The sequence below is a fragment of the Sus scrofa genome, chromosome 6 (genome assembly GCF_000003025.6).
Source record: "Sus scrofa isolate TJ Tabasco breed Duroc chromosome 6, Sscrofa11.1, whole genome shotgun sequence".
NCBI lineage: Eukaryota > Metazoa > Chordata > Mammalia > Artiodactyla > Suidae > Sus > Sus scrofa.
The window spans coordinates 142,735,336-143,888,768 of record NC_010448.4 but is presented as its reverse complement, the minus strand read 5'-3'; the positions used below and the strand labels follow the sequence as shown (position 1 = coordinate 143,888,768).

The following is a 1,153,433-nucleotide window of genomic DNA, read 5'->3' as shown; positions in this document are numbered from 1 at the left end:
AATGTTCATAGCAGTATCATTTACAATAGAGAAAAGTTGTTTGGGCTAAATATTCATCAACTGGTGAATGAATAAAATTTGGCATTTCCATGCAATGGAAAATTATTAATTAATAAAAATACTGAACATGGTACAAGTAGAATGACTCTCCAAAAAAAAAAAAAAAAAAAAAAAAAAAAGATATTATGCTTGGTGAAAGAAGCCAGACACAAAAGAACACACATTGTATGGTTCTATTTATATAAAATGTCCAGAAAAGGCAAATCTTATGTAGATAGAAAATAGATAAATGGTTGCTCAGGGCTGAAGGTAGGAATAGGGAAGGACTATAAATGGGCATGAAGTTTCTTTCTTGAGTGATGAAAATATTCTAAAATTAGGTTCTGATGTTTGCAAAACTCTAAAAATATACTTAAAATCACTGAATTGTATATTTATATATTTATTTGCTTTTTAGGGTGGCACCTGTGGCATATGGAAGTTCCCAGACTAGAGGTTGAATCAGAGCTACAGCTGCCATCCTAAGCCACAGCCGCAGCAACATGGGATCCAAGCCGTGTTTGCGACCTACACCACAGGTCATGCCAGATCCTTAACCCACTGAGTGAGGCCAGGGGTCGAACCTGTATCCTCATGGATCCTAGTCGGGTTTGTTAACCACTGAGCCACAAAGGGAAGTCCATTAATTGTATATTTAAACAGGAGATAGCATGTTACATAAATCATTCTTCATTGAAGTTGTTAATAAAAATGAGAGTGATTTTAAAATACATAGGAGAGACTCATTTAGCTACACTGGAGTGGAGATAAAGAAATTATGAAAGAATTAATGCCACCTGAGGAAAGCTTCAGATTAAATATAATTTTCCTCTATAGAGATTCCAAAAAGAATATCTCAGGTAGAGGAAATAACATATATAAAAGTATAAAAAAATGTGCAGTTCAGGAAACATTTAGGGTATTTTCTTTGAGTGTGAAGAGTGGAAGGGATGAAGAGCAGTTGGCACAAAATCCATACCTGGGAGCCATTTCATGAAGGCTGTCTTATGCTGTGCAAGAAATTGAAAAATTCTTATTTTAAGGCCTTTGCACAAACCTGTTTCTATACTTCAATGCTTTCCCACTGTTTTTTGTTTGTTTCTTTTAATATCTGGCTCATTCTTCAATCCTTAGCTTAAATATAACCCTTTCCACGATGTCTTGCCTGATCACCTTATCTCAAAATATTCTGCTCTCTGCCCATCATTTGTCTCTATTAAAAAACATTACTTGTTCATTTATTGTCCTGTGCAGCTCTTCAGTGCCTCATGAAGCAGTAAGTGGGGACTATATCTGTTTTACTCACTGAAATTAGGATAGTAACAACTGGACCTTGATTTCTCTGCTTTTTAACCGTGTAATCTTGGGGCATCTTACTGAACCATTGACTTTGCATCTTTTCCTTCTGTAAAATCTTTAACATCTTCTACCTTTTAGTCTTGTTGTAAAGATTGAGTTATAGTCGATGTAAAAATGCTTTGTAAATGTTAAATCTCTAAAAATTTATAGAATAATGAATAATGTATTGTTAATAATAGTTATTAATAATTTATTAAAAGTTAACTTTGCCTGTAAATTTATTAAATCATTATAACTGCATAATAAATATGATTAATAAATAATACATAACACATTAAAGTGTTTATTTTGGATTCAGGGTAGATTTTATACACATCAGTTTTTCCCCTGGCTTGCATCATGCTAACACCCTCAGGTACATATATTAGCACAAGCCCATGTGCCTAATGCACAGGAGGCCAAACCAACCAAAATATCAGAGTTTGAAGCAGAGAAGAGTTTACTGCAGAGTCATGCATGGAGACAGGTGGCTTTTGCCTCAGAAACTCCCTGAACCAAAATTGCCAAGCATTTTTAAAGGCAAGGTGAGGAAGGAGCGTGGTTGCTTGTTGCAAACTTCTTGGTGAAGAAGTCCTTTGTTCTTGCAGCCGTCCGCAGAGGTCAGTTCATGATGTTCTTGTAAATCTCTGACAAGATAAATGTTATACTTCAGAGAGGAACTAAAGCAGAGGATATAGGGGAAGGGCGTGCCCTGGGAATGCCTTATCGAGTCCTTCTCAGTTACACACAGGAATTATTTGCACTCATATAAATGGTCCCAGTGGTTGTAGTTTAGGGAGCCTTGTGTCTGCTTTTCTTATTTTCTGACTTCTTGTTCCTTCATATCAAGCTTCTTAAAATGTTTATAAGTTGAGATCTAAAGGACAAGCCAAAAGATTCTCTTATAGGTAGAAAGTATTGTTTTAAAAATATATGTGTTTATGTGTAAAAAGACTGCACTAGATCTTGTGAAACTCAGATGTGGATCCTATCTTTAAGGATTTTGTATTTTAGAGGGAGTAATAAGCTCTAAAAAGTTAAAATGCCAGGTAGAAAAAGAACAGTGCCGTATGAGAGATGCAAATGAAATGTGTGTTTGGAGGAGAGAGAAAATATCATTAACTATATTTAGCAGGGAGGACTTCAGTTAAGTGTAGCAAGTGTTTAGAGTTACACTTTGATGATGGATTAGTTTTCCACCAGGCAGAGTGGCAGGGATGTGGCTCAGTAGGCATTCCAGGCAGCAGAAATAGCATAAACAAACCCAGAGCTGTAGACAAAGCATGGGATCTCTATCTGGATAGATCTTTAGAGAGGTAGCTAGAAACACGGCAGATGGAAATAAAGATAAATATAAGTAAGAAAAAGATCAATGTATAGTTCTTTAAGGCATCAAATGAGCACTTAAGGATAACAGTTAAAATGGAGTGTGTGTCTCATTTGACAAACATGTACTGAGTGTCATGTAGAAGTCAAATTGCATGGTTTGTGTGTACTAATTACACACAATTGTATGAGCTCTGTGAAAGTTACATAGCATGAAAAAGATACAGATGTTGTGTATAAGATTAGACTTTTTGAAATAGGGAACAAAATGGAATTGTTGTGCATACATGTGCACCATTTGAACAATTGAGAGAACAAGTCTTTGAGAAGATATGTGAAAATAAAAGGAAAACTTGATTTAAAATGGAGTCTAGAAGCCCTGAAGGAAGAGCTCTCATGCATATATCACTTTTTGCAGTCTGCATAACCAGCAGAAAGAAGATAAGAATTATTTTAACAAGGTCTGTTTGTGTAGAATTCTTTGTAAAAAAATTCTCTTGGTCTCAACTTTATCCATGATGATAAGAAAGCTGGGAGTTCCTGTCGTGGCGCAGTGGTTGACGAATCTGACTAGGAACCATGAGGTTTGTGGGTTCGTCCCTGGCCTTGCTCAGTGGGTTGAGGATCTGGCGTTGCTGTGAGCTGTGGTGTAGGCTGCAGATGTGGCTCGGATCGTGTGTTGCTGTGGCTCTGGTGTAGGCCGACGGCTACAGCTCCGATTAGACCCCTAGCCTGGGAACCTCCATATGCCGTGGGAGCAGCCCAAGAAAAGGCAAAAAGACAAAAAAAAAAAAAAAAAGAAAGTTACTTTTCTCCCAGTGTAGGGATGGCCTTTTTCATATGGGAATTTCATTTCCTGCATTTAAGAGAAAGCAGGAAGATCCACACTCCCCTTCTTACCCTTCCTCAGCAACAACCACCAATTGTAGCCAACAGGTAACTGCCAAAACCAGGAACTCTTGTTCTTCTCCAATGAACTTGCATCCAAAATAACCCTTCCCCATTTTCTCTAAAACTTACTAAGAGCTTCTTGATTTGTCTATGATTCTCCATAGCCTGCCTGTCCCAATTTGCAGTTCTGCTATTCCCCAGTAAACCCATTTTGTTGATCAAATAACTGGATATTTTATTTTGATGGCTGACAGATGGAATGCTTGAAAGGCAATGATAATCTCACAGAGTTCTATACCCTTTTTTTGAAAAGCTGTTTCATTTCTTTCTTTTTTTTTTTTTTTTAATTAACCATGGGTCATCATCTGGCCATCTAGAATGTTCCAATAGCAAGAGCAGCCACTTTGAATATTTTAAATTCATTAATGAATAAAGAAAATTGAGGCTTCCATTTGCACACTATTTAAGAATAACATTAAAATGAATTCATTTTAGGGAATGCTTTTAGGCTTTTTAACTATAGCCTTTCATCAATTTAGTTCAGAAGGAATGTTGGTTTTTTTCTATAAGTATTTTAGAGGAAATGCTATGTTTTTTACTTTTTACTAACTGCTATCCCTTAGGGTTAGGTACTTGTCACTGATCATGGGCCGAGTCTGGACTGGAATGTGTTATCTTGTTCTTCTGCCTTCTTGTTTTCTCATCAGTATATAGCCAAAAGAATACTTAATGCTAAATATTATGTAGGAAACAATTTTCATAAATTGCATGCAGCTATTAACCACATATATTAATGTCTAATTTCCTCACATCCAATACAGGTAATGAATATAGCTCAGGACATACTAGGTTAAGGGTGATGGTGGAACATTTCAATAGGAATATTTAGTAAGCAGTTGAATATTTAGGGCTGACAATCAGTAGAGTATAGAAAAACATTTGAGGATCATTGGCTTTGAGGAGCAGAAGCTATGTATATGGCTGGCTTGATTACTGAAAGGGAATTTGGAAATAAGGAAGAATATGACTATAAAATAACAGGCATACCTATATGGATACATGTCTATATGTAGTCATAAAAGATAAGAAGGAGGTCAATCTAAGAAGATAATGAAATGCTTGGTTTTTCCAGCTTCTGCCATATACATTTTTGGACTGGTCTCATTAAAAGCCATACCTTTGGCCACCACCAATACCTGATCTCTAGTGGCAGAGGCATGATTAGCAACATTAAGCACGTATTAGTTATCCAATACTGCTAGACTACTAGCTATAGAGAGCTGTATAAACTAGTTATATTCCTATTCTCACAGATCTTAAAAAAGTAGAAAATATAGACATTGAACAAATAATTTTAATTGTAATAAGTTTTAGGAAAGAGGAAATATAAGATGAGAGAGAATTCATATCCTGAGATTCTAATCTGGAGATGAGAAAATCCTCTGTATTTTCCTCAATTTCATTTCAGTAGAAGTTAGCCAGACAACAGCGGGGAGGATGATGGTTTGGTGTCATCTAATGACTAAATTCTAGAGAATAAGGTTGAGATTGAGAAAAAGTAGAGTAAGTTGAGGCTTGAGATAGAAGCAGTACTGGGAGTCAGGATAGCATCCTAAACCATGATTAGAGCTTGAGGCTTTAGAGCAATGGAAAGTCACTGCAGGGATTTAAGCTTTGTATGCAATTGATCAAAATTGCTTCTAAAATGATACTTCGATTGTAGTGTGAAAAGTGGGAAGGAGGTTGTTTGGAGGCATGATTGTTAAAGAGATTTGTAAGGAATCTGATTCTTTGTTGCCCTTCATTAATTCTTTGGAAATAGAGATGAAAAGAAGTTAAACATATTTAAAACTATCTTGAACAGGAGAATTGGCAGGATCCTATTACTGATTGTGTGTGGGTTCCTTGATTGTACTTTGTGATCACATTTCCTTACTTGATCTCCTACTTTTTATGTTGGCTACAGAGAGATTTCCAGCCGAGCTGAGAATATGGACTAAATAATTTATGATTTTTTTCCCTTACAATTTTAAGAATTCCTACTTTTATATTTGGAGTCTAGGTTGATAATCTTGATTTACCAGGCTATCACTGATAGGCTGAGATCAATTGGAAGGTAGATCTCCATATCTATCCCTAAGGTAGATAACTCCCAAGAATTTATCAATTAAAAAAAATTCTATTTTGTGGCTTTCAGAATGTACCTTAAATTAATCATTATTTTACACATTTACAATTTAATTTCAAGGGACATCAGATTAGAGCATAAGCAATCTGCCACACCCCACTGTAAACAAAAACAACACAAAACTGGCATTTCAGGGACACTAGGTTAACAGTATTCTGTCTAGGAAAAGTGGCTTTAAAACAGAGAAGGATGAGTACATCTAGATATAATAAATATCTATATTAGCCAAGTGATCTTTCATTTTTCTTCTTCATGAATATATTTCATATTATATATTTCTCAGATATTAACGTGAAAGATCGATAACCTATGTGTACTAATGATGCATGGAAACTATTACGATTTCTCATGAGCACAAGAAGTGGTATCAGCATCCTTCACCATGAAAAATTGCATTTTCATTCTCAGGAGTATTATACATCACAGTTGATATGTCTGACATGTACTTGAATGGGTTAAAATGTTGGATCAACTTCATTAGGCACTATCCTTGTACCTGCTCTGAATTCTGTGGGATCACACAAAGACATTCAACTTTTCTTTTCATATTTGTTCTGCAGTTCATTGACTTTTCGTACAGTAGAAGGAGCTATTTAGACTGTGAGTGGTCCTGAACCTACCTCTGTGAAGTTATCTGCATAAATATGAGTCTTTTTTTGGGGGGGGCATAACCTTGACCTTCTGAAACACACCTATTGGGGAAGGCAATGAAACATGAATGGCTAACCTATTCAGAATAATATACTCTGTGCCAGCAAAAATTGTGTTCATTTGCATAAGCTGCTTCTCTCTGTAGCCCATGAAATTAACATTGTTTAATAGCTGGAAATAAGATCACCTTTGGCTGTACCAGTTATACTCTCATCTTGAAAGGAAAAGATAAAGGGGTCTTGACTCAGTAAGCAGAAAACTGCTTTAAATTACAAGTACTATCATTAGACAACCAGTGTGAGCCCATGGCAAAAGCAGTGTCATCTCTAAATGAGTATGGGATTTTAGGACAAATCATAAAATAAAAGGCCATTTTCTACTTAGTTCTTGGCCATCATTTTATTCAATGATTTTTTTTTTTTTATTAAATGCCTACTTATGTGCTAGATATTGCAGTAGGTTCCAGGCTCTGCCTTGAAAGGCATCACAGTTTATAGTGTGAAAACAGTACCCAATTTTGTCCTAGAGGTTTTGGGAAAATTGTCACAGAGAAGGTGACATTCATGTTAGGCTATGAAGAATGACTAGGAATTCTCAGGTTTAGAAGGAAAAGAACAATGTAAGCAGAAGAATGCATATGCTATGGAAATATTTTGAAAAAAAAGAGCAAGAACTAAAGTGATGCAGATCTGGCTACATACTTTTCAAGGCTAAATTGTAAAATGAAGATGGGTCGTTTTGATTTTTAAAATCAGGAAAAAATGCTATTGAAGTTTTCTTCCACCATCTTTCTCTTGACTGAAGGTGTTTTTTATTTGCCATTTAATGTCCTAAGCCAAAGAAGTTAAAATTTTTATTATCATAAATTTTTCCATTCATCTTTATAATATGCAATGCAATTTTAAATGCAAATATGAGAGCATTTCTGTTTTGTTTTTCTTTTTTTTTTCTTTGTTTCTCTTTCTCTCTCTCTCTCTCTTTTTTTTTTTTTCTTTTTAGGGCCACACTTGTGGCATATGGAAGTTCCCAGGCTAGGGGTTGAATCAGAACTGCAGCTGCTGGCCTATATCAGAGCCATAGGAACACAGGATCCAAGCCACATCTGCAACCTATACCACATCTCACATCAATGCCTGAACTTTAACCCATTGAGCAAGGCCAGGGATTGAACCTGCATCCTCATGGGTTACCAGCTGGGTATTTTACCACTGAGCCACAGCAGGAATTCCCAAGAGCATTTAACTCATATGTGAAATCACCAAAATTACACAATTCTTTCAAAGAAAATACATGCATATTTATTTCTTCTTACCATAGCAATGGAAATGCAGCAGAAAACTAACTTGGCTGTTTCTATTTCATATCTTGATCTATGCACATTCTACCACTACTCTCAACCTTCAGCTTTACTGATGAGTAAGAAAGACTGAAAGGAAGCTATAGGTTTTCCTATTTCTTCCTTCTTTCTATATGATCATTTTCAGTGGGCAGCTGGTTAATATAAGGAACTAACATGAATAAGAAAGGATATGATAGGATTTCTTGGTTGTCTGTGCTTTTTAGAATGCCTTTGCCTTCTTTTTGAATTTAAAGTGAGTTCTTGCTCAAACAAAGTGCACTCTCAAGGCTCTCATAATGTTAACACAAGTCCATGTTCCCAACACACAGTGAGGCCAAACAGTCCGAAATGTTTGAGTTTGGAGCAGAGAAAGGTTTATTGCAGGCCCATGCAAGGAGACCTTTTTGGAATGGCTCATGCCCCCAAAATATTCTGAACTCCCAGAACCAAAATTGCAATGCATTTTTAAAGGCAAAGTAAGGAGAACGGTGGTTGATTGTTGCAAATTTCTTGGTGCAGAAATCTTTTGTTCTTGTAGCTATCTACAGAGGGCAGGTCATAATGTTCCTGTAAACCTCCAACAAGATAGAGGTTCTATTTCAGAAAGGAGCTAAAGCACAGGATATGGGGGGAGGGGCTGCCCCAAGAAGGTCCCAAAGAGTCCTGTGTAGTTAGAGTAAACCCACTTAGTTTTAGTTGTAACATATATATACCTTGTACTTGTTTTGAGTCCTGCTGAACTCCCACATATTGTGGGTTCTCTGGAATTCTGTGCTAATTGGAACATCAAAACGTGTTATTTGTGTAGACAGCAGCAACGAATAGCAGATATGTATAGTGTGTGTACCTCCTCTGCTCATACACATGCTCCATTGTTCTATTGGACTTCATTTATAAAACAGATGTTCAAAGAGAGAATTATTAAGAATTTAAAGTAGGGGAGTTCCGATCGTGGCGCAGTGGTTAACAAATCCGACTGGGAACCATGAGGCTGTGGGTTCGATCCCTGACCTTGCTCGGCAGGTTAAGGATGCGGTGTTGTCGAGAGCTGTGGTGTAGGTTGCAGACGCAGCTTGGATCCCGTGTTGCTGTGGCTCTGATTCGACCCCTAGCCTGGGAACCTCCATATGCCGTGGGAGTGGACCAAGAAATGGCAAAAAGACAAAAAAAGAAAAAGAAAAAAAGAGAAAGAATTTAAAGTAGGCAACAGCAGATCATTAAACTAAGTGAGTGCCCCTTCTGAGGACAGGACTCTGTGTGAATGTGAAGGTTGAACAACCATGAAGCTGAATATGATGTGATAACTAGAGCGTGCATGCAGCAGAAAGAGGTTGGGTTGGAAATTCATTGGGGCACAGATTATAAATTGCAATCTATGAAAATCTATGAATGTTGGAATTGTTACTGTTTTATATAAGGAACCAAAACATTTGTATGTATAGCCGTACTAAATCATGTTCAGGTTTACAAAGCCAATCATGGGGGCAGTGTGTAAAATAGACTGGGATGGTGGCAGACATGATGGGGGACTGAATGCTGCCAGTGACAGAAAGACTGTGAGGTGGAGATCCAAAGCTGTATATGGATGATAGTTCTGAAAGAGAGAGAAAGGGAGTCCTTAAAATTTGCTTACTAAATTTAGGAAATGAGGAAGGGAGAGAAGTACGTGAACAAAGCTGATTTCTGAAGTGAGCACAGCTTTTAACTTTCAGCCTTCCAATCATACCTTTCAGCTCCAAGTCTCTAAATTATAATCAGTAAGTGTGCAGCATTATATGTATTTCTCTCCTTTCAAAGTCTCGAAAAATTGGGGACAAGTGCTTAGATTATATGGTAGATTTCATTTATTGACAACCCCCTATATACTCTGCTCATATGTTGTAACTGAGCTCATTGGAACCTTTTAAAGTGGGTAGATCAAGAATGCTATTGTGGATCTGAGCTTTTAATAAGTGAAACACATATTTTGAACACCAAGGGTAATGGCCTGGCCATATTCCAGATTCCCAAAATTATACTACATATGCAAAGCAACATTTGAAATCCCGTTGTTTCATGCAGTTTACTGATAATTGGGAACTCAATTATCAAGACATTTAAAATAAATAAATTTTATTTCATGTCCTGAACCAATGATTAGGAATGAGAACTATGAAAGGTAATGCCCTTCCAGCTGCCAGGATCAGCTCTCTCCTAGCTGGAATGGGTGAGATGTGTTAATCACTCAGTTGGTAGTTTACTTCAAAGAAGGTGTTAATTGAAAAAAGTGACATATTCAACTTTTCAATTTATTAGCCATGATGCTTTTCTGGGACTTTTGTAATTGCTGTTTTTTTGTTTGTTTTTTAGGTTAAAACATTTAAAATGTTATCTAAAGATGTTTTTATTAACTTTTTTAAAAAATGGCAGTCTATCTCCTGTGTGGACAATGGTTTTCAACCCTGGCTGCATATTAGAATCACCTGGGGAGATGCATTACAATGTACTTTTGCCCCAACCCTGCCCAGGCCAATTAAATCAGAATTTCTGGGGGAGAGTCCCAGGCATATGTGTTATTTTTTCTGTTTAAAAAAAAAAAAAAAAAAACTTCCCAGGTGATTCTAAAACATAACCTTGTTTAAAAACAACTATGATTTTTTTCTCAGATCTTCAGAGATGCAATTTTCACCCCCAGTTCAGAGTATCTGACAGAAGTAAAAGAGGGAAATAATTGTTTCAATCATTAGAGGTGGAAATAATTAAACCAGTATGGAAAATAGAGAGTTGAGTGGGATTCTTTTAAGTTACTTGTTTTTTATTTTTTGTGTTTTTTTTTCCAAAAATAAAAGAATTAACAGACTTTTTCTTTAATAATGGTTGAACTGGTCAAGGACCAGCAAGAAAGTTTTAAAGACTATTAATCACCTGATATCTGTTTCATTATATTCCTATTAAAATGTGACTTTCTCTTTTCTTTGCTTAGATACTAATTTAGAAGTTATATAAGAATACCATTCTCCAAAAGCCTCTATTCTCTTTTTTTTATTATTGATCTATTTCTAGAATTTTATTTATTGTTTAAATACAATTTCAAAGGCCTAAGTGTGGAAAATTACTATTTTCCTAAGTATGATTATAATAGTGTAGCAGTCAGATGCTACTGCAATAATACTATATGAAAAAATCTCCCCAATTCTCAGTGACATATATCAACACATATTTATTTTTCTTATTCATAGACCTGTGAATCATGTGCAGTTGTGCTGATCTTGGCTGAGTTAGGCTGGGCGTTGCTCTAGGCTGCAGGTCAGGTATGGGTCTGCCTCACATACCTCTTGGTGACTAAATCAGGAGCAAATGACTGGGAAATTCATAGAGCTGATCATGGGAGAGTCAAGAGAGAAAGCAGAAACAGATGAGGCCTCTTAAGCTCTCAGAAACTGGCCACCATCAAGTCGCCAAAGAAATTCACTTGGTTAGGCCTGACATTAGTCTGTTGGGAGTATACCCCGGGTACAATGGAGGCCTTGTGACATGGTTTTCCCTTAAGAAGTTATTTAAATATATAAACAGTCATTTCAAATGAAAATGAAACAGAATCCAAAAGTTGATTATGCTGGGGTAATGGCCTGAGATCATGTCTGGGATGTCAGTGAAACTAAGAGTAGGGTGGACAATATAAAGAAAATGTTGGAGATACAGATCCACTATTGCTCAAGCCACAGACCAGTTCTGCTATATATTTCAGTGGTATAAAGCAGTTTCCTTAGTCTTTCTGAATCTATTTTCCTAAATTGTAAAAGATACATAACAATACTCACCCTACTTGTGAGGAAAATCTAAGACAATGTACTTAGTTGCACATGGCAAAACAAAATGCAATACAAAAGAAGTTTGATATAATTATCAGTTTTATTTAGTTATTTCATAGTGTCAAATTTTTCCCTGGACTTTTTTCAAATGTGACAGATGAAGAAGCTCTGGCAAGGTCATGAAAGCTCCATAATACCTAAAGCAGAGGTCAAAACTTATGGCTCACGGCCACATCTGCTTTGATTTGGCACACACAAGATTTTGTAAACATCTTTCTTCATTGCAAATGTTAATAAATTATGAAGTTTTTCATTAAAATAAAAATTTCTGGGTTTTCTTGAAAAAGCAGAATGTTAATCCCCTTAGCCTACTTTCCCACATGGCAAGAATCTTCTATAGCCAAGGGGAAGCTACTTCTTTAAGGGGTATATGCTTTCCAGATTCCATTTCCTATTACCTTCTATTGTTTTGTACCTCACTTAATTTATTTATACTGTCTTATGGGACCCTTTACATGGGCTAATATTAAATATGTTTTGCTACTAGAGCAAATCAATCAGATAGGACACCACTTATAGGCTGCTGAAGCAGTGTCCTGGAGCACATCTCATTGTGATGCCAGACAGTAACCCTTTAGGTGGTTGGTGGGAAGATTCAGGAGTTCCTGGGAATGGGGCTATAGTGGTTGTGGTGGCTCAGAGTAGGAGTCTTTATCAAACACTAAGAAGTATTTCAACATTTTAATAACAAGTATGCCTCTAATGTACATAGCTCTGAATGTCAATCCAGTTGTAAAATTTTCATTCCTTTTCAGGAAGGTGGGGATGTGGATTAGGAATAAGAATTATTGAGGACCTGGGTTCAGAAAACTTGACTAAGTTCTTTGGGAGTAAGGCTAGAGTATGGAAGATGAAAAGGAATAATTGCTTATTCTGAAAGATCTGTTTGTTCCTCCTATTATGCCAGTGTTAAATTCTGTTATCTCTCAAGGATGGTCCTTCAGTCATTCATTTGATGAATGACTTCTTGGACCTTGAAACACCTTGGCCTTCCTCTGTCTGGTCCATCTTCCCTAGCTCCTCTTGCTGTTAGGACTTTGGGTGGTTCAGTGAGATGCAGATGTTTGGAAATTTGCTGGGCAGTTTTTGATCTTTTAGAGATAAGATAGCACTAACCTATGGTGTCTCCTAATGAAATATAATGGGTTTATCATTGAAAGTTATTGCTCCTTTAGGAAAGTTTCAATGAAATATCCATTTCTAGTTTATAAGTTATTTAATCTTGTCATCCAAAAAAAGGTAAGTATGCTATTTCATTTATGAGATGGAATATTTTTCCCATGATCATCTTGAAGATTTTATGCTTGTGGCAGAAGAAATGCATTTTTTAAAAATGTCAATTTCATGATTCTTCAAAAAGGAATTTCTCTGAGTTTAAATTTTTAGGTAGAGTAGACTATGCCATTTAGACAGACTAGTTTATTTTATGGTGAAAAAATCTGATATTTTAGTGAAAAAGAGAAATAATCCAATACCATACCATGACATGCCCCATAGAAGTCGGAATAGGACAATTTGGAGAACCTCGAGCTACACCCATAGTCAGTTATTAGTTCATATGCCTCAAACCCAGCACCATGCACTGTCAGTTCACTTTCTTTAGAACTATGAAGCCTCAGGGCACTGAGCTCAGTCTTTGTATGGGAAGTACTTTGCAGCATTTCCCCAGAAGCTCCCAAAAACATAGTTTGGGATATTTTCTTGAAAACTACAGTAAAGAAGCTTTAGTGATGGGATCTGTTATGCATTGATTTAAAGTCTCCATAAGATCAAGTAAATTAGCTAGCATATTAAACCTACTACTCCAGAATTTTTTTTTTTTCAGTAGTGATAGCGGATTTTGCAAAACTACCACAGGTAATGACAAACATTTCCTGCTGATTTATTTTCTCTGCCAGCACAACTTCTCTATGTATAATTGTAGCTGGGATGATTTTCTATATTACTAAAGAGTCTCCATACCATGCTGGGGAATGTAAAGTAAATAAATAAACCTAGAAATTTGTGAGTACATTATTATTTCCTCTTTTTTTCTCTTTATCTGACCCTTGCCTCTTCCCTTTCCCACTTTTCTCTGACAGCCTTTCTTTCTTTTTCATTTACTTCTTGCCTATGTCTTAAGCTCCTCTGGTTGTTATTGAACTAAATTTAAAGCAATTGGAAGTGAAATAAATTTCCAGGACCATGCAGGGGAAGTAAATTGAAAGAATACCATTGTGGAATGTCTTAACCAGGTTATCTCATCCCCCTTTACAAATTTATTGTATGACAGATATTCTTATTGCTTTTCTTTTTTCACTTGAGGAAATTGAGGCCAAAGGACTTTAAGTTAAAAGGCTTGACCCACGATTTGTACCCAAGTCTACTTTACATTAAATCCTCCCTCTTTATTTCCCTCACCACCATGTTGGAAAGAAACTAGATAGGAAAAAAAAATTATTCTTGCCTGTGATTTGCTCCCTACCTTTTTGATCCATATTCCTCTCCTCTTTTTATTTGACCTTCCTTAACTTGTAGGCTGAATGGCATAGAAAAGTAAATTTTATGATTAATAGGATGACAGGAGCTCAGATTTAGGTATAACATGAGCAATGGGGTAATACAATATTTTCAGAGAGCAAAGAGTAGAACATAGGTAGGAAAATCAGTTCCAAGATAAGTTGAGGATTAATTGGATCAACCTACTGGTGAGCACCCACCACAGGTAAAATACCTATTGAAAGTACAGAGATACAAAGGTGATTAATACAAATAGGCAAACACACATGGATATACTAGTCTATAATACAAATGAACTAAAATAGTTGCTACAGATGAATGGGTAAGGAAACACAGAGTACAAAGAAAATTCATTAGAGTTAATTGGGGCTCATTTGTCAAAAAAACCCTCTGGCATTTAATATTTTTCTTGAAAGGTAACCAATTTTATGGGAAGAAAAGATAGGAAAGCAGAAGTTGCAATACCCATATCAGATAAAATAGACATTAAAACAAAGGCCATAAAGAAAGACAAAGAAGAACGCTATTTAATGATAAAAGTATCCATTCAAGAAGAGGATATAACACTTGTCAATATATATGCCCCTGATATAAGATCACTCAAATACATACAACAAATGCTAACAGATATAAAAGGAGAAATTATGGGAATAAAAAAATAGTAGGAGACTTTAACACCCACTCACATCAATGACAGATGCCCTAGATAGAAAATCCACAAGGCAATAGAGATCCTAAATGACGTGATAGAATAGTTGAGTTTATTGACATCTTCAGGATATTACATCCAAACCCCACAGAATATTTATTCTCTTCAAGTGCACATGGAACATTCTCTAGGATTGATTGTGTACTGGGGCACCAAACTAACCTCAACAAGTATAAGAGTATAGAAATTGCTTCAAGCATCGTCTTTGTCCACAATGGCATGAAACTAGAAATCAACCACAGGAAAAAAAATGTGAAAAAACTGACTACATGGAGACTAAACTATATGCTATTAAAAAAAGAGGAGTTCCCGTCGTGGCGCAGTGGTTAACGAACCCAACTAGGAACCATGAGGTTACGGGTTTGATCCCTGGCCTTGCTCAGTGGGTTAAGGATCCGGCATTGCTGTGAGCTGTGGTGTAGGTTGCAGACGTGGCTCGGATCCAGCGTTGCTGTGGTTCTAGCGTAGGCTGGTGGCTACAGCTCCGATTGGACCCCTAGCCTGGGAACCTCCATATGCCGCAGAGCGGCCCAAGAAAATGGCAAAAAGACAAAAAAAAAAAAAAAAAAAAAAAAAAAAGGAAAGGGTCGAAAAGGAAATTTAAAAATACCTCAAGAAAAATGACAATGAAAACACCACCATTCAAAATCTATGGGAAGCTGCAAAAGCTGTTCTTTGAGGGGAGTTCATAGCAATACAGGCCTTCTAAAAAGAAGAAAAATTTAAATGACTTTAGCTTAATGTCCTTTGGTCTCAACTTCCTCAAGTGGAAAAAGAAAACCTACCAACAGACTTACCAAGAAGAAGAGAGAGAGAACCCAAATAAACAAAATAAGAAATGGAAAAATGAAAAATCTCAATGGATACTGCAGAAATACCAAAAAACCCATAAAAGAATATTATGAACAATTACATGCCAACAAATTTGACAACCTACAAGAAATGGACAACTTTATAGAGATACCCAGCCCACTAAAACTAAATCAAGAAGAAATACTTAATTTGAATAGACTGATCACTGGAAATGAAATTGAATTTTTAATAGAAACACTCCCTACAAACAACAGTTCAGGACCAGATGGCTTCACAGGCAAATTCTACCAAACACACAAAGAAGAACTTATACCCATTCTTCCTAAATTTTTCCAAAGATTGAAGAAGAAAGAACACTCCCAAAGACATTCTATGAAGCCACTATCACCCAAATACCAAAAGCAAAACCAGACAAAGATACTACCAAAAAACAAATTTATAGGCCAATGTCTTTGGTGAATATAGACCCAAAAATTCTCAACAAAAATCTTAGCTAACTGAATTCAACAACACATCAAAAAGATTATACACCATGACCAAGTGGGATTCATTCCAAGCTCACAAATATGGTTCAACATAGGCAAATCATTCAATGTCATATACCACATTAACAAATGAAAAGTCAAAAATGGAGAGTTCCCGTCATGGCTCAGTGGTTAAAGAATCTGACCAGGAACCATGAGGTTGTGGGTTCTATCCCTGGCCTTGCTCAGTGGGTTAAGGATCCGGCATTGCCGTAAGCTGTGGTGTAGATCACAGACCTGGCTCAGATGCTGCATTGCTGTGGCTTTGGCATAGGCTGGTGACTACAGCTCCAATTAGACCCCTAGCCTGGGAACCTCCATATGCCGCAGGAGCAGCCCTAGAAAAGGCAAAAAGACAAAAAAAAAAAAAAAAAAAAAAAAAAAGAATGATATCATCTCTACAGATGCAGAAAAAGCATTTGACAAAATCCAACATCCATTCAAGATAAAAACTCTTACCAAACTGGGTATAGAGGGAACATACCTTAACATAATAAAAGCCATTGATGACAATCCCATAGCCAATATAATACTCAATGCAGAAAATCTGAAATCCTTCACTAAAATCTGGAATAAGACAAGGATGCCCACTCTCACCACTTTTATTCAACATAGTATTTGAAGTCCTACCATGGCAGTCTGGCAAACAAAAGAAATAAAAGCTACCCAAATTTGAAGAGAAGAGGTAAAATTGTCACTGTATGCAGATGACATGATACTGTATATAGAAAACCCTAAGTACTCCACACAAAAACTCCTTGAACTGATCAAGGAATTCAGCAAAGTAGCAGTATACAAGATTAACATTCAGAAATCAGTTGCATTTCTGTATACTAACAGTGAAATATTATAAAAGAAATATAAAAATATAATGCTTTTTAAAGTCATCCCAAAAATTAAATACCTAGGAATAGACCTGACCAAGGAGATGAAAGACTTATATGCTGAGAACTATAAAACATTAATCAAGGAAATTAAGATTCAAAGAAGTGGAAAGATAATCCATGCTCCTGGATTGGAAGAATTAATTTCATAAAAATGGCCATACTACTCAAAGCAATCTACGGATTCAGTGCAATCCCTATCAAGTTACCCATGGCAGTTTTCACAGAACTAGAACAAAGAGTCCAAAAATTTATATGGAACAAAAAGAAAAAACAAACCCAGAATTGCCAAAGCAATCCTGAAGGGAAAAAAAAAATGCTAAAGGTATAACTTTCTTAGACTTCCAACAATATTACAAAGCTATAGTAATCACGACAATGAGTGTTACTGATACAAAACAGACATATGGACCAATGGAACAGAATAGAGAGCCCAGGAATAAACCCAGACACCTATGGTCAGTTAATTTTTGACAAAGGAGGCAAGAACATAAAATGGGAAAAAAGACTTTCTTCAGCAAGTCGTACTGGGAAAACTGGACAGCCGCATGTAAGTCAATGAAACACACCCTCATACCAGCACAAAATAAACTCAAAATGGCTTAAAGACTTAAACATAACACAAGACACCATAAAACTTCTAGAAGAGAGCATAGGAAAAGCATTCTGACATCAACCATAGAAAAGTTTTCTTAGGTCAATCTCCTAAGGCAATAGAAATAAAAACAAAAACAAACTAATGGGACCTAATCAAACTTCCTGCTTTTGCACAGCAAAGGAAACCATTAAAAAAAAATGAAAAGACAACCTATGGAATGGGAGAAAACAATACAAATGATGCAACTAACAAGAGTTAATCTCCAAAATATACAAACAAGTCATACAACCCACCAGCAGAAAACCCAACATCCTAATTGAAAAATGAGCAGAGGAACTAAATAGACATTTTTCCAAAGAAGACTTATGGATGGCCAATAGGCACATGAAAAAAATGCTCAGCATCACTTATTATTAGAGAAATTCAAATCAAAACTAAAATGAGGTACTACCTCTCGCAGGTCAGAATGGCTATCACTAATAAGTCTAAAAATAACAATCCTGGAGAGGTTGTGGAGAAAAGGGAACCCTTCTACATGTTGGTGGGAATGTAAATTAGTACAACCACTATGGAAAACAATATGGAGGTTTCTCAGAGGACTAAATGTAGAACTACCATAAGATCCAGCAATCCCACTCCTGGGCATATATCTGGACAAAACCACAATTTAAAAATATATATGCACCCCTATGTTCATTGGAGCACAATTCCCAATAGCCAAGACATGGAAACAACCTAAATGTCCATCAACAGATGAATGGATTAAGAAGATGTGGTAGGAATGTTCCCTTTTTGGCTCAGTAGTAATGAGCCCCACAAGTATCCATGAGAATGCAGGTTTGATCCTTGGCCTCACTCAGTGGGCAAAGGATCCGGCATTGCCATGAGCTGTGGTGTTGGTAGCAGATCAGGCTCAGATCCCACATTGCTATGGCTTTGTGTCAGGCTGTCAGCTGTAGCTCCAATGCAGCATCTAGCCAGATAACTTCCATATGCCACAGGTTCAGCCCGAAAATGCAAAAAAGAAAAAAAAGATGTGGTACATATACACAATGGAATACTATTTAGCCATAGAAAAGAATGAAATAATGCCATTTGCAGCAACATGGATGCAACTAGGGATTTGCATACAAAGTGAAGTCAAAAAGAGAAAGACAAATACCATATGATATCACTTATATATGTAATCTAAAATATGGCACAGATGAACCTAACTACAGAACCAAAACAGACTCACAGAGATGGAGAACAGACCTGTGGTTTCCAAGGGTGAGGGGGAGCGAGTGGGATGGACTGGGAGTTACATTTAGAATGGATAGACAACAAGGTCTTAACTGTATAATACATAGAGCTATATTCAATCACTTGTGATAGAACATGATGTTAGATAATATGAGAAAAAGAATTTATATATATATATGTATGACTAAGTCACTTTGCTGCACAGCAGAAATTGACAGATTATAAATATACTAATAAAAAATTTAAAAAACAAATATTTACTACTCAGTGCCAGGTCAACAAAAAGAAAGAGGGGAAGCAAGAAAGGAAGGAAGGGAGGGGAAAGAAAGAAAAAGAAAGAAAGAGAAAGAAGAAAGAAAGAAAGAAAGGAAGGAAGGAAGAAGGGAAGTAAGGAAGGAAAAGAAAGAAAGTGAGCATTAAACGTTTATCTCCTCAAAGTTTCTATGGGTCAGGAATCCCAGTATACCTGAAAGCTTCAGGTTGCAGTTAACTCAAGGTTTGACCCAATTTAATTTTCACTGGTTAATTCATTTAAATCCCTTTTGTCTGTGACTTGGGGTCAGCTTGGGTTGTGAACATAAATTCAAATGAGTACACCTGGAAAAAATTGGCATCCTTGTGCTGGTTGTAGTTAGATAACTTTATGAGGAAATCTAATAATAGGAAGAATAACTACAGACTCCAGAAGGATTGAGGGAGCCAAAAAAAAGTTGTAATAAAATTTCATACTCAGAAATTCTGTGGACTCACCATTGTCCTTGCTTTGTAGCTAGGAAAGCTAAGGCTTGGTTTAAATACATAATTTATAAATAGATAAATTATTCAATTGTAATTAGTAGAGTTGGAACTCAGATTTCTGATTCCAAAACTCTATGTCGAAAGTCCTTCTATTTATACCATAAAGACAGCATTAAACTAAGTATGCTTTTAGTTCATTACGCTGTGTTAATGTCACCTCTGCCTGGGGAGGAAGGGAAAGAAGGTTTGTCAAAGGTAGTGACAACAGTTCTTGTTTTGAGCAATAACATCTACAGAATGAGGTAAGGTTTTGATGACATGTGAACATTCCTACTCCCATGCTTCTTATAGCTGTGACATCATGGGATTACAGAGGCCAGTCAGGCTTAAACATTCTTAAGAATATTTTATGGTGGCCATGAATCGTTCAGATACTTGGTGTAATATATAAAGCCCAGCTCCAAGGATTCAAATATGATAACATTGACGTAAGTTACAGGTCCTTTTAGACCCTCAACATTGTAAAAATATTCATTGTTGAACCCTCTCAGTTCAGTCTCTTACCTACACCATAATGATTCATATCCCAGAACAAAATACCAGGTTCAGGATTTAGTAACAAAAATAGAGGAACTTGCCTGTATGTTCTACTTGCATTCCCAATTTGGACACCCAGAATCTCTTTGAGTGACATGGCTGGTCTTTAGAACATAGGCCAATCAGCAAGGAAAACACCCTTACATGGTAGGGGGCACCATGAACACTTACTGTCTCAGCCATTCCAGTCCACTATACAAATACCCCATAGACTGGTGACATAAACAACAAAAACATTTACTTCTTACAGTTCTGAAAACTGGAAAGTCTGAGATGGGGGCCACTATGGTAGGCTTCTGGCAAAGACCTTCTTCCTAGTTTGTAGATGGCTAATTTTTTTTTCCTGTGTCCTCACATGAGGAAAGAGAGAAAGAGATCATACCTCTCGTTTCTCTTCTTATAAAGTCACTAATCCTATTTATTAGGGCTCTACCCTTATCACATAATTACTTCCCAAAGGCCCCACCTCCAAACATGAACACATTAGGGATTTAGGTGTCAACATATGAATTTTGAGGTCACATTCCATCCATAGCACTCACCTACCAAGAATCTTGCTTAGATCTGTAGATACCCTCCCCAACAAATTCCAACACCAAGAGTACATCAATGCTCAGAATCCCAGCTCGATTCTCTACCTATTTCTATCTTAGTCCTTTGAAGCTACTATACAAAAATGCCACAAACTGGGAAGCATATAAACAACTGAAATATTTTCCTTACAAGTCTGGCGCCTTGCAAGTCCCGAATCATGGGTCTGCCAGATTCTGTGTCTGGTGACTTCCTGTTCCTAGATGGCTGACTTTTCATTATAACCTCACATGGTGAAAGGGGTAAGGGAACTTCCTAGAATCACATTTATAGTATGTACTAATCTGATTCATGAGGCCTCCACCCTCACAAACTAATTACCTCCCAAAGGCCCCACCTCTAAATACCATCACCTTAGGTGTTAGGTCTCTGTATGTGAATTGGTGAGGGTGACACAACCAATCAGACCATAGCAATAACCCGATCATAAAAGGACTATAAAATGGCCTAACAAAAAAGGGGATGTGAAGAGACACCAAATGGCACTATCTATAGGTATAAAACACAGCATGTTAGGAAGCTATAAAAGCCTTCTCCTGAATTTCACAGGAATAAAATCCGGAGGTAAGCAAGTTAAAAATATCTCCTAATTTCAGATTTCTTTTTTTTTTTTTTATTTTCCCACTGTACAGCAAGGGGGTCAGGTTATCCTTACATGTATACATTACAATTACAGTTTTTCCCCCACCCTTTCTTCTGTTGCAACATGAGTATCTAGACATAGTTCTCAATGCTATTCAGCAGGATCTCCTTGTAAATCTATTCTAAGTTGTGTCTGATAAGCCCAAGCTCCCAATCCCTCCCACTCCCTCCCCCTCCCATCAGGCAGCCACAAGTCTCTTCTCCAAGTCCATGATTTTCTTTTCTGAGGAGATGTTCATTTGTGCTGGATATTAGATTCCAGTTATAAGTGATATCATATGGTATTTGTCTTTGTCTTTCTGGCTCATTTCACTCAGGATGAGATTCTCTAGTTCCATCCATGTTGCTGCAAATGGCATTATGTCATTCTTTTTTATGGCTGAGTAGTATTCCATTGTGTATATATACCACCTCTTCTGAATCCAATCATCTGTCGATGGACATTTAGGTTGTTTCCATGTCCTGGCTATTGTGAATAGTGCTGCAATGAACATGCGGGTGCATGTGTCTCTTTTAAGTAGAGTTTTGTCTGGATATATGCCCAAGAGTGGGATTGTGGGGTCATATGGAAGTTCTATGTTGGATTTCTAAGGTATCTCCAAACTGTTCTCCATAGTGGCTGTACCAGTTTACATTCCCACCAGCAGTGCAGGAGGGTTTCCTTTCCTCCACAACCCCTCCAGCACTTGTTATTTGTGGACTCATTAATGATGGCCATTCTGACTGGTGTGAGGTGGTATCTCATGGTAGTTTTGATTTTCATTTCTCTTATAATCAGCGATGTTGAGCATTTTTTCATGTGCTTGTTGATCATCTGTATTTCTTCCTTGGAGAGCAGTCTATTCAAGTCTTTTGCCCATTTTTCCATTGATTGGTTTTTTTGCTGTTGAGTTGTATAAGTTGCTTATATATTCTAGAGATTAAGCCCTTGTCAGTTGCATCATTTGAAACTATTTTCTCCCATTCTGTAAGTTGTCTTTTTGTTTTCAAATTTCGGATTTCAATTCCTTATTTTGGATACCCAGTACAGTCCATTCACATTTGTTCTAAAATGTCCTGTGGATAAAAGTCGTGAAAATGTAAAGTGCTATTTTAACACTTTGCAGTTGTTATTACTTTCATTATTATCATATCTTTGGCCAGGAGTAGAGAGATATGGTATTACTTGGACCCCCATTGCAAGAAACAGAACATCCTCTCTGACTGATTCAGAAGAAGCCCTCTGAAAGAGGTTAATCATGGTAATCATTATTCTACAAACTTCAGAGGCATTCCTGGCATATCATTTAGATGAACCTTGGGAAACAAAACCAAAGGAAGAACTCAAATCTCTTCTCCTGCTTCTAAGGAATTTGGTATCAACAAACATGGCTTATTAGAATGAACAAAGCAACTGAAAGTCATTCTGATCCTGAATTGTTGCTTGCTACATCAACATAGACGGTGCTTTTGAGCTTACGTTAAAAAAAAAAAAAAAATGCAACAGCAAGATTTTCTTTTGACAAGAATGAACCCTTGGCATCTGGAGAGCATAAATGAATTAGAAATTAACTTTATTAAACTTGAAAATGAGCCAGCATGGTTACCTCAATGGTTTTTAAGATGACTTTGTAATTTCTCATGTAAGGTAAAATAACTAGTGAGTTCAACTTTTTTTTTTAGATTTCACATGTGCTACCACACAGTATTTGTCTTTCTCTGGTTGCCAGGGGTTTGGGCTGGGGGTAGGGAAAATAAGGAGCAAAAGGGTATAAACTTTCAGTCGTAAGATGAATATTCTGAGTATCTAAATGTATAAAATGGTGAGTGTAGTTTTTTTTTAATTTTATTTTTTATTTTTTGTCTTTTTTGCCATTTCTTGGGCCGTTCCTGTGGCATATGGAGGTTCCCAGGCTAGGGGTCCAATCGGAGCTGCAGCCACCGGCCTACGCCAGAACCACAGCAACGCAGGATCCGAGCCGCATCTGCAACCTACACCACAGCTCACGGCAACGCCAGATCCTTAACCCACTGAGCAAGGGTAGGGACCGAACCCGCAACCTCATGGTTAACGGATTCGTTAACCACTGCGCCACGATGGGAACTCCAATGGTGACTATAGTTGATAACACTGTATTATATAATTGAATTTTGCTGAGAGAGAACTTAAATGTTCTCACCAAAAGGAAGGAGGGAAGAAAGCAAAGAAGGAACAAAGGAAGGAAAGAGGAAGGGATGGAGGAAGAGAAGGGGGAGGGAGGTGGGGTGGAAGGAAGGAAGAAATGAATGAAGGGTAAATATGTGAGGTGATGGATGTGTTAGTTTACTTGATGAGGGGAATCTTTTCACAATGTGTATGTTTGTCAAATCATATTGTATGCTTTAAATATCTTACAATTTTATTTGCCAACTATACCTCAATAAAGCTAAAAATGTAATTAGAATGCAACCAACCAGAACATTTGAGTAAATGGATGTATTATATACTTCCTCACAGTTTTCACTTTTTTTGAATAAAGAGTCATATAACAAGAACATTACTTGGTTATTTTAACGTTCCTTGCATAATTATGGAAACAATAAATGAGAATTTCAAAATAAAAAATGAACCGAAGACACAATAAATTGTCCAAACTCTGCCCTTGACCAAACTCTGCCCTTGATCAGAAACTCACCACCTCTATAAGTAGCCCATTCAAGAGATGTTGTTAGAGATGCCATCAAATGCTGAAGTCAAATCTATCTCCTTAAAAACTTCTCTCTGGTGGACCTAATTCTACCTTCTGCCCCCTAGTGTCATAAACCCTGGCCACGGAGTTCCCGTCGTGGCTCAATGGTTAACGAATCCAACTAGGAACCATGAGGTTGCTGGTTGGATCCCTGGCCTTGCTCAGTGGGTTAAGGATCCGGCATTGCCATGATCTGTGGTGTAGGTCACAGATGCAGCTCAGGTCCCATGTTGCTGTGGCTGTGGTGTAGGCTGGCAGCTACAGCTCCAATTAGACCCCTAGCCTGGGAACCTCCATATGCCACAGGCACGCCCTAGAAAAGGCAAAAAGTCCCCAATAAATAAATAAATAAATAAATAAAATAAACCCTGGTCAGAGTTTCATACCCACTTATCTGTTGACACTGCTCATTTCAATGTCACCAATGACTTCCACACCACCAAACACATGGACCAATTAATTGTGTTAGTTAGCTAGGACTGTCACAACAAAGTACCACACACTGGAAGCTTAAATAACATAAATTATTTTCTCACAGTTCTGGAATCTAGAAGCTCAAGATTAAAGTATTGGCAAGGGAGTTCCTGCCATGGCTCAGTGGGTTAATGGTCCAGATTGTCTCTGTGGAGCATGGGTTCAATCCCTGGCCTGGAACATTAGGTTAAGGATCTGGTGTTGCTGTGGCTGTTATGTAGGTTGCAGTTCCAGCTTGGATTTGATCCCTGGTCCCCTGGCCTGGGAACTTCCATGTGCCCTAAAAAATAAATAAATAAACAAACAAACAAATAAATAAATACTATTGGTGGGGTTGCTCTCTCCTGACACTTATACATGGCCACATTCTTCCTATGTCTTCATGTAGTTTTCCCTTTTGAGTGTCTGTGTTCATATTTCCCCTCTCTTACACTGGTCATATTAGATTGAGTTTCCATCTTAATGAATGCATTTTAACTTAGTTACCTATTAAAAAACTCCACCTCCAAATATAGTCACATTCTGAGGTACTGGAACTCAGTGTAAGAATTGTTCCCTCACAATTCAGCCTGTAACACCAATTTTTAAAATTTCATCTTCTTTGACCTTTTTTTTTCTATTTATTTGACTTTTCTAATTTGACTTTCTGGATATTATGCTGTCTTAGCCTTTTGGTGTCTTGGTTGCTCCTGTTTGTTCTTACCTGAATCCTCCATCTTTGTAATTTCCAAACCTTAGAGTTTCAAGGAGACTTTAATCACCTTTTCCTACACTCACACCTTAGGTAATCACATCCTGTCAGAGATTAAAAGCTATCTATATACTAATGGCTCTCAAATATATAGCCACAAACTGAGATTTTTTCCCCTAATATTCATACTTCTAAGTCATAGTTCTAACTACCTACTTACCTCATTCAGAATTAAATTCTCGTTCTAAATTCTGCCTTAAAACTTGTTCCTTCCCAGTCATGGCAAATATGTCTATTCATTCCGTTGCTTAGGTCTTAAATTGTGGAGTTATCCTTGACTCAGTTCTTTCTGTCCAAACAACAATACTGTTAGCTTAATTTCTAAAGTACATCTAGAATGCATCTGCTTCTCAACACCTTTATCATTATTCCTTAAGTGAATGTCTCTCAGCTGGCAGATAGCTCTAGCCTCCTACCCCATTGCCTTGCTTCTGCTTTAAGCCTCTCTTTTAGCCTATTCTTTACACAAAAGCTATAGTGATTCTTTTCAAACCTATTGGATGATATTATTTCTCTTTTCAAAACTTCCAACATATTCTTGTCACAAAGAAAAAAAGCCTAGTCTTTACCATGATATACAGTTCCCCAATTATTCTCCCCCTTACTTTTTTCTAATCTAGTTCCATTGGACTATTTGATCTATTTCTAAACTTCTGAGCTACTTCATGAACATGCCAAGAGTACTGCCATATCAGGGCCTTTCATTTGTTCTTTCCTCTGTCTTAAAATCTTTTACCCTGGTTATCTGCATGCCTCCTTTTCTCACTTTATTTGGGTCTCTGCCTCCAAATCATCTCAATATACAGGCTTTCTTCCATGACCTCATATGTAAATTAGGATCTCCATCACTCTCTTTCTCCATATAATGCCATATTTTTCTTTATATCCCTTTTTCCTTTTATGTGCATTTATATTTATGTGCTTACTGCATATCTCCCTCCCCCAGAATGTTAAGTTTTAAGAGTTAAGACATTTTTTTCATTCTCATTCATTTATCCATTCATCAAATAATGTATATTGAGCAATCTAATGACAGAATGGAATGCACTATTGAGTATGACTATGCACTGTTTGCGAATTTCATTGATGAGTCAAAGACTAAAAAAATGTTTGACCCTTTAGGTACACTCTATGAAGATCATCATCCACCTGCATTTATGACTCAAAGAAATTCTTACACAGATCCATAAAAGATAAAGAAAAGTATATTCACTCCAGATTACTTGTGATGATGATTACTTATGATAGCAGAGAGGTGGAGCAAATAAAGAAGACCATAATATGGAGCGTGGATAGGTGAAATATGATGGATTAACACTGTGAAGAGTTACTCCACAATTAGAAAGAGTAGATTAGTATATAGAGCAATAGAACTAGATCTCAATTGCATCACACTGAGTAAAAATAGTAAGCTGTTTAATAAATACTTTTTATGTGAATTTAAAATATATGTGCACAAGAGTTCCCTGGCGGCTCAGTGGATTAAGTGTCTGACATTGTCACTGCTGTGGTGCACGTTTGATCCCTGGCCAGGGAACTCCCGCTTGCTGCAGGTATGGCCAAAAAATAAAATATATGTGCACAAACACCAATACATTTTTTGCAGGGGCACATAAAAAGAAAAAAGATATATATGTTAAATACATTTGGATGGTGCCATAGGGGGAAGGAAGAAAGAATGAAGGATGAGGGGGAAAGGTAATGAGATGAATCAGTGAGTGAGCAAGTGAGACCTAAAAGAACAGCTCTGAGTGGGCCAGTGGTTCTAATGTCATGATTAACTTGACACCAAAGTCTTCTCATTCCCAGGTTGAGTAGGGCTCTTTGAACAGCTGGTCATGTGTCACAGTTCAGAGAACTCATAGCATCCTGGATCCTCTCTTCCAAGTCATTTCATGCTGTCTCCATACATATTTTCTGGAATTCCTGTAGCCATGCACAGAATAATAATTACTAAGACTCGAAGTTATGTCCTAGATAACTTAGGAGATTCTAAATTTGAAGATAAAGATTCAATTGTATTCTATATTTTGTACTTATAAGGTAGGGGAATTGTTACTAAAAATGTTAATCAAAAAATTCAATTAGCTAGATGCTCTGAACTTTCCAGTTGACTGATACTTTATGGTAGGTGACTTAAATAAAGTTACAGAGCATACTCAACAATCACAAGCAGCAGTAAAAATGACTCATGTTGTGACCCAGACCACTGAATATTGATTTCTTAAAAACAGTGTAGTGAAGTAGTCAAAAGCAGGGTTTCTGGATTCAGCTTCTAGTGTCTGAATTCTGTTTCTTCTGCTTGCTGACCTTGTATCTGATATGCTTATATAACCTCACAAATCCTCAGTACCTTTATTGTTAAAAGAGGGATAACATCCTAGCTTTTATGTTTACTGTAAGGATTAAGTGAAATATTTCATGTAAAGCACTTAGAACAGTGCTTAGTATCCAATATATACTCAATAAATGTTAGCTTTTTCTATCTCAACAAAGTAGCTCATTCCTTTTTCTAAGACGTATTCAGATTCCACTGCAGTGCCAAATGTTGTGTCTTATGCTGAGAGAGAAGAAAATAAAACTTAGATTTTTTTCTTTGATAGCCTAATAATATAGGGGGTACAATTAATACATGAACAAACTCCTGCTGTACAATTTATTAAGAATTTAAAATGTACAGGATGTTGGATATAATGTATTAATTCTGGATGAAGGTGTTACAAAAATATTTTAGGCGTGGTGACCCTTAGAGATAGGACTTTCAGACTGTTAGAAGACTACTGTGTGACCAAGCTTGTAGTAAAGGAATGAATATAGAATTAATAAACATAGTTACTTAATAACATTCAATTTAGTGAGAGAGGTATACATACAGTAATACAAATTATAATATTCTGTGGTCAATATTTTGGTAAAAGAATGAGTAAAATACTATAGGATGTCACGTCATGTCATGTCAGGCATTTCCAGAGATGAGGTGATATGTTAGCTGCAAGATGGAACAAAGAGACAGAATATGGCTAATAGAGAAAAGAAAGGAGAGACTTCCAGGCAGAAGAAACAATTCCTGACAAAAAACCATTGAGATAAGATCTATACAAGGGGAGAACTATTTGAAGAATATGAAGTTTAAGTTTCAGCACCTCTTATTTGAGTGTATCCCTTCTTTTTCTCTGTGTGTTCTTCTCCAAGAAGGAGAAATAAACAGAAAATAGGGCATTAAAGGCTTGGAGCCCTGCTCCTGTGGATGGTACTGAGGCTGTAGATGGAGCCAGCAGGCGACCAGCACCACTTCTATCTCTGCCTGATCTTCATCAGCACCCTGCCCTCAGAGTACCTCAGCAATCATCTCAATTCTATCTTAGGTCCCAAGAAAAAGAATTTGAATAAGATGCTGCTCTGCATCCTGCTTGGGGCCATTATGATCGAGATTATGGCAACCTTTATCCCTGATTCCCAGGATTATCACTATTGGGGTGAGGGCATGTTGCTGAGATTAGTGTAGAGCTGTCTGTGTTGTGTTGGACCAAGAGAGAACAAAGGACTGGCGTTCACACTGAGCTTGTTACTGACCCAGAAATGGTACCTTAGCAGAACCACAAAGAAAGCTACAGATGAAATGGATAGAAATACTTCTAAATTATCAATAATAAAAAATGATTGATCAAGCCTGCTAGAAGAAATCTAGAATAACATTACTATTCTACAGAAAATATTAAAAAATCATTGCATATGAAGAAGTAATCAAAGAATTTCTTGCCTCAAAACTTAGAAAAATAGATATTGGGATTTACCATTGTGGCTCAGTGGGTTATGAACCCAACTAGTATCCAGGAGGATGCAGGTTCAATCCCTGGCCTTGCACAGTGAGTTAAGGATCCAGTAGTGCCATGAGCTGTGGTGTAGGTCACAGGCAAGCCTCAGACCATGTTGCTGTGGCTGTGGCTTGGGCTGGCAGAGGCGGCTCTGCTTCTACTCCTACCCTGAGAACTTCCATATGCCACAGGTATAGCCCTAAAAAGCAAAAAAAAAAAAAAAAAAAAAAAAAAGAAAGAAAGAAAAAGAGGAAAGGTGGATATTAAAAAAAAGTGTGGAGTTCCCGTCGTGGCGCAGTGGTTAACGAATCCGACTAGGAACCATGAGGTCGCGGGTTCGGTCCCTGCCCTTGCTCAGTGGGTTAACGATCCGGCGTTGCCGTGAGCTGTGGTGTAGGTCGCAGACGCGGCTCGGATCCCGCGTTGCTGTGGCTCTGGCGTAGGCCGGTGGCTGCAGCTCCGATTCAACCCCTAGCCTGGGAACCTCCATATGCCGCGGGAGCGGCCCAAGAGATAGCAACAACAGCAACAACAACAACAACAGACAAAAAAAGACAAAAGACAAAAAAAAAAAAAAAAAAAAAAAAGTGTGCCAGAATACTAGTCAAGGAAGTGTTAATTTTCTGGATTGTTTTTTATATTTATGGTATTTGTCACCTTTCTAAAATTTATAATTTACCATGAATTTGTATTTATAATTTTGTATTTTTTCTTTATAATGCCCCAAATTTACATAAACATCTGGCCTCACAAAAACTAGATACCTTCCTGATTTATAGTGCTAAGGATGAGGGGTAAAATATTTTTCACTGTAATTTCCCCCTTCTCTCCATCTAATTTCTAACCAAAAGAGCTATATATGAAGGACAACAGCCAAATATATTAAAATATATATGAATACACACACACACACACAAAATTTATTAATAGTTGGACATGATGTGATAAATTCCAGTGCAGTAATTTAGTCCTTTCTTTAAAAATATGGTTTGAGAAATATTGTGTAGGCTAGGGGTGACGCCTCCTGATGTTGCTCTTTTCATTTAAATTTGATATGGTTGTGTCTATAAACCAGGGTCCAATGTCACTTACCCACTTGGTTCCCAGTGCCAAGAAAGTGAAACACAAGACATGGCTGGATCTGAAGGCTGAGTAGCAAGAGAATAACTGTTACATCTAATGAATACACTCACCCAATAAATATGGCCCAACCACTGTCCTAGACTCTGATTAATGCAAGTCATTAGCTTCTCTTCCCTTGGCTGATGGTGTTGAATGAAGGAAGAGAGAGGAAGACAGTCCTTATTAAGTTAACAGCAATTGCAAAGGTTATCACCCTTGTATGATAAACTTGATACTGTTTACAATGCAGAGTAACTGTAGTTTTTTTAAAGATAGAATTGCATTGATTTATTTTTGAGGAAAATGATTTTGGAATGAGTGGATAAAGTAATAGAAGTGAGAGGAACTATTCAGAGGCATAGTACCACATTTCAGATGAAAGACGATAAAAGACCTAGAAAGAGACAATGGCAGAGGGAATGTAGAAGAGTCTGAATTTTAAAGACCTTCCTAAGGGATATTTGAATGTAATAGATGCCTAATTTGATTATGAGACTGAAGAATTAAGAGAGGCTTAGGTTTTCTTCTAGGCTTCTAGTTCTGGAAAATGGATAGCTAAGAATATTGTTTGGAGAGAATGATATCCAGAAGAGTGGGGATTTTGGGGAACATAATGATCTCAGTAGGTAGATAGAATTATGACTCAAGCTTGGATGGGAGCCAGGGCTGGGAATAAAGATATGGGTATCATCAAAGTATGGATGGTAGTTGAAGCCAGGCTGTAGGAGAATATGCATAAGGAGAAGAGTAAAGAGCGAAGAAGAAATTTCTAGGAAGAAAAAGAAAAAAAAAGTACAATTAAAGAGGAAACCAAGGAATAAAATTGAGAGGGAGCTATCACAGAAGTTGGAATCATGAAAATTGTGTAACCTGAGGGCTAAGAGAGAAAGTAATCTTAAGAGGTAGAGGATGGCTGGTATGAAAAATTCTAAAATGGGAATAAAATGTAATCAATTTTGCTTTTAGAAATTGAACTAAATGGCAGAAAAATTTGAGGCAGGAAAATCAGGTGGAAGCTATCATAATACTCTGAGAGAATGGGAGATAACTTTAACCAAGCAATGGAAATGGGCATACAAAGAAAAAAGAGGCATCCAGAAGTCACTTTGGCAGAAAATGATGAATGTGTGTGTTGTTAACTGAGATGGAGAATCGCAGAGAACCTGGTTTTGGGAAATCTGGGGGGAGGTAGTGAGTTTTGTTTTGAATTTGTTGAATGTGACATGCCTGAAGACACTCAGGTAGAGATGTCCTGAGTGGTTGTAAACTCAGGAAGGAGTTTTGAGAGAGAGGAGAGAGAGTTATAATTGAGAGCATGAAGAATATAGGTTCTAGGTTAAACCATGAGAGAGACTGAGATTGTGTAGGAAGAGCACATGAGTATGTAAGAAATGTGCTTAAGACAGAAAACTGTCAGATGTGTGACAGCTGAGCCATCCATAGTCCTAAATAGAAAATTTACTCAGTGTCTTCATGGAAGGTGACCAGCAATGTCATAGTGAAGCAGTTAAGTTCACACTAAGCTTTTGGCTTGAGATGTGTAATGTTTTGTTTGTTCGACCCTGACTGCTGGCATGTGGAAATTTCTGGGCCAAAGATCGAACTTGCACCACAGCAGTGACCCCGGGCCACTGCAGTAACAACACCAGATCCAACCAAAGAGAACTCCTGTAATGTTTATCAATAACATATAATCCAGATGGGAAGAGAGGAAAGAACATAGACTTAAGAGTGTTCTAGAGTTGAATTCAAATCCTGGCCCAGCCAGTTATACATTGTGGGACTTTGCACAGAGTAGACACTAACTTCCACCATCTCTCATCTTTCTTTCTCCCCTATCTCCCTTCCTTTCCTATATGCATTCAATCACTTAAAATGAAACTTTCTTTGTCTTTAAAAATCCCCAGTTAAAACTCAAGGAGGAGTTCCATTGTGGCCTAGTGGGTAAGAATCTGGTGTTTTCACTACTGTGGCTTGAGTCACTACTGCAGTGCAGGTTCGATCCCTGGCCCAGGAATTTTGCATGCTGTGGGTGCAGCCAAAAACGAAAAACAAAAAACAAAAAATCTCATGGATTCAGTTGTGTACTGTGCTAATAAGGAATGATATTTTAGAGCATGAAACATAAGTTAAAACAGTTGTCCTGATACTCATGTAAACAGTACTCATTTTAGAATATCAATTGAGCAGATCTTCTTCCTGAGATGAGTCACCTATGCACAAGGAAATAATTCAAAAGAGAAGGAAGAAAGAAGGAAGAGAGAAGGGATATTTGTATGTAACAGTGTTAAGTCAGGCTAAATAATTTTTAATATTTTTCTTTTGAATAAAAGAAATACTGTGTTCATAGACATTATAGAATAACTGAAGGAACTGTTGGTAAGGATTTTAGAGGTTATGGAATATGATATTTTGCCCTTTAATTTTCTTTTGCAGCAGAATTTTCTTCCCACAAATAAAATCTTATACAAATAATAGAGTCTTTTGCTGACAAAGTTAATAGTTTCTCAGATTGATGCAGGGGTGGGATACCCTGAGCCTTGCTCTCTCAGTCTCCCCTTGCCCCCTACTTAAGTTGGTCCCTGAGGTACCCCTGTGAAATTCTAGAGATCTGTAGAAGACAGTTTCTAATCATAGCTTCTGCCCAACTGCCTCATTTAATGAAAGAGAGCCTGATCATTTGGTGAGGGTAGTGGCTTGCTGTATTTAGGTCCTGATGTTATAGTGGCAGTGTTGTCTTGATTTCTCCTCCAGCACTTTTGTTGGAGGGACCTTTTAAAACCTCCATCTTAAGCAAATTACCATCTTCCCACTTTATTTTTGTATCCAGTGTTCCATAAAAATAAGATTCAGAATGTTACTCCAATCCTTCTGTCTCCTAGTAGAGTCCCGGAAGGTTGACAGTCTCATGAGAAAATACACAAAACTTTTGGACTTCCCATTGTAACACAGTGGAAATGATTCTGACTAGTATTTATGAGGATTCAGGTTGAATCCCTGGCCTGGCTCAGTGGGTTTAGGATCTGGCATTGCCGTGAGCTATGGTGTAGGTTACCAGCGAGGCTCGGATCTGGTGTTGCTGTGGCTGTGACATAGGCCAGCAGTTGCAGCTCTGATTTGACCCCCAAGCTGGGAACTTCCATATGCTGAAGGTGCAGCCCAAAAAATAAAAACAAAAACAAACAAACAAAAACAACTTTTCATTCAGGGGAGTGATGAGCTGCCTACCAAGTTTGGTTAAATAGGAGTGGTAGTTGGCTAGGGAGATGCGACTAAATGAGTGGATTCCTTGAGGGCAGCCAAGAAACAGAAATCCCCCACATGGAGATTCAACACAGAACCCCACTGGAACTAAAATTCATGTCTGGGGGCCAGGATATTATGAGCACACATTTATCTCTGATGCTCAGATGGAGACCATTGTGGGGCTTTCTGAAGACCTTGCAGGAATGTACATGGGAGGAAAGCTGAGAAGGCTGAGCTTTGCCATGGCCAGGAGGTGTCAAAAACAATTAGAGGGCATTGCAGAGGGTGTTTGCTAGCTTTAGGGAGTGGAAAATGTAATCAATGCCCTTTTCTGAGTTAAAGTTTTGGACTTAACACCAGTGGTGTAGTCAACAGATTTAAAATTATTTTCATGAATATTTTATGACTGTCTACTATGTCTAAAAAGTTACTTCTCTCCAGAGTTATATATCCAAATGAAGTGAAATCACTGTCTTAAAGAGATATCTGCCCTCCCATGTTCACTGAAGCATTATTCACAAAAATCAATATGCGAAACATGTCTTTGTGCCCATCAACAGATGAATGGATAAGGAAATTATTTATACATACACACACAAACATGCACACACTGGAATATTCTTCAGCCATAAAAAGAAGAAAATCTTTCCATTTCTGCCAACCTGGATGAACCTTGAGGCATTATGACCCAAGTGTACTATTAGAGGAAGACAGATACTGTAAGATCTCACTTATATGTGGACCCTAAAAACATTGAAGTCATGGAAATAAAGAGTAGAATGGTGGATTCCAGGAGATGAGAGATGGAGGAAATGGGAAGATGTTGATCAAAGGGTATACACTTTCAGTAATAAGAAGAATAAGTTTTGAGGATCTAAGTTACAGTGTTGTGACTATAGATAGCAATACCATGTTTACTTGAAATTTGTTATAAAAGTAGAGCCTTAATGTTCTCACCATAATGATAAAAACAAATTGATAATTATGTGAGGTGAAAATTTTATTAAATTAACCTTATTCTGGCAAATATTTTGCAGCATATACATGTATCAAATCATCACATCGTACACCATAAACATACATAAATTTCAATTATATCTCAATAAAACTAGAAAAAAGGAATTACAATGTGAGAAACAAACATGTTTGTAATATAACTGAAATAGTGGACTAGATGTCTTTTGTCTTCATAGTCTGGCAAGATTCTTAGCTTACAGTGTATTTATTTACTGACTGTACTGATAGCCCATCTGTATATGAAAAGGATTTGAAGTAGTTACAAGATGCTTAATAAGTGTATTAATAGAATGGAAAATCAGAACTAGAGCAGAAAAAATAATATAAGTTTAGCCTTCAGATCAGAATTTCAATAAATTTTTTCCATTTATGGCTCTACCACTCACTACCTGTGTGAACATTTGTAGGTTATTTGTCTCTTCATCTGTAAAACTGTGATAATAAGAGTATCTACCTCATGGGTTATTGTGAGTATTAAATGATTTAATACATCTTAATAACTTGTCAATGAAGTTTAGATACTATTTTGCTTTGCTTCTTGGGAAGAGTCTTTCATATTATCTTCCCGTTGTTTTATGGAATTTTAAGTTGATGTTGCATCTTGATGGTATTATTTAACTTCCAACTGCTATTTCTGGTTTTATAAGTGTTCTTTTTACTTTTTCTAACTTATTTCACTAATGCAATTATAACATCTCTGAATATAGCAAGAGACTTTTATTTATAATTAATTTTACTTTTCTTCTAACTTGCATAGATTCTGATTCATCCAGGTGGTTGTTTTTGTCAGATTTTTCTTCCTAATTATTATCACAAGTTGGCATATTGATTTTCAAAAATGTTTGACTATGACTCAATAAAGAGTACTTTTTACATCAGGACTCACTACACAGTACGTGCACACACCCACGTGAACATACACATAGACACAGAAGCACACATTTACCCACCATCTGGGATTAGAAATATGTGCAGTAGTATTTAACCTTACGATGTCAAGTATCAGACAAATGATAATCTATGGCTTAAAAACCTGACTGAAATCTCCATAGTCAGGGATTTGCAAGTGAGAATCTCTGTTAAGGCAGAGAGAGATCACTTTTCCTTCAAATGGAGTGAAGAAGTGGATGAATCTGACGAAGAGCTGGTGTGGCCACTTCACTGCCCTTCCATAAAGAGTGGCAAGCATTGAAAATGTGTTAATAAGAAATCAGGGGAAAACATCTCAGTCAACGCTGTCTTCTACACTGCAGCTTTGGGCTCTTCCTCACAATCTGTTTCTGGATACAGCAGAACACTATATCCCTTTTAAGAGGTACTTTCTGGTCTAGTTATGTTTTTCCTTCACCACAGTCAGTTGTACAAGTACCGTAAGCAATTTCAGTGAATTGCTGCTCAGCATAGATCAATACCAGTTGCAGTACTGATGATTTCTCAAAATGCATATCCCTTTAAAGCCACTTTGTGAACAATTCCATATAAGCTCATTTAAGGCTCCCTCAAAACCTAAGTACTCTGTAGGGGTGGTTCCTAATCGATTGTCTACAATAAATTGACCCCCTCGGACTTTGAACAAGCATCTGAGCTTGCCATATTACAGTGAAATGGGAGCCCTTAGTATAAATGGCTGTACTGGAGAAGAAGGTTCAGAGGTGCTGACCTGAATGAGAAAATTCTGACTAATTCATCCTCCCCAGGAGTGGCTAGTGTAAAAACATAAACTCTCAGACTGGTTAAAGAGATAACCAAAACATCTGAATTTCATCTTTTGCTGAAAATTCTAGATCCTTTAATTCATATTTTCCTAATATTTTTTGCTTAAGATAGAGAATCCCACCAAGTATACTGATTATATTTTTAGAGAAAATTTAACATATTTTCCCATTACAAGAAGAGTACATACTCATAAAAAGAAACTGTAAAGCCCAAAAGAAGCAGGCACATCTCCAACCTGCCATGTTTTTAATCCCCAGAAATAATCACTTTTTATATGTATGTATTTTTTGATATTTTCCCCAACATAAATTTTTGAATATTTGAAAAAATACAGCTGTAGTTGTATCACTTCAACTGAATTTAGTTGCTTGCTTTCCCCACCCCACACATATATCATAAGATGAAAATATTTTTAATGATGCTGCAAATTGATCAAAAATATAATATTTAATTACAGCTCAATATGCTATTGAATATATGATTTAATTATCTTTTACTGTGGGATATTTAAGTTATTTCCTACTTAGAATAAAATAACGGTAGCATTTCATAGTAGTGGGGCATAAAGACTTATCAACACCATCCCCCCAAAATGGACAAAGTCCACTTCTTACCTTAGTCCTAAATTCCAGATGAATTAATGATTTAATGTTTAAAATGGTATCATAAAAGGGTAAGAAGAATATAAAGGTGAATATTTATATAATCTTAATGTAGAAGGATCTTTCTAAGCAAGAAAATAAAGCAGAATTACAAGGGAAATAATTGGTAGATTTTGAGGAAAAATAGCAAAAAAATACCTAAAATATTTAGAAATCAATAATAAAACAAAAAAGGTATAAAAAAGATTTCAATTTGATGTATGGATGATTCACTATAGAGAAAATGACAATAATTAAACCAACTATAATAGAAAAAATAAAAATCTTAAAAATATTCACATATGCTAGTAATAAAAGATATGCAAATTACAATAATGATATATCATTTCTGCTATTATACTTACAGTGTTTAAAATGGTTAGAACCCCTTGTGATGTCATGACTGTTGGAAAATAGGCACTTAACAGAGTAGAATTGTAAGTTGGTACAGCTTCTCTGGAAGATATTTGACAATATATATCAAAGGCCCTAAATATTAAGTACTTTTAAGAAATTCTTGGAATTTATTCTAAAGATTAAGTGTGTTCATAGATGTGTTTACAGAAATATTCATCTCAGTGTTCTATACAATCACAAACAGTCAAAAGCAACCTAAATGTCCAACAACACTGGGTTGTTAAAACATTTTGGCATGATGATACAATTGAAAGCCATAGGTCTCCTAAATTAAATGATGTAAATTTATATATAGTGTTACAGAGTTGAGGACAATCAGTATCTATTAAATGAGAAAAACATTACTGAAGAAAATATATGGTATTCTATTGTTGCATGTATTTATATTTCTGATTATTTGGGGAAAAATCTGGAAGAATAGGCAAGAAAATATTAACAATGGTTAATATTTCTTTGGGAAGTGAGATTTTAGCTGGTATAAATGTATATACTCCCCCAATCTATTTTTGTCTTGTTAAAGTCATGTCGTTAACGTATACTTTTTGAATAATAAAAATATATGTGATGTTTTTATAAATACTTAAATCCACATGTCCTTAGTAGATTTATTTGTCTTTTAGGACAAATGACCTTCCTCTCAAAATGGGGAGGTCAATTCAAAGGATGTGAATAATTTTTAAACTCTTGACACAGCTTTCAGATTGCCTTGTATCACTATAAACACCCTCATGGGAGTTACATAAAAGTTCCATTTTCACTATACTCTTACTATCATTGATAAAGCGATCACTGTAAGAGTACATTTTTAAATTGTAAATATTTGTTAATCAATTGACTTCTCCCTGTGGATTTTTTTCTCTGAGGGCATATTTTAAAAACTATAACAAGAGTTTATATTATAGGCAATCCATTTTCAGATACTCGTAAAAGCAAATTCACTTTTTACAAGCCACAAAAATGCTAAAGAATTATGACTTTTCTTTCTTTTTTTTTTTTAGCTAAGAGGACAGGGTAGGCAAATTCCCTGATATCGATCATTTTCTTCTTTTTTTTTTAAGTTTTTTTTTTCTTTCTTTCTTTCTTTATTTTTAATTTATTTCCCCAATACAATTTTTTTTTCCTATTGTACTGCATGTGTACATGTATGTGTAACTGGGTCACCATGTTGATCATTCTCTTATTGTCTGCCTTTTGCAGTTCAGCTTTGCCCTTTGAAGGATCTTATGCCTTTTTCCTCTTCATTCCAAAGGACAAGTCAATCTTAAGGTAAAGGATATTTTATTGAATCATATTTATTGAATGATGTTTTCACTGTAAAGCAAAGGAGTTTAACATTCTGGACCCTGGCAGGAATTGTCTTTTTTTTTTTTTTATTCTTTCCTCTTTGAATCACTCTCATACAGCTATGGCAAATATGGATTCAATCATGAGAAAGACTTATATGAGTTACCTAACAACTTTAAGCACTGGGACAAATGTTCTTTCTTTTTATCCCTCTCCCTTCCTTCTTCCCTTCATTTTCTCTCTCCATCTCTCCCTCTTCCCTGTTGTACATGCTGCTTTTTGCTGACTACCTTGCTCTTCCTTGTACTGGCCTTTCCTCACCATTGCCCTTGGAATATACAGAGAATCAGGTTTGGGGTCAGGCTAACATAGAAGGGAGCTAGGAAAGCTATTAGGCTTTATTTGGTTATGTCACTTTGGTAAAACAAACAAACAAACAAAAAACATTCCTTTCTGAGGTCTACATTGGCTCACCAGGGGACTGCATTTGGAATATAAGCAAAAGGTTCAAAGTCCTACAGAGCATATATTTACCTAGCTTATTCTCTGAACTAGGAATCTTGGAAATATTGGCTATGCTATTGTGGTAGAAAATGCCAGCTGCTCATAAAGAGTTCTCTCCTCTTCTTGGGCACAAAATTGAACTGTATTTCCCAGCTTCCTTTACAGTGAGCTGTAGTTTCATGACTGACTTCTAGCCAAAACAATGTGAGTAGAGGTGTTTAGTATCACTCCCATGCCATTCCATAAAAACTTCCCACATGTGCTTCATAAGTTTTCTACCTCCAATTGTTAGGAATGGACACATCATCCATTGAGACCTTGAGAGTCCTAAGTTGACAATGGTATAGCCTTTCAGTTGGATAAAAAGTGTATATCAATGCAAAGATACTCAGTTGATATAGGGTTTCATACCCAAGCAAAGATCCTGGTGATGTTGCTAACATGATGCTAAAACGGCTCCAAAAAGTCTGGAGAAGACATTGGCCTGCATTAAGTGAAGTAGGAAGCTTGATGGTGTTGAAAAGGATATCCAAAATTTGAAAGAAATCTGTTAGAGTGACTATAGGGTTGGAAGGTCCACCAGCCAACTGTGGTGGATGGGAAAGTCTAGAGTCTACTCCATTTATCAAAACAAAAAGAATTATGCTGGTGAGAGGATCATAGCGTCACTGAGTAACTCAGTGGTGGATGTCCTCTGTAGGCCAAGGCTGACACCAGAAGAAGCTATTAAAGGGCTATCTTCCCTCTTGACAGTGGGGATGATGTGACCTCAGAATAATAGAGATCAGGTGAAGGCACTCAATCATGAGAAACAAAATGAGTGCAGTTATCATAATGAGTGGATGGTTGGAGTAACATAGAAGGGAGCTTGACTTGTAAAGAGCTGTAGTGATGATTAATCAAACTTGGCACCTTAAGGGAAAATAAATGAGCAGCCAATAAGGGAGTTGCTGAATTTATTCAAATAAAATAAATCAAGAAGGGTGATGGAGAAGGGTAATAACAACTTCCCCATTAGAAGTCACAATCATTTGTATGGTTTCTGGACAAGGACCTTTTTTTAAAAAAAAAAAAAAAAAAACCTATAAGTTGATGACTGAAGGAGATATGGAATCCCCAGAAAGAAGGACCTTGTAACACCATAGTAAGTATACACAATAGTGATTTTCTCTGTTCTTTCTCAGTTGTACTTATGGTCATTTACTCAGGTATCTGTATGCTGAGGCAAAGGGTAATATCTAGCCATTTTGAGAAGGACTGAACATAAGAGTCCAAGCTGACACTGATGTCTAGGATCCTGGTGCCATCAGGCCCCTCCCCACAAAGAATGAGGGTATATGACATCCAGTAAAAAAGGGAATTCTGGTCCAGAACCTGTTCACAGAGGATCCACTGGTTTCACAGATCCACATACTGGTTAATTCTCTGTCCCAAAAGGTTTACCTGAAATGGACATACTTGGTAGTTTACAGAATTCCCACATTAGTTCCTTGACCTGTGGAGTAAGAACTATTCCATAGGGGAAATCCAAGTGGAAGGCTCTGAAACTTCTTCATTCTAGGAAAGATAATAACAGAAAAGAATAACAACCTCATTCTGAAAATAAATGGTAGAAATAGTGAAGTAGTGCCTGCCTTAATGCACTTAGGGTTTGCAGGTTTGATGATTCTATTATATTCACCAATTAAGTCACCATTCTTGCCATGAAAAAACAGGTCCTAGAAGATGATCGTGCACTCTCATTAATTTAAACAAGTACTAGTCCCAATTGCAGCTGTGCCAGATGTGGTATCTTTGCAAGAGCCCATTAACACTGCCTCAGGACATAGTGTGTGTCCGCTGACATTGCAAATGCATTGTTTCCATTTTTATCAAGAAGAAGAAGGGCAAGTGGTTTGCATTCACGTGGGATGGGCAACCTTTTAACATGCATGATTTTGTCCTAGGACTATGGTAACTATCTGGTCCTGTCATAGTATAATCCAAAGGGACCTGGATTGTCTGAACAGAGTATCATTTTAGTTAGCTGAGTTGAGGGGCATCATATTGATAAGGACAGATAAGAAAAACATGACAAGTACATTAGAAGCACTTCTCTATGAAAAAAAAGGCTTGGAAGATAAATCTTATGAAGTTTTATTGTCCTGACAAATCATTAAGTTTTTAGAGGATCAATATTCTGGGGCATGCTAAAATAATCCTTCTATATTAAGGGACAAATTATTTTATTTTGGACTTTCCACTACTAACCAGGAAGCACAGTACTTTATAAATACCTATGCACATTCTACACATATGACTGACCCATTTGACAGGTGATTAGATAGACTATTAGCTATTTATGAGCCCAGAGTGGTAAAGCTCTGAGGCAGGTACAGGCTATATTGGGGATATATATCTGGATAGTTCCTATAGTGTTATAAATATATATGATGGCAAAAAGATACTATGTAGAGTTCATGGAACACTGCAGTGGAAAAATCATAACATAGCCCTCTAGCATTTTGAAGTAAGGTCAAATCATTTGCACCACTAAACTGCTCATGTCATGTTCCTGGGTCCTGATAAAGACAGAGCTCCTGACCGTGAGCCATTAAGCAACCATGTGAACTGAACTGCTAGATTCTGTCACTTCTACTATGTCACGTGGTTGGACCGATCCAGCCAGGAGTCACGTTGGAATAGAGGACTAGGAAAATGGGCAAGAGTTGGCCAGCTCATTGATTGAGTGGGAACACTTTCTAGTCATGCTCCAAGACTTTGTTCTCCAAGAGGTCTCTCATGAAATGAACCAGTACATTATACTGCTAATGTTCATGAGTCACTGCCAAAGTTCTAGTATTCAAATGAGTAAGACCATTTTTTCAAGTGCCCTGAGAAGGATATTTTAAATAACTATACATCAGAGATTGACTCGCAGTTGGATCCCAGAGCTCTCATAAATGCTAGAGTGATGCTGGTACTGAAGACATTGAACGTACTCCCTACCTCCAATCCTCTATCTACTTTCTTCTTTAATTTCTTCACTATAGTTATCAGATAACATAGTATGATCTTACATGTTTATGACCTCTTTCCCCCACTAGAATGCAAACTCAACAAGAGTAATTTTTGTCTGTTCTGATCATAGCTATACCCATACCTATATCTTAGGACAGTGCCAAGTACATAGAATTTGCTCAGTAAATATTTTGGGGAATAAATGAATGACACATAGGAGTTTAGTTCAGTATCCTATTTCTGTTGTCTTTAGTTAATGGGGACACATTAGTGCATAGAACTTGGAATGAAATAGAATAGATACTCCAGTTATAGAGACAGTGATGAGATGTGGGGAAGCCACTTTATGAAGGTACTGATTATTTCTTTATATCTTACCTTGAGGGAATATCAGCGGCCCTAATTAACCATATGCAGAGCTCTGAGGTATTCTTCTTAATAAAAGGGAAAGCGAAAAGTAGGTAAATGCTCGCCCCTAGGGAATATTTCAAGTTTTCCATTTGATGATGGATTATAGGTGCAAAGGTTGTCCTACTGGCTTGGGGGCTGCCCCTTTGAAAGCCTTGGAATAGCCCAGACTTTCTCCACTGTGAAATTCTCTCTTACTCTTACTTCTTATTTCTCTTATATTTTTATAGTCCTTAAACTAGAATAGCTTTGCCCTCAGAGTGACAGATATTGTGGGTCAAGGTTCAGAGTGGATAAATGGGAATTTACAGTTTGATCCACATATGAGCATGCCAAAAATGGCTTGTAGATTTAACTCAACACACCAGTAGGTACAATGCAGGGTGGGAAAAAGAAAATGATTTTTTTTTTCATGTCCAACAGCATGCCTAAAGGCAAAATAATTTATTGTAATGGTGAGACTATAAATGTCTCAAAGAATAGGGAGTTAATAATGATGCCTCCGTGTTCTTGGAATCAGATTTGAATTCACTGTTTCCTGGAGATTCCATCAGCTACTTCCCATCAATATTCAAATTGAATTCATATCAGTATCAAAATAAGAAAAAGTATATCTGCCAATTTATTCCCACAAATTATCACAAATCTATTTTCTATCTTAGGGAATTTATCACCTAAAACTCTTATTTAACACATGGCAAATCTTGCAAAGCAAGAATTAGAGAACCCCTGCCATGGCAAAGTAATGGAAGTGTATTTAGGTATTTTTAGCTAATATCGCATTCCAGTTCCAAGGGAAAAAAACAACAAAGTCACTTAAATTGACCTGAGTTCTTGATAACCTCTTTCACTGTGCCTATATAAACCTCCATACTGTTCCATTAGAATATAATCACTTGAAATTCATTTTTTACTGAGGGTTCATTGCAAATGATGAAATAATTCCTAAGTACTATGAATAGAGTGAACTAAAATGAATTTTTGAAGCTTCAGTGACTAAAATAAATATTTTTTTCAAATCTGTCAAAATGCCAATGGTTTACAGCATGACACTTGAGGGAGTCTAACTAGCACAGAACCCTGACTTCTGCATCCTTTGAATTTTAGCTGAATGCACTGAAATACCTTGAAAGAAGTGTGATTTGCTCTGAATCGCATTCCATTCTATCCCAATTCCAGCTGTCTGTACTTACTGAATGACCTACAACAGTAGCTGCTACTAGATTGACTGCTAGTCAGGAATTTAATGAGGTGATATATATCATTTAATTTATCCTTAATAAATTCTACTATGGATGCAGCCATGAGCAGTTGGTATGTATATCCCCATTTTACAGGTGAGGGAACTAAGGCTTAAGAAATCTAAATCATTTTATCCCCAATTGTGTATAGTCACTAAATGTGATTAGCACATATTCAAAACCAGATTTGCCCAACAACAAAGCCCATGCTCACACCATTATTCTGGACTGCTTGTTACTATTATGGTGACATTTTCTGACATCCATACCATTGTTTATGTTTACCTGAAATTATCTGGAAAGGTGGTAGAAAGGTAGCCATTCATTTTCTTGCCTCATTTTTTAAAAAATAAATTTTCTCTATTCTGTGAACTAAATGATTTTTAAAAGGTACAAACAATGAAAACAAATATTTAAGATATGCTGAATACAGATAAAGAAATATGCTCACTTGAAATACAGTATAGCATATTAGAAAGACCAGGTCCTGATGTGTCTTGAAAGGTGTATGGGCCTGAGTTTCAATCACGTTTGCTACTTATGCCCTATGAGGCCTTGATTAATATTCTGATCACTTGCCTATTTGCTCTTAGATCCATTTCTTGTGCTTCCCCTATTCTATTCTGTATTTCAGGGCACTGGCTTAAACAAATTGCATTTCACATGCTCTTTTGCCAGTTGTATTCTAGCTAGGATCAGGTAACAGAGGGCATAGAGAGAAGACTGGAAATGAGAGATAAGTTCTTTCTCTCCCACTATCTCTACTTTAGGCAAACCTTGGCTGTAGTTCCATCTTTTTTCATATTTCCCAATTACTGAAGGATAATGGTTCTAGCTTATACTGGGCCACTCTAGCACTTGGACTCTGGTAACACACCCTACACTCTGTCCTACTAGTCCTAGATCTGGTGGTGGTTTCCCTCTGTTCCTGCTCTGTTTTCCTATTTGCCCTTTCAACATTTTCAAACCCTTAGTGAGTAGTTCTGCATGTTAAATATCTCTTATTGAAAAACTTAATATGGATTCTGTTTTGTTAACTGCACAAACTTCTCCCACACCTAGTTACTTTAAAGATCTGTAAAATGAAAATACAGGTACTATGTTTATTGAAAAAACCTACATAAAAATGTACCTGTGCAGTAAATCCATATTAATCAAGGGTCAACTATACTTGCAAGTTACTTAACCTCTCAGTGCTTCAGTTTCCTCAAACCCTATGAAATGTGGATAAAAACACTCATTAACTCAGAAATAACTAAGTCAACTGCTATAAGAAATATGCCACACAGTCATTCCTGTAGTGGCTCAGTGGTTAATGAACTGACTAGGATCCATGAGGATGCAGGTTCAATCTCTGGCCTCGCTCAGTGGGTTGAGGATCTGGCATTGCCATGAGCTGTGGTGTGGGTCACAGACTCAGCTCAGATCTGCTGTTACCGTTGCTGTGGCTGTGGTGTAGGCCAGCAGCTGTAGCTCCAATTCGACCCCTAGCCTGAGAACCTCCATATGCTGCAGATAAGGCCCTAAAAAGACAAAAGACAAAAAAAAAAAATTAATAAACCATCCAAAATCAGTGGCTTATCCTAAAAGATGAACAGCCCAATGCAGATCTAGGCAACATGGGATGGAAATGTGGGGGCAAGCGTGGATCTCTAGTTCACACAGTCATTCATGGGCTCAAGCTGATGGCAACTTAGGCATCTTCATCACATGGCCTCCATGACCTTGGGGGTCATGTCCATTCCACTAACCAATTAAGGAGACTGGGAAAGGAAGTTTTGGTAAAGGTCAAGAAAAAAAGGAGATGATTTTGGTGATTAGTTAACAATTTCTGCTGCAGCTTCATAAGGATTTTGTGAGGATTAAATTAACTAATGCTCTAGACTGTTTAGAACAGTACCTAGTACATAACTAGCATCAGGTAGGTACATGTTACTATTATTGTTAGTTTTAAATGAGGTAATATTTGTAAAGAATCTAGCAAAGAGTCTGATATATATAAAATACTTGAGAAACAATGTATCAGTATCATTACCATCATCATTGTCATCATGATCAACAACATAAGTATTATCTGAGAACTGAGGTCTGAATATAAAATTTGGCTTTACCATTATCTTGGATAAGAATTTTCTTTTTAATTCTGTTTCCCATCTATGAAATAGAAATAATATTTTTATTGGTGGTGATAATGATAATGATTTAGACACCCTAAATTATAGAGAAGTTAAGAATATTTAATGAATTTAAACATGAAGTTGCCCCCTGCAATATTTAGTTCATGATACATAGTCAAAAATTATTGTTTCATTTCCTTCCTTAGAATCCAAGGATAAAAGAACGGTGAGAAGAACTCAAAGATCAATAAGAATAGTTATTATACATAAAACTAGATACAATCTGTAGGGAAAGAGTAAATATATCACACAGTATTCTATCTATTTTGGCCTTCCTGGAAGATACATTTTTATGGTGAGGCAAGTGATAAACAAGTTAACATATATGAGTACATGTGTATTTGTGTGTATGTGTGTGTGTGTAAACATACATGTTCAGATACTGAGAAGTGCTACCAAAAAAACCCCACAGAAGGCAGAGAAAAAATTTACAGAGTAATGGTGTTCAGGGGAAGGATACTTCCATAGGGTACTGAGTCCCAGGTAAGGATCTCTGGAAAGTCATTTGAGCAGGGATATAAAGTCTGGGATGGAGTTGATAATCAGGGGCATAACCTCATGACATTAGCATCAAAACCTGAATATAGATGTGGTGGTTGTCTTGATTTTAACTTTTAGACCACCAGTGCTCATTGTCAGATAATCTTTCATATGATTGGAGATGGGAAAAGAAGCCTGATAAGAGAAAATCATTTCTAAGTCCTATCTCAGAGCCCTGGACAAAGGTAGGGAACATTCCTGTGATTAGAGACAGAAGAGCACTGACAGAGTCCAACCCAGATTAGTCTCTTGGCAAGACTCTTCCCAGTATTTGGGGAATTTCATTCAAATCTGAGTCAACTGAACATGCTTGATGTGGCCAACACAGAAAATTTGAACCAAGATGTCAAAGAAAAAGATGGCATTTGGTCAATGGAAAATGGGCAAAAGACCTGAATAGACATTTCTCCAAAGAAGATATACAGATGGCCAACAAACACATGAAAAAATGCTCAACATCACTGATTATAAGAGAAATGCAAATCAAAACTACCATGAGATACGACCTCACACCAGTCAGAATGGCCATCATTCATAAATCCACAAATGGCAAGTGCTGGAGGGGGTGTGGAGAAAAGGGAACCCTCCTGCACTGTTGGTGGGAATGTAAACTGGTACAGCCACTATGGAGAACAGTTTGGAGATACCTTAGAAATCTATACATAGAACTTCCATATGACCCCACAATCCCACTCTTGGGCATCTATCCGGACAAAACTCTACTTAAAAGAGACACATGCACCCGCATGCTCATTGCAGCACTATTCACAATAGCCAGGACATGGAAACAACCTAAATGTCCATCGACAGATGATTGGATTCGGAAGAGGTGGTATATATACACAATGGAATACTACTCAGCCATAAAAAAGGATGACATAATGCCATTTGCAGCAACATGGATGGAACTAGAGAATCTCATCCTGAGTGAAATGAGCCAGAAAGACAAAGACAAATACCATATGATATCACTTATAACTGGAATCTAATATCCAGCACAAATGAACATCTCCTCAGAAAAGAAAATCATGGACTTGGAGAAGAGACTTGTGGCTGCCTGATGGGATGGGGAGGGAGTGGGAGGGATCGGGAGCTTGGGCTTATCAGACACAACTTAGAATAGATTTACAAGGAGATCCTGCTGAATAGCATTGAGAACTATGTCTAGGTACTCATGTTGCAACAGAAGAAAGGGTGGGGGAAAAACTGTAATTGTAATGTATACATGTAAGGATAACCTGACCCCCTTGCTGTACAGTGGGAAAATAAAAAAAAAAAGAAAGAAAAAGATGGCATTTGGAAGAGAGATGTTCTGGAAATCTGCCTATATATTGAGCAGAAAAAAAATTATATCTTAGATCTTCCAAGTGATGTGATCTAGTCAGAATGTTATATGAAGTGTGAGGATCATGGAGGAAAGAACAATGGCAATATAACTTATATGGTGTAATGGTAAAAGCCATCAGCCAAGAATGGACTATGTCCTCATCCCAATTCTATTTCTGGGTTCACTTGGTGATATTATTTTTTTTGATGTGCAAAAACTACCTGACCTGCAGATCTGAGCTCTGGTAATGAGAAATTCTATTCAACGGGTATTTGTTGACTTCCATTATGTGTCAGGCAGTGGTATATGAGTGGGGATGCAGCAAGGAGATTACACTTCACTGAGGGAGTCAGACAATAGCAAGCAAATGTATGAGTATCATGGATGGTGTGTTAGATGGTGGTAAGTATTATGGAAGAAGATAGGGAGTGTGAGGGAAGAGTCATATTCTAAATAAGATGATCAAGGAAGAAGTTAATGAAAACATGAAATACAGGTAAAGACCCTAACAATGAAGAAGCAAGCAGCTGGCTTTCTGGGGATAGATCATCCCCAAAGAGGAATCATAAAGAGCAAATATCCTGGTATAGGAATGTACCTGGTGTTTATGGAATAACTGGAAAGTCAGCGTGTGAGTGAGAAGGAAAGGGCATAGGATGATGACGCAAAAAAGTAATGGAGTTAGGGTGGGGTGGAACAGACCAAGAGATGGAATCAGATCTATAGGATTTTTGACGCCACTCTAAGGACTTTGGCTTTTTTAGTCAGAATGAAAAACAAAGCTATTCAAGTGTTTTGAGAAGTTGGAAACTATTACCTGATTTATGTTTTTAACATCATGCCTATGGTTGCTGTTCATCAATAGAATGAAATAGGGCGAGGGCCTGAGAAAGGAGAGTATAGCTTCTGCCTGCTTCTTTCTGTGCCCCGAGCCTCTCCTTGGTGGTAATACACTTCCTTTCCAACCTTACATCCATTGCACTTAACCTTAAAATTCTTTCATGTGCTCTTTCTAATCTCCTAATTTCCTTAGGAAAAGAGATGATAAACACATTCACTTTGAGGTGTAAATGATCTGTAAGTTATGTTTTATAAGCAGAACATCTATTTTGCCCAAAGGAATGATGCTTTATAATTGTAGAATTTCAGGAATAAATGGACAAATAAATGGGTGTTTTGAAAAATACCTAAAATGACTATATCTAGATACTCTGTTGAGTCAGCTTAGTTCAATTCTTTTGTGATAGGAGCCAAGTTATACAAGCACAAATAAAAATATAAGGCCAGGCTTGCTTATAATTCTCATAGGATGACAGAATAGTGTATTCATATACCCAATCCTAATCCAGTCCCTCACTAAATCACTCACTAAATCATCATGGATTCCATATCCTTAATCTGTCTCCCGTTAGTCTTGCCCTTCCATTTTATTGTTAAGACTTTCATCTTTGGCTTAAGAATTGACCTAGTCTTCTATTTTGTTTCAAGCATATCAAGCTTAATCCCCTTTCCCCTACCCAATCCAATGTCTGCACCAGAATGATCTTCCTAAAATGCAAACAATGCTGTTTCTCCTTTTAAGACACTAGTTGTTCTCCAGGGCACTCACTTTCGGACAATCTAACCTATTTGGGCAGACACATGAGGTCCTTTAGGAGCTGATGGCTTCTTTTCTCTTGAACTAGTCCTGTAACCATTTTACCTTCATTTTAGCACTCATGCCCCTCCTCCCCCAACACACATTTTCTGCTCCCTCCACATTCCATGCTATTCCTGTCTTCAGGGACTTCGTGCTTTCCTTCCTCTTTTTCTGGTAAATTTTATTTTCTTAATCTCCCGACTTTCCCGTCAACTTTGAACAGTTAACTTCTTTTCACCCTTCAGGTTTTGGTATAGGTGTTCCCTTCTCTGAAAAGCCTTCCCTGATATCTATGACTTAAATACTTCTCCCAAGGATTCCCATAGCAATCTTATCTGGAGTTGTTGCCTTAAAGCAAGGAGTTTTGTGTTATTTGCTGGTTTGTCCTCCACATCAGATTCTGGGCTCTGAAGGGCAGAGAATTTGCTCAATCTGTGTGTCTGTGATGTCTGACAGAGCACTTAATGTAGAATGGACTTCAGTATATGATTGAGTACATAAATGGAAGAGATAATATGGAACTTCTTATAAAAAGTTCAATACGTGAAACAAGGTATTACTGGTCTCCAAACAAGCTTGATGTTTGGGAGAAATACAACTACTTCTGATACTGAGACCAAAGGGAAGTTTCTCTCTTGGAGTCATCATAGAAAAAGCACTAATAGCCCAAGAGACTTAAAACAAGTAAGTAAATTGGTAAAATGAGTAAATAAATTGGTTAGTATAAATTGGTGCTACTAATCTTTGATTTAGTGAGATTAGGGAGGCTGGACCCAATGTTGTCTCTAGTTGTTTTTCAGTTTTATGTAGTTAAGTGGTGATAATAATCCAGTGCAATTCCCTGCAAAAAGTTCACATATTCATTTGTGATTTTCTAAGTAACAAACGTGTGTAAAAATCTTTTAAACAAAGCATTTGTCTAATTCAACACTATTTTGTATCAATAACTCTTCATTAAAATAGGGAATTATTACATACAATAGTCTCAACCTAGACCATTTTAAGAAAAGTGAAAGAAATATTTTATGATTATGAAAAGTAGTATCAAAATTCCAATTAAAAATAAGCATAATATTAAGTTGCAATATATTTTAAGGTCACTAAACAATGAAAACGTGTTTTTCCTTCAATTAATTTAGACTCTTTAGTTATGAAAATGAAAATGGAGATTGACCTCTTTTTGTTTTTAAATTTTAATATGAAAATAGAAATTATGGATCAAATTTTTTTAATTTTGAAATTAAAATTTAAAAAGTTATGACTTTTTCAAAATTAAAAAAGTGATGACTTTCACTTCAGGTTCCCATTAGTTTTCTAGGGTTTAGTTAGACTTTTTTTTTCAATTTATGGAACTTGTTATCCACATTGTGACTCCAGCATGCCTTCAAGATCTATTTCCATGCTTTTTGGATTATAGAGGGGAAATTTTTGAACTCATGGTGACTCTCTTCTGAAACTTAACTACATTTCCACTTCTAGATATTTATCCAAAAGAAACAAAATAACTATCCCCAAAAGATAGCTACACCCCTATATTTTTGTAGCATTATTTACAATATCAAGACATGGAAACAACCTAAATGTCCATTGAAGAATGAATGGATAAAGGATATGTGAGATATAGATAAATGGAATACTATTCAACCATTAAAAAGAAGAAAATTCTGCCATTTGCAACAATATGGATAGTCCTTAAAGGTATTATGTTAAGTGAAATTATTCTTACTAAGGAAGACAAATACTGTATGATTGCACTTACATATGGACTTTTAAAAGATAAAATTCATAGATACAGAGAATAGATATATGGTTGTCAGAGGTGGAGACTGGGGGGAAGGGGTAAAAGTGGTCAAAAGCTACAAAATTCTAGTCATAAGATAAATAAGTCATGAGGATATAATATACAGCATGATAGTTATAGTTAATGATATCTTATATGTTTAAAGTTGCTCAGAGAGTAGATTTGAATACATATCATTACAGTAAAATTGTAACTATGTGTGATGATGGATGTTAAACTTATTGTGGTAATTATTATTACATATAAAATTGTTATTTCATATACCTAAAACTAGTACAATATTATATCATTATACCTGAATAAAAATACTTAAAATTTTAACAAATAAGAGAGTGAACTGAAGACTGCTTTTGGAATCATTTAACAAATGTGAATTTTAAACCCAAATTTTGCTCTAATTGCTGGGTAAACTTGGGCAAGGAAAATTATGCCTTTAGGTATATTAAAGGAGACTTTTGGATTAGTTGTTCCCTAAATTTCATCTTTACTGTCCTAAGTTATGTGGCACTAATTTGTACAAGAGACCTCAGTTCTTTCTAGAAGTCTTCTAGCCAGGTAGGTACTGAACTGGATTCCTCGGGCAATGTGTATTTCTCTGAGCCCCCAAAAGCAGTGAATACTAATGTTGTCAGTTCTTGGAACCCCTTTTGGGACCAGGCAACTTGGAGTCCCAAGATAAAATAAAAGAAGGTGCATACATTTTGACCATCAAAATTTTTACTACTCCCTTGTCATCCACTAGTATGGAAGTTAGGTAATGTCTCAGCTCAACCTTGTGAGAGAAAGCATCTAGAATATATTATTAGCTTCAATAATGGCAACATTTTCTAAATCTTATCATCACAGTAACCCTCACACAAAGGAGATAAAAGAAGATGTCCACTGAGATTGCAAGTGCCGCTTGGACTGAATTCCAAGTTTAGAAGACCTGTCAGTTCAAAATTATACATGGAAGATTCCAGGACATTTTACATTCTTTGGGGGCTGGTGGGAATAGAAATCAAAGCAAGATAAAAGAAAAAGTGACTGATTTCTGAATGTTAATCTTGTATTCTGCTAGTTTGCTGAATTTGTTGATCAGTTCAAGTAGTTTTTGGGTTGAGTCCTTAGGGTTTTCTACATATGGTATCATGTCATCTGCATACAGTGACAGTTTTATTTACCTCTTGTCTTCCTATTTGGATGCCTTTTATTTATTTTGTTTGTCTGATTGCTGTGGCTGGGACTCCCAGTACTATGTTGAATAACAGTGGCGAGAGTGGGCATCCCTATCTTGTTCCAGATTTTAGTGAGAAGGCTTTCAGCTTTTCTCCACTGAGTATTGTATTTGCTGACAGTTTGTCATAAATGGCTTTGATTATGTTAAGGTATGTTCCCTCTATACCCACTTTGGTAGAGTTTTGATCATGAATGGATATTGGACTTTGTCAGATGCTTTTTCTGCATCTATTGAGATGATCATGTGGTTTTTGACTTTTCGTTTGTTAATGTGGTGTATGATGTTGATTGATATGCTTATGTTGAACCATCCTTGTGCACCTGGGATGAATCCTACATGGTCGTGGTGTATGATCTTTTTTATATATGTTGTTGGATTCAGTTGGCTAAAATTTTGTTGAGAATTTTTATGTCTGTATTCATCAAAGATATTGGCCTATAGTTGTCTTTTTTGGTGGTATCTTTGTCTGGTATTGGAATTAAGGTGATGGTGGTGTCATAGAATGTCTTTGGGAGTGTTCCTTCTTCTTCAACCTTTTGAAAAAGTTTAAGGAGGATTGGTATAAATTCCTCTTTGGATGTTTGATAGAATTCACCTGTGAAGCCATCTGGTCCTGGACTTTTATTTGTAGAGAGTGTTTTTATGACATATTCAATTTCATTTCTAGCAACCGGTCTGTTCAGCTGATCTATTTCTTCTTGATTCAGAAGATAATACAGATGGCATATGAAAAGATACTCAACATCATTAAGGAATTGTAAATTAAAGTAACAATGGGAAATCACTATATGACCATTAAAATGGCTAAAATTAAAAAAAAAAGGTAGTACCAAATACTGGTGCAAATGCAGAGCAGCAGGAATTCTCACTCATTGATGGTAAAAATGCAGAATGCTACAGCCAATTTTCTTTTTGTTTCTTAATTATTTTTTACTTTTTTATATAATTTTAAAGCTTATACTCCATTTACAGTTACTACAAAATACTGGCTATTCCTTATGTTGTACAATACATACTTTTAGTCTATCTCACAGCCAAAAGTTTGTAATTCCTACTCACCCAGCCATATATTTCCCCTCCCCACCTTTCTGCCAGTAGTTTGTTCTCTTACAAATCTAAGCATACCCTGAGGTCCAGTGATTTATGCTCCTGTGAGTAAATTAAGCTGAATTTAAGTAAATTAAGCTGAACTGAATTAAGCTAAAAACCTATGTTCATACCAAAACCTGCACATGAAGCTCTATAGCAGTTTTCTTCTGGGTTGTTAAAACTAGGAAGCAATCAAGACGATATTCAACAAGGTGAGTGGATAAACTCTAGTACATTCAAATGGTGAAATATTAGTCAGCTCTGAAAAGAAATGAGTTCTCAAGCCACACAAAGACATAGGGAACCTTAAATGCATATTATGGAGTTCTAAAGGTCAGTATGAAAAAACTGTGTACTTTATGTTTCTCTCTACGTGACATTAGATAAAAAGCATCATTTTATGAAGATACAGTAAAAGGGCCAGTAGTCACCAAAAATTTGAAGGGTATGGAGATGGAGAAATAGATGAAGCAGAGCGGATTCTTAGCACAGTGAAACTATAATTTCATTTTCTGTAATGAGATTCATTGGCTTTTTTTAAAATTAATCCATATTCCTATTAATAACATCATTGTTGGTGGCTGAATACCTTTTTAGAAAAGTGGTTTTCATCTTGGGGATTGGTGAACAATGAGGACTTGTAGGCCAGAGGCTACAGCTCTGATTCGACCCCTAGCCTGGGAAGCTCCATATGCCGCGGGAGCGGCCCAAGAAGTGGCAAAAAGACAAAACAAACAAACAAACAAACAAAAAAACCCACCAGCCTAGTCTTGTGAGATGAACTGTACATCTTTTTATGCCCATTCATGGCCTAACAGATGCAGCACCCTCAGATCAATATCTTCCTTATGTTCCCTCTAACTTGAATTTTAATACTTGTCCCCGAAGTCCTTCGAAAAGGACAAATATGTCTTGGAGGTATGGAAACAACCAAACCACTTAAAGTTAAAGGACTTCTTTCTCAAGAAGAAATTGAAGCACAAGTCTCTGATGAGGAATTTAAGAATAATGGCAAAGCTCTTAATATGAAAATCCAACAAATCTTCTCTCTTCAAGTAAGTCTCAGCTTTATTAATTCTACAAAAGAACTGTAAAAACTTCCAGACATTTTTGTACACAATAAGACAACAGTTTGGTTCTATGGAATTCGGCTAGAATCTGTTCAGAGGTAAACTGTTGGAAGCCCTCAGAATACACTGTTTACATAGACTGCAGTTGTATACACATTGTGTACTGTAGTAGTCCTGACCTGGTTATTCTACTTTGATTCAGAAGAGCCATGGATAAAGTGAACTGGGAAGCTGTGCATATGGAATTGTAATTAAATGCCCACTGTGGATACCTTACTTAAATTCTTGTGAATAGAAGAGTGAATAGGTAAAAAACTTAAAAAAAAAAAAATCTCTAGAAGACTTCCATTTACTCTTCTCTTTGGCCAGAACTTCGTAGCATGAACATCCTAGTTACAGGGAAGACTGGGGTTTATTTATTTATTTTTCTTAAAGGAAACAATGATGTTCCTAATAGAGGAGGCTCTTAGTCACAAAGAGGAGAATGGATCAGCTAGCACTAGTAGTATCTGTCACATATGCCACTTTGTTACATTATATAAATGAAAGGTGTCAACGGTTTATTTTCCTTCCAAAAAGCATCTAGATACTAGTGAAATATTCCAGTTAGTATTTAAGAAGTTGCCCAATGATGATACATTCCTATATATAATACACTTTGTTGCAATGAGAAGCAATGAAGACATATCTGGATTTTTGTTTTCTGTTTTCCTTTTATTTATTTTTTTTTATTTTGATTTTTTATTTTGCTTTTGGTTTTTAGGGCCGCACTCGCAGCATATGGAGGTTCCCAGGCCAGGGGTCAAATCAGAGCTACAGCTGCTGGCCTATGCCACAGCCACAGCAACACCAGATCTGAGCCACATCTGCCAACCACACCATAGCTCACTGCAATGCCAGATCCTTAACCCACTGAGCAAGGCCAGGGATCAAACCCACAACCTCATGGTTCCTAGTTGGATTCGTTTCTGCTGTGCCACAATGGGAATTCCTGTTTTCCTTTTTATACAGAGTGAACTATGAGAACTTTCTGATATCTCCTTAGAATTATCCTAAACTTTAATTTTTACCAGGTTACTTAAGGGGAATGACTCATGATGAACCAACTCAAAGAATCACATATTTAAATACATTAAGTGTTTATTAATGTAAAATGGAGAATGCATTTTAACCAAAATTATCTTTATGCAAGGTATCCGTGAACAGGGTAATATGTGCAAAGTACTTAAAATGGTATTTTGGTTTCATTAGGCTCGCAGTCATGACTTTTCCCTTTCCTACCCTCACTGAGTCCTGGGACACCTTGGAAGCCCAATTAGGAATAAGATGATTATAGTTGAACATGAATGGTGCAGTCCAAATGGAGCTCAGAGAACAGTCATTATTCCAGAGTCTGACAGTTTGATGAAGGAAAATGCATATTTTTCATATAATCTCTGTGTGTGTCCCTGTCTCTCTCCCCTTCCATCCCTCTCTCCTTTTCTGTCTCATCTGTTTCCATGTGAGGATAAGCTCTGACAAATGATGCTTTCTATGCTCTGGTGTCTCATTTATAAAAACACATGCTAATTAACATTTTATATCTAGTTACAAAATTTCTTTATGGTAAACGTGTTCAGGTTTTCATATTTTTTTCTTTTAAGTGGGATTTCTTTATTTTTAGGGGCATTCACTTGAATCCTTGCCGACCTGAAGAAAACACCCCACCCTGTCAGCATCACCCTTGTTATCATATCTTGTTTCTTGCAAAATCTTATATTACTTCCTGGGAGGAGGAGTAATGTTATCTATCTGCTTTTTCTTTCATTATATTACCTTAGATTCAGAAAGTTACATTTTCTACCTTGTCTTTTTGATTTCAGAACTTTCCCTGACTGGAGTCCTGCTAACCTGTATTCCCTGATTAAAATACTCAATTCTTTGGAAACCGTCTAATGTTTAATCTTAGAAATACCCACTAATGAACTAAAGATTGACATAGTAATTGTTGATCCAGTGGGAAAAAACCTTTGGGGGCGAGGGGTATAAGTTTCTCTTGTTTCATTTCAATAGTAGCAATCAAATTTCTAATTAAAATTAGTCACTCAATTGCTTTCTAAATGATTCTGGTAACTTCATTAATCTTCAGTGATGAGCTACCTCTGTAATATTTAATATCCTGACAAGGAAGCCACATCTTATCACGTATGAGTCAAATTTCAGTCAGTCCTTTGATATTTCTGGACACTAGGAATCCATTGCTTCTCTTGTATGATGAGGGCATATTTTTAGACACAGTTCATGTCCTAAACAGACTGAACTCTTGTCTAACATTGTAAATTCCCAGAGGGCAGACACCAATGGCAGCTACAATGCATTTTACCTCACTTGAAGAAGTACTAAAAGGAGGTGACAAAGCTGCTTATCAATTCCCTCAGTCACTGGGCTGGAACTCCTTGATTTTGAGGGTGAAGAGATTATTCTCAGAGGTTAGTAGGACCTATATTACCTCTGAGGGAGATTTGCCCTCTTATGGGCATCACATCTCTTAAAAACAATTTTATCGTAACATGTCCAAAAGATGTTCTTCTCACATAACTCTGTTCCCGGTGAATTCTATCCATGATCCCATCCCTTGTTCCTAGTCCCATTCCTTATGACCCACCCTTAACCATCCAACGAATTCCTATATATCGCTTGAATAATTAAGAATAGCTAACATGTTCAAAAGTCAACTCATTACCTTTATTTCAAAATATGCTTGTCCTCTAAGGATTCCAGTTACCTGCCTCAGAAAGTAGAGCATCGTTTCTCAATTCCCTTCTTTCGTTGTCCCCCACATTCAATCAATTACTGAATCTTGATCCTTCCATCTCTATATTCCTCTGTCCTCTCCTTTACTTCATTCCTGACACTTCTTCTACTCAGGGCATCATTATCCAGAGTGGATCTGATGGTTGCATCCTAAGCACTCTTTTCCCTTTCCTAATAGTAATCTAAGTCTTGTTCATATATATAACTCCCCTCTATATGGATAATTCAGGGAAAGCTGATGCAGTTCCCAGCTTCAGGGTTAGGTCTGGTCAATCCAGTGGTAATTCTGTATATACACCTTACCTCAGTATTTGGTTTAGGAACCTAGGTTTTCACATTCTGGGACAAAAGATTGGGTTATAAGCATATGCTTTCTTTTGCAAAGGGGTACAAGGGGGTTATTTCTGGGATATTGTAGTGATGATATAAAGCGTGGATTCATTTACCACCGTGAGGGAAGCCGGCCAGAGGATGAAGCATAGCCAAAGGAAGAACAGAAAAGATGAATCTGGGGACACTGCATTAAGCCATACTTGAAGCTCATGCTATTTCACTACTTTCATTACATGAGCCAATAAGTTTACATATTGGTTAACTGAATTTGACTAGGAGTTTCCCTCATTTGCAATATACAAATCCTAACTGATACATCTTTTCTTGCCAAATCCTGATACGTCTTTTCTTGTCATTTTCACAGTGGCCTGGCACCTCATTTCTTTATGTTGTCTACCCCTCCAGTTGACCACCCACTCTCCTGACAGGGTGATCTTTCAAAAAGCCCCGCAAATCCATTCATGTTCTCTCTACTTAATCCCCTGCCATGGTAACCTATGAACTTTGGAACAAATTAAATTTCATCAGCATGACACACAAGGTCCCACATTATTAGCTTATTTTCTACCCCTCCGGCCTCATATCTCATTTCTTCTCAATGTGAATTATATACACAGCCATCTTAAATAGTGTTGGCTCCTAAAATAGAAGGTCTTTATCACTCACCTCTTTATCTTTGTATGCACTACTTCTTCATCTTAGAATTCAGCTGATTCTAGTCTATCTAGCACCAGCTTCTTTGAACCTACAGTATACACAAACATATGCAATATTCTGGCAAATCTCCCCCTGTTGTTTACCTGGGGGAGCCTTCATCTCTGCGCTGGACATACCCATGGCCTGATAGTCAACCTTCTTGGATTTATTCCAACTCCCTCATTTTACATCTAAGGAATCAAAACCAGAACCAAAACAAAGATTTCTCTACAGGATCCCTCAGTCCAGGGTGCATCTTCTCCTATGTGTCCTCATGGCCCCTTGTGCCCTTAACTCAGTGTCTTACAGCAGTCTCTCTCTCTCCCTCTTCCATCACAGTGCATGTTCTCTGAGTAAAGAGAGTACCTTGATCTTTTGTCTTTCACAATAAGATGACGTGCTCAGTAGATACTCCTTGAATGAACATTGAATGGAAATCTTGCTTCTGGCAGATAGCATTTGACTCTCGACGTCACCACCATCTTTAACATGTAGATTTATAGATTTACCTCATGGAACATTTAGTAAAGCTTTCTGTGCTGAGCCCTTGGAAAAGGGGAGTAGGATCTCTCCTAAAATATTGGGAGAGTTACATAGATCATAATCTCTACTATAAGGCATAAAAATCAAGTAGGTGAACAGTGTGTTATGTTAATGAGGAAGGAGCATTAGTTATGGCAGGAGGTATGGAAAGTTTCTTAAACTGAGTGACCAAGGATATGTAGGATTTTGATAGGTAGAGGATTAGCTGTGGGCCTGAGGAGATGGTGTGCAGTGTCCAACAAGCCCTGGAATGCACTCATAGAGTCTTGCTGATTTTATTTTTGTCTCCATTAGCATCTCCCTACTGGTTAGCCTTGAGTTTAGAGCAAAGGTCAGCCAGGGTTTAAAGCAAGACCCTAAAGGAAAGCATCCTCCAGATAGAGCCATTTTATTTCCAGTCTGTTATTCTGGACCTGAGAGAATGCAATTAATAAAACAAAACAAAACAAAACCAAAAAACAAACAAACAAACAAAAAAAACCCACGCAAAGAAAACAAATAAAAATACCACCAACAAAATGAAAGTCCCTAGAGATTCTAGGTGAGTTTTGAAGTCTCTTACTGGTATTCTATAGCCCAGTCAAATTCCATCTCCAGGTGAACTCTAGAAAGTCATGAAAAGAGGCTGCTCCTCTCTGGACGAGCAGTTTCTTGCTATGGAATGGAGAATTCAGGCTTTCTGGAACTCTGAGGAAACTAGTTCTGGTTTCATATTTAGCAAAAACTCTCCAATGAGTAAGACGTGCTGCCATTCTTAAAGAAATTGTGAAGCCGGATTGTTTTTCATGCAATAATAACTAGATACCCTTATTATGTACCCATTGTGTGCCAGGGTGCTTCTACCGTTATCACTATATCACCTAACTTTCAAAATAGCTGTTTTGTTTTCCATTTACAGGTGAAGAAACAAAGACTCAGAGGGCTTGAGGGGCTTACTAAGTGTCACTCAGCCATAATGTGGAGAATTTACAAACTGAATGGAGCTATAAATGACTTTTTAAAACCGGAGTTCTTTCTTTTTCACCTAGTATAAGGGGAGGTGTATAAAGACTCCAGATCAAAACCTTAGAGTTTGAGATGGCCCTGTCTTTTAGTAAAAGTGAAATTCTGCCCGTGACACTTATTTTCTCTGATCCTAACACCTGAAATGGGAATAATAATAACACTTTAAAAAAAGTATTTAGTGTCACTTATTTATGTATTTTTGGACCACTTTTATTTATTTATTACTCAATGAATTGTATTACATTTATACTTGTACAATGATCATCACATCCTGATTTTTTAGCATTTCCATCCCAAATCCCCAGCCCATCCTCCACCCCTACCTGTCTCATTGGGAAACCATAAGTTTTTCAAAGTCTGTGAGTCAGTATCTGTTCTGTGAAGAAGCTCATTGTGTCCTTTTTTTTTAGATTCCACATGTAAGTGATAGCATTTGATGTTGATGTCTCACCATCTGACTGACTTCACTTAGCATAATAATTTATAGGTCCAACCAACTGTGTTGCTGCTAATGCCATTATTTATTTCCTTTTAATGGCTGAGTAATATTCCATTGTGTATATGTACCACATCTTCTTGACCCACTCTTCCGTTGGTGGGCATTTAGGTTGTTTCCATGTCTTGGCTATTGTATATAGTGCTGCAATGAACGTTGGAGTACATGTGTCTTTGCGAGTCATGGTTTTCTCTGGATAGATGCCCAGGAGTGGGATTGTTGGATCAAATGGTAGTTCTATGTTTAATTTTCTGAGGAATCTCCATACTGTTTTCCACAGTGGTTGCACCAATTTACATTCCCACCAACGGTGTAATAGGGTTCCCTTTTCTCCACACCCTCTCCAGCATTTATTGTTTGTAGACTTTTTGATGATGGCTATTCTGGCTGGTGTAAGGTGGTACCTCATAGTGGTTTTGATTTGCATTTCTCTATTAACGAGTGATGTTGAACATCTTTTCATGTGTTTTTTGGCCATCCATATGTCTTCTTTGGAGAATTGTCTGTTTAGATCTTCTGCCCATTTTTTGATGGAATCGTTTGGGTTTTTTTTGGTATTGAGCTGCAGAAGGTGTTTACAAATTTTGGAGATTAATCCCTTGTCAGTCACTTCATATACAAATATTTTCTCCCATTCTGTGGGTTATCTTTTCATTTCATTTAGGGTTTCCTTTGCTGTGCAGAAATTTTTAAGTCCCATTTGCTTATTTTTGTTTTTATTGTCATTACTTGAGGAGGTGGATCTGAGAAGATATTGCTGTGGTTTATGTCAGAGAGTGTTCGGCCTATGGTTTCCTCTAAGAGTTTTATAGTATCTGGTCTTATATTTAGATCTTTAATCTATTTTGAGTTTATTTTTGTGTATGGTGTTGGGGAGTGTTCTAATTTCATTCTTTTCCATGTGGCTGTCCAGTTTTCCCAGCACCATTTATTGAAGGGGCTGTCTTTTCTTCATTGTGTATTTTTGCCTCTTTTTTCATAGATTAATTGTCTGTAGGTGCGTGGGTTTAATTCTGGGCTTTCTATCCTGAATAATAATACTTTTGCTGCACACTTTGCTCATTGTTGTACTGAAATAAGATCATAGGGTATCAAATTAAGAACATAAGTGTTAAACATTAAGGTGCTTTGGGAATGGATCTGGTGAGAAACATGAAAAGCATTCTCAGGAGTTCCCGTCGTGGCTCAGTGGTTAACAAATCTGACTAGAAACCATGAGGCTGTGGGTTCGATCCCCGGCCTTGCTCAGTGAGTTAAGGATCTGGCGTTGCCATGAGCTGTGGTTTAGGTTGCAGACGCGGCTCGGATCCCGCGTTGCTGTGGCTCTGGCATAGGCTGGTGGCTACAGCTCCGATTCGACCCCTAGCCTGGGAACCTCCATATGCCATGGGAGCGGCCCTAGAAATGGCAAAAAGACAAAAAAAAAAAAAAAAAAAGAAAGAAAAGAAAAGCGTTCTCAGTCATTTCTTTTTGAAGATGAGGACCTGATATTTTTGCAATAGTTTGGGCTAGTTTGATGGTTAAAAGCACAGCCTTCAGAATCATGAATATTTGGGTTCCAATCCTGGCTTTAACAAGTATATTAGCTATGATTGGCAGAATAATGGCCCTTCAAGTATATGCATGTGCTAATACCCAGAACCTGGACAGTATTTGGTTACATAGCAAAGGAGATTTAAATTTCAGGTGGACTTTTGGTTGCTAATTGTCTGACCTTAAAATGAGGACATTATTCCAGATTAGCCAGGTAGGACCAAAGTAACCATCAGTGTCCTTATAAGTAAAGCCCTTGTAAGGGTCTTTCCAATTTTAAGATATAAAAAAGATGGAAAGTAGAGGAAAAGATGACCATGAAAGCAGAGGTCAGAATGATGAGATTGTTGGCTTTGAAGGTTGAGGTACAAGGCCATGAGCTTGGGTATGTAGGTAGCCCCCAAAAGGTGAAAATGGCAAGGAAATGAGTTCCTAGAGATTCCAGAAAGAAGTGCAGTAGTTCTGTTGACTCCTTCATTTTAGCCCTCTGAAGCTTTTGGATTTCTCACCTCCAGAACCATAAAAAAATTAATCAGTGTTGTGTTAAGGTACTAGATTTGTGGCCATTTGTGAGGACAGCCATTAAAAAACTAATATACCCACTGTGTGACCTTGAACAAATAAGCAAACCTCTTTGAGCCTTACCTATATGACATAGAAAGTAACCAACCAGTAAGGAAGCTTTATCAGTATCATTAATATCACACAGCAATACTATTTGACTAACAATAATTTTAGTAGGGTGTAGAGCCTTGCCTATTTTATAATTAGGATTAACCTTGATTTTCCTGTTTACATGGCACTGTCATCCCTGATATGCTCTGGGCATAGAAATCTGGCTGACTCACTGCAAGCATAACTGAACACCCACTGCAGGTTGCCACGTTAACTGACTGAGGTTTCTGCTGGAAATATCTGTTGCCTAGTTAAGGGAATATTCCCTGCTTTGGAAGCCTAGGCAACTGCATATGTTTCTGGTTTCCTAGGATTGCAAATTAAATGTCAGGGAAGATAGAAATGCTGAAAAAGGATTCCAAGAAGCAGTACAATTTATCAGATAAGGAGAAAGAGCCTTGTTTGGCTCAGAAAGACCTTTCATAGAAGCCCTTAATGGATAAGCTTTAGATAATGGCCTCTACCTCATCTGCAGTTTCTTATGTATCACAATGAAGTTGAAAGTTATCCTAGATGGAAGCCATGTGTGCCTTTTCTCCTATGTAAGATCAGGAATCAGAAAAGCCTGGTTCTGACTGACAAGTGAACTTCTCACTGAGATTCTATTTCCTCTTCTGTACAATGGCACCCACAGAGTAGTAAAAAAGCACTGTGAAATTCAAATGTGATGAGAGCTAATGTTTATTAGTTGCTTACTATATGCAAGGAATTATTCTAAGTAATTTATATCTCAGTCTTCACAGAAACACTATTAGACTATCTTTATAGATGAGAAAACTGAGACATAGACTCATTTCCCAAGGTCATATATAGATAGTACTTGGTGAAAGCGCTTAGCCAGCATGCTCAAATACCTTCCTGAGATTTGGTATGTGGCATGACAGTGGCTCAATAAATATGAGCTGTTAATATATGATCGACCCTTAAACAACATGGGTTTGAACTGCATGAATCTGCTTATATGTAGATTTTTTTCAAGGGTAAATAGTAGAATTCTACATGATCTGAGGTTGGTTGAATCTGCAGGTGGAACTGCAGATGTCGAGGAACCATGTATATGGAGGGCTGACTATAAGTTATGGCAGAGAATTTTAACATGGAGGGTTGGTTCCCTTAACCCTGAACTATTCAAAATTTAACTCTGAGTCTACCTTGCAGTGTAGTTGTTATAATAGGAAGTCTTTAAAAGTAAAAAGTCTGAGCTCCCCTTGCGGCTTAGCGGAAACAAATCTGGCAATATCCATGAGGATGCGGGTTTGACCCCTGGCCTTGCTCAGTGTGTTAACAATCCGGTGTTCCTGTGAGCTGTGGTGTAGGTTGCAGATACAGCTCGGATCTGGTGTTGCTGTGGCTGTGGTGTAGGAGGAAAGCTGTAGCTCCAATTTGACCCCTATCCTAGGAACTTCCACATGCTGCTGGTGCAACACTAAAAAGCAAAAATAAGTAAATAAAAAATAAAAATGAAGTAGCATTTTAAATAAGTTCCATAATAGACATGCTGTTGTTTCTTCCTCTTCTGTGTCTTCCTAACTTGCCTGGGTGTTTGTAACAACGTCCTAACTCTTCTCCCAGCATGTTCCCTGACCTCACAATGCTGGTGGATGGCATTCCCTGACTGAAAGCATATATACAATAGAGTAGGGTCCTATATACTGTATCACAAAAGCCTTCTGATGTGAAGTGGTTAACACCCATCTTTCTAATCCTGTTTAGAGCCCCATGTCCACAAATCAAGGATCTGTCAGATAAGTTGCTATTTTTTAGTCATGTCACATTACTCTTTAGCTGGGTACATTACTCGTGTTATACCCAGATTACTCTTACTCCATTTTTCTGCCAGGTGAATTCACGCCCACCTTCAAAACATAGTGCCCAAGCTGGTGCAACATTTTTAATGAGCATTATATACAATCATGTAAAGTGCCTGGTCTATTAATAACACTTTGCAAAAAGGAAACATCTCAACTTTTATTCAGTGTTCTTATTTAGTTGCCTGGATCATCCAGATACTCTCATTTCACCCTTTGTCCCTTGCTTTATTCATGAAGCCTCCTTGGCCATTTCCTATATCATCTTTATTCTTCAGCTTGGTACACAGCTCAGTGTCTCCTGACTCCAGGGTTCAGCTTCCTTCACAACTACATCATTGTTCCCCTTATTCATGGACAACAATCATGATAACATCTGTCCATGCTTTCTCTGGCCTCAGGACTTTCCCTTACCAAATGCTGGAGGTTAGGACCCAGCATTAAGGGTCACCTTATTTGGAGAAGCCTTTGCTGAACTCTTCAATTGATACCAAACTGAGATTCACTGTGCTCCCTGCACAATATGCCAATAAATCTGGAGACAAGTTGTTGGGGCAAGGAATAACAACTTTAATTGCAAAGCTAGCAGACCAAGAAGATGGCAGACTTCTTAGTGCCTCAAAAAAAAAAAAAAAAAAAAACTTGTCTCAGTCTAAATTCAAGCTCCTTTTATACAGAGGAAGGGGAGCAGCCAGTGGTCACTCACCAACAGTCGCTTGCTTGGGGGAAGGGCCCACTGCAGTGCTGACTAGTGGCTGAGCAGGGCCACTTAACTGTTGCTCACTATCAGTTGCTTGCTTATAACTCCCCACTGTCCATGTCCCATTCCACAGTCTTGTTGGATAAGAGGCAATCTTTCTAAGGGTTCACAAACCGTTGCTTTCTAGACCTCTAAAGGGTTGGGTCATTTTCTGATGACATCGGGACTACTTTAACTCAAGTGTGATGACTCCATGGCTTACTCCAGCCAACTTGACAGATGAGTGTGTGGTAAGTAATACCACATGTCGTCCTGTCCACCTAGCAGTCAGCTGATGCTCAAGCCCTTGTTTCTCCAGGTTTTAAGGAGGACTCAATCTCAAGATCAGAAAGGATGTAAGCCTACCTCAGTTGATAGAAAGACCTGTTGGAAGCAAACTCATGAAAAGAGGTTAGTATAGTGCCCAAAGCTTTAACATAATTGGCAACTGTTAGATCTTTTAGAACATTTATAGATTCCCTGCTCCAGGCCTACCATACAATATTTTAAAAGGGCTTAATTTAAGCCTGATTCTGGGAGCCATTCTGACTGGTAGCAGGGCCTTATCCCCAGTTAAATCTCTTAACATATTTTAGGAATACTCTTTAATGTATGTCTCATTTTCTCAATCTTTCCTGTTGATTGTGGTCTCAGAATGAATGTAGCCTCCAATTTGCAGTGCTTTAGACACTTGTGGGGTTATGCTAGGGAACAAGCAAGCCCATTATCACTTTGAAGGGAGTAGGTAGTCCAAATCAGGGGGAAATTTCCTTAGAGCCCTTAAGGAGGGCTCTATCTACTTTGAAGGCTTTTTCTGTCCTGGCGGGTTATACCTTCACCAATCCTGAAAAAAGTGTCCACAAATACTAGCAGGTGTATTGAATTTCCTGTGGCTCAAGGCATTTAAGTAAAGTATGTTTGCCAGTCCTCAGTGGGGCAGGTTCCTCTGTGTTGGTCTCCCCTCTGGGGAGGTCTGACAGCAGTCTTTGGATTATTTTTAGCAATTTCAAGTGACTTACTGGTTGGGTCCCGTTACATGTTTTTGAATCCATTGTAAGGCGGCATCTATCCTGTATTGGGTACTATTATGAATGTGTTGTAGCACAGGGTCCGAGACAACCTCAGCGATCAAAACAATTCCTTGTGTACTACATTTTCAGTCAGGTGGGGTATGGTCAAGAGTGAATCCCCACTCTTTGGCCCTCTTTTTGTCCTTTTCTGAATATAATGGTATATATTTGGACAAGGTAGTCTGTGGGAGAAGTGACCCTATCATGGCTTGATAATCCCCTTCCTTTGTTGCTTTCTTTGCAGGTAGGTCAGCTAGCTGGTTGCCTTTTATTATATGAATTTCACCCTTTTGGTGGCCTGGGAAGTGCATTGTGGCCACTTGTGAAGGCTTATAGAGTACTTCTAATAGTGACAGGATTTCAGAATTATGTTTTATGTCTTTATTGTTTGAAGTGAAGAGCCCCCTTTCTTTCCAGATTGCCCTGTGAGCGTGCACCACAGAGAATGCAGAGCGAGAGTTTATGTATATATTTACTCACTTTCCTTCAGTGAGTAGTACGGCTCTTGCCAGAGCAATAATCTCTGCCTTCTGAGCTGAGCTCCCTGGGTGCAGGGCTTTTGATTTAATAGCATTTTTAAGGTTTACCATTGCATACGCATTGTGTTGCCTACCTTGGTCCATGAGGCTGCTTCCATCAGTAAACAGTCCATATCTGGCTCATTCAGGGATTGGTCCATTAAGTCCAGTCTGCTAGAGTACACCTACTCAATGACATGTAGGCAGTTATGCTATGACAATGGTGCAGCCTCAGCTGGGAGCAATGTGGCTGGATTCAGGGCTGAAGTGACCTGAAGTCTTACATTGGGATTGTGTAAGAGAATAGCTTGGTACTTTCCCATCCTCTTGGAAGTCACCCAATAGCCTTTTTGTTGTTGTTGTTCCAGTAAAGAAGGGACATGGTTAGGGACATACGCAGTGGTGCTGTGGCATAGGCTGGCAGCTGTAGTTCCAATTCGACCCCAAGACAAGGGGACCATCCCTTCCTTAATTATCTGTTCTTTGTTTTGAGAAGTAGGCAACAGGTTGAGGGATATTCCCTGAACCTAATGCCCTGTCTCTCATGGACATACAATTTGAAAGGTTTCTTTAAGTCCAAGAGTTCCAAAGCCGGGGCTGAGACTAACTGTCTTTATAGTTTAAAAGGCTGTTTAGGAGTTCCCGTCGTGGCACAGTGGAAACGAATCTGACTAGGAACTATGAGGTTGCGGGTTCAATCCCTGGCCTTGCTCAGTGGGTTAAGGATCTGGCATTGCCATGAGCTGTGGTATAGATTGCAGATGCGGCTCAGACCTGATGTTGCTGTGGCTATGGCATAGGCTGGCAGCTGTAGTTCCAATTCGACCCCTAGCCTGGGAACCTCCATATGCCGCAAGTGAGGCCCTAAAAAGAAAAAAAAAAAAGAAAAAGAAAAAAAAAGCTTTTAGCACTCTTTAGTCCATGTAAGGGGCTCAAGGTCATGTCCCTTTAAAGCCTCATAGGAGCGCTTTACTATAAGCCCATGGTTTTAGATCTGAATCCAACAGAACCTGTCATTCCCCCAAACCACCCCAGTTATCTGCAGGTCTTAGGTGTTCCCAAGCCTGCAATTGCCTGTTTTCTATCAGGCAAAAGACTCCACTAGCCATAGGAAAAGACAAAACCCAGATATGTGGCTTGTTGCTTACACACTTGGGCCTTTTTCTAGGAAACCTTATATCCACGAGTGGCCAAATATTTTAGGGTTCTGATGGTATTTTGTAGACACTTATCATATGTAGGGCTTGCTATGAGCAAATCATCCATATGTTGGAGTAAGAGTCCTTCATCCAATATTAAGTGTCTAAGGTCACTGGCTAGCATTTTCCCAAACAAAGTAGGGGAACTGAATTCTTAAATCTCTGAGGCAGGACTGTCTAACAATAATGTTGGACTACATGTGTATCTAGGTCCTGCCATTCAAAATCAAATAGATGCTATGATTCTTCTGCAATGGGAATGCAAACAAAGCATCTCTCAAGTCTAAAACAGAACCAGCTCTATTTTCCTAGAATAGTTGTGAGCGAAGTATATGGATTAGGTACCACAGGGTACAAATCTTGGACTATTTCATTAATAGCACTCAAGTCTTAGAAAAAGTGATGCTCTCTTGAGTTTGGCTTTTTGACCAGGAGGATAGGGGTGTTATATGGGGACCTGCAAGGTTTAATCAATCCTGTTTTCAAAAACTTTTTGAGAACCGGCTGAATCCCCTTTGGGGCTTCTTGCCTCAGAGGCTCTTGTTTTATATTAGGTGTCCCAGCATCCCTATTTAATGGAGTTTGTATTGGCCAAGCATTGTTGGCCTTCCCTGGGGTGCTATTCCAGCCTACATTTCCACCCTTAACTCTTCATAGACCTCAGGGGTTTTGGGGAGAGCTCTGCCTCCTTTTCTGGGGGTACCCATGAGTGCATCTGTAGGTTCAAAGCATGCTCCAGTGGGATTCTGATGTCAAGTTCTCCTGGCAGAAAAGTTACTTGAGCATTTAATTTACAAAGGAGATCTAGGCTGAAAAGAGGAATTGGACATACCGGCATATATAACAAACTGTGTTTCAGGGTGAGGTCCCCTAATGCCAGAGGTTGTAAGAGGTTGTAAGAAATAACAACTTTGTACTTTAGAAACTCCCGTAACAGAAATGGATCAGGATGTTTTCTGTGCCACTTTGGTGTTTATCACAGAGTATGTTGCACTCAAATCTATCAGAAAGTCAATCAATTTGTCCCCCACTGTCAAAGTAACCAGGGGCTCCTGTGAGGAAATTGGAATTGGGTACCTCAAGTCCAAGGGAGCCCCTGGACTTGTCATTCCTCATCAGAGTGTTCCTCTCTTTCTACCATATGAGAGGCTCTCATCTTTCTTTTACTGATTTTTGTTTTTTTCTTTAGCTCAAGACACCCTGTTTTCTAATGCCCTTCCTCCTTACAGTAAGCGCATTGTTCCCTCTCCAGTAGAGGCTTACCTCTCTCAGGTTACTTGCCTTCTGGGAATCCAATGCTGCTGCCAGAAAAGTAGTGTTCCATCTTACATCCTTTTGCTTCTGTCCATGTTTCTTGTTGTTGAACACTTTAAAAGCAACATCTACCAACTGAGAAGAGTTTATTCCAAATGCACCATCCAACCTTTGTAATTTCCTTCTTATATCTTGAGTACTTTGCCCAATGAAAGTCATATTTACCATTTTCATATTTTGGTGGCCTCAGGGTCTGTAGTGCACTGCCTATAAGCTTGATAAGTTCTTTCTAGAAATTCTAATATATCCTCATTGAGTTTTTGCTGTTTCTCCTAAATTTTACTTAAGCTCTTTGGCCTATGTATTCCCTTTCAAAAAGCCATGAAGATACACTTTCTATAATGCTCCAGTTGCAGCATATATCCATTATTAGGATCCAAGTCAGTCACAATATTGGGAATTGCCAGATTTGCTTCTGAGGTTTCATCTGGATCTGCTAAATGAAGCTGGTGTGCTTCTTCTCTAGCTTTGTCAATGACCATCCTCCTTTGATCCCCAGTAAGCATCATGTTATAAGGATGTGAATGGTGACTATTGGCCCAAGAGAGATGATGGGTGGCAAAGATAGAAGTGAAAAGTTCACTTATATGGAGGGGGTCCTCTTGGTTAGCAGGGTTGTGGTTTTTCCAATTAAACAAATGTGGAGTTGAGAATTGCTTGTAGATCCATAGAAACCCAGCTAGTTATCCATCTGCATTAAGGTCACATAGAGGATATTAGTGCAAGGGAAATAGCCCTGCTCTGAAAGTGGCTCCCAATCCAAATTTGGTGCCCTGTCGAGTCTTAGGTCATGACACTAAACCAACCTCTGTGCCCCAGGGGTTAATGTAGAACCTTATAATATGATCCCCATAAGGAGGAGTAACAAGAGATGGTGGCATGAGCAACTGCTGGTGTAGCCTGCTCAGCCAGTGGGGTGCCAGGTAGGCCAGAGAGGGTTTAAGTTTTGAACTAGCATGTGCTCACTCTCGTTTTCTCCCTCTCTCTCTTATATGACAGATTTTCCTTTTAGACTGCTGTGGCAGCCATAAGGTGGCAGCCATCTGACTTCTTTTCCTCCTGATGCAATAGCATAAATGCTTCTACATATGGAATCCCATCATTTTTACCTTCTATTTCACAAAACAATTCTAATTGCAAGATTGTATAATAATTGTGTGAGCCAAACTATTTCTCTTTTGATCCTAGCACATATTGGGACCATACACTATTGCAATAGAATGTCATCTCTTTCTTACTCATAGGCCCACAGCCATATTTTGCCCATTTATTTAAGATATGCCCCAAAGGGCTTTCCTTAGGAACAGGTGGAGTATTTCCCATATTGATAAGTTAAAGAACAACAAAACACAAAAATCACAAAAATCCCAATGCCAAAAGCACAGATTTCATCATGGATAATTGCAAAGTAAAAATCAAATGAACTGATTCACAAATCAAATCAGGTAGAGTCCAACAACAGTTCCCCTCTCCAAGAATGTGTCCCAATTAAATGCAAAACATATTGGCTTTTACCTTAAAGGAGAAGCCTGAATTGAGAGGGAAGAATGTTCCCATTTGTACACACCATAGCAACTTACTGGATGGAGCCTATTGGCTCTCAAATGTCAATTCCTTGCGCCAAGTGCTTGGGCAACTGGTGGTGTTTCAGGGAATTATGAAGGGAATATCTTCAGGACAAGTGGTCCTGGAAGCTGCTAGGACCTTACTGGAAAATTCCCCAACCTGGGCCAGCTGGGAAAAATTAGCAAGGCTCCTGGCTGGCTCACCAAAAATTCCAAACCCAAGTTCACTGCTTCCCATACAACCCACCAATAAGTCTGGAGATGAGTTGTTGGAGCAAGGAGTAATGACTTTAATTGGAAAGCTAGCAAACTGAGAAGATGTAAGACTAGCGTATCAAAAAATAAAAAATCTTCTCTCTGTCTGAACTCAGGATCCTTTTATACAGAGGAAGGGGGGACAGTGGTCACTCACTAATAGTCGCTTGCTTGGGAAAAGAGCCCACTGCAATGCCGACCAATGGCTGAGCAAGACCACTAATAGACAATCACTAATGGTTGCCCATTTACACAATTATAGTTGTATTCTCTTCTTCTAGATCACAGAGCTAGTTCATTGCTTTATGATGGTATCTGTTTTGTTGGAGTGACTATTAATACACTTGAAAAAAAAAATCCAGAGTAGGCTAGGCCTCTGGAAAGCATGAATAATGTTCTAGTTATTCCTGTATCAGGCCTTGGCACTTAGTCTTGAGTGAATTACTTAACCTTCTTTTAATATTACTTTCTTTAAAAAGGGTATATAATTATTAATATTCTGCATATTCATGAAGATTAGGGATAGTGTATAAAAGGGGTCCAGCACAGTGTCTGGATATTTGGTAGAAGATATTTCTATTGCAATTCATGGAGAAACCAGATAGTTTGTTTCAGTGGAAATGGAAAAAAGAGGTGTGTTTACTTTTGCCTTCTGCAACTCATCCAAAGGTTCAGTGTGATTCAGTGTTAGCTATGGCATCAGCCCTAACTGCCAGGCTAAGGGGTGAATTTCAGGTTTATAAATTTGTCCCTTTGCCATTTCATCCAGATGGGCACCGATTAATCCATTAATGTTTAGCCTTACTCAGCCATCTTTGTTGTGGTAGCTGTTCTCTCTGCTGACTGATTGGCTCTCCAGGCTGTCAAAACACTGCCTATATTCTTGCTTGCACCCTGATAGATGTTTTTTCTGGAGTTTGCTAACTTTCTTCTCTGATAGCCCTATCTGGTCCCTTCTGGGTCTTGGCAAAGGTCTCACAAAATCGTCTATCTGTTCTACCCCTGGAGCACCATCAGTTGGAATACTGCCTGTGGAGAACACAGCCCTATAGCCTATTTTTGTCCTTCAATCCTGGCTTTCTCTTGTTACTCGCCTATTGACACTTCTAAGTTTCCGGAAGTGCTTGTACTTCAGAGTTCACATGAGTTATATGAGGGTATGACTCAAGTTTTTTTGCAAAGGTAGAAAAGACTGATGACATAGCTAGATTCTGATGTTCTATTCCTTCTTTCCCAAGCAAGTTTTGAATTTTGGAGATGGATTTATTGGCAAAGAATCTTCCTTTACTTCAATAAGCCCTATTTCTCTGTGCTCAGAGAGCCCCACTACATCTTGTAAGAAGGGAAGTTGTTTGAGCAACACCTTCGATTACTTGGTTCCTTCAAACGCCTTGTAAAAAATTCAGAGAGGATAATGTATTTTCTCAGAGCCTAGATATTGATACAGGCTATTAGTTTTAAAATAACTTATAGAAAGTATTATTCATTAGTACTATTTTTGAGGTCCACCTAGTACATAAATTCCTAGTGCTAAATGAGGTTTTCTGGCACAGAATAATTTCTGAAAGAGGCTTTATGTAATGGAAAGGGGTGTAACTTAAAAGAAGTGAGGATTCACCCAGGCCCATCTTTATTTTTCTTTCTAAAGATTTCTTTGAAAGAAGCAGAGAAATTCATCTTTTGGCATATATTTCACTGTATAGATTGCCTTTTCACAGTACCAAATAGCAAACCTCAAGTCAGGGACCAGATCTCCTCTGTAGAAACTACATTCCTCCTTCATTTGTAAGTCAGTTGAGAAATCAAAGTAAGTTTTTCTTTAAGCACTGAATTCCCAAAAGATCTTAAAAGGTAGCTCCGTTAAAACTTTCCTAGGGAATTAAATTGTGAACTGGACCATGTTACTTACCATTGCTTAAACTTTTCAGCTTGTGTCCCTCTCGATAAGGATAGAGTGAAATTGAAATTCCTGCTGTGGCACATCAGGATAGGTGGTGTCTTGGAAACACTGGGATGCAAGTTTGATCCCTGGCCCAGTGCAGTAGGTTAAGGACCAGCATTTCCTCAGCTAAAGCTTAGGTTGCTCAGATCTGATCCCTGGCCCAGGAACTCCATATGCTGTGGAACACGGGGGGAAAAAAAAGGATTAATGGGAAATTATTAATCATCAAAAAAGTGGCTGCATAATTAAGTAACCAAGAACAAGGATAGGGATGGTAATGATATGGTCCTGTAATAGATTTATAAGACTATATCAGTATATCAGGGGCCTCTCCTTCTATATATTGGTCTTTTCACTCTTATTCTGGACTTTGGATATTACTGGATGTTCTTTTCCATTTCTTATTTGAATTTCAAATTGATATCATCAATCCTCACCTTTATGCCAGTTGATCTTCCTTGATGCCTTTGATTTCCCAATGGAAGTGAAATCAGGATTATCTTCAACTCTTCCTTTACCCATATTTTCCAGTTAGTCAACAAATCCTACTGGGTGTGCATTTGAAATGTTTCTCTAGTTCATACACTTTACTACCACTGCAAAACACAAAGCCTGTCCCAATTACATTGCCAGTATTCTAGTTCAGAGGTCAGAAAACAGCTGCCTGCCGGCCATATCTAGCCTGCCAAATATTTTGGTTAATTTAAGTTTTATTGGAGCATAGGCATGTTCGTTTGTTTATGTATTATCTGTGGTTGCTTTGGCACTGCGATGGCAGAATAGGATAGTTTCAAAGCCTAAAATATTTACTATCTGTCTCTTTACAGAAAATGTTTGCCAACCCCTGTTCTGGCTCATGCTCTATTTATTGCTCACCTGGGTAATTGTGAACAGTGTTCCACTTGGTTTCCTTGCTGTTAGTCACTCTAATACCAGTCAATCCACCGTACTGACACCAATATCCCTTTCTATCTCAAATCCTAGCAAATTATTTCTAATCCTTCAAGGCTCAGTTTATTTATAATCATTCTTTTATAAGTTTAGGCAATGGAGATACAATGGTGAGTAAGATAAACCAGATTCTTTCCTTCACAACTTTTGTTCTTATTCTAGAAGAACAGACAAAGTGTAAACTGTGCAGTAGCAGGTATGCTAATCTAGACAAATTGTCTAGATTTGAATACTAGTTTCATTCCATACCAACTATGTGACCATGAAAATTTAACAAAATTTAGCCTCAGTTTTCATATATCCACTGTGGTTTTGGTGATCGAATGAGATAATCTATGTTTTGCATGTAGCCTTGTACCTGGCACATATTGAGTACTTTTAAATAGTAATTTTTGGGAAAGTATAGCTCATTGGGAATATTGAGCAGAAAGTTTTAAACTAGTCTTTTTTTTTTTTTTCCCCTTAGGGCCACACCCATAGCATATGGAGGTTTCTGGGCTAGGAGTCAAATTGGAACTGTAGCTGTTGGCCTATGCCACAGCCACAGCAATGCCAGATCTGAGCCATGTCTGCAACCTACACTGCAGCTCACAGCAATGCTAATCCTTAACCCACTGAGCAGGGCCAGGGATCAAACACACATCCTCATGGATACTAGTGAGATTTGTTACCACTGAGCCACAGTGGGCACTCCTAAGCTAGTCTTGAATGTCAGGGATTGGCTGGTATGACTAATGTTTATACTGAAATCTCAAGTCTGGGTTAGCAATAGAAAGAGAACAGTTTCTAGGCATATGAAATGGCACTTAGGAAGAACTAAAGGGGGGAGGAATTCAAGCTGGCAGTGTAGAAATATCCTGAACTTACCTTTTCCCATGGATACAACAAATTTACAGCTGCATATGGAATAGCTTCCCTCTGAAAAGGATCTGAGAACTAGATGAACAGCACCTCTGCAACAACAACAACAACAACAACAAAAGAGATGTATTGAAAAGGAAGGAAAGGAAGAGGCATGGCCTCATTGAGGACACCACCCCAGACACAATAGCTCCACAATTAAGAGGAATCCCCAAACACAGAATTCTCCCTTGAGGAGTGAAGGGATTATTCCCCAATAAGGCATCTCAATACCAGGAACTGGCACCAGAAAAACTCTCAAAATATCTAGTTTTTGAAGACTAAGACCAAGGGAATCATAGATCTATAGGGAATGAAATGCCCATTAGGCTTATGTGAAAACCCAGTGTTCCATAGATTCAGCACAAAAACAGCAGATTGAAACACACTTAGACCATGAGTGAGGGAGACCAAATTACTAATTTTAAAGCAGCTTCTGGAGAGGCAGAACTTTATTCAGGGACAGAAGCACTGATGGATGACATTTTTGTAATCTTATCCTAACTTGCTGGTGACAGAGCTGAAGGGCACCATTTTTGGTACTCTTCTTCTAGCATGCTAGCACTAGAGGGCACGCTTTGCCTACCCCATGCTGTAATCAGGCTAGGGAAGCAACCCAAACCAACCATTCACAGCACTAAGCTGCAGATAGACTGGATGAGTTCACTGAGCCCTGCCCACCCCATACAAATGCCCAGCTGCAACCTCTAGCTCACTATTCCTGTACTGGAAACAATATGTAACCAGGCTGGACAAGTGCCCTGAACCCTGCCACACCACACAGAGATCAACTGAGACACCACACAAGATACACCTGAGACAGACAAGCAACTTGACTCCCCTTCTCCTTGTACAGTGGTCAAGCCACAACTAGGCCAAGTGAATTCCCTGAACCCTACTATCCCCATGCAGCAGTCACAGCCGTATCATGGTGGATACATGAAACTCACATGAGAGACACCCAAAGAGTACCAGGCTCTGATGGCCAGGAGAGATTGTGCTTCTAGGCTACACAGAACAGTTCCTACATAAGACTATTCCTTCAAGACTGAGGGAGATAGCTGTTTTGCCTAAGTTATACAGAAATAAAAAATAAAGATAGGAAAAAATGAGTAGAGGAAAATGTTACAAACCAATCCACAAGGAAAACCCTTAGAAAAAATACCTTAATGAAAGGAGATAAGCAACCTACCTGATTAAAAGTTCAAAGTAATGGTCATGAAGATGTTCACCAATCTCTGGAGAATAATGGATTAATACACTGAGAACTTAAAGATATATAAAGGGCCAAATATAAATTATAACTAAACTGAAAAATACACTAGAGGGTTTCAAGAGTGAAATGGATGGAATAGAAGCATGAATTATCAAACTGCAAAACAAAGCAGTGGAAGACAGCAGAGAAATGGGGAAAAAAAATTAAAAGAAGTAAGGATAACTTAAAGGACCACTTGATGTTGGGACAACATCAAGTGGAATATCATTCACAGAATAGGGTTTCCAAAAGAAGAAGAAGATAAAGAGAGACAGAAAAGATATTTGAATAAATAATGGACAAAAACTTCTCTAATTTGGAGAAGGAAATCACATCCAGATCCAGGCATCCTAGAAAGTTCCAAATAAGATGAACCCAAAAAGAACCACCTGGAGACTCATTATAATTAAAATGGTAGAAATTAAGGATAAAGAGAGAATCTTAAAAGTATGTATTAATTGCTACCAGAATGTGTATTTTTCTTCCTTTTAGGGCTGCATCTGCAGCATATGGTAGTTCCTAGGCTAGCAATCGAATCCAAGCTGCAGCTTCCAGCCTATATCACAGCCACAGAAATCCCAGATCTAAGCTATGTCTGAGACCTACACCACACTCATGGTAACACTGGATCCTTAACCCACTGATCAAACCCACATCCTCATGGATACTAGTCAGGTTTATTACTGCTGAGCCATAATGGGAAATCCTACCAGAATATATTTCAACAGAAATGTTAACAGGCCAAGGAATGGCATGATATATTCAAAGTTTTAAAAGGAAAAACCTGCCAACCAAGAATTCTCTACCCTGCAAATTATTATTCAGAATTGAAGGAGAGACGGGGTTTTGCAGATAAGTAACAGACATATGTAAAAATGTTCGGCATCACTAATCATCAGGGAAACATAAATAAAACTCACAATGAGATATCATCTTAGACATTCTATCACATTAGAGTGGCTGCTATCATCCTGAACAAGATGGTGGAATAGAAAATCATTAAGGTCACCTCTCTCATAAGCACACCACAATCACAATTAACTGCTGATAACCATTGACTAAAAAAAGACTGGGACCTACCAAAAAGGATATTCTACTTCCAAAGATACAAAGAAGAGACCACAATACAGTAGTTGGGGTCACACTTATGGTATAATCAAATCCCATACTCCCCAAGTGGATGACTCACAAACTGGAAAATAATCATATTGCAAAAGTTTTACCATAAAACTGAGATTTCTGAGCCCCACATCAGACTTCTTAGCCTGGGAGTCTGGCATCAGGAGAAGAAGCCCCAGAACATTTGAATTTGAAGGTCAACAGGGTTTAATTATAGGAGCCCCAGAGAACTGGGAGAAACAGAAAATCAACTCTTAAAGGGCATACACAAGTCTTACATATACCAGGATCCAGGGCAAAAGCAGTAACTTCATAGGATCATGGGGCAGACCTACCTGCTGGTCAAAGAGGGTCTCCTAGGGAGGCAAAGGTTAGCTGTGCCTCACCCTGGGGACATGCAAATTGGTGGTAGAAGTATCAGAGAGTATTAATCCTTATGAACTCTCATTGGAGGCTGACACCTTCCTTGGGTCATTAGCATCAAGGCCTGGCTCCACTCAATAGCCTGTAGGTTCCAGTAATGAGATGCCTCAGGCTAAGCAACCAACTGGATGAGAACACAGCTCCACTCATCAGCAGACAAGCTACCTAAAGACTTCCTGAGCCCACAGCCACCTTTAGACACACCTCTTGACAAGCCCTTATGCAACAGAGGGCCAGGACACAACTCATCCACAAGTTGCAGACACTGGCCCTCCCACCAGGAGGCCTGACAAGCCTTTAGACCAGCCTCATACACCAGGAGGCAGACACCAGAAACAAGAAAACTACAGTCCCACAGCCTGTGGAACTGAGTCTGAAACAGTTCAGAACCTTCCCTGGGATCAGTTAGACTTTGGCCCTTGGATGATGAGAGGGGAGGGTACTGCTGGAACACAGAAGGCCACTTCTCCGAGGTCAAAAAACATAAATAACCTACTACATATGTAAAAGTACAAATTGAAATTTAGACAAAAAGAGGTGACAGAGGATTCTGTTTCAGATGAATGAACAAGGTAAAACCCCAGAAGAACAACTAAGTGAAATGGAGATAGGCAATCTACCTGAGAAAGAGTTCAGAGTAATGATCATAAAGATGATCCATGAACTTGGTAGAAGAATGGATTCACAGAGTGAGAAGTTACGAGAAATTTTTAACAGAGTTAGAAATTATAAAGAACAACCAGAGTTAAAGAATATAATAACTGAAATGAATAAAACACTGGAAGAATTCAATAGTAGAATAAATGAGGTAGAAGAATGGATTAGTGGGCTGGAAAACATAGCCACTAAACAGAAAAAAGAATGGAAATAAATAAGGATGGTTTAGAGACTTCTGGGACAACATCTAGCAGAATTAACATTTGCATTATAGGGATCCCAGAATGAGAACAGAGAAAGGGCCTGAGAAAATATTTGAAGATAGGTGCACATTTACTGGAGTTCCCGTCATGGCTCAGTGGTTAATGAGTCCGACTAGGAACCATGAAGTTGCAGGTTCAATCCCCGGCCTTGCTCAGTGGCTTAAGGATCCGGCATTGCTGTGAGCTGTAGTGTAGGTCATAGACATGGCTCGGATCTGGCATTGCTGTGGCTCTGGCATGGGCCAGTGGCTACAGCTCCAATTGGACCCCTAGCCTGGGAACCTCCACATGCAACAGATGTGGCCCTAGAAAAGAGAAAAAAAGACAAAAAAAAAGAGAAAATTTTCTAAACTAGGAAAGGAAACAATTACCCAAATCCAGGAAGTCCCATACAGGTTTAATCTGAAGAGAAACACATCAAGACACATGGAAAGCAAATTGAGACAAAGTAAAGATAAGGAGAAAATTTTGAACAAGGGAAAAATAGCAACAACAACAAAAAATATAAAGGGGACTCCCAGCAGGCTATGAATTGATTTTTCAGCAGAAACTCTGCAGATCAAGAGGGAGTGGCATGATATATATAAAAGTGATGAAAGGGAGAAAAATCTACAACAAACTATATTCTACCCAGCAAGGCTTACATTCAGATTTAATGGAGGAATCAAAGGCTTTATACACAAGGGTAATCTAAAAATCCAGCACCATCAAACCAACTTTACAAAAAATGCTAGAGGAACTTCTCTATATAGAAAAGAAAAGGCCACAACTAGAAACAAACAAACAAACAAAAATCATTAAATGAGAAAGCTCACTAATAAAGGCTAACATCCAGTAAAGGTAGGAAATCATCCACACAAAAATATGATGTCAAAACCAGTAACCATGAGAGGAGAATACTACAAATGCAAAGTAGTTAAAATGCATTTGAAACTAAGAGAATAACCAATTTAAAACAAAATTATACAAACATTGCTGTACCAAAACCTTATGGTAACAATAAACCAAAAATCTATAATTGCTATACCTACAAAAAAAAAATAATGAATTCAAACATAAAACTAGAGAGTTGTCAAATCACAAGAGAAGAGGACAAAAGAGGAGAAAAAGACAAAAGCAAATCCAAATAATTAACAAAATGGCAGTAGGAAGATACATATTGATAACTACCTTAAATGTAAGTGGATTAAATGCTACAATCAAAAAACGTAATCTGGCTGAATGGATATAAAAACAAAGTTTGCGAGTTCCCATCATGGCACAGTGGAAATGAACCTGACTAGGAACCATGAGGTTGTAGGTTCAATCCCTGGCCCTGCTCAGTGGGTTAAGGATCTGGTGTTGCCATGAGCTGTGGTATAGGTTGCAGATGTGACTCAGATCTGGCATTGCTTGGTTCTGGCATAGGCCAGCAGCTACAGCTCCGATTAGACCCCTAGTCTGGGAACCTCCATATCCAGCAAGTGTGGGCCTAAAAAAAGGACAAATGAAAAAAAAAAAAAAAAAAAAAAAACAGCAACAAAAAACAAAGTTTGCATGTATGCTATCCACAAGAAACCCCCTTCAGACTAAGGACACATACATACAGAATCAAAGTGATATTCCATGCAATGAAGTCAAAAGAAAACTGGAGTAGTGATACTTATATCAGATAAAATAGACTTTAAAATAAAGACTATTAAAAGAGACAAAGACGGACACTACAATATGATCAAGGGATCAAAGCAAGAAGATAAAACAATTGTGTAATTATATATACAACTGTTTTCTTGCTTTGATCATATCAATTATATACATATATATATATGTATATATGTAAACAGTTGTTTTATATATATATCCAACCTAGGAGCACCTCAATATATAAGGCAACTGATAAGAGCCATAAAAGGAAAAATTGATAGTAACACAGTAACAGTGGGGGATCTTAACTCCCCATTCACATCTATGGACAGATCTCCAGCCAGAAGAACAATAACGAAACACAGATCTCTTTGACAAATGGACTTAATTGATATTTATAGAACATTTCATTTGAAATCAGAAAACTATGCATTCTTTTTAGGTGCAAAGGGAACATTCTCCAGGATAGATCATGTCATGGTCCACAGAGCTAGCCTAGATAAATTTAAGAAAATTAAAATCATACCAAGCATCTTTTCTGACCACAACACTGTGATATTAGAAATCAACAAGAAAAACACTGTAGAATACATAAACATATGGAGGATAAACAATATGCTACTAAACAACCAGTGGATCACTGAAGAAGTCAAAGAGGAAATCAAACAATACCAAGAGACTAATGAAAATGAAACCAAACCTGTGAGATGCAGGAAAAGTAGAGGAAAGTTTATAATGGAAAAACTTACCTCAGGAAACAAGAAAAATCTCAAACAACCATACCCCTAAAGCAACTAGAGTAAGAAGTTCAAAACCCAAATATAGTAGAAGAAAAGAAATCATAAATATCAGAGCAGAAATAAATGAAATAGAGACAAAAAAGAGAGAGAGAAAAAAAAAGATCAATGAAACTAAAAGCTGGTTCTTTGAAAAGATAATCAAATTTTATAAATCTTTTAGCCAGAATCATGAAGAAAAAGAGAGGTCTAAAATAAATAAAATAAGAGATGAAAAATAGGGAGTTCCCTGTGTTCCAGTGGGTTACAAACCTGACTAATATCCATGAGGATGAGGATTTGGTCCCTAACTTGCTCAGTGGGTTAAGGATCTGGCATTGCCTTTGAGCTGTGGTGTAGGTTGCAGACATGGCTCAGATCTGTGACTGTGGTGTAAGTGGCCAGCTTCAGTTCCAGTTCGACCTCTAGTGTGGAAACTTCCATATGCCATGGATGTAGTCTTAAAAAAAGCAAAAGCAAAAAGAAAACATTAAAAAGGAGAAGTTACAACCGAGAGCCCTTCTTATAAAGGATCATAAGGGGCCAGTATGAGCAACTATATACCAATAAAATGAACAACCTAGAAGAAATGGACAAATATTTAAAAAAGTACAATCTCTCAAGACTGAATCAGGAAGAAATAGCAAATGCCAGTATTGAAATTGAATCAATAATTTAAAAATTTCCAGCAAATAAAAGTCTAAAACCAGATAGTTTCACAGGCAAATTTCTACCAAACATTTAAAGAAAACAACAGCTATCCTTCTGAAATTCTTCCAAAAAATTACAGAGGAAGGAATACTTTCAAACTCATTCTATCAGGCCACAATCACTGTGATATCAAAAACCGATAAAGACATAAAGTAGAAAATTACATGCCAGTATCACTGATGAACAAAGATGCAAAAATCCTCAAGAAAGTACTAGCAACCTTAGTGCAACAATATGTTAAAAGGGCCATGTACCATGATCAAGTGGGAATTTCTCCTAGGGATACAAGTGTTCTTTATTATCCAAAAATCAATCAGTGTTAGTATACCACATTAAACAAATGAAGAATAAAAACCATATGATAATCTCAATAGATGCAGAAAAAGATTTTGATGAAATTCAATATCTATTTATAATAAAAATTCTTCAGAAAGTGGGCATAGAGAGAAGCTACCTAAACATAATTAAGGACAAATTTGACAAACTCTTAGCTAACATCAATCTCAATGGTGAAAACCTGAATTTCTGCTAAGATCAGGAAGAAGACAAGGATGTCCTCTCTCATCACTCTTTTTCAACAAAGTTTTGGAAGTTGTAGCCATGACAATCAGAGAACAAAAAAGAAATAAAAGGAATCCCAACTGGAAAGAAAGAAGTGAAACTGTCACTGTTTGCAGATGGCATGATTACTATACATAAAAATTCCTAAAGATGTTACCAGAAAACTACTAGAACTTATCAATGAATTTGGTAAACTTGCAGGATACAAAATTAATACACAGAAATCTCTTGCATTTATGTACACTAACAATGAAATATCAGAAAGAGAAATTAAGGAAACAATCCCATTTACCAATGCATCAAAAAGAATAAAATACCTAGGGATAAACCTGCCTAAGGAGACAGAAGACATGTACTATGAAAATTATAATACACTGATGAAAGAAATAGATGATGATATACACAGGTGGAAAGATTGAAAGAATCAAAATCATCAAAATGGCTATATGCCCCAAGGCAATCTATAGATTCAGTGCAATGTCACAGAAATAGAATAAAAAAATAAAAAATTGTATATGAACACAAAAGACTCTAAGTGGCAAAAGCAATCTTGAGAAAGAAAAACGTAGCTAAAAGAATCAGGTTCTCCAACTTCAGACTACAGTACAAAGCTACAATTATCAAAAGAGTATGACATTAGCACAAAAACAAACAGATCAATGGAACAGGATAGAAAGCCCAGAAGTCTACCCATGCCTCTATGGTCATTTAATCTTTGATAAAGGTGGCAAGAATATACAATTGGTAAAAGACAGTCTCTTCAATGAGTGGTGTGTGTGGGGGGAAATGGACAGCTACATGCAAAAGAATGAAAGTAGAACATTCTCTAACACCATAAACAAAAATAATCTCAAAATGGATTAAGGACCTAAATGTAAGACCAGATATTATAAAACTCCTAGAGGAAAACATAGGCAGAACCTTCTTTGACATAAATCACAGCAATATCTTTTTACATTCATTTCCTAGAGTAGTGAAAATAAAAACAAAAATAAACAAATGAGACCTAATTAAAAGTGTTTGCACATCAAAAGCAATCATAAAAAAAAATGAAAAGACAACCCATAGCATGGAAGAAAATATTTGGAAACAAAGCAACTGACAAGGGAATAATCTCCAAAATATACCAACAGCTCATGCAACTCAATATCAAACAAAACAAAACAAACAAAAACAGCCCAATCAAAAGAATGAGCAGAAGATCTAAAGAGATATTTCTCCAAATAAGACACACAGATGGCAAATAGGCACATGAAAAGATGCTCAACATAGCTTATTATTAGAGAAATGCAAACCAAACTATTGTGAGATGCCACCTCATACCAGTCAGAATGGCCATCATCCAAAATTCAAGGAATAATAAATATTGCAGAAGGTACGGAGATAAGGGAACTCTCCTACACTGTTGGTAGGAATGTGAATTGGTACAACCAGTATGAAAAACAGTATGAAGTTTCCTCAGAAAACTAAATGTGGAACTACCATATGATCCAGCAATCCCATTCCTGGGCATATATCCAGACAACACTTTCATTCAAAAAGATACATGCACCCTGATGTTTATTGCAGCACTATTTACAATAGCCAATACATGGAAGAAACCTAAATGTCTATTGACAGAGGAATAGATAAAGAAGATGTGGTATATATATGCAGTGTAATGTTAGTCATAAAAATGAATGAGGTAGTGCAGTTTGAAGCAACATGGATGGACCTAGACATTATCATACTAAGGGAAGTAAGTAAGCCAGAAAGAGAACGACAAATATTGTTATAATTTACATGTGGAATCTAAATATATATATATATATATTCTTATTTTCAAAGCAGAAATACACTGTTTTGAAACAGTATATTTTCAAAATAGAAATACACTCACAGACATAGAAAAGTTATGGTTATTAAAGGGGGAAGGGGGAATATTAGCCATAAAAAGGAATGAAATCATGCTTTTTGCAATAATGCAGGTATATCTAAAGGGTATTATGCTAAGTAAAATAAGTCAGACAGAGACAATTACCATATCATTTAACTTATACGTGGAATCTAGAAAACCAAAAAACAAGGAAAATAGAAATAGACTTATAGATACAGAGAACAAACTGCTAGGGGATGGGGATGGAGGGATGGAAAAATGGTTGAAAATGATTAAGAGATACAAACTTCCAGTTATAAATAATTCACAATATTGAGAAAATATTCAAAATATTGTAATAACCTTATATCGTGACAAATGATAACAGACTTATTGTGATCATTTTATAATATGTAAAAATATTGAGTCACTATATAGGTTGTATACCTGAAACCTATAATATTGTATGTCATTTATAACTTAATTTAGAAAAAATTGGAGGGAGTTCGTGTCATGGCTCTGCAGTAACAAATTCGACTAGTATTCAGGAAGAGACGAGTTCAATGCCTGGCCTTGCTCAGTGGGTTGAGGATCTGGCATTGCCATGACCTGTGGTGTAGGTTGCAGATGTGGCTTGGATCCTGAGTTGCTGTGGCTGCGGCATAGGCTGGCAGCTACAGCTCTGATTCGACCCCTCGCCTGGGATCTTCCATATGCCACAGTTGTGGCCCTAAAAAGACAACAACAACAACAACAAATTAGAGAGGGAAAATTTCCTAATTCCCTGAATGCTATAGAGTTGTTATCCTATCTGTGTTCCCCAAAGCACTTTGTTTATATGGCCAATATAGTTATCGTCATAACATATTAGAGCTGTAATTTTGAGGGTAGAAGCTATGCTTACATTTTTATCTTTATATTTTCAGCAGAGGAGCTCTGACACACTACACAAGTTCATGGGGTGTAGCATAACTGCACAAATAGCATGATCCTTGGGGGAAAAAAAAAGCTATAGCTGGAGTTCCCGTCGTGGCACAGTGGTTAACGAATCCGACTAGGAACCATGAGGTTGCGGGTTCGGTCTCTGCCCTTGCTCAGTGGGTTAACGATCCGGCGTTGCTGTGAGCTGTGGTGTAGGTCACAGATGCGGCTCGGATCCTGCGTTGCTGTGGCTCTGGCGTAGGCTGGCAGCTATAGCTCCTATTAGACCCCTAACCTGGGAAACTCCATATGCCGTGGGAGCAGCCCAAGAAATGGCAAAAAGACAAAAAACAAACAAACAAACAAACAAACAAAAAGCTATAGTTAATTCTGTTTCTACCATTAAAGTGATAGATGAGCTTGGATGTATTAAATCTCTTTTTTCATACCTCTCAAGTATGTGCAGATATACCTGCCACATAGTCTTGCAGTGATTAATAAGAGGGCATAAGTAAAAGTCTTGTGTCTCTGTGTAGTAAATGTTTAATAAATGACAGTTTTTACTTCACAAATACTTAGTCTGTGCAAGCCCCAGAAATCTATCCAGGTTTCATGCCTACTTCTTTTCATTTCATCCAACAAATATTTATTGAGTGTCTACTGTGTGATGGGTGCTTGGCAAGATGAGAGGAAGTTTTCATTGAATAAGACATGCCCAGCCCCTGTCATACTGCAACATAAAAATCTCATGATGTGATTTTCAAGTACATCAGGCATTTTATTCTTATTCTGGACTTTTTTTTAAGAGAATGTACGTTGATGAGTAGTTGTATACATTCCCTACCTAAAAGTAACTGAACTATTTCTGAGTGTCTTTAATTGAGGAGATACTGGATAAAGCCAGATGTTTATTAAACTGGGCAACTAGAATGCAGGTTGCTTCATTTTTGTTTTTCCTGCTTATATTCTCAGGAGCAGCCCACTCTAATATAGTGTTTACTCACCTCTGGCATCATTCCCCGCAACCTTATTGAAAGCATTTTCCACTCCCATACATAGGTTTCTATTTTGCTTTACTACCTCCTTCTCATTTTTCTCTACATCTGAAAATCTTATACTCAACTAATTAACATTTATCATTTGGTTAATATACATCCTGGAAAAGGAAGTAGTGATCAAAGAAAATAGCATATTATAAATGAAATAAGGTTGATTATGTCTTTTTATCATAGTCCAGGCATTTTATATTATCTGTAGTCCTCAGGACAAATATTGTAAGTTAGGAACTACTAAATTTTTTTTCAAATGGGAAACCAAGACTCAGAGAGGTTAAATTTCCTGGCCAAGCTCATTCACTTGGTAAAAGGCTACACTGAGATGCTAATCTAGATTTACCTGACCTTAAAGCCTAAGCAGTTTCCAAGATTGAGTACCTTCTGTATGTGGAAGGATTATGCACCCCCTTCCCTTACCACATCTCCACTTCCTAATTCCCACCTGTGAAAATGTTACATTCCAGGGCAAAAGAGAATGAATTTTTCAGATGAAATATCTTGGGTTATCTGGATAGGCTGATGTAGTCACAAAGTCTTGTGTCTCTGTGTAGTAAATGTTTAGTAAAAACGGAGCAAGATATATTCAGTGTCAATTTTGGTATATGAGTAAGACTTCACATAGAAGTTAAGAATTGTAGGGTTGAATTTAAATTGAGGCTTATTAAAATAGAGTTAGATTGCATATTGTGGCTTGGAATTATCTGATAACTGAAAGGAGGGAGGAAAGGGAAGGAGGACAGGGAAAAAATAGGAAAAGAAAAGGAAATAAAAACCTTTAGATTGCATTCTATTAAAAAATAAAGAATAGATTTAAATATTTTAGTTTTTCAATTATTGAGAAAGAAGCATCCTGAAAACAAAAATAATCAACATCTTTTATCATTCCTTTCAGTTCTCAATCTTTGTATTAAATTAATCCAATGGGGAAGTTTTTCTTCTGTCTATGCCTTATCTAAGCAATCATTTCAGCTTAATAAAATAAATAATACAAAGAGGCTTCATGGAAATATTGCATTCATTCATGAAAATAATAGAACTGAATTATTTATAAAGCCAATTATTTTTATAAAGACAGTGAATGACAAGTAATGGTGAAGGAGTGCTTTACTGGTAATTTAGTTTCAGAAAATTGTGACAACTCTGTGCCAGCTTTTAAATTTAACAATAAATCTGCTGTGGATTAATAGAAACTCTTAAAAAAAAAAAGAGTCCCATCTAGTTGTGACTGATCAAACTGGGAAAGTTACAGGCAAATCCACATTGCCTGCACGAGACCTTAGGTGTTTTGTAGTTTCCAGTGGAAATTTTGTGTATAAGAATCCTTCATTGCCTAGAAACTTCAGACAGAAGCAAGCTCATATGCTTTTCTTTGGAAAAGATGAAGTACTACCAAACACAAGAGTAAGATAGAAAAGAGGTGAGTTACTGATGGTATCTTGATATTGAATCACAACAGCCTGTGAACTGAAGTTTGGCACTTGCCATCAGCCCCTTATATGGAGTAAAACATGAGCCACTGCAGCTACAAACCTGCAGCATCCCCTGAGTGGAGCTCAGGGTGGAGACCATGAGTGAGGAACTCTACTCTAAGAAAACTGGACGAACAAGCCTTCAGATAGGTATTTTTAGGAGAAGATTTTATGTGCCCAATTCTTGCATCTCCTCATATCTAGAAAAACACTAAAATCCTTCATGGTGATGTCTGCTTCTTGTGACTGGTAGTAACCTTCAGGAGATCAGCAACAAACTTTTGTAAAATGTGTGTAAGCTGCGTGCACCTCCCCTTCACCATTATCGTATCCTGATATTCCCACTTTTCCTCCTTGGCTGGTGTTTCAACCCAGTCTGTAGTTAGGGATAAAGAATGTCACAGTCATCTGTAAATGCAGTCACTTCTAAGGGTGAGAGCCAGGTGAGTCCTGCAGGCTATGGAGATCAGGATACAGGCCCTAATAGCTGATGGGCATATCAAAGGAGTGATTTCAGTAAGCCCAGGCCTCTTTTTTTCCTGCTCCCTGCCCTTTGTTGCAAAGACTCTTATATCCTAGTTCCTGGAGTGGTTTCTCAGGGCTACCTGAGATGCTGTCTCCCAGGCTTAAATCCTAATTTAATTCACCCCAAATAAAACTTAACTTTCAACTTTCAAGTTGTGAAATTTTTTAGTTGACAAGGCAAAGGCAGAGAAATGTATCCCTTGGGCTGGTTCTGGCCCACAGTAACCTTGTTATCACTAATGTGCAGAATAGGTTGGAGGAATTTATAATGACTCCTTCTTCCTCTTCCTCCTTTTTTTTATGAGGAAGAAAAAAAAATCTTAATAATTTACTTAGTAATTGGTCTCAAAATCTGCATTGTATATTTATGACCATTCACAGCTTAAATAATTCTGGATCAAGGGTTGAAGGTAGTAGAGCATTTTCAGGTTTAGGGAATGCATTTTCTTGTTCATAGTTGATTCCTTTCAAACATTTTCCTGCAGACTAATGTAAAGATGTGTGATGATATGAACATTATCCTGAAGTGTATTCTAGGAGAAAAGCTGAGTCCCAAAGGCTAAGAGCTAAAGGTCCTGATATAAGGTGACTAAACTCTTATGGTTTACCTATTTTTCCAGAATTCCAAGGTGATGTAATTCTTCTCAGTTAGAACATTCCTGAAACTGTTTATACTTTGTTAGATATGACTCTTCTGAGTGTAAGAATATATAGCTAGGATTACATTTTTGTGGTAACAATTTTTTTTTTTTTTTACTCTTAATATCAATTGAAAACAGTGACCGGGTACTGGATTTTTTTTTTTTTTTCTTTCTTCAGGCCAAAGTAAAACAACTGTGGGGGAAAGGAACAAATAGTACACAAGTTCATTCAGTGAAAATTAAATTTCCACCATTCCAGACCATTAGTCCACCTTCTGGTGGCAATCACTGTTACCACTTTCTTAATCAGGTATCAAGAGTAGGGTGCTTGTACAGGAACCACATTCTCTTTCTTTTACACGTTATTTCTTGATGGGCAGTATGCAGTATTCTGCACCTTGGCTTTTCTCATTTAACAATGCACTTCAGACATAGTTTGATATCTGCATTTACAGCTTTTATGTCACACTTGCCCACAGACACAAATAATTCTGTTGAATAGATGTAGCCTAGTCCATTTAACTGACCTTCTATTGATAAGCATTTATATTATTTCCAGGCTTTCACCTTCACAAACAATTCTGCATTGAATGGACATACTTAAGCATGTGTTTCCACACACATGAGTATATCTGTGGAATACATTCCTAGAAGTAGATGAGCATGACTAAGGGGAACGCATGTTTACACTTTTAATAGAGACTTCTATATTGTTCTTCAAGTGGAATGGACCAATTTACATTCTCACCATTGGTACCTGAGAGTCTTGTTTTACCAATGCATCTCTAACATTGTTAATAATCTTGCTGCTTATTACTAATGTGATGGGGTAGAGAAGAAACTCATTGTTTTAATATGTATTTGTTTAATTAGATGTTCATTCAATAAATACTTTTCAAGAAACATATTTTTCAATAAAAACAACTATGAGCGATATTGTTCCAGGTATCTACTGACATGAACAAACTGCCCCAAAACTTAGTAATTTAAAGCATTTCATTTCTATCTTTTCCTCTAATTTTGTGGGTTAGGAAATCTAACAACATTATGGGAACAGCTTGTCTTTGTTCCATGATATCTGGGGTCTCAGCTGGCTTGAGTGTAAAGGCTAGAGATTGGAATAATAAGTCAGCCAGAAATTGTTCTTTCTCCTTTCTCTCTCATCTTTCTTCTCTCTTCCCTCTCCCTGTGCCTGTCTGTCTCTCTATCTCCCTCTTCCTCTCTCTGTGAACAAAAAGATCTTCGCTTGGCTAGCTTGGGCTTTTGTGCAAGGCTGGAAAAAAAAAAAAAAGCCAATGGTTAAGAACTCCTTCAGTTGTGCCTCACAGAATATCTCTTTTAAAGACATACATTAAACAAATCCCTATACTTTTGTTAATTTCAAGATTTGTGAAATATTTTATTTATCATATGATAAATATGACTATCTGATACAAGTGTATTTCAGAGATATGTATGCAGTTCCAGAGCATCACAATAAAGTGATTATCATAATAAAACAAGTCACACAAATTTTTGGTTTTCCATATAAAAGTTATTTTTATACTATGCTGTAGTCTGTGTTCAATAACATTTTAAAAAAGTATGTGTATACATGTGTATACACACACATATGCACAAACCTATATATAAACATGTATATATATATGTGTGTGTGTGTATGTGTATAAATATATATATATTAAATAATACTACCTTGCTGCTAAAAATGCTAATCATCTGAGCCATCGGTGATTCACAGTCTTTTTGCTGGTGAAGGACTTAAAATGTTGAAATACCAAAATGTGACACATAGACATGAAGTGAGCAAATGCTGTTGGAAAAATGGCACCAACAATACTTGCTCAACCCAGGATTGCCACGAACGTTCAATTTGTTAAAAATGCAATATCTGAGAAGTGCAATGAGATGAAACAAAATAAAACAAGGTAGACTTGTGTAGAATACTATGACAGTTCACAAATATAACCTTTTGTTATCCACTGAAGTTGGAACAAATTGGAATGACAAGTTTTTCCCAGTTTCTGCTGGAGTTTTTTTCCCCCCAAATTCTATATAACCATTAGTAATAGAGAAAGTCACTTTTAATGAAATGCAAGCAACAATTTATATGAAACAAATTAAAAATAAATTTTTTCTGCAGATGCTAATACTTTGTCTTCATTAGACTTGTGTTCTGATAGGATCACAGAAAGTAGTCAAATTATTACACAAAATACAGTTACCATATGTGCTAAGTGCTATGAAATGCATAATAAGATCCTTATGTGGTTTCTGAGATTAGGGGGTTTTCTAGAGGAAGCAAAATTTGAAATTAGATCAGATAAAAGAAAAATTAAGTAGGCAAAAATTATCAATGTGTAGGGAGTGAGGCTGTAGGGAGAGAAAAGAGAGAGGACAGAGAGAAGTGATAAGTAAGGCCATGTATTTTAAGAAGAGGGAAAAACATTTAAAAATTTTCTGAAGTGAGAGGTCCTCAAGGACCTGAAACAAAGTTCTGTAGCTGTGGAACAGAGAGCTAGGAAAGAAGGCTCAAAATGAGGCTGAATCATAGCCTTGCTCATGGGCCATATTAAGGATTTGATTTTTTTTTTTTTTCTTTTTAAGGCCACTCCTGTGCATATGGAAGTTCCCAGGCTAGGGGTCGAATAGGAGCTGAGGCTGTTGGCCTATGCCTCAGCCACAGCAATGCCAGATCCCAGCTGTGTCTACAATCTACACCACAGCTCCTGGCAATGACGGATCATTAACCCACCGAGTAAGGCCAGGGATCGAACCTGCATCTTCATGGATACTACTCAGGTTCTTAACCCACTGAGCCATGATGGGAACGCCAGATTTGATTTTTTATCCTGACATCAGTTGGTAATAAATAACTAGAAACTTCCTCCCTACTCCAGGCTCTTGGTTTATTGCTGTGCCTACTTCCAGGCCCCAGACCTTCAATAAATTAAGCAGGAGACTGGACAGGGGGTGGAGAGACATTGTCCCAGGGGTCTGGGTTGATTCTGAAAGAAAAGACCTTAGACCTAAAAGGTTTTGCTTTCAAATGGTGACTCTATTAGGAGTTAATGAAACAGTTTTATGATTTTCTAGAAGGAAGGGATTTAATGTAAGAAATTAGTTGCTTACAAAATGAGGATTTAGAGAAATAAACAGGAGTGCTTTTACTGGACTACTGATTTCAAGATCCAACAAGTTGCAAACTACCCATTTGCTGCTAATGCCCACAGTCACAACTACCTCATATCCTTGTAGCTGGTCTGGAACAAAGAGTCCAGATGCTTTGAGTACTCACATCTGTTGGAACTTAAGGAAAATGGCCCCCACCTCCTTTCCATCTCCCAAATATTCAGTGAGTGCATCTTGTTGAAAGAAACAAAGCTGTGTATATATATTGTGTATATATATATATATTCCCTATTTGTAAGAGATCCTGGGTTACATTGTTTTCAGGCTTGTAATTATTGAAATATGTAAAAGGCAGTGTGAATGTATGCTGACAGACAATAGATAATATCAGTACACTAACCAAACCTAACTTTCCTGAAAAGCAATGACAAATAATCCAGGGATGAGAAATGACGAATGAGCTATAGCAAACTCTCAATGATCTCCAGCAATAATTGATGGTTTTGTTCCAAGGAGGTAAAAATTCTAAATGTCTGATACTGTGTTGGCTGTTATGTATATATTTATACACTTTTGATGAGTGCCCACAACAGAAAGTCCTTTATTTCCCTAATCTGTTTCTAAAGAAGTTGAAAGAAACTACAAAGAGTAAATAAATATAGTGGTCAAAATGTTTCACACACTAAAGTTCATTGAAAGGTAAACTTTTATGTGTAGCATTTTTTTTTTACAGGTTAAAGTATGTTATATGTGTAATTCTTTCACCTATGACCAGAGCTGTGGTTATCATGTAACTGCCTAACTTGGTTAAAAAAAAAAAAAAATAGTGTAAATCGCCTACAACTTGATGTGTCACAGGGGAGAAAACATGGTAATTAGCATTTTAAAATGTGTGTTCCAGTTCTTGCCACTTCCTTGGAAAGGTTACAACCTCTTGGCGTCTCAGTTTCCTCATGTGTAAAATTCAGAGTTTGAGATTAAAAAAACTTGCCAAGCTCCTTATGCTTTAGAATTCAACTTTATGATTTTACAATGTTATACACAGGCTAGAGTTGTATGCAGGTATAACCACACTTAAACTCTGAAAGCTGATATGTTGGATGACTTAAACATGCTTCCATTCATTTTGAAGTCTAGAGATTGCTTAGAAACTTTGATCTATTCTTCTCTTGTTGCTTTAAAGCAAACAAACCTTTATGGGGCTGCTTTTCTTCTCACATCTCTCTCCACAGTTTCCTTTTCCTTTCTGAGGTGAAAAACAGCACAATGTACCCTCTTTTTCAAGAAGAAAGTTTGCAGTCGTGGAAACATCCCTTTAAATCACCCTGCGTGACCTTCCACGATGAGAGAATGTCCAAAAATTCGGCATCCATAGCACGGTGTGTTTAAAATCTGTCACTGGTAGTTTGCAAATACCATGGGAGCAGCTGAGGGCCAGGTCCTCTTTTGAAACAGTAACATTTTGAACTAAATAGGACTCCCATCCACCTCCATCCCTTCAACTCTCTCAGAAGCCTCTTGTGCTGCTGCCAAACAAGCCAATTCTTCTCTGAGATGTGGGACTTCTTATTTGAAAAACCAATCTCATAAACAATAAAATTTCCCATGTTTTCATCCTTACCGGTTGTAATTGCTTAAGATTGATGTTGGATTTTCATGGGCTGCTTTTTGAAGTATGAAGAACAAAAGCCTCCCAGGCTTTGCCGGAGGTGCCAGCTGTGGCTGTGCTACGAGGACTCATATAATGCTGTCTTGTTCCATAAAAGAAAGTGGAAAATTTGAATTTGTATTGGGCATTTTCCCCATCCAGCTGCAGAGTTATCTTATTTTTTCCCTAATTCAAAGTCTTTTTACTTATGCTGATGCTTCATCTATCCATCTATCCTTATTTTGCCATTGGAGCATCTTTCTAGAAAGGTCTCAGTCTTTCCAGAATTAACAGTTGGAAGCTGCCCATAAATCCTCCAAACAAAAGCATCAAAACTCCTGATTATATCAAGGTTACTCTGTAAGAGGAAGATATGGGCCCAGAATGTCTATCAATATTCTTAACTCCCTTTAAAGAAACTAATTGGTTATCCTATTTTGCTCTTTTTGTTTTGTTTTGTTTTTTGTTTTTTGTTTTTGGCAGCACCCTTGGTGTGTGGAAGTTCCCAGTCCACCAGGAAACCCCCCATTTTTTTCTCCTTGATATAGCATTACTACAGTAAGGAAGCACAATGGAATTCAGGAACAGACATGGAAGAGTTGAAGAGAGAGTGCTTAAGTTAAAGGGGGTGTGGAAATGATAGGAGGGGGTGATAATTAGGTCAGAGGAACAAAGAAGCTTTCCTGTAGCAGCTCTGAGAGGATGCATTCTTTCCCTTGATGTTCCTCTGCCTGCCTCTTCCCAACTCAGTCTATGTTTTGCTTAGTACTTCTACCATTCCCCATCTCAGATATCATGTTACACACTGTACCAGAAGCTGAAATACAAAAATAAAGTCTGACCAGGAAAAGCTCACCCTGTAGTAGGCAAGTGAAGAGGTTATTTCAGTAGAATAAGTTGTAAAGTGGGGGGATATACCATCTGTTTGTGGAATAAAGAATGGTTGGCTTAAAGAATAAATAAAAGATGACATTGTGCTGAATATTTGAAGGGATAGTGGTGTTTTATCAAGAGGTCAAATGCATAACAAAGGGAAGATGTGATGAAGTCAGAAGCAGATAATTCTGCTTGGGGAAATGACATATACAAAACTATGAAAAATCACATCCTTAAAAAACTATTATCAGTTTGGTATAGCAAGCCTAAAGAGACAAACCTACCTAAAGAGACAAAAGGCCTGTACTCTGAATACTATAAGACACTGATGAAAGAAATCAAAGATGGCACAAATAGATGGAAAGACTTACCATGCTCATGGATTGGAAGAGTTAATATTATCAAAATGACTATACTACCCAAGGCAATACAGATTCAATGCAATCCCTATCAAATTACCAAGGACATTTTTTACAGAACTTGAACAAAATATTTTAAAGTTTGTTTGGAAGCACAAAAGACACAGAATAGCCAAAGATATCCTGAGAAAGAAAAATGGAGCAGGAAGAATCAGCCTTCCGGACTTCAGACTATACTACAAAGCAACAATCATCAAAACTGTATGGTACTGGCACAAAGATAGAAATATAGATCAGTGGAACAGGATAGAAAGCCCAGAACTCAACCCACACACCTACAGCCAACTAATTTATGACAAAGGAGGCAAGAATATACAATGGAGAAAAGACAGCCTGTTCAATAAGTTGTGCTGGGAAAACTGGACAGCCACATGGAAAAGAATGAAATTAGAACACTCCCCAACACCATACACAAAAATAAACTCAAAATGGATTAAAGGCCTAGATATAAGACCAGATGCTATAAAACTCTTAGAGGAAAACATAGGCCAAAAACTCTCTGACATAAATGACAGCAACATCTTCTCCGATCCACCTCTTAGAGTAATGACAGTAAAAACAAAAATAAACAAATGCGACCTAATTAAACTTAAAAATATCTGCACAGCAAAGGAAACCCTAAACAAAGTGAAAAGACAACCCACAGAATGGGACAAAATATTTGTAAATGAAGTGACTGACAAGGGATTAATCTCCAAAATCTATAAACCCCTTCTTCAGCTCAATACCAAAAAACCCCAAACGATTCCATCAAAAAATGGGCAGAAGATCTAAACAGACAATTCTCCAAAGAAGACATACGGATGGCCAAATCACACATGAAAAGATGTTCAACATCACTCATTATTAGAGAAATGCAAATCAAAACCACTCCGAGGTACCACCTTACACCAGCCAGAATAGCCATCATCAAAAAGTCTATAAACAGTAAGTGTGAGAGAGGGTGTGGAGAAAAAGGAACCCTATTACACCGTTGGTGGGAATGTAAATTGGTGCAACCACTGTGGAAAGCAGAATGGAGATTCCTCAGAAAACTAAACATAGAACTACCATTTGATCCAGCAATCCCACTCCTGGGCATCTATCCAGAGAAAACCATGACTCACAAAGACACATGTACTCCAATGTTCATTGCAGCACTCTATACAACAGCCAAGACATGGAAACAACCTAAATGTCCATCGACAGAGGAGTGGATCAAGAAGATGTGGTACATACACACAATGGAATATTACTCAGCCATTAAAAGGAACAAAATACTGGCATTTTTAGCAACATGGATGGACCTAGAAACAATCATGCTAAGTGAAATCAGCCATACAATGAGACACCAACATTAAAAGCCTTCACTAACATGTGGAACCTGAAAAAAGGACAGAATGAACTTCTTTGCAGAGCAGATAGTGACTCAAACTTTGAAAAACTTATGGTTTCCAAATGAGACAGTTCAGGGGGTTGGGGGGATGTGCTGAGTTGTGGGATGGAAATCCTATAAAATTGGATTGTGATGACCATTGTACCACCATAAATGTAATAATTCATTGAGTAATAAAAAAACTATTATCAGATTGGTATGGTTGGATATCTTGTTGAAGAGATGAATGGTGGTTATAGAATGAGTTATAGGTGAAATAAATACATATCAGAACAGTGGAATTTTCCTTCATTGCTTTGCAGCTGTAATGGTTCTTTTCTTTTCTTTTCTTTTTTTTTTTTTTTTTTTTTGGTCTTTTTGCCTTTTCTACGGCTGATTCCCCTGGCATATGGAGGTTCCCAGGCTAGGGGTCTAATCGGAGCTGTAGCCTCTGGCCTACGCCACAGCCACAGCAATGCGAGATTTGAGCCACATCTGCGACCTACACCACAGCTCACAGCCACGCCGGATCCTTAACCCACTGAGCAAGGCCAGGGATCGAACCCGAAACCTCATGGTTACTAGTCAGATTCGTTAACCACTGCGCCATGATGGGAACTCCCATGTACTGGTTCTTTTCAAATTGAAGTCTTTCCCTTTCATCTTCCACTTATTATCCTTCTCAAATCATTGATACAATCATTAGGTTCTTATAACTCCTAATGTTTAACTTTGATTTTCAAGTTGATCTTCAAAATCCTGGTTGTTAAAGTGAATGTAGTGATGATACATGCTTTTTAGGATGATGCAATGCATGTATTTGCGACAGGCTATTAGTAGAAAGGCCTAGGGTGACTAGGCATATGGTTGGGTAAGTATTGAGAAAGAGTGGCTCTACAGCTACCAGAAATAACTCTTCTTGGAGAGTGAGGAGGGGCCCTGGGCTGCCTACAATGAGTATAGAAACTAATAGGAGAACAAACTGAGATCATCTCTTATTACTAGAATGGTAATAATCTAAAGTTGGAGCTGTAGAGACAAACAGGGAAGTATATGAGGGTAGCGTGCTGGCAGATTGATAGACCAAAGCAGAAATTCATGCCTTCATGGAAACAGAGACTGGGCGAAACAGGAGAGTATTAGGGCTAGAAGGACAGCTAAAGCTTAAGGAGAGACTGAAGCTCAGGAAGAGATAAAGATTGAGGAAAAGCCCAAAGTTGGTTAAGTGCTCAGAGACAGAGTGAAGAATTAGAATAATAGTTAGGGATGTGTGTCTCCTCTCTTGGTAGTAATGTGACTATTGTGATGAATCCATATCAAAATTGCTATCTCCAAATATTGCATTGAAATGTTCTTCTTTTAGCTAAGAAATACCAGTGCTGAGGCAAGGGACAGTGTTGGGATCAGAGAGGATTTTCTGCCCAGAATCAAAATTCAGTGTATGTTTTTCTATGCCAAAAGTGTATGTCAGTTACCAAGAAATCCAGCAAAGGAAAGAATTTAGCATTATACTGAAGTCCTAGGAAAAGGAAGTAGATTCCAAATTTCTATTCCAGAAAGTGTAAGTATTTTCAGGTTAGGTGATTAATTTTAAAGTCTGTGGATCATCAGAAGTTCTCAACCTCTGAATACTGTCTTCATACTGTATTCATTTCTGTTAATTATACACCTTAATATTAATGTACGTTAAAAGTGCTTACATAATAGTTCAGATATTCCCAGGAGTTCTGCAAATGATGAGGTAGAATGTCATACCCACTTATTCATGGAAATATTTTCATAGAGAATCCATGAAGAATTTGATTGTTGAAAATGCTATATAGTTTAGTTCCACTGTGAGCAAGTATACCATTTTGATACGGCTGTGAGAAGACAAGCATTTTGTATAAGCAGAAAATTATGCAATAAGAGTTGCAAACGTTTAATGTTTTAGCTCTTAGACATTTAGTAGAGTTCAAGGGTAATGGGTTAGTAATGGAAAATCTGGAGGAGTTAACACAACAGGTTACAAGAGGGTATCAGAGTTCTGGGCATTACTGCCCATAATCCAGCAGGGTAAGAAAATATCTGAGGTTAAGAGAAGGAAACCTGGTCAGAAATCTGAAAGCAGTTGGCATAGTGTGAGCATATTTAAGATTCAAAGATAGTAAAATTGAAGTCATAAGCCAAGTCATTGCAGAGAAAAGCAAAATAAGAGAAAAGAGGAGCTCCAACACTTTCCTGCAAAAATGCTACAATTCTAGCTTGATTTTAATGCGTCCAAGAGCAGCTGAGATGTAGTACAGAGCTTTGTACCCTAAACTATTCACTCCTTTATGCAGCCTTCTTGGAGTATCTATTCATCAAAGAGAACCAACCTCAGGCAGCTTCTCCATGGATTCTCCTCCAGGTGTGTCCATGCGTAACATGGAGGCAAGGCAAGGATCTCTTGCTCAGAAGGCTGTGAATGACCAGTCGAATAGGCATGGTGGCTTGTGTCATGGAGAGGTACTAGGGAGAATAGGCACCTTGATTCTTATTGTAGCTTGTCAGTGATGGATGAGAACAGATGAATGGAGAATTTTCATTTAAAATTTCACAGAGAACATAATGTGCAGCAATTCACATTTTATCTATTTTTAAAATGTTATTCCATCACATATTTATAAGGAGGAAAATATTTAAAATACAGTAAACAGTGAAAGCATAACAGGCTCTTAAAGATGTTAACCAGTCTCATCTAGCAATAACTCTCAAACGTTAACACTGAAAATGCCTGGCCAGAAAGTACTTCATCACCTAGAGGAGGTTTTTTAAGCTCAGCATCTCCACTGACACTTTGCTTTGATTAGGGCTCCTGCCAATAGATTTGATCGATGCTCTGCTTGCCTAGTGGAACCTCCTAAATTTTCATTTGCAGCTGTCACTTTTCAGGGACTTGCAAACTCTCAGATCATTAAAGTGTCATGCCACGTGACTCAGATTTGACAGACAATTGCTTACTAAAATTATCTGTCCCGATCAGTGCTGATGTTCTAAAGGGATATTTTCAGCTTCTTGTTCTTTCTTCCTCTCTGTGATGACACTGTACCTAGTGAGTTGAAAGCAGCAGAGAAAGAGCATTATTAAAGGCAGCAGGTTATTGTGGTTCATATCCTGCCAATGCGGCTTTGGGTCAGAAAAAGAACCTCTGCAGTCTTATGAAGCTCTAATCTCTGTTGATACCTGTAGCCCATGGGCCTGTCACTGTACACTACCATGCTTCCCAGATAGCTATAACTCTTCTCCTCAAATGGCCTTTAATTATACTGCTGCTCTTGTGTGGTTGGGCAGGTTTGATTGGACTTTGAGGCCATTATCTCTCCTGGTTCATGTTCAATTGATGTGTCATAGATTAAGGCCTTGTATGATTTCTCAAATTGACAAGTGGTGATGATTATGGGATAGAAAGGCTAAATACATTCTGAGAAATGGATCTCAAGTGATATCATGACAAGGTCTTCTCAACTCCTTCCATGCATAGGCTATGAGTTTTTAAACAGAGTAACACAGCAAGGTGAAAACTTACCTTTTAAACTGCATTTTTTGGTGAGTTTTACTTACATGGTCTGTCCACTCTGGCTTTGTAATTTTAACAATTGTCATTGGAATTTATCCCTTCCAGTGTGTATCATTTACTATTCCTTAAGGGATTGCTTTATAAATGCTCTTGACATTTCTGTTGAAAAATACCTCTTCCCAAGCTGAGTACCACCTCAATAAAGACTCTCAGCTGAATAGAAATAAGTTGTTATTTGTCCCTTTGTCATATTTTCGGAGTCTTCCTTTTAATTCAAATCTAGAAGCCCAGGATTGTTCCATTTAAATATTTTATCCTCATTAAGTGTATATTCTATTTGCTGACAGGTGATTTTTACCAAATACTTTATTGTAATTAAACACAATGAAAATGTGATTGTTATATTATTTCTTTATGCCTATGACTTCTACAGTAATCTAGAATTGGATTAAACAATGAACTCTATCAATAAGTCAAGGCCCATAGACTACTAGGGTTATAAATTTCTGGGCTAATTGAGAGAAGGACAGAGGAAATAAAATTAATGGAATTGGTCTCACAGTATGATTGAATTTAGATTGAAAGTTTGTTTTTAATTGACCCACTATCTGATGGGTTACAGGTAAGGCCTATGAATAACCCCTTGAGTTAAATACTCCTGCTTGTCCTCTTTCTCTTCTGGCTTATATCATAGGAATGTAATTTTAAATTGGATTCTTTGCCCAGCACTCCACATGAACCAGAAAACTTTCTGAAATCTCATGTCTTTTTTTTTTTTAATTGAATGAGTCTCTAAATTCTGCAGTGCTTTAGGATTTTCAAAAGTTTCACACCCATGATTTCCTATAATCCCATAATAACCCTTGTTTCTCACACTTCTATTGCCCCCCCTTCCCTCTCCCTACTGATAACCACTAGTCTGTTCTCTGTATCTGCAAGTCTGCTCTTTTTTGTTTTATTCACTATTGTATTTTAGGTTTCACATATAAATTATATCATACAGTATTTGTCTTTTTCTTTTTTTTATGGCTGAGTAGTATGCCATTACTGTATCTTCCTTATCCATTTATCTGTAGATGGATACTTGGGTTGTTTCCATACCTTGACAATTTTAAATAATGCGGCTATGAACATCGGGGTGCATTTATCTTTTTGAATTAGTGCTTTTGTTTGTTTATTTGTTAGTTTGTTTTAGATATATATTGAGGAGTGGAATTTCTGAGTCATATGGTAGTTCTATTTTTAGTTTTTTTGAGAAACCTCCATACTTTTTTCAAGTGGCTGCACCAATTTACATGTCTTCACATGGCAACTCTGACTCTTACATGGCTCCTGTCTACTCCTTCCCTTCAGTTCTGTATCTGGCTCTTGATTACACTGTGACTAGCTAGAGTCTTTCCACAAAGACTCTAGTTTGGAAGTTCTCCTCACAATATTTTCTCATGAAATTATATTCCTCTAAATCTTTCCTGCCATTGATAAAGGCCCAACCACACCTAAGTTTGTGAAGCTGCTGTTCCTCCCGAAAAGACTTACAACCTTTCCTAAATACATCCAATAATCTGTAGTCACTAAGGCTATATCTAGTCCTAGAGTCCTCTGATTCCCATTGGCTAATTGTGCTAAGGCCCTAGGAGACTTCATACTCAAGCCATTTCTCATTATAATCCATTACTGGTAAGTAACACCAACAATTCTATAGGATTTGGGAAAAGGAAAGGGTAATTTAGTGACACTGAAAAGGCTATTCAGTTTTCTTCAGAGCTGTATTAAAATCACAATGTATTTTTCTTTTTTACCGGTTTTTCAAAGTTTTTAATTTAATTTTTATCTAAGTAATGCATATATTTTTAAAATATCAGTTAATACTTTGAGGCTTAAAATGGAAAATCGAGGATTCCTTTCCGCAGTTTTCCTTCACCTGATTCTCATTCCTCGGGGCAGTCTGCTTAAGGACATTAGCTGTTTCTTCTGGTATTTAATAGCATATTTTAAAAACTAATGTGTATATTATTATTTTGGGGTTAGTTTTTCAGCTTTTGACATTATCTTTGCATTTCAAACTTACAGAAGATAAGGCTCACCGTTCTCACACCTCTTGCCATACAGCCCTGCAAGTTTCCTTCTACCCATCCCCTGAATATATTGTATCACCATTTAGAATTAATAACAGTGTAGTATTTATAGTATTCTGATTATTGATTCTGTTCATAGCTCATATATGGGTGTGTTGTGATTCCATTTTCTTTCCTTAATATTTAATTTTTCCTGGAGTTATTAATTGTCCTATTTTTTGTTTGCTCAGTTTTCTATTTATATGTTGGAATTTCATCTGCAAACTCTCTGACACCTGTCAATACTCAATGTATATATGTATTTGACAAGAGATTATATTACATGTATGTATATAGTGTGTATGTGTGTGTGTGAGAAAGAGAGAAAGAGTATCTCTCTGGGAACCCTCTCTTTCTCTCTTTTAATCTGACTATTTGCTTTCTGGATTTGCTGCATATCTGTCACCCTGAGAGTTCCTTTCACCTTAGGATTCTCCTAACTTATCTTCTGTTTCCTGGATCCTATATTTTCATCATTCTTGGTTCACTCCATTTCAGGAAAACATATCCATGTCAGAGAGATTTTAAGATTACCATGATCCCCATAACCTGGTATACTTATCTTTGTGTGGGGACACATAGGGAATTGCTTGTAGGTAATAGAATATGGCAGGTGTGATAAGTTGTTGGTTCTATGATTATATTACATAAGATTATAATACTTCTCTTGTAAAAAGGATTTCTCCTTTACTGGCTTAAAAAAAAAAACCAAAAACAAAAACAAAAACAAAACTGCCATATTGTGAACTGTACTATGAGAGGGCCACTTGGAAAAGAACTGAAGCACCTTATGGCGACAGTCAGTAAGAAATAGAGGTTCTCAGACTGGCATCCTGCAAGGAGCCAAATGCTATCAACAAACAAGTTAGTGAGGAAGGAAATCCTTCCCTACCTAAACCTTTAGATGAGAACCGGGTCTTAGCCATTACCTTGATTGTAGCCTTGCAGAGGACATGGTGAAGTCATGTCCCCAGATTCCTGATCCACAAGACATGTGAGATAATAAATGTGTGAAGTTTTAAGCCATTATTTTTGACAGTATTACTTTATAGCAATAGAAACCGAATATAGGTTTTGGTACTTGAGAATGTTAAAGCAAATACTTAAAGATGTGGGAACAACTAGGCAGTGGATGATGCCTAGTAGCGTTTTGAGGAGAATAAGAGAGACAGCTTAAATTGCCTTGACAGCTAGTAAGGATGCTAAGGATGCTGCTAGTGAAGACTCAAAGGTAGTGAGGAGCATGTTATTAGAAACTAGATGAAGGGGCATCCCTATTATGTAGGATCAGAAAGCTTAGTGAAATTCTCACCTGCAGTTATGTGGAGCGCAGAACATGTAAGTGGTGAATGTATTAGCAAAGGAAATTTCCACGCAAACTGTTTGAAGGTTTGGCCTACTTTCTTTTTGTTGCTTATGGTAAATATGAGGAGAGACAGATATATTGAGGGAAGAACTATTAAACAAAGAGGAACCAGAAATGGATGATTTTGAAAAATTTCAGCCTCTCACATGACAAAAGACAGGAAAATTGGGAGATGTCTTCCGAGCACTCTCAGAAATGGGCTTGGTCTTAGGGAAAAAGCCAAGTTAATGACTGTACAAACTTTTGCTAAAACTTCAGCAATATTAGAGGATAGAGTAGTATTCAGTCACATCAGGAACTGTTGAAAGAGATTGAGAGTTTGCTTTGCGGAATCTCTCAATCAAAACTTGGAGCCTCTTGGAATTCTCTTATGGTGCAACAAGTTAAGGATCCTGAGTAGTCACTGAAGCAGCTTGGGTTGCTGCTGTGGCGAGGGTTTGATCCCTGGCCTGGGAACTTCCACATGCTGTAGGCATTGCCCAAAAATAAAAATAAAAACAAGGACAAAAACAAAACTTGGGGCCTCTAGGAGGATTAAGGGTGTTGTCCCTCTAGCTATTTTAGGAGGAGCCCAAGGTAGAAAAAAACTTATCTAAAAAAAACGTCATTTGGAGTTCCTGTCGTGGCGCAGTGGTTAATGAATCCCACTAGGAACCATGAGGTTGCGGGTTCCATCCCTGGCCTTGCTCAGTGGGTCTAGGATCCGGCCTTGCCATGAGCTGTGGTGTAGGTTGCAGATGCGGCTCAGATCCCGCGCTGCCGTGGCTCTGGTGTAGGCTGGTGGCTGCAGCTCCGATTGGACCCCTACCTGGGAACCTCCATATGCCGCGGGAGCGGCCCTAAAAAAGGCAAAAAGATAAAAAAAAAAAAAAATGTCATTTTTGCCTAATGGAATGAACTATGAAAGAGCCACAAGATTTTGAGAAAGTTATTCAGCAAAAGCACTGCCAGCTTGAACTGAATGGTAGGGTGATTATATAAAATAAAAGGAGATTGTCAGTCCCCCAAATTATTAGCAGGAAGCAGGCTGATATAACTTCTCAGTAGGAAACATATGTTACTTTTATCATTCAGAGGGTAGAACAAAGAGTCCAGAGGGTGGAGCTCAGAGGAAGAGAAAAATTATTCCCAAATCTTGAAAGTTAATGCCAATATTTGCACAGCTGGATTTTAAAATTTCTATAGATCAATGATTCATCTACACATTTCATTTTTCCTCCCATTTGAGTGTTATCTTACACCTGTACTACTTTTGTATGTTGATTATATATGGAAGAGATAACTTGTCTCTTTAGTTTTATAGTTCAGTACATCAAGAGAACTTAATTAGATGATGAGATTCCGGACTTTGAAATATCGCTGTAATGGGATGAGACTTTCGGAGACCTTGGGAGGGGGTGAATGTATTTTGCATGTGGAAGGGCCATAAATCAATAATGGCCAGAAGATGTGTAGAGGCAAGCAGACTCTAAGATAAGATGGCCCAGTGATTCCCACTTCTTTGTATCCAAGTCTTTGGTAATCTGCTTCCCTTATGCAATAGAATACAGTAAAAAGGACAAGATGCCACATTTCTGATTGTATTACAGAAAATTGTAATGGCTGCCTTGCTAGTGGGGTCTCTCCTTTGCTAACTTTACGGAGAAGAGCTGTCTGTTAGAGCTGACCCATGAAGAAAGCTCTGTGATAATGAACTGAGGGCAGCCTCTGTCCAAAAGTCAATAAGAAACTAGGCCCTCAGCCTGATGTCTTGCAAAAAATTGAATGCTGCCAATAAAAATGTGAGCTTGGAAGTAGATCAACCTCCTCCTACAAGACTCCAGAGGAGAAACTGTTTATTCTTGGCCAAGACCTTGATTGCAGCCATACAGAAGACCTAGCTCAGCTATGCTTAGACTCCTGACTCACAAACTGTGGGCTAATAAATGTATGTTGTTTAAAGCCACTAAGTTTGTGGCAGTATTTTTATGCAGAGAAAATTAACTAATGCATTATCTTTCTATAGCACTCCCAAGAAAGGGAGCGCATTTCATCTCTATGCAAGTGCTTTTCTTCTGCCCTCACTCTTGATTAATGAGTTTATTCTGCATAAAATTGCAGATTAGAAATAAATTTTTTATACTCAGAATTTTGATAGCTACATTGTTCTCTACCCCATAAGCCTGCTATTTCAAAATCTGATATGTTACAATTTTTGAACCCCTGTATTCAACTTTTTTTTTTTTTTAAGTTTTTAGACCTTTGCTTGTATCAAATGTTTTAAAAGACACTATTGATATGCATTCAGTGGCTTTTGCCAATTTGAAAATGGTATCTGTTAATTATGAGAAATTGCTTAAGATTTTTAATGTTAATTTTTTTTTTCCCCAGTTTTCTTTTTTACACCTCTTACTAACCACACTCATGAATTGATCTTCTAAATTTCTTTTTAAAAATTATTTTCCAAGACTTTTAATACTTTTATTTTCTTGGACAGTCTCTCATCTGTGAAATCATACTTTTAATTCCCAAGTATTCTTTCTTATCTTTTTTAATAGAATTTTTAAATTTAATGTTTTCATGTCTTAAAACCAATTGCTTCTGTTGAAGTTGTCTTTTATTTTCTGATTGTCTCTATTACTTCCAAGGTACTTGTTTTCTTGTTTAAAACTGTCTTTCATGTTAGTGGCCTTCCTTAAATGTCTGGTACTATTTGGTTGCCCACTCATATTTTACAGTGAAGCACTAAAAGAAAGAACAGAAACTGTGGGTAGTAGTGGGTAGGTGCTGGTTTTCTTTGGGATTTCTCTGTAGGGTGTTATGTTTCTCCAAAATCGTATCTGTGGATCTTTTCACTTGGGCTTTTTATTTTCCAAGATAGAGACCCTATAATCTCCTGTCTGGGGCTTTTAAGCCCATCTTCCCACATTCAGAGATCTGAATGAAGGAGAGTCAGACTCTATGTAAATATGGCTTCTCACCCTTGGTCTCAGTTGCATCTGCTGTTCCCAAGTTCTTCTGCCAGAATAGCGAAGCAGTATTTGGCCACCCAGTGTATTTTGAGACAATTCGTGATAACATGTATGGGAAATGAGTTTAGGATAAACAAAAACGATTGCTATAGGATAACTTGTTATCATTTGAATGGCATTCAAGGTCCTCTGCTTCCCAATAGGTGTGAAGTGACACCAAAGTGTGCTATGAGTGAGTTGCAGGTATGTGAGCTACCCAACCACCTCAGCCATTGGAGAGCCTTTGGAGAGCCACCAGGCTTCCAGCCGTGAGCACATAGCTTATTTACCACTGTGAGGCATATATACATGACATTTCCTGTATGTCATGACCAGAAAAGTTGGGAAAGCTTCATCTTCTACAGTTTCACCCATCCTACATGTCTAGTCTTGCCTCTTACAACTTCCCAGAGTAAACTTTTCTTTTCTAGTCAATAACTAGAAGATCCAATTGCCAAGCCCCCCCCCTTTCACTTTTTTCTTACTCACCTGGTCCGCTCACCTGTATATTACACTTACTTAGATTTAAATCTAATCTCAAATTTCATCCACTATATAAAGTTTTCCCGATTATTTCAACCATATATGATTATATATTTTTTCCTCTGAATTCTCCTAGCATTAATTTTTCATAATACTCATTTTCCTTTCTCTTGATCAATTTTACATTGCACTTATTTACATACATTTTTTTCTGTCAACTAGATTGTGAGCTTACTAGAGGACAGAACGGTGTCTTATTATTTTGACTGCTTAACTATATTATCTCATTCTCTCAACAATCTTCATTGGAATGTATGAATGAGTGAATGAATAAGTCAATCAGTCAATTAATGCATCTGGTACACTATCATTTTCTCTAATAAATTTTTCTTGCTACATTTTAAAGTCAAATCTCATCACAAACTCACGTGAACTTTCTATGTGAACATGTTTCATAGTGATTTCATTTTGACTGAATGGTAATATACTATCTGGATATTGGGTGTGATTTTGCACTTCAGTGAAACTTCTAGCAACAGCATAAGTGTTTTTTTCTTTCACTGTCTCAGAATCAACATGATTCTGTCAACTGTGCTTATAATTTCTTTAGAAACACTTATTTCTTTTAAAATGATATGTAAGGAAAGGAAAACCATAGAATTAAGCCAAACATAAATCTGTGCCATGCAGAGTTTCACCTGTTGTTTTCTCCTTCATCAGTTAGATTTGCATGAATAATGCATTTTGTAAATACCAACCCACTTATATTTTCTCTGAAGCTAGCCCAAGGGGTTGCCGCTGTTGTTTTCCGCAAGAAGTACCTTTATTAGTTCTTTCTCCAAACTTTGACCATTTGAATGTGTTTATTTGCTTTGTTTCTTGGTTAACCAAGTGTTACATTCCTGCAGCTTTTATTCCAGAGTTCTTTGCACAACTTCTCTTTGTTTTCTCACTTTCTAATATCCATCCTCATCTGGTTCTGGCTTTTGACTTGTGTGCTGGTCAGGGAGAAGGTAAGTGCTGTCATTCTCTGGCTACAAGTCATTTATTAAAGTAGTATGAGGGTCTTAGAAAAGTAGAACCTAGGCTTAAAACCCTGAGTTTAAATTTTAATTCTACCAGTATTCAGTCAGTAAACTATGGCAAATTATATGTCCTCTCTCTGGGCATTTTCTTTTATCTAGAAAGTAAATAGGTTGGACCAAACCAGTTGTTTTCAAATTATAATCCTTAATGACCCAAGAAAGCAAGGAGGTACATCCCTGGCCAGGGGAATAGAAAAGAGCAAGCTACATACACATCCACAAAATAGTTGCCCTAGCTAAACCTGTGGGGAAATCAAGCTGACAGCAGAATGAAATCACATCATTACATCACATACCCAACTCCCTAATGTACAGAGAAGAGTAAAGGAGTCACCACTAACAAGAAAGTTATTTGAATTTGTGGTGAGATATTGCTTTACAATTTGGCAGTAGGAACCATCAAAGAATATGACATGATACTATTACCTTTCAGTTTTATTTTATACATTGGAAATCTTTGAAAATGTTTATTTAAAATAAGTCTTTCATAGTGAAAAATTCAAAATAAAGTTTATAAACTGGTGGACTATCTGATGCTATAGTTTCTTTCAACTCTAGATGTTGTGCTTGACTTGCTAGGCAATGCAATAATGACTGGCCCAATGGGGTCAGAAGGGCATTGGAGGTTGCAAATTAAGGGACAGCATATGACAGCACTGATCCTCTGCATCATAAAGTTCCATGATAAGGTCTCATGTGCTTTCTCATCTCTGACTTCATTTGACCATAACAAATGTTCTTCTAATCGCTGAGGATGAAATCCTCAGGAATGGAGTTTGGAGTCAACTGAATCTGGGATTAAGTCCTGGTTTTGTAACATAATAACTGTGATGTCTTGGGTTAGTTCTTTTACCTCCTTAATGCTCCACTCTTTTCATTTATAAAATGAAACCAATAATATCTTCTTTAGTTGGTTAGCATTAAATTGTAACTATATCTTAATATCAAATACAGTGCTAGGTAAATAATTCTCAAATGTACTTGTTGTTGGTGGTAGTATTGTTACAACTTTATAGAGTCAGCTGGGAGAATACTTCTGCAAATCCTCTTTGACTCTGCCTTCACCTTACACTTAGATACTTGTTTTCCTGTGTTTCTACTCCACTAGTCCAAGCCCCAATAACTATGTTTTTGTATTCCAGTTTCATACTTGAAGCTCCCTGAGAAGCTTATGTCTTTTCATTAATGTATTTTAGCACCTAATGCAGTATCTGTATTACATTAATGTTCAATAGTTTTTGAATGAATGAATGAATCCTCAAAAGAAGTTTGCATTTTGAAAGCTTAAATTTTTCTTCAGTCAGTTTTTGCTCTGTTTTGCATCCACGCTTGCATCTGAAGCAGTAGAAACATTGTTGATAAAAATAGCTTTTAGCAGCTTAATATGCTATAAGCCACAAGGGAGATAACTCTGAAGCTGAATCACAAACAAGCACAAATTCACTGAAAAATTTGTTCAACTCAAGGACATAATTTCTTTCTATTCTTTGGATAAACAAAAATGTAGATGAAGCACCAAGTAGCTCTTTATATTAAAAAATAATCATTCTTTTCGACCTAACTAAAACCTACCTCTCCCAAAAGGACTTGTCTAAGCTGACCCAAAGCTTCCTTCCTCCTTCTATCCTTCTGTCCTTCCCTTGTTTACATTCATTCTTTCACATATATTTATTGTGCACTTACAAGATGCCAGCTCTTATGACAGATGTTAGATAATAAGGCATAAACTCAAGAGAGAGATGACCTTTGCTCTTGTGAAACTCATCTTCTATTGGAGGACTCCGATAAGAGCCTGCCTATGTCAGACTGAACTCTGATAGACACCATGTAGAAAGACCATTAGCTCACTAGAGTTGTCCAGGCATTTGGGGAAGACCAGGTCCTGCCTGGCAGAGAATATTTGCAGACACTGAGAAAAATGTCCATCCTATGGTTTCCATAGGACCCTAAAGACCTGAGAGACAAAACTTGAATCTGGCCAGCCTTGGGGTCCAGGCATTATAGGTTGAGAGGTAATGGTGAGGGAAACTACTTCTTAAACAGGATTTTCCCTGCCCTCCCTCCCCCCACTAAAGAACCTGAATAGCAAGCTCCAGAGACAACTGTAAGAGGCTCATGGTCATCAGAAACTCTCCTCTCTAGTGTCCAGTGTTCTGTGAAAGACAAGACAGTGGTATGAAATGAGTGCTTATCACTAGTTACCTGAAGGAGCTGGTCTCTAGAAGCAGAGATGATTTACTACTTGCTAGCACAAGAGAACTGCATTACAGGCTGGTAGTCCAGAGAGGGCCTGCAATAGAACCAGCTATAGACACTTGTTAAGAGTGAGTTAAGACGGAGTTCCTTTCATGGTTCAGTAGAAATAAATCCTCATGAACTAGTATCCATGAGGATGCAGGTTCAATCCTTGGCCTTGCTCAGTGGGTTGAGGATCTGTTGTTGCTGTGAGCTGTGGTGTAAGTCGAAGATGTGGCTCAGATCTGTAGCTGTGGTGTAGGCCAGTAGCTGCAGCTCCAATTCAACCCCTGGCCTAGGAGCTTCCATATGCTTTGGGTGTGGCCCTAGGAAGCAAAAAAAAAAAAAGAAAGAAAGAAAAAAGAGTGAGCTAAGAGGGACCATGGAAGCAGCAGCTATTAGAACAGAAGGGTCGCAAAACCACTAGCAGAAACCTTGATTATGTGTGGAGAATAATATCTCTCCCCAGGCCCAGAGATTCCTGGTCTGGCTAATTAGGGAGACTCTGGAAAAAGGCAGGACTTCCTATGAGTCCAGAGTGTGAGGGCCTAGACCATTGTGACTTGGAGTATTGCTATAATTTCCACACAGTTATACTTGCTGGCAAGTGAGACAAATGGAAATATGAGTTACACTATTAAATACAGAATTGCAATAAAATGTAAATACAATAATATCTAATATTTAATGAACACATGATATAGAAGATATTTTTATAAGCATGATACGTGAATTTTTCATTTAATGCTTACAGTAAACATGTAACATAGGTACTATTATGTCCAATTTACAAATGAAGAGATTGAGACTCAGGGAAGTTAAATAACGCACCCAAGGTCACACAGGTGGGTTGTGGCAGAACAAGAATGGGAACCTGGATGGTCTGATCACAGAGCATATGTTTATGTCTGTCTTAACACATTCACCACTTCTTCGATTACTGTGTCTCTAAAGCCTTGTCTCCTGACTAGATGTAAAATTTGTTAAGGGCTGAATGCCTTGTGCTCATTTTACGCCAACTGCAAAGGCACTGGGCAAGACTTTCAATAGGAAACCTGTACTCTGTCATCCTAATGTGCTGCTTGTTATACTCTGTTTTCACTCCCAGATACTCTCACTTATGCATCTCAGGCATCTGGTGGTTATGTTGCCTAGTACTTCTTCAATCTACTTATCTTGGGTAGTTAACTACCCAACGTGATCCCAATTGTCTCATATTCTAATATGCTCCTTCCTTCCCCCAAAGAAGTTTCTGTGTCTTTACTACAATAGATGTGGGTCAAGCGACTGGAGGAAAGCGATTCAATTAAGCTAACTCAAGTAAGCCTAAAATCATTCAACAGTCATTTACTAAATGTTTATTTTGTTCTAAGCACTATCATGGATAATGTGTAAGAGACCCAGTTCCTACTTTAATAGCTTGATAAACTAGTTCAAGAAATGCAACATTTTTAGTGAGAACTATAAAATTAGGATGGATTAAATATCCAATTTGGGATATGGCAGGAAAATTCAGAAAAGGGGAAGACCCACTTTGGATGTGGGATACTAAGGCTACATGAAAGTAATATTTGATATGGTCTTTGAAAAGTTGAAATAGAAAATGTTTATGTCTTGTGTTGGGGGTAGGGTCATTCAATAAGAGAGTCCTTTTACTTTTCCAAGGATTAGTTGAATTTCTTAAATTAATATCTTTTAACTTAAATGAATCTCTAGGAGTTCCTACTGTAGCTCAGCAGGTTAAGAACCTGACATAGTGTCCTTGAGGATGTGGTCTTGGTCCCTGGCCTCGTTCAGTGGGTTAAGGATCCAGCATTGCCAGGAGCTGTGGTGTAGGTCACAGATGTGGCTCTGATCTGGTTTTTCTGTGGCTGTGGTGTAGGCTGGCAGCTGCAGCTCTGATTTGACCCCTAGCCTGTGAACTTCCATAGGCCCTAAAAAAAAACAAAAACCAAACAAACAAAAAGCAAACGAAGAAACAAAAACTTAGTAAAACTGCTTCCAGTGAGAAAAGGGAATGAGTTCTACGTACATTCAGTTATGACCTGCATTTCTTGATGAGGATATTAAAGTTCAGGAGTTAAGTAACTTACTCAATATTCCAAGTTAACAGATTCAGATCTGCTGGGTGTAGAGCTGGACTTTGCTCTGCCCAGCTATTTTGAAGTATATGCTATGAAGCATTACTTAAAAATAAAGGGATGGAAAAAAGCTTTGTTGGAGAGGAAGAGTTGTATGCCTAAATAAGACTGGGAAACTACACTAAAGTTAGGCAGATACTATTACTGCACATGGTCTCATAGTCTAACTATTAATAAACATTTGGACTCTCCAAGAAGAGGGTATTATTTCTCCAACTCGACCACAAAACTGGGTGTTTGCGAAGCATCACTAGGATGAGTGTTGATTAAACCTATCTTGGATAGTGATGCATCATAGCTCAGAGGACTGAGCAGTGTTTCAGGTGATATGGAGGAAAGGGGAAATGGGAAGGTGGAGGCTATTTAGGACCCAGGAACCTTACGTGTTTTACTTGAAGCATGGCAGAAGTAGGCAATCACTTTCTCTAGCTTCAAGTCAGGTCAGCCTTGGCTGAGCACATCTTAGGAGCTCGATCAATACTTAGAGAATCGAATTGAATTAGAGAATGCAGCACTTCCTCTCATTTTGGTAAAGGTGCCACCAATACCAGAATTATTTGGAGAGAGTAGCTATGTGAAGAGCTGCCCTGGCAACAGCTTTGATATGGCTTCTCTGGGTGCAGCAGATGGTCCTGTCCTGGGGTCTTCCCTCTCTGCACCATCCCATAGTAAGTTGTAGAGTTTCTCTTCCTCCTTAGAATCATATCCTCTCCTTATATCCAGCCCCAAATTGTGACTTAAAGCCTTAAGGTGTGTTTTCTTAGTGTTTCAAATGGAGACTAGTTTACAGCTCTCAATCTCTCTCTCTCTTTTTTTTTCTTTTTCTTTTTTTAAGGACTGCACCCATGGCATATGGAGGTTCCCAGGCTAGGGGTTGAATCAGAGCTGCAGCTGCCAGCCTACACCACAGCCACAGTAATGCCAGATCTGAGCTGCAGCTGTGACCTACATCTCAATTCATGGCAATGCCAGATCGTTAACCCACTGAGTAGGGCCATGGATTGAACCCACATCCTCATGTATAGTAGTTAGGTTTGATTCTGCTGAACCACAAGGGGAACTCCTAGTTTGCAGCTCTCTTTTAATCAAACATTTGTATGGTTTGAAGACAAAATGTTGTACTTCAAACTCACCCAGACAAACTTACAACTTTGTGTCTTTATCTGAGCTGCAAAACCCACAGTATTTTTGTAGAAAGTGAAGCCACCGGAATTTTGAATCTATATCATTTCCTAGATTATCAGATGGAGAGAAAATAAGATTTTATGAACAAAAAGGTAGGTTATCTGACCTACATGCCTTCGAATGGTATCCAACTGCCCTTTCAGCTTTAAGGAATGGTGGTTTTTTACTTCACAGGATATGTGGTAGAAGAAAATGATGATATCTCCATTTACATGGCACTTTTAGGTTATTAGAAGTTTTTAAATACCCATGGCCTCACTGTACTTGACTCTTAGTTCAGTCCTGTGAAGTAAAAAGGTCAATTATTGATTGACCTCCATGTCGTAGAAGAGGAAACTGAGACCTGAGAGGACAGTGACTCTTAATGGCCACAAACCTAATTAACTTATTCAGATTTGTCTGCTGTTTCACAGTGTGCTAAGCACTGTACCAGGATCTGGGAATATGAGGATGAAGATGGATAAGATACTGTACCTATCTTCAAAGTTTGAGCAGTCCAGGGAGAAAGACCAGCATGGAAATGACAAATTTGCATCTGTGGTAATAAGGTCTGCTCACAGTGCTGAAAGAGCGTCTAGTGAGATGTGAAGTATGTTACAAGTGATTGGGAGCAGTGGTTCTCTAACTTCAGTGTGCACCCAAACCACCACAGGGTAGTGAGTTCCTTCCCAAGAGCTCCTGACTCTATAGGTCTACAGTGGAGAATCTGCTTTACAACACATGGTGTTGATACAGCTGGTCTGAGTACCACCCTTCGAGAACCACTGATGTAGAAATTGATTGATGCAGACCTTTAGAAGTGTGGCAAAAATTGGTTTCATGACTAAAGGGACAAGGAAAAGCTTTCTATTAAGGCTAAGCAAGAAGATTGTTGAATTGTTTTAAGAGCCCATTGGGATGGGAAATTATCAAGTTTTAGTAGGATAAATTAATCTCTGCAATGATAATGTCAAAGCTTGGGAAGATGAGAAGGGAAGCAGAAAAATAGTAGAAATGAATAAATCCTTGTTTAAGACTGACCTGGAGTGAAAAATTATAGATACCAATGACATTGGTTTTGGACATGAGGGCTCATTTGGGTAGGAGAGAAATGAAAACAGGTTAGGGTGATAGGTCTATCATAGTTGTTTTCACACCATGAAATGATGGAATTAATTCTTAAAATTGCATTTTATGGAGGTTTTTTGAGGGGAAGAGGCAGGGGTTGTGCCTATCACCATTGCCTCAAACAGAGCAGCTGTGCTTTTACCTTATGTTGGATTCCTTGTGATAATTCATTTCCATAAAAAGTTCTGTAACCAGATGGAATTTGGTCACAATTGAACTAGTATGAAGGAAAGAGGTCAAGTATTTGAGGGGGTCTCAATGGGCTTTGCTGAAATATGGGTTCTTTACAGTTCTAGTCACAGCTTGTGCTCCTTCTGGTTCCCATGCTGAAACATCCTTTGTGTAGCAGTGATTCTGGAATAATGTTTTCATGAAGAAAACTCAAGTGAGAGATAAACACAGCTGTTTGCTTGTGAAAAGGTTATACACAATTACTCCCAAGGGCCTTGGGAAGACAAGAAATGTGTAGCCCTTTTAACTGAATACCATGTCCAGGGGTCATTTGCTTAATGGGAGCATAGGGTAATTAGTAAATTTTCAGGCCCATTTGGTATTTGTCTTATTGATCTCCTGATGTTTTACAAATGTTTTCATTCATGTGATGCTATTTTCTCTGCTTATATAACCCTTTCTGGTGTGTTTCTATAGAAATTATTTGGAGAAAGATGAGACAATTGTATACAAAGATATATTTATATATTAATGCACCCATCAAAACTAGGACTAAGTGGGGGCAAAATATAAGCCATGTCATGATATAAGCCAGTGTTTCCAAAATATGTCTGGATTACAAAAATATAAAATACTTGTTAAAAATAAAATGTCTAGATTTGAAACTACTAAATCAAAATTCCTAGTGGAGTATCTTAAATCTGTATCTTTAGCATGTTTATCATGTTCCCAGGTGATTCACATGCAGTCAACTCATTGTTGGGTATTTATACACCATAACTTTAGGCCATCAAGGCACCTAAATGTGGCTCTAATGATATATTCTACCAGGGCTAGTCTACAATGCAAGAAGCTATGCACAACCTGTGGGGCAACCTAACCTTATTGCCCACCACTTATTCACAGCTACCATTTTTATTTGTTGCTATGAGTTTTGCTTCCCATACATAATATGTTCAAAATAAATATTCTTTAATGATCCTCTGGGGAATAGGCAACAAAAACTGAAAAGAATATAACTTACAGAACTACCCTCAGGGAAAAATGTAAACCAATTCCAGGCTTGTAAATGTTGCCTGATTCTTAAGTACTTAAGAATGGTTTTCAGCATTTTGGCACCACTGAAATCATGCAGTTGTTCCAGCATATGCAGATAATATGGGAAGAGAGACTAATTTAATTACATTGTCTTTTTAGATCCTCAAAACTATTTTGCATTGTAGCATTATTACCCCTGTATATAGATGGGGGAACTGGGGCTCCGCAAAAATAACTACCTCATTATCATAAAGCTAAATGACAATGTCAAGGCTCAAACCCAGATCATTGTAGTTTCAAAGCTTATGTTCTTTTCACTATGTCATGTAATTCCTATGCAGCTTATCTGCTACCATTAACACTGATGAATACCAAGATGTATGCTAAGGATATAATTGTGTATCTGGGATGGTTTGACTAAGGCTCCTGGGAAGGTAGTTATAGTGAGATTAAATACTGAAAGGATCTAATAGCATGCAAAATACCTGGCAGTTAATCAAGGTATTTTTAAGAATGTTTTCAGCACCAAGTAACAGAAACCCAACACACACACACACACACACAAACACACACAAGTTGTTTAGATATATAGGGTTCAATTTTTTTTCTGATAACAAAATCCTATAAAGAGATAATTATTGACATTGGCTGAGTTTTTTCAGTAATGATGATATAAACCTTCTTTTCACCATTCTTAGAACAGAACATTACTTTTCATCTTAAAGTCATTAACTATGATAACAAGATGAGTTTCATGACTCTAACTTCAATTTCAAGAAGGAATAAGGAAAAAAAAAATAATTTTAAAGTCTTCTTTTGGAAGAACTTGAGCTTTGTATTCAGAAATAGAATTCTCCCATAGCAGAGTACCTTTTTATAGATCATTGGCCAGAATTGAGCCAATCAGTGGCCAAAGGTAGTAAAATTATCATTATTCATCACTTGGACTGGGCAAGGAAGCTTCTGGTCTATTTGAAATAAAGGGATTTCAACTGGATCCCAGAAATAATAGGGTTCTATCAGTAAATTAGAAGGAGATGGAGTGAGCAAAGGAGATGTTAGGTAAGCCAAAGAAATTATCTGCTACAGGAGTTATTCAACAAAGTCTAATTTTATTCTCCCCTTACCTAATAATAATGAATAAACAAACAAAAAGTCCCTTGCCAGTTTAGGAGTCCTAATATTTAGTTCATGAAAATATGACCTCTGAACCCAAATATACTGTAGGATCCAAAAATGTTGCCCTTAAAAAAAGACAAACTTTCAGGAAATAACCTTAATCATTTGGATCAGATTTTTTTTCTTTTTAGTATAGATTCCAAAGAATTGATTTTAATCTAAATATTGGAGGAGATTAATAGCAACTGTTTGGCCACTTTCAAAGAATTCTGGTCTTGGCTGAAGACTTAAGTAATAGAACTATCTGGGAAGGTGGATTTGCATTGGACATCTTCCCAGAATTGCATTAGTCAGGCACTGTCAATGGAGGAGGGGAGACCTGGAGACATAGATAAGTGACAAGCACTGTCTCCTCTTATGCAAGAAGACTTGACTTAAAAAGGCTGGAGACCATTTCATTATAGGTGTATCCCAAGCCAAATTCTGACTCTTGCTTATATCTCTAGCCTCAAATCTCATCCCTCCCCACCCTACCACTTCTCCCTCTGCACTACAGCTCCTTGACTCTCCTGACATCACCAAATAGTAAATCTCCCTGATACAACTGCCTGGGTGCCTGGTACTTTCTTTTGGCTTTTTTTTTGGTTTTTTTTTTTTTTTTTTTTTGTCTTTTTGCTATTTCTTTGGGCCGCTCCCATGGCATATGGAGGTTCCCAGGCTAGGGGTCTAATCGGAGCAGTAGCCACCAGCCTATGCCAGAGCCACAGCAACACGGGATCCGAGCCACATCTGCGACCTACACCACAGCTCACGGCAACGCTGGATCGTTAACCCACTGAGCAAGGGCAGGGACCAAACCCGCAACCTCATGGTTCCTAGTTGGATTCGTTAACCACTGTGCCACGACGGGAACTCCCTCCACGACGGGAACTCCTGGTACTTTCTTTTGTAACACATACTACACTTGATAAGTGGCTGGCTGCTTGTGTCATTATGTTTACTGTCTCTCACCCAAGAGAATGTAAGCTCCTTGAGGTGCTACTCTCAGCAACATAAAATGTTCGGCACATGGTAAATAATCCATAAATATTTATTTTTGAAGATGTATATTTTACCAATTAAGAAAGTCGTCTGAAAATCCAAATACACTGACAGATTGGGGAGGAGGGAGTAAATTTTCACTTTATACAATAATTTCCCAGAGGAGTCCTTTAAACATGAAGCTTCTTTGGGGCATTTAAAATAGGATTTGATTTACCAGAATTTGATTCACATTACTTTTCAGCAACACACACACACCTACATACAAAGCCATACACTATAAACATACCCTTTAAATTCCTTATTTTCAGGCATGATGCAAAACAAATTATGAAAAAAAAAATTGAAAAATGAAGGGGAAAAAGCAAATTAGTCCTAGAATACCCAAATGATTAACAGAATAATGATGAGAAAGATCATAATTACCTACTCAGGAAATTACAACAGGAGTATATGGCCCTAAATCAAGTCATCTCCCACCCTTTCTCCTAATAGCCGGTTCAGTTGTTTGTCAGTTCTTGGGCATGAATCTATTCTGTGGAAGACTGGAATAGCTGCTCCTCTCTAAACAAGCCAGGTGGGTTGCTGGCCAGGTGCATTGGTGTGCGTAGTGTGGGTGGTTGAGTAGTGATGGACTATTAAGACATGGATAATGATGATAAAGGCAGCTACCAGTTGTGCCCAGCATGTACCACACACTGTGCTATACTCTGGACTTGGATTATCTCTTTTAAACTTTACTCCCACTTGCCACTTACTTTAACTTTTTTAAAAATAATTTTCAAAAAGTCGTTTGAACTCTCATTCAGGAAGTGAGAAAAATGATGCCTTTTTTTTTTGGTTGTTTTTTTGTTATTTTTTTTTATAGAATAAAATACATATATTTAAGCACAATTACATTCACACAGATTATTATATCATGGATCTTAAGAAACAGATTAAGTGACTCCCTCTGGAGAAGTAGAATGGAAAATATGCTGAGACAAATAGGAAATTTATTCTATACTTTATCCCATTTTGTATGGCTTTCATCTTTAATATTTAGTATTATCTATTACATTTCAATTTTTCTTTAAAAATTAGCATTATATTAAAATTGTGCATATTATGCAACTAAAATTTATAAGAAGAAAGGCTCATATACTATTAAATATTTTATATAGCATAATAAAAAGAATAACTTCACTGGTAGCATAACAAAAATAATACACCCTCTGAAAATAAGTAAAATATAAAATGCATAAATTGGTTAAAAAATAGTGTAACTATATAAATATGTCTTCACAATTTGTTACATCTTATTGATTCTTCAATAAAGGCATTACACCATTCTAGGTGATGTGATAAACAAGACATTATAGACCTTACATTGTACCATGGAGAGAAATGGTTATTAGTAATACAATTGTAGAACTGTATTATTTAATTGTACAGTTGCATTATTTAATGATAATTATAATAAATTCTTTGATGGAGAGGAAATCAGAATCAGATCTAAGAATTCCAAGAATGATGTCAAATGACGCCCTTCATGGTGGATTATGCAATTATTTACTATGAGATATATTTCTTCTCCAGAGATTCCTTATTTGTGTATCACTTGTAGATTTTTGGTTTGCAGTTATTCTGAAGTTTTGATATGAGTCTATATGTATATGAGAGTGTTTTATGTTGTTGTTCTCTTAATTGCAAGTTCATCTCCAGTGTTCTGCATTTGTACCCACCTCTTCTCATGATTTCTGATTTTGGTGGTATAACTGTGCATGAATATTTCCTATTTTTCTGTATATATGCCTTTACTGGTGAGCCTTGTCATTTGTGAAATTTTTGTTTCCTGTTGCTGTCTTTTCTTTTCTGCCTAGAGAAGTTCTTTTGGTATTTGTTGTAAAGCTGGTTTAGTGTTGCTGAATTCTCTCAACTTTTGCTTTATCTGTGAAGGTTTTGATTTCTCCTTCAAATCTGAATGAGAGCCTTGCTGGGTAAAGTAATCTTGGTTGGAGGTTTTTTGCTTTCATCACGTTAAGTATATCATGCCACTCCTTGCTGGCCTGCAGAGTTTCTGCAGAAAAATCTGCTGATAACCTTGTTGGGGTTCCCTTGTATTTTACTTGATTCTTTCCCTAGCTGCTTTGAAGATTTTATCTTTGTCTTTAATTTTGGTCAGTTTGATTAATATGTGTCTCGGGGTGTTCCTCCTTGGGTTTATTTTATATGGTAGTCATTGTGCTTCCTGGATTTGAGTGAGTGGTTCCTTTCCCATGCGAGGGAAGTTTTCGGCTATTATCTCTTGGAATATTTTTTCTGTCCTCTTCTCTCTCTCTTCTCCTTCTGGCACCCCTATAATATGGATGTTGGTGTGTTTAACGTTGTCCCAGAGTTCTCTGAGGCTCTCTTCATTTGTTTTCAATCTTTTTTCTCTTTTCTGTTCCACATCCATAATTTCCACTAATTTGTTCTCCACCTCGCTTATTCGTTCTTCTGCCTCCTGTGTTCTGCTGTTAGCTGCTTCTAGTGAATTTTTTATTTCAGTTATTGTCTTTTGCATTTCTTCTTGTTTAAGTTTTATATCTTGTATCTCTTTGGTCAGTGTTTCCTGTAAGTTATCCATCTTTGCCCCCAGTTTATTTCCAATGTCTTGCATCATCTTCAGCATCAACAATCTAAAGTCTTTTTCCTGGAGGCTGAGAATCTCCTCATTGCTTAGCTGATTTTCTGGGTTTTTTCTTATCCTTCATCTGAGCTCTAGTTCTCTGTCTTTTCATTTTTATAAGTTTTTGGTGTGGTGACCTTTTTACAGATAGTAGAGTTGTAGCCTCTCTTACTTCTGGTGTCTGCCCCCCTTGTGGCTGAAGTCAGTATTGGAGCTTGCTGTAGGTTTGCTGATGGGAGGGGCTGATGCCTGCCCCCTGGTAGGTGGAGCTTATTGTAATCCTCTGTTGGGTGGGACTTAGTCTCTGGATGGGATTAGAGGCAGCTGTGTGCCTGAGGAGTCTTTAGCTAGCCTGTTTACTGAGGGGTGGGGCTGTGATCCCACCTGGATTGTTGTTTGCCCTGGGGCTTCTCAGCACTGACTGACGGGTGGGGCCAGATTTTCCCAAAATGGCCACCTCCAGAGAAAGGCAGATGCTGAATATTCCCGAGAGCTTTGCCTTCAATGCCCCTCCCTCACAACAAGCCACACTCACTCCTGTTTTCCCAGGATGTCCTCTAAGAACTGCAGTCAGGTTTGACCCAGATTCCTATGGAGACCTCACTCTGCCCTGGGACCCAGTGCATGTGAAAGTCCATGTGCGCCTTTTAAGAATGGGGTCTCCATTTCCCCCAGTCCTGTGGGGCTCCTGTGCACAAGCCCCACTGCCCTTCAATGCCAGATGCTCCAGGAGCTCTTTCTCCCAGTGCCAGATCCCTGCACGTGAGGGTTTGATGTGGGGCTCAGAATTCTCATTCCTGTAGGTGAGTCTCTGTGATCCAGTTAGTTTTCAGTCTGGAGCTTCCCACCCGGGAGGTATGGGGTTGTTTATATTCATGAAATCGCCCCTCCTACCTGTGGATGTGGCCTCCTCTTTTTCTTCTGGAGTAGGGTATCTTTTTTAAGGTTTCTGGTCCATTTGGGTGGAGATTGCTCAGTCTTTAGTTGTGAGTTTTGTTGTTTTTAGGAGAGAAGTTGAGCTCCAGTCCTTCTACTCCGCCATCTTAATCCTTTTCTCAAAAAATGATGCCTTTAACTTCCTCATAAAACAAGGCTCAAAGATCATAATGTGAATACATTCTGTCACTGGGAAGCATTATAGAAATATAAGACACTTAACTATGTCTTACATTTGTGTTTACTTAAATATTTTAGTTATATATGTTGTATATATTTACTTATATATTTTATATTTTAATTTATTTGTTTCAACAAATGTTTAACTAGATTTGTGCTTGGTATATCATGGTACCTGAGAGTCCATCTAGTGCCTAAAGCCTTGAAATGAAAAAGTCTTCTTGGAGAGAGTTCACATTTGCCTTTTAAATGGTGAAGAAGAGTTGCCCAAGTGAAGTGGGAAAGAAGTGTTTAGGACATACCAGAGAAAGGCAACAAAATGAGCAAAGTTTAAAAAGGTCTCCCGCAGTTGGCACTGGGAAGAAAATTAGTTTAGTGTCACTAGATGTGGAACGTGTAGGAGTGTCAAACACTGAGACTGGAGAGTTACACAAGGGCCAGGTTATGTAGGGTTTTCCATGCCCTACTAGTGTGTTTGATCTAGATTTTTGGAGGAAAATGGACTGCTTTAAGCAGAAAGATGACACGGTCATATTTGTATTTTAGAAAGATCAATCTGGAGGTATCATGAAGATAGATTTTAGGGGAATCAAGTTGGAGAGGAGAAGTTAAGTTAGAAGACTAAAACAGTAATTCCAGCCTGATGACAGCACCTCAGCTAGAGTAATAGTAGTTGTTAGGAGAGGAGAGAATCGATTTCCTAAATATCATATATGGGGGAGAGTTTCACATTAGCAAATCTCTTTATTGATTACAATAATGAAGACAAAAGTAAAAGAAAGTCCATGGTGAATCCAAGATCCATACATCTTTTTTCCGGACAAATGAATGGATGGATGATTTGGGTATGCAGATGTTGAAAGAGTTTGATTTGGTTCTGGACTTCATGAGGTACAAGAGATTTGATTTGATTTTACACCTGTAAATCTAATTACTTGAAATTACTCAGCCACTCAAAAATCAATATCCCATGAATTCCACCATGTACCAAGCACTATCCTCAACTCTGTTGGGATACAAAATTGAATGATACTGGCCACTCCCTTTAAGAGGTTTACCTTCTTGGTAAAGAAGCAAGACTTAAGATAATGGTCTAAGGCTTCCTGGAGACAAATGATGATCTGTGGTCCAAGTTTTAAGATGTGAAGGAGCCAGGGTAGTATGGCATGGATGGCTTCATGTTGCATGTGCCCGCCTTATTTGGGCCTTGAAGGAGGATAACATGGTCAAAGGCACAGGGAAGGAATTAATTGCAAGGAGCGAAGATGTTAAAGGATGAGGGGATTGGGAGAGCTATGTCTGAGGAGAGCTATGTCTGAGGATCGTAAGTGGGCTTATGTGTCTGAAGAAACCCTCCTTCTTGTCTAGTCCCATATGGGATGTGCTGGGTGGTCCCACTTTTTCATGATCCTCTTTACTCTGACATAGCAGATCTCTGCAAGAACTTTTGCAGGCTTTTAAATGGTTTAACTGTCAAACTATCCCCCTCCGTATTGAACATCGAACCCCATATATATAAAGTAGGTAAAAGGAGTACTGATCTTATTGAAATGGAAATGAGAGACTGGCCCCTGTTCAACCAACCATCTCTGAGATGACTCCCAAGACAGTGTGAAGAAGCTCTAGTGTTCTAGAGATCTCACAGTTCAGAAGCCACTGGTTTAGTTCAGTCTCTTTATTTTATAGGTGAAAAAACTGGGACCTAAAGAAGGCAATGAGACTTGCGCAAAGCCCCATACACTAATATATCCTGACTCAGTGGAGTTAAGCTGTAAATAGAACTCAGTCCTGGGACAAGGCTAAGTGGGAACAGTTTCCTTGTTCTTCACTGGAGACAGGCATCCTGTTAAATCAGATGCTGTCCAGGGTTTTGACCCTTTTTGGACATTTTTAAGTTGCCATTGCCTGAGTAAATCTGCAGAATCTGCAAAAGCCCCATGTAGTTTCTAATGAGCATGCTCGGAGGCCACTCATTAGGCTTCCTGTTTGAAAACAATAGCCAGAATGAGGGAATATTTGCTTTTGGCAATGAACACAGTTGCTATGTGCCTTGTACTGCCTTAGAGAAGAGCTAATTTCCCCTGTTCTGTGTTCTGAGGAAAATATCCTCACTTTTGACAGATGTTCTAATTCAACAATTAGCAGTGACTATGACATGCAAAAATTACCAGTTGCTAAAGTCTCACTTAGCCAAATGGGAGACATGGTGTATTTTTATACCCGGCGCCTTGGGCTGTATAGCTTGAAGCACACACTTGCCCAGCATTTCTCTGGCTTATGAGTTTTACCACTAACTGTAATTTATTTTTAAATATTCTAAAAATGTACCCATCCCAACAGCTTCTGGGTGGTGGGAGGAGAAAAGAAAAGCATGCAATGCTGTTTGAAATGGCATCCACTAAAGAGCTTCCTTTCTAGCCCTTGGTACCACTTTATCACAGGCAAGACTGGCGACCCTTCAGCCAAAGGACAGCTTTACTAAGAGTGCCTAATGGGACATTTCTGCTCCAGCAAATGATTAGGTCTTCCTTGCCATCAGGTGTTCTGGGTAAAATTAAGACAGGAGAGTCAGTCAGTATCAATGGTCCCAGCTCCTCTCTGCATTTTCCCCCCTCCCCTTATCAATAATAACATGCTTCTTCCAATTATTCACTGCATACACATCTCCATTTTTTGCCCCAACAAAGTCTTCTCAGAAAAATTCAATCTCAGTATTTTGGAATAACTGCAAGGCCTTGAGCTTAGAAAATAATTGATAGCTGTGATTTCCAAATCTTTTGGACTACACCTGTTTTAGTAAAACAAATACATACATATTTATATTTATATACATACTTGCAGATGAGAGGGCAGTCACAATATAAGTGTATTAATGAAATAAATGCACATCATGCATCTAAGTAAGTACTAATAACTAGTTATAGTGAATACAAATAGTCCTCATAATTTCAAGAACTTCAAAATCTGGTTTGAATGTCAATCTTTATTTTTGGTGTGGTTGATGAAGACCTTATTCCAGGGACAGAAGTCTTAATTGCACCATTTCCACGTGCATTTTGTGAGGGTTAGCTTGCTTAGTATCAGACAGCTCAAAGCTGTCCCACAGTTCAGGTGCCACTGCCAACCTTGCTACCTGTGAAGCCCCACTCTTTGGACAGGTACTGATTTCACTGACATACATTCCCTATACAAGAGGCTGATCTCAATGTGGGTATTAAATGTTAATATGTAAAAAAATTTTTTTTGCTTTTTAGGGCTGCACCTGTGGCATACGGAGGTTCCCAGGCTAGGGGTTGAATCAAGCTGCAGCTGCTGGCCTGCACCACAGTGCATGGCAATGCCGGATCCTTAACCCACTGAGCGAGGCCAGGGATTGAACCTGCAACCTCATGGTTACTAGTCAGATTCATTTCTACTGCACCACAACGGGAACTCCAATGTTAATGTTTTTTTGAATTTATTTTTATTTTTATTTTTTTTAGGCCGCACCCAAGGCATATAGAAGTTCCCAGGCTAGGAGTCAAATTGGAGCTTCAATTACCAGCCTATACCACAGCCAAGGCAATGCCAGATCTGAGCCATATCTGTGACCTAAGCCATAGCTTGCAGCAGTGCCAAATCCTTAACCCACTGAGTGAGGCCAGGGATCAAACCCTTGTCCTCATGGATGCTAGTCGGGTTCTTAACCCACTGAGCCACAATAGGAACTCCAATGTGAGTATTTTTTATATTCAATTCTTTTTATATTAAAAATGTTATAAACTCACTCCCAACTCCTTAGTTCTTCATGCTGAACATCCCACTTTGAAGGTTGCAAATGGGCCAGGATCAGGGGGTGAGCTTCTCTGCTTCTGTAGAAGAGTCATTTACACTCCCGGTGTCCCTGCGTGGTCTGTGTTAGTTATGAGACCTCAGAGAGGCATTATGCACTGGGGACAAATGCTCAGTGGTCATAAACCTGGTTTCTAGGAGTTGAGCATTATACACAGTCCAGTTCAAGTTCTTCAAATCCACATTTGTAGGTGGCCCTGTGTACAGCCCAAGAATGTATGTATGATTGGCCTGATCTGACCTCATAAGTGCTACGTTCTAAAGGTCACTGGGAATGTGGCTCTTTCTGACTTGGTCCCAAGTTCCCTTTCCCTCCTAACACTCTCTTCTCTCTCTCCCTCTCTTTTTCTCTAATGGCATGATTCTCTTACCACTTTCTGGAAATCAGGCTATCTGCTTTTTCTTCTTGCCATTCAGGATTTCCAAATGGGACATATCTTGCTCCCCATATCCAGCTCCTGACATTCCTGTGGATTCTGTCCTGCAGTCTCTCTCACATATGTCTACTCTTCTTTGTCTTCACTGTTAGCACTCTAGTTTGGGCCTCATTATCTCATCCGAACTGAATTACAGCCCTCCCCCATCAGCATCCCTGTCTCCTGTCTCCCCTCACTGAAATCTCTTCTCCACACTATTGCCAGCTCCAAATGAGATTCTTCTTTGCTCAGAAATTTCCATTGGCTCTTCCATTGTCTGTATCATTAACCCACTCAGGATGGTATTTACATTCACACATCCGTACCCAGTCTGCCTTTTCTGACTTTGTACACTCTCCTGAAAATCTTTATTTTATAGACAAATGAATCCTTCTGTTATTTCATTAACAGGTCCCACATTTGCACTCCTTTGTGCCATTGTTACCAGTTCCCTCTGGCTGAAAAATAATCCCCCACCTTCATTCAACCATGACTTTTCATGCACCTACTAAGATTTTCAAAGGTTCTCACCTGTCCTTTTAGGCCCATAATCAAGGCTCCTCCACTAAGACATTTTTGCCTTCACAAAGCAATGCCATTTCTATGTCTTCTAAACTCTCTCAGTATTTTATTTATGCTTTTCTTATGGCACTGATTTTAATTCATTGGCTTGTTTTTGTCTTACATTTTGGCTAAAACCAGTTAACAAATACCTAGTCTATGCTAAGCACTGTGATAGGTCATATGAGAGTATATTTAATATTCCCTAAATCCTTACTAGGTCCATAATCTTATTCTCATTTTAAAGAGTAGAGAAATGCCCAAGGTCAAATTACTAATGAGTTTTAGAGTTAGGAATCAACCAAGCCCATTCTCTTTCTTGATTATGCGATGACTTGATTATAATCATCACTGTACTGTGTGTGTGTGTGTGTGTGTGGTGTGTGCGCGTGCTTAGGGCCACACCTGCAGCATATGGAGGATCCCAGGCTAGGGGTCGAATTGGAACTATAACTTCTGGCCTACACCACAGCCACAGAAGTGTGGGATCCGCATGTGCAAACTACACCATAGCTCATGGCAACGCCAGATCTTTAACCCACTGAGCCAAGCCAGGGATCCGACCTGCATCTTCATGCTGGTCAGATTCATTTCCGCTGAGCCATGATGGGAACTCCAAGATACTTTTTCATCACCAATAATATACCATAAACTTCTTGAACATGGACTCTGTCCTACCTCAGTGCTAACTACATTATATTTATTGGAACTAAATTGATTTTTATCAAATCAAACTGAAGCTGAGGGACCTTGGGTAAGGGAAGTCAAAGGAGTAAGTGCTTTCAACATGCCTTTGGATCGGTCGCCCCCACCAGCGTGAACCTTTGCACAGCCAGATCAGATAGGGGCCTGAATAATTCAGTCAACCGCAGTCCACACAGGCCTTCATGTTCTAGCTTTCCAGAAGTTGCCGAACTCCTGGCTGCCACACAGTCTGCCGTAGCTTTAAATATTCACTATGCTAGTGTTGATTACTGAATAAAGTGGCAATTAAGTTTTCATGGCATAATTTCTATGTTTCACTGGAACAGTGCTAATAGTACATTGTGTCTGTCCCTTCAAAGAACCCACCTGTTTTTTGGGGAGACAGCAGCAGGCCGGTGCTGTGGGCTGCTCAGTGAAGTGCTGGTATTTGTCTAGGATTCAGTCCCTGCATCAAGAGCCAGGGAAGGTTTGAACGACAGGAGAGGTAAAAGATGAGAACCTTCTGACTTTGCTCTGACTGCAGTTTAAATTTGTCTTTAGACTCAAAGGAAGTGTTCATCTATATAATTGCCACTTTATATTTCCTGGTATTTCAAAAGGCAACTGGAGCCGTATTTTACAGGCTGGCTCCCTCCTCACCAACAGGCAAGACTGCAAGACTGCCATAAATTTATACCTGTGCCACAAGGTATTTCTGTGTCTTATCTGAATAGCTACATTTGAGGTCTCAACCTTCATTTTCAACTGCAGTTTCTCGACCTTTAGTCTATTTTCTTACCTCTGCTTCATCCTTTTGGACTAAATATTCATTTTCCTAGCCCACTGCTATTATTCAGGATACCGACTTCTGCTTTAGGCCTCACAGCTAAGGGTCTGCCCAGCTCCTAGACCTCAGCCCAATTCAAAGTCCTGAGTACCCCTTTCTTTCTTTCTTTCTTTCTTTCTTTCTTTCTTTCTTTCTTTCTTTCTTTCTTTCTTTTTAAGGCTGCACTTGGGGCATTTGGAAGTCCAGGCTAGGGGTCTCATCAGAGCTGCAGCTGACAGCCTACACCACAGCCACACAAGTCGGGATCTGAGCCACATCTGCAACGTACACCACAGCTCATGGCAACGCCGATCCTTAACCCACTGAGTGAGGCCAGGAATCGAACCCGTGTCCTCATGGATACTAGTTGGGTTCATTAACCACTGAGCCATGACAGGAACTCCTGGGTACCCCTTTCTAGCAAGCCCTGCTCTGAGATATGCTGGGAGCTGAGGGGCAGGCAGACCAGGGCTGAGCTAAAAATGGGAGTAGGAAGGACTACAGCTGGAGGGACTAGCTCAGCTGGAGAGATGACCACTGAAGAAGAAGGCCATCAAGCCCAATTTCACTTTCATAAAAGCTTGAAGGAAGGAGCCAGCATTGAAGCCCAAGGCGTAGAGATTAGAACCCTAGTTGTTGGCCTTTATGCAGTTTGACTGGAGGCAGCTTTGTTGATGCGAGTGGTTTGCATAATTTGGAGAAGTCTACTTAGCCAAAGGTTAAGTTTAGCAAAATTCAAAGTAGTTTAGGTTTTGGAATGAAAAGGAGTCGCGTTCTAATTCCTGCCAATCCCCAACAAACTCTGTGACTTTGGGCAACTTAATCTCTGTGAACCTTGGTTTTCTCACATAAAATAGGGAACATAATTCTTATCTCATGAAGCTGTGATGATATTTAAGTATGGTAATACATATCAAATACCCCCACATAAGAGCTAACAATAAAAGATATTTATTCATATATTATATGGGAGTGTTGAGACCTCAAAATAAGAGAATACAGTCAGATAATAGACAGCAACTTTTGTCCAGGGTCTCAGCAGTGGAAATGAAATGCAAATCAGGAAACAAGGTCAAAAGACTAGACATATGGAGGGGTATAGTGAGCCAGAGCCAGGAGAAGACAGTGTCAGGGCTCCCTAGTACACTGGACTCAGACAAGACAGATTTTAGCCCTCACCAGCTGGTAGGTCAGAGGCTGCTAATGTCTTCCCTGCCTCCATCAGGTTTGGTCCAGGAATTGGGCAGGGAGCCCTTGGCACCTGTGAATGAGCAGGGAAGAAGGGTGGTCATTGCAGAATAGGCCAGCCTCTCAGGTAGGTGATGAAAGCCATTGCCTGAGAAGTAATGGAAAGGGCACTGCCAGTAGTCCCACCTTCCTCTCTTCTGCCAGAAGCTGGTGCAGCCCCCTGGAATCCTGTCCCAGGAACAAGGGACACAGGTGCAATGATACTATACTGAGCTCTTGCGCTAGGGACCTGCATAGAGCAGGAGATCACCGCTCTGCAGGAAACAGCTAGAACAGAATTGAGTCATCCTGGAAATGAGGAAGCAGTTTAGAAGTCAGGTAGTGAGATAAACCCACTGACCAGACCTAGCTGGCCCTTCGCTGTTGCTTTTGCTTGTTCTTGACTAATTTCCCTATACCTGATTTTCTGAGATATTGTCACAGCCATGATACATGTGTATGTGTACATGGGTACATCACATGCATACACATATGTATAAAAATAAGACAAGACTGATTATTAGAACATCAATGGGCATAGTAATCAGGTTGCCTGCATACTTTAAGGGCCCCCTGTTTTCAATCTTTATTCTCCTATTAAATCATCTCTATAAGCATCCCTGCTCCAAACTTTAAGCTCTGTGAGGACAGGAAAAATAGAATAGGTGCCTAGGAAATATTAATTGAATGGAACATCTGAATTTTAGTTCCTATATGAGACACTTTAATATATTATTTCTAATTTTTGTCACAACCCTGTGAAGCATCATTAACCTAATCTTATAAATGACAAAACTGAGATACATGGAAGTCTGTACAAAATTTGTAAGTGGTAGAGTTGGGAAATAACCTTTACTCTAGCTCATGTATCATATGATATGTCTGGGTTTGTGACTTGGAAACATGGTTATTCATCACTGTAGCTTTAAAGTAGGAGAGAGAACACTTAGAAATTATGGGGTCAAATGGAGAAAATGAATTGTTGGAGAGGGAAGGAAGAGGAACCTGCCATTTCTTGAATGACGTAGTTAAATTAGTGCTTGGCCTGATTTAGCAAATAAAAATACGAATTCCCAGGTAAATTTGAATTTCAGATAAATAGCAAATAATTTTTTAGTGGGAGTATATCTCAAAAATTACATGGGACATACTTTAAATAATTTGTTGGATTTCTCACTGTGGCACAGTAGGTTAAGAATCCAACTGCAGTGGCTTGGGTCTCTGCAGAGGCATGGGTTCAGTCCTCCACCCAGCACAGTTGTTAAAGAATCTGGTGTTGCCACAGCTGCAGTATAGGTTGCAGCTGTGGCTTGGATTCAGTTCCTGCCCTGGGAACTTCCATATGCTGTGAGTGCAACTATAAATATATATGTGTGTGTGTGTATATTTTTGTTTATATTTGTTTATGTGACATTTAATTTTTAACTGTGTTTATGTGACATTTACATTTTTAACTGTGCATCCTATATATTGCATCTGGCAACCCTACCTGTTTGACTCTAGGGCTTTTCTAAGATTGGCAGGAATGGAGTTCTGGTTGAGGAGATCATCTACAAGTGGAACAAGTTTGTGTGACCATGTGACCCTTCAGTCACCCAACAAACATTCAGGGGCAATTGTTCTGTGTAAAGTATTGCGAAGTAAGGAGCGATGTCGGGTGCCAGAGCAGAGGATTATACATCAGTTACTGTGATATCAGGCTACAGGAGGGATGTGACACATCACTGGGGTGGGGGATCTGGTATGGCCTGGTTATAGGGAAAGCTTCTTAGGGAAGTCTCATTTCCCTGTTCCCACTCCACAATCTAAGCTCCATGCTCCCATTTACATGATCCCCAAATGCAGGTCTATGTACATGCTCACCCTTGCTTAAAATCTTCTAATGATCTCCATAACCTTTCAAATTAAATAACCATCTCCTTCTGTTGAGATGAAAGTCCCTGTCTGACAGGAAATCTGTGTACTGGCCCAGCCTCCTCTCCACTCTGCCCTGGCTGTGAAGAAATGTCCCGCAGGAGCAGACATGCTGTTCTTGCCCTCATCCCTCCCCCTCAAGCTGATCATCTTCCTTCAGCGTCATCTCATCTGCCTAATTCCTAGTCTCTTACATATGGCTGCTAGGTCTGAAGTGCCTTCTATATGACCAGCTCTTTAAGTATCTCCAAAAAAAATTCCAGTGACTATATGAGGTAGACATTTTTATACTAACCATTTCAGAGATGAGGTTAATAATGTTAAGTAATTGGCCTAAGCTGGTGGTGGAGCTGGGATTCAAACCCAGGTATGACTAACTGCAGAGCCCATGGTCTTAATCACTAGGCAGTCCTGCCTCTCAAATGTCCCTTAAGACTATCATCATCTTCCCTGAGTTAGTGCCTGACTCTTTCCCTAGTGGGTTAAATGTACTTGTCACTTCTGACTACTCAAGAAAACCCAGCTGAGCCAAAGAAAAACATCTCCACTGGGAGAACCAGGGCTTATGCAAATATCCAGACTGTGAGGGAGGCCTGTGGTTTTCCTCTGTGCCCTGTTTGTAATACATAAGCCATGGCAGCATGCTTAGGTCATTAGCAGAGATGAATGGAGCCAGCCAGGCCGCTGCTCTGTGCTTGGCAAAATGGAAATGCTGCTTCTCCATTTGTGGAGCAGGGTGGTAAAGGAATTCCATAGTCTTTATGTGTTTTAAGAGGATGATTGCATAGGAGGGGAGACATAGGAGATGGGAGATGACTCCAAAGGGATTTATTGGGAAAGCCATTATAGGAGAAGGCAAATGAAGGGCTGGCTAGGCTGTACCTGAATAGTAAAGTCAGGTTTGTACTTGACTGTGTATGAGTCCCTGTGCCCCCAGGACCTCAGTGTCCTCTGTAAGTGGGGTGGCGGATGGTCACATTAGATGAGGACTTTTCCACACCGTTTCCTGATATATACTAGTTCCGTGCGTGTTCAAAAGCATCATGTGGTTAAAAAAAAAAAAGGGTCACTTTATATTTAAAACAAAAAGTGGAATATCAGTTTAGATAAGGTTTTTGTTGATGTTTTTTATTTGTTTTTTACTGCAGGATTTCTCAGGGCCTTTATATGCTAACGTAGATTACTAATCTCCCAGAAGTCACATATTCAGTGATATTTCCCAAACTTGATTGATCACCAAACCACATTTTCAAAGAGCTTATTATGTGATAGATAGATTTTCCCAGGACTGAGCTCAGGGGAATGCTATAGTCGATGGTGTCTGGGGCTCATTTTGCTGAAGGAAAGTAGGGCCACCACTTCTGCTGGCTAGGGAACAATTGGGACAGGGGATAGAGCTGGTTTATCTTCTAGAGGGAGAGAGGATAATTACGAATATACCGTCTTGGTTTAAAAGCTGTGCAACCAAAACTTCCCCATGTATTTATTGCCTAAAACCCTGGGAGAGACAAATTGAGTTTTATAGTATACTTTGAAAGGCAGAGTTTATACCTATATTAGACCACACAGTTCATATAAATTTTATATAAATAATCTCATTTAATTTTTAGGACAGTGGTTGTCCATATTGTTTAGTTCATTCACAGCCCTGACTGAATTAATACCTATTATTGTTCCCATTTAACAAATAATTAAACTGAAGTCCAGGGAACTTACATGTTAAGACAGCTAATAAGCATTTGGAACAAGGATACAAACCTAAGTCTCCTTCTATTGAAGTGATAAGGATAATTTCAGTTCTTCCCAGTTTTTTGTTTTTATTTATTTATTTATTTATTCTTGTCTTTTCTGGGGCCACACCCACGGCATATGGAGGTTCCCAGGCTTGGAGTCTGATCGGAGCTGTAGCTGCTGGCCTATGCCAGAGCCACAGCAACGCAGGATCTGAGCCACATCTGCAACCTACACTGCAGTTCATGGCAATGCCGGATCCTTAACCCACTGAGAAGGCCAGGGATCGAACCTGCAACCTCATGGTTCCTAGTCAGATTCGTTAACCACTGTGCCATGACGGGAACTCCTGTTTTGTTTTTAATCAGGCTGACCTAGATAAATAGTCAATGTATGAATGAAAGCCTTGGTGTCAATTCAGGGTTCAGCTTTAGGACCTACTTTGTCAGCTGAGAAACAAAGAATGTTACAAAAGTTTATGAAAATTCACATCAGTTAACCCATTTCTACAAAATATACCATCCTAAAACATAAAAAAGCTTAAAACGTGGACAAGTTTATTTGCTCACAGTACTTCCATTGGTCTTGTCCGAGGTCACTCACATGACAGCAGTCATCTGGTAGCTTATCCAGGGCTTGGCAGTCTAACACAGCCTCATTTCCCCACATCTGGTGGTTAGTACTGGCGGCTGGCTCACAATAGGAGCCCCTGTATCCAGCAGGTAGATGTGGGATTCTTCACATGATGCTGTCAGTGTGCTCAGGCTTCTTGAAATTAGTTTTAGGGACTCTCATACCATCAGTTCCCCCATATTTTGCTACTCAAAGTGGGGTCATAAAGGCAGCCCAGAACCAAGGGGCAGGAAATGGGCCCTCATTATTGATGGGAGAAGCAATAATGCCCAACTGAAGAGGGGTCTTTGGGCAAGGATTATCATAGCTATCTTTGCAAACACTCTACCACTGCTTCAGTGGATATTCTTTTGAAAGCCTGTTCAGTCAATGCCCCCTTTTCTGAGAGTCAGCCTCCCTGCTAGTGGAAAAGCGCTCCCTACGAAGAGCTGATTAGACATAAGATAGACTTTTACCTAAGTACCAGTTAATTCATTTCCATGTTGAATCCACAGAGTCTTTCCTAAGAATTTTAAATTGTGAATCAGAGGTATAAGTTAGTCAGTGATGCAGTAATTAAAAGCAATTTTGTGGAGTTCCTGTTGTGGCTCAGTGGTTAACAAATCCGACTAGGAACTATGCGGTTGCGGGTTTGATCCCTGCCCTTGCTCAGTGGGTTAAGGATCCAGCGTTGCCGTGAGCTGTGGTGTAGGTTGCAGACGTGACTTGGATCCCGCATTGCTGTGGCTCTGGCATAGGCCGGCGGCTACAGCTCCAATTAGACCCCTAGCCTGGGAATCTCCATATGCCGCGGGATCGGCCCAACAAATGGCAAAAAGACAAAATAAACAAATAAATAAATAAATAATAAAATAAAATAAAAGCAATTTTGTGCAGCCATTTCTTCTCAATATTCTTGGAGAAGCAGAAATATACTATTCATTTGTTCATTCAAATATATTAACAGTATACTCATTACATGCTTGGCACCGTGATAGTTACTGGGCCTACTTGACTGAGAGAGAACAACAAAAGCATATCCACAAGGATGAGGGAACAAACTCTACATGTTTCCGAAGAGATGGAGGCTCTAGCTCCGGAATCTAGAGATGCCTTGTTGTACATCTTGACCTTTGCTGCTCTAAGTTGCCTCTGGAACTGTGCAATAAAATCCTTATTTTCCTTAAGCTGGTAGACGTGAGTTCTGTTACTTGCATATAAATGAGTCCGAATATAATATTCTGTTGAGAGAATCTGCCAGTTACTTTCTGTATTGGCAGAGAGAATATAACATTGGAACAAATTGTCTACTATCTGAGATTTTAAGACTTAGTACCTAGGTGACATGGTCATTTGGATTGGTGACAGGAGGACCTCAAGATGTCAAGTAGATTCTTTGTATTCTTATACAGCAGGACACTTCCTATGGTAAATCTCTGATTTGCTCACCTGGCAAGAAATGACCTAGGAGGAAATAAGCCTATCTTTCTGAGAATAATTATTTATTCAACTTTCCACTGATTGTTTTTTGAATGCCTACTGTGTAACAGGCACCATTCTATGAACTTAAGACACACCAACTAACCTGACAAAAGTTCTTGCCCTTAAAGAGCTTGCAGCCTAGCACATTATTCCCAAGTTTTGAAAAGTGAGAAACATGCAGAGATTGTTTTAACTCTTTTAGGATGGTTTAGAATTAGGTATTTTCTAAAAGAGGTACTTTCTAGAATAGATATGTTCTCATTGAGAAATCCAGTGGCCAATAATACATCTATAAACATTGCAGAATGTGCAAGTGCAAAAGAAAGTGAAAAACAAGGACAACAGAAATGCTGAAAAGAACCTGGTAGTGTTAATATAATTGTTTCTGTGAAATAATTCACTGACCTACTCTCTTTCAAGATTGACTCTAGGGTGAAGTGCATTGGAATAGAACTGGTAAGGTTGGGAATAATATATACTGTAGCTGGATTTGGGGTATTGTAGCTCATCTAATGTAAGAATGTAAAGAGACTGATTTCATTCTCATTAGTCCTGGGCAGTATTTGTTTCTCCTCTGGAAATGATCATTGTTAATACATAAATCATTTATATCTCCTAACTTGCATATAACCTTGTGAAAAATCTATTTAGTCTTTAAAAGTATTCTTTAAAATGAAGAATCAAATATTTTCAGAGCTTCTGAGTTGTTTAATTGAAAGAAGCTTTGAATTAAAAAAGTGACTCCTTTTACAATAGTCAAATGGCTGGATTTGATTCTCAATTCTGGGACTTCAAATACTAATATCATTTCTAAATATTATATATAGGCTTACTTAAGATTATTTACCAAATTAATTGTCATAAGAAACTCTTCAGGATATCGCAGATGCTTCTGTGACAGAGGAAAAGTGAAACAGATAGATGGATATAGACAAATGGATGGATGGGTAGATATAGATATAGACAAATATGGATATATATATATGTGTGTGTTTTATATATATAAACATTTAAAACATATATGTTATATGTATGTGTGTATACATACACACACACACATTTATATCAGGAAGCCATATATATATATGTTCTCACTGTATTTGCAACCTGGGGTATCATTTTCTTCCTAGCGGACCCTTTGAAGTCTTAATCAAAACAGTCAATGATATGCCTATGCTTCGTACCATGCCTTTTTGCTCAGCCCACAAAAATGTGTGTACAATTATCCCAGTCTATCAAAAGATATCATGATGTCACATACTGACTGTTGAGAAGAAAGAGGCATATATAGCATAGAAACTAAGAGTCAGGTCTTGAAAATAAACAGATGGGTTCAGACCCAAGCTTGGTCACTTACTGGGTATAAGACTTCAAACAAATTGCCTGTCATCTCTAAATCTTGAGTTTCCTTATCAGTTATTGTGGTCACTCTAATAACATCTTATAAAAAATGATTAATACAAGCAAAGCACAACGGCACAGGTTAAGGCACTGTTAATTCAAGTGCAAGATGACAGAATAATAACGGGGGAGGGTAAGGGAACATGAGTTAATAGGACACAGGCTTGTGGAATATTAAGGCAGAAAAGGACCTTACCAGTCAGATCTTCCAAGATTTTTATTTTGTGGACTGGGAATTAGAGGCTCAAAGAGGTTAACCTAAGGTCACCAAGCAAGGTGGCAGAACTAAAAGTTACACACTGGTCGACAACCAGAGATAAGATACTTTTCAACTTGTCTGTTCTTTTATTTTTCCCTCTCATAACAAGAAGGAAATATCTGTGATTGCTATAGTCAGATTACCTGAGTGACTTTTGCAGTAACTTCAATCCAGGGAGTTACCTGAAGCTCTACCACTTAAATGTGGCTTTTTCAAGAAGTGGAAACTTTTGTATCATCAGGATAAAAGGGAGCACAGTGCTTAAAGAACAGACTCTATCCCTGACTCTATTAACTCTATTTGTATGCTTTCAAAAGGAAATTCTCTTGGGCAGATAAGAAGTTGGCACGCTGAAAGGTAATACATAAATTTCCATGCTCAATAGTCAGGACTTGAACAGGCTTGTCTGTGATGCAGCCCACACCATCCAGAGCTTTCATGCAGCCTCCCAGCTCCTATGCATTACTCATGGCTCTGAGCAACAGAGCAGGTTAGTGCTTATTGTTCAGGGTACAAATTCATCATCTGAGGGGGCTGTTCTGAATGGAAATCTATCTCCTTATATATCTCTCCCCCTCAAGATGCCTCAGAGAACCCGAGGAGGCTGGGAAGCAGTAGCGGGAAGGACAGTTAGCCCTGCATTATATGGACCCCTGAGGCTTCCTGATGGATAAGGATCCTAAGTTTCCTCTTCTGAGCACCTGTACCTTATAAATGGATCCTTTAAAAAGTATGTCTGAAACTTCCCAGGTGATTCTCTCATGAAAACCTGGAGAGACATGGAGGCATAAAGAATCCATCTTATTTTGAGATTGCAGCTCAGAAATGCAATCAGCAGTTGGGTTCTTGGGCATGTCCTCCCATGATCTCTGGTGGGGAAATGTTTGTTTAATCTCTTCTAGATTGCTGGGCCAGCCAGTTTCCAGGGGGATAGTCAATCAAAGAAAATAATTTTGTAATAAGGTAAAAGTTCATTACATACAATTAAGTTCTGTAAAGTTAGTGCCCATAATTTATTAGAATTTATTTTTTAATTAGAGGCCCTTAATGTTTTATCTATGCCTGTTGCATGAAATGGCAGGAGGGTATTTTGCTATGATTCAAATAGCTAGGGGATGATTTTAGCTTTTGGGGCCCCACATTTCTGATCTGGGTTCTTGGAGTTCTGATGAAAAGAATCAAATAGATTTTTGCTTCTGATATTCCTGCAATTATACATATTTGGTCTTAATACTTACCTTGAGGAGTATAAATGAGTTTTGCAGAGGTCAGATGATGCTACTAAATATTAATCATAATATTCTAACTAAATTGAAATATGAAGGGTCACAAACTGTTTGAATTTGAGCCCTAATCCCTACCCACATTGACTAACATTGTCTGAAACAGAATAACTATGAATTGTCCTAAATGAATTTCTTGGTTTCTTTTTCCCTTTTATTTCTCTGTTCCCCTAGTCACTTAGAGTACCTTAGCCAAGACATCTTCGTTTGGGATCAGTTACAGTCTATGTGAATGAGATTGTAATCTGGGAAAGGTATATTTTCCTACTAATGTAAAATAAAAGAAAATTCTGGTAACCTGTTATCTTTAAATCTTCAGCCTAGAAATTCTTGCTTATGGAGTAGCTAGGGAGACAAAGCACTCCCACTTCTCTGATAAGCATCAGCAACCTCTTCTCCAATCCATTTTGTTATATACGTTGCCATGGTGTTGGAAGGTGTTGGCCTAGATAAAGCATTGCAATACTGGGGCTCTTAGAAAAGCTTTGAGAAATACCCTGTCTCTTGGTCAGGCTTCGATTAGCAAGAGTACTCATCTAATTTCCAGGATCCAATGAATGCAATGTCAGTGGTATCAATAAAATTTTCTAAACCCTCCTAAATGACCTCTACTCTCTTTTACATTTCTGAAGGTCCCCCAAAGTGCCATGTTTACTGTCTTCTTCTCTCTTCATCTCTCCCTTTCTCTCTTTCACCTTTTATACATGTTTACTAAGTGCCACATATAGTACTCGATTATAGGAAGTTGGTTCCTAGTAATACACCCTGAAACCCATGTATTATTTTCCTTTTCTTAATATATTGCACCTGAATGTCCAGGGGTTTGGGTGCCATGATCAAAGTCACACTGCCAGGAGGTTCGGCAGAGCCAGGTTTAAAGCCAACTTTATTAACTTCACACAGCCTCTGCACTTTTCCTTGTACCTGGTTACCTTGAGGGCCTAAGGTGGTCTATCCCTATAGATGCCCCTTGAGCTTTACCAGTAGCTAACCTGTTACTAATTTTTAAATCCCAGGCTCATTTTATGGGTAAGAAAATTGATAGTAAACCTAAAGAAAATAAATATCTGAGCTGGTTGAGGAGATCCTATAAGAATCAGAAAATTCCAAAGATCAAAAATTTTTGTGTTTCTATGTCAAAATAATTTAATGTTTTATATATATATATGTATATATATACACACACAAAATATATGTGTGTAAAAATATTTACACACATATAATAGTCATTCATTCTTTCATCCAATAAACATTTTTAGTACTAAAGCATCTTGGTTACTCCCTTTCACAAAATCTGGAATCTTGAAGGAATTATTCCAGCAGCCAAGTTCATTTCTATTTTAAAGATGGTAATTCAGAAAGCCCAGGCACAAAGTTATATTATAAAATATTTTAAAAAGTAATAAAAATAGTTTGCCCTAATCTTTTCAAAGACATTTGGCAAGAGCAATGATGACTGCCAGACCATATTCTCTCTGGCATATGGGACAAGAAAAAAAAAATCACAGTTTCACATGATCTGTAACTGCAGTCCTCATCTTGAAGGAGAATAGGGTAGGACTAGCAATGGCTAATGTCTGATTAGGAACCTTTTGTTATGCATATTAACATATCTTATTCAACATTTATATTCTACAGATGAAGAAACAAGGTGAATGACAAATTTTTGAAAACTCATCCTGATCTCTATCTAGGTCTACATCACTATTTTCTTGTATTCCCCCATATATAGCATATACTACTGTTTCCACTTTTCTTATCCAAAAACTGAGCTCAAGTATCACTTCCTCCAGGAAGCCTTCCAAGACTACCCAGCTCATACAGATCTTCTTTATCTCTCTTCAGAATTCCTGTAAGAATACTTTGCATAATTACAAATATAGTTCATCTCATACTGTCTTAAGTTTGTCTCTGTTTCATTAGACTGTGCCTTGCCTCTCTAGCTAAGCTTGACTTTTCTGAGTTCCTTGAGAAGCAGATCTGCATCTTGTTCTCTTTTTTCCTGTTACAGCTAAAGACAGCTAGTCACATACATATCAAACGTTTTTGAACACAGAGGAGACATGTTCCCAGGATACCCAAGAAAGACTGTACATCGTCACTGGATAACCATGTGTCCTGGGGCAAGTTGCCTAATTTTTCCCTTGGTTTCTACCACTTATTCTAAAAGCAGACGTGTTAGTTAATCCAACTCTGTGGCAGAATTTCTCAATTTTATAAGGGTTGTCCAGGGGCTGCTTGGCAAAAACTCAGATTCTTGTTGCTATAGCCCTTCTTCATAATTTACTAGGGTGACAAATAGCAAATGCTGGAGAGGGTGTGGAGAAAATGGCACCCTCCTACACTGTTGGTGGAAATGTCACTGGTAGAACCACTATGGAAAACAGTATGGAGGTACTCAGAAAACTAAATATGGAACTACCATATGATCCAGCAATCCCACTCTTGGGCATATATCTGCACAAAACTTTCCTTGAAAAAGACACATGCGCCTGTGTGTTCATTGTAGCACTATTCACAATAGCCAAGACATGGAAACAATCTAAATGTCCATCAATTAAGAAGATGTATATATACACAATGCAATATGTCTCAACCATAAAAAAGAACAAAATAATGTCATTTGCAGCAACAGGGATGGAACTAGAGACTCTCATAATAAGTGAAGTAAATCAGAAAGAGAAAGACAAATACCATATGATATCACTGATCTCTGGAATATAATATACGGCACAAATGAACTTGTCCACAGAAAAGAAACTCATGGACATAGAGAACAGACTTGTGGTTGTCAAGGGGGAGGGGGAAGGAGTGGGATGGACTGGGAGACTGGGGTTAAATAGATGCAAACTATTGCATTTGGAATGGATAAGCAATGGTATTCTGCTGTGTAGCACTGGGAACTATATCTAGTCACTTATGATGGAACGTGATTGAGGATAATGTGAGAAAAAGATTGTACATATATATATTTATAACATAAATGTATAACTGGGTCCTTTTGTTCTACAATAGAAATTGACAGAACACTGTAAACTAACTATAATGGAAAAAATAAAAATCATTAAAAAACAATGATTTACTAGGGTAGAAAGGGGGCCCAGGAATCTGAAGTTTTAGCATTTTCCCAGAATGATCCTACTCAAGTGGTTTGAGGACAATACTTCAGTATTCAAAGCTGGAAGGCTGTGGTTAGCAAACTGAACAAGACTGGAATAACCTCAGATGCATGAAAATAATATGAATATTCAACCCGCCCCACAAACTAATGGAATCAGAATTTTTGAGTAGACAGGAGATGGGACCTGAGAATCTGTACTTTTTGAAATTTCTGCAGGCAATTTTGAAACAACCAGTCTTTCTATTTTTTTTTTTTTTTCCCTGCTTCAAAAAGCTGTACTGTTTCCATTTGGTCCATGGCTTGGGAGAGAGCTTGTTAAAAAGTTGCTTAGTGGCTGCAGGGAGAGGCTCAGGGAGAAACCCTGACACCAGGGGTCTGCAAAGGGGCCCCTCAAAGAAGACTGGGCTCTGGAGGTTCCTGGCTGTGCTTGGGGGTGAGTCTTTCTAAGAGACACTCTCTCAACCCCAGCCTGCTGGCCAGCCTGCAGAGGTTAGTCAGGTGGTTGCCCATCTTTTTGAAGAGTCTCACCTGCTCATCTAAGAAGTACCCCTCCAGTAAGTCACAGAGATGGGAGTATGTGCCAGCAGAACCCAGGGCATGCAGATCCAGAAAGGCCTGTTCAGGTTCTCCTCCAGGGGCATGGTGGCTTCTGCAGCACTGGGGTTTTACCAATTATCTTGGGACATGTCCTAAAAGAGGGCACATCTTCAAGAGATGCTGGACGTCTTCCAGAGCCACATGCTCACAGTCAAATAGAAGCTCAGAGGGAGGTAGGTGTGAAAGGCTTGCAGATGCAAGTGGACCAGGAAGTTGATGGGAGCCCCTACCATTTTGGAATGATTCTGATGAATTTGGGAATTCATGGTTGATATGCAATAAGGAGCTAATCACAAAAAATGATGATGACTGGTCCTAGAGGTTGCAACTGGAAGGAGAGGTTGGAGGGTGGTCAGAGGCTGGAAGAAGGGCAGTTCCCAGGTGTGTTCCCTCCAAGCATGAAACATCCTTGAACAAGAGGCAGATCCAAAGGACCCTGGACGTACTCTGAAACAACCAGTCTTATTACCACCATTTGGGAAGTTCTTTTAACTACTCTCCCATCCAATTTCATTAGCATGAGACTCTTGGTTCTTCATCTATAATCCCGACACCTTCTGCCAGGCCTCTGGCTATATCCATCACTCTTCTCTCTCTAAGGGGTGAGAAAATGCCTAAAGCCAGACTGCCATTTTGAAAAAAGTCTCCCCTAGGAGAAAAGCACATTTCAAGTACCACTCTGAGCTAAACTCTTGATTTAAGCAATAAATCTCTTTAAAAATTATGAAGAAACATGGCTTAGTGGAACTATTGAAAATTCTGTAAAATTTATCCTACATGACTAAGCTGTTGCAGCTTTTTTGTACCCAGTTTAACCCACATGGAAAATGTTAAATCACCATATTAGCAACACAATCCAGCAGTTAAATAGCATGGCAGTTACCATGGAAATGTGCCAAACACAGGTGGGTTGGCAGTTGTGTGGGGAGTATTGGAGGGAGGAATGTATTGTAGGTTACTTGGGAACTGCTCTGCCCCACTTTTGTATTTAAATTATTCATACAGTCAGTTTAAAGAGATGCAGCTGAGCTTTTCAAAGTAAGGTCTCCTATCCCTCTATCTGGTATAAATGCAACCTCACTCCTTTGTTGGAAATATGGTTATTTCTCCCTTCAGCAAGAGTCACTAATTTTTCATACATAGTTTTCTGAATGTGCTAATAATAATCATAACAATCATCAAAAATGTAAAATCTGGGAGTTCCCATCATGGCACAGCGGAAATAAATCTGACTAGTATCCACGAGGATTCTGGATTTGATCCCTACCCTTGTTTGGTAGGTTAAGGATCCAGCATTGCCATGAACTGTGGTGTAGGTCACAGACACAGCTTGGATCCTGCATTGCTGTGGTTGTTGCGTAGGCCGGCAGCTGTAGCTCCAATTCAACCTCTATCCTGGGAACTTCCATGTGCTGCAAGTGCAGCCCTAAAAAGAAGAAAAAAAAAAAAGTAAAATCTAAATGTATCCCATATTCTGCAAGGCCCTAGATGGATAGAGCCCTGTGTCATTCTCTGATGTCATTTTGTACCAGCATTTCCCTGTTTATCCTGTTCTAGTCACACTGGCCTGTCTGTTCCTCAAATATGTCAAGTCATCTTCTCCGTGTCAGGGGTTGTTCTAAGCTGAATTGTACTAACCCCCAAATTCTTGGGAGGAAATCCTAACCCGAGTGCCTAAGAATGTGACTGTATTTGGAAATGGGGTCTTTAAAGAGGTAATTAATCTAAATGAGGTCATCAGGATGGGCCCTTATACAATAGGACTCTTGTCTCTATAAAAGGAGGAGATTAAGACACGGAACACAGACAAACAAAGGGAGGATCATGTGAAAATACATGTTCTCTACAAGCCAAGGATAGTGTCAGAAGAAGCCAATTCTGCCAATGCTTTCATCTTGGACTTCTGGCCTCCAGAATTGTGAGAAAATACATTTCTGTTGTTTCAGCCACTCAGTCTTAGCAGCCCTTTGTTATGGAAGCCCTAGTCAACTAATCCATGGATGTTTGTCCTCATTTCTTTTTGTGCATAAAGTGTTCTCACCCCAGATCTTCAAAGGACTAGATGTTTCTTTGACATTCAAGTCTCATCTCAAATGATCATCTTAGAAATACCATGATTATCCTAAATTTTGCCCTTCCTCAAATCTTACTAAAATGGAAACTGGAGAGGAGAATGAAACTAAACTGTCAATCAGGAAAATGTGGTCCCTTGCAATACTGTTTAGTTCAGGTTATCCAGTCCTAAGCCACAGGAATTTGTTCATTGGCCGTCCACTCAATGGACAGCATGGGACTTTTTTGTAATGATTATGGGATGTGACTGCCAGAGAAACTGACTTTGTACTCTTGGTTTTTTTTTTTTTTTTTTTTTTTTTTTTTTGCGTGACAATAAGAAGAACTACCTGAAGATGACATAGACATACAAAGGAGAGCAAATGGAGAGATACATAGAGAGACAAAGCCAGGTCCCTGAAGAACCATGCTTGAATTCTACTCTGTCATCAGACTTTGTTACCAGTAAAGCCTTTTCACTCTTTAAGCCAGCTTTTTTGGGTTTCTTATTCCTTGCAATGGGAAGTATACTGACAGATGCAATTGGTATCCCATGATTGTATTTTAGCTTCCCCATTTTCTATGGAAATGCCCTATTCAAATATTGGAAATTATCCTGTACAGTTTTTCCTTGCTAGTTTTCTGTCATCTAGAATGCACAGGCTCTCCAAGAGTAGATGCCCTTTCCTGTTCTCTGTATTTTCAACATGTGGTACATCTTAAAATTAATTAATTTCATAAATAATGTACAAAAAGTATTTGTATAATGAACAGTATCATATTAAGTGTGCCAGATACTATGCTAGGTGCTTTGGATGTATTATGAGTTTCTTCTCTTAACCACTAGAATGTGAGCTTTATGAAAATGAAGGCTTGTTTTGTTCATTGCTGTATCCTCTGGACCTAAAACAGTATCTGACATGGAAGAGGCTCTCAGTGAATACTTGCTTTTGAATGAACTGATTTTATTGGATTCTTATAACACTCCTATGACATAAGCACCATCCTTATTCCCATTTCACAGATGAGTAGGCAACTCATTAGGTATAAGAGCTAGAAAACAAGCCTAGTCTTTTGGACTCCAAAGCTCACAACACTGTAATACCTCATGACCCAAAATCTTATAGATTAAAACAATAAGACTGAATATTAAACTTGTTAAAGAAGACTTTCCACCCAGACATTGTTGAATGTATTACTCACATCAGTTTGATCAATTCCTCATGGCCTGTTTCTGAGCCTGCGTCATAATCCCTTGTGGAGATTATTAAAAATAACAATTTCTGGAAGTTCCTACTGTGGCTCAGGCATTAACAAGCTTGACTAGTATCCATGAGGATTCAGGTTCAATCCATGGCCTCACTCTGTGTGTTAAGGATCTGGTATTGCCATGAGCTATGGTGTAGGTCACAGACATGGCTCAAATCCTACATTGCTGTAGCTGTAGTATAGGCGGGCAATTATAGCTCCAATTGAACCCCTAGCTAGGGAACTTCCATATGCTACAGGTGTGGCCCCAAAAAGCAAAAAAAAAAAAAAAAAAAATTTCCTGGATCCATTTCAGAGCTACTTAATCAGATTCCCAGGGGTAAGGGGTAGAGAGATACAGAGCTCAGGTTAAGGTAGTTTTCAAAACACTGTGGGTTATTCTTACATATTCAATTTCATTTCTAGTGATCGGTATGTTCAGTTGATCTGTTTCTTCTTGATTCAGTTTTGGCAGGCTGTAAGTCTCCAGAAAGTTGTCCATTTCTTCTAGGTTGTCAAATTTGTTGGCATATAATTGTTCATAGTATTCTTTTATGGTTTTCTTGTATTTCTGCAGTATCCACTGTGATTTCTCATTTTTCATTTTTTATTTTGTTTATTTGGGTTTTTTCTCTCCTCTTCTGGGTGAGTCTGGCCAGAGGTTTGTCAATTTTTACCTTTTCAAAGAATCAACTCTTGGATTTATTGATTTTTTCTGTTGTTTTTTGAATCTCTATTTTATTGATTTCCTCTCTGATCTTTATGATTTCCTTCCTTCCCTTCTGCTTACTTTAGTTTTTGTTTGTTCTTCTTTTTCTAATTCATTTAGGTGGTGGGTTAAGTTGTCAATTTGAGATTTTTCTTCTTTTTTGAGGAAGGCCTACAAGACTATGAATTTCCCTGTAAGCAATGTGTTTTTGGAATCCCATAGATTATGAATGGTTGTGTCTTCATTATCATTTGTTTCAAGGTATTTTTTAATTTACTTTTTGATTTCCTCATTGACCCATTGGTTTTTCAGTAGCATGTTGTTTAATCTCCATGTAGTCATTTTTTTCTCATTTCTTTTCCTGTGGTTGATTTCTAGTTTCATGCCATTGTGGTCAGAGAAGATACTTGAAATAATTTCTATACTCTTAAATGTGTTGAGGTTAGCTTTGTGCCCTAGTATGTGATTGATCTTTGAGAATGTTCCATGTGCACTTGAGAAGAATGTATATTCTGATTTTTTTTGGATATAATGTCCTGAAAATGTTAATTAAGTCTAACTTTTCTATTGTGTCATTTAGGGTCTCTGTTGCCTTACTGATTTTCTGTCTAGAGGATCTGACCATTGACGTGAGTGGGGTGTTAAGGTCTACTATTATTATATTCCCATCAATTTCTCCTTTTATGTCTGTTAGTATTTGTTGTATGTATCTGGGTACTCCTATATTAAGGGAATTTATATTGATAATTGTAATATCCTCTCCTTGAATGGATCCTTTTATCATTAAATACTGTCTTTCTTTGTTTTTCTTTATTGCCTTCATTTTATTTATTTATTTATTTTTTATTTTTTATTTTTTTTTGTCTTTTGTCTTTTTGTCTTTGTTGTTGTTGTTGTTGTTGCTATTTCTTGGGCTGCTTCTGCAGCATATGGAGGTTCCCAGGCTAGGGGTTGAATCGGAGCTGTAGCCACCGGCCTACGCCAGAGCCACAGCAACACAGGATCCGAGCCGCGTCTGCAACCTACACCACAGCTCACGGCAACGCCGGATCGTTAACCCACTGAGCAAGGGCAGGGACCGAACCTGCAACCTCATGGTTCCTAGTCGGATTCGTTAACCACTGCGCCACGACGGGAACTCCCTGCCTTCATTTTAAAGTCTATTTTGTCTGATATGAGTATTGCAACTCCTGATTTCTCTACAATCTAATATATGGCACAAATGAACCTTTCCACAGAGAAGAAAATCATGGACTTGGAGAACAGACTTGTGGTTGCCAAAGGAGAGGGGGAGGGATTGGGATAGACTGGGAATTTGGCATTAATAGATGCAAACTATTGCCTTTGGAATGGATAAGCAATGAGATTCTACTGTATAGCACTGGCAACCATAGCATATCTAGTCACTTATGATGGAGCATGATGGAGGATAATGTGAGAAAAACATTCTCTGTATATATGTATGTGTGATTGGGTCACCTTGCTGTACAGTGCAGTAGAAAATTGACAGAACACTATGAACCAGATATAATGGAAAAAATAAATGAACCAGATATAATGGAAAAAATTAAAATCCTTTAAGAAAAACACTATAGGTTATTATGCACAACAGGGGCTGAGGATCACCATTCAATTATAAAATAGTTTATTCTGCTAGTGAGACAATAGTGATATGCTAAGAAGTGTTAGAGAGGGACTGAGAAAAAACTTTGTGTGGTCACCTCCACATCCTCTGAACCTTTGAATTGTCAATGCCCAGTCCAGAGTCAGGTCAACAGTAGCAGTACTACCACTTTTGGTATTCTGACTAATGAAAATAAACACTAACATAAACTGATTTCTCTGAACCAGGCACTGTACAAAATTATACCTACTCTCTTGTGTAATCCCAAACAATCTATGGGGCCATGTACCAAAATTATCTGCATTTTTCAGATGAGGAAACCGAGGGTCAGCCAGGTGATTTTTTGCCCTGGGTCCCCAATTAAATGTATGATGTAGGTTTTTTTCTTATTCTAACTCTAATCTTAACCTCCAGATAGTATCACTCCTCGGAGATAATCAGTTAATGCTTTTGGAAGGAAGCAACTGGCAATAAGGAAAGAAAGAAGGGAGGAAATATGGAAGGATACAGGGAAGAAAGAGGGGGACCAAGGGAGGGACACAAAAGAATGGAAGGAGGAAGAAAGGGCAATACTACTGCTATGAAAGTTGAAATGCAGGTCAACTCTGAGGTCATCTCAGACCTTTTCTTCAGAAGGTAAGGCTGTTACTTGTCACCTGCCAATGATGTATCTGAGATATCTGTCACTTGTGGGCCTGCTGGCTTTTAGACCTTGTTGAAGCACTTCTCCCTCTCTCTTCAAGAAGAAGTGCCCACATGGAAGGGTTAAGTTCAAGTGCATCATTATAGCATGATACTTGTGGACTGAACATTTTGGTGTGCTGAGCAGAGAGTTAAAAAATTTAGTTTTCTGTGGTGAGTTTCTTTTGTGGGGCTCCTATCCATGAATTATTTCTTTTTCTTGCCTTCCCTGAGTTTTGCATGGAAATATGGGGAAATATTACTTTCCTACCATAAACCTAAGAGAAAAAAACTGAGAAAATAAAAAATAAAAATAATAAAATTACTCGCCTACACCCAGGAAAAGACAATGGTGTCACTGGCCACTAAACATCTTTAGTATGTCTTATAAGTTTTGGCTTTTGACATTCAAGTTAGCAATGGACACCTAGTAATGTACCTCAATCCTTAAAAGGAAAGAGACCACAACAACAGCAGGAAAGGAAAGGAAAGGAAAGGGGAGGGGAGGGGAGGAAAGGGGAGGGAAGGGAAGATAAGGGAAGATAATGAATCGAGCCCAGGTTATACAATTATGGCAAGGTTTAGGGAAAAGGAGGAAGATTCAGCTAAGTGCCCCAGGTTTTAGGAAGAAAATATCTGTCTTTGGATTTATATTTTATTTTCTCCTCTAACCACTGGAGTATAATATTTAGTGGGCCAGTTAGAGTGTGGGCCTGGAGTAAGGTACCAAGGATATCAGTGGCTTACTTTTGATCTGGGATGCTCAAATATGTTTACTATAAGCCAAAGTTGTCCCCATTTGTCTACTGGACCATGCTGGACCATGCTGGAGTTCCCACATGGGATCAGGGACCAGTGTCCCACAGGGTAAAACAATGTACATGTTTGCCTTGAGTGTCTCTTCTGCATATCTTATTTTGGAGTTTGAATTAGCAACATACAGCTAGTCAAAAAAATGCATGATTTTGGGTTCTTGTCAAATATCATCTCCTCATGACTAACACAGACACCTCCCCTCTTCCCAGAGCCTGAAGTGAATAAGTCTCATCTAATTTCAGGAGTCCCCAGCACAGGTGATTAACAAAGTCCCCTGTGGCTTAACAACAATTTCTTTTGTAAGAGAGACAACAGGTTTCCAGTCTAAACTTTTAACTGTTTGAATAAGGAAAAGTGTTCCCAAGCCCCAAGTCTCTCATCCTGTGAAAAATGCTGTTTGCATTTTCCTTTAATGAAAAACTAGAGTGGAAAAGTATGATGTATGAGAGCATAGCCTTCAGAGTCAGACACTTCCAGGTTTTATTCATGACAAAGTTATTTAACAAAGCTATGGATAAAAGTTACAGAACACCTGTAAGTCTCATTTCTTTATCTGTATATTGAAGATAATAACAACCTCACAGGCATCTTCTGATAATTAAATGCAACAATCTATGGCTCAGACTAAGTAGCAGTGAATGGAGGCTATTATTGATCAGACAATTTTGTGAATTCAGACACCAAACCCAAGAACTGAATCTGAAGGTTTTGATCTTCTGTTGTGCTTCTTTCTCCAAATCCTGCATCTTTGGCCTCAAAAGGCTTAACATGTTGCACATGTTTAAATGGGGGAGTTCCTGGGACCAGTCCCCGTGAAAGGGAAAGAAGGAAGCAGGATTGAACAAAGGGAGGAGGCAGGTTGTGATGCTGGCCAAGCAGCTTCAGATGCCTCACATGAAGCTCTGGACTAGACTGATGTCCAGAATTGTGGGTCAAAATGGCCAGACCTTTATATCCAATGACTCTGCCTCAGCAGTCATTGGATATGCCTGTCCTTGGGAGGACTTGATCTTGGGCAAGGTGGCTGTCTGCAGCTGAGGAAATCCTTGAAGGCACTGGAGCTGGGGTTTGTCTTCCTGAAGCTTAGCAGCAAGGACTCTTTTGAAGAGGAATGTGGATGGGCCATCTCCATATCCACCATACCGCATGTCCCTGCCATCCTGATGCATGGTAGCTCTTGGTTTCCTGTGTGCTAAGCAATGTTATGTGTATATCTATATCTTTTACTGTCTATCTATATCAACTAAGGCACAAATTGTTAAATAAATCGCCCCAAATCAACTACTTGGTGAGTGATAAGTGTGGTTTTGAAACGAGATAGTCTGGCTGCAGTCTCATGCTCTTAATCATGTTATAATTATTTAGGAGTCACCTCAGTCTCTAAAAAGATCCACTGGTCTTGTCAGATACTTTTGTGTATTTCTAGTACAGTGGTTTTCAAACTGTGCTCCCCAGATCAACAACATCAGTGTCACTGGAAATTTATCAGAAATGCAAATCCCCTGACCTTACCTAGATTGAACATCAGAAACTCTGGGAATGGGGTCAGCAACTGTGTTTTAACAAGTCCTCTAGAGGATTCTGATGTACCCTCAACCTTGAGAACCATTGCAGTAATGTATAGGTACCACCGGAAAAAGGACCTACCGTCTTTCCTAAAACCTTTTTTGTTCCATCTTCCTTTCAGCAATTCAGGCCCATTTTTCTTGCTTGGAACCCTGCCCCCCCTTGGCCATTGGCTCCCAGCTCTGAGTACTTTCCCGTGTTAGTTTTCACAATTGAAATAGAGAGTTCTCCATTGTATGATGCTGTCATTGTCCCTCTCAGCCTCAAGGGTAGTATTTAATTGGTTTTTTAATTTACAATCTGATGTTATTCCAAGAGAAGACTTGGCAACTCTGACCAAGTATGCTGATTTTATTGGCAGGTCAAAGAGCCCAGAGTTCAAATCTAAGGCCCATGGCTTACTAACAGAATGCCTTTGACCAGATTCCAATTCATCCTTAAATTGCAGTGGTTTTATCTACAAAAATGGGAATAAAAATACCTATCTCACAGGCTTTCTCCACATAATTATTTAGATTACTTATTTAGATAACTACCTAGGTGCTGACACATGGATAATGCTCCATAAGAGACTTATCTGAAATTTATGTGTATGCCCTTTTCCCTCTCCCCTCTCAGATACCCTTGGAAGACCAGCTAAACTTAAGAATCAATAGCACATATTGGTATCTTCATGCAAGGTAGTGCATCCTACTCATCCACCCTTCTTACTTTCCCCAAGAAAATACTTTGTTGAAATAGTATACCTTTTTTTCTGAAAAACTCCCAGCAGAAGGAAATTAATATAGTAGGTACTCCAGTGAATTGGTTGAATCTGAATATTGTACGTATGAATACATACATACTCATACCACATACACGCACACACCCCCAAGCACATATATACACCTGTGCTGTTGTAACAACCCTTTATATAATCATATTATGTGTCTAATATCAAGCCTAAGAGATAAATATAGACCCTTTCATTTTAATGATAAACCATTATTAATAGTTGTTAACTGGAGTTCCCTCCATGGTTTAGCAGTTAATGAACCCTTCTAGGATCCATGAGGATGCAGGTTTGATCCCTGGCCTCACTCAGTGGGTTAAGGATCAGGTGTTGCCATGAGCTGCGATGTAGGTCGCAGATGCGGCTCGGATCTGCCATTGCTGTGGCTGTGGCATAGGCTGGCAGCTGTAGCTCTGATTAGACCCCTAGCCTGGGAACCTCCATATGCCACAAGTGTTGCCCTAAAAAGAAAAAAAAAATTGTTAACTATCTTGCCAGATATCTCACATAGTAAATAAGGGGCAGAACCAGAATTGTAGCTCAGAATTCCATTACAGCCTTCTTTAGATTATAAAGCCCTCCTTCACAGAGATCTGATTAGCAGTTAATTTTTTTAAACTGAGAAAGATGTATAGGTGTGGGTGATAGATAAGGACAGTATCCAGATAATGAGATGCACCATTTCTAATCAGAACATTGTCAAAATTCTCTCTGTAGATTGCAGTTGAGAATCCTGCAGAGAAAAAATCGTATGATCAGCAGGGTTCAAGAAGGCTGTAATGTGGAAGAAGCCCAGAAGTTATTAAAATACCAAGGGATTATTATTTAAACCTAAACTAAGGAACCTGTGAATGGAGAAATGCACGAATCTCCTGGAGTGAAGCCCGTTAACATCCTGGGAAGAGCTAACTGTGGAATAGGATACAGCCAGTAACTAAGGGCTTTGTAGAGGTTAACATTATGGACCCAGCCAGTCTCCACAGGAGCCTGAATCCACTAAAGTTCTGGCTGAGCAACTGCTCCTTGGGAGTCAATTCACAAAGAAGCAACCATAGCAGTGGTTCTTAACTTTGGCTACATCTGGGGAGATTTAAGCCACACCTAGATCAATTAAATCAGAATCACTGGGGGTGGAACCCAGGCTCTAGGATTTTTTAAAGCTCTCCATAGGATGATAAGGGATCTCTAAGACCAAGAGTCACTGTTTTGGAAATTAAAATGTTTCCTTCTCTTTTTCCTCTTTCATTCTTTTTCATTTTTTACTTTCATTTCTCCTCCTTCCTTTCTTCTCATTCTTTTTATTTTTTTCTTAAAAACACAGTTAAAATTATTACATGAGAACCCATGTGCTATAAATGTAAATAAGATGTTTCTGTCCCTGAATTATTTTTATGCAGCAGTGTAATGAATGAATGCAAATGTAGAGGTTTAAAACAATATCCATTTATTAGCTAACAGTTCTGTGGTTCAGAAGGCTGGCCTGGCATGAATGGGTTCACTGCTCAGGATATCACAAGGCTGAAATGGAAGTCTTGGCCAGATTGAATTTCTGTCTGGAGACTCTGGGAAAAAATCCACTTCCAAGCTCATTTAGTTTTTGGCTGAATTCAATTCCTTGGGGATGTAGCCCTGAAGTTTCATTTTCCCTTCTGGCTGTCAGTTAGGAGTGCTCTCTGAACATAGAGGCCACTCCCATTTCTTGCCATTTGGTGCCCTCTGTTTTTAAGCCAGCAAAGGGGCACTGAATTATTCTCATGCTTTGAATATAGGTTTTCCTTTTCTGTGATCAACTAGAGAAAACACTAGCTTTTAAAGGATTTAGGGAGTTCCCATTGTGGCTCATTAGTAACAGATCCAACTAATATCTATGAGGACGTGGGTTCGATCCCTGGCCTCGCTCAGTGGGTTAGGTGTTGCCATGAGCTATGGTGTAGGTTGCAGATGAGGCTCAGGTCCTGAGTTGCTGTGGCTGAGACTGTGGCTGGCAGCTCCAGCTCCAATTGACCCCAAGCCTGGAAACTTCTATATGCTGCAGGTGTGGCCTTAAAAAGACCAAAAAAAAAAAAAAAAAAAAAAAAAAAAAAAAAAAAGGATTCATATGGAAACACTTGGATGATTTCCCTGAGTTAAGTTAATTGATTTGGAAACCTAATTACATCTGCAAAATGCTCATCATAGCGACACCCAGATTAACAGTTGATTGAATAATTGGAAGAAGGTTTGTGGGCACATAGGATAAGAATTGAGGGGAGCATCTTGGAATTCTTCCTACCAGAGTCCCCAGGGAGTTCATATGTAAAGAAAACATGACAAACATAAAGCAATACAGGATGATGACAGATAATAGGGAATAGAGGTGATACTAATGAATTATTGAAAGAGTGACTGACTCCTGGGGATAAGTATAGAAGGTCAGAATAGGCTTCCCAGTGGAAGTAAACCTGAGCCCATTCGTACATTGGATAATTACTTATTGAGCACGTACTGTATGCCAGGCACTGGACCAAGTTTTGAGAAATGAAGTTATTTTGCAGGTGAACAGGAGTTTAAATGAGCTTTCCAGAGAGGAAACACCACATAAGAAAGCATGTGTCCAATAAGGGACAAAAGGGGAGGAAATGTTTTCAGTCCTTCTAAAATATAAAATGTGCAGGAAAAGTAATCATAGATGAGGCCAGAGAAAAGCGGTGTTCTGATTTATGAAAACCCTGTGACACAGATTTTAACTTCACTCATTGGTGAAAGGGAATCATTGAAGGCTTCTCCCCAACTTTGTTGAGGCATATTTAAAGTACAATAAATAACATATAGGAAAGCATCTAATTTGATGAATTTTGACATATTTAAAAAAATCACAAAATCGTTGCCACAATCCAGAAATATTTTCCATCATTTCAGCAATTTCTCATGCCCTTTTACAGTTCATCTCTCCTACCAGCTCTGTACCAGGCAACCTCTGACTTGGTTTCTGTCACTATACATTGGTTCCCATTTTCTAGAATTTTATATAAATGGATTCGTACAGTGTGTACTCATTTGTACTTAGCTTCTTTTATTCAGCATAATGATTTTGAGGCAAGATTCATCTATATTGTTGCAATTATCATTCGGTCAGTCCTTTTTGTTTCTGAGTGCTATTCCACTATAGTGTATGAATATACCATAGCTGTTTATTCTCCTGTAGATGGGCATTTATGTTGTTTTCAGCTTGGGCTACTTAATAAATAATTTTAATAATTTTAATAAAGCTGGTATGAGCATTCTTGTGCTAGTCTGTGTAGACATATTTTCAGTTCTCTTAGGTAAATTTGTAAAAACAATATCTGTGCATAACTTTTTATCTTTTACTTGCTTTAACTTTTTAAGAAAAATTTTCAGAGTTCTTGTATCATTTTATGGTGGTATAGGAAACTTTTAGATGCTCTACAAACTCATCAACACTTGGTGTGTTCAGTCTTTAAATTTCGTTAAAGCTAATAGGTTTGTAGTGGTATCTCACTGTGAGAGTGAGAGAGAGATTAAGATGCTTCCTAGGTTTGCAGCTTTAATGATACAAAAAAATAGAGCAGATTTAGTAGAGACAGAAGCAGTGAGCTATGTATCTGAGTGCCCTTGGGCGAAGAAAGGAGTGCAACCTGACTCCTGCCTTCTAAGAATTTGTGACCCAGTGAAGAATGGAGACCAGTGCACAGTAAGTATGATGTGTGTGGAAAGAAAGGTGTCAACAGAAGATGATGGGTAAGCAAAGAGGTGACTCTATGGAAGAAAGGGTATTTAAGTAAGACCTCAGAGGAAAATGAAGATATTTATTTTTTGAAATGATCAGAGAAATGTCAGGCAAAGGAAACTAAGTGAAAGCAGGAAACTGTGGCTTTATAGGGCATGTGTGTAGGTCAGTGAGTTGTGTGTTGTTGATAAAGCAGGGTAATGTGGGTAAGTGAGGGACTGATGGGTTTAGAGCGATAGGAGGCTGGAGAGAAAGGTTGAGTTCAGATGATATGTGATTTTGTGTGCCTGGATATATAATATCTATTGTTTATCAGGTCCTGTTTTAGAATTATCTGACAGACTGGCAAGATGTGGTCCCTGCCTCCAAGAAACTCATTCTCTAGTGAATAAAGGGACCCAATAAATCATTATAAAGAGCCTGAAATGCGCAACAAGAACATATCTACAGTAGAAGGCACAAATAAAGTGTAACTCACTAATGGAGGTTTCTAGAGAATGTGAGATGGAACATTGTTTAAGGAAAGATTCCCAAACAGAAGCAGTAGTAGGAGCAGAAATGTGGAAATAAGTGTGCTCAAGTTCCAGGCATTGTTCTTGTTTCTTTATTCCTTGCTTCTAGCCAGAGGAAATACAATTCTAAAATCTGAGTTTAAACCTAAGGTAGAAATGGAGACACTGCTTTGGCTTCCAATCCAGTCTCAGTTGGATCAGTTTAATCAATCAGCACCAGAGTGTTCTTATTGCCATATTAGATGCTGACCCATATTTAATAATGAAACAGTACTGTATTTCTTTTCTAGACATTGGTCCTTGTGTATATATGCCTTACAAATCTTATATGAGGAAGTAGTGATAACAAAAAAGCAGGATTCAGGTTTTCCTGCATTCCCAGCCCTAATAATTTGAAGTATGGAACTTAGTTCTACTTGGAGCAGAAAAGCCTTTGATTAGAAATGCTAAATTTCCAGAGGCCTCTACAAAGTTATTTGTTGTTTTCTTGGCTCAGTGGGCTCTCCTTATCGCCTGTCTCAGAGCTCTGCAACATCTTGTATTTTGATGGTAAGAAGCCTTGGGGGACAATGCAGGTGTTTGGAATTTCAAGTGATTCAGCACCACTGGGGACATGACGTACTAGAAATGGCAATCTCACCATTTCCACCTGCCAGAAACTCTGGGACCAGAGGCAGCCTCTCCCCAAGTCATGAATATGATGAATAGCTTTGTGCTCACCAGACAGTAATCTTCTTAGAGTAATTCAGGCTGAGAATATACTTTCTAAATGGAAAGCTTAAGTTTCAAATCAGAAAGCACTTAAGCATATTGGAGTCTTTATATATATAATTTATTTGTTTTATTTTCATTTGAGGCCAAGGAATAGTCCTGATTGCATAGTCAGTGGAAGTTGCAAAGGGCCACTTTTGCAAGTTGAGATTCCTGGGATGGAGAAGCTGAGACAGTGTAGTAGTCCGATGGGGCTACCATAGCAAAATATTGTAGGTTGGCTGGTTTAAACAACAGAAATTTATTTTCTCACATTTCTAGAGTCTGGAAATCTGAGATAACGGTGCCAGCATGCTCAGGTTCTTGTAAGTGTTCTCATCCTGGTTTGCAGATCTCTACCTTCTGGCTGTATGTTCACTGAGCATTCTTCTGTTTGTGTCCATGAAGATAGAGATCGAAAGTGAGGGAGGTAGGGAAAGAGAGAGATTTTTCTCTTCCTATTAAACCACCAATCTTATGATTGGACTCCACCTTTATGATCTCATTTAACTTTAATTACCTCCTAAAAGCCCTATCTTTGAATATAGTCACATTAGGAATTAGGGTTTCAATATACATATTTGGGGGTTAGACATAGTTTCAATTCATAAAGCAGAGATTACTCGTTAGGAGGTTTATTAGGGAATGTTGCTAGAAGGGACAAAAAGGAAGCAGAGCTGAATAGAGGGAGAAGTTGGATTATTAAACAGTTTTACCAAGATGTCACTTACCCTATAGGAAGCTCAAAAGCTGAAGGAAGTCTTACAGAGTTGTGCCAAGTTGAAGTCTTTTTATTACCATGTAAAACAATTATTGGATATGGGCTGACCCTATGAGACTCTTCTTCTCTCCTGCTGATCTGTATATATTTTGAGGACATAAGGATATATTTCTAGGCAGCTGCCATTATTCCATGGGAATGTGGTAAGCCTTTTTCAAATTCTTGCTATAAATGATGATTTGATGACTCATTCCTAAGGAAGAAAAGAACAAAAAACAATAGGGGGAATCTAGACTAAAGGAATTTGCTTCTGAAGTCAACCTGGTGATAAGACGCTCAAACTCTTCTAGTCTTAGGTGAAAATGCAGAAAGTACCAGCATCAAAAATATACATCACTCAAAAAAAGGAATGAGTTCCCATTGTGGCTCAGTGATAGCAAACCAGACTAGTCTCCATGAGGACGTGGGTTCAATCCCTGGCCTTGGTCAGGATCTGGCATCACCATGAGCTATGGTGTAGGTTGCAGACATGGCTCAGATCCCGCATTGCTGTGGCTATGGCATAGGCCAGAGGTGACAGCTCCAATTCTGACAGCCTGGGAACTTCCACCATATGCTGTGGGTGCAGCCCTAAAAAGACCAAAAAAAGATGAAGTACCTCACAATGAGTGACTCCATTTCTAAAAAACCTACTCATCTGTCTCCATTTTTTTTTTTTTTAATCTAGACTGGCTGGCTCAATTAGCTAAGCTATTTTAGTTCCTCACTTCTCATCTAGAAAATATTTACCATTTCTCTACCTTCATATATTTGCCATTATAAATCTTTAGGGCTTTAGTATTCCCTAATCTCACATAATTAAGACTTCCTATTATGATCTTCTTAGCATGCTGTGCTGTGTCCTTTGTAGCAATCCCCAAGGTGTGATTGCCTTGTTAATGATTGTTTCTTCTCTTTAGAATGTTAGTCCCATGAAGCTAGAGAATCATGCTGGTCTTATTCACCATTGTAGTACACTATCTAGCTCACACCTTGGCACATAGTCAGTGTTCAAACATCATTCATCATTTGCATAAACAAACAGATGAGTCAATGTGTGTTAATAAGGCAAGAGTATCAACTGATCTTTTGGGTCATTTAGTATTTATGATCGCAAGTCCACAGTGCTTCTGTTTACATTCTTAAATGGATCATTTTTTAAAAAAACTTATTTTAAGAACTCAAAGTATACATCATTGTATTTTTTCCTCAGACTATTATTGCTTTGGGGAAAAAAACATATCAAAATGCATCTTCCTGACATATATCAACAGCAATCTGTAATTATGAAAAAGTCAGTGATTATGATTTGTCCTTCGTGGTGCCTGATATGTTAGGATGTTCTCACAGGGAGGTGCACGTGTATATTTATACCCCTTTACTAAAAAACAGTCCTTTATCCTGGAAAGTCTTCCTCTCTGAATGGAGCAATATGGATAATACTTACCTTCTTGGTCAGAGTATCAGGGTTCACCTTTTCAGTGAGTTCACAGCTGGATCCCCCTAGCATCCAGCATTCATTTTCTTAAAAAAAAATTAATAATAATGGCATCAGTAACCCCTTTAAGGTCATTCAAAGAGGCCGTACTGTTAATTACTCTTGAAAAAACTATGTTATTTTGGTCTTGGCCCAGTAGCAGAGACAAGTGCTAGGTAATTAAACCTTTTGTGTTTCTATGTTAATGTCAGTCCGTAATTTGGCAAGGAATACCCAGTTTATTGGAATAACTATCTTGAATTTTAAGGAAGCTGTTGCAAATGTGTGGTGCGGCCACTTATATTTCCATATTTGTCCTCATGGAAGATATCCTAAGTTAGTAACAATACTTATTTCTATTAATCCTAACAGTTCTTAAAAGACCCATTCAGTATAGCATTTTAGGCAGCCACTATCACTTAACCATGTTGATATGTGAAGAGAAACTTCTTGTCTTCTCACTCAAAGACAAGGCATGGTTTAATGGGGCAAAACTCTAACTTAGGAACATACCAGAAAAGTGATTGATGGACTTAAGGGATAGTATAAATACATGGTTGGGTGGATCAAATGTGTTTGTATATTTATATCAAGACTTTTATACACATTCTTTCATTTGATATTCATGACATCCCTATGGAAGAGGCAAATCACACTTTCTTTCTATTTTATAGAATAAGAAGACAAGACTGAGAGAAGCTTAGGGACTTGGGATCAAAAACCTAATAGATAATAGTTGATTCCAAACTATTTTCATTTTGTTTAGAAATTATTTCTACAACATTATTTTGTAATTAGAATTTTTCTGTTACTATAATTCTATAATTATTATTCTATTGAATTAAATGTATTTTAATATTCTATACTTTCTTTCTACTGACCAAAGTGATGTGTAAAGAGTATACACAGGAAATGCATAAGGTTAAAAAATATACTGTAGAAAGCTTTCCCTTTCCCTGATAAGAGTGCAATTAAAGACATCAGGGATAAAACTTGATTCTAGTATGAACTTTATTCAAGACATCTGAAAAGGTCTTCTGACTCAGAGAAAAGCTGGTTGTTTTCCAGTGCTATTGTCAAAATATTGGCTGATTATTATCTTTCTCGCAAACAAGCTGTTTAAAAGCCACTGTAGTATGCTCCTGTTAAGCCCCATCACTAAGTAGGAAAAGCAGAGAACATTACCATGCATATTTAGCACAGGCACAGTCATTCTGGAAAGGAAGACAACATTGAGAATCCAATTCTAGCTGTCCTTTTGTATTTTCATGAACAATACCTGCCTTGTCACCACTCTCAAGATCTTTTATTAGACAATTTCAGTACCAATGGGTCTGTCTCTTTGATTTGTTTTTGAGGCTATTTGTACAGCCTGAACTTTACCAGTGTAAAAAAATAATTGTATAAAAGCCAGGGGCTGAGAAGTGAGATTTAGGGTATGAGGGTTTCTAAAATAAACTTATATGTATGTTTGAATGTCCATTAATGTTTAGAAATGAATGACCTAAAAACAAGGCATGAAGTTTACTAAAACTAGAGGGCCTTCCCAATTCATAACTGGTTAATTCAAAAATTAAATTGGAAAAAATTAAAACAAAACCATTAAAGAATAACAAAAATAAAAATTATTTAATAATAGAGAACTGTATGTATCCATTATTCAAACCAACTATACAATTAAAGACAAAGTCATTAAGTTAGCTACCCTGAGCAAAGAAATCCACACCACTGGGTGTGAAAACAAGTATGGTTGTGCTGTTAAGCCCTGAGTAACATTCCAAAGAAATTATTGCTTCTTGTGTCAATTTATCTTTGTTGAAATAAAACTATAAAGAAAGACTACCTAGCACAATGCCTATTGGATAGACTCATTTTATGCGGCTGCTGTTATTGAAAGCAGATCAATGATATGTCACAAAATAGCCAAACACCAGTACCTATACTCAAGGAAAATAAGTCCATTATGGTTAACTTGCTGCTCTTTGTCCTCCATAGATTGCAACAATATGAAATATTTCTTTTCTGTTGTATTTGTGTATACTGCATAAAGATTTTTGGTTTCCTGGAATTTTTATCCTATGTCATATCATAATACACAGTGGTATTTCAAAACTTAGAACAAATGAAAACTCCCTAAATGTGGTTAAAGAATTTGTGTGGTAAAGTGACATGAATTCTAAATTTGACTCAATGATTCTTCTTTAGTCTCTGATATGTACCAAACAGAAGTGGCATTATTGCACAGGGAAACAAGCATATACTTTGAAATCCAAGATAATGAGATTAAAAATCAATGATTTGGATTATTGAATTTGACTCACAAGAATCAGGCATCCTAATACTGAGCTTAACTAGTAATTTAAAGGATATAAGTGATAATATAACACAAGCAATGCATTTTCTTTTGGAAAGGTTTGAGACAACCAATTCATAAGGACCTATTTTGGTTTTGATTAAACATGGGATATTCTAAGCAATACAGGCAGGACATTGATTGTTAAGGAAGGAACCATTTTGGTAATGGAGCATCTCCTTTTTAAACTTTAATATAACTTATGTGGCATTTTCCAGTGGACCTCATCCCATAAATCTATGTATTACTAGGATATGTACAATAAGCAACTTAGACTAGATATATTTTATTTAAAACATTTCAAATACAAACACTTTTTCTGTTGTCTTTCTGGTAGTAAGTTTACAAGAGGCTTTTCCCAGTGCAGTTTCTTCTTTCCCAGGTATCCCTGGTTAAAAAAAAAAAAAAAATATTTCATAGGCTTACTGCTAACCCTTTCTCACAGGAATTCAAATCCTCACTTCACTGCTTGGTTACTGACTGATTATTCTGAGAGACTTTGGTCAATTTCCACCATATAGGTTTTAAGACTGAAGGCATTTGCTGTTCACAGTATTATTTTTCATTCTTCCTTAGGTAAGCAATAAGGATACCAAAGTGTAACTCTTGGGTATTGTTCTCAAGGATCTTACACCAAGAAGTATCTGCAACTTTCTAAGAAATACACATTTCACTTCATTGCAACAAATGAAAAAAAGATCCTTTCATAGTTTCTGTAAGAATTCTCTTTTCTTTAAAATACCAGCTCATAGTTTTAATGCTACAACTAATGAACAAGAAAACTATCTAAAGAAAGTAATAGTGTTATGTTTCAACACTACTAGTATCAATTATTTATGATCCAGGGCCTGGGTCAACAGTGGCAGACAATAGGAGAAAGATGTGGCAGTCATACAAGTAAGTGAGAAGAAATCTACTAAAATTTTAATGGATTGTCAAAAGCCAAGTATGGGCTGGTATTATAAAACCACTGCAAGGCCTAGATGCAAAGGGAATTGGCATTTTTTCATAGATTAGGGGCAAATCAGGAGTCCAAAGAGCTCCCCTCAGTAGTGGTGTGTAGGAGGAATCTGTCACCAAGGCATGACTCTTCATCTCCTGCTTAGACTCTTTTCTCAAATGGGCAAGAGCTTTTTGTTCCTTCTAATTAAAATATAGTTGATTTACAATATTACGTTAGTTTTAGGTGTACAGCATAGTGATTCAGTATTTTTGCAAATTTATTATATTGTAGATAATTACAAGGTAATGATTATAATTCCCTGTGCTGTACAGTATATCCTCGTTGCTTACCTATTTAATGCATAGTAGTTTGTATATGTTAATCCCATACCCCAATTTGTCCCCTCTGCTTCCCTCTTTCCTTGAGGAAGATGATCAAACTCTACCATCACCAAAGTTCAGGAAAAACTCCATTGCACTAAAGAAAGTATAGGATCACCCTCTACTAATAGGGAAGTGGAAATCAAGAGTCCTCTGCTACAAATGCTGTAAAACTATTAGAGATCTGTCACGGGGAGAGGAAAAAAAAAACTATCACCTGCACATGACCCACTGCAGATACTAGGCAGAGTTTGGCTGCCACAGAGAAGAAGGGTATGAACACTGAGGAAGCCCCACGCCAAAGCCCAAGCACAGAAAGTACCTTTACTGAGCTGAACCAGGCAGTGAACCAGGAAGAACCTCCCTATCACCAGCAAAGGAATCACTGAGGAACAAGGGACAATACTCAGATACAGAAAAAGGGTAATAGTGTGAAGAGAAACACCTCTATGTGGTGTAAGCATACTGGGATAGCAGAAAGCTGAGGGTGGAGCACAAATATTGAGATAAAAGTTAAGAGAGCTTTTAAGTTTATGATGCCTGAGGGTGACCATAGCTGCAGCAAAGCCCAGCTTAACTCCTGATTAGATTGACTCAATCCTTAATACTAATAACCAAACCAATGACCTACTATTTACCTCAGTCTCTACTGTTATATACAAATGTAATGTTTCATATATAACAATATTTCTCATATTCAATATAAAAAAGTACAAGGTACAGGTTCAAGCACATTCTCTTCCCCCCTCCCCGCCCCAACCAATTGTCAAGAGAAAAAGCAATCAATAGAAATAGACATAATAATGACTCAGATGCTGGAATTATCAAATAGTGACTTTAAAACAATTATGACAACTATATTTTCTATCTTAAAACATTTGCTGGAAAATGTTGATGACATGCATAAAGAATGGGGGAATTTTACCAGAGAGATAAACTATAACAGGGTCATACGAACTGCTAGAAATAAAAAGCCTCATATAAAAAATTAAAAATTAATTTTCCAGGCACATCAATAGAATCAACATAACTGGTAAGAACCATTGAATCTGAATATGAACAGAATAAACTAAAATTGAATCACAAGGATAAAAGCAGTAGGGGAAAAAAGATATCCAACAGCTATAGAACAATATAAAATAATTTAATACACATGTAATTGAGGTCCCAGAAAAAATAGAGTATAGCAGAAGAAATATTTGAAGATAAGGTGGCCAAGAATTTTCTGGAAATAATAAAAATTATAAAGCAGATTTAAGGTGCTTAGAGAAACACAAAAAGATAAATTAAAAAAAATAGCCCATCTGATAGAGCATACTTAAACATATGGTAACTAACTAAGGAAGAAAAGAAAACCCTAAAAGTAGACACAGAAAAAGATATATTACAGACATTGAAAAAAAATATGGATAATAGGACAATAATTTTGGCAGAAATCATGTAAGAGAGAAGACAGATGATTGATGTGATTCAGGTAAAATTTTCCAACACTTAATTTTATATGAAGTGGTGAGTTCCCATCATGGCACAGCAGAAATGAAACTGACTAGAAACCATGAGGTTGCGGGTTTGATCCCTGGCCTCACTCAGTAGGTTTAGGATCTGGCATTGCCATGAGCTGTGGTGTAGGTTGCAGACTTGGCTGGGATCCTACGTTGCTGTGGCTGTGGCTGTGGCTGTTCCTGGCAGCTATAGCTCCAATTCATCCCCTAGACTAGGAACTTCCATATGCCATGAGTGGGCCCTAAAAAGAAAAAAAAAAAAAATTACATGAAGTGAAAAAAAACTTTCAAAAATGAAGGTGAATAAAAAGTTTTCCAAGAAAGAAAGAAAGACTGAGAGAATTCCTTCCTAATACTTGCAGTACAAAAATGTTAAAGTAATTTTCTCAGGCAAGAGAATTAAGATAACAGAACTTTAATCTACATAAAGAAATGAAGAGCTTAAAAATGATAAGGGTGAATATAAATGCAAGATATATCATTTTACTTATTTTTAATCAATCTAAAAAATAATTGACCAATGCAAGTAAAATTTTACTATTATATTATTGAACTGTACCATATTTAAAATTAAACTGTATGTCCATGATAGAAGTGGGAGTAGAGGAAAAAAAAATGAAAGTTTTAAGTCTCTTAACATGTATATGAAATAGTGAAATATTGTTTGAAGGTAGACTGAGATGATTTAAAGATGTGTATTGCAAACTCTAGGGCAACCTCTAAAAATTAAAAAGAAAAAAAGCATAGCTAATAAGCTAATATTGAAAATGAATACAATCTTAGAAAATATTCAAATCCAAAACAGGCATAGAAATAAAAAAAAATAATAGTTTAAAAAGCAAAGATCAGATAGAACAAACAGAAAACACCCAATAAGATATTACATTTAATGCTAACACTACAAATATTTACACTGACTATAAAAGGATCAATCATTTAGAGTTCTGTGAGGCAGAGGGTTAAGGATCCAGCATTGTCACTGTTGCCACTTGAATTGCTGCGGTAGCACGAGTTTGATCCCTGGCCCAGGAACTTTCACATGCTGCAGGCAGTGGCCAAAAAAGGAATAAAATGAAATGAAAGGATCAGTCATTCAAATGAACAGATAGAAGTTACAGATAGAATAAAAAGCATAACCATTCTATATGCTATCTACAAAAACACTAAAATATAAAGATATTGATGAAAATAAAAGTAATAGCATGGTAAAAGAGATTTAAAAACACTAACTAAAAGAAAGAGTGGTTGTCGACAAAGCCTTGATCTCCAAAATATACAAACAACTCATACAACTCAACAGTAAAAAAAACAAACAACCCAGTGGAAAAATGGGCAGAAAACCTAGACATTTCTCCAAAGAATACATACAGATGGCCAGCAGGCACATGAAAAAAAATGCTCAACACCGCTAATTATTAGAGAAATGCAAATGAAAACCACAATGAGGTACCCCTTCACACCAGGTAGAATGGCCATTATTAACAAAAAGTCAGCAAACAAATGCTGAAGAAGATGTTGAGAAAAGGGAAACCTCCTTCACTGTTGGTGGGAATGTGAATTGGTACCACCATTATGGAAAACAGTATGGAGGTTTCTCAGAAAACTAAATACAGAACTACCATATGATCCAGCAATCCCACTCCTGGGCATATATACAGAGAACACCATTCAAAAAGATGCATGCACCCCTGTGTTCATTGTAGCGCTATTCACAATAGCCAAGAGAGGGAAACAGTGCAAATGTCAATCAACAGATGAATGGATTAAGAAGATTACATGCTGGAATACTAGTCAGCTGTAAAAGGGGACAAAATAATGCCATTTGCAGCAACATGGATGGAACTAGAGATTCTAATACTAAGTGAAGTCAGTCAGAAAGAGAAAGACAATCACTGTATAGTATCACTTATATGTGGAATCTAAAATATGGCACAGATGACCTATCTACAAAACAGAAACAGATCATGGACACAGAGATCAGACTTGTGTTTGCCAGGGAAATGAGGAATAGAAATGGACTGACAGGGAGTTTGGGGTTGGTAGATGCAAACTATTAAGTTTAGAGTGGATAAGTAATGGGGTCCTACTGTACAGCACAGGGAACTGTGCCCAGTCTCTTGGGTTAGAACATGATGGACGAGAGTATTGAAAAAAAAAAATATATATATATATGTATGTGTGGTTAGGTCACTTTGCTGTACAGCAGAAATTGAAGGAACATTGTAAATTAGCTATATTTTAATAAAACGAAAAAAGATTTACAAAAAAAAGAGTGGTTGTGTAATATCAAAGTAGGAATAACCTTGTGGCACAGTGGATTAAAGATCCACCATTGTTACTGCTGCTGCTCAGCTCACTGCTATGGTGTGAGTTCTATTCCTGGCCCATAAACTTCCACATGCTGCATATGTGGCTAAAATAAATAAATAAATAAGTAAATTTCAATACAAGAGGTCGTACTACTGGAGTAAAAGGGGGACACAATGATAAAGGAATAAATTCACTAAAAAAGACATGATAATCCTAAATATGTATATACCTAACAATTGGGCTTTAAAATATGGAAGTAAAAACTAATAGATCTGAGAGTATAAATAGGCAGTTTCACAACTTTTTATTGTCATGGCTGCACCCATTGCATATGGACATTCTCAGGCCAGGGATTGAATCTGAACCACGACTGCAACCTGTTCCGCCACTGGGCCACAGCAGGAACTCCAGCTTTACAATTTTAGTTAAGAGACTTCAGTGCTTCTCTCCCAGTAATATGCAGAACAAACGGAAAATCGGTGAAGATATAGAATGCCTTTATAATACTATAAACCAACCTGACTTCACTGACATTTAAAAAAACACACCTGACCTCAAAAAGAATGTATATTGGCATTATTTCTATGCCTCCTATAAGCAGACCACAAGATGGAATTAGACATTAAAGAAATTTATTGGTGAGACCCTCTCTAAGGATAAAAATGGAAACAAACTTTCAGTTATAAATAAATAAGTCCTGGGATGTAATATACATCATGGTGACTATAGTTAGCAATAGTGTATTGTATATTTGTAAGTTGAAAAAAAAAAGAGATTGATGAGACTGCCTCCAAGGAAAAAGTAAAAAGGATGCAGACGATTTGGGAAAAGGCATCAAGCCATTATAAACATCTGTTCTTTGTGAGAAAGAAGGGAAGAGAGTTCAATAGATAGGCTCAGACAACAGAGCAGTTCAATAGATAGGCTCAGACTACAGAGCAGTTCTAAGAAACTTTCATGCAGGAAGTCTTCAAGTAGCCCAAGGGCAGTATGACTTAGCATGAATGTAGCAGTGAATTTAATGGGCAGCAGCTGGGACCATCCAACCACTATGCTTCCCCAAGAAGGAGATCTGAGTGCCAGATTTTCATGGATGCCAAGTATATGCCTTTTGCTGCACAGCATATACTTCACACAGCTTCAAAGAACTGCTCCACCATGGTCCCTATGACCCTCTCTTTCTTTTTTTTTGTTACTTTTTTTTTTATTACTCAAATGAATTTATCACATCTGTAGTTATATAATGATCATCACAATCCAGTTTCACAGGATTTCCATCCCACAGCCCAAGGACATCCCCCCACTCCCCAAACTGTCTCCTCCAGAGACAATAAGTTTTTCAATGTCTGTGAGTCAGCATCGGTTCTGCAAAGAAGTTTAGTCTGTCCTTTTTTCAGATTGCACATGTCAGTGAAAGCATTTGATGTTGGTGTCTCCTTGTATGGCTGATTTCACTTAGCATGATAGTTTCTATGTCCATCCATGTTGCTAAAAATGCCGGTATTTCGTTCTTTTTAATGGCTGAGTAATATTCCATTGTGTGTATGTACCACATCTTCTTGATCCACTCCTCTGTCGATGGACATTTAGGTTGTTTCCATGTCTTGGCTATTGTATATAGTGCTGCAATGAACATTGGAGTGCATGGGTCTTTGTGAGCCTCAGGATAGATGCCCAGGAGTGGGATTGCTGGATCAAATGGTAGTTCTATGTTTAGTTTTCTGAGGAATCTCCATTCTGCTTTCCACAGTGGTTGCACCGATTTACAATCCCACCAACAGTATAATAGGGTTCCTTTTTCTCCACACCCTCTCCATCACTTATTGTTTGTAGACTTTTTGATGAGACCCTCTCTTTCTGAGGAGAAACTTAGAAAAGGAAGCTTAGTGGGATAAACTGTAGGCATTAATGTGGGAGAAATTCAAATAAAGTTCATAGTTTAGTCATTAATATTGTACCAATGTTAGTTTCTTCCTATTTTTTGAATTGCAGATTTTTAACTTTCTTTAAATTGAAATATGGTTGACTTAGAGTATGATATTTAAAGTATACAACACAATGACCCAATAACTCAATATTTTTAGTGTATACCCTATTAAAGTTATTAAAAGATAATATCTATAATTCTCTAAGCTATACAATATATCCTTTTTGCTTATCTATTTTACACAAAGAAGTTTTTTTTTTTTTTTTTTTTTTTTTTTTTTTTTTTTTTTTGCTGCAAGCAGAGGCAAAGGTCACAGATGCAGCTCAGATCTGGCGTTGCTGTGGCTGTGGCATAGACCAAGAGCTGCAGTTCTTTTTTTTTTTCTTTTTTTTTGTCTTTTTGCTATTTCTTGGGCTGCTCTCACGGCATATGGAGGTTCCCAGGCTAGGGGTCGAATCGGAGCTGTAGCTGCCAGCCTACGCCAGAGCCACAGCAACGCAGGATCCGAGCCGCGTCTGCAACCTACACCACAGCTCACGGCAACGCCGGATCGTTAACCCACTGAGCAAGGGCAGGGATCAAACCCGCAACTTCATGGTTCCTAGTCGGATTCGTTAACCACTGAGCCACGATGGGAACTCCCACAAAGTAGTTTTTATCTCTTGGTCCCATATACCTAACATAACATTCCTTCCACCTTATACCAGTGTTGATTTCTTAATTTTGATAAATGTACCTGTGATATTGTGACATATATATATTTGGCCTTTTCTCCTACTGTCTAGTATAGAAGTCTTAAAACGTTTCTAATTTCCTAAGCGATAGGGCAGAGAGGAGCATCAGTTGTTTTATATGTGTGTGTGTGTGTGTGTGTGTGTGTGTGTGTGTTTGTGTGTGTGTGTGCGTTTGTGTATATCCCCTTTCAACTATATCTTATATATGTCAATAAGGTGATTCTTATTGGACCCCTAAGTAGTATCACGATGGGGCTGGTTGCCAGAGGTGATAACCATGTGATTATAGGATCAAAACTTAGATTATAGAATTGACTTCCGGGGAGGGTTGAAGGTCTGGAGATCGAGTTCATCACTAATGACCAAAGATTTAAGCAATTGCACCAGCACAATGGGACCTCCGTAAAAACTCTATAAGCAATGGGATCTGGAGAGCTTCTGCATTGGTGAACCAGTACCAAGAGGGTGGTGCATCCCAAACTCCATGAGGACGTACGCTCCTACACTTGGGACACTTTTGGACCTCACCGATATACCTCTTCATCTAGCTGTTCGTTTGTATTCCTTACAATATCCTTTATAATAAACCAGTAATAATAAGTACAGTGTTTCCCTGGGTTCAGTGAGCCATTATAGCAAATTATGGAACCTGAGGAGGGGGTTATGGGAACCACCAATTTATAGCCGAGTCAGGCAGAAGTTTGGGCAATCTGCAGATCTACTAATTGCAATTGGCATCTGAAGTTGGGGGTTGTCATACTGAGCCCTTATTATTGAGCAGGGTCTGTGCTACCCCAGGTAGTTAGTGTCAGAATTGAATTCATTTTAGGACACCCAATTGGTATCTGCAGAGAACTGGAGAATTGCTTTTTATGGATATCTTGTATGTTTAGTGTCAAAGTATTTTATGGATGAGAAACAGATCATACTACTAGCATTAACATAAATGCATCCGATGTTAATCTTAAGAGAGATGAGTGCATGATACATGGATATTCTGTGCCCTATTTTTGCAACTTTACCGTAACCCAAAATTATCTCAAAATAAAAAGTGAAAAGAAAAGGATAAAAGAAAAGAAAAGAAACATGACCCCATTTTCTCCTGCTAAATAGTCAGTTTCCCTGCCTGTATTGTGAGTCTTCTTGCCTGCTGGTCTTTGGACACACAAAGTCAAAAGAGCCCTGATGATAAGCCATAGATTCTGGTTTAATGGAATTTTTGTTGAATCTCTTTAATAAACATTTAGTCACAATGACCAAGAAATAAAAATGAGAGAGAGAAGTGTTTGTGAGAGAGAGGAGATCCAAATTACACATCATAAATGAAACAGGGGGCATTATCACAGATTCTATAAACTTTATGATGATAATATGAAGATATTTTGAACAACTTCATATCAATACATTTTTACAAAGCAGATAAACTGAATGACTTCTTTGAAAGACCTAAACTACCAAAGGTCACTCAAAAATAGATACCCTACATTATAAATCTAATACTGTTACCATATTGAGGAAGTTCCCTTTAATTTCTAATTTGCTAAGAATTTTTTATTATGAATAGATGTTGGATTTTTGTCATATGTTTCTTCTGGATCTATTTAGATAATTGTTTAATAAATGTAACTATTATTTTCATTAGTATAAGCCCATTCTCCAAAGTTCCCCATTTAGATATAGATACTGGGATCACAATATGTGGTTCAAAAATAATAGCTATTTTTTTTTAATTTAGCATAAATTTAGAGATTTGGTTTCTTGTTTCTTGCCCATATTGATTTACGCCTGTTTAGGGTCTGAAGAAATACAATGTAGAGATAATAAATCCCAATGCATTTTTATTGTTTCTGGTCAAGTCCCCTCTGACAATTTCTTGGTGTAATTTTTTTTTCAAGGGTGAACTTGAAACAAACACCTTAGAAAGAAATACCAAGGTTAACACTGTATTTTTTCATTAAAGCCTAAAGTCACTCTTTAGCAAAGAATTTCACCCTTCCTTTCTCCTAGATTCCATAGTGGCCTCTTTTCAGAGGAAAGTACATTCAACACTGAAAACAAAAATCTTTAAGGAGAGGGTTTTCTTTTTTTAATCACAGCTTTTAACAAGCACTTAACTACTAAATGGTAGTCTCCTTCACTATATTGCAGCTCATGGGGCCCAGGATCATGTTTTATGTTTGTATCTTATTATTTTTGTTTGTTTTCATAGACTCTACTACCGTCTTGGCATAAAGTTGTTGCTTATTAAATATTGAATGAATAAGTGAATAAATAAATGTTCTACCCTAGGGCATTGTGCTATGTTGACTTAATAATTTTTTTACTTTTGGTAGGAGTAGATTTTCTTCCCTAAAGAGACTAGAATATTTGTGTGAGTCAGAAAGGTCACAAACAATTGCCAGTAATAACACGAACCACAAATAAAACATCTGATATAAATTAGAGACAAATAAAGTCATTAAATGGAAAAGGAGCAATGATTTATTTAAAATACACATGTATTTGTTTAGGGAGAAAAACAGAATAGAACTTTACTTTTTTTTCTGAGAGTAGCATCTGTAACTTATGTGAAAACACTGGGAGGCGGTAAGTTGGCTAATAATTGAGTTATTCCTGATGATCATTTAGAAAAATAAATAGTTTTGGGAATCCCAAGTTTCCTGTTACCTTGGCAACCACAGGTAGTGCACTACTGTGATGAGATTGACTCACTAAATCCCTTTCTAAATCCTTTCAAAGATTTAATGTTGTCAGTTTATCAAGTCTATCTCTAGAACTCTTGCTCTTCTAAAAGACTTAGAAAAACACTTTGGTTGGGATCCAAAATGATTTCTCTATCACTGATGAATTTTATTAAGCCTAATCTTTTGAACACTCATCAAACTAAAGTTTGACTTCTTTTACAATGGAAATCACAATTTCCAATTCAGATATTTGGTTTCAGATATTTGTAGTTCATAAATGTGAGATCCTCCAAAGCAGAGAGTCTCCCAAGAAGATTTCAGCCAAAGGGAGGCTCACCTAGCCTGGGTGTTTATATTCAGTACCTACTGACTACTTTAAGACAAATATATCTGTTGTTGAGTAATGAGCAAACAAACATAGCAGGGCATTAAATGTTCTTCTGAACTTACCATATTTACTAATATCCAAATATCCCTTCTAAATTTTTCCTACTCTTCATATTGTCTAGCCATTGAGCAAATGGATCAGCCTTTTACTTAGAACTAAAAGCATGTAATGTTTAGTCCCACAATACCTCACCACACATTGATGAATAAAAATAACAATTATCACAACACAATGATAACACCAAATAGTATTAATCATGTATTTCTATAGAATATTGCAGCCCAAAAAGAACTTGTATCACTTATGTTAAACCTCAGGACAATTGAAATGGATGTTATTATCTTCTTTGTATAGATGGTAAAAGTAAAACACAGAGCATCCAAGTGATTTTTCCTCAAAATAATACAAGTAGAATAGCTAGAATTTAATACCCCATTTGCTGAGACTTCTCTTACATCAGTTTAATTCCCTCCTTCATGAAGACTAAGATTTTGGCTTGGTTTAGATGCAGGTATGTACAAGGAAAGCAGAGAAGTCTGGAAAAGTATCTAGGGATCAGATAATAACAGTCTTGGAATGTTTTAAAGATGTTGAATTCCATTCTATAAGTTTTAGGGAAACAGTAAGCAGGAGAAGAATATACTTAAATTTGTATATTGAAATAATAACTCGGGTCGTTAATGAAATGAGATTTATGTGCTATAAGACAGTAGACAGAAAGATGAGTTAGGATGGTACTCCTAATGAAGTGGTCCACATAACTCAATTATTAAGTGAAACAAATCCATGGGACATGGGTAGAGGGGGAATATACCTACTAATGAGCCATGCTTTGGAAATACTATCTTTAACTCTCAAAAAAATCCCTATTATGCACTACTATTTTTATGCCCTAGAGAAGTTATATTTCATTTCTCACAGCCAGCAAATGGCATAACCAGGATTTAAAATTAGGGTTTATCTGGTTCCAAGTCTCTTAATTTTTCATCAGCATAATTCAAGTGCAATGTGATAGAGAGGAAGGAATATATTCAGGTCCTATTTAGGAATCAAAAAAAATCTAACATTTGATTGGATTAGAATAGTGAGTGAAAAAGGGAAGAATCCAAAATGTATCTTAGTTTTATGGCTTAAATGCCTGGATGAATTATTGTATCATTAAAGGAAATGAAAGGAGTTCCCACTGTGGCTCAACAGAAACAAATTTGACTCGTATCCATGAGGACGCAAGTTCGAGCCTTGGCCAGATACGTGGGTTACATATCTGACACTGCCATGAGCTGTGGTGTAGGTTGCACACGCAGCTTGGACCTGGCATTGGTGGGGCTGTGGCTGTGGCTGTGGCGTAGGTCAGCGGCTACAGCTCGGATTTGACCCCTAGCCTGGGAACCTCTATATGCTGCAAGTACAGCCCTAAAAAGATGAAAAAAGAAAAAAAGGAAAAAAAGGAAATTAAAAATTGGGAATGAAAAGCAGATTGGGTGAAAGATAAAAATTTTATTTGTAGTTTTAAAAACCGTTTGTAAGTTAGGATCACCCAAGATGGTCTTAAAATCAGTTTTAACTCATCATGTTTTAACATCATGAGGGCAAAAGATTAGTATAGCCGAATGTCTAATTACATCTAATAGCTTAGTTCTTGGCATATAATAGGTACTTTTTAAAAATAAATGAAATTCCTGAATCAGAACTCTGAAGCCCATAATACTGTCTTAGGTTGAATCAGTCAGGGTTTCCCTAAGAAAACACAAACCTCAAGTGTTTCAAATAAGAAAGGATATAATGTAGGGAGTTAGAGTCATATGGTTTTGGGAATTTCTGGAGGACTGAAGGCATTAGAACCATTACTGGGTTTTTTTGGCGGGGGGAGATTCAGAAGAGAAAGATTTGTTGAGAAGGTGTTGTTAATAATCTCAACTCCCTGCAAAATCTAGGTAGAGTATTTTACGGACAACTGGAAACTACTAGCAAAATTCCACATTTGTCATCTCTCTAATCCCTGTATCTGTTCATTGCTACTACTGAAAAATAATGACTTGTCCTTTTTTCTGCCCTTCAAATATCAAGCCAGTTTCCCAAGATTATCCAAGAAATGTAGTTTCTAGACTTTCAGCTACTATGGTAAAACAGAGAAATTTGAAAGGTGGTGTGACATCATTATCAAATAACATCTGGCAGATATGTCATGTGCTTTTTCCTCAGTCTCTTTTAAAGATGATAGGCGACCTTTTCACTGCTAGTTCTGCCTTTGCTCCCCTTCACTTTTCTTTTCTCCACTCCTTGCCTCACAAACACGTTTCCGTGTACTTTTAGTCAATATAAATATTTTATATAGTATACTGATAGATTGTTTTTTTCCACTTAATTCAACTGTGTTTAATATCTTCTAGTGTGATTCCATATCAGTGTTATTGTCATAGATTATACTCTTAAAGACAGTGGGTATGACTGCCTTATTGTAATTTTCTTTACTTGTATAGACTTTTGGATTGTTTACGTTTGACTATTATGCATAAAACTGCCATGAGAATTCTTACACAAGTGTTTTTGTTGAACATGTATTCATTTCTCTTGGGAAAATTCTTAGGAATAAAATTTCTGGGTCAGAGAGTAATTGTATGGAATTTCTTCCAAAATTATTGTACCATTTGATATTTACATCAGGAATATGTGAGATACCTGGATACCTCAGATCTTCACAGCTGGTATATTTTATAGCTTAATCATCCTAATGTGACATCAAGCTCCTTTTATGTGCTTATTGCTTATTCACATGTCTTTCTTTTTGATAGGTATTTCAATAATTAAACTATTTTTTAAATTGAGTTAGATTTCTTTTTAGTGGCATAGGAATTCTTAATATAGTCTTACTACAAGTCCTTTTATATATAATATACGCACACACACTCGTAGTGACTGAGTGTTGTACCCAGTCTATAATTTGCCTACTCATTTTCCTAATATTGCCTTTTTATGAGATGTTTTAATTTTCAAGTGTAATTTATCAGTTCTTTATGGTTTCTTCTTTCTGTGCCCTATCTAAATTTGTCTTATGAAATATTCATAAAAATATTCTCTTATGTTTTCACCTATAAAGTTTATAGTTTTAGCTTCTATGCTTAGGTTCATGAAGTAAAGGTTTAGTTTATATTTTCTCAGTAGTCTTACTGCTATTTGTTGAAAGGACTTTGCTTTCCACATTGGATTGCTTTGACAAATTTGTTCAAAAAAATCAATTGACCATATAAATATGGGTCTAATTCTGTTTTATTCCTTCAATTGATTTGTCTGTCTCTATGATAATATTAAACTGTCTTATTTACCATGGCTTTACCAAAAGCCTTCAAATTACATAGACCAAATATTTGTTCTTTTTTTTTCCCCTCTTTTCAAGATTGTATTTACTATTCTAGGCCCTTTTAATTTCCATTTAAATTTAGTTACTGTATTAATTTCTACCAAAAACAGACAGTAGGGAATTTGCTGGGGATTTTATTGAATCAATGGATCAATACTGAGAGAATTTACATATTAACATTATCGAATCTTTTGATCCATAAACATATTATCACTTTACATTTATATAGGCTTTCTATCATGTGTCTCACAATATTTAGTAGATATCAGTGTAGAGGTTTTGCATTCTTTCAGAAAAAAATAAACAAAACTAAACTTTTTTGGTTTTGTTTTTAATAATTGTTAACTTTAAAGATTTTATTTTATATTTGTTGCTAGTATAATTAAAATTATATTTTGTGTGTGTTGACATTGGATCATACGTAGAAACTTGCTAGATTCACTTGTTAGATTTAGTGGTTTTTTCTTTGTAGATTCATTGAAATTTTTGTGGACACAATCATGTTTGGCTACTTAAAAGAGTTGTATCTCTCTCTTTCCAGTCTATAGGACTGTTAATTGTGTTTCTGGCTTTATTGTGCTGTCAAGAATCTGCAGTACAGTATTTAATAAACATTATGAGAAAACTTATTTTTTAAGTTATTCTTTAGGAGGACTATATTCAATTATTTAGTGTTTTCTCATTAATTCTGATGTGAGCTTTATCATATTGTTGTATATCAGGTTGAAGAAAATTGTATTCTTATTTTCCTGAGAGCTTTAAATGTAAGTGGGTATTGGATTGTATCAAATGTTATTTTTCTGCATCAATTGAAATAATTGTGTAAATTTGCTTTTATTCTTTCTACGTAGTAAATAACACTGATTTTTCAGTGTTAAACCAAATTTACTGCCTTAGAAACAGTGTATTTTACTTCCATGTTATTTAATCAAATATGTTAATATTTTGTTAAGGATTTTTACATGTATGTTCATGAGGAATATTATCTCTAATTTGCTTTCTTTGTAGAGTTATTTTCTGTTTGTAGTATGAAGGCCATTTTGCCTTAAATCATTGGAGCATATTACTTTTTTCTTTATTTCCTGAAAGTATTTGGTAACATTGGTATTATTTTTCCCTAAAATGGGTGATAGAATTCACCAGTAGAGTCATCAGGATCTCAGCTTTTCTCAATGGGGAAGTTTTTCCTAATAAATAGAACATTTATTACATATTGAGCTATTCATATATCAGGTTTTCCTTGAATTACCTGTGTTAATTTGAATCCTTCAAGTAATTTTTTAATATTTCAACTAAGTTGTTCAATACATTTGCATATCCATTTTCTTAATATTTTTGTATAAAAAATCACTCAGATAATAAAATCAATAAGCTTCTAGCCAGGCTACTTATGAAAATAAAGAGAGAAAACACAAATTTCTATATCAGAAATGAAAAAGGGGATGTCACCACAGATCCTATTAAAAGGATAATAAAGCAGTGCTATGAATAACTCTATGCCCCAACGGTTGATAATGTAGATGATAGGGAGCAATTCCTCCATATTCACAATCTGCCAAAATTCACACAGGAAGAAATAGGTGATTCAAATAGACTAAGTATATATTGAATCATAATTAACAACCTTCCAAAATAAAAACTACCAAGGCCTGATGATTTAACTTATGAATTCTACCAAACTTTTAAGAGCTAAATTATACCAATTCTCTACAATATTTATTTATTTATTTATTTATTTATTTATTTATTTATTTATTTATATTGGCTGACCCACAGAATATGGAGATTCTGGGCCAGGGATCAGATCCAAGCTGCAGCTGTGACCTAAGCCACCTGCAGCTGCAGCAATGCCAAATCTTTAACCCACTGTGCCCAGTCCAGGATGGAACCTACATCCCAGGGCTCCCAAGACTCTGCCAATGATGTAGCACCACAGCAGGAACTTCATACAATATAATTTGGAAGATAGAAGCAGAGGGAATATTTCCTAATTCATTCTCTGAGGCCAGCATTGTCCTAATACCAAAACCAGGTAGAAATTACAGAAAAAGAATACTATAGACAAATATTTCTAATGAAGGGAGATGCAAAAATTCTTAAAGTATTAGTGAATCACATCCAAAAAAATAATTATACACCATGAATAAATAAAATTTATCCCAGGAATACAAAGCCAATTCACCATTCTAAAATCAATTTATGGAATCCATTGCATCAGTAAACTAAAAAAGAGAAGTCACATGATCATATCAATAGATGCATAAAAATCATTTAACAAAATTCAACACCCCTTCATGGGAACAGCTTTATAAATGAGAAGTGGAGAGAAATTTTTTCAACTTGGTAAAGGCTATCTACAAAATACTTACGGCCAACATAATACTTTATAGTGAAAGGCTGAAAACTTTCTCACTAGGATCAGGTACAATGCAAGTATGTTCCCTCTCACAACTCTTGTTTCAACATCATACCAGATGTCCATGCTGATACAATAAGACAAAAAAGATATACAGAATGGGAAGAAGACTTAAAAGTGTCTTTCTTCACAGATGACATGATCATTTATGCAGAAAATCCAAAATAATTGACAAAAAACTCTGGGAACTAATAAATGATTACAGCAATGTAGTAAAATACAAAGTTAATATATAAAATTCAATCCCTTTCCTATATACTAAAAATGAATGTGGAATTTGGATTTAAAAACAATACCACTTACATTAGCATTCCCCAAAATGAAATACTTTGTTATAAATCTTACAAAGTATCTACAAGATCTATATGAGGAAAACTGCTAAACTCTGATGAATGAAATCAAAGAACTAAATAAATGGAGCAATACTCCATGTTCATGACAAGGAAGATTCAATATTATCAAAATGTCAATTCTTCCTAATTTAATCTATAAATTCAGTGCAATCACAAACAAAATCCCAAGAGGTTTATTTTATGCATATCAACTGACTCTAAAATTTACATGGAGATGCAAATGCCCCAGAATAGCCAGTACAACATGGAAAAAGAACAAAGTTGGAGGATTTATACTGCCTGACTTTAAGAAAAAATAGAAAACTACAATAATCAGGATAATGTGGCATTGGCAAAAGAGTAAATATATTAATGGGCCAGAATAGAGAAGCCAGAAATAGACCTACTTAAATACAATCAACTTATTTTTGACAAGGAAGCAAAGACAATACAATGGAGAAAAAATTGTTTCTTCAACAAATGGTATTGGAAAAACCAAACAACCACATGCAAAAAAAGGAAAAAAATGCATCTATATACAGACCTTATACCAGCTACAAAAATTATATAAAAATGAATCTTATGTCTGTGTATAAAACACAAAAATATAAGTCTCCTGGAAGATGACATAGGAGAAAACTAGATGACCTTGAGTATGGTGATACTTTTTAAGATTTGACATGACACCAAAGATACAACCTGAAAAAAAATTAATCGATATGCTGGACTTCATTAAAATTTAAGATTTCTGGTCTTCAAAAACAAGTCAAGAGTATGAACAAGCCACACACTAGGAGAAAATATTTTCAAAAGGCATATATGATAAAAGACTCTTTTCCAAAATATTCAAAGAACTCGTAATATTCAACAAGAAAATAAGAAACCAATTTTAAAAATGCCAAAAGACCTTAACTGATACCTCACCACAGAATATATACAAATGATAAGTAAGTATATGGAAATATGCTGTGCATCATATGTCATTAGGGAAATGCAAATTAAAATAAAAAGATGCCACTACATGCCTATTAGAATGGCCAAAATCCAGAACATTTACAATACCAAATGCTGGCAAGAATGTGGAGCACCAGGAACTTTCAGACATTGCTGGTGCAAACGCAAAATATAGAACAACTTAGGAGGACAGTTTCACAGTTTCTTAAAAGACTAATCATACCCTTATAATATGATAAAGAAATCACTCTCCTTGTTATTTCCCCAAAGGAGTTAAAAACTTATGTCCACACAAAAACCTGCACAAAAAGGATTAAAGCAGATTTAGTCATAATTGCCACAACCTGGAAGCAACCATGATGTCCTTCAATAGGTAATTGAACAAATAAGCCATATTATGTTCATACAATTAAGTATTTATTCAGCACTAAAAAAAAAAAAAAATCTCTATCATATTTCCTACTGTGGCATGGTGGGTTAAGGATCTGGTGTTACCATAGCTGTGTTGAAGATTGCAACAGTGGCTTGGATTCTATCCCTGGCCTGGGAAATTCCACATGCTACAAGTGTGGCCATTAAAAACAAAACAAAACAAAACAAAACAAAACAAAAACCATCAAACCATGAAAAGACATGGAGAAAATTTATATGCATATCACTAACGGAAAGAAGCCAATCTGGAAAAGGCTAAATACTGTATGATCCCAAATATATTATATTTTGGAAAGGAAAAAACTTGGAGCCAGTAAAAAGATCAAATAAGATCAGTGGTTGCCAGAGATGGTGGGAATGGGGAGAATAATAGACAGAACACAGAGGATTTTTAGGGCAGTGAAAATACTCGGTATAATATTATAATGGCTTTATAGCATTATATATTTGTCAAAACCCATAGAATATACACATCTAGGAAGTACTGTAAGGTAAACTATGGACTTTGGGTAATTGTGAGGTGTCAGTATAAGCTCATCCTTGGTAAAACATGTTCCTTCCTGCTGAGTGATGTTGGCAATGGAGCTATGCATGTGCAGAATAGGAACATATGGGAAATCTCTATACCTCCTTAGTAATTTTGTTGTAACTTAAAACTGCTCTAAAAATAATATATATTGGACTTCCCGTCATGGCTCAGTGGTTAAGGAATCCGACTAGGAACCATGAGGTTGTGGGTTCGATCCCTGGCCTTGCTCCGTGGGTTAAGGATCCGGCATTGCCATGAGCTGTGGTGTAGCTCTCAGATACGGCTCGGATCATGCGTTGCTGTGGCTCTGGCGTAGGCTGGAGGCAACAGCTCCGATTAGACCCCTAGCCTGGGAACCTCCATATGCCACAGGAGCGGCCCTAGAAAAGGCAAAAAGACAAAATAATAATAATATATATTTTTAAGGGCCACACTTATGGCACATGGAGGTTCCAAGGCTAGTCATTGTGTCAGAACAGCAGCTGCATGCCTGTGCCACAGCCATGGTAATAACAGATCTGAGCCACATCTGTGACCTGTGCCACAGCTTGTGGCAATGCTGGATCCCACTGAGCAAGGCCAGAGATTGAACCCACATCATCACAAAGACAATGTCAGGTCACAATGAGAACTCCTAAAAAAATAAATAAATATTTAAATTTAAGAAGAACCATTAAGAAAAAAAATTCTCAATTGTTGATTTTTTTAATTTAAATGATTTTTCACTTTTTTCTGTCCCTTCTCTATTGAGAGAGCAGTGATAAAATGTTCAACTACAACTTTGAATTTGTCATTTTCACTCAATACTTTTGTCAGTATATGCTGCCTGTATTTTGCCCTTCTATTATGGTGTAATCATTTAATATTTTTGTCTTCTTGATAAATTAACTCTTTTATTATTAGGAATTATCCTCCTTAAGATTTGGTAACATTCCTTATCTTAGAGTCTATTTTCTTCCAGTAATAATAGATCTCCTTTAGTGCTTTTATCCTAATTTTGTCCTGGTATTTTTTATTTACTATTAAAAAAATTTTTTTTTACACTTGGACCTATGGCATGTGGAAGTTCCCAGGCCAGGGGTTGAATTGGAGCTACAGACTATGCCACAACCACAAACACTGGATCTGAGCTGCATCTGTAACCTATGCCATAGATTTCCACAATGCTGGATCCTTAACCCACTAAGTGCGGCCAGGAATTGAACCTGCATCCTCACAGAAGACAGCAATGTGTCCTTGACCCAGTGAGCCACAATAGGAATTCCTCATGGTATTTATTTTTATTATACGTTTACAGTTATTATTATATTTACTTAAAGCATATATTTTAAGTGTACTTAAAGTATGCTTATATTTCAAGTGTATCTCAAAAGCAGTATTTAGTTAGGTATTACTTTTTTATTCTAGATTGGCAATCTCTGCCTTTTAATTTAGGTGTTTAGTTCATTTACATTTACTATAACTATTCATATAGTTGGGTTTAATATCACAGTTTACTATTTGTTTTATCAGTAACTAAGCTGGTTTTGTTCCTTTATTCTTCCTTTCCTGCCTTCATTTTTGCTCTAGACTGAATATTTATGACTCCCCCCCATTCATATGTTGAAACCCTAACCCCCAGTGTGATAGTATTTGAAGACGAGGCCTTTGGGAGGTAATTATGTCCTGAAGGTGGAGCTCTTATGATGAGATTAGTGCTCATGTATAAGAAGAGACAAAAGAGGTATTTTTTTTTTCTCTTTCTCTACCCATACCATGTGAGGATATGTGATAAGACAGCCTTTTGGAAAGAAGGAAGAAAGCCAGTGAATCTGCCAGCACTGTGTCCTTGGATATCCTAGCCCCTAGAACTATGAGAAGTAATTTTCTGTTGTTTAAGCTACCCAGTCTGTGGTAGTCTATAATGGCAACCTAAAGTAGGACAATCTAATTATTTTATTTTTTTATGTATTCAGTTTTATCTCATCTCTTGGCTTATTTATTTTTATCTATCTATTCATTTATTTATTTAGTCTTTTGTCTTTAGGGCTGCACCCATGGCATATGGAAGTTCCCAGGCTAGGGGTCGAATCAGAATTATAGCTGCCATTCTAAGCTACAGCCACAGCCATAGCAATGTGGGATCCAAGCCATATCTGTGACCCACACCACAGTTCATGGCAATGCCGAATCCTTAACCCACTAAGCAAAGCCAGGGATTGAACCTATGTCCTCATGGATCCTAGGTGGGTTTGTTAACCACTGAGCCACGATGGGAAGTCATATCTCTTTAATTTTTTTATTATTTTTACTGATTGTTTATGGATTTTGCATATATTCTTAATTTATCACAGCCACCATAAATTAATATATTTCCTTATATATTATATGAGACATTGCAATAGCATACCTTTATTTACTTTCCTCCCATCTTTGTATTGTCAAATCATTTATTCTATATATTTTAAGTCCCTCATTGTACTAGTGTTTTTAAAACAGCTATGTTTTATTTCATTTTTTTAATGTGATGAGCAACAGTATTTTCTAAAATGGTGCCATCCATATAGTAGCCACTTGAGCATTTGAAATATGTTCACTACCTTTTAAATAAATCAAATATAAAATATAGAATATATTTCATATTCATCCATATATTTATCATTCTCTAATTTTTTTTAAAAAGTGTGTATTCAACTTTCCTCATGTCATTCTCTTTCTGACTAAAGAATTATAATTTCCTTTAATATTTTTTTGTAATACAAATCTGTTGGAGACAAATCCTACCAAATTTTTTTCTTAAACATTCTTTATTTTGCCTTTATTTCAAAGGTTTTTTTTTTTTGTCTTTTTTGTTGTTGTTGTTGTTGTTGCTATTTCTTGGGCTGCTCTCGCGGCATATGGAGGTTCCCAGGCTAGGGGTCCAATCGGAGCTGTAGCCACCGGCCTACGCCAGAGCCACAGCAACGCGGGATGCGAGCAGCGTCTGCAACCTACACCACAGCTCACGACAACGCTGGATCGTTAACCCACTGAGCAAGGGCAGGGATCGAACCTGCAACCTCATGGTTCCTAGTCGGATTCGTTAACCACTGCGCCACGACGGGAACTCCTCAAAGGATATTTTTGTAGGACGTTTTATTCTTGGTTGGCAGTTGTCTTTTTTTGTTTGTTTGTTCGTTTCTTTTGGCAACTTAAAGGCAGCATTCCATGTTTCTCTGCCTTTATTTCTAACTGGAGTTTAGCTGTCAATCTTATCTTTTTTTTTTTCCCATATATATCATATATCTTTTTTTTTTTTTTTTTTTTGCCTCATTGTTCCTAGTCGGATTCATTTCTGCTGCACCACAATGGAAACTCAATATATCATATATCATTTTTAAATAAATACTTCTAAAATTGTCTTTTTATATTTGGCTTTCAGCAAATTTACTCTGATTTATGAAGATGTGGTGTTCTCTCTATTTATCCTGTTTGGGATTCGGTGAGTTGCTTATATCTTTGGTTTGATATTTTTCATTGAAATGTAAGTTTTATTGGCCATTATTTCTTCAAATATTTTGTGTTGCAATCTAAATCTCTTCATAGTTCATATAGTAATCTGTCTCTTCTGTCAGTTCTGGGTCAATCTCCAGAGCTCTCTAGAAGAGAAATCTTTCTCTTCTCCAAGTCCATGTATGTTAACCTGTTTGACAATCCTCTGGCAACTTTTTCTCAGTTTTTTTCTCTCTGTGCTTCATTTTAGATCATTTATATTTTATTTTCTTTAAATTTACCTTCCTTTTTGTATCTCTCAACCAGCTACAAAAATAATGTATTATTATTTCAAATATTGTGTTTTTCAGTTCTAGATTTTTCATTTTTCATACTGTTGTTTTTTTAATTCCTTACCTTTTATTTTATCTGTCCTTTTAATTACTTCAAATATTTAGAGTAGCTCTCTTAAAGTTATCTTCTAATTCCAACTTTTCTGTTAGATCTGTGTCTGTTTCCATCAAATGCTAGTTTTTTCTTAGTTATATATAACATATCCCTGCTTCTCTGCATGAGTAGTAATTTTTTATTGTTTGCTGCATATAGTTGACAATACGGTATAAGGAATTTTGATTATGTTATTGTTCTTTAAAGAGTGTTGAGTTTTGTCCAGGCAGGCAGTTAATTTACTGGATTAGCCTAATCCTTCTGAAGCATATTTACAAGCTTTTCTAGGGTAGGTCACAAGTAACCTTGGTCCTAGGACTAAAGTAGCCGTATTGCTTTTCTGTAGTATCATTTGCATTTTCAAAGTGTTCGCTGAGATCCCTATTCTGTGTGTTTATAACTCCTTTTTTCTGCACTATGATCTCAAGAATATCCATTCAGCTAGAATTTCGTCAGTAGTTGTTCTCTACCAGGCCTCAAGGGTATTTTCCCAGTTTATGTTCAATTTATTATTTGCCAAAGACATTAGAATACCACTATAGGTTTGTGGTTCTCCTATTTTGCCTAGCACTTTTCTCTCCAGTATCGTATCCCATTCATTTTATCTGCCTCAGTATTGCCAAACTCTGTTCTCTGCCCCATTAGCTTAGTGAGAATATCATGCTTTGGTTGCCTCTGTCTTCAAAGTAGGAGTACAGCCAGTGCCTGCAGACAGAAAGCAGGATGGCTGTGGGACTTACTTCATGGATTTTCCTTATTCTTGGATCACAGTTCTATGATAATTCTTTCTTAATATCTGATAACTGTTGTTTCACTTATTTTGTCAAGTTTCATAGTTACTCATGGTGGGAGGGCTAGTCCAGTAGATGTTCAGTTATGTCCAGAAGCAGAAATCTCTGATGTAAAATTTTATTACAGCTATCTCAATCTTTCAGGCAAGTTAAAACAAACAAACAAACAAAAACTATTCCCACGTCTAGAGTCAAAATAATATTCTTAGAATCAGTCTAAAACAAAGAGTTGAAACTATCTGAAGTTAAAAAAGAAAACCACAGATGTAGGTTTGGCTACTTCAGGATGACCGGAAGTTTAGGCTAGTTGTCCTGATAGCACAAACTATGAACAGTGTTTCAATTGGGAGAAATCTCCCACCAGGAGAGTAATTACAGGATAATGTGAATTACCACAAGTAGAAAAAAGCATGTGTATTATATCCTCCACTGGCAGAAAATGCTATCTGAGACATTCCTGCATTCTTTAGAACAGGTTTTTTTTTAATTGAAGTGTAATTGACTTACAGATTTATTAGTCTCAAGTATACAACATAGTAACTCAATATTTTTATAGATTATACTTCATAAAAAGCTATGATAAAATTTACTATATTTCCTGTGCCATACATTATATCCTTGCATCTTATTTATTTTATACTGTGTAATTTGTACCTCTTAATCCCCTTCCCCTATTTCCCCCCTCCCTCTACTCCTCTCCTTTCTGCTACCACTAATTTGTTCTATGTATCTGTGAGTTTGTTTCTGTTTTTTTATGTTTGTTTGTTTTATTTTTTAGATTCCACGTGTAAGTGAAAAATACAGTATTTGTCTTTCTCTGCCTGACTTATTTCACTTGGCACAGCCTGGTAATTGCAATGGTCAGTCTCAATCACCAGACCTTATTTTAAGGTGTCTTTCTTTCTCACCTAGTGTATTCAGAGCTTCTCAATTTCCCTTTAACCTTGGACTCCCATATTTCTGGCACCAGTACTGAAGTGATTATAGGCACTGTTTACTGATGTCTTCCTTGTTAACTTTGAGCAGACATTTTCGGTTTTGTGCTGTGATAACAGTTGACAGTTTTGTTATGAAATTGCTACTACAACTGAAAAACCTGTGTCTTTGCGAAGATACCCTAGTCTTCACATTTGTTTCATCTGAATAATCATCCTCAGTGGATTCCAGAAGAAAATCTACTATTGATGTTTTTGAAAGCTGTTTCCCCATGTACCTAGTGATGCCCATGATCTCTTCTTTGTACTCATCAAGTCACTTCTTTCTTATTTTTGGAATGTTTTAAGTCTTTCTTTCTAACTCTGTTTCTGCAATAATGAAATTTGCTTCAGGTGTTTCTCCTGTACCCTTGCCTATCTTTTATGAAAGCTTGATTGTGTTTGTAGTAGCTTAACTGTCTTCTTAGATTTGTCTTTACATTTTTCTCATACACATTGTATGAACACTTTTACCTGGAACCAAAAACTTTCATTTCACCTTCCCTTCTCCGTCTACCAGATGTTTGATTTTCAATACATTTCTCTTGATTTTGTCTTCTGGTTCATCCCATAGTGAGATAAATGAACTCAATGAGTTATTAGCAATACCGAAGCAACCAGTGAGAGATAAATCTTTTCAGTGTTAGCCGTCTCAACTGGATAATTTCATTCATTGGACCAATATTTTGTCCAGGCCTGAATTCAACTTACTGTCTTTCTTATCTCTTCTATAAGTTGTCTTATTTTAGCTGAGTCTACCCTCAGAGTCACATTCCAAATGTTAGGAGCCTAAGTTTCTCAGGATGTGCTCAGTGTCTACATACCACTCACAATGGGTGTCACCTTGAAGCTCATCAAGCATTTCTTAAAGTCTATGTTCTTATAACATTTTCCGATCTTGTCATCTCAAATCTATACAAGTCGTAACATTCTAGCTTAGCTGTAGCAGAGGGGAAGGGTAGGTAGTATTTTTATCTACTCACTGTGAAACCTCCAACTCTGGCTTTAAAAGATTACTTCTCAATAGCTTCCTGTAACCTGATTCTTTCTAGGCAACCTGTCTGCTAGGTATGACTTTGCCATTTTTCTTTTGTTGTTTACTTTGGGCTCTATTCCCCTTTCCTGTTAATAAAAACATCTCTTTTTTTCCTAACACCCTCTTCAGGAATAACTAGATCTGGGTTACTATCCTTTTCACCTATTTATTTATTTTTTTATTGTTATTTCCCCAATACAATTTTTTTTTATCTACTGTGAATCCTACCAAACATACAAAGAGGAACTTACACCCATCCTCCTTAAACATTTTCAAAAGGTTGAAGAAGAAGGAACACTCCCAAAGACATTCTATGACACCACCATCACCCTAATTCCAATACCAGACAAAGATACCACCAAAAAAGACAACTATAGGCCAATATCTTTGATGAATACAAACACAAAAATTATCAACAAAATTTTAGCCAACTGAATCCAACAACATATATAAAAAAGATCGTACACCATGACCAGGTGGGATTCATCCCAGGTGCACAAGGATGGTTCAACATATGCAAATCAATCAACATCATACACCACATAAACAAAAGAAAAGTCAGAAACCACATGACCATCTCAATAGATGCAGAAAAAGCATTTGACAAAGTCCAACATCCATTCATGATCAAAACTCTTACCAAAGTGGGTATAGAGGGAACATACCTTAACATAATCAAAGCCATTTACAACAAACTCACAGCAAATATAATACTCAATGGAGAAAAGCTGAAAGCCTTCTCACTAAAATCTGGAACAAGACAAGGATGCCCACTCTCACCACTGTTATTCAACATAGTACTGGAAGTCCCAGCCACAGCAATCAGACAAACAAAAGAAATAAAAGGCATCCATGTATGAAGACAATAGATAAAACTGTCACTGTATGCAGATGACATGATACCATATGTAGAAAACCCTAAGGACGCAACCCAAAAACTACTTCAACTGATCAACAAATTCAGCAAAGTAGCAGGATATAAGATTAATATTCTGAAATCAGTTACATTTCTGTATACTAACAATGAAATATTAAAAAAGAAAGCAAAAATACAATACCTTTTAAAATTGCACCCCAAAAAATCAAATACCTGGGAATACACCTGACCAAGGAGGTAAAGGACTTATATGCTGAGAACTATAAAACATTAATCAAGGAAATTATAGAAGATGTAAAGAAATGGAAAGATATTCCATGTTCCTGGGTTGGAAAAATTAATATTGGAAAAATGGCCATACTACCTACCCAAAGCAATCTATAGATTCAATGCAATCCCTATCAAATTACCCATGACATTTTTCACAGAACTACAACAAACAATCCAAAAATTTATATGGAACCACAAAAGAGCCAGAATTGCCAAAGCGATTCTGAAGAACAAAAACCAATCAGGAGTCATAATTCTCTGAGACTTCAGGCAATCTTACAAAGCCACAGTCATCAAGACAGTGTGGTACTGGTACCAAAACAGACAGACAGATCAATAGGACAGAATAGAGAATCCAGAAATAAACCCAGAGACCTATGGTCAACTAATCTTTGACAAAGGAGGTAAGAACATAAAATGGGAAAAAGGTCTTTTCAGCAAGTATTGCTGGGAAACATGGACAGCTGCATGCAAATCAATGAAACTAGAACATACCCTCACACCATGCATGAAAATAAAGTCAAAATAGCTTAAAGACTTAAATATAAGGCAAGACACCATCAAACTCATATATTTTTTAATCTTTAAGATCTCATCATCTTTTTCATCTATGGGTAATCTGTTCTCCAAGATCTTTATCATTTCTCTTCAAGAAATGTATTTCTTCTTCTAGTTTATTAGTTTGTCTTCATTTGTTTCCCTTCATTTACTCGTTTACGTTCCTTTTCTCTGATTCTAATTAAAAGCCTGAAGAAGATTTTTAAATTTGCCTGTTCTGCTTTTATTTTCTAGGCAAATATGATTCTTAGAAACAAAGTTCACTTAAACACCAAACAGTCCTTTGGATTTGCCATAATTTCTTTGATTTATTTTACCACATTAACCAAATAAAACATCTGCTTTCAAATTAGGGACCCCATTAATTTTTTTTATTTGTTCATGAACAAAATCCTTCACTCTTTTGAGGATGTGCCAGTTCAGAATTAGGGAATTGTGCAAAATCCATTCCAAGTTATTGCCATAGACTGATGACTGCTTTGTTTTTTTTTTTTTTGTCTTTTTGTCTTTTAAGGCTGCACCCGAGACATATGGAGGTTCCCAGGCTAGGGGTCAATTGGAACTGTAGCCACTGGCCTACTCCAAAGCCATAGCAACTCAGGATCTGAGCCGCATCTGCGACCTACACCACAACTCACAGCAACGCCGGTTTCTTAACCCACTGAGCGAGGCCAGGGATTGAACCCACATCCTCAATGGATGCTAGTCAGGTTTGCTAACTGCTGAGCCACAGTGGGAACTCCTGATGAGTGATTCTTAAACTTGGTGAAGTTGTTACAGCTCTACCTACCAATTTTTAGCGCTAAAGATTTAAAGCTAGAAACTCAAAAGTGTTCTCTTCCAAGGGCATATCACAGCTGCTTGTAGACTTTTTGATCCAGTTCTTGTGGTCAGATATCTGATTGAGAAACAGAGTAAAGGGAGCAATTATTTTTTCACAATTCTCCCTGGCAAGTAAGCTCTTTTTGGGTGGGGTTGGAGTGGGGCTAAGAAGGAAAACTGATTTTTAGTTATGCTATTTATTTCTTAAAAACTCAACCCTAGAAAATACATAAGAATATTACAAAAAACATGCACACACACATATCCTTCATCTAGTTGCCTTCATTGATAATATTTTTTCCTCATTTGTTCCCCACCTCCCTCTCCCCCTCGTCCTTCCCTCCCCACCCCCAGACCTGTATAATATATGCATTATTTTGTTTGGGGAACCATTTTGAAAAAATACGTAAAAACCATGACCTTTCACTCATACAAACTGTAGCATAGGTAATGTATTTTCTTATTACATTATCTATAGTAAAATTAGAAAATTTAAGAAATTTAGCATCTGATACTATTATCTAATATATGGTCCAAACTGAAATTTTTGCAGTTATAGAAATATTATCCTTTTCTTTTTCTTTGCTTTTTAGGGCCACACCCCTGACATGTGGAAGTTACCAGGCAAGGGGTCAAATCAGAGCTACAGCTGCCAGCCTACACCAGAGCCAGTACAACACAGGATTTGAGCCACATCTGCAACCTACACTGCAGCTCACAGCAACACCAGACCCCTGACCCACTGATTGAGCACAGGGATTGAACCTGCATCCTCATGGATACTAGTCAGACTCATTTCCATTGCACCGCAACAGGAACTCCACTTTATTACCCTATGAAGAAATATTTATACCAGTAGAAGATCCATTCCAAGATCAAGCACTGTATTAAGTTGTAATATCTCTAGTGTCCTTTAATCTGGCAAATATACTCAGCCTTCTTTTATCTTTGATAACTTTGACATTTTTGAAGAGTAGAATGTCCCTCAAGCTTGGTATTTCTGATATTTCCTCATGTATGTTTTCTCATCCTCATTTTGTGATTTCAATTTTATGCTGGCTTTGCCCACAATATTAAGCTAAGCATCACTACTACGTAGTTCAAGCTCCACACTAACAGACCAGTACCTAAGATCCCTACAGCTGGCATGTGCTAAGATCTGTACCTGCATCCTTCTCTGTATGAAAATGACACTTACCTGAGCAACATACCGTATGTTATAGTGACCAAGGTTAAAATACTATAGGTACTGAAGCCTGAAGCTTAAAGCTATTTACTCAGGCCATTTGAGTTTAAAACTATCTGCTTAATTGTAAACAGTCATCTTTTTGATGCAACATAATCTGCCACAAAACTGGCACCATTAAAAAATACCTAGATGTATTATGCCTACTAATGTGCCACAAAAGCCTGTCACCTACCCTAGCTAGGTTAAGCATGCCAATCTTTCTATTACATGTGTCTCCAACTTTTAATCATTTGCTTATTATCTATGAATCTGATTCCATTTATACATGGTACCTATCCCAGGTAGAGTCTCAATTATGGTTGCTAAATTAAATTGGATTGCAGTGGATTACATTTTTTTTTTTGAGAATTTACTCAAATTTTCTTTTCTTTTTTTCTTTTTTTATTGTTATAGGATTTTTTATTACTCGATTACATTTATAGTTGTACAACGATCATTACAACCAAATTTTACAGCATTTCCAAACCAAACCCCCAATACATCACTCCCACCCTCCCAAACTGTCTCATTGGGAAACCATAAGTTTTTCAAAGATTGAGTCATAATCTGTTCTGCAAAGAAGTTCATTGTGTCATTTTTAAATTTTTTTTATTATTATTTTTATTTATTTTTTTGTCTTTTTGCCATTTCCTGGGCCACTCTCGCAGCATATGGAGGTTCCCAGGCTAGGGGTCGAATTGGAGCCATAGCTACCGGCCAATGCCAGAGCCACAGCAACACGGGATCCGAGCTGACTCTCCAACTTACACCACAGCTCATGGCAATGCCGAATCTTTAACCCACTGAGTGAGGCCAGGGATCAAACCTGCAACCTCATGGTTCCTAGTCGGATTCGTTAACCACTGAGCCACGACAGGAACTCCGTTTTGTGTCCTTTTTTCAGATTCCATATGTAAGTGATAGCATTTGATCTTAATGTCTCACCTTCTGGCTGACTTCACTTAGCATGATAATTTCTAGGTCCATCCATGTTGCTAAAAATGCCGGTATTTCGTTCTTTTTAATGGCTGAGTAATATCCCATAGTGTGTATGTACCACATCTTCTTGATCCACTCCTCTGTCGATGGACATTTAGGTTGTTTCCATGTCTTGGCTATTGTATATAGTGCTGCAATGAACGTTGGAGTACATGTGTCTTTGCGAGTCATGGTTTTCTCTGGATAGATGCCCAGGAGTGGGATTGCTGGATGCAATGGGAATTCTATTTTTAGTTTTCTGAGGAATCTCCATACTGTTTTCCACAGTGGTTGCACCAATTTACATTCCTGCCGGCAGTGTAATAGGGTTCCCTTTACTCCGCACCCTGTCCAGCATTTATTGTTTGTAGACTTTCTGATGAAGGCCAATCTGGCTGGCGTAAGGTGGTACTGCATAGTGGGTTTGATTTGCATTTCCCTAATAGTGAGTGATGTTGAACATGTTTTCATGTGTTTTTTTGGCCATCTGCATGTCTTCATTGGAGAATTGTCTGCTTAGATCTTCTGCCCATTTTTTATTGGGTTGTTTTTTTGTTTGTTTGTTTGTTTGTTTTTGGTATTGAGCTGTAGGAGGTGTTTATAGATTTTGGAGATTAATCCCATGTCAGTGGCTTCATTTGCAGATATTTTGTCTTATTCTGTGGAGTGCCTTTTCATTTTGTTTAGGGTTTCCTTGGCTATGCAGAAACTTTTAAGTCTAATTAAGTCCCATTTGTGTATTTTTGCTTTTATTGTCCTTACTCGAGGAGGTGGATGGGAGAAGATATTGCTGTGGTTTATGTCAGAGAGTGTTGGGCCTGTGGTTTCCTCAAAGAGTTTTACAGTATCTGCTCTTATATCTAGGTCTTTAATCCATTTTGAGTTTATTTTTGTGTATGGTGTTGGGGAGTGTTCTAATTTCATTCTTTTCCATATGGCTGTCCAGTTTTCCCAGCATCACTTATTGAAGGGGCTTTATTTTCTTGCAGTGGATTACATTGATGTTTGAGTGTTTAACCTAAAGCAAGATATCCTTTTTTATAACAGAAACATAATTGTTACCTAATGTGCTGAAAAGTTTCCTCCCCTTTTCAACCAGATTATCCACCCACAAAGACAAAGTCAAATTTTATACTTCAGGAAAGCTTATCTGCAGTTCAGTTAAACAAAAAATTGAACATCCAAAGAGAAGCACTCCTTAAGTGATAGACTGAGCCTCAAGGGCACTCATCAGACCCTGGATTTGACATCCATAAAAAAGAATGCCAACCCAGAGAGTACAGATGTGTTGTTGTTACTGTTGACAGAAAAAGACCCTGCAGTATCAGAAAAGAGAAATGGAAATAATGAACAAATCAACCCAGGGAACGGGTGCTGACATGTGGCTTTATATCAGATGGAACACTTCCTTCACTGTGTGACAAGAAAATTGAGGACATAATGCACAAAAACATAACACAAAAACAAAATCTCAAAAAAAAGGAACACTGAGAGGCATAAAATGATAGATGAAGGAGCCCTAAGAGGTGGCCTGATCAAACGATTTGAAAACTACCGTGGTTGAAGGCTGTGTGGTGTTTTACTCCTGGCCTTTCTTGGCCTCTGGTGACTTCACCTCGGTTGGTTTTTGCATTGAGTGAAGGTTGCCATGCAGCGTTCTTTTTGGTGGACCAAAAAGGATCTTTCAGTTTCAATGTGGTTTTGAAGAGCCCTGGATTTCTAACCATGAAAAAAGGGAAAAACTAGGACCAGGAAACCTATTTTAGCACATCATAATGCTGCATTTTATAACCTACAGAATTCTCCAGAAAAGATATTAGCCAGAAGTTCTCAAAGTTTGATCAGGGAGCTTCTGGAAGTGCATGAGATACCCTTTAAGGATTTAAGTGCAGTTAAAACTATTTTCATAATAATGCTAAAACAACATTTGCCTTTTTCACTCTTATTCTCTTATGAGTATACAGAGGAATTTGCCAGAGGCCACCTGAAGTGTGATGACATCCTTCCTTTGATAGCTATTAGGATGTGTACTTACGTATTTTGAATTTTCTAAGATAGTAGATACAGGGTATACGTGTATACTTTTTCACAGATTAACTCTGTTCTCAGTGGCATTACTTTACTATCAGTGGCTATTTCCAATTATACCTTTAATAATCTTACTAAACTTACTATCACCTGAAAATAATTTATTTTGAAATTCTAGAATGAATGATAATATTTTTAAAAAATACAAAAGGCAAGTTTTAGGATTTCAAAATAATGATCTCTTAGACATAACTAGGTTAGAGAGCTTATGAAAGGTAATCTTGCTCTTACAGCAGTGTCAAGTTTTCCTAGTATCTTTCACCATCATGCACATTTTTTTGTGTGTGTTTGTTTTAATGTCAACTTTACCTAAGAATATCATTAATCAAGTACAGATCTCCCTCAAATTACAATAGAGTTACCTTCTGATAAACCCATCATGATAAGCACATCATAAGGAAAATATCATAACCTACCTAACATCATAACTTAGCCTAGCCTACCTTTAATGTACTCAGAAATTAACCTGTAGTTAGCAAAATCATCTAATACAAAGTCTATTTTATAATGAGGTGTTGAATAGTTCATGTAATTTCTTAACTACTATACTGAAAGTGAAAAAGAGAATGGTTGTGTGGCTACAGAACGGTTATGGGTTTTGGTTGTTTACCCCATGATCAGGTGGCTGACTGGGAGCTGAGGTTCACTGCTACTACCTAGTATCATTAGCCGTGAAAAAGATCAAAATTTAAAATTCAAAGTACAGTTTCTACTGAGCACATATTGCTTTCACATCATTGTCAAGTTGAAAAGTCGTAAATTGAACCATCTTAAGTCAGGACCCATCTCTGGTAAAATATTATTAAGTTTATTAACCGTTGACCTTTGAATACTTGCTTTTTGATACACTGCATGCCAAAATAGGAAATATACACAGAACAATTCTGCATACTGAAGTACAGTGGCTGCCTCAAGGAAAAGCCCTTATGTGATTGAATAACTAGCTAACTGCTTTTCTTCATGGAACAACAGACAGACCAACCACGTTTATTTAGATTTTGGTATTTAGCAAGCATTTTATCAAAATGGACAATGTGGGCTTGTAATTTTAAGAAAAGTAGCTGCCAGTGTTCATTGCTAATGACATTTGAGCTTTCTAGCAAAAATTAGAATTTTGGCAAACTTATATTCACCAGTGTGAGCTTGACAACTTCACAGTATTTAAAAAACTTCACTACTGAACTCAGTGATGGTGGTAACAAATGTGATCCATTAATGATATTGACTAATGAAATGCATTCACCAATGGAAGAGCCACATAAATCATTGAACTGGTATTTTTCAGATGTTTCATGTATGATATTATAAAATCATGTGTGAGTAAAGGATTCACGCGGATTACATATAGATTAATGGAATTTAAGGCATCAGAATTCATTGACATGATTCCAAATTCCACATTGAAAATAACTGTAAAAGCTACTACTCATTGCATTTTAGCATATTGTCAAATAAGAATATTTATAATTATCTGAAAAATAATTGAAATAATTATTGAATAATTGAAATAATACTCTTTCCAACTCAGATCCTTGTGAAGCTGGATTTTCAGCTAAAAATACATGTTTTATTGATTGGATGTTAAAGCCGACATGAAAATCTAGTTATTTCTATTAAGCCAAACATTAAGGAGGTTTGCAAAACTATAAAATAACAGCATTATTCTCACTTACTTTTTGTTTCATTTTGTTTTGGAAAGTTTTTATTTATGTTAACAAGTAGTGGTTTTATTTTTTATTTTAATCAAATTAATATTTGCTTTTTATCTCTAATATAGTAAATATAGATAGATATGACCAAAAACAATCAAAAGCTCTTAATAATTTTTACATTTTAAAGGTCTAATGAGACAAAAAGTAGAGAACAGCTAACATTAGCTACTTTTTATTCAGATAATAACAAAATTATTAGGTACTTTTTATGTATTAAGAATTGTTCTAGATGTCCGCGTGTCAGAGAAAAAAGACAAAACATACGTTTAAGATACATATTGTTAAATGCAGTAAAGAAAAGGTTTTAAAACACATCTTGCCTTAGTCTATACCACCAATGTGAACTACATATTTATTGTGTGCCTACAGTGTGCTAGTGACTTATGTATAATCCTTTCTTATTTTTATAAGCTCTCCATAAAATATCTTCCTTTCAAATATGAAGAATTTGAGACTAAAGAAGTAAAATGATATGACCATGTATACATGGGTATTTATTGGCAAAACCATGAATCAAAAGCAGGGCTGCCTGTGTCTAAAATGTAAGTTGTTTCCCTTATACAAAACTTGTACTTAAGTAGTAGAAGTTTGATTACCCAGCAGGAGAGATGCTATGTAAAATTTTCTTGGAGATCAGAGGTGGTTGAACTGATTAGCATTTAGGTCTTAACTAAACCAGAGATGATGTGATTCAAAGATTCATGTTTATGGTTTGCATATGGCAGTTAACTCAGGAAAGAGTTGCAGTTTGAGATCACTGGCAGTCTTCTGGAAAAGGTGATGTCTCAAGTCTAAAGGCAACTTCCTGAAGAATTTTGTCTTGGGGGAATTCAGTTCTTTTCAGTCCTTCAATAAATTAGATGAGGACCAACCACACTGTGGAGGGCAATCTGCTTTACTCCAAGTTCATCAATCTAAATTAAATCTCATCCCAAAACACCCTCCCAAAAACATCCAGAATAATGTTTGACCAAATATTTGTGCACCATGGCCCAGTCAAGTTGACACATAAAATTAACCATCATAACCAGGTTGGGTTTCATTAATGTTCATTGTTTTTTCCCCTAATTTTAATTTCACGGGCTTCTGCTCTTTTTAACTATTATTTTCTTCTGCTTGCTAAAGGTTTTCCTGGTTTATTTAGGTGAAAAAGTAAACTATTGATTTTGAGACCTTTATTGTTTTATATTATTAATAGTTAAAACTATATATGTCCCTCTAAAAAATTGCTTTAGCTGCATCCTATACATTTTTTATAGGTTATATTCTCAGTTTCCTTCAATTAAAAAATGTTCTTATTCCTCTTGAAAATTCCTCTTGTTCTTAGTTTAATTTCCAAGTATTTGAGGATTCTGTTCACATCTTTTTGGAATTGCTTGCTAGTTCAATTCCACTGGGGCCAGAGAACAAACTTTATGTGATTTCAGTTTTTTAAATTCATTAAGATTTGCTTTAGGGCCAAGGATATTGTCTATCTTGATAATTGCCTGTGCATGTTTGAAAGGAATGGGAATTCTGCTGTTGTTATATTGAGAGTTCTATAAATGTCAGTAAGATCTAGTTGGCTGATTTTTTTTTTTAGATGTAAAGCATAAAATTTATTATTTCAACCATTTTAAGCATGTGGTGCAGGGACATCAAGGGCATTCACCATGTTGTGTAACCATCACATCATCCATACAATTGAACATTTTTAACATCCAAAACTGAAACTCTATATCCATTAAACACTAACTCCCTATTTCCCACTGCCTTCATCCCCTGGTAACTTCTGTTCGATTTTCTCTCCCTGTGAATTTGCCTGTTCCAGTACCTCATGGAAGTGGAAGTATACTACATATATTTACTTTTTAGGGCCATACCCACAGCACATGGAAATTCCCAGGCTAGGGGTCTAAACCAGAGCTACAGCTGCCAGCCTACACCACAGCCACAGCAATGCTGGATCCTTAACTCACTTAGTGAGGCCAGGGATCAAACCTGTGTCTTCATGGATACTAGTTGTGTTTGCTACTACTGAGCCACAGAGGGAACTCTGTAATTATATGATATTTGTCTTTTTTTGCCTGGTTGATTTCACTTAGCATAATGTTTTAAGGTTTATTCATGTTCTGTATCATGAAATGAATGCAGAAGAAGAATAAAGATGTTACTGTAAGTAAATTTGCTGGTTGGTAAAGGTGTAATACAAAATAGCGTTTTTATTTTGAATAAAATTTTAAATTAAAGTATAGTTGATTTCTAATGCGCCAATTTCTGCTGTACAGCAAAGCAACCAGTCATCCATATATATACATACCCCTCCTTTTTTTTAATACTAAGTGAATTTTATTACATTTACAGTTGTACAGTGATCATCACAAGCAAATTTTATAGCATTTCCATCCCAAACTCTCAGTGCATTCCCCTATTCCCCAGCCTGTCTCATTGGGAAACCATAAGTCTTTCAAAGATTGAGTCATTATCTGTTATGCAAAGAAGTTCAGTCTGTCCTTTTTTCAGATTCCATATGTAAGTGACAGCATTTGATCTTAATGCCTCACCTTCTGGCTGACTTAGCATGACAATTTCTAGGTCCATTCATGTTGCTAAAAATGCCGGTATTTCATTCCTTTAAATGGCTGAGTAATATCCCATAGTGTGTATGTACCACATCTTCTTGATCCACTCCTCTGTCGATGGACATTTAGGTTGTTTCCATGTCTTGGCTATTGTATATGGTGCTGCAGTGAACGTTGGAGTACGTGTGTCTTTGCGAGTCGTGGTTTTCTCTGGATAGATGCCCAGGAGTGGGATTGCTGGATGCAATGGGAATTCTATTTTTAGTTTTCTGAGGAATCTCCATACTGTTTTCCACAGTGGTTGCACCAATTTACATTCCTGCCGGCAGTGTAATAGGGTTCCCTTTACTCCGCACCCTGTCCAGCATTTATTGTTTGTAGACTTTCTGATGAAGGCCAATCTGGCTGGCGTAAGGTGGTACTGCATAGTGGGTTTGATTTGCATTTCCCTAATAGTGAGTGATGTTGAACATGCTTTCATGTGTTTTTTGGCCATCTGCATGTCTTCATTGGAGAATTGTCTGCTTAGATCTTCTGCCCATTTTTTGATGGAATTGTTTGGGTTTTTTTTGGTATTGAGCTGTAGGAGGTGTTTATAGATTTTGGAGATTAATCCCTTGTCAGTGGCTTCATTTGCAGATATTTTGTCTTATTCTGTGGAGTGTCTTTTCATTTTGTTTAGGGTTTCCTTGGCTATGCGGAAACTTTTAAGTCTAATTAAGTCCCATTTGTGTATTTTTGCTTTTATTGTCCTTACTCAAGGAGGTGGATCAGAGAAGATGTTGCTGTGGTTTATGTCAGAGAGTGTTCAGCCTGTAGTTTCCTCGAAGAGTTTTACAGTATCTGCTTTTATATCTAGGTCTTTAATCCATTTTGAGTTTATTTTTGTGTATGGTGTTGGGGAGTGTTCTAATTTCATTCTTTTCCATGTGGCTGTCCAGTTTTCCCAGCACCACTTATTATTGAAGGGGCTGTCTTTTCTCCATTGTATATTCTTGCCTCCTTTTTCATAGATTAGTTGACCATAGGTGCATCGGTTTAATTCTGGGCTTTCTATCCTGTCCCATTGATCTATATTTCTGTTTCTGTACCAGTACCATACAGTTTTCATGTCTGCAGCTTTGTCATATAATCTGACACCAGGGAACCTGATTCCTCCAGCTCCATTTTTCTTTCTTAGGATGGCTTTGGTTATTCTGAGGCTTTTGTGCTTCCAAACTTTAAAATATTTTCTCTAGTTCTGTAAAAACTGTCCTCAGTGATTTGATAGGGATGGCATTGAATCTGTATATTGCCTTGGGTAGTATAGTCATTTTGATAATACTGACTCTTCAAATCCAAGAGCATGGTATGTCTTTCCATCTGTTTGTGTCATCTTTGATTTCTTTCATCAGCATCTTATAGTTTTCAGAGTACAGGACTTTTGTCTCTTTAGGTAGGTTTATTCCTAAGTATTTTATTCTTTTTGATGCAATGGTAAATGGGATTGTTTCTCTAATTTCATTTTCTGATCTTTGGTTGTTGGTATATAGAAATGCAGTCGATTTCTGTGTATTAATTTTGTATCCTGTGACTTTGCCAAATTCATCATTTTATGGTAGAGTCTTTAGGATTCTCTAGGTATAGTATCATGTCATTTGCAAATAGTTATAGTTTTACTTCCTTTCCAATTTGGATTCCTTTTATTTCTTTTACTTCTCTGATTGCTGTGAGTAGGACTTCCAAAACTATATTGAATAGTAGTGGTGAGAATGGACATCCTTGTCTTGTTCCTGATCTCAGTGGGAATTCTTTCAGCTTTTCACCATTGAGAATGATGTTAGCTCTGGGTTTGTCATATATGGCCTGTATTATGTTGAGGTAGGTTCCCTCTGTGCCCACTTTCTGAAGGGTTTTTATCAGAAATGTGTGTTCAGTTTTGTAGGAGGTTTTTTCTGCATATATTTAAAGGATTATATGCTTTTTATTCTTCAGTTTTTTAATGTGGTGTATTGCACTGATTGATTTTGGGATATTGAAGAATCCTTGCATCCCTGGCATAAATCCAACTTGATCATGATGTATAATCCTTTTAATGTATTTTTGGATTCGGTTTGCTACTGTTTTGCTAAGGGTTTTTGCATCTATGTTCATCAGTGAAATTGGCCTGTAATTTTCTTTTTTTGTGGTATCTTTGTCTGGTTTTGATATTAGGGTGATGGTGACCTCATAGAATGAGATTGGGAGTGTTCCCTCCTTTGCAATTTTTTGGAATGGTTTCAGAAGGATAGGTGTTATTTCTTCTCCAAGTCTTTGATAGAATTGTCCTATGAAGCCTTCTGGTCCTGGACTTTTGTTTGTAGGAAGCTTTTAATCACAGGTTAATTTCAGTACTTGTGGTTTGGTCCATTCATCTTTTCTATTTTGCTTGGATTAGTCTTGAAAGCTTGTACTTTTTTAAGAATTTGTCCATTTCTTCTAGGTTGTCTGTTTTATTGGAATATAGTAGTCTCTAATGATCCTTTGTATTTCTGTCATGTCTGTGGTAACTTCTCCTTTTTCATTTCTAATTTCATTGATTTGAGTCCTCTCTCTTTTTTTTCTTGATGAGTCTAAGTGTTTGTCAATTTTGTTGATCTTTTCAAAGAACCAGCTTTTAGTTTCATTGATCTTTTCTGTGCTTTTCTTCATTTGTTTCATTTATTTCTGCTCTGATTTTTACGATTTCTTTCCTTCTGCTAACATTAGGTCTTGTCTGTTCTTCACTCTTTAGCTGCTTTTGATGTAAAGTTAGGTTGTTTATTTGAGCTTTTTGTTTCCTGAGGTAGGCTTGTATTGCTATAAACTTCCCACTTAGAACTGCTTTTGCTGTTTCCCATAGGTTTTGGAGTGTCATATCTTTGTTGTCATTTGCTTCTAGGTATTTTTTAATTTCCTCTTTGATTTATTCAGTGATCCATTGGTTGTTTAGTAGCATGTTGTTTTGTTTGTTTGTTTGTTTTGCCATTCTTATGGCACATGAAAATTCCCAGGCCAGGACTGAACCTGTGCCACAGAAGTGACCTGAGCCACAGCCATGACAATGATGGTCTTTAACCAGCTGAGCCACCAGGGAATTCTGTGTCCTCTTTGTTTTTCATTCTGTTTTCCCTTTTCTGCCTTTTTAAAAACTATTTGAATCCCTTTTAATATTGCATTTCTTTTTCTCTTTTTTTTTTTTTTGCTGTATGTTGTGATCATTTTTTTTTTTTTTTTTTTTAGTGATCTCTCTGGGGACTGTACTAATCATATTACCTTTTAAGTTTATTTAGAATTAATTTTTATCACTTTAAATGGAATTTTGAAACCTCGTATCATGTAGTACTTTATCTCAACTTTTGTAGTTGTCATATATATATTACACTATATACATTTTAAAACTCATCATGTTATATATGTATTATAGAACTTAAGATAAAATATTTTAATACATTAAATGAGGCATTTACCAATTCTGTTGCTTTTCCTTCATTTCTAAATTCTTTCCATGTGAAGTTTTCTTCTCACTACAGCTCTTTCTTTAATATTTCTATCAGTATAAGTCTTCTAATAACAGATTCTCTTTGTTTTCTTTCATTTGAGAATGTCTTTATTTCACCTTCAAACTTGAAGGATATTTTCTTTAGATATAGAATTTGGGGTTGACACTTACTTTCTTTTAGCACTTGATAAATGCTTTATCTTATAGCTTCTATGGTTTCAGATGAGAAGTCCACTGTTATTTGAATTATTATTCCCCTATAGATAATATGCCATTTTCTTTGGCTGATATCAAGGTTTTTTTGTCTTTGGTCCTCATTAGTTTGATAATCATGTGTCTGAGTGTGGACTTCTTTCAGTTTACCCTTTAAGGACATTTTTTATTTTATTTTATTTTATTTTAATCACATCTGTGGTTGTATAATGATCATAACAATCCAATTTCACAGGATTTCCATCCCACAACCCAAGCACATCCCCCACCCCCTAAACTGTCTCCTCTGGAGACCATAAGTTTTTAATGTCTGTGAGTCAGCATCTGTTCTGCAAAGAAGTTAAGTCTGTTAAGGACATTTTTAAGCCGAATTTAATATGTGAGTTTCTTCCAACCTTTATTACCATTATTTCTTCAAAGGATTTTTTTTTTTTTCACCAGACTTCTTCTGGAGCTTCAAGAATATGAATAGTAAGCCTTTTATGTTGTCTTACAGGTCAATATAAAATTAATGTTTAAAAGTATCAGAGACTCCCTGTGGGTTCCAAGACAAAATAAAGCTTTATAGATAAAACAGACCAGAACTGATCCTTGATAAAACAAAAGGAAATATACTGCGAGGAATGTAGAAAATATTATTGGTGATTGGAAAATCATAAAGCCATACTGTGAGACTAAATATGATGATTCTTATAATTTTTTATAGACCACACTTTTATTTTAAAAAGGGATCTCCAGATAAGTATACCATGCCCTAGATCATAAGGCCATCCATGGCAAGGGTGAAGCCACTGGCCTGCTCTACAAAACTATGAGATAAGCAAGTATATCTTTGGCATTTCATGCCTGCTTCTCTGTTTGTCTTCCCCTTGCCCATCCTCTAGCTTCTCTGCTTCCCTGCCTTTCAATGATCCAGGATACTTCTTTGTCTCAGGTTGCTCATGAATTTGGGGTAGCAAGCTGAAAAGTTCAAGCACAACTGTCTGTAAAAAATTCAATGTAATACTCTTTTCAGGAAGATTTTCTTTTAAAATAGTAATTAGCATATGAAATGAATTACTAATGGTAGAATATTGTGAATAGCAAATGTGTGATAGTATAGGGTAGAGACAGGCCTTTCTTCTACAAAATATGTGTGAAAACCTAGTCTACCCATGTACATGGAGCTGAATCACTGACATTAGTAATAAGTATCCTTCCTTAAAAAACATTTTCAAAACTATGCAGTATTTTTATGTGCTCAGAAGAGAATGCAATTAAATGCAATTAAATAGTTATATATATATATATATATATATATAAATAATATTTTCTTGAGGAATGTTTGGTGAATCAAAATCTATCTCTAATAACCAAGGTAGAACAGTAGAATGGAATGAAATATGTTTATCTCAGAATAGGCATGACATTAATGGGGATGTTCCTCAACACCATGTGTGCATTAAATTGAGAGCTGATTCCAGAGAAAGTCATTATTTGCTTCTAGCTCATAAAGAAAACATCTTCTGGTTAAGACACTTAAACCTGAACTCTTGAAGAGATTATTATATGAAGACTAGGTAGGACAACTGAATAAGCTGAGAAAATAGTTTGGAAATAATATAAAAATCTAAGTAAATTCAACCATAAATAATAGAATTGATCTTTTATATAGTTCCTATCCTCTGCTTAAAGTCTCCACTTTGCAATTTAATTATTTGAGAATATCACGTGTATTTTAATGATAAGGTTTGAAAATGTAATTATGTATATCTCTAGTAGGTATGTTTTTATTTTTTGCTTTTTCTAATTTCTTTATTAAATCTTTTTGTATGCTTAGTTATTTTTTTTTTTATTTTTATTTTTTGTCTTTTTGCTATTTCTTGGGCCGCTCCTACGGCACATGGAGGTTCCCAGGCTAGGGGTCCAATCGGAGCTGTAGCCACCGGCCTATGCCAGAGCCACAACAACGCAGGATCCGAGCTGCGTCTGCAACCTACCCACAGCTCATGGCAACGCCAGATCGTTAACCCACTGAGCAAGGGCAGGGACCGAACCCTCAACCTCATGGTTCCTAATGGGATTCGTTAACCACTGCGCCACGACGGGAACTCCTGCTTAGTTATTTTTAACTGAATGGCAGACATTAAATATAAAAACTATAAAAATAACTGGAGACTGGATTTTTTTTTTCTAAAAAGAGTTTTTAAATTTTATTTCTAGCATGCATCAAGTCTAGAGAAAATTGCATACCAAGTTATCTTAATATAATAAAAGCCTGAGATGTTTTGAAGATGAGATGTAGTTCTCATGGCTGTCACACCTTCTCCTATGTTTAAGCACTTGAAGTCATAATAGAAACTACAGGTAGATATCAGGGTCCTTTCTGTTTGATGAGTCCTGAATCCAGTGTTGGTTCTACCAGCCCCTTCAGTCTGCTAAAAACTCTGCATGCCTTCTCAAAATCTCCAATAACACTTTGAGAATCAGTAAATTCCTCAACAGAAAAAGTAGTACTAATTGCCAGGCTTACTTTTTTTTTGCTTTCTTTCCTCTCCCAGATCTTGTTGATAAATTCTATCTGATTTTTTTTTAGGCCTGATTTGCCCAATGTTTATAATTGTTATCAATGGGAAAGTTTGTCTGAAATAACCCAGTCGACTGTGGCTGGATTTGGAACTCAGGTTTACATTTTATATATTTAGTCTGATAAATGGATGTTGTGAATAAGTAGAAAGTAGGGAATTAGGGGATGAAGTAAGAGATTAATACAATAGTGTAAAAATACAGGGAAAAGATAGTGAGAATCTAAAGCAGGGTCATAATTGTAAGGAGAGCAAAGACGTGAGGGGTTTAGAAACATTTAAGAAGTAACATTGGTATCCCAAGTAAAAGCCTGAGGTCTTTCTAGAGCTCCTCCTTCCTTTGGGGTTCTGAACTACAGATTAGATGTGGCCATAAAAGGAATTGACAATAGGTTTCTGCTTTTCTGACTGGGGTGCTATTAACTGAGGAAATACCGGCAGATAAGTAATATAGGGTAATGAGTTGGGAAAGAATTAATTCAGCTTAGGACATGCAATTTGGGGTATCTTGAACACATATAAATAATGGTAGGGAGAATTCTAAAGATTTCCCCTCCCCCTTCAAGATTCTTATTTCCTGATGATTCCATCAAATACTGATCTATATACTACTGTGAAGGGACTATACAGATACAGCTAAGATTACTAATCAGATGAGATTAAGATAGAATGTTTAACCTAGACTATTTAAGTAAGCTGAATATAATTACATAAGCCCATAAAATCAGAAGAAGAAGGCAGAAGAATCAAAGAGATGCAGCAGAAAAGGACATGAGAAAGATTCCCAAGTGTAAAAAGGATTCTTGGTGCTGTTGCTGGCTCTGAGATGTAGGTGCCCATGTGCAAGGACTAGAATGAGGTTTCAAGGAGCTAAAGGCAACTCCCAACTGATAGACAGCAAGGAAGGGGGACCTCAGTTCTACAACCATCAGGAACTGGATTCTGCCACCAATCCAAAGGAACTTGCAAGTGTAGTCTTCTCCAGAGTGTCCAGAAATAAATACAGCCTGCCAACCTCCTGATTTTAGCTTTCTGGGACCCAGAGGAGAAGAAGAAGATGAACCAGGCTGTACCCAAAACTGACCCATAGAAACTGTGAAGTAGTAAATGATTTTTGTTTTAATCTGATAAGTTTGCAATAATTTGTCACAACAGCAGTGGGCAATATATACATTACACACATATATTTGTACCTGCAAACACATTTCAAACTCAGGGTAGAAGAAGAGGGTGTACTATAGAGTTCTATTGTTCTGTAAAGTAAGAGAAGTAGATCAATAATATATACTTGGGAAATAAAAATGTTTAAAAGGTAGATAACACAAGAGGATCCCAAAGAAATAGAAAACCATAAGATGTGTAATAGAATCCAAGAACAGAGAAAAATCTCAAGAAGGAAAGAATGAACAGCAATACAGCACTGTAAGTTGCCACAGAAGGGGAAAATGCTTGACAAAGGATGTTACTGCACTACACCTTTTTATCACTAAATTATTTTTAAATGACTGTGGTTTTTTTCCTTCTTCTTGTAATACTCTTTTGGATGGTGGCATGTGTTGTGTCACATACTGTCTTTCCTTCTCTTCAATAGTGCTAAGAAGATCAGAAGCAAAATGGAGTCCATCTCTGGGAAATATAAGTATTTGATGTCAGTTCAGGTCCTCCAAAAAGCAGAGGCCAAAATAGAATTAGCTGTACAAGAGATTTATTAGGAGCAATGCCTGTAAAAATAAAGGGAAGGGGAAGGAGTAGGCAAGGAGATTCTTCAGACCATGATGCAGGTCTGAGCTCCGGGAAAGTAGCGAAGAAGGAAAGAGGGCTGAGTTAGCAAAAGGCTCAGACTGCAATGAAGTTCTGAGAACATCTCAGCCTAGGCAAGGGGAAGCACAGAACAAAGGTTGCTTGTTAGAGGAATGTCATGTCAGCAGAAATGGTACCACAGTATTGTCCCCTCCAAGTTTAGTCATTAGCTTTGAGCAACTCAGTGTGTGGGGGGTATTGGAAGGAACACTGTAGTACATCCAAATATATGGTAGCTGGACGCTATCTGCCAGCTATGCTCTTCAGAACAGATTCTCTTAAAGGCGTATCTGAGTACCCATACCCAGGGCCACCACAAACCACATAGCATGCATTTACTGTATACACATATTTTAAGAATTATTCTCGTACCTTGTTTTACTTTTATTACTTTGTGGATCTATATTTGTATAAAGCTGCTTCAAAATATTACTGTAATAAAGCAGATTGTAATATACTTTTAACTGGAAGACTAAACTAAAAAGTGAGACTCTAAAAATGTTGGACTGTATTAGAAATAGAGTGGCTATTGTTCTGCTTTATTGGATAGTTTATTAATCCCCTAAACTTTTGATTATACTTGTTTTTATCCATGTCTAATATTTTCAGAACCAGCTGATTACTTTATTCATATGATTTCAGGCTTTAGGAAAGGCCCACATGTGTTTCTTTCTCTTTCCATCTATTACCTGATGCCTGATGGTACACAACCAGATTAGTAATATAGTCCTGCACACTTCATGACTTTTCTTGCCTCTCTCCAGAGTACCCTCTGATCCTTCCTTCTCTGCTTTTGTCACCTATCTTTCAAGAATTAGTTCAGGCGTCATTGTCTCTCAGAAGCACCCCCATGTTGCCTTTCTATACTTCTGTAATTCCTTATCTGTATATCCGTCATATCACTTAGCCTACAGTACCATCATGATTGTTTGAGATCCTTGAGCAAAGATCTGTTTTATCTATCATTATTATTTATAATTAGCACTTTGCATGAAATAAAATAGGTGCTCAGTAAGTGTTTAAGTGAAAAACTTAAATCACACTGAATATATATATATATAGCCACAGGTATATTTTGTACTTTCACTTAGTCATTTTCACTTGACGATGATTAAAAGGCAGAATTTGGTTGGGTTATGAAATCATCTGGGACTTAGTGATGGGGCACTGCTACTGTAGAAGGCTTAAAAAAAAGACCACCTTCTTAAATAATAGAAAGTGTTCAGAATTGGAAAGCTGATACTAAGTTACTTACTCAAAGGCAACTCATACTTTATCACAAAGCTGGCCCGGGGATAGGCTTAATTTTAATATGTTACCTAAGCCCAAGTGGATTGCTGTGGTAAACTAAGTTTTTTTCAGCCATTAGAAAAGGTAAATAACATTCATACATCTACCTGAAGAAAAAAGAACAATGTTTTCTTGGTCTCCTACAGATGCGTCTTCAAGAAAGGCGTGTTAGTTAAAATCCAGGAGCAAATAAATCAATACCAAATGTGAGGTGGCATTTAAAGGTTTATCTCATTGCCCAGTTTTCTTTTAGACCTGGCCTGATTTCTTTCAGCAAGAGACCCTCTGGGACTCTACTGATTTGCATGGTGGTCTTAGTGGTTTCTTCTTTGGAACATTTACTGACCTTTTGAGGATATTCCTAACTCCTCTTTTTTCTGTGGTCTCTGTATCCTGGACTCTGTTCAGGTTGAGTGAGAGCTAGGCATGAAAAATAATGCATCTCTGCCTCATTCAATACTGCACTTAAACAGCCATTGGCATAATCATCAGGTTTTAAAAATTAATGATGGAAATTATGACATGCTAGATATTTTATATATACACTGTGATATTTGTGAATAAACCTTTTTTATCTTATAGGGAGCTTAAGATACTTAACTATGGAAAATTTATAAGAGGAAAAAACACACTATCTTTCTTTTGGCTTTGTTGACATTGCCCTTCTGCTTAAAAACTTTGCACTACAAATAGAATACACTTTAAATGTTGTCATGGTGTGTAAGATCTTATGTAATATGGATGTAATCTGTCTTTATGATTTATGCTTTTAACACTTTTCCCTCGTTCCCTGTCCCTAGCTACTGTAGAAGGCTTAAAAAAAAGACCACCTTCTTAAATAATAGAAAGTGTTCAGACTTCCTTTTGATACCCAGACATATCTGGGCCTTCCTGCCTTAGGAACATTACATATGATGATGGTCCCTGTCTTTCCTGGTCTTCTTATTCCTGTTTCCTTTTTATTAAATCTCAGTTCAAATGTCATCATCTTAGAAAATCCTGCTTTGACCATCGTAGATAAAGCATACCTCTCGCCCACCATCTATCCCATTATTCTACTTTATTTGCTCTAAAACACTCTGTAGTTACCTTAGTCCATTGACACTGAAGAGGAGCAGAATATGCCACCTAATAATATGCCACTTTGACATACTGATTATTTTGAATTAAAGTTACCCAGAAATAACAGGTGTAAGAAGGACATCCTGATCGTCCTTTGTTCCCTTAAAGAAGGAAGTAAATCTTCCACGTGATAGGTAGGATAAGTACCATCCCCGGACCAGGAGGTAAAGAGATATACTTATTATCAGAGACAGGGAATGTAGGACCAAGAAGCCTGTATAAACAAATCTTGTTACTTCTTCAGTAATTTACTACCCCAACCCCAATTTCTTTTTCTTGTCAATTATTCACATTTTTTTTTTTTTTTTTTTTTTTTGTCTAGAATGTATAAAGTTTTCTTGCTTTGGTCACTTCTTGAAGTCTCACATTTTTATGGGACTCCTATATGTGCAAGATTAAATTTGTTTTCTCCTGTTAACCTGTCTTATGTCTATTTAATTATTAGACTGACCAAAAAAATAAAAAACAAAAACAAACCTAGATGGGTAGAAGGGGAAGTTTTTCTGCCCCTGCAACTCCATGAGAGCATGGAGAAGGAGACAACTTGGCTGCAAATGTCAACAGCTTTTTATATGATCCTCACCTTCAAGTCCAGCTTTGATACTCTTTGAAAGTACCAAGATTAGCTTTAACTGGACAGTCTTGGATAAAATGACCACTCCTGAACCAAATATTGAGGCCAGAAGGGTGAAACACAAATTAATCAAGCTTGGACTAATGCTTTCTGCATGTAAAGAGTAGATCAAACCCAGACAGTAAAGACCAAGAATCTGAACAAGGGTGATTTTTCCAGAGAAAATTCAAGTTATTATTTTTTTAAAAGAGAAAAAAAGAGAGAGAGATAAAGGCTTAGAAGTGAAAGCAGCAGCTGTCCAGTGTAGGAAATAGACATTAATCTGGTTACTTTAAAGGACTCCGAGGCATTCCTCGGTGTAGATGAATTGTAATTTAGTCAACTCCCCATGGATGGATATTTTAGGTTGTTTGCAAAATGTTGTTGTTATGGCTATCATTGTACATACATCTGATTATATCAGGATAATTCCTAAAAGTGAAATTTCTGGATCCTAGCACCCACATTAAATGTTTGACTTAGAAAAGTGCTATCAAATGAGAACAAGTTTCATTGTGCAAACTAATTTCTCTTGTTATAACAATACTGTCAAATACAAAATATGTCAGCCACAAATGTAGTACAAATTTTCTAGTAGCCATATTAAAAAAGTAAAAAAGAAATATCTGAACTCAATTTTTTAAAAGTATTTTATTTACCCTAATATATCAACAGTACTATCACTTCAGCATGTAATGAATATAAAAATGTATTCAGGAGACATTTTACCTTTTTTTCTCATTCTGAAGTCTTTGTGATCTGATGTGCATTTTATACTTACAAAGCATCTCAATTAGAACCACTGCTGAGTAGCCACGTGAAATTAGTGTCTACCATATTGGAGAGAACAGCTCTATAGTGTTCTAGTTCTAGTAAGCACACAGAGGGTTTTACGCACCCAGGTGTTCTCAGAGACTAGTTTCTGGTTGATTGTTTAAAGCCAACTCTAAATGACCCTAGTACAAATCACCCATTAAGACTGTATATCTCAAAAGGTCTCCCTCTAAGTGATGCTTTGAAAATGATGAGGACTTGGCAACATCTAAAACTAATCAGGGTGTCATCACCAGGAGGAGGCCTACTAGAAAAGATGAGACACAGTGTGATGAAAAGTTTGCTAGTGGGTATGGTGAGAAGAGGTAAGAATTTGGGAAAACTTAGCTAAAACTACCCAAAGGAGAGGACTGCTGAATCTGGTGAACCACAGTTATTTGGCATCAGAGTGGTAAATTCTGCAGTGATACAGAGAATTCACCAGCCTTTGGGAAGTCTGGACGAAATATGCTTTTAGACTCTTCAAATCCTTTTACACCTATTTCAGAAAAAGTTCTAATATATACTCAGTGCTGACTTAGAGCTGTGCTCTATATTCATTTGCTCCTTGCAACATATGAATTAGGTACTGTTACTAAGCCCATTTTGCAGATAAAAAACTAAGGCACAAAGTACTTAGCTTCATAGCTAGCAATTAGCAGACCTGGAATTTAAACCTCTGACTTCTATCACCAGTGACCATATCCATTAGTTCTATTTTGTTTTGTTCTCACTCTACCATACATGCTGATACAAAGCCTTCAACAAATAGTTTCATTTCTTGTGCACAATGACATAACAAGTAGGTGCCCTAAAATCTTAGACTTTAATACTATAGTCACCAGAGTTATATATTCCCTTTTGAAAATTAATATTTAGGAGTTTAACTTACCTATTAATATCTTATGAAATGATTAACTGGCCAGTTCTGAGACTTTGATCAACTCTGGGTATGAAAAAATATAAATAAATTTTTTTTAAAAGTATCTTAAGTTGAAGAGCAAATCCTGAGTCCTAGGGATTCCATCAAACCCAACCTCAATGGCCAGCCTCTCTACCTCTTTATGGCCTCTTCATATCATCTTTCAGATAATTCTGTACAGTCCTTTAGAAAAAAATTGCCCTGGGAAAATAAGAAAATGTCCATCATTTTAATGTGACATGTAGAAAAGTAGCATAGGACCAGCACAAAGATCATTTCATTGTTCTTGATTGCTTGGGAAATACCACTGAGCCTCCAAAAATGCCTGGAGGAGTATGTGATAAAATGCTGTTGATGTGTGCATTATCTGACTGCAATTCCTAAATTCAGTTGGAGACACAATATCCTGACAAAAAGTAAAAAAGTCAATAGCCTGAGAATATAAAGGTTCTCATCTTCTTTGCTGTTACTGACTTTGGCGCTTCAATTAGAAAGCTGTTTAAAACAGATTTGACTTTGAGAAATGCACAGCTTTCTCATTGGTCAAATGAATAAATCACCCCACTTGGAAACATGCTTAGGTATTTATTAATTATTCACTTATAAAATTTGGGGGCTTGTCTTTATAACAGAAGTGTTAAATTAATTAAAGAGGCCATTAGGCAAAAATAGTTCTAATGCCTTAGCAACCTATTAACCTAGTAAGTAGACCAAAGCCTATGCCTGCCAATGCCTCATGGGTAAAAAAATGAAACCTAAGGACAACCAATCACAAAAAACCAACTAGGTTTTCCCAGATAAGGCAATGGCTTAAAATATTAGCCAATCAAATACTTTCCTTACTTTGCTTCTGTGTCTTTATAAAAGACTTACTGCTAGTACCTGGTTCGTTTGGTGGAGTGCTCCTAACCACTCCAGTACTCATATAAGATCTTCAAATTTTAATATTCCCTAGTGTATTTTTTAACAGAAGCATGGATGTAGCTAATAGAATCATCTCCTGAAGCACTTAATAGAAAGCACTTACAATATCTTCAGCAAATGTATTTATGTGCCCATTGGCTTGTGGTACTGGGTCAATGGAAAAAAAAAAAAAAAACAATTATTTTTCCTACTCAGAAGCCAAAAGAGGAGCATTGCTATGTATAGTATTTATAAATTCAGACATTGCTCTCACCAAGTTCAAAGACAGTTTATGGTAGGTAAGTAAAAGGGTGAGCTGAGAAAGTCTTAAGGATTTAAAAGTTAAAGGTTGCAGAGAAAATGGCTCTTTCTTTCAAGGGAATGTTTTGTTGAAATGCTTGAAATATATTTACTTTAAGTAAGAAGATAGTCTAATAGACTTCTTTGGAATCTCAGAAGTGGTGCCCAGTGAAGGATGATATGTCCTTCTTCAACCTGCTTGGGAGTCCTGGCAGCATGGGGAGTGCAGTAAACCTGTCTGAGGCCAGGATCTGTGCTCCTCTAGTTTGTCACTGTATCCTCAAGGTGTGGCACTGACAAAGCATAATATAAATGATACTGAATAAATGAGAGACTTTGTCTTATTGATCAGAAGTTTCTTTCTAATGAACTGGTTTGGCCACACAGCTAGCATTAAGTGGCTCTCTTGGTAGGCTACCATAAAGGAAATTTAGGAAGGCTCAAAATAGATGACCTTCATGTTTCATCTGGAGAGATTATGATTTTAAGATCTTTCAAAGACTTGTAACTTAATGAATACAATGAATCAGAATGCCTACTTCCTTAGTCCCAGGAATACCACCCCTCTGATAGAATTTAAAGAGAAATATTTACAAAAAGGACTACTCTACCCTTGCAGGTACAGGCTGGAACTCAGGGTTTGTCTGACACTAATTGAAAATTAGAGCTGCCAAACAATTTTGGAAAAGAATGTTCATCATATGAGGATCAAAAATGACCTCATCAATATGTTGGAGGACTTCTCTCAATGCCTGTAAGCTCCATGGGAACCATTTGAGTTTGGGGTGGCACCGTTTGCTGCTCCTCTGAGACCTTTGCTGTCTCACCACAGGCCTGGAGGTAATGACACTTGCTGCCTTGCATTCATTAGTATAATAGCTTTAATGATTTGATTTGTTCCTATAAAAGGTGCTATATAAATGCAAATGATCACTATGAATGATAAGTATCAGTCTTCAGCTGCAAACCACTCACACCTAATATCCATATGTCAGAGAATGAGGAAATGTAGAAGTATTCTTTGAGAAAACTGTCCCCTCTGTGCTAAACATGGTGTCAGGCATTTGTAAAAGCTGTGTCTGTCTCTGATTCTGCAGCCTAAGTATTTTTGCTAACTGAAGGAGATACTGATACGATTCATCTTTCATAAGAGTTCAGTGCTAGAGTGGCAAGATGCTGTGTTTAATGTGGGTGGTGAGGGAGAGGAGGGGGAGCAGGGATGTTATTTCCATATGGGAAAACACGAAGTCCCCAAACCCTAGGTGTATTTAATAGAGAGAGATTTATCATGATTTGTACCCTGCTGGCAGTATACACAAATAGCTTTACAAGATGAAAAAAGTGCCGAAACAGGGTCTGAACATCCGAGGTTGAAAATATAGCTCAGCCCCATGTGCATTGTTTTTCTCTGCCCTGACCAGGTATCAGATGCTGCTCATCAACACCATTGATTACCTCCATGAAACCAACAATCTGATTATATAGCAAAAGCTTCAAGTCTCTTGATTTAAATCTGGAAGGAAGAGGAAAGTTGTGTTGCTAGAAATGTACTTCACTTTCCCATTAAAGTTCATCAGCCCATTCTGTTGTATTATGAAAAACAAGATAAGCTAACATGAAGGATGAGGGTGGCCAAGCTTTCATTCCTTTAGCAAATTGACCCCTCTTTTTTTAAAGGATAAATTTCACGAGGTTTTGATTTACAGTGTGAGCTGAAGCACAGTCTATGTTTATCTTATTAACTGATGTATTCCTTTAATAACCCTGATACCGATGAATAGGTGGCAAAACCCTCTCTTCAGCACAGAACTTAATAGAACATCAATTATGAAAAGGGGACCTTTACCATTAGCTTAGCCTCTATTTTTCTTGGTTTGATGGCACTGTTATTTTACCTTCTTTGGGGATTTCTTATTGACTTGCCATGTCACATCATGATCTAATCTTAAATGCTTGCCTTTTCTTCGCACCGTTCTAGTTTTACAGCTTAGATCTTTCATCTATTTCTTGATCCAAGATCCGGTTTTTGATTCATTCATAAATTAACTTCTACCTGTAGATTTGGGGTTTTCAAACTGAAAATGCCAATTGAAGTGAAAGGTTCAGAAAAAAGAAGAGACTCGAGTTCTTTGGCGTATAAGACATTTAAGGTTCATCCCAGGGGGTTAACTTTCCAATTCAAGGTGAAAAGGTATGCAGAGTTAGACAGGCTGGTAAATTCATGAATTGACTTCTAAAATCTCATCTAATCTGCTTTTTAAAAAGCAGAACATTAGTAATTTGGGTTCAAAATGGAATATACACAATGAGGGAATTAGTCCTGAGTTTTTTCTTGTATTTTCCCATACAAATAGGCCAGTTGGTGCGGAAAATAAGAGAAATGACCTTATGGTCAGCTAATGGTAAATTTAACATATGAGGTAATATTTTTAAAACATATTTTAAAGTAGTCTAACTCCAGTTACAGGATTAGAGTCATTTGAATCCTTTGCAAATTTTCAAAATTTGCAAATAGCTTTTGTTTCTTTCTGTCTTTCCAGTCTACACCTTTTTTTTTTTTTTTCATTCCGGTGCTACCTCTGCTTCATCCATGTTTTAATGTTCAACAACCTCAGCCAGCAACTTAATATTCCATATGCCCCCTCTTTCCCCATAAAATTCAAAATTCCTTTCTCTTTAAAGTGATTTCAGCTGGGTCTTAGGAGAAACATAATCTGAATAAACTCCACTTTACCAGGCTATTTGTGAAAAATGTACACAGGAGAGAAAGAAATTTTAAAGCAAGAGTGTTTTAAAAGTGATGTGAATGCTACTCACTGGTTTCACCTACTCTGAGCAACAGAATCTTGACTTCAGTGATTAGAGAGGGTCTCTATAAAAAAAAAGAATTTATGTATAATAGAAATAGAAAATACATTCATATTATAAGGCTAATACAGGTTGATAGTGCTGCCTGAAGTACAGTGTTACGATTTGTAAAGCAAGATCAAGGTGAGATAGGAAAAACAGGACAAATAACTAGAGCTTTCTTCCATAGATGAAGAACATGAGAATGGTAGTCCTAAGGCCAAACATTTACCATTACCAATGTATCAAACTATGCTAATAACCTATCTTTTAAAGCAGTTGAAACTATTAAATGAAATAATGCTTAGTAAGTACTTGGCATAATGGTTCTCAACTCCAGCTGCTTCTCAGCATCATGCGTCCATTCGGAGATTTTCATATGGTATGTCTAAAGTAATTTAAATAGCACAGCAACAATAGCAACCATAACAATAATAGCAACTGACTAAATGAAAATGTCTTTTCACTGGGATTGAGACCCGTTGGTTCTATCCATGGTAAGCTTTCAATATATATTAGCTGTTGGCGTTTCCCTCATGGCTCAGTGGTTAATGATTCTGACTAGGAACCATGAGGTTGGTGGTTCGATCCCTGGCCTTGCTCAGTGGGTTAAGGGTTGCCGTGAGCTGTGGTGTAGGTCATAGACACGGCTCGGATCCCTAGGCTCCTGGCATAGGTTGGTGGCTACAGCTCCGATTAGATCCCTAGCCTGGGAACCTCCATATGCTTCAGGTGTGGCCCTAGAAAAGATTAAAAAAAAAAAAAGACAATATATATTAGCTGTTATTATCACCACCACCACTACTACTACTGTTAAAATGGAGAAGCATTTTCCAAATGATGCGCTGTGAATATCAGAAGCATTAAATAATCTGTAAAAATGAAAATTGTAGTTATAAATATGTAAAGAAATGCTGCACAAGCTGTCCCCTCTTTTATAACTAAAAGATGCTCTACTTATTGAAAAAGTTGAGAAGTCCTTTAGTAAATAAATTTATTTTCCAAATTTTTGTGAGTCCACAACACTGACATCAATTGACATTCTTTGAAAGTAGAATTTGGAAGAATATATTTTGAGTATAGTTCTTAAAGTTTTAATTTAAGCAGGCGTACTCAAAACAAACTACACATAATTTATAATTGTGTTCTGTATAATTTCCTATTTTGCAATATTAAGTAACTGTCCCTCTGACCAGATCAGTTGCAGTAATATGCAACATCATGCAGTCATTTTTGCCATAAAAAGACAACCGAAAGCCTCTTCTTTGACTGAGCCCGGGTACCATCCCAATTTTCTACATCTCTGGTCAGCATAATCTCCTCAAAAGAGTTGTCTGTATTGTCTGTGTTATGGACTGAACAATGTGCCTCCCCAAATTCATATGCTGAAGCTCACACCCCAGTATCTCAGGATGTGACTATATTTGGAATTAGGGCCTCTGAAGAAGTGACTGAGTTAAAATAAGTCATTAGAGTAGGTCCTAATCCAGTCTGACTGATGTCCTTTCAAGAAGAGGAAATCTGGATATGCAGAGAAGCCAGGTATGGCTGCACAGAGAAAAGACAATGTGGAACACAGTGAGAAGGCAGCCATCTGCAAGCCAAGGAGAGAGGGCTCAGAAGAAACCAAACCTGCTGACCCCTTGATCTCAGGCTTCCAGTCTCCAGAATTCTGATAAAAAAAATCTTTCTGTTGTTTAAGATGATCTGTGATGTTTTATTATTACAGCCCAAGCAAACCTGCTGCCTCCAATCTCTCTACCTCATTTTTTCTTGAACCTGATCCATTTAGGTATTTAACCTCACCGTTTTCCCAAGACAGCACATATCTGGGCACCATGGTTTTTGACATAGTTGATTACTCCCCTCCTTTTTAGAACACTTGTTCCACTTGGTTTCTAGGGCATCGCACTCTCCTGGTTTTCCTATATCACTGTCACTAGCCATACCTTCTCACTCTTTGTTCTGGTTTTTCCTCTTCTCCTCATCTCTTGCACCCTGGGGCTCCTTATTCTCTTTCCTTCTCCCCCTGCCCCAGAACTATCATTATCAAATACCTATCTTATGTTTTTATCATTATTATCTGATTCCCTCTCAAGGAATGTGAGACATTTTTGTTTCTTTCAGCCACTGATACATCATAAACATTTAGAACAGTCTGTGGCACATACTAGGTAGTTCAACAAATGCTTTTTTGTATGAATAAATTGGATATAACCAATCAATGCACTTAGGAAAATGGTCTATTGTCTGGTCTAGAGTCTTTGCTCATTATGTCATTTTCTGATGAACTCTTGTATTCTACTTTGTTTGGAAACAGCAGGGTTTCATCAATAGCACTTTAGTAAATTCTAAGGTAGTCTAGCGGTCAAGAGCATGGGTCCTAGACCTGGACTCTCTGCCTTTACTGGTTGTGATAACACAGGCACATTGAGCCTTTTTGTGCCTATTGCCTCAGGTTTGAACAAAAGCTAATGTTTATTTCACTCTATGGGGTTATTAAGGAGATTAGGTAAGAGAATGCATATAAGGCACTTAATATGGCTTGGCACCCTGTAAACACACGGTAAATGTTATCTTCTACCCTTAAGATCAGAATTTCTATGGTAGAGCTACAGACTTCCTTGAATAAAGGAACCTTGGCTTCTGTTCTTTTATCTTCACCAGTTGCTTGTGCTATAATATATGTAACAGAGCTATGCAGAAATGCCCCTCATAATGTACTAACATGGATGTTAGGAGACATCAGCCTTGCAAAGGACATTTTGGATTGGAAAAGCGCTAGCACTTTTTTTTTTTTTTCTGTTCAAGGCTTCATGTACTGTCCAAAGTGTCTCTTGTAATTCTATGCAGAAAGACTAAAATGAATCTGAAGTCCTCTTCAATTTTAAGAGTTATGAATCAATGAAATGTGTTTTTTTAAATACGGAAATGCAGCATAAAATAGAGAACCGTAGTTACCTAACAAAGAAATTGTGATAGTATCTATATCTCTTTTCATTTGATCAAGGGGGTGGTATAGGTAGGAGGGTGGCTGTTTTAAATTCACACTATGAGGACTTTAAAGAATCTTTTATTTGTTGCATCCTCTTCTGTTTGCAACAGAAAGCAAAGGGGTTAGTTCACAAGGCTATGAGCCAGAGAGCTTGGAGTATCCTGAGGGAACAGGCTTCAGCATTAAACACACAGACAAGAGAACCCAAACACAGGGTGTTAACACATGCAGGAAGCCTGCATTTGGCAGAGGGCTTTGGAGGGAGCAAATCTTCTTAGCAACACTGATAACAAATATGCTGTTGAGAATGAACATTAAGTGTTAGAATAAGGAAAGGCTGAACATTTTGTAAATTTTAAGAAGGGAATTAGAGGCAAACAGAAAAGCAAGTGTAAAGCAGAGCCCAGTTAGAATAACAAGTGGTTTAGTGTGGTTGGAACATAGTGTGGGGGTGAGATTTTCAAAGCATTTTTATTTATAAGGTAATTTTTAGATTGTTGCAGTTACTGATCTCCCGAAATCCCTTAAACTAGAAGTAAAGTGTAGTTTTCCTTTACTGGGTATTGCATGAGGGACTGTGGTCACTGAAAGGTAAAACTCTAACAAGGAAATGGATTAAAGTTGAAAGAAGGGTTTAAGCTCAGCCTTGGAAAGCAGTGTAGTATAACACCTAGAAGATGGGCTTTGGGTTCAGGCAAGCTAGGTTCACATTTCAGCTCTGTGACTTGCTAACTGAGTGATCTTGGGCAAGTTAATTAATGTTTTTGAGCCCAAGTTCCTGTTTACATAATGTGGGGATAATATTATCTCCCTTACAAGTGTGAACTGGAGATTGGCACTGGCCATCTCCCTCTATGTGGATCGAATCATGAGCCACTGCAGCTGCTGACCCTCAACACCCCCTGAAGGGAGCTCAGGGTGGAGACCACGAGTGAGACATCTGTACTCTGGGAAAACTGGCAGAACAGGTCTTCAGATAATTAGATATTTTTAGGAGATTTTTTTGAGCCCAATTCTTGTATCTCCTCGTATCTAGAAAAGCACTAAAATTCATCATGGTGACATCTGCTCCTGGTGACTAGCAGCAACCTTCTGCAAAGTGTGTGCTTGGTTGCATGTACCTCCCCTTGAACCAAAATCACATATATACCAACCTTCCCGCCTACCTCTTTGGAGTGTTTTTCAGACTATCTGAAATGCTGCTTCTCTGGCTATAGTCCTCATTTACCTCAAATAAAATGTAACTCTCAACTTTTAGTTTGTGCATATTTTTAAGTTAACACAAGGTGGTTATGCAGACCAAATGAAATTATGTACAGAATGCAATTTGCCCAGTGCCTGTCTTATAGTTAGTGTTTGGTAAGGATAAATGATGTCATTAATTTTGACAAGGCCACCGATTAAAAAGGACCCAGGAGGGAGATCTTAGGAAGTTTTCAGTATAAAAAATTGGACATAACAGACCCATGTTACATAGATAAACACATCACAAACTCTAAATTATATGGGGGGTGGGGAGTAGAACATCACAGCTTCGCAAGAGAGAAAGTGCTGGATATTGGACCTTCTTCCATAACTGGAACTTAGAGAAGTAAGGAAACAAAACTTAATCAACTTTTTCTCCCTATGCTATGGACCTAGCTCACTTGAGTATGCTTTACTCTCATCACTTGGCCAGCTAATGTCAGAAGATCAATGATAAACTCAGTAAACTCAAACAAGCTTGATTATAGAACTTTGGAGTGCTGCATCATTCTTTTACTAGAGAGACCAATAACAGAGAAATAACCTTTTTGGATTTTCAAAGACAAAAAAAAAAAAAATGCATACATTAAAAAAAAAAAATCCTTTTGGACTGTAAGAGAAGGTATTTTCCTTGAAGTGGTTTTCCATGGTGCATTGTAGTGGGACTAGCCAGATTTTTTATGAGAAAAGATATGCAAATGATATCTGAGGAACATGCCTGCTGCTCTTTGTTTTAAGTTTCCACACGCTGCCCTTCTGGACCATGCTCCCCGCAGAAATGTTATATAAGGCTCTCCTTTGTCCTGAATTGTTTATCAAAACCATTTAGAAATGGTGAAGATTTTTATCTATGCTACCATCATCCACGTCAATAAAATATTTTCACACTGATCCTCTCAAGCTCTATAGCAAGGCTTCTTTCTATTCCATAATATGCCCTGACTCCTGAGATGATTACATTTTATGCTGGCTCATGGCACAAACTTTTGAAACCACCAGCTGAGTTGTCATTGTAGTACAACCGATTTCTTGATTGATGTACAGCATTTGAGATGTCTTTGTTCTCCTGGTTTCCCACTGGTTATCAGATTATAGATAAGAAGAAAAGAAAAGAGTGTAACAATCAGAGCAACTCTGGGGTCTCTAATGATATTAGAGGTTACCTCTCTTCAAGAGAGCATTTGTTATTTTAAAATGATTGGATCATCCAAATATGTCCTGCTGGGCAAGTCAACTCAACTACAGACTGGGGCTTTGGAGAGCTTTCTTCCTGATCCCAGAGTTCATCTCATTTTTGGCTGCAGGAAACTTGTACCCTGAGAATTTAGATGTCTGGAATGATCTTTAATCTCAGTGGAAGGCTTTTTTGTTGTTGAAGTGCTGCCCAATTGTGAGGCAAAACACAATTTTCCTTACAGTGAAGAGAATTTTTTTTTTTTTAAAGGAAAGTACTTAATGCTGGCCTATTACTTTGCAAGAAAGAGATAATACTTTCCACTTGCTCTGAGAAAACTTCAGCTATTTTGTTTTCCTTTCTTGCAAAATGGAAGAAAATTGACATATTGAGACATTCTTTGGAAAGCACAGAGGACATTTAGAGTTGGTTTCCAGCCCGTAGATACTTGGCCTATCAAAAGATCCGGAAATAAGCTTTCATTAATAAAACAATTTTCCTGTTTTGAAAACTTCTCTGAATCTGTTATTATGTAAAACAAATAAAATTGGTTTTTCTTTCAAATATGGTCTCTAGTATCCACTGTGCTTTCAGTACTAGTTAGAATTGCAACTTCCTATGTGCATATACTGTTTTTCTTATACAAATAGGAATTCTGCTTCCTCCCTGCCCTCTTCTATTCTCTACAGTGCAGTGGTCCTGTGAGTGTCACTGGGTTAAAGACTTTGTGTTTAAAATGTCTTTACTGAATCCCACCTGTGAGCTCTTAATCCTAGTGGCGAACACGGACAGATTGTACATGTTTGTCTCATGCGTCAGCTGTTTGGTGAAGGGAGTTGGCATGCAGTTGTGACCTCTAAGAAGAAAAACTCAGAAGGGAGTTGGCATGCAGTTGTGACCTCTAAGAAGAAAAGCAAACCATAGTAAATTATATTGAAATAGGAAGAAGCTGAGATCAACATAGAGAAAACCTAGTCTATAATTCAAATGGCCAAGGCAGATTGTTTGAAACAAAGATCATTAGCCTGAGAAGCATTCAGCTTGGCAGTAAAATTTGAGTTATCCTCCCATTCCCTAAGCCTCATCTCATCCTATTCAGCCCCATTGCACTGGGCTTAGGGGCTCCAGCCAGTTTGTAGTAACCCATTCTTTTTATTCTGCTAGCAGGTAAGGCTGTTCATGAAGAAATCACTGAGAACAGCGGAAATGACTTTTCTTTCTTACAAGCAGACCCAGAAGGCTCTGGATCCTTCAGATATCACAGGCTGATATACTGGGCTGATTAGTCACAGTGGGACAAGTGTTCAGCTGATCCTTCTGATCAATTCACCAACAGTACAAAAACCCTGTGGATGAAATTTTCCTAACTTCTACCTTGTAGCCAAAAGTTGTCCAGGGCTGGAGAGCACACAGGCTCTGACTGAGAGCTATGGGTAGGATGGTAGGGAGCCAGCATGTGGGTATTTTGAAATAACAGTTCTAGCTGAGGATAGAGAAGGGCAAGTCATAAGATAAAGTGAGCTTGGAGAGAGCATCTCCAGGAAGAAGAGACTTCCCTTGGGTCTCTTGGTTCTCCTGGGATAGGATTTCTGTGCAGAACCATATGCTATATTAATGCTTCTGTCCTGTGTCTCATGTGTAAATGACATTTGCTGAATGCCTGTGCACCAGGCACTACATGCATTAATTTAAAGTCTATTCTGTCATATATAAGTGTTATATCCTTCATGTTTTACAGATAAAGAAAACAAAGCCCCAAGAGATTAGTTTTCCCCAGTTTTAGTAGATTCAAACTCAGGTGTATCTAGGTTTCGTGTTTTTAACTATGATACACAGCTGCCCATTTCCTCTCCACTCTGCTGGTCTCTTTTCCTGAGAAGTCTTGGGTTTGATTGTCAGTTAATATCCTAGAGCAGGATTCTGCCCAGAACATCCTTGCTGGAGGAGTTGTCTGGACTGGTGGGTCATCAGGACAGGGACACCCACTGGGACTGGTACTAATTGCTTGACCACAAGGTTCTAATGCAAAGGGGGCAATGCTGAGTGGACCTCTGCAGAAACGCAGTTAAAAAAAAGGAACTTTTGGCAAACAAATAGGATCAACCACCTGACACTGTGCCTCTATCTCCTTATCCACTAGTGCTGATTAAAATATACCTCATTGTATTAAATGTGAAGAGTAAATGAAATAATTCATATAAAGTAATCAATATAGAGCTTGGCATGTGGAAGAGTCAGTAAATAATACTGTGGCAGAAGCTGATTGCCTGCTTGATATCTATCCTCTCCTTCCTCGCTGACAAATTCCAATTGAGTTGAATAGCAACATCCCTAGGTAAATGCTCACTTTCCAGCCTCCTGTGTACCAGAGCTAGCCACATGGAGCTGTTCTGGTCAATTCGTTGTATGTGGAAGTCTTCTGGAAGTTTCTGGGAAAGTTTTCTCTTCCCTATTCAAAGGGAACATAACCTGACATATGCCTGACCTAATCCCTTTCCCATTTTTTTATTTCCTTTAATATGGATCTAATGTCAGGAATCAAATCTACCATTTGTATTTGAAACAACAAGCAAAGGAAAATTTCAAGAAAATTGCAGAAATGCTAGCCCAAACACCATCAACCTATGAAACCAACACCAGCAGGAGTCTATATCCAGGTTTCTTTTTGTATGAGAAGAATACCCTTATAATATTTATTTTTATTGTTTTATATTGACTCTGTCAGAAAGACTTTTGCTGTCTGCAAACGAAAGCATTCCTAACAGAGTTATGTATCATTTTTTATTTTTATTTATTTTAATTTTTTTACTTAAAGCCAGTAATTATTTTACTCTTTGTAAAAATCCAGAAGAATGGGTTTTTTTTTGTTTGTTTTTGGTCTTTTTGTCTTTTTAGGGCTGTACTCGTGGCATATAGAGGTTCCCAGGCTAGGGGTCCAATCAGAGCTGCAGCTGCCGACCTACACCAGAGCCACAGCAATGCAGGATCTGAGCCATCCATATCTGTAACCTACACCACAGCTCACACAACGCTCGATCCTTAATCCCCAGGGATCGAATCTGTGTCCTCATGGATGCTAGTTGGGTTCTCTAACCGCTAAGCCATGACAGGAACTCCAGGGATATGTTATTGTTATTCTCGTTTTTTTCAGTTGAGACTTAAAATAAATTAAGGCTTAATAATAAAAACTAACATTTTAATATTAAAATGTTAACAATGATAAATGGATTATAATAAGATAATAAAATGTTAATGTAGCACTTCTCTGGTGGTTCAGTGGGTAAAGGATCCAGCATTGTCATTGCTGTGACTCTGCTTATAGCCATAGCATAGGTTTGATCCCTAGCCTGGGAACTCCTGCATGCCAAGGGCGTGGCCAAAAAAATGTTAATGCAATAATAGCTGACAGTTTTTGAGTACTTATTAAATGCCACTTGCATTTTATTTGTTTAATCCTCATAACTCTATACAGCAGGTATTTTTATCACCTCCACTTTACAGATGAGAAAACCAAGGCACAGAAAGGTTAAGTAACTTGCCCAAAGTCACAGAATAGAGATTCAAATTCAAATCTTTTTGACCACCAGGCTTATGTGCCTAATTTTTAAACTAATTCTGTCTGCCTTCCTGTAGTTCTCAAGGGCTTTCTCTCTTCCCCAAGTCTTTGTACATGCTGTTCCTTGTGGCTAGAACAGTTTTCTCTCCACCATCTTTTCTTGGTTAAATCTCATTTATGTTTTTTATCTCATCTTAAATATATCTTCTTGGAAACCTTCCAAGACAATCTCTCCACTTGGTGATTCCATCTTCTCTTGTGTTCACTCCTGTCACAGCATTTAGTCCATTCTTTTGCATGTTCTATCTATCAATCTTGATCACCTATCAGAGACTATCTTTCAGAACATTAACTCCACACCTTATTCACCACATTGTCCTAGCATTTGGCTTGTATAGACATTCAGTTAAAGGCGTCAGAGTTGACGTATCCTGTATCCTCCCTGGATGCTTTAGGGGAGGGATAGTGCCTAGGGAGGTAAGAACAAAAGGAGATTTAGGGGAAGGAGAAATGATGGGCTCAATTTTAGGGAATCCAATAGGACTTGCATTCAGGTCAGTTCACATAGTGCCAGTGAAATCATGTTTGCTATTTTAGCATTTATTGCAATAAGCCCTAGGAAGGCTACTTAGTCCAAGGCCAAAAAAAGGAAAAAAAAAATGCTCTGAAAAGGTGGCAGTGCGTGTCTCTGGAAGGCAAGCCTAGACATGTGGTGGGAGTTAAAGAAATGCAGAATTACAAAAAGAATCCCTCCCACGGATGTCTAAAAATGATGTTCCTAGCAGCTTTAGGTATCACAGTTGTGCAGGCAGAAAAGTATTTGATTAACTCACTGGCATTATCTCAGAGATGTGGGTGTCTTGAAAATCTGCATGCACAATATTCCTTTCAGATAAGCTACTGGGCACTGTTGTACATAGGCTACATTGCTGCTCTTCAGCTCATTCTGTACATGGCTAAAGTCATACACTTTAGAAATTATCCCTCCCAAGTTTAAGATAGCTGTGGTGTGGCCGTTTTTAAGCCTGGCATTTAGGAAGGAGATAATGAGTTTAAAAGTTGATTTGAAATAGAATTTTTGAATGTACCAGAATGGGCAACATATCCAACCCCACCCCCTTCATTCTCTCTGCACTGCTTTCCCCTGAAGATTTTCAGATAGCTCTTTCTCATCTGTGTTTTCCCTTCGGTTTTAGGTATATGGTGAATCAGACTTGGTTCATTTAGGTGGCAGAGTTAGTCATAGCATGATATTGCAAAGTCTGCAGAGGCCACATACACGAGGATCTCCAGAAATAATGAAATGAGGATGTGGTTTACTTAGGAATCCCTACTCTGCCCCCTCCCCACTCCCAGGTCAGAAATACTCTTTGAGTGATTCCCATGATCATAGAAGAAAGCTTTCCACCTCCATTTTAACAAGAAGCCCAGGCAACAAGAAACCTGAGTTCCCAAATGTTACTAGGTATTCCTGTGACCTTAGGTGAGTCCATTGATGTATTAATGATTCAAGTTCTCTCTTTGATTTAGTCCTAATGATAAATGACTTTTTAGATCATACATAACAAGTTTTATTTTTTGGTCAAATTTCCATCAATCCTAGCAGGTGCCAAGTGAGATTTGTTGATAATGATTCTGAACCTGTGTATTGGTTGGTAGAAAATTATGCTCTAATCCAGGGGTTGGCAAAATTTTTTCTGTAGAGAGCCAAATAGTAAATATTTTAGGCTTTGAGGAACACATGATTCCTGATGCAACAATTCAACTCTGCTGTTGCAGCCCCAAAGCATCTAAAACAATACATAAAGAAATGGGTGTGGTTTTATTCCAATAAGAGTTTTTTTAAATAAACAGGTAACAGAATTTTGCCCATTGCCTAAATGACCATCTTTTATTCCATCTTGGCACCATAATCTGACCTTATCTGAATGGAGAAAAATAGTAGACATATAAACCAAAGTAAGGGGAGACTTGAGACCTCTGACTTGTATGTTCGTGTGGCTCAAAAAAATGATCTGGGCCAATTTCCATTCTACTTTTCTCTCTGCCATGGAGAGTGTTAGAGCAGTGATAGGGCTTCAGAGAGGAGATGGCACTTGGAAAGTCATGAAGAGTGGGTAGAAATTCAGCATGAGCAGAAGGGGACTGACATTACAGGCAGAAAATACAGGCTAGCAAAGAAGGATTGACTGCAAATGGGAGAGAGATCCTAAAGAGAGCTGCCAGGAAGCTTTTGAGACTGTTGCTTGGTAACCACCTAGCACAGTTTGGTGGCTGTAGCTGAATCATTCAAATAACTCTTGGCTGCCCAGTCCTTTTCTCCACCCCCACAAGTGTGAACACTTGGAGTGGAATCAATTCTAAATCGGCAGCTGATACAGACATCAGTGATGGGGAGTGAGTTATCTCAGGGACATCTCTTAAGTCATGGGTAAGTGTTTGCCTCCTCTCCTAGGGACACCCACAAACTCCCTTACCCATGTTCAAGCTGGCCCCTGGACTAAGCAAGCAGTGGTTGAAAGTAATTCACCTTTGTAAACACTGTTTCCATGAATAAGACCTAACTCTAGAAGAGGAAATCAAATTTAAAACAGAAGTGGGATGAGGAAGAAAAGGCCCCAGGAGAAGTTCAGATGAGCATTTTCATGTACTGAAAAGAAATGTAAACACTTTTTCTAAAGACGGCACTTTCAGCACAGGCAGGCACTGGAGGAAGAAATTTGTCAAGATCCCATGTGTTTTCTTGATGGTACTTTTCCTCTTTTAGTGAATAAATTGATAAAATATCAAGAGCTGTTCTGGTGATAACACAAAAGAATTTACAGTAGGTGTTGTACACTACAGCCGTGACTGTGTCTATTTGATTCTAGCCCAAACAGTCTCCTACATGCCTGCAAAGAAGGGTGGAGATTCTTCATGACTCATGAGAGGAAAGGGGGAGACCAGCATGGCCAGCTCAGGCTTCAGTGGGCCTGTGCACCCTCACAAATCTGGGGAATCATGGGCGCTGCCTCCCCCATCTGCCTCCATTTGCTTTTTACTTCTCTCCTTCTTTCTCTCTCCACCCCCACAAACACATGCACACATTGGAGAGAAGAGGCTATTTCTGGCTTCTTAGGAATAACAGAAATCACACCCAGATACTAAAAACCTAGGAAAGGACACTGCTGAGAGAGTGAACCACATTTCTGAATACCTGAGCTGAAGACCCTTCCAAAGGAAAGAGATCTCTGGTGACATTTGGTTCTTCCCTTTTGACTGACTTGTTTTGCTTCAATGGTTAAAACTCTTCTGAAATTCTGTCATTAGCAGCTTCTGTGACAGTTTCTGAAAGAATGACAGAATAGCTCCATTAAACAGAAATTCCTTCTATACAATCCCCTTGAATGTTTAATACGTATTTCTTTAACTTTCTGGAAGAACGGCATTACTCCGCTAATGCCTGGGGGTATGGTCATGTTCTATTCTTTTTTGATTCATATAGTAGGGAGGAAATGAGTCACATTTGATTAAGGGGTTGATTCCACCTACTCATGCAAATTATGTGTGTGTGGATGGGGGCAGGATGAAGCAGAATGCCGTAGGGTGGGCAACATTCCTTCCCATGCTTGAGTGTCAAATGTGCCAAACAAAACTCCCAGTATCTCTATCTATGGAGCTATTGGGTCTGTGGCCAGTTCTGCAGAGAAGTGAAGTGCGTGTGTGTGTGTGTGCTGTGTGTGTGTGTGTACCCAAACAGTTCTGATTCATCCCAAAATGTCAAACTATTATATTTATGTGGTCCTTACTGCCTCTGTGGAAGGATACGGTTTGAATGCCAAATGAGACTACCAGGCACAAATCATGGTAATAACAGTAATGGTTATTTATTATTTGTTTTGTGTTTGGCAGTGTGCTAGGGGCATCTCCTTATTTAATCCTTCCAATATTCCACAAGTAGATATTTATAACCTCTACTATAATAATCTCAGGGTAAATGAGTAAACTCAACTTCAAGTCTGCTTATCTCTAAAATTTGTGGTATTATAAAATAGCAACCTCAATCTGATTTTGGAATTGGACTGTGAAACCCACCATCTTTTAAAAGCATTTCTATAAAATGTAATGCAGTGAGATAGAATATTTTATTCATAATATACTGCAAAGCCAGAAAGTTAAAATGCTTCAATATCTGAACTATTTAGCACATAGTTTTGTATTCTCACAAATTGTTCTGTTTCTTCTATGAAGACCAATTCTTGAGGGAAGATTTCTTTAAAAGTTTTATTATTTTGTTTTTGTTTTTGGGGGGCCACACCCAGAGCATGTGAAAGTTCTCAGGCCAGGGACTGAACTCACACCACAGCAACAACCCAAGCCACAGCAGTGACAACAATGGATCTTTAATCCTTAACCTGCTGTGCCACAAGAGAACTCCAGAGGGCAGGTGTTTTTTTATACTTCATTTGTGTCTGTTTTATATCAACTGCATCTTTCTCTCTTCACCTTTTGACTTCATTCACCCATTTCTTCCACCTTCCATCCACTGCCTCTGGCAGTCACCAATTATTCTCTGTACCTGTAATATTGGTATTTTGTTTTGTTGTCTACTCCACATACAAGTAAGATCATATAGTATTTATCTTTCTCCGTCTGACTTATTTCACTTAGCATAATGCCCTAGAGGTCCATCTAGGAAATGGCAAGATTTTTTCTACAGCTGAATAATAGTCCATTATATTGCTTTATATATATATATATATAGAGAGAGAGAGAGATGTAGATGTATCTTTTTCCATTTATCCATTCCTCCATCGATGAGCACAGGCTGTTTCTTTATTATATTGGCTGTTGGAAATAATGCTGCAATGATTATGGATGGGAGGGTACATATATCTTTTTAAGTTAGTGCTTTTATTTAGTTTTTGATAAATACCCAAAAGTGAATTTCTGGATCATATGGTAGTTTCATTTTTAATTTTTTGAAGAACCTCCAAACTGTCTAAATATTCTCCTCTGGACCTAACATAGGAAATCTAACTATAGTAAAGACAAGGGAGCAAATGAAACATTAACATGTGTGTGCCCCACACAAGGAGATAAATTTTTACAAGGTTCCTATGGAATCACATTTTATGTGAGGATTAGATTAGAAAGTCAGCACACATGGCGATTATTTGTTAGTCTTTCCCCAGGCATCAAGTTGCCTTTCTAATACAACCCCTCATTTCCCAGACATGTGGAATTTGGATGGGACTGGTCTCATCAAAGCTCCAGAGTGGGTCCTGATTGAATTAAACTAATCAGTGAATTCCATCTCCTTGGCTACATTTATTGATTCAGGGATGTCGTAAAGCAAAAATAACCAAGATTCAATTCCTGAGCTTGATTTGAGCCATAAAAAATTTGAATTCCTCTTTTTCATAGCTTCAGATAGCCTTTTGAGGCCCAAGAAAGAAGGATCTTCATATGAACTGGCCCAACACTGAAAATGCAGAGCTATGAAATGATGAGAAAGACCTGTGCCTCAGAAATATTGTTTGAGTCCTGGGGTGATTAACCAATAGATTTTCCTATTGCTTAGGTATTTGAGTTCTTTTTTTTTTCTCCCCTCACAACATGAGTTCTACCTAATTCCCTAAGAAAAGCAAAGTCTCATTTATTTCTACATTATAGATAGCTATAGAATCTCATAGTAAGACCAAAACAAACAGTTTTTGTTGTTGACAAGTGTTGTTCTTGAGTTGGGCAGGTAATGAGGTAACTGGTTTTGATTTAAGGGCCACATTAGAAAAAATGTACTTCTTTAAACTCCAGAATAGCACTCTGTGTAGTGATATGCTCAAAATGTGTAAGGCAAGTGGAAACTGGGTTAATCCCAGGAAATAGAAGATTCTTGTACTTGCTCTAGGACATGTGCTCCTTGAGTGGATGTTAGGTAATATCACTGTCTTGGTTGGTTTAGGCTGCTGTAGCAAGAATACCATAGACTGGGTGGCTTACATTTATTTCTCACAGTTCTAGAGACTGAGAAGTCTGAGATCAGGGTGCCAGCATGGTCCGGCTCTGGTAAGAGCCTTCTTCCTTGTTTCCTCACATGGTGAATTAAGAGTGCTCAGGCCTCTATTCGCTTAGAAGGGCTCCAGTCCCCCTACGGGAGCTCCTCCCCCATGACCTCAACGAAACCTGACTACCTCCCAAAGACCCCCACCTCTAAATATAATCACACTGGGGATTAAGGCTTCAACATATGTATTTGGGAAGGACACAAACATTATTTAAAATCTATCCCCACTGCAACTCTGCCAAGTACTTGTACTTGAAATCACATAAGAAGTATATTCAGAATATGACTCCACAGAATTATCTAATTTTATCTTCACAGCATTACTTTAAGGAAGAAATCAGTATGTCAGTATTCTACATATGACGGCATTGAGACTCAAGGAAATTTAGAGTTTTCTTTCAGCATTATAAAGATGGTAACTGAAGTCAGGATTTACAGCCAAGCCTGTCAGACACAAGCTTCCTGATACAGGAGATCAATAAATTCTTTTTTTGATTGATTGAAAATCTTATTGGACTTCAATATAATGAAAGTTATAGATATGGTAGCAAATTGCTACCACCAAGGAATCAATAAGCCTGTTTAAGAAGGTGATATTTAGAAGTCTTGGCCTATCCCCTTGACTGTCTGGGTATTTTTTCTCACTGTCCTTTAGTTTTAGAATCACGGCAGTCTCTAAATTACAGAATGCATGGGGATCATGTAGTGGCATGTCCCTCAAGTAGTTCTTTATGGCTAAAGAATGATAATTCTCATGAAGCAAAGAAATCACACAGTGCAATACAGCAGAAAGTAGTTATTGGAATTAAAGAAATAATAGGTATTCTTTGAATTCCTTGAATTTGAACCACTTTGATAGAGCCCATAGAATTGAGTTTATGTTGCATTTAAGTAACTCCAGTAAGGAAGGATGAAATATCACTTGTTTTTATAAATCAGAAGGGAAACTACTTGGCAAAAAATGCAATTTAATGCCCTAGTTTTTGACAGCCTATCGGGGAAAATGTCATACTGCAATGCCAGGGAAATTGCCAATATCCTACAAAGGAAAGCACTTTTTTTTGTAACTAAGGAGGTTTTGTGTGCACTAGGATATGAAGACTTGAAAGCACTTGAATCATCTATAGAAATGCCTGAGCTGTGCTTACACCCTTCTATGTCCACATCAATCAAACGCAGTTTTTGTCAAAGTGGCTTTAATTTACTCCCTAACTTATCATGCCTTCTGCCGAGATTTGGTCATGGAGACAGGGCTTGGAAATAAAATAACAACAGTGGTTTTAGAGGTTTTCTTCCTTATTATGTTTTTAAAATATATCATGATTAAAATGAATTGTTTTAACTACTTTAACCATTCATCAGACCTCTGAAAACATAGGGAAGCACAAAATTGTTCCTATGTGTATGTATTAACTTTGGCATTTAGTATTTTATAATTTATCAGGTCAGGTTTTCAGCAACCTTTCTTGGGAGTGACTTTGTGTGTGTGTGTGTGTGTGTGTGTGTGTGTGTGTGTGTGTGTTTGAAAGAAGGAACTGGAAGGAAAAACAATTAGCTTATAGTTTCCTGAATTGTTTTAATGCATAATACAATTAGTCTTTGTGCAGTCTTTAGGTTTTATTTTTACTGAAAGACTAATAAAGAGAAACTGCTGTAGGGTAGAATGTCTTGGCCCATATACATCTGAATAACTGTGTTGCCCAAAGAAATATATAGGCTATGCTACTAACAAATATGAAAACACAAACTGTCTTATAATTTACAAGCAAAGGTTGACTTAGGATTGAATAACTCAACACTAGAAGGGTTTTCTAAAGGAAAAAATGTACAAGACAGCTTTCGAGTTATGAAAATTTTACTTACTAGGCTCAATTCCATAGCATGCATCTGACCTCTTCCTTCATCTAACTGCTTCCTATTTTTCTAGTTCATTTCCTGTCATTAACCATCTTACACTGAATATTCCAACAACACTAAACTATTTGAATTTCCTAGATACATCATGCTGGAAGGAAAAAAAGAAACAGGTGGTTTATCAGAGACCAGGATTTGGGATTGTCCTGCAAAAGCTAGAACCATGGTATGGGCTGCCAGGTGGGGCCTGATAGCAGGCTGGTCTTTGGGAGTTGAATCAGAGAAAGCACAGCTGCTGCTGGAAGTACCGTCTTGCAGAGTGAGAGATATATGAATCCCTTGCCTTCTTCTCTATTCTTGCCCTTCATTCTTCCACCAGTGACTTCTGTTGTCCAAATCAACTAAATGTCAGTTGCCAAGGGGAGCCTGGGGAGTTTAGTTCCATGAGATACAAAGCAGAACAAGGAGGAAATAGGGAGTAGAACTTAGAGCAAACGTGCAAATTAAGTTTGCAACCTGTTTTAAGTTGAGCTTATCCAGAAGCACCCTAAAATAAGGAGTTGGATACAAGTAGTTTCTTTGAGAGGTGAATCCAGGATATAAAACAGAAGTGGAAAAATGGATGTGTGAGAGGCAAGGAAGCTGATGCAAGGAAAATTAATAAGCAACTTACCACTGTGGGCAGCTGGGGCTCAATCATGTTGGTAATCTCTGGGAAACTGCATTGAGAATGCCTCAGAAAACCACCTGAGGTTTAAGGAATCTGGGATATGTATGCACCAACTCTCTCACCTCATTGGTTGAGAACTGATTTTGCGACAGGATAGGTCATTATCTTGGCAGTACTTCCAGCCTGCCCTGAGCATGGGGTGAACATGCTCAAAGAAAGATGATCAGAGAAAGTCCAGAGGCAGAAAATCACAGGTGCTTGTAGTAAAAACCTGTCAGCGGATAAAGGAATGATGAGGGTCAAAGGGGCAATTTCAGTATCTGGTATAAGCCCAGGGCTGAATTAGGTGCTTCCCTTCTGTGAGTCTTTTGTACTGAATTCGTATGTCTATCATTCTGTTTATTACATATCATTTCTAATCCAGACTTTTGCTCCTTAAACCAGAGCTGTTTCTTATTCTTTATGTAGTCTCCACCAATCAGCCACAGAAGTCCTTATATAATAAAATATTAATGCTTTTAATTCTATCAGACCTAAATCCTCCCTTTTTATAACAAATAATTTGAAATATCTCATTTATTGTCCTGAAATTTAAATAATAAAGCCTATCTACTTTAACATTTTTTTAAAAATTTAAAAAATATCAGTATTGTATCTTAGCTTTAATAAAAAAAGGAAAAATAGAAGAAACCAATTTATAGTAAAGTAATACATATATTATTAGTAAAGGATAAGGCATGAATATACCAGAAGGTGTAACAAGTGGTTAGGCACTTGAATTTACTTACGAAAAAAATACAAAAAAATAAGAAAACATTCATCTGAATATTATTTACATTTTCTATCTTTGTTAATTGAAATATAAGCTAATGAATAGACTCAGTGTATAGACACATAGACCATAGTGCGAATGCAGCAACTGAAAATGCAGAGTAACACAGAAGCATATTGGAAACTTAAATTTCATAAGATGACTTCAATATATGAGGTACTTTTCCAAAAAAGTGAACAGGTCTTAATAGATTTGCTAAGAAAGTACTTTTTTGCTGATTAACTTATGGCACTTCTGAAAACTTCTGTGTAATTAAAACAGAAAATGTATGTGTGTATGTTTGTATTTTTAAGTAAAATAAAGTTAGGATCTAGTCTCTGATATTGTATAGAGATTATTCAGCTACATGTATCTCCCACAGCATATTTGATAGTTGCCAGATGTGAGACAGTTATCTATGGTGCAGGATGGGGTTGTGCATTGCAGTGTATATATAGCATCCCTGGTCATCCATATACCCTAAATTCCATGGGGGTCCCCTAATTTTTGTGAAAACCAAAAAATGCTCTCAAAAGTTTTTAATTAATTTTTAAAAGTATTGTTGAGTTACAATGTTGTGCCAATTTCTGCTGTACAGCAAAGTGACTCATATATATATATATATATATATATATATATATATATATATATATATATAGTTTTCCCAGAACCCCTTTTCCCTATATTATGTTCTTGCCTCCTTTGTTAAAGATTAATGGACCATAGATGTATAGGTTTATTTCTGGGCCCTCTATTCTGTTCCATTGATCAGTATGTCTGTTTTTATACCAATACCACAGTTTTAATTACAGTATCTTTGTAATATTATCTGAAGTCTGGGAGAGTTTTGCGTCCTGCTTTGTTTTTTCCTTAGAATTGCTTTGGCAATTCTGGGTCTTTTATGGTTCCATAGAAATTTTAGGATTATTTCTTTTTTTAGGTCTGTGAAAAACGTCATGGGTAATTTGATAGTGATCACATTTAATATCTGTAAATTGCTTTGGGTAGTGTCATTTTAATAATATTAATTCTTCCAATCCAAGAGCATGGGATATCTTTCCATTTCTTTGAATCCCCTTTAATTTATTTCATCTCCTACTATCTAGAAAAACACTAAAACCCTTCATGGTTATGTCTACTCCTCATGACTTGTAGTAACTTTCACAAGACCAGCAGCAAACTTTGTAAAATGTGTGCATGGCTTCATGCACCTCCCCCTTCACTTTTATCACTTATATCTTGATATTTCCCCTTTCCTCTTTGGGGTAGTGTTTCAGAGCTGTCTGAAATACTGCCTCCTGTGCTGTAGTTAAGTGTACAGAACAAAAGATGTCACAGTCATTTATCAGAGCAGCCACTCCCAAGGGAGAGCCAGTGAGCCCTGAGGGAACTTAAGAAAGAAACAAAGAATACTGGCCATAGCTGAAGTGCATATCAGAGCAGTGATTCCAGTAAGCCCAGACCTTTAATTTACATCTTCCCGTAGAAACTGATTTTCTGTAAATCTGGTTTTCTGTAAATCTTTTGTTCCTACTACCTTCCCTTTGTTGCAAAACCTCTTATATATCCTAGCTCCCCCCTTACCTCCTTGAAGAGGTTTCTCAGGGAACAGGAGATGCTGTCTCCCAGGCTTAAGTCCTAATTTCACCCCAAATGAAACAACTCAAAAAAAATTATTTTATTGATGTTTGTAGTTCTCTCACCTCCTTGGTCAGGTTTATTCCTATGTATTTTATTTTATTATTATTTTTAAAGTATTTATTTCTGCATTCCCTTTGTGATATTTCATTGTTACTATACAGAAATGCAACTAATTTCTGAATGTTAATCTTATATCCTGCTACTTTGTTGAATTCGTTGATCATATCAAGTAGTTTTGTCTGGCGTCCTTAGGGTTTTCTATGTTTAGTAACATGTTATCTGCATATAGTGACAATTTTACCTCTTGCCTTCCAATTTGGATACCTTTTATTTCTTTTTCTTGTCTGATTCTTGTGGCTAGAACTTCCAATACTACGTTGAATAGAAGTAGTGAGAGTGGGTATCCTTGCTCTGTTCCAGGTTTTAGTGGAAAGGCTTTCAGCTTTTCTCTGTTGAGTATTATATTGGTTGTGGGTTTATCATAAATAGCTTTTATTATGTTACGTCCCCTCAATATCCATTTTGGTAAGTTTGTTTATCTTGAATGGATGTTGAATTTCATCAATTTTTTTTCTGTATCTCTTGAGATGACTTTTGTTACTGTGGTATATTACATCGATTGATTTGTATATCTTGAACCATCCTAGTCAACCTGGGACAAATCCCACTTGGTCATGATGTATGCGTTGTTGGGTTCTGTCAGCAAGAATTTTGTTAAGTGTTTTTGCAAGTATATGCATGAAATATATTGACCTATAATTTCATTTTTTGGTGGTATATTTTTCTGCTTACAATATCAGGGTGATGGTGGCTTCATAGAATATCTTTGGGAGTGTTCCCTCTTCAATCTTTTGGAACCGTTTGAGAAGGATGAGTGTAAGTTTTTCTTTGTATAGTTGGTCAAATTCCCCTGTGAAGCCATCTGGTCCTGGCCTTTTGTTTGTAGGGATTATTATTATTATTATTATTATTATTATTATTACATATTAAATTTCACTTCCAGTAATCTCTGTTCAAATTATTTATTTCTTCTTGATTAAGTTTTGGTGAGTTTTACGTCTCTAGGAAGTTGTCCATTTCTTCTAAGTTGTCAAATTTGTTGGCATATAATTATTCATAGTATTCTTATTTTTTTTTTTACTTCTGCAGTATCAATTGAGATTTCTCCTTTTTCATTTCTTATTTTGTTTATTTGGATTCTCTCTCTATTCCTCTTAGTGACCCTGGCCAGAAGTTTGTCAATTTTATTTACCCTTAAAAAGAACCATCTCTTGATTTTATTGATTTTATTTATTTATTTGTTTGTTTGTTTGTTTGTTTATTGTCTGTTTAGGGCTGCTCACACAGCATATGGAAGTTACCAGGCTAGGGATCAAAGCAGAGCTATAGCCACTGGCCTATACCACAGCCATCACAATACCAGATCTGAGCTGTGTCTGCATTCTACACTGCAGCTCAAGGCAATGCCAGATCCTTAACCCACTGGGCAAGGCCAGGGATTGAACCCACATCCTCATGGATACCAGTTGGGTTCACTGCTGCTGACCATGACAGGAACTCCTCTTTTATTTTTTAATCTCTATTTTATTGATTCCCTCTTAATTCTGTCTCATTTCATTTCTTCTGCTGACTTTAGCTTTTGTTTTTTCTTCTTTTTCTAATTCCTTTAGATGGTAGGTGAGGTTGTCTGAGATTTTTCTTGTTTTTTGAGGAAGGTCTATATCACAATGAACTTCACTCTAAGAATTGCTTTTGAGGCATCCTGTAGATTTTGACTAGTTGTGTTTTCATTGTCATTTGTCTTAAGGTTTGTTTTTAATTTCCTTTTTGATTTCCTCATTGAATGCTGGTATTTTTTAGTAGCATGTTGCTTAGCCTCCATGTAGCCTTTTTCTCATTTCTTTTCCTGTTTCTAGTTCCATGCTGTTGTAGTCATATAAGATGCTTGAATTAATTTCTATACTCATGAATGTGCTGGAATTAATTTGTGCCCTAGTATGTGATCAATCCAAGAAATATTACATGTATACTTGAAAAGAATGTATATTCTGTTTTTTTTTTTGGGGGGGAGGTGTAAGGTCCAGAAAGTAATTAAGTCTAACTTCTATTTTATCATTTAGGATCTCTGTTGCCTGGTTTATTTTCTTTCCAGAAAATTTATCTATTGATGTGAATTGGTGCTTAAAGTCTCCTACTATTATTGTATTTTCCCTCAATTTCTCCTTTTATGTCTGTTAGTATTTATGTATTCAAGTGCTCCTATATTAGATGCATATATGTTGAGTGTAAAATACTCTTCATTTATTGATGCCTTTATCATTATATAGTATCCTTCTTTCTCTTTCTTTATGGCCTTTATTTTAAAGTTTATTTTGTCTGAGTATTGCAATTCTCACTTTATTTTCACTTCCATTTGTATGAAATATCTTTTTCTACCCCCCTCTTTCAATCTGTTTTTCTTTTATAGTCAGTAATTGTAGGCACTTTTTTTTTTTTCAATCCAGTATGCTACTGTATGTCTTTTGATTGGAGAATTCGATCCATTGATATTTAAGGTAATTATTGATAAGTATGTATTCGTTGTCATTTTAAACCTTATTTTCCAGTTGATTCTATGTTTATTCCTTTCTTTTTTCTTTTTGTAGTTTGATAATTTCTTTTTATTTTATGCTTGTATTCTCTTCTTTTTTGTTTTTTTGTAAATCTATTGTTTGTTTTTGATTTGGGTTTGTCCTGTTCTGCAAGTATGTTAACCCTTTGCTATATCTGCTTGCTTTAGACTGACAGTCATATAGCCTCAGACACATTCTAAAAAGCCTATATATTCTTACTCCCCTTCCCCACAATTTATGATTTTGATGAACATTTTTACATCTTCAAGTTTATCTTTTTCATATTCCTTGTTTTTATAATCACTTCACAAATAGATTTAATAGATTTTTTTTTAATCTGTATCCTGGTTTATTTAAGTTATTGCTATTCAACTGTGATTTCCTCCTTCCTATGTCTTCTTGCTTCTTTTCTCTTTAGAGGAGACTTTAAGTATTTCTTTTAGGGTAGGTTTAGTGTTCCTGTATTCCTTTAGTTTTGCTAGTCTGAGAAATTCTTTATTTCTCTTCCTATTCTAAACAATAATCTTGCTGCCTAGAATATTCTAGGTTGCAGACTTTTCCCTTTCATATATCTTGCCACTCTCTTCTGGCCTGCAGTGTCTCTGTAATGAAATCAGCTGATAGCCTTATGGGTATTCCCTTGTAATTAACTCTTTCTGTTTTTCACTTGCTGCCTTTAGAATCCTCCCCTTATCTTTAACTTTTTCCATTTTTCTTGTAATACGTCTTGCTATATGTCTGTTTGGGTTCCTCTTATTTGGGATCCTCTGTGCTTCCTTTATCTGGGTATCTATTTCCTTTAGATTTAGGACATTTCAACCATAATTTCTTCAAAATATTTTCAATCCCCTTTCCTCTTTCTTTTCCTTTTAAAATTCTTATTGTGTAGATTAACACACTTTATATTATTCCGTAGATCTCTTATATTACTGTTTTTATTTAGCTTTCTGTCTGCTATCTTGATGTGGTGATTTCCATTAGTCTAACTTCCAAGTCACACTTATTCATTTCTCTGCATTATTCATTCTACTATTTATTACCTTTAGCTCAGCTTTCATGTTGGCAAATGAATTTTCTAATTTTTCTTGGCTCCTCCTTATAGTTTCTAGTTCCTTTTTACAGTAGTCTGCATTTATTTCAATAACCTTTCTTAATTCTTTCAGTATTTTTTTACCTCCTTTTTGAACTCATTCTCTGTTAGACTGATGAGGTTGTTTCATTGCTTGTTCCTTTGGAGGAATTCTTCTGTTATTTCAACTGGGAATGGTTCCTGTGCCTCTTTATTTTGCTTATATTTCTCCTACTCTGTGAATTTGGGGAAACAATTATCTACTGTATTCTTAGAAGGCTATTTATATGTGGGAGCATCCCTGGGTAGCTTGTGTGTGTTTGCTATTTTTTTTGGTGTGAGGGCTGTTTTTGGATTGCATTCTTGCTGTCTCTTTCCTTAGTGTGTGCAGGCCATTATCTCCTTGAGAGGGCATGCAGGTGCATGGCCTGTGCACACTCCCAAAGAGGTGGGAGCAGCAGGCAACTGAGGGTTAGTGTGTTCCGAGGGACATGGGGGTGATGGGTGGCACCTGGTCATGGGGCCCCTGGCACCAGTGAAAAGCCACAGGGAGGTGGGGTCTTGCCCTCCTCTTGAGTCTGAGGTGGCTGCTACAACTTGCACCCATCCCCATAGCCTACCCAAGTCATGCCATATTGCCTGAGAGCCCACTTGAAGGGAAAAGGAAGTTCCTATGGCAATCCTGACCCTCTACTCTCATAGTTGTGAATAATGGCACCTTGCTTCTCTGTCTGGCCCAGGCCTCCTCTCACACTTACTTGGCTGTGGCACACCACATCCTAGCTCACTCAGGCTGCTTCCACACAGACAACCCTACTGCTTTCCCTGGGTCTGATCTCCAACAACCGAGTCTCTGCACCCAGGCCCCAACTGAGTGTCTTGGGCTAGGGTGTGCTGCCTGGTGTCACTGACCATATGTAAGGGTCTCTCTCTGCTTTGCACTCCTCAGACTGGCTACTGCATTTTTCTCTGAGACTTTGTACCTCCCCTTCTGCCCTCACTGTTCACCCTCCTAGTCAAAGGTCTCCTAGTGTGTGAAAACCTTTCTTCTCTCACAGCTCCCTCCCAAGTTTGTTGGTCCTATCCTGATTCCTTTTTCTATCTTCTCTCTCACACTTCTTTTTACCCCTTTTATCCCACCCAATTTTGTAGAGATTTCTTGCCTATTTGGATATCTGATGTCTTCTGTCAGCATTCAGTATATATTCCATGAGAATCATCCTAGACATAGTTTTTTTTGTTTGTTTGTTTTTTGTCTTTTGTCTTTTAGGGCCACACCTACAGCATATGGAGGTTCCCAGGCTAGGGGTATAATCGGAGCTGTAGCCACCAGCCTACACCACAGCTCACGACAACGCCAGATCCTTAACCCACTGAGCAAGGTCAGGGATCGAACCAGCAACCTCATGGTTCCTAGTTGGATTCATTTATGCTGTGCCATGACAGGAACTCCTAGATAGTTTTTTTTTTTTTTTTTATGTATTTGTGGGAGAAGGTGAGCTCCTTGCCCTACTTCTATGCCATCTTGATTTGATATGGCCTGGCTGTAAACATGCAGGAGTGTAGTGCCATGGGCAATGCAGGCTGAGCCTTCAAATTTTTAAAACACCCCTTTGAAAGTGGGACTTCCCCTTTGAGAACTATTTTGTTCAATATCTGTAGAATGTGTCTCTTTCTCAAGTAGATATGCCCTGAATTGTAGATTAGTTATAGATGAGTTAATAGGAAGTTAAAATTAGAAATATATGAAATAGAGACTCATTAATATATCAAAATCACTTCCTGAGTATAAAGATGACTGATGGCTGTTTAGAAATATGTTTAGGAGTTCCCGTCGTGGCACAGTGGTTAACAAATCCAACTAGGAACCATGAGGTTGCGGGTTCGGTCCCTGCCCTTGCTCAGTGGATTAACGATCTGGTGTTGCTGTGAGCTGTGGTATAGGTTGCAGATGTGGCTCGGATCCCACGTTGTTGTGGCTCTGGCTTAGGCCGGTGGCTACAGCTCCGATTCAACCCCTAGCCTGGGAACCTCCATATGCCGTGGGAGCGGCCCCAAAGAAATAGCAAAAAGACAAAAAAAAAAAAATGTTTAAAAATACAGATATTTATTTGTATATTTAAAACTATCCTCCAGAAGAAAATATAATAAACTTGGCCTTTCAACTCAGCATTTTGATAATGGCTTAGAAAAAGGTGTAAGAGCCGCATTTATTGGATCTGGAGATAACACAAAGTTGGAAGAAGTAGCTAATGTGATGGGTGACACCCATACTAAAATGATGAGTGAAATAAATACAATGATGATCAGATACTCTGATCCCATAATATGATTATATCAATATGAAACAGAGGTATAGGCTTTCTCAAACACATGAGATTACTACTCTCTTAACAGGTAGAGAGAGACATTGGTTTCACCTGTTTTCATGTAATCTTTAACTACAATAGATGTTTAATATTTAACACAGATGAGGTTATAATCCTGCTCTCCTAGACTTGTTTGTGGAATGTGTTTAATTCTGAGTAGCGCCCTTTAAAAATAGCACTGACCAACCTGAGAGCTGAAATACAAAACAAAACAAAAATAAGGCAAGAGATAAAAACTCTTCCATTTGAAGGATAATAAACTAAATTGGGGATATTCAGTACAGAAAAGAAAATATTTAAGGGAGACATAGTTTACACATGAGTGAATTAAAACTCAGAGAGGTTAAGTAATTTGCACAAGGGAATAAAACTACCACCATTTAGTTTAACTTATCAAACATCCATTGCTGAATGATGGATTATGGATCATCCCCAGTATTCATAATAAGCACGTACATTGGCATTATAAAAAAACCCAAATTTTAGTAGCTTACTAATTCAGTGATTTGAAATTAAATTTATTTACTCACAACTAATTTTCCCTTTGATCCTCTTAAGTAATGATCTTCCACATGGTGATTCTAAAACCCAGGTTTCCTTCATCTTGGGGTTGCTTTTCTCTTCAAGTTCTCAGCATCCTCCCCATTTACCCAGCCAGCAGGGAAAAGAGAGCATGTGTAGTAGTACAACTGCTTCTTAAAATCTGCCTGGGAAGTGACAGACATATTCCATTAGCCAGAAGAACTCACATGGCCAAACTTGGAAGTAGGGGATGGGGAGGAGCGCAAGGAATCAGGAGAAATCTGAGAAATATAGGCCTGAATTGGGCAATTGTCTTCCAAAGATTCCCAGCTATGAAAAAGAGAAATGGATTTGTTGGAGAAGGCACTAACATTTTCAGCTACCACCAGCAAAATAAACTTTTCCCTTTATTTTACAGTTGAGGATACCAAAGTTTTAAATACTTAAGAAACTTTCCCAAGGTCCCATAGCTTTTAAGTGACTACTCAATTTTTTTTGTTTAATTTTAAAATCTAGGTTCGTCTTTACACTATTCTAAACCATCTCTGGTAAAAGAAAGTCCTTCCTATTGCTACATTTTGCTTTCTTCCTCAAATGAGTTACATCTTCCTATTTTTACTGGCTTTTATGATCAGATAATGGGGTTTTGGATAGTTCTAACATTTTTTGAAGCAAGAGTTATATCTCCTTTCTAGACAAATTCTTCTGTTAGTCACCCAGAGGCATACCACCAATCATCTTTCTCCTAGGAGTGGTTAAAACAGACATATCCACAACAAACACACATATGTACACACACTCACACTCACTCACACATGCATATACTCACATTCACTGTCTCTCTCTCTCACACACACACACTCATATGCATACTCACATACTCACACATGCACACATTCACACTCTGTCTCTCTCACACACACACTCACATACATACTCACATATACACATACAAGCTCCTTCTCTGACCTTTTCTAACTCACACATTTTTTTCCTCTGAGGGATTAAACTACTTCTGGCTCCCCTTCTCTGGTATTTAAATACAGTCTGCATAAAACACTGAAGCCACTATCTTTCTGGCTTTGCTCAGTCTCCTTAGCAACCTGCCTAGCAACAACTTCTTTAAAAAGGAATCTCAAAAAAGTTACACAGGACCATGTTCCTTACAATTATAATGAAAATCGGAAAAAAAATAAAACAAGAATTTTCATCACAACTTAACGCTGACTTTCAGTAACCCTCTGGCCTGTTGGCCTGCCTCTGCTCCTGCTCTGTATTGTCTATTCTCCATGTTGCAGTCAGATCCCTCTCCAAACAGAATTCAGTTTGTATCATTTTCCTACCAAAATCTTTCTTTCCCATGAGTTCCACTCTTATTCTGATACAGCCTAAATTTCGATCATGGCCCCAAAAGCCTAATGATGTCCTCCTAGTCTCTGGGGGGCTACCCTCTCGTGTTCTTCTTTTCTCCCACATTCTTGTCTCTTATCTACCAAGCTCATTCCCCGTCAGGGCCTTTATACCTGCTTGCTCTCTGCCTGGCCTGCTTGCCCTGTAATTTTTACGTATTCACACCTTCTCATTGTCCTCATCTTAATGAATCTGCATTATTTTAAAATAGAATTTGATATCATCCTAAAATACAATACTTATTTTCTTATGCACTTGCTATGAGTGTAATTTCCAAAAGGAGAAGGGCTTTGTCTTCTTCATGACCTTATTCCAGTCACTTAGCACAGGGTTGGCAATGAGTAGTCACTCAGTGTACAATAAATTAATCAACTGATGACCTCTATTTTATGTCTGAGTGATATTCCATTGTATATATGTACTGCATCTTCTTGATCCATTCCTCTGTTCATGGACATTTAGTAAGTCAAACAAAAACAGACAAATATCATGATATAACTTATATGTGGGATCTAAAAAAAAAAGATACAAATGAACTTATTTACAAACTAGAAACAGACTCACAGATTCCAAAAGCAAGTTTATGGAGACCAAAAAGGGGATGGTGGTGGGGGGTGAGGGGCGAAGGATGGATTGGAGGTTTGTAATTGGCATATGCCTACTATTGTACATGGGGTGGATGGTCAATGGGGGCCTGCTGTACAGCACGTGGAACTCTACTTAATATTCTGTGATAACCTATATGAGAAAAGAACCTGAAAAATAATGAATTAGTATATACATATAACTGAATCACTTTGTTGTACAGAAAAATTAACACAAAATTGTAAATCAACTCTACTTCAATCATATTTTAAAACAAAAGACTAATGACTAATGTTTGTTTAGTGCCTCCCATATATCAGTCTTTCTTGAGGAATGTCTGTTTGTTTGTTGTTTCAGAGTGTAGATAAAATGACTGAAGTCTCTGGAGAATAGGGTCCCATGTCTATGTCTACCCTGAAAGTAAATGCTCATGTATTAGGGACATGCCACTCCAGATTTAGATTAAGAGCAGAACTAGGATTCTGTCAAACTGGCCATAATTAGCCTGCAGAAGTGGGAAAGGCACTGTCCATGTAGTTTTGCTCACTGCATTCATCTAGACTTCAAGATCATGCATAATACATGTTTGCTTTAACTTTGGGCAAAGTTCAGCATTCTGGAGTTTGAGGAAAATTCATCTTTCAGACAGGTAGTTTCCAAGATTATAAAATTGAGCACAGGTGACAAAAAGGGTTTGCTTAAGAGGGGGAAGGATTCTTTGGTATTTTTATGCCCACCCCTCTTCTCCTTTTCCAGAAATGGTGCTTGATAAAGAACATTGATTAAGTGGGTACTCTATGGGTCATGTGGATTATTTCAGAGGAGATAAATGCAGTGTAAAGTTAATCAAAAGAATGTTCCTCCACATTGACTTTCCCCCTTAGCTCTTTAATTAGCTATTCAAGAGCATCACTCCTATACATGTCTAAAAATAGGAGCTTGGTCAGGAGAAAAGTGAGGCAACCTCTGTTTTCTCTGCATTTCAATGGTGATTCAGAATTCCACGAAATTGATAAGTTTGTATTTTTTTTCTTCCAGAATTGTGCATCTATATTAGAAAAGACATTCCCAGAATTTTTGCTCATGTAAAAAGCATAGTGTTATATTACTTTTGCATGGAACTTTGTAGTTTGCAAAGCTCTTTAATATAAATAATCTGACTTTTCTTCATTGCCTACAAAGAGGTGATGTTCACATTAAAAACCAATTGTTGTGGCTTCTTGATCTCACTGGCACATAAACTGACTGCCCCTCCCACCCTGGGGTTTCTAAGAGTCCCAAGGAGGTGTTTGACCTTGTATCACAATGTTGTATGTCAGTTACTGCTATCACAAGATGCCTTTTATTTTTTTCTCTCATCGGTACTGGAATCTTCTGTTAATGTTCTCTGTTCTCCAAATTACAAATGCCCACTAGTGCCTCTGTGACCCTTGAGGTACCAGAGGAGTGCTGTGATCTCCATGGAAGTGGAGAGAATAGTTTGCTTTAGCCTATTTTATGCTACATTTTCTCCCCTAATTCCTTCACCTTCTGGGACACTTATGCCAAGTATATAGATTCTTTTGGAGGCTCCCCATCAGCTCACAGGTTATGCTTAGATTAACTCTAGCATTGGATCTGATTTAGGCCCAAGGGGGACTCTACTGTACATTATTTCATTAGGTTTCCATGACAATGCTATGAGGTATTTAGGGTAAAGGATTATTAGTTTCATTTTATATATTAGAAACTAAAATACAAGGGATTTGATTCATTTTTTAAATTTTATAAAAATAACTATAATGAATTATCAGGCCAAAATAAGAATCAGATGCCTTTCTACTTATCTTAACCCAGATCAATTTTGTTATTTCTTTGTCTAAGATCAAAATCTCATTTTTTAGGTTCCTTGGTGCAAGGACTTTCTTTTTTCTTTCTTTTGGCTTTGTTAAGGCATAATTGACAATAAATATTCAGTACTTTCTAATTGCCTCTAAATGAGAGAAACTGCCCAGGAAGGGCTGCATTTTATGTGAGAGGAGGTTTGGAAGCAAAGACGGAAGGTGCACTGGAGTGATCAGATAGCAGATGGACAGTATGAGCTAGATAATCTCTAAAATCCCTTTCCAATCCTTTTGTAGTCAATAATCCCATAGCTAAGCCCCAAATCAAATGAACAACCATGTGACTCTGCTAAAGAAAAGGGAGAAGGTCTGAGTATTTATTAAAAGAGGGGTGAGGAGAGTACAAAGCAAAATGGTTGACAAAAATCCTAGAGAAAATCCAAGGAAATGCAGAAGGAGGAGGTTTTTACTTTAGGCAAGAGCAGCAGGGTCTGGAAACAGTTTGTGGATTATTAAATCCATTCATGTTCAGAGGCGGTAACCTGCCCTCGGGTCTTCTATAGCTATAGGAATTTGAAGAGGGGATGGAAGATATTGCCAGTGGGCAGGAGCAAAGTATCAAGTTGAGAAGGCGCTCAGCCCCATAGAGGCATCTCAGAACCCTTTCCCATTTGGTTTCTGCTCCCTGTGCACGTCTGAGAGCAACATCCCTCTAACAGACACCCAGAGTGATAGTGATAGTTGTGATAGAAAAGGCCTCTCTGCTACATAAGAGCCAATCAGGGGAAACCAGACTCACAGGCAAGAAAGACTAATGACACTTGTGGGGCATTCAGAAATCCTCTCTTCTCTACCTTAGTTTTGAGTAAACATGACTCAAAAACTTCTGGGACAAAGAATTGTGACCTGACCATTGACAGAGGCCACTGGCCAGAGAGAACAATCTGTTACTCTACTACTCTCTCTCTCTATTTAGTATTTTAATGGCCCTTCCCCACAGTTTCCTGTTTGTTGATTTTACTAAAAGTTTTTCAGCATCTGGGTTCCCTGTATACTTGTTTTCCCTAGGAAACTGGGGCTCATAGCTTTGTATGTGAGAATTGGTAGAGAGTTATTTGGTCCGACATCATCTTTCTCCTGAAGTGACCTCTATTTCTTAACTTTGACCCATGGACCATAAGTACTTATACTGATAAATTTTTAAACCATTAGCACATGATGCTCTGTCATCAGACAGACAGCTTTGCTTCATTTATTTCAGCCTTGGTAACCCTTATGCGTAAAGTAATATTTATTTTTTAATTGCATATCTTTTTTTTTTTTTACATAAAAAAGTGAGTTCAGACAACTTCAATAATCTAGTTAAGGCTAACATTGGAAAAGAAAAGTGGTTTTTATTTCCCGATGAGTCAATTGAGGCAGGTTAAGTGTTTTTCTCTTGATAACAGCAAAACGTAACAGAGTTGGGAATAGAGCTCTGAAACCCTGATTCCCAGTTCCCTGTTCTCATCAATAAAACACAGTCAACACCCTGCTCTCTTGCTCTGATTGCTATATTTACATGCCCCAGTTCTCCCATTAAATCCAAATAGCATTTGTATTTAAATCTAAATTGTATTTAGTATTTCTAGCAGAAAGTTTTGGTTTTAAATTATTTCTAAGACCTCTGAGGAGAGGTTATTGGCACTCTGTCTTGAGAGCACAGGAGAAAAGTTAGTACAAAGGTTAAATGACTAACTGCAGAACACAGTCAGATTGCTATGGCCAGTATAGACAGAAATTCATAGAAATTCTTCCTTCTACTTTTGAGCATAAAATTTTTCTTAGTAAAATATTTGAAACAACCCTAAAATCAAAATATGACAAAATATTAAAAAACTGAGTATTCATTTGCCCACTGTTTACTCTTTAATACCTTGAATAATTACTTATCTTTATCTAATTCCTATGTTTTCCAAACCCTGTGTGACCCCTAGCAACAGGCTTACATGCATATAATGACTATAATGTGTTGAAGAACTCCAGGAAAAGCAGTAAAGATTTGAGCTTGCATAGTCTTGCTATATTTATATGTGCTGTTAACATCAATGTGGTCTTAATTTATGAGTACACATGAAATCAATATTTACAATGACAAATACTGGATAGAACTGAAAGGAAAACATGAACATGATATAATTTGCCCAGTAATTCAGGATCTTAGCATGGGGGCAGGAGACTGAAAACACCACCAAAACATTCAGGAATTTCTGTTTCATTAAGAATTTCTGTTCAATGAGTGAAGAGAAGGTAAAAATTCAGATTTTAATACAAAAAGTGAGACTATAGATTTCACTATAACTTGAAGTAGAATAATAAAGGGGTAGAATTTGTACAAAACATGGAAGGAAAGATAGGGAAAATTTTTACATGAACATATATATCCTATATAAGATCCTGCATTTTCAGAAATGTAAGCAAGGGAATGACATAATTAATTTTCATATTCTTAGAATTACATGGCATGCATTAAAGCATGGAAAACAGTAGTAGGAAACCAATTTGGAGATTTTTCCAGTGATGTATATGAGTGATAATAGATGTCTAAACTAAGAAAGAGACTTTTTTTTTTTGCTTTATAGGGTCACACATGCAGCACATGCAAGTTCCCAGGCGAGGGGTCAAGTCAGAGTTGCAGCTGCTGGCCTATACCTCAGCCACAGCAACACAGGATCTGAGCTGCATCTGTGACCTACGCCATAGCTCATGGCAATGCTGGATGCTTAACCCACTGAGCGAGGCCAGTGATGGAACCTGCGTCATTATGGATACTAGTCAGGTAAGGAACGATGGGAACTCCAGGAAGAGACCATATTTAAGAGATAACAAGGAGGAGGAATTAAGAATGTGAACTTCAGGGTGTCTAGACTAGAACAATGAGTGGATGATGGCTTCACTTACCAGATAGAGAATGTGAGAAGTGAAAAGGAAGACCTTGAGAAGATGTTGAAATTTAGAAATGTTGCTTTGATATATCTGTGGGAATTTCAATTTAAGATGGCCAGCAGCTGATAGGAAAATCATGCCCTGAACCTCAATCAGCAAGTCTGGGGAAAGATACTCCTAGTCCTGAGGTTGGTGTTCTGTAAAATAACATGGAGGGACTGTTCCAAATGGGAAGAGACCCATGGATCTATCCTTGGATATTCCACATGTAATCAGTTAGTCAAATCTTTGTGATTAATGTTTTAAAGGACTAAATATAGCACATAAAATAGTTATATTCCAAGAACTTTGGAGCAGAAAAGGAAATTGAGTTGACCCTTGAACAATGCAAGGGTTGGGGCACTGATCTCTGCTTAGTCAAAAATCCACATGTAATGTGTAGTTGGTTCTCTGCATCCACTGTTCCGCATCCTTGGATACAACTAGCCTCAGATTCTGTTGTATTATTTACTATTGAAAAAAAATCCACATATAACTGGATCCAAATGACTCAAATCTATGTTGTTCAGGGGTCAATGTACTTGTTCTGTATACTGTTACGGTAAATTAGGGATGTGTGCCTTAATCTTGGAGGCAGTCTTCCAAAATAGAAAGAAGACAACCTATGTACCTTCAAAAGATTAATCCAGAAAAATGAAATAAGGAAGAACTATCTAATAAATTGATCTGTTTGGTTAGGCAGAAAGAGCTTTCCAGACACTAAAACTCTGTCTGACATACAGGAAACAGAAAGTAAACATTTATTAAATGAATAACACCGATCACTTGCTGAAAGTTGTAAATAATAATGAAATATTAAATGAGAAACTCCTGATAATTGATTTATGTCCAGTCCTATGACTCTAATATTTTACATTGAATAGTTCTTTGGTCCTTTTTTTGAAACTTTTTAAATGTAAGGGACTTACCTGAAGATGAAAATTCTCTATAGATACAGTTCCATAAGATTAGCTTATCACTCTTTCCTGAGAAAATAGTGCATGTAAGTGTGTTGGAGTCTACTTTGTCAAACAAAAGCTATAAATTTCATAAGACATTTGCTCAAAACTATCACTTGGCTAATATCTTTAAACATAATTGGTTTTCTAAATATTTTTAAAGAATATTTTTGGAGCAATTTTAGGTTTATAGTAAAATTGAGAGAAAAAATCCAGAGATTTTCCATTTACTTGCTGCCCCCACACATGTATAGCCTCCTCCATTTTCAACATCACTCACCAGAATGGTGCTCTTTTTTTTTAAACCAAAGATGAACCTATATCGACACATTATAATTGCTCAGAGTCCACAGTTCCTTGGGGTTCACTCTTGGTATGGTTTATTCTATGTGTTTGGACAGGTGTATAAAGACATACATCTATCATTATAATATTATACTGCCATAAAAATCCTCTAAATATCTCTCACTTCTGCCTCACCCCTGGCAACTACTGATCTTTTTATTGTCTCCATAGTCTTGCTTTTTTCAGATTATCATATAGTTGGAATAATACAGTATGTAACCTTCTAAGACTGGCTTCTTTCACTTAGAAATAGGCATTTAAAATGTCTCCATGTCTTTTAATGGCTTGATACCTCATTTCTTTTTAGGGCTGAATTATATTTTATTGTGTGGGAATAGTACATGTTATTTATTTATTTACCTACTGGGGAAGATAATCTTGGTTGCTTCCACATTCTAGTAATCATGAATAACTGCTATAAATATCCATGTGCAGGTTTTTGTGAGGACATAAGTTTTCAACTCCTCTAATAAACACCAAAAAGTGTGAATGCTGGATCATGTGGTAGAAATGTTGGTTTTATAAGAAGATGTGATACTGTCTTCCAAAGTGGTTGTACCACCTAGCATTCCCACCAGCAACATAGGTTTCCCTGATATTTTAAGATTTTGTTCTTCTTTCATTTAAGTTTCTCCTTTACTATTGCTGTATCCATGTAGAATCACAGTGGTCAATGTGGCTAGAACAGTCATTGATTAGTCTATGTCCCTGGATTTGGGCAGAATAATAATTAGATAATGTTGGATTGAGGAGATCATAAAAATGTGCATCACAGCAATTTTATAACTTCTTAGTTTTGTAATTTGTAAGTTTTGTAAGCATTGAAAGTGTGAAGTACACAGAAGTATGTATTTGCTTTGCTTTAATATCCCATCTCTAACCTGAATGGCTTAATATTTTTTTAAGGTACTAGATTACTTCTACATACAACTTAAAATATATGTGCACAATATCTCCTAATATTAATCTGTATGTATCATTTCAAAATTTCCTTTTATCTTCTTTTTTTCTTACTGGTTTATATTTTTTTTTTTTTTTTTTTTTTTTTTTTTTTTTTTTTTTTTTATGTTATTTTTTTTTTACATTTTTTTTTTTTTTGTATATTAGAATATTTCATGCTATTCATTCTTGTAATCTATTCTATTGTGTTGATAGCAACTGATCCTCCCTTTCCATCACCACAGTCTCTTCCATCCATGATTATTTCTTTCTGAAATTTCATTTGTGGATATTATTCCATATATGTATATGTATTTCTTGTCTTCTGTCATTTCATCATATGATTCTCTAGTTCATCCATGTTCTGCAAATCATGATTTTTTTTTATTAGTATTCCATCGTTATATACCAATTTGTCCTTCTTGATCATTTTTTTCATTCTGCTTTTTGTGTGCTTCTGTGTTTTTTTTTTTTTTTTTTTTCTTTATGATGCTTCACATTTTTCTTTATTAAGTTTCCAACACCACTAAAATGCTTCTGAATTCGAATGATGTCATTCTCAAAGAACATGTTTCCTTGTATTCCACATCTAGGTTCTCTGATATCCAGTATTACTATGTAAAATGCATTTTATTGCTTTACACAGCCCCTCTTTATCTTTAGAACATGGTACAGCCTCATTATGCTTCCTGGATGCAGTTAGGACAGAATATGTGAAAAAATGTCAACATGAATAATAGTTGAATGTTTGATACCGAACATTTGCTATAGTCATTTAGGGACAAGTCTAATTTGGAAACTCTAGTTAGATAAAGGTCAGCTTTCCTAAATAGATGAATCAATATAAAGAAGCAATAGCATCTTCCATAATATTTATGCTATAGTTAACATATGTAAGTTATTTTTTCTTTGAGTTCTATGCAAACATTGTAATTCAACATCCTATCTAACATATTATTGGAAAATAAAAATAGCATGTATCTCACTTTAAAATGCATAGCACAAAGTATTGTTGACTTAAAATGTATACACAGCGTAAAAGTTGAGAGCTAAGTTTTATTTGGGGCAAAATGAGGACTGTAGCTTAGGAGGCAGCATTTCAGATAGCTCTTAAATGCACTCCAAAAAGGCAGGTGGAAATGTCAGTATACATGTGATTTTGGGGAGGTACATGCAACCTAGCACATGTTTTACAGATGTTAGCTGCTAGTCTTATGAAGGTTACTACCAGTCATGGGGAGGAGACATAACCAAGAAGGATTTTAGTGCTTTTCTAGATATGAGGAGATGCAAGAATTGGGCACATAAAATCTTATTCTGAAAATATCTAACTATCTGAAAACCTGTTCTTCCGGTTTCCCAGAGTACAGAGTGCCTCATTTCTAATCTCCACTCTGAGCTCTTTTAGGTGGTGTTGAGGATTAGCCACTGAGGTGGCTCATTATTCAATCTGTGTAGAGGCAGATGGCAAGTGCCAATCTCCAGTTCACAGAATAAAGGTGCTTCCATCCCTACCATTCAATTTAATGGTGGGAATATATGCCTTTTTGTTCTGTACATACCAATCCAAATACTGATCAACTAATTACCAAGTGTTTACTTTGTGCTTAGAATTTGCACATTTCTATTGAAAGTTTGATGCCATCAATTAGGATGGTAAAGGTAATTGGGCCAGGCATAGGTACTAAAGAGATAATTAGTCCAGATTTGACTTAACATATTTGTTTTGGTCACAATTGGGGCATGTGGAAGTTCCTGGGCCAGGGATCAAACCTGAGCCACAGCAGAAATCCAAGCTGTTGTAGTGACAGCACCGAATTCTTAACCCACTGTGCCAAAAGAGAACTCCTGACTTAATATATACTTAACACATATGTATTAATCATTTCCTATATACTGCATATGTGAAAAAAGAAAATCGATATGTTAGTGCATCCCAAAGTATTAGCTATGGGTTAGAGGTGGGTTTGGGTAACATGTTGAGGTAGTATTAAATGAGAACAAGTCATACAGTGGGCAAGCTCTTTTCACTTCTCTTCCAAACCTTTGGATTATTATCAGAGAGAATGTTCAATTTGATATCTGCTTATCTATAGCTCGTCTCTAGACAAATCTCTCTTTCTCCTTCTTATGAAAGGGGGGGTATTAATCTAAGAGCTTAAGGTGGGGAACAAAATCATTACAATTTAATAATATGATTTTTATTTTCATCATTTTTATTTGGGGCTTTCTCTTTTATTAGAGTAAGAGATATGCTTTTCTTGGGGTAAATTGATTTAAGCAGAAAACTTCAAGTTGAAAAACATTAACAATACATGTGGTAAACCAGCAGAGCAAAACTTCTGGATGGTTACACAGATGCCTGGAGATGATAAGTGCTGGACAGTTGTATCCTGTGCTCTTGAGGATCACCATCTGGGTTATTTTTCAGGGGGAAAATTTCTATTCCTGAATGTTCCATTCATTATGCCTCTAATATAAATGCTCTGTTTTATAGCACTGGTTATATGCGGACAAAGATCATTGCCATCCTGTAGGTCTATTTTAAGGTTTATATGAAAAGACACAATTAAGGAAAAAAATTAAGAGCTAGTTTCTGCCTCTAATGCCTTTTTCATCAAACATGAGAGCTCATTGTGCTCCATGAACTTGTTGTATTATGTACTGCACTATGTTGTACACTTTAAAACTGTGGGCTTTGTGGCTTGTTTGGTTACAGAATCACTAAGTTAGCATACTCTGGGCACTTTTGGAGATAATGCCACTTTGGATGGTAGAGGTTATATGTCCAGGTATGTATAATTTCAGATTATGAATGTGCTTCTGAATAAAGACCTGACCAAAAAATATAAAGAACTTAACAAATAAGGCCCCCATAGATATTTACTAATTGTGGTTTTCTGCTCTTCATAATCAGAAAGAACAGTGGCCTTTATTTTTTTATTCTTATTTTATTTTATTTTTTTTATCTTTTCAGGGCCACACCCATGGCACATGGAGGTTTTCTGTCTAGGGGTAAAATCGGAGCTGTAGCCTCTGGCCTGCACCACAGCCACAACAATGAAGGATCTGAGCCATGTCCGTGACCTACACCACAGCTCATGGCAATGCTGGATCCTTGAACCCCTGGGCAAGGCCAGGGATCAAACTCGTACCCTTATGGATGCTGTGACAGATTTGTTTCCACTGAGCCACAATAGGAACTCTGCTTTTTCTTTATTATGAAGAGGATGAATGGCAGAAATGAGAATCAAACTTGGAAACCATGATTTCTGGAGTTCTGTTCTTTCACTCATTGCAACAATATAAATGCCCCCTAGACAAATGCCACAATCAGACTACAAGGAATAGATGAGAAACCCATGGATCAATAGTTAGGAGACTAAGCTGTGTGACTTTTGGCAACTGATTTAACTTGTTGGAGCCTCAGTTTCCTCAGTGGTCAAATAGAAAGTTAATATTTTTCTTGTTTATCTTATAGATTTGCTCTGAGGCTTAAAGGAAATGCAGACTATGAAAGAGATATGAAATTTTCAACTGCCTTGCAAATGTAAGGCAGTATTATAATTATATATTTTACTAATCTTACTTTTGTGATGTTGATCATTGTTCTCTATCCTGCTCCTAGCCCATAATCTCACATATGTATTCTTTGTGCCTCTGCTTCCTATTTCCTGATGGTTGCACAAGCTTGGTCAGCTGCCATGAAGACATTGGAATTTGGCAGAGAACCCTCTCCTGTCCATCTCTTTGCTAGGACTACCTCCTAGGGACTCTGCTGGATTTACTGACTTGTTCAGGGCTCAATAGACATCATCTATTCTGTTCTCTTGAAACAAGGGAAGCTAAAGTTAGAGACAGAGAAGAGTCAAGATTCCAGAGGCATTTGGTGAATACTTTTTTTTTTTCCCTTGCACCCTGGTGGCGTATGGATGAAACTAAGGGCAAGGATAATTTGGAAAACTTTCATTCAAATATCCTATCCAACTTGAATATCATATTCCCTCTGAAGCCTTTCTAATCCTCCAAGCAGACAAATAGATCCTCGGATCTTGGGTTCTATTGTACTTTGATTAAACTCCTGCTATGACTCATGATATATTGTACGGATTTCATATATTTAGGTTTGCAACTGATCTTCTAGAGAAAAGAAATCTGTCTTATTTATTTCTAGCACCTCAGTACCCTACTCAGTGTCTGCTGTATACTTAGTGGGCACATTTTGGGGGGAATAAAAGAGTGGAAGAAAAGGAAGAAAAGATGAAAGAGAGGGAAGGAGGGAGGGAAAGAGAAAGATGAATGAGCGAATGTTCTTTAGTCTCTGGAATGGATGATTTTGTTCTTATCATCCTTAAATCTAACAAATATTTTAGCCCAAGAATATTTATCAAGGATATATTATTTTCCTAGGCAATAAGATAATTGTGATAACTTTTGGTCAAAAGATGTTTCTTCCTTAGAATCCATTTTGACTACAAATTTTTCCTTTGTTTTTAAAAGCCAATTTTTTTTTCTTAATTGCTGTGTATATGACATGATAAACATATATAAATAGTATTTTTGAAGTGTTTTAATCAGTTTTTTCTTTTAGCTATGAAATTATTTTTGTCCTCTAGCTCCAAAATGCCAAAAGAAAAAATGAAGTGCATTTTTAAAAATTCTACACAATTTTGCCTTTTGATTTGAGGTCTGGGCACTCATCTTATTCTCATACTGCAATTAGAATCAAGCAAATCATTAAGCATGTCTAAGAGGACATCCTATGTGAATTTAAATAGCTTATATTTTTAGTTCACTTTTCCCAATTTTAAGTCACTGCACCACACGTAAAAAGGCATATCTAGGTCAAGTGTTTACCTAATGAATTTCTTTCTATACTTTCTACTGAGATAAAAATTTAACATTTATCCTCTCTCTTCAGGTAGCTACTTTTTAAAATCCTATGGGATTATGAAAGAATAAAAGAAGGAAGGAAGAAAAAGAGGGAGTCAGGGAGAGAGAAAGAAAATGGGGAAGGAACTTTTTACATAGATTTTACAACATCTGCAGTAAGTGTTTTGAAGATGGCTACAATGCTGGTAGAAAAAAAAATCAGTAGAAAATCTTGCACAGACATGAAAAAATCTAAAATATTGTTTTTCTGCTATGCTGTAAGAATCTTTAAGGAATGGCCCTATTTACTACTTTCTTTCTTTATTGTACAGCATTTGCTGTCTGCTATCTCCATTGCATTTGATATTTAAAAGTTAAGATTTTAGTATAGTCTCATTAGAACTGATCTTATCAACATTGAATGATGGTCTTCAGGAGAGAGCTAGCATTCTATCAACACTGACATTTCACTGAGTTAGGGAACAGTGTATTTTTCATCTTTTTATCTTAGGGCTTAGTAAAGTGGCTGGTATGGGGGAGACATATTAAAAAAAGTATTTGAAGAAAGTGCATAAATGATTGAGTCATATGTGAATGACAAAGATCACGTTTAAAATAAATAAATAAAGCGATAGCCTATTTAATTTAATTGGAAATCACAGCTGTGTACTGTGTGCCTGCCATGGTTTACACACTGAATCCAACCCTGTAAATTATATAAAATTAGTAAGCTTCTTCTAAGAACAGTTTTAATATCAACTATATGATACTTTAAGTAATCAGCATCAGTTTTTGCTTAATTGATATAACCGTGGCATTTTGCATTGATTACTAAAAATGCCGTGATTACCCTCACTAACTAGCTTTCTGACCTTTTATCCAGTTTACAGAAACTCATAGTGGAAAATATCTTTCATGTATCAAACTATGTACCAGTACAATGTAGCATTCTTTTATTAATACCAGCAGAGTTTCATATGCTTAGGCTTATCTGTTGCAACTGATCCTCTGGAGCTTGAAGTAATTTCATTTTAGTTTGAAAAAGTTAATATTTTAGGCCCTGACTATTGAAGAACCAGATATCAAGGCAGTCAGTTGGGACAATGAGCCAAATTGAAAGTAACATTCAAGCTTTCATTCACTTACCGTGACAGAGCAAGTGAGAGGCAGAAAGTGGCACTAGCTCCTCAGTGTTCCATTTCTTTCCATGGACCAGCACTGGACAAGTCAGGATTAGCACAGACAGGGGAATCTTTTTACAGTTGAGGATCCTGGACAGAAGATCAATGCCTTTTTGTAGTGTGTGTGTGGTGTGGTGTGTGGTAGTGGGTGGTACCTGAGGGTTGAGGTGGGAGGTAAGGGATAGGAGTATAAAGATACTAAGTTAAAGTGGAGAAAATACCTCAGCCAAGACCTTCATTAAGGAAGCCTCTGAACTGATCAGAAATGCCTGGGTTAGGAATACAAATGTGTATATGAGCATGTCTGGCTGGTCAAGGGATGGGAGGCTTGCGTCCTTGACTACACCTCCCTCCAGAACTACAGTGTACTGGCTATGCACCAAATCTGTTGTAAGGAATGCAGCTTCCTCCCGTGAGGCTTACAAGGAAAAGTTTTATAATTGCCCGATTGGATCAGAAAGATGGCTCATGGGATTCTGGCCTGGAGCCAGCTCCTTCCTGTCCCACCATCTTCCTCCACCTCTTTAGCACTAGGGATTATGCATGCATCTACACCAGCTCCCTCCTTTTAGTGTCACATTGCTTGGATGTCGATAGCATCTGGCTCAATATATCATTCCTTTTAGTGCACTTACTATCTTTCAGACACTGATCTCATGGTCAATTACCCTCTGCCTCTGTTAACCTTCATTTCCACTTCCAATCAGCCATGTGCCACAGATAACAGAATACAGTGCTATCTCCAGGTTCCCTCAGTACTGTCCAAAATTAAACTGTCCTCACGTGTCATCCCTTGCATTTCTTCCTTTCAAGCACAAAAACTGTTTTCCATGCATTTTGATATTTTAGAATATTGTTCTCCTAAATTATTAAGTGAGTCCCGTTATGGCCAAATGGTACTTTTTTTTTGCCAGTTCAGCTCCCTGAATTCTGTTACTTCAGTTGTCCACATCTTCTCTTTCCCTGACCGACAGACATCTCTTTGGGCATTCCTCTACCAAGCCTTACATTATCCTCACATTTTGGTTTCTCTGCTCTGTTCCTGCTTCTATGCTACAGTGTTTTCTGGAGCCATAGAGTTGGCTTACTAGAGGTTTATTCTGTCCAACCACAACTTGGCTGTGGATATTTGCTTGGCAATTGTCTGTTCATCCCTCATTGGATTTTTGGCTCCTTCTCTTCAGTGGCAGATCCAGCTTTTAGCCTTCTGTCACTTATCTTTCCCTACCTCTCTTTACAGTTGACAACTTTCTCTATTCCTTGAGTGAGATGTGAGCTCACCATTTACCTCCTCAGTACCTCTTGTATATCCTTTATTAATTTATGTGTCAGACAAAGCTGCAATAATGTAGTATAGCATAATGGTAAAGAGCATGAACTTTTTAGAGAAAAAATATAAGACACTGTATTCACACCTTAATAAAGTATAATATAATGAAGTAACAGGATCTGAGATTTATACAGTAATAAAAATAAAAAACAATTCTGAAAAGACACATACAATAAAAATAAAAATATATGGAAAAATTGTTTTTAATACACTGGAATTATGTTACAAAGATTACCCATGAAAGACAAGGAACAAATGAGATAAGTCCTGTGACCTCCTAAAAGCTTAGTGCCTTGAGAGAATTTCTAGGCTCTGGCTGAGGGAAGGGGAATTCAGGTAAAAACCACTGACTCTGAGTTGAGACGATGAGTAGGGATTTCAAACCAACAGGCTTGACTGTACCAGAGAGCTGCATGAAGGAAAAAAACCCTTGAGATTTACAGAAGCTCCCTCTGAAGTATTCAATCATGTATGAAATCAGTGCATGCATGTGAAAACAAAACACAATAAAACAAAACCTTAATACTGGAGTAAAAGGGGAACACTGCCACTGTACTTTTGCCATGTTGGGAATAGCACCTCTTTCCACCAGCCTAAATGGAAAAACTCACTTACAGGACATTGGGGATAGTAGTCAAGAAGGTCTTTCTTTAATAGTGGGAATAAATAGTCTACTCTGAGCATTGCTCAGGTCTTGCCCAGCAAAATCTAAAAGCTATATCCCAAAGAACCAAACTGCTTATACGTAACTAAACTGTATTTCACAATAAAGCTGAAGGATTTTTATGAGTACAAAAATGTCAAACATTAAAAAGGTAAAATTTATAATTTATGGCATTCATCAAATATTATCAGGTATAAAAGAAAGCAGGAAAACATGGCCATTAATGAGAATAATCAGTAAATTGAAATTAACCCCAAGACACAGATATTAGCATTAATAGTCAAGGATACTAAACTATTTATTATAACTATATTGCTTATGTTCAAAAAGTTAAGTAGAAACGTGGAAGATATAAAAAAGGCCAAAATTGGAGTTCCCGTCGTAGCTCAGTGGTTAACGAATCCGACTAGGAACCATGAGGTTTCGGGTTTGATCCCTGGTCTTGCTCAGTGGGTTAAGGATACGGCGTTGCCATGAGCTGTGGTGTAGGTCGCAGACGCAGCTCGGATCCCACGTTGCTGTGGCTCTGGTGTAGGCCGGGGCTACAGCTCCGATTGGACCCTAGCCTGGGAACCTCCATATGCCATGGAGAGGCCCAAGAAATGGCAAAAAGGCCGAAATCATAATAACGCCCAAATTAATGAAAAGCACATCAGCACACTGTTGACACAATTTCAAGCAGCACAATGTACAAATGCAAAGTACCTAAAGTGAAGAGTAGGGACGTAAGCCTACAGATCCAAGCTCAATGAACCCTAAAACAAGAACTATGAGGAAGGGGTTCCCATCGTGGCTCAAGAAACAAATCTGATTAGTGTCTATGAGGATGCAGCTTCCATCCCTGGCCTTGCTCGGTGGGTTAAGGATCCTGTGTTGCCACGAGCTGTGGTGTAGGTCGCAGACACAGCTCAGATCTGACATTGCTGTGGCTCTGGTGTATGCTGGTGGCTACAGCTCAGATTTGACCCCTAGCCTGGGAACCTCCATATGCTTGGGTGTGGCCCTAAAAAACACAACAACAGCAAAAACAAACAAAAAGAACTATGAGGAAAACTAAACCAAGGCAAACCATGATCAAATTCCTCAAAACTTTCAATAAGAGAAAATTGTAAGGTCAGCCAGAGGGTAATAAGATAGATTTCATACCAAGGAATAAATTTACGGATGACAGAGTTCTAGAAAACAATACAAGCAAGAAGCAAATACAGCAACCTCATGAAAGTATGGAAAGTAAAAATAACTTCAACGGAGAATTCTATACCCAGCAAAAACATATTTTAAAAATGAAAGTGAAATAAAATCATTCTCAGACATAAAAGCTGAAAGAATTCATTACCATCTAACTCATACCACAAGAATTATTAACTGAAGTCCTTTGGGCATAACAAAAATGATACAAGATAAAAATCTGCTTCTACATAAATGAATGAAGAGCACTGGGAATGGCAACCATGTAGATAAATGTGAGTTCTTTATTAAGCCTATTTAAAAATATAAACTGTTGGAGTTTCCACTGTGGAGCAATGCGGTCAGTGTCATCTGGGAGTGTCAGGACACAGGTTTGATGCCAGGCCCAGCACAGTGGCTTAAGGATCCAATGTTGCCACATGTGGCTTGGATCCAATCCCTGGCCCAGGAACTGAATATGCCTCAGGGTGCCTGGAAAAAAAAAAACTAACTGTTGAAACCAAAGTAATAACAATGCATTATGGGCTTTAGTACATGTTTGTAGGTAAAATGCATAGTAGCAATAGCATTAAGGCCAGAAATAAGTAAATAAAAGTATATTATTCTTAGGTTCTTATAAAACGCATGAAGTGGTGTAATATCACTTGAAACTATACTGTAATAAGTTAAGAATGTATGCTCTAAACTGTATTGTAATCACTAAAATAAAAAGTTATAGCTAATAAGATAGTAAGAGAAATAAAAAAGAATAGAAAAAAATGTCCAGTGACTCCAGAACACAGAAAAAAAAGTACAAGGAACAAATAGAAAACAAATAGCAAGATGTTCTTAGCCATGCTAGTAATCATGTTGAATGGAAATGATCTCAATACTCCATTTTGGACATAAGGATTATTACAATGGTTTAAAAAAAAAAAAAAAGCCAAACTCAACTATATGCTATTTATATGAAACTCACCTAAAATTTAGCACAAGTAATGCTACAGGCCCAGATGATTTCACTGGTAAATTATAACAAATATTTAAGGAAAAAATAATATCAATTTCATTACAAGTTTTCTGGACAATGGAAGAGGAAGAAATATTTTCAAACTCATCGAATGAATGATGCCAGTGACAGGTGTTGATATTTTGATACATATAAGGGATTGATCAAATCTACCTGGGATGATTAGTAAAGTCTTTAGTTTTCTTCCAATAAAAACTTGTTGATTTTATAGTTCTTTTAATTGACAATACAATGCTATACCTTCATATAATGCCTATTATCTTTCCTGTTAGTACTATAAGGAGTGTTCTGAAACCAAAAATATCTAGCAAAGAAACAGATATTAAAATGTATCATGAACAGAGTATCATCTGTGAATCCATTAAATATCTATAAAATAATTCTAAAATCTTGATTTATCATTTTCTGAGAAGCCTTTTAAAGGTTATTGTAAAATGAAGTGATTTTTCTTGATAGAAATTTTGTATATCATTTATTTAATGCAAGTTACTCCAATTATCATTTAGCTAATGAACCCTTCAAATTTCATTTGCATAATTGGTGCCAATTTTGACAAGGGGAATTTATCCTGCTGTGATAAAAGCATCATTGGACTCACCAATAGAGTAATGATTATTTAGTTTGCAATCAGCATGGACATTCCACTGAACAGACAGGCTGGAACTCTGGTTTCTAAAATCCTTGCTATCTTTCTAGTTACAGGCCTGGGACTCAAAATGTGATTGACTACTTTATGTTATAAATAGTGATGAAGTTTCATTCGATTGGTATCTTCAGATGGACTAAAAACTCTGGTTTTCAAAATGAAATGCCTCTTTTTTGAATCTGAGGACATTTTATATACTCCTATCTATGAAGTGGTGACTCTCAATTCTCTATGTCCATAGCTCCAGCTTTGCATCTGAGCTCCGTAGCCACATATTAAACTGCCCACTAGACACCTTCGCCTGAGTGTCTTACTATTCTAAGCTCTGTGCTGAGCATTTTTTCATACATTAGCTCATACTTATAATAGTCTGGTAAAGTAGATATTATGTTATTTTAGAGCTGACAAAAGTCAGGATCACAAGTAAATCCCCAAGGTCATGCAGCTAATAGGGGAAGAACATGGGATTCAAACCAACTAACTCTTGAGTCCAAAGCTATTTTTTGCTGCCTCTAAAGTTATATTACATCTTAGAATTAATCTGAATTAAAATTGAGCTCCTAGACCAAATAATATTAAGTTTGAGATCATACCTTTTTTAAAAAAGTACTGCATATTGATGAATATCACAGCATTCTTTCATCCACACAAGTATGCCAGGTTTATCCTCTGCTTTGCTCTTGTCCAGTACTAGTTAAAAACATCAACCAGCTTGCAAAGGTTGTGTTTGAGGATTTTCTTGAAGAAGAATGTAGCCTGATTACTTGAGAGAATAAAGCAGTGGATAGGTAAAATAAATTATCAGAAAGAATTAGTCTAAAAATGATTACTCTCTCAGACCCAAGTATATTTAACAATAACTACAGGTCCCTACATTACAAATAAGCAATTCAGGATGATCACCCAGGTATGAAAAATTGATCCATGGAGTTCCCATTGTGGCTCAGTGGTTAATGAGCCCAACTAGTTACAGGTTCGATCCCTGGCCTCGCTCAGTGGGTTAAGGATCCAGCGTTGCCGTGAGCTATGGTATAGGTCGCAGACCTGGCTTGGATCCCGTGTTGCTGTGACTGTGGCTTACACTGGCGGCTACAGCTCCACAGCTCCGTGATTAGACCCCTATCCCGGGAACCTCCGTATACCGCGGTGCGGCCCTAAAAAAAATAAAATAAAATTGATCCAGACCAACTAGTCTTCAGTATCTTGTTCTGCTTTGTGTATATACAGCTAGATTTCTGTATTTTATAAAATTTAACAAGTTCATGAAATATTACTGAGTTTGATTACTATGGTGAGAGTCATAAGATAAAGCCAAGCTAATATGTCTTGTTTCTTATTAAACATCTTGAAATTCAATTTCCTCCTGAAATTGCTGTGTGGATTAAGTGTGATATGACAACATCAGTGAAAAAAATGTTTCTTTTATAACACAATTAATCATGCATTTAAGTAAAGCAGAGTTTCACTAATTGTTTTTTGTTGTTAATTTTAGATAAGTTAATATGCTAGTCCTAGCTACTATAGGAAGGGAACTATCCATTATTAAAAACTAGAGGAATATGTAAAAAAAAAAAAAAAAGTGAAAAAGGGTCAGAAAATTAACTAGAAATCGGAGTTCCAGTACTCAGGAGAGTTTCAGGAATTTGGCATTTATTAAGTACTGATGATGAGCTGGGGTAAGTGTGCAAAATGCTTAATATGCTTTATTACATTTATCCCACCAGGGTTTACTGAGTGCCTACTGGGCTGTTCCAGGAATGATTCTAGTTAAAAATCCTGTGATATCAGTGCTATTTTTCCATTTTTCTCCCTTGCAATTAAACTGAACACTGGAATGCTAAAAAAGTTTCCCGGGATTGTACAATCTGTGTTAGTCAAAAATTGAAACTGGGTTCATTTACTCCAAAGTACATGTTCTCAAACCCTATACAATGCTATCTTCTACAATCATAAAATTTTTTCTTTAGAGACAGTGAAATTTGGGCAAAAGATGTGGGTTTAGAGGGGAAAAAAAGATTTATATTTAAATTCTGGTCCCTTGTATCATTAACTTATAATCATTAGCCTCATAGCCCTCAGTTTCTTAACTAGTATAATGAGTAATGAAATGCCTAGTTTATCTGGTTCACTGTGATTACAGGAAATAATGTATGCCAAGTGTGTGTGGTATATTAACTTGTACTTAGAAAAAAATTATATTATTTTAGAAGATTGGTGATCTCTTTGTTTTTTATTCTCAGCATCTACCATAATGTCTATTATGTTGTGGACAGTTAATAACTGCTTGTAGATTAAATAATGAATAAAGGAGTGATTAGGTGTATATGAAGTATCCAAAATACTCTCACAATAATTTTCTCATTCAATTCGTCAAGATAGGCTCCCACATTGTCAATGTTTCTTCTTAGATGTTTGTTTCTGAATGATTCCTACTGTGAGGTAATATTAATAATACTTCACCTTGTATTTAAAAAAAATGTCATGCCAGAGCATATAGCAGGAACTCACTAAGTACAAATTGTATCCAAATTAGGATAAGAGAAAAAGATCCATTAATCCAGAATGAAACAACTCTCTTATTGGATCAAAATTACCAGAGGTGATTGAAGGGACTCTATTTTATAAAATAGAAAACATACTTAAAAAAAAAACAAAAAAAAACTGGAGTTTCCGTCGTGGCACAGTGGTTAACGAATCTGACTAGGAACCATGAGGTTGTGGATTCAATCCCTGGCCTTGCTCAATGGGTTAAGGATCCGGCATTGCTGTGAGCTGTGATGTAGGTTGCAGACATGGCTCAGATCCCGCATTGCTGTGGTTCTGGCTTAGGCCGGCGGCTACAGCTCCGATTCAACCCCTAGCCTGGGAACCTCCATATGCCACGAGAGCGGCCCCAGAAATGCAAAAAGACAAAAAAAAAAAAAAAAAAAAAAAAAAAAAAAAAAAAAACTTGTCAGTCCTTCCCAAATTGATATATAGATTCAATGCATCCCCAAACGAAATCTTAGCATGTTATTTTATTCATATCAACAATCTGGCTCTAAAGTTTAATCAAGAAGCAAAGACTCTGAAGAGCCAAAACAATATTGAAGAAGAACAAAGGTGGAGGACTGATACTACCTGAATTTAAAACTTATGATAAAGCTACAGTAATCCAGGCAGTGTGGTACTGGTAACAAAACAGACAAATACATCAATAGTACAGAATGGAGGGCTCAGAAATAGACCCACTTAAGTATTGTTAACTGATCTTTGACAAAAGAGCAAAGATAATACAGTGGTTCAAAGATCATCTTTTCAACTAATGATGCTGGAACAACTTAACATCCAAATGGGAGAAAAAAGAATTAGACACAGACATTATAGTTGTCACCAAAATTAACTCAAATTGATCAAATACCTAAATGCAAACTTCAAAACTACAAAGCACCTAGAAGATGATAGAAAAAAACCTAGATGATCTTGGGTATGGTGATACCTTTTTAGATAACACACACATGATTCATATAAGACATAATTGATAAACTGGACTTGAAACTTAAAAACTTTTTTTTCGGAGTTTCCGTCGTGGCGCAGTGGTTAACGAATCTGACTAGGAACCACGAGGTTGCAGATTCAATCCCTGGCCTTGCTCAATGGGTTAAGGATCCGGTGTTGCCGTGAGCTGTGGTGTAGGTCACAGACACGGCTTGGGTCCCACGTTGCTGTGGCTCTGGCGTAGGCCAGTGGCTACAGCTCCAATTCGACCCCTAGCCTGGGAACCTCCATATGCCACAGGAGTGGCCCAAAGAAATAGCAAAAAGACAAAAAAAAAAAACCCCAAAAAACCTTTTTTTTTCTGTGAAAGACAATGTCAAGAGTAAGAGAAGACAAGCCACAGATTGGAAGAAAAGATTTGCAAAAGACAGTATCTGATTAGGATGGTTACCCAAAATATATACAAAGGACCCTCAGCAAAAATGAGATACTACTGCACGTCTATTAGAATAGTCAAAATCTGGAGCATTGATGGCACCAAATGCTGACTAGGGCATGAAGCAACAGAAACTCTGATTCATTGTTGGTAGGAATGCAAAGTGGTGCAGTAACTTTAGAAGAGAATTTGGCAGTTTATTCCAAAACAAATATAATCTTACCATAGGACCTCGCAGTCATATTCCTTGCTATTTACTCAAAGGAATTGAAAATTTATGTCCACACAAAACCCTGAACATAGGTGTTTATAACAGCTTAATTCATAGTTGCCAAACCTTGGAGGCAGTCAAGATGTCCTTCCATAGATGAATGGATAAATAAACTGTGGGAATGCAGACAATGAAATCTTATTCAGTGCTAAAAGTAATGTGCTATCAAGTCATGGAAATACACGGAGGAAATTTAATGTACATTTCTAAATGAAAGAAGCCAATCTGACAGAGTTTTATACTTATGATTACAACTATATGACATTCTGAAATGAATAAAACTATAGAGACAGTAAAAAGATCAGTGTTTGCCAGAGGTTGAAGGGAAGGGGGAATGAATAAGCAGATCACAGAGAAATTTTACAGCAGGAAAAACGCTCTGTAAGATACCATAATGACGAAATACGTGTTGTTGTATATTTGATCAAACCTATAAAATGGACAACAGCAAGAGTGAACCACAAGGTAAACTATGGGCTTTGGGATTATAATGTGTCAATGCAGGCTGATCAGTTGTGACAAAGGTACCATCCCAGTAGGGGATGTTGATAATAGGGGAGGTTATGCACGCATGGGGGAGGGGGTATATAGGAAATTTCTGTTCATATTCCCCTAAATTATCCTTAACTTAAAAATACTCAAAAAAGTATTATTTGGGGAAAAAAAGTATAAAAAACAGTTCCAGTATATATAGATGTTTGGAACTGCTCTTAGAATGGATTCTCTAACCCAGGGATAAAAGAGAAAATTGCACTTGGCCAGGTATGACAAAAAGCAAGTATTCAGATAAGCACAGGTTTTTTTTTTAAATACTTTCATGCACATAATTATGCATGAAGGAATTGGAATTGAAAAATAATATTATTTTAGGAAATGGGTATTTATAATTAACTGTCATATTATTGGAAAATATTTTTTTGCAACCTTTTCTGTAAAACATAAGAACAAAGATAATGAGACTGATTTTTACTTTATGGTCTATGGAATCTGCAATATTATTTTATACTGCTGACATAGGTTTTGCAAGACTAAGGAAAAGAAAAAAGTTTAAAATATCTCATTTATTTTCAATAGCTTTTTTACAAGCCTTAACAAATTGTGGTACATTATTGTTCAAAATATTCACACTCTTCTCTCTGTGGGTTACATGTCTCAGACCCTTTACTTTGGGCTCTGCCATGTGGCTGTCTTTTGGCCAATGAAATTTGGATAGAAGCAATGATATGTCAGTTCCACACCTATAGCTTAAGACTAGGGTTGCCAGATTTAGCAAATAAAAATATAGGATGTCCAGTTAAATTTGAAATTCAGATAAGCAATAGCTTATCTTAATATAAGGATGTCCCAAATATTATATGAGACATACTTAACATTAAAAACACTTGTTGCTTATCTGAATTTCAGATTTAACTGAGCACCCTGTATTTTACTTGGCAGCTCTATTTAAAAGCCACTGAATGCTTTTGCTTATTCTCCTGCCAGAGCCATAGAAAGAGTATGCGTATCCTGGCAAGCCCACTTGCTTCCAGGAGGAGGAAGAAGGTTCATAGATCAGATGTATTGTTAACTTGCAGATGAGAGCTGCTCAATTGAAATGTATCTAGGTCAATTGACCCTCTACCCACCTATGCAAATCACAGATGTGTCAGCAAAACAAATGCTTATGGTTGTTTGTCAATGAAGTTTTTGTGGTTATTTATTATATAACAATAACTGACAGACACACAGGTTTTCATAAAATAAAAGGAGTAACTACCACATTGGCATAATTATCAAAAAACACAGAATCAGTAACTTCTGTGACTTTTTTTTAAGTTGATCAACGTTTTCATGGAGATATACTGTATAGTAGGTGTTTTACTTTTAGTTTATCCCAGATAATATTTGCTCATTCAGTAACACAGGACAGTATATACCATCTCATCTCTGTGAGAATTACAAATTACTGTTGATAGATGACTGGACCTGAATCTTTCCCAAATCACACCTTTCTCCTATTCTTACTTTTTTTTCTACCGCATATAGAGCAACTACTCACACTTACAATGTTTCATTCATTGATCATTTTATTCAATGAATACTTACTTAGTGCCCTGTTATTACTGCCTGACAAATTATTTCAAAATTTAGTGGCTTGGGACAACATTTATTATCCTATAGTTTTTGTGAGTCAAGAATCTGGGAATGGACAGAGAGAGTCACTGCTTCAGGGTTTTTCATAGTCTGTGATGAACATGTTGGCTGGAGTGTACTCATTGAAAGACAACTACATAAAAGTTCTATTTCTCAAGTTATTCATTTTGTTGTTGGTAAGATTATATTTCACATGGGCTGTTGGGCTGAGAGCTTCAGATTCCTAGTTGCCATCAGAGACTTCCCTCAGTTGCTTGCCACATGGGTATATCCCACATGATATACTTATTTCATCAAAGTGTGTAAGCCAAGAAATAAATGAAAAGCGAGAAGATCAGCAAGATGGAAGTCAAACAGTTTTATAACTTGATCACACAAATGACATCACATCACTTTTGCCATATTCTATTCATTAGAAGCAAGTTACTAGGCCCAGCCCTCACTCAGGGGAGGGTATTATGCAAGAGTAAGACTACTAGGAATTGGGCACCATTGGGATCCGTGATAGGTTGAAAAATGCTCCCCCTCCGCCATCCCTCCAAATGGGGAGATTGCCCTGGATTATTTGGGTGAATCCTGAAAACAATACAAGTATCCTTATAAAGGGAGCCAGAGTGCAATTTATATGTAGAATGGAAAAGAAAACATGAAGATGGAGCAGAGAGTGATCCAAAGATGCTGGTACAAAACAATAAAGATAAAAATGTACTGTGTCTCAAGTAATTACTTTCTCAGAAACCAAGATAAGCAAATATCATAAATATAGATAGCAGAGACACATACACATATACATTCTACTTTAAGCAAGTACCTCCTTGACCTTCTTGACAACCTCTGGAAATACCATGCTATTTTACATTTCAGCACCTTTAGGAACTATTGTAATGTACTCTCTAAAAGCATGAATTGTATGATCGTACTATCCTGGTTTAAATCATGACACTACCCTTTCTAGTTCTGTCATGTTTGGTAAATTACTTAACCTATCTGAGATTCAGCATTCTTGTTTTTAAAATTGAAATAAAATAACCTACTGCATAAGATTTTTCTGAATCAAGATTTAATAAGCTAATGCATGCTTAGAATTTTAGTTTCATGTCTAGAAGTTGCTCCCTAAATATTACTTATGATTATCTCACAACTTTGCCAGGCCTAGAATATTCTGTTTTCTCCCTTGTCAGTGGAATTCTTTGTCTTTAAGGAGTAAATTAAGTCTGTTCCTCTTTGAAGTCTTATTTCATAACTTTTCTTATACATTGTCTATAGCAATCCATGGTAATATCTTCCCTTGGTCTTACCTCTATTATCACATTACCACATAATCTTGTGAACATATATGTTTGTATTTTTTTCTTTGCTAAATGTTAAGAGCTCTGCTTCATATATCGTGGGTCCTCAGTATGGAATTTTTTGAAATGCTCATGAAATATTATCTTGAGGGTTGGTGAAGCCTTTGGTCACATTGCAAATCCCTGGAAATCAGAACATCTTTATTCTCTTTGACTGTACCAGAGCATTGCCAATGTGTCAGAATATTAGCACGAAATAATATTTATAAGTGCATGAAGTGAAGTATATGATTAAAATTGTTATTTTCACTGTTATTCAATACATGATTTTTCTCAAGACATTTTTATCTTTGGAGAAAACATCAAATCACTTGAATATTTACCAACATAATTGATAGCTAAGTAGGTGAGGGGAAGAGAGATGGAGAGAGAAGTGAGAGAGGGAGAGAAAAAGAGAATTTTTTAAAAATCCTAATTGTTGGTTATTTCTAGAAATTTGGTTGAAAAGTCACATCCAAAATTACCCAATCAATGGCTTACCCAACAGTACTTTATTACTACAGAAAAGTATTCCATCTGGATTTACTCGTAGTGGATGGTAGTAAATCAATATTTGTCAAACTAAATTGAACTGAGCTGACAATCCTTCTACTATAACTCTTTTATAGAGAACACCAAGTATGAAAAACTTTAAAAATGGTAAAAATTGTATTCCTAATGGTTCTTAATCTTCCGTTTCTCTGCCTACCTTTCCACTGCTTTTGTAAATTCTCTTTTAACTTTGGTTATTAATCTCCCAAGTAGCAGTATCAGCAAATGGGGCCAACTCACAGATGGAAAGTTAGAACTTGGGCCAGACGCTAACATATTCATCCACTGCCTTCCAGAGTTAGTCAAGTGTGTCCAGCTGGTTTAGCATAATAGCAAGTTTATTAATACAACATAACATCATAATCAGTGAATTGAGACTAAATTTTCTTTCAATAGAAATGAAACTACACAGTCACAGTGAATGTCCTACGGGATCTATGGGGGAAAGCACAACCAGTTTAAACTTAGGATTCCTCAGCATTTCCATCACTGTAAGGAGAATATATATTTGCCTTGTAGTGTATCTTGCATTTCATTTTTCTTCAAATGTTTTCATCAGTGCTAAAATAGCTAATAGGGTAGATGTTAGCCTTTTATAAGTAGGGTGTTAAATATTAGAGTATTTATGAGTAGACAACCTATAATGTTGAAATCTAAATTTTTTGCAAGTGACTTGAATTCAACAGGTAGAAAGCCTAGGATGTAAAACTCACAAGTTCCATAACAACCTGATTTAAATATTAAGTAAAGACTTACCAACATGCCACATATTTTACAGGGAATATCTGATGCACTATTATTGTCTAATTATAAAAAGAACTCTGCTTCACATAGTCCCTACCAGCAGACATGCTTAGTGATGTGGAGAAATGAGATAATTCTAAAGCTAAATTGAAGAAGTAAACAATCCACTTAACACTTAAATTATCTAAAGGAGTCCAAAACTTAAATTATGTAGGCAAATTTTTCAATTTTCAAGTTTATCTATCTGGCTTTGGCCTCCAGTATTATGATCTTAATTTATCTTAGTTCTCTGAAGAATTCATTAAAAATGTAAAAACCTGGAAATAATCTTAGAATGATGAGATTAACAATGATAATACTATTATTGGTTATTAGTGAATGTCAATCAATCTGTGAGAAGTAGGATGCCATATTGTAAGAGCATAGGCTTTAGGGGAATCCAGATATACCTAAGAGATGGTATCTAGGACTTAAATATTGCCTCCACCAGTTACTAGCTTGGGTTATTTATTTATTATTTATTTAACTAAATGAATTTTATTATAGTTGTACAACCATTATTACAACCCAATTTTATAACTTTTCTATCCCAAACCTCCAGCTCATTTCTCCCCATGCCACAACATGTCTCCTTTGGTTACCATAAGTTTTTTGAAGTCTGTGAGTCTATTTCTATTCTGAAAATAAGTTCATTGTATCCTTTTTTTTAGATTCCACATATAAGTGATGGCATATGATGTTTGTGCCTCACTGTCTGACTAACCTCACTTATGATAATTTATAGGCCCATCCACATTGCTGCAAATGCCATTAGTTCATTCCTTTTTATGGCTGAACAATAGTCCATTGTGTATATGTACCACATCTTCTTTATACACTCCTCTGTCGATAGACATTTAGGTTGCTTCCATGTCTTGGCTATTGTATATAGTACTGAAATGAACATTGGGATACATGTATCTTTTTGAGCCATAGTTTTCTCTGGACAGGTGGCCAAGAGTGGGATTGTTGGATCCCCCAATCCTGTAGAGCTCCTACACACAAGCCCCACTGGCCCTCAATGCCAAATCCTCTCGGGGCTCCTCCTCCCAATGCCAATCCCCAGGCATGGGACCTGACATGGAGCTCAAACTCTCACTCCTGTGGGTGAGCATCTGTGATATAGTTATTTTCTACTCTGTGGGTTGGTCACCCGGCAGGTATGGTATTGCTTATATCACCTAACTGCCTTTCCTCCTGTCTTAATGTGGCCTCCTTTTGTCCCCTGGAATAGGATATCTTTTTTGATAGTTTCCAGCCTATTTTGTTGAAGGTTGTTCACTAGCTTGGGTTATTTATTTAAATTCTGTTTTATACTATAGTTATGAAATGCTATATAACATACTTATAGTACATACTTCCAAAAATATGTGTAAGGGTTATATGCCACAGTGTAAAGCACTAAGAACCCTGGAAGTAAAAAAAAAAACTCAATAAATCTTAGGTAATGTTACTACTATAATTACTTTATAGTGATATTATTTTTCAGATCCAGAAAGACATGTATCTTTTTTTTTCCTATGGAAATCATTTTTTTCTATTTATTATTTTTAACTTTTATTGGTATTAGTTAACCTACAATGTTGTATTAATTTCAGGTGTACAGCAATGTGAATCAGTTATACATATATCCATTCATTTTCAGATTCTTTTCTCATTTAAATTATTAAAGAGTACTGAGGAGATTTCCCTGCTATACAGTCAATCTTTATTATTTATCTATTTTATATATAGCAGTGTATATATGTTAATCTGAGCCTTCTAAATTATCCCTCCCCTCAACCTTTCCCCTTTCATAACCGTAAGTTTGGTTTCTAAATATTTGAGCCTGTTTCTTTTTTGTGAAAAAGTTCTTTTGTATTATTTTTATTAGATTCCACATAGTAGTGATTTCATACGGTATTTGTCTTTCTCTTTGACTTACTTTACTTAGTATGATAATGTCAGGTCCATCCATGTTGCTGCAAATGATATTATTTCATGCTTTTTTATGGTTGAGTAATATTCCTTTGTATATATGTACCTCATCTTTATCAATTCTTCTGTTGATGGACATTTAGTTTGCTTCCATGTCCTGGCTATTGTAAATAGTGCTGTGATGAACATTGGAGTGCATGTATCTTTTCAGATTATGTTTTTCTCTGGACTAGATGCCCAGGAGTAGGATTGCTGGATCATATATTTCTATATTTATTTTTTGAAGGAATCTTCCTTCATACTGGTTATACCAATGTATATTCATAGTTGTTACACCAATGTACATTCCCACTAACATGTAGAGGGGTCCCCTTTTCTCCACACCCTCTCCAGCATTTATTGTTTTTAGACTAATCAATGATGGCCATTCTGACAGGTATGAAGTGATACTTCATTTTAGTCAGAAAAACATCATTTTTACTCTTACTAAAATATTGTTACTAATGTATAAATGCATTATAAGGGGCAAAAAGTAATGTCATTGAATGTGCCTCTTGACTTTTTAAGAAATTTATTGAAGTTTAGTTGACATACAATGTTGTATTAATTTCTGCTGCATAGCAAAATGACACAGTTACACACATATATATATTCCCTTTTCATATTCCTCTCCATATAGTTTATCACAGGATATTGAATATAGTTCCCTGTGCCACACAGTAGGACCCATATATAACAGTTTGCCTCTGCTAATCCCAAACTGCCAATTCTTCCTTCTCCTACCACCCCCAATGCCGCATTGAGTTTTAATCTTTAACATTAGTGACTTAGCAATATAAAGGTCTAATTCTGGTTTCATTTTTTCTTTATTCCTGATTTTTATGGCTGCCATAGCTGAAAACGATTTACAAATCCAAATGGCAGAAAGGCTTTATAAATGCAATTAAAAATTATTCAACAAGATGTTTAAGTTTATTCACCACTTATGGATAGTTTATGTCGAATTACATCTTGTAAATGTCCTCCTTCTCTCATTCAATTTGTTGTTTTTCAACCTAACTGCAAAACATTGCACTTTTATATTTTTAAAAAGCATTTCAATCCCCCCAAAATATCATTTATGTGAATTTTAGGAAGGTAAAAAATTATGTTTCTGTGGTTTTAGCTCTGTAGATATGAGTGTTTTTATGGATGATATATAGCATTTTTGGCAGCAACACTAGAGAAGATGGAAACAATTTTCAGTATCTATTTTCCAGATACTCTTTCCACAGCAAGAATTTATTTCAAAAAGCAATTGTTTTCTTGCTTATTGTTGAAATATCGCTGTTATCTTTAAGAGATGAATTAAAAGAGCTTATTTATTTAATAATCTGATAAATAGCAGCTACCCAAGTAGTCTCTTTTCATACCAGAAAAACAAACAAACAAAAACAGCAAATTTCAAGCAGTCGTCTTTTGTAAAATAAAAATATATAACTTACCTTTAGGGTCAACAACTCTTTTCACTATATTGCCAAAATATTTTATAGCCAATTCCCATTTTGTTTCATAGTATTGTGTAGATTTTATTTTTAAATCTGTATTTTTAACACAATTAATCATTTTATGTTATCCCACAAAATGCAAAATGTGTTTTATTAAAACACAAACCATCCAATGAGCACACTATTGTCAATACTTACGTTGTGTGAAGTGATTATTCTTTTCAGGGATTATTTCCTGATAAAAGCTTAGTCAGGATGAGAACTGAATAAGGCAGAGATTGAGTAAGACAGGATGAAGAAGAGGTTAGCCCATTTGTTGAATATTACAGAGCTCAATTTCTTCTGTGTATTTATATCAAAAATAAATATCATGTCCTCTATTTTCTCCCTGTCCCCAGTATATCATTGTATACATTCCTGAGTTTGTGGCTCCCACTTCGGAGAATACGGCAAAGCCTCCAAAGTTTGGATGTGATCTACGTTGGAAAATCAGCAAAAGCTGGAGTGGTAAGAAAAGGCTACTCTGTTGGGTTGGGGTAAGAGGGAGATAGCTTTTTGCAGCTTTTATAGATTATAGAATTTTCCTTCAATTCCAAAATCTGGTCTGGAATGAGACCTCTTAGAAGTCCTAGGACCAGCAAGAGCATGAATTGCTAAAATTTGAATTTGCATTCAAATTGCTAAAAAAAAAAAACAAACAAACCCTCTTTATTTCAGTCTATAATATCATAAAAGGAAGAATTGTCCTTCTTCAATTAGTCACATAAAATTAGAACTCCAAACATAATAGCACTAGCTGTTTATTGAAAACTGAATTTATGTCAAACATTGTACTAAAAGTGTTTCATAAGGATTATTTCATTCAATTCTCAAAAGAAATCTATGAAATAAGTTTTTATAGGGGTGAATTAAATAATCCAAGGTTATAGGATTGATAAGTGGTAAAGCTGTGGTATGAATATTAGTAGTAAGAAGTGGTATTATGTTTCTAGTGATGTCACACACTGTGTGTGGCAGGAGCACAAGTAGTGTGAGGAGATGCATGTGCACACTTTGAGTACAAAATTTAAGGGAAAGAAATGTGTCAGTAAACTTAGTACCTAAGATAAATCATCTTTTAATGCACTAGTTTTTAAAAATCAAAATTAATGCCAAAAATAGATGGTGAACACAATGTAAAATTTTTAAATAAAGACAATATTGCTATTTCTGAGGGTATGTATCAGGAAACTAAATTTTTTGAGCACTCCCTAATTTAGATTTTGTAAATACTTATCCAGGGTTCTCTCTCCTGCTTTGTTTTCTGGTGATGTAACCAAATAAATTAACCAGTTGGGCACAATGAATTCATCATACTACCATTTTTCAATAACATGACTTATCTTACTGTCTGTCTTGGTTTTTAGGGTAAAAAGATCTTTACATGATACCCTGAGTAACAGTGATTAGTGATATTAGTCACTAGATATAGAAATTATTACATATACCTTTCGTAGACATAGAAAGGGGCACATAGTAAACATTCATTAAAATGCAGTAGACTTTTTTTTAGATGACATTTGTTTTTCCCTTTCCTTGATAATTTTTTCTTGAGAGATGAGAAAGTTGGCATAGGATAATTAAGAACTGAAACACTGTACTGGAATTTCTATGTTACAGGAAATGAAGGAAGCCATAACACATGATTAATTAGCAAAAATATTATGTTCTGTAAGAGACTAATGCCTTCTGGAGTTACCTTCAGCTGTGGCTACTTAAAAGACCACATACCTTTCACCAGTGCCTGTTCAATGTTATATTCCCAGGTCTTACACTTTATAGTTCAGCCCAGTTTCTAGGAGGCACTTTATACACAGGAAAGAAAATAAGAAAGGCATGAACTTCTAACATAGACAAACATGAATCCAATCTTGGGCAAGATACTTGATCTCCCTAAAACTCAGTTTCCCCACAGAGAAAGCAATGATTATCTGAGTATGTTTATATTTCATTGTGCCTTAAGATCTATATTTTCCTAACCTCTGGTTTATAGAGCTTAGTTATTTATATAATTTTTAGAACTAAAACATAACCTTTGCTTGGTTATTGCTAACTACAAGATACTGTATTTTCAGCTAATGAGGACAGAATCCTAATGAGAAAAAGAAAACTAAACAAAGAAGAGAAATTTAATGTGTGTTTCTCCTAGAAATAGTAATCTACTTTCCATCCTAATATGTGAGTAAACTAGATGGTTAAAAGCACATCTAAACATGATAGAGATAATATGAGAAAAAGAATGTATACATATGAATAACTGGGTCACTTTGCTGTACAGCAGAAATTGAACATTGTAAATCAACTATAATAAAAATTAAAAAAATAAAAGCATATCTAGTGGGCACATTAGAATGTTCAATATCATTAATACCCTACCTTTTGATATACATTTGTTGACAAATTTATAAACATCTTGTAACAAACAGGATATCAATGAATCAGTTCCTACACATTTCAATTCTTCCACATATGTAAAACACACATATATGTCTTATTCAGTCTTTTGTCTTTCTGACTTATCCTAATCAAATATATTTAATGAAATCTCAAAATAATTAATTAAACTATCTCAATACCATATTATTCAGATAGTTTGTTTTAAAGTACATAGGCAACTGTCTTAGTGGTATGATTATATATAAGTCAGAGTTATACTTGAAAAACACAGTTTTATTTTAATGATTTTAATTTTTTTCCATTATAGCTGGTTTACAGTGTTCTGTCAATTTTCTACCATATAGCAAGGTGACCCAGTCACACATACGTATATACGTTCTTTTTTTTCACATTATCATGCTCTATCATAAGTGACTAGATATAGTTCCCAGTGCTATACAGCAGGATCTCATTGCTTACCCATTCGAAAGGCAACAGTTTGCATTTATTAACCCCATATTCCCAGGCCATCCCATTCCCTCTCCCTCCTCCTTGGCAACCACAAGTCTGTTCTCCATGTCCATGATTTTCTTTTCTGTAAAACCATAGTTTTAACTGTCATGTAATATGATTGTGTTGTAGATAATTCCATAATCAAGATTTGTTTCAGTTACATATTGCTACGTTAAAAAAACACTAAAAACTTAGTGGTGTAAAAATAATTTATTTTTCCTCATAGGTCTGTGCCTTAACTGGACTAAATTGGGTATATTTTTCTACACTGTACAGGCTGAATGAGGTCACATTCAACTGGGAAGTCAGCTGGGGCTAAAACGACTAAAATGGTATTTTATCCACTACAGTGTTTCTACATGTAGCCTCTTGATATACACTAGTTTAATGACTCTCTCCCAAGAGGTAGAAAGCAGATGTCAGTCTTTTCAACACTTGAGCCAAGATTGCAATTTTAGCTGCATTCAAGCAAACCATGAGACCAACCAAACAGTTTCAAGAAGAGAGGAAACAGACCACCACTTGATGGAAAGAATGGCATCCACATACACGGGTGAAAAGAACATGGATAGCCATTTTCGAAGGCCTTCTGTCTCTATATTCTGCCACAACAATCCACACCCCCTACCTGCAAAATACATTCACCTCTCCCCAGATAGTCACATCTTATTATGAAATCAGCTCCAAGTCAAGGATCCTGTCAGCTAACTCAAGCCCATATGTGGCTAAAGCTCCTCAGGGGGCAGTTGTTCAGAGGTAGGAACTTAAGTGCAGTTTCCAACATAAAATATCTGTCATTGGCATTGTGACCGAGGAGCTGGCAGAGGCCTGGATGGTGATGAAGAGATTGTTACTGAAGGAAGAATGGAAAACTGGGAGGATTGCTATGAGAGACTGGAGAAAGGGGAGAGTGTGTTAAGTATTGGCAGAAAAATTAAGATTATCATCTGAAATTACTTGGAAGATAGAGGAAGTACCTAGTAAACACTGATGTGGCTTAGAAGCTTTCCAGATAACATTTTGAAAACATTTTTAAGCTGTCTATGAGAAGATATTATAAGAGAAAAATGAACTAAAGAAGAAACTTTTTTCAATAGAACCAAGAAGAAATATTTTCAACCAAGTTTCACTAGGTTGGAAAATAACACTATTTCTCATTCCCAATTACTCAAACTGACAAAAAAATTCTCAATATAAGAAATAGCTTCATAACAAATATCAAATTGAGGCTCTGACAGCAAAATGTAGCCTCAGGGTTAAGATCAAAACAAGGGTATAGCTTTAATACTGCTTGTTAACAACACTGAGAGGTTTAAGGCAGTGCCTTGTAATCCCTTTTGACCAGGCAAAAGCTTTCAAAGAATTTTAAATTTATTATCCCAGAGCATCTTGAATCTCAATCCAAAGTAGAGTGTGGTTTACCTTAAAGAGATTTTTGTGCTCGTGGTGGTTTTTTGTTTTTTGGTTTTTTTTTTTTTTTTTTTTTTGGTGTAGCAGAATATAAGTTGATACCTTGGAAATACACAGTGTTTTTTAAGGTAGTTGAATTAGATTGGATGAAAAGGGAGAGAGAGAGTTTTAAATGAAATTTTAAAACAAAAAAAAAAGACTTTTAGGCCCTCAACTTTATATTGGCAGGATGAAGGCTGAAAATGCTACTCTGATATAAATATAGGATATGTCTTATGCAAAAAGATGATTTGAAAGGCAGAGGCAAGAGTCCAAGGTTGCAGCTTAGAACCATAGAAATCACTCCCAGGGAATAGACTGAATCCAAATAGAGGAATTTTCCTTGTTCAAGAGTAGGGTACTCTTGAGAACATACACTTTGCCATTGTGTGCTGAGTTAGCCTTTTCAAATAGCAAGCTTACAGATTGACAAGATCTGCACTAGAAGAGCCTTATCTATACATGAATATGGACCACAAAAAATTGATTTGAGCCTGATAAGACTTAAGGGTCTTGATTAGTGGTGAGAGCCTTCTACATGTGAAATGGATGTGAATTATGGCCAGAGGGTAGGTTGTGGCAAATTTCCTGCAAATATTGCCATCAAGTTCTCCCATTCCAGGATGTTCACGATGTTTCACATTAAGAGGTGGAGACTATTTTCCCCATCTTGAGTCTGAAATAGGCTCATGGCTTGCTCTAACCAATAATCATGGCAAGAGAGAGGTTCTAGGCTTCTGAGTCCAGGCTTTAAGAGAATTGACAACTTACACTTTCTTTCTCATAGAGCACTGAGCCACTATGCAGGAAGTCTAAGTCTTCTGCTGGAGAGACGTGTGGAGGAGGGTGGAGGAGGTAGTGAGACATTCTATCCATTCCATCTAGCTTCCATCTGAAAACAACCACATGGTTACTCCAGCTGACCCCCCTCCCCTGGCCCCTGGTGAGCTCAAGTTAACTCAAAGAATCATAAGAAAAAAAAGCACTTTTTTGGTTCAAATCACTGTTTTTATTTTTGTTGATATATAAAAATTACTACAAATTTAGTGGCTTAAAACCATATACATATATTATCTTCATTTCCCTGGGTGAGGAGTCAGGTCATGGCCTGGCTGAGTCCTCTGCAGGGCTCTCACAAGGCTACAATCAAGGTTTCAGACAAGTTCCCATCTATTCAAGCCTTGACTAGATAAGAATCCACTTTAAAGACCCTTTGGGTTGTCGGCAGAATTTATTCCTTGCAGCTATGTATCTGAGGGCCTTGGCTTCCTATTGGTTGTTGGCTGAAGACCTCTCTCAAGTTCTAGAGGCCACCCATAGTTCCCTGACACGTGGCCTTCTTCATTGGCAGTTCACAAGGTAGCTGTTTAGTTCTTGCTCCAATCTGCTAATACCAAAAGTCTTATGTATTATACTAAATCATATCCCATCACCTTTGCCATTTAATAAAACCTAATCAAGGGAGTGATGGCTCATTGCCTTTGCAATGTACTGTTAGAAAGAAGTCACAGATACCACCTGCACTTAAAAGGAGGGGATTATATAAGAGTAATTGATGGTCACTTTAGGTGGTGTCTGCCACAGCCATTATTTTACATGGCTTCTCAAGCAGCTGTAGATATAATACCTTCCTTTCAGCAGGAATCCTTTGAGTAGAATTTGTCATTTTTAATCACTCAAGTAAAGAATCTAGTCAGAGAAACTACTTACTTAAATGTTTACAAAATTAAAGAAGCATCTTTTCAATAGAAATCTTGGCCACAATGTATAAGCAAAGAGTGCTTCTCATTTGAGTCAGCAGGTGAGAAATGCCTACTCTAGAAAATCTTTAGGGTACATCAAACACTAAGCTCAGGCCAAGTATCCTATTCATAGTCTGCTTTCAGATTCAAGATGCAAGCAAGTTCTTTCAGAAGTAGGACCATATTGGGGGATATGCTAATTCAAATCTCAGAAACGAAGTTCAGAAAAAACAATAGTAATTTGCATCACCTGACAACAGATGATCTAGAAAATTGAAAGTCAAGGATTCAACATGTTTTATAGCAAGGATTTTTGAATATTAGGACTTTTGTATTGATTCAGAACCACCATAATATGAAGATAGGGGAAATTTAGATCAAACTGATTCTTTAATATGTAAAGACATGTCCCAGGTTATGCTTTCATCAAAGGGTTGTTTACAAAGATGACCAGGGTCAACATGCATCTTTCAGGTTCAAATTATATAATAGTATATTATTGCAAAAACTCTGCTGCAGATGTTGCTTCCTGGCAAACAGTAACTTATATATTGAAACAGTACCATAACATCAGATAAAAAGCTCTTTGTATGCAGTTACCCAACACTTAAAACAATGCTATTGTAGGTACTATGGTAAACTGTTTAAGGAAATCATGGAGAAAATGATTTCTTAAGAGAGTTTATTAAAATGCCAAGGTTTATGTTGCTGGGAAGTCACAGATCCAACTCTAACTTTATTCATTTTCATCAGGCTCCAAAGTCCATCTGGTTTTCTTTATAATAAACTGTTCCTTTATTTATCCTCACAAGTGAATGATGCCAAAGCTTTGGGGAAGGATTTGATTTCTATCATTGAAAGCTAAGCATTCCTCTCCCTTGGTTTCCTTCAAAGAATTGAGATTATAGATGACGGAGATGGTCTTAATCCATATACATCAAATCACTGATTTCTGGAAGTATACTTTTTTTTTTTAACTCAAAAAGTAAAGTTTGAATATCTAAACTAAATAAGAAGACCTTGACCCAGTCAGCATAGTTGGCTGGTTGTACCAATTGCAGTGGTAATAAAAACCACTGGCATTTTTTTTTATTTTTTACTATATGATTTTTATTTTTTCCATTATAGTTCATTTATAGTGTTCTGTCAATTTCTACTGTACAGCAAAGTGACACAGTCATACACACACACACACATACATATTCTTTTTCTCACATATATCCTCCTTCATGTTCCATCACAAGTGACTAGATATAGCTCCCTAGCTATACAGCAGGATCTCATTGCTTTTACACTCCAAATACAATAGTTTGCTCTGATTAACCCCCAGTCTCCCAGTCCATCCCACTCCCTCCCCCTCCCCCTTGGCAATCACAAGTCTGTTTTCCAAGTCCATGATTTTCTTTTCTACCACTGGCATTCTGAACACAGAGGGCTGAAACACACAGCGTTTTAGAAAAGTAATTCTAAGTTTATGAAAAATAAAATCAATCAGCTGAAGAAGAAATTTACAGTGAAAGAATCAGCACTTCTATTCTCAAAAATAAAGTGTGAAAACATCTCTTATTGCTCAGGAGAGTTGCTATACTTCACACCACAAAACTTCATAGAATTGCTCAACTTCAAACAGACTAGGTACAGACAGCTATGAAAACTCAGGAATACAGTCATCTTCTGGGGTCACCACAAGCTGGAATAAAGAAGAAATGTGTTTATACCCACCAGTTTGACCTGTATGCAGCTTCAAAATAGGCTTAACAATCCACTCATTTATTCTTTTTTTTTCTAAAAAAATGTGTTTAATTATAGTTGATTTACAATGTTCTCTCAACTTCTGCTGTATCATTTATTCTTTTATTCATTTTCATCATGCATAGGTATTGCAATTCCTACTATGCATGGTAGACTTTGAGATAATCACCAGGGAAAAAACAGTGAGCAGACACATCCAGTTTCTGCTTTCCTATAGCTCACAGTATAATAAGGAGCAGAAAAGGAGGACATGGGAACAAGCATTTGCGATACAGTAAAACAGGTCAAGTGCTGTGTTATATGGGCCATAGAGGAGAGGAGGTATATGTCAGAGAAGGCTTCCTGGAAGAAATCACACATGTGGCAAAACTGAGTAATGAATCATAGATGTCCAGGTTAAGAAGACTTGGGAAGCCAGTTTTAGATAAGGGAATGGCTTGTGTGAAGACTTAGTAGTGAGAAAAAGCAAGATAGATTGGAGGAATGGAATGAATTATAACCTGACAGAGCCCAGAGTGTAAAGGAGGGAGCAGCCAGAGGTGATGCTGGGGTATTGGGCCAGAGCATAGTCTGGTGAGTCTCTTGAGACTTATTTAAGCAGTGGGAGGGAGTTTGCACAAGTGGAAGCAGTGATGGGAAGAGAAATGTTCAGATTATATCCGGCTGCTATTTGAAAATCAATTTCTGTTGGCAAGATAAGATGTAGTGAGACTAGTGTGATAGCTATTGTATTACAGAGTCAATAGGATTTGATGACTGTCTGTATAGTTGATGGTGAAGAGGAATCAGGGAGGCCTCCCAAGTCACTGGATTGGCTGAAGGGTGGAAGGTGGTAGGAAACCCAGGAGGAGGAACAAGTTTGAGGATTAAGGATGGGATGATGCAATGAGTTCAGTTTGGGGCAAAAAAGATATGTATTGGTTTACTGAAAATACGTACTTGAATAATAAGAGTTCGGTGTGCTTTATTGTTTCTTTTGAATTGCAATGTAGCTTTTTAAAAAATTTAAATGTTTAATTTTTTATTTTATTTTTTTTTCTTTCCCCACTTGTGGTTGCCAAGGGGAAGGGGGAAGGACTGCCATGGACTGGGACTTGGGGTTAATAAATGTTTAATTTTTTAAATGTTATCAGCATTACTTCTACTTATACAACTACATACAATCCCCAATTTATGATGGATCAACAACCGTCTTTCAATTTTACAATGGTACAAAGGTGATACACATTCAGTAGAAACCAAACCCTGATTTTTGAATTTTGATCTTTTCCTGGGCTAGCAATATGCAGTATAATACTCTCTCGTGATGTTAAGCAGTGGCAGCTCCTGGTCAGCCTTGTGATCACAACGGTAAGCAACTGTTTTTAGGCTTACAGCCATTCTGTTTTTCACTTTCTGTACTATAGTCAACAGATTACATGGGGTAGTCAGCACTTTATTATAGAATAGACTGTGTTAGATGGTCTTGCCCAACTGTAGGCTAATGTAAGTGTTGTGTGTATGTTTAAGGTACCCAGAGCTAAGCTGTAATGTTAGTAGGTTAGGTGTACTAAATGTATTTTTGACTTATGCTATTTTCAAATTTATGATGATTTTATCAGGATGTAATCCCATCCTAAGTAGAGAAAAATCTGTACTATTATCATGATCATGACCTATAGTTTTGAATAGCTCCAGGGTGCTACGGTGTATACTAATGAATTATGTTATTTAATGTTGGTAGTCATTCTATGAGGTGGACACTATAAAAAACTGAGGCTAGGTGAGGTTACCTCTTACCTAATGTCTCATAGGTAGTACATAACAAAGGAAGGACTTCCTATTTGTTGCCAAACCCTGTGTTCTCAACTAGTGTGTTATATTGAAAGGAATGGCTAACTTTGTAGTTCGAGGAAGAAAAATCCATTCAGAAAAAAAAAAAAAAGAGATATTGATGTAGTCTATGTTACGTTCAAATGCCATTTCTACAGAGATAAACATAACATCAAGCCCACTGTAAAGAGCACACACTTTAATGAAAGAGGCAGAAAGCAAACATATTTCATGAAGTCTATGAAAACTGCTTTGAGGGGAATAGGTCAGTAGTGTGAAGAAACAATGAATAAGAGGCTTACATCAAAGCAGAGTAAGGCAAGGTAAAGTAACTGAAGTCAGGGAAGTTTTCTAAAAGGTTGTGAATGTCACAGAAACAATATAGAGCATAGGAGACTGTATATTCTGAAAACTGCAGAATAGTTGGATCCCAGTGTAGTATGGGAATGGAAAGGAATATAGCTGAAGATCATCAGAAGCCAGATAATTAAAGGGTTAAGTGCCAGGTAAGGTGTTTTGATTTCAGTTTAGAATTAAATCATGGGAAAACATTTGAGTAGTGGAGTGACTTTATTAGATTTACATTTCTAGACAGATCATTCTACCAGCCAAATAGATTTGTAAAATATATGGTGTAGAGACTATATTCACAGAGTTTGCAAACTAGTTCAGAATTTGGCCAAGAGAGGTGTTATAGCCACAGTAAAGGAAAACAAAACAAAACGCAAAAACAGTAAGAAAAACTCTGAATGGGAGTCTTTTTAAAAAGGGCCAGAATTATCCAGGTCCTTATAGTCCCCATGACTCCACATGTTCTTAAAGCTGTTTGCTTCACTTATTTATGTTACCATCCTGGTCCCATAGTTAACAATCTTTATGATAGTAAGAAATGAAATGACGAAGACCTAAAGGAAGAATGACTTTAGGATTAATGCGGAATAAAAAGATTACAGATAAGTTAAAAAGTTCAAATACAGAACTGAAGTCTGTGGAATTGGAGGTGGGGATATAATTCATGAATAGCCGCAGATGATAAGAGACAACTTCAAGGTAGATGTGTTCACCCTCTGAGGCTTTGCAGCCTGGTGAGAGAAGCAGAGCAAGGATGGAAGTGTGGGAAACTGACTTTAAAGGATGGGTGCAGAAAGGATAGCTCATTAAGGAGATTTTGAGGATGGTCCAGAGGGCAATCTCTGCCTATCTCTGCCTTCTCAGGACTGTGCCATTTGACCGAGACTAATGATTAAAAAAAAAGCAATAAGAAAAAAGGAAATGGTTCCACATATACTAGTAATGTTCACAGATTCATAGAGTTGCAGTCAGCTCATTTCAGCATCCACCTTCTCAAAGGTAAACAGAAGAGCCAGTAAGCCTAGACTAATGCATGTGACCACTTACAGTAGGATAAAAATTAGGCTCTTCTTAAACCTGATATTGTATAAATTTATGTTCCTATTTATTTAGTGGAAGTGGGGAGAATCTCATTTTTTAAATATTTAAATCACATAAGTTATCAATTAATTAATTCTTATTGTTAAATCTAAATACTTCAAATGTACAAAGAGCAAAAAATGAATCTCTCCTTACTTCCCTGACCCCCAATATTCCTCTGTTTTCTTCATAGGCTGGTATATATTATAGTTTACAGTTTAGTATATGTTTTCCCAGGTATTTTCTGATACTTTTATATGAATATACGCAGATCATTTCCTGCACGAAATTTCCTTCTTGTGTCGTGAAGAAATAACCTTACCCCAAGAGAAGTTTGGGCTTTGCCCTTGATTCTGGGAAGAGAGCTCTAGACCCCTGGAACATCCCTGCCTGACAGGAGTAGCTTTGTGCATATGGAGGACTCTGGCCACTGGACAGACTACCAGTGTGATTTAAGATGCTGGCTCTGGGCTGCAACATACCAGTTCCAACTTCCAAATGAACTGATGATTAAACGTCTTAGCCTAACTTCCAGGAAGGGCTGGAGGCTAGAAGTCAGCCATGCAGATTGACTAGTCCCCAATATGATTAAGCCCCAGTAAAAAACTCCGAAGGTGAGCTTTCCAGGTAGGCAATATGCTATGCAGGTTGTCTACAATGTGTCCAGGCTGCCCATGACTTGGTGAAGAGAGGACAACAGGAAGCTCCATGTTTGGACTCCTTGTGGACTTGACTATGTGCTGTATCTCTTGGCTCAGTTTTAATCTATATCCTTTTCCTTCAACAACTTATAATGTTAAGGTAACATCTTTCAATGGGTTATTATTCCTTTTAGCTTTTGACTGAAACTAAGGGTGCTTTGGGGAACCCCATGAGCTTGTAACTTTTGTCAGAAGTGAGGATAGTTTTATGGGAAACTGTGTCCTCAAACTTCACAGTTTAGATGACTCTGGGTACATGCAAATATGGATCTGCTTGATACCTAAAAGTTTAAGTTTAGATGTTTAAAAGGTTTTATTTTCTTCTCTTTTCCAAAAATTTTCTCACTGGGTGTTTTTCTGTACATTTTGAATTGAAGAATTAACTGGTCAGAGTCATCTGAGAATACGTGTTTGGGGTAGCTTTGAATTTAGATTAACATGAGAATGTTTACATATTTGCAATATTTAGTTTTTACATTTATAAATTTTTTGTTTATTTACCTGTCTTAAGTTTATTAGTGAAATTTGCCTCTGCTTAAATAGGTAGTATTTATATTAAGTATATTCTAAATGTTTTATAGTTTTGATGCTAATTCAAGTAGTCTTTTCATCATTTTCTTCTTGTTTATTTCTATTGTATAAAGTAGTATTTTGTATAAAGATTTGTCCAGTAATATTACAAAAGACAATTACTAACATTATGAGAGCTTCAAATAATTTCTCCTGTATATTCTTGGTAGAGAATTATATCAGCCGTAAATTTTTAGTTTGGCTTTTGTAAATATGTAAAGTTTTAACTGATTTTTCTAAATTTACTGCTTTTCCTGGAATGTCCAATAAGATATTGACTAATGACAGTAGTAGTTGGTAGATATAGTTTGCTGCTGAGTTCAGTGTAATTTTTAATACTGCTCACCCTTAAATATAAGTTTTTCTGGGAAGTTGTGGTATAAAGATGTTATCAAATAAAAGAAGTTTCCATTTCTAACTTAAGATATTTTAAACAAAAATCATATCAAATGCTTTCTATATCTATCAGGATGGTTAAATTTTTTTTCTTAGTCCATTAACATAGTGTTATCATAATATATGATTTTCCTAATGCTGAACCCTCCTATATTTCTTAGAAAGAAATCCTTTTTGATTATAATAAATTTATTCCTTGTCCAAATTTGTTGTTAGGACTTATGCTTACTTTGTGGAATTATCTTGGAATCTTTCCATGATTTTACATAGTCTGAAAACTTAATAATATTGGCACATATTGGTACTCTGCCTCTCTTTTGAATACAGTAGCCATGGAGTATTGAAATATGTACTTTTTGAAAACATGTGTCTACAAAGTATGTTTGTGTGTGTGTGTAAAATCTCTCTGTGTGTGTGTACATAGACAGGTGGATAAAGACAATTAAAACTAACCTGCATGGTTCTGGGAAAAGTAATTAATTTTCTAAGGACAGAAATGACTGATTAGTCCTCCATACATACAAAATATTCAAGTAACAAATGACTTAGGTATTTAACAAAATCTAAGGTTAGCCAAAACCTAAGATTAGTCAACATGACATCAATATATCTCCACTGAACAGTAGCTCCTGACAAGCTCCCTCTGGGAACCAGAGCACAGGAATAGGAATAAAAGCGAAAACTATTGCTGCCACATTTTGACTCTTTTACTCAAGAAGGTTGAGCACTGCACATAGAGTGGCTGAGAAATAGTTCTGGTAGAATAGCCCTGGTAGGGTTTGGTGTTAATGATTTTCAGCCTTCAAGGGTCATACTCCTTGACCCCAGGTCCTATAGTGTACTTTACCTATGTTTTAACATATCCTCTCTCCCCTCAACACACTGTGTTTCCTAAGTAAATGACATTCAAGAAGTTATCACCTGGAGTTCCCATCATGGTGCAGCGGAAACGAATCGGACTAGGAACCATGAGGTTGCAGGTTCGATCCCTGGCCTTGTTTAGTGGGTTGGGAATCCAGTGTTGCTGTGAGCTGTGGTGTAGGTTGCAGATGTGGCTCAGATCTGGCGTTGCTGTGGCTGTGGCTGTGGCCGGCAGCTGTAGCTGTGGTTGGACCCCCTAGCCTGGGAACCTCCATATGCCATGGATGCAGCCCTAAAAAGCAAAAAAAAAAAAAAAAAAAGAAGTTATCGCATGAACTGGGAATCACCCTTAACCTTTCCTCCATCCCCACATTGCCATGACCCCAGTTTCTGTAATTCTTTCTCTTTAATCTCTTGGAAATCCCTTTGCTGTGCATTAATCCTATAGCCATGCTTGGTTTAGATCTTCATCATTTCATTTCATACTGTCAAAAAGTTTGTTAGTTAAGGGATCAGATACAAGTCAGAGGTAGAATTAAAAATTATAACTCAGAAACACTTGGATCCTAAAAATTTGCTAGAAATTACCTATAAAATGTTGCATTCCTACTAATTTTATAGACAGAAATTTGGCTATCTCTTCTCCTGATTTATGGTTATTATTCAATTCAGTTTTTTAAGTGTTTTTGAGTTAATTTTTTAAGTATACAATATATTATAGGCTTCCAATGATTGATTTTGAAGTTGGTATTTAAACTATTTTCTCTAACAATAAGAATGTCTAGAATTAATATTGATATTTTCTCTGATCAAAATTCAGTCTGAGAGCCTTTGCACAGTTTCACTTCCACCAATTACCAGAATAGAAGGTTTACCTTGGCTGGAGACACCATAAATTGTTTTCTTTCTCCCTTTCTTCCTTCCTTCCTTCCTTCCCTCCCTCCCTCCTTTCTTTCTCCCTGCCAGGAACCACTTTTCTTTGCTTTCCACTTTTCCCCTATTCCTTTACCCCAACTTCAACTTAGATTGCACACTGGAGTTAACTTAAGCTTTGATCTGCTTTGCTCTCAGACCCCCATACCCACACTAAGAGCCTCAGATATGTCCCTCCTGCTTCCTGTTCAGTCAGAGCAAGGGAAGAGAAAGACCTCAGCATTCCAAATATATGATCCTGTTTAGATAACATCTCCAGGGTCCTCTCTGACTCTTTGTACAATCTGACTCTGAGTCTTAAGAATCATTAAAATTTTTTGAATTTATATTCCAGCTTTTTTTTTTTTTTTGTATTTTTGGGATATGGTTTTCTTTTTTAAATTGACATGGAATTCCTGCTGTGGTACAGTGGTTTAAGAATCCCACTGTAGCAGCTTGGGTTGCCACAGAGGCACAAGTTCAATCCTTGGCCCAGTGCAGTCAGTTAAAGAATCCAGCATCACCGCAGCACAGCTCCAGTGTAGGTCACAGCTGCTGCTTGGATTTAACCCCTGGCCTGGGACTTGTATATGCTGTGGGTGCGGCCATTAAAAAAAATTATTGAAGTATAGTTGATTTACAATGTTGTGGTAATTTCTGCCATACAATAGAATGATTCAGTTATATATACACACACATCCATGTTTTTTGAGATTCTTTGCTCATATGTATTATCACAGAATATTGTGTAGAATTCCCTGTGCTTTGTGGCAGTTTGCCATTGGCCAGTCATTCCATACACCACAGTGTGCATATGCCAATCCCAACCCCCCAGTCCATCCCTCACTTCACCTATTGCCTTTAGTAATTTTCTTAACTTTGTTTCTAGCCAACCAATTATGACTGCAATTCACCTTTCAGGTACTTCTCAAAATTTCTGTTCTTCTAGTGATATTCTATGATACTTTCCATTATATTCTGTATTTATTATATTTAAAACATATTTTCTGTAATTTTTAAGGAATTTGGTTCAGAAAGCAGAATTGATGATGATGCTATATCTGCATTCCTCATCTAGTCTCTATGATCTTCAATTAATAGTGGACACTTTTACTTTGTATTTAAAATGAGAGATCTTTTATATGCATTAGTCATTCATAACTATCTTCCAATTCATACCTTTTCTGTCATTCATAGATAATGTTACTCATTGAATTAGTCAGGATTCTCCAGAGAAATAGAAACAATAAGATATGTGTGTGTGTGTATATATAGAGGGGGGTGGGGAGAGAGAGAGAGACTTATTTCAAGAAATTGGCTCACAGTTGTAGGAGCTGGCAAGTCCAAAATCTTCAGGGCAGGCCAGCAGGCTGGAGACCCAGAAACAGTTAATGTTGCAAGCTCAAGTCCAGACATAGTCTGGAGGTAGTATTCTTTCCTGCTGGAAGGAACAACAGTCTTTTTCTCTTATGGCCTTTAGCTGACTGGATGAGGCCCACCCACATTCTGGAGGATAATCTGTTTTATGTAAAGTCTACTAATTTAAATATTGATCTCACCTAAAAAATAGCTTCACCAAAACCTCTAGATGGTCTTTAACCAAATTTCTGGGTACTGTGGTCTAGCCAAGTTTGCACATATAATTAACCATCACTGGTTAACCAGGCATATTCATTAACATGTGAATTATAGTTACATGTGTATCATCAAAAATCCTTCTTCAAAACATATTTTGAAAGTTCACAGATACCTCTTGAATTCAAAGTTAGATTTTTAAAAGAGATCATTTATTCCTAGCAAAAATTCCCATATCATGTGTTAGTCAGCTTCAGAGATTTGACTGATTACAACAATTAAGTTTAAGCAACCCTCAATGGATCAGTCTCAAGACTGCTGTAAAATTCTCAGCAGAGGTAATTAGTACTGTAGAGGAGATTACTGCTGTTTATTGTTTTTGCTTTTAAATTTCTCTTCAAAAACAAGTCATCTTTGGTGGATGAGTTAGTATTTTTGTTCCAATTCTTTACACCCTCCTTATACTATAACGTTATGTCCATGCACTTTGCTATGTGCCTTCTAGGAGAGTAGATAGAGAATATACCTTCTCCTCTTTGATACTGAGCTTGGCTCTGTGCCCTGTTTCGAGTAATTATATATGCACAGATATGCAAACAGAAACTATAGTTGGATGGTTTGGCTTACGCTATTGAGCTTCTATTGTTCCACACGAAGAAAGAATTCACTGAATTACCACTTTCTCAAAATGTGAAACGTGGAACATATCTAAACTGTACTCACAGTTAGATGTAGAGCCATATCAAGGGTCCCACAGACCTATGAATAAGGAAAATTATTAATTTTCTAAGCCACCAACATTCTAAGGTTGTTTCTTATACAATTATTTTACAGCAAGGACAGACTAATACTATGGAAAAAGGACCAATTTACGTGTCGCTGTTCCTTGAATTAATTGTTATTATATTTTATCCATTCATCCCACAAATCTTTTCCTATATAGGACACAAGAAATCTGCCTTGTTGGCTTCCTATTTAATTTAGAACCAGGTAGAGCTGCTGTTGAAGAAAAAAATCCTTCACATTGTTTTACAAAATAATCAGTGTCAGTCACCATGCGTTTTGAAGGAAGAAAGTCAGATACAAAATATGATACTCTCTGACTAGCAAAGTAACAGTGAATTTTAAATATCTTATATACAAATGAAGTTACAGATTGTGAGGGGAACACTGAGTAAAAATAGGTCAGGATAGACTGCAGGGACAAATGACTCTAAAATCTCAGTGGTCTGCAACAACAAAGATCTGTCATTAATTGTGTGTCCATCATGGGGTGGTCTATGGCTCTATAGACCTCTGTGGCCTCTTCTTCATGGTGTCTTTGAGCCCTCTGCAATTTTCATGATACAAAACATTGTTGAACTCATAACAAAGAGAAAGTCTGTGCTGATGCTTAAATTTTCTGCTTGAAATAGAATTCAGTCATTTCTGTTCTCACTTGATTGCTGATCCTGTCATCAACTGGTCATGAAATTATAAACCTCCTCTGTGGAGGGCCAGCAAACACTTGTGAATCATAATATACTTTTTCCATGCAAACAACTAGAATATATAGCTTCAGAATTATTCGTTATGTTCATAGGTGAGGCCACTAAACTTTTGAAGTACCTAATCTTAAGGGAAACTTTTTTTTTTTGTCTTTTTTGCTATTTCTTTGGGCCGCTCCCGCGACATATGGAGGTTCCGAGGCTAGGGGTCGAATTGGAGCTGTAGCCACCAGCCTACGCCAGAGCCACAGCAACGCGGGATCCGAGCCGTGTCTGCAACCTACACCACAGCTCACAGCATTGCCGGATCGTTAACCCACTGAGCAAGGACAGGGACCGAACCTGCAACCTCATGGTTCCTAGTCGGATTCGTTAACCACTGCGCCACGACGGGAACTCCTTAAGGGAAACTTCAAAAATAGACAAAGGTATTTTATGATGAAGAGACACAGAATAGATGTAAGTTGACACAACTCTTACACTAAAAAGAAATGGAGTGTGCATTTGTAATAGCACTAGGTCAAATGCCTTGCAAGCATTCCAAAATTTTATCTTTATCAATGAGAAGTAAATGACTTTATAGAGTTCAAAAGTCTGCTTCCTGCTGTGACCTGAGTCCACAATCTTTTATCCTCCCTAATTTTCATTAACATTTGCTGATAAGATCCCTTATAGCCTCTGATTATCAGCATGGTTTTTATTAGATAGGGCTGAATCAAAGAATATAGAGCTATTTTGACATTAAAGATTATAGGGCTTATATTTTTATATCTTCTCAATAAAGCAACTAGCAAAATCCCTGGCATGGAGTAGGACTAAAAAAATCTGCCTTCTCTGCCTGTAAATATACTTCCAGCTGTCCTTAAGGATGATTTAACCTTTTTTTTTTTTTTTTTTTTTTGCCTTTTAGTGCCATACCTGTAGCATATGGAGTTTCCCAGGCTAGGGGTCTCATTGGAGCTACAGCTGCCAACCACAGCCACAGCCACAGCCACAGCCTTAGCAACGTGGGATCTAAGCCACGTCTGCCACCTACACCACGGCTCACGGTAATGCCAGATCCTTAAGCCACTGACCAAGGCCAGGGATCAAACCTGCAACCTCATGGTTTCTAGTCGGATTTGTTTCCACTGCTCCACAAAGGGAACACTAATTTAAACTTTATTAAACCTAAAAGTAATGCTTTACCATTTATAAAGCACATTGCAAAAATTAAATTAATTCTCATTACAATTCTATTAAATATGTATTACTATATTCTCTTCTTTATGGATGAATTCATTAGGACACAGGAGGTTAAATCACTTTCAAAACATTACATACCTCAGCAAGTATTCGCTAAATGGACTTTTTTTCAAAATTCTATGCTACTTCCAGCACATTTGTTAAAATGTGTATTATTTACTTTAAAACACTTCAGTATAGTTAATGTAATAGTATATGTGTGCCAGTTATTTTAGCTCTGGGGCAATTAGACCGCACCATGCTGCCAGAACTTTAGAGTCTAGAGGTGGTCAACTAACATTATTCCAGAGAGAGTAGAGAAACATGTGCTTCTGCTATTAATGCCTAATCAACAACTGATACTTACCAAATGGGTTTTCACTCATGAAATTCATATTATTATCATCATTTATTTTTTATTTTTTTGAATTTTTATTTTTTCCATTATACGTGGTTTGCAGTGTTCTTTCAATTTCTACTGTACAGCAAAGTGACCCAGTCACACATATGTATACATTGTTTTTCTTACATTATCCTCCATCATGCTCCATCATAAGTGACTAGATATAGTTCCCTGCGCTATACAGCAGGATCTCATTGCTTATCCATTCCAAATGTAATAGTTTGCATCTAACCCCAGTCTTCCAGTCCATCCCATTCCCACTCCCTCCCTCTTGGCAACAACAAGTCTGTTCCCCAAGTCCATGACTTTCTTTTTGGGGGAAAGATTCATTTATGCCATATATTAGATTCCAGAGAGAGGTGATATCATATGGTATTTGTATTTCTCTTTCTGACTTACTTCACTCAGTATGAGAGTCTCTAGTTCCATCCATGTTGCTGAAAATGGCATTATTTTGTTCTTTTTTATGGCTAAGTAGTACTCCATTGTGTATATATACCACATCTTGTTAATCCATTCATCTATCGATGGACATTTAGGTTGTTTCCATATCTTGGCTATTGTGAATAGTACTGCAATGAACATATGGGTGCATGTGTCTATTTCAAGGAAAGTTGTGTGGATATATGCCTAAGAGTGGGATTGCTGGATTATATGGTAGTTCTATATTTATTTTTCTGAGGTACCTCCATACTGTTTTCCATAGTGGGGTTGTACCAATCTGGACTTCCTTTGTGGCTCACAACATAACTATTCAGCATTGCTTCTAAAGCAATTTTAAAAATTAATGTTCTTCAATGCAGCAAGCATACAGAGAAAATACTGATACTTACTAATTTAAAAAAACCTAGTAATTATACAAAGCCCATCCTTAGACGCTTTACAAATATCAGCTAATTAAATTTTATCAAAGACAATTTAAAATATAATAAACATATGGTAGAAATTAAAAAACAAAGGAGAGTCATAGAAAATAACACCCAAATCAAATGCTAATTAATTAAAATTATTTTTTTTCCTTATAGGGAACATGCCCCCACCATCTTCAAAATTTTTTATTGTTGACTCAAAAGAGCTGGGTAAATTTATTCTGAAGTTCACATTTTTTACTATGCTTTAGATATTGTCCTCAATTATCATAGCTACCATATCAAGGAAAAAGAATTCATTAACTGTTATAGTAAAATACAATTTTGAATAAAAAATCAAGTTGTATTGTTATTGAAATCATGCATGTAAAGTAGTTTTCCTTTGGTTTTCTACCTTAGATGATTTGATGCCCTGATTATCACCAATTTTTGTATTTCTTATTGTGCTTTCCAACCTGGAACTGTTATTATGATGGTGAGCCTTTGTTGATAGCAGAAATAATTACTCAATTTTGTAGCCCAATTTTTCAATTTTTTATGCAACATTATTTGAAACCAAGTCTCTAAGAAGGGACTTAGAAACTTTTATTTGAACTTGTAATCTTTATTGCTAATTTTTGCATCATTAAGTCCCTAGTATTATATAGATGAGAGTAGGTGGTACTATCATATTTTTGGCAATTTTCCATATATTACAATAAACGTTTCCTTGTATTTCCCTCTTTCAAGATTTTATGACTTTCTAAAAATTTTACCTTTCCTTAAAAAATGATACTTTCCCATTTAAATTAGAAGAGGAAAACTTGGAGTTCCCTTGTGGAACAATGGGTTAAGTATCTAGTTGTTATCACTGCAGCAACTTGGGTTGCTGCTGTGGTATGGGTTCGATCCCTGGCCCAGGAATTCCCGCGTGCCACAAGTTTGGCCAAACCAAATAAACAAACGAAAAGCAAGAGACAAACTTAGCACTGATGCCTCATTACGTATAGAATAAAACCCATACTTAGCATGATATGACTTATCTCTCTCATTCATCTTTTTTTTGCTTACTATTATTAAGGCTGCACTTGTGGTATATGGAAGTTCCCAGGCTAGGTGTCAATTCAGAGCTGTAACTTCTGTCCTACACCACAGCTCACAGCAATGCCAGATTCTTAACCCACTGAGTTAGGCCAGGGATTGAACCCAGGTCCTCATGGATACTAGTCAGCTTTATTATCACTGAGCCAGAAAAGGAATTATGACATTCTTTTTTTAATATTATTTTCCATCATGATCTATCCTAGGAGATTGGATATAGTTCCCTGTGCTATACAAAATGATCTTATTGTTTATCTACTCCAAATATAATAGTTTGCATCCACTAATTCCAAATTCCCAATACATCTCCCCTCTAGCCCTGGCAACCACAAGTCTGTTCTCCATGTCTGTAAGTATATTTCTGTTCTGTACATAGGTTCATTTGTGCAATGTTTTAAATTCCACATATAAGTGATAGCATATATTTCTCTTTCTCTTTTTGACTTACTTCACTTAGTATGAGAATCTCTAGTTGCATCCATGCTGCTGCACATGGCATTATTTTGTTCTTTTCTATGGCTGAGTAGTATTCCATTGTGTGTGTGTGTGTGTGTGTGTGTGACATCATTTTAACCCATTCATCTTTCTGGGCATTTAGGTCGTTTCCATATCTTGGGTATTGTGAATAGTGTGCTGTGAACATATGGGTGTGTATATCTTTTTGAATTACAGTTCTGGTCCAGATATACACCCAGGAATAGGACTGCTAGATTAATGGTAGTTCTATTTTTAGGTTTCTGAGGAATTTCCATACTGTTATAATCATTTTCTGATTCTCATTGTTCTTTCACCCTAGTCTCTCAATGTTGTATGTTTGGATCTGAAACTCTAGTTATATAAGGATTTTTTTATTCTATTTCATATCTTGATGATTATGTGCAGTTTTCTCTTCTGCATAAGATAAACTTTCTCCCATCTAGCAAATTCCTAATTTTCCAAGGTGACTTTGATGGTCTACTTTAACATTATCTCCATTGGGAGATTATAGTGAAACCTCCCAGACAGAGTTCATGGTGTTCCTCCTCTGGTTCTCATATCATCTTAAACAAACCTACATTATATTCCTACTTGTCTGGAGTACCCAGCTCATTTCTCTACTAGTCATTGAGCTCTTTGATGATAAAAAAAAAAAAAAAAAAAAAAAAAAAAAAAAAAAAAAAAAACCTTTGTTTTATTTCTTATTTCACCTCTCCTCTCATTTGTGGCACTTGGTGTAGGTCTTTAGAAGGAAAAGAGAGTCTGGCTTTTCTGCCAATTCCAAGAATGCTTTCTTCATTGTCCTGACTCCTTTCTCATTAATCTTAAATGAGTATCATTAATCTCATTGGTTAGATGTACCATGACTACTGGCCTATTAGCCAATGGGCACGGCCATGTGTACTTTCCTTTCTGCTTCTTCCTATCAGGCAGCTGTGTCAGCAATTGGGAGAACAGCAAGATTTGGCTTTTAGGGTAGAGATAAGAGATTTATTAAGCTTATAGTTTAGGAGGATCTGAAAGGGTTCTTTTTGCTGACTAGTTAGAGCACCATCAGTCCAGGCTCTCTTCTAAACGCTGCCAGCTCACAGGAGTAGAAAACGTTTTTGTTTTTTTTTTTCCTCCCATAATTCGTAAGATTATTGCTAGTTAGGGAATTTCGAAACTTGTTTCTAGTAAGCTGACAAGGAAAAACCATAACATATTAAAGGAGGGTCCATGCCTGTAGAGAGAAGACAACGAAAAGATCAGATAGCTGACAAAATATAGCTTCTGGAGGAGAAAAATGTCAACTTGAATAGAAAAGTAATATGAACACAAGAATATTCAAATTAAACAGAACTTACTTTTTGAAAATAAAAAATTCACCATTAAAACATGATTTTCAGCTGAACAATTTGATATGTAAAATTAAGAAAGTATGACCATTGCTGAGACCCGCATAAGCTTCTGTAAGATCTAGTAGAAGAAATTTTAAAAATCTTAGAGCAAATATTTTAAAGTGGAGATACAGATGGAAAAGAGGTTCTGAAGATTGATCCAGTATATAACCTGCCAATAACAGAACTTTCAGAAAAAGAGAAATGAACAGATGCAGGGGTTACACTAATTTAACAACTATTCAACACAAATATCCCTGGGCTAAAGAAAGACCAGATTTTATAATTTTAAAAAGATGCACTGAGTTCCTGGGATGAGTGATTAAAAACAGTACCTAGGCATAAAAATTACTATATTTAAAGATAAAGAAAAAAATATCCTAAATTTCAAACAGAAAGATCAAACTTCCTGCAAAAGTAAAATAAGCTAGAAGATGGTGGAATAATACATTTAAATGAATGAGAGATAAGAATTAAAATCTTAGGAACCTATATCTGACAGAGGTTTTAATATATAAAAACAAAATAAATAGATAAATAGAATCAGAATTCAGAATGTAATTCCCCTTACTTAGGGTAATAGATAATTTATCATTCAAACTGAGAGTGAAAAGTGTCATTATTAATAATTATTCCATGATAATAGGCATAGACTAGGATTTGCTAGGAAAATCAGACTGGAATATATTTATTATCCTGACTGAAAGTGAAAGTTGGCACTATCAATTCTTCTGCCAAAACAAGCAGGACTTCCTAGGAAAATGTAGATGAATGGTCACTACCTATATACCACATCTGAGAAAAAGTCTCAGGAACTTGATCCATTAAAAAAAAAAAAAATCAAGACAAAGAGCTTAGGACTCAGGGTGGGGAAAAATGAATTAAGAAGAAGCAGGTGGTGACCAATACAACTAATAGTTAAAATTTAAAAAGATGACAGATCCTTTGAGAATGTAAATGCGATGTTAAATAAAGTTCCTGAAATGTAAGAAGCATATTCAAGATCAATTCTAATAATGGTACAAAAATAAGAGGAATAAACTAATGTCAACAGGAGCTGGAGTGAGAATAGGAAAAAGAGGGGAAGTAAACCATTTTATCACTTCATCTGGAGGGGAAGAGAGTAGGAGAGTGTAGTAGAAGTTTCTGATATTCTTAACTTTAAGTGAGTAGAGATGAAGTAATACAGTAAAGTACTCAGAGTTAGCCAAACTTGGGGTTAGGGTCAGTCTTTCAGTCAAAAGACTTCTAAGTATGCCTATGATTTCTGACACTAGCCTCAGGGTCCCAAGGCCCATGTTCACTTTATACTAGCCTGATGTCTTCACAGAACGCCTCAGAATCAATTTGCTAGAATAACTTACAGAACTAGAAAATCATTATTACAGTGTTGTAGAAAAAGGGTACAAATCAGAAGCATCCAAAGGAAAATAATATAAAGAGAACTGGGGACTGGGAGGTTCCAAACATGAGCATTCCATATGCTCAGGGATGTGTTACTCTCTTAGCATTGATGTGTAACAAATATGTGCATCCCGGGAAGCTCATCTTAGTTTCAGTCCAGAGTTTTTATTGAGGCTTCATCATGTAGGCATGATTGATTTATTGTCCACATGGTTAAATTAAATCTCCCTTACTACACTATTCCCTGGAAGTCAGGCTGACTACATGTTGCTCAAAATCCCAACCCTCTAATCAATCACATGTATTGTCTTTCTGAAATGGAAACATTTTCAATTTATATTATACAGGTTATGTATCTAAAAAAGAAATAGAAATATACAGCACAACTTAAAATTATTCAAGGAGAAAAACTGAGTGAAACTACTGGGCTAAATCACCAAAAATAAGGAAAAGTTAAAAGATTAAATATTGGTGGATAGATTAAAATGGAAGTGATGATTACTTGCAAGTAAGTCCCTTGAAAGGGAAGGTCCTGTCCTCTCATCTGTTCCTTTCTTCATCCAATTAGCTGGAATGTGGATGTGACAGTAGAAGATAGAGAGCTATTTTAGAACACAAGGTGGGATATGTGAATTGAGAAGACAAAAGCATTGGCCTTATCATTGAGCCATAAATTCAACTGTGGAGCATCTATCTTGATATTTATGAGGTGGGAATAATGATATATTTTACCCATATACTATCTAGTACAGCTTGGAGAAGGGATACTAAGAAATTTCTGTAAGTAGATAACTATAATAGAAATAACAATATCAGACAAGATATCATTTAATAATAGTAAAAAATGGCTAATGTAAGTCATTGTGTAATAATGATATACAGTATGATATGAGTCATAAACATGTATACTGCAAATAATATGGCACAGGCATAACTGTTAAAAACATAAGAATACAATAAAAAGGATAGAATTGTGAATTTTTAATAGAGGAACTTCAAAACACCTTTCCAGAATTGGAATATTTCAGTAGACAAAATTTTAAAAAATAAATGCTATGAAGATTTTAATGATGTGATCAGTAAGCCTGGTTAATAAACACATAAAATATTATAACCATCTAATAAAGAATATCTAGGATTTTATTTAATATGTGTCTGATAAGAATGTCCTGTTTTTTTAAAAAATTCAAGATTTTGCAGGGTGTATTTTCTTATTGAGAGTCAATCAAATGAGAACTAAAAATCTTAGCAATTTGAATGACACTAATAGATAACTTAGATTAACATGGAAAAAAATCAAACATAAAATTATCTATAAAATGAAGGAGAACATCATATATCAAAATGTAGGATATAGAAAGAACAATTCACATGGAAAAATGTATAACCTTGAGTGCCTACGTTTTCAGGAAATGATAAAAAATAGAGGAACTTGGTATTTATCCTAAGGAATGACACAGGCACAGTAAACAAAATTAAGTTAGGAGAATGAAACTAAGACAGAGATTTTTCATATTACTATAATGGAAAGAGAGACCAAAGGATTTTTTAAAAGCTGGTACTATGAGAAAAATAATTTCTTTGATTTATAAATATACTATAAACTTGAACACTTAGAAGAAATCCTAGATTAACATGGGTCAAACGTGGTTGTTTCCATGGAAAAATGTTTCCAATTCTGTTTGAAATTCCCTAGGTTTTTATTGTGGTAACTCATTTTTAAAATATTAACAATGTAGATGAACCTTCTGATAGGCAAAAGCCATCTGAAAGCTGAATTCAACCTATATGTCAGTAGCTTGCAACTTCTAGTATATACAGTTCCTTTTGGTTGCAGTCCCAATTTTTAGCATATATGTCAATTATGTTAGGTAAAATATCACAACATTGTTGTATAAAAATAATCAGCCTCTCTTTGCACCTTGAATTTTTATTCTTAGTATACTTCCATTAATATTTGGAAATCAGCATTCCATTTTTAACTTCAAGGAGAGTGACATTGAATTGACTTCAAAAGTGAGAAAAATAAAATTTTTCTGTAAAAAGCTGGTAGTTTCATAATGACAGTAATAAACAAGGGACTTGGTATTTTACTTAATGATTGTCAGTGATAAATGCTCAAATTTCAACCACTTTGTGGGAATTGCAAGTCATGGTCTACTCTGTACATCTCATGAGATGGTCAATAGTTTGATTCAACAATTATTTCCCTCTTTAACCAAAAATCATCACAGAAAACTGGAAGTCAGTATTCTGGTTTATTTCAGCCAGTAGGATAGAGTTAGCATTTCCTTCACATGGCTTTCAAACAAATGACCCTAAACTTTCTCATGAATTCCAGATGAAATTCAGAATTGCCAAGGAATACACCATAGCTGATTATTTAGGGTTGTGTATTAGCCACCCAAATGTTCTTGAATCAGTTCTGTAAAGATGATAAGTGACTAACTATGGTGTCAAAAGGAAGAAAAGGACAATGTACAATCTGTGAACAAAAATGCAGGCCATTTGGCTTTAACTACAACTGTATCCATGTGTTTTGCCAGAGAAGAGGAAGGTCTTGGAAGGTAAAATAATGAGTCCAGAGATTCAAGCCCCATCTGTTCAGACAGGCTGAAGCTCACTTGGATGACATTGTTTATGCTGGGCATTGATTGATGTCATCTCAATTGGGTCTTGACATGAGAGATAGTTGAGGATGTCTGAATTAGAAATTGATACCAGGATCCTGAACATGAGCCAAGAACAGTGTTTATGAAAGCACTGCAGTAAAATAAAACTAGTACCCTCTTCCCACTGTCCACTCCCTCTCAAAAAAAAAAGTGAAAAGAAAAGAGAAAAAAGGAAAAGAAAAACAATAAGAAGAAAATGGAGGGTGCTACTCAAGATTAGAAAATGTCAAAATAGCAGTTGACAATATATAATTAATAATTATTTGCATATATTTGCCTCATGTGTTCCTTTCTGTCACATTTATTTTATTTTTATTGTTCTTAAATGTTTATTATTGCTTACATCACAAAAAAGTAATTTATACTTGATATTGCCAATTTCTGATGATAATTTATTAAATTAATAGTTTAGTTCATTATTTTGTTTTTAATAATATGAAAAATAACAATATTCCATTATTATTTTAGTTTACATTTCTTTAATTACTTGCAAGATCAAGTAATGTTTAGTATACTTCCATACATTAGTTAATCAATTACTTACTCTCTGATGGTATTTGTTGGTCCAGGTTTTAGTTTGTATATTTCTCAGCATATCAGGCACTGCACTCAGACCTAACCAGTCTCTGCCACCTGTGAATTGTATGGCCTTTGACAGTTTTCTTAATTCCTCTTATTTTAATTAGTTTGCCAGTTAAATAGGAATAATATTGATATGGTATTATTTACCTCTTCATTTATGAATATATATATACCAAGATAAGAACTTATGAGTCATCTTTCTCCTTTATTTTCCATAGTCAATACCTAACTAGCCTTAGTTGGTTTAACCTCCTAAATTTCTTTCATCATATTTCAGTGAATCTAAAATCCTATCAATTGCAACATGCACCATTATTTTAAGGACCCATAACAAAGGAAAAATGCTGCCAGTGCATGCATTGACACACTGCTTGACTTAGGAATTCTAGAGCATCAGGTTTTTTCACAGAATATTGTCATCACAATATTTGGCTATATTTCTAAGAGTATTGCTCTATTTAATTATTTGGATTTTGGAAATGTCCATGTACTTGCACAAGTGATGGCAATTGGATAATTAATATAGCATGGAGACTATAAGAAGCATCTTGATTTCAGAGATGTTAAATTTTTTCAAGTATGACTTAGAATTTCAAAAGATGGTATTTCTCCTTATCTAACACTGTCATCACAATACTCTCAGCTTATAATCATTTCTTAGGCAATTTCAGTATTTATCTATTTATTTATTTGGTTTGAAGGTGTTTTTATTTTGTCATTTTTTAACATTTTATTAAGGTATAGTTGATCTACAAGGTTGTAATAATTTCTACTGTACAACAAAGTGATTCAGTTATACATGTACACACATCCATTCTCTTTCAGATTATTTTCCCACTTAGATTATCATAGAATATTGGATAGAGTTCACTGTGCTATACAGCAGGTTCCCATTGGCAAATCACAACTGCAATAGTTACTGAAATAGTCTACCTGCATTCATCCTGCCCACCTTCTTTAATCCAATCCTGTCTCCATCTAGTAACCAGATAATTTGAAAATCTAATAGTATCACTTTTGCTTGATCTTCTTCCTCTAGTTCCCTTCAGTGGCTTCCCATTGTACTTAGAATAAAGATGAAACTTCTCTATTGGCCACATCTTGCACGGCCTGCCCCCCATCTCTTCTCCAGCTTGATCCCTCTCTGCTTTTCTTCACTCTGGTCGGAGCACCTCTGCTTCTTGCTTCATCTTTGCACATATGTGTTTTTCCCTCTGACCAAATGCTCTTATCCCCTGTAGTTAAGGCATCCTTGTCCTTCTGAGTTCAACTCAAACTACTTCCTCAGAGAAACATTTTTGACCCCTTTGTTTATTAAGTTCATCTATATAGAACTTGACACATTTGCAATGTTATAAGTATTTTTGTGATTATTTGGTTAGACTCTAAGCACTATAAGGACAGTGACCATGCTTACTTTTGTCCCTCGCTATATTGCCACCAACTAGCACAAGGTCTAGTAAAGAACAGATGGTCATCATGTATTTATTGAATGCATGCAAAAATAAAGAGTTCTTACTAGGGCTGAATGTGGTAATGCAGATTATAATAGTGCAGTATCGACTGCTTCATAGTAAATGTTTTATATATCTTAGCTCTTATTATTGTAGTCTTTAACTCACATTCTTCAAATGGCACCTCTGACTTCCCACCTACTTTTCAAGAATTAACTTACTCTATATATTTTCACTAATTTCAATATATTTTCAGTCCAGTGGATCCAAATGATCTCTCTTAGTTGCAAAAGAATTGTACCTGCTTTGCAACTTTTGTTTTCCTGACATCAATTATACTGGGAACCACTGAGTTGAAAGCATATCAAGTTAGCAGTTTCTGTTAAAAGCCCCAAATTTGCATCTATAGAAGACTGAGAAACAAAGAGACAAATTTGCCTCCATTTGAGAAGCAAATTCTGTAATCTTGGTTTCTCTGGTTTTGTTTTGTTTTGTTTCCTAGTAAAAACTGAGGAGAATAACAGGTTTTGCTAAATTGCTTGTTTTTAATAATCCCACTTAAGATATGCCAGCATTTCACTTTAATCGTCTCTCCCTAAAAGATACATGTTTCTTTGCTCAAAGGCCAGCTCCACTTTTGCTTTACTTTAAAATCCCTTCTATAAAAACACCATCAGTATAGAAAAGGAACCTATAAAAATATCCCATTCAACACTATCATTTCTGTGCATTTTCTTCTTGTCTTTGATTTACTTCTTGATCATCACACATTTATTGACCATGGATCGTGGGTCAGGAACAAGATTAGGTATTACAAAGGATACAGAGAAATATTAGAGGCATACATCATAAGGTCTCTCAAGATTCTTCTTTTCTCTCCCTTAACATCTCCCAATACTGGAAAGTCCCTTTTATTTAAGAATAGGCAGAAGAGGCTTATTGTTTCAGTTAAGAGCGAGCTAACCAAGTTCATTGGACAACCCAAGTCTCTTGTTCTTCATCTGTAATAATACTGTGGATATATGTGGTAGATTGCATCACTGTCAACAAATTTTTATCTTATCTTCTTTGTATACATGTTCTTTGCTGTATGCCTTTGCAGTTACTTCCATCAAGTCCAAGTATTTTTCCCCACTGCATTGATAATTGGCTTTGTCCATGCAACTTTGTCTGAAGAAATTTTATTGGGTCTTATGAGAACAAAGACTTAGCATTTGCTTGTGTGATTGGGTTTTCTGTCTTTTACTTCTACTGTAGTCATGACAAACATATACTCAGTTAACTGAATGGTCCAAAGAGAATGAAAGGCATGTAGAGCATGTCTGGATGATCCAAGGCTTGGAGCCAATTCCAGCTGAGCCCAAACTAGATCAGTTGGCTCCCAGTCTGTCCCAAAAATCCATGAGTGAGAGAAAAAAAGGCTTATTGCTTTTGCCACTCATTTTGGGGGTGGTTTTCTATATACCAATAGCTGACCAATGTATACTTCATCATATATTTTTTTAGAAAATTAAGACATGATATATAAGATATCAAATACAGCAGGATGCTGAATAAATTATACACACTAAGTGATGAAGGAAAAGTTCATACTCTGGTAAGAACAAAGGGTATTGGCAAAGTGGTTTTAGAGCTCTGAAATCAATTGAGCAGAATTTGACATTCATCTCTACATTGATGACATTTATCTCTACCTGTGCCCTTGAAGAAGATATTGAATTTCTGTAAACCTTGGTTTCCTCACCTGTAAATTGAGGAGGATAATGTTACATAACTTAGAGTGTTTTTTTTAAATTGAAGTATAGTTAATTTAAAATGTTGTGTTTTCTGATCAACAGCAAAGTGATTCTGTCTATATGTACATGTGTATATGTATACATATATAATTTTTAATATTCTTTTCCTTTTTAGTTTATTATAAGATATTGAATGCAGTTTTTTGTTATCGAATAAGACCTTGTTGTTTATGTTTCATATATAGTAGTTTGTATCTGCTAATCCTAAATTCCTAATTTATCCCTCCCCTCCCCCTTTCCCCTTTAGTAACCATAAGTTTGTTTCCTATGTCTGTGAGTCTGTTTCCTCATAGCATTTTAAAGATTCAATGAAAGTATGCTTTTGAAGGGCTTTGCAAAAATGTGATACATTGTAAGCTTTCAATAAATGTTAACAGTTTTATTATTATATTATTATCATTATAAGTATTAATCATCATCCTTATTATCATTGCTACTTGAATAGGCTCTTTAGAAGCAGAAAGAGTATTCAATATCAGAAGTATTGACCAATTATATTTTCTTTGATTAACCTACTTCAAAAAGATTACCAAATCAAGAACTTAAAAAAAAAATAGATACAATTTACCCATTTTTCAGTGTATTTATTTATTTATTTTTCTTTTTATGACCCCACCTGTAGCATATGGAATTTCTCATATGCTGGAACTTCTGTATGGGGTCAAATTGGAGCTGCAGCTGAGGTCTATTCCACAGCCACTGCAACACCTGATCTGAGCTGCATCTGTGGCCTATACCATAGCTTGCTGCAATGCTGGATACTTGACCCACTGAGCGAGGCCAAAGATTGAATTTGCAGCCTCAAGGAGACTATGTCTGTTCCTTAACCGACTGAGCCACAATGGGAACTACCAGTATATTTATTTTAATAAAGATTTTCCAACTCGCAGTATCTGTAACCCCTAATAGTTTGGCTTCCATTGTGCTCTTCAAGTTTCTTTGTTGCTATGTCTGGTTGGTTAATGGGACAAGATCATGAATGACAGTATTAGGATCTTTCTATTCTGTCACCTAAATCTGGTAATCCCTCCTGTCCAGGAAATCCTATTAATATGACATGGCTTTTAATTAGAGAGCTCTACTCAAAGGGATATTTTTCTGCATAGAAAAGATCATTTCTAAATATTATAGCAAAATTATTTTTAATGTTTTTCTTTGTCAGTAATAAGTAAGAGCTGTGAAGGAATGAGTCTTGTCTTGCTCACTGCTATATCTCCGAAGCCTAAAACAGTGCCTGCCACATTTACTTAGCAAATACTTGCTGAATGAATAAATGATCTTATATTAATAAAAATGGATAGAACTTCAAACATTTTTATATGAACTATTTCCTTTAATTCTCATAGAAGCTCTAAGAGATAAGTACTGTTATTCCCATTCTATAGATTAAAAACACTGAATTTTCTATTCATTGGTCTAATATTACACAACTTTTGGAAATGAAACCAAGTCAACTCTTAATGACTACCCACCAGTTGCATTGTTGATGCACCCATGATTTTAATGTTGTTTATGCTCCCTCTTGAAGAAGTTCCCTGGCTTAGATGTGTTTGCAAAGAAAAAGAGAAAGGGAAGAAAGATAGCATACATGGAGAAAATCTCCTAACTGAAATTTATCATTCAAAAAATATTTTTTACTGAAGACACGGTTTTAAAGGTAGCAATAAAAAAAAATTCATGAATCATTCATCTTCAATGGATGGCTTTCTTCTTCACTCGGGTGAAGGCTTTCTTTCTTGTTTGCATACATTTATCTTTTAGGGTCATGGCATCATAGCTGCTAGAGATGAAAACAACTTCAAGAGTCTGCTTCATTTACACTGATGTATTTTTTGTTTTGTTTTGTTTTGAGATCTCTCAGTTTGGAAGGGAAATTGATTTTCCCTGGATCACTAAACCAGCCACATGGCTTTTACTTGCCTGGGAAGCATCACCTGGAATTTAAAGGCTATGACTCCAAAATATTGTTTACCCAATGAAGGTAAAGGAGAGAAGTAACAAAGTATCCACTGATTTATTGAGTAGAAATGTAAACCCCAAAATACAAATTTCCCAAGGGACGTTACATGTCTTTTTTTGGTTCCTTAATTGGATCACACAACAGTCCATACACAATCACAGTTAAAATGATTTGAGCTGAATGAATTAATAGCGACTAGTAGCTGAAGATAAATTACTCAACCCTTTTGTTCAAGGCATATAAATATATATTTTAGACATTTTGCTGAAACCAACATAAGGCCAGTGGAGAGTGTGTTGAATTAATTTTGAGAAGTGATTTTTCATGGTCTAATTGACCTGTTGTGGAAATGCAACCTGCATCTCTATAAGGGCTCATAGATTCTAGCTGTTCAGCATGCTGGTGGGCAAAGCAGCTCTAGAGCTAATCAAATAGATTTCCCAGAGAAGCTGAACTTTTCATCAGAGGATAGTGTACATTTTGCCTCTCTCCCAGACCTGAAGCCTTAATGTTCAAGAAAGAGAGTATATCTTTCTCCCAGAGGATTCAGTATCTAAATTTGTTATTCTGGTTTTTTATTAGTTAGAGCTCATTGGTTTCAATGAAATAAAGCCATTTGAACTAGCTTAAGCAAAACAAAAGAATCTATGATGACATTCTAGGGATAGTTCACAGAAACTGAAATCATGCAATCCAGTGGACTTCCAGACAACTTAGGTTGTAGTGCAGCCACTGTTATAAACTGGTCAACACTCCAAACAGTCCATTGCTGACGTTCCTGAGTTCTAACAATGCTCTCCACTGGCGACTACTCACAGTAGTTCCTAGCTTCATGCTGCAGTTATTTTTCTAACAGTCTAACACCTTCGTTTTCCCCCAGTGCAAATTGTTTGAAGCTTCCTTGAAAGAGAAGTGACAAAGGAAGCTCACCTTTTTTAGTTAATATGAATATTTCCTCTTTTTCCTATAAGCTCTGGGAAGCAGGATGCTATGGACATTTACACTTGCAAATAATTGGACTGTTAACCCTCTTGTAATTTGTCTCAAGAACAGCCTCAAAGAAGGTTCCCTGGGAGCAGAAAACACTTCAGCAGAGAAGTCTTATAACATAACCCAGTCTCAGAGTTCCCATCATGGCTCAGCAGTAACAAATCCGACTAATATCCATGAGGACGTGGGTTCCGTTGCTGTGAGCTGTGCTGTGCTGTGGCTGTGGCGTAGGCTAGCAGCTACAGCTCAGATTCGACTCCTAGCCTGGAAATTTCCATATGCCACGAGTGCCAGCCCTAAAAACACACACAAAAAAGACCCAGTCTCAGAAGCCATTAGGTGACTGTCATGACAATTATTCCAGATGTTTTATGTATGTTGAGGAAGATTAAGAAAAAAATAAATATGCTAGGAATTCACAGCTTGTGAAGTAATGATATATGTAAGCAGTTAATACCAAAAAAAAAACCCCAAAAACTTCTGAAAAAATTCTGACATTGAAGTAATACTCACACTGATGGTCAATATCAGTTGTTCAAAATGAAGCTATTGAAAGATAAATATCAGCACCTCTTATTACTGACCTTACTCAAAATATTTATTGTTTAAATCAGTGGATAATTGAAAGTAACTTTATTCTTATATGTGTAATTCCAAAGTCTCAGAGTTAATATTACCTAGCAAAAGAGTCCTCAGATTTCATAAGAACAAACAGTATTAGCTATAGGTTAAAGATATGAATTCACTAGACTATTTTAGCTCCATATTTGGTATTTTAAATGGAAGGAGAATGGGTTTTGGAGTTGGACATGCAAAAGTTTGAATCTTTGCCACTTTTAGTTGGGTGGCATTTGATGTATTTTTAATATCTCTGAATTTCACTTGTAAAGTGGGAAAAATAATAACTACCTCTTAGAATTATTATGAACAACGAGTGGATAATGCATGTGTATCAATGAACAGAGTGACACAGTGGATAGTGGAAAGGCTCAATAAATAGTAGCTGTTACTAGTGATACTATTACATTAGGAAATAACAGTATACTGAGTTACAGGTAAAGTAATAATTGTGCTTTAGAGCATATAGGGTCCTAGAGGAACTGAAGGCCCTGATTTCCAGTAATATCAATACACTTACTTTTCTTTCTCACCTATATTATACATAAGATAATTTCAAAATTATAATGACTATATTACTATCAAAAACAAAATCATTAAATAGAAAATCCGGGATAGTAAAAATCAAATATATAAATACCAAAAAAAGATTTATAGAGTTACAAAATACACACATAAAAAGTTTCAACCAACATTAATGAGTCAGGAAATATAATTGAAGAATTTTTAAATGCCCATGTACGTGCACACGCGCGCGCACGCACACACACACACACACACACACACAAATCCACACACTTCCTATGAATAAACTCAATCAAGAAGTTTGCAGCACTGTGTACAGACGAGGGTTTCTCAGTCTTGGCATGATTGATGTTTGGGACTAGATAATTCTTTGCTTTAGTGAACTTTCCTATGTTGCAAGATGTTTACTAACATCCCTAGCCTTTACCCATTAGATTATAACTAGATTCCAACACATCTCCTTTCCCTACTCTCCCCACACACACCCGTCCTAAAATCATGACAGTTGGAATTACCTCCAGACATTGCCAAATGCCCTGGAGAGCAAAACTGCCTGCAATTGAGAATTACTGGTATAGGCTATATCATAAAAGAACTGTCTTAATTGAGGAGAATGATTGATTTCTTTCATGTTAAGCTCAGTACTATACAAATGTCATTTCTCTTCAGTATCAATGAATTTTATTTAAAAAATTTTAAGGAAAATAACAACCTAGAAGATAAACAAAGTTTCTCTATTCACAAGGAAAGAGATAGTATTTATTGGCTAATAAATATATGTGAATTTTTTTTTTTTGTCTTTTTGCTTTTTCTAAGGCTGCTCCCACAGCATATGGAGGTTCCCAGACTAGGAGTCTAATCGGAGGTACAGCTGCCAGCCTATGCCAGAGCCACAGCAACGCAGGATCCGAGCCGCATCTGCGACCTACGCCTCTTTAACCTGTTTTACTTTTTATAACTCTTAGAGTAATGACACACTACACGTCTATCCATTTGGTTTTGTTTGTTTTGTTTTTGTTTTTGTTTTTTTGTATTTTTATGGCTGCACTCTTGGCATATGGAGGTTCCCAGGCTAGGGGGCGAATTGGGGCTGTAGCCACTGGCCTAAATCACAGCCACAGCAATGTGGGATCCAAGCTGCATCTGTGACCTACACCACAGCTCATGGCAACACTGGATCCTTAACCCACTGAGTGAGGCCAGGGGTCGAACCCGCAACCTCATGGTTCCTAGTCAGATTCCTTAACCACGACGGGAACTCCCTATAAGTGAATTTTCTAAGGAAAGTAAAATATGATTGAATAACTAGAAAATATATTATTTTAAACATCAATATTAGTCAGTGTGCTTTGAGATAGATTTTTCACCTTCCCTGCTGGTGAGAATGTGTAATGGTGTGAGATTTTTCAGAAGGCAAATTAACAGTAACATCAAAAAGTCCTAAAAATATGCATTTTCTTTTACCCAGTAATTTTACTTCTTCAAAAATGTATTTATTCTTCATGATTAATTAGATATGTGAAAAAATATTTGTAAACAAAATTTTTTGTGATGTGACACTTAAAACAGCGAGCATAAGAAATACCATGAATGTCAAAGAATAGGAGTTAGAGTAATTATGGAATCACCATTGAAAGCAATATTATTTCTCTATTATTAGACTGTCTCTTTAATAATAGGTGGTTTTTATACAGTCCTTAATAAAAAATGATGTGTTTGTATATATAAATATGAGAAATTAAGTTTCTCAGGAAGCAGACTCAGCACTCGAGATGGAATTTGGTATGCTGGATATTTCTTAAGGAAAGCCCTTGGGAATAACATCTGCAGAATGGAGAAGGTGGTAGCAGTTGTGGAGCAAATGAGAGGCCAAGCTATGACTTATGCCCAATGACATTTTTTTTTCTTTTTTTCTTTTTTTTTCCCAACCCACAACATATGGAGTTCCTGTGCCAGGGATCATATCCAAGTCACAATAGTGACCTAAGCCACAGCTGCGGCAATGCTGGATCCTTAACCCACTGAAACAGGCCGGGGATCAAACCTGTGTTCCAGTGTTCCCAAGACACTGCCAATTCCATTGCTCCATAGTGGGAATTCCCAGTGACAATATTTTTGACATAGGGAGCTGTGAAGCTAGAATAACCATTGAACCCCAAGATGTGGAATGTCTTTATACCCCTGCATCAATCAGTTATTGGATGTAGGCTTCCAAGGAAAGGGTGTGACCTTTGATGAGGATGCACTTCACAGTGAGGTGGTGCTTGAAGGGGCTGACAGCCCTGTGTTGGTGCTAATTCCAGAAGCTGAGTCAAGCCTTTATGAAAGGGACACCTAGGTGGCACATCATGGCACCCATCATGGAGCATGTGCATTTAGTCTCTGTGTAAAGAATAGAGCAACACCCTTCTTTCCAGTCCAAGTTCTAAACAAATTGAAACATAAGATTAAAAGGAGTTCCCACTGTGGCTCAGTGGAAATGAATCTGACTAGTATCCTTGAGGATGCACATTCGATTCCTCGCCTCTCTCAGTGGGTTAAGGATCCCACATTGCCATGAGCTGTGGTGTAGGCCAGAGGCTATAGCTCCGATTCTAGCCTTGAAACTTCCATACACCTCAGGTGCAGCCCTAAAATGACCAAAAAAAGAAAAGAAAGGGAAGATTAAAAAATTCTGTGAAAGAAGGCTAAAATATTACCTTTATTATAAAAAAGATTGAAGAAAATGGCATTGGTTTTTGTCACACTTCAAAATCAGACAGAATTTCCCATTCAATCTTAGCAGAGTTGGGCTGGGACAGGCCTCTCACTGGGTGTCTACCTCACTAAGACTTACCTGTGGAGGAGTAAACAAAAAATATGCTCCTTTGTAGGTAACTGGGTCCCAAGAGAAGGAAAATAGAAGGATCTGGACAACTCATGTGCCAGTTTCCACTTCTAAATTCACCAATCTGATTTTTCCTCCTTTGAGAGAGTGAGAATGGGTGTATAAAGAAACAAAGGTCCAGAGTGATACACTAGTTGCTTTCCCCCACAATTTAGAAAATACAGCAATTTATAAAAATCATTTACCTGGTAATGATGTACTTGTGGGGAAAAAAGATTTTAGGCAAACACAGTATACCAAAAATGTTATATCTGGGTTGTGGTATTGAGGCAATACTAATGTTCTTTTTAATATATCTTAAGCATTTTATATGTGTCTTATATAAAACATGTTTTTTTTCATGATCTGAAAAAATTATGTAAAAAAAATTAAAGCCAACTTGTTCAATAAAGTAGATAGAATACAGAGCACAGGGATGGTAAAGTAGGAGACTGAAACTATCTAAATAGAGAAGAAATAATATGGCAACAAGAATAGCAGGTACAAGAGGTTGGGAGATGAGATGAAAAAAAATGATAGTCAGGACACCTTACTACTGAATGAAAGACAAATACACAGTTAATCAGTGCAAGCTACAATGATTGATGGGCTATGTTAGCAAATGAGCTGCTTCTTCTTTTTTAAAATTATTTTGGCCACACCCATGTCATGTGGAAGTTCCTGGGCCAGGGATCGAACCCATGCCACTGCAAAGACCAGAGCTGCTCCAGTGACAACTTTGGATCCTTAAACAGTTATGCCAGGAGGGAATCCAGGAAACTCCAGCTTCTTTAACTTACTCTTAGAAAGCAAAGTGCTTTTTTTGTTGTTGTTTTTTATTATAGTTGATTTGCAATGCTCTGTTGATTTCCACTATACAGCAAAGTGAATGTATATATACATTCTTTTTCTCCTATTATCTTTCATCATGTTCCATCACAAGTTGATTGGATACAGTTCCCTGTGCTATACAGCAGGATCTCATTGCTTATCCATTCCAAATGCAATAGTTTGCATCTACTAGCCCCAAACTCCCAGTTCATCCCTCTCCCTCCTCTTGGCAACCACAAGTCTGTTCTCCATGTCCATAAGTTTGTTCCTTTTCTGTAGATAGGTTCATTTGTGCCATGTATTAGATTCCAGATATAAGTGATATCATATGGTATTTGTCTTTCTCTTTCTGACTTACTTCACTTAGTATGAGAGTCTCTAGTTCCATCCCAGTTGCTAAAAATGGCATTATTTTGTTCTTTTTTATGGCTGAGTAGTATTCCATTATATATATGTACCACATCTTCTTAATCCATTCATCTGTAATGGACATTTATGTTGTTTCCATGTCTTTGCTATTGTGAATAGTGAACATGGGGGTGCAGGTATCTTTCTGAATGAAAGTTTTGTCTGGACAGATGCCCAGGAATGGGATTACTAGATTATATGGTAGTTCTATATTTAGTTTTATGAAGTACCTCCATACTGTTTTCCATAGTGGTTGTACCAATTTATATTCCCACCAACAGTGTAGAAGGGTTCCCTTTGCTCAATACCCTTATAGCATTTGTTATTTGTGGACTTATTAATGGTAGCCATTCTGACTAGTGTGAGGTAGTACCTAATCATAGTTTTGATTAGCATTTCCTAGTAATTAGTGATGTTAAACATTTTTTTTCATGTGCCTGTTGGCCATCCGTATGTCTTCTCTGGTCCTCTGCACATTTTTCAGGGCTTTTTTATTTCTTCATTTATTTTTTGTTGTGCTCGAGTTGTAAGAGTTGCTTGTATATTTTGGAGATTAAGCCTTTGTCAGTTGCATTGTTTGCAACTATTTTCTCCCATTCCATAGGTAGTCCTTTTTTTTTTTTTTTTTTTTTTCCCTTTTAGTTTCCTCTGCTGCAGAGTGCTTTAAAGCATAGCAGTTACTCTGACTGTATTTCTTTCGGAATGCTCTGGACACTTCCTTTATTTTTGTCCCTCTCCCCAACGCTAAAATGTAAGCATCATTGACAGGATTTGGTTTGCCATAGAAATTTCTATTTTCCCCCATACCTCTAAGAGAATTCATAATAGGTCATCCAATGATACTTTTAAATGCTCAGAAATGAGCTAGATATGAATGACTATTTATCAACCTGTGTAAAAGAATCCCAACTTAATCTGTAATTCTTAAATTATAACTGTTAAATAAACCCCAGTTTTTGGATAGACTTTGTAAAACAGGATTTTAAAATAAGGACCCACTTTATATCAAAATGTTCTTATTAACACAGAAGATAGTCTAAAAATGAAAGTTTTTGACACTGAACACGAAGGCTAGTTTTTATAGCAATAAAAGAGCCTCAATGTAAAGTTTTGTGATTTCAGATTTAAAAAGGGCAAGCATCATTGTCATTTTTTCCTAAGTGAGTGGTCAGCACCAAATATATAACACATAAACACATTCACAACTTAGAAGCATTTAAAATATATTAGCCAGATGATGCAGCTTCCTGCCTATACCCTTGCTATTAATCACTGTAGCATTGTCCTTTATGTTATTGCTTACATTTTATAGCCTTTTTATGAGGGAAAAATTTTATGATTCGCCCTACTGTTTGGGAATAATGCACCTTATGTCCACAATGACAAGACCAAGGAGGAAGATTATGCTTAGCTGTGGTTTGAAGAAGTGGATTTAAAAAATCTGCACATTTTTAATTTAGAATGCCTCTTCAATACGGCATCCTTGAAATATAGAAACTATAGAAAAGTGATTTTTGTTGTGTTTTTGATTCTTATGATTGATTCTTATGTGTCTTTCAGTTATAATAATAAATGTATTAAGTGCTTGCTATAGGCTGGGCACTCATAAGTGCTTTTTATGTATTTTATAAATCTTCATGATGCCATTATGAAAAAATGTCATACTTTCCCTTTTTAAATAAATATAGTAACTGAGGAAAAAGAAGTTGCAAAAGGTTTACACACTTCATCATTTGTTCACTCACTTAATAAGTGTTATTAAATGCCCTTTTATGTTAGGCATTATTTTGGGGATTAGGAATAAGCTATGGATAAGTGGACAAGTTTCCTACTTTTGGAATGCTTAGATTCCTATAAGAGATAGAGGCAATAAATAAAAACAAATATAAAGTAAGGTAATTTCTCATATTGATAATAGGCTATGAAAAAAGTATATAGTTCTAAATACAGTAATATGGCAATAGAGTGTGACTTTATTTTTATTAAAGATATTGTTATTTATAATAGTATATTAATTTTAGGTATACAGCATAGTAGTTCAATATTTTTATAGATTACACTCCATTTAAAGTTATAAAATATTGGCTATATCCCTCCATACTGTACAATATATCCTCATAGCTTATTTCATATGTAATAGTTTATACCTCTTAATCCTTCTCCCCATCTTGCCTTTCTCTCTTCCCTCTCCCCACTGGCAAACACTAGTTTATTCTCTATATCTGTAAGTCTGTTTCTGTTTTGTTTTATTCATTTTATTTGTTTCACTTCTTAAATTCCACATATAAATAGTAACATACAGTTTTTGTTTTTCTCTAACCTATTTCAGTCACTATAATACCCTCTAGGTCTATCCATGGTTTTGGTCCTTCTCTGTTGTTGCAAGTGGCAAGGATGTGGAGGAAAGGGAACCCTAGTGCATTGTTGGTGGGAATATAAATTGGTGCAGCCACTAAGGAAAATCTTATGGAGTGTCCTCAAAACTGAAAATAGAACTAGGAGTTCCCGTCGTGGCGCAGTGGTTAACGAATCCGACTAGGAACCATGGGGTTGCGGGTTCGGTCCCTGCCCTTGCTCAGTGGGTTGACGATCCGGCATTGCTGTGAGCTGTGGTGTAGGTTGCAGACGCGGCTTGGATCTCGCGTTGCTGTGGCTCTGGCATGGGCCGGTGGCTATAGCTCCGATTAGACCCCTAGCCTGGGAACCTCCATGTGCCGTGGGAGTGGCCCAAGAAATAGCTAAAAAGACAAAAAAAAAAAAAAAAAAAAAGAAAATAGAACTAGAGTGCAACATTAGATAGGAGTCAAAGAAGGTTTGACTAAGTGAAAGTCTAGCAGAAGCTTGATGTGGCAGCAGACCAGGCATAAGAAGATCTGTGGAAAGAGAGTCCCATTCAGGGTGAAGAGTGAGTAGGAACAGAAAGAAGTGCAGTGGATATGAAGAACTGTGCAGGAGAGGTAAAAACCAGATCAATCAGGTACATCCAGTTCCTCTGACTCTAGAGACTGCATTCTAATGTAATAGCTGAAATTTAAGAGATTTTCAGCCACAAAGTGTTCCCAACTCAAGAGTGGACCACAAGAATTCTGAGACTTAGGCCAAGGTAGCTATTGCTCAAAAGTACAAAATCTCTGAGAATTTTCCAATGTTCCTAAAACTTACATTCTCTTCCCAATATAACTTTGTTCAACATGAGAATTTATTCTCCTCCCCTTAGAAATTTTGAATTCTGGAAAGATGAGCCATTTTTCTTCTGAGACTGCATGGAACCCCAGGGAGCACCTCTGAGCACACCTGGTGTATATACAATGTATTTTGAGAAACACAGTCTGGCTCATGATAAGTGCTAGGTAAATGCCTAATGAACAGAGGAGTGAACTCTTCTGGGAGCACAGGGAGGTGTCACAACATAATCTTAAATGTTCTCTTGGGAGGTGGCAAAGCATAATGTTAAGTATACTTATGAATTATTTTTTAGGTTTGGATTTTGACTTCAGCATTTGCTAGCATGTGACCTAAGGTAGACCATTTAATCTCTGTGTGAATAAGTGTCCTCACCTGTAACAGTTGGAATAATAAAATACCATGGTGCCAAGGATGAGGATTGGATATGATGGTGTATTTAAGGAATTTAGCATGATGCCCAGGATATTAGGTATCATATAGGGGTGTGGACTTTCCCACTGTTTGCCAATGACAAAGCAGAGGAGTTGCTTTTAGGGACATGTGGATGACTATCTCAACCCCGAGAACAGTAAAATTCAGAATATGCTAACATCTAGAAGTGGCATTAGAGGACAATGTTCAACTCTAGCATCTTGATGCACTAGTGTCTTTCGCTTAGTAAACTCTTGAACAATTATGGAATAAAAACATCAGTAAGTGAAAGAATGATCAGTAGGGTGGTATGCCACATGCAGTTAACCAGTAAAATAGTTGATCTTTTAAAATTAATTCATTTTTAAATGGATTCATTTTTCTTAGAGTCTGTAAGAGGTTCAATTTTTGTCTTGACAGAGCATTGCTGTCAAAAGTATTTCATGGTCAGATATCTTAAAGACATCATGGATATTTTAATTTAAAAATATCTCAGAAATCCTGTGATAAAGAATTTATCATCCAAAAGTATGCTGGGAAAAAAAAATCTCCAATTTGTAGTGTTTGCCAATATCCACAATGCCGATACTCCACACTGGCCTATTTCAAAGTACCCATGTGACATTACTGAAGGCAGAGATGGAAAGGGACAAGCGGAATTAGCTCTTATGAGTTGGTATGAACCAACTCCAGCAAACTACTGTTTTATCATACCAGAATTTTCTAAATTTATACAGCTTTCCCCACCTTTTGTCTAACAGCATGCTTATGTTTTATGGGGCACTCCTTTGTGAAAATCTGCCCTACGCAGTAATGTTCTCTTATTTTTATATGCATACACTTTCTTGAGTGGGTAGCAAAGGGGGATGTTTAGAGCCAGGGCATAGTTCCTGGAGATAGTGTTTCAGAGCTTGTCCTGTCATGTGTGTCATATTTTATACAGACTGAGACCTGGTGGTATAAGACAAGGCTTATGTAATCTGGTTCTCCTCTTTGAAGGCTCAGAGGTTCACTCGCGTCAGTGCCCAGAAGAGGTCAACCCCCTCCCTTTTTTTTTGGCCTTTTTGCCTTTTCTAGGGCCGCTCCCGCAGCATATGGAGGTTCCCAGGCTAGGGGTCCAATCAGCCGTAGCCGCTGGCCTACTCCAGAGCCACAGCAACGTGGGATCCGAGCCATGTCTGCAACCTACACCACAGCTCACGGCAAGGCCAGATCTTTAACCTAGTGAGCAAGGCCAGGGATTGAACCCACAACCTCATAGTTCCTAGTTGGATTCGCTAACCACTGAGCCATGACGGGAACTCCAAGGTCAAGTCCTAAGAGTCTGACTGAGATGGCTGCTGAAGCTAGAGTGATACTGAGATAGACATAAAAATGACAGGTTGAATATTCTTTTATGCTAGTCATGCCTGATGAGAAAGCGAATATGAACTAGAAGTTACTAACTGACTCACAATAAGAAAATAGAACAATAGGGACTGAAAGAACTTGAAATCTATTGATTAAGCCATTTAATAGCCCCATAGGAGCTAGATAATTATATAGCTTAACAGGATCAAGACAAGCTTATCTGATGCTTCCATTTCACTTTAGGGATAATCTTACAGTGGCACTGTTGGCTGAAGTTGCTTTGACCAATGTGACCAATAACAGTATGGACTCTGCCAGAATTTGCTTCTATTGCCTTTTTTTCAGTGATGCTGTAGCTGACCACACCCCATCCCCAAACATCACTACATTATTTCCTTACATCTTTTTATATATTTAACTAAGTTATAGTTTAGTCCTAGATATTAGAATATTCTCTTCCAGAGTTTTGGAACATTTCTACTCTGATCCATTATTCTCACTAGTTTACAATCACATAATAATCTTCCCCTTAATTTCCTAGCTGTTTAGGGTACCCCACCATAACTCTAAATTGCTACAAATTTAACAGCAAATAGAATACTGCATGGGATTCAAGACTTTATTCATCTAAGGAGACTAAGGGTACCTTTATTTTTGCCAAGTTTTGGTGAACCATTGGGAATACAATTATTGGTGAAACAGACATGATCCCAATCTTCATGAAATTATAAATCCACTAGTTTTAACAACATAGTAAGTAACAGGACTGTCTGGATAGGCAAATCACTACATCTCTTGTACCCTCCATTTCCTAGTGTATAAAATGAGTATAATAATGTTTACCTTGCTGATTGTGTTCAGGAAATATAATTGAAGACAAAATCTCCTCCTAACATTAAAAATTCTCTCTACACAGTAGGGAAAAAAAAAACAGTTTTATTATTAAACAAATATTACACCAGAAAGTTTTGCACATTATGGGCAATCTGCTAAGGGATTGCAAAGACATAAAGAAATCTCACCCTTTATCTAGTCAAGTTGATATAACTCATTACATACCCATTCTCAAGATAAAGAATAATTAGTCCTCAAGTAAGAGGACTTGACAATACCATTTGCCATACATAGTTCATCCCACTTTCATTTCGTAGTTGAGGTGACCATCTGTGTTAGTTAATTGGTTTTAGCCAGGAGGAAAAAAAAAAAAAAAAAAAACTTTTCATATCTTTATAATAGGAAGCAGTTATGTAACTTGGAGCAAAGAATCTATGGAAGTTAGGCTCCTACCCTCCCACTGAAACCAAAAGGTAGGGGTGCTATCTCCCTTGATGTTTATAGTTCAAAGAGTTTCTCCCAGATATTTGAGAAAGACATTCCTGATCATAAAGCTGACAAAGGGCGTATCTAGTGTTTCAAAGAATGTATATGCATTTCAAAGAGAAGAGAAAGTAGTTATAAGTTGAAGTTTTCTAAAGTAAACAATGTGAGAAGGAGGAGAGGAGAGGTATATCTTTGCCTTTTTTCAATAGAGAGAAATAAGCCTGTTATTATTTTTTATCTGCCCTTATACCTGTTATAAGAACTGAGCAATGTATATATAAATGTAAAAGCATTCTGTAAACTTAAATGTTTTTACAAACTGAAAGTTTCATCTTAACTAGAGCAGACATTTTGGTTCCTTAAATTAGAGATAACATCTTGAAGGCAGATGGAGAAATTGGATACTAAAAGACCCCATCCTAGCCTGAACAGAGATAGGGAAGTAGGAAAGAGTAAGCCTCTACAGGTCAGGGTGGAGTGCTTTGCATAATTAGAACAGATTTTGTTTGTTTAGGAAAAGTGTATGATAATATATACCCAGTGTATGTTGGAATTTGTGTGTCACTAGAACAAGATAGCAATTTTTTTGAGACTCAAAAGGCAGAAGGAAATATTTGTAATTTTCCCAACAGAGAAATGACATGAGGTAATAACATGTAGGGAATTCAACCTATTAGCATTTGGATAGATTAAAATGTGGTAGACTGGCGCGGTTGGCAGGTATTAATGTACAATAGACCTGGACCTCAATGCAAACTTCAATACTTACTAACAGGTCAAACTTGGACAAGTTTCTCAATCCCTTTATAGCTCATTTTCCTCCTCATCTATAAAACTGGGATCGTAGTTTCCACTCAGTAGGAACACTGTAAGATTTAAAAGTGTTTAGCTACAGTCTGGAGTATAGTAAATATCAATAAATGGTGGCTCTTGCCACCACCATCTTCATTATTAAGAAAAATCAGAAATGAGTTGGGAAGGTTTTGAAATAATTAAATGATCCTGAAGAGCTGTTTAGGGTCTGGTTTGGTTTCTAGTGTTTTAGCTTCTATAGAAAATATTCAAGTATTGCAGGTATGTTGAAAGTTAAATCAATAGAACGTGGACAGAAATTTGGCGAACTAAATATATGATATTAAGCCTTTATCATTTGTGTGAGACCTATTGTTTTAATGGTCCCAATTTTCACCCCTTACCATGGAACTTTGGAGCACCTCCTATCAGGAAGCAGAGTATATTTTCTTTCTGTATTGCTGTGCCAACGAGGTGTTAATAGGAATGAGCTAACAGAGGCCTTGAAAAGGGAATTGCACATTTCCACTAGTATAGTCTTCTTACACCTCTGCTATTGCCATGAGAAGGACAATGTCTGGGGCAACCTGTGGCAGTTTGAGAGACGTGTGGACTAGAGCCAAATTACCCCCGTCACCTCAGCTGACAGCCAGGCAACCTCTCGACCTATGAGGAGACCCAGCCACAATCAGGAGAACTGATTTCAGATGCATAAACTATCAATTGTCTCGTGAATATTATGGGGATTTGTGGTTGTTTGTTACTCAACAACAGCTCATTACTATACCATCAGACAGATATAACATCAAGCCCTTATCAGGAAGAAAAAAAGAAAAAGAAAGGAAGGAAGGAAAGAAAGAACTACTTCACAAGGTTGTTGTAAGGATTAAAACAGGCAAATATACAAAGTACCTGGCATTAAAGAGGTACTAGTAAGGGCTGATTTCTGAGACTGAAAAAGTCAACTTCCAATAAAGATCTATAAACTTTTCACAAAGCAACATGTTTTAATGATTGTGATAAATTACTATTTATTAGGCCCAACCAAAAAAGAAAATAGAAATGCTATGTTAAAACCTTAATGCTAGATTCTCATTATGTTTATAGTTCCAAAATAGACTGACTTCTTTTATGAATTTTTATGTATTGCTTTTAAAAGACCCATTTTATATGATAGACATTAAAATAAATCTCTTTTTAAACAATGAACTGCTAAGATAAAACTTTATTTTTCCATTTCTCCTATTAATAAAATGGCCTTATTTTACATCTACATAATGGACTCAAGCAGTCAATGATTGGTTAAATTGCTCATTTCTGCCTCTTGCCTGCAAGGCTTTTGCTGTAAGCAAGCATCAGGCACAAAATCTGACTGCCATGGAACATTAAACAGGTATTCTCCTTTTTAAACTTTGTGATCTCAATTTGCTAGAGTTATCCAATAGAAAACAGATGCAAATTAAGAGCTCAATTCACAAAAATAATAGGTAGCATTTATACTGGCTTCCTATGGAGATGGCTAAGAGAAAGTATCGAAGGCACAGCTAGCATTTCTAAATGAAATGTGTGTTCCTACAGTTTCATAAATATCCTTCTTGTTCTCTTCCAAATATTAACCTTTTTGTGCTGAATACAAAGGTAAGCACAGGCTCAAACAGGCACAAACAGAATCATAACAGAAAACTGCTTCTCCTTAGAACATGCTTTGACAGGTTTAACTGTTTCTTTTTTAGACATACTAAAGAAAGAGGATCAGATTTATGCAGTCTGACTTTGCCTGCTAAACAGTGCAATTAAGGGCCACAAAGCTGATAGGTTTCTGACCATCTCTTAAAAAGCCTCTAGCATGCTAAATAAAATCATTAAGGAAGAGGTTCTTTGTTTTTTGTTTGAGTGTATTGTTTGTGTGCGTGTTTGTTTTCAGTTTGTTCATTTGCTTTATTTTTGCATTAAGAGAGAAAGAAAAGAGACGCGGAAAAGATAAAAGGCTCTGCTATGTGTTGATGTATTTGTAGCGATCCTTAAGAGTTGAGAAGATGTTTCCCCCACAACTAATTACAGACAGTCTTCACACAGACTTTGGTCTTCTCAAAAGATTGTAACCTTTGATGTCAATAATGGAAAAGGACATAGAAAAGTGAATCCAAAATATTACTTGTATTTAGGGAAATGGAAAGTCAATGTGAAGATTCAGCACAGCATTAACTTCCATTTTGAACCAAATATTGTTTTAGATGATCATTTGGTCGGAATAATCAGTAGAATCCCATAGAGTTTATTGAGGATTTTCACTAAGATCTCATATGCATAACCAGGTACTAGGTACTCAGTAAGTGTTTCATGAAATGAAATAAAGCTAGTCTAGCTAAATACTAAGGCAAATAATTGGTAACTTGGATATTACATCAACAAGGAGACCGAAAGTTGAATTCTTGGAAATTTCCAGGTATTTGGCATATAATAGAATAGCTGATGATAGTTCATTTTTCTTGTGATTATTTTGGCAAGATGAGATCATCATTAAGGAAATCTTGCCTATAAGGAAAATATCAGCTTCCACCACATCTCTTATATCTAAGGTGTCTGCTAGAGTTGATGCAAAAATGAACTCATTTGTGAAAGCAAAAAGCAGACTGATACCTATTCTGACAAATTACCCAAGACCATTCTCCATTTATATTCAGTCTTCAATCCCTGCTCTCATTTCCATAGCCCTCATATTCCAGATTTAGAATTTCACTGTTGTTGAGAACTGGCCTGTGCCCAATTGTTCATGGGCAATTATTAGATGATTTGTGGTAGATTTTGGTAGCTGCTATAGTTAGATAGAGATGAGTGTTGGCTAAGCCCTGACAACATCAATACCTGGATAGCAGGTTATTATAAAAGCGAGTGCAGAGCAGATTCAGCCACGCTTGAAGATATTTTTTTAAAATGGTATTTGTTTAAAAAGCTGTAACAAATAACAGCTCAACAGACTGACTTTTTACATTTGAAGATGATCTGTTCTCAGTTCTTTAGTTGCTCTGAATATAACATGCTACCTCTGGGTTTACTAGAGGTAGGGAAAAATATATAAGCAGTATTCAATTAGTCTTGTAGTCATCATCAGGCAAACTGCTTCTTCTGGGGTCATCATTTCAGCATCTAGTCTCCAGCACTATCCTAAAGAGTGAGAGGTGAAGGTCTCACTGGACTTCCTATTTATGCAAGGTGACTAGTGCCTCCAAATATCTTAGACAAAGTATAGATCTTCAATACTGCTAATGTGAATACTTCCTTTGAAAACCCATTCTTAATATTTATTAAGTTAATTGGCAAAGCATCTGGTATTGATTGGGAAGAAATACAGTTGACTCATATAACAGTCACCTCTGGAGCAGGGCTTTTCTTTTCTGCTCTAGAATTTCTATGAACTGTACATTCCTGAAATGACTGCCTCTGTATTATTAAGCCGAACATATTACACACACACACACACACACACAAGTATAACACTGTCTGCAAATTTATAAAGTAAATTGAAGTAAATTGCATATGTATAACAGATATTGAAAACTTCTGGCTCTATCTGCTTTTTTTGAATCTTCAGAGTTTTGAGTCTTCCTTTTTGACTATTGAATTTTGGTATTGTAATTGCAACATGTTATGTTTTACAATTTAATTTAAGCACCTCTTCCTCCCTCCCTTGCCCTTCCCCAAAGTTTTCTCTATCTCAAGCCACACACAATCATATATGCTATGCCTGCCCTCAGTCCTGTAATGAGAGGAGGGAATTTTGAAGAGAACAATATTTCTAAATAACTTTCAGAATGTTGAAGAGTAAACTATTTATGATGAGTAGCAAGAGGAAATTGTGCTGAATGAAAGAAAAATCTTTCTGTCAAAACTACAGTGAAGTACCACTTCAGTCTGGTCAGAATTGTGATCATTAATAAGTCTACAAATAACAAATGCTAGAAATCATGTGGAGAAAAGGAAACCCTCCTCCATTGTTGGTGGGAATGTAAATTGGTACAACCACTATGAAAAACAGTATGGAGGTTCCTCAGAGAACTAAATATAGAACTACCATATGATCTACAAATTCAACTCTTGGGAATATATCTGGACAAAACTTTCATTGAAAAAGATACTCCCCCCTGCCAGCCAAGACATGGAAGCAACGTAAATTTAAATTGACGGAAGAATGGACTAAGAAAATGTGATACGGGAGTTCCCGTTGTGGTGCAGTGGTTAACGAATCCGACTAGGAACCATTAGGTTGCGGGTTCAATCCCTGGCCTTGCTCAGTGGGTTAAAGGATCTGGCGTTGCCGTGAGCTGTGGTGTTGGTTGCAGACGCGGCTCGGATCCCACGTTGCTGTGGCTCTGGCATAGGCTGGTGGCTACAGCTCCGATTGGACCCCTAGCCTGGGAACCTCCATATGCCGCAGGAGCGGCTCAAGAAATGGCAAAAAGACAAAAGAAAAAAAAAAAAAAAGAAAATGTGATACATATATACAATGGAATACTACTCAGCCATAAAAAATGAAATAATGCCATTTGTAGCAGCATGGATGAAACTAGAAACTCTCATATTAAGTGAAGTAAGAAAGAAAAAGACAAATACCATATGCTATCACTGAACATGTGGAATCTAAAATATGGCACAAATGAGGGTATCTATAAAACAGACATAGAGAACAGACTTGTGGTTGCCAAGGGGGTGGGAGGAAGAATTGGGATGGACGGGGAGTTTGGGATTGGTAGATACAAACTATTACATTTAGAATGGATAAGCAATGAGGTCCTACAGTATAGCATAGGGAGCTATATCCTGTCTCTTGGGATAGACCATGATAGGAGATAATATAAGAAAGAGTGTCTGTGTGTGTATACACACACACACACACACAGACGTGACTGGGTCAGATTGCTATACTGCAGAAATCAACTACTTTAATAAATTTTTTAAAATGTTTAAAAATTGCACTAAAATAAATAAAAATTTAAAAAATAAAAATACAAAATAATCTTCGTGGTAGAATACATTAAGTAGAAAGAACATGTGTAGGTTTTGGATTCAGTTCTCTTTTATTTTAAATCTGACTTTACCATTTGCTGCCTTGTACACATTACTTAGCCTCTTTTACTTTTAGTTTCCTCATATAGGAAGTGGGCATAACTTTTTACTTACTACATATAATAACATACATAATGTGCCTAAGTAGTATCTGACATACTTTATATCAATAAATGGTATTGTCACACTATTAATAAGTAATCTGTATTATCATTGTGTAGGTATTGATTTTTTTTTTTTTTTTTTTTTTTTTGCTTTTTAGGGCTTTACCTATAGCATATAGAAATCCCCAGGCTAGGGGTTGAATCAGAGCTGTATCTGTGGGCCTACACCACAGCCACAGCAACACAGGATCCAAACCATGTCTGCGACCTACACCACAGCTCTCAGCTAAATCCTCAACACTAAATCCTTAACCCACTGAGTGAGGCCAGGGATTGAACCTGCATCCTCATGGATACTAGTCGGGTTTGTTACCACTGAGCCATGATGGGAACTCCTGTTGATCTTAATGATTGATACTGATATTGATATTGATGTTGAGAATGTTAATATTATCTTACAGACTAGACATGAAATTGTAAGGAATCATTGAGACCCATAAAATGAAAATGTCCTCTAATGAGCACATGGAAAGAATTGCCCTGTGAATTAGTTGTAGATAGAAGACTCTACTAGTAGTTAGTATAAATGAGTTTGTATATACATAGATTGCTCACCCTTTTTGGAATTTAAAACTGCCTGTATGCTCTGATTGTCTTCAGCAGTGCTACATTTCTTCCTGAAAGGCAAAGAACATAGATCTATGTGAGCATATATAGTATACCATATTTTAAATGGGTGCTGAACCTAAAGAGAAGAATGAAAATGGGATTCTTCCTAGGAATCTGGATTATAATCTTAAATGGAAACAAGTGATCATTTTCCAGAGGCATTATAGTACAGTGGTTATGAAAGATAAACTTTAAATAGGACAGATCTAGATTGTAATTTGGCTCTGTCTTTTACAAGCCATAAGATGTCACTTGTAACAGCAATAAGATGGGAAAAGGACAGAAAAGTTTGAGGATAAAATGAAATAATCATAGAAAGCATTTATCACAGTAACTGGCACATAGTAAATGTCAATTATATCCATTTGACAGTCAGGAGAAAAACAAAATTTCTCAGATGTTCCACTGAGATATAGATACAGACATAGATATCTTTCCATCAAAAAATTTTAAATATTTTGGTCAGGTCAGGAAAATTTTTGAATGTGGACACATATTTTCATCAGGTACCATGAAGAAAGTTTACAATTAATCTCATATCTGTGCAGGAGAGGCACAATACAAGGCTCTAAAGATCTCAGTGGAGATTGAGCTGAAGGCCATCTGACCATGCTTAAATACACCCTCCACCTTTGTCCCCATGAATACAAAGACTAATTTCTCTTCTTAGACAGGTGCTGTCAACTGTGAAACAGTAATGAGAATCTAGCAAACCTGCTGAGATCCTATGGATGGGACAGAGTGTCAGTGGGGCACTGAGTGTCAAAGGCCTGGACGGTTTTCCCTTAGTATCTGCGGGGAATCTGTGGGGAATTTGTTCCAGGAGCCCCCGTGGAGACCAGCATCTGCAGATGCTTAAGTCTCTTACATAAAATGGTGAAGTACCATGAGTGCAGTCTGCCCTCCATATTTGCAAGTTTGGCATCTGCAGGTTTGAGTGGTACTTGGTTGACTCTGTGCATGCCATATGAAACCACAGATAATAGAGAGCAGACTATACTGCATGGCAGCTCTCCAGCGCTAGAGCAGGCGGCTTTGTTCAGGCCTTACCCATTTTAAGTATTCAGTAGGTATGTTACATGCTGGAAACTCAGGAAGTCACAAAAATATCAACTATAATTATAAATACAAATGTGTTTGCTTTTTCATGTGTTCCAGTCACTGGGCTAAACACACTTATAATCTCCCCAATTATCATATGAAATAGGTAGTAGTATTTCCGTCATGTTTAGAGATGAAGACACTGAGACCTAAGAGGCTAAATCACTGCTCAAAGCTTCCCAGCTCACTGGGATTTTGATTCAGAACGTAGATTTTCAGCCTCCAAGCTATAGCACCTCTTTTTCACAAGCCTTCCTAACCATTAAGTGACAAGCCACAACCACAGACAAATCCTGAAAACAGCTGCTACTCAGACCTTGATCTGATGTGTCGTAAAGCCAGAGCTGCTCTCCACATTGCAGCCCAGGCATTGCCCAAGCCGGAAAGAGTTATGATCATCCTCACCCACTTTTAAGACTGAAAACTCTCCATCTTGCCTCCCTTGTATTTTCTAGTCCCATCTCTCTCCATTGGCCCCACATCTTATTTCCCAGTCTAGGCTCCACCCCTACTAAATTACTTTAATTTTCCCAAATTAGCCTACTTTCACTGCTATCAGGACCCTACCCAGAGCTTCCACTGGCTAAGTTCTCTGTCCACCCTTTTCCTCTCATCAGCAAGTGTCCAGGTATTCCAGCCAGCTCACCCTGTGTCTTATGCCTGTACAGCTAGTAGTCTGACTCTAGGACCAGTGATTTTTTCTGATAAAGGCTTGATGTTTGCTTCTGACATTAGGAACCTATTTTTTCTCACTTATGTTTTCCAATATTTTACCTCTTTTAGAAATAGCACCTTAGTGGGAGTTCCTGTCATGGCACAGTGGAAACGAATCTGTCTAGGAACCATGAGGTTGCAGGTTCAATCCCTGGCCTTGCTCAGTGGGTTAAGGATCTGGCATTACCGTGAGCTGTGGTGTAGGTCACAGATGCTGCTCAGATCTGGCGTTGCTGTGGCTCTGGCGTAGGCCAGCAGCAAAGCTCCAATTAGATCCCTAGCCTGGGAACCTCCATATGCTGGGAGTGCAGCCCTATAAAGACAAAAGACAAAAGACAAAAAAAAAAAAAAAAAAGAAAGAAAGAAAGAAATAGCACCTTTGTAATGGAAGCAGGAACAGGAAGAGGCTGGTGCCAGCAAACCTAGGAGAATTCCTGCACTGAAACACTAAATGGAGTCAGGATACTTCCATAGATCATGGGGTTTAGCTTCAGTCTGTTTCTCTAAGCATCTGAGTCCTGTCTATACAATCACTTAGATGCATCTGTCATAGTCAATATTGAAAATCCTACAGCCAGAAACTGTTAGGAAAGATAACATTTGAGGTTTATTCACATTTTCTTTACACTTGTTCATTGTTCATCTTCTGTGCCTGTCATCTTGGAAGCTACAAAGTTCTATTTTGATGGCACCTGCTGACCAATGATCACTTTGAAAGAATAGTCTAAAAGTAGCTAAGAAAAGAAGGACAAGAGAAAATAGAGCAGCAACTTATCCAGGAAACCAGATCCTCACTGTATGTGTGTTTGAACATTTACAATTCAGTATGATTTTAGCATTTCATGAGGGAAAGTGAGCAACAAAAGCAAAGTGAAAAAGTATTTTTTAATGTGAGCCTTAAAATATTAGCATATAGAATAATTTATCATTTAGAAAGATCTCCCAAGGGGATACTTAATAATACATGATTGTTTTACAACTTGAAAAGTGTTTTCACCTCTCTTTTAATTCTCCCACACCCTCTGGCATGCAGGGCAGGGTTTATAACCCTTTACAAGTGAGGAGAAAAAGGGATGGGGAGGTCGATTGATTTAGAACATCAAACCTTTAAAAGCCATCTTTGTTTTTTTCTGACATTCTTCAATCTCTCTCTCTGTACTCTCCCATACATCATTAGACATCAGAACTTGAGCCTCAAAAATCTGGTCTTTATTAGGAAAAAATACGTCACTTGCAAATGGGTCCTACACTGGGGAAAATCATTCTCTCAGTCAGAAGATTATTTTGCCAATCCTTCTTTCTGCTTGTCCCTTGTAAGGTTTTGTTCACAACTGCAATTGTCCTTCTTTATAAAACGATACAAGGCTTCAGAAGTCAAGGGGGTACATAGGGTGAAAACATTCCAGCTGGATCCCAGCCTGCTTCCAGCCCCTAGAAGGATATCATTTTTATGTCATGCTTCCAACTTCCCTGGAAAGGTCTCACCTCTTTCTCACACCCTGGCCTTCCCTAATCTTGCAAGCCTGTGTCTGAATTGCCTCTGCATGTCTCTGCCTTTTCAAAAGTCCTAGGTGCTTATCTTAGATATACCATTACAAGCTCCTTATCTGTTCTGCTTTTGTCACTGATACCAACCTCTGCTGTCAGAAGTGATTATCAAGACAGTTATCTTTTCATACACACACACACACACAAACACACACAAACACACGCTCGCCTCTATCTCTGAATGAGAGAAAATTTGGATGCTGGCCTTGAAGGATGTTTTATTATGATCCTTATTTGCCATCCTTGCCTCCTTTCAGGAACACAAAGGAGTCATGTCATGTTGATGTTTACTATAAATGCTGTAATCCCAGTAGGATTTGCATAATAGAATAAATTTCACTGCATCACCTTAGACCCCCATTACTTTGTGCCAATACTGTGACAATGGCCTCCTAACTGGCCTTCCTATCTCTTTCCCGAGAGAGTATTTCTCAATATTGGCAAAAAGAATTCTCTTTTTGAAATGCAAATCTTCTCATGCTGTTCTCCTATTTAAAACCTTTCAGAGTCTTCCACCAGACTTTAGGATTAGAGTCCACATGCTATGGAATGATCCGCTCAAGCCTTCCACGGTGTGGTCCCTACTTATCTCCTCAGTCTCACTCCTCTCCTGGCAGTTTTCCTTTCATCTGTACTTCTTGCAATTCCTAACCATGTGGGGATCTCTCATGACTCTGGAGGTTTGCATGTTCCATCTTACTGTTTAGAATACCCTTTTTTTGGCTGTCTGACCTCTATTTCTCGATTCTGCAGGGTTTCCCAGCATCACCATTTTTGACTACACAAATGGGTCTGGAAGAATTCCTTGCCTGAGTTCCAACTATACCACAATTATCTGATGATTTCATTGTAGTTTAAGGGCAGGGGCTCTGCATTATTCACGTCCATACTTCAGTGCCAGGCACAAAATGGGCACTCTACAATGATTATTGAAAGAATTATTGATGTTCCACACTCAGTATATGAGCCTGCATAGTACCGAGAAAGAAAATAAGCCCACCTGGTCAGAGATTGGGTTTTTGGTGTCCTAGTGTTCTGGCAGGATACCACCAAACTGGGAGTTAGAAGGTCCAGTTCCTATTACTGACTCTCCAAGCTCCTGTCTGAGTCTCTGTTTCATCCATATATGTTAAGATGTGTATTTATTCAGTAGTTACTAGGAGCTGACAATATTCTAGGTACTGAGGATGTAGTGGTGTCCAAAACAGGCAGAGTCCCTTTCTCATGGAATTCACATTGTATTTGAGGAAACAAAAACAAATGGATAGGAGTTCCCATCATGGCTCAGTGGAAACTAATCTGACTAGCATCCATGAGAAGGAGGTTCGATCCCTGGCCTCACTCAGTGGGTTAAGGATCTGACGTTGCCATGAGCTGTGGTGTAGGTCACAGGTGCAGCTTGGATCCCACATTGCTGTGGCTGTGATTTAGGCCAGTGGCTACAGCTCCAATTCACCCCCTAGCGTGGGAACTCCATATGCCAAGAGTGCAGCCATAAAAACACAAAAAAACAAAAACAAAACAAAAAAACCAAATGGATAGACGTGTAGTGTGTCATTACTCTAAGAGTTATAAAAAGTTAAACAGGTTAAAGAGGTTAAAGAAGCAAGGGGGTACAATTTAAAATGAGATGGTCAGAAGAGGCATTTCTGATAAGGTGATATTTGAGCAAAGACCAGTGAGCCTGTGTATTTTTGGAGGAAGCAACCAGGCAAAGTGAACCGTGAGGTCAAGGAGCCCAAGGCAAGATCGTGCTTATCATGTTCCAGAAAGAGTAAGACTCCCTTTGTGGTCAGAGCCCAGTGAAGAAGGGGCTCATGGAAAAAGACAAGGTCAGAGCTGTCTGGACCGAGTCATTCAGGACCTGTAGCTAATGGTGAGGTGTTTCCTTTACACTCTGAGTTAGAGGAAAAGCACTTGAAGGATTTTGAGCAGATTTGAGGCACAATCTAATTGCTCTTTTTTTTTTTTTTTTTGTCTTTTGTCTGTTGTCCTTTTGGGCCACACCAGTGGCATATGGAGGTTCCCAGGCTAGGAGGTCTAATTAGAGCTGTAGCTGCTGCCCTACGCCAGAGCCACAGCAACGCCAGATCCGAGCCTCATCTGGGACCTACACCACAGCTCATGGCAATGCCGGATCCTTAACCCACTGATCAAGGTCAGGGATCAAACCCACAACCTCATGGTTCCTAGTTGGATTCGTTTCTGCTGTGCCACGACAAGCACTCCTGATTGCTGTTTTAAAGAGTTCCAACTCTTCTTAAGGAGTAAATACTGTTGGGGGACACGTGTCTTTTGCTGATGAATTGGATGTGAGATGTGTAAAAAATAGAATAACTTGTGATGATTTTAAAGTTTAATGCCATTTACTGAGGTGAGGAAGACTGTAAGAAGAGCAAATCTGAGAAGGGAAGAGAAAAGAAACAAAGGATCCGAGTGAGAAGTGAAAATATAGAGCTATAGACAAAGATACAAATGCCTAGCTGTGGATCAAGATATAGATAGAGATATGGATATATACAAGTGGAAATTTTTTTATATTTTTTTGCTTTTTAGGGCTGCAACCATGGCATATGGAGGTTCCCAGGCTAGGCCTCAAATCAGAGCTGTCACCGCTGGCCACGGTCACAGCCACAGCCACAGCCACATAATATCAGAGCCATGTCTGTGACCTATACCAGAGCTCATGGCAATACCAGATCCTTAGCCCACTGACCAAGGCCAGGGACCAAACCCACAACCTCATGGTTCCTAGTCAGGTTTGTTTCTGCTGCGCCACGATGGGAACTCCTGCAAGTGGAAATCTTAGGTCAGTAGTAAGGTAATTGAGTCTGGAGAGTAGGGGAGCTCAACGTTTGAGATTAAAATCAGAAAATGACCTAAACATGACTAAATTTACAGCTGTAGAATTCAAAGGCACCACCAAGGGAGTGAGTGGAGGCAGAGAAGAGAAGGGTCCTAAGCAAGGTTGAGAAACCAGAGAAAAGCCATCGGAGGAGACTGAGGAGGAGGAACCCATGGAATAAGTGTAAAACCAAGTGGGGAAATAATTTTAGTGAAAGAGGGAAAGTTATTTCCAAAGCTGCTAATAGGTTGCATACAATGAGGACTGTGACTCTACCCTAGAATCTAATACTTACTGCTCAAGTCACTGATACCCACTGACAAATGCAATTTAGGAGAGTGGTGGGGACAAACCTGATAGAAGCAACTTCATGAATAATTAAAGAACAAGTAGACACAGAAAATATAGACGATGCACTAAATAAGGCTATTGGGCTAAGTAATTTTCAAATTACCTTTTCATATCAAATGTCTATGATCTTTAAAATCATTTCCATGTTATATAGCCCAGTACTTACTTGGGTTGTCAATTCAGAACATTTGCGTTCAACATAATATCCTAAACCTGGAATTATTTTGAATGCACTTTTTTTTTTTTCTTGAGAAATCAGAAGGCACTTTAGTTTTTTTCAGAGCCTCGGGTCCACTTTTAGCTGCTTCAGTTATTACTATGCTGCAGAAATGGTGACGTGCCAGGTAATAGAATGCTGGATAACAAAGAGCTTCTGGCACGTATAGTCACCATGTCTTTTGCTTCATCCTTCCATCTGTTCAGCCTCTCCTATCAGTGATGCCTCCTGTTCATCCAGCCAGCCCCCCTTCACTTATTCATTAAGCATTGGTGATACTGAGATCTCAGAGTGTTCTCTCTCCTCTCGATTTGGGGACACAGATATGGAATATCTCCTGACCCATAGAAGGGTCTTCCAGGACAGACTGCACTGAGCAGGCCTGGCAGATGAGAAGGTCCAGAACTATAAAAGGAAGGGGAAACGAATGAAATGGAGACATTACAGTCCAAAGACTACTTTAATCATAATCTGGACTTGGGTTGAAGCAATAAATATTGTGTTAAAGCATCAGATCCAAAAATGATTATTTGGAGAAAGTTCAGTGTGGTGTACAGCCTGAGTCAGGAAAAGACATTTAGGATGAAGTCCTTGTGAGAGGTGGTAGACGTCTAAGTTTTATGTTGTTTATGAACAGGTACAGGACTGACTGTGCAAGGTAATATGCAGTGCCAGACTAAAGTATGGTTAAAGTAATTAAGATCCTGAAGTGCTCAGTTTGTTATTCTTTTTTTTTTCTTTTTAGGGCCATACCTGCAGAGTATGGAAGTTTCCAGAGCTAACGGCCTGCACTACAGCCATAGTAAAGCAGGATCCAAGCTGTGTCTGTGACTTATACCACAGCTCACGGCAATGCTGGATCCTTACCCAACTGAGCAAGGCCAGGGATAGAACCTGTGTCCTCATGGATGCTAGTCAGATTTGTTTCTGCTAAGCCATGTGGGAACTCCAGTTTGTTATTCTTTTATTTCTGATTTTTCTATTTTTCTTTCCTTTTGGAGTCTATCCTTTTTTTCCTCTTCTATAACACAAAGAAAAAGTTGATAAAAACCATAATGACAAAATTTGGATAAAACATTTCTTTTTTTTTTTTTTTTTTTTTTTTGTCTTTTTAGGGCCGTACCCGCCCTAAAAAATTCCCAGGCTAGGGTCTAATCGAGGTATGGCTGCTGGCCTACAGTACAGCCACAGCAGTGCCAGAACCAAGCCATCTCTGCAACCTACACCACAACTCAGGGCAACGCCGGATCCTTAACCCACTGAGCAGGCCAGGGATCGAACACACAACCTCATGGTTCTTAGTCAGATTCATCTCTGCTGCACCACGATGGGAACTGCAAAACATTTCTTTTTTAAAGCACACAACTGAGCTTTAATATAAATTAAGCCATCCCTTTGAATTTAACTTTATTTCTCAAATTCTATATCTAATTTTATTTTCAGAAGAACTTTATTTTCCAGAAGTGATATTCTTGACACTTTCTCAATGGGCAGAAAACATTGAATTGTATGATATTTTAAGTGTAACCTTCAGCACAACAACATGATATGCACAAAGAATATAAGATAGAAAATGAGAAAAATGGTCTACATTTTTCTGTTCTTTGTTGCTTTAGCAGGGACAAGGGAAATGGTGATTTAGATTTATAGGGGTTCAGAATCAAAGCCAATAAAGCAAAATGAAGTCAGGCTATCAGATGGAGCTGTGCATGGCTACTACAGGAATAAATTTTCGTTGCCAGAGAAAGAAGGATCCTGATACTCACACCTGCCTCTTGATCAGACACTTGAGATAGCTGGAGCAGTGGAGCAGATGTGCCTAGAGATATCAAAGAGTCCTACTTGATAGGGGGGACATAGAACAAGATAGCTTCCAGCTCTTAAGGAAAATAAGTTGCTGCAATCAATGGAACTGAGAAGGCTCATTATGTGGGAAGCTTACAGAATGCAGATCTTCCTGAGAGAATCCTCTGCCAGAGCCCTAAGGACCTTTACCTTGTCCAGCCAGATTTGGAAACTTAAAATGGATTTCTCATTTTGAAATAGGCTAAGATTTCCCTGCTACCTTAAAAATTACGTTTTCTGTAGTTATTACAGAGAGAAATTTAGGAAGACAGAAAGACAGACAGACTGAAAAAAGAAAATATTCAACCCCAGAACCTGTCTCCAAATTAAAGGGGGAGTAGCTGAGCTTTACTGATGTATTCTAAGGCTTATTACTGAGGGGTAAAACCTGCTAAATTCTAGAGTTCTTTTACCTTTCCCTGTGGCACCCAGTCCAATAATGTGGATATACTAACGAAGGACTGGAATGCCAATCTCTTTGAGAGAAAATACAGAGGGCCATGTTAGGGGTTCCGAAACACTCCCTGCTCTGTTGAGATCCTGCCAGGTGCCAGATAGTGTCCTTGAGCCCCAAGTTTCATGTCAGTGTAATGTAATAGCATGTGAAATGTGAAGAATTATTACTGCTACTCCTCTTATACGAATTGTTTTTGTGCACTCATGATTAGTACCTGCTATATTGTTATAGTTATCTAGAACAGGCTCACCTGAACCCCTGAACTACTCTAGAGCTGGTGCTGTCCAGTATGGTAGCCACAAGTCACTGCCCCTACAGAGGCCTTGAGCTGTGGCTAGTGCAACTGAGAAATGGAAGTTTTGAATTTAACTCATTTAAATTTAAAAACTGACACTAAATTCAGTTATGGGAAAATTTTAAGTATATTTGGGACCACTTGGATATGTGATTCTACCTTTTCTCTAAATACAGATCAGATATTTTAATGAAAATTTAGTATTTAACTGAGACAGGTAAAGTATAAAATACCAGATTTTTAAGATTTAATATAAAAAAGAATATGAAAATCTTAATGATTTTCCTAATAATCACATGTTCAAATGATATTAGTTTGGGCACATTACATTAATGTGCCCAAACTAATTAGATTAATAGATAATTAGATTATTAGATTAATAAAATAGATTATTAAAATTAATTTCACCCGTTCTTTTTTTTAACGTTTCTAATTACAGTTGCCAGAAGACTTAGAGTTATATATGTGTCTTGCATTATATTTCTATTGTTTTGCTCAAGACAATCTCCATTGATGACCACTTATGCTCCAGTTTTGATAAACACTCTGAACTAAAAACTAAATTCGAGTTTGAGGTAATGACGATGATTGTAAAAACAAAAACAGGATCTTTAACTACTTACATGAAATTTAGAGTTTATAAAGCATCCTTACTTAGAATGTTATATTAAATTTTACAAATCACTGCAGTGAGCTATAAAATTCACGGAAGCTCTGAGAAAAAACTGACAATGCAAGTTACTCTGTCCATCACTCTCAGGGCTCAGATCAGAACCCATGTGACTGATTCCAAAGGGCTTTTTTCCACCCACCTCACTGAACTTCCTTTTTGCTGTACCGTCTGTGATTTTTTTTTCTAAAATACATTATTTAAATTATAATAGTATATTAGACATGACATGTACGACATCATTGAACCCATAGTTATATCATGCAGAAGAGTGATAACTAGCTGTTCGTTAGACCATCGTCCTGATAAACACCTCCCCACCCAGAAGACTACAACAGTAAGATTAGAATCCTTCTACTGGAATTTTTCATAACTCTGTGGAGTTAATCTTTTATTCAGGTACTGTTAGAACACCTGGAATGATAGAAACCTGATGCATGACCATCAATGTGTCTGCCTGCTAGTAGATGAGTATAACAGAATTCAATCTGAGAGGTGTTTATGTATGTGTGACTTGATGTTTGGACTTTCTTGGAAGGAGTGCAAGGGGAAAGAGTTTTCTTGAGAGACTTTATACGTTATATCCAGCAATACTGTAACAACCAAACTCTGTAGCAGTCATCTGCTACATTGCAATAGCAACTGGTAAGAATTGCTATAAATTAGGGCAACATATGATCAAAGCAGATTCCTTTAACTTGTGTCAAATATCTTTTATGTGTTGGGAGATTTCATCATCTCATTTCACATAAATATAAGATAGCCTCGGGAGAAGGATATTATTATCATTTTGTAAGTAGAGGTCCAGAGTATAAACACTAAGATAGACTCAATCCTGTGTGTGACTGTGGCTCAATCTCTGTTTTTTTAAGTCTTTCTTAAAAGCGGCAGTTGTGGTTTAATGCAGTAAACACTAGACTGGATCAGAATTGAATTCAAATTGCAGGCAAAATATTAAGATTTACATAATACTCAAGTTTCAAAAATATTCATAATACTCAAGATTTAAATTATAGACATAGTATTCAACCCCTACCCAACATCATTGTGCATTTATTCAGTCATTCATTTATTCATTCATTCAACAAGTGATTGCTGATTGCCAAGCCATGTATTAAATTCTTGGATGTTGTGAAGATTAATGAGATGCATCCAAAAAGAATTTTATAAAACAACAAATGCTTGAAAGTATTTTCTATTTTTACATTAGTAATGATGCAATAGGATATTTTGATGTGGAGAAATACTGTTGCCTGTATCCAGCTATGAAGATTAAAGCAATAGATACCCTCATCAACCACTTGGTTATCCAGGTCAGAATTCACAGTGTCATCCCCACATCACGTTTATAGCCCTAACTGTTTGACACCGGAATATTCCTCTTCACTCCCAATCCTATTGTTTGGTTTAGGTACTATCATTTGTTAAAAATAGACTTTATTTTTTAAAGTGGTTTTATATTCAGAGCAAATTTTAGCAGAAGATATAGTGATTTCCAATAGACTCCCTGCCACCACACAAGCATATTCTCCCCATTATTAACATCACCCACCAGAATGATACATTTGTCACAAATGAAGAACCTACAATGACATATCATTATCTCCCAAATTCCATAATTTATGTTACGGTTCACTCTTGGTATTGTACATTCTATAGGTTTAGACAAATGTATAATGACATGTAGCCACCATTATAGTATTGTACAGACTAGTTTCATTGCCCTGAAAATCCTCTGTGCTCTCTCTTTTCATTCACCCTTTCCCATCAATGCCATGTAATTGAAGTTAGGCAGGATGAAGTATTTTCAGATTACCTTTTTCACTTAGAAATATGTACTTAAGTTCCCTCTATGGCTTGATAGCTCATTTCCTTTTAGCACTGAATCATATCCCATCATCCTGGTGTTCCACAGGTTATTTAGGCACTTACCTACTGAGGAATGTTGTCTTGGTTGCTTCCAAATTTTGGCAAATGTAAATAAAGCTGCTATAAACATCCATATGCAGGTTTTTATATGGACATAAGTTTTTAACTCATTTGCGTTTATACCAATGGGTGTAATGATGAGAGTATGTTTAGTTTTGTAAGAAACTGCCATATTGTCTTCCAAAGTGGTTATACCATTTTGCATTTCCACCACCAATGAATGATAGTTCCTATTGCTCCAAAACTTCACCAGCATTTGGTGTTGTCAGTGTTTTGAATTTTTGCCGTCTAATAGATGTGTAGTGGTATCTTGTTTTTAATTTGCAAATCTGTAATGACATTTTATGTTGAACATCTTCTCATACATTTATTTTTAATTTGTACATCTCATTTAGTGAGCTGTCTTTTCAAATATTTTGCCTATTTTTCAGTCAATCTTTTTTTGTTGTTGAGTTGTAAGAGTTATTTGTATATTTGGGGTAGCAATCCTTTATTATATGTGTCTTTTACAAATATTTTTTCATACCTATCCTGAGTGGGAAATTATGATGATCGCTTAACTAGCTTATTGACCTCAACCTTAACTTGTTCTCCACACTCCTTTTAGACTCAGAACTCCGTGGTGTGGATTTAAGATAATTATCTGCCCTTCTAGCTGCTCCCCACCACATCACTTCACCCCTACACTCCACATATACTCAGCTACTTACAGTTTCCCAAAAATGCAACCTGATTGAAGTCTCCCTGTCCCTGACTGTGTCTCTGCCTACACTCAGAATGCCCTTTACCTGCTCTTGCACCCAATGAGATCTCACCAATCTTTCAAAAGTAATCTCATCAGCCTCTTCTTTTAGTCTGTATTTCTTAAACCTCTTACCTTAAACATGTAGGTTAAATTGGCCAATTCCTCATACCTCTTTGTAATCCTTAAAGAAACATAAAATATGATGCTACTATAGTGCTACCAATATCTAACCATACTTATTTATTTATATAAGAGGTTTCCTCAACTAAGCTGTACCCTCCTTGGGATCAAGGACTGTTTTATTTATCCCCGGTGTCTGGCAAATAATCAGATACTTGTTGCTTGTTTTCTAAGAAATTTAATAAATACTACCTTATTATTGCTTAAAATCTTTCAACAAATGCCCTTTGTCTAAAAAATAAAGCCTAAACTCATTTAAGTGGTATAGCCGTCTCTTCCTTATAAGGTCCTTGCTTAGTCTGGAGTCACTGTTGTGTCTATACATTTATTCATGATCCCATGCTACTAAAATATAAGCAGTACTCCCAATGGGTGTTAGGGTTTCAGGTTTCGAGGCCATGACTCATCCAGGTTCACAGTTGAACTATTTCAGTGCCGTCCTTGCACTAAGGGTCAAAAATGAGAAAGGGCTTGTGGGAGCTCTTTGTTACCTATGGATCTAAAGAGAGTGGGTGTGCTGAAATGTAGGCCAGCCTTTAAAGCAACATCTAAAATGTTCCCAGCCTGTTTTATACACCCCTGGCCTTGCCAATTCTGTCTCTCTCCAGCTGAAGTTCTCAAAAGCTTTCCTGCCCACCATTCTTACATACTCTTAAATGCACAGGTCTTTTTTGTGGAATCTTAGGTTGCAAATAACACCCACTTTTACCACCTTGTCTTGACTACATCCTGTGACTGCCTGGTAGAAGCAGTGTATATAGGCCACTTCATTCCCCATGAAATGTGTAAGTGATAAGAAATGAGAAGCTGTACTTTCCAAGAGAAAAGACTGGGAGGGAGCTTTCTGCAAATTCCTTACACTTATTGAGTTAACTTGACATTCCCTACTTTATGTGGGTTGAATCTGGCACACAGCAATGCCAGTATTTCCTCCGCTGCTAGCATGTAATTAAATGCTTTGTGAAGCATTTGGGGACATTCAGTTATGTGAAAAACATCACAGAAATGAAGATTGTCTTTGCCTTTGTTCTTTAATCTCAGGCATCTTGTTTCATACATTCATTCAGTTGTTCTTTCTTCAGGTAATTATGGGTCTCCAAAAATGCTGAATTGGACATTTGGATAGAAAGATTTTGTCTTTCAAATTGGGAAATCCCTAATAAAGAATTTTGAAATATTAGCTGCAAAGGGCATACCTTTCATTTTAAAGCAGAACAACGCTTATTCCTCCTCCTGCCTCTCAAGTATTATCTGGTAGGTCAGTAACAGGCTTCAGTTTCAGGTCAAACTAATTTCTAGCCAACTTGACTTTTCCAAGCTCTCCTCTGCCTACCTCTCTCCCTCAGCCAATTATGGCAAAGTCAGAAGCTATATACGAAGCTCTACTGCTATCCTGTGAGGAGCTTTGGACTGTGTTATGCAGCAGTGGGCCCAGTGTCTAGTGTGCCATGGACGAGCTCTTGGATGAGTCCAAGTGGCTTCTGAGTCACAGTGTTCTCTGCTCCATGACCTCTATACCTTGTTAACACTCGTATTTGCAGAAGTCAAGGCAAGTGCTTTGGTTCGTTGCCTGTCCCATTTACCTGATGTCCTGAACTGCTCTGAAACTGTCCAGCCCTTACTAGCTGGTTGTTCCCCTCTCCTTAGGGTCCCCTGGACTTCCTGTCCGAGACTGTGAGTCATTGTATCCTCCTGAGAACACCACCCCCTGGATGATATTAGTTGCCCACTGCTTGTACTGTTCATGGGCCATGCTGTGCCTCGTAGGCCGAGCTGGACAGTACTCTTCCTCATCTTTCCCTAGGAATGGAGTAGCGAGGTCTTCCCAAACCATGCCAGGGTTGCATGTTGACAGAGCCAATCTCACAGAGCCAGGCCCTGTCTCCTTTAATTCTTCTCACTGTCCTTGTTGCCAAGGCAAAGGATACCATACTGTGAGGTCACTTCAGTTATGACAGATCCCGACTTGGAATAGTCATCTATCTTTTATCATAGGAAAATATATTCCTTTACCATGTCATTTTGATCTTTGATATTAAAAATGCCAACTGAATGATCTTCAGATTTGGGCACATTTATCACTGTGCTCAATTTTTAAAAAATCCTACTGATTACTTATTATCTTGTTGCTTGTTTAGTTGAAAAGAATATTGTTTGTTTGAAAAGAGTGTTGTCAGTATTGTTGCTTGTTTACTTGAAAAGAATGTTGTCAATTTAAAAAGAAATCCTACTCATTATTTATTATCTTGTTGCTTGTTTAGCTGAAAAGAATGTTGTCAATACAGTCACACACACACACTTAAAATGTTTATTTATATATGCAACATAAAAATATATATGTATGTTATACATATACATGAATCTACATTTTTTTAAAAAAATCATAGGGACAGAGCAGAAGGGCTTGAATACTTTGGCTGTAAATATATAGTAATATTCTTTCATGAAAGCAATTTTAACATTTTCTTAAAGAACTACAATATCAGGAGACTGACTACTGTATATATGAAATACAAAGTATAGCCAACAACTTTTTAGTAATTCAAAGAAAAAGAAGCAAAGGGAACAGCCTCTGCTTTGCCACTGGAGGCACAGACAAAATAATTAATAACAGTGTTTAATTGTGATTTTTACATCAACTCAGCCTAGATTACATAACAACAATTATGATCCCAACAAGCAGTGATTACATCCAGAGATCATATTATACTATCTAGGAGGTGTGGTAGCTGTCTGCTTATATAAGAGGGCAAAGATACCCCTTCTAGGAGTTCCCATCATGGCTTAGCAGTTAGAGAGGCTGACTAGCATCCATGAGGACACAGGTTCGATCCCTGGCCTCACTCAGTGGGTTGGGGATCCTGTGTTGCTGTGAGCTGTGGTGCAGGTAGCATACCCGGCTTGGATCCAGCATTGCTGTGACTCTGGCATAGGCTGGCGGCTACAGCTCTGATTGGACCCCCAGCCTGGGAACCTCCATACGCCGTAGGTGCAGCCCTAAAAAGACAAAAAGACCAAAAGAAAAAAAAAATGCCTCTTCTATTTTCAGGTAATCCTGTGCCTACTACATTCTGAAAAGTCAGATTGGAAGTTATCAAAGGACACCTTAGGTTTTAGTTGTTATTGATAGGTAGAATATCATGTCATTTGATTCAGCAAGAGGATGACACTGTTCTATGAGCATATCTGAATTGCAGTTCAAAAGGGCACATATTCAAAGTCACTATTTTATAACATGCTCCCTAGTAAAATGACTATAGTTTCTTTATATACTATGTACACACACACACACACACTTTTTTGAATACAATTGACTGGCTTTAGGCTGTAGTATTAGACATGCAGCCATTTAACTTCTATGAATCTCAGTTTCTATGCCTATAATAAAGGAATAATAATGCCCACTTATCCACATGGCTATTGTGAAGATTGAATGAAATAATGTCTATGAAACACCTAACAAGAATGTAACAAATAACAATCATTTGACAAATGTTATCCACTTTCCCATCCTCTTACACATGAAAATTGAGATGATCTTGACAATAGTCAAGCAGAGTTGTGCCCTGTAAGCATGGTTGTCCCCCAAGAACAAGTCTGGTTTGAGTGGGCACACTGCTGTATTGACTTAGTCCTCTGGATTAACCCTCCAGCCTGAATTTGTTTAACAAAATCCTGGCTGCTTCCCATTAGCTGATATGCAATATCATTCTATAATGATAATAATGACTCCCACATTATCTTTATGCCTAAAAGCCTCTCTGAAAGGTGGGATTTTACTTCCCTCATTTTACAAATGAAAAAAAATTTAGGCACTGATAGATTGCGAGGCATATCCAAAGCTGTACAGCTAGCAAATGCCAAAGCTGGTAACTAAGCAGTCGTGCTGTCTCTCCAGCTTCTGCATTTCTGTTACACTGTATGTTGTCATCTCATCTGTCTATCCCACCAGTCTATAAGACAGGATCTATGTTATATTCAAGTTATTATATTTACTTCATACAATTCAAGGCATAGAGTAGATCCTAAATGATTTCATGAAAGAAGAAAGGACTATTCAGTCTGAGTTGGTTCAGTAAATACCTCTAAAAGTTTATACCATGGGCCAAAGGGATTCTGGTTTTAGGAGAGCTGAAATCCTAAATAGGAAAGATTGTTTTAGTTGCAGTTCCTTAAAATTAATCTGCATTTTTATTCCCTAAGGAATTTGCAATATACTCAGGGACTGCATGCATTTAACACTAAAGTACTGCGAGGCTAGGTGCAATGAGCTAAGAGTGATGGAACGTGCTTGGGTTGCCTGCACTTGGATTCTGCCTCAGGTAGTCAAGAAAGTGTCCATGGCGGGGATTGGGGTGGTAATAACTGACGTGGACTTTAAAAGATGAGCAGAATTTCAGTATGTGGCAATAGAGCAGATGTCATTTTGAGCAGAGGAAGCTGTATCAGCAAAGTAGAAAGGGTAGTTTGTATGCATAAAGGCTACACTTAGAGATAATTTAGGCTAAATCAAGGGCCTCCTAAAGCAAGTGACAAGCTTGCTTCCTTTGAGTCAAAGTAACTGCGAAAGGGACAGTTTTTGCATCTTCAAGAGTCAGAAACAGTAGACAACTTTTATCAAAAAGTTTTCTTTATCTCTGCCCTTGCAAGGCATGACAAGAAAGAGTCAGCTATTGTCCTTGACTTTTAGGGAAGTAGAAGTAAATGAGTATAAATGAAATTTTCTTATAAAAATTAAAAAAAACCTCAAAATAAATATATGAATAAAGGACTTAACCAAATCTAGGACACAGGACATTTGCCAGTTATTAGTTTCTTTCCCACAGCTATCCAAAAAAATCAATTAATTTTTTACAATTCAACCTCACTTGATCACACCTGCTTCCGTTCCTTTCCCTGTAGCACTTAACATTATCTATGTTGTGCATATACTTATTATCTGCCTCCCCACTAGAATGCAAGCTTCATGAGGGTGAGAGCATTTTGTTTCTTTCAGCACCTAGAACAGTGCCTTAAATATAGGAAGTAGAATTGAGTAAATGTTTATTCAATGAATGAGGGAAAAGATGAAATAAAGTTAAATGGAGCAGTAAAAGACGATCCCAAGGAGAAAGAAAGGAGCAAAATCTAAGAAATCCTTGAAGTGTTATTTCAATCACTGAAAAAGAGGTAACATGAAGCTGAAAGTAAGATGATCTGTTGTTAAGTAGAATTTGAATGCATAAGGTCAGCAGATGGGGCTGGAAGAGGTGAAAATTACATTTAAAATCAGACTAAGAAATAAGGTTATGTGATAAATTCAGAAAAAGATGAGATAAGATTAATGCAAAACTAGAAGATACATTTTTACTTTTACTTTGTGGGTTAAACTAAGTACAAAATGTACAGGTAAAACCAGCTTTCCGCAGAGGAAAATAAAATGACTCACAAAATAAAGCAGACAGCTCAGAGAGATTATAGGAATAGAATCCACAGACCAGCATGTGGTTCAAGGAAGATTGAGCATGTAAAGGAAACTGTACAAACTCTGGTCTAAGGCATGTTGAAGTTTTCATGCCATCTATAGCTCTACTGATTATGTGACCTTGGACAAGACCCTTAACCTCACTAAGCCTCAGTTTCTATATCTGTATAACTGCTCTAATAATGCCTTCAGAGGCAGAACAGGAATATGGGCTCCAAAATCAGACCACCTGGGTTCATAGCTTAGGTCTACAACCTAACATCTGTGACCCTGGAGGAAGACCATGTCCTTGCCTCATTTTCTTCATCTGTAAGATGAAAGTAACTACCTATATGTCACAACATGCACAAAAATCATTTGCAGGGGTGAAAGGGAAAACTATCCAACCTTTTGAAAGTAATACTGTAAATTATTAGTACAACTACATGACTGGAAGGAATTTTTCAAGAAAAATAGAATTTTAAATTATAAAGAGAGAGAGATTGCTACCTTTGACTACATTAAAATTAATTGCAAAAGATACAGTAAAGAGAGTGGAAAGAATAAACCATAAACTGGGAGAAGATATGAGCATCTCATATGAAACATAACATATTGATATTCAGGATATAGTTTTTTTAAATAAAACCTTACAAATCAATAAGATGAAAGACAATCCAATAAACTAAAAGTGAAGAAAGGGAGTTATTAACAACACATTCAAGATACAGGGCCATTGAGATAACAGAGGAAAGGAGGGAGATGCATGTTCTATTTCTTAAGCTGAGTGGTGGATACTTAGGAGTTCATCTTATCAATATTCACATTTTATACACTCACAAAGAATATGTGTTCTTCAGTACATTTTTTTTTAAAAGTAAAGATTATAATAAGCACCTACTTCATAAGGTTGCTAAGAAAATAAGAAAAGGTATTTAGAGTAGTGCCTGGGGAGCTTCCATTGTGGCGCATCAGAAATGAATCCGACTAGGAACCAGGAGGTTGCAGGTTCGATCCCTGTCCTCGCCCAGTGGGTTAAGGATCCGGCGTTGCTGTGAGCTGTGGCGTAATTCACAGATGTGGCTCAGACCCCACGTTGCTGTGGCTGTGGTGTAGGCTGGCACCTGCAACTCCGATTGGAAACCTCCATATGCCATGAGTGCAGCCCTGAAAAACCAAAAAAAAAAAAAAAAAAAAGTGCCTGGAATATATTATTTAATGAATATATCATTATTATTATTATTATTGTAAAACATTAGAAGCATTGTAGGTATTTGATATAAGGTAGCTAATATTTTGAAACTATTGTCCCATGAATTGAGAGAGCGTAGTCTGCATGGAGACTAGAATAGAAGAAAAGCATCCAAGGGAAGTTCTGAATCTCTGCTTGGTGGGATTGTCCATAAAGGTAGAGGCGGTTCATCACAATATGGTAGGTCTATTATACCAGGCTTTATGATAGCCTTGCTGTCATTCAAGTTTTCATAGAAACCCTACAGTTTCTCATACAGCTATTTTCAGGGGAATAGAATATGAAAATGAAATGGTATATAAATATTCTACTCTTTGGTTAGTTTTACCATGTTTTATATATTAATAGAGGAACATCTTATTTTATATCTCAATTTCTTATGAGCTCTATTAGTGGAAGTTTTAGCTTTCTCAATTCAGAGAGCATCAATAAAACTGTGCTTTAAGACCAATGAAGCAGAAGACTGGTTTCTGGATTACGATCCAGCCTTAGTGGTAAAGCCTGGACTGAGGAGGCGAGTAGACCCTTCTCAGATCAGTCCCTAACTACAAAAGATGGAAGGAAGGAGAGAAAAATATTTTGGTAAGAGACTGTGTTGGGTTCTTGACCAAATAACACCAAATAACAAATAAATGTTGTCTCTTGAGCTCATTTACATATATAGGAATGCCCACTGAGCATACTGTTCTGAATAAAATTTGAAGGCATTGTTCAGAGTGTAAAAGAGGTTAACCATGGAGAAAGGGAAGGCATGTGATAGCAAGTGTGCCATGATTTATGGGCTAGGGTTGATCACCAAACCAAAAGGGGAGTGACAATTTTATTTGTTTGTTGTAGAAAGATATAAAATGTCAAGACAAAAACTACAGCTATTATTAAAAAGGATGAGGATGAGACTTGGAAATATATGTCCCTTATAAATGCACAAGAGAGGTTTCCCAGGGAGTCTAGTGCTTATTCTGTGTACAACTTAAAGCATGAAATATAAAGTAAATTCATCTACTTCTGGTGTCTACGTTGAGAAATAAACAGAAGTAATCAATAAAACCGTACATCTAAGTATTATTTGTACATGAATGTGATTAGAGACTCTGGATTGAATGTCTGTGCTCTTAGGTTGGTCAGCATTATCAAAAGTGTGAAGTGATCACCAAGAACATTGGTAAAGTTTTTAATAAAGTGAGAGACATTGTGTTTTCTGATCATAATATGACAGTAGTTAAAATTAATTTCTCAAAAGCTAGAAAATTTGACAGAGTAAATAGAAGAAGGTCAAATTCCCATTAGAGCAGATGAATTGTTCTTAATGATAAGCAGGTTGATAATTAGGAGAAGAGGCTTGCTCTCTTCTCAGAATATCCAAGAGTGGTGTTAAAGAAGTATTTGTTCTGACACTTGTTAAAATGGAAAGACGCTTTTATTCTTGATAGGAGCAGGGACTACTGCAGTGGGGTTTTTCAGTGTGGGGAAACTGGATTTCTAAATACAGCAAGGAAAAGGGGGAATTTAGAGCTAAGGAGCAGGGTAGGGGTCTGTGGATGGCCAACTACTAAGAGGAGACATCTGGGGAAAGGGAAGATCTTAACTATACTGAGTGGACAGGATTCTTACTAAAACTGACTCTTGAAGACATGTCAAGGGTGGATCCTAGTCAGGCTCAGAGGAGCCTACCTAGAGTTTGGTCCAGGAGAGGGTTATTGTTAGTGATAACACTTGATAATAAATAATATGAAGAAAGCTTTAGGAGAAGGAATAAAACCCAAACTCTAAGACTTTATGTAGAAATTATGGGGAGTCCTTGCATAGAATTTTTAAATGTGAAGAAACTGGAGCAAAAACAATTCACACCACCAAGAGTAAATGAGGCAAGTATGAAAACTTCAAGTTGATGAGAAAAGAGAGAAGATAGGTAGATGAGAGATGGATGGATGGATGGATGGATGGATAGATGGATAGATAGATAGATAGATAGATAGATAGATAGATAGATAGATAGATAGATAGATAGATAGAATCACAGCAAAGATGGGCCCTCATTCAAAATTTTTGGATATCAAGACCAATAACCACTCACACATACACAAGTACACACCCCAAGAGGGTATGAAAAGCTTTATTCCCTATATAATCAGGCTTTTTGGAACAAAGATGTGGGTTTCCCAAGCTAATTGAAAAATGACAGAGCAAGAAAGCAGACTGACTTAGGGTTTTCATTGTGGCTGGGGCAAGAGTTCCCATGTTGCCAGGATGTTGTGTGGTCTAAATCTCCCAGCTGCACCAAAAGGCAGCTAGGCCTTCTCATAAGTTTGTCCAGATGTGGGGTCAAAGGGTGGGCCCTTTAGATGTGGCCATAAAAAGGAGGTAAAATATTTTTTGGACTGCAGTAAGAAGGTATTGAAGAATTTGGTACAAAGGAGTTATAAGATCTGATTTACACGTTCAGAAGCTCATTCCTTTGCTGCTCTGTTGAGAATGGAATATAGGGAACAAAGGCAAAAGCAGAGACATCAGTTGAAAGAATAATGCAACAATTCAGGTCATTTTTACTTGGCAAGTAGCAGTGAATCTGGTAGGGAGAGCTTAGATTGGGATATATTTTGAGAGTGAAACTAACAAGACTTGGTGACAGATTGCATTTAAAGAATGAGAAAAGAAAGGCTATGGGATATTTCCTAAGTGTAAAGCCTGGTCATCTGGGTAAATAGTGGTTCCATTTAATGAAATGGGGAAGACAGCTGTGGGAGGCAGCCTGCAGAGCTGTGTTTAGACATACTAAATTTCAGACACCAGCGACATCTAAGTGAAGATGTCAGCTAGGCATCTCGTTGAACTAGGGACAATACAGTAAGAGGTCCACACATTTTAAAGTTACCAGTGAGTGAAGATCCATCAAAAACTAAGGGTGATTTGGCAACACATATAAAAAGTCCCATACTTCTATATAATTATTATTTTTTAAATAAAACCCTTAGGATGAAGCTGAAACTTCCCCTCAGGTCCACTAGCCAACAAGTGGAGGAAACCTTTTGTGATGCTGTCCAACCTGATTGAGATCACTGCTAAGTTCTCTAAAACATCTGAGAATGGCTTCCAACCAAGCTTTGGCCACACTTTTAATGGCGTGTAGGCTGAAGATATAAGTGGCACAATGAAATAGGACATGTTGATAATAAAGCTAAGAGACAGAGATTTTGTGAAGTGGAGGCCACAAACCATACTTATCATTGACTACCTGATTTTTGAGAAGGATCTTGTTCACAGTCTGGCGGGGCGGGGGGCGGGGGCAGAAATGGGAAGATGTAGCTAAACAGAGAGCCATAAACTTAAGGTAAAAACATGCAAAGTGTTCAATAGGAGTAGTCTGAGAAGAATTTGGATTTTATGTTGTGTAAACTAGCATTTCTCTCTTTATGATTATATTATGCTCCTCAAGGGGGAGATGGTAGACTATATGAAATTAAAGTGACCACATCTTCATTTTATTCAGAACAATAAATTAAGAAAGGACATCATGTTCAGGTTGCCCTTGAAAAACTGGCTAGTAAACCCTCACAGTGAAAGTTGTTCACCTGCTGTCTTTCCTATGTGCATGCCACCCTCACATGCTTCCAGAACTGTCTTCTAGGAGAACAAATCGTATTTTATTTCTCCCATTTCTCAAAAACTTAATCAATCTCCTCCATTGTCTGGTATCAAACTGTTTTTCACACCAAGCATTCCACTCACTATGTCTCATGTGTATTCCTCTGGGTTCTCTTCTTATGTTCTGCCTTAACCTTTGAGAAACATTTTCCTACAAAATCCTTCACATCCTTCAAGACCCAGGTTAAATGTCTTCTCCTCTGAGAAGCTTTCTTTGGTCATATAAATATAGTGAGTCTTTGCTTCCTCTGTTTCTGTTCATTAAGTAACCTAGACTTCATGAGCAAGTACTATAGTTATTATATATAATATTGTATGTAACTTATAGTTATACATTACAGTTGTTAATATCTAATTTCCCAGTTATTCTCTGAGCACCTTGGGGCCAGACACTGTTTCATTCCATGTGTTGGTATTTTCACAGCCCTTAGCAGAATGCAATGGTTATTGTGTTCAAGAGAGGCTTGAAATCATGAACAATTTTATATCTGGTATAGGATTCTATTAATCTTAATTCTCTCTCTCTTTTTTTTTTTTTTTTTCTTTTTCGGCTGCCCCTTCAGCATATGGAAGTTGTTCCTGGACCAGGTATCGAATCTGAGCTGGAGCTGCATCCTATGCCACAGCTGCAACAATATCAGATCCTTAACCCACTGTGCCATAGTAGGAACTCCTATTAAACCTAATCTTTGATATTAATATTAATCATTTAAACACAATACAACCATAGGGGCTGAGGTTTTTTGTTTTGTTCTGTTTTGTTTTCCTAATTCCATTTTTTCCTGTTATCTACTTTTGGATTAAAATGAAATCCAGAAGTTTGGAGTAAGGCCTGGTCCTAAGTCTTTCCCATTACATAACATAAATGGGAATGATCATTTATATACATATAAGCACATATATTTAACATACATATATTTATATACATAATTTATATATGCATTCATATACATATATTTAACATAAATAAACATTACATAACAAAAATGGGAATGAGTAGAATCTAGGCTCCTAGGCATATAATGAGCAGAATCTGGCTCCTAGTCATATATCTGGGAATTTTTGAAGAAGCTTCTTCCTCTTTGTTGCATAATCAGGTTGCAATATCTAAAATTTTAGATTTGAATGCAAAGGTGATTTCCAAGGTGCACTGCACCAAATAACCTAGCTAATGAGCATTTATAAAGTTCTTGATGTCTCTGTGGAAAGATACTGTGAAAGAACAAGTGATTTTTCTTTATGGCTTCACTTCATTTCATTTCATTTATAGTTATTCATTCCAAAGCTAATAGGCTTTATCATTATTCTTATTCTCTGTGTTTAGCTTTATTAAAACAAACTGTTTTCCAGGAGAAAATTGTTTTAATGCTATTTTAGAACCCCATGTCACATAGAAATAAAACAGAATCAATCTGGTAAAATATAATCCTTCATTTTTCAAAAAATAAATTATCCATTGTTTCATTTTTATTGGCATTTCTGAAACGATTAGCCACTTTGGAACATTTTGAACTTGCTGGAATTTGATATGTCCATCAAGAAACCAGATGATAAACCATCTTTTTAAGAGAGACTGGGCAATTTCTCATTTTGTTTCTGTACATCATTGATACTATAAGCTATTGACTGCAGGTTTGTCCCTCATTGTGCCTCACTGTGAAGGCAAATTAGCTCCTGCAAAAAGCTGTCTAAGAAAAAAAGGAAAAAAGGAAATTACAAAAGTATCAATCATAATGCACAATCTCTCATTATTGCTGTGCTATTACTGGGCACGTTTATTGTTATGGACTTAACTGTGTTTTCCCCGAAATCATTCATGTTGCTTTCCTGACCCACAGTGTCTTAGAAAGTGACTCTATTTGAAGATAGGGCCGTTAAGGAGGTGATTAATTAAAATGAAGCCTTTAGAGTGAATCCTAATCCAATCTGACTGATATCCTTATAAGAAGAGGGAATTTGAACACACAAAGAGACATCAGTGACACAAGCAAATAGGGGAAAGCGCAGGTGAAGACCCAGAGAGAAAGCAGCCATCTGCAAGCCAAGGAGAGAGAGGCCTCAGAAGAAACCAAACCTGCCTATACCTGGATCTTGGACTCCTAGTTCCAGATCTGTTAGAAAATAAATTTAGGTTGCTTAAGCCACCTAGTTTGTGGTATTTTGTTACAGTAACCCTCACAAACTAAAGAATGTATTCTCCATGGAGGTGGAGGACCATCACTTGGAATAACACTCTTGGCCTCTCCATGGCCTGTCACTCCTCTCCATCTGCTTGGTGATTTGGGGGATAAGAACCTGGGAATGCTCAGCTTGACTCTACTCTGCCCTCTTCCTTCTTTAGATCTTTTCTTAGATCCGCCTGCCTCCACAGAGCCTGTGTTCCAGTCTGATGTTGGCCAGAATAGCTACTGGACATAAGCATCTCAGCTGTTCTTTCTTTGTCTTTGGAAGCTGCCTGCCTGTGTTGACCATGCTTTCTATTCTCATTCATTCCGCATCTTTAGTAGCAGTAGTCTCTGCCCCTGATGCACTTTTCCAGTGCTTCCAATGCCTGGATGTTTACATTTGTCTAATTCTGGGTTACACTTTTAAAAATCCCACTGTTAACCCAAACTTAAACCACTTAATTTGTGTGTTTTATACATATTTATTTTTTTATTAAAGTATAGTTGATTTACAATTCGTGCCAATTTCTGCTGTATAGCAAAATGACTAGGTCATACACACATATATATGTATACATTCTTTTTATAAATATTACTTTCCATCATGATCTATCTTAGGAGATTGGAAATACTTCCCTGTGCTATACAGCAGGACCTTGTTGTTTATCCATTCTAAATATGATATTGCATCTATTAATCCCAAACTCCCAGTCTATCCCACTCTCCCACACCATCCCCCTTGGCCACCAAAAGTCTGTTCTCTGTCTGTAAGTTTGTTTCTGTTTTGTAGATAGGTTCACCTGTGCCATATTTTAGATTCCACATGTAAGTGATATTATATGGTATTAGTCTTTCTGACTTACTTCATTTAGTATGAGAATCTCTAGTTCCATACATATTGCTGCAAATGGCATTATTTTATTCTTTTTATGGCTGAGCAGTATTCCGTTGCATATACGTACCAAATCTTCTTAACCCACTCAGTTGTCAACAGACATTTAAGTTGTTTCCATGTTTTGGCTATTGTGAATAGTGCTGCAATAAACATAAGAGGTCTATGCATCTTTTTGAATGAAAGTTTTGTCCAGATAGGTGCCTAGGAGTGGGATTGCTGAATCATATGGTAGTTCTATATTTAGTTTTCTGAAGTACTTCCATACTGTTTTCCATAGTGGTTGTACCAATTTACATTCCCACCAACAGTGTAGGAGGATTCCCTTTTATTCATATCCTCTCCAGATTTTGTTATTTGTAGACTTATTTTGATGGCTGTTCTGATTGGTGTGAGGTGGTACCTCACTGTAGTTTTGATTCATGTTTCTCTAATAATTAGCAATGTTGAGCATATTTTCATGTGCTTATTGGCCATCTGTATGTCTTCTTTGGAGAAATGTCTATTTAGGTCTTCTACTCATTTTTTGAGTGGATTGTTTTTTTGTTGTTGTTTCTATTGTTGAGTTACATGGGTTGTTTATGTTTTTTTTTTTGTTTTAATTTCTATTGCCTTGTCAGACTGACTTCAGAAAACTAACTGAAGTCAGAAAGAGAAAGACATATGGTATCACTTATATCTGGAATCTAATATACAGCACAAATGAAACTTTCCACAGAAAGGAAACTCATGGACTTGCAGAACAGACTTGTGGTTGCCAAGGGGAAGTTGGTGGGAGTGGGATGGACTGAGAGTCTGGGGTTAATAGATACAAACTAATTCATTTGGAGTGGATAAGCAATGAGATTCTGCTGTATAGCACAGGGAACTATATCTAGTCACTTGTGATGGAACATGATGGAGGATAATGTGAGAAAAAGAATATATATATGTGTGACTGGGTCACTTTGCTGTACAGTAGAAATTGACAGAACACTGTAAATCAACTATAAAGGAAAAAATAAAAATCATAAAAAAACAGAAAACATTTGTACAATTTTGTCAGAGAATGTTTTGCCTGTGTTCTCTTCTATGGTGTCATGTCTTATGTTTAAGTCTTTAAGCCATTTTGAGTTTGTTTTTGTGGATGATGTGAGAGTGTGTTCCATTTTGTTGACTTACATCCAACCTGCCCAGCACCACTTGCTGAAGAGACTTTTTTCCCATTTTATATTCTTGCTTCCTTTGTCAAATATTAATTAACTGTAGGTTTGTGGGTGTATTTCTGCACTCTCTTTTCTGTTCCTTTGGTGGTATGTCTGGTTTTGTACCAATACCACACTGTTCTGATTACTGTAGCTTTGTGGTATTGCCTGAAGTCTGGGTGAGTTTTGCCTCCTGCCTTCCCACCCCCACCCCCTCAGGTTTGCTTTGTCAATTCTGGGTCTTTTATGGTTCCATATACATTTTAGGATTATTTGTTCTAGTTCTGTGAACAATGTCATAGATAATTTGATAGGGATCACATTAAATCTGTAGATTGCTTTGGATAGTATGGTCATTTTAACAATATCACTTCTTCCAATCCAATATTGTGGGATGTCTTTCCATTCCTTTGAAGCCTTTTTAATTTTCTTTATTAATGTTTTATCATTCTCAACAGATACGTCTTTTTCCTCCTCTGTCAGGTTTATTCCTAGGTATTTTTTGGTGGGGTGGGGGTGCAATTTTAAAAGGTATTTTTTAAAAATTCCTTTTCTGATATTCCATTGTTCATATACAACAATGCAGGAGTTCCCGTCGTGGAGCAGTGGTTAACGAATCCGACTAGGAACCATGAGGTTGCGGGTTCGGTCCCTGCCCTTGCTCAGTGGGTTAACGATCCAGCGTTGCCGTGAGCTGTGGTGTAGGTTGCAGACGCGGCTCGGATCTTGCGTTGCTGTGGCTCTGGCGTATGCCGGTGGCTACAGCTCTGATTCGACCCCTAGCCTGGGAATCTCCATATGCTGCGGGAGCGGCCCAAGAAATAGCAACAACAACAACAACAAAAAGACAAAAGACATATACAACAATGCAACTGATTTCTGGATTTAATCTTGTATCCTGCATTTTGCTGAATTAGTTTATCAGATCAAGTAGTTTTTGTGTGGATGAGCTGTATTTTCAAGAGCATTTTAAGTCATTAATGAAGTTCATCTTTTATCTCTATCTGATATCCCTTTGTCTTCTCACTTTGCTTCCAATTCAAGTGGCTTAGAAAGGGAAATAATTCATTTACATGTTTAAAACTCAACATATAAACACCAAGTTAGAGTAATTATAGATTCTGCATCTCTTCATGGTATAATTTATTATAGACTAATTGATTATAGTTTAAAAGCTAGATGAGCCAGCACTTAGACTGCTGATAGGCACATTTTGGCACTTCTCAACTACAGATGATTGGTTGGCTGGTTTTGTTTAATTCGCCACCTACAAATCAAATTTCCAGTTTGTCCTTGGTCTTATTATTTTCATTTCTTACCTATCTTCTTGTTTGGGGGCATTTTATTAATTATTATATAATATAATATAATTATATGGTGATAAAAGTGGATTATCCACTTTTCAAGAAGATAAATAACAAGCTCAGGGAAAAGAAAGAGAGCCAGTTTCTGCTAGGATGTTTAATTTTAATGGAAAGGGAAATATTGGCTTAGCAGCGTTGTCAGATTGCCCAGGCTATAAAATTAATAAAATAATGATATTTATAAATAAAGTGCATTGAGTATATATTATATGTTAGTATGTATATATTATAGCAGAAATCTGCTAAGTACTGCACATGCATTATCTCACTTAATTCTTATACAACCTCATGATTAAAGGGAGATAGAGTGGTTAAATACCTTGCCCAATGTCACCCAGTTGGCAAACAGTGGAGGTGAAAATTGAACTTGGACTTTCTGACTCCAAAGCTGATGTGTTCACCACACTGCTTGCTCTGTGCCAGGAATAAACATTGAAAGCCACTTAGACTCTTTCAATAATAGGAAGACACAGAATCAGTTCAGGAAGTCATTTTTCCACCAGGAAAAGGAGACTAACTTTTGAAGCAATGACTTATTTTAAGTCACATAAAAAATAATTGGAAGAGTTTGAAATAATTAAAAAATACCTTCTCTCATTTTTTCCCAATAAGTCCACTAGAATTCCCTTATTTTCTGAAATAAAAAAAAATGGGGATTTTGTCATTGCTATAATTGCTTTAAGCAAGTTTGTGGCTCTTAAATCACATCCTTACAGCTCTTTAGAGAAAAACAAAAAGAGTCCAAATGATTTTGCCAGCAACATAATCTTTTAGTGTTTTAAGTTCTGAGGTAAACTGCCCTCAAAAACAAACACTAAAAATATGCTATTTAGCAAAACTAAACTTACACATGAGAGATAACTAAAGTTACCTAGCACAAGTAAGAGATCAAAGGGCCTATTTCTATTAAACTTTCTTTATAGAACAAAAATTCCCATTTGGTTCTTCTTTATTATAAATAAACTTTCTAAATATTAGCAGAGTTCCTTAATTGCCATTGCGATCATGTTCTTCTGCATTAAAATCTAAATCTGGATCATGTGAAAATAGCAGTGTAAGTAAAGTGAGTCTTATTTTATGTGCTAGATGAACTAAGTATAGTTCTACAAAATGCGTATTCTCTGATGAGTTGGTCACTCACAAAAAATGACCTCAAATGTGATACGAAGACCCTCCAAAACACATGCAGAGAAATTTAATGAGTATTAATGATATTCTAAAAGAGATGCTAGATTGTTAGTGGTGAGCAAGGATGCTTAGATCATGCTAATGTTAAAGCCTAACAGATTCCCTAAATGCCTTTCATGTTGATGCGAGATTCCTGTTTCCATGGCAACCTGCAGTGAGTTAAGAAGAGTACTGTTAAACTGTATTGCAATTTTGCTTAGTCTCTCTGAAAGAAAAATGTCAGAAGAAACCATTTCTCTATGCATGATTGTAATCAGAGATCCTCACCTCCAACCACAAGCTTCTGTTGTTGCTCCTAAAGAAGAAATTAAAGGCAGTAACTCAGAAATCTGTTTAATGACCTATTATGTTCTACATGAGCATGAGCCTCAGACCCTTTACTGGATCCAAGAATCACATTTGCAGCACATTAATGCTGGAAAATCTGTAGAAAGAGATCAAAACAGATAACGGTGCCAAATAATGAGCAGGAGAAATAATGAGGAAAGCATCTATGCCCTGATTCCTAGATGCTGCTTTTAAATTTATTAAAACAACTTCCTCTAGGGTAGTGCCTTACTGTCCTGTTTTTGAAGTTCTGCTATTCTTTGCATTTTGAAAGGAATGAGAATATAACGAATATTTCTGTTGTTCTGCAAGGAATCTAAATCAAAGCTCTGACAAGGGATATCCACCCACATGTTTGTTTCAGCTTTCCTAATTCATTCATTGTCTTGCTCAAAGCTCAAGACCAAAAGATTTGCCCAGAATGACAGAGGCAGCATGTCCATTGGCAATTATCCCAGACCCATTCAAGGGGGAAAATGCAACTGAAAATCAAAGATTCTGATTCAGGGCATCTTTTATATGAAATAAAGTGATAGGAACACAGAGTCAGTTTTTAAAATCACATTTATTTTATGTCATAGAACACTGTAGCTAATGTTTATTGTATATCTACGTGCTCTGGGCACAATGCTCTATATGCATCATCTTCCTGATTGTCATAAAACTAAAAAAGATAGGATTATTAATATTACCTCCAGTTTTACAAATGAGAAAACAATCTATGTGAAATGCCTAAGGTCACCCTTATCTTAGCAAAATCTTAAAGCAATCAGAGGTAGACTCTGAGTCTGCCTACCGCCCCTTTAGTCATTCTTCTGCTGTCAAAAAATAGTAATACTAATATTAACAATAATAATATCTGTTGATCTAAATCTAGATTGATAGGTCAATAGATATATAAATGCAAATTATCTTCAGGAGACACAACAGGAATTTAATGCAGTAAAGCAAGCTGGATGAGTGGAGAAACAATAGATACTGGCGAGGACTATGGCTAACTGGAGTTTGCATATCCCATCTAAAGGAAGGAGCTGCTGCTCAGCTCCCACTGATGTTTGTTGTATGGAAATAGAGGCTTAATGTGGTCACATTTTCTTACTTTTTCAAGACAACCCACTAATCCCAATTTGCATGTGCAATTTATGCATTTGTAAACATAAGTACAAACAGAAGTGCAAAAACCAAGAAAAAGATCTGCCCCAGTCTTCTTTATTGCTTTCTCCTTGTTAGGACTTAATCATCCTTCTCTCAAAAATAAAAATGATTTCAAGAGGAACCCCCACCCAATATACCAAGAATAAAATATAACAAGGAAGTAGGAGTGGTAGAATTTTAGGTGTTGGTGAACCTTTTTGATAAATACAGTGGAAAGGACAGGTACATAAATAACATTGAAAGGAAAATGCCCAGGTGTGATTTTGATTTCACTTACTGAACTTCTCATAGAAACTTGATGCTTTTCATTTTCTTCAGTGTTGTATTTTTCTATACCAAAAATTGAGGTAGAACAGAATTCTCTTTGCTCCTTAATTAAATGAAATAACATTAAAAAATCGTTCTATTATTTTCTTCCGTGTAATAGTGCAAGTGGCAAGTTTAATTTCATTGGACTGAATGACAGCAATAAACACACAGCAGAAATGAGTTATTTAGCTTTTCAAAGCTCCTGCTATTAAAGTTACTCAAGGTGTCAAGGTTAGGGAAAGCTTTAAGACACAGCTCCCACAGCAGCTGCCCCTTTTAGACAGCAAGCAAGAATAAAGCGGAAGTTTACAGCGGAAAATGTTTACTATTGATTTTCTTAATACATTTACTTTGGTTGATGGAAGGTCAAATAACATGACTATTTCTACATACAGAAAAAAAGAATATAGTCCCTGGTTCAGCTTAAATGACTCATTAAATAAACAATAAAATTCTCTCTCAAGGGAGAATATGGGTGTATATGTTCAAAACATGTCTTAGAGACTTTCTAAAGCAATGTTAATGCTATGTTAAATATCAATAAGTCATTTTGTTGGAATAGTGATGTTAGACCATTTCCACATAATTTTACTACAGCCATTAGCTGACCAAATAAATGACCTTAAATTACACAAAAGTGAAGATGATCATAGAAATAAATTTGAGTGCTCACAGTAGTCCAGCGACACATGCAATAATTCATAAATATGGCCCCCACAATGGTAGTTCAGAGATTCTTCTTTTCTGACTTTACAAAGCTGTGGGAGACTGTAAAGCAACCAAGCTCAACCAGTATTCTGGCAGCCAATCAGACCTAACTGAATTTTTGAAATGTAAGCACATGTGGATGGAAATAAAATTTGTTTTCTGGGAATCTGAATTTGAGGGTCATGACAGGGAATCAGAACAAACACCTGAATCTATGTTTCCCTTCATTTACACACTGTTAGGGGATACTTCCATTAACCACTTCATAATAATGATGGTGATAATATTAGGCAATGATATATTTAGTTCTTATCAAGTACCAGGCATGGTGCTCTTTATATATATATTCCCTCATTTAATGCACACAACAACTCTGAGAGATAGGGATTGTTATCTTTATGTCACAGAGTGGGAGACACATACCAAAAAGAGTGAGTAACTCATTCAAGGGCAAAGCTGGACTACAGCAAAGATATGAAGCCACCCTTTTTCATGATAATGTCCTTACCACTCCAGTGTTATAACACTATTGTTATACTGCTGTATCCAGGGAATCCAGGACATAAGCGAATTTCTCTGGATGACAAAATGCAGGGTTCCAGAGAGCTAAACAAGTTGAGCAAGCCATTTCATCATTTGTGGTAGTCTCCTCATCTGTAAAATGGGAATAATGTCCTTGCATTGCCAACTCCACAGGATTATTGTGAAAATCAAAGAATCAAAGGGAAAATTGTATGTGAGAGCAATTTAAGCAGGAAAGACTGCTATCAAATACAAAGTATTGTTAATATGACATCTTTGGTTCATCCAGTCAATTAAGTGTAGGCGTATTTATTCTGGAGGGAGCAATAAATAAAATTCCTTTTCTTTTACTTATGATCTGACTCACCAGAGACAAACAAAAGAGCTAGGCAAGTATCAATCGAAATATGAGCATGAGAATATGATGTCTTAGTGGTGTGTAACAATAGAATTCCTAATCTTGCCCACACCTTATTCTAGACCTTTGAATAGACAAACAAAGAAACAAGTTTACTGGAAATTCTCATAATCTTCATCGGCAACATACTGTCCTGGAGAGAACAGGGTAGAAAAATAGGAAATCCCCATGTTTAAAACTTTTGATTAGATGAGCTCCACCAGGTATAAAATCATAGACACTGCTCTTCCTTACCAACTCCTTCTGGGAATAGTAAGAGATAAGATGAATGGGGGTGGGGATGGGGAGGTGGAAAGGAGATTAAGGATAGGCCTTGCTAAGTCACTTCAGATGGGTAGTCGAGAACCACCTTAAAGTAACCTGAATGTCAACTGCTAAGATTGTTGTGGAATTGTAGGCCATTATCTCAGGCTATATAAAAATGAGTAATAAACACTAAAATCTGACCAAAGCAAATTCTGAGATCATTATGTTTAGAACTATAAAAATATTCTGCTTATGTTAAAACTTCCCAAGCTGTGTTGTTCAGTTTGCCCTGAGGTCTTCATCAATTAAATATGTTGGTATTTATTGTGCATCTTCATTCCCCCTTTCTAAAAAATTTTTTTCTCTTCTCCAAACATAGTTAAAGAATATCTTATGAATAAGGATGAATGGAAACCTACTTTACTGAGGAAGAATAGCAGAATATGCTATCCCCAACTATATTACTTTGGCATAAGGATTATTTTGAACTAAAGTCAATTGAGAAGAAGGAGATATGAGGAAAGCTCTCTGCTCTCCCCTTATTTACCTAAAAATAGGACACAAATTTGTAAAGTTGTCCCCCTTTCCCCTCTATATAGGGAAGGACCAAAGTTAATCGTTGGATCAAATCTAAACCCTTATTAGCCCAAAGGTACAACATAACAAAGCTTGCTAAAACTAGCCCTTACCCGCCATTAGTTTTTCCATATATTTGCCTTTCCGCATTTGCTGCCCCTAAAAACTACAAGCCTTTTTTGTTGTTTGAGCACTTCTCTAAAATTATTTTGTTAAGATGTTCTAAAAACTCAAGTTCTATCCCCCTTGTGAGTCACTCATCCTGAGTGCTCCCTTGTGTATGCTTGTGATGCACATGCTATCACACTCCTGTTTATTTTCCTCTTTGTCATCTGTTTTCTGTTAGTATAATTTATAGGACCCCAGCCAAGGAGCCTAAGACTTTTTCAGGAAAAGACTTTTTTCCTCTCCTACAGGGAGATCCCCTTAGAAAATTTTTGACTCAAAATATCCCAGAATAGTGGCCACTCTAAATCTGGTCCTATCCTTTCTTTCGAGCCTCACTTTCTAAATTGCATCCCCACAGAGACAACCTAACACACGATTTAAGCCCACAGCACATTACACTTCCCTCTTACCCCAGAACTCCAAGCTCTTTTGTACATCCAGGCCTTTGAATCCAGTTTTCTCTGCCCAACATACCGTAATGTCTCTTCATTGAACATTGAATTTCTGCTCATTTTTCAAGATGGAGCCTAAAGGTCACTGCTTCCACAGAGATTACCTGACCATCCAGGCAGAGTGATCCTCTCTACCCCTCAAACTCTTTGTTCATGTCTCATGTCACTCACCTGATCGCATGTATAGCAGTGTGTCCTAGAGTCCAAACTAAATAAGGCAGTACACATTATTAGTGGGCAGGTGGCCACGGTTTGCCCGAATATTTTACATGAGACTTTGTATGTTTTTTGGCTAAAGGACAAGGGAAAGGTTTGTTTTGTTTGTGTTTCATCTGTTTGTTTTAAGCTCTTAAGAGACAGACACAGAAATGGAAAACAATGAAGCATATGTTCCTGCCTAATCCTTTGGATGCTTAGTTGGCTTTTTTTAGAGAAAGGAGAGCCACAGCAGGGATACCGTTTTTCTGAGAGTCTCTGAGACCTTGAGTACCACTGGGCTATATGTTACAGAATACCCCATTAATGAAACCCTAATAGGTAACTCATAATTTGAGCCAGGGTGATTTGCCAGCCTCACAAAGAAGAGGAGTAGCTTAGAGCCACTGTCAAAAGTGGTCCTAGTGAAGTTCTCACTAGCAATTTAATGAGAACAAGATCATGTTCCTTCTCACCTCTTGTGGCTCTCCGAATCAGTGTCCACCGTAAAGCCCCTGTAGCTAATGGATCTGTTAATGTATCAGAAAAAGCAGCCACTGGCTATTTTTAGAAATTTTGGGGGGGTATTTTTCAAAAGGTGGGAAGACCCTAAATGAGAATCTTGGGAAAAGGGTAAGACTGGGAGTCTTTAAGATACTGACTTCCATATTCTTTAGAGCATGAAAGCCTTCGCCTATAATTAAGAAGCTTTGACCTCCTATATGATTGCCGTTCTAATTGTCTCCTTGCATGTCTATATATTCCTATATACTGTGCAGTTCTTCTGATCAGAAACAATGCTTTGATAACAAATTTATTGCCCCTCAGCCAGTAGGCACTCCATGTATTATTTTTGAATAAAAGAGTGAATGGATATAGATTCAGTCAAAGCACAGAACTGATTGTTGCTTTCAGCAAGTATTGTTCACAACCACACATACTTTTTTTTTTTAACGTATCATAAATCCTTGTAAAGTTTCCTAGAATCATGGAACAACAAAGGGAAATTGAGAGAACTCTTAGACTTGAACTTTTTTCCAAAGAAAAGCGATATAAACTAATCTCCATTCATATTTTATAGGCCATATGAATGTTCTCCACCATTAAAGGTGCTCCTTCCCAAGAATAAGAGTAGCATAGCAGTTGAAAGTACAGCTTTAGAGTCAAATTGCCTGGGCTGTGTCTTCGATCTGTCACTCTTGAGCTGTGTAACCTTGTTTCAGTTCTCTCACTTGTATAATGGTAAAAATAATAAGACCTACCTTGTGGGATTGTGATGAGTTGTACATAGTTATTATTAAAGGGTTGATGACCGTTCCTGGCACATGGTAAGTATTCAGCAAATCTTAGCCGGAGTTGATATTTATTTGCTGGACACTGTTTCACTTAGTATGGTCTTGGCTTGCCTCAGAGCTAGTAATTCCAGCCATGTACTCAGGCTTGGGTTTTCTTTACTTCAGTGTTACTTTTGTAATATCGACATTAGGACCCAATTGGCATGCTGAACATCAGCTCCCCACCGCCCCCTCCCCCCCCCCCCCCCCCCCGTCCCGACAAAAAAAGTGTCACATTTTTTTGGTAGGCGGATGTTTTAAAATACCTACCATGTATTGCAGCCACATTCCTGGCCTTGTTAAAAACAAACAAACAAACAAACAAACAAATAAATAAAGGCAATGCTTTCTCAAACTTTATCCTTTTCTTTTCTCTTTCATTTTAACACAGCTCCTACCGCTTGCAGTTATTGGCCTCCTACGGAGAGACTGTTTTCCTGGTGATGCATGTACTCACACAGTTGCAAGCCCACAAATTGACCGATCAGTAGGTGAGAACAACTCGTTCTGATCTGACCATTACTTTGCTCCAGAGAATTGCAATTAGAACTCTAACTACTGCCATAGGAGAGAACTCCTGGGGAAAAGGTTACAAAGAAAGGGCATGGAGGTACTTAGGAAACCCATGAAGTCATAATTAAAAATGAAGATTTGTGTTTAGAAAACAGATAAGTCAGAACAGTTTCTGCTCACTGGCTTTGTGCCCATTTCTTCCACAGTTAGCATGGGTTGCTGTTGTTCTGATGGATCACATTTTAGTAATCGCAGTGTCAGTCCATTTAAAACACCTCACTGTGAATCAGACTGAGGTGGCCATGAACTCAGCTTAAGTCATTGCATTCTGAAAAAGTCAGGCACAATAAACACTGGCTTTGTAGAAGATTAGGGAAGTATAGAATCTGGATTTCAATGGAGGCAAAATGAGTGTGCCCAGTTTTGCAAGTGAAATTGCCATGTTCGTTAGTCACATTTGTGTATTGCTTTTTCCTCTACAGAGCATGAATGCTAAGAGATAGAATCCAAACTCCATTTTTGTTCTAAGTCAGCCTTGTTTGCCATATTACTGAGACTAATTTCTCTTTATCAGGCTATATTTACAATATTTCCATGAGTCACAGGATATAACAGACTCTCATTATTATAGGTTTTACGGTGAGGCTGTGTTGGAAGGGGCCCTAAAGAAACTTTGGAACATTTGGAAAGAGATGTTTGTCTTTTGCTGCATGACTAGGTTTCCTTCTCAGATTCTGATCATATCACTTTGATGTTTTTGAGACTTCAGTGGTTTGCCATTTCCATAAGGATAGACCTGAAAGATTTTAGTTAAATTTGAATCTTAGATAAACAATAAGTGCTTTTTTTAGTTAAGTGTGTCCCATATATTGCGAATGTTGCATGGGACATACTCGTATTAAAAAATACTTTTTTTTAAAAATCTGGAATTCAAATTAAACTAAGAATAGTATATATTGATATATGCTTTTCTTTCTGTGGTTGCATTTGTGGCATATGGGAGTTCCCAGGCCAGGGGCTGAATAGGAGCTGCAGCTGTGGCCTATGCTCAGACTGAGCAGAATAAGAAATCGGGTGATTGGAATGAAAGAATTGTGCATTCTATTTGGTTTTAACTCATAAAGAAAAAAGGGGTATAACCCTTTTATCTTTTTTGTATCCATGTTCTTCATAATAGGAAATAGTTTTTAATTCAAATTTGGGACTTCTTTAGGATTGTTTTTAGGGAGCATATCTAGCTGTAAATGAGGATGGAACACTGAATAAAGCTTCAGTCACGAGATCTTATTAGACATGCCCTTCTTCCCCATCTGGCATATGCAGAACCGCTCATTTCTGCTTCCCTTCTAACGCCCTGGCATTCAGGGCTATGTTGTGTGTTTTGTCGAGTAATGTTGGCCCCACTCTTTTCTTGTGAACAGACATCTTTGTCTTGTGTCATAGTGGTCATTGGCACTTCTACTTGTGGTGAAAGTTATTTGACCCTTGAAGCCTCTTTTCTACATATGTGTATGCTGGAGAATTGCCATGCAGTTTTCTGTATTGTAAATACTACTAATGCCTCTGAACATGAGCTACATGGGCTTAGTAGCAAAACCCTTGCCACCTGCTCTTCAACGCCTTGCCTTTCCAGCCTCCTTTAGAGAAGCAACCTGATGTTCTAAAAACTCAATCCTCTTTTTCTGTTCTTTCCATTTTATCTTCCTTATTGATTCAGAAATATTATTTTTTTTTCAATTCATTTTAATATTTTTAAATTTGGGGTTTTTTTCCATGTTTACTATTCTGATTTTAAGAAATAAGCATGTTTGTAATTATCCTTCCCTCCTTGATTTGCTCAGCAGTTTTGACTTCTAAAGCCTGAGTAGTATGGATACATTCTTTCCTAATTCAAGAGTTTGCAAAAAATTCATAGAGTTTTTTATGTCAATCTAAGAAGGCAGATTCTCCATTCATCTCAAAGTATTAATTAGTTCTTGATTAAGAAAATTAACATGCTTCTGTGATCAATACCAAGGTATGACTCTCAGTAATGTAAAAACTACTACAACAAGGCTTATATAACCAGTAAATCAGAGCACTAACCTGAGACAACTTGTTAGTGGGAAGATGACCCCAGAGCCTATAGATAACTTACATGAGCCATGATATGTTCCCCACTTAATCCTGGACCATGATCTGTATAGGGAAGGATGGAACTTGGGGTATATGAGCTGGCATTTCTTCCCAATGCCTATAGCACAAAACACACACTAGTGTTTGGTAGCCCTCACTGAGATTAGCTGTTGTTAGAATTTAAAGACTCAATCTGTGATCTTTATTGAAACTCAGGAAATGCATGAAAAAAAATTATTTTGCCCAGCTGGAACTGAAAAAGCCAGTTCATGAAGTTCTGCCTATTTTAAGGTGAGGTTTAGCGAGGATGAGCGTATATTCTCTTTCCTCTATGATCTGATCCCTATGTGTCTTCATAAATCACATCAAAGTCATTCACAAAGGCCTGTACAGTCCCTGGTTATTGAAATACCCCGAGTGTTACCATCTTCAGTAACCAAAGGCAAAGCACCGCAGAGATAAACTTCCTAAAGCACTTGCAAATTTCAATACCTCCTCATTTTAAGTCAAAACCTTCAATCTCTCTATTAGTGGATTAATTTGATTCTTAAATTAAGCCAAATAATAACATCTACTTTAACAGATATTTGTCAAATCCTCTAAGATGGTGGGGTATAAGGGACATTATAAATAACATGCTCCTTTTTTCCTACTAATTTTAGAATTTTTTGAGAAATTAGGCTCAGGGCAGATGGATGGATATGAAAATAGCAACTCGTATTTGGGTCCATAAAGCTAATGCGAGAATATGGTTTAGCTCTGATACTGAAGTCTGAATTTTCACCATTTCTGGCTTTCCCCCTGCAGGGCCACAGTCCCTCTGCAGAACTATCTCCCTGGGGAAATGATGATCCTGAGATACACAATCCCTTGAGGCTCTTTTCTCAAAAGAGAGAAGCCGGAGGGTTTGAGAGGGCTCAGTTTCCCCCTGCAATTCACCATTCAGTCAGGTATTCTGTCATTGGGGAGAATGTCAGTTGAGGTTGAGGGGGCAGAGAAAAAATGGAAATGGGAATCCCTGGTCCCACCTTCCTGGCCTAAGTCAGTGCTCCTTCTTGTGAATTTTATAGCAACTCTCCTTTTCATTTGATTTGTCTTATGATAGAGAACAACCTTGAAGGCAGGGATTCCTTTTGCTATAATTGTCTATGTATCCTTGGCACCTGGCACAATGCTGGCACTCAGTAAGTAATTGCTGAAAGAATAAATGACTGCATGGGCTCACTAGTGTGGAATTCTGGGTTAGCACATTGTTCAACCAACCTGGTCACTGCAACTGGCAAAGGTATTACCTGGAGATCCAGATGGAAGATTCCTTCTTCTCTCTTTCTGTTGCACAGGAATAACTTGTCTCTGGTATAAAGATATTCACCATGTCAGTATCCCCTGCATGCCCTATTTCTGGCAATGCAGTATCATTGACTTGCCCCAGGGACCCATCAGTCATTCCTCTCTTCTCATCCTGTGCAGTGGCAGCAGGATAATATTCTGGGTATCTATCCCCTGAGACAACTGAAAAGTTCTCAGAAACATAGCCTCCTCATAGAATGACAGGTTAACTGGGTATCTTCAATTAAAGAACATTGCATACCATGCTGATTTTATTTTATTTTTCCTAGCTTCTGTTTTTAATGGAAGGCTGTAACTCAAAAACTTTCACATTGGTGACCACATGATCTAGAAGTAAGTTTTTAATAAGCATAAACACTTTTAAGGGAAATGATGTTGATCACAAAGCCTGCTTCTTTGTTCTAATTTCATGAGGAGGTAGGTGCTAGAATCAAAAACATGTGGGAAGAAAAATTGAATAATATCTACAAGAAACCCCTATATCCTTTCAAAGAACTAGAAGTGAAATCTTTAGTAGAAAGATTAAATAAATCAAACATAAAATTGGATGGAGGCCATTTACTCTATCTTACCCAGCAGCTGGTATGATACAACTGAGGTTAAATGAAAAAAATGGACAATCCTGCATAAAAATTACTGTCGCATATAATACACTTATTGTACATAAGACATGGCACTTTATACTTATTGAACATGATGTCAATTATCTGTGATAATTATAAAGCAATTCTTGTTGTATAAATGATAAAATTGAGTCTTAAAAAGGTAATCTAATCACTCAAGGTCACAAAACTAGTGTACATCAAGATTGGAACATAGCTCGGTCTGTTTCTGGAGCCCCTGTTCATTACCAATAAGCTATGATGAGTCCTTTCCAAAGAGGAAATTATGGAGTGATTGGATTGACTGTGGTTTAGGGTGTAAGAAGGAACACCAGAAGAAGGGTCCCCCAAAAGTTCATACATTATCCTTTTGTTTACTGGTAAGGGTGAGTTCCAGCAGAAATAGAGTATGTAACAGCTACAATTTTCTCTGCCATTAGACCCTTAAGGAATAGGCATGGAGGCAGTGGAAAGCTGTACAAATATTTGGAGTAGAGCCTGATGCTAAAGGGACTTGTAAGCAGTGGATGAAATGAGAACCAGAAGCTCTAAGGAAAAATAATCCAAATAAAAATGTTCTTGCAGATGGTCAGTCCTGGGGGCTCCTGCATCAGAGTCCTGACCTGGTCCTGTGAGTCTTCCTTGGTGGCCAAATGGCACTAATGACACTGGGGTGGGTTGAGCAGGGTCAGCTGGCCTGGGAGAGGGTTGAGTTTAAAATATAAACAGTGTTTCTGAGTTCCCATAATAAGTACTATCTGCTAATGAAGTTATGTACACACTGTCTAACATTAGCATACCTAATTTCCACAAAATAAAAGCTGTCCTTTTTATCTTATTTATTTTCTTTTTTTGATATTTCTTAGCTCTTGAGGATATTTGGCACACACAGAACCATGTCCATAGTTAAAAAATAATTTTTCTGAGTTTCTTTTCTAAGTTGTAATTTAATTATATACATGGTCATAAAAGAGAGACCGGATCCAAGTGAATGCATTTGACAACAATGGCACATAAAACTACAGGCCAAGCAGGAGTCCACCCAAAGGAGGCACAGAGCAGGAAGAAGTTTAGATTTCTTTCTTTTTTTTTTTTTTTTTTTTTTTTTTTGTCTTTTTGCCATTTCTTGGGCCGCTTCCGCGGCATATGGAGGTTCCCAGGCTAGGGGTCGAATTGGAGCTGTAGCCACCGGCCTACGCCAGAGGCACAGCAACGCAAGATCCGAGCCGCGTCTGCAACCTACACCACAGCTCACGGCAACGCCGGATCCTTAACCCACTGAGCAAGGCCATGGATCGAACCCGCAACCTCATGGTTCCTAGTCGGATTCATTAACCACTGCGCCACGACGGGAACTCCAGATTTCTTTATTCAACATACTGAGACAACCACATGAATTTTTTTTTCTTTTTTTGAAAAAGTCATCTTCATAGCATCAGACTCGAGACAGGCATTTTAGCATAACTCCTGATCACACTTAGAAATATTTCATGGGAGTTCCCATTGTGGCTCAGTGGTAACAAACCTAACTAGTGTGGGTTTGATTCCTGGCCTTGCTCAGTGGGTTGAGGATCCAGCATTGCAGTGAGCTGTGGTGTAGTTTACAGACCTGGATCAGATCCCACATTGCCATGGCATAGGCTAGCAGCTGCACATCCCATTTGACCCCTAGCCTAGGAACCTCCACATGCCACAGGTGCAGGCCTAAATAAATAAATAAATAAATAAATAAATAAATAAATACAGTGCTTTAGAACATGATCATGTAGGTCTTTAAACATCAGAGATCACCACTTCCTCCAACAATGATTTTATTTGGAGTCTGGTCTAAGCTCTGAGGTTCTTCATAACAATTCAAAACATACACATTGTAATTTAGGATAATAAACTGAAAAAGACTTTAACTTCCATTCATTCGCCTGACAAAGAAATATTGTGAATTCACCCCATGCCCAGTATTGTTCCAGATACTAGGTCTATATTAGTGAATACACAGGCAGAAATCCCTAACCTATAGAGCACAACATTTTTTGAATTGGCTTGCTCAGTCATCCAGTTGGAGAGAAATCTTTTTTAAAAGTTTTTCATTGCCCTGTCATGTACATGTTACCCCTTTATTTATATTACATTCTCCTTTTTTATTTCCTAGTTATATCCTATGAGTCACTAAGACATTGTTTAAGGTCACCTATATTTTCCAAGTTAGTCTTCTATATGCTCCCAGCATCCTTTTATTATAATTTTGTAACAGTACATTTTACTGTTTTATGCTACCTTTATTTATATACTTATCTCTTCCAGCAAACTATAAAGTCCTCGGTTGTTACAGTTTATTCATGTCTCAACCTCATCCATCTTTCTGAGCATTATAAATGAATGAATTAGTGAATACTGGAGATTAATCTTTTCATTTATTTATTTATTCAGTACAATCTACTAAGTGTCTACTCTTTGAGAATCATTTTAACAGCTCCTGGAGATCTATCATGAAAGACACACAAAGCTTATATCCTGGTACTGAAAATGGGACAATGAACAATACATTAAACAAGTAAATTAAATATTAAGTAGGAAAGTAATACATTTTATGGGAAAAATGGATGAACAAAAGTTTTCAGGATTGTTGTGGTGCAGAAGGAAATTCCAATTTTAGTGAAGTGGCGAAGCCAGGTCCTAATGGGAAGGTGACATCAGACTTGAAGGAGTTGAGGGTATGAGCAGGGTAGCTATCAAGGGAACAGCATTCCAGCAGAGGGAGCAGCCTCTGCAAAGATCCTCAAGGAGGAGTGTGTCTAGTGAGTTTCAGGAGCAATGAGAGCCTCAATGTGGCTGGAGTAGAGTGAGAGACGAGCCCCTCATAGGAGATGAAGATATAGAGGTAGTGCAGGCGTGGAGATGACCAGAGCTTTGTGATCACTATAAAGACTAGCTCTTACTCTTGGAAAATGAGGGGCCATGGGAGCATTTTGAGTGGAGGCATGATAGGACTTAGATCTTAACAGGATCTCTCTTTATGGTCTACTAAGAAGAGTCTTTAGGAAGGCATGGCAGCTAGAAAAGAGACCAAATAAAAGATAGAGTAATAATCCAGTAGAGAAAGAATGGTATGAGATAGCAAAGAAGGCCTTAATAAGTAGTGAAATTTGTGATTTATTAAAGTTAAAGCCAATGGAATTTGCCCTTGGGGGTGTCCTGGGAATGAAAGAGAGACATCAAGGGTGATTTTAAGATTTTAGATCTGGATGACTGAAAGAATGGAGTTATCATCAACTAAGATTTAGAATGTAATCAATGGAGCAGATGATTATCAGTGGAGGAGGTGAAGCAGTATTTTTGGACGTAAGTGTGAAACACTCATTTGGCATCCAGGTGGAGACATCATGTAGGCAGTCGAATATAAGGAGGGAGCTCGAGGGAAAGTATGGTAAAGGGGGAGATGTCCTTGTCTGCACTTGCGTGCGTGTGTGTGTGTGTGTGTGTGTGTGTGTGTGTGTGTATGCGCTTGTGTGCACGTGTGTTGTAGTATCAGCATATAGTAACATTAAAAGCCATGAGATAGGATGAGATTACCAAGGGGCAAGGTTCAAGCTGGAAATAAAAGAGAAAAAATGAAGAAGTAAGGTCAGTGTTGTGGTGTTAAATAAATAGGATACTGTGAAGTGGCCATTTATGTGAATGGGGACAACGGATAGGGTGTGGAAACATAGTATGATTTGCAGGCAGCATTAAGGGCACATCTGAAGATAATGGTCATAAATCTAAGGGAAGACCAGTCAGCATAGCTTCTGTTTTTCTCTAGCCATATTCAGTTGCATGGGTGAAAGAAGCAACAGATGAAAAGTTGAGTTGAACAACTTAGACAACATGAATTGCAGCTATTTGGGAAAATATATTGACAACTAGCATCAGACTTATTAGGAAGAGAGTCCTCTTTATGTCAGAATATATATTGGTTAGTTTTTTGAATGTGAAAGATAGAACTCCAAGGACAAAAGTTAAAAGGATACAGGTAAATACACTGGAAAGAAAAAAAAAAAAAAAAAAGGCCTCTGCATAAGACATAACCAAGATTTTTAGTTGAGAAAATAAGGAATAAAGAACATTCTAGGAAAAGAACTGCTCAGCAACATGGCCCAATCCCAGAGTCTGAGGAAAACATAACTAAGGAGAAATTTCTGGTGACCAGGAAGTTAGGATTTATGAACAAAAATTACTAACTTGTGAGTAATCTTTAATGTTTTATGGTGATAGAATCCAGTTACTCTCAACATTCAAAAAAGTCACCATACACACAAAAGCCTGAGTGGTGAAGGGAAAATCAAAAGAAAATCAGAGGCAAGAGAAGAGAGCAGACACAGAAAATGAGATGAGTCTGAGCTCAAGAGAAGCAAGAACTTGGAGCAAGAGTTACCAGGGAGGACATAAGCCCAGAGGTATGGACAAAATATTAGGAGGACATCGGACATGACATAGACTTTGAAGGTTCATATCAGTTTTATATTAATTTTTTAAAGTAACAAGTTAGCATTTGATATTTCAGCTAAATAATGATAATAGATACTGCTTTTTGAATGCCCACCATGTGTGTGCCATGCATATCTACCTATGCACCTTATTACAAGACCTTGCAATATAGGCATTAAGTTTTCTTGTAATTAAAACATCTATTCGTTTACTTATTTTTGTAATTGATGCATGCATTGCATAGGTTATAGGCTATAATTTTTGTGAAATACTGTTATTAAATTGCTGACATGTCATGTTTGATATTTTAAAATTAAGAAAATGTGGCAACATACTCACTCTAAGTGAGAAGACTAAAATTCAAAAAGGTTAACTAACTTCTAATTTCCTACAAGTGACTGACTCCAACAATTCGAAATTTAGGTCTCTAGGACTCCAAATTTCTGACTATTTCCTCATGGAAATTATGGTTATTTTTCCTACTATTTTCAGATCCAGCCCTAATTCAGCCTAGCAAGTCTAATTCCATTTGCATACCCAGGAATATGTGTTCATGTCATGAAAGCAAAACATTTTGCATGCAGCAACAACTTATCAGTTTAAAAAAAACCTTGGTGTCAGCAGTGACACAGAAAGTGTCTCGGTGATAGAGACAAAAACAAGTAATGTAGCTATCCAATTTATCAAAGAAAGCACAGAGGTCACAGAAAATAAGATAAATTCTGAAGAAGGAAAAGGAATCTTGTTTTCTTAGTCAAGCGAAGAAATGAAAAAAAAAAAACAAAAACAAAAAATAGCCAGAAGTAACTGCTGAATTTGAAACACAAGAAACCATCAGTTGACAAAAACAGGTGATTCAACCAAAGTAGTTATTTCATGTGGTGGAAAAGGTTTGCAAAACCATTAGTCTACACTAAGTCACTCCTCATATATACCTCAACATACCTCTCAAGAAGCTGTCCCTTTATGGATCTAAGCTATGCAGCCAGCCTGGGTTTCTCATATTTTCCAAAATGCACTGTCTATGGGTCCTAGGCTCAAAAACTGGTTAGCCCAGATGTGAAGCTGAGCAGAAGAGGTTAGAAATTGATGAAAACTGGGAGTTCCCTTCACAGCTCAGCCATTAACAAACCCCACCAGCATCCATGAGGATGCGGGTTCAATCCCTGGCCTCGCTCAGTGGGTTAAGGATCCGGCTTTGCCGTGAGCTGTGCTGTGGGTCCCAGACTCGGCTTGGATCCAGCTTCCTGTGACTCTGGCGTAGACCGGCAGCTACAGCTCTGATTGGGCCCCTAGCCTGGGATCCTCCATATACAGTGATTGCAGCCCTAAGAAGGCAACAACAACAAAAAAGAAATTGACAAAAACTGGCATTAGATGGATGAAAAGGAATGTGGGGAGAATTGCTAAGTCACAGGGAGATACATATATCTATGCTATGAATATTAATATATATATGAATATATATATATATATATGCTATGAATTAGAGCAGTCAGCCAGGGGAAGTACCAAGTAATACAGCCAGAGCCACTGGGGAAGAGCTATTACTGGAAATATTATGCCAAGGGAATAAAATGAAATAGTGGCATAAGGTCCTAGAAGAAAAACTCAGGGCAATTACGCAGTAAAGAGTTTCATGGTAGGACACTGGCAAAGAATGCATAAGGTTAACTGAAGTTTTGGGTGTTTTTTAAACTATTTTTTTTTTTTTTTTTTTTTTTTTTTGCTTTTGTAGGGCCCTACCCATGGCCTATGGAAGTTCCCCGACTAGAGATCAAATCAGAGCTGTAGCTGCTGGCCTACACCACAGCCACAGCAATGCAGGATCGAAGCCACATCTGCAATCTACACCATATCTCAGGGCAATGCCGGATCCTTAACCCACTGAGCAAGGCCAGGGATGGAACCTCATGGACACTAGTCAGATTGGTTTCTGCTGTGCTACCATGGAAATTCCATTTTTTTCCCCAACCATTTGCATTTTACCTCTTTGCCACCATACTTTTTTTTTTCTCATGAAGAACCATCTTCAGGAACCACTCACTACCTCCATGACTTGATGCCTTAGATGTTCTACCGTTGAAATGTAACTCTGTTAAATTCCTAGTCTATTTCAACAACATTTTTCTAAAATGACAGCGTCCTAAACAGTTTCCTCTCAAATCACGGGTAGGGCCACCTGGACTCCCCACCTCTGAGTACAATACCATCCTCAACTTCCACTTCCACTTTCCTAAATCCCGTGCACTTGAAGTTAGCAGGCTTTTAATTTTATAAATCTGATGGGTGTGAAAATGTAAGTTTGAACATCCTTTCTTCATCTTTATGTATATCTTTATGCCTCTGCTCATATCCTTTATCCATTTATCTAATGGATTGTCTTTTACTTACTGATGTGTAGATTTTCTTTATATGTACTGAATGCTAATCTTGTTCTCTTACATACATTGCAAATATCTTCTAATGTGTGGTTTCTCTTTTAACTTTGTTTATGGGGTCAACTTACTGATATTTTCATTTATTGTTTGTTACTCATTTTTCCCACCTTATTTAAATAAGAAAGCCTTTCCAATCAAGACATAATTACAGTCTCCTACATTCTCTTTTAAAAGTTTTAGTTTTGCTTATCATATTTTTGTCTTTAATCAATGTGGAATTTATTGTTGTATGTGGTGTGGGGTAGGATATCAATGTTATATATATATATATATATATATATATATATATATGCCAATTTCCCAGTACAATTTAATTAGTACCTCAATTTTTTACTGATTTATAATGCTATTTATGACCTTTACAAAGGTCATATTTGCATGAGTCTATTTTGCCTTCTCTAATATGACTAAAGCTTTTTTCCTTGCTTTTAAAGCCCTGTATGATCAAATCACATAGACCTCAGGTAGGTACTCCATAGTACAATAGCAATAAACCCACAGAATCAGAGACTCTTAGACCTTGAAGAAAATATACAATATTTAAAAATCTGGTTGTATAATTTTATAGGTAAGAACCCTCAAGCCCAGAGAAGCTAAATGAGTTGTCCAGGGTAACACAGCCAATCAGTGGTAGTGCCAGTTCTAGAAATATGTTTACATCCACTGCAGTGCCCTGTCCACAAAACAGTGCTCAGCACATATTAGATTTACTTACTGTCTAAATCTAATGAAAATTTCAAATTAAATCAAATGGGGGATATGTGATTTGTTGAGTGCCTACCATGTGTTAGATATGATGATAGTTTTTCCCTAAAATTACTGAGAGTAAATTGTCTTTGAACTTTGGCCCATGAGGTCTTCTGTTCTGTGTGTTCTTTTGTCTACTTCTATAACATGACAGATAAGTCTGAGTACTCTTAGTCTGATAAGAAGGTTCTATTCAAAATTGAGTCCTATACTGCTGAAGTTCAATTTTTTCCAACATTTGTGAAGGACCAGGAAATACAGGCACAGACAAAATTGATTTTGATTCCTGCTTCAGAGGTAGGTATGTATATATTTTAACATCCAAATCAGAACATTTTGAGGTTGCAAAGAGATACTATTAATAATTACAGTGTTGCAAGAGATGTGAATTAGAATTTATGTCACAATATACAAAGAAAAATATCAGTGTGCAATGTGACCATATAACAGGACTCATAATTTTTTTGAAGTATCATGGAAGCCTGTGCGAAGGAAATTTCTCCATAGAATCAGAGTTTCATCCGCATGCAGCCTGTGCTCTTACAGAGTCCCACACCTAGAAAGGCTTCGCAGTTGGCTTAAGGCTCTGCTATTTCTGTCCTAAATTATGAATGTTTTTAACAAGATGTTCCACATTTTCATTTTGTACTAGGCTCCCCAAATTATGTAGACAACATTACATGGAAAATATAATTTAATCTGATTTAGCATGAAAACAATCAGGATGCCAAAGGATTCAGGAAGCTTATGATATGAGGCTGGTTGAAGGACCTAGAAATAATTAGCTGGATGAAAGCTATCTTAGGATGAATTAATAACTGCTTTAAGATAGTGAAAGTTCAGGAGTTCTCTTGTGGTGCTGCCGGTTGAGGGTCCGGTGTTGTCACCTGGCCTAGGATCCCTGGCCTAGGATCTTCCACATGCTGTGGGCATGGCCAAAAGGATTAAAAAAAAAAAAAAAAAAAAAAAGAGTGAAAGTTCAGATGGTCAAAATGAGAAATAGAATTTTTAATGCAGTTCTGGAAGGGGAACAAGAACAATTTTTGAAAATTATAGGAAAATGGAGAGAGGGCAGAATTTCACTATATTGGAATATAAGACATCAGACATGTAAACTTTCTGGTATCAAAGGTATTAAAGTGGAGGCTTGGTGACAAATAATGATCATTAAAAATGAATTTTTGCATTCATTAAGAGGAGAGAGAATGAGAAAGTTTCAAATCAATCCTAAGATGTCATATTTATGAAATGCATTGAAACTTCCTTGTCAAAATGAACTGTATATCAGAATTCCAGGAAGTGAAACCGGAACATGAAACATCAACTACTTATCATTATCTGTATTTTTTTCTGAACAGAGAAAATGAAAAATTGTAGAAGACTGATAGTGTGCTTACTTAGATTGTCTCATTAATGAGCATACAAACATGCTGACCTTAGTGCGGTTATTACTCCTGAGACATGACTTTAAAATTAGTAAATAATAATCATAACTCAATTTTCAACAAGTGAGATCTAACTTAGTTGTCAAAGCCTCCCAAAGAACTTGTGAGGTAATGCTTGTTATATCATTTTATAGATGAAAACCTGGGACCTCAAAGAGTCGAATTTTAGGTCCATAGCTAGTTAATAGCAGAGTAAGTATCAGTCTGTTTATTCACTAAGGAGGTATTTATTGAGTGCCTAGTATGTTCAGGCAGTGTGCTGTGTACTAAGGAGACAAACATAAGCAAAAGAGAATAGAGTTTACACTGTAACAGACTAGCCAGGATATAATAAACTTTTTGCTTTATTACATTCTAAAGGAAATTCTCAGACAACGTTTCTCTTTGACAATTAATTGTTATTTTGGGTAGTTGGGATTTGCATGTTTGCTAAGCCTTTATTTCACGCCTCTCTGAGCCTGGCATTGTGATATCAGGAAGAGGATAGGACATATTCTTTTGAGAGACGTAACAGAGACAGACTTAGAGAAACAGCTGACCACAAATTCAAAGCAGAATGAACAAGTAGTAAGTAGATTTGTAAATATAAGAGACACTGAGTAGAGGGAGACTTAAATGTGACAGGGTTATCAGGAAGGGTTTCATGGAGAAGGTGGGCCAGTAACCATGATGTACAGATGAAAACTCAAAAGGATGAGAACAAGTTTCAGAAGAGAACACACCATGATGTATCAGCCCACAAACCTACAGCACTAACACAGTAACTAGCGTATATCCAGTTGACAAATAATAGGTATTTATAAAACTTATGAATATTAAAAATAATTTATTGGTGTGTATTTAATATCAAACAAGAGAAAGATCAAAGTTGTAGAGTTATGAATGTCCGTGGACCATTGGGCAGTGAGCAGACCAACGGGTATTCATGGTAAGTGGTGTGACAGGGTTAATGTTCAAGAGTTTATGGAAGAAAGAGGAAATGATATTGAGAAGGACCAAGTAGGATTCACATTGAGCAAAACTTTCCTCTTTAGATGAAGCTTTAGGTAAACTCAGTAGGAAATGATAAGACTGTAACTTTTGGCACCTGCCATCTGTGGGCACAATGTCTTAAAAAAGAGTATACAATATGTGTTTACTAAATGAATAAGTAAAAATATGTAATAATATATGAGGAAAAGAGTGACACTCATAAGTTTATTCAAGACATATTTGCTGAACACTGTCCTGTGCTGAGTATTACGCTATGAGACCAAAAAAGAAATAATTTCTATCCCAATGTGCCTTCCCAGCTAATGTAATGTATACACACATGCCACTGAGCAATGGTAATGCTGAATGAGATGAGTACTATGATGGAGAAAAAGAAAGCCCTGTGGAACACATTACGGAGATTTCCTAATCCAACTGCTGTAAATATTCAGATTTATTTTATTTTTGGTTTTTAGAAAAGAGTAGGTAGGGAAGGACAATTAATAAGAAATAAAGCCACATCTATTTTAAAGCATGAAGTATGAGCAGGCGTTGGGAGAAGAAAAAAATATGCAAAGGGCTAGAAGACTGAACTATCCAATAAAATATTCAAAGACGGCAATAGGAAGAGCTAAGCCTAGAGATGTAGAAAGGAAAAAGGTGAAAAATAAAATCGAAAAGCAGAGAAACCAAATGCCAGAATGCCAATGGGGTGACTATAGCAAGAGTTCACAGGAGAGCTAACTAAGGCAGTGGCAATGGGAAAAGAAAAGGTGGGTGTCTTTGTAACTTCCATGTATTCAAGGTTCAATAAATAACTCATGACAATACAATTTGGGGACTGATTGCTTCTGTAGGGTAAAGAAGAAAGAGAAGACTGACTCTGAGGTTTATAGTTTGAGGGGTTAGATTGAAGTTGATTATATAATTTGAAATTGGAAATCAGGTCATTGAGGAGATTTTGTGGTTAAATTAGTACATTTAATTTTGGCCATAACTTGGTTAAGAAATCTGCCTGCCATCTCTTTGGTGTTGCCTGGAAGAGTGGAAATACATGTGGAGCTCAAACATCATAATGTTAAAGGACAATTCTAGAAGAATCCTCTCCATCACACAACCATGTAGCAATTTTTTCTTTTCATGGAAGGCAAATGGAATTAACAATGTTAACTATTTTCTACTGCTCTTAAGTAAGAGATTGTCACTATGTGATCGCTTGCCCTTTCCAAAGAGGCAGGCTTCTTCTCTTTCATTAAGAGATTATGCAACATCTGCAAATCTCGTACTTAAAACCATTTTACTTAGAAATCATGCTTGTTTACCTTTGTATATTTATGCCTAAATAAATAACTTGTGGGAAAATATGTCCCTTTGAATATTGAATAAAGCCAAACAAAATTATGCTTGGATGTTTCCTAATTTCTTCACAAGGAGGATAGTGAAAGAAATCAAAACAAATCCTTCTCCCCTGATGAAAGGATTGCTCATAAGAACTTGTCTATAGACTACCAGCAAGAATCCTTCTTTATCCACTCTTTTCACTTAGCTTAGCCCTGCCTGGACTTCTCAGAACATTAATAAATCTTACCATTGATGAAGACCTGAATGCAGTATTTCTTGAAATTTATTTTATGGAACATTAAAGGAAAGTGAAAACATGTCCCTGGATTTGGTCTGCTGATGTCCTAAAATATCCTTTTAATTCCAACCAGAGAAATCAAAGCAGTGTATAACTCATAGAGGGAAGCCACCACTATTTTGAGGACTATTAGAACATTTATAAAGATAGATTTAGCATTTGAGTTTGAGCATAATCTATTCAAATGTAACATTTGAGTCCATGAAAAAGAATGAAAGAAGAGAGAGAAAGACAGAGACAGAGGTGTGGGGGAGAAGAGCGAGGGAGGGGAAGGAAGTGGGAAGTAGGGCAAAGAGAAGGGAAGCGGAGGAGATAGAAGACAGAAGGTGGAGACAAACACTGTAAACTGAATTCTGAAGAACCAAAAATTTAGAAATGAAGATGAAAAAAGTAAAGCAAGTTCAATGAAGAGTGTTGAGTAAAGAATGAAGGCAGACGTGAGACCACTGGATCTGACTACCAGATATTCTTTGGTAATTGATGGAACCACTTATAAAAACATTTCAACTTGGAAAAGAAATCACTAAGTTTAGAGAAGAAATGTGTGATACTATTGATAAAAGTGAGATGAGATATAGATTGTCTGTTTTGTCACAGGGCCCAGAGGCAAGACCAGGTAAAAATCACGGATTGGAGATAACATGAAAAGTAGCCAATAATCAATTCACAATTCACTTATTTAATTGCAGTCAATTAGCACACAGCAAAGATTAGTCAAAGTAGTGAAATTAGAAAAGGATGTGTCACAACACTGTAAATCCACTGTAATTTAATTTAAAAAAAAAAAGGAGGTAACAAACCATGCCAAGGAAGAAAGCTCCAGAAGGACTCATCTCAGCATAACCAGTGGTCTCCAGTCCAGCAATAGATCTAGGAGCCTGAGAGGAAAGTCACCCTCTGCTCCAATAGGGCCTCTGGCAGCACCGAATAGACGAGGTCTCAGCAGCATGGAGTTAGGTGTTCCAGCAAAGACCCTTCAAGTGGTGTGGTGCAGTGATCTCATTTTATGGTGTCTCCAGCACAGCGTAAAGGTAAAACCCTAGAGGGTTTTATCTCTATCATTGCTTCTTTGTTCCAGTAAAGTCTTTCATCAGATGTTCCCTAAACAACTCCTTATTTAAAGAAATACTATTATTTGTCACATTAAGACCTTACAGTCCTATATCAGATATGTCAAAATAACTATCGTGGTATGCATGAGGACGCAGGTTCAATCCTTGACCTCATTCACTGGGTTAAGGATCTGGCATTGCCATGAGCTGTGGTGTAGGTCGCAGAGGTGACTTGGATCTGGCATTGTTGTGGCTGTGATGTAGACTGGCAGCTGCAGCTCCTATTCATCCCCTAGCCTGTGAACTTTCATATGCCACTGGTGTGGCTCTAAAAATACACACACACACATACACACAAAAAACTACCATGTTGGCCACTGTGACTCCATCTTGAATTACTTAATATCACTTAAATCCTTGAGATTAACACAAGTTGTGCAGGAATCATAACACAAAAGAAATTACATCATAACAGTGTATGGAGGCAGTTGAAATACTTCAGAGTTTTAAGAGAAAATCAGACTTCACATCATGGCATATCCCCCTTAACTTGATTTCTGCACTTAGCCTGATAGCTGTGGAAGGTCTGGTGGAATGACAAAATTAGCCTCTTGTGGAGCATCTATTTCTCACTAAGTCCATCCCTCAATATTTTGAGTAGAGAACAGAAATCAAATGGCCAAGGTCAGTGCATTTCAGTCATTCAGATTAATTCTTTTAATACAGATATATTGGCCAGATAGATAACATTTACGCTCAATCATTTTTCAAGTTCAGCTAGTCCTTAATCCTAATTATGTCTGACCTGATTTAAAGTGAACAAAAATTCATTTTCAACTAGGTAAACAGGAACCATAGAGCTTTTGTTATTTGTTAGAACAAGCCTTGTTAAATAGCAAGCATCTGCTCTCCATTCCAAATTATTGTTTGTAGGTTTTAAGGGTCTAGGTTAAGTAGAGTTGTCAGATTTCACTTTGTTAGATAATGAAGTCAGAAAAATGAATTAATAACAACAGCACAAATCTGTCATGTTTTGCAATTTTCTAGTGCATCCATTAGCTCATTTGGTTTAGATATTTCTGGGAAATAAGCGTGTCTGGCTCTTCATCTGTATAATGGGGATAAGACTAATATCCTCCTTATAGAGTTGTGATGAGGATTAATGAGCTGATAAATGCAGGGACCTTAAAATTGTGCCAAGCATATAGCAAAATATTAATAAGCGTTAGCTATTTTGTTGATCCTATTTTTATGATTACTAATTTCAGTGTACTTTGTACAATCTGTATCACACTGAAGGAAGAGGAAGAGAAAAAGAGATAATGAGAGAGGGAGGAAGGGAAGAAAGACAAATGAAAAGAGGAAGAAGGGATTTATATGAGACTTACCACTGAGCAGATCTTGCACCTTGCCTGTTTGAAAAGGCTATTCAGGATAGTGCCATGTCATTAAGTAAAGTGGGCTGAAGCAGCTACATGAAACTAGTATTGATTAGCTTTGTAAATATCCATTCTCCTCTGGCAGTCAGGAATGGGAGATCATTTAGATTAGAAGGAAGTATGAGGGGATAGGGCATTTCAGGGATTAAAATGAAAGTCTAAGAACCAATGACTATCTGTATGACCTTCTGTGCTTATAATTAATCTGTCAGGACCTGAGCCACTTTCTCTACAATCTGAAGTTAAATAATGGTTTCTTTATTTACTTTGTGATGAGGGTGCCAAAGTCAAGTCAGAAAGGCATTTGGAGTCCTTCACTAGGCTGTACAATGATGAATAGTCTCAATCAAATTACACTCTGTGGTTGTCTTATTCATTGTTCCTTCTGTTCTATGTAGCCCGAGTTCACGTTCTCACTGTGCCACATGTGGGTGACTGCCTGACTTCTCACTTTTCAGTTCTTCCTTCCCTCAATCCATGTGCCATGTTATACCCCAGACATACACCTTATCAAATTAATCATATCGCCCAATGAATAATCAAGTCAATCACTCTAGTGCATATTTCACAACCTAACACTAGAAATTTTTCTTTTTTCTTTTTATGGCCACACCTGCAACCTATGCAAGTTCCCAGGCTAGGGGTAGAATCAGAGCTGCATCTGCCAGCCTACAGCACAGCCACAGCAACGCTGGATCCGAGCCACATCTGCAACTTCCACCACAGCTTGTGGCAATGCCAGATCCTTAACCCACTGAGCAAGGCCAGGGATTGAACCCAAACCCTCACGAACACTGTGTCAGCTTCTTAACCTGCTGAGTCACAGTAGGAACTCCTAAAAAAATTTTTAAAGCTTCTACATTATGTCCTCATATTTAGAGAACATTATTCATTATATCCTTGTCTTTACAGGGGTCAGACAGACTAATATCTCATAGTTATTTTCCTATTATTCATTTTGTAACCTTGAAAATACTGCTTAACCTCTCTCAGCCTCAGTTTCCTAATCTTAGCAGTGGTTCTGAATTGGGGATGACTATGCATCCCAGGAGATATTTGTCAATGTGTAGAGACATTTTTTATTTTTACCAATTGGGGAAGGGTGCCATTGGTCTCTAATGGGTAGAAGCCAAGGATATGAATAAACATTCTACAGTGCACAGGATAGCTCCCCACTATAAAGAATTATCCATTCTCAAATGTCAATTGTACCAAGGTTGAGAAACTCTGCATTATGGAAATCGTAAACCTACTGACTCGTGTGACTGCGACAGTTAAAAGTCAAGTGCCATACACTGCCTGACACTCATAAACACTCAACAAATGTTCGTTTTGATTGCTCATCCAATCTCATTTCCTGCCTTTCTTGATTCTTATTTTTGTTTAACAAAACCTTCTTTAGCGCTGAGTGCCAAACACTTTAAAAGTATTAACAAAAGTATTAGCCTATATAATCCTCAAACTAGCCCCACCATGTAAGGTCATGCTCATTTTTCAGATGAGAAAACTGAGGCAAAGGGAAGTTGAATATCTTGGCTAAAGTCCCACAAGTTTATAAACTGCCCATGTTGCATTTGGACTTTGGCAGTCTGACTCCAGAGTCTATGTTCTAACTAGGGTGTCAGGCTGCTGTCCCACATTCTATTGTTCTATGTACGCGTCACTTCAAACTTCTGCTTAGTTCATAATATTGCAAGCATTTTCATACCACTGAATAAGAAATAATTAACTTTCTGAAAAGAAGACCACATTGTTGTTTCTCTTAAGATCCTCTGCAGCCAGCACAGTGCTCAGCATGAAGTAGACTGTACAGGAGTAAATGACCCAGGCCATTAATCTATCAACCAGAGTTCTCTGGTGTAATTTCCCTTTCAGTCACTACTACTACAGGGTCAGGGGGATGTACTTGACCCTAGAGCAGATGAAAGTCTACTGAGCCTTCCAGGGGCTTTGTCTTTGTCTTTCACCATAGCTTCTTTAACCTGAGTCCCAGCTGCCTAAACTAACCAAAACTGACCTTGTGTGAACCTGTGGGTACTGAAGCTCCCAGAAGCTCCAAGTGGCTTGAGAAAAATCCTTGTGCAAAAAATACATGCATTTGTCTTTCTATCACTTGGCAACAAGACTGGCACTAACAGGAGCATATTTTTGTACTTAACAAGCACAAACAGTCATGCATATTGTCTTTTGAGAAAATAGGTAGGAAAATTATTGAAGCCATCTCTATTTTTTGGTAGCAGAATTCTAACACATGAAAAGAAAAAAAAAATAACATCCTCCTTAAATATATAATTTTCCAATAAAAACATTTTTTTTAAGTCCTGGGATTTGGATTTAGAACCCTCAGATTTAAATCCCAGGTCTGCTGCTTTTAAACTGTGCCCTTGACCAAGCCAGTTAACCTCTCTGTTTCTGTTTCTTCAGCCTGAAAGAACATTAATGCACATGCATGCATGTGCACTTACACACAAACACACCATTCATGACTATTATAAGGATCAAGTTAAATAAAGTACATAAAAGTATGTAGAAAATTATTATTAAAAAAGTGGCTTGAATTTTGCAAATATTAGGAAAGTAATGATCAGCCTTATAACCTTCATAAAAGGAAGACCCTAAAGGCTCTCAGCCACCCCTTACTTCTAATTCTCTGATGTTCTTGTTTCAGACCTTGGTTTTGTAAAACATGTTCTTGTTGTCTTTGCATACTTACAGCCTTACCCTTGACAAAGACCCTTTCCTTAACCAAACTTTAGTCAGGGTCCTCTGAACACTTTTTGGTTTGGCCCTGTCCTTGAGTCTTATCTGTAAGAGTAAGAATCTTGCTAACTCAGTTTAGTGAGAATCCCCCACCCTATGTACCTGATCATCTCCAATATTTTATCAAATTCCTCATTCCTCACTTTCCCCAGGTGATATCTGAGCACCCTGACCTGCCTTCAGCCAGAATCCTGTCCAGTCTGTTTAATTAGCCAGAATGCCCACTCCTAACTTCTGGTATGTTCTTTTAGTGATTTTCCATCCACAGACCCCCTACCCTGCTCCCTGGCTGTATATTCTCATCTTTCCTTGTATTCACAGTGGAGCCCAATTCCTCTCCTCTACTGCAAACCCTCATTGCATGTATATATTTTCATTGGGGAAAATTCATGGACCAGTATGAGAACCTTAAGATCATATGATAAATTTCACCTACTGAGAAATCCTGCCACGACTCTTGCTTCCACTCAACAAGAATTTTTTTTTTTTTTTTTTTTTGTCTTTTTGCCATTTCTTGGGCCGCTCCCATGGCATATGGAGGTTCCCAGGCTAGGGGTCTAATTGGAGCTGTAGCCGCTGGCCTACGCCAGAGCCACAGCAACATGGGATCCGATCCACGTCTGCAACCTACACCACAGCTCACGGCAATGCCAGATCCTTAACCCACTGAGCAAGTCCAGGGACCAAACCTGAAACCTCATGGTTCCTAGTCAGATTCGTTAACCACTGAGCCACGACGGGAACTCCTCAACAAGAATCTTAAAATAAACGAAAGACCAGTTGAAGCCAAAGCAGTGCAGGTGGCAGATGCTTTGCAAATCCAGTGTTTCAAAACATCAATTCCTAATATACTTCACCTATGCAGATTCACCGCACAAATCCTAGCTACATCTCAGTCCTATCTCAGCCATTTAGGCAGAAGTTGCTGGAGAGGTTAAGCAGCCATGCTAATCAGATGGAATCATTGGGACCCCCTCCTGGCAGGATTACAGATGAAATGATTTCACCTTTTGCAGCCTTCTTGGCTAATTAACTTGTACTTTTCAATTATCCTAATACAAATTCAGTTCTTGAGCTCTCATTCTTTGGGTTTTTCTAATTTGTAGCAAAATGAGCCAAGAGAGGTTTCACAAAAAGTCAATTTTCAGACTCAAAGACGGTGAGCCAAATCAAAGAGGTCTATGTAGACACAGAGTAAGGTTTTACTACTGCCAACTAATCAAAGAAAGGAGGGTAAAAGTGTGAATTTGGGGCAATTTCAAAAGAAATTATAATAAGTATATTCTGAATAGTGCAGTAATTTGAACTCTGTGATAATAGTTTATTGTCTAATGTAGATTCCTGCTCTCACAAACAAATGAGATTGAGTCAGGAGTAAGAGCACCAGATCATGCACAGTTCTCCAAAGAGATTGCTCATGACACAGATTAAAAACTTCCTCTTTTAATCATATTAACCCTGTACAATTTAAGGTAAACCATATAGCTATAAATAAAACAAAACCAAATATCTTTATTCCTATTCCCAAACTTTAAAAATTCACAAATTCAGTTTTCTTGTATAATCTTACAATAATATAGTACAAAGAGAATTTAACTAGAAGAAGACCTGTGTCTTCTCATCTCTAAACATTGTTTCCAGATCCACTGTTTCATTAATTTATTTATTCAATAACAGTTATCTAATGTTAAGCCTGTGCTGTAAGTTTTTTCTGATATTAGAGATAGTAGTGACAAAATGAATTCATTAAGATATGGATCTTAGTTGAAGTTGGAGAAGACAGAACAACAAAAAGTTGTTTTATATATCTTAAATATATACATATGTGTGTGAATATATTTAAAATATTTATATTTTATATAATGTATATATTATATAATATATATTAAATATATATATTTAAAATATTAAACACAAAAAGAATTTAATATGTATATATAATCTCACTATAAATAGTTACTTATTTAAAAAATAGCAGTGTAGGAGTTCCCGTTGTGGCTCAGCGGTAATGAATCCCAACTAGTATCCATGAGGACACAGGTTCAGTCCCTGGCCTTGCTCAGTGGGTTAAGGATCCGGTGTTGCCATGAGCTGTGGTGTAGGTCACAGACAACTCGGATCTGACATTGCTGTGGCTGTGGCATAGGCTGGCAGCTACAGCTCTGATTGGACCCCTAGCCTGGGAACTTCCATGTGCTGAGGGTGTAGCCCTAAAAAGACAAAAATAAAATAAATAGCAGTGTAAAGGCATAGACTATGAGGTGATGGGGCATGGGAAGCCCAGATACAACTGGATACAGGAGGCTAGGAAAGTTCTCTAAGTAGGTGACGTTTACGTTGAGACTTGGATATGAAGAAAATTCTATAAGCTTCAGTCTTCTTATCTGAAAAATGAAGATAATGACAGCATAGCAAAATCCATAAGATTATTTAAAGTATTAATGTCTTGTATTGAAGATAATTAGCAACTGAATGATGGTACAGGGTAAATGCTCAATGAATGATAGCTGTTCATGTTATTATGTTAGGCATTACAATGATGACGAGTTCAGATTTGTTTAAATAATAATATAAATAGTAATGTTCTCTAGAGAGATGAAGTCAGGTGGCATATTTAATTAAGAAATGAATTAGGTGGGATCATCACCATAAAGCAAGATAAAAACTATTTAAAAAATCAAATGCTGTATTGTCATCTATCTCAGTTGTATTACCACTCATAATTGTATTAGATTGAAAAGAATGCTGCTTATTTATATGACACCTTTTATCCGAGCACCTTAGCATGCTTGGCTCACATCTGGGGCGGGGGGGAAATAAATCTATTAATCTCTGTTGGTATTTGATCCAAAAATGTTTTGGTTGTTCTAATACTACAAGGTAGAATCAGAATTACAGGTGAACTACAGTCTTGTATCACATACAGAGTATAACTTCCTACCCCTTTTAAAACTCCAGCAGCACTGGGATGTTGTAGAAACTATGTTTGAGAATTGTAGATTTCTTAGCAACAATCCTTCCTTGCCACTTATCAGCCATGTAACTTCTGAGAAAGGAAGATAGTAGTTCTGAATCACAGGCTACTTTTGATGTTTAAGTGATGTAATAGATAAAAAATCAACTAACACAATGTTGCTGGTAGACTGATAAACAAAACAAATATGGTCCCTCTCTCACTGAATTTAATCAAGTGGGAAAAACAGACAAACATAACTGCAATTGAGCAAAATACCATGGAAAATTACATAAAAATGATGCAATAATATGAAAATATGAAGAATGCCAAGAACTATTTTTTGCCACTATGGCTCTTTGGAAGTAAACTCAAAGAGGGCAGAAATCATGCTTCTTTAAGTTACTTGGTAGAGAGCCTGACACAACAAAAATGTCACACTTAAAAAATTGATTCAATAAAGATGATTGATTATTGTAGTTTTATAGTATAAGCAGGCAAGGAAAATATAGCTATAGGAAAATAAAAGGATAGCTAAGACAGAATTCTGCTCCATGCTTCAATGAGTCTAAAATCTAGTGGGAAATAAAAAGGAAGAAATACCTTGGCCAAAGAACAGTTTTTTCCATGTGGAAAGACATGTGGAAAAACAGCTTCTAGAAGAACAAATACAGAAAGGGATGCAAGGGAGAAAAAGAAAACCTGCTTTGCTAGTAAATCATTTGTCAATTAAAGAGGTTACCATTTTGTCAGAATCACACCCTATCCCAGGGCCATCAGAAGCAGTTAGAATGTTACAACCGATTTGAAAGAGTCACAAATAACCTGACTTTGCCCTGAAAGATGAAAAGAGAGATGTGTGCTGACCCTCTGAATTTGGGGAGGTCATATCCATTGTAAATAATCTATGAAGTATTCCAATTCACTTGATCAATTTAAACAGGACTGAATGAACTCACATAAGTGCCATTAAACCTTAGGAGAGAATTTTCTATTGTTACCTCTTTCCATTACTTTTCCCTTGGATATTCACCCACTTAAAGAATAACGTTCCTTGGCCAAGCAGATCAAAAGAGGGACACCAGGTCCTTTTTGTATAAGAAAGATCCAAAGATTTTGCTTATATTGCTCAACAAATTCATAACAAAGAGTAAAAAGGGGGGGCCCAGAACATTGTACATTTTTCTTACACATAGTAGGAGCTAAAAGATCATTATTGAATAATTGACACTATTTCATGAGAATGTTTCATGAGACTAGACAGAAGAGTATGTTTACACACTTTCTAGAAGCCTCTTTATAATCCTGCCACTGCATTTGTGAAATACAAAAAGAAGTGGCAGCTAGGAATGGAACTTTTCTGTTTTTTTTTTTTTTTTTCCTTAACACTATAGTTTTCACACATACACATAATTTGCATTTTCTTCAAGCAAATATACCAGCTTCTGCCACTCAAATAACTACACTCCTTTCTTCAGAAAATTCAAGCTAACTCTATTACTAGAAGCAGTAGTTTCTTTGCAACATAATATAAAACATTTTCTCAAGGCAAAACCCCAGAAAGAAAAAAAAAATGAATATGGCAAATGCTTCATTAACCAATTCTTATATTGAAAACTATGTAAAAAGGCTTTTCGATCTTTCTCAGTATTTTAATAAAATTGGGAGTCAGGAAGATATGTGATACTGGAGTCCTGAGAGTCTTTTGAATATTGATTGCACTCAACTATTATCCAATGACATGTCTTCTGTTTTTTGAGGACAAATGCGATAGAGAGAAGTGGAGTGACTTAGCAGAGTTCACACATTAAGTCAAGGGTAGAGAAATCAGACATTCTTACTGCCAGCAACATGCCCTGCTCTTGTGAACATACTGAATGCAGTTATTGAATTTTTCCCAGACCTATCAGTGTAAGAGAAAAGTCACTGAAGCTGGTAATAACAATAGCAACAACATTTTTTTATAGGCTAAAGAAAAGTTCTATGTCTTAAAAAAATCGCTTTGTGAACATAAGAACATAAGGTACATAAATATCTTGAAGAACATAAGGCAGGTGGGGTAGCATTAGCAGTATCTGTCACTCCATTTCCAATTGGAAGGGTGAAAGAGAGCAGCCTCCTGTTGTTAGCATCTTTGTGTTCCCTACATTTCCTTTAGCAGAAGATGCTGTCAACCCAGCTAATCTCTGGATATTATGAGTACTGAAGTCATACATTTTGACAATTGTAGATGCTTATGCCAGAAATCTGAAAGATACCAAGAGAATCTAGAAGTTCCTGAAATAAATATTTAGACTTATAAATTATAGATTGCAAAAGGCCATAAAATTACAACAGTAGTATCAAAAGAATCAGCCTACCTCCAGATCATAGCATGATAAGATTTGAACCCAGAATATTTCAAAGGGGCCACATTCTCTGGTTTGGCATAATATACATGAAATAAACAACTCATGTCTTTACATCAAAAATGTATTTAGTATATTACTTATTGTAATAAGCTAATAACTTTGAAGAAAGGAAACATAGCATCTAATATTTTTTCTATTTCCTAGTTTTTGTTAGGATGATTTTTCCTGTTAAAACACACAAATTAATGTTCCCTAAAACCTGTATTTGGAAATATGGTGCATCTTTTTGTAGAGGCAGTGTAGTTAAGTGTCAGACTTTGCAAATAACTCAGCCTGAGCTGTACTCTGAGTTTCACTGATCACTAGCTCTATGTTATATCACAGTCACTTACTCCTTGTGTTGGATATAGCTTATTTGATTGGCACTTCACATCTAATCCTACTTCCTACTAGGATGCCTCTCTTTACAATAGAGGCTAGAAGGCTGAAAACTACAATTCCTAGATTCCCTTGCAGCCAGAATCTTGTAACTAATTAGGTTCACCCATTAGATTGCACACATTGAAATTCTGAAAGGTAAAGGAGAGATTATGTAGACTAAACTCCCGTTGCGCTTACTCTGCCACTTGAAAATATTGTTGAAATGAGGGCATTTTCTGCAACAGTACAGATAGCTTTGTAAGTATCAAGAGGGAATCATGATGGCTTCAAGGGCTTCCTGGTCCTTTCTTCCAGTTCCATGGCTTGCATCTCCAGCTGTGTGTACTTATATTTAATAGCTTAGCAAAGACCTCCTGATCCTCCGTGTTTCTCACAGGAAATCAAACCTGCCCTGTTATGTTTGTAGCTGGTCCAAGATGCCCCACATAGAGACCACTCCTCTCACTTTTCAGTGATTTTTATCAGCACCTATATCTATATGTTAAATCTGATTTTGTTTAAATTGCCTTAAACCTGTTAAAAAGAACTAACAATATTGTGGTCTGTGCATGAGGGTCAGAATAAAGAATTTTCCAGCATAGCCAAGTTGAAGATAAAGAAGAGTTTATTAAGATAAGAGCTAGTGCAGTGGGATGACTACCTGATAATCACAGAGAGCCAATCCCTAGTACATGCCCAGGGAGAAAGGAGAGGTCTTAGATACACCTGCTGACCTGCTGATTGGTTGGGGAAAGAGGGGTCTTATGAAGCACTTGCTCATTGGTTGGGGGCATATAAGGCCCCTCTAGGGGCAGGGTGAGGAGTAGGCCACATACATTTCCTGGTTGAAGGTAGGAAGGAATAGAACAGGTTGCTTAAGCTGGGGGAGGGGGCATTACAATGAGACCAGTGGGGCAATGATAAGAGTCTTGTAATTCTTTTCTTGGCCAGAGGTTTTGAGTTCTGTCTCCTCAAAGAGGCCTTAAGGTCCAACAAACAAGTCTTAAATGGAATAATTAGCCCCCCTGCCCCATGACAGCAAACCAAGACTTAATTGCAGTTTCAACCCTTTGCAAAAATGTGACCTTCAAACAATCTAGCTGAAATTTTCTGATCTACACTTGTAGAGGTAATCTGCATGATAAGAACCCCTGCCATTCCTTTCCCCCTAAAGAAGATGGCCTCACCTGAAATAATACTTTCTTAATATCTTCTTGCCCCAACCTCCTTCTGCCTATAAAAAGCTTTCATTTGTACAACCCTAAAAGTGCCCTTCTATTTACCAGATGAGATACTCCCCAATTCACGAATCATTGAATAAAACCAATTCCATCTTCAAATTACTCTGTTAATTTTTTTTTAAAACAAATTGGTGGCAGCAGTAGGATCTGAAGTGAACTCCTCTGGCATTTGAGGAAAATGAGAAACATAGAGATGGCACTTTATGCACATTTTTGAGTTCACAGTATTTCTTGCTATTCCAGGGGCTATTGGTAAGTTCCTTTTTCCTCTCAGTTTGAGCTCTTGACAGTTCTGCCTAGAGCCAAGCCATAACCTCTTAACCAAAATTCCTTGGATGAAAAACCTCAGCCCTTAATTCTGTCCCCATACTCTGCATTGGGAATTGCAGTTCCCCATTTATTTGGAATCTTTCCCTAGATTCTACTCTGGGAAATGCTGGAAATGGAGCTTCAGTTCTCCATTTGTTTGGAATTAGTCCACACTTCCCATTCTTCAAGGGCTACTGTTTTGCTCCTTTTCCCCAAGCTCTAGTTTTCTGGTTACTCCTGGTCTCTGTTAATATGCACGTGAGGTAAAGGTCATTTCTTTGGGGAATCTTGGAAACCAAAAAGTCACAAAAATTGATGAGCATGAGTAGTCATTTCAAAGCTGTTAGAGTGCTTGTCACCTCAAGAAGACTCCTGTGATAGGATAAGTTAGTCATGGAATGGATTAGATTGATTCTTGGTCACCACAACGTCAAGAAAATTTCTGTGCAACTAAGTACACTGTAAAATGCCCCATAATTCCTAACCTTATAGCATATCCCTTTATAAGTATTAGTTTGACTCCAAAAGAACCAAAGCCCTAGCTAAAGGAAATGGTATTTTTTACATCCAAAAGTTGAGTGTACCACCATCTAGCACACCCTGCTTATTTTATGTTTGACAACTATAGCCCTGAAAGTTGTACAAATCTAATAGGATGGTAATATTTTACTAAAAACAATCTATAATTACAATGGCCATTATGGGGAACATTGCAGTTAGGCCATATAACTCACTTAAGAGATGCACTTGATTAGCAATGAGATCCTGCTATGTAGCACTAGGAACTATGTCTAGTTGTTTAAGATGAAGTATGATAATGTGAGAAAAAAGAATATATACATGGATGTGTAACTGGGTCACCATGCTATACAGTAGAAAATTGACAGAACACTGTAAACCAGCTATAATAAAAAAAAAAGTCATTATACATCAAAAAAAAAAAAAAAAAGAAAGAAAGAAAAGAAAGAAATGCACTTGAGAGAAAGGGATCCCAAATTGGACAGAGAAAATGGGATGCCTACTTTAATTGGTATACAGACGCTTATAAAAGGCTTCAAGATTCCAAAATAGGGAGTTCCTATCGTGGCAAAGTGGAACTGAATCCGACTAGGAACCATGAAGTTGCGGGTTCAATCCCTGGCCTCGCTCAGTAGGTTAAGGATCTGGTGTTGCCACAAGCTATGGTGTAGGTCGCAAATGTGGCTTGGATCTGGTGTTGCTATGGCTGTGGTGTAGGCTGGCAGCTGCAGCTCCAATTCAACCCCTGGGCTGGGAACCTCCATATGCTGCAAGTGCAGCCAAAAAAAGTCAAAAAGTCAAAAAAAAAAAAAAAGATTCCAAAATAGCTTCATTAAAAGATTCATTACAAAGGGCTAATGAAAAATTACAGACAAAACAGGTCTCTAAAATAAAATGTGATAGAACTGATGCAACTACTGATGTAACTCCTACTGGCTCCTCCATTCTGTTTTGCCTGAGTACTCCTGATCTATTCCTAAAATCTTCCCTGCCCACACTGATTGCTCTGTTATTCAACCATGCAAACAAAAGAAAGATGAATCTATGGCATACTTTTAAGCCCATTAGGAAGCTCTCTTTTTAAGGCATTTGGAATTCTACACAGTAACTACGGTCACCCAGCCTGATCTACTTGCTTTTTGTAAATGGATTATCTTCTGAGATTAGTGGATTGATAAAAAGAAAGATAATAAGATAGAAGGCCACCAACTGACTGAACTTGTGACTATAGATGAGAATATTAAAAGTACTCTAGAACAAGATTTCAAACAGAATCTGCCAAGCTAATAGCTTTGCAGTTACAGCAGCTCCAAGGCCAGGGACCCAAAATAAGCCTTCCCCTGCCCCCCATTACACCTTCCTAGAGATTCATTATCAAAACACTGGCTCAGAAATTGATGTATCAATTGTAATCAACTAAGAGACTGGAAAAGAGATTATCCTTAGAGGCTCTATGCAAATTCTTCAACACTGACTCCTGTGCTCCCGTATGGGCTCTTCCCAAAGTTGACTGGACTCAGTGATTTTCTAGTAAATTGTGTTTATCCCCTTAAACAGCCAGGAGGAAACTAAAAGTTAACATTAATGGGGTTGTGGAGCTCTTGCTGTGGCGCAACAAGATAAGCAGTGTCTTGGGAGCACTGGGAGTCTGGTTGGATCCCCTGCCCAGCACAGTGGGCTAAGGATCCAGAATTGCCGTACCTGCTGCTTCGTTCCCAGCTGTGTCGTGGATCTGATCCCCGGCTTAGGAGCTCCAAAAAAACAAAAGAATGAAACATTAATGGGGTTGTTCAGTACTGACATAAATATTAACTCTGTCCCCTCTGAAACCTGACAAGATATTTCAAAGAATTTAATAACTTTGTGATCAAAAATTTGGCCAAATTGGATGCTGATATTCAGAACCTGATAGGGATTTTTTTTAGGCCTTCTTCCATATATGCTCAGAAAGAAAGCAAACATTTTTTTAAAAAACCTGTCTTTATTTCAAAAATCAAATATTTGCAGGGCCAAAAATGTACATAGCTCTCTCAGTTCAAAGCTTATTTGCTGTTTTTCTTTGCCAGTTTACCATGCTGCATTTATTCTTCTCAAAAAACTTGAAAAGATCAGGGCATTAGAAACAGAATTGCTCTGCACTTAATCTGTGCCTTTGTGATGAAGATTTCCTGCACCCATCTTCTCCAGGACTTAAGAGCTATTCGCTATTCTTTAAAATGCAAACTTTAGGAGAGTAATTATTACGGGGAAGTGAAAAAGGCCCTTTGAAACTTAGGTCATTTGAAACTTAAGAAAAAAACATGTCTTCTACAAAAATATTTCTTAAAAAAATGCTTTAGCCATCTGAGCAGATAACCTTAATTTATTCTATGCGTCAGAAAAACAGTTTGGATCCAACTGTTTTTCATACCATATCCATCTGAAGGTTAAAATTTCATGTGTCTATCTTTATATATGTGTGTGTGTTGTAGATGTGTCAGGTTTTTCTACCTCTGAATGGTATTGCAAGATAAAATAGCGAAACATTACTGAACTAGGTTTACCTACTTTTAGCCTTATATTACAGAGAATCTAAGGATAAAATTAGATCTATTAGAGGGAGTTCCCATCCTGGCTCAGTGGAAATGAATCCGACGAGTATTTATGAGGATGCAGGTTTGATTCCTAGCCTTGCTCAGTGGATTATGGATCCGGTGTTGCCCTGAACTGAGGTGTAGGTTGCCGAAATCCCACATTGCTGTGATTGTGGCATAGGCCCTCAGCTGCACCTCTGACTTAACCTTTAGCCTGGGAACTTCCATATGCCATGGGTGTGGTCCTAAAAAAAAAAGCTAAAAAATAAAAATAAAATTGGATCTATTAGTAAACGTGTTTTATGTCACACCGAAATTTTTCTATGAAAAAGCACATTTTCCCATAAATTATAAAAAGTATAAGTCTGCCAATTTGAAACTGATAGCACTTATAATCTGAACCCAGCCAAAACTTGAACCCACGGTTTTTCACTCACCCAGTATCTGGACTTCCAGAGGTTTGTTTCTTTGTACCTCAGCACAGAAGGAGTTCAGCTAGAGACAAAGTGATAGGCAAGAAATAGATTTCTTAAGATTAATTGCTTGTGAGAGATGCAAGCAGGCAGGCAAAGAGGCTGCCCGAAGATTAGGTGGGCTACATTTTTATAATCCAAGAGAAGTAAGGAGTGGGAAAAGACCACCTCTTCCCCTTTCTTGAAGAAGATGTCAGCCTTACATCATTAGCTCCTTCTTGGTATCCCTAAAAGAGTATTCAACCCTGTAAGGTCAAACTAGGACTGGCCTGGTGCTTATTCAAAGCAGCAGAAGGGTGGTCCTTAAACTCCTGCCCTTGGTCTGAACCTGAATGCAGGCTTCACCTCCTATCCCACCCAATGACCTGAGGCATATCTCATACCTCCAGTAGTCAAGAAGCCTGCCTTATTTTGCTGGCCCTCTTGAGCAATTATTAATTTAATAGTGGTCTCCCAAATTTCCCCAGGTTTCCTCTCTATCTATGGTCCCTTACTGGGACTTCTACAACTACCTGTGTAACTATCCTACTCCATCCCTATCAAATTGATAGAATGCTAATGTAAAAGAGAGTACATAATTGTTTACTTCTTAATTTTCACTAGAAATTAAGTTTCTAAGAGGTAAACATTCTCATATATGTATTGACACTACTATAAATAATAAAGGAAACAACTCTATGTAAGGGAAGCAGGATGTTTTTGCTTAAGAAAAGTGTGAGGTATAGAGGTACATGTTTATTAAGGGAAGTGAGAGTACTTTCATCTAAACTAAAACTTTTGGTCATTTCAGAAAGTGAGAATGAGAGAGGGTATCTTGCCTTGCATTGTCAAGTTAGCAAAAAATAAAAAAGGATTATCATATGGGTTTTTGGAATAGGTTTTTATATTATATAAAACTAAATTTTTAATTTTTTTAATGGCTTCCCTTGAGGCATATGGAAATTCCTGGGCTAGAGGTCAAATGGGAGCCAGAGCCACAGCCACAGCAATACTGGATCTGAGTCCCATATGCGACCCATGCTGCAGCTCGTGGCAATGCTGGATCCCTCATCCACCGAGCAAGGCGAGGGATTGAACCTGAATCCTAACAGAGACAAAGTCAGGTCCTTAACCCTCTGAGCCACAATGGGAACTCCTATATATATATATTTTAATCTCCTGAAAGGACAAGGTTTCTGGGAGTATTGATCAGCTTTTAATAAGAAATCGTAAACAAAGCTTTTCTTTATCTTTTAAGTGATCAGCCTAGAAAACAGAGGTTCTGTTTTACCAAAATAATTTGTTTTATCTAAATAATTTTCTGTGTTTACTGTCTTTATCAGATCTTTGATTACTTAGGAACACCAAGTCTTCTTAATATTAAAAGAGCTAAGTTTTGCTAATAGATAATTAACTATTAAGTTTCATCATAATCTGTGATCCTAATTAGTCAAGTGTTTTAGAACCTTTTGATGTTTCTGACAAACTTCCCAAATCAAATGCTAAATGAAGTCTTTTGACCACAAACTAACTACGAAATTTTTCAGGGGGTGTCTAGAACATTTCAAAAGATTTGTTCAACTAATTAGGCTTACTTTATATGTTAAATTACATGGGAAACATTGCCAAAGTAGAACTAATACTTATCCTTTTTTATGTTGTATTGGAATACGTTTCCTAGAAATGAGATATAGCCTGGTAAAATGCTATCATTTGTAGTTTTATCCAATGCCTTAAAATGTACGATGTTCTCTAGGACTACAGTAAAAGCTGAGCAACCAAGAATTTGGGATTAACATATACACACCACTGTATATAAAATAGAGAAGCAACAAGGACCTACTATATAGCACAGGAAACTCTACTCAATATTCTGTTATAACCTATATGGGAAAAGAATCTGAAAAGAATGGAGACATATATATCACTTTGCTCTACACCTGACACTAATGCAATATTGTAAATCAACTCTACTTCAATATAAAATTAAAATTAAATCAAATGGGAAAAAATGGGAAATAAATAAATTACCTCCTCACCACTATTCTCTTAACTTTCCGAAAAGTAATTTGGTGGCAAAATTGAGGCCCACACTAAATGTACGGAACATGCATATCAAGGAAATACACTAACTGACATTCATGCAGGCAGCAGCAATAGATTCTACTAGGTTTGTGGCAAATTTAGGTGAAATCTGTTCTTCTTCTGCAAAAATAACCACTCATTGCCAAGTTTTTGCCATCCCGATGTCCTTGTAACATGGCAACATTCTGCTCCTGAATCAGAGAAATTAAGATGGGTAAACATAGCTGTAAATTAATGGTCAGGGCTATTGGAACCCCAGGATGCCTGCTTGATTCTTTCTGGCTCTCAGACAAACCCCACTTTCTGGTTTGTATTCCTTTACCCACCATAGTTCACTGAAAAAAAGAAACCTGTTTTTGTCCCTAGAGGCTTTAGACCTCCTCTTTCTGGCCCCTTTGAACACCTGCAGCTGGACTTCATTCAACTCCCGTTTAGTATGGGTTATCCATAGGTTGTTACTGTTGTGTAAGTTTTTCAGGTGGGTTGAATCCTCCCCCCTGCTACAGGGCCAGTGCTCTCACAATGGCAAAGAAACTATTAGAAAATGTTTTTCTCACTTGGGTTATATCTTCCACATTATCCAGTAATCAAGATACCCTCTTCGCTGGGCAACTCAGACGAGTTTTAATGAAAACGTTGCAAACTCCCTTGAATTATCACTGTCCCTGTCACTCTCAGTCAGCAGGCGAGGCCAAAAGAACTAATGGAAACACTTGATTGAGGTAGAGCAAGAATTAATAACATGGGATGAAATGAACAGATGAGAATTATTATAACTTTTATGACTTTGTTTCTAAAATATTTCAGGTCCTTAATTCTTTTCCAGATTTAAAGAAATCTTTTCACTTAAGCTATCAATAATTTGATAAGGTATACCTTTGTGAAAAGAAGTTTAGCACTTATTTTCTCTTCCTACCTGGTTCTTCCAGAATTTAGAAACTCCCAGTGAGTATTCTTATTTTTGTACTCCTTATCAAACAAATGAATTTTACTGTGATCCCTCTGGTAAAAAAAAAAAAAAAAAAATGAAGATAACTGTAGAGAGAAAAATTGTTTGCATCTTTGTACATTAGATTCTAACCCTGTTCATTGTCTCTGAGGTCTTGTTATATACATGTAAACTGGACTGAAGCCTGAATTCTTCTAGTTTCCTCAGTATCTGGTTACAACTCACCGAACTAATGTTTCCAGTTTTCACCCACATTTTGATTTGGGCTCACTAAGAACTAAGACACCGCTGGAATTCTGTTAGAAGGGACATTACCAGGCACCCCGATCATTGACCCTGCTGCAAAATTAGAAGACACTGAACCTCGGGTGTACGTCTCATAGTTAGAGAAGACCCCACCTGCCACCTGGAAATGTGGGAACTCTGGAGACCTCTGAATACAATTGATGAGGAAGAGAAGTAGCCGACATTAACGTAGACTCCTTCTATCCAAAATGATAGATCAGGACTTCATACTTTTACTGAACATGAAACCCTTTCTTCCTTCTTTTCCTTACTCTGACTTTGGCCTGGAAAGAGAATGCCCTCTCATCATCCCCACATTCCCCTGATTATATAGGTCAGACTTGTGCCCACTTACTAAGAGATCTCACCAGCAGCGACCATCTTTGAAGAGCATTTAGGATGACTCCTTATTTCAGGCTAGGAGATTCTCTTCCTACATGCAGCAAAAACCTGTCTGACCCCTGGATTGAATGGGAAAACACAGACGTCTTTGCGAATAAATCTTTTCCCTGGTTAAGAGTAAATACAAATGAGAGAGACTATGATCAAAAATCTCTCCTTAACTCTTGGGGACCTTGTGAAACTGAGCCCCTACAGCTCCCCTGCTTCTTCTCCCCAAGTATAAAACTGAGCAGTTAATGATTAGGACAATAGAGTCACAGACTCAGTGTCTGATGCACATTCCTGAATTGTTTTACAGACATCATAACTACCTCTGGGGGGCGGGGGGGGGGTAAACTGCATGATGACCAGACTGTAGCCATGACATAAACTGCCTCAACTTGAGCAGTACAGAATCTACGGCTAGCACAATTTCAAGAAATGGCCTCAGCAGAATGGGATTAACATTATTGTTCATAATAATCTATATCTCGGAGTTCCTTTTGTGACACAGAGGAAACGGATCCAACTATTATCCATGAGAATGCAGGTTCAATCCCTGGCCGTGATCAGTGGATCAGGGATCCAGTATTGCCATGAGCTGTGGTGTAGGTTGTGGATACAGCTGGGATCCCACATTGCTGTGGCTGTGGTGTAGGCTGGCAGCTGCAGGTCTGATTCGACCCCTAGCCAGGGAACCTCTATGTGCCACAAGTACTGCCCTAAAAATAAAAAAAATAAAAAAAAATCTGTATCTTTCCGTTCATCTCTTTGTTAACAGTTTTAGTTGTCTGCTTACATATATGGACAGAGAAAGCTACAATTATTTTGATGCCCGGAAAGATACAATCACCTTGCCTAACTTGTCAGTTCTTTCCATAGATCAAAGTAGTAAAAATGAAGGAAGAGTAACAGATGACCAGATCTCTTCCCTGGCTTCCCCTTCAGTAATCCGAACAACCTGTGTGACCAAACTGTGTGAACAAGATAACATCTAGAGGAAGATCACGAGGAATAGACAAGGCTGCACACAGCAGGGGTTGGTGATGTCTCTGACCCCCATCTCAATGATTAACTAAGATCTAAGATTACTTCCCTCCTTTCCTTTAAAAGTTTCATGGCTGAGCAGAATATTCAGAAGTAGTTTTTGAAGGACCCTGAGTCCACTGTCTCCCCAGGTTACCAGCATTCTGATTAAAGGCATCTTTCCTTTCTACCATTTGTGAGTATTGATTATGTAAGCATCCAGCCTTGGGAGCCCTGGTTCATTTGGTAACCATTACAGATTCCATTGCTGAGACCATCGCTACCCAACAAAAATCCAGACTCTCTGGTCAAAGTTTTTCTTGAGAATAGGGTAGCCTTTGATTATCTTTTAGATGAACAAGGAGATGTCTGTGCTATGGTCAACATGTGAGGTACTGACTGAAAATCCTGGGGAAGTAGTAACTAAATTGTGTACAATTGTTGAGAAGCCACTTAACTTCTTCAACAGGGTCTTTAATTGGTTACTTGGAGACCATGGCTCTGAAGTGCACTCCAAACATTGGTAATTATCCTGTATATAATTTTGCTGGCACATTGTATTCTATCAAAATCTTTAAATGTATGTTTGCAGACAAAGGATCTCTATAAAATGGGAATGTCAGGAAATAAACAAAGAGAGTAACTGACTTAAAGATTGTGAACCTGAAGCCCTGACCTGTGACTGTCACAGAGATTAAGCCAAAACATCAGGACCTAAGATACCACACAAAGGATCAGAGAACGCTATGACAACTTTAGAGCAGTAGGTGTGAGTGGTATTAATGCCTTACATTTTGGTCATGTGTCTCAGACTGAGAGTTTGATCAAAGGGGTGATTGTTTAAAAGAATTTAATAGGCCCCAAAAGGGAGCATTTACCCCTTAAGACAGCAAAATAAAACTTAATTGCAATTCGACCTCCCCCAGAAATGTGACCTTTAAGACAGTCAAGCTGAAATTTCCTCATCAACAGGAGATAATCTTCATGGTTAAAGACCCCTGCCATTCCCTCCTCAAAAAGAAGATGGCATGGCCAGAAAAAGTTCTTTCTCTTTACTTGCTAATACCTTCTTGACCACCGTCCTTTTACCTATAAAAACCTTCCATTTTGTACAACGTCTTGGAGTGCCCTACTTTCTACCAGATAGAATGCTGCCCAATTCATGAATCATTGAATAAAACCAATTAGATCTTCAAATTTACCCTCTTGATTTTTTTTTTTAACAAGTCTTTGCTTCCTCATCTGTAAATGGCGGCAGATCGGGTGTTTACTTAATAAGGGTGTTATGAGAATAAAGTCAGATGATTTACGTAAATATTTAACTCAAGGCCAGACATACAGTAAGCATCCAGTGTATATTAGATATTACTATTTTAAATATCAGTTTAATGCTGCCCTTCCCAATAATAGGCTTTCTCTAAACCTCAGACATTCATTCAATAATGGTATTAGGAAAAATTGAGAATGATACATAGAATAGGAACAATTGAGATAAAAGAAAACACTTCTAGGATCTCCTGATTATCTTAAAAACAAGGCTTTAAAACAGGCATTTTCCATAAGAGAGACATGGGTGAGAGAGTTGTCTGGAAAGAGAGGCTTCAAGAAAAAAAGTGATATGTCCCTGGTCAACAAAGAAAACTTTTGAAGGATGATATAAGAACAAGGGGGCAGCTGAAAGTGAATAGGTGGAGGGATCCTTGAGGCCAGCTCTAACACACTAAACCAATTAACTGCCAAAAGTTAGTAAAAATGGGAGTTCCCTTTGTGGCTCAGCAGTTAACAAACACGAGGATGTGAGGTCAATCCCTGGCCTTGATCAGTGGGTTAAGCATCCGGCGTTGCCATGAACTGTGGTGTAGGTTGCAGATGTGGCTCAGATCCCACGTTGCTGTGGCCGTGGTATAGGCCAGTAGCTGTAGCTCCACTTCAAACCCTAGCCTGGGAGCCTCCATATGCTGTAGGTGCAGCCCTAAAATAGCAAAAAAAAAAAAAAAAAAAAAAAAAATTAGTAAAAATGACCCAGTGGGATGTCACAAACCAAAATGTAAAATGTTTCACATCAGGCAACCAAATGTCTTGGGGTAAGGTATCTCTTCTGCTTCCACTACCCAAAACACCTGCTGCTTTGTTCACTGTTCCTTGATCTAGAATTATTTTAGTGGTATTTATACCCTGACCTAAGGAGAAAAAAACCTGAAAGGATTAATTTTAAGAACCGGCAGAAATAAGAATTATGAGGGTATTTATAGCACAGTTCTTAATCATTTTCACCATCTTTTGGATGTGCTTTAAAATAGGCAATTGCTTCTCCACCTTTGTCAGGTTCAGTCAATCAATCCTACCTGTAAGTTTAAGTAGTATCTCTCTTATGCAAATTGGAGGTCACATCATGGGAGATAAAATTAGAAGAGGCTCTACAAAGAGACTTTAATGGAAGCTATTGATCTGCTCATTACTTGGCCTTCAGTTTTTAGACATCATTAGGAGGAAAGGACTTAACTGAAAAGCCTCATTAGTGTAGGAAAGGTGCTCTGGCATGAGAAATGTATGAAGGTAAAATCAGGTATCAGAATTCTTTAGACATGTATGAAGTATTCCTTGGGCTTTGGAAAAAAGCAGAGAAAATGCCTCCCTAAAATTAGCTCATTTCACATCCTGGTTCCCCAGGCAAAGATATAATAATTATCGATTCAGATCTAGACACAGTTTTGAAAAGGAGCCCAGTCTTTTCCTGTTCACCCCTTCAAACCTTAGGAATTTCAGAATGAATACATAGGATTTATGACCCAATCGGAAGTAGAGTCCAGATTTCCTGATGCCCCACTCAAGTAAGTTTTCTACCATAATATACTTTGTTACTTCCAATTTATGTAATTTATGCCCTGAAGTGATTTCTTTCTTTCTAGTTATCTGGTAAGGCTGAGTACACACTCTAAATTAATTCTTTTATTCTTAACGTTACATTTCATTATATACTAGGGAGGCCTGGTTTCAGGGTCACAAACCTTCATATACATGTCATTCTCAACATTTAACTTTATTGTACACAGGGTAGATCAACTTTTAGGGAAATTCATAACTGTGCGTATGAATGTGACAGCCATTGTGGAAACTAGGATTTCAAAAATAAAATTTACAAAGTTTAAATGAGAACCTCCACTGCTCTCTGCTCATAGACAAGACATATTGGTGGTCTCTGAAAAGAAAAGAAAAAAACAATTATAAAACAAAGAAAAAAAAACATGAGGAGGATGGGAAGATGAAGAGTACCATTTTTCTTATGCAGTCAAAAAATGTCTTTGTTTTTAGGGAGAATAAATTAGAATTTCAGTACGATGGAGAAAATGCATAATTTGCATCTAAACAACCTAACTGAACTCCTTAGGAAAGGTCTTCAAGGAAGTTTGGCTTTTCTCCTGATCTTATCATAAGTTCTATAAGTGTTATCTGGCCAAGTCATTTTACCTCTCATAGCTTTAATGTTCCTTGTCAGTCAAATGATGGCTCTGGTTTTCAGACTGGTTCTGAAGACCCTCAGGCTTCCTCTTGAATGTATGCAAGTATAAGGAGGAAGCCACTTGGGTAGGACTTCAAGAAAAACAGAGCAGCTGAGCTTTTGCCTCTTGAATTTCACTAGTGGTTTTCTTTAAAGATAAGCGACCACTACCAAAACAAAGCCCTGATTCTTTGAGTGCATTTCTAGTTCTAAAATGCTAAGATTCCAAAAGGCTGAATTAATTGTCACATCCTGCTTTTAATAATTGGATCAAGTCAATGTAGGAGAGGAAAATAATTTCTTTCCCTGTCTAAACTCTGTTAGATAAACAGATTACTAAGAGATATGCATACAAACTTATTTAATGTAGGTTTTGTGTGATGCAGGAGCCTTCATAAGGAAATAAAGACCCAGAGAAATGGTTAAATTTGAGTGCTTTCATGCTAGCTTTGATGAAGAATGGAAAATCCTGGCAGGATGTGATTGGACAAAGTTGAGCTAAGTTTAGTAAACTGGGGGAAACTTAGCAAGGCCTGTTTGTTCAGATTTCTCTCTTTGTACTTTCATCATCAAAGATAAGAATGTTCTTTTCTTCTGTGTATAGGGAGAGCACTTCTCACATGAGAGTTTTATGACCTACTTCAGGGGAAGGTCAGACAGTCCATCCTGCATATGCTATTTCTCACATCCCTTCAGTTTAAAATATTTAATATGCTAAGTTGCCACATTTTGGAATAGTTTATCCTGAACCTCATCACCATGTCAGAGAAATTTGCATCATAAATAGGAATTTTAAAATCTGGACCAATTGAAATGAAAGTAAGGGCTGCCCTGGCTGGTCCCACTAACCATCATCTGCTTCACTTGCTTTCAGTTACTAAACTCCCACTAACTTCCTTATAGGTAACTCCTCTGACGTATGGGTCACTGCAGTAATGGTTGCTTCATCTGCAAGTATCCCATGGATGACCATTCAACATCAGAGAGCCCAAAACTCCACCCTCAGAACATGCCACCTTTTTCTGAACTTGCATCCTGTGAAGAGCCATGAAGCTTGACTACGCTTATACAGGCCACTAACTACCCCACTTTTCTTACCTCCAATCACCTTTCTTCACAACTCAGACCACTCTGCCTCTTTATCCTTTAAATAGTCCGAACGCTTATCTTTGGGGAGGCAAATCTGAGATTTGCTTTCCTGCCTCCTCCCTTTGCTGCCTTGTGAATAACCCTTTTTTCTACTGTAAACCTCAGAGTCTCAGTGTTTGGCTTGCTGTGCTTTAGGCAAATGTACCTCGTTCCATCACAGAAACTATAGAAGAAGATACATACTTTTTCCTATGAGGAAATGTCTTAGTTCAGTCTTATATCATGCCTATGTTATCTTGAGGTCACCCGAGCATGGGTATAAATCCTGGTAGAGTCAGCAAACAGCAGATGTTGGACAAGTTGTCAGCATGCAGCTATACATATTCAGCCAATGAGTAATTCCTGAGGTCTTTCCAGGAAATCTTGCAATTCTAAGCTCCAGGATAAAAAGGAACTATATAATTGTCATGTTCCCTGGCCTCTTAGAGCTTACAGTATCATAGGAGAGGTAGATGTTAGAGAAATCTGTACCTAATAAATATTTTTTACTCTCCTTTTAAGATTTTATTGTGAAATAATTTTAGATATCCATAAAAGATGGAGAGACAGTGCAGAGAGTCCCCTAATGTTACCATCTTATCTAACAATGACACATTTGTGAAAAGTAAGACGTTAACATTAGTCTTACTTGCTATTAACTAAACTAGAGACTTTAGATTTTGTCAATTTTTCCACTAACATCCTTTCCCTATTCCAGCATTCAATCTAGGATACTACATTGCATTTAATCATCATATGTCCTTAGTTGCCTTCAATCTATGATGGTTTCTCAGTGTTTTTCTTACTTTTCAAGATCTTAGTGCTTTTGGAAATTACTGAACGTTCTATAATGATCCCCAGTTTGAATCTGTATGAATTTGAATTTCTCATGACTAGATTGGGGTTATGGGTTTGGGGGAAGAACACCACAGGGGTAAATGCATGTTCATTATGTTATATTAGGGGTACATGCTCTCAGCACAACTTACCATTGGTGATGTTAACCTTGGCCAAGAAACAAAGCCAGTTTCTTCTATTGCAAAGTTACTCTTCTTACCTTCCTATCCTCTTCATCATCAAGGAGTCACTGAGTCAAACCCACACTCAAGGGGAGCAGAATTAAGCTTTACCTCCTGGAGGAGAGAGTGTCTACACTTACAATTTGGGTTTTTTTTTCTTTTTTTAGTCTTTTTAGTGCTGCAATCATGGCATACGGAGGTTCCCAGGCTAAGGGTTGAATTGGACCTGTAGCTGCTGACCTACATCACAGCTACAGCGATGCCAGATCTGAGCCACGTCTGTGATCCACACCGCAACTCGTAGCAACACCAGATCCTTAACCCAGTGAGCAAGGCTAGAGATCAAACCCACATCCTCATAGATACTAGTTGGGTTCCTTACCACTAAGCCGTGGTGGGAACTCCTGGAGTTCTTTAAGCAAGTTTTTTCTTCATTCCATTTTCAGTAAGCAGTTTTACAAATTACGATTGGTGTGCCATATAGGGAAATAAAAGTGTGTCGTGGGAGAGATAACTGGAGAGATTTATTTAGAAGGCTCCATAAGCAACACATCAACCTTCAGATCTCCTAGACTTATGCCCCTAAAGACATGGAAAAAGCAAAGACAAAATGACAGGAGAGAAATGTACCATTACTCTTTCTTTTTCTTCTCCTACAGCGAGCGCATAGCAGGAATTACTTACAGATACTCAGGATTAGTGGGGCCAGGAGACAGCATCACAAAACAACAAAACAAAAATCTACGACAAAATAAAAAACCTGCAAAAGTCCATCTGGGACATGAACAGAATTCTTGCACAACAATAATGGCTACTATTGAAACACAGAGTATCTTGAGGAATTCTTGAAGAAATAGCTAACCTGAGCAAAAGAAAAGAAAAAAGTCACCAGTTGATTTTGCTACCTGAGCTATTGCCCTAGAGACTACATCCCTTTACTGACTCCCTTTCATACTTACTAACCCAGCTGTTATATAAAAACAAAAATTATCATATGCTGCCTCACAGAATCTCAGATTGATAGACTTGGGAGTACATAAATGGGGAAAGCAATCAAGGCAGGTTTATGGGGGACAATAGGCTGGAGTTAGCAGTGGAGAGCCAGTTGGCATGAAAAGAGTTAAATAACAGGCATGAGGATGAGTTCACATCCTCCCTTAAATCTGTGCAGCCTCAGTTCATGGGACAAATGAGAAACTGGCAGATATAAATGTCTGGCTTTAGAATATTTCCTCAACAGGAGGTGAAGCTCCAAACCCCTCGTGAGTTTGCAAGCACTATGCTGAGATGAAATACAAAATGTAGGAAAACCAATATTTTAAATAAAATAATAAAAAAACCACTGCATTATGAGATCAAAGAGAAAGTAGATTGATTAATTAATTGAAACATTACTTCCAGCAGAAAAGTAGATGAAATAAGCAGATAAAAGGGCTTTCTAAGTTTCCATGCCCTTGTTTTGTATGTTTTAACTTTCTTTTCACAGCTCTCAATCCTGTGCCCTATTTCAGATCCTTTTTTCCACTCATCTTGGGAACCTCAGGACACTGAGGAAATTTGATGTTCAGACATTTTATTTTTAGGATATCACATTATGTAATATCTTAGGCTGGTGTCATTCATTTCAAAAGCTGCTGTTTTGGAGCAGGAACTGAGAAAAATGTACCCAATAGATATGAACCTTTTACATTCAAACTGTCTTAAAAACTCAGCAATCCCTCCTAAAAGCATTTTTGTTCTTTTATCCATTAACAAATACATATGTGACTCCTGGTTCATGTTCAAAGTCTAATGCTTGCACCTTTATTTCTGGCAGTATTTCTCAATTAATTAACATTCCTGAGAGCACAGTTAGACACAACACTGAAAAAGAGAACTTTTATTTATTTGGTTTCCCTGCTGTGTAAAGGATATTACAACTCCAGTGTACTTTATCCTTTGAAAAACAGCCTCTTGTTCTCCCGTCAAGGATGCCCATGAAAGCAACATATAGAGAAGGAAAAGGAGAAAAGGTACAAAGATAAAGAATAACGAAGGATGTTGTATATCTACTGAGGCCCAAATATCAATACGGCTCTGCCACATAAAGGGCCCGCAGTGGTTTGTGCTCCCCACTCAGAGTGCTCTTTTCCTCTTTTTTTTTTTTTTTTTTTTTTTTTTGTCTTTTTGCCATTTCTTGGGCCACTCCTGCGGCATATGGAGGTTCCCAAGCTAGGGGTCTCATCGGAGCTGTAGCCGCCAGCCTACACCACAGCCACAGCAATGTGGGATCCGAGCCACATCTGCAACCTACACCAAAGCTCATGGCAATGCCGGATCTTTAACCCACTGAGTAAGGCCAGGGATCGAACCTGCAACCTCATGGTTCCTAGTCGGATTCATTAACCACTGGCCAGGACAGGAACTCCGCTCTTTTCCCTTTAAAAAAAAAAAAAAAAAAAAATTGTGGAATGTCACTGACAAGATCAATGTCAATTTTGAAATTCTGCACAGAAAACAATAGTGAGCTTCTGACTAACCATTATCATAAAGGCAAAACATCTTACAGTTTTATGCTGAATTAGTGGAATTGTTTTGCTATGGTATTTCTTTGAAAGGCTTTTCATCAGCTCTACCAAGCATTTGATTGGGATATCTTGGTAAGGTAGCTAGTCTGATATTTAAACAGAATTCTGCAGAAGTAAAGTGGCGCAGCAATCCTAGAATGCTACTGAAATGCCCATGGATAAGCCAGCCTAGTCATTAGCTTTATCGCTAACAAAGAAGAAAATCGTGCATGTAATTATACAGATTGCAAAGCCAGCAACAAGGCTTGGCACCAGGGAATTATTTCCTTACCACCTTTTCTTAATCAGGATCAGAAGTTGCCTATATGCCCTCAAAGGAACATGGGGTTGGGAACAAAATAAACAAGGGTTCTCTTCTTGCTGTAGATTATGTTTTAGCCCCTAAGCAAGCATCTCTCTAGCTCCTGACAGTTAAAACTATTTTCAGAAGTCAGTGGACCCAGTGAGTCAGTGGTTTTAGGCTCGTTACGATGACTCTAATGTCAATATAATATTAGTGATAAAAATAACAATATTAATGAGAATAAGAGATAATGAGAACTGAAGTTCAGAGAAGTTCGAGTGACTCGAAGCAACAAGACTAGTAGTGTGTTTATGTCTCTCTCTCTCTCTCTGTGTGTGTGTGTGTGTGTGTGTGTGTGTGTAGGGGAGCTGGATCTAGAACTTAGATCTTCTTGCCAGTGTCTTCCTCATATAGCTCTTGTTCATTGTCATCCCTGTAGTAGGAAATACATCAACATTTTGAGGTTTAATAATAGTTAGCATACCTCTAAGTGCCACAAACCAATGTGAACACAGGACCAGATGGATCTACAACTTTAGGTGTACTTGGGGAGTTTGTGTATTCTTATTCTGAGAGGCTCCTTTTGCATAGCAGCTTCTTAGCCATCCTTGAACCACTCATTTCTCCCATCCAATTAAGTGGGATAATATGCATAGTTCACCAGCACAATTTCTGACACAAAGCAGAAATTCTCTCTTATCCAGATATAGTCCCATTCCTCTCTCCATTTTCAGTAGTAGAGTCCTCAGTGTGGAATCTAAAGGAGCCTTATTGACAATGATCTTGAGCCATTCATATTTCCCTCTATAACATGAAGGTTGTAACACTTGTCCTACCTCTCCCAAAAGGTTGATGTAAAAATCGAAACAGATAATGCCTATGAAATTGCCTTGTTTATGATTCATTAGCTGATTTAACTTCAAAGGTCCAAATCATTTTTATGAAACATCATTGCTCAAATTCATTGGGATTTCTTTCCTCTAGAAAAATCAGACTTTGTCATTATCCTTTATTTTCCTTTGGCCAATAATAATATCTTTCAAGTGTATAAATTCTTTTCAGTATGTCCAATGTCCAGAGATTTATAAGCAAAGAAAAAAGGATCCCTGTAAGCTTTGTCAAATGAGGATATTGGTGAGATGAAATACCACTACACAGAATGAAGATAAATGACAGTTCCAAATGGCCTTATGGTTGGAGGCCTCCCAGTGACCCAGCTCAGCTCACAGATGCAGCTGCGGCAAATAATAGCCAGGGAGTGATGATCATTGTGATTTCAGTTCATTATTACAAGAAGCCTGATATACATAAAATGTAGGTCAAAGCATTCTGTTTAATGCCATATTTATCTTCAGAATATGAAGCATGGGACTGTAGTCCAGCACTAAAGAAACAGAGGTGATAAATTAGTCATTTCCAAAGTGCTATTTAAATGACTACATTCAATTTCTATCTCCTCATTGAGATACAAATTCCACCAGGAAGAACCATGTTTCTTTTGTTTTCTATCATCCCTCCGGGCTTGGTACAGTGCCTGCTTCATGCAGGCCCTCAATCAGATACATATAAAATATTTGATTCATTAGTTACTTGATTGAGATCTATATTGCTGTTTTTGTTTATTTGTTTTTGGTTTCTTTTCTTTTTTCTTTTTTTTTTTTCCTTTTTATGTCTGCACCTATGGCACATTGAAGTTCCTGAGCCAGGAGTGGAATCAGAGCTGCATCTGCAACCTACCTCTGCTGCAGCTTTCAGCAATGTCAGATCCTTCACCCACTGAATGGGCCAGGGATCCAATCCGAATCCTTACAGAGACAATGTCAAGTCCTGAACCCACTGAGCCACGATGGGAACTCTGAGACCTATATTGTTGCAATTACTCATCTACAACTGTTTTTCCTTACTAAACTAGCTCACTGCATGGGGCAGGATTATAATTGTATTTAGCTTTATTCACACTCTATCTGGATATTGCTTATTCAGTGAACAAGGAGATATAAGAAGGATGCTATACATATAAGAAGTTGCTGCCAGGTATTGCTTTCTCCTCTCGGTCTTAAGCATATGTAAGAAGAGAATATAAAATCTATGATGAAAGGGGTTGTTTTCCAGGACTAAACCAGAAAGAGGAACCGATCAATGAAACAGGCAGAAATTATGAATAGAAAAAGTTAGAGGAAAGACAAGAAAATTAATGGGATGATCTGGGCATAGACTAATTGGCACAGAAGTCCAAAGGTAACTCTGGAACAAGAGGAGAATGAAAAGGAATGGAGGAAATTCATGAAATCAAAGAAGTTAACAGAGAATGGTAAAAATAGCATGTTGCTTTTTAAATGTCAGAACACAAAGAAAAATTTAGAGCTAAGTTATGGGTTTCAACTGTAAGAATTTAAAAGAAACAGCATGGAGACAATTGTTGGAGGGTTCATGATGTGTTTAGATGCAATTATGTGAAGAATATGGCAGTTTTGATTGTGAAAAGCTGTGGTTAGGAATATAAGGATCTGTTTTTTTAGCTAAGTAAGTAAATTCAGATTGTTGGCACTAATCCAGCAGTTGCTGTGCATGGAATTGAGTGTTAACATCTTGGAGACTTTGCATGTTATATTTGGCCTTTAGTTAAAAATGAGTTAACCAATGCTTTTTCAGAGAGATTATATGGAATTTATTATCTTATTTTCCACAAATTCTATTCAACCATTTGAAGTTTTGAGGGAAAAAAATCAGGAGGTAATTATCTTTTATACATGTTTTTCTTTGTATATCTCATTCTTTCACATAAAGACAGATTTTTAATGGTTTATCTGTTACCAAAATATGCTTTCTACAATTTATGAAAATAGGAGTTTTAAAGCTGGAAAAATAGTTGAACAATATTTTGTGTTCCTCAAAATGATTGATTCATTGTCTTAAATTTTTGTTCATCCTGAATTTTAAAAAGAACCTATTCAAGTGTGTGTATACACCCTCTATCACCTGACGGATAACAATATCATGAAAAGTTGTCATGAGGTGGCTAATGTCTAAATACTTTACATCTAACTGGACACTTTGGAAAGTTAAATAGCAGGACAACCCAGAAGTATAAAAATGGAAGAGTAAAATTTGATTTTACTTTGATATTATATTTTCGGGGAAAATAAAAAAATATGAGTACCAACTTATTTAGTACAGAAAACAAATTTAAGAATCCTAATACATTAAGGGCTATAGTTTTTTGAGGAGAGACCAAGTGATGAACTTACTTTGATATCTCTCAGAATTGCTATCTCTCTTTCAAGTCATCACCTCCTCTTGAAACAACATTATTAAAATTTGTTCTGATTAATGAAGAGATATCTCCCTCTTTTACCTATCTGATTAATGAAGAGATCTCTCTCTCTTTTATCTAGCTACAAAAAAAAGGTGACCTTAATGATTTAAATGAGTCTATGGAATATTTATACCCCAAGGATTCAGTAAATGTTTCAAAAATCTCTATAACCAAACAATTATGCATAAGTAAATAATTTACATTTAAATTTTAAGATTCATTTTATAGGAAATATGTGTTTAAATTGAGAGAAGAAGAAATTGTCCCCATTTTGTTACTAACTAGCTCTGGATTATAGGCAGGTCATTTAGCCATTTGGGTCTCAGTATATAAAATGAGGAGAAAGTAGTAAATATCCTACAAGCAGATTAAATAAATGAACTTCTATGACAACATTAACTACTGAAAAAAAATGATATAAATTGAATTGATAAAGTGAAGAATAATATCATCAACCATTATGGATTGAGTGCTGATGTTTAAAGCCAATAATCCTTTGGAAAGTAATTAAATATACCCAGTGGGTTTTAGTGATTGCTTTCACACTGCGGTTAACATGTCAGCAGCAGTGGTCCAACTTAAGTGAAAGATATGAGTTTATTCAAAGATTAAACCCATGGAAATTGATAAACTGTCAAAAACACTTTAATAAGCATTAATGATATGTATAAATTATATTTATAGTTAGAATCCTCACTATCTAGCTATTTTGATAGAAGTCTGGAAAATCTATACTATTATTGTCACCTGAGTTGATACTACCAATCTTATTAGCAATTCAAATGTGTATTAACATTTTTATCTAACTAGTTAATAAGAAATTCTTATATTTGAGGACATTTATCACCTAGTTAATGCTAAAATTAGGAAGATAATACATATATATATTATATATATATATATTTTTTTTTTTTGGTCTTTTTGCCATTTCTTGGGCCGCTCCTGCAGCATATGGAGGTTCCCAGGCGAGGGGTCCAATCGGAGCTGCAGCCACCAGCCTACGCTAGAGCCGCAGCACCACGGGATCCGAGCCGCGTCTGCAACCCACACCACTGCTCATGGCAACGCCGGATCCTTAACCCACTGAGCAGGGCCAGGGATTGAACCCTCAACCTAATGGTTCCTAGTCAGATTCGCTAACCACTGAGCCACGACAGGAACTCCAGGAAGATAATATCGATCTTGATTTAGGTTTACCAATTATAATACACGTGCTGAAGTTCAGGCTACAGCGTTTGGCAGGCTCTGGTACATAATTGTGGCCAAAAAGCAGAGCCGAAACCAGTTATTTCATAAGTAGAGTTAGTATTTTTACTAGATAATTTCACATTTTTGATTCTTTACAAAGTGCATAACGCCATAAATCAATTTTTTAACTCATCACTTTTTTTTTTTTTTTTTTTTTTTTTGCTTTTTATGGCCACACCGAGGCATATGTTGGTTCCCAGGCTAGGAGTCCAATTGGAGCTACAGTTGCCAGCCTGCACCACAGCCACAGCAACATCAGAGCCATGTCCACGACTTACACCACGGCTCACGGGAATGCCAGATCCCACTGAGTGAGACCAGGGATCGAACCTGCAACCTCATGGTTCCTAGTCAGATTCATTTCCACTGTACCACGATGGGAACTCCTATCCTAACTCATCACATTTCTAATTATGGTAGGGACAACTGTGAGTTTGCATTGCTTAACTTTTATTTGAAGCATATAACCATTGTAGCTATGAAGTAAGGAACATAATTTGGATCAAAATTGTGGATTTACTTATGTGTACACATAAAATAAAAATATTTTGAAGAAGATAGTTGATCCTACTGATGAGTTTTCAGACAGCTTTCAAAATGGGTGTATATCATTATTTCCCATGATCCATTAAGGCACATGGGTCTTTATATAACTAAGAGCAAAAAATAATTGTGCATTAGGACCTTTCCAGTAACTAAACTGTGCAAACTATAACCCAATATTTTTTCAATGTTCATTTGAGAGGCATAATATACAGGAAAAATTATATGCAGAGCAAATAGTTCTTCACCTTCTCAGGTACTCTAAAATAGCAAGCCAGATCCATGAAAAGATAAACACACAGACTATATTATAAAGTTTCATCTCCTCCCAAATTGCTTTTTGTGAATTTTCCTCTGATTTGAAGATACTGACAGATTATGTTGAAATTTAAAATAAGAGATAGTCTTATGAAATTCAGCTTAGTTCAACAAATTATTGAATACCTACTATGTGCTAAGCATTGGGCTAAGGACTGGGGATACTTGAATCAAACATACATAGTCTTGGCCCCTACAGAACCTGGTGATGCAGACAGGTGTATACAGCTGTATACAACTCAGAGAGGAAAGTACGGTGGTGGGAGCAATGCAAGGTACGCTAGGAGCCAAGAGGAGGAGCTTGGTACTCAGTCTGAAGGCTTCAGGGAGCTTACTAGAGAAAGTAATACCCCAGGCTGAATATCTGAAGGATGAGTAAAAACTAGCCAAGGAAAAGGATAATTTCAGGCATCAGTATTAAATCTTCCTTTGTCTTAAGGATGTTACCAAAAATATTGTTCTTGGGAGTTCCTGTCCTGGCTCAGCAGTAATGAACCAGACTAGTATCCATGAGGACGTAGGTTCCATCCTTGGCCTCACTCAGTGGGTTAAGGATCTGGTGTTACCGTGAGCTGTGATGTAGGTCCCAGACACAGCTTGGATCCCATATTGTTGTGGCATAGGCTAACAGCTACGGCTCCAATTCAACCCCTGCCCTGGGTTTACACACACACACACACACACACACACACACACACACACACACACACACACACACACACATTGTTCTTTATCTTGGAATGCTGTTTTTTAAAAAGCAACCTTAGAATAATTCATGTATGGCCTTAATACCATGACTGGTTTCCTTTGAACAATTTCTTTTTCCTCTTATGGGTGAGGTCGAACTAATTATTGGCTTATAAGATTTCAGATCAAATGGTTATGTCATTTGGGGATGGATGTTTTTCCAAATGTCTGGTACCTGCTTTTATCCTTAACTTTTTTAAAAATTCTTTTTTGTTTGTTTGTTTGCTTGCTTTTTTAGGGCTGCTCCCATGGCATATGGAAGTTCCCAGGCTAGGGCTGAATCAGAGCTACAGCTGCCGGCCTATACCACAGCCACAGCAACTTGGGATCTGAGCCGCATCCGCAACCTACGCAACAGCTCACAGCAACGCCAGATTCCCAACCTACCAAGTGAGGCCAGGGATTGAATCTGCATCCTCATGGATCTTAGTCAGGTTTATCAACTACTGAGCCACAAAGGGAACTTCTTTATTTGTTTTTAAATCAGTTTATTTCATATAAATATTTTTTTTCTGGTTAATGCAATGCATGTTTATTGTAGAATATTTGAAAAGGGCAGTATCAACGAAAAAATAAGAGATGAAAATAAATCACCTGTAAATAACCTCAAGACAGTTTCCAAATAAGAATCCACATCCAAATGTTTCAATAGGAAAAGACAATGGTATAGGTTGGTAAATTGAACTACACGACATTGTAACCAGGTATTTGCTTATAGTATCATAAATATATTACTATATCTTTAAATATTATTGGCAACAACATTTGAGTGGTTAAATAACAACCTGTCCTCTGGCCATATAATTTAACCATCTAATAGTATTTTATTTTTCAGACGTCTATGTTTCTTCCAAATCTTATCCTCATACATAATTCAAATTTTCAATGCATACCTCCACTTGGGGAATAATTTATCAATGCATACCTCTACTTTTGTTTTCTTTATTTTCTATTTGTTTTCAGTCCTTTACATGATGTAATTTAAAAAAATTATCAGTCTTTGTCAATCCATAATGTGAAAGATTGTATTACTATAAATTGAGATAAAATTAAACTATTAAGAGTTGGTAACTGGGCTAGGAACCTAGGAATTTCTGAAACTGCCTTATTTTTTTATTCTTTTCCTATAGATATCTGACAACTTGGTCTGTGATATATATTTTTTCAACTTTATTTAAATTTTATTTCATTTACAGTATTTTAAGGTGTCAAAATTGTTTCTGTAATATATTTGAACTCACAAAAATTTTTTCTTTTGTCTTTGTATGTTTGGTTATGTTCTTGGGAAAGTACTCCACCATATCAAGATGGATAGAACATATATACACATATACATGTGTTTATATATATACACATATATATGTGTGTTTTTACATATATACATATATGGATATATATATATATGTTTTATCGTATGTCAATTATTTTTTCTTTGATTCCCCAACTCTTCTCTCATTTTCTTTTTCTTTTTATATATCTCCTTACATTACTTTAAATATTTCTGAAACAAGTCATTACAGAAATACTATATTTCTTAAGATCCATAAAAACATTGAAATATGAACACCAATTAATGTATAGCAAAGAAGACCAATGAGAATATTTAAAATTACAATTAATTTGGAAGTTCCCATGTGGTGCAGTTTGTTAAGGATCTGGCATTGCTGTGGCACAATTTGCAACTGCAGCATGGGTTCCCAGAACACCCATATGTTGTGGGTATGGCCAAAAAAATTGCAGTTCTCGTTATAGTGAATATAAATAATGTGTTTAATCTAAATATAAATAATCTATATAAGTATTAATTTAATAGCTTGTAAGTTGAGTCATATTATAAGAGTTTTAAGTTTCACTGTTAAGTGTACTTAACTTGGAAAGTGTAATATATAACATGCAAATGTAATTTGAAATTGAAAACATTTAAGGTAGATGAGGCCAAGCCACAGTGTTTAGTTAGGTGTATTATATGAATTCTTGACTTATAATGTTTTCGATTTATGATGAATTTTTTCAGGATGTAATCTCATCCCAAATCAAGAAAGATATATATTAGTAAAAATTGAAACAATCTCTAAGGCCATCAGTAGACACCTGATTAAATAAATTATGGCAGCAAGTATTCAATAGAAAATTATGGAGTTCTTTAAAAAATGAGGAAGAGCTTTATGCACTGACAAGGAGCAGTTCCTAAAATATATACTGGTAAATTACCAAAAAAAATGTGAGATCTAGGAGGCCTGAATGATATATTTCTATTTATTTTTTTAAAAAGTTTGTATGTACATAGAGAAGAGTAGATTGAAAATGTGCAATATTTAATGCTTCTAGGCAAGAGAATGTGTAATGAAAAACTGATAGTAGTAGGAAGACTTTCTACAGTGTACTCTTTTTTTTGAATAGGTAAATGTGTCATGTGTTAAAAGAATAGATACAATGTATATTGAAATGAAAAATCAATTCATTAAGGAGGAAAATATACATATTCTACCACTGAATAATTGTGAAAAAAAGGAAAGTGAATTTCCTTACCTGGATACTCTACCAATGCAGTATTCTAAAGTGATACTTATATTAAGTGTGAGATTTAATAAATCGTTGAGCACATTCAGAGAAGGCAGTTTTATAGTTCCTGCTTGATAGGATATAAGATACCCTTGTGAGTATATTTATTGGACTATGTCATTGTCAATTTAAGATCATGTCTACGTCTTTATACATTACATCAAAAAGAAAATAGATTACCTAACATGCAGTCAGTTTACACTTGACTTTGTTTTCTAGTTTTTTCATAGTTTAAAAAAAATAACTGTCAAGGTATGCTCTTTATGAGCAGCTGTGTTTAGAAGGTATTTCGTGTCTGAATGGAAAATCAAAAATGCTTTAGTTCAACCCTTCTCAAGAATATAAAGAAAGAGAGTTAACAGCCTTTTGTTACTTCAGATAGATAAAGCTAACATGGTTGTAACTTTAAAGATTTTATTAGAATCAGTTGTTTTTCATTCCTAATTATACAGCACCCTTGAAGATGTTCAAGAAATATCTCCTGTTAATATGGACATATGTTCAACAGAAAGGATAACAACTTTATTTCGATGATTTATTAATGTAAATATATTTTTCTCTCATTGTTTGGTAATGTATGATTTATATTTAATAGGAAATTTTCATTTTATCATTGAATACTAAAAACTAATACACTTGGGGTATATAGATTTTAAAATGGAGAAGTAAATATAACTTTTATTTAATATTTAAAAACAGTGACATGTTTAGTTTTATATAAATATCATAACTATATCAAGAAGCTGAATTAAGAATTAAGAGTTTAAGAAAATCATTCCACTAAATGCAACCAATGTTTATTGAGAATCTAATCCATCTGCTAGAAAGCAAAGAAGGTATAAAAGTATTGGGTGATAAAAATCCCTTGACTGGGTTCTAAGCACATAGAACAATAATATTCAATCTCTACCTGGAATAAATTCACTTTATTTTGAATATGGGTTATTTATCTGTAAATATATCTTAGATATATATAAATATTAAATTACATGTGAGTTGTGCAGACAACAAATATTACATGGGGATGCATTAGACACAAGGGCCTCTCAGTCAAGGAGGAAACCAGGAAGCTGACAGGACTACAGAGAATCCTGGAAGAATTTAGCTTATTATATAAACTTTTTCAACCCCACTCTATAGTAAGTCTAATATGTTGTATACCATAGAGAACTCATATAGTTAATAAAAATCGGGATTCCTGTTGTGGCAAGGTGGTTAACAGATCCGACTAGGAACCATGAGGTTGCAGGTTCGATCCCTGGCCTTGCTCAGTGGATTGGGGATCCAGCGTTGCTGTGAGCTGTGGTGTAGGTCGCAGATGTGGCTCAGATCCCGCGTTGCTGCGGCTGTGGCATAGGCTGGTGGCTATAGCTGCGATTAGACCCCTAGCCTGGGAACCTCCATATGCTGCAGGAGTGGCCCTAGAAATGGCAAAAAGACAAAAAATAAATAAATAAATATTTGTTGAATAAATAACTGAATTAATTTTCTGCTTTTAAATAAATTACAATCTGCTATGGAAACTATATTTTCATAATAAAAAATAAAAATAATAAATACTATAATACATGAATAGACAGGCAGCAAATAAAGGATGTTTACAGTGCTTAGCACATAGTGAGGGACATTTTTATTTTTTATTTTAATTATTTTATTATATTTGTGATATCATTTGTACATTTGGTTTGACTGTTGTGTATTTGTTATTAAGGTGTAAATACCTGGAGGTAGTGCTATCTTGAAACCAGCTCCATAATTCTGCATAAGTTATGTGGTCTTAAAATACACCATAGACATCAACAAAGACCACAAATCAGGACTTACACCCTATCTCCAGAACCAGTCAATAAACACAGCACAGTAAATACAGTTAAAGACATCACCCCACTGCCTAGGGGACAGGTGAATATGCATTTCCTCAGGTAAAATTTGTAGTTTAGCTGGCATTAATTGGACATAATTCTGCCATCCTGAAATTGGATGGTCTTCCAGCCATTTTGCCTGGTTAATTGGTGGTATATAAAGACAACTATATTTTCTAATTTATTCTAAGCTTCTTCTTAGCTTCTTTGTGGGATTTACATTCCCCAGAATAAAAGGTGTTGTCCCTTAGGGGTTGCAGTTTCCAGATGATTCGATAAGAATGGGTGGACAAGAGAGAGAGGAAGAAGAGGAGAGGAATTAGAATTAAAGGAATAATACTTTAAAAATGCCTTTCAACAATCCGTTCATTTGAATTATAATTATTAAACACAAAAATGGATACCAGACGTTGTTCTAGTTATTGTCAATTCAGTAAACACACTTAGTCCTCATGGAGATAATGGCCTTTTCAAAGTAGAGAGGCAGCTGTAAAATATTATAGTTTATACATATCTTGGTTCTCTTACCAAAGGGGTAGACTGTAGCATTATCTTACAATTTTATTTTAAGCAGAGGGAGCTTTCTTTAATGAGATGATGTATTTATATGTTGACCATCAAGTGCTTGCTGAAACCAGAGTCATTGTAATCTCTTATAATACCTTTCAGATTTTGTCAACAAATACCATGAAAATCAAAACCTTTTTTTTTAAGTTTTTTTCTTTCCCTTGTTCTTTATAGGTATTTAAATTAAAAGTTGTGAGAGACTTCACTGGCAACTACTGGACAGACTGGTTTGCATTCATTAGATATAACTCTGCCATCTTAAAATTGGATATTCTCCAACTAGGAGTCTTCCCTTTGTAGAAGAGTGCTTTATTTCAAGGGATGTTTACAGCTTGAATTGCAATATCCATTCATTCAACCAGTATCTATTGGGTACCTACTGGATGAATAACTCAGTCCTAAGCTCTAAATACTATATAAAACAAAAAAAACCCAAGCCAAAAAAAAAAAAAAAACTACCTTCCTCAACTATCCCTTTCTACTTTATGTATTAGTATGACTATATTTTATTTATTTTGCTCAAGCATCATAATATTCCCTAAAAAGCTCTGGTTCTGCATCAACATGAACACCTACTCCACTATCTAATGCAGAAGCATTTTTGATTCTTAACAGACCCTGGAGCCATATGAGGGAAAATATTCTTGCCAAGACTTGTACCTTGGTACCTTTTACTCGCATCCTAAACTTTTCCCTCTGAAAAGATTGTTAACATGATAGTTTCCTAAGATTGCTCCTGATTAAATATCCCACTAAGTAACCAAGAGATGCCTCAGATTCCTGTGAAACTGGCAATAAAAGAAACCAGAAAAATCCTTTTATTTCGATGGTAAAAGAAAATACTGTACTGGCTTTCAGTTTCCCTTACACAAATATTGTAGACTGTATAATTGGAATGGGAACAAGAAGGATCAGTATACTAGAATGTTATTCTACTGGTCCCTTCAGTGAAATAGGAATATTTTCAATTTTTAAGGTAGATTTTTCTTTTGAAATAAGGTTTTCTATTGTCCTGAACATTAAAGTAAATACTTATTAAAATTGCAACTAGCAGTAATTAAATAGGAAAACCAGAGACCAACAATTAAATATCATTTAGGAAAATTAATATATTCATGATATATTTAATATAACTATATAATTAGTTTTTACATTGTAGCCATCAAAAACCAATGCAGTTTTCTTTATATATCCATTTTAAATTAGAAACTTCTTACAATTCGCTTGGCAGCTTATCCATTTTCAAATGCCAGATATTATTTGATTAAGCAGTTTAATCACTACCAGTGAGATTTTTTTTTCCCAAATAAAGTATACGGATATGCATATATAACCACATATCATGATTTTAAAGAATGCTATACTCAAAATCTTTTCATCTATGTTATAATTCCAAAATTTTATTTTGAATGATTCTTATCTCTATGGTATAAATTTAACCTTTTTAATGTCAGCATAGATCTATTTATTGACTGGTTAAATCATTTATGGAAAAGCTCTTATTGCTGGCTTGACAGCATTGTAACAAGGAGATGTTTGGAGATTTTCCAGTTCAATGAGAAAAATAGCTATATAAACATATTATATTCAGGAAAAAAAAAAAGAGGGTGGCCACAGGAGCAGAGGGGAGAGCACAGGTTTTAGTTTTTGGCATGGCAAAAGGCTTCATGGAGGAAGTGATGTTTAAATTAGGTCTTGAAAGTCAAGAAAGAGTACCTCACTGGCAGAAAAGTGAGTTTTATACAAAGGCCATAAAAGGGTCTTCCACTCAGAAGGAAATACACGTCCACAGTCATTGTTGAAGAGCATGGTATGTTCCAGAAACTTCAAGTTCTGTACTCAGCGTAACAGAGTACAGAAAGTATGTGAGCAAGAGAAATGAGCCAGGTCAGGTGGGCCGGGGGGCTTAAATGCAGTTGCAAGGAGTTTTGACCCACATCTATAGTATGGAAGTGAGGACACTAAAGGGTATACAGTCTTCCCTCGATATGCAAAGGGGCTTGGTTCCAGACCACCCCTTCCTCTGTCAGACACCAAAAATCCACAGATGCCTAAGTCCTTTATATAAAATGGTGTATGTAGTATTTGCTTATAACCTATGCATATCCTCCCATATACTCTAAATCGTCTCTGTATTACTTATAACACCTAATACAATGTAAATGCTATGTGAATCATTATAAGTAAATAAAATGTAAAAGCTATGTTGCCAGAATGTGATAAATTTGTTTTGCTTTTTAGAACGTTCTAGAATTTTTTCCACATATTTTTGATCCACAGTTGGTTGAATCCTAAAACCTGTGGACATGGAGAGCCAACTGTAATCCATAATGAAACCAAATTTCCCTGGTGGGCAGCAAAGAGTAGGTAGAACTGAGAAACTGGGTGAGATGAAGTGTAAGAGGGCCAAGTATGTTGCTGTTATAAGAATGTTGGTGAAAGGCTCTGGGGCTCTGAACTACAGCAGTTGTGGTGAAATAAGGACAGGAGCAGAGGTCTGAGAAGTATTTAGAAGGTCAAGTTAAGGCAAGCTCTAATTACAGGAAGATAAAGTAGATGCTTGCATATGCAAGTGTGTACCTACTCACTGAGTCATTTCACAAGTGCCTAGGAGCACTCCTTATACAAAATCCATGATGGACCAGTCATAGTCTTGTTCTTAACCAGATCACAGCCCAGAAATGGAAGAATGGCACGTTTAAATACTGGAAAGGAAACTTAAAATATGGCTAATCTCTCACTTGATATATAATGAGAAACGATCTATAATATGTATTATATATACAGTTGGATGCAGAGTTTTGTATATATTACTAGTTCATTATTACATGAAATGGATAATTGTTATAAGATATGAAACATTAGGGTATGATGGGAGTTCCCGTTGTGGCTCAGTGGTAATGAACTCAACTGCTATCCTTAAGGATGTGTGTTCTATACGTGGCCTCGCTCAGTGGGTTAATGATCTGGCATTGCCATGAGCTGCAGTGTAGGTTGCAGATGCGGCTTGGATCTGGTATTGCTGTGGCTGTGGTGTAGGCTGACAGCTACAGCTGTGATTCTACTGCTAGCCTGGGAACTTCCACATGCCCCAGCTGGAGCCCTAAAAAGACATCAACAAAAAAATTAGGGTATGAGCCATAGGCTGATTCATTCTAGGAATAAAAGCTTTTGATTGAATTCAGGTATAGTTTAAAAGTTAAGTGAACATTTTCTACCTTCTAGGAGAAGGTGTTATTAAACTTAAAATATATGTTTATGTTAAAGGAACCTTACTTTCAGAGAGTTTTGAATGACAGAGAAAATGGAAGGTATTCCAGATTGGGAAAGCAGCATGAGCAAATGAAAAGGTGAAAATCAGATGATCTGCATGACAAAAATTAAAATTTAATTTTAGGGGGAGATGGTCCTCAGGAAACATGGACCTTAGTGCTATATAATGCATCTTACTATAAAACATAATCTACTGACTAGTATGCAGCCGAGGCATGTGGGAGTTCCCAGGCTAGGGGTTGAGTCAGAGCTACAGCTGCCGACCTATGCCTCAGCCACAGCAACACCAGGTCCAAGCCGTGTCTGCAGTCTTCCCTATAGCTCACAGCAATGCCAGATCCCTGACCCACTGAGTAAGGCCAGGGATCAAACCTCCATCCTCATGGATACTAGTCAAATTCATTTCTGCTGCACCACAATGGGAACTCCCTAACCAGATATTGTTAGCTGCTTAAGCTTCCTGTGCTTAAATTTTATCTGTAGAGATGATAATATTAACACCTATCTTACAAGATTGTTAATAAGTTGGTGTGTATAAAGTACTTAGAACAGAGTTTAACACTCTAACTACTCTATAAACATTGTCTATTATTGCATATAATATAATAGGCAGTTCTGTATGGTCGAAAGCTCATAGCCAAAGGCATATTTGCTGGAGAAAAGCAGTTACTGAAAAAAGGAAAATGTGAATTTGAATTCCTGCTCTATTATTTACTGTTTGTATAACCCTGGACAGGTAAGTTGGCTGCTGTGTGCTTAATTTATTTATTAATTGATTAAACAAACACTTGTTGAATATATCTCCTGTGCCAGAGGGTGAGTCAACTACTAATTGGAAACAAATACTTAAAAATAAGAATTTCAATTTGTGATAAGCACCTCAATTCCCTCATCTGCAAAAGCAATATAGCAATATTTATTTTTATTTATTAATTTTTTAAATTTTATTTTGGCTTTGCCTATGGCATAGGGAAGTTCCTATGCCAGGGATTGGACCCCCACCATGGCAATAAGCCAAGCCACAGCAGTGACAATTCTGGATCCTGGATACCTACTTTTTTAAAGTCACTGTAATGATTATAAATAATATACATAAAAGTATTTGCATAGTTCCTGGCATAGACTATAGGGGAGTACTGAATGACTCAGTGGTAGTATTAATAATATAACGTGGTTTCAGCATTTCAGAAGTTGATGATGTAGTGCAGTGATCATCAAACTATAACCCTTGGGCTGGCCAACTGTTTTTGGTTTGTAAATAAAGTATTATTGGAAAACAGCCATGCCTATTTGTTTACACCAGCCCTCTACAACTGCCTTCTCAATAAAGAGGCAGAGTTGAGTAATTGTGACAAATACTATATGGTCCTTAAGCCATATTTTCTTACACATTCACTATCTAACTTTTAAGGAAGTTTCCTGGCCCTAGTAAAATAATCTAGTTTGGTCATGTTTACAAAACACTGGCTCTAACATGTAGGCAATGCAGCCAGTGATGAATATCAATCTTTAAAATTTTGGAAAGGGAGAGATTGATTGCTCCTAGTTGGGGTTATCCTAGAGAAGAAAGCATTTTAACCAGAGTTAGAGGGATAAATAAAAATTCAGGAGATGGAAATGTCTGGGGAGAGGTCTTTTCAGGCAAATTTCTGTAAGGAGAAAGGCCTCAGTAGAAGCATAGTACGTGATGAGCACCACATTTCAGAAAATGACTGGATAGGAGGCTCAAAGACATGGTAGGAGATGAATTGAGAAGTGTTTTGATAACCAGACCAATGTATTTGAACTTAATTTGGTAGGCAATTTAAAGTCACTGAAAATTTCCACGCATGAGAATGACAATCAGTATTTTAAAGCTATCTGTCAGTTGGTATGCAAAATGAATTGAAGCAGAGATAGTGAAAAAAGTCAGCCATCAGTAAGTGAATAAAAAATTTGCACAGGCATAGGATAATGAGGGCTAGCACTAGGATGATAGATGGAAAAGAAAAAGATGACTACAAATATTGCTGTAGTTATGTGACAGATTAAGCATGCAGGATAGAATGGGGGGAGGCATGAAAGCTGGTATATGTCATCAGCATCAGTGGTGGGAGAATGGATGAGAATGATGAACAATGTCAAAGAAAGGACAGAAACCAAAGACGGATGTGGACTGAATAAAGATCGGTGGGTGTGGGGATGTCAGAAGTCAATGGCTTCTAGAATAACAGTGTCAGGTGTGAGATTATGACTTAAAGAGAAGGTATACTTGAAAAATGAGGTAGCAAAAAGTAGTAAGGTGGTGATAATAACACCTGTCTCATCATCACTAAGGGCTTACTATGTGCCAAGTCATGTTTTAAGCCCTTCAGGACGCTATTTCATTTAATTTGCGTAATGACTCATATTATTATCATTCCATTTTACAGATTAGGAAATTAAAACTTAACATCATTAAAATGCCCCAGGCTTTCACAGTTAATAATGGAGTTTGCACTCAAGTTATATGACATCAAAGCTTCAAGCTTAACTGTACAACTGCACTGTGTCCCACAGGAAACATTAAAAGTATGATGCACTAAAGCAATGGTGCTTTTAAATTTTCTTGTTCATTATTGAAATATTTCATTGCCGTTCTGTAAGGGTTACATGACTACTATTAGAATGAAATCTTGATGGTTGCCTGGGAAAGAGTACTTAATTTAGAATTCAGCAACTGCTTAATAAAAACATAACATAATACCACTTTAATTCGTTAGCCTTTTTGTTAGTGTTAAGAGGCAAGTAGCTACCTAAGGCTGGCCCCATTTGTGGCAAAACAGCAGGATCCTGCACTACTGCAATGTTGATTTCCGATGCCCCAGCTTCCTGACAGCGCAGAGGTAGCAGCTTTTTGTGGGCCAGTTCTGCACTGCTCTTCTATGAGTCATTCCTAGAAGTTCAGCCTGCAGCATGCCAGACCAACTCCAGCTCCCCCAGTGATTTTGTAAACACCAAAGTCCCTCTGTTAAATCCTCTTCTACTTAACCTAGCTGGAATGATTTCTGTTGTAGGAACCCTAATCTATGCTATACAGTATTGAAGCAGTAAAATTAGTAAACATGAAATCAAAAACACTGAAGTTCCAGGGATTTCTCTAAAATGTCTTTTGTATGGTTTCCCTACCAAATAAAGGAGGGCACAATCAGGCAAAGGCTGGTTTAAAGGCGGTATTTTATTTTTATTTTTTAAATCTTTTTATTTTTACAGTTGCACCTGCAGGATATAGAAGTTCCCGGGCTAAGGATCAAACTGGAGTTTCTGCTGAGGCCCACATCACAGCCACAGCAACGCTGGAGCCTTAATTTACTGAGTGAGGCCAGGGATCGAACCACATCCTCAAGACATCATGTCAGGTTCTTAACCTCTAAGCCTCAATGGGAACTCCAAAAGCCATGTTTTTTAAATTGTGGCTGTTTTTCAAATTGACAAGTATGTAGAGAAAAGACCAGGGACCAATAGATAAGATTCCTCTGGTTTAAGATCTTTGTCTTTGGATATAGTTTACTCTCTTAAGGAATTGACCAGAAAAATAAACCCGATGCCTTTTAGGATTTTCACAAAACTTTGTGCAAAAAAAAAAAAAAAAAAAAAAAAAAAAAAATCTTTCTAGTAGCAGCTTGTGACTGTTCCCCCTAAAGAAATCCTTGGGTTCCTAAATCTTACCTGTAGGAGCAAAGTATGAGTGCTGTGTGATTCCCAAAAGGCTAGCCTCTTCAGAGCCTACCTAAGATAGTTGGAGATTTTCTTTGGCTCCTATTTTTGCTCTTGATTTCCAGTTGAATTATATTATCATTTGATAATGCAGTCTGTACTATTTCAGACTTGAATTTAAATGACTTTTTTTGCGTTTAATAGGTAGTCCGTTTTTATAACTGTTCCATAGATGAGTTCCTTCTTTAACTACATTTGTCTATAGATCTCTATTCATCCAACTTTATTAATTTCCTTGTTAAAAACCCTGCTATTCTTACTTATACTATTTTCTATGCACTCTAACATGAAATAAGAGCTATGTTTCTGTGTTTGTTTTTATCTATCTATTCAACTTAAAGATTTGGCTTTTGGTATTTTTATGCTCTAATACTTAAGTATTCATGACAAACTATGTCCTCATTGTGGATTTGAACATTATACTTATAAAGTAATACTTTCTATATCTTTCAGTTTGCCTTGTATTTAGTTTTGTCTTATGCTAATTATTTAAAACTTTAAATAGACACTCAATTGGTCTGATTGAAAATTATGAAATGTAAAAGATTGTTGATGGACAAAAAGAACCCCCCCCACTGGAATTGACTACCATATTCATATTACTTCTATGTATTTCTGAAGCGAAGGCCCAGGGAAGGAGAGAATCAACATCTGTCAGTACCAGTAATGAAGCTAATGAGAAAAAAAAATTTAGCTTTCATCTTTCATCGAGTACATTTACAGATAACAATAAAGTCTGGGGAAATAATTAAAATTCATTAAGATAAAGAACCCCTCACCCACTTGAGAGTGTCATTTTCTCTTTTCTTTCCTGGTCAATCTGTTTAATCTGAAGTTCTCAGGTGGGAATATGGTCATATCATGCCAGGTCATAAATTATTTGCATTTGCTTACATGTTTTTGTCATTTACATGGGGATAATTTTAGAGCTAGAATTCTCTAAGTATACTGGATTTCTGGTCATGGCTCAGTGGTGATGAACCTGACTAGGATCCATGAGGACACGGGTTCCATCACTGGCCTCGCTCAGTGGGTCAGGGGTCTGGCTTTGCCGTGAGCTGTGGTGTAGGTCACAGATGCTGGCTTGGATCCCGCATTGTTGTAGCTGTGGCATAGGCCAGCAGGTGCAGCCCCGATTAGACCCCTAGCCTGGGAACTTCCACATGCTGTGGGTGTGGCCATAAAAAGCAAATAATAATAATAATAATAATAATAATTCTCTAGGTATACTCTAATTCTCAATATTTAATCCCTTTAAAAGCCTAGCTAAAATTTCATTAGGCACTTTTTTCACTTACTTAACATAATGGAATTAAGCTTTTTTTTGAGGGGGGGCAAGTTCCCAGGCCAGGGATCAACCCAAGCCACAGCAGTGACAGTGCTGAGTCTTTAACTGCTAGGCCACCTGGGAAATCTGATTCAAGCATTTTTATAGAAGTTTTATTGCAGTAAAAATGTGTTATTTTCCACCACACTTAAGATCCAAATAACAGACTTGTCATATTTTTACTGAAGGTATCCCTTAACCTGGTTGGGAATTTAAAAAACGTAACACTACTCACAATCAGTTTTCTTAAAGGCCTGAAATAACCACATAAACTGAAAATACCTTGAAGGGCAACTATTCCACAGTCTAAACCAATAGCTGTGATTGGGTTTGTTTGGCTAATCACTGCTTATAGCCATCATTTGATCAAATCTCAGAATCTCCCAATTTACATTTATTGAACTTGACCTTTCTTTACATTAATCATGGCATGCTTAGCAATCAGATCAGAGGATTTTTTTTTTTTTTTTTTTGGCATTTGATAAACGTCCTTGTCTCTGAGGGACACCCCACTGTGAGTGAGACAGGCATACTTAGTAGAAGAAAAGAGATGTGCGATAGAACTGAGAAGTCTTATTTTTTGCTTTTCTATTTTCTATCTTCTCTTGCATGTTTTATATTTAATATGACAAAGTCTGTTGCTTTTCATAGCTAGTAGTTATTTTTAGCAAGATTTCAGTATTGGTTGTTTTGTAGCCTTTCGCCTATTCAGCCTAGTAAAGTCCTAACAATTTTCAAAACCTGAAGATGCACCCCCTACTCTGATGAGTCATTTCCCAAATAACTCAGCACAATGCGTCTCTCTTCCCCTAGAAGCCCTCTAGGATCTGGCTTTGTGGCCAACCCCATGTTCATGACATCGTTATGTGGACTGACTTCTGTGTTGCTCATTGTAAGTCAACTTGGATCCCATCTCTTGGTTTCCCCTTTTAAGTCCTTCTCCTGCTCTTTCAGCACCATGTCACACACCTGTCTCTGTCTTCTAGTGACCTATCCCTGTCATCTATCTGGCTTGGTCTGGGCCAGCCTCTATGAACAGGCATTTAGGATATTTTTTCTCCTTGAACCTGATTATCATCACAGGGTGGGCTGTGAGGAATCTGGCATGATTCTGGCTGTAGCAGTTACCCAGGCTCTCTCAGCATTTTTAAAAGTCTACTGTTTAATATGCAACAATACTGATTTCCCCCAAGCTGTTTTGTGATGTTTCTTTTTCAAGTCTTTCTTGCATTCTCGGTACCCTGCACACCCTGCAGGACTCAGTTTCCCTGCACGGTAGCAAGGCAGCTGCAGAACCCTTGCTTTCCTCTTTATGTTCTTCACCTCTGCTTCTCAGGACTCTACATTCCCACTTTGGAATTTTGGTTCTACAATCCTTTGAGGGGCTCTCCTCGAGGTCATAGGTCACAGGTCACAGGTCAGGGACCTCAGTGTTCAGATAGTCTTTCAAAGCACATTGACTTTCCTGACTGTATTATCCTGCCTGGCTTCCTCCAGACTGATTTTTACTTTCAAAAAAACTGGAAAACAAAAAACAAAAACAAAAAACACAACAAACTTTGTCTTTCAGACATTCACTTTAATTTATAACTAAACCCAGAAACTAAGTCTTGGGAGAGACTTAAGGATTAATATTCTATTTCTTAACATTCCCTTTGTGGCTCAGTGGGTTAAGAACCAGCCATAGTCTCCATGAGGATATAGGTTTGTTCCCTGGCCTTGCTCACTGGGTTAAGGCTCCAGTGTAGGTCGCAAATGTGGCCTAGGCTATGGAACTTCCATATGCCACAGGTAAAAAATAAATGAATAAATTTTTAAAAATTTAAAAATAAACTAATTCTAGGATATTAACTATTGTTTCATATGAGTGAATGATTAATGTATTTTTTAAAATATTTAAAAGTCATTTTTACATAATAATATGTAAAACTGTAAAATACTAACTCATCATTTACCTATAGAGACACAACCAAGTGCTATCTTGATTTAAATATTTCTTAAATGAGGCCCTGAAATTTTTTGTCTGTACCATGGCTGCAAAGGTCAACTTTATAAAGGCAAAAGTCATGTCTATTTATAAAATTTTCAATAGCATGAGAAGAAGCCTTACTGGATGACTTTTTAAAATAATAAAGATTGAATTGCCAGGTCTATTGTCATGTTTAATCTCAGTGAGATTCAAAGGTGAGATTCATAATTTCTTGAGAAAATTTTAAGTTAATCAGTTAACAAGACATCATTGTCAATCAGTATTTGGATATAACGGTCCCTAGATTTCTCTCTGTACTAGCCATGGCCTCATAGGACCTAAAGTAAAATTAGAGAAAGCAGAAACTAAGCAGAGAGAAATCTCAGAGAAACTTGAGATTTAGTTTTTTATTAGAAATCATAATATCCAATCCAAACTAAACTCAGATAAAGAGATTTTTACCAAGTTCTTTGAGTTTTAATATCCCAATTTTTTCCCCAGCATCTCTCTAGTTCTTATTCTTCCTATTATATCCACCAGACCAGAAGAGAAAGTTCTAATATCTAGCTAGTCTTTGTCTTTGATCTGAAACCACATGGTTTGTTTTTTATATTCTAGCACCAAGTTCAACTATGTGCCCTTGAAGGTTTTACAGATTACAAATTGAGAAAGCTGAGTTCCTCTCAAAGAACTATAAAACATTTTAGGCAAGAGATAAGTGACAAATAGCAATATTTTTAAGCAATTAGTTGGCATAACAGGAAAATATGAAGACTAATCAGTTATGGCTATTACATATTGTGGCAATAATGACACATCTTAAGTTATAAATACAAGGAATTATTTCCTGCCTATCTGCTTAGTATCATTAGGAAAAAGTATCCTAAAACCTATAAATAAAGCAAAAGAATGCTTGCCTATCTTTTCAATGTCACACTGAAGCACTGTTTAACAGAATCACCTAACAGTAATTTTTTTAGGAGAAAGTACCATTGTTTGACGTTGCTATTTATTAGCTACTAGGAGTTAAGACTGTGAAGTTACATGTGAAACTTGGAGATAAATATATGATAAAAATGCAAACAACTTCTGCTGTAAGAAAATTTAATCCTAAACGTGAACCATGTAACATGTACCAGTTTTTTAATCTAACCTAAAATCTTCCTAAAATTCTCTCATCAAATGTCCTATAAGTATCCAGTTAACACACCCTTTGAACCATGTTGACTATCATATTGATTCTTCATCAATTAGTGAGTTAAATAAATTTGCAACACATGTTCATCCTACATTTGTATGAGGGTCATGATTATAATTCATTTTTAGTACATCCCAATTCTGTTTGAATTCTAGATTTCTTTTGCAAATAATCTTAAGCATTTATGGCAAGTTCTTCTGCAAACTTAACTCATTAATTCTCTGCAGTTGATGAAATGGAAAGAATTCTCTACAGTGATGAAAAGAATACTTCTTCTGTGGGTATATTTTGTTTTTATTTAATTAGGCACTAATCTAGTCAATTTCCTGCCCTTCCTGATAGAAGAACAATCTCAGAGAAGGACGGAGGGAAGTAGCTGACACTGTCCTCTCAGAGTCAAACTGGATGTTCATTAATGTGGTTTCCAGGCTGCCTCTGACCACCAGTTTCCTGCTGGGCTTCCACCTACTTGCTGTTTCAAATACTTTTTTGTTAATGTTCCTTGCCTAAGCAGGTCCTTTGGTTTTACTTTCTGGACCCTCAGCTCTCACTGTACAAATGCCTTGCTGTATCTGCTGGTCAATTAACTGGGGTGCTAAAGGAAACTCAAACGATCATAACACAGTTGTTAGATTCTATTATATTTTGTAAATAGAAAAGCTTCAATAGGAAACAAAACCATTCAAGGAAATAACCAGTAGGTGAACACAGGCTTCTTGTGTGAAAATGGTTTGAGAAATAAGCAGATATATTTATTTTCTACTTCAAGATCAAAAAATTTGAGTGTATACATCAAAGGGCCAACATCATTATTGCAAAAGTCCCCAAGGGTCAGAGAAAACATGCAGCCAACATAATGCTATGGGCACTTGATATGGCCAGTGTATAGACTTCAAAGGGTAGAGTCTGAAGGATTGTCAACTTGCTCTATTTGCAAGTTCTAAAAATGGTTTCTCAACCATCACATTAAAGCAGTGACAAACTTTGCAAAATCCAGTGTAATAATTTACTTGGGATAGAAATGCATCCTTTTTTAGTATGTTACCTGTATGTTTTCATTTCTGCATCACAAAATAAAGGCCATTAATGGTAGACATTTCTTGGAATTTTTCTTTTCCAGGAAAAATGTTTATTTCTCTTATTTTCATTTCAGTGCTGTGCCACAGCCATTTTTCTTAATAGTTAGCTAGCATAACACAAAATAACTGAATAAAGCATTTTGACTTACTGGAGTAGTTAATTCTATACAACCAACTGCAGATTTGAAGAAGCAAATTTGCTGAGGGTTTGGTAGGAAAACTGTGATAAAATTTTAACTTTTTGTTAATTTGTTTACAGAATCTATCGAATCGCTATGGTTTAGGGACCAAAGAAATGAACTATATGTGACCCTAATATAACAATCGAAACAGTTATATTTTATTTTTAATAAATTAGACCAATATTTTATAGATCAAAAACTTGATTGGCTAAATTGAATTTTGTTTTTCCAGAATGTGATCAACCATTTTATGTGTTGTTGTGTATCTTAAAAACCCGTAGGTTGGAATTTCTGAGTTTATTCACGAAATCTGAGTAGAAACATCTCTAAGGAAACACAGCAGGAAACTCAGCATCTGCCACAGCAACTGGAGAAATCCCTTGGTTCCCAAACTGCCTCTGTCTTAATTTCCTGTCCTCCTTTTTGTTAGCTTATTTAACCTGTAATTTTATAATTAAAGTACAATGTTTTCAGCTCACTGAAAATAACCTTATCCAACCTCTCTTTCCCTCACGTGGGTTTTTGGAGCCCTGCGGGATTTGTAACATATTATAGGAGTCTCTCTCCCTCTCCCTCTCCCCCACACCTCTTCTGAGTTTTTGCATTCTACACAGAGGTTTACAAATTAAATGCCTTAAAAAGGAACAGAGTGTGACTACCGCTATGGGTCAAACAGCCTAGGTCTGATTCCTTGGATTAAAAAAAGGGGGAGGTGGAAGAAAATGCCCATGAAGAGATTTTGTGTGACTTTCCAACTAACCCTTTACAATACCAGGCCTAACAGAAAGGAAGCCGTAGGCCTCCTTTTTAGTTCCAAAGACTATACCACCAGAACAAAATCCACATTGTAGCTTCAGTGTGACTGTGCATATCTTAATTTTTATTCATTAGGCATTGATTTCTTGGTTTAATTCACACAGAGCAATCTTATTTTCCTGATTTCAAGGGTCTTATGGGAAGCATCACAATGGCTTTCATCTACTGACATCAGCGAAATCTTTCTCTCTTCCTTTGAAATTTCTCCCATTTCCTTTTTGCTTGGCAAGTCCTTCTCCATCAGGCAGTCACAATTGAATTAATTAGAATTCTTCCAGATATGAATTATAAAAATCCAATTCAAACTAGCTTGAGCAAAAAGAAGAACATAAAGGAAATGTATAAATTCCTATGGTGTACAGTCTACTCTCTTTGACCCCTGGGATCCTTATCTAAGAGGTCCCTTTTCCCTTAGGTGGAGGTGGCTGTCACGAAGTATCAGGTCATTAGGAATCTGTCCCTCTCCATTTCTCAGCTTTCCTTCTCTCACAGGTAGCCTCTCTTGTTGTAGTAGCCCATGATACTTTCAAACTTGTATCATCCAAGCTGCATCCACAGGAATACAGTATATTTCTTTCCAATAATTCTAGCAAAAACCTTGAGTCTGGCTATTTTAGAAAGAATGTGAGTTTTGTGTCCAAGTATTGTATCAATGTTTAGAGTGTGATCTGCTTTAGTTAGCCAGACCTTGGTGCTGGGTTCCCTTTAGGGTTGGGAGTAAGTGTAAGAGCTGGCTATATACCATTATCACTTGAACTAAGAAGGTAGGGAAGAGTTATATTCAAATTAAATTATTTATTCAATTAATAGAAGGACACACAGAAGACTGGCTATAAAAATAACAAATATAAAATATGATCAGCCTCTTGGATGGCACATACACATGTAAACACACACATACACATACACATGTCTTGCTTCATAACCATAATTTAAATAATGCTAAGTAGTACAATGCAACTATTTCTTCTGTAACTAAAAATGTTCTCTCTCAGAGTTCCCATTGTGACACAGTGGGTTAAGAATCCAACTGCAAGGGTGTAGGTTGCAGCTATGGCTTGGAGTCAATCCCTGGCCTGGGAACTTCCATGCACTGTGGGTTCAGCCATTTAAAAAAAAAAAAAAAATCCCGCTTTCTCTCTCTTTCTCCATAAGGAGATAACCCAAGACTTGTACAGTTACTGTATCTGACTCCAAATTCATGGTCACTGAATGATGTGCATTACCCCCAAAAAGCTTTGATGGTGGGACTTATGTTCTGGTATCCCATAATCTATAAAACCTGAAGGATATCTGCCATAAAAATGCCAATTAAAAAAGAGAGTGGAGTTCCCATCATGGCTCAGTGGTTAATGAATCCGACTAGGAACCCTGAGGTTGTGGGTTTGATCCCTGGCCTTGCTCAGTGGGTTAAGGATCTGGCGTTGCCATGAGATGTGGTGTAGGTTGCAGATGCGGCTCAGATCCCACATTGCTGTGGCCCTGGCATAGTCTGGTGGCTACAGCTCTGATTAGACCCCTAGCCTGGGAATCTCCATATGCTGTAGGTGCGGCCCTAGAAAAAGACAAAAAAAAAAAAAAAAAAAAGAGAGAGAGAGAGAGAAGATTATATAGGCTAGTATGCAAGGGTACATCCCTTTAGCCGCCCATAACTGGTTGGTGAGCATTTGAGAATAAGACAATTGTCCTAGTGGTCAAATAATCAAAGGTCTCTATTGTCTGCCTTGGAAAAAAAAAATCCCCCCTTAAAGTTTAGGTAGGAGGGCATGTCTTTAATTAACAATGATGGATTAATTAGCCTTGCTCTGAACCAAGCCTGCCATTCAGAAGAGCTGAAGAGCTGAAAACAGTATTTTAAAATCAAATCTATTTTCAGTTATCAGAGAGCTACCAAGACACAAGGCTTGTGAGACTAAGAACTCGGAGGAAAAGAAAACCCAGAGAGGTGATCTAGAGTCCATACTGCTCTTCCCCGCCAGGCACTGGCTGATTCATAGACAGCTGCTGAGAGGCTGAGAAAGCAGGGCTGTGAAGATGAGGAGCCAAGCAGAGATTTCAGCAGTTTCACATGCTGTGGGAACAAACATTGATGAGAGTTTTGTTTCCTGGAGAATTAAAAAATATGAGGGGTGGATAATTAAAATTGCCTTCGGTAATTACAGGTTCCAACTATCAACTGCTATCATGCTGCAGTGTTCACATTAACTTTTTTTTTCTCTTGTTTTTGAAATTAGATTCTGTGGGACCTGTGGGTCTTAAGTTGCTTATCACTATTTAGGTCTCTGAAAGACAGGGCCAAGAACTTTCAGTGTGTATATGAATGTAATATATTTGATTATGATTGTTGAAAATATTTTGCAACTATGCATCCATTCACTCATTCAGTATTTGCTGATGACAAAACAGAAGCGTTAAGAACATGGATACAGAGCAGATAGCCAGGATGGAATCCCTGCTGTGTCGTGGATTAGCTGTGTGAGCTTAGGCAAGTTAACCAGCCTGAGTTCCAGTTTTCCTATCCTTAAAGTGGGATAAAAGTAGTACTAATATTATAGGAGTTTCTTTGAGGAATAAATACATTAAAACATACAAATCAGTAAGAACAGTTGTTTTCCACAAGTGAGAACTATGTAAATGCTTCCTATCATCTTCATCATCAATATCATCTTCTTTTTCTCCCATCTAGACTTCTGTTATTTGAGCCAAACCACTTTATTTTGTGCAGTCATGTATTCCCTTCCAAGGAGCTTTCTTAGTGAGTTTTTATACACCTGTCAATTAGTTCTGGCCTTAGTCTCTTTAGATAGCAGGCATAGGAACTTGATCATGATGTGAGAAGCAGGACACAGTCAAACAGATTTTGCTGTCAAGATTATGGTGTGTTATTTTTCACCAAGAGTATTTTTGTCCATTAATGACCAAGAATTCCTGATTCAATTCTTTTTTCTACTTCTACAACACTTTGAGTTTGTCATAAATATATTCAAGGTAGCAAAACTGCTTCTGAGTTGTTCTGGCTAAAACTTTTAGGGACACTAATCAGCTCATGTCCATCCAAAAGACTGGCAGAGACCCAGAAAGATGTATGTAGTATACTGAGAAGATAAAGGTTTATTAATTCTTCTGAAATATGAGACTAAAACAGTCCTGAAATAGGTAGACAGCTATGTCTGCTGATGCAATGTTAATATTTTGATGTTACTGCAAGCTTTTGAGGGTTTTTTCCCCTCACTAATTTTGAGTGCCATCAAAGTCAAAACCACTTCTACAACTGTGATGATTCAGTGAAAAAAAATTTTTTTTTCTTATTTGAATCACAAAATCTCTTTGTAGCTCAAAATGACGAGTGACTGATTGTGCACCTCTTATCCAGGGAATGTCAATGACATGAAAATCCAAATATACCCTCCTTTAATTCTTAACAACATTTAATCCTGATTGTGTCAAGCTCTTAGACAACTACATGCCAAGTCAAGAGCTGGAAAAATTTTAAAACCAGTGGATTGGACAAGTATTATTCCTTCAATGCAATTCACAAATGTCAGGTATCGCTATCTTAATTAATCTAGAGGTACTTTTCTGTATCCACAAGTGATTAATGACGGCTAAAGTAGTTTAAAGCTGATTTGGGTAAAATTGGATGATAAAGGACAGAATATTTGACTTTAAGTTTTTAAAAATCACTGTATCACACAATTTAAATGGTGTCTGTTTGGATATGCGGCATTAAGTGAATTGGTGAGTCAAATTTCTCAATACTAATGATCAAAACTCTACAAAATATTAATACAATGCAACAAAATTCATTTTATTTTAAGTGCTAATCCAGAAAAAAAACATCGTGTTGTAACTATATAAATTGACACAGGAAGGTGAGAGTACAGCCATTTTGGAAAAAGGAACCCTGAAACATCCTTGGCCAAAACAGGCCTTGCAAACTCAGGAACAGCGGCCCTGGGGGCCTGAGTCCCAGAGACAAAGACCAGACTATAAAAGCTTAACAGGAATAAAAGATTAGCTTTATCTCTCTCTCCTTTTTTTTTTTTTTGTCTTTCTCTCTTTTTAGGGCCGCACCCGCGACATATGGAGGTTCCCAGGCTAGGGGTCCAATTGGAGCTGTAGCGGCCAGCCTATGCCACAGCAATGCAGGATCAGAGCCGCACCTGCGACCTACACCACAGCTCACTGCAATGCCGGATCCTTAACCCACTGAGCCTGAGAGAGGCCAGGGATCGAACCTGCATCCTCATGGATGCCAGTCAGATTCGTTAAACGCTGACCACGACAGGAACTCCAACTTTATCTCTCTTAAACTAAGGAGTGTACCTAGTTATTATAAGAACCTCAAATGTAAATATTAACCTTATCTATTCCTATGCTTTCTGGCTTTCTTTTCTTTTTAATCAGTGAAGAAGGAATGTTGTATCATTATGCTGTAGTGTTTTTATCTTTTAAGTTTTATTGAATTATAGCTGGTATACAATGTTGTGATGATTTCTGCTGTTCAACAAAGAGATTCAATTATACATATATACATAAGCTTTTTATTCCCCCAGATTCTTTGCTTTTTTGCAGAAACTTCTTCATGCACTTCCTTCCCCTCACAGAAGCCCTCCCTTTTCCTGACAGCCACCATGGAGCCACCTGCTACTGATCAAAGAAGTTTCATGATTTCTGAAAATTATCAGTGATCATGAGACAAACCTTCCCTTTTGTTATAAGAGCAACTTGACCCTTCTTCTTGGAGAACTGACACTTTTTTCCCTGCTTTCTCTCTTGTGCACAAACTACCTCTTTTTAATAAAAGGCTTTGCTTTCCTAAGAGTCTTGTGGAAACAATATTCACTTCTATGATGTCCAATAATCTGGAAAGGGCCTGGCAACACAAATTCATACCACCCATTATTTACAACACATAACAATACAATGTACTGCAAAACACTGTTTTATAACTTGTATAGAGAGCAGGGACCATACAATTCATTTCTCTTTTTAAATTGCCTAGTCCAAGACCTAATAATTTAGAAAAATAATTGGTAAATAGTTTGAAAAAAAATGTATATTGATAAGGGTAAAGGAATTCTACAGATTCACATTTTTAGTAGATGAAGTTACTGGTAATAAAATGAACATCAGTGTTTTCAGCACACCACTAATTCACATATTATTTAGAGATGTGTTATCCTTTATTATGAGTAATCAAATCACCATTAGGTTCCTGATGTGTCTAATGTCTACCAATAATCAGCCACCTAAAGTTTAGGTCTGTGATGCTTTTGTAACTAATAGCTTATTTTAAAATTTCTGTCCTACAGTATGTGAATTGTGTTTTTTGAATATGCCAGAGGGGAAACTAGTTTACTTTTAAGAATGCTGGCTATTATTTTCCTGAAATTAATATCCTTTTTATATAACTTGAATGATGCAAATTGATAATTTTACAATTAACATATCCAATATTTATAGTCATAATTTATTTCAGTAACCTTTTATAAATATAAAATGAATGTATTTCAATTCCAAAAACTTGAAGAAAACAGAAAATCACAAAGAAAAAAAACCGCAATTCCACTAATTAAATACCTCACTGTTTTTGTTGATATACAACTTGTAAGTAAATTTTAATACATGTATTTGCCTTCATACATTATGATAATGCAAATACTGTTTTGTAGCCATTTAATTTTCTACTTATCAGTTTACATAGGAATATTCTTTAATAATAAAATTTAATGCATATATTATTATACCCTGATTTAGTAAATTAATTTTCCATTGTTGGACATTTAGGTTGTTGCCAAGTTTTTAGCATTATTAAACACACTCTCCTGAACATCTTTATATCTATATTTGCAAAAGTATCTGGAAATTTTCTCTTTGATAGAAATAACCATAAGTAAGCTTGTTTCAAAGAGTGTGTAGTTATTTTGACCATCTCAACCTAAATGATTATCTTTCAGCTTTCATTTTCTTCTCCCAACCTGATAAAAGCATGTCTTCCACTGATTTTTTCCGATCATTATAAGTAGAGTAAGCAATTTTTCTTATCTCACAAAATTTTACATTCTCGTCTGAGTTGTAATAATCTCCTCTGATGTAAAACAATGTCAGTAGTATAAAGAAATAATTATAATTGTGGTAACATTTTGTACTGATTGAGGGCTTACTAAGTGCCTGGAATTTTTCTTATGACAGTATGCTGTGTAGTACTAACTCACTTAAACCTTGCAACTCCTTGAGGTCAGTACTATTAATGAGCCCATTTCAAAACTGAGAAAACTGAAAGACAAAGAGGTTAAGTAGTATGTCCAGAGTTACACAGCTAGTGAGTAACAGAATTGGGATACACAGGTAAGTACTCTGGCTCCTGAGCCCACATTACCCATCATATTACACTGCCACTGAAACAGCCATCATGATGTGATGATCTTTGTTTGCTGATCACCAATGGACGTTGACATTCCTAGCCTATATTCAAATGACTCCATGAAACTCTGTCCAATTTTTACAAAGTGCTTGTTGATTTTTTTTTTAGATTGAAATATGTTCATGTGGAAATAACAGCCATCTATGGCTCCTACTTGATACATCGATTGGTTTTTGTGTATACTGTGTTTAAAATATGGAAAACTGCACCTCTTTCTTCTGGGGGGATGGGGTATCAGGATATTTGGGGGGAAAAAAATCTGACTTTTACCTCAGCAAAGGCATTGATATTATTCCTATTAAACCCGATCAAATACACTTAGTCCTGGTGCCAAGGAGAGCCCTTGAGATCTATCTCATGTAAAAATCTCTGACTTTGCAAAGGGCACAGAAAGCTGAAAAATTACTTCTGGAAAGGAAACTAGCTGCTCTATCCCATCAGGCCTTTTAGGCTAAACCATAAAAGAAATGAAACTGATCCTTTCTCTCCTACTACCTGAGACCTTGATACATTAATTATACTCACTCTCTTAAATAGTCCATTTCTTCCTATCTGCTAATCTCCTCACTTAAGTTTAGCGACAGAAGACCATGGGCTTTGGAACTGTGAGGCTTGACACCATCAGTTAGGAATACTAAAAGGAATTAGAAAATAACATAGTTGTACATTTATTATTTCATAATCAGTCTTGGAGGTAGACAGTGCTGGTATCCCCATTTTACAGATGAGGAAGCGGAAGCCTAAACACAGCGTTAAACAACTTCAGGACACAGCCAGTAGGTGGCAGTTCATGGACTTGAACCTAACTTCTCAGATTCCAGAGCCCTTATTCATAATCGATATAATTTTATCCTCTATAACATGTGGGTAATAATCACTATTTTCCACAGTTTCTGTGAAAATTAACAGAAAGGATCACAGTATAGAGAACACGATGTACAAATGACAAAATAATTACACTGAGGTTGATGATGCTTTGGTTGTTATCACCCCAGTAAAAATATACCTTCTATTCATGTGAAATATTAAATACACCCCAGTAATATATGCATTATAAATAATAACAAAACAAGAACCTACTACTACTATTTTAAGAAAATGACCACTGCCTTTGAAGACACTACACAATCATGTCCCTCTCCCCACCACCCAAGAAGAGTTATCTTACTCTGAATTTTTTATTTAATTCTCTCTCTCTCTCTCGTACACAAAATATGTTGCCATTTATTCACTATCTAAGTTTTTGTTCCAAGATGGCTTTACAATTATCTAGTCCATAATATTGCTTGCAGAAAATGTCTCTTTGTTCAGTTTTTACCACTAAATTTCTTGAATGCATATTCGGTACTCTTACCTCTTTTTCCTCAGCTGAGTTTATTCCTCTAGGCTTTGCTCTCATAGAGGCAGGAACATGAGGGGTAATAAGGAATACCTGTATCACTCAACAAATACTGCCAAACTATTTCAGTTTTTCAGCTCACTCTCCTTCACTTCTTCCAAATATTTGAGAGTGCTAACCACTTTTTCTAAATCTCCCCTTTCCCTTCTCTTGCTTAAAATATGTATGTCCTACTTCTGTTATCCCTCCATATTTTACTTTTTGGTCTCATTTGCTGGTTGCCACTGGATTTTCTTTACCCTAAATGTAATATTGTGTGGATCTGTCTTCATATTTCTTTCCTTCTAATTTCTTTTTTTTTTTTTTTAATCTTTTGTCATTTTAGGGCCACACCTGCCACATATGGAGGTTCCCAGGCTAGGGGTCTAATCGGAGCTGTAGCAGCCAGCCTGTGCCACAGCAACAATGCCAGATCCGAGCTGCATCTATGACCTACATCACAGCTCAGGGCAACACCGGATCCTTAACCCACTGAGCAAGGCCAAGGATCAAACCTGCAGCTTCACAGTTCCTCGTCAGATTCATTTCCCTTGCACCACAATGGGAACTCCTCCTTCTAATTTCTATATCCTCTTCTTTGGCTATCTATTCAGTCCCATAGTTTCAAACTATTGTGTAGCCTCTCCTTTAAATTATTGTTCTTTATTTTCCATTTGTCCTATGTAGCCCTACATGAATATCCTATATTAATTCATCTCAATATAGCTAAAATCTGTCTCATTATCCATACCTTCCAAACTTGCTCTTCCTTACTCGTTCCCAATCTTTATGAATGGTATTTGCATAATCTCCAACACCAAGGCTCAAAATCTTAGTGCAGCAGTTCTCAAAAGGAAAGATACTCTCCTAAGGGGCATTTTGGACATTTGTGGTGTGTCATCATAGCCTTTTGGGTTGTGGTCGTCGTGAGAATTGAGGGTTACCAGTACCACTTGTGTAGGGACCAGAGATGCTACACATGATGTAGATCAGGGTTCCCATGTCCCCCCAAGATTGTTTCACACCATGTATGAATTTTAGATATCCTAAACATTCAGATAGGTAAAAAACTGTTCTGTTTGAAATTCCTTCAACCTTGAATCAAGCTCTGTTTTACATTAAGCATGAAGAATTTTTGGCAGTTTCAATACATGGTAAATTTCCAGAAATTCATACACCATGTAAATTGTCCTTTTTCCTGAACATGCCAAAATGTTTTCGTCATTACAGAAAATTATATTCCTGTTGGCAACACAGCTCAGTGTTTGAGTCACCAATACATAACTACTCTGTAAGTCAGCATTTGTAGCTGTTATATTCATAGTGATTATTCATATGGGTGCAAACATCTGTAGAATCATTTTACTCATTTATTCATTCATTCATCCACCTATTCAAGGCATAACAACCCTCTTATGCCTTCCCAAATTAATCATGCTGTGGTTTATATACTGAAGTACATTTTTCTAAAATTAGTTTTCTTTTGGAGTTCTCTTGTGGTACAGAGGGTTAAGAATCTGGCATTGTCACTGCAACAGCTTGGGTTGCTTCTGTGGCCAGGGTTCCATCCCTGGTCTGGGGTCTACCACATGCCATAGATGTGGCCCCCCAAATTAAAAAAAAAAATTAAATAAAAATTATTTTTCTTGAATTTCTCTTTTTACATGTCACATTTAAAAGATTATAGTGATTTTGCTTAACAAATAGATGCAGGTAATTTCTAGGTATCTATAATTCTTATTTCAGGATAAAGAAAAGGGAGTTATTAGTAATATTTTTATATACAAGGAATTAAAAAGTGTTAGCGTATTCTCTAAATTCTTCCTCTACTTCATCTACTAACATAAAAACATTTGCCAAATTCTATGCTTTTTACTTCATAAATATTCTTAAGTATTTTTTGTGGATGACTCTATCTCAATGTGTATGCTCTTAATCTCAGCGCTCAGTGGCTTCTTAATTAATCTGCTTTTCTTGAAAGATATTATGCAAATATGTGTTAACATATATATGTCAGACTGACAAACTCATATTTTATCTTTTCACTTATTAGCTATATCTTTATTTTTTATATTAAAAAGAATAATTCCTGCCTAGCGATAATGATGTTGTTAGAAATCAATAGAGAAATATACAATGTGTATAATGCATAATAATAAATATTCACTTAACATTAGTTTCTTCTCCTAGTTCTATTACATATATATTATGATGATCATAATATTCTGTATTATAAAATGTTACATTGATTGCAATATTAAATATCATTGTCAGGCCATGTGACATGATGTTAGGGTTAGAAAATATAGTCAACACAATTGAAATATATCTTTCAATGTGTGCACTAAAGGCCCAGCTGTGCATGTACCTACAGTGCAAGTAATTGAGAACTCCTTCAGTAACGGGTATTAAATGACCTCAGGAGATAAATCCTCATTACTTCTTCAATAATATTGCAGATACATCTGGTACTGGATATGAACAAAATTTTCTTTCCCATCCAAGCTGCCATTTCTACTGAATGTCAGGAGCTTACTTATTTTCAACTTATTTTTTTTTTTTATGAACTGTATTTCCATTCAATTTCTGTTCACCTGAAATGGAAATATGAAGTACTTATCTGGAAGCAGGACTTTTCCTGCCTCTTTATAAATGGAACTCTTCTGAAAATTAATGCAGTACCCTAAGTTAACAGCAGTAATATGAATGTCGATGTGGATGCTACATAAAGGAATAGGGAACATAAGTCGTTTTTATTATTAGCATTATTTGTAAAGCCCATTTCAGAAGATTGCTTATTTCTTCCAGTTGGACTTACTTATTTTAAATATTCACCTGGAAAATAAGTTGTCAGAAGGTTAATTCAAAACCACAGTGCTGGCCAGTTTTCTAAGATGACTTCCTAAATTGTTAATAGATTAGCTCATTTATATCAGGAATATTCCCCAAAGGAAATCAGAAACAGCTATAGAAAGGAGTTCCCATTGTGGTGCAGCAGAAATGAATCTGACTAGTATCCATGAGGTTGTGTGTTCAATCCCTGGCCTCTCTCAGATCCAGTGTTGCTGTGAACTGTGGTGTAGGTCTCAGACGCGGCTTGGATTCCCTGTTGCTGTGGCTGTGACATAGGTTGACAGCTATAGCTCTGATTCACCCCCTAGCCTGGGAACTTCCATGTGCTGCAGGTGTAGTCCTGAAAAAAAAGATTAAAAAAAAAAAGAGAGAGAGAGACATTTTATGATATATAAAAGCTGAGAGTCACAGCTTACCGTGTTAGACTCAGCAAGCCAACGGTATAAGAAATGCTAAAACATTTTTTTTTTTCAGGCTAAAGGGAAATTATGGATAGTAGTTGGGTTCTTAACCTACTGAGCCACAATGGGAATGCCCAAGAAAAGATGCATTTTAAATATAGTCACTGATAGCTAAATAAATGGAAAATATATACTATGCCAAGAAAAAAAAGTATGGCTGTATTAAAATTAGATGAATTATACCTCAAAAGAAGAATTACCATATATGTATACACACATATATGTACACATAAACCTATATGTATACATATATATGCACAATTCATGTCTCTATTTAGTTGTATGTATATATAATACACTTGAAAATGCATGAAGCGTCTCTCTCTCTCTCTTCAAACAGACTTCAACATACATGAAGCAAGATATGGAGAGAAAAATATCCATAATCATAGTTGGATATCTTAGTACCATTCTTTCAGTAAGTAACTGATAGAACATCTAAACTAAAATTAACCAACTAAATCTAATTGATACAGAATATTTCACTGAACAACTACAGAATGCACATTCTTTTTAGTGTACACAGAACATTCACCAAGATAGACCACCTGCTGGGCCACAAATATCTCTCACTAATTTGAAAACATTGATTCTCAAAATGGAGTTTCTTTGACCATAAGATAATTAAATCAATTAATATTTAATAAATAAAGATGTCTGAGATATATGGAAAATCTTTATTTTTAAAATAAACAATACACTTTTATATGAATCAAAGGTCAATAAAGAAATGACAAGGGAAATTAGAATATATAACAAGCTGAATGATAATGAAAATACAATATATCAAAATTTGTAGTAGACAGCTAACCCAGTGTTTAGAGGAAAATTTATGCTCTAATTACTTATAGTAGCAAAAAAAAAAAGGTTTAAATTCAGTATTACAATTGTCCACCATAAAATAGGTAAAAAGACAAAAGAATTCTAAATCAAGGTCAACAGAAATATGAAATATAATAAAAAATGTGAAAAAATTTGAACAAAATCAGTGTCATAAAATACAGATATAACAGAGGAAAGTAACAAAGGCAAAAGTTTGTCCTTTGATAAAATTTATGCAATTAATAAAAGACTAGCTATGCTGAGAAAGAGCAAAAGAGAAGCATATAAATGAACAATATCAAGAATAAAATTGTATTCATATATAGATCCTACAGATATTAAAAGGCTAATAAGAATATTTTATTATGAACAACATGAATCTAATTAAGTCGACTTAGATCAAATGAACAAATTGCTTGAACAGTGTAGCTCAGCGAAACCTGACACAAGTTGTTGAAATAGAGACTATGAACAACAAGTATATATTAAAAGATTTGTTATCAAAACCTTCCCAAAATGACACTGCAGATCCACAAGATAGATTCTTGTGAATTCTATCAAATACTTAAAGAAAGAAAAATAGCAATCTTCACAATATATTTTAGAAGACAGAACACCAGAGAACACTTCCCAATTTCTTTATAAGGCCAGCATATCTCTGATATCAAAATCTAGCAAAAACATTTTAGGAAAAAAAAACTACAGACCAGTATCCCTTATGAACATTGCTATAAATTTTCTTACTATATACTAGCTCTCCAAATCCCAAAACAATACAAATATATCATGGACAAGTTGGTTTTATCACAGTAATGCAACTTTTAGGTTTAACTTAAATATCAGCAAATCTCTTCACTACATTTAACAAAATAAACTCCCCCCAAACAGCATCGTCTCAGTAGCTGCCTAAAAAAACTGGGTGAAACCAAAAACAACGTATATATAATCTCTGTGTAATGCAGAGCCTGGCACATGGGGGTGCTTGATTAATGTCAGCAGTTGTTGTTATTAAAAGTGTTGCACTTATTTTAATACGACTTTCAAAATGAAATCATATTTTTAATGAAGGACCAGCTTTCAAAGAAGCTAATGAGAAGAGTGAGCGGTAGTTTAATTCTGAGCGGTATTAAAGACAAGTACTCTGATTCATGGACACTGGCTTTCAGCTCATGGGTAACAAGAGGAATCTGCACTTCACTTCATCCTCACAGCAGCATCCAATATTTTTACAGTGATTATTATGCGCTGGGCCAGGAAGCATAGAGAATGTGCTTACCTCAGTGCCTGGCAAATTGTGTTAGCTGAATCCGAATTTACCTCTAGAGCCCATAAATGACTAAACTACTTAGGAGATATAAACTGATGAGTGAAAAAAAAAAAAAGCGAAGTAAAAAAAGACAAAAATCTAATTAATAAGAATTTGCGAAAGAGCACTATGCATGTTATACCCGTTTTCTGTTTTATGCTCAACAAGGCACTTCAGAAACATTATCAGGATCTTTGTTAATACTAAGCTGATTTAAAGCAGAATTTTTGAAAGCCTTCAATATGCTAATGTGCAGTACAAATCTTCAGAAGCTGACATAAAATTAATCATTTCCTGTATGTTTCCATCCAAACGTTATTAACTTCCTAAAGGACCAGAGTGCCATTGAGTACAGCTTAGGAAGTGTTGCATTGAAAAGCTGTGAGGTCTTTAGGAGTATGGTCTGTGTTTCAATTAAATCTGTATCTTCAGAACCAAGCATGAAATCTGGCATCCTATAAATGTTTCTTTAATTACTTTTCCCATTTATTATTATTCTTGCTTTACAGATGAAAAAATAGATGCTCAGAGAAGATAAGTGATTTGCCAGAGTCAAGCAGTCAGTGATAGAGATGGGATTTAATTCTTACTTGCAATCTTCTGCCATGTGAACTCAAGGAGTCAGGCTTCAAGCTGGAGAAAGACATGGGGCAAAAATGGTACCTGGCCAGTGATTGGTAAGTAGATGATCTTGTGGTGTTACTACTCCCTGGCGGAGTGATTTAGAGCAAATTATGTAAACTTTCTGGACTTTACATGCTTCCTTTGCTATGAAATAAAGGAGCAATTAGATTAGTGATTTTTAAAATACCCCATAACTTTAAAATTCTCTAGCTTATTCTGAGCGTGAAGGAATGACTGAGGGTACATTGGTGACAAAGGTGAACAAAGTAGTTTCAGGGAGTTCCCTTAGGGCTCCCTAAACCCTACTGGGTTAAGAATCCTGGCATTGTCACTGCTGTGGCTCAGGTTATTGCCAAAAGTTTCAGGTATCTGGGGAGCAACTTGACACTTCAATATTAGTATCCATTCACAGACTCCCCAAAACTGAGCACCATCACCAGTCATCTTGTTTTATTAATATGGCTTTTTAAAAACATATTTATCATTACTATTATTATTAATAATAATACTTGCTTAAGTTAGAAGAAGATTTTCCTTTCTCAAATTTTTTTCCTCATTTGGAGTTCCCATTGTGGCTCAGCAGTTAATGAACCCAACTAGTATCCATGAGGAGGCAGGTTCGATCCCTGGCCCCATGCTCAATGGGTTAAGGATTCAGTGTTGCTGTGAGCTGTGGTGAGCTGTGGGTAGGTCGCAGACATGGCTCACATCCAGCATTGCTGTGGCTGTGACGTAGGCTGGCAGCTACAGCCCCGATTTGACACCTAGCCTGGGAACCTCCATGTGCCGTGGGTGCAGCACTAAAAAGACAAAAAACAATTGTTTCCTCATTTATTTTCCCACTTTATCCTTCACTTCCTGAGGCAGGAAGTGAAGGCAGACATATCTGGCTGTATCTACACCTTTAGGACAAATGGAGAATTTGCACTAAGGCCCCCAATAAGCAAAGTTCAGGGTCAAGGTCTAGTGACTTCCAACCTTATGTTCTTTTTCCAAGATTACTTTTCCTTTCTCTCACTAATATTTAAAAATATTTTTCTTCTAGATTTAGCTTTCTCACCTTTAATTTTGCTCAGGGATCATGATCTCTATATAACTGGAGCCAGAGCTTCTTATTTCTTTTCAGCCCTGGGGCTTTCTTCTTTAACCACAGATGATTAAAACATCTCTCGGCTCGTGGGGATGGTCCTTGTAACACTACTGTAAATGCAAACTTCAAATCTCCTGTAATGAAAATGCCTCAAACCTCAACTCACAGATGAAGAAGGTATTATACCTTGCAACTAAACTAGAGATTTAATAATTCAGTCTTTAAACGCAGTTTTCATACAAATGATTTTTATCTCTTCTCAGCAGAGTAAGGGCTAAGAAATCATTTCAGGCTGCAGATTCATTTGTCAGGCACTTAAGGGTAAAGATGGTATTGATGGAAGAATGTAACTACCAAACCCTTAATAGATTAATTAACACAATAATATGAAATGATTCTTAAATGATTTATCTTAAATGAATAAAATTATGCTCTTTATGTGATAGCATGTATTCTTCAACAAACTATCAGTAGAGTACCATCTTTGGCCAGACTTTGTGCTAGGTTTTTGTTGATTTAAAGATAAGCCAGACAAAAGGAACAAAAACATAAAAAATCTTTAGCCTCAGAGTCTCCACTGTCTAATAAGAAGGAGAGAAAAGAAACAAAGTTTCATATTACTTCACACCGTTAGATTCTGAGTGAAAATAACTGATATATGTAGACAGAAGACAGCTCCTGTATATCAGGGTCAGATTGGAGAAGTAATGCCCAAATGGAAGTCTTAAAGAGGGGTGGGAAGCCATCAGGAACTGGGTGGGGAGATGATAATACCTTACGTAGGTTTTAGCATTTGGAAAAAGCTTATCACTTTTTGGATAACAATGGATATTATTTATTAGAGCTAGATCACTGGTCATGTGGAAGAACAGTACTTATTAAAGACAGAAGAAAAGTAAATCATAAATGGAACTGCATGCCAAAAGAAATTTAGATTTTATAAGATATTTGAGAAAGATCTCTCTGGTGATTGTGTGAGGAAGCTTGGCTTGAATGGATTAAAAAGAGTAAATAAAGGATTTTCCCGAATTGTGAATATGAACAGAAAGATACTTACTTTGAAAAGGAATACTTGAGAGAATGGAAGTTCTCTTTCAGACAGGATAGTAAACATCCATGTGAAAGTATAGAAAGTTGGATACACAGGTCTGGAATTCAAAAGATAATTATAGCTTGAAATTATAAAATTCGATTTCATCAGCATATGGGTAAAATTTCAAACCAAGGACTAGTGAAATCACCTACAGGAAAATAGAAATAGAAATATTCCCAGGACTTTACCTGGGACTATATATGACAAAAATGATTCTTTGGGGAAGATAATTGCTGTTAGAGACAACGGGGCCTCTTTCCTTCCTTTCTCTTACAAGATATCTTGTTCAAAGTCTTGCAAATGTTCCTCTGTAAGAATAAAGGTATTACTTAAATGTGGTGACAGTATTTTCTGGGTTGGAGAGTGAGAAGAAGATAAATTCTGGCTAATTTTGATGTGGCTATTGTTCCTTCTCTTCTTCCCCCAGACACCTTGAATGGTAAATGAAAGGTTTACTCCTTCGGGATTAGGATATGTCTCTCTCCTTTTAGATGGATGGTTTCTCTTCTTCCTATGTGACCGTGAGGACAGGGACTATTTCCTTAACCTAGGAAACCTGAGGACAGCAGCTTAGACATTCTCTGTTTGATGAACTTCATTTTGCTGATTTAGAGATATTAATGTAATGAATCATACCCGATATGGAAATAAAAGCTTCATAATACTACAAATGGAATATTACTGTAATATTCCGTTTGCAGTATTCCAGACCACCACTATAATCATGGTCCTAAGTGTTTTTCTATGACCATGATTTTCCATTTTTGATGCCACTGTTATCAGCCATCTCTCACTTTTTTCCTGTTTTCTCTGCAATATGGAGGGCAATTTACAGACAGTCTATAAGAATGTATTCTGATTAGTCATATATCAAATGTCTTAAGAAAGTCTGCTTTATCCCATTCACTATCCTTGACTGGACTGATTGATTTGACTGAAACAAATGGAGTGTTCTGATTGACCAACCCATGAAGGATGCATGGTTCATATCATGACTGGAAACTCTGAAACCTCTTCTGGGGAAGGGGTGGGGACAAAGACACAAAGGCAGAAAGGGCAGTCATAACAATAGATGTTTTCTTTACCATAACCCAGGAATGTAGTAATCTCGATTTATGCCTCTTCTGGGCTTTGGCTTTGCTACTCTTTTGCTTCATTGATAAATAAAGCAGTAACCACCTACTTTGTTCAAATTATAAAGAATTCAAAAAGTTGCATGGTTGTTAATGTAAATGAAGCATGCTGTTTCTGACCATTCCTAGAGAAAAAGCTTATTAATATGAATAAAACAGTATACATATGGTATGAATTACTCATCCATTTAAACCTCCTCAGTGTATGTGTTTATAGATAATAATGGAAACCTTCTCAGGATTCATGTTCTTAATGTTATTAAGATTTTATAGATGAAGTTAAAATTCAGAGAGTGTAAGGTGTAGACCCAATGTTATGGGAATAGGTAACAAAACTAAAACCAAGAGTCTCTCCATAGTTTCATAGGTAGCTACGGGAGAAAATAAGACTTTAACATGTTAATCAATACAATCATGGAAGTCTTTTTGGGTAATATTTTTCAAATTATTAATGAATTTTGACATAATAAAACCTTCACTATTTCTGTAATCTTTTTTAAGACCTTCTCTCTGATTTTTTTTTTAATTTATTCTTGGTTTCGATTAGCAAGTAAATTTTGCAAAGTAAAGATGCTGGTATCCTTGAGCCCATCCACCACTCCTGGCCCAGAATCTTCTCTTCACTTGCTTTCTGCTGAGTAAAAAAGAAACAGAATCCAGGCCTTTTTGTTTATTTATTTATTTATTTATTTATTTATTTTGGTCTTGATCACACTCAGGCTATAGAAGGCAGACCAAGGACTAAAAGCCTATACTCATCTGTAAGGGCAGAAAAACAAACCAAGTTAAATGAGAGGGTATTAGGGAAACACAGTAAAAACGAAACCAGAAGAGGTTTAATCTTGTAAAATACATATATATTTACTGTCACTCTGAGAATTTGGTTTATTTGATAGCTTGGATAAATATTTATGTATTCTGCATTCTGCATTTGAATTTAACATAAAATCAGTTTAAAATATTCCCCATTGCGGCACAGCTGACAAATTGAATACTGAATAGGATTACTGCTGTAAGGCAAAGCATTCTGCTAGTTTGCTTTAGGTAAAATGATATCCTCATTTGAGTCTGCACATCAAATATATCAACTTTTTATCAAAAGACCAGTTTGGAAGACTTCCATTTTCAAATTACTTCTCTTCTCCAAAAAGCCAAATATTTTGGGTTTAGTGGATTAGAGTAATTCCAGTCATTGTAATTCCAAATATTAAAGGGTAGAAAAGAAAAATTATCTTCCTCTCAAATAATGACTTGCATTTACGTGAAGCTTTGCCATTTTTAATTTGCTTTGACGTAAACAATCTCATTTGAGTTTCCTTTAATAAACCTGTTTTGCAGATGAGAAAACTGAATCAGTTGCTTAAAAGTATACAATTAAGTTGAGGTGAGACTAGAGCCTGTATTTGATATCTTTTCTACTCTTAGTTTAGGGGTCTTCAGCTATTGAATTTTCTCTGGTATTTTTGGAGTACGACACTGAAAATTATAAATTTTGTGACAAATTAATACAACAGCTTAAGAATGAAGGAAGGAAAGGAGGCAGTGAGGAAGGATTTGTTTAAAATGACCATTTCATAAATATTAAATATAAATTATGCAGAAGATAAAAAGCCTATTGTTTTTCACTCCTTAAGACAGAAGACACGTAGCTGTCTGTAGCTGTATTATGATATACAAGAACAATCCACAAGCCCTTGAGCAGGCTCTTTCTCGGTGCCAAGTCCTTCACAACACCTAGAAGTTACTTTCAGACAAAATATATGTAGTTTATTTCATTATTTATAGGTTTAAAAAATACTACATGTATGACATGCCAATAAACGTTCTTCTCCAGTTCACTAATTCTACAATAAAAGCCTCGTGATTCTATTAGCAAAACATTCCCAAGCTGGTGGATAGAGGTCTCGGGGAATAGTACAGACGCTTGCTTATCAAATTGATCTTGATTATAAATTAAGAAGCTGTTGAAGCACAATAATTATTTAACATGCATAGCTACTTCATTGGAAAGGGAGAGAGTCTCTAGACTCTTCAATTAAGTATAGTTTGAGTTTGAGGAAACCTTATGTTAAAAACTAAGTTTTCTCGAGGTAGCACAATATGGCTGTGATATAACCTCTTAGGAGCATTTCAAAAGGATAGAATTTGTAATACAGAGGCCTAATTCATTTTTATAACTTGAAACTTTTATCAATGAAATGTTCATAGCAGAGCTTATCATTAGTAGTTACTGCTAGTAAAGTATATTGCTATAGCCCTGATTTCATAGGCACAATAATATAGTATCATTAAAAAGGGGGGAAAAAAGAAACTTTTTTATGGTAAGATTATTTATTTAGCATGTTGTTTAAAATATTTTATGTATAAGAAAGTATGATTTCCAATTATTAGATAATCTTTTGTGGTCCAGATTTATGTAGACACATAATTGAAAGTGGGAAAAAATCATAGATTAAGGGACAAAATTCAATGTTCAATTAAGGACTGTATTTTCAGGTAATTCATGTATTTATTTTTCATTCATCAGCTCTCTATTAAGCTCTTACTCCACTGAAGTTACTGTGCTTGAGGTCGCTGGCACCTGGCAATCTCAGTCTCCTCATAGGGTGGCCATGTGCAATGGGAAGGGCTGTGGCTTCAGGGTCTGAGAACCAGAAATTAATTTTCTTTTCTACCCTTTATTATCTGGGCACTCATGCATACATTACTTGATCATTCCTGAGACTATTTTTCATCTGCAAAATAAAAATATAACAGATGCATCATGAGTTCCTAAGAATTAATTGAGATACTGTCTATAAATACCTGGCAGATCACCTCATTCACATTTCAGCAGTTTTTGAACCCCTGCTGAAAAAGGTGAAATTGAGGATAAATATATGCCGATAAAAGTCCTTTTATTGGACTTTTCCTCTATCAGATAGTGAGTTTCTTAGGTGATCAAAGAGTTGTGGTGGGTGTAAGTGGCTGTAGATTTGTGAGGAAATCTGAAGAATTTTGGCATGCAAGTTAACCAAATAGAGCCGAAGACCAGGATGCATGGAATCATAAAAGTATTTCATGTAAAGATGTGTGCTGGAATAATTTAGAAAGTATTTTACAAGGGTAAATAAACAAAAAAACCACATTTATTTGTATAAAATACTTTGTTAAACATACCTTAAGTTTGGAGCGCTTTAAAACACATATTCGAATTTAAGGACTGTTAACTAAGGCAACCCAAGTTAAAAGATAATGAGACTAGTATTTTAGGAGCTTTGTCTTTGCCCCCTAAGTGTCCCCCTCAATCACACTAGGCCCATTCACCTCAAAAGGACGCTATCATCCTTATTTTTGTGCTAAGCACCTTCTTGAACTTCTCTATAGCTTTTGCCACATGTAAGTAGGTCTTACTTACTTATCTATTTCATGTGTAGTAGCTTTAAAGAATATATAATTAGTATTGCCTATTTTTAAAAATTTTTATTGATGGAATTACACTGTGTAGTTTTGTGATATATATCCCTCCCAACATCGTGTTTTCAGAAATTAGATCAACCCAGTTCATAGCTGTAGTTCATTTATCTTCATTGCTAAATGTTATTATACTGAATGAATTTAGCACAATTGTTCATATATCCTACAATTGATCATCATTTAAAATGATAAAATTTATTTTCTATTGCAAACATTTCTGCCTTGTAAATTACTTTCTTCTGTACTTGTACAAGATTTTCCCAGTGTGTATACCTAGGAGTGGAACTTTACCTGTTCAACTTTAATAGATACTGATAGACTGTCTTCCAAAGTGTTTGCAATAATTCACAAGCGATGCTCCAAATAACTGCCAACACAGAGTGTTATAAAGCTATGTGTTATTGAGACATCAACATATACTTCTGGGGTTGCTAATGAGCTTGAGCACCTTTTTGGGTATTCAAAGGTCCTTCATGTCTCTGATCTTTTTGTTTAATTTTAATTGGTTATTTCTTTTTTTCTTGTTGATTGACAGGATCATAATGTTTTATTAGTTATCCATATTGTGAGAATTTTCTCTGTTCTTAGCTTGTACCTTATGATCTTTATGGTGTTTGCGATAATCAGGAGTTATTCATTTTAATCTAATATTAGACTTTATCATTCTTTTTTATGATTTGCATTTTCTGCTTTTTGTTTGTTTTGTTTGTTTAATAAACTTTTTCCTGCCCTGAGGTCATAAAATGTCCTATAATAATTATAGGGGGTTTTCATTCCCATTTAAATCTTTTTTCTATCTAGAATTGATTATTGAATAACATAGAGATTTAATTTGATATTTTTTCCCCACGTGAGTAAGCAATGATTCAAAACCATTTATTTCTTGGAAACATTGATCTGCATTGACAACTATGTCATAAATTAAATAAAAATTTTATATGCAGATGTGACCATTTATGGACTTCCTATTCTGATCCATTTTTTTTCTAGAATTCTATTCTTAAGCCAATATTATACTATTAAAATAATTTTAACTTCATAGTAATTTTTGTTATCATAAAGAAAATCTTCTTCAGGGCTGTTTTTGACCTTTTATGCTTCCAAATAATTGAAAAATCTAATTGTAGAGTTCTACAAAAATCCTGTGGGTATATTGTTTACAAATGATCTAGAGAGAAGTGGCATTTTTATTTCAGTGAATCTAACTGAAGAAATGGACACTTCTCTATATTTAGATTTTCTATAACATCTTCAGATATTTTTCATGAAAGTCAAACTTTTAAAAAAAACTTTAGATATTATGATTTTCCTACGTACAGATACTAAATGGCTTATTTAGTTTTCAGTTTTTAAATTGAAGTATAATTTTAGTTTTTTATTGAAGTGTAATTGATTTAAATGTCATAATTTCTGCTGTACAACGAAGTGATTCAGTTATACACTAATTGGTTTATTTTAAATTTCATTTTTTGATCAGTCATTGCTTTTATTTTGCATATTTGTTTGAAATCCATTATCCTTTATTTTATCTGTGAATTTATTAATTTTTTAATACATTTTATTGGACTATAGTTGACTAGAAGAATTTTATTAGTTTCAGGTGTATAGCAAAGTAGATTAGGGAGTTCCCGTCGTGGCGCAGTGGTTAACAAATTCGACTAGGAACCATGAGGTTGCAGGTTCGGTCCCTGCCCTTGCTCAGTGGGTTAACGATCCGGTGTTGCCGTGAGCTGTGGTGTAGGTTGCAGATGCGGCTCGGGTCCCGCGTTGCTGTGGCTCTGGCGTAGGCTGGTGGCTATGGCTCCGATTCGACCCCTAGCCTGGGAACCTCCATATGCCGCAGGAGCGGCCGAAGAAATAGCAAAAAAAAAAAGTAGATTAGTTATGCATACACAAGAATCCATTCCATTTCAGATTTTTTTCCCATAAAGGTTATTACACGGATTGAATAGGATTTCCCTGTGCTATACAATAGGTCCTAGTTACTTATCTATTTTATATATAGTAGTGTGTATACGCCAGTCCCAGCGCCCTAATTTATCTCTTCCCTCTCCCACATTTCCCCTTTGGTAACCATAGGTGTAGTTTCTAAATCTTTAAGTCTGTTTCTGCTTTTAAGTTCTTTTGTATCATTTTTGTTAGATTGCACAAATTAATGTTAACTTTTTTTGGCTGCACCTGTGACATGCAAAATTTCCTGAGTGAACTAGTGCCACAGCAGTGACCTGAGCCGAGTCTTTAACTTCTAGCCCTCCTTAATTATTTTTAACAGAAATCATATTATCTCCAATATCTGCAATATTGATTTTTCTTTTTTTTTTTCTTAAACTCTTCTGTCTGGAACCTCCAGTGCAATCTTAAGGAAAAGTGGCAAGCATGTGAGATGGGGATTCTTGATCTGTCCTGATGCTAAAGAAAATGATTTCAACATTTTATCTTTAAATATAATATGTTCTCTAGATGTTTTAGTAGGTCTCCTATAACAGTTCAACAGAGTTCCTGTCTTTTTATTTTTATTTTTGATCTATTTGTTTTTAGGTCTTAAATGGATGAATTTTTTTGTAAATAACTCATCCTTACAAAGGGTAAGAACAAAGCCTTCCATAATCTGGTCTCTATTATCTCTTTCGTCTCATTGCCTACCTCACTCCTGCCCACAACTCCAGGCCCACCAAACATCATTTTCACTCCTACAATCCTCCAGACATGCTGCTGCTTCTTTTATTTGTTTATTTATTTTCTTTTTAGGGCCACACCTATGGCACATGGAGGTCCCCAGGCTAGGGGTCAAATCAGAGCTGCAGCTGGCCTATGCCATAGCCACAGCAATGCAGAATCTGAACTGTGTCTGCTGCCTGCACCACAGCTCTCAGCATCATCAGATCCTTAAGTCACTGAGCAAGGCCAGGGATCGAATCTGTGTCCTCATGGATGCTAGTCAGATTTATTTTTGCTGAGCCATGACAGGAACTCCCAGACATGCTTCTATTTCAGTGTTTTTGTTTGTTGAATCCTCTGTCCTTTTCCCAACATATCTACAAGTGTTACCCCTTCCACCTTCAGTTTTGGTTATTACTAGAAAGCTTCCTTCTCAGTAATGCACTCCCCAATACTCCACTTAAAACTGCAATTCTCACCCTCACCCATCTGACAAGTCCTGTCTTCCTTCTACAGTGTACCTTTGCTATTAGAATGTACTGGTAACTTTTTGTCTTGTTAGTGTCTTATTAAGGGAAAATTTCCTCTTGGGTATGCATCTCTGCTTTCACAAATAAATCAGCTGAGAACTTAACATTAGAGGTAAATAGACTTGATTCTGTCTTCCTTGTTAAATGCTTATTATCACCCTAGGTAAATTCTCTGAGTGTTCTTTGTCAAAAGGGGAAAATAATTCAAAAAACTTTCAGTAATATCCACATATCTGGGATTATTTATCTGTGGAATTTTGCAGCCATATCTTCTGATTATGTTTTTTCCTACTAGGCACAAAGGCTGAATCATGGTGTTAATTTTTTTTTGACATTTCATCTATGAGATAATGACTCTAAATTATAAAAGTACATAGGAATAGTTTCTTTCCTAGTTAAAAAAGATTATATGATGTATAGAATAACAAAAAGTTATTTTTTAACATGAATCAGATGGATCAGAACCATGTTTCTATGGCTACTAAGATTCTTGAACAAAGAGATAAAACAAGCAAGTTCCTGAATGTTATAGTCTCAGTGAATTTTTTTTTATTTTACTGGTGATAAGAGCTGTCTTTAATTTAAAATGGAGACAGAGTAATAAATTTTAATTTATTTGTCAGTTAACTATATGGTGGTAAACAAAAGCTCACACTTTTGGTTTTACAAAAAGAGAAACTAACATTAAGTGGGTAAGAGGAAGACTGTGGCCAGACTGGCTTGTGAGCTCTCTTTCATCCCACTGCATTTGCTAAAGACTTCTCAGCATCACCAAGACTATAGAGTGAGACAAGTGAGGTATCCAGCCCCCCAGGCGTCTAAGGCTTGTGCAAGTACAGGATTGGCTCCTAAGAATGAGTGCCCCCTTGAACTTTGTTCCCTAGATGTCTCTCTTGCTTCACTGCAGTTTCAATCCTACTTCTCAAACTCCCTGACAGCTCAGTTCCACATAAGATCTAGCTTCCCATTCACCAATATACACCCTTATGAAACTTGGAAGTAAGAAGTGATGTAGAGTCCCCTTCCTGGGAATTCCTCTGTTTCTATTGGCAAATAAGGATGAGGAGTGTGGAATTTTTTTATTAGTTTTGTCAGAGGTTTCAGTAACTGTTCCCCACATTTGCAGGCACTTAGAGGAAAAATGAAAGAAATCTGCAGAACATCCAATTCTTTGGCATGAAACCTAACTGCAATAATGTGCTCCTGAAGCTAGTAGTTGAGCTGGTTTCTTGTTTATTTAGCATCTACAGCTGAGGTGGTAGAGCCTTAGAGCTGCGAGTTTGGTGAGAACATCTTTACCTCCTGATGAGCAGAACTGGAGATAAGAGAAAGAACTGGAGATAAGAGCAAGGAGATCAGAGAAGCAGTTCCCTGACTCCAAGGCATCCTGATTGCAAGGAAGCAGTTCCCTTAGTGGCCATTCTTGGATGGTGTCTGGAAGTAACTTAGATGCTCAGCTTATAGCTGGTCCTCCAGCTCTTCCAACAATCTTCTTAGTGCACCATTTATTTTCTGGTTATCTGATACCTGCAACAGATCATTAACTGATACAGAGAATAAATGTTTTATCCTAGAGGAAACAAAAGACTGAGATGAGTTTTCTGATCTAATGCCAGAACTATCTATAAATAAAATATTTACTCAGGAAAGTTATTTATCTATCTATTTATTTGTTTATTTTTTACTTAAGACGAAACCCCTTTTAATGTCTCCAAGTGGTTCTCTTGCATTAGAATTAAAAAAAAATTACAGTCATGACAGGTATAAAATAATTAGAAAATTTTTGGCTTATAAATATTTCATTATCTTGGGATAGACCATGATGAAAGATAATACAAGAAAGAGAATATGTATATATTATGACTGGGACACTTTGCTGTACAACACTGTAAATCAACTACACTTTAATAAAACTTTTAAAAATTAATAGAAAATTCAGTATTATTTTTAAATCAAGGCTAAGGTTGTAAGTATGCATGGTAACATCATCCTTGTAGGTTTTACCTGAGCTTTAAATTTTTTTTCATTGGTTTTTTTTTTTTTTTTTTGGCCAAGTTTGTGGCATGTGGAAGTCCTCAGGCCAGGGATCAAACCTGAACCACAATAGTGACCTGGGCTGCTACAGTGACAACATCAGATCCTTAACCCACCGCACCACCAGGGAATCCCTTTTTTTTTTTAAATTGAAGTATCATTGGTTTACAATATTGTGTTAGTTTTAGGTGTTTATCAAAGTGACTCAGTTAACATATACACTTATTCTTTTTCATATTATTTTCTTTTTGTTCAATGAATTTATTACATTTATAGCTGTACAATGATCATCACAATCCAATTTTATAGGATTTCCATCCCACAACCCCAGTGTATACCCCCACCCCCAAACTGTCTCTTTTGGAAAACATAAGTTTTTCAAAGTCTGTGAGTCAGTATCTGCTCTGCAAAGTTCATTCTGTCCTTTTTTCAGATTCCACATGTCAGTGAAAAAATTTGATGTTGGTATCTCATTGTCTGACTGACTTCACTTAGCATGATAATTTCTAGGCCCATCCATGTTGCTAAAAATGCTCTATATATTTATTTTTAATCATTCATCATGTTAAAGATATGGATACTAGTTTGAACAGATAAGAATTCACTTTGAATCATGCCAATAAATCAATTAAGCAATCATTCTTTATCACTCGCATGAGTAGAGCACTGATCTAGAGTCTGAGAGATGAGAGATTCAAAAATGACAAAGCTTATTCCCTAAAAAGCCTGTCATTCAAAAAAAATTAAAAAATTGAAAATGATGGAAATATGACTGCCCTCCAAGAAGGCAAAAAGTATCTATAAAATCCAATATATCATGATTCAGAGTATTCATATTCACAGTTATCTAATTGGCTATAGCAATAATTATAAAGAAAGAGTCCATCAACTGGATGTGACAAGGGATTGGTCTGTGACAGCCAAATAATATAAGGAGAGTCACAAAGGCAAGATTGTCCACCTCACTGAAACACTGGCCACCCTAGAGGAGTCTCTAGGGTCTTGTAGTACTTCTAGCTTCTATCCCATTGGAAAGAACATTCTCATTATCACATAGACATATACAATTGTTTTAGCTTGATTCCAGTTTTTCCATTGCCTCTTATTGTATTTTCATGCCCACAAAGTGATATTCTAATTATGTTTTAGAGGAACTGGAATGATAATACTCACTTACTCTCTGTTTTCTGGCAGTAGTTTAGTTACACTTCTCATAACAAACTATGACACCAATTTTTTTTTTTTTTTTTTTTTTTTTGGATGCACCCACAGCATATGGAAGTTCCTGACTCAGGGATTGAATTTGAGCCACAACTACTGCAATGTGGTTTTGAGACTACAAACACTAAGAGTTACAGAAAATTTATCTATGCCAACCTGTGATACTTTGTCTCGGATAATGAATGAAACTTGCACAGATCAGACATTACAAAACCAAAAGTAGAATTAAAAGTTTTGTGTGTTTTTTTTGTTTGTTTCTTACACCAATTTTTACTTTCCCAAGAGAATTTTAAAAAGGCCCCTGGAGTTCCTATTCTCCTTATTTATTCATTTCATTTGAACATCTGGAGTTTCAAAACTACATCCATACTCCTTTATTTTCTTGTACAAGTATATTGAAATCTAATCCAAATTATTCATGCTACCCTAAGGTAGGATATCCACACATATTATATTTGCTATGATTTGTTATTCTAGATTTAAGCTCCTTAATGCTTCCCTATGGTAGCTTTAACATTAAACCATTAATATTTTAAAATGAAATTTAATTTAAACTTAACATATCGTATTTCTTTTTAAGCACACAGGGCTTCATGAATAGTAAATGGTTTATAAATGCTACTTGGTAGTGATGAAAAAGATTATTTTAGCAAGGATACTCTAATATATAAATTACATACTTTCATTATTCTGCAACCAAATTTGAGGAAAGTCAATAACATTCTACATCTTTTAAGTTATTTATCTATTTAAAAAATTGACCAGAGTAGTTTTGATTCAATTTTGAATCAAGAGCAGTGGTTTATGACTTGGAATTTACAGACAAACACTTCACAAACCCTCTAGCTTCCTGGCAGCTCACTTCTCTGCCTTCAGCCACACCAGCTGATGTTTTAGCTCTTTCATGTACTGGTTTTCCATATACAATTTTAATGGCAGGGGGAGGGAGTGGGATGGACTGAGAATCTGGGGTTAATAGATGCAATCTATTGCATTTGGAATGGATAAGCAATGAGATCCTGCTCTATAGCACTTGGAACTATATCTAGTCACTTGTGGTGGAACGCAATGGAGGATAATGTGAGAAAAAGAACGTATGTGGGACTGGGTCACTTTGCAATACCATAGAAAATTAACAGAATACTGTAAACCAACTATAACAGAAAAAAATAAAAATCATTAAAAAAATAAATAAATAAAAATTTGAGAGTAGCTAATCTATAGAAAAAATCCATTCCCTGGCTACTCACTGCCCCTCCAATATGTGTCTCTTCCTGAATCCCCCACATCAGCCAGCTCTCTTCCATCCATAGGTATAACCTATTTTCAGACCACACACTGTGCCCTTAACCCATCAGGCTCTTTTACTCTCAAGCCCTTTCTCCAGCTGCTCCATTTACCTGAGTGTTTTTCTACTCTCAGGCTTTATGTACCCAGCAGACATACATTTATCACTGGAGACTTTAAGCTCTAGATGCACTTTATACATGAAATTTCTCAAACTTCATCCTGTAATATGTGACCTACTTGTAACCCCACAATTCCCTAAATGCATCATTGAAATAATGTCTGAGGAAAATAATTTTTCTTACACAAGTCTATTTCCTAGTGATTATTTCTTACCCATTGTATAGCTTTGCTTTGGAGGTAGCCATTTTATACAACTTTGACATGACCCAGCAGCCCCAGTTCACTGATAGGGAGTGATTCATAACCTAACTTAGGCCAATCAAAGACTCCTCTTCCCCACTTTCTATCACTTGGATAATCCATTAGTTCAGGATGGGTATATGGTCCAGAATGGGCCACTCATAGCTCCTAGTTCCCATTTTTGCCTAAGCTAGTTCAAGCTGAGCCTTTGTTATTTGTGACCAAAAAAAAAAAAAAAAAAAAACAAAAAACTCCTAAAATATATAAAAATCAAAGTGTACTTATTTGTTTTTTTAAATCTGTTCCTTGCCTGTACTCTTGGTCTTTATATCTCCAGCCCAGTACCTGATATAAAATAGGTATATAAAATTAATAAATGTTTTAAGGAGCAAATGAACAGAAAGACAGGTGAACAAAATATGCCTGTGGACTATAATAATCAAGATGAATTTATTGCAGCTAATTTATTTATCATTTGAAACTAAAAGCAATTAGACATAAAAATCCAGAGAAAAACTGATGGAATTTAACATAAAGAATATGACAAAATAAGGGTACAAACAAGTGGACAGCAAAAGATCAAATCTTAGAACAAAGCTCAAGATTTTGAAATGTCAAACTGCCATAGGATCTGACACTTTTCAATCTTCCAGAGATACCTTCCTTACCTAAACTATTTTCATATATTACAATTGCAAATAGTAGTCTGGAGGAAGACCCAAGAGAGTGAACAGAAATCTTGGAAGCATATTGCCAATTAAGAAAAAGTGGGAGAGTCACCCCATCAGCCTTTGCTACTTTATGTAAATAGATGAGACATTCATGTTCATTCCTTTCTGGATGGTAAGTAAAAGAACCCTGGTTAACGTGCCATGGCATCTTCAGAAGGAAACAATTTAAGGAGAAGTAATAAAGATCATTTGAATTCTAGACTTTACATGTTATTAAAGCACTCATATAAATAATATGCAGAATGAATTTTATGTTTTAGCAGGAATCCTTACTGAGTACATGAAGAGTACCAGGTACTGAGTACAAAATCAATACAGCAAAGAGTCTATCCTTGAATTCAGACTAGTTCCAGGGGACATAAATAGAGAAAGAAATTATGATGCAATACGGTAAAGTGCTATAAAAGTGTATGAATAAAGTAGAGCAGAGAAAAACCTTAAAACCACCAGAGAAAATTTTTGAAGATCTTTGTAAAAAAAAAAAAAAATTGAAGAGTATAAGCTTTTCTGAAAATACAAGTTTGGACCACTATTCACATCTCTTCAGCTAAGTGTAGCAATTTTATTGGTTCTTTGCCACTCTCATTGAGTAAAATATCTACTAAAGGATGTTGAAGAGAAAGGGAAATTTGCTAAATAAAATACAATCAGAATTGGAATAATTTAGGTCTGATTTTTTTATTGCCATTGTAAATATTTATCTTGTGCTTGGTCATTGACAAGGCACTTACTCTCATGAGCTTAAAAAATAAGAATATTGATCATTCTTTCCTCATTTATGTGAGATACACTGATATTATATGTAGGTAGGATTGACCCCACCAAAAAGGAGGATGAGTGGCTATTGATTTAATTTGAGAAATATAGGATCTTACCTGCTTAAAAATATAAGCTTCCCTCTGGGCTGCCTTTGCATAAATTTCTTATGAGGTAAGTTGTATTTTGTGACTGAGGCTTTTCCTTCAGAAAGCCACTCATAATATGCACATGAACTTACTAGAAAAAGCATGTAAGCATTAGCACACCCTGTGCTAAGGTGTCAATGAGTGTGCTGGTCCAAGAAGAATATGAAGGAATAGGACAAAAATTGTTGAGTTTTGCAGGAAAAAGAGAACTATACGAGGGTTTTGAATATGAGAGGCCATTCAAGAAAGGCAGATTCAATTAAAAAAAAAATGCACTTCAGTTGGAAGAAAAGAAGGAAATCAAACTCACAGGAACAGGGAAGCACAAATTATTCAGATTAAAAAGAATACTTTTGTTTACTTCACAGTTTTTATTGTATGCATTATCTTTATAACCAATGTGATTAATGTGTCTTTAGTGTGTATGTGTGTATATATAGATACATACAGAGAGAGCACAAGACAGTGTTTATTTTCAGTAAAACTATACATTTATTTGAGATATTGATACTGAATACCTACATGTGCCAGACAATATTGCAGGACCTGAAGACATGGCAGTGGTATGAATATCCCAGGTTCTTGTGTTTTAGGGACCCTACAGGCTACCAGAAGACATAAACAAATATAGCAAATATCTTCTATGACAGGAGATATACTGGAGATATGGGAGCATTGAGAACTTGGGTCTGTTTTGAGGGGTTAAGATAATCTTCCAAAACTGATTTCTAAGCTGAGCTATAGAGCATGGGCAAGAATAAGCTGGGTGAGCCCCAGAGCAGAAGGAAGTGAGAAGGCGGAAAGAACAGCATGTGTAAATACTTAGCAAGAGAAAAGAGAATTTCAAATTCAGGGATCTAAGAGACAATTTTTGTGGCTTAAGTTCAGAGTGTGAAGAGGGGATGTTAAAATATGAGGCTGTAAGTGTATTGGGATTCTTTTTAGCAAGATACAGGGAAACATTGTTTCCAGCTTAAACAAATAAAGGAAGGATTATATTTATAAGCCTAATGTGCTATCTCATGAACCCACATGCCAAGGAACTCTTTGGTCTCAAGAAAGGAGGGAATTCAGAATCAGATGGTATTAGGATTCCCTTTTAATCATCTGTCTTTGCTCCACTCTCTGGGTTGGCTCCCTTCTTCATGCTCACTGCTGACACAGTCTTTACTTGATAGGCTATAATTTTGAATTTGCTTCTCATAGTGAATACTCATTAAGTTTTTTGCTTAGTCTTCAGCATTATCCTGAAAGAACTCCTTATACAGTTGTCATGGTTGTTGGTTCCCAGTAGTTGTATTGTATCTAAATGACGGATAAAGAAATAAGCAGTTAGCCTAAGAGAAGACATTAGAAATATTTTCCTGTCTAGTCTCTTGAGTGGAGCTAATTTAAGCTTGGTTAATAGAAGACCAACATATCACCATGATGACTGTAGAAGCATCTCTTTCAGGATAAGGCAAGGGGCTCAACAAACCCCTCTGTAGGGATCTATTGCAAAATAGTAAAGAGTATTGAGGAATTGGGGCTATAGTATATAAAAATAAGTGTTCATCAAACTGCTGAAATTCTTCAGTTGACTGAAGAAAAATTATTTCTTAAGCTAGTGTGCTCTTTTGCAACTAGTTCAACATTTGTAAATTTTCCGTTTTCTTACAAGTTATCAGGAGTAAATCCACTACCAAACAAGGACAGATTTCTTACCCAGATGAGTCCTTCAGTGCATGAGAGTTTCTGCAACATGTCTGAGGACTTGAACAACTCTCATTGAGGACCACACTTATCTTCTCAGAGCTCCCCATGGTTTTATGATTCTTTAAACCCACTATAAGATAGAAGAAGTAGTGGGTGGGAGCAGATGTTGTTGCATTTTGTTTTCTGATCCAGTGAGATTTTCCTGTATTTACTTTGGATGCAGCCCTGCAGCTTTCTCCCAAATACCATCATTTGCATTTAGCAGGCTGTGTACAGTAGAATTACTGGTCCTTGTCACAGGACAGAGCACATGTCATATGAACAGTGTAGTATGGTGACAGGCAAACAAGTAAATTCTTTGACAAAACAGAATGGTAAAGACTGTTCAACTAGCCTTTTTTTTTCATTTTTTCAAGTTTTATTGAAGTATAGTTGGTTTGAAGTATAGTATAGTAAAACAAAGTGATTCAGTTATATATGCACATGCATCCATTCTTTTTCAGGTTCTTTTCCTATACTGACTTTCATAAAATATTGGGTAGAGTTCCCTGTGCTATACAGCAATTCCCCATTGGCCAGACATTCCATATACCAGTGTGCATATGCCAATCCTCAACCCCTGTTCCACTCCCACCCCCACCTGTCCCCTTTGGCAACCTCGAGTTTGTTTTCAAAGTCTATGAGTCTGTTTTTGTTCTGCAAATAAGTTCATTTGTATCCCTTTTTTAGATAACATATATAAGTGACATCACATGATGTTTATCTTTCTCTGTCTAACTTCACGTAATATAATCATCTTTAGGTCCATCCATGTTGCTACAAATGGCATTAGCTCTTTCTTATTCCTACTGGAATGTTTTAGAAAAATGGTGTTTAAAATCAGCTCTTGCAAAGATTTTGTTCCTTGTGTTATTCAAGAATAACAACCATCTTTTATGAAGTACATATCGTATCCCAAGTACTTTATGTTGTCATATATCAATATGGGACTCTTTCTTACTCAGATTTGGTTGAGATCCCCAAACTGGGGAAAACACATACATGCACATGCAAGTGCACACACACACAGAGCATTTGTTCCAGTTACTACTGGGTGACCAATGATGTGAAAACTTAGAAACATAAGTCAACCATTTTATTATGCTCATAGATTCTGTGGGTTAGAAATTTATATACAACATGATATCTCAGCTGACTCCAAGACTGAGGGTGACTCAGAAACTGTGAACCAAAATGTTCCAAAGGCTCATTTACACAATATGTGTGGCACTTGGGCTAGGATTAGAATGAGATTAGAATTGCAAACTGAAATTCCTATTTGTGCCCTCTCTAGGTGGCTTGACTTCCTCACAGTATGTCTGCCTCAGGGTATTTGGATTACGTACACAGAGGCTCAAGTTTTCTAATGCAAGTGTTTCACCAAGCAAGGCATAAACTACATCATCTTTTATAAACCAGCATCAAAAGTCACACAGTGTTACTTCCACCATATCCTATTAATACAAGTCTGCCTGCATTCAACAGGAGGAAACATAGACCCTCCTTTGAATGGGCATCAAAATTTTGGGTACCATGTTTTCAAAAAGCCAAAACATTAGATCACCTGGGCATGGGATGCTTAAAATTATAAAAATGGTATTGTGATTCTTAACTCATAAACCTTTTTAGGGATAAATAACATATGTGAGGGATTAACAAACATTAGGATGGCTTTGGAAAAATTATCCGTATGTCCTATATTCTACTACTTGATGTCAACAATTCTGAAAAATAAGGGATGGGAAGGGATTATTTTGCTCTTGCCAGAGAAAAAAGAGGTGCTTTAAGAATTTGGAGAGTCTGGTAGGCAATCTGAAGGATGCAGTGACTATTATCTGATTCTTTCCTAACATGTCTAAAGGTTAACGATTTTAACTAGCTGGAATAGCCTAAAGCAGTAGAATAAAAAAAGTCTTCACTGAAAGCAAGCCAAACTTTCAGAGTTCTCCTGTGTGATTTCCAAGTGTCAAAAAGAGGATTGCTGTGAATTGTCCTGAAAATAACTCTATGTCAATCTCCTTCCTCCAAAGACAAGGTGGCCTCAATACAAAGAAACCAGAGGTGTTAGAGGCAAAAGCTGAAGGGGGATAGATGTGACCAGCTGGAGGTTGTCACTCGCACCCAGGCGCTAAAGTCAGAGATCCATAGAAGTGGCAAGAGAAATAAGTAAATGGCTTTGGACATTCATCATGTCTAGTTGATGTCACTGAAAGGTTACAAGTACAAGTAAGACCTTTGTTTCATAGCTTCCTTACCTTATACTATGTCACAGAACAACCATCTGGCATTGAAAGATGTGAAGTGAAAACAAGAATGGAACCATCCCCAGCCAATCCCCACTAGAGGATAAAGTGAAGGAAAAGTTTTTAATTGAATGAGAATTCACTGTTCCAAATGATTATGGACTGTTCTATGAGTAAAACCTGGGAAAAGAAAATAACCTTTGAATACTTGATGATGACTGTGTTATGATATCTATGAGATTTTATGCAGGATTAGAGATAAAGGAACCCTAGAAAAGAAGGAAGCTTATAGGAATCATTATGGGGAGATAATCATGCAGCATGCCTGCTTTCTAACTTTTCAGGTATTTCAATAAACCTGATTCACATATTTTAAATTTTATTTAACTCTCACAATAACTCTAATGAGGTATAAAATATTATCCCTTGAAGCCAAGAAAAGATTGCCATAAACCCTCTGACATTCCTTTCATCAAGAGCTAGAGTTTATGTGTCCTCACTTTGAATGCAGGTTGTCTCTGTGATTTCTATGATGAAAAGAAAACAGCAGAAGTGATCCTTTATCAGTTTCTAGGATTGAGGCCCTAAGAGACTGATGGCTTCCATTTCCTTTCTCTTAGAAACTCTCTCTAGAGTCCTTAGCCAGAGTGAAGAAGTCCAATTACTCTGAGGGCATCAGAGGGCTAGAGAAGCCACCGGCTGGTGAGCCAATCATCGAACCCTAGCTGAGTCCAAACATCCACTACACAAGGTGCCAGACAAGGAGGTGAAGCCAAGTAGGACCCTCCAGGCCAGGCAGTGTCCCAGATGAATAACACATGCATGATCTCAGTCAACACTCTGTGGAGCAGAGAAATTATCCAGCTGAACCATGCCCAAGTGAGAGATTCACAAGAGCATGATGTATAATGGCATAGGTAATGGTTATTCTTTAAAGCCACTGAGTTTTAGAGTAATTTGTAAACAGCAATAAATAGCTAGGGTATGCCCAATTTAAATATGAGTAAACTAAGGCTGGAAAGGTCAAGACTTTTCCCAAAAAACATATTTAATAAATGGTAGAAAATATTCAAAATTTATATTGTTTTCAACTCCAAATTCTTTTGACAACACCATACTAAATCAAAGCCAGATGCTGGATTGACCAGGGAATTTATTTATTTATTTATTTATTTAATTTTTAAATTTTATTTTATTGGAGTATAGTTGACTTACAATGTGGTATTTGTTTCTGGTATACAGCAAGTGAATCAGTCATATATATAAATATATCCATTCTTTTTTTCCCCATATAAGTTATTACAAATTATTGAATAGATTTTTCTGTGATATACAGTAGGTTCTTGTTAATTCATCTATTTTATTTTATATTTTTTAGATTTTGTATTATAGTTGATTTATAATGTTCTGTCAATTTCTGCTGTACAGCAAAGTGACCCAATTATACATATATATACACATATATACATTGTTTTTCTCATATTGTCTTCCATCATGTTCCATCACAAGTGATTTGCTATAGTTCCCTGTGCTATATGGGAGGATCTCATTGCTTATTCATTCCAAATGCAATAGTTTGTACCTACTAAACCTAGATGAATTCAGCAGAGTAGCAGGATACAAGATTAACATTCAGAAATTGGTTAATGCTGATTAATATTCAGCATTTCTGTATACTAACAATGAAATATTAGAAAAGGAATATAGGAGTTCCCGTTGTGGCGCAGTGGTTAACGAATCCGACTAGGAACCATGAGGTTGCGGGTTCAGTCCCTGCCCTTGCTCAGTGGGTTAACAATCCCGCGTTGCCGTGAGCTGTGGTGTAGGTCGCAGACACGGCTCGGATCCCGCGTTGCTGTGGCTCTGGCGTAGGCCGGTGGCTACAGCTCCGATTCAACCCCTAGCCTGGGAACCTCCATATGCCGCGGAAGCGGCCCAAGAAATAGCAACAACAACAACAACAAAAAAGACAAAAAGACAAAAAAAAAAAAAATAAAAGGAATATAAAAATACAATACCTTTTAAAATCACCCCCCCAAAAAAATAAAATACCTAGGAATAAACCTCACCAAGAAGGTGAAAGACATATACTGAGAACTATAAAACATTAATCAAGGATATTAAAGAGGATCCAAAGAAGGGAAAATGTATTCCATGCTTCTGGATTGAAAGAACTAATATCTTTGAAATGGCCATACTACCCAAAGCAATCTACAGATTCAGTGCAATCCCTATCAAATTGCCCATGACATTTTTCACAGAACTAGAACAAATAATACAGAAATTTATATGGAACCATAAAAGACCCAGAATTGTCAAAGCAATCCTGAGGGGGAAAAAACCAAGCAGGATACAAAATTCTCCCATATATCAGGCAATATTACAAAGCCACAGTAATCAAGATAGTGTGGTACTGGTACAAAACCAGACGTACAGATCAATGGAACAGAGTAGAGAACCCAGAAATAAACCCAGACATCTATGGTCAATTAATCTTCGATGAAGGAGGCAAGAATATAAAATGAGAAAAAGAGAGTCTCTTTGACAAGTGGTGCTGGGAAAACTGGACAGCTGCATGTAAATCAATAAAACTAGAACACACCCTCACACCATGCACAAAAAATACACTCAAAATGGCTAAAAGACTTAAACATAAGACAAGATAGCATAAAACTCCCAGAAGAGAACATAGGCAAAACATTCTCTGACATCAATCATAAAAATGTTTTCTTAGGTCAGTCTCCCAAGGCAATAGAAATATAAACAAAAATAAACCAATTAAAATTAATTAAACTCAAAAGCTTTTGTGCAATGAAAGAAACCATTAAAAAAATAAAAAGATAACCCACAGAATGGGAAAAAATCTTTGGAAATGATGTCACCAACAGAGGCTTAATCTCCAAAATGTGCCAACAACTCATACAACTCAAGAGTAAAAAATCAAACAACCCAATTGAAAAATGGGCAAAAGACATAAATAAACTTTTCTTGAAAGAAGACATATGGATGATCAACAGGAACATGAAAAAATGTTCAACATCACTAATTATTAGGGAAATGCAAATAAAAACCACAATGAAGTACCATCTCACACCAGTCAGAATGGCTATCATTAATATGTCTACAAATAACAAAAGCTGGAGAGGGTGTGGAGAAAAGGGGACCCTCCTACCCCACTGGTGGGAATGTAAATCGGAACAACCACTATGGAAAACGTTGTGGAGGTAGCTCAGAATACTAAATATAGAACTACCATATAATCCAGCATTCCCACTCCTGGGCGTATATCCAGGCAAAACTTTCATTGAAAAAGATACACACATCCCTATGTTCATTGCAGCACTATTCACAATAGCCAAGACATGGAAACAACCCAAATGTCCATTGGAAGATGAGTGGATTAAGAAGATGTGGTACATATACACAATGGAATACTACTCAGCCATAAAAAGAGCAAAATAATGCCATTTGCAGCAACATGGATGGAATTAGAGATTCTCGTACTAAATAAAGTAAGTCAGAAAGAGAAAGACTATACCATATGATATCACTTATATGTGGAATCCAAAACATGGTGCAAATGAACCTATCTATAAAACAGAAACAAACCCATGGCCACAGAGGACTGGGAGTTTGGGAATTTATTTATTATTATGTCACTTCTTATTTATTCTATATATAGAAACAAAACAAGAGCGAAGTAGAATTATTATATCTATGAAGTTGGGATAAACTTCAACCACTGTTTGGGGCGTCTTTTCTTATTACAGTTTAATGTTGATACACTGGATCAATCTATTTTATAAATTCAAATTACCTAACAGATAATTTTGCTGTTTTGAATAATTGTTACCTAATTTGCTAGCACAGCATATGTCCTTCTCACTTATCTATTAACTATATATTCCTTGCAGAAATTTTGTATATATGCATGTATGCATATACAATTACTAATTTATTCATTTATTCATTCATTCATGCATTTGCTTCTCCCTTGCCACTTAACTTTGCATGGCTTTAGGACTGGTTTCCATATTAGATAAAAACTGAAGAAAGAGCATAGCATTTTACATTTTATCCGTACTTTAGACTTTACTGTTTGGTGCAAAGAGTAGTCCCAATGTAGATTTGGAGGATTTGAATTTCATGTAACATGTTGTATTAATTTGCACTATGCATTTTTAAAGTGAAAAGTGTTAAAAATGTTTATGACTCTCCAATCTAATTTTTTTTAAAAAATTAAAACTCACCACTCTTGAGCATTTGGCAGAGCTGTGAGCTAATAGTAAATCCACAATAAATATTGGTGATTTACCTTATAGTTTAGAATAAGATCTCCACTTAATATTTATGAAACTAACAGGAAATGGGTGACTTTGGAATGCTACTAGACTAAGTTAAAATTCAAATTAAAAAAAAAGAAAAATAATAAACATACCTCCATAAAATACTAGCAAAATCCAAAGGAGGAATAGAAAAATAAAATATAAATTCATACATAATTTCTTCACTCACAGGTAACCCTGTCAACTCTTTACAGAATATTTTGTAAGTCTCTCTCACATCCTCTAGATATAAAGTTTATATTTTGAACACTACTATGTTACTCTTTTTAATTTTTGCTGAGGCATTCACTTTATTGTCACTCTAAACCCGAATTTTATATCTTAATAAAGAAATCAGACATCAGGATTTCTCTTCTCTTTTGGTCTTTCCCAACAGCTATGGCTAGAGACCTGGGCTCCACCCCACCCAGACACTGAGGCAATAAGAGAGAGACTGAATGAGAGACCAGGAGTTCTGTAGTGTCTATGGATTGTGAGCATGTATATAGTCTGTTTCTCTTTGATCCAACTGGCTAAGTGACTGTGGAAAATGTAACTTCTGCGTCTACAAGAAAGGACCAGGCAAGAATTTCCTTAACCTTTGTGGCAAGTTTATCTTTAGCTGCCTGGTCTAACTCTCTGATAAATGTATATATGTGTGTATAATATATACACACACACATATTTTTTTTTCCCACATGAATTACCTCTGCATTAGGGAATTGAGACTAAAGCAAAACCCAAAGCTGAATGCCAGATACCTGACCCAATGATGAGTGGCTGCCAGTTCTGGTTTCTAGAATTGGATCCTGGATTTGGTGTCTGTTATACTGGCTTAGATGATTCTCCTTAACTGTGACTTCAACATCACAACTGATTCTCTAAATCTCACTTATCTAGAAGAATTAGATAATGTTCAGCCCTACATCCCAGCTATCACATCCTTTAGAAGGTGATATTAACCTAAATTACACTTGACTTTACTAAATCCCACTTCTACGTCAGGTTTTAGATCTGGATTTAGAGTTTGGAAATATCCCTTAATTGAGACTCTTAGGACATTTCTCTGAGTCCACATTATTGCTAGTTCCTGGCATACCCCTTACCTCTAGTGAAGTTTCCAAGACTACTCTGTGACCAGCATTTATATGGCAATTTGGGAATACTTCACCTGGTAGAAGATAAGCATTTGTCAAACCGGAAGTTTTTTTCAAGAACATCAAGACGTCCCTTAACATGATTTAGGATAGAAGCCATCTTAATTTGTTTCTAAGCTTTAGTTCTTTCCAGACTCCCTGAACTCTGTGAAAAGAGAGGATCTTAGGTATCACATCAATACTAAAATTATCCCTCCTGTTAATTATCAAGCTGTGTATTTCAATTTTATGTCTCTATAAAACCTATCCTTTGCTACTAAAAATATTCTTTAATTTTGTTTCTGTATTTTAGTTTTTCCCCATCTGATGCTCTACAGTAGTTTAGAGCGGCTATTTGCAATTAAGGAAAAACATTCTAAAATTTTCATGAAGTTGAAAAACAACCTGATTATTTTTCATGTCTAATTCAGTATACATAGGCTAGGGTTTTTCTGGTTGTTGTTGTTGTTTTTCGTAATTATATAGTCATCCTCCTGGAGTAATTGCATCGATTAAATAATATTCTTTCATATATTCACTTCTTTAACAAAAATTTTAAGTATCTTCTCCACATCAGGCCCTGTTCTAGACTTGGGGAATGTAGCAGGGAACAAAATAGACAATGATTATACTCTGAAGAACTTGACTTGCTGTATGAGGAGATAATAAAGAGGAAAAATGCTAAAGAAAAAAAGCAGAAAATGAGTGTGGGTTGAAATACAAATGTGGTGGCCAAGAAAGGCTAAAATACTTTTGAGTAACAAAATTCCTCCAGGAATTGTAGGAATAAGCCAGGTGGATTCAAAAAAGAACATTCTAGAAATGGTGAAAAGCAAATTCCAAAAGGCACTGAAAAAAAAAATAAGCCACATTTTCAGGTAAATTTTATAGCATTTTTTACTCATTTCTAAGAAATTATTATGACCACTGTTAGCAATGTCCAGTCAAGAGTTAAAATGAAGGAAGCTTAGATGAAGGTAGTGACAGAACACATATTAAGAAGAGCAGATATTTTGCAGAGAGACCAAGAGATTGACTGACATAGGGGATATGAAAACAAAAGAGGAGTCAAGATTATCCCCAGAGTTTTGACTTAAGTTACTGGAAAAGTAGCGTAGCCATTAACGGAGAGAGTAAAGACTGTGGTGGATCAGGGTCTTTAGGGATAATCAAATGATGAGTAGATAAAAGGACAAATCAGTAGAAAGATGGCAATAGATGAAAGAAAAATGGAAACATGCACATTTAAGCAAGGCTCCACCCAAACCCAGCTGCTCATATATATTTTTTTCTTTTATTAAATAACCTATATGAATTGAGTTACTATAATGAACTAGATGTTATAATATACTTCACATACCACCTTAGTCAAGGTCCTGTGATAAAAACAGAAACCATGTCAGGTATTTAGACAGACTGTATTTTATGCAGGGTATCAATTATACAGTTGTAAATCACTTAAGAGTTGTTGGGAAAATGAGGGAAACATAGTGAAGTAAACTGAAAATTAGAAGCTTCCATGGTCAGTTTCTGCCCCTAAGTCTGAGAGAATAAAACACTACAGGGCTGTAAGATTATATGGATATCATGAGTTGGAATTAGGCAGCTGGGCTAGAATTTGTAGAAAACAACACACACTTTTCAGGTAAAAAATGCAGTAGTGACTAGTCAGGTCAATAAAGCCTAAGAGATTTCAAATTTTCTACAGTATAGCAAGTATTTAAAAATATTATGCTATGAGTTCCTGTTGTGGCTCAGTGGTAACAAACCCAACTCGTATGCATGAGGATTCGGGTCCGATCCCTGGCCTCACTCAGTGGGTTAAGGATCTGGCATTGCCATGAGTTGTGATGTAGGTCGCAGATATGGCTTGGATCCCACGTTGCTGTGGCTGTGGCGGAGGCCAGCAGCTGCAGCTCTAATTCAAACCCTAGCCTGGGAACTTCTATTTACTGCGGGTGCAGCCATAAAAAAAAAAAGAAAGAAAGAAAGAAAAAAAGCAAAAAAAAAAAATAAATAAATAAATATAAAACTGCTGTGTCAGTCTTTGGATATGTCAGCCTGGCTAGACTGCCATTCTGTTATTCAATAAAATGTTGATCTAGTTGTTGCTGTGAAGGTATTTTGCAGGTGTGACAAAAGTATTTATTCAGTTGACCCAGTGTAGGGAGATTATCCTAGATAATCTGGGAGGGCTAGATTCATTAAGAGCTGAACTTGTCCAGAAGAAGAATAAATTCTACCTGTGCACAGCAGCTTCAGCTCATGTCCCAGAATCCCAGAGTTCTTTGCCCTTCCTGGTGACATGTGCTATGAATTTTGGACTTTCCTAACCAGTTCCCACAATCAAATTTAGTCTGTAAATAAATCTTTTAATATCTAACTCCTATTGGTTCTGCTACTCTGGTTGATTCCTAACTGATAAAAGTGCTAAAAGAGAAGACAGGGGAAAGAATGTCTATAGTAAGGATAAGTCTTTGGCAGGGGGTGGGGAGAGTAGGTAGGAGAACAGAAGAATAGCATGGAGGCAACAATAATCAGGTCCAATCATAATAAATGAAGTAAACATGTACCTCAACCATGGGACTTTTCTGTACCTTTTCTACTTGCACAGTAGTTTGCCCTTAAGCATGCTTTACTCAGGAAAGTGAGGTAGAAATGCTTGGTTAATACCCTGCATATGGAGTTAGAGAGAAGGGGAGTTCTAGGTTGTGGTAGATTGTTACGTTAAAGGCTCCCAATGAATTACATCTGTTGTGTACGCTCTCATGTAGTCCCCTTGAACACTGACACAAGGCTTGGCCACATCACTTTGCTTTGTCCATTAGGACTTCAGGACATACTGAATGCAATAGATGCTTGCTAGACATTGAGGATTGCATTCATGTAATGGTGCCTGAAACTGCATGTGAAGAAACTGAGCCTAGCGTCCTTGAAGGTGAATCACTACAAAGAAAGAAAGGCCAGATTTCCAGGCATCCCTGTTGAATGCCTAGTTCTACTAAATTCTGGGGTGACTAAACTATAGCTAGCTGATACTTCTATACTCTTTGGTAATGCTATATTATTATTATTATTATTATTATTATTATTTGCTTTCTATGCTGCACTTGCAGCATATGGAGGTTCCCAGGCTAGGGGTCAGATCAGAGCTGCAACTACCAGCCTATATTGCAGCCACAGCAATGCCAGATCTGAGCTTCAACTGTGACTTACACCACAGCTCATGGCAACACCGCATCCTTAACCCACCAAGCAAGGCCAGGGATCAAACCCACATCCTCATGGGTACCAGTCGGGCTCATTACCGCTGAGCCACAATGGAAACTTACTGCCTTAATTTCTTATCTGGAGAAAAATGTTCTTGAATATTAATGGATAAAATATGCAAAATAATTATATAAAATTATTATATGAATCATATATATTATATATGTGTTATAATTATATATAAATAAAATAATTACATGTTATTTATATTTTATATAGATAATTACATAAAATTATTATCTGAGGAAAAGTGATACAATAGTCATTGTGGACTAAGGAAAAAGAAATGTGTGGATACCAATAACATTATTAAATAGACAATTTTATATAACTTTAGAGAACACTGCTATGTAATAATAAATCCTCCTGTTGCCCAGCAGGGCTGAAAAGTTGTTCTGCTCTTTGAGTCACAGGGACTCAGGGGATGTAGCTCCTAAATTATAACTAATTTCCTCTAAAGATATGGCTCTGCCTACTAATACAGATTTGGAAAACTCCCAGGAGAATACTTTTGCTTGCTAGTGCCACTGCTCCCTAAATTCATTGCATTTATTTTTCTCTTGCACTCATCACACCTGAGAGTTAAATTCAGTTACATAGGGCCCAGTTGCCCTATGTTCCTTTTGGCTCTGAATTTAGTGGCTTATCCTTTAAAACTGTGCTTTCCCTTTGGGTATGTTAAGGCCTCTATTTGTCTTCTTTAACTTCTAAAATCCCTTGCCTTTTCTACCATGTTAAACCCTAGCTGTCCTTCTGGCCAGCTGGCCTGATAGATACACAAGCCAATTACTGGCCACTGTATCTCTTTAGTCTGTATGATCAGTTAATCATATTTCAGACTACTGTGATTTTTCAGAAATGAAAATTGGGCAGAAAATGAAGGCTAGTGTCCCTATCTCCCCCCTTGCATGGTGCTATACTACGAGAAAAACTCTCTACTCAAAGGGAAAAAAAAAAGATGTTCCCACATTCCCACTGTTTTTTCTCTCTGCTTGTTTTAAATTATGATGCATCTACATCTTATGAAAATAGATCTTTAATAAATTGAGAAAGACAGTATAGTGAAGTGGCCAAGTTAATGGGTTCTAGAATCAGATAGACAAGGATTTACTATACAAGGTGGCCACGGGCACATGATCTAACTTCTCTAGCCTTTAGTTTTCTCTTCTGTAAGTCAGACAGTTGTCATAAAGCTCTAAGCTGAGTTTGTGGCATATTGTCAGTGTTGAGTATCAGTAGCTGTCAATAGTGGCCACACTTATTATCTCCCTGTGTCTGCTTGAGGGAATAAACCACCAAAAAAATACCCCAAATTTCATTCAGTCCAGTAAATTAGTAGTATTTTATCAGTAATTTTATCAGTACTCTTTATCAGTAACTTTGCTGGCCAATTTCCTATTCTCTGATAGGAAAATGGCACTTTTTCCTGTTTGCTGCAGAAGGTAATTCTAAGTGGATCTGATGAGCTTCACCTCTCTGGAGCCGAGGCTGAGTCATTCATCAAAGGCTGTTAGAAGTCATCTATATCTGCTCTCACGGTGGCAGCAGCCCCGCTCCTGGTGACCTCACATTGCACTACTGAGCACGGGTGTTAAAAGCACTCTCTCCAGGTCATGGCTTTTATACACAGAGCCTTCAAGCAAACACTAAAATGCCTTGACAAAATTGGGCACTCTGAAACTGAAAACTCCAGTGTGTGCACTCAAAGTTGTTAATAATACACTATCACAATAATTGCAATCATGGAACAAATGTTAGGCTCTCTGGGCTTATGCAGTTTTAAAAAAAGACTATATGTGGTGGAAAAAATCTCTTTTCTAAGATAGATATTCTCTGTAGAGAATGAAGCTGATGTAGTGAGACAAGCATTGAACTTGGTGTCAGAACTGGGTGGCAGCCAGCTCAATTTACATGAGAATTTGTTTCAATGGTTTGCCTCTCTGCATCTCAGTTTTCTCATTAGGAAATTGGAGATAATCCTACCTGTCTAGAAGTCTCTGTGAGGAAAGGTATGAGACAAAACTTCCTACTGTATATATTTAACCAAGTGTATAAAACATCATATTTGCACAGGAAACTTGTTAAAATTCCAGTTCCTGGACCCTTTTCTAGAGATTCAGACTTAGCTCTGGGATGGGAACTACAAATCTAAATATTGAAAATACATTCTATAGACACAGACCCTCTGTAGGTTATCTGTGGACCACACTTTAAGAAAACTCAACTTTTTGTATATTGTATACTTTTGAGTTACTTAGTACCACTAATGGTTAGAAAAGAAGGAAATGTACCAAATGCTTTTCTCTGAGGTTTGACAACCCTGAGAGAAGTATATGGATTCAGAATGATGTTCCTTTCCTCACTATTTTCAGCATCATTAGTATCAAGAATGAAGCAAGGAATGAAAACATTAACGTGCCAATTAAGTAAAGACAGATTCTAATGCCCTAACCATCATAATATCATGTCCATAAATATAATTAAGGTTTAAATGTGAATAGAAAGAACAAGAGAGAAAACAGAGATGGGGGGTATAAACCAAGTAATCTTTGTTTTGGCTTGAATAGTCTAAGTAGCACCCTTGATCTGTGGATTCTCCTTAACCATATAGCTGTGTTTCTCTTAATGCCAAGAGTTAGCAAAAAAAGGACTAAATGGGAGAAAATCAAAATGCAAAAGGATTTCAAAATACTTTGGCTTTTCCAAAACCACGTTCTGAGCCATAGTTGTCATTGTACAATGAAAACAGGTGTTGTCACTTGTCTGTAGACACCACCATCACCAACACAGACAGTCCCTACCAGGAGAACCTTTACAGAAACAGAGTTAGCATCCACCTCTGGATGACCATTTGAAAAGTGCTTAAAGGACTCCTTTCTTTGGCCAAAGTAAACTGTCACCAGCTGATTCTTTAAAGAGAGCCAAGTACTTACAATGAATTAAATTGAGTTCATCCACATCGAGAAAAATCAGATACATAAATTTACTGAGTTCCTATCTCTTTCAAAAACTTAGATAGCCAATGGAGGCTTTAAATTACTTTTTTTTTTTAGGGCCACACCTGTGGAATATAGAGGTTCCCAGGTTAGGGGTCAAATCGGAACTGTAACTGCTGGCCTACACACAGCCACAGCAATGCCAGATCTAAGCCACGTCTGTGACATATACCACAGCTCATGGCAACACCAGATCCTTAACCCACTGAGCGAGGCCAGGGAATGAACCTGCGTCCTCATGGATACTAGTCAGATTTGTTTCCTCCGAGCCACAATGGGAACTTCTAAATTATATTTTTGGGGGGTTTAGGGGTTTTTTTTTGTTGTTTTTTTTTTTAGACAATGTAGATTAGTTGATTTTGAACCAATTCTGCTTAGACCTTCTAGAGAATTTTAAACAAAATAATAAAATAAGATCTGTAGGTAAGCCTTGTTTGTAAGCTACCAAGGAAGTAAATTTCATCAGACTAAGATCCCAAAGATGAAGAAAACAGTGGAAGCGCAACTGACACTTAAAAGACAACTTTCCCCTTGAAGCATTTGCTGATTTGAAATCAGTAGCCGGGAGGTAAGAAAGTGAACAGAACTCTTGGCAGACTCACTAGCTGATCAGACCCCACCAAGAATGGAGGGTCTCAAAACAGGACACTCAGAGTACTGGTTCTTTGTTGTTTGTTCTTCACCTGAGTGGGCATTCCGTGGGTGTGTTCCTGTGTGATCATTCAGTCGGCTATACACTTGTGACTTTGTATTTTTCTTTATCTATAACCTTTCTCTACCATCATTTTAAAGTTAATATTAAATCGTTGGTGAAAACAGTTAATTTTCAAAATGTATATTTTTTTTCACTTTGAATTGTGAACACCCTGAGAACCCCAACTAAGGCCATTTATAAGAATAATTAGGCCATGACCTGCAACTGAATTGTTTTTTCAGTTTCCAAGTGTACATTTTAGGCATCAAGATTGAGAACTACTGGAGTTCCCATTGTGGCTCAGTGGAAGTGAACTTGACTAGTAGCCATGCAGATGCAGGTTCGATCCCTGGCCTCGTTCAGTTGCCAAGAGCTGTGGTGTAGCTCAGATCCCATGTTGCTATGGCTATGGTTTAGGCCAGCAGCTGCAACTCCAATTCGACCCCTAGCCTGGAAATTTCCATGTGCCATAGGTGTGGCCCCCAAAAGAAATAAAAGATGTGGAGAACTGCTACACAGCCTCCTAACTATTTCTCAGGTGCATTTATATATAAAAAGTTATTTCTCCCATTTGGTACTCAACATTTAAATTATATTTATTAATTTGCAAATATGTATAATGTGAGAATATACATAATTGTTTCCTTCCCATAAATATTTGTGTAAATTCAATTTTTGTAAGAAAGGAAATTGATTGATCTCTCAATACCAATTGAATTACTTGTACTTAAAAGATTTTTCTTCTTCATAGGTAATTATATATAAAATTTAGGTTTCTGCTGTATTTATTTAGTAAATGGAGTCTTGTAATTTCAGTATAGATTTCACTAGGATTCCTCAAGCATTACTTAAAATAGTAAAGTATATAATAGAGTAATTTGGGGAATTTGTTACTGTCTCTTGGATAGTAGAGTTGGATGGGAAAAAAATAATTGAGCCTCATTTATGTAGACCTTTAGAGACAGACATCAAGCTAGATGACATTGTTCAATTGTTTTTTGTTTGTTTGTTTGTTTCTTTTTAGGGCCATACCCACAGCATATGGAAGTTCCAAGGCTGGGGTCAAATTGGAGCTACGGCTGCCGGCCTATACCACAGCCACAGCAATGCCAAATCCAAGCTGTGTCTACAACTTACACTGCACCCCATGGCAATGCCAGATCCTTAACCCACTGAGTGGGGGCAGAGATCAAACCCATGTCCTCATGGATACTAATCAGGATCATTATCACTGAGCTACAACAGGAACTCCAAAATTATTTAACATATTATGATGGTAGGAAGAATTACATTTCTGATGTACATGCCCTGTATAATCCCAAGGATTTTAAATTATGTTCCTATCATGTAGATGCTAGATTTTATTCCTGTGATTTGGTTATGTCATACGGCTTGGTTGACTTTAAGAAAGGGAAATCATCCATATGGGCCTGATTTAATCATATGAGCCATTTATAAGTAGTTTCCTCTGGCTGGTCACAGAAGGAGTCATCAGAGAGATGCATTCCGGCTGACCTGGAGGAACACAGACTTCCATGACATTCAACTGCCGATGGAGAGGAGCAACCCCAAGGCCTGAGAGTGGCCCTGCCGAGAGCCAGCAAGAAAAGACCTCAGGCCTATGATTCTTATTAACTGAATTCTCACAACCATCAGGGAGTTGGGAGGAAGACCTCAAGCCACAGATGAGAACTGCAGCCCCAGGAGAAACCCGTTTTTCAGCCTTATGCTACCCTGTTGTGCCATGTCCAGACTTCTGCCCTACACAACTGTGTGAGTTTATAAATGGGTGTTGTGGAGTTCCTGCTGTGGCTCAGCGGGTAAAGAACCTGACTAGTATCCATGAGGATGCATGTTCGATCCCTGGGCTCACTCAGTGGGTTAAATATCCGGTGTTGTTGCAAGCTGCGGCATAGGCTGCAGATGTGGCTTGAATCCAGCATTACTGCGGCTGTGGCGTAGGCTGGGCAGCTGCAGCTCCGATTCAAACCTTAATCATGGAATTTCCGTGTGCCTTTTAACAACCGCCCCGGTTGTAAAAAGAAAAAAAAATGGGGGTGTTGCTTTAAGGTAGTAAATTGTAATTTATTACATCATAATAGAAAACTGATAGAGACTTGGGGCCTGGAAGTGGGGTGCTATTGTAACAAACACCTCTAAATGGAATAGCTTTGGAACTGAGCCATGAGCAGAAGCTGGAAGGAGTTGAAGGAGGATTTTGAGGAGCACTAAAGAAAGATGTTGAAAATGCTGTTGATGAGGGCTCAGGAGGAAGTGAGGAGGACTTCATTATTGGAAATTAGAGCAAGAGGGATGGATCTTCACTATTCAGTGGCAGAAATCATGCCCTATAGTTACATGGAAAGCAGAACTCATAAGTGATGAATCTTGATAGATCTCTAAGGAGATTTCCTAGCAAGTTCAGCCTAGTCTCTTCTTGTTGCTTATAGTAAAATGGGAGAGGAAAGAGACTGAGGGAAGAACTATTTAACTAAGAGACTCACTGTCTGGAAAGCATACTCTGGAGAAAATGCTGAGGGTGTGACTTTGCCGTTCGTTGTTGAAATTTTAGCAAGACCAAAAAATCAGAGGATTCATTCACAAGAGATTAAGGATGTACTTATAGATCCTCTCAATCAGACCAGGCCTCTGAGTAGCTTGAGGATATTTTCTCTAAGCATCTTCAATAGGAGGTTAGACTAGAGGAGGCATGATCTTAAAAATCTGTGTATGCAATTTTTATCTAATGGAATGAGTCCCTGCTAAAATCATAATGGACCCACAGGATTCTTGAGGAAATTATGTCAGCAGAAACACTTCTGGCTTGGACTATAAGAAACAGTGAGTATGAATTAAAAGAAGTTCCTGAACTCCAGAATTCTACTGGCAGACTGATCAAAATACTCGGCTGCAAACACTTGCTACTCTTTGTGAAAAAGGAATGATGATTCAGAAGGCAGAATCAAGGGCCCAGAGGGTATAAGCAAGTACCCAGAAGGCAGAAGTGAGAGCCACAGAAGACGGTTTCCAGGCCTTGAAACCTAATCAAAGAACTCTGGCTGGAGTATGACCAGCCCCAGCTGGATTCAAAATTTCTATTAGACCTGTGATTCTGCTTTACCTTCCATTTTCCAGCTTTTTAAAAAAAAATAACAGTAATGTTTATATTTTATGCCTGCACCACGATTGTCTACTGGGACTGTTGGGGGCAGATAACTTGTTCCGTGGGTTTCAAAAGTCCAGAGATGGAGAAGAATTTTGCCCCAAAGTTTTATTTAATGGATTACTCATTGACACCTTATTTAGAAGACTTAGGTGATGGAATTTTGGACTTTGAACTGATCCTGTAACAGGCTAAGACCTTTAATCACTTTGAGAAGTGAAAAGGGAAGGAATAGGATGGACTGAATATAAATAGCACCTTAAGTTTGGGATAAGAAATGGGGCATTCAAAGGGCAATGGGAAATTACAGAAAAACTTATAATTTTTTTGAAATGGCAAAGTTCAAGAAATGCCTAAAGGAAAATCTTCTGTCACTGTTATGCACGATCTAAAAAATTATGTATTGAATGAAGCATTCTTCAGAAAATGAAAAAAAATCATTATAAAATGGGTTTGATGATCTCAAACAGGCTTGGTTTTTTTGTCAGAGATGATCCTATAGATGTGACAATCCTATGAAGAAGGATGGAAAGATCCTTCTTCATTAATCATTTTGGAATTTGCCTTTGGTCAGAAAGATTTGTTAGAAACTGTTTGATGTTTTAGAAATCACAGGCTTTCTCCCCTTTATGTCAAGAAAAGACGTGTAAATGGACTCATATTTGTATTTATTTCTGCCTTGGAGATTTAAGGCAAGTGTCTCATCAGTATTGCATCTGTGACAGCTTTGTAAAGTACAAATTAAGAAAACTCTTTCCCCCCTAATTATCTCTTATTTTAACTGCAAAGGATGTCATTTCTCCCAGAGTTTTAGTGTATCATATATTCAACTATAACAAGCCTATTTTTTCCTTTGCTTTACAAACTCCATAGTTGTATGCTCTACAACCCCCCAAACCTTGTCATGGTTTCTTTAACAGATGTTGGTCTCTTATACCGTGACCAATGACGGCATGTCCTAGATTTACAATGTGAATGAATTTCCTGGGCTTTCAGTTGGCTTTAGGTTTTTTGTTTGTTTATTTGTATGCTTTGCCACACCCAAAGCATGGGAAGTTCCAGGGCCAGGGATCAAACCCATGCTACAGCAGTGACTCAAGCCATAGCAATGACAACACCAGATCCTTAACCCAGATCCTTATCCCTGGGCCACGAGGGAACTTCTTGTAGGGTGTTTTAATTTTGGTGCAAGCACTCAACCATAGACCATCCAACTAATTAGAATATATTTTTAAGAACAGAGCACTTTTATCACAATTTTGACACAGGCTTGAGGGATCTAGAACCCATGTCCCATGAGGAATGACTCAAGAAATGAAGGACATTCAGCCAGGTGGAAATCAAGCTTATATAGTGTTCACCAACAGACTGGTACCAATAGGTAGACCCTGAATACAAATTGCTATTTAGAAGACATATCAAAGGTCTTGATTTGGTCAACAAAGTCAGTTTATTTTTCCTAAACTATTTGCGAACATGTTCTAGGAGAGTTAATTGAGAGCCTACCAAGTCTCCATTCGACATCAGGACAGCATTTTTTGTGTTGGCTGCCTTGAGTGAAATGGAGCAGAGGGGGAGTTCCTGTCGTGGATCAGCACTAATGAACCTGACTAGTAACCATGAGGATGTGTGCTCAATCCCTGGCTTCACTCAGTAGGTTAAGGCTCCTGCATTGCAGTGAGCTGTGATGTAGGTTGCAGACACGGCTCAGATCCTGTGTTGCTGTGGCTATGGCATAGGCTGGCAGCTACAGCTACAGCTCTGGTTTGTCTGACCCCTAGCCTGGGAACTTCCATATGCCACAGGTGCTGTCCTCAAAAGACAAAAAAAAAAAAAAAAAAAAAAAAAAAAAAGGAAAAAAAGAAAGAAAAGAAATGGACCAGAGGACCTAAACTCTCTTTGAACCCAGAGTCTAAGATTTCCTCCTGCAGGATTTCTGTTGTAAAGAAGGACAGATCAACTGGTACCCAAAAAAAGTGAACAAAGGTGACCTATATTACTTTTGCAATAGGCACTCTATCTGACAGAATTCAAAGCAAAAATAAAACATCCTATTCTAAAAAAGATCTGAAAGCAAGCCTAGAATTCATCTGATCCAAACTTCTAATTTTACCAATGAAGAAACTGAGGCCCAGAGAGTTGATGTGACCTACCTAAGATTATACCAAGGTCTCACCTCTAAAATGTGGGCAAACCCACCAAGACCTGGTACTCAGGTGGTGGCTCTTAGTATTAACCTGTGTTGCGTAAGAATTACAGCCCTTTTGTTTGTTTTTCCCTATTAAATCATACATCAAGAGTAGTGTATCCTCCCTCAGTTTCCTTCTGTCATCTCACATGGTAAGTTGACAATATTCATTTCTACTTCTCTTCTCTCTCTCTCCATCTTACTTCCGACCTCACCCTAAACACTCAAAAGCCCTACCTGCTTCTTTGTTGAAATTATAGTGGGTAGATAACTGTATAAAGTACAGTGGAACTTAGGTCTCAGGGATAAGATAGCAATGCTAAAAGCAGAAAAAACAACTATTGCTTGCCATTGCCAAAGGAGAGCAGAAGCCACAAGTCATGAAGTGAACAGGAAGGAGGTCTTTAGAGGTGATTGCATTGGCACCCCAGAGCTAAGAGGATTTGTTTGCATGAGCAACACAGGAAGTTATGGCTGAAAACTCCTCTCTCTAGACCCTTTGGAACATGATCCCACGTGTTACTTACGAGGCAATAATAGAAGCTGCCATAACAAAATACATTAACTGTGTAGTTTAAACAATAGAAATGTATTTTCTCACAGTCCTGGAGGCTGAAAGTTGGAGCTAGGGTCCCAGCTTGGTTGGATTCCGGTGAGAGCTCACTTCCAGGCTTTCATACAGCGCCATCTCCCTATGTGTTCACAGGACCTCTTCTTTGTGCTGAGAGTGAGTTCTCTGGAGGCTCTTCTTACAAGGTCACTAATGCCATCAGGAGGGCACTAGCCTCAAAACTCCATGAAACCCTAGTTACCCAAAGGACCCATCTCCAAATACCATCATATTAGGGGTTAGAGCTTCAACTTATTAATGGGGGGGGTGGTGGATTCAAACACTGAATTGATAACAGAGGCCCATTTGCTTGCCCTAGAAAATAGAACTGGCAATAAATTCTGATACCAAATTTTCACAGCAAAATACATTTTCCAACAGTTTTCAGCCTCTGGAAAATTCTGAAATTATGTCTTTACACTCAGGACAACAAAAACAAATATCATGAGCTACTCTCCTTTATTTAGTAGGCATTAGAGGTTTTTTTGAAAGGTTTATCCAAAGATAGCTTAGTTAAACATTGATTATGAAACTAACTTGAAATTGTTCATCTATATCTCAAAACTGTATTTTAGGATTCAGAATATAAAAGAAAATCTCTCAGCTTGTTATGCATACTCCAGCTAACCCCTCCAATCATCCTCCTGTCCTAGGTTAATACATCCCTGGTTTAAACAGGTGTGTCAGGTGCTGTGTAGGATATAATTTTACTTATACCTAGATCCTTTTGTTTGGGGCATTTAAACATGTAGATAGTTAAATCTATTCTTATAATTTCTTTTTTATGTTGAAATTTTATTTCCCCTCCACTGATACACATTTCATGTTCTAAATGGAAAATAATATTAAGTTCTTTTGTTCTCCTACTCTCTGCTATACACTGAATATTTTTGAGGAAATATCAGACTTCCACATGGAAGATCTAGGTTATGTATTTTTTCCAACATATTAGTGTTGGAGTAGAGTTGATGGGAGATGACTCATTAATGCCATTCTTCAAGATGAAATATGCTCATTTTCAGATATATACTTGATGAAGTTTTAGAGCAAATCATTTCCATCCAAGTATAATTAGAAGGCCAGGTTATTATTTTTTCTTTCTCTTTCTCTTTTTTAATTTTTAATTTTTTCCCATTTTATTTTTTATTTATTATAGTTGATTTACAGTGTTGTACCAATTTCTGCTATACAGCCTAGTGATCAAGTTTCTCTCTCTCTCTCTATATATATGTATGTATTCTTTTCCTTTTTCTCATACTGTCTTCCATCATATTCTGTCCCAAGAGATTAGATACAATTCCCTGTGTTTTACAATAGGACCTCATTTCTTATCCATTCTAAATGTAATAGTTTGCATCTGCCAACCCCAAACTCTTCATCCATCCTACTTCCTCCCCCATCGCCCTTGGCAACCATAAGTCTGTTCTCCATGTCTGTGAGTCTGTTTTGTAGATAGGTTTATTTGTGCCATATATTAGATTACACATATAAGTGATATGGTATTTGTCTTTCTCTTTCTGACTTACTTCACTTAGTATGAGAATCTCTAGTTGCATCCATGCTGCTGCAAATGTCATTATTTCATTCTTTTATGGCTGAGTAGTATTCCATTGTAAATCTATGTCAAACAAGTTAAATCCAAGGGCTCTAAAATGGATGTTTAGTATTCAGCAAATCCAGAAAAAAAGAAGACAGTAAAGTATATTTTGTAAGGTGTATAATTAGCATATTTTGTTCACCCAGGCCACTTCTAATTATAAAAGGCAGAAGGGAGATACTTTGCTCAACTATCTGTCTGTAACAATGTATGAAAATTACCTAAGTCTCAGGTCATATGAAGACAAAAGGATTTGTTAAGAATGACCAAACCTACGATGTAGAAACAGAAGTCAAATTTATTTTACCGTATGCATTATATACTATTTACTCTTAATAATACATATTTGGGTTCTCTCTTTTAAAAAATGATAACCATTAAATTCTGTATCTTTAAGACCTAAGTTTCTATTCTGATCCTCTTCCTCTCCCCATTCTTTGCCTTCCTATATGGTCTATATTCTGAGTCATGGAGTGCTCTTGTTTAAACCCACCTGCATTAGAATGTCAATATCTTGTGTTTGATTCTAATGTTATATGCATAAAATCATATATTTCTTTAGAGTTCAGGTTGAGCACAAAGTCTTTATCACTGGGCTTATCTTATCACTTTATCTTATGTATCGGGCAAGCCATAAATTGGAGTGTGTAAGAAGTGGAGTGTTATTTTTTTCATACAAATGGGCTTTATTTTAAATCTACATTCCTCCAGAAATTGGAAATTTTTGTTCAGTTAATTTTGAGTCTCACCATCATTTCCCAGGGGTTATTTCCAAATACTATGGGAATAGGGGTTTATGTGGCCTAGTGGTCTTGCAATGTTAAGAGCAGGATAGTACAATAAAATCTTCATTATTGTGCAGCAATCATTGTTTACTCCCATCTCATCTACAGTCACAGATTTACCCAGGGAGTTACTCATCCCCTTTGTTCCAAATTCAGGGCACTAAGGCCTTTGGCATGATTACACTGCTCTCCATGTACAAGAGATTCATTCTGCTAATTCTAAAGCTGTTAAGACTAAGAGTAACTTTTGAACTTCCACTTTGAAGGCTGTTGGCTTAGTTCTTGCTTTGGCTTTTGCTCTAGCAACATTCTTGTTTTGTGGTTACTCTAGGCTCTACTCTGGGGACCATATTACAGTTCATCTCTTCTTGAAGTTCTCCAAGTATATCCAGAATATTCTCCCATATCCTTCCCTGAGAGCTCTGAAGGTGCTGAGGCAGGGACAAGGCATAAATCTACTCCTAGAGTAAACATCATAGACTAAGTTTGATTTTCTCTATGATCTTTGTCTCATTTACTTCCAGAGAACTTTCATCTAGACTGGAGAGAGAGATGTGGTGAGTAGTCTATTTCCTCATCTTATCTCTCACAGTTATTATTTGTGGCCTGTTATATCTGAGTTTTTCAAAGTAATAGACTTAAAAAAAAAATCTAAAGACTAAATTTTGTAATCCTAAGTGATTTACTTTTTTTGGGGTTTTGTGCTATATAGTTTCTCCAAAGGGAGAAGTACAAAGAATACAGGATGATTTGAGGAAAACTCCTTGGTAAATATTTCAAATACTAGCCTTGATATTTGCTTTCTTTTAAAATGCTTTGTATATACCCTGCTGTGCCTTCCAGCACTGTTTTGTGTATGTATATTTCTCCTCCAGTTGTCTCCGTCTTCTACAGAAACTGCAACAACAGGGGGCAACTTTACTTTTCCCACAAAAGAGCTGATTTTTAATTTTCTGTTAATGACATTAGTGCCCCCTGCATTGGAAAGAAATATAGATGTTGTGACTGAGGTATGTCATTAAGTATTCTCCGCTCTACCACAACCCCATTCTATTTATCATCTTTGGTAGCCTAACAGAATAATCATGCAATCATACTCAATATTGTATAGCGCTTCAGAAGCATAAAATAAACTCTGAAATGCTATTTATATGCTTAATGCCAAGCAATCAGCACAGATCAATGAATGAGCTACTTTAGTAAGATGAGATCCAATGTGAGCTGCTATTGATGAGGAAGGATCATGTGTAGTTGTTCGATATCAAGAGTATTCGAGTAATTGACTCATCTAGTGAGCACAGTGCAAATGTCAACCCTGCATTTCAAGAGTAATATGTTTAATAAGTAATTGATACCGCCTCAACTTTTTTCTAAATGATAGCCGCTGGATTTTCTACAAGACCAGCATGGAAAAGGGAGACCACAGACTCCATGCTCATGAGACATAAATCTTATATAAAACTGAACTTCAATGATTAATTAGACTGGAAGAGTTTTATATCCAAAACCAAATCCCTCCTGGAATCTAACAGAAATCCTTTGTGTGGTTAGAATAACATTATTAAAATAATACCACATTTCCTTTATGTCTAACACTTGATCCTATACCATTGAATTCAGACTTCAAAGTCATTAATAATGTATATATAGTACAGAGTGATTGGAAGGGAAGGGAGTTGGGATGCTCGTCCTAAAAATTGATGTTTATAAATTGGCATTTACATTTCTAATAGACCTGTTGCACCAATTCCCATCCTCATAATCTATTATTACATTTCGATGTGGGGTTTTTTTTGTTGTTTTTAATTTTTTTAGATCTTTTTTTATTAAAGTATAGTCGATTTACAATGTTGTACCAATTTCTGCTGTACAGCAGTGTGATCCATTTCAATGTGTTCCTATAAGATTATCCAGCAACCATCAATAATGTTTGTCTTGACTAAGGATGCCTGATCCTCTTATATGGTATGATGCCATGTAAGTAAACATCAATAAAAGTCATCAGTATAAAATTCTGTGTTGTTCATTAAGTCAACACTTTTTTTTTTCATTCAGGGTTGTTTTTTTTTGTTTTTTTTTCTATCCAAGGTATTAGACTTGCTGCTGAATGTAGCAAAAGGTTAAAATATATATTTTATATATATATATATATACATTTTATGAAAGGAAAATAAGTATAGAGTTAAGTGAAAATACATGTCAAATATCATATAAGAAAAAATGTTAAAGTGTCATGAAGTTTAAGTTGTCTGAATGTTCACATTCGGTTGGAGAAATTAAAAGTGTTCTTGGAGAAATTGTCACCTAAGACATGTCTTAGAGTATTTGAATAGTAAGATATCTTAATTAAAAATAAGAATATATAAATAAAGATCATTAAGAGGGAGGATAGCATGAATAAGTTGGAAAAATATGGGGTATATCCAAGAATAGGTTTTTACTTAAGTGGCTGGAATGCAGAATTATTGCGTAGAAGGTAATCTAGAGGACCCACTGCATGGCACAGGGTACTCTAGCCAATAGTCTGTGATAATCTATATGGGAAAAGAATCTGAGAGAGAATGGTATGTGTATATGCATGACTGGGTCACTTTGTTGTGCAGCAGAAATTATCACAACACTGTAAATCAACTATACTTCAATAACCCTTTTTTATAAAAGAACAGAAAGTAAAATAAAAATGGATTTAAAGGCATTTACCAAAGGACCTTATAGATCAAGTTAAAAGAATCTAACAAAATTTTTAGGCAGTGAGAAGCCATGGAGGGAAGGATATGTGGAGTGTGTTTTCTGCAACTTTTCCTGGATTACAAATTAGCTGTCATACATAAAAGCTAAGCCTTATTATTCTTTCTTGATCCTGCTTCCTATGTCTATATCTTTCGTTTAGGTTTCAGATGTTAATCTTCATATTTCACTCACCCTTCCCACACCCATTCAGGCGCACATGTAAATGAACCTATGTACACATATCTTGGCATGCCCTTTTCCAGAATGATTTACTGTTTGTAGTTTTGTTGTTGCTTATGAGTTGTTTGTTTTGTTTTGTTTTTTCTTTTTCCTCCCATGAAGTAAGGCAATATTTTTAGGTAAGTATTGAGATGATTTCTGGTTGCACTGTGAGGGAAATCCAAAACCCATTTTCGACCCTCTTTCCCCTTGCTCTTCCTATCACAGAGGCTGAAATTTATTTTCTAACATTCTTTTGCAAGAAGAGAATGGTCATGTGATGCAGATCTTGGTGTATAATTGAAAATCTGCTAGAATAGCTCCAGGGAAAGCTCTTGCTTTCTAGGTTAAAGGGACTGAATCAGCATCGTAGACACCACTTTCTTCCTGTTTTCTTCTTCCTGGATGTGATAATTTTTGTAGCCAGGGCAGAAGTGTAGTGTAGGGAATTTCAGAAAGTTCAGATATATTGCTTTTGACATATTTGAGCTATGGAACCAATATTAGCAGAAATCTCCAGATATCTTCAGATATCTGATTATACGACAAAACTAACCTCAAATTGCTTAATTCACTTTTAGTTACTTGTCAAATAAAAATTTCCTGACTAGTATATTATGCTTATTTATTTTATGTGAATCTTGACATTACATAAATCTGTAGAGTTTGTTTGATTAAAGTTAGGTAATTTATCTGCTATATTCGTATAAACCTTTCTGATTCTCATTTTTCATCTGCAAAATGAAGATAATAGCAGCTACTCTGAAAACTATGAAGGCTAAAGGTAGCAAAACACCTGTTTCAGGATAAAAACACAACAGGCCTAATCTATAATGGCAGATTCATAAATATTTTTAAATGAATTCGTGAATAAGACATTTGTGCTTTTAAGAAGCTCTTTTGAACAGTATTTTTGTTGTTGTTGTTGGGTTAACTGATTAGCTGTATCTTTAAAGAATCCTGTTGGTTATCTTTTCTTGCCATCATAAGAAAGTTGGCAATTAAAGAACATTTGACACCAGTCCAAATATAGATTTGGAGGTCATAAGTATGTCTATATTTAAACTGAATGATTGAGACAGCATCTTGGATTTGGTTTATCTACCCTGAACTAGAATTTGATACTAAATTAAACCTGATGATGAATAAATGACAAATATATTCGAATTTGATGTTGATATGATTTTATAATGTATAGAAGATTGCCAATAAAAATTTTGAATTCTGTGATTCAAGACCATATTCCTTCTTTATTTGTGCATTACTTAAGAGATTGCTGTATAGATAGTGAAATATACCAATAACTTTCAACCTTGTACAGGAAGTAAAAATTGTGTTTGTCAAGGTTACATGCTATATCATGATTCTATTTAATACCATTAAACTACAGCAACATGATGACTGATGGCACAAAGTATTTCTTCATTTAACATTTAAAAAGCAGATATTTAGTCAGTATATGAGGTAGGAGGATTGACATTTAATAACCCCAAATCAGTATTACTGTAAGTGTTTGTTACATAAGCAAAAGATAAAGAAGGAATGTAGAAAACAGAGTTGATAAAAGGAGGTGATAGAGTATATAACTGGCAGTTGGAGGACTTCTCATATCAATCTTAAACATCTTCTAGTAAAATTAAACTATAGGTTGGATTCATATTGTTCCTTATAAAAACTTTTTTGTCCTTTTTAGGGCCACATCTGTGGCATTGGAGGTTCCTGGGCTAGGGGTCCAATTGAAGCTGTAGTCACAGGCCTATGCCAGAGCCACAGCAATGCAGGATCCAGGCTGCATCTGCAACCGACATCACAGCTCGTGGCGACACTGGATCCTTAACTCACTGAGCAAGGCCAGGGATCAAACCCGCATCCTCATGGATGCTAATTGTGTTCGTTAACTGATGAGCCATGAAGAGTTTCTGAAACTGATTTTATTTTGAATCACATAAAGATGATTATGTCTTATAATAAATCATATTGAAAATAATGTTTTTCCTTTATAAATTCTCCTCCTGCCTCCAGAACTCTATCCTGCTGAGCTTGTAAAAATTCAGAAGAAAACTTATGGAGGCTTCTTTTTTGGGGCTCACTATCAGAATGTAGATGGAATCTAAAAACAGTAAACATTGGGGAGTTCCCGTCGTGGCGCAGTGGTTGACGAATCCAACTAGGAACCATGAGGTTGCGGGTTCAGTCCCTGCCCTTGCTCAGTGGGTTAACGATCCCGCGTTGCCGTGAGCTGTGGTGTAGGTTGCAGATGCGGCTCGGATCCCGCGTTGCTGTGGCTCTGGCGTAGGCCAGTGGCTACAGCTCCGATTGGACCCCTAGCCAGGGAACCTCCATATGCCGCGGGAGCGGCCCAAAGAAATAGCAAAAAGACAAATAAATAAATAAATAAATAAAAACAGTAAACATGACCTCACTGGCCATAATTCATAAGCGAAGAATCACTTAACTTCAAAATACTCTGGCAAAACTTTTTGCCTTTAAAGTTAAATAAAAGACAAGTGAAAATATCATCAGAATTCAAACAACTTTCTATTCAAAGGAAAATCTTGCATTTCATTCTTCCACTCAGAGCCTTCTTTTAGGGTCTTCATGGTGATGCCATGAATGTGGTAGTAAACTCCAAGATATTTTCTCCTGCAAGGATGAAACCTCCCTTAAATCTCCCCCAAATGTGTGTTTGATAGAAGTACTGAAGTATAAACCAGTAGTTCAAGCTATACTGAGGAAAATGGCTTGGCTAGGTTAACTTTTACCAGATAAATCAAGATACGATAAATGAATCACATGGTAATGGTATTGGAGAATTTCTTCCTGGTCAGGAAGCACATTTATATTTATGAAAATTTAGTGTAAAGGTAAGGTGAGAATTGAGATGATGTCATACTCATCTCAAAAGGCAAAGGAGCAGCCAGATATGTTCTTTAAATTGAGGAATGGTGACATGGAGAAGTAGTGGCAGCAGCAGCAGTCTCCAGAGGCAGCTGGGTCCGAGGCAGTCTGCAGTATCTAGGACTGACAGTTTGATAGGTACATGACTGAGACTTGTATCCATCAGTGGGACCAGTGGCATTGTCATCAAACCAGTTACATAGCATGATTTGGGATGTGGCATTCACTGCAGAACCTCTCTTATTTCTGGTCATTTTATTCATCTATTTATTTGGCCTACCTACCTAGTGATTTCGTGAGTTCTCTGAGAACTCTCCAATAAACTCATTTAACGCTTTAATCAATGAGACTTGGTTTGTATTGTGTGTAACAAAGAACCCTGACTGATACACTTAGTAAAATAAAAATTGTTTTCTAGTGTTCTAGCCAACTGACACCTCTCTTGCCTTCCCTCACCATTGACAAGAGACAAGATTATAATCATTCAATTTTGATGTAGACAACATTAGAATAGATGTCAAATATATTTATTTCTCTTTAGAAAGGCCTCCTCTGACTCTTAGATTAGGTTAAGTACCCAGGCTATATATTTCTATGATGTGTCATAACAGGTATCTCATTTTACTATCATCATTTATTAAGTACAATTCTTCCTCCATGACTCAAAGTCTTCTTTGTTCTCAGATACCATTGGCCTTTAAATCAGTGCCTGGTACATCAATAGTTTCTTAAGTGATTGCTAAAATAATAAATTTGTGAGTGAATGGATGAATGAACTGATATTACTGCTTTCACAATACTCCTGATGCTACCTAGTAATCAATTGCATGAGCTCCACATGTTAAATATGCTAGAGTTAACCTTAAATAATTTTTAACTTTTTCCCTGTGAATGCTGTTTCAAAATTCATTCACAGCTACATTTCCTAATTTCCTCAATGTCATGTCATAAAATAGATATCCTGTTCTATCTTTTGGCCTATGTGAAATTCTCTGTATCATTTTCTAAATTTTATGACATTCATTCAATATCAGATGAAATTCTTTGCTGATAGTTGCAGTTAAGTTCATCTCCTTTATCACCATATTTTTACTACACTTGCAATATTCTCTCCTCTTCACTTCACATATTCTTTGCTGACCTTCTCTGTTTTTCACACAAACCACAATGTTCCAGTACCTTTGCTTTGTTCATACCATTGCTTTCTCTATAATACTCACTGACTTTATAAGGACTCAAATGCTACTTAATCTTCAAGACCCCAAACAAAAATGATCTCTCTCTTTTCCCCACCTAGCCCAAAGTAATCTTTTCCTCATTCAAATTCTCACATTTATTATTTTATGACTTCTATAATAAATATGCATAGGCCTTATCTCTTTTTGTACAATAGAGTTTCGCAAATACACAATGCATGATGGTCCATTTTCCTATTCTCTGAATGCCTTACATATACTGGATATTCATTAAATACATAAATGCTCTTACGATGAAAAAAAATGGATAAAGTAGCTATAAAAGCAGTCCCACTAAAGACTACCTGTAAATATTTATCATCTCCCAAATGAAAGATGCCAAGTTCTCTAAAATTGCTTTCTATAGGTATAACCCAGTGCCAAATCTGAGTATGACCCAGAGAGTTCAACCCAAATACTACTGTTCATAAAGATCTTATAGAATCAATTATCTGCCTCAGTTCCTGTAGCAGTCATTAATGGTGCTGCGCACCAAGTATTTCTGGCTTTCTTCTGTTTACTCTCTGGACATAATTTGTGATCGAGTGGGGCCTTGTGCTTAGTTTTGACCAATGGATGTGAATGAAAGTGACCAGTTCAGTCACAGAGCATTTAATTGCCTATATGAGACTTTGAGTCCTCCTCTCACTCTGATATGATATCTTATTGCATTTAAGATGCTGTTGCTCCATCCTCTGGGTTCCTGAGACATTAAGATGAAGAGCGCTACCTGCTAATCTATAGTGAACAAGAAATAAAACTGTGATATTCAAATAACTGTGAATTTGAGTTATTTTGTTACCACAGTCTACTCTAACTGATGTTACTCTTTACTTTGTTTTCAATATAGCAAGCCTGGAAGTGTTTAATAATACAAAATTTCTACAGTTTTCATTTCTCACTATTCTTTGTATCACACTTCTTGTCTCCCACTGTTTAGAACAGCAGCTGTAATTTATGCACGTGAAAGAAGATGGAATTAGTGGTGGGGAAAATTAGCTATTATGAATTGGATATGGAGATAGGCTTCTATGGTGAAAACATAGGAGCATAACAGAACACATTTCTTGAGAAAAGAAGAAAGGATTTAAATTTATTTTAAGTGTAAAAGTGCTATGAATGTTATACTATGGTCTCAAATTCCTGTAGACATTTTTTTGTTATTTTGAGAATTATTTATAAAAGAAAGACAAGATGGTGAATGCAACTAATAAAAAAGAAGTTTGGGATTTAGGCTATGATTAGAAAGGTAAACTTTTCTCTATTAAAATCTGCATTTTTACTAGATAAGCATGCTCATAACAGAAATTTATATAAATACACAAATATATTATTATATCTTTCCAAAAAGAGTGCTACCTTTGCTGTATATTATCAAAAAATTTTAGTAAATCATTTTCTTTTACAGAGGATCTAAATGTTAAAGATAAGTGCCCTCTCTACGACACAAATGCAATCAATAGAATTTTAAAAAATAATATGACCTACCTGCTTGGTCTTGGAAAAGTTTGTGTTTTAACAGTCTCCTTCCTAATAATCAAAAAGCAATTTTAACATAACAGGTATTTTTTTTAAATTGAAGATCAGAGTAAGTAAGAATCTAGAGTAAGTTGCAGTAAATTCTTAATTATTTCACTTGGGTGCTAGGAAATTTCTTTAACCTATATGCTTAAGGAGGACCATAGAAAATAATAGTAAAAAAAAAATCCCATCCATTGATCTTGAAAGAATTGCTGAGATAGCTTTTAAGAAATCCTGACATAAGTACTTTCTGTGCAGAGTCTTATTAACAAAGCATGATCCTGTGAAAGACAAAATGCACCAGATGATCAAGATGATTGTGTTCAGGCTATTTTGAATAGGAAGAAGGCTTATTAAAGAATGTCTCAAAAAGAAGAAGGAAGGCAGGGGCATGGGTTTTAAAGAGGCAGGTAAACAGGAAGTCTTCACTGTGTTATAGGTTATAACAAAATATGGAGCAAAGTCTTATCATATAATATCTGCAGGCAGGAGCCACTGAGGAAAAAAAGGATGGGCTATTTCAGAATTATCAATATTTTCTAGGTACACAGGGCTCGGGTAAAGTTCAACATCATCAATTCCAAAACTAAGTTTGAGTTGGGACACAGAAAGCACTCAGAATTTTTAGCAAAAGTGGACTTAATACAGGGAATTAGTTATTTGCAAAACTACTGGAAGGGCTCCAGGTGCACATATTAGGAGACATTTCCACTGGCTTTCAGATTCATCACTACAGGTGTAGTGTGGAGAACCAGGGGGTTGCCAGATTCTGGCAACTAGGGTACAATATAACTGCAGGAAGCTGTTCTTGATCATAGCAAAACCTCCACAAAATCCTATGTCTGCTAAAGTCCATGGATTTGCCAACCATTGCCAAAGAAAAAAAACAATATGCTTCTGCCTCCCCTCTACTTTCCAAATCCTGCTCAAACCCCCCCTCTCTGGTAGGATATAAATTGTGTTCCAAGCCCTGGGGTCAAGAGAATCTTCAGAATGTGGTTCCTAATACCCAACCATTATGAAACAGAGGAAATCTTGGAAGGATTTTGCTGCTTGAAAAATTAAATCTAATTTTATTCTCAATAAAATTTTGAAGAGGTTTAATTCATGACAACTAGCATCATTTCTCCCTGCATCACCTGCTCAAACCTTTCCTACTCCTTGCTTCTATCTCACCTCTCAAGTGTTAATCCCTTGCCCCCAAATCTTTCACTCCCCTCCCGTTTATTCTCTCTTCCCCATCTCCTTCCCCTATCCTTTTCTTAGGTTAATCAACTTAAAACATAAGGAGTTCCCTTAGTGGCTCAGCAGGTTATGAACCTGACTAGTATCCATGAGGACACAGGTTCGATCCCTGGCCTCACTCAGTGGGTTAAGGATCTGGCTGTGAGCCGTGGTGTAAGTCACAGACAGGGCTCAGATCCCGTGTTGCTGTGGCTGTGGCATAGGCTGGCAGCTGCAGCTCCTATTCAACCCTAGCCTGGGAACTCCCATATGCCATGGGTGTGGCCCTAAAGAAAAAAAAATAATAAAGTAAAGTAAAAGCATTAAGTAGGCTTTGGATTTCTTACTGGATGTGAGATGGATATTTCTAGGCCATTTTATGTAAATTTCCAAGGTCTGTTCGGTGATATTTTATTTACAATTTTACAGGTTTATGAGTATGTGATCACCTCTTACAGAGTCATATTTTCTCTGCTGAACACTGACTCATACATGGAACATGGCCCTTTTTCCATTATTTATTCACAGCTCCATACAGCAAGGAGAAAATTGGATTTTCCACACTTCCTTTGGCCGCCTCTATCTTCAAGAAATTTTTCCGGAAAGACTCACTTGCCCCTTCCTATCTGTTCCCTCTTTCTTGTCTTTTCTTTTCAGCTCTCTGTCTTTCATCCTTTCTTGAGCAGAACGTAAATTTCACAGTTTCCTTCTATCCTACAGTGGGCACAGGAAGATAAAGAGCATCTATCTCATTTTTCTTACAAACAGCCTAGGAACATACTTGGTTAAATGAAAGATTATCTATTATTTAAAAAAAAAAAAAAAAAGATGCCATTCCCTTAGGGACAGAATTGGTGGCCAATATTGTGGTTCTGAACAGAGTAATTTGGTACCAGGCTATCTAAAGAGAGACCAACTCTTTAATTCTCAGATCTTAACCTCATAAAAGAGACAGCTGTAATGAATACTTCAGTAAACAGAGGTCTGCAGTATACAGAGAAACTACTATTGTCAGGGCTGGTTCAATAATCTGTCTAGGATATCACAGGCTGCCTGAGTGAAATCTTCACTGTGATGTACAAGAGTGAAACAATAGCAACCCTCCCTTCCTGAGCAGTGTGTTGGTTAATGCTATGGAGAAATATGGTGAGTGTTGCAGGTAAAAGCATAAAGCCTAGACCCAGCCTGCCTGCATTTGAATCCTGTCACTGGAACTTAACTATTATGCACTCTGGGACATAGAACATCTTGACTCACATTTCTACAATCCGGTCTCAGGAACCGTAGCAGAAAGATAAAGTCAAGGCAAATATCTTGGCTCCTTCGGAAGTGTCGAAAGTATTACTACACTGATGTGTGTAAAGCATTTAACACATACGAAATGGGTATGTCATTTATGACATACCCATCACCAAAGCAAGAAGCTCATAGTCACTCCAGATTCTTTCCTCCACTTTATCCTCTACATCTAATTACTCACCAAATTTGTCTAATTATATGTTTTAAATACCTTTCAAATATTTAAACCCTCAACATCTCTTGTGTGACTGAAGCAACCACATCTTAATTGATTTTTATTATTATCGCTGTGTCACCCCCTCCCCACCTTCCCTGTCCATCACCTACACGGAAGCCAGTGAGCTTAATGTATGGAAACATGATCAGTCTAACTCCAGTTTTCAAACTTTCATTTTTTGCAAATACTTAAAAAGTTCAATCTCTATAGTTTAGTAGATATGAACATTGTAATCTAAATTTTGTCAAACTCTGCAGCAATAAAGATCAAACATCAGAGTGGATCAAAATCCCCTGGAATGTTGGTTTAAAACATAGATATCAGATCTTTACTCCATGGAGAGTCTCCAGCGGTAAATCTCAATTAAAGACTATAAAAATCCGATTTTTAAACTGTCAGGCCAAGACATTCTGAAGCAGAGTTCCTGGGATCGACCTTTGAGAAATACCTTGCTTTATAGCCCCATAGTCAACCATTTCTCCGCTACCCCACTCTCTGTCCAACTTGTATGACCAGTGAGTCTTCAAATTTGACAGGCTTCATATACCTGTCGGCCTCTGCAACTGCTATTTCTACTTCCTGGCAAGTCCTTCCCCACCTTCTGTCTGTCTAATTGTCGATTTATCTTTCAGCATTTCATTCAAATGTCATTCTTATATGAGGGGACCCCTGAGTTTTCTTAGGGGAAAGTTAGTTTTACCTTCTCCTGCTTTTTAGTAAGATCCTGTATTCACCTTTACTTGTACTTGTGGCATTGGGTTATAATCTAATTTTAAATGTTAGACTCTCTACTAGACTATAAAGGCATAGCAGCAGGAAAGCATCCCATTCATTCCTGTTACCATCATCCAAGCCTAACACATGCTAAATGCTCAGTAAGTATTCGTTGGCTGAAAGAAGAAACTAATAAGTGTAGGAAAGTCACTTGCTTGGGATTATTTAAAGACTTAGGTCACTTCCAGATGAAAACATATCCTCCACAAGCTTTCTGCTTTTATCTAAACTATCTTTAAATACTATCTCTAAATCTTTACAACAAAGCCAAGAGATAAAGCACTATTAACCTTATATTAGAAACATCCAATGATATTGAAAACTATTATCCTTTTTTTATTTTTTTTTTGGCCGCATCTGCAGCATATGGAAGTTCCCAGGTCAAGTATTGAATTTGGTCTACAGATGCAACCTACGCTGCAGCTACAGCAATGCTGGGTTCTTAACCCACTGCACCACAGTGGAAACTCCCCCTGTTTTCATTTATTTATTTTATTTCAGTAAAGCAAAAATTAGAAGACGCTGAGGGCTAGAAGGTAAAAGAAGGGTTTCGCTTTTGCTTTATTCCTTATTAAATACAATGTCAGAGTAACACAGGCATCACCTAAATTATTGGTATATTTGCCTGAAGGTGGAATTCTTGAAGAACCACAGATAGTTCTGGATGCTGGAGCTGGTGCAATTCACTTCGCCATGGGAATGGACAGTCCATAGTTTCACCTGAGACTTTCAGTCAAATTTTGTCTACAAAATGGAGCAACATTCAAAGAGAGGTTGGTGTTTTTTTTCCAACATTTTACTATTTCACTTAGAGGAGACATTTTTGAACTTTAATTGAAGTCTTGTTCCTGAAAAACAAAAATGGTTAAGAAATCCCTCTACCCTTTTATATTCTGGAAATGATTTCATTGCAAAGAACCATTCATTCTTCCTCATATGACTCATAAAGTACCCAGGTGACCTTCTTATTTATCTATGACAAGGCCAGACATAGAATCTTCAAATCCCCATTATTTGTCTCACAGTGGGGACAAGTCTCACAGTAGGGACAAGCTAAACTCCTTGTCCTGACTGAACAATCTGAACAAAATGCCCACAAGTTTGACCTGACTGATCGATAACTGGGCTTTTCTCCTTCCTCTAAGACATTGAGCTTAAACAAGCATTGGGAAGTTAAGCAGGCATTGGGAGGTTAAGCAGACATTGGCACATGGAACAACCCCCACTTCACAGCTCCTCCCAAGATCTAGCTGGTGGCAAGAAAATCATTTCCTGCTCAACTCTCCAATCATGCCCATCCCCCACCCCCATACACCAAAGCATAATGGTAGATCAGGGTTGGGTAAATCACAGTTTTCTTTTCCAAATGCACTGCTCTACTACAATAATTTCTTTTCCAGAACCATCAGAAAATTAGTCTTCAGGATAATTTATTAAGTGCAGAGAGATGAGTAGAGTAATACACAAAACCTATCATTCAATAAGGTTTCTATGTGCCAAGGAACGTGCCAGTCACTTTAACAAAATTTGAGGAAACTATAGTTAAAAGGTAAATATTTAAGTAAGGTAATGCATCGTGACTGAAATTTAGTTACAGGAACCAGTCAATACACAAGGTTAGGTCACAGATTATAAAAACTATCTTGGTGTTCCCGTCGTGGCTCAGTAGTTAACGAATCTGACTAGGAACTATGAGGTTGTGGGTTCGATCCCTGGCCTTGCTCAGTGGGTTAAGGATCCGGCGTTGCCATGAGCTGTGGTGTAAGTCCCAGACGAGGCTCGGATCTGGCATTGCTGTGGCCCTGGTGAAGGCCAGCAGCTACAGCTCTGATTAGACCCCTAGCCTGGGAACCTCCATATGCCGTGGGAACAGCCTTAGAAAAGCCAAAATAAAATAAAGAACTACCTTAAATTTTAATATGTGGAGGTACAAGGTATTAAGCACTTCTGTTTCTGGGAATTGTCCCCAGGATTTTCAGAGAGAAAAATGCAAAAAATTATAGAGGAAAAATTTTTAATATAAATGTCACCCTGACTTTTCAAAAATTACTTCTCTTCAATGGGGCCTTAATGTATAGATAAGTGCTCTGAGGGGTTTTGCATGGAGGGTAGAATCTTAGGCAGCTCTATTTAACATAATTGATGATTTTTTTTTCTTTCAATTTCATGATTCTCATTAAAAGAGTTCTCTATCCAGGTTGTTTATAATTGAAGCATCACTATACGGGCATACTTCATTTAACCATGCTTTAATTTATTATGCTTCACAGAGAACTGTTTTTCACACAAATTGAAGGTTTGTGGCAACCTTGCCTGAAGCAGGTTTGTCAGCACCATTTTTCCAACAGCGTTTGTTCACTTTGTGTCTGTGTGTCTCGTTTTGGTAATCCTCCCAATATATCATACTTTTTAATTATTATGATACTTTTATGATGATCTGTGATTAGTGTCCTTTGATGTTACCATGGAATTGTTTTGAGGAGCCCTAAAATTAATCAATAAATGTTGTGTTTGTTCTGACTGCTTCACCAATCAGCCATCCCTCCATCTCTCTCCCCCTCTTCAGGCCTCTCTATTCCCTGAGATAGCAATTATTGAAATTAGGCCAGTTGATTACCATGCAATGGTGTCTAAGTGTTCAAATGAAAAGTGAGATTTGCATATCTCTCACTTTAAATCAAAAGCTAAAAATGATTAAGCTTAGTGAGGAAGTCATGCCAACAGCTGAGATAGGCCAAAGACTACGCCTTTTGCACTAGTCAGCCAACTTGTGAGTGCAACTTTCTTGAAGTAAACTAGAACTGCTACTCCAGTGAAGAAATGAGTGATTATAAAAGTGAAAAAGTTTTATTGCTGTAATGGAGAAAGTTTTAGAGGTCTGGATAGAAGAAAAAACTAGCCACAAAATTTCCTTAAGGCAAAGCCTAATCTAGAGCAAGACCCTAACGCTCTTCAATTCTCTGAAGGCTGAGATAGGTGAGGAAGCTACAGAAGAAAAGTTTGAAACTATCAGAAGTTGGTTCATGAGATTTAAGGAAAAAAGCTGTCTTCATAATATGAAAGTTCAAGGTAAAGCAGCTGATACTGATGTAGAAGCTGCAGCAAGTGATCCAGAAAGTAACATAATTAATAAAGGTGGCCACTCTAAAAAACAGATTTGTAATGTACATTAAACAGCCTTAATTGGAAAAGGATGCCATTTAGGATTTCATAGCTAAAGAGGAGAAGTCAACACTTGGCTTCAAAGCTCATAGGACAGGCTGACACTTTTACTAGGGGTTAGTGCAGATGATAACTTTAAATTGAAGCAAATGTTAACTTACCATTCGGAAGATATTAGAACTCTTAAAAATTATGCTAAATCTACTCTTCCTGTGATCTATAAACAGAACACCAAAGCCTGGATGACAATATATCTGTTTACAACATGGTTTACTGAATAGTTTAAGCCTACTGTTCAGAAAGATTGCTTCCAAATGTTACTGCTCACTAACAATGCACCTAGTCACCCAAGAGCTCCAATGGTAATATACAGTGAGACTGATGTGGTTTTCATGCCTGTTAACAGAACATTCATTCTACAGCACCTGGGTGAAGGAGTCATTTTGCATTTCAAGTCTTACTATTTAAGAAATGTATTTGTTAGGTTTTTTAAGCTGCCATAGATAGTGATTTTTCTGATAGAACTGAGCAAATTAAACTGAAAACCTTTTGAAAAGTGTTCATCACTCTGGATGCCATCAAGAACAGTTGTGATTCATGGGAAGAGGTCAAAATATCAACATTAACAGGAATTGGAAAGAAGATTCCATCTCTCATGGAGGACCTTGAGTGTGTTTTACGACTTCAGTGGAAGTAACTCCAAATGTGGTGGGAATAGCAAGAGAACTAGAATTTTAAAGGAAACTTGAAAATGTAACTGAATTGCTGCAATGAAACGAATGGATGAGGAATTGCTTCTTATGGATAAGAAAAGAAAGTGGTTTCTTGAGGTGGAAACTACTCCTGTTGAAGGTGCTCTGAGAATTGTTGAAACAACAGCAGAGGATTTATAATATGTCATAAACTTAAATGATCAATCAGTGGTGGGGTTTGAAAGGATTGACTCCAATTTTGAAAGAAGTTCTGCGGGTAAAATATTATTATCAAACAGCATTGCATGCTATATATTTCGTGAAAGGAAGGGTCAACTGATGTGGCAAATTATATTATCTTATTTTAAGAAATTGCCGCAACTACCCCAACCTATAGCAACCACCACCCTGCTCAGTCAGCCACCATCCACATCAAGGCAAGACCATCCACCAGCAAAAAATAGGACTTGCTGAAGGTGAAGATGAGAGAGCTTTTTTTAGCAATGCTTTTTTCAAGCAAGTGTTTGTTTTGTTTGTCTTTTTAGGGCCACACTCTCAGCATATGGAAGTTCTCAGGCTAGGGATCGAATTGGAGCTGCAGCCACTGGCTGATGCCACAGCCACAACAATTCAGGATGCAAGTCTCATCTATGACCTACACCATAGCTCATGGCAATGCCGGATCCTTAATCCACTGAGCGAGGCCAGGAATCGAACCTGCATTTTCATGGATACTAGTCAGGTTTGTTAACTCTGAACCACAACAGGAACTCCTAAGCAAGTGTTTTTAATTAAGGTGTATGCACTATTTTAGACTTATGCCATTGCACACTTAAGACTAGGGCATAGTGCAAACGTAACTTTAAGTGTACTGGAAAAACAAAAAATTCATGTGACTAGCTTTACTGCAAATATCGCTTTATTACCATGGTCTGAAACAGAACTTGCAATGTCTCTGAGGTATGCCTGTACTGGGTAGCCTGTAACACATTTATTTTAAAAGCAGCATTTAAAAATGGCATTGTTTTTTGGCTTGAAATTTTACTATATAATACCAGAACGTTTAGGTTCTGTGGGTTTACAAATTGAATGTTTCATTATGTTCCAATTCTAAGCATATTATGGAAATCATTATTTTTGGCTTGTATATTCTAATCATATTTCTAAGATTTATAGATGTGATTAGAAACACTTTGATGTTCAATGTAACACAATGACTTTTTGAAAGTGATATTTATAGCTGGTAATATGTGTGCTTCATCATTCTCCATCTGAGCTATCATTGTCTTAAATAGAGGTAAACTACACTTGTAATAATGAGGATAGAGTGCACAATCAAAATTAAACATAAAACCTGAAAATAAAAGTCCCAAATTCCAATATTACCACAGTGGGCTAGCTTATAAAAATTAAGACTATCAAGGGAAGGAAATAGAAAACCATCAACAATTAAAATTTAACTACAGGAAGAATAGTGGTACCAGGGGTAGGGATAGGAACACTGAAAATCCATCATTGGAACACAGGATTTCTAACGTAGTATTTTCCAAGCACTCATCACTTAACCAAAATAGAACAGCCTGTTACTTTGGCATAGCTATTAATATTGAAATAGCTCTAAATTCACATTAATGAGGATTCACATCTGCTGGATAGAATAGTGCTCCTATTCTGCTCCATTATGTTAATTTTTTGAAAGTGTTTATTTTAATTACTTTAGCTATCCACCTATGAAAAATGGGAAGATTATTTTCCTTTTAAAGACAAGAAAAATTTCCCCATGAAATTTCCTGAGAACAAATGTGTTGAAATCAAAATTTACCGTTTTCAACACATGATATCCCTCCTCACAAAATCTTGGGCAACTTTAATTCTTCTACCCCCTTCCACAAATCTCTTTTTGAAGTCCAGATATGGCCATAGAAGAAACAGTAACATGTCTCAAAACATATCCCAGATCTTACAGAAAAATGCAAGGTTTTGCTACCCATAAGGTGCCATACTTTATTAGTTCATGGGCCATTCCTGTGGGCCTATTCTAACAAGACCATCCGCAACAAGATAATGGAGAAACAATGAATTCCATACTTTTAATTATATATGGAATATAATTCCATACTATATTCCTCCCAATGTCAGATTAGTTGTTTGGTCAGGAGCAATGTTTTGTCACATATTGTGACTCTAAATAAGATGTTCTATGAGTTTCACATATGAAAGTATTACAAGTATGGAAGACATCACTTATATCAAAAAATGAGTGTCTGACCACGGCCCACTCGCAGGTTCAGTATATTCAGTCTGCTGCTGGATGGCTTGATCTTCCCCCCAAGGGGTGCTGTATTCTAAGCTCAGTATTGGTCTCAATGTTGGCAGCCTGGGAACACTGCATGGCAGTAGCCATACTGGCCTGGGTGATTGAGCATATGCATAGCTTTCAACCCTTGATACCAAGTCCTTTTTCATTAAGCAAATGCCATATCTTAGTTTCCTATGGTTACTGTAATATCACAAACTAGATAACATAAAACAATAGAAATGCTTTTTCTCATATAAATCAAGTAACATCTATGTGAAATTAAGTTTGCCAGGATTGATTCCTACTAGAGTCCCTCAGGAAATATTTGCTTCATGCCTCTCTCCTACTTAGGGAGGCTACTAGCAACTCCTGGTATTCCTTGGCAAAAACGCTAATTTCTGCCTCCATCTCCAAACGGCCTTATTCCCTGTGTGTCTCTGTGTCTCAGATATTCCCCTTCTTTCTCTTATAAATATACTGATGGTTGGATTTGGATACTGCTCTAAATCCAGGATGACATTATCTCAAGATCCTTAACTTATAGCTGCAAAGACCCTATTTCCACATTAGGTCATAAGTGCAGGTACCAAGCGCTAAGATTTGGACATAGCTTTTGCAGGATACAAATCAACCCACTAAACAGTAAGTTGAAGAAAGAGGTTGCCCAAACTTGACTGATCACAAAAATCCATTTTATCTCCCTGACTATTGAGACATTCTTCTGCTCTGAATGTGCTGTATTGGTTATTAACACAGAGCACAAAAATCATCACAGCCTGTGCCAGTCCTGAGATGTCCATCCACATACCTCATCTGTATGTCTTTTCGTTAATAATTTTCCAATCTTTTTCACTCTAAGTCTTGACTACCTGGCCAATCTGTTCCTTAGATTAGTGTAGATAATACAGTGTAGACCCATCCTCTCTCTATTTAAGTGTCAATTAGATATACTGTTTGAATGTCTGTTCTTAGAGAGAATTCCCTACCCAACTCTCTTTCAGGCTTTCCTTGAGTAGCCCTGTAATGTTGCAACAGTTCTCTTCTGGCTAGTTCCAGCATATCATGCAGAATGGGTATTAAGGGCAGGCCTAATTTTTTCTCCTTGAGTAAACTAATTGTAAAGAATTCTGTATGACAGGGATTGGGAAACTATGGCTCATGGGCCAAATCTAACATGCTTTTATAAAGTTTCATGTCAACACGGTCACATTCCTTTACTTACATTCTATAGTTGCAGAGCTGTGTAGGTATGATAACAATCATTAAGGCCCATAAAGCCTAAAATATTTATTTATTTATTTAAAATTTTTTATTATAGTTGATTTATAATGATCTGTCAATTTCTGCTGTACAGTGAAGTGACCTAGTTATCATTTATATACATTCTAAGCCTAAAATATTTACCATCTAGCCCTTTACAGAAAGTTTGTCAACTTCTGCCCTAAGGAGTCATAGAAGGAGAATAAACATTATAGTTACCATATTGGCCCAATATCAGCAATTTTTTCATACCTTCAACACCTGCTCAAACCCAATCTTGTATTATTCACTTCTACGTGGTAATGATGTATGTACTCTCTGGCTTGGTGAATCAGATGAGCCCAATTTTGTCATTTGCTCTTCCATAGTCTTGGATTCAGACATTTCTTGTGGCCAATAGCAAGTAGGGTGCTATTGTTATAAAAGAAAATAGTCATTTTCTACAAGAACTTGAGACATTTTTACCTAAACATTGTGATTCACCCTATCTAGGCTTATATCAATAGGATCTCTGTCATATATACTTCCAGCATCCCCTAATCTACTGGGCCATATGAATCAAGTGGGGGAAAGCTTGTGTTACTTGCTGGATCTGTTGTAAATTCTTCTCTTACTCTAGCACCTTTCAAAAAAGTAACATTTATGGGTTATTTAGTAATCGAGTCAGAGAAGCACACATAAATATAATTATGTATTGTTTCTAAAATCCAGATGGATCCACCAAGCATTGTGCATCTTTCTTAGTGGTAGGTTGTATATGTAGTGAAGTTTGTCTTTCAATTTGTTCATGTCCCAGATCCCTATATTCAAAGAAACTTTACTAGGTTGCCCTTTGTTTTCATAAATGTATCTTCCGGAATTTTTGTGTCTTACCAAGTCAGTTCAAACGTACACATCTTGCCAAAATGTCCAAAAAGCATGATGTCATCAATGGAAAGGACTAATGTGACATTTTTGTAAAGTATCAATATTCCTATAGTCTAAATCATGTCAAGAGACCCATAGAGCTAACACAGCCTGGGGATAACACAGTAAAAGTCTACAGTTGCCATTGTCAGATGAAACCAAATTACTTATCATTATCCTTAGTAAACAGTATAAGAAAAGCATTTTTCAGCTTAGTAACTCCATAGCAAATGCCAGTAAGAGATCAATCTGGAAAAGAAGTTGCAATTGGAGTGATCACCTGGTTAGGTTTATGATAACTCATAGTCATTTTCCAGAATCCATTGGTCTTATTCACAAGTCAAAAAGTAAATGAAGTGAAGATGTCACAGGAATCACTACCTTGCATCTTTCAAATCTGAAATGCCCCCAAGGATGCAGTATTACATTTGATTTACTATTTTCGTGGTTATTGACATTTCAGTGGCTTCAGCTTGGCCCTTCCTAATAATAGACCTTACTGTGTAGGAGAGGAAGTCAAGGTGGGATTTTACTAGTTGCCAAAAAAATGTTATTTCAACTGTGTTTTCAGGGACCTATTATACCTGCATAATCACTGGGGCTCAATTTGAAAAAGTCTAAAACCAAAATTTGATTTAATACATGACCTGTACAAGCCCGTACCTGGACTTATTGGACCACAGTGTTATTTTAGGTCTCTGAGGATTAGTGTCAAATCTGAGCCATTGTTTATTAATCCTCCCCTAGTCTATTTCCCTCCATTTCCTTTAGTAAAGGTTTGAAGATTTACAGTATTATTTGCAGCAGTGAAGAGAACTTGACTTTCCCTTGAATAAAGTGACTCAGGATCTATGAATTGGGAAAAAGCACTTTGTCACAAATCAAGTCAAAGTTCTGGCTACCAGAATTTTATTTTTGTGGTTTTTATCTTATTGAGGTGAAGTAATATTTTAGTAGGCTGCCCACCTCTTCCACTCCAAGGAAAAAAAGGAGTAACTTAGCCACTGCTAAAACTCCCTGAGGGCGAAACATTTTGTTTGGTCTCTGGCTTTGCTGCCTATCAACTATACCCTATCTTCTATCTGGGGCTTTAAGTTTTGCCACAAGGCCTTCACCATTCCAGCATCCTATTGCCCTCCTTGCTTTCCAACCATTTTTCCTAATCTTCAGAAGAATTCACTAGAAACCTTTTAATGAATGATGGTGCTCCCTTTATCCGGTTATTAAGAAGTTTCTTGGTGAAAGGAGGACCTGTGTACTTGCCTTGATTTGGTTCTCAAATTGTGACCCCTGGACCACTTGGGAAATTGTTAAAAATGCAAATTCTCTGTCCTCAACCCAGACTTAATAAATCAGAAACTTTGGGAGTGGAGCCCAGTAATCTGTGTTTTAACAAGCCTTCCAGGTGATTCTCATTTTTACTTCCAAGGACCACCGTCCTCCATTATTCCAGGTAAATCTTGACACTGAATGTTAATCATCACTGAGTTGGGGTATCAAATGAGTTCAAAGCTTTCAAATAAATCAGATGAACTGCCTGATCTAATCCTGGCTTCTTGAGCCAACATATTACATATGAATGTCAGTGTTGGTCATAATAAAATACCACAGATGAGGAGGCTTAAACAACAAAACTTTATTTCCTCATAGTTTTGGAGGCCAGGAGTCTAAGATCAAGCCGTTGACAGGTTTTGTTTCTCCTGAGAACTTTCTCTTTGGCTTTAGATGGCCACCTTTTCAATGCCCTTCATATGATTTTTCTCTGTTTATCCCTCATCTTTCTCCTTTTTATAAAAGAGTCATATTGGCTTAGAACTCAACCTTAATGTCCTCACTTTGATTCAGTCCCTTCATTGAAAGCTCTATCTTCAACTATAATCCCACGGACTAAAACCTACTCAATGACCTCATATAACTTTATACATCTTTAAGAACCTATCTCCAAACATGGCTATACTCTGAGTCACTGGAGCAAGAAAGCAGTTCAGCCCATAACAGTTCATTAAGTGAAGCCACATCAGTAAAATAATCCCAGCATAATGTGGTTTCTTAACTAGCACAACCTACATTCTGATACATATTTCCCAGTCTCTGATGATATAAATACAACCTCACAATACTTAATAGTGGGTAGCTATCTTCTCCACACTGAGACTTTGTACTTATTCCACTGGACTATACCTGGGGTTTTTGATTATAGTAGAATATAAATGGAGCTTGGTGGAATGGAAATCAAGAAAATCAGACATCATTAAGCAAAGTCATCAATGTTCTTCAAGCAAGAGATGACTGGTTTCTTCAAGTAGAAAAGAAAGGGCTAGTTTTATATTCGAGGGAGGCTCAAGGTAATATAGAGGTTCAGAGTTCTCAGATTCATACAAATCTACCCAAATGCAACTATTCTCATTCTTAGGGTCCCACTCCTTCATAAACATTGCATTAATACAAGAGACATGACGAGGCTGAATTCAAATTATGTTGTAAATTATAACTCATCTAACGTTCTTTAACATTCCCAGTGTAGTAGCTATTCAGTCTCTCAAGAAATCCTTCATCATAGCCACACTTAAAAGAGTGGGATAAAAACACAAAAATCTTGGCTATCCAAAGTCCAAGAATATTGGTCCTAGATAAAGCATCAAATCAGAAAAACAGGAACTGCTCAAGTTTTTTGAAGTAGACAGAAATTTAATTCAGGGTGTTAGATATAAAAATGTTGGAAGGGCTGAAGGAACCAAAGAGTGTGTGTTGTTTACCCTTAGATTAAGAACTGTAGGATGTCATCACCTCTCCAAAGGAGCCTAGGAGCTCATACATGGCTGATATTCCTGCAGCTGCCATCTCAGTTATTTAGCAGGAGTGGAGTGGCTCTCACTTACCTTTGCCACTTCTGGAACTACTACTTCAAGTGGACATTGCTGGAACTCCTGCTGCTTCCACTTCCTGAAGAGTGGCTTCTACATTTTTCCTATCTTCTAATCTCAGTTGAGTGCCCCCACCTAGAACTATTCTTCTACAGCATTTATTTTCATTGGTTTGTATTCCTAATAAGTTTCTTCTAATTTAGAGATATGTTTAAGGAAATAGAAGTCTAGAGACTTTCAATACATCCGAGCACAGACACTTGTTTCAGATTCTCCTCTTAATGGGATTCTGCTGACTTCAATAGCTAAAGAAGCCAATCCTCACTGATCTCACTGTCTTTGCTGACCATCCCTCTTCTGTCCAAAATGTTTTTGTCTTTAGTAGACAGTTGAAATTTTATGTTTCTCTGATCCACTTTATATTTTATAATTCAGTTTCACTGTTTGGATTCTCAACCACTCTCCAGTCTCTTCTCTCACTTTTGCTGAACCTCCCCAATATATGTGAGTATATACATGTGCCCACAATGGCATGGATATTCACATGCCTCTCTCTCTCTCTCTCTCTCTCTCTCTCTTCAAACTTCAGAAATAGGGAACTGGTGGTTTTCATAATACAACCCAAATTCTCTTGCATATGAGTCCTCCCTACCTGGTATGCCCCATTTTACCTTATCATCTTATGTGCCTGGAGAGCACTTTTATTTTTTAAGTCCCTCCCCCACCCTACACAAACACACACACATACACACATAAACACACACTTGCTCTTCCAATATAATTAATAACTTCTTTTAATCAATGAAGTCTCTGATACTTGTACAGACTTCTATCACTGATTATTGTTTATATGTGTGTCCATTATTACACTGTATGTGCAATGAAGATAAGGTTCAGGTCTCATTTTCTTTTTCTGTATAACCCCACTGCCTAGCACAATTCCTGTTGTGATAATATGTATACTATAAATATTTTTTCTTGTTTAATTGAAATTTACTTGCTGTACTTCACTAAAATAATCTTCAAAAACTCCCTACTATCAATTTTTAAAGCTTAAAATCTCCTGGGATATAGTAAACCCTCCATAAATTTTACCCCCAATTTACTTTTTCAGTTTAGTTCTCAATTACACACAGAAGTTCACACCACTTTGGGCTCCAGCAAAACTGAACTGGGACCACTCAAAGATTCCAGAAAACAATTTCCCTTTCAACCAAAATCACCATTCTACAAGCAAACTCTGTATTTGCTTTCTTTTGTGTCTTTGGCTCACATTGTCTTCTCCACCTAGGATGACCTTATTCAACTTTCACATTTCTTCGAAATTCTGCAGAGCTTTCAGTGCCCCACTTAGATGATATCCATGTCCCATTAATCCATCCCTTATTCTCTAAGTCAGATGAAATTTACTTTTTTATCTTTTGTGAAGACTCATTATATTCAGCTTTCTCTCTTTTACAGCCATTGTTTATTTCAGGCAATGCATCATTAGCTCCATAGGGGCAGGTACCTATATATCTATTTCTGCATGTCCCATACCAACCCCCCAGAGCATTTTGCATTGAGCCATGCCCAAAACAATTACTCACAGTTAGCTATGCACTGACAGTAAGATGGCATTCTTGTCCACACACTTCTCACTGCTAAGAAATTACAAAACATGTACGTATGACTCAATAATGATTAAGCGTAATCAATAGTGGAATATATTTTGCCAGTCCCATCCCATTAATAAGCATGCAGATTCAGAAAATTTGAGAAAATTGGGGAAAAGCCAGAAAGGAGTACAAATAGTTATCATTTACTAAATGTTTACAGACATCAGGCACTATATTAGCTATTGATCTAGTCTGAGAGTTTTTAGTACTCCTATTTTAGAAATAAGGAAACTGAGGCTCAGAAAGTTTAAGTGTGCTGAAGATGACACATCTAAGAAACAGTGGCACCCAGCTTAAACCTAGTCTATCTCCTGTGTCTGTGCTCATAACAATAAACTGTATTCCCCACTTATATACAAATGCACTAACCCAAGAAATTTACATACATTTTCATATTTGATCCTTAGAACAATCTTGTGAGATATACCTTTTACCTTGCAAAAGGTATCTCCCTTTTCAAATGAGGAAACCAAGATCCTGAAGTCATTTCCCCAAATTCACACAGCCAGTGAGTGATGAGGTTGAAAGCAGTACCAGGACCATTTGATGATAATCTTATCTTATACTGTCTTGTGCATAGCATTTTCCGCTCTAGCACTTTTTCCTTTTGGGCCGTGGACTGTTTTGAGTTTTCAGTAGAAGCATAACAGAGTCACTAGATATTTAAAATGCTCTCTTCTGTAAGTAAAGAATTTGAAATGCCCCTAAATCACAAAGCATTATCCACTTCTACTGAGAACAATCTCTTGTCTCCTCTGAGCCCCAGGATAAGAGACCCTAAATCCATATGTAATTGATTTATTGGTCATCTAGCTCTCTTTTCACAAACCATTTATGGAAGGATTATTGATTCACATGTAAGCTGATTTTTAATTAGTTTCTCTTTTTCTTACAATAGTATTTATGGTTAAATTGATCAACAGGCAGGTAAATAACTCATGATAGGTACATACACAATTGTATTGTCAAGTAGTGTCTGACATTCTTGGCTTTCAAAGAAACTCTGTTTAGTGGTTTGTTAAAATAATTTTTAGTGGGCAGAAGCCCATACTAGGAGGGAATAAGCTGTTCTGCTTCCCTTCCTAGGCTAATACCTAGGTTAATACCTAGGAAGAAAGTAGGACAGAAACCCTAGGATGGCTTGGCCATCATTACGCTGCCTCTACCCCTTATGACAGATGCCTGATGGAAAAGATAGCAGCATATTTGCTTCCTAACTCATGTTTATCAGTGGTCTTCTGGTTTAAAAAAAAATTACTAGCAATGATGGTAAATAATACTCTCATAGCCTTTTACAGTTAATAGCTTTAAGTCTATTTTCCCTTTTTTTTTTTTTTTTTTTTTTTTTGCCTGCACCTATGGCATGTGGAAGTTCCTAGGCCAAAACCTGAGCCACAGAGCAGCGACTCAAGCTGCTGCAGTGACAACACCAGATCCTTAACACTGCCACACAAGAGAACTCCTAAGGTCTTTTTCTTACAGTTATACTTCTGTGATTACATGGGCATGTACCACGGAGATATGTAAGTATGAAAGGGGTTGGTAAAGCTCCCTAGAAGGCCAGTTGTATTCTGTTTTAAGTGATGTGAAACATGATTTCATGGTAAGTCAAATATAGGTGTATTATGAACTAGACTGCAAAATAAGCATGCCATTTTAAATTAAAACACGTTTCAAAGAAATATTAGACTTGCTTTAGCTAATTTGTGTTGTTCTTCAAGAACCCTAAGAGTTTGAGGGTATTTGGGAGAAAGTCTGAGACGCACTGATATATTGCATTTCATTTGAAGTCTATGAACCAGGTAAGAAATTTTATCGACTTTAACTAAATGGACAGGGTGATTTTTATGGTTGTAGGGTAAGATTTTAAGGTGTTTAAACCACATTCTCTATTCCCTGCCTTTCCCAATATCCACCTGTAAAACTACTCAAAACCCTGGTTACTCCCTAGACCATAGGGGAAATAAATAGGTGCTCTAAGAAATGAAAAACATCTCACCCTCATCTGACCTTGTGCTACCTGAGAGTGTTTCATTAGTATTCACAGGCTCTTTCTTGTTATTTTTCTTACCTCTTGGACTACGCTGCTTGCTGTGACTCTGATCCCTTTTCGATGGTGCTTGTGACCAGTTGACATTTTAGAGAACCAATGGCACACTCTTTCAGGCCTCGGTTCATCAGAGTCAATAGCAGTAATTCTGCCAATGTTGTCTCGTTTCTTTCATAACTTGATTGCAACAATTATGTCCCAAGTGGTGCTCAGTCATTCTAGCCTAAATGTTTTATCACACTTCTCATTTGTATCTTCTCTACTAAGACAGACCTTCAGCCTGCAGCTGTTTCCTTCAGTGCATGCAATATAACATAGAATTTGAAAAGGTACCGTAGAGATATTCAGAGCATGTCCTCCGAAAGCAGCAGACCTGGGTTTTAATCTCAATTCTATCACTGACAAGGAAGTTGTTTAACCTTCCTGGAATCAATTCCTCATCAGCATAATAAATATCCTCATGGGACTGATGTGAGAATTAAATGAAACAGTGACTTGAAAAAGCACCATTCCTTTTTTTTTTTAGACCGCACCTGTGGAGTTGTCATACTATATTTAATTTAAAATATTATAACTACAATAATAACTATAATAAAAAAATAGACTTTTTTGGTTGACCATTTACCCTAAATTAAGGAATGGTGTTTTTTGAGAGTTCCTGTTGTGGCTCAGTGGGTTACGAACCCTACTGGTATCTTGAGGATGTGTGTTCGATCCCTGGCCTCGCTCAGTGGGTTAAGGATCCAGCAGTGCTGTGAGTTGTGGCGTAGGTCACAGATGTGATTCGGATCCCATGTTTGTTTGTTTGTTTGTTTGTTTCACTTGCACATGCTGCTTAATGGGCTCCCTAGGGCCTCCTTTTACTCCTTTTAATAGTGAGCTTTCTTTGACTATGAACAAACCTTTACATTGTTTTCTCTTTTCTAATAACTGGTTTGTTTCCTGTCTCCAGGCTAGATCTTAACCAAAGCACTCAGATTTCTAGTAGTGTTTTCCATTATTTATCATGTATGGTGCTCCTTACTCCTTTCTGCATTTCTCTGATTCCATTTGAGACTCTTTTCTTTCTGTCTGAAGAGTACTTTTAGTATTTTTTGAAGTGCATGACGGTTGACAATAGGCTATCTCAATTTTTGTCTAAAAATGATTTATTTTTCTTTCTTACTAATGAATGCTTTTGCCCTGTGTAGAATCTGAAGTTGGCAGCTACTTCTTTTCAGCAATTTAACATTGCAATTTGTTGTCTTTGGCTTTATCATTTCTTTTGATGACTCAGCTGTCAGTCTCATTGATGTTTCCTTGAAAGCTCTGTGCCTTTTCTCCAGTTATTCTTAAGGTTTTCCTTTTTTTAAAAGGTTTTTTTTTTTTTCCGAACCCTGTTTTTTCCAACTATTATATTTTTACCCGATTCCCTTTTTGCTCTTCCTCTGTAATTTCAATTATATTTTGTATCAAATCTTTTCACCATGCCCCTTTCAATCCTTATTTATTTACACCTTTTTTCTTCTCTTCATGTATCAATTTGGAAACATTTTATTGCTCTATCCTCAGATACACTATTGTTCCCTTCTTCAGGTCTAATTTGTTGTTATAACAAATCCCTCAGGTTCTTTGTTTCCATTAGTACATACAAATGATATTTTTTTTACAACCAGTTCTCTCTATTGACATTTCCCTCTATTTCTATGAACATATCTGATAATTATTTTATGCCCCTGTCCCATTACCCCAGTATGATCATATGTAAAACATCAGAAATTTTGTAGGATAATGGTAGCATTTTCCTGGTTTTGCTTTTTATTGTTTTATTTTCTACTTTTGCATTACTTTCAAAATAAAGTCTAAATTCTATATCTAAGAAAAGTTAAATTTTGTCTGATATGTGGGAGTTTTTAGTGTGTGTATCTCATTAAAGGGTGTACTTCTAGCTTTAAAGTGTACAATTAAAGTCACTAAATCACCACATATTCATTGCTGGACTTATTTTTTGACATTTTGTAATACCTTTCTATATAAGAGATCATGACATGTATTTTTCTGAAAATCTTTTCTAAAGGAATTTCTAATAAATATCATCTTTATTAGGGAAATAGGTTGCAGTTGGAAGAGATTTGCTTTTCCCTGAAGCATTCATGATACAAATATAGAACCAATAATTACGTTTTTAAACCTAACAATTGCTATTAAAGTGAAGAAAATTCTGCCAAGCATTTGAAATTTTTACAGATTGTTAAGTCAGTAGCACATAGGTAAGAGCTGGATATTTAAAGTCTAGGTATTTGTCATCATCCCTTATTGTTTTAAAATCAGATATTGAAAAATATATTTGTAGAGAAATAAATTCTTATACAGCTGTGTAAGTACTTGACTGTGGAGACAAAGACAGAGAAAGAGAAGAAAAGTATATATAACGAGATATAATATTTTCAAGCAATTTCATATTCCACCATTGTGGAAGAATTATATTTATATCAGTCATATCTAAATTTAACAGACCAATTCCATATGCTGAACACAGGGTATTAAAATAGAAGTGCTTGGGCCTGCTATTGTTAGCAGGCAACAGAGGTAGGCTTCAAATTTGAGGCTGGAAGAAGGTATTTTCTTCCTATGTTCTAGTCCTACATCTTCACCCCCATGGGTATAGATGAGCAGCACTTTTCATATGCAGCACTGTCACCTGGATTGATTCACCTTGGAACCACTTTATGTTTTGGACACCTACTGTCTCCTTTAGTGCTGCCCAGATGTCTCAGTTTTTACACTTGATCTTAGCCAAAAGGCTGAGAAGTGATGTCTCAGTTTTTAGACATTGGACATTAATCCATATGGCTATAAGATATCAAGGGGTCTCCATATTTTAGTAGCAATATTGTTAATTATACAATGATATAACATCAATAAAATTAAAGTTCTGGAGTTCCCATTGTGACTCAGTGGGTTAAGAACCTGACATAGTGTCCACGAAGCTGCAGATTCAATCCCTGGCCTCACTCAGTGGGTTCAGGATCTGGTGTTGCCACAGGCTTCAGTATAGGTCACGGACTTGGCTCAGATCTGGTGTTGGTGTGGCTGTGACATTTGCAAGAGCTGCAGCTCTGATTTGACCTCTAACCTAGAAATTTCCATATGCCTCAGGTGCAACCATGAAAAGAAAAAAACAATTTAAAACATTTAAAAATAAAATTAATGTTATGTCTCTTTCTATGTTCCACAAAACAATTAAGTAGATTTTTTTTTCACAAAACTGTTACATCCATAACAGTCTAAATTAACATGATTGGGTTCAGGGTTTTGATTGCTAACTTCAGGACTTATGCAACATTAAGCTATGATGAGAGAAAAAAAAGTGAATGATTACACAGTGTACACAATAAAATGTATTCAATAAATCTTTGATGTAGCTTATAGAAATTCAACATAAAACACTGAGCACCATGGACTGAAGTTCTTGGATTTCAGGAGACATTTCAGATATAAAAATTATCACACTACAATGAGAGAATTCATCTATCAAAAAAAAATTTTAAATAGAAATTATTTTATAACTTTAGGAAAATGACAGATTGAAAACACTTCATTTTAACTATTTCTGTTCAGATCTTCAGAAGTTGTTTTCTACTTATCAAGGAGTACTGCTTTTTCTGTATTTGGTCAACAATAAAACTTTCCTTGGATTTAAGAGTTACATCTTTTGTATTATAGAAACATTACAATGTTCTGAAAACAAAACAAATCCTTTTTTTTTTTTTTTTTTTGTCTTTTTGTCTTTTTAGGGCTGTACCCACAGCATATAGAGGTTCCCAGGCTAAGGGTCAAATCAGAGCTACAGCTGCAGGCCTATATCTCTGCCACGGCAACACAGGATCTGAGCCACATCTATGACCTACACCACAGCTCACAGCAACACCAGATCCTTAACCCACTGAGCAAGGCCAGGGATTGAACTTGTAACCTCATTGTTCCTAGCTGGATCCATTTCTGCTGCTCCATGATGGAGTTCCTGAAAACAAATCTTAATGGTACTCTCAGTAGATATTCCTTCTTGGAATTTTCTTGAAAAAGCTTGCATAACTAGTTTCATCCCATCCAGACCTATTCCATGCAAGGACCTCTGCTAGGCACAGGGGATACAAACATGAGGGATACAGATTTCCTGCCTGTAAAAAATGAGACACAAATTTGCAGGAATATGAACTGTATAGTATTAGTTTGAGTATGAATGTCAGCCTGGTTTTGAACTTATCTTCCAGCTCCCTAAGAAAGAAATTTTCCAGATATTTGATCAGATTTTGCATAAAAACATAGTAATGAATCAATGTGAGTATAAATACAATTGATTTTCTTTCCTAATTTTCATAATTAAAATCATAAGGAGCTCTTCTTACCACCTCACACCAAAATCATAGACTTGGAGAATAGACTTGTGGCTGCCCAGGGGGAGGGGGAGAGAGTGGGAGGGATGGGGAGCTTGGGGTTAACGGATGCAAACTATTGCTCTTAGAGTGGATTTACAATGAGATCCTGCTGTGTAACATTGAGAACTATGTCTAGATACTTACATCACAACACAACAATGGTAGGAAAAAGTATGTATACATGTATGTGTAACTTGGTCCCCGGTGGAAAGAAAATAAATAAAAATTTAAAAAAAAAATTTACGTTTTGCAATTAAAAAAAAAGCTCTTCTTCATAAAAAATAAGAAAGCATGTCACAGAGTTAGGGTAATAAAGCATTTCCATAATTATTTCTTCAAATTGTTAGTTGTGTAAAATTTTGAAATTTTCTGTGTAAAAGAATTTCGGTCAAAATCAGTTGGTGGAGTTCCTGTTGTGGCTCAGTGGTAATGAATCCAGCTACCCTCCATGAGGATGCGGGTTCAATCCCTGGCCTTGCTCAGTAGGTTAGGGATCTGGCGTTGCTGTGAGCTGTGGTGTAGGTCACAGGCAGGGCTCAGATCCTACATTACTGTGGCTGTGGTGTAGGCCTAAGCTGCAGCTCCTATTTGACCTCTAGCCTGGGAACTTCCATATGCCACAGGTGCGGCCCTAAAAAGACACACACACACACACACACACACACACACACACACAAATCAGTTTGTAAAATAATTTTTCTTATGTTCCCTCTGAGAAAAATTTCAGAATATCAATTTTTTGGAGGTTCTGTGATTTAAATTTTTGGCTAAGTTTCTTTAGCCTATAATTTCCCACTTACTTAACCCTAGATCCTCCCTTGTGAATTTCAGACAAAAAATAATACCTTATGGAAAATGGTGGAATAAGTAGAGTTCACACAGCAAGGAAAACAATACTTAAATTTTTATTCTCAGACCTAAGTGCTTTCCATTATACACACTTGCCTGGCCAAGAAATGATAAGAGAATAAAGTTGACATTCTCACATGGCCCAGTCAACCAAGAGGCCAAAAGGTGAGATATTGACCAGAATGCAAGATGAAGCTGTATTAGAGATGGCACCAAAAGTTTCTAGAAAGGGCCCCTGGAGTGCTTAACATCTAGGGCTCTGGCCCAGACTACTTGTATTCAAATCAACTCCAATTATTAGTTGTGTAGTCTTGAAAAATTTACTTAACCCTATGTGTCTCAATGTTCCTATGTGTAATGAAAGCTATTATAATCATATATTATAATTTCTAAACTAGTTAATATTGTCAAAGCATTTAGAACAATGTATAGCACATAAGAAAGAGCATCTAAGTGTATAAATAAATAATCCTAACAGCTCCTATCATTATTGGGTCTCTAGTTGATGAATTGTCTTCCAATTGAGAAATCCATTTTTCTTACAAATTCAAGCTGACTGGGCTAACACTTAACAAATGACATGTTTGGGAAATTTACAAAATGTGTTTATGGAATGTGTAGAGTAAAAGGGGAGAGGAATATTTCTCCATATATACTGGGAAAAAGCTTCAGCCCATGTTCTTATCCAGTATCTTGGGGCATATTCACTGGAGGAAGCCAACTAAGCTCATGTAATGAGAACAACAGATTATTTTGCACATTGGTCCCTGCTGCCTCCAAATGTTTGCTTCTGGACTTGGTTATGCAATATTGATAATAACAATGTATTTACAGAGTGCTTACCATATGCCCTGTGCTCTTCTTAGGGATCTGTATGTAATTTTTTTCACTGAACTGCTATAATAATCCTACAAGTTTGATGTTATTATCCTCATTTTAAAGATGAAGATGAGAAAGTAATGGGAAATGTCTTCTTACTACTAAGCAAATTTAGAGTTGCAAAATATTTTAAATATTGCAAATATTTTAAGTTCTTTCAGCTTAGAACATAGCCTTTAAACAGGAGTCTTTCTAAAATGGAGCTGTTGGGGAGAACAATTAATAGCTTACAGATTTATACATCAAAAGTGCTACCTCTTCGGTATTCATCCAAATCCATGAAGTTGCTATTATTGTTCCATGTTACAAAGAAACAGACTGAATTTTAGTGAGGTTAATTCACTCATCCATAATCATAATGAAAGTAATTCACTTATCTCTTTAAAAATGGGCTAAAAAATATGAAGTACACATACTTTTATCACTGAGGCTAGAGAAAGAAGAAATGTTAGCAATAATGGTAGATACATACGAGATTATCAAACATAGGAAATTCTTCAGTGCTGAGCTAGAAAAACAGAGCATAATTCAGAACAAACTTCAATGGGATTTTTTTCTTACTGCTCATTTTCAGTGTGCAAAGGCTGATAATGGATTCATTTATCTAATCAAGAATAAAGCATGGAGAAGTTGCTTTATAGTACATACTAAAAAGGACAAACAGGAAATAAACAGTTATATAATGCAGTATTTCCCATGCAGGCACATGCACGTCTCCAAACTGAACAGAGGCCTTTTGAACCATTGCCGCAATTGTAAAAATGATCAGAAGAAAATATACAGTGATTTCTTATTGTATCTATTGCATCTGGTTTTGCTGTCAAAGTAAAATGGAGCATCCTCCAAACAGCATAAATATGTATCTCCAGATATGTGCATATTTTGAAAGCAATTCCAACAACTTCAATTTTAACTGAATGCATTGTTTTACTGTCTCCATGCAAGAAGCTTGCTATCAGTCTGTCTGTGAGAGCAAAATAAGTAAATTTCATGAATTTGTTATTGTCGTCTTGAAAACTTTCACACCTTACTTTAGCTATTTAAGGAAACTATCTTTACGATGCATCAGGTATAGTTCACTTCATTGCAAAGGGTGGAAAAACATCAACTAATTGTCATGAAAAATGCAAGTTTATATTCAGGGTTTCCACCATTAAATATCATGGCAATACAAAGACTTTCTCGTCCACTTCTCACTCATTCTGGGATTTAGACCTACTGCCTAAAATGTGATTAATTATTGAGTCACAATTAAAATTTCCTTTGAGTATAAGTTATGGAAACTGAAACGAAGTGTGATTCAACCCTCTCTTATCTATACAAATGCAAGTGAATAGTAACCTATGTATAAACAATGCTTAAGTTGAATGTCAAACACTCAGAAAATTTTCAGTACTTCCCCTAGTTCTTCCCTGATGATTTGATGATTTTCTTTAGTGGTATGCTTGTGTTCCTTTCCCTCTTGTTTTTGTGCATCTATTATAGATTTTTAATTTGTGGTTACCGTGGGGTTCATTTATGTTCACCTATGACTATATCTATTTGTTATAAAAGGTAGTCCTTTAAGTTCAAATACATTCTAAAAGATCTACATTTTTTTACTCCCTTCTCCCACACTTTATGTTTTTGATGTCATATTTTACATCTTCATGTTTATCTGTTCATGGATTATTGTAGTTATAGTGGATTTTACATTTTTTTCTTTTAATCTTTGTAGTAGTTTAAATAGTTAATCCTTAGTCTTTAATACACATTTGTCTTTACTAGCAAGATTTTCCTTTCCTATAGTTACTTCTTGTTATAACCTTTTCTTTTCCATTAAGGATCCACTAGAGAATACCCTTTAATATATCTTTTAGGATTTGTTTAGTATTGATGAACTTTTAGTTTTGGCTTATTTGAAATTTTTCTTATCTCTCCTTCAATTCTAAATAATAATCTAGCTGGGTAGAGTATTCTAGGTTGAAGGTTTTGCCACTTTAAATTTATCATCTCTTCTGGCATGCAAAGTTTCTGCAGAAAAATCATCTGATAGCCTTATGGAGCTTCCTTTGTATATGACTCTTTGCTTTTCTCTTGCTCCCACTAGAATTCTCTCCTTCATTTTAACTTTTGCTATTTTATCATATATATATGTTTTAGTGTGGGTATATTTGGGTTCATCATGTTTCGGACCCTCTGTGTTTCATGGATGTGTTTCCTTCTTAAGGCTTGGGACATTTTTATGCATAATTTAATTAAATACATTTTTGACCTCCTTCTCTCTCTCTCTCTCCTCCTTCTGGGGACCTTTATAATGTGATTTTTTGTATGCTTGATGTTATCCCAAAGATCCCTTAAACTGTTTTCACTTTTTTTTTCTTTTTGCTGTCTGATTGCATGATTTCCATTATTCTGTCTTTTAGATCACTTGTGCTTTCTTCTCTATCACCTAGTCTGCAGTTCATTCCTTCTAGTGTGTTTTTTATTTCAGTAATGTATCCTTCAGTTCTGACTGGTTCTTTTTTACATTTTCCAGTTCCTTGTTAAAATTCTCACTGTGTTTATCTATCCTTTTTGCTAATTAAGTATTCTTATTAATAATGCTTGGATTCTTTACCTGGTAAGTTATCTATTTCTGTTTCATTAGCTGTTTTTTCAGGGGAGTTCTCTTGCTTTTTTTCACTTGAGTCAAAGTCCTCTATCTTCTCATCTTGCTTAACTTTATCTATCTCTATGAAACTAAGTAAAACAGCTACATCTGTAGCTATTGACAAAGTGGTCCTTATATGGGAGCATCCCTAAACCGTCTTCATGTACTCAGTGGATTTGATGGGAGAGCTGGATTAGATATGAACAAAAGTCACATTTTTCTTAATGGTGGATGGGCTGCTACTACCTGGGAGAAGTGAGGCTCAGAATGAGGGGCTAGGGCTATAGCCAGGTGTGAGGCAGGGCTTTCCCTTTGCTAAATGACCATCACTGCCCTATTTAAGGCAAAGTCAGGTCCCAAATTGCTGGGACACAAACCTTGAGTTTGGCTCTGAGCTGACTCTGTTCCCTTTAAGTATATGTTCTTCTTCCTCCCAGTGCCAGCTCCTCAGCCCAGAGAGGAAAAGTGCCAGAATAAAAGGGGCAGGTATGACTATTCAACAAGGGCTGAGGTGCATGCTGTGGTGGTCTGGTCACCATCACAAATCCGGACTGCCTCTGATGCATTGCCTGTTTAATCACTAATAATGGCTATCCTCTCCCTGATGCCACTTAGGGTTTGAGCTGCCTCATTGTCTCACAGTGGCTGATTTTTCCTTGGGTCATGACAGCTCTTGCTCCTGTACAGGGCTAACACTTGAGACAATTGGTGCTGTTAGCTTACATTGGGTTATGTGCAATGGTGGTCATAGAAACGTCAGCCACCTGTGTGGTTGTAATTTCAGTTCACCCTCTTCATCCTCTTTGGGAGCAAGCAAGTATTTACATGTTCCTCATGAGTGGGTCTGAGTTTCCCACAGCCCTCTTGTTGGCTCCACCAGCCCTCCAACCAGAGAAGGCGGGCTGATCTTCCATGTGTTGAAACTTCAGGCTGGGGTGTCCAATATGTGCCTCAAACTGATCACTCCCCATGAGGGGTCTCTATCTGTGTAATTTCCCTTTTCCTCTGAGCCCTTCTCAGGGACACAGGTCCCAACTTGATCACTTATCTTCCTTTTCTTACAGACTTGGTTTAGGAGTTTTTCTGCTAGGCTCTATTTAGTTTTCAGTGAAAATCGTTCCATGTATAGATGTATTTTTTTATGTGTCTTTATTTTTTTATTTTTTTCCGCTGTACACGTGGGGACCAAGTTACACTTACATGTACACATTTTTCCCCTCCCTTTATTCTGTTGCAATATAAATTAGATGTATTTTTGATGCATTCATGAGGGGAGGTGAGTTCTATATCCTCCTACCCACTATATCAGTTCATTTTATGATGACCCTATTTTAATAACAAAATTAAAAACTCCCAAACATTCTTGAACTTCTATCCTCATCTGGTTATTAATTTCTTTTTCTTAGTAATTCTTTATTGCTAAGGACTTCCAAACAATAATTTTACGTTTATATTTTCCTTTTCTTTGCATCTGTACTATTCACTGTGGCTATGTAAAATATCATCAAAACTTAATGACCTAATACATCCAGCATATTCAGTCTGCCATTTGAGAATGATTTGATAGAGATAGTCATCTCTGCTTCAGATGTTTCACCTGGAGCAGCTTGAAAGCTAAGGACTAAAATCTTGGAAAGAACTATTTACTCCAGGAGTCCCCATTGTGGATCAATGAGTTAAGAACCCAGATAGTATCCATGAGGATGCAGGTTCAATGCCTGGTCTCACTCAGTGGGTTAAGGATCCATCATTGCCACAAGGAGTGGGTAACAGATGTGGCTCGGATCTGGCATTGCTGTGGCTATGGTGTAGCCCTCAGCTGCAGCTCCAGTTCAACTCCTAGCCTGGGAGCTTGCATATGCCATGGGTGAGGCCTTAAAAAGAAAAATCAAAACCCAAGATAATTGTTTACTCCAGAAATTAGTGCTGATGTTAGCACTAAGAATTAGCCGGGCCTTTCAGCCAGAATACCTATATGTATGTAGACTCTCCATGAGTCCGAGGCTTCCTCATAACATGACTGTTAAGTTTCAAGAACCAACAATGAAAGAGAGAGGTGGGGGATGGGAGGGAGGCAAAATCTTTATTTCTTTTATAAACTAAGCTTGGAAGTCATACTGCTATATTCTTTTCACTGAGACAGTCACAATGACCTACTCTTGTTCAAGGGAAGAAAAAATAGACTACACCACTGATAGGAGGTGAAAAAATTCTGGAGGAAGATCTCAGATCAGAAATATTGCTGTGCTTACTTTAGGGGAAAAAAAAAGTCTACTACAGTGTTTCATTTATACTTCAACCTTCTATAATCTGATTACAATATTCATTGCAATGAAACTCTGCTATAAACATCACAAACAACATAATGATTACCAAATCATACAGTATTTCTTCTCTGCTAATCTTACTTTACTGACCTGCAACATTTGGTAGAATTAACCACTTCCTTCTTGATACACTTTCACCTTGGCATCCTTGGCATGTAAGAATGTAAGTATCTCCTGATTTCCCTTGTACTACATGGATGTGTTTTCTAAATCTTCCTTTTAAGTTATTTTTCTTCTACCAATCTTTTATATTTTTTTGTTTTCCAGAGTTTAATCCTTGGCTCTCTTCTCATCATTCTATCTAATCTCTATAAGTGGTCACCTATGGTCTCATAACTTTATTTATGTATTATATGTAGGAAACTCACAAATGTCCTGAACTCCAAGTTGAAGCCAACATAACCAATTGTGTGATAACCTCTGTGCTTTTATATCCTAAAGGCAACTGAAACTCTGCTTCTTCCAAACCAACCTTATCTTATAAATCTAGTCCTCCCTTCCTACCACCTACCTTCCTACCTACCATTCCTCTTGGGTTTGCTATTCTGATGAAGTCATCATCCTTCTGGAGGCAGGATGTCATTCTTGATTCCTTCTTTTCCCACACTGCAATGTTATATTGGTAACCATGTCCCATTACTTCCAGCTTTTTGTAATCTCATACTTATCCATTTCCCTCTGTTTCTGTGGTTGACTTGGTTCAAGCCTTTATTATTTCTCTCATGGGCCACTGAAATAGTCTTATAACTGTTTTCCTTATTGTGCCCTCCAATTCACCCTCTATACTACAAGCAGAATGATCTTTTTAAAATGCAAAGTGTATCATGGTGCTCTTCTGGATAAAATTCTTCAGTGACTTTCCATTGTCTGCCACATATTACATCTAAAGTGTTTTCAAGACATAATAAATTTTTTAACCTGTGGCTTAAAACCTTCTGGTTTAAATCTAATTTTTAATCTAACCAAAGAAGTAATAGGATTTACCATTTATAATGCATAATGTGTAGACTATATTAATTATCTCCTGTAAGCGTCAGTTGAATGAGAGATAACAGCTGCTGGCCTACGCCACAGCCATGACAACACCAGATCCGAGCCTCATCTATGATCTATGCTGCAGTTTGCAGCAACACCGGATTCTTAACCCACTGAGTGAACAAAGGGATCGAACCTTCATGGAGACAATGTCGTGCCCTTAACAAAACACTATTTTCAACTCCCCTCTTTCTTCATACTTAAAGTATATCCCTTAGGACAACAATAATTTAGCCTTGCATTTTTCAATCTGACAATCTCTTTTAATTAGAGTGTTTACTACATTAAACTTTAATACAATTATTAATATGTGTGATAATTTCAAGTTGAATTTAGACTTGAATTTTTTGTTGTTGTTGTTGTTGTTGTTGTTGTTGTTGTTATTGTTGCTATTTCTTGGGCCGCTCCCGCGGCATATGGAGGTTCCCAGGCTAGGGGTCCAATCGGAGCTGTAGCCACTGGCCTACGCCAGAGCCACAGCAACGCGGGATCCGAGCCGCATCTGCAACCTACACCACAGCTCACGGCAACGCCGGATCCTTAACCCACTGAGCAAGGGCAGGGATCGAACCCGCAACCTCATGGTTCCTAGTCGGATTCATTAACCACTGCGCCACGACGGGAACTCCTAGACTTGAATTTTTATTATTCACTTGCTGTTTGAATCTGCTCCTCAGTCTGTGTTTTTTTGGTTCCTATTCCTCTTTTTCTTTTTTACTTCTTCTCCATTATTTGCATAGTTTTAGGGTTCCATTTTAATTTCTCAATTGGTATTTCAGTTATACATTTTTTTTGTCATTTTTTGGTTGATTCTCAAAATATTTCCATATACATCCATAATGTTTAACAGTCTAGTTGTAGTTAATATGGTACTATTTCAAAAACTTTTTTTTTTTTCTTTTTTAGGGCTGTACCTACAGCATATGGAAGTTCCCAGGCCAGGGGTTGAATTAAAGCTGCAGCTGCCAGCCACAGCTGCAGCCAGAGCAATGCCAGATCCAAGCTCCGTCTATGACCTACACCACAGTTCATGGCAACACCAGACCCTTAACCCACTGAGCAAGGTCAGGGATAGAACCTGCATCCTTATGGATACTAGTTGGATTCATTTCTGCTGTGCCACAATAGGAACTCCTCAAAAAATATTTTTTTTTCACTACCAGATGTTACCTCTAAAATCTGTGGGTTCAGGGACATTATCTCCCTTTAGAGGTAGTATACACTTTACTCTATAGGCAACAGAAGGCAAATCGCCTCAATGTAATCATGGACAGAACTCAACTAGGCTGGTGTTCAGTCTCTATTAGGCTCCAACGTCCTCTTTTTGCCCATGTTCCTGGAGTTCCAACTGACAGCCTGACTTATATTTTAAAGTTTTGATTCATGGTGATTTCTAAACTTGATTTCTTTTCTCAGCACCAGTAAACTGCCGAAAATTCTACTCTGCTTCACAGTACTTTCTGCTTAATTTCTTAGTTTTATTTTTTTTATCATGTGCAGCTGAAATCGCAGTTTTGGGTGTTAAATGTGCCCAGTGTCAGGGTGACTTATTTGCACTTTCTTCTCACCTGAGATCTTAAATGCTCAAATCTAAGCACTTTGGCAGTCTCAAACTCAAATTTTATCTTCTCAGCCTAAAGAGATTGCCTTGAGTCTACTGGCTTCTTTGCCAGCATCTACTCTGCAAGCCTCTTGGCCTTTTGGACTCCTGATTTTGTTGACAACAAGCAAAAAAATTTTTTTTTCAACTTTGCAGAAGGTTGGGTACATCTTAATTTTCCACCTTCTTTTAATCTGGTCCCTCACAATCTGGCTATCTTAGAAACTCTAATATCTTCATCACAATTTTTGTGGATTTTTCTTCTTACTTTTAAAATTCATTCTAGAAAGTTGCTAAATTATTTTTATAACCAATATTTATGATGAGATTATATTCCATTGAACTGATATTCTATAACTTCCTTGGTATCTCCCTACTTCACAACATTAGCAATGATCTCATGTAAAAAAAAAAAGTTTGCAGTGAGTATCTAAATTTATATAGTTTTTTCCCAAAGAATTAGTTTTTCAAAGTAAATTCCTAGGAACAAATGGTCCATTAATGTTTCAAAGTATATGAACAATATATGACTCATTAAAGACATTTCTCGATAATCTTTAAAAAATATTTGTGCCAATCTACAACATAATTTACAATATATAATTGCTATAGTTTTATACATATTCTCCAGCATTGAATAATTTTTAAATATTTAATTTTGAATGATTTAGTAACTATGAGAAAGACATCTTATTTCAATTTGAATTACCCTACTTATATAAAGTTAAAATTATGTTGTATTTTGGGAGTGGGGAGTAATTTCAAAGACTGCATGTCAATAAAGTTACTAGGTAAATTTTCATAATTATAACAATAATTGTTAAATGAAATACCATTTTTCTTTAATTTTTCAGTAATTTTAGTCTTCAAATAACATTTCAGAGGCTGTAGTTGCACATGGTACAAAATTGTGGCTTATCTGTTTAAACCACTTACCATATGTCCAATATCCTCCTTTCCTGGATGCTTCATTCTGATCTATTTCACCATCAAGAGAAATAATAGATTCATAAGTTATATATCTATTATCTAGACTTATATTGGTAGGTTTTTCTTTTTATCTTCAGCAAACTGGCAAAGGGGACACAACTATATTCCTGGACTTTAGTAGACACATAATAACTGAGTTTTTAAAAAATGAGGCCATTATTCAAGGCTGCCAGATAAAGCATGTCAGCCAGAGTTTTTGATTGGAAACACAGTCAGCTCTGCTCAACCATCATTCTCTAAACTTCTATCTTTCTGCAAGCAAAGATAATATAGCAAACATGTCATCAGCAATGTGGTTTTGAGATGCTTTTCTGGGAGCAGCAATCAATTTGCAATGATCTTTTCTTGTATTGTAAAATTTCTGAACAAGTTGAAATCATGGCAAAGGAGTATTTGGGGTTTTTTTTTGGGGGGGGGGTTGGTCTTTTCTAGGGCCGCACCCGCGGCACATGGAGGTTCCCAGGCTAGGGGTCAAATCGGAGCTGTAGCTGCCAGCCTATACTACCATAGCCACAACAACGTGGATCCGAGCCATGTCTGCAACCCACACCACAGCTCATAGCAACACCAGATCCTTAACCCACTGAGCAAGGCCAGGGATCGAACCCACAACCTCAAGGTTCCTAGTCAGATCTGTTAAACGCTGAGCCACGACGCAAACTCCAGTTTATTGTTATTAGTGATATTTTCAGGAAAAAAAAACACATGAAAATATTTAATGCTATTTAAAAATCCTTTATAGCTCTAAAATAACTTAGAAGCATAAAACTATTATATGCATTTCTCATACAATTATTATATTTGCTATATTAATTTTAGAAGTATAGTGTATTATAGGCCAACAAACACATGAAAAAATGCTCAACATCGCTGATTATGAGAAACGCAAATCAAAACTACCATGAGATACAACCTCACACCAGTCAGAATGGCCATCATTAATAAATCCACAAATAACAAGTGCTGGAGGGGCTGTGGAGAAAAGGGAACCCTCCTGCACTGTTGGTGGGAATGTAAACTGGTACAGCCACTATGGAGAACAGTTTGGAGACACCTTAGAAATCTATACATAGAACTTCCATATGACCCTGCAATCCCACTCTTGGGCATCTATCCGGACAAAACTCTACTTAAAAGAGACACATGCACCCGCATGTTCATTGCAGCACTATTCACAATAGCCAGGACATGGAAACAACCCAAATGTCCATCGACAGATGATTGGATTTGGAAGAGGTGGTATATATACACAGTGGAATACTACTCAGCCATAAAAAAGAATGACATCATGCCATTTGCAGCAACATGGATGGAACTAGAGATCCTCATACTGAGTGAAATGAGCCAGAAAGACAAAGACAAATACCATATGATATCACTTATAGCTGGAATCTAATATCCAGCACAAATGAACATCTCCTCAGAAAAGAAAATCATGGACTTGGAGAAGAGACTTGTGGCTGCCTGATGGGAGGGGGAGGGAGTGGGAGGGATCGGGAGCTTGGGCTTATCAGACACAACTTAGAATAGATTTACAAGGAGATCCTGCTGAATAGCATTGAGAACTATGTCTAGATACTCATGTTGCAACAGAACAAAGGGTGGGGAAAAAAATGTAATTGTAATGTATACATGTAAGGATAACCTGACCCCCTGCTGTACAGTGGGAAAATTAAAAAAAATATTAAAAAAAGAAGTATAGTGTATTCCAGAATAATTACAAATTTTCTAATGAATTTGCCTATAGTTTTTTTTTTTATGTGAAATCATAAGCTACTTACCATTTAGGACTCTAACATCACTTGAGCTATTGGGAAGTAGGCTAAATTGGTGAAAAGAAGAAAACACATTTGTTAATTAAAAATAAAAAGCAAATACGTATTTTAGATCCACTCACTTTTGAAGAAACAAACAGAAAAGAGCAATTTTTCAAATGAGCCAAAGAAGAATGAAAAAAGAGAGATCCTTTAACTTTTGAAATAACATCGTATTTAATTGGTTTGATTTCTAGACTGGAAAAAGAACTTTTAAAGTTGTTCATTCATCATCTTTCCAATAAATAAATGCCTTGTCCATCATCTTTTACAGGTAGTTATCTACTCTCTAGGTTTCATGGCTGATGAAAGACATCCTTTTGTGAAGGATCCAGGGAGGTCAATGTTGCCTTTATAACATTTGGTCAAGTTAAAGACAATAATAACATCAACCAAGAAAGCTTAAGAGCTACAATATCGTTTACTAGTAGAAAGGGTATCAAAAAAAAAAAAAAAGGCATAATCACAGGATAAAACAGGCTTTTTGCTGGATACATTTAACTTTGTAGAAAAGTCACTACAATTTTTTCACATTTGTCTTCATCACATAATATTTTATTTCTGGAGCTGAGTATTAGTTACATGGGTATGTTCACTTTGCCTCAATAAAACCAAAATAGTTTAAAATTAAAAAAAAAAAAACAACTTTGCAGACTAAAGCCAGCTCTCAGACTAACATACATCTAATCTAAACACCTCCAGCCACAGAAAATTTAGTGCTTTTTAAAAGGGGAAGGTCTGAATTTTCAGAAATATTTTTATTACTTTAAAATAAAGTCTATTGCCCTACCCTTCCCCCCTATATACTCTAGGTCTGTCTCTTAGGCCCCGACAAAATGTCTTCTTTACCAAAACACAGCCTATAAGCATCAAGACAATGTTTGAAATAAAAAGGTTTGTATCATATTGGTGGTTTCTAAATGGCTCCATGCCTCATTTTATCATTTTTCAGGTACTCCTAAAACTCAGAGCCTTAAACATATTGAAAGCAATTTTCTACCATTTAATGGACTGGTTTATGTCTTGATTTTGTCTGAATTTAAGCAGATATGTGAGCTTCAGATAATGGCAGACATCTCTGAAGTAAAAAGCAGTCATCAGAGGCCGTACCCACAGAGGACCAGAAGGCTTTTCTTGGTGGCATCTGGAACTGCATTCCTGGATCAAATGGCTGAAGGTATTCTCTGTTCTCTAACTGCTGGGAGTGCCTTTCCACCACAAGTCCACAAGTGCAGCGCAGCTTTCTGTCCTATGGCATGCTGTAATAGTACAGCCCTTATCTAATGAGAATGTCCCTGGAGGCAGTCATGAATCTTGCTTGCTTTTGAGAGTTGTATTTTTTGTCCTTGGTTACAGAAATAGTGATGATCTGTTCTGTGCAATTTAACATCCTCCTCTTGCAACATTGGTAGGAATCACTCTGGGGGAGTAAAAGCTGAGTAACTGTATTTCAGCTCTTAACCAAAGGGATTTAATTGAATTCTAATATTCTTCCCATTCTATGTATTTTGCATGCTGCTACAAAACTTCTCTGCAAGTATGTTCATTGCCTTTAGACTGCTATTTCGTAATTTGGGGGCAAAATATTGTCTTCTTTGTGGCATTTAGAACCTTCCTGAACTGGTTCATTTCTGACTTATGAACATAGTCTTTTGTCATGACTGCCCCACTCAAAATTCCAGCCATATTGAACCACCAGGTCCCCAAAGAACCATACTTAGTCTTGCCCCTGTGGCCTTGTGCCAGCTACTCACCTTGCCTAAAATGCCCTTTTCTACCACTTTTCTCCTGCAATGTATATACCACTAGCTATCATCTCACTAAATAAGCCTATCCTCCAAACTTAACTCATGAAGTTCTGGGTGGCCAGGAGCATTATTCAGTATCAAAAGAACTTGAAATGGTAGCCCCTTACTAGCTAGGAATGTCTTAACTTCAGAGAAAATTTTTAAGCCAAATCTCTCTCTAAAATTATCAGACCATCCTTTGCTGGCAAAAAAATTCCCCAGCTTTGGATCCTTCACCTTCCTTTTGCTTTCAGTTTTCATGTGATGACTTTGCTTTTTCTCAAATCATATTAGACTACAGGAATGTCTTTCTCACAGCAACCCTGCACACACATAAAAAACTGCATTTTCAATACAAGATAAAAAGGTATTTTGCAAAAGCACAAGGTTTTCATGACTGCGGGCATAGCTACAAGGATGGCCTCACAAATTTACTTTTTTTTAATAACGGTCCTTACACTGGATTCATTTCTGGAAATGACAGGACCCCCCAGCTGCAGAACTCAATGGAGTACATGTCAAGCAACTCAACTTTTTCTTCTAATGTCATGAGTTTTCTTTTCTTCTCTGAGGCACTTCCGGCATCAGTAGTGGCACTTTGTATGGGTCCCTGCTGTCATTCAAGGTTTACAATCTTGGGCTAAACACCATGCAAAATATGCAAGAACTACAAAAGATAGCTTTTTACTTTAGTATGCAATTTACTGGAGAGGAACTGCACCTCAGAGATGATTAGCATCACAGGGCATTTTAAACAAATACTCGCAACTCTTGAGCTCACCAAATAGCAACAGGAGGTGGCAACAGAATTATTGCTGTAGGTCAGTATGGACTGCAGTTAATTTTATACAGTTATTATTTAAGACTGCGTCTTTCCATTGTCTACATTTCTCTGGCACCATGTCTGATAAATATTTGTGTGGGTTAAGTGTTGATAAATTTTAATTTTTTATAATAGATTTGTGTATATTTTATGGTAGCAAATGATAAGATAGACTAGTATCTACATATATTTTATGCATTCTTGACATCCTTTTTTCTTAATTTTTTTCAATGTTTCTAGGCTATGTAGTTTACCTACAAGTTTTTTCAAATTGTTGCAAATCTCAAAAAAAAAATCCCATTGTATTAACTGAAAAAAATTTGCATATAAGTGAACTTGTGTTGTTCAAACCCATGTTGTTCAAGGATCATGTGCAGTCCACACAATGCCTAGCACATGGCAGTCTCCCTGAAAATTTTACTTTTTGTCCTCTACATTGATAATGGATAAATGCCCTTCAATATGATCTTTTTAATGACCAGCTGCATACATTTATAGAAAAACTGGCTAGAAAAGTGGGTGAAAATTACAAGAAACAAACCTACTTGCCCCCAGTACCTATTGAAACAATACATTCAACCTCATTGCCAAAGTTGTCCAACCACTTAGTGAACAAATCAAAGACCTTTTGATATCCCTTGTCTTACTAGGAATAATGGCATTTTTCTTTTTTGGTAGTACAATGGTGTTTGGTATTTTTGTGAAGATACATCCAGTTCTACTGCTTGTGACAACCATAGAGCTTATATGACCACTGTATGTAGAATAGCTGACAACTGTGAATTCAGGATAACAATGAATTTGTCATGCTCTTTTTCAGTGACAAGTAGAAAAAACACTGCTCTATATTTTCAGCTTCCTGGTAAGTACATTTTGTATCTTCTTTCAAATATTTTCCAGTCATCCTGCCTGATGGATTGACAAGTTCAAAATCATTTTTTTTCACATGCAAAATTTTGCAAAACTTCACAACCTGGTTCAAGATAGAATGAAGTTCAAAAAAATAAAAGAATATGGGTAAAGGAAAATAATGTCTGCATCAGGACATGCTCCACCTATATTAAGAAGAAAAATGTTAAGGCCTTTCTCCACATAACATCAATCTTCCTTTATACCCACAAACATGTGCATTTTTTTAATGCAGTCAAGTAACAGATGCTACCAAGAGAGAATCTTAAAAACAAAGCATGCTCTTTTGCTTAGGAATAATCTATTAATACCAATCTAGTGACTACCCATTTTAATTAAAATAAAACAACCAATTTCTCTTTATAAATCTATGCAAGTCTGTTGCTATAGATATGACTAATTGAATTAGTATATCTATGTAGTGAGCCCCACCATTCTCAGTTGTGTTCAACCACATGTATCCTATTGTGAGTGTGGCATGTACAGGGATGGGGTATTGCATGAGAGAAATATTTACTCAGCACAAACTCTTTGCCAGGTATTGGGTCAGTCTTACTACATGAATGTTTAATCATTATAGGAACTGGAGAGGTATTTGTATTTGCTTTATATAAAGGAGGAACCTGACTCAAATAAATAGCCAAGCCAGGATTAAAATCCAGATCAAATCAACTTCAAAGGCCCTGCTTCTTCCATGATGTCACTTTATCAATGAAACTTGTCAGTGGTGATTCTATTCTTATACAATCCATGTCATAACTGAACAAGACAAGGAGTAGTCCCTGGGCAGGAAAAGAAGCTGCCCAAATAGATGGCAACTGCAGTCTATCCTGTCAAGTTGGCCTAGTTCATCTGCTTCCATATTATTTTCTAAGATTTCTTGAAGTCCATATATCTAAATTATAATTCAGATGTACATAATCAGAGACTTCAGTGGGGCAGAGCCTAGGCATTACAGTTTTAAAAGCTTAACAGGTGATTTAAATGTGGAATAAACTGTCTAATAAGTTTTTTCTATCTGCTGAAAGTCAAATTCTCAATTATTTTTTCAAAACCTACAAAGGCACTCTGTCAAAGGCTAATTTTTTTGCTACAAAGTCCTGCTAAGTACCAGGAAATTCATCTAGTGATTTCCTGAAATTTTCCAAGAGCATGGAAGGTGACCCTCGTTGACAAGAACTTGTCATAAGTGTACTTTAAATAAGAAAAGAATACATCAGTCTATAAAATACAGGCAAGAGAGAAGTAGTCACTTTCCTGGAGCTCATCAGAAAGCAAGGTGTGATTGGTCTGTTTTTTCTACTGGAAAGTAAAATGTACAACTTCATGGCCACACACTTTGACCACCTTTGGGCAGTGAAACTATTCTGTATATGATGGATATGTGTCATTTTACTTTTGCCCAAACCCATCAAATATACAGCATCTTGAATGAACCCTAATATAAACCATGACATTTAGCTGATATTGGTGTGTCAGTGTAGGTTCATCAGTTATAACATATGTACCACTGTGATGAGGATGTCAATAGTTGGGGAGCTTGTGCATATATGGGGATGATTATATGGAACAGTCAATTTTCTGGTGAGCTTAAAACTCCCTTAAAACATAAAGTTTATTCTTTAAAAAACAGCACAAGCCATGTAATATAATACTATGTCAAAGTACCAAAATTATTCATTAGGTGTGAAATAATCAATACTGAATAATACCAATTTTTTAAAATTTGGAACACCTTGAACTGGTAATAATTAATTTGTTTAGATCTATGATATACTAGAGGAAGTGTGTCATTAAATAATGGATTTTAAAACAAATTATTCCATTGTTTGCTTATTTCAATTGATGAATAAATATTGACAAATATACCAATTATAATTTGACTTCCCCAAAAGGACAAGTGATTGGAATATTCTTTTCTTTTATTTTCTTTTCTTTTTGTCTTTCTAGCACTGCATTTGCAGCATATGGAGGTTCCCAGGCTAAGGGTCAAATCAGAACCATAGCCACCAGCCTACTCCACAACAAGAACAAAGCCAGATCCAAGCCGCATCCTTGACCTACGCCACAGCTTACTGAAACGCCAAATCCTTAACCCACTGATTGAACCCATGTCCTCATGGATACTAGTTGGGTTCCTAACCTGCTGAGCCACAACCAGAATATTCTTTTTATTTATTTATTTATTTATTTTTCTTATTTTTTTCCCCCTATACAGCATGGGGACCAAGTTACACTTACATGTATACATTTTTTTTTCCACCCTTTGTTCTGTTGTGATATAAGTATCTAGACATAGTTCTCAATGCTACTCAGCAGGATCTCATTGTAAATCCATTCCAGTTACATCCGATAACCCCAAGCTCCGATCCCTCCCACTCCCTCCCTCTCTCCCAGGGCGGCCACAAGTCTGTTCTCCAAGTCCATGATTTTCTTTCCTGTGGAAAGGTTCACTTGTGCTGTATATTAGGTTCCAGTTATAAGTGATATCATATGGTATTTGTCTTTGACTTTCTGACTCATTTCACTCAGTATGAGAGTCTCTAGTTTCATCCATGTTGCTGTAAATGGCATTAGGTCATTCTTTTTTATGGCTGAGTAGTATTCCATTGTGTATATATTCTAAACCACTAATTGGCAGTCTATAGTTTTCTCAAAAGTTGACAGAACACACCGTTGGTAAATGATCCATCAGAAATGACAAAATTGATCATCAGAAATGACAAAAATGAAGAGTATCCTTTACATTCCAGTTTTTTTTCTTTGGTTATAAATCCTTCATTGCATTACCATCTGTCTGATTATCAACAATCTTCTAGTAAGTCTTAAAATGTCTTAACATTGGCCATCAAAGTAAAGGAGCATATTATTGTGTGTGTGTGTTATAGTATGGGTTTACCACATTGTTCTTTGTGCCTTTGTGGGGTACAATTCTTATTTTTTCTGCCCCTCACGTATACCTAAGAACTAGTCTGGGACCATGCATATGGCTAACATGATGAGGTGGGCCAATTCCAAGACTTAACATAGTACATGGACTAGCTGCTTAGCCTCTGTGTGCCTCAGTATACAGCTTGCTCAACATCCCTTGTGACAGTCAACAGTATCGAAGGAAAATAAAGTATGGATCAACATGACGGGTTGCCATACCACCAAAATCTTGCTGAACCATTTATTAATATACGGTGATAGGAAGCAATGGGACTGAGAACTGACAAAACTGGTGACATTTGAATTTCACTTAATGGTAGGAGTGTTTTGAGAGTTTGAAAGGCCCTGTGATGATTTGAAGTTAACAAAGATCTTGTGTAATCAATATCTGTAGATGGGCTAAGGCAGTAGAGAATAAAGGTGCTTGAAAGAAATTTTCCATCTCTACAGGAATCCAGCAGCCCAAAGTAGATTATTATTTGAAAAAGGGCTTCAGAAGTAAAGATGTTGGGCTCCAGAACACCAGGATTAAAACTCAAAAAATGGAAGCTAAAGGGCTATTCCCTAAGTGGATAAGCAGCCATATTTATCTAAAGCTCAGAGAGTTTAAGCACATCTAACATGTTTTGAGAGTTTGTTTCCTTGGTGGAAAAGGGCATTTATTAATGGGCTATTGAGTGGTGTCATACAAATGTACTTAGTTTCAGCTTCTTTGGAATTTGCTCCAGTACCTAGAGAGATGGCTGATAGGAGAAAACTGAGGCTTAAAGCCTGGCTTTCTGATACTCTAGTAGGGGATATGGCGACATGATAAAATATTGAAGAAGTAAGGTCATCTTTTGAAGGCCCTAAATATGGAAGAGTTGGATGGCAGTAGACTTTTAAGAAGAATCAGACGCACAGGATACTTTAAGCAGTTTTGATCACCCTTATAAGCTAGAAGAATAGCAGTGACACTTCCAGCTGATGAAGAAGAATGATAAATATCACAGAAATGGTCGACAAAAGGCTGTTTACCAAAGACACTGCCAGATAGTCAAGGGATATAGCTCTCATGTTTTCACTCAATTGAACTTGGAGCCAAATATCTTTTTCAAACTATTGCTATTATCGACATAATCCATAAATGGCATGTCTCAAGGATGCAAGAGCCACACAAATAAATACATCTAAAAAACAAGTCAGTGATGGACATGAGGGAGAAAGCATTTCCTTCTTCACCTCCAGTTTTAGTGAGACATAATTGACATATAGCCCTGAAAAAGTTCGAAGTATATAATTATAATTATTTGACTTACACTCATCATGAGATGATTATCACAATAAGATTAGTGGACATTCGTTCTCTCATACAGATAGAAAATCAAAGAAAAAATAAAACACTTTTTCTTATGGTATAGAAAACGCCTAGAATTTACTCTCTTAACAACTTTCATGTATAAAATAAAGCAGTGTTCATTATATTTATCATGTTGTACATTACATGCCTGGTAATTATTTATCTTTAATGGGAAGTTTGTATCTTTTGGCTACCTTCATCCAATTCCCTCACCATCAACTCCCACCTCTTGTAACCACAAATCTGATCTCTTTTTTTGCATCAGTTTTTTTTTTTTTTTGGAAGTATAATTGACCTACAACACTGTTATTTCCTGGTTCATGACGTAGAAATTTAATATTTCTATATGTTTCAAAATTGTCACTATTATATCTACTTGCCATCTCTTACCATACAAAGATTATGTATGCAGGCCAGGATTCCCAGGGCTAGTACAGGTTGCTAGGGGGTGAAACTGGATCCTGGGTTCAGGGAGTTGGAAAGATATATTTCTTTTTTTTTTTTTTTTCCTTTTTAAGGTCACACCTGAGACATATGGAAGTTCCTGGCCTAGGGATTAAATTGGAGCTGCAGCTGCTGGCCTATGCCACAGTACAGCAACACAGGATCCAAGCTGTGTCTGCATTCTACCCCACAGCTTGCAGCAATGCTTGATCCTTAACCCACTGAGCGAGGTCAGGAATCAAACCCACATCCTCATGGATACTAGTAGGGTTCTTAACCAGCTGAGCCACAACAGGAACTCCCAAGAATGCATTTCTTAAAGAAAGAAATTAATAGTAACAGTACAGTTGAAAGAAAAAATAAAAATAAAATACATAGATCTCAGCAGTGCAGATTCATGAATTTGTAAATATAATAGTGTTTTGCTTAATTCTGACTGCAAAAGATAAAGATCAGCCAAACTGAGTTACAAATATTAGATCTAACATGTGGATCTGTCTCTGGCCCATATTAGTTTGGTTTCACAGGAATCTTGCCAAAACTATTTCCTTTGAAAGGCACATAAAAACACTTCAGTCTTTTCTCCAAGGAGAAGTATAAGTCATCATTTGTTATGCTACAAGTTTTTGTGTCATATTCAACCAGAAGACAAAATGCCTTCTTTCAGAGATGGTGTCATAAAAAATTTTTTAGACAAACTAAAAAGAATGCCTCAGAAATGAAGACACCTAAAATGCATGTTTTGAGCATAAAATGCTTATTCTTGTAAAAAAAAAATGTCATATGAATGAGATAAAAATATCAAGAGAAAGTGTGTTTGTATCATAGGATTCTCCATGGAAATAGAACCAACAGGGTGTGTGTGGTGTGTGTGTGTGTGTGTGTGTGTGTGTGAAAAGATTTATTTTAATGAATTGACTCATGATTATGGAGGCTGGCAAGTCAAAACTGAGAAAGTACCAGCAGGCTAGAGACCCAGGAAGAGTTGATAGCACAGTTCAAGTCCAAAGGACATTAAGCTGGAAACCAGGAAAAACCAATGATGCAGTTTCTGGTAACATTCCTTCTTGCCTGGGGAGGTCAGCCTTTTTCTATTTAGGTCTTCAACTGATTGGATGAGGCCCACCCATCCAATGGAGAGCAATTTGCCTTACTGAAAGCCTAGTGATTTAAATGTTAATCTCATTCAAAAACCCTTACAGAAACACCCAGAATAATCTTTGACCTCATTTTTGGGCACCAAGGTCAAGCTGAGGTGACATAAAATTAACCATCTCGGTATCTATATAATACCTTGATTTTAAAAATTCAAATTGCTTTCCAAAATCATAAACACATTGTTAGAGAAGTCCTCCACAATTTAAATTGTTTCACTGTCTGCTTACAATGACTCAGTAAATAATAAACTTGTCACACTCCCTACTAGTAATAGCATTTCAGGCATAGACATCTCTTGCACATTCTCAGTAGTCCATAAGTTAGCTCAAAATTTGCTTCAGAATATGTGTCTACTTAATAACCATAGAAAGGGGGTGAGAGTCCATTATTTCGCAAAAAGTTTCTCTTCCTCTAGATAATTTTACATTGAAAGCACCTGGAACATTTACTATTATTTGACACATACAAGACCAGTTGCTGAAAGAACAACTGATTGAGAATCCCAACTCGAAGGCAGTTGTACTTGGCACATTTTAGGCATTCAGTAAATAGGTATGGGATATATGAACAGAAATTATTTGTGAATAGCATGCATCCCTCCTTGCTTCTTGAGAGAACATAAGCCAAAAATATTGAAACTTTGATAAATTCCTTAATTTTTGAAAAATCTTTCAGCCTGGGCTTTGGGTTTCTGATATTTCACTGAGTGGTACTCAAACCAATTTTTGGAATCTTTTTTTTTTTTTTTTTTTGTGGCCACTCATGTGGCATATGGAAGTTCCTGGGCCAGGCATCGAATCTGAGCCACATCTGTGACCTACACCATAGCTGTAGAACTCAGGATCTTTTAACCCACTGCACCAGAGCCAGGGATCAAACCCACACCTTAGCGACCACTGAAGTCAGATTCTTAATCCACTGTGCCACAGCAGGAACTGCTATTTTTGGAAATTTTTGAAATTCATCTCTTACTATGTACTTGCACCCAATTCTTAATGCAAGTGTATGCATTTTTATTTTGTTTATTATATATTACTTTCTTCTAACTTGTCTATATACTCTTACTAGCCTTTCTCTTTTATATATTTGTTTTTTTTTCTTTGCAGTATTTTAGGTTTAATATTGCCTTTCTCCATCTCCTGTGGTATTATTTAGTTCTTCTATAAGCATTTGAAATTAAGCAGTTTTCCAGCTTTTCAGTGATTTTAAACTCATTTGTTTTGCTATTTACATTAATCTATATCTCAAAAAGTTCTATATAAATATCTATCTCATGAATTTCCCTCTACAAAATGTCAAGTTAATCATAGATGTATAAGGATGATGATGACAGTGACAATGATGGCAAATGACTTGCAGGGTGGACTATCAGCATTTATTACAGCCTGCCCTTTCTTTTCTAATTTTAATATTATATATATATTTTTTTTCTTTTGTCTTTTTGACATTTCTTGGGCCACTCCCACAGCATATGGAGGTTCCCAGGCTAGGGGTCGAATCAGAGCTGTAGCCCCTGGCCTACGCCAGAGCCACAGCAACGCAGGATCCGAGCCGCATCTGTGACCTACACCGCAGCTCACAGCAATGCCAGATCCTTAACCCACTGAGCAAGGCCAGGGATCGAACGCACAACCTCATGGTTCCTAGTCAGATTCATTAACCACTGAGCCACGATGGGAACTCTGTAATTTTAATCTTATAGCAGCTCTCTACAAATTTTAGTAATTCACTTTTTGTTTTTATTCTGTCTCAGACAAACAAAATGATACGTAGCAATAATTAGTAAGCCAAGAGTAAATACCTGGCTCAGAGAAAACTTGTACAGGATGGTCAGTGACTTATGGAAATGATTGGCTCAATCTGATTTCTATTCCAGAAATTTGGAATCTATAAGATTGTTCATAGAATGTACTACTGTTGGGAGGTCAAGTTGAAGTTGGTGGCCACTCTCTGACTGTATGTGTATGTGTAAATTGATCAAGTGAGAATGCGGTGGGGGTTGTGGTACAGATAAATGCAAGCCAATTCGAGAGAGTGGCAGAGTACAGAGAGACCATGTCATGCCTGAGAGATGTAAAGCAACCTCTTATAATTTTCCACTTGAAAGTTCCAGTTCTAATTTTTCCACTCTAAGATCCATGAGATTGTTAAATGGCTATCTGTTCTTTAATACCAAAAGAATCTTAAGAGGTGCAAGAGGCTCTGCCTCAGAAAGAAGAATAATTATGGTCTTTCATACTACCATTTCCTTAAACATACATTCTGCCTAGCTATTCAACAATATTTATTCAGCATCTATAAAAACTTCCTCAGGAGCCATAATTACAAATAGAATACATTTCTGTATTTCTTCTTCATGAAATTGGATAATATCCATTGCCATTTCTTTCTTTCTATTTAGTAATAGAACCCCCAAGTTTTAGTATGCTATATGTCCAATAAAATTCTGTACCTCTCAGTGTCCCTTTATGCTAAATGGGGTTATGTGACTAGTTCTAGTGTTGAATGAAAGTTACATGTACAACTTCCAGGTTAGATATTTAAAGGGAAGAATCATGCTCTCTACTCCCATTTATCTTTTTCCCATTGGCTCAAATTGTAGCCATTATAATAGCAGTCATCTTAGACTATGATATAGTATGCACACTATGGTGATGGCAGTCTCTGATATTATGGACCCTCCATTTAAGATCTAGACTCTTTATACTTGTATGCTTGCATGAAATCAGTGTTATTTAACCCAGTGTTAGTTTGTCTTTGTTAGACGACCCAAAGAGATCTTTGAACAAAGATAGATGATGAGAAGGAGAGTCTTCTAATAGGAGGAAGGAAAAGCATCTGATGTAATCATATGAAATAAAATGGTTTAGTTTTGGAATTTTTTAGCAAGGGCTTATTTCCCCCAAATGTAAGAAACAGACAAAAAAGGTGAGAAATTGCACAAATTTATGTGTTCTCAAATCAGAAAAATTAAGTAAATAAACAATAAAGTGAATGTTTCCCCAAGAATTGCTAAGGTAATGGTTAAGGTTGTGTGCATACTCACTCCTCCTGATTTCCCCCCAAAGGAGGGCTCTTTATCTCCAGTAATTCCATTAGGTGAATAGCATTGTATGCAAATGATGTAAATTAGAAGTAGACCAAGCCATACATTGCCTAATTAGCACCATGTTAGAGTAAGTAGGTCTAGGTATATGCTGTTGTATTTTGTTTTGTTTTGTCTTGTTTTTATTACTCAATGAATTTATTACATTTATAGTCGTACAATGATCATCACAATCCAATTTTATAGGATTTCCATCCCACAACCCCAGCGCATTCCCTCACCTCCTTTGGAAACCCTAAGTTTTACAAAGTCTGTGAGTCAGTATCTGTTCTGCAAAGAAGCTCATTCTGTCCTTTTCTCAGATTCCACATATCAGTGAAAGCTTTGATGTTGGTGTCTCATTGTCTCACTGACTTCACTGAGCATGATAATTTCTAGGTCCATCCATGTTGCTAAAAAATGCTGGTATTTTGTTCCTTTCAATGGCTGAGTAATATTCCATTGTGTATATGCATCACATCTTCTTGATACACTCCTCTGTTGATGGGCATTTAGGTTGTTTCCATGTCTTGGCTATTGCAAATAGTGGTGCAGTGAACATCAGAGTACATGTGTCTTTTTGAGTCATGGTTTTCTCTGGATAGATGCCCAGGAGTGGGATTGCTGGATCCAATGGTAGTTCTATTTTTAGTTTTCTGAGGAATCTCCATACTGCTTTCCACAGTGGTTGCACCAATTTACAATCCCACCAACAGTGTAATAAGGATTCCTTTTTCTCCACCCCCTCTCCAGCACTCTTTGTTTGTAGACTTTTTGATGAAGGCCATTCTGGCTGGTGTAAGGTGGTACCTCGGAGTGGTTTTGATTTGCATTCTCTAATAATGAGTGATGTTGAACATCTTTTCATGTGTTTTTGGCCATCCATATATCTTCTTTGGAGAATTGTCTGTTTAGATCTTCTGCCCATTTTTTGATGGGGTTGTTTATCTTTTGGGTATTGAGCTGTAGAAGGTGTTTATAAATCTTGGAGGTTAATCCCTTGTCAGTCGATTCATTTGCAACCATGTTCTCCCACTCTGTGGGTTGTCTTTTCATTTTGTTTAGAGTTTCCTTTCCTGTGCAGAAACTTTTAAGTTTAATTAGGTCGCATTTGTTTATTTTTGGTTTTACTGTCATGACTAAGAGGCAGATCTAAGAAGATGCCGTTTGTGTCAGAGAGTGTTTGGCCTATGTTTTCCTCTAAGAGTTTTATAGTGTCTGGTCTCATATCTAGGTCTTTAATCCATTTTGAGTTCATTTTTGTGTATGGTGTTAGGGAGTGTTCTAATTTCCTTCTTTTCCATGTGGCTGTCCAGTTTTCCCAGCACCACTTATTGAACAGGCTGTCTTTCTCCATTGTATACTCTTGCCTCCTTTGTCATAGATAGGTTGGCTGTAGGTGTGTGGGTTGAATTCTGGGCTTTCTATCCTGTTCCACTGATCTATATTTCTGACTTTGTACCAGTACCATATGGTTTTTATGACTGTTGCTTTGTAGTATAGCCTGAAGTCTGGACTATAGTCTGGAGCCTGATTCCTCCAGCTCCATTTTTCTTTTTCAGGATATCTTTGGCTATTCTGGGTCTTTGGTGCTTCCAAACAAACTTTAAAATATCTTGTTCGAGAACTGTGAAAAATGTCCTCAGTAATTTGATTGGGATGGCATTGAATCTCTAGATCGCCTTGGGTTGTATAGTGATTTTGATGATATTGACTCTTCCAATCCAGGAGCATGGTATGTCTTTCCATCTATTTGTGTCATCTTTGATTTCTTTCATCAGTGTCTTATAGTTTTCAGAGTACAAGTCTTTTGTCTTTTAGGTAGGTTTACTGCTAGGTATTTTATTCTTTTGGATGTGATGGTAAACAGGATTGCTTCCCTAATTTATTTCTGATCTTTCATTGTTAGTATATAGAAATGCCATCGATTTCTGTGTATTAATTTTGTATCCTGTGACTTTACCAAATTCATGGACGAGCTCTAACAGTTTTCTGGTAGTCTTTAGGATTCTCTAGGTATAGTATCATGTCATCTGCAAATAATAATAGTTTTACTTCTTCCTTTCCAATTTAGATTCCTTTTATCTTTTTTTTTTCAGATTCTTCACTTCTTTTTTTGATTTTTTTTTCATTACTGAAATGAATTTATCACATCTGTAATTGTAACCTTTTATCTCTTTTACTTCTCTTATTACTATGGTTTGGACTTCCAAAATTATGTTGAATAGTAGTGGTGAGAGAGGACATCCTTGTCTTGTTCCTGATCTCAGCAGGAATTCTTTCAGCTTTTCACCATTGAGAATGATGTTAGCTGTGGGTTTGTCATATATGGCCTTTATCATGTTGAGGTAGGTACCCTCTGTGCCCACTTTCTGAAGGGTTTTATGAGAAATGGGTGTTGGATTTTATCAAAGGCTTTTTCTACATTAATGAGAGGATCATTTGATTTTTATTCTTCAGTTGCTTAATGTGGTATATCGCACCAGTCATCTGCTGATATTGAAGAACCGTTGCTTCCCTGGGATAAATCCCACTTGATCATGATGTACAATCCTTTTAATGTATTTTTGGATGTGGTTTGCTAGTATTTTGTTGAGGATTTTTGCATCTATGTTCATCGGTGAAATTGGCCTGTAGTTTTCTTTTTTTGTGGTTTTGGTGTCAGGGTGGTGGTGGCCTCATAGAATGAGTTTGGGAGTATCCTTCCTCTGCAATTTTTTGAAATAGTTTCAGAAGGATAGGTATGAGCTCCTCTCTAAATCTTTGATAGAATTTGCCTGTGAAGCCATCTGGTCCTGGACTTTTGTTTGTTGGAAGTTTTTCAATCACAGTTTCAATTTCAGTACTTGTGATTGGTCCATTCATTTATTCTATTTCATCTTGGTTTAGTCTTGGAAGACTGTACTGCTATAAGAATTTGTCCATTTCTTCTGGGTTTTCCTTTATTGGTGTATAGTTGCATAGAGTAGTCGCTTATGATCCTTTGTATTTCTGTGATGTCCATTGTTACTTCTCCTTTTTCATTTCTAATTTTATTTATTTGTCTTCTACTTTTTTTCTTTATATGTCTGGCTAAGGTTTATCAATTTTGTTGATCTTTTCAAAGAACCAGCTTTTAGTTTCACTAATCTTTTCTAGGGTTTTCTTTGTTTCTATTTCATTGATTTCTGCTGTGATCTTTTTTTTTTTTTTTTTTGGTCTTTTGGGTCTTTTTGGCATTTCTTGGGCTGCTCTCATGACATATGGAGGTTCCCAGGCTGGGGGTCTAATCGGAGCTGTAGACACCGGCCTACGCGAGAGCCACAGCAATGCAGGATCCGAGCCCCATCTACAACCTTCACCACAGCTCATGGCAACAACAAATCCTTAACCCACTGAGCAAGGCCAGGGATCAAACCTGCAACCTTATGGTTCCTAGTTGGATTCATTAACCACTGTGCCACAACAGGAACTCCCTCTCGTGTGATCTTTATGATTTCTCTCCATCTACTAACTTTAGGTCTTGTCTGTTCTTCTCTCTTGAGCTGCATTAGATTTAAATTTAGCTTGTGTATTTGAGCTTTTTCTTGATTCCTGAGGTGGGCTTTTATTGCTATAAACTTTCCTCTTAGAATGGCTTTTGCTGCATCCCATAGGTTTTGGAGTGTCATATCTTTGTTGTCATTTGCTTCTAGGTATTTTTTAATTTCTTCTTTGATTTCTTCAGTGATCCATTGATTGTTACATAGCATGTTGTTTAGTGTCCACGTCTTTGTGTTTTCTGCATTTTTTTCTTGTTGATTTCTAGTCATATAGCATTGTGGATGGAAAAGATCTTTGATGTGATTTCAATTTTCTTAATGTTGTGGAGGCTTGACTGTAGCCCAGGATGGGATCAATCTTAGAGAATGTTCCATGTGCACTTGAGAAGAATGTGTATTCTGTTGCTTTTGGATGGAATGTCCTATGAATATCTATTAAGTCCATCTGGTCTAATGCTTCATTCAGGGCCTGTGTTTCCTTATTGATTTTGGATTTGTTTTTGTTGCTCTTTTTTCTTCCATTCCTCTCTTGTTCTCTCCTCTTGTGGTTTGATGACTATCTTTAGTGTTGTATATGAGTTGATTTCTCTTATTTGTGTATCAATTATAGGTTGTTGGTTTTCAGTTCCTCTGAAGTGTTGATATAAGGGTCTGTATATATATATATGAGATTGTTTTAAGTTGTTGGTTTCTTAATTGCAAGTGCATCTCCAGTGTCCTGCATTTGTACCCTTCTCTTCTCACAGTTTCTGTTTTTGGTGGCGTAATTGTGCATGGATGATTTTGTATCTATACCTTTACTGGTGAGCCTTGTCATTTGTGATATTTTTGTTTCCTGTTGTGGCCTTTTCTTTTTTGACTAGAGAAGTTCTTTTAGTATTTGTTGTAAAGCTGGTTTAGTGCTGCCGAATCCCCTTAGCTTTTGCTTATCTGCAAAGTTTTTGATTTCTTCTTCAAATCTGAGTGAGAGCCTTGCTGAGTGAATTAATCTTGGTTGGAGGTTTTTTCCTTTCATCATGTTAAGTATATCATGCCACTCCCTTCTGGCCTGCAGAGTTTCTGCTGAAAAATCTGCTGACAACTTTATTGGGGTTCCCTTGTATATCATTTGTTTCTTTTCCCTAGCTGCTTTCAATATTTTCTCTTTGTCTTTAATTTTCATCAGTTTGATTAATATGTGTCTCAGGGTGTTCCTCTTTGGGTTTATTTTGTATGGTACTTGTTGTGCTTCCTGGATTTGAGTGACTGGTTCCTTTCCCATATTAGGGAATGTTTCAGCTGTTATCTCTTTGAATATTTTTTCTGTCCCTTTCTCTCTCTCTTCTCCTTCTGACACCCCTATAATACAGATGTTGGTGCATTTAACATTGTCCCAGAGTTCTTGACACTCTCTTCATTTGTTTTCAATCTTTTTTCTCTTTTCTGTTCTGCATCTGTGATTTCCACTAATCTGTCCTCCACCTCGCTGATTCATTCTTCTGCCTCTTGTATTCTGCTGTTGGCTGCTTCTAGTGAATTTTTTATTTCAGTTACTGTATTTTGCATCTCTTCTTGTTTAAGTTTTATGTCTTGTATCTCTTTGGTCAGTGTTTCCCGTTAATTATCCATCTTTGCCTCTAGTTTATTTCCAATGTCTTGCATCATCTTCACCATCAACAGTCTAGTCTTTTTCCTGGAGGCTGAGAATCTCCTGATCACTTAGTTGATTTTCTGGGGTTTTTTTCTTTCTTCCTCACCTGAGTTATAGTTCTCTGTCTTTTCATTTTTATAGATTTTCGGTGTGGTGACCTTTTTACAGATAATAGGGTTGTAGCCTCTCTTACTTCTGGTGTCTGCCCCCCTTGTGGCTGACATTGGTCCAGGGGCTTGCTGTAGGCTTCCTGATGGGAGGGACTGGTGCCTGCCCACTGGTAGGTGGAGCTGATTCCTATCCCTCTGGTGGGTGGAGCTTTGTCTCTGGATGGGATTAGAGGTGGGGCTGCGTGCCTGGGGGTCTTTAGGCAGCCTTTTTACTGATGGTTAGGGCTGTGATCTCACCTGGATTGTTGTTTGACTGGGGGCCTCTGAGTGCTGATGGATGGGGCCAGATTTTCCCAAAATGGCCACCTCCAGAGAAAGGCACAGCTGCTGAATATTCCCTAGAGCTTTGTTTCCACTGTCCTTCCCCCACAACAAGCCACATTCAACCCCTGTTTTCCCAGGAGGTCCTTCAAGAACCACAGTCAGGTTTGACCCAGATTCCTATGGAGACTTTGCTTTGCCCTGGGACCCAGTGCACGCAAAAGTCTGTGTGCACCTTTTAAGACTGGAGTCTCCATTTCTCCCAGTCCTGTGGAGCTCCTGCACATAAGCCTCACTGACCTTCAATGCCAGATGCTCTCAGGCTCTTTTCTCAGTGTCAGATCCCCACACGTGAGGGTTTGATGTGGGGCTCAGAACTCTCACTCCTGTAGGTAAGTCTCTGTGAACCAATTACTTTCCAGTCTCTAGGGCTTCCCACCCAGGAGGTATGGGGTTGTTTATATCACAAAATTGCCCCTCCTACCTCTTGATGTGGCCTTCTCTTTGTCTTCTGGAGTAGGATATCTTTTTTGTGCATCAACAAAAACTCAGCACATGAGTGAAAAAATTTTAATTGTATCACCAATGCTAAATATGAACCTGTGCTTGAAAAATATTTTTTTAATGGCATACCTGTTTTCTCCTATGACTTTGCCAAAAGTTAGTATGTTTAATAAGTATGTGGTTGCATACCCACCTATCACCAGTTCTACTATTGGTATTACCGTCTTGAAGAACACTTTATCTGGAAATGATGAACAATGTAAGCTGAAGAATGATTGTAGAAACTTGATGCTTAGATTGTTCCCACAAACTTACCACTGTCATCCAGGGGGTACTGGAATGGCCCAGAGGAAGCAGAGGGAGTGAGACAGAGAGACAAAAAAATCTTAATAGTTTGGTAAAGAAACCTTAATGGTTAATAAATATTCCAAAGACAAACATCCTGAAACCACATCTGTAATAAGCATAAAATGTTTTCATTTTGATGATGCTAGGACTGACTGTCCTCTCCACAAATATGAATAATGTGATTAGATTATATTAATAATCATATCAAATATGATTAATTAGATCTAGAATAGAGTCTTGATTTAATCAGATGTGTTAAATGTACTTCTTCTTATCAAACATTGGTTTTAATTTTTTGTATGACAATAATGACTAATTTTAGAATCATATTTGTGTTTTGATAGCTATCATTATTTATCAATATTTATAAAAGACTATAAATGGATTTCTAAGGACAGTGAGAAATAAAGTAAATAATGGGCAGACCACATTTACAAACATCAAGATAATAAAAGCTTCTTATCTTGCAAGACTCAGATATTATTTACTCTAGGAAGCCATCTCAGAATTCTTAACCTTAAGTCTAGTTTTGTTACTCCTCCTCTGTACACCAAAGGCCCAAATATCACCCCATTATAGTACTTTTGTGAATTCATTTATTTTTTTTTGTATGGTAAACTCTGGTAATAGAAACATATATTTGTTGAACATGCCACGTTCCTTTATTGATTGTGGCACAACAAATGACTCCAAAACTTTGTGGCTTAAAACAGTAATCATTTATTTTGTTCACAAATCTGCCATTCAGACAGGACTTAGCATGGAAGATTTCTCTTTGTTCTACACAGTAGCAGTAGGGTGGCTGAACTAGAACTAGAAAATCTATTTCCAAGATGGCTTCACTGAATGGCTGGCATATTAGTTATCCATTACTGCATGGCAATTTAACTCAAATTTAGCAAATTTGAAAGAAAATAAACTTTTTTTACACAGTTTCTCTGGATCAGAATTTGAAGATCATCTGAGTGGTTCTGCTCAGGGTCTTTCATGACACTGCAGCCAAGACTGACTAGGACAGCGGTCATGTGAAGCTTGACTGAGGTTGTTGAATCTGCTTCCAAAGGGTTCACTCGGATAGATAATGATTTGGTCCTAGCTATTGGCAGAAGACCTCCATTCCTCACCTGTAGATCTCTCCATAGAACTACTTCAGTGACTTTAGAACATGGCAGATGGCTTTCACCCAAGTGGTTCAAGTGAGAGCAAAACAGGGGTTGTATTTGTTTTGTCACTTAGCTTAAGAGATCACACACTGTTGTCTTTGTGGTATATTGGTCACACAGTTCAGCTTTATTTAGTGTTAGAGGGGACTACCCAAGGTCATGAATACCAGAAGCCAGAAATCATTGTGGACCACTTTAAGGGCTGACTACCACAGCTGATGCATTGCTATTAACTGTTACCTCTGCTTCCAATAGGACTGGGTTTTCTCTCAGCATGATGACTAAGTCTCAAAAGAAAGAACATGTAGAGTTCCTGCTATGGCTCAGCAGTAATAAATCTGATTAGTATCCATGAGGACATGGGTTCAATCCCTGGCTTCACTCAGTGGCTTAAGATCCAGCATTGCAGTGAGCTGCAGTGTAGTTTCCTGAAGGGGCTCAGATCTGATCTGGCATTGCTGTGGCTGTGGCTGTGGCCAGCAATTACAAATCTGATTCTGCCCCTTGCCTAGGAACTTCCATATGCCATGAATTTGGCCCTAAAAAAGCGGAAAAAAAAAAAAAAAAGAAAGAAAGAAAGAAAAAGAAAAGAAAGAAGATGTAGATAATCAAGATACAGGCAGTGGCAAATGGCACAATGGTTGGGTCAGTTTGTGGATATGTATTCAGAAATTGGAGCAACTCATACCTACTTTATTCTACCAATAGAAGCAGTTATTTTATCTCACACAGACTACTCGATAGGAAGAATATAAAAGATTTTTGTGGTTATCTTTAATTGCTGACATGATTTTCTTTTTTTTTTCTACAATCATGGCTACTCAACTTAGCACAATGTTTGGAATTCAATAGGCATTCACTATTGATTAGTACAGGTATATACCACTATCATTTTAGAATTTAGATTTATATATATTAGCATATTCACAAATTACAGCTTTTTAATGTCCCCATTAAAATATTCATTTTATTATTTAAGATTAGCCATTTAGCATTGCTCTTTCAAAAAGAAAAAATCAAATTATGAAAATTACTTTTTCAAAATAGCTTTGTAAAAATTATTCTTCAGTAGAACCTCAGACAATTAAAAGCAATTAAATATGACAGTATTTTTATTATTTGATGTTGAATTAGTAGATAGCAAATATCACAGCTATTAAGGAGTGGAATTCATAGAATTTCTTTCAAAGACATTAAGGTCTTATATAATGTAGAAATCAGAGGAAAGTTAACAGGAAAGGTGCGTGAAGCTTTTGAGTAACTTATTACATATGGTTTACTCATAACCAGCTCCAAATGGAATGTGTAACTCTAAACAGTTGAGGGTGAGGTATTACTATACAAAGATACACCCAAATTGGTTTCAGTAAGACTTCTTTAGTTAAAGGTGACACTTGAGATGTTAATGTCTATGTTGTTTACACTTTTTAGCAAAAACTGACTGTATTTTCTGAAAGATAGAAAAATAAAATTACAATCCTGCTGAGTCCAGTTTCACATTTAGATCATTCCTTTCAACCAAATTATAAAGGTTTTATAAAACTAAGGCAGACATTTAATTGCTATTGCAAGAGCAGCGCCATTCCAATATAACATTCAGTAACACATATTATCAATCAAATTGAATTTTTAAGACTGCTTTGTATAGAATACACACTCAATTATATACTCCGTGTCATGAATAGTTTTCTAAGGACCTTAATCCATATTGGCTTTGACTCTGTTCCCTAGGGTTCTTTGCAGCATTAAATCTGGAGTGAGAAATTGTAATGAATAGATAAACAGTTCAGTACAGTATCTAAGAATAGTATGCAAACCATAGCCCAGACTGGCTTTTGTTGCTGTTTAACAGCTAAGCACAAACTGAAGCAACTTGACTGTAACCTGAATAATCAGAAAAAAAAAACTTAGCATTAATTTTCACCTTGAGTAATTATGCTGAAGTTTTATTATCAAAGAAATTGTCCATAAAGTGTTCACTTTCATTAGCACTTCTCCTAGGAAATTATTTTGAAAACAGAGCAAATTCTATAATACTTCTTATATTAAATGCTGTACACCATGAAGGTAACTCAGACAGGTTGATTTGCATTAGCAACAACGACAAAAACAAAAACTTCAACCTAAAATATGAGAAGAAGTTTTATTTCAAGAAGCTCCAGGAAGATGATTCTAGTTACAGGGAAAGAAAGGTGCAGAGCCTCAGAAAGAAAGAGCTTGGCATATACCAAGGACTATCAGAAAGTACATGTGGCTGAAGTGTAAAAGTGAAGCAAAAGGAAGAGTGAGACCATGTAAGTTTGGAGGATAGGCAAGCAACAGTGCATATCTGTAGGTAGACAGTGTATGCTATGATAATTTTAAATGGACTTCTTTCCAAGGACAATGGAAGGATATGGAAGACTGTTAAGTTAGAAAATATTTTTATCATATGATGGTTTAGTGAAGAGATTGTAAATGTTCAAAGTGAAACTATAGGGACAAGCTTGGAGATAATTCATACTGGAGATAGATGATGGTTGCTTGCACTAAGGTAGAAGCAATGATGATGGAGTGGAGCAGACATATTTGAAATACATTATGTAGAACCAGTTGAACTGGGGGTGGATTGGATATGCAATCTACAAGAGATGGAAATAATTAGAAAGACTATCAGGTTTCTGAATTGGGCATCTATTCCATTTTAAAGCCATTTAGTGATATGGGAGAGGACTAGGGGGAGAAAATTGGGGAAAACTCAATAGTTCTTTTTGGGTATGTTAATTCTAAAATGCTTATAAAATATGTGAGGGATAAAGTCAATATTCCTTAGTTATAAAAGTAAAACAGAAAAAAAAATGTTGGTACTGTGGATATGAGAGTGAACAACATAAAGAGGATTTTCAAAGTAATAGGAATGAAGGAGCACTGTTTGGAGATGACATAATACTATACTAGAACATCCTAAAGACACTACCAGAAAACTATTAGAGCTCATCAATGAATTTGGTAAAGTTGCATGATACAAAATTAAACACATAAATCAATTTCATTTCTACATACTAACAATGAAAGATCAGAAAGAGAAATTAGGGAAACTATACCATTTATCATCACATCAAAAAGAATAAAATACCTAGGAATAAATGCCCCTAAAGAGACAAAATCCTGTACTCTGAAAATATAAGATGCTGATGAAAGAAATCAAAGATGACCCAGATAGATGGGAAAATATACCATGCTCTTGGATTGGAAGAATCAATATAGTAAAAATGACAGTACAACTTAAGGCAATCTACATTTTCAATGCAATCCCTATCAAATTACCAATGACATTCTTTACAGAATTAGAACAAACTATTTTAAAATTTGTGTGGAAATATAAAATAACCTGAATAGCCAAAGCTATATTGAAAAGAAAAAATGGAACTGGAGGAAAGAGGCTCAGTTAGGACAATACTACAAAGCTGCAATTATCAAAACAGTATGGTACTGGCACAAAAACAGAAATAGAGATCAATGGAACAGGATAAAAAGCCTGGAAATAAACCCAAGCACCTATGGTCAACTTATCTGTGACAAATGAGCCAAGAACACACAGTGGAGGAAAGATAATCTCTTTTATAAGTGGTACCAGGAAAACTGGACAGCTGAATGTAAAAGAATGAAATTAAAACATTGTCTAACATCATACACAAAAATAAACTCAAAACGGATTAAAGACCTAAATGTAAGGCCAAATGCTATAAAACTCCTAGAGGAAAACATAGACAGAGTGATACTTGCCATAAACCACTGCAACATCTAGTTTGATCCACCTCTAGAATACTGGCAATAAAGACAAAAGTAAACTCAAAGCTTTTGCACGGCAAAGGAAACCATTAAAAAGCCAAAAAGACAACCCACAGAATGGGAGAAAATCTTTGCAAATGATGCAACTGACAAAGGCTTAATCTCCAAAATATACAAACAACTCAACAACAAATAACCCAATCTAAAAATGGACAGAAAACCTAAATAGACATTTCTCCAAAGAAGACATATGGATGGGCAGCAGGCACATGAAAAAATGGTCAACATGACTAATTATTAGAGAAATGCAAATTTAAACTACAATGAGGTACCACCTCACACCAGTTAGAGTGGCCATCATTGGCAGGTCAACAAGCAACAAATGCCAGAGAGGATGTGGAGGAAAGGGAAATCTCCTTCATCAGTGGGGGAATGTATACTGGTACAACCACTGTGGAAAACAGTATGGAAGTACCCCATAAAACTAAATATAGAACTACCATTTGATCTAACAATCCCACTCCTGGGCATATGTCTGGACAAAACTTTTATTGAAAAGCATACATGCACCCCTATGTTAATTGCAGCACTACTCAGAATAGCCAAGACATAGAAAAACCCAAATCTCCATTGACAGATGAATGAATTAAGAAGATGTGGTGCATATATACAGTGGAATACTATTTAGCCATAAAAAGGACAAAATAATGCTATTTGCAGCAAAATGGATGGAACTAGAGATTCTCGTACTAAGTGAAGTAATTCAGAAAAACACAAATACCGTATGATACCACATATGTTTGAAGTATAAATATGGCACAAAAGATCTATCTACAATGCAAAAATAGATCATGGACATGAAGGGCAGATATGTGTTTGCAAGGAGGTAGGGGGTGGGGGGAGAGGAGGGATGGATGGGAAGTTTGGAGTAGGTAGATGCAGACTATTACATTTAGAATGGATGGGTGATAGGATTCTGCTGTATAAGCACAAGGAACTGTATCTGGTCTCTTGAGTTAGAACTTGATGGAAAATGAAAAAAAAAATAATATGTGTGTACGTGTGGCTGGGTCACTTTGCTATACAGCAGAAATTGAAGTAACATTGTAAATCAATTACACTTTAATAAGATAAAAACTTTTCAAAGAAAATATAAAGATGAAGGCCAAGAACAGAGCTCTACAAAGAACTTTAATAGTTGTATATAAAAATAACAGCTAAAACATTTTGAAAAAAAATGGAAGACTACAATGTTATAAAATTAAGAAAATTTAAGAGTTTGTTCAAAAAGAGAGCAGCCATGCTCAAGGTCCAATAAGAAACATAGAAAATAGCTATTTCAGTTGCCTGGGGGGGGAGGGGGGACAAAAGACATTAGAAATATTAACAGAATAAAAAAAGATAAGAAAAATGAAGACATTAGGAGATTCTCTCAAAATACTTTACTATGAAGGGAAGAAAAGAAATGTAGACAAAACAGTGGGCATATTGCAGGATCAGGGACATATTTTTTGGTAAGATGGGAAATACTCTGGCAGCTTATATACTGAGAGAATGATACACAATAGAAAAGGAGACGATGATGCAGAAAAGGGGGCAATTGTCAGAACATCCCTCTGGCTGAGGAAGAGATAAAGCAAGGAAAGAGAGTGATGATAGTTGGAGTGATAGAAGAAGCCAGTTCCTCAAGAAGATGAGAAGGATGGAACATAGAAAAAGAAGAAAAAAGGAGAGTCTGTTTACCAAAACAGGAGGAAACAGGAGCAGATGGAACAAAGTGTGAAATAATTATTTCAGAGAGTGAGAAATGAATTTTATAGGAAAACACAGCAGAACTGCTGTGGGACCTGTTTGAGGTTTGTCATCATGAATTTAAAGTGAAAACAGTGCTGTGTGATTTTCTCTGGCAGTCTTCATTTCCTTGGTACAGGCACAGAGGAGAAAATAATTTGGCTTCTCTAGGGTTGGGGATAGTATATCAGATGACAACAGAGAGAGAGAGGAGTAAGTGGGCTGAGCATGTTTGCCAAGATGTGATTATACTTAGAGACTAGGGAACTAATCTTGAAAAAGGAATTCAGGAAAGATGGGAGGGTGAGACACAGAGATAATGAGAAAAGGTGGAGTCACGTCTTGGGTCTTAAGGAAGTGGAAGAATTAAAGGAGTTGTGGTTCTAGAACAAATGTCTTAGTATATATAGAAAGTTATGGTTAACTAGCGGAATGTTGGAAATCCAGATCCAAGAGAAGGCTGAGTTTCTGATGATGACAGCATCCAATGTGTATCCAGAAGAGCAGATGGCTGAGGTGGATTGAAAGAAACAGTCGCTGGGGGTGGAGAGGTAGAGATCTGAGATCCCAGTTTCCCTAGAGATCATTGATAAGTAAATCACTCAGGTTGTGTGAAGGAGAGGAAGGCGGTTGGTACAGTCACTACACCTACAAGGAATACAGTGTGTTTATTTCACTGAACTGTTCTTTTTAATGCAATCTGATTTATTTCTCTTTGGTTTACATGAACTCATGAAAAAGAGAACCCTTTCAATATAGTTCTTCAATTATGTATCCTGAAAATGTATGCATTATAAACCAAACAACTTATCACTGCAGTTCTGGGAAATGCTGAATCCAGAAATGATTGAGAATAGATGCTGAGATAGCAAGACGCACCAGGGAAGTCATAGAAGAACTAGACACCTCGGAGCAGAGCAGAGAAAGACATTCAATAGCAAATACATGTGAAGTTAAGGGAGATATGAATTCAGAACAAAAATCGTATTACTGTTAAAAAGGCATGTGTTAGGTCGTCAAATCTTTTCCCCACTATGTATGACTTACATAGCCCTGTGTCTTGAACATAGAGATAGTGGTTCCCATGTCATCTGGTTGCTTTAAAGATTAAATGAGGAGAAATATGTAAAGCCCTTTATTATACTGGGTATAGACTAAGCACTATAACCAAAAGATTTACAATTACAGTTACTTCAAAAAGAAGTTTATTCTCTGCCACCTAACAGACCAGGGTGGAGAGGTGAGCCCTGCTTTGCGAAGCCATTCAGGGACTTACTTTCTTTCCATCTTAATGTTTTCTCATAGCCTATGTTATGGTTGAAGCTGGCTGATCTTCATGTCTGCATTTCTATTTTGGAGGGCAAGAAAGAGAAGAAGTCTAGGGCAGATAGCTTATCTTAAAGAAGCTGAAATACAGTGTCATTTCATTGAAATACAGGGTTATTTCAACATCCACATGGCCAGAGTAGTCTCTAGAAGACCAGCCTTCATTTGGAAGTTTTAGAGTCTAATAACAAAATAAATAAGAGGAAGATGGATCCTAGAACAGAGTTAGAGTCTCCAACACAGCACCTACCACAATACTTGGTCTATATCGTTACTAATCATTAGTTTCATTAATTACCCCTTTCAGGAAAAACCTTCATTCATTCTTTATAAATTTTGACTTTTAAGTGCAAGTACATTGGATTTTTATTTCTAAATATATAGTTAAATTATTATTAACATATCTCCACCAACATTTCAGGAACACTTTGCAAGTACAAGTGTTTAACCTGATGTTTTACTGAGCTATTCCTGTAACAAAATGGTGGCACACCGCTTGGTTTAAGTTTACAGAGAACTTTAATTCAGATTCTACACTGAAACACTTATGTCCAGATATGAGTGGAAACGAATCTATTATTTGACCAAGTGCAACAAATTTATGTATGTGGGCCCAACTCAAGTAAAACTACTCATAAGTAGCAAGTTAATAAAATGACCATAAATAAAGTGTTATTCACTTTATTTGGTAAATAGTCTCACAGCCGTATATTATCTCTGCCAAAAAAAATCTGTGACTGTCTAGTTTTGCTACCTCTGTTTTACTTTTTAAGCTCTTTTTTTTTTTTTTTTTGGCTTATGAATACATCTAGCCGTTCAGCTTATATCTAGTGAGGCAGGAGAACATTTGCCTCTGATTCTATCAAAGCATTTCCAATAATGATCTATGCTGAATAAAGCAGCTATAGCAGCACTAGGGACATGTAAATCAGAATGTTAATGAAGAACTGAATGCACTCACATTTAAAGAGTTCCCAAGATTGTGGTTCATAGAACCAAAATAGGTCATCACAGCTCAAAGTCAATTTGATTGGGGAAATAAGGCACTTAGCTTCTATTGGCAAATGAAGAACTTTGTAACAAGGACTTCATAAAATCAAAGAAAATACAACCAATTCCATTTAAAACAGTAGTATCTATCTATCTGTCTGTCTATCTATCTATCTATCTATCTCTATCATATATCTATCAATATATGTATAAGGCAAATACCTTCTCATTTCCTTTCTTTTGATCAATGGGTGCCATCTCCTTTAAAGTCATTTTATATTTTACCTTCTCCAAGAGGTTGTCCCTGATTATTCCCTATACTCTTGTGTTCTACATTAAATACTTCAAAATTATTTTAAAACTTTGAAGGCTCATTGATATATGAATCTGTAAAGCAAAAGCAATAGTATTTCACTGCTTTACATGCTAATACTCCAGACATAGAAAAAGAAACTGACATGTAGTTAGTACATGTTATAGATCAGTTTCACTCATATATACATTTTCATTTACTTTAATGCAGTATTGTACATTGGTTGAAAATCATGATCCAGAATCAGGAAGTCCTATATTTGAATTGCCTACTTGGCAATTTTTGTGTAAGTCACCCTGGACAAAGTAAGCCTAAATTTCCTCATTTTGGTAATTACAGAAGCTACTCAGCAGTGTTTCTTCATGATAAAGTAATGCATTGCAAAGCACCTAGATTATCATGTTATAGGGAGTTCCCATCGTGGCTCAGCAGTAACAGAACCGACTAGTATCCATGAGGATGCAGGTTTGATCCCTGGACTTGCTCAGTGGGTTAAAGGATCTAGTGTTGCTGTGCACTGCAGTGTAGGTCATAGACATGGCTCAAATCCTACATTGCTGTGACGTAGGCCAATGGCTCCAGCTCTGATTTGACCCCTAACCTGGGAACTTCCATATGCCACTGGGTGTGGCCCCAAATAGACAAAAAAAAAATCCTGCTGCAGAGTAAGCAGTAAATAAATAGCAGTTGTTGTGATTACTCATTTTTTTTGAAACTGAAGGGATAATAAATCCAGTTGTATAGGTGACAAACCAAGGTTCAAAGATTTTAGGTAACTTCAAATCTAAATGGAAACTGTCTTTTGTATCTTGCTCTCCACCAGTACCTAACAGAATGACCATTAAAAACAGCATCTCACTTCTAGGCAGGGGTTTGGTTGATAATCTGGATCCTGGGAAAGAGAGATAATAATTGTTTTCTCATACATTCTGGCTCCTGTTGTTTTTCACATGGTATTGTTCTGACACCAGCGCTTTTTAGTATTAAGTAGCTTTTGTTCTGCAAATCCAGCTGCCTCCCTCTCTGTGCTTTCTCTTTAAAGGGAAGAGAGACGAGAGAAAAGGAACCCAATTGGGTCTGACCTAAAGCTAAGTGTGTAGACAGTGGACAGTGAAGCAGCTCTGCACTGGGTTCTGAGATGTCCACATTATTTTCTGCCTGACTCCAGAGCTAATGTGACTGTACTACAATATGCTATTTCTCCTTGAAAGAAGTAATATTTATTATTTTCTTATAGGCATAGCATAAAGTTAAGAACTGCTAAGCATTGAGTCAAGCAATGAGTTTAAAGAAAAATGGCAAAAAGAAAATGCACAAACACCAAGTTTAAAGATCAGCATTTGGTTTAGTTCCCTGTGCTATATAGCAGGTACTCTGCTCAATATTCTGTGCTTATCTATATGGGAAAAGAATCTGAAAAAGAATGGGTGTGTGCATATGTATAACTGAATCACTTTGTTGTATAGCAGAAATTATTACTACATTGTAAATCAAAAATAGCATATATATGAAGTCATATATCTCAGTATCATAAGTATCATGGTATATACATCACCCACATGAAGCATAAATATATGCATATATAAAATTTAAATTGAGTTATTTCTAAAGCTTGGGATGTTGATAGTTCACGGGAAATTTATTTTATTCATCTCAAGGCATACCAGTGTTTGGAAAGCATGTTCTATTTCTACCTGTATGTTTTCATAGAACCAAGTGAAGAAAGTTCTGTATGATTCCAATGATCTGGTGAATGGCTCCTACTTTTAGAAGCAATGGATGGAAGTTGCTTTGGTTGGGGCAGGACTAGTGGGAGGGAAATTGAAGAAAATTGCAGTGTTGTGGGTGACAGGTGATAAACTGAATTAAGTGGAGATGTGGTGACAAAGAAAATATATTGTAAAATATCTGGAAACTAACTAGATTAGTGCTTGGAAATTAAGAGAGAGTTAAACAAAAAAGCATAAAGTGGAATAGGATAAACAGGTTTTTAAAAAAAAGAGAGAAAAGATTTTTAATTAATTAGGAACAATTTGAGTGAGTTTTAAGGGTTATAAAATAATAAAGATCATTTAGATAAAAGTAACATATATGCAGTAACCAAGAGTTTAAGGAATTTTTATAAAAATAATTATTCAATCATTTAAAAAATCTTATATCGAGTTCCCATCATGACTCAGGGGAAACAAATTGACTAGTATCCATGAGGAGGCAGGTTTGATCCCTGGCCTTGCTCAGTGGGATAAGGATCTGGTGTTGCCATGAGCTGTGGTGTAGGTCACAGACATGTCTTGGATCCCACGTTGCTTCGGCTATGGTGTAGGCCAGGGGCTACAGCTCCTATTTAACCCCTAACCTGGGAACCTCCACGTGCCATGAGTGCAGCCGCCCAAAAAAGACAAAAATAAATAAATAAATTAAATTAAATTAAAAATCTTATATCAGGAGTTCCCATTATGGTGCAGCAGAAATGAACCCAACTAGTATCCATGAGGATGCCGGTTTGATCCCTGGCCTTTTTCAGTGGGTTAAAGATCCTTCATTGCTGTGAGCTGTGGTGTAGGTCACAGATGCAGCTTGGATCCTGTGTTGCTGTGGCTGTGGCATAGGCCAGTAGATGCAGCTCTGATTGGACCCCTATCCTGAGAACCTCCATATACTTCGGGTGTGGGCCTAAAAAGCAAAAAAATTTAAAAAAAATTTAAAAAAATAAAAAAATTAAAAATCTTATGTCAAATACTTTGTGCTTCATGGTAGCTCTTCTTTAGAATCATTTAAAGATTTTATTCTAATTTTAAGATTTAACCCAAAGTAAAATGTAGTATTTCAAAGAAATGAATTAAAGATATAAAAGCTATAGTATTTTGTTCTGTCTAAAACTTTTATCTTTATTCAAAGATTTATTTCAATGTAAAGTTCTCTACCCAATATAAAGATATTTTAGTTTGGTTATTGCTGGAACACTTGCAGACCAAAAGTTTCATATGTTTTAATGGGTTATATTTGTTTTAGTTAAAGTGTTGTCTAAAAAAGGATATTTAAAAAAACTCTTGCTCATTGCTTTGATTTTATCATAATCAAGCAGCATTTATTCCACTTAGGCAGTGTCAGGCATCCAGATTGAGGTCAAACATTCAGTTAATTTGGATGAGCCAGGGACATTGTAAACACCACCCTGAAACAACAGTTCAACCTCAGCATATTTTTCATCAAATAAAATGAATTTTCCCATGATTTCTCATGTTTCAGGATACTAACTGTACAGCTGCTTTTGACCATCAACCTTTTTATGAAAGTTCAAAACAGGGATTTCAGTTTTGAATATAAATGAACTATGTGTTTTATTTGGGAGGATTCTATTGACATAGCCTTAGACAAGGCAGTGCAACAATGATCAACACCTCATTTTTTTTCTTTCTGTCAAGTGGTTAGAAGCAGAAGGGGAAAATAAACCCAAATCAAGAAGAAGAAAGAAAACAAAGAGTGGAAATCAATGAAATTGGAAATAGGAAAAAATAAAGAAAATCAATGAAACAAAAAGTTCATTATTTTTTAAAAATCAGTGAACTTGATAAATTAATAGAAAGTCTGGCAAAAATAAAAGAAGGCACAAATCACCAACATTAGAAATGTAACTAGGGATATCACTACACATACCAGAGAATATGTGAACAAGTGTAGGCTCATAAATTTGATTACTTATAAGAAATGGGCAAAATCACAAACCACCAAATCTCAACCAAGATGAAAGAAACAACCTGAACAGTCCTATGATCATTAAAGGAATTTAAGTATAATTTTGGGGAGTTCCCATCATGGCACTGTGGAAACAAATCTGACAAGGAACCATGAGGTTGCGGGTTTGATCCCTGGCCTCACTCAGTGGGTTAAGGATACGGCATTCCTGTGACCTGTGGAGTAGGTCGCAGATGCAGCTCGGATATGGCGTTGCTGTGGCTCTGGTGTAGGCCAGCAGCAACAGCTTCGATTAGACTCCTAGCCTGGGAACCTCCATATGCTGTGGATGTGGCCCTATAAAGACAAAAAAAGACAAAAAAAAATTTTTTTAAATATAATTTTAAAGTTTCCAGAGAATAAATCTTCATCAAGATGGTTTCATTGGAGAATTATATCAAACTTTTAAAGAATAATTAACACTAATTTTACATGTTATTTCAGAAAATAGATTAGGAAGGAAAATTTTCCAGTTCATGTTATGAAACTAGTATCACCCTGATACCAAACCCAAACAAAAAAAAAAAAGACAGTACAACAAAGAAAATTACAAACCAATATTGCTCATGGACACAGATGCAAAAATACTCAAAATTCTAATAAAACAATTCTGACAATGCTTTTAAAATACTTATATATCATGACCCAACAGTTTTTATTACAGGTATGCAAGTTTGGTTCAATATTTGAAAATAAATCAGTCAATAAAATGATATCAACAGACAAAATAAGAAATATATGGTGATGTATCAGTTGATGCACTAAAAGCATTTCATAGAATCTGGTGTTGCTGTGGCTGTGGTGTAGGCCGGCAGCTGCAGCTCCAATTTGACCCCTAGCCTGGGGTTCCATATGCCCCAGGCGTGGCCCTAAAAAAAAAAAAAAAAAAAAAAAAAAAAAGAGCATACAGAACCTTTTGGAGAGGACAGATATGTTTATGGTATGGTTGGTGGTGACGGTTTCACAAGTCTAAACTTATCTCTGAATTTATTAAAGGGTATTCATTAAATACATACAGCTTTTTGTATGCCAATTATAGCTCAGTAAAGTCGTTAAAAAAACAAACAAAAATTGGAATGCAACTCATAGGGGAAATGATGAAAAACATAGTTGTGGGGAAAATGACAAGTAGAAATCTAAATTAATAAGACCAAGTTTCTGTTTGTTACTGTATTATGTGAATGACATGCACATTCTTTCTGTGTATTATTTAAATAATTTTCACAGAAACTTTTTTGGGGGGAAAAAAGGCTTAATACCATGTTCATGTATTAAAAGTTTAGCATATTAAGAATATTAATTCTCTCCAAGTTTTTCCATAGATTTAATGAAATTTTTTAACAAAATCCTAGTTGAGTTTTTGAAGGCATAGATGAGCTTATTCTAAAATAAATATAGATATGGGAAAAAAGAAGGGATATATATATTTCTTTTTAAAAAAATAAAGTGAATATGGAAAGGCACATGTCTAGAATAGCTAATATAATTTTGCCAAAGTATAATAAAGTGAATGAAATCACTCTAATACTAAAGCCTATTATACAGTTACACTGATCAAGACAATGTGATATTAGTGAAGAGACAGACACCTGTATCAATGGAAAAGAATAAAAAATCAAGAAATAGGGCCACACAACCACAGCAAATTGATTTTTGACAAAGTTGCAAAGGCAATTCAATGGATGATGGAGGGAAAATTTGAACTACATCCAGTTCTATCCATTTTTTTTTCAATTGTGGATGTTATTAGTGAAAAATTTCTGACTGTGTGACTCCAAGATTTGTGGATTTAGGTTTAACTGTTTATACTGTAGATGTGTGTTCTAATGTAATAAGTTATTATGAAAAATATGCAAATTATACACAATTTTCAAGTATAAGATAGATATAAAGAGGAATTTAAAATTTTTAATTATACACCACAATGCATCATCTTATATGTGCTTAGGATGCAAGCATTTGCAATTTGATGACAGACTTTGTAAACAAAGGGAAGGTATTAAAGGATTTTTTTCCTTTTATTTTCATCTCACTTTTGGCTTCAATTTTTGACCCTTAAGTCAACTGCTCTGAGATATTACAAAAGACTAAATAATATAAGTGACAGTCTTACAGTGTTAGTCAGAGCATATCATGATTCTCCAGAGAATATTCTCTGTATTATTAATAGTGGAAACTTAACCAGTTTCTGGAGTCAAATGAATGTGAAGAATCCTGGGTTTGCTCATGATGTTTGAAATATGTATAAGTTCTGTAGTGCTAAGAGTGCAGAAAACCAAAATGCACTTTTTTATTTTCTTCTAAAAAATCTCCTCTTATACTTTCATCATTATATCTCCCTGAAAAATATATAGTGATTGAGAGCTGTAAGTTGTTTATGGCATGCATACAAGTGTATATATTTTAATATTCAGAGCTATTGAAAGATGGTAAAGACTTAATGAACTAAATATATTTCCGTAAAATGTTTATGTCTTTTGTTTTTTCTGTATCTTATGAAGTGGGTCAGAACAAATAAATCTGGAGGGTTTCATAAAGACCAGAAAAAGCTGTATTGTATTTCTTCTTATACGACCAGTAGATATACTTTGGTAAGTAAATGTTGGAAATAATACTTCATATTTGAAGGACAAAATAATAACAAATATTCTAAATGCACAAAGAAGAACACTATGAAGGAGGAATTCCGACAAATATGGTGAAATTTTTAGAATAAATACATGTTAGTAAACAATCCCCTTTAGAAATGAAGGAATTTAACAACAGAAAGTTCCAAATAAAGATTAAACTATTGTTTACTCCAAAACCAGAGCATTCAGTCTCTTGCCAGATATTCTGGTAAAAACCCATCTGATAGAAAACAATTCAAGACTGTAAGTTCCTGCTGTGGTGCAGAGGGTTAAGAATCCTACTTCAGTGGCTCGGGTCACTGTGGAGGTGTGTGTTCAATCCCCAGCCTGGTGCAGTGGATTAAAGAATCTGACATTGGTGTGGTATAGGTGTGGTATAGGTCGTAGCTGCAGCTTGGATTCAGTACATGGCCTGGACACTTCCATATGCCACAGGTGCAGAAAAAGAAAGGAAGGAAAGAAAGAGGAAAGAAAGAAAGAAAGAAAGAAAGAAAGAAAGAAAGAAAGAAAGAAAGAAAGAAAGAAAGAAAGAAAGAAAGAAAGAAAGAAAGAAAGAAAAAGACAATGCTGGGCCAACTTAACGATGGATGCTGTTAACCAATATGTAGCTCGATTGTTCACAAACGTAGAGAAGTGGTATGAGCATCAAGTGAGGAAGTTCTACTGGTTTATCTAGGTTCTGATGGATAAAGGGTAAAAATAAAAGTGAGCTATGTGGTAGAAGGTAAAAGACATACTTCTCAAAGTCACCAGTGCAGGTAGAACTAGAACATTCATCTAACCTGGCCTTCTTATGAGAAAAAGTGAGAGCTGTATGTAAACTTTTTATCAGAAAGAGCTGTACAGAGATAAAAAATATTTAGGCTATGATATAAAAATCTTGGCAATTACGTGTTATCGGATGTAAATCTTTAGCAAGATGATTCATTCATAATATAAAGTAAAAACGTAATTCTAAAGAAATGCACTATCCATGGGATAAAACATATTCCCAGTCTAATGGAAGAAAAATCTGATTTAAAAATGATGGCTTGGATTGCATTGCTCAGGATCCCAGTTCTTTTGGGCTCCCATTAGGCAACAAAGGTGCTAAGCAATGAATTTATAACAATAGTTTCTAGCATCCTCAGGAGAGCCTTACCTAATGCTAGTTAAATATGTATCAGCCTCACAGTCATGCTTTACTGCATCCCCACATGTCATTTTCTCCATAGTGCTTACTGATGTTTAACAGTGTTCTATGTATATATCCATGCCCTAAGTTTCCACACTAGAATATAACCTCCTAGAGGGGCTGGCCTGTCTTGTTAAATTTTATTCATCTAGGGCCAAAAATAGTGCTTGGCACTGAGTAGAGACTCCATGTATATATATGAGCATTGGCTGCACAGACGAACATAACAGGAGTTGAGGAGATTCTACTTATAGTACTCTGTGACATATGGACTTATATAGAACTTACCCTACTTAAACATAAGTAAATAGAAAAAATAGGACTTTAGCAAAAATTTTGGCAAAGGGTAAAATAGAGAAATATTTTTATTGCAATTAAGGACACTGAAGAAAATATAAATTTCATAAAATAGAAGTTATGATAATAAATTAGATAAAAGGGGTAGTAACAGAATCAGGAAAAAATTAAACAGAAAAGTAAAGATAGAGTAAAACTTAGAAACAAGCCAAAGGAAAGAAAGAATGCAGCCCACTTTTCAGAAGATCAAATGACTGGCATGCGACAAAGATTTCAGAAAATTATATATAATACGCTAGAAAGCAGTTTAAACAAAAAGGTGATAGATGAAAAGACAATAGCTATCCAATACAAAGATTATTGGTATGCCTAGAGAAGAAACCTGAACTAGTAAACACGAAAAATTTCAAATATAAATGAAAGAAAATTTTCCTGAAATGAAAGATTATATAAATCTGCATCTACAAAGGATTCACTGAAGTCTGTTTGTCAGAAAGATAAAAACAAGCAAAAAAAAAAAAAAAAGCAAAGATTGGCAATCACAAAGGATTCACTGAAGTCTGTTTGTCAGAAAGATAAAAACAAGCAAAAAAAAAAAAAGCAAAGATTGGCAATCACAAATTCTATTTGCTATGAATTTCATACTTAGCTTATGTAAAAAGCACTCAGCTAAAAGAACTACGTCTTCTGTAAAGGCAAAAAATTAAACAAACAAAAAAATTTACCTCTCAGTTCTCTTCTGCAACTTTAGATGTTGATGGTGGAGAAGTGTTCAAAGCTGAACAAATCAAAAACCTTTACCCATTCAGATCATCATTCACATATGTTAGCAGTAAAAAGACGTTTTCAAATACATCATCCATGTATCATTTTAAAATTTGTTTAAAGGAATTTGAGTCAAATGAAAGGTAAATCGGAGTTCCCACTGTGAAGCAGCAGACTAAGGATCTGGCATTGTCTCTATAGGTGGCTGCTGTGGCTCGGATTTGATCCATGGCGAGGAAAGTTCCATATGCCATGGGCGGCCAAAAAAAAAAAAAGATGAATCAAAATAAAGAATTCTCATAGTAAAATCATAAGAACAAATTTTGATAAAGTAAAATAATAATTTAAGAAATGTTACATACATTTTACTCATAATCTTTATTTATAATTATATGTATATTAAAAAGCACATATGAATATCTACTGAATTGCAGCTATAAAACAGAATGTGAAAATAATTTAATCTTCTGCGTACACTTGCTAGAGGAATTTCTGTTATACAAGTGAAAACTGTTATGTAGGCACATGTATATCATCCTGATGTCAGAGAAGAGCTATAGGCTCTGAATGTCAGCCTTCTCCTTCCTGATCTCCACAGCCACGTGTATGGTCACACCTAGTCTTGGATCGCCCTCTGCACTAGCGTCAGCTGCTGTTATCTGGTGTCCCTTGAGCTCCTGTCCCATATTCCATGGACTCTACATGCTCTTCCTTTGCCCTTCGGTATCTTTTCCCCTCCAACATTGTTGGTGGTGAAGGGGGTGCGGGTGGGGAGTTCTGAATTTCTTAGCTGCTTGCCTTCACCAAGCAGCAGCTGTCTTCAGAGTCTAGACACATTTCTCTCCATTGTTCCTTGACATCAGTGGGCATCCCCGAGGAGTTTGTAAGCACTCTGTATTCAGATATGTAAAGCCAAATCCCTGCTCCTCTGTATATTTGGGGAGACCTCTGCGAGAAAGTTCGTCTTTATCAAATACACATGCACCCACACACACAAATGCATATCAGGGTTTGACTTGAGGAAGGTAGTGTAGAGAGAGCCACTTCTTGGAAATTTACCAATTAAAAAGCACTAGGCTTCTCCCTTTTAAGCCTCCTCTTTCTATGATTTTGTTCGAAGGCAGTCTTTGTTTCAGTCCTCCATGTTTCCTGTTCATGATTAAAACTCAGCTTATAAAAACATGGACAATCTTTCCTTTTAACTAAAGTCAAATATATTTGGCTCTCAAACCACTGTCTCAGTCTTGCAATGTAAATCTCTCTTTCAAAACTCAAAACTGAGCAATGACTTTTTTTTCTAGTTAGTATCTGCCTTCTCTCTGATCTCCTGTGCTTCTTGTTTTAAATTTCGCAGAGTAGGCTCAGAAGGACTAGTAAATATTATTTTTTTCTGTTTATTTTATTAACATTTTTGTTGAGTTTGATGTCTCTTTCATGGTGTCTGGTGTTCTTGAACAGTCCACGATTCTTGATTATCTTGATTATCTGTTGAGAGTCTCTCTTTGTCTGCCTGTGATGCTTGTCTTTGGAGTTTAGGTGCCAAATCACTTGGGTTTAGCAAATTAGTTGGATGCTAAACTAGTTTGTGTTTGTTTGCTAATGTGAGTACTCTGTTTACCAGGTTTCAATGTACACTTTTACTCCTTCAAACCTTTTGGCAAATACCCTGACTGCTCACTATCATAAGAAAAGAAAGAGACAACCCGCAACAGCACCAAATGCCCCTCACCAAGAGATGACCCTAACATTCTTCCCTCCACTTCTACCCATGGGCTCTGAGCTCTCTTTCTCCAAAATTACTCCCATTTCCTCAGGAATCTTTCCCTGATATTCCCTACTTTCTATCTTAGCAATTTCTTAAGATTTCTGATCGAGGATCCTTGATGATTACATATCAGCAGAGTAAAGAGTTAAAGTAAAATTGGATAAAGGAAGGCATCTGGGAGAGGAGGTATTTCTGAACAAAATGCATCATATTACTTATATAATATTATGTAACAAAATACATCTGTGAGACTAATATCCCAGGTAGAAGGAGTAGCGAGATGAAGACCCTAGGAGAAAATTATTTTTAACATTTTCAAGGAATCCAGTAAGACTGGAATATAGTCTACTCGATGTTTCTTGGAGGAATTAAGAAAGGAAAAACAACACTGTGTCATGGTGTTATGAGAGTAACAAATATACACATGCAAAAAAGCAATCCAGGAGTTCCCTTCATGGCTCAGTGGTTAACAAACCCAAGCAGGATCCACAAGGATGCGGGTTGGATCCCTGGCCTTGCTCAGTGGATTAAGGATCTGGTGTTGCTGTGAGCTGTGGTGTATAGGTCACAAAAACGGCTTGGATTCCACATTGCTGTGGCTGTGCTCTAGGCTGGCAGCTATAGCTCCCTTCAACCCCTAGCCTGGGACTCTCCATATGCCACAGGTGTGGCCCTAAAAACAAAACAAAGCAAACAAAAAAAGCAACCCAAAACAGAATAAGATAAAAATACCCAAAGGGTCCTAATTACATGTTAAGTGACCATAGAAATGGGAAAGATTAATTCTGACATGGTGGATTAGGCAAGATTCTGTGAAAAACTTTAAAGAAAGAGGTTTATTCCTTGTTTATGTAAAAGTTCGTTTGTTTGTTGACCCTGCTACATAATTTCATCAAGAAAGCCATCACTTGTAAGGTGTTGTTCTTGTCTGAATACTGTAAAAATTCTCACCACTAGGTTGATATTGCAGCTAGCCAAGAGAGGGAATGGAAGGTAAAGGGAATTATCACTTCCTAATAAGTTCAAGAGTTGAAAATCACACATACCACTTTTACTTACATTCCATTGGTTAACATTTAGTCATGTGGGCAACTTAGCTGCAAAAAAGGAGGATGGAATATAATCTATTATCAGTTGTGATCTACCTAAGATCTATTTCTCTGGAAGAGGAGAGAAAAACTGAGGGAAGATGAGCAATCTATACCATACTTTTCTAAAAAGAAAACATTCATAATTATAATAATAAAAATCTATCGATTATAGTACAGTTTATAGCCTTACTGATATATAAACTTCAATTCCAGTAATCATCTGAAGAATCACATGTATCTTTGAGTGACGCTAACTCCACCTTTTACTGTATTTAGTTTTAGGTATTATATGGAACATTCCTTGACTTGTTGAATTACTTGGCTAATAGATTGTAGTATGAATTAAGTAGACAGTCTACATCAAAACAACAATACTTCATAGGTTACCTGTCAGATTTCAAATTATATTGAATGAAATTTTTATTACTTTATTCTCCATCACCTTCATGGATTTTTATATTACCATTTTATTATAAGGGTCCATTTTATTTCACATTTGATGGATATGCATAGAATATGAAGCAATATATATTTATATTCCTTGTGAAGGCCAGGAGTTGACTAAACACATCTAGAAACTGCTCCTGTCAAAATGTAGTTGTGCACATCATGAATACATTACTGCTGCTGCAGCATCTGCAATGCATTTGGCACAAACTGCTCTGACTTTCAGCAGACTGCAGCAAATGGTAAATATATGCTGTTCTTCGATCCAAGGGGAAACTGCTGTGTATATTTTTTGTGAAAGCATGGCCCCCAAATTAGGCTGTACTGCAACAAAACACTAAAACAAGTACTATTTATTGCAACAGTTATCATTTTTAATAAATGAGATTAATTTCAATAATTACATATATGCTAATCTGTAAAATATTTTATCCTATATAATCAATGACCCCAAAATATAGATTTTGAGTGAAATTTAAATGTCATTCTTGACTTAATAAAATAGTTTTGTCATCAGAATATCAAAGGTATCATCCATAAACACTATAAATGCAAACATAAGAAATAAGTTCTATTGTGTAAAATGATGTAAATGATTGCTTTTTGTATTACTGAACTATTTCTATAATAATAAATAGTTCTATAGTTAAATAAAAATAATAGAATGAAAGAAGTAGATATTTTAATAGTCAGGTAAGCTTTATTTATTTTTAAAAGTAAAAGACTTTAAAGTATAACAGTCAAGAAATGAGCACAGTGAAAATCACTCCTAATTTACATCTCCTGACCAGTTTGTTTTGAAGAAAAGCAATGAAGAACTATAATTGATATCATCAGAATGAAAAAACATTGCATTGGTACAGAAGAATTGTATAAAAGTATCAGAGAAGAACGAGTTCTTGAAAATAAGGAGCATGATGGATAAAATACAAATATCTTTTTTTTTTTTTTTTGTCTTTTCCAGGGCCACCCCCACAGCATATGGAGGTTCCCCGGCTAGGGGTCAAATCGGAGCTGTAGCCACCAGCCTACGCCATCCAGAGCCACAGCAACGCAGGATCTGAGCCGCCTCTGCAACCTACACCACAGCTCAGGGCAAGCCGGGTCCTTAACCCACTGAGCAAGTGTAGGGAACAAACCCTCAAGCTCATGGTTCCTAGGTGGATACGTTAACCTCTGCGCCACGACGGGAACTCCCACAAACATCTTTTAAAAATAGTTCAAAGTGTTGGAAAGAGCATCACCTAGGAGGAAAATAAAAAGATGAAGATATTGAAGAAATAAGAAGGAAATAGAAAATTAAAGTCAATATAAGGGGTCGCATATCTGAATAATAGAAGTTCTTGGAAAAATAGAGTAAAAGAAAGGAAATATTATCAAAGAATTAATATGAAAAATTTTCCATTACTGAAGGATTTGTGTTTTGCATTGATAAGATCCAGCAAGTATCTAACACAATGAATGAAAATGATCTATACCAAGGCAGCGTTATACACTATCAGTACACTGTAGATACCAAGAAAATCCTGAAAACCTTCTGACAGTAAAAGCAAGTCAGTTACACGGGAATAAGAAGAAAACATGGTATTGGACTTCTCAAAAGCAACTGCAGATACTAGAAAACCATCATCAATATCTTCGATGTATTTAGAGAAATTAAGTTCCAAATGAAAATAGTATATTTAATCAGGCTCTCAATCACTTGTGAGGGTAAAATTTTCTTACATGTAAATAGCCAAAAATTTACATCTTATGGACCTTCTCAGGAGACCAATGAATGATATGTCTCAACAAAACAAAGAGATAAGCAAAGAAAAATCTGAGCAACATAGAAGATATGCAAAGGGAATTTCCAAAATAAGAACTGAAGGAAGTCCCTGGGTAACAACTTATTCATCAGACTGAGAAAGAAATCTATCCTATTGGAGCTGGGGAAAAAAAAAATGTATGAAGGAAGACTGGAGAGAAGAGGGAGACAGGGAGAAAGGAAATGAAAATAAAATCATAGACATGATAAATCATCATGATGTTTGGTCGTATTTGTGAACATTACTGCAAGGTATTTGGCAGGTCTATTAGAATATTTAGAATAAAATAGCAAGTGGTACATGTAACATTAAGCAAATGGATAAAAATGAGACAATAATTAGCTCTAAGTAAAAAACTTTTTTTTTTAAGAAATGTATTCATAGTATACTACACAGCTCAGTAATATGCATAATCCTAGCAATGCAAATACTAATGATTTTTATTAAGAATTATGATATAATTATGTTGGGAAGATAAGAGGCAGAATGTGAGCTCATCCAAACTTTTAACTGCCATAGTGAATAGCTTAATAGATTCCGTCAAAATTAATCAATCAAGAGAAATCTGAATATGCATAGCATTTAGAGGTATGGATGTAAATACCAAAGAAGCAGCTAAAAAATGCTAAAGTGGCTGCCTCTGGGAAGCATGACAATGGAATAAGGTGCTAGATAAAGGTATTTTTAAATATAATGGCAACTATTTAATTATATGGGCAGGATTCAGTATGGTGCAAGTAGAAAATGAATTGATGCACCTAACAGCTCTTTCAAGTAAAATCCGCAGTCTCTTTTTCTCTCTGTCATCCAGGTAAAATTTGTAGTAGGCAAAATTGGTGTTTTTGGTTATTCTAGGACAATAAAATGTCCCCTGGTCGTTTTTAGATCTAAGCATAGTAACTACATAGTCCTGACTCAGGTCATAATTGCAGAACTCTGTAGTTTTCCCCATTTTAAAGTTTTTCCCCAATCCTCAGCATTGTTTTAGACTAGGAGCCTGTAGTGAATGCTGGGAGTCATGATGGGAACAAATGGAAGACTTCTCTGTTTAGTGCTTTTCCTTTTCCTTCACCTGCTAATTTTTTCTTTTGTGGGTAATGACACTTTTGTTGTTTCTCAGGGATATTTTTTCAGGGACTCCGCTAAGCATTTTTGCTGTGAACAGTAATGGTTCTCCACTGGTCACCTGGTCTCTTAGGATGATACCCTCAGTTTCCAAATCCAGTAACACTTTCGGCTTTTAAAATATACTATTTTATCTTGGCTCCAGACCATGTACATCTTATGGGTCCATAGGGCTCATGGGAAAGTCTCACATCTCTGTCAGACAAAATGGAAATGCAGCTTCCTTCCAAGGATGGAAAAAATTGGAAAAGACTTCTCTGTTTGCTCCGCTGCCAGGCAGGCAACTCAACGTACTAGAGTTCGCCTTTAGCCTTCCCAGCTGTGAGTCAGTCACTAGCACATAAGTCCCTTTAAAATCTAAGAGATACGTGCAAATGATCAGAGTGATCGTTTCAAGGTCCCTCTCATGCATCTTGAGGTGAGAAATAGACATCCCTTCCCCTCCACCTTACAGACGCAAAAAATCACACAGCACACACCAAAATGCTCCAGAAACCCTCTCTTCCAACTCCTCAGCCTCCCCTCTTATTGCAGGATGTGGAGGATCATCAAAGCTGGGAGAATCAGTTCTAAGATTGGCTAGTCTGTATGACACAGCTCTGTAAGCCCCTCAACTTCGGACCATAGAGGTATTTGGTAGCAACTTTTTGGTGCTTGGACCTTGGGCATCCAATGAAACTGAAAAAGAAGTTTGTATCATTATCCTGTTGCATTAGCTTTTTAGTACTGTTTTTGGAAATAGATACATTTTATTTCAATTAAAAATGATAATTTTTCTAAAAAAGAGGAAAAGCAATGAAACTCTACAGTATAAACTAAATAATAGTTTATAATCTTAAGTCTTTTTGTCAAATTTCTTGATAAAAGAAGACAAGTGATACAGGTCACCATGTAGCAGCAAGTTTCAGGTAAGATTTAAGGGCTGGATCTGGATCACAAATGTCACAACCTCAAAGGTGCACAAGAACCAGACAGATAATAGTCATACATGAAGTAAGGTAACCTTAGCAAAATGATGGTGCAAAAAATAAAGGCATCTCACAGAAAAAATTAAGGAATAAAATAAATATGTGAGGAGATGGACATGGTAATTAACTGATGGAAAAATCCTATCACAATATGTCACATTGCATATATCAAATCACCAAGATATCACAATGTAAACTTGAAATATATTACATTTATACATCAATGACAAAAACAAAACAAAAATTACAGTGCAAGTGTACTGAGCAGTGACAACCAGTATCAGAAAATGGGAGTGCAGGGATTCTGAGAGCCTACACATTCTAAAGCAGGCAGCCTCTACTCAATTTCAGCTCATTGTCATGCAGTGATTTTAAATTTTCCAGTTGCAAAGAGAAACTAATTTTATGCAGGCTTTCTTTTTTAAAACATTTGACAACTAATTGAAAAACTTGTGAAACCTTTTTGAGACAAATAAAATTTGTCTGTCAGTCAAGTCCGGCATGGAAGCAGCCCTGATCTTCACATTTCTTTACAAAATACATTTGTACATCAGTACTGTAAAATAGGTGCATTATTTCCAATAATTTTATGCAATTTCCTCTAAGACTGTAAGCTGTAGATTATAGGACCACCAAAACCCAAGTCAGTAAGTTAATCTATTCAATCATTTAATGAATATTAATGAAGTACCTCCAATATTCCAGGCACTATTCAAGGCACTACTGATATAGCAGTGAAAACAAACATACAGAAAAAACAAACAAACAAAAAACCTATCTTGGAGCTGAGTCCACTGGTAAACAAGCAAACACACTAGGTTATGGATAATGCAAATGTTTAGAACAGAAGAATTATCTTTTAAGCATCATTGCTGGTTATTTACTGAGCATTTATTTAATCCTCACGATAAAAGATAATGAAGATGCCATTGGTTTCCTTATATTACAGATGAGAAAATGGAAGCCTCAGAGATATTAAGTACCTTGTTTAACTTGACACAGATATTAAATGACACAATAGGGGCTTTGTCTGACTCAAGGACCGTCTCTTATAGTATCATGCTGAATGAACACCAATAAGACAACATGTGTAGAAGGTAAGCTAAAACAGAGAGATCACGTGGGGAGAAAATGATATGATGATCACACACACATCACAAGGAATAACTCACAACCAGCATAGTGGGAAATACAAACACATGTGCAGGAGCTTCGTGTTCAGACATAAAAATAAAGAAATTCTTTAGACAAACACATGACAAGTATGCAGAAAATAACTGTCTCAGCTAGATTGCATTTGGTACCAAATAAAAGGTCTAAATGATATTAGTTTATACTTGGTGTTCATTAACAAAACGTGAATTCAATGATCACAAGTTTGTCTACAGCAGCCCAACATTGCTAAGATTCCAGGTGTTTTTCAATACTGCCTCTCGGGAAAATGCATCTTGCTGGTTTTTTGTCTCTGGCTTGTTGCCTCAAAGTCACAAGTGTCTAAATGAGGAAGAGAGGGAAGAGTTCTTTCTTCCTTTTGTGGGTCTTTACAGGGACAAAAATATTTCCCAGAGGTCTCCATTCCATTTGTTAAAATAGTAGCTGACTAGAATGAATGGAATCATTTAAGTTATGATTGGCTTCGACAAATGCCAATTCATCTTGGTGGTCAGACACATTGTTTCTTGAATGAAATTATGGTTTTCTTAGCAAGAGGAAAGGATAAATGGCTATTGATTAGCCTCAAATAAAGTCTTCCAAAATAAAAGACTTACTCTGCCCATTATATACAAAATGCCTTACCAAAAAAAAAAAAAAAAAGAAAAAGAAAAAGAAAAGAAAATGATCTATGCTACAAAACCTTACTTTTTGTTAATATCAGGGTCAGAATCTTCAATTAGATAGTGCATGGATTCAATCAAATGTATCAAAAATAATGACCTGAAAGGGATGAAAAGCTTTTTAAAGAAACATCACAAATGAAAGCTAAATTGCAATCTTGACCTGAGTAGTGTAGGAAAGATAGTGGATTCTTGCACAGGAAAGATCACCCATACAGTTGGTGACAATATCTTTTATTGCTACACTTCTTTAATCTTATTGAAACTGGGTACACCTACGGACACATTCCTTTTTAATAAGCAGTGGAATCAAGAGCTTCTTGTCTAACTTTTAGAAACCAATCCCTCTGTCTCTCAGTTGCAGACAGGCAAGAAAATATCACAAAATGAAACTTCCTCTGGACCTGGGAAACAACAACATAGACTCAAACAAGTACCAAGTATTAGGTCCTTTTTTGCTTTCCTATATTTCAACTACTCTGAAGACAAATTAAAATGAACTCCTTACTGTAAAGCACTGGGAAATATGTGTGATTTGGTCACTTTGCTGTACAACAGAACTTGAAAAAACACTGTAAATCAACTATACTCTAATAATAAAAAAAAAAATTTTAATTAAATGAATTCCTCTAATTCTCTCTCTCACACATACATGTTATTTAAAAGACAGTTGTACCCTTCATGCCCTTATTATTATATCTTAATGATTTTACTTTCTCATTTGCTCCCATTTTCGTTTTTCTGTAAAGTTCAAATCAGTGTGATTTTAAACATTCAGAAATTATTTATAGATATTCAGCACACATCTTATGTTTCTAATAGGAGTCTTTTCCCAATTTATTAACTCAAAAAGTTTTAATAAATATAACTACCAGAAGCTTACTGGACAGAAAAGCAATGGATTGCATGTCTGATTTACTTCCTCCCTTTCTCTAGCTATTCAACAGCCCTTAATTGTTTCCCAGTCCATTGTGACAGATGCTCTCAGCTCTTTGCCAAATTTCCACATAAAATCCACTGTTGTTCTTTTCTTCCCAAGAGCTAGCAGTTAGCACCCATGTATCACTTTCACAGTCTGGCCTCTGGCTGCTGGAACCAGCTTTGTCTGAGCACAGGGAAACCCAGAACTCCTTCTATCCACCCAGACCCAGAGGGCACCCTTAAACAATGGCTGCTCTGCATTAAAATTCCAAAGCTCCCTGCTCTCCTGTCGCTGACCAGGACAACTCAGAAAAGGCACCAAGACTGTTCATAGAGTTTTGTGAGATTCAACCAATGTTACCATTTGTGAAACTTTGCCCCTTTCGCTTGTCTTTCTTCCTGACCCAGCCCCACTTCCTAAATCCCCTACTAGTCTGTACTTGTTTCCTGGGGTTGCCATAACAAAGTACTAAAAACAGGTGGGAATTGTCTCACAGTTCTGGAGGCTAGAAGCTTGAGATCAAGGTGTCCACTGGGTTAATTCCTTCTGAGGGCTGTGAGAGAGAATCTGTTTCATGCTTCTGATCTAGCTTCTAGGGGTTTGCTGGCAATCTTTGTAGTTGCTAGATTTGCAGAAGCGTCACCTAATCTTGGCCTTCATGTTCACATGGGCTTTCCTTGAGCTCATGGCTATGTCTAAATTTCCCCTTTTGATAAGGATAATAGTCATACTGGATTAAGAACTCACCCTACTCCAGTATGACCTCATCTTAACTAATTATATATGCAAAGACATTATTGCCAAATAAGGTCACATTCTCAGACACTGGGAGTTATGACTTCAATATCTTTTGGCTGAACACAAGTCAACCCATAACAAAGTTTTTCCTAATAAATCACTTTTACATGAATTCTCTTTTCCAGGTCTGCTTCTGGCAAGTTCTTTCTGTCCATCAAATATTTAATTACTGTTTCAGTTACAATGCTTTGATTTGCAAGGAAAAGATAGTTCAACTTAAATTGACTTAAATAATAAGAGGAATGTATTCTTTATGTAAATTAAAAAGTCAAAAAGAGATTGAACTTAGGAATAATTTTAGTCAGAGACTAATGAGTCATTCAACAAGTTTTTATTAAGTGACAACTCTATGCCAGGAAATGTTTTGGAGATATAACTGTAAACCAAATAGAAACATTCCTGGAACTTACGTTCAATTAAGAGAAGAAAAAATAAGTAAAATAATAATTAGATGATGATAAGGACAATAGCGAAAAAATAAAACTGAGAAGGAATCAAGTAGAGTGGGTGTGTGTGTGTGTGTGTGTGTGTGTGTGTGTGGGGTACAAATAGTTTGGTCTTGAAAGTTCTCACTGAAAAATAACACATGAACAAAAATCTGGACACAGTGAGAGAGTGGTCCATGAGAAAATCTGGGGGTAAAGCATTCTAGGCAGAGGGAATAAGTAGTGGAAGACCTTTGGATGGGGATTTGCCTAGCATGCTAAGAAGCAAAAGGCTGTCACTTAGGTCTAAGCAGAGTGAGGGAGGGTTAAGGTGGAAGAAAATGGGTAAAGAGAGAAAACACTATTCACAGCAGGTAGAACACAGTGGGCTATTATAAGATCCTTAGATTTGACTCTGGATGAGATAGGAAGATATTAGGGGATAGTGAGCAGAGAAGTGGCAAGATCATACCCTTCAACAAGTTACTTGGCTGCTGTGCTGAGAATAGCCTTGATTGGGACAAGCATAGAAGCAGGAAGATCAGTTGAAAGATCAGTTGAAAGCTATTGCTTAGGCAGGGAAGAGATGAAGTGTCTTGGCCTAGGGCATAGCAATAAATATGCAAGTTGGTCAGATCCTGAATGTGTTTCAAAGACTGAGTCAAAGGATTTCCTGGGAAACTTTTTTCTTTAAGGAGCAATTGTCTTCAAAGGTGTACCTACATTTCTTTGCAGCTGCATTTCTCTTTGATTCTCTCAACCCTGTCATCATCATAGACTAGCTACATCTTCAGAATCCTTTTCTCATGACAGAAAAACAACTGCTTCATGCTTCCTTGATAACACTCAGGAGGAAAAGGGCTTCTCTTTCTCCAGCCATTGCCATTTATGTCCTAAGCTCCCCTCTGAATGAAATAACTTAGGTCAAATTTATTGTAATCAAGAGAAATCCTGTACCAGATGGCTTAGGCCTGAGTTACACGCCCATCCCTAAACCATCACTAGTAGCAGGAAACTCAGAATTTCTCTGATCATTTCAACTCAGCTGTTGCTCAGGGTGGTCAAAATCCCAGAATGGCATCTACACAATGGGAAAGAGGTAAAGTAGATATTAGCAAGGCAAAAACTATATATAACAAATGCAAAACTGTGGTCTAAAAATTGTTTTCAACCCATAGACTTATAACTTCATTAGTAAATATAATCATATATAAGCCAAAGCATCACAATATAGTTCAGTAAAATGTTTTGAAGTGAGAAAAAACAGAGAAATATGAGGGAAAATTGCTAATCTTTCAATTGCCAATTATGAATGTCTTTCTCCTTTTCTGAGCACACCAGAACTGCATGTGGAAAAGTGAGAAAAGAAAATGAGTCCAGGAGTTCCCGTCGTGGCGCAGTGGTTAACGAATCCGACTAGGAACCATGAGGTTGCAGGTTCGGTCCCTGCCCTTGCTCAGTGGGTTAACGATCCGGCGTTGCTGTGAGCTGTGGTGTAGGTTGCAGACGCGGCTCGGATCCCGCGTTGCTGTGGCTCTGGCGTAGGCCGGTGGCTACAGCTCTGATTCAACCCCTAGTCTGGGAACCTCCATATGCCGCGGGAGCGGCCCAAGAAATAGCAACAACAACAAAAGACAAAAGACAAAAAAATAAAAAATAAATAAAAAAAAAAAGAAAGAAAATGAGTCCAATCCTATAGTCTAATTTCTAATAATTTATACAAAGAGTTTATTATTCATATTTAAATGAAGTAGGCAATATCTCAGAAAGGCTGCCTTAGTCTCAGTCTATCCTAATTATATATACTTGAATTAGTAATCTTTGATTATATTGTTTACCTTTGATCTTATTAAATACTCAAATTTAAGACTGTTCTGAAATATTAATGTTAATATTAATTATTTTTAATCATGTTATCACTTTTAAGAGGTTGAGAACCAGGCATAATGCAAATCCAGAAAATGAAAAGAGATTTAGATTATCTGAAATCACACTATCTCTGTCCTGTTCTTGACCAGCAACTAAATTTCCATCTCCAAATAGTACATTTAGTTAGGGTAATTAAATTCTATATTAGTTTAATTATCCTATAAATCTTAACCATCTAGATAATTCAATATACATTTTTCTACTACAGTTTACGAGGTGATCTAAGCTATTTTGAAGACTCCCTATTGTTGGGGTTGTTATTGTGGTAATAAAAAGTAATAGTCAAAATCATAGGTTCCAAGAGTGGAAGGCCAGGAGGTGGAGAGAGGAGGAAACGGTGAATTACTTATCAATGGGCTTAATGTTTCAGTCAAGCAAAATGATTAAGTCTGGAGAGCTGTTGTACAACATGGTACTGATAGTCAACAAGGTATTGTAGATTTAGAAATTTATTAAGAGGGTAGATCTCATGTTAAGTGTTCTTAATGACATAAAATGAATAAGTAAAAAATAACACCACTGCCACCAAGAACAGTGATTACTAACTCACTAGTAACTATGCATCCATCAGCCATTCTACTAAGTGCCAGATATATTCAACACAACTCATTCTCACAATAGTATCATGATCGCCATTCTAAAGATGGAACTGAGGTACAGAAAAGTTAAGTAACTGGCTCAGTATTGAATCCAGACAGTTCATAATCAGAAACTTGCAATGCCAGTAGAAAACTTATCTATTTTAGTATTACTAATTTTGATTTCAAGGGAGTTATTGGAAGAAGCCAACATTTGTGGTGTCTTTGATTTCAAATCTAGTGACAAACATTAAAGCAAAAATGCTAGATATGTAATTTTAAAAAATATTTTAATGTGAGCTTTGTATCATTGATTCACTTGATTTTACCATGTGAAGCAGCCACATTAAAAACTGTGAATTTTCAAACAAGCTAGTTCAGTTGTCTGCATAGACTAACTTGATCTGGTAAAATACATAATAAATGAATCTCCATGGTAATGGCTATTTTATGCATCTCGATTTAAAGTAAATAAAAGCAGCATTTTATTTTGTTAAATTTCATTACCTTACCCATTGTATTTCAGTATATTGAGAGGAATCATATATATTTGAAAAGTGCTAAAACTAGTATTTTAATATTGGTTCTATGTTTTGATATTATTTTATCTTTGAAATACATGGAGAACTAGATTATCTCTAATTTTGTTTCTAGCTCTTACATTCATAGATAGAAAGCTGATAAAAGTTCTTTAAAATGTATTCCCTACAGTTTAATTCTGTTTGAAGTTAAAACAATTATATTCTAAAACCCAAAGGCATCTAATTTTTACAGTAACACATTTATAATGTATATGTGTGCATGTGTGTCCATACACATATACATACTGTTTCAGATAATGTATTAATTTTTTTAATTTCAACTGATTTTTATTTATATGAATTTTCTATTATATCTATTATTCTAACCAAATTTTTATAATTAGTTTAAAATATTAATATTCCTTCACTGACCATCTGTCTTTCTGCAATTTTCTTTTTTTTTTTTTTAATTTTATTTTCCCACTGTACAGCAAGGGGAATCAAGTTATCCTTACATGTATACATTACAATTACATTTTTTTCCCCCACCCTTTGTTCTGTTGCAACATGAGTATCTAGACAAAGTTCTCAATGCTATTCAGCAGGATCTCCTTGTAAATCTATTCTAGGTTGTGTCTGATAAGCCCAAGCTCCCGATCCCTCCCACTCCCTCCCCCTCCCATCAGGCAGCCACAAGTCTTTTCTCCAAGTCCATGATTTTCTTTTCTGAGGAGATGTGCATTTGTGCTGGATATTAGATTCCAGCTATAAGTGATATCATATGGTATTTGTCTTTGTATTTCTGGCTCATTTCACTCAGGATGAGATTCTCTAGTTCCATCCATGTTGCTGCAAATGGCATTATGTCATCCTATTTTATGGCTGAGTAGTATTCCATTGTGTATATATACCACCTCTTCCGAATCCAATCATCTGTCGATGGACATTTGGGTTGTTTCCATGTCCTGGCTATTGTGAATAGTGCTGCAATGAACATGCGGGTGCATGTGTCTCTTTTAAGTAGAGTTTTGTCCGGATAGATGCCCAAGAGTGGGATTGCGGGGTCATCTGGAAGTTCTATGTATAGATTTCTAAGGTGTCTCCAAACTGTTCTCCATAGTGGCTGTACCAGTTTACATTCCCACCAACAGTGCAGGAGGGTTCCCTTTTCTCCACAGCCCCTCCAGCACTTGTTATTTGTGGATTTATTAATGATGGCCATTCTGACTGGTGTGAGGTGGTATCTCATGGTAGTTTTGACTTGCATTTCTCTTATAATCAGCGATGTTGAGCATTTTTTCATGTGTTTGCTGGGCATCTATAAGATAATGTATTAATTAAACAAATAAACTTCCCTTCCTCAAACAAAGGACTGCAGGCTAAATTTCCAAAGGCAACTGTGAAGTAAGTCTGTTAAAAATATAAATAATTTTACTAGTATTCTAAAAAGAAATACTATAAGATAGCTGTTTGGTTTTAAATCCCAATTATGGTTCCCCTCTCTCAGACAAGTCAACCTAAAAGAAAAAGTAGCTTTAACTTCTTGAAATAGAACGCAAAATCATCACATATTAATTTTCCATTTTCTCCTACACAGTTCTTGTGAAAGTCATGGTTTATCATGTACACACCTTGACACAGAGACTCTGGCCACATTTTAGATTTCAAGGCAGGAAAAATAGACACAGCACACAAAATGTGATGGGAATTCATATTTCTGATATGCCATTTATATTTTATAATACTCACTGAGTGTGAGGATTTAAACCTTAACACAGAAAATAACACTCATGTTGTCTGGAAATTTTCACATATACTGACAAGTAACCCTACAATGGAAAGAATTCTGTGTTTGGAGTTAACATCTTGAATAATCTTCCTAGTTGTATTTGTTGCCTATAAGTAATTTTTTAAAACACATCTTTGTTTTCCTTATTTATAGAAAGACAATGAGGATACTGCTTACCAAACAATGAGGATAATGTTCTTATGAAGTCTCTAATAAGCTAGTAATGTATGATCTTCTGAGTGACTGAATGTAGTAAATAATTATAGATATCTCCCTTAAGCACTTGTTCTCTAAGCTCATTAATAAAACCAAAAACTGGTGTTAACTGAGCACATATTATGTGTCAAGAAAAAATACAAATAGATTACCAGGATTATGGCAAATTGAGTTGGCATGGAAAAGTCTCCCATAGAAATATATAGAAAGAGTTTAAAAAATGTAGCAATTTTTAAATACCTAATTAGCCTAGAGATCCTAAAGACTCTACCAGAAAACTGTTAGAGCTCATCCATGAATTTGGTAAAGTCACAGGATACAAAATTAATACACAGAAATCGATGGCATTTCTATATACTAACAATGAAAGATCAGAAATAAATTAGGGAAGCAATCCTGTTTACCATCACATCCAAAAGAATAAAATACCTAGCAGTAAACCTACCTAAAAAGACAAAAGACTTGTACTCTGAAAACTATAAGACACTGATGAAAGAAATCAAAGATGACACAAATAGATGGAAAGACATACCATGCTCCTGGATTGGAAGAGTCAATGTCATCAAAATCACTATACAACCCAAGGCGATCTAGAGATTCAATGCCATCCCAATCAAATTACAGAGGACATTTTTCACAGTTCTCGAACAAGATATTTTAAAGTTTGTTTGGAAGCACCAAAGACCCAGAATAGCCAAAGATATCCTGAAAAAGAAAAATGGAGCTGGAGGAATCAGGCTCCAGACTATAGTCCAGACTTCAGGCTATACTACAAAGCAACAGTCATAAAAACCATATGGTACTGGTACAAAGTCAGAAGTATAGATCAGTGGAACAGGATAGAAAGCCCAGAATTCAACCCACACACCTACAGCCAACCTATCTATGACAAAGGAGGCAAGAGTATACAATGGAGAAAAGACAGCCTGTTCAATAAGTGGTGCTGGGAAAACTGGACAGCCACATGGAAAAGAAGGAAATTAGAACACTCCCTAACACCATACACAAAAATGAACTCAAAATGGATTAAAGACCTAGATATGAGACCAGACACTATAAAACTCTTAGAGAAAAACATAGGCCAAACACTCTCTGACACAAACGGCATCTTCTTAGATCTGCCTCTTAGAGTCATGACAGTAAAAACAAAAATAAACAAATGCGACCTAATTAAACTTAAAAATATCTGCACAGCAAAGGAAACCCTAAACAAAGTGAAAAGACAACCCACAGAGTGGGAGAACATGGTTGCAAATGAATCGACTGACAAGGGATTAACCTCCAAGATTTATAAGCACCTTCTACAGCTCAATACCCAAAAGATAAACAACCCCATCAAAAAATGGGCAGAAGATCTAAACAGACAATTCTCCAAAGAAGACATATGGATGGCCAAAAAACACATGAAAAGATGTTCAACATCACTCATTATTAGAGAATGCAAATCAAAACCACTCCGAGGTACCACCTTACACCAGCCAGAATGGCCTTCATCAAAAAGTCTACAAACAAAGAGTGCTGGAGAGGGGGTGGAGAAAAAGGAATCCTTATTACACTGTTGGTGGGATTGTAAATTGGTGCAACCACTGTGGAAAGCAGTATGGAGATTCCTCAGAAAACTAAAAATAGAATTGCCATTTGACCCAGCAATCCCACTCCTGGGCATCTATCCAGAGAAAACCATGACTCAAAAAGACACATGTACTCTGATGTTCACTGCACCACTATTTGCAATAGCCAAGACATGGAAACAACCTAAATGCCCATCAACAGAGGAGTGTATCAAGAAGATGTGATACATATACACAATGGAATATTACTCAGCCATTGAAAGGAACAAAATACCAGCATTTTTTAGCAACATGGATGGACCTAGAAATTATCATGCTCAGTGAAGTCAGTGAGACAATGAGACACCAACATCAAAGCTTTCACTGATATGTGGAATCTGAGAAAAGGACAGAATGAGCTTCTTTGCAGAACAGATACTGACTCACAGACTTTGAAAAACTTACGGTTTCCAAAGGAGACAGTTCAGGAGGTGAAGGGATGCGCTGGGGTTGTGGGATGGAAATTCTATAAAATTGGATTTTAATGATCATTATACAACTATAAATGTAATAAATTCATTGAGTAAAAAATAAATAAATACAAATTAAAAACATAAAAATACATAATTAGGACTTCCTGTTGTGGCTCAGTGGGTTAAGAACCCAACTAGTATCCATGAGGACCAGGTTTGAGTCCTGGCATCGCTCAGTTAATCAGGGATCCAGCAATGCTGTGAGCTATGTTATAGATCGCAGAAATGGCTCAGATCTGGCATCGCTATAGTTGTGCTTTAGGACAGCAGCTGAAGCTGTGATTAAACCCCTAGCCTGGGAACTTCCATATGTAGCAGATACAGCCCTAAAAAGCAAAAGTAATTCAAATCTAAATAAATAAATTAATAAATAAAATAAAACAAAAACCCAGCTAGTTCTGGGATCTTCCACTAGGAAATGCCTATCATCATACTCCTCCTACCAAAACCAAAAATAGACAAAAAACCTGACAAATTACCACCGTGTTAGGAAATAATTCATCATGAGGGAGAGTTATGAGAAAATACGAGCAAAAGAATTAGCAACTTAAGAAGCTGAAAAAAAACTTGTAAGAGAAAAATATGTATGTTTAAACTAAAATAATAGTAATGGTTAAGATTTTTTTTGTATTTACTCTGTGCCATGCTTTGTTCTACTTGCTTTATACATGTTATTTAATTTTAAAATTGCATGTATAGCATAAAAAAGGCTTAAAACAAAAAACAAGTTGCCTAAAAAAAATAATTAGGCAGACAGCAATAATAGTAACGGTCATGGAGGTATTCAAATATTGGAAAATCTCCTTTAAAATGCTACAGAAAAGTAACATCAATCTAAAATTCTATTCTCACATAACATGTGAATCGAGAGTGAAAGCAAACACATTTTAGACAACCTAAGAGAGTTTGTAATTCATAACCTGTTTGAAATAGTCACTAAAATCTATGCTTTGGTATGGAGATTTTTAAATCCAGTAGGAAAGAATGTACTATAAGAAATATGATTAGCATGGTAATTGGTATTGGCAAATCCAAATAGGCATCAATTGTACAAAATAATAATGATGTTGTTGACTAATTTGAGTATGTAATCAGGTTGAAATTAAAATATTGGACATCAGATGGAGATGGGAAAGGGAGTTTAAATGTTGAAAGTTCCATGTAGTATTCTGGAATAAGCGAGAAATATGAAATAAGAATAAACCTCATTAAGTCAAACATTTACTTAAGGAATAAGTGTATAGTATATAAACTTCAAAGCAATAGAGGAGAGGAAAATGAAATGGTTATGAACACAGGTTAAACAATCTAATACAAATCAGGGAAGGAGAAAAAATGAGCTAAAATTTTGATTTTAAAAAATTGAGACATTGGAGTTCCCTGGTGGCCTAGTGGTTAGGGATTCAGCATTGTCATTGCCGTGGCATGGTTCAATTCCTGGATGGAAACCTCCACATGCTGCAGGCGTGGCCAAAAACAAAAACAAAAAACAGAAAATGTTAAATTTAAGTCCAAAAATATCGGCAGTGGCAATGAACGTAAATGTAATTAACTTACTCATTAGAAGGCAGCCTCAAATTGTATTAAAAGTGTTAAAAACTGGTATATGCTACTTAGTAGGACATCCACTGCTGTTTCAGACTTGCACTGAACACCTAAAGATAAACAAAATTTGGAAATAAAGAGATGGGAAAATTGTATGTCAGGCAAATACCAATAGAAAGAGTGTATAGTTTTGTTAATACCAGACCAAACTAAATGGCAAAAATACTACTTAGGACAAAGAAAATTGCTAAGCATAACAATAACAATGACATTCATCATGAAAATACTATAATTCTAAGAATTCAGTGAATCGGTAAACTTGCAGGATACAAAATTAATGTATGGAAATCTATAGTATTTCTATACACGAACAATGAAGTATCAGAAAAAGGAAATTAAGAAAACAATCCTATTTAAAATTGCATCAAAAAGAATAATATTTTTCCAAGAACTAGAACAAGTAATTTTAAAATTTATATTATGGAAAACAGAAGACCCCCAATAGCCAAAATAATCTTGAGGAAGAAGAACAAACCTGGAGATATCACACTCTTTGATTTAAAGCTATACTATAAACCTACAGTCATCAAAACAGTGTGGTATTGGCATAAAAAAGACATAGATAAAATGCAGCAGAATAGAAAGCCAAAATAAGAACCCACACTTACATGGGCAATTACTTTATGACAAAAGAAGCAATAATATATATTGGGGGAAAATATAGCCTCTTTAGTAAATGATGTTGGGAAAGTTGGACAACTACATGGAAAAGAGAATCAAGGTGGGTGAATTTCTCATATCATATGAAAATATAAAATCTCGAGTTCCCATTGTGGCTCAGTGGGTTCAATACCTGACTAGTATCCATGTGGATGTGGGTTTGATCCCTGGCCTCACTCAATGGGTTAAGGATCTGACATTGCTGCAAGCTGTGGCATATGCAGGTCAGATCTGGCACTGCCATTGCTGTGGCATAGACTGGCAGCTACAACTCCAATTTGACCCCAAGCCTGGTAACTTCCTTGTGCCACAGATGCAGCCCTGAAAGGGAAAATTATATATATATATATAATGGATTAAAGACTTAAAAGTAAGACTTGAAACTATAAAACTTCTAGAAGAAAACAGGCAATACGTTCTTTGACATCAGTCTTAGCAGTATTTTTTGGTTATGTCTCTTCAGAAGGGAAACAAAAAGCAAAAATAAATAAATGGCACTACATCTAAAAAGCTTTTGCAGAGTGAAGGAATTGATCAACAAACAAAAATGCTGCCTACTGAATCCAAATGATGTATTCAATAAGTGGCTAATATCCAAAATATACAAAGAACTTTTACAACTCAATATCAAAAATACTCAACATCAAATAAATAACTATGTAATATCTGTGTATGGTGACAGGTAGTAACTAGACATACTGTTTGATAATTTTGAAATGTAGAGAAACATGAAATTACTATGTTGTGTACTAGGAACTAACATAGTGTTGCAGATCAGTTATACTCAAAAACAAAGAAACAAACTGGTAGAAAAGGCGATTGAATTTGTGGTTACCAAAGACAGGAGCTGAGGGAAGTAGAAATTGGATGAAGGTAGTCAAAAGTTACAAACTTTCAACTGTAAGATAAATAAGTACTAGTGATGTGATGTACAAAATGATAAATATAACTAACATTGTTGTATGTTATATCTGAAACTTGTTAAGAGAGTAAATCCTAAGAATTCTCATCACAAGTAAAAATGTTTTTCCTATTTATTGAATATTGTACCTATATGAGATGATAGATATTCACTAAGTTTATTGTAGTAACCCTGTCATGATGTATTTAAATCAAATCATTATGCTGTACACTTTATACAGTGTTATATGTCAATTACATCTCAATAACACTGGAAGAAAAAAAATGTATAAACACTGGTTAACCTTGCCTCATATTACATAAAGCAAAAATTGATAAAATTACAGAAAAGAATGATTAATCTATAATAATAGTAAATTTTAATATACTTTTTTTGGTAACTAATAAATTCAGTGGAGAAAAAATTGTAAAGAAATAGAAAATTTTAACTACTTAATTATTTAATTGTACACTGAATTAATTAGAAAATCTGTATTCTACCGAAGCACATAAGGATCATGCTCAAAATTTGATCACCTACTAAACTACAAAGAAAAATAGCAAAAAATTAAATAAAAATCATGTGCTTTCTGACATAAGAATTATTAGAATCAATAACAAAACACCTCCAAATATTCAAATGATCTAAATTAAAAAACATACTTTAAATATTTTATTGAAATATCTCAAAGAAGAAATCACAGTGCAAATTGTGCAATGTTAAGCATATGACAATTAAGACTCTAAAAATCAAAATTTATATGAGAGATCTTGAAAAATCAAAAATATTTAAAAGTGAAAGATTGGATATTAATGAGCTAAGCAGTTAATTCAAAAAATTATAGAAAGAATAAAGCAAATGGAAATAATGAGTGAAAGGTAATAAGGAGAATATATTTATATAAACCTATAACATAAATAGAATTAATAAAAGCAAAACCTTTATCTTTAGAAACACTGAAAGACAGAAAGAATATTATTAATATGTGGAATAAAAATGGACCCAGAAATACAGATCTGATAGACACTATAAAAATAACAATACTTAAAGAATACAGACCTCTTTTGTAGAATGTTCCTCCCACAAATACCTACAATGCTTGCTCCCCAACTATATTTGGTCTCTATTCAAATGTTTCTTCCAACTGATTGCTATAGATGTTTAGATGGAAAAAATAATATCATATTATTCCTAGGTGACCTGACTGCTTATAAAACTAGTAGATTTGACAAATTCTGAGAACTAGTAATGAATTTAAATAATTGCTAATTTTTAATCAGCAAGCTTCTGGATGTCTAAAAACCAATAATAATTCTCATTCAATATCAACATCAGTTTAAAAATAATTTTAAATAGCTATAGCCACAATATAAGAATAATTATAAAGAAACTAAGAATAAATTTTAGTGATGGGAAAGACCAGGAAGAGCATGGAGAGAATATCTAATTAAATCTAGCAAACAACATACTTATGAATGGATAGACTCTCTCTTGCTAAAAGATATTCTCAGTTTAATCTATACATTCAACACTATTTCAATCAAAATTCCACCAGGGCTTTTCAGTAATTTTGAAAGTCTTAACTAAAATTATATACGTAGGTTAATGAATAGACTAAAAGAGCCAAGAATATTTTGAAATGTAAAGGAGAAGAACTTGTCTTATCAGAAGTTAAAGCCCACTATATTTCTTTTGTCATGGACCCATTTGATATAGTCACTCATAAGAGTGAAACAGAAATGGACACACATGTAGAAGGGAACCTGATTTATAACAAACATTGGAAAACAGTAGGGTAAAAAATCAAAGAGTCAATATACGGCATTGGGAAAACTGGCTTCACATTTGGGATAACAATGAACTATTGATGTTTGGGCGTTGTTTGTTTTTTAAGTTTATCAGTTTTCAACTATTAATTTTATCCATTTAAAAATATTATTTTGTGGAGTTCCCGTCATGGTGCAGGGGTTAATGAATCCAACTAGGAACCATGGGGTTATGGGTTCGATCCCTGGCCTTGCTCAATGGGTTAAGGATCTGCTGTTTCTGTGGGCTGTGGTGTGGGTCGCAGACACAGCTCGGATCCCATGTTGCTGTGGCTCTGGCGTAGGCCGGTCACTACCGCTCTGGTTAGACCCCTAGCCTGGGAACCTCCATATGCTGCGGGAGCGGCCCTAGAAAAGGCAAAAGGCAAAATATATATATATATATATATTATTTTGTTCACACACAAGCATGTATGTCATTTTTTCAAGCTAGTGAGATCATGTCTGCATACTATTCTATAGTTTGCTTATTAAATTAACTGTACTGTGTTTGATGTCTTTGCAAGCTCTTTCTGCAAAACCTATATTCTGGAACAATATTATTCTTCACAAAACATTTGAAACCAAGAGTTAGTATTAATATATTATATTTGGCTTTATCCATCTTGGCAAATGTATTGGTTTTTTTTCACTTTACTTTCCCTCATTTGCCTTTTTTGTATATCCAACATTCCTTTGAAACATGTACATAAACTAGATAAAGAATTAGGAGAGGCTAGTTTTTGTTTACTGCTCCTCATTTTCTGGGCAATGCATTTATCTAGGCATAGTTTTAGCTTGCTTAATATTATTCATATGTGCATTCACAGAGCCATAAATTGTATCATGAAAGGGGTCATGCCACTGAACTTATTCCAAATGCCACTTCTCATTTCAGCAACAATGAGCACTTCACCAGAACACACTTCAGTTGTTCTCACCTGTGGTACTCTAGGTTTTTTTTTGTTTTGTTTTGTTTACAATTTACCTCTTCCTGAATATAATCAGGCCCCTAATCCTTCCATTTATGGTGTCCATTTTATTTTTCCCTTTCTGACCTCAATTTCTGCCTTGGAGCCTTCAAATTCATGTTCTTTTGTGTCTTCACTGCCTCAGATCAATTTCACAGCCAAGCCCCTCTGATCCAGGCTACTGAGTGCTGTGTGATAAAAATGATATATCCACACACATTGGTACCACCATGCCTTCAAATTCATGGATTCCAGTCTCAGTACTTGATCACTTTTTGTATTTAGCTAATACTTTAGTCATTTCTTCTCTAGGACTTTTCAGATCTTTAGTGTTCTTCTTAGTTTTCTTTAAACCCCCTAGGCCAGTTACTCTCAGCAAACATCTGTGCTGCCTACTTTAGCAAAATTTAAGGCAGCCTGGCCTGAGCCACCACCATCATCATCTGTTCTCCCAATTATGAAACATTTGGACATTTACACACGTGCACATTTCCTTTCTACCTGCTTCAGGGCTACAAGTGGCCCTCAAATTGCTTCCAGTGTAACTCTCCATTTGTAATCCCAATCTGATCTTTTTATGGCTTTGGGGAACAAGCTCCAATCTCTTTTCTATAACTTCCTCTGAAATTATTGCCCTTACTGTAAACATGTTCATGCTTCAGCCACCAAAAATAAGTATTACTCTAAAAAGGTCTCCCCTTGAGCCTCTGCCTTATCTCACTCACTTCTCAACCAAGCTCCTTGGAAAAAATAGTGGCATTCACTGGTTCTATTTTCTTACCTCTGTCTTATTTCTCACCCCTCTGCAATCTCCTTCAAAAGTAAATGAAAAAACAAACACAAACTTTTCAACATCTCCAGGAAATTCTTCATTGACCCTTTAGTGCTGCATCCCAAATCTTCATCTTTTTGAACTTTTTTCCTGTATTTGACCTTGTGGTTCATGTATTCCTTTCTGAAAGTCTCCATTCTTTCCCACAATTTCAAGAAAATTTACTCTAGGAATATTCATGTTATTAAAGATTTCAAGTTTAAGAAAGAAAGAAAAAAGTATGACAGATCTCATTCTCGTAGTTCTGAATATGTTACCATATTAAAATGTAAGAAAATATACATTTACTCTTCTGTCATATAAATTGTGTCCATTGCAGTTTTTCTACTGTTATACCCATGGGATGAGACAATTGCCTGGATGGCTTTTGTGGAAGGCACATACGATGACTTAGGGGAAATCCTAGTCAAATCTGGGGTAAGGGGAAATTTTGCTTTTTCTGAAAATGTTATGAATATTGGAAAGATAAAGAAATCATGAAGTAAAGAAATTAGGTGATGGGGGGACATGCTTTATGACCTCTCATCTCCAGCTTTAAAGAAGGACTGCTGTGTAGATGAGGGGAAATTCTGGAGCAGAAAGGATCTCCCTTCCCCAGTGTTGGTGAGGTGACCCCTCTGTATGATAATTCTACACAGCCAAAGTCAACAATATTAAACAAAGTACAGGCAGTGGCATAGTGTGTTTGGGTAGAGGCTAACGAGAGTTACTTGCCCACAGTGTTAGTCGGTAGTATAGTCATTTTGATAATATTGACTCTTCCAATCCAGGAGCATGGTATGTCTTTCCATCTATTTGTGTCATCTTTGATTTCTTTTCATCAGTGTCTTATAGTTTTCAGAGTACAAGTCTTTTGTCTCTTTAGGTAGGTTTACTGCTAGGTATTTTATTCTTTTGGATGTGATGGTAAACGGGATTGCTTCCCTAATTTCTCTTTCTGATCTTTCATTGTTAGTATATGGAAATGCCATCAATTTCTGTGTATTAATTTTGTATCCTGTGACTTTTCCAAATTCGTGGACAAGCTCTAACAGTTTTCTGGTAGAGTCTTTAGGATTCTCTAGGTATAGTATCATGTCATCTGCAAATAGTGATGGTTTTACTTTTTCCTTTCCAATTTGGATTGCTTTTATCTCTTTTACTTCTCTGATTACTATGGCTTGAACTTCCAAAACTATGTTGAATAGTAGTTGTGAGAGAGGACATCCTTGTCTTGTTCCTGATCTCAGGGGGAATTCTTTCAGCTTTTCACCATTGAGAATGATGTTAGTTGTGGGTTTGTCATATATGGCCCTTATCATATTGAGGTAAGTTCCCTCTTTGCCCACTTTCTACAGGGTTTTTATCAGAAATGGGTGTTGGATTTTATCAAAGGCTTTTTCTGCAATGAATGAGAGGATCATTTGGATTTTATTCTTCAGTTGGTTTATGTGGTGTATCACACTGATTGATTTGCCAATATTGAAGAACCCTTGCCTCCCTGGGACAAGGCCCACTTGATCATGATGTACAATCCTTTCAATGTATTTTTGAATGTGGTTTTCTAGTATTTTGTTGAGGATTTTTGCATCTATGTTCATCGGTGAAATTGGCCTGTAGTTTTCTTTTTTTGTGGTTTTGGTGTCAGGGTGGCGGTGGCCTCATAGAATGAGTTTGGGAGTATCCCTTCCTCTGCAATTTTTTGAAATAGTTTCAGAAGGATAGGTATGAGCTCTTCTCTAAATCTTTGATAGAATTTGCCTGTGAACCCATCTGGTCCTGGACTTTTGTTTGTTGGAAGTTTTTTAATCACAGTTTCAATTTCAGTACTTGTGATTGGTCCATTCATTTTTTTCTATTTCATCTTGGTTTAGTCTTGGAAGACTGTACTTTTCTAAGAATTTGTCCATTTCTTCTGGGTTTTCCATTTTATTGGTGTATAGTTGCATAGAGTAGTCGCTTATGACCCTTTGTGTTTCTGTGATGTCCATTGTTACTTCTCCTTTTTCTTTTCTAATTTCATTGATTTAAGGCCTCTCTCTTTTTTTCTTGATGAGTCTGACTAAGTGTTTGTCAATTTTGTTGATCTTTTCAAAGAACCAGCTTTTAGTTTCAGTGATCTTTTCTATGGTTTTCTTCATTTCTACTTCATCGATTTCTGCTCTGATCTTTACGATTTCTTTCCTTCTACTAACTTTCTTTAGGTCTTGTCTGTTCTTCTGTCTCTAACTCCTTTAGATGTAAAGTTAGCTTGTGTTTTTGAGCTTTTTCTTGATTCCTGAGGTGGGCTTGTATTGCTATAAACTTTCCTCTTAGAATGGCTTTTGCTGCATCCCATAGGTTTTGGAGTGTCATATCTTTGTTGTCATTTGCTTCTAGGTACTTTTTAATTTCTTCTTTGATTTCTTCAGTGATCCATTGGTTTTAAATAGCGTGTTGTTTAGTGTCCACATCTTTGTGTTTTTTTGCATTTTTTTTCTTGTTGTTGATTTCCAGTTGTATAGCATTGTGGTCGAAAAAAGATGCTTGATGTGATTTCAATTTTCTTAATGGTACCAAGGCTTGATTTGTAGCCCAGGATGGGATCAATCTTAGAGAATGTTCCATGTCCACTTGAGAAGCATGTGTATTCTGTTGCTTTTTGATGGAATGTCCTATGAATATCTATTAAGTCCATCTGGTCTAATGCTTCATCAGGGCCTGTGTTTCCTTATTGATTTTCTGTCTGGATGATCTGTCCCTTGCTGTAAGTGGAGTGTTAGAGTCCCCCCCATTAGTGTGTTATTGTCGATTTGTCCTTTTTTTTTTTTTTTTTGTCTTTTTTTTGCTATTTCTTGGGCCGCTCCTGCAGCATATGGAGGTTCCCAGGCTAGGGGTCGAATTGGAGCTGTAGCCACTGGCCTACACCAGAGCCACAGCAACTCAGGATCTGAGCCGCGTCTGCAACCTACACCACAGCCCACAGCAACACCAGATCGTTAACCCACTGAGCAAGGGCAGGGACCAAACCCGCAACCTCATGGTTCCTAGTCGGATTCGTTAACCACTGTGCCACGACGGGAACTCCTGATTTGTCCTTTTAAGGTTGTTCATAGTTGCCTTATATATTGTGGTAATCCGAAGTTGGGTGTGTAGATTTAAAATTGTTATATCTTCTTCATGGATTGATCCTTTGATCATTATGTAGTGACCTTCCTTGTCTCTTAAAGTATTCTTCAATTTAAGGTCTATTTTGTCTGATATGAGTATTGCTACTCCAGCTTTCTTTTCATTCCCATTTGCATGGAATATTTTCTTCCATCCTCTCACTTTCAATTGGTATGTATCCCTAGAAGTGAAGTGGGTCTCTGGAAGACAGCATATACATGGGTCTTGTTTATGTATCATTCAGCCAGTCTCTGTCTTTTGGTTGGGGCATTTAGTCCATTAACAGTTAAGGTAATTATTGATATGTATGTTCTTATTGCCATTTTATGATTTGCTTTGGATTTGTTTTTGTTGCTCTTTTTTTTTCCATTCCTCTCTAGTTCTCTCCTCTTGTGGTTTGATGACTATCTTTAGTGTTGTATATGAGTTGATTTCTCTTATTTGTGTATCAATTGTAGGTTTTTGGTTTGTAGTTCCTCTGAAGTGTTGTGCAGTTCCTCTGAAGTGTTGATATAAGGGTCTGTATATATATATATATATATATATGAGATTGTTTTAAGTTGTTGGTTTCTTAATTGAAAGTGCATCTCCAGTGTCCTGCATTTGTACCCTTCTCTTCTCACAGTTTCTGTTTTTGGTGGCGTAATTGTGCATGGATGATTCATATCTTTACTGTATCTATACCTCTACTGGTGAGCCTTGTCATTTGTGATATTTTTGTTCCCTGTTGTGGCCTTTTCTTTTCTGACTAGAGAAGTTCTTTTAGTATTTGTTGTAAAGCTGGTTTAGTGCTGCCGAATCCCCTTAGCTTTTGCTTATCTGCAAAGTTTTTGATTTCTTCTTCAAATCTGAGTGAGAGCCTTGCTGAGTGAATTAATCTTGGTTAGAGATTTTTTTTTTCTTTTCATCACATTAAGTTTATCATGCCACTCCCTTCTGGCCTGCAGAGTTTCTGGTGAAAAATCTGCTGATAACCTTATTGGGGTTCACTTGTATATCATTTGTTTCTTTTCCCTAGCTGCTTTCAATATTTTCTCTTTGTCTTTAATTTTCGTCAGTTTGATTAATATGTGTCTCGGGGTGTTCCTCTTTGGGTTTATTTTGTATGGTACTTGTTGTGCTTCCTGGATTTGAGTGACTGGTTCCTTTCCCATATTAGGGAATGTTTCAGCTGTTATCTCTTTGAATATTTTTTCTGTCCCTTTCTCTCTCTCTTCTCCTTCTGACACCCCTATAATACAGATGTTGGTGCATTTAACATTGTCCCAGAGTTCTTGACACTCTCTTCATTTGTTTTCAATCTTTTTTCTCTTTTCTGTTCTGCATCTGTGATTTCCACTAATCTGTCCTCCACCTCGCTGATTCATTCTTCTGCCTCTTGTATTCTGCTGTTGGCTGCTTCTAATGAATTTTTTATTTCAGTTACTGTATTTTGCATCTCTTCTTGCTTAAGTTTTATGTCTTGTATCTCTTTGGTCAGTGTTTCCCGTAAATTATCCATCTTTGCCTCCAGTTTATTTCCAATGTTTTGCATCTTCTTCAGCATCAACAGTTTAAAGTCTTTTTTTTCCTGGAGGCTGAGAATCTCCTGATCACTTAGTTGATTTTCTGGGGTTTTTTTCTTTCTTCCTCACCTGAGTTATAGTTCTCTGTCTTTTCATTTTTATAGATTTTCGGTGTGGTGACCTTTTTACAGATAATAGGGTTGTAGCCTCTCTTACTTCTGGTGTCTGCCCCCCTTGTGGCTGACATTGGTCCAGGGGCTTGCTGTAGGCTTCCTGATGGGAGGGACTGGTGCCTGCCCACTGGTAGGTGGAGCTGATTCCTATCCCTCTGGTGGGTGGAGCTTTGTCTCTGAGTGAGACTAGAGGGTACTGTGTGCCTGGGGGTCTTTAGGCAGCCTTTTTACTGATGGGTAGGCTGTGATCCCACCTTCATTGTTTTTTGGCCAAGGGCTTCTGAGCGTTGATGGTTAGGGCCAGATTTTCCCAAAATAGCCACCTCGAGAGAAAAGCATGCTGCTGAATATTCCTGAGAGCTTTGTTTCCACTGTCCTTCCCCCACAACAAGCCACATTCACCCCATTTTTCTCAGGAGGTCCTTCAAGAACCACAGTCAGGTTTGATCCAGGTTCCTATGGAGATTTTTCTTTGCCCTGGGACCCAGTGCACGTGAAGGTCTGTGTGCACCTTTTAAGACTGGAGTCTCCATTTCCCCCAGTCCTCTGTAGCTCCTGCGCGCAAGCCTCACTGGCCTTCAATGCCAGATTCTCTGAGGTCTCTTTCTCCCAATGCCAGATCCCCAGGTGTGGGGACTTAACATGGGCTCAGAACTTTCACTCCTGTAGGTGAGTGTGAGATAGTTACTTTCTAATCCATGGGGCTTCCCACCCATAAGGTATGGGGTTGTTTATATTGCATAATTGCCCGTCCTAACTCTTGATGTGGCCTTCTCTTTGTCCTCTGGAGTAGGATATCTTTTTGAAAGTTTCCAGTCCATTTGACTGAAGATTGCTCAGCATTTGGTTGTGATTTTGTTGTTTTTAGAAGAGAAGTTGAACTTCAGTCCTTCTATTCCACCATCTTAATCTCATCTCCAAAAACATTTTTTGAAGTTATATAATGGTAGCTTTACAATCTGGAACATCCTCTCTTGTTTCTGCTTTTTAATGCTTTCTCCTTCTATCTTTCCTACTCCCTTGGAATCTCCTTGAGTTACAGTCAGAATATGCTAGTCTGTTATAGCTCCAGTACCAGAAGTAGTTCCCTAAACATTGTTAGAACTTAATCAGTTTTCATTGAAGAAATAGGTGAATGAATTCATAACTCTACTCAACTTTAACTTCATCATTTTCCACTAATCAGTGAATGATTTATATTAATGCAGAAAATACCCATTAAACAAAAATTTAATGAGTACATGATAGATGCCCAGCAATGGAGAGATAAAGCTTGTGATCTCAAGGAACTCACATTACAGTAAAACCTCTTTTATTGCATTTGAAAACTTGATTCTGATTTTTTAACATGCAGCACTATTGCCTAATGTGGTAGATCACTCACTCATATTACTCCCCAGACAATATTTTTCTTTGAGCATTTTAAACACAATTTGAACATAACGAAATTGCTTTCTTTTTAACTCAAAGATCTATCATACTTTCCAGTTAAAAAGCCATGCAGAGAATAAAGAAGCTGGAGGGAAAAGTTTGGAAGAGGAAAAAGTCATGTAAAGGGTGATCACAGCCACTTGTGATGTCAGGTGCACCTGTGGTGTAAGCTGGAGAATTGCAAGCAAACATGCATGAAAAACATATCTGAACTATAAAAGTAATAATCAAAGTTACTTAGATAATATTTATTATTTTTTAAAAAGTAGTACAACCAATAGGATTCTTAAATACTATATTAAATTTGGAAATGAAGTGTTTTTACGTTATTCTCCAAATCTTCTTCTTTCTTCTCGAGCTTTAAGGTCTTATTCAAGTGCCTTCTCTTCTAAGAAGGAAACCACCGTAAACATCATTCCTTTATAGCTTACTTTAAGAAATCTAAACACACTCAGAATTTCCTCAGTTTATTCCCTTCTCTACAGATTTGATGGTGTCATGGGGCTGAATCACATTTTGCCATTTGACCCCCATAATTTCTGACTTTTCTACCTCACACTATCTCATTCCCTGGGATCTCTTCTGTAATTCTTCACCAAGTAGTGGCCAGTATTGTACATAGCCGCTCCCTTCCTCTTAGATTTCTTGTTCATGTCAATTGTAAACACTGTCACTCACTGCCCACTTTATTTGCAGAATAATGTATCCAGTATTAACTTCTACCTTCAGCTTTCATGCCCATTCCAATCCTCAGAAAAATAAAATAATAAACTCACTCAACTACTATGAATCATCACATCTTAGAAAACAATGAGTTGTAAATAATTGTCAAAGATATGTATGTATTTTAAGCTCCTTACTGGATTGAACTTACTTTGAGGAATTGCACCTTACTTCCTTATGTCACCCATAGTTCTTTGTACTAGGTACTGCTCTATTCTATGGTTTTTTGTTTGTTTGTTTGTTTATTTATAGAATAGACTATCTGGAAAAAAGAATTAGTGAAAGGACTATTTCCTTATCTCCATCACTTCTGAAATAGTGTATATAATTGATTTTCTTTTCTATTTTTTTTTTTTTTTTTTTTACTTACAGGAGAGAATCCAATAGCCCATTTTTTGTTAGAATTTTTCCAAACAACATCTGTGTGAGATCACTGGAGTTTAAAATCTTGGAAGACAAAAGCTTGGTCTATTTCATCTTTATTGTAAAAGTTTGTGGGAATTTAGAGGCAGGGATTGATAGATACATCATCAAAAACAATTTTCTGGAGATGGTACAACAGAAAGTAGCCTTCTGGGGGTTAAAATAGTGGACTCCTTCTTGGGAAGAAAACAAACAAAACAATTTTAAAAAGACTCTAACTTCTAGATGTAAAGAAATTCTCAGAATCACAGTGGAGCAAGATAACAGGCAGTAGCATCAGCTCTATAGATTGCTGAATAAACCTCATCACATAAATAGAATTTCTGACCTTCTTCCTATTCTCTAATAGACCTAGATGCCTCTGCTGGTCATGCAAATAAGGCAGTGTAATTTATATTCTTCTTTTCAATGAAAGTGCTTTGCACATAGTAGGTACTCATTAAAGATGAATTCATTTTTCATTCATGTTCATTGCAGAACTGAAAGTCTGCTACTGGCATATATAATTTCCAAAAATCAGACATATTAGCGGGCATAGGAAAAACAATGGTAAAGTAAAATAAAAAGGAATTTTACTTAAATCATTTGGTATACATTACAGTCTTAAAAGACATTTAAATTCACTATGGGTAATATAAGCAGCCAGTTCAACTTTAAATTCATTTTTTGTATAATAATTCTGCTACCAATATAAAATTGTGATTTATTTCTAGAGAAGTAAAATAATCTGTTTAAATTTAATGTTAGTATAAGCATGGAATTCTTAAATTAATAAAGTGTATATTTTAGAGAACTAGCAATATATCTTGACATGTTCAGAGATATACAGTACATAAAGGTTAAATAGCAATGGTAAAATCTTCCCAGTTATTTTAGACTTTAGAAGATAATATCTGCATCCTGATCCAATATCTATTCATATGATGAAAGTTAAAACCACCTCTACTGTTTTAATACTGTGAATAAATTGCATTCTTGATGATTTTCATATTATCTATTCATTCTCAACACTCCTAGATTCTTCCTTATTATTTTTAAATGCTTTGTAGTACCAGAGAAACCACCGTAAAGAAACACATACTATTCATTTCTATTTGAAATCAAATATCAAGCTTAAAGCAAAATGACCGACAGTGAACTGTATTTAATTTCATTTTCTTATGCAGGAACAAATGCACTAAGTAATCCAAGCTCAGAGATACTGGTGTATGGTATTTTCAAGCAATGAAACTAAGCAAGTGTTACTGAGGTTGAAGGTTACCCAGTGTGCACTCTTAGTGTCTGATGGGAAGAATAAAGTTATCAAAAACCCTTTAGCTATATTCACATGATGCCAAATTCCTGTCCGAACACTAAAACATTCTTTTTTGTTTGTTTGTTTTTTAGGGCTGAACACCAAAACATTCTTTAAATCAACTGGGTGAAGTTTATTTATTTATGAGGTTTAAATCCAGGAGGATATCAGAGATTTTTCAGATCTGTGACATTTTTCTTGGTAGAGAAATGAGGAAAAGGACCTAGGGGTTGGGGTTGTGAAGACATGTAATGAATTCAGAAAACTTCAGCACCTTTTCCTTTTATTACTAAGGTCTCATGAGATTTAACTAGAAACTAATTTTCTATAGGGAAGTTCTTCATTTCTATATCATTGTCTCATTTCTGGTTATTTTCTTGCCACAGGTAAAAAATATGATGAAAAAAATCATCTTGTCTACATATAGGTAATATGGCATATCCTCTGCATTTCAGATTTTCATAAAAGGTATAATGCTTAACTTCAATTTAATAATTATTGCAGATATACAAATTAAAACATCAAGTGTGTTTGTCTATTACATTAGGAAGATTTAAAAGATGATTTACCAATCACCGTTTACCATTTACCCAGTGTCAATAAGTAAGTTTAACATTATGACACTAAAAAATGTCATCTCAAAACTGTGATGCAATAGATAAATAGTCCTATTTCCAAAATACAGCAACCCAAATATCATTAAAACACTTCTAGGACAAAACATCTAGAAATTCTGTATAAAATAATAATCCTTCTTTTTTATCATTTTTGGGGACAACTTCCAAGAAAGAAGATAAATTATTAGAAGACAAAAAGATTGAAAATAGGAACCACAGTGGTAAGAAGCATCAAATATACAACTCCTCTGAAGTGGGAACCTCCTGCACTATTGGTGGGCATCTAAATTGATACAAGTGCTCTGGAAAAGAGTGTGGCAGTTCCTAAAAAAACTAAAAACAGAGCTCTACAATATGATCTAGTAATCCCTTTCCTGGACATCTATCCAGAAAAAAAAGCATAATTTGAAAAGATACATGCACCCCAATATTCATTGCAACACTGTTTACGATAGCCGAGACATGGAAGCAACCTAAATGTCCATCAATAGAGGAATGGATAAAGAAGACGTGGTACATATATACAATGAAATATTACTCAGCCATAAAAAAAATGAAATAATGCCATTTGCAGCAACATGGATGGACTGAGAAGTTATCATACATGTGTGTGTGTGTGTGTACACAACTCTTCTGAAGGTATGTGCTAAATTTGCCAAGTAATCTAGAATCTCCCTAGTAATAGGCAGCTGAGTAGGACACTAGACCTTTAGCCTAGTATAGGTGAGAATTCACTGAAACCCCTACTTAAAGACAGAAAATTTGAAGGCCTGCATTTTCACCAAAAGTTTAATGTAAAAATACTTACTCCTGGAAAATAGTAATTACAAAGCACATTGTTTCAACTTTGTCTCTGGGTGGGGAAGAAAGTCTTTTTAGCGTTTATAATCACAGATATGTTTTATTGAGCACTTTGGACTTATTTGAGTAATCTGGGAAACCCACAGCTAAAAATTAAAATAATTTGGGTAGCTAGCTCTCTGTGTCACCTGAAAAAAAGTGCAAATCTTTATTGGAAGGAAATAACTTTAACCAAGGGTTCACATTTTTTGCGCATGTAATATCCAACTGATAATGAGCTCAGAATCCAAGTAAATATATTACCATGAGTCAGGAGAACATAAATCCCCACCCCAGGAAGTTCCTGTTGTGGCTCAGAAGTAATGAACCTGACTTGTGTCCATGAGAATGTGGGTTCAATCCTTGGCCTTGCTCAGTGGGTCAGGGATCTGGTGTTGCCGTGAGCTGTGGGTAGGTCGCAGATGTGGCTTGGATCTTGCATTGCTGTGGCTGTGCTGTAGGCCATCTGCTGCAGCTCCAATCTGACCCCTTGCCCAGGTACTTCCATATACTGCAGGTAAGGCCCTAAAAAAGCAAATAAATAAATAAATAAAATTCCCGGAGTTCCCGTCGTGGCGCAGTGGTTAACGAATCCGACTAGGAACCATGAGGTTGCGGGTTCGGTCCCTGCCCTTGCTCAGTGGGTTAACGATCCGGCGTTGCTGTGAGCTGTGGTGTAGGTTGCAGACGCGGCTTGGATCTCGCGTTGCTGTGGTTCTGGCGTAGGCCGGTGGCTACAGCTCCGATTCGACCCCTAGCCTGGGAACCTCCATATGCCGCAGGAGCGGCCCAAGAAATGGCAAAAAGACAAAAAAAAAAAAAAAAAAAAAAAAATTCCCACCCCAAATTAGACTCCTGAACCACAGATATTGAAATTATTAGACCAGCATTCAATATAAAAGAGTGAATCAGAAACATGGACATGAAACATGATGCTTTCAGAACAGATCAGAAAAATTTATATGCAAAAAAAAAACTTGTTGAAATTATAAGTATAATAAATGGGACTCAAAATTCAATAGTAGGTTAAACAATTACATTAGCTAGTTGAGAGAGAATCAGTTAACTGGAAGATAAAGGCCACATATTACAAAAACTACAACACAGAGAGACAAAGAGTAAGATTAAAGAGTAGTTAGTGATATGGAAGATAAAATAAGAGAGAGATTATAGGGAATGGAAGAGACAGTGTATAAAAAGGTAAAGGTTGGATTTTTTTTCCAACATCAATTTTTAATCTCCAACAGCATAAATAGAAATAAATTAAATAAATTAAATAAAGCTAGGAAATGATAGGGAAGGAAATTCATGCCTAAACACAGAGTATTCAAAGACAAAAATAGGCTATCACAATGACCACAAGAATGAAAAGAATAATTGGCTCCAGAGAAATGACAATTAGACCAAGAGGATATATTTCAACAGTAGCCATGAAGACCAAAACCTACAGAATAATATCTTCAAAATAATACAGAATAACAACTTTCAACATTGAATAATATACCATCTAAATTATTATCGAAGAATAAGATGTCAAACTAGACATTTTCATTTACCCCCAAAATTTGGAATTGGAAGGTTTTGTAATTCTATTTTCAGGAAGAAAATTTTACTGAAACAAAATGTTATCCTGAATCTAAATGAATCTATTTCTACTTGTTATATGGTAACCAAATACTTTTAAAAAAATTTTATTGAAGTACGGTTGATTTACAATGTTGTGATACCAAATACTTTTTTTTCTAATGATAAGGTTGAAAACCTAAATAAAATTGGATAATAGCAAGCAATGTAACTTTATACCAGTTATTCTTATAAATCAATAGCATCAAGTCTCCACCTTGAAATATGCTCAGTATCTATACTAAATATTACCATTCTGGAATATATTGAAATATTCCAGTTGGATTTATGTACCGAAAGGCACTTCTTTCATCTTGAAGCAGGCAAAAGAGAATTAACCAAAAAGTCCTGGGCTCCTGACTACATATGTCCAAACTATTCTATCTGGCTTTTACTAAAACTAAGTAATTTTTAAAATTCATCAAATTGCTGAACTTACTGTTTAGCACCACTATTTGACTTTTTTCTGTCAGGCAAATAGCGATATCACAGCTTAGTATATCTTGCCATAATCAAATTAGAATTATATTGAACTTATATTTGCCTCCATCATTTCCATTTGGGTTTAGATGTGGTTTCACATAATAAACAAAAATGTAGCATAAATATTCCTCTGCATATGTCTATTTTCCCATCTTTGAATGGAAAGACATTCTTTTCTAAGAATTCTCTCTCAACTATACAGTTACAAGCACTCCTTGGAGACACTGTGTGTTCAGTTTCAGACCACCTCAATAAAGTGCATATTGAAATAAAACATCCCACAAATATTCTGGTTTCCAAGTGCACATAAAAGTTATGTTGATACTATACTGTAGTCTATTAAGTTTGTAATAGCATTATGTCTAAAAAATGTATATAGATTAATTTAAAAATACTTTATTGCTAAAAAATGCTAATCATTATCTGAGACTTTTACAAATCATAATCATTTTGCTGGTGGAGGGTCATGCCCCAAATTTGCTGGCTGCTGACTCATCAGGGTGGTGGTTGCTGAAGGTTGGGGTGAATGTGACAATTTCTTAAAATAAGAAAACATTAAAATTTGCCATATCTGTTGACTCTTCCTTTCATGAACAGTTTCTCTGAAGCATGCAGTGCTATTTAACAGCATTTTACCCACATTGGCTTCAAAATTGGAACCAATCTTCTCAAACCTTGCCACTATTTTATCAACTAACTTTTTAATATTCTAAATCCTTTGCTGTCATTTCAACAATCTTTGCATTATCTTCACCAGGAGTGGTTTCCATCTGAAGAAACCACCTTATTTGCTTATCCATAAAAAGAAATTCCTGTTATTCCTGTCATGGCCCAGTGGTTAATGAGCCCAGCTAGTATCCATGAGGGTGCCAGTTCAATCCTGGCCTTGCTTAGTGGGTTAACGATCTGGCGTTGCTGTGAGCTGTGGTGTAAGTCACAGATGCAGCTTGGATCTAGCATTGCCGTGGTTGCAATGTAGGCTGGTGGCTACAGCTCCAATTGGACCCCTAGCCTGGGACCTCCATATGCTGTGGGTGTGGCCTTAAAATGACCAAAAATAAAAAAAGAAATTCCTCATTCATTAAAGTTTTATCATGAGAGTGCAGCAATTCAGTCATATCTTTAAGTTTCACTTCTAATTGTAGTTCTCTTGAATTTAGAGTTAGAATTCTAGTTCTCTCTCTCCATCATGTCTGCAGTTACTTACTCCACTGAAGTCTTGAACTTCTCAAAGTCATGCAGGAAGGTTGGAATCAGCCCTTCCAAACTCTTGTCAATGTTGATATTTTGACCTCTTTCCACCATGAATCACAAACATTCTTAAAGACATTTAGAATGGTTAGTCTCCCCCCACACACACACACCTGTAGCATATGGAAGTTCCTGGGCCAGATTGAATCTGAATTGCAGCTACAACCTACGCTGTAGCTGCTGCAATGCCATATCCTTAACATGCTGCTCTGGGCTGGAGATTGAACCCATGCCATCACAGAAACAATGCCAGGCACTTAACCTGCTGTGCCACAGTTGGAACTCCCCAGAAAGTTTTCAATTTACTTTGCCCAGATCCATTAGAGGAATGTCTTCACTATCTATGACACCTATAAACTTACAAAATACATTTCTTAAATAACAAGGCTTGAAAATCAAAATGACTCTTTGATCCATGTGCAGCAGAATGGATGTTGTCTAAGCAGGCATGAAAACAACACTAATCTCATTGTACATCTCCACCAGGGGTCTTGGGTGCTCAGGCACACTGTCAATGAACAGTAATATTTTTAAAGGAGTCTTTTTCTGAGCAGGAGGTCTCAATACTGGGCTTAAAATATTCAGTAAACCGTGTTGTAAACAAATGTGATGCCATCTAGGTTTTGCTGTTCTGTTTATGGATCACTGGCAGAGTAGACTTAGCATAATTCTTAAGGCACCTAGAACTTTTGGAATACTGAGTGAGCATTGGCTTCAACTTAAAGTCACCAACCGTGTTAGCCCATAAAAAGAGAGTTAGTTTGCCCTTTGTTTGAAGCTATATATTGACGTCTCCTCTCCAGCTCTGAAAGTCCAAGTGGCATCTTCTTCCAATAAAAGGTTGCTTCACGACATTGACAATCTTGTTTAGTGTAACCACCTTCATTAGTCATCTTAACTAAATCTTCTGGATAAATTGCTACAGCTTCTACATCAGCACTTTCTGCTTCACCTGACACTCATTCATGGAAATGGCTTCTTTCCTTAAACTTAATGAACCAACCTCTGACAACTTCAAACTCTTCTCTGCCATTTCCTCCCCTCTCTCAGGCTTCCTAGAATTGAAGAGAGTTAGGGCCTTGTTCTGGATTGGGCTGTGGTTTAGGAAAGTTGTGGTTGGTTTGATCTTCTATCCAGACCACTAAAACCGTCTCCATATCAGCAGTAACCACATGTTGCTTTCTTTTCCATATGTGTGTTTGCTGGAGTAGCACATTTAATTTCCTTTGAGAACTTTTCCTTTGCATTCACAACTTGACCAACTGTGTGGTGGAAGATGCCTATCTTAGCTTTCAACATGCCTTCCTTTAGTAAGTAATCTTAGCAGATTAATCATTTCTAGCTTTTGATTTAAAGTGAGACATTGTTCTTTTCACTTAAAAATTTAGAGGCCATTGTAAGATTATTGATTGGCAATATTGTTGTGTCTCAGGGAATAGGGAGGCCCTAGGAGAGGGAGAGAAATGGAGGACTGTCTGGTCAGTGGAACCACCAGAACACACACATTTAATGATTAAGTTCACTCTCTAATATGGGTGCAGTTTGTGGCACCCCAAAGGAATTACAACAGTAACATTAAAGATCACTGATCACAGATTACCATAGCAAATATTATATTACATTATATTATAATTATTTCAAATTATAATAATGAAAAAAGCTTAAAATCTTTTGAGAATTTCTGAATTGTGACACAGAGACAAAAAGTGAGCAAATGTTATTAGAAAAATAGCTCACGTAGATTTGCTCAGTGCTCAGTTGCCACAAAGTTTCAATTTGTAAAAACAACATCTGTGATGTGCAATAAAGTGAAGAGCAACAAAACAAAGTATGCCTATAGGATGGGCCAGCAGGAATCCAGGATCCTGCTGATAACAAGGACTACACTAGTAGTTATTTGGAAAGGTAGAACCATTAGACGCATTTAACTGTAGCTAATTTTTCATTTATCCATCTGCAGTTGTGAAAAAGCCCAAAGCTGGGGAAAAAAAAAAAAAATCAACAAATACTATTTTATCTGAACTTCTAAGGAAAGTGGTGTTTCCTTACTGACTGATTTAGCACCAACTTAATATTAAAATGTACTGATTCTTGGATTAAAGACTATGTTATCTAAGGGAAAAGTGGATGTTGCACAGGCTCACTGTGTGTGGATGAAACCCTTCAAACTCTGATTAGTTACGCAGTTTGAATTCCTATACTTGCAGACCACTGAAAGTTCTTCAGCAGTTTATAGCTGTCATTTAAAAAAAAAATTTAAAACCATTAATTCCTCACCTATTTTTTATAATGCCAAAATCCTCAAATTAATAATAATGTACTGTATTTAAATTTATTATCATTGGATAATGTAACTTCAGAATCAGAAAGAACTTCCAGTTGCTTTAAGTATATACATATTATTTTTAGGAGGAAAAAAGTGTGTTTTATGATTTTATATAGACGTGATATTACCCAGAGATGTCAAAGACATTCTCAGAAAATGTTTATGCATTGATGTGTTATTGAACTCATCTACACTATTTAAAAAATATGTATTTAATTCTTCTTAGCCGGTCTTTTTACTTGTATTTTATTTTATTTATTTATTTATTTATTTTTTGTCTTTTTGCTATTTCTTTGGGCTGCTCCGGCGGCATATGGAGGTTCCCAGGCTAGGGGTTGAATCGGAGCTGTAGCCACCGGCCTACGCCAGAGCCACAGCAACGCGGGATCATTAACCCACTGAGCAAGGGCAGGGACCGAACCCACAACCTCATGGTTCCTAGTCAGATTCGTTAACCACTGTGCCACGACGGGAACTCCTACTTGTATTTTATTTAAGATAAACTCCCTACTGGAGTACTGGTATGTTACATTTGCTATGAACTGCTTGTGAGAGAATATTGCCAGTATGATGTAGTTCTATGTATGGAGTGAGGTAGGAATTAATTCTGGTTTATGTTTCAATTATACTCCTGATGAGATAACTGACTGACTTCTGCCTCCCAATTATTGTTCAAGTTTCAGTCTTTGTATTTGGTTCCATCTATCTCTCTCAATTGTTTCAGTTGAAAACTAGACTAAAGTACTATAGTTTCATAATAAATATTGCGAGGGAAAACAAAGCATTTCATCATACTTTTTTAAATATGTCTTTGACTTTTCTTCATTCTTTCTTTTTGGGCTATTAATTCTTAAGCAAAAGTAGATCCATGATAGCTTCTTTAATTTTTCTCACACTGTGATCTCTTGGAAAGAACATGATGGAATATAATATTAAAAAAAGAGCATATATGTGGTGTGTGTGTGTGTGTGTGTGTCTGAGTCACTTGGCTTTACAGAAGAAATTGGCACAACATTATAAATCCACTATACTTTAATAAAAAAAATTAGATAGACAATGAACTTTTCTGCTGCTAAAAAAAAAAATTTTATTCTTTTAAGGAAAAAAAAAACAGATTGTAAAATCACAACAGCTTATCCTATCTAGTCATTTTCAGATAGTTTAAAGTCTGAAAGATAAAAATTCTAATTATAAAAGTTTAGGAGGGAGTTCTGTCATGGCTCAGTAGTAACGAACCTGACTAGTATTCATGAGGATGCTGATTCCATCCCTGGCCTCACTCAGTGGGTTAAGAGTCTGCTGTTGCCATAAGCTGTGATGTAGGTCACAGATTTGGCTCAGATCCTACTTTGCTATGGCTGTGGTGTAGGCTGGCAGCTGCAGCTCCAATATGACACCCGGCCCGGGAACTTCCATATGCCTCAGGTGCAGCCCTAAAAAGAAAAAAAAAAAAAAAAATCTAATTATAAAAGTTTTAGCATGCAATATAGGAAAATATATTTATATTCTTGTATTTATATTCTTGGGATGGTAAAGATTTTCTTAAACTAGATACAAAGCACATATCATAAAGTACTGATTAAGTTGACATTAAATCAAAACTTTTCATAAAAATGTACCATATTATGAAAACTGAAGATGAGCTAAAACTGACAATGGATTGGAATCCATGATACGCATAAACACATCAAGAAAATCCAAGTGAAAAATGCATAAAATATATAAACAATTCACATTGGAAATTTGGATAGTTAACAAATATAAAAAGTACTCAGTCTCATAAGTAAGCAGGAAAACATGCATTTAAGCTGTAATGAAATACCATTTCACACCCCTCAGACTGGACAGGACAGTATGAAAGTGTCTGGTAATACCAAGTTCTACCAAGATGTGGATTAAAAAAAACTTTTATAAATTTTAGTGGAAATGTAAACTGTTTGAAAACACTTGAATATTGAATATACTCTACAACCCAGGAAATCCACTCATAGATGGCATATAAAATAGAAAAATAGTCATACATACACATAAAGAGATATAAACAAACATGTTCATAACAGCATTACTTATAAAAGCAAAAATTGTCATCAGATACACTATCATGTAGTAGTAAAAATTAGTGAATCAGAGTGACACATATCAAGATGATTCATTCTCACAAACATAGGGTAGTTTTTTCAAAATCAAAAGCAAGTTGCAAAAGAATACATACTGCATTATATCATTTCTATAAGGATTAATTTTCCAAAGCAATATAAAAACATTGTTAGCAGCAAAAGGGCATGAATTTTATTAATGTACAAATGTACAAATAAGTAAAAAATTTAGGAATGAGGTTAGCTTTGTGGGGTGAGAGGAGAAGACACAGAGGAATGGTAGAGGAAGTGTCAATATTATTCATATTTTCCTTCTTAAGGTGCATGATGGGTACATCAGTGTTCATTGTAATTTATGTATGTAAATTTTTTTTAAATTAAAAATAAAAATATTAAAATATCATCCAAAGTAATTAAATGTAACAATAACCATTTTCTTTAGCCGAATTTACTGTTAATCTGAGTGGTTAGTGTCACAGTAAAGGCCATCTAACAGATTAATTTGAGGAAGAACCTAATGACTCCCACTTCCTGTTCAGAGCTTCTCCCTGTTTTCAAAAGCTAACAGCACGCCATTCACTTATGGCACCCCCACTGATCCTGATCCCGACCTATCAAGATCTACCAGCTCCAAGGTCTTCAAATCTGTATCCCCATAATCAAAATTTAACAACGCTTTCTGTTTCCCCGAGGACCCATATCTAATTAAGCCAAATCTGCTAGGATGTTAATGGTTGGTAAAATTGAAAGTATTGTACTTTCCATACGGAGGTTTTTTAAAATCAGGAATCTCCAAAGAGGAAATCTTTTAGGACAAGGATTGACATACTAGATATCCATTTCAAAAATTTTAGTAGTGTGACTCAAAGGAATTGATTAACAGTTTATAAAATTTTGTGGGTGTAAAGTTTAGCCATTTATAGATGTAATCTGAACAACTAATCTGTTAAAACTGCCTTGATCTAATTTTTAAAGTTGTTACTGGTTTTGGTGCTGGACCTCTGCTTGAGTGACAGCCTAAGGATATTCAGCATTCATCTTTTTCCAATCTTCAGACAGTCATCTGCATTTCCAGAGTGTAGATGACAGGGCAACTTGGAATTTCAAGACAGCACCCACATTTGCATTTCAATAGTTCTGTAATTCTATGAAACCACTGAAATCTCTTCAATATGCTTCATTGTTTAAATAGTGAAGGTGGCCAAAATTTGTTCAAGATTGGAAGTCTTAGGGGAAAAAATCGGGCCATTGTATACAAAGCCTATTCCAAAGAGAATACCCTTCTTCCTTCTTATGTTTTTTTAACAGTAAAATCATGTTTGTTAAAACCCATAGGCACTGCATTACACCTGCACATATTTAAAATCTTTTTATCTACTTGGATCTCTATGGTCTGAAATGAAGATTCTTGGATATTACAAAGAGGAAAGGAGAACATATGGTTTGAAATATATTACATATTACATCAATTTTTAATTTGAGATTTCTCCCCACTGGAAGGGAAAATTTTGTTTTCACTTAGGAAAACAGTTTCACTTAACACAGGGGAGGTAACTTCATTGGTAGGTATCTCACCTGTTTGTAAGGATCTGTGGTTTCTTCATAGTTGGCTATGATTTTAAATTAAAAAAAATTTTTTCCAAATATTTTGGTAAAAGGAATGAATCCTGGAGTTAAAATAAGAAATTCTGAGTTGAAATGCAGGGCAATTGGGTACCTTTCTGAGATGAGTGTTCGTGCCTTTCCTATAAGTGTGGAAAATGTTATCCACCAGTTTTAGGAAAGGATTAAATGAAAGACTATATGTGAAAGTTCTGTGCAAACCGTATCCAAGAGAACTGGAAGCCTGTAAAGGATTGCTACAATTGTATAATTGTGTGAGGTTATGTTTTTTTCAGTTTTCAACTGATACCTAAAATTTTTCATCTAAACAACCCCATACCTCTGGGGTGGGAAGCTCCACAGACTGAAAACTAACTGGTTCACAGAGACTCAACTACAAGAGTGAGAGTTTTGAGCCCCACATCAAACCCTCACGTGCGGGGATCTGGCACTGGGAGAAAGAGCCCCTGGAGCATCTGGCATTGAAGACCAGTGGGGCTTGTGCACAGGAGCTCCAGGGGACTGGGGGAAAGGGAGACTCCACGCACACGGACTTTCACGTGCACTGGGTCCCAGGGCAGAGCAAGGTCTCCATAGGAATCTGGGTCAAACCTGACTGCAGTTCTTGGAGGACCTCCTGGGAAAACAGGGGTGAATATGGCTTGTTGTGAGGGATGGACATTGAAAGCAAAGCTCTTGGGAATATTCAGCAGCTGTGCCTTTCTCTAGAGGTGGCAATTTTAGGAAAATGTGGCCCCACCCATCAGTCAGGGCTGAGAAGCCCCAGGGCAAACAACAATCCAGGTGGGATCACAGCTCTGCCCCTCAGTAAACAGGCTACCTAAAGACCCCTCTGGCACACAGCTGCCTCTAATCCCATGCAGAGACTGAGCCCCACCCACCAGAGGGATTAGAATCAACTCCAAACAATTTTCCATCGAGCCCAGACACTGAGATGTGGCAACTGTTTACAAGGACAAAACAATGGGTGAAAAAATACAGCTCTACAGAGGTCAATTAAAAAATGTGTCCTTTTAATGTTATTTTCATCTCATTGCCATTTCAAACCCTTTTGTGGTGGTGTTTTATAACACATTTTTATAACAATAATCTGCCTTTTCAAAATATACTCCCATCTCGTTTTTCTTCTACATGCAAATAATATGATATACTAGGACGTTATCCTTAAAATTCAGCCCACCTTCATGGCCCGGGTAAGTGAAAAATAATCATTCTTGGTACTCTGCAAATTAGGTGTCAATCTCCAAAGTCTCTTCCTTGACAATCCCTAGCAGTCAGAAAGATGCTTTTTGACCTTGAAGATTTTAGCTTGGCAAATCTAAGAATATGAGCAAATGCATTTTCTTTTCAGTAAACTGTGAGCTTGCATCCACCCCACAGTGGCAATTGAATGCCATGCAGTCTGACTGTATTAGCCATGTAGAGAACCAAAGGGGAATTCCTTCTCTCTTATAATGAGGAAACAAAAAGCCTACAGCCTATATTCCACAAAAGAAAACAAAAATGATTCCAGAATAATAAATCTAATTTCAAAGAGAGAATTGACCCGTCGGGTTTAGAGAATAAAAGAGAAGTCTAAATATAGCACTAGCTTCGTCAATATTTTTCTTAACATATTGCTGTTTATGAGAGTTTAAGGAGAAGCGTGAGAGAATAAAGTGGCTGTGTGTGCGTTTACGTGAGTGTGTGTGAGTGTGTGTTCGAGGCAGGAGGAGTGGCGGTGAAAACATGAAGGGTAGTTGGAAAACCCCTTCTCTTTCTGCTCACTCCCAGGGCAGCAGCCCCGGCTCCAAAATGAGAGGGGAACGTGAGAACAGGCACAGAGGTCGTTGCTGTGACTGATGTGAAGCGACCGACCCGCTAGCAGAGACTTTTCTCCTTGGCAGCCAACAACCTGCAGCGGGAAAGGCGGGCGGGGGAGGAAACCCCGAGGAGGCGCTCCCGGCCGCCTCTTTGCTGAGATAGCAAGAGCAGCAGCCTGCGGAGCCACGAGCGCAGCGTCACCGAGCCGGTGCGGGTGCAGGGGCGCTCAGAAGGCGCAGAGGCCGGGAGGCGCTGGTGCGGCGGAGTCGCCCGCGCTGCAGGACGCCGAGCGGCGCCGCTCGAGCGCGGCGGGCAGGTCCAGCAGCAAGGGGAGCCCCGCGGCCGCGCGCTGCCGGGCGCAGTGCCTCCAGCACCTGCCTGGCGCACAGCAGGCGACTGAGAGAACCCAGAAAGCTCGGCCTGTTGTCCCGCTCTCTAAAAACAGCCTGTGCTGGAGCCGGGAGACTGCGACCATTTCAGTTCTCCGCCAGACTGGGATTTTTTTCTTCTCACAATTTGGGGGAAACCGAGTAGAGGTCAGAGGGGCAAGGCGAGAATCTCAAAAAGGGGCCGAGGGTTGTGAACGTGGCCACCCCCTTCCCCTTTGCTGGAAAATCTCCTTGACATTTTTCACACTTTGAAGCAGCTGCAGCTGGTGTCGTCGGAAAAGGGGGTGGGAAAAAAGAGAGGGGGCGGGGAGAGCAGGGAGACACAGCCAAGAGCCAAGAGCAGCGCCTCCTCGCCTGCCAATCCTGGCACCTGTGCACCGAGCCACTGCACCGAGGAGGACCCCACTCCGGGCGAACCCCAGGCTTGAAGCCACGGACACTCAGCCCGTTGGCAGCGGGTTCTCACCGGAAGGACCTGCAACCACACACTCGGGCCACAGCCGTCGCCTGCAGCCGCGGGAGCGCCTGGCCCTTCGGAACCGCCCGCTGCGCCTGGGTCTCCGGGGATCCTCGCCCAGGAAAGGCGCGGCAGCGGGCCGAGGGTGTTACAGAGTTGGGTGCAAGATTCGCCTTTCCTGCTCATCTCTTCTCCGCCCAGGATTTATTGTCTGTGGAGCCTTCTGGGGGTGGGGAGGGAGCTGCGCCTCCGCCACCGCCGCCGCCGCCGCCGCTGCTGCGGTCGCTAGCGCGGCGCGCTGGGCAGGCGGAAGCTGGGGAGTGGATGCGCTCCTGCCTCCCCCGCCAGCGCTTCGGGTTTCCCCTCGGCAGCTTCCCGCCGGAACCTCTCCAGCCGTCCACCTGAAGGACACCGGCACCATGGTCTAACGTGGCCCCTGCCTGGAATCCCCTCATTCGCCTCCTCTTCTTCTTCGCCCCTCCTCTCCTCCGAGGACCCTCGTGCTCACTCCACTGCGGACCCCCGAACACTTTAAGGAATAACCCTTGGCAGCTGCACGATTCACTCTCTCCAGAACCTCATGGGCAGTTTCTCTCGCCGGTGATGTGAGTAGGACACTATCGCTCCGTGGCCGGGGGTGGGGTGTGTGTGTGCGGGGGTCTCACCGTTTGTAGCCTTGGTGACAGTGAGCGCCGGAGATGCGGGACCCAGGCGGCCGGCGCGGGGCGGGGGTGGGAGGACCCGAGCCTTCAGCGCTCTCTGGGAGCTGCTTGCGTGGTGGCCCGTGGAGGCGGCGGGGATGTGGTAGGTTGCGGGGCATTTGGAATGGGGTGCCAGCTGTGCGGGTGCAGGGAGCACCCAGTGGTCTGCGCTAGCAGGAGAGCTTAAAGGGTTACATATTGCGAAAAGGAAAGGTAAAGAGCGAGTTTTGGCGCTGGTGCTGGGACCTTTGGTTGGGCTGAGGTTGATTTTAGCTCCTTATCATCTTGGGTATCTCCAGTCAGCTTTTTCCCGAAGGTATCTAAAGGATGAAGCGCTCCTTTATTCTCTCTCCCCCTACCCCCTCTCTCTCTCTCTCTCTCTCTCTCTCACTCACACACACACACACACACACACTTGTGGCAGGTCTCATCTGTCCTTTTATCTTAGAAGCTTCAGTATTACTGTTTGATGTCTTATTTGTTCGAATATATATATAATTATAAGCTCTTTCTGCCATTGGGGATTGAAGGGAAAGGGTGCGGTTTGGGGGGTTTGGAGGGGAAGAAGGAGTATAACATATTGGAGAACCAAAAGAAGTCGGGGAGCGATGGAGTGAAAGCTTTCTTCCTGGAAGTCAGGGAAAGCGATGTCTCCTTTCCCCTAAGCTAGGTAACTCCTGCCCACACATCTCCTTTGTGTTGCACCGCGAAGCTGGTGAACCTGCACTATTTCCAATCCCAGGGCTGGGCGCCCATTCAGCATCTTGCATCCTCCTCTTAGAATCATTAAGGATGCAGGACTAGTTTCGGATGCTACGTGGAAAAGGAGGGAAGCACATTAACATTACAATAACCATGGCACCTTGGCTCCTGGAGAATTAAACCAGCTGCCAAAGGTCTCCTGTCTTAGTGTTTGGGGGGTGAGGGGATAGGGTTGTACAGAATGCCTTTAAAAATAGTGTGACTTCATAATAACGGAGATGGCTGCAAAATTGCTTCATTACACTACTTCTTGGCCATCGGGCTGAATAAAGGACCCGCCTCCGCCCTCTCCCTCACTATCTCCTCCCCACCAAGTCACAAAGCAGGCGGGCTGGGCGAGAGGGCGCAGTGCCAGGCGAAGAAGGGAAGGGGTCACTTTCACAACTCCCGGGGGAATCGGCTTCAGAAGGAACCATCTGCGACTCCCACGACTCCCATGTTCCTTTCGAAGTTCTCCTTCAAAAGAAATTAGAAAAGGAGGTTGGGGGTGGCGCTCAGTGAGACTGATATGATATAAAGGTCCTCCACCTGCTCTTTTCCATTACTTTCCCAATACACTTTCGACACATCGAATTTACCTGCAGTGGTAACTGGGTCAACCACGTAAATATGTGTACCTGTTTAGGTGAAATGTGGTTCTCTTGGTAGATGCAAAGCAATTAGTATGTGAGCACATTTTAACCTGGGTAAAATTTCTAAGCACAATAGAGATTTCATAGCGTGGGCGAGAAGAGTGCATTCCAGCGAAAGCAGGACACGTGATCTCCAACGGGAGAGATACAGTATTAGGAACTCGATTTTCTTTGTTCCAGGCTGAGCCTATGAGATGCTCAGCATCCCTGTTGCTTAAGTCCACCTATAAGAGGGAAAAATAATAAAGTTGACGGGGGTGAGAATAGAATGTGGAGAAGCACATGTAGATACCTGTGAAGGATTTGAACCTTCTGCTCCCAGCCACCACCAATCTCTCCTCCTTTACTGCCCACCTGCCACCCACCCCCACTCCTCGCCCTAGCTAGCCCCCTGTTTAAAAGTGAGGCATTCCTTCCGGAGACGTGGCAGAAAAGTTCTCCAGCCTCTGCACACGTGGGTTCTCTAGCGCCTCAGAACCTGCTGCGTTTGGCAACAGATTCTGCCACCTCCCCAGTCCAAGTGTCACGCCTCTATCTAGGCGTCTTAAGTTGACTCTTAGAAAACCACCACGAGATTTTGTGCAAAAGACAGTACAGCAGAGTCAGATCCCCACTTCTTGAAGCCATTCATCACACCGGGAAGGAATGAGAAAGTAGGGATGTAGGAATGAATTTATTTTTCCTTAGAAATAAGTCATATGACTATAAAGTATACTGAGGATAGTGTTTAGCGATGTTTGTGTTTGGCCTCCCACGGAGTTTATCAGGCCTGTGGATGTCCTGAAGTGTGATTATTTGGTAATTTCATGGAGCTAGAACTTGGTCTGGACTCATCATGTAATTAGAGTTACTCGGGAGTTTCTTATTTCATTTTTCACTCCTTGTTTTATAAGTGATCTTAATGGGCTGAAGTTAAAAAAAAAAAAATGTGGGCTATTTCTGTCCTGTGCTGCATTGCATCATACTAATATGTGGTGGTAAGGAAAGCAGAGTCAATTTCATGACATATTATGAAGTGAGAGTTCTTTATACATTTTTTAAAAATACTTGACTGTCCAAGAAAAGATGTGTACTTACCATGGCAACCCTTACATTCCCCATCACGTGTGCCTGCACATATGCAGCTTCAGAATTAGAAACCACTTCTTAAAGAAATAAACCTGTTTCAGTTACAGTGGCCATGTTTTATTCTGAATTTTAGTGCTGCTTTAGGGTGGCAGTAAAAAATTTTCTCAATTAAAATCTCATTCCACTTTTGTTTGTAAGCTTTTAATTTTTCTGCTTCCTCTATAAAATACAGAATATAGCTTAAAGTGTTTTTGTGAATCTGTATTATTTTTGTGTGCTTTGGATTTTCAAAAACTGTGAAGATATAAATTAATTTCACTATAATTTTTATCAATTATGAAATCATTAAATTACCATGTTATCCACATAGTGTCAATTCCCAGGAGTATTTCTTAGATCTCTCTCATTTGTAGTTCTTGGTAATGGTAATACTTGATATAAAAATCTGGTTTCTTCAATTATGACTTAAAATGTCCACTTTTAAAAACAGCTGAAAATATGAAGATAAATTATATTTTCATTGATATATCAAAATTACACCTCTTTTTACTATGATTTTATCTTCTGATGACTTTTGCCTCAATATAAGGATGGATCCTTCATTCCATAATTTCATACTCAAATTAGCAGAGTAAACAAAGAGTAAACAACTATTGATAAATTACCATGTGATTTATTTCTAGATCCTTACTCCATTTTTTTTCCTTCAGATAAATTATTTCATAAATTTTGGAAAAAATCTTCATATAGAGAATATATGTTATTCACTGAGTATAACAATTACACTCACTCATCATCAAAAAAAGACATTACTTGGAGTATTTTGTTCTCTCCAGTAACAATAGATGCTTTTATTCTTTTTTGGGTATGTCTAATTAGTCACATGAATTTGCAGAATAACTTGGGGAGACCATTAATTCACATCTGTGACACAGAACAGACCTTTAGTTTGTGCCAAGCCAATTGACCATTAAGTAATTCATATCTCCAAGGAAAAACATATTGAAGATGATTCTAGGATCTCCTGATAACTCTGACATTTTGACTTTGAAGCTCTTTATTACGTCACTATATCAGTATTCAGTGGAGGGTTTTTAATGTATAGGATTAAAAATTGGAATTTTAATATTAAAATAGCAATTTGACCATATACTGTAACTATTAAATTATACTCTGAGGGACCACAAAATCAGAAGGGAGATGCCTAAATGGTAAGTTTTGTATTTCGTTAAAATACTGATTCATGAGTTGTCACTAAAACTAAAATTTAAAAGTGGTGCTATAAATCAACAATGTTTGGAAAATGATCAATAATATTTTTGACAATCAGTATTTATCCTTTATGAAGGAAATCAATAATCTTATTCCTTTATGAGCTTTCTAACCATGTTTTATGAATCAAGTTTGAATCATTGGAAATATTCATGTTTTTATAAAAAATACTCTAGTGCACTATCCTGAGGTAGTGAAAGAGGGTTAAGAAAACCATAGGTGCTTCCAGAATTAATACATGAGCTTGGTATATAAATCAGCCTCATTTAATGCTGTAAAATAGAAGTAGTGATGATTGCTAATTTATAATTCTAGTACATAGCAAATAATACGACAAAGTGGTACATTTTAGAAGATTACAACATAAACTTTTTGGTACAAATCAGGTTTACCACTATAATTGTGTGTGTGTGTGTGTGTGTCCGGTTGTATGTCACGACGGCATGTTAGTTTTTGAGGTATGCCATTGAAATAGTTAAATGTATTTATTTCCTGTCTTGGAATTAAGTGATTATGCTTAACATTCATGAGCCTCTGTGGTCAGGAACCATCCTTTGTCATCTTGCTTCCTTAGCCATAGTGCATGAACTGTAATCATAATTATAATAACAGCTACCAGCTCTATTGTAACCTACCATGAGTCAGGTGTTTCACTTCAAAATAATCCTTTAAGAGACATTATTCTTACCATTTAAAGGTTAGAAAATTTGGCTTCAAAGAGAAAAGTGGTAAGTCCATGTAACGTAGCTAGTCAGTGATGAAGATTTAAACCCAAATTTGGCTCCTGTACCTTTTTCTCCATACTATGCCGTCTCCTTCATAAGCAAAAATTGATGCTTGTTAAATGACTGAATTCTGTAGCTCATTGAATTATTTGCTATTGAATAAAGAAAACTTAATATTTTGAAACAGCTTTACAAAGTGATCTACATATCTGGCAATGCACCGATTACTTTTATGAGCGCCATTTAATATTGGTATAGAAGATAATGCTGCTTATCTTCCTGGCATACTTAATTCATGATGGGAACATTTAATAAGCTGTTACAATCTGTCATATCAAAATATATTAAAGAAGTGTTCAATAAAACAAGTTTTGAGTCAATAGCTGTCATATCCACTTTGAAACTCTGATGATATATTTGATATATAAACCTCTTGAGGAGTATCGCATGTGCTATTTAAATTATTAACCATAATGAAAAATTATCATGTGTCATTCAGTGACACATGGAAAAATTATTAAATAAATTTAATAGCCCAAAGGATTTCCTGCATATACTCACTTTCATTATAAATTAAAATCTCTATACAAAAATATTATTTTACTTGAATAAACATGAAAGCAATAATAGTTACCAGAGATGAAGTTTTGAAATTTATATTAGCATTGGCATGATCTGTTTATTTTAACACTAGAGTAGATGCAGTTGTAATTGTTCAACTAATTAATTTACTGGCTTCTTAAAGATGTGATTTCTTCAGTTGTGTGAGGGTTGTTTTGCTGTACATGAAGTTCAGTAAGTTTGGGGGCATGTTTAACTTCGGAGAGAGTGATACCAGGCCCAGGGTGGTAATATAACAGATTTATTGAGAACAAGGGGATTGCAGGGTACGTGTATGTTCAGATGAAGAGAATTAAATTTTGTGCCGTTCAAGAGGTAAAACAGTATGACAACAAGTAAGAAGCTATAGATTTCAATTATACAGAAAAAATAGGTGACCTGAAAAGAAAAATACTGACAGTGTAAGTACTATCATTATAGGATTTTTCACAGGGATAGAGGGAAGGAGGTGTACTGTGGAATACAGAGCCAGGAGAGGAAAAGATGGGAAAAACAGTGTAAGAGGGCTATTTTACTTAACTCACCAAGAGAAAAAATTACAGGCTTTTATGCTGCTATCATATCGAAAGAGATAAAGATATGTTTGTGTAGAGGCAAAATATTTTGTAGATGGCTGTCTGCATTATCAGATGCTTTGGTAATGGAAGGAAAGGCAAGAAATGAACCTTATTGAGATAGTGCCTAAATATAATGAAGACATTTGCTTCACTAAAAAGGTGAGTAATGGACACAAAGCCAAAAATGTGTCAGCTGAATTTGGAGAATTAATGTGACACAAATGGTGTAACTAAAATAATTTAAAATGTAAATAATTAGACTTGAGTGTTATCTGATTGAGTGTTCTGCATCTAATGTATTCACCATTGCAGTTCTTACCACAAGTAGGCATCTTTCAGAATCATGCAGGTTGGAGATGTTCCTCAGACCACGCTTTGAGCACTAATAGCACATTGAATATTTACCCAGTGTTATTCTGAGTCAGTGTAATTCAAGACGTGGAAAAAATGTTCTTTCCCTACTTCAAGTGTGATTAATTTCTTAAGACAATTATAAAAGCTATTGTAATTAAATCAAATACCTATTTAAACTTCCAGTGATTGTTAAATATTAGCAGTGCCCTTAGGGTAATACCATATTGCTGAACATTGGGCATACCACACACATACACAGACAGCTGTAATCGTTCTGTTCTAAAGTGCATACTCTCATATAGCTGTAATCTTACCATTTCGTGAGATCATAGCACTTCAGAAATGGAAAGGATGTGAGAGGGTCTTATTTTACAAAAAAGGAAAGTTTGCTTTCTTGTTCAAGGTCACACATCTGTTAGTAAGAAAAACATAAATACAACCAGATCACTTGGCTCCCAACCTCTGCCAGTAAAACCACACCCTTGGAATTAGTGGGGTTTTTAACACCTGAACAAAGGGAAATGGGGAAAACAACCTTAATCCAATAAATCCAGTTAATGAAGCCAGCCAATCTGATGACCCACCCAAAATATATTTTTTTCTCATTTCATTTTTCACTTGAACTTTGGCCTTAGTTTTTATTTGGCTTATGTTTTTTGGACAATTGCCTTATCTTTCCATTTTGATTTGACTGTCTAGGCAGTTTAATTCTATACATTTTACATTTATTGAGTATTTTCTTTTTTAAAGGTACCTTTATTTAAGGAATATGGAATTAAATTTCACTAATATTAAAGCAGTCTGAATTCCAATACTATATCCTTATTAATGAGAATTAAAATGTTATTTTATATTATTGATCTATTTTGTATAATGCCAACTAAATTAATAGTAGGTGATGGAGTAATGTTCAATTCATTTCAGATAAATGAATTCTCTTCTAAATTTGCTAATTTCATGAAAGATTAATCAGTGAGTTTTCTTAGCAAAAAGCAAGAATTATTTAAAGTAAGGTTAGACTCTTCTAAAATATATTGGCTTGTATATTGATTAGGAAAAATTTTTAATCAGGAAAATAAAATATGACGCAGTTTCAATTTTAAAAAACACTCATTTTGAGAATTCAGTGGTGGCACAGCCGGTTAAGGATTATCCCTGTCACTGCTGTGGCTCAAGTTTGATCACTGGCTTGTGAACTTCTGTAGGCTGTGGGCATGGCCAAAAAATTTTTTTAATTCAAAAATACTCATTTCTTTTAATTCTTTTTGCATTACAACATTACATTTTGAAGGGTCCTCTGAAATAATGAATTTCCTCTTAAATATTTGTTTGTCTGTCAGGTTATGAGCGTTATGACTTTAAAGAAAAAAGTTCTCCGTTCTTTAATCAGACAAATTTGAATAATGGCTCGTCATTTAATATTTTTTTCTAATGCTAAAATTCTGAGTCCACTTTATCTAGAAGCTTTGATTACTGAGAAAACTGAAGGCAAGATATTTTCTAATCTGCTGCCAAAATCTATTAGTAATACTTACAAAACATTTTTGAAATTATAATATACATCTCAAAATATGAATTTGGTTTATAAATAATGACAAGAAATATCTACAAACAAAAGCATTTATTTAACAGGACATACCTACATAGTCACATCTAATAACCCTTTTTAAAGGATGAATTAAAACTTCTTATCATGGCAATAATGCTGAAAATTGAAGAAAAAACATAACTAAATTGATGCATTACATATCAGCATATTAGCTATGCTTTTCATTTGTGGAATGGTTCTAATTCATGCCAGCTTTCAGTGTACCGTTCTGGGACCTGTGGGTGTGATAAAACGGAACATGTTTCTGCATCTGTGAATATAATCCCACACACCATTTTACATGACAAAATCTGAGTGTTTTAAGATTAGATTGAAGATAAGACAAGATGTCAACCTTTACCGGCCCAGGGTTTGAGCCTCCATAATAATACCTGTTAATCTTTCAAAATATCTAATGCTATTTGAAGAGATGTTATTTAGACATGTACTCTAAGGAGTAAGGATGTTTTGTGTTTGCTTGCTTGCTTGTGTATTTTCTTGCTTGCTTGCTTTTTCAGCCTCGACATAACTAAGGTTTGCTTCCTGCAGACAAAAAGCAAGCTGCTGAAACTCAAACACAGTAGATACCAAAGTGGGATATGAACAAGAGGAAAGGCAATGTACTTTTGTACTTTGGTACAGGAGAAACTACGAGAACTGCAGTACATATTTATTTTCTCCATAAAAATTATAAAGAAAATAAGCTATTACAAATGTGTGGATTAACAGGATCACATTCTGAACTGAGACGGAGTAGATACCCATTGATGAAAATATGTTGGAAAAACTAGGAAAATGGGTCATTGAGAATGCATTTATCTTAAAGTCTAAAATGTGCTGGGGAGTAAAAAAGTTAGAGCAAGGTTTATATAAACAGTGTTTAATGTCTGTTTTTCCTAAATATAACTGTATATATATGTCACGCTCTTAGTCCTAGGTATACTTTCTGTGTAGCCTATCCTAAATACACTCCCTGAGCCTTGTCTTCTGAAACAGTTGGCAAGGTATATATTTTGTCCATTATTTATTAATTAGCATAAATTCAGCTATGACTACATGGTATAATAGTGATGGCTAGTGGAACAATATCAGTCTCTCTGTAGTTGATCTTGGGGATGCACTTGTCACTCCTTTTGGCACTGCCTGTGACCAGGGAGGCCCCAGACCTCAAGGATACATGTCTTCTTTCAATGTGTAAAGTTATCCATTAATTTTAGATTGGAATATATTCTTAATCTTCTTCCCCTTTTTCCAGGTAGAATTTCTTTGCATTACAATTTGTAAAAATCAGGAATGCAGAACAAAAAGGAAGTTGGATTTGGATTCTGAGAATATGGATGAACATTTTCTCATCTTAAATGTCACTTAGTGTTTTCAATATTATTGCTTAACAAAGGATAATAGTGTACATTTTGGTACAAAAGATAGAACATTTTATTGAGAGTCAAGAATTATAATCTGGTGGACTCACATTATAAAAGAAATATAGTACCTTTCAGTTTTTACCCTGAAAAGCAGGGCAACAAAAAACTCTATGATGCTACTTGAAATGTTTTACACTTTCTTCTGGATCTGAGACAAGTGAGAAATTTACCTTGAAGCTGAGTAAAGATAATGATTAAGCTGGTACATTCTTTTTAGAGTGTTTAGTTAAATGAAAAATATATAGAATGTGAATATAGTTTAATGAAGTCTCAAGTTCTTTGATTACCTTTTTAAAAGATCAGCTCTTTAAATTGTGTGATTTGTGTGACCATCCAAGATCACCTTAAGTTGGTCTTTTCAGGATACCTCGAAATGTGAATATGCATCATTCTTAGCATTGTTAAGGAACTGTTCAAATGACTGTCTCTAAAACCGGCACATGTACAGGGGCTTGCTTGATTTTTTATCCCTAGCAAACTAGCTCACAGCATAGCACAGGGAAAAAAAAAATGGCACGTTGTGTGAATGAATGGTTTCACTTATGCCTCTGAATGCCTCTGACTCTTTTGCAGGCTTTAGTGTGGTTCCCCTAGACTACATCTTCCTTTCTCTTTTGAGAACATCATAGGATTTAAATTCCCAGTCTCTCTTTGAAATTTAGGCTGTCATATGTGATTTACCTTGGCCAATGCAATAGGAGCTAAGAATGAGGAGTATCTCTTTTGAATAGGAATATCTGTGACCTAGTGCATTACTTGTTCTTCCCCTGAGATATTGATTATAGAAACATGTGTCCCGGAGTTCCCATTGTAGTAGCACAGCGGAAACAAATCCGACTAGGAACCATGGGTTTTCGGGTTCAATCCCTGGCCTTGCTCAGTGGGTTCAGGATCCGGTGTTGCCATGAGCTGTGGTGTAGGTCGCAGATGTGGCTTGGATCCCACGTGACTGTGGCATAGGCCCGCAGCTGTAGCCTGGATTCGACCCCTAGCCTGGGAACCTTCACATGCCACAGATGTAGCCCTAAAAAGCAAAAAAAAAAAAGAAAGAAAGATGTGTCCCAATGGAGCCTCCATCAACCTGGTCACTGAACAACTACATTAAATAAGTTCATCCTTTTCAACATGTAGAAAGACAAGAGTGAATATGTTGATGTGTTAAGATTTGGGGGAGTTGTTTGTTACTAAAGATAGCCTAACCTTTCCTTCCTTTCAAATTCATGGAGTGGAATTCTAGTCAAAGTAGAATCCTGATGTCCAGTTTGTGGAGTCACAATTACAGGGCTTTATAGGAACATACCTCTAGTTTACATTTTAATATAAAAATGCATACTGTTTTTTGACTGATTAAAATTATAATAATTAACAACGCTGTATTTAAAAGATACAAAGATCACTCTGCTTGACAAGTTTGTATAGGGTTGAAGCACTTTGGCTTTTTCAGTGTATCATTTTGTGTACACACGTATATTCTGATACACCTGAAGTCTAAGTATTCTGCTGTTGTTCTTGTACAATGCTGTAGGGACTCCTGTGATTAGTGAAAAAATTGAAGAAACCAGGGAGATACATATTTTCTCATTCTGTAGCTTGTGGGGACAATATTTATAATAAAAAAAACTCTACTATATCTACTAGAATCTGCAACATTTCCTCAGCTTAATAAATTTTACTGAAGTTCATGCATTTATTCATTCATCCATTCTAAGTACTTATTGTGCTGGTACTCTGTGCCATGTCTTGTACTCGGCAAGGCTAATTACACATGTGACCCCTGTTTTCGGTGCTTATAGCCTAATGGGGTGACAGAATTAAACAAATGATCGCTCTAGGAATGTACATGTTCAAGTTATGACAAGAGCTAAGAAGGAAAAGACCAAGGTACTGAGAGTGACTAGAATAGGGATCTGAGCATGAGAAATAGCATCTCTAATGAACTGATATTTAAATATGACATCTGAAATGTTAGGAGTTAACCAGGCAAAGAGGAGAAAGCAAATTCCAGGCTGGGCAAATGATGGAAGGCAACGACTAAATCAGAAGAAGGAGGTGCATTCATTGGAAGGCAGTGTGACCAGAAAGAGGCCAATGTGGTTGAATATTTGGGAGCATGGAGAGATTGGCATATATAAGACAGACATGAACCAGATCATCTCAGAATTTATTGACTCGGTTAAGAATTTAAAGATTTTAGTCTACATCCTGTGTGACGTCACTAAGCATTTTTAAACAGAAGAGTGGTGTGAACTGATTGATATTTCAAATGAAAACTTGAGCTGCTTTGTTAAAACACATTAGAAGAAGGTCAGAGAGGAAATAGGGATTTATAAATTAGAGGATATTTACAGTTGGTTAGGCAGGAGACTAAGGTTTCTTGCACTAGGATTTTGGTAATGGAAACTGAAAGAGGTAAAGAGAAATGAGATATGCTTTGTAGAAACTCTTGTGTTTCTTGCCGAATTGATGGTGGGAGAAGACTAGTGAGAAAAAGTGTAGTATCAGGGATTATTCCAGGATTTCAGACAGGAACAACTGGACACATGGAGATACAATTTATTGTCTGAAGGATCCTAGAGAGGGAGCTAATCGTTCAAGTGTAACTAGAACATTGACACAAATATTAAGGAAACAATAACTGGCTGACATATTGAGGAAGCATGAATTAGAGCATCAGTTTTATAATACTAAACAATCCCATATAAAATTACTGGAAATATAGTGAATACTTTTGTGGGGAAAATAATTAAAGGCTCTTTTTAAGGCAAAATATGTTTTCAAAGAAGTGATAATTGGGTATGCATTCGAGTGACTCACTTTATTTTGCTCTCTTGGTTTTCTTCTAATTATTTGCTGGCATGAAAACACAAATGTGTTTTCCTTCCATCCGAATATTGATTTCTTCTACCTCTTTCCATTATGCTTTAAAATTTGGAAAGGACAGTTTACTCTTGGTCCTTTTATATTCGGTTACCTGAGATGAACAGAAGGCTATTAACCATTGGTATAGTTTGTTTTAAGCAGCCCATCTCAAGTACATCATACCCTCGTGTAGCCCTGTAGCCACCCAGGCAGCCATACTGTGGACTCTCTGGGCAAGGCCATACACATTTGCAAATTACCCCTTGCGTGGTCCTTTTCCTGGAGCCCTCCACCTTTATGATTTCCTGGTGCTAAGTTTGTCCAGTTGAAACAATGTAAATTGCTGCCCACAGAGTGCATATTTAAGTAAAGTGATAATCTTTTATTTAGGTACATGTTATTGATACCTTATTTAGGAGTGTGTCCAGCTGCAAGTAACTAACAATTTGTGGATTAACCTAAGTAAAATATTATTTTACCTCTTCCAGTTAGCATTTGCCGTTGTAACTAAAAACCCAAGAGCATTTCAGTGGCTTACAACCATAGGCATTTATTTCTCACTTACAGAAGTGTGGGGTGGCAGAAACTCAGCTTGGCTGTGTTCACCCAGTCTTCACCCTGCAGTTTCCAGGAGTAGAGCCGCCCCTGTCTGGGATGTATTGGTCTCCTGGTTGAGGTCAGGAACAAGAGGCCAAACTGACCCATTCAAATTCAGTGGACTCTTCTGCTCACGCATATCATATTTTATGTCCATTCACATTCTATTGGTCAAAGCAAGTCATATAACCAAGTGTGGAGCATGGCAAGAAAATGAATGGTATCTGGTATCAAAGCTTTGAGATGATGTTAGGAACTCTGACTCTTTCCAAATCTTTGTCTGTGGCTTAGGTAGCATTCTTAGCATTTATGCTCAAAAAGAGTTTTCCTGACATAACACAACTGCCTTCACCAAAGTTTACAGCAGCAGTAGATATCCACTGTGAGTTCTCTTACATCTCTTCTTCATTTTTGTTTGTGTTTGTGTTTTTAGGGCCACACCAGGAACGTATGGATGTTCCCAAGCTAGGGGTTGAATCCAAGCTATGGCTATATGCCGCAGCCACACAACATGGAATCTGAGCTGCATATGCAACCTACACCACAGCTCATGGCAACGCCAGATCCTTAACCCACTGAGGGAGGCCAGGGATTAAACTCATGTCCTCATGGATGCTAGTCGGTTTCGTTAGCCATTGAGCCGCAAAGGGAACTTCATTGTTTTTGTTTTTGTGTTTGTTTTTCTTTTATCCTGGCTAGCATCCAGATCTGTTTAATACAGTACTTTTTGTGAATATATTTTGATTTTTTTCTTGCATTCAAATGTATTTTACAAATTTATCAAATTATTTTGGCTGTGCCCAACTATTTCTCTAGCTTAATTATTACCTTACCATGAGGCACTTAGAAAAAAAACATTCATCTTAAAATTCAGATTAATACTAATTTGCTTTTAGCTGGGGGAAACAGAATTTCTTATCTTTTCAAGTGCTGAAGCTTAGTTATGAAATAAAATTTTTATTTTTTATGAAAATCTAAAGGATCTGTGGCATGATTTTGATTTTTAAAGTCTTTTTTTTTTGCTGTGGAACTTTCAAATAACTAATAAATAAGTATCAGTCGATAAAGCTGTAATCTGAAATTCCCTTTAATGTTCAAACCTTACATATTTTCTTTTTGTTCAGGTCTCCTTTATCTAGAACTTTATGTTATAACCATTATTTATTTCATGAACTATATTTTTACAAATTTTATTTTTTGGTTTCCTTTTCTGATAACAGATGAAACCATTAAAATTAGAAATATTTATAATTAAAATAAGTTCTTCAAAGGCAAATATGTTTTATCGTTCATGTTTAACCTTCCTTGGTGTTCTTTTGAAACCACTGGACTCCTGCATTGAATGGTAATGATCACCACTAAATGAGTGGTTTCCAAACATCTTTGTAATTGTGGAGTGTTTTTATCAAGTGAAATAGTACCCAAAACTCTAATGCTTAAGACAGAGACAAGTGAGATTGCTGTGTTTGAAAATCACTGTGTTTTATCTTCAAGAATTAGCATACCAAAATAAAATTATTTTATAAGTTCTCACTTTCTGTCTTAACAGAAAAACATTTTACTCCCAATAGGGAAAATTTTAAGAAAAGACAGGCATTATTTATTTTCAGTTACAGATTACCATGAGAATTAAAGTTGAACAAAGTCATTTGAATTGTCTCATGGTACAAACAGGGTTGCATTGCATTAACTCTTCCTTTTTTTCCTTTAATTTGCTGAGGGTGATATCTACACAAAGACTCCTAGAGGGTTTCACTGTATCACACCAATTATCAGTGTATATTTGAGGCCTCTCCAGGACAGAAAGGTATTTGGGGATGCCAGTTTTGCCTCTTACTGAGTATCTTCTGTGCTCAGCTAAATAAGCAAAAGATAAGGAAAACAGGATTCTAGGCTAATCTGAGGCAGTTGGAAAGACTTACTCATTTTGCTGAATATAGCTCTTCAATTTTGGCATTAGCTTTGCTTTTGGCTTTTGCTTTTTGATTTTGTCAGAGCTTGGGATCCCTTACTTCCCTCATCCTAACTATCCTGTTGAGATTGGTTACAGTTTTATTGAAACTAAACCCCAAGCAGATCAGCAAAAAAGAGCTTCAGAGGCAAAGGTGGACCGAACGATTATTTCCTCAGAATTTCATTTCTCTATTATCCTATATGAGAGAACTATCTGAGGGTATTTTGAGGGTCTTCTATATTAGAAGACATGGACTTCTTATTATCCTTGTTGGCTAACCTATCTCTTGTGATTTGCCATCCTGGACTTGAAATTTTTATTTTCGCAAATATCTGTCAAAGTTTTATTTTGCTGGCCTCTGTGGTTTAGTGATATGCGTAGTTCAATTGCAATCAGACCAAAAATAACGGATTTAATTTTTTTTTCTACTCCTCCATTCTTGCTGAGTAACATTAGGACAGTTATTTTTAACCCTATACATCATAATTTACTTATCCTTGAAATGAACATAATAATCCCCATTTCACGTAAATTTTGTGATGAGTAAATAATTTATGTAATAAAAGGTATCTAGCACATGGTTGTCTTAGTAATACTTTGGACATCCAAATTGAATCCTCCTGTCTCCTCTCAAATGAAAACAGTTTACTGATTTGCCCTTTGTTTTGGGAGGAAGATCAAAATGCATAGTCTTTTTCTATAAGTCCCTCAAGTCTGGTTAGTATCCACATTCCAGCTTGACTTCCTATAATGTCTGAAAATGTTGGCCCTCTTTTGGTGCCTTGCAGAGGTCTGTTTCCCACAACCTCAGGGTCTTTTCCTGCGCTGTTCTCATTACCTGCTCTATGTACCTGGTTAACTCCTAGTCTCCTTTCCTGGTTCACCCCAGTGATCACTTCCTGTGGAAAGCCTCTGCCATCATATTCTCTTTTTGACCCTCTGCATATAGCGCAGTGCTGTACCGCAGGCTCCATACATGTTTATTGAATGTGAACTGCTCTACCGATCTACAGTTTTATCTTTCTAATCCTTTGAAATAGTTTATCTAGGACATTGATGAAGTGGATTTTATTTTTAATTTTTTTCATTTAAAAAATTTTATTGACCTATAGTTGATGTACAATGTTGTGATAATTTCTGCGGTACAGCAAAGCGATTCAGTGATACAGGCACACACATCCATTCTTTTTCAGATTCTCTTCCCATATAGATTATCACTGAATATTGAGCAGTGTTCCCTGTGTTATACCACAGGTCCCTGTTGGCCAGTTATTCCATATATCATAGTGGGCATATGACAGTCCTAAACAAATGAATTTATGTACAGATGGAATAAAAAGAGAAGAAAGAAGCTAACATTTGTTATAGACCTATGGTCATTTAAGACCTACTGTCATCCAGGGATACTATCATTTTTTCCTTTAGGTAATCCTCACCACTTCTGTGAGAATATATTTTTAGGAAAGAAATAATATGATATATAGTATATTATGTTACATATACGTGTATATGTATTCATTAAAGGTCTTCGTGCTAAATTAAGAAGAGAAAGGGAATATGCACAATTTATAGACTAAAAACTCGTTCCCTCTTTCGTTGAAAAGATAGTTATAGGAAAAGTTTTATTGCACAAGCAAAGTTCATGTTGTAGAATACTGTAATCTTTTTTTCCCCTGGGCATATTTGCATAGATGAGGCTAGATGAAATATAAAGCTTTTGAAAAGATGATAAGTAGTCTATACCTTGCACATAATTTATATATTTGTAAATTAAGTCACTATTGTAAAAATAATTCCCATTGCACATGGGTGTATCTGTGATGTCGATACTTATTTGCACCCTAAACACAAACAGAGAAGCTTTGAGAGAGCCTGCAGATGTCAAGAATAAATTGTGGGCAATCACAGTAAACATTCTTAGAAGTGCAGTATGTGATAAAACACTTGCAGCCAGTTAAATGAAGGCCACTGACCTTGTCAGGATGACTCTGCCAGCCACACTGGTGGATTCAGAAAGAACTACACGGACTATTACCAAAAAAAATAGTTCTAAAGTTTTTAATTTGCAAACTTCTCCATTGTTTATTCAAGATAATACTTCTGGTTCCTTCATATCACAAAAATGCTGAGTGTCAACTAAATAAAAATCTTTGCTTACAAAAATGGTTCTTAAAATGGAAGGACGATAGATATGTATAGGAATCTACAGAGAACAGAGGGATATTGTAGAATTAACTCTACTATTGTTAAAAAATTGAGGTACTAAGAGCTGGTTTGACTGTCAGGCTTACTACCTCCAGTTATGTCACATGATAAATGAAATTCCAAAATAAAATTAAATTGTTGTCAATTTCAAATATTGACACACTTAAGTTTTTATTTCCTTTTATGTCTTTCCCTATATGTAAGAATTTAATACATTATGTAACTGTTTTTTCTGACTTTAGTCTCCCTCACCCATCTGTCAAATTAATCTTTGTAAAGGCCTTCCCTATGAAATTAATTTTCCTTCTGGGAGATATCCAGTAATTCCCCACTGCTTATGAAAATCTTGATATTTTTAAGTTGAAGCTCACAAGCTTTCAAATTTCACTTACAACTTTCTCAAACTTATTCTCTGATCCTTCTTTATGCAGACATTCCTCTCAGTTTAAACAGAGCTGAGGTCTCCAAAGAGAACTTGTATATGCCTTCAGAGGAAGAGACATGGGGATGAAGTGGCCAGAACATCCCCATGGGTTTCCATTACTCTTTACCAGTAAGATGTAAGCCTTGGATTCCTCTTCCTCTCTGATTTGTAGTTTACCCCTCTGTAAAATGGGTACAATCACAATAATAATTATAATCTCCCTCAAAGGTTTTGCAGATTACATAGGTACAAAGCAACAAGTAAAGAGCCTAGCACTACTAATTGAGGCTTAATAAATGTAGTCCTTATACCACTCCCCTTATTGAGTCCATACTTCCCCTAAAAGTATCAGTGAATTGCCCAAGGTCGCAGTGAAACATGTTTTGTTGATCATAAAGACAAAACTTGAAGGGAGATCATGTAGCATTTGTGGTCAGGAGCAAGGGCTTCAGCTTCCGCTGGTCTGGAACAAGCTCTGGTGCTGCTGTTTTCCAGCTGGAAGATCATGGACAGACTGATCTCCCTGAGCCTTGGGTTCTGATGTGTAGACTATGACAAGCGGTTCTATCCTGATAGGGTATTGAAGGAGGATTAGGTGAGCCAATGGATGCCAGTAACGAAAATAATTCCAGTAAGTGGAATTTATTTTATTTTAATTGAAAAATGTCTTTTCAGTTTAGTAAATGCCAGTGTAGATTTTTAAAATCAAACTATTCATGTAAACATTAGCATTTCTAACTAATTAATTTTAGCATTTTTAGCTAACTTTATTCTTGGCATTTGAATTTATTTAAGAATTTAATGGACATTACATAAATACCTGGTTTTTATTTTTTTCTCCAAAATACTGTCCTTTGTCCATTACTAAGCAACAAAATCAAAGATCCTATGGAATCTTATTTATTGCTAAAATTTGGAATTACTGTTTTCTGAATTCTGAGGAGCAAGACAGAGCCCAAGCGATTCTAGCAACACCTAACACGTTCATGCTCTTTTCACAACTATGTCTAAATGATGTCATTTGTAGGGGGTAATATTTTCTTTCCTTTAGTATATTTACCTAAAGAAATATATTGTGTGTTTGTTACCTAGATGCCTGTTATCTGGGATATTTTAAGTAAGCATGTGTTAAAATATGGTCTAATGTCATAGGGTATTTTACTAATAGAAAATGTCTTCTTTCTTAAATCACTTTTATTTGATTATTGCTTATATTTTTTACTCAGTCACCCAAATTTAAAATCTCTTACTTCTTCCCTCCCTTACCAGCCTATACTTTTTCTTGTAGTTTTGTGATCTCTAATTCCTAAATACCCTTCAAATCCCTCCACTGTTGGTCTCGCTACTGGTCCTTCAGTTCAGGACCCCTTTTGTCGCTTTTGCCCTGCGACAGTGACCCCTGACTGTCCCTCGCTTCCTCTGGACTCTTCCTCCCATCCATCCTCTGTTAGGCTCTCTGGCCTTGAGACTGTGAAATTTGGGAGGTTCTCCTGATTCAAAAGCATCCCTGACTCCCTGTATTCAGACTCTTTGACATGAGCTGCATATACACACGGTGATTTCTGCTCTAACTTCTCCTCCATGCTTTTAATATTCTGGTCATATTATTTTAATATTCTGGTCTAGAAGTTCCAAAACTGTACCCTACCTTCCCCCAAGCCATTGTATCTTCCAGAAATACTGGCAAACTTTTACTCATTCTTTAGGTCCTAGTTACAAATATCACTTTCTCCGTGAAGACTTTCTATAACATTTCTCTTCTTGCAGTACAAAAAAAAGTCAGTAGCTTTTCCCCTGTAATTTGCATATACCTCTACCAGAAGGCTAATTATATTTTAATTGTTTATGTGTCTTTCCTGCTAGGATGAGCCTTATGATATCAGAAGTAGTATATTCTTCTTTGTACACCCCAGCTCTTAGCCCACGGTACCTATTTCAATAAATACTTGAGGAATAAATGGTAGCAAAAGAACAAATGAACTTAATAAAAAATTGATGACCAACCTGTATATACATATAACAAATTTCATCAGGCATAATGTGATCAAGTTTATACACTAAATTGACTGTTTCTTATCATTAGACGTAGATGAAAGATTCTAAACATTTAATTTTGTAAATTGAGTATATCATCATTAAATAAAATCAAGCCAATATAGAATAGTGGAGAATATACAGGCTTTGGCATTATAAAATCTGGATTTGGGTTCTAGATTTACCAGGTAATAAACTAGGAAATTTGAAATGGTCTGTATAACTTTTCTAACAATTGTTTCTTTGTATCTGTATAAAGAAAATAGTAATATGTATATCTCCACCATTTAGCTATGAGAATCAAATAAGATAAATAGAGGAAAATTTTTGTGAAGTATTAAAGATGAATAGATGGGAATGTTCTGTAAACTTATGAACTATTAAAGTGTTAATATTTTAGTAGGTTAAAACTTGCACAGTCACAGTCACGAACTCTGACGTTCCAAAATGCAGCCCTTTAAATCTATTTGTGGGAGTTCCCCTTGTGGCACAGCAATCCAACTAGTATCCATGAAGATGCAGGTTCAATCCTTGGCGTCACTCAGTTGGTTAAGCATCTGGCTTTACCATGAGCTGTGTTATAGTTTGCAGACATGGCTCGGATCCCCCATTGCTGTGTCTATAGTGTAGGCTGGCAGCTGCAGCTCCGATTTGAGTCCTAGCCTGGGAACTTCCATATGCTGTGGGTGCGGCCCTGAAAATTAAAAAAAAAAAAAAAAATCTATTCGACTCATACAAAGTATCTCATAAGCTCTCATGTGTACTTGTTAAATGTATATCTTCTTGGCAAATTTATCAAGTTACTTTTTCTCTAAAACAGTGTACAGTATATATTGCTCTTCTTTTCCATGTTGCTGCTACTGCTGTGTGTGTGTGTGTGTGTGAGAGAGAGAGAGAGAGAGAGGGAGAGAGAGAGGGACACCTGGATACGTATTCACCATGCTACCCTCTTCCTCTGCTCTCTGGCCTCTGCTGAGGTTTTCAGCGACTGGGTCAACCCAGTTCTTGGGCCACTAACATTTCCGTATATCCCACAGGACCAATGATCGCTTAGGTATCTGCATGTTATGTTCTCCTTACCTCAACTCCCCATTCCTGTATATATATCTGTCCTTTTGGCACTTTTGTGCTCAACTCAGGAACATTTGGTTTAGGAACCTTTGGGTCTCCCTGGGGTATGAAGAAGTCTATGAGGTGACTCTTAGGCTCATGTCTTTAGAGACCACCCCCTTCCCTGCAGTGTTGCCCAGGTGCCAGATGTGGGATGGATCTGGGGTGTTTTAAGAGGCCTTGTAGACTCCCAGGATTGTATTTTGGGAAAAGACACCATTAGAACCATTTGGATAATTCTGTCACACTCATCTGGAAGTTTTAATCTTAACAATTAACCAATCCTTAGGCATGCATGGCATCCATACAGTTTTTGTTCACTTTGAATCATTTCCTCTTTCTGTATGGTGAAATGCCTGTTTCTTTTGGGGTAAGAAGTCAGGTATTAAGTCACCAAGCACTTATTTGTAATATGTGGATGATAGTCCCAAACTATGCCATTTTTTTTCTTCTAGCTGGATACTTAATGTCCAGCTTTTGAAATTCTAAGAAAAACCTTTATCTCAACAAGTGTTTGTAGCTGATAGGGGCTTTAAACACTCTATTTTGAAATTCAAGTCTTAGCAATAACTTCTTTGTTTTCAGCTATATTCGTCCTCTCTGCAGTGAAGGCCACTGCAGAGAGGGTAGGAAGAAAATGTAGGGAAGAATATTATCCATGAAATATATCCAAATATTGCATGGTCATAATATTATTAGTTTCTGCAATTTAGAGTTTCTCTTGTTGTTTAGGATTATATCCTAAAATTTTTCCAAAAGCATAGGTAACAAGTTCGATTGCTCATTGTTATCTTCTGTATCCCCTTTAGAGTATAAATTGAAGACAAAGCTGTGCTTAAGTGTTCTTATCTACAAACTCAGGCTAATATCTCATGAATTTATTGTGAGTATTATATATGATAATGTCAATGGACCACCCAGTAAATTTCCAGAGCATGATAGGTGCTCAGTAAAGTTATGCCATATTCTCTCATATCTCTTAACAGAGTTGGTTGGCAGTCAGAATCAGCAAACTCTAATAAGATTAACAACAAATTCAGTAGCTAACGATTATTGCTTTATCAGCCATGAACTTTTGCAACTTTTGCCCAACAAAAAATAATATTCTGCACAAAGTAAGCCTATGGTACTCCAAAAATGTTAGCAACAAAGGGGAATGGAGAACTTTCTCTAGAAATCTTTGCTACAACAAGTGTTATGCTAATATAAAATTGACTAGAATTTCAGGTGAATACATGTCTTCGGAGCATTAAAGAGGTAGTAGATGTATAGTCCAGGTTTCTAACTTGATGGCGTATCTAATTAGTCCTCACAATCCCAATCTTGACCTAGTTGCACCTGGCAACAGGTATCCTCTTCAGCTGACCATGTCCAATTCTAGCCAGCTCATTAGCCCAGGCATAATATTAAATGTAAGCCATAGATGTCAAAAATCCGTAAAGTTTATGACCTTTGCAGAAAGTTAGTCTCTGTGAATTCTGTTTATGTCACAGAGATTTACGAATTGAAGGAGAATAAATATGAAAACACTTTTTAAAATATGAGACTATACAACATCACTGATAATCCTTTATTGACGTTATTACTAAAGAAATAGTGGCTAGAGTGTATAGCTGTTTTGCTTAAATATAGGCAATCTATATTTAATAGATTAATGTGTATTAATTATATTAATTATTAATGTGTATTAATTAATCTATATTACTGTGTACATACATTAATTGAAGTCTAATTTTTCTTAGATGAGGATAAAAATGATTAGTTGAAATGGGAAAATAAACTCAAAAACTCCTATGAAAATAGCAGGATATAATCACTGATTGTTGCTTCTGGAGAGCATACTAGAGGAAGACATTGTAACTAGCAGTTAGAGGAGTTCATTTGCTTTACCCCTTGGGACTTTCTAAAGATTGCCTCAAAATAAACAGGCAGAAACAAAAACTTGGATCATCAGTGCCCCAAAAAGATGGGGTATGCTGTTACCAAGGGAGAGCTTCTACTTCACATACATTTAGTTCCATTTTTTCACACCAGTGTCTAATGTTGTTGGGAACACTTTGTGTTACCACTTCATTAAAAAGGCGGGGAGCAAGAAGCTATTTGGCAGAATGTTCTGCCCAGCAAACATCAATTGTATGCTTTGAAGTAAAGCCGCATGATCCTCAAATACTCTCCCTATAGAAAAGCATAATAAAAACAATACTTTCCATGATGGATTTACATTCTATGGATGTTTGTAAATCTTACCTTTGGTATTTTGACAGCTCCCTCTGGTTTCAGTTTTTCATAACCCAGTATCACCAAGATAAATATTCTTCCTTTTTCTCTGCTATAAGGAAATTCACCAAAATTCTGTGATTCAGGATTGGTGATTAGGTGGGTAATTATCCATTTCTTCATCCAATTAGAGTAATAGGAATCAGATCAATCAAGAAATGGCCATTTAAAAATTCTCATTAGAGAGTGTCTGCTGTGTCACAGCAAGTTAAGGATCACATGTTTCCGCGGTGGCCCTGGTCTCTGCTGAGGTACAGGTTCAATCCCTGGCCAGGCACAGTGTGGTGTAGGTCACAGCTGCGGCTTGGATTTGACCTTGGTCCAGGAACTTTGATCCCTTGCTGCGGGTGAGGCCAAAAAAAATCTTATTAAGAAAACATTAGCAGATTTAACACATCTATCTGTGCAACAGCTCTTTAAGGCAGTGCTCCCATCTTACCTTAATCATACAAAAACTTTCCTCATTTCTCTTCTCATTCCTCCATTTATTTCCTCTTTTATTTTTTTCTCTTTGTCCTGTAAATACTTACTGAAAATACATATTAATCTAATTATGTTCTCTGTGTGCAAGGTGCTATGTCAAGTTCTGGGAATGGGCTTACTCTTAAGCACTTTATAGTCTAGAGAGGAGTAAGGGCAATTACTTTGTGCCACATGCTACAATAAGGTAGTGTAGGTTGTCTTGCCTGACTCATATGCCTTTCATCTTTCCTGCCCCCACCCCACACAGCACACACACACACATACCAGCACACACATCTGTTATCTCTTCAGTCTATAAAAAGAAGCAGATGATCCAATTTAATAAAACTTTAAATAAAATTAAATCATTATGTAAAATCTGCCATTTCAAAATAATATAAGGGCATCACCTGAAAGAAATCAAGAATCAAAAATTCAGAGAGATTACATTTTATCCCTGACAAAATAATAGGGGAAAAAAAGGAGAATGAGTACATTTTTTTTGCTCAAAAAAGCTGATTTTGGAAACATTGAACAGTTTTCATAACTTTTGAGCTTTAGGTCATTCCATTGTAAAGTATCTATGCTAGCCAAACGCCAATGTAAATTTTCTATCTAGAGGGTAAGGATTGCCTGATTTGGGGTCAGGACTAAATTTATGGCAATTGTATCTCTACTAAGATTTTGGCTAAAGCGAAACTGGGCACTTAGAGGGCACTGTGAAAATTTACGAATTTATATTGGGATTAGAAAAGCCAAGTATCTTATTGTTAGATTTAATGATAACACCAAGTATTCTCACTGATCAGGCATACTTTGGTAAATGTTTAACATGTATTTAAGCTTGACAACATCTCTGGGAGAAAGGAATTTTATCTTCTCAATTTTACAAATAAGGAAAAAATAAATAAAATAATATCGTGTGATTGCAAAGGATGAGTGATTTTTCTCCAGGTCTTAAGAGACAGAGCTAGGATTCAAACCTAGAAATCCTGACATGTAAGTGCTACCATATAATGCCTCATAAATGTTTTAGTTTTTTATTTTTACATAAATATCTATAATTAATATGTTGTTTCATGCTATGTTTTTTCAAAGGATCGTTTTTTTTCCAGAGAATTAAGTTTGTCTGACTTTGCAATATGTAGCATGGAAGGGAGGGTGAGTAAGGGAGCATTTAAAATGAAAATTCTGTATTTAGAAATTTGATTATTCTTGGAATAATTGAGAAAGGAATTATATTCTATTATAAGCAAATTAGTGAAAAATAATGTAAGTTTATGAAAAACCCACAGTAGAATCCAAGTGGTTTTAATAATTAAACTGTATTTGAACGTCTACTGCATGCTTTTTACTGTTTTATACTGTTTTACTTTTAGAACCAATTCATGGGTGGTTAAAGATATATTTCACATTTATTTTTAAGCCAATAGTAGATATTCAATAAATCTTTTTTTATTTAAAAAAAAATTGTAGAGTTCCCATTGTGGCTCAGTGGGTTAAGAACCCAACTAGTATCCATGAGGATGCAGGTTCAATCCCTGGCCTCCCCCAGTGGGTTAAGGATCCAAGCTGCGGTGTAAGTCACAGACTCAGCTTGAAACTGGCGTTGCTGTGGCTGTGGTATAGGCTGGCAGTTGCAGCTGAGATTCAATCCCCAGCCCAGGAACTAAAAAGAAAAAAAATTTTTTTTTTAATTTTAAATGTATTGACAGTTTGAGATATCAACAAGAGACTTGGGTATGTGAAATATACTATAAAAGTTTTTTAAACTTAAATACCTACTTGCCTTTAAATTGCCTTTAAATGTCCTTTCTTCATGAAACCAAATTGAAACAATATCTAAGGAAATTTTTCTTCTTTCTTCTTCTTTTTACAGCCACACATGAAGCATATGAAATTTCCTGGGCTAGGAGTCAAAATGGAGCTGCAACTGAGGCTCACGCCACATTCATGGCAACACTGGATCCGAACCACATCTGCAACTCCAGTTCCTTAACCCACTGAGCCAGGCCAGGGATTGAGCCTGCATCCTCACAGAGACAATGTCAGGTCCTTAACCTGCTGAACCACAATGGGAACTCCATCTAAGAAAATTTTTTAAACTTTCACAACCCAACTGTTCTCATTTCTCCTGTATCCTTCTTTTATTTATTTTTTGGGTGTACACTTTTCACAGTTGAAACCATAGACTGTTTGTGATGTTCATCTCTTCTCATTTAAATGTGACTTGGTAAGCTGGTGTACAGAGCACAGCTTTTGTAGTCAGATGAACCCGACCTTAGATTAATTCCGTGTTCTGGGAGTTCCCATTGTGGCTCAGTAGGTTAAGGACCTGACAAGCTGTGGCATAGTTCACAGAAGCAGCTTGGATTCATTGTTGCCATGGCTGTAGCATAAGCTGGCAGCTGAAGCTCCGATTTGACCCCTAGCCCAGGAACTTCCATGTGCGGTGGATGTGGCTATAAAAAGAAAAAAGAAAAAAAAAAAAAAATCCATACTCTGCTATTTCCCATCTGCGGATGCAAGAGCTGGGAACTTCTTACAGCCATCAACACCCAAACTGATCCTAATCCCCTAACACAATCCATCCCAGGCAATCTCTCTAGTCCCCTTTGCCACTCGTTAGCAGGTGACCTTAGGAAATATCTTAATTTCTCTGCAGTCTAATTTTCTCCTTGTAAAATGGGGGTAACAATACTTACTATTGAGAATTATGATGGTTAAATGAAATCTATCAAGTGTCTAGTACAGTGAATTCAGTAAGTGGTAGGAGTTATTAAAATGTGTAATTCTTATTATCTGTATAACGTCCTATGAAGTTTGTGTACTACGCAACTAGCCTTCTCCTGAAAGTCGTTCCAGCTTTGTAGACATTTTCTCTGTTGTCAGTAATGTCCAGTCACATTTTTTGTATACATAGCTCTTTATCCCTTAGTTTCTAAACACATTGAAATAACTTATTAGAAGTGAAAATTTTGTGTGATGTATTGGGAAGAGTTTTATGCCTCCTTACACATATTATCAAATTTTTTCTGAAAGGATTACACTAATTTTTGTGCTTTCTGTTACCAATTTAATTTGGCAGGCATTCCAGAATATAAACAGGAACCTAAGTGTAATTGTTCCCTCTCCTTCAAAGTAACCCCCAGAAGGTTCTGGTCTGGTGCTAACAATTCTATTATGGCTCCTGATGGTTCTGAAATGCCTTTGGAATTACTTTTATAACCTGCTTCTCAGGTCTTGAAATTGAATTCTTGCTCTTCTTAGCTTCCTACATCTTTTTCATTGCTAAGTTGTATCCATGCTCTATTCATACAGACTTTCATGCTCACCTGTAATTTTCTCATCTCATTATGGGAGCCTTAGTCCAGATCCTCAAATCTCTGGCCTGAAGTATTCCAATGGCATTTTAACTGGTCTCTCTACCACCCATGTTTTCCCCCTGCGTCGTAGTCTCCAGTGCAAACAACTAACTTTTCAAATTCTATATCTGGTCAAATCCTGCCTTTGCATTCCATTTCTTTCTTTCTTTCTTTTTTTTTTCTTTTTGCCTTTTCTAGGGCCGCTTCTGCGGCATGTGGAGATTCCCAGGCTAGGGGTCTAATCGGAGCCATAGCCACCGGCCTACACCAGAGCCACAGCAACGTGGGATCCGAGCTGCGTCTGCAACCTACACTACAGCTCATGGCAACGCCGGATCCTTAACCCACTGAGCAAGGGCAGGGACCGAACCCGCAACCTCACAGTTCCTAGTCGGATTTGTTAACCACTGCGCCACGTCGGGAACTCCTGCATTCCATTTCTTATGTTGCTTCTCTCTTCAGTGCCTCTGCTACCTATTTGCCTAACTCCTACCCAACCTGGAGGAAGTGTTACCTAAATTATCCTAAAGAGGGAGAAGAAGTCGTACATCATTCCCTTTTAATATCAGCCTACGTAGAAGATGATGTCACTGTACCTAGAGAGAGTTTTGTAAAAATGATCGTTGTTAGTTTTTTGAGTATTTACCATATATCGGGCACTGTTTTAAACATTTCACATGAATTGCTTCATTTAAACCTCATACCTGCCTTATGAAATAGGTGCAACCATAGTGCCCATTTTTCAGATGAAGAAAGTAGGGCACAAGAATATTAAGTAACTTGTCAAGATCTACAGCTGGTAATAAAAAGGGCTGAATTTCAAACCCAGAAAGTCTGACTTCTAACCACTCCTGGACCAACAGCTGCCTGCTAACGCGTATGTTTTTCAATAGTAATTTCTTACGTGCAGCTGCTAACTTTCAACATGATTTCCCTTCCCTTCGTTTTCTTGCTCCATTGGTGCAATGGGCTGTACCACACTTAGTAAAGCTTACCTGTGCTGGCTTTATGCCATGTCAAGTGTGGCGAAATGATGTACCACATTACACATTCCAACAGCAATTAACTCTGCCAGATGGCACCTGAATAATAGATTTCGTATATTATAAAATCATGGCAAATATCTCATCATTGGCCCCTTTGAAAAATATTTAACTGTAACTATACTACTTAAGTTTCCAGTAAATTTAACTTGCTCAGTTTTTATAGTAAAGCACACATTTTTATTTTAATATATATATTTAATAATATATTCAGTAAGTGATTGCCTACTCAGGCTATTAAACTGTCTCATATAGAGTAGGTTATGTGATCTGATGTAAGAATTTAATTACCTTTTATTTGACCATTCTAAGTAATTACCCTCAATCACTACAAATGAACAATGATACCTGTGGGTCTGTGTCTGCTGGAGAAGGACTATCCAGGTACTTAAAAGCAAAGACTTCTTGTTTTCTGTTCTGAGGCAAGTCCTTCTTCATAATAAGAGCACTTCATTTGTTTCAAGCATTATTTTAATTATTTAATTAGGATTATCTTCTTTACTCTTCACAACAACGCTAGTGTTAGTATCACTTCTGGATTAAAAAAGAGTAAGTGACTTGCTCAAGACCACACAGCAAATTAAATGGTGAAACCAGAACAAAAACTCTGGCCATTGGATTCTAGAGCCCTTACTGTTAACGACTGGAGTTAAACCCACGAATGGAAGCAATATCTATTAAAGTGCCTCAGAAAGATAACTAACCTGTTTTATAGCTAAACAGTGGCTGTAAACACATTTTCAGCTTTAATTGGAGCGAACCTTTTTCTTTCATTTTAAATGAATGGGAAGTAAATCTTTTGGATTTGTGGGAAATTCATCACCAGGTAGAACCTGAACCATTTACATTCTCGTTGGGAATTATAACTTTAAAAAATTTCCTTGTACCTCCTTGGAGAACAGAAATGGAGATCACCCACCGGTGCATCTTTGGATTCAGTTGTGGAGTGTGCGGTTGGATTGTGAGCCGCGTTCCCTCTCCTTCCCCTCCTTCACTGGTGTAAAAGCTGCACACGATCCACACTGAGCTAGTTATGGTGTGTTAACTGGTAACAATCTGGTACCAGTCCCTTGGTGCGTTGGTGAGACAGGCAGATTAATTTCAGAAATTAATTTAAATTATCGTTGACTATCATAAACCTGAAAAATACAACCCAATAAATACTACTGTTATCTTTGATCAGTCTTATTATAAGAGGATGTTTTCTTGATTCCGTATTACTGGTAATTCCTGACACTCAAGTCAGTGTTTCCCATTTTCTTTCACAAACATTATCATATTTAATCTTCACAAAACACTGTGGAGTTGGAACTACTAGAGTTTCCCAGCCAGGATCTGAGTCCAGAGCTTTAACCTGTAAGCCACAGTTCTTTCTACTGTATATTCATTAATTTATTATTTTATTCATGAAACAAATATGTATTGAGTAATTACTGTATACCAGGCCTACTGTAAGAACTTAGAACTTATTCTAAGAATTTAGCACTGAACACAAAAGTCAAAAATCCCTGTGTTCGTGAGGCTTATATTCTAGTGTGTTGGGGGTGTGGAAGGATAAGAGGGAAATAGGTGATATTTGATGAATATTTTAAAACTAAGTAATTTGTAGAGTATAATGAAAATAATAAGTATTTCAACATCAATTACTGATGACCTTGTTAATTAATTCATTCATATCCAGACATATTTTCTTAAGCAGAACATGTTGAGGATTTAATTCTGATTTCAAGGTAACTGTTGAATGAATAAATGAAAGAATGAATGAGGTAGAGACCTGAAGGTCATTAGATTTAGGGAAAGGATCTGTAATTTCTGTACTGATTGTGGCTTAACTTATCCATTTATTTATTTCTTTGATGCATATATTTTGAGTGCTTCTGTGTGCCCTAAAGATAAATATCAATAAACAAATGCATGGTGTCATAATGTTAATAGTTTTGTAGGAAAAGCAAAATAAAACTGAAGCTAGCATTATATATCTGAGAGAAGGGAAAATACATGATTATTTGAGAGGGGAACATGATCATTGAATATAGACATAAAAGACAGAACTTCTGAGTGGAAGTGACACATCTTGGGAAGAGGTGGGGAAGAAGACGGAGAAAGCCATGGTCATAGATTAAAAAACATTTTGTTAATTTAAAATTAAACAAAAATTCACATGCAAAGGTCCCAGAGACTACACAGAGTACAATTGATTTTCTAAGCTATTGGAATCTGTTGTTGTTTAAAGGGTTTGGCTTCTCTGAGTCTTTACTATCTTTCTCAGCTCCTCTAAACTTTATCTCCTTCCACCAAGTACTAAAAATAAAAATTTTCTTTAAATAAGACTGGCCCCACCAGGTATAATTTAAATAATCAATCTTCAAGATAATTCATCCCAGCATCAAGCAGTGTCTGTAGCATCTAGGAAACTGCTTGACCCATAATAAATGCTCAGTTAAGTTGCTGTTAACTGAAAAGAGGTTATTGACTTGAAACCTCAAATTGGCCAGGTTTTAGAGTGAGCGTAGAAAAGATACTGAGAAGAGATGTCTGAAGGACTTACCTATTTTTGATAATGTCCAACTTCCTGTAACTTCAACATGAACTACAAGGATATTAAATCAATATCACATTTTGTGATCACTTGTCTTGTAATTTGCACCTTTGCAAACACTTTTGTGACTCAGTGAGCTCATTTAAATCACATTCATGGAAAACAGGGAGAGAGGAAAAAGCAAGGAAGAGCTGACAGAAAAGAAAATCACAGTATTCTGTGAGGTCCTGTTCTTATCCATCAAATGGAATTTTTATGTGTAAGGAAAATTGATTTAAGGAGCAAAATTCTGTTAATGTATCATTGAATAGATTTAAATCTCAATGTGTTGTCCCTTTGATTAAGGCATGCCTTGAAAGATATGTTTAGTCACAGTTAACTACTTACATTGTTTTTCCAGCTCTGATGCTGTCAAGGGTCAGGTTACTAAACTTCATTTACCTATGGTCTAGAGACTAAACTTTCAGGAATATGATCTGTGATGAAATATCAGGGACTATGTTTTGATCTGGGTTAGGTAAATTAAAATACATAGTGATGGCAATATCTTGAGTAGACACAGTAGTGCAATTCTGGTCTGGTAATCTTGGTAAAGGCTTTCTTGAACATTTAATTGGTGTGTGGTTCACGTGAGGGGAGGCTTGTTGTTATCATCCAAATTTATGAGATATTTCTTTGTATTAGCATTTTTTCCAGGGAGTTCCCATCATGGCTCAGTGGAAGCAAAACTGACGGGCATTCATCAGGACACAGGTTCAATCCCTGGCCTTATGCAGTGGGTTAAGGATCGGCATTGCCATGAGCTGTGGTGTAGGTCATAGACACGGCTCAGATTTGACATTGATGTGGCTGCGGCATAGGCCAGCAGCTGCAGCTCCGGTTCAACTCCTAGCCAGGGAACCTCCATATGGCCCTAAAAAGACAAAAAAAAAAAAAAAAAAAAAAAAAAAAAAAAAAAAAAGAAAGAAAAGAAAAAGAATTTTTTTACAAAGAGTTCTCCAAAAGCCAAGTTTAGGTTTTCTGAGGCATAGGCTATGCTTCTCTAGGGAAAAGTCCCTTTATCTCCATTCCTCAACTGATCTTTTCCTAGAAAGCAATGTGAGATGTTTAGCATGGTAAGTATCCCCAATATTATACCTTATAATTAGAAAATACCTTTCATGTATGTTGATATTCACAGATGTTTTATAGGGTAGATGTGATTACTACCATATACTAAATACAGAAAATAGAAGTCCCGTGGAGTAGAGTAAATAAGATGCAACCAAAGAAACTTACCAAGAATTAGGAAATTGCAGAGCTCTGACTGAAAGGAAGTCTGTTCCCATTATATGTATCTTCCCACTATATCATGAAATGTTTAAGTCAGGCCCAGAATGCTACATACTCTCTTACAGAGTTCTCCAGAGAAACAGACTGGAGAACTTTTACATATAAAATTTGTATCTGTATCTACACACACACACACTTTTTTTTTTTAAATCAAAATTTGAGGAATTGGCTCACATGGTTATTGATTCTGGTTTTATGACTCCCAAATCACATGGGACAAGCCAGCAAGCTGGAGACTCATAGAAATTTCAGTTCAAGTCCAAAGGGAGTTCCTGGCAAGATTTGCTCTTGCTTTGCATAATGGGGGAGAAGGGGTGCAGGCAGAAGGGAAGGCAGTTCAATCTTTTGCTATTAAGGTCCTGAACTATTGGAGGAGGTCTCTGAAGAATCAGAGGGTAATCCCCTTCTTCAGAGTCTACCAATTTAAATGTTAATCTTGTCCCCCAAAAAATTTTCAGGGAAACATCTAGAATAAAGTTTGATCGAATACCTGGACACTGTAGCCCAGCCAAGTTCACACATAAAATCAACCATAACATCATACCAAGGTGTTTCCAGCCAAAATGCACAGAGGGATACTGGATGCAATTAGTTGTCATGGTTGCCATTAGCAAAGTCAATGATCCAGCATTCTACAGATTTCACATTCCAGGTATTTCTACTGAACATTATTAACCATGGTCTCTTTTGAGCCTTTTTTCTCTTTCTTTTATATATACCTGCTTCGGACTATTTCAGAGTCACCATGGACTGCATATATTTTGTCCACACACTTTTCTTACCTGACTTGGCATGACAAATGAAGCATAATAAATGCTTCACATGTGCCTGAAGCTCTAGGAAGAATCTCTTCAGGGAAAGTATAGAAAAGAAAAAGAGCATTCATCGCTCATGTCCTACATTTAGCTAATGTATACCTCATGAGGGTGAGGTGGAAATGATCTCAGATTTATAAATGAAGGATCAAAGGACCAAAGAGGATAATAGGCCTAGGATCATATAAATAGAATTGAGTACATATGGTATTCACATCATTTTTTTTTTAATCTAGTCAAAATAAAATAAGATAAAGCAAACTAATCCAAGTTGAAAAAAATTATGCTCACCAAATTTCAGCACTAGAGCTCTCGTGGACAGTGATATAGTCTCTCTGGGGCTTAATTTCTTCCAATGTCAATAAAATTATAACAAATATACTACATAGCTATTTAATATAATAATAGATATCAAGCACTTTAGTATAGTACCAGACATCTGATAAGCTCTAAATAAAGGCTAAGTCTCCATAAATATTAATTGGTTATCAGTACTATTCATTTCTACTGTAAATACTCTTGTCCAAAATCTTCTTATAAGCTTAGTTACCTACTTTCATTTTCTATAAAAACGAAATTAAGATTTATACATAGAGTTTAGCATATATGTCATTGTATATTTATACAGTCCTTAAAAGCTCACAAACGTTACAGATTTACTTCAAATTATATTGGTAAAAAGTAGCAGAACGGAAGATTTTCTGTGTTTCTGGTCCCCTCAAATACAGTGTAGCAGACTTCCTAGAACTAACAAGATTGAAGAAGGGAACTGGCTACTGAAGGCTAGTGAAGTATCTAACAAAGAAAAAACGAGAAATGTAGTCATGGAGGAAGATACAGATGATCTCCACAAAGACATTGCAAGGACCAAAGTTGGAATTGGAAGACAAACAGAAATACACATCTAAACTTACCTTAGGGAATCACTGAATTATAGAAAGGGATATACATAATGTTTAGAAAAGGTCATTTTCAGTATATTCGGTTAATTAAAAAAGTCAAATGTATGGTATGATATTCTCTAAGTGGTATTTTTCAGTTAAATCTGCTGGTAGCAAATTACTATGAACTCCTTTGAAATGGCATCATCAACAAGTAATAGAAAAGTGAAACCATGACTTTTATATTTGTCTTCAGTAATAAATTGATTTCATAGTATAGAGGACAAGACATTGAACTAAGTACAAATTTCAGTTTAGTTAATTTAATAACTTTTGTGACTGTGAGCAAGTGTGTATTTTGGTTTCACATGTAAAGGGAGGTCATTGGAATGGGGGAATAGTCCCCTTTTTTCTCTAGAATTCCATGACTGTAATGATTTTTTAAATATTTTTAGGAGTAATGCATTTAGATTATAGAAAAAAAAATGCAAAGATAATATAGGGAGTTACCATATATCCTCATGCCAACCTTCCCCTTTAGTATATTACATTAGTATAGTACATTTATCACCATTAGTTAGCAAATATTGATATATAACTATTAATTAATGGCCATACTTTACTCATATTTTCTTAGTTCTTACCTAACATCCTTTTTCTGTTTCTGTCGTCTAGGATATGACATTGCATTCTGTTATCATGTCTCCCTAGACTCCTCTAGACTATGTTAAGTTTTCCAATTTTCCTTCTTTTTGATGACCTTAACAGTGTTGAAGCATACTGGTCAGATTTTTTTTTTAGAATATCCCTCTATTGAGACTTGTGTTATGTTTTTCTTATGATTAGACTAAGACTGTGGGATTTGGGGAGGAAGAACACAGTGATAATGTGCCAAGAGGAATCATGGATGTTTATTTTGTACTTGTATATAGTTATAATCCAATACGGCTTATTTATTGCTCAAAATTTTCCAGTTTTAACCATTATTAGTGCTCTCTTATTTGACTCCTGTGTTCCTTTGGCACACACCTGTAGTTTTGTATCATTTCCTTACTTTGTGGTGCTAGAAGATACTCCAGGCTCATTTTGTGTATTTCCAAGGACCTCTGGAAACTTTTATTAAAGAATGTTATTAAATGGAGATGCCAGGTGGTACAGTGGATTAAAGGTTTGGCATTGTCACTGCTGTGGTTTGGGTTGATGCTGTGGTGTGGGTTCAGTCCTGGCTTGGGAACATCTGTATGCTGTAGGCACAGCCAAAAAAAAAAAAAAAAAAAAAAAAGGTAGTATGGTATTAGAAACCAAAATTTGAACACTAGGTGTGTTATTGCTATTGGGATGCCATTGCCTCCAGGCCTTCTCAGCTAACAGAATAAAGAAATATATGTGTGCATTCATTTAATATGTATATATGCATGCCCAGAAATATTTCCATGCATAACTGTCTGTATCTGCGTTAGGTTAAACATGAGTTTATATTGTCTCCAACTCTAATACATCACCACATGGATCATCCTACTTTCCTCTTCTTGGTTCTCTGTACACCCATCCCAAGAGTGAGAACGTAGTTTCCACCATTCGCCATCCATTTACTTATTTGTTCAGTCCCACTATACATGTATAATGGTTTCAGCATTGTTAAATCATTCTCTTGTGGTAGACAACTTAACTAGAGAACAATACTTATGTGCAATTATTTTTGCCTTTAATGGACTCCTTTCATTTAGAGTTCCTTAGGTTAGCTCCTTTTCCCCTGCCAATATAGTAATTCTTAACAACATAATCTTCAAATTGTTAATGGCAAGTATTTTTTTTTTTTTAATGGCTGCACACATGGCATATGGAAGTTCCCAGGCTGGGGATAGAATCTGAGATGCCACTGCAACTTATGCCACTGCTGTGGCAATGGTAGATCCTTAACCCTCTCTGCTGGGCTGGGGATTGAACCTGAGCCACCATAGAGACAATGCTGGATCCTTAGCCTGCTGTGCCGTAGCAGGAACTCCCATGATAAGTGTTTTTAAACAAATATCAATTCAAAACTTTTGCCAGATCACCATGAAAAAATAAAGACGTCGTGTAGTGCTCCAAACTTCTTTCACACTTTCTTCTTTTTTGTTTTTTAACAAGAATAAGATGAATATACATTTCTTTAAGCCCCAAAAGATTTTCAAATTTAAATTATGTTAGTCTAATGTATTACTTTTCACCTTTAGAAGAAGCTCCTTTTTTTTTTTAAAGAAGGCACTGCTATTGACAGCTGTATTCAGTTTTATAGAAGTACTTTTACTGGTTCGCACATATATTTTCTTTGTAATTTTATGATTATAAAACATCAATTTTAAGAAAACTTTCAAGGATCTAACCCCAACAATATATAAAATACTTTCATATATGTTTCATCTTATTTCAAAGAGAATCTTAAAGAGATAGGTGAGAAAATTTTGTCAGTTTTACTTTACAAATAAAGAAAGTTAATCCCATGTTCACATGACTTTACAATGCCAGAGCAAGAAATAGAACCCAGATTTTCTGTCTCTCTGTTCTAATTTTAACATCTTTTTGTCATCTTCAAATGGATTCACTCCAATCCATATATTTATTTCTTTTTACATTTTCATGATTGATGGTACTAAATGACAAAAGCAGTATTCCTAATCAGTGGTACAAGATTGAACATAATGCTTAATGCGTAGAATATTGTACACAAAGTAAACTACCAGAGAGTAAATGTTCTTTGAAATAGACCAAAGAGTCTTACAAGTGCTATATAGCTAGATTTTGATATGTATTTTATTGTATGTCTGAAGTTTACAAACCTTAAAATGGAATTTTTTTTTTTTTTTTTTTTTTTTTTGGCTTTTTAGGGCCGCACCTGCAGCATAGGGAGGTTCCCAGGCTAGGGGTCAAATCAGAGCTACAGATGCCAGCCTACACCACAGCCACAGCAACGTGGGATCCGAGCCGCATCTGTGACCTACACCAGAGCTCATGGCAACACTGGAACCTTAAACCACTGAATGAGGCCAGGGGTCAAACCCGCAACCTCATGGTTCCTAGTCAGATTCATTTCCACTGCTCCACAGCAGGAACTCCATGAAAATGGAAAATTCTAAGTGAAATAGATTTTGGGGAAACAAAGTTAATTTTAAAATTATGGATATTATTATTATTTTTACACTTTTGTTCTATTGTATTATATTAGTTTCTGGGAATGCTGTAACAAATTACAACAAACTAAGAGACCTAAAACAACAGAAATGTATTTTCTCATAGCTCTGGAAACCAGAAGTCTGAAATCTATGTGGGAGCAGGGTTGATTCCTTCTGGAGGAAGATTTCTCTCTGAGGGAAAACCAGTCTGTCCTGTGCCTGTCTTTTAGACTCTGGTGACTTATGCTCAGGCAGCCTTTAGCAATCTGGTTTATACATGCATCACTCTCATTCCTAACTCCATCTTCACATGGCTTTCCCCTGTGTCTCTGTTGTCTTTTTCTGTCTCACTTGTGTGGAACTTGTAATTGGATGCAAGATCCACCCTAAATTTGCATAATCTCACCTGGAGATTCAAAGACCCTTTTTGCAAATAAGATCACATTCACAGGTATCAGAGTTTAGGACCTGGACATATGGTTTTGAGGCCACTATGCAGTCTGCTACCAGTAAGCAGCTTATATATTAAAATTAAGATGATTCAGAATAATATCCATAACTTGTGTTAGTTACACGATCCTGGTGAAATCTGGTAATGCCGTTGATAGATTTGATAAATGGAAGAGCTCCCTTGATGTTAGGAAAAGAGCTTAAGTATGTTGAAAATAATTTGATATGTTACAGTAATTATATTTTATAAGTATTGTCATTACATAATAATGTATATCATAATTCTTTTTATTACATAAAAATGCAACTCCTCCATTTAGTATAATCCATACTAATTATATTTCATTACTGAAATACAATTTTGCCAGATATTTTTACACATTATAACTTCTGTTTGACTAATACCTTAATCCAAAAAACTAGTGGAAATAGATTTTTTAAAAATATGTAGAAATCTTTGTTTCATTTATTCCTTTTTAGATCCTAGGGGCTAGATATTTGGTATCATACAACTCTAAAATGCTTTTATTCTTATGTAATATCCCTTTAATAATCTCCACATTTCAAATTTTTTAGTATTTAAATTTATTGTATATAATTTGGGATATCAGAATGTGGATGACAAGTTAGGAAGTGTGTAGTAACCAGTCTCCCTGTAATTGTTCTACTTGTGCCTTCTCATTCTTTCTTATTAGTTAGATTTAATTCTTAAAAATTTGGTTAGAAAATAAGTAAATCTTTTTCAAACATATAGACTGTAAATTTTTAAATCTATTTATATCAGCTGTATAAATTGCTCTTTCTCTCTTACTAAACTCTAGAATATTTCAAGACTTTTTTTTTCCCCCCTTTTATTTGGACCTAGGGAAACAAACTGTGTATCTGGGACTTGTTTATTTATTTATTTACTTATTTTTTTATTGACAGCTGTGCCTGCGACATATGGAAGGTCCCAGATCAGTGGTCAAATTGGAGCTGCAGCTGGGTTCTATGCTACAGTAACGCCAGATTTGAGCCGCATCTGTGACCTACATGACCTAGGCTGCAGCTTGTAGCCACGCCAGATCCTTAAGCCACTGAGCAAGGCCAGGGGTCGAACCAGCATCCTCATGGACACTATGTTGAATTCTTAACCAGCTGAGCTACAACGGGAACGCCTTATCTGGGACTTTTTTAGAATACAAATTGTGACTTCCTTGTTGCTCTTTCTGGAACTTTACATAGGTGGATATGCTATTCCCAGTTTCAAGATCTAAAATTCCAAGCCTCTCAATTACACAGTTTACTAATTTTATTTTATTTGGCAGAGTCATTCCCGATTTGGTCCTAGCCCATAGAGCTAAATACCACAACTTTATTTTTGGTCTTCAAAACAAAATCATTTTTTATTTTAAGTAAATGTCAATAAAAATAATGGGATGTTTTATATTGGCCCTTTAAAATAATTTACAACTTGTAAAATCCTCAAATAATCCTCTCTAGTGTTGAGAGACAGATGAGTTATTGAAGTCTTCTGTTAAGATTAAAATGTTATTTGGAACTAGAAAAAACATTAGGTCATTAATACTTTAACTTGATTTAGTGATTTGGTTTATTGGATTAGCTCCTGTAGAGAGCACAACCCCAAGACAATAACATGCATGATAGATTAGATTTTAGTGAAGGAGTATGATGTCTTTGGCATCACTTTTTATTGTTTTATGGGCTTTGCTGTAATTACTTTATAAGTAGATCTGAATCCACCAATATTTTTATCACAAGCCCCTGAGTTTTCTGGCATTAGGTGAGGTGGCAGGATTAGGTGGCTCTGAGAAACTTCCTACCACTTCAGGATTTGAAAGATGAAATAATATAAATTTAAAAGTACCTACTCTGTAAAAGAAAATTAAAGAACTACTCATAGTATCATGGCAATGAATTAGAAAAGATATATCATGTATATGTAAGAAAAATATTGAAAATTAGTCATCAATAAATGTGTGAGAGCAATCTGGTTTTGACATAGGGCACCTCATTGGACATCACAGTGATTGGTTGGCTAGTCAGGTGTCTTCTCATCTTAGTAAGGATGATTTTCCTGGCAAAACTGGATTGTTCTATTAGAAATGTAGAATGCATTCAACAAAGCTGTTGACAACTTGCTTTGTGCAAGGTGCTTGACTATATGCCATTGAGGATGCCAAAACAAATTAAGATGACATGTCTTCTTTAGAAGTAGTTAGGTCTGTTAGCGGATGGAATGTGTATATTATCAATACCTGCAATTGAGGTACGTGGTCAAGTGCTATCTGACTCTAGTTCTGTTTAGATAGAGACATCTACTGGCTTGGGTAGTGGAGGACAGTCTCTAGAAAGGGCAATATTCAGTAAGAGTTTTGAAGGATGGAAAGGATTTCAATAGTCTAAGATAAGGTCAAGATGTGTCATGGAAAAACAACATAACAACAGGAATACATGAGTTCTTCTTCTTTACTTACGTTTTTAGAATGAACATTGACTTTGACTAGAACTTAGGGTTCAGTGAGAGTTCTAGCTGGAAAAATAAGTGTGCCAGTTGTAGAGAAGTATCCCAATGCTAGATCCCAAAGGGCTAGAGTAATACTTTCTAAAAACTAAATTGTAAATCAAGCTCAAAATTACTATTTTATCTTATAAAGAATTTTATTTTTAAAGGAACAAAGTACAAATGCTATAGAAATTGAAAGATTATATACATCTGTGCCTGTACATGTCTCAAACTTTCTGAACAGCGCTAATCCCTTCTCATGTGGTTGGTGGAAAACTCTATACAGGGCAAGTATAAAATGCCCTTGGAATTCACACATTTAACATTTATAATTTTTCTGAGGCATAACTTTAAACAGTGTAAAGCTTGTTTAGATCTAGTCACTTATCTAGTCCCCAACCTTAAGAAACCATCAACTCTCTTATCACAATCTCAAATATTTTATAGCTGACCTTGAGCAAAGTGGGTTTGAACTGCACTGTCCACTTGTACACTGATTTTTTTTTTCAGTAGTAAATACTACAATACACACCGTTTGTGGGTGGTTGAATGTGTGGGTGTACAGGAACTCTGGATAGAGAGGGCACAGTGTAAGTTATACTCTGATTAACTGCCGTGTCGTCCAAGGGTCAAATGTATTTGAGAAATTAAATATGACAGTGGTATAAGGGGTTCATAAGCGGTTTAGGGTGTATCCTATTTTGAATATCAAGGAGTTACCTTTACTCAAATATTGTAGTAAGGAGTTTCAAAAGCCCCTCCATCTATCTTCAACAATCACTGACTGTCATCTCTCTGGCTTTAAAAAAAATTAATATGCCAAAACATAATTAAAACATCTCATTGGTTTCCAGTAGAGTAAGTATATATTTACTAGAGTACTCAACTAGAGTACTCAACTCCAGCTATTTATATTTAAAAGAAAAAAATAAGCCTGAGTTTATTAAAGGCTTAAGGTAAAACCTCATATTTTCAGAATAGTTTTGAAGAAATTTCCATGCTGGTTTGACTCACTTACATACTATCTTACCAATTCTCTCTTTGAGAAAAGGAGGGGGAAAGGTGTAGGATGAATTTCAACAATATCCATTCAACAAAAGCATCATTGCATTTGATTGATATTTTTTTGAGTGTTTTTTTTATTATTATTGTTGGAAAATAGGAGAGAGGCTGATGGTTCACTCTGCTCACCTACACTTAGGCAAGGTTAATGCTGGACTTTATTCTTTTTTGGAAAAAATGTATATATATTTTTTTGTCTTTTTTGCCATTTATTGGGCCACTCTCGCGGCATATGGAGGTTCCTAGGCTAGGGGGTCCAATCGGAGCTGTAGCTGCTGGCCTATGCCAGAGCCACGGCAACTCAGGAGCCAAGCCACATCTGCAACCTACACCACAGCTGATGGCAACGCCGGATCCTTAACCCACTGAGCAAGGCCAGGGATCGAACTGGCAACCTCATGGTTCCTAGTCGGATTCGTTAACCACTGAGCCACCATGGGAACTCCTCTTTTTTGGAAAAATATTTGATTTTCTAATGTTCACTGCAGAAGACAAGGAGACATTTATATCCTTCAGAATAAGATGAGGTGCCTGAAATGTTTCAGGTGGTACACTGACAAAATTTTATATGGTTTGGAATCCTCAGTCTTTTTTTTCTTTCCCATTGGTATGTTTTACTGCTCTTTTAGTGGAGACCTGGTGGTGGGACTCCTTATCTGATGAGTTGGAAAGATTTTGAATATACAAGCAAGAGTTCTGGAAGGTAAAAAAAATGTCGTCATGGTCATCTCCTAGACTTAATTCGCCAGTGCTCATTTTAGACTCATTGTTACTTTCTTCTCTTTTAGAATCATTTTTCATTTTATTCTGTCAGAAAGGAGTAACATGACACCAAATTAAGATTGTAAGCATTTCTGAAACTGACAGAGCTGCCAGATTCATCCAAATATTTATAGACATAATTTTTTGTTGTTTAATTTTAATTTTCTTCTCTCTATACCTTAATATACACTTTGATCTTCTCTTTATGTTAGCTTTTATTTTTTTTTCTTTGTTGTGAATTTCTAACCTCAGGTTTAGTTTATTCTAATTTAGGCTCAAAAATGACTTCTTTTGTGTTAGTAATTCTTTCTAGATGAATCCGTCTTGGTAATAAATTAATTTTGTCCTTGTTCCATTGACAGACATTTCATTCTACATTTTCAGATGTGTTTGTTTATGAGAGTGTCTGAAAATCTATTTCTTTCCAATTAAAAAAAAAAAAAACTCTGATTAATGATTTGTTTCAAAGTCTTCCATAGTATCAGATTACCAAAGTCATTAAAATTTTTGTTCAAATTTTGTAGATGGACAGATTTTTATGAAAGACATTGTCAGTAGATTATGTTCACCTGAACTAGAATATTCAAAATCAAATCTGTCTGTCTTGAGGAATAGAGGTATTGGCACTTCTGTTTGTAATGAATCTCCTCGCTCTAAAAAGTCAGCCTCCTGAAGAGGAACTTGAGGTAGATCCTTCCCAAATAAGTCCTTGGAGTCATCATGACTATCAGAGTTCATGCTAAAGGGACATACCTACTGGTTTTGAACAGGTTCTTCTCTTTGTTTTGAAATATGTTTTTCTTCCAAAGGGAGTAGCTGACACTCAAGGTAGTAACATTCTTTTCTCAGCTCTAGGATGCTATCTTGGGCTTTCTCACTTTGGATTTTTCATTTTCCAGGAACAAAACTAACATTCTATTGTAGTCCAGGTGATTTTTCAACAGTGTAGAAACACTGGTGATCCGTTGGCATGGCCCAACTACAAATGGCTTTTGCCAAACTCTACCAAGCTTTTATTCCTTTGCACTTTCATTTCTTTCTGTCTGCAAGACTAACCTGAAAGGACTCTTGAAGGCATCTTTCTCTGGCCGTCTTCTGCTTTGGCCACCACCTCTGCCACATCCCTCCACCTCGTGTTCCAAAGCTCTGAAAGACTGTTGGCATCATCCTCACCCCCAAACACTGTGGCACCACCTCCTGTCACCTGCGATTTCTGAGACCATGTTTGAAATTCTCTGCTGCACTACTCACTTGTTTTCTGGAAGTGATCACTCTGTAATGGCTCTGTCAGGCACTCAGGTAGAGTCTTGTCTGCTGGTCACCCCACAACACCTTAAAAGATCTTTAAAAATTTTCCAAAACAGTCATCTTGCCAGTTTCTAACTTAATTTCCTCTCAGCGTCTTCAGCAAATTTTGTGAATATATAAGTGCTCTCAATATACTGGACATTTTGGTGAGTGATGGAGATATAGAAGCAAACCAGACATGTTAAGACCCCCACACTCAGAGATCTTATATTCTATCAAATATTTTACTTAAATAGCTTTAAAATAAGAACTGGAATTTTTTCTAATTTGTTATATATATCTTTAATTTAAGATACATAGCAGGAAAGGAGTTCATATAGTCTAATACAACATAATATTTATAAAATTGGTATTTCTCCATAGGAGACACTTTCAGGTAATGGGGTATTTGATGATTAGCAGAGGCAAGATGAACACATTAGGCTTTTTAGTGTGATGAGAAAGCTGGTTGGTGAAAGCAGAAAAAAAAAGAATGGAGGCAGAATGTGAGCATCACAATTTGAACTTGAGCCAACTTTGTTTTCTTATAATTCTTAGAATGTTGCTTTTATTCTGTACATTCAGCCAGATAATACGACATTTTATCCTCTGTTCAAGTCTAACCCACTTCTACGTATGATTCATTAGATATAACAACAGTAGAAAATAACTTACTATGTTAATATTGACATTATTCTAAGCTGAAGAAAAAATATTGTATTAAATCAAAAGGTTAGATAAATTTATGTTAATTGCTTACATTTATGCAATCTGAGAGAATCACACAGAAACAGAAGAAAAAAAATGTGTCAGGAAGGAAAGATCAACAGTGATCACACCACAAAGAAATAAACACTAATAACACTTAACCCTAAAAATATCTCATTCATATGAGTGCTATTACTCTTATGAGTTTATGGATGAATAAGCTGAAGCTCACATGCATGAGGTAGTTCATACTGGCCACCAGCTGGTAGGAGACATAGATATAATTTGAACCTTTCTGCTTAACAACAAAGCCCTATTTTTAGCAAATGTGAATAATCATTCTTATCAGTTATGATTTTTAATGAATGATATATGTGTATTTTATTTCACTAGTAGTCCATTTTTAGATATTCATTCTTTTTCATATTTTTTCTTACTCAGTGCTGCAATAAGCACTGAACATTCTTGCCAACTATTCATATAGAATAATATATATAGAAATGAAAGGACAACTGGCATTTTACAAACTACCTTCCAGAATTACTTTCCATGTTTTTTTCATATATACAAAAAAGTAGAATGTTGGATCGAACCCCAGTGTAACCCATAAGCCAGCTTCAACAGTGATTATTACTTTTCTGCTCTGTTATATCTATGCTGATGTTTATTTACTATAATATTATTTTTAAAAATTCATATAATATATCACTTCACCTATAACTGCTCAGTATATATATCTTTCACAGAGAAGAATTGAACTCTGTAATGACTTCCTGTTCCTTTTTAGGCAATTTATGTGTTGAAGAAACAAGATCATTTTTCCTCAAAAATTTTCCATGATCTAGATTTGGCTAATCAGTGATGATGTTTAATCTGTTCTTTTCTCCCTCATTTTTCCTTATATACATGGAGATATATATATATATATATTCTGAAATTGGTAACTCATTGTTTCCTATTTTCATGATTGCTAGTGATAATGAGTAGTGCCTTTTGAAGTACTTTACTAAATTGTCTCTTGGTATTTTGTTCACGGCAGTACTTGCCATTGTGGAAGAATGGACAGTTTTGGGGCTTGGTTTTGTTTTTGTTTTTTTTTTTTTGTATTTTAATGTAATTAGATTAGAGACATGTTGAATGTTTTTTATAGAACATTTTAAAGAAACAGTTCTTTTAAAAAAAATGTTCCTAATCTTACCAAAAAACACATTTCTTAATTAACACATAGTGGTTAAACTGTTACAAGACTTGTGAGTATATTTAATCTCCAAAACAAAAATATTTCACAAATTTACAGAAAAACAGTTTTCTACACAGAATATTTTACCAAATACAGTTTTGTTTTGTTTTGTTTTTTATAACAGGCATCTTCAGGCTCACAGTTACACAAAAACAGTTCTTGAATTTTTTATTAAACCTATTTATAAGAAAGATTATTGCTATTATTAAATGCACTTAGGCAAGAAATTCAAATTTATGATGAAAAGATACAGACTAGCTATAAATTTAATTAAAGTATTATGGAAATGTACATAAATATTGGCTAAATGTTCTTCCAACAAAGATACTTTCATTATCAAAATACTTATGTCAACAACTTTTTTTTTACTTCAAATTTTTCCTTAATACTTTTGAAGTTTGTGATCCATGATTTTAACTATAATTTTAGCAAAATGAATTAAAGTCAGTTGGATCTTACTATATTTTATTTTCATATTTTTTGTTTGTTTTCTCACACCTTATTGATACTAAACTTTTGCTATCCCAAGCGCTGCAAATATTTTTCCTAAATTGTCATTTACCTTTCATCATATTGACCTTATTTTAGATTTGTAGCATTTTAAAATTTTATGAGGTAAATTTTGTCAGGACAATTGATTTTGATTATTCATGATAATTATGTTTTTTTAAGGTTGCTGCTAACACTGAATTAGTGAGTACTGAGTCATTGTTCCTAGGTGAACTACAGGGGTAGATTCCTGCAAACCTCTGGTCACAAGGCTTTTGTTAACTGGTGAATATACAACCTTGTTTTATGTATGTTCTGTTTGAAGACACCTTATATAATATATCTTGTTGACTCATTAACAATGAGCTCATGGCCAAATAGCACTGTAACTCATGCCTGGGTGAGGCTTATCAAACACATTTTCTCCATATGGTGCCTGCCAGCTTTCTTATAATTAGGAACACTAAATAGCACTTCAATGCAATGCTTGGGGAATATCTTCAGAGCAAAAGCACCAACAAAAAGTACAAACATGCAAAAGTGTGGCATTGAAGACTACAAAAAGATACTTGTTTGAGGTATGAAAGATGAAAAAAGCAAAGCAGCACCATGTTCAACCTCATCTGGAAATGTGCACATTGAACTATGTAATTTTTGTGCCACTCTGTACATGCATGCAGCCAGAAATGACCACAGAAGTGCCACAAATATTGGATCAGGATTTACAAATAAATTTTTTTGAAAAGGCAAATTTTATAAATTCATATAATCTTCAAATAATGAGGATTGACTTATGGGTTTTTTTCTTTGCTGTTCTGTGTTAGCCACATTTTTATGATGTCTTTAAATTTCTATTATGGTGTATTATTGACCAATATTGTTTTAAAAGTAAATAAATGCATTTGAGCAAACTGCATTTAAAATAGTATGCCAGGGTGTTCCCTTTGTGGCTCAGTGGGTTGTGAACCCAACTAGTATCCATGAAGATGCCGATTTGATACCTGGCCCCACTCAGTGGGTTAAGGATCTAGCATTGCCGTGAGCTGTGGTGCAGGTCACAGATGTGGCTTGGATTGCATGTTGCTGTGGCTGTGGAGGAGGCCAGCAGCTGCAGCTCCAATTTGACTCCTACCCTGAGAACTTCCATATGCTGTAGGTGCAGTCCTAAAAAGCAAAAAAATTAAAAAAAAAAAAAAAAAAAAAGGAGTTCCCATCGTGGCACAATGGAAATGAATCCGAGTAGGAACCATGAGATTGCAGGTTCAATCCCTGGCCTCACTCAGTGGGTCAATGATCCAGGCATTGCTGCTGTGAGCTGTGGTGTAGGTCGCAGACACGGCTCGGATCCTGCATTGCTGTGGCTCTGGCATAGGCTGGCAGCTGTAGCTCTGATTAGACCCCTAGCCTGGGAACCTCCACATGGTTCAAATGCGGCTCTAAAAAGCAAAAAGAAAAAAAGAAAGAAAAAAAAGTATGCCAAACCAGGAATTCCTCTTGTGGGTCATCAGATTTAGGATCTGGCATTGCCACAAACTGCAGCGTAGGTTGCAGATGTAGCTCAGATCCGTTACTGCTGTGGCTGCGATGTAGGCTGTGGCTGCCACTCTAATTTGACCTCTGGTCTGGGAATTTCCATATGCCACAGGTGCGACTGTAAAAAGAAAAAAATATGTCAAATCAGTGTTTTCTGCAACAAAATATTATACTATAGATTTTTAAGACTGTAGAGGTTAAAGTGAATACATCAAAACCTGAGCTAAGGTTTTTTAAAAAATCATCACTCATGCATTTTTACAATCAATAGCAAATATATTTTATCTAATTTTCTATACTTTTTTATTGGAATTAATATTCCAATACCCAGAAAATATTTGAATACATATAAATTAAATTTGTGAAAAGTTTAAGAATTAGGTTATTGTATGTTCTGCTATAGGATCTGATATACAGGAGTTTAATTGATAGAAAGTAACTACAGCCTGTCTTGAAAATAAGCTGTTATGCTGTATTTTTAATCAGAAGATTAGGTTTATTCTGAAACTCTTGTTACTGACATAGAAGCTTCCTTTTGCCTTGAGGGAATATCTATAATAGTGAAAGAACATACCAGGAATTTGAGTGTTGGTGTGAGGAACCATTTCCTTAAATTAGTTTGTATATTTTACAGCAGGTAAATGTAAATTATTTAATACATACCCAATATTTTTAACTTAATTTTGTTAAATTAAATATATGTATACATATAGTCACTTTTATAACAACTCTGTATTGAAAGTATCATTATCTCTACTATACAAGTGAGAACTGAGGCTAAGAAGTTTAAATAACTTATACCCAAATCAAGTAACTTGCCCAACTTCACATAACAAGTACAAAAACAAGGCTCATTCTTTCACTCTTACTACTCTAAGCTCTAGATACATTAAACAACTTTAGGGTCTCTAAATTGGCCTGTTTTTTTTTCTCACTTCTTGGTCTTTCCATAGTTCTTCTTCCTGAAACAATCTTAGCTTCCCTCATCATCTTCACTTATGAACTTTCACCCAGCTGTCAAGTTTTCAATGCTCGCATCACCTTCCAGTCGGCGTGAAGTGTTTCTCAGTGAGCTCCATGTGTAATCGCTCAATGCATCTCTTGTGGCATGAACCACAGTGTATTATGTTTGCTGCTTCTTTTGCTTGGCTGTACAGTGGGTGAGGAGAGGCGTATGTCTTGTTCACTGTTGTATTCTTAGCCCCTAGCACACTGCCTTTGGCCCATTTGATTTGAAATACTTGGTGCTTGAGTGAACATATATTTACAAATGTTGAGCAAAGCAACATGTTTGTAGATTTGGCAAATGTAGGCGTTTGGATAACCTCTGAGGTGATCACTTCTTGAAACTCCACTTATGTGAGGAAGCTAGAAAAGAGGAATTTTTCTGGAAAATTGTCTTCCTGGTGTCATTAAGTTGCACTTACAGAATAAAAAGCAAAAAAACAAACAAAAAACAAAAAACAAAAAAAACCCAACATAGCCAAGAGGAAGGGACAATGAAAAACAATTATGAATTGTCATTAGCAGCCTAGAAAATAGTAAGGACTAATGAGAAATATATAAGACTCTATATCTAGTATATAATTATGAGAATACAATACTATCATTCATAGAGTTTCAGCAATTGGAACCCATTCATCTAATTATACATCTGATAGCTCTGTTCTTGATAAACCAGTTCACTTTTTTTTCATAGTAAGATATATCCATGAATACATGTCATATACATACATAGACTCTCCACTGGAAAAATTTATGGGTTTATTTAAATTATCAGGAGCATTTGCTAATCACATCTGAGCTTGAAGTGGCACATGAGAGGTAAAATGAGTATGACAGACACAGGTTCTTTTCTCAGAGAACTTTATTGTTAAGATAGAGACCCAGGAGCATAATAATAAACTGTTCATTATAACAATTTCCATACCCAATTTCATTGTCAACATATTTCAGGCAATATTAAATACAATTGGAATACAACCCTGGAGTATGTGATAACTTTATCACTCTTTTCTACACCACTAAAACTGAATGCAAATCAGCTAGGGAATGTGTTCATTTTTACCTATCAGTGCTGTAGACAGATAAAGCTCTGTTTGTCCTGGCCTCTGTGGCATGTTGATATCTTGGACCAAACACCAATTCGGGCTGTGTTCTTTTGTGCAGAAAGGGACAGGAGCAATTTAGATCACCCTTAGGCAACTTTCATTGTCTCATTCCTGTTCCCTTTCTTGGCACTGATTACTTATCTTGGCTCTCCTATTAACTTCTGTGTGACTTGAGGGATACAGAAATTTAACAACTTTCATGATCATCTCATTTGTAAAATGCAACTAATCTACTTACTGTGGCAATGAGTGGAATTCCTAATAACACCAGGCAACTCTAATTACTTGAATGACTAGAAACAATTTGCCACACATTTGGAGGCAAGACACAGGTTATATAAAATGTTCCTCAGTGTAACATATAGATGCCTCTACAATGTATCCCACTGCATAGGATAAAAACTAGCCCAGGTGTACTGTGTTGCTGTCTTTAAAAGAGTTTGGGATAGTTTTCTTCTTTAATTTTAGCCAAATAATTTATATAAGATACTCAGATTAAATTTAAATACACTGGAATATAGATCCATGAAATTACTCTTCCTACTTTAAGATAATTTGTTGGATTTTATCAACTAATTCCTTTTATGAAGAATTTATAAATGCTTTTGTACCAAATACTCTTAGTTTCCTTCTCCTTTGCTACTTGCATCTAGGCTTGGCCTTATAACAATAATTCTGGTCAGTGAAACATTAATGGAAGACTACTAGGGTATTCTTGAAATGGTTTTTCTTTTCTAATAAATGAAGCAGAGGCTACTGATACTATTCATTCTCCCACATTATCAAGCTGAAAGAAATCTACAGTAACTATCTTGAGCAAAATACCAAAATAATAAAAAGAACAAGGAGATGACTTTGTTGAGCTATTAAATCAATGTCCACAGCTTCCTACTTTCAAAATTCTAATAATGTGAGGAAAAATAAACCTTCAGTTAAATCTCTATAAGTGGACTTATTTTAAGTTAAACACATTCTTGAAACAAGAGACTATACATGTACATGCAATTGTATATATGCACATATGCATATGTTAATGAAGTAAGAAATTTGAGGGGGAAGGGTATAAAAAATCAGTTGTATGAAATACAAGTTAATATTACTGTGAGGTTAATAAAAAACATTATTTTAGCAAAATCAGTATAATTTAAATAATTTTTAAAATTACAATGTTATAAGCATACACCGAAATGAGAAAACCCTCAATAATCAGGAAGCAATCACTTTCTAATATCCCACAGCCCACTCTCACCCCATCCATCCAATAAACACCTTCATCACAGAGAAGACAAGAATTTGAGACTTAATCACCAAGTATGTATTACCAAGTTTCTTATTAAGGAAACTCTGAATTTACTGTAATTTAAAAGACAAAAAAATTAAAGGAATTCAGTAAATATTTCTCAAATGCATTTTTGAAAGCAGTGCTGTGCTAGCACTGCAAAGTATACAAAAAAGTATGATTCTTAATATTTCCCTCTTTAAGAAGCTTACCATAAACATTGAATAAAATTTTTAAAAACTTCAGGCTTATAATCACACTGCAGCAAATAAAATTTAATGTCAATTTTAGGTATGTAGAAAGTGGGTTTTTATTAGTAAAATCCAAGTCATTTTGGTTATTGTTAAAAAGTGTGCCTAGCTTTTTCGTGCTTACGTTCTAAAATATTAACAGATTAATAATTCTCTGTTACAATAAAAATCTTTAGTACCACTGTACTGTATATAAACCTGTAATAGAACTCTTGTAATGAAATGTTTAAAGAAAAAAAAATGAAGCCTTCAAGTCTTGAGTGTCTGCTTCCTCAATTAATTCAGCAATCTTTTATTTAAATTTATCATTATTGTAATGTAGAAAACAGTGGGAACGTCTTTTCCAAAGGTTTGATGACTTGATATATTCATAGATTTCATGGTGAGGGAAAATAATAATCTAAAGCCTAGAAAGACAATTTGAAAAATAAATTTCATTTAAAGTACTCCACATTGCTAATGAATGACCAAAGGTAATTTGGATTCTGCTTTAAAGACATGTCAAAAATATTAGCTTTATCAAGTATCCAGAGAAATGAAATAGCCTGTATTTTAAAGTAGAAGGGACACCTTCATAATGGCAAGAAGTAGGGCAGAATAGGGACAATGAGATTGATTCCATAATGAAGTACTTCCCAATCTAATGAAACTTTCATGTTCAGACTCTACTGCATGAAAGTAAAAGGAACATGTATTCTTAAAGAAATTCTGTCAGAAATTGTGCCTAACTTTAACTGTTGGAAGCCAAGGTCATTCACTGTTCTTTGAGAAGAATTTAATTTCCATACAGTATTTGCATTTTTATCCTACATCTATTTGTCCCAAATTACATGACAAAGAAATTCTCTTTCTTATCAATAACAAAACCTGCAATTGTCTGGTGTCCAGTTTCATTGCAAGTGTTGTTCTCTTTTTCATACATTTTGCTGGCAGCTGTGATAGTTGAATGGATGTCCCAATTTCCTTAGAGTATGGGTGGCAGCAGCTGGAGGTTAGAGTTCAGCTCTAGGAAGGACTAGGATGGCGTCTAACATAAATCAAGAAGATACAAGTCAAATGAAAGTAAGTCAACAGAAGCAAACATATCATTTATAGGAAGTGAGGGGTCACATCTGATTTGCTTATCACTGTACCACCAGCACCTGCTGCAGTGCCTGGCACTAGTAGCTTCCCAATCAATAGTTATTGGATCACCAGTTTAAAGAAAAAAGGTCAGAATTATCTTAGGAGTGTTAAGACAAACACATTAGCAACAAGGATAGAGTGCTGCAAAAATCTGTTTTGAGTTGAAATGTGTGTTATATACTTAGAGTCAAAATTCAGAAGTACTCAGAGTTGTGGGGCTTGAGTCTACAAGTGGAAGAAATAGTCTTGCCTGCAAGAGAGCATCTCAACCCTTATGGTCAGTATAGCTGACCAGTATAACAACCACCAAAAAAGGGGGGGGGGCGCTCATCTCAGCAAATGTAATAAAAGGCTTACTTCGTTTTTTTTTTGTTTTTTTTTGTTTTTTTTTTTTTCCTCAAAGTCCAGTACAGGTCAATAGAGTGCACTCTACACAAGCAGTCATTCAGGGATCCAGGCTTTATTTATTTATTTATTTATTTATTTTTTCATTTACTCTCTTTAAATCTTTGGAAGTTTCCTCACCAGCCACAAGATGAGCAAAGAGATTGAGGCAGTTATATACTCAGAAAGTATCACACATCACTTACACTCACAGTCCATTGTTCAAAGATAAGTCACAAAGCCATGCCAAAGATGTGTAGAAAAAAGTACTCTCACTTTGCTCAGGAAGAAGGGAAGAACCTGGAAAATGCTGAGTACTTGAGCACTAGCACTGTCTGTTATAGTCTCCTCTTCAGAACATCACATAATTGTTTCATTCTTTTTCCCATCAGAGGACATTCTCATTTCTCCTCCATCAAGGCAACCCCAAATCCTAATTTAGTTACCGGATCCAGGTTAAAACATAGGGACAATACATGGGATCTTCTTCATGAGATCTGAATGTGGTTCCTTGTGGGTTAGCAGATGAGAATTAAAAGAAAAAGTAACCCACAGCCTTATACATAGCAATAATTTGCAATGATGGAGTATAACCCCCCCCCAAAAAAAAGAGCCATAATAGAAAACTTTTAGAGAAGGAATGGAAGACACTGGTCCATAGCAATTACGATGCATGACTAGGCAGGTTGTTAAGACTTGGAGTCTTGGAGTTTCCATCATGGTTGAGCTATAACAAACTCGACTAGTATCCATGAGGACACTGGTTCAATTCCTGGCTTTGTTCAGTAGGTTAAGGATCCTGTGTTGCCGCAGACATGGCTCGGATCCCATGTTGCTGTGGCTGTGGTGTAGGCCAGCAGCTGCACCTCTAATTCAACCCATAGTCTGGAAACTTCCACATGCCACAGGCAAAATATGCTGCAGACTAATAATAATAATAATAATAATAATAATAATGTCTTTATCATTATGTTGATATTTGCACTGATGGTGAAAAAAAGTGATGGTGAGCAAAGATGCTGGTGCCTTCACATGAGTCAAAGCAGTGCCATCAAACTGTAACAGTGCTATTGTTTTCACTGACACTTGCTAGCAGTCAAAACATTACTAGTTTCTCTTAAGAATGACCATGCTGTACAGTAGAAAAAAATTGTATTGGAGAGATGACTATTAAAAAAAAAATAATAGTAAAAGATAAAAAATAATAAAATAAAAAATAAAGTAAATATAAAAGAATGACCTTGATGAAGAAAGATAGATTATTTTAGTAAATCTTTACCTTTCAAGTGCACATCTTTTTATATTCTGTATGAAGAAATGGGAATTATGCATAAAGCACTTCTGTTGCATACCCAAGTCCACTGTTTGTCTCGCATAAAAGCCCTTGTTCTATTGTTTGGGTTTCAAATTGAATTTGTCTTTTTTTTTCCCTTGGACTACTATTTCTGCTTGAAAGAACAGATAATTCAGACGTGGGTATTTGGCAGAAATTTCCTCAGAAGTTAATAAAGTGAGTCTATTATTTCAAGGACAATAATCGTCAGTATTTGTGGGAGCAAATGGTAAAATTCAGAGTTTCAAGTGAAAATTAGAATTTTGGAAAACTTGTTTGTGCTACTATAGCTTGAAGGCTCCCCAGTGTCCAAAGACTTTTCTGACAGGTTTGGGGATAATATGACATTGTATAGTGAAATATGCCACCATTTGGGAGACATGTATAACTCAGTGCTCCAGGGTTTTCTAAATGACCGGTGCTGTGCTAGATACTGTAAAAATCACATATCGTAAACCATGCACTCAAAGTGAAAGACAGAGCCATGGATTTTAAGATTAAAACTTTATTGATATGATTAGATTCCATATTAAAAGGAGGCTTTAAGAAATAAGCTTTCATGTAGTATCAGTGAGTATCCAAAATTATCTTAAAATACTTCTCCCTTTTCCAACTACTTATCTACGTGAAGCTAAATTTTCTTCATACACAAGAGCAGATGTGAAAATCCAGTTACATTCAACCAACATTAAAAGGAGCTTTCAATAATGTAAATAATGTCACTCTTGTCACTGATTTTTTGTTTTTATTTTGAAATTATAACTATTTTAATGGAAATAAAATGGAATGTTCTTGACAATATTTCTTCCAAGGATCGTTCTCATCTTTTCCTATTCATTTTTATTTGCTATTTGCTTTGTAAATATGTGTCCTCGTTTTTCTGTAATTGAGCCCTCATGATAAATAGGTAGTAACAGTGTGCTTTACTTTTATATCTGAAGTAATATTTATAAAAATCCCATGAGATAGCATTGTTATCCTCATTTTATAGAAGAAGAAATTTCAATGTAAGACAGTGAGGTAAGTTACCCAACATCTTCTGGAACTGGAATTCAAAACTAGATTTATTCAATTCCATTGTCTTATTCTTTCCATTTCTTTAAACTCCTTTATAAAAAAAAAAAAATAGCTCTCCTAAGTCAAAGCCTGGCCATCTGATTTTCTATAGATTTTATTAGTTTTCACAGATTCTCTAACTCATATTGTTTGGAACCTTAGGATTTTAGGAAATCTTTATAACTGAATTTCGATCATGTTCTAGACTCAGATGCATTTGGAAGATTTTCTCCCACTGGAAAATTTCCTAGCTAAGGAGTTCCCATTGTGGCTCTGTGGGTTAAGAATGTGTTGGGTTCGATCCCTGGGCTCACTCAGTGGGTTAAGGATCTGGTGTTTCCATAAGCTGCATCGTAGGTCACAGATGTGGCCCAGATCTGGTGTTGCTGTGGCTGTGTCATAGGCTGGAAGCTGCAGCTCCAATTTGACCTCTATCCTAGGAACATGCATGTGCTGCAAATGTGGCTTTAAAAGAGAAAAACAAAACAAAACAAACAAAATTTCCTGGCTAAAATATCATATAAAATTTCATAGTTGTTTAATAGTCATACGCAATCTCTTTACTAAAGTATGATTTTATTTTTCTATGCTCAAAGTGCTAGCTTGAAAATTGCCTTGTCAGGTTCCATGGTTTTCATTTGGAAAGATATAGCTGTACTAGACTCCTGACTACCTAGTAGCAACTGCTCTAGCAAGTACAGTCTCTGGAAGACGTAAATTTATCACCACCCTCCTTCTTTGCTGCCATTCTTCCTGTTAAGTATCTCATCACCCTCTTCTAGAATTGTTGCAATAAATAGGCTATATAATTCATCTGCCTTTTGTCTTTTTTCTATTTGCCCCAATCCAAATATTCCTACTCATTTTTGACTGATAGAACCTCTCCCATAGTTCAAATATTTGTTCAATGCCCCTCAAGTATCTCTTGAATTAAGTAAAAATTTCAACTTGGAATTTATCCGAAACTTCTTCCTATGCCTTGGCATTTCTTCCCATACTGCTGTGTACTTTCTCTAAACCCTTACTGGACAGGATCACTCTTTTCCTAACTTGTATTGCACTCTCTCGGCCTTTTACGTGCCTATGCCTTTTCTTTCATCAGTAATGTTCTCTCCAACCAATTTACGCCTTTATTAAGTGCTTTTGATTCTTCAGTGTCTGGCTAAATTCTTTTTTTCCAAAGCTTTACTAGATTTTTATATATAATCTTTCCCATTTCTGAACACCCCATCTTCTATTTGTATCTTTCCTAGAGACTTTATTATATTTTACATCATTTATTTGTGTACTTGGCTTACTTTGAAAATAAACTCAACTTCCTTAAACAAAGAAATCCTACCATCTTCCACTTCTGTCTTAATACTGTCTTATATATAACTGTTGTTCATTCCCTGTAACTGTAGATGAAAATGATTTCTACCCTTCTGAGTTTACTAATTATTCAATGTAGGTAGAAAATCCTATGAGGATAAATGTCACACAGAAAGTAGATGACTTCTAAATCATTGTTTTCTTGGTACTAGGTTTGGAAAGAAACTTTCTTGTCTGGGCTTACCATATTTTCGTTATAGTTGTTATCTAAATGACTTTTGTCTATATATGGCTTGTCAATTAGTTCATACCCATTTATTGCATGCTAATCTATTTGAAAAGGTCATGAAAAAAATTGTCCTTTTTCTTATAACTTGGAAATACTCTGTTATTTTATATGGCCTTTGCATCTCTAATATGGACTTCAGGACAACTAATCATTATTCTATAACCAGAAGAAGAGATGAGATGATGGACATTATACATCACTATCTAGAGATGTGGAACACATAGGAAATACTGGCTCTTATTGAAACTGAATACCTGACATAATGTTCAGAATGAAAAGAACTGTATAATAGAACTTCCATATGACCCCGCAATCCCACTCTTGGACATCTATCCGGATAAAGCTCTACTTAAAAGAGACACATGCACCCACATGTTCATTGCAGCACTATTCACAATAGCCAGGACATGGAAACAACCCAAATGTCCATCGACAGATGATTGGATTTGGAAGAGGTGGTATATATACACAATGGAATACTACTCAGCCATAAAAAAGGATGACATCATGCCATTTGCAGCAACATGGATGGAACTAGAGAATCTCATACTGAGTGAAATGAGCCAGAAAGACAAAGACAAATACCATATGATATCACTTATAACTGGAATCTAATATCCAGCACAAATGAACATCTCCTCAGAAAAGAAAATCATGGACTTGGAGAAGAGACTTGTAGTTGCCTGATGGGAGGGGGAGGGAGTGGGAGGGATCAGGAGCTTGGGCTTATCAGACACAACTTAGAATAGATTTACAAGGAGATCCTGCTGAATAGCATTGAGAACTATGTCTAGATACTCATGTTGCAACAGAAGAAAGGGTGGGGGAAAAACTGTAATTGTAATGTATACATGTAAGGATAACCTGACCCCCTTGCTGTACAGTGGGGAAATAAAAAAAAAAAAAAGAAAAGAAAAGAACTGTATAGAAACTCATCTTGAAATGGACGTGGCAAAAGAACTCTAATGGATTTTAGGAGGTGTGATGTCTCAGGGGAAAAGCACAGCTCTCTAATCATAGGCTTTTCCAAGTGTAGGAAAGATCTTTCCAATAATTCTCCGAAATGTATTAGAGATCAGACTGGTATTCAATTTAGCAAGTGAAAACTCAAGATACTAAATATACTCAATGGTTAGAAGCTTACAACTTTATTAGAGGTGGCTGCTAGAGGTGGTTCTTGGTCCCTGATCTGCCTAGTCTGGGTAAGAACCAACTTGTCTGACATTCCTGGGAGTGCTCAGAGAATTTTTATAAATCAGAGTCCAGATTTCTTGCCCCTTTGAAGCTTTGAGAAAGGAATAAGAATTTTTAAATCCTTACCTTGACTTCTGATCTAATCTGAAGATAAAATTCTTCAAAGTAAAACAAACAGTAGAAATGGACACTCCTTTAGAGGACTTTAAGCCCCAGTCAACCACAGGGACATGGTTTCATAAAAACCTTCTGAAGAACAATTAATTTAAAGTTCAGCTAACTCAAGTCAATACTCTCTGGGTTATAAAATTTTAAATGGTACCAGAAGGCAAAAGATAAATTTTCTGCAGTCCTTAGTGATTTAGTGATGCAGGGATTATCTATTGACATAGAAAAATAGAATAATCTCAATCAACTGAGAGAAAACTAATATTTCTATCCAAATTTCAAAGATATGTCACTTTGCTACAAGAAACAACAGGTCTGTGTGACTAAATATTACATTTGATTTCTCAGTTTAAACCAACTACTTTACCACATGAATGCCTCAAGAACTAGGCCTTATATTATAAAAACCCATAACTGTGGTTTTTCCCTAGTAGTATGACTATCAGGTACAAATTTAAACCTCCATACTCTATGAGTCAAGATTTCAAAAAAAAGTTTTTAATTGAAGTTTTCATTATTGTTTTAAAAACGTCTAACACTTCACTTTTCTGTCCTCTTCTTTCAGTGAGTATTGCATTTATGAGATTGTTTATCCATATTTATTTTTGTTTAATCTTCATTCTTGAATATACTTGTGTCCATGTCTTCGTTTATAATGATAATGCACTTTGCGTGTCCCCAGTTTGGGGCTACTATAAATAACATTACAGTAGACACTCACGTCCTGTACCTGCACACACATTTCTTTGGCACCCGGTGGTCTAATGGCTTGATCATAAAATATATGTATATTCAACTCCATCAAATAATGGCAAATTGTTTCTCAGAGTTATTGAACTGCTTACAATCACTTCAACAGAGAATTCCTGCTGTTAAACATCAATCCCTATGAACAATACTCTCGGTAATTTTAAATTTTAGCTGTTCCAGTAGACATGTAGTAGAATCTTATTGTGGTTTCTATTAACGTTTTCCTGATGACTAATCATGTTGAGCATCTTTTATATGTGTATTAGACAGTTGGATATGTTTATTTATGAAGTTCCTGTTCAATACTCATATGTATTTTTTTTTCAGGTCATCATTTTCTTATTTATTAGTAGAGTTTCTTTAAATAGTATGTTTAAATATTTTAGATTCATTAAATATGATTGCAGTATCTTCTCCCCCTCCATGGCTGATTTTCCCACTTATGTTTAATAAGCAGAAAGTTTATAGATTTTAACATGTAATTGGTCAGTCCTTTTTGAGTGGGTTATGCTTTTCATATCTTTAAAAATATTTGGCTGTCATAGTTATGAAGATATTATCTTACTAGAAGCTTTACTTTTTTTGCTTTTTATATTCAATCTATACTCATTTATATTTGATTTTCATATGTAATGTAAGATAGATTTTAAGTTTTATTTTGTTTTTTCCAAGATGGCTCTCCAGTTCATCTAGCGGTATTTATTGAAAAGCTAATCCTTTTCCTGTGTTTAGCAGTATCATCTTTATTACTAACCAACTATTCAGATATGTATCTTTTCTTCCTTGACCTTGATTTTTTCCTATTGATTTATTTTTCCATCTTTAAGCTATTATTACATATTTTAATTACTATAGTTTTATAATAACATACTATTTATGAGAATAGCCTCCCTTTTTGTTTTTCTTCTATATTGGTTTGGCTATATGCTCTATATTTCTATAATTTCCTATACTTACATAGGTCCTTATCTCTGTTACATGATATCAGACTCTATTAGATCCATTTTAATATGCATTTTAGAAACAATTTGTCTAATACCTCAAAAAAACCCACCCTATTGTGATTTTGATTAGGATTTTATTACAATATAAATAAAATATAAATAGCATAAATTGCAGAGAATTAATCTTTCTATCATATCTTCCAATCTACATATACTCTAGCTCTATAGCTCTTTACTTTCCCCCAACAATATTTCATGATATTTTGTAAGATATTGTATGCCTAATTCATTCTCCTCTTGTATATTTTTATGCTATTGTGAATGGTAATTTTTCCAACTTGTATAATTTCCCAAAATATTGTTCCTAGTATTTGGAAATAAGATTGATTTTTAAATATCAGTCTTGTAGCCATAACTTTTGTTGTTAGTCTCTTGTTAATTGTAATAATTTATTCTAGATTTTTGGTGATTTGCTGTGTACATACATTTGTATCATCTGTATTTGTAACTTTTTTTATAATCTTTATACATCATGTTTCTTTTTCTTACCTTATAGTGCTATAAATACAACATGATATAAATAATAATAGGGAAGACCTTTGTCTAATTTTTAGAATCAGAAGAAAATTCCAACATTCCACCATTAAGTGTTATATTTGATATGTTTTTGGTAAATATCCTTTATCAGTTTAAGGAAATTTTTTGCTATTCCTATATTGCTAAGAGTATTTTTTGTGATTAAATATTGAAATTTTGATAAATTTTATGCTTTTCAGATAAAAGTATTATGATTTTAAAATTAAATGCTTTTTATTCAATGTTATGCATTACATCAATTTTTTTCTAGAAGTTAAAGCAACTCTGCATTTCTGTAGTGAGCCCAACCAGATCATGATATAATATCTTTTCCATATATTGAAAAATTCAATTGCTTAAATTTTTTAGTAATTTTTATTAATTTATTTTTATTTTTTAATTTTATTTTTTTTTACAGCCACGCCTGGGGCATGTGGAAGTTCCTGGGTTAGGGGTGGAACTGGGGCTGCAGCTGGGGCCTATGTCACAGCCACAGCAACACTGGATCTGAGCAGCATCTGTGACCCTCACCATAGCTTATGGCAATGCCAGATCCTTAACTTATTGAGTGAGGCCAGGGATGGAACCCACATCCTCAGAGAGACAAAATCATGTCCTTAACCTGCTGACCCACATTGGGAACTCCAGTAATTTTTATTTATGTTTCATTGGGGTCAAAGCTTTTCGCATACTGTTCTGACAGATTTATTTAATATCAGAATGAAATTAATTGCATAAATGAGTTGGACAGTTTTTCTTTTTATTATATTCTCAGAAAGTAGGTGTAAAGTTGGCATTATTTCTCCCTTAAATAATTAGTAGAATTTACTGCCAAAGCTATGTGAGCAAGCAGTTTTTTTTGTGGGGAGGTTTTAATTACAAGCTATATGGCTTTAATAATTTTAGGAGTCTTCTGGTTTTTTTTCCCCTTATTTTGATAGGTTGTGTTTTACTTGAAATTTAACTTTCATCTAAATTTCAAATATATGAACATAATGTTGTTCATAATAGCCTTTAATAATTGTTAATTTTGCAGAACCTCTAGTGATGGCTTCACTTCTTTCCTGATATTATATACACCTTCTCTGTTTTCTTCTGAATCAATCTTAGTAAGAAGCTTCATTAATTTTGTCATTCTTTCCAAATAACCAACTTCTGTCATTACTCATTTCTTCTATTATATATTTAATTATATTGCATTATTTTATGCTATATTTTCTTTCAAATTTACTTTTAGGAGCTTAATTTCATGTACTTTTTCTTCTAATTTATATAAATGTATTCTTGATTATTGATTTTCAGTCTTTAATTAATACATGAATTTATGTCTATAAGTTCTTTAAAATTTTGGCTATAAACAAGTTTAGCTACAAAAAATATACCTATAAACTTCTCAAAGTTTTGGTATTTGACATTCTTACTGTTATTCTTTGAAAAATATTTTCTGATTTTTATTTTTATTTCCTCTTTGACCCATGGGTTATTTGAAATACTTAGGCTCTATTTACAAATATCTAGAGTTGTTTTCTTATGCAGCAGCAATGAAGGCTTGAAATTTGAAATTAAAATCATTATATCATTTATATTAGCACCCCAAGATATGAAATACTTAGGCACAAATCTATCAAAACATGTATAATATCTATATAAGGAAAAGTACAAACTCTGATGAAATCAAAGAGGAACTAAAAAATGGAGATTCAGTTCATATTTATTGATAGGAACACTCAACATTGTCACGATGTTAGTCCTTTTCAAGTTAATCTGTATGTTCAACACAACCTCAATCAAAATCTCAGCAAGTTATTTTGTGAGATAGTATAAATTTTAGTATAAGATGTATTTATACTAAAGTTCATATGAAAAGTCCAGAATAGCCAACACAATATCGAAGGAGAAGAACAAAGTCAGAGAACTGGAACTACCCAAATTCTAGCTTACTGTAAAGCTACAGTAATCAAGACACTATGGAATTGGTGAAAGAATGGGCAAATAGATCAATGGAACATAAGAGAGAGTCCAAAAATGGATTCATGCAAATATGATTAACTTATCTTTGACAAAGAAATAAAGGAACAATGGAGAAAAGATAGTCTCTCTATGCAAATAGTTCTGGAAAAACTGGACATCTACATGTAAAAAAAAATTAATCTAGACACAGATCTTAAACATTCACAAAAATTAACTTCAAATGGATCCTCTATCATATTGAAATTGCCAAACTATAAAACTCCTAGAAGATAAAGTATGATAAAATCTAGATGATCTTAAGGTTGATTTTTTTAGGCAGAGCACCAAAGGCATGATCCGTGAAAGAAATAATTGTTAAGCTGAAATTCATTAAAAGTAAAAACTTATGCTATATAGAAGACACTGTCAAGATAATGAGAAGACAAACCAGAGCATGAAAGAAAATATTTTCAAAAATACGTATCTGTGGGAGTTCTCATTGTGGCTCAACAGGTGATAATGGATGCAGCTGTGACCAATATACCATTCTGGTGTGGGATGTGGATAGGTGAGGAGGCTTCGGATTGGAGGGGACAGAGAGTATATAAAAACTCAGCATACTTTCTGCTTAATTTTGCTATAAACCTAAAACTTCTCTAAAAAATAAAACCTATGAAAAATCTATTGGCTCTTCTCAAAAAGGCATTATAATAACCACTTTGATGCCATTTTCAGTTGCATAGGAATTTTGTTTAAACTGCAAATAAAACTATAAATTAAGATTGATTGAGAGTTTTATGTATTTAGTATAGTATTTCCTTCAAGGAGCATATTATCCATGCTTTGGTTCTCTTCAGCTGGAAATACCAACTCTTCATAACTTTACTTAAGCACCTCACTCTGCAGCCTGCATTTCTCCAAGCTCAGTCACTCAGCCTATCACCCATTATCCAAACACATTGAGATCCTATTCCCATAAAAACTCCATACTTTCTATCAATTCAGTTTCATTTCCCTTTTGACCTACTTTTGACTCAGTGTATCACTTTAACCCCTGTCTCTCCAATACATCCTCAGTTCCTTTCTCTTTGTTCTTCTTACTCACGAAGTTCTCTCTCTGCCTTTATTATCTATTGAGAAAAGTAAATAACCCCATAGACTGATGCCATTAGAGTTAATATTTCTGTATTTCACTATTATTCTTTTGTTCTCACTGTATTATACACTGCTTACTTTTTATCTTCCTCATGTCTCTAAAAATCTAACTTGAATACTCATCCAACTCTCACCAACTATGCTGCTTTTAGAGAATATAGACACCATCTGATGTGAAATCTTTCAGTCTTTTGTCACCTACCCTATAATCATACTGGCACGTGTACCTGTCCTCTTTTCTTCCCTCATATATTGCAGTTCTTATCTGCTGCTCTTACTTGGGATTACATTGTCTTTTTCCTGCATCCACTGTGTCTCTATTCCAACATCTCTCTCTACTTGTTCCTTCCCTTCTTCATTTAATCTTTCACAACTATCTCCCATCAACAACTAACAACTTGCTCTTCACTATATTATCTCGTGTCCCCTTTCTCAACCATCCATTTATTTCCTCCTGTTCACAGCAAACCTTCTTAAATGGGTTGCCCCTTTCTTCTGGAGGACCATTCAATATTGTTGCTATTCCAGGAGTTCCCATCGTGGCTCAGTGGTTATCGAATCTGACTAGGACCCATGAGGTTGTGGGTTCGATCCCTAGCCTTGCTCAGTGGGTTAAGGATTTGGCGTTGCCATGAGCTGTGATGTAGGTTGCAGACTTGGCTTGGATCCCATGTTGCTGTGGCTCTGGTGTAGGCTGGCGGCTACAGCTGATTCAACCCCTAGCCTGGGAACCTCCATATGCTGTGGGGGTGGCCCTAGAAAAGACAAAAAGACAAAAAAAAAAAAAAGTTGCTATTCCAGACAGTTGTGAAATTAGCATATATTTCTACTTCTAGGGTAGATTTTCAGGCTTGCTATTGACATGTCCTGGGATTTCAGTGTTTAAAACCTTGGTATTTACTGCCAAATTGCTTTACAAAAAATGTGTATAATGATTACCAGCCCATCTACTCTTCCATTTATCTATACTTACTACCTTTACTATGTATGAATAACTAAGTTTGGAAATATAAAAGTAGAATATTGTACTTCACTGCTTTAATTTTTTCAGTAATGATATCAGCACATTCTCAAGTATTCATTGGCTACTTTTTCTATTAATTTCCTGCTTGTAGTATTTAACCTTTTATCTTTATATTTCTAGGAGCTATTTATAAATTTATAAATGTGTATTATAAATATTTTTCCCATTTGTCTTATAAATTGCCTGATAGCTATGTAGTCACAACTGTCACTCTTTTTCTTTCTCTCTCCTTTTTTTTTGGTCTTTTTTGCCTTTTCTAGGGCCGCTTCCTGTGGCATTTGGAGGTTCCCAGGCTAAGGGTCTAATTGGAGCTGCGACCTACACCACAGCTCACAGCAATGCTGGATCCTTAATCCACTGAGCAAGGCCGGGGATCGAACCCACAACCTCATGGTTCCCAGTCGGATTTGTTAACCACTGAGCCACAACAGGAACTTCCATCTCTCTCTCTCTCTCTCTCTCTCTCTCTTTTTGTTGTTGTTGTTGTTGTTTCTTTTTTCTTTGTAGGGCCACAACCACGACATGTGGAAGTTCCCAGGCTAGAAGTCAAATTGGAGCTGCAGCTGCCTGCCTACACCTCAGCCACAGCAATGCAGGATCTAAGCCACGTCTGCGACCTATACCACAGCTCATGACAACGCCAAATCCTTAACCCACTGATTGAGGCCAGGGATCAAGCCCGCATCCTCATGGATACTAGTCAGGTTTGTGAGCTGCAGAGCCACAACGGAAACTCCTGTCACTGTTTTTCTTACTGGCTTCTGGGTCACATGCCTCAGAAATCACTCGCTCTGAGGAAATTGTCTACATTGATTGCCTGCACTTCTCAAAACCCAGTTACACAGCTTAATCTACTGCAGCGTGATTTCTGTCTTTATCACTGCACCAAAATTGCTCTTGCCAAGACCGCTAATGACCACAGTGACAACAACTTCCATGAAATCTTTTTTCTTGTTTTACATAACACCATATCCTACTCGTGTTGTTTGTTCCCTGTTTTCTCACTACCTCACAGTCTTGACACTTCTTTAACTCACATTTCTTAATTGTTGATATCCCTCTGAGTTTTGCCATAGGACCTCCTCTTTCTTCATTTTACACTCTGTGTTTTGTAGCAGTAATAATCACCTCTGACCTTGATGCAATGTTGATAATTTAGGGATATTGTGATTTTCTAGTTCTATTTGATGTCACTGTGTCCAGGGACTAAGGAATACCAGCAGCCTGCCCTGTCCATCTGTCTTCTTTCCTCTCTCTATAAGCCTTGAAATAGCTTTTGACCGAGAGTAATAGCCAAAAAGGGGAGAGAAGATATTGTTTTGTTGCGGCTAGTGTCAGATCACCCTCAGTAAAGAACTCTGTTAAATTAGGCAGTAGTGCCTTGCTTAGGCTTCTGCACTAAGGCTTCTGCTTAGGCTTCTGCCACCACCTTTCCCTATAACCCCAATCTTTACTTTAGTATCTGACTACACTCTAGCTAACTGCTTGATAAAGAAACTTGACCCAATAATCAGCCTTCTCAGTGTGTGGATAATCTTATTTTTGACTTTATACAGGCCAGTGTGTTCATCTTCATCTTAAATCTGATCATGTCTGCCTCTTACTCAAGTCATTCCAAAGACTTCCAGTGACCTAAGGTTAAAATTTATTATGGCTTACAAAGACTTTTTGATTGACATCTGTTTTCAATACAACTTCTTTTTCCTCTCTTAATATTTTTCTTCTCTCTGCACCAGGCAGTCTTGTTTAGATTATCTAATAAAATGTGTTCTTTCTAACCTTACAGACTTTCTTGCAAGATGTTCCTTCTGGAAGAAACTCATGCATTTCTTCCTATAACCCTTCTTTGAATTTCAAAGATAGGGTGAGTAGGCATGCTTAGGTGTGTCCATAGTACCTTTCCATTCTTCTAGTACTTATCACATTTTATTTTCCTTCCCTGAATACTTTTTATACACCTCATGGTAGACTTTGAGCTATGTGAGGAAAGAAGACACTCAGCTTTGCTCACCGTTGTATCCTCAATGCTTAGCACAGTACCTGGGATATATTACAAGGTCAGTAAGTATTTGTTGACTCAATAATCGAGTGCCAAAAATTCCATTATACCATTTTTAATTTTCTATGTTATTCATTCTTAATTTTGCATACTTTTGATTAATCTTTTTTGTAAAATTACTATGTAGAATCCTACTCTACTAAATTTTTTTCAAGAAACTGTTTTACATTTATTTTTCTCTTTTATGTCTTTGGGCAGTCATAATTATACTTTTATTTATTATATTTTGCTCTTGTTTTTCTCAGGGTTTTCTGCACTTTGATTACTTGATAACTTATTGGCTTATTGAGTATATGAATGAGTGAGTTAATGAGTATGTGCTTTTATCTCTTCCCCAACAAAACTGTAAACCAACCAAGCAAAGATTGTGCTTGTCTTGTTCATCTCTGGAACCTCAGTGATTTGAATAGTGAATTAATGAATAAATTAATGAATAACTACATAATTTTAAGGCTAAAATTTTGTTAAATAGTTTCAAGTTCCTGTTTTAATGTTCTCTCTAGCCTAAGAGTTAAGTAGGGTATTTTTATAATTTCCAAATAGGGAATTTTTCCTTTCTTTTTTATTTGTATTATTTACAATTGTCATTCAATGAAATTACAAAACTTGTGGTTCTGTTGAAACTTTGTATCTTATGTGTTCTGCGTGAGAAGTGAAGGCAAGGCTCATTCTCTTAACAACCTCAGAATTCCCTTAATCAGAAGTAGACTCATGCTTTTTGTGTCCATAGAATGCAAATAACCCTTTCCTCTCTAAACCTTCTGATTGTATAGGCGCAATTACTGTGACCACCTCTCTCAGGGTATTTTGAACTTGTTACACTGTAGCCACTGGTATCTCAGCTCCTGGTTACATGACAGGTTATGGTGTCTAAGCTTAAGGATGATCACAGGAGGCCAACAGTTCTAACGATATAGGCAGAAACTTGACTGAAGATTGAATAAATATAAAAGAAAATAGACTGGAGAAGAAAATTGAGGAATGAGCAGTGGGAAGTGTCTGACATTCAAATATTTGAATAATTTTAGTGTTTGCTTTAAGCTTAGTGAGTGTGATTAATTTTTAATTACTAAAAACTGAAAGGGAAAAAATGATATAAAACTATTTTTAAATAATTATTGAATCTATTATGGAAATAATAATTTTGGTGCATTGAATTAATTAGGTAAAGCAGTAATTATAGGAATCTAGAATAGGTAATAAAGATAAGATCAAAAGAGAAGAACTCAGAGCTAATAGCATAAATGGTATGAGTAACCAAGTAATGCAACTTTGTATTTTTGACAAAATTAATTGACTAAATTTTTAATCTTTTTGTCCATATTGAAATACTTATATAATGAACATAATTAGAATTTTTCTATTGCAATTTATTTTATAGCAACATTGTAATATAATCTATTTTCCACTTCTGCATTTTTAAAATCATCATCCAGAGCAAAAGCATAATGTTTGCTCAAAGAAAACAACCAAAAAATTGGTAGTTTGTGTGTAAAAATTAACAGTACCCATCTATGAAACCAATGTCATTAGAGATAGCAAAGTAAGGTGTACACATACATTAGTCATGTTTATTTTAAAAATGGTTGTCACATCTTGGCTATTATTAATAATGCGACAAAAAACATGGGAGTGCAGATATTTTTTCGCTATCCTATTTTTAAAATTTAAATGTATGCCCAGGTGTGGGATTTCTAGATAATATTCTATTTTTTCTATTTTTTCATATTTTGAGGGGACTCCATACTATTTTCCATAGTGGCTAAACCAGTTTACATCCACACCAACAATGTACAAGGATTCCTTTTTTTCCATATTCTCACCAACACTTATCTCTAATCTTCTTTATGATAGCCCTTCTAACACAATAACCAAGATGTGGAAATAACCCAAATGTCTGTCAATGGATGAATGGATAAAGATTCATTCATACATATATATATATATATATATATATAGAGAGAGAGAGAGAGAGAGGGATGAAAAACTAAGAGTTGAAATTTATCTTAAAATTTTAGCACCTACTGAGGTAGTCATATAGTTTTTCTACTTTAATATGTTCATTGGAAAAATTATAGTAGACTGTTTAAAGTTAAACCAGCCATGCATTATTGGAATGAACTTATATTGATCATGAATGATACAAATATTTATACTGACTGGATTTAGCTTGCTGATTTTATTTCTGCTATGTTTATGAATGAAAGTAGACTCTAATTTTCTTTTCTCTTATTGCCCTTGTCTTGTTCTCTTACATAAAGTTTTTAGTGACTTCATATTACTTGGAAAACATTCCCCCCCCCTTTTTTTTTTCACTTCCTTTCCTCTATATTCTTTCCACCTTTCCTCCCTTTCTCTTTTCTCTCTCACTTTCTTTTTCTTTCATTTCTCTAAAATAGTTTGTGTAGGATAAATTTATATTATCCAGACCATCTAGCTAAGTGGGAGTTTTTGTGGCTGTTTGATTTTTTTATATTGGCAGTAGGTTTTAAACTCCTGGATGAATGTCTTTAATAGTCTTAAATAAATTTAGATTTTTTTAATTCTTCCATGAATCTGTTGCAATTGTTATATTTTCCATTAAGATTGTAATTTCTTTTATATTTTATTTACCTTATTTTATTTTATTTTATTTTATTTTATTTTATTTTTTGCTTTTTAGGGATGCACCTGTGGCATATGGAGGTTCCCAGGAGAGGGGTCCAATCAGAGCTATAGCTGCCGGCCTCCACCACAGCCACAGCAACACTGGATCCAAGCCGTGTCTTCAACCTACACCACAGCTCATGGCAACGCTGGATCCTTAACTCACTGAGCAAGGCCAGGGATGGAACCTGCAACTTCATGATTCCTAGTTGGATTCGTTTCTTCTGCACCATGACAGGATCTCCAGAATATCTGATTTCTTATCACGTCTCTGTCACTAACTATACATGGTAGCATAGGCAAGATTTTAATCTCATTAGTTCTATTTCCTTGCCTAAAATTTTGGAGAATCAGTAGGGTTGTTTTTATAATTAAATGAGATAGTATATGTAAAGTATCAAACCTCTTCTCAAGAGAGGTTTCCAAATACACATCAGTTCTCTTCACTCTCTCATCCCTTTTATGAGTATTTGTAGATGTTGGTGGATGACCTTTTGTGATTTCTTTATATTATGTAGTCTCTTTCCCTATAGCTAATTTATTTCCTGATACATTTCTTTCTTCTTATGTGATTTATACTTAATTATGTAGAATAATTTTAACACATCGACAGTTGATTTTCTCAAAGATAAACTAAGAATTTCCTAAAACATGAGCAAAGACGCGCTAATGAAACAAAGCTAAGTTTTTTAAGCTCAGTGCAGTTTTTACAATAAAACACCTTGAGATGATCTTACTAGTGTCTCAGAAAAGGGAGGTCAAGGTAGGATTGTTTTAGGATTTAAGAGACTTGTCTGAGACTATAATGCAGACTTTGCAAAGAGAGAAATGGGTTGGGATTGCAGGGTATGGTGAAAAAAGTTCTAGTAAATAATATATTAATCTTGACAAATAAAATTTTTGGTTATTTTATGGAATTATCTTTGAGTAGCAAGTATTTCCTAGAGTTGTACCAAATTTATTTTACTTGCTCTTGATAATTACATTGGGACAGGGAAGTATGTATTGACTCAGTATTGCTTAATTTAGGTACAGGAAAGTCATCCTGTTCTCATTGTTTAACAGTGTCAAGGATGCACATTTCTTGGAGTTTTTAGTTCCATTCTTTTTTTTTTGTCTTTTCTAGGGCTGCTCCCCCGGCATATGGAGGTTCCCAGCTAGGGATCTAATTGGAGCTGTAGCTGCCAGCCTGCACCAGGGCCATAACAATGCGGGATCCGAGCTGCATCTGCGACCTACACCACAGCTTATGGCAACGCCAGATCCTTAACCCACTGAGCAAGGCGAGGGATCGAACCTGCAACCTCATGGTTCCTAGTCGGGTTCGTTAACCACTGCGCCACGACAGGAACTCCAGTCCCATTCTTTTAATGGTCATTTGTGACTATTAGAATGGTCATTTCTAATCCTAAACTGTGATGTAGACCATTATGGTCCGGTAATGATTAATCCAGACCCATACTTCATACAGATGCCATGATCATGTGGTAGCAGATCATGTGATCAGCTGCTGATGGTAGACATCCCAGTTTCTGTAAGTGGCACATGTTCTCATTCTTTTTCTTGAAAGATTGTTTGTTGTGTCATTTGATGAAATAGAACAGTCACTATGTGGCAGCATTTAAGACTCTGGAAATCACAAAGTTGATCCCTGCCACACTTAAAAAATAGAAATATGATAATCAGAGTCCTCAGTCTGCTTCCAAATTAAGAGCATAAAATAAGCCAAGAGACAAGCATTCATCTATCCACAGTCTAAAGAACCTGCAGAACTGATATGGAGACATTAGAGAAATTACCTACTTGTATTATTTATTTGTTTTCTGGAATTATTTTGTTTTATCTGGAACCATAGAAATCTGTTAGAATATAATAACAACATTCTTCACCTAAGAAAACACACACATGTGCCACCCAAAGCTGTCGGTATTATATCTAAAGCAGCTCTATTTTGAAACACTGTCTTCCAATTTTGTGAATCTCTTGGGTGAGTAAGTGTCTGGCCTATTACTGTGTTTTCTTACTGTTCCATGTGCTAAAGTAGGTAGGAGTCCATCCAGTTTTCAAGGCTCTTATACAATTTGAAATAAATAGGCTTGTAAGTTGAAGAAAGCAATCAGAATTTTGCCTTCAGAGGTTAAAGTTTTAAACTCAGACTGAGACCCAGTTTTATCCTTCTTGGATTATCAATTTTCTTTTAAAGGGGGAAAATGAATGGTCCAAACTAGACTCTGAGAAATATCAGAGACCATCTTGATTGCAGGTATTAGTTTATTGAGGTAAAGGATCCTATCTAAATTGTAGATAGTAACCAATAGGCTTTTGTGTCCCAAATCCAACAATAGTTTTTTTAGAGGCCATTCAATGATCTGTTTCAGTTGAAATCAAATTGTATTGTTGAACAGCATTTAAAAGTTCTGCCATCTTCATCAGTAAGTAGCAATGCACCAGACAATGAAATTTCTAATATGGAGATCATCTGACAGGCATAAAGCAAGAGTTTAGAGCTGAGTTTTAGTCATGTGATTTTCATATTACTTTTATAAAAGTCAAACAACCTCAGAATAGATACCAGTACTTATTTACCTTTTTTTACCAAGCTCTATTATCTTTGAAAATTTTGCCATAGAAATGAGCCTATGAAAGGACTCAGAGTGTTGATTCTGCGAAGACAAGAGCCTTCTCATATAGGTGCATCCTTAAAGTGGTTTTCAATTTCTGACTTTCTGGCTTGTTGCATTATTTGCCCTCTATAAATGCCCTCATAGTTCAGTCCAACTACCCAAAAGACCAACTCACTTATTATTTTAAATGGGTATCATAGGAAGATGGATGGAACTGAAATAAAAATGAATACAAGTCCAACAGCTGGATTGGTCATATGTTTTAGTCTAACACAAGAAAGTTAATTGTTGCCTGATATTTGACTTATACCAAAGTTTAAGAATGCAAAAAGCAATATTAAAGATAGGGACTTTAAGATATCATAATTTCCAGATGAAAAATACCTGTTAATAACACAGAAATTCAAAACAGTAAAGAAGTTATAAAATAGCTACAAAAACTAAAAAACAAAAGCATGCCAATCCAGATAAGACTGAGTCTGTGACTCTAGAAATGTGAATTTTGTTCTATGGGTTTTCAGTGGCAGCTGCCTGCTTCATGCAGTTGTCCACTTGCTCTGAAAGTCTTTGCAAACACTTTATCATGCCCACAAAATTTGCTCCTTTTTATATTTTCTTTTCTTTTCTTTTTTTTTTTGGCTGCACTACAGCATGTGGAAATTACCTGGTCGGGGATGGGATCTGAGCTTCAGCTGCGACCTAAGCTATAGCTGCAGCAATGCCAGATCCTTAACCCACTGCGCTGGGCTGGGGATTGAACCTGCACCTCAGCAGCAACCCAAGCTGCTGCAGAGAAAATGCCGGATCCTTAACCTGCTGTGCCAAGGCAGGAACTCCTCAAAGTTTGCTCCTTGAAGTCTTCAGCTTGAGGTCTTCAGAGGATGTAGATGTGAGGAATGACACTCTAGCCTTTTACTGTTGTGTTCATTGTTAACAGTACCTGATAATGTCCTTTTATTGTCTTAATGGAGATTTTTTTTCTGCTGTCTTTTCCAGCTGATGAAATCTCTGGGAACATAATATCATAATGGTAGAGATTGAAATCCTTTATTTAGGTATTACAGACAATTAATTTTTAGAGATGCAATCCATAATTGCTGTAGGAGAAAGAATATGTTATAAACAGTATAAACCAAGGCAAAGTAATTTCAGAAAGAGCCAGTCTGACAATCCCTCTAAACTTGTCTGTTTTGAGGCTTTAGAACAGACTTAGACTGGGCTTACCAAACTTATCATTTTCTCTCAATAGATTGTTCCTTTATAGACTCACCATGGAAAGTGACAAGGATAAAGAGACCATTGGTTGTATTGTTAGTTGTGTTATTTTTTCCATCAAAGATAACTATTTACTATTTTAAAATCTGAACAGACAGAAGATTCCTAGACAAAAAGAAATTTAACATTCAGAAGCTTTTGAAAAGAAAGCAGAGCTCAAATCCAATGAAGAACCTTTCTCACTGTCACAATTGGAGACACTCCTGAGTGAGAGATTCAAGGAAATACAAGGGAGAGCCTTTTCCACGTCAAGGGTTTTGAGCCACAGCAGTTAGGATAACTCGACTAGATCCCAATGGCATTTCCAGGAATCGTCTACTGTCAGCTTCCCAGCAGAACACCTAGAAAATGTGTTGATTCAACACAGCTTAGCATAGTCAACCCAGTGCAGTAATTAGAGAAGATCCTTCTGACAGTTTTAATAGTATAGAATTGAGAGATCTGGGAAAATATTTTTAGGATTTTAGAACCTAGGTTGGATGATTTTAAGGTGGCTCTTGAAGGTAGGGAACTGGTTGGGTTTTGGATGGTTTATGACAATGGCTTTGAATTGTTGAGTATAGCTAGGCAAGTGTCTTGAATTAGTCTTGATGAGTAAGCTGATAGGCTTGATATATAAACTGTTTCAGTTTACTGTTCAATTTTAGCAAATTAGTTTTAGTTAGTTCACAGTCTCAAATGACAGCATCAGCTATTTCCTGTAACAAGTTATTGTTGCCATTTTCAGTGTTGTTTCATACTGGAGTAGCAAGAGATACCTACCTCCAGGATTGTCAAACACAGAGACAGAAAATCATATAGATTTTCATTGTTAACATTAAGGTAAGTATATTTATATTAGAAGACAAATATGTTAAAAGGAAATTTAAAGTAATGTTAATTTAAATCTCAATGACTTGATGTAGCCACCAGACTACATCTCAGCCACAGCAATTCCAGATCTGAGCCAAGTCTGACCTGCACTACAGCTCATGGCAACACCGGATCCTTAACTCACTGAGAGAGGCCAGGGATTGAAACTGACTCCTCGTGGATACTAGTTGGATTCCTTTCCATTGTGCCACAACCGGAACTCCTAAAGCTTGTTTTATAATTAATCCTACTTATGAAATGTCTTACTTTAGTGGGATTCAGACATCAGTTTTGAGGGTTTTCTCTCCCATTAATAACTGTCTTCAGCCACATTATGCCTTTCCTGCCCCATAAAAACACTTTAGGTAGATTCCACAATTTTAAAACTTCAATCACAAAGCAAATCCTTCTTTGCCTTCTAGGCAAGTCTTCAGTTTAGTAGGTGAGTGAAATGATCTGCTTCTTCACTTCTCTTCTTCCGCTTCTAAAACAGTTTCTCCTCTTCTGTGTTGGTCCTGGAAGCAAAAGAAAGGTTGCTGATCTAACCCTTATAAAGACTTGAGTTGATGTTTACCACATGACATCTTGCATCTGTACTTTCTGAGTGGAGGGTGTTAACTGCCACCCTTCTTGTGGGGCATAGGTAGTAACTAAAATCTGCAAAGGAGCCTGTAGAAGTGGGTCCTTCGTGCGTCTACACTTGTATGACAGAAATTCCTGGACAGCTTTTTCTCCTCCAGCTTCCCTCAGCTGTTTTCTAAAAGGTGCAGCCCACATTCTTTTGCAGTTTACTTTCTCTTTCCTAATGATGAGTAATTTGTATTGGGATAGATTGGCCATAGCTTGTTCCTTGCTAGGCCAAGTGGTGGGTGTAGCTAAACTACCCCCAATTCTCTCTCTGTTCTCTCATTACTCTCAAATTATTTGTTTGCTTTACTCAACTAGTGGAAGGATTAATGCCAGATTAATATAAACAGTTTACAGGAATCTTAAAATAGTATAATTGTTTTTGGTTTTTTTATGGGTGGTGGGCTTGAATTTTTTTTTCTTTTTTTAAAGTAATCAATGAATTTATTACATTTATAGTTGTACAGTGATCATCACAATCCAGTTTTATAGGATTTCCATCCCACACCCCCAGCGCATCTCCCCACCCCCCCAAACTGTCTCCTTTGGAAATCATAAGTTTTTCAAAGTCTGGGACTCAGTATCTGTTCTGCAAAGAAGTTCATTGTGTCCTTTTTTCAGATTCCACATGTCAGTGAAAGCATTTGATGTTGGTGTCTCATTGTCTGACTGACTTCACTTAGCATGATAATTTCTAGATCCATCCATGTTGCTAAAAATGCCAGTATTTCGTTCCTTTTAATGGCTGAGTAGTATTCCATTGTGTATATGTATCCCATCTTCTTTATCCACTCCTCTGTCAATGGACATTTAGGTTGTTTCCATGTTGTTTTGAAGGTCCCCTGCCTCTTACCTGGTTTTGGAAGAAAGCCATGCACCCCTTTGTTGACACATGGGGTTTGTTCTCTGATTACAGTGGAAATAAATTAGTGGAATTAAACCTTTTTTAAAAAACTAGAAAATCCCTAAATATTTTGAATTAAAAAAACATTTATATATTTATTTTTTTAGGGTGGCACCCACAGCATATGGAAGTTCCCAGCCTACACCACAGCTGTTTCATGTGCACCAAAGGAAAAACAAAATATTCTGCAGTTGTTGGCTATAATATTACATGAATGTCAATAAGATTAAGGTGATTAAGAGTGATATTCAGATTTTCCATATTCTTATTTATAACAAAGTGTTAACAAAATGAATATGGAAATATATAAAAATGAGACTACATCACATATGAGTGAAGTTTATATGAGGCTTAACATTCGCAAATTAGTGTAAATCACCATATTAACAGAATGGAGAAATCATATGACCATCACAACAGGTGCAAAAAAAGTGTCTCACAAGATGCAATATCCTTTAATCATAAAAATCCTTAGCAATTTCTGAAATAGAAAAGAACTTTCTCCATCTAATAAGAGTACCTATGAAAATCCACAGCTAACATTTTACTCAATGATTGATTGAAGGTATTTCTCTCATATAGGAAACAAAGCAAAAATATCTACTCCCAGGACTTGTATTCAACATTGTACTGGGGGCTCTGGCTACTGCAGTAAAGTAAAGCATAAAGTTTGGAAAAGAAGTAAACCTTAAAAAAAAAATTATCAGATGACATGATTGATCTTATAGGAAACCAAAGGAATCTGTAACATAACTACTAAGACTAATACAAGTTCAAAATATGTATGTTAGATATACAAAACTTAATTGAATTTCTGTATACTAGTAACAAGCCTTTCTAAAATGAGATTTTTAATTGCATTTGCTGTGTTATAGCATTAAACATCATAAAATATTTGGTGCTACGGTGGGCCTTCACAACATAGAGGTTCCGGCCAAGAGTTCTAGAAAATTTCATTTTCATAGTTTTTCTCCATCTTTGTGTTCTTTTTTGAAATTTTAATAAGTCAAGATACTTAATTCTCAAAATTGATATCTCTAATTTTTTTCTCTGCTGATTCAACTTTCAGGAAATTTTCTTCATGTTTCCCATCATTCATCATTTTTTATAGGTCAGGGAAAAGAGCATGGAGCACAAGCAATTATCCAGTGTTTTAACTGCTATTCGAAAGCAAATCATCCAACTCCAGGGCATAGGATCTTAGCCACTACTCTCTACTATCTTTTTTAGAAAATATGTTTGTAGTAAATAACTTGATGGTTAATGAAGAATTATATCTTATAAAGAATAGAAATCAGGAGTTCCCGTGGTGGCGCAGTGGTTAACGAATCCTACTAGGAACCATGAGGTTGCGGGTTCGGTCCCTGCCCTTGCTCAGTGGGTTAACGATCCGGCGTTGCTGTGAGCTGTGGTGTAGGTTGCAGACGCGGCTCTGATCCTGCGTTGCTGTGGCTCTGGCGTAGGCCAGTGGCTACAGCTCCGATTGGACCCCTAGCCTGGGAACCTCCATATGCCGCGGGAGCGGCCCAAGAAATAGCAACAACAACAACAACAACAACAAAAAGACAAAAAAAAAAAAAAGAATAGAAATCAAAAAAATATATTACTGTGCTTTTATAATGCCATAATTAAAGATCAAGTTTTATAGAAATCATACTATAAAAAGTCCTAACTGCTTTAATTTAGAACAGTGATAAATTTTGGTCCCCAAAAGATTTTTCTACGAAACAAAATAAAATATAATGAGGGTTTTCCCTCTTGTCCCAGATAAAATCCTCAAGGTCAGAGGTCATGTTATATATTATGTTTCAGAACTTTTAGTGGACAGTTTATAATAGTTTGTTATGATGATATGCCATGGACATTCAAAGATTATGGATAGTATATTATTTATATGAATGATTAAAAATATACACAATGGCTAATTGGATAGCATACTTAAAATTAAGCTGGCAGATCTACTCCCTTTTTTAAAACAGAAATGTGTGGATGATACACGCCTTTTTTTTTTTTTTTTTTTGTCTTTTTGCCTTTTCTAGGGCAGCTTCCACAGCATATGGAGGTTCCCAGGCTAGGGGTCTAATCAGAGGTGTAGCCATCGGCCTATGCCAGAGTCACAGGAACACAGGATCTGAGCCGCGTCTGCAGCCTACACCACAGCTCACTGCAACACCGGCTCCTTAACCCACTGAGCAAGGCCAGGGATCGAACCTGCAACCTCATGGTTCCTACTCGGATTCATTAACCACTGAGCCACGATGGGAACTCCCTCTGTCATATGTTTTTAATTTCATTTTTTGTAGCTATATCAATAACTAAGAATTGATGTTAAAGTGCTGGAGTCTCATATATTTATTTTACATTCTTTTTTTTTTTTTTTTTTTTCATTTGCTGGGAGGCATTTTTAAAAAGCCCTAAGGGTCTGATGATTATTTTTGCATAGATTTCCACTTAAGCTATTGTTTCACATTTTTCTTCATCTTTTGGGAATAAAGCAATAAAATAGTGTAAATTAGCAAATCCATTATAATTCAAACAGTTGTAATAGCATGCGGTATGTATATGACATTTTCAATAACAGTGGTATAAAAACAAGATATTAGGAAATCACCCATATTTGGCTTTGTAGTTTCTTGGCAAAATGAAAGTTACATATTGATTTCCAATTTGAATGTCAACATTTTCTAATCTAACAAATAGTCCTTGATACAGTCTCCTTAACCCTGTCACAGATTAACTGGGAAGGCAGAGAAAGATTGAAACATGAGATAGAAATGGTTGGCAAATACTGGTTGAGGAACTGTGGCCTGTAAGAATGGAAGAAGAGTGCTAAAGGTTAGGATTTGGTTAAGATGAAAAACAAAAGAGTAGTTGTTATCTAATTTCCCATTTTGTCATTGTCGAGCGTTTCAGTTCCATTATTATTAACTTTAAAGGCTACAGATTTAGTCTCATTTAATTTTTAAGTGCAATACCAATTTAGATTTTACCAATATATTATACTAATGTCTTTGCTGACCAGTGATTTTTCCTTCTCACATCCCCAAATTTAGCTTTCTTCTTATAGCGTGGCCTTTAAAGATTCTGTGAAGTAGAAGGATATCAACTTTTTAATGAAAATGCCTTTATTTTGCTCTCAGTCTTGAGTGTTAAAAGTGTATGCAAAGTGAAATTTTAAGATGTCACCATTTTTTTTTTTTTCAACACTGAAGGCATTTTAATTCTGGCTACCACTTTTGCTCATAAAATCTGCCACCATTCTTACTATCCCCTTTTAAGACCTTATCTTTTCGTTTAATGTTTTGTATTCACACTGCAATGTTTTGTATTCACACTGCAACTAATTTAGATGTAGATTTACTTTTATTTGTTTTGCTTGAAGCAGTGGCCTCCTTTCATTTGAAGCTTATTATTTATTTATTCTGGAAAAAATCTCTATCAATTCTTTTAATACCTCTTCTACCTCATTCTCTCCTTTTCAAAATCCTCTTATATGTATGTACTATATACATATAATATGAAAAGCAGACATGCTTTTTAATATTTTTTTCATATTTCTCATCTAGTCTGCATGCTGCATATGGGGTGAATTTTCAGGACAGTCTTGTAATGTACTAGTTTTCTCTTCTGTTGATTTTATTTTGCTGTTTAACCTTTCCATTGATGTTTTATTTATTTCGGAGACTATATATTTAATTTCTATTTCCTTCTTTTCCAAATTCACCTGAGATAGCTAGCTCATTAACTAGATATATTGTAGACACACACACACACTCATTTTCTTGTTTTCTGGAGTATATTTATTCCTTTATATCATTGAACACTAAAAAAAAAAAAATTTGGCTCTATTGCTTCTATTATCTATCAAAATTGTGCCTTTTGTTGTTTTGCAGGCCCATCATATGTTGGGTGGTTTCTCCATGGAATCAGTAATTTTAGATTTTAAGTTTATTTTCAGTTGGAATAACTTTCTGTAAATATCCCACTTGTCTCACTTTTTCTGCATGACAGACTGCTCTCTATGGTGCAATTTTGCATTTATGTCTGCCAGGACACTATAGGAGCCATTTCTGTTGATCAAGGAGGATATATTATTTTGAAAAATTTTTATAATAAAAATTTATTGAACATGATTTCTGTTTGGATTTACGTTGAGTAGAATTACATCTACTCCCAGCATATACTTAGTTTTTTTTTTTAATTTTTCTTCTAACAAAGAAAGTACATTTCTGGTTAAAGTACTATTCTGATTTTGCTGCTAAGATATATGTAATTTTTGGTTTACTCTTCCTTTGCCAAAATATACCAAACAAGGGTTTAAACTAACTTAGTAAGAAGTCTAAAGGGAGGAAATTCTGGGGTTTGCTTCTTTCTTAGATTTATAATATTCGGGACCCTCTGTTTCTCTCGGCTTTTATGAATCTTAGGTCTCAAGTGGAATCCTCAATCCCAAGCGCTGCCACAAGAAATAAGGATTTGGCATAAAAGAGGATTTTTTTTTCTTTTTTTTCTGGGAAGGAGTATAATTGCAAGAAACCCCTTAATAATCTTACCATCCATAGGCCAAAACGGGCTCACATGCTCACATGTAAGGAGGCTTGGAAAATATATGTCTGGGGAAGAACTTGATTCCTATGCATTGCTTTAACAGGCATTGTTCATACCTTGGGAATATGTGCATCATTCTCTCAAACCAAATTGGAGTTTAATTTTTAAAAAAATGGGAACAGCTGTTGAATTGGCCAATGATAATGTCTCCCATTCTTTCTGCCCCCCATTGCTTAGGCTTCTTGATTGCCAGCAGAGCTGTGGTTCTCTTTTTCTATGTTAAATAAGAATCTACTAAAAGAAAAAAAAAAAACTGTTTAAGACTTAGAAACCTTTATTCATTAAATGATTTTAGTCTGGGAGTTCCCTGGAAGCTCAGCAGGTTAAGGACCTGATGCTGTCACTGCTATGTCATGGGTCACTGATGTGGCTTGGATTTTATCCTTGGCCAGAGAACTTCCATATGCCACAGGAATGGCCAAAAATATAATAATTAAAAATGATTTTACTCTTTCTTTACATGACTACGAATATTAATAATAAATGAATTAATATTTTAAGGAAATTCCATCATTTCTAAAGAGGAATACATACCACAAGTCACAAATTTGCTTCAGAAAAACTCTAAAACAGGTTATACTCATTCAAAGAAATACGTTTTGACATGGCTTTCCTCAAATGTTAATACATAGCCTAATCATCTGGAAATTTGTGACTATTCGTTAAGTGTCCAGCATTCTGATTTGCTGCTGGTTAGGTTTTAAAGTAAGTAATTCTTCAAGTGAGTTTCTCAGAATGCAAATGAAAATACCTTTAGCTAGTATAAAAATTCTTTTTAAAACTTAGCCCAAAGTCCTTTTTTCAGATTTATTTTAAGGAAATTTAATGATTCAATAAAAAATCATGGTTTTCCTACTGCATGGTAAGACCTAGACTAAATGCTCTGCTAATAGCAGGAAACAAGATAGACATGGACCCTGTCCTCATAGAACTTTTCCTTCTAGGAGAAAATATAGACCTGGTTGTCCTGATGGTTGGTGGTTTAAAAGAGGATGGGGTGTATGGAGCACATTGATACTTGCTCACAAATTGTTAACTATTATTTATTTTATTTTAAAAATTACTACTTGAGGTGTTATTACAAGTGAATTGTCTGTATCTGTGGGGGAATCTAAGAGGAGCAGGAGATTTTCTTGAAGAAAGCCTAAGAATAAGGCGATCACCAGATGTGCAGAACCTGGGCCTCACGGCTTCCTTTACCTTGTCCATGGTCCCGTGATGGTTTCTGGTTAGAACTAGTTATGGGAGAGTCTGGTTGGAGGAGAGAGAAAGAGGAAAGGGAGAAGACAGTCCTTTTCCCCTGTGGTTCTGGCTCCTCCCAGGCAGACCTACCATGGTTCAGCTTCATCCAAGTGAATTGATGTCTGGGCTTCAGAAACACACCTCCTCCCGCTGTTTCTACAAATGAGTATTGATAGTGCCTTCCCGCTGCTGCTAATCTCTGTCCCCTGCTGGGCTTCTCAGCTTGTCCTCCTCCTGTGTCACCAATGTCCGTGTATTCAGTTCTCTCTGCTACAAACATTTGAAGTGGATTTTGGATTTTGGAGACACCTGGTAAAAATAAGTGATGAGACATGTTCTAGACAACACAAAGCATGCGTTTGAAGAGGAATTATTCCTGTGAATTATAGAAAACCAGCAGAAAATGTTGAGAATATATTATTATTGTTTTGAGAAAATAAAAGTGTGCTGACATAGATGTAAAGATATATGAATCATCTTAAATTGCAGTTTTTCAAAATATGCAGTTTTCTAAGAGGTTACTTTTATTGAAATGTGAGCTTACAGATATTCTTGGACTCTCCGTCTCGTTCTCCGTAGTCTTCAATCCTGGCTCCACCATTTATTAGCTACATAATGTTGTGTAAGTTACTTCTCTGTGCCTCAGTTTGCTCATCTATAAAGTGGAAATAATAGTAGTAACTACTTTACCTCATAAAGTGCTTAGAATGGTGCCTAGACACAGTGGCAACTCCAAAATTGTTAGTTGTTGTTATTATTAGTTACTATTATTATTTCCCCATTTTGATTGGGAAAAAAATATTTTTGTGCTCTGGAAAGTGAGGAATGATCCATTTGCTTTGCCTGAGCCAGACTTTAGGCGGATTTCCAGGGCTGTGGAAGAATGAGTGTGAATGCTGGGAAGGTTGCTAGTCTTCAGATTTTGAAGGACTTTTTATGACATATGAAATTTCATTTAATATTTGGAATATGAGGAACCATCAAACTGTTAAGAGAGTTATATTCATCTTTTTATAATTATCTTTTTAAGAAAATAAATCTTGGCATCTTTGGATAATGGAATTGGAAGAAGATAAGAGTGGAGTAATTCAGAAATCTCCAGAAACCCTCTAGGACAAATGTCAGCAAAGACACGGCTAGCCCATCTGGCACCTTGGTGCTAATTGAAAGGAGACTTGCCTTCCTCCATGCAGGTGTAGCTCCATTCAGGAGCATATGGTTTGGTGAACAGACTTCCTAACTCAAGGGCCCTTAGACAATTAACAAACTGCCCGGTTTATTCTGCAAGCAGCCCTATACTGATGAAGGCTCTTAAGAATGGCTTAAAGAATGAGGTGGATTTCAAGACAGACTCCCTCATAGGCTGATTCTTAACCTTCAATGACAGTCACATGGAAATAAGGCATGACCTCAGTACAGATAGGAATCCTGTATGGATGATAACAGACATGCATGCAATAAGAGATTATAAAATGCAGTAAGAAAATGTATCTATAATCCCAAACAAAATAGTTAAGTCAATTTGACTATCTGGTAGTGAAATAAGAATATAGCACAACAATAAAAAGTTACTTCTTTATTTGTGTGTTTTTTTTCCCTTCATAGCAAATTCTTTCCCTATTATCTACTATTAGTTCTACTTTTTCCTCATAAAAACAGATCAAATTTTTTTTAAAAAAATGCCTTGGCATGTTCTCAAAAAAACTTTCTAATAAAAAGCACTAAGCATCTATATCTTTTGTTACGCAGGAATACATCATTTCATATACCTAGTAAGTATTCATTAAGCACCCATTTTGGGCTCTCTCTAGAGTCTTTGTTTGTACTTGCATGCCTATAATTGAATTTATATGCAATTCATGTTGCTAAGCCACACCTTCTGAATAAAATATAATGTGCAATTTATTATTATCTGAAATTTTATTTTTTTTCTTTTTAAATGCACTGAGAGTTTTAAATTTGCAGACACACTTTGGCAGAATTTGGGAACATATGCAAGCATCATTTCTTTGGCACTGTCAATAGCTTATCTAATTTAATGGGTATATGTTAGCACATTTTTCACTTGATTATAGCTGCCACTGATAGGAATGCTGCCCTCATATGAAAGTTACAGCAGTGGTGACAAGTATAGATGTCAATTCAAGCATAATGGACTGAGGCCTCCAGCTAAATCATCTGCCAAGACAGTTTGGCACATCTAGATTCATAAAAACAAGTGACGAATGTCAGTTCTTTCTAATTAGTTGAAAAGCCAGAGGTACTACCTGAGTATAACTAAATTTGGGAAAGAAATTAGAGAAATGAATAATGCTAAGTTTTTAGTATTTATTCATATTATTCATATATAGTTTCAAATGTTTAAATCTATTTAAAGAAATAAAAGTACTTAAAATTGTTTTCCAGGCAGTTTAACCTAGTTTACAAATTAGCTCTAATAGTGACGTAAAAAAAAATTAAAGTTTGAAACAAATTTACTTATAATTTTCTTTGTAGTTGACATCAAATTATGCGTCCTTTTTGGTCATAATGGTATTTTGGAAATCTAAGCATATCTGTCCATGAAAAGACTATTTTACCTCACATCTGCTAGAGTTATTTTCAAAGGCAGCAGCAGATAAAATATATTGGGTAATTTATTTAAAAGTCAAAAGCACAGTGGGAAAAGCAAAGACATGATATCAAGATCTCTATATTTATCTTAGAAACAGGATAAGAATATAAAAATATAGCTATATAAGAAACTCCAGAATAAGACCCCCCCCCAAAATGTGAAAGTTTTAAATGTGTGTCACTGGTTTAGTTAGGTTGTTATTTCACTTCTCTTTTAGTGCGTCTTCATCTTCATCTTACCAAAAAATAAATAAAAAACTATGTAGAAAATCAAAAAACAATTTTAGGTGAAATATTAAACTGTAAACTGATTACTTTTTATTTAAACAAAAATGGGTAAGAAAAGATCTATCTTAAGTATATTTATTCCAATATAAATTCCTAATAGATACTTGGTTCCAAAATTAGAGTTCTGAGAAGAAGAAAGAACAACCCTTGTTTAAGTGGCCAGCCTTATCACAGAGTATGTGCCGAATAGACCTCAAAATGCCTACCAACAGTGCACTTACGAAGTGACGCTAGGTGAAAAAGCAAAGTTACCATTCTTCACACATTACTTTTCAGTTTGAAAAAGTCATGCCTGAACCTTTACCCAGTGTACTTTGTCTGTGCATTATAGGTTCTTTTTTAAATAGATGATGGCTGCTGTTAGGCGCAAGAGAAGCTGCATTTAATTTCCTTCTGCAAACAAGTGAGAGAAAAGTTAAGACAAGTTAATAGCAAATATGGCAACTTGCCTGCCATTTATTCACTATTAATAAGTGATAAATTGTTTTAATAACGCAAATGGGATATACTTCTCAGAAATGAAATTAGTAAAAAATAGACATTTGGGGTGACAAATTATCAGAATTACCCATACCAGATCTACTGGCCAGTAATTCAAGCGGATTGGCTTCAGTTTGTGTACCCTGTTGCTGTTCTTCATAACTGGGGTTTTCTTCTGAGATGGTGCAGTATTCCATATCTCACAGCTGATTGGTGTCATCAGGCCAGTAAGTAAATGAGTCCCCAGAGCAAGTTAGGCATGTTGAGAAAGCTGTGAAATGGCTCAGATTTCTGTGATAAATTTCTGCTCAATAAATACTCAATGGGTTTAAATAAAGGAATTCACAGATTTTCTATGTCCCCTTGAATACATTTATTACTAAAGGACATTTGTATCAGTTATGAATTACATTCAATGACTAGTAATATAAATCCCCCCAAACTGACTTAAACCAACATGTGTTTTTGTTCATTTTTTCTATACTTACCCCCACTATAAGTAGTAGGATCAGGCCAGTGAAGTAGCTCAGAGATGCCACCAGAAACCCCAGCTTTTTCCAACTGTCTGCCCAGACATGTGGCTTTCACCCTGCTTGTTTCCTGCCTGTTTGCATGCACCATTTCTACCAGCATACCCATGTTACAATCTGGAAGAAGAGAAAAGGCAAAGGGAAGAAACAGACATAAAATCAACAGCACTTATCTTTTTCAAAGAGATTTCCCAGAAGCCTCTACTGACCTTGGCTTATGGAACTTTGGCCTAGAGTAGGTCACATTGCTATCCCTAGATTCAAAGAAGGTTGGGACCTACTATCGCAAACAAAATTGGGGCTCTGTTGGTAAAAAGGGGGGAAAGGATACAAGGGCATCTACTAGAATGTGTCAAAGAATTTAAAGAATTTATAGTAAAATAAGCACCAATGTGGAAACATTCTTACTTGTCAAATTTAGAAATTTTACTCTCAAACATTGCTCTAAGAATTGCTGAAAATTTGAGTTCTTAAATTTATGAGATGGTGTATTAACTATCCTAATAGTGGACCTAATAGCTTTTGTAACAATAATAAACTATGTAATAACATGAACAAAACAGCAAGTGTTTCAATAATGTTAACAGGGCCTGATGAGCTATCCTGGGAATAGAAAATTTTATACAACATTTTTTATATGAGCTTGTAACACTATGGCTGACTAATACTCTTTGAAACAATGTGTTGGTTGGTTTCATTTGCATTAAGTGATCATGAGTGGTAACTTTTCCTTGTTGACTGACTCATATGTTTCCAAGTGACACTTCCTCTGAAATGCATTGCAGCTTAAACTCCAGGTCTTGGCTTATCAAAAACTTATGCCAATATTGTTTTAACACATATCAAATTAGGTACTGATTTGTCCTAAATACTTTGAATGACATTGAGTCTAGCAGTGAATGTGGCTCAGTTTCTGCTTTCTAGAGTTGATAGTCAGGACTATCAAATTCTACACTGTATTCTAAGATGCCTCCTCTGGGTGCTTATAATGAGAAGGCTCCAAGTTAACCACTTGTGTATGGCAATAACTTTTCACTTTTCCAGCACAATTAGGAAATGGAATTTTTTTCAAAGGAAAAAATGTTATCCCATAATGGTGTTTGGAAGGTTAAATAAGACAACACATAGGCATTATATAGGTACAATAAATTTTAGTTTTAAAAGAAGAGTTGTCCAATTCTCTTGGTTAATAGTGTGGGCTCTAGAGCCAAATGGCCTGAATTCAAATTCCAGTTCCACCACTTTCTAGCTGTGAGTGACCTTGAGCAATTATATCCTCTATGAAATGCTGACCTCATAGGATAACCGTGAGCGAAAATGAGTTATGTAAATTATACATTTTGAATACATTTTGGTTATTAGTTTATTAATTGAAGCAGGATCATTAAGCCTCGGTATTCATTTTATTGAAAAGTTTTTGATGGACATTTTCCTAACCATAGTATGCACTTTTCTTTGCCTTTGTCAATAAAATAGAGTAAATATAATTTAGACTTTTCCTCATCGTTAAATATCATGATTACAAATATTGATATACTACAATAAGATTAGCTAGAGTTTATTGATTGCTTACTGAGCACCATGTACTCCTGTAAGCATTTTATGTGTATAATCTCATTTGAGTCTCAGAACAAAATTTGTTTTTATAAGATTTAGAGGTTTTATTTTTGTGTTGCTATTGGCTTCCTTGCATAGTTTCAGCTATTCAGATAGTTGAGGCTTCTCAGTAACTGAATAGAAGATAAGTAAACATGATTATTTTTAGTGCTTTGCAATGAACACTGTTAAACTCACAGTAGCATTCTAGATCAATGTTTCTCAATTTTTTTTTCCAAGATAAAAAAGATGCCCTCTTCTATTTCACCCAGTAGAAAGGGTGGCTATGATGCTGAACTGGAAAATTACTTCCACTCCCACACCAACTGTAGCTATTTGACTTTACCCCTATGAAGAGTTATTGCTTATGTGTTTGGAAAAATTATGATTGACCATGAGTCCTTAATTTTTAAAAACCCCACCCACAGAAAATGGATTTAATAGCAATATAGAATTCCAAAATTATAGAAGGGATTATTTAAAAGATAAGCTTTAGCGTTTATCGTTACAGTGCTGCTGAGCAGACCTCCCTTACAGTTCATTCAGAGTGTAAAACCTTTGACTAGACAACACACATTCAAATATATCCATCTGTATTTGCAATTGTACTTTTATTCATTTAACAATCACTCAGCTACTGTTTTTGGAATGCCTGCTGTGTGCCAGGAGCACTTCCCCTTGCTTTTTGTATTTTCTCCAAGCAAGGCCAACCTCCAGATTACCAAGTTAGTCAAGAATTTCTCCAAAGATTCTCCCCACGACCATATTCCATGGTCCCCAGACATTGGAATTTCACAGAGCAATGCAGTTTTTTAAATTGGGACAACATTTTATTAGCATAATAAGGATAAATTTACCTTTTATTAATCACCACCATTTTATGAGAAAGAATATTTTAATTCCAAAAAGATTGCTTAAAACAAACCTCAAAACATTGCTTATTTTTCTTATTTCCCTGGTGAAGTTTTTTTGTCAGTACAAAATTTGAGAACCGCTAATCTAGAAAACAGAACCAAGGAAAAGAGAGGCAGTAAATATCAAGAGGACTAATTAAAAACCTATGTGTAGAACAGTACATCCCATTTCAACACGTTACTGATTTTCTAATTAAAACATCAAAAAGATCGGTGCTGTGTAACATATGAAAGAATGACATTTAGCTTATTTTGTATATACTCATAGATAAATGGGAGAAAATTAATCATTTTTTAAAAATGATGAAGTCATCCACTTGTGGCTTTAGTTTCCTAACAAGATTCCCCAGACTGTTTAGCATGTCTTTCTACATAAATATTTCTCTCAATATAAAAAGTAGAGTTTCAAATGAGTGTTTCTATTAAATAGGAGCTTTAGATCCTGAAGATTGCTTAAATGCCGATCAATGTCTATGATGTTAATGATAGAAGAGATAAATCATTTTAGTGGCCGTATAATGGACAGCATCAAGAAGTCACTACTCTGGCCCATCACTATGTTACAGTTACAAAAAAATTTTTAAAAAATGAAGGAAAGGAAAATATAATAGATAAATACTCAGTTAAGCGCAAAGCCAGGGTGATTTATTAAGGCATAAGAATCCACCTTCAATTTTAGACTCCAAACTAGATACTTGGGTTGTCAGTCTGCGTGTGTGTGAGGAGGCACTGGTAACTGACCCATATTCACACTGACCTAATTTCCCACCAGCACTTGTATGCTTCTAATAGTGATAAATATTCCTGAAATATTGTTCCTCTCTGATTTATCTTGAAACCAAGCAGGACCCTGTGGGGCTCCTGGGTATATAGAAATATGTCCCCCTTTTCTTGCTTTTAGGAAATTGGCTTTGTTCAGCCTCCATGACCTTCCATGAGTTCCAAAGACACTTGCTAATAGTGAAAGGAGTGGGTGAAGGAACAAGGAAGGAGCAGCCAAGAAATAATCATGCAGCCTTGGGGCAGGGTCAAGGTTTCTCTCAAGGGATACACACAACAGTATCTTTTGAGCTCTTCTGGCAGAACTAAAACCCCCAACAAAAGAAGTATGTTAAATACTTGATGAAGCATTCTTCATTCCAGAAAGAAGGAGGACCACCAGAACCAGCCCCAGGGGTACTAAACACCAATGTTGAAGAAGAAAGAAGGCTTGCATCTGTGCTAATGCCAATCTCTGGCCCTATTTTCTACTCCAAAACTATGAGACCACCTCCTATTCTCTCCCAAAAGAGGGTATGGTCTGTGCCCTGCTGTGGCCTCCTTTTCCCAGCAAAGCAGTAAAAACTATTTTTTTTCTCCTTCACCCAAAACTCTGTGTTTCTATTTGGCTCCAGTGGACAAAGGCTGAGTTTCAGCCACATTCTAAAAGACCAAAAGGAAAGTAATATTTTAAAAGTAAAATTGTTAGTACAAGTTCACATGTCCCATGCATGGTGAGGCCAAACCAAAATGTCAGAGTTTGGAGCAGAGATTTTTGCTAGGCCAGGCAAGGAAACCAGTGGCTTAGGGCCTCAAAACCCTGAATGCTGCTGAGGGTTTTCAGCAAAGCATTTTGGAAAGCCAGGTGAGGGAGAGAGGTCACAGGATAAGTGATCAGATCATGCACAACTTTCTGATTGGCTGATGGTGAGGTAACAGGGCGGGATCACAGGGGATAACATTGCCAATCCTTAGGCTCCAGGGAGCCTGGGGGAGGGGGCCTAAGTGCTCACAGTCATCAAGTAGTTAATATCTCCATTGGGTGGGGGCTTTTCATATTTAAGACAAGTCAGGAAATGTGCATCCCGTTTAGAGGCCCAAAAGCAAAGGACTTGAAAGAAGGCCCTGTCCCAGGAAGGTCTCATAGGGTCCCAAGTACTCAGTTACATGACTAGTCAAGAACAGTGTAGTTATTTGTTTAAAATAGCAATTTATTAGAATTCTAATGCACTGTCTTTTTTTTTTTTTTTTTTTGTCTTTTTGCCTTTTCTAGGGCTGCTGCCAGGGCATATGGAGGTTCCCAGGCTAGGGGTCTAATTGGAGCTGTAGTCGCAGGCCTACCCCAGATCCATAGCAACGCGGGATCCGAGCCGCGTCTGTGACCTACACCACAGCTCACGGCAATGCCAGATCCTTAACCCACTGAGGAGGCCAGGGATCGAACCCACAACCTCATGGTTCCTAGTCAGATTCGCCAACCACTGAGCCACGACGGGAACTCTGCACTGTCTTTTAAATAGATGATTTTGTGTAAAGGATTACCAGTGCTTCAAGACATTTCTTATGGGCAGAATTACTTCAGAATAACTAGAACTGTTTGTGAAACCAGATTAGAAGTTTACTTAATATTGTCTAATTTGAAAAGTACTGTAAAGACTCCCAAGAAGACCCTTTATCTAGGTGCTATGTGTCTGAATCACCATAAGTAAAATGCATACGTATTTTTTGTCATCTATATTCTACATAAAAAATAGTGTAAGGAGTAATATTGAATGAAGCCACCATAAGATGTTATTGACTCACCCAGATCTTCAGAGAAACTAGGTAGATTAAAAGTGGAGAAAGCGCGAGACATGAGGAAACTGAACAAAAAGAGACGTAAGGGCTCATGCAGATGCATTTTTTCTTATTAAAAAATTTTGTTTAGGAATAGTCCTGATGAAATTGTATTTTTTTTTATCCTGTTTTCTTTCAGGCCATCCATTTATTTAAATTCTTTACCAGGATACATGTGTCGACTTAAAAATATGCACAACTTAAAAGCCGAGAATTAAGTTTTATTTGGGGCAAAATGAGGACTATAGGCTGGGAGGCAGCATTTGAGATAGTTCTGAAATACCACTCCAAAAAGGCAGGAGAAATGTCAGTATATATGCGATTTTGTTGAAGGGGGAGGTACATGCAGTCACGCACACATTTTGCAGAATGTTGCTGCTAGTCTCATGAAGGTTATTACTAGTCACGAGGAGCAAATGTCACTATGAAGGATTTTAGTGCTTTTCTAGATATAAGAAGATGCAAGAATTGGGCATCTTCTCCTGAAAATATCTAACTATCTGAAGACCTGTTCTGCCAGTTTTCCCAGAGCACAGAGTGCCTCACTCCTGATCTCCACCCTGAGTTCCTTTCAGGGGGTGTTGAGGGTCAGCAGCTGCAGTGGCTCATGATTCAATCCATGCAGAAGCAGATGGCAAGCGCCAATCTCCAGTTCACACATGGATCTATTTATTCTCCATTCTTGCTCACAGATTATTTCTTCCAAGTGAAGTAAATTTCTTTGGTTTACTAATAGTGAAAATGATTGGAATCTATATACCATTTCATTGATTCTACTCTAGTGTACCTTATAGCAGCTGTTTTTTTTTTTTTTAATCATCACTGTTGTACTGATCGCTTGGGCATTTAAGGGCTTTGACTTGAACCTAAAGTAATTTTATATATTCTTAGCAATATTATTCTGACATAATATAAAGAAGCCAGGGTTAACAGAGGTCTTGTAGCATAGAGATTTTGGAATTAGAGAAATGTAAATTTCACTTCTTTTTTTCCTGCTTCTTATTCTGCAGCTTACACACTTAGCATTTCTAAGGCTCAGTTTCTTCATATGTTGAATACAACAGAAGTATTTCAAGTAATTCCTGTTTGTTTTTGTCTTTTACAAAATACATCATTATGATAAATGAATTTGTTTATTTTAAAATATAATTTCTATTACTGTCAACATGAAACACTAATTATTTAACTCTGAAAGTACCTTCCCATGAAAAAACTTAAAAATATGGATAAAATGTAAATCGTATTTCTTTAAATGATTGCTGAACTGGTTTGAAAATAAGGAAGTAGGCAAATAATAAATCCAGGAGAAAACTCTGGAGGGTAAGAATTAAAGCTGGATTTTGCCTTAAGGGCATCAGCTAAACTCTAGAAATCTTGAACTTCTATTATAGTGTCTGGAAATGGCCAGGCAATCAGAAAGTAAAACTTGGATATTCTCCATGGTCACTACATTTCAATTGGGACCTCAAAAAATCCTCAAAGATAAAATATCCAAGAACAATGAACTCATCATGTGAAATGATAACATACACAAAAAAACAGACACCATAAGAAACATGACACCATCAATCAGATTCAGCAGAAACAAGGACCAGAAGAATCAAATCACAAAATCTTCAGATATTGGAATTTTCTTAAATGTATGTGCTTTAAGAAATAAGGAATGTCAAGTAGAAACAGACCAACTGAACAGACCAATCACTAGAAATGAAATTGAAGAGGTCATAAAATCACTCCCTACAAATAAAAGTCCAGGACCAGATGGCTTCACAGGTGAATTCTATCAAACATATAAAGAGGAATTGGTGCCCATCCTCCTTAAACTCTTTCAAAAGGTTGAAGAAGAAGGAATCTCCCAAAGACATTCTGTGATGCCACCATCACCCTCATTCCAAAACCAGGCAGAGACACCACCAAAAAAGAAAACTATCGCCCAATATCATTGATGAATATAGATGCAAAAATTCTCAACAAAATCTTAGCCAACCGAATCCAACAACATATCAAAAAAATTATACACCATGACCAGGTAGGGTTCATCCCAGGTTCACAAGGATGGTTCAACATACGCAAATCAATCAACATCATACACCACATTAACAAAAGAAAAGTCAAAAATCATATGATCATCTCAATAGACGCAGAAAAAGCATTTGACAAAGTTCAACATCCATTCATGATCAAGACCCTCGCCAAAGTGGGTATAGAGGGAACATTCCTGAATATAATCAAAGCCATTTATGATAAACCCACAGCAAATATAATACTCAATGGGAAAAAACTGAAAGCCTTCTCACTCAAATCTGGAACAAGACAGGGATGCCCACTCTCACCACTGTTCTTCAACATAGTTTTCGAAGTCCTAGCCATAGGAATTAGACAAACAAAAGAAATAAAAGGCATCCATATAGGAAGAGAAGAGATCAAACTGTCACTGTATGCAGATGACATGATACTATACCTAGAAAACCCTAAGGACTCAACCCCAAAACTCCTTGAACTGATTAATAAATTCAGCAAAGTAGCAGGATATAAGATTAACATTCAGAAGTCAGTTGCATTTCTGTATACCAGCAATGAAACATTAGAAAAGGAATACAAAAATACGATACCTTTTAAAATTGTACCTCACAAAATCAAATACCTCGGAATACACCTGACCAAGGAGGTAAAGGACCTATATGCCGAGAACTATAAAACTTTAATCAAAGAAATCAAAGAAGATGTAAAGAAATGGAAAGATATTCCATGTTCCTGGATTGGGAAAATCAATATTGTAAAAATGGCCATCCTACCCAAAGCAATCTACAGATTCAATGCAATCCCTATCAAATTACCCATGACATTTTTCACAGAACTAGAAAAAACAATCCAAACATTTATATGGAACCACAAAAGACCCAGAATAGCCAAAGCAATCCTGAGAAACAAAAACCAAGCAGGAGGCATCACTCTCCCAGACTTCAAGAAATACTACAAAGCCACACTCATCAAAACAGTGTGGTACTGGTACCAAAACAGACAGACAGACCAATGGAACAGAATAGAGAATCCGGAAATAAACCCTGACACCTATGGTCAATTAATCTTTGACAAGGGAGTCAAGAACATAAAATGGGAAAAAGAAAGTCTATTCAGCAAGCATTGCTGGGAAACCTGGACAGCTGCATGCAAAGCAATGAAACTAGAACACACCCTCACACCATGCACAAAAATAAACTCCAAATGGCTGAAAGACTTAAATATACGACAGGACACCATCAAACTCCTAGAAAAGAACATAGGCAAAACACTCTCTGACATCAACATCATGAATATTTTCTCAGGTCAGTCTCCCAAAGCAATAGAAATTAGAGCAAAAATAAACCTGTGGGACCTCATCAAACTGAAAAGCTTTTGCACAGCAAAGGAAACCCAAAAGAAAACAAAAAGACAACTTACAGAATGGGAGAAAATAGTTTCAAATGATGCAACCGACAAGGGTTTAATCTCTAGAATATATAAACAACTTACACAACCCAACAGCAAAAAAGCCAATCGATCAATGGAAAAATGGGCAAAAGACCTGGGTAGACATTTCTCCAAAGAAGATATACAGATGGCCAACAAACACATGAAAAAATGCTCAACATCGCTGATTATAAGAGAAATGCAAATCAAAACTACCATGAGATACCACCTCACACCAGTCAGAATGGCCATCATTCATAAGTCCACAAATAACAAGTGCTGGAGGGGCTGTGGAGAAAAGGGAACCCTCCTGCACTGTTGGTGGGAATGGAAACTGGTACAGCCACTATGGAGAACAGTTTGGAGATACCTTAGAAATCTATACATAGAACTTCCATATGACCCCGCAGTCCCACTCTTGGGCATCTATCCGGACAAAGCTCTACTTAAAAGAGACACATGCACCCGCATGTTCATTGCAGCACTATTCACAATAGCCAGGACGTGGAAACAACCCAAATGTCCATCGACAGAGGATTGGATTCGGAAGAGGTGGTATATATACACAGTGGAATACTACTCAGCCATAAAAAAGGATGACATCATGCCATTTGCAGCAACATGGATGGAACTAGAGAATCTCATCCTGAGTGAAATGAGCCAGAAAGACAAATACCATATGATATCACTTATAACTGGAATCTAATATCCAGCACAAATGAACATCTCCTCAGAAAAGAAAATCATGGACTTGGAGAAGAGACTTGTGGCTGCCTGATGGGAGGGGGAGGGAGTGGGAGGGATCGGGAGCTTGGGCTTATAAGACACAACTTAGAATAGATTTACAAGGAGATCCTGCTGAATAGCATTGAGAACTATGTCTAGATACTCATGTTGCAACAGAAGAAAGGGTGGGGGAAAACTGTAATTGTAATGTATACATGTAAGGATAACCTGACCCCCTTGCTGTACAGTGGGAAAATAAAAAAAAAAATTAAAAAAAAAAAGAAATAAGGAATGAAAATGTGAGAAAAGAACAGGAGTGTATGAAAATAACCAGGCGAATTTATAAAAACAGGATAGGCAGAATGAAAGAAACCAGCCAGACAGGCTGAAGCAACTCCAGAGACTAAGATCAGCGGTGGGGGTGGGGGGGGAGTCATCTTCACCCCATGTGTAAAGGAGCATAGAAAAGGAGGTTGCAAGAAACTGGACAGAGAAATAATTGTAGTTATAGCAAAGAGTCACCTGAGAGAAACTGCAACCTTTGGTAGAAGAATGCAGCTAATGCTGACCCACAACATGCTAAGGATGCAGGTGGGGATATAAATACCCCCATCCCCCTCCTCCTGCACTCAGTACCCTGCTGGTGCCTTTCACTGACCAAACACACCTGGATGCCAGAGGCCAGGGAACTTTGTTGATGTATGACACAGAGGTTAGTGTGCCAGGACACAGAGCAGAGTGGAGAAGGGCAGATCAGAGGGGTAAAGAGGGGATTCCCAGCACAAGAGTATAAGAGGCACCAAGGATAGAGTGCAAAGGTCTAACTTACATTTAATCAGAGTTATAAAAAGGGGAGGGGGGAGTTCCCATTGTGGCTCAGCAGAAACGAATCTGACTAGTGTCCATGAGGATGCAGGTTCGATCCCTGGCCTTGCTTAGTGGGTTGATCCGGCGTTGCTGGGAGCTGTGGTGTAGGTCGCAGGCGCGGATTATATACATTCTTTTCAAAGCACATATGGACTTTTACAGTCAATGAACACTAAATTCTGCATAGAAGTAGATTAAAAGATTATGTTAGAAGTTAATAAACACTAGGATAAAGACAAAGTTAGAACAAGACAAGAAGGATCATGAGTATTAGTAAAGGCATGAACTCTTGGGAGAGCTGTTCAAAGTTCATTATCAAATGTTTTTGTCAAGATAGACATCATTGAAATGGCACCTTTTGAGTAAAGACCTGACCGAGGTGAAGGGGATCCAGAGAGACTACACTGCCAGAGTAAAGGCATAAGGCAGGAGCCTACCTATGTTCAAGTGGATTGATTAATAAGAGGAAGGAAAGATGTGAGGAGAGCTTACAGGTAGCAGAACACAGAGGGGCCTTGAAGGCTATGGTAAGGACTTGGGGTTTTGCCCTGGTAGAATGGAAATCCTCCAGTGCTGGGCTCCGGGCAGTGATACAACCTGACTCATGATTTTAAAAGACTGCCAGGCTGCTGAATTGACCATAGACCATAGGGAAGTAAGGGTTGTAGGAGAGAGGCTGTGAATGCATCCTCTAACATTCCTTTCACGGATAAAGTATTTATTTACCCACAAAAGAAGCCAGGAGAAAATAAGCAAAAGAAGGAGTTCTCATTGTGGCCCAGCACAAACGAATCCAACTAGTATCCATGAAGATTTCGGTTTGATCCCTGGCCTTGCTCAGTGGGTCAAGGATCTGGCGTTGCTGTGAGCTGTGGTGTAGGTTGCAGACACAGCTGGTATCTAGCGTGGCTGTGGATGAGATGTAGGCTGGCAACTGTAGCTCTGATTCAACCCCTAGACTGGGAACTTCCATATGCCAAGAATGTGGCCCTAAAAAGCATAAAAAAAAAAAAAAAAAAAGGAAGCAAAAGGAAACAAAATCAAACCCTTCTGGCTGTGTAATGGAAAGGGACTAAGAACAAAATGCCAGGTGAAATTGATATGCTCCATGGCATGTGATCTTTTGTTGTGATTCCATAAATTTTTAGAAAAGCCAAAAGATTGTTTTAAATACTCCTAGAATTAGTACATATTATGTTGATGTCCATCTGAGTAGTTCAGGTACTCACTCGTCTCAAATAGAAACTTAATTGGGTTTTTCCCAGAAGCATATCTTCTTAAACGGATGACTCATCTTGAGACTCTTCTTTTCTTAGTAAAAGATACAGCATGTTCTATTTTTCTTATCTTAGTATAAGATACTAAGAGATTGAAAGTTGCTGTGCTTTAAAACATCCTAGAAATTATGAATAGGATTCTGATTATGAAGTATTCTTTTTTTTTCTCATCAGTAAGAATGAAAGCCATCAAACAGTATCACTCGATTAATCATAACAGTTTATTTTTTTTAAAGAAAATGCTGAGTATCTTCTATGTGACAATTCTAGAAAATTTACTGGGGGAACATTGTCCTAACATTCAAAAATCTCATGGTCTAGTGACTAAGAGCCATTGGCCTGTGGGATGTAACTATAGCTGAAAGGGTACCCCAAGGATACAATGCAGAAGGAGAGCAGGCTGAAGGTAGAACTCTGGGGGAGAACTTGATCTTTGCACCTCTGGACTATGATATCAAGTTTATATTATACATTGTAGTATATATTTAGATGTTTATGCACATTTGGAAAAATAATAATATTACTTCAGATTTGCCAGCTATCCTCATTTCACTTATAGAAAGGAGTATATGCTTTCCTTGCAAAACATTTTTTTTTTCTGAATCTAAACAACTGCCATAAGTCATAGTAGCCCCTTCTCTGAGATTTAAAGAGGCCCCGAGTGAAAGTGGAATCACTTGGAAATGAGCAGCGCATAGAGGCAGCTGTGCTCAGGTGTGAAGATCAGCAGGAATCAGAAAATCCAAACGTTAGTCCAGCTTTGCTGCTAAACTTCCTTGGGCAAGTGAGTCTTAATTTCTTCATCTATAATATACTAAGCCCATAGGCTCTTCATGAGGAATAAATAATATATATGAAGAGGTATAACCGTAGATCACTGAGGAACTGTACAGGGCATGCATTTATTTCTAACATCACCTATTCATTCAATTATTTAAAAATGAATATTTAATTTCTACCATGTTCTGTGAATTGTGTTAGATCCTCAGGAATGATATAACTTTTGCCCTCAAGGATTTTTAGTGGAGGAAAGGATGATAAGACGTTTGTGTAGGAGACAGAGGATAGCTGGGGTGGTGGGTAAAATCAAAGAAGACTTTCCAGAGGAGAGATGATTATACATTCTGGTGGCCTTGGTCTTCTCATTTCATAAACATTTACTGAAAATCATGAAACCAAATGTTGACACAAGGGTTTTCCTCTACCTTTATTTTTTAAATTGATTTTATTGGCTTATAGTTGATTTACAATGTTGTACTAGTTTCAGGTATAGAGTAAGGTGAATGAGCCATACAGAGAAATCTATCTGTTCTTTTCTCCCATAGACCTCTATGGTTATTGCAAACTTTTGGGCAGGTTTTCCTGTGCTATACAGTACTTTCTTGTTAATCATCTATTTTATACAGTGATGTGTATGTGTTATTCCTATCCTCCCGATTCTTCCCTTCCTCCTCTACCTTCAAAGTCAAAGTGTGTGGGGGAAGGAATGGAGAAAAGGAAACAAACTGAGCTTAAAAATATGTATTAAATTGTGTTCATTTCTAGATGGCAGGTAGTTATATTGTATTTCATCTTACTAAAAATACAGTTTTTTAAAGAAATAGTTTCCATATGTTCTTACATTTAAAAAATGATGGATAGTTCAGGAGTTCCTCCTGAAAAAAAAAAAAAAAGAGAGAGAGAGAGAGAGATGGATAGTTCAGATAAAATTTTGGTAATATTATTATAACCTGTGTGGTACTAGTCTAGCATTTTTCTGTATTTCTTTGTGTCAGTTTTATTTTTACATAAGTATGTTGATTCAACATTAGAACTTTTTCAAGAATTCTCACCATTTTTTAATTGATGTATTTCTTCTACATTACCAGCTCTGTTTTTGCTCTTGAGGGTAAAATAAACATCTTTTGAATAAATTTTGGACATATTGGTTTATTTCTTATTACGCCGTCTTTACATTTTTTTCCATTGTGTGAATGTCACTCATTTTTGTAGGTGAATGTTTTATTAATTCATCTACTTAATTTATGTTGCATTAAAGGATTGATTTTCTGAATACCTGAGTTTAGTGAACTTAATTGTTGTGTGTGTGTGATTTTGGCAATGAACATATTCCTAAACCTTGTGTATAACCTAATTATTTCTGTATGGAGCTTTGCTAAGGAAGATTGTTATTCATTGTACCAATTCAATTTGTTCATAAAATACTGTCATAAAGATAACAGATTTCTGATACAGTACCATTTTATATGTGGGAAAAAACACAAAGTTTTTTTCTTTTTTTAATAAATAGGAGAAAAGTAAATCAGTTTAAAACTAGAATTTTGTGAATAGTGTGTTGCTAAATTTATGAGGAACTGGACTTTTTTCCCAGTTCTACACATGCTCTTCTCATTAATTTCATAGATTTTTTCATGGAACAATTGTTTGCTACAACTCTATAGAGTAAATTATATACCATTTACATTCTAGTTTTTATTTGTTGTTCAGGAAAGGTAGAGATTTGGGATTGGCATATGCACACTATTTTATATGGAATGGATGGTCAGCGGGGACCTGCTGTTATAGGGAACTCTACCCAATATTCTGTAATAACCTGTATGGAAAAAGAATCTGAAAAAAAAGATATGTTTATATATATCCATAACTGATTCACTTCGTTGTACAGCAGAAATTATCACAGGATGGTAAATAAACTATAATTCAATACAACTTTAAAAAAAAAAGAACAAGTAGGATCTACAATGCAAGAAGTCCAAAATGATACCCATCTATTTTGAATTTTTTCCTTGAAAAAAGATGAAAACAATGCTGTTATATTTGTCAGTCCCTAAATGTGTGACATGGCAGTGTAAAAATAGGTTTCTCCTCTGAAACTACTGATGATTCTTTAATGTTTGGTAAGTCATTTTCTGCTTTAAAAATCAAGCATCTGACTCTTTTCCAACTGGACTGTGCTTCACCTATCTTCCTATTCTGCTAGGCATTTCTCTCTCTTTCCAGGCACTTTAAGTGTAGTTAAGACATTGTTTTCCCCTTGCAACAATCTTGCTATTTAATTTCATTCAATTTTTTCTTATTAAATATCAACTCAACATTATCGACTGAGCTAATTGGGTATTGATTATTTTTGCACTGTCATTTGGACTTCAAATTGGATCTTTATAAACACTTGAGACTTCTTAATGACTGCTTTATGCTTCATAGGCATTCATGATTCTGGTTTGGTTTTAGTTTGGTATGGAGGTTGTTTCACTGTGCTGAATACAGACTCAGGTTTCTTTAAAAAAAAAAAAAAAAAAAAGGCAGCTCAGTGAAAAAGCAAGAGCACTTTCCATTGCTTCTTTGCTTCCCTCTTTTTTCTTGAATTCAAAGCCAAAGAAAGAATTCTGAAGTGCTGGGGAGTCGCTTGGCTTTAGATCTTTGTAGGGATGGATGATCATAGCATACTGCCCCTTGCTCTTCCCTTTCTCTGGGTAAGACAAACCACTAATTACTAATTCCAAAAATAATATAGCAATATTTTTCTCCCTTTTTCCATATGCAGCTTAAGCACACTTTCATTTTAAAAATTCTTATTATTTTTATTTATTTTAATTTGCCATGAATTATTTGCATATAGTTTTTAGACTTACAGAAGCATAAGTCAAAGTGACAATAACATAAATATTCCATGTTTTAAGATTTAGGGAATGTATACAAATCAGTAAGAAAACTTTGTGAGACACTAGATGTGAAAGAAAACACTGACAATATTTTCTATGCTTAGTGGCATTTTGAAATGAATGCTGTGATTTGGGAATCAAAGGACCTTAAGTTCAAGTCCTTCCTTTGGCCCTTCTGTGTTACTTTACATATGTCACTTAATTGCTCAGGCTTCCAATTTTCTTGTCTATAAATAGTGATGTGCTGATGCCAAGGCCAGCTGAGCAGGATGAGGCTGAAGAACGGGTGCTGTGGAACTTAAGGAAAAAAAAGTTAACATAAAACAAGACACAGAGACATTTATCTTAAGTAAAGGTGGGAACCGGAGGACTCAAGGTCTCAGGGACCAAGAGCCCTGCCTCAAGAAACCACACTGCTTTTATTGTTCTCTTAAGATGAGATCAAGTGAGGAGTGGCTGTGGGTGGATGATACAGGGTTTGTTTACTATTATGTAAGTTCTTTTACTATTTTAAAAGCCACTTTGGGGGTAAAAGGTTAAGCTCTTACTCTGACCTCTAGGCACATAACAGTTCTTAAGCTTAAGTCATTTACTGTTTTTCAAGCAGGAAGATGGGATAAAGTAAGGCAAGAAGATGGGATAAAGTAAAGAAGGATAAAGTAAAGTAAAGTAAAGATGGAATTTTCAAAGAAACATGTCTTGCGATATGCTGATACCTGCTTCAGAATTGTCAAGCAAATGAGATGAAATAAATTATATGAAAGTATTTGGAGAACAGTAGTGTGTTATGTCAGAGCGCTCAAATGGCTTAGAATCTATATGAGGAAAGGGCACAAACACTGAGATGAAGAATAACACTAGCTGGAAAGTCACTGGTTCCTCTTCCAAAAGTTTAATTGATATAACCTGGAAGATTGAGAAAACAAACACCGTGTATATTTGAAGTGGTTGGATTTGTTTCTGAGTGGAATTGGAACTTCAAAATAGGCCTTCAAGGATGGGTAAAGTTTGGAATGAAAAAAGAGGAATCTTCCAAATGTCCCTGCTACAAAAGAAGCAGACTTCTGTCATCTATCCATTAAATCATTTGTTAAATATTTATGGAGTGTTTATCATAGTCTAGGCACTATGCTTAAGGACTCTAAGAAAGACGGAGTTGCTATGAAAAAAAAAAGATGTTTGAATTATGTCACATGACAGACATTTTAATCTTTGGACTCTGACTAATTGAACACTAGGCTAGTACTGTCTTTACCACAGAACTAATAGGGCGAAATTTCAGATTGTAGTCAATGTTGTATGGCTTTGTACTTTAATAGAAGTTCTCCTTGTACATTCATTGTCAAATTGAAGGCAACAAATGCTACCATATTTTATACATATCTTACTAAGATTCCTGCTCATATAGATAATCATTCTAAATGAGAGGATTTTATTTTTTTTGTAGGTATGTAGCTCATTGTGCCTAGTTCTGCTTATAATCAAATTAAATAAAGGCTTAATGAAATGCTTCTTGACTTTTTGGAAAATGTCTACATTTATTTGATCACTTAATTATTAAAATATAATTGAACTTTTTTTTGCCGCACCTGTGGTATATGGAAGTTCCCAGGCCAGGGGTCGAGAATCTGAGCCACAGCTGCAACCAACACCACAGCTATGGCAGTATTGGATCCTTAACCCAAGGTATCATAGTGGGAACTCTTAAATGAGCTTTTTAGTTTTCTAGAAACTAAGAAGTCAAGGATATTTACTCTTTGTACTTTATTTTATGTCTAGTTAAATAATTTTTTAAAATTCCTTAAGCAGTCTTAGGGAGTCTATTGAGCATAAAGTAAATCCGTTTGCAAATACTCAATTCATTGCTTGTGCACTGAACTTCATTTAGGAGTGTGTCTAAATTGTCTATTTATCAAATAGGCCAATTAAGCAGTGCATATTTCCAGTTTGGGTTGTGCTCACAAAGCAGCAAATATAGTATTAAGGTCAGTGGTAGGAGAACAAATAGCCTCCATATCTTATAAGCAAAACAAGTTGATATTGCTTTTTTTTTTTTTTGTATAATTTCATGGCCTTTATTTAAATAAACTGATTTTCTATTTCACCTTAAATCATTTCCTAATAATATAAAAAATTTTTAAACAATTTAAAAAGCAATAGAGCTATCAATTTTGGTTCAAGCAATTACAATATCATTTAACAAAACAAATACACTGAAGTATTTTTCTCACTATTCAGTTCTTACATGATACTTTAATTTTGTCCGTTTGCTCTTTAAGGGTGCTATTTGACCACATTTGTTTCAAAGTCTCATTTTAGCTTTTAGTCCTATTTTTCATCTTGGGAAACATGGAATGTAATAGCAGGCACTCTTCTAACTAATCTAACTGAAGTGTAGTCCTGATTTTGATAAGTGTGCTTTTATTTTGTTTTCCAATGTGAAATTTTGCCAGTACTTTTCTTTATCCTTTTTTCTTTTGTAATTTTTAAATTTTTTAAAAATTATAGTTGATTTACATTTTCTCAATTTCTGTGGTACAGCAAAGTGACCCAGTCACACACAGTTCCCTGACGTATCTCCATAGTGTTTTCCATAGTGGTTGTACTGATTTACATTCCCACGGCAGTGTAGGAGAGTCCCCTTTTCTCCACACTCTCCCCTACATTTGCTATTTGTTGCCTTGTTAATGATGGACATTGTGACTGGTGTGAGGTGGTACCTCATTGCAGTTTTGATTTGCATTTCTATAATAATTAGTGATGTTGAGCATTTTTTCACATGCCTGTTGGCCATCTGTATGTACTTCTTTGAGAATTATCTGTTTAGGTCTTCTGCCTATTTTTCAATTGGGTTGTTTGTTTTTTTTGTTGTTGAGCTGTTTGAGTTGTTTGTATATTTTGGATATTAGGCCCTTGTCTGTTACATCATTTGCAAAGATTTTCTCCCATTCTGTGGGTTGTCTTTTCATTTTTTTAATGGTTTCCTTTGCCATGCAAAGCCTTTTGAGTTTAATTCAGTCCCATTGGCTTATTTGTGTATCTTTATTTTCATTATTCTAGAAGGTGGATGAAATAAGATGTCGCTGCGATTTATTTCAAAGAGCATTCTGCCTGTGTTTTCCTCTAGGAGTTTTATACTGTCTGGACTTATATTTAGGTCTTTAATCCATTGTGAGGTTTTTGTTTTTTGGGGTTTTTTTTGGCTTTTTAGGGCTGCACCCAAGGCATATGGAGATTCCCTGGCTAGGGGTCCATTCGGAGCTATTGCTGCCAGCCTACACCAGAGCCACAGCAACACAGGATCTGAGCTGGATCTGTGACCTACACTACAGCTCACAGCAACACCAGATCCTTAACCCACTGAACAAGGCCAGGGGTGGAACCCGCAACGTCATGGTTCCTAGTCGGATTCATTTGCAGTGTACCATGACGGGAATTCCCACTGTGAGTTTATTTTTGTGTATGGTGTTAGAAGTGTTCTATTTTCTTTCTTTTACAGGTGGCTTTCTAGTTTTCCTAGCACCATTTATTGAAGAGACCATCTTTCTTCCACTGTATGTTCTTGCCTCCTTGGTAATAGATTAGTTGACCATAGATGCTTGGGTTTATTTCTGGGCTTTCTGTCCTTTCCATTGATTTATATTTCTGTTTTTGTGCCAATACCATATTGTTTTGATAACTGTAGCTTTGTAGTATTGTCTGAAGTCAGGAAGCTTGATTCCTCCATTTTTGTTGTTCTTCTTCAATATCGTTCTGGCTATTCAGGGCCTCTTGTGTTTTCATACAAACTTTAAAATATTCTGTTTTAGTTTTGTGAAGAATGTCCTTAGTAATTTGACAGGGATTGCATATATATTGATTTTTTTCAATCCAAGAGCATGGTATATTTTTCTATTATTTAAAAAAATTTTTTTTATATATTTTTAGGACTGCACCTGTGATATATGTACATACCCAGGCTAGGGTAAAATTGGAACTGCAGCTGCTGGCCTATACCACAGCCACAGCAACACTGGATCCAAGACACATCTGCAACCTACACTGCAGCTCACTCAATGCCAGATCCTTAACCCACTGAGCAGGGCCGGGATCAAGCCTGTATCCTCATGGATGCTAGTTGGGTTCATTGCCACTGAGCCACAATGAGAACTCCCTGATTTCGTTCTTTAATTGATCTTTTGATATCTAATAAAATCTCTTTTCTCATTCATAATCCCCCTATGTGGCCACAGCAAATTCCCCTTGTTCTGCTAAAGTCCTCAAAGTATTGTTTCTCTCTGAGGAGAAAGCTCCCTGATGTTCTATTTCCTCTCCTTCTCCTCCTCTCATCTCCTAGGTCCTGCAAGGAGGGAATCTGGGGTAATTTGACCTGCTCTCTGAGGTCTGTTCAGGCTTGGCTGCTGGGTGAAGAGTGGGATGGTGAGAGGCTATTGAAAAATCAAGGTGATGACCTGTAAGGAAAGTGTTAGGGGTGCCGGGGAATGACTGAAGGAAAGCACATGGTTTGGGGATGATGGGCTGACAGCTGCAGTGTTTGGAAGCCCACTCACTAGATTGAACACCTAGATCACACATAGTGATCCCAGCATCATATATTTTCCCTATGGCAAGATTAGGAGCAGTAGATGTATTCATTCATTCAAGCAATGGGTATGAATGCCAAGCACTGTGCTAAATTCTTCCAATAGAGTGGAGAATAAAACTGACATTGTCTCTGCCTTCATGGAGCTTACAGACCAGAACCAAGGCAGACATTAAACAGAAATTCCAGATGGCTAATATATAATTGCAATTTATGGTACGTGTCATGATGGAAAACTCTAGGCTGCAGGATGGAACCATAGTTGGAGATCTAATTAAGTTAAGAGGTTAAAGAAAACTCTCTTAAAAAATCATATTACAATGAGGACTAGAAGGATGATTAAGAGTTATTCAGATGGAGTAGGAGAAGAATCATTTGAGGCAAAGGAAGCAGCATGTGAGAAGCTCCTGTGATAGGAAGAGGTTTCGAGTGTATATCCAAAACACTTGGATGTGCTAGGACAAGAGCTTTGTAATTGAAAATCATAGTTGCATGAAAAGTGTGTTTTTTGCAAGGAAGTTCCTAGGGGGTTACTTCGAGCCAATTCTAGAGTGAGGAGTTAAGTTGTTTCTCTCCAAAAGATCTTCATACACAATACTTTTCTAAGGCTTTTCTTCCTTGCTTATGCTGACTTTAATTTAGACGTCTTCAGTGGAAAAGTGGATTTTCACCAGTCATATGTTAAATAAATAGGGGCATCTAGACCTGCTGTACTTAAATGACAGTTGTCACCTATCACTCTTGAAATTTAAATTTCAATAAATTAAAAATCAGATTTTAAAAATCTCAAATTCAGTTCCTCAATCACACTGGCTATATGCCAACTGCTCAACTATTATATAAAGATAGCAGCTACTGTATTGGACAGCACAGATATTGAGCATTTCCATCATCAAAGACTTTTCTGTTATACAGTTCACATAGTAGTTGACCCCATGGGCTCTTGAGTCAGATCTGGATTTAAATTCTGATTTTTGCACTTACTTGCTATGTGATCCTAAGCAAGTTATTTAACATCTCTGAGCCTTAGATTAGTCATAGGTAAAATGAGAATAACATAGACACTATATATATATATATATAATCTAATATAGCACCTGGCACATAATAGGCATTGTAGAGATACTGATAGTTGATATTTTTATTTTCTTAATCCAACTCTCTTATACCTCAGGGATTCAGTCATTCTTCCTTGTCCTCATCCTTCCTGTGAAAATCCACTTCAACCATATTTTACCAGTACTTCCCTTTCTTTACTGACTAGCCACATTGTCAACCCACTCCACAATTCTAGGTCAGCCCACACTTACTTTCTGATCCACCTGTGTCTGCCAAAACTTGATGGAGGAAATCATTTCTCTGTGATATTATCATCATTATAAATTGTCAGCCTCCAGGTTCATCTGGTTGAACTCCAGACAACTTGCAAGCCTTTGACTCTGTCACTTTGGCTACTCTTTTCATTTTTGATAGTGTCTGTCCTAACTGCAGTCTTCTCACCAGGCCCTCACCTTACGTCTGTATCAGCAATGAATTCACTGAACTTCCTTTTCCTACATCTTCAAGTATATATTTTTTATTTTCAGGGGTTCCCGGAGGCTGGTATTCGGACCAGTGTAAGACTACTTTAGAAGTACTTGATTAATGTTAAAAAAATGTATGGACCTGACCCAAGTCTACTGAATGAAAATCTTCAGTACTGGGAATGGTGGGGTCTATATTTGTTTAAAGCTCCTCAGATGATTTTGTGACCTAAGTTTGGGAGAAACCAAAGAGAGTTGTGAATACAGTTGCTCATAACCTTTGATTGCTTTTTCATGCTCTTTGATGTTAATCTGGCTGCCCTTATTTCTTCCCAGCAGTTGACGTGTAGGCTGCAGTTTTCAGAGCTCTTCAATGAGTTGTTAGAGCATCTGTCTTGCTGGTGGTCATCACACTTAATCTCTCCTTGCTGGAATTGTTAACACACTCCTACTGGTGGCATGCCAAGCTTGAGAGTAGCTAGAATGGCTTCTTTGCTGTGTCCTGGCAGTGCTCCAAGACTTCATTCTTGGTCATTTTGTCTGACCATTTAATGCAAACTGTAGATCACAGATGACACCGGTGGAAGAGTTCAAGTAGCATAGTTTCAAGAAGACGAAGTTATATAAGAGTTTGGACATTAACATATTTGTGTAAAACATTTAATTTCGTTCAAAGTGTATTTTCCACTGGGTATAACATTTAGCATTCCAATGAGCAAAAGGACTTTTAATGATGTTTTAAGTTTTTTCATCTATTATTGTTTTGTAGATATAGTTTATACTGAGTTTCCTTGACCCCAGTTATCTTTCTGATGGTTCTAAAAACTTAAAATATCACTAACAGAAGCAAACATTTCAATGAAAAGAGCTAAATGATTAAAAATTGACATGTACTTAGCAGATAAGTATTTTACATATATATATATGTGTAGTGGTATATTTATATGTAATAAGTACTATTTACATATAAGCATATATAACATAAATATCATGTTCAATAAGAATTCCATCAAAAATTAAATATGCACAACATAGTAGAATCTCAAGCACTTAGTCTCCTAGTGAAATTATCTATAGTTAAGCATAGAGTCATGGAAATAGTTGGTTAAAAAGCAAGTAGAAAAAGGTTAAAAAATCAGAAAACCTTAAGTCTTAGTTGCATCTCTTACTTCCTGTGTGGCCATGATCAGTTCACTGAACATTTCTAAACATTAGCTTATTCATCTTTAAAAAGTTCTTTCTATTGTTATAATGATTAAATGGAATAAATGATAAATGGTAACACGTTACAAGATATATTCATTGTTCTTGTTAAGGTTAAATAGCACTATACAATTTTGAAATATTTTCTGAATTCTCTAAGAAAGAGTAATTTATTTAGCAGTTTATTTAATTCATGTGGATACCAACCCACTTTTATCCATCTTACTATCCTTGTAAGATTGCCATATAATAATCCTTTAAACCTTAATGAATAAAATGAAGTATAGCTTATTAAGGTCTTCCTTTCAAAAATTAGCAGTTCAGATGTGTGAATGCTTTGTGTTTATCTAATAACTAGAACATTTATTTAGTTGGAATTTTTTTCTCAACAGTGTCATCTGTTTTTTTTTTTTTCCTTTATTAAATAAAGGCTAGATTTCATATTTTTCCCAACATAACTGTACATTTAAAATAATATACAATTTCATTTTGGGAGGATAACTATGATTAATAATAATTATATTTGCTGAGCTCTTGCATTGTGGTGGACACAGTGTAAGCAGATATGTAGTATAAACATATTTAATCCTCACAACAATCCTATGAGGTAGCCAATGTTATCCCCATTTACTGATGAAAAAAATTAAGGTATAGAATAGCTAAGTATATTTCCCTAAAATCATCCTTTAAGAGACAGAAAGGGAGTTGATCCCAGGCAGTCTGATTCCACAATCCAGGCTTGTTGCATTTAAACTGTGCTGCATTGCTAACTCTGCATAATCTCTTGCACGTCTACTTGTGAGCATTACCCTAATGCAACATCTGGGCACCATGATCCCTGATGATCTTTGATGCCAATAGCACTCATGTAAGTTCAACTTTCTTTGAGCCCTTGGCAGTACTTTCTAACTTATATGACATACTCTAAAACATAGTTATATGGAAATCAACTAGACCACTTTTTTTCCCCACATACGCAATAGTCAGATACATAAAAGGAAAATTAATAGCCTATCCAAGAGAGTGGTTTACATGGATTTCCAACCAGGGTAAGTTGTCATCCTTTATCCGTATAATCATGATGACTAAAATTGGTTTTTAAAGTTACATCACAATTTCACATAGATACTTGCATTTGTTTGTTGTATTTTACTCTCTTGAGCTTGTAAATACTAGTGATTAATTACAAGTTCACTTAAATTGTTATTATATCACCATGAAAATTCATGCATTTGCTGAAACATGTAATCAAACTTGTGCATTGAATTAATTCAAGAGTCAGAAACTAGAACATTTTATATAATTTATGTGGCTAATCCTCATAGTGCAACTGCAGGGATAGTCCTGGAAGCATAATTTCCCCCATAAATAGTATTAAAGCAAATTATGTCTTAAATTATATCTTAAACTCTTGAGGTTTACACTTGATTTCCTGTCATTGTGTTATCATAACATTGAGATAAATAACTCATTTTCTCACTTGAAATAAACTTCAAGTGAAACTAAGTTTCAAGTTATCATCACACATTGAAGAATATTTTCTTGTTCTTTATATACATGATCACAGGCATATGAGTGCAGACGTACATAGCTCATAAGAACACATAAAGCAGTCCCTACCTATGAATGGATTCATTTCAGGAAGTATATTTGGAAGTGTTTTTAGGAACCAGTGACAGCTTCTCATAGGAAAAGCTTTATTCCAATATCTCATATTTCACACCATTTTACATATTGCTTTTATTGGATTATCCTTTCCTAATTTCCTCTCTAGGCACTGGAAATACAATTCTCCGTATATCACTAAACTTAGGAGACCACCACTGTAACCCATAACAACCATACCTGTTTTCAATATATGCTGCCAGCCAACACAGTTGTCAAAAAGCTGTGATATCCCATTAGAGTAATTATGTAAATGGTAAGAAGCTGTGTTTATATTTTCAAAAAGGTAAATATCATTGTTTCGTTCTGAATTTTCACCTCTTGGACAAGCAATAGTTTTTTAATGTTTTCAAAATAAACAAAATATGCATTGGTGACACAAAACTGTAAGGTTTACTAAAACCAGAAAATACTGATCACAGAATACATGCTGTTTAATATGCCAACCGAAGTTGCATTTGGCCCATTTATATTATTTTCTGGTGGACAGTATTGAAAGTAACTGAGAAGTACACTTTATATTAACTACATTTTCTTTTCTTTCCTTCTTTCTTTCTTTCTCTCTCTTTTTTTTTTTTTTTTTTTTTTTTTTTTTTGCCTTTTAGGGCCACACCTGCAGCATGTGGAAGTTCCCAGGTTAGGGATTGAATCTGAGCTGCAGCTGCCAGCCTACCACACAGCCACAGCTATAGCCAACACCAAATCCGAGCCATGTTTGCATCCCACATTGTAGTATATGGCAATGCCAAATCCTTAACCCACTGAGTGAGACCAGGAATAGAACCCACATCCTCATAGCTACTAGTCAGGTTCATTATCCCTAAGCCACAGGGAACTCCTTAATTACATTTTCAAGAAGTCACAGTTTTTAGAATTAGAAAACCCCTCTCAATTTAATTATTAGCATGGAAGGAAAGGAGCAATTCAGCTCCTGAAAACTGATATTCAGAATGTTGGTGAAAGATAATATCTTTCTTTCTAAAGGGCAACTTGATTTTTGATAAATTTGTTTGCTTTATAAGTCAGTGGATCCCTGACTTAGTCCTAGGCTGCTATAAAAAAATACCACAGACTGGGTGGCTTAAACAACAGACATTTATTCCTCGCTGTTTTGGAGGCTGGGAAGTCTAAGATCAAGGCACCAGCAGATTCAGTTCCTGGTGAGTCCCCTCCTCCTGGTTTGTAGATGACTGCCTTCTCACTGTGTCCTCATATGGCAGGGGAGAGCAAGCTCTGGTCTCTTTTCCTCATCTTATAAAAACACTAATCTCATCATGCATGCCCCACTCTCATGACCTCAACTAAACCTAGTTACCTCCCAAGGGTTCCACATTCAAATACCATTACCTTGGGCATTAGGGTTTCAACTTATGAATTAGGGGATACAGGGATCAGGGACACAAATATTCAGTCTGTAACAGTCTCTAATTGGAGAATGTGTGTGTGAGTTTCATCCACATGTGTTTTTATATTTTTTAAATTGGTATGCCTTGGAGTTACGTTTGTGGTGCAGTGGTTAACGAAACTGACTAGGAACCATGAGATTGCGGGTTTGATCCCTGGCCTTGCTCAGTGGGTTAAGGATCCGGTGTTGCCATGAGCTGTGATGTAGGTTGCAGACGCGGCTCGGATCCCTCGTTGCTGTGGCTCTGGCTCTGGCATAGGCCAGTGGCTACAGCTCCGATTAGACCCCTAACCTGGGAATCTCCATATGTGGTGGGAGTGGCCCTAGAAAAGGCAAAAAGACCTAAATAAATAAATAAATAAATAAATAGGAATGCCTTGGAAAAGTCAAGCATGCTCCAGTTAACCACAGTCCCCACCACTCCCTACTGTCTTCCTCTTTGCTAGATCCTCTCAATGGTGTGGTCTGCCAAGCATATGTAGGTACCAGAATTGTTGACTCTTGATTTAAACCACTTGTCAAAATTTTTCAAGACTTTGGTATTAATATGCTCTTTTGATTTCCTCCTACAGGATGGAGAACCTAATAAGGGGAAGGAATCCCCCCCAATATCAGAGAAGTCCTTGTAAAGAAGTCCGTGCAGCACTTCGGAAGAGGCCCGAAGAGGAGTGTAAGTATGTTTCATAGGATTAACTGTGTTCTAGATAGACTTTGGTGAGTAACAGAGCAAAGCTCAAGGATTAACCTTTAAGTGGTAAGTCAAATAACAGAGGTTCTTAACAAATACTTGTTGAATCTAATTGAATTTTTTTAAAGAAACCTATTATCACATGGTACCTGGACTCAGGCTATAAGAACATTGTTTCCTTGAATGTTTCTCTTGCACTTCAAAATGCTCTGCTGATAATTTGGTTCCATGTTCAAATGGGATTGAAAAAGCCTGCACAGTTTACCACATCTTTCTTGGATATGTATTCCATGAATATTAATGTTTCTAAGAAGTCCTAAAGTAAAAAAAAAAAAAGTTTAAATGTGTTTAAAATAAATGTTTTCCAGTTTCATTTGACCATAATCCTCTTTCAAGCGTTTTTTGAAAACTGAGAACTCTTTGAAAACCACTGCATTAGACTAAAGAATAAATGTCTAGTGGTAAATATAAGCCTATTGATCAAATTGAAACATTTGATTTAAATCAAATTTAGGAAGAGATTTCGAAAGCTGAAAGACATGTATCCCATCATAAAGTCATTTTAATCCATCTTTAAATTATTAAAATATTGCAATTATAATCGTAGAGATTTTATCTATGTATTTCTAGTCTGTAGCATTGTTGGAGATGTTTGACATAATAATTTGCATTTTAAGTTTATAAGATGACCTATAATACTAGCTTTCCTCACAGCATTTGCATGTAATTATTTTCAAGGAACTAATTTATAATCCATTATGACAAAAACGTATCTGAATTATGTATTTTTACAGGAATTATATTTTAGAAAGACAAGCCTAATGCAGTGGGTTCACTGGTGTATACAGTTTAGTAGACTTTTAAGCTTATATTGGCATTTTAAATTAATTTGAAGTACACCATTCTGGATAAAAGACCCAAGTATAGTAAATCCAGGTCTACTGATGGAAAATAGAATGTTTTTGTTTTGTTTCACTTTATTATAGTCAATAGATAATCTGATTGGGTTGGCATCTATGTCATTCAATATAGCGTTAGTTTTAGTTGGTATATTTATAGCTTGTTACTAACATTGTAAGCACTATCGAGTTAAAACTAAAATTTGAAAATGAAGATACAGGTCATGGGTATGTTAAAACAAAAAATATTTCTAAGATGCAGCCTCTTGTATAAAACTTGCTTTTTTATTGGTTCATAAGAAAGCTTTGAGGTTTCTCCTTTATGCTGGTTTAACACCATCAGCTTAGTCTCTGGTATAAGTCTGCAGATTTAATTTAGAAATTTAGAAAGGATTTTTTGTGAATAAATCTATAGTTGATTATCACAGAGATGCTATTTAACATATGCAAAGTGATTTTTCAGATCTCTTGTTGTGAGTTGTTCTAAGCCAGAGGCTGACCAACTATGGTCCATTTATCAAATCCATCCTGATACCTGTTTCTGTAAATAACATTTTATTGAAACACAGCCATATCCCATTTATTTAGGTATTGTTTATGGCTGCTTTCCATGGCAAAGGAAACGTTGAGTAGTTGTGAATGAGACTCAATGGCCTACAAAGCCAACAGTAATCATTTAATTTTTTATAGAAAATGTTTTGAAACTGTGGTTCTGGGCTAGTGGTTCTCAGAGGTGGTCTTTAGACTAGCAGTAGGAGCATCTGGGAAGTTGTTAGAAATGTACATTTTAAGCACCACAACCCACATTTACTGAATCCAAACCCGTGAAGGGCAGATCCAGTCATCTATGTTTTGAGAAGGCCCTACAAGAGATTCTGATGGAAGCTCAAGTCTGAAACCACTAGCCGAAATCAAATGACTGGTTGCAGATGACATTAAATCATCATAGATACAAAAAACTAATAAGGATAGACATATTTCAGAGTTAAGTCTTGTCTGATATAAGATAAATAATGTAACTGTTGCTTGCGTTATAACAAGCAAGTCCTCAACAATTGGATCCATCACTACAGGGAACTCAGCTGGATTAACTATATTTGATCATGAAAGACATAACAAGAAGGGAGAAGTGTATAAAGTGTTATTTTCTGGCAGAGAGATCTTCATTATCCCTTGTTAGTTTAATGAATACTACTTCTTGTCCTGTACAGGTCAGTGTTAATTCCCTAAGAAAGAAGTCTGTTTTTTAGAATAGGAGCAGGATATTATTGCAGTTAATTAAGACATTAACTTTTCAGTCACACATAAAATTTTATTCTCTAATGTGACACTTAATATGACCAGCTACAGGTCCTTGGGTATTATTTTTTTAATCTAAGATTCAGTTTACTTATTTGGAAAATGAGGATAATGAAAGAACCTACCTTGAAGGATTGTTTGGAGAATTAAGAAAGATGTATATTAAGTACCTGGTATAGAACTTCAGACATAGCAAGTTTTTTTTCCCACTCTCTCTTGCTTTTCACTTATTGTTATTGTTCTTATTTCAAACTAACCATTTGAAGATAGCAAAGCAGGTTTTGAACATAGAAATGAAAATCTATATGAATTATAACCACTATTTTTAGAAAGGAACAAGTTGTAAACTCATGACGTAAAGCTAGAATTCTTGCAGCAGTGTTGGATAGTAATTTGTGTTAGATAGTAATTTGTCTCATACAGTTAGTCTAACACAGGTTCTTTCCCTATGATTCTACAAATTCAAAGTGGGATCTAGACCCAGACTTACTGGTCAACCCCTATGGAAAACTGCCATCTTAGAAAATCATCATAGAAAGCCAAATGGTAGTAGCTTCTCTTTACTGAAAATTGAAAGAATAGCAGAACTTGACTCAGACAATAGGATCCTCCAGATGCAGAGCCCTCTTGCATTTAGATATATTGCAAACAAGAGGATTTTGCTAAATAACATAATTCATACTGCTTTCGTTTATAATCTTTTATGTTCTTTTACAATATTTTCAATGTTAATATTAACATTAGTTCAACAGACATAGCTCTTAAAAATTATTTCATGTGACTTATATAGTCAAGCAAACTTTCAGTAAAATTTGATTCTTGTAAAAGACTTTTAAGCATGTTAAAGTTACTTCCCGCTTAAAAAATTAATAAATAAAACCTTTGTCTTCAAAACCAAAGCACCATTCCCCTACAGCCCTACATTCTCGTTTTCTTCTTAGGCAAACCTCTCTAAGGAGTCATCTGTACTCACTCCATTTACATACCCCCTATTCACTTCTCCAAATCAATGCAGTCTCGCTCCTACCCAATCAATCTGCTGAAAGAGTTTTCATTTAGACTACCAATAATCTCTTTGTCATACTGTGTTAGTTATCATGGGTTTGATCCCTGGCTTTACTCAGTGGGTTGGGGATCTGGTGTTGCTGTGAGCTGTGGTGTAGGTTGCTAATGTGGCTCGGATCCCGAGTTGGTGTGGCTGTAGTGTAGGCATTTGCAGCTGTGATTTGACCCCTAGTCTGAGATCTCCATATGCCAAGGGTGCTGCCCTAAAAAAAAAAAAAAAAAAAAAAAAAAATGTATCCTACAGTTTCTGGAGTAAAAAATCCAGGCAGGGCCTGGATAGGTTCCTGCCTCAGGGTGACATCAGGCTGAAGTCTTTTCATAAAGTCAACTAGGGAAGAATCTACTTCCAAGCTTTCTTAGGCTGTTGGCAGAATTAGTTCTCTTGTGGTTCTGTGACCAAGAGCTCTATTTTTTGCTGACTTCCAGCTGAGGGCCGCATTTCGGTTCTAGAGGTCTCCTTTAGGTCCTTGCTACATGTATATTGTCAATATGGCTGCTACTTCATTATTTCTACTAAAAAAGTTATAAATAAATGAAATTAAACTAAAAAATGTTCACGTAACCCACAGGAAGGCAAGAAAAAAGAAACAGAGGAATGAGAAACCAATGGAACAACAGAAAACAAAATGGCAGACATAAGCTTTAATAGATCAATAATTACATTAAGTGTAAATGGTGTAAATACCTCAATTACAAGCCAAAGTTTGTCAGATTGGTTAAAAAAGAATAAAAAAAAAGTTGCCTGTAATAAATACTTTTTAAATGTAACAATATGAAAAGGAGTTATATATGTAAGATTTATAAGTATTTAAATGAAAACTTGAGTGACTATATTAGAAAAAGTAAGTTCAAAGTAAAACATAATAAAGAAGATGATTTCATAATGATAAAGGGGTCAGTTCATTCAACAGGCTGTAACAAGCCTAAATATTTATTTATTTATTTTCATTTATAATGATTTTTATTTTTTCCATTATAGCTTGTTTACAGTGTCCTGTCAGTTTTCTACTGTACAGCAAGGTGACCCAGTTACACATACATGTATACATACTGTTTTTCTCACATTATCATGCTCCGTAAGTGACTGGACATAGTTCCCAGTACTATACAGCAGGATCTCATTGTTTATCCATTCCAAAAGCAATAGTTTGCCTCTATTAACCCCAAATTTCCAGTTCATTCCACTCTCTCCCCTTCCCCCTGGGCAACCACAAGTCTATTCTCCATGTCTATGATTTTCTTTTCTGTGGAAAGTTTCATTTGTGCTGTATATTACATTCCAAATATAAGTGATACCATATGGTATTTGTCTTTCTCCTTCTGACTTACTTCACTTAGTATGAGAGTCTCTAGTTCCATCCATGTTGCTGCAAATGGCATTATTTTTTCTTTTTTATGGCTGAGTAGTATTCATTCCATTGTGTATGTATATCATGGATCTTAATCCATTCATCTGTCGATGGACATTTAGATTGTTTCCATGTCTTGGCTATTGTGAATAGTGCTGCAATGAACAATGGGTGCATGTGCCTTTTTCAAGAAAAGTTTTGTCCGGATGCATGCCTAAGAGTGGGATTTCTGGGTCATATGGTAGTTCAAGCCTAAATGTTTATGACTTCAATTTATTTTTTACAAATTTATATTTTCTCCAACTTTGTTTTAATTGCTTTACTATGATGTCTTTTTTTTTCCTTAGTCCAATTTAGTTTTCCATGGCTAATTAATTCTTGGTTGCATCATTGGGATTGTGGCCTGTTTAAAAGAAAAAAACAACATAATTATTTTCATATAGAGAAATATCTATGAAAGTATATTTTTGCCTCAAAATTACCCTGAGTCAATACTGTGTAAACCAAAATTCCACAAAGCCTATCTATTCATTTTCTGCATAATAAGAAAAACTCATTGAAGAGTTTTTTCTTTATTTTACTTTCTTATAAAACTTAAATTTCTAATAAAATAATTCTATCCTTATAGCATTGATATTTTTCCTTAATGTAAACAATCTATTGTATATTATCAGGAAATAACATTTAAAAATATTTTGTTTTCAAGTAATTGAAAGCTACTTTTCCAAATGTCAAAATATTCTTGTATTAACCAGTTTGTTAAAAGTCATGATACTTAATCAGGTTCCTGCTTTCATGTTATTGAAATCATTGAACAGGAGTTCCCGTCGTGGCGCAGTGGTTAACGAATCCGACTGGGAACCATGAGGTTGCGGGTTAGGTCCCTGACCTTGCTCAGTGGGTTAACGATCCGGTGTTGCCCTGAGCTGTGGTGTAGGTTGCAGATGCGGCTCGGATCCTGCGTTGCTGTGGCTCTGGTGTAGGCTGGCGGCTACAGCTCCAATTCGACCCCTAGCCTGGGAACCTCCATATGCGGCGGGAGCGGCCCAAAGAAATAGCAAAAAGACAAAAAAAAAAAAAATGAAATCATTGAACATTATTTAACCTTTCCCTGATAATTCAAGGACAGTTTTATGAAGACCCATTGGTATTTAGAATTCAATCTGGACTTCCCTTTGTATCATGTTGTCACCTTTCACTTGTGCTGTGATTCTTATTTTCTAGCTACCCCTTCTTTTGGCATTCTGTATCTCATTCAGAGCTGATACACCATCCTCACTAAGAAATTTATATTTGGAGTTCCCATGCTGGCGCAGCAGTAATGAACCTGACTAGTTTCCATAAGGATGCAGGTTTGATCCCTGGCCTTGCCCTGTGGGTTAAGGATCCATTGTTGCCATGAACTGTGGTGTAGGTCGCAGACGTGGCTCGGATCCCGTGTTTGCTGTGGCTATGGCATAGGCCAGCAGCTACAGCTCCAATTCGACACCTAGCCTGGGAACTTCCATATGTCCCAGGTGCAGCCCTAAAAAAAAACAAAGAATTTTGTATTAAATATGTGTCAATGAATGAAGGCTTGAATACTAATCAATCCTTGGATGGATTTATAGTAAACAGATAAAGAAGTGGGGAACATTAAATGCAATATAAGAGGTGGGGTGCATTAATTTAAAAGAGTCTAAGCTTACCCTTCTTCTAGTTGACTTCATCTCAAATTCCAGATACTTGATTTCTTTACCAGATTCCTATTTTAAACTATGCCCCAATGTCTCAAGTATGGTATTGATGACTCACTTGGTCAGGGGTCTTATGAAGTGGGGAGAGGGAAAGAGCTCATATCTGCTAAGGAAATTTGATGAGATCCTCAGGCTGGTGGCACCATGCTATGTGGCTACAGACCTCACACATGTGCATAATAATGTCACCGTACAGAGGAAGAGTTACTTTATTTACCCAGGTTTCTCTTTATGCTAGGAAACCTCCCAGATGCTTCTAAAAATGTTTCCAATCATTTCACTAGCCTAAATTGGGATAAATCCCTATTCCTGTACTATTAGTATACACCATAAGAATGCTATGTACTCACTGGTTTAAGTTTATTATACTTTCAAGAGCTAGTTTAATATTAAATAATCCTAGGTGATATAAGGAAATGAAAGGAAGATAATGTATTTGCCCACTAGGTTTAGCATAATGGAGCAGTTAAGGTTATTTAACACTACATCCCATACTAATGCTTGCAGTGTATATTTGTCTATATGTAGTTAGCTATCCTAAAATATTTTAGGGATGGGAATAGGAAAAGGGAAATAACAGGTGGTACCTGGGAGATTGGGTATCTGGGTACTGATATTAAAGTGACTTCCAGGCCCTTATTTGTCATTCAGTGCCCTCTTTTCCTGTCTAATCTCTCCAATTTGTGGGCAGCTATATTTCTATCATCTTCAGTTGCTCTGTTAACTTTCCTTAAAGTACAGTTTCTGGTTTGGAATAAAACCCATTTCCTGTACATCTTCCTTCCATTTTATAGCCAGCGCTTCTTTCTTTCAAACTTAACCAGTTATCACTCACATTTCATAGATGAGGCTATAGGATCTCAGACATATCAAGTAATAATGCAATGTCATATAGCTAGTAAATGCAAAAGCTGGAATGCAAACATAAGTTTGACTTCAGAGTATCTTTTTTCTACCATTCCATGCTATATACGTACATGATAGTATTCTGTGTTCTAATTTTAGCTCTCAGAATTCACTTTTTGCTTAATCCTTAGATTTTTTAAAACATAAACTATCATACAAAAAAGGTATATAACATGTATGTATAACTTAAAGAATTATAAATTAACACCCATATGTCTAAAACATCAGTGTTGCTGAATTATTCATTCCTACCCAGCTCTAATCATCTCTTTAGTTCAGCACATTCATTCCAGGAGACTAGTCTCCCCTACTCCTCATTTTTCAGGTCTTTCTTTAAGGTTCTTAAGTCCTACAGCAAAGCCAAAGAAATAGTGTATATGATTTTAGTGCAAGGGGACTCAAGAGAAACAAGTGGTCAGTGATTTCTCATTAGCCAGGAAATCTTATTAAATTTATGGCTTTCTATTATATATTGTGAGTATAGAGTATCTTAACAAGAAATAATGTTTCATTTTAAACTTGGGTTTTTATCAGCCCACATCTATAAGTAACACATGTTAGTCACTAATAATTTTGACATGATGTAAAAATAAGATTAAATGGAGATTAGATTAAATTAGGTTCATAGCCTGAACATTCTTAGGACAATTAGAAATGAAATCAAACTCATGCAAACTTAGTACAAAGTTACTGTATTTTAGATAGATTTTTCATTCAAGGTAGTAATAGAAATTCAGGCAAAAATATATCTTAAACTTTTCTTTGGAATTCCCACAGGTTTAAACCAGCTTCCTTGGGTTACCTGCAAGGAGATTTCTCCCAAGATAATACTTATGAAATAATTTTAGAAAAAGATCCACTAGCATTTACTTTCCTAGCACCTCTAGCTTAGCAAACCATTCATGTTAGGGCTTGAATCTCCACTAGACTTCTTTTAAAATGCAAATTCCCTTGAGGGTAATGATAGTCAATTCCTGAGACTCTTTAACATAAAACTGATTTTAGATCACTGATCTCAGTCACTGGAAGGAGTCAAATATTAAGAAATCTTTGGACACCTAGGAAGAGAAAAGAAAGGTCAAAAAATGGTTACATAGATGAGGATTTTGAAAAATAAATTCATCTACTACATATTTTTGCTAAGGGTTGGTTTCTCACTTGGTGAAAGATTTTCAAATAAAATTTCAGCCCTTTTGATATCTTCCACTTATTTCAGTAGTAACCACCCTACTAATTTATTCCTTCTTTATAAAAGATTCTCTTTCTCTTCTTGGCATTGGGCAGGTCTTCCCTCCTATCATTCTATGAAACACTTTGGACAAATAGTTAATGCAATGCTTACAACATAGTATTTTATCTTTTGCTTGCATGTCCATTTCTTTCCCATTGGGCTGTGAGCTGCATAAGGGTGGGCAGATACTTTCTTTCTTTTTGTATGCAAAAGTTCTTGGGCCAGGGATTGAACCTGCTCCACAGCTGTAACCACAGCCGCAGTAGTGAGAACATAGGATCCTTTACACACTGAGCCATGAGCTAACTCCATTTTTTTTTCAACATACAACTTATTTATCTGTCTATTAACATTAAGCACAATATTTGATATATAACTATCACTCTAATAAAAGTTTAATAAACAAACAAAAGAAAGAACAAACTATAAAAGATACAACTTGATTCAGGCCATGGTATTAATTGGAGTTTAAAGACATCCAAGAGATAACTTCTGTATTCCAGAAAAGTTTTGGAATTAATTATGATATTGACAAGCTATCAGGCAGTTAGAGATCAAGCATTAACTTTATTACTGTTATCAGCTAGATTGGGAGGGATGGGATCAAGATGGCGGAGGAATACGATGCGGAGTTCACCTCCTCCTACAAAAACTTTAAAAATACATCTACATGTGGAATGATTCACAGGGAACATCTACTGAACTCCATCAGAAGACCTCAGATTTGCAAAAGGGAAAGAAAACCCCCACAAGGCCAGGTAGGACAAAGGGAAAAGAAAGAAAAAAGAGGAGAAAGAGAAAGGAATCAGGACAAGGCTTGTGTCCCAAGGAGAAAGCTGTGAGGGAGAAAAGGTTTTTGCACCCTGGGAAGCCTCTTACTGGCAGGGAGATAAGCTTGGATAAGAAGGGAGCTTTAGAGTCTAGGAGGAAAGAGTAGCAGCCAATTTCTTGAAGGCAAAGGGAGAATAACCTGCATAGATGGTCAGCACCGACACCCCCTGCTCCCCAGCTTGAAATGCTTGACCATTGGAACAAGTGGGGGCTGGGAGCTGAAACTCAGTCTTCAGAAGTGAGACCCAGGGAGAGGACCAAGGTTGGCTTTGCAGAGACACCCTGAAGAGGCTGGACTGTAACATAAGAGGATCTACTTGGAAGAAACCTGGTCCTGCCAGAAAGGCAAGGTACAATTGTTAAGGGGCATGTAAGGAGGGGTGTAGGATTGCCATAAGTGCTTCTTCCCCTGTGAGTGCTCACAGGTAACAAGGCGCCACCTACAAGAGATCTGGGGGCAGGTGCAAACCTCTGCCACCACTGTGGTCTTCAGAGGCCAGCAGTGGCTAGGAGACCTGCAAACAGGCACCAAGCTCTGCCCCGCAATGTCCCAGGAGTGTGCCAGTCCCATTTGCCCCTCCAAAACCTGCCCCTGCTCTGCCGGGATTACAGTGAGCCCCAGATACTCCCACAAAACCAGCAAGCCAGCAACAGACCCTCCCCATTGTTCCAGGGGTGTGCTAGCTCCCCTCACCCCTGCAAAACTTGCAAGCAAGTGCCAAGCCCTGCCCTTGCTGCCCCAAGAGGGTGAAAGGGCTCCCACGCCTGCATACCCTATATTAAGGGGAAAACAGCTGAGAAAAGAGGCAGCAAACATCTAGAAAAACAAGCAGCCTTTTGCTTCAGGACAAGATGGTGGAATAGAAAGACTTGAACTTACTTCCTTTCACAAAAACACCAAAATCACAACTAACTGCTGAACAACCATTAACAGAAAAGACTGGAACCTACCAAAAAGGACATGTTTCATTCAAGGACAAAGTAATGGCGACAATGAGATGGCCAGAGGGCATGTTTATGATATAACCAAATTCCATACCTTCCGGTTGGATAACCCACAAACTAGAAAATAATTCTCTCAGAGGTTCTCCCACAGGAGTGAGAATTTTAAGCCCCATGTCAGGCTCCCAAACCTGAGAAGGTGGAATTGGGAAGAATCTCCACCCCACTCCACAGCATTTGACTTCGAAGGCCAGTGGGGTTTGAGTGCAGGAATTCCACAGAAAGGGGGAAAACAGAGACTCCAGTCTTAGTTCACACGGGGTTTCAGGTGCACTGGGACCCAGCACAAAGCAGGAAATCTATAGGAGCCTAGGCTATACCTACCTGTGGATCTTGAAGGGTCTCCTGGAGAGGGGAAGGTTGACTGAGACCCACAAGAGGGGCAAGGTCACTGGTGACAGGGGGCCCAGAGAATATTGATTGGTATGATCTCTCCCAGAGGTCGTTTGGAACTCCCATAAGTTATAAGCTGATTTTTCAGCAGAAATTCTGTAGGCAATAAGGGAGTAGCACAATATATTTAAAGTGTTGAAAGAGAAAAGCCTGTGACAAGAATACTCTACTCAGCAAGGCTGTTATTCAGCTTTTATGGAGAAATCAAAAGCTTTACAGACAGACAGAAGCTAAGAGAATTCAGTACCACCAAACTAGCTTTACAACAAATGCTAAAGGAACTTCTCAAAACAGAAAAGAAAAGGCCACAACTGGAAACAAGAAAATAACAAATGAGAAGGCTCATTGGTAAAACAAAACACACAATAAAGGTAGGAAATCATCTACGCACAAATATAATATTAAAACCAACAATCATGAGAAAAGGAGAGTATGATTGCAGGATATTGGAAAGGCATTTGAAATTAAGAGACCATCAACTTAAAATAGTCTTGCATATATAGACTGCTGTATCAAAACCACATGGTGATTGCAGACCAAAGATCTAAAATAGATACACACAAATAAGAAAAACACAACACTAAAGAGAGCTATCAAATCACAAGAGAACAAAAAAGGAAGGGAAGAAAAAAGACCAAAAAAAAAAAAAACCAAACCCAAAAGAATTAATAAATTGGGAGTTGTTGCTGTGGCTTAGTGGGTTAAGAATCTGACTGCAGTGTCTCAGGTTGTATCTGACTGTTAAGAATCTGACTGTAGGAGTTCCCGTCCTGGCGCAGTGGTTAACGAATCCGACTAGGAACGATGAGGTTGAGGGTTCGATCCCTGCCCTTGCTCAGTGGGTTATCCATCCAGCGTTGCCATGAGCTGTGGTGTAGCTCGCAGACACGGCTCGGATCCTGAGTTGCTGTGGCTCTGGCGTAGGCTGGCAACTACAGCTCTGATTAGACCCCTAGCCTTGGAACCTCCATATGCTGCGGGAGCGGCCCAAGAAATGGCAAGAAGACGAAAAAAAAAAAGAAAAGAAAAAGTAAAAGAAAAAGAACAAAAGAATCACTTAGTCTGAACCACAGAGAGAAAATAGACTTAAAAAAAAAAAAAAAAAAAAGAATCTGACTGTAGAGGTGTGGGTTTGATTCCCTGCCTAGTACTCTGGGTTAAAGGATCTTGTGCTACTGAAGCTGCAGAGTAAGTAACAGCTACAGCTTGGATTCAGTCCCTCATCTGGGAACTTCCATATGCCACGGGTGTGACCCTAAAAAAAGCAATAAACAAAATGGCAGTAAGAACACACATATCAATAAATACCTTAAATGTAAATGGAGTAAATGCGCCAACCAAAAGATATAGACTAGTTGAATGGATACAAAAACAAGACCTGTGTATATGCCATCTACAAGAGACTTACTTCAGATCTAGGGACACATACAGACTGAAAATGAGGCGATGGGAGAAGATATTCCATGAGAATGGAAATCAAAAGAAAGCTGGAGTAGTAATGCTTATATCAGACAAAATAGACATTAAAATAAAGAAAGTTACAAGAGACAGAGAAGGACACTACATAACAATCAAAGAAGAAGATACAACAATTGTAAATATATGAAGTGGGATGGATGAGGAGTTTGAGATTGGTAGATGCAAACTGTTACATTTAGAATGGATAAGCAATGAGGTCCTACTCTACAACATAGGGAATTAGATACAATCTCTTGGGATAGAACACAATGAAAGATAATATGAGGAAAATAATGTGTATACATATATGTATGACTGGATCACAATGCTGTACAGCAAAGAGTGACACAACACTGTAAATCAACTATAATGAAAATAAAATTAATAAAACAGAGGTCTTAAATGACACGTTAGACTAGATAGACTTAATTGATATTTAAGAACATTCTATCCAAAAGCAGCAGAATACAGATTCTTCTCAAGTGTACGTGGTATATTCTCTGGGATAGACATCTTGGGTCACAAATCAAGCCTCACTAAATTTAAGAAAACTGAAATCATATGAAGCATCTTTTCTGACCACAACGCTATGAAGTTAGGAATCAATTACATGAAAAAAATTAAGAAACACAAACATGTGGAGACTAAGGTATATGCTATTAAACAACCAGTGAAGAAATCAAAGATGAATTAAAAAAATACCTAGAGACAAATGACAATGAAGATGGGATGATCCAAAACTTTTGGGATGCAGTAAAAGCAGTTCTAAGAGAGAAGTTTATAGCAATACAGTCTTACCTCAGGAAATAAGAAAAATCTCAAAGAAACAACCTAACCTTACATCAAAAGGAACTAGAGAAAGGAAAATTAGTGGAAGGAAAGAAATCATAAAGATTAGAGAAGAAATAAATTAAGTAGAAATGAAGAAAGCAGTAGAAGAGATCAGTGACACTAAAACCTGGTTCTTTGAGAAGATAAACAAAATTGATAATTCTTTAGTCAAACTGATCATGAAAAAAAGGAGAGTGCTCAAATCAATAAAATTAGAAATGAAAAAGGAGAAGTTAAATGTACAGCACAAAAATATAAAGGATCATGATAGACTGCTACAAGAAACTATATGCCACTAAAATTGACGATCTAGAGGAATGGGCAAATTCTTACAAAGGTACAACTTTCCAACATTAAACCAGAAAGAAATAGAAATAAAAATAGAAATATCCAGGCATATCAAAGGAAACTAAACAAAATGAAAAAGCCCACAGAATGGGAGAGAATATTTTCAAATGAAGCAACTGACAAAGGATTAATCTCCAAAATATACAAACAACTTGTACAGGTCAATATCAGAGAAACAAGCAACCCAATCAAAAAATGGGCAGAAGATCTAAATAGATATTTGCTCAAAGATAGAAAACACATGAAAGATGCTAACATTGCTAATTATTAGAAAGATGCAAAACAAAATTACTCTGAAGTACCACCTTACACCAGCCAGAGTGGCCATCATCAAAAGGTCTACAAATAGTAAGTGCTGACAGGGCGTGGAGAAAAGGGCACTTTCCTACATTGTTGGTGGGAATGTAAGTTGGTACAAAAAACTGTACAAAACAGTATGGAGATTCCTCAAAAAACTAAAAATAGAACTACCTACATATGATCTAGTAATTCTACTCCTGGGAATATATCCAGAGAATACGATAATTTGAAAAAATTACAGCACTGTTTATAACAGTCAAGACATCGAAGTAACCTAAATGTCCATCAACAGAGGAATGGATTAAAAAAAGAAAATGTGGTACATATATACAATGGAATATTACTCAACCATAAAACAGAATGAAGTAATGTACTTGCAGCAACATGGATGCACTGAGAAATTATCATACTAAGTAAATTAAATTAGACAGAGGAAGACAAATATATCACTTATCTGTGGAATCTTTAAAAAATGACATAAGTGAATTTATTTACAAAATAGAAACAGACTCACAGAATTAAAAAACAAACTTATGGTTACCAAAGGGGAAAGGAAGATAGGAGAGATGGATTGGATGCACATTATTGTGTATGGAATGGATGGTCAGCAAGGACTTGCTGTATCATAGAAGGAAATCTATTCAGTATTCTATATTAGAATGTGTATGTGTACATGTATACTGAATCACTTTGCTATACAGCAGAAATTAATACAATATTATAAATCAACTATACCTCAATAAATTAAAGAATAAATAAATAAAAGCTCAGTTGAAGGACATAGCTGAGATGTTTGGCCATACTACATTCAAGATATATGCATACTTACCCACTGAGCCAAAGCCATACAAAAACAAACAAAAAAACCCCCAAACAGGCCTCTTCACATGGGGAATTCCTCCTGCAAAACTTATAGCATTGAGAAATAGATCAATGTGCTGTGTCTTTCCTGAAGCAGCTTCCCCCCAAAGAAAAATTGAGGAGGGGACTGGCCTACCCCTGTCTAGTTCTCCTTTAAAATTTGAGTCAGATAAATCATTGCATTTCCTAATAAGAGTTAAGAATAAGATAAGAGGTCAAGAGTGTTGGGGAGATCTGTGTGGAGAGATCTCATGAAGATGCGTGGATAGCAGCATATATCTTAATGTATGTAAGCACACATAAACTTACAGTGTTTCTTAGAATTTTTATTTCTTAAACTGCTGGGCTTACGCCTTAGGTAACTGTAGGGGAATTTATTAACGTAATCCCTGCTGTATATCAATTACTATTCTTTCGTAGACTCTTGTGGTATCATTGGAGGCAGTGAGGAAGAGCAATATAGATTTCAGCCCACGCCCACTGTAAACCAACACCTTGACACTTCATTCTATGTTCTACTTGTTTTCCCAAATAATGCTCTACATGGTTAGCAAAGCTTCTGCCATATGCTTAAATTACATTCATTTATTCCACAGAGATCTACTGTTTTGGTGTCTACTGAGTGCTTCTCTCCCTGTTCTGGATGTTTGTGATACATAGTGGGAAAAAATTAAAAAACCAAAACAGGCACCCATTTCTATTCCCAACAGTCATGCTCTTGTTGGGGAAAGCAGACATTAAACAACATAAATAAGTTATAATTCATTAGAAGGTGATTCATATTGTGGAAAAATAGAGCAAAGTTATGGAGGATTTAGGAGTGGAGAGAGATTTGAGGGCAATTTCAAGTAGGGAGAATACAAAAATAGGGATTTTACAAAAGACAACATCAGAATAAAGAGTTTACAAGTTGTAAACTCTGTGTATGACTTCTGCATTTAAATTCAACTGGAAGAACTCTCTAATTCAAAAGTAAACTTTGGCATGATGCAATGTGTTATGTGGGGGAATAGTCACCTGTTATACTATCTCTTCTCAAAGGAAAGAAGCTATTAAGACACTTTTGTCTTTTTGCAAAGTTTAGAAACTTGCAATGCTGAATACCCAAGTTCAGCTTGTTTGCAGTGCCTTTTTTCACAATCCAATAATTTTAAATCTTTAAAAATGTTTGCCCCTTTGGGAGTTCCTGTTGTGGCTCAGTGGAAATGAATCTGGCTAGCATCTGTGAGGGTGCAGGTTCAATCCCTGGCCTTGCTCAGTGGGTTAAGGGTCCCTTGAGCTGTGGTGTAGGTCACAGACGTGGCTCAGATCTGGCATTGCTGTGGCTGTGGTGTAGGCTGGTGACTGCAGCTCCAATTTGACCCCTAGCCTGGGAACCTCCATATGCCAAGGGTCTGGCCCTAAAAAGACCAAAAAAAAAAAAAAGGTTGCCCCTTTGAGTGCCAGTTATGGGCTGAATGAGAATTTGGCTAGTGGCATGGTTTCTACTAAGTCTGGTGAGCATGTGTTTTTGGTCCTAGAAACCTAGTATCCTTTGCCATGTATACTGCTATGGAATCGCTTAGGCCTATGTAACTGCTATCATTCTTACCTGGAGAATTAACCTCAGCATGTTCCTGGATTAAAGCAGCTATTGTTACTGCAGAAATGTGTGCCTTTGGGGGCTTAATGAGGATGTCTACTCTTTCAAGAAACTTGCTTTTCTTAACATTGGACTGCTCCAAGAAGGCCTTCAGTAGAATTTCTTTCTGCCCTAGCATTTTCACAGAAGTGAAATAGGCACATTGTATTTCAGCTCTCTCTATTGTTCTATTGATGTTCAGGTAATGTTGCCAAATAAATTACAAGACACCTGGTTAAATTTGAATTCAGATAAGCAATTTTTTAGTGTTAATACATCTCAGACAATATTTAGGGCATATTTAAAACTAAAATATTATTCATTCCTTATCTGAAACTCAAACTTAATTGGGTGTTGGTATTTGTATTTGGATTCTATGGAAAAACAGAAACAGTAGATTTTACGTTTATGTGATATGTGTATCTATGTTTTTAAAGAAATTGGCTCACATAATTTTAGAGGCTGGCAGCTCCAGAATCTGCAGGCTGGAGGGCCATGGAGCAGCTGATAGTGCAACACAAGTCTCAAGTCCACCTACTAGCAAAATTCCTTCTTTTTCTAGGAAGTTAGTCTTTTTCTATAAAGACCTTCAACTGATTGGATGTGGCCCACAATCATTATGGAGGGCAGTCTTTTTTATTCAGTCTGCTGATTTAAATGTCAGTCTCTTCTAAAAACTCCCTCATAGAAGCATCCAGAGTAATGTTTGACCACATATGTGGGCACTGTGGTCCAGTCAGTTTGACGCAGAAAATTTTATTCTTTCTTTTTTTTTTCAAGTTTATGATAATTTTATTTTTTAGTTTTTATTTTAAAAATTTTTATGATTTATTTACAGTGTTCTGTTAATTTCTGCTGTACAGCAAAGTGACCCAGTTATACATATATATACATTATTTTTCTCACATTATCCTCCATCATGTTATATCACCAATGATTAGATACACAGTTCCCTGTGCTATACAGCAGGATCTCATTGCCCATCCACTCCAAATGCAAGAGTTTTAATCTACTAACTCCAGACTCCCAATCCGTTCTACTCCCTCCCCCTCCCCTCTGCCAAACACGAGTCTGTCCTACAAGTCCATGATCTTTTCTGTTTTGTCGATAGATCATTTGTGCTATATTTTAGACTTCACATATAGGTGATATCATATGGTGTCTTTTTTTGACTGACTTCACTTAGTATGAGAGTCTCTAGTTCTATCTATGTTGCTGCAAATACCATTATTTTGTCCTTTTTATTGCTGAGTAGTATTCCATTGCATATGAACCACATCCTCCTAATCCATTCATCTGTCAGTGGGCATTTAGGTTGTTTCCATGTCTTGGCTATTGTAAATAATGCTGTGATGAGTATACAGATGCATGTGTCTTATTCAATGAAATGTTTGTATGGATGAATGCCTAGGAGTGGGATTGCTAGACCATGTGGTAGTTCTGTAGTTTCCTGAGGTATTTCTATACTGTTTTCCATAGTGGTTATACCAATTTACATTCCCACCACAGTGTAGGAGGGTCCCCTTTTCTCAACAGCCTTTCAGCATTTGCTATTTATTGACTTGTTAATGATGGCCATTCTGGCAGCTGTGAGGTGTGGTACCTCATTATAATTTTGATTTGCATTTCTCTAATAATCAGTGATGTTGGGCATTTTTTTTCATGTGCCTGCTGTATGTCTTCTTTGGTGAAATGTCTATTTAGGTCTTCTGCCCATTTTTCAATTGGGTTGTTTGGGTTTTTTTTGCTGTTGAGTTGTATGAGTTGTATATTTTAGAGATTAAAACTTTGTTGAGACAGTTGAAAAAATTTTCTCCCATTCCATGGGTTGTCTTTTCATTTTTTTAATGGTTTCCTTTGCTGTGCAGAAGCTCTTGAGCTTAATTAGGTCCCATTGGTTCATTTGTGTCTTTATTTTCTTTATTATAGAAGGTGGATCAAACAAGATTTTGCTGTGATTTATGTCAAAGAGCATTCTGCCTATGTTTTCCTCTAGGAGTTTTATAGCATTTGGCCTTACATTTAGGTCTTTAATCCATTTTGAGTTTATTTTTGTGTATGGTGTTAGGCAGTGTTCTAATTTCATTCTCATACATGCAGTTGTCCTGTTTTCCCAGCACCATTTATTGAAGAGACTATCTTTCTTCCACTGTAATTTTTTGCCTCCTTTGTCATAGATTAAATTGACCATAGGTGTTTGGGTTTATTTCTGGACTTTATAGCCTGTTCCATTAATCTATATTCCTGTTTTTGTGCTAGTACCATACTGTTTTGATGACTGTAGCTTTGTAGTAGAGTCTGAAGTTGGGGAGCCTCATTTCTCCAGTTTTGTTTTTTCCTTTCAATTGTGCTTTGGCTATTCAAGGTCTTTTGTGTTTCCACACAAATTTTAAAATATTTTGTTCTAGGTTCTGTAAAGAATGTCATTGGTAATTTGATAGGGATTGCATTGACTCTGTACATTGCCTTAGGTAGTATTGTCATTTTTACTGTATCAGTTTTTCCAATCCAAGAGCATGGTATATTTTTCCATCTATTTGTGTCTTCTTTGAGTTCTTTCATCAGCATCTTATAGTTTTCAGAGTACAGGTATGTTGTCTCTTTAGGTAGGTTCGTTCATAGGTATTTTATTCTTTTTGATACAATGGTAAATGGGAAAAAAAAAAAAAAAAGAAGTTCACGTCGTGGCACAGTGGTTAACAAATCCGACTAGGAACCATGAGGTTGCAGGTTCCATCCCTGCCCTTGCTCAGTGGGTTAACAATACGGCGTTGACATGAGCTATGGTGTAGGTTGCAGACGCGGCTCGGATCCTGAGTTGCTGTGGCTCTGGCATAGGCTGGCAGCTACAGCTCCGATTAGACCCCTAGCCTGGGAACCTCCATATGCCGCGGGAGCGGCTCAAGAAATGGCAAAAAAAAACAAAAAACAAAAAACAAAAAACAAAAAACAAAAAAAAAACAAAGATAAATGGGATTATTTCCCTAATTCACTTTCTTATCTTTCATTGTTAGCATATAGAAATGTAATCGATTTCTGTGTATTAATTTTGTATCCTGCTCTTTACCAAGTTCATTGATGAGCTCTAATAGTTTTCTGGTAGTGTCTTATGATTTTCTAGGTATAAAATCATGTCATCTGCAAACAGTGATAGTTTTACTTCTTTTTTTCCAATCTGGATTCCTTTTATTTCTTTTTGCTCTCTGATTGCCATGGCTAGGACTTCCAAGACTATATTGAACAACATTGATGAAAGAATAGCCTTGTCTTGTTCCTGATCTTAGTGGAAATGCTTTCAGTTTTTCACAATTGAGAATGATGTTAGCTGTGAGTTTGTCATAAATGGCTTTTATTATACTGAGGTAGTTCCCCTCTATACCCACTCTCTGGATAGTTTTTATCAGGAATGGGGAATGGGTGTTTAATTTTATCAAAAGCTTTTTCTTTTTCTTTTCTTTTTTTTTTTACATTCACAGTTATGGTTTATCAGAGGGAAAGGATACAGATTAAATACAGTCAAGGGAAGACACCAGAGGCAGAGTCTATATGTAGAGCTTCTTTTTCCTGTCCTCTTCCAGTGGATTCATGGACAGTGCTAACGCTCCTAGAAAGAATGTGTGACAATTTGCCACCATGGTAGCTCACCTAAGCCTTGGTATCTCAAGTTGTTATTGTGGCATTATCAAAAGTTTTTCTGCATCTATTGAGAGGATCATATGGTTTTTATTTTTCAGCTTATTGATGTGATCTATCACAATGATACATTTGTGGATATCGAAGAATCCTTGCATCCCTGGGATAAATCCTACTTGATCATGGTGTATGATCTTTTTAATGTGTATTTGTATGCAGTTTGCTAATATTTTGTTGAGGATTTTTGCATCTATGTCCATCAGTGATATTGGCCTGTAATTTTCTTTTTTTGTGGTATCTTTGTCTGGTTTTGCTATCAGGGTAATGGTGGCTTCATAGAATGAACTTGGGGGTGTTCCTTTCTCTGCAACTTACTGGAAAAGTTTCAAAAGAAGAGGTGTTAACTCTTCCCTGAATGTTTGGTAGAACTCAGCTGTGAAGCCTGGAGTTTTGTTTTCTGGAAATTTTTTAATCACGTTTTCATTTCAGTACTTGTGACTGGTCTATTCACATTTTTTGTTTCTTCCTGGTTCAGTGTTGGTAGGTTGTACCTTTCTAAGAATCTGTCCATTTCTTCTAGGTTGTCCATTTTATTGGCACACAGATGCTCATAGTAGTCTTTCATGATCCTTTGTATTTCTGCAGTGTCATTTGTAACTTCTTTTTCATTTATAATTTTATCGTTTTGAACCCTCTCCCTTTTTTTCTAGTTGAGTCTGGCTAATGGTTTATCAATTTTTTTGATCTTTTCAAAGAAACAACTTTTGATTTCATTGATCTTCTCAATTGTTTTCTTTGTCTCTATGTCATTAATTTCTGCACTAATATTTATGATTTCTTTCCTTCTTTTGTGCTTTGTCTGGTCTTCCTTCCCTATTGTTTATTTGCATTTTTTCTTCTCTCCTTAGATAAAATTGTATTGCTATAAACTTTCCTCTCATGACTGCTTTTGCTGTGTCCCATAGGTTTTCGATTGTTGTATCTTCATTGTCATTTGTCTCTGTGTGTCTTTTAATTTTTTAATTTCCTCTTTGATTTCTTCAATGATCCAAAATAATTTTATTATATAAAATAAAGATATAAAAGAATATAAAATATGTGAAAATAATTTCCTTCTTTCTTTCTCTCTCTCTTTTTTTTTGAGCTTCACCCACAGAATATGGAAGGTTCCCAGGCTAGGGGGTGAATAGGAACTGCAGCTGCTGGCCTTACACCACAACCACGGCAATGTCAGATCGGAACCACGGCTGTAATCTGTACCACAGCTCATGGCGACACCAGATCCTTAACCCACTGAGCAGGGCCAGGGATTGAACCCATGTCCTCATGGATACGAGTTGGGTTCATTACCACTGAGCCACAAAGGGAACTCTTATTTTTATTTTTTACTTTTTATTTAAAATTTTTTTTGGGGATGCAGGAAATTAACCACTACAATGTACTTAATTTTTATTTGCTAAATCTGGCCACCCTATTTCAGTGGGTCTGAACTTAGTTTCTAAGAGTTTAAATTATTCTCTTAGTCGATCTATTTTTTTCTTTAATAATGTGAAAGTAGCACTATTTACTGTACTTTGTTTTTTAGCTTTTCATTGCTTTTGGACTCAATTTTTTTTTCTAACATTTTTTCCTAAATTTTGTCTCATGAGGTCTCCTATATCTCAGATACAAAATTAGTAAATTCTGAGTCTTTCAAAAGCCTTCACAATTCAAACAAATCGTATCCATCCTCCCATGAATGGGTTGTGTAATCCAACTCAGGAAGAAATTTCCCATGAAGTCATGATCAAAATCAAGCCTAGACTTAATCTCATTGTTCAGCATGCCTTTTCTTATAATATGCCTCCTCTACTAAATCTTGTCTTTACTAGATCTTCCTTTAAATGATATTTTGTGGGTTTCCTGCCAACAAGATAGATTTTGTGGATTTTGTGCTTTGGTCCTGTCCCCAGTCTTTGAGTTGTAGTTGTCAATTGCTCTCACCCTGGGCTTTTTTTTTTTTTTTTTTTTTTTTCTATAGTTTTGAAAGGCCACATCCTCAGTAGTTTCCCAGACCCTGCCATCTCTTGGGGATTCACTGCAGACTGTGCTCTGAAATCCTGTCTCTCTGCTTTGGGTAGACTTCTTTAAGCTCCAGTCACAATTTTTTGACTTGGTGCAACTGAAACATCTCTTACTTTTCCACTTTCTTTGTTAAGATTCATCAGAACTGACTCTATCCATTTCCTTTTAATATTTGTTTCTCTTGCCTGCAAATTCTCATTTTCTATTTCATATCTGTCTAATACATTCTAAAAAAGCTCAATATTTCTCCTAAGGCAAGCTGTCTTTGCCTCTAGTGTAATTAACCAGTTTTCCTTTATTTTGTTTTTATTTTTCTACTGCATCTGCTCTGCTAATAAAACTGAAGCATGCCTCTTTTCATACTATTCCAATTCCTTCTGGATACCTTAACAAACTCAGTTCTTGACAACCAATTGCTCCAAACACAAATTTTATTATTTATTTTTGGGGCCTTTATGTTTGCAGTCATTTCAAAGACTCGTTTTTTGTCTTTTCAATTACACCTAGGAAGGGAAAGATTCTCTTTGTTATAAGGCTTCCCTGATACTTTTCATTGTTTATTAATCAAATTAACAACTCTACTGTGAGTGCATCCACACTGAGAGTATTCTGATTTAAAGAGGCCATGGACCAGGCTCATGTGAGTATCCAGACCAAAGCTCAAAGTCAAACTGCAGTAGTGTAAATGCTGTGGCCAGTGTCCACTAAGGTCAGCAGGGCCAATAGAGTATTGATAAAACAGTCCCATTGGCGCAAAAACCACCACTTGCTTGGGAATAAAACTGCTGTGAACTACAATAAATCCTAATCAAATCTTGAGTGGCCTACTTGCTAAAGCTAAAAGCCCATAGCCACATGCCCTGGTCCCATTAAAAACTTCTCTAGGTGCTATTTGAGTCACCAAAATTTACTTTTTTGAGTATTGATGTTTATTACTGATAAAACTGACATTGGAGAATATAGCTCAAGTGCATTGCATTGCTGCCAGTACCTTCCTAAGAATTACCCATGTAGCTTCATTCCACCTGGCCTTATGCTGTACAACTGGAAACTCACAGGGCAAAACCAGATGTCCCAGGCAGCCTCCAGAAAGAAGGGAGGGAAGGGGTCTGAGCACTCAATTTTTCTTCAGAACCTACCAATCACATAACTTCTAACACATCCATGAAGGGAAAATAGGATAATACCATAGGAAGTCTAGGGAAAAATGCCTCCTCAGAGAATCCTGAGAAGTGGCCAACAACAGTCCCCTTGTACAACCATGAACCAGCTCTGGTAGAGGTTCTGGCGGGTCCTGTCTGCCATGATATGACTGCACATCAACATATAGAATCCTGTTCTAGATAGAAAGGCCAACCAGGAGAGCTTCCTTACCCATGGGTGGGAAAGGTACTCACCCCATGGCAATAGCTACTCCAAAGAAATTCCTTTACAAATTCTCCTTGTCTTTCAGTACTCTGATCCCTTTTAAATCATTGATCTGGCAGGAGTACAGGTGGTGGGGCAGGCAGTAGGAGTGGGAGGTATCCAGAAGTTGCAGTACTTGAACTTCGCTGGCATACAGCAGATTAGAATAGTTCAGAACAGAGAACTGGAGCCAAGATGTCTGCATTTGACTGATAGCTTTACCACCTACTAGTTTTGTGACAGGTACATTTCTTAATCTCTCTGGGTCTCAATTTATTCATTGAAAAAAATGAGGATGATCAAATTAGCTAATAAATGTAAAAGTCTTAGGACAATTCCTGGAATATAGTAAATCCTATATAGTTATTTGCTGCTAGTATTACTTGGTAAATTCCGTATACATCAGCGCGGCGTTGGAATGTCACCTGTATAGTATCTTGCTGCTTCTGATAGTCTGTATTTGAACATCCTGTTATACTTATGAGTACATCTAGTTCTTCTACTGGCCTAGAAAACCCATTAATCTGGCACTTTCATGCCCTGCCCTTCCAGCATTAGATGGGAAAACAGAATAAGCCAGCGACCATGAGCTAGTTCTACCCCTGCTGAGGTTCGTGCCACTACTTCATAGAATAGAAAAGCTTGCCCTGAAAAAAAATTATCTAGGAGCTTGGAGGCACTTCCAATTACCTCACTCAAGCCAAGGGAAAGAAAAGAACAAAAGAAGAAAGAAGGGACAGGGAGCTAGAAGATTCTAGGGAACTGAGGAGTAGGAGTCCAAGGCTGTTCTCTCTCAAAAGCTTCTATTCATATGATTCAGTTCCAAAGGTTCAAAATCACTCTCTGCATGTCAAGTTTTATTTCTCAGCAGAGAGAGAATTTGATCAGCCCAGTTTGAGACTTTATGCCCAAGACCAGGGTCATATTGCATTTTGTGTTGAGGCCATTCCCTTAAAGAAGGAATCCTTGTTGGCCTGAAAACTTCCCTGGAGGTTTCCACTGTAGTTTGAAGCCCATGACCCTTCTGTGCCCCGTTGTGGGCACCTCTCTCTTGTTAACCTCTGGCATCCTGACTTCTGACCTGCTGCAGACCTAACTTCAAAACCTCAGTGATTTGCATTAGGCTCAAGGTAATTTTTTTTTAATTATGCTAGATAAAACTATACTCACAGCTTTAAAATGATGGAAGATACGCACCAAGCCTCAAGAAAATTGCTCTCTAAATTGTCAAACGAGATATTGCATGCAAAGAAACTAAGTATCTTAAAAGAACAACATATCAGTTTGAAAATCAGTACCTTTCAAATATTTCAGGCCTATTTAAACCAAGTTGGCATAAAATACCCCACCTCCAAAGCAGTAACACTATTAATAAAGTGTTATGTCTTTTTTGCTTCACCCAGAGTCAGCCCTGTGGAGACAGGGACTGTGATTCTGTCCCATCTGTATCACCAGTGCTGCTGTCAGTGCCTGGCATATGGATATGCTTGGTAAATACTTGCTACATGAATGCAGTAATTAATGAAAACCAAAAGACATAGTCCTTAAAAAAATACATAGGGAGTTCCCTGGTGGCCTAGAAGTTAAGGATCTGGTGTTGTCACTGCTGTGGTTCACATTCCATCTCTGGCCTGAGAACTTTTTCATGCTGTGGGTACAGCCCCCAAAAATACATATACTGCAGTTTCTATGTTTGATTGTTCATATTAATTGAAAATGTCATTAAATTGATAACTAGTCAAGTCAGTGGTGTATTTACGAATTCATGTTCCTTGGAGTTTACAGCTGGACCCAAAAGCAACTATCAGAAAGAGGGACATATCTCCCTTGGCCCCATTTGAGTTCTTTGGACTGGACTACTAATAAAATCAATACAAAACAGATGAACAGGAGAAAAAGAAACACATTTGAATTCATATGCATGGAAGTCTTACTGAAAGAGGACCTAAAAAGTGGTCAAAGCAGGCCACTGTAATACTTTCTAGACAAAGAAACAATATATTTGTGAGGAATTGATAAGATGAAGAAATTAGGTTTGAAATGCTCAATCAGGAAGAATTCAAGAAGTTTGGTCTTGGGGTAGTCAATTAAAGAAGTAATAGTTTTGTTTATTATAGGCTTCTCCCCCTTAAGTCCCTCTCTCTGTCGGTAAGGGGGTCTTTCTACCTCCAGAGGCCGGAAGTGCACCTTTCCATGCGAGGTTTATTTCCTGCTTTCAAAGAGGTGGGAGGCCCAATGTGTCCCTCTGCATTGGCCATTTCTTAAGTAGCTGTAATTCAAAATAACATGTCTATTGAGGCATATCTTGGGGTGGCCTCAATAGACACAATTAAAACACAATTAAAACTCTGATCCTTGTGAGAATGTTCTGTATGCAGAGTGTGTGTTTCTATGAAATAAAAGTCCCAAACGCAAGTAATGTATTCTAGCCCCCTTGGAAGATTGTCGAGTTTTATTCAAGAAAACTTAACTGGAGCATGCTATTTTAGAGAGTTGGCTTCATTTGTTTTCAAATTAGTGTACAAAGGATATTTGTACTCAAAGATTTTATTTTATTTTTTTTTATTTTTTTATTTTTTTTTTTTAATTTTCCCACTGTACAGCAAGGGGGTCAGGTTATCCTTACATGTATACATTGCAATTACAGTTTTTCCCCCACTCTTTCTTCTGTTGCAACATGAGTACCTAGACATAGTTCTCAATGCTATTCAGCAGGATCTCCTTGTAAATCTATTCTAGGTTGTGTCTGATAAGCCCAAGCTCCCGATCCCTCCCACTCCCTCCCCCTCCCATCAGGCAACCACAAGTCTCTTCTCCAAGTCCATGATTTTCTTTTCTGAGGAGATGTTCATTTGTGCTGGATATTAGATTCCAGTTATAAGTGATATCATATGGTATTTGTCTTTGTCTTTCTGGCTCATTTCACTCAGTATGAGATTCTCTAGTTCCATCCATGTTGCTGTGTACTCAAGGATTTTTAAATGGTATATCCAATATTGTATAAAACAAAGATTACATTTTATATATTTTAGTTGTTTGAATCGATGGTGTGTCCATGTGATATAAAGCCAAGAAATTCTTTGCATATACACTTCCTAAATTTGTTGTTAATTCATTTACATCCTTTTATAAAAAAATATCTGAACAGGCGTGGTGTTGTTTTAGTTTGTGTGAATTTGGACACCTGTGATCAAGACTAAAGCTAAATACTTCCTTTTTAATTTTAGAGCAAAACTATATATGACTTTTTGGCTGCATGACTGGAGTGAATAATGTTACCTATCGGCTCATGGGTCTTCACACACCATGTTTAATCAAGAACATATTTTCACTTGTAGCGTTCAGCTTGTCACATGCCTATCAGTTTACTGTCAGGCAAGATAAAGCACATCATAAAGTGCACCCGTTCTTATTGCTCTCTTTTGAAGTCAAGTACTAGAGATGACAGTAAACATGACAGCTTTTGTGATTGGCAACATTTTTGCTCACATCTTGTTATTCATAATACTTTGGGTAGACAATATTACCAGAAATAATCCATGGTGGAACAATCGTTCCTGCATCATCAACCACGAAATGATTTCTAAGCTTTTTCCTAGGTTTTTATTGTTTTTCAGATTTTCCCCTCACTTCAGCCAAAAGCTTAACTAAACTTGTTATCAAATTAATTGGGAAGGGGAAAAAAAGGGAAAAGAGAATATTAAAGGCTGACTCTTTAATTCTTGACTCAAAGGCGATATTTGCCAACATTTAAGAACCAGAATTTATACTAAAAGATAAAGTCAAGACTGAGTATAAGAGAGAAATAAACTTCAAAAATATAAAGGATGTAAAAGTGAGTTTTGATTGAATATGTAATTATAGCACTTGGAAAGCATATTAATGAGATGAACATTCCAGATGATATGTGAAATGTAGACAGTATTCTAGGCTTAATAGCCACAATGACTGTTTGTGTTTAAAAAAAAAAAAAAATCAATGACAGTCAGGAAAGGATGAGCAGTTTTATGACTAGCCATTATGGAAACATGTTTTCATCTCCTAGGATCAAATGCAATGTTTATTTCATAAACATAACTTATATTTCTGGGGCCATGTATTATCTACACCATCATTAAGCAAAGTTCATGGGGTGGCCTGTTCCCAGCTCACTGATCCATCTGCATAGACTCCAGGCTTCAATTGCTTAATGCTTCTCAGTTCTCGTGATAACCTAAAAGAGTCTGAAAAATACCAAAACTTTTAAATGAGTCTTACCTCCAACTCAAAACAACATTTCACTTTTACCTTGTCCTAATTTATTTTATCTTGAAAAATGTCACGGAAATAAGTCTTTCTGGCATCATTTATTAAGATATATGGTTAAAAATAGATTATTTACTTTCTCTAATTGTTTAATGCTTCAGCGCAAAAACAACTCTATACTTTGTTTCATAAAATTACTACTCATTTATTTCAATTTCAAAGTCAATTCTCTGTATCTTAGATAAATTTTTAGATGTGACTGTGAGAATATAGAGGAGGTTATTTTTTAATTTTAAATTGCACTAACTCTAGTTTATCCAAGGATGACATAATTTTGGAGTGCTTTAAGATATCACCTAGTTACATATGAACATTCTATTAAATATCTAAATTTCTGATTGGTGCTGAAATTCAGCTTCTGTCTGCCGGTGCCAAACTGAAACACAGAGATAGAGTTTGGGGTGAAGGAGAAAAAGATAGCTTTTTGCTTTCCAGGCAAAGCAGGGGTCACAGCAGGCTAATGCCTTAAAAGACTGTACCTCCCATCCCTTTTGAAAGAATTGTGAGGAGTTCTGTAGTGAAAAGGAAAAGAATACAGGTTTTCAGATAGAAATCAGGATTGGGACAAACATGCATTCTTTCTTTGGGGAAATCTTCGTCATCAAAGCTGGAGTCAGGAAATCTTGGTATGATCATGATGGTGGTCTTCTGGGCCTGGAATAATAGGACTTGAGAAAAGGGCATATTGATCAGAGATTTGAATAAACTAGAAAGCTCCTGAAAAGCATCATGTGCTAATAATCTTTAACCTAGAGGCAATTTTGCTCAGGATGCCTAATCGTTTGTTTACAGGCAATTGCATGTAGGGTGCAATTAAGCCAGGGAGAAGGCCAAGGAAGAACTCTAAGCTGTTCAGTTTTAAAGGATTCATTTCTAAAAGAAGCATGAAGAACTTTTCTCTTAGGTGTATAAGATGCCTATATTATTATGTGTATCCCTTGATAGGGAACCAGGATCCTGCCCTAAGGCTATACTGTTGTTTTTGACTCTTCCTCTCTTGCTTCCTTCCCTGATTAGCAACGTCTGAACCTGTTCTTGGAACTCAGGGAAGGTCATGGAGGCTGAATGAGGCCCATTTCCTAAGAACAAGAAATGGGGGACACAGAAAGGCTTTGGGGCCAGGAGCTGCACAGGGCCCTGCTTGGTTACATGATCAATGGGAATCCTTCAACAGATGATATAAATGTTGCTTTAAATTCCCCAAATCACACAAATATATGTGTGCATGTACACATATATATCATGTATATAATGTGCGTTAACATGTATTAACTTCATTTTGAGACTTACCCTTTAACTAACCGAAAAATACTTCATAGTAAAAGGCTGTTCACATAAAAGAATAGATAGGTAGGTAGGTAGGTAGTTATAATCATGCATTTGACTTATTATTATTTATTTTATTAAAAAATCTTCTGTTTCTTTACTATACGTGAAAAAGTAAAGGATTTGGTCAATGCTATTATTTATAGGCGTTTTAGGTTGTACTCTATGTAAATCGAAAATTAAACACCTTTAGAAATTCTGCCTCAGAATTAATGTGCTTCCTTGAAACAGATTAAGAAAATGTGTGGCCTCTGCTTTTGTTTGCCCTGTTGCCTCTCTTCCAGGGAAACGGAGAGATGTATTCCATGCTAAGTCGCAGTAAATATATTACTCCTATAATAAGATCTTTTCTTTCGTTTCCTTTTTACTGTTCTATTTTTTTTAACTTAAAACTAGTTTGTACCTATCTTTTATTATAAGCTTCTTCAAATTCTTTTATGATGGACATAAAAAAGGAAGCAAAATGATAATAAAATAAAATGCCTATTTTTTTATGAAACTTTATTCATTAGCTCAGTGAGCACTTTCTGAGAACCTGCTGTGTACCTGTTTCTTTCGTTCTTTCGTTCTTTCTTTCTTCCTTCCTTCCTTCCCTCCCTCCCTCCCTCCCTCCCTCCCTCCTTCCTTCCTTCCTTCCTTTCTTTCTTTCTTCCTTTCTTTCTTTCTCAGTCACTTCAGGTAGAATACATTTCTTCTCTTAAGGAATAATCTATCCAGTTGGGGAAGAAAAATATTTTTAAAAGAATAATCAACCAGAGAATATTTTTTTTCAACATACAAGTATCTGTAATAGCTAAGATCGTATTTATGGATGAGATTTAGAAAGCTTTTATAAGTGAACATGCATTAACATTTGAAATGCAAAAAAGAGAATAAAGTACATTTTATGAAGCATTTAAAAGCCATTTTACAAATTGTAGAATTACCAAACTGAGTAAATTACCATAATTTTTGTTTGGGGCAACTTTAATTTTTCTGAGTCTTCATTTCCTAATTTATAAAATGGGAATTATTTTACTACTTCATGGTGACTTTTATTGCTGTGAGTTTTTTTATGTTACAAGATGGCTTTTGTGCACAGTAAAGACAGTTTTTGGCTATTTGCAATTTTTACTTAATTTTCGTTTTATACAAGTTAAATTTTTTAACTTAAAACTAGTTCTTCAGTATTATTTAAGGCTGAACATATAATCTTTTTCTACATATAAATCTGGTTAGTTTTAACAATCACTTTAAAACTTTATTACCTAAAATTTTTGTTAAATATTTTTATTTTCTCTATAAATCTAATACATTGTATCTTCTTTATTAAGTATTTCCAACCCTGATATAACAAGCAAAATCTTCCCAAGGAGTTAAACCACTCTTGCAAATATAATCATTTAAATATATAAACATAGTAAATTTCAAGTTTTTGTAAGCATTACAATACTATTAGTAACCAGCTGAATAAAATCTCCCTTGTTTTTCAACTAAACGTCGCAACTCAAAGAATAATTTATTTCTCATTTCATTTGGAATCTATGCACTTATGCCCAAACATATTAAGTTCTTTCGAATATCATAAATACCAATTATAATTTTTCTTACATTAAGCTTTTAAAATTATGAATAGAAAGTGGTTTTCTTCAAGATCTCAATTTTAATTTGCAAACTTTCCAAGAATTAGAAAGACACTTTTTCCCACGTTTTCAGACACAACTTTCACTGTTTTAATAATAAACAACCTTATATCTTAGTGTTTACAACAACAAAGGCTTATTTTCCACTACCATTATATGTTGGCTGCATATAGACTGGGGCGCTATTCCGTCATCTCATTGTTCCAGAATCTAGAAAGAAGAGGGAGCGCATAGCTAGGATTTGTCACAGAGAAGATCATTAATAGACTCCCAGGCTTCTTGGCTTGTATTCCATTCGCCTAGGGGAGTCCCATAACCTAGGCTAACATCCTTGGGGCAAGAGTTATGATCCTCATGGGAAGAAACACCCATAAAGAAAAGCAATAGTATAGGGAATGCTTCAAATATTTTCGGTCAATCAGTACATTCAACCACATCTTTCCTCAAAAACAAAAAGCAAAAAGCAACAATAGCAACAAAACCTATCATATTATTACTTAATGATTTTTTTTATTTTTATTTATATTTATTTATTTATTTATTTATTTATTTGCTTTTAGGCTGCACCTGGGGCATATGGAGGTTCCCAGGTCGAATTGTACCTATACCTGCCAGCCACAGCCACAGCCACAGCAACATGGGATCCAAGCCGAGTCTGTGACCTACACCACAGTTCACAGCAATGTTGGATCCCCAACCCACTGAGCAAAGCCAGGGATGGAACCCGCATCCTCATTGATACTAGTTGGATTTCCACTACTCCACAATGGGAACTCCTACTTAATGATTTCTTATGTGAATTTTCACCCTAGGACTCAGGCTGCAGCTCTTTACTTTCAGTAATTTTGTTACCGCATGACTGAAAGCTAAATTATTTTCATGCTTTTGTCAAGCCCTACAGTCATGCTAATGACCTGGTCCTAAGGCTTTTAAATGAGATAATGTAAATGAAATATCAACCCATCATTAGCAAATATAAGAAGGGATACATTGTTTTCTTGCTCTCCTGTTTCTAACTTCATTTTTTCTGGTTCCATTTTGCTTCTGTAGTTGTGGAGGTTTTTTTGGTTCAGGCCCAACATCTAAAACAAAATCAGTCATCATGCATTGATAAAAGGAATTTTGCTGTCCTGTTATCAGTTATTCTGAGTTCTAGTCATTTTGACCTCAGAAAAGGAGCCTTGTATGCACCATCACTAACACCCATCCCCTTACTGCTCTAGAAGTTATATATTTATATGCATTTAGCCTTTCACGTTGGTCTTTTTAGAGGCAGATCACACTATTCTCATATTACATTAATTGTTGACAATAAGCAGCCTGCAAGTCATTTCCACATAAGGTTTCAAGCAACATTACATTCATCCTATAATGTATTTGTGCACTAATTTTTTCGTAAGATGCAATATGAATCTAAGTAGCCAGACTACAGAAGGAATTGAAAGTAAGGCAGAGGAATTTAGATTTAATGATGTAAGAAATAGGAAATAATTGAGTTTTCTGAGGCAGGAAATAGGAAAAACAGCTTGATGTCATTATCACAGTGTTGTAAAAAGTGTGGGATTTTGTGTCAGATCTTCCTGGTTTGGAATTCTATCACCACCAATATGGCCTTAGTAAACCCATTCAGCAATGACGGTCATACTCTCTACCTTATAAGGCTGTCACTCAATAGTTAATTCAACAAATACTGGGTTCCTACTTTTACTTAGCCTTATTAAACAAATAAACTCAGTTCCCGACTTCATTTTGCTCATAGTCTAGTAACAAATTCAGAAAATATACAAGCAAGAAGCAACTTAAAGAGCAAATGGGTGATTGCGATAAGGGCTTAGAAGGGAAGGAACAAAAGATAGAAAACTGGAGTATGTATCTTGAAATGAAGTGATCGGGGAAAATCTCTCTAAAACAGTGACATTCATGGGGAATAAATGAGAAGATTCTGTTGCTGTTGGGGGCCCTCCCAGATCCTCCTGTCCGTTAATATTCTACTAGGTGCTCCTGGCATCTAAATGCAAGCACTGTCAAATTGTGTTGAGAATCTCATTTCAGCTTATGTTCAGCGCAGCCTGGAAGTTCAGAGGATTTAATGGCTCCAGGTCCAGCCTTCCGTCATTCACAGATAAGATTTGGAGAGTAAATATCCCACATTCCTCATCCTCTGATGGCTCACCCTGAGGACTGTTCCACATGGATGAGTCTTAGTTGCCCAGAGTGACAATCGCTTCATTACACATCCATATACTGGCTTCCTTCCCTTCCCTGTTTCACTTTTTTTTTTTTTCTACTGATGTTTTCTAAGATTGCCTCCCAGATAAAGTATTTGCTCTCAAATCTTTGTCTTAGACAGAGTCTGCTGCTAGGGGAAACTAACCTGAGAGAAATATCATCGCTAATCACTTAGGACAATATCTGGAGTAAAAGATGCACTCAGTAAATGTTAGTTCTCCTTTTCTTCACCCTTATTCCCTCAAGTCAAACACTTAACGATGAAATGTTTCAGGAAGTTACCTCTAGGCTACGTTATAGTATAGAAAGTAGTCTTAGAGACCAGTGAGGAAGCAGAGTGACTTTAGAATCGACAAAAAGCAGTAGAGACTCAGGCCAAGGTGAGATGCCAGTGAAATTTATTCACAGTAGGCTATTTATGACTCGTTTGTGTCCCTTATTGAATAATATATGCTCTGCTGGTCCACATGGTTCTATGGAGTGGTATAAGAAGGTAGTAGTATCATAAAAATACCACCGAGTAAGAGAAATTATATACACTATTAGGCCAATAAAGTAGGCTGAGAGATCAGCAGAGTTTTCTGTGAAATTGGTTAGAGCTTCCAGAACCTCCTGCTCTTACCTGTCACACCTGGCCTACCAGGTAGCAGCACCATGAAGAAGTATGGAAAGGCCTCTGATCTCCATCAGCACTCACAAAACCACTATATAGATGTGTGTATACATACATATACACATATAATGCACAAAACTGAAGTACAAATAATGTGCTTGCTATAGAAGTTCACTTTCAAGTTAAAGATTCCTTGTCCTCTCTTCCAACTCATTTTCCACTTCTTAGCTAGCTTGAACAGATAATCTGAAGCTTCTACTGACTCTTTGAAATTTAAAAAATTAATTTCTCACCAGGGCATACAAGGACTGATTTATCATATTCTTTTTGCCCCAATCTATTCCTGTCAGTGAGGCTCAGGTATACTGGTCCCTGTTTAGTTCCTTAAAGCATGCCACATACCTTAGTGTCTTTTTGAATGTTGATCTTTCTCCCAGGAGTTTTCTTATCAGCTGCTTACATAATCATCTCTCTCTCATTCCTTAGGCATCTCCTCATATATTATCTTCTCAGTGAGGTCTTCCCTGACTGCCTCATCTGATATGTGACAGTTAGCTATGACTACAGTCATGCTGCATAGCTAAAAACAGCAAGATCTCAGTGGCATACGATAATTGATGTTTATTTAGCCCAAATGTCTGATGTTGGTTCGGAGTGTGTTGAGCCAGGTTGGGCTTGGTTTGCTGGCTCTGCTGATCTCGTTTGGGCTTGTTCAGTCTGAAGTCAGTTGGACATCAGCTGACCTAGGGTGCCTCCGCTTACAACTCTGCTCCATATAGCTCTCGTTTTCTTCGTAGGACCAGTGGACTAATCTGGTCTGGTTCATTTCATAGCCTTTACACATGGCTGAGGTGTAACAGTATGAACAAAGAAACTCATAAGGACTTGTAAGGCTTAGACTCAGAACTGGTCCACCATTACTTCCACCTCCTTTGTTGGCCAAAGCAAGTCACAAGCCAAGCCCAAAGTCAATGGTACACTCGTCCCTTGGATATATGAAGACTGGGAAGGAAATATGTCTGAACCATGATCCAACCTACTCCTTTGTCATTCCAGTTCAGAGTACTCATTTTATTCCCTTCCATGCAGTTTTGGTGCTTGTATTCAATTGTCTAAAGATTGTCACCACCATGAAACTTTGTATCAGACAAGAAAGAAAAAATATGGGCTTATCTCAGTTTATGACTTCATTTCTGTTTCAGGATGCTTAAGGAATATTGTTATTGTGTATGAATTATCATTTGTGATAAAATGAGGAAAAATCGATATATGCAAATGCATATGTGAATATGTGAAGCAAAACTTTAAGATTCATTTCTTGGGATAATAGTTGAGAAAATACATTCTAAAAGAAGTCAAGACAGGAGACTTAAAGCGAAAGAGGCAGAGAGCATGGCTCCATCTAGCCCAGAGCTTTCCTTTCAGCCGTAGGGCTTCCTTTTCTTGCCAGCACCGTGCAGGTCAAGCAGTTCTATACTTGTCTGCTCCTCCCTTCCCTGTAGAGCTGAAGGAATTTAGAGAGGGCAGTACATGCAAAAGGAATAATGAGAGCCTCAGAGTGATTCAGGAGACTCTGCCATTTTTTTTTTTTTTTCCTGTCTTCTGTATAGACTTTAAGGTAAAACATACAAATGGAAGAAATGTAAGGAATCTTGGTTTTATTGATTGATATTCAATTAAAATTTAGTAAAATTGTATAAAATACTTGGGGCATCCAAGGCACTGATTGACTGCTGAGTCAGAAGCCTCCCATGACCCCCAGATTGTGTGGAGAACCCCCTCCTCCAGTGTCCTGCAGTACATTGCACACACTTCTGTCATATTATGTCTCAGATTATTTTTAAATCTGCATTGCATAAGCTCATGTAGGGGGCTTATTCGTAATTTATCCCATAGCCCACAGAGACCTCAGTCTTATATTAAAAATTCTGTTTTTCCCTCTAGTTTCTGAAAGAGCTTCATATCTGGACTTAGAGGCTCTGCCTTTAAATTCAAATGATTGACAGTGTTACTGCCAAGAGATCCTTTGTTCCACCTAAATCTTACAAATCTAGTGTTGAGGGTATGGTCTCATGCTCTATTGAAAGCCCCTGACATTAATTCTTGTATGTGGATACCTGCAAGATTTGACAACAAATCTTGGTGAATTTTCTGAAGATGCTAGTGACCTTCAAAAATACAGTAGATTTGCACCTGCTAGGGATGGCTGTGTTGAAATTCCTCCCCAAATAGTTAACAGACTATGGCTATTTAAAGTCTTTCAAGCTGGCAGTTCAACCTAAATATGTTCTCTGCCAGAATTCTTGCTTGGGTTACTGCTATCGAATTTCTTTGATATGCAGTGCCTGTTCTTCATTAGCTCCAAGAACATTATTGCATTAAATAGTCAATGACTGTTTGTAATCACATCACAAAACACTAAGAGAACATTAACCATGAGGCAGAGTTAAAGTTCTGTTTCAAAGCATGCTTGACATTTCAAACCCCCTGAATTTTTCATTTATACAATAGTGGTTGGGAACCTAAATCTAAAACTTTAGTGTTATCAAGAGTGCCCACTGGCACTCTGAATTTGAAAGGTTAATTTTAATGAATAGTTAAACACTTGCGTTAGACAATCTTATTTAAATAAATTGAAATGTGAAGCTGGGAGTTGTAGTGCTGGGCATCTCAATCTGGCCTATTTACTGTGCAGTCATAGCTCAAGTGCCATACCAACACTTGTTAAATATTGCAGCGTCCACTGAGTGATAAACACTGATAAGGAGCATAACTGAACAAGACCTTGTTTTAAAAAGTCTTGTTTTAAGAAAGTCTTATTTTAAGAAGGTCTTGTTTTAAGAAGACTATATTTTAGGAAGGAACTTATAACTTAAGGACTTTTCATGTGTACTTTCTACTTTTGAGTAGCAGGACAAAGGGGCTGCTCAAACTGGGGTTAAATGCAGCTGGGGCCATCGAAACATATTAAAAAAAAAAAAATGCAGGAAGGAAAAGGTTGTAATCAGGAGCCAGAGCTAGTGAGAATTAGCATCTGGCTAATGCACAGAGTGAATGGGGATTTTTTTTTTTTTTTTTTTTTTGGTCTCATCATTTATATACAATTAAGGTATTGAGTGAGGAGGTCATATTTCAAGAATGTTGACTAAAAACTGAAAACCAGAAATACACAAAAGAACTTAGCCCAAAGCAAGGAACCTTTCAAAAAGCTTTCCAACAATGCTTCTGTATATAAGGTCTCCAAATAAATCTTTTAAAATGGACTTTAACCTGGAGGCTCAAGCACTTAGCTGAGGGTATCCTAGACCCCCCAGCACAGAGATAGTAATGAAAAAACAAAACAAAACAAAAAACAAACAAAAACTAGACAAAAAAATTTTTTAAAGATCTTATTTTAAGGTAGTAAAAGGAAACTACCAAGGCTGGTGTGCTGGTCTCTATAATAGAAGTTCTTTTGCTTTCCCTTCAACATTGGCCTTAAAAATGTGATGTTACCCATAACTAAGATTATTAGGTCTCTTGAGGAATTAAACCACCATGCTTAAGAGTGTGTATCTTCCTAACATAATTTATTTCCCTTCTCTGAAGAGTGTGCATATCTCATGAGCTGTGGCAGGACCCAGTTTCAGTGATTTGCAGAGAACAAAAGCAAGTCCATTAAAATAGCATAACTATATATTATACTATAATAGTATAAATATAATAATAACATAATTGTTATTACAATAGTATATTGTACTGTATCATGTAGTATAATGTAATAAAATAATATAGTTATAGTAATAATCTATTTTTCTAAATTCAGATGTGTATTTCTTTCATTATATTGAATGATGAACCTGATTGAAAGTGGGAGGGCAATTTTTGACTTCAAAAAAACAGCAAAAAGATAACAGAATACAAGAATACAATAATTTATTTTTAAGTATATATCACTTTCTTGGGTACAGAATAATATATTTTAGGCTTATATTTTTACTTGTTACAATAAAACAAAATAATAATAAATACCTTTCTCCTAAGCAGGTGCTTAACTATTAAGAATTTACTTTTATAACTTCTTCTAAAAACTCTTTATGGTACACTTAAGGTTTAATTATGACTGCTATTTTATGGATAAGGAAGTTAAAATAGATGATTTCAGTTTTATAATTTGTAGGCCTAGACTGTATTAAATAGTATTTAATCAGACTATATATTTATATTTCTATAAAATTCAGGGTAATATATTGTAGACTATAAGCATTTCATAATGTAACAGTGTAATGGTGGTTTATAAAACACTTTTAATTCTAATATAAATTAAAATGTAAAATTACTAACAATAATTATAAGTATAAATTTTTTAATTTCTATTTCATCTTAATAATGGCATTTATAATCAGAAAATTACTTCAGCCCAAACACATGATTTGCTAAACTTTATACTACAACTGGGCATTTTATATAAGTAAAGAATTACATCAATTAAAGAAACACAGTATTCAGCATTTTAACTGGTATATATATATATATTTTTACTACATTTATAACTTTCCAGAATATCCTGTAGAGTCCTAATTTCAAGAATTTTTTTTAGTATCTAAGTCTTACTATGTACAGTTGACTTTACTTATTATTGACTTTATTTGGAAAACAATAACAAGAAAGCTGCCACTTACGACTTTTGAAACACATCAGGCCCTGCCTGATTCTGTGCATGGTGTGGATTCTTCTCTGTTTTACAAACAAATAGAGAGTCCCAAGTGTCCTGACCTATATATTTAATAATTTTGTAGAGATTCTGCATTTTATAAATATAAAGGCTTTTTATTAAATATTCAAACAAATAATTTCAAGGCATCATTTTGCTCTTTTTTTCCTCATATCAACCATGGGTTGTATGTGTATAGCTGCATTAATCTCATGGAAGTCACTTTTCTAAAATACTTTCTTATTGCAAATATATATGAGTATTTTAGGCTAAGTTATTGTAATTCTAATATATTGAACACATTAAGCTATGAATATATACACACTATAATAAGTGCTAGTGTCAAAGCACTTTGTTTAATGAGTACTGGGATTTACCAAATCAGGATTTAAAGTTTAATATTAAGAATATAAAACTTTATTCACTCAGGATAACTAGAGTAAAAGGCAACTCTGACCTAAAAGCTTCTAAATTTTGAAATATTTTAAAAGAAATTCTGTTTTATAATTTTTAAAAACAAAGAAAATTCATTGCACATTTATTTTTTAATTATTAGGAATAAATCAGACAAGGAAGAAAATCACTATACAAAGAATTTTCCTTGCAGCTGGTGAAGCGTTATTTTAAGAGGGAATATTAAATAATAATATCATCCTTTTGTTCCACACTGAATTTATATATTCACAGCTCAGATACCTAACGTGGTAGTGTTTGTGGAAATATGCTGATAGGCTGTGTAATCTGACAATTAGAAAAGCATCTGATTAAGCTCTTCACAATCCATTCTTGCTTTTTATGTTCATTTAGATGCATTTGTCAATTAATAAATACAGTTAATTAAAATTTTTTACATTTTCTTTTTTTTTAAAGGAGCCCGCTGCATGAAAAAAATGCAAGTCAAAGTGGTCACAACCTAGAAGTCTGCAGAGACAGGAATAACTAGCAAGTAGATACTATGTTATTTTACTATGCTTAAGTACATAGAATTTAGTAGTATTCTGGGAATTTTACTTGATAATGACCAAATAGTCTTGTAAGTTTAAAATTATACTTAATAGTATTTGTGTTAACTATATTACATCACAAAAAATAGGAAGTAAAATGATAACTACGGATTTCAGGAAACTGATTAACTGATAACTAAAGATGAGTTAGAATGTTGTATTCTCAGTGTTATTTTCAGAACCCCAATTCAAAATATATTCCTTTAAATAGGAGTTCCCATCATGGCTCAGTGGTTAACGAACCCAACTAGGATCCATGAGGATGTGGGTTTGAGCCCTGGCCCCGCTCAGCAGGTTAGGGATCCGGCGTTCCCATGAACTGCCATGTAGGTCGCAGAAGCAGCCTGGCTCCTCCGTGGCTGTGGCTGTGCTATAGGTTGGCAGCTATAACTATGATTCGACCCCTAGCCTGGGAACTTGCATATGCCGTGGGAGCAGCCCTAAAAAGGAAAAAAAAAAAAAAAAAAAAAGATGTTCCTTTAAATCGAGTCATATTTCCCCTTGCATTGTGACATATTTAACCATGATATAAATACATTAATTCCTCTCCTTAACCATTAATAGAAATTATATTAACAATCATGCTTTTAAGAGGTAGAGTGAAATTACATTCACTCTTGAAGGTTACATTTCAAAATTTCGAAGTAATATCAAATAAAATACAATCACAAAGCAGGAGCTTTCCCTTTATTAGTACCCACTGGCATTTGCAAGAAGTGAAATAGGAGGTTCAATGATAAGAACATGAAATGTTTGGATGAATGGGTACAAAAAGGACTTGAAGAGTAAATAAGATTATTTAAATGGCAAGAAGATTCCTTGAAAATCTCACTGTTCCGTATTAAAGTGGATGGAGTTGACTTTTTCTCCACAGATATATCTTGAGGATTATAATAGAATCAACAAAAAGGATTTTAGAAAGTTTTTACATCAAATCTTTCATTGTTATGTGTTAAGGAACTAAGTTTGCAAGTAGAAACTTATTTTACATGTTAAAATTACATATAAATACACATAAATATCGTTATGTGCCCATATATACATAATATACATATATTTTTAAGATAAACTTAATATGGTTCTTAATTCAGTGGGCATTTTTAATGGTAGTAGTGATTGAAATATATTTGCAAAGAGAATATATATATAAGAAATAATGGCAGTATCCACAATCAGAATATTATAGAAATTTTTATGTTTTTTTATGGTTTTATATTTAAAATCCTAGAGTAGTAGAAATTTATATAGTTATAAAAATGTTTAAAATTGTGTTTTAATTTCTTAATAATACAGATTCCTAAGAATTATATAAATCAGCAGAAGTTTCTTCCCTTTCAATCTTTCGAGGCTTCATAAATGACAACTCATGGATGATAAACTTTTTACATATAAACTATCAGATATTTATACAATTTGAACCACTCATTTTGACAAGAAAAATGCTAAGCAGTGACTCAGTAGAGATGAAAAACATCATTATAATGTAAATTAAAAGCTTTAATGCACTTGATTTTTTTTTTTTTTTTTGGTCTTTATTTTTAGGGCCTTACCCATGACATATGGAGGTTCCCAGGTTAGGGGTCGACTCAGAGCTGTAGTCCCCCACCTATGCCACAGCCACAGCAACGTCAGATCCAAGCCGCGTCTGCCACCTACACCACAGCTCATGGCAATGTCAGATCCTTAACCCACTGAGTGAGACCAGGGATTGAACCTGCATCCTCATGCATGCTACTCAGATTCGTTTCCGCTGAGCCACTACGGGAACTCCTGTATTTGGTTTTTAAATTTAGACTTTTTATCTTGAATTGTCATACAGTCATACAAGCTTGCACTGTAAGATGATGGAAAGGAAAGCACCATCAATATTGAAAGACTTTTTAAAAATTAAAGTACAATTGATTTATAATATTCTGTTAGTTTCAGGTGTTCAACAAAGTGATTCAGTTATTACATATTTTTTCAGATTCTTTTTTAATACAAAGATAGTTCAGTTAGCCTATCTTTGTATTAAAGGAGAGAAAATTGTGAAAATTTTTTAGGAATGTATTGGTAATAGCCTCAATTTTAGCTCAGAAAGAAATGAAGAAGACCATAGATTTAAAGGTATTGAAGAAAGTACATAAGAAAAACATCTGGTAGACTCTTGGTAGAGACTCTGGACACAAAGAGATTGATGCTTGAAGTAATCCAGGTGGGAAATTTCAGGAGACAAACTAAATGGTGGCAATAGAGAGAGGACAATTTTGATTTGAAAGAAATACCTTCTTTGGTATCTCTAGGAGCCTGGTTTGGAGGAATAGTGATTCCATTATTTGAGACCTGGAACATTAAAAGAAGAGTTTGCTTTCAGCAAAGGATGTTAAAATAGTGACTTTAGTTTCAGTGTGAAATCAGTGTGCCTCTAGCATAGCAAAATGAGGATATCACAGGGTTGGTGGAAATGCAGAACTAGAGCTATAGAACTAGAAGACATATTGGTTTGATTTATCTGAATAGGGAGAGTGGTTGAAGCCATCAGAGTTTAACCAGGCAGAGTGAAAAAGAAACATTACCACAGTACAATTCCCAAGATCATCAATATTCAGTCATCAAAATTCTGTTTAGAGGTAGAGGAATTGGCAACAAAGACTGAGCAATATTTAGAAGGAAGAGAAAAACTGGTTTCCAGTGCTGATTTTCTTTTGTTTTAAAGCAGCCAAAGAAGCAGAAGGATTCATAAAGGTCAGCTGTGTTAAATGCTACTGAAAAGCCTAGGAGAAGAATGGCCGAGGACAGAAAGGTTTTGGACATGACAATTAGTCAGTCATTGGGAGCCCTAAAGGAGATAATCCAACTTTGGAAGCTGGAGGGATTTATGAAACCTTTCAATATAGTACCTTTATTCTTTACTTTGTGTCCTTTCTATAGCAATCCCAATAATAGAATTATGTTTTTTAACTCAGGTTTACTTAGTCTTAGGACTAAGAAACTTCGCCCAAAACTTCCCATAATTTGAAGAGCTAATTCAATTTACTATAATTCGGTTAGGGAAATCTTTATTACTGGGTAATCCTATCAAATATAAGTGACCTATTGTTATTTTATTTAATAACCTCATGAATGATTTTCCACAGTAGGCTGACAAATGCTTCTGTGTTGGGGAAAACTCAGTGCTCTTGTTTCTCTCCTCATACTGCTGTCATACTCACAACACTTCTGACACCAATGTATGAAGAATTTTCCCCACAACAAGCAATTTTTTGTGACACTAGCTGGGTATCCTACAATTTAACTCGGTTGTTACACTCAACTGTCCCTTCACACACACACACACACACACACACACACATTTTACATGGCAATTGCAAAGGACAGATCATCCACAAATTCTGTCTGACTCGGCTACAAGTTGGAGGTTCTGAAGACTTATGCCCCTGGGATCTGATTAATTGCTAGAACAGCTCACAGAACTCAGGGAAACACTTAGATTTACCAGCTTATTAAAGGTATATTAAAAGATACAGATGAATGGCCAGGTGAAGAGATACATAGGGCAAGGGTCTCCATGGAGTTAAGATGTGTCACCCTCCTGGCGTGGATGAGTTTGCCAGTCTGGAAGCGCTCTGAACCCCATACTGTTGGATTTATGGAAGCTTCTTCACATAGGTATGATCTATTATTAACTCTATTTTCAGGCCCTCTCTCCATCGTGGAAAATGGGAGAAAGAGCTGAAAATGCCAAGCTTTTAATCAAGGTCTTTCCAGGGACCAGTCTCCACCCAGAGTTGCCTCATTAGAATAAAAGACACTCCAATCACCCAGGAAACTCCAAGGGATTTAGGACAAGGGTGTTGGGAACCAGGGTCAAAGATCAATAATTAGAAAAAAAGGTGTTTGGAGTTCCCATTGCGGCTCAGTAGTTAACAAACCTGATTAGTATCCATAGGGATGCAGGTTCAATCCCTGGCCTTGCTCAGTGGGTTAAGGATCCAGTGTTGCTGTGAGCTGAGGTATAGGGCGCAGACATGTTGCGGATCTGGTGTTGCTGTGGCTGTGTCTTAGGTCAGCAACTATAGCTGCGGTTCAACCCCTAGTCTGGCAACCTGCATATGCCCTCCCCCACAAAAGAATAAAAGATGTTCCTATTGATTTTATCAATTAAAAATTTATAAGGGTTTCAAGAACTCTGGGTCAAGGACTGGAAACAGAGACCAATGTGTGTGGGTATATATACATATAGCATCATAAGTAACAATTTCAACCAGTACCTGGCACATGGTAGGTACTTATAAGTAATTAGTGAATGAACGAAAATGAATCAACACTTTCCCCCCTTTGGATTGTTTCCCATTCTTTCCAAAGTATTGTTACCCTCTTCTTGCAGAAAATACACTCATAATGATTTGACTATCTTCAAATCCTTAAATAAGCAAATGATAAGAGGAAAATGAGATTATATAACACTTTTATGTGAGATTTTCCACCTGATTCTCATTAGTGCTGTTTTTATGTTTCTTGCCCCGTCACTATAAACTTAATTTTTATAGTTCTAATTAGGGCAAATTAGCCATCAAATCTTTCTAAACTTTTAATTTAACAGATTACTCTTACATCTTTGTATTACTTTCTTCCTTTCTTTGTCCACAATAAAAATAGCTTTTTTTAAATTTCTATTTATATATATGTATATAAAACCCATGCTCATTGTAAAAATTTAAACAGAACATGAATGTATGAGAACAAAGTAAAAATTGCTTGAAAGGACACCATACTTACATAACCACAGTTAACATTTACATTCCTTATGGACTGACCACTTTATCATTGTGAAATGTCCCTTTTTTATCTTTAATGATGATTTCTTGCTTTAAAAAGCTACTCTTGGGTTTTTAGTACGAATACTGTCAGCTTTGTTTTAGTTAATATTTGCATAGTATTTCTTCTGGCTTCCTTCTGCTATTAATCTTCTTGTATTCTTATACCTATGATTTATTGTAAGCATCATAGCCTTTAAAAAAATCTGATCTGGTAATATTGATCTTTTACTTGGAGTAATTAATCCATTTACATTTATATAATTGCTGATATAGTTGGGGTTTATATCTACCATGTTACCATTTATTTTCTCTTTAACTCACCTGGTTAGGTTCCTTTTTCTCTCCTTTACTGCATTCTTCTGGATTTTGGATTAAATATATACTGATAGTGATCTCATAGTGGTTACTCTAGATATTTCAGCACTCATCCTTGAGTTATTACAGTTTAATATAAATAGTTACTTTTTTTTTGGTCTTTTTGCCATTTCTTGGGCCGCTCCCACGGCACATGGAGGTTCCCAGGCTAGGGGTCTAATCAGAGCTACAGCTGCAGGCCTACACCAGAGCCACAGCAACGTGGGATCCGAGCCGTGTCTGCAACCTACACCTTAACCCACTGAGCAAGGCCAGGGATGGAACTCGCAACCTCCTGGTTCCTAGTCGGAACCACTGCGCCATGACAGGAACTCCTAAATAGTTACTTTTAACAGTTCTCTGATATTGATAGAGTCTTGGAAGACTATGATTCCATCTTTCTCCATTATTACCATGATGTGTTTTTCTACAGATATCTTAACCATCATTTAAGACATTTCTCTTAATGTTTTGTACAATCAATGTCTATCTTACCTGCATATTTACCCTTTCTACTGTCTTTCATTTCTCCCTGCATATCTCTGTTTCCATTTGGAAATATTTTCCTTATGTCTGAAGGACTATGGTATTTTTTTTTAAGGGCCAATGTGCTAGAAAGAAATTTTATCAGTTTTCATCTTTGCTTCTTAACGTTTTTATTGGATATAGAATTTCTTTCAGCATTTCAAAGATGCCATTCCGTTGTGTTATAATCTCCCTTCTCTCTCTTGGGAAGGAAGTTATTAGTCTTATTGGTACTCTTTTAATTATTATTTGTTTTGTTGCTTCATGGTTTTAAAGTCTTTTTAAAATGATTTTTAACTATGTGTATGTACACATGATGTAAAATTTTACACCTTAACCACTTTTAGGTGTACAGTTCAGTAATGTTAGGCACGTTCACCTGGTCTTGCAATCATCAACACTATCCATCTCCATAACTCTTTCCATCTTGCAAAACTGAAACTCTGCACCCATTAAACAATAACTCCCTGTTCTCCTTCCCACCAGCCTCTGGCAGCTACTATTCTACTTTCTTTCTCTATGAATTTGGCTACTCCAGGGACCTCATATGAGTGAAATCAAACAGTATTTGTCCTTTCGTTACCAACTTATTTCCTTTAGCATGATACCCTCCAGGTTCATCCATTGTTGCAGCATGTGTCAGAATTCCCTTTCTTTTACTTTGGAATAATATTCTGTTTTAAGTATCTAACACATATTGTTTATCCAGTCATCTATGTGAATCGCTTCCACCTTTTGCCTATTGTGAGTAGTGCTGGTAGGAACACGGGTGTACAAATATCTCTTCAAATTACTGCTTTCAGTTCTTTTGGGTTTACATCCGGAAGTGGAAATCCTGGTAATTTTCTTTTTAGTTGTCTTGAGAATTGCCATGCTGTTTTCTGTAGTGATTGCACCATTTTGTTTTTCTACCAATAGTGCATAAACCACAGGCAAACCAAATTTTTCCGTATCCAGCCAACACTCATTTTGTGGGTTTTTTTTTTTTTTTTTTTAATAGTAGTCACCCTAACAAATATGGGATGATATCTCATTGTGGATTTAATTTGCATTTCCCCAGTAATTGGTAATGTTGAGCATCTTTTCACATATTCATTGTTCTTAATCTTTTTAGGAGAAATGTCTGTTCAAGTCCTTTGCCCATTTTTTTAAATTGTGTTTTTTTGTTGTTGTTGTTGTTTAGATGCCTTTTAAGATTTTCTCTTTAGTTTTAGCATTTTGATTGTGATATGCCTAGATGAGGTTGTCTTTCCAGTTATTTCACTTTAAGTTTGTGAATTTTCTTAAATTTCTAGGTTAAAGCTTTTATCAGTTTTGTAACCTTCTTAACTATCATCTTTTGCAAGTGCTGTTTCAGTCTCTTCTTTCTTCTTTCTGGTACTTAAGCTACATATATGTTACCTCTGTTCACTGTGCTCTGCATTTTTCTTATATTCTATTTATTTTACATTCTTTTCCCCTCTTATTTTAGTTGGATCTTCTCTCTGATCTGTCTTCAATTCATAAGTCCAATTTTTAATCTAATTTTAAATTTATTTACTGGAGTTCTGAATTTCAGATTCTATATTTTTCAATTATAAAATATATATTTGATCCTTTTATACATATTCTAATTATTTGGTGAAATTCTATTTACTTTCATCTGATTAATTGTGTCCATCTTTTCTACTGTTTTCTTGAACATATCAATTGTAGTTAAAGTCTTGTCTGATAATTATAATATCTTAATCACCTATGCCTGTATTTTTAGTGTCTGTTTATTCCCTTATAATTTGGTCGTAATGATTCCATGTATTTATGTAATTTTAGACTCTCTAGGGGATAATATTTAGGCAATTAAAGTAGAATAACTGTTTCACCAAATTTTTTTCAGGGACAGTGATGAATTATCTCAGTCTCTCTCCGGTTGATCCGTTTCTAACATGTAGACTTTAAGATTTTCAACTGAAATCTTGGTGTGTTCACCATTATCCTTGCCCCACATGAATCTTTGCTGGGAAAGGCAACACATCCTTCCCTGTGTTTCAGAGGTTTGTTAATAAAACTCTAGTTTTCTGTATCCTGACACATCAAAATACTGCAAATGGGAGTTCCCATTGTGGCGCAGCAGAAACAAATCTGACTAGGAATCATGAGGTTGCAGGTTCTATCCCTGGCCTTGCTCAGAGGGCTAAAGATCCAGTGTTGCCCTGAGCTGTGGTGTAGGTTGCAGAGGCAGCTCTGATCCCACATTGCTGTGGCTGTGGCATAGGCCTGCGGCTGTAGATCTGATTGGACCCCTAGCCTGGGAACTTCCATATGCCGTGGGTGCAGCCTCCCCCCCCCCCAAAAAAAAAGCCAAAATACTGCAAATGACTTAAAAGAGAGATGAAATATACATTTACATTTTCTCAGTTCTTTAATTTTCACATTAGGCTCATAGGATCACCCAAAGCTGGCATTCCAACATTGTCTCTTTGAGGATGTGGGTTCAATCCCTGGCCTTATTCAGTCGGTTAAGGATCTAGCGTTGCCATGAGCTGCAATGTAGGTCACAGATGGAGCTTGGATCCAGCATTGCTGTGTCTGTGGTATAGGCCACCAGCTATAGTTCTGATTCAACCCCTAGCCTGGGAACCTGCATAGGCCTAAAATGACAAAAAATAAAATAAAATAAAATAAATAAAATTTATTATTTATATAAAATAAAATAAAATAAAAAACAACCAAAAAAAAAAAATGAATTCCCAAAACTGTTCTTATTTATCTTTCCCTAGCTGTGGCTTTCTGACCACACTAAAGCCAGATTCTCAGACTATATTTTCTGTCATAGATTTGGCAAATGCCTATAGAAAAAGGAGCTTTTGATGTTTAGCTCACTGTCTTTGGCTTTTCTACTCTCAAAATGTAGCCCAGCTAGCTTTGTAGCTTTATCAGCTTTCTGATGTATTAAAGCAGATGTTTAAATTTGCATGGTTTTTCCAGTTTCTCTCTCTAGGAGAATTGCTGCTGCCAAAACCCACTTTTGAGTGCATTGTTTTTCAGAAGAATAGAAATGTTTACATATTAACTAAAATAGACTGATGCATGTTTTCTTTTTTTGCTCTTAGAATTTTTTCATAATAAACTTTTTTTATTTAATTTTTTAAAATATTTTTTGGCCATGCCATGGCATGCGAAAGATCCCAAGCTAAGGATCAAACCCATACCACAGCAGCAATCCAAGCTTCCATAGTGACAACGCCAGATCCTCGACCCACTGTGCCACAAGGGAATTCCTAAAATAAACTATTTTTAGAGCAATTTTAAATTCATAGCAAAGTTGAAGAGAATGTAAAGTGATTCCCCATATATCACATGACCCAAATGTGCATAGCCTTCCTCACAATCAACACCCCTCACCAGAATGGTACATGTCCTACAGCTGATAACCTACACCGACAGATCATTTTTACCCAAAGTTCATAGTTCACATTAGGATACACTCTTGGTGTTTTACATTCTGTGGGTTGGGAAAAATGTATAATGACATCCACTATTATAGTATCACATAGAATGGTTTCACTACCCTAAAAGTCCTCTGTCCATCATGCCTCCTAATTCCTGGAAACCACTGATTTTTTTATTGTCTACCGATTTGCCTTTTCCAGAATGGCATATATTTTAAATCAAACAGTATGCAATCTTTTTAGTTTGGCTCTATTGCTTATAGTCATTTAAGTTTCCTCCATGTCTTCTCATGGCTTGATAACTTATTTTTGTAACACTGAGTATATTTCATTGTATGGACGTACAATGAATGTATCCATTCATAAATGTATTCTTTTGTTCATTAGTTCCTTAGAAAAATTTATGACATATAGATAAGTTTTATTAAATAATCCCTTATACCTAATAGGGATTTAACACTTAATATAATTGTATATGAGCTAACTTGAATTATTTATTGACTTGTGTTTGTAAGAGATACACACCCAGGCTTGCTGGAATATAAGTATACTTAAAAATACACACACACATACACACACATATACTTATATATGTAATTAAAATTATTTTATTAAGGTACAATATACATAAAATAAGATTTACCATTTTGAGCACACAGTTCCATGGAGTTAAGTACATCAATATTGTTGTACTACAAATTATTATTAATATTAATAAGTAATAGGTTATACATTTTAAAAATCAAAACTTCCATATGATATAAACTGAAGAAAGTCTCTTTGAACTCTATCCTGTTTAGAGAGAAGTAACTGGTACTATCAATTTCTTTTTTTTTTTTTTTTGTCTTTTTGCTATTTCTTGGGCCGCTCCTGCGGCATATGGAGGTTCCCAGGCTAGGGGTCTAATCGGAGATGTAGCCGCCGGCCTACGCCAGAGCCACAGCAACGCAGGATCTGAGCCACGTCTGTAACCCACACCACAGCTCACGGCAACGCCGGATCGTTAACCCACTGAGCAAGGGCAGGGACCGAACCCGCCACCTCATGGTTCCTAGTCGGATTCGTTAACCACTGCGCCACAACGGGAACTCCTCAATTTCTTATACAAATTTCCAAAAACATTTTCCCAACATACAAGCCTAAGGACACGTTTTTTTTGCTTCTTTTCTGGATAGATAGCATTTTAAGACACTGTTCAATAAGCTTGTTTTTTCCACATAATGGAAAATATAGGAGATAATTTGATATCTGCTTGTAAAGAATTTTCTTCTTTTCTTTTTTTTTTTTTTTTTACAATTCCTTAATAGTACATCATGTCCATTTATACCACTTCCAGTCTTTTGCACTCACAAGCAGTGCTGTTCTAAGTGACCATATATGTAGACTGTTTTGCATCTATGCCAGCATATTGTAGGAGCGATCAAATTGTTATATATAATGGCATGCCTTTTTGTAATCTTTGGTAGAGCTTGTAAAATTCTCCTGTGTAGAGCTTGTTCTCATTTTTACTATTATCTATAGTGATGCATATGACGCATATGACCCTGCGAACGTCCTAGATGGGTATGGTATTTAAAAGCTGTGATGGTTTGGATTGCCACAAAATTCTATATGTAAGTATCCTGTCCTCGCTTTGCCACGCACAAGTAGGTTGTAATCACTTTTCTTATTTTTTTCATTGCGCTGAATATATAGTAATATCTGAAATACTTCAAGTTGATTTCCCTGACTACTAGAGATTCAGCATTGTTTCATATCTGTATTAGTGATATGCTCTTCTGTAAATTGTATATTATTTCTACTTTTTTATTGTGTTAGTTTTTTCTTATCACTCTCTATCTAGACCTTGTGTGTGTGTAAATATGTATATATATACATATATGTATATATATGTATATATATACATATATATACTAATCCTTCTTTCTTTCAAGTGTATTACAAATATTTTCCCTAGCTAAGCTATGATTTTGTTTATGCTAGTTTCTGTCATCTTTTTAGCTTTAAGATGCAAAATACGTCTTTTCTGTTTGTAATGAAATTAACTAATTTTTGCTATAACTCTTCTGCATATAATTTATATTGATAATTAATTCTCTGGAAGGAGTTATTTAGTTCTTGTAAATTATAAGTACAGGAAGTCTGTCTTCCTAAATTATTTCATTATTTTAACCTTAATTCATTTGGAAGAGTCTGTCTTTACAATTATGGAAGGTTTTATATTTGATATGAAATGCAGAGATGGTTTCACACTTTTATGCAGTTGTCCTGAAAATGTTATGTCCTAGAGAAGAAATGTCAGTAAACAAGAAATAGTAAAACCTCATTTTAGACTTACTGGGTTAAGAGAAAAAAAAAAGATCTCAAAATGCCAGGAAAAGGAGAAAAATACTGATGATTTTTATTTTTCTGAAAACAAATAAGTTGCCAGAAGTCCTCTTGGGCTATTTTTTACCTACCTCCATGTTTTACTGGATAATCCCCATACATTATTTGGACAAAATCCCTCACAAGTATTTGGAAATTAAAACTTACTTTTACCACTATTCAGCTCATGTGATAGAGACATTGTATTCTTTACAAGTTACAGTGTTAGATAGGCATAAAGTATACAAAGATATATGTCACAGAGGTGATAGAATCCAGTGGTTAAAATGAATGTTCTGGAGTTGAATCATCTAGTTTAAAGTCCAGCATTACCATGTAAAACTGTGTAATTTTGAGCACATTCCTTAACCTTTCACTGCATCTCTTTTCTCATCTGTAAAATGAGGATAATGGTACCTGTCTTATAAAATTATCTAGGTGTTGAGAAAAAAGCAGCAAACAAAAATGACAAAACCCATGCCTTTGTAAATGAGATATTTTGTGTTATTCTTATGAAATGTAAATCTGAGAAGAGTATGAGAAATGGATTAGAATAAGAAGCAACAGGACGCATGGCACATGGTGGGCACACAGGAAACATTACTTATAATAATTTTTTAAGAAACAAAAAATACAGATCAAATTGGACAAATATATTTCAAAAGAAAATATATTTAGAGCATTATTTGTATTCATAACTTACTAACTTCTTCTAAACATTTTTGGAATAAAATTTTTCATTGTAGTTTGTAAAGAAGAGTATAAAACTGGCAAATTATCTCCCAAAAGGACAAATTTGTGCTAATTATACACAGGATTTATTTATTCAACCAATATTTGTTGAGCATTGACTATATGCTAGCCCCTGTTCTGGTAGTGGGGATATAGCCATAAATAAAACAGAAGTCATGAGTGTGTGTGCTTTGTACAGAGGAGTGATAGTGCAGGGCTATGATTTGAAAGAGGAATTCTGTTAACCGCGTGAAAAATGTATTAGATTGGAGAGGAACAGGAGATGTAAAAATCAGTCAGGATGCCACCTTTTGAGATGAAAAATCACAGAGACCTGTACTTGTGAATGGTAGAGAGACCCACAAAAAATGCACAATTGTGTAATTACTGAATTCCTGCAAATAAAATCATTTTAATGTACTATGAGAACTTGCTATTTTTAAATAAATCCTCTTCAGCTGTTATTTCAAATAATTATCTATTTTATTCCTTAAAGTGTGATAAGCCTATTATCCTACTTTAAAAAAAAACCTCCCCATGAATATCCTACAGCGAGTGCATCAGTTATTGTGTTTGCTAAACACTCAGAGGAAAATAAAAATAATATAATATTGTCAATGAAGAATAACCTAAAGTTGGAGTTCCCGTCATGGCACAGTGGAAATGAATCCAATTAGGAACCATGAGGTTTCGGGTTTGATCCCTGGCCTCGCTCAGTGGGTTAAGGATCTGGCATTGCCATGAGCTGTGATACAGGTTGCAGACATGGCTCGGATCTGGCATTGTTGGGGCTCTGGCATAGGCTGGCAGCTATAGCTCCAATTAGACCCCTAGCCTGTTAACCTCCATATGCCTCAGGAGCAGCCCTAAAAAGACAAAAGGCAAAAAAAAAAAAAAAAAAAAGAATAACCTAAAGTTGATAACCAATTGTTACAGGTTATACATAGCATCTATCTGGACAGAAATTCGAAAGCTAAAGAATGAAATTGACGACATGACTCTTTAGAGCCTGTAATGCCAATACACAACTTAGGTGTCTAAAGCTTATGAATATTATGCGAGAAAGGAAAGTCACTGTGGGAAGTTACTTTCTGGCACAGCAGGTTAAGGATCCATCCAGTGTTGCCTCAGTGTGGCACAGGCTGCAACTTTGGTGTGGGTTCAGTCCCTGGCCTGGGAAATTTCACATGCTGTGCGTGTAGCCAAAACAAACAAAAAAGAAAGTCATTTTGGGTGACCCGCAAAGTAGTAATTGCATGAGACAAAGTTAGGAATAAGGAGAGAAGTTGACACAGACTGTACTTGACTCTCAAGCCACGATGGACAGAGGAAGATCACTACCAGCTGCACACTCCAGGCTCCTGGCCAGATCTGTGCTGTTTTCGGGATCTCCACATGAGTCAGCATCCTGGCTTCTGTGTCATGACGTGTTCTGATGCCAGGTGAATGAGTTCCCGGTGCAGCCACATCTATCTGACTTTATTCCTACCTGTGCTGAAGAAAGAACCCCAGCTGCTACTTGTAGTCTGGTTGAGAACTTTCTAGCTGAAATTTAGGAACTGAGCTGTTTAAACCATAGCTGGAACCATAAACCTGGAGAGGAAAGGAAGCACAGAAGGGAGGGAAATTGGCATTTATTAACTTTTATGTAGTGCGAGGTCATTTACACACAGATTTTCTCACTTAGCCATCATGATCTCTCTATAAGATGAGAAACTGAGCTGCAGAGAAGCTAGTTAAGTGACTTTTCCACTGATAACACAACTACTAAATGGAAAATCAGTATTACAATCTATTTCTATATGACTCAAAGGACCATTCTCTCTCTACTGTGTTTCCAGGATAAAAGAGTTGCATGAGAAAAATTGGATGGAGAGGACTCATAAAATTTTACCAGTGTTATAAAACTCTAGAGTCATATGTTTATGAAATAGGAATGGAACAACTCCTTAAAGCAACAACAATGGAGCAATGTCAATAGCAGTCATTATTAATGCATTGAGTATCACACCTCTGACTGCAGAGTAAAGAGTAGATTTATGAGGATCATGGTAGGAGGTACACAGACAGCATGGCTGTCAGGAGCAGCCATGGATTATCCAAGGAATAATACCAAGTAGGTTTTTTGAAATATAGGGTAGATCTGAACTAAAAATGTGGATTTAGGAGATTTTACCATGATAATGAGAGCCAGAGCTAAGAGAGTAAATGAGATTTCTCAAGAAAAAGTAAAATAAAAAGAGAAAACTTGTTTGGAGTTCCACTTGTGGCTCAGTGGTAACGAACCTGACTGGTATCTGTTAGGATGGGGGTTCGATCTCTGGCCTCGCTCCTTGGGTTAAGGATCTAGCATTGCAGTGTGCTATGTCACAGATGAGGCTTGGGACCCACAGATGTGGCTCGGGTCCCACATTGCTATGGCTGTGGTGTAGACCAGCAGTTTCAGCTCCTATTCAATCCCTTACCTGGGAACTTCCATATGCTGCACGTGCGGCCATAAAAAGCAAAACCAAACAAACAAAAAGAAGAGCAAAATGTGGGTTTAAAAACAAAAAGCACTAGAGAGGTGGGAAGAGGATTGGGGTTAAGTGAGTTCACGGAAGCAAAAAAGAAAAAAAAAAAGGCCAACAGAGTTAAATAAAAGCTGCAAAGAAACCTAAGTGTTCATGGAATCTGGTGGTTGAGATATTGTAGAGGACCTGGGGAAGAAATTCATAATAATATAGGCTAAGGACCCAAGTGTGTCTTTAGTTCAGTTCCTTGAAATGGGCTCTGAGATAAAGATTATTATCTTATTGAGTTCCTTGAAATAGGCTCCAAGATAAAGATAAGGATTATTTGGGAGTGCTTACCAGCTAAACCAAGGTGGCTGGGCTTTTAAACAAGTATCAACCAGTCATTGTAGGAGTTTGAGGAGAGGGGGGAGTTCCTTCAGCAAAAGACAGTGCAGAGAAGGATGCACCTGTGAGCCATTCCTAGGCAACTTTCCAGCAGCTGGAAGAATGAATGGTTCATTCCATGGTACAAGGGGATCTAGGTTTGGCAGTGCCTCCCAGCATCCCAGGAGAAAGTGGACAAAATGAATGTGAAGGGCTAGGCTACCATTTTAAATGCTTCGCAGTGAGAGATTTTGTTATTGCAGCCAATAACCCTCTCTTCCACATTTCAATCCCCACCACCTTCTTGCCAGCTGACTCCTTTACTGCCAAGTTTTCTTCTTAGATAGATGCTTCTTTTACTTATGTGACCTCCCATTAAGTAGCTTTCTTTTTCTTCACTGTTCTTCAGTGATTGTTGCTCTTAGCTTCTCTTGCACCATATGGGCAGATGTAAGCCTAAGTGGATTTCCATGGCCATTGCTATTAATTCATGTTATGAGAAACATAACCATATTTTATAGAATTGCTTTTCCTAAATCAATTACCAATTGAAAGGAGGCTTTCCATGGGAACTCTAAGTTAAGGAATTTAGAAATTACAAACCAAGTCTTGATGTATCACTGCAAGGCTCTGACTGCAGTGAACAGTCTGGTTTTACATATTTCATGTGGGGCTTTCTATTTCCTTAGAAGAAGACACTAAGTAAACAGACTGTACAATTATAAATATGAAATTTTACCATAATCACATACTCATGAATATAGAAAAAGGTTAAATAAAAGCTGTTCATCATTTTGGTGATTATTAATTTATGGCAACTCTGAGTGTGAGGTTGGTGTAAAAATAGTTCCCAGGAGGCATTTGAATCAATATGCATTTAAACCATCATGCCAACCACTTTTATCACCCTGCATCCTTGGTTCTCTGTCGGTGTTTAGTATAACATCAACCATCTATAGAAGTCACCTGGAATGTGTATTTAATGGCAGTTTTATTACTTTTTTCAGAATTTGTGAGGCCATGTTTTTATTTTTATTCTCAAATTATCAATAGAATAGTTTAATATTTAGGATGTATTGACAGGCTTTATTTTTGGAAACTGTCAAGTTCTAATATACTGAATCCCCATAAAACCACAACCCTCACCCAAAAAAACCCTAAGTTATATACAGCTTTATGGAGTTCTAATTGGAGACTGTTTGAAAAAGGCAGATCTGTTCTTGCTTTGAAAATACATATAAACACCAAAAAAAAAAAAAAAAAAAAAAAAAAGAAGAGAAAAGGAAAGAAAAAAAAATCAGTCCCATCTGTCAAATTGCCTGGAGAATGCATTTAACAAGGAATGAAGCTACATTAAAGGCCATAAAATATGCAGCAAGGGAAAGAAGGATAAAGCCATCCTGCAGTTCATTGGCTTCCCCTACTGTGCAAAGCTCTCCTTGTGAACAAGACAGATTGGGTAGTTATTACCACATCAAAATATCTGCCATTGTGGAGGCTAAGAGAGTTGGAAAGAGAACACTAGACTCCAAATTCCAGCTCCTTCCCTGATCATCAGCCAAGGAAATGTGGAAATTAATTACATTTCCTTTCATTTTAAGAGAACAGATCAACTTTTTCTACCAAGAAAAAAAAAAAAAACCCACACAAATTTCATCTACAATCAAGGATCCTACTGTTCCATTAATGTTATTACCAATTTGGCAACTGAGAGAGTGAACTTTGCCTTAGAGGTTTGCAGCTATGCCTAAGGGAAAGGAACAGATCGCTAAAGAGTGTGCTAATAGACTAGCTATTGGGCAATAATATAAATCCACGACTGTTTTACCAAAATGTGGAAGCAGCACAAGAAAATAAGATCCATTTGGAATATCTAACAGTAAGTAAATTGCAACTAACTTAACCTTCTGAAGAAAAAAAAGTAATAACACAAAGCAAAACTCATTTTCCAAAGTTGATTTTTGCTCAGATTGTAATTTTGAAAGGTGTTCACATCTCCTTTAAATGGCAAATTGGGAAACAATTATCTGAAACAAAATGTTCAGAGCTAAACTTATTGAAAGTGGTCTCCATCTGTGACTGTTAGCAGATCTATCCAAGGATTCTCTACTGATGCATTTTGAGGACAAGAGAATAACATCAGATGTTCCAAACAGTTTATAAGTACTTATGAAAAAGGAATGACGCTGTTAAAAGATCTTGCTTATTATTAGCAATAAAGTTATTATTTGGTATTTTGAGATAAAACGCAAAAATGTCCTTTATACTGTCCTAAGTATATAACGCTTTATAGGAAAAACATGACATTCTGATTGCTAACTAGATAATTTATTTTAAAACACTTGGGAGTTCCCTGATGGCCTAGCAGTTAAAGGATCCAGCATTGTCACTACACTACTCTGGCTTGGGTCACATCTGTGGCATTGGTTCTATCCCGGGCCTAAAAATTTCCACATGCCATGGACAGGGCAGTCCCCCCCGCTGCCCAAAAAAAACCCCACCACTAGACAGAGTATTTTACTTGATTTGTTTATGCAAACTATAGACCAATTCTTCAAACCACTTAATTTTTAGAAAATATAATAAAATAGAAAAATAATCCATTAATACACATGTATTGCAAGTTGCCAAAATAATTCCAATTTAGCAGTAATTATACTTAGCCAATTTTAAAAATATTGACTTTTTGAAAAACGTCTGGAACATAACTTCAAGTAAAAGTGAGACTTTTTAAATAAAGGAAACATTTAACACTATGGCATATAAAATTTTCAAAGTTTTTTTATAGTATTAAAAAACTGGACGGTGTTAACAATCTAATGAAAAATAGGTAACATGTATATAGGTAACAGTCCCAAAGATGTACACAATTTTGACTAAAATATGCAATCACTAAGAAATTCAAAAAGTTCTAGTCAATTAAAAAAGGACACCTATAACGAATCCGACTAGGAACCATGAGGTTGCGGGTTCGATCCCTGGCCTTGCTCAGTGGGTTAACGATCCGGCGTTGCCGTGAGCTGTGGTGTAGGTTGCAGACGCGGCTCGGGTCCCGCGTTGCTGTGGCTCTGGTGTAGGCTGGTGGCTATAGCTCCGATTCAACCCCTAGCCTGGGAACCTCCATATGCTGCAGGAGCAGCCCAAGAAATAGCAACAACAACAACAACAACAAAAGACAAAAAAAAAAAAAAATAAAAAAAAAAATAAAAAAAAAAAAAATAAAAAAGGACACCTAAAAGTTTGAAAATAAAGAATCTAAATATCTTGTTCAAATTTTGGAACTCTCAAATGGTAGCTATTTTAATGTTCTGTATGTGAGCATTCTGTTGTGAGGGAAAGAGATAAGGATGGTTATTGATGAAAGAGAAGACAATCTGGAGAAAAATTAGATTTCAGTAAATATAATAATGGAGCCCCTCTACTGAAGAAGATATAGAGAATTTCTGCAATATTTCAACTAGGTGTCATAAATACTTGCAATATTTTGACCCTAAATTTTCACAAAAAGAGGAATTGGCTCTATATCCTTTTTATAAACAAAATTACTGTATTTTCCTTGAACTGAAAAATTAGATGTGAACACAGACTGGATTACCTAGATGCTCCTTTGAACATAGCTTTGCCCAAATATACTTTTATAGGAAACCATTTTAACACCGTAGGAATAAAGCATTTTATAGTTAATAGGGCCTTCATACATTCCTGAAAAAGTAAGTTAGTCAGTGGCTTGGGAATTAATCCAGAGGCTCTGTACTGGCTAGATGTGAAAAGAATATCTAATTCCTAGGGGAGATCCGAGTGAGGAAGAGATCTAGATGGGTTTTGGTAGGAAAGACAAAAAATAGTAATAATTGGAGTATTTTTTTTATCTAAGGCATGGTAAAGTTACAGAATCTTAGAAATGGGTACCAATATCCTCTATTTATTGATGACAACGATTTAGGGATTTGACTCAGGATCATGTGGCTGCTTAATGGCAGAACTGGGACTAGCACTCAGGTCCCCTGACTCTTAATCCAAAGCCCTTTAACAGAATTCTGGCAAGATTCCTGATGATACTTGATGTTCCCTGTTAGACATGCAATTAAGCTTATAATTGGTCCTTGTTCCACTTCTCTGTGAACATGCCTTTCTTCAGATTCTATGAGAGGGTACATTATTCACCCAGGGACAGAGAAGAGAGTGTGAAAATTAAGTCAGTGAAGTAATTTTATTTAAGTCATCCAGAAAACAAGGATAATAACATGATTTAAGTATTTGTTATTCTCTGCTTATGTTTCCTTATTTGCATTAACTGAGTACCTGACTCATCTGGTCTTAGGTACAAGTGACTCCCAATTTATTTTTAATTTCATTTCTGAATAATAGTGGGAAATTTGTTGAAATCGGGGCCTCCCACATCAGTTTTTGCAGCCTTCTCCTAAATTTCGGTAGTTAAATGTCATGCTCAACTTTTCTTTAAGCTATCAAACCGTTCTTTGCTAGCACTAAAACCTTCTTTCACTGTTTTCTCAACATAGCACCTGTTTTTATGCAGAGAAATAGTATCTTTGATAAAATTGTGGTTTTGCTCAAATGAATCTAAACAAGCAAGTTTTCCTTCTTAGAAATCATCCATCATGCTTTCTTATCACTGTTAATTGCACTAATCCTACCATAAGCAACTTAGCTGGGCTTACTCTCTGCTGTCGCAGTCTCCATGTGGTCATAAATAGAAGTTTGAGTTGATGATGTGGTGCTCTTACTTGTAACAAGGGACATTGCAAAAGTTGGAGCTTCACATAAAATGGCATAAATACCGGATTGAGAATGTCAGACATATTTATCAAGAGTTCAGGACCCTATTTAACTTTATTTTGTTTTATATTAATGTTTTATCTTATTGCTCAGGTAAAACATCATCATTGTAGAAAAGTTAGAAAATCCATATACTTAAATCAAAGAAAACTTGAAGTATCCATAAGCCATCAGAGATAACCCTATTCAGCTTTGGGTACCATTACCTAAACACACACGCATGCACTCACATAGACTCACACTCATGAAAAAGAATAATTCTTTTTTTTTTTTTTTTTGTCTTTTGTCTTTTTTGTTGTTGTTGTTGTTGTTGTTGTTATTGTTGCTATTTCTTGGGCCGCTCCCGCGGCATATGGAGGTTCCCAGGCTAGGGGTTGAATCGGAGCTGTAGCCACCGGCCTACGCCAGAGGCACAGCAACACGGGATCCGAGCCGCGTCTGCAACCTACACCACAGCTCACGGCAACGCCGGATCGTTAACCCACTGAGCAAGGGCAGGGACCGAACCCGCAACCTCATGGTTCCTAGTCGGATTCGTTAACCACTGCGCCACGACGGGAACTCCAGAATAATTCTGAATATGTAACTTGTTCAGCTTTTTTCTCTTAGCAGTACATGGCAAAGATTCTCTCATTATATGTCATCAGTCTTGAATTAAAAGTAGTAATTATGTGGATTTTACATTATTATCTCTGAATGAATGAGAGCTATATGAACCAGAGTAGAGTAATATAACGAAAGTAAACATTATTCATCTACATCATTTTTAAAGGTTGTGTAGTATTCTAATATATGTATATTCTATATTTTTTTTTCTTTTTTTTTTGTCTTTTTGCAATTTCTTGAGCCACTCCCACGGCATATGGAGGTTCCCAGGCTAGGGGTCGAATTGGAGCTATAGCCACCGGTCTACGCCACAGCCACAGCAACGCGGGATCTGAGCCACATCTGCGACCTACACCACAGCTCACGGCAACGCCGGATCCTTAACCCACTGAGCAAGGGCAGGGATTGAACCCGCAACCTTATGGTTCCTAGTCGGATTTGTTAACCACTGCACCCCAACGGGAACTCCTGTATATTCTATGTTTACTTAACCAACCTTTTATGACTATATTTTAAGTTATTCTGAATTTGCTTTTATAAGCAATTATGCATGACTTTCTATACATTCGGTTCTGGGTAGATTTTTAAGGATAGAGTTACTTTGCAAGTAAAATTTCTGAATAACAGTTTTGAACTCTTCACTTATTCCCTGACTTCCTATTCCCTTTGGTACTTATTTTTTGTTGTTGTTTTTGCTTGAGGCATATTTTTTAAAATTCCGTTTTAGTGCACTATGGGCAAAATGACTGATAAATAATTTTTAAAATTATGTGGATAAACAGCTTCTTTATCCAATGGCAGTATGCAAATAAACACCATGAAAACAATAAAAAATATTTTCTAAATTTTCAGAAATATCCATTATTAATAAAAAAAATAAGACAAAGGAGTGCCCTATATCTTTTTCCTAGATTCCACCAACTATCAGCAAATAGCCACATTGGCTTTATCTTTCTCCCTGTAAGTTAGAGGCATTATGATATTTTTACCTTTAAAGGTTGTACTCTATAGCTCCTAAAATAAGGACAGCCCTCTCCAAAACTACACCATTGTCATGCCAAAGATATTTACAGTTATCCATGGTGTCATCAAATATGTGGTGTGTATTTCTCAAATTGTCCCCCAAATGCCATTTATGGCTGTTTTGTTTTGAAATCAATCAATGTGCGTACATTTTTGTCTTTATATTCCTTTAGTCCTAATAATTACATGACATTAAATTTTTAGAATGTCTTGCCTCGTCATCTCAAAATATCCTAGATGCCGGATTTTTATCATAGACTCATTAAGCAAGGTACTAGATTGTTGGCACTGATTACTTCTTATCGCATCGGATGGTGTATAATGACAGTTTGTCTCTCAAGAGATGATACTAAATTTGACCACTAGATTGAGGTGGTGTCAAATCCCTCGATGGTAGGTTTTCTCCTTTGCATCTGGTAAATAGTGTGTGGGTTTTGAAAGTATTTGAACATCCTGACTCCAACAACTTTTACCCAATAGTTTTAGCATCCATTGATGATCCATTACTGAATTGCCATTAGGGATTGTCAAAAGGGCATATTCTATCATTTTTCTACACTATATTAGTATATTAGTATTCTTTCAGTAAGTTCCCTTTTCAATCTCTCTCTCTCTCTGCATTGTGGACTCATGAATTTATTTTTTGTTCAAAAGTTTTTGTTTAATTCAATGAAATCAACAGAAATTTAATTGTAAATCTAGCTTACTTTTGATAGTAAAAATGCTCAGAATTTGATGCTTGGGAAAATGTATATATTTAGTAACATTAATACTGCTCCATTATTTTTAAAATAATAATTTTTCTGCTTTTCTACAAGCCTCTATGACATATGTTGAGATTATTTCACAATTTTTGAGTTCCAAAAATGGCATTTGGAATTTGTGAGACTAAGTACTGCAGAAATACTGTTATATAGCTTGCTTTTTTAATTCCTATAAGATTTAATTACTTTTTTTGACTCGTTCACTAAGAATAGACAATAATTATTTATTCAACAACTCTACCATGTTTAATATGCAAACATTTGCTAAGACACGTTGCTGTATCTTCAGCTCTTTGAGAAAAAACAAGGAACTTTATTTATAATTACTAGTTTTCTATTTTTAGGTTTTTACAGAAATAAAAATTGCTGAATATTTTCTTCATATTTTAACATAATTCAATAATATTTGAATGAATGAAACATTTTAGATCATCAAAAACTGATTTTCAAAAAGACCTCATCAGTATTTGTGAATAAGCTAAGTAATGATTCTCTTTCAGAGGAACAGAACATCTTCTGAAAGATGAAACTTTCTATCTGGATAGTTAGGTTAAATATGATGGTCCATTTTCATGATAAGAAGGGATTTTGTGTAGAGGATAAATACAGTTTTTGTAGTTAGACTGTTCTGTGTTTGAATCATGATCCATTCATTACTTTGGGACTTAGTCTCCTAATCTGTATAAAGGGACGAAAGCTGCCAGCGTTTTCTCCATGTTATGAGGTTTAGGGCCGTTCCTCATCTAATTAATGTAGCCGTCATTATTATTATCACCATCATTATCTTTACTTTGCCTTTGATACCTATCAGCCCTTGAATTGATTTCAGACAATAAAGTTGTCAACCAATGTTCTGAAAGTGTGACCTCTGTGTATTGCCCCCATCGTCTGTGGTCACGGCAGGCTAAAACTGCTAGCTCAAAGCCTACCAGAGCCAAACTCAGATTCTTACACATATGATTGCCTTAAATAGAGCCCCCAAAGCATTATTTTAGCCATTTAGAGTGTGCCTGCTTTACACACCCTATAAAATTGCACCCAGAATATGCTAGCCATGGATAAGACAAACGCTATGGCTACAGAAGAAGCTGCTACCCTTCATAGCACTTCCAACTCAGAGACTCCCCATCTTACTGCTGAAAACAACCTGACCTACAAGCCTCTTCTCCAATTCCTTTCCCTTGTCCAGTCCCCTTCTGGTGGTCATCCCACACCACTGTCTCTGGAAGGTCTCCCCGCCCCGTGAGGCACTTCCCAGAGCTCTCTTGCAAACTAGTCCAAGTGCCACCAATAAAACTTATTGTGAAATTCTGCTGTCTTGTGGTTGTGTCTTTCCCTGGATCTATCCTTATATCCTTAAACTTACCATAGTCTTCGACTCAAATTTTGGATCAAAGACTAAGGAGCTGAATCATTTAGTAAATATTATACCTGGAATTTAGTTTTTTGCTTTTTTTGTGTGACAAGAGGGTAGTAGAAGAAGGAGTTTTTGCTGCATTTATTTCACAACCTCAAATCAGGGAATTTGATTGTGGGCTCACATTGCACATGTCCAACAGGGACTCTGACCATGTTTTGGCAGGAGCTGCCTTTTATTCCAGAGGGAAAAGTTATCTTGTTTATCAATAAGCACTGAGAACCCCTTTGGGTGCCAACTGAGGGCTGAATTGCTTGAGAAGGACCATCTTTGTCTCACTGAGACAATAGAAAAAGAAAAATGTGCTGAGATCTAATAAGAAATTTTACATTGAGTACTTCATTCGGTTGTGTTTAGCAATTAACATAGTGCTCTTTCCTTGGGAAGGCAACTAGGATGATAGAGCTAGTCATGAGTAGAGCTGAAATTTGAACCTTGATCTTATAATTTCATTGGCCGTTCTCACCCTCTCATCATTGTGCTTTACCTACCCCAGAGCCGGTACTAATCTGCAGCTAAGTATTTTTAGAGGCACTATAAAAGATACAAACCTATTTTTAAAAAATATTTTCTATGCTAGTTTTTACTCTTTTATTTTTCTCCATTGTAAGTTCATCAAGTATCCTTCAAAATTGAAATCTGGAACTCATGAAAACAAAAGGCCTCCCGTCTAAAAATTGCCTTTATGTGTTTTTCTTATTGTACATAGTGCTAGTTTATCAGTAGGCTGCTGTTTGAACTAGTGGCTTAGAAATATTGAATAGTACCCCTCTGAGAAAGAGAGAGAAAAAAAAGGATGTTTTTATTCAAAAACAACACACTGATGGATCTGTTAGTTGTAAAAAGCAAGGCCCCCCAAGGGTAGTTCATGTGAGAGAAATAAGACACAGAAAGAGCTAAAGTGTTTTACTTACTTAATAAACTATCAGGAATTACAAATTTGACTCTTGGCAGCTTGAAAAGAAAAAAACGTAAGTGGACCCTGGAGACTCAGTAAAAAGTAGATATGCAGGAATAAGTTTTTGGAGCACTCTTAATAGCTTGGAAACAAATAGGACCTAGAAAAAGATGGCCAAGTGAGAAATTCCTTAGGGAGAAAAAATAGACTATAATTGTGCCCCAAACAGCAATTTTTAGGTTACTGAGTATAATGTAAAATTCCTGTATTGAACAATAAAGAGAGTTTGAGAGACCTGACTAAAAGCAAGACAGCAGTATTTAGTCTCTATGGTAACAGAGGTGAAATGATGTTGTTGGGAAAGAACACCGTTAAGATTAGGCTGAGCTTAGAGCTTATGTATAAAGGCCAAAGAAAAGAAAATCAAATTTCTTTTTCCATCTCTTGCTTTCTAACTTGGAAAAGAAAAAGTAGAGGGATAGGCACTTGCTAGAAAATACCATGATATAAATTAGAGAGTTTCCCTTGGCCTTGCTGGAGCTAGTGGAAGGCTGGCTGAGATAAGGGTAAGCACAGTAATTAAAGATATTAGTCATCATGGAGGACAGCCACAGGCTTTCAGCAGGTCCCCTGTAAACCCAGGAATGTAGAAGGAATGCTTCTAACTCACCAAGGCTCAGGATGGCTTGAGACTATCTTTCTACCACCAAGGCTGCTTAGCAGCTACAGAATGATTTAAACTGAATAGTCTCAGAATAGATACAGGATGAGAGAGTGCAACAAGACTGAAACAAGATTGGGAGGACACTTTCAGAAAGTTAAGTGATTTGGGAGTTCCCGTTGTGGCTCAGTGGTTAACAAATCCAACTAGAAACCATGAGGTTGTGGGTTCAATCCCTGGCCTTGCTCAGTGGGCTGAGGATCCGGCATTGCTGTGAGCTGTGGTGTAGGTTGCAGATGCGGCTTGGATCCCGCGTTGCTGTGTGTGTGTGTAGGCTGGCAGCTACAGCTCCCATTCAACCCCTAGCCTGGGAACTTCCATATTCCGTGGAGTGGCCCAAGAAATGGCAAAAAGACAAAAAGACAAAAAAAAAAAAAAAAAAAAAAGAAAGTTAAGTGATTTGACAGTCCCTTGTGTTCTTTTTTTTTTTTTAAATTGCTCTGAATATTTACATTTTTGTTATTAACGGAAACACAGGCTATTTACTAGTTAACTAGTCAATTTACTGGTTAACTGTTAGATAATTTACATCTCATTTAATGTAATGAAGAGTTAGTTGCTGAAGATTTAAAGTCATACCTTACAAAAATAAGTTTAGGGAGTTCCCGTCGTGGCTCAGTGGTTAACGAATCCGACTAAGAACCATGAGGTTGCGGGTTCGATCCTGCCCTTGCTCAGTGGGTTAATGATCCGGCGTTGCCGTGAGCTGTGGTGTAGGTTGCAGACGCAGCTCGGATCCCGCGTTGCTGTGGCTCTGGTGTAGGCTGGTGGCTATAGCTCCGATTCAACCCCTAGCCTGGGAACCTCCATATGCCGCGGGAGCGGCCCAAGAAATAGCAACAACAACAACAACAACAACAACAACAAAAAGACAAAAAAAAAAAATAAGTTTAATTTACGTATAATGGTGGCTATAAATCTGAATTATCAAGTTGTCAATAACCAAAGGAGAAGCTGGCTACTAGCTTAAGCTGTCAAAGAACTATCATTAATCAAACTGAATTCACTTAAAAAGTTTACAGTAAAAAAAAAAAAAAAAAAGAATGCCTTTGTCATCTATTCAGCCCATAACAATTGGCAACTTCCAAACAAGAGCAGATTAGTAGATATATCCATTCATAAATTTACACAACATATATTTTTATTAATTATGCACTATGTGCCAGGCATTGCACTAGTGGGCACTGGAGGAACTGCAGTGAGGAAAGGCAGACTTGCATCTATCTTATTCTACAGGTTAATGAGGAAGGTAGGCATTTAAACAATTATATTACCTTAGGCAAAAGTACTGAGTTCACTGAGTTATGTAGGAGCATTCAGCAAAGGCTCCCAGGAGTTCCTGTTGTGACACAGTGGAAATGAATCTGATTAGTATCTATGAGGATGCAGGTTTGATCCCTGGCCTTGTTAAGTGGGTTAGGGATTCTGTGTTTCTGTGAGCTGTGGTTGGGTTGCAGATATGGCTCTGATTCCATGTTGCTGTGGCTGTGGCATAGGCCAGCAGCTATAGCTCCGATTCAACCCCTAGCCAGGGAACTTCCATATGCCTCAGGTGCAGCTCCCAGTCTGGTCTTACCAGTTAAAGTATAGAATGCCCGATGAAATTTGCATTGCAAGTATTTTTTGGTATGAGCATGTCCCAAATATTACATGGGACATACTTTTATTCTCTATTGCTTGTCTTAATTTTCAATTTAACTGAGTATCCCAGCTTTTGATGTTTGTTTCATTATTTTTTGTTTGCTAAATCAGACAACTCTATAATCCAATCTAGGAGGATCAGGAAAATGCCACAAAGGTGACATGTAATCTAAGACCTGAGGGAGTGAGTAAGAGCAGGAAAGAATAGGAAACCAAAAGGAAAGACAAACCTCAGACAAGAGGAAAATGTTGGGCACCGGCAGTGAAAGTAGAGATCACCAAAATGCGGTGTAGATGAGAACTGGAGGTGAGAAGCAGACATTTGACAATGATTAGCCATAAAAAGAAAAAACAGAGACATGCATGAGAAGGCGTGGAAGAAGTAACCAAACTCTACTAGCCTCCAAAGATATACGGTGTAGGAGAAAGCTAAAGGAAACTTTCCAACCATGAGCAGCCAACTTCCAGTCTTGCTGATCATAACTCTAATTTATTCATTTACTAAATCATTTATTGTATTTTCTTCTGGCATCACTACCTTCTTGCTGGCCACAACATCCTCACAAACCTCCTAATTGGTTTCCCAGACTTGCTCAGCTGTTCTTCACTGTGGAGCAAGACATAAATGCAGATCTGATCAGATCATCTCCCCACTTAGAATCCTTGGGATGTTTCAAGATGAATCCAACACAAATCATTCAGAGAGTGATGATAAAAATTAAACAGTGATGGAGACTTGAGCATAATTTGAAAAAAACAAGAACAGAAATCTAAAAACTATGTTTGTGTATGTGTATGCTAATGCAAAGTATGTGACATAAAAACTCAGAAGGAAAAATGCCTAAAATCCTCATATATTCTAAATAGAATAATGCAGAGCTAAGTATTTGAAATAATTTGATTCATAAAATATTACTTTGGTAAGGATCTGAGCTATTTTAGTCTAAAATTATTACTCTAAGAACAACTAAACGTCAAATTGTTTAAGACACTTATTGCTTTGTATTGGAATTAGGATTAGAATACAGGTTTCTTGGAGTTCCCGTCGTGGCGCAGTGGTTAACGAATCCGACTGGGAACCATGAGGTTGCGGGTTCGGTCCCTGCCCTTGCTCAGTGGGTTAACGATCCGGCGTTGCCGTGAGCTGTGGTGTAGGTTGCAGACGCGGCTCGGATCCCGCGTTGCTGTGGCTCTGGCGTAGGCCGGTGGCTACAGCTCCGATTCAACCCCTAGCCTGGGAACCTGCATATGCCACGGGAGCGGCCCAAGAAATAGCAACAACAACAAAAAAGACAAAAAAAAAAAAAAGAATACAGGTTTCTTGATATCTTAATATAGTATACTTATAAGGATGCTGCTTTATATGAGTTATATATAATCAACCAGCAAAAAATATTTCCAGTGAAAAGATTTCCAAACCAATAGTAATTTTAGAGGCAAAATATTTTTATGAGTAAAATAATTTTATATTACCTTATATGTTTTATTTTGGATATATTTAATGTCTTCAGATTATATGGCATGAGAAGATATTTACATTTGTGAATATATATCTTTGTGCCTGTCTGTATAAATATTGTGAGATTCTCAGCCATTGCTGTGAATAATTTGGGGATATGAGACCCATTTATTTAATAATGTTTATGAAATTCTGCACTAGCATGTCAGTCATTTTCAGAGTAAAGCAGGAAAATAGGGTGACTTTTATTTCATGGAGATATGCCATAGATAACCCTTCATTATTTCAAATATTAGTGACTGAAAATATAATTATATTAGGGCTTTCAACTTTGTCAATATGTTTTTTATTATGTAAAAGAACATAATTGTAATCTATAAATGACAAAGAATTTTTAAAGACTGATACATATTATCTTGTACCTAAAGCAAAGTAGCATTTCTGAGCCATGGCTTTGCTTTAAAAAAAAAAGCGATACACTATTGTGAAAGAAAGCAGAGTCAGCATCTGATTATGTTTATTACAACCTGCCAATGGTTATTTAAAACATAAATGTAACTACAGAAGACATTTCATAAGGAAGATGATTCATCATTCAGATGTCACCTGAATGTGATGTCTAGTAAAGCATGAAAGTCTTTTGACTTTCTTTTGAAATTTAGAAAAGAAATTTGAGTCCTCAGCTGGCTAGGGAGGGCTACTCTTAAAGTAAAGAATTCTAGAATGATCTGTCTTGGTCAGGGATGAGCAGGTGGGGGTCCTGATAATGCATAGAATGAGCTTTGACAATTTACTAGAATAAAAGCTAGAAGGCCTTCTAAGGGCAAAAGAAGAGATGTAATTTACATGCTGAAGACGTTGGAAAAGATTTGCAGAGGGAGTGTCATTTGAGCTGTCCTAGGATGAATAAGATTTTTCCAAGTTGTGGCTGCCAAGGGGAAGGGAGACGGAATGTGACAGACTGGGAATTTGGGGTTAATAGATGCAAACCATTGCCTTTGGAATGGATAAGCAGTGAGGCCCTGCTCTATAGCACTGGGAACTTTATCTAGTCACTTATGATGGAGCATGATAATGTGAGAAAAAAGAATGTATACATGTATGTGCGACTGGGTCAACTTGCTGTACAATAGAAAATTAACAGAACACTGTGAACCAGCTATAGGAAAAAATAAAAATCATTATTTAAAAAAAAAAAGATTTCTCCAAGTTAAAAAAAAAAAAAAAAAAAGACTGATCACTGGTAGAGAAATGCATTTTCAAAATCACGGAAGAATGCAGAGGTGTTGTGGATGTGTGGAAGAATTCAACAGTATTTATAGGATAGGTTATATGAAACCAACTAGAAAGCTATTTAAGAAGTTAAGGGAAGTAAAAACAAAATGATCCAACATTCCAACAACAATTACAGACAGTAGAGGCCTCATTTGAAAACTCTGATTCATCTGTGATACTGATAAAATGTAAAATGATAGAAAATAAAGACTGGAGGATTAAACAAAGATTGTAATTTCGAAGACTAGATGAGTGTTGACACTGATTAACTGAAAAATGGCAGTACGTTAAGAAGGTTAAATTTGGGGGAGAAAAAAATGAAAGCCTATGTTAACATTATTATCATTTTAAAGAACAGTGAGAGTAGAAGACAATAAAAGAATCCATACAGGGGAGAAAAATTAACTGGGGAAAACAATCTGAGAGACTTACCTGAAATGTAAACTTCTAACAAGAAAAAAAAAAATGTTTTGCCTCTTACACTGATATCTTGGTTGTATGGTTGTACATATTGCTCTATTTCTAAGTGGAAAATGTTCTAAAAAGTGATCAAATTCTTTTCAATTTCTATACTTTACCCAACTATATCTATCATAATCTTTGCAAAATAGATCCCCAATACTCACAATAACTCTGAGACAAGCAGGAAAAAAAATTAATCATTCTAAATATGTAGATCCTCTTTACTATGGGGAAAAATATTTCTACGGTATAAGCTAAGAAGCTAAAAGATTGTTTAATTATCTGGTGTATTCACTTATCTCAAAGTGTTCATCTTTTCCCCTGCTTTAACACTGCATGCCCTCAACCTCAATACACACAAGCAATCACACTAATACAATATAAATCCTTTTAATGAATTATTGTCTATTATCCTTAAGAACTAAGCAGATGGCCCAGGAGAATGATGAAAATATGTTACTTTGCTGCTTCAGATTAGATTTAGCCCTAATTTCAGAGCCAGTCTAGGAAGACAGTTGTTGCTACGTAATGAGAAACCAGGTGCATTTTGTCTCCATTGATGCACATTTCTGTACCTTATTTTGTTCTACATATATCTAGAAAAAGTGAATTAGAAAGAAGATTTGTTCTGACAGCATTCATATGTTAATCTCACTATAATTGCTAGAGGTGGATTGAGCTCTAACTGGGCTTGTAAACAAAGTACAACATTGAATTTGAATTAGTAAAAGAATTATTTGGTCTGTGACATCCTGTGTCAGTAGGAAAAATAAACATTCTTGATCTAAGGCTGAGGATATTTAGATTTCAAGGTCAGTCAACAGAAGTGCTATCAAGAGGCATTTCCATTTGAAAGAGTCTGTTAGTGACAATGGAGAACAAAATCTTAGAAATATTTTGTCCCCATTTACTCACATTATTGTCAACACACAATCTGAAATACACAACCAAATGAGACATTAAATTCTATTAACCGTTCACGTATAAAGATGTACCTTTTATGTACATTAGTTGGTTCTCTTACATGGACTCATCTGCCAAAATCTATGGCCAGTAAAAAACTTCCAAAAAGAGCTGGATTATTCACACAGTGTACTGGAACTATGCTCATGAAAGAGCCTAATTATTTAAATGAGACCATTCCTATAACTAAAAGTTTAGAAAGCTATGGGATTGGCAGAAGTTCTTGTCCAGGAGGGGAGAAGAGAGTTCCCAGATATGATGTTTAAAGGCAGTGATTGATAAAAAATACAATGTTTCTTATTTATAAGCCATTGAGTTAAGTGTATTCAGCAAATTGATTTTATAAGCATATATCCAAGGAGGAACAAATAAGAAGAGATTAAAAACACCTTGAATTAAAAACACTGTCTATCAAACTGACAAAGACTGAAAATAAACTGATAACATCTGCTGGCAATAGTGCAAGGAATTGGGTATTCATATATAATATTCTAGGCTGTATCAACTAGAACAAACAGTTGAGCAATTTTGCAATATTTATCAAGAAGAATAACAGTGCTCAAATTCTTTTCATCTAGGAAATGCGTAAGAACTTATATTTGAGGTTATTTATCAAAGCATTAGTTATAATTTGGGAAATAATAAACTATAAATTTCTAGGATAAGAAGATTAGTCAAATAAATTGGTACACCTACTCACAGCAGAGTATTTCATAGTGTTCAAAAAGTATGTTTTAAGGAATATTTAATGATAGGAGAAAATGTTTATAGTATAATACTTAGTAGAAAAGCATGACACAAAACTATATATTTAATCTCAGTAATATATGTATCTGTTGTATGTGTAGGCATGTGTCTTTATGTGTGTATTCAGAGTGCAAACTTTAATGATAGGAAATACTCCACTATGTTAGCAGTGTTTTATTCCTGGATGATAGGAATATGGTGACTTTTAACTTCTTATACTTTTCTATATTTTCCAAATTCTAAATAATAAATAGATATTGCTTTATGTTCTGAAGAAAATAACAAATGGAATTTTAAGTAAGAAAGTTTTGATTGAGCAGAATTATGTGTCCCAAAATATCTAAACAGCTCTTCCCTCATTACTCCTATTTTTTTCTCTTTATGCCAGTGTGATAATGTTCATTAGAAAAGTGTCATTCAGGAGTTCCCGTCGTGGAGCGGTGGTTAACGAATCCGACTAGGAACCATGAGGTTGAGGGTTCAATCCCTGCCCTTGCTCAGTCGGTTAAAGATCCGGTGTTGCCGTGAGCGGTGGTGTACGTTGCAGAGGCGGCTCGGATCTGGCGTTGCTGTGGCCCTGGCATAGGCTGTCAGCTACAGCTCGGGTTAGGCTCCTAGCCTGGGAACCTCCATATACCGTGGGAGCAGACTAAGAAATGGCAAAAAGACAAAAAATAAAAAAGAAAGAAAAGAAAAACGTCATTCATATACATTTCACATGACCTGGAGGTTAATAGTGTATATTCTAAGGTAGTATAATTTCTGTTTTTATAATCCTCTCTCGGATGTTCTTCGATTTTTTTCCACTGTCTGTTTAGGATATCCATATTGACATGCAGTGCTCCTTTTTCTATTAGAACTGCTTATTCTAAATAAGATACACCCTTCATTTCTAAATGACAACCAACTATCAATTTTTCAAGACACTTTTGAAATCTTTATTTAACTCTTTGGGTTAAATTTTTATTATTTTATTTTATTTTCTATATATATGTATATATATATATATATATATATATATATATATATATTGTGTGTGTGTGTGTTTGCCATTTCTTGGGCCACTCCCGCAGCATATGGAGGTTCCCAGGCTAGGTGTTGAATCGGAGCTGTAGTCTCCAGCCTACACCAGAGCCACAGCAATGTGGGATCCAAGCCGCGTCTGCGACCTACACCACAGCTCACGGCAACACCAGATTCTTAACCTGCTGAGCAAGGGCAGGGATCGAACCCTCAACCTCATGGTTCCTAGTCGGATTCGTTAACCACTGCGCCATGACGGGAACTCCTGGGTTAAATTTTTAGATTCAAATAGTTTATTGTATTTCCGATGTGTACTGATTAAAGACATGGAGAGTCACTTATTTTCCAGGATGTTTATTTCTGAGAATGAAGGGGCAGCCTATCCGTTTTGTTCATTATGTGGTATCACACATGTTGTTTTTCAGAGTATCTAATTTTATACTTTTGTTGTAAAGTTTTACTTGCATCTGAAATTGCAGTTTTACATCTTCTTCAACAGATTGGTGAATTTAAGACCAAACAAAATTTTCATTTCTTCCTCTATTCATTCATCTGTACAAAAGAGAATTTCATTGCACGTCTGCCTCAGATTAAGAGAACAACAGCAACAAAAAGACAGAATTCATGGCCTAATGAATGCTACCTCAAGAGATTTACAAGGAAAGAGTTGTAATAAGTCTTTTCCATATCGGGTCCTGGGTTCTATAGATGCTGGAAAAGAGCACCTGGCTTTTGCTTGGAAGCCGAAGAAGGGGGTTTTATTGGTTTGCTAAGGCTGCTGTAACAAAGACCACACACTAGTTGGTTCAAGCAACAGAAATTTATTGTCTCATAATTCTGAAGGCTAGAAGTAGTAAGTCAAGATGTTGGTTCCTTTTGAGGTCTGTTGGAAGGATCTGTTAAAGACTTTCTCCTTGGCTTGGAGATGGACATCACCGTTTCTCTCTACTTTTCTCTCTCTCTTCACATGCCTTCTTTTTCTTTCTTTCTTTCTTTCTTTTTTTTTTTTTTTTTTTTTTTTTGTCCCATGCCTTCTTTTTCTAAGAATATCAGTCATTCTGGAGTAGAATCCTGCCTACAGTGGACCTCATCTTAACTAATTGTCCCTATAACAATCCTATTTTCAAATAAGGTCACGTTCTGAGGTACTGAAGGTTAGAACTTCAACACATGAACTTGGGAAGGATACAATTCACCTGTAACAGAGATAGCAGAGGACCATTTTTCTTCAAGGATAATCTCTGAGTTTAGTTGAAAGGGATAAGGAAGAATAACCGATGGGGAGATGAGCAGACCAGATGGTTGAGGAGAAGAACAGGAAATGCAAAGGCAAGAAGGCACCGAAGGGAAAGCATGATTGTGGTCCGCCAGGAGACTGAAGTCTTGGCAGAGCCTTATACCCTCGGCTTGGGAATACAGAGTTCATGGTGAGGTAGCACGGAGCCTGTGAAGAGTTTTAGACATGTTCAGATTTGAATTTTAGAAACGATTACTCTGGTAGCATGTGGTCTTTTTGAAGTACGTTCTGTCTACCAGCAGGACCCTGTTAGTTCGGCATGCGCTTTGCATTCAAAGAGCTCACCTACATTCTTTAGGCTTTTTCCAATTCTCTTTGCACAATTTGGCTGCTGATTTCATTCTCTTAGTTCTCTCAAATCCTGTTGCTTTAAATTATCTCCTAAATTATTCTTCAATTCAGTAAGAATGTAAACCTCAAAATTCCATATGTAACATTTATTATTTACAAAATGAATAAAGATAAGTAAATACTTAGGATGTTTTAAATTGTTGTTTGAAATTATGCTTTTAAACTCACGTCAGAGACAAACAGTGGAAAACCTCAGAATCATAGCAAAAAATAGTTCATTTTTAAAATGAGCCTCTGATTCTTCCATGTTACTCTTCCATGAACTTTTCATTTAATGATTATGAAGCCTTCTCACAGTCCTTTAACTTCCTTGCAGAAAGTTTTTTTTTTTTTTATTTTTTTTATTTGTCTTTTTGCCTTTTCTGGGGCCACTCCTATGGCATATGGAGGTTCCCAGGATAGGAGTCGAATAGGAGCTATAGACACCAGCCTACACCAGAGCCACAGCAATGTGGGATCCGAGCTGCGTCTGCAACCTACACCACAGCTCACAGCAACGCCAGATCCTTAACCCACCGAGCAAGGCTAGGGATCGAACCCGCAACCTCATGGTTCCTAGTCAGATTCATTAACCACTGAGCCATGACGGGAACTCCCCAGAAAGTTCTTTAAATGAATTTTTCTTTTAACTCTTCTTTCAGCCTGAAGGTGACCTCAAGCAGGCTTATATATTTCATGACTGCCTTAAAATCTTTCCAGTTATCAAGTAAATGCCTAGCTTTATACCCAAAGAGTCTTAATTGATTAAAAATTATCACAGAAGGCTTGTTTATTTAGTTGAGTTTCAAAATTGCAACATTTGCTCTAACGATCCTGAAGGCACAAGTACCACCATCATCAGCATTAATTAGAATATTAATGAACAGAAACAATATTAGAAGCTATCCATAGTTATGATTGAAGAATGAATATAAAGCAGCATGAAATGCCATTTAAAAATGCTTTCTCTAAGTTGTTTATATCAGATTGAAAATGTAGGTCTTTCATCATGTCTTGTGAAGGGCACCATATTGACATTGTGTCACATCTCAAAAGGCAAGGAATCCTTGAGCTGAGACAACTATATGGAAAATGCTTTCTTACTGGCTCTCACTGAAGCCTCAACTCAAGCCATTGGAAGAAAGTGTGGAGTAAAGTGTTTCACATAGGGTGAACTTTTAAAAAAAATAAATAGTAACTATATTCAAATTTTTATTAAATAAAATAATTGATAATTATATCTATATGTATTATACATATCACTGGCTTCTCAATAAACCATGCTGAATAATTAATCTTATTTTTAATAACTCAGCCATCATTAATAACATCAGTCATTATCTTATACCACAGTATAAAAATATCTTGGGAAATAGTGAGGTATAAGACCATCATCTGAGTAATTTATTCAAGAATGAAGCAAGTGATTAAGGTTCCAGTCAAACTTAAGGTATCATTAATTAAATTGCCTGTATAGACAACCTCTCTTCTACTTCCTTATTCTGTATCTCTATATAAATAAGCCTTCAGATATTATTCCAGAGACTCACTGCTTTAGGTTACTTACCTTTTGAAAGTTAGATCTTTGCGAGTGCCCTAATACTTAGAAATTCGTTTCTTCTTTTTTTTTTTTTTTTTTGTCTTTTTTGTTGTTGTTTTGTTGTTGTTGTTGCTATTTCTTGGGCCGCTCCCGCGGCATATGGAGGTTCCCAGGCTAGGGGTTGAGTCGGAGCTGTAGCCACCGGCCTACGCCAGAGCCACAGCAACGCGGGATCCGAGCCGCATCTGCAACCTACACCACAGCTCACGGCAACGCCGGATCGTTAACCCACTGAGCAAGGGCAGGGACCGAACCTGCAACCTCATGGTTCCTAGTCGGATTCGTTAACCACTGCGCCACGACGGGAACTCCTCGTTTCTTCTTATTGCTCATGGCTCAGGTTCACAACTTGCCTGAAAGTGAAATTCGTTAAGAAACATAACTGTGGTATTTTATTAGAATAAGAACTTTTTTCTGAACTTGTGTTATTTTTAATCTAAGCTTGAAGTTTGCTTTATTCTGTCCTCTGCAGCCATATGTGCATATTTAAATCAGTAGACAAAAATTCTAAGAGAGGGTTATGTAGAAAGAAGAACAGAAGTATCGCTATATCATTACTCACATATGTGATACAATAAGGAGAGATTTTTTTGAATAAGCTTGTAAATGCCACCATTCAGTACAAATCTTCTCTAAAGAGATTTTTTTCCAGGTTGATTCTATAATGCTTATGTTGGCATTGTTTAGAGTAGTTAGTGTGAAGATGGCAATAACAATAGTGAGGAAGAGGAAGAAGAATAGCAGCTTTATTTATAGTCTGGAACAGTTGGAGAAGACTTTAAAAAGAATTAGTTTCAATAAGTGATCCAAACTCATTCTGTATATCTTTTTTTTTTTTTTTTTTTAAACTGTGGCACAGTATGACTAGTAGGCAAGGACTTAAGTAAATCAAAGAATAAAACAGGAGTTCCCGTCATGGCACAGTGGAAACAAATCCGACTAGGAACCATGAGGTTGTGGGTTCTATCCCTGGCCTCACTCAGTGGGTTAAGGATCCGGCATTGCCCTGAGCTGTGGTGTAGGTTGCAGATGAGGCTCGGATCCTGCATGGCTGTGGTTGTCATGTAGGCCTTCAGCTATAGCTCCGATTTCACCCCTAGCCCAGGAACTTCCATATGCCGCAGGTGTGGCCCTAAAAAGCAAAAAAAAAAAAAAAAAAAGGAAGAGAGGAAGAGAGAGAGAAAAAGAAAAAAGAAAGAAAAGAAAATGTAGACTCAATGAAAGTTCTAAACTGGGGAATGGATATACATTTTGAGGGATTAATCAAGATACTTAATATATAAAATAGATAAAACTTTAAAGACTCTTTTAGCACATTTATCACAATGAACAATTATGGATTGATTTGCTTAATTTTTTAGTCCATGTTTATCTCCCTTACTACCAGTAAATCCATTAGAGCCAGGACCATAGCTCTTTTATTCAATGGTATTTCCCACCATGGTACCCAGCACCCAGCACATAGTAAACATTTAGTAAATATATGTTGAATAAATGATTGGAAGGGAAAGACATCTGGAAATAGTACACTTTTGTACTGTATTTGTTTGGGCAGTACAACTAGGAAATGGTAAGGGTCTGAACTAGATTTAATGGTAAGGAGAGGAAGGGGAAGACATTGAATACCTATTCTAGAAAAAAAAAAGGAGTAGTAAAAGATGACTGTAAGGTACAGAATTAAGAGAATTAAAACAAGAAAACTAATCGAAACAAGCAATCAAGAAGAAAGCACAGTGTCGGGTATGGAGTAGGAGCTTAGCAAAAAATATTTTCAAGTTACGTTGAGTTTTAAAGACAGGTGGTTCATTAAGAAGTTAGAAACTATAAATCACACATGATGGTTTACACTAGGAATCATTCCTAGAAAGAGACTCTCTGGAGTCAGTGGATGAAAATTCCTGGGAAATATGTGAGGAAAGAGAACAGAAGCATTGCTGTCTTAAAAGAAGTCACTTGTCTAAAAGCAGAACTCAGAAATATTTAAAAAAAAAAAAAAACTTTTTCTCGGTACCAGGCACATGCTTTCCTTCTTTTTTCTTATTTGGATTGCTGATGTGATAACATCAGCAGTAAAGACCACAAGTGTGTTTATCTTGATAATAGTCCATTGATCTTCATGAAGACAATCTGATTTCCTTGTAAGGATAGCTAGTCAAATTGGGGATAACAATTGTAGGCTTTCAGATAGTGTAATGATAAGATGAAAACAAACCTATGAAATCTGAGTAGTTTTGAAATGTGATCATGTCAACAATCAAAAAACAAGCAAGTCTCAGATGCGCCACTTGGAATGCTAGGATCACCATGTATGTTGTCTTGATGAGGGGGTTTCAGAGACATACTTCAAGGTTAGATAATGGCTTTAAAGGTGTTTCTTGAAGTAGGACGTGGAGAGAGGCTGGCAGGTTTCCATATCCCTGTGGCACACTTAGTGAAGCAAGGGTTTCTCAGTGAAGAAATTAGAAACATTTGTCCTTTGAAAAAATGTAAGACTGTGCCAACTAATGAGGACAGCCAGAGTATTTATCACAAGAAATCTTGGAAAGATTGAACTCTCCTTTGTCCTTTTAACTTTCCAGGGAAAAAATATTGGGCAAGCATAGCATGGGCATCCATCAGTCTAAAAATCCTAGGGAATGCAAAAGTATTGAACTTTAGGTGTTTTGATATATAGATATATAGATTTTTTTTTTAACTGTTTGAGTTAACTACCATAGGCATAATTCTCAAGTGGTTGAAATTCTCTTTGGTGTAAAGTATGAATATAGAAGGATTTGAAGAATGTAGCGAGATGAGTGTCTTTTCATTACTTCACCTAGGTTAGACCATGTTATGGAGGCCTGCTATTTAAATGCATTTGACTCAGGAGAATTTTGAAAAGGAGACCATTGACTGCATGTTGGGGTTGAAGAAAAAAAAAAAATCCCCTTTAGTTATTCAATTTAGAATTTTTAAAAAATTTGATTCCAGAGAAAAGAGAATCCAAAAAAGAATGCTCTTATCTTTGATTTAAGGAACTTATTGGAAAGACATTAACAGGAAGAGGTGAATACTTGTTTTCCTCTTGCCTTTTAAAATCCCTTTGAAAAATTAAAAATCTAAGAATTCCTCTTTGGATGTTTGCTAAGGATATGGAGTAAAACAGGAAATTAGATTGCTTCTGAGTCAAAGTCCATACACTAGGTGTGAAGCTATATGTTTCTTCCATATACTGCCAATAGTCATGTTTCAGAAGAAAGTATAAGATGCTTCTGTATAGCATGTGTTTTCTTATATGTTATGCTCCACTCAGTTCCTGAAACACCTTCTCCATTTTACCTTACTATATTTCTATACTTCTGACATTCAAAAAAAATTTTTTAAACTCTTATCACCAGCTGAATGAATGATGTTATTTCCCTCACTGCTACCCTTTCATTCTGTTTGCACCCATGAAATATTCTATGTGTAAATAACTATCAAGTGTGTGTGTGTGAATGTGTGTGTGTATGGTAGAACTGCTAGTAAATTCATGTTTGATAAATTCTCATATGCTGATTTATATATATATATGTATATATCACTGTCAATGTAATGTAAGGTCTGCTAATGGAAAAAAAAAAGGGATGGCTTTGGGATAAGGAGATAAGAAATCTAATCTCAGGGCTACTAATTACTCTGTGTGTGACCTTTTGCACATCGCAGACTTACTAAACTTTAATTGGTTTTGTTTGAAATACAGGAAATAATATATGAATGCCTATTTCTCATAAAAAAGCAAGGTGATAGATTGCAAATTGTTTTGAACTTTTGCAAGGACTATACAAATAAAGCCATTATAATAATCTTTAGCTCCCTATTCACTTACTAATACAGTTACTGTTTTTAAACTATCTACTCTGAACCAGATCCTAGACAAGTTACTGGAAATAAACATTGTTGAACAGGCTAGCCATGGTCCCTGTGGTCACAGAGGTTTCAGTCTAGTGAGCAAGACTGATTTGAATAAGTAATTAAAATGTGATCAAAGGGTATTACAGCATGTAGTTGGAACAAAGAGCGAAGAGGACATACTGAGTTGGAACATATTGAATAAAGGAAGGATATTTTCCCTTCTAATATAAATTTTTTTAAAAGAACAAGAAAATGCACCTTGTGCAAATGCAGCCCTATTTCTGAAGGCCCTAATAAAAGAAAGATCATATATAGTCCTAGAAATACAAAGGAAACCATGAATACAAAGAGCATAGAAAACAATGAGAAGACTAATACCTGGCCAGGCTGCACAGAGAGCTGAGTGTGGGTGTGGAAGGCAGCAGTCAGATCGGAGGACCACATCATACTTGCAAGCCACAGTAAAAATGTTGGACTTTGCCTGGAGGGCAGAGAGGAGTCATTGGCATATGTAAAGAAGGAAGATGACATAATAATGTTTGTGTGGTTAAAAGATCACCCCAGCTTCATGTGGTGGAGGGAACAACAGAAAGAGAGAGACAGGCACAAATGCAGGAGATAATAGTTTGAAACAGCATGCTGGGCAGTTGAAATGAAGAAAAATAGACCTGAATCAGAATATGTTTAGGCTATTGAAGGATTAGGACTTGGTGATTGTCGGATGTGGGAAATGACACGAGAAGTGTCAGGAACAATAACAAGATTTCTATCTTGAGAAACCAGGTGGAGGGTATCGCTATCCACCGAGTCTGAGAACACAAGAGGAAAAGGAGGTTTGAGCAGGACAGTCATTGCTAACATTTAGCGAATGCTTAAAACTTGAAGACAGACTTTTAAGTGCTTGGTGTATACTCTGCTATTTTAGACATGAATAAATGTATCAAGGTAAAACATCAAACAATGTGTCCAGAGTCACACAGCCGGGGCGTTGGCTCTGGAGTCCAAGCTCTTGACTACCTTTGAAGAGCATCACTCAAGTTTGAACATGTTATGTTTGAGATGCTCATAAAACACAAAGTTTAATTGAAGAAGGAAATAAATTTGAAAAGAGATTTGAAAAGCTTTATAGCCATCCCTCATCAAAGTTAAATAAAAAGAGTTGAGAAAGGTGAGTGAGATTGTAAAGACTAAAAGGAAGAGAGTGTACAATTAGAAGGGCCCCAAGCCTAGAGAGAGAAACCTCTAATACTGTATATCTGAATGTTCAGTAGAGAAGATGACACTTTCTCAAAAGGTTGATACGGAGGAACCAGAGCAGAAGGCTAATGTCAGAGGGGTGTGAAGTCACAGGAGCCAAAGGAAGAGAGTGTTTTTGAAAGAAATATGTAATTTTCTGTTCAGTCGGGGAAGGGGAGATTACTTTTTTTTTGTTTGTTTTGTTTTTTAACCACCCATAGGTATATGGAGTTTTCTGGCCAAGGAATCAGATGCAGGTGTGACCTACCCTGCAGCCGCAGCAATGCCAGATCCTTTAAACCAATGCCCTGGCCAGGGATGGAAGCTGTGTCCTGGTGCTTTAGAGACATTGCTGATCCCTTTGTGCCATAGCAAGAACTCCAGGAAAACTTGCTTTTAAACATGGACATTAATTGCCCACCTTCCTTATTTATCTTAACTTACAACTAAAATTCCACTAAACTAAAAGGAATTTTAAAATGTGCATGTATGCAAGGAGAGAAGAAATTGAAGAGAAGATCCCAGGAGATAAGAGATTTCAACAAATTCTAAGGAGACAGGGAGAAAAGATATAATTTATATTCATCTATATAACAAGTTCATAGTCAGCTACATTGTAAAGTACCCACAAAGGGATGCAAATATTATGGACCTCCTTAGAGTCTTAGAGACAACAGGTACTGCACGAAGAACTAAAGGAACTTAGTACTGAAAATAGAAAAATGACTTAAATCTTTATATATAAAACTGCATAGTTATGCCTCAAGCAGAAGACCAGAATATTCTTTGGCGTGTTGCCAGTCATCCTGCAGCGAAACCTGTCATGCATACAAAACTTCCAATTAGCTCTTTAGAATGTCACTTTTCAATACTGAAGGACAGCCAGGCATCAAAAGATATTTGTGGAAAACCCCTATCACAAAATATAGACCGAAAGAAGCAAGCAGAAAATAGATCTCAGAAAAAAATGCAAGGAGCAGGGGGGAAAGGTTAAAAAAAAAGTCTGTAGTTACTATCTTCTGAGAGAAATGAAAGTGATATGGCATCCTGAAATAAAACATGATACTGTGAAAAAAGTACATGCATTTAGAAAGCAACATGTCATCTTTGGATGGTATAAACCTTTTATCAGATAAAAGATAATACAGTAGATGGGATTTAGAAGATAAATTTGAGGAAATCTAGAAAATAAAATAAAAAGACAAAAAGACATGGAAATTATAAGAAAAAATAATTGAATTACAGCATAATTCTGAGATAGGTCTTACGTACAACCAATCAGGATTACAGAAAAAGAAAATAAAAATAAGGAAGAGGAGGAAATTATCAATTAAATACCATAAGATTAACATAATTGAAGAATAAGTGCTTCTAAAGTGAAAAGGCCCATCAAGTCCCTGGTATAATGGATTAAAAAAAAAAAATCAAAGCACATTGTCATGAAATTTCAAAAGACTATAAATAAGATAAGAATTCTAAAATGTTCTGGCAGAGGGGAAGGTGGGTGGGTATAAAACAGGATTTTTGAAGAGTAATGGAGCTGGATTTCCCAGCAACACCTTAAAAGCTAGAAAATATTACATTCAAAATATCTTCAAATTTATAAAGAAAATTATTTCTCTCCTAGAAGCATGTGTCCAGCCAAACTTCCAATTGTTTGTGGGTGAAATGAATCCCTATTCATATGTGCAAAGGTCTCAAAAATGTTCCTGCCATAGATTCTTTCACATTAAGTTACTGGATGCTATATTCCACCATTGGTTGTTATATTGCAATAAATCTAGAAAGAAAAAGACATGGGGTCCAGGAAATAAGAATAAAACAGAAGAAAGGAATGTCAAATTTACAGAATGACAGTGAAGGGAAATTCCAGGTCTAGAAAAGCAAGCATTCCAGAAAGGAGCAGGAAGTCAGTGCTCCTGAAGGATTATTCCGGGGAGTGGGAGAGAGGGTGGAGTGGCAGATTATACATGTTTCATTATACCAAGAGCAGACAGTTAGGAAAGTGAACTAGCGAAAGGTACATAGCAAAACTAACCAAATAAATACATAAAAGAACCTTTAAGGAAACGAAAAGATGCACAAGAAGTAAAACGTATTTGAATTACAGTGATTTTGTAGTCATAATAAAATAAGTACTATAAATCTGAAATGAAATTGCTAAATATATTTTGGTTGGCTAGAAGTGTGTGGGAATTTGTTAGAAGACATGTAAACCATCATGTTACGTACTAGAAACCTGTAAAGGAAAAGTCACGGAGTAGCACTGCAATCAAAGTATTTAAAAATGTGAGGTGGGGAAAAAATGTTGAAAGCTATTATGTGCAGAGAGCATAAATCAGAAATATAAGGAGTTATGATAGAGAGATAGTCCATAAAGGAGACACCAAAGTCATCAATGGGTTCAAGATATAGTAAATGAATGGTATAAGGAAGAGTAGAAAAAGGTATTACTGCCAGATAATGAGAGCATCAGAGGAACAGGGCCTTTATAGGATGAAAGAAGGATATTAGTTTTTAGAGAGCTTGGGGGATAACGGTTCCACTTTCCAACCCTGAAGTATTTAAAGTATAAGAAATCAGCATGTTCCACTTTTAAAGATTGTAAATAAACCACATATTATTGAGAGTTTGAGGGGAAGTGCCTTCAGTGGAGAGGATCAGTGAAGTTATTGATTCTGATGTAATCTCAGTTCAGAGGAATTGAAAGAAATAGAAAGTGGTCCAGAGGAAAGCTCAGCTCATTGTAAGAATGAAACAAGCAGTAGAAAAATAGCCAGAAGAACTTACTTTGGGGATCAATGATAGGGGGAGCAATCCCAAGTGAATCAAATTGCAAAAGTCTTAGTGGATGGCAGACACTCTGGCCAAATAGTTTAAGGGCAGGCCTAGATAGTCTCTTTTTCCTCTTCATCATTAAAAAAAAAAAAAAAAAGCAATTACAGCAACAGACAAGTTATCAAGAAATAATCACATGGTTTCCCACAAAAGGGTGAGTGCAAGGCACTGGACAAAAAAAAAAAAAAAATCTGTGAACAACTGATTCTTCACCTGTGAATCATAGAGGCAGACAGGATGCATGACTTAAGTCAGTTCTATGGCATCACAGCTGGGTAGTCAGTGTGGCTACCAGTGACAAATTAAAAGCCTGGGAATTTTTTAAGACTTCCCCTGATTCCACAGTCTCCTCTTCCACCTCATTTAATCTATCACCCATACTTTAGATTCTGCTTCTAAATATCTTTCCAATCTATCACTTCTCTCCATCCTCACTGTCACTATCATAGCCTGAGCCATCATCATTTACCTTTACAACTACAATAACCTCAACAAACATTTACTGTGGACCTAATATATGTCATATATTTACCAAATGTATTTACTGGCTGCTTAATATAGGCCAGATCCCACATAGAGACCAGTCTACAATTAGGGCTTTCAAATAAGGTGAAGTAAAATAACAGTTAGAAAACCATTTGATTCAAGCTCCCAGAAATGAGAAGCATAAAAGTTCAAGAGATAGAAAGTGATAGAGACGAAAGGTCATCTTTTTAGTGTTTTTCGTCAGCCTTCTGTAGATCACCATGTGCAAATAACCATCCAAAAGAGCTGACTCATGAACCTGTCCCCAAAATATGATTTTATTTATTTCGAAAGTTAAAGGAGGAATAAGGATGGCTTTGGGTTGAACTTTCAACATCTCCTAAGCATCTTTTACTTATTTGCCTCCACATGATTTAAAAACAAAATGCTATATTATTTTTGTAAACTATCACTATTTTCTCTTTTGGCAATAGGTTTGTGTTGATAAGTAAAAATAAATCAACAAACTCAATGCAACTTTCAAACTGATGCTCATTCCATACATTTCTGTAGATGGCAAACTGTACTGTGTACTGCGAATTCAAAGATGAATAAGACAAGATCCTCTCTTCCAAGAACTCACTCCATACATGGGAAAATAGTACACATAATTAGGGAGCAATGTGATTAGTGTTCTGGGAGCTCAAAGGAAGACATTCACAGAGGTAGTGACCTTTTAGTTTGAATGAGAAGTTTTTCAAGCAAATGATCAGTATCTCATGGTGGTTGAGGGGAGAGTCTCAAAAATTTTATTTATTCATTCATTCATTCATTCATTTGTTCATTTTACATTTGTTATTGCATATCTACTATATGTCAAGCACCAAAACAAATGTAAAAATGAACAAAACACAGCTTCTTATCCACAATAGGCTTACTGTCCAGGAAAAGAATGACATGAAAAACAATAATTTAAAAAAAGTGGTATAGATGCCATGATACCAATCTATGCAAGATTTCATGGCATTTGGTCAGTTTCACCTAGAGAAAGATATGCCAGGAAGTCAGAGATTTCTACCACAAATGTTTTCTCCCATTAAAATCAAGGGATTTATAATTGGTTATGTATATTGATTACTGGAATAAATTTGAGTCAAAAAGAGGAAGGATATCATAAACATATGGGTAAAACTTGACTATTTTGCAGAAATGAGAGAACTGTATTTTTCTTCCAACACATTGTGGAGGTTTCTGCTCTGCACTGCAATTTGTGAAAAATTTAAACATATGCATATTATAGATCCATGTTTCAAATGCAACTGTAAGCATTGCTCTGAGTCATGATTGTATTCTGGGCTAGTTCTGCCATTCCAAAACTATATGAGGATGAGAACTCTCTGAACCTTTCTGAACCCATTTCTTTTGTTTGGTTGGTTGCTTGGTTTTGGTTTTTAGGGCTGCACCTGCAGCATATGGAAGTTCCCAGGCGAGGGGTCCACTCAGAGCTACAGCTGCCAGCCATAGCCACAGCAATGGGGGAGCTGAGCCAAGACTGTGACCTACACTACAGTTCAGGGCAACGCTGGATCCCCGACCCACTGAGTGGGCCAAGGATCAAACCCGCATCCTCATGGATACCAGTCAGGTTCATACCCTGCCGAGTCACAGTGTGAACTCCTGAATCCATTTCTTTGCATGTTAAATGGGAATAAAAACCTGTCATATAACTTGGAGGGCGGTTTAAGGAGTAAATGATATAATGCACACACATGCCCTGTGTAAACTTTAAAGCATTATATAATCATCAAATATATACCATAATTAATTGTCTGAGCTGTAAATATTGTAAAGAATGCCTTCGAAAGGCAAGTGGTTAAGCAGTTGTTTTTTTCTGTCCTTCTCTAGTGCAGTGCCTGGAGATGACCACCAAGCGGAAAATCATCGGCCGTCTGGTGCCGTGCCGATGTTTCCGAGGTGAAGAAGAAATCATCTCGGTGTTAGATTATTCCCACTGCAGCCTTCAGCAGGTGCCAAAGGAGGTCTTTAACTTTGAACGGACTTTAGAAGAGCTTTACCTAGATGCCAATCAAATTGAAGAGCTACCAAAGGTAATTGTTGACAACCTGAAATATTTACTTTAAATGAGTATCTTCCAGTTTCCAAGGATCTGGCATAAGGAGAATGCTAACTATAGCCTTGTATCTTGGTAATCGACAAATCATTCAATTTAATAGAACTTTTCCTAATATTCTCATTGCCTTTAAATACCACTCCATTTACAACTCCATGTGATACACTAAAAAACAATTGAACTCCATGGAAATCATCATTTTATGTATTATGCCTTTTTATTTTAATTTAATATGATCTCCAAGGAAGTACAGATGGTGTCTTGAGGTCAGTAGCTTATGTTTAGAAAAGAAAAGGAAGACATGATACTTCCTATTCAGGAGCTAAAAAGTCGTATGTTTTATGTTAAGGTGAAATTGTTTTAAAGTCTTAAATTATGTGTTCTAAGTCTAGGAAATCCCTTTACACACACAGAGAGAGAATCAGTGATACTTTAATGAAAAAAAAGCCTGTTATTTCTGAAATTTGAATTTATTTGGCATACAATTAATACAGATAGTGAAGCTGAAATTTTTAAACAATGTCAAACTTTATACACACATACACACACACTGCTGTTATGACATTTTTCTATGCAAAGAAAATGTCTGCTATGGCCAAAGCCACACAGCAGAAGGTTTGAAATCTAAATCATTGGATTCTATTGATCAGCTCAGTAAGTGACTCACATTAAGTAGTTGGCATGGCATTTCCGCAGTGTCTCAGAGGGAGAAAATGTCATGCAATACCTTATACCATTTCTTATGCTAAAAAATGCATATTAAATATTCAGGAACAAGAAAGAGATCTTTCATAAAAAAAACTAAATTATCAAAAGCTGAGTAAAATGTTCTGATCAAAAGAATTTATGAATAACTGTTTTCGTTTAGGATGATGAACTATGGTGTTTTATTATATAACACCTCAGAGACAGGAATTATTTAATGTATACTTATAAACTTATAAACCTGTGTACTTTACTTTTGCCCAGGAGGGCTGTGTCAGACCTAGAGAGGTTCTTGGCCATATGGATTAACATCCAGATGGCACATTAAGTAGAGGCTGGACTGAAATGGGCTGTGTCTCCCAGCAGACTATGAACTACTTGCGGGCAGAGGTAGCATCTTATTCATCTTTGCTCCTTGTACACGAGGATGCAGGGTGACTTGCACATAATGGGTAATCAATCTATGTGTTGTTGCTGCTAGAAGAAACCATGCAAGGAACTTCATGTCCTATAGGACTTAATTAGCAAAACTGCATAAGGTTATACGACTGAAATAAAGGACAGCCAATAAAATTTAAATTTTAAACTAAAAAACAAAAACAGATTTCTTGGCTTTTTTTTTTTTTTTGGTTTTGTTGTTTGTTTGTTTGTTTGTTTTTTAGTATAATTATGCCCCAAATATTGCATCTGATATAGCAATACTAAAGAAAAAAAAAAAGTTTGTTGGAGTTCCCATTGTGGCTCAGCAGTTATGAACCCAACTAGTATCCATGAGGACCCAAGTTCCATTTCTTCCTGTGCTCAGTGGGTTAAGGATCCAGAGTTGACATGAGCTGTGGTGTAGGTCGCAGGTCGGCATCATTTGACTTGATGCATCAGGCAGATAATGCCACTGGAGTTTTATATATCAAGTTAGTCACTCAGATCTGGCATTGCTGTGGCTGTGGCATAGGCTAGCAGCTGCAGCTCTGATTAGACCTGGGAACTTCCATATGCCATGTGTATGGCTCTAAAAAGACAAAAAATAAAATAAAATAAAAGTTTGTTATTTATTTGAAAGTAAATTTTAACTGGACATCTTGTATTTGTATTTGCTAAATCTGGCAGCCTTAAGCCAAACCAGTCATTTAAAATCTTTTTCTAGATCCATGCTGTAGATTCTGTAAGACAAATAGTAAAAACATTTTTAATTAATCAAGTATGTCTTTATGTAATATCTACTCTGCTACACAGTATTTGAGGCTTTAGGGGGGTTACAAGAGAAATAAATCTCCATCCTTACTCTCAAGATATGACAGTCTAATTACAGAGAAAACTGAAGCATTAGAGGCAAATGCACAGTAATATATAATCAGAACCAGAGAACCAAATACTGTGGTAGAGCTTATGTACAGCAAAGAGTTCCACTCTTGGAGAGGTCAGGGGAGGACTTAACCAAAACGCACAGATGCGCAAACTAAGATGGTATATATGGAGACGATAAGAGGATAAGAGCAGCAAAGCTGTAAAGAGTCTGGGGCTGCAGGCACAAGTGGATAAGTGCTGAGATATGTAGGTAGAGTAGGGGGAGCAGAGAGAACCTGGATTGTGAAAAGTCTTGAGAGTCACACAGCATCATTTGACTTGATGCATCAGGCAGATAATGCCACTGGAGTTTTATATATCAAGTTAGTCACTAGGATCTTAATTAAGAGGACTTGGATTAACAATAAATAAAAATAATACAAGTGAACCAAGGATTTTTTTTTTTTCCTTTTTAGGGCCACACCTGCAACATATGGAAGTTCCCAGGCTAGGGGTCAAATAGGAGCTGCCGTTGCTGGCCTACACCACAGCCACAGCAACGTAGGATCCAAGCTGCATCTGCGAGGTTGGATCCTTAACCCACTGAGTGAGGCCAGGGATTGAAACCGCATCCTCATGGATACCAGTGGGGTTCGTTACTGAAGAGCCACTGTGGGAACTCCTGAACCAAGGACTTAATACACTTTTCCAAAGCATTAGATTTCAAGAAATGGTTGTCTTTTGTTATTGGCATGCTTTATACAGTTCTAAAATCTTTCACATAATCTCTCAAGGTTTCTTTGGCTCCCAAAGTTCAATATTTTTACTTTCTTAAAATAGCCCTGTAAGTTAATTTCTTCTAATGCGTCTCATATTGAGATAGGATCTAAATTATCTGACTTTGAGATATGATCATAAAAGTACATGGATTATTAAAAGTGTATTATTAGAAAAATGGGTAAATTAAGAAACAAATTAAATGATGTATGAATTAGGGTTCATTGTTCATCTGTGTTTCAAGTAATAGAAAACCCAATCCAAAATGACTTATGAAACAGGCTTGATAGGCTCACATAAGTGGATAATGCATCTCAGGACAGGCTCTGGTATGTTTCCATTTGCTTTGTGTGTGATCAGCTTTATTCTGAGGCTGGCTTTCTCTCACAGGGGAGGAATGGCTAGAATGTTCTAGAGTTCATCTCCAAGGAGAAATATTTAGCTTTGTAAAACTGCCTTTTCCCAAGAACAGAAAGCATTTCCCCCAGAATTTCTTATCTTAGGTCTCACTGGCCTTCATTCTATCCCATGTTCATTGTTGATCCAGTCCCTTTGCAGTGGGATCCACTATGTCAAGGAAAATGGGATCATTCTGATTGGGCTAAACAATGATGGGTCACTCCTGTGGAGTTGTAATTGTTGGGAGCAGCACAAGTGAACAAGGTGGAACTGTTGGGGAGGTTACCCCAAAATACACTGCAAACAAAATGTCGTAAAATCATTGTTTCATGAGGAAAAGTTGCCCTTAATCAAAGTTTGTAAGGACTTACAGGCAAAGTATTGGGCTTTTAGGGGATTTAAATCTTTCAAAGTTAGATTAGATAAAGTATTTCTTATCTGCCATATTATTTTATTGTGTTCTTTATATTACTTTAACATTCTCATCATTGTGTTTTTAGATTTGTTGAATAATGAGAAAATCATCTATATTCTTTTTTTTTTTTTTTTTTTTTTGCTTTTTAGGACTGCACCCAAGGCGTGTGGAAGTTCCCAGGCTAGGGGTTGAATTGGAGCCACAGCAACATGGGATCTGAACTGTGTCTGCGACCTATACCACGGCTCATGGCAATGCTGGATCCTTAGCCCACTGAGTGAAGCCAGGAATCGAACCCACATCCTCATCAATACCAGTTGGATTCGTTTCCTCTGTACCACAGCAGGAACTCCGGTATTTTTTAATGGCTACACACCCGCTGAATGTGGAAGTTCCCCAGGTCAGGGATTGAATCTGAACTGCAGCTGTGACCTCCACCACAATTGCAGCAATGCTGGATCCTTAACCCACTGTGCAGGACCTGGGAACACCTCTACTACCATCCAAGCTGCTGCAGTTGGATTCTTTTTTTTCTCTTTTAGGGCCACACTCACAGCATATGGAGCTTCCCAGGCTAGGGGTTCAATTGGAACTATAGCTGCTGGCCTATGCCAGAGACATGGCAACTGGGGATCCGAGGCGCATCAGCAACCTACACCACATCTCACAGCAACACCAGATCCTTAACCCACTGAGTGAGGCCAGGGATCAAACCCAGGTCCTCATGGATGCTAGTCAGGTTCACTAACTGCTGAGCCATGACGGGAACTCCTGTAGTTGGATTCTTAACCCACTGTGCTATAGCAGGAACTCCAACCATCTGTGTTCTTGATGTTACTTTACGGAGAGAATCACCTTATATAAGTACTTCTATTCTTTTCTTTTTGATATTTTATACAGAGAATATTCTAGCTGGCCGTTAATCTCTACTGTAAGATCTTATACAAATGGCACAGAACAAAGAGTCAAGGTTGATGGCATTAGGAAAAGAATGTCAAGAATGTTTCAGAAAAGATGCAAATGTAGATATGAAAGAATAGGAAGTTTTTTTTTATCAGGAATAGTTCAGTCTGTGTTGCTTAATTTTCTGTAGTAAAAGGTAAAACTATAAAATGTCATGCCTTTCACACAGCAATATAACCCACACAGCTTATAATTTAGTCCTGCTTTGCTTGTTATTTAGAATTGGGAACTTAAAATTATAGACAGAGTAAATAGATCATCACAGGTGTATATTATATATGAAATAATGTGGAAAGGAGAATGTGGACGAAAAGAGCAATAAAGGGGAAAACCACTGAGAAACTTCTTGAAACTGACAAGGAACTTTAAGAAAGAGAACAAATAACTTTGATAAGCTGATATGTGACCAAAATTGAAAGGCACAGACAGTGAATTTGGTATAAGAGGTCAATTTATCCATATGTAAAAGAGGATGGGACTGAAACTGAAATGCTCTATTTACAAAGTTTTCACCATGTTTCTATCCAGAGGTATTTTAGAAATTAAGGACCTGAGCTTTGGACTCAGACAACCTAGAATTAGATCCTAGCAGTGTTAATTGATTGGGAAGGTATTTTATTTTCTGAAAGCCTCAGTTTCTTCACCAGCAAAACTGGGAAAATAATAGCATCTGTGTTTAGATAGATGATAGGTAGAGACATACGCATACATACATACATACATGCATACATGCATACATAGGTAGATAGGGTACTTGATGAGATAATATTTGTGGAGTACCCGGAATAAAAAAAAATCCAACATTTGGTATTTATTATTCTCTTATCACAGATGAGGGAAAATTACCATGTTAATTACCCTGGGTTAATCAGTAAGATTTTATAACATTTCAAGATAGTTCTGGATATTGACTCAATCAGAAAATGTGGCATGACTTCATTCCTAACTGAAATTTCCAAAGATGGCTTCTAGGGGAAAACAATTCTCTGTCCATAGCGGTTGACAGGTTATTGCTGTACCAGCATATTTGTGATAGATTCTACCACCACGTCTCCAGAGAGTTTCCTTGACTCACAGAATCACAAAGTTACATCATTTTTGAGTAAATGCAGCTTTGGAAACTGTTTTATTTAGCCCTCAATTATTGTAAGTAAATTGAGACCAGAAAATGTAATTCTTTTAGCCACATGAGATGTTAAATTCCTATCCAAAACTGTTACCAAAGACTGTAATCATTAGAATAGATTATGCTGCAGTAACAAGTCAAAAGCTCAGTGCATAACTGGAGTTTTGCTTTGGGCCCCATGCATGTGTTGGCAGAGATCATTGCTTTCCAAGAACCTATAGGTAATAACTAGTCCAACTTTCCACCTAGTACAGAAATGTCTATTTATTAGATATATATCTAATATATGTAATATTTACTTTCTAATATGTAATATAGAGTCATTTATCTCTTGCAACCACCATTCATCCTCTTCATGAACCTTTCCATGAGTGGAAAAAGTTACTTAAGAAGCAGACAACTGTATTATTGGAAAGTTCTGACTATTAGAAAGTCCTGAGACATGTTAATAATGTAGATCCAGTCACCTATCTATCCATCTAAAACTTGGCTAGGCACTTAGAATGATACAAAGATTACTAAGACATGCCTTTTTGGGACAAGGAATTATGATTCTGGAATTGCTGCCTTGATCCTTAAAATCTTTTAAAAGAATTCGTATACTTTGCTTTAGAGTTCTGTTTTCCAAGACAAGTTTCCAAGTTTCTTTGTCCATTTTTTCAAGGACATGCTTCCCAGATGCTTCATCATCTTAACAGTATCACATCCAATGTACAACATTGTCAGTAAGCTTAAAGATGCTAGAAAAAAAAGGCTCCATATCTACAGTTGCTTTTCTTGGGAAGAAAACAGACCTTGGAAAGCCAGGTGCCAACAAGGTCTTCAGGGAAACAGTTGCATGATGCTCACTACTCCATGTTGGCCACTCATGCAGAGCTGTATAGCTGAGACATTGATGATCCAATATAAAGCAAACAAGAATTTTTCAAAGAGGGATGTTTTAGACTGGTGAAAATTTTGTCATGGCTTGAATCCAGTCATTGGCCATGAAATGGAAGAAATCCTCACTGACTCTTAAGAAAAATAAAGAAGCAGCAAAAATGAACCTGGATCATGCCAGCAGCCAGCAGGTAAAATAGAGCTCAAGTTAATGAACAACAAATGGGTTCTGACAACTATGTTGGAGCTGTTTGTGCTGAGCCTACACATAAGAGCCAAGCAAGTGCCCTGCTCAGAGACTTGGCTTTCTCTGCCAGCATTGCTTGTCCACACGGCCTACTCCACCGTTTCTTTCAGGGCTCTGCTCAAATATCACCACCACACCAGAGAGGCTTTACCCATTATCTTACACAAAATAACAATGCCAACACCACTACTCATTCCCCCCAACAAAATTTTAGGCTTAATTATATCTCTAGGAGATTTCTAGTACGATTCAATTGTGTTAACCAGTCGTAGGACATATACTACTGCATATGAAGTACCTAGCACCCAGTAGATGCCATATACTACTGCATATAAAGTACCTAGCACCCAGTAGATGCTCAATAAATGTTGCATCTCCTGTCTTCTCCTGTTTATTCAGGTCTTCCTTTTGTCTTCTTTTTGTTTTCTACTGCTAACACACTGGTGCAGATAGATAAGCTCATACGACTTTAGAAGAACTTGGCTTTGATATCTGTTTCTTAACTGCCCACCACTTCAAGAAAAACTTCACAAAATATATAGCTAGTTCATACATTTAAGAACCTTAATTCCCTTTGTATATTACATTCCTCTGTAACCCTAAGTTTCACACACTCTATTCACCCACCCTTTCCTCTCATGGAAAGACTGCCACTTGCCATCTTCTTGGCTTATCAATTCCAGTATTTCTTTAACATATTAAGACTGTTATTATTTGAAGTAAATTCAGTATCCATCATTCCCTTAGATCCTACCAGCCATCATCATCTGTACGATATTTTCTTTCCTCTCTCTTATTATAATGGATGAAGTATACCTGTTCCTTTCAGAGGCAACCCTTTCTTACATTCTGTGATTCCCGTGTCCTTTTGTCTTCAGGACTTTTCTCCTATAACTACATTACCCGTTTCCTTCTTTTAGTTTCTCCCTCTTTCTTCTAATTTATTCTCATTAGTGTACAAATGTGCTTTAATGCCATTGATCTTAAAAAAAAACAAACAAAAACTTATCTTGACCTCAGACTTCTCTCTAGCTTGTCTTATTTCTCTGCTTTCCCTCTCAGCAAAATCCTTTAAGAAAAATGTGTATATCCTGTATATATCCACCATTGTCTGTCCAACCCTTTCACTGGGTTCCCACCCTATTACTCTTACTCATGGTCACCAATTACTCTGTACTAGCAAATACACTGCTCCTTCTTCCGTCATCTAAATCAATCTCTCTGTTAAATACTCTCTTCTCTTAAGACACCTTCTGTTCTTAGCTTCCATGACAACAGCACATGGCTTCCTCCAATATCCATAGCAACCCTTTCTCTCCTTGCTTTCCTGATTTATCAATAGGAACACTTTCTAAATCTCTTTTTAGGCCTTAATCTTCTATCTTCCAAATCCATGCTATTAGGAAATCTTATTAACTACCTACAGAGCATAATCTGAAGTGCTTCTTTTTTTCTTCACTCCTACCAATCTAGCTGAAACCATCAGCTTCTCACCTGAATAACTACTGTAGCCTCTAATCTCTTTGACACCACCCTTAATTTACCACAACATATTCCCACATGGTAGCCAAAGTGGTATTTAAAAAATATATGTTATTGAATATCACTATTGTTTTTCTTTTTTTAGGCTGCACCCACAGCATATGGAAGTTCCCAGGCTAAGGGTCGAATCAGAGCTATACCACAGCCATAGCAATGCAGGATCCGAGCCGCATCTGTGACCTACACTGCAGCTCATGGCAATGCTGGGTCCTTAACCCACTGAGCAAAGCCAAGGGCTGAACCTACTTCCTCATGGATACTAGTCGGGTTTGTTACTGCTGAGCCACACAAGAACTCCCTGATGTCACTATTTTTTTAAAAAAAATTCTGCAGTGGCACCTATCTTCCTTAGGATAAAATATTAGAGTTCCCATTGTGGTTTAGCAGGTTAAGAGCCCAACATAGCATCCATGAGGATGTGAGTTCGATCCCTGGCCTCACTGAATGGGTTAAGGATCTTGAATTACCACAAACTGTGGCTTAGATTGCAGATGTAGCTCAGATTTGGCATTGCTGTGGCTGTAGCATAGGCTCCAGCTACAGCTCTGATTTGACACCTAGCCTGGGAGCGTCCATATGCTGCAGGTTCAGCCCTAAAAAAAAAAAAAAAAAAAAAAAAAAAAAAACACCTTAGGGCCTTTCCTGGCTTACTTCAGTTTACAGGGTTTAGCCCTCTATCTATACCTTCTACTGTAGCTTGTACAGCTCTTCTCCTCATTCATTGCACACTCAGCTTCTTTCTGGTCTCTGAACCTGCATCACTCATTCCTACCCTCGAGTATTCCCTTTGCCTGGAATTTGCTTTCTCAGATCTGCATGGTTGATTCCTCCCTGTCACTCCAAACTCAAAATAAAAAGGTCACTTCTTAAAAAGGCATTTAGTGTCCTTTCAACCTAGCAGTCTCCCAGCAATTTCTCGGCTTCATTTTCATCATGATTCTTGCCATTACTTAATATTTTCATTCTCTTTGTGCAGTAATGTAGGTTTTGTGAGACTACAAACTTGTGGTCTTGTTCAGTAATGTATTCCTGGCTCCTAGAACAGTTGTCTGCCCATAATTGGTACTCAAGAAATGTTTGCTGAGTGAATTAACAAATCAATGTATATATTTTACCTAAATTGTTTTTAAACATTTCCACAGAATTGGCAGTAAAAATTAGCAAATGAGTTTTCATTCAAATTGAAATTTCAATGAGATTTGATATTTGGGTAAAGGTTAGCAGTAAATGATCAGATGAGTAAGTCTTCAGCTGGAAGATAAAACAATTCAAAAACTGAATGGGGTGCTACAGTAAAGTTCCAGTTTCTCACTGACATGCATAATAGAGAAATTATTCATAATATCAACTTTTGAAGCAATAAAACATTTCGAACAAAAATAGAAATCTGAGTAAGAAAAAGTTACTTAAAATTTTCCACGTATAACCAGTGTTCTTCACAAACTTGTCCTTCATTTTACTTTCCCTTGGGCCCCGAGAGAGTCCGTCTACATTATTTAGTGAAAAAGAGAAACTGTATACATGAATGCCAGAGTAATTGCAATAAAAGAAGAGATTTGTATGATTTTGTCCTCCAATGCCAAAAGTATAGAATTTATCTTGCTTTAGGCAGGAGAGTAAACATAGTCAATTTTTGATTATTTATGCATCACTCATGTGACCATTTTATTTTGGACATGGTTTTATTATATTCAGATAATTCCATACTTTTGGCATTAGAGGACAGAATCATACACATGGTTGCACATTGAGTATCTTTGAAGGAGTGAGAGAGTTGGAAAAGGTCATTTTTCTCACTTGTACTGGCTCCATAGATATAGGTGAAGCTACTCTCCTTAACATGCCAAGGTTATGGATGGTTCTATATTTCTGCAAAACAAACACTTAAGGAATTATCTGTTTATTTTAAATTTTTTTAAAAATGAGGCAACTTTATTAAACAAGTCTCAGCTTTTGCATTCTACATTTGCAAATTTAAGCCATGTTTAATCTAGAGGGAAGCTTTTCATATTTTCCAAGCATGACAGTTGCTTCACAGCAACTATAGTGATACAAGTAGTTTCTTTCTCTCTGAAAGATTCCACTTTGAGAGAAAAAAAATAATCAATGTTCATTCAACATTTTGGTAAACAAAGCATAATTATGAACAAGCAACTCAGAATTTTCCCCCTGAAAATATTTCTTCTCTGGCTCCTGCGAGGTCATTAGACTTCTCATTATACAAGCAAGAACCCTTGATTTCAAACAATTTTATATAATGGTCTAAGAAAAACATGACTTCAGGCTCTCAAATCCTAAGTAGCAGATATCAGTGAATTAAAAGAGGAAAGGATTAATAAATTTTGCAGATATATGAAGATTATTGGAGGGCACTTTTTGTTGCTTGTCCAGAATCCATTCCCCTTTTTCCTTTGGAACCTCAACCTTCTTTTTAAGGGCATCCTTCATTGTATAAGATATGGGAGGCATGTGGAATTTGAATCTTAAATAAACGTCATGGTTACATGTGGGTGTTTGGCAGTACATTCCTCACAAGAGCTGCAGTGTATGGCCCTTATTACCATTGTCTTATGAATTCTGTGCAGCAGTTCATACCTTTCGGTTCTTTTTTTCATGTAAAGCAAGATCTTCAGCGCCTATTGATTTTGAGCCTGAGATATGATTTTGAGGCTTAAGTAAAAATACTCATCTTTATCTAAAATGGCCAGTTGTTTTTTTTTAAAGGCCTCTAATAAAAAGAAATCAAAAACTGACACAACTGCAAATCCATATTATAAACAAATGCATAGCTATTTGTTCACCAATGAAATTTTTGTTATTATAGTAATATATTTGTCTAAATTTATATTAAAGAAGCAAATCAACTCCATCAAACATATACCCTTTCTCATCAAAATAAGCCATTTCTCTTAGCTCAAATGTTATATAGCACTTTGCTGTTTTTATAGTGCTTTCGCGTGCTTTATACTATTTGCTGCTCACTGCAATCCTAGGAAATGGGCAGAAACAAATTTGTTAGCATCTAATGCAGATGAAGAAACTGAAGTTCAAAGGGCTTAAAGTAAAATGTCGGAAGGCATGAGATGAATTCATGTCAGAACTTGTGCTAAACCTAAGTCTTCTCTTTTCAGAACTCTTTACACTTACTACAGCGCTTCTGTGATAATAACCAGTAACTGTAGGTACTTCTCTGTCAGGATACTTCCTTTTATTGTTTATCCTTTTTATCTGTTAAAATGCGTCTCAAATGAGTGAGTTACAAAAACTTAAGCTTGAAAGGCATTTTAAAGGACTTATTTCACTCTCTGCCACCATACATGTAAAAGTATGTTCTGTGACATCCTTCCTTTGACTGCTTCTAGAGTGAGAGAGCACATTCCTTAATTTGAGAAAATGCTGTGTGGAAGCTCTATTTTATATGAATAAAGTGCTTAGAGTTTGACAGTAAGAAAAACATGTAAAGTGTATTATACTAGGCAGTAGATTATGGAGGATCCACAAAAATTATGTCACTTCATTTCAACCCCCAGAATCAACCTCAAAAATTAAGGAAAAAATTAAGGGAGAATTTTATTTTCTTTGTTCTATGCTGATATCTACCAATATTTTCTGTCCTTCCTCACCTCTGGCCACTGTAGGAGGTCTTACTCTTTGCAAAATAATATACAGGGCTTCAAGGGAGGTGTTCTGATGTTTTGTAACAATAATAAAATATTCTAAACCCAAGGACACTGAAACACAATGAGGTTAAAAGAATTTCCCAAGGGTTAGGAAATGTCAAAGTTCACAGAGGACAAACTTGGGCCCATATTACTCCAAATCCCATGTCCTTTCAACTATAAATCTGAAGGAAAACTTTCTGGAATTGAGCATTTCACTAGAGTCTGGAGGATAAATAAGAAGGAGGAATCAAGGATGGTTAGATTTTCATCCTAGAGAACTGGGGAAATGATACTATTAAAAATATACTGGAAGGGGCTCTTGACAGATTCCATTTTGGATGGAAATTGTGCACTATCAGTTGAGTATTCTCATTAAGACACCAAAAGATACTGAGAGAGCTGAAACCAAGCCTCCTCAGAGCAGGGCTGGCAATAAAAATCTTTCAACCAGAGATCAGAAATAAGCAGCCATGTTTTGTTTGGCCTATTTTTCTAAAATGAGTTATATCCAACTGGTAAAATATTAACTTCTGCAATAAACGTCTACATTCCTGGCCTCTATTTAAAAAAAAAAAAAAATCTGGTGGTGTCCATGTGCTCAGTATGCTCAAGTGGGAAAAGTTAGGTGGATTTTATTATCTCCTATCATTGGGTTCTTTCGATGCAGCAGATCTAGTTTGCCACAGATGTCACCCAAGATGACCCTGGTAATGAAGTTACCTATCTAGCGCCTGCAGAAAATTGATATCACAACCTTATATGTATATTCATGAATTTCTTCATGAAAAAATAATCATCGAATATTTACTATGTTCGAGATACTTGCTAGTCACTGGGAAAATAACCATTGAACAGATTTATGTACTCGTTAGCAAGAAAAACAGACATTGGAAAAAGGAACTGTATCAAGTATGCTATTATAATGGGTAGGGAAACAGTGGGTGTTTTGGAACTATTCAGTTTCATGTTTCCCCTAAGGAATATCATTGCACCTAAGACACAGATAAGTAAGAAATTGGAAGTTAAGTATTGCTTAAATACATAGTGCGAAAGAGAGAATGGGAGAAATGAGGCTGTAGAAATTATAAAAGCCTTCCATGCTAAGATATGGAGTTTGAATTTTACACTAAAATATATGGAAATTCATTTAAAAGTTTTATCTGAGTAGCAGCAAGATCAAATATGCATTTTAGAACAATAGCTCTAGCTGCGCTAAGAATAGACATAAAATATTAAACCTAGAGGCAAGGAGACCGTTTAGGCAGAGTTTGTAAGGAATCTGTGAGAGGTAGTGGCTCAGGGTAGTGACCCTGAAGATTACACAAAGGACACAGATTGGCAAGGATTTGGGAAAGCAAAATTTACTGAATTTGGTCATCTATCTGTGTGATAGCTTAATTTCTGGGTAAGAAGCAAAATGAGTCACAGGTGACTCCCAGGTTTCTCTTAGACCATATGGGAGGAAACCAAAAGAAGGAAGGTATGGGATCCAGGAAACCAGAGCCCAATTCAGCAGAGCTACAAATGAGTATCTGTGGAAGCCATATGTGCATCACAGTGAGAGAGCAATATGCCTAGATGGGGGCTGGCTGTACTGGGTGCAGGAGTGAGGAGGTCCTCCAGGATAAAATGTGAAACTATCAAACTCTAATGTGCTTTAGCATTTTGAATGCTAATATTACTGTTGGGCATTTGCCAGAGCTGTTTGAGCATTTGGAAACTATTAAAGATATATGCATAGAAAACTGAGTAAATAAAAAGTAAAGAAACTAAAAAACAAAACAAACACCGGGTACAAACAAAACATTGTCAATTTAACTAAGAATTTGGATTTAAGTATATTGAGAAGATGAAGAAAAAGAGAGTGATGGTGCTTGTGGTCATGCAAAGTGATATGACTTAACTGAAATATATGAAATAAATAGTGGCTACAATTGATAAGCAAGAAATAAAGGTACATGTATATTCTCTAGAAATATAGAAGGAAGTACAAGAAATAGTAGCTTGAAAAGTTTATTTTTTTTTATTTTTTTTATTTTTGAAAAGTTTAAAACAACCACTGTTAGAACAGGAATGATGAGATGGAAATGAAAGAACAGTGAATTGATATAATGTTTTTATAAAAACAAAAAGAAAGAAAGAAAATTGACCTGGAAGAGAAGAAGCACCAGGGGTTAAACTTTGAGTAGCTCTGACCAAATCTGACCATATAATATGGTACTTTCTTTGGAAAATGATCCGTAAGACACCTTGATAAAATAACATGCCTGCTGCTCAGGAAAAATCATAAGGTATCATCTGAACAAATTAAATGACATAAAAAGTGAAATGTAAATTTATAGAGTCAACATCTGCTATCTAGTCTTTTCAGTAGTTCTTCTAATAGTGAACAGATTACTACAGGTTTTAATATTATTCATTTCCCAGCGTAGCCCTTAGTATAGGAAAGGAAACTGATGGAGTATTATTTCTCTAAACTATTTAAAAAAAATTTTTTTACTGAAGTTTTTTTATTTTCTTTGTTTTCTTTAAATCTTTTAAATTTCTGGAGAAATAATTTCTCTATAGGATTTATTAGGTTTAAACAATTTAATGATCTAATTCTTAACCAAGTACTCCTGGGAAGTCAGGCTATGCTCAACTTGTAGAAACATGACATTATGTCAGTAGGATTGAGAGGTTGACCATCCTTAAAACTGACCTAGAGTCATATGTAAAAATCACCATGTGAACAATTGCTTCCAAAAACTAGTACAGATACGTGAGCCCATAAGTTAGTATCTACTACAGCACACATGTGGTATATTTTTCTGAGATTGACAATTAATGCTAAGATTTCTAAGAGGAATTTAAATATGTTATGAAATCGAACACAAAATTCACGTGAATTATAAAGACAAAAAATCATGTTGGCTGTTTTCTAGTGTTAGAGGTACTAAGGTAGAAGGTTAAAAGGCCCTTGACAAGACTCCATAGATAATGACAGCTCCAAAAGTGCTGAGATGATGGGAAGGAAGAGAAGCAAAGGCTGTGAATAATCTAGGTGCACATTTTGCCTATTAGATGGTATTATTTAACTTCCAAGTGTAGCTCCAAAATTTCACTAGACATTCTGGTTGCCGACATGAAGAGTATTTAGCAGTGAGATTCCACTGGTGTAGTGGAAAGAAGTAGAACTTTAGAATCAGGCAGATTTGAGTTTGAGGGAGATCTTTAATCCTAGTTGCTCCTCCCCCATCTAGGAGGTACCATCTCCCTTGTCAGATTGTTTTACCTGTATCTTATTTTTGTCATCTACTGATTTGGTGATAATTTTTCTTCATTGTTATAGATTAAATAACATAATGTATGTGAAGTGTGAGTAAAACATAACTAGCAAAACATAAAACCTTCAACGAATGGTGGCAATTTTTATGGGCTGTGATACCATAAAGAACGCTGAAGTGTTTCTTTCTTCTATAAAATGAGAAATGGTCTACCACTTTACAGGAAGGAAGTTATTTTCTTTTCTAAATTAATAGAGATGTAAAAAGATAGAAAATCTTTCACAGATATCTATTCTTCCAAATTTTATGTGAAAATTAGTTTTAACAAAATTCTAGAGATATTTATCCTTTCTATACAAAGACATGGTTTTCTGTTTCCATAATGTGAGTTAAATCTTGACCAGAGATTAGAGAAAATATCAGTAGTCTCCCTCTCTCTCCTTAGAAGCCTTTTTTACTGCTTCTTGATTTCCTGATAACAGTGTAGCCTTCTATTGATTTTTCATTTTGACGTGTGTATATGTGTGTGTGCTATTTGATTGCCTAGAACATTTAATATTGTTTCCTTTAAATTTTATGTGGATGAATTACAGGTTGTTTTCTTTCTCTCTTTCTTTCTTTCTTTTTTTGAGGTGGCAGTAGAGGTTAATTGTGTTGAATTTAATTCCCATGGCTCTCAGTTGTCTCTATTCTGTGTGTCAGTGGCCTTTAATAGGAATAAAGGAGCTCTTTCTTTGTTCTAAATAATTAAGAATTGACTATGTAAAAGCTTGTAAAATATGTTCACCACATGGATTTACTCATTAACTTAAATGATGGCTGCTTCTGCCATTGCCTGTGGAACACTGCCACCCACCTGCAGAGAAACACTCTCAGGAGAACTGGAGCAGGCCAAGGCCAACAGGGTGTGGGGGGTGCCCACAGACAGAAGTCGGAGCTCTGTTTAGAACAGAGGTATGGAAATCAAGGGAGTGAAGGCTTCTAAGGAGGGAGTGATGACACCATCAAAGGGAGAAGGGAGGCCAAGTAGGGTGAAAACTGGATAATCCATTCAGTGGGGCAATACAGTGTCATTTGTAACTTGTACAGTAACAACTTGAGGGGAGTGGAGAGGGCAGCTTCCTGATCTTCCTATTCTCTCTAGATTATCACGCTCATCCATTCCTATGGTCTCAGCCCCCACATTGAAGACTCCCAGATCCATTGTGCCAGCGCAGCCCTATCTCAATCCTCAGATTTATATGTGCTTTCTGCACCTACTGGAATATTCACACTCAACAGATCTGATTTCCCCCTTGAAACCTGTCTCCTGCTCTTCTCTGTCTTAGTTGGTGTCCATTTAGTCCCAATACCAGGACCCTATCATTCTTTACTCTTCCTGCTTACCTTCCACACCACATCAATGGCCAAGTCCAATCAATTTTACCCCCTAAATATTTCTTAAACCTAATCTTTCAACCTTCTGAAGAGAGCCTTTGTCAGGCCCTCACCATCTTCCAGCAGACTAATAAAACAGTCTCTTTATTGATATGTTTTAAATCCGCTTTTGTTTTTCCCAATGTATTCTTCACAGAGCCAACAGTAATATATCCAAATGTAAATATGACCAGGTTGTAACCAAGGTTAAGCCTATTCCCTGTCTTCTCTCCAACTTACAGAAAAAAGCCATGCTCCTGCACAAATCATGCCAATGGGAGCCATGCTCCTGCACAAATAATGCCAATGCCATCTCATTACCCAGCTACAGCTTGCTTCTCCAGTCGCCTACTCTTGCTCTCACAGACAGTGTTCCTGAAGCACAAAGCTCTTTCTTGCCTCTAAGCTCATGCTGTTTCCTCTGCCTCGTATGCTACTTCAAAATTCATCTCAGTTGTCACCTTCTCCCACAACCTTCATTCTTCACTCACTGGTGCTGTTATTTAGCTCTCCTCTCTGTCTCCATATTACCGTGGGTATGATTCTACAGCTGCGCTTACCAAGCCTAATGTAGTTATTCATTCAATACATATTTACTCAATATCTACTCTATTCTGGGGAAATAGGATTGAAGAAGAAAGACACTAAAATATGAGACTATGTCTATTAAATCTTTGTTTCTTTAGGAAACATAATGTTTGATTCAAAGTTAGGGTCTTACTGAATATTTGTTGTACAAATAATTATGATTTTGCAAAAGTGTATTGTAGATATATGTACACAAGATTATGCTAAAGCACAGCAGAGAGACAACTGTTCCCTGTTCTGCTGGAGAGTCAAGGAGTCTGCTAGGCGAAAGTGCACTGTTACAGATAAGACTAGGGTGCAGTGTAGTTAGGCTTTTTAAATGATAAATTGAGCCTTAGAGAAAATATATGGAATTGTTCAATTGCATGTGACTTGTTAAGTGTGAAATCAGAATTCAGATTTAGGTCTGCTTGCCTCCAAAATGTATAATCTTTCCATTATGACTACAAGAGAATAAGAGACTTCAGCTATAGCATAAGCCATCTGCTCTTTAGTTTACTGACCTGGACAGACCTAGTCAGCACATGTTGGGTTTTTAGTACCTAGAACTGATTAAAACATAGATGATAAACTAATTAAATATATACACACACATATATACATATATATCAGCTTATACTAATATATATATATGTATATATGCATATCATTCAACCCAGTGGTTCACACAACATATTGATAACTCTCTAAAGACAAAGCCAATACTTTTATAAATGTTAATTAACCAAAATTTTAAAACAAATTAGTAGTTATTTAAAAAGCAACAGGAGAAATTTTCAATGGCACAGGTGCATGCACACATGAACACACACATCACCTGTCTTAAGTACTAGAGGGATTGTCAGGAATTTTCCCCAAACACCTGGCAATAATTGAACTAGTTCAAAAATAAGAACATTGAGGCATTCCCATCGTGGCTCAGTGGTTAACGAACCTGACTAGTACCCATGAGGACTCAGGTTCAATCCCTGGATTTGCTCAGGGGATTAAGGATATGGAATTGCTGTGAGCTGTGGTGTAGGTCGAAGATGCAGCTCAGATCCCACGTTGCTGTGGCTGTGGCATAGGCCAGCCGTGACAGCTCCAATTTGACCCCTAGCCTGGGAACCTCCATGTGCCACAGATGTGACCCTAAACAGACAAAAGACAGAAATAAAAATTAAGAACATTTAAAGTAGTGGTTTTATATCCAGCTTTTCACTTTTTCTTATTTCTTTCTTGGTGTTATTAACTTGCTACCATCAAGTAAAATAATCATGAATATATAAATTATTTTCATTTTAAAAATGTTAAATGGGTATAGCAAATGCCATGCTTTATATATTCAAACAGACAGGTATTATTCCAATAAAACAGATTCCTTTTCTTCTAAGATAATGACAAATGCTAACATAAACTTGCTGTTCCAGGAAGAGAAATGACAACACCACCATTGGACAAACTGCTGCTGAAAAGATCTTTATTTTAAAATCAGCAACAATGATATTTATTGTTTTCTAGGGTAAAATGCCTGAGTTTTTATTGTCGCTGCCATCTTTCCACAAGGAGGAAAGGAGCTCTTCTCTGCAGCAGTTTCAAAATTGCCAAAATGCTCTAGAAGGTGTTATGTGTTCCCTTCCCCTTCAGCTTCAATCATATTTGATGCTACCAGCATCAGTCCAGCCCCAGACCTCCTACTCCAGCCCACAGCTCCCTACTACTGGAAACCTTAAAGTGCTGTTGCATTGCAAAATCCTCCCTCCTGTGACTGCCTGTACAGCACTGGCACCAAGTCTTAATGATTTCTCCTCCTCCCAACGCATCTTCCTCTTCACCTTTCCCGACAGTGCCTTAACTAAGACACCCATTATTTTTCACCTAGATGTTGCAGTCTTTGGTCTGCCTGCTTCTAGTCATAGGTGCCAATTTTGCAGAAACAAAAATCTGAGTCATTCACTTCCCTGCTTATGAACATCAAAGGGATGGGTGATAGATAATGTTGGGGGTAGAATAGTTGGAAGGACACACAAATCCCAGCATCCACATTCTCTAGGTTAAGAGCAAATCTAGGAATGTTTCTCTTGGAATACAATGCACCGCACGTTGTTGTTTTCATCTACTGTTTGCTTAATTGCATGTCATTGTGTGTGTGTAGTATAACCACCAGTTGATGGTAAACTTGAGGAAGAGAATGCTTTGTTATTCACCTTGGATCCTGGCAATATGTCTGCTACTGAGTAGTTGTTCAAGAGGTGCTCACCGAATACAAGCAGTCAGGAAGGAAGGGAAATGGGAAGGAAAGAAAGGAAGAAGTTAGGAAGAAGAGGAAGGAAAGAGGGAAGAGAGGAAGGAAGGGAAGAGGAGGGAGGGAGGAAGAAAAGAAAGAAAAAAGTTAATGACTGTCATAATTAGAAACTTATTATTTCACCAAATGCATGCATTAAAACCATTTTTGAGTTGGCTCTTTCCTAACTAAAGTTAATTATTAAAGCTTGTATTAAACTAAAGAATTTTAAAACATTTTACTATAGAATGCACAAAATAATTCTTTCTTTGAAACAGCTTTCAAATGAATTTGGAAATGTTGTCACCTGAACACTTAAAGGAATTCAAAGGAAGAACTTCTAAGAAACCAGCCATCCAGTAATGCCAACTCATTAAATAATCAGTTCTTTTCCCTGGTGGAAGCCACTTGTGCCAACGCATGGCATCAATAACCCTCTCATTGAATATGTATGATCTTACATGAAACTTCTCAGGAAAAAGGTTTATTTATTTATTTTTTAATTCACAAGAAACTAATACTTTTTTGCTTAATTTGTGGTGAAAAAATAAACATTTCTTATTTTTTCTAAGGAACTATGTTTTCAGATCTAGTCATTCATATCCATAGTTGTTATTGCATCCTTAATTTTCCAAGCCTCATTATAAAGGTGATAATAAAATGCTAATTCAAATTATTATAGTTTGCATTTACATAGCACTTCAGTGTTATAGAGTACTATAGCATATACTCACATTTACTCTAATTTAGATCCTTGCTGTCAAAAGATAGTTACTGAATCTGATTCTTCTTCCCTAATCCCCATAAGACATTATGATGAGCTGCTGGTTACCCTTGTCTGATTCACTTTCCCCTCCCAGAAACCCACCACCTGATGTCAGTTGTCACTATTATCTTTCTAAAGCACAGATGTAGTGGTACAGAGGGAGAAATGCACTGTGGTAGAAATGGCTTTTTACCAAACAAAACTGAATTTGAGTGCTGGCTTGGACACTTCCTATGTATATGACCTTGTAAAAGTTAAATTCCTGAGTTTTCTCATCTGCAAAATAGGGATAATAATACCTCCCTTGCAACATTGTTGCAAGAAGTAGATTGTATACTTTAAAAATCTAGTTGACTGCCTAGCACCTATATAATAGGCACTCAAGAAATGGCACTATCTTATTATTTGCCACTCCCCTGCCTAAGAATATTCATGAAAGAACAACTATTTACTGAGAAAATACCATGTGTCAGGCATTGCATTGTACACTGCAGATGTTGAAGAAACTAAAGAAGCTTACGGTCTAATAATCCCCAAACAGGGGCATCCAGGCTTCAATGGGGATAAATACAGAATGTTATGAAAGTACACAAATAGTGCATGTAAACCAGTCTTAAGCTGCGACCTGAAAGGTGAGGGGGCCTGAGCTTAGAGTAGCAGGTAGAGGGAAAGTGGGATAGGGTGAAAAAAGGCAAGGTACAGCAAGGTGGATGTGGAAACTGGTACCTACCGAGTGTGACTGGAAATGTGGTAATGCAGGGCAGTAGAAGGGAAGGTGTAAGAAAAAGACAGGAGACAGGGGACTGACAAGGAGAGACTCTGGAGATGTAAAGGACATCGAATGCCATATTAAGAAATTTGGACTTTGTCCCAAAAAAGAGGAGAGAGGAGATGGACCTGATCACGTTTCCTTTTTCAGAAGTAACATGATATCATCTATTACAGAGGTCCTTGACCTGGTCCACAGAGCCATGCATGGACTTCCATTTATTTGCATGTTCCTTGACATTGGATGAGAGAGAGTGTGTGTGTGTGTGTGTGTGTACATGTGCACATGCGTGTTTGTATGTGCGTGTGTTCCTGGAGATAGTATCCATAATGTTGAATCAAAAATGATTAAAAATCACCATCCAAACACCTCCTGTAATGCAAAGCCCTGACTCTTCCTTTTTATTTATTTCTTTATTAAAATATAGTTGATTTAAAATGTGCTAATTTCTAAGGTACAGCAAAGTGACTCAGTCACAGATACATACACAGTCTTTTTTATGTATTATTTTCTGTCATATTCTATCCAAGGAGATTGGATATAGTTCCCTGTGCTAGACAGAAGGACCTTATGGTTTCTCCATTCTATATGTAATAGATTGCCTCTACTAACTCCATACTCCCTAAAGCCCTGACTCTTATACCCTTTCATATTCTGGCTAAAATCTGCATTTTCTATCCCTGTCACAAAGCTTAGAATAAAGCCACTTTTAACTGTTTGCCATGCCACCATACCTTTGGTCCTTTCATCTCATTATAGCTTTCTGAGCTGCCTTGCTCTTCCCAATTTGCCCCTAATCCCCTCTCCACCTTCTGCTCATAAAAGTTCCCCTCACTCAGACCACTTCTTCTTTCTCCAGGAATCCTCTGATGTTCCTTCCCCATTCTTCTCTAGCACAAGCACAGATCACAGTCATAGGTTTCTGATGACCCAACTGGAATGAGAGATAGACAAATAGACCAATGAACTAGAAACAGAAAATCCAAAGACTGACCCATACTTATGTGGAAATCAGATATACCACAGAATCTGTCTTGCGAAGCAATGGAAAAGTAATGTCCTGTTTTTAAAATGGCACAAATGGTCATCTATAAAGAGAAAAGAATGCATCCTTACTTCACGTCATTCTCAAAAATAAATTCCAGAAGAGTCAAATAAAAGCATTAAAATATTTAGGAGGAAAAAAAATAGGAGACCATCTGCACATATTAAAACTGTGCGATAAATTTGACTATTGTAAATGTCTTTTTATCAAAAACCGCCATAAAATAAATGGATTGATGAGCCTATATTGAGAGGACTGTCAAAGAATTAGTATCCAGAATGTGATGAGCCCTTACAGATGAATAAAACACAAAAGGATGTTCAATTATTTTTTCTTATGTAATGGGTAAAGTGTGTTACCATTTTACATACCTCAGATTGGAAAAAATAGTCTGAACATGTCAAAATTTGGAAATAATATGAAGAAGTAAGAACTTCTATCTCTGTTGGTAGCACTTTAAATTGTCACAGCCACATTGGAAAACATGTTCTGTAATTCCGTTACTTAGCAAATTTGAATGAAATGCTTACCTCCTCAGAGAAATGTTTGTATATGTGCATCGGCAGATGTATATAAGAATACTTTTAGCAGTGTTGTTCCAAAAATAGAGAAATAAACCAAAAGTCAATGAACAGTAGAACATAGGAGAAAAATTGTGTTATATGAAGCATAAAATAGTAGAGGTGGGTTGGAGAGATTGTAGATATCTGTGCATGAAATAATGTTAATAACACAGCATTAAATGAAAAAGTCAAGTTACAAAAGAAGCATATCATATTATTCCATTCATATAAAGATTAACAGACAAATCCAAACAATGTATATTTTTAGGATTACTAGACATGGGGTAAAACGTGAGGGAGTGAGAAATTGGTTGTTTTTTGGGGGGTTGAGTAGGAGACAAAGGGACATGATTGGGAAGAGAATAAAATAGCTTTCTTAAACTGGATTGAGGAATATGGGCTCTTATTTTATCACTATGATTTTTAAAAATATGTATTATATACCCTCAGGTATATGCATGTGTTGCTCCAGCCCCCAGTTGGCTGACCAGATCTGTGGTTCTGCATCTGGGGATTCAGCCTATCATAGATTGTGTCGTGCATATGTGTTTACATTCCCACCAGCAATGTACACGGGTTCCCCTTTCTCCACATCTTCTCCAACATTTGCTGTTTGTTGTCTTTTTGATGATAGCCATTCTAACAGGTGTGAGTTCTTATCTCATTGTAATTTTGATTTGCATTTCCTGATGGTTAGTGATATTGAGTATCTGTCCATGCACTGGTTAGCCATTTGTATGTTTTCTTTGGAAAAATGTCTATTCAAATATTGTCCATTTTTAATTAGATTTTTCTTTTACTATTGAGTTGTATGAGTTTCATGTATATTTAGGATATTAACCCCTTTTTGGGTAAATGGTTTGAAGGTATTTTCTCCCATTCTGTAGGTTGCATTTTTTTTCCTGATTGCTTCTTTTGCTGTGTGCAGACTTTATAGTTTGATGCAGTCCTACTTGCTTATTTTTGCTTTTGTTGCCTTTGCTTTTGGTGTCATATCCAAAAAATCTTTGCCAAGACCGTTGTCAAAGAGCTCTTTCCCCTATGTTTTCTTCTAGGAATTCTGCAGTTTCAAGTCTTACCCTTTAAATCTTTAATCCATTTAGAGTATTTTTTTGTGAGTGGTATAAGATGGGGTCCGATTCCCATTGTTCTGCTTGCAGTTATCCATTTTTCCCAATATTATTTATTAAAGAAACTGTCCCTTCCCTGTTGCATCTTTTTGGCTTCCTTGTCAAATATTAGTTGACTATGTTTATTTCTGGGTCTCAATTCTGTCCTACTCATCTATATATCTATTTTTATGCCACTACTGTATTATTTTCTGTTTTGACTGACATTATATTTTAATCCCACATTTAGACATTTTCTTTTATTCTCTCTATCTTTCTCTCCACTTCCCTCAGAGCCAAAACCGAGAAAGTCATGCATTCACCACTGACTCCTTTTGCAGAACGCAGTTTTCTTCTTTTTACTCCACTCACTGAGGGTGTCACCCTTAGGAGACCTCAGCTGTGTACAGAGTAGTCACTAAACATATCTCTGGCCTCTGTTCAGATGTCAAGCAGCTTTCTATCCTTCCGCCTGCAAAAAACCCCTCAGTCTTCAGTCACCAGAGACCAATGGATGCCCCAGAGCAAAAGCTGAATACAGACCCACTTAACTCTGTGTATTAGCATTTTATTGTTATTCTGGAATTTGAAAAATTGCCATATTTTACAGCCAGAGTTCAACTATGCCATAAAGGAATGTGTGTGTGTGTGTGTGTGTGTGTGTGTGTGTGATTTTGTTGCACTAAAAAGGTTTTCTTTGAATATTTAGTCCACCATATGCTGAACACAAAGGTTAATGGTTATTTTTTCATGTCTTTATCTTCAGTGCTGAATATAGTCCATACCATATAATAGGTATTTAATAAATATATTTTAAATGCATGTAGATGTTGTGGACTCAACACTTTTTTTTTCCAGAATAAAATATAGCTTTATTATGACATAGGAAAGACTGCAAGCCATTAAGGGAAGACTCTAAGATCAAGTCTCCTTATGTTGGCAAGCAAATATTTGAAACTAGTTTGAGTTACACAGTCTTTGAATTGGGAGTATCTTTAGATGCTGCAAGTACAACATTCTCCTTCTCTAACTTGTGCTGGCTCTTAGGTGATCCATTGTTTCATTACCTCTTCCAGAAATACTTGCATGGATCAGCCTCATCACCATCATCACCGTAAACCAGGGCAGATATTCTACCACTGTTCTGTCTTCACATGTGATGTTTTAAATACTTTCACACAGTATTTAATATCTAAATATTAAATTTTAACTAAGTTTCCGGGCTCAGTTGCTGTGTCTTATTCATTTTGTGTCCCTTGCACTCAGCATAGTGTCTCGTTTGTAGCACTAACACTAAATTAATAAATTTCATAAATTAATGAATAATACTTTTTAGAATATGCACTTTTGGTCCCCTTACTTTCGATGCTCAGGCCTTTCTCTTTTTAGTCAGCTCTCTTAGAAAAGACCTAACCATTACTTTTCGGAGTCAGTCATTTAAACTGCATACTCTTCTCAAACCAATTTCTGTCAGAGTTAAATTGCTTCCTTCAGCCCAAGAAAAAGAACCATTTAGTACACAAATATTTTAAGACTCAAAACAATTTTTTGAATTGTGAAATATTATTAGCATATGAAAGGCAGGATAACCATAATCATTAACAGTCTTTCTTTAATTAGCTATTAATTATATTTGTTGTTTTAGACTATATTGAAGAATTACCGCTATTTCACGATCTTTCTTCACTTCATTTTTCATTCAAAGCTTGAATACTGAAAGAACCATTAAAATGCCTTCTTAATTTCCTTGCCAATTTATAGATGTCATGACTCATATTCAAATGTTCTCTGCTTTGTTTGTGAAATTTAGATTCCACTGAGATTGTTTATCTGCCTGAAACTTCCAAACCAGTAAAGTATCACTCTTAGCTAGAACTTAACATTCTCTTCATTTCCCCTTTACCTAAGTATACTTTCAAAGACACTTACTCACCATAACAACATAATATGTATAAGCCACTATGCTAGTCACTTTGATATATGTAAAGGTGAAACAGGTTGATGCCAAGATGAACCAGACATGACTCCTGCTGTCAAAGACCTCATCATCTTGAAAAAGTAAGATATAGATTATTATGTAGATATACCTCTGTTTCTTTATTAATAATGACTGACAGTTACCAAGCTCTACTATGGGCCAAATACTGTTAAACATTTTTACAAACAATTCACTTCATCAAATCCAAGGCCACTGATTATAAGACACACCATTACCATTATTGTAGTAACTACTAAGGAAAAAAAAACCCTGCTTAAAAAGCTAACAATCCATGATGGCTCAGTAGGTTAAGGACCTGGCATTGTCATTGCTGTGGCTTGGGTTGTTGCTACGGCATGGGCCTGGGAACTTCTATATGCTGTGGGCGCAGTCAAAAGAAAAATGCAACAATTTCGATTGGAAGATGCACCCCAAATGTCAAAGATGTTAATATGTGAAAAAAATGGAAGACTTAGAACTGATGACATATAGTAACACATTTACAACAATCCTGCAAGTTAGATAATGTTCTTGATCCCATTTTACAGATGTGGAAATTGATGGTATTCAGGGATGTGAGATAACTTGCCCAAGATTATACAGCTAGTAAGTAGATGCATGGGCATGGAATCCACATCAATCTGATTCCAAATGCTATGCTCTTAGCCTCTCTACCAGAGAAATCTTGAATTCTCTTATGAAATAGTATGTTCAGGAGTTTCTTTGTTCCAAATACGGCTTCATTTAAAACTGGAAAAGAATACAGGGACCTCTATTAATTCTTGATATAATCTGAGAATCTAGTTGAGATAATGAGACTTGAATTTACATACACACAAAAAAACTCAGTTTGGAAAATTATTTGTCTGAAATTTGCATAAAATGGTTGTAGAAATCAGACTAAAGAGTAGTTATTACATCTTACCAATGTCAGCCATAAGGCAATTGATTATTTTATTTATTTATTTATTGTTGGTCTTTTTAGGTCTGCACCTGTGGCATATGAAGGTTCCCAGGCTAAGGGTCAAATAGGAGCTGTAGCCACTAGCCTATGCCACAGCCACAGCAACGTGGGATCCAAGCCAAGTCTGCAACCTATACCACAGCTCACAGCAATGCTGAGTCCTTAACCCACTGAGCAAGGCCAGGGAGTGAACCTGCATCCTCATGGATGCTAGTCAGATTCGTTTCCCCTATTCTGTGATGGGAACTCCCCAGCAATTGATTATTTTAAATCAAGCCACATTGCATGTAGATGTAATGGTTCTAACAGAATAATAGAGACTGGACAAAATTTTAAATTAGCTTTCACCATGAATATAGACATATATTTATCTGTTTTTGAGAGAAAATTAGTAGTTAGTGGAAACTATTCATGAAGTTATCTTTTTTTAGATTTTATAGAAAGAAGTAACAACATTTCTGTGGAAAATATTGCAATTCTAGCACTACCTGAAGTATTGCAAATACTCTGTAAGGAGCCAAAAATGACTAACCAAAAGCAAGAAACTACAGATTTTGTTTTAAGTCTAGCACAATCTATTTTTAAAAAGCTAATGAGTTAAGAAATAACAGCCATGTTTTTGCTTATAAATTATGAATTACATGTAAGAACAAGCAGTAGTTAAATGTACTGAGGGCCAACTGCATAGTCATGGACACCAGACTTCATCTGTGGAAATTTAGCAAAACAGAATTAGAAATGTCAAACAGAAAAGATCTCATTAAGATAATTCTTCCAGAAATGAATCAAAAATTCTGTCCCAGCTGTTCAAATCTTGAGTAGTCAAGATGAAATGGACATAGCTAAAAAATCTGACTTATTGTTTCCAGAAACATGATACTGGAAATACCTAAATAAAAATAACCAGATCATTAGAATGCTTGTTAAAAATGCAGATTTTGACCCCATCCCAGACCCACGATATTGGTACCTCTTTGGGTAAAACCCAAGAACCCACATTTTATTTTTTAATTTTTTTTAGGGCTGCACCCACTGCATATGGAGGTTCCCTGGCGAGGGGTCCAATCAGAGCTACAGCTGCCAGACTACACCACAGCTACAGCAACATTGGATCCGAGCCATGCCTGCAAACTACACAACAAGTCATGGCAACACCAGATCCTCAACCCACTGAGTGAGGCCAGGGGTCGAACCCACGACCTCATGTTTCATAGATTCATTTCCCCTGCACCATGATGGGAACCCCAAGAACCCACATTTTAAACTACCTCTAACCACCATTGATTAAAACCATGCTGTATTTGAGAACTATTGCATTAACACTTGACTCTTCCCTGTCTAATTCTTTTGGACTGGTGGCAGAAATGAATCAACCACTAGTGGGTTTTTTTTGTTTGTTTTTGTTTTTGCCAAATATCAGAAATAAATGTTTCATTTGCTAGATATTTATGAAGCAGTTGGGGTGGGGGCGGTGGGGAGACAACAAAAGAAATGTGATCTCCTGTATCCAACTGTATTACAGTTCTTGCATGTCAGATAAACAACTCTTCAGTGTGATTAAATGGAAGTAATTTGTGGTAATGGAGAAAGAGAATTGAAGTAATCCTGGTAGCTGTGGGAATAAAAAGGAAGGGGCAACTCCAAAAATTATTTCAAAGAAAAAAATTCCACTGGCTCAGGGGCAAATTGAACATTAATGTTAAACTGAAGGAGGAAAGGTAGAGTACCTTGGGTGGGGAATATGGGTAGCAGAGGCACTAACATGGGAATGGAATGTGAAAAAATTCTGAAAAGAATCCAGAGGATGGATATAGGTGAGACTTTTGTAGTTGATCATTTTACTACCACTTTTGTAAAGATGGTTTGAATTTTGTTACCACCTTTAAATATGAATGGATTTAACCAAATTGAGGGCTAATTAATCATCATTTTCTTTTTACAGCAATTGTTCAACTGTCAAGCTCTAAGAAAACTAAGTATTCCTGATAACGACCTTTCAAATCTGCCGACCACCATTGCTAGTTTAGTTAACCTTAAAGAACTCGACATCAGTAAAAATGGTAAGTTTCTCATTTACTCTCTAAATAACATGAATTTTTAACTGAGAATGTGCTTTAATGTTTTCTCTTAGCAAATGATAAAACGCTTTTTCTCTCATGTCATTGCAACTCTAGCTTAATGTTGTTGAAAAGTTAAATCCTAAATTATAAATCAAAGACAGAACACTTCTCTTCCCCCCTCTTACTAATGTCCCTGACTCACCCAGGCCTTGTTTCACTCTGGATTTAGATATGTGATTTAATCTTTTCAAGAATATTTTCCTGACTTTACACTGTTTATTTACCTCATTCTTAGAGTAAAATTGTTTCCAACAGTCTCAGGTATCATTTGCTCAGTGAGACCTATTTATTCACCCTACTTGGAATTGAACTTCCAATTTCCCTTACTCTGCTCCACTTTTTCCCCATAGCACTGACAGTCTTCTCGATACATATACTTTAATTATTTTTTGTATTTGTATATTCTCTCCCACCCCCAAATTTAAATGCTATTATGTGACAAGAAGGATTTTATTCTGTTTTGGTCACTGATGTATCTCAAATACATTAGTTTAGAGCAATTCCTGGTGAATAATAAGTGCTCAATAGTATTTGGAATATTTGTGGCCAAACTTGTTGTGTCTGGTGATTTTGTTGATAGTCATGTTGATAATGTTTTCTTCTAAATGTCTGTGGGAGTCTCCTATATCCTCGTGTTTCATTAAATCTTCATCTCCTTCCAGATAAACTTGGTATTCCATTTTATTAAAATAAAGCAAAGATCAGTCGAAAGGGTTATTGTTTAGGCACTGTGAGGATATAAAACATGACTCCTCCATCATTAAGCTAGTCTGTTAAACTGTGCGTGTGTGTGTGTGTGTGTGTGTGTGTGTGTGTGTGTGTACTGCTTTGGTAACTTCAGGCAATATGCTTGATGCCAAAGACACAGGCATGAACAGAGCAGATCCCTGCCCTCATGAAACTTACATTACAGTATCTGCATTAGGCATTAAACAAGTTATGATGGATAATTAAGTAAACAATTGTGTGTGAAGATACATTGGAGGTGAAGGACATACATATTGCAGAACATAATCCAGTCAGTGTAGTTAGGTAAAGTTACCTTAAGAAACAATAAGCAAGCCCACACAGGAATTGTTATTCAATGGGTATAAATTTTCATTTGTGCTGGATGAATAAATTCTAGAGATTTGCCATCCAACAAAATGCCCATAGTTAACAATATTATACACTTCAGAATTTGTTGAGAGGGTAGATCCCATGCTAAGTGTTCTTACCACACAAAAAAAGAGAAAGAAGGAGAAAAGAAAACCAAGGGAACATGAGGACACTCTGGGAGGCGTTGGATGTGTCTGTTACTTTGTGATGACGATATCATTGGTGTTTGCATATGTTTAAATTCATCCATTTGTATACATTAAATATGTGCAGTTCTTTGTGAATCATTGATGCCTCAAATTGGTTTTTTTTAAAGGGGGAAAAAACTAATGTGTGCAAGCTAGAAAAAAAAAAGAAGTCAAGTAAGACTAGCTTGATAGTCTAGATAAATAAGGATCTTAATTTAATCCATCTTTTTAAGGAATACCAGGAAAATCTCTTGATCACATGTAAACATGGCGTATGTGATAAATTTTGGTCTATCCTATTTAAAATGAATATTCTGCTATTTTTATCCACTAAAAGAATACCCTCGTTCCCTTCCTTGTTTGATTTTCTTAGTAGCCTTTAAGAGAAACTGACAAACTATATGTTTAAATTGTTTGTGTATTGTCTAGATTCCCCTATCTCAGATTAAAATGTAGTAATGTTTCTATTTTTTATTGTTGTTTTGGTCACTGATATATCTCTACTGCCTAAAACAGTGTGTGGCACATTGTAGGAGGTTAATACAATTTATTGAATGGATTCATGAATGAATGGTCCTCCTGGAACGTGGAACACTTGCTGAACTGTACCCAGTTAAATTGGCTAGGGATGCCTTCAAGTCTATGAGAGTCATAGAAAAGTTTACCATGTCCCTGGGGAGAGAAGAAGAACTATAAATAATCAATGGGACCATAAAACACTACAATGAAATGGCTAATTACAGCACAATTTATAGTTGTAAATTCTTAGTGAATAAGATTAATAAAGACCACTTTATTACTAGGGAAGAGTTCAAGAAAAATATATGGCTTGAGGTGTTCCATGAAACACAGCAGCATCTGAATAAAGGAGAGCATTTCATTTGAAGGGAACGATAGAGTATAATGAGGACACATATCTTTCTACACCAACTTGACCTACCACTTAGAGGGTTTTCAGAAAGACAGTTTTTTTTTAATTTATTTTTTATTGTTATTTCCCCCAACACACTTGTTTTTCCCCACTGTACAGCATGGGGACCCAGTTACACATACATGTAAACAATTTTCTCTCCCATTGTTGTGCTGTGTTGTAAGTATCTATACATAGTTCTCAGTGATACACAGCAGGATCTCATTGTTAGTCCATTCCAAAAGCAATAGTTTGCATCCATTAGCCCCAAGCTCCCAATCTCTCCCACTCCTTCCTTCTCCCCCCAGGCAACCACAAGTCTGTTCTCCAAGTCCATGAGTTTCTTTTCTGTGGAAAGGTTCATTTGTGCTGTATATTAGATACCAGATATGAGTGATACCATATGGTATTTGTCTTTCTCTTTCTGACTTACTTCACTCAGTATGAGAATCTCTAGTTCCATCCATGTTGCTGCAAATGGCATTATTTTGTTCTTTTTTATGGCTGAGTAGTATTCCATTGTGTATATATACCACATCTTCCTAATCCAATTGTCTGTTAATAGACATTTGGGTTGTTTCCATGTCTTGGCTATTGTGAATAGAGCTGCAATGAACATGTGGGCAACATACGCAAATCAACAAACATCATACACCACATTAACAAAAGAAAAGTCAAAAACCATATGATCATCTCAATAGATGCAGAAAAAGCATTTGACAAAGTCCAACATCCATTCATGATAAAAACCCTTACCAAAGTGAGTGTAGAGGAAACATAATAAAAACCATTTATGACAAACCCACAGCAAATATAATAGTCAATGGAGAAAAACCGAAAGCCTTTCCAGTAGAATCTGGAACAAGACAAGGAAGCCCACTCTCACCACTTTCATTCAACATAGTATTGGAAGTCCTAGCCACAGCAATCAGACAAACAAAATAAAAGGCATCCAAATAGGAAGAGAAGAGATAAAACTGTCACTGTATGCAGACGACATGATACTATACATAGAAAACCCTAAGGACTCAACCCAAAAACTGCTTGAACTGATCAACATATTCAGCATAGTAGCAGGATATAAGATTAACATTCAGAAATCAGTAGCATTTCTGTCTACTAACAATAAAACTTTAGAAAAGGAATACAAAAACACAATACCTTTTAAAATTGCAACCCAAAAACCAAATACCTGGGAATACACCTGGCCAAGGAGGCAAAGGACCTATATGCCAAGAACTATAAAATGTTAATCAAGGAAATGAAAGAAGATATAAAGACATGGAAAGATACTCCATGTTCCTGGATTGGAAAAATTAATATTGTAAAAATGGCCATACGACCCAAAGCAATCTATAGATTCAATGCAATCTCTATCAAATTACCCATGACATTTTTCACAGAACTAGAACAAACAATCCAAAAATTTATATGGAACCACAAAAAACCCAGACTTGCCAAAGCAATCCTAAGAAACAAAAACCAAGCAGAAGGCATAACTCTCCCAGACCTCAAGCAATATTACAAAGCCCTAGTCATCAAGACAGTGTGGTACTGGTACCAAAACAGACATACAGACCAATGGAACAGAATAGAGAACACAGAAATAAGCCCTGACACCTATGGTCAATTAATCTTTGACAAAGGAGGCAAGAACATAAATTGGAAAAAAGACAGTCTATTCAGCAAGAATTGCTAGTAAACCTGGACAGCTGCATGCAAATCAATGAAACTAGAAAGTCTTAAAAGGACCATTTGCTGAATAAGAGAGAGAACAACAACTAGATTTAGGCTGATTGGAAAAATGACATGAAGGCCTACCTTTATCCTTTTAAAAATAGATTTACAGGCCACATACTTTTGTGAATTGATATGTCTGTACCTTCATAACAATTAATGCTGCTTCTATACTTATATACATTCACACATCAAATTCTATTTTCAAATAACAATTTCTAAGAAATGTTATATGGCCAAATATAACACGTCCCTTAACCTTTGGGCAGGATAGTTCAAGTAAAAAAAAAAAAAATACCATCATATTCTTAAAAAGAACCAAGAGAAAATTAATCACTAAATATAAACATGAAAATCCTAAGAAATATGACATTTTTATGAACATTATAATCACCTCCTAGTGGTCCTCTTGCATCAGGAAATTTTTGTTGCCAGGCTGTAAACTGCAAGTTGTACTTCTACTCAGAAATAAGCTTATGAGCATGATTAGATGTCCTGGGAAGCAGTATTTAGGGACTGTTCGCTACGCTTATGATCTCTACATCGTGAAAATACTTAGGCAAAAAAACAAGGAAGACATTTCAAATCATTCTGTAAAGTTAGTATGGTACAAAAGGTTTGATGAACATGATGGCATATCAGCCATTGCTAGAAGTTACACAAACAGTAAAAGATTTCAACACATCAGTCTTTTTGCAAAAGTATACCTAAAAAGCTGTCACTGAGTTCTGTGGCAGAGACCGAGACAGTTACTTAAGGAGGATAATATATCCTTTAGGAGTCTGTCAAGTGAAGAAAGAGCAGAGAGCAGAAAATAAGTACAGTATCAGCATCACAGTTTGACAAGGTTGGAATAGCCCTGGAGGAAAAGAGCCAAGACCTGAGAGAATGTAATCAGTATTGGTATTGAGGAACAGAAAACAGAATGTTTAAGTGCTAGTCATTCAAGTCAATCTAGGTAAAGTTTTGCTTGAATTGTGTTGGAATTTGATGAGTGACTCCTTATGATGAGACTAATTCAACTGGAGACAGGTTAAATCTGATCTTGGTTGTCCTTGTGACTCCAGTCTTTTCATATCTAATTCTTCCAGCTGTCATCCTGGATTCACCATTTTTCCTTGCACTATTTTAAAAATATGATTTTATATTAAAACCCCTAGATAAGTGAACTATTGTGGGCACAAAGATATCTGTAAAATTTGTGTGAATAGTTCTCACTACCTGTCTAACCATGTCTCCAACTAACCCATCTCCCTTCCAGTTCATCCTCAGGTAAAACCAACTGTCCTCCCACTATTGTCCCTCATCAACCAGAGTCCTCTTCACCTTTAAAAAGACATTTCTGATGTCATTTATTATGGGAAATTTTCCTGACATTCTATACACAAATGTAATTAATAACTCCTTCTTTCATTATATCTTTATACTTTGTATATGTTTTTGCTTTGAGCATACCTCGCTTTGTATTTCAATTTCTCTACATCCCTAAGTATTTGAATACATTGTAAAACCCTTTAAATCAGGGGCTGTCTTATTCATTTCTCTGCTTGGAGCTGCTAACACAATACCAGTACATGGCAGGGGCTCACCAAATGTTTGGCAGGTAAATAAACATTATACCTTAGCATTATTTTAAAATATATGATACATATTTACATTGCATTATGTTAGGGACCCTACATAGTATAGGGTTCCCCACCTCTTACACTGGGATCTGTTAAATGTAACTGAGTGCTAGAAAAGATAGAAAGATGCTCCAATAAGTGATGAGTAACCACTAAAATAGCTCCAAGCTGCCAAATAGTAATATATTTAATGTCCTTGTTCTTGGAATAATGACCTGTTCACATCAAGCTTCAGACTGGTATAGCCAACTGCAGCCTGGACATAGCTACAGTGTGATCCACAAACACCTCCAGACATGATGTATTTAAAACCAAACTCATCATCCACCCAGATATGCTTTTCTTCCATTATACCTAGTTTTCTGTTAATGCTACTAATATCCACACAGGCATTCAGGATAAAAATCAATTCTTTCCACTGACTCCCATGGACCAAATCCTGCAAGTTTTTCCTCTGAAATATGTCATCTGCTTCCTTCTCACCATTCTCATCATTTTTTTTTTCTTTTTCTCTTCTTTTATTTATTTATTTTTTTTTTGCTTTTTAGATCCACACTGCAGTGTATGGAAGTTCCCAGGCTAGGGGTCGAATAGAGCTGCAGCTGCCTGCCACGGCCACAGCCACAGCCGCAGCCACAGCAACACAGACTGAGCCAAGTCTGTGACCTACCCCACAGCTCACGGCACTGCTGGATCCTTAACCCACTGAACAAGGCCAGGGGTTGAACCCTCATCCTAATGGACACTAGTTGGGTGTGTTACCACTGAGCCACGATGGGAACTGCCCCCATTGTTATCATCTTAATTTAGCGTCTTGTCTGTTTCCGAGACTACGAATTACCCTCCCAATTGATCTCCCCATCCTGGTTATTGCTACCACCATTCCCAAACCTATTCTCCACAAAATATCCTTAGTGCTCTTTCTAAATTGCAAATCTGACAAGGTTCCTCTCCTACTTGAGAAACTTCAGCTGATCCAGGAAGACTATAGCCTCCCTAACACAGCATGAAAAGCCCCACAATTGACCACCTACTCTTCCATCCTATCCACTCATCTCACTAAAGATGATTTGCACTTTTTAACTTTATGAGCTAGATATTGAAAAGCTGCCTTAAATATTTAATGCTGTTGCACCATCTCCATGACTCTACTTACGTCATTTCCTCTGCCTCAATCACCTTTCACACCTCTTTTCACATGGTTCAATCTTACTTATCATTCAGAACTCAATTTAGTATTAAAAACACTATACTTTGTTATATTAAAATATTTATGTAGTTTTAATTTTTTAATGATTAAACATTTTAAGCATGAAGAAAATATGAGACAGCAATGCACCCACCATGTAGATTAAAGTGTTAACATTTATTATAGATATAACACTGCAGGTTTTTAATGAATAAAACATTACATAAACTTATGAATTCTCATTCCCATCCCTTTTTCCTTCTTCTCAGTGTGTTTAAAATTTCAATGAAATGCTAACACATTGTGTGTATTATTCTGCAAGTTGTCATTTTACATTATGTTTCTAAAATTTGTCCTTAAAGATCATGCGCATCTCATTGTACCGGCAGAGTAACAAAGTTGCCACTGCTCCATATCCTTGTCAATACTTGAGTTATTTGATATTTTAAATGTTGGCCAATCAGATGATTTTATAAGGGTAGCTCAGTATTTTAATTCATATTTCCCTAATCACCAGTGGAGTTGGCATTTTTTATTTCTTTTTATTAGGAATTATAGAGTATCTTTCTCTACAAATTGTCTTTTTGATCCATTTTTATTTTCGATTGTTTGCTGTTAGGTTCTCAGTGATTTGAAAGATTTATATACTGTGAATACTAGTCCCTTGTTGGTTACATGGGTTACAAATATCATCTACCAGTCTGTGGTTTGTCTTTTCACTTGGCTTGGGATGCCATTTGTGATAGAGAAGTTGCGAATTTTAATGTACTAAAATGTATCACTCTCCTCTTTTTTGGCTGTATTTTTACAGCGTATATAAGAAATTATTTCCTATGCTAATATCATAAAGATATTTGTCTACATTTTCTTCGAAAACAATTAGTTTTTCTTTCCACATTTAAGGCTTTAATTCATTTGCAACTTGTTTTTTGTGCTATGTATTATCAAAGTTTTTTCCGTATGAATAGATGAGTAGTTGTTCTTCCAACATTTATTAATGTGTTTTCTAATTTATATCTCTTTACATGAAAGGACATTTACTTCAAATTCTCTGCCCTGCTCCATCTTCTTATTTGCTTATTCTTTCACCAATGTCATATTGTCTAATCACTGTGACTTAGTATTAAGTTTTAATATCTGAAAATACAAGTCTTTCTTTTTAAAAATGTGTCTTGCTATTTTTGGTACTCAGTTCTTTATATAAATTTTAGGTTAACTTGTTGAGGTTCATCAGCAATCTATTGGAATTTTTTTAATTGGCTTGAATTTAAAGATTAATTTGGGATAAATTGATATTTTGTGGTGGTATTATAATCCATGAACATGGTATTTACCTTTATTTAGATCTTATTTTGTGCCTTTCAATAAAGGTTTTTTGATTTCTTTCAAGAGGATCTGCACATATTTCATTAGAATTATCGCAAAGTAGTTTAAGTTGCCAATTTTATAAGCTATATTCCCTTTAGAAAGAACTTTTTTTCTAATTTTTGTTGATGCCGTCTAGAAACATTACTAATTTTGATATTTTACTCTTACGTTCGGCCATGGTGCTGAATTATAAATTTGAATTTATAAGCAATAGATTCTTTTGAATTATTATGTATAAAAGCATATCATCTTCATCTGACAGTTTTATTTTTCTTTTCCATTCTCATAACCTTTATATCATCTTGTCACTTTTTCATAAGTTATAATTTCCTGGGAAATAATCTATTCCATCATCCAGATGTTCAATTTTATGGTAAAACATTGTCCATAGGCTTATCTTATGTGTTTTATAAATCTCTACCACATTCATGGCTGTTTCTTTCTTTGTATTCCTAATATTGTTTAATTATTCCATCTATCATATATGTTTTATCTTCTATGCTACCAGAGATTTGTCTACTTCACTTATCTTTCAAGTAATTCCCTTTTGACTTATTAGTCTTAATATTGGTTGCTTGATTGCTTTATTTTCCAATCACTAATTTCTATGTGTCTACTTTATACTGCAGCTGCTTTTATTATGCCCCACACACACTTTCTTAGAGTTTACTTGGTTGTTTTTAGTATTCTATTATACTTGAAGCTTTTTTATTATATTATTTTTATTGAAATAGTTGCACACTACGTGGCCTGGATGACTTATTATTCATTGACTTTCGCATTGTGGCCTAGGATGTGATCAATTTTTTAAATATTCTTTGTTGCTTGTAATAAAAATGCAAATATTCAGGTTATTGAATATAGGCTAGGATCATTTACTTTTTCACTATATTTTTTCACAATTGGCTTTTCTAGGACAAATGCTCTATCTTAGTGACATCTGTATACTTGAAATATTGAAAGCATGCAGTATTTGGAACATTTACCTACTTAGAACATTGAACGTAACTAATGAACTGGAACAAAATTAACTAGAAATGAGGTTTTAACTTCTTGTGTTCAATAAAAATTCTATTTTTTTCTTTTCAAAAATAAGTACATTAACCTTTCTCTCTCTCTCTTTCTCTGCCAGAGACAGAGACAGAGGGAGTAAATAAATACTCATGCTGCATGTAAATCATGCTTCCTCTCTTCCCCAAATTTTTTACAGCAATCCATGGGTAAATGCATTGGCTTTCCATGCCAATGGATCTTTTATCCTTTATTCTTCAGATCTTAAGGCTGTAGTAAAATAAAAATCCTATGTCCCTCAGAGGTAAATGCATTTTATGATAGTGAGATGTCTGAATAAATGGTCTATGCTTGTTTGTGGAGCTGATACATGGTCATAATGGAGTAAATTGTTTTATATGATAAAGCAAGAAAATGAATGGTAAGGTTTAATTAGCCAGTGATTCAGTTTTAAGTCTGATTGTTGATTTGTCATAGCTTCGGAGAAACTATGACAGTATAATTTAAGGACTTTAATGAAAATGAATTAATGTGAAAGCCCTTCCTAATTCTGCAGCAATTAAGTGATTTTTCTCTCATCCTCTAAAACTTATTTCTATACAAGAATGGGTTTGAACAGCATCATAGTGGGCAAAATCACTGTTGTTAGTTATAATGAAAGGCAATCAGAGTTGAAGGCATTATTATGTGTTTTACTGACTTGCCAATTATTCCACCCCTTCCCCAAATGCATGCAAAACACTGAAGACAAATAGTATCTTCAGCTTTCAGTGAAAAGGGGGAGTTTCTCTTAAGCATGCTAGAGAAAGATGATATGAGTAACTAGTTAAATGATAAAAATCTTTAAAATGTTGAGTATATTAACAGAAGAATAGGGACTCTGGTAGAGTATATATAAATTCTTAGAGAAGTCTATTTTAGAATGTTTTACGTGGGTTGGGGAGAAAATATTACCATGCAGTTGTTCTCAATTACCAACAAATATGTTCTTTGATGTTTGGCAAATCATTAGGCCATTTGTTTAGAGTAAAGCTTGCTATTTTGCCCTATTAAATGCCTCCCTTTCAACACACTTAATGTGCTATTTATCTGAAAATCACTAGCACTTCCCTCAATATAAGACTACTTTCCTTTTCACAGAATATACTTCTGCTCAAGAAATTATAGTGTTAATAACAGAGGATTGACTCCTTCTATTTTCATTAAAGAATATGATGGCAACAAAAACCAGGTCTGCTCTCTTGCCACCTTCTTAGCTGGATGCCAGGACTTTTAACTCTTACTAATGTCTTCTTCGGGAAATAAAATCAACAAATAATTTTTATGAATGCTATTAGCACTCACTCCATGTGGCATAGAGTTTATGGTCTGGTAATAAATCTAAATATAAGGAAGAAAGGAACCCTTCCATCCCCTCATCCTTGTTGGGCTCTGCCACCTAGACAGATAAGTTTTTTCTAGAGTCATAGAAGAGTCTTTTCTGAACTGGTTGATTAATCTGTCTTCTGTGTACCTGTAAATTCCTGGAATTTGTAAAAGAACAAAATCGAACTGGTAATGAAGCATTGTGTGTCCTCTCTCTTTTAGGCCAGTGTAACTTCAATATAAACTTTTTGGAAACAAAAACCACTGTACCTTGCACTGTTCCTAGATCCACAATAGCTGCTGTCAAAGTGCAGACAAAGTAAATGCTCAGTGAAGTGGTTGGTTGATAATGAAAGAAAAAATCATAAGTAAAGTATGAAATAAGATTATTAAATAGGTCCATTTCACATAATATGGATTCAATATATTCGTTGTTGAAGCAGAGAGAGGGTGAGGAGGGTGTCAAGTGCCATTTTAACTTTTGACCAAGTCGGGTTCATGCCTCTGTGAATGAACTCATTGTCGATCAAGGCCATAAAAACTCAAAATTTTCTCCAGGCAGACATGTCCCAAAGGCAGAATCAATTGCATGACTTGTCTCAAAGTACTGATTACTTCACCTTCATTTTTTTTTTTTTTTTTCTCTTGATAATGCCATTAAAATAGGCAGTCTTACAGGAGACCTTTAACTTTCCTTGCTTGGGTTCCTATTCAGTTCTTGGCTCCCTTCACTAGGATTGGAAGTAAAGCAAATCTTCCATTGTTCTTTTTTTCCCTCTTTCTCTGTCTCTCTTTAAGGTATGATTGACTTGTATAGTTTCCCACAAATTTACTAACCTAATTGGTGAATGTTTTTGCTTTCTCCTGTAAGAGATTGCCCCTCGGAAATCTAACTGTAATCATTACTTCCTACTTAATTGAATATTGTCTCATTTACTAAATATCCTTGGGGAATGTGGGTTTATACCGAAAATAATTTTCCCTCCAAAATTACAGTTTATCCCTCTACACGTCAAATTTTAAAACTTTATTTGATCATTCTTACTGGAAATTATTCCAACAATGTTTCATTATTTTCTTTCAGTGGGTATAATGATTACAATTTAACTTTTCCGGATTGACTGGGGTTCATTATGGTTTGTGTTACTAAATTTATTTAGTAGGTGGAGCTGCCGGCTTCTACATAAAATAAGAAAGGTAGATTCTAAGAGTTCTGATGTTAACTTTGCTGTTTTCCCATCACCTCTGTTATTATCAGACCATCAGTTATCATGTTTTCATACTGATACTTTGCCTATTTTGAGTAACCCCCTCTTCTTGTTTATCCCTTCTAATAGCTGTTGGTTGAACAATATATAAAGAAGACAAAGATCCTGAACTAAGCTTATAGCTTATATAAGTCAATATATTAAATTCAAAGATAAAGAATTTTATTACCTGAGCAATGCATTCAAAGTGCCAGAAAGTTGATGCTATCTGAAATTTGACCAAAAGTAATCATAGAATAAAGGCAATTTATAGTGCCTCTGTGAGAAGGCCACATAGTCAAGCTTGAGTGTGCATTAAACTCAAGAGTTTTAGAAAGTTGAGGCTTTTTGTGTTTGACCTGGAGAGTCTATATGGCACAATCCCAGTACATAGTGCTCTGTTGTAAATGTTGCACTGTCAATCCTGAGTAGCTAAAATGGATACCTCCAAAGTAGTTTGAATCCAGTATTTGATGGAAGCAGCTCAATAAATGTAAAATGTGATAGTTTTTGGAATAAGTTTGGCTTGGTTTCAAATCCTAGCTAGCCTCTAGGCCTCAGTTTCTTTATTAGTTAAATAGGAATAATAAATCACTTAACAGTATTGCCGTGAAGATGAAATAAAGCAAAGTGCTTATAAGGTTTTCTCTATAGAATATATTCTTTCTGCTCCTAAATCTAATCCAATTTAATATATATACAGAACCATGCCTTGCCTTCTCAAAATTGGAAATATTTAAAAATTCATACCATACTTAAAATATTAAATGAAAATACTAAAATATTATACATATATTTCCCTCCTTTTTTATATAAGATATTTAAGTTTTACTCATTTTCAGCCTAAAGCATGTCCATCATGGAGTAAGTCATTTGGGATAATGATATCTCTGAAATTCAGAAAAGAAGCATTTCAAAATACACTATCCATAACTATTATGGTGTGTACAGATTTATATAAAAATGTATAAGTAATGAACATACATTTCAATGAATTTGAGACAATGCTAAATCATTAAAAATTTGGTATTTGTAGGAAGTCTTTTATATTATGTTAGTGTGGAAAGAAAGTTACCTTTCATCTTAGAAAAGGTAATTTGAATCTAAAACATCCGTAGTTAAGATCAGGTGTTTGTAAAGCGTTTTAGTTCATGCTTCAGGGTATTTACATAACAATATCATTAGGTACAATTTAACAGACTCTTGCTGAATTTCCATTGCTTTCCTAAGTCTGATCTACTGTCAAGAATATCAAGAAATTGAGGAGTTCCCGTCATGGCTCAGTGGTTAACAAATCTGACTAGGAACAATGAGGTTGCAGGTTTGATCCCTGGCCTTGCTCAGTGGGTTAAGGATCTGGCATTGCCATGAGCTGTGGTGTAGGTCGCACACTCGGTTCGGATCCCGAGTTGCTGTGGCTCTGGTGTAGGCCGGCAGCTACAGCTCTGATTCGACCCCTACTCTGGGAACCTCCATATGCCATTGGAGTGGCCCTAGAAAAGGCAAAAAGACAAAAAAAAAAAAAAAAAGAATATCAAGAAATTGAATGCTAACTGACTCCATCCTTCTCTCTTTCCAGAACACTCCCTCTTATACCACTCCATCCCTCCTTCGATCCCATCAGAACCATCACTCTATTAATACTACCATCTTTTCGGGAATTCTCTTGGCCTTGATGACGCTCTGCCCTTTTTGCATGGCTTGAATCTTGTGGTCAGCCATCAGATGATCCCCTTGACACATTGCTTCTTTCTCACATCCCTGCACATGCTCAGTAAAATTACTACCCTATCTGAATCTAGTTCTCTACTTGGGTTTGAAAGGATCTGGCAAAAAACACTCAGCCACACTGATAGAGATAACTTGACATTCATGATTGTAATTCTGAAGTGCAGCCTTATTGCTTTCCAAAGATCATATTGTACTTCCTTGGTCTATTGACTCTCCTCCTCTGGTGACTATTTCACATGTTCTCTTCTGTCTTCAAACCTCCTACACCTTCTTTCCCATGTTCATGGCCATTGATCCTACCCCACTGAGAAACTTAAAGGTCTCAAAGGATAATTTACAAACTGTGACCATCCTTATCTACCCATCTACCAACATTTGCACCCATACTCTCTCATTTCTGCCTGTTAGTACAGGTGAACTACTCCTGTTTCTCTCTGAAGCCAGTCTCTCCATTGGATAAGCATTCTTCTTGCCTACCCATGGATATCACTGTAGCAGTTCTCCTCAGTTTCTACCATATCATCAAGATTTTTCTCTCTACGTGTTTATGTTAATCAGCATACATACATGCTGTTATTCCTAACATTTCTAAAGAAAACATCTTGCATCTTCTTCCCATAATAGTTCCTCACCCCTTTTGATGCAGCAAAACATCTAGATAAAGTTGTCTATATTCTCTATCCGCAAATCCTTTCCTCTTATCCTCTCTTAAACCCCCCTGGCTTTAAGCCTTCTACTCCAGTTGAAGTCACACTGATCTCCTCATTACCAAATCCAAAGGCAATTTTTTGGTCATCATCTTATTTGACCTATGAACATCATTTGAAACACTTGACCATTTCTTCCTACCTTATACATTTTCTTCATTTGACTTCTAAGACAATCCTCTTATTTTTTTTTTCTCCCACCTCGCTGACTGATGTTGTTCAGTCTGCTGTGTTGATTCTTCCTCTTCTCTCCAGTCTTATTTTGGAGTAATTAATGGCTCAGTCACTGGTCCTTTATTCTTCACTATCTACATTTACATCATTGGTGCTCATATTTGATTCATGGTTTAAATACTGTCTAAATAACAATGAATTCTGCATTTTGAAATCTACAGTCTAGACCTCTCTTCTACATATACCTGACATCTTCTCTTAGAAGTCTAATGGACATCTCAAATTACAAATCCAAAAGAAAATTCTTTATCTTCTCTCCAAAACCTATTTCACATATTTTATTTCCCATATAGGTTCAAGACAAATCCTTTATTCAAGTTGCTTGGGAGAAAAAACCTAGAATTATCCATGATTTCCTTTTTTCTTTCATAATCTACATCCAATCCATCAGGTCTTCTATTCGAAAGAAACTGACCAGTTTCCACCCACTTCCTTCTCCCTCCACTGCTCCCACCCTGCATCCAAGCCACCATCAACTCTCCTTAGAATTTCTTACAACAGCTTATAATTGGCCTCCCTCTCAGAAGGGCTACCTTACTCAGGAGCAAGAGTGATACTCTCAAATTAAAAATCAGACCTTATCACACTTGTATCCTTCAGTGTTTCTCTATTTTGGTCAGAGTAAAAACCAAAGCTCTTGTAATGACCTGAAAGTCCATACATGAGCTGACACCCTCACCTCCTCACCATACATACCCTTCTTAATTTTCTAACCTATTTTTTTGCTACTCTTCTCTTCCTCACTGTGTTCTAGCCACACTGACCTCCTTGCTATTATTAGAATATACCAGGAATAAACTTTATAGCATCTTCACTGTCTATTCCCTCTGCCTGAGATTCTCTTACTTTCTGCTTTCAGGTTCTAGGTATCTGTATTCCTATCTTTCTCACTGTCTCCAAGTCTTCCCTCAACTGCCATCTTTCCAATCAATATGGCTTACCTTATCACCCTTGTTAAGTTTGAGATTTTTCAAGCATTTTTGATCGATCTTTATTTTGCTCTAATTATATTTTCCATAGCATGTCTCATTTCTAAAATATTTAATATTAAATATTTTATATTTTTTATTATCTCTATGGTTGATTGTAAATATCCCTTTGCCAGACTATAAGCTCCCCAAATTAAGAGAACATATCCATCTTTCTCTCATTGTATCATCAAAGTTTAGTACAATTTCTAACACAGAATAAGCATTCAATAAATATTTGTTGAATATATAAATGACTTATAGCTTATATGTTATAGAAATGTCTTTCACTCAGGTTTGCCTCTCAAGGATCTTCCATTTATGAGACAGGAAACAATGTTGCTGTTGCTATTATTATGTTCTATATTTGATAATCACAAAATTTTTTGCCACATAGATTATTATCTATTATCTATTGCTATCTATTATTATCTATTATCTATTGTATGGGGAAGATATTTGCTTTCATACTTTAATATCAACTTAAAGCCAACTTAAAGCCTAACAAAATTTCTGTGACACTTATAGTTTTGATTTTCATTTGGATGCCAATTTTTTTATACTTAAAGTTGAAAACTGTATTAATTGCAGACTTAAGATTCTTCTGTCAAGACTTGGTTGTCTGCATTAGTAATAGGGCAATCCAAATAAAAACAATTAATTGAATATACTAAAACTTAAATTCACCTGTGGACTTTCAATTTCTCCCATGCTGGGTAGGAAAGACCTATATTTGATTGATTTCAGAATTCTCCCCCCACCCTTCTCTGGTGGAAGAATGACTGAACAGTGCAGTGTTCAAATGGAGGCAGCAGGAAAGAGAAGAATAAAAACCCTACAAAGTGGATTAGTTCTTAAATAATTAAAAGTTGAGCAAGCAGGAACTTTTTCAACCTAATTTTTTTTGAAGGAAAAAACAAAGAAAACAATCAGATAAAGCAGTCTATTATGTCTTTTGTTCTTCAAGGTATTAATATATTTTAATGAAATTTTGAATAACTCCATTGCATTGAAGGCTTTGTTTCCAAGGTGTTTTAAATTTAAATGCAGGTATGTTATTTCTCATTTGACAGTATCTTTGGACATATTCAAAATAGATTTTATGGCATAGTTATTGAAGTGAACATATTGGGAAAGATTACCACAGTGTCCTAATTTGGAGGGTAGACATTTATTGATGTCATCTGCTATTTTTGAATAAGGCAATTGTCTGTTTTTTAAACTATATATATCATTTTGCCTATAAAACACAGTGCCTTCCATGTAGTTTTTTTTAGAGTTCAGTCCTTATTGGTTGTTCAGACTAGGTTTGAGTCTAATATAAATGTAATGAGCTGGAATCTCCAGGGATTCCCAAAAGAATTGAGCTCATGGTGCCTATAGAAGAGAGTTCCTTATGGGCCTGAGTAGGAAAGTTTATGTGGTGTCTCAATTGAAAAATAAGAATTAAAGCTTGAGTTGTATGGTCTACAAAATGCTTGAATCTGTTTCTTACAATAATCACAAGTAAAACTGCCTGGTGTAAGATATATTGTTAAAGTTCTATTTCTGTATAAATTATTTGAAAATCAGTAAAAAGTGCACATGTGCATGTGCGTGTGTGAACTTTTTTAGAACTGAAGAGTGTACACACACACACATATATATAAAATCATTTTTACAAATCAAACACACTGTTTCAGAGGGTGAGAAAGACCAGTTGCAAAGATTGGTTAATAAAAATGTGGGCTCTACAATAAAATCTAACCCAATTTTAATAAGAAGTAATGTGGTAAAGAGGAAAATGGTGTTAAAAAATTTAATTAAATTCCACCTATATCTGTTCCATCTATAAACACCTATTAGGTGTTTAAGTAAGTCAGCTAATCTCTGTGAATTTGTGGCTCTTTATCTATAAAATGAAAATAATATTTCCTAATGTCTCACAGGGTTATTAAAAGAATTAAATTATTTTACATAGTGGCGTAAAGAAGTGTAAGTCAAATTTCCTCTTGTTAATACATGAACTTTTATCTAGTATTTATTGGGTGCTTATTAAGTGACTGACATGCTATTAAGTGCTTTACATTCACACTATCTAATACTCAGAACAGTGTTTTGAATTAGGCAATAAATGAGTAAGTGACATTCAGATACTATAACGTCTGACTAAGATTGCATGGCTAGGTAAGTGACAATACTGAGATTCTGTCATCCTTCCCACCTGTGCTTTTAACTACTGTGCTATGCCACTCACCACGTTTAGACCGAACCGTGAGATGAAGATATATACTCTAGGAGCTTTTCCTAAAGTCTAAGGCCCATGTATTGGTATATAGGCAAAATTCCCTTGGCGACCTATTTTTCTAAATGTATTCCAACTTTCACAAGTAGATTAAGATAGCTAAAAACCTCTGCAAAAATACAAAATATTTCTCAGCATAGACTAGCAGTACATTTATTTATATATTTACATTATAATATATAAGTGTATATATTTATAAATACATATTTTTCATTTATTTCCCATCTCCAAGAATATCTATCTCAGCTATTATATTGATAAGATATTGAGATAATTGTTTCAGCACACTAATTCCTACCTCTTTGCTGTTCTCTTAGGTAAATAACTTTTAAAATTTATTCAAGCCAGCTCATTTTCAACATGATTGTTCCTTTGTTGACAGACACCCTCTGCTTCGATTTGTTTCTAATAATTATAGATAACATATATGCAACACTTTCAGTTACCTTATCTACTTTATCTCTTTCAATCCTCAATACAACTCTCTGATGTATCCATTCATAGAATAAGCATATTTCAGAGTAGGAAACTAACACATTGGACATTTGAATGACTTGCCTAGGGTTACCCAACCAGTAAGTGATAAAATTGGGATTCCACTTTAATCTAATAGATTCTGCTCTGAACAATTTTAAGTTTAAATTGTAAACAACATAAGTTTTTAAGCAAATAATGTGGTAGCATTTTCACCACAGCAGGGAATTCCATTTTCAGTAGAAGATAAAGAGGTACAGTCTTTTCTTCAAAATTGCATTTTGATTTGCTTCTGCTTCCATGTCTTGGTTTACACATAATTTAAGGAAATATCATCCTAAGGTAGGAACCTGTGGAGATGAAGCATCAGGCACATGAGCTTGTAATGAGCCCAGACTGGGGACTGAAGAGAAGAAGCTAAAAGGAGAAAAGAAAAACCTTATACTCCTGTTGGTTGCAGTATCCGAAGTGACTATGAACGCTAGGGGAAATGTTGAGGATAGCTCAAGGGTTCGCTTATTGATTTCTTTGCCATTTTGTTAACGTCTAGTTAATAAGGGCAGCTCCAGGTGTTATGACCTTCTCAATAAAGAGAATTGGCCTTTCTCATTCAATTCATACATAATGGTGCTCCTAAACCTCCTTGAGTTCTTGGTAAGATGCCAAAACACTTCAGCAGTAATTTTAGGTCAGCATGGTTTCGGATGCACCTTCACAGAGGGAGAAGTGGCATGAGAATCATCCCCACACCATCTTTTGTGCCCTTACTCTGCAGTGAATGACTTGTTTCCTTCGGCTTCCCAACACCCCCCACACGCACACATCCCCTGTGGACATGGTGGTCTAGGTCAAGAGACCCTGGAAAGGTGGAGGGTTTTTTTTTTTTCCCCTTGATTATCTATCATCAAAAGTTCTACTAGGCATTCCCTCATGGCTTAGCAGTAAAGAATTTGGCATTGTCACTGCTGTGGCTTGGGTTTGATCCTGGTCCTGGAACTTCCACATGCCACAGGCATGGCCTGGAAAAAAAAAAAAAAAGTTCAACTAAATTCTCCTATAAAGTGTTACTTATCCTTCTGTCAGATACAAATTAAGTAGCAGGACTAGTACTTTATGCACATTTTTTACATGCTTAGTCATAGTTTGAAAAATGAAGAGCAAGCAGTACTGCAGGGATATAGGAACAGCTTTCTATAGCATAGCTGTTGTCTCTTCTAACTTCTGTTAGAAGCCGTTCCTCAGTATCTGTGGGGGATTTGTTCCAGAACCTCTGCGGATACTAGAATCCGCAAGTGCTCAAGTACCTTATATAAAATGGTGCAGTATTTACATATAACTTACACACAGCACATCCACCTGTACAATTTCAATCATCTCTAGATTACTTATAATACTCGATGCAATGCCAATGCTATGAAAGTAGTTGCCAATGTGTGGCAAATTCAAGTTTTGCTTTTTGGAACTTCCTGTTTTTTTTTTTTTTTTTTTATCTCATTTTGTTTTTCTTTTTTAATCCTTGTGGAACTGGTGGATATGGAGTGGTCCACTTTATATATAAGTCATTTATATCAACTGATTGAAGCATCCTCCACAACTTTATTCTTCTGCCCATCACATTTATGGATTAGGTTTGTGGCTTACCGATTTTCAGTAAGAAAAACATGTACACTTCTGTCACACAGCCAACAGCACAGCTGTGACAGCAGATGAGCAGTTCTCCAAGGGCAATCGGCCAGGCTGGCTGCCTCAGAGACTCCAGAGAGGACCCCAGGAAGGGCTGCTCACCTCCTCACGCTCTCAGGCAGCTGCAGAGCTATATCTGCGCCAATAGGGAAGACCTGCAAAAAAATGTTTTGGAGCTTCTTTTTAGTTTTGAAATATCTATCAGTTTTATTATTTGTCCTTAGATATCTTTCCAATATGCATGTTCATTCTTCCCAGTCTTATAAAATGAACAGAGTAAAGATTTTATTTTCTGTTTTCTTATATCTACTGATTTTCCCTTTCTTTAGTAGCAGCACTATGACAACTAAATAAATCCAACTTTATTTCTTTAGGTTAGTAAAGAGCCAAGACTTATACTAAATATACAAGTGTTCTCAATTTTATATCCTAATTTCAAATTGTTACTGTCATAAAATATTATTTAATATTCACATTATATTTATAATGTATATGTGTATTATATGGCACTAATGTATAATATTATTGTTATTGTTCTTACTCATGATTAGCCTTATCATATTTACAGTGTGCAATTAATTATTCTTTATATTAGAACTATAGTTTAGTATATTTTCATGTACTCTTTTTCTTTTAAATTTTAGGTGTACAAGAATTCCCAGAAAACATAAAGTGCTGTAAATGTTTAACAATTATTGAAGCCAGTGTCAATCCAATTTCTAAGTGAGTATGAGCACTTACATTTTATTTATATTTATGCTTCCGCTGGATAATTATGTATCAAGATAAAGGAAACTCATAGCAAATGACTTTTAATGTTGTATTTAAAATTCAATTTAATAGAATGATGGGAAAGGAATAATCAAATCAGAATAGTTCAACAGAAGATGATTAAAAGCATTGTTGCGTAACAATGAAGTCCTAATTGGCACAAGATGGCATTACTTTGAAGCAAACCTTGTCATCATTTTTTGTGAGTCTCAGGCAGCATTCCATGGAAGAGTAGTAAAACTAGGAAAACAGTTATTAGTTATGGTCATGCTGGAAAATTAGCATCAAGTTTCTGATGAAAGTTCAAGAGAGTGCAAGGGTGTAAAGTGCACGAAAATAGCCAATCATGGAGTTCCTATTGTGGTGCAGAGGAAACGACCTGACTAATAACCATGAGGTTTTAGGTTCAGTCCCTGGCCTTGCTCAGTGGATTAAGGATCCATCGTTGCCCTAAGTTGTGGTGTAGGTCACAGACGAGGCTCGGATCCTGCATTGCTGTGGCTGTGGTGTAGGCCAGCAGTTGTAGCTCAGATTTGACCTCTAGCCTGGGACTCCATATGCTGTGGGTGTGGCCCTAAAAAGCAAAAAAAAAAACAAAAAAGAAAATAGCTCATTATGTAATTCAAGCTGGAAAATGAATTAAGTATGATCAGAAAATAGGAGTATTTTGTACTAGAGATTACAGGAAGGGCAAAAAGACAATGCTATGAGGATAGCCAAATGGAAGTTATGGATGGTAAAAATGCTGTGATCAGAAAAAGGGAATTTGTCTTCCTTCCTTCCTTCCTTCCTTCCTTCCTTCCTTTCCTTCCTTTCCTTCCTTCCTTCTCTCTCTCTCTTTCTTTCTTTCTTTCCTTCTCTTTTTTTGCAGCACTTATGGTACATGGAGTTTCCCAGGCCAAGGATCAAATCCAAACCGCATCTGCAACCTATGCCACTGCTGCTTAAACACCAGACTCTTAACCCACTACTCAATGCTGGGGATCAAACCCACACCTTTGCAGCAAGCTGAGCGGCTGCAGTTGGATCCTTGACCCACTGCACCACAGCCGGAAACCCATATTTGTGTTTCTTGATCTGTTAGAGAAATGCTGTGGAAAAGTGAGACCCAGCATGTGACCATGTTTCAAATTACAATTATATCAGAATAATAGAGTGTGCTATGGAATCAAATAGGTCAAGAAATCATGAAGCAAAGGGATTGGATGAGCCATGAACCTAAATTTTAAAGTCTCTTAACATATGAGGTGGACATAGAATTGAGAAAGTGTATTGAAAGTTGTAGGAATGTTTGGAAGTGGTTAAAGCCAGTCAGTAGTATTGGGGTGCAGATAATGAGTTGCAAAGAAAGAGTGGCATTTTAATTATACAGAAACTGACAAGATTTGAGAAAAATCCCTCAGTCCTTTGCCCACATGAAGTTGGGAAGATTGGGAAAAGTGGAAGCTTATTGAAGAGGCATTTAGTGAATCTAGTATTTCCAGAAAAAGACAAATGGAAATTTATCAAAGGAATTTAAAGGTAATTTTTCATTAGTAGATTTGAGGAGAGGGCGTTGTGAAGATGGTTTCTCTATGGATCATGAGAAAAAGCTGTAGATGAGACTAGAAATGAACAGAACATAAAAGATGAGATAGAAGTTTAGATGAGGTTCTCTATAGTGCCTGGTCTGTGAAATAACTTGAGGCTTTTAGTAGAAAATTTGAAACATCAAGAAATAAAACATATTTAAAAGATATAACTTTGCTACCTCAAAAGTAGAATATGGCAGGACAAAAAACAAAAAGAAAAAAAAAAACTGAAAAGTATTCTCCAAAACTCTCAGACCAAAATGCAATTTTCTCAAAAAAAGGAATACATATTGCTAAATTCTCACATTAAAACTACAAATATGTCCTTGACTTAAGTCATGATCCAGGGCAGATGATGAATTCTTTTGATTTCTAGTTCTTTAATAGCCCATCATATTTAGAAATCACAGTCAGGTCTTTGGGACAAGAAATCATATGATAAATGACATCATTTAAGAGCTTAAACTCTATAGTTTTATTGGCTATTTCTGAATTCCTTTTATATATTTAACTTTTTAAAAGATAAATGAATATAATCAGTTTCATCAAAAAATACCTAACTAAAAACAAATTTTGGAATCCATTTTTTAAAAATTCCTCAAAGTCTGTTTAAATAGTATACCAATTTTAAAGTCAGGTTGTTATTTTTTTAAGATATAATTTATATACAGTAAAATTCACCCCTTAAGCTTTATGGCTCAGTGAATTTTGACAAATGTCTACAGTTGTGAAACAAAAACTGTGATCAAAATATAGACTGTTTCCATCCTCCCAAAAAGTTCCTTCACCCCAGTCATCTACTGATCTTATTTCTGTCCCCATGGTTTTGCCTTTTCCAAAAGATTATATAAGTGGTGGCATACTTTGTCTCTTCTTTTACTTAACTCAGTGATTTTGAGATTTATTCATGCCATTTCAAGAATCAATACTATATTCCCATTTATTTCTAGATAAAATTCCATTGTATGAATATAACACAATTTTTAAATGTATTCGTCAATTGACATTTAAGTTGTTTCCACCTTGGGGCTATTATGAATAAAGTAGGTGTAAACATTTCTGTATAGGTGTTTGTGTAATATACGTTTTCACCTCTGTTGGGTAAATACCTAGGAGTAGTTTTCTGGGTAGTATGTTATGTGCATGTTTAGCCTTAGAAGAAATTTCCAAATTGTTTTCCAAAATAACAATTTCATTGTTCATTCCCACTAGTAATTGATTATAGTTTCTATTGTTTTTCATTATTGCCTTAATTTGGTACTATCAGTTATTTATGTTTTCTATTTTAGACAGCCCAGTAGACATGGTAGCTCATTGTCATATCTCACTGTAGTGTAAATTTACAGTTTTAAGGTCAAGTTAGCATTTTTCCATGTTTTTATTTACAATCTGTATTGCTTCTTTGGTAAAAGTTCAGAATTTTTGTTCATTTCTATTGACTTTTTTTTTCTTATTGAATTATAAGAATTCCTTATAAATTCTGGGTAAAAACCAGATATTTATTTGCAAATATTTGCTCCTATGACCTCTTTCTTAAATAGTGATTTTCGAAATTAAAAAGGCTTTCACTTTGATGAAGGCCTATTTATAAGTTTTTATGGTTTATGCTTCTTGTCCTTGTCTAAGTGATCTTTACTAAATTCATAGTCATAAAGATTTTCCCCTATACTTTCCTCTGGAATTTTGTGATTTGGGTTTACACTTAGGTCTACAATCCATTTAAAATTGATTTTTATATACATGTAAGCTGTAAGGTATGAGGGTCCTGGTTCTTTTATTTATTTATTGCAAATAGATATCTAATTGTTCTAGTACCATTGTTGACAAGATTATCCTTTCTTTATAAAATTATTTGAATATCTGTTTTGTAAATCAGTTGAGCATTTGTGTTTGGATCCATTTCTGGATTCTTTATTTTTTATGTTAATTGTATGCCTCTCCTAACCAATTTTATACTATCTTAATTACTGTAGTTTGTAGTAATTCATATGATCAGGGAATATGAGTCCCTCATCTTCGTCCTTCTGTATCAAAATTATTTTGGCTTGGAGTTCCCGTCGTGGCTCAGTGGTTAACGAATCCCACTAGGAACCATGAGGTTTCAGGTTCAATCCCTGGCCTTACTCAGTAGGTTAAGGATCCAGCGTTGCTGTGAGCTGTGGTGTAGGTTGCAGACACGGCTCGGATCCCGCATTGCTATGGCTCTGGCGTAGGCCGGTGGCTCTGGCGTAGGCTGGTGGCTACGGCTCTGATTAGACCCCTAGCCTGGGAACCTCCATATGCTGTGGGAGTGACCCAAGAAATGGCAAAAAGACAAAAAAAAATTATTTGGGCTATTCTCTACCCTTTGCTTTTCCATATAATTTTTATAATCAACTTGTCAATTTCTACAAAAATATAAAAGCCTTGTGGAATATTGATAGGAATTGTATTGAATCTTTTTTTCATTATAGTTTATTCAATGTGTTGAATGCCATTCCCTCTGCTATACATTAGGTCCTTGTTGTTTATCTATTTTATTTTTTTATAGTGACTTTTGTTTTTTCCATTATAGCTTGTTTACAGTGTTCTGTCAATTTTCTACTGTACAGCAAGGTGACCCAGTTACACATACATACATACATTCTTTATTATTGTCATGCTGCAACGCAAGTGACTAGATATATTTCCCAGTGCTATACAGCAGGATCTCATTGCTTATCCATTCCAAAGGAAATAGTTTGCATCTATTAACCCCAAATTCCCAGTCCATCCCACTCCCTCCCCCTCCCCATTGGCAACCACAAGTCTATTCTCCACGGCCATGATTTTCTTTTCTGTGGAAAGGTTCATTTATGCCATATGTTAGATTCCAGATATAAGTGATATCATGGAATACGTCTTCCTCTTTCTGATTTACTTAATATGAGAGTCTCTAGTCCCATCCATGTTGCTGCAAATGGTATATTTTGTTCTTTTTTATGGCTGAGTAGTATTCCATTGTGTATATATACCACATCTTCCTAATCCAATCGTCTGTTGATGGACATTTGGGTTGTTTCCATATCTTGGCTATTGTGAATAGTGCTGCAATGAACATGTGGGTGTATGGGTCTTTTTCAAGGAAAGTATTGTCTGGATATGTGCCCAAGAGTGGGATTGCTAGGTCATATGGTAGTTATGTATTTAGTTTTCTTTTCTTTTTTTTTTTTTTTTGTCTTTTTGCCATTTCTTGGGCCGCTCCCGCGGCATATGGAGTTTCCCAGGCTAGGGGTCTAATCGGAGCTGTAGCTGCCAGCCTATGCCAGAGCCACAGCAACTCAGTATCCAAGCCGCGTCTGCAACCTACACCACAGCTCATGGCAATGCCCGATCGTTAACCCACTGAGCAAGGGCAGGGATCGAACCCACAACCTCATGGTTCCTAGTTGGATTCGATAACCACTGCGCCACGACGGGAACTCCAGTATTTAGTTTTCTAAGTGCTTCCATACTGTTTTCCATATTGGTTGTACCAATTTACATTCCCACCAACAGGGCAGAAGGGTTCCTTTTACTCCACACCCTCTCCAGCATTTATTTGTGGACTTATTAATAATGGCCATTCTGACTGGTGGGAGGTGGTACCTCATAGTAGTTTTGATTTGCATTTCTCTAATAATCAGTGATGTTGAGCACTTTTTCATGTGCTTGTTGGCCATCTGTGTATCTTCTTTGGAGAAATGTCTATTCAGATATTCTGCCCATTTTTCAATGGGGTTGTTGGCTTTTTTGCTGTTGAGTTGTATAAGTTATTTGTATGTTTTAGAGATTAAGCCCTTGTCGGTTGTGTCATTTGAAACTATTTTTTCCCATTCTTTAAGTTGTCTTTTTGGGGTTTTTTTGATGGTTTCCTTTGCTATGCAAAAGGTTGTCAGTTTGACTAGGTCCCTGTATTGAATCTTTATATTATATTAATTGGGTAAAATTAACATGAGAAAGATATTAAGTATTCCTATCTTTTAACATAGTATATCTCTATACTGATTTAGATCTTTAAAAAGAATTTATCAATGTTTTACAGATTTAAGTGTACAAATATTGCACATGTTTTGTTCATTTTATTCCAAGAATTTCATGTCTGAGAGGCAATTACAAATGATTTTTCTATCATTAAATTGTTTATTGCTGATATATACAAATACAATTTATTGTTGTATATTGACCTTATACTCTGCCACCTTAATAAATTCACTTATTAGTTCTGGGTAAATATTTTGTGGATTTATGGGGGAAGGGGTAAGATTTTCTATGTAGACTATCATGTCACTTGTGAATAAAGTTCCCGTTGTGGCTCAGTGGAAGTGAATCTGACTAGCATCCATGAGGACGCAGGTTCAATCCCTGGCCTTGCTCAGTGGGTTAAGTATTCGGCATTGCCGTGAGCTGTGGTGGGTCGCAGACACGACTCAGATCTGGCATTGCTGTGGCTGTGGCATAGGCCAGTGGCTGCACCTCTGATTCAACCTCTAGCTCTAGTTTTGGCCCCAAAAAGACAAAAGACAAAAAAAAAAAAAAAAAAAAAAAAAAAAAAAAAAAAAGATGGTTTTATTTCATGCTTTTCATTCTGTAAGTCTTTCATTTATTTATTTTGCCTTATTATCCTGGCGAGGACCTCCCCTACAATGTTGAATAGAAGAGATGATAATAGACATCATTGCCTTATTCCAAATCTTAGAAAGAAAGTATTCAGACTTACATTATTATATATGATTTTCACTTACTGGTTTTTTAAATACATGCCCTTCATCAGGCTTAGGTAATTTTCATTAACCTATTTCTCACTTCCTTTTGAGCTCATACCAGCAGGGCCCTCAAAGTTTAGATTTCTACTTTCAAACTTTTCAAGATCTAGTCTTTCTCTATGATACTCCTCAAGAGTCATGCAATCTCTGACCACTTACTTGTTTCAAAGCCACTCCACATTTTTTTAGGAATTTATTACAGCAGAATCCCAATTCCAAGTACCAAAATCTGTGTTAGTTTTCTAATGCTGTATGAGAAATTACCACACACACACAAAAATAAATAGATAAATAATAAAAAAATAAATAAAAAAAGGAGTTCCCATCGTGGCGCAGTGGTTAATGAATCTGACTAAGAACCATGAGATTGCGGGTTTGGTCCCTGCCCTTGCTTAGTGGGTTAATGATCTGGTGTTGCCGTGAGCTGTGGTGTAGGTTGCAGACGCGGCTCAGATCCCGCGTGCTGTGGCTCTGGCGTAGGCCGGTAGTACAGCTGCAATTCAACTCCTAGCCTGGGAACCTCCACATGCCATAGAAGAGGCCCAAGAAATGGCAAAAAGACAAAAAAAAAAAAAAAAAAAAAGAAAGAAAGAAAGAAATTACCACACACTTTTGTGGCTTAAAACAACACATATTTTTTATCTCTAAGTTTCTGTGGATCAGGAATCTGAAAATGCTTTAGCTGGGTTCCCTGTTTGAGAGTTTAACTAGGCTACTATCAAAGCATCAGTCAAGCTGTATTCTCAACTGGAGGCTCAACTGGAGAAAAACCATTTTCAAGCTCACTCAGATTAGAGTGAGTATCCTAGCAAGGTAGAGTCATATGATATAATATGGTTATGAGAATGATGTCCTATTTGCTGCATTCCACTGATTAGAAGCAAGTCACTAGTTTTCAAGAGGAGAAGATTTTCTGAACTTCTGGAAGCAAAGATCATGGAGACTGCCACATCTTTGATATCTGTTTTGCTGAAACTTTTCATTATAATAGATGTTGAATTTTGTCAAAGGTTTTTTTTAATGATACAGACAAAGTCTACCTGTTCATGAAGTATTACACTTTTTATACCTTAATGGCTCTGAGTTGATAATATTTTGCAGAGGATTTTCCCATCTAAATTCATGAGGTCTATTAGTCTGAAATTTCTTTTCCTGTAATTTCTTTGTCTAGTTTCGGTATCAGGGTAAAACTGGCCCCATAAAATAGTTGGGAAATGTTGTCTTCTATTTTCTGCAAGTGATTGTATAGAATTTTACTTAAATATTGGTAAAATTTTCAGTGAAAGTTTTAATTACAAATTTAATTTTCATAATTTTAAATAGTTATAGGGTTATTCAAATTACCTAATTACCTAAATTACCAAATTTTTTTTTCTTGAGTGATTTCTGGTAGTTTATGTTTTTTAGGAGTTTGTGCATTTCGTATGTTTTCAAATGTATTGGAATCTCACTTTAGTTTTTTTTGTTTTGGGTTTTTTTTTTTTTTTTGCCTTTTTAGGGCCACACCCATGACATATGAAGGTTCCCAGGGTAGGGGTTGAATCAGAGCTGTAGCCGCTGGCCTATACCACAGCCACAGCAATGTCAGCATCTGTGACCTACACCACAGCTCAGGGCAGTGCCAGATCATTGAGCAAGGCCAGGGATTGAACCTGTATCTTCATGGATGCTAGTCAGGTTCTTTTCCACTGAGTCACAATGGGAACTCTGGCATCTTGCTTTTAATGATATTCTTTTATTAGCCCTTTAATATCTGTAAGTTCTCTAGTGATCCTCTCTGTTTCATTTCTGGTATCAATAATTTTCCTTTTTTTTTCTTTTTTTGCTTGATTTGTTATACTAGAGATTTATCAATTTTATTGTTCTTTTAAAAACAGATTTAGGTTTCATTCATTTTTTTCTTCTTTGCTTTTCTCTTTATTTTCTCTGATACAATATGAAAGTTACAGTTTTCAGTGTTATTGCCCTAGTTTTACTTTTGGATGTGAACTTTATGGTATAGTCTGAACGCCTTAACCAAGTCACTGATGAAAATTATAATAAAATTGAAAATAACAACTTCTTACTGAGAACCTATCATGTCTCTGGTTTTTAGATACATTATTTCATTTTCATCTTCACAGCAACTATGAAGTAGGTAAATATTATCTATATACCTTTTTATATACAGAAATGCACAAAGATAGTATTTACATTTCTGGGTTCCCTTTATTGTGTTTCACAAATTCTGAAGAAACATTTTGATTTTGGTTTAAATTAAAAGATAGATTTTGAAAAATTTGAAAAGTTCTTAATGCTCTACAATAAGGAAATAATTAATAAATCATGGTACATCTACTGAATGGATATGAAGATTATATGTAGGGTGACCATATGTCTTTGTTTGCACAAGCCATCCCATTTTATACTTCTTGATGTGCTATGATTAATAATAGCTCCCTTTTAACTCTCAAAAGTGTCCTAGTTTGAATGATAGATTATGTAGTCACTCTGGTTATATAAGAAAATTGAAAAATAATTACAAAGTAAGGGAGAAATCATGATACGAGTTTGCAGTGATGCTAAAATAATTAATTAGAAATAAGGTCAAAAATAAATAAATGAAATGGTAATAATGGTTGTATTAAGGGAGGTGGAATTATGAGCAGTATTTTTCCTTCCTCTATTTTCTAAGTGTTCTTTGATAACATAATGTTAATTTTATAATCTTAAGCTTATAAATTAAATGTTTATGTGTAAAACATCTTTCCAATTACAGTAGAAGTTCTTACATTGACTTTTTAATCACAACTTACAGCACCTGTATTTTAATTTCATTTAACTGTTCTATTGTAGGTCACATACCTGCAATATGTTTTCATGAAACTTCTAAAGCAAACACAATCAGAAAAGAAAAATGTTGAAACGAGGACATCTGTAGCCAATTTTAATTTGCCTTCTCCAACAATAAAATTAGCATTAATATAAGTATTTAAATTAGTATTCTCGTTAATATTGAAAATTCATAATAAAAACAACACCAAGGAAAAGTAATAAAACTGCTCCCATCTAGTGAGTTCTTGATATGGGGCAAATAATCATTTACTCATTGGAGCAAATCTGAAAGTGGATAATATTATCATCATATTACAAAAAGGAAACTGAGTCTTACAAAGATTAATTTGCAAAGGTCACAGGGATAAATAGTTGAAAGAACTGTGATTCAAACTTAGGTCTTCTGACATAAATGCCCATGTGCTAAACCACTAAACATTTTGGTTATCTGATTCTAGTATCTTTTCTTTATTGTAGTTTGAATATGCTACTTTAAGGTAAGCCATTAATAAAATGAAGCTGTTTCCTTAGGAAGAGAATTATTTACCAATACATATTAAAAAATCTATACATTGAATTTTTTAATAGATCAATCAAATGTGGAAAATCACCAGTTACTTTAGGGAAGGGAAAACATTTCGTTAGAGTTCCCTTAGTGTAAAATGTTGGATTTCATTGACTATCTTGGAGGAGCCTAAAGACAACCTATGATTTTCATCTTTCTCAAGTTTATCTGGTTTGCTAAGGAATATCATCGTCCTTGTGGGTCCTTGTACATTCCCTGAAAATGGTAATGTTGACATGTGGAACCATTGTCACTATTAAAACTACAGAATCATACTATAAAATTAATAGTAAATAAAGTTGAATGTCCCTTTAACAGACTTACTGACTACATATTTTTCAAATGATATGTTTTCAAAATACAATGCTAGATCATTGAGAAGATTAAAAAATTCCTTCTCAAAGAATGTATAATTTATTCCAGGAATAAAAAATTCCCAACACTTGTACAAAACATAATTGCTACAAGCATTTTGCTAAATCTTTGAATAAAATATTATGGGGGAACTTAGGAAGAAGACAATAATTTTGAATAAGTGCAGGGTAGCCATTCAACTAATTCTTATTGAGGTAAATTGAAATTTAAAAAATTCACATACTACTTATTAAACAAGACATATTGTATAAATATACCCTTTAATTCTACATTTTTTAAAAAGAAAGATTCCATATAAAATGTCAACATGTCTTTGTTTATAACCAGTCTGAAAAAAACTATCTTACTTTGTATTCTGGCTTTTTTTTATACATATAACTTATTTTTGGCAGTCCAGTTTTGCAATTGGAAGCTGCCCAATGTAGTCAGTTCTTAAATCCTTAGAGAAATGCTCTATGCAAGTGCCAGATTTTCCTTTAGCATAAACTTGGCCAGAGAAAAAGCATAAAAAAATATATTTTTGATCAAAAAGGAGTGCAACGTAATACCATTTACTGCATGTATATGTGAATAATAGACTAAGGTAAACTGTCATTCAAATATCCCTATAACTAGAAAATTAGTTCTTTTAAAGGATGTTTATTTATTGATAGTTACAACATTAAAATAAATTATTAGATCAAAGGTTTTAACACTCTTTTTATTTCATACCCATTAATCTTCTTTTTTGAAAAGTCATAAATGATTTCTTTTTTTGAATGACTATAGGAACCAAAAATACATTAAAGATAGTAGCTAAATTGAATTGAAATCTTTTGAACATCTGTGCCATCATCATAAAAACTCTTGGACTATTAGGATATGACCACTAATGTATAAGAAATGAAAACATTGAGTAAAACAAAGACCCACAATAGATGGTTTAATCTTATAGGATAAAGTTCAGACCTTTGAGTTAAGCATTGAACATCCTCTAAATCTTGGCTGCTAGTAATAGTCTCAAATCTTAACTTCTAATACTCTCATGCATAAAGCAATCCCTCTAGGCTCATCTCTTTGTCACCCATTTCAGGTGAATTTTTCCTCTACATTATAAAAACTCTCACTCCTCCCCTGCCTCTTTTCTGCTTTTATGAATCCTACCTCCCTTTGAGAGCAAATTTATGGAAACATCCTCTATGAAACCATGTACAAACAATTCATTTCCAAAATACAAAGTGAAAGAAGATATTTACAGCAAAAAAAAAAATATATATATATATATATATAGTCATTGTCCTGAGTGTATAAAGAATTCCTACAAGTTGATATAACAATATTAATTGTGTTTAGTTTGGATTCTCTGGGGAAAAAAAAGTTTAGAAAAGAATTCAAGCAATATACTTAGAAAATGGTCTCAGGAAATACTTGTTAAGGAAGTGTTATCAAATTATTTATTCTAGTGTGGACCCCTGGACCTTAAACTTTCGGGGGAACTCTGGGAAACACTTTAAACACGTATTAGAGTTGTCAGGCACAGTGGGTGAGGGAGCAGAGGTATTAATACTCTTGCTAGTCAACACTTGAGAGCTCTTCCTAGGGACATTAATCTTTTGTAACCAGTAATATAACATAAGTAATCTTTTGTACAATTTATAGAAGCAGTGTTTGAAATAGAAAACTCTACAAAGAAAGTAGAAACAACTGTAATATTCAGTTCAGAATGATAAATAAATTGTGGTCTATTCATACAATGGAATGCTATGCTACAGTGATCAGTCATCTACATCAAAATGAATGAACTTCAGTTAATAAATGAATTACTTAATGTGAGTTTTTTTTAAAGTCTCAAAAAAGTATTCATAATATGATTTGATCTATATAGTGGAAAACTATGTGACTCTATTTTAGGGATTTAAATAGATGTGGTAAAACTCCTGAAAAAGCAGAATAGTAAACATCATTCAGGAATTTGTGAAGCAAGTAGAAAGACGTAACCCAGAGGAGTTTAAAGATACTGGTTCTATTTATTAAATTATATTGGGAGTTCCCATCAAGGCTCGGCAGAAATGAATCTGACTAGTATCCATGAGGACACAGGTTCTATCCCTGGCCTCACTCAGTGAGTTAAGGATCTGACTGAGTCATGAGCTGTGGTGTAGGTCGCAGAGACGGCTCAGATCTGGCATTGCTGTGGCTGTGGCGTAGGCCGGCAGCTGTAGCTCCAATTCACCCCCTAGCCTGGGAACCTGCATATGCCATGAGTGAAGCCCTAAAAAGACAAAAAGTATTGTGGGCACACATATACTCTTTTATATACATAAAATATTCCATAAAAAAATATTGGGCAGAGGAAGAAAAAACATGAAAAGAAACTCAGATATAGTGTTCCAGGAGTAGGAGGGAGAGCAGGAAAAATTGTTTATTAGAAGCCGAGAAGGAGGGAGCAATGATGGCAACTGTTGATAGGCAGTGTAGATTAGAAATGAAATGAAAGTAATGGAATTGGGACTTAAGAGGTCATCAGAGGCTTTGGTGAATACAGTTTCAGAAATAGAATTGGGGTAGGTGCCAGAAAGCAATGGCTTGAGGAGTAGTAAAAAGTAGTGAGTAGAGGCAACTTTTTAATTTGTCGATCAATGCAAGGAGCGAGATAGGTTGTAATTTGAAGAGAAGACAAATTTGAACACTACTTAGAAGTATTTTGTAAAAGAACATAGTCTTGTCTAAAGCATAGATAAAGGCATTAAGTATTTAAATAGAAATTTAATTATAAAAAATCAATATCCTTTTAAGAAAAATTCTTGATTTAATTCTTCTTAGTAAAAATTATTTAAACATTTCAAATAATTATTTGATCTAACTGTTAAGATTTTCCCAAAGGATATTTTCTCAACTCTTTTAATGCTTCTTCAGTCTTCAGGATGCTGTTTAATTACTGTTTCAATGTTCTTATTCATTCTTAGTGCACATGAATTGAATCAATTTGAATTATAATGTACAACTATGTTGGACCTGCATTAAAGAAATTATCAGTTAAGGGGACAAAATATTCCTTCTCTTTTCATGTTGGGCAGCTTTAGTCGTCATTGTTACCATCTGTAAACAAATTTTAATGATTAAGAGAAAGAGTAGATAGCCTTGCCTGACTATATATGTGAATATTCTATTGGGAAAGAACATTAAGGGAGTTCCCTGGTCGTTCAGTAGGTTAAGGATCCGGCATTGCCACTGCTGTGTCTAGGGTCACTCCTGTGGCCCAGGTTCAATCCCTAACCCAGGAACTTCTGCAAGCCCCAGGCACAACAGAAAAAAAATAATAAATAAATAAATAAATAAAATTTAAAAACATGACATAAACTTGAAATTTCCATAAAAATATCTCACTGGTGTGCATAAAGTTAGGGCAACAGTAAGAAATGATGTCGCTCTCTGTGGCAGTGACATAAATCTCAGCATAGCAGAGCAGTGTGGAGGTGGGTGAATGCCATTTATTTTAATAACAGGCAAAATTTTCAAGCTGTAACAACACGGTCAATAAATTCTTCCATTACTGTGATACCAAAGGAGAGTTGAAAAATGTATTACACTTCTATTTTTTCTCCTTAGAGATATATATTTTTGTTCTGTTTCTATGGCAACATTGATACAGTGATTAAACCTTTAACTCCTTTCTAGACTCCCTGATGGCTTCACGCAGCTTCTAAACCTGACCCAGCTCTACCTGAATGACGCCTTTCTTGAATTTCTTCCAGCCAATTTTGGAAGGTAAGAATAAGAAATGTAAATGATACAATTGTATTTCACTTTAAGGAAAGCACTTTACCAGCACCAATAGGTAAGGAGGTGTCAAGTGACCATTGTAGTTGAAGATACCCAGTTATTATCCAATAAATGAGACCATGTCAATTAGTGAAACATTTTGCAAAAAATGAACTGAAATTAGGCTTTTTCATGTCATTAACAATCAAATTCCAGATGAATTAAAGAGTTAAATTTTAAAAAAATCAGAAATGATTTGGAAAAAAATGCACATGAATATTTTTGATTCCTGGGTTGGAAAATACCTTTATCGCATAGAAACAAAAGAAAATATCACAAATGAATGGACAGGTTTGAATATATAAATGCTTTAAAATAAAATAATAGTAGAAAACCTTTAATATTAAGGTAAAGTAATAAATGGGAAAATCTTTCTACCGTATACAGAAAGCAAACTATATACTTATAAAGCATTCTTGCAAATGAGTATGAAAACAAAGGTCTCATTAGAAAAAAATGGGTAAATGATATGTACAAGCAGTTCAAAATAAATGTATAAATTGATAACACATAAAAAGAGTTTATCATCATAAATAATACAAATGTAACAGTAAATGGATAGAACCTGTAAAACTGTTTACAGAGTATGAAGAAAGAGATAACATCACACTGCTGATGAAACTGAGATTGCAGAATGTTATATACTCCATGCAAGGCGATGTGCTTTTTTTATTTTTACTTTTTAGGGCCACACTCGTGGTGTATGGAGGTTCCTAGGCTAGGGGTCCAATCGGAGCTGCAGCTGCCAGCCTACACCACAGCCACAGCAAGTGGGATCCGAGTCGCATCTGCCACCTACACCACAGCTCAGAGCAATACCAGATTCTTAACCCACTGAGCGAGGCCAGGGATCAAACCCACATCCTCATGGATCCTAGTTGGGTATTTTAACCCCTGAGCCACTAAGGGAACTTCCAAGTGTGCTTTAAAGGATTGGGAAATATTTACAACGTTGTGGTTACCTTCTAGAAAGAAATCATATCATCATATATCACACTAGGATTTATGAACAAGGATGTTTATCATTATTTACAGTATGAAAAATATGGAAGCACATATCCATCTCAGAGATTGGCTAAATATGTTAAGGTGCATCCATATATCAATACCATGTAGCAATTCATAATCTTGCCTAGAAGTTTTTAATTCCTGTTGTGTTTAAAACATATCATAACTGTATATAAACTGTGTTTTCCTGAGTGAAACTATGGATGATATTTTTTCATCTTTTTATCTTTAATATTTTTATACTTAATATTTTCTAGGTGTTTTAGAGTGAGTTTTTTTTCTCCTTCGGTTTTATTGAGATATAATTGACATACAGCACTCTATGAGTTTAAGATATACACATAATGACAACATATTTATTGCAAGATGATTGACACAATAAATTTAGTTAATAGGGAGTTCCCGTTGTGGCTCAGTGGTTAACGAAACCAACCAGGAACCAGGAGGTTGTGGGTTCGATTCCTGCCCTTGCTCAGTGGGTTAAGGATCAGGCATTGCCGTGAGCTGTGGTGTAGGCTGCAGACGCGGCTCAGATCCATTGCTGTGGCTCTGGCGTAGACTGGTGGCTACAGCTGCGATTGGACCCCTAGCCTGGGAACCTCCATATGCTGGGGGAGCGGCCCAAAAAATGGCAAAAAGACAAAAAAAAAAATTAGTTAATGTTCACTACCTCATAAATTACAAAAAAAGTTTTTTTTCCTCATGATGAGAATTTTGAGAATTATTCTCTTAGCAACTTTCAGATACACCATATGCCATACAGCAGTGTTAACTATAGTCACCTTATTATGTATTACATCCCCAGTGCTTATTTATTTTCTAAATGTAAAGTTGTATCTTTTGATCACCTTCATCTAATTCCCCCATGCCCACCCCTGCCTCTGATCTCATCTCTTTTTCTTTTTTTTTTTTTTCTTTTTAGATTTCACATGTAAGCGAGATCATACAGTATTTGTCTTTCTCTGCCCAGCTTATTTTACTTAACATAATATCCTCAAGAGTCCATCCATATTGGACCACGTTGTTGCAAGTGGCGGGATTCTTTTTTCTTTTTTATGGCTGAATATTCCATAATGCATATATATTAAATACATTTTCTTTATCCATTCATCTGTCAATGGAAACTTTGTTTCCATGTCTTGGCTATTTTAAATATAAAAGTAATATTAAAAGTTAAGACATTTTAAGTTTATTGTTAACTGTATTTTTCTAAGTGATCATCTTTGAAATTGTTCAAATAACATTCTGAATATAAGTTGACACCCATCTGCTGGCAGAAGCTAAAACATAACATTAAGAAGAACTCAGTGGAGGAGCTCCCGTCATGGCTCAGTGGTTAACGAATCCAACTAGGAACCGTGAGCTTGCAGGTTCAGTACCTGGCCCCGCTCAGTGGGTTAAGGATCCTGCCTTGCCATGAGCTATGGTGTAGGTCACAGACGAGGCTCGGATCCTATGCCGCTGTGGCTCTAGTGTAGGCCAGTGGCTACAGCTCCGATTAGACCCCTAGCCTGGGAACTTCCATATGCTGCAGGAAGCCGCCCTAGAAAAGACAAAAAAAGAAAAAAGAAAAAGAATTCAGTGGAATAATGTAGTCTTTTAACAGGTAGCAGCCTCTAGTTGCATACAGAAAAACCTCAAAAGTTTTCCCAAATTCCCTCACTTTTTTGTGGATGATGATACCACAATACCTACAAATACTGTACACCCAGACGGTTTTGAAAATTCAGATATTCAAAGGAGCATTTGCCTACTTTCTAAGTGATTGATACTTCACCATTTGTTCATATAAACTAGATTTTCCCTCTGGCACCGATCACAACACTACAGATAAGTGTTTTTGATTTATCAGATCAGAAATGTTTAATTAGGAGTTCCCATTGTGGCTCAGCAGTAATGAACCCGACTAGAATCCATGAGGACCCAGGTTTGATCCCTGGCCTTGCTCAGTGGGTTAAAGGATCTGACATTGCCTTGAGCTGTGATATAGGTTGCAGATGAGGCTTGGATCTGGCTGGTGTTGCTGTAGCTGTGGTGTAGGCCAGCAGTTGCAGCTCCAATTCAACCGCTAGCCTGGGAACTTCCATATGCCACAGGTGCAACCCCCTGAAAAAGACAAAAAAAAAAAGAAAGAAGTGTTTAATTGATTGTATTATGTGCACAAGTTTTTTGTCTTGAATTTTATTAGTTGTCTTTTGCTCGTCTTCATATAGGGGGAATAATGGGGGCAAACAGTTACATAATACCAAAACCCAAACCACTTGGGATTGGAATTCAATTTTATGTAAATTGTCTGCCAGAAATGCTCTGTTTTATTCTTATAATCTAAAAAGGTTTTTAATCTTCAGATGGATAATTTAACAAAAGTGAACAAAGACTCTAGTATTTAGTAGACATCCAAGATGTTGAATGCATATAATTAAACAACAGTGAATACATTTTTATAAAACTTAGGAAATTTAGATGACTTGGACTCAATGATATCTTTGAAAGGTCTTTATTTTTAGGAAAGCAATATTGGTCATTGTCCAGTGTTGATGCAACCCTACTCATAATCGGTTTTCATAATTCTTAAAAATCTCTAACCATGGTATGTAATGTTTGGACATAGTTGTTTGGACAATAGAATAGAGTGACAGCTAACTTTACCACAAGAATATTGTTTTATGGAGAAATATTAAGAAGTGATTTTTAAATTCATTTTTACAGACTTGCCAAATTGCGGATATTGGAGTTAAGAGAAAATCATTTGAAAACTCTACCAAAGTAAGTGACTGGTATTTTCTAGATTTTAATTTGTGATTTTTCACTCATAGGAAAAAAAAATAACTTTTTAAATCTTGACTATACTTTGTCATTATGATTGGGTTAATTTCTCTATGATTTTTTTCTAGAGGCTGAAAAATACAGTATACTATAAGAGATTCATATTAAGTAAGAATATATGGCTTATAAAATTGTATAATTGCAAGTAAAGGTGGGAAGAGTCCACTTAAGATTCTTTTCCTAGCTGAATATACACTCCAGGAAATTACTGCATTGAAACTTATGAAATTGACTTTTTATACCCCTCAGACAATCAACAGTTTCAAAAGGTCCAACCTAATAGAATACTTAACTCTTCAAGTTAATTTATGGAGTGTGATAGTTTTCAGTTTTTAAAGCAAAAATATACAAAAATATTTCATGAAAATAATTAGAATTTTTCTAGAGATCCTAGAGTGGTTTGGCAGAAAATTTATATTCATACATTCTTGGAAGCTGTACTTTTTAAATAGTCTATTTAAAATCTGCTTTATATAAAAACAGAATATTTTTATGTCGAAGCTAATCTGCAAAATTTTATGCAATGTTTAGTTTAATAAAATTCTTCATTTCACCCTGCTTTACCTTATTTATGACCAATAATAGAATTTTGTGCAATACAGAAAAAATATTTTTGAAAGTCCAAAATTTAATTAAAGTGGGGTTTTTTTTTTACTCAAATAAATCATTATGACTTGTATATGTTACAAATTAAAATACTGAAAGTACTGTATTGCTATTATAACTCCTGTAGTACTGCAGAAAAATACTGACTTCAGTGATTAAATTTTCAAACATACCAGCAGGATTTAGAGACCTTTCATATGCTGAACCAAAACTTAATTTTATCTTTCTCTTTTTAAATTCTTTCTCTAAGCAAACTACACTGAATTTCACTGATTGCTTTTCAACCAATATATCAATAAAATACTCTCAAGTACATTTTGATACACACGTGTATGAAAATTCTGTTAATGCAATATGAAGCTTTCAATAATTATGTGATTTCATTTAAATATAAACATAGAGATAGAACACCTATTCATTCCTCCGTAAGTGGAAGACAAAGGGAGAACATGAAACGGAGGAAATGTCTCCATCTCTGGACACCCGTCACCTTTGAGTGACCTTTCTCAAAGCCAAAGTATTATGCGTAGTTCTAATGGAAGGCACCTCTTCCACATGGGAGCACAGAGATGTGAATGTGATTGAGAGTATTATTTGTTCAGCATTAGTCTACTGCCAATGCATTTCCATCCCTCATGTTTTAAATGTGTGCATTTAAAGTGGAGTGGAAACAAGGCTAAACACAAACTAAACCATGGTGAAAGAGCATTGTCCCTTTCCTCTAAATGCATACATTTGGCTCAAGGAGAAAATATTGACAGTATGGAAAAGAATCCTTTCCCCTCTGTTCTTAAATAACTGTTTGGATATAACGGAAAAATAAATCTGACATAGGTTGTCAGGTTTCTAAATATATATTTTCAAATGTAAATTTTAAATATAAATTGAAGCCTGACTATAGATTGCCAATATAGCCTTCACATGAGATAGCTGCGCGAGCAGTTTGGAGCAAAGAGTGCTCATCAGCCGTGTGTGGGTATTCTCTGGCCCAGCATGAAGTAGAATTCAGCAATTCAAATAGGTAGAATGACATGCATTTTACTTTGGTCTAAAAAAAAAATTGTGAAGATGTGTAGAAATGACATTGGTCTCCTTGGTAGGTGGTTATGCTTGTGTCATTTGTATAGCTGCTACAGTTTTTCCATTTAAAAACATCTTCAAAGTTATTTTCAATCTACTGTGCTTAACTTTTACCTTACGGACAAAAGAATCAAGGACATGCACAAACTATGGAGAACCTTATCCTAGGTTTGATGTCTATACACATGAGAATTGTGGACAGTCTGTCTTGAATGAAAATAGGCTGTGTTTTTACTATGTACCTTTCGATCACCAATCTGGACCTGTAACTGAAAGATACGTGAGAGCTCCCTCCTATCCTTTATTTTGCACTTCCAATGAAAATATAGGAAGAAAGATAGTTTCAGGAAAACAATTTTAGTTTTTTTAAGTAGTCACTCCAAAAAGTAAGTATGATTTCCTCAGGGTCACAAATGAGATGCCAACTCTTGAGTGGGTCCTCAGTGATTTTTCTCTTTTCGTCTTCTGTCTTAAATTCTATATGCCTGGCATGCTGTGAAAAATGTATGTAAGAATTATGACATAACATGCATTAAAAGGTGTCTTTTAAAGTAAATTCATGGAGACATTTTGCTATGTGCAGAGTTTAGGATAAATTCTTTGTTATTAAATAGAATTTAGTATTATAAATTTTTTCACACTGTTCCTTCATTATCACCCTTCTAGATATAACAATGAGTGAGAAAATTAAATTCCTCAGGTACATGTTTGCTTGAAAAAGCACTGATACAGTCTTGATTATGTGTAATAATTGAGGACATTATGGAAAAACTAGATAACCAAAAAGTAAAAGAAAAAACTAAATTCTATGATAAAATTTTTCCTCATGGCAAAATTATCCTCTTTATTATTCTTCTGAGGGATAGTCCAAAAATGAGGTTGTTCCCATTTTGGAGCTTTTGCTCTATTTCTCCATCTGGAATTCTCTTACCTCAAATATTTGCAGACTTGATCTTCCTTAGGATTTCTATCTTTCTTTAAATGTTACCTCCTTAGAGGCTTTCCCTGATCACATCCTATAAAGTTGTTCCTATTTAGCCTTTATACCATTTCACTCTTCCATTTGATTTTCTCACTTATGGTTCTCTGAATTCCATCAACTCTTTGCTTGGAGAGGATCTCCTCAGGAGGATATTAAGTCTGTTTTTAAAAAAGACATTTCTCCTCAGGAGGATATTAAGTCTGTTTTTAAAAAAGATGTTTTTTCTTTTTTGTCATTGCTGAATCTCCAGTGCCTAAAATAATGCCTATAGGTAACATTCCATGAATAAACAAGAATGCTGATATATTGATTCACAATGGGAAATATCTGTCATTTGACCTGGACATTTCGTGTCACCTGATTATTTTTTCCCATAGAAAACTATATGGGATACCAAATAAGTATAATAAGATGAGTCTTTGATGAGCATCACAGAGGCAAAAAAAGGATAAATAATTAGCAGTTCTCAATGGCTGATACCTGAGATTTGACTTTTAAACATGCACACATATGCACACACTTCTTCAGGTGGTTTCAAATTACATATAATAGCTAAAGCATGATAAGGGAAGAACATAATTTCAAATTAAAGTGATTAATATTTATAACATGTAGAGAAAATCCAAAAGTAGTATAACTTATTTCTTTGATTTTTGTCATTGAAAAGTGATACATTTAGTCAAGATACATAATATATGTTGGGACAAAAATAAAGGATAAGAATTTTTTAATGAAGTTTAGGAAATTTTTCTATCGAAGTAATATAATAGCATATAAATGGTTAGCAATAATGCTGGGGTTTATGTTTAAATAAAACTTTTCTATTTTTATGAGAATTTTTCTCAAACTTCAGAGTTAAAATATGGCCTGTCCACTGATAATTCATTATGACTGTATTCAGCTTGAGTCAAAAAATGATTATCGGTAAACGTGTTTCTGGTAATTATGAAAATATGAAGTAATATGAAGAAAAGGAAACGGACTCAGTTAATGTTAATGTTTATGTTTGCCATGCCTTCTGGGTACACAAGGCATGAAGCATGATTTCCTCAGTCTGCTGTCATAATACACTGACTAAGGGAGTAATATTTCAAACATGTTCCAATAGAATTTCTAGGGCAATGTCAGTAAATAAGTAAACCTTGGTGAACAAATCCAAAGAGGAAAAATGGAGGAACTGGGTGGATAAGGACTCTAAAAGTTGTTGGAAGAATGGATTCAGATGGGAGAAGTGATGTCCAATGGCCTCTTTTAGATCCTAGACTACTTTGAGAAGCTGAAAAAAGCTATGGAATCTAGAAAAGTATTAATTATACAATCCCAATTGTTTCTATTTTCGGATATTCATGGCCCATTGTGAGTTTTCACATTTTTATCTTCACCTAGAAGTACATAATTTGGCTTTTATGTAAAATATGCCATACCAAAATACCTAGTATACTGTGACAGAGCACCCCAAAAAAGGGCCCTCCCAATTTTAAAGGACGAAATTTGTTGAATGGATTATTTTAGTCTAGCATATTCACTCAAAAGATAATATTTTATTGAGAAAATTTTCCTTGGGGTTGTTAATAGAATTATATTTCACTCTAATCTATGAAAATTTTTGAACTCTATAAAAAAAGTCATTAAGGAATTATTTAGAGGAAAACTTTCTCAAGCACAAGCATGAATGATACTGTCAAACTACTGGACTATGTATGCGTAAAAACTAATAGCTTCTATGGAGTTTCTGTCATGGTTCAGAGGAAACGAATCTGACTAGTATCCACGAGGATGCAGGTTTAATCCCTGACCTCCCTCAGTGGGTTAAGGATCCGGTATTCCCATGAGCTGTGGCGTAGGTCCGCAGACATGGCTCAGATCTGGTGTGGCTGTGCTGTGTTGTAGGCAAGTGGCTACAGCTCCAATTTGATCCCTAGCCCGGGAACTCCCATATGCTGCAGGTGCAGCCCTAAAAAGACAAAAACAAAACATAACAAACAAACAAAAATAGTAGTAAATGGTGTATCTATTATTTACATGATTTTATTCCTTGGGCATCACTGCTTTTATTATTCCCCCCCACCGAAAAATAGGTTTAGAAACTCTACAGTACCCCCTTCTGTAGACATATACATAACACACATATATTCACAGAAGGTGCCGAAACATACCTTATCTGGACATTCTCGAAGAAAAAGATCCCCTTGAAATGTAAATATAAATTAAAACCAGAGCTACATTAAAGCACTGTTACTAAGAAACATTAGACCATTAAAGTCAAGAAAATCATGTTTCAGATTGAAGAGACTAAAGAGACATTATAACTAAAAGCAGTGATTCTGAATTTGTTCTTTTGCTGTATATATCAAAAAAGTTATTGGGACACCTGGCAAAACTTTGAAAACTTTCGTGGGGTCAGAGGGTTAGCTACTGACAATGTATCAGTGTTAATTTCTTAATTTGGATTGTTGCATTTGGTTTGGTAGGAGAATGTTCTTTTAGAAAGTACACACTGAGGTATTGGGGGAAGATGGGACACCATGTTTGCAGTTTACTGTCATGTAGTTCAGAAAGGTTATTTGTGTGGTACTTTGAAAGTTTTTTGTAACTTTTTATTGTTTCTATATAAAAATTTATTTTAAAAGGTTATTTTCAAATATAAATTCTTTAAAAATAAAAATCCCACTATCAACACAGAGACATTATAACTAAAAGCACTGTCTGAAATACTTGCATATATAGAGGACAAGGAGGGAATATGCACTTATGTACTAAAATGCTTAAGTGTTTATAAAAATGAGAATTTCAGTGATAGAGGGTTTACATATGTGAATAATATATATGTTGTGGATTGTCTCCTAGCCTGAATGGCAGTAAATACTGTATATTCATAATTTTGACTCAAATTTCTATTCATTTGTAAATAACGTTTTTAATTTTCGCATAAGTTCATTTATTCTTTTTATATAATATTAAGTTAATTTTCATATAAATTCATTTATTCTTTTGTATAAGATTCTAGGCAGACTTACAAAAAATTAATATACCTGTCATGTTTTCTTTTTTTTAAACTCTTTCTCTTTGTTATCTATTTTCCTACCAGTTACCATTGTCAGCCTAATGAAGAAAAATCCGTAAAATAATATGTATTCTGAGCTGGACAGGTGTGACTAGGTCATTTTCTATTCTCACTTCAGTGTCCTATTAATGAATTTATCTCATTTGGCATTACCGTTCTAGTTACTACAATGAAATACATTCAATAGGTTCCTTAGTGCTATTGTAACATAAGTTCCATTGTCAGACACAGCTTACAGAATAGCTTTTTGATGTTTCTATTAACTCTGATTTTGTGACTCTAGTACCTAATTGGATACATTGTGTTTTTATAATCATATTACTTTATGGTTTTACTAATGTATATCAATTTACAAGGCATAGTGTTTTGTTAAACCCATAGTACCATCCCATTCCATGTTATCTTTATCAAAAGTGACAATGTGACAAGCTAGCTAATCAAGGGTAACCAAAGTGCCCTCTGATTTTAGAGAATTGCCATTAGAACTAGGATTTTTACTACCTCTCACCTGGTCTGATAGTTTATATTCAAATGAAATAAATAAGTATGACATTATATTTAAAAGCATACTACAAATTATAATGCATTGTAACAATGTGATTATTAGAATCCCTTCTAAAATAGCAAACATGCTTTCCAACAATTCGCAAAAGAGTGTGAGCTCTCTATCTCATGAACTAATTATATTTCTTTTTAGCCTTATACTTTCAACATGAGATTAAAATTGAGAGTATTATGGTTAGCTAAGTTTGTGTCAAGTCCAGTGAGGAGCTAGGGAGAGGGCACAAAAGCCGAATAAAACCAGAGGTTTAAATCGCTCTTTTCAGAGTACTTCAATCAATAGACACTCTGATCCCTGATGATTAAATTTACCAAAAGATGAAAATGACCTGATATAAAGCAAGGTTGAAAGTGCTATGGCTTCAGTTTCGTAAGATCTTAAGGCTTAGTCTCTCAGGGAACAATTCACCTGCGCTTAGATCTGTTTCACCTGAGAAGAGCTAGAATGGATTTGAATGGGGACATACTTTGCAGTCAAACCTGGATTTGTATCAGGCCCTTGCTTCTTATTTGGGAATTATTTAATTTCTGTGAATTTCAGCATCATTTTAGAAGAATACGAGGTGGTCATTAGTTTTATAAACTGTAAAATATAGTTTGGATAATAGTTGATGAAAACGAATCTTGTGATCATTTAGAATCAGAAAGGTATTTCAAGAAAATAGTATACTCTGGTACTTATATGTATTAAAAGTGCTCAAGAAGATTAGCATGAATTATATATATTTTTATTTTATCTCATAAAAATATCTTTATTAGAAAGGGAGTTTTTTTAGAATTTCTTTAATAATAAAGTCTTAAAATAACATGTCATGCTAATATGCCTTTCTTATTTTTCAAGTGCTACTGTAATGAGAATGCAAATGATTGTCTCTCAATAAAGCACATAAAAACTTCAGCTAAATATCTAGTTATCAAATCTTAAAGACCTTTTTTTTAAGATTTTTAATTTCTTTGGGTAAATTGAACTTGGATACTAAAAGACATGATAAAAAATAATAAAATTCTCAACAAACACAGAGAGGAATATATCCATTTTCAGATTTGCAAATTCAAACAATTTAATGTAGATGATTGCTTATCCCTTTATGAATAAATGTAGTATCTTTACTAAATACATATTCAGAACTTTACATTATTGTTGATCTTGGTCCCAGAGTCTTAGACTAGAAAAATACACAAAGACACAAAGGACCTTGTTGACAGATCTACTCCTGTGGTTTCATATTACTTCTTTAGTAGTGAATAGCAAACATTTACCTAGTTTCCAGTTCCATATTCCAATAGCCAGATCTAAAATGGAATATTCACCACATATCAAAAGTGAGAGCTTCGTTCCTCTTCTCCTCCTACCACTCCATAGAAAAACCAAACAAAAACCCCAGACATCTTATTATAAACTGCCTGATGATAATACGATTACAGAAATTAGAAATCTCAACTGGATTTTCCTCTCCTACTACCCCCTAGTCCACTGTTCATCAATTTATGTCACGTTGAAACATTCTTCTCCAGCACTTGTCACTGCCCTCTTTGAAGTCTTAATATTACTTGCTTTAGCCTTTAGTAACTCCCCATTCTTATCTCCTCCATTGGAATCCATCTTTTTATTGTTATCAGAGCTTTGTAACTAAAAACACTGTGATATATGTCAACGTAAAAGCTAACAATGACTTCCCACAACTTGCAGACAACAAACATGTCAAGACTTTTCATAGTTTGAATTCAACGTTTTTAGTGTCATTATATTTCAGCATGCACCATCCCACAGGGTCTTCCTGCCACATACAGTATACAATACACCTTTATACCTCCAAGCATCTTTGTTGGAACCTTCCTTTTTTCTCTCCAAAAAAAAAACTGCAAACCATCCCTTTTTTTCCCATTACTTTTGCTCTGAAATTAGCTGTGGAGTCTACCTTCAGAGTGGTAACTTAGAAAATGTGCTAGAGTATTTTTTAAGGCAGAGTTTTCACAGGAATTTTGATCTGATTATGGTTTGACTCAGGAATCTAATAAGCTTCATTTTGTGAGAGTGCTTTTTTGTTGTTTTTGTTTGTTTGTTTATCATCTTGAATATGTTATTTGAAGCTCCAACTCCTAGTCCAACTGTCAAGGAAGCAACTGCTGAGCAGTATGCTTTTTCCTTCCAAATTACTCATTTTGGAATGGCAGAGTCTCAGCAACAGGGGACACTCAGGAGGAATCGGGGACTTGATTTTCACTAGGGCTCGTCTGTATTATTTTGGAACGGGCAGTAAAAAAACCGACGGTGATGTTTCTTTATTCCAGCATTTTAAAAGATTTCATCACCATCCGTATTTTGATTTTCACTTTTTAAGAGGACTGTTGGAGTTCCTGTTCTGGCTCAGTGGGTTAAGAACCCAACATAATGTCCATGAGAATGCAGGTTTGAGCCCTGATCTTGTTCAGCCAGTTAATGGTCCAGTGTCACTGTGGCTGTGGCATGCAGGCCTGCAGCTGAAGCTCTATTTTGTCCATTAGCCTGGGAACTTCCATACATCACAGGTGAGGCTATAAAAAGGAAAAGAAAAGAAAAGGATTTGATGAATAAACAATAAACTATTATTGATAGTTGGCTTATATAGGACAAATGAAATATATGTAACTTTCCAAAGATTTTCTGTTTTCTTCTTGCCTGCAGTCTTCTCTCTACTCAAGTCAGGGTTAATTCAGGTCTTTCAATATGCAAAATACATCCTAAAAAAGCTTGATTTTTGGCTGAACAGACGCAAAGGAAATATTTCTTAAGTTGCTATAGTTTTCCACAGTTTCTGTGACATTTAAGATCCGTGCCTGAGCAATATTAAAAACAAAAATTCACATAAGACATTAACTTCATGACATTAATTTCCTTGGATGTATATTTTATATTTCCTTTTAGTAATATGAGATTTTAGTTTACCCTTTTATGGTTTTTAAAAATTGTGATTTCTTTCTTGACAAACTTCCTATTCCATTATGTTTGGTTTTACATTATTTATACTCGGAATGATCCCAAACCTTTACCTAACTATACTCTATTTCTATTCATTTTACTCTTTATAGTTAAACTTAATTCAGTACATTAAAAAGACCTCTGTTAACCTTTAGTACATAGTAACAGTTTTTTCTAGTTATGAAGTAAATGTGTAATTTTATAAGTAGGATTAGAAATAACATTATTCAGGAGTTCTCATTGTGGCTCAGTGGAAACAAACCTGACTAGTATGCAGGAGGATGCAGGTTCGATCCCTGGCCACTCTCAGTGGGTTAAGGACCTGGCATTGCCTAGAGCTGTGGTGTAGGTTGCAGACAAGGCTTGGGTCCCGTGCTGCTATGGCTGTGGTGTAGGTTGGCAGCTGCAGCTCTGATTTAACCCCTAGCCTGGGAACTTCCATATGCCATGGGCATAGCCCTAAAAAGCAAAAGAAAGAAAGAAAGAAAGAAAAAATTAATCAGATTAAAGTGCTATGACTCTTATCAAACATTAGGTGTAAATATTTACATTTTTTCTAAAAAGATGGGGTAGGAAATATGCTCATGAGGTGGTTTAAAAAAGTAAGAATAACACATTCTCTATTAGGAAATGTTCAGTGGCAATTTAGATAAACTATGTATTTTAATTAAATGAAAACATTATTAAGTCTATTGATTTTTTCTAATTATAGTAAAACTTTTCTAAATTGAACATATTTCTAGAGAAAAACTTTAATTTGATTACATATTTTGTCAGGGAGTTCCCATCGTTGCACAGTGGTTAACGAATCCGACTAGGAACCATGAAGTTGCGGGTTCGGTCCTTGCCCTTGCTCAGTGGGTTAAGGATCCGGCGTTGCCAGTGAGCTGTGGTGTAGGTTGCAGATGCAGCTCTGATCCTGCGTTGCTGTGGCTCTGGCGTAGGCCGGTGGCTACGGTTCCGATTAGACCCCTAGCCTGGGAACCTCCAAATGCTGCAGGAGTGGCTCTGGAAAAGGCAAAAAAAAGACCAAAAAAATAGTAATAATAAATAAATAAATAAATAAATAAATATTTTGTCAGATTTCCAAAAGCAAGATGAAAAACATTTCTTATACTAAATATAATATTTCTTAATTTTTATTATTATTATTATTTTTATTTTTTTGCTTTTTAGGGCTGTACCTGCGGCATATGGAAGTTCCCAGGCTAGGGGTCACATTGGAGCTTCAGTGGCTGGTCTATACCACAGCCACAGTTACATAGGATCTGAGCCACTCTGACCTATGCCACAGCTCACAGCAACCGGATCCTTAACCCACTGAGCAAGGCCAGGGATCGAACCCACTTCCTCATGGATACTATTCAGGTTCATTATTGCTGAGGCACAGCAGGAACTCCTAAATAGAATCTTAAAGGGCATCTCTTCAAATATTACATCCAATTAAGTAGAAATACATTTTTAAAATATACTCACATATACTTCATTTTATAAGGAAGATCTCATAATTAAAGTCTCTATGTAAGAGAGGATATAAAATTTGAAATCTTTGGCTTCCCATTACTTTTACAATAATATCCAAACCAATAAACATGGCATTCAAGACCCTTCAGAGTCTGACCCCTAAAGTTCCCTCCAACCACTCTCAATTTAATTTCCCTAAGTATGACTTGTAGGTTTGTGCCTCTGTATATTTACAATGAATTCTCACTTCATTTAAAAGTCACTTTAACTATGACCTCGGAACTTCCACATGCCAAAGGCATGGCCAAAAATAAACCAAAAACTTTAATTGGAGTACCCTTGTGACACAGTGGGTTAAGAATCTGGCATTGTCACTACTGTGGCTCTGATTGCTGCTGTTGTGCAGGTTCAGTTCCCTGGCCTGTGAACTTCCACATGTCACAGGCACAGCCAAAAAATAATAAGAATAATAAGTGAACATGTACTTAACATGTGTCAGACACTAGTCATTGTGCTAGAGGATATGGCAATATGATAATGAAAAATAAAGACAGATTCTCTATTCTTCAAAGACCATCAAGTCTGGTTGAGGGAGACAGACAATAAACAAATAGACAGTGAATGAGACAAATCATTTCTATAACAAAAACATGATAACATTATATGAAGTGATTGGGTTTGGGGAGGGTTTTGGTTTCATTGGTTTATTGTTGGTTTTGTGGACTTTTTCATTCTTATATTTGTTTTTTGTTTTTAGTTTTGTTTTGTTTTTTTTCCTTTGGCTAGACTGGTCAGAAAAGACCTTTGTGAAAATGTGGCATTTGCATGATTTGAATTTTGAGAATAATACGAAGTTCTAGAGGAAGAGTAAAACCAACAAAGAACAGCAGATTCAACAACACTTGTGACAGGAGCAAGCCTAATGTGTCAGGAATGAAAAGGCCAATGTAGCCAGAACATAGTGAGGACAAATTGAAGGGGTATGAGATGAGGTGTGAGAGGCAGGTGGGACAAAATGAAGTGTCTGTGAGTCATGTTTGGAAATCCAATTGTAATGAAAAACCTCATGATGAAGAAGTGTGTTTGATCAAATATTTATAAAGATCAGTTTGGCTTCTCTGCAGCAAAGGGAGTCTAGGTGGAAAAACTGAAAGGACATCAGTTAAGATATGATAGCAATAGTGTAGACAAGAAGCAATGACGGCTTTGTCTAGTATTTTAGCTCTTAAAATGGTAAGTGGTCAGATTTGGGATTCATTTGGTGGTTGAGCCTTGCTAATGGAAAGAATTTGTGGTAAGACGAAAAGATAGGTATTAAGGAGCATTCCCAAAGACTGGGTTTGACTAACAAGATGGCCTGTGGCATAATTTCCTGATACAGAGAAAAACTGAAGTGGAGCAGGTGCAGGGAATCAGAAGTTTGATATTGGCAGTGAAAAGTTGGATATGCCCATTATATAATCGAGTGTAGGTATTTTAATACATAAATCATATGCTCAGGAAAGTGGAGTTAAAAAGTTAATAGTTATCACTCTATAGATGATATTTTAGGAATAAGACATTTGTCAAAGTAACCAATTAAGAGTATAAATAGAGAAGAGATGAGGACCCAGAATTGAGCCCAGGACACTTTGATATTTATAGTTCAAGCATGGATGAAGATCCTACAAAAGATCCCAAAAATGAACAATCAGAGACTTAAGAAGGAAAGCAAATGCAGGAAGTGCCACTGAAGTCTAGAAAAAAAGAGGTCAGTTGTATCAAACACTATTTGGAGGTCAAGTATGATGGGAACATAAAACTGAGTATTGACATTAGGAAGATCCAGGTTATTGATAAGAGCTATTTCAGTAATGCATTATGAGCAGCCTCATTGAAGTATGGTGGAGGATAGAATAGAGATTAGCAAAAGAAGACAAGTAACAGACAGTTCTTTCAAGGAGAATAGGTGCTGGATGAACAGTGAAAAGGAAGCAGTAACTGGATGAGGGTATGGTGTCAGGAAAAGGACTTGTTAAGAAAGGTGATGTTAAAGCATATGTGCAAGCTGATGGGAATGATCCAGTAGAAACAAAGGAATTAACAATGTGAGAGAGCAGGGAAATAATTACAACACCAAAAGCCTGAGGAGGTAAGCCAATATGATGCAGAGCACAAGTAGAGGAAGTGGCCATAGAAGCAAGGATGCTTCCAATGTGGAACCATGGGAGTCCTAAAGAAAACAGATATACAACTATATAGATTGATGGCTTGGGAGTAGAAAGATAAGAAGGTTCTCAACCAATTGCTTTGCTTTTCTCTACGATGTGTGAAGAAGAGAGATTGAGAGGGAGTAGGGAATGTTGGATATTTGAGGAGATGAGAGAATGTGTGAGAGAAAAGTTCTCTTAGCGAATAGGAAAGCGAATACACAAGGCTGATGTCATAGAATCATCTGGCATTCAAATTGACTGCCCATTTGAAATATAAGGTTATGTATTTGAAGGAACTCCGTTTAGCAGAGTTGAGAAGTCTTCTTCAGAAAGTCAGGTACTTTGCTGCAGGCAAAGAAGGAGATAGCTGACTGGGTTTTGCCAGGAGCACCAGATGGAGGAGGAGAGGAGCAAGGGAACTTAGGATGTTTACAGGAGAGAGACTGGGGTCTGGGGCTACCGAGTCCAAGATGGGGGATGGAGTAACTGAGGATATGAAGGGGTCAGGAAGAAAAGTTTTATTTGACCTCCTCTCTTTTTTATATACTATGAATCATTAAAGTACAATCCAAATGCCAGTTTCTCTATAAAGTGTCTCCTGACACTTCAGGCACAAGTAGTTATTCCCTATGCTTTGCTACCACAACATTTTGTACCTTCCTCTATGACAGGTTGTATCATGTTATATTGGATTTGTTGTCTATGCGTATCCCCAAGAAGACAGTAAACTTTTAAAGGGATGAATTATATACTATTTATTCATCTTTTTATTGGCAACAAAAGTGGGGTATAAGGAAAGTTCTCAAGGAACTTTTTGATGAGTGAAGGCAGGCAGTGTGTTGTGGAAAGAAGTGTTTTAGTTCCGTAAACATTGCCAAGCATTTGGTGGGCACCTGGGGAATACCTGGTTGATGGGAAGAACCAAAAAGGAATAGGAAGTTAAATTCAGTGATATTTTCTCATTAAATAACTTGTCCACTGAAGCTGGTACTTGATTACTGAAAAATTAACTTAAGCACAATGCACATTGTTTTTCATTTTATTTCTCTTACATACTTTTAGCCATCCCACTCATTGTTAGCCTTGAAGAGAGCACACTACACATAGCAAGTTGATTGTTGCTGTCTGTTGCTTTTAAAAAGAAATGTTAGCAATAAAAATGTGGCTTAAACTGATGCTTATGCATGGACTTTATTTACTTTCTTGGACTAGTTACTCAATATGATATCTATCTTAATGGAAAAAATAATTATTATCTCTGGATATATTTTTTGAATATTTTTCCTCATAAGAAAATTTGTTATAGTACTTTTTATATGGAATGAATTTCCGTAGCCTTATGTAAAAATGAAAATAGGTTCTAAAGAAAGAAATAACTAAGGTACCATGTACTGTGAGGCAATATGGCCTCTTCTAGATTGCCAAATGTTCTTGCCTGAGAAGCAAACCACTTAAAAGACTTTGTATCAGAATATCCACAAAGTAATTACAATTTTCTATAGACGTTTTACCAAAGCTCCTATGGCTTATTAAACACACTCTTCTTGGGAATGTTTACAAAATCTTTAAATCATCCTTCATACCCATACGCAACTACTGCACATCCCCTTGATAAGAATACCATTATGAAAAATAAAGCAAAACAAAGAAAGAACACTAATAGATGATATATGGTGTGTTCCACTGTTGTATTGAAGCAACCATTATTTGGTGGTTTGTGATCTATCCGAAATGGTAAGATAAGCCATGTTTTAATGGAATTCCTTTCTACTTGAGTTATCATCGAGAAATTAGCACCTTTTATTTTTTCCTTTTAGGTATAAGTCCTAATAGGAAATGTTGCATTTAAAAGGATTTGGACTGTCATGGAAAGAAGTATGTTAAAGAGTTCAATCCAAAATGAAGGCAGAACTGAAACTTAGCAAATTACGGCAGAAAGTAGATAAGAAATATGAACTCAGTTGATTTGGGCAATGGATAACTGTTACCTTTTATAGTAACAGAAACCTGAAATTCTTGCTTCAGTTGTAATTCAGTAACTTATATGATATTTTGTATGTTTTTTTACTAAATATAAGGGCTAACATTCAGTATTGGTCCATGAATAAAATGTACTCCCTTATAAAATTTGGCAGGCATTCCTTTTAAAAATTTTTCAGCAGATGATACAAAATCTCATTAAACAAACTGATTATGTTTGCTATTCCTGTTCTACCTGAAAATTAACTATTTAATAGGCAAATCTGGCTAATTTTCAAGCTGAAACCTATGATGTAATTATAACAAGGATAATTAACTTCCCCCAAATTTCTTCTATTGTTTTCTGTTATTTTTCTACACCTGCATTTTCAAACAAAAATTCAAACTGATTTTTCCTTCTGGGACTGCTAAACAGTAAGATGAAACAGGAATAGAATTTTTTGGTATAAAGTATTTTTTAGCCATCATACCTGGAGTGGCCTGATGCAAAATTAGTTCAGAATCTTTATTTATCTCTTACAAAATAAAGTTATTGCTTGAAAAGTGTGTAATAAAAATAAGTATTGCTTTGGAAAAAAACAGCTGTTAGATGAGCTGTTTCAACAGTTTAGAAGTAACTTAAAAATCTTCTTTTAAAATCCTTCAATTTCCAGAATATACTGGGGTTTTTTTTAATTAAAAATTCAATTGGTGCTTTGTTTTCTCTTTGTTTTTCATTCAGTTTTTATAGTTTTACTGAAGTATAGTTGATTTACAATGTTGTGATCATTTCTGCCATACAACAAAGTAATTCAGTTATACATGTACACACATCCATTCTTTTTCAGATTCTTTTCCCATGTGGATTATCACAGAATTTTGGGTTAAGTTTCCTATGCTATACAGCAGATAAAGATTTTTTTTTAATTTTATTAGAGCATAGTTGATTTACAGTATTGTATCAATTTCTGCCATACAGCATAGTGTTTACAAAATAAAATCTGGAATATTTTTCCTCAGCCCAACCCATGGTTCCTTGTTTATATCAAGAGTAGGTTGAAACTATCATGGCCAAGTGATGTTGGCTTTAGCTCTAGACTGGGCAAACATGAATTCAAATTTCTTTCACCCCTTACTGTGTGTCTTAGAGCAAGTGATTTAGCCTCTTTCAACTTCAGTTTCCCACACAGATGAATTTAGGCATTAAGATGATATAATATGTATATTATACCTAATAGTGTTGACATAGTGGATACATGGTAAATGGTTCTTAAGCTTGCAGAGGGAGGGAACAAAAAAGAAACAAAAGAAGCTTCTCAGAGGGACTCAGATATGTAATAGTCCATGCTCAAGATTAAAAGAAATTCATAGAGAAGAGGGCAAACCTGTGTGGGCTACACAATATTACCATACTAGAAGGACTCTCTGCATGTTCTCTTTTCTTTTCTCCCTTCGTCCTTCGAGTTTGGAATTTTGAGAGGGCCTATGGGTTCCAAGTTTACCACAATTCTGCTCCTGCTTTGCTGTTACTTACACTGGCAATTAACACAGCAGGATCCAGATAACTACTGCTCAGGAAGCCAAAATACTGATATTAGAATCACCCCCTCTGTCCCACTAAACCATGAGTCATATGATATTTGCACTAAATTGCCATGGTGAAAGTGCTCGTTTTGCATTTCCTGAGTTATCTGACCTCTAGTTCCTGAAAACTGTCCTCTCAGTCCTTTTGCCTTATTTATTATAGTAACCTCCTCAATCCCTGGCATCCCGTCTTGCACAAAGTTAAACAATCAATCATCACTGAATAAATGAAAAAATAAATGGTATTTGTTTTCACAGAATGCATATTTTAACTCGGAATCATAAAGCAAAACCAGAAGGCAATACACCTATAGCATAATTGCAATCGGGCATTATCCTATGTACACCACACTCCAAATCACGTGTCCCATACTCTTTTGCTGAAATCTGGCAACTGTATTCTAGTCAAAACAATTCATTAGAGAAGGATAAAGATGGTGGAGGAGTAAGATGTTGTGCTCACCTTCTCCCACAAACACATTAAAAAAACCACATCTACATGTAGAACCATTTGAACAGAACATCCACTGAATGCTGGCAGAAGAACTTAAACCTAAAAAAAGGGCACAAAACCCTCCACATAACTAGGTAGAACAAAAAAAAAAAGAGAGAGAGAAAAGGAATCAAGTTGGGATTAGCACTCCTGAGAGGGAGCTGTTGAAGAGAAAATGAACTCACACCCTGGGAAGCCAACTTATCAACATGGAGATCATCTGAGACAGAGGGACCTCAGAGTCACTGAGAAAAGTGCTGCAGCTGGACTGATGGGGGGAAAAGCAAAGTAAGAGCCACACAGATATCTGCACCACCAGCCCTGGACACCAGAGACTGAGACATTTGCCCAGGTGCTGGGCACTGACACTCAGGCTCTGGAGGTCGGTTCTGGGGAGAGGACTAGGGTTGGCTGTGTGAAGACAGCCTGAGGGGTTAGGGAGCAGTGTGCCATGGGCTTGGGAGTGGAATTCCATAGCCAAGGGAATCTGGGAGGATGTCTGGGCCCACAGGCACCATTGTTGGGGATGGCAAGAAGGGGAAGGGTGGACCACCATAGGAATCTCTTACTCTGCACATGCGTGGACTCTTGGAGAGCAGGGCATCTCTAGCACAGGTGGCAGGTGGCAAGTGGCCACTTGCTCAGGCTATGGGAGACTGGGCACCTCTTGTGCAGGCTACAGGTGGCTGGGCACCTCTTGTGTGGGCTAATGGCATTGGGGCAGCATCTCTTGCGTGATCTACAGGTGGTGGGGACAAACCATAGCAATCATCTCAGAAACCAGATCTGTGAAAAGCCTCCACCTGTGTGGCTGCAGTCACCTCAGAGGTTGGCAAAAAAGAGGGCATAGCAACCGAGCACCACCCATTGTTGCTCTCACTCCCCTGAGAACATACCTGCCATGCTGCTGCTGCTGCCAGATGCTCCAGGCACCACCCACACATGCCTGATCACTGTCACTTCCCAGGACCAGGCAACTAGAAGCAGCCTGTGCAGCACCTCCTGTATGGGCTAAGTAGGATGTAGTGCTTCTTGGGTGGTCTACAGGTAGCAGGGGTAAATCACCACAGTTATCTCTGACTCTAGAAGTGGGCATGGCCAACCACTACGACGGGTCTGTAAACAGGCACCACTTGCAGCCCTGATCATCTCAAAGGGCACCCCAGAGAAGGGCTTTGTGACTGAACACCACCCTTATTGCTCTCGCTCCCCTGGGAACTCACACACCCTGCTGCTGCCACTGCCAAATGCTCTAGGCACTGCCTAAATCTGCCTGAGGCTCATTACCATTTTCCAGGGCCCTGCAACTAGAAGTTGCCTGTACCACCTCTGCAGTCTAATAGACAATGAGTTCAAAAAGGAGGTAGTAAAAATTCTGAAGGAATTAAGGCTGAATATCAAGGAATTAAGAGCAAATATAAACAATAATTCAGATTACTTTAGAAAGGAACTACAAAATATAAGGAGGAGCCAAGAAAAATAAGAAAATTCATTTGCAGAGATACAAACTGAGTTAAAGTCACTGAAGAGCAGAAAGAATAATGCAGAGGAACGAATTAGTGACTTGGAAGATAGAAAAATGGAAATCACCCAGTCAGGACAGCAGAGAGAACACCAAATGAAAAAAACATGAAAGCAATATAAGAGATTGATGGGATAATATTAAGTGGGACAATCTACACATAATAGGAATTCCAGAAGGAGAAGAAAAGAAAAGGGGATTGAAACTATATTCGAAGAAATTATGTCTGAAAACTTTCCAAATCTAAAGGAAACAGATATCAAGATACAGGAAGCACAGAGATCCCCAAACAAGTTGAACTCAAACAGGCCCACACTAAGACATATTATAATAAAAATGGCAGAAGTTAAAAGATAGAGGATTCTAAAGGAAGCAAGAGAAAAATAAACCATAAATTATAAGGGAATCCCCATAAGAATATCAGCTGATTTCTCTACAGAAACACTACAGGCCAGAAGGGAGTGGCAAGATATATTTAAAGTGCTGAAAAGGAAAAATTTGCAACCTAGAATATTCTGTACAGCAAGAATGTCATTTAAATTAGAAGGGGAAATAAAGAATTTCTCCAGAGTTCCCGTCGTGGCGCAGTGGTTAACGAATCCGACTAGGAACCATGAGGTTGCGGGTTCGGTCCCTGCCCTTGCTCAGTGGGTTAACGATCCGGCGTTGCCTTGAGCTGTGGTGTGGGTTGCAGACGTGGCTCAGATCCTGTGTTGCTGTGGCTCTGGCGTAGGCCGGTGGCTACAGCTCCGATTAGACCCCTAGCCTGGGAACCTCCATATGCCGCGGGAGCGGCCCAAGAAATAGTAACAACAACAACAACAACAAAAGACAAAAGACAAAAAAAAAAAAAAAAAAAGAATTTCTCCAACAAACAAAAGCTAAAAGAGTACAGCAATACTGAATCCATTCTAAAAGAAATACTGAAAGGGCTTCTCTAAATAAAAATGAAGTAAGAAGAAATAGGATGGAGGAAATCACAGTTGGAAAACAATCACTTAACAATATACAGATCTAAACGGAAAAGAAAAAAACTATTGAAAAGTGACGATAAAAACAAGGAACAGTGAAGGGACAAACAGGAAGATGTTAAAAAAAGGACTTCAAAATCATAAAATGTGAGGAAGGAAAGGAAGAAAATCCAACTCTTTTTTTAAATGTGTTTGAGCCTATATGACTATCAGGCTAAAGCAGGCATATATAGGAAGGGGTTAGCGTACTTGAAAAACAGAGCGACCATAAATCAAAACCAAACATTACATTTACAAAAACTAAAAAGAAAAGGACACAAGCCTAAAATAAAAGGAAATCAACCAACCAAAAAAAGAAAGGAACAAAGGAGAAACATAGAATCAACTGGAAAACAAGGTTTAATGGCAAAAAATACATATTTATCAGTAATTACCTTAAATGTCAATGGACTGAATGCTCCAATCAAAAGACATAGAATGGCAGATTGGATAAAAAGCAAGAGCCTACAGTCTGCTGTCTACAAGAGACTCACCTTAGGGCAAAGGACACATATAAATTGAAAGTGAGAGGATAGAAAAAGATATTTCATGCCAATGGAAGAGGCAGGAAAGCAGAAGTAGAAATACTCACATCAGACAAAATAGACTTTAAAACAAGGCAATAAAGACAAAGAAGGACATTATTAATGATAAAAGGATCCATTCAAGAAGAGGTTATAATAGTCAATGTAAATGCCCCTTATATAGGGAGCACCCAAATACATACAACAAATACTAACAGACATAAAAGGAGAAATTGATGGGAATACAATAATATTAGGAGACTTTAACATCCCACTCACATCAATGGACAGATCCTCTAGACAGAAAATCAATAAGGCAACAGAGATCCTAAATGACACAATAGAAAAGTTAGACCTCGTTGACATTTTCAGGACATTATATCTAAAAAAGTCAGAATTTACATTTTTTTTCCCAAGTGCAAATGGAACATTCTCAAGAATTGACCACATACTAGGGCACAAAGCTAATCTCAACACATTTAAGAGTATAGAAATTATTTCAAGTATCTTCTCTGATCACAATGGCATGAAACTGGAAATCAACCACAGGAAAAGAAATGAGAAAAAACTGATGACATGGAGACTAAACAACATGCTACTAAAAAACCAATGGGTCAATGAGGAAATCAAAAAGGAAAGTAAAAAATACCTCAAGACAAATGATTATGAAAACACAACCATTTAAAATTTATGTGATGCCACAAGAGCAGTGGGCATCATAGAGGGAGGTTCTTAGTGATACAGGCCTTCCTCAGAAAAGAAGATTAATCTCAAATCAACAACTTAACCTAATACCTAAAAGAATTAGAAGAAGAACAAACAAAACCCAAAGTCAACAGAAGGAAGGAAATCATACAGATTAGCGAGGAAATCAATAAAATATTCAATAAAAAATAGAAAAAAAATCAATAAAACTAAGAGCTTAGTTCTTTGAAAGGGTAAACAAAATTGACAAACATCTGGCCAGAATCACCAAGAAGAGGAGAAAAAGAACTCAAATAAACAAAATAAGAAATGAAAAGGGAGAAATCTGAACAGATACTGCAGAAATACAAAAAATAAATAAATAAATAAATAAATAAGAGAATACTATGAACAACTATATGCCGACAAATTTGACAACCTAAAAGAAATGGACAACTTTCTAGAGACATACAGCCCACCAAAACTGAATCAAGAAGAAACAGATCAATTGAACAGACCTATCAGTAAAAACGAAATTGAATATGTAATAAAAAACACTCCCTACAAACAAAAATCCAGGACAAGGTGGTCTCACAGGTGAATTCTACCAAACATACAAAAAAGAACTTATACCCATCCTCCTTAAATTTCGCCAAAAGGTTGAAGTATGTCCCAAAGACATTCTATGAAGCCACCATCACCCTAATACCAAAACCAGACAAAGATACTACCAAAAAAAGATTATAGGCCAATATCTTTGATGAATATGAAACCAAAAATTGTCAAAAAAATTTTAGCCAACTTAACCCAACAATATATAAAAAAGATCATACACCATGACCAAATGGAATTCATCCCAGGTTCACAAGCAAATCAATCAACATCATACACCACATTAACAAAAGAAAAGTCAAAAACCATATGATCATCTCAATAGATGCAGAAAAAGCATTTGACAAAGTCCAACATCCATTCATGATAAAAACCCTTACCAAAGTGGGTATAGAGGGAACATAATAAAAACCTTTTATGACAAACCCACAGCAAATATAATGGTCAATGGAGAAAAGCTGAAAGCCTTCCCAGTAGAATCTGGAACAAGACAAGGAAGCCCACTCTCACCACTTTCATTCAACATAGTATTGGAAGTCCTAGCCACAGCAGTCAGACAAACAAAAGAAATAAAGCATATCCAAATTGGAAGAGAAGAGGTAAAATTTTCACTCTATGCAGATGACATGATACTATATATAGAAAACCCTAAGGGCTCCACACAAACACTACTCAAACAGATCAATATATTCAGCAAAGTAGCAGGATACAAGGTTAACATTCAGAAATCAGTTGCATTTGTATATACTAACAATGAAATATTAGAAAAGGAATACAAAAATACAATACCTTTTAAAATTGCACCCCCCAAAAATTAAATACCTGGGAATAAACCTCACCAAGGAAGTGAGAGACTTATATGCTGAGAACTATAAAACATTAATCAAGGAAATTAAAGAGGATTTAAAGAAACAAAAAGATATTCCATGCTCCTTGGTTGGAAGAATTAATATCACAAAAATGGCCGTACTACCCAAAGCAATCTACAGTTTGAATGCAATTCTTATCAAATCACTCATGACAATTTCCACAGAACTACCACAAACCATCCAAAAATTTATGTGGAACCATTAAAGACCCAGAATTGCCAAAGCAATCCTGAGGCACAAAAACCAAGCAGGAGGGATAACTCTCCTGGACTTCAGTCAATGTTACAAAGCTACAGTAATCAGGACAGTGTGGTATCTGTACCAAAACAGACATACAGACCAATGGAACAAAAGAGAGAACCCAGAAATAAACCCAGACACCTACAGTCAATTAATCGTCAACAAAGGAAGCAAGAATATAAAATAGGAAAAAGACAGTCTTTTCAATAAGTAGTGCTGGGAAAACTGGACAGCCACCTGTAAATCAGTGAAACTGGAACATACTCTAACACTGTGCACAAAAACTCAAAATGGCTTAAAGACTTAAACATAAGGCAAGACACCATAACCCTCCTAAAAGATAACATAGGCAAAACACTCTCTGACATCAACCATACAAATGTTTCTTGGGTCAGTTTTCCAGGGCAACAGAAATAAAAGCAAAAATAAACCAGTGGGACCTAATCAATCTGACAAGCTTTTGTTTTTTCGTTAAAAAAAAAAAAAAAAAAAAAAAAAAAAGACAACCTACGGAATGGGAGAAAATAGTTTCAAATGATGCAACTGACCAGGGCTTTATATCTAAAATATACAAACAACTTAGAGCAAAAACACCAAGAACACAATTGAAAAATGGGCAAAAGACCTGAGTAGACATTTCTCCAAAGAAGATGTACAGATAGTCAACAAGCACATGAAAAAATGCTCTATAACACTAATTATTAGAGAAATGCTAATCAAAACTACTATGAGTTACCACCTCACACCTGTCGGAATGGCTGTCATTAGCAAGTCCACAAATAATAAATGCTAGAGAGGGTGTAGAGAAAAGGGTACTCTCCTGCACAGTTGGTGGGAATGTAAATTGGTACAACCACTATGGAAAACAGTATGGAGGTACCTCAGAAAACTAAATATACAACTACCATATGACCCAGCAATCCCTCTCTTAGGTATATATCTGGGAAAACTTTCCTTGAAAAAGACACATGCATCCATATATTCACTGCAGCACTATTCACAATAGCCAAGACATGGAAACAACCTCAATGCCCATCAACCGATGATTAGATTAAGAAGATCTGTGGTATATATACACAATGGAATACTACCCAGCCATAAAAAAGAACAAAATAATGTCATTCGCAGCAACATGAATGGAACTAAAGAGTCTCATAGTAAGTGAAGTAAATCAGAAAAAGACAAATACCATATGATATCACTTATATCTGGAATCTAATATATGGCACAAATGAACCTTTCCACAGAAAAGAAACTCATGGACTTGGAGTACAGACTTGTGGTTGCCAAGGGGGAGGGGGAGGGAGTGGGATGGACTGGGATTTCCGGCTTAATGGATGCAAACTATTTCATTCTGGAGTTGATACACAATGAGATCCTACTGTATAGCATAGAGAACTATATTTAGTCACTTGTGATGGAACATGATGGAGGAAAATGTGAGAAAAGGAATAAATATATGTATGACTGGGTCACTTTGCTGTACTGTAGAAATTGACAGGAACTCTATATATCAACTATAATGGAAAAAATAAAAATCATAAAAAAAATCTCATTATTCAAAGCCTTGAGTAGACATATGGCTCATTTGTATGACTGAAAAAAAAATGTGTTGATTTATAGAAATAGTCTTTGAAACATTTCAATGTATTATTTTTTTGTTCACACAGTGTATAATGAAGATATGTATATTTTTGCTGCTTGGTAATATTTATCCATTGAATGATACTTTTAAAGTCAAGTATTCAACTTTCTTTGTTATTTCCATACTTGTTAATAACTAGATTAAGATCTATTATGTTTTCACAGTGTTCTTGTCTTAAATAAAAAGAATATAATCACCTGAATATCCATGAAAATCATATAAAGATTAATTCAAAACCTTTGAATTATCTGCAGTCAATTTAGAAAAGTTGTTCTTGGGAGTTCCTGTCGTGGCACAGGGGTTAACAAATCCGACTAGGAACCATGAGGTTGCAGGTTCGGTCCCTGCCCTTGCTCGGTGGGTTAACGATCCGGCATTGCCATGAGCTGTAGTGTGGGTTGCAGATGAGGCTCGGATCCCGCGTTGCTGTGGCTCTGGCATAGGCCGGTGGCTACGGCTTCGATTTGACCCCTAGCCTGGGAACCTCCATATGCCGCGGGAGTGGCCCAAGAAATAGCAAAAGAAAAAGAAAAGTTGTTCTTAACCAGAATTCTGTGGCATCTTGAGAACCTCATCAACACTTCACACACATGCCAAATTCCAATTAACATATAAATGTGCTTGTTCAGGTCCATAACTTGCTATAACAGGTTCTAGTTCAGATAATGGCAGTAAGCAGTATAATTCAAACAGCCACATAATCATAAGGATGAACTGGAATAATTTGACATTCTGGATAGCTTTCACAAATAATGTGTGGTGGTGTTACAGACTCAGAGCTACTGCATTGAATTTTTGCTGACTTGTTTAATGGGGACATGAATCTTTTAATGTATTCAGAGCATGCCACCACAACTTATAGCATGAGAAAACCTACAGCAAAGACACAAAAAATAATTTCTGACTAAAATAACCCACTCGAATTATGAAAACTCAGGATGTAGTTTTATATGTTTGACTTGATTGAATAATCGATTCTTCTCTACTGCACCTGTTTTCTTGGTGATTCTTCCTGTTAAGCAAACTCAACAGATAATCACTGTTGGCAAGGAAAACATCTTTTTCCTCATTCTGTGATGTAGAAAGAATAGAGTCATTTGAATGATGATCCTGCTCCACATAGCTTCAAGAGGCAAGATAATTAGACAAGATAATGTGGGACGTCTATATTCTTTTTTCAATCAGCACACACACAAAACACAGTTTAGCTGAGCTTCTGTGTTGACATACAACAAAGAGCCTCTTTACACACAAATAAGAAGGATAAAATTTGGGTGGTATTCGTATTCCAGTCAGGTGTTTAATAGACAATGGAACTAATGAGGCAATTTAGGACAAACTTTCTGGAAAGATCTAGAAAGGGTTAAGTTGATGGAAATGGGTTTTGCAACTATAAATTGCCACTCTTAACCCTAGGTAACTGATCAGTAAATGAAGGTCATTACTCACCATCAAAAATTATCTCCCCTCCTTCCTCCAAAAGGGTTTTCTTAGATCAACCCCAAACCCAAATCCACTGCTTCACATGCAACCCATAATACTGGATGTTTCTGCTGAGTGTGTATATGAGGATTACATTAATAAATGTATCAGAATTAAGGGGTTTGATAATTTCCAACTAGATGAAGGCAGTATTTTAAAATTTTCAGACAATAAAAACATGCATTATTCATCTTTCATTATTCAGATTAAGTTTACTGTAGCTTTTCTAGTGTTATATTAGTATCACTTATGTATATAGTGGATATACTACACTCTGTTATCAAAACTATCACCATTGGGAGTTCTCGTTGTGGTGCAGGGGAAACAAATCCGACTAAGAACCATGCGGTTGTAGATTCGATCCCTGGCCTCGCTCAGTGAGTTAAGGATCTGGCATTGCCAAGAGCTGTGGTGTAGGTCACAGACATGGCTCAGATCTGGCATTGCTGTGGCTCTGGCATAAGCCAGCAGCTACAGCTCCGACTAAACCCCTAGCCTGGGAACCTCCACATGCCACTGGTGCGGCCCTAAAAAGCAAAAAAACAAAAAACAAAAAACTACCATCCTTATATCAATTATGATCCTCTAGTTCAACACACTGTTGACAGACAGCTAATCTGAATATTCTGTCTTCTCTTCTTTTGGTTAGTGAAGACTTTTATTATAAGTTGAATCAAAATTTTTATTCCCTTTGATTTTGCTCTGGTGGCAGTTAAGGTTAGTGAATTCCGACATTAAGTTTCTTTTGACAAGTAGAAATTAATCACTTTGGAGGAAGCTTTTCTTAGCTAAATTATGAAAATGTAAGTGTCAACTTTTCTCTACATATAATGCTTTTGGTAAGAACTAGTAAAGTTGAGAAAAGGGTAAGGAATCCAAAACAGTGAGAAAAGCTTCTTTAAACTGAAAAAAAAAGTGTGTTCATTTTGACTTGCTTTTAAATCAAAAAATTTTTCTTAGGGAACATATTCCAATTAGTTAGATTTTAATAAGGTGTATTAATATTTGAAGAAACTGTGCTAATTTTCCTTTATTAATAAGTTAAACTGAACTAGATGACGTGAGTGGATATTTATACTGAATATATCCATTTCCACTACAGTCAGCTTATGAACTCACTTATCATTTTCCAATGGTTTCCACAATTTACATGGTTTAATCCACCATTCTAGTTCTTTCTTTTTCTTTCTTTAAGCAGACATTGTCTGATAGCGTTTTTTTTTTTTTTAATGTTGTTTAACTTTAAAAGCCTTACTACATAAAATGAACATTCTTCATTGGATTTTATTTTGCTAAATAGTTGACTGTCATTGTATTTCTCGTCTGGATCATTCTTCATTACGCATTATCTGGAGAAGTTCTTGGCGCCCAAGACAACTCAAGCTCTTCTAGCTTGCCTTTTAAAATCTTATATCCATTCATCATTTTAAAATTGTTAAGAAGCAAAACTTACTCTTATGACTTAAACTGGTCTCTATGAATTCTTTAGCAGCTATAATAACAATAGCAGCAGTCATTTCACAATATTTTATTTCTGCCCAGGACTGAGTTAAAGTGTTTTATATTTATCAATATATTTAATCCATATATTATCACTATAATATAGGTACCATTATCAGTTTCCATTTTATAAATGGGGAAAATAAGTCTTAAGAAGATTGAACAACTTGCCCAATATTGTACAACACTTAGAGATAGATTAGGGCTTCCAAGATAGATCTATCTGACATAAATCTGAGTAGAAATAACTGGTGGTAACAGTTATGTTATTTGCTAACCACATAATCATACTCATGTATGCTTAGAAGAACTGAGCCCTAATATACTACTAAAGTGAATAAAGGTATTTGCAAGATATTTGGAGATGAAATAGGTATATAGATAGCAATAGTTTATTTTTCTGTTCTAAAAAAAAATTAAACATTGATGAAAGAAACTGAAATATTCCATTCCAAATAGAAACAAAATCAAAATAATATTTAGGAACAAATTTAAGAAAGGCATAATTCTTATGAAAATAAACTATAAATTCTTATTAAAAGGCATAAAAGAGTATCTAAATGAATGAAAAGATTATTTTTATATAGGAAGTTTGATATAAAAATGCTATTTCTCCTCAAATTATTATTAATGAAGTTCAGTATTTATTTAATCCATCTTCCCTTGTAATTCCAAAAATTTTTAACTGGATAAAGTAATCTTAAAATTTGAGTAAAAAAAAAATTATAGGGGATAACAGTCAAGAATGTATAACAAAAATATTAATAATGGATATATTGAATATCATTGATTATATATTCAATATATCCATAATGTATTATTAACTATTCTTATTAAATAAATATTATCATAAAATATAAAATAAGTTAATGAAATAGACAAAAAATTAGAAATAGATTCAGTATTTGTAAGAATTTTAAATATGACAAGATGGTCATTTTAAATTGGTGGAAAAGGGTGTATTATTTAATAAATGTTATTGGTACAATTGATGATCCATTTGAAATAAAATAGAATTAGACTCTGTACAATGTATAAAAATGGTTGGTGATAACAAGGTTTACAGCAACTTTATTTGGAGTAAGTTGGAGAAAAAATAAAAATTCATTAACAAAGCAGAAACTGAATAAATAATGGTACAGTGACATGATAAAGCCATTAAAATGATGATTTCTACAAATTATACTGAGAAAGATTTAGCAAATTGTATTTAATATAATTTAATTTCTATAAAACAAACATTGGGAAAACTCGTTATATTTATGTATATTTGTATGTGATTATATAAGAATCAAGAAAATATAATAGGCTACATACTGGGTTATATATTTAGGTCACTTGAAGCTGGAGTCATTGACATAAAAAGTGAGTAGAGAGGAGTTCCCTGATAGCTCAGCAGGTTAAGGATTCAGCATTGCCACTACTGTGATGCAGGTTCAGTCTTTGACCTGGAAACTCTCATGCCATGGATGCAGCTAAAAACAAACAAACAAAATAACTGAGTGAATGAAAGAGTAGAAGGGAAAGGAAGAAAAGACACAAAAAGTTTTTTTTTAAGTTTTTTTTAAAAATTGCACTGAAAAAAGTATATGTGGCATAATCATACATAAATTTATAGAAGTGATATTTTTATGTATATATAAAGCATTTAAATGTAAAAGAAGTTGAAAAGTACTACAAATTATTTACATAGCAGTTACAACTCTTTATATTATAATCTATCACACATTCAACTTATGTAAGTTCATACATAATATTCTCTAAATAAATTCAGTGAATTTAGATTCTTAAACAATATTCAATGGACGCAACCTAATATGACATTGTTTCAATATAATGCTTTAGAAAAATGAGAGTGTCGGTAAAAATCTAGCAGTGGGAACATGAGAATTGCAAAAACTCTTTACTGGACTTTGACTCCTAAAATGTAACAGATTCAATCTATGTTATGAGTCCTGCTAGACATGACAAGCAATTTATCCACTCTGGTTTACAGAGACCTAAGAGTAGAAATCAGACTAGAAAGGAGGAGCCTAGCAAAATAAGTTTGATAAAAGCTAAGTACATGCAAGGAGGTAGCAAATCAAGCTCAAGGGAAGGAAGTGTTAAACTGAAATTGGAGGACTTGAAAAAAACAGGATCCAGATATCAATGGATGTGTCCAACTCATTCAGCGATAGCAGAAGAAGCTAATTGAGACTCATTTCTAAATCGGAGGCTCTTTGCTTGAGGCCTTGCATCATGCTGTGTTTATGTGTGATGGAGCTGGAAATCGTAGGTGTGCCAGCCCTTTTAAGACAAGAGGCTATCAGGTTCTATCCACAGGTGATAAAATCAGTTGCTAAGTCTAGCTTTCTGGAAGATTTTAAAAATGATCTGACAAGTAAGACAGGTTTATCAGGTCAAATTCCTGGTAGTTGAGTCTAGTCTATTGAGATAGTATTTCATTGTGAAGATGCAGTCGCTATGTATACAACAGGGTAGTCTTTGGTATGTCTCTACACAAAGGGCCCTTTCTACCTTGGATGGTCATTAGTCAGTCCAGCACCTTTCAAAATTAACACAGAAGTATCCTCAGTAAAGACATTTCATTTTCTCTCTTCTCATAAATGGCTTAAAGGAAACTGTCTATGGCCTAAGATTAGTATTGAAACATATTTGCAGCATACCACACAGCTCTGATCCCAATCCTCAAGTCTAGATTGGACAGGAAAAAATGGTCGTAGGTAGATGACAAGTAGAATTACTTTGCTGGCCAAAAGTCGTGGATGAGATCCTCCAGACACTGGGCCTCGTTCAATAGAGGTGAAACTTTTTTTTTTTTTTTTAAAGAAAGCAGAAATTAAAACAGTACGGAAGCTATGCAGTGAAGAGTGCAGTAGAAGGGTCTAGATTTCCAGATTTCTGCCTGGAAATAATTGGTCGTGTCCAAAGCCTACCAATAACTAATAGTCATGTTACATTTGGGTGGCCAAGTTAAAGAATTCTGAACAGAGTGATGTCTACTGGTCATGAATAGTAGGACATACTGGGAAGACTTGCCCCAAATGTATCAGCCAAATAAACTGTTAGCTAAGGAGTTTCATCTGGAGAACACTATTGTAACAACCCTTTGGAGTTGTGGCCTATATCCTTTCTATTCTTAGAAAGAAAGTATCTTGGGGACGAATTGCTGTCTCCTTATTTCAGGGCCTCATAAGTACCTAAAAGCCAAACAGTTCCAGTGCTGAACTTAATGTTTACATCACTGTCTGTACTTTTTCCAGTATCCTCAAACTCTCTTAGAAATAATAGAAATAATGTTTTCTAGATCCTGTGATTCATCCTAGACCTATTTCTTACTCCCACATCCAATCAGTCAACAAGTTCTGTCAAATCTGTCTAATTGGCTTATTCATTTCCTTCTGTCTGGAACTCTCTGCCCCCAGATCCACCTGTGGCTGGCTCCTCTTTTATCATCCATATCTTCAATCAGATGTCACTTGCTCTAAAACTCTTTGACAATCCTTCCATCTAAAGGAGACTCTCCAATCCCAGCACTTCCTAAAACTCTAATTTCTTTGTAACACTGATGAGTATCATATATTCTCTTACTTATTGTTTCTCCACTTTCTAAAATTTCTCCTTGAGAGCAAGAATCTTGCCTGGTTAATTCATCACTGAATACTCACTGCCTAGTACACTGTCCAGTTCAGTTCACAACATGCATTTAATATGAATGTACTTTTAAAATTAATTCATTATAGAATTCACTCAACAAATCCTATTTATTTATTTATTTATTTTTTGTCTTTTTGCTATTTCTTTGGGCCGCTCCCGCGGCATATGGAGGTTCCCAGGCTAGGGGTCCAATCGGAGCTGTAGCCACCGGCCTACGCCAGAGCCACAGCAACGCGGGATCCGAGCCACGTCTGCAACCTACACCACAGCTCACGGCAACGCCGGATCATTAACCCACTGAGCAGGGGCAGGGACCGAACCTGCAACCTCATGGTTCCTAGTCGGATTCGTTAACCACTGCGCCACGACGGGAACTCCAAATCTATTTATTTATTTATTTATTTTTTGTCAACAAATCCTTATTAAGCATTTTGTGCCAAGCACCATGTTAGGCATAGGAGATATGATGGTAGGCAAAAATAACCCCTATCTTTGTATCCATGGAGCTTATATTTTAAAAAAGATAGCTAGTAATCAAATAATCACATAAATAAATATAAAATTACAACTATAAGTAGTTCCTTTTGAATCTATTTTTCCTTTGTTTCCCTTATCATAGTTTTAGTTCAGCTTATCATTATTTCATGCCTCAGCTATTAAAATCATCTATTCCCCTGCTTCCACTCTTGCACCCTCTACTATGTTTTTCCAGAACTAAAGTGCAAATCTTAAGTCATTTTCTACATTAAAACCCTTTAAAATTTCAATGACCTTCAAGAAAAAATATCTATTCACCTTAAGATAATGGCCCTTGGGAGTTCCCATTGTGGCTCAGTGGGTTAAGAACCTGGCATTGTTTCTGTGAGGATGTGGGTTTGATCACTGGCCTTGCTCAGTGGGTTAATGATCCAGTGTTGCCTGCCTTTCAGCTATCTCTTCTTCTCCTCCCCACATGTTATGCTCCAGTCACGCTGAACCACACTCATCTCTGGGCCTGTATGTATGTTTCCTTCCTTCAGCCTTGTACACATTTCCCTACTCTTTTATGAACTAATTCACTTATTCATTGTAATTCAGTGGAGATAACTCCTCCAGAGAACCTTTTCTGAACCCACTCAGAAAAGGGCTCAATCATCCCTTTTCTGTTCTCTCTTAGCAGGGAAAAAAAAAATTATCCTATTGCTATAATTGTCTCTTTACTTGCTTATTTCCCTTGCAGGCCAACAGTGTCATTTGTGGCGGAATGTCTTTCATATTTCCATCTCTGTTGCCTAGAGCAGTAGCAAGAATGTTGAATAAATGAAAGGCTAATTGGATGGATGAATGGATGGATGAGTTCCCTTGACAAAATTTTTTTGTTTTGGTTTGGTTTTTGGTTTTTAGATCCACACCCACAACACATGGAGTTTCCCAGGCTAGGGGTCTCATTGGAGCTGAAGCTGCTGGCCTATACCACAGCCACAGCAACGCCAGATTCCAGCCGCATCTGTGACCTATAGCACAGCTCACGGCAACACCGGATCCTTAACCCACTGAGCAAGGCCAGGGATCAAACCTGCATCCTCATGTATCCACGTTGGGTTTGTTACCACTGAGGCACAACAGGAACTCCTTCCTTGACAAAATTAAAAATAAAAATCTAGGATGATATTCAATGCAGCTTCAAACATAAAGTATTAACAATGCATGTAAAAAACATATCGGCCAGAACAGAGGGCTAGTGAAGCCCATTTTGAATCTTTTAAGCACTGTGGCAGGTAGCACTCAATAATTTGGTCACTAAATGTAGTCCATGTTTGTTGATGTTCTTAAAAAAAAAAAAAGAGTATTAATTATTTAAGGCACCATGACAATTGTATCACTAGACTGAACGACAGTTTGCAAGATTTCTGCACTGATGAAACACAAACAAAAGGTATTAACCCTTAAAACAAAGGATATTAAAACCCTCTAGTCTTCAGTGGGAACTTTGCAGCCAAAGAAGAAAAGGTGTGGAGACAATCTTTTTTTCCCACTGGCTACACGGAATCATAGAGGCAATACCATGTCATATGTTAGAGAAATTTGAATGTTTAGACAAATATATAAGATACGGTTCAGGCTTAGACATACTGATATGGCAATTGTTGCTCTCCAAGGGAAGCTGACTATTTTTTTCTGGTGAAGAGGAACATGAGGGCACAAAAATAAGCTTGTCCTTGAGAACCTTTCAGTATCTATTTGCAAGTAGAAAGTTGCTTGCTGCAATTAGCTATCAGGGACAGAATGAGTATAGACCAAAAATACAAAATTAGGGTGATTCTTGTTATTCTACCTAAGAATATTGTAGCAGAAGGGAACTACTTCCACTTTATTCCCAATAAATCTAGAGAAAATAACTTCTTTTGCCTGAAAAGGGTAAACTGATTACCAGTGCGTATACTTACATACCAACTGTGGTCCTAGCAGAGGTGTCAGTTGACCTGTTTCAAAACATCCAGCCAATATTCAGTGACTATTCATTAAATTCCAGCTATATCAAGCCCTAGGCTATATGAAGCCTGGTTATTAGAAGCAAGAACTAAGTGTAGCTGATGGAATGGAGCAATGGTGAACTTTTAGGAGTCAACTCTAATAGCCATCAGATTCCTATAGCAAAGGAACTAAGGCCCTTAAAACACCAGGATAAGTGAGCCACTGATCAAAGTTCCTTTTATAGAGGTGACAGAGAGGCAGAGTTACTGAACAAAGTACCAGTCACCTCAGGGGTGATCTGAAAATCAGCCTGTGACCAGAATAACTTCAGATCCACTAGTAGTAATGAATCAAGACAAAGCTCCTAGGTACTCCTGCCAAAAGAAAATTTTGTGGTATATGCAATGTTTGAAAAGGAATAACTGTATCTAAATATACCTTATCTAACTTTTCATTATGAGTTGATTTGTATTCATCTAAGGGGCGAATTTTCAAATGCCAAAAGAATGAAACCTAAGATAAATTCAACAAAATGCTTTTTCTGGAAGTCTATTATTATTTCTAATACTCCAATATTGAAAAGGAAATTGAGTCTTCTTTCCAATGGCAAAAGGAGATTTGGGGTGTGTGTGTGTGTGTGTGTGTGTGTGTGTGTGTGTGCGCGTGTGTGCCTGTATGGTTTAAGGCACTAGGACTGAAAAGAAAAGAATACATGGCAAAAATGAGAGAAAGCGGAATCCTCTCCCTACTTCCTCTCCACTAAAGCTAATGGTTCTTTATAGGAGATGTGGTTTCCAAGGGAGACAGGTTTGCTGTGTCAGAATTGGGGAAGGTGTAAGATCTGGAAGTATAGCCATTAAAGCTAAAGAAAATGTGAATATTCAGCCATATATAGCACACAGCAGGAGGCTGCATGGTAGAAAGGTGTATCTTTTCATCCTCCCAAAGTAAATTTAAAGAATTTTTAGAAGTTAGGATCTGATGGCATCCAGACTTTTTAGACAAAGACCTTCTGATTTCAAGGATTACTTATCATTTTCCATTTTTAAAACATCTTATTATAATCCTGCCTTAGAGAATATATGTATAACCAGGTATCCTATATAAGGTTTATATCAAAACATTCTTAAAAGTCATAGTAAAAAGCATCACAATAACCATTACTTACATAGTGTTATTCAAAGCAAAGTTTCTTTTCAATTAACTTCAAAATTAATTTGTTAGCGCTAAATATCAAATCTGCATTAGTGCTCCTTTGGTAATTATTGCTTACTGTCAAGGCTCCATTAAGTTTCCATGTTTGAAATGATGAATGTGTGCCTCTATCGATTACTGTTTGTGATTTATTGAGTTACTCTTAGAATAATAATATTTCTCACAATATGTTTATTGTTTTTCCAACATTTGTGAATCTACTAAACCTTAAAGTTTATATATATTTAAACTCACAGTGGAAGTACTATATTATATTTTTTACAGGCCCTTAGGGACACCAGTATAAATATACTAGTTTAGTCATGAGTTTAGTAGACTTTATCACAGGGGACTTTGCCAAATTATCATACATTTCTATGCCAAAGGAACTGAGAAATGTAAAAAAAAAAATTTATTTCAGTTCTGACTGTGATTTTATTACAAGTCCTTTATTTTTTAGTCTCCTCTTTCTCTTTTAGTATCCTTTCTACCTTGAATCTAAATGAAGATTTTGTCAACATTTATATTAGACGCTTTAGCAATTTTTTTTTAGTAACTTAGTTTTATAGATTTTTTTGTCCAAGTTCTCAGTCTGAGGATGGAGTTTGGCACACTGACACTTAAGCAAATAGTCACGTTAAAGTTATTTAAGAAAAATTCTTTAAAAATGGAAAAATAGCTGATTTCCTCAGAGGAATGCAAGATTGATTGAATAATCCCTATAAAACCCTAAGTACAGAGCCCCACAAAGGGTTAAAACATGGTATTGAAAGATGTGGGGATCCACTGAAGAACATTAAGCTGAAGCGTGGCATGATCTCTTTGAATCTTTAACAGTTGTCTTAGCAGTTGTGAAGCAAATTTGTAGATGATGAAAGGTGATTAGAAGGTATCTGGAAATGTAAAGATGGATTTAGAGACCATTTCAATACCTTAGATGTCACGTGGACCAGTTTAGATGAATGACACGAGGTGGAGAGGAAAGACACAGATATATTTAGGAGATAAAGCACTGAAATTATAATGGTCAGACTAGGGTTAAAAGTATATGATGACTTTCCCCCATCTTTTTATTTATTTATATTTTATAAATTTTCTATGTGCATTAGTCAAAAAATCAATTTAGGGGAGTTCCTGTTCCAGCTCATGAGGATGAGGGTTCAATCCTTGGCCTCACTCACTGGCTTAAGGATCGGCATTGCCATGAGCTGTGGTGTAGGTCGGAGACTCGGCTCGGATCTGGCATTGCTGTGGCTGTGGTGTAGGCCAGCAGGTGCAGCTCTGATTCGACCCCAAGCCTGGGAACTTCCATATGCTGCAGGTGCAGCCCTAAAAAGAAAAAAAAAAAAAATCAATAGGGTAAGGGATGGCTTCTTGGAAAGATAATGATTAAGCTGAGTCTAAAGGACTAGAGGGGAATTCCCGTTGTGGCGCAGTGGTTAACGAATCTGACTAGGAACCATGAGGTTGCGGGTTCGGTCCCTGGCCTCGCTCAGTGGGTTAATGATCTGACATTGCCATGAGCTGTGGTGGAGGTCACAGACATGGCTCAGATCTGGCATTGCTGTGGCTGTGGCGTAGGCCAGCGGCTATGGCTCCAACTAGACCCCTAGCCTGGGAACCTCCATATGCCACAGGAGCGCCCTAGAAAAGTCAAAAAGACAGAAAAAAATAAAATAAAATAAAAAATAAAGGACTAGAGGAATTCTTGCTATGGCTCAGGGGGTTAAGAATCTGACTGCTGGGGTTCCCATCATGGTGCAGCAGAAGTGAATCTGACCAGGAACCATGAGATTTCGGGTTAGATTCCCTGGCCTTGCTGAGTGGGTTAAGCATCCGGCTTTGCTCTGAGCTGTGGTGCAGGTCACAGATGCAGCTTGGATCCGGCATTGCTGTGCCTATGGGGTAGGCCAGCAGCTGTAGCTCCAATAAGACCCCTAGCCTGGGAATCTCCAAGTGCCACACCATGGGAGCCATCCTAAAAAGACAAAAAATAAAAATTAAAAAAAAAAAAGACAAAAAAAATTTCTTTTAAGACAAAAACAAAGAATCTGACTGCAGCCGCTTGGGTCACTGCAGAGTGTTGGTTCAATCCCAGCCTGGCACAGTGGGTTAAAGAATCGGTTGGATTCACACCTTCAACCAGGAACTTCCATATGCTGAGGGTGTGGCCATAATAAATAAACAAACAAGAAAGAAATTAGCCATATGAAGAGGACAGTAGTAGTAGAGGTACAAAAAAGTACAGAATACAGTGTGCACGGGGATCTGGAAACAGTTGAGGGTTGCTGAAGTAGTGCACGATGGCAGAGAGTGCTCAGAAAGGAAGCTCAATAGGAAGGCATGGTAGCCCTATGAGAGCTCATTATGTTGAGATTCTATCCAACATACTGTGAACAACGGTTAGAGAAATATACACAGGGTAATGCATGTATGTGCTAGCCCCATCATTACAGAGTAACAAACTTGGTGGCTTTATTTTCTCATAGTCTTGGAGGTTAGCAGTCTCAGATCAACATGTCAGCAGGGCTGGTTTCTTCTGAGGTCTCTCACCTTGCCTTGCACATAGCTGACTTCTTCTTGTGTCTTCACATAGTCTTCCTCTGTGAATCTATCCATATCTTCTCCTGTTATAAGGACACCAGTTATATTGGATTAAGGTCCACCCTTATGACCTCATTTTAACTTAATTATCTCTTTAAAAACCCTATTTCTAAGTACAGTCAGATTCTGATGTTTTAGGGGTTAAGATTTCAACATATTGGAGTCCCCATCGTGGCTCAGTAGGTAACGAATCCGACTAGGAACCATGAGGTTGCGGGTTCAATCCCTGGCCTCACTCGGTGGGTTGGGGATCCAGCATTGCCATGAGCTGTGGTGTAGGTCGCAGATGCGGCTCTGATCCCACATTGCTGAGGCTCTGGCTTAGGCCGGCGGCTACAGCTCCAATTACACCCCTAGCCTGGGAACCTCCACATGCCGAGAGTGCAGCCCTAGAAAAGACAAAAAAAAAAAAAAAAAAAAAAAGATTTCAATATATGAGGAAGGGGAGACACAATTCAGCCTGTAACAGAGAGGGATGTGGTTAAATTTCCTTTGTTAACCACGTAGCATATGGTTTTGAGAGAGAAAAGATAGATTATCAGTCTTTTGTAATAACTCAGACAAGAACTCATGATCCACTTTAAAGCAGTAAATGTAAAGGAATGTGAAACAAATACAATAATAATAATAAATCCAGAGAGAGGAGCTAGTCTGGAGGGCAAACTATGAATTTAATTTGGGGAGATTCAATTCTCTACCTAGTATAGAGTTAGGTGTAAGAATCTGAAACTCAAAGACAGATAATAGAGCCAGAAGTCTAGTTTGGGGTGTTGTTAATACATATGTTATTTGAAATCATGGAAGCAGATCTGTGTATCTGAGTGATGAGAGCAATGGACTTAGAACAGAAAATCAGCACTTATAGCATGGCAGAACAAAAGCCCATGGAGGAGACATGAACGTATGAGATAAAGCAGAAGGGTGCCTCATCATAGAATCTGAGGAAGTAAAGAGCTTGGATGAAGGGAACCATCAACAATCTAAAGAGCCTTCAAATAGAAAAAAAGGGAAATGTTAGCTCTATTTAGAATTGGAAGGATTGTTGGACATGGATACCTAACAACAATTCCTTGAACCTCTCTGTGCTGGGCACTGTGTAAAGCATTATAAAGCATATAGTTATATTTCATTTTGAGCTTCACTCAAAACTGAGGGAAGGATCATTGTGTCTGTTTTACAGATTAAGAAAACAGTGACTCGAGAAGCTTAAGGTCAACAGACAACAGCAGATCAGTGGAAGTCAGTTCTAGACTTTTCTAGGTCACCAAAACTGGCATGGTTTAACCACTAGTAATACTAACGCCCTAAAATTGAGGCAGTTTTATTAAATTAGAAAGGCTAGAAATCCAGAGAGCAGTGGATTGATGAGTGACTATTTGGTGAGGAAGTAAGATAGACTGCCCTATTCAGAAGAGAAGAAAAGAGGAGAGACCAATTCACCTTGCTCTCCTTTGTTTAGCACATGCCCCCCCCCCACAGTAGATGCTCAATACATTTTAGTTCAATGACCAAGAAATAAATGTTAATTTGAAGTAAGTATGACATATATATATAGAAGAGGAGGTAGCAGAAGTGTAGATTGCACACAGCCATAGAAAAAGGAAAAGTAGAGAGGGTACACTGAAGGAGAAAGAGAAGAAAACTTAAGCCAGATGCTTCCTAGAAAAGGTTGGTAGGACTTAGGACCAAGTGCACAAGTAAGAATTTCACCTGAAACACTTTCTTTAAGGTTGAGCAAAAAGAAGTATAGAAATGAATATGTTAAGGACATGTGACAAGTTGCTTCATCTTTTAACAATCCTCTCCATATTAAGCTTCCTCAGGAAAGACTATCTCACCCTTTCTAATAACTTGTTTGCTTTAAAGTTTTAATAATACATGCAATTCGCTATGCCTAGATTTCCCTCTTTTTCACTATATGGTAATCTCTTATTGAAAAATAAAGATTCAGATTATCACTTGAAATGATTTCTTGAATTCTCCAAACAGAGTCTGTCACTTCCTCCCTTCTCTGCCTGTTAATGTACTTCTGTAGTGACTTGGAGGGCATAGATATGACACTCTTACATTTTTGTACTAAGCTTCTTTGAAATACCTTAGGATATATCAGCAGAGTATTTCAAAATGTTACAAGATATATTTTAAAGAAAAGGAATTTTATAAATTGATTTAACTTGGACACAATTCTATTTGTTAATTCAACTTTTTATATACAAAATAAAATGTTTCAAACTTTCTTACTAGTCAACTGAAGACTACTCTGTCAGATGAGTGCATTTTATAATAAAAACCCATTCTTAACTCATTGAATTTAATAATCTCATACTGCAAGTGGCATGTAGTTTGGGAAATTTTATGCAGTGTATTTAAAGAATAAAATATTATTTGCCATTATAAAGATTTAACTGAGAAATGATCATTTGCTTTGTTTTGCAATTTAAGCATACCCAATGTTTAAATCATTTTATGTTAGTAAAATTACAGCATTTAATTAATTTGAGTAAAATTTGCATCAGAGTTATAAGTAAAATATGTATGTCATTAACTGATACATGATCCCCATGATGTTTAAAGAAAATGATTTGTCCTCGTGCTCTAGCTTTACCATCGTCAAAGCCAAACTGTATGTTGTAATACTTTCAGCTTTCATCTGGTGTTCAATTTTGTTTGGTTCAGTAATAGAATGAGAACATTGACTGCTATCTTACTATTCTGTTAGACAAATTCATTCTTGAATAATCTATATGCCCTATGAGAAGGTCAAATGATAGAGCAGAGAGGTCTGAGACAAAACACCAAGATTTCATTGTTTTAAGTTTGGCAGGTATCCAGTTGCATATTTCAAATTATGCAAGAAAAATACAAAAAATGCACTATTATATTCAATGTAAGCTTGAACTTGAACTGTATAGCATTATCCTCATCTAATTTATAAAATATAGTTGTGTATATAAAATAGGAAACATGACATTCTTTGTAACATGCTGTTATTTTCTTCCTATCACTAAATCAAGAATGTAAACAATGAAATTTGAGAGAGTTAAGATAATGTTGTAAAAGAGCTGTATCAATTTTTCAAAAAAAATACCTCTTTAAGTAACCATTTAATATTATATCCCAAAATAAATAAATTTTAAAAAATACTCTAACAAATTCTGAGACAAAATATACTCATTAATAATCTGTGTATGTATTGCTGTCAATTAAACTTGCAGATAATTTTTGTTCAAGCACATTATGAACATGTTTGATTTACCTATTGTAAGCATGGAATTGTTCAACTTTTATACCATTTGTCATATTCTTCTAACGTAATTAACAATCATGAATCTGAGGACACTAGTTCTTGCCTGCTTCTGTGAAAATGCTTTAAAATTAATGTACATTAATTTTAGTTGTATGTAAACATATTGTAATATAAAATTATATTTTTATTTTTAATTTAAAAATAAATCTTTTTAATTGGAGCAAAAGAGAAATTTTTAATGCAGATAAGGTATTCAATCATCATTGAAAATTATGTATAACCATAATTGCACTTATCTGAGAAATGATAATTTGCTTTGTTTTGCTACTTAAGCATATCCAATTTTTAAATCATTATATGTTAGTAAAATTACAGCATTTAATTAATTTGAGTAAAATGTACATCAGAGTTATAAGTAAAATATGTATAAGTCATTAACTGAAACATGATTGGTGGCTTTTCTTGAAAAAAAGGAGGGCAAAATTAAGGTAGAGTAGTAGCATGATTAATTGATTCGGGATGGCTCCTGCTGAAAAATTATGTTCAATAAGAGTCTGTCATTATAATTTATGATCATTTGTCACTTTACAGTATATCAAATATAATGGATTCAAGTGCACAAGCTGTAAAAATGACTGTCATAAAAATGCCAATTTTTAAACTAAAAAGATGGTTATTTAACTGATTTAATTCAAAATAGTCATTGTATATTCATTTGAGCTATTGCTGTGTTTCCAGAGATGCAAATACTTTGTAAATGATTTTGTTCTCATATATGCTTAAAAAAAATCAAATTAACTATTTTTTTAAATATGTTTTAAAATACAAATAACACATATTTTTATTGAAACATGAAGATGCTGGTCAAAAGTTGCTTTTTTAAATATTAAATTAAAAAATAAAATGAATGATTATTTTTACAAATCAGAACATTCTTCCACTCAGAATTCTTTTAATATAATAAAATGTACTCTATTGCAGTATGTTCCCTTGCATATGTATCTCACTGATTTTTGTCAGTGATGTTTTCTCATATAAGAGCTTTTGTCAAACACTGTAGATCAAGCTGAATTATTCTACATATGATGGGAATGATATATTTAAGAAGAAAATTGTATATAACAGAAGACATTAATAAACCAAATTGTGTTATTTTCAGGAGTTCCCGTGGTGGCTCAGTGGTTAACGAATCTGACTAGGAACCATGAGCTTGCCGGTTCGATCCCTGGCCTCGCTCAGTGGGTTAAGGATAGGCGTTGCTATAAACTGTGGTGTAGGTCGTAGACATGGCTCGGATCCCCTGTTGCTGTGGCTGTGGCATAGGCTGGCAGCTACAGCTCCAATTAGACCCCTAACCTGGGAACCTCCATATGCTGTGGTAGCGGCCCTAGAAAAGGAAAAAAAAAAAAAAAAAGGCAAATTTTGTTATTTTCAGAGAAAAAAAGGGACACTGAAACTCAGAGTGATACCAATGGGTTCATTTGTGTTCTGCCTTAAATAGCATGCATCAGTAATGCTTGTTATTATAGAATTAATTTAAATGAGTAGAAATAACCTTGGAAATAAAAATTTAGTCAAGTTAGTTTCATGAGAATGGTTCTACTCAATGATTTTTATGTAGATGTTTTGTTTTCTCCTTTTAGGAAATATGCATGTTTTTACACATCTTGTCCACTCAGCTTGATTTTCTTGTTTTTAATCCCATCTAGTATTTGCCTAGTCCTAAAACTGTCCTGCTTTACAAAAATCTTGTTTATAGCCTATTTATATGAAATTATATTAAAACAAACAAACATTTCACCTCCCTGTGCTGTAGACCAGTTGGTCATTATTTTAGTCACCTTCTGCATTAGGAGTTCCATCTTTTGGGCATTGAAATTGATTTTTCTCATCTTAGCATCTGAAGATCCAGAGTGTGCCCCTTGCCCAATCGCCTGAGACTATACAGTGACACCTACAACAGAGGATGTGGAGGCAGCAGCTTTTCGGGCACCAGAAATGGCAGCATCAGGAGCATCAGCACGAGTAGACTTTGTAGAGGTAGTTCTCCCAAACTATACTGTGAAACCAAACATTTTCGCTGTGCTACCTGCTGATGGGGGCTGCCTTCCTACTGCCTAGTGTTATGCAAAATGTTTGGTCTTTGTTAAAGTTTAACAATGGCATTTCTGACTAATCTAGAGAAACCTGATTTTTTTCCCAAGTGTGTTCAGTCACCTTACCTTTCAATGAATGTGGAATTTTATCAGCCTCAGAAAAACATTAATACCCATATTTTTTGTCCAATTTGTTTCACTCTTAGTTTATATAAAGCTGCTGTCACATATAATTTTTGTATAAATATTTTTAAATAGATCAGAATAAGCCTCATTTTAAACAGCATCCTAATGCAGTAAGTAAGCATTTCTCTGGTCCGTTATAAACTTCAGAGACAGAATAGGGTTGTCCAGGTTTTCTGCTGTACCCGCTACTGGTGTTTCATTCTACACTTATTTTATAAAGAAAAGGGTTATTCCTAGATGGCCCCAGTCATAATATGGAAAGCCAGTGACTGACTGGTTTTATTTATTCTTTCATTTTATGTAATTTAATGTGAAACAGTTATTTTGTAACTATAAAACACATTTGTTAATTAACCACATTGGCTTTGTATACAGTTCAATGACATAACATTTCGATTTGCATGTAAAACAACTCTCTGTAATGGTGTGTTTGAAAAATAAATAACAGTTAATCGGTGCATTTGCTTTTAACATTTTATAAATTTGACTTAGAAAAGTAGGATACATTTCATACTGACATTTTGAAGAGTTTGAAATTTAGCATCCAGAGATCTTCATCTTGGCGCAGTACAACATGGTCATTCTTCACCCCATCTTTGCTCGTTTTGGAACAGGCAAGATAGAAAGAATTTAGTTCTATTGGAACTATTGCTTTATTAAATATAATTTGAAGGTTGTTTTCATAAACCAGATAAGAGCAAGATAGATTCATTGAGATTAATAGTATTTTTATTTTGTTGTTATTGTTTGTTTCTATTTTATTTTCTCTAAACAAAATCGACACTGAGTCGAAATGTACTTTTCTCAGTATTTCCATTCTTTTTTACCAATTTTAATTATGTGAATTTATAAAATAATGGCCTCAAATGCATAGCCCTTTGTAAAAAGCATATATACATATGAATGTGGATGTTGGGTTTTAGTTCAAATTGTATAAATACTGATTTTCCATGAGTCCTTATAAAGATCTTATGTAAACCTTCATAAATCTACTTGAGTTTATACAACATTGTTTTTAGGTGTGTGTCATATGCCCATTAACTTCTGTCATTTTCACATATATTACATATATATCTCTAGAAACAATATATTGAAAGGTATACTGCTCTTCTAAGAACACAAAAGTAAATCTCAGACTCTAAAATAAATCACGTTATTTTAGTGTAGTTTATAATGTGTTCTTGTTGCCGAAACTCTGCCTCTGCCCGTCACTGCCAAATAGAAACACAGTTTTGAGTTTTGGTTGAAGAAGAAAAAGATAGCTTTATTGCTTTGCCAGGCAAAGGAGGCCACAGCAGGCTAATGCCTTAAAGACTGCGCCCCCCTTGGAAAGGATTAGGAGGTGGTTTTATAGTTTGGGGAGTGGAAAATAGGGCTGCAGATAAGCATCAGGATAGGGGCATGTTTGTATTGTCTTCCAAAGCTGGTGTTTAGTGGCCCAAGGACTGGCTCTGGTGGTCCTCCTTCTTCCTGGAATGAAGAATGCTTCATCTAGTAGTTCTTCCACTTGTTGGGGGTTTTAGTTCTGCAGAAAGGCTTAAAGATATTGCTATGTATATTCCTTAAGGAGGAACTAGGACCCTGCCCCACAGCTACACTATTGTCTCTTGACTGCTCCTTCCTGATCTCTGCATCCCCTCATTAGCAACTGTCCTTTGGAACTCAGGGAATGTCAAGGAGGCTGAAATTTAATCCCTAAAAATGAGAAATGGAGGACACAGAAAGGCTTGTGTGACAAGGAGCTCCACAGGGCACTAGCTCAGTTACATTCTTACCATGTCCTTCACATACCATTTTCAAAATTATTTAAAACGTCTGGCATGAAAGCAGCTTTAAAGTATATAATAAATATTGCTGTTCTGCCTCTATCATGTTCCAAATGAGGAAATGGATTTTCCATTGTTAAAGTCTGTTTTAACAGACCTGCGGTTAAAGTCCGCAGCAATGTACAATAGTTCTGTTGGATAATTATTTTATTGGCAGGACCTTACTGCAGTAAACCATGTTGCATTTCTGGTCTTATTGGCAGGACCTTACTGCAATAAACCATGTTGCATTTCAGCTCTTATGATACTGTATTACCATTAAGAGCTTGTATGTATGGGATAAAGGAAACTTTTCTTAATGAAAAGGCATTAACAAGTAACAATTGTTGTCAAAATGGAATGTTTAAAACTGTATCAGCAGAAATGATTAGTAAAATTAAATCAAATATCATTAACTATAATATGTGATTTGTTTTTGCTCACTATTAATGCTGTGTCACTGTTAATGTTCCAACAAGTGTAAATTATTGTAAATGCCTTTACAGTGTTTATGGCACTCTAATCTTTTATGCTGAGGCGTCATATATATTTTTTAAACTAGTTGACATATAAGATGTGTTTATATGCATTTGTTATGATTGAAAAAGTAGCCATCTCCTATTGAGCTATCTTTTAGAATTATATTCTATTGATTATACATTCACAGGTGGTGGGCCATACATATTAAACCAAAATTTGACTAAATGTACATTGATAACTAAAATACAGAATAACTTAAGAAAGCAGCACAATATATGCTTAGCCATTTTCCAGGATACCAAGGACGACAGAATCATTTCCTTCCTTGTAAGATATGCGTCCTTCCCAGGCACCTGGGCCACCATGTGAAAAATATATTGAATTGCTTTTCGACATTTTCTTGACAAGTCATGAAGAGAAGTCGGTTTTTATGGCTCTCAGAAGTGCCTCAGAAAGTAAAATATATCTTTCCTGTCTTTCTCAGAAATTGCAGACTCCTGCATGTGTATTAAGAATTCCATATACTCTCCCATCCCTATTTTTTAGTTCATAACAAGTTTACAACTAAGATTTCTGCCATTTTGTCTTTTCTTTTCAATAAAGTCAACTTTTCCTGGAGCCAAACTGGCAGATCTAACTTTTGTCACACACACACACACACACACACACTATATATATATATATATATATATATATATATATGACTGTTTTACAAATCACTGGTCATAAACAAAACACAAAGAAGTCATGTTAGGTGTTGTCGGTTTTATTTTATAATACTTGCTTCTGCCACAAGCAATCAATATAAATTGGATAAAGACTGATAGTTTCTATGTATTTATTGGCAGAAAGCCAGAAAATATTAGTAGGGCAAAGCTATAGCATCTGGATGTCTTTACAGTAAAAATAACAGTTTCAGAACAGAAGGGAGGAGAACAGCCTAAGGATGTGGAAACCACACAGTTGCTCAAAATCTCCTTGAAGTAAAAATCTTCTATAAAACCAATAAATTCCCCCTGCCTTTCATGCAGTACATACAACTTGCTTTGATTTCAGTTGTTTGATATATAAGGATATAACATTGGAAACAGAACTCTGAGTCATTCCTTGGGCTTGGGCAAATGTTGGATAGAAGGCAAGCTTTTAATTCAGTCCAGCTCAGTAAATGTAAGGGGCCTACTGTGTGTCAAGCTCTGTGATTAACATTAAAAACATCAAATACAACAGAGCCATTAGGCAGATTACAGTTTGGTAAGGAAAGGAACAGAGACAATATAAGCAAGGAAAGCATTACATGGAATGCAGCATGTTACACAGGATTATAGAAAGGTGACGACCCGAGCAGAAATAGTGTAAAGTGATGCTTAATCCTATCAGCAGAGTCCAGGTAAAAATTTACAAAGGAAGCAAAGCCTGAGGAATCTTGTGAACAAAAATTTGAATCTAACAAGTGGGCAGAAGGGGTGTTGCTTAAAAAGAAAATATGTCACAAGGAATTAAACATGCAAAATAGCCTGTGTGAGGAATGAGTAGCCATGAGGTAAATAAGGAAATAACACAAAAGGCCCATGTGCCTTGGTTGGACTTCATTTTTTAGGTAAAACAGTTTGAAAGAAAGGGTTTTAAGTAGAGGAATGATAGATTTGTGAATAATGGGTTAAAATGTATTAAGTACATGTATGTATCACTGGGTCACCATGCTGTGCAGTAGAAAATTGACAGAACACTGTAAACCAGCTGTAATGGAAAAAAAATAAAAATCATTATGTAAAAAAAAGATTCACAGAGAACTTCACTAAAGAAGCAAAGAACAAAAGCCACACAATATTTTTTTAACAGCTTTATTGAGGTCTATATTACAAACATAAAGTTCACCTATTAAAGTGTACAATTTAATAATTTTTATTGGATTTATACTAAAATCATCACCACAATGCAGTTTTCAGTATTTCCATCATCTCTACCAACATCCCTTGTCTCAGTCACAGCCAGTCCTCCATCTGATCTCTCAGTTCTCACTCCAGCCCCTGGCAACCACTATTCTGTTTCCTGTCTATAAATTTGCCTTTTCTGAACATTTCATGTAAACTGAATCATAAAATTTTGTGTCTGGCCTCCTTCACTCAGCATGTTTTTGAGGTTTCTATCGGGTCATTATGGGACAAAAGGAACAGAGGTATTTCACTCCCCATAAGACTATGAATACTGGGAAAATAGCCTATGAGAAAGATGTTGAGTGAACCTGGCCAAGGTGTGGTGAATACAAAGGCACCAAGAACGTGAGGACAGGGTGGCATGGAAAGAGAATTTATTAAAGTGGAAGAATCAGACATGCATAATAACATAAAAGTAGAAGAAAATCAGTCAAGATATTTTAATAAAAAGTGTTGAAGACTAAATCTTGAACATTTGTTTCCACTGCAACTTAAAGGTTTGCAATGGGTGTTTGCAAACATTGGACTTCCTGTTTGTGATTACTACTTGGAGATATCACAAGCTTGTTAACTTCTTAGATTATAACCACTTTTCTAAAGAATACATTGCCTTAGAGAAAACCAATAAATCATAACCGACTAGCATCTGCAGTTAGAAAGAGTCATCATTTAGGTTTTTAATGGCTGAGTAACATGCCGTCATATATATGTACCACATTTTCTTCTTTATTCATTCCTTTGTTTATGGATGTTAGGTTGTTTTCTAGGTCTTAGTTATTATAAATCGTGCTGCAGTGAACATTGGGGTGCATATATCTTTTTGAATTATGGTTTTCTCTGAATAGATGCCCAGGAGTGGGACCATATGGTAGTTCATTTTTAGTTTTTTGAGGAACATCCATACTGCTTTTCATAGTGGTTGCACCAATTTAAATTCCCACTAACAGTGTAAAAATGTTCCCTTTTCTCCAAACCGTCTCCAGCATTTTTTGTTTGTAGACTTTTTGATGATGGCCATTCTGACTGGTATGAGGTGATGCCTCATTGCAGTTTTAATTTGTGATAAATAAAATAATTAGTGATGTTGAGCATGTTCTCATGTTTTTTGTTTTTGTTTCTGTTTTTTTTTTGCCATCTAGATATCTTCTTTGGAGAAATAATCTGTTTTGATCTCCTGCCCATTTCTTTTTTAATTGGGTTGTTTTGGGTTTTTGTTTTTTTGTTTGTTTGTTTGTTTGTTTTTATGTTGAGCTGCATGAGTTGTTTATATATTTTAGAGATTAATTCTTTGTCAGTTGCTTAATTTGCAAATATTCTATTCTGTGGGTTGTCTTTTCATTTTGTTTATGGTTTCCCTTTGCTGAGCAAAACTTTTAAGTTTAATTAGGTGCCATTTGTTTATTTTTGGTTTTATTTTCATTAGGAGGTGGATATGAAAAGATATTGTTGTGGTTTATGTTAGAGTGTTCAGCCTATGTTTTCCTCTAAGAGTTTTATAATATTTGGTCTTATATTTAGATCTTTAATCCATTTCGAGTTTATTTTTGTCTATGATGTTGGAGAATGTGCTAATTTCATTCTTTTACATGTAGCTATCCAGTTTTCCCAATACCACATATTAAAGAGACTGTTTTTTCTCCATTGTATATTCTTGCCTCCTTCAACATAGATCAGTTGTTGATGATTATAGCTTTGTACTATAGTCTGAGGTGAAGGAGCCTGATTTTTCCAGCTTTGTTTTTCTTTCTCAGGATTATTTTAGCTATCTGGGGCCTTTTGTGTTTCCATACAAATTAAAAATTTTTTGTTCTATTTCTGTGAAAAATGCCACTGGTAATTTGATATGGATTATGTCTAATCTGTAGATTGCCTTGGATCATATAGTCATTTTGACAATATTGATTCTTCTAATCCCAAAGGATAGTATACCTTTTCATCTGTTTGTGTCACTTTTGATGTCTGTCATCATATCTTATAGTTTTCAGTGTACAAGTCTTCATCTCTTTACATGGGTTTATTCCTAGGTATTTTATTCTTTTTGATGTGATGGGGTAAATGTGATTATTTCCCTAATTTCTCTTTCTCTTTCATTATTAGTATATAGAAGTGTAATCAATTTCTGTGTATTAACTTTGCATCCTGCAGCCTTATCAAATTCATTGATGAGCTCTCAAAGTTTTCTTGTAGTGTCTTTAGGACTTTCTAGTATAGTATCATGCCATCTGCAAACAGGGATAGTTTTACTTCTTCCTCTCCAATTTGGATTGTTTTTATTTCTTTTTCTTCTCTACCTGCTGTGGCTAGGACTTCCAAAATTATGTTGAATAGATGTGACAAGAGCAAGAGTTTCCATAGTGGTTCAGTGGTTAATAAACCCAACTAGTATCCATGAAGACATGTGTTCGATCCATGGCCTTGCTCAGTGGGTTAAGGATCTGGCATTGCCATGAGCTATGGCATGGGTCACACATACGGCTCAGATCCCACATTGCTGTGGCTGTGGTGTAGGCCAGAAGCTTAGTTCCAATTCAACCCCTAGCCTGGGAACCTCCATATGCTGTGGGTGTGGCCCTAAAAAGGCAAAAGGCAAAAAAAAAAAAGAAGTGATAAGAGCAGACATCCTTGTGTTGTTCCTGATTTTAGTGGGAATTCTTTCAGCTTTTCACTGTTGAGAATGATGTTAGTAGTGGGTTTGTCATATATGGCCTTTATTATATTTACAGCAACATGGGTGGTCCTAGAGATCATCATACTAAGTGAAGTTAGTCAGACAGTGAAAGACAAAACATCCATGATATCGCTTGTATATGGTATCTTTAAAAAGGATACCAATGAACTTATTTTCAGAACAGAAACAGACTCCCAGACTTTGAAAACAAACTCATGGTTACCAAAGGGGGCAGGTAGTGGGGAGGGTTGGATTTAAGGCTTGGGATTGGCATATACACACAGTAGTATGTGGAATAACTGGCCAGCAGGGACCTGCTGTACAGCACAGGGAACTGTACCCAATATTCTGTGATAATCAATAGGGAAAAGAATTTGAAAAAGAATGAATGTGTGTATATGTATAACTGAATCACTTCGTTGTACAGCAGAAATTATTACAACATTGTAAATCAACTATACTTCAATAAAACTGTTTAGAAAAAAAGTAAAGGGTGAGTGAATCTAGAACAATCTGTATTTTCCTTAGAAAACCACTTGGGACAATGTGGTTGGGCACACTGAGACTGGAATTGCAATTATTTAGATAATGCAGGATTGGTTTAAGAATTCTTATTCACTTCGAGAAACACTTCATGGCATTATTAGCCACCCAATAAAAAGGTCATAAAAAAATAAGTTCTTTCTGCAGACAAAGAGGGCTACTGGCTGATTCTCTGGATATGCTTTCAAGTTCCACCCCCCACTAGCCAAGAAGGGCTACCATGCTGATCTGGCTGCTACTGTGAGACAGAAGACAAAGCAAGTTTGGGAGTTGCTTGTGTAGACTACTAGTTACTAGAAAAATCACAGGATTGCAGTGATAAAAGGACTAAGTGCTGGCCAGAATAGCCCACCACTTGGGTGTACAGGAAGGACAAGCTCAGAAACAAAGAAACAACTACATAGGAGAGCCTAACAAAAATCTCTGGGCTTAATGTCATGATTGGCTTCAGGCCAATAACCAGGTGAACCAAGGCAGAAACCTCAGAACAAAGCAACCAACACAGGTTTCCCAAGGGCTTACCAAGAGAAGCTGGAATGAACTGGCCACTCTCTACCTCTTAAGAGGCTCGTTGTCCACTGTGGCCTCAGGGATTGAACAGACTTCTAATCCCTAGTTAGAGACCCTCTGGGGCCATGCAAGGGTAAGAACTAGATCTCAATTCCAAAGGTGAATTCCCTAAAGTGGCTTGGAGTGGGTAGGACATATCCAGAATCCTGAATGTTGGTGTGGTCTGTTTGCTTCTGTTAGAGTAATGAGGAGTATCCACCAGCTGAAAAACAAACTTTGGTCTTAAAAAGAGAAGAGGTGAAAGCTATACTAATATACTTAAATCATAGGATCACTCTATGAGATGGTCAGAGACATAGGAGAAGTATTTGCATTCTCTGGGTTTAAGGAGGAAAAGAGATATTTAAATGAAATTGGATAAGGTAGATTTTTTTTTCCTCCGCCTTTGCCTACTTAGTTTCTTCCCCCACCTCTGTTTTGTGAGAGGAGAAAAGACAACAGTCACTGAAAAGATTCTTTCAAAGGAAATTTGTTAAAGAAGAATTGTACTCTCCTCCATATGGAAGGCAGAGGTGAGGAGACATGATTCATCGGGGATGTACACCATGAGACTTAATCCAGCCCTGAGGAAAGAGACAAACAAAAGTAGAAAATGGGGTGAACATGATGGCAGAAATAAGAGGTTTACATGGGGTAAGAGAGTAAGCTTTCCCTGCGAGTTTTGATGTATTATACAGTAAGACAGAAACTATCAATGAGAAAGGCTATGAACCACATGATTAGATCCTCTTAACCATCAAATAACTTAAGGAAAGAAGTTGTCATTTGGAGGCAATGTTTCCTTAAGCATCTTTGACAAGGGAATTATAGGAGTGAATATGGAGGACAGGGAAACCAGTGCTGTAATCTGGCAAAGAGAAGGTGACCGTTACGACAGAACGGTCAAGGAAAGTAAATAGACTTGGGAGACATTTTTGGAAGTGAAATTCAAAGGGCTTTCGTCAGAGGGTGTTTTATTCTTGGCATATATAAGGAAACAAGGGAAAAGGCTGACAAAATCAGACTGTTTCCAGATTACTCTATAAATCAGAATTTCCCTCTTTGGCTTTATGATTTGATTTGAAAAGGATTTCCCAGACAATAGGCACAGCCATGTTCAAATGCAATTAATAACAAATCTGTAAAGCCAACCATAAAGCATGTTGCATTAAAACTGTTTGGGGTTGACTATAGCTCTGCTTCCATATATTAATTTGACTAAGGTCTAGCACACATGTCAATGCCTCTGTGAAAACTTCTCTGGTTGCCTATCTGTACCACATATAGGACTTTGAATATAATGTTGCCAAAAAGTTCTCATGTTATATTATAATCAGTTGTTTAAGGGTCTGTTTCCTTGAGCTCTTTGAAGACAAGATTACATCCTCTTCATCACTGCATCTCCAGTGGCTAGTAAACTACTTTGTCCAAAATTCATTGTGTCGAATGACCAGATGACATGTGGCAATCAAAGGAAATATAATTTCCTGCTTAGTGTTTAAATAGTGTTCTATGTAATAAAAAACAATCTGATTAAATTCTAAAGGCATTCTGTATCTATTCAGAAATGTTGAAATTGTTGTAAGAATTATTCTAATCAGAACCCCCAGTGAAACGAATACATCTATGTGCTGCTAGTCTCAATTAATCAGGCTACTGGACTATAGTTTGAGTACTTGTTTAGGTGTTACTTTCATTTGAATTATTAAAATATAATTTTAGTCCATCATTCTAAAATTTAGTGCATATCTTTTACTTAAGGTAATTATTCTGGCCTTTCTCATCTAATATCCTCTGGTTTCTTATTGTCTATACTGGTTTCTTCCTATCCATACTTTAATCTTCCAATATATAAGGCCTACAGTTCTATTCTTCCATCCTCTGCATTCTACCTAAATTTGAGTCATTTATTTACGTGCTTTGCCTTTGTGTTTTTTTGAATTGTAAATTTCTTTAAAAAATTTTTATTGTAGTTGATTTATAGTGTTCTGTCAATTTCTGCTGTATAGCAAAGCGACCCAGTTATACAAACATATATATATATATATTCTATTTTTCACATTACTTAAATTGCAAATTTCTTGAGGCCAGGTTTGTTGTTTTATTCATCCTGCAGAGCTCCTAGCATAGCAGCTTGCAAAGAGTATGCATAGCTAATGCGGAAGAAAGGAAAGAAAGAAAGGGAGAAAAGTAATCACCCCATAAATACTGAGAGAAAATAAGATTACTTCCAGTTGGACGTAAGAACACATTTGAGAACATTTGACCTAGGTTTTAAAGGGGAAGTTATATTTCAGCTCTTGGGAAGAAAGCAGTGGTATACTTGTGGAGGAAATGAAGGCTGTAAGAAAGTACAGGGAGTATTTATGGAATGGCCTGATTTTGCTGACAGCTGGAAAAGTTAAAATGAGTAGTGGAAGTAGAAGTGCAAAGGTGGATTGAGATGGTCCTGGCTAACTGGCAGCTATTAAAAATTTTTGACTGTGGGCGTAACAAGGAAGGGTTGATATTTAAGGCAGGAGTTAAAACTCAAGAGAAAATAAATGTTGGGACAACATTCCATAAATAAAGCAAATAATGTACTTAAACACAGCAATACATATTTTTAAATCTCTTCTGAGTGGCTGACACTTTGATAGACCTGAAGCCAGATGAAGTCATTTACATTACAACTCAGTCTTTGTCTTCCCCTCGGATAAAACAGTAATCTAGACAAAACTGATTTAGCCTATAAGTGATCTTGTGTTCCTTGACAGTGAAAGGCAATGAATGTTTATTTAGTGGGTATACCAGGCTCTTTATCCACAAACATTGTTTCACTAAACCTTGTAACAGTGTAAGGTATGTGTGGTCACTTTTTTTAACCAATAAGGAAACTTGAGTCTCAGAAATTAAGCAGAGTAGAAAGTGGCAGAACCTGGATTCAAACCCATTTCTTCCTCTGTTGCTTCATAATGTATTGACTGCACTGTGTTGCCTACAGATTATAGTTCTTAAATTATATTTTTAGCAACTTCAAATTATCTATGCTGATGGTGTTCACTTGATGATTTATCTCAAAGGCACTTGATCAGGAATCAAATTCTATTAATGCCTCCTCTAGATTGTAGATATTTGTCACATATGACAAGGATTGCTTTTTCTTTTGAGATGCTTTTTTAAAAAATGTCATGGTATGTTTTAGGTTCTGGACTTGTAAATTTACCAGTCCTCATAATGATAAATCAAGGAAATGATCAATGGTTTCATAGGGTTATGGAGTATCAATTTGTAGTAATGTAGAGTTCATTCATTCCTGCCTTTTTTTTTTTTTTTTTTTTTTTTTGGCCCTATCCGTAGCATGTGGAAGTTCCCAGACCATGGATCAAACCCAGGCTGCTGCAGTGACCCAAGCCACAGCAGTTGACAATGCCGGATCCTTAACTGCTAAGCCACCAAGGACCTCCCATTTCTGCTTTTAATTTATGGCTCAGTGTCTTTAACTATCAATTTTATATTTCCAAACTTTTAACATCAAGGTGATTTCTTCCTTTGCATTTCCTAACATATGAGATTGTAAATGTAACAATACCTTATGTGGCTAACATGCATTTAATTTTTCAAAGCTTTCAACAGTAAACTTTTGATCTGTACGTTAACCTAGTAAGAAAGGTATAAAAGATATTTTCTGCTCAGGTAATAAGAACTTTAATGTTATTTGCTACCATATAAATAATGTCCTTAGTGCCACAGGCAATGAACGGATTTTGTGTTAGCTTAAGTTATTTATTGATGTATATTAATTCCACATTATATTTCTCCTTGGGGACAAATGTTTAGCATTGTAATTATAAGTTGATACTTTACAGAAAAATTTCACAGAAACTGGTAAAACTTTGAAATATAAATTTTCTGCGGTAATTATCATAAATGCAGTTAACACAACTGGGGATATTTCTATAGTAATTACCGAACAATGTGTTTTCAGTATTCCTTGACGTAGATAAATACAGAAACTGTGTAGCTTCTAATATCAAAGCATTTGCTGCTGGAAGATATTTCTAAATTTACTTTTTAATATATAACATTTATCACGCTTGAAAATCAAACTTTTTTCTGTGATATACATAATTGATATACATTTTACTCTTTAGGAAAACAAGTAGAAACTGGAAAATTTCTAGGAAAAAGCAGAAGAATGTAATCCTCATCAGTCTTCTCTGGATGAATAGGTTTATGTGGGCACCTATAATTGTAAAAAAAATGACTTGGAAATAAAGAGGATTAAAAAGGAACAATAAATATGGATACATTGAGATGGCAATCTCTAAACTATCATCCTAGTTTTGACATTTAGTAATTCTAACAGAAGAGTAAAACAGTATATTCCTTTAATACCTAGCTTAGGGAACAAAATAAGAAATAAATGTATTTAGCATTAGTGACAGAAAATTCTATAAGAGAATGAAAATTAGATCAAGGAAAACTTGCCCAACGTTTACTGAAAACTTGCAATGTGTCGAGTGCTATACTACATGTTGAGAATTTGAAACATATATTTGATCCTTTCATTAAGTTCTTGGTTCTATGGAAGAGATATTCTAGCCAAGGAAAGTCATGTGCAAAAGTAGAGAGATGAATCAGATACTAATGAATTATGTAAAGTACTAGGATATTTTTTTGTATTGGATATATTAGCTTGTGCATATCAAGAAATGGGGTTTAAAAAGTACGGCACAGCCTATTCAAGTAGAGTTTTTATGTCAGTATAATGGTTAGATCAATAAAAAGAAATAAGCCCAATTCAGTCAATTTTTCAGGGGATACTGGCCATTTAATTTTACCTAATATAGAGAACAGAATTTAACATTTATAGGTAATATAATTGCTAATATTTATTGAGTTCTGAATTCTTTGCCTATATTAATTTATATAGCCCTCACATTAACTCTTGGAAGTAGGTTTTAGTACTGTCCTTATTTTATAAGACACTGAAACATAAAGAAATTATTTGCACAAAGTTACAAAACTGGTAAGAAGAAGTGGAAAGATTCTAACCCTGGCAGCAGCTTGACTCAAAAAGTCTTGTTCTGGAGTTCCCATCGTGGCACAGCGGAAAGGAATCTGACTGGGAACTATGAGGTTGTGGATTCTATCCCTGGCCTTGCTCAGTGGCTTAAGGATCTGTGGTGTAGGTCGCATACGCAGCTCATATTTGGCATTGCTGTGGCTCTGGTGTAGACTGACAGTAACAGCTCCGATTGGACCCTTAGCCTGGGAACCTCCGTATGCTGTGGGTATGGCCCTAAAAAAAAAAAGTCTTGTTCTTAATTACCAGGCATAGCAAGGTAGAGTCCATTCAAACGGGATTGAAGTTTTGAGGATGTGTGATCATAATTTTTAGAGGTTTGAATACATATTGAATTCAAGAAAGTTTTGGTAACATTTGTTAGTAAAGTATCCAACTCTTAAAAAAAAAAGTTTTATTAAAGTAATGACTCTAAGGAACTGCACATATTGAAAGTGTACAATTTGACGAGTATCGAAACATATATATATCAGCAAAAGGATCACCACTGTCAAGATAATGAATATATCCATCACCTGAAAAAGTTTCCTCTTGGTACTGCTTACGCATGCCTCATCTGGACAAGCGCTATTCTGCTTTCTGTCCCTACAGATGAATTTGAATTTTCCAGCATTTTATGTGAATGTGATTGTAGAGTATATTCTGTGTTTGTTTGTTTGTTTGTTGCTCTGGCTTCTTTAACTGAGTATTATTTTATTTGTCCATCTTGTGATGGTTATCAATTTTTATTTCTAAGTATTATTCCATTGTATAAATACAGCACAATTTCTTTATCTTTTCACCTCTTGATAGATATTTGAGGTGGTTTTTTCCAGTTTTTCACTGTTATGAGTAGGCTGCTATGAATAGTCAAATACAAGTCTCTGTATAAATGTTTAAGGAAAGAAGTCAGGCACAAGGAATATATATATTTTTTCATGAGGCAAAACTAGTCTGTGCTATTGGAAATTATATTAGTAGTTATCTTTTAGGAGGTAAGTCAGTGATTAAAAGGGTGCATGAGGGAGCCTGATTTCAGACTCTGAAAACATTTTGTTTCTTCATCTTGGTATTGATTACATAGGTAGCCAATTCAGTATATGAAAATTCAGTGAGCATTATACTTCTGGTATGTACTCTTTCATAGGTATCTTACACTTTGATTAACAGTTAAAATAAAAAGTGAGGCTAATGAAATGGTTTCGTTCAGTCTTGATGATCTTCTATGCATTATCTGGCATGTATGCTTTTGATTTCATAGCCCTTATTACTATTCCAGTTAAATACACCTATAGAACTTCCTTGTATATACTGTACATTACTTTTATACTTTTTACTGTAATTACTATTTTACTGTAGGTCTTGTTATACCATAAAATTTCTGGAAAAAAAAATGTCTAACTTTCTTACCTCCATGTCTGTTGTCTAGCTTGGTGCTTAGCACATAGTAGGTATTCAGTAAATATGTGGATGAATGATAGGACATTTTTCTTTGTGGTTTCTTATGCACCTGCTCAAACTTTAGCCTCTGAGTCTTCATTAGGTGGTTTCTACTAAAGGTTTTGTTTCCCATATTGTTGACAGATTATGGATTACGTTATGTAATGTTGAAAGTTTTTCTTCATTACCTCAATTATTTGTTTTAGCATACAGTTTTTAGAATAAGAATAACTTTTTTCTTTCCTTTTTTAGGGCCACACTCATGGCATATGGAGGTTCTTAGGGGTCTAATTGGAGCTATAGCTGCCAGCCTATGCCACAGCCACAGCAACGCTAGATCCCAGCCGCGTCTGCGAACTACACCACAGCTCACGGCAATGCCAGATCCTTATCCCACTGAGCGAGGCCAGGGATCGAACCCATAACCTCATGGTTCCTAGTCAGATTTGTTTCCCTTGCACCAGGATGGGAACTCCAAGAATAACTTCTCTTCTTGAGTATTTATCATGTGCTCTGAGCACTTTACGTCTACTAACATTTAAGTAAGTAGATGTAAACCCAACAATGTAATACTCACACTGTCTCCATTTTATAGGGAACCTGAGGCATAGGGATGTTAAATACCTGCCCAAGATCAAAAGGCTTGTAGATGTCAGAACTCAAATTTGACCCCAGACAGTGTGACTACAGAACTCGTGATTTTATACAGTCTAGTCTTCTGTGTTTAGATCTGCTACATTGTGTCCTTATGTTTCTTCACTTCCTTCAGAACTTTGATAAAAACGTTAGTTTTCCAAAATGGCTTTCTCTTACCATTTTATTTGAAGTAGCAGCTCTTCAGATACTCTCAATTATTCTCACCCTGCTTTATTATCTTCATTGCATTTACTACTATGTGATGATATTTATGTTTATTTCCTTTTCACACCTGTCTCCCACTAAAGTGGCAGCTCCTTGAGGGCAGACTTAATCTGTTTTACACTTATCTATATTATTATGTCTTAGAAAAAGGGTTAGTACATAGCAGATGTTTAATAATATTTGTAAACGAATGAATAGATCAACTTATACCGTGACACTTTGTTGCACCAGGCTTGGCAAAGATTTTAGAGCATAGAATAGAGACCAAAAAGAATCTCTATTAGAAACATGGATACCATTACAAGTTCCATGTAGTACGCTTGAACATATCCTGGAAGTCTTCACTCAAGAGTATTTCTGGGAGTTCCCACTGTGGCTCAGTAGGTTCAGAATACAACTAGTATCCATGAGAATGCGGGTTCCACCCCTGGTCTCGCTCAGTTGGTTAAAGGATTCAGCGTTGCTGCAAGCTGTGGCACAGGTTGCAGATGCGGCTCGGATCTGATGTTGTTATGGCTATGGTGTATGTAGACTGGCAGCTATAGCTCCAATGAGACCCCTAGCTTGGGAACTTCCATATGCCCCAAGTGGGGCCTTAAAAGGAAAAAAAAGAGAGAGAAAAAGAGAATTTCTGAACATGCCAGTATCATTTGAATTTTTATTCTGGAAATGACTTGGTTCTGGCAAAAGGGAGCCAAAAGAGAGGTTTTATATTACATCATATGACTTTCATTTTACAAAGATATCTGTGGCTTCTCTGTGAAGAGTGTACTCTAGAGGGCACAATGGAAGACACAGTAACCAGTGGAGGAGGCCGTGGAAGAAATCCATGGGAGAAACAAAGCATTGGACTAGAGCTATGAAGGTGACTATAGAAATGAGAAGAAATAGACTTCAGAGAGAGTAGAACCCATAGTGGGTTCTTGGTGAATAATTAGTCATGGGTTTCTGATTTAGGTAGTATCAACTCACACACAAGATAGAGAAGGGCTGGAAAGATGACTAATTTTGTTTTCAGCATGATCAATTGGATGTTCATATGGTGTATGCAAAACTGCTAAGTAAACAATAAAAACTTTAAACCTAGATCCTAGAAGAGATCTGTGGCTAGAGAGTTACATTTCAGTCATAAAATGCTTGAAGTTGCATGCGGACCATAGATAGAATATTGTTATTATCAATAGGTTCTTAACTAGTTTCATGATAACCAACTCTGTAATTTAAGCTGAAAGAGACTTAATGATAGGACATTGCATAAATGGAAGAACTGACGATAAGACAAGTAAATCTTAGGAGGAACAGGCAAAAGAGATTTAAAAAATGAAAACTGTGGGAGTTCCCTGGTGGTTTAGCAGGTTAGGGATCTCGTGTTGTCAACTGCTGTGCTTCCAGTTCATCCTGGCCCTGGAACTTCCGTATGCTGTGGGCTTGGCCAAAAAACAACAACGAAAAACAAAAAAACTCAATAGTATTATTGCCAACACTGAATACTGAATGCCACAGTTTGTCACTGATATCCTGCCAGCCCTGGGTACGGACCACTGCTAATCACCCTGCCGTCTCTGTTACCGTCACCACTGTTTCTACTGCTCAAGCCCTAATGAATTCTCCCCAGTTAGATGCTGTGGAGAGAAGGGAACGTGTGTCTGACTTGTATAGCCCCCATGTCCAGCTCACTGATGCTTGAGAACCAGGTGTCTGGCTTCTAAAAGGGATGTTGATCCGCAACAGGCAAAACCCACTGCAGATACTTACTCATCAACATTTGGTTTATTAATTGCTTTAGCAAGGGAGGCTGCCTGCCATGGAGAACCAGAGAGCACCTCGGTAAGAGGGAAGTAGGAGGGACTTACAGGTGATTTTGGAGAAGATTTAAGAAGGTCATTGTCTCTTCTGGACTGGGTATTCTCTGGGATATTTGGTTATTAGAGATTTTAGTGTTTTTTAACCTATGAGACCAGAAGATTAGAGAGGAGCTGTAGTTGCCCTTGGAGAAACAGTAATCCCTCATTGTGATAGAAGCACAAGGTCAGCTTTTGTGTCTATTCAGGTATGATTTTTGTAGTTGAATTGTTTTTGTTTTGTTCCATCATTGTCTGAAGAGTCCTCAACTGAGTTAGATAATTTTGTGAAATTACTTGTGATCAGCAGGGAAATACCACAGTTTAGTGCTTGGTGGTAGCAACCAGGCTAGCTCTCAGCTGTCAGCTGTCAGCTATCAGGGCTCTTTTCCCTTCTCAGTAGATAAGCTTTGCATCCTACCAAGATTCCAAAAGTGGAATTATCAAAATGCCAGATGCAGGGCAAGCAATTAAAAAATTACCAAGCCTACAATTTCCAAACTTTATTTATTGTATTAGTCAGCTCAGGGTGCCATGACCAGGTGATTTAAACAACAGAAATTCATTTCTCATAGTTGTGGTGGGTGGGAGGCCTAAGATCAAAATGTTGGCTAATTCAGGCCCCCTCCCTGACTTGCAGATAATGCCTTTTCTCAGTGTCCTCACAGGGCAGAGAGAGGAGGATCTAATCTCTCTTCCTCTTGTTCTAAGGACAATAATGCTGTTATGGGGACATTGTGACCTCATCTAAATCTAATTATCTCCCCAAAGCCCCATCCCCAAATACCATCACATCAAGGATTGGGACTTCAGCATATGAATTCCTAGGGACACAAACATTCAGTCCATAAGACATATCACTTTAGGTCAAGGATCAGAAAACTTTTTCCTGCAATGGGCCAAATAATAAATATTTATCTAAGGACTGAAAATTTTGAATTTTGTATCATTTTCATGTTGTGAAATATTATATTCTTCTTTTGATTTTTTCAACTATTTAAAAATATAAAAACTATTCCTTATTTGTAGACTATGTAACAACTGACAGTGGGCCAGATTTGGCCTGCAGGATATAACTTGAAAACCCCTACTCTAACTAAGAAGTGCAATTACTGATAAGTCTGTTACCTGTAAACTAGATGAATAGAGAAGATTCAGTGGTGTTAAATGGTTTAGAAGAACTGGGTTGAATTTGAAAAAAAGTCACCATAATAGAGATTCCATTACTTCTGGTTCCTTATTGTAAATCCCAGAATCTATGTCTATTTTAATAGCTTTAAATTGGAGATAGTAATAGACTCTTCCTACTACTTCACTGATGTTCTAGGACAAACTTCTTTACATAGATTTTTTGTTTGTTTGTTTACTTTCCTTTTATTTGGATATGTGGTGACTCTTAGTTATATCAAGTTTTCTTCATTTTTCCCCAGTTTTATTGATATATTATTGACATACATCACTGTATAAGTTTAAAGTGTACAACATCATGGGGAGTACCCGTCGTGGCAAAGTGGTTAACAAATCCGACTGGGAACCATGAGGTTGCGGGTTAGATCCCTGGCCTTGCTCAGTGGGTTGAGGATCCGGCATTGCCATGAGCTGTGGTGTAGTTTGCAGATGCGGCTTGATCCCTCATTGCTGTGGCTCTGGTGTAGGCCGGCGGCTATAGCTTGATCCGTCCCCTGCCCTGGGAACCTGCATATGCCATGAGAGCAGCGCTAGAAAAGGCAAAAAGACCAAAAAAATAAATAAATAAATAAAGTGTACAACATCATGGAAATGATTGCTTCCATGTTTAGTTAGTATCCATCATCTCCTTTAGATGCAATAAAAAGAAAAAAAGAAATTTCTTTCCTTATGATGATAATTCTTAGGATTTCCTCTCAATAACTCTGGTACATATCATACAGCAGAGTTACTTGTATTCATCATCATACTGTACATTGCATCCCTTACAAAGAGAGTTATATTTTGTTGTTGTTGTTTTTAACTTTATGAACGCCATGGCTGCACCCATGGCATATGGAAGTTCCCAGGCCAGGGACTGAATCTGAGCCACAGTGGTGAAATATGCTGCAGCTGCAGCAGTGGTGGATCCTTTAACCCACTGTGCTGGACCAGTGTTCAAACCTGTACCTCCGCAGCTATGGAGCCACTGCAGGTGGACTCTTAACCCACTGCACCACGGTGAGAACTCCAAGATTTTTAAATATTCTATTTCTCAGCTTCACATGAGGGACTTCATGTTGGTTTCCTACAATGGAAAGGTTTTATTTTTTGTCATTGTTGTTTTGATCTATAATATATAATAATATGATGACATAATATTATTTTAAGTGGTGAGATCATAACAAATATTGTCCCTGGCAATTGCTCCTCATAAAAATGCATTACTCTCAATTGCATTTTTTTTTTTCAATCTGAGGAGTATTCAGATATATTTAAAAGGGCTAAATTTAGCCTTATGACCTCCAAAGCTAAATCTACCAAGAATGAATCCCATTTGAGAACCTAGCTCATTTAGGATACTATAAATGGCTGTAGATTATAATATGTATAAAGTTTTTTGCAGGAAATAAAACCAGAAAGGTAAGCTGGTGTCAAATTATAAATTTCCTTGAATGCAATGTTGAGGAACTTGGAACTTTTCCTAAAATAATTTGATTCTGAGCCCAGAAATGACATGACCAAATTATTTTGTGGGTTATTCTGGTGACAGTAATCAGTATGGATTGGAAGGAACTGATGGCAGGCAGACTGGCAAAGAGGCAGTTGCCAAGGCCTGGGTCACCATAGTCCAAGAAGTAAGTAAACTAACAAGTGAGAGGAGCTAAGGAACTCTTTATCTCTTAAGCGCTAACTCCATTATTATCTGATATAAAGCCTTCTCTGGGTCAGGCAGAGAGAATGAAAAGGGAACATATATTCAAGACATATGATGGAGGTAGAATAAACAGGCGTTTGTACTTGACTAATTTGGAAGGTGATAGAGAAAAAAAGTTTCTCTATCACCTTCCAAGTGATAGAGAATAGCTTCCAAGTTTCTATTTTAGGCTCCAAGGAGAGTAGTGGTACCATTCATCCAACTAGGAAATAGTGAAGTAAGAGGCAATTTGGTTTTACTACGGCTTTATGGGGACAATCACTCCTTCCTTTCCTTATAGGGGAGGTGGGCTCCATCTTTTCATTTTGGCACTGATGGTTCTCCATCCCCAAGACCTGTGAGTTCTGCTCATGGTATGAAGACCAGTTAGATCCTGGGAACATGACGCACTATTGCCTGACAGGGGGAGAGTTCTGAACCAGTCTTCTCCATGAGTGAATTGGTCTTGAGAAAGAACTTTCTCTCTCTTCTTTGGACACTAATGTTAGGAAAACAAAGAACTCCTCTGAGTCACCTCAGGTTGCAGAGCATTTTATTGAGAAGTTACTTTTCCATTTCCAGAATAAGGCAAATACTTTAATACATAGGTGAATTCTGATGGTCGTATCATTTTCCTTGCTTGGAATGCCCTTTTGTGCCTTCTCCACCTGGTGAACTCTTCATCTCTGAAGGCCTAATTCCAGTATGATCTGATAATGAAGTCTTCTCTAGGTCGGTCCCTGAATTACAAGTTCTCACAGAACTCTCACATCATCTGGGTAGCATGAACCTCAGGGTATAATAAATTAACACATTCATTTCAAAATCATTTAATTTCTGAATTTTCTGATAGAATAGAAGCCCCATGAGTGCGGGGACTCTGTTTGTTCTGTTAATCCTTGAATCACTGGCATATACATAATAAAAAGTTCATATTGTCCATTATTATTGTAAATTTGTAAGTTTTTCTGTCTACTTCATGAAGTTGTGAGGTACCTGAAGGCAGTATCCACATCTTAGTCCCAGCCCTTAGCATCTGATATGTGCTCAGTAGATGTTTGTTAAATTAATGAAAGAATAATTTGGTTAATGAATTTAAAAGGCTTAGTTTATAAGGGATTTGTAAAGTATCAGGACAGTACAAAAGTAAGGATAATCAAGCTGCCCTTTTGTCAACAATGATGGTGACGATATGAAGGATCAGACTTTTCTTCCTCTTTGGGCAACTAGCTAAGTGTTTTGCAGCATTAACGAAAAGGTAATTTTCCCTCAATAAAATTCAGGTTCAGAAATAAAATTTTTTTGTCAGTATGTTGAGAGGGAGTGGCTGAACTTATGACTTTTAAAAAGCAAGATTGCCTTTATATAAATACAATTACCCACAAGAAATATGCAATTAGACCTCAGTGTCTTTTACAGTTCTTTGACTGAAATGAGTTTTCCTTATGAAGCACATTTCACAATGGTCTCATCTAGCGTTGATTTCTTACCCATTGTTATTTCTATTGTACAGTCCATTATTTCTTTCTTTCTTTTTTTTTTTTTTTTTTGTCTTTTTGCCATTTGTTGGGCCGCTCCCACGGCATATGGAGGTTCCCAGGCTAGGGGTCCAATCGGAGCTGTAGCCACCGGCCTACACCAGAGCCACAGCAACGTGGGATCGGAACCGCGTCTGCGACCCACACCACAGCTCACGGCAACGCCGGATCATTAACCCACTGAGCAAGGGCAGGGACCGAACCCGCAACCTCATGGTTCCTAGTTGGATTCATTAACCACTGTGCCACGACGGGAACTCCAAGTCCATTATTTCTGATAGCTACCCTATTGTATTTTATTTCACTTCTAAGTACTGATTGTTATAATCATATTTTAGCATGATAATCTTAATGCTAAATTATATTCATAGGGAAGAATTTAGTCCTGGTTAAGACCAATCAAAAAGTTACCCTAATCAAATCTGTTCTTAAATTGCTATTATAAGTTGAACATGTGCAGCTGAATGCACGTATCATTCCAATTATTAAATAAAATATAATAATATTTCAGTGTATTGATAGACACCAGTAATGTACATTTTAGCATTCAAATAGTAAGGGGAGAATCTCCAATAATAAATACATAGAAGAAAAAAATATCTATTTGAGGCTGAAGAAAATATTATTTTAAGAATAACCTGAATGTAGAGAAAAAGATTTGTGGAGCAATCTTCTCTGAAGATAGAATAAATATAAAAGAGAAAAGGAATACAGACTTGAAAAATAGTAACAGCCTTACCTTATTTCTGAAACTATGAAATATTAAAAAGAAAAAAAAAACAGAATATATATAGAATCACAGACATGGTTTCTGAAAAACAGAAATTATAAACATCAGAAATCACACCAAAACTCACAGAATAATTTGTGGAAATGAAATTGTAAAAATGGAAAACTAGAATATTGATAAGTCAAATGCAGGAAAGAAAAAGCACAAACTACTTTGCATGTTGTTGGACTTAGAAGGTATTGTGCTAAATAAGTCAGACAGAGAAAGATAAATACTGTGTGATTTCACTTATATGTAGAATCTGAAAAACAAAACAAATGAACAAACAAAACAAAACAGAAAGAGAATCACAAACACAGAGAACAAACAGATGGTTGCCAGAGGGGAGAGGGATGGGGGCATGAGTGAAATAGATGAGGGAGATTAAATGATACCAACTTCTAGTTACAAAATACATGTGTAACAGGGATGAAATGCACGGCATGGAGAATGTAGTCAATAATAATCTTTGTATAGTGACAGACGGTAACTGCACATTATGGCGATCGTTTTGCAATGTATAGAATTGTCAAGTCACTATGGTGTGCATCAGGAACTAACATAGTTTGTAGGTCAATTATACTTCAAAAACCAAACAAACAATCTCATAGAAAAAGAGATCAGATGTGTGGTTGCCATAGAGGAGGGAGCAGGGAGGAGAAAATGGAAAAAGGTAGTCAAAAAGTACAAATTTCCAGTTAGAAGATAAATAAGTACTAGGGATTTAATGTACCACTTGGTTCGTGTAATTAACAGGTGTGTGTTATATATGAAAGTTGTTTAGAGAGTAACTCCTAAGAGTGCTCATCACAAGGAAAAAGTTTCTTCTTTTTCTTTTATTTTGTCTCTACATGAGATGATGGATGTTTACTACACTTATTGTGGTCATCATTTCATGATGTATGTGAGGCAAATCATTTTACTGGACACTTAAAACATATACAGTGCTGTTTCAATTATATCTCAATAAAAGCAGAAAAATAAAATCAATTAAAGCTGCAGAAGCTATGCAAATACTTTCATGCGTATTCTCTATTTATTTTTAAATTATTTAAAATGCACATTATCTCTCATGATACCAAAAACACCTTTGTACCTAATTTAAGTAGTAAGATATTCATTTGCTTGTTAGCTTAGTATTGTCCATTTTTTTCTAATCAAGAGTAAACGTGTTAAAACTGTTCATTGTATTTCTTTTCTCTTTTTTTGCCTAAAATCTACTAAAACTCAAATTAATAAATCAGGACTTTTAAAAAGTGCTTGGTGTATCAGACACTTCTGGGACTTAAAAGACCTCGACTTTTCCTTTAGATCTGCCACCAGCAAGCCACGTGACACTCTTATCGGTACCTGATAACTCAGTAGAATGCATGTACTTAAAAGTATGCTTTTGGCTGTAAGAAACAAGATTTTGAGTAAAAATGGCTTTTTAAATAGTAGGTAGCTTGTGATAAATAACAAAGTCTCAAGGTATACAGTTCCAGAGCTGGTTTCAGTAGCTTACTGATTTTATCAAAAGCTCAGGCTTTTTTGGTTTTTCTACACTGCTATTCCCAACATGTTGGCTTTCATCCTTGGACTTGTTACCTCATGGTTTTATAGTGTCTGCTGCAACTCCAGACATCCTATTCTCATCCAACCATGAAAAAAAAGAGGGATAAGGAAAACATTCTTATGCTTCCCTCCTTCTTTTAAATCAAGGAGAAAGATCTTTTTCAGAATCTCCCTCTGAATCTCTTCTCTTCTTCCTGTTCTGAGTCATATGATCTGAGTCATATGCTCCTATCCTAGTTGCAGAGGAGGTCTGCCTCGTGACTATCTGGCATTTCCAGTCTCTGATGCAGGGCATTGGCAAGGAAGAGAGGGAAAGGAAATGACAGTTGCCTGGGAAACCAGCCATGGCTACATTGGCAGATTATTCTCAAAGGCCTTCATCTGCTGAAGTTCAAACTCTCTGATATCTTAGTCACAGGGTTGTGTCTATATTATGCATCAGTCAGGGTATCAACAACCCCAGGCCAAATCTACATAAAGTTACACAAATTAGTATTTAGAATGCCTAATATTACAAGCAGTACTTTTTTCAGTGAATAATAGGAAGAAATAATGAGCCTGAAACAAGGAGCCTGTGTATGTGAGAAGAGTCTTTTAGAAAAGGAACTTTCTGTAGTTCCCTGCTCAGTTATCTGTAAGAGTTTTAAAATAACTAAACTTCGGAGTTCCTGTCGTGGTGCAGTGGTTAACGAATCTGACTAGGAACCATGAGGTTGCAGGTTCGATCCCTGGCCTTGCTCAGTGGGTTAAGGATCCAGCGTTGTAAGCTGTGGTATAGGTCTCAGATGTGGCTCGGTTCCTGTGTTGCTGTGGCTCTGGTGTAGGCCAGTGGCTACAGCTCCAATTAGACCCCTATCCTGGGAACCTCCATATGCCATGGGAGCAGCCCAAGAAAAGGCAAAAAAGGACAAAAAATAAAAAAATAAAAAAACCCCTAAACTTTGCCCGAGTATTTTTTCAGTGGCATTCAAAATCTTTTCATGAGCATACAGGTTGCAGCATATTCTAGTGAAAATGAGCATCTTCATAGCTGCTTATGTTTCCCATAACCTCTTGATAAGACTGCTTCAGTGCAAGGTAGGAGCTTCAGTTCCTGCAATGTGGCCATCCACGGACATAATTTTATAGTTCCTGCTTATATGGCACTGTTCCTCCACAAAGGGCTCGGAAAGTCTTATAAGTGAATTATATCTTTGCTACATTGTCATGAGTTAGGAATGAACAATAATTTTTGGCCAGTGGGAAAATTCATTTCCAGAGTGAATGAATGATTGATTCTGGTCATAAACCCAAGAAGACTAGAGCAAGAGTAATGAAATTTAGGCTTCTCATTAGTCTAATTAGACTTTTCATTAAAAGGAGTAGTATAGAATTTGGCTTATAGTTGGTTGCTGTTCTCAAAGTTCCATTGTACACTTCAGTCTATTTCATTGGAGAAATTTACTTTGCTGTATAAACTAGCAGTATTCATGAGGGGTTACTTGTGAGTTTATTTCTTTATACAGATTTTTTTTTCATGTTATGTGTTAAATTAGAGATAAATAGTTATAGGAAAGAAATTTTTTTCCAATAAGACATCATGAAATCAGCCTAAACTTTAAATGTTGAATATTTAAAAGGAAAAAAATGTTCTCAAGGAAATACTCAAAATACATGACAGAAGCAAATTATATATTTTAAATATTTATTATAGTAATTTAAATCCTACAAGGAAGAACATCTTAATTGAGAAGCATTCACAAATTAATCTAAAAAAAATTGTCTTCCCAATATTCTTTGACAAAATAATAGGTGTTAGTTTGGCAACATTTCCTTCTGGAAGATCCAGGAGCCAGTTAATCTTTTTGCTGTTGTTCGTAGGAGGAAGTTGAATTGAAATGGTGGAGGATACATATATATTGTAGCTGTGATGTTGGTTTAAGATATAGTAATAATCGTTGGAGAATTTTTATAGAAAACATTTTATCATAGAAATTATGATATGTCATTGGACACTAGATTTTAAATTTTTCCTGGTGTGTAAAAATACTAAGTGTGTATTTCTTCAAAATGAAGTATGCCAGTAGTTGCATTTTTAAAGAATATCCTGTCTTTAGTACCTGTACTCTCAGGGATGATTTATTTCAAAAATGTATAATAGAACATTCATTTAAAGAAAGATTATAAACAAGGGAAGAACATGGTAATGTGGCAAAACTGGTAGGTCCAATGTATAGAATGATAATGTCCATTTAACATAGGACACAGATTAAGTAGAAAAAATAGTATATTCTTTCCCTAAGTTTCAGTAAGAAAGAAACATTGGACGGTGGCAACTGAGGGGAGTTTTCCTATCCTTGTGACATGAATAGCCACTAATTAGAGAGTGTTTAAGAACATTTGAAAGACAAGTTAAAAGCTGGAATGAATAAGCTCATGCCAAAAAAATTTGCAGAATCCTGCGAGAGTCAGCAAACTGAAGTTACTGCACTGGGAATTTATGAAGAAACAAAAATCCTGCCAACTTTATGTGGCTTCAGAAGTCATTGAACACTTAAATAGATAAAACCTCTGAATCTGATAAAAAGAAAATCATAGATTGTATAATTTTGTAAAAGTGACAGATGCACCAAGATATTGCATTATTTCTTGTCATTGCTCCAAGTGGAGTATTTTTCCAGGTTTGCAATTAGATAAATGCTATAAAGTAATGGCATGATAGTAAGGACTTAATTTTCACAAATGCAACCAAATGACAATATTAAGAACAAATGTCCCTAGATTCCAGTAAAATGTACCCTAAGAAATGAGAACTTCAAATAGAGTATAAATATAAATAGTTATCTAGTAAATAATAAACATTTCCAGTCCATAATTTTTCTGTTATATCAAGTTTTGAAGACTTAAATATTCTTATGTGCCAGGCTTATAGCATAAATCCATGGAGCTATCTAGATATAAGATTTTAAAGACTCATGTAGACCAGGTTGGAAAACCATGGATTATGGTCCAAATTTGTTAACTCCTTATTTATAAATAAAGTTTTATTGGAACACAGCCATGTCCATTTGCTAACATATCATCTATGGCTCTTTTGCACTATAATGGCAGAAATGAGTAGTTGAGACAGAGACCATATAACCCACAGGGCATGAAACACTTCTGTCTAGCCTTTAATAGAAAATATTTGCTGACCCCTGGCATAGACTATAGTTAGTGAGCCATAGTGCATATACTTTTCATAAAAACATTCATATTTAAATAATGGTCAAGCCAAACAATTCAGGCCAGACTTAGGTGACTGGACGCTGCTAGGAATGGAGATGATTCTGTATCAGTGCTGTCATTAACTTTCTGTGTGACCTTGAATAAGTCATCAAGTCTCCTCTAGTAAAAAGTGAGCTTTTCTTTTTCGTAAAGTTGCAGCGAATGAGGCCAAGTGGCAAAAATAAGCATGGTCTTTTAAGGAGAATGTGAAAGTCAAACAATGGAACCATGTCCAAAACAGTCATAAATGCAAGAAGATTCTGAAGTGAATATTGGGAGCTGAGATGTAGAGCCTGACCAGTCAGAGTTTCAAGCAGACAAATGAGGATGATCTGACCAAATTTAATTCCTGTACTCATGATAGGATATTTAAATACACCTAGGTCTGTGTTTTCATGGACTAAGTATGTCTATGATTTCATGGAGTGGGATGGACAATTCATCATCTGCAAAAAAAAATTATTAAAAACGTTCTCCTAGTCTAAGAAATGTTCTGTAGGAAAGAAAAGAGACCATCATGGAAGACAGTATAAGAAAGGGAATATATATTATATGTATGACTGGTTCAATTTGCTGTACAGCAGAAATTGCCACAACATTGTAAATTGACCATAATTTTTAAAATTCCTAAAAAATTGATTTTGTCAGATAAAACAGGAAATAGTCTAAACTAATTCACTTTGTTAGATAACCACAACAAACATGTGTATATTTTCTGAGAAGTGACATCAATAAGAAATCTATTTAACATTTTTAAGCAAATTTTGCCAAAATGTACTGATCATCTGAATTTTTTCAAAATTATGCAACATTTATTATAAGTCCTTAGGAAAATGTCAGCAAACTCTGACCTCAGTATCTCTCAAAATATTTCCAACTCTGAAATTCTTCCATAAATATTTCAATACCCAACTTTTAAAGAGCACCTGCCGTAGGTCAGGCATTATTTTGCTGCTTTATCTCTATTACCTATTCTAATCATCAAAATAACCCTATGATATAAGGGTTCTCATCATCATTGCCATATTGCTGATGAGAAAACTCAGGCGCAAAGACATTCTTTAATTTGTTTAAATACCTAGTGAGGTGTAGAACTGAGATTTGGACCTAGGTTGTCTGAATCCCAAGTCTGTGCTCTTAACTACTCTCCATTCATAGTTTAGCTACTATATTCCAGATATCCAAAGAAATGAAAAACTCACCTAAATATTTCGCCTAGTCTTTCTTTTGTTATTTGGATTTTTTTAAAAGCTATCATTGGCAAAGTCAGGAAGTCAACTTAATACAAGACATAGCTATCCCAGGACAGATGAACCTCAACCTTATCTGCTTCTATCATCATGCATAGTTTACAGTAAGTAAGCTAATGTATATTGGTTACAATATTCATTAAAACAGGCCTATCAGTATATCTTCTTGGCAATTGTTAATTAATTGTGATGCCTGATAAAAATCTAGGGATTTGTCTTTGTAAATATTCTAGAATTCAAATGTCTCACCAGTAAGGAATCATTCTTTGATGCCTGTATGACTTTCTTCATTCAACAAACATTGATTGAGATGCTATTTATAAGACTGATAAATCACTTGCTCTCATGGAGCTCCAGTCTAGCAGGGGCAAACTAATTAGAACACAAACAAAAAATATTTCAATTTTCAATGTTAATTTTAAGTAAAATAAAATTTTAAAGTTATAATAGTTTCAGTTGTGTTAGAAAATGAAACAGGGCAATACATAAAGTGAAAATGGGAAGACAATTTAATTTGGGGTAAAGGGCCTAAAAGAAGGAAACACTGAGCTGAGTTGAAAGGAGCCAACTATGAGATTTACAGATAGAACCACAGGCAGAAGAAACAGCAATGGTATCAATAACAAGCATAGAAATTTTATACATTTCTGCAATTTTTACATCTATAACATGAACGTAAGTTGGTAAACATCATTTAACGCAACCAGTTTCATTCGAACTTCACATAACTAGGTGAATTTTACAAGTGAATCTAAATAATCAGTAGGATATTTAGTTCAGACAGATGATCAAATGGTCAGCATAACGGATGAAGATGTGACCCAAGCTATGACCAGTCCAAATATTTCTCCCTGACCTACAGTGGTGATCATGTCTTCATGTCATGGCCAATTGTAAAAGGAAATCATACCAGTTGGATTCCTGTGTCCTTTCAGTAAACACAGATCCACATGTGTTTACTGAAAGGACAAAAGCTTGAATCAAATGAGTACATAATCAAGCAGACTGGCTTGACTGGCATGAGGACAGGCCTTGTGGAAACCCACCTAGTAGAGTAAGTAGGTAAACATGGTGATGAGGGGCTCACTCTCTATTGATCAGCAAAGGAAGGAGAGAAAAGCCTGAAACATTCCTCTAGCACAGTGGATCTCAACTAGAGGCAATTTTGCTCCCTAGCCCCTCCCCAGGGGACATTTGACAATGTCTGGAGACATTTTGGTTATGAAAACCACAAAGGGGACTACTGATATTAGGTAGGTAGAGGTCTTGAATGATGCTAAACATCCTACAATGCACAAGATAGCTGCATCCCAGATGTCCCCTTATTCAGCCTTGAGGTCTTGACAACAGGGATTCCTGTAATAATTCTAGTGGGAATTTTTAGAGGCTCATCACTTTGAACCAAAATCTTTTACATCCTTTAAGGGTATGTGTTAGTATTGTAGATCTAAACCACAATCTCAGAAAAATTTCAGCCTCAAATTATTCTTTTAGTATTTTCATTGTTTATTTTCATATGTGCAAATACATGTGATTCATATAGCAAGGTTCTCCAAAACCCAGTTCACCATATCACTGCTTCTTAAAGTTTTCCAGAACTACTAAATTGTCATGCATTCCTTCTTCTGAGCTCCTTTGGCAATCTTTTTATACATATTTTTATCCCAGCATTTATCATTCCTATAAAGTAATCATTTACATGTCATTCTCACATTAAAAAAAAATAGATCTTTCTGAGTAGAGACTCTGTAAGATGTGCTAAACATCCTATAGTGTACACAGTAGGTCTCTATATCAAAGAATTCACTGGTCTAAAATATCAATAGTGCCAAGGCTGAGAAACCCTGCATCCCAGAATCTTTGTAATTCCAGGGCTCACATGGCACCTGCCGTAAGAGCACAAAGTGAATGAATGAACATTCTCAAAGAACACTAGTAAAATAAAAATACCATGAGCTCTATTTTATTTTTATGTCTTACTTGTTTGTATCCTGATGAAACTGAAAATCTATTCCATATGTTCACCTAAAAGGAACGTTTTTTGGACAATTTGACAGAATGATTTACAGTTTAGCAACTAGCACATGAACATGAAAAGCAATAGGCTGTCTAAAATCTTGTGGGTACAAGACAGTCATTTTGAAAGTTGTAAAATGTAGGAAATAATACAGAATGGCATATTCAAAAAACAAATAAGAATTTAAAGATATGCAAAAGATATGCAAAAATTTAAAGATATGTAAAAAATCATATGGGAAAATGGAAGTAGGAGTTCCTGTCGTGGCTCAGTGGTTAATGAATCCGACTGGGAACCATGAGGTTGCGGGTTTGATCCCTGGCCTTGCTCAGTGGGTTAAGGATTCAGCGTTGCCATAAGCTGTGCTATAGGTCACAGAGGCAGCTTGGATCCCGTGGTGCTGTGGCTCTGGCATAGGCAGCTCCGATTAGACCCCTAGCCGGGAACCTCCGTATGCCGCAGGAGCTGCCCTAGAAAAGGCAAAAAGACAAAAAAAAAAAAAAAAAAAAAAAAAAAAAAAAGGAAATAAGAGTGTAATAGTGGAATGAAACTTTGGTGATTGTAATTAATGGAAATGAGGATCAAGAATATAAAATGAGAAAAAAATTAAAGTAGAAGAAAATATATTTTAGCTAACAGAACTTAAATAAGCTTTAAGAACTAGTTTAGAAAACATCATGGGAAAGCCAGAGCAAGCAAAAGGAAAAATGTCCATTCAGAAGAATGTCAAAGAAATGGTACGAAGGGATGCTATTAATTTAAAATTAGATATGAATGTATAAGGCTAAGATTTCAGAAGCAGTAGGTGAAGACTAGGATGGTAAAAGAAAAAGTCTTAGCAGTGACATAGAGGCTACCTAACTCCACACAAAAGGAATCAAACTTAAACTACACTATTAGAAACGTAAGAAATAATGGTTTCTTTAGATATTGTCACATGTAAAGAACAGTGTTTAATTCTGAGTGCCATTTGGTCTTCAGAGATTCTGTGGTCCATATTGTCTCTGTCTCACTACTCAATTCTGCCATTGCAGTACAAAACAGCCATAGATAATATGTTAACAAATGACCATGCTATGTTCCAATAAAGCTTTCTCTACAAAACAAGGATAATGGATTTGAACCTGAACCTGTTTGGAAGAGAAGCATTTATGAAGACCATCAGGGTCTTTAGAAGTCTGGAAACTCTATTATACAAGAGATGATTTAAGGGGTCATCCATTTTTAGCTTCAGAAAAAAAAAAGGATTTGGAGTTCCTGTCATGGCTCAGTGGTTAACAAACCCAACTAGTATACAGGAGGATGCGGGTTCAATCCTTGACTTTGCTCCGTGGGTTAAGGATCCAGAATTGCAGTGAGCTGTGGTGTAGGTCACAGACACAGCTCGGATCCTGCATTGCTATGGCTGTGGTGTAGGCCAGCAGCTACAGCTCTGATTTGACCCCTAGCCTGGGAACTTCCATATGCCACAGGTGCGGCCCTAAAAAGAAAAAAGACAAGAAAAAAAAAAAAAAAGATGAATCACATAACTAACAAAATTTGTTTTAGGACCTTCAAGTACAACATATCACACATCTTCACTTAATACAAATACTTTCGTCTTGCTCCTTACTGAGGTTAGGTATAATTGATAAATAAACCAGTAAGGTATTGAAAATGTACATTGTGATAATGTACATACAACATATCACACATCTTCACTTAATACAAATACTTTCGTCTTGCTCCTTATGAGGTTAGGTATAATTGATAAATAAACCAGTAAGGTATTGAAAATGTACATTATGATAATGTACATACAACATATCACACATCTTCACTTAATACAAATACTTTCGTCTTGCTCCTTATGAGGTTAGGTATAATTGATAAATAAACCAGTAAGGTATTGAAAATGTACATTGTGATAATTTAATATAAGTATATATTGTGAAAAGATTCTTCCCATCTAGTTAAGTAACCTATCCATCACCTCAGGTATTTATCTTTTGGGGGGAATCTTAGAGAGTTTGGACAGAGGTGAAAACATATAAAACCAAACCTCTGATCTATCCCAAACCCTATTCCATCCTGTCTTCTCCATTGATGAAGCTGCAGTTCAATTTCATTCTTCTAGTTGCTCAAACCAGAACACACTTTTAGTCACATTCAACTCTTTCTCTTACTCCCTATAGCCATTTCATTAGCAAAACATTTGATCTAATCTTAAATGTGTCGAGAATCCAACTACTTCTCACCACCTTCACTGCCACCAACCTGGCCAAACCATCATCACCTCTAATTTAGCCTATTCCATTAGCCTCCTGTTGGATCTCCCAGCTTCCAACTTGGTCCTCCTCAGCCTTTTTATAAGCCTGAAATCATAGATATCCTTCTAAAACAGTCACTTCAATATGCCTTTGATCAATACCTTTCATTGATCCTCCATCTTACTAAAAATCAAAGCCAAAGTCCCTGCGTTGAGCTATAATACCCCATGTTATCTAACTTCCCATTGTCATCTCCTTATCTCTCCTCTCTCTCACTTTGGTCACCTGGCATGTTTTCAAGCAAACCACGTGTCCCTGCTTTAGAGTCTAAGCACCAGCACATATCTTCATTTCCTTAAAGCATGAGCTCAAATTTCTTCTCAGAGAGACCTTACCTGATCACCCTAACAAAAATTGCAATCTTGTTATATTAATTATTTCTGTCTTCCTCTTCTGCTTAACTTTTCTCCATAGCACTTAAAACCTTGACTTATTTGGAATGTAAAGTCCTCTTGAGCAGGAATTTTTGCTTCTTTTTACCCAGTGTTATTTCCCAGACCCCATAAGATTGTCTAACATATAACCATCTTTCAGTAGCAGTTCCCAAGTGAAGAAAGAGTACACATTTATTTTTTTGCATTTCTGTGTGCCTGACAGAGCCTGGATATTACAGTAGTATTTCATTTGTTCCTTATAAAAACTCTTTGAGATAATTACTACATGGATTTAAAGATGAAGGAACTAATTTTTTTTTTTTTTTGAGTTAACAGTACCTGCAGAGTTTCTATAGAGTCAGGACTTGAAGACAGTATTATGGTTAGTGGGAAGATAAAAAACTTGAAAATCAGAAAAATGCTATATTTTCTTATATTGTAAGTTATACTGGAGAATGGTATGATAAATGTTGATTGTACATGACATATGCTTTGTACCTCTAATCTTTGGCACCAACTCTTATAAGGTTTGCAATTGTTCAAAACTGTAGCATCAATGCAAGCCAATATGTTTAGGAGACAATGAGACAAAAGTTAGAGGTAGGGGATTAAGAAGTACAAACTACTATGTATAAAATAAATAAGCTACAAGGATATATAGTACAGCACAGAGAATATAGCCAATGTTTTACAAAGCTGTAAAAGAAATATAACCTTTAAAAGTTATATCACTATGTTGTACATCTGAAACATATTATAAATCAACTATACCTCAATTTAAAAAAGAGAGAAAAAGGTTTGTCTATAACAGAGGTTCATTTAAGGAAGTGGAAAATGACAAGATTGATGATGAAATTGTGGCCGTATTATGGAATTTCAGAATACTTTGCTAAGAATTGGGTTTATCCATTGGTTCTTGTTCTCAAGTATGTGGGGTTTCTTAAAAATATGGATGTTGGAACCCCAACCTGGACCTCATACTGGTATAGATATATAACATGCTTCCCAGATTTTTGTTAAGCAGCCAGGCCTGTTCTCCAACCATAGACTGCATTTTGAAACACGGTAAGCCGTTAAAGTTTTTCAAGCAGCAGTTTGCATTTGTTATGGTATATTTGCAATTTACTGCTCCCTGAAAATTACCATGAATTCTGTGCACTATGAACCCAGGTAAATCTGATAAGAGAGGTAGGTAATATGTCTTTTGGAACAATGTGTCATGCACTGCCTCACAATAGTATTTTTCTCTGTCTGTTATAGGTCAATGCACAAACTGGGCCAGTTGGAAAGACTTGACCTAGGCAATAATGAATTCAGTGAGCTGGTAAGCAAATGCATTGTCTAATCTTGATAAATATACTCCAGGAGATTATTTCTTTTGCTCTGTCTTTGTAACCTCAGGTATTAAATCATCAAGTGCACATTTGCATTTGCTAAATATAAAAACAAAATAAAATCTGGAATTAAAGTGATTGTTTAACTATATACTAAGCCACAGAGAACTGGATAATATTGGATTAACTAGAAAGAAAGGGAGAGAAAGGGAATAGGCAGAGGCACATTGCCACTTTTGAGCACCAGCTGTGTCACCATGTTCAGTATGTTATATATGTTGCTTCATTTAATCCTGAATTACCATGTTAAGTTTATGGAAACGAGCTCTAAGTGGTCACTGACTCACAGAGCTTCTATATGGTTGAATGGGACTTAAGCCAAGACTTGATTAAGTCAAAGTCCATACCTTGAACACTTCTGCCTTGGAGGCTGCTTCAGGGCATAGCATAAGAGAAGTGGTCAATGGCCTTTTATTTCCAATTGTACTGCAAATGCCTTTCTAGTGAACATATTTTATGACTTCACTGCCAGCCAAATTGGCAGAATTTTAAATGCTCCTTTCAGACTTAAGTTTTCTTGAAATGTTCCTGAAGACCAAAATCTCAAACGCCTGTTTTATTCAGAAGTCTTCCACTTGAACATCTTCAAATTTCAAAAATCAATTTATCTAAAATGTATTTTAACCATTTTTAAATTAAAGCATTTAAATGAATAATCAGTTTTTATTTCCCAGCCATGTTGCTAGTTATGTGGCCTTGTACACATGACTTAACCTCTCTAAGCCTCATTTTCCTTTTCTATAAAATGTAGAGTGTAGTGATTCCTCCCTTCCAGCGCTTGTAGGAGAATTAAATGAGATAATGCATGGAAAAAAGTGATTCACAGTAAGTGCCAGTGTACAGGGGTAAGAGGGTGTAATTCACACTCCAACTTGAATGTACAAAGTTTATTTTACTTTGACCGTAACTACTTTGATCATTATTCCAGCATCTATCAGCTGTTGATTGAGGGTAAAAGCTGACTTCTATTCTTCTATGATCGGAAGTTAAATATAGTTTCAGAAGTTACATAGTCCCTTTAGGTTATTTTCACCTTCTTTGCATAGAAATTCTCTGTATCCTACCGGTCTTCCTCTGCTTGTGTCCTTTAGATGAAATTTGAGGAGCTCCCCAATAGCTTAGCAGTTGAGGACTTGGTGTTGCCACTGCCATGGCTTAAATTACTCCTGTGGCTTGGGTTTGATCTCTGGCCCAGGAGCTTCTCTATGCCACGAGTGCAGCCAAAAAGTAAAATAAAATAATAAAATAAAATAAAACCTCAAATTTCTTTTAAAAAAAAAAAGGAAAGAAAGAAAGAAAGAAAAAGAAAAAGGAAGGAGAAGAAGGATGAGTGCAAAGGAAGCTATATGCCTTTCTGATAAGAGGGAAAGGAACCCCCTGGCCTCAGGCTGATTTTCATCAGTGCTGGCTGCTGGGCTGAAGTCTGCAGCTGATATTGCCTCCTGTGTTAAATCTGCAGTTCTGAACCTGAAGTCAGTTCTTTGGGCTCGGGCAGTACTCCCTAGGGGCACTGGCCATCTCCCTCTTGCTGGCAATGCCATCACCTAGCCTCCACCCTGGTTTCTGTTGTGAAGGTGAAACTGCATAACTTGGATGGGATTCAGATCCAGCCAAGATTCAGATTGAGACTTGAAGCCATGAACTGGGATTCGAGTCCACAGTCCTCTAGTCAAAACCACCCAGCTGGTGTCAGGACTTTAGGACTTACTGAAACTCAGGTTCTTTATTTCACAGCACAGAAAGAAGTCAGTGAGAGACAAAGTGATAGGTAAGAAGTGGATTTGTTTAGGGAGATACACACTCTATAGAGTGTGGACAATCTCAAAAAGTGAGAGGCCCTAGAAAGACACATTCTATAGACAGAATGCAGTCCATCTCAAAAGTCAATCAAGGCCTCAAAATATGCAGTGGTGAGTTTTTATAGGCTGGGTAATTTCATAAGCTAACAAGTAGGAGGATTATTCCAACTATTTTGGAGAAGGGGCGGGGATTTCTAGGATTTGGGCCAGCACCCACTTTTGGCCTTTTAGGGCTGGCCTCAGAACTGTTATGGCACCTGCATGTGTGTTACTTAGCTAATGTATTACAATGAGCATATAATGAGGCTCAGGGTCTCCTGGAAATCAAATCTTTTGCCATCTTAGACCTAGTTGGTTCTAACAAGCTTATATCATGTCCTCAACAGCTTTATCACTTTTTAAGAGTTGGGCCCTGCCCCCTTCCCTCCTGTTTCAAAGGAACCTCATCAGCCATAACCTCAATAGTGGCCCCCTAGCCAGTCTATAGGATCTGAGAGTCCACGAGATAGACAAACAGAGAGGTGCAGAAAAAAATGAACTTTGGAGCTTTCCTCTGCCTGCTGCATTGCACTGCCAAGCTTGCTCTGCTTTGGATACCCCCAACACTGTTGGGGCAGCTCGCATGATGGCCTCAACCAGAGAGTAGGACAAGAGGGCCCCATACATAATTTTAAGCACCACTGGCATTTTTAAAGGAGATATTTATTTATTTGTTTGTTTATTTATTTATTTATTTTTGCATTTTAGGGCCACACCTGTGCGGCCTATAAAAGTTCCCAAGCTAGGGGTCACATTGAAACTGTAGCTGCCAGGCTATACCACAGTCACAGCAACATAGGATCTAAGCCACTTCTGTGACTTACACCACAGCTCACAGCAATGCCAGATCCTTAACCCACTGAGGAAGGCCAGGGATCGAACCTGTGTCCTCACGGATACTAGTTGGGCTCATTACTGCTGAGCCACAAAGGGAACTTCATAAAGGAGATATTTATTAACGTGGGTGAAGAGATTGGTTGAAGGTGGTGAATAACAGTGGCAAAACTAGTTTATACTGGTAGTTTTTAAATTGGTTCTTAAGAAGTTAGATCTGACCATGATTTCATGAAGAGATATAAATTGACCTAGTAGATGAAAGAACATGGAAAATGGATTCAGAGAACTGAAGCTTAACTCAACTCTGTCCCTGGCTAGATGGATACCTTTGGGTCTGTAGCTCAATCTCTATCCTCAACTTCGTCAATAAAATAAGGATATTGGAGTTCCCGTTGTGGCTTAGCAGTAATGAACCCAACTAGTATCCATAAGATGCAGGTTTGATTCCTGGCCTTGCTCAGTGGGTTAAGGATCCAGCGTGGCTGTGAGCTGTGGTGTAGGCTGCAGACACGGCTCAGATCCTGCATTGCTGTGGCTGTGGCTGTGGCATAGGCTGGCAGCGGCAGCTTCAGTTTGACCCCTAGCTCAGGAAACTCCACATGCCTCCGGCGTGATCCTTAAAAAAAAAAAAAGAAAAAAGAAAAAAAAGAATAAAAATAATGGTATAAATCCCATCTATCTCATAGAGTTTTTGAGAGAATTTCATAGAATTTTTGAGATAATCTATAATAAACACAGTGTATGTTTCAAGTAAATTTCAGTTCTGTCAGATATATAATTTTGCAAGCATTTGGTATGAATACTTTGTGAATCAATATTTTACTATAAATATTTGTATCAACAAAGGCTAATAGTGTGTAATTATTTTTTGAAAATATGCTTAGTAAAAATAACTTTTAAATATATATATTTTTTAACTTAAGCTAAATGATGTCTAAAAAAAAATCATCTGAGCAAAAACATTTTTTACTTTTGAACTCCCCAAATTTCATACTTGTCACAAAATATGTCCCTTAATTTTTTTTTGCATTTATACTTAGGTGCTTTATTTGCTAATACTCAGTTATTTGGCAGGGTGGAGAGGAAACTATAATTCTGGAACTCCACATTTCTAATGTTATTTACTTTTAAGCAAATATTTGACTTTTATTAACCATATATGTGTGTCTAACTGTTGTTTCTCTGACAGTAACAATTTTTAATGTGAAAATAAGAGAATTTGCTCTGATAAGAGGCCTCTAGAAACAATATCATATGGAGGAAAGGGAATTAAATTCCAATCTGTAGCTAGATATTGACACCTAAGAGATTAGTGTTAGAGATTCATTTTGTGTGGCATGGGAAAGAGACAGATGTGGAGAGATGACAATAAGTAAAAAAAAAAAATTATAGTGTGCATTCTATTTTTATATTAATGCATGACTATCAAATTCAAGCAATTAGATTCTTTACAGACATTGTAAGTCTTTAGCTTTCTTTGCAGCTGAATTAGGAATACTGTCAAATAGTAGCCACAAAATAGTGAAATAAAACTTGAATTTAGGAGTAAATAATAAAAATAAAGAGGCTTGAAATTTTATTATATCAAATTTTATATGCATAAAATAATATATGTAATATATGTAAAGTTACAAAGCACAATAAAATGTATCTAAACCTACCACCATATTCTTGTGAACTAGCACATCACTAGTAAGAGCTACCTGTATGCTCTTACTTAATTCTGCCTTATTCCCAGAGGTAACTACAATCCTGAATTTTATTTAACATTCTGTAATTTGCATGTGTCTCTAAATATCATATTGTTTCACTTTGTTTGTTCTCAAGCTTTCTAAAAATACGACTATATTACAACTTTATTTACCCTTTATTTTCTTCATGGGCAATCATTTTAACCTAATTTTTATTACATTGCTGCTATGAATATTCCTATTAGTGCACATGTGTAAGAGTTTTTCTAAGACATATGTTTGAAAGTGAAGGATTTCTTGGTCATAAGTTGTGTACATATTCAACTTGAAAAATAATGTTTTGTTTTCAAAATAGTTATACTCATTCATCGGCAATGTGTTAAGAGTTTCCAAGCTTCATGTCTTCATCTTCACCTGCTAGACTTTTATTTTTGCATCTCATTATGATCTTAATTTGCATATCTATGACTTCTAATGTGAATGAAATTTTTTTTGTAAGCTTGTGGCCATTTGTGTTTCCTCTTTTGTGAAATGCCTGTTTATGTATTTTTTGGCCATTTTTCCTCTTAGTTGTCTTGTAGATTTCCAGAGATCTTTTATACATTGTAGATATTAATCCCTTGTTGGTTATATGTACTATAGATACTTCCTCTGAGTCTCTACCAAATCTTTTTATTTTCTTCATAGTATCTTTTGATGACCAGAAGTTCTTAACAGTAATATAATAAAATGTGTAAGTTTTATGTCTAGCACATTTTGTGTCTTGCTTAAGAAGTTTGTAGCTCCTCAAAGTCAAATAGATCTTTTCATATGTTTTCTTCAAAAAAAAAATGACGGTTTCATTTATAAGCAAATTTATTTTCATCTTGGCATTTTTTGTATTGCGTATTTATTTTTTTCTTAACAGATAACCAGTTTTCCAAGCAACATTAAGTAGTCCTTACTTTTCACTTGAATATGAATGCCCCCTCTTAACAAAATATGATTTCTATATGTTCATAGGTTACTTTCTTCATTAATCATTTTACCCTCTTGGTACTAAGACCACACTGTCTTTTTTTTTTTTTTTTTTTCTTTTTTTTTTGTCTTTTTGCCATTTCTTGGGCCGCTCCCGCAGCATGTGGAGGTTCCCAGGCTAGGGGTCTAATCGGAGCTTTTGCTGCTGGCCTACGCCAGAGCCACAGCAATGCGGGATCTGAGCCACGTCTGCAACCTACACCACAGCTCACGGCAACGCTTGATCCTTAACCCACTGAGCAAGGCCAGGGATCAAACCCTCAACCTCATGGTTCCTGTTTGGATTCATTAACCACTGAGCCAAGATGGGAATCTCAAGACCACACTGTCTTAACACAAACATTAAATTTTTGAATCTGGTAAGACGTGTCTACAACATAGGCACCTGGACATTTTATTTTATTTTATTTTATTTATTTTTGCCTTTTTGCCTTTTCTAGAGCTGCATGCACAGCATATGGAGATTCCCAGGCTAGGGATCTAATCAGAGCTGCAGATACCAGCCTACACCAGAGACACAGCAATGAGGGATCCAAGCTGTGTCTGGGACCTACACCACAGCTCATAGCAACACTGAATCCTTAACCCACTGAGCAAGGCCAGGGATTGAACCTGCAACCTCATGGTTTCTAGTCAGATTCATTAACCACTGAGCCACAACAGGAACTCCTGGACATTTTAGACACCTGAATTTTAGAAGTATTTTTTGAGTTTTCTCACAAAGAAAAAACAGTGTTAGAATTTAATTAGAAATGCATTCTGTAAATCAATTTTGATTGGACAATGGAGAATTGATTTTTTGTGATACTTTTTTGACATCAAACATGACAATCTCCATTTTTTTGTCCATTTTAGTATCTTTAATGAAATTTTAGTTTCCTTCAAAGAAAGGTTTTGTCCATTTTCAGTTAGTTTATTCCTATGTGCCTTATCTTTTTGTTGTAGTTATAAGTGTAATTTTTCAAAAGTTATAGTATCCTACACCTGTTTTTTTGTTTTGTTTTGTTTTGTTTTGCAGGGATCTAGTAATAAATTTGATTTTTGGCTTTTTTACTTATATCTAGTTTCTTGCTAAACTTCATAATATGAATAATTTGTCTGTAGATTCTCTAGGTATTTTTGGTAGCTAATCAAATAATCTGTGAATAGTTGAAGAGAAGAAAATGTTGTTTATTCCTGATTTTAATGGAGGTGCATTTAATGTTTATCATTAAAATATTCTTTAGTACTAGTTTTAGATGGTTTTATTAGGTTCAGAACATACCTTCCTAGTTCTAATTTATCATGAAGAGATGTCAAACTATATAAAATGTTTTTTGCATTTATTGAAATAATATTTTTTCTCCTTTCATCTGTTAATGCTGTAAACTTATAGTTTCTCATGTGAAATCACCTTTGCATCTCTGAAGTAGATCGAGTATGATCATGATATAATGATGATCATGCCCTTCTGTATAAACTATATTCAGTTCAGTCCTGTGTGGGGTTTTTTATATCTATAATCATGCATAAGATTGGTACATATTATTCTCATATACTTTCTCTGTGGGTTCATGTTTTTCATCAGTTTTGGAAAATTAACAGTCTTTATATCCTCAAATGTAGCCTTTTACCTATATTTTCTGTTTCTCCTGCTGGAATTTGGATTAAATATGAATATGGCTATGACATCATAAGTGATTTTGAAAGACCATTTTATTAATTATTTTGTATTTGCTTTCTGGAAAAGTAATCAGACAAGGGGTAACTTTAAAATATTTATTTCATGTTCCTAAAAGTACTTCTGCCTCTCTACTAAACATTAGCCCACATTCAGTCTCCAGAGTTTATGGCATGACACTGAGATCACTTCAAGAGTATTTTCAACTCTTTGAGCTGTTTAATGTGTCAGTTACTGACAAATACTTCTAAACTACAGGCCACTCAAATTCTGGATTAAAGAACAAGACATGAATTTTTAAAAACCAAAACACCTAAACGACAGCAACAAAAATGTTTAAAAATGAAAAAAAATTTGCTATGATAAACATTTTTTAAACACATACAAAGATGGATTGAATGTAAGTTCAGAGAATTCATCAGGAAATGAGTATCATCATTTTAACTATCTAATATTCGAAACAGTATGTCAAGCCATAAAAGATTTCACAAATTTAGCCAGCCATGGACTGTATTAGAGGATTTATATTCCATAAAACTTCTTCATAGTAAAGCTTAAAAAGTGGTCTGTACTCTGAAAGTCACTGTTTTAAATGCTTAATTAGTAAGGCTATATATCACAGTAAGTAAGAATTTCTAATCTCAATATTCAAACTGAATTTGTTTCTATTGACTCTTTTCACTTTATTTCATAGAATCAAACAAAAAATTCAAATAGATAAATCAAATAAACAATGGAGACACTCTGAATGATATAACTGAGAAGAAATGCCAATTATATAGACTGTTTGGCTTTATAAATTATATGAATGTGCTTTCATAGAAATTTGAAACAGTTGAGCTCTGTTTTAACTTGTAATTTAAATTGATTAGAATTAAATTGGAGTTCCCGTAGTGGCACAGTGGTTAAAGAATCCAACTAGGAACCATGAGGTTGCAGGTTCAATCCCTGGCCTTGCTCAGTGGGTTAAGGATCAAGCGTTGCCGTGAGCTGTGGAATAGGTCGCAGATGTGGCTCAGATCCCGCGTTGCTGTGGCTCTGGCGTAGGCCAGCAGCAAAAGCTCCGATTAGACCCCTAGCCTGGGAACCTCCATATGCCACAGGAGTGGCCCTAGAAAAGGCATAAAGACAAAAAAAAAAAAAAAGAATTAAATTAAACTTCACCAAAAGCATAACAACCAATGACTTCAACTTCCTAGTTCACCCAAGGTGTGCTCATTTTTAATTACCTAGGATGCATTTGTACCTGAGGCAAGCATTATATTTACATATCCTTTATAAATAATTACAACATAGGTTTTCCACACCTACTAATAAAATTTTGTTAATTATTCTTCAAGTAAAGTTTATAAGAACAAAGTAATAAAAATGCAATTTTTCATCATCACCAGCCATCCAGCAACCACTGTTGCTGAAGTTTAGTGTCACTGCAGCGAGCAGTGTTGCTATTGAGATGCCAAAATTCCCAGGAAATATGTCCCTTCTTCCTCCTCTAACCTCCCAGGCTCTCTCAGTATAACCAGTTGTCAGTGCCTGATACAGAGCCACCTGTCAAAACAGAAACATTAACCTCAGAATTACAAAGGAGAACATTAGAAACATGGGCCACAGCTAAAAGGCAGTAGCTTAAACATTTAAAATAAAACAAGTGTTTACTTTTGCCAATTCAACTTTGACATCATTTTCTCCAGAAAGTTCTCCCTGCACCTAGTGGAGTATCAGGCTCCCAACTGGCACTTGATAAATATTTCAAATGAATGAATGAATCATTTGATTGTAAAAGTGAACACTTCAGTCAATTCTCATCATCAGAATCATGCCTACATAAATTGAAAATTTTTAATTCAAACTAGACAGTAATAGAGGTGGAGGAAATACTTTATCTGAAGAGCAATCATTCCATAATTAGGTATCCTTTGAGGAATCAACTGCAATTCACTTGAGACATACTTCTAAATGAGTTTCTCCATGAAACTTTAAAGTAAAACATTTAGAACTGTGACCAATAATTTTTTTTAAAAAGTATTTCCACTAACTCTGGAATTTGAAAGGAATCTTTGATGACTCATTCAATTAAAAAATATATATATCATATATGGAAATAATTATGGAAGCTTTTTTTAATAGGAGGATCAAACTAGGGTCTTCGCTTACATAAATGCAACATCTGTTAACCTAGGGCAATAATAAGCAATCTCCAATGTCACACAACAAATAAAAGAAAATTTTTTAAACTTATTTCTTGATTTTAAACTTTCCCTTTTTCTAGCGATAAAATATCTCTGTTTTCAAAGGAAGCAGTTTTTGCCCTCATTGCCATTTCTCATTGTTGCAATAAGACTGCACTATAAATGAAATTAATTAGCTCTGTTTTCCTTTCCATAAATAGATTTCTTCTAAGAATGCCATATATTCCAATGCAGTCAAGTGCCCTGGCGATTCTATCAAGATTTCAGCCAGAGAATTTAAAGAAAAAGAAATTATTTCTGACTGAATCCGGGTAAACTATGTTAAGTAAGAGATCAAATTTCTAATCAAGACTTTACAAAGAAAATAGGCATATTATACAATCACCAAGTAAAGCCATGAGAATATTCTTGAGTTGTGAATAGGGATTGTGAATCACCCCAAACCTAACAAAAAACATTTAAAGTAATCAAATTCAAAATATATCTTCTTCACTTATATGCTGAAATAATATCTGGATGTGTTATCTAAATGAAATTTATAAAAATATTTATTCAGTTTTAGCTTTCACAGCAAACCAAAACTAGAGGGCAATGAAAGTGCTAAGGAGGACAGTAAGGGTTATGGAGAGAGCAAGAGAGTGGATGTGAGTGGATGTGGGGGTCTGGGTATGTGTGTTTGCATGAATGAAGAGTTTAGTTCTAATTAGGGTGGACAAGGAAGCTTCACTCGGTAGATGACACTTTAGTAAAAATCTAAAGAAGCTGAGAGAGTGAACCATGTTAATACCTAGGTGAAAGCGGGAACAGGAAGTATGAACACCTGAGATGAGAACAAGCCTGCCTTGTGGACAGCAAGAAGACTAGCATACCTGGAGTAGCAGAAGTGAAAAAAGTAGGTGATAAGCTAATTGAGGAAGCTGAGAGGTGGCTGCACAGGGAGAGGTAGAATCCTATAAGACGTTTGAAGGATTTTGGCTTTTATTCTGAGTAAGATGCTTTTGAACAAGTAGAACCCATGGTCTGCCTTACATTGTTACATTGTATTACATTAGGTTACAGAAAGTTAAGTTACTTATACTACATTACATTATATTACCAGAATCATTTTGACTATTATGCCCAGAATAAAGGGCAAGGTGGAATCAAAGAGACCAGTTAAGAAGTTATTGCAATAGTATAGGTAAGAAATGGTAGTGCCCTGGATTGGGGTAATAGTAGCATTGGAAGTGTTAAGGAGTTTTCTCGGTAGATCTTCTTGTCTTTTCTTTTCTTTCTTTTTTGTCCATGACCTTGGCATATGGAAGTTTTTGGGTCGGGATCAAACCTGTACCACAGTAGTGATATGAGCCATAGCAGTGACAACACCAGATCCTTAATCCACTGAGCAACCAGGGAACTTCTCTAGATAAATTTTAAAAAAATAGCCAGAAGATCTGAACATGTAAAATTAGGGACCCCTTCTTTCAAAAATAATACAAGGAGTTCCCATCATGGCTCAATGGTTAACAAATCCAACTAGGAACCATGAGGTTGTGGGTTCAATCCCTGGCCTCGCTCAGTGGGTTAAGGATCCGGCATTGCCTGAGCTGTGGTGTAGGTCACAGATGTGGCTTGGATCCTGCTTTGCTGTGGCTCCAGCATAGGCCGGTGACTGCAGCTCCAATTAGACCCCTAGCCTAGGAACCTCCATATGCCGTGGGTGTGGAAAAAAAAAAAATACAAAATTAGGAACACATGATCAAATACAAAAGTGAGTATTTCCTTAAGATGAGTAAACTATGAATTTTAAATTACAAATTAAATAGGATACAATTTTGAAAAGCTGAAAAATATCATAAACATCATTAAATCCAAAAAAACAGCATAATAGCACACATCTCTGCTACTCATTTTTCCCCTTATATGTTGGCTTCATGCTCTTTGACAGTCTTTTCACATGACAAATACTTTGTAATATAATTTTCTATGGCAATAATAAAAAAATTATCCAGGCTTTCCTTTACCATGGTTTTTACTACTGATAATTTGGAAACTTTTTTTTTTTCCCCCACTGTACAGCAAGGGGATCAAGTTATCCTTACATGTATACATTACAATTACATTTTTTCCCCCACCCTTTCTTCTGTTGTAACATGAGTATCTAGACAAAGTTCTCAATGCTACTCAGCAGGATCTCCTTGTAAATCTATTCTAAATTGTGTCTGATAAGCCCAAGCTCCCGGTCCCTCCCACTCCCTCCCCCTCCCATCAGGCAGCCACAAGTCTCTTCTCCAAGTCCATGATTTTCTTTTCTGAGGAGATGTTCATTTGTGCTGGATATTAGATTCCAGTTATAAGTGATATCATATAGCATTTGTCTTTGTCTTTCTGGCTCATTTCACTCAGGATGAGATTCTCTAGTTCCATCCATGTTGCTGCAAATGGCATTATGTCATTCTTTTTTATGGCTGAGTAGTATTCCATTGTGTATATATACCACCTCTTCCAAATCCAATCATCTGTCGATGGACATTTGGATTGTTTCCATGTCCTGGCTATTATGAATAGTGCTGCAATGAACATGTGGGTGCATGTGTCTCTTTTAAGTAGAGTTTTGTCCAGATAGATGCCCAAGAGTGAGATTGCAGGGTCATATGGAAGTTCTATGTATAGATTTCTAAGGTATCTCCAAACTGTTCTCCATAGTGGCTGTACCAGTTTACATTCCCACCAGCAGTGCAGGAGGGTTCCCTTTTCTCCACAGCCCCTCCAGCACTTGTTATTTGTGGACTTATTAATGATGGCCATTCTGACTGGTGTGAGGTGGTATCTCATGGTAGTTTTGATTTGCATTTCTCTTATAATCAGTGATGTTGAGCATTTTTTTGGAAACTTTTTTTTATCTTTACAAATTTTCATTGATATGCTTGTAAAATTTTAGGATTGTTAGATTTGAGAAAACCTCTGGCTCCCTACATTTAAAGCCTTGTTTCTCCTCCCCTATCTAGATGCTGTGGTGCTAAGAACCAAAGGACATATCATGTACCAATACTTTCCCTGAACCTATACCTTCAGGTCATGACTGTCAAGGGAGTTGGCATAATGGACAAGAGGAGTATTTCTGAAAGTCATTTCTACTCTAGATGGCTAACAAGAAGTTAACTATAGGCAGGCATGATTGCAACCATATAAATATATTCAGTTAAACCTGTATTAAATGTATTCCTATGCAATTTCCTTTTATCTATCTCCCCAAAATCCCTGTAGCCATTCCATGGCAACATAATGAGGGTCAGGATAAAATTGTAGTTAACAAGATTTTACTTTTACCCAGCATTTCAGGCTTTGGCACAGATCTGTATTCCTTTCTTATTGCTGATCTGTAACAAATGACGACAGATTTAGGGGCTCAAAACAATACAAATTTATTATCTTTCGGTCCTGGAGGTCAGAAGTCCTCAAATCTAAGAAGTGTCCTCAGGGCTTTGACCCTTCCAGAGGATTCATGAGAGTATCTGTTCCTTGCCTTTTCCAGCTCCTAGAGGCTACCTCCATTCCTTGGCTAGTAGTCCCTTTCTCATACTACTTCAATCTCTTTATCTGTCATTTATGTCTCCTACTCTGATTCCACTTCCATCATCAATCTGTTTCTCTGTCTTTTCCAACTCCCCAGCATCTCTCACATAAGGACTTTTGTGATATGTTGGGGTCACTGAGATAATCCAGGATAATCTCTTTAAAATGTTTGACTTAATCATATCTGCCAATTATCTTTTACCCTATAAGGTAATATATTCACAGGCTCAGGGTATTAAAACATGTACATCTTTGTAAATCCATCGTTCAACCAGTAGTCAGGTCTCTGTTCCCTCAAATTCATGTCTAACCACGTGAAAGTGTACCCACCTCAATCTGAGTTCTCTAAAATTCTCAGTCATTACAAAATCAACTCAAGAACAGATCTCATTTAATCTCATCAGCTTAAAAGTCCCAAATTTCATCAACTAAAACATCTAGGTTTGGCCTGGGAAAGGTGCTGGGTATAATCTATCCTGTGGCTAAATCCCTCTCCACCTGTAAAACTAGAAAACAGCCAGTCTGCTTCCAAAATATGATTGTGTAACAGGCAGAGGGTAACAGTTATAGACACTCCCAAAAAGACACTGCAAAAAGAGGAGGGTGGGGAATGGAAGGACAGACGTAGTCTACACTCAAAACCAATTTCAAAATGCACCCCAGCAAACTTCACGAAGTTTCATGGCCTGGGAATAACCTCTGTAGCTCAAGAGTCATTGTTCTGTGCCTATGGCTTTACCCTCTGCATCATTCTTACTTTTCCAGGAAGGAAAGCATGGTTTTGCAGCTAAGTATATTTATCAGCCTGTTTCCTTCCTGTAGAATTTTAGGAGTCTGACAGTCTCTCATTTCATCCTCTCTCTCCCTGTTTCTTCCAGTCCATGCAGGCAGCGTTTCTGTTGCTACAATGGTCTAACGAGCTTTGTGTATCTCCAATTTGTTTCTTGAAGATTTCTTGATTATATAAGAGGTTCCTCACAGATCTTTCCTGGGTAATCCCATCTCTATTCTCGGCTTCCTCTAAAATGTCTAACACGTTCCAGAGATCCCTGCTTAAGCAGTTAGAACTTTCTGTGAATAAATGAATACTTTGACCCTGAATCCTTACAAGGCATTAGCAAAGTTTGCCCTGGCACACCTTGACTTTATTTCCAGAGCACACTTTCCTGGCTGTGAATCTCTTAATGTTAGCCTGTTTTGTAGTCTGAATAGGATGAGCATTTCCCAAGCCAAGTCCTGGTTTATTTTCCTTAATAGTTCTTTGAATTTACTCTTTCCTCTTGTGTTTTGTCACAATCAGCAAGTAGAAATCAAGCCACACCATAAAAATTTTGCTTGGAAATCTCTCCAGCTAAATATCTAATTTACCTCTTACAAATTATGCTTTTTAGGAGTTCCCATCTTAGTGCAGCAGAAACGAATCCAACTAGGAACCATGAGGTTGCAGGTTCGATCCCTGGCCTCGCTCAGTGGGTTAGGGATCTGGCGTTGCTGTGAGCTGTGGCGTAGGTCACAGACGCAGCTCGGATCTGGTGTTGCTGTGGCTCTAGCATAGGTCAGCAGCTACAGTTCCGATTAGACCCCTAGCCTGGGAACCTCCATGTGCTGCGGATATGGCCCTATAAAAACAAAAGACAAAAAAAAATTTTTTTTTTAATTATGGTTTTCACATAATTGTATCAGACATTTCGGCTACTATAGAAAAAAGATCCCCTTTACTCATTTTTCCATGTTAACATGTAGCTTATTTCCTTCTGAGCCCTCGTTAGCAGTGCCCTTAGAGTCCATATTACTATGAGAATTCTTTTCATGATAATTTAGGTATTGTCTAAGAAGATAAAGAGTGTTCTTATCATGCCCTTCACTTCCTTCTGAGTCCTCAATAGCAGAGATTCATTGTCATCCATATTTCTACTATGTTCAAGGCAATCTAGGCTTTTTCTGTCATAAACTTTTAGCTAGGCTTTTTGTAGCTTCTGTTTACCACCCAATTCCAAAGCCACTTCTGAAGTTTTAGTATTTGTTACAGCAGTAACCCACTTCCAAGTTCCAAAATACAAGGCCTATTGTTGAACTGTAACAAATTATGGACAAATTTGGTATATGTGTTAAAATAACACATATAACACAACACAATATTATTTTAAAGTTCTGTACGTGTCCTCATGGTTGTATTCCTTCCGAAGTCTCTAGAGAAATATCCATTTTCTCTTTCCCCAAGTTCTAAAAGCCACTTACATTCCTCAGCTCATGGCCCCTTCTTTGCATCACTTTAAGCCTCTTCTGTCGTCACATCTCCCACTCTGCCTTCCCTCACCTTCCTATCTCTCTCTTATAAGGACACTTGTGATTGCATTGGGCCACTCAGATAATCTCTCCATCTCAAGATCCCTAAATTAATCATATCTGTAAAGTTTCCTTTTCCATATAAGGTAATATATTCACAGGTCCCAGCGAGTAGGATTTGCACATCTGTGGGGAACTATTCTTCACCCTACCACACTACCCAGGAGAATTTAAAGTGTATGTCCACACCACTTACGGTTTCCAAAGGAGACAGGGTGCGGGGTAGGGGAATGTACTGCGGGTTTGGGATAGACGTGCTGTAAAATTTGGTTGTGATGATTGTTGTACACCTATTAATGTAGTAAAATTCATTAAGTAATTAAAAAAAATAAAGTATATGTCCACACAAAAAACTTGCACAAGAATATTCATAGCAGCATATTCATAATAGCCCAAAAAATGGAAAAAAATTAAAGTGTCCATTAACTAATAAATGGATAAACATGATGCAGAATGTCCATATGATGGAATATATTTGGCAATAACAAAGTATTGAGGACTGATATAGATGAACCTTGAAAACATCATGCTAAATGAAAGAACCTAGAAACAAAAGGTCATGTATTACATGATTACTGACCAGAGTAGACAAATTCACAGTTACAGAAAGTAGATTAATAGTTTCCATTATATTAGTAGTTTCCTCCCTAGTAGTATCTAGGGAGGAGGGAAGATTGGAGAGAATGAGTATGGTTTTTTGGAGGGAGGCAGGTGATGAAAATTCTCTACAATTATATAGTTACAGTGGATACACAACTTTGTAAGTATTGTAAAAATCAATCAACTCTACATTCTGAAAGGATAATACTTATGGTATGTGAATTGTTTTCTTTTTATCTTAAAAAAGATTTGTGTAAATTGCACAAAAACATATGGCCATGTGAACACTTTGTCAGGCTGCCTCACAGGATCTAAAAAAACATTCATGATAGTGATTACATAGAATCTTTAGATCACTTTGGGTAGTGTGGACTTTTTTTTTTCCCCTTTTCAGGGCCGCATCTTCAGCATATGGAGGTTCCCAGGCTAGGGGTCAAGTCAGAGCTGCAGCTGCTAGTCTACACCACAGCCATATCAACACGGGATCCGAGTCACATCTGCAACCTACACCACAGTTCACGGCAACACCGGATTCTTAACCCACTAAGCCAGGGATGGAACCTGAATCCTCATGGATACTAGTCAGGTTTGTTACCACTGAGCCATGACAGGAACTCCAACATTTTTAAAATATTGTGTCTTGTAATCCATAAACATGGGGTGACTCTCCATTTATTTATATCTTCTTCAATTTCTTTCATCAAAGTTCTATAGTTCTCAGTAAACAAGTATTTCACTACCTTGGTTAAATTTATTTGTAAGTATTTTATTCACTTTGATTCTATTGTAAATGAAATTATTTTCTTGATTTCCTTTTCAGATACTTTTATGACAGTATATAGAAATGCAACTTATTTTTGAATGTTGATTTTGTATCCTACCACGGTACCAAATTTTTTGGTTGGTTCTAACAATTTTTGGAGGAGTCTTTAGGGTTTTATACCTGCAAAACCATGTTTTGCAGAGAACAGAGAACAGAGATAGTTTTACCTCTGAGAGTAGACATAATTTTACCTCTTCCTTTCTGATTTGGATGCATTTTGTATCTTTTTCTTGCCCAATTATTCTGGCTGGGACTTCCAGGACTATGTTGAAGAGAAATGGTGAAAGTGGACATCCTTGCTTTGTTTCTGGTCTTAGAAGAAAAGCTTCAAGTTTTTCACTGTTGAGTATAATGTTAGCTGTGGACTTTTCACATTTGGCATTTATTACATTGAGGTGCTTCCTTTTATTTCTAGTTCCTTATGTGTTTCTGTCATGAAAGGATGTTGATTCTGCATCTAGAGACAAGCATGTATTTTACCCTTCATTCAGTTGTGTATCAACTCATTGATTAATTTTCATGTGTTGAAACTTTCCTGCCTCATCAGGATGAATCCCACATGGTCATGGCAAATGATCTCTTTAGTGTGCTCTTACATTCAGTTTGCTAGGATTTCGTTGGAAATTTTTTCATCTATGTTTATAGGGATTGTGTTCCATAGTTGGTTTTTTGTTTGTTTGTTTGCTTGCTTGCTTGCTTCTGTAGTATCTTTGCCTGATTTTAGTATCAAAGTAATGCTGACCTCATAAAATGAGTTTGTGTGTGTTCCCTCCTCTTCAATTTTTTGTAGAGCTTGAAAAATATTGGCTTAAATTCTTCTATAAATATTTGATAGAATTAGTCAGTAAAACCATCTGGCCCTGATTGTTTTGTTGTTGGTCTTGGGAGATTTTTGATTATTGATTCAATTTCTTTGTTATTGGTCTATCCAGGTTTTAATTCAATCTTGGTAGGTATATATTTCTAGGAATTTATACATTTCTCCTAAGTTTTCCAATTTGGTGGTACATGATTCTTTGTAGTAATCTCTTGTGCTCTTTTTTTTTTTTTTTTTTTTTTTTAATCTTTTTGGCTCTCCTAGGGCTGCACCCATGGCTGGCGTATGGAGGTTCCCAGGCTAGGGGTCTAATTGGAGCTGTAGCCACCAGCCTCCACCAGAGCCACAGCAACACAGGATCGAAGCCGCATCTGCAACCTACACCACAGCTCATGGCAACGCCAGATCCTTAACCCACTGAGAGAGGCCAGGTATCAAACCTGCAACCTCATGGTTCTTTGTCAGATTTGTTAACCACTGAGCCACGATGGAAACACCAATCTTTTTTTTTTTTTTAATTTCTGTAACATCAGTTTTAATGTTTCCTTTTATATTTCTGAGAGTATTTGTTTGAATTTTCTCTTTTTTCTTAGTTTAGTCAAATATATGTCAACTTTATATCTTTTCAGAAAAAACTTTTAGTTTCATTAATTTTCATTGATTTTTTCTATCATTTTTATATTCCTTATTTCATTTAATTCTGCCCGAATTTTTATTATTCCTTCCTCTGCTAACTTTGGGCTTCATTTATTCTTTCTTTTCTAGTTCCTTGAGGTATAAAGTTAGGTTGTTTATTTGAGATCTTTCTTTTTTTTGACATAGGGTTTTTATCAGTATAATCTTCCCTTTTAGTGCTGCTTTTGCTGCACCACACTGAGTTTTTGATATGTTACATTTTCATTTTTGTTTCCAGATATTTTCTAGTTTCATTTTAATGTCTTTCTGGACCCTTTGGTTGCTCAAGAGTGTGTTATTTAATTTCCACATATTCGTGAACTTTACAGCCTTTCTTCTGCTATTAATTTGTAGTTTCCCTCCATGTGGTCAGAAAATATACTTGGTAATATAATTGTTATTAGTTCAATCTTAAACTTTTTAAGACTTGTTTCATCATCTAATATGTACCCTATCCCCAAAAATGTTTCATATGTGCTTAAGAAGAATGTAGATTCTGCTGCTGTTGGAAGAAATGCTCTGTGTATGTCTGCTGGGTCCATTTGATCTGTGGTGTTTGTTGTTAGGGTCCTCTGCTTCCTTGATCTTCTGTATGACTGTGCTATCCATTAGTGAAACTGGGGTTTTATAGTCCCCTATGACTATTATGTTCCTGTTTATTCTTATATTAAGTTCTTTCAATGTTTTCCCTTCTTTTTTTTTTTTTTTTTTTTTTTGTCTTTTTGCTATTTCTTGGGCTGCTCCCATGGCATATGGAGGTTCCCAGGCTAGGGGTCCAATCGGAGCTGTAGCCACCAGCCCAGGCCAGAGCCACAGCAATGTGGGATCCGAGCCGCGTCTGCAACCTACACCACAGCTCACGGCAACGCCGGATCCTTAACCCACTGAGCAAGGGCAGGGACCGAACCCGCAACCTCATGGTTCCTAGTCGGATTCGCTAACCACTGCGCCACGACGGGAACTCCCAATATTTTCTTTATACATTTGGATTCTTTAATATTGGGTGCCTATATATATTTGTGTTATAAATATTATATCTTAATGAATTGACTCTTTTATCACAATTTCCTTCTTTGTCTCTTAACAGCATTTAATTTAAAGTCTATCTGATATAAGTGTGGGACCCCGTTCTCTTTCGTTACCATTTGCATGGAATATCTTTTCCCCTCTTTTTACTTCAGCCTATGTGTGTCTTTAAATCTAAAGTGAATCTCTTGGAGTTCCTGTAGTGGCGCAGCAGAAATGAATCTGACTAGGAACCATGAGGTTGCGGGTTTGATTTCGGGGCCTCGATCAGTGGGTTAAGGATCCAGCCATGAGCTGTGGTGTAGGTTGCAGGCGAGGCTCAGATCCATTTTTTGTCTGCTTTGTCTTATTTCTCACTGTTTTCCTTTCTGTTTCGTTGATTTTTTTTGTAGTGACATGTTTTGATTCCTTTTTTTGCTTTCCCCTTTTCATATCTTCTATCAATAGCTTTTTTATTTTGTTTTTACCATGGGACTTACATAAAACATCTTATATGAACTTACTTTAAGCTAAAAATAACTTGAATTGTATACAAAAACTACACTTTTACTTCTCCCTCCCCACACTTTGTTACTGCTGTCATAAATTACATTTTTAATATTATGTGTCCATTAATTTATTTTTAGTTATAACTTCTTATACGTTTGTCTTTTAACTTCTATAGCATAATTAACTGTGATTTATACAGAATTATAGTACTTTGCATTATTACAGAATTATAGTACTATTATTACAGAATTATAGTACTTTGCATTTACCTATATATTTATGTTTATGAGCAAGCTTATGCTTTTGCATGTTTTAGCGCTCTTGTTCAGCATTTCAAATTGGACTCTTCATTTCAAATTGGACTCTTTTAAAGACTCCTTATAAGGCAGATGTTGAAACTCTCTCAGCTTTTGTTTTTCTTTTTTGGGGGGTGGGGGGAGGAGGGAAGTTATTTGAAAAGCCATTATTTCATCTTCATTTTTGAAGTACAGTTTTTTGTCATATATAGTATTTTTGGTTGGAAGTTTTTTTCTTCTTGTACTTGCAGTATACCATCACACACTATTCTGTCTTGCAAGGTTTTTGCTGAGAAATCTGCTGATAGTGTTATGGGAGTTCCCTTGCATGAAATAGTCATGTCTCTGTCGTTTTCAAAATTCTATCTTTGCCTTTGGCTTTTGACACTTTGATTATAAGGTGTCTGGATATTGGTTTCTTTGAGTTCATCCTTTTTAGAAATCTAAAGGCTTCTTTAATTTGAATGTCCACTTCCTTCCTCAGATTTGGAGAGTTTGGGGCCATTATTTCTTTAAATATAAAGCTTTCTGCCTTTGTCTCTCTCTTCTTTTGGAATTTTCATAATGCATGTACTGATACATTTTATGGTATCCTATAAGTCCCTTGAGCTTTCTTCACTCTTTTTCATTCTTTTTCCTTTTTTTCATCTGGTTGGGTAATTTCAAATGTCTCATCTTTTCTTCTGCTTGATCACATCTGCTGTTGAACACTCCTAGTGAATTTTCCAGTTCAGCTATGGTATTTTTCAGCTCCAAATGTTCTGGGTTTTTTTTTAAAAAAAAAAAAAAAAAAAAAGATTTTTTTTTTAACTCATTTTTTTCATGTATTATTTTCCTAAGTTTATTAAGCATTTTTATGATGGTTATTTTGATAATTCATATGTCTTTATTTCTTTGGTGTTGGTTTTGGAGATTTATTTTGTTTCTCTTTTTGGGCCATGTTTCCCTGTTTATTAATGTTCTGTGATACTTTTGTTTTGGTGTCAGCACATTTGAAAAAATTTCCAACTTTGTATAAGAGAAGACCTGAACTAACCAATCCATCTAGAGATTCTGGTGACAAGAGATATAGTTTTAAAGGGAAATATCAGCTTTATTCTGGAAATCTTAAGGTTTTTAAATTGTATGCTTTATTATTCCCATATTATCTTAATGTTCCCACAACTGGAAATCTTACATTTGAGTTGCCTATTATCTATCCAAATGGAGATGTGAAAAGGGTTGTTAACTATGAGTCTGGGCAGAAGTTCAAGCCAGATAAATATGTTTAAGAAACATCAGCCTAAACATACAGTTTAAAACTATGAAGTCAGATGTCATTACCAAAAGAAATAGTATAAACAAAACGTAATAGCTACAATTTATATAGACTCTAATTGTGTACAATGGATAAAACTAGGGTCACCCTGTTAAAATGAGAGAGAGGTGTCATACCCAGTCTTCTCCTACTTCTTAGAGCTCCACAGAACATAATTCTATAGTCTATATGAATAGGCTCAATTAACAACTGGGTCTATTGTGGAAGGCAGAATTCTAAGATGGTCCCCATGATCTGCACCCTCTCAGTTTTTCAATCAGACACCAATATAAGTACTACTGTGACATGATTTTGCAGATGTAATAAAATTCCAAAATCAGCCTTAAATAAAGGGATTATCCTGGGTGAATCTGACCTAATTAGGTTATCCTTTGAAAGGGAATGGGCTCTTCTTAATTTAAGAGATTGAAAGTGTGAGGGGGCTCATGGAAGGAGCCATATTTCAAGGAATAAGGAGTGTCTAGACCTGAGAGTGACCCTAGCAAGGCAACAGCTGACAGCAAGCAAAGAAACATGGACCTTCTTCATACAATGCCCAATAACCGAATCCTGCCATGTTTGCATGAGTTTGCGAGAGGATGCCAAGTTCCACAAGGTAATGAAGTCTAGCTAGTACCACAATTTCAGCCTTTTGAGACCCTAAGTGGAGAACACAACTATATGATGCCCTGTCTTCTGACCTACAGAACTGTGAACTACTAAATGAGTGTTGATTTAAGCACCTAGGTTTTCAGAATTGTGATGCAGCATTATATTTTATTCATGGTTCTTGCAGAAATTACAACACGGGTAATTGAAAGGATTTGTAAGACTCCACAGAGCATTCTCACATAAGATTTCCAATAAAGGCAAATTATACTGTAAAGCAGTAGAAAGAGAATGCAGGCAAATACATGGGGCCCAAGAGCCTTCCAAGTACAGCTTCCCAAAGTCCTTATTATTAACACAAGGACATGCTTCATCTCTGGATAAAACCACCAAGATTTGTATGATGAATCTTAGTTTCATGAGGGCTCCCTAAAAGTCTCCAGTGGCACCTTTCATGCCCTTCTGTACACATGGCCAATGCAGGCTGTTTGACTGGTGATGGCAAGGTATAAGCCCCAATAAACAAATCCACCAGGAGAGTTCCAAACTTTAGTGCATTATAAATTGTTAATTAGCCCACAACCTTTATCTCAGTTGAGAGTCCATGCCAGACTTTTAGGCTTCTCCAAGAAAGGCACAGTACTGAACCACTCCAACTATAAAATAATTCTATCTCATAGAATTAAGTTCTATTTCCCTTCCCCTACTTTCCTGCCCCTAAACAGGGTCCTTAAGCAGGATACTACAAATTGGCCCTGGTGGGTGAGCAAGCAGGTAGACAAAAAAGCAGATATCATTTGGGGCCTTCAGGAAAGATGGACGGCAGCAGAGGGCCCTTCTTTAGGTGACAAATCTCTAGGTCACAGTCTGCTATCCATGCCTGGATAATCAAATGCTATGGTCAGCTACCTATCATGAGGTACTCTGGTTGAGACCTACAATCAGCAGAGGGCGCCTCAACATACCATCTCTTCTGGTCATTGTTAGGGGTTTTCTAGGGGCTAAAGCTGTACTTCACTGTAAGATGTGGAAGAAGAATTACTAATAAGGATAAATACATAGTAGAACTTCATTGCTGTTTTTGTTATGCCAACCTAAAATTAGCTGGAATACTGCCTCCTTCTCTACTTGACCATACCATGCATATTAGAAGTCAATGGGACAGATCTTTAATGAGCAGTCTCAAATAGTGAAATAATTCTAAGTACTAATCCTGACTATCTAGAAGTCCTTCATTTATTCCTTATGGACTAATATGTTTTGCTCTCAGCCTGCACTATTCCATGTCTGGAAGTGTTCCTAGTTTAAAATGTTCAATTGTTTATACTACTCTTTAGTTATAAAAGTGATGGTAATATAGAAGTTAAAAAGAGAAAAATCCCCCTTAGCATCCTTCAAGTCTAGGGATAGGCACATTTAATGTCTGGCATACCACATTTTTTTCTATGCATTTACAAACGTGCGTATGCATTTTTTTTCACTTAAGAATTTATCATGGGCATTGTACATTTTTTTTATTCTCTTTAAAAAGTTGTATGTAGTTCCCTACAATGGGTGTCACATTGTTTATTTAATCTATAAGCCATTGATGGACATGAATATTGTTTCCAATATTTTGCTATTTTAATGATGCAATGACCAAGTTTTTACATACCAATGCACATATTTGCAAAGAATAGCTTCTTAGAGTAGAAATTCTGGAACACTGGCTATGCGTATTTCATTTTAATAGATGCTGCAAGTTTTCCCTCTCAAAGGCAGTACTAATTTACACAAACTTTCAAAACACATTAGATAAACCAAGCAATTCTGACTTCCCAGAGGGACCATTTTGGTTTATATTAAGTCGTAGGTGATTAGCATTACATTTTTAAATATAATTGAATCTGCTTTGTCTCTTCTACAAGATTCTCTATTTCTGGTTACTTAGTTTTACCATTTTCTGTTTATTAGCAGCAGCATAGTTTCCCTTTTATTTGTTTTTAGTTTAGTTTCTATTTTGTTTCTTCAGTGGAACTTGGAGAGAGATGGGAGATAAACCCATTTTGACATCTGAATCAATTTGCTGTTTCTTTATTCACCATACATTTACACCATGTTTATTCAGTTACTCTGCAAGCACTGAGGATATAAAGATGAATAAAACATAAACTTTACCTTTCAGAAATCCAAGCCTAATAAGAGAAATGCAAATGATAGCACCACATTTAACAGACAAAAAGTAGATGGATAGATAGATAGACAGATAGACAATAAAACAGGAATATTGAACAGTGACTTTCAGAGAGAAACGCAGAGAGGTTCAAGGCAAGGAAAGACTTGAAAGGTAAGTGGGGGAAAGAGAACAGCTCATGGAAGTTATCCATGGATAAAACAGAAGAGTAAGCTTGGAGAACTTTAAGTGGTTAGATATGCTGGTTAACAGATACTTTTGTAGGATAGAAGGAGGCAGGATTTGAAAAATGAACTGAAGTAAAACCATTAGAGTCTTTGAATGTCATGCTAAGTATTGGGTACTCATCTAATGGAAGATAGCCTGAAAATTTTTACATAAGAGAGTAATATGTACAAGTTTACATTTAAAATTTTATCCCTAATATGAAGAGGGAATCAATCACTAAATCAACAATTTTTTAAAAATTTACAATCTACTCTGTGTCAGAAATTGTGGTAGGAGCTAGAACTTTTATTAGAAAAGATTAAAAACAGTGATAAGTGAAAATTATTATAACAGTTTAGGAAACAAACTTCTGCTGTGTGTCAGGCATTATACCGCATTCCGAGGTACTTAGAAGGAAATATGAAACATACCCCTGCCTTCAAGGAAAATATAAGTTTGTTAGGGAGACAAAGCATAAAAAGTAGTGTGTATTGAGTGTCAAATGAGTTGGCCAAGCAATAAATGCTACCCTGAGGTCTAGTACTCAAGGTCTCCTACTATCTGATCCAGTTGCCTTCCTAAAGTGTTTCCCTAAACCCACAACTACAAGAAAAATAAAGTTATCCTTCTCATACCCTTCACTTAAGCCAAATTAAATTGCTTCCTATTCTCCCTACATGCAGCTTGCATTCCTGCTTCTGTGTCCTTGCCTGTACTGATTCTTCTTTCTGGAATAGCCTCACTTTCCCTCATGCAATGTCTATATTGTAGTTTGTAAATTCTAACCTTCCTCAAGGCCCAACTCAAATGCATTGCCTCCCTCAAAATACCCTGATGTTACTAGCTAGAAATAACCTTTCCCTCCTATAAAACCCTCTCTAAGGAGATCTCCACTGTACACATTGCTTTCTTACAGCATGGCTGTCCTTAACCATGGAGGTGCATAATCACAGAGCACAGCTTTTCCTTCTACCTCCTCTACTGATTGGTGAATATTGCCCATTAAGAGATTTTCATCTCTTAAAACCCAGTGAGGCTAACATAGTTTCAGTGTGTCCAGAACGACTAATTCTTTCCATCTGCTATGGTCCTTGAAACCATCTCACAAGCCTATTCTATTTTCTGAGGTAATCATTACATAAAATTCAGTTTGTCTTGTGATTAACCACCTGTCCTAACTAGGATATGAGCTTCTTGAGGGCAAAGAATCTGTGCATTCATCTCAGTAACCCCCGTGTCCAAGCAGTGTATATTTAAAAAGCATGCTTGTAGTTCCCCTTGTGGCACAGCAGAAAATATTCTGACTAGCATCCATGAGGATGTGGGTTTAATCCCTGGCCTCACTCAGTGGGTTAAGGATCCGGTGTTGCTGTGAGCTGTTATGTAGGTCACAGACTCAGCTCAGATCAGGAGTTGCTGTGGCTATGGCTGTGGCTGTAGTCCAATTCAACCCCTAGCCTGGAAACTTCAAATGCTGCAGGGGCAGCCCTAAAAAAAAAAAAAAAAAAAAAAAAAAAAAAAAAAAAAGGCATGCTCAAATGCTACCATCAGCATTTGTTAAAATGTTTGACTTTTGGGTCACACTCTCAGAAATTCTGATTCAGTGGTTTCATGTGGGGCCCAAGAATTTACATTTTATCAAACTTTTTAGGTGATTCTTATCCACAGTAAATATTTATTTTTATATTCTTTTTTTTTTTCTTTTTGTCCAAGCCCACAGCATGTGGAAGTTCCCAGGCCAGGGGTAAAACCTGAGCCACAACAGTGGTCCAAGCCACTGCAGTGACAACACTGAATCCTTAACCCACTGCTCTGCAAGAGAACTGCCACAGTAAATTTTTAAATGGTCACCAGTTAATAAGTATTTATTGAATGAATGCTAACTTTTTTTTCCTGTCTTAAACTATAGCATCATAAGAGAAAGCAGGTGACTACCTAATCTCTGTATTTCCCTTAAGCATATGGCCTAGCTGTTTAAACAGAGCAGATTTTCAAACACTGTGCAATTGTATGTTAATAGGATGACTGATGTAATTTTTAAAAGCTTTTCCTAAGGCATTGGATTTGCTGGGCCTTGAAGAATGAGTTGGTTGGATGGGTGGGGAGTGGAGAGAGAATCCTGGCCAGGAGACTGATATGATCATAGATGGAGTTGAGGAAACACAAGCATGCTGAGGGTGGATGATTAGATTAGTTTAACAAGAGCAAGGTTCTTGTGGCAGAGGAATGAGAGATGAGGCTGCCTCCCCACTGTATAAAATAAACCTTTGTTAGCAGCACTCTCATTTTCATTTTAATTTAATAAAAGCCAAAATAAGTGCTTTTGATGTGATTAATGACCAACAAGGGAGCTACAGTGCTATCTTGGCGAGCATCCACCTCCATGGCACATGTAGAAGTACAAGATTTAGTACAGAATTAACCTGCCCAAGCATCTGTTCATAACTCTGTATGAAAAAGAAAAAAGTAGACCATAGCATATGCTGCCAATTGAAGCCTGGGAAACTTTTATTTTCACATCATTTGTAGGAATTCATATTTTAAGCAAAATCCCTTACTGACTCGGTTATATGAATTTGAATATTAATCATAATAATGATAGACAACACTTTAAAAAAATCATTCTGTTCACATGAAGAAAAGAATGACTTATTACAAAAAGGATAATAAATTTGCAATTAAAATATATCCCTTTGGACCTGTAACATAGCCAGGTATTAATCTATATATCTGTAATTAATCCAGTGGGATATTCGTTTATTGATCAAGCTGCTAAATGATTATTATTAGCAAGCTACTACTTGCAAAGCACTGTACACAAGATATTAATGGTAAAGGACCTTGTGCATGACACAAATTGAAAGGTTCATTCTTATATGGAAGAGAGATTAATATGAAGTAATCCACTTAGTATCAACAAGTTGTTATTCATTCATTCCTTCAGTAACTCTTGGATGGATGAATGTAGGTTTATAACTGTGTTTTATTCTCTCTTATATCCCCCCCCCCAAGCTCAGTGCTTGATGTATGTTAGGTGGTCAATAAAATCTGTTCGAAGAATACATGTATTGGCCACTTTATCAGATTCCTAGGATACAAAAGTAAAGCAAAAACAGAGATAGTCCATGCCCTGGAGGAGTGGATAGTCTAGCGAGGAAAACAAATATTCATCAAGTATGCTCAGAAATGTAAAATTCCAGTCATGACAAGCATTGAGGATTGACTCATGGAGTTTGGCCATACAGACACTTTCCTGAAGGAGTGATCTTGAACTGAATCTAAAAGATGAGTGGGGAGTTCCTGTCATGACTCAGGGGAAATGAACCTGACTAGCATCCATGAGGACGCAAGTTCAATCCCTGTCCTTGTTCAGTGGGCTAAGGATCTGGCATTGCTGTGGCTGTGGTGTAGGTCAACAGCTACAGCTCCAATTCGACCCCTAGCCCAATGATACCAGAAATATGCTACCAGAATCTGGGTTCTTGTTCACAGCAGTTGGAAGAGTGAACTCCGTGAACACACAGGCAGCAAGCAAGCAAAGTCTTTATTAAAGAAAAGCAAATAGCTCCCAGGACAGCTGGGAGGGGGGAGAAGAGACCCCTTCGCTATTGTCCTATAGGGATTTTTCTCTCTTAACGGTGGGGAGGGGTACCAATGTGGGGTCCAGAAAGGTGTGGTTTTCTCCCATTGGCCTTGTTCAATTACCTATATCAGTCCTTATCCAATAGGGCTTTTTGGGTTGGAAATGTCCCATGTAAGTTTTTTGGTTTCTTTGTCCTTTTCTTTCCTTAGATTAAGTCATCATTCCTCTCATTCCTTTTTATCAGTTGAGGAGTGGGCTAGAGATTCACATTTCCTACAGTAAACAAAGTCTGTGGGGAATGCAGCATTTCCTATAATGTTACTCCTGGAGCCCTGAAGCCACAAAGGTTAAAAAATATCCATATCAAAAGAAAGTATCAGAGCCCCTGCTTCTACCCTAACAACCTGAGTTAGTGTTCTGCCTCACTGGCAACCTCCTTATGCTGCTGGTGTGGCCCTAAAAAGACAAAAATAAATAAATAAATAAAAGATGAGTGAAAACTAGCCAGGTAAAGAAAAGGAGGAAAAGCACTTTGGGCAGATGGGGGCTTAGAAAGGAGCACAGTGAGTGACTTCAATGATAGATTGAGAGGGAGTCACAAAAGTGAGGGTAGAAAGCCAGGTTATTAAGGCGAAAGTATATGAAGATGCTTTCGCCTTAATAAATATTAGGCAAGATTATATAGATAAGGAAATTTTGCATTTGAAGTTGATGCAGTACACATTGAGCTGAGTTACAACCTCAAAACGCACTGTTCATTTGTATTATAAAAGAACAATTTGTCTGATAAAACAACCAAATTTTTTACAATGACAAGCAAAACAGTCGAGCATGTAATTTCAAATTATATAACCTTGATCCTTGTAGATTGCACCAATAAACATTATAATTTTACTAAATTACAGAGCAGTAATTAGCCCTCAAATGGGGGTTAATAAAGGAATCAACACAGTACCATAAGAATAATTTGGGTGCACTGATGTAGAACTATATTGACAGGTTAATATACCCTGGCAAGCAGCTCTTTCAACTGTTGCATGAAACTATTAAAAAATATATAGTTTATTAGTGTAGTTCATATGATAGAATTTGGGCAAAGAAAAATAAAGCTGAGAATTTTGAAGTGTTTTAAAGCAAATCTGGAAACAAGGAAATGTTAAAATCTGACCAAAGACATAATTGACTTTATTCTCTCACTAGTTATAAAGTATCTGGTCAGGAAGACCTTTCAGAAGAGATCTTTGCCCCTTTTCCCTTTTTTAAGGAAAGGGAGGAATGTTAGGTGGTAACTGTGTAAAATGAAACACAAAGCTGCAAGACAAGAATAGCTGGATAAACTGGTAAATGATAACAACATAACTTGTATCTTCCCCGTTTCTTACTCCATCACTGAACCTGTGCTAAAAGTAGAATGTGCTTACAAATAGAAAAAAATATATATATCTGATCAGATAGACGAATATTATTTTCCTCCTTCATTTTATTTGTTCTTTAGCTTTGTGTACCACTATAATTTTTACCGCAGTATTTAGTCCTGGATCCCATATCTCTCTCCATTTACCTGTATCTATATTTTGTTTGAGGTCGCATTGTAATACTCTTGAGTTTTCCCTCCCCCACATGCACATGCACCTATATCCCATAAGGGGGCACTGGACATGAGCTTGGTGCTTGGTAAGTAGTTGTCAAATTTCCAAAGTGGTCAATTAGAATATTTACAAATAAATATTCTAAGTTTGAATACTAATAATGAGAATATTATAAGTTGCTAGGTTTAGTTATTATTATAATGATGATGATGATGATGATGATGATATGAAGTATTAGACCAACCAGGTTTAGGGATAAATGTTGTAGCACATTATCAATTTTCTTTACCAGTTCATATTGTTCTATGTGGGTTATGGCAAAACACATGTAATAAATATGCAGCAGTACTTATACCATCTGTGTTCTGATCTGATCCTTAATTGAGAATAAATGTATAAGTGAAGAGTAAATATTAGATTATGTTGTAAATGTGGAAGTGACTTATTCAGGAGTGATAAATAAACTATAGTATGTTAAGGAATAATAAAATTAAAATATGCAAAATTAATAACTCAGTGTTTATTTAAAATAACTCATGGAGCTTTAATAATGTTTAGACGTATTTATGGTTCTCAAAATGCAGTTTAAAAGCTTGTAATGGGAAGTCCCCATTTGGCACAGTGGGTTAAGGATCTGGTGTTGCCCTAACTGTGGCACAGGTCAAAACTGCAACGTGGGTTCAATCCCTGGCCCGGGAACTTACACGTGCTGCTGTTGGGGTCAGAAAAATAATTAAATAAATAAAGCCCATAATGTGTAACATACAAGATTTTATTGATGTAAATACCATTACTATGCAGTGAAATAAGTAGAATAAGTATAAGGGTTTTCACTTCTCTAATGGGAAAAGTAAAGTGCAGCAAGATTAAAGGCTTCTAATTATAGATAATACTATTTTTTAGTTTATCATTTAATAAATATGTATTAAGCCTAAGGCTAAGTGGTAAGAATACAATGGTGATGACTCATTTTCCCATTTCCTAATTACCACAAATTAAAGGCAGGCTATCTTTAAACCCAAATATAAATGGGTCTTGTCTTGGCTCTGTTTCTGCCTACCTCTAATGAGCCGCTCTTGCCACCAAACACATCACAAAATGGTCTTCACATGGAAAGATTTTTAGTTTTTAATACAGGTTCTCACTTCTACTGAACAAATTTAAGATACTGACATAAGGCATGAAGTCTTATCATTTACTGGCTTTCAGGCGGAAAAGATATGCATGCGTACTTGACAATCCAATTTCTTATTTGATACATTTCTTACTGCTTAGCTGACTGGTGACGTAATTTCTCTGTGGTTTTCTGTACAAATCATTGAGCATTATACAGTTTCATAGAAAACTCATTATCTTATATACCAGATATTGATTACTGATTCTCAAAGAATTTAAATTCTGAATTACATTGACATCACTCTGAATAGGAGTAGTCATTTATGATTCAGAAAGTACATCAGTTTTGCTGTACATCTTGATGAACTTCAAAGGTCATTGGTGATATTTTTGGCAATATGCACACTGCTCCGAAAGGTCACAACAATGAGTATGGAACTAGCAATTTCAAAAGATTTCAGGTTTTTGGTTTGCCAGATATACTAACTTTCGCTGTACTAAGTAAAATTCAATAATGTTATCATCAAGTGGTAATAGAAAAAGAATTTTCCCAGTATCTATAAAAAATAAGACTACTGCTATACATAGATTTTTACATATTTCTTAGAAGTTCCATTAAAAACAATTCTCACTGCTGTTGTGAATTATTAGGGGGATTGAATAACAGTGGTAAATAAAAAATAATGACTCGGAATCATTTTTCCTTCAGTTGTATAAAGTATATTGGAAAAAATATTTATCTTATCTGAAAAAATGAAGCGATTTTAGATATTTTCAAACATTAGCTCATAGGTATGTGTAAATTGTAGAATATGGTGTATCTAAGAGTATATGTCTGTATTTCCAACATTTCAAATATTAATAAGAGATGGAGAAAATATGTATAACATGGAAATTATATAGTTAACCAATACTATACTTTGCACTAATGGACTTCCATATATCATCATATATAATGATTCTAAAATTTAAAATTGCATTGAGATCTACCCATTTTTTCTGTATCTGGAAAATACTTACACCTATAAAATTTTCTTTAACCAACTGGTCCTTAATATAAGTTTTTCATTTCTACTTTAACATTATTTTTTCTTTCCTGATTTGCTATTTATCCTTTATTGTCTGATTTTAGCAATTAAGTTCTAAGTATGGCCTATGTAGCTGTATTTTAGGGACCCCAGCCTCAAAATACAGGTCATGATGATTTTCACAAGAGCAGTTTTGAGGAAAACATTTAAGTGGCTTTAAAGGTACATGGGAGATAAAAAAGCAAAGGTAAATCATGGCCAAACTTTTTCTAAAGTGTTTCTGTGAAGAAGAGCAAACAGATGGAAAAAAAGCTGGAAGAGACTATAAAGGAAATGAAAGTAGTATTTTTATTTAATGATGAGACAAACTAAAATAAAGCATGTTTGAATGCTTTGGGGGGTGACCTAGTAGAGACTAGGTGTGTTGGGAAAAAAGATTACTCCAGCTCTGGATCCCTGCAAAGACAAGAAAAGATTGAAGATATATGATCCAGAGCTGAAATGGACAAAAAATTACAGAAATTTGGTGCGTGGGGGAGAATGGGGTAGAGGTGGTTAATGAAAGAGAACTCCAGAAGTGACTACAAAACACATAAACATGTTGCACTAAATCCAACTCCAGAAGTGACTCCAAAGCACAAAATCATGTTGCACTAAATCCAAACTTAATACATCCTCAACTCAACTTAAACTAAAGCTGACTCCAAATGTGCCAGTACACCCAGGAAAGTATGATGGAAGGGAAGTCTAGGTAGCAAAAAAACTGAAATCTTAACCAATTGTTTTTAAAGATATGCCTCTGCAATTTTTTCTAACCATGCATGTGAGAGGCTTAAGCTTAAGCTCCATTACCTTTGGAATAAGTCCACCTCTGGTTGTTTGTTTGCTTGTTCATTTATTTTAGAGACCAATAGGCTAAGTTATGAACTGGGAAAAGAAGGGGCTACAAGATTGAAGAACAATAAAATAGTCTCAGAAAGTTAAAAAGTAACTTCTCAGGGAAAATAGGATTGTCTATTCAAAAATAAATTCATCTAGGTAAATGTGACAAAAGGAAAGAGGACACGTTTTCCAAATGTTTGGAAGAAACTCTTTATAATGTTGGAACGTTTTATCATGAATCTCAGCATGATAAAGAAGAAAAGCTAGATGAATAAAGGTAAATTTAGCATATCAGTGATATAGAATCATTAACTGCTTGAAGAGGTTCTAGGCTGCTGGAATAAGTGAGATAGAAGTACAGGAGCTTATGGTCCACCAGTGGTATTTGCAGTTGAGATTCAGAAGTGATACAGATATTTGTGATGACAAAGGGTAAGTAGGATTTTGGTAGTGAGTTACCAAGATAGTGTGGAAGAAAAAATGGATTATGAATATAGATTGTTTTGTTCAATTCAGTTGGAAATTTTAAAGCACTAGTGTGCACAAGTGTGTACTATGAAAGGAATTGGAAATACAGAGGTAAACAAGATGCAATTCTCTGCTTCAGGGAGCTCACAGCATAATTTGCAAAGGGCTACAGTAGGGATGCCAACACAGAAGGGAGGATTTCTAACCCAATCAGGGATTAGGTGAACAAGCTTAGAGAACACCATTTACAAAGACCTTGTTGCAAGATAAAGCTTAATGCCTTTGAGAACAGCAAATAGTTGGCTTTTTCTTGAGGTTCACATTTAAATGAGGGTGCCGTGAAAGAAAAGACTGAGAAGTAAGCAAGGGTCAGATGAGAGTCATTGTATCACATGTGGTCAAGGTATGCCAGCTTTGTATTCTTTGGGTGATAGAAAAACTGTTTCAAGCAAAAGTGGACATGATGAAATGGCCTAGGGCTGCAGTGTGATGAAAGGGTGGAGAAAGAAGGTAGCTGCAGTTTTTTGGAGAAAGAAGGCAAGAGGGCTAGTTTGAATGATGAGACAGAATGGATGTGTTATACAATTTTTACTGTTAAATTTAGATTGAAACAAGGTTATCAAAGTTTGCAGTCTAGGTGGAGGGTGGTACACAGAGTAGAAATCATGAAACCGGAATTGCTTTCCCTCGTCTAGTTGTTAACATTTTGTAGGACCCAGCCTAAGAGACGTGAAACACCAGAATGTTTGTGAATGTCATGAGAGCTTGGTTGTTTAATTCACTACACTTTCTCCCATGCCTGGCACATAATAGACTCTTAATAAATATTAACTGAATAAAATTCTTAAATGAATTAAAGTCTATCTTTAGCATCTGATCTCCTTTGGCACCTTCATTCTAAGGCCACCCACCAAAGTAGCATCATGCAAAATGTGCACAATACCTTTGCTGTGGAATACTACTCTCCTTTTGAACCTTATTCATCATATCTTACAAAAGTTTAGGATCATGCTTTTGTCTTCCCTGTATATTAGCCATATAATTCTTGGCCCAGTAATTTGCGTTTGTATGCCTGAATATCCTTGTCTACAAAATGGGGATAATTGCTCACACTCACTGAGCCTTGAGCACTAACACTTAGAACCTGGCAGTTAGAAGTGCTTTAAATGTTGTAACACAGTTATTCCTCATTTTCCTCCTCTGTGGGTAGTTGTACTGTCATCTACCTGTTACAGAAGAGGAACCCAAGTCAACATTTTATAGCAAGTAAGTGATAAAGCCTGGATCTGAACTCAGTCTAGCTCCTAAAGCCATGCTCTTAATCATTCTACTGATTGCCTGTTCAAATTAGTATCTACCTGCCCAGTAATAGTTGTGAAGATTCAACATGAATAATCTACAGTTTGAAAAGTGCCTTACTATCGTAAATAACCAATAGAAATTAGCTTTTATTATTATTGTTTGGTTCTTTTTATGCAAATCTTCTTAGGGAGCTATGTGTTCCTTTGAGAAAAGAGTGACTATCTTCTAAAGGAAATTAGATTATTTCATTTTAGACAGATCTAGTTGTGATGCTTACTTACATTCACTTTCCTGCAGTATCCCTTATTGATTCTAGTTCTGAATTGGGAATAAAGAGAGGACAGACCCGCCACTCTTCCTTACAACAACCCTTATATATTCAAATATGCGTATCTTTGACACTTAACATCTTCTGTTCTTCAGCCTGACAGTATGAGGCATGTTAAGCATTTCTCCTGTGGCATGGTCTCCAGATATTCTGAATAAACTCTGGTTTATTGAAGACACTTAAGGCTTAAGCACGTAGAGGGGAACAGCCCACATATGTTGCATGTAGAACAGGATATTGACAGAAAAGATTTTGAAACAACACTGTCACAGTCTGAATTATACTCCCATAGACATTTATAGTGCCTTCTTTGCATGATTGAATGAATGTTCTTATAAACAAGTGAATTAATGAATCTACCAATATTTTCAGATCATTTTGGATACGAATTCAGTCCTTTAATGGATTGTCCCTCTGTGACAACATTATGTCATCTGTGTATTACTTCCTGTGTGCCATAAATATATTCATTTGAGTATTTAAATGGAACATATTGAACTCATATATATATTAAAATATAATAGTTTATGGGTGAAAGCATTTTAATTTCTTATAAATTAATCTTGTTTTATAGCAATGCATTTCATTAATTATTGTCAAGAAGGCTATTCATTCAATAATTTCTGATATATTTATATATATTTTTGTTGTTGTTGTTGTTGTTTTGTCTTTTTAGGACTGTACCCACGGCATATGGAGTTCCCAGGCTAGGGGTCAAATTGGAACTACAGCTGCCAGCCTACACCACAGCCATAGCAACGCCAGATCCTTAACCCACTGAGTGAGGCCAGGGATTGAACCCAAAACCTCATGGTTCCTAGTAGGATTCATTTCCGCTGCACCACGACAGGAACTCCTGTGTTTTTTTTTTTGGTGTGTGTGTGATTTCTAAAATATAAAAATGTTTTTCCTATATGTCGCTTAATTGTAACCAAAACAAAAGCTTTAAAATTTATGAACATTTTAGTAGGAGTGACAACTGAAATAAAATTGAGAAACATGAAACTAATGTAAACTGGAAATAGGTTCAGACCCTATAGAGCTAACTTTTTATCCCCAAAGAAATTAACTGAAGAAGTTAAATAGTCTAAAGGCATGTAGAACAGAACAATTGAGAGATTGAACAAATAGGCTAGTCATCAAAACCTGAACAATTTTAGTCATTTAATTTTGTGTACCGGAAAGAGTTTCAACAGTGCACCATGGAATGCATGAATAAAAGTTTTCCTAGTTATGAGAGCTATAGAGCTAGTAATAAGCTAAGTGCATTGTTTTTTGGTGTTTTTTGTCTTTTTGCCTTTACTAGGGCCGCTCCCACGGCATATGGAGGTTCCCAGGCTAGGGGTTGAATCGGAGCTGTAGCCACCGATCTACACCAGGGCCACAGCAACTCAGGATCCGAGCCACGTCTGCAACCTACACCATAGCCCACGGCAACGCCAGATCCTTAACCCACTGAACAAGGCCATGGATCGAACCCACAACCTCATGGTTCCTATGGGATTCATTAACCACTGAGCCATGACAGGAACTCCCAATGCATTGTTAAATTTAAAAAAAAAAAAAAAAGTGGAGGAAAATCAAGAAAAACTGTCTTAAAATATAGTCATGCTTCCTTGGCAAATTGTAAACTCTAACATTGTCAAACAAAACTGGTAAAAGAAATGAAGTAATACTTTGAAGTATTGATCTCAAAATTTAGTACAAATAAACAACTGAAACATCTCAGTGAAATATCATAATTAGGTCACTTTGATTAGAGAACATAATTTTTTAGATTTGCATTGAGTTTTTACACTTATTGATTTGAGAAACCACCTTCTTGTATATTTATAAGCATTTTGGGTTAAGATTTTTATTTTTTCTATTATAGTTGATTTACAATGTTCTGTCAATTTCTGCTATACAGCAGAGTGACCGAATCATACACACACACACACACATTTTTTTTCTCACATTATACTCAATTAAGTTCCATCACAAGTAACTAGATATAGTTACCCGTGGTATACAGCAGGATCTCATTGCTTATCCACTCCAAATGCAACAGTCTGTATCTACTAACCTCAAACTCCCAGTCCATTCTGCTCTCTCCCCCTCGGCAACCACAAGTCTGTACTCCAAGACAATAAGTTTGATTCTTTTCTGTAGGTAGTTTCATTTGTGCCATATATTAGATTCCAGATATAAATGATATCATATGGTATTTGTCTTTCTCTTTCTGACCTATGTCACTTAGTATGAGAGTCTCTAGTTCTATCCATGTTCCTGCAAATGGCATTATTTTGTTCTTTTTTATGGCTGAGTAGTATTCCATTGTGTATATGTACCACATCTTCTTAATCCATTCATCTGTAGATGGACATTTAGGCTGTTTCCATGTCTTGGCTATTGTGAATAGTGCTGCAATGAACATAACGGGTGCATATATCTTTTTCAAGGAAAGTTTTGACAAGTGTGGGATTGCTGGGTCTTGTGGTAGTTCTATATTTAGTTTTATGAGATACCTCCATACTGTTTTCCATAGTGGTTGTACCGGTTTATATTCCCACCAACAGTGAAGGAGGGTACCCTTTTCTCCACCCCCTCTCCAGCATTTGTTATTTGTTGACTCGTTAATGATGGCCATTCTGACAGGTGTGATGTGGTACCTCATAGTAGTTTTGATTTGCATTCCTCTAATAATCAAGGTTGTGGAGCATTTTTTCACATGCTTGTTGGCCATCTGTGTATCTTCTTTAGAGAAATGTCTATTCAGGTCTCTGCCCATCTTTCTATTGGATTGTTGGTTTTTTTGCTGTTGAGTTGTATAAGCTGTTTGTATATTTTAGAGATTAAGCCCTTGTTAGTTGCATCATTTGAAACTATTTTCTCCCATTCCGTAGGTTGTCTTTTTGGTTTTTTTGTTATTGTTGTTTGTTTGTTTTTTACAGTTTCTTTTGATATGCAAAAGCTTGTAAGTTTGATTAGGTCCCATTGGTTTGTTTTTGTTTTTATTTCTGTGGCCTTGGGTGACTGACCTAAGAAAACATTTGTACAGTTAATGTCAAAGAATGTTTTGCCTATGCTCTCTTTTAGGAGTTTTATGGTGTCTTGTCTTGTATTTTAAGCCTTTAAGCCATTTTGAGTTTATTTTTGTGCATGGTGTGAGGGTGTGTTCTAGTTTCATTGATTTACAAGCAGCTATCCAGTTTTCCCAGCACCACTTGCTGAAGAGATGTTTTTTTTTTCCCATTTTATATTCCTGCCTCCTTTGTCAAAGATTAATTGACCATAGGTATCTGGGTTTATCCATGTTTTGAACCTGATTCCATACTGTTGCTTTCCAGTTCTGCATAGTTTCTTGGAATAAGAATTTTTCATTATTACTGTATCTGCCAGATAATTTCATCAGTTTTAAAACACTTAAGCTATGAAGTTCTCTTTTTAACTTTTAAAGTTCCTTAGTTAAATTTTGACAAAATTAGGTAACTGTCAGATGTTATGTTTTACAGTTATCATTTCTCTTAACCTCATTGGAAGAAAAAAATTGATAGGCATATAAATAAATATAAGCAAACTCTGTTATCCAAATTAGTGGAATAAAAGTAACATATATAGTCAAATCAAGAGAACAGACCAAAATTGCCTATACATGGCAGGACTGATTTCGTTAATGCAAAACATATGTTCTATTTATGCTAAAATTTGTGTAACCATTTTCTTAGCTCATTTCAACTAATCAAAGTAAGAGCACTTCAAAGAGAATTCTAAAGTGCTTTAAGTAAGTGTAAATGTAAAGAAAAGACACTGAAATGTTCTCTGATTCTATGATTAAATTAATGCCTACATAATATGGGAAATTTGGAAAATACAGAAAAAATGCAAAAGAAGAAAAAATAAGTCATTATTCCATCATATTTTTTCTAACATTATAGAAAATGAAAACAAATATAAAAATTTTACAGTAACATATCAAAAACTTGCTAATTAAAAAAATATTAACTTTTTTGTATTTGAGTTAGAGCTTCTGGAGGAAGAAATAACACACTATAGTTCAAGTAGAATTCTTCTATGCTTTCCCTCCTAGTCCTATTCCAATTCCAAGACAATTGCTATTTTTAATTTGGTGTGCTTCTATTCTACATATTCCTATTTTTACTATACATATATGTATTCATAAATATATAACATTTAAAAAATTTTTGCAAGTTGACTTGCTCTATATGAATTTTCTTTTCAAAAAAATTTTTTGACCATGGTGTGCAGTGGCTTGATGCAGGATCTCAGCTCCCATATTAGGGATTGGCAGAGATTGAACCTGGGCTGCAGCAGTGAAAGCACTGAGTCCTAATCACTAGACCATCAGAGAATTCCCTATATGAATTTTCTATATTTAGTTTTTAATTCAATATTGTTTGCAAGATATGTCTTATATTAAAATGTAGATTATTTATTTTCATTGTTGTGTACTATACTAACAAATGATTTTATCGCAATTTGGTTATCTCTTTCCTTGTGCTGTTGTTTATATGGATCGTGACCAACTTTTTAATATTATTAATTATTCTACAATGAAATTTTTCTGCAATAAGATTTTTCTATATTTCACATGATTTTGGTAAGATAGTTGCCCAAAGGCAAATATGAACACTTTTGAGACATGACATATATATTTGAAAATATTTTCCTAAAAGACGACTACTACTTACAATCATCAAAGCCATTTATATGAGTGCCCAGCTCGCAGCACCTTTGCCAGCATTGAATATGCCAAGTCCACTCATTTTTAATGGAAACAATTGACTTTGGGAGTGAAATTAAGTGATATGAAAGAAGGCAATTCATGTGTTGGGTTGGATATACGCCATTTAGTTTAGTTCCAAGATCCAGTTTAAAAGTGTCTATTGATCATGAGATGTCATTGCGTCATCTTTATATTGCTTCAGGATGGTTATGTATTGATCTGCTAAATATATTTTGTCTCTGCTTTTATTAGAAAGTTGCTAAAATTTCTTCTGTAGCATTTTTTATTATAACATCCTGTAATAAAAATATTATCTCTTTTTAGAAGTCTGGCATATGCTTTACTTTCTTTATGGGGCATTTGTGATCACTAGCATTCTTCATTATTTCAGTATGTCAATATTAAGCTGTACCATGATGTCATCTTTGGAGCCAGGAGAACTGAGTAACAATCTCAGCAGTAGTTATGCAACCTCCATCAAACTATTCTCATTTTCTCCAGGAAATTATTATTAGATACTTCTTCCATAAAGTAGGACTATTAGTACCTTATTATGTTATTAAATAAATTGAGAAGTTCTGAAATAAAAGAGAAATATTGGTTAACCCCAATTACCCCTTTCCAAGTAGTCTTGGCTGCCTCAGGAGAACCCAGTGTGAGTGATATTTTAGAGGTATGATTAGTCAATTTTATCTGCCATTTTGTCTGACACAGCCAAGGGGGCAAGTTATGCCATCCACCAAAGGTAATCCAAATCCTTAGACATCATGCAAGGCTTTATGTTCCCACGGCATCCTCCCCTGCCCCGACGCCCCAAGACTTCATACTACCCAGGGTTATAACTTGAGTTTCATCATTGCCTAGAACAGCTTTAGAAATCTTGAACTCCTAACTTCTGCTCTCATTCTCATTTCTTAATCCTACTTCTCTCAATCCTTCAGTCCTACTACACTCCTCTCTCATCTCCCGGAAACATCTCTTGTTTCTTCTGTTTTTCCCTAAACTGTCATTAGACTGTCATTCCCCCACCTGGCTCCCCAAAAAGTTAAAATAATTGTCACTGATAGAACTCTTTTGATTGCCCTTAATGTCCTTCTTTATTCTCTGCAAGCAATTCCAGTGTGAACCATTCTTCTTAAGTGCTCTTTGTATACAAAAACCTTGCCCTGCCTGCTCAACAGACTGCCTTGCTCCTTACTTCAGCAAGAGAATTTAAGACCTTCAGACATGCTTTCTGTCAACTTCCAGCCTTCCCTCTACAGTGCCCACCTACCATACACCATTTATCCCTCCCCACTTCCTTATTCTAACGGAAAGTTGTTCATTAGACTTCAGTAACCCCTTACTCTCCGGGACTCCATTTCTTCTTGCCTTCTTCTGTAGTTTGCCCTTCTGATACTGACCCTTTTGAATCACAGGGGTCTTCCTGCCCAGCATCCTTGGTGCCAAGAGAGCAAGACTGCGTTCAGTTCTGAAGCAAAAGGAAAGTCTTGCTCTTTGGTTGGAGAATGGAGAGGTGCAAGCTTGCTCTCTAGAGCACATGCTCTTCATGAAAAGACCAGGATGGGGCTGCTTTGTAGGGATCTGGGAGGGGGTGGGAGGCAGCAGGGTTCTCATAGGGCTGGTGCAGCGTGTCCTCAGGCTCCAGATGCAGTGGCTACAGCATCTCTGCACACAGCCCACCGCCACCATCTTGAGTTGCTGTGCATGCCCATCCCTTCTCACAGGGCTGCTGAGCTGAGGTGTTGGCACAGCCATTTAGCCCTGGGATCTCTGGTCTGAAGTGTTGGGAGCTAACCTCTTGAGGTAGCACTCTAAGAGCAAGTGAAACTAGACAAAGCACAAAAAAAAAAAAAAAAAAAAAAAGGTTAAACTTTATTTTATTACCCAGATCCTATTCCCTCCCCACCCCAGGAATTGTCAATGGGCTTTGCTGTTTTCAATTCTCAAGTGTTAAGAGTTCCATAGGGTTCCCTCCTCAGTTAGATGCACCTCTGATTTGCTTCACGTTCCCATCAGGGAGTTCGTCCACATGAACTCCCGCTTCTACTTCCAAAAGTAAAAAATTTGTACATCCTTAGTTCAGCCCAAAGCTATCCCCTAAGCTTCAAATTTTAATAGCCAGATGATCTCTGGACATCTCCACCTGTATCTCACAAGAACTTACAACTAATCATGATCAAAACTGAATTCGGTCTCTTTCATAAATCTGGTCCTACATCCGCATTCTGTCTTTCCAGTGGTAGCACCACCACGTGCTGGGAAACCGGGGGACATACCTCTTCTAAAAGTTTCCTGAATCCAACTTCTCTTTATTTCTCATTAGCTCTTTTATTACTGGTCCTACAAAGCTTTTGTGGTTTCTTCTTTTCCTTTTATGACCAGGATAAAGTAATCTATATAAAATATCACTTCCTATTAGAAAACTTTTAGTGACACTCCTTGAACCATAAGATAAAGTCCTATCTCCTTAACAAAACATGAGGCCTTCATAGACACCATTCTCTTTTGTTAGCCTCATTTTCTACTACTTATTCCCTTTCAAACTTAGCACTCCAGGACGACAAACTGCCCATGGTTTTCCTTCATACACCATGCTGTTGCTTATTTATCTTCAACAGAGAAGCCACTCAGCTTCTGTCTAAAATGTGCTTACTCTCCTCTCCTCTCTTCTGACCAGCACCTTCTCATCTCAGCTCCATGAATCCTTGTCTGATTTCCCTTTGTACTAAAGCATGTAGGTTCTCCCTTCTTTACATTCATTTGTATGTTTGCTCAAGAAATAGATGTGAGTTTCTTGAGGGCAGAGACCGTATCGTGTGTTATGGTTCTAGAGCAATGCCTGGAACTTAGAAGCTGTTTAATCAAGTATATAGTGAATGAAGGAAAAAGTAAATTATGAAAGTACTATATATTCATACTCATCATTCCTTTTTTTCATGCACCGTCACTGTGTGGCAAGGGCAGTAGTAGTCACCAAATATTTCATGAATTCCTCCTACATTTCCCAGCCTTCCCTAAACTTAGCTCCAGGCCATATAAACAGTTCTAGATAATGAGCTGGAAGCAGAAGTGAAAAGTGTCACTTCCAGACCAAGATCTTTAAGAATAGTGGCTAATTTCCATATTCGCTCTTCTCTGCTTTGATTCTTCTGGAAATCTTGATTTGGTGGCAACACAAGATCGTGGGGATGGAAATCCACCCTGGACATGTAGTGGGAGTGAGAAGTAATCCTGTTATGTTAAGTTACTGAGATTTCAGCATTAATTTGCTACCACAACACAGTCTAGTCTGTCCTGAATAATGCTCATTGTTTTAAGCTTATCCACTAATCTCTGTCTTATTACATATGTAAGTTTGCTTGAACTTATCAGGTATACAACTCTTTCTCCTCTCCTAGACTTAGAAAAATTGCACCCTATGACTGATGTCTTCCAATGCAGAGGTGGAGAAGTTCACCACCTGTTCACTATGATCTAAGTGACAGTGGGCATGGTTTCCTACACAAAAATATCCACTCCCAATTACTCACACAGTCCTAACTTTTTTCCATGCATAACTTTAGATTTTGATCTTTGTGAAGCATCTCTCAAAAATAGTACCACACTCCACTGCAGTTGTAGGTTAGAGGTATCACAGACAGTCTCCAAAGTAGTTCTGGAAGTCTCTGAAGAGTATGGTCTGACCCACAATTATCAATATTCTTATAGTAACATCGATATAATTCCATTCTTTTCTAAAGTATTCTATCGAACACACTGGCTTTCCTAATTATGTCTGAAATTTTATGAACTATGGTTGTATTTTATTTCAGTGATAATTTTTTCACTTGGAGGAGACAAAAAATCTGACTTCAACTATGGCTTAATTCTGAGCTTATATGATGTCATCAGGATCTATCTTTTAATTCAAACAGGCTCTCCCACTTTTTTCATGCCTTAAACTCCCAGGACTGTACCCTTACAGTTTCAAATCTAGCAGGCAAGAGAAAGAGCTTTTCCCTAGAATTCCCAAAGATCCATTTCTTCTTATCTATTCTGAATGGATTCTGGAGCCAAACCTTTTGGCCAGGTGAATAGAATGCACTTAGGACTTTGTCAGTTCCCTGCAATGGTAAAAAAGGAATCAACATCAAGAGAAGCAGGTGGCTTATAGTGGGGGAAGGGATAATTTCTGGAAAGAAAACAGGAAAGGTCATCATAAATCAAGAAATGATGTTGGCAGCAATAGCAACCTCTATCTTCTCTACATAGTCTGCTGCCCAGGCAATAGAATTTAGCTTCTAGTTAAGGTATTAAAGTGTTTCATTTTGCACTGTATGTTACATTTGAATCATATTCTGTCTTCTTTAAGCTTGTCTACATTATTCCTTTCTCCCACATGATGCTTTGTGTTTTAGTTACTTATATGCATTTATCTCCCCATTAGACGATCAGCTACTTCAAAGCATGAACTGGGTTTGAATAACTGTGGATCCTGCATTGTGTCTTTTACATAGTAGGCATCCTCATTATTCAAGAAATAATTATTTGTTGGGTAAATGAAAAGATAAGAAATGAATGTGTCTTATTCGTACTATTATCACATCATGATAATGTAGTGCCTGTTGAGGGAGAGGAGAGATGTTTATGTGTATGGGACTAGTACACAATTTTGGTGAAAACCTACTATTTATTAAACACTGTGGCAAACAAGGGGATATAAGAATAAAGTCTTTTCAAACTAAAGCTTTCTCTGCTCTTCAAAACTTATTCTCTAGTGAAGAAGATAGAATATTATGGAGTGTTAAGGGAGAGTAATAGATTCTAACTTTTATTATTGTTGTTCTTATTGTTTCCACATCAATTCTAGGTTGGCTACCTCCGTGACTACCAGTTTTGCTGAAGGAGTTCTGTTAAACATGGAATTTCTTAGAGAATTAATACCAGATTCCCAAAGAAAAGGTCCAGATCCAAGAAATTACATCTTATATTGTGATAAGAAAAGACTAATTTAGTTTTCTTCTTCTCCCTCCTTTCTCCCTACTTCTTTTCCAGCCTGAAGTTCTGGATCAAATACAAAATTTAAGGGAGTTGTGGATGGATAACAATGCATTGCAAGTGCTGCCTGGGGTATGTAAGTTTTTATTATGCCATGTTGTCTAGCACCTATGTTGTGTATTAGTTGTAACAGATATTGATTAATGTTACATCTTAAATCTCAATGTTTTCATCTCAAAGTTAAACATTTTTTTAGGAGATTTCAGTCACTAAATGTTTTTTCACTAATTTATATTTTAATATTTTATATACCTTTCGTGATTGTCATAGGTGTGTAAATAAAATAGGTGTATGAAAGATTTTTCTTGTTCTCTCTAGGAGTATATTTTTCATTTCTTTCCATACTTACTATTTTTCAAAAGCTGAAAAATTCATGTTGTTATGTAAAAAAAGAAAATGCTATATATAATACCAAGTTTTAGTTTTGCAAAATTAACCTTCTTATCGGTAACTAGATAACAGTTTCTGCTATATTGCTAGAGCTCTTACACGAAACAAAAATTCTTTCTCAGTTCAGGTCATTCCTAATAGAACCTATTTGAATTTTTTATGAAGGCAGGGAGCATAAAGTGTTAAAAATAGAAGGTTAAACTAGAGCCAAATTTTTTTTCTCAACTAACAGAAAAACCAGTAATACCTCCCGAATATTAGGTTTACCAGTCAACTCATTGAGTGTGACTACTCATTCCTTTTCCATCCAGTGAAAGAATGGCTTTCCATAAAACACTACCTCTTGCCACTGATAACACATGCACTCATATGTAAGCGCACACACACAGACACATGTGCGCATGCTCTAACCAGACTAACCACAAGGCTTCCAGTGGTGAAAGCCAAATCTAAATCCTTGCATTGGGCTGAGTAACCAGAGCAGCTGGATGTGTAATAATTCTTCAGCCACTGAGATTTAGATGTGTGTTCCCAAAGCCCAATCTATTCCTTCTTTGAATTGACATTAAAAATTTCCTTAAAATAATTACAGAAGTAACAAGAACAAGAAGCTTATCCTCTTTTGAACAAGCATGAGACTATACAAAGAAGAAAATCTGACAGAAGATGATAAAAAAAAATACTGTCTTCTCATACCAAAAGAATGCATTTCTGCTATCATCATAGATGCAAAACAGAAAGCATGCACATTTTCTATTTATTGATTTATTCAAAAACTATTTACAAATATACCTCTATGAACTAGAAACCATGCTAATATCAGGATTACAAAGATAATATATGCAATGACCTTGAATATATTTGTTTGAGGGGCTCACACATAAGAGGAGAGACAAATCGGGATTCCACTGCATATAACAGAGACTGATTTGTGTCGTATTCAAGGTATGTACAAACCCTGGAGCACACAAGTAAGACTCTTACTCCAGCACAAGTAAGACAGTGATCAATTTCTTGCGGATTGAGGAATCAGAATGTATATCTAGTTGGAAAAATTCTATACCTGCTTCTTCAATCTATTTGTTTATTCAAAAACACTTACATAGAATTTATCACGGGCTAGGCACTATGTAGGTATTTTACAAATGACTCTCCAAATCCCCGTAACAACTTCATGAAGTAGGGCTTATTACCATCCCCATGTTATAGATGAAGAAATTGAAATAGAAAAAGTAAATAACTGGGCCAAGGTCACATGGCCAGTAAATGGTATAACTGTAATTCAAACCAGCTCCAGAGGCTCTTGTTCACTATGATGCTCCAAAATGCTGTTGCTAGAGAATCAATAGAAGGTGCAAATGAGAATTAGGCTCTTTGTTATGTTCCCAAAATTCAATCTTGGAAATCAACTCAGACTTTGCATTCCTTAGTTAAGTGTATTATTTAAATGGAAACGTAGTGATTAAACCTTCTGCAAAACAGAGGAGTTCAGTCTAATTTGTCTGTTTCAAAGGTAGATTTTTCGTATAGACTGCAAGCTTTAAGTGGATTTCTTGCTTTAGTGAGTACACTTGAATTCCACATTATGCAATTCTCCTTGTGGGAATACCCCACACCTCCCTGCTTTAAACAGGCAGGGAAATGCTTGACTTTGAAAGGCTAATTTTGAAGGCAGTCTTCAACCCACATCTATCAGTTTCACAGCATGATTAATCCTAAATATTTCGTGTCACAAGACATAGGGGGAGAAAAAGCAAGTTCATTTTATTATTAGTTCATGTATCATCATACATTAAGCTAATATACTTTTTAAAAACTTTTGGAAACTGGGCTATCATTTTTCCACTCTGTTTTTCATAAGTTAAAACAGCAAATAGAGGGAGTTCCCATCGTGGCTCAGTGGTTAACGAATCTGACTAGGAACCATGAGGTTGCAGGTTCCATCCCTGGCCTCGCTCAGTGGGTTAAGGATCTGGCGGTTGCCGTGAGCTGTGGTGTGGGTCAGTGGCTACAGCTCTGATTCGACCCCTAGCCTGGGAACCTCCATATGCCACGGGAGCAGCCCAAGAAATGGCAAAAAGACAAAAAGACAAAAAAACAAAAAACAAACAAAAAAAAAAAAACAGCAAATAGATAATGGTCAAAAATTAGTTTGCTACGTAGCTCTCTCTTGTGACCATCACTCTAAGATCAGTCAATTAAAATATGACTGTAAACAGTGAACTGCAATGTCTTCTTTTGCTTGTGATGGCTTCCACCTTTGTTATTTGTTGTCCACTGCTCATCTGTAGACCTCTCTTATGTCCAGAAAGATGTTGGAGCAATATTTAATATCCTCAAGAACTCTGAGACACTGAGCCTCAAAAGCCTTTATCACTCCAGGCTACTATTGCCTTGAAAAGTAGGGTTTAGAAAGACTTGAAAATAAACATCAAAGTGTTATTTTGTTTCCCCGTAAAAAAATGTTTAGAACCTTCACACCAAAATGTTGAGGTGTGATGGAGACAGCATTTCAGGAAGCTTCCAAGAGAAATGAAATTTTCTCATGATAAAGGAACAAAAAAAAGAAACGCACACACATACACATATATCATTCTTTCTGTGTTCACCAGAAGAGGTAAGCTAAGGTAACATAATAGTTCCTCAGGGTAGCGTGTTGTAAGTAAAGTGACAGTGTTTTTCCAAGTGACACATTTCCAGGCATGAGGAGAAAGTCATCCCTCTGGCCTGACTCACCCAAAGTACTCAGCTTCTTTTTCCTTTTTTTTTTTTTTTTTTTTTGTCTTTTCGCCTTTTCTAGGGCCACACCTGCAGCATATGGAGGTTCCCAGGCAAGGGGTCTAATCGGAGCTGTAGCCTCCAGCCTATGCCACAGCCACAGCAATGCCAGATCTGAGCTGCGTCTGCAACCTACACATAGCTCACGGCAGCGCCAGATCCTCAACCCACTGAGCAAGGCCAGGGATCGAACCCACAACCTCATGGTTCCTAGTCGGATTCGTTAACCTCTGAGCCACGACAGGAACTCCAAGTACTCAATTTCTAACCTAGAAGCTCTTCAACTCTAAGACTGTGTTCACACTCTCTGCCCAATGGGGAGCTGAAGGGGCAGGGCTAGAGATAAGTGCTAGGTTAATTACCAGTGAGTGAGAGGTCAAGCAGTGCCAATCTAATCAATAGGCTTTGTGTCTGTAATCTGATAAAAGTGAGTTTGAATATTAGCTCCTCTTATTAATGGGACAACATTGGAATGTTCCTTGTAGTGAATCCTGTCATACGTCATCTTCTTGGAATGAAGAACCCACTCTATTCCCCCAGCCTCTGAGAATGCTGCTTGCAGCTTTCTAATTTCTTCAGGCATTGCCTACAGCTGATGAGAATTTTCTCACACAGGCTTGGACTCCTAGTCCAGTAAATATCCCTCCAAGGTCAACCAATGCAAGGGTACGAAGGCCTGACCCCGTCACCCTACTCAAGACAACCGTAGGGCAGTCCCAATTTTGGAACTCCTTGGTCAGCTGGGGAAGTCCTCAAAACTTCATCACAGCTCAAGCTCTTCATCTGCTGTCCTGCTTCCTTCCTTCTCTCTTTCTTTCCACTGGTATTAATCCCAGGAATCCCTTTTATAAATTTCCCTTGGTCTCCATTTCTCAGGGAACCCAATGTCTGATGTTCCTTAACCTCTAAGTTTTAATGTTTGTCAAAGTGCAGATTCTGATTCGGTAGGTCTGGGGTGGGTCTGAGATGCTACATTTTTGACAAGCTCCCAAGTTGCGCCAATGCTGCTGGTCTGTAAAACACACTTTGAGTAGCAAGAATATAAAGTATTAAATCAGCTAATAGATAAAGTACTTAGCACAGGGCCGAGTGTTTTTGTGTTATAAATTTGTGAATGCAATATTTGTTTATTTATACTCTGTCAAATAATTAGAGACAGTATAGTAAAATATATGCAAGGAGACCAACAAATAGATGAACCACTGACCACAGATATGTGGGGAATATTAATTTGCCAAACATTCCCTTAAAGAAAAAAAAAAATGAAGAATTTCATCTTGCTCTAATTCCTGGGATTTATGTCCCATCTAAGTGCTCACTGTTCACTCCTCACCCAGCATTTGACTTGATTCCTCCCCTGTCCTCAGCAGTCAGATACCAATCCAATTATTCCACTTCTCAGTTTTTCTCGAGCCCATCCCCTCTTCATCCTCACTTTTGCTGCCTTAACTCAAGTCCCTTCATCTCCCAGATCCTTCGAATCCTGCCAGATCTCCTCTAACTCTAGGCATGAATCTTCCCATCACATTTCCCGGAAATTATTATTTCAAGCCATAAATCTGATTATGTCATTTGCCATCCTAAAAGCCTTGAGTAGCTCTCCTTGCCTATAAGAGTTCACATAATCCTCACATAACATGTAAGGCCTTTTAACAGCTAGCCTGCTTCTTATAATCTTACCTTCATCACTATATTCAGTGACTGTGAATTTCCCACACTTCCTCAAACACACTGTGCTTTTACACACTTCTCCGTGCTCCTTTCCAGGTACAGACAAGTTTTCCTTCTCTTGACAAGTAATGCCTTCCAGGCCATTTGCAGCCCTGTGTTTCTACGGCATTCGCTGCATGCTTTTGTTATTGCACATATCATACGTATTATAATTATTTGCTTATTTGACAGTTCCCTTCACTGCTATGAGCGCCTTAAAGATAAAGACTTTATCTGTATCATGACAAGTCTCTCCCCATACTTAGCTGACTTATTCATGATTGTTCTTCAATACAAGCTGTGGTACATAGTAAATCCGCAAAAAGAACAGTTGAATGGACAAAATATTGATTCTGCTTAGTAGGATAAAGTCCAAATCACACTTTATACCTTTCTTCTGCATCTGAAATTGTAAGAATCAGCATGTCAGTGTATGTTGTTTTGGTAGCAACTTTCTTTCTTTCATATATTTATTTAATTCAGTGGCAACTTTGAAATTAATATTGTGTTATCTTTTAACATATACCTCTATATTGAGATATATTTACATATCGTAAAATTCACCCATTTGAGATACACAGTTAAATGGCTTTTAGAATACTCATATAATTGAACAGACATCACCACAATCTAATTTTTAGAACATTTTTATTACCGTTAAAAGAAACCGGAAGCCGTTAGCGGTTACTCCCTTCCTCCTGACCTCCCTCCTGGCCTCTAGCAACCCCAGTCTACTTTCTCTTTCCATAGATTTGCCTATTCTGGACAATTCGTATAAATGGAATCATACAATAGGTGGTCTTTTGTGACCGGCATCTTTTACTGCATATATTTTCAAAGTTCATCCATTTTGTAGCATGTATCATTGCTTCTATTGCTAAATAATATTCCAGCTTATGAATATACCACATTTTATTTTTTCATCAATTGATGAGTTATTTCCACTTTTTGACTGTTGTGAATAACACTACTTTGAACATTTGTGTTTCTGTGTGGACATATGTTTTATTCTTGAGTGTGTACCTAGGGATTGCTGGGTCATATGGAAACTCTATGTTTAACAGTTTGAGGAATGGCCCAGCTGTTTTCCAAAGTGGCTGCATAGTTTTACATTCCTAATAGAAAGGTATGAGGATTACAGTTTCTTTACATTCTCACCAGCACTTGTTATTGTTGCATTTGCTTTTAAAATTAATTTTCTAGTTGTGGTCTTTACAACTTTAAAATATCTGGTGAAAGTTTCTCAACTAACCCTGAGTTTATGCAATGTCATCAAGTCTATAGGGAAGTTAAAGATGTTGGTATACCTGGATATGTCAAAAAACAGAATAGAAACAGTTGACATGGACATTTCTGGATGTGAAGCCCTGGAGGACCTCTTACTGTCATCCAATATGTTGCAACAGTTGCCTGACTCTATAGGTGAGAACATAGTATTTTGTCATGAATGTTTATGTCAAATACACTGTTTTCTTTTTTGTCACTGTGGTTTGTCTGCAGAGGTAGGGAATATACTGTTAGCATGATATTAATAAGTTAGAATGATCATCATTCAAGATAATAAAATATTTTACCAATATCTTTAAATGAAGAGGTAACTCTAGCTGTCAAATTTAAAAAGCCTCTTCTATTAAAATGATCCTGAATTGGTAGATTTTAAAATTTTAGATCTAAGTTGTAAAAAGTTAGTATAAGGAGTATATATCTTAGATTAAGAGTACTTTGATAACCAAGAATGTCTCCTTTTATCACTATAGAATTACAGTATCTTATATCCCCAGGATTGCTATATTCTATTTTTAATATTGTTGTAACATTGTTATAATCTAGGAATAACATAAGGATAGCATAATAAATATAAAATGTCTTTATAGTTCTATAGGTGAGAACTATAAACTAAAAAAAAAAGACACCTCATCTTTTACATGCTGTTAATATCCAGGAGGGGAGATATTTTATCTATTAATATATATTCACCACTCAATCCATTTTGGTCATAAATTTTTATATGAGTAAAATAATGAAAGAATCTAACTTAAATAGAGATTAAACCTTTTGTATAGATACATTACCATTATTATTTACTAGAGGACACACCTAGGAGAGTAATTATCAAACTACTTAACTTTGAAATATAGTTTTTAACACTCTTTGAATTAGATGTGTCATATGTCCTGGAACTTATTAATAATGGAACTTATTAATGAAAATTAGGTCACAACCTAGGTAGTCTGATTGAAGAGAAGCTAGAATATAAGTCAGTTTCCCAATTTTTTCTTCAATATTTTATTGCTTCCATTTTCACTATTTTTTTCGGGCTAATAGAGAATACTAATTTTAACAAAATGGGCTAGCATTTCTTTCTTTGTAGATTTGATGACTTTAATTTATATAATCATATATTTTCACAACAGTGTTTCTCCAACTTACTCCACCATGAAACTTATCTGAAAGCTTTACTAAACACTTCTACGTTTCCAGACTCTTTCTTTGAAAATTCTGATTCAATGTGTGTAATAGGCCCTTTGTTCTGTATTCTCATTAAACATCCTAAATGGATCTTATGATCAGATAAGCTTAGAAAATAGTATTTTATGTTGTAGAAGGTAAGGAAATATAATTGTTTGAAAGAGCATCCTCTGGTCAAGATAATAGGAATGGTCATCTGGTTAAGATAACCATCTAATCAAAGTACTATAAGTTCTCCTCCTACTCAGTCACCACCCCATACCTCTTCAAAGACATAATGAGAATAGAATAACCACTTACATTAGAAGAACGTATTTTTGTTCATTAATTCCTCCTCCATACAAAGAACTATGCTGGTGTATAGTAAATCCTCCTTAAACATTTAGTAAATAAAATAATTTGGCCCTGCTTAAGAAGAATGAACATATACCTGGACCTGAGATATAATGGAAACAGCAGTGACCCCAGGCCCAGTGGTCTCCAGACCACAAACAGAAGTGGCAGCCATAGACTCTGTTCCTGCAGCATAAAAACAAAAGGACCTTAAGTGTAATAGGGAAATAGAAACTTTGAAGATTGAGGCAGGTAACTCTTTTATGGGAAAAGAGACTGAAAAACACTGTAACTAATATCTGGAGCAAGGGTGGGAGGAGAGAACAGATACAGATTCATGGCTGAAATTAGCATGTCACAAGCTGGTTTGGACTGAATCTTCAAATCCACATTGAATGAGAACCCTATGTTGCTAATAAAAGACCTGGTTCTGAACTTCAGAACCTTGGGGGTCAGCTGGAGGTAACCATAAAAGTAACCAGACAGGAGGGGTGAGCATAGGTGAGGAGAAAATATTCACCCTCTCGAATGAGCATGAAAGCAAAAATTTTAAAGGAAAACTTATTACAACAACCAAAAACTCAGACAGTAGGAAAACTTACCCCAAGGGAAACTGAAGTTATCAAGCAATGGAAACAATTATTTTAAGTATGTGCAGAACCTCAAATAGATAAAAGGAAAAAATATTGGTAAATATTTTTAATAACTTAAAAAAACAAAAACAGGAGCTATGACCAAGAACAGGTAGTTTTAAAAAAGAACCAATTAGAATAAATACATAAATAAATAAATAATAAAAAGGAGTTCCCATTGTGGCACATCGAAAACGAATCTGACTAGGAACCGTGAGGTTACAAGTTTAATCCCTGGCCTCGCTCAGTGGGTTAAGGATCCCATGTTGCTGTGGCTGTGGTGTAGGCCAACAGCTGTAGCTCTGATTGGACCCTTAACCTGGGACCCTCCATATGCCATGGGTGCAGCCCTAAAAAAAAAAAAAAAGAAGAAGAAGAGGAAGAAGAACCAATTAGAAATTCTGGAAATGAAAAAGTCACATAGTGAAATAAAAGAAGATATAATTATTTAAAATATCTCCCCTTGAAAAAACAGACTAGAAAAATAGCCTTCTGGTCTGGGGAAAGCAGCATGTATAGGTGATAGAAAATATCAGATTAGATCTTTGGCCAGCATTAAACAGATTAGCACAGGCAAGTGTTATTATATATTTAACACCTTCATTTAGAATCTGAGTGGTTCTCAAATTAAGAAAGTACCTTTGGGGAGTTCCTGTTGTGGCTCAGCATGTTAAGTACCCAACATAGTGTCTGTGAGGCTGTGGGTTCAATCCCTGGCCTCACTCATTGTGTTAAGGATCTGGCATTGCCACAAGCTGCAGTGTAGTTTGCAGATGAGGCTCAGATCCGACATTGCTCTGGCTGTGGTATAGACTGACAGCTGCAGGTCCGGTTCAACTCCAGCCCGCGAACATCTATATGCCCGTAGGTGCAGCCATGGGAAAGAAAAAAAAAAAAAAAGAAAACACTAAAAGTCAAAAAAAAAAAAAAAGTTCCACCAACAAAAGACACAAAATAACTGAAAATAAAATTAAAATAATTTTTAAAAGAGCATTGTTATTAGATTTCTCCTCGAACTCTTTGGATTCTTTTGACCTTTTAGGGAAAATTGCATTTATACATCTACAGAGGTTCCAGAGTACCTGATTATACATGTAGAATGATGGACCCTCCTCTGAGAATTTTCTTATTGATCAAGAGAAATACCTGGGATAGAAGACTAAGAACTCTGTTCAAAGGCCCTAAATTAATTAATGGATTCCAACTGGATGGAAAATTGCTTCTTGTCTTTTTTATTTGAGCATTGATTGTCTATTGGGCTACCAACATTTAAAAGAAGACAAGAAATGTCACAGTATTAATAAAGGAAAGTAGCAACTAAAAATCTTTACTTCCTTTACTCCTATTTTAATTCTGCAACTATGGGGCATTTGAATGAAGTGGTATATTTAACAACAAACTCTGTATGTATGCTGAGTCCCTTTACTTGTGTAGGTTCCAGGGAAAGGGAAAGGGGCTCTTTTCCTTTTCTAGATAGAATTTTAATAATCAGCTTCTTTGGATAGCAGAGAAACTTTCTAAAGGAGAATATATATATTTTTTTACTTCCCAAAATAATTAATCTTATTCACTTAGTGGTGAAGGATGTGGGTTTTGCAATCTAGCTACCTGAATGCAGATTCCAGCTTTCCTGCCTTCCTGGCTGAGTGACCCTCCACAAGCTGTTTAATCTCTCTGTGCCTTAATTTCACTGTCTTTTAAGTGCAGAAGTAATAGTAGTACCTGCATCAGGGGATTATTTTGAAAAAATGAATTAATATATGTAAAATTGCTTAGAACAATACCTGACACATTATAAGTGCTCAATCAATTTTAGCTCTTGTAATAATATAATAATTATTATAATCTTAGATTTGATACGTACACAGCTATTAGCTTTCAAAATTCTAGTATATATTCATAAGTGCTATGTAAATATTTTCTATTTTTGACAATAAATTATATCAGTGTTTAATACACAGCTAAACTCATAGTAAAAGACCTCTTTTCTCTTCCTTTTCAGTATGTCTTAGTTGGGAATATAGGATAAAGAGGTTGGGAAATGTGGAAGGAATAGGATAAAATGATTCCTTGATTCCTGAGAGTAGAAGAGAGTCCAAGCGGATATGATACAGATATACAGTAAGGGAATTATCCGCCAAAGGAAGTCATGAGCAACAGAGCTGAGGCTGATGACCTTTTTCCGCTCCAATCATTTTCCAGACAAGCAGATTCCTACAGAAGCTCTAGGATCTGTCCAAAGAGCATACCCTTGGGTGGAATATATGGGTGACAAATTAGTCACACCACAAATGTGTGATGTTCCTTTAAGCCCACAGATGTGTAACTAAGGAGGGAAGCCTAACTTTTAAAGCTGTAGCAGCCTCTGTCAACTGTCGGAGCCACTACTCCATTCTTTGGGGGAAAAAAAACCAAAACACTGCTGACCAATCTTTTCTTCTTCTTTTTTTTTTTTTTTTTTTTTTTTTTTTTTGTCTTTTTGTCTTTTTGCTATTTCTTGGGCCGCTCCCGTGGCATATGGAGGTTCCCAGGCTAGGGGTCCAATCGGAGCTGTAGCCACTGGCCTACGCCAGAGCCACAGCAACGCTGGATCCAAGCCGCGTCTGCAACCTATACCACAGCTCACGGCAACGCCGGATCGTTAACCCACTGAGCAAGGGCAGGGACCGAACCTGCAACCTCATGGTTCCTAGTCGGATTCGTTAACCACTGAGCCACGACGGGAACTCCCAATCTTTTCTTCTTAATCCCTATCCTGCTTGAAGATTTTCTCAGACCTGGGGACTGTGATTTTCTTAAAGACTGCTTTGCAACCCAGCCCCACATGTCTCCTGAGCCAGTCAAGTGATGAATGTCAACCCTTCTCTGGCTCCAGTGGCAGGCAGACGCAGTAGTTTTATCAGGTCTAACAACTCATAAAAAATTTAGTTGTAATTCCTAGTACCCAGTTTTATTTTAACAATTGATGAACAAGTTCAAGAGTTCTTTTACATTTCCAAAGTCGATAGTTTTTTACACACACACTAGAAAAGCTTAAGTGACTCAGTCACCCTTTGAACATAGATAAATATGAATATGGCAGTGTTCAAATTTCAGAGATAAAATACCCCAATAAGAACTGTCCTCTTTCCCAGGTGCTGCTGTTTTCAGCCTCGTATCCTAAGGGCACAAGGTGATGTATTAAGCTCCAAATATTGTAGGTACTTTCTCACAGCAGTCTGATAGAGAGAAACATTTCTCACTAGAGTAGAGATTCTGAGTGCTTCTGCAGAATAGGTAACTGAGAATACTGAAACTTATGGTACAAAAACAGTGTTATTTCAGATTTTTTGTGATTTACTTTTTGCCATTTAAGGAAGGCTCAAAATACTTGCAGTGGGTAGGCATGACCTACAGCAGTGCTTCTCAGAGCATGTTCGCACAACACCTCTATAAAAGGTAACTCTGTGTGTGCACACAAGTTCCACAATCATTTTAGAGAGTCACCCTGCGGTATTAGCATATTCAACAGTTTCTAGGAAAACTTGATCAAAGAAATCTAGTTGATTTTGTTTAATTTAGCTTTTTCCAAACACATTTGCTCATGGAACCTACTATATCCATCAGAACAAGTTTTCTGGAAAAGTTGTCTAGAGCATATAGCTCCAACATAAAACAAAAATTAACCACTGTTAATGCTTTGCTCTTGGATTTTGGCTATTTAAGCCATATTGATACTATGGGTTATGTTTTGGCTGGGTAAAGGAAGCTGTTCTTCAACTCTCTGTGGTTTTTGCTCATTAAAACCCTGGGAATAGGAGTAAATCAAGCAGTAGGATATGGAGTGCATAAATCAGGTAGTGAAATATAAAGAGCTGGAACTTCAATTCTTGGCCCCTTCTGCTTGGTATATTCAAAATTGCAAGTTTTTGTGCTTATTCCTGATCCAAGTCAAGGATTTATGGTAACAAAAAAGTGTATGAAGTCATGTTGTAATTTTCCAAGTCTATAATTATAACCACTAGACTGCAGTACTTCTGTACCCATTCGTTGATTATTAGGCTTAATTCAGATTTGTTTTCAATTTGTATCACAACAGGAATGTTAGTTATTAGTGCTTACAAGTTAATTAAATATTGAATCACAACTGGCTTGATGAATTCATCTGATCCATTTGCTGCATAATAGAAAAGGGAAATGTGGTAGAAGTACCGCCAACTCAGGTTTCTGTGGAGCCCTGTGTTTTGTTTACTTGTCTCCAGTAATGTACTTGAACTCCCATTGATGTAAGTAAATTTTTTGCAACTGGAAGGTCAAGACTGGACGCAAAAATACAGTTTTTAGGTTAATATAAGCATAGTGCATCCAATTAGTATGACAAACATTCATCACTAGCAATTACTTTTATTTCTTTTATATTGTATTTTCCATCAGAAATCCATTCTTGTGTGGTAATAAATCTTCTTCTCTGTTTTAGGATTGTTGAAAAAACTAACTACTCTAAAAGTAGATGACAATCAACTTACAATGCTACCCAATACAATCGGAAAGTAAGTGCCAAAATTTCATACCAGCCAATCTCTCTAAAGTCAGAAACAAAATAATATACTGAGTTCTCTACTTTAAAACATTTTCTACTGGAGGTATCAATAATCGTGTTCTTATGTAAACTCATTTTAGACCATATTTTAGTTATGTATTTGTGTGCATCTTATTTTAGCTTTATATATGAACATTGCACTGACACTTAAGCATATAATATCATAAGAAATAGTTAACCATGACTCTTTCATAAGCAAAGTGATTACCCAGACCTTCAATTATACCATTGCCTATAATTTTCCAGATACTATTAATTTGATGTTTTTGACTGAGTAGCAGCTCTAAATTCACTTAAATATGTCTCACAAAATCAAATCAATTTTTATGAAGATTTGCATTATGTATATGTTACCATTACACTGTTAGTAAAATATGATATTTTCAGAAATTTAATGTACTTTTAGACTCTAAGGAGATAAGCATCTGTTTTAGTTTGCTTTTTAAGATGCTTCATGTTGAAAAGACCTTCTTGCCTTTTAAGGAGAAAGTATATTGCATTTGTTTGAGAGCAGTTTATTTATAATTTTATGTTACCATTAATGTTTGATTCACAGTTCTTTAGGAAATGTGTGTATGTTGTTATCAATGTTTCACTGAAATGCTTTTGTTTATGATTTGTGTAAGGTGAGAAATCAGTGAGCTGTTTTCATTCTAAAATTATATAACGCAATTTTATAGGAATCTTGCCCCTCATTTCATGTGAAAAATTGTATAAATCCATAATTTAACAGATTCAGGTATATTTGGGGTGGGGTGGAAGCCTGCATTAAAAAAAAACAGATTTATTAGGAATAATTGACATACAATAAACTGTACATATGTAGAGTCTACAATTTGAGGTCTTGACGTTCACATAAGGTGATGAAACCACAATCAAGATGGTAACATATTTGTCAAAACCAAAGCTTTCCTGTGCCCTTTACAATCTTCCTCCTTCACCCCAAGCTGGCAAGTAACCATTAGTATGGGAAACCCCACTTTCAAAGAATAGAACAGATTGACTAAATTCTGAAGTTCAGACTTTAGAGAATAGTAAGTCTCAGCCGTTTTTAGTGTTTTAATGTCCACACCATATGTCACATGTTTCTCTTCAGTTACCTCCATTTTCTTCAATATAAAGTAGAGAGAAATTTATTTTCCTTTGGGTATATTTAAGTAACCATCTTTATCAGTCTGACTCTTTTAAAATTCTTTCTCTTTAATTATATTATGAGGTACTAACTTTCCTTCTTCAGGTCAATACTTAGGGGAAATTGAATTCAGCTTTGTTTATCCCTACTATGGTCATGATTGGTATTTTCACTCTTATGTTTACATTTATTATATAAATTTATATAAACTAACTACCCTTGCTCTGTAAAGGCAAATTAAAGAGGTTTGATAACCTAAAAATAGGCAAAGAAGAGTTACTTTTTTAGTATACAAGTGAACTTGGATGCTAGGTTATTTACATACTTAATTTTCTTTTTTTTTTTTTTTAATTTTTAACTGGTAATTATTTGCCCTGAAAAGATTTATCAAAGATAAATGGATCTAGTCAATTCAAAAGTTGATTACTGCTGCAGAGGGATGAAGGTTAAGAATCTCAAAAAAAAAAAAAAAAAGAAAAAAGAAAGGAGTTCCCGTCGTGGCGCAGTGGTTAACGAATCCGACTAGGAACCATGAGGCATGAGGTTGTGGGTTCGGTCCCTGCCCTTGCTCAGTGGGTTAATGATCCGGCGGTGCCGTGAGCGGTAGTGTAGGTTGCAGATGCTGCTCGGATCCCGCGTTGCTGTGGCTCTGGCGTAGGCAGTTGGCTACGGCTCCGGCTCCGATTCATCCCCTAGCCTGGGAACCTCCATATGCCGCAGGAGCGGCCCAAGAAATAGCAAAAAAAAAAGAAAAAAAGAAAAAAAAAGAATCTTATAAAAGATCTTTTTTTTTAAGTTACTTTTAAGTACTGTTGCCTTCCTTTGATTAAGGCAATTTTATTAAGTAAGAAAAAGAAGAATAAAAAAAGTAGTAAGATACAGGGAACTATATCTAATCTCCTAGAATAGACCATGATGAAAAATCATATAAAAAAGAATACATATATGGTTGAATCCCTTTGTTGTACAGCAGAAATTGGCACAACATTATAAATCAAATATAGTTTAATTTTTTTAATGGGGAAAAAAGCAGTGGGAAGTATATGGGAAATCTGTACCTTCTGCTCAATTTTGCTGTGAACCTAAAACGGCTATAAAAATAAAGTCTATTTTAAAAAGAGGAAGAACTGACACGCTGTGGTTATTCAGACGGGTATTCAACAGTCATTTTGTCAAAAATCAACAAAGTGAGCTTGTCACTTCAAGCAAAACAACTGACAGTATTTGTTGCCAACAATGAAATTTGATCTATCAAGAAAATTAGAATTTTGGAAAATTTGAATCTGCCACTGTGAGTTTAACAGCTTCTCGATACTTACAGGCTTTTATGATTAGACTGGTGTGGTATTACTGGTGTGATAATGAGTGTGATTTGTTGTCACTGTACTATGAACTGTGTCAACATTTGGAATTTTTTTTTAACTCAGTCAAGCAACATTTTCCAAATGACCAATGCATGAGCTACAAAATCAGACATGAGATATAGAATCATTCATAGTGCAAAAAGACTAGTTGATTTTAATGTATTAGTGTGAAGAATAAGAAGGTTCATTGATGTATTTCAGACTCTACCTTGCAGTTACTGTATTCCCTAAAAACATGCCGCTTGTTGAATTTTGGTGTAGTATCCAAGAATAATCATGATTATCCAAAAAGTCTATTAAAATAGTCTTCGCTTTTCCAACTACATATCTGTGTGAGGTTGGATTTTTTATATATAATTTAATCAAAAAAACATACTGCAGCAGATTGAATATATAAGCAGTATGAGAATCCAGTTACCTTCTCTTAAAGCTAAACATTAAGGAGATTTGCAAAAATAAAATGTCACTCTTCTCACTAAATATTTTTGTTTTGGAAATATAGTTACTTTGTATAAAAATGTTACCTATGTTAATATGCCACAGGTTTATTGTTATTTAAGAATGAATAATAAGTAGTTTTAAAATTCCTGTTTTAATGTTACTATAGTATATACCAATAGATATAAACCATATAAACAAAAGTTCTTTAGGGTTACCAGTGATATTTAAGAGTGTAAAGAGGTCCTAAAATGAAAAAGGTTGAAGATTTCTGTTCTATATCACATCATGGTTTGGATAGTAAAATTATGACAGCTATTACCTAACTTATGTTCTCACTTCACCTGTGGAAAAAAAAAACTAAATTTCTAAAATTTTATAGTGTACCTTAATAAGCAATCTGTATGAAGTAAAAATAATAATAATAATGGTCTGTTATTATTATTATTATTATCATAATGGCGTTGCTTTCCTTAGGGAATTCAGAAATGATAGATCAGAGTTTCAGTCCAAATCTAGAGATGAAATTTGATTAAAATTCTATTTAATGGCACCCCAGATCATGTGCAGAAAGTGATTTGTAAGTAGTGGGATTTTACTATGAGATATTCTACCTAGAGCTCTGTGCACCTTTTTTTTTTTTTTTTTTTTTTTTTTTTTTTTGTTTTTTACAGACACACCCCTGGCATATGGAAGTTCCCAGGCTAGGGGTCTTCAAATTGGACTGTAGCTGCCAGCCTACACCACAGCCACCGCAACGCCAGACCTGAGCCGCGTCTGCAACCTACACCACAGCTCATAGCAATGCCAGATCCTTAACCCACTGAGCAAGGCCAAGGATTGAACCCTCATCCTCATGGATACTAGTCAGATTCGTTACCACTGAGCCACGATGGGAACTCCCCCAAAATGTTATTGTCAGCTGTAGTGACCAAAAATGTTCTCATTCTGTACATAGAATGTTTCAATAGGTTAGACTTCACTTTGATAATTTCTAATAATCCAAGTAGTAAAAATTGCTGGAAGAATTCATTTTCAACATCTTTCACAGTTGAAATTGATTCTATGACTTTTGTGCCAAATGACTTGTAAAATTAGTTATTTTTGTCATTGAACCTTATTTGTGCCTAGAATTCCAGCCACTCTAAGAACTGTATATGCAATGAAAATAGTAATAAACAACTTTTTTGTGTGTTTTCACATTGTGCCAGATACATGTTTGCTTTGCATGCATTCTTTTTTTAATTAATGATTTTTTAATTTTTTCCCTTATAGTTGGTTTACAGTTGCATGCATGCTTATTTAAAGGTCCCAACACCACTATTCAGTGTATATTATTATCTTCCCATCAACAGATGCAGAAACAGAGGCTGAGACAAGTTACCAGATTTCAAAGCTAAACTGTTAATTGATGTATAATGCTTCTTAGCATGTATATGTGATAGTTGAGTCAGACATTTTGTAGTATTTGGCCATTTAAGGGCCCCATTGCTCTAAAAGCAAAGGATCTTCCAGGAAGAGAAAACACATGTTAAATCCTCTCTCTCTTAGCTTTGTAGTTTGGGAAAAAAGCAATAAAAGCTCAGACATCTGAACGGGTATTTTAAAAAGTCATTCCGTCATAGAGTGTGGTCAAAGAGAAAGATCGCTGACAGGAATGAGAAAATCTAAGTAACTGTGCAAAGCTGAGTAAATTGCTTCTTTCCTATGGGCCTCAGACTCCTGGGGGATAATACAAGGAGCACTGGCTTTGGAGTCAAGTACCATGGATGTGAACCCTAGCTCTACCACTTACGGTGTGAACCTGGACAAATAATTTAAACTCTCTGTGGCTTAGTTTCCTCATTTGTACTTTCCACATATGCCTAAAATTCTAATTCATTGATCCAGATGTTTAGTTTATGTGGCATCAATACCCTGGATGGCAGATTCCAGTAGTCTACTTATTAGACTGCTACAATAACAAGAAAATAAGTAAACTTTATTCTTCTAGTACCTCCCTCTGTTCCCTAAGCATGGAAGGATGCAGAGGAAACCAGAAATGTACATGGTTTTGGGGAGGAGGATTTGGGGGCTGGGCAATAGAGTGAAATAGGGAGAATTGCTTTTATTGTATATCCTCTGTACTTTTGAATTTTGTATCATGTGATGTTATTCTAGTCAAAAAGTTACAAACAAAGCACATGTGTATGTGCATGCACACACACGTGCACACACATAACACTGCCTTGGATAAAACCTAAATTCCTTCACACTAATACTCAAGTTGTTCCATTATCTAGTCCAGACTGGTGGTGCTCAACCTGTGGCCCCCTGACCAATGGCATCAACTTCAACTGGGAACTTGATAGACGTGCAGAGACAGTCCCAGATCTACTGAATTAGAAACCATGGGCATTGGACCAGCAATCTGTTGTGTTAAGCCCTTCCAGGGATTCTGATAGGTGCTAAAATTTGAGATCCATTATGTGGACTCAGCTTACTTACACAGTTGTCAGATAACTATGTTCTCAAATCCTATTCCATTGTGCCTGCATCAGAATTGCCTGAGAGGCTGGTTTAAAATGAAGCTCCCATAGAGAAGTTCACCACAGTGGTAAGTTGCTTTGACTCTGGAGCCAGTCCTTTTGGGTCCAGAACTTGGCTCTTCAATGTGCTAATGGGTAGAGCCTTAGATGTATTCTCAGAAAAGTGGAAATCATAGTAATAATGCCTACCTCATGAGAATGGTGTGATGACTGAAAATTTTAATAAATAGAAAAGGCTCACCCATTCAATAAATGTTTTTTAAAAAGTCCATTAAGGTAAAAAAAAAATATTAATTCAAATTTGGGGGATCTGGGTTCAAAAAATATGTTTACTTCTTTTTAAGACTTATTCTCCCTCTGCCCACCCAGACCACTGCAGCTTCTTCCTCTAAATTAAAAGCTCTAGTGCACCTAATAACTAGACCAGCATTTCCTAAATTATGTTCCTCTAAAAAGTCATTACTTGAGTTTTTAATAAGTATGACATAAAGATAACCTTCATGGACAAATAAGATTTGGGAAATCTTTATATAGAGATGACTAACCTGTGGTATTTTTCCATTTCTTATATCAGCCTCTTATTTAGCTTTTGTTTCATCATTTAACTTTTCAGTTACAATGTCATGCCTTCCCCACTAGAATATGGGCTCCTGAAGGATTAATATCATGTCTTAAACATTTTTAATCTCCTTCATTGTACCTAGGTAGTATGGCACAGGGGAATATTTTTGCAAGCTTTGCAACTAGACTTGGATTTCAACCCTGACATCTCTACTCGTTAACTAATTGACCTTTGATGTGTCACTTTACGACTCAGAGCTGCAGTTTTCTCATCTGTAAAATGTAAATGGTAATACATTCTCAGAAGTTATTGTGAGACTTATTGTTAGATAGCCTTCAAAAAATAGTCATCAATAACAATAAGCAAAAAGACATTTATTTATTGATCCTCGCTTATGTTCATCTAAGTGAGGATTAGTAATATAACATGAATGAAACATCCAGTTTTTAAAAAGAAAAATATTTTATACTTATTTACAAATATGATAATGCATTGTCTTGCTCTGCTCAGGCTGCTGTAATAAAATATCATAGACTGGGTAGCTAAAACAGTAGAAATTTTATTTCTCATGGTTCTAAAACCGAAGTCCAAGATCAATGTGCTAGCAAGGTAGCACACGTTGAATCCTCTTTCACTGATACTCTATATATCAGGCATTATCAACCAATTTTATAGATGAGGAAATAAGGATTAATAAATAGATGAAGTTCACTCCCTATTTAGTGGCCACGCTAGAATTAGAACTCAAACCTATGTGAACAGTCTCCACTGAGTCACATTGCTTTTGTTAAGAGTTAAAAGTGAGCTAAGAAAATGAAGCCCAAAGTCATTTATTTTTAAATTTATTAGCATCTACAGCAATAAAAGATTTAATGGTATCTAATGGTTTCTAATAGGCATAAATTATGTTAAAGTGAAAATATAGATTATCAATGTACTATATTCCCTATTAGCTAGAGGTAATTGAGGGTTAATGATATCATAATATCTTCTCATGCAAGACTAATTCATGGTGACCAAACTAAAGAGAAAAATTAGAGAATATATTTAGAAAATTAAGTCAATATTGTTGTTGAATGTCAAGCATTAGTATTTCCAATTGTGTCACTTGCACTTATATGTTATCTAAGGCAAGCCTTACTGAACACAACTCTTGTAATATTTATATGTGGCTTTTAGCTGTCATTAATATGTGTTGTGTGTGTGTGTGTGTTAATGTTACTCTTGAAATATCTCCAAGAACCTATTTTAAAATGTCTAGTCCCAGGACCAACAGCTCTACATCACCTAGTAGCTTGTTACGAATGAGAATCTGAGCCCTGCTTCAATCACTTCATTTTAGCAAGTTCTCTTGGTGATTCTTTTTTTTTTTTTTTTTTTTTTGGTCTTTTTGCCTTTTCTAGGGCCACTCTCACAGCATATGGAGGTTCCCAGGCTAGGGGTCTAATCGGAGCTGTAGCTGCTGGCCTACACCACAGCTCCCTGCAACACCAGATCCTTAATCCACCGAGCGAGGCCAGAGATCGAACCCACAACCTCATGGTTCCTTGTTGGATTCATTAACCACCGAGCCATGACAGGAACTCCCTCTTGGTGATTCATATGCACACTAAAGTTTGGGAAGCATTGCTTTAAAGTACTTTACACTTCTTTTGCAGCTTCTTTTTGCTTTTAATCCGTACTGTTATAGATTAAAGAAAAGACTTCTAAAAAAAAAAATAAAAACTATAGCTTTTGTCCTTTTTTTTGTTCAAAGGATAACATAGTTTCAGGTATATAGCAGGATGATTTGGATGTTTGTATGTATTGCAAAGTGAGCTCTTCCGTAAGTCTAGTTAACATTGTCATCAAACATAGTTACAAAATTTTTTTTCTTATGACGAGAACTTTTAAGATCTGTTCTCTTAACAACTTTCAAATATACGATCCCATGTTATTAACTATAGTTATGATGCTATACATTATCTCCCCATGACATTTGTTTTACAACTGGAAGTTGGTTTATATCACCTTCACCCATTTTTCCCACCCCCCTGCCCCACTCCCCAATTCTGGCAAACACTGATCCGTTCACTATATCTGCGAGCTTGGTTGTTTTATTGCTTTTTTGGTTTTTTTGTTTGTTTTTGGATTCCACACATAAGTGTTTTTGGATTCAACACATAAATGAGATGATAAGATATATGCTTTTTTCTGTCAGATCTATTTCATTTATTTTGGTCTGTCTTTTGAATGCCTCTTATAATTTGAGGTACAGCTGGTTTCATATAAAATCCTGTATTAAAGTACCTTAGGTGATTTCCAGCAAGGTAGCCATCAATGAAGTCAGCTGAAATGTTAGATTTTGAGTTTGAATCCTCTGAATTTCAGAGTTCATTGAAGGACATCTGTTTTGCACCTAATAGCTTTTCTTTGTAACCCAAAGATATAAAATAATTTCAGGCTATAAGTTGTTAATTCAGTATAGGCTGTGGTACAGTAAAAATGTTTTCTTTTTATTGCAGGAAGTCCTCACTCTGCATAGTAGTAGGGGACTATGAAACCATGGATGCTGAAATATGCAAAATACTCATAATAATCAATGGGGAAATATGATTGTTCTGATGAAAGGTCTTTAAACCTTTTCAAAATATTAAATACTGTTACTGTTGGTTATAAATATATAGATAAATGGAAAAAGTCATAAAAACAATATGTATTTAATACACTGTCATTATATTAGGAACATCAAAAATTAAAGGGTTTTTTGGTGAAAAATTTATCAAAATTAATTTAAACACTACTTGCCTTCTTATCATTGTGGAAGTTATAATTCTTTCCAAACATCTTTTCTGTGAGTTAATGAATTGTCATACTCTTTTTAAGCCTGGATCAACTTCCAAACTTTTATCCTTTTTTTTAAATGACTTTTATTTTTTCCATTATAGTTGGTTTACAGTGTTCTGTCAATTTCTACTGTACAGCAAAGTGACCCAGTCACACATACATATATACATTGCTTTTCTCACATTTTCCTCCATCATGTTCCATCACAAGTGACTAGATAAAGATCCCTGTGCTATAGCAGGACCTCATTGCGTATCCACTCCAAATTAAATAGTTTGCATTATAAACCTCAGATTCCCAGTCCATCACACTCCCTCCCCCTCCTCCTTGGCAACCACAAGTCTGTTCTTCAAGTCCACGAGTTTCTTTTCTGTGGGAAGGTTTATTTGTGCTGCATATTAGATTTGAGATATAAGTGATATCATATGGCATTTGTCTTTCTCTCTCTGACCTATGTCACTTAGTATGAGAGGCTCTAGTTCCATCCATGTTGCTGCAAATGGCATTATTTTGTTCTTTTTATGGCTAAGTAGTATTCTATTGTGTATATATACACCACTTTTTAATCCATTCATCTGTTGATGAACATTTTGATTGTTTCTATGTCTTGGCTATTGTAAATAGTGCTGCAATGAACATAACGGGTGCATGTATCTTTTTCAAGGAAAGTTTTGACAAGATATATGCCCAAGAGTGGGATTGCTGGGTCTTATGGTAGTTCTATATTTAGTTTTATGAGATACCTCCATACTGTTTTCCATAGAGGTTGTACCAATTTACATTCCCAACAACAGTGTAGGAGGGCACCCTTTTCTCCACCCCCTCTCCAGCATTTATTTGTGAACTTATTAATGATGGCCATTCTGACTGGTGTGAGATGGTATCTCATAGTAGTTTTGATTTGTATTTCTCTAATAATTGGTGATGTTGAGCATTTTTTCATGTGTTTTTTGGCTAACTGTATATCTTCTTTGGAGAAATGTCTATTCAGGTCTTTTGCCCATTTTTCATTTGGGTTGTTGCGTTTTTTGCTAGCAAACTTTTATCCCTTGTGCTTTCGATATCATGAAATATCTCTGAGATTTCCTTTAATGCAAAGTTTATTGCCAGGATCACTCCTTCTGGGACATCTTCATCCTTTTTCATTGCAACCACTTTATCATTGGCATCAACAAAATTACCTTCACTTTGTTCCTCTGCCAGCATATCTATGGGCTCTTGAACATGGCAGTCAGCTTCCCACAGTCAGCTCTTTCTTCTGTAATTCCATTTATGTTCAGTTCAAATCCTGCAAAATTATTTACACAGTATGCTAAAAGTTTCTGCTATACTACCTACACATTACTTGCTGTTACTTTCTGCTATGTGCTTAAATATTTTCAATTGTATGCTTTATGTTATATTTCTTCAAAAATTCAGCTAAAGAAACTGTAGGATCTCCAGTTGTAGCATCAATAGCCTATTCACAAATCTCTGTAAGATAACAGGCTTTCAAAGTTGAAATAATTCTTCAGTCCATTGGTTGGATTACTGCAGTTGTCCTTAGTGATAAAAAGCAAATTTTCACATTGTCATTTAAATCTCCAAGAGAATTGAGATGACCAAGAGCCTTATCCAACATGAGTAGTGCTTTAAATCTTAAAGTATCTCTTTACGGCTGATTGACAAAAAGGCAGTACCACTGTAAGATTTACTGTTCGTATGTGAACTGAGTAGCGGATGTGCAGAGGCTGATCACTGACAGACTGAAAAAAAAAGTAATGTGACTAGCCACTGATCACGATGCACATCTGTTATTTACATTGTGATTTATGGATTGAAGAGTTAGCAGCAAAACTCATACTTTATGCAGTGCCTCACAATTAATATGTTGAGGTAATTGAAATTTGAGCCATGTTGTTGGGAAACTAATGTGATTTAAGGAAACCCTGGTAACTGGAATCTGTGCATATCATAACTGTGCAAGGTAGGACTGTCTTACTGTGACTCAAAACTAACCTCAAACCATGTTTTGATGAAAGAAGGAAAAAAATAAGAAACTTTAATTTTATTTTCAATTGTTTAATTCTTTGACTTCTACCTCTGAACATACATCTGAAGGTTTTATTTTTAAAAATCTCTGATATTTTATGACCTCTTGCTGAGTACAGGACCCCAAACTATTCATAGAAACCTCTTTCATTAAATTCTACCAAATTTACTTAGTGTATTTTATGTGTACAACACTGAACTAGAGTTTTTTAAGAAACAAACTATTACTGGGTTTCCCATATATATTGATTTCTGCCCCCACCAATGCACACACAGCACGTACACCTAGCACCCAGTGATATGATCACCCTTGCATGTGGGGGGGCCTCAAAGGATTTAGAGGTTCATTTCTCAGGGTTCACTAATTAAAAGGGAATAGGTTTCCTGAGTGTATTTTATGGCAGGTATTGTACTAAGTTCTTTACTTTCATTATTTTGTGAAATAAAGCCAGTACATGAAGCAGGAATTATTAGTACCCTCTTTGCAAATACAAAGATACTAAGGCCTATAGAAAAGTAACATGAGTTGTCTATAAAAGGAAAAGCATTTGCCTCAGAGCTATTATTCACAGCTGAATACTGTTTTACCACATCTGGGTTCTAACCAGTTAAAGATGTTAAGGACCATGAATCATGAGTTACGGATCTGATCAGGGTCAGACTGGACTTGACTGAATTAGATTCTTCCCTGACCCATGAATAATAGGACTTGAGTTACCTACTTGTACACAGACTTGTGAACTTATTCCGCCCTCTCCATAATGCATATTTTTCATCTTTAATGAACGTAATCATCATGACCCCTTGCCCCACCCCCTTCTGGCACTGAATTTTCCCCCTCAGAGCACTACTAAGTGAATTTCTTCTGTGTGTCCCTTGCCTGGCAGTAAATAAAAGCAGCTTTGATTTTTGAGCCATTGTCCTTATTTTATTTTTCGATATTGAGATACTATGTCTAGTAAGTGACAGAGCTGGAACACAAATCCATTCTAACCTAAAACCCAAATGCTTAATCTCTGTTCACTTGTTAACTAAATGATGGGAATAAATTGCATTCAAGCCAGCTAGTTCTAAGATATAAAAAAGGAAGCCGATTTTACAACCTTGCACCAAAGACCTCCAATTCATTCTTCCCTTTTCAAAAATGAGCTCATCACCCTTGAGGATTTCTTCCCGTAACAGTAAATCAATGATATGAATGATAATAACAATGTAGTAATATTAACATCAATGACAACTTAAATAGAGCTAGTGCTTTCTCTGCACCAGGCCCTCTTTCTTTCCGAGCTATCTCAAACCTAGTAATGAAATGACTTGTTCCCTTGTGATAACTTGAATGTGTATTCATATAATTTCTTTCTGTGAATTTGGGGTAAAGGGGGCTAAATGTGGAGTGGTGGGGAATGTGGCAAAGTGGAGAACTGTGCTCATCTGAAGGCAGTAGCCATTAATTACTCCATTTCCATTACTTAGCATGGAAGAATAAAGACCTAGTATTGGTAGATCCTCTTTTTCAAGAGGCAAGAAAAGTCTGAGTCGTTATGTAAGGTTTATCACTTTTTAAAATACTATGTAAACCAAACAAAACACATCTACAGGCTGAAATGAGCCCTCCCCGTAGCCTCTGCTACCAATGCACAAGCTGAGGGGCAAGAAAATACAGTGGAGCCAAATCATCTGCATTTAGGTGCTAGCTTCCCTACTTTGTGCGGCTTTGGGCAATTACTTAGCCTCTTTATGCCTCAATTTCCTTATGTGAAAAATGGGTTTAAAATATTAGATATCTGATAGAGTTTTTTTGTGGAGGGGGAGCATGCATGCAGCATGCAGAAGTTCCCCAGGCCGGGGATTGAACCTGCACCACAGCAGTAGTCCAAGCCACTGCAATGACAATGCCAGATCCTTAACTTGCTGCGCCATCAGAGAACTCCAAGTTTTTATAAGGAAGAGACAAGTTATTTTTATCTCTAATAAATTGCTTAGTAAAATATCTAGCATTGAGTCAGTATTTTTTGTTCAAATTTTGGCCCCCTTCTCTCACCTTTCTCGGACCTGCCCTCTGTGTCCTTCTCCCTGCTCATGTCAGGTATATGCATTCATTCCAAGATACACATTATGAGCATCTGACTACAAATGACATCTAAGTTGTATAAAAATGAAAAACAAACAAAATCTTCTGTCAATGACTCAGTTAAATTGACAGGTGGATTAAGACAGAGGAAAAATAAACCAAACCTTTTTTTTTTTTGCCAAATTGAACCACTTATTTAATGGTATTGAACCATTTGGCTGAACTAATAAATTAACTCAGATAATATTATGGAATTGTTTGATAAATAACTTCAGTTGGTAGATTTAAATATGTTGCTTCTTCAAAAATTTTTTGCCATCTGACCTTTTAAAATGTCTAACTAATGTGTTTAAATTTTCAGTTTATCTTTATTAGAAGAATTTGACTGTAGCTGTAATGAACTGGAATCTCTACCTTCTACTATTGGCTACCTTCACAGTCTTCGAACATTAGCAGTTGATGAGAACTTCCTTCCAGAATTACCCAGAGAAGTGAGGAATCAACTTGTTTCTTTCTTTCTTTCTTTCTTTTTTGCTTTTTAGGGCCACACCCACGGCATATGGAAGTTCCGAGGATAGGAGTCACATTGGAGCCACAGCCACAGCCACGCAGGGATCCAAGCTGAGACTGCAGCCTATACCACAGCTCATGGCAACACCGGATCCTTAACCCACTGAGGGAGGCCAGGGATCGAACCTGCATCCTCATAGATATTTGTTAACTGCTGAGCCATGAAGGGAATTCCCAAACTGTTTCTGTTAATTAACTTTTAATGAATCTGTTTTGGGATTAAATCCTAACTGGTGCAGTAGCAGTGTGGCTTCATGTGTTGAAATAAAAATGCATATATTTGTTAGTTATTCTTTTTTAAATAAGTGATAAGTTCTTATATTTGACCCAGAAAATGCATTTGACTTAAACATTGCTTGCCAAAAATATTTATAAAATATTGTAAGTTAATTCATGCTAAGGCATACAAGTTTAACTAACATATATCTTGTTTTTAAGAATAGTTAATAAGTAAATTTCGAGATAATTACATTTCAGTTTCTAAGTGAAAGTTTTTTAATGTAAATAAGTTTTTTAAAGTATCGTGTTGCATATTATTTTAACTTCAGGATCCACCAAAATAGTACATTAGCACTATCTTTGAATGGGACTTTTGTTTATTAGTGTCAAGAAAAAACTGTGAAGTATATTTTCAATTTAATATTTTTAGCTTTCATAGTACAAGAATAATAATCCATATATCATTATTTTAGAGCTGAAAGTTATGAATAAAAATCACAAATACTATTGTAATGTGAAGCAAAACAACTTTTCCAAGGTCCAAAAAGTCAACAGTACTCCATTTCTGAGTATGTATGAACTAATATAAATATAGGTTATTAGTAGTTACTTGGATGGACAAAAACAATATGAATTATGAAAACAATGACACTAGCATTCTAATCATAATATTATAAAGGAAATTCTTCCTTCCACCATAATTGTCCTCAAATAGGAAAGGACAAAAAAAAATATTGACTAAAAATAACTGCTCAGAATATAAGGTGAGCATATGTAAAAGAATATGAGATATACATTGCCTTAATATCTAAAGGAATATATTATTTATATACACATATTTTAAACACTGAGATTATAAAAAATGAAACAGTACACAGATTCTTAAAAGTGATAAAGAAATCTAAAAATTAATTTACTTTATAAATTATAAATATTAATATAAAAATGGCTTATACTGTGATTCTTTACTTATTTTCTTTTTGTTACCCATAGATTGGAAGCTGTAAGAATGTAACAGTTATGTCTCTACGCTCCAATAAACTGGAATTTCTTCCTGAAGAGATTGGACAGATGCAGAAACTAAGAGTCTTAAATTTGAGTGACAACAGGTATTGCTACAACATTTCATAATCGCATATTAGTTATTTTCTGAAAGCAAATTCTTTTTCTTATTAATAATTTTGAAAAAATGTTCTGTCTTATGAGGTATATGGAATGCAAATATTTATAAAAGTATGCAAATATCCATTTAGAAAATGATAAGAGCTAAATTTATTTTTAAACTTATATTTCAAGATATTATTTGATTATATAAAAGCATATATTATATATATTAAAGTTATATAAAATTCATACACCCAAATTTACATACCAAAAACCTACCATATTCAGAAAGCATAATATTATAAAGACATGTAAAAATAATTGTAATAAAGATATACAATTTATTAGTAAAAATATGTGCATAGGTGTATATGTATGTTTTCATGTATATATTTATGTCTCCAGTAAATTAATTGAGCTTTGTATATACTGTCTACACCACCAGAATACTGGTAAGAATATTGCCAAGAACCTAGTACTCGAAAGTCATAAGGTTTGTACAGTAAGGACAACCAGATGGCCATGTAGTCACATTCAGAACAGGACAAAGAAAGGATAGGCCCTCTTCTCATGACCAAAGTGTTACATTGGAGAATGGGTAAAAGGAAAAGGTAACAATGCAGTTCAATTTCCTTTCCACCATAATTGTCCTCAAATAGGAAAGGACAAAAAAATAAATATTGACTAAAAATAACAGCCCAGAATATAAAGTGATTATGGAGTAGAATAGACACTTGAACTCTGTTTTCATTAAGTTTCAGTCAGACAAATGATAAAATAAAAGCTGAAAGACTTTGCAACAAAAGTATCAAAGATTAGCTTCTATGGAATCATGGAGAATGTTCAGATTCCAAAGTTGCACTAAGTGTGGGAATTATCATTTGTTTATTAGTTTAAGAAAAAATAATAAGGTAGATTTCAAAACACATTCACTTGGTAGCCCAATAATATTCCCAGGTAAGGAATAAAACATTTTTTAAAAAGCTTCAGAATTTTATTTTCAAAATAAAGGTGACACAGAAGTTTCATAGCTTGGTGCAGCAAGAGTAAGTCATGTCAAATCAACTCTATTTCTGGTTTTGACTGAATTACCAGACAAGAAAATGAAGGAGGGTTTTCATGAAGCACTAGAAGTCTCTCCTAAATTCTTGGTCTGCTCAAATTTTATGCATTAGTAATTTGCATGATGATATAGAAAATATGCTTATAAAATAGTTTTAAATGACTCATAGGAATGCTAATGGAGGTATTTATCCATCAAATATAGCATATATAAGTACCTACCCATGGGACAGACACATTGCTAAATGCTAGTGAAAAAGATATAAATTAGACATTGAGAATCTCATAATATTAGGAGTGTTGCCGAAATATTGGCTGCCTCTGTAAACTGATGCCAAATAGAAATGTGGAGACAGAGTTGGAGGAAATAGAAAAAGCAGCTTTAATTGCCAGGCAAAGTGGAACACAGCAGGCTAGTGCCTCAAGGACTGTGTCCCCTTGGAGTGGGTAGGGAGGAATCTTATAGTGTTTGAGGAACAGGGCATGATCAGCTCATGGACATTTTCCTGATTGGTTGGTTGTGAAGTAATTGGGAGTCAGTATCATCAACCTCTGGTTCCAACCAGTCTGGGGTCTACTTGTTGGTGGGCAGCACACAGTTAACTTCTACCCAGTACAGGCTTCAGCACCTGCAAAACAGCTCCAAGGACATGGCCCAGAATATTGTCTATAGTCCTTGAAGAAGAACTAAAAGTTCTTGACTTTGTGAATGACTAAGCTATTGTTATTTTTTTTTTGTCTTAGTTGACTATTTTCCTTTTTCTCTGTATTTTCTCACTTCTCTGATTAATAGACAGAAAGACCGGTGGAGTACATGAGTGGGGGTCTGCTCTAAAAAGGCCTCACACAGTCCTGCTCAGTTACAGAAGTTTAAAAATATTATATTAGATCAGAAATATAAGCTAATTTATCTCCTAATACAGTGATTAAAACATAGTATATATAGATCCAAATTAATATTTTTTAATTGATGAATTAGCCAATTAATCTTAACCTGAGATTAAAATCAATATTCAGTAAGAGCTGAGGCCAAAGTTGAACATTACTATTGGAGAATGAACTGTTTGGATAAAAGATTAAATATTAAATGTTATCCAAAAGTTATGCTTATTCCTATTTTATGTTTAAAACATAATAGATTTTTTTCAATTTGGCATTTTAGTTCAGGAACAAAGATTTTTTTATACTGGCAAGATTAATTGCTCTTAGAACCAATTTACTGCACATTTTCATACTCAGTAAAGGCTCACTTTCAATAGTGGTCACTGGAATAGCAAGGAAAAATGCAGGTAATCTCCTTCTCCAACACTTTCTTTTCTCTATACTCTACATTTATGACTTGACTAATGATTTATCTTAAATATTGTATACGATTTTGGAGAGTTTTCCCCTCATGTAATTGTGATGTAGCAGAATTGATACTCCACTTTTATTTCATCGCCATGTGATGTGGAAAATTCCCCCCATAAACCTTCCCTCACAACTTCTGGCTTAAATGAAATTAAATAATGAAAAATTAGAAAAAACTTTTATGGGCAATTTTGTTCAGTAAATGATAAGATAGCAAATAATCCTATTAATAAATAATTGATGTAATTTAATCTGTTATTCTTCTTTATAGCCTCACTTATGTTTTACAGAAATTTATTAGCTCAGAAGGGTTATTATATCCTTCTGAAAGTTATCTAGCCAATCCACATTCTGTTGATAAGTTTATTGGCTTGTCAGATCTTTTCATATTTATTAAATTATTTGATCGTGCTTAACTGCTTTTGCATGTACTATTGTTTCCATAATTGTTATTAATTATTTAGTGTTTTCCACTTCTGTTATCAAAATATAGGTATCCATCATTTGGCTGATAGAATTCCAGCATAGTAAAGACTTAAGGAAATTTTCATTCTAAGTTATCCTAAAATGTTTATCTGTATTCAAAAGTGAACATTCAGAAAGTAACAATAAATTATCATTGGTGTGCTGGAGTTCCCGTCGTGGCACAGTGGTTGACAAATCTGACTAGGAACCATGAGGTTGCAGGTTTGATCCCTGGCCTTGCTCAGTGGGTTAAGGATCCGGCGTTGCCATGAGCTGTGGTGTAGGTTGCAGACACGGCTCGGATGTGGCGTTGCTGTGGCTGTGGCATAGGCCAGTAGCTATAGCTCTGAATTGACCCCTAGCCTGGGAACCTCCATATGCCGTGCGAGCGGCCCTAGAAAAGGCAAAAAGACAAAAAAAAAAAAGACAAAAAAATTAATTGGTGTGCCTTATTTGAATTATTCACTATGCTGACTAGCTATGATTGTAAGCCATGTATTCACAATATATTGATTGTGCACAATTTCATGGATATCATATAGTATGTTGAAGGAGACAGTTGGTGATTGGGCCCTCCACAGACTGAAGTCAAATCTAAAGAAATTATTTTGATCGAATACCAAGGCTGATGGCAATTTCACATATCTCAAAAAGCTATTTTAAAAGATTCCTTCTTTGAATATCTACTGCACAACGTATGAGGCATAAAAGAACAGAAGAGCACACTTTGAGGAGTCAAAACAACATTAAGAGGTGTAAATTCCTTTAGTAGTGAGATGGAGACAGCTTCTTGCCCTCTGGATCCTTTAGTTTTGAGGGGATATCAGATGGTAAAAAAATAATCACAAAAATAAACGTATAATATGTTTACTACGAACTGTGTTATGGTCCATGTAGGGAAATACAGGTGCTTTGAGAATCGGTTGGGGAAAGAAATTTAAACAAGTCAAGAGAAGCCTCTTTGAAAAATATGGCATTTAAGCTAAGAGCTAAAGAATATGTGGCATTTTAGTTAAGTGAGGTACAGGAGAAAGAGTATTGCAGGTGGAGAGCTAATCCTCGGAGTAGGCTGCTAGAAGGCCAGTGGCAATGATGAGACTAGATCAGGAAGAGTGACAGAAGCAGCTCTGGAGAGGTTTTAGGGGACCAGATCTTGTGAGGTCTGACAAGGCATGTTAAGAATTTGGGATTTTATCCTGGATATGATGGGACGCCTTTGAAGGGTTGCTAACTGGAGATTCTTGCTTTTTAAAGATTGGCTAGGCTACTGAATGGAGAAAAAAAGTGGAGAGAATAATGAAATGAATAAGTTAACAGTATTTTAAATAATTCTTTGAAAAAATGAACTTTATCCATCTTCATCCATGCTATTAGAATTTTCTTGCTTTTGCAGATTGAAGAATTTACCATTTTCATTTACCAAACTTAAGGAGCTTGCAGCTTTGTGGCTTTCTGACAATCAGGTAAAATTTTTTATTACCTGATTTATTTTGTTTTATTAAAATGAACTATAATTAAAACTTTAAATTACTTAGTCCCAGTAGATAATTGGCAATTACTGCAAAATAGAGATTCTTTATCCCCTGGAGGAGAGATTTTTGTGAAAGTAGCAATACAAATATGTATTTCACTGCCGTGGGCAAAAATGTGCTATAATTCTCACTCCCTTTAAATACTTCACTTTAGCATCTACTTCATTCTCAGAGATCTAATACACAAAATGATCATTTTTCCAGGTAGTACATACATGTCCTTAGAGGACAAACTTTAATTATATCTCCGAAGGTAAAGAATAAGAAATCATTAGCACAATCCCCACAAGAGGGAATTATTATCCTCCATGTTCCTTTTTTTCTCATACTTTTAATTATAATCAACTTAATTCTAAAATTTTATTCAAAAAAATTTGCAGATATCTTTTGTTGCCATTATCAGTATTTTCTGTGAAACCGCTTTAATATTGATTCTCATACATATGAAAATAGACTATAATTGAATCAGTAATTGAGTGTTAGTGAATCATTTTAACTGGAAAATTACACGAAATTAAGGCATCTGATGTGCCACCAGAAAAACTGGCGATAGACAATTTTGACATAGTTTATTTTTCTTCTATTTACTTTTTTCCTTGTAATCCTATAGTTTAAAACATCCTATCCCAAAATGTGAATAACCAAGTGAAAATAAATCATCTTGAATTTAGTGTGTTACCATTATTTTCTCAGCATAAAAGCAGCATTACTGGTAAATGAGTTAATTGTTCAGATTTATAGGTGCTAAACTACTTTTGTGAAAAAATTAAAATAGCAAAATGTGAACTGTGAGTGTAAGAATAGTGTTTATAGTTCTACAGCCATTATAGTCCTTGCTTCCATTATAAAGGATTTCCATTATAGTTCTTTATACTAAATAAAAAATTATATTGTTATTCAAATTCAAGTCTTATCAATGGACTATAGAATTTTCAAGGCATCAATATATCATTATAAATAAATAATTTCTGGAATCAATGTGAACATGCTAATGGAACAGTCTATTCTACAGTCTTGCAGTTTAAAAAAAAAATCCCCTGATATCATTTTTTTATTTTGGTGGGAAAATGAACAGAACAGTGACTGCATGCATCATTTTGCTTTTATTTAGAATAGCAATTTAATATGTTTCTGACACATTTTCATGAGACTAGTTGGTATCCCAAATTCCCTTTGTGCTTCAGTCATTAATAAATGTCATGAAATAAGCATATTTTAGAACATTAAATAATATGACCATTTTCAATATATTTATATATAGTATATAATGTCAAAGTTCAAAAAACATTCAAAATAGTATATCTGAAATTTACGTTTAATAATAGAGAATTAAATATTACCTTACATAAGTAAATATATTGTGATATATCAGATACAAGTACAGTAGCTTATGTGTTTGCAGACTCTGCCTTTGGTTACAAAAATTTCTCTTAAAAATAAATGCTTATGTTTTAACCTAATTAAATTCATAGATGGTCTTATGTATAGTATGAATTTGATAGCAAATTCCATTTTTGTCGTTTTAGTGCAACAGTTCATGAAAATGAACAGACATGTAGAACTAAACCAAAAGTTTACTTAGTTGAAATCAATTTAATGTATTTTGGGCTCTTCAGAATTAAAGTTGACATTCTCAGTGGAAATGAATAGGTTTTATAAAAGAATGTAGTAGAGAAAAAGAAAATATCATTATGAGAATTTCAAAGTAGTTCTCTACAATAGTCTTATTTTATGCTGTACTTTTTTTTACCTTTTTCCTCACTTTTCTTTTAATTAATTGTTCATTCAGCACAGTGAGGCCAGACTATTGACCTTAATCTTACATAAATGAAATATTCTTCATATTTGCTACCTTATTAATCTAATTTGTTTCCTTTGCTTCCAGTCCAAAGCCCTTATCCCTTTACAGACTGAAGCCCATCCAGAAACAAAGCAAAGAGTGTTGACTAACTACATGTTTCCCCAGCAACCTCGTGGTGATGAAGGTAAACAGTCACTAGAAGTTTCTTCTGTACTTGGATGATGGTGGGAAAAAGGGATTAATTTTATTCTCAACTCTGACCAGTACCAGCATATGGCATGACTATAAAGATAAGTACATGTGTATGACTGGGTCACTTTGCTATACAGTAGAAATTGACAGAACACTGTAAACCAACTATAATAGGGAAAAAAAGATAATTACATGGCACACATAAATCACTTAGGAGTTAACTCTAAGCATGAATCTTATCTTCAATACCATAATATTTTAAGTAAGATTTCAAAAACATAAGTCTTCCTCTTTGTATCTTTCATGAAAATCATATTGACTTTCAGGAGCAACATCATCTCTTGGTGGATTGCAAGATAAAGAACTAATTAACCAAATGTGGTACCCAGCTAATTGGAATGAGCCAAGAGTCAGATCTTAAGAAAGGTTCCATAAGCTGGTTTATTTCCTGTCTTTACTAATTTCATGAACACAGTTTAAACATTTAGTCCTGGGATCTCAGGCACCAAATTGTTCCATGTTAAGAGGCAACCGTAAAGAGATGACTTGCAGATAATGACCAAATTTCTTTTTTTCTTTTGCTTTATTTTATGTATTTATTTATTTATTTTAGGGCCACACCCACGGCACATGGAAGGTCCCAGGCTAGGAGTCAAATTGGAGCTACAGCTGCCGACCTGCACCACAGCACATGGCAACAGGGAATCCTTAACTCACTGATGGAGGTCAGGGATCGAACCAGCATCCTCACAGATACTAGTTGGATTTGTTTCTGCTGCGCCACAACAGGAACTCCCAAATTTTCTTTTTCAAGTTGGGTTTTTCTAAAACAATGTTAGCAATTATGATAGGAATAATTTTTTAAAAACCTAAAACTTTTTCAATAATAAAATCTTCTATCCTATGATCACAGTATTCATAAAATTTCTAAAGGAGGTTTATCCCTTACCATTTGGAACTCAGCATAGGCTCCTTAGTCCAGGCTAGCACAGGCCATGCACATTTACCACAGTCTTATAGTAACAGTAATTCTCAAAACAATAAACCCACATTAATCCACCCATGGATTAAATCCACCCAATCCATGTAAATGAGACAAACTTTTAAAAGAAACTATTTGTAGGGAGTTCCCGTTGTGGCTCAGTGATTAATGAATCCAACTAGGAACCATGAGGTTTCGGGTTCAATCCCTGCCCTTGCTCAGTGGGTTAGGGATCCGACACTGCCGTGAGCTGTGGTGGAGGTCACCAACACGGCTTGGATCACATGTTGCTGTGGCTCTGGCGTTGGCAGGCATCTACAGCTCCGATTAGACCCCTAGCCTGGGAACCTCCATATGCCATGGGAGCAGCCCTAGAAAAGGCAAAAAGGCAAAATAAATAAATAAATAAATAAATAAAAGAAACTGTTTATGCATTTCTTGTTTTTAGGATACTTACAATAAGTGACTGTAGTTTTTTTATTTAATAAGTAAAATGAATCATTTTGAAATTTTAGGGTATTTTTATTAAAAGTTTGACTTACGGAAGTAGGAAATGGAAAGATTGTTTCATATGTATTTTTCAGGTATCAGTAAGTAAACTTGATCTTTTGACTTTATGAAAGAAAAGCCACCATGTTTACGTATGGTATAAGAAAAATCTTAAGTAAGGAATCTGTTTTCTTCATGCAACTTTACATATGTTTTCATTTTAATATCCTTAGATTAACAAAATATTTCATTTTGAAAGGATATGGGGAAAATGAAAAGTATCTCATATTCACTGGCCATTTCTGAGATCTAATCTGAGTAAATATCTAATTTGTTCCAGGGAATGAGGTAAATCTAGTTATGTAAGATGTGATGTTAAGGAATTAGCCTAGTTTGTTTTGTTTGTTTTGTTTTCCTTTGAGGAAAACAGAATTGGTAGTAGAAAAGTTTTCTTGAACTTTAAACAAGTCATCCTTTGCTTTTTCAGGCAGAAGTATAATAAATGAATTTTCAGATTTCCTTGCAACAAAGTTTTGTATAATAAAGATCACCCTTTTAGGAAAGAATTTAGCCTAAACTAAACGCTTTTATTGTATTTTCGTGTGATCTTCACAATGATAGTGCAAAGATGATATTACCATTAACCAACATGTAAATTAAATATAGATAAGTCATTTCTTTCCCCTGTTGAGACACATTTAGACTAATTGAGACCTAAATGTTTAAGGAATGTTAAAAAGATTTTTCCCATGTTTTTTACCATAACACCAAGCACCCCTACAGTGCCCCCCACCAGACACACAAAACAACAAAAAGGAAGATTGCAATCTTGGAGAGTTTATTGCAAAACCAAAGTTGTGGAGTACCTTTTATAAAATCCTGATAGAGATTTGTGGTTACAATAATGGACTCTGTAGTTACACAGACATGAAATAGAATCTTGCATTGGCCATGGAGAAGCTACATGGCTTTGAACAAGTCTCTTAAAACTCAGCTACAGTTTTCTCATTATTAAATTGAGGATTATCAGCAGAAATGAACATCTCCTCAGAAAAGAAAATCATGGACTTGGAGAAAAGACTTGTGGCTGCCTGATGGGAGAGGGAGCTTGGGGATTATCAGACACAATTTAGAATAGATTTACAAGGAGATCCTGCTGAGTAGCATTGAGAACTTTGTCTAGATACTCATGTTGCAACAGAACAAAGGGTGGGGAAAAAAATGTAAATATAATGTATACATGTAAGGATAACTTGATCCCCTTGCTGTACAGTGGGAAAATAAAATAAAATAAAATAAAGTAAAATAAAAAAATAAATAAATTGAGGATTATGTTAGTACTATCATTGTGCTGTTTTGAGGATTAAAAGAGAAAATAGTTTAAAATAACTGAGTCTAGCTCTCTCTGTTATCATAATTATGCTATGGAGAGACTGTTCTGTATATTGGAAAACCAATATGATTAATATATACTTAGCAAAGCCGAGTGTGAGTTAAGGTGTTGAAAGATTGTGTAATAAATATCAAGGAAATTTCCCCCCTTTGTTTTTTCTTTCTTCCTTTCTTTCTTCCTTTATTTTCCTCCTTTCTGTTTTTTCTAATATTTTCTTTTCTTTCTTATTTTTGTATTTGTTTTTTAGTAACATCACCCTTTTTTGCATAGTGTACTAAACTCTATCCGTAACAACTTATGTTAAAAAAAAAACCAGGAGTTCCCGTCGTGGCGCAGTGGTTAACGAATCCGACTAGGAACCATGAGGTTGCGGGTTCGGTCCCTGCCCTTGCTCAGTGGGTTAACGATCCGGCATTGCCGTGAGCTGTGGTGTAGGTTGCAGACGCGGCTCGGATCCTGCGTTGCTGTGGCTCTGGCGTAGGCCAGAGGCTACAGCTCCGATTGGACCCCTAGTCTGGGAACCTCCATATGCCGAGGGAGCGGCACAAGAAATAGCAAAAAAAAAAAAAAAAAAAAAAAAAACCAATAATACTTTGGAATCTACCTGTAGATTTCCAGTCAGACAGTGACAGCTTTAACCCTACCCTGTGGGAAGAACAGAGACAACAACGCATGACTGTCGCCTTTGAATTTGAAGATAAAAAGGAAGACGACGAAAATGCTGGGAAAGTTAAGGTGAACCTTTTAATTTTTGTTTCCCTGTTTCTTCTCATTGTTTTTGTTTGTTCACTGTTGTTATTTAAATAGATTTTGGGACTAATTGACCTCTGTTAGAAGGTCAGATACATCTTCAAGTCTCGCTGTGGTATCTTTCATTATAGCAGGATGGTGACTTTGGAACCATTGTTGTGCTTCAGAATGAGACTAACATCCTGACTGAGCAAATTTGTTATGCCACCCCATCTTACAGAATGACAACATGAAGGAGATTCAAGCTGAGAGAAAGCAAAAAACAAAACAAAACAAGACAAAAAAGTCTGGGCTCTGAGCTTCACCTTAGCCCCTTATTACATCTTTGAAACACTGAAATGTGTTTTGTTTTTTTAATCGCTGAGCAAGGCAAATCATCATGCAGACTGTATGAGGCCGAAATACACATTTATGAAAGAGCCAATGGAGTAACATATTACATTGGCATTAAAATCTTTGGAAGATTCTATGTCACTGAGATACTTGAGAAAACTCTATGAGTCTTCTTAAACGTAAAGCAGATTTTAATGGAGGTGATTGCCCAATAGCAGGTAATGTCCCTTAGAGGAAGTAATTTCAAATTCTTCATCCTAAAGCCTATTCTTGAAAATTCTTGGCGTTCCCATGTGGCTCAGGGAGTTAAGGATCCAACGTTGTCACGCAGTGGCTCAGGTCACTCATGTGGCACAGGTTTGATCCCTAGCCTGAGAAATTCCCCATGCTGTGGATGCGGCAAAAAAAAAAAAAAAAAAAAAAAAAAAATCCAATCCTTTATTGACACTAATCTAAGTCAGGTAACAGGGTTGAATTTTGAAGTTTATGTTTTTCCAATATATAAACTTGAAAATATCAGAATTTATATGGATTATATCAACATTATATCTTCATGTTATCATTATGGCAACACCTTGAATCTCTCACTAATTTTTATGGTATTATTTGTGCACTTTTTCTGCCATGAGCACTAACAGCTCCATCCTTAGTGACTAAGTACCTAAGTAATTGTGTATGCATACTATTAATAGATCTAGACTGTGTTATATGTTATTTTCTTCCCCTCATTCTCACATTTTCTAAACCAACACACTCTACAACCTTACTGGAATTAGTCAGTAAAGTAATTGACAAGGCCTACCTGATATCATTGTGGAAAGCCTGAAATGGATTCCCAAATCAAAATGACAATTTTGTTAAGGATTTGGGCTTTAAAAAAAAAAAAATGTTTCTGAGTGGTTGATTAGTGCTATCTAATAACCAAAGAGACATTTTTTAACTAAAAATAAACCAGAAAAAAAAAAAAAGACTTTCAGAACATTTTGGTTCATCTTGTGAAGATTTTATATGTTAACTCCAGAACCAATGGATGATGCATTCTACGCTGGACCTCTGATTCATTCTTTTATTTCATTTAATGTCAAAAACTACATACTTCTTCCTAAAAAAAAAAATCTATATTCAAAGGCTCCAAGAAGAAAAGAATGTATTTAATATACTCTGGTATATACGTCAATGAAAACATAAAATACAGTAAATGCAAACAGTTATTTAGAAGCCCTGTTTGTGTGTTATGTGATCAGGTTTGATTATAATCAGAGTAGGTTCATTATACTTTAGAGTACATTTTCTTTATATTTATCTGTATTTATTTTATTTTATATATTGATGAAACAATGTATTTCCCAAAATCTCAAACTACTTGGCTTTGACTAATTTGAATATTTCCAATGGCATTGGCTATTGGACAAATTAGAACACAAACAAACTTCTAAATAAATCATCATGGAAGTATGATGAATGAAATATGCTGAAATCTTACACTAAGTTAATATGCTTTTTGGTTCATTACATGTACATTAAATTTAGCACCATTTTACCTTTAATTTACATAAAAATTTAAAAGGAACCACTGACCTATGCCATCAACTTCCAAATGGACTAGAGTATAATGCCCTACTTAGAATGTGTTTAGTGTAGTATGAATGTTGCACTGTGTAGAGAAAGTGTGACCCTTTAGCTTCATGTGATATTGGTACTGTTTTATTACACAGAGTTAAAACTGATTTTCTGATGGTTGTTTTAAATGCATTACCCAGAATGAAAAAAAAAATCAAGAATAGAAAAATGATAAAGTGAAAGTTTTGCTACAGTGCTCCTCTTTCTCCCAGAAAATGGAGATTCCTTCTCCCACAGGATCACTCCTGCCAAGCCCCCTGGGAAAGGGGCCAGCGTGGGATTACTCTCCAACCTGCCAGACTGTCTGGCGATTGCTGCACACCATGGGCCAGGTGTGATCAGCAGATCCAAGATATGCCCGTCCCCCAGAATGACCCACAGCTGGCATGGGGTTGTATAAGTGGCCTCCAGCAGGAGAGGAGCATGTGTACTCCATTGCCAGTTGCAGCACAATCCACCACTCTTCCCTCTCTAAGTGGCAGACAGGTAGGCCTAGGTGTTTGGGGTAGGAGAATCCCCTATGTAGAGGCAACCTTGGAACAGTGGTTTATGGGGTATGTTCTGCATGATTTGGGGAGAGAAATGTTGGTCGTATAGAAACCTTCCAATTGCCAGTGTTTGATCCCAATTTAATTTTTTGTTCGTTGACACTGGCAGTGGGGTGGGGAGAACTGAGTCAGAGGGGAGGGAACATCAATACGAGGTGCCTATCAGTGGGATATCTGGCATGGTTTTCGAGTTGGGTGCTTTGTTTTTATTTATGTTTTCCTTTGTAAAGATTTTTTATTTAATTTAAAGTGTGGGAATACCAATAGTCGGGCAGAATGTTGATGACACTACTGATGCAATCTAAATTGTCCCCAGACAAACATATTTTTTATAATATCAATTCTGGGGGAGATTAAATAGCTAAAACTTGATTCTTAAAACTGCATGAGATTTGAATTGAAATGTGCTAAGAGAGAACTTTGAGCACAAAGATGGAATCTGTTGAAAACCTCAATTTCCCTTTAATTTGAAGGTACAGATTATGAGAATTCCTGTAAGAGAAGATTGGCTTGGGAGTTGTGGCAAGTAGGGCTTCCTTATCCAGCGGGCGGGGTGTTTAATGAAAAAAAATCGTAATGGGATATGGAAGAACAATGCATTTTTATAAACTTATCATCTACATGTAATGGACTTGATTCTTATTCTATGTCTTATATTCTTTCTACAATATAAGGCAAGCTGAGAATCCTAACTAAAACTGCTATAGGTTTCCTTTCTATGTGAAATGTTCCATTTAATTCTTAGAATAAGATATATAACAATTAATAATCAACATATTGACTAGTATTTCTCTTACTGGAATTATAATCAAATCAAATTAAAATTTCATCATTATATGAGAAAAGCGTAGTTCTATGTGAATTCAAGATATTATTTCTAAATGCCCTAGCTACTAACATTAATTCTTCATTGCTAAATCTCTAGGAGTCTCCAACATCTTGCAGCTGCTATTTGCATTTACTGCACTTTGATTAGGTCTGAGATATATATATAATGTCAAACACTTCTATTTTCCAAAATTAAAATAACATTTGGTGAAAATCTTGCATTTTAATAAAATGTATATGTAAAATGAGCAAATACTTTATGGTGAGTGATAAAGACAACATTTTGGTAAGAATGTAATTGATAAATTTTTCTCACCTATTAAATATTCTTTATCCCATATTAGAATAAGGGAGTATTTATAGCCTATATATTTAGAAATGTAAAGAAACTGCTTTTGTATTTGGGCATTATTGAACTATTAATATAATTGTGTTTTTGATCGTATTTATTCATTTCTGAATCACATCACTCATGAGCTGAAAAATAATGAGGCAAAACAATCTGTAAAAAGGTGTAAGATATGCTTTTACACAGCTTATGAGTATAGCAGAATTATAAAATACCATAGTTTCATTTTAAAATAAATTATAAATATTGTGTTAACTATGTTTTAAAAATTGAAATTATCATATTTAACTCAATAAAATTCCTACTTTAGACTTAAACTATTTCCTCCATAAGACTGTACAAATACTGCTGCACCTATACCAGAGAATAGCTCTGCGCCAAATACCTGTATAGCATAAGCTTCAGAATCAAAGACCTTAGTTTGAATCTGAGCATTGCTACCTATAGCTGTATGACTTTCAAGTAATTTACTCCCTTTAAGCTCCTGTATTCTTTTTGTACAGTGGAAGCAGATGCTACAATAGGTTGTGCAATTTAAATGAGATCTAATTATAGTTAATTATAGATTACTGATTAATTAATATATTAGTTATAACCATTTATTATTCATTTATGTTTAAATCTGTATGGCAAATAATAAGGTATTATTTATTATACAAATACCTAATAATAAATATCCCTGTAAAATATTTTGCATGGTGCCTGGCATATGGCAGATATTGAATAAATAAATAGTTGTTGCTACATACAATCTGAAAAATAATCCAGACAGTTACAAGTATTATGATTAGACATATATACACACACACACACACACACACACACATATATATAGATAGATTGCCAAAAGAATCCATATTTTAATAATATGTAAGTATAATCTGGTATTAGACTAATCTCTACATAGAACTTAAAAAATTTCAAAGTACTTTCATATTTATTATCTCATTTGAAATGTAGACTAACCCAAGATACTATCATTCCCATTTCACATGAGTAGCAAGTGGACAGAAAGATTTGTGGCTGATAACTAGTCAGGAGCAAATCTATGGCTTAAATTTTGGTCTTCTGACTCTAAGTCCAGTAAATTCTGCGATGGACTAGCAAATGGGAAGAAAGGATCTTATTGTATAGGTGGAACAAATCCAAGTTTTATGAGACCTGAGGCTTCCACAGTTTGGAGAGGGGCCTTTTTAAGGAAAAGAATATAAAATAACCAGGGAAATACATAAGTGGGGCCCTCACAAGGCTTTGGAAAGAGCCCATGCCGTTGACAGACCCTAAAGCATAAGCTTCATTAGCTTCATGGCAAATCCACTTATGTTTCTAGATTTAAATATTTTTACAGAGATAAAATACCCAAATATATTCTCGTGGTGTGACCAAAATATCTCATTAACTTGCTTATTAAATAACCAGAAAGTATCAGTAAACAGGCCATTAGTAAACAGGCATCTAATTGTGTCAGATGAGACATAACATCTACAAAAATAGATTATGCTATTGAATGTAGTACTTAATTCAATTAAAAAAGAACACTTCCTATTTTTTTGCCTTTGATTCAATAATTTTAGCACTGAGGATTTTTAAGGTGTATAAAATTTTAATTTAATGTTCTATTCAAAATTATTTTTCATTCATATAGCACTGGTTTTTAAAAATTAAAAGATCCTCTTAATTGGAATAATGGTCATACCATTCTATAATTTACATTTTTAAACATAGTTTTTTGACTTTTAGCCCTTTGATGTTAAGTACTTTTAAACAAGTTCAACAATATAATTTAAAACTTAGTTTTAAATTTGTGATTACTATTCCTAATACCAATTTAAACAGCAGATCCAAGAATGCATGCATCCCAATAGACTTTGTCTAGCATGGCTATCATTCTTTTTTATTTTTATTTAAGAATGCATTATAAAGTACTCTAAGATATACATATAGAGATATATATAAATATCTCTATATATATATTACACTCTAACAACTACTTCTTTTCATGTAAAGTCAAGTTTTTTCTTGGGTTACATTTTTGTAGCTTTATTTTTATATATTCTTAACTTCATCCTTATTTTTTTCGGTATATTAAAGATTAAACTACATTTTAATAGTATTTACACTAACAAAATTATCTGGTTTTTCATTGGTTTTCAAAAGAACGTATTGGAAAAATAATTCTGCATTTTAGTACTGAGAGATCTTCTAGAGAGGTCCAACCCCAGTATTTGATGTGGACAGTGAGATACGGGAAGATGCGATATTGGACTAACAAAGTTGGTGGATTAGTTAAAACTGCAGATGAGCAAAAGTGTTTCAATTCATATTTACAACCCTCAGATCTATACCACTCTCATAGTTTCTTACATTTCATATGTTACACAGCTGTGTGGGGGTGGGCATGTGTGCCCCTCCCTTCTCCTTCTTTTATCTCTCATTCCCACTCTCCTTCTTTTAGCTTCTCCTCTCCTCCAGCCCACCTTCACACACTTTCCACAGCACATACTCACCACAATCACACAAACCATTCCATTTTGTAAAGTTGGTTCTACTCAGATGCAAAAAGACATGACTGTTGGAATAAACCAGGCCAAGTAAATCTGCCCCTTATGTTTCCTCCCATCCTTTTTAATCAGCATGGATAATTTGTATCTATACCTTCTTACGTATAAGTACTTTGATGGTGGGATATTCTATGGAATGTCTCATATTTTCTCTTTCGAAATTAAATGTGAATAATTAATGTACATATTCCCTAAAGTAAGATTGAGACACCAAAAATGAATTCAAGAATGGAAATAAATATCTAGATAAATATAAGCCAAAATTTACATATTTACTTAGAATATCTTAATGTTCTCAATTTTTTATTTCTCTTTAATGTAAGATGTAGATATAAAGTATGTTACTTTACTAGGGTAAAACTAAACATAAGAGCTTCTCTGAAGGATATTACCTATAATAATCTAGGTATTATTAGGACTTAGCTCCCCTACCTTTTGATGTATCATGCTAATTAACATAGCATGAGTACGTATTTGATAGCGAATACTGTCAATGCCCCATTTTTTAATATGATAACTCTACTTGTAAATCTCTTGGAGTCTCCTTCATAAAACCTAGATTGATATTCCAAAGATATTTTAACATCAAAATAATTACTTATAGATAATTAAGATAGGGAAGAGAACAGCCTCTAAATTATAAAAGCAATTGATAGTAAATTGATTAAATTTTTCATAGATTACCAGTCACTTAAGTGTTTGACCTACTGCTATTACAGCCATCTGTAGAGTGGGTCTTAGAGATAAGATACAATCCAAAAGATGTTTTTAATCTAGAAGGGTGGTCAGGGATAGAGAGAAGTCCCAGGAGGCAGAATGAAAAAAGAACACCATGTGTTCTACTCTACAGCACAGTTATTCAGCCAACTCAACACTCACTATATTGCATTTGGTTATACTACTACATATAAAATGGAATAGTTGTGTGGACATGCTTGCTGAAAGTATTTTTATGTTAAATTTCTTTTTATAAACTTCTAGGTTGAAATAAACCTAAAACGATATCCAACTCCTTATCCAGAGGATTTAAAGAATATGGTAAAATCTGTTCAAAATCTGGTGGGTAAACCAAGCCATGGAGTGCGTGTTGAGAGTTCAAATCCAACTGCTAACACGGAGCAAACTGTGAAAGAAAAATATGAACACAAGTGGCCTGTAGCCCCAAAGGAGATTACAGTGGAGGTATTTCAAGGTTATTGGTAATTGCCAGTGTGGTTTGGATTTTTTGGAATTACTAAATGTTTTTTTTTTAAGTGAACAGATCTTCCTTGATAAGTGCATTTTTTTTCCTAATGTATAAATGAGTCTCTCTACTCTTTCAAACTATGAGGGTTGCCTTTAATAAATGACACCCTCATGGCCTAAAATCAGTAATACAGCTCCAAAAGTTCCAATACACACAGAAGGAATAATTTACACACCCAGCTAGGCCTGACCAGTAAGTGTATTAAATCATTTTCATGATATTCCTCTGATTATCCCAGCCTTTTATTATATCAGTCATCAGAAAAGACTAAGTGAAGTTATTATTATTATTATTATTATTATGTAAATCTCATTAAAATTCTTGATCAGATTTAGGGCCAATTTTTTAAAATGTTTTTGTGTTTGGTTTACACCCTTTATAGGAAACACTACTATAAACAGTAAAAAGGGGGCAATAACTTTGAAATTTAGCTTTATGGAATCTAATATGAAGCTTAGTTCTTATATTTTAAAATGAACCAGATACTCATCCTTATCAATTTGTATGGTCTGAAAAGAATTCAACTCCATTTTTGCCACCTCTGTACTATCTCATCTACTCTTCAACTAATTTGATTATCATCTTTTTATCTTCATTAGAAACATAATTGGTCTGAGTACATCTAGAAGTTCCTGTACCTGCTGCTCAAATATCTAAGTTGACAAAACTCTTTTACAAATCTGCATTTTAAAGCATCAGTTTGTTGCATTGATTAAACACCAACTGTATATTTAGCACTGTGCTAAACACTGTGAGAGAGAGAAAAGAAATATAAAATGTGTGACTAGTCCCCAAATAATTTACAGCCTAACCAGGTAAACTTAACATAGATGAATAAATTAGAAAACATATAAAATATGATAACATGATTGGTTGTGTGATGGAGAATATAATACTCTAAGAAATTGTAAAGATAAGCAATCATTGCCAGTTTAAAAGATACATGAAATGTTTAAGGTTGAATCACATATTAAAGACTGGGTGATTCTTTTAAAGTCAAAAAGAGAGGAAGTCATTCAAAGAGAAATAAAGCTTAAGCAAAAATAAGCAGGATGTACACATCTCCCAATGGAAATACCAGCCTGCCCCAGAAGAAAGGAATACAGCTAGATATCTGGGAAGAAAATTTAAGTAAATATTCATTTTCATTGGTTTATTTTTTTCATTTTGCTTATAAAATCAGTATTTTTGTACCTTTTTTCTAAAATAGTATAAATATTCTATAGCAAAGCAACAAACTTTTACCCCTAAGATAATTCAATAATGTAAAAAAGAAGACAACCAGTATTTAGCAGGTACACACTAAGTATACATACACTCAGAGTTCCCATCGTGGCGCAGTGGTTAACGAATCAGACTAGGAACCATAAGGTTGCGGGTTCAGTCCCTGCCCTTGCTCAGTGGGTCAACGATCTGGCGTTGCCATGAGCTGTGGTGTGGGTCGCAGATGCGGCTCGGATCCCACGTTGCTGTGGCTCTGGCATAGGCTGGCAGCTCAGCTCTGATTCGACCCCTAGCCTGGGAACCTCCATATGCCGCAGGAGCGGCCCAAGAAATGGCAAAAATACCAAAAAAATAAATAAATAAATATACATACACTTTTTTTTGTTGTTGTTGTTGCTATTTCTTGGCCGCTCCTGCGGCATATGGAGGTTCCAGGCTAGGGGTCGAATCGGAGCTGTAGCACCGGCCTACGCTAGAGCCACAGCAACGCGGGATCCGAGCCGCGTCTGCAACTACACCACAGCTCACGGCAACGCCGGATCTTTAACCACTGAGCAAGGCCAGGGACCGAACCTGCAACCTCATGGTTCCTAGTCGGATTCGTTAACCACTGCGCCACGACGGGAACTCCCTACATACACTTTATATTTAGATCTCATGTCATCACAATTTAACATCAAAATAACTGTGAGGTCAAGATTACCCATAAATTGAATAACTGTACTACAAAATAAGTAGATCCTAAAATTGCTTAATATGGGAATGGGAGAGGTGAAGTGGGGAAAAGATGGCTCTGGTCATGTATTTAATAATAACCTGATAATAGAGAAAAATCTGGAAATTGTCCCACATGTACTTCAAGTTTAACAAATCCAAAATTAAATGTAATATTTCCTCCTCAGATTTGCTTCTGCATCTGTAAGCCTGGTCTTAATCTCAGCTGGCACCAATAGCTACCAATTCACTCAAGGTAGAAATCTACAAAGCATCTTGATTTCTTTTTTCTTCTTTCTCTTCACTCCCTGCCTTTCCGAAAAATTTCCAGTGTCTATAAATTTTCATTTAAATGTATCTCCTCTATCTTTTGGCCCTCAATTCTGTCCTGCATTTCTATAAGAACTGTCAATTTCTTGGCTTACCTTGTCCCCAGCCACTTCATTGCTTTGCTAATCATCTTTTTGAAACACACATCTAATCTAACTACATTCAATATCTTGCAATAACCTATAATGAAAAGAATATGGAAAAGAACATGTATGTATATACACACCTATATATACATATAACTGAATCACTTTTAGTTTCGATAAAACTAAAACAACATTGTAAATCAACTATACTTCAATTAAAACACACACATCTAATGTTGCCCTCCTTAGGAAAAAAAACACTACAGTGACTTTGTAATGCCTAGCTAATTAACTCTTAATTAGCTAGAGTAGTCAATCTAAATAAGACTGAAGCTCAACTTTAAGCTTTATATTTATTTCTTTGATTCACCCCACTCTTTCTTCATTTTCCTCTTCTACTGGCTTTTTCCTCTTGAGTAGAAATTTCACTGATATTATAAACACTTTTTCTAAAACCAAAATTCTCTATCTTCTTTCCCCAAACTTTTAGCCCTCCTAGAGCAAGATGTTGCTTTCTGTATCATCCTCCCCTTCTGAATAACTGCCTTCAAATTAAGGGACCATACTTCATTCTACTTCCAAATATAATAAATGCAGATAACCAAGTATCTAGATGATCAGTGTCTGTTATGGAATTTTGTTATATGTTAGGCCATTTTAAGGTCATCATTACTTAGATCACACTGCCAAGAATATTGAAGAGGGTAGTACTTGCTTGCATGATATACCTACCTATGTGATTAAGTATGGAAAACAGAGGTAGGAAGAACCAGAAGCAGAAAACAGAAAGAAAAAAGAAGGGTTAAAAATGCAGCAGAGAAAGAGGGGAAAGGGAAGATAAATCACATTAATTGATCACTTTCTATTTGCCAACTCTGGGCCAAGAGTTTTAACATATTATTGTAGACAGAGAATGTGGTCAGGAGAACCATAAGAACAAGGCAGTTGAGATATGAAGATTCTTTTCTGCCCCCATTTTCCTTTATATATACCTTGTGTAGTTTGCATTTTTTTTTGCCAGTTCTTAGTCTGTCTGAACTGCTAAAACAGAATATCATAGACTGGGTGACTTAGAAACCTTTTTTTAAAGAAGCCAGATTTCAAAAATTCAAGAGACTTAAAACCAAAGCTTCAAAGGTACAAAGATATCAGGAGCTAGTATACAGTTAAACCCAGGTCTCTCAGGAAAGGCAAAAACATTCATTTCTCATAGTTCTGGAGGCTGGAAAGTCCAAGCTCATGGCACCAGCAGATTCAGTGTCTGTGAGGGACCACTTCCTTTGTTCTTAACCAGACATCTTCTTTTTGTGACCTCAGACAGCAAAAGGGATCTGGGAGCCCTCTAGGGTCTCTTTTATAAGGGTGCTATTCTCATTTATGAGGGTTCCACCCTCTGACCTAATCACATCCCAAAGGCCCAGTCTCCAAATACCATCATATAGGTTTCAATATATAAATTTGTGGAGGGGACAGAAACATCCAGTCTGTAGCACCCTGTTCTTTATATGGCCATCACTTCCTCATCCTTCAAGTTTCAGTATAAAGGTTACCTCAACAGGAAGGCCTTCCCTGATCACTCTGATCAATAGGTCTCTTGGATTTTCTCTATCACATCACCCCACTTATTAGCATTAAATATAATGAAACATTAATGGTAATTTTATTAGCTTCACGATTGTGCATTTCATGGGGGCAAGGACCACTTCTGTCTTGCCCATCATTGTCCTCTTCGTGTCTAGCACAGTGCCTGGTATGAAGTAGAAATATCTATAAGTAAGTAAATGACTGATAGCAGTCCAGTGTTTTAACTCTGGCAACATGTCTGTCTCTTCATCCAATTAGAAGGTAATTCAAGGCAAGGGCAACTTCTCTGAGTGTTTGTTGAATGAATGATTGATTGTTGGCTATCTTACCTATCCACATGTTATCACCTCTACGTTGAATAACATGTATTCTAGAAATAATAATCTACCCAATGGCCAATAAAATGAAATCTTTCTCAACCCTGATAATATAAGGTATCTATATCATGTACATTAATATTATGAGTAATGGTAAAATATGGTAGAGGATATTGTGGAATGAGGAGGGCAAGGAAGGAGGAGGAAAAGAAGGAAGGAGAATAGTACAGTGAATAAAGTTGTGATGTAAACTAATTAAAGGCTAGAGGTTCTTAAACTCTTGGTATATGAATGCCTTTAATGTCTTAATAATTTTGTTATAGTGATCCTAGACCAAAAGAAATAACTAACAGTTCCATTTATTAAGTTGTTAGGTGTGTACAACTTAGTATATACTTATACCCTACTTAGTGGTTATTTGAAAAATAGCACACATAAATTTAAAGAGAAAATAACTGTTTATGTCATTCTCCACTAACAAAAACTACTTAATAATGGAATTATGCACCTACTGGACACCATCTACCTTCTCAAATCTTAGAATCATATTGGATACTACAGCTCCAATTTCTAATGGCATTTGATTTTTGATCACAGCAACCACCAAAAACATAGATTCACAAAGACTAAAATCAAAAGAAATGTGCTATCGAGTGGTGAAAATGAGAGCTACCTCAAGATAGCAGTTCTCACAGTATCTGATTGGTGTATGTCATGTATTGCTTTTTTGTCCCTCAAATGCTTAAAATAACCCATGTGTCCCTGTGAATTAGCAACAGCACCATCGGTGCCTCAGGAACACAGTTTGGGAACAGGAGAAAGGACTTCAGAGTCTAAAGGTATGAATTCAAAATTTGACTCTACCTTGTTACTAATTGTGTGACCTTGACTAGTCACTGAAACCTTTCTCAGCCTTGGTTTCTTTACTTTAAAAAATATAGATAGTAATAACACTGTTTTGCAGTTTTTGTGGAGATGAAATCAGAGGAAAACAAATATTTATAACAGTTCCAAGCACAGTTCTTGGCCCAGAGGAAAGCAACAGTAAATAACCATTCCCTCCTCTTGCACAGAAGATCCTGCCCCATCTTCCTTTAGTCCTTCTGTGAGTCACTAACTTGCATTTCAGAAAACTTCTCATCAGATCCCTCTTCATTCACCATGTCTACCAAGTTCGTAAAGGTATGCACTTTTGCCTTTATTATGAATCTCAGTCCAATTTCACCTCTAAAGAGGAATCACATCTTTCTCCCGTGGAAAAGAGGATAGTCACTTACTCTTGAAAGTTTCCTTTTATTAATACTAGACTTTGACTCACAAGCTCAGATACAAGCTTTTTTTTTTTTTCCCCTTTTGACTTCCTTCTTAGGCTCCCTTTCACCAAGATTTAGTTTAAACAGTGGAAGGGCAATGGCATAAAATAGAAGAAGGGAGGGGGTACCTTTTCTTTCCCCTCAATCTCTGTCCCCTCACCAGAAAAATTATGATTCAGTGTACTTATAATGGGACCCCACTAAATTTGACTCCCTACTACTTCCACTGTCTTTACCCCTAATAGCAGTCCCAAAAACTTCACCCACTTTTCTAACACTAACTCAATTCTTCCGGCCTATTTATAAAAGATTTAAAGGAGGCAAAGTCGATTATCAGTGTCCGTTGTTGGATAGTTAACGTTGTCTATTATGTGACGCCCATTTGAGAAGTGAGCTTCTCTTAGGGAAGACAATATAGCATATACAGTGTCACATAATAGACCTTCAAGAAGGACAGACCCCAGATCAAATCCTGGCTCTAACACCTCTTAAGCTTGTGACTTGGAATTATTAGTTTACCTCTCTGAGCTTCCATTTCATTATCTATAAAGCAAAGATGATTTTTAAAAATTAAAATAATTAGTAACAATAAAAATAAGGTTATCTTTTATGTAATTGCAAGGGATAAAATAAAGTGATTAGCATAGTAACATCGAAGCAGATATGTAACAGATTCTCTGTAACTGATGGCCATTGTCATCATCATCATCATCTTTATCATCATTTTGCTAAGAAAGGTTAAGAGTCTAGCTGGGTCAGTTTAAACCCATTATTCTTGCTTCAGTAGTAGTCCTCTACCTGGGTGAAGTACCACAAAATGCTAGAGAAGAGATGCAAGTTCATGACTAGCTGATATTATTTTTCCTGGTCCCTAGGACTCTTGTTGATTCAAAATAGAAATTCTTGAGCAGAACCAGAGACTTAATTTGAGTCAAACCGTAGTTACCATGCAGAGCTCCAGTCACAGTTTGGGGATACAAGTGTGAATATTTGATCTATACATACAAGATAACTTGAATACCGAATGGGGAAAAAAAGTAGTGAAACCTTTCATTATATTTACATTTCTGTGCTTGTACAACTATTTTATTTGTTTGTTTTTGACTAAAACAAAATGTTTATGCTTCTATATTGTAACGTCATGAGGATATTTCCTTTTCAAAATATTATTTCAACAAATAAGTTATATTTAAATTCATAGAATGCTAGTACTAGATAGAAATGTGCACTAATTCCTATTATCTGTTACCTTCATTTTATTGATAAATTGAATCAGATCTAGAGAGTTACAGTTTATTAACAAGGTAACCTGGATAATAAAACTAAAGCAAGAATAAAACAAATATGCCACTTAAAATTTTTAAGTCTTAACATATTTTACACCTTTCATAGTATCATTCCTCAAACTTGTAGTTTTTCCAAACGTGTGTAAAGGCTTTTATTCTCTATTCTCTCAATGTAAAACTTTATCAAAAGTTTCTTATGCTAAACTTTTGAAATAATTTTCAAAATCTATGCAAACAGATTTTCTTCTTCATCTTCAGAACGTCCATCAATCCCATTCTCTTTTCTGGTTCTCTTCAAATCCAAGACTGCGTGTCACGTCTCTAAAGTCCTCACAGCTGAGCTCACCAGGAGGCAACAATAGTAGGGAAAATCACTGAACTATAGTCTAAAAGAGTCCTGTCTTTGTCTAATTATCTGTATGAGCCTGGGCCTTACTCAGTCTCAGAATCCACCTCTTGGTAAAAACAGGAGTGAACTAGATGATATTCCAGTCTTCTTCTACTGAAACACTATTTTTTTTTAAAGTGTCAGATATACCCAGACTTTTCATAAGCAAATCTTCCCGTACAAAACTAATCAAAAGCAACCCAAAAGACAGAGTTAAGCCAAGAGTTAAAGCAATGGATTTTCTCAGCAATACCTAAAGACCTGAAATTTGTCACTATAGGAAACCTGGTGGTGGAGGAAGGGATAAAATTTATAGTAAGAGTTTCTATCTGATCATTACCAACCAATTAGTTATAAGGCAGGGACATTTCATTTACTATATTTTTGTCCTCAAGTATATTCTTTCTCAAATTTAACAAAATATTTATAAATGTATTAATATTTCAAACAAGTATTAATAAATGAAAAAAAATCTTTGAATTCAAATTAACATAAAGGCTAATGAAAAAGATAACTTCTGTGCATAAACTTATATCACTACTTACTCATGAACATAAATAAGCCATTTTTATATCTAGAAGAAAGTGAGAATTTGGTATTCTTGCCTTCCCTAATGTTCTCCCACTACCTGGTTAGTTGGGACAATAATTTAAATTACAGAAGTTTAAAATTAATGGTTTTTAATATGTTTATTTTTCATAACATTATATTCCTGTACCAGTGTTGCTCATTACACTTAGGGAATGATTTTTTTTTTTTTTTTTGTCTTTTTGCCATTTCTTGGGCCGCTCCCACGGCATATGGAGGTTCCCAGACTAGGGGTCTAATCGGAGCTGTAGCTGTCAGCCTACGCCAGAGCCACAGCAATGCAGGATCCAAATCGTGTCTGCGACCTACACCACAGCTCACAGCAATGCTGGATCCTCAACCCACTGAGCAAGGGCAGGGATCAAACCCTCAACCTCATGGTTCCTAGTCGGATTCGTTAACCACTGCGCCATGACAGGAACTCCGGGAATGATTTTATAATGAAAATTTAGCAGCCTAGACTGATCATAAGAAAACTAGAAACCATGGTAGAACTAAAGAAATTGAGATGATCACTTGGAAAACAGAAGGAATTAAGAGGGAGATGGCCGGAGTTCCTGTCTTGGCACAGTGGTTAACGAATCCGACTAGGAACCATGAGGTTGCAGATTTGATCCCTGGCCTCACTCAGTGGGTTAAGGATCCAGCATTGCCATGAGCTGTGGTGTAGGTCACAGACTCTGCTCGGATCTGGCGTTCCTGTAACTGTGGTGTAGGCCGGCAGCTGCAGCTCCGATTAGAACCCTAGCCTTGGAACCTCCATATGCTGAGGGTGCAGCCCTAGAAAAGACTAAAAAAAAAAAAGAGGGAGATGGCAATAAAAGCAAGAATTGTAGGGCCCAATTGTGCATTAACTTTGTTAAGGATTCAAAAAAAAATCTAGTTGGTCAGTGATGTACTTATATTCTTTCCTCTTAGACTTCTTAAGAGTTCACCCCTTAGAACTGTTACTTGTGTATATATTATATATGTATGTATCATATTACTTATATATGACTTCTTATAATCCAACCCTGTTTTATGAATTATATATATATCTCCCTAACTAGGGTAAGCTTCCATGGGGCATGGGTGACATTTTGTCTTTCTTTGGAAACTCCACAGTTCTTTGCACAGTGCCAGGCTTATAAACAGCTTTCAGAAAACTGTCTGATGGACACAACTTAGAATAGATTTACAAGGAGATCCTGCTGAATAGCATTGAGAACTATGTCTAGATACTCATGTTGCAACAGAAGAAAGGATGGGGGAAAAACTGTAATTGTAATGTATACATGTAAGGATAACCTGACCCCCTTGTTGTACAGTGGGAAAATTTAAAAAAAAAAAAAAAAGAAAACTGTCTGATGAATAAAGGGGCTCATTTAAATTAGAAAACAAAACATTTTAGTGCTTACCTCAGAGATACATATAATTCACTTCTCCTAGTATGCCACAGTGAATTAAATTCTGGAGCCCCATCTTATAGCTGAGCCAAATAAGGATATTGCCATCTTGGTTAACCAATGTTTAAATGTTTACTTTCCTTGTCCTGTATTATATCTCTCAGGATTCTTTTGTTCATCCAGCTAATGAAATGAGGATTGGGGAACTTCACCCTTCATTAGCTGAGACCCCTCTCTACCCACCCAAACTTGTTCTGCTAGGGAAGGACAAAAAAGGTAACATTGTGAATCCGATGTGGAAAATATGCCACAACTGCATGTGCATGATGAATTGCCAGTAAATTATGATACACTGTAGTCTATAGAAATTGTTTACAAATATGCATATCTCACTTTAATCAATATGCTGTTTTTCTTACTTGCTTTTTTGTTTTGATACTTGTCAGTGTATGTAGCATGATAATATTTTCCCCTTTACCTTGCAGAATCAACTGATGAGTCTGAAGTTGACAAAACTCACTGTCTGAATAACAGTGTTTCCTCAGGCACTTACTCAGACTACTCACCTTCCCAGGCTTCCTCAGGATCCTCTAACACCCGGGTTAAAGTGGGGTCCTTGCAGACAACAGCTAAAGATGCAGTACATAATTCTTTGTGGGGTAACAGGTGTGTTTAGAATTCCCTCTTTTCTGTCCCCAAATGCTTATTTTCAGCAACTTTTAAAAAAATGGAATCTTCTAATTTGGGAATTGTATTCAGCACATGAGTGACATAGAAGACAGAAGGGACAGGTAAGCAAATGTAGTCCCCCCGAGATTTCCAAGAGGGGATGAATCCCTTTTATGCAGCAAAACCATTGTTTATGAGAGAGATGGTAGGAAATTAACAGGTTAAGATGACAGAACAAAAAAAATTTTTAATTGGATCAAAAAGTATGTTTGCCTCAATCCACAATCATGACACATTTGGACTTTCACCATCCAAAATGATGTTACGAATTAAAGTTAGATGCATAGAAAGTCTAGCACAAAGTGAACATTCAATGAATGCATCTTCATCATTATCATTTTATCACCACCTGGGAAGGTTAGAATGTAAGTAAAAGTATTTAATCTCCCCAAAATGGGTCCTCCTCTATATTACTTCCATTTTATAGACAGATTAAAATCAAAGCAATGGAGTGCAACAAAGGACCCTGTGAGGTAGTATTTGCCCAGTTCCGGTTCCCTTGTTTTGTGACTTTTTGCTATGTTTTACACTGCAAATAGCAAATAAAAATTGTCAATGACTTTTACTCATATTTTACTGATAAAATCATCACTATTAGCAATATAGTCCTTGGTAATTAATGAATAACTATTTATACTCATTGATGCCGATGATACAAATACTCTTTCGGTTTATAAATTCACTGTTTGTTATACAAGCTGAGACTGATTTAGGTATTTTTGGAGATACCTTCTAAATGTACTTTTTGTCAGTTAGCAAAAGCACTTAAAAATCTGTCTCTCACTAATAAAAAATATATAATTCAGTATCATTAGTATGCAAATGGTTTAGAATAAACTAAAAAATGAGTATCTCCTAAACATGCCAATGAGCCAAAGTCATAATACAATATAATATAATATAATATAATATAACATACACTCTAGGAAAAGATATGTGAATGCATTCACTATAAAATGGATTTAATGTATTCCAATGCCTGACCCTCGATTATGTTATTTGAAGACAGTTTAGGTTCATTAGGTAGACCGAGTATTGATAAGAAAGGTACTCTCAATCAGCAGTTTGGAAATGTACTGAATCAGAAATTACAGAGATGGGACCAGGAATCGGTAGTTGTAATTATCAGGCAGGTTTCAGGACCTTTACTGAAAAGCTCTATATTTCTTTTATTTACTCATTCATTCATTCATTCAACAAATATATACTTAGTACCTACTGTGTGCCAAGCACTATGCTAGGCCTGAAGAGAAAAAAACCTCTGCCCTCATGAGTTTATATTCTAGCAAAGGACACAAGACAATGCATAATAAATTGGTAAGTAAATTACATATATTAGAAGGTAATGATTACAGAGAAGAAATATAAGTTAGAACAAGGTAAAGGGTTGAATTTTTTTGGACAGGAAATAACAATGCAATTCTTTTTTTTTTTTTTAAAGGGCCACATCTGAGGCATATGGAGCTTCCCAGGCTAGGGGTCAAATCAGAACTGTAGCAGCTGGCCTTATGCCACAGCCACAGCAGCATGGGATCCGAGCCGCATCTTCAACCTACACCACATCTCACGACATCGCAGGATCCTTAACCCACTGAGCAGGCCAGGGATCAAACCTGCGTCCTCCTGGATACTAGTCAGATTCATTTCTGCTGAGCCACAATGGGACCTCCAACAATGCAATTCTTAATCATTAGTGAGGTGTGAATGAATGATCAGTTAAACAAAGGATGGTGGCATTCTAGCCTGCTTGTTCTCTTTCTGGCCAGACCTATATCTTCCTCATTGTCACACCTCTTCTTCCCATTGTGTTCACAGGATTGCACAATCTTTCCCACAGCCTCTTGATGCAAAGCCATTACTCAGCCAGCGGGAGGCTGTCCCCCCAGGGAATCTACCACAGCGTCCTGACCGGCTGCCAATGAGTGATGCTTTCGCTGACAACTGGACTGATGGCTCACATTATGATAACACAGGGTTTGTGGCAGAGGAGACCACAGGCGAGAATGCCAACAGTAATCCTCTCCTAAGTTCAAAATCTAGAAGCACATCTTCTCACGGACGAGGCCTTTGATTAGGCAGGATAGGATTGTTGGCGTTCCCCTGGAACTTGAGCAATCTACACACAGACACACACCCGAAACAGAAGTGCCTCCTTCCAATCCTTGGCAGAATTGGACCAGAACCCCTAGTCCTTTCGAAGACAGGACTGCTTTCCCTTCCAAATTAGAGACAACCCCTACCACCAGCCCATTGCCTGAAAGGAAAGAACATATAAAAGAACCTGCTGAAATACCTAGTCCTTTTTCTCCAGGAGTACCATGGGAGTATCACGATACTAACCCCAACAGGAGTCTCAGTAATGTCTTTTCTCAAATCCACTGCCGCCCAGAATCTTCTAAAGGTGTTATTTCCATTAGCAAAAGCACAGAGAGGCTTTCCCCGCTAATGAAAGATATCAAGTCCAATAAGTTCAAAAAGTCACAGAGTATCGATGAGATTGACATTGGTACCTACAAGGTTTATAATATACCATTAGAAAACTATGCTTCTGGGAGTGATCCCTTAGGAAGTCACGAACGCCCCGATAAAATGTTGGGACCAGAGCATGGTATGTCCAGCATGTCTCGAAGCCAGTCAGTCCCAATGCTGGACGACGAGATGCTCACTTACGGAAGTAGTAAAGGGCCACAGCAACAGAAAGCCTCCATGACGAAAAAAGTCTATCAATTTGACCAAAGCTTCAATCCCCAAGGAGCAGTGGAAGTCAAAGCCGAAAAGAGGATACCACCCCCTTTTCAACACAATTCTGAGTACGTGCAACAGCCCGGCAAAACCATCGCCAAGGATTTGGTTAGTCCCAGAGCTTACAGAGGATACCCACCCATGGAGCAAATGTTTTCCTTTTCTCAGCCATCGGTTAATGAGGATGCTGTGGTCAATGCCCAGTTTGCGAGCCAAGGCGCCAGGGCTGGCTTCTTGAGACGAGCTGACTCCCTGGCGAGTTCCACAGAAATGGCCATGTTTAGAAGGGTCAGTGAACCTCATGAGCTGCCTCCGAGTGATAGGTACGGCCGGCCTCCGTACAGGGGAGGTATGGATCGCCAAAGCAGCGTTTCAGTGACTGAGTCCCAGTTCCTGAAAAGGAATGGCAGGTATGAAGATGAACACCCTTCATATCAAGAAGTGAAAGCTCAGGCGGGAAGTTTTCCAGTTAAAAACCTTACCCAAAGAAGGCCATTGTCGGCAAGAAGCTACAGTACAGAGAGTTACGGTGCCTCCCAGACCAGGCCAGTTTCAGCTAGGCCTACTATGGCAGCTCTTTTGGAAAAAATACCATCTGACTATAACTTGGGTAACTATGGTGACAAGCCATCAGATAACAGTGATATAAAGACGAGGCCTACTCCAGTGAAGGGAGAGGAGAGCTGTGGTAAAATGCCTGCAGACTGGAGACAACAGCTGCTTAGACATATAGAAGCTAGAAGGTTAGACAGGGTATGTTTGGCCTTTCTCTGTAAGAATATCCCTCCTGCCTTTAGTTTTACGTTATTGGCATTTCTAAGCACATGTAGTGAAGCATGAACTACATGAATGAGTAGATGATCAGCATTTCATTTCTTTTTATCTTGTGGGGAAATTGATCATAATAGTTTTTCATGGATATTGTTTGACGCTCTTTGAGAGTTCATAACCTGTAGGTGAATTATTTCTCAAAACTATCCTAAATATGGCTAGCAAGAAAGAATTCAACTCTATTATACGGGATGGTGCTTCAATTGCTTTCTAGCCATGAAGGCAAAATGCCTCTCCTAGGACACAAAACGGTTCTTTAGGGACCTAAAGAGTGTGATTTTTACTGAACCTATAAAAAGTGAGTATTTTGCCCCCTTCTGCATGGACTCACTTATGTTAAAGTCAGACCTCATTTGTTTATAAAATCTGCATATAGTTACTGCTGTGGGACTACTAAAGTTATTACATCTAATGAGCAATAATCTTCCCAGCAAGAAACAGAAACATAAAATAAGCAGAGATTGAAAGCCCTCCTACACATTATTTTATTTAATGAAAATCCTGACATTTCAAATGTTGGTTTCCGAATAAAGAGAAAGGTTTTAATTCAAATCATACTCCAGACAACAAAAATAGGTGATGTCTTTATGAAGACTACAAATGTTCAAATTAGTGTGTATATTGCAGATAAAAGGGGGAAATTAACTCCAATTCAGTAAAAAATTAAATCACAACAAATCATGGAATGCGTAGTAATTGGGGACAGTAAAAAAAAAATATATATATATATATAAGGCCTAGAATTGCTTTTTTGTTGTGGTTGATAGCTCTCTAAGAGAAATCTGGTGTTTCATTTTCTAGAACTATGCTCACTTGAGCATCACCACCGAGTATACTTTATGGCTTTGGTATAGAGGGCTTTGTGTACTTTGCATCGACCTTAGACTCTTAAAAGTCCTTTTTATAAAATAGGACCGTTTGTTCTCATGTTCTAGGTTTAAATGCTTAGTGTAAATTGGGGATCTGGGTAATATACCATTAGAATGTTTCACTCAATAGTTTGATTTTATCTGGTGTCCTGCTAGAAGCACAGGTCACTGCGTTTATTACGTATTTTCTTAACGTTGAATTTTATGTTTTCAGGTGTACTCTTTTAAAATGATTATATTGTTTGTAGGTCGTGTCTACATGACAAGAAAACAATTATGTACAGGGAAAGAGTAAACTAATAAATGTGGGTGTGGGTGTTAGTTTCTCAATGTGGAAACCAGTTCTGACTTGCAGAATATTTCATCAGAATGTCTGTTTCAAATAGGTGTGCTCAGTCCCATTGAAGGGAGCCTCATCAAAGCCTCATGACTGGTTGTCAGTGGGAGACACCTGGTCAGTTGTCACCATGCCTTACCTCAAGTTACACCCTCCATGTAGGCAAATAACTTGGAGGGCGAAAATATTTGGGGCCAAATAAAACAGTACTCTGGCCTCGTGTAGACACGACCATACGTAACAGGGTAAGATGAACTAGCCAAGAAAGGTTATTAGAAGCTGTGGGAGCATATATACAATGACTAGTAATTTGAGGCAACAGAGGAGTGAGTGAAAACAAAGTATGAAAAAGAAAAGACAAAGTTCTAAGCATTTGGTACTATCATTTATTTACTGGCTTCCCAGACAAATGGTTCCTTTCCTTTGATCAGAGCTACTGAAAAGTTGATGACTCTTCTAGTTGGAGCAGGAATTTGGAGGGAGGAGAATAGGACTCGGGGAGGAGGATTTGAACCAGCCGAAGTTTGGGAGCCTTGCTCTTCCCAGATCCAGAGAACTGAAACTCGTGTGTATTTTTCCATTGCTGTGACAACACCTCTCTTTTTTAGTCTTCATGTATCCCCTGTCTGTTTATAACCCCCTCAGTTTGTCTTTCATTTTTCAGAGTAATTTCAATGTATATTTAATAACTTCTCATTTAATTCCAAGAAATTTAAGTATCTTACAGTATTGCTTCAAGCCCTCGAATCCTAGAAGCTCTTCCTCTTTCCTCTGAATAACTTTTCTTCCCCCCGTTCAGTGGAGTAACTGAGCTATTCAGGCTGTATCTTACTTCAAAACAAGATAAATTCAGCGTACTGGAGCACAGGCTTGTTATGAGAAAACAGTTTTGTACTGTGATACTTAACATTCTGTCCAAAAAAAGATTATTACACCAGACACGGTGCACTTCCATCGCAGTGGAATTTAGTTGAGTGGTTTGAACCCTGGGAATCAAATAGTTACCCTAGAAACTACAAGATCTTTGCCCATTCCTTATAAAAGAGAACTGCTAGAAGCAGTTCTGAACATATCTGGACATTGGATATGTGGCACAACTCAACGTAATGTTAGTTAAAGATCTTGCTTGGGTGTTGACCTTAGAGAGGCACCTCCAAGCACTACCCTAGATGAAAGATGCCTGTTTTTCTCCTTTGTTTAACCACAAGGCTCATGCACTACTGAGCCCCACTGGACTGAGAGAATTTAAAGCATGAACTCCATATGGCTAAAACGACTACTCTTCCATAATAGCCGAGAGAGCCCTAGACTGGAGTAATTTTAAACCTTAAAGAATCATTCAAGTGCTAGATTGAAATGTTCAGTGTCCTTTTCAATTTTGACATGGTGACAAATGAAAAAAAGCTCTGGATGAAATAATCAGGGATCCATAGCAAATATGACTGGTACACAAGCACACCATCAGGAGTACGACAGTCTTTCAGTTGAGTTCAATGAAATTCTGATGATAAAAATCATTTCTTTTCAAATAATGCCCTCAGAATAGAATAGCTGCCTGCTGTTAATGTCCAATAATATTCAGGTTTTTAAACCATAACAGGTTAACCTCTGTAGATTTTTTTTTTCCAAATTAAGTGAATTACCTAAGAGGGCCAAACGCTGTCAATTATTACATTTCCATGATAGGTAGAAAGTGGAGATGGTACTGATTGGAAACAATTTGATGACAGGGTATACAAAAGGTTTTGTTTTTTAAATTAAGTTCCACAGAAGAAAAAACTCTCTAGTAGACACTAGGAATACCTTTAGAGGCCCCTACTGAAGGGGAGCCATAATGCAAATATCACTAGAATGTATATAGCAGATAAATAGCATTAATAGTTCAAATCATAGTTCCTTTAGTTTCATTATGAAATTTCTCCAATTTAAAATGTAATTTTTAAGAAACAACAAAAAAAGAATATTTTGATTCACACACAACTTGACTGGTTTAACTAAGTTAATCAGTAAATTCAATCATCCACTAGTCAGATTGAATGATTTTTGACCAGCTCTTTTTCTGAGTGGCCATAATTATGCCTACAGACTGAGAAACAAAGGCAACTGATTTTGGCTTTAATGCTGCAGTGCATTAGTTTTGAGGCAGAACTAGAAGCTGCTCTTTGTCTTTTGTGTGTGCTAATCTCACAATGTGAAAGAGACCATGAGATTTGCAGCTGACAAAATTTGGTGAAGACCTCACTGTCTGAAATTTTTAAATTAAAAAACTACCACCAATGGACATGTGTCCAAAGTCACTACAGTAATTATAAATGAGATACGAGGTTTTATGCCTTCGAGTTGGCAGCAAATGTAAAACAGAATGTTATTTTGGCTTTTTGTCTTTTCTGTAGTTTTGGATGGTACTCATTATGTGCATAACTAACACCGTTTACTGTATGCTTCTGTCTGATCAAGTGCATGTTTAAAAAAGAAAGTTACCGTTTGCCTGCTTAAAGTTAAATGTTATAAATTTAAACATGTTCATGTAATAAGCAGTTTGTTGAGCATGTGTTCACATCCTGTCACATGATTATTTCCTCTACTCAGAATGCTGCTTACAAACACAACACAGTTAACCTTGGCATGCTGCCCTATGGAGGTATTTCAGCAATGCATGCAGGCAGAAGCATGACTTTAAACTTGCAGACTAAGTCTAAATTTGATCTACAAGAACTACCTCTTCAGAAAGTAAGTATAGACTGCCCTACATGTGTCAGCATACCAAAGCCAATTAATGTTGTTTGTTCATGTAATGTGTTTAGGCTGTTCATATAACCCTGCTTATTGACTCTCAGGAGTCCAAAAAGCACAAGGGCAAATAATGTAGAGCCCAAACTCTTAGCTGCTAAATGAATATTTATAGCTAGACTGATTATATCAGGTTCCTGCTTAACAGCTTTGCTTTTTGGATTGAGCAGGTACATGGCTTTTTGTGTTGCTTCTAGACTCATTTTCTTAAATTATTTATTTTCATTTATTCTTTGTTTTTCTTTCTTTGGTGTGTCTATATATCTCTCTCTATATATACATATAAACACACACACACATATACACACATACTTTTAAAAAAAATTTTGGAAACAGCCCTATATTTTCTTGCTTAAACGTTCTGAGAAAAGAACTAGAAATTATTATTAAATTTCAGTTGATTCCTTTGGAAAAGATATGGGCCTATAAATTAGTATGAAAATTAAGTGATCGACACCTCTAAATGCTTCTTCAGCCCATTTTCTTTGTGGGAAATATCACAAAGAAGTAAAGCATGAGAAACAAATCTGTGGCTTAGCTAGCAAATTCTTACTCATCCTGGGTTGGTGGAAAAGTAGAAAGTTCACATGGTTTTAAATAATAATGTAGGCTCATTTGAAAGGGAATATATTGTAGGAGGAAACATTTCCATTGTCAAAGGACCATTTTTACTTGTTTTATTCAAGCAAAACAGAAAATGCACATTTTACCTGTTCAAATTGACTAATACCGGCTGTCTTAGTTCTATTTCAATGGAGACTAATGAGTCATTTTCACCCAATATGTCATTATAATTATATTATTAATGTAGTCTTTAACCTAATAAACTTTTATGAAAAAAGCAATGCACAAGTAAAAATAACAGAATGATGGGAGCCTCCAAATGCTCTTTAATAAAATTAGTGACCATATGGAATGAACTGCCATTCCAGCAAAGTGAAGGTCAGAAAGAAGACTTTGACCTCATGTTTTATTGTCAAATTAGTCTTAATAACAATCCCTAACTCTGGGTAGCTTGCTTCCTATTCAAGGAGAATAAAAAAAGTGATATTTATATTCAGAGCTTTTTTTTTATCACCCATAATCACTTTGGGGAAAAAAAAAAAAAAAATCTATGTTCAGTCTCCTGTTGCAGGACCAGAGTTATAAGGGTACTTTCTCCAGGGAGAAAAATAAGGCCCTGATTTGTGGTGTTTACCTCCGTTAGTGATAAAACACTTCCTCTCTGATCAGTTTCAAAGTAGTAACTTGACATCCCTGAACTCAGAACTGGGCCTGAGTATAGTCAGTTCTAGTGGGCAAGGACAAGCTGGCTCCAGCCCACTACTATCAGTAAGACCTTTTCACGGGCACCTCTCTGCATGCCCAGGGCTTTCATCTTCTGCTGTAGCAAAACCAGTGTTCACCAAGGCCTTGAAACTTATTTGCACTAAGCAACAAAGGAGCTATAACAACTTAAATAGACACTTTTCCTAGAGGACTTGGCAATTAAATAGAAATCAAACCCTTAAACTACAGTGATAGAATTTCAAAATACAGTGAAGAGATTAGAGAGATCTTGGTAAAAAAGAAGCTATTGCTTGAATCCCTTGAAATTATATCATATGGATAGCCCCTTCTTTTGTTTAGTTTTTAACCCTATTGTCTCATCAGTCTATAGACTAATACAGATATATTCAGTGTCTGAAAAGTGGTAATACACTTGAAACACCACTCCTCAATGTATAAATTATTCTCCAGATATACCTCAGATACCTCTGTGTTGCTCTATTAATTTTCTGATGTTTTGGGTACCCTAGTTAGCAGATTCATTAGCTATTACTATAGCTCTAAGATCATGTACAGTGGAAATATGGCAGAGTTCTAATATCTGGAGATGTTGCAACCTTCCTCACTTGGGCATAGAGATGACCTAGCAAATTCTCTTTGGAGGTTACATTAAATTCCAAACCAAGAAGTTCCCATCATGGTGCAGCAGAAACGAATCCAACTAGGAACCTTGCAATTGCAGGTTCAATCCCTGGTTTTGCTCATTGGATTAAGGATCCGGTATTGCCTTGATCTGTGATGTAGGTCACAGACGTGGCTCAGATCTGGCGTAGCTGTGGCCCTGGTGTGGGCTGGCAGCTGCAGCTCTGATTAGACCCCTAGCCTGGGAACGTCCATATATCATGAGTGTGGCCCTAAAAAGCAAATCTGAAAAAAAGGATAGATAGATGGATAGATAGATAGAATCAAATCACTTTGCTGAATACCTGAAACTAACACAATGTTGTAAATCAGTATAAAAAAATAAATAATGTGCTGCCATCCAGGATCCTCCCCACCGAAAAGAATAAGTAAATATTGAAAGAATCTCTCTCAAAATGAATTATCATCAAATAGTTTATTATCTACATAAAAAAGAAAAAAAAAAGAGAGAAGGCAAGGGATATAAAAGGGTCAGGGCAATTATTCCATTGCCCCTAAAAGATTTTATGACCCCAATAATCAGTTGAAGACCTGCAAACTGTAGGCAGTTAGGGATCTGGGGTAACTTTCCTACCCTGCCGCTATTGCAGGAACATTATCAGTTGTGGGCACTGGGTGTATAATCAATTTAAAGACTACTCCAGGCTCTGTTTCCTTCCATGGATTCCTGTCTAAATCTCTGCCCTTTTGCCTTTGTATTCAGATATATCTCTTCTGCAGAGCTGCTTCATTTGAAAATTTGTTTGTTTTTTCTGCCAAGCTTTAGGGTCAGCCTCTCCTAAGGTGCAGCCTCTCAGATTCTCCTTGCCTGGCTCCATGGACCATTCCTAGGTGACGCTCCTATGCTTGAGGCTAAGTTTCCTGGAACCCTTCTCACCAGGATAGAAGATAGGCAAAAACTATTTGCCTTTGATTTACAAATGCATTAAAAACCTATTGCAGTACTTTTGTCTTGCTATTTGAGATAATAAAAATTTGGGAGTTCCCATCCTGGCGCAGGGGAAACAATCCAGCTAGAAACCGTGAGGTTTCAGGTTTGATCCCCAACCTCTCTCAGTGGGTTGAGGATCCGGCGTTGCCCTGGGGTCAACAGACGGTCGCAGACATGGCTTGAATCAGGTGTTGCTGTGGCCCTGGCGTAGGCTGGTGGCAACAGCTCCAATTACACCCCTAGCCTGGGAACCTCCATATGCTACAGGAAAAAAAAATTTTTTTTAATAAAAATAAAATAAAATAGCCAAAAAATAAAAAAATAAAAATTAGTATTAACTATTTAAGATATCATTACAGCCTCTGATTGCATTAAAATATAGAGTAAGATCAAAATACAAATATTTTCAGTAGATAAAACTGACAAACCTTTGGAGTTCCTGTGGTGGCTCAATGGTTAACGAATCCGACTAGGAACCATGAGGTTGTGGGTTAGATCCCTGGCCTCACTCAGTGGGTTAAGGATCTGGCATTGCTGTGAGCTGTGGTATAGGTCCCAGACGCGGCTCTGATCCCCTGTTACTGTGGCTCTGATCCCCTGTAGGCCGGCGGCTACAGATCTGATTGGACCCCCTAGCCTGGGAACCTCCATATGCCATGGGTTCAGCCCTAATAAGACAAAAGACAAAACAAACAAACAAAAGCCACTGGCAAACCTGTTTATTCTCCCATGGAAATCCTGGAGCTATTTTTTTATTCATAAAATTCCTAAATGATAATGCTGGCCATGCATCTCTAATTAGGTGCTGTGGTAAATGACTCTGGGGTGTCCTAAAAAGAATGAAGTGTCCTAAGGAATCTAAATGAACATTTTCACATATTACCAGTTAAGCACCAGATGTGGAACTGCAGCATACTTTTGCGTAAGTGGTGCCCTCCCCAGGGAACATTCGGGCCCTGAAATCCAGACCCTTTCCCTACACTGCTGGCAAGGCTTACTTCCTGCAATTATGAGAAAGGAGCACTTTTAATATTTTCTCTCTTACACCGAGACTGTGTTTTCGCAAGTTACGTACCCAGAGAGGGCACGTTTTGTGATTCCTACCTTCCCATCCCTCTGTTAGGGTAACTGACAAAAAGGCAGTATTTGTGCTCTGAGCTCCTGACTCAGCACATTATTTGGTTTTTTGGTTTGAGGTTTTTGGGGGTTTTTTTTAGGTTACCAAAACATATCTGTTTTTTTCTCAATTTTCTTTTAGACACATCTGTAATAAACTAATTAAAGTATGTAGCTATTTTGAATGAAGATTGAAGAACTCTGCACTTGATAAATTATTTATACAGCAAATATTTATGTGGATAAAAAGAAAAAACTCCCAGATTTTGCTATGTGTTTTGAATGTTTTTATTTCTCTCCATATTTATAACATTCCATATTGAGTATTATACATTTTTCATGGACTACAAGCTAAATTTAGGCTTTCTATATTATAAATAGTGAATTATATTTTCTATGGTAATTTTATAAAACCTTTTACAATATTAACAAAATGCAAATAAATGCAACCACAAAATGAGTTAAATAAATTTAATATCCTTTAATGTTTTCATTTTTTGATGCTTATTCTAATTTCCTAAAAAATTAATAGTACTTATAACCAGAACATCTAAGACCTATAAATCATCTATTAAATTATAAATTATTCATATTTATGTTTATTGACTTATTTATCCATTCATTCATTCATTTATTCATTTATCACTTATTAACTGCCTCTCCAAAAAGCATTTAAGGCAATTTTCTATGACGTTATTAATGGTTCAGTGTGCTTCTTTGGATGTGTTCCATTGTAATTGAGCTTAGCTATTGTCTTAAAATTTTATGTTATCAAAGAGAAATATAATATTGTAAAATGTCAGCTCAAACTATTGTTTTTATTATCCAGATTAATGGTAGGAAAAATATTTCAATAGGAAAAGAATAAAGATTAGGATTTTTTGAAAACTTGCTATGTACCTGGTACCATGAGATACTTTAAATTTTTTTTTTGTACAACCCTTACAAAAACCCTCAATGGAAATATTTATCACTATTGTATAGAGAGGCTCATGTGTTACACAAAAGAACTCATATTTTTTCTGTTTTACGATTGTAACCCCTGCAACCTAGCATGGTAGGAGAATTTGAATCTGACTCTGCTTGGCATCCAAATCTCTGCTGTTTCTGCTATACGATGATGTCTTCTCAAATGTTTATAAAACCTTACATTTTATAGAACATAACCCATAATAATTACCAAAGCTCTTTCGTATACATTATTATCTTATATCATCTTCATAACAATCCAGAAAAGTATGTATTATAGGATAGAGAAGATAATACACAAGTAGAATATATTAACTAATCCAAAACCTATCATGACCTGTTATCCCCTTTATGCTGCAGATACAGTACTCTCTTAGCTAGCCAAGTTTAATAAATGCTAGTAGCTACCTTGTGCTCTTTAAGATCTACTTGAATTTCCTGAGCACCAAGAAATATGTTGGTAGCAGTGAAAGACCAAAGGTTGTGAACCTAAGAAAAGTACGAGGTAATCATCCATGCTACGGTGGCTCCAGAGACGAGACAAACTACTGGCCTTTTCTAACTCCCCATCTGCAGGTGTCCAGCTGCCAATATCAATGTGTGGTCTCTTCTACACTGGAGAAATTGATGCTTTTTTCTTGTTCTTTTTTTTTAACTTCTACCACCATAATATTATACCATAGCTCTTCCTGCTTATTGGCTTATTGAAACAGACACTAATATAAATTATAACTTCAGAGGAAGGAATTTGAAATTATGGAAATATATGTATTAAATAATCTTTTAATACAATTTTGCCTGGGAAAAAAAATGGCCTCACTATCTGTTTTATTAGGTGATACTCATTCCACAATGTTTTGAATTAGAGAAATTTAGGTCGCAAAGTTTACACTTGAACTCATTTTAAATTTCTAATGTCCTTTCTTTTGGATCTATGCAAAAGACTCAGGATCAAATCATACTAATATTTAATATGCATTCATTCACTCTAGTTCCAAGGGTTACTTATTTAATTCCAGTTTTGTTTTGCTTTGTTTTGATTGCTGAAAGCAAAGCAAGATTTATACAGCACCTTGGGGCAATTTATGCCTATAGTTTCTATTGATTTTGCTTCATTTATTATTGACTACCTATGGCTCAGGAAGTATCCACTTATCTTTCTAATTACGCAGAAAGCCTTCAGCCTACAAATCACCATAAATCTTTATAGAAAGTGAATAAAGTTTCCAAAATAATCTTAGTACTCATAGATGCTTCCTCACCATTATGATGAAATACTAGTTTAAAAAACATCTGGACATTAAATTACCATCTTCAGGTGGAACACTGAAATCATAATGATTTATATCCAAGCTTTGTCTTTATAACCTACTTTTTTCAGTAAAAAAAGAATAATATAACAATAATTTCACCAAAAATACTTTGGGGAAAGTTTTTAACACACTTTTTTCTTAATACCCTTGTGATATGTGCCTTGTGATATGTGCCATAACGAAGTCAAACAGATACTTGAATTCTTAAGGGATATATTCAATTTGGCAAAGTGCCAAGTCCTGATTCTGGTCTCATATAATTTCTCCAACAAAATGCAATAAGTGCATTTCCCAAGCTTTCAGTGCACCCATCAATTAATAGTCAAGAGCAAAGCTATGGATCAGCTAAGCTCATTTACGCATATATGTGAATCCTGTACATCCACATAAACTCACATATGGACACACAGATATGCACATGTATGTACATACTCATGTACATGCTCATACATACACAGATATATAGAGGGACATGCAGACACCCATATTCATGCACATTTATGTCTCAACGAAATTGGAAATTACTTCTCCCAATAGATACTTGTGATAATTCACAGGAGTCTAAATCATAAATGCTAAATCTACAGATGTCCACAGTTATCTTTGGGACTAGCATCTGTTCAACAAAACTTCTCTAGCATTGCTGAACTTCTTAATAAATATAATTTCTGATTTTTCAGTAAATCACACCGACCATTTCCTCTTTTATTTTGAAATATTAAGGATCTGCAGAATTTAGAGTCTGAAGAAATGGTACATTATGCTGATTTTCCATGTCTTTTATATTTAATTAGTTATAAATGACGAGGAAGACTAATTCTTAATCTTTTAAAGTATGTAAAGAAAATAACTACAATGTGCTACTAAACATAATTGAATAAATAACTGAACCTCAATCTGGTTATTTTCTTTGAAATAATAACTTTCAATAGTGATAGCTTCATTACTTATTTTTACATTTTTCAGTTACTCCTCTTTAACTTTTCATAGAATTTTAACAACTAAGCAACTGCATTTTATATATATAGAGAGAGAGAGTTCAGCAGCACTTTATCAAAAGTAAAATTTTTTGTAAATAGCTATACTCACTCCTTTTGGGAAAGGATGTGAACCCACTAAATAATTCTCTCTTGATTTCCTCCCTCCCAAACATTAATAATTTTTTTCATGGTCTTTCTATTTCTGCAAACTTAAGTCACACCTAGAGTGTCTCACTTAAGGGAAAGAGGCCAGAGCATTCTTAAAGTTAATAAAGGAAAGTGCTTTCAAGAAAATTCCTTTAATTTTGCTGTCTAGGGAAAATATTTTTTTCATATGTTTCCATGTTTATGTTTTCTTTGGCCTCTGTAATGTTAAGGAATTGGTGTAGTTGTTGATGCTCATTTTAAAAAGAGATTAATTGCTAAACTAATGAAGAATCTATATCACAACATCAGGATTTCAACTAAGGATTTAGCCTTTTTTATGTTAAAAAGAATTTTGCAATTCTGAGTTGCTGTCTGTGACTAGGAGTCATGCCTGCGCAGCTGAAGCAAGTTTAGTAGAGGAAATAGAGATTAGGGGTGATATGGAGGGAAAAAAAGGATTATCTGTGTTGAATTCTGGCCACTCTTCAAAAATCTGTGTTCTACACACAGATGAACATATTTATTACCCCACGTCATTGGAGAATAAACCAAACCAGAAAATACATGGGTACTAGAAATTCAAAAAGAAAACAGCAATCAGTAGTGCCAACTCTGCATCATTATGCTTTAACTGCTTAATTTTAAACAATTTTATTTGTCATGTTAATATCTAGAAAAATCGCGTGTGGGCACATGCAAACACAGTAGTCTGGAAAGGGTTAAGACTGTAAAAGTAATACTTGAAAACAGACAGATGGGCATTGAATAGCTCTCTGGTTATTTTCAAATAATATAGACTTCAAATATGGTACCTGCATTTGATTTTCAAAGAAATACGTATAAATTCATTCCTAACTAACCCAAGAGCTTCAATTCAATACCCATTTTCTGTTTTTTCATCTTTCTGATAAGCTCATGAAAAAGCAATTCTCATGGCCAAAGTACGAAAAGAAAATCTCTTCACTTTTCACCATACCGATTAGACCCTAGGAAAAGTTCATCTAATTTCGCTTCATTAATTTTGGCATAAATTTTTGTTTTGTTTTGTTTTGTTTTTTTTTTTTTTTTTGGCTCCTCTCATGGCATATAGAAGTTCCCAGGCCAGGGATCAAACCTGAGCCTATTGTGACCTGCTCCCTAGCTGCAGCAATGCTGGATCCTTAACCTGCTATGCCACCCGGGAACTTCCAATATTATTTTTAAATAGTTCCAAGCAATGCTTTTTAAAAATGCATGTAGTCAAAATGCAGATAGAGTGGTTATATAATTGTTTTCTAAAGGAGAACAATTAGGGCCACTCCATATAACCAGATGAAGCCTGGCAAGCAGGCCATCTGCACCATATTATGAGGAGAAAGGTCCAGTTCTCTCATTCCAGGGTTGGAGGACAGTTCTTCAGACAACGAGCTGCAGATTCACTTTCTAACCAGGCTTTATTTATCCATAGGGATCCTCCAAAACACATGGAGAAAATGGCATAAATAATATCTCACCCAGAAAATCAAGCGGTACTTGTATATGCTGTAGGTTAGGGAAGGAGAGAAAGCCTATGCAAAAAGTTCATCTACTTCCACAGGAAAAATATGCTATTACCATATCCCTCCACTGGAGGCCATATGATTACTTTCTTTCTGTTACTCAGGGCAGACTACAGAGACTTCCCAAAATATCTAGTATTAGTAATAACAAAGATAGGAGTAGTAATATTTGTTAAAAATAATAAGCAGTAAATCAGCTAAAAAATAAAATATATATGAAGAGTTTAAATTTTAATGCACAAGTGATTTATGCAATAAATTAATTTGAAATAGCAGTCATGATTTATTTACACTGAAATTCTAATAGTGCAGTAATTTTTGATGTGTTAGTCTCTCCCTCAGAGTGATTCATAGATAATATCATAGTTCACACCATACTAGGATTAGCACCATTTTGGATTAGTGCAAGACACATGCTCCCGGAATCAACATAGCCTTATAAAATTTGTTTTAGGTTATGCTTTGGAATATTGGAAGTTACATACTAGGTATGATATGGTTTCAGTTTATATTCTAAATGGTAAGATCATACTAAAGAAACAAATTAAGCACGTTTTAAATATGGTGGTTTTTAACAGTTGATTAATTTTATTCTGATTATTTTTATCCTGGTACTGTAAATTTAAACTTCTCTTTAAAAGTCAGTAAATAACTATAAGATGATCCTTTTAATTGAATTTCTTATTGCTTCCACAAAGCTGTTAATTTACAATTCTTACCAAGTAAATAGTGTGTAATAATACCTCCAGTTCAGGATACATGTTTTTCTGCAATTAAACAAAATTAATTTTACCATAATCATAGGGACTCTTTTCAGAAAACTATGATAAACTTCTATTACATTACTAAAGAATGCCATACCATTTTTGCAATAGACCCCGTCCCAGCAAAGCAACATTTTAGACAATGGACAAGAAGATGTATCTCCTAGTGGCCAATGGAATCCTTATCCTCTTGGGAGGCGGGATGTACCTCCGGACACCATTACTAAAAAGGTAACCAATTTCAAATTAATGACACAAACCGTGAACCTTGCATATCCATTGTAACATGTAATCCATATCTTGCGTCTTAACATCATTTCTAACATTGTGATAAACTTAGGCTAAATATTGTCTTACAATAGGGAGTTTGGTTAACTATAATGCATTGAAAAGAATTAATTTTTTCAGAGCTAGTGATGAATTTTTATAAACATCCTGCCACCTCTCTGAAGATCTCTTGCCTCTTATTCATGCCTGACATCCACCTTTGAAGTCCAAGAACAGGAAATTGTGTCATGTAGATTTCTGACTCTCTTGGATTCAGCACCATAGCGTAGCCAATTTCCATAAAATAAAATTTGACCACAAAAAAGATTGATTTGCCATTTCAAAAGTCATAGCAATTCATTCATCCTGTCATTTATTCATCAAACATGTAGTGAGCAACTGTGTGTGGAAAGAAGCACATGTGTTACGTATCTGCTAGATGTTAGGGAACAGAAATAAACAAGATACAGTATGGTGTCTTCCTCTAGGACCTGTCAGTGTATTGAAGTAGGTTCAGTCATAAGTAGGTAATTGTGAGACTTCATGTTAAGTCACCATAAAGGGAGTAAAATGAGAATTATAACCTAGAAGATAATTGTAACACGGGGGACAAGGAATTGATATTCCAGAGTATATTTTTTTAAACTTCTAAAAATCAATATGGTAAGACATAACACAATACCAAAAATATGGTAAAATACAAGGGAATCAGGAGAGTAAAACGTTAAAATAAAACTAACCTTTTTATCAGTCAGGGAAATAGGAAAATGATATTAGTCTGACAAAAATAAGTAAGAAAATATAAGTTGTTTGCAAGTATAAGAGCAATGGAAACTCTTTTATACTTCTTGTGGGAGTATAAAGTACAATCACATTGGCAAAAAATTATCTTATAAAGCTGGATATGCACATATCCTATATTCCAACACCTGCCTTCCTAAAATATTATCCTAGAAAAACTCTCATGTATGTTATTTAAGATACTTATAATATTTACAATAGTAGAAAACTAGATAAACCTATATGTCCATCACAAGGAAGGTGTGCAAATAAATTCTGTTATTCATGCAAAGGAATATTTTACAGCAATGAAAATTTAAGTATAGTTAGGATAACATGTATAGGCATTAGAAGAATAATTTAAGTGAAAAACAATTTTCAAAAGATGGCACATATCAAGAATTTCATATTTATAAATCTCAAAAACAAGTAAAACTAAAAATGCATATTTAAGCCTAAGGGTATGAGCGAGAGAACTATTTTTATAAGAGAATGTTAACATGAAATTTAGAACTATGGTTATCTCTAAAGAGAAGGCTTGGTGTAGGATCAGGGAAGAAGCTGATATCAGTAGTAGTACTGTTCTATTTAAGGTGAATTGTGGTTTTTACACTCTAGTTCTTTAGCTCATGAATGTTTATAATTGTGCTTCATAACAAATATAGTACATAATCACATACTTTCTTTGTATCCTAGGGGATGATTTTTTCCCTTAATGAATACTTCAGAGCTTTTTTAAATGTATATATTAAATATCAAATTATTTTACCCCAAATAATTTTAATACCCTGATTTGCAAGTTTTATGCATGTTATTAATCTGCCTATTTATCAATATCCAGCACTGTAGGTAAATAGTATAGTGTGGTTAATCCTGTGAAGATGGGATACAGGGCTATGAGAGTACCTGAAAAAGACACCTGTTTAGTAAAGAAACTAAAGAGAGAAGAGTAGTGTAAAATAAGGCTAGGGGATAAGCATAAACCAGATTATGCTGAGCTTTATACTGAAAGAAATGAGAAGAGGAACATTGGAGTGTTTTAAATAGGAGAGAGACATCATTAAATTTTCATCTAAAGAACATTTTGGTAGCTTTTCAGAGACTATTGGAGAGGAGAAAGACTAGAGGCCATGGAAACAGTTATAAAGCGTCTATTGTGATCTGGGGAAAAGTAGATGGACCAATGGTGGTAGAGAGAAATGTGAAGATTCAATGTACTCTTAAAAGGTAGAGCCAATGTGATCCTGTGATTGACTGGACATAGGGCATAGGAGACCAATAAAAGTTCCAAGATTGATACCTAGATTTCTAATTTGTATGAGAAATGATGTGCCATTCACTAAGATGAGAAAGCAGAAGAATAATAGGTGGAAGTGGAGGAGGGGAGGAAAGTTTATTTTAATATGTTGACTTAAGGTATCTTTAGAAAATCTGAGTGGAAATTTTTAGTGGATATTTAGATATATTTTTCTGAAGTTCAGGAGAGAATGCTTAGCTGGAGATCCAAGCTTAGCAGTCATCAAAACATAAGTCATAACTGAGCTGTGAATGAGACAGAAGACACAGAATGCAAAAGAACAGCTACATTTAAGACATGTTCTCAGAAAAAAGAATAGAGGAGGAATGACCAAAGATTTTACCAGTAAGGTTCTACCTATCACAAGTTATAGAAAAGTCCAGCCTTGAACATTAAAGAAATACTTAGCTAACTTAAGAAGTAGGCAAAATCTAAGATAAGCCTCAGATTAGGCTTCACTTACATAATTTTAAATGCTTATATTTTTTTCCCTCTCAACTCTTCCATTCACACTGTTGATTTTATCCTAAAATTGGTCCCTCTTATAAGATGATTACCTATGACAGTTGAAGATAGAAGTTTCCTCCTTCAGGAGAGAGAACCAGTATCCAGTAGCTATCTCTACAAGCAGAACTGTTCTTCCCTAAATCCCCCAACAAACTTTTTACATCTCATTGATCCAAAATAGCTAAGAACTTCTTACCACTAGCAAGTTGAATAGAATTATATAATTGGCTTTGACTAATAAGTTGGAGTAGAATATAGAATAGATGGGGCTTTCAATTCCGATGTCCACTAAAAAACTGTAGAAGGAAAAACAAGGGACAGTGCCATCATGGAAATGAGTAGAAAAAAAAATGTTTAAAGGAGGGAAGGATCAACAGTATCACATGGTGCAAAATAAAAATGAATAAGCACTAAAGATTCCTTGGATTTATCAATAAAAATGTCATTGGTGGTCGTAGCAAAAGTAATTTACTCAGTTGATGGGGCAGAATCCATAGGAACTTACATTAAGAAACAGAGATAGGAGTTCCCGTTGAGGCACAGTAGAAATGAATCTGACTAGTATCCACGTGGATATGGATTTGATCCCCGGCCTTGCTCAGTGGGTTAAGGATCCGGCCAAGAACTGTGCAGCTCGGATCCCACGTTGCTGTCGCTGTGTGTAAGCCAGTAGCTGTAGCTCGGATTCTACCCTAGCCTGGGAACTTTCATGTGTCACAGGTTTGGCCCTAGAAGAAAGAAAGAAAAGGAAGGAAGGAAGGAAGGAAGGAAGGAAGGAAGGAAGGAAGGAAGAGAAAGGAAAGAAAGAAAGAAAGAAACAGAAACCTAGAAAATGCAAGAAGGGAAAGAAAGGAGCTTCCTTTTAAAAGGACAGAGAGAATTATGGTACAATCTAGAAAGGAATAAGTATGACAGACACCAGATCATATTTAAAGGATGATGAGAAGTCATTGATGAAGAGGAAGTTGGAAATCTCAGGAAAATAGAGAAATCTGCTTTTTTATGAGGAAAGAAGAGAGCATGAATGTGATGGTAGGAAATTGAAGGAGTACCTATCAGAGCCAAGCAAGAACTCTTACATAGCTTGACCAAAGGAGGGAATCATAATTACTTACATAGATGAAAAGGCCGACTATGATTTTCCCATAAAAGGAAAAGCCATAATCATTTGTCACTATAAATGAAATTAACAAGGGTTTGCATTATCTATTCATACATCCATTTTACATGAAATCTGTTTTCAAAGTCCATAATATTTTGTTTAATCATATCAATACAAGTCATGATGATAGTTTGCTTGCTTCTCTACTTGCTTTGAGAATCTTGTGCATTTCTGCATTGGTTAAACATTTGTGAGCTAGTTATTCTTGTTAATGTCTGCAGTGATTAATCTAGAGCTCCTGCTGCAGCTCAGCGGGTTAAGAACCCAACTAATATCCAAGGAAGGTGCATATTCAATCGCTGGCCTTGCTCAGGGAGTTAAAGGATCTGGCATTGCTGGGAGCTGCAGTGTAGGTCACAAATGAGGATTGGATCTGGCCATTGCTGTGGCTGCAGTATAGGCTGGCAGCTGCAGCTCTAATTTGACCCCTAGCCTGGGAACTTCCATATGCTGCAGATGCGGCCCTAAAAAATAACAATAATAATAATAATTAATATATCTGAAAACTTCATTAGCCTTTTAAAATTCTCAAGTGTGAAATAATGTAATACTCCTTTAAAATTTTATCATGTCTTTCATGTGTAAACTCATATCTTCCTCCTACTAGCATAAACATTTTCTGACTACCCTGTGTTATAACATTTTTGCCTAAAATCTGAAGTTTTATTTATTTTTTATTTTTTTATTAAACTGTAGTTGATTCACAATGTTGTGTCAATTTCTGATGTATAGCAATGTGACCCAGTCTCATATTATGGGACTTTTTCTCATATTATGTTCCATCATATTCTATCCCAAGTGATTGGATATAGTTAGTTCCTTGTGCTATACAGCAGAACCTCATTGATTATCTGTTTGAAATTTAATAGTTTGCATCTACTAACCCCAAACTCCCGGTCCATCCCAGTCCCTCTTCCGTCCTCCACCTTGGCAGTCACAAGTCTGTTCTCCATGTCTCCGAGTCTGTTTCTGTTCTGTAGATAGGTTCATTTGTGCCATATATTAGATTCCACATATAAGTGTTATCATATTATATTTGTTCCTTCTCTTTCTGACTTACTTCACTTATATGAAAATATCTAGTTGCATCTATGTTGCAGCAAATGGCATCATTTTATTCTTTTTATGGTTCAGTAGTATTCCACTCTGTACATATACCAGGTCTTCTTGATCCACTCATCCGTCAATGGACATTTAGGTTGTTTCCATGTCTTGGCTACTGTGAATAGTGCTGCTATGAACATATGGGTGCATGGATATTTTTGAATCGTAGGTTTGTCCAGATATATGCCCAAGAGTGGGATTGCTGGATCATATGGTAGTTCTATATTTGGTTCTCTTAGGAACCTCCATACTGTTTTCCACAGTGGTTGTACCAATTTACATTCCCACCAACAGAATAGGAGGGTTGCCTTTTCTCCACACTCTCTCTAGCATTTGATATTTGTAGACATTAATGATAGCCATTCTGAGCTGTGTAAGGTAGTACCTCATTGTAGTTTTGATTGGTATTTCTCTAATAATTAGTGATGGTGAGCATTCTTTCACGTGCTTACTGGCCATCTGTATGTCTTCTTTGGAGAAAATGTCTACTTAGGTTGTTTATTTTCTTGCTGTTGAGTTGCATGGGTTGTTTGTATGTTTTGGAGATTAGGCCCTTGTCAATTGCATCATTTGCAACTATCTTCTCCCATTCTGTAGGTTATCTTTTCAGTTTTTTTCAGTTTCCTTTGCTGTGAAAAAGCTTATAAGTTTGATGAGATCCCATTGGTTTCTTTTCGTTTTTATTTCTATAGCCTTGGGAGACTGACCTAAGAAAACATTTGTGTGGTTTATGTTAGAGACTGTTTTGCCTATGTTCTCTTCTAGGAGTTTCATTGATTTCATGCAGCTGTCCAGTTTTCCCAGCACCACTTATTGAAAAGGCTGTCTTTTGCCTGTTTTATTTTTTATTTATTTATTTATTTTTTTGCCTGTTTTATATTCTTGCCTCCTTTGTCGAAGTTTAATTGACCATAGGTGTCTGGGTTTGTTTCTGGGTTCTCTATTCTGTTCCATTGGTCTGTATGTCTGTTTTTGTACCAGTACTACACTGTCTTGATTACTGTAGCTTTGTAATATTGTCTGAAGTCTGGGAGAGTTATACCTGTTGCTTCCCCCCGCCTCAGGATTTTTTTGGCAATTCTGGATCTTTTATGGTTCCATATAAATTTTTGGATTATTTGTTCTACTTCTGTAAAAAATGTAATGAGTAATTTGATAGGGATTGCATTAAATCTATAGATTGCTTTGGGTATTATGGCCATTTTAATGATATAAATTCTTCCAACCCAGGAGCATGGCATATCTTTTCATTTCTTTGAATCCTCTTTAATTCCCGTGATTAATGTTTTATAGTTCTCAGCATATGAATCTTTGACCTCCTGGGTCAGGTTTATTCCTAGGTATTTAATTTTTTGGGGTATGATTTTAAAAGGTATTTTTTATATTTCCTTTGTAATATTTCATTGTTATTATACAGAAATTCAACTGATCTCTTTTTTTTCTTTTTCTCTTGCTGTGGCTAGCTAGCACTTCCAATATTATATTGCATAAAAGTGGTGAGAGAAGGCATCCTTGTCTTGTTCCAAATTTTAGCAGAAAGACTCAACTTTTCTCTGCTGAGTATTATATTGGCTGTTCGTTTGTAGTAAATGGCTTTTGTATGTTAGGATATGTTCCCTCTATACCCACTTTGGTAAAAGTTTTTGTCAAGAATGGATGTTGGATTTTACCAGATGCTTTTCCTTTATCTATTGAGATGATCATGTGGTTGTTTTTACTCTTTTTTTTTTTGTTCATGTAGTGTTATGACATTGATTGGTTTGCATATGTTGACCTATCCTTGTGAACTTAGGATGCATTCCACTTGGTCGTGGTGTATGTTTTTTTTTGTTTTGTTGGATTCAATTGGCTAAAATTTTGTTGAGAATTTTTGCATGTATATTTATCAAAGATATTGGCCTATAATTGTCTTTTTTGGTAGTATCTTTCAGCTTGATATTAGCATAAACATTTTTTGACTACCCTATAGGGGTACTTTTGCCCAAAGTCTGAGATTTCAGAACCTATAATTAGACATGTTTACCTGTTACCTCCCAGAGTAAAGAGAATAAAGAATGCTCTAAATATTCCAATTTAATTTTTATTATGTATTAATTAAAGATACTAAGTTACCATTATAGTGAGAATTGACCTAAGGAATTGAAAATGGTAATGGGATTATTAGTCTGGGCTGCAGGATTTACCAAAATAGATATGAAAGTTGTACTATTATATTTTGAGTTTACATTTTATTCTACAGTGAATGTCTTTTAAAGTCAATGTTAGTTTTGCAGCCGTCCTGAAAGGAGTAGTCATGAGACGAATTAGGATGAGTATGAAAAAATCAGAAATTAAACTACAGTGGGGAGTCAAAGGATAATAAGTAGTGAAGTCTTAGCCAGTACCCCATTTAAGTCTTTCTCAAAGTTCTCTGCAGAAGATTTTTTAAAATCTTATCACTATACCTAGAGACACTACTATGATGCTACTGCTATGATAGTGCTACTGTGTGACACTACTGTGATCAGAAACTACTGTGCAGAGATTCAGTGTGAAATCCATTTTAGAAAGTCTTTGAACTTGTGGCTCTCTGTTCTAGCTATCATAGTTCTTAAACTAGTATTGGTAATACTTACGGCTATGCCTAGCAGTACTCAAAGCATTATAGGAGAACAAATGTGGGTATCCTCCAAGCTGTGGTTTAGATACATAAAATAATGCAACAAAATGAGTTCATCTTTTGGAAAGAGTTTTGCTCCTATATCTATTGTCATTGTTCTAAGTACCTGAGAGTGGCTAATATATGGCAAAGTTGAGGACATTAAATTATAGCTTTATTTTTATTTTATTTTATTTATTTAGTGGTGTAATAGTAGGTGGTAGCATTTAAGTCTCTCTTTCTATGTCAGTCTCCAAAATCTCAAATTCTGATGCCCATTAATTCAAAACATCTGGGAATCACTGCGAGAAGCACATCGAAGTAATATAAATCCTCTTCTGAATTCCAGGCCACACTACTTGAGCACTTTGAGAACTGCTATTAAAAACTTTTACAGTAGCTGAAAACAACAGTGCTATCAGAAGAAGTACTTATATTTTAGAGTCCTATCATACCATTGCTTTTACTGCTTCAGTCTATTGGATTATGCCATAGTCGCTGTGGTAAGAACAGTTAGATACTCCACATTAAATACTACTCTGGATCAAACATTATGCAGAGTGCTTTAACGTATTTGTTCATCTAATCCTAATACAACCATAATATGAGGTAGACTATATGATTTTTGTCCAATTTAATGAAAGAAGAAATTGAGTTTAGACTTTCTCAGTGATCTAGAATTTAGGTTAAGTTACTTGCCAAGATCACATGGGTGACTACATATAGTACAAAGGTCATAGTGCAAAATATAAATGGATAGAATTTTAAAATCAGACACTACACTCTGATTTGGTGAAATTCTCCATAGGAAGGACAAGACTGTTTTTCCCTGATTCTGAAATGACGAACTCTTTTAAAAGTATTGAGAGTCTTAAACAGGTTGAATATCCCTGAGGAGATTTAAAACTGAAGGATAATACCTGTAAGGATATGTTGAAATGCTGGGGCAGAAAAACATTGCAGTAAAAAGGCTGAAGTGGCATATTAAAACAAAATTTAAAACATTTCCCTTCTGGAAAGGATACCAAGAAAGTTTAAAATTCTAGTGAAATGAAATCTGAAAATTTTTCAATATGTAAAGACTAGCTATTCAAAGGTTTCTTTAGAGCTGATGACTCTTCCCTCCTCAGGTGTCTTATTCTAAGTTAAGTGCAAAATAACATCACTTAACTAGAATAATAAAGGTGGGTGTCAAGGGTCCACATCAGAATAGAAAGGTATAAAAATGCAGCTAACTTAGTCTTGGCTTACAAACCTTTTCCTTATGCTGAACTTGCCAGCTCAGCCAATAAGAGCTTCAGGATTTCCAGATACTTGTCATCTCTGAGGCATGCCCAGGAACTCACTAGGAGAAACTAAAAGAAATTTGAGAGAAATTATGTGATGTTTGATCATTTATATGTCCTTTTAATCTTTCTTTTTTTTTTCTTTTTTTTTTTTTTTGTTTTTGTTTTTGTTTTTTTGTCTTTTCTAGGGCCGCTCCTGCGGCATATGGTGATTCCCAGGCTAGGAACCTGGAGCTGTTGCTGCAGGCCTACACCAGAGCCACAGTAACATGGGATCTTAGCCGCAACTGCAACCTACACCACAGCTCACAGCAATGCCGAATCCTTAACCCACTGAGCAAGGCCAGGGATTGAACCTGCAACCTCATGGTTCCTAGTCAGATTCGTTAACCACTGCGCCACGATGGGAACTCCTGTCCTTTTAATCTTTTCTTTCACAGGCCCCCAAATCAGAATTTTTGCTTTCCTAGACCATACGAAGTATTTTTTTATAATTTTGTGTTACATTTCTGGAAGAACTATTCATGCCTTATTATAATCTGGAAGTTAATCACATTTTATAATAAAATGCACCTCAATGTTTCTTTTCATACACATTTAGAAAGATAAGGTCTAAAACATCTTTTGAAAATCTTAAATTTTCAAAATTTCAAAACATCTTTTGAAAATCTTAAATTTTCAAAATTTGCTATTGACCATACAACCAAGCCATCATTTGTGTATAAAACAACTGAATCAAATTACTTCTGAGATTGATTTTTCACTTGGTAGCAAAAATCAGTGTACTGTAGAATTTTTCGTAGGATGACAGTAAATCGATGTCATTTTAAAATGAGAATTAGATCTTTAAAAGAAGATCAACTTGGGAATTCCCATGAGTTCTCAGTGGTAAAGAACCTGACCAGTATCCATGAGGATGTGGGTTCAATCCCTGGCCTCACTCAGTAGGTTAAGAATCAGGCATTGCCGTGAGCTGTGGTGTATGTCGCAGACGTGACTGAGGTCCCACATTGCTACGGCTGTGGTATAGGCCAACACCTGCAGCTCTAATTCAACCCCTGACCTGGGAACTTCCGTATGCCGCAGGCATGGCCCTAAAAAGCAAAAAAGTAAATAAATAAATAAATAAATATCGACTTAAGAAAAATTGATACATGCAGTCATTCAAATAAAACCATTTTTTGTTCTGCTATATAAAAAAAAAAAAAAAACTTACCTAAAATATGTAATCTTTAAATTGAAGTCATTGCAAACTAATTTTCTCCAAGCCTTCTGCCTTAAAAAACAATTATGTCAGTACTCTATATGTGGAACTGGAATAAAAGTAACTGCAATTCTTGGCTTTTGTAATTTAACTGAGACTGGTAGTATTGCTGCTGGAATTCCTTACAGGCAGGGAGTGAGAACTGGAACAAGGGTGGAGGATGGATGTAGCTCACTTACCTAGAAATAAAGTCTAGAATGGACAAAGAAAGAGAGATGAAATTTTAAATATTGGAAAACTGAGAGATGAGGCTATAAGAGAGCAAGTCAAGATGTGGATGCAACAAATATGAAAGTCAAATTTATTTCCATCAAGTAAAGTCAAGAGTATTTGTTCCAGTTTAAAGTAAAATTGAAATTAAAAAAATGATTCTGAAATTTTAGTGAATGTCAATGCTGTAGCTAAACTCTCCTTTTACAGAAAGAAATATGTCAAGTAGTGTAAGTTTTGCCTGAGGCTTTGTATTTCTTCTCTCCTAAAGCAATATACATTATTAACAGTGAAGAATGCCCAGGGGTAATGCCTTGACTTCATCAGTCCATAAGCAAATGAAAACAGTATTTATTACTGTGAGTTATGCCAAGCACAATCCTGCCTCCCTCTTTTCTGACTGTCTTTCCCAGACCTCATTTTTCTTCTCTGATAAGAGCAAATTTTGCACTGGTTGGAATAAATTTTTCTTCTGGTAGACTGGGACATCACTGGAACTCAACAACAGATTGGAATCCTTTGTATAAAGTCATTTTGAACTCCAAACGTATTTATAAACAATAGGAAAAGAGATCTTTTTGAGTCAGTTGGGAGGTTGACATTCTCCTTGTTTCCCTCAACCAACCTCTTCCAGTGTCCCCTACTCATGCTGTTGTCATTTCTACTGAGGCTGCTGAACTTCAAGAAGAAATAGCTGTCAAATGCATTTGCTGTCAGTGAGGTCTGCACTCAAAATGAGAAGTGGATCAGTGAAAGGGCAGATTGATGAAGTTATATAAATAGAGATTTTTTTTAATTATCAAAAACAAAAACTTTTAGCACTATCTGTTCCCCCAGAGAGATATTTCTTATACAAATATGTGCAGAATTTTTCTCTTGACCAAAAGCCATTTCTATCAAGGGACACAAGTTTAAAAAAGAAAATAGCACCATGGGAGGATACCAAATGTCTCCAAATGAAAAAGAACTTCTATCCTTAGCAGAACTTTAAAAATGACTCTCTAGGAATTCCTGTTGTGGCGCAGTGGTTAACGAATCCGACTAGGAACCATGAGGTTGCGGGTTCGGTCCCTGCCCTTGCTCAGTGGGTTACCGATCCGGCGTTGCCGTGAGCTGTGGTGTAGGTTGCAGACGCGGCTCGGATCCCGCGTTGCTGTGGCTCTGGCTAGGCCGGTGGCTACAGCTCCGATTCGACCCCTAGCCTGGGAACCTCCATATGCCACGGGAGCGGCCCAAGAAATAGCAACAACAACAACAACAACAAAGACAAAAAAAAAAAAAAAAAAGACCAAAAAAAAACAAAACAAAACAAACAAACAAAAAAAATGACTCTCTAGAGCTATAATAACACAACTCCACTTTCCTCGGAATTTTGATATCCAGAAATGATCTGGAACTGAATATTTGTGTGAATATTAAGTATCCACACCTTAATTTCACCTTTGGGTTGAAAAGGGAGTTTGACACAACAGTTCCAATCACACCAGTTGCCTGAGAAGTAAACATACCTACTGATTTTTTTTTTTTTAGCGTCCTCCCTTTTCATTTTTTTTTTAATGATTTTTATTTTTCCTCAAGAATTGATTTACAGTGTTATGTCCATTTCTACTGCACAGAAAAGTGATCCAATCATACATATATATACATATTCTTTTTATCACATTATCCTCCATCATGTTCCATTACAAGTGACTAGATATGGTTCCCTGTGGTATATAGCAGGATCTCATTGCTTACCCACTCCAAATTCAGTAGTTTGTATCTATTAACCCCAAACTCCCAGTCCATCCCACTCCCTCCCTGCTGACAACCACAAGTCTGTTCTTCTGGTCCATGAGTTTCTTTTCTGTGGAAAGGTTCATTTGGAATATTAGATTCCAGATATGTGCCCACAGATATAAATAAGCTCACCAGGTTAGGAAGAGTTAGGGCTAAGAGAAAAAGGTGAAAATTATATCTTATGAGGAGTTCCCATCGTGGCTCATTGGTTAACAGATCCGACTAGGAACCATGAGGTTGCGGGTTCAACCCCTGGCCTTGCTCAGTGGGTTAAGGCTCCGGCATTGCCATGAGCTGTGGTGTGGATCGCAGATGCGGCTCGGATCCCCTGTTGCTGTGGCTCTGGTATACGCCAGCACCTACAGCTCTGATTAGACCCCTAGCTTGGGAACCTCCATATGCCATGAATGCGGCCCTAGAAAAGACAAAAAAAAGACCAAAAAAAAATCTTATGGGACTTTCATGGTTACAGATCAATTATTGATGACATGTTTAGGCATCTATCAAACACCTATTGAAGGCTCTTTCAAATTTTTGATGCTTATGTTTATCGACTATATTAAGACATCCTCCAATTTCCCCTCCCTAACAAATATATGCCTCTGTCTCTGTTAGATTTGCTTCAGGGTGATCCTTATGGAATAAATATCAGTTATTTTTTTGGAGCAGGATAAAAATGCACTGTAATGAGACGATCCAAAGAACAATTAGAGGAATTAGAAGATAAGGGCTCAAATCCTGTCTTGAAAATTTCAAGTTGCATTTCTTTTGGGTTACAGGCATTAGAACTGTTTTTCAGATGAATTAAATGTCCTATTTTAAAACAAAGGTTATTGTCTGATGATCGTGTTACCTTTTCTAGTGAGTCCATTCAGCCATGCCTTTTGCTATACTAGAGAAATAAGAATTAACACATCCAGTTAGATTCAAATCCCTCCATAATTAATAACTATTGATATAAGAGAGAAAAGGATGAAGAATATATAAAGATATGTCTGTTAAACAAGAATTAATGGCCAGGAGTTCCCATCGTGATGCAGTGGTTAATGAATCCGACTAAGAACCATGAGGTTGTGGGTTCGATCCCTGGCCTTGCTCAGTGGGTTAAGGATCTGGTGTTGCCGTGAGCTGTGGTGTGGGTCACAGACGCAGCTCGGATCCCGTGTTGCTGTGGCTCTGGTGTAGGCCGGTGGCTACAGCTCTGATTGGACCCCTAGCTTGGGAACTCTATATGCCGCGGGAGTGGCCCTAGAAAAGGCAAAAAGACAAAAAAAAAAAAAAAAATCGCCAAAGCAAAAGTAGATGTTTGTTAAACAAGAATTAATTGCCAAAGCAAAAGTAGGAAGTCAAAAATTTCATGAAAATGGGATCCTTCAGAGGCAGTTCCATACACTTAGTAATAGTAGCTGAATCAGGAAGAAGGTTTGAAAAGAAATCAATTAAATAATTTCCTCTATTTAATGATCATTTCAAATATTTCTTTTGTTAATCTGAATAGCCAAGATGGTATATTTTAATCAGTTGATTGCAGTATCATTTAATTCATAAGTATTTTTAAAATTTACTCTATTTTTGTTATGTAATTAAAAATTGTTCTCAAAAATAATACAGATATGAAATTGTAGAAATTTAAATGAAAAAATTCTTCTCTAACTTACAGCAAGAGAGACAGCTGAATAAAATATTATTTAGACTCACAGTCACTTTTGTATTGGATTTGCTTAACACAAGATTAATTATTTAACTCACAAAGCATATTCCTTTATCTCATAATACCAGTGCAACAACATAGCTGTCTCCAAATAAGGAACATCATTATCATAAAATCAGGAGATTGTTCTCATCCAGATTGACTCTAAATTATAATTCCTTAATTAAAGTGCAAACCCAAAGAGTGTCTATGAAATGGCTATTAAGTGAAAGGTAGGGAAAAAAAAAAAAAACTTGCCACAGACTTAATGATAGAAAGAGTGGCTGATTAAAACTACTTATTTAATCAATTCTTAACATAGTTGTTCCCTAAAACAAACAACTATTCTACTTCAGAAAATTGATATAACTCAGTAACATTTATACTATCTTAATTTTGGAAGAAATCTAAAAGCAAAAAGAAAATGCAAAATCAATCCATTATAATGAAAATGTCAGTGATTGAGTAGGTAATTTGAAGACCTAAACAACATGACAACTGACAGATGATTAAAGACGTCAAAATGATAAGATTGCACGTCTTACCACTTGATTTTCATCTGACTTTCTCCACAACCCATAGGTGCCTAGAGCTCTTAAGCATCAAGTAAATTATGGTCAAACTTTTATTGTTATTACTAACATCTCCCTTTTTGTTTTATTTCAGGAATATAGAAGTCAGCATCATCACACACAAACTTAGCTCTAACTCCATCATTTGTATTATTGTGGATCCTCTGTTGTTTTTTCATTTTGGTGAATAATTTCCAATTCTAGAGCTATGTTTTGTAAGTTGACATTTAATCATAGAAGAATCTGCTTACAGAGAATCAATAAGCCACAAATGACTGCCTACAGATATCAACCAGCTGCCATCCTAAGGCATAAGCACTGAAAGGAAAGGCCCTATTGCCTCACCTTTTTCAACTGTCATTTGAAGTACTGACATTTATCACCAGTATTTGACTCTAAAAAATTTAAGATCAGCAAATAATTTGAATGCCCCCACCCCGCAAAACTGCAGTGTGCCACAGGATGCACTGTCAACAAATCCCCAGAGCAGAGGAAAGAACTTTTTCTTGACCCCTTCTTCAAGCTTCAGAGCTCTTTTCCTCATATTTGTGCAGGTTTGTCCTCTAATGCCCAAATGAGAGAACATTGATTCTTGGCATCAAAACTGCCCTATCTGAATACAAATAAAACAAGAAGAAAAAGCTTGATGGTTTGGTTCTTATAATCATAAAACCGTTATTTACGATACATAGTAGGCACTGTACTAAGGTGCTTGAGATAAATACTCTCTTATGTTCACTACAACCTTATGAGAAAAGGAGCCAGGGGCATGGAAGTGAGGAACGTAGGATTGGAGCCCAGTAATGTGTGGTTCTACCACTTTATTATATGACTAATATATTGATATACATCCAACCAAGCAACCAAAAAATTTCAGGAAACATTACAGCATAGCCCCGTTGCAATAGCAAATAACCTTCAGTGGTATATTTGATATATATTTAGCTAGGACTTTTTGCCACAACTTGGTATCATTTCTTACGTTCTTTGTTAAAAAGAGAGGGAAAAAAAAAATCCTGACACCAGTCATATATTTAAAAAAAATTTTTTTTAGTCCTCTTCAGCTTGTTCTTCTTGACCCTATGAGTCAAAAGAGTCAAATATGTTAGCTATTCCTAAATGTGCTTATTTTCCAAGTCTTCATTCTTTTTTAATCTGAAACACTTGCAAATTCTTTACCTTTATGAATCTCAGAAGGAACAGAATCAGGAATCCTAAGCATGTCTGAAACTTATCTACAAATTTTTCCATCATATTGAATTCAGTTCGTTTTGTTCATTTTGTTTCTCAGTAATTTAGCTCATCAAAATTCTTGATTATATCATCTAAGTTCATATTACTCCTACCTGTTTGATACCATCTCCATTTTCCACAGAATAACGTTAGGTCCTGTCACCAAAACCAATTGTGAAAGTGATAAAACTGCACTGAATGTTGAGGCAAGTCCCGCAAAATGATGATTACACTAATTCGTAATAACTAAGCTATACCCCAGGCTGTACAAAAAAAAAAACTTCCTACTTTTTATTAACTCCTAAGATCTTGCTCCTTTTTTCTTTCAAGTAGGAACACAGGAGAAACTTTGAGCCTTAACTTTGTCTTTAATTGACCCTTGAGCATGTATTACACTTTTCTGGTCAATTTCCTTATCTGGGAAGAGAAGACAATGATACATACCTGTAGAGTGTTCTAAAAATTAAGGTCATGATGTAAAACACTTATCATAGTGCCTCTCATACATGTTTGATTAGTGGCAGCTATTATAACATTTATTATTTTGGATAAAAATTTATATTCATTGTGAACAAGCTAAATCTTCATTTAGCTTTGTTCTTAATAGCAGGTTGTTAATGAGACCAAAGTAATGAGTTAGCATTCCTTTGAAATCTTATACATGAACACAGGCTGTTCTCTTCACCTGGACAGGTATCTTGAAAACATATACAATATACATATACCTCCTTGAATATGGAGGTATCTAGAGGAAAAAAATGAAGGTGAATCACTGTAATCTAAATAATAGTCATATTAGTGAAGAGTAAGTAGTAGTATCTCCACTTACGAAAGAATTTCTGTTTAATTTATATATGCTGTCCCTCCCATAAAAGCGGCAACTTCTCAAAATCTGCACCAAAATGCATAATTTACTGCATGCTAACAAATAACTTGTAAGGCACAACCTCTCTGAGTAAAACAAAGTTTATGGGAATGGGAATTATGGAGTTGAGTGATTGGTGAATTTTCATAGGTTGGAATATTGAGGATTTCTTTTTTCTAATTTTTAATAATGATTTTTATTTTTTCCATTATAGCTGGTTTACAGTGTTCTGTCAATTTTCTACTGTACACCAAGGTGACCCAGTCACACATACACATATCCATTCCTTTTTCTCACATTATCATGCTCCATCATAAGTGACTAGATGTAGTTCCCAGTGCTATACAGCAGGATCTCATTGCTTACCCGTTCCAAAGGCAACAGTTTGCATCTATTAACCCCATATTCCCAGGCCATCCCATTCCCTCCCTCTCCCCCTTGGCAACCACAAGTTTGTTCTCCATGTCCATGATTTTCTTTTCTGTTAACTGTTTTTTAATCACTCACCCACTGAAGGAAATCCTAGATTGGTTCCAGTTTGGGACTCTCATGAGGAAAGTTGCTCTAAACATTCGTGGGTAGGTTTTTGTGTGAACGCAAGTCTTTCTAAGTCTCTGGGATAAATGTCCAGGAATGTCATTGCTGAACGATATGGTACCATGCTGAACGCCTGGTTAGTTTTTTAAGAAACTGCCAAATGTTTTTCCAGAGTGGCTCTACCATTTTACCTGTTCAGCAGCATCTGTGAGCCAGCCAGTTACTCCTCATCATTGTCAGCATTTCTTGTTTTCACCGTTTTCTTTTATTCATTCTGATATGCACTAGTAGTATCTCATTGTGGCTTTAACTTGAATTTAAGTGCTGAACATCTTTTCATGTGCTTCTCTGCTGCCATCTGTATGTCCTCTTTGGTGAAGAACATCTTCGTATCCTTTGAGCATTATTCCAAATGGATTTAGTGTCCTACTCCTGAGTTTTAAGAGTTCTTTGTTTATTCCAGATAATATTCTTTGTCAAATATGTGGTTTGCTAATATTTTCTCAAGCTCTGTGGCATATTTTTTAATTCTCTTAACATTTTAGATTTAAGTCTATGATTTATTTTGAGTTAATTCTCATGCCAAACTTGACTACTTTTGCCTACGGATGTCCCATTGTGTCAGAGACATTTGTTGAAAAGACCATCTTTCCTTCATTGAATTGCTTTTGTACCTCTGCCAAGAATCCTTTGGGTATATTTTGGTGGCTCTACTTATAGGTTCTCTGATCTGTTCCATTGGTCTGTCTGTCCCTCTGCCAGTACCACACAGTCTTGATTACTGCAACTACAGTAATCCAAAACCAGATAGGTTGATTCTTATTTTATTCTTCTTTTACAAAATTACATTAGCTACTCTAGTTTAATTAGCCTTCAATAAAAATATTAGAATAATATTATCACTATATAAAAAAAATCTTGATGGGTTTTGATAGGAATTTGTCAAACTTGTGTGTGGAGCAAATTGACATCTTTACTATGTTAAGTCTTCCAATCCATAAATACAGTATGTCTCACTATTTATTTAAATCTTCCTTGATATCTTTCATCAACATTGTGTAGTTTTCAGCATATAAACCCTGCATAAGCTTTGTTTGTTTTCCGCCTGTGTTTCACTTTTTTTTTTTTGAGTGACTATATATGGTATCTCAATTAAATTTTGATGTCCACATATTGTTCGTTGCTAACATAACATAAATACACTTGATCTTGTACCTTGCAACCCTGCTAAATTCATTAGTTCTAGGAATTTTTTTGTTAATTCTTTGGGATTTTCTAGGCAAATAGTTATGTAATCTGCAAATAAGGGCAATTAATTTTTTCCTCTTTATCTCCATGCCTTTTATTTCCTTTTCTTGCCTTATCCTACTGACTAGATCTTCCAGCATTATGTTGAATAAGAATGAGTGTATACATCTATGACTTATTCTTGACCTTAGGTAGGAAGCATTCATTTTTTAACTAAGTATAAGGTTAGCTGTACATTTTTGTAAAAGCTTTTTATCAAGGAGAGGAAGTTCCCCTCCGTTCCTATATTTCTAAGAGTTTTTATCATGAATAGATGTTGTATTTTGTGAAATATATTCTGCTTCCATTGATAGGATCATGGTATTTTTCTTCTGTAGTCCATTAATATGATGCATTGTATTTGTTGATTTCAAATATTGAAGAAGCTTTGTATTATTCAGATAAGCCCCACTTAGTCATGATGTTTAATTTTTTTATATATTGCTGAATTTTGCTTGCCAATATTTTGTTAAGGATTTTTGCATCTATATTCATAAAGGATATTTGTCTATAGTTTTGTTTTTCTTTCTTCCTTTCTTTCTGTTTTTGTTTGTTTGTTTGTTTTTGTATTGTCCTTATCTGGTTTTGTTCGTAAAATAACCTGGGAAGTGTTCCCTATTCTTCTATTATTAGAAAAGAATGTGTAGAATTACTGTTATCTTTTATTTAAATGTTTGATAGAATTCTCTAGTGTAGCCTACTGGACCTGGAGATTTCTTTCCTGGGAGTTTTTAAATTATAGTTTCCAATCTTAATGGTTTCAGGACTATTCAAATTATCTATTTCATATTGGGTGAGTTATGATAGTTTGTGTTTTTTGAGGAAATGGCCCATTTTATATGGGTTGTCAAATTTGTGTGTAGATGTATTTGCAATATTACCTTCTTATCCTTATGATGTCTTCAGGATTTGTAGTGATATCCCTTCACTCCTGATTTTGATGATTTGTGTCTTCTTTTTTTTTTTTTTTTCAGTCTTGCTGGAAGTGTGTATATTTTATTGATCTTTTCAAAGACCCAGCTCTTTGTTTTATTTATTTTATCTGCAGTTTATTTTGTTTCATTGATTTCTGCTCTTTTTATTATTTCCTTTCTTCTGCTTGCTTTTGGTTTATTTGACTCTTATTTTTCTAAGCAATTGAGGTAGTATCTTAATTATTGATTGGAGGTGTCTTCTTTTCTACTATATGCATTACTTGAACTTTGTTTTACAAATTTTCATTTACTTTAAAGTCAGTGTATTGTTTTATTTCCCTGAGACTTCTTCTCTGACCTGTGAATAATTTGGAACTACATTGTTTAGCTCCCAAGTGTTTGGATATTTTCCTTTTACCTTTCTATCATTGATTCCTAGTTTGATTTTATAGTTGTTGGGGAACACATTCTGTGTGATTTTGGTTCTTTTAAATTTGTTGAGATTTGTTTTACAAATTGCAATATAATCTATCTTAGTAAATAGTCTGTGGAAATTTGAAGAGAACATATATTCTGCTGCTGTCTGATAGAATGTTTGTTTTTGTTTTGTCTTTTTGGGTTTTTTTAGGGCCGCACTAGTGGCATGTGGAAGTTCCCAGGCTAGGGGTCTTATCAGAGCTACAGCTGCCAACCTATGCCACAGCCACAGAAATGCGAGATCCGAGCCACATCTGTGACCTACACCACAGCTTACGGCAACGCCAATGCCGGATCCTTATCCCACTGAGCAAGGCCAGGTATACCTCATGGTTCCTAGTCGGATTCGTTTCCACTGAGCCACAACAGGAACTCCTGATAGAATGTTCTGTAAGTGATAATTAAATCTGGTTAGTTGATGGTATTGTTGAATTATTCTATTTTCTTGCTAATTTTCAGTCTAGTTCTATCAATTGTTGAGAGGAGAGTGTTGAAATCTCCAACTCTAACAATTATGAATTTGCCTATTTCTTTTTTGTTTCTGTAAATTCTTTGTTGTTGTTGTTGTTACTTCCCCAACACAACTTTTTTTCCACTGTACAGCATTGGGACCCAGTTACACATAAATGTATACATATTTTTTTCTCCCATTATCATACTCCATGATAAGTAACTAGGCATAGTTCTCAGTGCTACACAGCAGGATCTCATTGTTAATCCAATTCCAAAAGCAATAGTTTGCATCCGTTAACACCAAGCTCCCAACCCATTCCACTCCCTCCCCCTTCCCCTGGGCAGCCACAAGTCTGTTCTCCAAGTCCATGATTTTCTTTTCTCTGGAAAGGTTCATTTGTGCCATATGTTAGATTCCAGATATAAGTGATATCATATGGTTCTTGTCTTTGTCCTTCTGACTTATTTCACTCAGTATGAGAGTCTCTAGTCCCATCCATGTTGCTGCAGATGGCATTATTTCATTCTTTTTATGGCTGAGTAGTATTCCATTGTGTGTGTGTGTGTGTGCGTGCGCGCGCGCGCACGTATCTTCCTAATCCAATCATCTGTTGATGGACATTTGGGGTTGTTTCCATGTCTTGGCTATTGTGAATAGAGCTGCAGTAAACATGCGGGTGCATGTGTCTTTTTTAAGGAAAGTTTTGTCTGGATATATGCCCAAAAGTGGGGTTTCTGGGTCATATGGTAGACCTATGTATGTACAGATTTCTAAGGTACCTCCATACTGTTCTCCACAGTGGTTGTACCAGCTTACATTCCCACCAACAGTACAGGAGGGTTCTCTTTTCTCCACACCCCCTCCAGCACTTGTTATTTGTGGATTTATTAATGATGACCATTCTGGCTGGTGTGAGGTGGTATCTAATGATAGTTTTGGTTTGCATTTCTCTAATAATCAGTTATGTTGAGCATTTTTTCATGTGCTTGTTGGCCATTGTATATCTACTTGGAGAAATGTCTATTCAGGTCTTTTACCCATTTTTCCATTAGGTGGTTGGTTTTTTTGGCTGTTGAATTGTAGAATTTGTCTATTTTTTTCTTAGTTTTATCAATTTTGCTTTATACATTTGAATCTCTATTTTTTGTTGTGTATACCTTTAGGATCTCTGTATCTTCTTGGTGGATTGACTCTTCTTTCATCATATAAAAATCCTCTCTATTCCTAGTATATTTTCTTTGCTCTGAAATCTACTTTATCTCATGTTGATATAGCCACATCTCTTTGTCTTTAATTTGTTATTTGCATGATATTTATTTTTTATCCTTTCAATTTCTGCCTGCTTCATTGTATTTGAAGCAATTTCTTATAGTTTTCATAAAGTTGAGTAATGTTCTTTATCCTCCTTGCCAAGTTCTGTCTTTTTATTTGGGTAATTAGTCTCTTTGCATATAATTTAATAATTGACACATTAAGTCTTAAGTCTTAATTTGTTTTGTTTTCTGTTCTTCTTTTTTTTTTTTTTTTTTTTTTGCTTCTCTGTTCTTTATCCTGCTTCCTCTTAGTTGTTTGAATTTTTTTAGAATTTAATTTATTTATCTATAGTGGTTTTGTTTTGTTTTTGCTTTTTAGGGCCACACCTGCAGCATATGGAGGTTCCCAGGCTAAAGGTCTAATCAGAGCTACAGCTGCCAGCCTACGCCACCGCACAGCAATGCCAGATCTGAGCCTCACCTTCAACCTACACCACAGTTAACAGCAACACTGGATCCTTAACCCGCTGATCGAGGCCAGGGATCAAACCCACAACCTCATGTTTCCTAGTTGGATTTGCTTCCGCTGCGCCACGACGGGAATTCCTATAGTGTTTTTAATATATCTTTTGGGGCATCTTCTTTAGTGATTATTCCTAGTATTGCATTATATATACATAGCTTATAAAAGTCTACTCCCGTCATCACTTAGCAGTTCAAATGAAATACAGAAACCTTACCTCCCTTTATATCCCTTCAACCTCCTCTGTTTATAATTGTCTTAAATATTTCCTCTACAAACATTTTGAATCACCTCAGATAATACTGTAATTTTACTTCAATCATCAAACATAATTTTGAAAATTCAAGAAGATAAAGAAAGCTCATTGTGTTTTCCCATATATTTGCTTGTTGTGTTCTTTCTCCTTTCCTGATGTTCCCAGTTTTTTTTCTTTTATCATTTTCTTTTGATTTAGAGAAATTCCTTTAGCCATTATTTTAGAATAAGTCAAATGTTGACAAATTCTCTTCATTTTCTCTCATCTGAGAATTTTTCAATGTATCTTTGATTGCTAAAGAATATTTTCATGAGTATAGGATGTTGGATTGCCAGTTCTTTTCCTTTAGCACTTGAAAAATATTGTGCCACTTCCTCCTGTCCTCTGTGTTTTTTGATGAGATATCCGCTGCCCTTCAAATTGTTTTCCTCTATAGATAAGATGTAATTTTCTCTGTTTTTAAGATTTTTTCTTTGTCTTTCATATTTAGAAGTTTAATTATTATATGTCTATGCATGGATTTCTTTGGGTTTACCCTGTGTGGGATTCTCTCTGTTCCTTAAATCTATAGGATTTTTTCTTTTGCCAAATTTCAGAATTTTTCAGCCATTATTTCTTCTTTTAATTTCTTGGCCCCACTTTCTTTCTCCTCTTTTTTAATACTATGACTGTTAGGACTTTTGAACAGAGTCCCTGGGACTCTGTTGATTTTTTTTTTTTTTCAATATGTTTCTGTCACAGATTGGATCATTTCTACTGCCCTGTCTTTCAGTTTACTATTTCTTTCAAATATTCTCTACATTCTTACTATATTTTCTAGCTCTAAAATTCTGTTTGTTTCTTCTTTGAATCTTCTCATTCTTTGCTTAGATATTATATTTCTTAGGTGGGTTTCTGTTTTGTTTTTTTTATTTGTTTCAAACGTATGTGTAATTAGTCACTGAAGCATTTTTTAAAAATTCCTGTCCTAAAAAATCTTGGTCAGGTAATTCTAATTTCTGTCCTTTCTACATCAACATCTGTTGATTGTTCTTTTTTCTTTGAGATTTTCCTGGTTCTTGGAATGATTGAAACCTAGACATTTAAAAAGTATTAGTTATAAAACTCTGGATTGTATTTGAACTATCTGTTGCAGCTGGCCTTCTCTGACACCACTCCAGGTGGGCAAGGAAGGGGCACTGCTTCATTTTGGCCAAGTGGAAGTACAAGTCCAATTTCTCCATTTAGTCTCCAATGACACTGAGGCAAAATCTCCTTATTATCACTAGGTGGGGATTGAAGTTTCAGCTTCCTGGATGGTCTCCATTGATACCTCAGTGGAGGTTCCCTCTTAATGGAGGGGATAGGGGAAAGTATGTCTATTCCATCTTCCTGGAAGCAGAAGCCCTACTATCTGATTGCTAAAACTTAACTTGCATGTTAAAAGAAGAAAAAAAGATAAAAAAAGAGAGAGGGAGTTCCCATTGTGCTCAGTGGCTTAAGAACTGGACTAATATCCACAAGGATGCAGGTTCAATTACTGGCTTCACTCAGTGGGTTAAGGATCTGGCATTGCCACAAGTTGCAGCGCAGGTTGCAGATACTTGGATCTGGTATTGCTGTGGCTGTGGTGTAGGCCAGAAGCTGCAGCTCTGATTCAACCCCTAGCCTGGGAACTTCCATATGCCACAGGTATGGCCCAAAAAAGAAAAAAAAAAAATCAGTCAATCAATAAAAAGAGTCCCTGTAGAAGTGATAGGACTGTTTTGTTGTTTGTTTACAGAATTATTTAAACTGAGTCATTTAGATGAGTGTGGCTGTTTCCTTGAAATCAATTATTTAATTAGCCCTTGTACATGATTCTTCTCCCAAACATCTTTAGAACTCTTTTGGACCTAATTTTAGAGAAGGAATTGTGTCCATTTGAATATTTGCAGTGGCATATATTGTCATCCTTTGAGGTTGTGTTTGATTTTTGGAAGCAACCATAGGTGGTCCAAGAGCCAAAATGGGGAGTAAAACAGATAACCAAATTAAGTAATACAGGTCTCAGTCTAACACTCTTTTCTAAAAGAATAGTGTGAACCACAACATCATTTTAGTGAAAACATCATTTATTTTATATATACAAAAGCTCCCAATTTCCACATAATAAGCTTGAGTTGCTATGGGATGAATTGTATGTATGAACAGCACCACTTGGTGTCAAATCACATTTCTTCTATGGCTTTGACAAAAATATCTCCTTGGGTCCTTTGGATATTGGAGTTTTTCCCTTTAAATCTTGACAGTATTTTGGGGGGTCAACTTGAAAACATCATATTGTATCACTATTCTCCTCAAATACATGATAGTTTGTCCAACCTCCCCTTGAAAGTTCAAAACAAATGTCAAATCTTCTCTATTTCTTTTATCATTCAAAATGTGTAGCTCAGGCTTTATAGAAACCCTCATGTTCAAATTCTCCTTCAATATGAGTCAGTGTTCTCATAGCTAACCCTCTGCTTCAACAAATCCAGCCTCTTGACATTTTCTACATTTTCATCACCTTTCTTAAACCACTGTACCAGTCAAAAAACGTTCTCTTTACAGTTCCTCCACACCATAATTGTCCCTTTAGATGCCTTGTGTCATTTATGTTTGCTTAACTTTACACAAAATTTAGTGTTAATTATTTGCTTTCCGTAGCTGTCATTCCCCACCCCCATTCATAGCAGCCTATAGCCCCAGGAGAGAGTGAAAAAACTGCTACTGATGTGAACAGAATAATTTTACAGAATGTTCCTTCCTTGCTCACTTTATGTTTTTCCAAACTACCTGAGAACATGAGCTTCGTTATTTCATAATCATGGAAAAGATTACTAAATACATAGCGCATTCTCCTATTTGCTTAAATATGAAGTTCTAAGTCACAAACCTAGGATCTAAAATAGACGCTAGATGGAGTTCCCATAGTAGCTCAGTGGTTAACGAATCTGACTAGGAACCCTGAGGCTGCAGGTTCGATCCCTGGCCTCGCTCAGTGGATTAAGGATCTGGCATTGCCATGAGCTGTGGTGTAGGTTGCAGATGCGGCTGGGATCCCCTTTCGCTGTGGTTCTGACGTAGGCCGGCAGCTACAGCTCCGATTGGACCCCTAGCTTGGGAACCTCCATATGCATTGGGTGCGGACCTCGAAAAGACAAAAAATAAAAAAATAAAACAAAATAAAGTAAAATAAGATAGACACTAGACCTAATTCATTAACTAAAGAAATTTAATATATCCTTCCTGAACAACTTGATCCTTTTGTTCCATGTGTGGTTCCTTTTCATTTCACAGTTCAATTACTGGAGGGAGAGAATCAATTTGGGGGCAGAGGTGGCTGCAATATAATTTTGTGTTTAAGAGCATGAACTTTGGTTGTCAAACAGCCTTGATTCAAATCCCAGTCCTGCCAGTTTACGAGTTGTGCAAATTACTTGGGAAAGTTCCTTAACCGTTCCAAACCTTAGTTTCCTCCTCAGTAAAATTAAGTAATAGTAATAAATGCTAACTATCCCTTAGTACTATTGTAGGGATTAAAGGAGGTAGTATGTAAGGCAAATTTTAGTAAATTGTCTGGGACCTAGTGTTTGGACGGTAGCCATTGTTTATTAAATGCCAGTTACTGAGCCAGTTATTAAAGATGGTAAGCAGGACATGGTGCTTGCCCCCAAAGAGTTTCAAATGAAAGCATAATTAAAGCTCAAATTGTCCTATCTGAAGAAAAAAATAAACCATAAAAAATAAAACTAAAGAGGAGTTCCCACTGTGGTACAATGGGATCTGTGTCAACTCAGGAGCACTGAGATGCAGGTTTGATCCCCAGGCAGGCAAGGTGGGTTAAGGATCCAGCATTGCTACAGGTGTGGTGTAGCTTGCACTGCAGCGCAAATCTGATCCCTGGCCTGGGAAATTCCGTATCCCCGGGGTGGCCAAAAAAGAAAATAATAAATAAATAAATCTATTCTGCAGATAGGTTCATTTGTGCCACATTTTAGATTCCACATATAAGCGATATCATATGGTATTTGTCTTTTTCTGGTTTACTTCACTTAGTATGAGAATTTCTAGTTCCATATATCTTGCTGCAAATAGCATTATTTCGTACTTTTTTATGGCTGAGTAGTATTCCATTGCGTATATGTACCACATCTTCATTCCTTCATCTGTTGATGGACATTTAGGTTGTTTCCATGTCTTGGCTATTGTGAATAGTGCTGCTAAGAACATAGGGCTGCATGTATCTCACAGATAAAGAGAACAGACTTGTGGTTGTCAAGGGGGAAGGGGAGGGAGTGGTATGGACTAGGAGTTGGGATTAGTAGATGCAAACTATTACATTTAGAATGGATAAGCAGTGAGGTCCTGCTGTATAGCATGGGAAACTATATCTAATCACTTGTGCAGGACATGATAGAAGATAATATGAGAAAAAGAATGTATATATATGTGTAACTGGGTCACTTTGCTATACAGTAGAAATTGATAGAACATCATTAATCAACTATAATAAAAAATAAAGTTACATAGAAAATAAATAAAGAAATAAATCTAAAGATTATTATAGTTCTATAATACAGACAGGGTTTCTTTACCCTTGGACACTACTATAATATTCTTGTCAATGAAATAACTAATAAGCAGTCTTTATTGATTTTCTCATGTGGATTATGCATCATGGGACTAAAACTATGTTAGTATGCTGGGTCCCTCTAAGTTTTTCTGGGTGTAAAAATTCTTTACTTGTCTGTCACTTTCAATTAAACATCCAGTCTTCCTCTTTTCCACTGACTCAAGCAATAACTGAAGACCCATGAATATTATACTAGTGGAAATGAGAAGCAGGTATAAATGTAAAATCAACTTGATTGCTCAGTAGCCAGGCCAGTCAGCATTAGTCAGCCTACAGCACCAACTCCTCTAAATCCAGGAAATCATTTTCTTTAACTGCATAAGTAACTCAGTAGGCCAGTTAGTTCATTCAGCATATGGCAGCTCAAAATGTGATACTAGGTTTATTATGGCTTTCCCCTCCTGTCAAACAAGAGAACATGAAATTTCATGGAGGTAGGAGGGAATTGCGTTTACAGTAGGGAAAAACTTGACCAGAAGATGTTCAGTCTTCTAGAATGGTTGAGAGAGTTGTGACATCTTTCATTTAGATTTCTGAGAGGAGATAGATACATTAGAGAAATACATATTTGCCTTCATGAGGTTGTTTTAGTTGTGTTTATGATAGTTTTGTGATCCCTGGTTAATTGTGTTGGATAGTATTGGATTGATAATCATTTTGATATTGTGCTGTTATAACTCAAAATGTTCTTTTGCATCTTTTTCCTGCAATTTCCTATGACTGAAATATCTTTATTGTTTTTGAGTGTAAAAAAATTGCACATGATAACACAAGTTGGATATCTAAAATTATTCGAAATGATTGCTTACTTTCCCCTACGTATTGCCAAATAATTCTGAATATTTTCTCACCAAAATTACCTCTTGTTTGGAATCAAAGCAATGTGCCTTCCATCTTCTCTGATTTATTTTCCATGATCACTGCCATTTCTGTATGTCTCTTATGTTGCTCTTCATTAAGAACTTTAAAATAATTAAAATTCATCTTTTCCTTGAATATTTGTTTAATATTTTCCCTTTATTCCTCCAATCTGACTTTTTTATAATGATTTTTATTTTTTCCATTATAGCTGGTTTACAGTGGTCTGTCAATTTTCTACTGTTACATGAGTTCCTGCTGTATAGCACTGGGAACTATATCTAGTCACTTATGATGGAGCAATCTGACTTTTTCATAGTATTAAAAATCTTGATTAGTCAGGAAGATTCACAGACTTTCCTAACTGATGAATTCCAAGGTGAAATTTACTTTTGAATTCCAAAGTACCTGCACTGAAAAAATCAAGAAAGAAAATGAATATCTAGAAAGTAATCCCTCAGATTCTTCTGTAGTAATGGATGAAGTACCAAGCACAGTACTAAAACATGTGTTTAAAAGTATTAACGATAAGCTTCTCTTCCCATGTTCGACATCCATGTTAAATCACACTTCATTTTTAAATGAAGGTTATCAGCTCACAAACATAATGGCTTGCTTGATGGAAAAGATACCAGGTAGAATGACTCAAGGAGCTGATGCTAGAATGAAGGTGAGAAAATCGGAGTGAACAAGATATAGGGTTATTTTTATGCACCATGTCATTTAAAGATGGGAGACCGAAGTGAGCATCCTCTTTCTCCTCCAACATCCACCCTTAAGGGTTGATAAAGGACTGATGTTGCTTTAAATGAGGTACTGATGAATCTCTCTGAAAGTTCATGTCAAGATGATCTGCATGCGGAGCTCCCTTAGACCTTTCCGTATCTAGTGCTTCCATGGGCTACAGAAACTCACAGGAATTTATCATATGATTCTTTTTTTTTTTTTTAAGGGTCGCATCTGCAGCATATGCATGTTCCCATGCTAGGGGTCTAATCGGAACTGTAGCTGCTGGCCTGTACCACAGCCACAGCAACACCAGATCCAAGCCACATCTGCAGCCTACATCACAGCTCACGGCAACAGCAGATCCTTAACCCACTGGTTAAGCGAGGCCAGGGATCGAACCTGCAGCCTCATGGTTACTAGTCAGATTTGTTTCTGCTGCACCACAATGGGAACCCACATGATTCATTTTTAATGGAACTTCAAGGTTACAAAAACTATGCTCTTGGTTTAATAATGTGGAAAACTAATAAATACAGATTATACTTGCCTCAGCGAGCCTACTATATGTGTGTGTGGCATTAAGGAAAATATGCAATTCAATCCTTTTGCATGGAAATTAGGAACTGGGTTCTATCATTTCCACCCAATGTTTCAAATATTACGTCTCCCTTCCTGCTACTATTCAAAATGAAATGCCAGATAGAGCCCCACTTTACTTTTTAAACTGTACCTTTTTTCTTCTTGAGATTTTTCAGGCTGAACTTTGTTCCCTTTAAATGGGGGTTAAAATAATCTTTGGCAAGCTATCAGATGACTGCAAATGTATTTACTGCACCCTTGCTCTGATATTAACATTTTCACAAATTCACAGCAGGGGACCCTTTCTGTTTCTTCATTATCCTTCCCAGCCATGGCTAAAAGCCCAAATGATGCCGTTTTACTTACCAGAGAGGTATTCGGCCTGCTTTTGTCTACAACTAACCACATCTTTTCTATACCACAAATCTTCTGACAGATTATCTTCTTCACAGGCAGGCAGCCACATCCAGACCTTGATGGGGTCCCAAAGCCTTCAGCATCGTAGCCGGGAGCAGCAGCCATATGAGGGAAACATAAACAAAGTGACCATCCAGCAATTTCAGTCACCATTGCCTATTCAGATCCCCTCTTCACAGGCCACCCGGGGACCTCAGCCTGGACGGTGCTTAATTCAAACTAAAGGGCAAAGGAGTATGGATGGATATCCAGAGCAGGTGAGAAGACTTTTTACAACTAAAGATTTTTTTAGGAAATGTTTGGGAAAGTCCATCACTCTCACAACATATAGGAATTAATGGTCAGTAAAACATCCATTTCACATAAGGAAAAATTGAAGAAGTCGAATAGTTTTTCTGGTTTATCAGAAACCTTTTTCTACCCACTCCTCACTCCAACGTAGCTCTACAGCACAGCTTTTGAATGTTACAAAGAGCTTCAGTGGATTAGGTGAGTTTACCAAGGCCTGGGATGAAATTGACAGTCATAAAAGTAAACTGTATATTCCTCTCTCTTTGCAGGAACATTTTTTAAAAGTCTTACTTTTGATTGTTAAATAGTACAGAGATAAGCTTTGCTAAGAAGAAAAATGATAAAGAGTAGTTAGGAGGGAAGCATTTCTGAAATGTTCCAAAATTTACTGATTAAGTACAATGTCATAAAAAAAAATTGCTGCTCTTCTGACCTATCTAAAAAAAAATTGCTGCTCTTCTGACCTATTCCATTGTAGAATCTGTTTTTCTTCCTTAAGACTGGAACACTGAATATGACCTCATCTATTGAGTTATATTAAGCTTAGAAAGTAAGACATCAAGATCTTAACACTCTCAGAAAATTCCTTTCTCTATTTCTTTCTTCAGATAATTAGGCAAAGCTCCCACTAACTTCACTAACCCCTTAGTACGGTTTATAAAAGTTTCACTTCATTATTGCTTACTCGAAGTTTCACCCTTCTTGTTTTCTAAATATACTAGACAAGATTATTTTCACTCTCCAGTTTTTTCCTTTATGCTGTTAAGAGCCATGTATTACTTGGATCCGAGCTGCTCTAGACATCACCTGCTTCTCTTAATACCTCCTTGAAGCCAAGATTATATATTAATCATTCTCGGAATCATGGGGGTTTTTAAGATAATTTTGTTCCTGTCTTGCTTTGATCTAAGCCAAATGTTTGTTCTAAAGAAAAATAAGCCAGAGAGGTGTCTTTAATCAGGTAATGGTGCGAGGTTTTTACCTCTCCAGAGATTCTAAAAAGTTAATAAAGTTTTAAATCAAGTTTTACTACAGTCCTCTTAGGTTAAAAATCATTCATACCCTCTCCTCACAAATATCATAACCTCAGTCCAGTTCTCTGATTTGGTTATTCCTATTTGCAGGAATAATTAATAAAATACGTTATTACAATTATTTTTTTCTTCCAGAATCAGCACATTTAAAATCCATTGGATCAAGGCCCTCTGTTTCACCTACCTGGAATAGTAGCTTCAGTATTAGGATGTATTTTTCCTGAACACTCTAAATTTAAAGGCCTTTTTTTACATCATTTCTTAAAAAAAATACATAAATTGTATAGCTTGACTTAGAGGATTGCTAAGTTTTAGTTTATATGCTTATTAAATTTAAAACATCATGATTCTTTCAGAGACTGTATCTATAGTCACTTGCAAGTGTTTTCATGTGCGCATCTAACAACATCAGGTGTCCTTTAAACTGAGAGGTGAAAACTTAAACCTTCAATGGCTGTATTAAGGAAGGTGCTTAAGTGTAATTTCTTTTGTCTTCCCATTTTTTTCTGCCTCAGTTTCAAGCTAAATGATTTGGAAACTAAATGACATGAAAACTTTGGAGTGATTTCAAGAAAGCCAAAGGAGGCTTTAAACAACTAGTACTAGTCCCCAAATTGTGTTCCCCCCTCCCCTGAGTTACAAACCTGGAGACAGTTTCATTCTTCATGATTTGGGGTAGTATTTGTCCACTGCAGTGTCATGCTGGAGCTGACTTATCCTGGCTCCTTGCTGTGTTCATCTCTTCCCAATTCCACCTTCAGTGACATCACACTTATAAGTTGAAAATGTGGGGATAACTACACTGGGGAAAGGGCAAACACTACCCACCAGGGGCTCCCTCCCCCCAGCCAGCTCCCAAACATTTCCCAGCACACCACCAGCTACAACGCTGTTTTCTTTCAGCTCTTTTTCTAACCTCTCCACTTCTTCCTTTAGCTCTATAGCATTCAGGAAAGAAAGTACTAGGGGTAGGTCTCAGAATTTGGAGTTTGAGTTTCACACGTTAACTTTTATTAGTTGTGTCACCCTGGCCAAGGCGTAACTCTTTGATAAGGTTGTTTTTCTTTTCCTTATAAACTGAAAACTTCACACCCCCCCCCACAACATTCAAAAAGTTTTTGTAAGAGTCAAATGATACACGCCCATATGTTTACAAAGTAAGCCTGGAACTGAGGGTAAAGAAATAGGAAACAGAAGAAATAGAAATGAGAGTTCCTGCTGTGGCTCAGCAGGTTAAGGATCCGATGTTTTCTCTGTGAGGGTGGGGGTTCAATCCCTGGGCCTTGCTCAGTGGGATAAGGATCTACCATTGCCTCAAGCTGCTGTGTAGGTGGCAGACGAGGCTAGGATCCGGTGTGGTTGTGCCTGTGGCATAGGGCACAGGCTGGTAGCTGCAGCTCTGATTCAACCCCTAGCCTGAGAACTTCCATATGCAGTGGGTGTGGCTCTAACGAAAGGAAAAACAAAAAAAAAAAGAAATAGAAATGATTTTAAGACTTAAAATACAGGAGAGAACTTAATGATTATCGATCCCATCCTCCCTACTCTACAGATATAAAAACAAACAAAAAAGCTGAAATTTCTGCAGTTCATTCTCACAATAAAAATATTTCATGTGTTTTTTACTTTACTAAGTCATTTTTCTGTTGAAAATTCAGACATCTCTAATTTGTGTGTGTGTGCTTTAAAGCAAGACTTTTTCCATATTTAACAAGAAGAAATGGAGGAAAATATATAAAACATTCAAGAACTATATAGTTTCACATGAAAATTATAAAGTAGTGATTGAAGTGCAAAGACCGAGGTGGTAACTGAAAATTTCGAGTATGAGTTTCAGGCGTATAAATCAAGATACTCCATTTTCATAAGGAATTTCTAGCGATTCATTAAAAGGGCCAGAAAGAGAAGTTTTCTTAAATGATCATAACAATGTTAAATTTGTTCAATTATGGGAGTTCCCTGATGACCTAGTAGTAAAGGACTCAAGATTGTCACTGCTGTGATACAGGTTCAGTCCTTGGCCAGAAACTTCTGCATGCCACAAGTGTGGGGAAAAAAAAACTTTGGTCAAGTACAATACATAAAAACCTAAATCGTTCATAATTTTTAAGCACAAGGAGACATTATAGACATGCTATGTACAGCATGATACAGCAAAATAATTTCAATTAAAGCTTAGAGATTTTATTTTATATATATATATATATTTTTTTGTCTTTTGTCTTTTGTCTTTTTAGGACCGCACCCACAGCATATGGAGGTTCCCAGGCTAGGGGTCGAATCGGAGCTGTTGCCACCAGCCTACACCACTACCTCAGCAACACCAGATCTGAGCCACGTCTGGGACCTACACCACAGCTCACGGCAATGCCAGATCCTTAACCTGCTGAGCAAGGCCAGGGATCAAACCCACAACCTCATGGTTCCTAGTCAGATTTGTTTCTGCTGCGCCATGACAGAAACTCCCTTTTTTTTTTTTTATAATTTTGTTTGTTTTTATATATTTTTTATTTTATTTTTAAAAAGTTATCACTTATTGAAGTGCTAAAGGTAAAAAACATAACTGATTAAAACGAATACATATTTTTTTTTTTAGTTCAGGAAAGAGACGTCTGAATGAAAATAGGAAAGGAAGGGATAATGATTGTCATAAATTTAGTGCCCACAATGCTATTTATACCATATATAGTGTACATGTGCTCACATGGTACATGTCGTACACACACACACCTGGCTTCAGGTGTATGAACTGTGCAGTTGCACAAAGTCTTGCCCTTGGAAGGGCCCCACACTTGGTGTAATGCTCTGCTGTCACCAACGTGTAGTTCCTTGTAATTCCTCCTCAATGATGAAATCATCTCAGCTTTCAAGCTATCCACCACAATAAAACAGGGCAAAATATCTAAGAATTCTAATTTAATACACTTATTTTTACACACTTATTTTTCATAGACATTAAGTATCAAGTCTTTTTCAACCTGGGATTAAATGACATAAAATATATGGAAGTGACTTTTAAACCACAAAGTGCCCCCCAGATTCAAGGTATTAATTTCTATAGATAGAAATATTGTATACAATAATGGATATTCTTTTTGACAGATTTCTGCAACAAAATAATGTGCATATTGCTTGAAGTTCATTATTGGAGTTTTATTTAGAAAGAAATTCTAATGCATAAACCATTTTGATTATTGATGAACATAATAGAGAATAATAAGTACACTAAGTAGTGAGCTGAAGAAAGCCAGAGAGTGAATACTTGACTTCTTGTCATGGCACATGAAAAATTCTTAGCCATCTGTCCATCCTGTCAGCACTTCTCTTTGTTTCCCAGTCCAAGTGAAGAAACTTAAAGATCCTATTCACCTTATCCTAACCTTCACAATAAAGTAATACTTTTTTTTTTTTCTTTTTGCCTTTTCTAGGGCTGCTTCTGTTGCATATGGAAGTTCCCAGGCTAGGGGTCTCATCGGAGCTGTAGCCACCAGCCTACACCAGACCCACAGCAATGTGGGATCCGAGCCATGTCTGCAACCTACACTATAGCTCATGGCAACGCTGGATCCTTAACCCACTAAGCAATGGCAGGGATCGAACCCCCAACCTCATGGTTCCTAGTTGGATTTGTTAACCACTGAGTCACGATGGGAACTTCCTAAAGTAATACTTTATATCAGTTGTTCTTAACCTTAGGTATACATTAGAATCTGCTCAGATTTTTTTACTGAAGTGTGATTGATTTACCATATTATATTAGTTTTAGGTGTACAATGTAGTGATTCAGTATTTTTGCAGATTATATCCCATTATAAACTATTACAAGATAATGGCTATAATTCCCTGTTGTTTATCTATTTTGTACATGGTAGTTTGTGTCTGCTAATCTCATAGCCCTAATTTGTCCCTTCACACTTCCCTTTCCTCTTTGGTAACTGCAAGTTGGTATTCTATATCTGTGTGTCTGTTTCTTTGTTACATATACATTCATTTGCTCTATTCCTTTAGATTCCACATAAAAGATATCATACAGTATTTGTCTTTCTCTGTCTGACTCATTTCATTTGGCATAATACCCTGCAAGTCCTTCCATGTTATTGCAAATGGCAAAATTTTTCATCTTTTTTATGGCTTAGTAGTATTCCATTGTGTATATATACCACATCTCCTTTATTCAGTTATCTATTGATGGGCACTTGGGTTGTTTCCATGTCTTGGCTATTGTAATAGTGCTTCTATGAACATTGGAGTGCATGTATCTTTTCAAATTAGTATTTTCATTTTTTCTGCATATATAACCAAGTATGCTGCTGGTTCATATGGTAGTTCTATTTTAGTTTTTTTGAGAAACCTCCAAATGCAATGTGGATATTGCTCAGGAGCTTTGAAAAATACTGATGCTCTGGCCTCATCCCCAAAGAAACTTATTTGTCTGGATGTGAGCTGGGTAATGGAATTTTTGAAACTCCCCAGATGATTCTATTCCATATCTAAGGCTGAGAACTGAAATGTGAGATAATTATATAGCTCAACAATTTACCAACTGAATAACATATTTCCATTAATACTATTTAGGAGTATACATAAGCTATCCTTAACTTACAGATTTTTTTTTAAAGAAACTAACATAAACTTGGTTTTTCTCTTTACAAATGTATAATCCACGGCAAAGCATATTTGCATATGTGGAACATATAGATCCCAAAGCAGAAATAGGAAGGAAAAACATCAGCATGATACTTCAGATGTCTCAAAACCATTTCACATATTAACTGATTTAATCTCACCAATAATGTTGTGATGGTTAGAGCAGTTCTTGTTTTATTGACTAGAAAGCTAAGATTCAGAGAAGCTGAGCTGAAATTAAAGTCCAGTTTTATGGGAGTTCCCGTCGTGGCACAGTGGTTAACGAATCCGACTAGGAACCATGAGGTTGCGGGTTCGATCCCTGCCTTTTCTCAGTGGGTTAAGGATCCGGCATTGCCCTGAGCTGTGGTGTAGGTTGCAGACACGGCTTGGATCCCGCATTGCTGTGCCTCTGGTGGAGCTGTGGTCAGCTCCGATTAGACCCCTAGCCTGGGAACCTCCATATGCCATGGGAGCAACCCTAGAAAAGGCAAAAGACAAAAAAAAAAAAATCCAGTTTCATGAGTCTACCACATTACATGCTACAGCCTGCTGTACTATAGTCAAACATAGAATTCAAGAGTAAGCCCACACTAGAGGATTAAAGATAGAAAAATGCACCCTTGAGTCCATGTCTGCCCCAGACAAGAGGACATACTCGCTAATGAACCTAACATGTCAGGATGGCCAGAGCTCCACAGAAGTCTCTTGCCAGTTCCTGTGAACATACATTCTAACTAAAGTTTGTGCCTGAAAGAAAACTTATAACATTACGCTAGAATTACATTAGAAATATCGTCTTGAATTATGCAAAGCAATTCACATCCATTGGGGTGGGGGGCAGAGAAGGGGACGGGAGCTCTGAAACCTTCCCAGAAGGAGACTACGGCTAGTCTACCCTGGAAGAAATCATTTTAATACTTACTAATATGTGGAGTACATGAAGCAGTTGGCTGACACATGATTACAAACATTTCTTTAGATGCTCTAATCAGCTGCCTAAAGGGCTTACAAGCATCCCAGGCAAGGCTTTCTTATATTGGGGCCAAGTCAGAAAAATACTTTATTCTGAGTGTTTAATGTAAGAAGAACAACTTGGAAAGATGGAGATTTTTAATTAAGAAATTTTAAATTATGGGAGTTCCCTTCATGGTTCAGTGGAAAGGAATCCAACTAGAAACCATGAGGTTGTGGGTTCGATCCCTGGCCTCTTTCAGTGGGTTAAGGATCCGGCATTGCCGTGAGCTGTAGGTCGCAGACGTGGCTCAGATCTGGCGTTGCTATGGAAACATGGTGCAGCCCAGCAGCTGTAGCTCTGATTAGACCCCTAGCCTGGGAATCTCCATATGCAGTGGGTGTGGCCCTAAAAAGACAAAAGACAGGGGGGAAAAAAAGAATTTTAAAAGTAAAAGGAAATAATTTAATAAACATGGTTAGAAAATAGATGTTAAAATGCTTTTAATGTATATTATTTGCTCAAATGATTTCAGGTACATCCTTTACCTCATTCTGCTACTGATGTATATTTTTCCCAAAGAATTTCACTCTTCAGTGACCAAAGTCATGCTGCAACTCTGAAATTTCATAGTTCGACATAAATAATGTCTAACTCAACACCACAAATTCTGCAAATTGACTTCATGAGTTTCGTGTAGTCATGTAGTCGTAAACACTGCGGTAGGAATCAGAAGACTTCTCTCAGTGTTCCGCTACATACGTGTATGATCTTCTTGGTATTCTGAAGTGTAAAATGAAGGAAATGAACTGACTAACCTTTAAAATTCATTTATATACTAAAAAAAAAATTCTAAGTTTCTACTTGCTAGATACAGACAGAGTTGGCTTTTTCTTTTTTCTGAGAAAGACCTAGAAAATGCTACTCAAAGGATTTTATTCATCAGTCTTTTATTAGTATGTTTTTTATTTCAAAATAAATCTTAGCCCTTTGAGTTGGACTTGCATCTCTAATTCCCAACAGAAAAAGATATGAAAATAGAAGAAAGATCAAAAAATGGTAATTATTCTTGAATATTAACATTTATATATTTTTTATAATTAGTATTACCTTTTTGAGTCTATCACACAGGTTCATTAGAAATTTTGGAGAGGAGTTCCCATCGTGGCTCAGCATTAAGGAACCCGACTAGTATCAATAAGGATGCAGGTTCAATCCCTGGCCTTGCTCAGTGGGTTAAGGATCCTGCATTGCCAGGGCTGTGATATAGGCCAGCAGCTACCCTCCGACTCCACCCCTAGCCTGGGAACTTCCATATTGCAGCAAGCACAGCCTAAAAAGGAAAAAAAAAATTGGAGAAATGTAGATAAGTTCCATATAGATTTCATGTGTCTGTGCAGTGCACATTAATGTTAATCACAACGAAAATTATAAAACTTTATAATTGCATAGCACTCTTTATGATATAAGCACTGTTATATAATAAGCAAGAAAATCAGGAACTTAAAGTAAAAGTAGCAGCAAATTTTATTTCAAGTTTAATTTCCGTATCATGAAGCACTCCCTCTACTTCTGTCAAGTCCCACAGTCAAATCTCCATCCTCATCTCATTTGATCTCTCAACATGTAGTGTGACTGACCTCTTTCTTTATATTATTTTCACTTGGCTATCACTTCTGGTTTTCCTCTTTCCACACGAGCCATTCTTTCCTGATTTCATTATCAGCTCCTCTTTGTTCCCGACCTTTAAAAGGTAGCGCTATCTGTGGTCAGACCTTGACACTCTCCTCTTTTGCATTCATACTCACACCTATATGATCTCTTTCATTTCCAGGATAGATGACTTCAAAATTTATCTGTCTCCAGCCCTGGCCTCTCCCCTATACTCCACATGTTTATATTCAATTACCTACTTGTTGATATCTCAACCTGGATGTCCAATGAATGTGCTTAAACTGAGCATAATCAAAGGAAGTCTTCATTGCTTGGCCCTGCACCTACAAAGCTGCATCTCCTCTAGATTTCCCCATTTCAATTAATGGCTGGTTTTGTTGCTATGGCCGAAGATACCTGATTCCCCTTTCTCACAGCCCATGGAAACTACATAGCAAATCCATTCAAATATTTTCTGAATTCACCACTTTCCATTACCTGTATTGGCACCACCTTTTCGACCATCACCTCACTTCTATCTGCTTCAGTAGCCACCTGTTTTTCTCTTCTTCCAGTTGCCTCTATACAGTCTATTTTCCCCTGCCAGCATGATCTTTTTAAATCACAAATCAGGAGTTCCCTGGTGGCTCAGCAGGTTAAGGATCCAATGTTGTCATGGCTATGGCACAGGTTCAGTCCCTGGCCCAGGTACTTCCACATGCCATGGGCATGGCCAAAAAAACAAAAACAAAAAAAAAAAAAAAAAAAAAAAAACGTAAATCAGAGTGTCGCTCTTCTGCTTAATTTGAAATTTCTGAATCCCTATAAATCTTACAGTGACATAAAGTGCCTACAGATCTAGCCCCTGCACTCTCTCCTACTCTTAAGCTATTTTCTCACTAGTCATGCTGATCTTGTCATTGATGTTGCTTTTAATAGCTTTATTGATCTAATTTACACCCCATAAAGTTTATCTCTTTAAAGTGAACAATTCAGTGGTTTTTAGTAGATGTGTACAGTTGTACAACCATCACTATAATCTAATTTTTAAACATTTTCATCATTCCAAAAAGAAAGTTTTACCCATTAGCAGTCATCTTCCATGTGCCCCCACCTCTTTTCCCCTCCCAGCCCTGGACAATCTTCAACTGCTCTGTGCCTCCATACATTTGTCTGTTCTGGATGTTTCATGTAAATGAGTTCATATAATATGTGAGGGGTTTTGTGACTGGCTAATTTCAATTAGCATAATGTGCTAAGTGTAGCATTTATCAGTAATTCATTCCTTTTTATTGCCAAATAATATTCCAGTATATTATATATTCCAGTATTCTAAGAATACTGCTTATTCTTTCATCAGCTGATGGACATTTGGGTTGTTTCCACTTTTTGGTCTTGATGAATAATACTGCTATGAACATTCACGAACAAGTCTGTATGTGAATGTATGCTTTCTGGGGTGTAGTTACCTAGGAATGAAATTGCTTTGTTATATGGTAACTATACTTATCATTTTTAGGGAGCTTCTAAACTTTTTTTTTTTTGCTTTTTGCTTTTTAGGGCCGCACCCACAGCAAATGAAGTTTCCCAGGCTACGGGTCGAATTGGAACTACTGCTGCCGTCCTATGCCACAGCCACAGCAATGTAGGGTCTGAGCTGCGTCTGTGACCTATATCACAGCTCATGGCAATGCCAGATCCTTAACCCACTGAGCAAGACCAGGGATAGAACCCAAAATCTCATAGTTACTAGTTGGATTCGTTTCCACTGTACCACAACAGGAACTCCCTAGACTCTTCATAAGTGTCTGCGGCATTTCACTCCCACCAGCAATGAATGAATGTTCTAATATCTCCACATCCTCATCAATATTTGTTATTGTTAGTGTCTGTCTTTTTAGATTTTTTTGTCTTTTTTTTTTCTTTTTATCACCGTACCTGCAGTATATGGAAGTTCCAAGGCTAGGGGTCAAATTGGAGGTGTAGCTGCCAGCTTACACCACAGATTAGCTGCAGCTACAACCTATACCAAAGCTTGTGGCAATGTTGGATCCTTAACCCACTGAGTGAGGCCAGGGATTAAACCTGCATCCTCATGGATACTGGTTGGGGTCTTAACCCATTGAGCTACAACAGGAATTCCTGTCTTTTTTATTATAGCCATCTTGTGAAGTAGTATCTCATTGTGCTTTCAAGTTATATTTCTCTAATAACTAATGATGTTGAAGGTCTTTTCACGTGTTTACGAGTCATTCATATGTTTTCTTTGAATACCTGTCTGTGGAAATTCGTTGCCATTTTTAATTGGGTTATTTGAATTTTTAGCATTCGTATATTATGGATACAAAACACTAATCATATTGATGATTTGTAAATATTTTCTCCCATTCTGCAGATTGTCTTTTCACTTCTTGATGATCTCTTTAAAGCACCAAAATTTTTAATTTTGATAAAGTCGGTCATCTCCTTTATAACATTTGTTTTCATATATAAGAAATCATTGCCTAACTCAAGATCATGGAGATTTACTCTTTTACTTTCTACTTAGTGTTTTATAGTTTTAGCTCTTCCATTTAGTCCCTTATTTATTTTGCATTAATTTTTGTGTATGGCGTGAGGTGGAAGTAAAAGGCATTATTTTGCATGTAGGCATCCAGCTGTCCTTATACTATTTGTTTAAAATATTATTCTGCCGTCATTGAATTACCATGGGCCTTTTGTTTAATATCAATTCATCACAAATATTAGGGTTTATCTCTTGATTCTTAATTCCTTTTCATTGATCTCTAAGTCTATCCTTACACCGTTTTTTTGTTTCTTGACTTTAAAAGACCCATCTGTCTTTAGGGCATTTAAAATTACTGTTCTCCCTGCCTGGAATAGTTTTCTCATTTTTCCTATTGTCTGTTGCTTCATCCTTTACCTCATTCATATTTCAGCTCAAATGTCACATTCTCGGAGAGGCCCTCTTGACTACCTAAAATAGCTCCTCACTCCTGTTCCATCACTCTCTGCCACCTTTTCTGCTTTATTCTTTTTCATAGCTCATCTCGCTATTTGAAATTATTTATAGTTCACATATTTACTGTCTTCCTCATTAGAATCTAAGTTCCATAAGGGCAAGGAATTTTTTTGTCTGTCTGATAAGGTGCCTGACACTTGGTAGAAAATCAATAAATATTTGTGGAATGAAGGCATGAATCATGATTTGCACAACAATTTTCACTTTCAACGCTACAATGGTTTTTCTAACCAGTAATAATATAATTGAAGCACTTTGAACAACTGACACATCTTCTAAAAACTCATCATCTGTTCTAAGAAAGATCATCATACACTTTTGACAGTGAATAATTGAGAGTATCTTTTGCCAAACATGCATGTCACACCTCATTTGTTTATTCAACCAAAAGCTGAGTGCTAACTATGTACCACCCATTGTTCTAGATAGTCAATGAAGAGGTAAATAAGAAATACAAGGAGGTGATTCAGATGTCCTACTTTCATAAAAATCCAGTGGATGTGGCTGCTTCTCCACCAGAGCTTCTCTATGATAATACTCTTCAGTTTCCAGGCCTGGAAATGGCCTCAGAAGTGAAACATTTTTTATTTACAAGATTCTTTCTTAGGGTTCAGCAATTAACGATCCTCCAACAGATCAAAACCTTACGTTGAATTTCCTATAGTACAGATTATTTGAAGTTTTGCTTACTTCACTTCCCAAAAGGCTTTTCAAGCAAGTATGTAATTTGTTTCTTCTTTAAAATAAAAGATAAGCCAATTCTTTTATATCTAGAAATAAGCTACCTTCTTTTCCATTTTTTTTTTTTAATCAACTACGCCTCTTGGTTATGAGTGACTCAACCTAATCAGACTTAAGCAAAAACAGACTGTTTCAACTCATGTAAACTGAAACTCCAGGGATGGGGGTAGCTTCAGATAAGGCTTACTGCTAGGCTTGGAGGAAATCATGGCTTTCTCCATGGGATGATTCCCATCTCAAAAAGGCTTTTTCCTTAGGGTATAAAGATAGCTCAAGAGCTCCAGACCCTCTCAGATTTAAAGCTAACAAGAAAGATTAAGATTCTCCTTCCTGAAAAATCTTGATAGGCATCTCACTACTCCTGTTTGATTGGGTTAACTGCCCATCCTATAGACAATCATATTTCTAGGGAATACACTGCTTTGTTTTAGGTCTAGATAACATGACTCATCGAAAGCATACAGTCTGAGGGTAGAGAAGTCAGTGATTCTTCAAAGAGAAGTTGAGGTTATAAATGTCAGAAAAAGGATGAATAGATCTTGAGCAGCAAAAACAGTTAAGAATCCACTGAAAGCTTTAGAATACAGACTTTAAAGAGAATGCTCATTAGAACAAAGCATGGTAAGCAAGTTATTTATAGCATCACCAGGTATCTTTCTGTAACAGCAACTCTCTAATCCTGAATTACACACACACACACACACACACACACACACACACACACACACGTGCAACTATTTTCTTTGCTCTTTCTACTGGGTTTTAGAGCATTGCAAGACCAAATCAGATCGCTGTCTTCTAGAGATTATAGATTATGATTTCACAGAGTCTTACTGCTACATAACAATCCATTTGGTCACGAGCCTTTCCAAGATAAAACCCACTCTTTTAATTAGAGCAAGATTAACACAGACCAGAAATATCAAGAAAAGTCAAATGATGGAAGCCAACTCTGAGGCAAATGCATCATTCACTGCCAAGCTATTACTTATATTTTCAGCCAGAGTTCACCTCTTGATATCAATATCTTAATAGAAAATTGAAAAGCAGATTTTCATTATATAAGCTACTTAGTAGCCTCCTAAGTCTGACCTTTTGCTAGAGCATCCCATCTCCTCTTTGCAAAACCTCTTTAGTTTCAGACCCTTTCTCAGCTGTGAGGAATTCTCTCCTCTTACATTTTATGGGCCCTTTGGGCCTCGCAGACAGGTGGAACTCCTTGTATGTGACATGAATACTCTCTCTGACATGCTTTATGGGACACAACAGTCACAGCCCAACTTATTAGCCATACCATAGCATCCCCAAGGGGCGTCTAGCTTCAGTTCAGAATTTATGGCTGTTTGTCATATTTATAAAACCACAGTGTCATCTTTGTTATTTCCATTATTAAAAAATATATTGAGGCAGTTCTTCATATACTTGGCACATATGAAATTTGCTTTCCTTAGATTTTTAGTTCTCTCCAGATTGACAATCATATAAAATAGATACAGTCACTACCTTGAAAGAGAATGACTGGAAAATATTCTCAGCAATTTACTTTGTAAATAAAATCCGTTGCATATATTTCTATGTAGGTTTTACAGGGATCTGGGGAAAGCCAGAAGTGCATATATATTTTCTACATATTACACTGTGCAGTATAAAATGTTCACATTAGAAAGATACAACCCAAAGTTTAAATAACGTAATTGGAAATGCACAGATATATGGGAAAATGCAAAGGTAAAATGTTTAAGTCATATTAGTTCCTTTTTTCCCATTTTCTAATTAATACTACTAATAAAAAATGTCTGCAAGGAGAACTCGTATGTTGAATAAAGCTAAAATATTCCTTTGAGCTATAGCAAGCTATTATATGTTCATATCCATAGACCGTGAGCCATATAAATACAAAACTATTAGAAACTGCAGTATCCACCACCTATGTTAACTGGTTTTAACAAATTTAGCTCAATTAAAGGAAAAGTTGTAATTAAACCTATCTTTAAAATAAAAACATAGGAGAGTAGTTATGGTAATTGCAGTTACTCCTCATTTAGAAATTGTTCATTAATGACTCTATCATAAAAATTACATTAGTGGATAGTTTTTTGTCCTTGTGTTGCAGGTGAACTATGTAATAGTCAAACATTATATTTGCTATTAAAGATGTGACAGTGAATTAAGAATAGTCTCATTAAATGGCCAAACCTATTTGATCCAGTTCCCATAGACTCACAATATATGCTAATTAAGTCAGGAATAGGACGCAAGTTTGCCTTGAAGGATCTAAGAGGTAAGGCTTAAATGTACCTTCATTATACAAACATAGAGAGCATATTTGTAATTTTCCTTTGCCCATAAGCAAATTAATAAACTAACCAGTGCTGCTGGGGAAAACATTAAGCCCTTTAAGAAAGCAAACATTTCCAGTCATCTTTAAGAACATTTCCAGTGTATATTTATATAAATAGAAAATATATGCTAATGTATTTCTTTAGACTTTTTCCCTTAACTCTTTACTAGTCATTTGCCTGCTAATCTCTGGTAATATTTGGTTCAGCCTAGTTCCAGTATTTGTTCTGTATTTAAAAGTTATAAAAGTTGGGGAGTTTTTTCCCTTTATGTAACCAAACCATATGCTCCCTCTGTGGTCCCAAGTCTTTCCAATATCTGGGGTCACCCTGTCCAAACTTTACATGGAAAACTAGCATTTTCACCAGAGCCCACACATACACATTCCCCGGATCAGGATCATCATGAATTCCTAGGTTTATTATAGTTTGTCTACGTCATTCCTGGCATTGATTTCACTTCTGCTGAATTCTTGATCTACTTTCTTCGTATCATTTCTTATAACGGCTATTGTCTTTACTACAGCTTCACTCCAAGGTGGACTAACTGCTAATGCCATCCTTTCCCCATAGAACTGCAAAGCATAAGACCCTGATGTCTAACAGATTTCATTGATGATTTGGAGTTTAGGGAGTTATAGAGCACAGAATACTAGAATATTAACCTTCACAGTCCTATTTATCCATTCTTCCCTGTCACAATTTCTCCATATTTTTCACCTCTCTCTTTTTTAATGTTTTTCTCTTTCCCCTAAGATCTGTAACTGCCTCCTCAGGACCTGCTGCCAAAACCCCAAATTCTTTTTACTGAGTGTTTCATTCTTCCTTTGTTTCACCTTTACTCAAACTATAGGTAAAACCTCTCCCCTTTCTCAAATTAAAAATTGTGCTATTTCTAAACAGTAGAGTTATCTACCAAGGAGATGATTTGTTCTTCTCTCCTGGAAAGAGTAACAACTTGTTTAAATTAAATAGCCATCTTTTCCCCAACTCCACATTGCAAATTTTCTTTCACTTTTTCATATGGTCCTTTCTAATTATTCGGAATTTATGTGCATTTAAAGTAGGTAATAAAAATAATGCACAATCTTTTCATTGTTAAAAGGCTTTTAATTTTTGAAAACTGCTAATCAAAATTTAGTCCTGCACACAGTGATGAATAAATACGTACTCATGTCTCTTGCCCAGGTTATTTTAAGTCAGTTGCAATCATAACCGATGCCTATAGAAACATTAAGTATTTTATCAAAATTTATACTGTTTTTCGTGGAGCAGGTTAACATAGGCTAGCCCTGAAATAAATAAAATGTAAATCTTCTCTAATTGGATACAGCTATTTGAAGATATTTAGCTTTTATATGTATTTGATTACCTTTCTGTATCATTTTTACATAGTTTTGTGTGAGAATAGAGAAGAATCCTGGCCTTGGATTTAGTATCAGTGGTGGAATTAGCGGACAAGGAAATCCTTTTAAGCCTTCTGACAAGGTAAGAAGTGAATTTCTTATTGACAATTTTCATTAGAAAAACACTGTATTCCACTGCAGCAATTTTTTTTTTGTAATTTTAAGTGTTTTTACTATGCTTTAATAAGCTAGTTAACTAAGAAGCCAATTGGAAACTTTTCAGCATGGGGGGGGGGAAGAATTCATTGCCATGCTTGACAAATCCTAAAGACAAATACCATATGATATCACTTATAACTGGAATCTAATATCCAGCACAAATGAACATCTCCTCAGAAAAGAAAATCATGGACTTGGAGAAGAGACTTGTGGTTGCCTGATGGGAGGGGGAGGGAGTGGGAGGGATCGGGAGCTTGGGCTTATCAGACACAACCTAGAATAGATTTATAAGGAGATCCTGCTGAATAGCATTGAGAACTATGTCTAGATACTCATGTCGCAACAGAAGAAAGGGTGGGGGGAAAAAGTGTAATTGTAATGTATACATGTAAGGATAACCTGACCCCCTTGCTGTACAGTGGGAAAATAAAAAAATAAAAAAAAAAAAAACTATAGCAGTCCTAAAAAAAAAAAAAATTTAGGCATTCTCTTTGAAAGTTGCTTGTGTTTATGCTTTTTGTTTTGTTCACAATTGTATATATTTTTAAAGGAGGAAATGCACGTGATTCCTAATAAAGCATTTCCAAAAGCATTTATTTGGGAAAATGTTTTCTCATAGTACCAGAATGATTAAATAATGATTCAGCACCAGGGCCAGCTGACTGACATCTCTTTAATCCATCATGTCATAAAGTATTTCACTAATAGAACTGTAGAACTGAAAGACCACAAAGAACAAATATTGTATGAGAAAATCAGAGTTAGGCATGGCAGAGGAATCAGGTCCTCCTCTCATTCTTAGCCGAGTTTGTCAAACCAGGGTTAAAGTTTCACCTCCATCGCCAGCTCTAACCTCAACCACTGCCAAACATCTGGTCTGTCTGATCCCTCTGGGAACCACTTGACTTTTTTATTTAAAAAAATATATATACACTATGAGTTACATGATTTGCCCTCTACCATCAGTATTTAAAAAGCTCTGCTTTTAAACAATTAGTAATTATAATTTGATGATAATTGAAACTATTTCTTTTTTTTTTTTTGCTTCTTAGGGCCGCACCTACAGCATATGGAGGTTCCCAGGCTAGGGGTCGAATCAGAGCTACAGTTGCTGGCCTATACCACAGCAACATCAGATCCGAGCCACATCTGAAACCTATACCACAGCTGATGGCAACACTGGATCCTCAACCCACTGAGCAAGGCCAGGGATCGAACCCGCAACCTCATGGTTCCTAGTCAGATTCTCTTCTGCTGCATCACAATGGGAACTCTGATAATTGAAACTATTTACATTTGACTTCATCAAATTTAATTGCATTAAATCACATCATAAAACTTTGGAATGATGCAATAAGACAGAAATTAGATATGAACAAAATCTCCACAGGATTTACCTTTCAGTTATAAGCTGGTGAAGATCCTTTGACTTCACCACTATTATAAAAATAACTCACACATCAATTTCTGATCAAAAGACTTGTTTCTGAAAAAAATTCAGATGTCCCTACTCTAGGTATTTCTCTAGCGTTTAATCCCTTATTTTCCTCTACTTCTTCCCAATCTTTTTATTTTCTACCATTCATCACGCCCTTCTTCCTCTCCTTTCTGAAGAAGGAAGGAAGAGGTTGGACCAAGATGAAGAACTACCGTACACATTAGAATGGAAGGACCTGGAAAGAAATCCCCAGTGGCCATAGATAGGAGTTCCTTTGGTCAACTGGTTGAAGTAGTTCTTCATGTGTAAGGAATGTGTGTGAGGCAGCCCTATATAATTATGGGAATTCAAGTTAGAAAAGTTCGTGCATAAGTAACTACTACATTTCCATTTTGAAATGATAGGATAATCATTGATTTAATAGAATTTAACTATTCATGGCTTAGTAGCACCAAGTGTTTACTGAACTTGAAGAAATTTTTAATATATCTTAAGATAAAAAATATGAAAGTTCAAAATTATCAAAAACACGTGATGGTATTTTTAAAAGTCCCAAATTGGGAGTTCCTGTTGTGGCTCAGCAGTAACAAATCTGACTAGTATCCATGAGGACATGGGCTCGATCCCTGGCCTCGCTCAGTGGGTTAAGGATCCAGCATTGCCGTAAGCTGTGGTTAGGTCACAGACACGGCTAGGATCCCAAGTTGCTGTGAGTGTGGTGTAGGCTGGCAGCTGTAGCTCTGATTTGACCCCTAGCCTGGGAACTCTCATATGCCATGGGTGAGGCCCTAAAAAGACAAAAAATAAAAAATAAAAGTCCCAAATCATTGTCTTAATCATCTCGATCCCTCTTTTTGGTTTTACATTGCCTCCATAAGTTTTTTCCATGAAAAGTTAACAACATTATCATTCATAAGATCATTTAAATTCGAAAGACATGTTTTTCTCTCTTTTCTCACCAGCATATACATCTTTTCACTATATTTTTGGAAGCCACAGGGTAATCAATAAATATTTTTCAATTAAGGACACACAAGTTGCTAGATAGTCAAGATGGCTTTTGAATGCTATTGCTTTTATACTGTTGTTTTCAACTGAAGGGGACAGTGAGTGTAAGCCTTTCAAATCATTGCCTGTAATTCTTCTACTATGAAGAACATGAACGCTTTATAACTATTAATTTAATTTCTCATTTTGATGACTCTATGAAACTGAACTATTTCTATGATCTTATAATTTTCTCTTAAAGGCAACATATATAGAGCTTGAATTACATAATATCCATTGAAAGATTTCCCCTCAAAAGCACTTTTCTTTCCCTGATTACTTTCTAAAACACTTTAAATCTGAAAAGCGAGTCTCTATTATTGCAAAATGGATGGGAGTAATTAAAAGTTCCAAGTTTCTTGAAGACTCTCAGATTGCCTTTAATTTATTGATCACACTAACCATGTGATGACTACTTAAAGTGTGGAAGGGATCTAAAGACATTGGCTCTGATAATTTCTATAAGAGTTTAATCCACTCACAAAGAAAGGAGTTGCAATCTCTAGGAAATTCAGTTGCATATTCTTAACCCCAGTGCCCTGTCTTTTTAGTGGTTACATAAAATTTAGAATAGAACCCAGTGCCTATGCCAAACCAAAAATACCAAACAGTAAGGAAATGAAAATGAATTTTAAAAGTACTCCTCTCTCCAACGCTGAAAAACAGATTTTTTTCCAAAAATTGGCTAATTTATAGCTGAGGGTGAGGAGAACCAAATTAAATACATGTTTTAATTCAACAGATAGCGCCTGGATCAGAAGTTGATGCTTTATAAAGAATTCTAGTCATGCAAAAGCTTAAACTTTAATATGATGCATACTTTCTTCTAATAAAAAGTCATGGATTAGAAGTAGTTTCCAAAACACACATTATTTTACTTACTATTAATGAATGTTTGTGTTTTGTAATGCCATTCAAAATTCTAAGTATGTAAGATATCTGAATGTCTTAGAGTCATTGAAGATTTTCTGTACCAAAGTGTCAATAGTTCATTCCAGTCTCTTCATTACAATTGCTAGAAACCACTGTTTCAGCCAAATGCCAAGGACCACTGTGAAATAGCATCCAAATCGATTACCTGGTATACAGTTAGATAGGAAAAGCATGAAGTCGTCATCTCAAAGAGCCGAGAGTATGGAGCTGGGCCAAAAGTGAGTTGTGTCATCCAGTCTGGTAGAAGTTCCAGTTTAGGTTCTGTGATAGTGTGAGAATATTGCAGAACAACTCTTGGTACAGTCCAAAAGTTAACCGAGGCTTTAGGGAGAAATCAGGGTTAAGCCAGATATGAAGACTGTTTTGTACCAGACTCTAAGAGCTTAGAACAGCATCTGGTTTTGCAAATTTAACTCTTCTCAAAGACCCCAAAGTAGTCCTAATCAACTATGATCTCCTTGGGTTAAACGGATGGAGCAAATCAGTCAGGCAATTCATGATATTACAGGAACAATATTTAGTAGTTGAACAACCCAACTCATTCATCGTGGAATTCATTTTTTGGGGTTCACTGCCAGGTGAAAACAGCCTTTATGTACTTGGAAAACCAAATGAAAATGGCCTTACATAAGGCTTGCTTTTGCCCTCCCAGTGAAGTAGATGGAAGCCATTATCTGGTTTATTATTAAGGAGAAACATTGCTGTCAAGACAAGATGCTCTAAAAAGATAAAATTTTGATACAGCAAATCTGATGATAATAATAAAAGTATAGCCTTTTATTGAGTATCTATAATGTGCTATTCACTGTATTAGGTTCTTCATACATAGGCACTTACCTGATCTTCATAACAACTTGTGTTAGTTGAGTATTATTCCCCATTTTGTTGATAACCCAAGGGGTTAATTAATTTGCCCAAGGTCATTTAGCTGACCTGCAGCAAACAAGATATGAATACAAACTGATCTGACTCCAAATCCTTTTCTCTTAATAAGCACTGTGATGCATACCTCTATCTGCAAATGTCACTTAGCCGAAGAGCCATGTGACAAATGTATACCCTGTAGAGTTGAGACTAATATAATCATCTAATATTAAAAGAATTACAGAACACTCTCATTGTTACAGCTTAGATATTTGCATCAACAAGTCCTTGGAAGTCAGCATGTATTTATTTATTCTCTATTGAACTTAAATAATTAGAGGCATACTTTATACATTGGATTGCTAAGCATTTATATAACTTTTGGAATAAGCTATTATTACAGTGTAGATTCCACCTCAAAAGAAACCACAATAAACTTTTCCTATATTTAAATATTCATAAAATAGTAATTCGTAATTGCAAAATTTAAGTAATATGCCAATACTGTATCCACCAGATGATGTTAGGAAGAATGGATTAATGGATGATTGATATGACGTTGTTGTGTGATTTCATAAGGCAGCCCAAGACTCTGAAAATGAATGAATTTTTAATAATGCATTCACATAGTTCATCATTCAGGGACTGATAGCCCTCCTTGACTCATTTGAGAAGGAAGGACTAATATTCTGAAGTTTACAGATATTAAGGAAAATTCACAGCCCTTTCTCGATATACTCTGAACAATCCATGAACAATTAGCAGGTCACAGGATCAAAATGGAAGCTGTATTATAAATATCTTCAAATCATTTCACAGCAGGAAATATATATCCTGGGACCCCGGGACCAAAAAATCCATATTCTCTACAGTTTTATCTCATGCTCAGCAGATGCCAGAGATCCCACCCATATTTCCACCCATTTGCGCGGTCTGCTTATAGACACATAAATGATGAAAGAAACAATCCATATTCTTTTTTAAATGCTTAATTTGTCTATGGTACAGGTAAAACCCAAGACCAAGGAAGTATATTGGAGGCATGGTAAATGTGAAATACTCTAATCACCAATAAACTCTAAATAAATGTTCTGGAATTTCAGAATAAATTACTGTATCTTATTCTATATAAATTCTATAAGACTGACGCCAAATAGCCTGCAACAAGACTTAGGCCCCTCTTATTTACATCCCACCTTCCACCCTTAGGGGAAGAAAATGGTGTTGGGAGTTCCTGTCATGGCTCAACAATAACAAACCCGACTAGTGTCCATGAGGATGTGGGTTCGCCCCCCTGGGCTCACTCAGGTGGTTAAGCATCTGGTGTTGCCATGAGCTGTGGTGTAGGTCACAGATGTGGTTCAAATCTGGCATTGCTGTGTCTGTGGTATAGGTTGGCAGCTGCAGCTCTGATTCGACCCCTAGCCTGGTAACTTCCATGTGCTGCGGGTGTGGCCAAAAAAACAGACAAGACAAAAAAATGGTGTAGAGATGGGTATTGCATCAAATAAATGTTTTCATATGATTAATGTTAAAAAGAGAAGAAAAGTTAAATGTGCAGATCCAAAGTATTTATTTGATACCTTTATCTGGGGATAGCAATACACAGAGGTGCGCTTGCAGGAGCAAATTTGAAAATGCACAAGAATAGTTTTCCAGGTTTGCTCAGCCTCATTACATTGGGTGATCCATAAACAAAAAGTTGCAAAAGATATTCTCTTGACTCATGAAAAGGTACATTCCATATGTCTATTTCTTGTCATGCATTCTCCATGAAGATAAAAATCAAGAATAGCAAACATATCTGTCTACAGCTTCACACAGCATTTGATTTGTATTTACTACATAAATATTAAACTACATTAACACATTTCCTTCATTTTGTACAACTCCTAGACAAATATGATTTATTTTACACATTTCTAAATTAATCTTATAATTTATATATCTGTCCCATCCTTATTCTATTCAAGTGATTATGTCATGCAAAGTAATTTGGATCATCTGTTATTTATGTGAAAGTAACATTTAGAAGCAAGGAATAGATATAATATTTTTATACACTGCATTTTTAGGAATTTAGGAAGGGATTGAAACAGATCTTTTTACATGTAAAACTGGATTTTTAAAATAAATAATAAGCATAAATTATTTTACATCACAATTATTAAAGCTGCATCCTAGTCACATTGTAGTTTGAGATTCAGAATGCCACTTGGTCATATGAGAACATTAAAAGTAAGAATTTTTTTAATGAAGTATTTTTTCCTATTCTGTTCTTTGTCTTATATGTTAAAAAAAATCCTGACTCTATTCAGAAATATTGATAGAAATGTAGTCTTCCTAATCTCCTATTAATAGAATAACTACAGATATGACCAACTATATGAGGCCTTTTAAGAAGGCATGGCAGTGTGCCTTAGCCAACTGGATCATTTCAGTGTCAAGATATTATAAAGAAGATATGTAAAGATTTCAACTTGTGTAAGAATGTAATAAAATATAACTCAACACAGACTTAAATTCTTTAAGAAAATATCATTCCATCATATCTATCAAAAAATAATGCAATTAAAAACTACCTTTTAGGAGTTCCCGTTATGCCACAGCAGTAAAGAACCTGAGTAGTATCCATGATGATGCCAGTTTGATTCCTGGCCCCCCTCAGTGGGTTAAGGAGCCAGGGTTGCCATGAGCTACAGTGTAGGGCGCAGATCTAGCACTCAGATCTAGCGGTGCTGTGGCTATAGCGTAGGCTGGTAGCTACAGCTCCAATTGGAACCCTAGCCTGGGAACTTCTTTATGCCATGGGTGCAGCCCTAAAAAAAAGTACCTCTTAAATAAGAACATTGATTGGGTCATTTTAATTCAAAAATATATTTAGAAACAAAAAGCTAGGATTGAAATTGCTATCATTTTGTGATTTTTTTTAGCAATCAGTAAAATATTTTACAGTAAAATTAAGGCCAAAATGTATAACCAGCTATATAAGTTTCTAGAGTGGAGTTTCTGTTGTGGCTCAGTGGTTAATGAATCCGACTAGGAACAATGAAGTTGTGGGTTCGATCCCTGGCCTCACTCAGAAGGTTAAGGATCCTGCATTGCTGTGAGCTGTGGTGTAGGTTGCAGATGCACCTCCCATCACCTGTTGCTGTGGCTGTGGCATAGGCCAGCAGCTATAGCTCCGATTGGACCCCTAGCCTGGAAAGCTCCATATGCCACGGGTGCGGCCCTAGAAAAGACAAAAGGGCAACAACAACAACAACAAAAATTTGCTAGAGTTAAGCATATTAGTTATGTCTGTCTACTGTGTCATTTTAGCCATTTTAGCATAAAATAAGCTAAATAAAGAGAAAATGGTGTGGGAAAGGATTTAGAGACTTTTTAAACTTGTTCCTATTTGTTTAGAAAATGTTAGAGACTTCTCAATGAAAGCACTGAAAATTAGTTCATAAATAATGCCTCATATAATAACTAACAAAAATTGATAGGTCTATCAATGAAAGAAATTTAATTACTGAAAGTCAAAAATATCTTTTGGAGGAGTTCCCAACATGGCTCAGTGGTTAACGAATCCGACTGGGAACCATGAGGTTCCAGGTTCGATCCCTGGCCTTGCTCAGTGGGTTGAGGATCCGGCGTTGCCGTGAGCTGTGGTGTAGGTCACAGACGCAGTTCGGATCCCGCGTTGCTGTGGCTCTGGCATAGGCCGGCAGCTACAGCTCCGATTCAACCCCTAGCCTGGGAACCTCCATATGCCGCAGGAGTGACCCAAGAAATAGCAAAAAGACAAAAAGAAAAAAGAAAAAAAAAAAAAGACACTGCTGTAGTCTACAAATATAGTTCTAGTCTCTCTAAAATATAGTAATCACTAATTGAGCCAAATCTATTTTCTTTGGTAGCTAAAGGAAGTGGTTTACTGGAGTTCCCGTTGTGGTGCAGCAGAAACAAATCTGACTAGGAACCATGAGGTTTCGGTGTCAATCCCTGGCCTCCATCAGTGGGTTAGGGATCTGGTGTTGCCGTGGGCTGTGGTGTAGGTCTTAGGCGTGGCTTGGATCTGGCGTTGCTGTGGCTGTGGCGTAGGCCGGTGGCTATAGCTCTGATGGAAGGAAGGAAGGCAGGAAGGAAGGAAGGAAGAAAAAGAAAGAAGGAAAAAGAAAGAAAGGTTTACAAAATGAGATTGATCAGGAGTAGGGGAGTTTGGAGTGAACACACTTAGATGGGAAAAAAAAATCAGATAACAATAGGTAAGATCAGAGAAATCTAAGACAAGTGAAAAACAAACCCAAGTGACTGTAAAACACTCTTATTGTATCACTTTTCTCTTTTGGATGTGTGAGGACATCATGAGAACTCAAAGTTGGTTCTTAAATTCTGTTATGTTCCAACTTAAATCTTCCTTAAGATCCTTTGAATGAGTTGGAGTAAACCCATAAACAGACGAGACTAGATTTCCAGACACAAAGTTAACCTAAAGGTCCTACAACTATGCTGGAAAGTTAGACTACTAGATCAAAATTTAAGGTATGTTATTTTAAAATGTATACATATATAATTAAAATATAATAAAATATATTTTAAAAATACATTTTTAATAAATACAGAATTACATTAAGCAGTAAGTCATAACAGTTTAGGATAACTGTGTGAAATACAAAATTACAATTACGCATTTGTTTAATTGGAATCATCTTTATAATATTAATATAGTTATAAATGGTCTTAGTAACCAGTTCTATTTTTTAAGTATAATGGAGTAGAAATTACTGCCTATATTTGAAACCTAGTGGATCAAACCCCATCACTATACACAAACCACATTCCTATAACAAAGTAGTATCATTTACCCTCCAAGGTATTCATTAACAGAAAACAGGGAGTCTTAGACTAAACATTAAAGTGATTAGAGAAGAATCATATCTTAAATTTGTATTTCTCCATGTTTATTGAGGTATCCTAAGATCTCTTTATTGAGAGAGAAATATCATTCAATCATTATATCCCCTATTTTAAAAAATGCTTCTGCCTTGCTCCCAAATGACTAATTTAGGAGAATACCTGGACTAAGGTATAAGATTTGCTTATTCCTACACTGCAGCAAGACCCATGATATGTTGCGATTTGTATGACTTGCACACACCAGTTGGGGCGGCTTCAGTTCTCTTGAAGGTGTCCACCTCTGAGCCATAACATGAGAATGGTCAAAGAGACAGAGAATCAATAACCCCTTTTACTTAGATAACTTCTGCGGTTCATGAAAAGTAATTTCAATGCCTTTACTCTAGATAACATAATCACCTTTTAAAGTCATCATAGTCTCAGATAGGTACAACTGCAAAGTCTTTTTTTCTTTACCTTACACCTCTTAAAAAATTACGCAAGTGGAGTTCCCATCGTGGCGCAGTGGAAACAAATCTGACTAGGAACCATGAGGTTGTGGGTTCAGTCCCTGGCCTCTCTCAGTGGGTTAAGGATCCGGTGTTGCTGTGAGCTGTGGTGTAGGCCGGCAGCTGTACCTCCAATTAGACCCTAACCTGGGAACCTCCATATGCCCCGGTTGTGGCCCTAAAAAGACAGACGACCAAACAAAACAAAAAAATTGCACAAATAACAAGAGTTCCCATTTTGGATCAGTGGGTAAAGAACCCGACTAGTATCCATGAGGATGTAGGTTCAGTCCTGGCCTCACTCAATGGGTTAAGGATCCAGTATTTCTGTGAGCTATGCTCACAGACACAACTCGGACCTGGTATTGTTGTGGCTATGGCTGTAGCCTTGGCTGGCAGCTGCAACCCCAATTCAGCCCCTAGACCAGGACCCTCCTTATGCTGCAGGTGAAGCCCTAAAAAGAAAAAGAATGTACACAAGTAATAAATGAAACATTGTCACTATAAAAATTCAAATAATATGGGAGTCTCCATTATGGCTCAGTGGTAACAAACCCCACTAGTGTCCACGAGGATTTGGTTCAATCCCTGGCCTTGTTCAGTGGGTTAAGGATCTGGCATTGTGCTGAGCTGTAGTGTAGGTTGCGGACCAGCTCGAATCCTTTGTTGCTGTGGCTGTGGAGTAGGCCAGAAGCTGCAGCTCCGATTTGACCCCTAGCCTGGGACTCTCCATGTGCCAGAGGTGTGCCCAAGAAAGAAAAAAAAAATTCAAATAGTATAGAAATATAGAGACCAAAAAGTGAGAAAAAAAACCCTTCCCTTTTCACTCTACCACACATTAACAATGCACAGCTTAAACCCAAGAGCCACTTTGTCAGTCACTGTACCGGGAATCCACAAGTATAGTGTCTTCTGTGCATTTGCTACTGGTGTTTTTGACCTCCTGATTTCAAGGCCAGCTCTAAGCCATACTTCCAGCATGGTCTGACTCTACACCAATGTGTTGGCCATTAAATAAAACCATATTGAATCTAAAAGAATCATAGTTTGAATGTAGCTTACAACAAAACAATGTTTCAGCTTATTTTAGAATAAGTGACCAAAAAAGGGGGGGGGGGTGTTGACTGAATTTTTCACTTTTCAATTCATTATTGTGAAATGGTGCAGATAGCATCTAAAAGGTCTACAACCGAAGGGGCTTCGGGGGAGCCTGCAGCGATGATAATCAGAAAGCTGATCACCAGTACTATTTCAGGAATAGCTAGGATGGAGAATCCACAGCCACCTACAGTTACCCACTCTTGTTTTCAATAATTTCTATTATTTTATGCTATGTATAATCCGAGAAGAAAAGCTGGTAGGGGCTCCAACAGAACCAGTAACCTGTGTGAACCCCAGCAATCCAAATATTTACCACCAGTTGAGGTCTCATATTAAATACAAGTTTTATAGAATTCATAAAATAAAAGAAATGGAAAATATTTTGTTTGTTTTCCCCCAAAAGATGCAAGAAATCTGGAAAGACAGTATGCAAAAGAGTGTGATAATTTATTTTTAAAAGAAAATATGAAAATCAAATGCAAGAAACATCTTTTTTTAAGCTTGAGAATTTTACACAGAAATAAACAGGAAGCAAACGTACTTTCAGTCACAGGAGACAGACTCCCAGAGATTGTTTTTAGTTCATAGGTAAAATTGGAATGCTAGAGCAATTAATTAAAGGCAAATGATGATTATAATTCCTACAGGAATACCTCAGATATTGCAGTTTCATTCCAGACCACTCCAATAAAAGGAATATTGCAATAAAATGAGTCTTGCAAAAGTTTTGGTTTCCCAGTGCATTTAAAAGTTATGTTTACACTATATTGTAGTCTAGTAAGTGTGAAATAGCATTATGTCTAAAAAACAATGTACATATCTTAATTTAAAAATAACTTTACTGCCAAAAAATGCTAACCATCATCTGAGCCTTCAGTGAGTTGTAGTAGTAACAGCAAAGATCACTGATTACAGCTCACCACGACAAATAGAATAAAAATAGTTTTTAAAAAGTTAAATATTAAGAGAATTACCAAAATGTGACACAAACTGAAATTAGCAGATAATGTTGGGAAAATGACACTAATAGATTTACTTGATGGAAGGTTGCCACAAACTTTCATTTTGTAAAAAAAAAAAGAAAAAAATACAGTTTCTACAGTGCAATAAAGTAAAAGTAACAAAGTGAAGCAGGAGTTCCCATCGTGGCACAGCGGAAATGAATCCAACTAGGAACCATGAGGTTGCGGGTTCGATCCCTGGCCTTGCCCAGTAGGTTAAGGATGCAGTGTTGCTGTGAGCTGTGGTGTAGGTTGCAGACATGGCTCGGATGTGGCATTGCTGTGACTGTGGCATAGGCCAGTAGCTGTAGCTCTGAACTGACCCCTAGCCTGCTGCAGGTGCGGCCCTAAAAAGACAAAAAAAAAAAAAATTTTTTTAATAAATTAAGTGAAGCACAGGAAAACAAGGTATGTCTATGTAGAGTAACCAAAGCCAAACATTAACTCTTATATTCAAATTCCCCAAAAGAGAAAAGAGCATGATGATCAGCATCAAAGTATAAGAAATACTCCCATAGTCAATTTGTCATTTCTAAAGGAATCTCAGATAAAAGGAAACAAACTATTTGCTTTTTGGATGCTTTTATCAAGTCATAAAGGCAGTATCTTGAAACCTATATATCTGTCTATATATATTTTTGGGGGGCAGGACTACTAAACAAACTTTTACAGTGACATAAAAGAATGATGTGAGTGTATTTCTTCTGTTAGAATCACTTCATCATATTGTCACTAAGATATTTGTAATTGCACAGCCAATTTCCATGTGTTTATTAGTCTCCTTGTTCCTCCAATGCATTTTTTAATAATTTTTTTTACAAATGCAGCCAAGTGATTTTTATTTTAATATTTCTTTATTTAAAAATTCATGAGAGTTTAGAATTTCTTTAAACATCTATGCATAAGATCTTTGTGAAGTTTTTAGAGGATTTTTGTCAGTTGTATCATTTTTATTTGTATCTCTGTCTTTTGAGACTCACATTTTTAAGGTTTCTAAAGTAATTTTTCTTTTTGTTCATCTTTTATGGATTTTACATTTCGTTGTCTTGTCAGATAAAGTTCAGTCATACACTGAAGTACTATATTCAGCTGTCAATGACCTTCTTTTTTCTCTTTCTCTCTTTTCTTTCCCTCTTTTCTCCCTTTACCTTCATCTTTAGTTTCTAATGGTTGTGGGATAAATCTCTTCTCTTGCAACATATAAATTCCTCAGTTGTTAAGCCGGCAAATCATTTAAAGCCTAAGATATGACTCTCAGCAATTAACCTTAAAATATTTTGTCATCACACTTTTGGATTCTCGGAAGTAAAAGTATTGAGAACACCTTTATTCTTGATGTATCAAGTCTTCTAATAATCACAGGGATTAAGTAAATACAGTCTACTATGTGTGTAATGCTGCTTCTGTGAGCCATAACAAAGCTTACTATTAGTCTTGCACAGTTCATTGGAAAAAAAATATTTGCCAATATATGACCCCCCCAAAAAAATTTCCCCTTACAAACTATTTAATCTATGGCTGTGTTTGCTATTTTTATGAGTCATTTTTTTTCCTCCAGAAACACTCTGAATTTCTATAATATGAAATCATAAAATACCATATTCTATAATATTTAACCGAAATGTTCTGAATTATAATTATAATACTATGCAATGTTTATTTGAGATATGGCCTTTCTAGAAACCAATTTCTTAGCATCAGCTAGAGCCAAAGTTTTTCAGAATTTTAAAAAAAAACGTATTTTACAAAGTGAAGTTGCAGTTCCCTTAAGACAAGTTCTATTTTGGTGTCTACATTTACAATAGCTGAGACTGTCACAGTCATTCACCTTCATCATTAAATAGCCATATAAAGTTCCTTTCTCCTCTAAAGTTAGAATGGTAAATGTTGGCCTTGCAGACTAACTTTCTGAGTCCTTCAAGGTTTATGTCTAGAGGTGTACGAGCTAGGTAACCATTAAGACAAGGTCAGATCTTAACACTCTGGAGAAACTTATACTTATCCTTTTTCTAAATTACTTGTGAAAGGTAAAACTTTTTTTAAAAATCCATTATGGACACTCTTGGGAAAACCATTCATGACTTATATGAAGACCAGTTTAAACTCCGGGGAAGAAATATGAAATGGCAACAGGTCATGCCTATTTGTAGCATCCAGCCAGCACTCTCTAGATTAGCTTTAGTTCAAACCCGTGGGGGTCCCTCTGTGATGCACGAGTCCATAGTCTCAAGCACACCCAGATATTGGTGTCTGATGGGAGTAAAGACTTGATTCTTGGAAAGGACTTAAAAACTTATCTTGGTTGGTTGTGAGACGCCCTGTAGACGTGATACTAAGGGAAGACCACTGGCGTTGGGCTTGAGCCTGGAAACATTAGAAAAACACACTCAGAAATGCCATAGCCATTAATTAAATTCTAGCAGCCATTGTTACAGAGTTGATGATCCTGACTTGGAGCTGCCAAAAGAAATAGCTTCTAAAAGTTATTAAGAACCATCAGAGGAATTCCCTGATGGCCCGGTGGCTAAGGACTCAGCATTGTTGCTGCTGTGGCACAAGTTCACTGGCTTGGGAACTTTTGCAGGCCATATGCACTGCAAAAAGAAAAAAAAGAAAAGAGAGAGAAAGAAGGAAAAGAACCATCAGAAAGCCCTCTTGTTAAGACCCATGTCCACTATTAAGAGTTAACTACAATTGAAGCCATTATCGTGGAGAACCACCGCTAAGAAACCATAGATGATATAGAAGAGACTTCCCAACCCTCTTCCCATCTCTCCCCTAAATAAAAGATGCAAATCCTCTTATCTGTTGGGAATTGAAGGAAAAGATAACAAACGTTGGCCTTTCAATACACTCCAGGAGGATTTCCTGAAAATAAATCTGGCTCTGGGAGACTCAGAAATCTCTCAATGTAGGTTTTTCTGGGTAAAAATACCTGGGATTGTAGCTCAATCTTCACACTTCCAATAATTATAATAACATTTATTGACTCTGTATTGAGTGCCATCCACTGATCTAAGTGTTTTGTATGAATTCACTCACTTAATATAATCACTATGAGGTATAAACCATTATTTTAATCATTTTACTGATGAGAAGAGGTTAAGTAACAAAAGTTAATTAATTTAGCCCGAGGTCACCAATTTCTAAATGATAAACACAGGCAGGTTAACCCCAGAGCTATGCTTCCTAGTCACTTCTTACACTGAGTGGTAGACAGGAAAAAAAAAAGGCTTCCCAAATATAGTCACATCCTAATTCCTAGAACCTGTGAATATGTTACATTACATGGCAAAAGGGACTTTGCAGTTGATAGTAAATTATGGAATTTGAAATGAGGAGATTATCCTGGATGCAAGTAGGCTCAATCTAATTGCATAGGTCCTTAAAAACAGATAATCTTTTTTTTTTTTTCTTTTAGGGCCACGCCTACAGCATATGGAAGTTCTCAGGCTAGGGACTGAATCAGGCTGTGGGCCTATGCACAGCCACCGCAACAAGCCACTTCTGCGACCTACACCATAGCTTAAGGCAATGCCGGATCCTTAACCCTCTGAGTGAGGCCAAGGATCAAACCCATAGCCTCATGTATCCTAGTTGGGTTCGTTACCCCTGAGCCATGACAGGAACTCCAAAAAACCAGAGAATCTTTCTTAGCCGTGGTCAGAGGGAGCTGTGAATATAGACGAATAGTCAGTCCTGGCCTTGAAGATGGGAGAAGGGGAACCATGAGTCTAGGAATATGGGCATTTCCTAAAATCTGGAAAACACAAGGAAACATTCTCCCCTAGAGATTCCAGGAAGTAATGCAGCCCTGCCAACACCTTCGTGGTAGATTGTGAGACCTGAGTTGGAGATCTAACCTACCAAACTGTTAGATAATAAGTGTGCGATGTGTTAAGCCACTAAGTTTGTGGTAACTTATTACAGCAGCAGCAAAAATAAAATTAAATAAATAAATAAATAAATAACCTAATACACACTACTCATTAAAAAAGAGTTGCTAAGGTGTTTTCCTTCCCTGGGCAAAATCAATTTGCTGTAAACTTAGGGCAAGTTGTTTCACTAGTTTGAACATATTACATGACAGTTCGTTCCACATTTAGCACTCTCCCAGATGTTATAAGAAAGGATAATATTTTAAATCTTGCCAGCAGAGTTATGAAATTGGTCATATGCCATGATTTGGATCTTTGATGGCTTACTGCTGTTTGGAAGTTAGGAGATGGCTTTTTACCAAGCAGTGGGAAGTTATTGTTCTAATTTTTCAGAATACAAATAGTCTGATGCTTCCTCACCAAAATCTATCATCAGTGTCAAAGTAATCTCTGAAGTCAGAATAAAATTAATTTGTTGAAAGGGTGACATACTGCTACAATGAACCTTTTTAAAACAGTGTCAAAGTTTTCTTATTTCTCATCAATATTCATCCTAACAGAGACCACAAAATAGGTCCATAGTTATGTGGTCTCTTTCATATGACAGTGTTTATATACATAAATACAGTGGAAAATCAGTGCACTGGCATTTTCAGGCAATCTTTTGGGAAACATTCCACCTCCACAAATAATAAATACTACAGACCATTATCAAACACAACATTCATTGCTGTTTCAACTAATGTGGCAATATGCTGGCTAATAATATATCTGCATAGAAGAAAGGAAATCATACCAAAGGGCAGTAGCAATTTCTTAGTCTCTAAAATTTATTGATTGAAAAGAAATATTAAAGCTTTAGAAAACTGCAGTAAGTGTTTTGGAAGACTATGGCTACCATAACAGTAAGCTTCAAAACAAGTCTTCAGAACAGTAGTTGGATCCCGTGGAGCTTTGTGATGGATGAAATTAAACCTGCGCTACATTTGTATTCTTTCAGCAGTCAGGTAGTGGCGTATTGCTAGTTCCTCTCAACTTTGCAGACATGCTGGCCATAATTTAGCTGTTATGGTCTGGATTCATACAAATATTATTAAAACTGTTTCTGCACAATGAGCTGAAGAAAGGCAATCAAAATTAACTAGGTAACACAGACTTAGACTGCTGCGATAAAATAATAGTCAAAACAATTTCACCTTCATCACCTAGAAATGTAGTGGCTTATTTTAGGCCGTAGTGTCATTCTGCCTGTTGTAACAGAGACCCCAAGAGCAAAGAGGGGGACCTCTGGAACTGAGTATATAGTCTCCTAGAATGATGGAGTATGAGAGTTAAAAGGACTGTAGGCATTATATTTGTTTTCACAACCCGTACACTCACTGGTCTAGGGGATAAACCACTGTGCCTTATTTAACTGTCCTTTTCCAACAACCACTTCTCTTTTTCCTTCTGAACTGACCTTTTGTACAACTGAACTGATCGAAGTAACTAGCTGTTTGAATATCACTCCAAATAGTGACACCATTAACTTAAAAGTTTTTTTTAAGTTTTTACTATTTTCCTAATGCTGTAAGTAGTGCCTAATCATCACAGAAAAATTGGAAAACACAGATAAGCAAAAAGAAAGAAAAAATATATGCATACATTTATATGATGTCTCATTACACAGTACAACCACTGCTGGTATGTAGGAGTGTATCCTTGCAAATAATCTCCCACACAAATATACACATAAACAAGTTTCAGCAAAAATAGTGTTTCTTATACCACACATAATGTTCTGTAACTATAATACTCTCATAATTAGAAGCTCTGACACTCTACAGATAAGCCAGATGCAACTTTTTTTATTAAAGTATAGTTGATTTACAGTGTTATGTCAATTTCTGCTATACGGCATAGTGACTTAGTCATATATATATATACATATATATATATATATATATATATATATATATATTCTCTTTCTCATACTATCTTCCATCATGTTCTATCCCAAGAGATTGGATATAGTTCCCTGTGCTATACATACAGTAGGACCTCATTGCTTATCTATTCTAAATGTAATAGTTTGCATCTACCAACCCCAAACTCCCCATCCATCCCACTCCCTCCCCTTTCCCCCTAGAGAACCACAAGTCTGTTCTTTATGTCTGTGAGTTTGTTCTCTGTGACTGTGAGTCTGTTTCTGTTTTGTAGACAGGTTCATTTGTGCCATGTTTTAGATTCCACGTATAAGTGATATCATATGGTATTTGTCTTTCTCTTTCTGACTTCACTTGGTATGGGAATCTCCAGTTGCATCCATGTTGCTGCAAATTACATTATTTCATATTCTTTATGGCTGAGTAGTATTCCATTGTGTTTATGTACCACATCTTCTTAATCTATTCATCTGTTGATGGACATTTAGGTTGCTTCCATGTCTTGGAAATTTTTTAAATAATCTATCATACCACTACCATAATACTTGTAATACTGTTTTACAGTTGGTGGTTTTCTTGACTTCTACTGTATTGTGAGCTCACTGAAGCCAAAATTATATTCTATATATCTCTATAATACTAGCAATGAAAGTCTAGCAAATAGGAGACCTTCAATAAATGTTTGCTTTGTGTACATAATACGTAAAATTGACTTTTTTATAAACTAAATCATGTTAGGAATTTTGTAGCTATGCAGACACAAAATATGTTTAATATTCATGTTGGAATTTTCCCACATTGAGTTTATTCATTTTACTTTAAAATTCTCATTAACATGAAGTAATACTTATTAATAAACCAGTATTATATATAATTCTGGTAACATTTTTAAAGTGTACATTGAATTTACAACCTATCAGGTAGGAGATATTTTCAATGATGAATAAGACAATTTTAGAAGTTATACAAAACATGGTTTAGTACTTACTATATACCAAATTATTTAAGAAACAAATTAAGAATATATTGTGACATTAATTTATTAAAAGCAATATGAGAATTTTTTATGCAAGTAAAAATGTTGCTTTTTTTAAACTTGATTTGGAAGGTGGTACCTTGCTTAAAATACTGTAATAATCTTTGAACTTTACATGTATAAACTGTTTTTAATCTGTTTTCTCTGTTTTCTATATGAATGAAAAAATTGTTTAAGTAGACCTAGGTCTTGAAAATAGAATCCTAACCTCTGTTACTTCTGACTTATAGGGTATCTTTGTTACTAGGGTTCAGCCTGATGGACCAGCATCCAACCTGCTGCAGCCTGGTGATAAAATCCTTCAGGTAAGACACATAAAAAGCAGTGCTTTCCAAGGCCAGCATTGAAACAAATATGTACCCATGTTTTTAAGTTGAATGACTTGAATTAAATAATTGAAAATAAGTTCTTACATTTCTGATTTGCCTTTGATGGAGGGTGCGGGTTGAGAGGCAGGTCAGAAGCCAATTCAGTCTGATAGAATCCTGTACACCCCATACCTGGCCATGGCAGGTGTTCTGCATATTTTTGTTTAAATAAATAGTGTTATTTTGGAACTGTTAGAATTGATTTGTACAAGAATCTATGCATTGCTAGGAAATGTAAATAAGAATAATGAAGTACCCAAATAGGGTATATATGTGACTTTAGATGAGTGAGAAGGTACTGGTCCATGTTTAATTTCTTATTAGTAAGCTTATTACTGTTTGAATAATGTGAAACACATGCTTATATCCATCTACTCCCCCTGTACAGATGCTTGAACAAAGTTCAGCTATATATAAGATGACTTTTTAAAATATATTGTGTGATGGAAAAGACGTTTCTCTAACTTAAAGCTCTGTGTATCAGAAAAGGATCACTCCAAAAAATAGTTAAATACATGCGTGGTATAACCTTATCCATTTTGCTTTCTTTGTCCTTCTCTCTAAATTCACTTTCACTTAATCATTTCCTGCATAACAGAGCAGGATTCCTAAGCGTCATCAATTTATTTAAGACTCAGGAGTTCCCGTCGTGGCGCAGTGGTTAACGAATCTGACTAGGAACCATGAGGTTGCGGGTTTGATCCCTGGCCTTGCTCAGTGGGTTAAGGACCTGGCATTGCCGTGAGCTGTGGTGTAGGCCGGCAGCTACAGCTCTGATTCGACCCCTAGCCTGGGAACCTCCATATGCCGCGGGAGCGGCCCAAGAAATGGCAAAAAGACAAAAAAGACATTTAAATAATAAAAAGCACTTTAAAAAATTTATTTAAGATTCAATATTTGGACTTATGACCACAGAAATTTCCCACTATATAACTGGGTAAAGCTGACATTGCATAGATTTGACCATTTGAAGAAATTATAAAGTGATTCTACATAATAAACTGAAGAATCAGGGACACTAAGAATATAGGATGTGTGGGAAAGGGCCTTCCAGTCAGGCTGGCTGTGCAAATAATTACCAGAATGCAACTCAGCTCTGAGGAGGTCTTCTTCCTCCTATTTACTGAACCGTCTCGAAGAACCTTAGAAAAGTAGAAACCCTATATTCATACATTTTCATAATATTTTATTCTCACAAATATTTTAAACTAGCTATCAAGATCATAAAAACTGAAGTTTTCAAAAGTGATAATTATCTGAAAAGACTATGGTTTTGCTCCAACCTGTGGCAATGTCACAGTAGAAATACTATTCAAAAGGTCGAAGTCTATTCCATGCAGGCAGAATACCAGGTTAGTAGTTGCCTTTTTGAATTAAAACACTGAAACAAAAAGATCATAAAATAATCTAAAGTTTTCGTAACCAGTTTATTATTGAAGTTCTTTTTTTTTTTTTTTTTGTCTTTTTAGGGCTATGCCTGAGGCATATGGAGGTTCCCAGGCTAGGGGTCAAATCAGAATGGTAGCTGCCGGCCTACACCACAGCCACAGCAACACGGGATCTGAGCTGCCTCTGTGACCTATACCACAGCCCAGGGCAACGCTGGATCTTTAATCCACTGAGTGAGGTCAGGGATTGAACCTGTGTCTTCATGGATGCTGGTCAGATTCATTCCCACTGAGCAACAATGAGAACTCCTGAAGTTCTATATTTTTTAATTGCCCAGCTAGCCCTCTGATCGTAGGCATTTTATATCATGTCAATAGAACTCACATTCATTATATTAACATTAACTGTGGTTTATAGTGCATCAGAGGTCCCCCAGCTCAAAAACTCAACTGTTCAATAATTTTATCAATTCTCATGGAAAAGAGCTAAGAATAATCTGATAATGTAACTCCCTAGCACTTGATACATACAGCTGTTTAGCAAAGGAAGGGGCAAGTTTTTTTCTCTACTGAATTTCAAAAACATTATTTTGAATCTCAGAGTCTGTAAAAAAATGAAACCAGTTAATCTCAGATCTCTGATCTATTAGAATACCAGGCTGAGCAGAAAAGCATCCCATAGCTTAAAACAAGTTTGGGAAGTTGCCTTCATCCATGACAGAGGGAGGAAAAGAAAGGTTTTTCCTTTCAGAGTCAGAAAAGAAATATAAGTTCCTGGTGTGGCTCAGTGGTTAACGAATCCGACTAGGAACCGTGAGGTTGTGGGTTCGATTCCTGGTGTCGCTCAGCAGGTTGAGGATCTGGCGTTGCCCTGAGCTGTGATGTAGGTCACAGACGCGGCTCGGGTCCCGTGTTGCTGTGGCTCTGGTGTAGGCCAGTGGCTACAGCTCTGATTGGATCCCTAGCCTGGGAACCTCCATATGCCGTGGATGCGGCCCTGGAAAAGACAGAAAGACAAAAAAAAAAAAAAAGAAAAGAAAAGAAAAAAAAAAAGAAAGAAAAGAAATATACTTTACTGGATATTAAAAATGTATCAATAGAGAGATAGAGATATAGATATAGATACAGATATAGATATCCAGAAGGAAATGAGAATTGACTATATATATATATAACTGGATCACTTTGCAGTACAGCAAAAATTGACAGAACATTGTAAATCAACTATAATAAAAAAGTTTTTAAAGATAATATATAGTTGCAAGGATGGAATGAGCTTCTGGCTGTGAAATTCTAGAAGGGTTATAGGTAGGAAAATGAGAATTTAGTATTTCTAGTTCCTGAGAGGCATACAGCAACAGTAAAGGTCACAGAGAAATGAATTCACATGCAAGAAGTAGGAGAGAATTGGTAGCCAAATCAGTTAAAATCCTCAAAAACTGCAGAAGAGCTGCACCTGGAATGTCTCTTCTCTTGACAAATGACTATCAAGGATGTAACATTTTATCTTTGCTATAGAACTCATTTGTATCTAGTACAATAAAATCAAAGTCCATTTTCAGTAAAAGAAAAATGCTCTTAGACCTTAATCAAATAAATTACTGTATTTATAGTTTCATTCATACTAGTTATAAAGCACAAGTGACCCATTATACTTTCCGAAGGAAATAAAAATGGCTAATTCTAAACTGAACTCATTGTTAACATCAAATGCTAAGAGAGCAAATTATATTTTTGTCTCTTTAAAATACTATGGCTCTTCGTTCAAAAAACTCTAGAAAAATGAGTTTATAACACTGAGTTACCTATCACAAGATCATTAGAATATATCTGCACTAGAGCAAATTTATTTACAAAACTTAATGACAACATACAACCTGGAAAATCAAGGTAAAAGGAAAAATCAAAAAGCAAAAAGTGAGCCCTCCTTTAAGTAATGGCAGTTACTGGGTTTGATCTAACCCAATAGCAAATAGCATAAGACACATAAACTAGCAAGAGATATACCTTTCCAAAATCTCCCCCAAACCCACAATTTATTATACAAGAGCTAGCTCTTTCTTTTTCTGTAACTCTTTTTACTTACAACTCTCTTCTTAGTCTGCTATGGTATTATAAGCTTGTTATCTGAATTACAGGAAGGTGTGTATATTAAGAGATGATGTTAATTAAAACATATTCACATAATTTTTCTGTCATAACTATTCATTTTCCTAGAATAGATACTATAATTCATGAGCATATTCAAATGACTTGCTGTGCTCATTAGTAAGTCATTTTGTGTTAAGACAGTGTAGCATGAGGAAGAGCACTGTACTAGGGGAACTGACCCTTCACAGCCTCCCCTTCCGTAAAGTCCAATTACAGAAGAGTGAGAGAGAATAAGTGAGAGCGTATGAACCATAAAAAACGTTATTCAGTTGAACCATGTGAATGTGCCCATATTTGACCATTTTTGAAGTGGCACTTTTGTTGGTTTAATATCACCATTTCTTTTTTCTAATGTTCTGTCCAGTTAAAAAATTCAGTTTAGGTGTTCCCACTGTGGCTCAGTAGAAACAAATCTGACTAGTATCCATGAGGATGCAGGTTCGATCCCTGGCCTCACTCAGTGGGTTAAGGATCCAGCATTGCCATAAGCTGTGGTGTAGGTTGCAGATTCGGCTCAGATCTTACATTGCTGTGGCTGTAGGATCTGACATGTAGGCTGGCAGCTCTAGCTCAGATTTGACCCCTAGCCTGGGAACTTCCATGTGTCACAGGTGCGGCCCTAAAAAAACAAAAACAAAAACAAATCCATGAGAACGCAGGTCTATCCCTGGCCTCCCTCAGTAAGTTAAGGATCCAGCAATGTGGTGAGCTATGGTGTAGGCTGCAGACGAGGCCTGGATCTGGCATCCCTGTGGCTGTGGAGTAGGCCAGTGGATACAGCTCTAATTCGACCCCTAGCCTGGAAACCTCCATACACCACAGGTGCAGCCCGAAAAAAACAAAAACAAAAAACAAACAAAAAAATCCAGTTTAATTAATTATACATTTTACAATTTAAATATATATTTAAATATAGAAAATGTATTAGTTATAGTTGAAAAGATGACTAGATTGGAAAAAGAATATATTGTACTTTATACTTAACATGACTCACAATTATAACCTACAGCTCACTTGTAAGTACACTGAATTCTAGGCTATCATGGTAGCCAATCCCTACCCTCTTCATTTACCTACCCCACCCCTTCCTCAGGCAAGAGCCCAACTTGGGCAGGAGAAGAAGGAGTAAAAGATTTATAGTTAGGGCGTTCCCGTCATGGCTCAATGGTTAATGAATCCGACTAGGAACCATGAGGTTGCGGGTTCGATCCCTGGCTTTGCTCAGTGGGTTAAGGATCCGGCGTTGCCATGAGCTGTGGTGTAGGTTGCAGATGCGGCTCAGATCCTGAGTTGCTGTGGCTCTGGTGAAGGCTGGCAGCTACAGCTCCGATTATACCCCTAGCCTGGGAACCCCCATATGCCGCAGGAGCGGCCCTAGAAAAGGCAAAAAGACCACACACACACACACACACAAAGATTTATAATTAATTTATGGCATTCAGTTCTATTTTACCAGGCATGAAGAAAGAAAACCCCAGACTTTTAAAGGTTCTCATTGAGTTGGAGAATTCAAACATGGACAGGGCTTGGAGTGGGGGTGGAGGTGAGGAGAAGATAGTGAGTGATAGCTTTCAACGTTCAGAATGAAAAAAGAAAGTTTAGACTTCCCAGAAGTCTAAATGAAATAAATGTCTGTGGATGGCTGTGTCAGTGGTATACAGATATACAGTTCTCTATCTGTATACAACCACTGAATCAAACCTTACCCTTTTTTTTTTTTTTAAATGGCCATACCGACAGCATTTGGAAGTTCCCAGGCCAGGGACTGAATCTGACTGAGCTGCAACTGGGGCAAAACCAGATCCTTTAACCCCCTGTGCTGGACCAGGGATTGAACCTGTGCCTCCACAGTGACCCTAACCACTGCAGTTGAATTCTTAACCCTCTGCGCCACGGCAGGAATTCTAAACCTTCCTTTTCTGAATGGAAATTGTATACCTCTTTTAATGACCAGCTGCTAACAGTACTATCTTATCAAAGTTTATTTATTCAACAAAGTTAAACAAATGAAATGCTTTCAGGAAGCCATAATTAGTGTTGCAAATGCCATGCGCTAAATCTCATGCCCTTTACTTGTAGAAGAGTTTATTTCATACTTGTAGTCTTTTACTTAGTTTTCCAGACCACCAAGAGGAATGCCTCTGGATCCAGGCACATTGCCTGAGCAGGAAGCCATAGGTAACAGTTCGACTGTCTAGGAAATATTTAGACCAAAAGAAACGAAATTCAAAAAGTACAGCAGACTTATTCAGTATAGAATAGCCTCTCCCAATGGAATCCCTTAAGATCCTTTTTTTTTTGCCTTTTAAGGGCTGCACTTGTGGCGTATGGAAGTTCCCAGGCTAGGGTCAAATTGGAGCTACAGCTGCCGGCCTACACAGCCACAGCAACATGGGATCCGAGCAACGTCTGCGACCTACACCATGGCTCACAGGAACACCAGATCCCCAACCCACTGATGGATACCAGGGATCAAACCCACATCCTCATGGATACTAGTCGGATTAGTTTCCCCTGCACCACAACAGGAATTCCAAGATACCTTTTTTTAAAAAGGGTTCTTTACTCACAGAAGTTTCATAGCCACCTTAGATTCTATCTCTTATTTCAGAATTTCACAATGTTCTAATGTTCTGAGAACTTGAAAGATCTTATAAACTTATATTTCCTGACATATTTAACTATACAACCCTCTTCACCAACAACATCAATTAATTACTTCCAGAGAACATACTTAGGGGAATGTCTCTTACAGAAGCAATTAACTGAGTCCATGGCTTTATTCCCGAGAGTATTCATGCTCCTAATTATTATCATGAGTCGTTAAGAATGGTTTAGAATATGCGTAATTCTCTAAATTTTAAAAAATTTCTCCCCAGGAAGGCTACAAAATAGGAGAATTTTTAGTTATGGTTAAAATGAAATGGGAGGCCCTTAAAGAAATAAACTTTTAAGTATTTGGAAATTTCACCAAACATTTTCCAACAAGGCTAAATTGGTTAACATTTTTTTATAATTGACCTTTTTTGGTGGTTGAAAATCAAAAACAATGGAGAAGTTTGGGGAAAGGCAGGTGCTAGGGGTGAGGGAGACGGGGTTCAGCATCATGTAACTCCCAGGGTTCAGAGAAATTATCATTTATAATGGTAAAATACATTGGAAAAATGTTTTTAAAATACAGCATGGTTAGAAGACAAACAAAAATAAGTTTTTAAATGGGTATGCTTTTCTATGCTGGAGTTTCACTGCATATCTTTATCCATTTGGTTTGTTATTCATGTATAAAGTTCAATACAGATTCAAAAAATAATATTTAGATACTGAGTAAAACACGAAGACCAATTTTAAAAAGTTAAATTCATTAAGCCGGCTCTAACTTCCAAAATTTGGCCAAAATAAAAATAATATTAAGCACCCACATTGTGTCATTTATAACACACATCAACCCTGCAAGTTATCTATTGTTGACAGAGGTTAATTTATTTGAGCTTTTTCTATTACATGATACTGATTCCACTGGAGAAAATTTTACTGATAGCATCATATTCATCACGTTTTCTATTTATTGATTTGGAAAATATGCATTAAATGCCCATTATGTACAAAGTATTGTGCTGAGCAATGTGGACAATGTAACTAAGTTTCTACCTTTACCCAACCTAGCCCAGGAAGTAGACATGAGTTAAGAGAGATGGGAAAAAGCTGACTTCAAACGTGTGTGAAAATCAATTCCCAGACTGTCTTCTTTTAACAGCAAGCTCTCCACCAAAACAGGGGCCACCTTGACTACACAGAGTTCCCTGAATATGAGAGGTTGAGTTTGTAGTTGCTTTCACGGTGAAATAAAAGAAATAAAGTTTAGCTTGTTGGGAACTGCTTATAAACCAAATTAGGGAATCATTAGCTAGGATGCTCATTCAACATGTTTGATAGGAAGAAAACTGGTATTCCAAAATCAAAGCAGGCAAGTAAGTCTCTAGCATCAGGATACTATCTTGTGGCTTCCATGCCCTGAGTTTCTATACAAATAATTGACAAAGTCTTCAGTTTGAGTCTTTTCTATCTTGCCATGTCTTTTTCTTTGAGCCTGAATTCAAGAAACATTAAGCTGCAGTAGGTGTGCACTTAAGACAGAAGAGAAATTCTTATCTGTGTTTTATTCCATGAGAAAATTTTACTACTACAGTAAAACCCACTAAAACTTCAAACTTTCTCACACTTAAAAAATGCAGTGTAAATTTTTCACTGGAACTCTCTGAGAGTTTAAGGTCCGCAGTTCAGATTTTTGATAGAAAGGGAAAATTTTCAAAAGACTTGGCATATAGTCAACATAGTATTGATTACACAGTATAGTCAGCCCTAACTACATCCTAATATTTAATGAGTACTCTCTCAAATTAAAATTCTGCAGTGGGACATAATTTCGGGTAATATGAAACAATTATAATTTCCTAAGATTCCCACTGTTTGGTTTCATAATGTCTGGCTATCAGGATTAGAGAACTGGAAGAACTTGCCCCATAATTGCTATGTATTTTCATATTCCCTCATCCCAAGAGCTACAGGCATTCAAAGTACACTATATTAATGTACCAATATACATATCTAACACACAAAATTCATGTGTACTGGCCCTTTAAATGTCCGTTGAAGGTGAGTGTAAATCCATTCAATATCACATTCCAAGTCTCTAAGCTCATTTCTCTTTTAGATTCTACAAAGAGTAACGCTGTCCTTTTTATTGAATAATCCCACCAATGTTGTGGCCAAGGCTTTTCAAAAACTAGTTTTTAAAAATTTCAAGCTTTGGAGTTCCCGTCGTGGCGCAGTGGTTAACGAATCCGACTAGGAACCATGAGGTTGCGGGTTCGGTCCCTGCCCTTGCTCAGTGGGTTAATGATCCGGCGTTGCCGTGAGCTGTGGTGTAGGTTGCAGACACGGCTCGGATCCCACGTTGCTGTGGCTCTGGCGTAGGCCAGTAGCTACAGCTCCGATTAGACCCCTAGCCTGGGAACCTCCATATGCCGCGGGAGCGGCCCAAGAAATAGCAAAAAAGACAAAAAAAAAAAAAAAAAAAAACAAAAATTTCAAGCTTTGAGTCATAGGGGTACAACAGAATTTATGGGAGAATTACAGCATCCTCTGGAGAATTTCTGTAGTTTAAACATCCATAATTTATCCACTTAAGACATTTACCAGAAGAACATCAAAGATAAATTCAGGAAGGAACAAGAGGATGAAATCCTGAAACGAGTGTGTTTTACAGTGAATTGATGAGCTGTAATTGCAAAGCTCTTACGTTTTGTTGGAATTGCAAATATTTTCATTAACTCTCTATCTTTTCATGTCTACATCATGCAAAAGGGCAATTTAAAAACATTTTGTGACACAGATGTCAAATGGAATTAAAACAAGGAAGGGTATCTCTGGAAATAACATAAAAATTATCGTAAAGTGACCCCTTATACTTTCAAATCAGCTAAAGCCAAAAACCCATTAATTATACATTCTTGAAGCATAAAATTTTCAGAATATCTTTTCTTTCCTAGATTTTTTTCTTTTTAACTGCATTTCATAAGCCATTCACTTATTTCTCATTTTTCATTGTTACAATTTCTTCAAAATTGCACACATTTTGTTATAATCCATGACAGTCTGTGTGGCAACATATTTCTTTTTTTTTCTTTTGAGGGCTGCACCTGCAGCATATGGAAGTTCCCAGGCTAGAGGCTGAATCAGAGCTTCCAGCCTACATCACAGTTACAGCAATGCCAGAACTCAGCTGTATCTGTGATCTACACAACAGCTCACAGCAACGCTGGATCCTGAGAGGGGCCAGGGATCAAACCTGTGTCCTCATGGATACTAGTGAGATTCTTAACCTGCTGACCCACAACAGGAACTCTGTAGCAACATATTTGAGAACTTTATTAATTTAGCATTTATTCTTCAAATAATCACTTGTGATAGAACATGATAGAAGAAGATAGTATGAGGAAAAGAATGTATATGTGCATACATTTTACATATATGTAAAACTGGATCAGTTTGCTGTACAGCAGAAATTAACAAAATATCATAAATCAACTATAATAAAAAAATTTTTTTAAGCCAAATCAGGAGTTCCTGACATAGCTCAGTGGTTAACAAATCCAACTAGGAACCATGAGATTGCAGGTTCGATCCTGGCCTTGCTCAGTGGGTTAAGGATCCTTTGTTGCTGTGAGCTGTGGTGTAGGTCGCAGACGCAGCTCGGATCCAGCATTGCTGTGGCTCTGGTGTAGGCTGCCAGCTACACCTCTGACTAGACCCATAGCCTGGGAACCTCCATATGCTGCAGGTGCGGCCCTAGAAAATGCAAGAAAGAAAAAAAAAAAAGCCAAATCATCTTTTGCATTTGTATTATACACGTATTCAAAATATCAAATGTGTAGCTATAGATTAGATGCATTTGTTTCAAAGCATCCTTGGATTTATACTCTGCAATTAATATTGCATAGTATCTGCCTTTATTTCCTCAGTTCTATTCACACACGCAAAACCTTTAGAGTTGAGGGAGTTCCCTGGTGGTCTAGTAGTTAGGACTTGGTGTTTCACCGCTGTAACCTGGGTTTAATCCTTGGTCCAGGAACTGTGATTTCCCCATCAAGCCACTGCACACCATGGCCAAAAAGAAAAAGAAAAGAAAACCTTTCTAGTTGAAATGTTATGATTCTTTTGGTCTTCATTTTAATTGGAAAAGCCCTACAGATACATAGTAGTAGCATAATTGTCTGATTCCCAGTTTGACCCATCAAAGATGTAAGCCAGGTAACATATGCACTTTAACAAACACAATATAAATTCTCTTTGCTCTTCTGTCCTAAGGAAGAAGAAAGTTCTCGAAAACCGAGATTCTCTCTCCTCCTTCCATTCAAACCCTTCTTCCAACCCCTTCTGCCATTGCCTCCCCTGGCATCATAGTGGCCCACATCGAGAAACAGCTCAATTAATCTTAAAACATGAATTCATTTAATGAACCTAAACATTTGTTTTGACCTGACAACACCCAATGAAATGAATTTTGTCAAGACTCAGAGAGTTGAGACATAAATTCTCATCTAACCCCTAGCTGTGTGAGCTTGGCTATTTCATGTAATCTCTCTGATCCTCACATTTTCATCTTTTAAAAAAGTTAAAGTTAATGAAACAAGAAAAAACAAGTTCCTTCCTTTGACATTTTGTCCTTCTATTCTTGTGGCTTAATACAAATTATGTGTCTTAAATTCAAGGGAGTAATAGTGAAATAATATGAATAGTAGCAGCTAACATTTATCAGTTGTTTATAGTGTGCCAGGCCCTGTCCTAAGCACTTGACCTGTATTAATTCTTTTAGCCTTTAATAAACTTTCTAAAATAATTTGCCTTCTGGTCTTTCAGAATCCTTCTGGTAACTGAAGCCATTCCCAAGCAGTCCTAGTTGCGGTCTTTTAAATAGGCCTCTTGAGATCTGAGATCTGATCAAAGCTCTGGCTTAGATCCAAAACATTTCTGGGGACTAGAATTACAGGTAGAGTCCTAATGTTTATTTGACTCAGTGATCTAATTTATCAACCTACATATTTCCTTATGAGAAATCAGCTCGATTTGAGTTTACAACTTTATAAACTACCATTTGTGCTTGCAAAGCATGAAAACTAAAAGCCAATGCTTTAATGCCATATTAAAAGCTAATTTATACAAGGGGTCTCTCTAGCCTTGAATCAGAACCTGGATGTGGACCTGAACATCTTGAAGCCTGGTTTATTGGAAATGGACCAAGATTCAAGGCCAGAATTAATCTAACTATGCTTTTCTCTGCTCTTTCCTCTCTACTGCAGAAAACTAGGGTTGATTGAAGCCGCTAAAAATGACTTGATCCTCTTGGCTTTCCTGATACTTTTATGAGCACTCTACCATGATGCCTTTCAGGATCACCCTTTCCAGTTCTCCTCCTGCCAGTTTTCCTGTTCCCTCCCCTTCAAAGCACTGGTACCCAAGAGAATGCCTATTCTTTAGATCAGCTATCAGGCTAGAGCCAGCTTCCTGCTGTCCTCTGGCAGGAAGGATTGGGTCCTGTTTCACCTTGCCCTCTCTCACTTCAGATAGATGTACCTAGATGCTTAGGTCAACAACAAATTCTGTCTTTTCCGTTCTGCTCTACCATCCAAAGCAACAACCCCATTCTGCTTCCCCTAGTTAGATTTCCTTCCTTTCACAGTGCTCCCTTTTAAACTGAATTTCTCAATAAACCTCTCAGTATTCCATGTGGTAAAAGCCAGACTACAGTAAAAGCCTAGCCTCTGCTGCCACTCTGACCTCCTTCCTGAACCGCAGTCTCTTATTTCTAAATATGTGAACAACATTTTCCTTGCATGTGTCATCAGTATCACAATTTACATTGTCTTCTCTTGCCTACTCTTCCTCCAAGGTTCCCATTTTCCGTTAATGGCATTACCATTTGAATCTTGTTTGCTTCTTATACTCTTATCCAGTCAGATGCCAAATTTATAGATTCTACCCTAAGAGTTTTACCCTTTTTAATCTATTTCCTCTCAAGCTTCACTGCCCAAGCAGATAGTCTAATTTAGTCTTTTCATTTTTGAGAAAGTTCACATGTAGCTACAATACAATGAAGCCACAGTTAAAACTGTAAGAATGAGAGGTTCAGCATTTCTGTAGATTTTAACTTAGGACTAAATGTTATTTATACCAGTATTTCTCAAATAAGTGAAATTAAACCTGTTAGGAATCCACATGAGAATGACAGCTTTGCAACCACAGTAAAGAAAAAAATATTATGTTAGGAGGTGATACAGCAGCAATTTTAAGGAAAAAGTGTTCATTGTTTCATCATGATCAGTGAAATATCAGTTCAAATCACTGAAAGCAGTTGTGAGGTATTATATCAGTGAAGTATTGAGAGAAATAATTAGAAGGAATATTGTGATATCAGATGATTCATCCCAAGCTGCGTGACCTTAGTCATGTTGCTTGGCCTCTCTGAGGTGTAGCTCTTTCATTTATAAAGTAACAGGATTAGCCTAGCTCACACAGAAACTAATTCATTTCTGGATGGGATTGAGAATTACTGGTATAAATAATGAATATACTTGCATTTAACAATGAGGGAAGAGGCCCTCATACTAAGTGAAGTCAAGTCAGAAAGAGAAAGACAAATACCATATGACAACACTTATATCTGGAATCTAATATACGGCACAAATGAACCTTTCCACAGAAAAGAAACGCATGGACTTGGAGAACAGACTTGTGGTTGCCAAGGGGGAGGGTGAGAGAGTGGGATGGAGTGGGAGTCTGGGGTTAAGAGATGCAAACTATTGCATTTATAGTAGATAAACAATGAGATCCTGCCGTATAGCACTGGGGACTATATCTAGTCACTTATGATGGAGCATGAGAATGTGAGAAAAAGGAATGTATATGTGTATGTGTGACTAAGTCACCTTGCTGTACAGTAGAAAATTGACAGCACTGTAAACCAGGTATAGTGAAAAAAATAAACATCATTAAACAATGAGGGAAATAAAAATTATCCTTTTAATATAAAAATATATAAATCGGAGTTCCCGTCGTGGCGCAGTGGTTGACGAATCCAACTAAGAACCATGAGGTTGCAGGTTCAATCCCTGGCCTTGCTCAGTGGGTTAAGGATCTGGCGTTGCCGTGAGCTGTGGGAACCTCCACATGCCGCAGGAGCGGCCCTAGGAAAAGGCAAAAAGACAAAAAAAAACAAAAAACAAAAAACAAAAAACCATATTTCAGGTGTATCTGTCTGTTACTCACCAGTGTTTCTCTATGATTAGCCTAGTGGCTAGGACTATGCTAGGACAGTCTTAAGTAGGATACACTAGAGACTTGATAAATACGTGCTGAATTAATAAGTTGAGTTGAAGCGTGGTGAAGGTAATTAGCTGTTTCTATAGCTGCAATTCTATAGTTGCACTTTCTATAGCTGGATTTTAAAAACAGATGACTTTTGGTTGCTTAATACTCCCTTGAATCTTATTATTATAAACAATGATAGAGTGATAAGTATCTTACACTGATCATCCTGTTTTATTTGTGTATTTACAGGCAAACGGACATAGTTTTGTACATATGGAACATGAAAAAGCTGTATTACTACTGAAGAGTTTCCAGAACACAGTAGACCTAGTTATTCAACGTGAGCTTACTGTCTAAATATTTTTTATAAATAGTGAAGATACGTCTAGCCAGACCTAATGTTCAAAAATAAATTTATACATAGAAACAAACTTTGCCAATTGCTGGACCAATGGCAAACATTAGTGCCAAATGTATAATACTACATGTTAGCATTGATCATCCTTAAAAATGTTAACTATATAAATATGATGTTCATGTGGTTATGTATTAGTTTTAACTGTCAGCCTCTGGCTGTGCATTGGTGCAGTTTTGTTTTTGTTCTTGTTTTTTTTTTTAATCAAATAAGTTTCTTCTCGAAGTGGATTTCATATAATTTCAGAGCACGGAAGCACACACAAGCTCTTTACGAATTCTGCTCTCCATCAGAAACACTGCCTCAAAGTTGTATATGCCTTTATATAGAAAATACAAATATAAAGAATTGTAATTCCCATAAAATATTTCTAGCACAAGGTATATGTTGGCCTATATACAAAAAGAATATAGAGAAAAAAAACAATATTTTCATAAACTAAACATCTCGGATTGAGAAAGAAAATATATCTTAAAATAAGACTTTACTATATTGAATCTTTTTTCAATAAAAATTACATGATAATGCCTTATGAAAGTAACTGTACATATGGTATAAAGTGTTTATATTTGGTTCCATATTCATTTGCTAAATTCTCATAACACAGAGTGAAATATTTCATAAATTAGCCATTTATCTCTGGGACCCAAATAAAAATAGGACAAACTAATTTGTTCAATGCCTTCAGCTAATTACAATACATGCAGAGTTAAGAAACAGACTAAAGGTCATTATAGATAAATCTTTTTCACCACAAATTTAAGCAGTGAATGATGGGTGGCAGGAAAGGTGTTGCTTTATTTCTTTCAAGTCTATGTTGATTATAAACTGTAGCCTCTGTGATTTCTTTACTTGTAAATGTGGAATTTCTTTGTGTGTTGCTTTATCCAATTTGCTACTTTTAAATCATTTAAAATGAGTTTGGGGTATTGATAAAATTTATCATTAAGAAAGACTATTGTTAGAAAGTTATAGTGGGTGATAAAATAAACTTTGGTATTTAAATATGAAACTTCAAATATAATTTCTCAGAGCCATGGTCTACCTGTGTTATTAATTTGAGTGCCTGTTTTTGAAGGCAGAAATGGAGAAAATACTTTTTTACCCAAAAGTTTCAAAGTGTATAAAATCTCAAATTCTGTCTCACCAAAAACAAAGACAAGCATATTTAGTACATTATTAGTTATTTTTACATTGGAACTGTTTTCCTCTATAAATGATTAAAAAGTCACTTTATAATCCTTTAAAAATATTTCTTTTATATATTTGTCATTAATTTGATTAAAATATTAATTTGAAATTCCAGAATAATTTCCCAGAGTGGGTTATAGGCAACCTCTCTCATATTTTCACATAGCTCTTTTTTTAAAAAAAATATATATATAATGAATTTCCTTTACTTGCTAGTGTTCCAAGTATTTTGTTAAGATTTTCACAATACTGTCATATATTAATATCACCAAAGCTCTGAGAGTAATATTTGTAAGTTAACTGTTTTATGGGGATATTGAAAATATTGTATTTTTGTAGGGTCTATTAAAATGAGTGTCACTTATTAGAAGTACAGTGGTATTTTTTTGGCAATAGAATTTGTCACTTGAAGGCAAATGATACTTCACTTTATAAATGATGCACTAATTTTGATGTTGCTTTATGTCAGGGTAACATTATATTATGATTTTATAGGCTTTGACATTCAGCAAATGATTAAATGTTTAACCAGTATGCTTCCCAGAAGTAACTTTTAAATGCATTTTAATATATGGACAATTTCTGATGAGAAATGTCTTTCAGAGCCTAATTTTTTTCTTTGTCAAAAACTCACACCAAGCCACCCTATTCAGCCACTGTTATAGGAGGATCATCATTAAATTAAGAGAGAGGCCCTTACTGGCCCCGCAGGATCACTTAAAGGAAAAACAAACTCATGGGTATAGTTTGGTGGCAATGAAGCACTTCAAATCATCCCATTAGTTTTATTTAATATTTTATGGGCAAGGTGGGAGAAAAGCCAGAGAAGGGACTTTCCAAGTCTTTTTCTTATGTCAGATTCCCACATCAAACCCAGGGCTTCAGGAGAAGTTTCTGAGGCCAAGCTGAAAGGATCCTGATCCTAGTAAACTCCTCTACCACTCCTGATGTGTCAGCATTGTCTTGGGCCATGCTTTAATCCTTCCTGTTTTCAGGAAATGAGGAAAAGAGAAAAGGGATCCCTGACCAACTGGAAAAGAAATCTGATGTGCCAAAGCACCTCATTGTCAATGGTACTGCCATGCTGCATGCTGAAAAAAAGGCAGGTAATAATGAAAAGAGGCATTTTTTTTTTTTTTTTTTTAGGTTGACTGAAAAAAAAAAATCACTAACCAGTTAAAGGGGGAAGAAAAAATCTAATCAATTCCATGAGTGCCCAAAACCAGTAGCACACTGATTGTTGAGTATTGGCTTTTTTGGAACAACTGGTTTTGATGCCTGAAATTAGAATCTGGTTTATGTTCACAAAAAACAAACAATAGTTAAGGATGTATGCCTTTAAGAAAGAAAGAAAGAAAGAAAGAAAGAAAGAAAGAAAGAAAGAAAGAAAGAAAGAAAGAAAGAAAGAAAGAAAGAAAGGAGAAAAGAAAGAAAATCAACGGCCACAAAAAAAAAAAAAAAAAAAGAGTGGAATTCATTCTGACGCCAATTGACCTACCTTGGTCTTTGATTTGTACTGGGATCTTTCTGCTGAGGAAGCTGTCTCTACCTGACAGATCAGTAAGACACAATGGAGGGGAATGAGAAAAATCAGAGGTGGAAAGAATCAGCACTAAAAATGATTAATAGAACTGCTGCAGATTTTGCAAGCCAAATATGCGTTAGTTTAAAATAGTTTTTTAAACTATTTTACATGGCTTATCATACATTGTTACAAAAGCTCTCATGATAGACAATTCCAGCCTGCCAAACAATACAAGCTACCTAAACAAACATAGTGATTTCAAAATATAAGGGTACTTTTCACAAGGAATATTGAAAGTCAGTATAATATACAAACATTTGCATCATGCTAATTTATTGTTCATCAAAACCTATAAAATATGTGTGTCG

General features: G+C 36.4%; 1 protein-coding gene across 1 annotated transcript; it reads left to right on the top strand.

Moving 5' to 3' along the window:
- LRRC7 (leucine rich repeat containing 7) lies at positions 614,777-1,153,093 on the top strand. The gene is given in 28 exon segments (XM_021096484.1): positions 614,777-615,285; positions 725,156-725,253; positions 810,722-810,924; positions 839,616-839,733; positions 860,257-860,335; positions 874,129-874,218; positions 877,990-878,046; positions 954,928-954,991; positions 999,266-999,340; positions 1,005,424-1,005,568; positions 1,012,037-1,012,109; positions 1,025,473-1,025,602; positions 1,026,894-1,027,009; positions 1,031,275-1,031,344; positions 1,033,299-1,033,398; positions 1,036,881-1,037,005; positions 1,039,211-1,039,459; positions 1,044,241-1,044,441; positions 1,053,885-1,053,996; positions 1,054,206-1,054,386; positions 1,056,265-1,056,506; positions 1,056,509-1,057,944; positions 1,061,818-1,061,958; positions 1,071,859-1,071,978; positions 1,101,357-1,101,578; positions 1,117,378-1,117,470; positions 1,136,391-1,136,465; positions 1,150,184-1,153,093. Coding segments are annotated over 28 exon segments (4,725 nt in total). The 5' UTR covers positions 614,777-615,283; the 3' UTR covers positions 1,150,292-1,153,093.